The sequence below is a fragment of the Mobula birostris genome, chromosome 3 (assembly GCF_030028105.1).
Source record: "Mobula birostris isolate sMobBir1 chromosome 3, sMobBir1.hap1, whole genome shotgun sequence".
In the NCBI taxonomy this organism is placed as follows: Eukaryota; Metazoa; Chordata; class Chondrichthyes; order Myliobatiformes; family Myliobatidae; genus Mobula; species Mobula birostris.
The window spans coordinates 179,988,818-181,142,250 of record NC_092372.1 but is presented as its reverse complement, the minus strand read 5'-3'; the positions used below and the strand labels follow the sequence as shown (position 1 = coordinate 181,142,250).

At 41.3% G+C, this 1,153,433-nt stretch overlaps 7 protein-coding genes and 1 pseudogene across 14 annotated transcripts; 5 read left to right on the top strand and 3 right to left on the bottom strand.

Moving 5' to 3' along the window:
* Nucleotides 1-53,157: 53,157 nt before the first annotated feature.
* LOC140195716 (alpha-2,8-sialyltransferase 8F-like) lies at nucleotides 53,158-130,100 on the top strand. The gene is made up of 7 exons (XM_072254426.1): nucleotides 53,158-53,216; nucleotides 65,428-65,517; nucleotides 120,483-120,569; nucleotides 124,440-124,584; nucleotides 127,380-127,486; nucleotides 127,820-127,909; nucleotides 129,629-130,100. Exons 1-7 carry the CDS (start codon nucleotides 53,158-53,160, stop codon nucleotides 130,098-130,100), a joined length of 1,050 nt encoding a protein of 349 aa, XP_072110527.1.
* Nucleotides 130,101-144,924: 14,824 nt separating this feature from the next.
* LOC140195715 (alpha-2,8-sialyltransferase 8F-like) lies at nucleotides 144,925-201,671 on the bottom strand (annotated as a pseudogene).
* A 164,474-nt stretch (nucleotides 201,672-366,145) lies between these two features.
* Nucleotides 366,146-377,115, bottom strand: LOC140195464 (type III intermediate filament-like). Its single transcript, XM_072253792.1, has 9 exons — nucleotides 376,515-377,115; nucleotides 375,375-375,435; nucleotides 370,861-370,956; nucleotides 370,574-370,735; nucleotides 369,569-369,694; nucleotides 367,639-367,859; nucleotides 366,849-366,892; nucleotides 366,653-366,738; nucleotides 366,146-366,551 (listed from the first exon to the last, which is right to left on the bottom strand). Exons 1-9 carry the CDS (start codon nucleotides 377,045-377,047, stop codon nucleotides 366,516-366,518), a joined length of 1,365 nt encoding a protein of 454 aa, XP_072109893.1. The 5' UTR covers nucleotides 377,048-377,115; the 3' UTR covers nucleotides 366,146-366,515.
* On the top strand, nucleotides 376,046-383,593 carry LOC140195465 (uncharacterized). 2 transcript variants are annotated; one of them, XM_072253794.1, is made up of 3 exons: nucleotides 376,046-376,143; nucleotides 378,436-378,566; nucleotides 380,282-383,593. In XM_072253794.1, the coding sequence occupies exon 3, from the start codon at nucleotides 381,669-381,671 to the stop codon at nucleotides 382,962-382,964; it is 1,296 nt and encodes a 431-aa protein (XP_072109895.1). In that variant the 5' UTR covers nucleotides 376,046-376,143; nucleotides 378,436-378,566; nucleotides 380,282-381,668; the 3' UTR covers nucleotides 382,965-383,593. The 2 variants fall into 2 exon arrangements, with proteins under 2 accessions (XP_072109895.1, XP_072109894.1); XM_072253793.1 differs by lacking the exon at nucleotides 376,046-376,143 and adding an exon at nucleotides 376,188-377,253.
* Nucleotides 383,594-409,850: 26,257 nt separating this feature from the next.
* Nucleotides 409,851-436,395, bottom strand: LOC140195463 (vimentin-like). Its single transcript, XM_072253791.1, has 9 exons — nucleotides 435,799-436,395; nucleotides 430,963-431,023; nucleotides 425,752-425,847; nucleotides 424,016-424,174; nucleotides 422,185-422,310; nucleotides 417,112-417,332; nucleotides 415,970-416,013; nucleotides 410,524-410,600; nucleotides 409,851-410,419 (listed from the first exon to the last, which is right to left on the bottom strand). The coding sequence occupies exons 1-9, from the start codon at nucleotides 436,266-436,268 to the stop codon at nucleotides 410,348-410,350; spliced, it is 1,326 nt and encodes a 441-aa protein (XP_072109892.1). The 5' UTR covers nucleotides 436,269-436,395; the 3' UTR covers nucleotides 409,851-410,347.
* A 15,785-nt stretch (nucleotides 436,396-452,180) lies between these two features.
* Nucleotides 452,181-550,048, top strand: trdmt1 (tRNA aspartic acid methyltransferase 1). 4 transcript variants are annotated; one of them, XM_072253787.1, is made up of 12 exons: nucleotides 452,181-452,306; nucleotides 485,971-486,080; nucleotides 504,417-504,493; nucleotides 513,693-513,764; nucleotides 518,114-518,179; nucleotides 523,709-523,778; nucleotides 525,674-525,727; nucleotides 530,423-530,506; nucleotides 531,802-532,154; nucleotides 540,610-540,667; nucleotides 541,579-541,708; nucleotides 548,935-550,046. In XM_072253787.1, the coding sequence occupies exons 1-12, from the start codon at nucleotides 452,222-452,224 to the stop codon at nucleotides 549,033-549,035; spliced, it is 1,260 nt and encodes a 419-aa protein (XP_072109888.1). In that variant the 5' UTR covers nucleotides 452,181-452,221; the 3' UTR covers nucleotides 549,036-550,046. The 4 variants fall into 4 exon arrangements, with proteins under 4 accessions (XP_072109888.1, XP_072109889.1, XP_072109890.1 ...); XM_072253788.1 differs by lacking the exon at nucleotides 525,674-525,727 and having other exon boundaries at nucleotides 548,935-550,043; XM_072253789.1 differs by lacking the exon at nucleotides 504,417-504,493 and having other exon boundaries at nucleotides 452,196-452,257; nucleotides 548,935-550,048.
* A 3,019-nt stretch (nucleotides 550,049-553,067) lies between these two features.
* cubn (cubilin (intrinsic factor-cobalamin receptor)) lies at nucleotides 553,068-945,322 on the top strand. The gene is given in 71 exon segments (XM_072254425.1): nucleotides 553,068-553,072; nucleotides 553,367-553,426; nucleotides 553,550-553,679; nucleotides 553,964-554,059; nucleotides 564,266-564,304; nucleotides 564,825-564,926; nucleotides 581,685-581,788; nucleotides 582,340-582,466; nucleotides 583,519-583,687; nucleotides 583,781-583,912; nucleotides 588,686-588,781; nucleotides 592,561-592,685; nucleotides 593,041-593,224; nucleotides 597,365-597,546; nucleotides 606,528-606,690; nucleotides 610,233-610,423; nucleotides 626,789-626,945; nucleotides 627,911-628,089; nucleotides 636,428-636,596; nucleotides 639,962-640,184; nucleotides 643,408-643,538; nucleotides 657,230-657,416; nucleotides 660,887-661,047; nucleotides 670,158-670,339; nucleotides 671,347-671,503; nucleotides 672,214-672,398; nucleotides 679,673-679,832; nucleotides 696,781-696,959; nucleotides 699,488-699,608; nucleotides 701,017-701,198; nucleotides 721,372-721,528; nucleotides 721,611-721,727; nucleotides 724,390-724,503; nucleotides 741,692-741,820; nucleotides 753,468-753,600; nucleotides 753,765-753,970; nucleotides 757,635-757,816; nucleotides 760,580-760,781; nucleotides 762,928-763,125; nucleotides 766,923-767,069; nucleotides 768,042-768,232; nucleotides 773,993-774,176; nucleotides 778,816-778,990; nucleotides 785,559-785,737; nucleotides 786,806-787,012; nucleotides 791,442-791,582; nucleotides 794,524-794,705; nucleotides 798,490-798,661; nucleotides 800,839-801,045; nucleotides 803,104-803,250; nucleotides 806,494-806,615; nucleotides 807,219-807,450; nucleotides 809,256-809,443; nucleotides 815,839-815,998; nucleotides 816,440-816,589; nucleotides 830,297-830,489; nucleotides 831,999-832,075; nucleotides 855,147-855,272; nucleotides 865,905-866,123; nucleotides 906,816-907,012; nucleotides 908,930-909,024; nucleotides 909,026-909,090; nucleotides 911,349-911,439; nucleotides 911,441-911,673; nucleotides 916,611-916,673; nucleotides 922,672-922,771; nucleotides 925,946-926,039; nucleotides 927,102-927,267; nucleotides 933,563-933,692; nucleotides 933,694-933,796; nucleotides 945,206-945,322. Coding segments are annotated over 71 exon segments (10,569 nt in total).
* Nucleotides 945,323-975,345: 30,023 nt separating this feature from the next.
* rsu1 (Ras suppressor protein 1) lies at nucleotides 975,346-1,152,149 on the top strand. Of its 4 annotated transcripts, none has more exons than XM_072253786.1 (9): nucleotides 975,346-975,495; nucleotides 975,732-975,843; nucleotides 990,457-990,507; nucleotides 1,032,069-1,032,189; nucleotides 1,038,419-1,038,537; nucleotides 1,041,213-1,041,295; nucleotides 1,041,545-1,041,659; nucleotides 1,087,672-1,087,804; nucleotides 1,089,214-1,089,317. In XM_072253786.1, the coding sequence occupies exons 2-9, from the start codon at nucleotides 975,735-975,737 to the stop codon at nucleotides 1,089,266-1,089,268; spliced, it is 786 nt and encodes a 261-aa protein (XP_072109887.1). In that variant the 5' UTR covers nucleotides 975,346-975,495; nucleotides 975,732-975,734; the 3' UTR covers nucleotides 1,089,269-1,089,317. The 4 variants fall into 4 exon arrangements, with proteins under 4 accessions (XP_072109887.1, XP_072109884.1, XP_072109885.1 ...); XM_072253783.1 differs by lacking the exon at nucleotides 1,089,214-1,089,317 and adding an exon at nucleotides 1,150,693-1,152,149 and having other exon boundaries at nucleotides 975,350-975,495; XM_072253784.1 differs by lacking the exons at nucleotides 975,346-975,495; nucleotides 1,089,214-1,089,317 and adding exons at nucleotides 975,558-975,579; nucleotides 1,150,693-1,152,149.
* Nucleotides 1,152,150-1,153,433: the final 1,284 nt, after the last annotated feature.

Here is a 1,153,433-nt window from a genome sequence, read left to right as displayed (position 1 = left end):
GGAGTGGCTAACCATGCGGCCTAGGATTAACCCAATAACTACCACAACAGAAACGTAAAGGGCACAGGCATAAGGGGAGAAATTTGAAAGAGACCTGGGAGGTAACTTCTCCACATCAAGGTTAGTGAGCTACTAGAGGAGGTGGTTGATGCAGGTACATTAGCAACATTTAAGAGGCATTTGGTTAGGTACATGGAGAGGAGCGGCTTAGAGTATTATGCACCAGACATGGGTAACTGGGACTAGCAGGATGGATTCTGTGGAGCAGTTAAGATAAAGAGCCTGATTCTTTGCTATATTAGTCTGACTATAATTCAGCTGCTCTTCCCTGGTTTACTTTATTGATGACTGTCGGGAATAGGAACAGACTTGTGAGTGATTGGAAGGCTTGAGAAATAACTCACTTGTGCAATCAGTGTTTCTGTTTGGCTCAATGTGTGGCAACCCTGCCAACGAAAGGAAGGTAAGATCAAGTGGAGTGGCCATTGTGAGAGTGAGCCAGTATAGGAGTGAGATTTATGAGGCTTTGCGAGGAGGCAAAGCTGATGAACAGGAAGGAACATAGAATATGGAATACAGATCAGTACAGTAAAACATTACTGCAGACTGGTTCCGTTGTACATTTTCCGAAAGTTCCCGCATCATTGACTAACACCATTTTGTCTGATCAGTTTTCCAAAGTTTTACCATCTTTTTATCTTGTCAATTTCCAAGTAGTATTTCCCTTGTTCTGATATCCAGATTGTGTTACCATCTCCGTTTGTTACAATCCTCCTGCAAACCGGACAATTTGGAATATGCACCCATACCTTCCCTCCCCTGTTGCCCTTCCCCTCCATGGGTTCTGAATACGTTTGATCATTCTGGATTTCAGTGATCTTTGGGATAAGGGTTTGTTGTTCAAAGTAAAATTTAATATCAGAGTACATACATGTCACCACATATAACCCTAGGAAGATTTTTCTATGGCATACTGAGCAAATTTATACAACAGTAACTGTAAACTGTAAATATCAGTAACTGTGAACTGTAAACAAACTGCAAATACAGATATAAATGTAAGTGAGTCACCGTCGAATCTTATTCATTATCGTTAAAAGGGTACTTAGGCATCCATCCGGGTAATGCTAGAATAGTTGTCTGTGCCTTTAAGTGGAGACGATGATATCATTACGCACACAAGGGATAGTGGGGAGGCCATTTTTGTTTTCGGCAGAAGAAGCTGGTGGGGCTTTGGGATTGAGTTCCTCCCAGAGATACTGGGCATGGTGAGGAAAGGTGAGTATTAATTGATGATATCCATGTGAATTCGTTTATGCTTGTTGGTGAATTGAGAATATTGGTAAGTTGACATGTTTTACATGTGGATACTTTAGATTTTCATGAGTGAAGGCATCGGCGCTGGAGAGTGTGGCTTGTGCAAAGTTCCTTACCAGCCAATTAGGTCAGTCTTCCTGTGATTTAACTACCAGGCAATACCTTGTAAAAGTTGTGTTAAAGTGTACCTTTTGTCTAACTTTATTATATCTTGACTGATTGTGAATGTAACTGCGTAATGTGAATGTTTAGTCTTTGTTTGGAAGTTCAGCACATGTGTACTAAAAAGTAATAGACGTCTTAGATGAGATGTATTTGCTTACATTTTTGCTGCTATGTATGAGGTACAGGGTCGGTGGGATTCTAATGTTGCTTGTATTGTGTTCCTTCAGAATTGCCACCAGCATATTAGTAACTTTCTGCCCCTCCCCCTCCCACTTTCAAATCCCTTGCTACCTCTTCTTTCAGTTAGTCCTGATGAAGGGTCTCGGCCCAAAATGTCAACTGTACCTCTTCCTAGAGATGCTGCCTGGCCTGCTGTGTTCGACCAGCATTTGTGTGTTCTTGAATTTCCAGCATCTGCAGATTCCCTCGTGTTTGTGTATTAGTACCGTATTAGTTTTGTGCGGTTTGCTTTATGTATTTTTATACTGCATATGCAATTCATTGATATACAAGAGTGTGGATCGAAACTTACACTGAGATTGTAAAGGCAGGAACTGGTTGTAAATTCATTCGTTTTGTTTTGAAACCCTCTTCTGGCACTAAGACGTCTACAACAGATAAAGGAATTAAAACCCGAAAAAGTACTTGTTGTCCTGTGTGTGTACTTTTCCCCAGGCTACAAAATTTGGTACTAGGAGTAGGGTTAATTCCAAGCCAGTTTCGAGGGTCTCTCATTGTTGCATGCAGTATAATATACAATACCTAACACAGCAGTGGTGAAGACAGGACCACTGTTCCCGTTGGGCAGAAGGAGAGAGCGCCTGTTGCCACATGGAGAGCGCGGTAGAGCCTCAGGAATGGGCTGGGATGTCAGCGACTGACGTCAGGATGCAGAACGGAGATGTAGATCCAGGGAACTGCAGGCCATGAAGCCATCGCGATTACAGCAAAGGACGGCAGCAACTCCTTTTGCAGGCTTGTTGTGAAACTTTAAAGACTTGAGCTTTTACTGTGTTACACCCAGAAAACACACCAGTTGAACTTGATTTGAATGAACAAATTAGGGAATTGCATAGTAGATATGATGAAGCCATGGCAATCATAGATAAATAAAGCAAAATGTTCCATGTATGTGTCCCAGGGGAAGGACACTTTGTTCCATTTACAGGGAATGTTGAGAAAGATGGGAGGTCTGTTGTTGACTTTATTGAAGAAGTACAACATGCACTTCATACTAGAAATCGGTCTGACCAGGATCAGTATGACTTTGTTATGTCTCTGCTCAGGGGTGCAGTCACAGAGGAAGCACGTATGTGCAGTGATGCTGATGACTTGTTGACCTATCTCAGGGAAGCTTTTAGAGACAAGCATAGTGCACCCCAGCTGTTGCATAGCTTCTACAGTCGCAAACAGCGTGAGGGTGAAGATGTAAGAGAGTATTCACATGCCCTAGCCCAAGCTCTTAACTTGCTACGGAATCACTCCCCTGATGCCGTGACCAATAAGAGGGTGGTGCTAAGAGATTGGTGTTAAGAGATCAATTTATAGAGAGGGATCAGGGATCCTTCCCTCAGAAGAGAGCTCCACCGATTCGTGCAGGACCACCCTGAGTCCTCAATGAGAGAAGTGCGAGAGGAGGCTCGTCTGTGGCTTGTAGAAGAGCCCCCAGGAAATACAAAGTCTGGAAAGACAAAGTGTAGCAGTAGCCAGGTGCAGTGCTCGATTCTTAACGCTCCGGAGTCTGAGTCTGTCACACTAGATGACGTACTTAAGTAGTCGCAGAGCAGGGCAAAGCCCTTTGTGAATTGACTCAAGCAGTGAAAGATCTCACTGTACAGAGGGATTTTACACACGCTGCTCGCAGTGGAAGTAAGGTACAGCCCAGGTTCACAGAATATGGGCAACCGATTTGTTTCAAGTGGCAGGTGGGTGGGCATTTGGCCAAGAATTGCCCATGGAAGCGGGGTGCAAGGGAAGTGGAGCCTGCATCCTCCCGCCCTCAAGAGGTTGGGAGTCAGGCAATTCGGCGGAACCTCATAGATACAGATGATGTACAGCTATCCTGTGACCAGTTGCTGCAATGCGCCATAGGAACATGTCCATTTGTTGAGCTTGAAATATCAGATGTCAATGTCCATTGTCTGTTAGACACAAGTAGTCAAGTAAGCTCCCTGACCGAGCAGTTCTTTCGAGAACACTTGAATGGAGAGGACGAGGATACGTTGTCCACTGCTGGCTGGCTTAGGCTAACAGCTGCAAACAGTCTTGATATTCCTCACCTGGGGTATCTAGAGCTAGAGATTCAAGTAATGGGCATGAGGATACCAAATTGTGGCCTTCTAGTAGTCAGGGATCCTGTTAGCACCGAACCACCTATCCCATGTATTGTAGGCATGAACATTATCAGCCGGTGTAGGCAACTTGTCTACGCACAGTTTGACACAACCCTAGAAGGGAAGCTGGATTCAGATTGGAGAGATGTTTTCCAGAAAGTGCAGATGCACACTACTGGGGAAAAAAAAAAGCAGTAGTCTGAGTATTGGGACAAGATACTGAGCACATACCTGCTGGATCTGTAGTCACCGTTGCGGCTAGCAAGGCCACTGGTGATTCTGGTAGTGACCATAAATGTTACTTGAGCCACCTAACACCCCTTTACCAGGAGGTATCATAGTCATTCCTACGTTCATTGACTCTGGTAATCGTATAATGCCAGTACAGATTTTAAACCTCTCTCGAGAGAGGATGTACGGCTCGCACCTGGGACCCGGCTGGTTATCCTGTCAAAGGTGGAGTGCGTGGGTAGTGATCAACAACATGAAGTGAGATTTCAGCGGATCTCAGCTGGCATTGATCACGTGGCAGTGGGTGTAAAGGAGGGGTGTAGTAATCACAAGTTAAAAGTCAATTCTAGACAAGCCTGCATTGGGGGTAGTGAAGGTCAACAAGCTGAGCTAAGAGCTTTACTGGTTAAGTACCTGGATATGTTTGCAGTTGAAGAGGAAGGCATAGGGTACACTGACAAGGTCAAGCATGAAATTCATTTAATTGATGACGAGCCTGTTTCACCACCATACCGTCACATTCTGCCGAATCAGTACAATGAAGAGAAAGAGCACATCTCAAAGTTGTTGAGAAGGGTGTGATTCAGGAGAGCGATAGTGCGTATGCCTCACCTGTGGTGTTGGTCTGGAAGGCTGATGGCAGCACAAGACTGTGTACGTCAGTGGTCACCACCCGGTCGATCTTTGAAACCTTCCCAGTAGATCCCGAAAAAAATGAATAATAATTACACAAATACTGTTGTAATGTGAGCATTATAAAAATAAGAAATACTAATTAGGATAATGGTTGTAACTGTCTCAGGGACATGTATTATTGAGATGTTTATTTATGTTTTTGTCATAAATTCATGATTATTTTATCACCTTAAAATACTTTATGTAAGGTTTATTTAATGTAATTTAATGGGTCACATGACCAGAGTTTGATAAAAGTATGACTGTGGTCAGAACCAACGTGGAAGCAGAGAAAGACATATGGGCCTAAAATAACTTTATTCTGTATGTTGTCCAAGAGGCGCACATGGTAGTGTTTTTTTAAAATTTGTTTTATATAATGTTGTTGAGGTGCCTTTATATGAGCAGTGTCATACGTTTTATTTGATTTCAGCACACTTCTGATATGTTAACGTGTTTGGGCCTGTTTATAGGTGGACACCGGCTTGACAGACCTTAAAACACTGAGATGTATGTTTCAAACTTTTATGTCCTTTACTTTCTTGTAGTTTTCACAGTGTCTACTGGAGAAAGAGAGAGAGAGAAATAAATCTTCAAGGACATCTGTATGTTGCGTGGCCATTATTTCATTGGATCGGTGCAGTTAGAGTGAAAACACACAGCCAGCGTGGCCGAGAATTCAAAGTAAGAAGCTCCGTGTGTCCAGGAAGAAGAGAGGAGGAAACACGATTGCTGGAGCAGCGTGTGGCCGGAGAAGTTGTTGGAGAAAAGGCTTGTCGATTCATGGGAGAAAACCGGAGTGTTGGCTCCTGACACCGTCTGGTTGAGAATACCACGATTTCACCAAGAGAGAAACGTTTACCAGAGTAGGCTACAGTCTTGCAAATATCCTCTCTACAGGCTTCAGACTGCAGTGTCTACTTCATTCCCTTGCTGTCTTCAGGCAGGAAAGTGCAGCTCTACAGATGGCGTCAGGTTTGACTGTGCTACCTTTACTAACTTATGGACATGCGTAAAGTTTGAAAAATACTTGTTAAAATACTGGTTTATTGATGAGAAAAGTAATTCATTTATCATTATAGCCTAATTGTTGTTCAGACTTTATTATGGCATCGTTATGAATCTTCTTTTTCAATCTTTTTATTAATTTCAAAATATAGAAACAAAACATAGCAATAATACAAATAATATGAGATGTATTGTTACATTTAAAAAAAGAGTAATTGCAAAACCAAATAGTGGAAATTACCAAAACTCCCATACATGTAGAACTGATCACGGATAATATAAAGCAAAAAAAAAAAGGAAAAAGACAAAAAAAAGAAAAAAAAACCCATCCCAAAAGAAAAAAAAAACTAAACTAAACTAAAAGACTTGGGCAAAACTAACAACTTAAAAATGGAAAAGAAGAAAACCTCAGCGTCGATGCCTCCACTCCCCTCCAACAACAGTACAGAGAAATAAAACCAGTTTGGAAATGATCAAATTACATCAAATGAAAATGCTGTATAAATGGCCTCCAAATTTTTTCAAACTTAATAGAAGGGTCATAAATTGCACTTCTAATTTTCTCCAAATTCAGACACACCATAGTTTGTGAAAACCAATGAAATACTGTAGGAGGGTTGATCTCTTTCCAATTCAACAAGATGGACCTTCTAGCTATTAAAGTAAGAAATGCAATCATCCTTCGTGATGAAGAGGTTAAATTATTTGAGTCTATCATTGGTAATCCAAAGATAGCAGTAATTGGATGAGGTTGTAAGTCTAGATTTAGGACCGTTGAAATAATATCAACAATATCTTTCCAATATTTCTTCAACAAGGGACATGACCAAAACGTGAGTTAAAGAAGCAATCTCAGACTGGCATCTGTCACATATTGGATTAATATAAGAGTAATAACGAGATAGTTTATCTTTGGACATATGAGCCCTGTGAACTACTTTAAACTGTATCAACCTATGCTTAGCACATACAGAGGATGAATTCACCAACTGAAGAATTTTTTCCCATTTTTCAGTCGGTATATTAATCTCAAGTTCTCTTTCCCAGTCAGCTTTAATTTTATTAGAGGCATCAGGACATAAATTCATAATTATATTATATACAATTGCTATTACACCTTTCTGAGAAAGATTTAAGTCTAAGATTTTTTCCAAAGTATCCATTGGATATGGGTGTGGAAAATTAGGAGAGACAGTAATTAAAAAGTTTCTAATCTGTAAATATCTAAAAAAGTGAGATCTGGGTAAGTTATATTTATTAGAAAGTTGATCAAAAGACATAAAACAGTTATCCAAAAATAAATCGCGAAAAGATATTATACCTTTGGTTTTCCAATCAAAGTAAGCTTGATCCATCATGGAAGGTTGAAAAAGAAAATTTGATATAATGGGACTTGCTAGAATGAATTGATTAAACCCAAAAAATCTTCGGAATTGAAACCATATACGTAAAGTATGTTTAACTATTGGGTTATTCATTTGTTTATATGATTTAAAAGAAGTAAAAGGAAGTAGAGTTCCTAAAACCGAACCCAAGGAAAACCCTTGTAATGAATTAGATTCAAGATTTACCCAATGAGGGTTTGAAGATGCGTCCAAATCTTGTAGCCAAAATTTTAAATATCGAATATTAATTGCCCAATAATAGAATCTAAAATTTGGGAGGGCAAGTCCCCCCTCCTTCTTGGATTTCTGTAAATATCTTTTACCTAACCTAGGATTTTTATTCTGCCAAATATATGAGGAAATTTTTGAATCCACATTATCAAAAAAAGATTTTGGGATAAAAATTGGAACCGATTGAAATATATACAAAAATTTAGGCAAAATGATCATCTTAATAGCGTTAATCCGACCAATCAAAGACAAAGAGATTGGGGACCATTTGGTAAATAAAAGTTTAATCTGATCAATTAAAGGTAAAAAATTAGCTTTAAATAAATCTTTATATTTTTTGGTAATTGTTATCCCTAAGTATATAAATGAATCAGTAACCAATTTAAATGGTAAACGTCCATAAATAGGTACATGCTTATTTAAAGGGAATAATTCACTCTGACTAAGATTCAATTTGTAACCAGAAAAGTTACTAAATTGAGCTAACAGATCTAAGATAGCAGGAATTGACTTCTCCGGGTTAGAGATATATAACAACAAATCATCTGCATATAATGATAGTTTATGTATTTCATTTCCACGGGTAATACCAACAATATTTGGCGAGTCACGGATAGCAATTGCTAAAGGCTCAAGAGCAATATTAAATAGTAAAGGACTAAGAGGGCAACCTTGCCTAGTACCACGAAAAAGACGAAAAAAAGGAGATCTATAATTATTTGTACAGACAGAGGCTACTGGGGAGTAATATAACAATTTAATCCAAGATATAAATGTCAAATTAAAATTAAATTTCTCAAGAACATTAAATAAATAAGGCCATTCAACTCTGTCAAAGGCTTTCTCAGTATCTAATGAGATAATACATTCCGGGGTAGTAAGTGAGGGGGTATAAACAATATTCATTAACCTTCTAATATTAAAAGATGAATAGCGATTTTTGATGAATCTGGTTTGATCCATGGAAATAATTTGAGGTAACACCTTCTCCAGTCTAGTAGCTAGAATTTTTGAAAAAATTTTTGAATCTACATTCAGAAGAGAAATCGGTCTATAGGATGCACAATCCGTAGGATCTTTATTCTTTTTAAGAATTAAGGAAATAGAGGCTTCATAAAATGATTGTGGTAATTTACCTAAACTAATTGCTTCCTTAAATATTCTAGACAACTTAGAAGAAAGAATGGAGGAAAAAAATTTTAAAAATTCCACTGTAAACCCATCGGGACCGGGTGCTTTACCGGAATTTAATGATGAGATTGCAGTTATTATTTCTTCCTCTGAAATGGAAGTTTCTAATGATAGGCAATCTTCAGGAGATAGTTTCGGAAAACTCAATTTACTTAAAAAATCATGCATGAAATTAGAATTATGAGGAAAATCAGAATGATATAAAGAGATATAAAATTCTTGAAAGGTTTGGTTTATCCCAACATGATCAACTGTGAAAGTATCATCCTGTTTGCGGATCTTAGTAATTTGACGTTTAACCGAATCAAATTTCAATTGGTTAGCCAGTAATTTACCCGATTTATCACTATGAATATAAAAATCACTTCTATTTCTCATTAATTGATTTTCGATCAAGGATGTTAATAATAAGCTATGTTCCAACTGGAGTTCAACTCTGTGTTTGTACAGCTTCTTGCTAGGAGAAATAGCATATTTTTTATCAACTTCAATCTTCTAATGGTGGTTTTGATCTGAGCGTTCAAATGCATAATCAAAGGAGTATTAGGAGGTTTATGGAATAAACAGTTACCAAGTATCAGTACTTGGATTGCACTGACAATTACATAGTTGCAAAAGGTTATATGCATACTCAGCAATAACTTGGTGATAGATATAGTGTTTCTTGTTCTAAAACATGCTCAATGCCATTCTAAGGAGAGTCGGACCTAGGAAATCTTCATGGGAAAGAAAGTTAACCCCAAAAATGCTGGAGCTTAAGCAACAAGAGGCTTCTCAGAGGGAGAGGGAATTCATCAAGCTATACGAAAGATGAAAAGAACAAGTTAGAGCTGCATGTACCAAACTTATGGATGAGTGCTCTGACTGGGACTTATGTGACATGATGGATGCTGTTGAAGGTCTGGAGACCCAAGTGAAAGATGTGTATGAAAATATACGATCCCAATCGGCACGTTCTACTGAGATTAGAAGAAAGATGGATTCCTGCACAACAGTAACAGCAGATTTGATGGGGCTAATGAACGTAAATATGAGTGAAGTGGGGCAAGAGGAGTTTGATGTTAAGGCAGAAAATACAAGACTTCGTATGGTGCTTGATACAGAGTATGCCCAGTCGATATTTGGGACTAGAATCTCCAAATCCACTGCTCGTAGCCACCATTCAAGCTGTTTATCAGAACAGCAAAGCATCACAGTAAAAAGAGCAGAGTGTGCTGCACAGTTTGCTGAAAAGCAGGCAGAAATGGAGATGGAGGAAGCTATCACTGTACAAAGGCAAGAACTTAGACTGGAAAGTCAGAGAGATCTTCAAGTAATGGCCGCAAAGCTTAAGGCTTACTCTGAAGCTGACTCAGGTGAGGCCTTGGAGGAAAGTAGAACAGCAAGCAGTGAGCTGGCTAATTGTCTTCCAATATCTTATATTAAAGGGGGACAAACGTGTAAGAATGATAACAATGAAGCATCGTTAGTACAAGCCCTACATGACACAGTGGTTCTCACCAGACTCCCTACACCGAGCTCTCAGTGTTCTCAGGGGACCCAGATAGGTTCTTAGAGTGGAGCACAAGTTTTAAGGCATTAATAGAATGGCGATGCACAAATACAGCTGACAGGTTGTTCTACCTATAGAAATACATCAGTGATGAGGCAGGATCTGTATTGGAAGGAAGCTTCTACAGAAACAATGATGAAGCCTACGACCAGGCATAGGAAGCTTTGAATGCTCGGTCAGGCCATCCCTTTGTAACCCAGCGCACATTTAGAGAGACTGAATAACTGGCCGAAGATTGGCTCAAGGGAGTCAGTTAAACTGAGACAATTCAGTGATTTTCTGTCAGTTGTAGTAATGACATGCCACATATCAAAGGGCTTCAGGTGTTAAATGACTATGAAGAGAATCAAAGGATACCCCAAAAACTCCCTGATTGGGTGACCTCTCGCTGGAATCGTCATGTCACAATGCAGTTGCGACAAACAGGGAATTCCCTGATTTCAAGGAGTTTGCTGATTTTGTGGCACAAGAGGCAGAAATCATATGCAATCCTGTAACATCCTTTATTGCCTTGAAGCCTACTGAAGAAAAGCCAACTAGCGACATGAAGCGCACAAAGGCCAACACGTTCATCACAAATGTGAAAGCATCAGACAAATCGAGCACAGTGATGGAAACTTGCAGTGCCATGGAAAACAGCTCAAAGGATTCAAACGGATCCAAGAAGGTAAACGCTTCATTTACATCTTCAAACCCAGTCACATGCATGTGCTGTGGGGAAAGCCACTCCATTCACAAATGCCAGAAGCTCGCCAATAAGCCTGTGGAGGACAAGAGAAGACACCTGTACGTGAAGTTGTTTAACGTGCACTTGATGTTGCACTCCAAGAAGCACACAAAACTTGACAAATCAATCAACTGATTCCAATGGCATGGAAACCACAACGATTGGAGCTGAGGGATTTGTTGCAGCCTTCATCCGCCTTCACAGCCATTGAGTTTAAAGTAACTTCGTCTGCCTGTTCCACCATTGAGGTCTTGGTTGGATTGTTCTTTGTCAGGGACCTCACCCTCGACCTTACCACCATGGGTGACCCTACCAGGAGCATAGCTCCAGACGGCATTGCTCTCGGGAACTCAGGACCACACAAGCTCTCCACCGCGACAAGGTGACAATCCACGGAGAAGGACAAGAGGAGGTTCATATTGGACAATAACCTGTGCTTTGGCTGTCTTAGGAGAGGCCACAATTCAAAGGATTATAAGAGCAAAGCTACTTGTGGCATATGTAAGAAGCATGATCCAACACTACTTCATGAAGACCGTCCTCCTGCTGCAGCAGACTCATCTTCTTATATTATGCAAGCAGAAGAAAACACATCTTCCCTTTCTTGCTGCATAAACAGAGGCGATGGTGGGAGTACATCTGTGATAGTGCCTGCATGGATTTCTTCAATCACCACCCCTAAAACAGAGACCTTAGTGTATACCCTACTGGATACACAGAGTAGCAACATTTTTGTAGACCAAGAGGTATGTGAGAAGGTAGGAGAAGGATCAGAGCCAGTTAAGTTAAAGCTTACCACTATGATGGGAAAATATTCCATTGTTCAGAGTGGAAGAGTTAGTGGGCTTAGAGTTAAAGGGTTTTCCTTGCAAACTTTCATCGATTTGCCACCTGCCTATACCAGAGATTTCATCCCACTCGAACGTTCCCACATTCCTACACCTGCAACGGCTAAACGGTGGAAACATCTGAATGGAATAGCACAAGAAATACCAGAGGTGATGGATTGTGAGGTCGGACTCCTGATGGGCTACGGCTGCGCGAGAGCGTTGGCACCATGGCATGTCATCACAGGAGGTGACGATGAGCCTTATGCCATCAAGACTGACCTGGGTTGGAGCATTGTCGGCAGCTCACCACAGGTCACAAAGTCAACAGAAGTGACAGGTCTGTGTCTTCTTGTATCTGTCAAGGAATTTCCACCATTGACACCAGCCACTGTCATTAGAGCCATTAAATCAGACTTCAGAGATGGAAACCCTGGGGAAAAGAGCATATCACAAGTTGATCACGTCTCAGATCAATGAGTCACAGTCTTCGGAAGTGCATTCCCTGGAGAACACGCTTACAGTCGAGAAAGGAGAGGGTTACAACTTGGGGCAAGTAAGACACTCACTGCCTGAGAAACTTCAACAGTTAGAGTTTTGTCTCAGAGTGGAGACTCGTGAAAAAGATGAAATAATTACACAGCTTGAGCAGAAAATAAAAGCTTGCCCGCAAGACACTATAAACTTGAATAGAAAAAGTCAAAATTTTAGGGGATGACAAATTTCTCCTCCAGGAAGAACTTGAAAATGTCCAGGAAATGTCAGACAAAGTCAAAAATGAGAGAGAGTACCTGGAAGCAGAATCACTAAAAAATTTCAACAAGATTGATCAATTAACTGAAGCACTAAAGACACTTCATATGCAGATTAATTCACTTGTCAATGAATTAGATTACTTCAGAGAAAAGAAACATCATTTGATCAAAGAAAGAGAAGCCCAGGAAGTAAATTTGGTGAAAGAGTTTGAGGAGTGGCTCCGGTCTGCTAGGAGGGGTAAAACCACATCCAAGGTGAAACTAAGTAATTGCAAAACTGTTAAAAGAGAAGCACCAGGAAATAATTCAGTTGCAGAAGGACAGTATCAATAATCCCAAAGGCCTCGAGCCACTTACCCCAAACCATTTACTTACCATGAAAACCTCTGTCCTACTGCCTCCACCAGGAAAATTTATGGCAGAAGATCTGTATGCCATGAAAAGGTGGCGCAAAGTGCAATATCTGATAGAGCAATTCTGGAGTAGATGGAAGAAGGAATATCTAGCAAACATCACCCTCAGACAGCACTGGCACTCTTCAAGATGAAATGTGAAGATTGGAGATATTGTCATTGTAAACAAGGAAGGGATTCCTCATAGTGAATGGAGACTTGGAAGTGTGCTTGTTGTTTGTGAAGATGAAGATAGACTGGTGTGAAGAGCCACAATACAATTAGGAAATAAAAAGCTAGGAAAAGAGGGTCAACGACTCATTAATCCATTCATTCTTGAACGTCCTATTCATAAATTAGTTGTCCTTGTAGAGAACAACTAAAGTGTGCTCCAATGGAACTAGTTTCCAAACACCTACCTGTGTGGAGAGTTTAAAGTATCAGTCTTTATCTTAAGAGTTTGTTACAAATACCAATTATTTGGTTCTGGAAATTACTAAATTTATTCAAATATTTGTATAAAGGTTATCATAAATCATAGTAATTTGGTGGAAGTGTAACTGTCCCAGGGACATGTTTTATTGAGATGTTTGTTTAAATGTTTTTGTCATAAATTCATGATTATTTTATCACCTTAAAAAATTTTATGTAAGGTTTATTTAATGTAGAGTTTAGTGGGTCACATGACCAGAGTTTAACAGGTCATATGATTAGAGTTTGATAAAAGTATGACTGTGGTATTATGGGTCAGAACCAGCATAGAAGCAGAGAAAGACATATGGCCCTAAAATAACTTTATCCTGCATGTGGTCCAAGAGGCGCACACAGTAATTGTTTTCTTTAAATTTATTTTATATAATGTTGTTGAGGTGCCTTTATATGAGCAGTGTGATACGTTTTAGTGATTTATTTGAGTTCAGCATACTCCTGACGTGCTAACGTGTTTGGGCCTGTTTATCAGCAGACACTAACTTGAGAGACTTTAAAAGACTGAGAGACGTATGTTTCAAACTTTTATGTCCATTATTTTCTTGTAGTTTTCATGGTGTCTACTGAAGATATTACTATTTAACTACTTATTACTATTTTTCTATTACTAATCTATTACTACTTATTATTTCCATGACTATTACTATTTACTGATAGTAATATTACTATTACTATTTCTATTACAATTTATTATTTATGGTGCAACTGTAACAAAAACCAATTTCCCCCGGGATCAATAAAGTATGACTACGACTCTGACTAAGAAAGAGAGAAATAAAAATAAATCTTCAAGGACATCTGTATGTTGCGTGGCTGTTATTTCATTGGACTGATGCAGTTACAATACTGCCGCTTCTGAAAGCTCTTTGTAAAGAGAGATTGTTTCTGGTTGCGGGGTATTAATTCCGTTCTTTCTGCCCAGTGCGCATGTGTGTAGCTCCCCTGCCATGCAACACGGTAGAAAAGACTGGAAGTAAAACCCCGCAACCCGGAGGCAACCTCTCTTTACAAACAGCTTTCCGTAGCAGGGGTATTGCTATATTACCATTATCTTAATTTGTCTTAATTTATCTTTATAACAACACAGCAGATCAGGCAGCATCTCTAGGAAGAGGTAGAGTCGACGTTTCAGGCCGAGACCCTTCATCAGGACTAACTGAAGGAAGAGCTAGTAAGAGATTTGAAAGTGGGAGGGGGAGGGGGAGATCCGAAATGATAGGAGACGACAGGAGGGGGAGGGATGGAGCCAAGAGCTGGACAGGTGACTGGCAAAAGGGATATGAGAGGATCATGGAACAAGAGGCCCAGGGAGAAGGAAAAAGGGGGAGGGGGGGAAATCCAGAGGATGGGCAAGGGGTATAGACAGAGGGAGAAAAAGGAGAGAGAAAAAGAATATGTGTATATAAATAACAGATGGGGTACTGGGGGAGGTGGAGCATTAGCAGATTACTTGAACCCCATTCCCCTCGTACCCCATCCGTTATTTATATACACACATTCTTTCTCTCACTCTCCTTTTTCTCCCTCTGTCCCTCTGACTATACTCCTTGCCCATCCTCTGGGTTTTTTCTCTCCCTCCCCCTTTTCCTTCTCCCTGGGCCTTCTGTCCCATGATCCTCTCATATCCCTTTTGCCAATCACCTGTCCAGCTCTTGGCTCCATCCCTCCCCCAGAGAGAAAAACTTTTTCACCCAGAGAGTGGTGGATATATGGAATGCTCTGCCCCAGAAGGCTGTGGAGGCCAAGTCTCTGGATGCTTTCAAGAAAGAGATGGATAGAGCTCTTAAAGATAGTGGAATCAAAGGTTATGGGGATAAGGCAGGAACTGGATACTGATTGTGGATGATCAGTCATGATCACAGTGAATGGCGATGCTGGCTTGAAGGGCCAAATGGCCTACTCCTGCACCTATTGTCTATAATTTTGGGCACTATTCCGAGGAGTCCACTCTTAAACAACACAGCAATGTTGACGGCTTGTCATGTCTTCCACTGCTGGCAACTGAAGAAGAAAAATCTTTATACCATGAGCCAGCAGAAGTGTTCCATACAGGTGGACTAGTTGCTGGTAACAAATTCTGAAATACAAAGAGAAACAAGGAATGACCTGACAGTGTTCGAAGTCTCTGGCATCGCCGTGCAAGGATGGCTAGCTCATGGTAATCCTATATTTCCAGAGTTCTCAATGAGACAAGACCAACTGACAGTATGTCAAAGAACCACTGATGTGTAGATCTTGTGTTCTAGTTCCCTCAAAACTGTGCGCCAGAGTGTTAGAGAATCTGCGTGAAGGACACCTGGGTACACAGAACCACTGATGTGTGGATCTTGTGTTCTAGTTCCCTCAAAACTGTGCGCCAGAGTGTTAGAGGATCTGCGTGAAGGACACCTGGGTACACAGTCAAGATGAAGAGTCTCGCCCAGTGTTACGTATGGTGGCCGGGAATAGACAGACAGATTGAAGACTTGACCAAAAGCTGTTCCGGATTCCAAAAAGTTCAAAGTGCACTCCTACTGGCACCATTACCATCGTGAGAGTGGCCATCATCTCCATGGCAAAAAGTATTTATTGACTTTGTTGGGCATTTCATGGACTCCATATTTCTGATTGCAGCAGCCAGTTGTTGAAGATGCTGGAGGTCATACCAATGAAGTCAACCTCCTCAGAAAAGACTATTTCCACTCTGAGGACTATCTTCTCCAAAAATGGCTTACCTGACCAAATTGGTGTATTGGAACTCTGTTCATGAAATGACAAACCAAATAGCTGCAGTGCTGTTAATGAGCAGGAACCTCAGATCTTGCACAGATATCCTGAATCTAGATCTACACAGGGAAGTACAGAATAAGCAGATCAGCTAGTTGCCAAATGAATCAGCAAGCAGCTTCGAAGTAGGACAGGAAGTCCTAGTACATGCAAAATGCTGGAGGAACTCAGCAGGCCAGGCAGCATCTATGGAAAAAGGAACAGTGGAAGTTTCGGCCCAAAAAGTCAACAGTGGATATTGGAGATAATTCATGGGTACATCATGTGGACTAGATACTGGATGCACAACTGAAGAACACACCTGAGTTGACTGCATCCAACAAGACGGACACATTGTAGTCATTAGACTTACTTCTCAGTGATGATCATGTCACTAACAGCAACCTGACACCTGCAACAGAGAACATTGTCTTTACACAAGACACCTGGCAAACCGGATGCCACTCCATAGACCCAGAGGGGATATTCTGAAAGAAACAGAGCACCACCCAAAAGTTTGAATCTTTATTGAATTGAATTGAATGATCTTTATTGTCATTATACACATGTACAATGAAACTCTGTTTGGCTTCCTCTCAGGCAATTAAATAAAGTGGTAGATAAAAACATGATGGTAACAGAAAAACAGTATTAAACAGATTAGTAGCAGAAAATAAGTTGCAACAGCACCAGAATATCACAGTAATGCACAAAGTGCTATTAGTGCAAGTATTTGAGTCCTTGTGTGTGCATGTGTGTGCTCACAGTTTTGGTCATTGTTCTGTGGGAGTGGAGTGATGGAGGCCACAGCTCTGGGATAGAAGCTGTTCCTCAGTCTATTTGTTCTGGCTTTTAGTGTCCTGAACCTTTTGCTGGACGGCAGCGGGTCAAACAGGGAGTGGCCGGGGTGTGTGGTGTCTCTGGTTATGCTGATTGCTTTCCTCCTGAGTCTGCTAGAATAGATAGTGTCCGGTCCTGGGAGTTCCATCCTGACAATTCGCTGGGCCACCCTCTCCACGTGATGCAGGTCTTGTCGCTCAGCGGAAGTTACTTATGGAACATTAATTAGAAAGCATGTTTAGTTGAATATGGTTTGTGAAAGGGAAATTGAATGTTTTGTACGTATACAGCTTTAAGTTGCATCAATCTAAAGGGGGAAAGTGTAATGTATGGATCTATTTCTTTTAGAACAATGACTCCTCTGTCACTACTTAAGGACTGATAACTTACCTATGTACATTGATCTGTTGTCTACGCATGCATATTAATCTGTTCTCTCTCACTGCAACGTGAATACCCCATTTAAATCCATCTCCCACGTGCGTGCTTTTATTACTTGATTTGTAATTGCATGGACACAACATGGTTCATGAAGCTGATGCTGCTGCAGCCTCATTTCCATAGACTCTGTGTACACCTTCTGAGTAAATACAGATGCATAGAATCTCCCCCATCAATTTTGGCTGTCCACATAGATTATCATTCCAATCTTCCAGAGATTGTCTCTTGCAATCCTTTTGCTCTTAATGCATCTGTAGAATCCCATAAGGCTGTCTTTACTTTGTCTGCTGGAACAATTTTATGTCTGCTTTTAGCCTTCCTGATTACTTTCTACACATTCTCTTGCATTTCTTGTACTCCATCAGCATCTGATTTGTTCCTATTTGCCTATACCTGCTATGCACCTCCCTTTTTCTCTTAACCAGGGCTGCAGCATCTCTTGAAAACCAAGTTTCTCTACACTTGTTATCTTTACCTTTTAATCTAATAGGCACCTACAAGCTTTGTACTCCCAACATTTCATTTTTGAAGGCCTCCCACTTGTCGAGTACACCATGGCCAGAAAACAACTTGTCCCAATCCATCCTTGCCAGATCATTTTTGATACCATCAAAATTAGCCTTTCACCAATTTAGAATTGCAATCTGCAGACCAGACCTATCTCTTTGCATGTTTACTTTGAAACTAGTGGGATTGTGGTCATTGGATGCAAAGTGTTCCCCTACACAAACTTCTCTCACCTGCCTTCTCATTCCCTACTAGCAGATCCAGTATCGCACACTCTCTTGTTGGGACTTCAATGTACTGATTAAGGAAACATTCCTGAACACATTTGACAAACTCTATTCCATCTAGTTCTTTTACAGTATGGGATTCCCAGTCAATATATGGAAAGTTAAAAGCATCTACTATAACAACCTTATGTTTCTTGCAACAGTCTATGATCTCTACAAATATGTTCCTCTAAGTTCCAAGGATTGTTGTGTGGTTTGTAATATAGCCCCATTAATGTGGTCATACAGTTCTTATCTCTCAATTCTCCCCATAGCAGATCACTAGTCACGTTCTCTGGTCTGTCCCAACAGAGCACCCCCCTGACATTTTCCCCGAGTAGTAACACCACCCCTCCTCTTGTTATCCTTCCCGCTCCGTCAAGTCTAAAACAATGGAACCCTGGAATATTGAGCTGCATTCCTGCCACTCCTGCAACCAAGTCATATTTCCAGGTGTTGATCCATGCCCAGAGCTCATCCTTCCTTCCTGTAATAATACTTGTATTGAAATATATGCAGCTCAGGACACTTGTCACACCATACTCAACCTTTTGATTCCTGACTTTGTCTGAGGTCTTACCAACATCTGCCTCTGCAACCTCTCCACTGACTGTTCTGGCTCTCTGGTTCCCATCCCCCTCAAATTATATTTTAAATCCCACCATACAGCATTATCAAGCCTTTCTGCTAGGATATTAGACAACTTCAGTTCAGGTGCAAACTGTCCCTTCTGCACAGTTCCCACCTTCCCTGGGAGAGAGTGCAATGATTGAAAAATGTTAAGCCCTCACTCCTACACTAACTCCTTAGCCACGCATTACAGGGACCAATATCCTGGCGGGGAGATTTGCGAGGGCTACTGAGGTGACTTTAAACCAGAATGGTTGGGGGGTGGGAATCAAATTAAAGAGACTAGGAGAGAAGAGGTTAGTTCACAACAGGGGGATGGGAACAAGTGCAGAGAGACAGAGGGGTGTAAAATGAGGGGAGAAGCAAAAAATAGTAAGGTAAAAAGTAAAAGTGGCAGACCAGCAAATCCAGGGCTAAAATCAGAAAGGGCCACTTTTCAGCATAATTGTATAAGGGCTAAGAGTGTTGTAAAAGCAAGCCTGAAGGCTTTGTGTGTCAATGCAAGGAGCATTCGTAACAAGGTGGATGAATTAAAAGTGCAGATTGTTATTCATGAATGTGATATAGTTGGGATCACAGAGACATGGCTCCAGGGTGACCAAGGATGGGAGCTCAACATTCAGGGATATTCAATATTTAGGAGGGATAGACATGACAGAAAAGGAGGGTGAGGTAGCAGTGCTGGTTAGAGAGCAGATTAATGCAATAGAAAGGAAGGACATTAGCTGGGAGGATGTGGAATCGATATGGGTGGAGCTGCATAATACTAAGGGGCAGAAAACGCTGGTGGGAGCTGTGTACAGGCCACCTAACAATAGTAGTGAGGTTGGGGATGGCATTAAACAAGAAATTAGAAATGCGTGCAATAAAGGAACAGCAGTTAAAATGGGCGACTTTAATCTACATATAGATTGGGTGAACCAAGTTGGTAAGGGTGCTGAGGAAGAGGATTTCTTGGAATGTATGCGGGATGGTTTTCTGAACCAACATGTCGAGGAACCAACTAGAGAGCAAGCCATTCTAGACTGGGTGTTGAGCAATGAGGAAGGGTTAATTAGCATTCTTGTCGTGAGAGGCCCCTTGGGTAAGAGTGGCCATAATATAGTGGACTCTTCATTAAGATGAAGAGTGACATAGTTAATTCAGAAACAAAGGTTCTGAACTTAAAGAAAGATAACTTTGAAGGTATGAGACATGAATTAGCTAAGATAGCCTGGCAGATAATACTTAAAGGGTTGACGGTGGATATGCAATGGCAAGCATTTAAAGATTGCATGGATGAACTACAACAATTGTTCATCCCAGTTTGACAAAAGAATAAACCAGGGAAGGTAGTGCACCCGAGGCTGTCAAGGGAAATTAGGGATAGTATCAATTCCAAAGAAGAAACATACAAATTAGCCAGAAAAAGCAGCTCACCTGAGGACTGGGAGAAATTCAGAGTCCAGCAGAGGAGGACAAAGGGATTAATTAGGAAAGGGAAAAAAGATTATGAGAGAAAACTGGCAGGGAACATAAAAACTGACTGTAAAAGCTTTTATAGATATGTGAAAAGAAAAAGATTGGTTAAGACAAATGTAGGTCCCCTACAGACAGAAACAGGTGAATTGATTATGGGGAGCAAGGACATGGCAGACCAATTGAATAACTACTTTGGTTCTGTCTTCTCTAAGGAGGACATAAATAATCTTCCAGAAATAGTAGGGGACAGAGGGTCCAGTGAGATGGAGGAACTGAGGGAAATACATGTTAGTAGGGAAGTGGTGTTAGGTAAATTGCAGGGATTAAAGGCAAATAAATCCCCAGGGCCAGATAGTCTGCATCCCAGAGTGCTTAAGGAAGTAGCCCAAGAAATAGTGGATGCATTAGTGATAATTTTTCAGAACTCTTTAGATTCTGGACTAGTTCCTGAGGAGTGGAGGGTGGCTAATGTAACCCCACTTTTTAAAAAAGGAGGGAGAGAGAAACCAGGAGATTACAGACTGGTTATCCTAACATCAGTGGTGGGGAAAATGCTAGAGTCAGTTGTCAAAGATGTGATAACAGCACATTTGGAAAACGATGAAATCGTCGGACAAAGTCAGCACGGATTTGTGAAAGGAAAATCATGTCTGACGAATCTCATAGAATTTTTTTGAGGATATAATTAGTAGAGTGGATAGGGGAGAACTAGTGGATGTGGTATATTTGGATTTTCCAAAGGCTTTTGACAAGGTCCCACACAGGAGATTAGTGTGCAAACTTAAAGCACACAGTATTGGGGGTATGGTATTGATGTGGATAGAGAATTGGTTGGCAGACAGGAAGCAAAGAGTGGGAATAAACGGGACCTTTTCAGAATGGTAGGCAGTGACTAGTGGGGTACCGCAAGGCTCAGTGCTGGGACCCCAGTTGTTTACAATATATATTAAAGATTCAGGTGAGGGAATTAAATGCAGCATCTCCAAGTTTGCAGATGACACGAAGCTGGGTGGCAGTGTTAGCTGTGAGGAGGATGCTAAGAGGATTCAGGGTGACTTGGATAGGTTAGGTGAGTGAGCAAATTCATGGCAGATGCAATTTAATGTGGATAAATGTGAGGTTATCCGCTTTGGTGGCAAAAACAGGAAAACAGATTATTATCTCAATGGTGACCGATTAGGAAAAGGGGAGGTGCAACGGGACCAGGGTGTCATTGTACACCAGTCATTGAAAGTGGGCATGCAGGTACAGCAGGCAGTGAAAAAGGCGAATGGTATGCTGGCATTCATAGCAAGAGGATTCGAGTACAGGAGCAGGGAGGTACTACTGCAATTGTACAAGGCCTTGGTGAGACCACACCTGGAGTATTGTGTGCAGTTTTGGTCCCCTAATCTGAGGAAAGATATTCTTGCCATTGAGGGAGTACAAAGAAGGTTCACCAGATTGATTCCTGGGATGGCAAGACTTTCATATAATGAAAGACTGGATCGACTAGGCTTATACTCACTGGAATTTAGAAGATTGAGGGGGGATCTTATTGAAAGGTATAAAACCTGAAAGGGATTGAACAGGCTAGATGCAGGAAGATTGTTCCCGATGTTGGGCAAGTCCAGAATAGGGAGGTCACAGTTTGAGTATAAAGGGGAAGCCTTTTAGGACCGAGATGAGGAAAAACTTCTCCACACACAGAGTGGTGAATCTGTGGAATTCTCTGCCACAGGAAACAGTTGAGGCCAGTTCATTGGCTATATTTAAGAGGGAGTTAGATATGGCCCTTGTGGCTAAAGGGATCAGGTGGTATGGAGAAAAGGCAGGTACAGGGTTTTGAGTTGGATGATCAGCCATGATCATACTGAATGGTGGTGCAGGCTCGAAGGGCCGAATGGCCTACTCCTGCACCTATTTTCTATGTTTCTATATTTCTAAACTGTATAATCTTCCTTGTTCTGGCCTTACTAGCATGTGGCATGGGTAGCAATCCTGAGATCACAACCCTGGAGGTCCTGCCCTTTAACCTAGCACCTAATTCCCCATGCAGAACCTCGTCACTCATCATACCCATATCATTGGTACCTACATAGACCACAACCTCCCATTTAAGAATGCTGAGGACTCAATCCAAGATGTCCTGGCCCTGGCACTTGAAAGGCAGCATACATCCGGGAATCTTGTTCTTGTCCACAGATCCTCCTGTCCCTTCCCGTAACTAACGAATCCCCCATCACCTCTCGCCTTCCTCTCTCGCCTTCCCTTCTGAGTCACAGAGCCAGACTCAGTGCCAGGGACCCGGCCACTGTGATGTTCCTCTGTTAGGTAATCTCCCCAACAGTATCCAAGTGATATACCCATTGTTGAGTGGATGGCCAAAGGGGTACTCTGCACTGGCTCCTTAACCCCTTTCCCCTTTCTGACTGTCAGCCAGTTCTCTTTGTCCTGCACCATGGGTGTAACAGCTTCTCTGTATTTCCCATCAATCATCCGAGTGTTCCAGACTTTATCCAGTTCCATCTCCAAAACATTAATATGGATTATTAGAAGCTGCAGCTGGATGTACTTCTTGCAGTTGTAATCGTCAGGGACCCTGGAGGTTTAACTGCCTTCCCACATCCTGCAAGAGGAGTATTCCACTGTCCTGTCTGGCATCTCTACTGTATCTAACTGTGCAGATATACAGAAGGTAAGGGGGGAAGAAAAACGCAACCTAGAGATTTTCTTTTATTTGATTTCTCTGACTGAAGCCTTGAAGAGCTAAGGCCTCAAGATCACCACTCTCACTCTGTTCACGCTAAGCCTCAAGATCACCACTCTAACTTCGTCCACTCAGACAATGGCTGCTGCACTTGCCCCTGCCTTCCTTTAATTTGCTCTTGCTAATCAGTCCTAAACGTGGATTGGTTGCCGGTCAGAGGTCAATTACCTTCTACATTTCGGAACTCTGCAATGTCTTACGACATAAAGAATATATGCTTTTCTCTTTTTTCCCTACCAAAATGGACAATTTCACATTGTTCCATAATGTGTACCATTTTGCCAAACATTCACTCAGTAACCCGGTATTTTAATTGGCTCCTTTTTCCCCATCACAATTCACTCTGCTATCTATTTTTACATCAAGAGCAAATTTGCCAAATGTATGTACCTTCCATCCCTTCATCCAAGCTATTTACATAAATTGTAAAAAGTTGTTATTCACAATTCATCATACTTCATAAACCAGGAAAGATCATAATTAAATGACTGTATCCAGTTTGTCAATCAACAATCTGTTCATTCCAGTCTCTTACCTACTATAGCAGGAGATTTTATTTTGGCAATAACCTTTGATGCAGTTTTATTACGTATACCAATCCCATTTCATGAGTGATGAAAACTGCAAGTATTTTCCCAGAGAAAAATGTTCCCAATTGACCAAACTGTGAGCAACTGGAATGAAAGAAGAGGAACAAAGCATGAAAAGGTCGTGTGATCTTGGGATGGAACATTGCTAACCATTTCATGTTTTGGTTTTTGAGAAGAACAATTCTGAATGTAATACCATAAGCATATGCTCTCTCTAGCACAATCTGTTTGAGTAATTTACAGATTAAATTTTTGTTACGTTAACATTTTTGGCTCTGAAATGAGTTTTGAAGCATAATTAGGAAATCAAGAACAATTGCAACTTAAATGTAAACTAGAAAATAGCTAAGAATAACACATACAAAACCCAAAGTGCAACAATACATATAATTATAATTCATAAAACGCAGAGAATACAAAAAAAGAACAAAAAATACAGACTCATCGGAATACTCTATTGATGACCTGAGGTTGTGACAACTCCAAAGTTCTTCTATATTGTTAATGTTGATGGAGTCAATGTTATAAAATGGATGTTCCGCCCTGATGATTTCCTAACATGTGGATTGTCATTCACAAATTCCATTTAATGTAATAGTCTATTATTGATAAAGATAAAGGGGATGAATGAGATTCCCTGAGCATTATTGGAGTATGAATTGTTTTGTCACAGGAAATAGTTGATGCAGGAAGCATGGCTTCTTGGATAATTATTTGAGATGGTGGATTATAGGAACAAGGGGATATTGACTTAGTCATAGAACCATGTAGCATAGAAACAAGCCCTTCAACCATGGATTCCACGTTAACCATTAGCCACCAAGTTTACATGAATCCTACACTAATCCCATTCTTCCTTCTCCCGATATTCTCTTCAAGCCACATCCCCTTACCTTCTCATCAAATACCTACACACCAGCAGAATTTTACAATGGCCAGTTAACCCACCAACCACACAACTTTGGATGTATGAGGAACCAATGTGGCAGTTTGTAGAGGGAGTCCACATTGTTACACGGAGAACATGCAAACTCCAGTTAGACAGCACCCAAGATCAGAAATGAACCAGAATATTGGCACTGTGAGTCAATCACTGGCAGAATCACTGTGACAGGGTATAGTCTTTTTATAAATTCCTAAGTTTTTCCTCCTTGTGACCATGTGGACCTCCTCTATATGCTCCTTAACTTTCAGGATAGCTATTGATGAGGATAGGTATGGTCCTTGCGAGAGAGTTCTAAATTGGAGTAGGGCAAATTACAAGGGTATTATGCAGAAACAAAGAAGAGTTAATTGGGAATGTTTTTTTTTCTGGTGAGTCCACACCAGACATGTGGAGGATGTTTAAAGATCAATTGCACAGAGTAAAGAAAAGGTATATTCCTGTTGGAAGGAAAAACAGGGTTGGAAATGTAAGAGAACCAAAGATGTCCTGAGGAGTGATGAATTTAGTCAAGAAGAAAAAGGAAAAGTATGGAACGATTCAGAAGTTAGGATCAAACAAAACACACGAGGAGTATAAAGAAGCCAGAAAAGAACTAACAAAAGGAATTAATAAGCCGGGGGAGGTGGAGGGAAATGTTTCGGGGGCTATGGAAAGTCCTTGGCAAGTAGGATTAAAGTGAATCTCAAGGCATTCAATACATACATCAAGAGCAAGGGGATGACTAGGGAAATGATAGGAGCACCCAAGGATAAAGGTGGGGGGGGGAACATTTGCTTGGATGTGGAGAATGTGAGTGTGGTACTTAATGAATACTTTGTTTCAGTATTTACCAGAGGAAAGGATGTACAGGGCCAGCAGATCTGTGGTGTTTAGAGGTCAAGGAGGAGGCAGTGTTGGGACTCCTAATGAATCTTAAGGTGGACTTACCCTAGGTTATTGAAGGAGGCAAGAGATAAGATTCCTGGAACCTTGACCAGTATCATTGTGTCCTCTTTAGGCACAGTTGAGGTCCTGGAAGACTGGAGAGTGGCTAATGTTGTACCTCTATTTAAGAAGGGAAAGGGAAAATCCTGGCAACTATAAACCATTGAGTCTCACGTCAGTTGCAGGGAAATTGTTGGAGAAAATTCTTAGGGATTGGATATATGAGCATTTTGAAATCCATGGCCCAATGGGGGAAAGCCAGCATGACTTTGTGCAATGCAGGTCACGTCTTGCCAACTTGATTGAGCATTTTGTCAAGGTGACGAAAGAGGTTGATGAATGTAGAGCAGTGGCTGTTGTAAGGTGTTTTGGTAAAGTGTTCTACACTATTAGAGGCTAATCCAGAAGATTAAGATGCATGGGGCTATGGCAAAGTGGATATTTTGATTCAGAACTGGCTTATTCATAGATGACAGAGGGTAGTGTTTGAAGGGACATTCAAGCTGAGGTCTGTAATTAGTGGTGCTCGGCAGGGATCTATGTTAGGTCTTCTGCTGTCTGTGATGTATATCAATGACCTGGATGAAAACATAGAGTCGCCGACACTAAAGTTTTTCATTTCTCCCATTTTTTATGATGTTAAAACAGCCCAGGTCTTTATTTTTAGTTTAGTTGATTAATTCTGTTTAGATTAGTTTTTTGGGGGGGAGGGTTATTATATATTTTTTTCCTTTTTCATGATTTTTGTCTAGATATTTCTCTTTGTTCTGTATTATTCATTGGTATCCTATATGATTGGGAGTTTTGTCAATTAAGTTTTTTTTGGTTTTATAATGACTCATGTTAATTATAACAATGTATTCCCAATAACTTTGTACTACTATTATGTTATGTTTATATTTTATGAAACTAATAAAAAGATTGAAAAAGAAAAAAGAAAGAAAACATAGATAGATGGGTTAGTAATTTTGCATATGATACCAAGGTTGGTAGAGTTGTGGCTGGTGTATAAGACTAGCAAAGAATAGCGCATGATATCGATCAGTTGTAGATATGGACAGAGAAATGACAGATGGAGTTTAACCCTGATAAATATGAAGTTGCACCTTGGTCGGGCAAATGCTAGTAGACAGTACACTTTTGAAGACAAGATCCTTAACAGTGTTGCTGAGCAGAGAGATCTTTGGATCCATGTTCATATCTCCTTGAAAGTGGATACACTGGTTGATAAGGTGGTTAAGAAGGCTTATGAATGCTTGCTTTCATTAGTCAAGGCACTGAGTTCAGAAAGCACAAGGTTGTGTTGCAACCTGTAAAACTCCGGTTAGACTACATCTGGAGTATTGCAAACAGTGCTGGACCCTCACTATAGGTAGTTGAGGCTTTGGAGAGGGTGCAGAAGAGGTTTATCAGGATGCTGCTTGGTTTTAGAGGGCATGTGCCTCGTGACAGCCTGGATAAACTTGGGTTGTATTCTCTGGAGTAGAGGAGGCTGAGGGGGAATCTGATGGAGGTTTATAAAATTGCGTGAGGCACAGATAGTGTAGACAGGGAGTATCTGTTTCCCAGGATTGAAATGTCTAATACCGGAGGGCATGCATTGAAGGCGGGGGTTGGGGGACCGTAGGTTCAAAGGGCATATGAAGGATAGGCTTTTTACTCAGTGAGTGGTGGATGTCTGGACTGCACTGCCCGGTATGATGGTAGAGGCAAATACATTAGAAATATCCACCAGTCACTGAGAGACATTTAGTAGGTCACATGGTTGTGAGGAAGATGGAGAGATATGGACATTGTAGGTAGAAAGGAACGATTAGTATTAGGGTGTTTTCGATTTGCTTTTTAGGCTGGATCAGCACAATATTGGGGGCCAAATAGCCTGATCATGTGCTGTACTGTTCCATGTTTTTTTTGTTCTAAATATACCAAATGACTTAGACTCCAATTCCACAGATTCACCACTCTCCGGCTAAAGAAATACCTCCTCATCTCTGTTCTGAATGAACATCCCTCTATTCTGAGGCTCTATCTTTTGGTCTTTAAGCTCCCTCACCATAAGAAACATCCTCTCCATTTATGCTCTATCGAGGGCTTTCAACATTCAAAAGGTTTCAGTGAGATGCCCCCTCCTCCTCCTCCTAAATTCCAGTGAGTACAGTGAAAGAGCCATCAAACACTCTTTATATGATGAGGCTTTCAATCCCAGAATGATTTTTTTATGAACCTCTTTTGAACCCATTTCAATGTTAGCAGACCCTTTCTTAGATAAAGTGCCTAAAACTGGTCACAATACTCCAAGTGAGGCCTCACCAATGCCTTATAAAGCCTCAGCATTACATCCTTGTTTTTATATTCTAGTCCACTGAAAGTAAATGCTAACATTGCATTTGCCTTCCTCATCATTAACTCAACATGCATATTAATTTGTAGGGAATCTTGCATGAGGGCTCCGAAGTGCCTTTGCCATCAGATTCTTTAATCTTCTCTCCATTTAGAAAATGGGCTGTGCTTTTTTATTGTTGGCCATGGCGGATTTAAAATTTAGAAGAAAATGTCAAAATTGAATGGGTCAAGGACAGTGGAAGCAAATAGATCAATTGTCTGTGTTCCTTCCATGTGCTAGGAGATGAAGGATGCCATTTACATGCTCTATTTTGTGATATAAGGTTGCCTGGCTTTCTGTGTTTTGACATAGATGCAACAATAATTCAGGTAATCTGCTGAACTAGCGATAATTTCCAAGTAAGTTACTTGTAAGGTGTTTTTGAAATAATATAACATGCAGGCCATGAATGTTGGGGTTTGTGTTGGACTGGTTACACAGCGAACAAAGAGCCATAAAGTACCAGTAGTCATTTCTGAATCAGAACCAATAAAAAGGTGTTAAAGGTCAATCAGGTGACATGTAGCCAATGAAACTAAATGGCAATATTTGAATTGATAAAAAATTAATATAAAAGAGAACATTTTGATTGCGCTATCTGTGATAATTCTTGCAAGAGACCCATCATCGCAAGGATGCACCCCAATACCAGGGCTTGGAGAAGAAAGGATTGATCATTTGGCTAATGTTGTTCCTCTATTTCAGTGTTACAAACTGGAAAAGTGGCCTGAGTGAGTATTGGTACGGAGGGCACAGTAGAATTCATGATGAAGGGTTTTGGCCCAAAACATTATCTGTACTCTTTTCCATCGATGCTGCCTGGCCTGCTGAGTTCCTCCAACATTTTCTGTGTGTTGAGTAGAATTCATGTTCTAAAGTTGTTGGCTCGGTGTCGTAATAGTTACGTTGTTGTTTGTGCAGAGACTATAAAGTGTGAGCTTCAATAAATTGCAAGTTACGTAGTGAGTTTCCTAACCTAGATCCACTGATGAACAATTAACAAAATTCTACCAAAGTGCATGGCTATGCACTTCCCAACACTGTTCCATCTGCCACTTTTTTGCCAATTCTCCTAATCTGTTTAAGACCTTCTGTAGCATCTCTGCTTCCTCAACACTATCTGCCCCTTCAACTATCTTCATATTAGCTGCAAACCTGCCCACAAAGCCATCAGTTCTGTCAGCCAAATCATTGACATATGACATAAAAAAAGCAGTCTCAACACAGACCACTGTGTAGCACCACTAGCCAGTGGCAGCCTACAAGAAAAGACTCCCTTTATTCCCAATCTTTGCCTCCTGCCTATCAGCCAATGATTTATCCATGCTGGAATCTTTATTGTAATACCATGGGCTTTTAACTTGTTGAGCAGCTTCATGTCTGGTCCAAGGCCTTCTGAAAATCTAAGTATTCAACATCCACCATTTCTCCTTTGTTTATCCTGCTTGATATTTCTTCAAAGAATTCCAAAAGATTTTCAGGGTAGATTTCCCCTTAAGGAAACCACACCGACTTTGGCCTATTTTATCATGAGCCTCCAAGTACCCTGAAACCACAACCTTAACATTCGACTCCAACATCTTCCCAACCATTGAGGTCAGACTAATTGGCCTATAATTTCCTTTCTTATGCCTCTCTCACTTCTTGAAGAGTGGAATGACATTTGCAACTTCCCAGTCCTCCAGAACCATGCCACAAACTATTGGTTCTTGAAATATCATTACTAATGCCTCCTCAATCTCTTCAGCCACATCTTTCAGAAACCTGGCATGTAGACCATCTGGTCCAAGTGAATGATCTACCATTAGACCTTTTGGTTTCCTAAACTCCTTGTCCCTCATATTAGCAATTTCAGTCAATTCTGCCCCCTGACATTCTCGAACTTCTGGCATACTGCCAGTATCTTCCAGCATGATGAATGATGCAAAATACTTATTCCGTTTGTCTACCATTTTCTTGTACCCCATTACTAACTCTCCAGCATCATTTTTCAATGGTTCAATATCTACTCTTGCCTCTCTTTCACTCTTTATATATCTGAAGAAACTTTTTGTATCCTCTTTAATATTATTGGTTAGCTTATCTTCATTTTTCATCTTTTGCTTCCTTATGACTTTTTTAGTTGCCTTCTCTTGGTTTTTCAGAAGATTACCAATCTTCTAACTTCCCACAGTTTTTTTCTATTATATGCCATCTCTTTGGCTTTTGAGTTGGCTTTGACTTCCTTTGTCAGCCATGGTTGCAACATCGTGCTGTAGAATACTTTTCTTCTTTGGAATGTATTTATCTTGCACCTTCAGAATTTCTCCCAGAAACCAGCCATTGCTGCTTTGCCATCATCCTTACTAAGGTCCCCTTCAAATAAATTTTGGCCAACTCCTCTCTCATGCCTCTGTGACTCATTTTACTCCACTGTAATACTGATACATGACTTTAACTTCTCCTTCTCAGATTGCAAGGTGAGCTCTATCTTTTTATGATCACTGCCTCCTCAGGGCTCCTTTACCTTAAGCTCTCAAATCAATTCCAGTTCATTGCAGAACACCCTATCCAGAATAGCTGATTGGTTGAATAACTACCATGAGATGTTCTAACAAGCTATCCTGTAGGCATTCTCCAAATTTCTCCTCAGGGATTCAGCACAAACCTGATTTTCCCTATCTCCATGCATATTGAAATTCCCATGATGATTGTAACTTTGCACTTTTATACCATATAACAATATACCATATAACAATTACAGCACAGAAACAGGCCACCTTGGCCCTTTTAGTCTGTGCCAAATTCTTACTCTCACCTAGTCCCTCCGACCTGCACTCAGCCTATAACCCTCCATTCCTTTCCTGTCCATATATCTATCCATAACTTTAAATGACAACATCGAAACTGCCTCAACAATTTCTGCTGGAAGCTCCTTCCACACAGTTACCACTCTTTGAGTACAGAAGTTCCCCCTCATGTTATCCCTAAACTTTTGCCCTTTAACTCTCAATTCATGTCCTCTTGTTTGAATCTCCCCCAATCTCAATGGAAAAAGCCCATCCACATCAACTCTATCTATCCCCCTCATAATTTTAAATACCTCTATCAAGTCCCTCCTCAACCTTCTACGCTCTAAAGAATAAAGACCTAACTTATTCAACCTTTCTCTGTAACTTAGGAGATGAAACCCAGGCAACATTTTAGTAAATCTCCTCTGTACCCTCAATTTTATTGACATCTTTCCTATAATTCGGTGACCAGAACTGTACATAATACTCCAAATTTGTCCTCACCAATGCCTTATACAATTTCAACATTACATCCCGACTCCTATACTCAATGCTCTGATTAATAAAGGCCAGCGTACCAAAAGCTTTCTTCACCACCCTACCCACATGAGATGCCACCTTCAGGGAACTATGCACCGTTATTCCTAGATCCCTCTGTTCTACTGCCTTCTTCAATGCACTTCCATTTACCATGTATGTCCTATTTTGATTAGCCCTACCAAAATGTAGCACCTCACATTTTTCAGCATTAAACTCCATCTGCCATCTTTCAGCCCACTCTTCCAACTGGCCTAAATCTCTCTGCAAGCTTTAAAAACCTACCTCATTATCCACAACACCAGCTATCTTAGTATCATCTGCATACTTATTGAATTCAGCACCCCATCATCCACATCATTAATATATATGACAAACAACACTAGACCCAGTACAGATCCCTGAGGCACACCACCAGTCACCAGCCTCCAATCTGACAAACAGTTATTCACCACTACTCTCTGGCATCCTCCATCCAGCCACTGCTGAATCCATTTTACTACTTCTATATTAATGCCTAACGATTGAACCTTCCTAACTAATCTTCCGTGTGGAACCTTGTCAAAGGCCTTACTGAAGTCCATATAGACAACATCCACTGCTTTGCCCTCATCAACTTTCCGAGTAACCTCATCAAAAAATTCAGTAAGATCTGTCAAATATGACCTTCCACACACAAGTCCATGTTGACTGTTCCTAATCAGACCCTGTCTATCCAGGTATATAGAATATATACAGATATATAGAGATATATACAATCTCTAAGAATACTTTCCATCAATTTACCCACCACTGACGTCAAACTCACAGGCCAATAATTGCTAGGTTTATTCTTAGAACCCTTTTTAAACAATGGAACAACATGAGCAATATGCACCATCCCCATTTCTAATAATGTTTCAAATATTTCTGTCAGAGCCCTTCCTACTTCCACACTAACTTCCCTCAAGGTCCTAGGGAATATCTTGTCTGGACCCGGACATTTATCCACTTTTATATTCCTTAAAAGTGCCAGTACTACTACTTCTTTAATCATCATACTTTCCAAAACTACCCTCCTTGTTTCCTTTACCTTACACAAGTCAATATCCTTCTCCTTAGTGAATACCGAAGAAAAGAAATTGTTCAGAATCTTCCCCATCTCTTTTGGCTCCACACATATCCATCCACTCTGATTCTCTGAGGGACCAATTTTATCCCTCAATATCTTTTTGCTATTAATATAAATAATATAAATAATATAAATTAATATAAATAAATCCCTTTGGATTTATTTTCACCTTACTTGCCAAAGCAGCCTTGTATCTTCTTTTAGCTTTTCTAATTTCTTTCTTAAGATTCCTTTTACATTCTTTATATTCCTCGAGCACCTCACTTACTCCAAGCTGCCTGTATTTATCGTAGATCCCTCTCTTTTTCCAAGCCAAATTTCCAATATCGCTTGAAAACCATGGCTCTCTCAAACTTTTAACCTTTCCTTTCAACCTAATAGGAACATAAAGATCCTGTACCCTCAAAATTTCACCTTTAATTGACCTCCATTTCTCTATTACATCCTTCCCATAAAACAAATTGTCCCAATCCACTCCTTCTAAATCCTTTCACATCTCCTCAAAGTTAGGCTTTCTCCAATCAAAAATCTCAACCCTGGGTCCAGTCCTATCCTTCTCCATAATTATATTGAAACTATTGTTATTGTGATCACTGGACCTGAAGTGCTCTCCAACACATACCTCCGTCACCTGCCCTATCTCATTCCCTAATAGGAGATCCAACACTGCCCCTTCTTTAGTTGGTACCTCTATGCATTGCTGCAAAAAAACTATCTTGCACACATTTGACAAACTCCAAACCATCCAGCCCTTTTATAGAATGGGCTTCCCATTCAATATGTGGAAAATTAAAATCTCCCACAATCACAATCTTGTGCTTGCTTCCTACAAATATCTGCCATCTCCTTACAAATTTGCTCCTCCAGTTCTCACTCCCCATTAGGTGGTCTATAATACACTCCTATAAGCATCACTACACCTTTCCCATTCCTCTATTCCACCCAGATATCCTCCCTAAACGAGTCCACTAATCTATCCTGCCAGAACACTGCTGTAATATTTTCTCTGACAAGCAATACAACACTTCCCCCTCTTACCCCTTCTATTCTATCACACCTGAAGCAACGAAATCCAGGAATATTTAGTTGCCAAACACACCCCTCCTGCAACCATGTTTCACTAATAGCTGCAGCATCATATTTCCAGGTATCAATCCATGCTCTTAGCTCATCCGCCTTTCTTACAATGCTCCTAGCTTTTAAAATGGATAAATTTAAGAAACTCTCCACCTCTTACTCTCTGTTTGTCCTTAATGGAGCAAACAACTTTGTTATCTTTTTCTTCCTTCTCCCCTACATCTTCGGTCTGAGTGCTCCTGATCTCTGTCCCCAGCCTAGCCTCCTCACACACTGTCTACTAGCTTTCTCTATTTGTGGACTAACCTCCTCTCTCCCAGTCTCTTCAATTTGATTCCCACCCCCCAACCATTCTAGTTTAAAGTCACCTCAGTAGCCTTCGCAAATATCCCCGCAGGATATTGGTTCCCCTAGGATTCAAGTGCAACCCGTCCTTTTTGTACAGGTCACACCTGTACCAAAAGATGTCCCAATGATACAAAAACTTGAATCCCTGCCCCCTGCTCCAATCCCTCAGCCACGCATTTATCCTCCACCTCATTGCATTCCTACTCTCACTGTTGTGCGGCACAGGCAGTAATCCCGAGATTACTACCTTTGTGGTCCTTCTTCTCAACTCCCTTCCTAACTCCCTATATTCTCCTTTCAGGACCTCTTCCTTTTGCCTACCTATGTCATTGGTACCTATATGTACCACGACCTCTGGCTCCTCTCCCTCCCACTTCAGGATATCTTCGATACGATGAGAAACATCCTGGACCCTGGCACTAGGGAGGCAATCTACCATCCAGGTCTCCTGACTGCGTCCACAGAATTGCCTATCTGACCCCCTAACTATCGAGTCCCCTATTACTACTGCCCTTCTCTTCCTTTCCCTACCCTTCTGAGCTACAGGGCTGGACTCTGTGCCGGAGGCACGGCCACTGTTGTTTCTCCCAGGTAAGCTGTCCCCCCCCGACAGTACTCAAACAGGGGTACTTATTGTCAAGGGCACAGCCACTGGGGTACTCTCTATTACTTGACTCTTCCCCTTTGTCCTCCTAACCATGACCTATTTGTCTGCCTCCCGTGGCCCCAGTGTGACTACCTGCCTGTAACTCCTCTCTATCAACTCCTCACTCTCCCTGACCGGATGATGGTCATCGAGCTGCAGCTCCAGTTCCCTAATGCAGCATCTCGGCACACCTGGAACGGATGTGGACGTCCGGGATGCTGGGAGACTCCAGTACCTCTCACATCCAACACTGAGAACAACAAGCTGCCCCTCACACTCTTACTTCCCCCTCTCCTCAAATAACAGGAAAAAATGAAAGCCAAACCTACTTTGCCTCACCCGTTTCCGTCTAAGCCCGTTGAGCTTTTGACATAACTTTTCTACCTCCTGTTGTAATTTTTAGCCCACATCTTTGCTGCTGTTCAGATGTCTATATAGATATATAACTCCCATCAGGGTGTTTTTACCGTTAGTGTCTTAGTTCTATTCACAGCAATTCTATACCTTTTGATTCTATGTCACCTCTTTCTAAGGATTTGATTGCATTTTTACCAACAGAGCCACACCACCCCTTCTGCCTACCTGCCTGTCCAGTAGATAGGTGTGGATTGTTTAATTTCTCTTTGAATGAAAAAACTCACCTACCCATCAATTACCCTGTGAACCTTCACTGTGCTGCCTAATTAGATCTGTATCCTTCCTGCAACAGGATATTCTGGATGTGGATTCACTTGGGCTTTATAGTGATCAAAGTAATTAATAATGTAATGGTGACAGTTGAAGAGTGGTTTCGGAGAAGGTTTGTAGCCATGTAGGTCCCCATGGCTGCACCACTGATTCGTAGAAAATGAAATGAAACAATGGAGAAGTTTGGTTTTAAGGTAAGAATGAGTTCAGCCAGGTGGATGAGAGTGTTGTTGGAGAGGAACTGGTTGCAGCATTATTAAGAACGGAACCAGAGAGCTATTAGACCTTCCTGATAGGGAGTGGAGGTGTATAAAGACTGAATGTCCATCGTGAAGGTGAGGTGTTGGGGCCCTGGGAATCAGAAGGTGTCCAAGTGGTGGAGGGCATGAGCAGTGTCCTAAATATAGGTGTGAATGTACCAGACAATGTGAGGCAGGATGGAATAGAGGTCTGAGGAGATAACCTTTGTGAGGCAAGAGCAGAAGAGCAGTGTGTCTACCAGACAGGGACAGTCTTGTTTGTGGAACTTAGGTAAGAGATAAAAGTGGTAAGTGTGGGTTTGAAGGACTATCAGGTTAAAAGCTGTAGAGGGGAGGTATGTCACAGTGGATGAGATGATGACCTGGTGTTTGTGTTCCAGGGGTTGGTAAAAAAAGATAGCCAAGAGCTGATGTCTGGCCTTTGCACAGTGGAGGTGAGTCCACCAGACTACAACACCACAGATATTGCTGAGGACAGGACAGAGCAATGCTAACGATCATCAATCACTTCAAATTTAGATACAATGATCATTCATGATCATCAGTAACACCCTACTGTGATCTTTCCTGATGATGATTAGGTTGTAATGCTTGCAAGCACTGCAAGATTTAAAAAAAAAAAATCCTGAAGAAGAATACAGAAAACCTGAAAGACCAACTATTCCTTGCATTCGTAGGACAATCATTATCCATTTCAGAATCAAAATAATCTTGTTCACATTCTACAACCATCATGTCTGATCCCCAGTCTCCAGATAGTATTGCCAAGGAATTCGGCACTTTACAAGCAGCACTTTCTTAGTAGTGATATCTTCTTTGAATGGTGGATAAAATTTCTCCATTATATGATACTTAGCTGTTTAGCAGACCAGACCATGCAACATTATAACATTTGTTCTGAGAAGACATTAGCAAGGAGCTCTCAAAATATCCATGTTGTTCACTGAAGCCCAGGTCCAGATATCTCTGCCTTGGACATTGATCTTTGATTTATTTTATTACTAACATATGGATGAAGAAAATGTGGAATAGTTCCATAGTTCCAATTAATATCAGAGAATTGAATTGAATTGAATTAAATTGATTTTATTTCTTAGGCCCTTCATGTGCATGAGGAATAAAATCTTAGTTACATCTGTCTAAATGTGCAATGTGCAATTTATAGTAATTTATAAGTATTATGTACAAGAAGACAGTCAATATAATGTAAAAATACAATTGTATCAGCATGAATTTATCAGTCTGATGGCCTGGTGGAAGAAGCTGTCCCAGAACCTGTTGTCCTGGCTTTTATGCTGCAGAACCAATTCCCAGATGGTAGCAGCAGGAACAGTTTGTGTTTGGGGTGACTTGGGTCCCTAATGATCTTTTGGGCCCTTTTTACACACATGTATACAATATACAATCTAAAATTGTTTTTCTTCACAGACATCCACAAAAGCAGAAGAGTGGCCCAAAGAATGAGTGATAGTAACAACGTTAGAACCACAAAGTGCCCCGCCGTACTCATCACTCCCATGCACAAACAGCAACAAAGCATCAGCCCTCCCACTCCTCCACTTACTTCAGCAACCTCTACCCACAAAGCAAGTTACAACTTATCCCTATTCTTTGCTCTCTACCTTACAGTCAACATAATTTCTCTTCTGCTGCCTTTGACTTGGCAAGATTGGTTAGTACAAGCTGAGTACCCCTTATCCGAAATGCCCTGGGATAGAAGTGTTTCAGATTTCAGATTTTTTTCTGATTGTGGAATATATACTGAGATAGCTTGGTGGCGTAGTGGCATCAGCACTGGATTCTGGAGTGAATGGTCCTGAGTTCGAATCCAGCCGGCTCCCTTGTATCCATTCCATTCATGCTGGGTTGAGTGTTGAGCAAGCAACTCGAGCTTGTGGAAAAAATAAACGGAGAATGCTACAGAAACGCCATGTGCTGAGCAATCACCAAAAAGATTGGTGCAAAAAGCTTCTCATGACTGCACCCCAATAACTCCACCAGGAGTGAAGGGCATTCTTCTTCTTCTTAGCTTGGAATCGCCATCATTTCCAACGGTAAATTTATGTTTTCCCATTAAGAAGACTTTCCTTTACACTTCTCATCAAACATACATACTTAATGTAATGTATGAATCCATTTCTTTTAGAGCAATGGCTCCCCTTAGCACTGCATATAGACTGATAACTTACCTACGTGCATTGATCCTCTCTCTCTCTCTCTCTCTCTTCCCCCCCCAACATAAATACACGGGTTAACCTCAATTCCCGTATGTGTGCTTTTATTTAACTAGTTGTACAGCCACAACAAATTGGTGATGAGTATGAACATGAATGTCAACGAATATCACCAACTGCACTGACAGTTATGGGACGACAGACTTCAAATGTAAGGAGAGAGACAGAGAGACGAAAGAGTGAAACAGTATGGACCCAGAACAGGCATTAACAAATGGACATGTAAGTAACTGCATAATACACAGTGAAAGACTCACAATTAGCAAAGTTAAAGTGAAAATAACATGACAAAGGCTTAGTCGGTAGGGTGGATAAATTTGATAGCACTGATGAGGACTGAGAATTGTTTATTGAAAGGGTTGAACTGTATTGTAATGTGGATTGACATGGATAAGGAAAAGAAAATATCCATGTTTCTTAACTTAATGGGTGCTAAAACAGACGGACTCTTATGCAACTTAGTAACTCCTGACAAACCAGCAAGCAAGATATTTGATGAATTTTTCACAATTTTACAAAATCACTTGAGACCTAAACTGCTAGTAGTAGCTGAGAGATTTAGATTTAGCAATAGGAACCAGTCAAAGGATGAAAGCAGCTCTGAATACATTGCAGAACTGCAAACTTAGCCAATACTATGACTTCAGAAATGGCCTTTCTGGTGCATTAAGGGACAGGCTTGTATGTGGCATGCATTGTCAAAGCACTCATAAAAGGCAACTGGTAGAAAGGTTGAGAAACATCCAACTAGATTGGCACATAATCAAAGCTCTCAATGTGTCATTAACAGGCAACTGTGGCCCAAATGGTAGCACTAGCCAGATTTTGTCACAGCTGCTTAATGATAATGAGAGGGTGTTTGAGAAGGGTGTTGGTAAACTCAAAGCTATGAAAGTCAGAATTGAACTGGATGAAACAGTGACGCCAAGATTTCATAAAGCACGTCCAGTGCATTACACATTACGTCCTAAAGTGGATGCAGAACCTCAGAGCTTGGAGACACCTGGCATTCTCTCCAAGGCTGAGTGCAGTAATTTGAGCCATGCTCATTGTCCCGGTGATCATAAAAGGGATGACCAGAGTTGTTTGCATATGTGGGGATGTCAAACTGAGCATCAATCCTGTGCTGTGAACTGTGCAGTATACCCTGCCATGAATAGAAGGCATTTTTGCATCTTTGACAGGTGGGGAGAGGTTTTCAAATATTGACTTTCCGCAAGCCTATCGGCAAATGAAGAAAGAGAAGTCATTCAGGAAGTTACTCACAATCAACACTCACAAGGGACCGTTCCAGTATAATCAGCTCATCTTTGGCGACATATCAGCTCCAGCCATTTGGCAAAGAACAATGAACCAAGTGCTCCAAGATATCCCAGGAACACAATGTTACCTTGATGACATAAGACAATAAGACCATAAGACAAAGGAGCAGAAGTTGGCTATTCGGCCCATCGGGTCTGCTCTACCATTTTATCATGAGCTGATCCATTCTCCCATTTAGTCCCACTCCCCTGCCTTCTCACCATAACCTTTGATGCCCTGGCTACTCAGATACCTATCAATCTCTGCCTTAAATACACACAATGACTTGGCCTCCACTGCCGCCCATGGCAACAAATTGCATAGATTCACCACCTGGCTAAAAAAATTTCTTCGCATCTCTGTTCTGAATGGGCGCCCTTCAATCCTTAAGTCATGCCCTCTCATAAACTCTGTCCATGCCTTTCAACATTCGAAATGTTTCTATGAGGTCCCCCCTCATTCTTCTAAACTCCAAGGAATACAGTCCAAGAGCGGACAAACGTTCCTCATATGTTAACCCTCTCATTCCCAGAATCATTCTAGTGTATCTTCTCTGTACCCTCTCCAACAACAGCACATCCTTTCTTAAATAAATAGCCCAAAGCTGCCCACAGTACTCCAGGTGAGGTCTCACCAGTGCCTTATAGAGTCTCAACATCACATCCCTGCTCCTGTACTCTATTCCTCTAGAAATGAATGCCAACATTGTATTCGTCTTCTTCACCACCTACTCAACCTGGAGGTTAACTTTAAGGGAATCCTGTACGAGGACTCCCAAGTCCTGTTGCATCTCAGAACTTTGAATTCTTTCCCCATTTAAGTAATAGTCTTTCCATTTATTTCTTCTGCCAAAGTGCATAACTCTACACTTTCCAACATTGTATTTCATTTGCCACTTCTTTGCCCATTCTTCCAATCTATCCAAGTCTCTCTGCAGACTGTTTCCTCAGCACTACCGGCCCCTCCACCTATCTTTGAATCATCAGCAAACTTAGCTACAAAGCCATCTATTCCATAATCCAAATCATTGATGTATAACGTAAAAAGAAGTAGCCCCAACACAGACCCCTGTGGAACACCACTGGTAACCGGCAGCCAACCAGAATAGGATCACACTCTGTTTCCTGCCAATCAGCCAATGCTCAATCCACGTAGATAACTTTCCTGTAATTCCATGGGCTCTTATCTTGTTAAGCAGCCTCATGAGTGGCACCTTGTCAAAGGCCTTCTGAAAATCCAAATATACAACATCCACTGCATCTCCCTTGTCTAGCCTACTTGTAATTTCCTCAAAAAATTGTATTAGGTTTGTCAGGCAGGATTTTCCTTTAAGGAAACGATGCTGAGTTCTGCCTATCTTGACATATGCCTCCAGGTACTCTGTAACCTCATCCTTGACAATCGACTCCAACAACTTCCCAACCACCGACGTCAAGCTAACAGGTCTATAATTTCCTTTTTGCCTCCTTGCCCCCTTCTTAAATAGCGGAGTGACATTTGCAATCTTCCAGTCCTCCGGAACCATGTCAGAATCTATCAACTTTTGAAAGATCATTTCTAATGCCTCTGCAATCTCCACAACTACTTGTTGCTGAGGTGGGCAGCCACAGGGGTGCTCTCCATTATCCGGGCATTTCCCTTTCCTCTCCTGACAGTCACCTAGTTTTCTGACCCCTGTAGCCTAGGGAAGACCACCTCCCTGTAGCTCCTGTCTATCACCTCTTCACTTTCCCTAATAAGCAGTAGGTTATCAAGCTGCAGCTCCAGATCCCTAACATGGTCTCTGAGGAGTTGCATCTCGGTGCACCTGGCGCAGATGTGGCCATCAGGGAGGCTTGAGGTCTCCCAGGATTCCCACATCTGACACCCTGAACAAAGCACTAACCCTGCAGACATGCAACCTAATTCTACAGGAATGAAACAAGGAACAATAAGACTACTCACCCACTTACCTCGCCAAACACAAACTTTTTAAACCATTAGCCCATACCATTAGCTGCGTGAGCCCTGCTGTTCCTTTGTCCGTTCGGGGCGATTCGCCAAGGGGAAAAAAAGAGTGGGTGCCTCACTCTCACTTCTTCCCGTTACCATCTAAGTCCGTTAAACCAAAGGCCTACACTCTGCTGCCACTTACTCTGCTGCCCACTCTGACTGCTGCCCGCTGTATAGGGTGGTCTACTTTTTAAACTCTCTGCGCTGTCCTGTTGACGTCATGCACCTGCACAGTCTCATCCTTCTTGTACTCGAAGTTTAAAAAAAACTGCCTTCCTTCAGAAATTAGCTCTCATGCCTCCCTTCTTGTCCCGATCCAAAATAGTGGAGTCTGTGACTGACCTGAGTAACTCAGGCCTTGTAACTGGCTGGTTGCTCTGTTTCAGAGCCAAGAGATACTAATTGCTAGTTGACACTTAGAGAAGAGCAGTAAATGGTGCTGGTTTAGACCAGAGCCAATGGGAAGCTGACACACATTAGCCAGATAGGCCAGAGTCAACAAGGTAGAACACACCACTTAAACTGATAAGGAGTGTATTTAAGTGAGAACTCTGGAGGCTAGATTTCACAAGGAACAACCCCATGTCAAGGACTGGGAGAATAAGGATCAAACATTTGGCTGACAGGAGATCTCCTATTTCAGTGTAATATATTGGACAAGTTGTCTGATTGAGTATTGTTACAAAGGGAACAGAAGAATTCATGTTTTACGTTGTTGGCCCAGCATTATCATGCTGATGTGTGTGCAGAGACAACAAAGTGCAAGCTTTCATTAAATAGGAGTTGTGTAGTGAATTTTCTAACTTAGTTGAATTGATAATAGTCAAAACATTGAAACTTAACTGTGTTTTTCTTCCCACTGATACTTCCTGACCTCCTAGCATCTATACTTATTTTAAAATTCTTACAGTACTTGACTGCAGAGGAACATACAGCACTTGTGCAGTACCCGTCCTATCACGTGTGACTAGTCACTGCACTCTTTGAGAAAATCAAATTACACTAGGTGCTAGTAGACCATCAGAAGATTCCAGGTATCGGAAGGAGGCAGTGAATAGAAATCACACACTTCTGGAGATAACATTGTTTATAAGAAGGAAAAAACAATGTTAACAAAATACTTACATGAGCAAGAACAATTCAAAAATTCCAACATTCTGTTTAGGTTTCATATCTTAGATATCAAACCATAGCAAAATCATTTTTAATTAGAATCAGTGAGATTCCTTGATTACTCTAATCTCTCTAACTAATTAGATCTACTGTTATTCCCTATTTAAAAGTTTACAGACTTAAACTTTCCTTTTTACTTATCCCTAGTTAGTTAGAAAACCAAATATAATTCCTATTCTAAAGTATTATAGTTAACTTCAGTTTCAGGCAGTGTATCAGTATATCTACAAGTTTGAATTCAAGTGCAAATATTATATACAGTTTAACTCCTTTCACGGCAATTCTCCAACATCACAATTTTTAAACAAAGTAAATCTCATACAGTAACTTATCAAAGTCTTTGCAAAAATAATCAATTCTTGCAGGAAATCAAATTCAAATTTCCCAAATGAAAATAAATTTATACATCCAACCATATTAAATCCTTTGCATCATTACACATTTCATTCCCGTGTCAGTTGTTTCATTCTTGGGTGGCTCACCATCTTCTTTCTTGTTTCATGGGATGAAATAGTTGATTATCCACAGAAAGTCAACTCACAAACCTATGCAAATACTTGATCAAATCCCTTGGTATGATTTTATAGAATTAACTCCCAACTACACAGTAGGGATCTTGGACACTCGTCTCTGCCGATATTGGCTCGTTATAGCTGCTGCGTGTTATAGCCGTGGCTTCAATAAATCTTTTATCACTATTGTCGCTCCCCCAGGGGTTTCACCCTGAGGTTTTCAAGTTAGTAGGGTAAATAAATACTCACTACTCATTCCACTCTTAGCAGTTCATGTCTTCAGCTTCTAATCATCATTTCTCTCCTTGTCTGTCCTGTGTCCACTATGCCTCCTCTCACATAGCACTTTTTTTTCAAATTCTCTTTTTACTTCATTGGTAAAGCTTGTTTTCATCCCTCCGCAAGTGGAACTTTCTAACATTACATCTTTGGGTTTGATTAACCTGGGTGACAAGGACTTTCATGCCGAACATTCCTCTGGCATTGGTGTTTTGAACTAAGGATCAATATCAGTCAACCAGTGTGTTGTGAAGCTTTGGACCGTTCTGCACAATACAGATGCAGGGTTGAATCTACGTAAGAGACCATTCAGTAGATATAAGATATGAAGGAATCAAGGGAGATATGGAGAAATCAAACAAATGAAGCAACCAACTGCAATGAATTTCATATAAGCTATATTTTCTCTTCCCTGCTCCTTCTGCCTTTTGCAGGAACCGCTCCCTCCATAAATCTCTGGCTTTCTCGTCCCTCCACATGCACTCCTTCCTCTGTGATGGATATTTGCTTCATGGGTCAGTGGGCTTCTGGCTCATGTTTTGCCAAGTTCACTTTCTAAACATAATAGCTGCCTCTTGTAAGATCAAACAGACTAGTACCCATTATTTAACTTCTGGTTGTAAATTGTACTTAGTCTTCAGTTCTTAAAATGTAAATGACATCTTGAGGTTAAAAAAACACAGCTTTGCAAACAAGCTCTGCCTCAAGGAAGCTTTTAATGTCTTTTAGCATATCAATAATTGATCTATTAATATTATGAGTATTATGTACTCAAGAAAGTTAGATTTACAACATTAATTGTAGGTAACTTGTAACTGTGTCTTCAAAAATCTTTTTGCTCCTTTTGGGGAAAAGAATATCTGAGGAAATATCATATACATGTGAAATCACCCAAGCGGCAGAAAAGGGGCATAAATGTAGAGAACAGTCATGGTTATTAGTAACGAGGTAAAGAACAGCAAGATTAGTTAAAGAGGTACGGGTGAACTAGAATCCATCCCTATGCATTCACTTTCTGTGACAGACAATTTGTTTATCTGTATTGCTGTCCTTTTAGTTTATAGAAATTGTACCTCTGCTTTAGAGCTCTTTTTTGTTTTTGAAATGCTTTGTAATTTGGAAATATTTAAGATTGAAATCCTTTGTGAGTTTCAAAAATGTTTTAAGAGTGTTGTTTGGAATTAAATGTGTATCACTCAAAAATATAGCAGGTCATTAACAAAGGCTAGAATACGACTGGCATGGAGAATTAATGTGGGAAGATACCAAAGGATTGGGATTCTGCAAGGCGGTGATAAGTACTTGTGATAAAAGAAGTCCAGTAACTGGTAGAGTTACAGAACAGATTCCAGGAATAGAAAAATTAAGTCTGCATTCAGAGTAGTAGAAGCCCTGGATAAACCATGAGATCTGCAATCTGTTGAGAGCCAGATCAGAGGCATTCAAGTCTGGTGACCAAGAAAGTTACAAGAGGTCTAGGTATGATTTCTGGAAAGCCATCTCCAGGGAAAAGTGACAATCCTGGACTAAACCTGATTCAATGAAGGATGCTGAACAGTTGTGGCACGACTTGAATACAATCACCACTTACAAAGTGAAATCAAGTGACATAGGTGACAACAGGGCACCACTTCTAGATGAGCTCAACACCTTCTATGCACACTTTGACCATCCAAATATGGAAGAACCACCACAAACTCCCACAGCCCCTGGGGACCTTGTTATTTCAGTCTCTGAGGCCGAGGTGAGAGCATCTTTCAGGAGGTATAACTCATGGAAAGCATCCAGCCCAGAAGGGGTACCTGGCCAAGTACTAAGGCCTGTGCTGATCAACTTGCTGGAGTGTTTGCTGAGATCGTTAACCTTTCACTTTGACAGTCTGATGTATTCACCTACTTCAAGAAGGCTTCAGTTACACCAGGGCCTAAGAACGTGGTAATCTGCCTTACTGACTGCATTCCAATAGCACTTACATCCATGGTGATGAAGTGTTTTGAGAGGCTGGTGATGAAACATATCAACTCCTGTCTGAGAAGCAATTTTCATCCACTCGAATTTGCCTATCGGCACAACAGATCTACAGGAGTTGCCATTTCTTTCACTCTTCACTCAAAACCGGAACATATGGACAGCAAAGATGCATATATCTGGATGCTGTTTATCAACTACAGCTTGGAATTCAATGCTATCATCCTCAAAGCTAACCAATAACCTTTAAGACCTTGGCCTCAATACTCCCTTGTGCAATTGGATCCTGAATTTCCTCCAAACAGACCCCAGTTAGTTCAGATTGTCAACAACAATTATTGACAATGGAGACAGTAAACCCTCCACAGTCTCCATCAGCACAGATAGACCACAAGGCTATGTGCTTAGCCCTATATTCTACTCATTTTATACTTATGACTGAGTGGCTAAGCACAGCTCCAGTGCCAGTTTACATTTGCTGTCCTCATCGGGGGATCAGATGTAGAGAGGGTCAGCAATTTCAAATTCTTCTGTGTTGTCATTTCATAGGAACAGTCCCGGTCCAGTAAGTGTAATTATGAAGAAAGCACAACAGCACCTCTACTGCCTTAGAAGTCTGTGAAGTTTCAGTACGACATCTAAAATTTTGACAAACTTCCATAGATATGTGGTGGAGAGTATATTGACTCTCTGCTTCATAGCCTGGTATAGAAACACGAATACCATTGAATGGAAAGTCCTACAAAAAGTAGTGGGTGCAGCCCACTCCAGCATGGGTAAAGCCACAGTTTATTAAGCACATTTTTGGCAGGAGGGAGGGGAAGATGGCAGCGCGACACAGCCTGTGTGGCCTCTCCGGTGAATGATACCTGTATTTGTTAAGTAGAGGACCGTGCACAATTCTGATTTGATGGAGACAGACATGAGAAGCACAGAGGAACACCTGGAGAATCTTATGAAATGCTCCCTTCGCTGACGTTGCTACTGTGCGATCGAGAATCTCCGGAGGAGAAGGCCCCAAATCTTCGGCTTTGCCTGTTGCTGGCGGCCGGGGCTGGGGTCGAAGCACTCGGCAGAGATGGTGCTCGATGTCGGAGGGCTGGTCAGAGGCTTGAAGTTTTCAGATGGACTCAGAGTCGGACTGTGGTCGGGTGCTTCCAGGATGCTGCATTGGCAAGTTTGTGGTGCTGGAAGCTCATGGCTGGGAGAGTTTTCTTCCTTCTACCGTCTGCGTGAGATGATGGGACTTTGAGAGACTTTGAGACTTTTTTTTTTACTGTGCCCATGGTCTCTTCTTTATCAAATTACGGTATTGCTTGCACTGTTGTAACTATATGTTATAATTATGTAGTTTTTGTCAGTTTTTCAGTCTTGGTCTGTCTTGTGTTTCAGTGATATCACACGGGAAGAACATTGTATCATTTCTTAATGCATGCATTACTAAATGAAAATAAAAGAGGACAGCGTATCCTCATAATCTAATCTATCTAATTTACAGAGTGCGTCATCTTAGGAAAGCAGCTTCCATCATCGGAGAACCCCCTACACCCAGGTCATACACTCTTCTCACCACTGCCATCAAGAAGGTTGGTACAAGTGCCTCAGGACTCACATCACCAGGTACAACCATCAACCTCCTGAACCAGAGAAAATAACTTCATTTGCCCCATCACTGAACTGTTCCCATTAGCTATGGACTCACTTTCAATGACTCTTAATCTCATGTTCTCAATACCTTTTGTTTATGTATTTATTGTTATTATTGTTTCTTTTAGTCTTTCATATTTGCACAGTTTATTTATTTTTGCACATTGGTTGTCTGCCCTTTTGCTTGCAGTTTTTCATTGATTCTATTATGATTATTGGATTTATTGATTTATGAAGAAAATGAATCTCAGAGTTGTCTCTGGTGCCATACTGTGTATGTAGTTGGATAAAAAAATTACACTGCATTTGAACTCTTATTCATACATTTTATATCTGAAATGCTTTCCCTGACTAGTTTTCTAACTAATCAAAATTTGACACACTTGACAGAAATTCAGATGGTGAATTAAGAAAAAGTCCCAACACTAAATCAAATTTGGAAACAGGAAGCGTTTTATTTCATTTTTAGCACCTTTAAATATGTTAAATATAGTCTCATAATTGTACATGACACTAGTAGTGGGCAGCTGTTGATCCCTGGGGATCATGGGTTTGTGCCTCTGGTGGACTGTGGACTGTGTCCTCTCTGGGGTGCAAGCCTGGGTGGGAAGATTTGAAGAACCGGCTGTTGCCTGTGCAGTGGGTTCCCCCTCTCCACTTCACTGATGTAGTCCAAGGGAAGGACAAGAGCTGATACAGCTTGGCACCAGTATTGTCACAGAGGTTGCCAGTGTGAAGTTGTAATCAACATCAAACTGCCTTAGAGACCCTGGCTCTGGATTTCTTCCTCGGGGTTTACTTCCGAAGCCTTTCCTTAGAACCATAGAACCATAGAAACTACAGCACAGAAACAGGCCTTTTGGCCCTTCTTGGCTGTGCCGAACCATTTTCTGCCAAGTCCCACTGACCAGCACACGGACCATATCCCTCCATACACTTCCCATCCATGTATCTGTCCAATTTATTCTTAAATGTTAAAAAAGAACCTGCATTTCCCACCTCGTCTGGCAGCTCATTCCATACTCCCACCACTCTCTGTGTGAAGAAGCCCCCGCTAATGTTCCCTTTAAACTTTTCCCCCCTCACCCTTAAACCATGTCCTCTGGTTTTTTTCTCCCCTTGCCTCAGTGGAAAAAGCCTGCTTGCATTCACTTTATCAATACCCATCATAATTTTATATACCTCTATCAAATCTCCCCTCATTCTTCTACGCTCCAGGGAATAAAGTCCTAACCTATTCAACCTTTCTCTGTAACTGAGTTTCTCAAGTCCCGGCAACATCCTTGTAAACCTTCTCTGCACTCTTTCAACCTTATTTATATCCTTCTTGTAATTTGGTGACCAAAACTGAACACAATACTCCAGATTTGGCCTCACCAATGCCTTATACAACCTCATCATAACATTCCAGCTCTTATACTCAATACTTTGATTAATAAGGGCCAATGTACCAAAAACTCTCTTTACGACCTTACTTACCTGTGACGCCACTTTTAGGAAATTTTGTATCTGTATTCCCAGATCCCTCTGTTCCACTGCACTCCTCAGCGCCTTACCATTAACCCTATATGTTCTACCTTGGTTTGTCCTTCCAACGTGCAATACCTCACACTTGTCTGTATTAAACTCCATCTGCCATTTTTCCGCCCATTTTTCCAGCTGGTCCAAGTCCCTCTGCAGGCTCTGAAAACCTTCCTCACTGTCTACTACACCTCCAATCTTTGTATCATCATCAAATTTGCTGATCCAATTTACCACATTATCATCCAGATCATTGATATAGATGACAAATAACAATGGACCCAGCACTGATCCCTGTGGCACACCACTAGTCGCAGGCCTCCACTCGGAGAAGCAATTCTCTACTACCACTCTTTGGCTTCTTCCATTGAGCCAATGTCTAATCCAATTTACCACCTCTCCATGTATACCTAGTGACTGAATTTTTCTAACTAACCTCCCATGCGGGACCTTGTCAAAGACCTTACTGAAGTCCATGTAGACAATATCCACTGCCTTCCCTTCATCCACTTTCCTGGTAACCTTCTCGAAAAACTCCAATAGATTGGTCAAACATGACCTACCACGCAGAAAGCCATGTTGACTCTCCCTGATAAGTTCCTGTCTATCCAAATGCTTGTAGATTCTGTCTCTTAGTACTCCCTCCAATAACTTACCTACTACCGACGTTAAACTTACTGGCCTATAATTTCTCGGATTACTTTTCGATCATTTTTTAAATAACGGAACAACATGAGCCACTCTCCAATCCTCCGGCACCTCACCTGTAGACAGCGATATTTTAAATATTTCTGCCAGGGCCCCTGCAATTTCAACACTAGTCTCCTTCAAGGTCCGAGGGAACACCCTGTCAGGTCCCGGGGATTTATCCACTTTAATTTTTCTCAAAACAGCAAGGACCTCCTCCTTTTCGATCTGTACAGTTTCCATGATCTCACTACTTGTTTCCCTTAATTCCATAGACTTCATGCCAGTTTCCTTAGTAAATACAGACGCAAAAAACCTATTTAAAATCTCCCTCATTTCCTTTGGTTCTGCACATAGCCGACCACTCTGATCTTGAAAAGGACGAACTTTATCCCTTACAATCCTTTTGCTCTTAATATACCTGTAAAAGCTCTTTGGATTATCCTTCAAAGGACTGCTAAGGCAACTTCATGTCTTCTTTTAGCCCTCCTGATTTCTTTCTTAAGTATTTTCTTGCACTTCTTATACTCCTCAAGCACCTTATTTACTCCCTGCTTCCTATACATGTCATACAACTCCCTCTTCTTCTTTATCAGAGTTGCAATATCCCTTGAGAACCAAGGTTCCTTATTCCTATTCACTTTGCCTTTAATCCTGACAGGAACGTACAAATTCTGCACTCTCAAAATTTCTCCTTTGAAGGGTTCCCACCTACCGATCACATCCTTGCCAGAGAACAACATGTCCCAATCCACGTTTTTTTAGATCCTTTCTCATTTCTTCAAATTTGGCCGCCTTCTCATCCATGGATGGGAATGGCCACAAGGCAGAGAAGGTTTAAAATCAAAGTTTTCCTTCTCTGAGGTGGGCTGCCATCCAAGGATGATGAGCCCACCTGCCTGAAGAAGCAGGTTTTAAGGCGCCAGTAGTCTGCCTTTGTCCCTTCTCTTGTCAGTAGAAACATTTCTCCCAGGTCCAGCAGCTAAGCCACAGGTGAAGGCCTAAAGTTGTCATAGCCAAGGTGGTAGTGGGGATAAGCTCCCACTACCTATGAACTGCTCCAAATGGCATGCGACACTAACAACCTCTGACAACCAAGTCCAACTCTTGGCCTTCACGTGTGTCCATGACAGTACTAGAGAAAATACAGAGGAGATTCACAAGAATATGCTCGTGGTGTAGTATTTACTTGTCATGAAGAGTGTTGAAGGCTGAGAGGCAACATTATAGAAGTATATAAAAATATCGAGGAGCATAGATAGGGTAGAGTTTCAGGATCTTTTTCTCCAGTGTGCATATGTCATATACTACTGTACATACATTGAGATGAGAAGGGGAATATTCAGAGGAGATTTATAAGACAAGTTTTTTTTTAACATGGAGAGTTGTAGGTGCCTGGAGTGCTCTGTCAGATTGTTGGAAAATTTTCACCCCATCAAAGCATAAATAGCATATGATTAAGGTCTGGAGTAAGAAGGTTAGAGGAGACTTAATAAAGAACTTTTTCACCAAGAAGATGGGTGGAATATGGAGCGCACATTTAGTGGGTGGTGACGGCAAAGACAACACATAAGCCAGAACTTCAGTTGCCAAGATGCAGAAGAGAACTCATTTACTGGGAAATGGGATTAATATGTAGAAGTGGTTGATTGTAGCATGGAAATGATGGGCCAAAAGATCTGCTTTGGCATTTAAAAAAGATTCAAAGATTCATTTATTATCAAATGATGTATACAGTATACAACTCTGAGATTTGTCTTCTCCAGCAAGACACAAAACAAAAACGTGAAAGTCATTCAAAGAGAAATATCAGACCTAACCCCCAGCACAAAAGAGAATTTCAACGTGATCAGAAAAACCCCAAACCCCTTATCCCTGCACAAAACACAACAAGAATATTAACTGTCAAACACACTCTCCTTGCACAAAAGACAGTGAGAAAGAACAGGCAAAAACACAGAAAATAAAAACCATAAGGGTGAAAAAGTCCGCAGTCCATAAACACAGTAGTCCAATCCAGGACCTCGGTAACATCCTCCGACTTAATCGAGAGAGAGAGACACCACCCAAACACAAAGGCCTACCCACTGGGCACAGTGACCCACCAGGCACAGTGACCCACCACACAGTGACAGACCGCACAGTGACCCACCACAGAGTGACCCACCACACTGTGACAAACCACACAGTGACCCATCACACAGTGACCCACTGGCCACCGTAACCCACCACACTGTGATGCACCGGGCACAGTGACCCACCACACTGCGACCCACCGGGCACAGTGACCCACCACACTGTGACCCACTGGGCACTGTGACAGACTGTCACACAGACTCCTTCTCCAGTAGAGGTATCCCATCAGCGATCAAAAGGCAGTCTGTTGGTGCCGAATCCTTGCTCACCAATCACATTCACTTTGAGGTTTCAATCTTCATTGGCACTTTAACTGGTGAAATGGAGTCGAAAATCATCTCTCTAAGTTTCTTCACATCACGGGCATTTGAGATTGTGCTCACTTCCCGGAATCTCCTCAGAGGCAGTACGGTCTCTCAATTGATCTCCAAACCGTAAATCACAGAGACTAACAGTTCTAGAAACACACTGAAGGTGAAAAACAAACATAAAAGAAATGAAATAAGCAGTTTCATGGATTATCTCAAAGACGTTGACCGAGGAAGTCTTGTACACTGGTGGCATCAGAGAGAGTTGGTGACTCTGAATTTTATGAATTTAGGTGTGAAAGCCAATCACAGAAATATAAGACTGACTTGCGGTAATCCTTCTCAATCACAACTAATAAGTCAATAAATTAGCAGTTCTTGCATAGAAAGGAATAATATAAGAACATAAGAAATTGTATCAGAGATAGATCTTTGTGTAGTGGTCATCCTGTACACCTACTAACTTGTTCTTCTTCGGTCTTGGATTTCATTTTGGGAATTACAGTCAGTGTGGTCTAGTACAGTAATTGTAATGCATTATGTACCATAGTTTGTACACACTATTGGTGGAGGGAATGCTTGCTTAAATGGTAGATGTGACACCAATCAATTGAGCTGTTTTGTCCTGATTGTTTTTGAAATTCTTGATTACAGTTGGAGTTGCATAAGTTTGGAAGGAGAAGTCCTCCTTCCAACATTTATGCAGAGCTGGAGGCACAAGAGCTCGCAGATACTAGGATTTATGTAGCACTTAACTGCACCCTCTGGTGCAGTCTCACAGCCTCACAGCAGGTAATTAATTGTTGAACTGCAAAGAAAAGTATATTAAAATAAGCAGTCGGATCAACAGCTCACCTTGAAACTTATCTTCTGGTAATCTCTTCCTGAAACATTCCAAAGAAATGCTTGATTTTTTTTCAATGTGCTGTAATCATCACGAGAGATCGTTCATTGGTGATTTTGCACTAGATTAAAAAATAGTCCAGAGCTTACAGAACCTTTTGGCAGGCTGTAATCATCACAATCTTTGAGGCAGTCAGCAGAGGCTACTAAAAAGAAGTGAAGTGTAAGCGGAGCAGCTATTGTTGGAGTGGGCCGGTGTTACAATGGTCAGGCTTTGGCTCAATGGGCTAGGGTGAGAAAAGGCATAGGCTGGAACTTAAGCTTAAAAATTTAGTGGTTGTAACATGTGTAGATAAGATGTTAAGATAGGATGTTATTTTAGGCAGTCAAATGCTCCTGCTGTAAGATGTGGGACTTCAGGGGACCAGGCAGCCTCCCTGATGACTATATCCACGGGAAGTGTAACCAACTTCAGCTCCTGACTGACAATTTCAAGGAACTGGAACTGGAGTTGGAGCAGGAGCATAGATGAGACGGTCACTCCACATTGCAGGCTTCAAGTAGTGGATGGGTAGAAGTAAAGGGAATAAGCAGTCAATGCAGCTTCCTCCTGAGGCCACTCCCCTCAGCAGCAAAACTAGCCCTTTTGATACTGTTGTGGCAGGTGGTCCCTAGGGCACAGCAGCACCCAGGCCAGTGGCACTACAGCTATCTCCTAGGCTCAGCAGGGAGGGGTAAAGTCATGCAGGGCGATAATGATGGACTATGGTGATAGTTATGAGGTCAGACAGCAGGTTTTGTGGTCATGAAAGAGAAGCTAGGATGCTGAGTTTCTTCCCAGGTGCTAGGGTCCAGGATGTCTCAGAGCAGCTGTAGAAGATTTCCAAGAGGGAGGGTGAACAGCCAAATGTCATGGTGTGCTTTGGCACAAATACATAGGTAGAAAGGGGGAAGAGGTCCTGCAAAATGAGTATAGAGAGTTAGGGAAGAGGCTGAAGAGTAGGACCTCCAAGGTAGTAATCTCTGGATGACTCCCGGTACCACATTCTAGTCAGGGGAAGAATAGGATGATAGTATAGATGACTGGGAGGCTCAGAGAGTGGTGTAGGGTGGCAGGTTTTTAGACTTCTGGATCATTGGGATTTCTTCTGGGGAAGGTATAACCTGAACAAAAAGGCTGAGTTACATATGAACCCAAGGGAGGCAATAACCTTTTTAGAGATTCTGGGGAGGATATAAACTAATCTGGCAGGGGGTGGTAAATGGCATGATGGGGCTGGGAATTGGGGCAATTGATGTACAAGGCCAGGCAGATGATAAGGCAAAATTGCAGTCAGTCAGATAAGTTCAAGTATAACATGGAGGCAAAATTGAAGAGTGTTGAATGCAGGATTAAGAAAGTTCAGAAACTGCAAAGGTAAAAAGATCCTGATGGGAGTTATATATACTGTAGGCCCCTGAACAGTAGCCAGGATTTGGGATATAAATTACAAGTGATAGAAAAGATATGTAATAAGGCCATGTTATGATTGTCATGGGGTATTTTACGCTGGGAAAATCCATTGGGTGCTGAATCCTAAGAGAGGGAATTTGTAGCATGCCAAAAAGATTTTTTTTAGAGCAGCTTGTGGTTGAGCCCACTAGGGAAAAGGCAATTCTGGTTTCGGGGATGTGCAATGAACCAGATTTGATTAGGGAACTTAAGATAAAGAAACCCTTAGGAGGCAGGGAACTTAATATGATGGAATTCACCCTGCAGTTTGGAACTAAGATGATAAAGTCAGTTGCATTGGTATTACAGTGGAGAAAAGGGCATTACAGAGGCATAAGAGAGGAGATGACCAAAGTTGACTGGAAGGGGATACTATCAGGGATGACAGCAAAATAGCAACGGCTGGAGTTTATGGAAGTAATCTAAAGATGCAGGGTAGATACACTGCAAAGATGAAAAGTGAAGGTGAGCAACCTTGTCTGACAAGGGAAGTCAAAGATGGCATAAAAGGAAATGAGAGGGCATGCAATATAGCAAAAATTAGTGGGAAGTTAGAGGATTGGGAAGCTTTTAAAATTCAACAGAAAGCAACTAAAAAGAGGCCACAAGAAGAGAAATGAATAAAAATGAATGTAAGCTAGCCAACTATAAAAACAGAAACCAAAAGTTTTTTCAGATATGCAAATAGTAAAAGAGGCAAAAATAGATGTTGTCTCCTGATGAGACTGATGCATATTGTGTTCATTTGCCATTTCTTTGTCCCCCGTTACAATAACTATTTTGCATCAGTCATTTCTGTGGAAAACACCAGCAGCATGCCACAAAGTCGAGTGTGTCAGGAGACAGAGGTGAATGCAGTTGATATTACTAAGGAGAAGGTGCTTGGGAAGCTGAAAGGTCTAAAGGTAGATAAGTCACCCGGACCAGATGGACGACACGCAAGGGTTCTGAAAGCGGTGTCTGAAGAGATTGTGGAGGCATTGGTAACAATCTTTCAAGAATCAATTGATTCTGGCATAGTTCCAGAGGAATGGAGAATTGCAAATGGCCCTCCACTCTTTAAGCAGGGAGGGAAGCAAAAGAAAGGAAAGTATAGGCCAGTTAGCCTGACTTCAGTGGTTGGGAAGATTCTGGGGTCCATTATTAAGGGTGAGGATTTGGGGTACTTGGAGTTGCCTGATAAAGTAGGCCAAAATCAGCATGGTTTTCTGAAAGGAAAATCTTGCCTGGCAAACCTGTTGGAATTCTTTGAGGAAATAACAGGCAATATATACAAAAGAGAATCGGTAGATGTTGTTTATTTGGATTTTCAGAAGACCTTTGATAAAGTACCACACATGAGGCTGCTTAACAAGCTAAGAGCCTATGGTATCATATGAAAGATACTGTCATAGATTTAAAAAATCAGCTGACTGTCAGAGAGGGAATAAGGGGGGGATATTCCAGTTCACTGCCAGTGACTAGTGGTGTTCTGTGGTATTGCGCCCGCTTCTTTTCCTGATATATATCAATAATTTTGATGACAAATTGATGGCTTTGTGACCAAGCTGAAAGATAATGGAAAGATAAGTGAAGGGTCAGGAACTGTTGAGGAAGCAGGGACTCTGAGCAGAACTTGGACAGATTGGGAGGATTGGCAAGGAAGTGGCAGATTGAATATAGTGTAGGGAAGTGTATGGTCATGCACTTTGGTAGAAGGATAAAAGCATAGCCTATTTTCTAACCAGAGAGAAAACTCAAAAATTGGAGGTGCAAAGGGGCTTGGCAGTCCTTGTGCAGGAATCCCTAAAGGTTAACTTGCAGGTTGAGTCAATGGTGAGGAAGGCAAGTGCAATGTTCGCTTTCATTTTGAGAGGACTAGAAGATAAATGCAAATGATTTAATGCTGAGGCTTTGTAAGGCATTTGTCAGACCACACTTGAAGTATTGTGAGCAACTTTGGGCCTCTCATCTAAGAAAAGACGTGCTAGCATTGGAGAAGTTCCAGAGGTTCACAGGAATGATTCCAGGAATGAAAGGTAAATGTATGAGGAGTGTTTGATGATGCTGGGTCTGTATTCACTGGAGTTTAGAAGAATGGGGGAGGGGCGGAGGGGCCCATTGAAACCAGCAAGCATTGAAAGAACCTGATAGAATAGATGTAGAGAAGGTGTTTCCTGTAGTGGGTGAGTCTAGGGCCAGAGGGTACAGCCTCAGAATAGAGGGACGTCCTCTTAGAACAAAGATGAGGAGGAATTTCTTTAACCAGTGGGTGGCATATCAGTGGAGTTAATTGCCACAGATGGCTGTGGAGGCCAAGTCATTGAGTAAATACAAAGCAGTATTTGATAGGTTTCTGATTTGTCAGGATGTCAAAGGTTATGGGGAGAATGGGACTGAGAGGGATACGAAATCAGCAATGATGGAATGGCAGAGCAGATTCGATGGGCCGTGAATCCTAATTCTATACCTATGTCTTATGGTCTGATGTTGGTAGTCAGCTGTGAGGAATGGGAATAACATATTGCCACAATGAAGCTAACTGAGTGTTATCAGTGCTGGAGATGTTCATCCATAGAAATCATTGACATTGGTTCACTTGCCCTGGCAAAGGAGTGAGAAGTCTTGTAAAGATAGAGTTGGAAGGTATCTCTCCATGCTTTGTCGTGTCTTTATTGGGTAGTCGAAGGCTCAGAAATGCTGGACCATGTTATCATGAAAGAGGGTAATTAGGTAACTTAGCAGAGTTAAAATCTTAGGGGTCTGATTTAATGTCATTTATTATTATGGACCCTCACTATCTAGAGTGTGACCTTGTCTCATAACTACCGTCAAGGAAGCTGGACAGAACCCTGAAAGTCCAAATTCAGTGTTTAAGGAACTGCTTTTACCCCTCTACCCTCACATTTCTGAACCTCCCATGAACCCACAAACACTTCTCGCTATTCCTTTTTGCACTATTTATATATTTTATTGTACAGAAATTTGTTATGTCTGCACTGCACAGCTGCCACAAAACAAGAAATTTCACAGCTTAATGTCAGTGAAAATCAAACTGATTGGGATTCTAGATTATATCACAAATTGTTAAGGGAGGCAAGTTAGGAGATTGCTGTGGCATTGGCTGAGCAATTTTTCTTGGTTATATGTGAGGTGCTAAATGAGTGGAAGACACTCAATTCAAGAAGGGAAGCAGATACGAACTATGTAATTGTAGGCCTTTAAGTGAGTTAATGGGAAGAAAATGACGAACAGTTGTAATCTACACTTGCAGTTGCAAAGATTAATCAAAGATCATCAGTGGGAAATACTCTCTGATCAATGTCATATATTTTTTAGATGTAACAAAATGTATTGTTGAGGACAGTGTAGTTGATGTAATCTACATAGACCTCCATAAGGTCATTTACCAGGTCCAACACGGGAGACCCGACCAAAAGGTTAGCGCATAAGTTTTCCAGGGCAAGTTTGCACATCTGATCTAAAATTGACTTGGTAATAGAAAGCAGAGGGTGATGGCAAAGAGTTGTTTTTGTGATTGGAACCCTATGACCAGTAGTGCATGTGAAGTATTGATTCAGGGACACTTTAAGCTTGGTATGTGTATTAATGATTTGGATGTGAATGTAAGAGGTGAGATTAATAAATTTACAGATGACGTGAAAATTGCTGGAGTTGATTATGAGCAGTTTGTTTCCAAAATAAACAGAGCATTGGCAGATGGAATTTCCACAGTAAAGTTACTTTGGCTGCTTAAAGGCAGCACTGGGAAATATTGTAATATTATATAAATATCAAAAGTAAAGTATATCTTTCTGAGTTTGTTTCCCTTACTCCAAAAACAACTCGTTGTAGGTGTATTTTTCCAAGGCAATGTATTTATGAGATCTTCATCAAGTGAAAAGGAAGTTTTATGTCTATTATAGGTTTAAACATGTATTTCATCTTTTCAATACATCTCACCACACCAACCCCTCCTGTTGGGTTGCAAGAGTTATGTGGTGGAACAATGTACTAATCCAAGATAAAGGTTCCTTCTTTTACTGGCAGAATAAATACTACTGGTGCAGGCTTGATGTTATCTACAGAGACAGTTTTACTTGCAATCTTGTTTCTCTTCCCAGTCTCAATGACCACAGTCCTATCATTGATAACCTAGCTAATGAGACAAAGAGGTTTCTATTGAGGACACAAACTAGGGCCAGGATTATTTTTATGGAGTATCTTTTCTTGGACCAAGTTACATTTCGTGGTATCTAAACTTCCTTGTCGAGTTCTTTTGCTTTCTCTTGAATTCCCATAAACTCCCTCAATTCCTTGAGGAAAGTTGTATCAGGTGTAGACAATGGTTGGTCCGAATTAGAGATCAGGGTGTATTCAGGTGGACGTTATACATTAAGAAATAAGGTGAAATGTTCGTGTGGGCTCCTACTCCTGTGGCATATTATTTACGGACAGTTGCACATCACAGACAAATGCAGCCCACATTTGTTGTCCAGAGTCGACCACTTTAGCCCGGCTTTGCTTAAAGTCTTGATTCCTTCCCTCCACTGTGCCACTTGATTGTGGATGGAATGGTTTACTGTACTCCACTCATATGCCCATTTGTTCACGTATGGCTTGGAAAGTCTTTACCAACGAGGGAAGATGTTTGTTTAGCATGTATGTCGACAGTTGTGTCAGTTGTGAGAATATGGAGTTTTGAAGGGCTGTAATGTTTAAGACATCGCTACAAGAAGTCATAGGGCCTAACCACACATATCCCATACAAACATCGATGACCAGAAGAATATATCTATTTGGTTTCCGATATTGTGGGTTGTCTTTGGATGCCAGAAATGGGCCTATATAATCAATTTGCCACACCTACATTTAGCTATTTTTGTCTTTTTGGAGGTGGATTTGTGACTGCTCCTATATTATAGGCCAGACATGTTTCACAATTTCTAGCAAATTGCTGACATTCACTCACCATGTAAGGTCACCAGTATAACATGCCTAATTTTGCATGAGTAGCTTGTCTGCCACTATAATGAAGAATGAATCCTTGGTGGGCTTCAGAATTAGTTCATCCAGCTTATGGGCAGTGTCTGTGTTTCCTGTCTTTTTTAGGGTGACAAACCCAAACCTTACCTTCACCATCAGCTTCATATTTGTACTGCATTGGAAATCCAATGGGATTGGGTTTAGTAGTATCTAAAATTCTTAAAATATCATCCTGCTTATTTTTATTTGTTGCTTAGTTACTACCAAAACGCTGCCATCCCCTACCACAGTAAGGTCCATCACAGCAGCTTGTTTTGTTCATTCATCAGTGTCCTTATTACCTGAGCTGTATAAGAAACAGGCGTTATGTACTGGCACTAATGATGGAGTCAATAATAATTCATAAACATTCTTCCATGAGGACAAATGTGGAAGTAGTTTCCCTCTGTGGTTCTTCCATCTAGTAATTGACCAGTTGGGAAGATCTCCTGTATTCCTAACATAAGCTGTGTCAGTGCATACCACAACTGGTTCTGTCACATTTAACTGTTTTGAATATAACTCTGCAGCTTCATCCTCTGCAGACTGAGCTGTATGACTCCCTAAAGGATGAGATTGTAACTCATGAAGTTCAACCTCTGTTTCTGATAAAAATCTTCCTTTTATAATCTCTGCTCCTGCCTGTAATTGAACAGGTTAATTTTTCAGCATTTTCATTGCAGACCTATCACAGTACCAAATTTTTAGAATAGTAAGTGATTTAAAGGATAACATATTCAATGACCAATCATTATCATCCATCAGGTTTTCTTGCAGAAAACATAGGCGAGTTAAACCCAGAAGATTCCTTTCCCAAAACTCCTTGTTTATAGAGGAAGTCTACAGTCTCCTGTAGGAATGGTTTTCCTCTATGTTTGGGAATAGGCCACTGCTTATGACGTAGGCGTGGACTGCATCCAAATGTAGTTGGTTCAATATCAACCATCCCACAGTTGTTCGGATGTTATTGCAGGTATGCATAATATTTGTGCAAGATCTGTTTCAATTTTCCTCTGATTAATCAGTTTGTTGATCACTCAGAGCATACTGACGAATTGGTATACAATAATATTGTGACTACGATTGACTCAAGGGATGGGTGTGATTTGATGGCTTTGTTACTGGTCCTATATTCCATTTAGGAGAGGGGAAGGATTCTTTGCAGGCACCTCTTTACCCTTGTGTGGGAACAAGTGTTAATCTTGCTACCACCACGTGGATGCACAAGATCCCTTCAACAATCTGAAATTTTTCATGCAAAGAGGGCCATCCCAAACATGGTGTGGAGGTCTTCACTGAGATAAAGGGGCAATATTATTTAATAAACTTGGTCTCAGTCCATACTTGCCATATGTTCTATTTTATAACCGGTCAGTAAGCCTGGCTTTTTTGCTTAATACGGTAATAAATTCTTCACAGACATCACACACTATTTATTTGTTTATAAATCCAGGCTCAACTTTGATAGGGATTCCCACTCTTGTTTAGAAATGGTACCAAAGCTACAGGAAATAACATTAATAGGAATTGTTGGCTAAACTGGGGAGTATGGGAAGGTCTGAGGCCGATTGGCCATACAGTCGGGTTTGGTCTGTGTAGTCTGCATTCCAGTCTCTGATTTGAAGAATCATGTTGTATCTGAGGAGCATTGGGTACATTATTCCATATTCATAATATCTAGTACTGTACTTATGCCTGCATAAGTACTAGAACCAAATGTTGACAATTTTATAGTACCGGGTGGAGTGCCACAGCACTTGTTGAGAACTGTCTGAATTGGAGTACTGTTAAATACTAATTGTTTCTAAAATAATACTTTAAGTAAAATGTGACCGCATTGGGTGCCAACGTGATGATATTGATTTCCCTGTCTGCAAATCCCTAAACTCAAAAGATTTTAAGCCCTATTTGATCTCAATACCTACAGGCAGTCTCACTCCAGGGAGATGATATTGTACTCATCTATTCTTCAAGGACTGGCTTACTTACCTATCTAGCCTCGCAGCTAGGTTCAGCTGCTAGTACCTACCGCTTTAGTGGTGGCCCCTACCCCCCCTACAAAACAGGAAATATTTCCAGCTAAAGAAGTAGTTTAAATAAATTTTACTTTTAATAATACATTTAAACTCAGACAAATCATTTTTAACAGATGATTAACACTCAGAACTCCTAATCTATAAAAACTTCCAAATTACAAAAGACTTACAAACTAAACTGGATTTCCAAACACAGATGCAATTCGTACAAACTAGAAGAACATTCCAACTAATTGCAGATGAGTGAGTCATCTGTCGCAGAAACTGAAGGTTGAGGAATGACTGTCAGGAATTGCAGAGGAGGATGGATTCAAAAACAGATCAGTGGAGATGACTTATCAATAAATGATAGCTTACTAATAAATTGAAAAATAACAAGCCACGAGGGTCTATATAACTAGAGAACAGATGCTAAACACCACAGGCAACAATGTAACTGAAGGCTAGGAGCAATTGGTTGAGGGAGGCTGTTGAGGCAAACTACATGTTGGAGAACCAGGTCCACTGTGTCAGCAGCTGACAGAAGTTTGGGGAGGGTAATGAGGTGGGCTTCCTTGGAGAACTGGTTCATTACTGTCATGATCACTGTGGCTCCATCAGAAGGTGGCAAACCCTCGATGAAATCCATGGTCATGTGGGACACGGGCATCGAGAAAACAGCAAAGGTCACAGCAGCCCAGGGGGCCATTGGTTGGAGGAATTGGACTGGGCACATTGAAGGAAAGCAGTGATGAACTGACATGCATCTGTGATCATGGTGGGCTAACAGAACTGGCGTTAAAGAAGATCCAGTCTTTGTCATGTGCTTTGGTGGCCGAAGAGGGATGCGTAGTGTGCCCACTGGATGCACATATGGGCACATACATGCAGTTGTCAGCTGTGTTGGCTGGAGGAGGCATGTGCTTTTGGACCTGTCAGATCTGGTTTTCATGCTCCCAGGTGATCGGGGCAAGGAGTTGAGAGGATGGAATGATGGGCTGTGGGTCCATCTCCATTTCTGCTGGGTTGAACTGTCGTGACAAGGCGTCTGCCTTCGTGTTCTTGAAGCTGGGCCAAAAAGTTCTATTTTAACTTCATCAGTCCACAGGACTTGTTTCCAAAATGTACCAGGCTTGTTTAGGTGTTCCTTTGAACCTTTTGAATAGAACATTTTGGCCGCAATGAGCAAAGGTATGTTTGGAGAAAAAAGGGTGCAGAATTTCATGAAAAGAACCCCTCTCCAACTGTTAAGCACGGGGGTGGATCGATTATGCTTTGGGCTTGTGTTGCAGCCAGTGGCACGGGGAACACTTACTAGTAGAGGGAAGAATAAATTCAACCAAATACCAGCAAATTCTGGAAGCAAACATCACACCGTCTGTAATAAAGCTGAAGATGAAAAGAGAATGGCTTCTACAACAGGATAGTGATCCTAAACACACCTCAAAATCCACAATGGATTACCTCAAGAGGCGCAAGCTGAAGGTTTTGCCATGGCCCTCACAGTCCCCTGACCCAAACATCATTGAGAATCTGTGGTTAGACCTCAAAAGAGCAGTGCATGCAAGACAGCCCAAGAATCTCACAGAACTAGAAGCGTTTTGAAAGGAAGAATGGGTGAAAATCCCCAAACAAGAATTGAAAGACTCTTAGCTGGCTACAAAAAGCGTTTACAAGCTGAGATACTTGCCAAAGGGGGTGTTACTAAGTACTGACCATGCAGGGTGCCCAAACTCTTGCTTCAGGACCTTTTCCTTTTTTGTTATTTTGAAACTGTAAAAGATGGAAATAAAAGAAGTTTTCTTGCTTAAAATATTAAAGGAATCTGTCATCTTTAACTTTATGCCTTTTGGAAATCAATTCATCTTTTACTCGCTTAGCTATTCACAGTAACAGAAATTTTGACCAGGGTGCCCAAGCTTTTGCATGCCGCAGTATATACACTATATATTTCTATTAAATTGTTACATTAAAATAAGTAGTGCAAAAACAGAAATAAGAAGTAGTAAGGTAGTGTTCATTGGTTCAATGTCCATTTAGAAATCGGGGACAGAGGGGCAGAGGAGAATAGATTTGTGAGGTGCCAACACAGACCATCCAAAAATGGTGGCAGCTCAAAACAACTCACACAGATGTTGCTGAAAAACCTCAAGTGACAGATATCCCAAACATTCACAATTAATGCTGTGAAGGCTAACCCTTAAGTGCACAAACACCCCAACATGTAACCATGTTTGATGTGTTCAGTGACATACAGTAACCTTATTTTCTTGTGTCTGGCTAATGAACACAAGTCCCCTAGTCACTTTACTTTGCAAAGCTGCGCTTCCAAATTCAAATTGATTGCTACTTGGAATTGACATTAAATACTGGGACACCTTCTGTTTAAAACAAAAAGCTCAGCAAAGAATATTTGTTAAAAGTTTAACTTTATTATCAACAAACTGAATTTTTTTTAAGCCTCTCAGTCTCTGAAAACTGAAGGTCCATCATAAGTGACAACCAACTCCCTGCAGTTCATGAAAACATCCTTGGCCTCTTCACTATGTTCTCCATACTTCACTCTAACTTTCTCCCCTTCTTTATCCCTTTTATGATCTGCACAGTACTTTCAGTATCTTCCATTTTTTATTTCAGATTTCCAGAAACTGCCTTTTTTTTTGTTTTTAAGTGTAAACAGATCTTGAGCAGCCACATATATATGTTTATTTTTAGCGTCATTCTGAACAGAGTATAGAATGGGCTGCAGGGCAGGTAATTACTCTCCTGGTTACGAATGATTTAATGGACGAGAAAATCTAATGTGAAAACTGCTGAAAGATTCAAACTGCTTTCAGAAGAGTTTGTAGTCCACACGGGTTTATCGATGGAGCTGAGCCCATGCATTTATTGGAAAACAAAATTTTACAGTGGAGAAGCTAATGGCGTGGCTGTTCACGCACCCTCGGCATTAAGATGGCATTAAGAGCGGAAAAATGAATGTCCGTCCCTCTGCTCTGGGGGGCGTCGGTCAACTTGGAAAAAATACCTGTAACGCGTACAGAGGTTGACCAACGACAGGGATTTCAAAACTGCAATTGTTCAAATTTAGTGATTTGTATTGGTGTCAAGAGTATTGATGACACTTTACTTTGAGATTCAGTCAGCAATCTGAGCAAGGTCGGGCAACGCTGCTGCAAATGAACCAGAACATGAGAACCGATTATATTAAGTTTTTAGAGCAAACAAACCTGTTGGAAGAACTCAGCGAATCGAGCAGCCTCTCGGGGAGGGGAGGAATTGTCAACGTTTCGGGTCAAGGTTCTGCTTCAACTCTTTCCATCATTCACCCTTCCCCAAATGCAGCTGGAGCTGCTGAGCTGTCCAGCAGGTTGTGTGTTGCTACACTCTCCTCTCTGGCTGTTTATTGTTAAAACACGCAATAAGTGGGTGGAACCACTGGGTGAACCGATCGCTATAACGAAAGTAGAGTCACACTGGAAGTGAGACTGTCGAGTTTCACTGATCGTTGCGGGATCAGCCATGAACTCAAAATCAGGGTATTTCCTTCTTGTAGTTTCTTCCGTTTGCTCCTGCTTCGTCTTTTGGATGGGAAGAGAACAGACAAATAAGTTCAGGTACGGAAAAATGATTTGCAAGTAATTTGACATATTTTCCAAAACGTGGGAGAATAATTTTTCAGAGAAGTCCGTTGATAGTATCGATAATTAAATTGGTACATGGAAATATACTGAAGTTATCTCAGCAAATGAAATTTGGTCTGGCCACTTTACAACGGTATTTAACTTTTTTGTGAATAAATTGTTTCAATTAGTTTTAGTCAGTTTTTTTTAATTTCTAAAGCATCCTTGTAAAATTTAAATGTGAAACACTGGCCAACTAGTTGTGCAACGGGAAAGGATCAGTTGAACTGCAGTCCATAGGTTTCTTTACAAATTCGTCGAATTCACCAGCGATAAACATCAAATATATTCTTAGGAAATCAGGGATATAGAACAACTGTAGAATAATCTTGAGGTTAAAAGATCAACCGTATTTTTGTCAATGGCGGAGCAGGCACAGCAGGTTCACATAGCCTCTGTTTCCTGCGTTTAGTTGTGGCGCTTAGTGTGATATCACACTTTCATCCTTGCTGCCGCTCTTCGACCTCAAAGAAACTTGACGTATACTTACATTACTGGAGGAGGCATTTCATTCATACAAATATGCTGTTCCGATTGTCTGCTTGTGGTCTTTGGAGAAACTCATTGCACAGTCAGTCTCTATATTGCCATATAACCCTCTTATAACTGTTACAAATCCCATGAAAACATTTTGTTTTCAGACCACTTAAAATATTCTACCCATAAATGATGGGGTGAATGATCACTGAGTTATTGTGGGGCAAATGCATTTTCTTGAAGGCTACGGACTAGGACATTTCCTTCTATGCTACAGTTCAGCTGAAAATAAAATCTTGAAATTTCTTTACAGGTGCTTTATTTTGTAATATAAGTTAAGTATAAATTATGTTCATTTAATTTTATGTTATCATGCTTGTCATGTTTGTAATGTACTATACTGCTGTTGCAAATAGCTAATTTCTATTTTGGTATGTACTATTAATAGGTATGTAAGTGTAACAAACTTAAATGTTGCACTTCCAAAAAATATTAGGGCGGATATGCAAAAGTTTAATCAAAGATTTAGGTTTTAATGTGAATGTTAACAAAGAAAGGGAGAGCCAGAGATGAAGATTAAGGAGGGAATTCAGAAATTAGAGCATGGGCAGTTGAGGATGTGACAATTAGTGGAGAAATTAAATGCAAAATGTTTAAGATACCAGAATTGGACATACCAATTATCTTTGAGAGTTGGAGCAGTGTGGGAGATTATAGAGATATAAAAGGATTTTAAGACAAGATTGGAATTATACAGTTGAAGTCTTATTTATGCAAAAGCTAAGGTAGAGCAGCCATGAGTAATTGGTAAAAGGTGCATGATGTGAGGTTGGATTATTGCCATCTTGTTTCGGTTAAGAGGAATACCAGTTCTACTACACTAAGTGTTTTGGTTTTGAACTTCTTCTTCCTCATATTTTTCATGAAGCCAATTTTTAATATTTTTATTAATTATAGAATCAAGAAACAGATATGGAATGATCAAAAGGAAATGAATTCACCAGAATGTGTGGAAATAGCCAAAATCCTCACACTTAAACCCAAAAGGTAACAAAACTTTCAATTCTGAGTTCCACATCTCTGATTATATAAACTAAACCATTATATTGAAATAAGATGGATTGCAATGGACAAATAAAATTGGATCATTTAAAGATGTGTTCCTAACTTTAGCAGTGGGGTGGAAACCTCCATGGAAAGAGTGGAGAGGAGCTCTGATTCATAATTCTAGATTGATATCAAAAGTGATACTCAGACAAATGGATGTCTTTATGCCCTTTCCCATCAATTGTTTTCTAGGATCCCTAAACCCTCTTCTGCTACATGGGCATAATTATCTCATAGATACCCTGTTATGGAAGAGAAGCAATAGTATACTCAATAGAATGGATTAGAAATAAATATCTGTATTGGTACAAGGATAAAATTTTGGCTGCTTGCTTTGTCGTGTCCCTCATCCTCATTCAATGCATTCTGATAAATTTTCAAATGACTTGTGGTACAATTTGATATAGTGTAAAAAAGGTTTTTTATTGGTTAAATAATAGAACCAGTTAAATTACCACAGCAGTTGTAAACAAAGGTGATTAAGGATGGAGTTGTAGTCAATAAACAATGTAGGTGCCATTACTGCTGCAGAGATGAGTGATAGTGTTTTCCATAAACATGCTTTAGTGGTCAGTGATTTGTTGTGTGCCAAAGTTGACCAGCAAGTTGGAGTTGATGTGTGCCATGTCGAAGTACTTTATGGCGGTGGATGTCAGAGCCACCAGGCACAGTGAATAAGGCACAATACCTTATTTTTCAAAGGTATTAGGATGATATAAGAAATAATATTCTGTGTATAAGAAATAATATTAAATCATTGGAAAGAGATGACATAGGATTGGAAGGTGTAGAGTCTCTGTGGATTGAGTTAAGAAATGGCAAGGTTATGGCAGCTGTATACAGGCCTCCAAACAGCAGCCGGGATGTGGATTACAAATTACAGCAGGAGATAGAAAAGGCGTGTCAGAAAGTCAATATCATGATAATCGTTGGGGATTTTAACATGAAAGTAGATTGTGAAAACCAGGCCAGTACTGGACTTCATGAGAGAGAATTTGTAGAATGTCTAAGGGATGGCTTTTTGGAACAGCTTATTGTTGAGCCCACTAGGCTGTGCTGGATTGGGTGTTGTGCAATGATCCAGAGGTGACAAGAGAGCTTAAGGTTAAGGAACACTCAGGGAACAGTGATCACAATATGTCCGAGTTCACATTGAAATTTGAGAGGGAAAAAATAAAATCCAATGTGTCAGTCTTTCAGTGGAATAAAGGAAATTACAGTGGCATGAGAGGGGCAGTGGCTGATGTTGACTGGAAAGGGACATTTGCAGGAATGGTAGCAGAGCAGCAATGGTTGGAGTTTCTGCGAAAAATGAGTGAAGTACAAGACAGATGTATTCCAAATAAGAAGAAAGTTTCAAAGGGAAGAAGGACACTACCGTGACTGACAATTGAAGTCAGAGGCAAAGTAAAAGCAAAGGAAGCCAAAGCTAGTGGGAAGATAAACGATTGGGGAGCTTTTAAAAAACTTGCAGAAGGAAACTAAGGTGGTCATTAGGAAAGAAAAGATGAATTATGAGAGGAAGCTGGAGACTAATATCAAAGAAGATACTACAAGTTTTTTAAGTATATAAAGGGTAAAGGAGAGTCGAAGGTAGATATAGGACCAATACAAAATGACGCTGGAGATATTGTAATGAGAGATGGCAGAGGAACTGAATGTGTATTTTGCATCAGTCTTCACAGTGGAAGTTGTCTCCAGTGTTGTAGTGTTCTTGTGCATTGTGTTGAAACTCTTTGACTAAACACCAAGTTAAACCGGAGCCAATGAAGACAGTCATAGTAAGGTTAACCATTTACTGTGCACTCTTCCACATTAACATTGTATGGTGAAAACTGTTGATAAAAAAATACAAACATATATAGCGTCTGTTTCATTCTGGAGACCAGGCTGGCTCTCTTCTTTTAGTGAGTGTCTCCAGCCGCCCTGAGTCACGGGCGAGGGGGTCGCGTCAAACTGCCATCGGGCTTGAGCACACCCCGCGTGGTAATTGAAAAGACGGCACGCGGGCCGCCCCAACCACGGTTTCCTTAACAGAAACCGCGTTGATATTTTTACTACAAATACTTTCTTATGAACTTACGGCGTTACTTCTATAATGTTTCTTTGTGGGTAGAAACGGAGCTCTTCACAACCATGCCGCACGCATGGCACCCACCTTCACACCTTCCCGAGGTGACACACAAGACGCGGCGAAACCAGAAGTGACGTCATCATATGGCATGATATACCATAGACAATGAATTTACCTTTGTTAAACTGTAACATAATTATCAACCTTTAACTTTAACTAGAAAATAGTTACAAACAAATCATTTAAAGCATAGACCCAACAAAGTCAAATAAATGCACTAAGGGCAACACAAGTATACTGGACATTCAACAGTGTCAGTGAAGTGAAGTTTGTGCAATGAATGTTGTGACTGAAGATGATAAGGAAGCTTAATGTTCTGAGGGTGGATAAATCTCCTAGACCTCTGGGTTTTGAAGGAAGTAGTTGGAGAGACAGTGGAGGCATTAACAATGATCTTTCAAGAATTGATAGATTCTGGCATTGTACAGGATGACTGGAAAATCCGCTTTTTAATAAGGGTGGAAAGCAGCAGAAAGGAAACTATAGACCTGTTAGCCTGATATCAGTGTTTGAGAAGTTGTTGGAATCAATTGTTAGGGATGAGATTACCGTGTACCTGGAGGCACATGATAAGATAGGCCAAAGCCAGCATGGTTTCCTGAAAGGAAAATCCTGTCTGACAAACCTACTGCAATTCTTTGAGGAAATTACAAACAGGATAGACAAAGGTGATGCAGTAGACATGGTGTACTTAGATTATCAGAAGGCCTTTGACAAGGTGCTGCACATGAGGCTGCTTAGCAAGGTAAGAGCCCATGGTATTACAGGGAAGTTACTAGCATGGGTGGAGCATTGGCTGGTCAGCAGAAAACGGAGAGTGGGAATAAAGGGATCTTATTCTGGCTGGCTGCCAGTTACCAGTGGAGTTCCAAAGGGGTCGGTGTTGGGACCGCTGCTTTTTACGATGTATGTCAATGATTTGGACTACAGTATTAATGGATTTGTGGCTAAGTTTGCTGATGATACAAAGATAAGTTATGGAGTAGGTGGTTTTGAGGAAACAGAGAGCCTGTAGAGAGACTTGGGTAGTTTAGAGGAATGGCCAAAGTAATGGCAAATGAACTACAGTGTTGGAAATTGTATGGTCGTGCACTTTGGGGGAAGAAATAAATAGGCAAACTATTATTTAGATGGGGAGAGAATTCCAAATGCAGAGATGCAAAGGGACTTGAGAGTCCTTGTGCAAGATATCCTAAAGGTTAACCTCCAGGTTGAGTCGGTAGTGAAGAAGGGGAATGCAATGTTGGCATTCATTTCTAGAGACATAGAATGTAAGAGCAGGTGTGTGATGTTGAGGCTCCATAAGGCACTCACAAGACCACACTTGGAGTATTGTGTGCAGTTTTGGGCTCCTTATTTCAGAAGGGATATACTGATATTGGAGAGGGTTCAGAGAAGATTCATGAGAATGATTCCAGGAGTGAAAGGGTTCCCATATGGGGTACGTCTGGCAGCTCTTGGGCTGTATTCCCTGGAGTTCAGGAGAATGAGCGGACATCTCATAGAAACATTCCGAATGTTAAAAGACTTGAACAGATTAGATACGGCAAAATTATTTCCCATGGTAGGGGATTCTAGGACTTCAGGATTGAAAGACATCCTTTTAGAACTGAGATGTGGAGAAATTACTTTAATCGGAAGGTGGTAAATCTATGAAATTCATTGCCACAAGCGGCAATGGAGGCCAAGTCATTGGGTGCATTTAAGGCAGAGATAGGTAGGTTCTTGATTAGCCAGGGTATCAAAGGATACGGGGTGAAAGCAAGGGAGTGGGGATGACTGGAAGAGTTGGACTAGCCCATGATTGAATGGCGGAGCAGACTCGATAGACTAAATGGCCCCATCAATTCTAGTTTAAACTTTCCCCAATAGCCCTAGCAAACCTCCCTGCCAGGATATTGGTCCCCCTCATATTCAAATGCAACCTATCCTTTTTGTACAGGTCAGACCTGCCCCAAAAGAGGTTCCAATGATGCAAAAATCTGTATCCCTACCCCCTGCTCAAATCTATCACCATGCATTTAGCCTCCACCTCACGCTATTCCTATACTCACTGTCGTGTGGCACAGGCAGCAATCCTGAGATTACTACCTTCAATGTCCTGCTTCTCAGCTTCTTTCCTAACTCCCTGTAGTCTGTTTTCAGGACCTCCTTCCTTTTCCTACCTATGTCATTGGTTCCAATATGTACCATGAACTCTGGCTGTTCACCATCCTACTTCAGGATATCGTGGCCGCGATCAGAAACATCCCGGACCCTAGCATCTGAGAGGCAAACTACCATTCGTGTTTCTTTCCTGTGTCCACAGAATCACCTGTCTGCCCCCCTAACTATAGAGTCCCCTATCAGTGCTGCCATCTTCTTCCTTTCCCTACCCTTCTGAGTCACAGGGCCAGACCTTGTGCCTTGCGGCCACTGTTGCTTTGCCGAGGTAGGTTGCCCCCCCCCACCAACAGTACTCAAACAGGACGACTTATTGTTAAGGGGGACAGCCATTGGGGCACTGTCTACGCCACCCCGAGCTACCTGCCAGCCTTGTGATCATATGGGAGCCCAAGCACGGGAGGATGAACACTGGGCACCCTCCCAAGACTATGGTCAACATGATCCTAGAAGACAGCGGCGCGGCTAATGTAGAAGAACTGAACACATTGATGAGGGAGAGGGAGAAGTGGAGAGTCCGTCATCGTGCCCGACGCCGGCCCGCTAGGCCTGAGTTGACGTAGGTAGTAGTAGTAGTAGCCATTGGGGTACTCTCTAGTATCTGACTCTTGTCCTTTCCTCTCCTGACTGTTGCCCACTTATCTGTCCCCCGAGGCTCCTAGTGTGACTACTTGCCTATAGCTCCTCCCTATCACCTCCTCACTTTCCCTGACCAGACAAGTGTTATCAGGCTGCATCTCCAGTTCACTAACCGAGTCCCTAAGGATCTGCAGCTTGACATACCTGTGCAGATGTGGCTGTCCAGGAGGCTGGGAGTCTCCTGGACATCCCAAATCTGACCCCCAGTACAGAACACTGGCCTCACAGACATACATCCCGTTTCTTTTCTTCACAAGTAACTTACCTCACCTCAACGTGTTATCGCCGAAGCCCCATTGAACCGAGGCCCTCCTACTCTGACTCCCTCTACTCCGTCACCCACTCCTCTGACGCCTGCTCTATAAAGCTGTCTTTTTACATTCTTCCCTCTGGTCTAACTTGTTGACGTACACATGCCTGCGCAGTCATGCCTCGATCAAAACGTTTTCTTTTCCCAGCATACCATCACCTTCTATTTTAATATCACTTTGTAGTTTGGATTCAAATTTCACAGCAATACTTGCATTCGATATTTGCTCATTCAACCATTCTACTACAAGCTACTTGGATGTATTCCTTAAACAATCTCCTTATTGTAGGCGAAATGTTGTACCACCCAGAAAACTGCCAGCAAGTGTTTTCACATACAATATACCCCTGTTCGACTGGTGAGAGCATGCACGATGCATACGTTACTGGTCTGAACTTCCCATGCATCTCGTGTAACAGCACTGCTGAGAGGGTGGTATCAGTTGTAGCCATCTCCAATGAGAATGACTCATTCGGATTTGGGAGTTTTACAGTACGCACAGTGGCCAGAGCTTGCTTCAGAGCTGTGATGGCCTGGGTGTGTTCTGATTTCCATTCCCATGCAACATTCTTTTTCAGAAATTCCATTAAAGGAGCCGCGTTAGTGGAAAATCCATCAATATGATCCCTCCATTATCCTACCAGCCCCAGAAAGGACCGCCCGCAGCCCTTTCAGGTCTCAGGGAATAGGCAGTTTCCGATTCTACTCTTTGCTTATCAATTTCTCTTTTTCCCAGTGTGAAGATTATTCCCGAATTACAATCCTCTTGTTTCATCGCCTTTGCTTTTTTAGGGTTTACCTTTAATCCCAATGCAAATATTAATTGCAACAACTCTGTCAATAACTGATTATGTTCTTGCTTGGTTTCAGTCTGCAGAAGTAGATCATCTTTGTATTGTACCAAGCACTCAGGTTTTGAAAACTGTTTTTACCCTTTGCCAATGCACTAGTGAAATATAGATGGGGAATTATGGAACCCCTGTGGTAGGGCAATCCAAGAAAGTCCCTGAAACGTAAATGCAAACTTGTATTGACACTCTCGTTTTAGTGGGTTAGACCAAAATCCATTATTTATATCTAAAACTGTGAACCATTGTGCTCTTTCATTCTGTTTGACCACTGTCTCCAGGTTTGTTGCTACAGCTGGGGCTGTTAATCGGGTTACTTTATTCAGCTCTCTATAGTCTATTGTTAACCTTCAACTACCATCTGGTTTCCTCATTGGCCATATAGGTGAGTTATTAATGGGGACTACAGGCCTCAGTACCCCTTGTTGTACCAAACTATTACCTTACCTACATCTTCCTCTGCTTTTTGGGAGACCCATATTGCTTTTGTGGTTTGGTGTCTAAACCTTGTATGTGCACACTACCAGCCATCCTTCCTCAGTCGTGCTTGTGCCTTGCAAATGCTCCTCAGTTCTGTGCAATAATTTGATGCACCTTCTGATCATTGCTCATCTCCTCCAGTTTTATCCACACTTTACCCATTGTGCATACTCAATCCCAATATCCTCCTGCTGGGATCTATATTTTGTTCGTGCCAGTTGGCATCTACCAAATCATACAATTAACTGAGTCAGAACAAAGCCCCGCTTCGGCCATGTAATCACTCCCCAGTATATGTTCCTGATCCCAGGGTAATTCCACCAACACTATCGAATGTTCCGATGCTATGCGTCCTATCCTTACTTCCAATGGTGCACTCACATCTCCCACTTGTGAATGTCCTGTGAATCCACTGAGGATAATTTTACCTTGTATCTCCCAATTTGCGTTATTTACATTAGTGGCTTGGGATCCTCTTGTGTCCTATAAAAAGGTAACAGGGCAGCCTCCAACCCTACCACTCACTAGAGGTCTTCCAGTTTCATCCCACCTTGTGTCACACTCCCATGTTGGTGAGTCCTGACACCATCGTTGAATCTGTATTTACCGACAAGTAACTTTTATTGCCTCAAGTAAAAAGCATGTGGGTTCACAAACTAACTACCTGTGTGCACCCCACTAGAAGCCCTGATGCTCCATGAACAGTCAATGAAGAGAAGAGGTATTATGCGGGAAAGCAGTCTATGCTGGCCAGGCATTCCTTGTGGTCCTGATCACCATGTGTCCACGGGGTCCTCCCTATTGGCAATGGTTGGTCTCTGGTTGCTAGAGTGTATTCACTGCTACGTCTTTGGAGCTCCTGACACTTATAGTGTTCCTAATCAATTGAACTGGTGGATCTCTGTCCCATTGGCTCAAGGTCACCTGGGCCACCTTCTTGCTGGTTCTTGTACAGGGCTACAACCAACATTGTTTCATGGTTCTGCCTTACCCAGCCTTGTCTTTCAAATCTGGCTGGTCCAAAGCAGTTAAATGTGGTGACCCGGACATAGTCTGACGAGATTACAGATTGTTTCTTTGGTAGGTCTGGTATTTTACATAATAATTAGCTACTCATCTGAGAATGGCCTCAGATTTAACAGGTCATTACCTGAAGTTCCTTGTGTCCGCATTGAATTGTTCTAATTAGATTGTTCCAGAGTAAGAATCAGTTCACAGAATGAGGGGGAAGCAAAGACAATTGGTTTGTCTGCTTTCCCTGTGCTTTATTTGTCAAATCCACAAATTGCACTCTGTAGTTTCTACATGGCCAACAAGCTGATCGAGATACCTGTTTGCAGGCCACGGGTTGAGTTCAGTACAGAGACGAGTGAAACTCGCAGAGCAGCCAGCTGAATGGGTTTGACTTTCACCTCTGGCACCAAAACTCAATCTGACCCAGCACTTAAATCAATCAAACCTCTGGTCTTTCCTCATTCCTGGGCCCCATCACCTTGACTCTGCCTCATCTCCATTCACCTCTCCTCAGTTCAGCATCCAAATCCACTCCAGCAATGGACAAACCTTTCCTGCCTTCGGGCCTGGGTCTCACCGCCTTGATTCTGGCCGTACACGCCACACCACAACCATTCTTCACCTTTGAGACTTCAGTTCACACCACAAAAATGCCAAGTGATCCAGGTAGTTTGAAAGCTCAGCTCGGAAAGGGAAGTTACAGGCTATTGATTGCAATGATCATTTACCAGAAACAGTGTGATTAACAAAGTAGGTAGTAGTTTTCTTTGTTTTATTTGCAACAGGCGAATAGTCCCTCTGCTTCATCTGCACCATCTTAAACTGGAAGCGTATCTGAAAGAGAGTGGGAACAGACTACTGTGCCTCTATAACATTTTCTACCATTCATCAGGATCATGACTGATCTTCGATCTTCAACGAATTTTCCAGATTCAGCCATTGAGTTCCAAAGGGATTATACTTAATTTGGAAATTGTGATTCATCCAGTCTAGATCCCTCAACTGAGGAAAACTTCCTTCTGAATGCACTCAACAAATTCTGGCCATCTAAGGCCCTCACACTACAGCAGTACCAGTCAATATTGAGGAAGACGAAATCACCTATTAGAATGTGCTGTTCTATTCACAGTATGCCCTGGCATGACCTGCCTGTAAATCTGTTCCACTAGATAAGTAGTTTTTAAACTTTTTTGAGTTACCATCTTGGGTTGAACTCCATCTGCCATTCCTCAGCCCAGTTTTGCATCTTATTAAAGTCCCACTGTAAATTCTGACAGCCCTCCACACTATCCACAACACCCCCAACCTTTGTGTCATCAGCAAATTTACTAACCCATTTCTCCACTTCCTCATCCAGGTTATTTATAAAAATCCCAAAGAGGAGGCATCCCAGGATAGATCTCTGAGGCACACCACTGGCCACCAACCTCCATGCAGAATATGAACCGTCTACAACCACTCTTTGCCTTCTGTGAGCAAGGCAATTCTGGATCCAGAAAGCAATGTCCCCTTGGATCCCATGTCTCATTACTTTCTCAATTAAGCATGCAAGGGGTACCTTGTTAAATGCCTTGCTGAAATCCATATACAATACATCTACTGCTCTGCTTTCGTCGATGTGTTTAGTCACATCCTCAAAAAATTCAATCAGCCTCATATGGCACAACCTGCCTTTGACAAAGCCATGCCTACTATTCCTAATTATATTATGCCTCTCCAAATATTTATAATTCTGCCTCTCAGGATCTTCTCTATTAACTGACCAACCACTGAAGTAAGACTCACTGGTGTATAATTTCCTGGGCTCCCTCTACTCCCTTTCTTGAATAAGGAAACAACATCCGCAACCTTCCAATCCTCCGGAAGCTCTTCCATCCCCATTGATGATGCAAAGGTCATCGCCAGAGGCTCATCAATCTCCTCCCTCGCCTCCCACAGTAGCCTGGGGTACATCTCGTCTAGTCCCGGTGACTTATCCAACTTAATGCCTTCCGAAAGCTCCAGCACATCCTCTTTCTTAATATCTACATTCTCAAGCTTTTCAGTCCGTTGCAAGTCATCCCTACAATCGCCAGGATCCTTTTCCATTGTGAATACTGAAGCAAAGTATTCATTAAGAAATCAATTAAGTATCTCATTGGAAAGTACCTATGCAGAGCTCCATGCAAACATCCCCTGAACATTTGCCACGTAAATCTTCCGTACGTTTCCCTGAGAACATTTGTTTCCAATTTATGCTTCTAATTTCCTGCCTGATAGCATCATATTTCCCCTTACTCCAATTAAATACTTCCCTAACTTGTCTGTTCCTATCCCTGTCCAATGCTATGGTAAAGGAGACAGAATTATGATCACTATCTCCAAAATGTTCTGCTACTGAGATATTTGACACCTGACCCGGTTCACTTCCCAATACCAGATCAAATACAGCCTCTCTCCTTGTAGGCTTATCTATATATTGTGTCAAGAAATGTTCCTGAACACACCTAACAAACTTAACCCCATCTAAACCCCTCACTCTAGGGAGATGCCAATTGATATTTGGAAAATTAAAATCTCCCACAACAAACAACCCTGTTATTATTACACCTTCCCAGAATCTGTCTCTCTATCTGCTCCTCAATGTTGCTGTTACTATTGGGTGGTCAATAGAAAGCACTCAGTAGTGTTATTAACCCCTTCCTGTTCCTAACTTCCACCCTCAGAGACTCCGTAGACAATCCCTTCATGACTTTCTCCTTTTCTGCAGCTGTGACACTATCTCTGATCAACAGTGCCACGCCCCACTTCATTTGCCTCCCTCCCTGTCCTTTCTGAGACATCTAAAGCCTGGCACTCAAAGTAACCATTCCTGACCCTGAGCCATCCAAGTCTCTGTAATGGCCACAACATCATAGCTCCAAGTACTGATCCACACTCTAAGCTCATCCCATTTGTTCATAATACTCCTTACATTAAAATAGATACATCTCAAACCATTGGTCTGAGCACGTCCCTTCTCTATCATCTGACTATCCTCCCTCTCGCACTGTCTCCAAGCTTCCTCTATTTGTTAGCCAACCACCTCTTCCTCTGTCTCTTTAGTTCAGTTCCCACCCCCCAGCAATTCTAGACAGTAGATGTTCATCTTCATCCTGTGGGTATCAAGTTGCTGACACATAGTCCAATGGATTTCATTTCATTTTTCGCTTGTCTGTTTCATAACCCAGCCTATTGCCAACAGGAATATGAAAGGAGCCATCAAACATCCTTGCTTCGTCCCAGTATTGACATTGAAGACTTCTGACCATTTTTCTGCATGTATAACTTTGCTTCACATGCTGTTGTAGGAGTTCCTGATGATATTGAAAAATTTCTGTGGTACTTAAGGCTTTCTCGTAGTCAATGAAGTCGACATGGAGAGAAGTATTCCATTCGATTGACTTCTATGATTATCCTGAATGTAGCTGTCAGGAGCAATCTTTCCTAAATCCTGTTGGTTCCTTAATGTTATGTCAACAACTTGTTGAAGGTGTTGCAGAATCATTCTGTTTAGCGACTTTCCAACCACAAGCATTAGCAGTATACTTCATTAAATTTTATTCTCTCCTTTCTTTGGAAGCTTTATTATGTGACTTTAGTTCCATTCTTGTGGCATCTCTTCTTTGTCCCAGATGTTGCAGAACTAAATGTACAGGATATCTGTTTAGGGTCTACCTTCAACACCTCTGGTGGTTCGCAGTCTGGGTCAGCTGCTTTTCCTGACTTTAGCCTCTTGATTGCCTGCATGATTTCCTTCTTTGATGGCTTGACACAGTTGACATTCAAGTCCAATGGTAATTCTGGATGTAAAGGAGATTCCGGAGGAGGTGGTCTGTTCAGAAGCTCATTGAAGTTCTGTACCCCACATTGGAGCTGTTCCTCTTCTTTAGTTATGACATTGCCATCTTTATCCTTCATTTAGGTATTAATCTGGTTGAATTTGCCAGTTAGCTTCTAGGTAGAATCCTGCAGTTCTTTCACAAACCTATTTGTTGAGGATTATTCTGCTTGGGAGACAAGGGTTTTGATGTACTCTCTCCTGTCCCTCTTGATGATTATCCTTAATTCCTTGTGCACTTTCTCATGTTCCCTGTGTGCCTCTGCTTTCTTGTTCCTAGTTCTACTTCTATTGCATTTTTCTTTCAGTGTTCTTCTCTTATTGATCGTTTCCATCATTCCTGGTATAATTCACTCCTTATGCCAAAATATCCTTTCCCCTACCACTTCCTCACAAGTTTCATTTATTGACTCTGACAGCAGTCCACTTGTCTTCAATATCAAGGTCCTCAAGTGCCAGGAACCTGTTGGAAAGTGTGACAATAATCTCTGAGATGTTCCTTTGTATTTCAGGTAGCTCATATTGTACTCCAGTCGCTGATTGGGTGGTGTGTAGTTTCTTTTATCTTCATCTGTACTTTGGCCATCAGAAGATGGTGGTCTGATCCTGCACATGCACCATGTTTCACTCTAACATCACAGAGTGATCTTTGAAGTTTCTTTGAGATGCATACATGGTCGATCTGATTTACTGTTACCTTGCTTGGTGACGTCCATATTGCCTTGTTTATTTACTTGTGTGGGAATAAGCTTCCTCCAATAACAAGCCAGAAGTTAGCACAAGTTTCAGCAAATTGTTTCCCATTTTTGTTCATTTCTCTGAGCCCGTGTTTCCCTCTCTACTGTTTATATCCTGAATGATCCCTGCTTATTTTGGCATTAAAGTCTCCAATGACAATGGTCAAGATTTTTCCCTTCCCTCTGCTGATGACTGCACTGAGTGTTAAGTAGAATTCTCTTTGTCTTCATTAGTATCATTTATTGGTGCATCACCTTGGATAACTCAAGCTGTGATCTTCTTGCTCTTGGTTTTAAAGCTAGCAGTGATGGTTCCAGAACTGATGGTTTCCCATGCGATCATGCCTGTATGTGCTTTTGGTTTCTTCATGAAGGCTACATTCTCTGTATGTGCTGCATCATTGCTTTGATAGCCTGAGTAGATGATACTTAACCTGTTTGTCAGTCGAATCTCTCCAGATGACATCCATCTTGTATCAGTCAGTTGGAGAATGGACAGTTTGTATCTTTTCATCTCATTTGCTATGATGATGTATTTTCCTGTCTGGTATATGGTTCTCACTGTTGTGTGTTTGATTTTTCAATAATACTTGAGTAATCTTGCAATTGTGCATATTGTTTGCTCAGGCATTCTTGTTTGTTTAAATAACGAATTATGGCTTTTATGTAAAAATATGTTAACCACATACATCATCACGTCTGTGCCTCGCTTAAAATAAAGACGTAACTAGACCTGCATTATCGGACCCCTGTGTCTTCCTTGGAAGTAGTTTAATCTTTTGAAGTTACAACACATAACGTTGGCGATTAGATATTTTAAAATGAACCCAAAATGGCTACCGACCTGTTCAAGTGAGCAAGATGTTCAAAATAAAATTCTGTGCGAAACAGCCAGCTAGAGCACAGACAAGCTAAGCTTTTTTTTTTTAAAAAAAACGTTCTTCGGAAAGGAAGATAAGATTGAGTTGTTTTTAAAGAAATTCAGAAAACGGAAGATTCAGGGTTTCCTAAAGCGTGAGTACTGGGTGATAATAACCACAGAAAAAAAAACAGAGATGGCGGGCTACATTGGAAAGATTGATGTTTAATTACACAATGGTTAATTGGCTCATATATACTGGACTATTGGAACAATATTTTGAAGCAAATGAAACAGCAACAAGAAGCGAGTGCCAATTTTACTAAGTACAATAAGCTTAAAGGCATACAGTGTGCTTCAATATTTGACTGCTCCATTCAAACCAGCTGAAATGATCTGTGCTGTTATTCTAAAAGTAATGCAGGAACTTAACCATTGCTGATTGGTGGAGAATGCTTCAGGTTTCATAAGTAGAATCAAAAACAAGGGGAGTCCATTTCAGCATACGTGGCTAAATTGAAGAGATTGAGCATTTTCAGTTTGGTAATGGTTTTAATGGCACCTTAAGAGATCATTAAGTTTGTAGAATCGTAAAGAAAGCATTCAAGAATGGCTCCTATGTGAAGCACAACTTACATTCAAGTGAGCAGTGGAAATGGATATTTCAAAGGAAACTACAGACAGAGTTTAGATTATGAGGACACTCAGTCCTTGTTTATTGTGTTATGTACCCTGTAACTGGGTTGCCAAACCAGCAGAAATGGACCACTTAGTTGGAGTCTGGATTACTGGAACTAAGAAAGTTTTATTAAAGAAATAAGCAACACAGTACTCTAATCAAAAGGATATAAATGCAACAGTTTAGCAATGATAAAACACACATGTACACAGAACTAGGATAATAGGATCAATCAAGCTCTATCGCAGTCTAGGGGTAAAATGATCAGTCATCAAGTGACACAGAGTTCAGTTTAATTCAGTTTGCAGTAGTCGCCGTCGTGTCGTTGGGGAGAGAGAGATAGAGAGAACGAATGAATATGCAAATCGGTTTCCAAACAGACCTTCGATATTCCTCGCAGGTAGCTTTCGGGCGAGCCCTTTGTAATGTCTTCTGAGGTCACCGACTGTGACCCCTCCATTCCAGATACGATCGTTCTTCTGCGGTGAACCCGGCACCCAGGCAAGGGCGGACACACACACCAGGTTCCCGCCCAACCGTATCTTTCCACCCTGTGCGTCTATGGCTGGTCCCGCGACCAGACCTCCAAAAACTCCCACCAACTTGTGGGGGGCACACCGCTTTCAGGGTCTCGTTACCTCGTGGAGTCGTGTGTCTGTTGCCTTAGCGAACCTGTCCCTTTTTATCCCCCTGCTGGGGTATCGCCTGTCCATCGAACTTCAAACAGTTCAGGGATCAAAGCCACCGGTCTCTGACAATACTCGGAACCGTGTCTCCTTTCGGTAATCTCTCTCGTCTCTCTCTTATTAGCACCTTGCATGTTCCCCCATTGTCCTCTTATCGGCATCAATCTTCTGATAACTGGTTCTTTTGTCACAATTGTCATTTAGAAATACATGCATTAAAAAATGATACAATTTTCCTCCAGAGAGACATCACAGAAACACAGGACAAACCAAGACTAAAACTGACAAAACCACATAATTATAACATATAGTTACAACAGTGCAAAGCAATACCGTAATTTGATAAAGAGCAGACCATGGGTATGGTAAAAAAAAAAGTCTCAAGTCCCGATAGCCCCATCATCTCACGCAGACGGTAGAAGGGAGAAACTCTCCCTGCCATGAACTCCAAGCGCTGCAAACTTGCCAATGAATTGGAAGCACCCGACCGCAGCGGACTCTGAGCCCATCCCAAAATTTCGAGCCTCCGAACAGCCCCCCAACACCGAGCACCGAGTACCATCTCTGCCAAGCGCTTCGACCCTGCCCCAGCCACCGAGCAACAAGCAAAGCCAAGGACTCGAGGCCTTCCCCTCCGGAGATTCTGGATCACACAGTAGCAGCGGCAGCGAAGCAGGCATTTCAGAAGTTTCACAGATGTTCCTCTGCACTCTCACATCTGTCTCCATCAAATCAAGATTGTGCATGGCACCCTACTTGACAAGTAACAGATATCATTCACCAGAGTGGCTGCTGCGAGCTGCGTAATATCACCATCTTCTCCTGAGTTGCAGTCAGGAATGAAAGTGAGTGTGAACAAAATTGCAATACCGAAACAGAAACCTGCCTGGTGAAACAAATTTAAGTTACCATTGTGACAGGGGCTCATATACACCAAATACATGTTGATTTAAAGGTAAAACTGGCAGAAAATAGAAAGGAAAAGCAAAGTTTCCTGAAAAGAGAATTCAGAGAGCTAGGTAGAAAGCTGAGAAGCAGGACCTCCCATTTCTGGACTGCTGCCTGTATCACGTGCCAGTGGGGGTAGAAACAAGATGATTTGGTAGATAAATGTGTGGTTGAGAAGCTGGTGCAGGAAGCAGGGCTTCAGGTTCTTGGACCATTGGGATCTCTTCTGGGGGAAGTATGTCCTATTCAAATGTGGTGGGTTACACCCGAACCCAACGGGACCAATATTCTCAGGGGCAGCTTTGTTAGAGCTGTTGGAGAGGGTTTAAACAAATTTTGCAGGGAGGTGGGAACCAGGGTGAAGGGGGTCAGGATAGGACGGATGGTAAAAAAGTAAATATAGCATGCAGTCAGATTCTCAGGAAGGGCAGGCAGGTGATGGGACTTAGTTGCAGCCAACAAGCTGAATATCAAAACATTAGAGATGCAGAATCAGAAAGGATAGCAAATATGGTACTCAAGGTGTTGTATCTAAATGTGCATAGTATATGAAATAAGGTGGATGATCTTATTGTACTGGTACAGATTGCCAGGTATGATGTTCTGGCCATCACTCAATCATGGCTGAAGGATGGTTGGAGTTGGGAGCTGAATGTCCAAGGTTACACATTGTATCAGAGGGATAGGAAGGTAGGCAAAGGGGGTGGAATGGCTTTGCTGGTAAAAAAAAAATGGTATCAAATCAGTAAAAAGTTGTGATACAGGATTGAAAAATGTTGAATCCTAGTGGGTTGAGTTAAGAAACTGCAAGGGTAAAAGGACCCTGATGCCAGTTATATAAAGGCCTCCCAACAGTGGCTGGGAGGTGGACCACAGATTACACCAGGAAATAGAGAAGGCATGTCAAAGGGGCAATGTTATGATTGTCATGGGAGATTTTAACATGCATGTTGATTGGGAAAATCAGGTTGCTAATGGATCTCAAGAGAGTGAGTTTCTTGAATGCCTAAGAGATGGGTTTTGTCATTGAGCCTACCAGGGGATCAGCTATACTGGATTAGGTGTTATGTAATGAACCGGAGGTGATTGGAGTGCTTAAGGTAAAAGAACACTTAGGAATCAGCGATCACAATATGACCGAGTGCAACTTGAAATTTGATTGGGAGAAAGTAAAGTCTGACGTAGCAGTATTTCAGTGGGTGAAATTACAGTGGTGTGAGAGGGGAGTTGGTCAAAGTAAATTGGAAGGAGCTGCTGGCAGGGATGTCAGCAGAGCAGCAATGGTGTGTGTTTCTGGGGAGAATGAGGATAGCGCAGGGCATGTGTATTCCAAATATGAAGAAATACTCAAATGGCAAATAGTAGAACCATGGCTGACAAGGGAAGTCAAAGCTATTGTAAAAGCAAAAGAAAGAGCATACAACAAAGCAAAAATTAGTGGTAAGATAGGGGATTGGGAAGTTTTTTGAAAACCTACAGAGAGCAACTAAAAAACCATTAGAAGGGAAAAGATGAAATATGAAAGCAAACTAGCAAATAATATCAAAGTAGATAGTAAAAGTTTTTTCAAGTATGTTGAAAATAAAAGAGAAATGAGACTGGATATAGGACCGCTAGAAAATGAGGCAGGAGGAATAATAACAGGGGACAAGGAGATGGCTGATGAACTAAATGAGTATTTTGCATCAGTCTTCACTGTGGAGGACACTAGCAGTATGCCTAATGTTGTAGTGTGTGAAGGAAGAGAAGTGGGTGCAGTTACTGTTAGAAGAGAGAAGGTGCTCAAAAAGCTGAAAGGCCAAAAGATACAAGTCAACCGGAGCAGATGAACTGCATCCTAGGTTTCTAAAAGAGATAGCGTTAGAAATTCTGGTGGCATTAGAAATGATCTTTCAAAAATCGTTGGACTCTGGCATGGTGCCAGGGAACTGGAAAATTGCAAATGTCACTCCACTCTTTAAGAAAGGAGGAAGGTAACAGAAAGGAAATTATAGACCAGTTAGCCTGACCTCAGTGGTTGGGAAGATGTTAGAGTCAATTGTTAAGGATGAGGTGATGGAGTACTTGGAGACACAGGACAAGATAGTACAAAGTCAGCATGGTTTCCTTCGGGGAAAATCCTGCCTGACGAACCTGTTGGAATTCTTTGAGGAGATTACAAGTAGGATAGTTAAAGAGGATTGTATATTTGGACTTTCAGAAGGCCTTTGATAAGATGCCACACATGAGGCTGCTTAACAAGTTAAGAACCCATGATATTACAGGAAAGTTACTAACATGGTTAGGGCATTGGCTGATTGGTAGGAAGCAGCAAATGGGAATTAAAAGATCCTATTCTGGTTGGCTGTCAGTGACTAGTGGTGTTCCACAGGGGTCAGTGTTGGGGCATTTCTTTTTATGCTGTATATAAATGATTTAGATGATGAAATAGATGGCTGTTGCCAAGTTTGCAGATGATACGAAGATTGGTGGAGGGGCAGGTAGTGTTGAGGAAACAGGTAGGATGCAGAAGGACTTAAGAGAATGGGCAAGAAAGTGGCAAATGAAATACAATTTTGGAAAATGCACGGTCATGCACTTTGGTAGTAGAAATAAATGTGCAGACTATTTTCTAAATGGGAAGAAAATAGAAAAATCTGAGATGCAGAGCGACTTTGGAGTCCTTGTGCAGAACACCCTGAAGGTTAACTTGCAGGTTGAATCAGTAGTGAGGAAGGCAAATGCCATGTTAGCATTCATTTCAAGAAGTCTAGAACAGCCGTCCCAACCTTTTTTGCACCGCAGACCAGTTTAATGACAATACTCTTGCGGACCAGCCCACCGGGTGGGGGGCGGTGGTGGTGGTGGTGATCAAGTAGGGTCAAATTCACCTCAACATGTCTTTTACAGTTAGGGTTGCCAACTTTCTCACTCCCAAATAAGGGACAAAATTAGCAGTCAAATCCCAGGACACTTGTGTTTACCCCAGGAAAGACTACCATGAACACGAAGCCTTGCGTGGGCACCTGTGTGCGCTTGTGTGACGTGCGCATATGTGATGTGCGCATCCGCGTACATGCCGATTTTTTCCACAAATCGGTTTTGGCTTAATCTTCCCGACTATACTATACATACATTATTTCTATTTTATATAGGCTGTGTATTAATCATATCATTCCTACTTTTACTATATGTTAGTGCTATTTTCAGTTTTATGTGTTATTTGGTATTATTTGGTAGGTTATTTTTTTGGGTCTGGGAACGCTCAAAAATTTTTCCCATATAAATTAATGGTAATTGCTTCTTCGCTTTACGCCATTTCGGCATGAAAGGTTTTATAGGAGCGCTCTACCTTAGCGGGGGAAATACAGGACAAGGGCGGTCCCATATGGGACAAACCAATTTAGCCCAATATACGGGATGTCCCGGCAAATACGGGACAGTTGGCAACCCTATGTTCAAGTTCAACAGTGCGTGACAGGGAATGAGGAAAGGTGCAGCTGACTCATATCGTTTCCTCACGTCCTGGTAGCACGTGCTTTGCGGCCCGGTACCAGTCCGCGGCCCAGTGGTTGGGGACCGCTGGTCTAGAATACTTGGGCAAGGATGTGATGCTGAGGCTTTATAAAGCACTGATGAGGCCTCACCTTGAGTATTGTGAACAGTTTTAGGCCCCTCATCTTAGAAGAGATGTACTGGCATTGGAGAGAATCCAGAGGATTTTCACAAGGGTGATTCCAGGAACAAAGGGGTTATTATACGCGGAACGTTGATGGCTCTGGATCTGTACCCGCTGGAATTCAGAAGGATGAGGGGGGATCTTTCGAATTTTGAAAGGCCTAGACAGAGTAGATGTGGAAAGGATGTTTCCCATGGTGGGAGAGTCTAGGACAGGGGTCCCCAAACTTCTTTGCACTGCGAACCAGTTTAATATTGACAATATTCTTGCGGACCAGCCGACCCGGTGGGGGGGGGGGTAGGGCTGCCAACGGCCAAGAGTAGCAGTCAAATACGTTATGTTTACCCAAGAAAGACTACCATAACCATGAAGCCTTGCGCAGGCAACAGTGCGCATGCATGTAAGTGCTGATTTTTTTTCCTACAACTCGTTTTTAACGATTCTGTTTGGGGGGGCGTTAATCACAACCGGAATGCAGGTGATTAGCGGCTAATATACTCAATTTCATTGCTAAAAGGGTTTATCTAATGAATTTAATATTAGACGCACATGTATATTTTCCTCGCATGAAGTCAACTATCAGGGGAGGACAGGGAAGTCTGAAGTAAGTGTTGAACGAATTTCCAGGGGAAGTGGTAGAGGCAGCTTCGATATTATCATTTAAAGAAAAATTGGATAGTATATGGACAGGAAAGGAATGGGGGGTTATGGGCTGAGTGCAGGTCGGTGGGACTAGGTGAGAATAGTGTTCCGCACGGACTAGAAGGGCAGAGATGGCCTGTTTCCATGCTGTAGTTATTATATGGTTATATGGTTATATAAGTCACTTATAAGTCAGTAGCATCATAACATTTTAGGTAACCTTTGGATATTTAACACACAGCGCATATTTTCCCCGTATGAACATATAAAATCATTGCAACACACCAATATCGCTGAATCAGTGGGAGCCCTGGGCTTGTTTTCCTGCAACAACACGGTCCCATCGAGGGGTGATGGGAGACAGCGATACTCGAAGGGGGCTCCTTATGTCCAGTCTATTCCGCAATTTAGTTTTCATTGCATTCATTACAAAGATATGTTGGAAATGGAAGCAATGTTTTCAGTGCTTTCGTGGCTATCTCAGGATATTTAGCCTTGACTTTGATCCGGAATGCCAGCAGAGATGTTATGTCAAACATACTTTTCAGCCAGCTGTCATTTGCAAGCTCGAGGAGTTGATCTCCTTCCCGCGCTGACATGGATGACGCGCGGGTAATGACCTCGCGTGCGTTCAAGTTCAACAGTGCGTGACGGAATGAGGAAGGATGCAGCTGACTCATATTGCCAAATCATATCATTTCCTCGCGGTCCGGTAGCACATGCTTTGCGGCCTGGTAGTTGGGGACCGCTGGTCTAGGGCAAGAGGGCACAGCCTCAGGATAGAGGGGCGTCCTTTCAAAACAGAGATGCAGAGAAATTTCTTTAGCCAGAAGGTGATGAATTTGTGGAATTTGTTGCCACATGCAGCTGTGGAAGCCAGGTTGTTAGGTGTCTTTAAGGCAGAGGTTTATAGATTCTTGACTGGACAAGGCATCAAAGTTTACAGGAAGAAGGCCGGGAACTGGGGTTGAGGAGGAGAAAAGAAAAGATCAGCCATGATTGAATGGCGCAGCAAACTTGATGGGTCAGATGGCCTAATTCTGCTCCTATGTCTTATGGTCTTATGGTCTAAAACACGACAAAGTAAAACACACAAAAAACATATCTTGGCATACAAAAATAAATGGTCTGCACAGGCAAGAGAAAGCACTAAAATGTCAAGTTGTAGTTTCAAACAAAACAGTAACCTGGACCCTGTTGACGAAAAATCTTATATGATGAGACTGTCACAGGATTGTGTAGTTCTGAGATTTACAGTGTAAAGGTTAGCGATAGGCAAGAAATATGGATTACACCAGAAGTGAATGGCAAATTAATTAAAATGAAATGGGCCACTGCCTCACCTGTTTCATTCATTCCACGAAATGAGTTTCAAAAGTCTCAAAGGTACTTTTAATGTCAGAGAAATGTATACAAGATACTTCCTGAAATGCTTTTTCTTCATAACCATCCACAAAAACAGAGGAATGCCCCCAAAGAATGATCGACACTTAAATGTTATATCTCCAAATTCCACCCCCCAGCTCCCCTCCCTCCCACATGTAAATGGCAACAAGCAACAATCCTCCCCTCCCTCCACCAACAAAAAAAAGTATCGGCACCTGCCCCCGAGCACTCAAACGTGAGCAAGGTAACGGCAAAGACACATACAGCACTTGCAGTACTCCAAAGATTACATTGTTCACCTGACATTGGACATACCCTTTTCAGGGAGAAAGAGATGTCTCCGTTTCACAGTGAGAGGGGAGACATAACAAACAACTTGCTGGATTATGATGTTAAAAGTCCATTGCATCGCTTTTTCCAAGCATTGTACCCAAAGATCTCTGGTATCTGGGCACACAGCCTTAGATTTTCCATCTCCCGCTAGTCTTCCCTGAAAGGGAAAATAGAGATATTAAAGATGGAAATAGAGCTGTTTCCAAAGAAGCAAGCAAAGGAGTTCCCTCCTAAACTCCGCCTTCCATGTGACTGGCATTTCAAAAGTACCAAACTGAAACCCAGCTGGATGAAAAAAGAAAGGAATGAATGGAGATACGGAAACACAGATGCAGGAGCAATAGAAGGATTAATAAGAGAATACTCCAATGAACTAAACGCACCTTCTCAAGGTCACAATGAACAATCTAGAAGAAGAAAAAGGAGGGAAAAGATGAAGAAAAAAATTGTGAACAAGAAAGAGAATGGTGTGAAAGAGAGAAGGAATATGAGAAAGGGAAAAGTGGATCAATGTAGATCCAGAGAGAGAAAAGGAGAAGAAAGATGTCCTGAGCTGTCAGAACCAACTCCTGAAGTCTCAAGGTTGATTCCAGCAGCCCCCATGGAGGAGACCCCAGGGCCTGGGATTGTTTTTGCAGAAGTAAGTCTCACCTGCCAAGTGGCGTGATCCTCCCGTCAGGAAATACATTATCCCACAAGGGTAAGAAATCCTCCACAGCAATTAAATCTTTCATCCTGAATGGGACAATTCTGAATGTGTTATGCTTTGGATGTCTATATGTATCAGTTATATTATACGATATACTGTGTATATAGTTGAGGTGCATTCTATATTGAGTTGAAGTTTACAGCTAAGTAGGGGTGAGTGTTGTGTATTTGATATTTCACTAATATTTGAGTAATCTTGTATATATATTGGTTGATTAAGCATTCTTGTTCATTTGAATAGTTATGAGATAAATGAGTATAAATACATTAATTGCATATGTCGTCACTGTACCATGTGATACATGCACGTCATGCTTAAACTCTTAGGAGACAGTGATTATAATATGATAGAATTCATCCTGCAGTTTGAGAGGGTGAAGATGAAGTCAGATAGATCAGTATTACAGTGAAGTAAAGGGAATTAGTGGCATGAGAGAGGAGGTGGCCAAAGTTGATTGGAAGGGGATGCTATCAGGGATGATGGCAGAGCAGAAATGGCTGGAGTTTCTGGGGGAAGTTTGGAAGGCAAATCCCAAAGATGAAGAAGTATTCTAAAGGGAGAATGAGGTAACCGTTGCTGACAAAGGAAGCCTATGACAGCAGAAAAGGAAAAGAAAAGGCATATAATATAGCAAAAATTAGTGGGCAGCTTTCAAAACCAGCAGAAGGCAAATAAAAAAATTCATAAGAAGAGAAAAGAATAACTAAGAATGTTGGCTAGCCAGTAATATAAAAGAAGACACCTAAAGTTTTTTTCCAGATATATAATTAGTAAAAGAGAGACAAAGTGGATATAAGACCACTGAAAAATGACACTGGAGAGGTAGGAATGGGGGACAGAGAAATAGCGAACAAAATAAGTATTTTGCATCAGCATTCGCTATGGAATACTCTAGCAACATTCAAGAAAATCAAATTCTTATGGTCTTATGGAGTGTCAGGGATCATAAGTGTAGTTGCTATTATTAAGGAGAAGGTGCTTGGGAAACTGAAAGGTCTGAAGGTAAATAAGTCACCTGGACCAGATGAACTACACCCCAGGGTTCTGAAAAAAGAAGCTGAAGAGATTATAGAGGCATTAGTAGTGATCATTCTGTTAATATCTGAAATATGCTTCCAGAGGAGATGGTTCAGGCAGATACAATGACAATGTTTATGGTCACAACATTTAAGAAGATCTAAATAGGCACTTGGATCACAGGGATATAAAAGGCTAAGGACCTAATGTGGGTAAATAGAGTTCATAAGGAAAGGTACAATGGCCATTGTGGACATGGTGGGCTGATTATGTTTCTGTGGTGTATGACTATCTCTCAGAAGCCTGTCTGCATTTTCATCTCTACTCACCTTCCCACTTCACATATAAAACATGTACATTTTTTTTATTGAGGCATGACTGCGCAGGCGCGCGAATATCAGCGAGTTAGACTAGTGGGAAGAATTTAAAAGGAGAGAGTTTTTTCTTCAGCAGTTTGATCAAGGCATGACTACACAGGTGTGTGGATGTCAGCGAGTTAGACTGGTGGGAAGAATTTAAAAGGAGAGAGTGTTTTCTTCAGCGGTTTGATCAATTGCACAGGTGCATGGACACCAGCGGGAAGAACTTAAAAAGAAAACAGCTTTATAGAGTAGGCAACAGAGCAGAGGGAGTCAGAGCAGGAGAGCTTTGGCAAAACGAGGCTTCAGCGATAACGGGTCAAGGCGAGGTAAGTTACTTCTGAAGAATAGGAATGGGAAGTATGTCTGCGAGGCCAGTGTTCTGTACTGGGTGTCAGATGTGGGATGTCTAGGAGACTCCCAGCCTCCTGGACGGCCAGATCTGCGCCAGGTTCATCGAGCTGCAGCTGCATAGGGACCGGGTTAGAAAAATGAAGCTGCAGATCGATGACCTTCCTTTGGTCAGGGAAAATGAGGAGGTGCTGGAGAGGACCTAGAGCCAAGTAGTCACACTGGGGCCTCAGGGAACAAATAAGTGGGTAAAAGACAGGAGAGGGAAGGGCAAGAATCAGATACTAGAGAGTACCCCAAGATACTAGAGGGCTGTTCCCCTCAACAATAAGTACTCCCGTTTGAGTACTGGTGGGGGGGACGACCTACCTGGGGGAAGTAACAGTGGCCGTGCCTTTGGCACTGAGCCTGTGGCTCAGAAGGGTAGGGAAAGGAAGAGAATGGCAGCAGTGATAGGGGACACTATAGTTAGGGGAGCAGACAGGCGATTCCGAGGATACAGGAAAGAAACACAGATGGTAATTTGCCTCCCAGGTGACAGAGACCAGGATGTTTCTGATCACATCCATGATATCTTGAAGTGGAAAGGTGAACGGCCAGAGGTCGTGGTACATATTGGTACCAACGACATAGGTAGGAAAAGGGAAGAGGTGCTGAAAAAAAAAACTACAGGTAGTTGGAAAGGTAGTTGAGAAGCAGAACCTCAAAGGTAGTAACCTCAGGATTACTACCCGTGACACGCGACAGTGAGTATAGGAATAGATTGAGGTGGAGGATAAATATGTGGCTGAGGGATTGGAGCAGGGGCAGGATTCAGATTTCTGGATCATTGGGACCTCTTCTGAGGCAGGTGTGACCTGTAAAAAAAGGACAGGTTGCACTTGAGTCTGAGGGGGACCAATATTCTGGCAGGGAGATTGGCTAAGGCTATTGGGAAAAGTTTAAACTGGAATTGCTGGGGAGTGGGGACTGGACTAAAGAGACGGAGGAGGAGTGGTTGGCTCACAAATAAAGAAAGCTTGTAGGTAGTGTAAAAGGAGGGTGGGCAGGTGATGGAGAAGGGATGCACTCAGACTGATGGTTTGAGATGTGTCTATTTTAATGCAAGGAGTGTCATGAACAAAGCGGATCTTAGAGCGTGGATCAGTACTTTGAGCTAAGATGTTGTGGCCATTACAGAGAATTGGATGGCTCAGGGGCGGGTAGTGCCAGGCTTTAGATGTTTCAGAAAGGATAGGGAGGGAGGCAAAAGAGGTGGGGGTGTGGCACTGCTAATCAGAGATAGTGTCAAGGCTGAACAAAAAGAGGAAGTCATGGAGGATTGTCTACTGAGTCTCTGTGGGTGGAACTTAGAAACAGGAAGAGGTCACTAACTCTGCTGGCTGTTTTTTATTGACCACCCAATAGTAACAAGGACATCGAGGAGCAGATAGGGAGACAGATTCTGGAACGGTGCAGTAATAACAGGGTTGTCGTGATGGGGGATTTTAATTTACCCAATATTGATTGGCATCTCCTTGAAGCAAGGGGTTTAGATGTGGTGGAGTTTGTTAGGTGTATTCAGGAAAGTTTCCTGCCGCAGTATGTAGATAAGCCTACAAGAGAAGAGGCTTTAATTGATCTGTTATTGGGAAATGAACCTGGTCAGGAGTCAGGTCTCTCACTGGGAGAACATGATGGAGATAGTGATCATAATTCTATCTCCTCTACCACAGCATTGGAGAGGGATAGAAACAGACAAGTTAAGAAAGAATTTAATTGGTGTAAGGGGAAATATGAAGCTATCAGGCAGGAACTTGAAAGTATAAACTGGGAGCAGACGTCCTCAGGGAAATGTATGACAGAAATGTGGCAAATGTTCAGGGGATATTTGCGTAGCGTTCTGCATAGGTAAGTTCCAATGAGACAGGGAAAGTATGGTAGGGTACAGGAACCGTGGTGTACAAAGGCTGTTGAATACCTAGTCAAGAAGAAAAGAAAAGCTTACGAAAGGTTCAAAAAACTAGGTAATGATAGAGATCTAGAAAATTATATGGCTAGCAGGAAAGAGCTTAAGAATGAAATTAGGAGAGCCAGAAGGGGCCATGAGAAGGCCTTGGCGAGCAGGATTAAGGAAAACCCCAAGTCATTCTACAAGTATGTGAAGAGTAAGAGGGTAAGATGTGAAAGAATAGGACCAATCAAGTGTGACAGTCGAAACGTGTGCATGGAACTGGAGGAGGTAGCGGAGGAACTTAATGAATGCTTCAGTATTCACTACAGACTAGGATCTTGGCAATTTTAGGGATTATTTACAACGGACTGAAAAACTTGAAGCATATAGACATTTAGAAAGAGGATGTGCTGGAGGTTTTGGAAAGCATCAAATTTGATAAGTCCCTGGGTCCAGACGAGATATACCCCAGGCTACTGTGGGAAGTGAGGGAGGTAATTGCTGAGCATCTGGTAATGATCTTTGCATTATCAATGGGGTTGGGAGAGTTTCAGAGCATTGGAAGGTTGCAGATGTTGTTCCATTATTCAAGAAAGGAAGTAGAGATAGCTGAGGAAATTATAGACCAGTGAGTCTTACTTCAGTGGTTGGTAAGTTGATGGAGAAGATCCTGAGGGGCAGAATTTATGAACATTTGGAGAGGCATAATATGATTAGGAATTTTCAGCATAGCTTTGTCAGAGGCAGGTCATACCTTACGAGCTTGATTGAAATTTTTGAGGATGGGACTAAACACATTGATGAAGGTAGAGCAGTGGAATTCAGCAAGGCATCTAACAAAGTACCCTATGCATGGCTTATTGAGAAAGTAAGGAGGCATGGGTTCCAAGGGGACCTTGCTTTTAGGTTCTAGAACTGGTTTGCACACAGAAGGCAAAGAGTGATTGTAGATGGGTTATAGTCTGCATGGAGGTTGGTAACCAATGGTGTCCCTCAGGGATCTGTTCTGGGACCTCTTCTCTGTGAATTTTATAAATGACCTGGATGAGGAAGTGGAGGGATGGGTTAGTAAATTTCTTGATGACACAATGGATGGGGGTGTTGTGGATAGTGTGGAGGTCTGTCAGAGGTTACAGCAGGACATTGATAGAATGCAAAACTGGGCAGAGAAGTGGTAGATTGAGTTCAACCCAGATAAGTGTGAAGTGGTTCATTTTGGTAGGTCAAGTATGATGGCAGAATATAGTATTAATTTTAAGACTCTTGGCAGTGTGGAGGATCAGAGGGATCTTGGGTTTTGAGTCCATAGGACACTCAAAGCTGCTGTGCAGGTTGAATCTGTGGTTAAGAAGACATACAGTGTATTGGCCTTTATCTTCCTTTTTCAATCTTTTTTATTGAGTTTCAAATTGATAAACATAACAATGATAATAATACAAAGAGACTGGGATTACATCAATAACGGTTAACGTATATAGACACAGACTCCAAGTAACATATTTAATTTAAACTTCCTAATCTCTTAATAACTGAATATGAAAAAGATTCAAAAAAAAGTTTTTTCCCCTACACTAAAAAAACAAAACAAAACAGAAACTGGGCTGCCATATTTCATTGGTTAGAATCATTATTTGTTATTAACACCGCTGCTCTATACACAAACAAAAAGTTATTAAAAAGGATTCAGAAAAGGTCAACTTACATCATATGAAAATGTTGAATAAATGGCCTCCAAGTTTCTTCAATTTTAACCGAAGGATCAGTCGTACTACACCTAATTTTTTTTCAAGTTTAAACATGTTATAGTTGGGAAAACCATTGAAATGTAGTACGGGACTTTGAATCTTTCCATTTAAATAAAATGGATCTTCTGGTTATTAATGTAACAAATGCAATCAAATGACAAGCTGAAGGGGATAAATGAATGAAGTCTATCATTGGTAATCCAAAAATTGCAGTAATAGCATGAGGTTGTAAATCAATACGTAAAACTACTGAAATAATATCAAAAATGTCCTTCCAATATTTTTCTCAAAGAGGACAAGACCAGAACATAAGCGTCAAGGAAGCTACCTCAGAATTATATCTGTCACAGACAGGATTTAGTGTTAACTAGTTGGAGAATTTTCTCCCATTTCTCTATAGGTAAAGATACCTGAAGTTCTCTTTCCCATTCATTCTTAATTTTATCAGACATACCTAAATGTATTTTTGTGATTAAATCATAAACAATTGCTATTAAACTCTTCTGATAGGGGTTTACACTTGAAAAATGTTCTGTAATTTCAATCTGATGTGACATTGGAAAAGTAAGTAAAATAACCTTCAAAAAGTTTCTAATCTGTAAATATCTGAAAAATGTGATCTAGGCAAATTATATTTATCAGACAACTGTTCAAAGGACATGAGACAATTATCCATGAATAAATCACAAAAACACATTATCCCCTTCGTTTTCCATAAATAAAAAGTTTGATCAGTTCTGGATGCTTCCAAGAGAAAAATTGGATATAATAGGACTTGATAGAATAAATTTATTCAATCCAACAAATTTACGAAATTGAAACCATATTGGTATTGTATATTTAATTATTGGATTAATTGTTTGTTTATTCAGTTCAGTAAGTGCAAAGAGAAGCGGCACCCCTAAAATAGAAGCCAATGAGAACCCCTGTACAGACTCACACTCGAGCTGCACCAATCTTGGAAATTGAATTTCATCCAAATCTTGCGTCCAGAACGTTAGGTATCGAATATTAATTGCCCAATAATAGAATCTAATGTTTGGCAATGCTAAACCGCCATCCTTTTTTGATTTCTGTAAATATTTCTTACTTAATCTAGGATTTTTATTCTGCCATATATATGAAGAAATCTTAGAATCAATAATATCAAAAAAGGATTTAGAGATGAAGATTGGTACCGCCTGAAATAGATACAGAAATTTAGGTAAAATAATCATCTTAATAACATTGATTCGACCAATCAATGATAGGGACAATGGGGACCATTTAGTAAGCAGTTGTTTAACATGATTAATTAAGGGTAAAAAGTTAATTTTAATAGATCCTTATGCTTCTTAGTAATTTTAACACCCAAATAGTAAAATAATCAGTAACCAGTCTAAATTGTGATTGTCTATAGATTAGAACTTGCATATTTAATGGAAAAAGCTCACTCTTATTAAGATTCAATTTATAACTAGATAAACTACTAAACTGAGCAAGTAATAATATTACTACAGGAATGGATTTCTCTGGATTAGAGATATATAGTAACAGGTCATCTGCATATAATGATACCTTATGCATCTCATTCCCACAAATAATGCCAAATATATTAGGTGAATCACGAAGAGCGATTGCCAAGGGCTCCAAGGCAATATCAAATAGTAAAGGGCTTAAAGGACAGCCCTGTCTTGTACCTCGAAAAAGCCTAAAAAAGGGGGATCTCTGATTATTAGTAAGTACAGAAGCCAAAGGTATATGATATATCAACTTTATCCAAGATAGGAATTTTGAGCTAAAATAAAATTTCTCAGTAGACAATAGAAAATAGGTGCAGGAGTAGGCCATTCGGCCCTTTGAGCCAGCACCGCCATTCACTGTGATCATGGCTGATCATCCACAATCACTACCCTGTTCCTGCCTTGACTCCGCTATCTTTAAGAGCTCTAACTCTTTTTTGAAAGAATGCAGAGAATTGGCCTCCACTGCCTTCTGAGGCAGAGCATTCCATAGATCCATAACCCTCTGTGTGAAAAAGTTTTTCCTCAACTCCGTTCTAAATGGTCTACCCCTTATTCTTAAACTGTGGCCTCTGGTTCTGGACTCCCCCAACATCGGGAACATGTTTCCTGCCTCTAGCGTGTCCAATCCCTTAATAATCTAATATATTTCAATCAGATCCCCTCTCATCCTTCTAAATTCCAGTGTATATAAAACCAGTCGCTCCAATCTTTCAACATATCACATTCCCGCCATCCCTGGAATTAACCCAGTGAACCTACGCTGCATTCCCTCCATAGAATGAATGTCCTTCCTCAAATTTGGAGACCAAAACTGCACACAATACTCCAGGTGGGGTCCCACCAGGGTCTTGTACAACTACAGAAGGACCTCTTTGCTCCTATACTCAACTCCCCTTGTTATGAAGGCCAACATGCCATTAGCTTTCTTCACTGCCTGCTGTACCTGTATGCTTACTTTCAGTGACTGATGAACAATAACACCCAGATCTCATTGTACTTCCCCTTTTCCTAACTTGACACAATTCAGATAATAATCTTCCTTCCTGTTCTTGCCACCAAAGTGGATAACCTCACATTTATCCACATTAAACTGCATCTGCCATACATCTGCCCACGCACCCAACCTATCCAAGTCACCCTGCATTCTCATAACATCCTCCTCACATTTCACACTGTCACCCAGCTTTGTGTCATCTGCAAATTTGCTATTGTTACTTTTAATCCCTTCATCTAAATCATTAATGTATATTGTAAATAGCTGCGGTCCCAGCACCGAGCCTTGGGGTACCCCACTAGTCACTGCCTGCCATTCTGAAAAGGACCCATTAATCCCTACTCTTTGTTTTTCTGTCTGCCAACCAATTTTCCATCCATGCCAGTACCCTACCCCCAATACCATGTGCTCTAATTTTGCCCACTAACCTCCTATGTGAGACCTTATCAAAGGTTTTCTGAAAGTCCAGGTACATTACATCCACTGGCTTTCCCATGTCCATTTTCATCAATACATCCTCAAAAAATTCCAGAAGATTAGTCAAGCATGACTTCCCCTTCGTAAATCCATGCTGACTCGGACCTATCCTGCTACTGCTATCCAAATATACCACTATTTCATCTTTTATAATTGACTCCAGCATCTTCCCCACCACTGATGTCAGACTAACTGGTCTATAATTGCCTGTTTTCTCTCTCCCTCCTTTCTTAAAAAGTAGGATAACATTAGCTATCCTCCAATCAGCAGGAACTGATCCTGAATCTATAGAACATTGGAAAATGATTACCAATGCGTCCATGATTTCTAGAGCCACCTCTTTAAGTACCCTGGGATGCAGACCATCAAGCCCTGGGGATTTATCAGCCTTCAGTCCCATCACCATTTTCTGCCTGATGCGAATTTCCTTCAGTTCCTCCATTACCCTAGGTCCTCTGGCCACTATTACATCTGGGAGATTGTTTGTGTCTTCCCTGGTGAAGACTGATCCAAAGTACCTGTTTAGCTCATCTGTCATTTTCTTGTTCCCATAATAATTTCACCCGTTTCTGTCTTCAGGGGCCCAGCTTTGGTCTTAACTAATTTTTTCTTCTTCACGTACCTGAAGAAGCTTTTAGTATCCTCCTTTATATTCTTGGCTAGTTTCCCTTCGTACCTCACCTTTCTCCCCCCCCCCCCCCCCGTATTGCCTTTTTAGTTATCTTCTGTTGCTCTTTAAAAGTCTCCCAATCCTCTGGCTTCCCGCTCATTCTTGCTATGTTATATTTCCTCTCTTTTATATTTATACTGTCCTTGACTCCCCTTGTCATCCACAGTAGCCCCTTACTCCCCTTAGAATCTTTCTTCCTCTTTAGAATGAACTAATCCTGCACCTTCTGTATCATTCCCAGAAATACCTGCCATTGTTGGTCCACTGTCATCCCTGCTAGGGTATCTTTCCAGTCACCTTTGGCCAGCTCCTCCCTCATGAGTCCATAGTCTCCTTTGTTCAACTATAATACTGACACTTCCGATTTTCCCTTCTCCCTCTCAAATTGTAGATTAAAATTTATCATATTATGGTCACTACCTCCTAATGGCTCCTTTACCTCGAGTTCCCTTATCAAATCTGGCTTATTTCACAACACTAAATCCAGAATTGCCTTCTCCCTGGTAGGCTCTAATACAAGCTGCTCTAAGAATCCACAAACTCCCTTTCTTAGGGTCCAGTACCAACCTGATTTTCCCAGTCTACCTGCATGTTGAAATCCCCCAGAACAACCGTAGTATTACCTTTGTGACATGCCAATTTTAACTCTTGATTTAACTTGCACCCTATATCCAGGCTACTGTTTGGGTGCCTGTAGATAACTCCCATTAGGGTATTTTTGCCCTTACAGTTTCTCAGTTCTATCCATACTGACTCTACATCTCCTGATCCTATGTAGCCCCTCGCAAGTGACTGAATTTCATTCCTCACCAACAGAGCCACCCCACCCTCTCCACCTCACCCTGTCTGTCCTTTCAATACGATGTACACCCTGAGCATTCATTTCCCAGCTCTGGTCCTCTTGCAGCCATGTCTCTGGTATTCCCACAACATCATACTTGCCAATTTCCAACTGAGCCGCAAGCTCATCCACTTTATTTCTTATACTCCGTGCATTCATATGTAATACTTTTAATCCATTTAAAGTAATACTTTTACTCCTCTCACCTTTCACATCGTTTCCTATTGCACTTGGCTATACTCTCTGATCCCTTCCTGAGCTTTCTGCCCCATTAATTCTGTGGTCTTTCTTAACCTTTCTTATTCTCTCTTTCCCTTTAACTCCATCCTTATATTTCCAGTTCATCCCCTCCCCCCGACTACTTAGTTTAAACACACTCGTGTAGCAGTGGCAAACCTGCCTGCCAGAATGCTGCTCCCCCATCCGTTAAGATGCAACCCGTACCTTCTGTGCAATTCATCCTTACCCCAAGACATATTCCAGTGGTCCAAGAATCTAAATCCCTGTCCCTGCACCAGGTCCTCAGCCACACATTCAGATCTCCTAGCTCCCTGTTCCTGCCCTCACCAGCACAAGGAACTGGAAGCAAACCGGAGATAAACACCCTCGATGTCCTGCTTTTCAACCTTCTTCCGAGTTCTCTGAAGATACGCAGCAGAATTTCTTTCCTCTTCCTCCCGCCGTCATTTGTGCCGACATGCACCACCACTTCCGGCTGTTCACCTTCACCCTTGAGGATGCCCTGCAATCGGTCTGTGACATCCTGGATCCTGGCACCAGGGAGGCAACACACCATCCTTAAATCCCACTGTTGCTGCAGGAACCCCTTTCTGTACCTCTCACTATGGAGTCCCCTACTACTATGGCTCTGCCTGACTTCTGTCTCCTCAGCTTTGTTTCAGCGCCAGTTTTTGACTTGCAGACCTGAACGCCTCTCAGACTGGCAATGTCTTCTGTCCCAGCAGCTTCCAAGAGGGTGAACCTGTTTTCAAGATGTACATCCCTCGGGGTCTCCTGTACTCCAAGCATCCATCCCTTCCTCATTGTCACCCCCCTTTTCTCTTCCAGTATCTTCGGTGTAACGATCTCGCTGTAGGTCCTGTCCAGAAAACTCTCCGTTTCCCGAATGAACCCGTGGTTCTCAAGGATGTTAAATAAATATTCCCATTCAACTCTATCAAACGCCTTCTTGGCATCAAGTGAAGGAACCCATTCTGCAGTTTCAGATGAAGTATATACAACGTTCATCAACCTCCTAACATTAAAATGCGAATAACGATTTTTAACAAATCCTATCTGGTCATCAGAAACAACTTGTGGCAATATATTTTCCAAACTAATTGCTAATATTTTGGAAAAAAATTTCGAGTGAACATTTAACAAGGATAGAGGTCTATATGATGCACATTCAGTGGGGTATTTATCTTTTTTAGGAATTAAATAAATAGATGCTTCATAAAAAGATTGTTAATTTACCTACAAATTCTACATAACCAAGGATAATCTTTAAAAATTCTACATAACCAAGGAGAAAGTAGGTTTGAAAACGATTTAAAAAATTCTACTGTATACCCATCTAGGCCGGGTGTTTTACCAGAATTCATCAAAGAAATTGCTTTCTTTCTTTCTTCTTCCATAATAGGTGCATCTAATGATAAACATTCATTAAGTAGTAATTTTGGAATATTCAATTTTCTTAAAAATTCATGCATTGTGGTAGAATCGTCAGGAAATTCTGATTGGTATAAAGAGGTATAGAATTCTTGAGAAGTTTTATTAATTTCATTGTGATCAACCATCAAAGTACCATACCGTTTTCAAACTTTCATAATCTGACGTTTAGCCGAAGCAGCTTTCAATTGGTTGGCCAGTAATCTACCTGATTTATCACCATGTATATAAAATTGACTCTTAGATTTAAGTAATTGATTTTCAATTGTGGATGTTAAGAACAAACTGTGTTGCATCTGAAGTTCAACTCTCTTTTTGTAAAGCTCCAAAATAGGAGCAATAGAATATTCTTTACGCAACACCCACAAAGTTGCTGCTGAACGCAGGAGGCCAGGCAGCATTTCTAGGAAGAGGTACAGTCAACGTTTCGGGCCGAGACCCTTCGTCAGGACTAACTGAAAGAAGAGCTAGTAAGAGATTTGAAAGTGGGAGGGGGAGGGGGAGATCCAAAATGATAGGAGAAGACAGGAGGGGGAGGGATGGAGCCAAGAGCTGGACAGTTGATTGGCAAAAGGGATATGAGAGGATCGGGACAGGAGGCCCAGGGAGAAGGAAAAGGGGAGGGCGGAAAAAACCCAGAGGATGGGCAAGGGGTATAGTGAGAAGGACAGAGGGAGTAAAAGGAGAGAGAGAAAAAGAAAAAGAATGTGTGTATATAAATAAATAACCGATGGGATACGAGGGGGAGGTGGGGCATTGGTGGAAGTGAGGAGTCAATGTTCATGCCATCAGATTGGAGGCTACCCAGACGGAATATAAGGTGATGTTCCTCCAACCTGAGCGTGGCTTCATCTTTACAGTAGAGGAGGCCATGGATAGACATATCAGAATGGGAATGGGACGCGGAATTAAAATGTGTGGCCACTGGGAGATCCTGCTTCCTCTGGCGGACAGAGCGTAGGTATAGGGTTTCCCTTGTCCTCACCTACCACCCCACCGGCCTCCGGGTTCAACATATTATTCTCCGTACCTTCCGCCACCTCCAGCGGGATCCCACCACTAAGCACATCTTTTCCTCCCCCCCCCCTGCTTTCCGCAGGGATCGTTCCCTACGTGACTCCCTTGTCCAGTTGTACCCCCCATCCCTCCCCACCGATCTCCCTCCTGGCACTTATCCTTGTAAGCGTAACAAGTGCTACACATGCCCTTACACTTCCTCCCTTACCACCATTCAGGGCCCCAGACAGTCCTTCCAGGTGAGGCGATACTTCACCTGTGAGTCGGCTGGGGTGATATACTGCATCTGGTGCTCCCGATGTGGCCTTCTATCTATTGGCAAGACCCGACGCAGACTGGGAGATTGTTTTGCTGAACACCTACCCTCTGTCCGCCATTTGGGCTTAATGATAGGCACCTGATGCTCGTCTTGGGGCTGGGAATATAAGTGACCCTGGGTTTGAGTACGGTTGCTGGTTCATCTCGTCAGTATCCTGTCCTCGCCTCTGTGGGGTAAGTCAGGCTCTCTTTGCCATTACCCTGTGGTTGGATCTGTCTCTTCCTGTCCTTGCCTCTGTTGGGTAAGCCAGGCCATCTTTGCCGTTACTTTGAGGCTGGACTGTTCCCTTCCCTTCCCTTTCTGTCTCAAGCCTTGCCTGCAACCTGTGTCTGAAGCCTTGCCTGCAACCTGGGTCTGAAGCCTTGCCTGCAACCTGTGTCTGAAGCCTTGCCTGCAACCTGTGTCTGGAGCCTTGCCTGCAACCTGTGTCTGGAGCGTTGCCTGTAACCTGTGTCTGGAGCCTTGCCTACAACCTGTGTCTGGAGCCTTGCCTACAACCTTGTCAAGTTCAACCACCGGAGTGAGACCGGAGCCTTGCGGTGTCAAGATAAAGATCTGTCTGTCATTGAGTTGGAACGGTCTCTTTGTCCACGCCTTCGCTAGGTAGGTCCGGCCGTTTGCCGCTACCTAGTGTTGGGAACCGCCTGGTCGTGTTCAGCATTTTGTGTATGAGTCCCCACCCTATGTTCTGTTCCCAAGGAGGTGTCCGGGCTCTGTGTTCCATGTTCCTGTCTCTCAAGTCCAAGGCTCTGTGTTCCCATGCTCTAGACCAAGGCTCTGTTTTCCTGTCCTCCCCAAGACCAAGGCTTTTGTGTTCTGCGTTCCTGTCGTCCCAAGTCCAAGGTTCTGAGGTTTCTGTCGTCCCAAGTCCAAGGCTCGGCTGTTCCTGAGTACCAAGTCAAGGCTTCGTGTTCGCAACCTGTCCATGTGCTTTGTCCTCTGCTGGAGTTCCCTCGTCCTGTACTGGAGTTCCCTCATCTTGCCCAGGAGTCTCTCATTCTGCCCTGTAGCCTCGCCTAGTCCTGCCTTCCAAGACCATGTCATGCCTTTGCCTAAGTTCGGAGTCCGAGCCCTAGTCAAGACCCAGATTCTGGGTCCTTGTCCAGTCTCTGGCTCGGAGTCTGAACCCAAGCCTCATCATGTCCTCGCCTCGAAGAACCCAAGCCTCGTCATGTCCTCGCCTCGAGGAGCCCAAGCCTCATCATGTCCTCACCTCGAGGAACCCAAGCCCCGAGGACCCCAAGCCTCAAGGAACCCAAGCCATGTCCAGTTCTGTAGCTACGCCATGTACTCGCCTAGTTCCAGGGTCCGAGCCTGAGTCAAGACCCAAGTTCTGGGTCCTTGTCCAGTCTCTGGCTTGGAGTCCAAGCCCAGGCTTCTAGTTCCCAGTTCCTAGTCCTGGTCCCACTTGCCTAGCCAATGTCCTAGCCCAAGTCAGTGTTCTTGTCCCAGCTCCTAGTCCACATCCAGTCACATCCCTAACCCTAGTCATGTCCTGTTCCTAGTACTTTGGTGTCTGCGTCTTGCATTTGGGTCCGCCCTTATGACAGTAGAAACAGCAAATTTATTAGATATTTGAGCTCAGACTGTGATCCTTAAGTAATTGATGTGCTTCGTCCACGGATTTAAACCACTTACGCGATTTATCAGGCAGAACAACCCTTAGGTAAGCTAGAAATAGCAGAACTGGTTGGAAATTTCTTTGATATAATTCAGACATCACCGGTTTAAAAAGCGATCTTTCTTGCATTACCTTAGGGCAGTAGTCTTCAACCAGACGAAACTTGAGATCTCCAAGCACAATAACCCCTTTCCAACGAGCAATTCGAATCAAATGCTCCTTAGTATGCACATAATGAAATCGGAGTATCATAGATCGGGGTTTCAATTCCTTAGGAGGTTTAACTCTTAAAGACTGGTGAGCGTGATCAAGTATGGGGGGGTGGGGGAAGAAAAAAATATCGGAACCAAACACTTCCATTAAAAATTGAGAAAAAAATTAAGTAAGGTCTCCGCTCTCAACATCTTCACTGAGTCCTATTATTCGCAAATTCTGTCTCTGACTATGGCTCTCCAGGTCAATATTCTTAACTTTATACTGTTCCAGTGTTTGAGTGGTTGAAGTTAATTTCTTTTCCAATAGATCGAGCCTGTGATCTCTCTGTCTCCCAGCTTCAACGAGTTTGGAAATTTGTTGTTGTTGTTTTTCATTCTCCTGCTTAAGTACTGCCAATCTACCTTCGATCTCCTTTAACAATACTTCCAAGGTAGCAAATCTTTTATCGAATTTATCATCCAAGAGCTTCGGGGCAGCCTCCAAAGTAAGTTGAGACTGTTTAGGCTGTTCAAAAACACCTTCTTTCTTTCTGTTTCCATTACCGGTTTCCTTGCCTTCAGCTAAAGCCTTTGTTCCTCTGCTAGTCATTTCCATCCATTAAAAATCAAAATTCAAGCATATAAAAGTGTAATAAACACTTTGATATAGATAGTAAAAGGGTGGTAAAAAGATTGAAAAATGAACGTAAAAAAGCCAAAATGCAACCTACCCCACCTAGTGCCCCAAGAGAGATCCGTATTGGCCTTTATCCACTGTAGGATTGAGTTCAACAACGGAGAGGTAGTGTTGCAGCTATATAGGACCCCGGTCAGACCTCACTTGGAGTACTGTGCTCAGTTCTGGTCACCTCACTACAGGAAGGATGTGGAAACCATAGAAAGTGTGCAGAGGAGCTTTACAAGGATGTTGCCTGGACTGACGAACATGCCTCATGAGAATAGTTTCAGTGATCTTGGCCTTTTAAGAGACTCCTAGATAGGTAAAGGGAGCTTAGAAAAGTAGACGGCTATGGGTAACCCGAGGTAATTTCTAAATTAAGTACATGTTCGGCACGGCATTGTGAACCGAAGGGCCTGTATTGGTTTTTCTATGTTTCTATGTTTTTCTAATAGTTGATTACACCAGAAATTACACTAATAATCAAGCTAAGGAAAGGCTTATGAAGTTACCAGGAGAAGCCCCAAGCCCAAGGATTGGGAACATATTAAAATTTTCTGAAGAGAAAACAAGGAACCAAAAGTTCCTTCTTTCCTTGCTGTGCTGACAATTAGCTGATCAAACTTAGTAATTACCACTGTGACTGGAAACCATAATCAAGTCTGGCAAAAATACAATAATCTAACCAGAGCTTGTGTGTGGTTATGTTGCTGCTTCCTCTTCCTCACTGCAAGGATGTTGAATCATTAATATCCAGGGTTCTTAGTCTTAAGACCATAAGACAAAGGAGCAGAAGTAGGCCATTTGGCCCATCGAGTCTGCCCCACCATTTTATCATGAGCTGATCCATTTTCTCCTATTTAGTCCCACTCTCCTGCCTTCCACCATAACCTTTGATGCCCTGGCTACTCAGATACCTATCAATCTCTGCCTTAAATACACCCAATGACTTGGCCTCCACTGCTGCCCGTGGCAACAAATTCCATAGATTCACCACACTCTGACTAAAAAAATTTCTTCGCATTTCTGTTCTGAAAGGGCGCCCTTCAATCCTTAAGTCATGCCCTCTCGTACTAGACTCCCCCATCATGGGAAACAACTTTGCCACATCCACCCTGTCCATGCCTTTTAACATTCGAAATGTTTCTATGAGGTCTCCCCTCATTCTTCTAAACTCCAAGGAATACAGTCCAAGAGCGGACATACGTTCCTCATTTGTTAACCCTCTCATTCCCGGAATCATTCTAGTGAATCTTCTCTGTACTCTCTCCAACGTCAGCACATCCTTTCTTAAATAGGGAGACCAAACTGCCCACAGTACTCCAAGTGAGGTCTCACCAGCGCCTTATAGAGCCTCAACGTCACATCCCTGCTCCTATACTCTATTCCTCTAGAAATGAATGCCAACATTGCATTCGCCTTCCTCACTACTGACTCAACCTGGAGGTTAACCTTAAGGGTATCCTGTACAAGGACTCCCAAGTCCTGTTGCATCTCAGAACTTTGAATTCTTTCCCCATTTAAATAATAGTCTGTCCATTTATTTTTTCTGCCAAAGTGCAGAACCATACACTTTCCAACATTGTACTTCATTTGCCACTTCTCTGCCCATTCTTCCAATCTATCCAAGTCTCTCTACAGACTCTCTGTTTCCTCAGCACTACCAGCCCCTCCACCTATCTTCGCCACTTAGCCACAAAGCCATCTATTCCATAATCCAAATCATTGATGTACAATGTAAAAAGAAGCGGCCCCAACACTGATCCCTGCTGAACACCATTGGTAACTGACAGACAACCAGAATAGGATCCCTTTATTCCCACTCTCTGTTTCCTGCCAATCAGCCAACGCTCTATCCACGTCTGTAACTTTCCCGTAATTCCATGGGCTCTTATCTTGTTAAGTAGCCTCATGTGTGGCACCTTGTCAAAGGCCTTCTGAAACTCCAAATACACAACATTCACTGCATCTCCCTTCTCTAGCCTGGTGATTTCCTCAAAAAATTGTAATAGGTTTGTCAGGCAGGATTTTCCTTTAAGGAATCCATGCTGAGTTCTGCCTATCTTGTCATATGCCTCCAGGTACTCTGTAACCTCATCCTTGACAATCGACTCCAACAACTTCCCAACCACCGATGACAGGTCTATAATTTCCTTTTTGCTTCCTTGCCCCCTTCTTAAATAGCGGAGTGACATTTGCAATCTTCCAGTCCTCCGGAACCATGCCAGAATCTATCGACTTTTGAAAGATCATCGCTAATGCCTCCACAATCTGCACAGCTACCTCCTTCAGAACACGAGGGTGCATTCCATCTGGTCCAGGAGATTTATCAACCTTTAGCCTATTCAACTTCCTGAGTCTTTCTCTGTTGTAATTTTGACTGCGCACACTTCTCTTCCCTGCCACCCTTGAGTATCCGGTATACTGCTGTCTTCCTCAGTGAAGACTGATGCAAAATACTTGTTCATTTCCTCTGCCATCTCCTCATCTCCCATTACAATTTCTCCAACATCATTTTCTATCGGTCCTATATCTACTCTCACCTGTCTTTTACTCTTTATATACTCGAAAAAGCTCTTAGTATCCTCTTCGATACTATTTGCTAGTTTCCTTTCATAGTTAATCTTTTCTCTCTTAATGACCTTCTTGGTTTCCTTTTTTGTAAGGTTTTAAAAACTTCCCAATCCTCTCTCTTCCCACTAATTTTTGCTTCCTTGTATGCCCTCTCTTTTGCTTTAACTTTGGCTTTGACTTCTCTTGTCAACCACGGTTGCATCCTTTTTCCACTCGAAAATTTCTTCTTTTTTGGAATATAACCTGTCTTGCACATTCCTCATTTCTCGCATAAACTCCAGCCACTGCTGCTCTGCTGTCTTTCCCACCAGTGTCTCTTTCCAGTCAACTTTGGCCAGTTCCTCTCTCATGCCACTGTAATTTCCTTTACTCCACTGAAATTCCGACACATCAGATTTCAGCTTCTCTTTTTCTAATTTCACAGTGAACTCAATCATGTTATGATCACTACCTCCGAAGGGTTCCTTCACCTCAATCTCTCCAATCACCTCTGGTTCATTACACAATACCCAATCCAGTACAGCCGATCCCCTAGTGGGCTCAACAACAAGCTGTTCTAAAAAGCCATCTCGCAGACATTCTACAAATTCTCTCTCTTGAGATCCAGTGCTGACCTGATTTTCCCAATCTACTCGCATGTTAAAATCCCCCACAATTATCATAACACTGCCCTTCTGACAAGCCTTTTCTATTTCCAGTTGTAATTTGTAGTCCACATCCCTGCAGCTGTTTGGAGGCCTATAAATAACTGCCATCAGGGTCCTTTTACCCCTGCTATTTCTTAGCTCAACCCATAAAGATTCTGCACCTTCCGATCCTATATCACCTCTTTCTAATGATTTAATATCATTTCTTACCAATAAAGCCACGCCTCCCCCTCTGCCTACCTTCCTATCCTTCCGATACACCGTGTATCCTTGGACGTTCAGCTCCCAGAGACATGCATCCTTTAGCCAGGTCTCAGTGATGGCCACAATATCATACCTGCCAATCTGTCGCTGTACAACAAGATCATCCACCTTATTCCTTATGCTGCGTGCATTTAAGTACAACACCTTAAGACCAGTATTTGATACTTCTTGCTTTGATTTCACTGCAACTTTATTGCACTGCAACTCATCCCAATGGCTGCAAATTTGCCCCATCACCTGCCTGTCCTTCCTGACATCTTTACTGCTCTGAACTATTCTCTGAATTAGTCTTGCTCTGAACTATTTTAATACTATTCATTGTGTGACTTATTTTCCTCTTGTTAAGTTTGCTTCAACATTGGCCTGTTCACCTTTCTATTGCTGTGGGACTTGATTGTATCACAGGATGTGGGAGGGACAGGTCTGGGCAGTTGAATATCGGGCTTCCAGTGTTTCAGATATGATAGAGAGAGAAGTAAGACAGGGGAAGAGAAATTGTGCTACTGATCAGAGAATATCTTACAGCAGCAGCCAGGGAGAACAAACTGGAGGGCTGATCCACTGAGACAATATGGATAGAGCTCAAAAATAAGGAGAATGCAATAGAATCATCGTCATACGGAACCACAGCACAGAAACAGGCTTTTCAGCCCATCTAGCCCATGCCAACCTGGGTTTCTGCTGAGTCCCATCCACATGCACCCAGATCATAGCCCTCCATACCACTCATCCATGTACTTAATCAAACTTCTCTTAAGTATAACAATTGAACTCACACCTACCAGTACTGCTGACAGCTAGTTTCACACTCGCACCAGCCTCTGAACGAAGTTGTTCCTCCTCAGATTCCCGTTAAATATTTTTGCAACAAATTTTTGGACATTGTGGCTGTTTCAGGTCAAATTTGACCCGTATCTATTGAAACGAATTTTAGATCTCTGAAACATTGATTAAGGATTAATCGCCTGTTTAATAATGTCAGATAGGCTATTTATACATTCTAAGGAGATCTGCAGTTCAAAATTTGGTATAGAACTTGTTATGAGGGGATTCTTGGGCCGGATCAAAATTGACCCAGACCATACTGTGAAGGTATAGAACAGGGGTGTCAAACTCATTCTAGGTCACGGGCCGGATTGGGCAAATTGCAACTTTATGCGATCGGATCAGTTGTGCGCGCGGGTGTGCTCCCACAGCTTTCGTTGCCTTTGTTTTTTCAACCTGCTCTCATGCATCTCATTCTCTGCTATAACTACAAAGTGTTTCACTTTATGAATTTTGTCTCTTATAAAGAAGATTGCCGAGCAAGCACTATTTTTATGATTGGTATTAAGTTACAGTCGTAGGCTACAAGGAAGTTTTGATGAGAGAGAAAAAAGGATGCTAGTTTGGCTAAGATTATTTTGGGAGCCACGCCCTTTCCATTAATAAACGATTTGAAATTGAACATTAGCAGACACAAATGTAGACCTAACAAAACAAATTGTAAATGTAGGCTACACAACTGCACCTAATTCTTATTTGTCATAGTCATAGTCATAGCAAAAATATTTAACGGGAATCTTAGCCTGCTTCCAGCAATCAAACTCAGACAATGAACACAGTTAACCTCTAATTTTTATTGAAGTGATCACATTTACAATAATAGAATTGTCAGAAAATGAATGAATCACAATATTATGAGACTCAATATTTCATAATGCATTTTGCTTACATGTCGCAGTGGATCGAAAAGTATCACTCATTTTTCACTTGCTGCTTCCAGACACCCGACATCTCGTAGCTTTAACCAGCCTGTCAACATCAGGGACCAGTTTCTGGGAAGTTGTGATTTTCATAATGTGATTTAAATGTCTGTGTGTCAGCTGCGAGCGCAGTTTGAATTTGTTAATGTTCATTATGGAGATCGCCTGCTCACAGAGATACCTTGTCTCGAACATGCAAAGGATCTTTGAGGCAAAGTCTGTCATCTTGGGGTACATTGGTCCCAGGTATTGATAGAATGAGTCCAGACCCACAGTCTGAAACCATAGAAACCACAGAAACTACAGCACAGAAACAGGCCTTTTGGCCCTTCTTGGCTGTGCCGAACCATTTTCTGCCTAGTTCCACTGACCTGCACACGGACCATATCCCTCCATACACCTCCCATCCATGTATCTGTCCAATTTATTCTTACATGTTAAAAAAGAACCCGCATTTACCACCTCATCTGGCAGCTCATTCCATACTCCCACCACTCTCTGTGTGAAGAAGCCCCTCCTAATGTTCCCTTTAAACTTATCCCCCCTCACCCTTAACCCATGTCCTCTGGTTTTTTTCTCCCCTTGCCTCAGTGGAAAAAGCCTGCTTGCATTCACTCTATCTATACCCATCATAATTTTATATACCTCTATCAAATCTCCCCTCATTCTTCTACACTCCAGGGAATAAAGTCCTAACCTATTCAACCTTTCTCTGTAACTGAGTTTCTAAGTCCCGGCAACATCCTTGTAAACCTTCTCTGAACTCTTTCAACCTTATTTATATCCTTCCTGTAATTTAGTGACCAAAACTGAACACAATACTCCAGATTCGGCCTCACCAATGCCTTATACAACCTCATCATAACATTCCAGCTGAGATCTATATTTCAAAGCCTAGTTACACTGAATTTCAATTAGTTTCATTTGGAGTTCCTCCGGCACATCTGATTCTGCGTTGACAGCAAACGGTGACCAAAATAGTGATAATTCCTTCTCAAGCTGAGTGAAGACTTGGAAACGATTCTGAAACTCACTTTTCAGCCGTGATATTTTGTCCTTGTACCTGTCCATGTTGTCATTATTCCCACAAGCGACACACACAGACTGCAAAGAAAGGAAATGAGCTGGTTTGCTTCGGGATAGTTGCATCTCCCACAGGCCTAATTTAATTTGAAAGGCACAAATGCTATCATAGTATTCCATAACAAGTTTGTTGTGGCCTTGCAAGTTAACATTAAGCACATTTAGTGCTCTGTTATATCCACCAAAAATGCAAGATCATGAAGCCAGTCTGGGTCATCCAACTCTGCCACTGGCTTCCCTTTCTCGCACATGAATAGCCTAATTTCCGCACGTAATTGGAAAAAAACATTTGAGCACAACCGCTCTGCTCAACCAGCGGACTTCAGTGTGGTAGGGTAGGCCGTGTCTAATGTTACTTTTGGACAAAAGAGTGTCAAATTGCCGATGGTTGAGTCCCTTGGCTCTAATAAAATTAATCATTTTGATTACTACATCCAAGACATTGTCCATTTTCAGGCTCCTACTACATAACGCCTCTTGGTGTACAATACAATGAAAATTCCGGAATTCCTGCTCTGTCTGAACTTTCTCTCTGAGTTTTGCAACAACATCTGCCTTTTCCCCGACAATGGATGGTGCGCCATCTGTTGCGACGCTGACAACGTGACTCCAGTCATCCCCCAGTCTGTCCAAGACCTTGATGAGGCTGGAGAAAATGTCGTTCGCCATTGTGGTGTTTGTCATGGGCACCATCTCCACAAAATCCTTGGTGACGGTCAACGATGCATCAACACCATGAATAAATGTTCCCAATTGAGCTACATCAGTCACGTCGGTGCTCTCATCAATTGCAATAGAGAAAGTAATGAATGACTTCACTTTGAATTTTAGTTGACTGTTCAAATCTCCCGCAAGGTCCCCAATTCTCCTTGCCACAGCATTTCTTGACAAGCTGATATTACTAAAAGCCTGTCTCTTCTCAGAGCACACCAGCTCAGCTGCCATCAGCATGCATGCTTTGATGAAATCCCCATCTGAGTATGGCTTCAACACAGCAGCTATTTTGTTGGCAATAATATAGCTGGCCTTGACAATTCCATCGAGTCTCTTGACTTTTGGTGAACGCTGATGGCTGTTTTTTCAGAGCTGCTTCAAGCTCGTTTACCTTTTGCGTTCTGAGTCATCCTGCGTACTTGTCATATTTTTCTCCGTGTGACATCTCATAGTGTCGTTTGATATTGTACTCTTTTGCCACAGCCACTTGTTGCGAGCATATCAGACACACAGGTTTGCCGTTCATCTCACAGAAGAAAAAACGATCTTTGCGATTATCATTGAATATCCGGCCTTCGATGTCAACTTTTGTTTTCTTGGAAATCATTATGAGCCACAGCAGCAAACAGTCTCAGCCTTGCTACAGGTGTTACTTACCCGAGTACCCTGTGTGTTTATACTGTGTCTGACGATGTAAGTGGGGCCCTAGTGGTCTTCAGTGCAGGGTGGTAGGTGCTTATGCACAGCGGGTGGTTAACTGCCGCCTGTTGTTTTCCAACTGTACACAACAAGCTGCTGGCGCAGCAGGTGGCACAGACAGCCGTGGGAGAGAGAGCGGCTGCCGTACAGATACATAACAAATGGTCGTGAATATACTTTTTTCCCCCCAAATCATCCCACGGGCCAGATTGGACCCATTCGCGGGCCGGTAGTTTGACACCCCGGTATAGAATATGAACAGTATGCAAGGGTTAAAAAGCAGTGTTTGCGGGCTTTCAGCTTTGTCCCGTGCCCAATCAAAGCGGGAGCACGAGAGGAGGGGACTCACAAATTGGGGAGAGATATTTAAAAAGGAGCGTTCACGGTTTTTTGGTGTTTTCCAGTGGTCCAATCACATCAAAACTGAGAAAGAAGACGACTCACAAGTCGGGGAGAGAGATTTATAAAGGAATGTTAGCGGTCTTTTGCTGTTTTCTGGTGGCCCAATCACATCGGGAGTGAGAGGGAAGGTGACTCACAGGTCGGGAAGAGAGATTTAAGTGGCAGCCTTTGCAGTCTTTTGGTGTTTTCTGGTGGCCCAATTACATCGGGAGTGAGAGAGGAGCAACTCATAGGTCGTGGAGAGAGATTTAAAATGGAGCATTTGTGGGCTTTCGGTGTTTTCCAGAAGCACAGCCAAATAACAATTAATTAGCAAGGGCAAATAAAATTAAGGCAGGGTTAGGTGGAGAGGCTTTTGTGTGAATGGACCAGTGTTAGAATGGGGAGGCTTTGGCTCATCAGGCTTTGAAGAAAACAGGATTGGGTGAGATAAGTATATGGTGAGCTACTTCTTCATTCTTCATTCTTCATCTGTTAGTGCAATGAGAAACGCTGGAGGAGCTGTGTTGTGTACTTTGTGTAAGATGTGGGAATTTTGGGAGACTTCCAGCCTCCTGGGTAACCACATCTGCACCAGATGCACCAAGCTACAGCTCCTCAGAGAATGTGTTAAGGAACCTGAGCTTGATGAACATTGGAAACTGAGGAGATGGTAGATAGGAGATATAGGGAGATAGTCACCCCTGAGTTGCAGGAGGTGGGTAACTGGGTGACTGTCAGGAGAGGGAAAGGAAATGGGTAGCCAGTACAGAGTACCACTGTGGCTATTCCTCTCACTTTGAATACTGTTGAGAGGGTCAACTTACCAGAGGGACCCACAGTGACCGGGTCTCTGCACTGTGGCTCAGAAGGGAAGGGAGGGAGAAGAGGACTGCAGCAGTGATAGGAGATTCTATAGTTAGGAGCATTAGACATGAGATTTTGTGGATGTGATTGAGACGCCCAGATGATATGTTGCCTTCCAGGTCCCTGGGATAGGGACATACAAGAATGGGTATACAAGCAGAGGCAGTGTGTAATGAGACTGTCAGCAAGTTCAAGCTGATGACAGGGCAAAATTGCAGTCAGTGGGATGAGTTGCAATGTTACAGGGGCCAAAATAAAAAAGGGTGATGAATACAGGGCAGAAAGTTTTATATTCAAATACATTCAGTATAGGGAATAAAGTAAATGATCTTGCAGCTTATTAGAGATTGGCAGGTATGATGTTGTGGGCATCACTGTGTCAGGACTGAAATAAGATTATAGTTGGGAGTTTAACATCCAAGGATACGCTTTGCATTGAAAGAACGGGTAGATGGGCAGAGGGGGTGGCATGGCTCTGTTGGCAAAAAGGGAACCAAATCCTTTGAAGGAGATGACAGAGGATTGGAAGATGTAGAATCCTTTTGGGCAGAGCTAAGAAACTGCAAGGGTAAAACAGCCTGATAGCAGTTACATACAGGCCTCCAAACAGTAGCCAGGATGTCGACTGCAAATTACAATGGAAGATTTAAGACCATGCTTGTGATACTGGCAGCTAACAAAATTGCTAACTACTTTATTAATAACACTTTTATTCTGGAAACAATCATTGCAATCAATAAACAAGAGAAAACCTGCAGATGCTGGAAATCCAAGCAACATCCATAAAATGCTGGAGGAACTCAGCAGGCCAGGCAGCATCTATGGTAAAGAGTACAGTCGACGTTTCAAGCCGAGTTCCTCCAGCATTTTATGTGAGTTGCACTGCAATCAATAGCCTGTAACTTCCCTTTCTGAGGTGTGAACTGAAGTCTCAACTGTACAGGATGGTTGTGATGTGTGTATATGCCTCATGAATCAAGGTGGCGGGGCCAAAGCCTGAGAGCAAGGAATGAGCCAATGTATGGTCATTGCTGGGGCAAACGGAGCAGATTTGAAGCAGCGCATCCGAGGCGAGACAAGGCAAGGCAGGGCCTGAGAGTGAGGAACAAGCCGATGTTTGACCAATTTAAGCTCTGGGCCAGATTTGGAAGGTCAGGTAGGGGCAAAATCGAGACTGTCAGGCCCAGACCCGAAAGCGTATCGATATGGCAGAGCCTGGGTCCAAGAGTGAGGAACAAACTGACATTTGGTTGATTTAAGCACCGGGTGATATTGAAAAGGTCTGGGTGTCTGGGCCAGAGGCGAGGGACAGGCCGGTGTTTAGCTCACTGCTCAGCGAGGTTTACTCGTCTCCGTACTGAACTGAGGCTGTGGCCTGCAACTACCAGGCTTCTGGATTGGCTGTGACTGGCTTTGTGTCTGTGAACTCACTTTCATAGACGTTTGTTCGGAACGTTACTTGCTTACTTTTTATCGTTTGTACGATTTGTTCTTTTTTTTTCAGGTTGTGTATTTGACAACCTTTTTCAATGGGATCTTTAGGGTTTCTTTGTTTTTTGATGCCCATAAGGAGATGTATCTCAAGTTTCAATATTGTATATATTCTTTGATGATAATTGTACCTTGAACTTTGAGATAGAAAATGCATGTCATTGTGGATTTCAATATGCAGGTAGATTGAGAAAATCATGTTGGTACTGAGTGCCAAGAGAGTGAATTTGTAGAATGCCTGCAAGGTAGCTGTTTAAAGCAGCTTGTGATTGAGCCCAATAGGGGATCAGCTATTCTGGATTGGGTGTTGTGTAATGAACTGCATTTGATTAGGGAAATTAAGGTAAATGAAGATATTGGAGACAATGATTATAATGTGACAGTATTCACCCTGCAGTTTGAGAGGGAGAAGATAGTCAGATGTATCAGTATTACAAGTGAGTAAAGGGAATTACAGAGGCATGAGAGACGGACCAGCCAAAGTTGATTGGAAGGGGACACCAGCAGGGATGACAGCAGAGCAACAATGGTTGGAGTTTCTGGAAGCAATTCAGAAGGCACAGGGTAGATACATCCCAAGGAAGAAGAAGTGTTCTAAAGGCAGAATGATACAAGCATGGTTGACAAGGGAAGTCAAAGCCACTCTAAAAAACCCAAAGGGGGCCATATTATTAGCAAAAATTAGTGGGAAGTTAGAGGATTGGGAAGCTTTTAAAAACCAACAGAAGACAACTGAAAAACCTGTAAGGAGGGGAAAGATGAAATGTGAAAGTAAGCTCACAAATAATATCAGAGGATACCAATACCAAATGTATTTTTCAGATATGTAAAGATTCAAGATTCAAGATTCAAAAAATTTTGTTGTCATTCTAACCATACATCAGCTCAGCAGGGCAGAATGAGACAGCGTTTCTCAGGGGCAGTGCAATCAATAAAGTGTGAAAGAGAGGCGAGAATAGATATAGGACTGCTGGAAAAATAACACTGGAGAGGTAGAAATGGGGACAAGGAAGTGGGATATGAGCTGAGTAAGTGTTTTGCATCTGTTTTCACTGTGGGAGATGCTAGCCATATGCCGGAAGCTCAGGAGTGTCAGGGGTCAGAAGTGAGTGCAGATGCTATTACCAGGGAGAGGGTGCTTGGGAAGGTGAAGGGTCTGAAGGTAGATAGGTCAACTGAATCAGATGGACTACACTCCAGGGTTCTAAAAGAGGTAGCTGAAGAGATTGTGGAGGCATTAGTGATAATCTTTCAGGATCAAAAAATTTTGGCATGGTTCCAGAGGACTGGAAAGTTGCAAATGTCTCTCTACTCTTCAAGAAGAGAGGGAGGCAGAAAAAAGGAAATTAAAGGCCAGATAGCTTGACCTCAGTGTTGGGAAGATGTTGGAGTTGATTATTAAGAATGAGGTTTCGGGATACTTGGAGGCACATGATAAAATAGGCCACAGTCAACATGGTTTCCTCTTGCTAGACAAATCTGTTGGAATTCTTAGAGTGCTTAGCCCATTGCTCTACCATCTCTACACCCATGACTGTGTGGCTGGGCATAGCTCAAACAGCATCTATACGTTTGCTGATGATACAGCCATTGTTAGCAGAATCTCAGATGGTGCCAAAAAGACGTAAAGGAGTGAGATACACCAGTTAGTTGAGTGATGTCACAGCAACAAACTTGCACTCAACATCAGCAAGACCAAAGAGAAGATTGTGGATTTCAGGAAGGGTAAGACGAGAGAACACAATCCAGTCCTCATTGAGGGATCAGAAGTGGAGAGACTGAGCAATTTCAAGTTCATGGATGTCAATATCTCTGGGGACCTAAACTGGATGCAAAATGTTGATGGAACTATAAAGAAGTCAAGACAGCGCTATATTTCATTTAGAGTTTGAAGAGATTTGGTTTGTCAACTAAAACACTCGAAAGCTTCTACAAGTGTATCGTGCAGAGCATTCTGACTGGCTGCATTAATGTCTGGTATGGGGGGAGGGTACTGCTCAAGATCAAAACAAGTTACAGAAACGTGGAAAATTAGTCAGTTCCATCATGGGTACCAGTCTCTGTACTATGCAACACATCTTCAAGGAGCGGTGCCTTAGGGAGACAGTGTCCATCATTAACAATCCCCACCACCCAGGACATTCCCTCTTCACACTGTTACCATCAGGGAGGAGGTACAGAAGCCTGAAGGCACACACACAGCGATTCAGAAACAACTTCTTCCTCTCTGCCACCAATTTCTAAATGACATTGAACCCATAAACACAACCTCACTATTTTTATTTCTATTATTTTGCACTATTTATTTTAACTGAAGTATTTAATAGACATATATATTGTGATGAGATGGGGGGTGGGGGAGGGGAGTGTGGTCAACAACCCGCCCCAGCATTCCTAGTGACCTGTGCTATTTATTGTTATTGTGTTCAAGTGCTTTTGTGGGATTATGGTGGGATGTTCAAGTTCATTTATTGTTACATTTTAACCTGGGTTATAAAGTTGTTCGTACACGTTCATTCGTTCACCCTCACTGTAACTGGGGTGTGTAATAATCACCTCCCATGTCTGTATGTGACTGAGTGGGTTCTCTCCCTGGGTCATAGCACCCAGTCTGTTTTTGTGTTCATCACAATAAAAATAGACGTTGAGTTTAACGAGATTCTTCCTCTGTCATTATGGACCAAGTGCTCATCACATTGGTGTCAGGAGTGGGATTAGAAATTAATGATAAGTTTGAAGAGCTCTGACATTGGATAGGCTGCCTTAAGACCCAGGGAATAAGTTGAGGGACTGAGGAGTATGCCTTCCCACACCCCCAGGCGGGCTCATGAAGACAGGACCCAGAGGGAGGACCTGAGAACCAAGCACTGTGCCTTCCCAGGGAACCCTGACAGGGTGAGCGTACCCCGGTTCCCCAACCCAGGGGACACATTGGAGCACATCACCCACTTCCCTTGCAGCCCACACCGGGGAACCAAGATGCTGCAGACACTGGAGGATGGGCAACATGGCAGGCACCATCAACACCATCAGAGCAAAAGGAACACCAAGGGGCCTCAGCAGTTCATGCTACAAGATCCAACCTGAATCTCCCCAGATACAATGGTACCAGCCACCCGGAGCCTTACCTGGCACAAGGCAAAATTCCCGCATGGCACAACGGGTGGAACCCGACTGAGAGGGTGTTAGGTCGAAGAGGGCCCACAGGGCATCTCTCTCCTTGACTCTGGCACTGGATGGAGATGCCCTCTGGGCATTCCTCAACCTAATGCCAGCTGAGCGGCATGATTACTGGGCTTTTGTAGTGGCACTGGATGGTGTTTCTCCAGCAGGGCAGCTTCAGACTGCATCTCCAATGTGTTACACAGGGTGCAGTTACCTGAGCAGCAGAAGGCAGTTGTGTTGCACTGGGATCAACTGGCACTGTATTGGCCCTCGGCCACCACCGACCGAGCAAGGCTGAAGGAAGGATGTGACACTCCAGCTGTCCTGCCTCTTGCCTCACCAAATAATGCCTCCATTGGGTGAGCTACAAACACCCCATAGCACCCCAGGCAGCAGTGTCGGTGACCACCAGGACTTAGGGACTTTGTTGTGAACTCTGGGGTAGCTAGGGACAGCTGACCCTTCTGGTGGGGAGAGTGTGGTCGACTGCGCATCCCAGCATTCCTAATGAGCAGTGCTACTTATTGTTCTTGCATTAAAATGATTTCATGGGATTATGGTTGGGTGTTCAAGTTCATTTATTGTTACATTTTAGCTCAGATTATACAGTTATTCACATGTGTCTTTGTGGGTCACACTGACTGCAACCAGCGTGTGTAATAATCACCTCCCCCATCTGTATGTGACTGAGTGGTTTCTCTCCCTGGGTCACAGCTCCCAGTCTGTTTTTGTGTTTATCACAATAAAAGTGGTGGTTGAGTTAAAGGAGTTTCCTCATCTGTCATTATGGACCAAATGCTTGCCACATTATACTTAAAGAAATTCAGTTTTTTTTCTATATTTATCATATATTTCATTGTTCTGCTACCATAAAGTTAACAAATTGCACAGCATACGCCGGAGGTGTTAAATTTGATTCTGATTGTGATAGACAAAGCAGAATCAGAGGATGTTGTGCACTTAGATTTTCAGAGGGCCTTTGAAAAGCTGCTGCACATGAGGCTGCTTAACAAGATCAGAGCCTATGGTTTTACAGGAAAGATACTTGCATGGATAGAGCATCGGCTTGTTGGAAAGAGGCAAAATGTGGAAATAAAGAATGCTTTTTCTGATTGACTGCCAGTGACTAGTGGTATTTTGCAGCAGTCAGCGTTGTGACTGCGACTTTTTATGTTATACATCAATGCTCTGGATGACAGAATTGATGGCTTTGTGGTCACATTCGTGGGCAATACAAGATAGTTGGGGGCAGGCAGTACTGGGGATGTAGGGAGGCAGCAGAAGGATTTAGACAGATTAGGAGAATGGGCAAAGAATTGGCAGTTGGAATCAAGTGTCAGGAGGTGCATGGGCATTGATTTTGTTAGAAGGAATAAAAGTATAGACTCTTTTTTAAAAGGAGAAAATTCAAAAATCTGTGGTGCAAAGGGACTTGGCAGGGTTTCCTAAAGGTTAACTTGCTGGTTGGGTCAGTGGTGAGGAAAGCAAATACAATATTAGCATTCATTGCAGTAAGACTGGAATATAAAAGCAAGGAGCATAGAGATAAGGCATTAGAATGGGGTTGAGAGAGTAATGGATCAGTCATGATGAAAGTATAGGAGAAACCTCGATGGGTCGAATGGCCTAATTATGGTCCTATGTCTTATGGTCTTATGGAGAGTCAGTGAGTGTTGTTTACTTGGATTTTTAGAAAGCCTTTGACAAGATTCCGCACATGAACCTGCTTAACAAGATGAGTGTTTGTGGTATTACAGTAAATATCCCAGCATGGACAGAAGATTGACTGACTGCAAGGAAGCAAAGAGCGGTGTTCCACAGGGGTTGGTATTGGGACCACTTCTTTTCATATTATATGTCAATACTTTTTTAACAGAATTGATGGCTTTGTGGCCAAGTCTAAAGGTGATATGAAGATTGGTGGAGGGGCAAGGAATCTGTGGAAGAACTTAGCCAGACTTAGGCAAAAAGTGGCAGACGGAATATAATACAGGAAAATGTATCGTCATGCACTTTGGTAGAGTGATTAAAGCTGTAAACTATTTAATGAACAGAGAGAAAATTCAAAAATCAGGGATGGAAAAGGACTTGAGAGTCCTCGTGCAGGATTTCCTAAAGTTTAACTTGCAGGTTCAATCTGAGGTAAGGAACATAAATGCAATGTTCGCATTCATTTTGAGAGAACTAGAATATAATAGCAAGCATGTATGCTGAGGCTTAATAAGGCTTTGGTCAGACCGCACTTGGAGTGTTAGGCTCCTTATCTAAGAAAAGGTGTGCTTTCATTGGAGTGTGTCCAGAGAAGGTTCATGATAATGATTACTCTATTGAAAGGGTTAATGTATGAGGAGTGTTTGTTGGCTCTGGGCCTGTATTCACTAGAATTTAGAAGAATGAGGGAGTCTCATTGAAACATATTGAATATTGAAAGACCCAGATAGAGTGGATGTGAAGGGGTCGTTTCCTGTATTGGGTTAGTCTCGGACCAGAGGGCAGAGCTTCAGAATAGAGGGACGTCCATTCAATAGGAGGGATTTCTTTAGGCCGAGAATTGAGTATCTGTGGAATTTATTGCCACAGATGGCTGCGGAACTCAAATCATTGAGTGTATTCAAAGAAGAGGTTGATAGGTGCTTGATCAAGGTTACAGGCGAAAGCAGAATTCAGTTGTGAGGGAAAATGAATCAGCCATGATGGAATGGTGGAGAGACTTGATGAGCCAAATGGCCTTATTCTGCTCCTATTTTTATAGTCTTTTGAAAGTCAGCCAGTTTACTGTTCTGACCATTATGCTAAAAGCTATTTTGATGGGAAATGCTACCTGCATTTTCTCATCTGATGAATGAACTTCACTCCAGTAATAAGTTGGACATTTCCAAAGTTGTTGGACTGAATTTACACTTGGTATAACCATAGTTGTACAACACACACATAATGCCTGAGCAGCTCAGCAAATCAGGCAGCCTCTATAAAGGGGAATAAGCCGTCAATGTTTTGGGCCAAGACCCTTCAGCAGGACCATGATTGTTACTTGTTGTTGAGATTTGTAACTATTACTGATAGACGACTACAAGGTTTTAGTGAAGAAAATAGATTTAAGCAGACAGATTTATACAATAGACGAATGTGTCATTGTGTGGTTTCATTACTCCACGAGTTTCTTTTGGTTTGAGCAAAGTCCATTGCTATCTGTTCCTGGATATGGACAAATCCTTCTGTGAGATACGGTTTATCTTACCGCCTGATTTTTTTTAAGTTTATGAAGTCATTTTGTCCTTACGTGTCATCGTGAAATTTGAAGCTTGGTCACAAAACTGCCTTTGTGGTACAGTTACCTGACGTATTTGATGTTGTAATTATTTGAGTTAAGTACTGGCTCTTTCTGCAGGTCTGATTGCCCTCTCAGCCTATCCAAGAGTGGTGGTTACTATATGATTAGTGTAAACGTGTGCTTGATAGTTGACATGGATTCAATAATCAAGATGGTATGAACAGTTTTCCCATCTAGAGCTCAGTGAAGAACAGTCAGTGAGATGCCTGCACTTTATTAGAGATGCCCTCACTGAAATCTGCCAACCACTGCAGCCAGTGTTCCTCCCCTATATGTGGTGCAGGCTGGCTTCAACTAGTTAATCAATTAATGTTCTTCATTTATTTATTTAGCAACACACTTGACATAAATAGTCCCAGCCTTAAAATCTGCCTATTTAGATGTACTTACATTGCGTTTGCATGCTGCTTATAGCATGAGAATTTGCAAACCTTTCAACTGTACATCATTTGATTTTATGCTCTTAGGTTTACTGAGGATGATTTTATTGAACTGTTCAAGCAACTTCAGAAATGCAAATGGGTGAAGAACATAGAAGAGCAGAAGATTTTCAGGTAATTTGCAGAGTTTAATATTGCTGAAGTATAACTGAACTGCATCTAAATAATTCTTGAAAGAGAATGGTGGATTTATTTCTGGTGCTTCACTTTCATCTCACATCCCAAAGACAGCTCATAGATTTACAGAGCATGGGAAAAGGGCCTTTAATGTAACACATTCATCCCGACTAAGGTGCCTATCTCAGCTAATCCCATTTTCCTGTGTTTGGAACATGTTCCTCTCAAACTTTCTGACCCATGTACCTGAAAATGTCTCTGTAATTATTCCCACCACTTCCTCTTGCAACCACTCTCAGACTGGAAAAGCTTGCTTTTCAGGAACCCTTTAAATATTTCTCCTTTCATCAGAAACCTATGTCCTTTAGTTTAAGGCAATGGCCATCCACCTTACCAATGCGTCACATCATTTTATAAACTTTCATTAGGACACCCCTCAACCTCCTTTGTTTCAGGAAAAATAGGGAATGGATGTGTGGAATGATAGATTAATCATCCAGTGTTTGTCTGTGAGTTACTACAAGACCATTGTCCACGTGTCTTACAAACAATATTATGTGATGCTTCTTTTAATGAGGGATAACCCTTTAGAACTGAGTTCAGGAGGGATCTTTTCATCCAGGAGGCCTTCAAAATCAAATTTTGAGAGTAGAAAACTTATATGTGCCTGTCAAAATAAAATACAAGGATAACAGGTTTAGAGAACCTTGGTTTCAAGAGATATTGAGGCCCAGTTTAAGAAAAAAGCCGGTGAATCGCAGGTATAGGCAGGTAGGAACAAATGAGGAACTTGGGTAGCAGAAGAAATGTAAGAGAACACTAAAGAAAGAAATCAAGAAAGCTAAAAGAATGAGGTTGCTACTTCATCATGAAGAAGAATCCTAAGAGATTCTACATACACTGTATGTTAAGAGCAAAAGAATTGTAAGGGACAAAATTAGTTCACTAGCAGATTAGAATGGTAATTTATGCTGGAGAGAAAGAGATGTAGGAGATCTTGGGTTGATTTCTTGCATCTGTATTGTTACAAGAACCACCCCTTGTTATAATAATCAAGGAGGCACAGTGAGAATCTGTAATTACCAACAAATACCTTTATTGTCTCAACGGAAGAACACGTGAACTTGCACAACCAAATATCTGTGTGCAGACCTATGAAGTTTTATTACTAAGTGAGCCTGACATTAGCAGGGGAAAAGTTAGCCGGTATTCTAAGAGACCTGATATATGGGTATTTGGATAGACAGTTCAAGAGTGTCAGGGGGCAGAAGTGTATGTGGTTGACATTACTATGGAGAAGGTTCTTGGGAAGCTGAAGGTCTGAAGATTGATAAGTCACCTTCACCAGATAGTACATCCCAAGGGTTCTGAAAGACGTGGCAGAAGAGATTGTGGAGGCATTAGTAATGATTTTTCAAGAAACAATTGCTCTTGGTTGGCATGGTTCCAGAGGAAGGAAAATTACAAATGTCATTCCACTCTTCAAGAAAGGAGAGAGGCAGAAGAAAGGAAATTGTAGGCCCGTTAGTCTGACTTTCGTGGTTGGGAAGATGCTAGAGTCGATTGTTAAAGATGTGGTTTTGGTGTACAGTACTTGGAACACATTATAAAATAGGCTGCAGTCAGTATGGTTTCCTTAAGGGAAAATCTTGCCTGACAAATGGTTTGGAATTCTTTGGAGAATAACCATAGACAAAGGAGAATTGGTGGAAGTTGTGCACTTGGATTTTCAGAAGGCCATTGACAAGGTGACACACATGAGGCTGCTTAACAAGTTAAGAGCCCATGCTATTAGGGAATGAACTTCGCATGGATAGAGCATTGGCTAATTGGCAGGAGGCAAATAGGAGGCAGTAAAGGGAACTTTTTCTGTCAGGCTGCCAGTGACTAGTGGTGTTCCACATGTGTCTGTGTTGGGACAGCTTCTTTTTGCATTATATGTCAATGATTTGGATGACAGTATTGCTGGCTTTGTGGCAAATTTGTGGATGATACAAAGGTAGATGGAGGGGCAGGTAGTTGTGAGGAAGTAGGGAGGCTACAGAAAGACTTGAATATATTAGAAAAATGGGCAAACAAGTAGCAGATGGATTACAGTGTCGGGAAGTGTATGGTCATGCACTTTGGCAGAAGAAATAAAAGCATAGACTTTTTTCTAAGTTGAGAGAAAATTCAAAAAATCTGAAGCGCAAAGGGACTTGGAAGTCCTTGTGCAAGATACCCTAAAGTTAATATGCAGGTTCAGCCATGTGATGTTAGTGTTCATTGTGAGAGGACTAGAATATAAAAGCAAGAATGTAATGTTGAAGCATTAGTTAGGCCTCACGTGGAGTATTGTGAGCAGTTTTTGGGCCCTTATCTAAGAAGGAATGTGCTGGCATTGCAGAGGGTTCAAGGGAGGTTCAGGAAAATGATTTCAGGATTGAGAGGCTTGTCATTTGAAGAGTGTTTGATGGTTCTGGGCCTTGACTCACTGCAATTCAGAAGAATGAGGGGTGACCTTATTGAAACCTATCGAATGTTGAAAGAACTCCATTGAGTCTATGTGGTGAGGATGTTTCCTATGGTAGGGGAGTCTAAGACCAGAGGCCACAGTCTCAGAATAGAGCAGAGTTCAGTTAGAAAAAAAGATGAAGAGGTATTTCTTTAGCCAGGGAGTGGTGAATCTGTGGAATTCATTGCCACAGGTAGGTGTGAAGGCCAAGTCATTGGGTGTATTTAATGCAGAGGGTGATAGATTCTTGATTAGTCAGGGCATGAAGGGATATGGGGAGAAGGCCATTGGGGCTGAGACGGAAAATGGGTCAGCCACGATGATATGGCAGAGCAGACTCAATGGGCAAATGGCCGAATACTGCTCATATATCTTATGGATTTATGGGATTGATTTGGGATAGTCAGCATGGTTTTGTGCATGGTAGGTCATGTCCAAACAATCATAGAGGGATTTTTGTGGCAGTTACCAGGAAAGTTGATGAAGGCAAGGCAGTGGACTTCAGCAAGGCACTTGACAATATCCTGCACATGAGGTTAGTCAAGAGATTCAGTTACTTGGCATTCAAGACGAGCTGTAAATTGGACTAGACATTGGCTTTGTGGGAGAAGGCAAAGAGTGATAGTATATGGTTGCCTCTCTGACTGGAGGCCTGTGACTAATGGAGTGTCACAGGGATCGGTGCTAGGTCCATTATTGTTTTGTCATCTTTATCAATGATCTGGATGATAATGTGGTGAACCAGATCAGCAGATTTGTGGATGACACCAAGACTGGGGGTAAAATGAACAGCAAGAAAGAGTATCAAAGCTTGCAGCAGGATCTGGACCAGCTGGGAAAATCGATTGAAAAATGACAGATGAAATTTAATGCAGACAAGTGTGAGGTGTGGCAGTTTGGGAGGACCAACCAGGATAGGTCTTACCACTGAGCAGTAGGACAGTGAGAGATACGGTAAAACAATGTTCCCGCACACATCGTGTTTGTTGCCACATAGCTGAAACTTTCTTTTATATAATGTTTTATTAAAATGCTGTGCAATTCTGAGACCATGTGAAAATGTTTCTGCTCAGTGCGATGGTTGGTCTGCACAACTATAAAAAAGAAAGTTGAGGCATTGGATATGAGTCTAACGATTAGTAGAGACAGGCATCATGGTTGCTATAGATAGAATAAATGGTCCTGAGTACTTTTTCCCAGAGGAGAAAAGTATAGAACTAGAGGGCACAGGTTCAGGGTGAGAGGAAAGGCATTGGAATGAGAATTGAGGGGTAGTTTTACACAGTGTGATGAATGGTTGGCTTGGGTGAGGTTGGTCAAGAGGGCCTGGTTCTGTGCTGTTTGCTTCTGTGATTCAATGTTTTCTCTTCCAGGTCAGAGCTGCAGAAATGCTGCAATGCAAGTCAAAATTTTATTGTCACTCAGGACAATTCACCATTGGGAACAAATATCAGTTATAGTGCAGAACCTCGAAGAATTTTTAAAATTACAGAAGATGTTGTCAATCTACTTCCTAAGGTACGTGATAGTTTACTCAAGTATGCATGAATTAAGAGTCAGTGTAAGATGTGCTGCATTTTTAAAAACCTTGTATACTGCAGAGGGCTCACAACTCCATAGTTCATTTTTCCAATTTACCAACCATTCCACTTCTCACGACATTTTCACAAATGCTGCATATGAAACTCTTGCTCTCTACCTCATCCTTTCCCATCATCCATGGATCCCATCAGTCCTTAAATGTGAAGCAACAATTAATTTGTATTTCTTCAAGGTGAACTTATTCCATTTGATGCTGCTGTTGTGGAGAAATCAATTGCAGACTGTGACTCTTCTACATTGTTCCAATGATGCCTAATGTAAGTTTGAGAACTGGCATCTCATTTTCCAATTAAGGATATCACAATCCTTGGGACTTAATGCTGAGTTTAACAGTTCCAGGTGACTTTTATGAAGATGTACCTGTGACTTTATTTCAATATTTTATGTTTCATTTTGTCTCTGTGGTGTTTTTGTTCCAATTTTTATGATAATTGTTGCCTTGACAACTTCGGCCTTATCACAGACAATCCCTTTGGTTAAAATTGTGGAGATATTGGAAATCTGAAATTAAGACAGAAAGTACTGGAAACAGTAGTCAGCATCTGTGGAAAGAAAGTCAGTTACTAATTATCTTCTCACTTTTCCTGTTCTGATCAAGGGTTCTTAGTTAGAAACACTGACTCTTTTCTCCTTACGCTGGTTCTGCATGACCTGCCAAACACTTTCATTCCAGAAATGGGTGCCTTATCCCAAGGACCATGCTGAGAAATCTCCTGCAGACACTCTCCAATATTGCATATTCTTTCAAGAATGAGTTGACGCACACCCACAGGACCCTCTGCCCCTGTATCCCTTTCAGAATGTTATTTTTTCTTCCTACAAAAAAGGAATCACTTCAAATTTCTCTACACTAAACTTTATTTGCAAATTTAAATCGAGGGCTTCACATAGTTTTGTCTGAAATATCTAATTTAAATTCCTGTCAATACATGAGGCATGAGCCTAGCCTGGCCAAGCTTTCCTCAAAAAGCAACAAGCTCTCCCTGTAGTGTTAGTTCAATGACCTTAACTGGTCCAAATAAATTAACTTCCTTCTTTAAATATGTTGTATGCAATACTGCAGATATAACTGAAGCATAACCTCCCTAATTTATTTATTAGAGTCATCAGGAAATAAATAATGAAATTGTTAGCTGGTCAACTATCTGTTTATTCCAATCTGTTATGTTCTGTGTTAGGTGCTTTTATTGTGGCACTAACTTTTGATGCAGTTTTATCTCATATGTACATATAGCATTTCAGCTCAATATCTTGGTTCACCAAGAAAGAGTGGGTTCATGAAACAACAGGAATAGTGTTTAAACATCTGGAATGTAATTTAAAATTATGACTATTGCATGAAAATTGAATCAAACAACTAGTTCAGATACTAGCAGAAAAGGAGAAGATTGTTGAAGTACCTTTGTACACAGTGGCAGACTAGAAGCAGTGGAAAACCTAGCTTTAGATCAAAGAAAGATATGCAATGTCTAGTCTTTATGGTTACTTCTACTGTTAATGAGTATTTTTATCTTAAACATATTAAATGGCAGCCACTGAAACACTGCTGTATGGAAAGGAATCCTTACCTATCATTGGAGTCATTCATGAATTAACATCTTGGGTAGGCAAATGTTCATCTTGTAGCAGGCAGGGTCAGTGAGAAAGGGAAGTCTATCCTAGTGTCAGCTACTGTCTTAAGGTTACTGTAACCACATAAGCTTAAAGTATTTTATCATAGAATACGGTTTGTTTTCTATTTAGCAAAATCTTTTGGCAGCACTAATGCACATCTCTTGGCAATTCAAGTTCTGGTTAATTCAAATGGAGGTAGGCAAAGGACACTCCAGTTCTAGATGATCCGAGTAAATATCTCATCAATGCTGAACACTGAGCAGTATTATGTTGATGATGGGAAATTCTGTGATACAAATGCCATGGAATGTCAAGAGAATATGGGAACATAACCAAAGAACCATAAATTGGTTGTTTGACCCTCTGAGGCAGAACCACTACTCATCATGGCAGACCTTCTTCCTCAGCTCCATTCTCACACCTTTCCCCATATCTGTTAATATTCAGAAATCTATTCTTTTGTGTGAAGTTGACGACTGAGGCTCCATAGCCCTAGACAATGATAAACAATCAGCAAACAAATATCTACCTGTTGTGAGAGGGGAAACGTGCTTTGGTTGGGGTAACAGCTGAAGCCGCAATTGAATCCATTGCACACGTTTTATTCACTTCCCAGCTGTAGTTGCATGCAATAAATTCAATGTATTAAATAATTATTCTGTGAAATTCCCATCTCAGCAGAACATGTATGTCTTGGATCACATTTTATAAACTTGTGAAAAAGAACACTTCATTGTCTAAGTTAACCATTTTAGTTGTGAGGACTGCTTCACTGCGGCAACTCGGACCTCACAGCATCGAACATAAGGAAATTTTGATAACCTATAAAACTTGTTTCAAATACAATTACTTTAAACTGCATTCAGATAATTTGTAGATTCTTTTGTCTTCTTCTTTCTGTCTCTGAAATGAGTTTTAAAACATAATGAGGATGATTGATGTTTTCCTACATCCTCAGCCTGCTATTTCCTTCTTTAAATGTACTGTAAAATAATCCCATGAGGTTGATTACATGTATGCAAATTCAGTTTTCTGCAGAATTTAAGAAATGATAGAATTGTGAGAGAATCTAATTCAATGTCAATGATTTTGTTTAGACAGTACCATTTAAAAAACTTAAGCACTGCTCTGTTGTTGGAAATGCTGGAATTTTAGCGAACAGCAGTTGTGGAACTGAAATAGATCGGGCTGACTTTGTATTCAGGTATGAGTCAAAATGTGACTTGCATTTGCTTCAGAAACATTGGTCTACTGGAGATAATCATTTGGTTTGAAAATCACCTCTGACTAGAATTTTCTCAGGCCTATTGCCAATTCAATGATAAATGTGGTGTTAATGATGATTACAAAATTTGAGTCATTTATTGTTAAATAATTTAAATTACAATCTATCACATCAGTCGTCTTTGCTAGTCTGATGAAAAATGTATGCTTATTTTATTTTTTCCCATTAACTTGCTGTTTTTATGATGTACATGCAAGTGGCAAGTTTATATTATGCAATATTAATTATAATTTTTTATGTATTTGCTTGCAGGTGTAATCTGCCTCCTGTTGTTGAGTATAAGGATGATGTGGGTACTAAGACGGATATTGTGACTTCCAATCCAACTATCATTGTGAATAGGTCATTATGTATTTATTTAGCTGCTAAAAACAAAGATAAAGAGAAATGTATCTAAGATTAAAGAGGGGAGCTGTGAATTGAAAACAGATGTATGTTGTAGCCAGTCCCCATATTTTCAGCAATTTTTCTTTCTATTTGTTTCTTCATCATTGCCTTCTCTAGGAATTTGATGAGTTCATGCAAGCAAGGAATTTCATTGCTCCTAGGTGTACATGACAATAAACTAATCTGAATCTTTAGCAACATGTAAAATGCTGAGGAACTCAGTGGCTCAGGTGGCTTCTGTGGAGAGAGACAGACAATCAATGTTTTGGATCAGTCGTCTTCATCTCGACTGAAAGAGAGAGGGGAGCTAGCCAGTATTAAAGTGTGGAGGGAAGGGATGGTGCAAGAGCTAGCAGGCAGTGGGTAGATCCGGGAGAGGAGGAATGGAAAGGCAGATTGGGGAGGGAAAGTTGAATTTTCCCCAGTTCGTCTATCTCCACCACATTTTTCCTCCATAAACCTTCCACAAGAGGTCATAAAGAAGCTGGTATCATTGATTTTGATGCTTTCATGTTGCAGAGCAACAAGACAGAATATGAGATGGTGCTTTTCCGGTTTGCTTCTGCCCTCAATGTGGTATGCATGGACATCTCAGTGTGGGAATGGAAAGGGGAGTTAATATGGCTGGCAACATGACTTTGATCTCTGAGGAGTGTGTAGACCACATGATTCATAGCCAGAGGCTTTAGTACAGAATGTGACATGAATCAAAGACTAATGCTGTGAAAACCGGAGCTTTTGGAAATTTTGCTCACCAGAGAGGTCCAGAGCGGATGTAATGCCTCTGAAACCCCAGCACTCACTGATGTGCTGTTATTCACCTGCTGCCCTATGATCCTTGACCTTTCCGAATGGCGAGTTATTGCCACATCACCACCTCCACTAATGGAGTACTACGAGAGGGGTGACCATTGAAGGATTATATCTCCAGCTGCTTGCTGGAAGTGGCACCCACTGTTAGTTAGAAAAGTAGCAATGTAGTGCAATATGCTCCTCAGTGGATATGTTTATCCAGCAGCTGAAGTCACATGCAAAGCTCCAATTTGTGACAATAAGGCAGAAATGGGCCTTGCATGAATAGTGAAGACATTAAGCTGGGTTGTTTTCTCTGGAGTGACAGAGGCTGAGGAGAGATCCTTAAAATTATACGAGGCATAGATAAAGAGGTCATAAAGAAGCTGGTATCATTTTCCTGGGGTCAAAATGTCTAATACTAGAAGTCATGCATTTTATCCATGAGGGAATAGTTCAAAGGAGTTGTGTGGGGAAAATCTTTTACAAAGAGAGTGGAGTGTGCCTGGAGTACGCTGCTAGGGGTGGCAACTGGAGACAAATATGAAAGAGGTAATTAAGAGGGTATATAGAATGGAAGGATACGGACATCGTTTAGGCAGAAGGGATTAGCTTAGTTAGGCATTTTATTACTAGATTAATTTGTATCGCACAGCATGGGCCAAAACGTATGTTCCTGTGATATTCTGTTTTACATATCATAATTACATATCTGGTAAATAGCATATGGAATCGTCATTTTGAATGTTACTTCGTCTGCATATGATTGCTAATTTGACTTTACTTACAGATTCTCCTGATCACTTACAAAAAAATACTTTGTGAGATTGATAATTTCCTTGAACTTCAGGGCCTAAATTTAAACTATTATTTAAATTACAGATTTAAAAGACTTAATTTAAGAAGAAAACCATTTATGGACCATATATCTGCATATGAAGATACATTTATTCTGTTGCCTGCATTTTCTTTTTCATTCTGTACTTCAACTGCATTTAAAGTTTTATACACTCTGCAAGATTTTGGAACGAAACAACAGGCAGTGTTTTTAAATCCTTCGTATATGAAATCCATCAGTAAATTCTGGAAAGATAACGGTGTAAATGAGGCTGTTCTTTCCAGTGGTTTGATAATAATAAGTGCAGCATTGGACATGTGTGAGGAAGTTCAGTTGTATGGATTTTGGCCCTTCACCAAGGACATGAATGGAAACCAATTCTTCCATCATTACTACGACAATGTGTTGCCATCAAAAGTTCACAAAATGCCTGCTGAGTTCTACAAACTAATGCAGCTTCATGCGAAAGGCATTGTGAAACTGCAAGCTGGTAGGTGTGAAAATGTAAGAAATTGATAAACTTGAAACAAAAAATCTTAATATTTTGTGATTGAGAAGCAAAAAAAAAAACTTCCTTACCAACTATTATTGATGCAACATAGAAAACATTCTGTCTGGATATTTAACAGCTCTGTATATGACTGCAAGAAACTGCTGAGAGTTTTGGACATAGCTTAGCACATCACGGAAACCAGCCTCCTCTGTGGTAATTCTGTCAATATTTTGTGTGGAAAGATGCCTTTCAACCCAATGAGTTCAGACCCATCCACTTTACATTAATCCTATGTTTTATTTTCCCTAAATTCTCTTCAATCCCCTTCCCCTTATCAACAACTGGCAATTTACAATGGCCAGTTAACCTACCATTCCACACATTATTGAAGTGTCGGGGGAACCTATGTGGAAGCACCCAGAAGTTACCCACATGATCACAGAGAGAACCTGCAAACTCCAGTAACAGAGCACCCAAGATCAAGAATGAATCTGGTTGCTGGCACTATGAGTCAGTCACTCAACTAGCAGAGCCACAGTGACAGGGTATAAATGTGTTTTTTTTAAATTTATGGTTTTCTCTCTCTTCAGATAATCTAATAAATTGTTACTACTGATAACACTTTATGATACTGCACTAAATATGTTAACTAAAGTGTAGCACCCTGGTTAAGATTTTACTGCTAATGTTGTAGGTTTTTATAAAGTTGCTGCAGTTTTCTGTTGAAGCAGTGTGTTCTGCTGGTAGTGTTTGGGTTGTCGTTAAGCGGTTGTGATGTTCATGCATCCAATCATGATGGTGGAATTGGGAGAAGGTTCTAGAGAATGCTGGGCAGAGAGGTTTTCTGATGGACACTGGGGTGGGTCGAGGTCTTTTTGGTGAGAGATGGAGAGAGAAGAATCTGAAGAGAACCAGCTGTGGGATTCATTCCAACGAAAGTGCGTGATTCGATGGAGTCCGAGAGGGGAAATCCTACCGGTGATCGGTGAATAGGAGTTTGCGCCGTGAGTACATCAGACACAACAGCTTTTGGAAGACTTGAGCTCCAACCTCTGCACTTTTGACTTTTAATTATGGTGGGGGCCCTTTGGTTTTTCTCTTTTTCTTCTTTCATCTTAAATAACAGTGTATTTTGTGTGTAAGAGAAAGAGATATATGATTAGATTGATGACCAGATTTAAGTGTTCAATTACTTATATTCATACTCTGAATAAAGTTATTTTGATTTTGAACACCCAAGTTGTAAAGAATGGTGAATATAACATATTTACAGGTAAGAAAATGTACATTGATTAATGGCTTTGGTAAAGCTTTGCTATATACAAATAACAAATTGAAAGTTCTTTGAATTCTGCATTTTACATCTTCTCCAAAATTTTAAGACCTTAATATTACCCAAGCAATTAACACAATTATGGAATTGCAAAATGTTTTTAACATGGAAAGAGACATTCAACCCATCCTGGCTCCACATATGAACAATCCAGTTCATCTCCCCATCCATAGAGCCCTGAGAATTATTTCAGATACTGATCCAACTTCTTTTTGAATGTTCTCATAGAATCGTCCACTCCAACTCCCCTGGTCATGAAAACAAATTGTATTACTATTGATTATTTTGTCTTTCAGCCTCATTCTACATCCTGTAGTTCCAAATCGTTCTGATGCTCAGACCAGGTTCTCTCCATCTACTCTCTATGAGCTCCTAATGATTTTAAGTCTTTCTTCATAGGATCACCTTGCAGCCATCAGCATTCCAAAGAAAACAAACTTAACTTCCTGAACATCCATAAAAATAACATCTCTCATCCTTGGCATCATAACCTGAGGCTATAGGAAATTGTGCTATTTCTCTATATGTGTTGAAATTGAGTGTGCCTGACCAGACCATAAGACCGTAAGACATAGGAGCAGAAATTAGGCTACTTGGCGCATTGAGTCTGCTCTACCATTCAATCATGGCTGATCCTTTATTTTTCTCCTCCTCAATCCCATTTCCCGGCCATCTTCCTGTAACCTTTGATGCCACATCCAATCCAATCAAGAACCTATAAATCTCTGCCTTAAAAACATCCAATGACCTGGCCTGCACAGCTACATGTGGTAACTAATACCACAAATTCATCACCCTTTGGCTGAAGAAATTTCTCCACATCTCTGTTTTGAAAGGACGTCCCTCTATCCTGAGGCTGTGCCCTCTTGTCCTCGAATCTCCCACCATGGAAAACATCCTTTTTCCACATCTATTCCGTTTAAGTCTTTCAACATTTGAAAGATTTCAATGGGATACCCCCTCATTCTTCTAAATTCCTGCGTGAACAGACCCAGAGCCATCAAACATTCCTTGTATAATAACCCTTTTATTCCTGGAATTATCCTTGTGAACCTCCTCTGGACTCTCTCCAATACCTGCATATCTTTTCTCAGATAAGGAGCCCAAAACTGTTCACAATACTGAAAGTGAGGCCTCACCAGTGACTTATAATGCCTTAGCATTACATCCCTGCTCTTTTATTCTAGACCTCTTGAAATGAATGCTAACATTACGTTTGCCTTCCTCACCATTGACTTAACCTGCAAGTCAACCTTCCAAGTCCCTGTGCATCTCAGATTTTTGGATTTTCTCCCTGTTTGGAAAGTAGTCTGCACATTTATTTCTACTACCAAAGTGCATGACCATGTATTTTCCAACATTATATTTCATTTGCTACTTTCTTGCCCATTTTCCTAATCTGTCTAAGTCTATCCGCATCCTACCTGTTTCCTGAACACTACCCATTCCTCCACCAATATTTATATCATCTGCAAACTTGGCAACAAAGCTATCTGTTTTATCATCTAAATCATTTATATACAGCATAAAAAGAAGTGAGCCCAACACCGACCCCTGCGGAACACCACTAGACACTGGCAGCCAACCAGACAAGGATCTTTTATCTCCAGTCACTCCTTCCTTCCAATCAGCCAATGCTGTAACTATGTTAGTAGCTTTCATCTAATACCATGGGCTCTTAACTTGGTTAACAGCCTCATGTGTGGCACCTTGTCAAAAGCCTTCTGAAAGTCCAAATATACAACATCCACCGAATCCCCTTTTATCTATCATACTTGTAATCTCCTCAAAGAATTCCAATAGTTTGTCAGGCAGGATTTTCCCTGAAGGAAATTATGCTGACCTTGTCCTATCTTGTCCCATGTCATCAAGTACCTCATCCTTAACAATTGACCCCAACATCTTCCCAACCCCTGAGATCAGGCTAACTGGTCTATAATTTCCTTTCTGCTGCCTTCCTCCTTTCTTAAAGAGTGGAGTGACATTTGCTATTTTCTATTATCTGGCACCGTTCCAGAGTCCAATGATTTTTGGAAGATCGTTACTAATGACACCACAATGTCTAATGCTACCTCTTTCAGAACCCTAGTGTGCAGTGTATTTGGTCCAAATGACTTGTGTACCTTTAGGTCCTTCAGCTTTTTGAGTATCTTTTTCCCTTGTAATAGTAACTACACCCACTTCTCTTCCTTCACATACTACAACATCTAGCACACTGCTCGTGTCTTCCACACTGAAGACAGATGCAAATGCTCATCTAGTTCATCTGCTCCATCTCCTTGTCCCCCATTTTTTCCCCTCATACTTCATTTTCTAGTGGTCCTATATCCACTTTGATCTCTCTTTTATTTTTTATATACTTGAAAATGTGTTTTCTATCCACTTTAATTTTCTAGCTTGTTTTTATATATCATCTTTTCCGTTTTAATGATTCTTTTAGTTGCTCTCTGTAGGTTTGTAAGAAATTCCCAATCCTCTATCTTCCCACAAGGTTTTGCCTTGTTGTATGCTCTTTCTTTTGCTTTTACATTAGCTTTGACTTCTCTTGTCAGCCATGGTTGTAGTATTTTACCATTTGAGTATTTCTTCATTTCTGGAATACACATGCCCTGCACTATCCTCATTTTTCCCAGAAATGCACACCTTTGCTGCTCTGCTGACATCCCTGCCAGCAGCTCCTTCCAATTTACTTTGGCCAACTCCTCTCTCATACCACATTGATTTCCCTTACTTCACTGAAATACTGCTACATCAGACTTTACTTTCTCCCTATCAAATTTAAAGTTGAACTCAGTCATATTTTGATCGCTGGTTCCTAAGTGTTTTTTTAACTTAAGCACCCTAATCGCCTCTGGTTCATTACATAACACCTAATCCAGTATAGCTGATCCCCTAGTATGCTCAATGACAAACTGCTCTAAAAAGCCATCTCTTAGGCATTCAACAAACTCACTCTCTTGATATCCATCCTGATTTTCCCAATCGAACTGTATGTTAAATTCTCCCATGTCTGTCATAACGTTGCCCCTTTGACACGTCTTCTCTAATTCCTGTTGTAATCTGTGGTCCACCTCCCAGCCACTGTTGGGAGGCCTGTATATAACTGCCATCAGGGTCCTTTTACCCTTGCATTTTCTTAACTCAACCCACAAGGATTCAACATCTTCCGATCCTATGCCACATCTTTCTACTGATGTGGTGCCATTCTTTACCAGTAGAGCCACGCCACCCCCTCTGCCTACCTTCCTATCCCTCCGATACAACGTGTAACCTTGGACATTCAGCTCCCAACTACAACCATTCTTCAGTCATGATTCAGTGATGTCCACAACAAGAGTCCTTAAATTAAGCCAAGGCTTTTGCAAATCCTGCCTACTAGCATTTTGTTGTTCATGCAGCAGAACACCTAGGTTTCTCTTCAGTTCATTCACTTGCAATCACTTTCCATTTAGATAGATATCTGCTTTTTGATTTCCCGCTCTGCATGACTTCTATACTTTCTCACATTAAATTCCACTTACCAGTCTTTTGCCCACTCGCTTAATATACATATCTATACCCATTGCAGTCAGAGTAGTTTAGTCATAGAACACAGACAGAAGATTTCTGTGTCACTTCACTTGTCCATACCAATCAAATTGCCTACCTGAGCAAGTCGCAGTTGCCTGTGTTCAGCCCATCTCCTCTTAACCTTTCTTGTCCACTACCTCTCGAAATGTCTTAAATGATGTCATTTGCCTGCCTCTACCACATCTTCTGGTAGCTCATTCAATATGTCCACTACCTTCTGTGTGAAAAATTTGCTACCACCTTAAATCTATGTCCTTGACTTAAAACTCCTTGATGCTGGGAAAAAGATGGTGAACTTTCACCTTATCTATGTCCCTCAGTACTTTTAAAAACCTCTCTAACATTATGTCTCAGACTCCTACACTCCATAGAAAAAGATGCTCCATCCAATCCTGCCTCTATTTATAACTAAAGCTCTCCAGTCCACTTAACTATTCCTTGTGAAGCTTTGCTGCATGCTTTCCAGATTTCTCTCACCAGCGAGGGAGAGAGAGGTCACTCCTGCAACAATGAGAACGGAGACGAGGGACTCACTTTTCCAATGTTACAATCTTCCATGTCACTTCTCCAAGACCTCCGTCTCGAGGACCAAGAGGCTTTCACACTGCATTTGAGACAAACTTACAGCACTAAATCAGACAGAGAAACAAAAGCTGCTTCATTTCATATTCATCACCTTTGCCTTCTTGTTAAATATTGCCCCGTACTGAATACGACTATACTGGAGAGGACACAGTGGGCACTCACTGGGATTTTGCCTGAGCTAGAGCATTATAGCTATATGGAGATTGCTGAAGGCAGAGGAGCAACATGTTAGAAGTACATAAAATACTGAGAGACATAGGCAGATCGTCAGAGTCTTTTTCCCATCATGAAAATATCAAATTCTAGAGGGGCACAGCATTACTCTGAGAAAGGGAATGCTTAAAAGAGGTTTACAAGGCAAGATTTTATACACAGAGAATGGTGGATGAGGTGATGGAAGCACCAATGATAGCAATGTTTATGGCAGTTGTTCACCTGAGCAGACAGAGAATGGAGGGGTATAGATGGTATGCAGGAAGATGGGAACATTTTATTAAATTTGCATCATGAACTATGCAGACATTGTGCATCGAAGGGTCTGTCCCTGCACTGTACTGTTCCACCTTCTTTCTTAATAGAGACCAGGAAGATCAGGGTCATGTGAAGCTATGGGTACAGGTGGTGGATGGTCGTATGAACAGCTGATGCATATCACAGTTCCTGGTTATGCGACCATTGATGCCAGGCAGACAATCTCTGAGGAGTATTGATAATGGCTGGGGTCATCCGTCTTGTAAAGACACTGCCCAGAAGAGGACAATGGCTAATTACTTCTGTAGAAAGATTTGTCAGGAACTCTTGTGGTCAAATTCCATGATCACCCATGTCACGACATGGCACATAATGACAATGATGATAAATCTAATATCATAACTAGTAAGTTATTGGGGAGAAAAAAAACTTAAGAACAGTTTTATTCTTTACTTGGAAAGCCAGGGATTATTGAGGAATCACTAGCTTGGATTTCTTACAGATATACTGTCTGATCAATGTCATGTATTTTCCAAAGAGGTAATGGTGTATTATAATCTCCGAGTCATTAGAATCATACAGCCTAGAAGCAAGCCCTTGAGCTCAACTCATCAATGCTAACTGTGTTGCTCAGTGAGTCAGTCCCATCTGCTCACATTTGGTCCATCGTCCTCTCAACATCTCTTAACTGTTAATGAGGGCAATGTGGTTGATGTAATCTACAGAGAATTCTTTAAGGCCTCTGAGTAGGTTTCAGGGCCAGATAACAAATTAAATCTAAAATTGACTTGCTAATAGAAGCAGAGGTGATGGAAAAGGATTGTATTTGTGATTAGAAGCCTATGATCAGAAGTGTCTTTTAAGTATTGATGCTGTTAGTATATATAATGATTTGGCATGAATATAAGAGGTGTGGATTAATATACTTCATGTGAAACCTCCTGGCTTCATTTCGAGTACAGTTGGAGGAAGTGGAGGCTGTCTTTTCCTGAATTAGCCCTTTTTGCAATGAAGCACTTGGAAGTTGCATAATCAAGGCCCTACCTTGAAACGCAATCAGAGATAATTTCTAAGTAAGGAGTTATTTGTGGGATGATGTTTGATAAGGCAGAATAAAACTGGCTGATAAGAAGAGTAGTCTGTATCTGTGGCAATTTTGGATTGGCAATAGCATCTTCTCCACAATCAGCATCAGTACAGGTGCATCGCAAAGCTGTGCGCTCAGCTGTTTGACCTTGCGATTAAATACAACTCCAATGCCAATTTTAAATATTTTTGTTGACAGCACTGTTGTTGGCTGAATCAAAGGTGGTGATGAATGGGCATACAGGAGGGAGATTGAATGGTGCCACGCAATCAACCTCTCACTCAAGGTCAGCAAAACAAAGAGCTGATTATCATCTACTGGAGGAAGAAGCCAAAGGTCGATGAGTCAGTTCTCATTAAAGGTTCAGAGTTGGGGAGGGTCAGTAACATTAAATTCCTTGGAGTTATCATAACAGAGGAGCTCTCCTGGGACCAGCACGTAAATGCCATCAAAAATAAGGCTCAAGAGTGCCTCAACTTTCTGAGATGTTTGCGTAGATTTGGCAAGTCATCTAAAACTTTCTATGGACACACAGTGGAGTGTATCCTGACTAGCTGCATCGTGGCCTGTTACAGTCATAGAGAAATACAGCACACAAACAGGCCCTTCACTGCATCTAGTCCATGTGGAAAACCAATGAAACTGTCTACTCCAAAAGTCCTGCATAGGACCAGAGCTCTTGACATCCTGCTATCCAGGTACTTATTTAAATGTTTAAGTCAAGCACGCATGGACCACTTGTGCTGGCAGCTTATTCCACACTCTCATGACTTTCTGACTGAAGAACTTTCCCCTTGGGTTCCCCTTAAACTTCTCACCTTTCACCCTTAAACCATAGCCTCTAGCTGTTGTCCCACCCAATCTCAGTGGAAAAAGCCTGCTTGTGTTTATCCTGTCTATAACCCTCATAATTTTGTATATCTCTATCAAATCTCTTCTTAAACTTCTGAAGAATACAGTCCCACCATATTCCATCTTTCCTTATAACTCAGATGCTCCAGACCCCAACATCCTTGTAAATTTTCTCTGTAATCTTTCAACCTTGTTTATATCTTTTCTGTAGCTAATGAGCAAAACTACACACGATACTCCAAATTAGGCCTCACCAAGTTCTTATACAACTTATAAATAACATCTTAATTCCTGTACTCAATACATTGATTTATGAAGGCCAATGTCCCAAAAGCTTTCTTTATGATCCTTTCTACCTGTGATGCCACTTTCAATGAATTATGGACTTGTATTCCCAGATCCTTTTTTTCTACCACACCCCTCAGTGCCATATTGTGTAAAGACTACCCTGGTGAGTCCTACTTAAGTGGAAATCCTTGCACTTATCTGCATTAAATTCCATCTCTCATTTTTCCACCCATTCTTCTTGCTGATCCAGATCCCTCTGCAAGTCATGATAGCCTTCTTCGCTGTTCACTCACCCCCAGTCTTGGAGTCATCTGCAAATTTAATGATGTAGTTAACCACATTATCATCCAAATGAGTGATATAGATAACACACAGCAAAAGACCCAGCACCATTCCCTGCGGCACTCCACTAGTTACAAGCCTCCAGTCAAAGAGGCAACTCTCTACGACCATTCGTTGGCTCTCCCTCAAAGCCAACGTCTAATCCACTTTACTACCTCATCCTGAATACCAAGCCACTGAACCTTCCTGACCAGCCTCCCATGCGGGACCTTGTCAAATGCCTTCCTAAAGACAATAAGATCATAAGACATAGGAGCAGAATTAGATCATTCCATCATGGCTGATCTTGGATCCCACTTAATCTCATACTCTTGCCTTCTTGCTATATCCTTTAATGCCTTGACCCATCAGGAAACTATCAAATTCTGCCTTAAATATACCCACAGACTTGGCCTCCACCGCAGTCTGTGGCAGAGCATTCCACAGACTCACTACTCTCTGGCTAAAAAAATTCTGATCTACTTCCATTCTAAATGGCTGCTCTCAATTTTCAGGCTGTGCTTTCTAGTTCTGGATACCCCACCACAGGAATCATATTCATGAACCTCCTCTGGACTACCTCCAATGACAACACATCCTTTCTGAGATATGGGGCCAAAACCTGTTAACAATACTCTTGTGTGCAGCCTGACTTGCATCTTACAAAGCTTCAACATTATCTCCTTGTTTTTATATTCTATTCCCCTTGAAATAAATGCTAACATTGCATTTGCCTTCTTTATCGCAGACTCTACCTGTAAATTAACCTTCTGGGAGTCTTGCACATGGACTCCTAGTCCTCAACATCTCTGATGTTTAAACCATCTCCCCATTTAGATAATAGCCCGCACTCTTGTTCGTTTTACCAAAATGCATTATCATACATTTCCCAACACTGTATTCCATCTGCCATTTTTTTGCCCATTCTTTCCATTTGTCTAAGTCCTGCTGCAAAAACACTGCTTCCTCAGCATTACCTACACCCGAACCTATCTTTGTACCTTCGGCAAACTTTGCCACAAAGCAATCAATTCCAGTATCCAATTCATTGGCAAACAATGTGAAAAGAAGCGGTCCCAGTACTGACCACTCAGGAACACCACTACTCAATGGTGGCCAACTAAAAAAGGCCTTCTTTATTCCCACTCACTGCCTCCTGCCTGTTAGCCATTCCTCATTCCATGCCACTATCTTACTGTAATGCCAAAGGATTTTATCTTGTTAAGCAGCCTCATGCGTCACACCTTATTAAATGCCTTCTGAAAAATCCAAGTAAATGACATCCACAGCCTCTTTTTTGACACCCTGATTGTTATCTCCTTGAAGAACTCTAACTGATCTGTCAGGCAAGATTTTCCTTCACAGAAACCATGCTGACTTTTACTTATTTTATCATTAGTCTACAAGTACACCGAAACCTCATCCTTAGTAATACAATCTCCCAACCACTGAAGTTTGGCTAACTGGTCTATAATTTCCTTTCTTCTGCCTTTTTCCCTTCTTAAAGAGTGGAGTGACATATTCCTGAGTGATTCTTGAAATATTATGACCAATGCATCCATTACCTCTTCAGCAACCTCTCTCAGGACTTTGGGATGTAGTCCATCTGGTCCAGGTGACTTATCCACCTTCAGATCTTTCAGTTTGCCTAGCATGTTTTCCTTTTTAATAGCAATGGCACTCACTCTTGCTCCCTGACACTGACAGACCTCTGGCACACTACTAGTGTCTTCAACAGCGAACACTGATGTGAAGTATTAATTAAGTTCATCTGCTTTTTCTTTGTCCCGCATTACTACCTCACCAGCATCATTTTCCAGTGGTCCAATATTAACTCTCACTTCCCTTTTACTCTTTATTTTAGTATCCTACTTTATATTATTGGCGAGTTATCATGGTCCAGTCCGTGAAGTCCGCATTCCAGATCACGGTCCAGTTCGTGGATTCCGTATTCCAGCTATTCTTTTTTTCCCTTGTTCTGCTGGGCACATTAATTGAGGCACCTGATTCTCATTTTGGACTGGCACCATAAATAGCTCTGGGGCACAGTGATTCCTTGCTGGACCATCCCCGCCAGTAACCTCGCCAGTAACCTCATCCGTAATCTTGTCAGTATCCCCGTCATGTTAACACGCCGGAATGAGACTAGAGCCGCTGTCTGTAGTTCCTGGACCACGCTGAGTCTTGCCGCTACCTGGAGCCTTTTCGTGTCATGAAATAAGTACAGTCTATGATTGTGTGGTTTTGTCTCTCCATGTTCTCTCCTTCACTGGGTAGGTCTGGCCGTTTGCCGCTACCCTGAGGGGAGATGGGTCTCAGTGTTTTGTGCCCTGTGTCTGAGAAGAGTCCCGGCTCTATGTCCAATGTCCAAGGAGGAGCCCTGGCTCAGTGTTCTGTGTCCTCTGTCTAAGTCAAGTCTGAACCTAGTCCAAGTCAAGAGTCAAGTTCCAAGTGCAAGTCGAGAGTCAAGTCCAAGTCGAAAGTCAAGTTCCAAGACCAAGTTGAGAGTCAACTCCAACCCAAGTCCTTGTCTAGTCCCAGTCTAGTCCAAGCCAAGTCCAAGTCAAGTCCAAGCCAAGTCCGAGTCCAGTTCCTAGTACTTCAGTGTCTCTGTCTTGCATTTGAGCCCACTTCCATTGCTCCCTTATGACAGAATGGCCCAGTTAAACATGGACCCAGCGACACAGCCACTGTCGTTAAACTCTCACCGTTCAGGTTTCCCTCTTGTTGAAACATCTCCCACCCGCTAGGGTTGATGATAATCCTGGCAAGCCTGTTGGATTGCCAGGAGGCTCCCATGGGGAGGGGGTGGATATTGTCATGGTCCGGTCCGTGGATTCCGTATTCCGGCTTTCCATTTTTCCCTTGTTCCATTGGGCACCTTAATTGAGGCACCTGATTCTCGTTTTGGGCTGGCAACATAAATAGCTCTGGGGTCCAGTGATTCCTTGCTGGACCATCCTCGTCAGTAACCTCATCAGTAACTTCACCAGTAACCTCCCCAATAACCTTGCCGGTAACCTCATCAGTAAACTTGTCAGTAATCTCGTCAGCTTCCCCATCAATTTAACCCACCAGAGTGAGACAAGAGCCGCTGTCTGTAGTTCCTGGGCTGCATCGAGGGCTTGCTGGTACTTGGAGCTTTTTTGTGTCAAGATAAAGAACAGTCTATCGTTCTGTGGTTTTGTCTCCCCATGTTCTCTCCTCCGCTGGTTAGATCCAGTAGAGTACCACTACCCTGAGGGTGGAATGGTCTCAGTGTTTTTGTGCCCTGTGTCTAAGAAGAGTCCCGGCTGTATGTCCAATGTCCAAGGAGGAGCCCTGGCTCAGTGTTCTGTGTCCTGTGTCTAATTCAAGTCAGAGCCTAGTCCAAGTCAGGAGATAAAGTTCCAAGTCCAAGTCGAGAGTCAAGTTAAAGCCAAATCCGGGTCAAGTCCATGTCACGTCTGAGTCAGGTCAGAGCCTCGTCCAAGTCAAGTCCAAGCCAAGTCCGAGTCCAATTCCTAGTACTTAAGTGTCTGTGTCTTGCGTTTGGGTCCGCTTCCATTGCCCCCTGATGACATTGGTTTGCCCTCATATTTCAACCTTGCCCTTCTTATAGCTTTTTGTTGCCTTCTATTGGATTTTAAAAGTTTCCCAATCATCCAACTTCCCATTCACTTTTTCTTCTTTATATGCCCTTTCCTTGACTTTTATGCAGTCCTCAACTTCCCTTGTCTAACATGGTTGCCTATGCCTGCCATTCGAGAACTTCTTCTTTGGGACATATCTGTCCTGAGACTTGTGAACTACTCCCAGAAACTTCAACAATCTCTGCTCTGCCGTCATCCCTGCCAGTATCCTCCTCCAATCCACCTGGACAAGCTCCTCTCTCATGCATCTGTAATTCCCTTTATTCCATTGTGATAACAATACATGTGACTTATATGATTCCCATAAGGCTCCTTTTACCCTTGCAATCTCTTAATTCCACCCACAAAGTTTCAACATTCTCTGACCCTATGTCACCTCTTTTTAAGGATGTGATTCCATCTCTTACCGACAGAGCCATACCACTGCCTATGCCTTCCTGCCTGTCCTTTCGATACAAAGTGTATCCTTTGATGTTCAGCTCCCAACTATGGCCTTCTTTCAGCCACGACTCAGTGATGCCCACAACATCATACCGACCAATCTGTAATTGTGGCACGAGTTCCTCCACCTTATTCCGAATGCCACATGTATTTAAATACAACACCTTCAATCCAACATTCTTAACGCTTTTGAATTTTGCTTCTGTGGTACAATTTCTTTGCTCTGTCTGCATTTGTACCCAATCATTAGCTTGTCCTTCCTTACATTCATGTGAAACCTCCTGGTTTCCTTGGCTGTGAGAGTCTAGGGAAGACGACCTCCGGCCCCGCCAAACTTGTGAGATTGAGGTGCGCTCCCACCCCAAACCCCTGTTTGTGTGGATGCCATGTAATTCGCTACCCTGTAACAAATTAATGCCACAAAGTAACAGACAGCATACTGCATACAATTAAAAGATTATCTTCAAGATTCTTAATTCGACTAAAGCATTAGTAAAGAAAAGAACAAAAAAAAGAAGGCCCATTTTAATGAAACAGCCTAATGTGCACAAGTTGGAGCTCAGAGTTTCTCCAAGTCACAAATTCTCAATCGATCTCACCCCAGGCATCATCAAATCATGATCCTGTTCCAGGTCGAATCCTACGGCCTCTTCTCTCCTGCGTCTTCCTTCTTCATCTCTTCTCGAACAAATGCCCCAAGTCCATCCTTAGTGTTCCTCACCAGAGAAGCCTCTCCTAAATTTGCCCATCCTAATTGGATAGCACACATTTCTTCTCATCTGTAATCTTCAACAATAACCCAAACAAGCTGAAAACAGAACAAGCAGAAAATAAGCTGCTCTTACAGAACTGCCAAAATCAAATATATACAGCAGAACAGTAAAATATGAACCAGGACATTACACATGTTACACCCATCATCTACTTGTAAACCTGCTGGCCCATCTTCAGCTCTATCATCTTGGTTCCCATCCCACTGCCATACTAGTTTAAACCACTCCCAACTGCCTGCCAGAATATTAGTCCCCCTCAGATTCAAGTGCAACCCATCCCTCTTGTACTGGTCACACCTGGCCCAGAAGAGGTCCCAATGATCCAGAAATCTGAAACCCTGGCCCCTGCTCCAAATCTTCAGCCACACATTATCTGCCATCCTATTCTATTCCTATACTCACTGTCGCATGGCACAGTTGCCAATCCTGAAATTATTACCCCTGAGGTCCTACTTGTTAGCTTCCTTCCTAACTGCCTGTATTCTGTTTTCAAGACCTCCTCCCTTTCTCTACTTATGTCATTGGTATCAGTATGTACCACAACTTCTGGCTGCTCACCCTCCTGTTTCAAGATATTGTAGACACATTCAGAAACATCGCGGACTCTGGCATCTGGGATGCAAGCTACCATCCATGTTTCTTTCTCGCGTCCATGGAATCATCTATCTGTCCCCCTGACTAGAGTGTCCCCTAATCCTGTTGCCATCCCCTTCAGTTCCCTACCCTTCTGAGCCACAGGGCCAGACTCAGTGCCAGAGGCACGGCCATTGTTGCTTCCCTCAGATGGGTTGCTCCCCCTCAACAGTACTCAAAATGGAGCACTTATCGTTGTGGGGGATGGCCACAGTGTGCTCTCCACTATCTGATGTTCTCCCTTCCCTCTCCTGACGGTCACTCATTCATCTGTCTCCTGTAACCTTGAGGTGACTACCTCCCTGTAGCTCCTGTCTATCAAAAGTTCAAAGGTTCAAAGGTCAAATTTAATGTCAGAGAAATGAATACAATTTACATCCTGAAATGCTTTTTCTTCACAAACATACACAAAAACAGAGGAGTGCCCCAAAGAATGAACGACAATTAAACGTAAGAACCCCAAAGACCCCTCCAGCTCCCCTCTCCCACACGTAAGTGGCAGCGAACAATAATCCCCCCTCCCCCCACCAGCAAAAAAAAGCATTGGCACCACCACCGAGCACTCAAGCGTGAGCAAAGAAATAGCAAAAACATAAACTTGCAGTTACTCAAGAACTTCACATTTCACCCTGCATTCAACATACCACAGGTTCTCTCTCTCTCCCTAATAAGGGCGAAGGAGGTGTCTCCATCTTTCCCCAGCAAACGGGGAGACTTAACAAACAACTCACTAGTTTATGATGTTAGAAGTCCACTATGTTGCTTTTTTCAAGCTTTGTGCCTGAAGATCGTAATGATCCCAGGTCTTTGGCCACGCAGCAGTAGATTTTCCGAATCCACTGACAACACAGGGGTCTCCAGCTATGACACTGACCCTCGGTCTGTCCGTTTCCAGAGCCCCGAGATCTTAGGCTTCCAAATCCAAGCCGGACTCTCAGTCCAGACCTTTGGAGTGCCAAACCATGGCCAGTCCCGAAACTCCGAGAGCAGTTCCGATTCCCGCAAAGAACCGAATTCCAGGTAAGGGTCTTCAAAAGAAACCTGAAAGGGAAAATTAAAAATATTAAAGATAGAAATAGAGCTGCTTCTGAAGGTGTAATCAAAGGAGTCACTGTTTAGCACCATCTTGACTTCGCTCCGCCTCACTCTCCCTAAAAAGCCAGAACAGAATACTGCCCTGCAGACATACCCCCTATTCATGTAAGGGTTAACTAAGAAAAAAGGAATAAGAAATAAGGAATAAACTTACCTAGTTACCTCACCTATGCCTGTTCTTGCTGAAGCCTGTTGAACCAAAGCCTTATGTCTCTAACTCAGACCACTCTGACGACAGCCGCTCCCACGATGACCACCCGGCTAGACGGTACCCCTCTTTTATGGAGACTGGATTTTTAAAGCTTTTTGATCGACCTGCGCAGGAATGCTTCAACTGCACCTGTACAGCACTCCAATTAACAACTCCCGCTGAAAATACTTCCCGCTTTTTAAAGCTCTTCTCTGGACCTGCACGGGAATGCTTCAACTGCATATGCGCAGCACTCCAATCACAGTTCATGTAGACAACACCCACTGCCTTGCCTTCATCCACTTTCTTGGTAACTTCCTCGAAAGATTCTATCTGTTTGGTTAGATGTGACCGACCATGAACAAAGCCATGTTGACTATACTTAATCAGTCCATGTCTATCAAAATACTCATATATCTGGTCCCTTACAATATCTTCCAATAACTTTCCCACAGCTGATGTCAGACTCACTGGCCTATTACTTCCTGATTTCTGTTTAGAGCAGTCTTTATACAGTGGAGCAACATTTGCTATCCTCCAATCCTCTGGTACCTTTCCTGTCATTAAGTATGTTTTAAATATCTCTGCCAGGGCCCTGGAAATTTCTGCGCTTGTCTCCTGTAGGGTGCAAGGGAACACCTTGTCAGGGCCTGGGGATTTATCCACCCTGTTTTACCTCAGTGTAGCAAACACTTCCTCCTCGCTAAACTGTACAGAGTTCATGAAGTTGATACCGCTTTGCCTCACTTTTATAGACTCAGAAATCCATCTCCCGAGTAAATACAGATGCAAGGAATGCATTTAAGACCTCCCCCATCTGTTTTGGCTCCACACATGGATTACAATTCTGGTCTTCCAGAGGACCCCTCTACTTGGACGCTTTATGGATAAGGATCTGCTCAGTAGACAATGGAGACAAATTCTCAACAATATGCTCTGGGCTCGCTGGAGCCGTGAATACCTCCCAACTCTGCAGGTCCGCCAGAAGTGGATGGAAGCTTGCAGGGATCTACAAGAGGGAGATGTCATGCTTCTGAGAGACAGTCAAGCCACCCGCAGAGCGTGGCCCCTGGCTAGGGTTACTGCTGCCTTCCCTGGAAGGGATGGAAGAGTCCAGAATGAGAGGCAAGACCACAGACCAAGGTTCTGCTAGGACCTCCCTGAAACCCGTCTCAGTTGTTTTGCTCCTCCTCAAAGAAGACATATGTTAAACATGATAGCAAAGTATTTATTAGTGACCCACAAATTTTCCTTTCTATGTGGTCTGCACACTTATTAGTATTTATTAGTGACTCACAAATTTTCCTTTCTATGTGGTCTGCACACTTAGCTTTTATTTTGAAATAAGCAGATTCAGATCTGTATTAGATCCCTTCCTGTGCAGTCAAGATGTCAAAAGTAGGAAAGCACTTTCCACAAACTGAAACTAAACAGAAAGGCTTGATACTCATCTCTTTTGGAAACTCCTCTATCTCGCCCCAAGTCCTGACTCCAGCAAACTGTCAAAAAGGTTCAACATGGGAGATTGGTACAAGAAGTTAGAGCTCAAGGTTCCCGAGGCAAGTGGTAATTTCAATCCAACATTGGGTTGGTATTAGGAAGCAGAGAGTGATCTAACCTTCCTGGTCTCAGCTACTATGATGTGTTCTTAAAGCTGCAGTCTTCTGATCCGGGGAAAAGAATGCAAGCAACCAAAGCGTTCGTAAATGAAAGGCAACATTGTGACAAGAGAATATCCAGAGTTACTTGTCAGGCAACATAAGTTTAAAAAAAAGTAAAAGAGGTGGAGCTAGAAGTGGCAGGCTTGTGTTTGAAGAGCAAATAGTACATGTGAATACGTGAATGGAACACACAAGGTATTTCAGAGATAGTTACAGAATTGAAGATATGGGCTGGTGAGTAAAGAATAGTGAGGAGAGAATATTAGGAATTTCATTGATGGAATGAAGTATTGTTACTGTCAGAAAGGGTGGGCACAGGTGAATGGGAAGATGAAAGCCAAATACTTATGAGAAGCAACAATTCCTTCATTTCAAAACCATCTTCCTTTCCTTCTCAATTCCAATGATCTTGAACCTGATAACTCATCTCCGGTTCTCTGTCTACAGATGATGCCTAATCTGTTGAGTGCTTCCAATAACTTCCAGTTTTATTTATCATGTATTATGGCCTAGTATGGAAACATCAATGCCTTCGAACAGAAAACCTTATCAAAGGTAATGGATTCGGCCCAGAATGTCATGGGTAAAGCCCTCCCAAACTTTGAGCACATCTACATGAAATGCTGTTTTTGGAAAGGAGCTCCTTTCTATTCTGGGACTGTGTTCTCTGGTCTTAGACTCTCCCACCATCCTCTCTATATCCATCTTATCAAGGCTTTTCACCGTTCAATAGATTTCAATGACGTCAGTCCTTATCCTTCTGAATGCTAGTGAATACAGGCCCAGAGCCATCAAATGCTCTGCATATGACCATAAGACCATAAGTTATAGGAGCTGAAGTAGGATATTCCTCCCATCGAGTCTGCTCCACCATTCAATCATGGGCTGATGCAATTCTTCCAGTCATCCTCGCTCCCCTGCTTTCTCCCCATACCCTTTGATGTTCTGGTTAATCAAGAATCTATCTATCTCTGCCTTAAATGCACCCAATGACTTGACATCCACGGCAGCTCGTGGTAACAAATTCCACAGATTTATCACCCTCTGATTAAAGTAACTTCTCCACATCTCAGTTCTAAATGGGCATCCTTCAATCCTGAAGTCGTGCCCTCTTGTCCTAGAATCCCCCACCATGGGAAATAACTTTGCCATATGTAATCTGTTCAGGCCTTTTAACATTTGGAATATTTCTTTGAAATCCCCACTCATTCTCCCGAACTCCAGGGAATACAGCCCAAGAGCCGACAGATGTTCCTCATACAGTAAACCTTTCATTCCTGGAATCATTTTCGTGAATCTTCTCTGAACCCTCTCCAACGTCAGCACATCCTTTCTAAAATAAGGAGCCCAAAACTGCACACAATACTCCAAGTGTGGTATCATGAGTGCCTTTCAGAACCTCAACATCACATTCCCGCTCTTATATTCTATACCTCTCGAAATGAATGCCAAAATTGCATTTGCCTTCTGCACCACCGACTCAGAATACCTTTCGGGTATTCTGCAGAAGGACTCCCAAGGCCCTTTGCATCTCTGCATTTTGAATTCTCTCTCCATCTAAATAATAGTCTGCCTGTTTATTTCTTCCACCAAAGTGCATGACCATACACTTTCCAACATCGTATTTCATTTGCCACTTCTTTGCCCATTCCCCGAAGCTATAGAAGACTCACTGCAGTCTCTCTGTTTCAACAACACTACCCACTCCTCCACCTATCTTTGTATTAACGGCAAATTTGGCCACAAATCCATAAATCCCATCATCCAAAGCATTGACGTACATCGTAAAAAGCAGCGGTCCCAACAACATTCCCTATGGAACTCCATTGGTATTCAGCAGCCAGCCAGAATAGGATTCTAAACGACAAGCCATTTAATTCTGGAATCATTTTTATTAATCTCCTTTCAACCCACTCCAGTTACAGCACATCCTTTCCAAGATAATGAACCCAAACTGCTCACAATACTCCAAGTGAGGCATCACCATTGGTTTATAAAGTCTCAACATTACATCCTTGCTTTTATGTTCTCGTCCTTTTGAAATGAATGATCATATTTTGTTTGCTTTCCTCACCACAGACTCAACCTGCAAATGAACCTTTAGGGAATCCTGCACAAAGACTCACAAGTCTCTTTGCGTCTCTGTTTTTTTTGTATTTTCATTTCTTCTACCAAAGTGCATGACCATACACTTCCTGACACTGTATTCCTTCTTTGCCCATTCTCCTAATCCGTCTAAATCCTTCTATCACCTCTTTACTTCGTCAAAGCTACCTGCCTCTCCACCTATCTTATCATCTGCAAACTTTGCAACAAAGCCATCAACTCCACCATCCAAATCACTGTCATATAATATAAAAAGAAGCAGTCCTAACACAGAGACCTGCGGAAAACCTCTAGTCACCGGCAGCCAGCCAGAAGCAGCTCCCTTTATTCCCTTTCTTTTCTTCCTGACAATCGGCCACTGCTTTATCCTTGCTGGTATTTTTTCTGTAATACCATGGGATCATAGCTTGTTAAGCAACCTCGTGTGTGGCACCTTGTCAAAGGCCTTCTAAAATCCAAGCATACAACATTAACCAATTCTCTTTGTCTCTCCTGCTTGTTATTTCATCAAAGAATTCCAACAAATTTGTCAGCCAAAATTTTCCATTGAGCAAACTATGCTGACTATGGCTTATTTTATCATGTGCCTCCAAGTATCCTGAGATCTCATCCTTAATAATCGACTCCAACATCTTCCCAACCACTTGAGGCCCGACTAACTGGCCTATAGCTCCCTTTCCTCTGTCACTTTCCCTTCAAGAAGAGTGGAGTGACATTTGCAATTTTCCAATCTTCCGGAACTATTCCAGAATCTGGAGCTCCTTGAAGGATTGCCTCACAGAGACAGGGAAAGGATGGTAGGGAGAAGGAACCATGGTTGACAACAAATGAGGGACATTTTTCAGTCAAAAACAAAGAAAGAAGCATACTTAAGGTTTAGGAAGCAAGGACCAGCCAGGGGTTTTGAGAGATACAAGGTGGACAGAAAAGTGCGGTAGAATGGATTTTTGAGAGCGAGAAGGCCTTTCTGAATAGGATTAAGGAAACCCCAAGGCATTCTACATGGAAGTGAAGAACAAGAGGATGACTAGAGTAAGAGTAGGACCTACCAGGGATAAAACAGGAAACACGTGCCTAGAGACAGAGGAGAAGGTGGAGGCCTTTAATGAATACAGTGAGAGGGACTTTAACAAATGTAAGGTCATTGTAGAATGGGCTGACATGGTGGAACATATTGATATTAAGAAAGAGGACATGTTGCACCTTTTGAAAACTACTGGGATAGATACGTTCTTGGGGCAATACCCCATGTTGCTACAGGAAGTAAAGTAAAAGATTGCTGTGCCTTTGACAATGATTGCTGTCATCACTGGCCACTGGTGTAGTACCAGATGACTGGAGGGTGGCAGAAGTTATTCCTTTGTTTAACATGGGTAATAGGGATTACCCTGTGGATAATAGACCAGTGAGTCTGACATCAGTAGTGGGCAATTTATTTGAGAGGATTCTTAAAAGAGGATTTGTAAGCATTTGGAAGAACATGGTCTGTTTGGGAATAGTCAGCATTCCTTTGTGAAGGGCAGATCATGCCTCACAAGCCTGACTGAATTCATTGAGGAAGTAACAAAACATACCGATGAAGGTAAAACGGTGGATGTGGTATATATGAATGTTAGTAAGGAGTTCCCCATTGTAGGCTTATTCAGAAAGTTAGGGGACATGGGATCCAAGGAAACTTGGCTGTGTGGATGCAGAGCTGACTTGCCCACAGAAGGCAGAGGGTGGTTGTAGATGTGGAGTATTCTGCCAGGAGGCCGGCAACCAGTGATGTTCTACAGGGATCTGGTTTGGTGCCTCTGTTCTCAGTCATTTGTATAAGTGACTTGGATATGATCATGGAGCAGTGGGTTGGTATGTTTGCAGATTCCATGAAGATTGCTGGTGTTGGGGATAATGTTGCAGGTTACCATAGGTTAACATTGGGAAATTGACAGGATGCAGAGTCCAGCTGAGAGGTGGAGTTTAATCTGGAAAAGTGTGAAGTGATTCACTTTGGAAGGTTGAACTTGAAGGCAGAATTCAGGGTTAGTGGCAGGAGTATTTAGAGTGTAGAAGAACAGAGGGATCTTGTGGTCCATGTCCATAGGTCCCTCCAAGTTGCCACACAAGTTGAGAGTGTGGTTAAAAAGTCATATGGTGTGTTGGCCTTCATTAGTCGGGGGATTGAGCTCAAGGATCACGAGGCAATGTTGAAACTCCATAAATGTCTGTTTAGACCACACGAAGGATATTTTATTCAGTTTGGTCACCTCCTTTTAGGAAGAATGTGAAGCTTTAGAAAGGTTGCAGAGGAGATTTACCATGATAGTGCCTGGATGAGAAAGCATGTCTTATGATGATAGGTTGAGTGAACTAGGCTTTTCTCTTTGGAGATAGTACAGATGAGAAAATGACTTGATAGATGTGTGCAAGACCATAAGAGATAAAGACTGAGTGGACAGCCAGAGATTTTTTTCCCAGGGCAGGAATGGCTAATGCAAGTGGCCGTAACTTTACGGTATTGAGAGGAAAGTAAAGGGGGGTGTCAGAGGTTAGTTTTTTGTACAGAGGGTGATAGATGCATGGAATGCCCTGCCAGGGGTAGTGGTAGATGCAGATACATTAGGGACATGTGCCTCTTAGGCAGATGGATAAAAGAAAAATGAAGTGATAAGCAGAAGGGAAAGTTTAGATTGATCATGGAGTAGGTTAAAGTTCGGTATAACATGATGGGCTGAAAGGCCTGAGCTATGCTGTATATGCTCCTCCATTGTCTCACAGTGGAGAAGCAGATCATATGCCTGTCCACATGCCCACGGCTGTGGTCAATCAGCATAAAGTGCAGGAAGAATGAGCATTTATCCTGCTGCAGAGGGAGGGGTCAGTCAGCTGGAGGAAATATGTCTGATGCAGACTGATGGTCTGAGGGACAATGGGGATCTAAAAATTGCAATGTTTTAAGTGATTTGAACGCATGGTGATTTGCATCAGTGCCAAGGGTATTTATGTGCTTTATTTTAAGAATCAGTCAGCAATTTCAGCGAGGTCAGGCAACGCTAGTGCCAGTGAAGGGAACTTTTCCAAATGTCTCTTCCAAGTAATGTCCAACTAATGCCAAAAATAATATCACGAACAAGAGAAAGTCTACAGATGCTGGAAAACCGAGCCACACACACAAAATGCTGGAGGAACTCATCAGGCCAGGCAGCATCTGGGGAAAAAAGTACAGTCGGTTTCAGGCTGAAACCCTTCAGCAGGACTGGAGAACAAAGGCTGAGGAGTGGATTTAAAAAGTGGGGGGAGGGGAGAGAGAAACACCAGTTAATAAATGAAACATGAGGCTCGAGAAATGAAACTCTCTGAAGCAGAGCGCTCTGTCCTCAGCAAGGGCCTTACCTTTGTCCCCCTTCACCCACACCTCAGCGAATTCCCGGTACGCCATGATGCTGAACTCTTCTTCTGCCAGCTCCGTCTTCGAGTCTACTTCTTCGGCAAAGACCCTCTCACCCCCACCGATGACCTCTTCTCCCATCTTCAACCCTCCTCCTTTTCACGGACACCCCACTCTGGTCTTCTGCCAGCTCTGGATTTCTTTATTGCTCACTGTCGACGGGACAACAGCCGTCTCGACTTTACCACACCTTGTCCCCATTCCAACCTCACTCCTTCCGAACGCTCTGCTCTCCACTCCCTCCGCACTAATCCTAACCTTACTATAAAACCCGCCGATAAGGAGTGTGCTGTTATAGTCTGGCGTACTGACCTCTACCTTGCCAAGGCACAGCGACAACTCACGGATACCTCCTCTTATTTACCCCTCGATCATGACTCCACTAAGGAGCACCAGGCCATTGTCTCCCACATCATCACCGACTTTATCCGCTCAAGGGACCTCCCATCCACTGCTACCAACCTTATAGTTCCCACACCCCGCACTTCCCGTTTCTACCTCCTACCCAAGATCCACAAACTTGCCTGTCCTGGCAGACCTATTGTCTTAGCTTGCTCCTGCCCCACCGAACTCATTTCTGCATACCTCGACACTGTTTTATCCCCCTTGTTCAATCCCTTCCTACCTATGTTTGTGACACTTCTCACGCTTTGAAATTTTTCAATGATTTTAAGTTCCCTGGCCCCCACCGCTTTATTTTCACCGTGGATGTCCAGTCCCTATATGCTTCCATCCCCTACCAGGAAGGTCTCAAAGCTCTCCGCTTCATTTTGGATTCTAGACCTAACCAGGTCCCCTCTACCACCACTCTGCTCCGTCTAGCGGAATTAGTCCTTACTCTTAATAATTTCTCCTTTGGCTCCTCCCACTTCCTCCAAACTAAAGGTGTAGCCATGGGCACCCGTATGGGTCCCAGATATGCCTGGCTTTTTGTTGGCTTTGTGGAACAATCCATGTTCCAAACTTATACTGGTATCTGTCCCCCACTTTTCCTTCGCTACATTGACGACTGCATTGGCGCTGCTTCCTGCATGCATGCTGAGCTTGTTAACTTCATTAACTTTGCCTCCAATTTTCACCCTGCCCTCAAGTTTACCTGGTCCATTTCCGACACCTCTCTCTCCTTTCTAGATCTTTCTGTCTCTGTCCCTGGAGACAGCTTATCTACTGATGTCTACTATAAGCCAAGGGACTCTCACAGTTATCTGGACTATCCCTCTTCTCACCCTGTCTCTTGCAAAAATTCTATCCCCTTCTCGCAATTCCTCCATCTGCTCACAGGATGAGGTTTTTCATTCCAGGACGAAGGAGATGTCCTCTTTTTTTAAAGAAAGGGGCTTCTCTTCCTCCACTATCAACTCTGCTCTCAAACTCATCTCTCCTATTTCACGCACATCTGCTCTCACCCCATCCTCCTGCCACCCCACTAGGAATAGGGTTCCCCTTGTCCTCACCTACCACCCCACCAGTCTCCGGGTCCAACATATAATTCTCCGTAACTTCCGCCACCTCCAACGGGATCCCACCACTAAGCACATCTTTCCCTCCCACCCCCCTCTGCTTTCTGCAGGGATCGCTCCCTATGCGACTCCCTTGTCCATTCGTCCCCCCCATCCCTCCCCACCAATCTCCCTCCTGGCACTTATCCTTGTAAGCATAATAAGTGTGACACATGCCCTTACACTTCCTCCCTCATTACCATTCAGGGCCCCACACAGTCTTTCCAGGTGAGGCGACATTTCAACTGTGAATTGGCTGGGGTGATATACTGCGTCCGATGCTCCCAATGCGGCCTTCTATATATTGGTGAGACCCGACGCAGACTGGGAGACCGTTTCGCTGAACACCTACGCTCTGTCCGCCAGAGAAAGCAGGATCTCCCAGTGGCCACACATTTTAATTCCATGTCCCATTCCCATTCTGATATGTCTATCCACAGCCTCCTCTGCTGTAAAGATGAAGCCACACTCAGGTTGAAGGAACACCACCTTGTATTCCATCTCGGTAGCCTCCAACCTGATGGCATGACCATTGACTTCTCTAACTTCCATTAATGCCCCACCTCCCCCTCGTAACCCATCCATTATTGCCCATCCTCTGGGCTTTCCCCTCCCCCTTCCACTTTCAAATCTCTTACTAGCTCTTCTTTCAGTTAGTCCTGACGAAGCGTCTCGGCCTGAAACGTCGACTGTACCTCTTCCTATACACGCTGCCTGGCCTGCTGCATTCACCAACAACTTTTATGTGTGTTTCAGGTAATAAATGAAACCTGGAGGGGAAGGGATGAAGTGAAGAGCTGGGAAGTTGATTGGTGAAAGAGACAGAGGCCATGGAAGATGGTAAAAGGGGGGGAGGAGCACCAGAGGGAAGCAATGGGTGAAGATAAGGTGAGAGAGGGAAAAGGGGATGGGAAATGGATAAACAGGGGGTTGGGGGCATTACTGGAAGTTTGAAAATTCTACGTAAACGCCATCAGGTTGGAGGCTACCCAAACGGAATATAAAGTGTTGTTCCTCCAACCTGAGTGTAGCCTCATGAGAACAGTGGAGGAGGCCATGGATGGACATATTGGAATGGGAATGGGAAGTGGAATTAAAATGGGCGACCACTGGGAGATCCCACTTGTTCTGGCAGATGGAGCATAGATGCTCAGCGAAGCAATCTCCCAATCTATGTCGGGTCTCACCAATATACAGGAGGCCACACCAGGAGCACCGAACACAGTAAATAATCCCCAACAGACTCACCGGTGAAGTGTCGCCTCACCTGGAAGGACTGTTTGGGGCCCTGAATGCTACCACTGCCTCAACTTTTCCCAGTAATTTGTGGAACTTTCACTTTCTCCCTCAAAATGCTGCTCAGCCCACTGCCTTCATCAAGCAGGTTATGTCTTGCTCCAGATTCTAGTATCTGCACTCTTCTTCATCTCCATATCTGAGTTCACTGTTAAGGTATGCAAGAAGTGGGTGGAACGATTGGGTGTACAGTCACTATTATAAAAGAGAATCTAGTCCAGAGGTCAGGATTTAGTGTCTTTCTGATCATTGCAACATTAACCATGGAATTGAAGGCATTGTATTTCTTTGCTGTAATATTTTAGTTATTTTTCTTATGCCTCGTCTCCTGGATGAGAAGAGAACTGATATATAATTTCAGGAATGGAATACATGCTTTGCAAAAAAATTATAATACTCTACAGCACACATGAGAATAATTTGAAGCTAAAACCCATTAATAGTATATATAATTAAATTGATACGTGCAAAAATATATTGAAATTACTTCACAGCAAAAGTTATTTGGTCTGACTATTTTACGTTGGTATTTATCTTTCTTGAGAATAAGTTGTTTTTATTACCTTTATTCAGTTTTTTTCTTTAACCTTCGAAGGCAACCAATTTCAAAATTTCAATGTGAAATGCTCAGTGCTCCAGCCAGTTGCTCTGCTGCCAGAAATGCTCAGTTGGACTGCAGTCCATAGGTTTCTTTACAAATTCCTCAAATTCACCTGAGACAAGGATCAATAATCTTTTAGCAATCAAGGTGGCATAGAATGAGTACAGAGTGATATTGAGGTTAAAATTTTTTGAATGGCAGAGCAGGCACAACACACTAACCTCTGTTTCTTATGTTTAGTGTGAGCATGAAATCACACATCCATTCCCGCTGCAGCCTTTTGATCACAAAAAGATACAAAGTATATTTCCAACAGTGGGTGTGGTTTATGGTCTGACATGCAAATACTGTATGGAGTTCCCATTGCTGCTTGTGGGTCTCTAGAACAACCATCATCGTGCGTTCTTCCTCTGAATATTATTGATAAAATGAATAAATACCATAAAAGCTGTGAATGATTCCTCCTCAGAAAGTTATTGTGGGCCAAATTCATTTTCATGAGGACTAGGACATCTCCTTCTATGCTGCAGTACAACTAAAAAATAAAATCCTAAGTTAAATATAATGTATGCTAACTTAAGTTTGCTGTCTTATGTTTGACATGTTTATAATGCACTGGGGTGCTTTTGCAGCAAAAAGGTGATTTTATGCTATTTGTACTGTATGAATGTACATTATGCCTGTAACAATAAGCTTAAATTTTGCACATTAAAGAAATGTCAGTGTAGGTGCACAACAGTTTAATCAAAGACTTGGGTTTTAATGTGAATGTTAAGGAAGAAAGAGAGAGCCAGAAATGAAGATTAGGGAGGGAATTCAGAATTTAAGGCATGGGCCAGTGAAGACATGAAGTTAAATGTGGGATGTTAAAAGAGACCAGAACTGAAGATTCCAACTATCTTTGAGAGCTGGAGCAGTGCAGGAAACCTCAGAGACATAGAATGACCTAGAGAAGTGTTTTAAAACAAGGTTGGAATTATACAGTTGTAATCTTATTTAAGCTAACATCAATCAGCAATGAGTAATGGGAGAAGGGTGAAGGGGTAGTGATGTAAGGTTGAATCATTGCCTTTCCGTTTGGTTTAGGAGTAATAACTGTACTACTGCACTGAGAGTAGGCTTGTTTTTCATCTCCTTTTCTCATACATTTTAATGAAGCCAGGTTTTAACATTTTTCATTATAGAATCAAGAAACAGCAAAGGAAGAATCAGCAGGAATTAAATTCACCAGAATGTGTGGAAATAGCCAATATGCTCACATTTAAACCCAAAAGGTAACAAAGTACCAAAGTTCAAAGTACATTTTTAATAAAGTGTGTAGACCATATACAGCCTTGTGATTCATCTTTTTCCAGGCAGTGGCAGTGAGGTATTCTATTGAAATAAGATGGAGTGGGTTTTTCTTTAAAGATGCTGTTCCCACCATTAGATAGAGCCTTTGAGCATACTGAACTGTGTATCTATATTTGTGGCTATCAGAACCACAGCCAATAGTCAATAAGGCACAATACCTTAATTTTCTTAGGAACACAATGATAGTGGTCTTCCTAAAGGAGATTAGAACCTCAGTAAGAAGAGGGGAGAGATTAAAAATGCCTATAGATATCACTTCCTACCATCCAATCCCACCCCACCCCCCGCCAGTTGATTTGCACAGGATCTAAGGACACACTCTCGGCTAGATGCTTTCTGCAGCTTCTCTCTGATCTTATGTCTGCAACAGTGACTGTGAGTTCAGGTGTGATGGTGGTGGTGACATTCCAATGCTCTTCTGTTCAAAATGTGCATAGAATGTGTTATATTCAGCAGGAAGGAATGCGCTGTTGTTCGTGTGCAGTTCTACTTAATCTTGTAGCCTATGACAGCATAAAGGCCATGTCACAACTGGTGGCTGGTCTGAGACTCTATTTTGGACTGGTGTTGTCTCTTAACACCCGGATAGCTTTACAGAGGTCATATCTCAATTTCCTCTCTCGGTCAGGGTCACTGGATTTGAATTCCACAGAATGGGACTTCAGTAGGGAGTGGATCTCTTGCATCATCCATAATTTTCTCTTTGGAAGTGCCTGGATTGTTTCTCTCCTTCACACAGCCCTCAATACACTTGTTGATAAAGTTACAAAGACAAGGGGCGGTGGATGGGGGAAGATATGGGAGTGTTTACTGGAAGTTAGAGAAATCAATGTTGATGCTGTCACATTGGAGTAATTTAGCTAGCTTCAATTTCTCAAACTTACAATAACTACTCACCTTTGTTTTCTGTTCTCCCACTTGCTTTGCTTTCCCACCTTCTTCCTTTTATTCAATGGTATACAGTTCTCTCCGATCAGATTCCTTCTTCCTCAGCCCTTTGTCACCTTCCAGCTTCTGACATCATTTTCTTTCATCCCCCACTGCGCAATCTATCTTCTCCCCTCTCACCTGGACCTTCCTGCTCATGCTCTTCCCACCCACCTTTTTATTCTGGCTGCTCCCCTCTTCCTTTCCAGACCTGATGAGTGGTCTGGAACTGAAACTTCATAGATGTTGCCTGGCTTGCTGAGTTCCTCCAGCAGTTTGTGAGGGTTGCTCAAAATTGTCAGCATGAGCAGAATCTCTCGTGTCACCTGTTACGTATGTGTGGAGCAGGAATGACAATGGAACGGTAGGACCAAACATTTTTGCAGAGTAATGTTTGCCACTGTTTCCACTGGGCACTTTACTGTGAGGAACAATGAACCAGCCCTGCCGAGATGAAAAGCATGCACACTGCAAATCCCACATAAAAAATACAAAAGAAGCTGCAAATCAATGTATTGAGTACAGGAGTTGAGAAGTTATTTTTAAGTTGTATAAGAACTTGTTGAGGCCTAATTTGGAGTATCATGTGTAGTTTTGGTCATTACCTACAGAAAAGATATAAACAAGGTTGAAAGATTGCAGAGAAAATTTACAAGGATGTTGGGGGTCTGTTGGACCTGAGTTATAAGGAAAGATGGAAAATGTTGAGACTGTATTCTTTCAAAGATTGAGAGGAGATTTGATAGAGGTATACAAAATTATGAGGGTTATAGATTGGATAAACTCAAGCAGGCTTTTTCCACTGAGATTGGGTGGGACTATAGCTAGAGGTCATGGCTCAAGGGTGAAAGGTGACAATTTTAAGGGGAACCCAAGGGGAAAGTTCTTCATTCAGAAGGTCAGGAGAGTATGGAATGAGCTGCCAGCACAAATGGTTCATGTGTGCTTGACTTAAACATTTGAATAGGTACCTGGATAGCAGGGATAACAGGAGCTATGGTCCTATGCAGGACTATAGGAGTAGACAGTTTCATTGGTTTTCCACATGGACTAGATGCACTGAAGCGTCTGTTTGTGTGCTGTATTACTCTATGACTGTATCAGGCCACGATGCAGATAGTGATTATATTGATATTTATTTCTGCCATGTTTGTTTTTATTTTATGGATAATTTTATGTTTTGTAAGCTATGATTTACATAATTCCAACACTGACTCAAGGGTTCAGGGTTAAAAAAATTTCTAGAAATAAAATTTGAAAAAAAATGGCATTGGAGTTGCATTTAGTAGCAAAGTCATCAGTATAACGTATGTAGAGCAGGTGGCTGAGCGCACAGCTTTGTGATGCACCTGTACTGATGGTGATTGTGCAGAAGATGCTATTGCCAATCCAAAATTACCACGGATACAGACTACTCTTCTTATCAGCCAGTTTTACTCTGCCTTATCAAATGTCATCCCACAAATAACTCCTTATTTAGAAGTTATCTCTGATTGTGTTTCAAGGTAGGGCCTTGATTATGCAACTTCCAAGTGCTTCATTGCAAAAAGGGCTAATTCAGGAAAAGACAGCCTCCACTTCCTCCAACTGTACTCGAAATGAAGCCAGGAGGTTTCACATGAAGTATATTAATCCACACCTCTTATATTCATGCCAAATCATTACATGTACTAACAGCATCAATACTTAAAAGACCGTTCTCATCATAGGCTCCTAATCACAAATACAATCCTTTTCCATCACCTCTGCTTCTATTAGCAAGTCAATTTTAGATTTCATTTGTTATCTGGCCCTGAAACCTTCTCAGAGGCCTTAAAGAATTCTCTGTAGATTACATCAACCACATTGTCCTCATTAACAGTTAAGAGATGTTGAGAGGACGATGGACCAAATGTGGGCAGATGGGACTGACTCACTGAGCAACACAGTCAGCATTGATGAGTTGAGCTCAAGGGCTTGCTTCTAGTCTGTCTGATTCTAATGACTCGGAGATGATAATACACCATTACCTCTTTGGAAAATACATGACATTGATCAGATAGTGTCTCTGTAAGAAATCCAAGCTAGTGATTCCTCAATAATCCCTGGCTTTCCAAGTAAAGAATAAAACTGTTCTTAAATTTTTTCTCCTCAATAACTCACTAGTTATGATATTAGATTTATCATCATTGCCATTATGTGCAATGTCGTGATGTGGGCGATCGTGGTCTTTGACCACGATATTAGAACATAGAATAGTACAGCACATTACAGGCCCTTTGGCTCACAATGTTGTGCCGACCCTCAAACCCTGCCTCGCATATAACCCCCCACCTTAAATTCCTCCATATACCTGTCTAGTAGTCTCTTAAACTTCACTAGTGTATCTGCCTCCACCACTGACTCAGGCAGTGCATTTCATGCACCAACCACTCTCTGAGTAAAAAACCTTCCTCTAATATCCCCCTTGAACTTCCCACCCCTTACCTTAAAGCCATGTCCTCTTGTATTGAGTAGTGGTGCCCTGGGGAAGAGGCGCTGGCTATCCACTCTATCTATTCCTCTTAATATCTTGTACACCTCTGTCATGTCCCCTCTCATCCTCCTTCTCTCCAAGGAGTAAAGCCCTAGCTCCCTTAATCTCTGATCATAATCCATACTCTCCAAACCAGGCAGCATCCTGGTAAATCTCCTCTGTACCCTTTCCAATGCTTCCAGATCCTTCCCATAGTGAGGTGACCAGAACTGGTGTCATGAACCCCATGACGGGAATAAAGAATGAGCAGAGATGGAAAACACTTTGGAGTCCAATATTGCTATAAACTAATAATATTTATTAGTAACTACGCAATACAGTAATATTTAATGTAGATAAATCAAACAGGTTACCAATGCTTACATAAAAGTATGTGTGGAATATATAGGTATGAAAAACAAAGCTTCTTTAAGTCTAGGGGTAAAAAGATAGTCTTAGGATGATGGGTAAAGTTCAGTTCAGTTCAGTTCGTGGTATTGAGTTGAATAGTGATGGAGAGAGAGAGAGAGGGAGACATTTGAGTCTTCAGGTGAGCTGACGCCATCGATCTTATCATTGTCCTCCAAAATCCTTTAAAAGTCACCGACTGGTTTTCTGTGGTGGAGCTATCCCCCAGGCGAGGGTGGACACATGGACAACTCCCCACCAGTCAACCCTTTTCCTCCTTTCACTGCAAGATCGATGGACTGATCTGCTTGATTGATCCTCCAAAACCCACTTTTTCTGCAGTAACAACATTTTCATTCAGTGTCCAGATCATGTATCTGAGTTCTGTATCATCTGACCTCCTAATTATCTCACCATACTGAGCATCAACTGTCATTCAAATAATCCCTCTTTTCTTTGTCTGTGAAATGCACAAGCAGGCGAACTGTCATTGAAGTAATATCAACAACCTGCCTTTGGTCACCACAGCAACTTTCGAGCTGCTCGGTGCTGTCTCCAACTCCAAACTCCGTAGAAATCCAAAGTTACTTCCAGTGCCTTAAAGTGACAGTCCAACCGTTAGTCTTCATCTCTCTCTTTTACAAACAAGTTGGTGTTAAATAACTCTCTCTCTCTCTTCAAAACAACAGTTAATAGGGGTACTTCAGGATCCCCTCACACTCCCCTTCCTCAGAGAAAAAAAATTGACGAAGACAATTTTTTTTGTCTAAATTTAAACTACAGAGTTTGAAACAATACAGGTAAAATCATCAGATGACAGTGCAGAAACGTATACAATTTCCAACAATATCTGGATAAGCAATCAGCTATGATATTGTCAGTACCATTCACCTGGTTGATTTTCAAGTCACATTCCTGCAATATCAGACTCCAATTTAACAACCTTTTCTTCTTATCCTTCACCTTAGTTAGAAACTAAGTCGGATTACCCAGCGTCGGATCATAATCTATGCAAACCACAAGTGGTCTCTGGGCAACAGAAAGATTTTGAGGTTTTTTTTTTGAACATATGCCTCAAAACGTTGTAAGATCAGAATAAGTGCTAATAATTCCTTTTCAATAGTTGAATTATTTTTCTGGTGCACATTAAAGTTCTTTGAAAAGTAAGCTACTGGATGTTCAATGTCATCCACTCCCTTCTGTAACAGTACTGCCCCAACAGCTTCATCACTAACATCTGTTGCTATAGAAAATGGCTTTGAAAAGTCAGGTGCTTTGAGCACAGGATGATAACACAGGATGGTTTTCAAACGTTCAAGTGCCTCCTGGCAAAGGTCACTCCATTCAAATCTTTCACTCTTCCCTAGGAGTTTTGTTAGGGAGAGAGCAATGTCAGCAAAGTTCTTATGATAATACCCAACCATTCCTAAAAACCTTCTTAAAGCTTTCTTGCCAGTTAAAACAGGAACTTCAGCAATAGCTTGAACCTTGGCCTGTTCAGGAGCCAGTTGGCCCTGGCCTACTACATAGCCAAGATATCTAGCTGTGGCATGGCCAAACTCACTTTTAGTGAGGTTTACAGTAAGATTGGCCTCGGAAAGTCTGTCAAATCATTTTTCTACAGCTGCAATATGCTCTTCCCACATGTCATTCCAGACCACTAAGTAATTGATATAAGCCCTTGTGTTTTCTAACCCTCCAATCACAGAATTGATTATTCTTTGAAATGTCCCTAGAGGATTTTTCATCCTGAAGTATAAGTAAAGTTACTCTGGGCAGACCTACTAGTGTGAAAAACTTACTGAATGCTGTTACCACAATCTTGGCCTCAATGTTTTCAAAAGATATTGCTTCAGGGAACCTAACCACAGCACACACAACTGTTAACACATACTGATAACCAGCTGCCGTCTTTTGTAATGGGCCCACACAATTCACTATGTCCTTCCTTAAACTAGGCCAGTAAAATTCCTTCATAATCCTATTCACTGTCTCTTTCACTCCATGATGTCCACCTAAAGGCATACTGTAAGCCATGTTTAAAATTTCAGCCCTGTAACCTTCCAGAACCACCACATGACTTGCAGGCACTGTGGCTAGTCTCCACTTCCTCATTAACACCCCATCTTTAAGGTAATATCCCACTGACTCTCTCTGAACTTCCTCTTCTGTGAGAGCTCTCTCTCTTCAAGCCACCCTTCCAGAATCTCACTTCTGTTCCTCTGTAAATTCCTTCCTCAATAAAGACGAACCTTTCTTATACACCTTATTCTTCTCAGCCTTACTAGCCTCTAAGTCCTGCTGAAATCAGGAAGGTACAAAAGTCTGTGACACATCATTATAATTTAAACCTCTGGTTCTGCTATTGTAGGCCTTAACAGCAGCTTTGCTCATCAGTTGCACTGCTGAAACATTTATCTTGGAGAGCTGTCAACATACCTCCATTGTTTACCAAATTCTGCATCATCATCAGGCTGATGAGAATTCTGTAAACATTATGAAAAAGGCTAAACAATTTCTTTATCAACTTTCTCCGACCTTCACTACGACTTGCTTCCATAGCAACTTCCGCTCCAAAACCATAACAATTCTTCTCTTCCTCAACAACATTACATGTTTTCTCAGCAGGCCTCTGTCCTGCAAGCAGGGTCAAAGGTCACAAAACCAATCCAACCTTTCACAGCACTTTATCCAAAAGTCCAGGAACAGCACTTTTCCCATTATTTTCAGCAAAACTGACCTCACCAGCTTTTAAAACACGGTCTAATACAAATGACTGAGAATCCTCACACTCCACTGGTACCAATGTTAATCCCATATTCACTGAACCAAGATCATCTGACACACAAAAACTGCATTCCTTTCCAACCAAGCCAGGCACCTCAGACTTCAACTGAGCCTCAACATAAGGTTCAGAATCACAGAATTCACAGGTACCTTAACAACCTGAACACATTCAATCGGGACAGCTGCCTCTTCTGGGCTGTCATCACTTGTCCCAGTTTCAAATTCAAGGTCACCCTGAACCTCCCAGCTATTCTCTGGCAAACTCTCATCTGGAGTAAACTCAACCTCATGGGTTAAAACGTCTTTGTCTGCTTTCTTATCAAACCGCTTCAGGGTAGCAGCATCCTCTGTATCTGGGTATGCCCTTACCTCATCAGGAATACAACTTTTAAATTCATCACACAAAACAAGCCCTTCTGAGTTGTAAAAATCATCAGGGTCCAACACTAAACCTCTTTCCTGTAACCTCTCCCTTTTAAACTGTCTCTGCCTTTCTGCCACGTGATCTTCACATTGCCATTTCTCCCTTTTGAGCTGTCTGTCTTTCTGCATCTTTTCTGTTTTGCTGTCTCTCTAGCCTCTCTCTTGAGCTGTTTTAATTTCAATTCATGCTCCTTCTTTAATTTTTCCAACAGAAGCTGAAGCTCATCCTCAGTAGGTTCACCTTCCACGAACATTTTCAATACATCCTCAATAAATTGCTTTGTCAGAATATAATATTCAACTATTTTCCTTTGAATTTCTACCTTAGTCATACCCTTCTTTACCTCAATTCTCAATTCTTTAGCAATGCCCCTCACAACATCCTTTCTAGTTAACTTTAAAGTCACCAGGGCTGGTGATTTCAGAAAGTCGTTAACATCCATTTCTGCTGTTTTTCCACACAACCAAATCAAAAGAGAGTTTTCCCAATCAATTCAAACCAGCCTCCCGATCAATTTGTTCATATCCCGGACAAGCCCCCAATTTATATCACGAACCCCTGGACGGGAATAAAGAACCAGCAGAGATGGAAAACACTTTGGAGTCCAGTATTGCTATAAACTAATAATATGTATTAGTAACTACGCAATGCAGTAATATAAATGTAGATAAATCAAACAGGTTAGCAATGATTACATAAAAGTAAGTGTGGAATATATAGGTATGAAAAAACAAGCTTCTTTAAGTCTAGGGGTAAAAAGATACAGTCTTACGATGATGGGTAAAGTTCAGTTTGTGGTATTGAGTTGAGTAGTGATGGAGAGGGGGAGAGGGGGAGAGGGGGAGAGGGGGAGAGGGGGAGAGGGGAGGGGGAGGGAGGAGAGGGGGAGGGGAGAGAGGGGGAGAGGGGGAGAGGGGGAGGGGGGAGGGAGGAGAGGGGGAGAGGGGGAGGGGGGAGAGGGGGAGAGGGGGAGGGGGGAGAGGGGGAGAGGGGGAGAGGGGGAGAGGGGGAGAGGTTTGAGTCTTCAGGGGAGCTGACGCAGTCGATCTTATCGTTGTCCTTCGAAATCCTTTAAAAGTCACCGACCGGTTTTCTGTGGTGGAGTTATCCCCCAGGTGAGGGTGGACACATGGACAACTCCCCACCAGTCAACCCTTTTCCACCTTTCCAGTGCAAGAGCGACTGCTCGATCCGCCAAAACCCACTTTATCTGCGGGCACAACAATTCTCATTCAGTGTCCAGAACATGTGTCTGAGGTCTGTATCATCTGACCTCTTATCTATCTCACAGTACTGAGCATCAACTGTCATTCAAATAATCCCTCCTTCCTTTGTGAAGAAATGCACAAGCAGGCGAACTGTTATTGAAGTAATTTCAACAACCTTCCTTCGGTCACCATAGCAACTTTCGAGCTGCTCGGTGATGTCTCCAACTCCAAACTCCGTAGAAATACAAAGTTACTTCCAGTGCCTTAAAGTGACAGTCCAACCGTTAATCTTCGTCTCTCTCTCTCTCTCTCTCTCTCTTACAAACAGGTCGGTGTTCAATAACTCTCTCTCTCTTTTCAAAGCACCAGTTAATAGGGGTACTTCAGGATCCCCTCACACTGGACACAGTACTCCAAGTGTGGCCTAACCAGAGTTTTATAGAGATGCATCATTACATCACGACTCTTAAACTCTATCCCTCAAATTATGAAAGCTAACACCCCATAAGCTTTCTTAACTACCCTATCCACTTGTGAGGCAACTTTCAGGGATCTGTGGACATGTACCCCCAGATCCCTCTGCTCCTCCACACTACCAAGTATCCTGCCATTTACTTTGTACCCTGCCTTGGAGTTTGTCCTTCCAAAGTGTACCACCTCACACTTCTCCGGGTTGAACTCCATCTGCCACTTTGCAGCCCACTTCTGCATCTTATCATTGTCTCTCTGCAATCTTCAACAATCCTCTACACTATCTACAACACCACCAACCTTTGTGTCATCTGCAAACTAGCCAACCCACCCTTCCACCCCAACATCCAGGTCGTTAATAAAAATCATGAAAATTAGAGGTCCCAGAACAGATCGTTGTGGAACACCACTAGTCACAACCCTCCAATCTGAATGTACTCCCTCCACCACGACCCTCTGCCTTCTGCAGGCAAGCCAATTCTGAATCCACCTGGCCAAACTTCCCTGGATCCCATGCCTTCTGACTTTCAAAATAAGCCTACCATGTGGAACCTTGTCAAATGCCTTACTAAAATCCATATAGATCACATCCACTGCACTACCCTCATCTATATGCCTGGTCACTTCCTCAAAGAACTCTATCAGGCTTGTTAGGCATGATCTGCCCTTCACAAAGCCATGCTGACTGTCCCTGATCAGACCATAATTCTCTAAATGCCCACAGATCCTATCTTTAAGGATCTTTTGCAACAGCTTTCCCACCGCAGACGTAAGGCTCACCGGTCTATAATTACCCGGACTATCCCTACTACCTTTTTTGAACAAGGGGACAACATTTGCCTCCCTCCAATCCTCAGGTACCATTCCCGTGGACAACGAGGGCATAAAGATCCTAGCCAGAGGCTCAGCAATTTCTTCCCTCGCCTCATGGAGCAGCCTGGGGAATATTCCGTCAGGCCCCGGGGACTTATCCATCCTAATGTATTTTAACAACTCCAACATCTCCTCTCCTTTAATATCAACATGCTCCAGAACATCAACCTCATTCATATTGTCCTCACAGTCATCAAGTTCCCTCTCATTGGTGAATACCGAACAGAAGTATTCATTGAGGAACTCGCTCACTTCCACAGCTTCTAGACACATCTTCCCACCTTTATCTCTTATCGGACCTACATTCACTCCTGTCATCCTTTTGTTCTTCACATAATTGAAGAATGCCTTGGGATTTTCCTTTACCCGACTCGCCAAGGCCTTCTCATGCCCCCAGCTTGCTCTTCTCAGCCCATTCTTAAGCTCCTTTCTTGCTTCCCTATATTCCTCAACAGACCCACCTGATCCTTGCTTCCTAAACCTCGTGTATGCTGCCTTCTTCCACCTGACTAGATTTTCCACCTCACTTGTCACCCATGGTTTCTTCACCCTACCATTCTTTATCTTCCTCATCGGGATAAATTTATCCCTAACATCCTGCAAGGGATCTCTAAACATTGACCACATGTCCACAGTACATTTCCCTGCAAAAACATCATCCAAATTCACACCCGCAAGTTCTAGCCTTATAGCCTCATAATTTGCCCTTACCCAATTAAAAATTTTCCTGTCTTCTCTGATTCTATCCTTTTCCATGGCAATGCTAAGGACCAGGGAGTGGTGGTCACTGTCCCCCAGATGCTCACTCACTGAGAGATCTGTGACCTGGACCAATTCGTTACTTAGCACTAGATCTAGTGTGGCATTCCCCCTGGTCAGCCTGTCCACATACTGTGACAGGAATCCATCCTGGACACATTTAACAAACTCTGCCCCATCTAAACCCTTGGAATTAATCAGGTGCCAATCAATATTCGGGAAGTTAAAGTTACCCGTGATAACAACCCTATTATTTTTGCATCTTTCCAAAATCTGCCTCCCAATCTGCCCCTCCCACAAATTTTGACAAATTTTTCAACAGAATTAATTTGCTATTGCTCTCTTCTGGGCAGTGTCTTTACAAGACGGGTGACCCCAGCCATTATCAATACTCCTCAGAGATTGTCTGCCTGGCATCAATGGTTGCATAACCAGGACTTGTGATATGCATCAGCTGTTCATCTGACCATCCACCACCTGTACCCATAGCTTCACATCACCCTGAACTTCTTTGTCTCTATTAAGAAAGGAAGTGGAACAGTACAGTGCAGGGACAGACCCTTCAGCGCACAATGTCTGCATAATTTATGATGCAAATTTAAAATGTTCCCATCTTCCTGCATACCATCTATACCCCTCCATTCTCTGTCTGCTCAGGTGCACAACTGCTATAAACATTGCTATCATTGGTGCTTCCATCACCTAATCCACCATTCTCTGTGTATAAAATCTTGCCTTATAAATCTCTTTTAAACATTCCCTTTCTAAGACTAATGCTGTGCACTCTAGAATTTGATATTTTCACACAGGGAAAAAGACTGTCTATCTGCCCTATCTATGTCTGTCAGTATTTTATGTACTTCTAAATTGTTGCTCCTCTGCCTTCAGCAATCTCCATATAACTCAAATGCTCTATCTCAAACAAAATCCCAGTGAATGCCCATTGTGTCCTCTCCAGTATAGTCATATTCAGTACGGGGCAATATTTAACAAGAAAACAAAGGTGATGAAGATGAAATGAAGCAGCTTTTGTTTCTCTGTCCGATTTAGTGCTGTAAGTTTTTCCTAAATGGAGTGTGAAAGCCTCTTGGTCCTCGAGACGGGGTGGGGGGAGCTTGGAGAAGTGACATGGAAGATTGTAACATTGGAAAAGTGAGTCCCTCGTCTCCATTCTCATTGTTGCAGGAGTGACCTCCCTCTCCCTCGCTGGTGAGAGAAATCTGGAAAGCATGCAGCAAAGATTCACAAGGAAAAGCTAAGGGAACTGGAAAGCTTTAGTTAAAAATAGAGGCAGGATTGGATGGGGCATCTTTTTCTATGGAGTGTAGGAGCCTGAGATGTAATTTTAGAGAGGTTTTTAAAAGTAATGGGGGACATAGATAAGGTGAAAGGTCACAATCTTTTTCCCAGCATCAAGGAGTTTTAAGTCGAGGACATAGATTTAAGGTGAGGGACAAATTTTTCACACAGAGGGTAGTGGACATATAGAATGAGCTACCACAAGATGTGGTAGAGGCAGGCAAATGGCATCATTTAAGACATTTCGAGAGGTGATGGACAAGAAAGGTTAAGAGGAGATGAGCTGAACACAGGCAACTGAGACTAGCTCAGGTGGGCAATTTGATTGGTATGGACAAGTGAAGTGACACAGAAATCTTCTTTGTGTTCTATGTCTAACCACTCTGACTGTGCAATGGGTATAGATATGTATATTGAGCGAGTGGGCAAAAGACTAGTAAATGGAATTTAATGTGGGAAAGTATGGAAGTCATGCAGAGCGGGAAATCAAAAAATGGATATCTATCTAAATGGAAAGTGATTGCAAGTGAATGAACTGAAGAGGAATCTAGGTGTTCCGCTGCATGAACAACAAAATGCTAGCAGGCAGGATTTGCAAAATTCTTGGCTTAATTTAAGGACTATCGTTGTGGACATCACTGAATCATGACTGAAGGATGGGGTTGTAGTTGGGAGCTGAATGCCCAAGGTTACACGTTGTATTGGAGGGATAGGAAGGTAGGCAGAGGGGGTGGTGTGGCTCTACTGGTAAAGAATGGCACCACATCAGTAGAAGGATGTGACGTAGGATCGGAAGATGTTGAGTCCTTATGGTTTGAGTTAAGAAAATGCAAGGGTAAAAGGACCCTGATGGCAGTTATATACAGGCCTCCCAACAGTGGCTGGGAGGTAGACCACAGATTACAACAGGAAATAGAGAAGGCATGTCAAAGGGGCAATGTTATGATAGTCATGGGAGAACTTAACATACAGTTTGACTGGGAAAATCAGATTGATAATGGATCTCAAGAGAGTGAGTTTGTTGAATGCCTAAGAGGTGGGTTTTAAGAGCAGTTTGACATTGAGCCTACGAGGGGATCAGCAAAACTGGATTAGGTATTATGTAATGAAACAGAGGAGATTAGGAACCTTGAGGTAAAAGAACCCATAGGAACCAGCGATCAAAATACGTCTGAGTTCAACTTGAAATTTGATGGAGGAAAGTAAAGTCTGATGTAGCAGTCTTTCAGTGAAGTAACGGAAATTAACGTGGTAGGAGACAGGAGTTGACCAAGGTAAATTGGAAGGAACTGCTGGCAGGGATATCTGCAGAGCATTCTGGGGAAAATGAGGATGGTTCAGGGCATGTGTACTCCAAAACTGAAGAAATATTCAAATGGCAAAATACTACAACCATGGCTGACAAGAGAAGTCAAAACTAATGTAAAAGCAAGAGAAAGGGCATACAACAAAGCAAAACCTAGTGGGAAGATAGAGGATTGGGAAGTTCTTAAAAACCTACAGCGAGCAACTAAAAGAGTCATTGGAAGGAAAAAGATGATATATAAAAGCAAGCTAGCAAATAATATTCAAGTGGATAGTAAAAGCTTTTTCAAGTATGTAAAAAATAAGAGAGAGATCAAAGTCGATATAGACCACTAGAAAATGAGGCATGAGAAATAAAAATGGGGGACAAGGAGATGGGGCAGATGAACTAGATGAGCATTTGCATCAGTCCTCAGTGTGGAAGACATGAGCAGTGAGCCAGATGTTGTAGTGTGTGAAGGAAGAGAAGTGGATGCAGTTACTATTACAAGGGAAGAAGGTACTCAAAAAGCTTAAGGACCTAAAGGTACAAATGTACTGCACCCTAGGGTTCTGAAAGGGGTAGCATTAGACATTGTGGTGGCATTAACAATGATCTTTCAAAAATCATTGGACTCTGGCACGGTGCCAGATAATAGCAAATAGCAAATGTCACTCCACTCTTTAAGAAAGGAGGAAGGCAGCAGAAAGGAAATTATAGACCAGTTAGCCTGATCTCAGGGGTTGGGAAGATGTTGGGGTCAATTGTTAAGGATGAGGTACTTGATGACATGGGACAAGATAGGACAAAATCAGCATGGTTTCCTTCAGGGAAAATCCTAGCTGACAAAGCTATTGGAATTCTTTGAGGAGATTACAAGTACGATAGATAAAGGGGATTCAGTGGGTGTTGGAAATTTGGACTTTCAGAAGGCTTTTGACAAGGTGCCACACACGAGGCTGCAAACCAAGTTATGAGCCCATGGTATTAGAGGAAAGCTACTAACATAGTTAGAACATTGGCTAATTGGAAGGAGGGAGTGACTGGGAATAAAAGGATCCTTGTCTGGTTGGCTGCCAGTGTCTAGTGGTGTTCTGCAATGGTCGGTGTTGGGGACACTTCTTTTTATGCTGTATATAAATGATTTAGATGATAAAATATATAGCTCTGTTGCCAAGTTTGCAGATGATATAAATATTGGTGGAGGACCGGGTAGTTTTGAGGAAACAGGTTGGATGCAGATGGACTTAGATTAGGAAAATGGGCAAAAAAGTGGTAAATGAAATATAATGTTGGAAAACACATGGTCATGCACTTTGGTAGTAGAAATAAATGTGCAGACTACTTCCCAAACAGGGAGAAAATCCAAAAATCTGAGATTTAAAGGGACTTGGAAGCCCTTGTGCAGAACACTCTAAAGGTTGACTTACAGGTTAAGTCAGTGGTGAGGAAGGCAAATGTAATGTTAGCATTCATTTCAAGAGGTCTAGAATACAAGAGCAGGGATGTGATGCTGAGGAGGAGAAAAATAAAGGATCAGCTATGATTGAATGGTAGAGCAGACTCGATGGGCCAAATGGCCTAATTTCTGCTCCTATGTCTTTTGGTCTAGTCAGGCGCACTCAATTTCAACACATACAGAAATAGCACAATTTCCTATTGTAGCCCCTTGGTAAGCCTCAGGCTCGCTCAGCTCACTTTCTTCTAGGGGGAGCATCCTTTGGTCCTGCTAAACTGGGTAATTAAGTTTGTGTAGATGCTGTGCGATGTACCCCACCCCGCCAAATAACAGACAAAACACTGTATGCAATTAAATGATTACACTTTCTAGATCTTACTGGAACTATGTAATTAATAGAGATAAAATATAAAAGGGAAGTAAAAGACGCCAAACTTATCAAAGTTCAACCACTTCGTGCACAACCGTTGGAGCTCAATTAACGGAGTTTTCTTTCCACCATTCGATCCCCTTCGACCTCCTCTACCTGCCGCCTGGGACCAACCACAGTGGTCGACCAGACGCTCCACATGAGTCTGTCCTTGTCTCCTCTCCTCGCCGAAGATCCTGGGCCTCGGACTCCCACTCGAGGTCCATTCCGTCGCCTAGCTTACAGCGTCATGTCTCCTCTCTGTCCCCATCGCGCCTTCTGCCCCAAACTCACGAAAACAATAGCTTACAGACAAACAAGAATAACATCTGTCCCAATTGATTAGCAAATGAATACAATTCTCGTTATCAGTCATATAACCCAAACAAGCTGCTAGAGATAGAACCACTATCTCAGTAGTTAACATCACAGAGAAGACATTTTATTTTTAACATAACAAAGAAACCATTTTATTAGCCTTAGCAATAACGTCAGAGAAGAAACCACTTACACTATATTCTTAGGTTATGATTCCAAAGATGAGAGATGTTAGTTTTATGGATGGTCAGGAAGTTAGTTTTGTTCTCTTTGGAATGCTGATGGCTGCAATGTGATCCTGTGAAGAGGGACTTAAAATCATTACAAGATCATAGAGAGGAGATGGAGAGAACCTGGTCTGAGCATCAGAACGATTTGGAACTACAGGACGTAGAATGAGGCTGAAAGACAAAAGAATCAATAGTGATACAATTTGTTTTCATGACCTGGGGAGTTGGAGTGGAAGATTCTATTAGAACATTCAAAAAGAAGTTGGATGAGTATCTGAAATAATTCTCAGGGCTATAAGGATGGGGAGATGAACTGGATTGTTCATATGTGGAGCCAGGATGGGTTGAATGTCTCTTTCCATGTTAAAAACATTTTGCAATTCCATAATTGTGTTCATTGCTTGGGTAATATTAAAGTCTTAAAATTTTGGAGAAGATGTAAAATGCAGAATTCAAAGAACTTTCAATTTGTTATTTGTATATAGCAAAGCTTTACCAAAGCCATTAATCAATGTACATTTTCTTAACTGTAAATATGTTATATTCACCATTCCTTACAATTTGGGTGTTCAAAATCAAAATAACTTTATTCAGAACCTGAATATAAGTAATTGAACACTTAAATCTGGTCAATCTAATCATATATCTCTTTCTCTTACACACAAAATACACTGTTATTTAAGATGAAAGAAGAAAAAGAGAAAAACCAAAGGGCCCAAACATAATTAAAAGTCAAAAGTGCAGAGGTTGGAGCTCAAATCTTCCAAAAGCTGATGTGTCTGATGTACTCACGGCGGCAACTCCTATTCACCAATCACCGGTAGGATTTCCCCTCTCGGACTCCATCCAATCACACACTTTCGTTGGAATGAATCCCATGGCTGGTTCTCTTCAGATTCTTCTCTCTCCATCTCTCGCCAAAAAGACCTCGACTCACCCCAGTGTCCATCAGAAAATCTCTCTGCCTTGCATTCTCTAGAACCTTCTCCCAATTCCACCATCATGATTGGATGCATGAACGTCACAAGCCCTTAACGATAACCCAAACACTACCAAAAGAACACAAACATGAGGAAATCTGCAGATGCTGGAAAAAGGAAAAGGGGAAGGTGGGGGAAAATCCCAGAGGATGGGCAAGGGGTATAGTCAGAGGGACAGAGGGAGAAAAAGGAGAGTGAGAGAAAGAATGTGTGTATAAAAATGAATGATGGATGGGGTACGAGGGGGAGGTGGGGCATTAGCGGAAGTTAGAGAAGTCAATGTTCATGCCATCAGGTTGGAGGCTACCCAGACGGAATATAAGGTGTTGTTCCTCCAACCTGAGTGTGGCTTCATCCTTACAGTAGAGGAGGCCGTGGATAGACATGTCAGAATGGGAATGGGATGTGGAATTAAAATGTGTGGCCATCCCATTCCCATTCTGATAAGTCTATCCACGGCCTCCTCTGCTGTAAAGATGAAGCCACACTTAGGTTGGAGGAACAACACCTTGTATTCCGTCTGGGTAGCCTCCAACCTGATGGCATGAACATTGACTTCTCTAACCTCTGCTAATGCCCCACCTCCCCTCCCCCGTACCCCATCCATTATTTATTTATATACACACATTCTTTCTCTCTCTCTCTCTCTCTCCTTTTTCTCCCTCGGTCCTTCTGACTATACCTCTTGCCCATCTTCTGGGTTTTTCTCCCCCCTCCCTCTTTCCCTTCTCCCTGGGCCTCCTGTCCTATGATCCTCTCATATCCCTTTTGCCAATCACCTGTCCAGCTCTTGGCTCCATCCCTCCCGCTCCTGTCTTCTCCTATCATTTTGGATCTCCCCCTCCCCAAATCTCTTACTAGCTTTTCCTTCAGTTAGTCCTGACGAAGGGTCTCGGCCCAAAACATCGACTGTACCTCTTCCTAGAGATGCTGCCTGGCCTGCTGCGTTCACCAGCAACTTTGATGTGTGTTACCAAAAGAACACACTGCTTCTACGGAAAACTGTTGCAACATTACAAAAACCTACAATATTAGCAGTAAAATCTTAAACAGAGTGTTACACTTTAGTTAACATATTTAGTGCAGCATCATAAAGTGTTATCAGTAGTAATAATTTATTTTATTAGATTATCTGAAGAAAGAGAAAACTATAAATTAAAAAAAAACATTTATACCTTGTCACCGTGGCTCTGCTAGTTGAGTGACTGACTCATAGTGCCAGCAACCAGATTCATTCCTGATCTTGGGCGCTCTGTTACTGGAGTTTGCAGGTTCTCTCTGTGATCATGTGGGTAACTTCTGGGTGCTTCCACATAGGTTCCCCCGACACTTCAATAATGTGTGGAATGGTAGGTTAACTGGCCATTGTAAATTGCCAGTTGTTGATAAGGGGAAGGGGATTGAAGAGAATTTAGGGAAAATAAAACATAGGATTAATGTAAAGAGGATGGGCCTGAACTCATTGGGTTGAAAGGCATCTTTCCACACAAAATATTGACAGAATTACCACAGAGGAGGCTGGTTTCCGTGATGTGCAAAACTCTCAGCAGTTTCTTGCAGTCATATGCAGAGCTGCTAAATATCCAGACAGAATGTTTTCTATTTTGTATCAATAATAGTTGGTAAGGAAGTTTTTTTTTGCTTCTCAATCACAAAATATTAAGATTATTTGTTTCAAGTTTATCAATTTCTTACATTTTCACAGCTACCAGCTTGCAGTTTCACAATGCCTTTCGTGTGAAGCTGCACTAGTTTGTAGAACTCAGCAGGCATTTTGTGAACTTTTGATGGCAACACATTGTCGTAGTAATGATAGAAGAATTGGTTTCCATTCATGTCCTTGGTGAAGGGCCAAAATCCATACAACCGAACTTCCTCACACATGTCCAATGCTACACTCGTGGTATCAAACCACTAGAAAGATAACCCTTGTTTATACATTTACCTTTCTAGAATTTACTGATGGATTTCATATACGAAGGATTTAAAAACACGGCCTGTTGTTTCGTTCCAAAATCTTGCAGTGTGTATAAAACTTTAAATGAAGTTGAAGTACAGAATGAAAAAGAAAATGCAGGCAACAGAATAAATGCATCTTCATATGCAGATATATGGTCCATAAATGGTTTCCTTCTTAAATTAAGACTTTTAAACCTGTAATTCAAATAATAGTTTACATTAAGGCCCTGAAGTTCAACGAAATTATCAATCTTATTGTCACAAATTGGAGCTTTGCATGTGACTTCAGCTGTTGGATAAACATAATCCACTGAGGTGCATATTACACTACATTGAAACTTTTCTAACTAACTGTGGGTGTTGCTTCCAGCAAACAGCTGGAGATATAATCCTTCAATGGTCACCCCTCTCGTGGTACTCCATTAGTGGAGGTGGTGATAAGGCAATAATTCGCCATTCAGAGAGGTCAAGGATCATAGGGCAGCAGGTGAATAACAGCACATCAGTGAGTGCTGGGGTTTCAGAGGCATTACATCCTCTCAGGACCTCTCTGGTTAGTAAAATTTCCAAAAGCTCTGGTTTTCACAGCAGTAGTCTCTGATTCATGTCACATTCTGTATTAAAGCCTCTGGCTATGAATCATGTGGTCTACACATTCCCCAGAGATCAAAGTCATGTTGCCAGCCATATTAACTCCCCTTTCCATTCCCACACTGAGATGTCTATGCATACCACATTGAGGGCAGAAGCAAACCGGAAAAGCAACATCTCATATTCTGTCTTGTTGCTCTGGAACATGAAAGCATCAAAAACAATTTTTTTACCCTCCAGTAACCCCATCCCCATCCTTTGTTTTCCCTCATCTCTCTGACCTCTTTACTACCCCTCTTATCTCCCCCACCTTCTCAACCTGCCTACAGCCCCTACAACTCTCCCGCAACTACCAGAAGTTCAAGAAATTGATGTTTATGTCATCAGGTTAGAGACTACTTGGATGGAATATAAGGAGTTGTTCCTCCAATCCGAGTGTGGCCTCATCGCTGCAGTGGAGGAGGCCAACAACTGATATGCTGTATAGGCTCAAACTTGATTGCATGGTCATCGATTTCTCCAACTTCTGGTAATATGCCAGGTTTCACCTCTCACCTACCACCTTGTACTTCTTCCTCCCCTCCCTCCACCTTATTACTCTGACTTCTCATCTTTCTTACAATCCTGAAGGATCTCAGCCTGAAACATTGACCGTTTACTCCTTTTTCTAGATTGTTCCTGGCCTGCTGAGTTCCTCCAACATTTTGTGTGTATTGTGTGGATTTCCAGCATCTGCAGATTTTCTTGTGTTTGTCCACCCATCACATACCTGCTTGTGCCCACAACTCATTCAATAACGGGCTGATCCAATTCTTCCAGTCATCTCCACTCCCCTGCCTTCTCCCTGTACCCTTTGATGTCCTGGCTAATCAATAACCTGTCTAACTCTGCCTTAAATACACCCAATGACTTGGCCTCCACAGCCGTTCGTGGCAACAAATTCCAGATTTACTGCTCTCAGACTAAAGGAATTTCTCTGCATCTCTGTTCCAAATGGACATCCTGCAATCCTGAAGTTGTGTCTTCTTGTCCTGGTCTCCCCTACCATGGGAAATAACTTTGACATATCTAATCTGTCCAGGCCTTTTAACATTCTGAAGGTTTCTATGAGATCCCCTCTCATTCTCCTGAACTCCAGGGAATACAGACCGAGAGCTGCCAGACGTTCTGCATATGGTAACCCTTTCATTTCTGAAATCATTCTTGTGAATCTTCTCTGAACCCTCTCCAATGTCAGTATATCCTTTCTAAAATAAGGAGGCCAAAACTGCACACAATAAGTGTGTGTGTGGTCTCACGCGTGCCTTATAGAGCCTGTAGTTGGTGAACGGCTGTGTCTCATGGTGCAGGGGGACAGAGGGGAAGTCGGTGCCATCACAGCTAGCCCGAACAGCGGGCAGGCTGTGGCTGGTGTGGGTGTCCAGCCGAAGCTGCCTGCTCTCGGGCCGTAAGCGGCTCCGCTCCAGCACGTCCGCCACTGGCTGAAGTCAACTCGCAGATCTCAGTGCAGGTGCCGCATACAGAAGCTCTGGAAACTGGAGGCGGTAACCGTGTCAGTTGTTCGTGCCAAGTAAACCTCGCTGCAACCTGGAACGTGCTATCTAGTTCAGGTTATGTGCAATAAGAAATTAATAATTAACGATCTTAGTGTGTGTGGTGTTTTATGGAAGAGAAATCTAATAATAGAATTCTTCATTAAGATTAAAATTTGAAACATTAGAAACAGAAACTAAGGGTCTCAAATCTGAGCTAAGGAAATGACAAAGGTACGAGGTATAAGAGCGAACAATTTAGGGAAATGTATTACTAAGGATAACAGTAAATAGGATAATATTAATACATGATTTTTTTATCAACTATTCATTCTGGCAAAAAAAAAATACGTCAGGAAAGAGGGCTCACTCTGTGTCTTATGGAGGAACTTAGATAATATTAGAGATAATATTAGATCCAAAGATGTCCAGAAAAAAGAACTTGTTGTTCAGAGTTCAATGCAGAATGACAAAAAGATTCTGAGGAAACATTGAGAATCAGGGAGCTTTCAGTGATCAGGAAAAATCTGACTGTAAAAAATGTCATACATATGCAAAGAGTATATATTACTTAACTACGCTATAACTTAAGTATTTTGAAGTTAAACAACAAATAATGAATTATTTTGCAAACTGTAGTCAATAAACCGACCAAAATGTATTATTTAACATAATTTTTCTTCATGTTACGTTTCAAATTTTGCTCTTTGATTCACAGCCAACATCTCTCACAGTTTGAAATCTCTTGTACACAAGAGCTGGGTTAATAAGGATTGTAGGTATGTTATTTAGAATTAATATTGGATTCTAATGTATTAACTGATTATACTGAATGGATTGAACTCTGGCAGGAGAATTGGCGAGTAGAGGGGATATTTGAATCAGAATCAGGTTTATTATCACTGGCATGTGTCGTGCAATTTGTTAACTTAGAAGCAGCAATTCAATAGAAGAGGAAAAAACAAAATAATATATATAAATAAATTGATTACAGAGCATGCATATCAAATAGATTAAAAACTATGTAAAATAACAGAAATATATATTTAAAAAGTGAAGTGGTGTCCAAGGGTTCACTGTCCATATAGGAACTGGATGGCTGAGGGGAAGAAGCTGTTCCCTAATCGCTGAGCACATGCCTTCAGGCTTCTGTACCTGCTTCTTGATGATACGTTTGTACATGTTGTCAATAGTTGAAGAATTTAACTGGTGACCACCCCTTTTCCCAGTGTAGAAGCAGTTCTCCAAGAGCATTATTTCATGATCTTTTCATCACTGACATTTTTTCTCAAGCAGCTAAGAATTCTAACTAGAACTCGCCACACAAAACAAACAATTCACAGTTCAGTAGATCAGGTTTAAGGAGGGCCAGAAGGATAAATCATTGTCCTGCATCACAACTCTTTAACCTCAAAGAGCAAAGATACAGATTTGAAATGCACAAGAGATTAGAGATGTGGAGATCAGGAACAACTTACAACATTCTGGAGGAAATCAGTGGGTCAGACAGCACCTGTGGAGAGAAGTGCTCAGTCAACTTTTCAGGTTGAGACACTTCATCTGGAGTGAAAGATAAAGGAGAAATAGCCAGTGTAGACAGGTAGAGGGAAAGGTTGGAGCAAGAGCTGGCAAGAGATAGGTGGATGCAGGTGAGGAGTGGTAAAAGGCATATGGGGGAGGGGAATGTGGAGATAATGTCAGAAGCTAGGAGGTGAAAGCAACAAAGTGCTGAAGGTGATGGGATCTGACAGGAAACTGGAACATCAAGTCAAGGGAGGGAAGTGAGGAAAGCAGATGGGAATAGTGGGGAAAGGGAACAGGAATATATGGGTGAAGGAGTGGATAGAAAAGGGAAAAGAAAGAGTGTGTCATCATGTTATAGACTATTTAGGTTGAATAGAAGGTGCTGCTCCTTTAGTTTGCATTAAGCCGTAAACTGGCAATAGAGTAGGCCAAGGAGTAGAAAGGTTATTGAGGAAAGATGTGGTGGACATAGATGAACTGGGGAAAATTCAACTTTCCCTCCCCAATCTGCCTTTCCATTCCTCCTCACCCAGATTTACCCACTGCCTGCTAGCTCTTGCACCATCCCTTCCCTCCACACTTTAATACTGGCTAGCTCCCCTCTCTCTTTCAGTCGAGATGAAAACGACTGATCCAAAACATTGATTGTCTGTCTCTCTCCACGGAAGCCACCTGAGCCACTGAGTTCCTCAGCATTTTACATGTTGCTAAAGATTCAGATTAGTTTATTGTCATGTACACCTAGGAGCAATGAAATTCCTTGCTTGCATGAACTCATCAAATTCCTAGAGAAGACAATGATGAAGAAACAAAATAGGGAGAAAGATTCCTGAAAATATGGGGACTGGCTACAACATACATCTGTTTTCAATTCACAGCTCTTTAATCTTAGATACATTTCTCTTTATCTTTGTTTTTAGCAGCTAAATAAATACATAATGACCTATTCACAATGATAGTTGGATTGGAAGTCACAATATCCGTCTTAGTACCCACATCATCCTTATACTCAACAACAGGAGGCAGATTACACCTGCAAGCAAATACATAAAAAATTATAATTAATATTGCATAATATAAACTTGCCACTTGCATGTACATCATAAAAACAGCAAGTTAGTGGGAAAAATAAAATAAGCATACATTTTTCATCAGACTAGCAAAGATGACTGATGTAATAGATTGTAATTTGAATTACTTAACAATAAATGACTCAAATTTTGTAATGAAATCATCATTAATCAATGAATTGGAAATAGGCCTTAGAAAATTCTAGTCAGAGGTGATTTTCAAACCAAATGGTTATCTCCAGTAGACCAACATTTCTGAAGCAAAATGCAAGCCACATTTTGATTCATACCTGAATACAAAGTTAGCCCGATCTATTTCAGTTCCACAACTGCTGTTTGCTAAAATGCCAGCATTTCCGGCAACAGAGCCGTGCTTTAGTTTTTTTAAATGGTACTGTCTAAACAAAATCAGTGACATTGAATTAGATTCTCTTACAATTCTATGATTTAAATTCTGCAGAAAACTGAATTTGCATAATCAACCTCATGGTATTATTTTACAGTACATTTAAAGAAGGAATTAGCAGGGTGAGGATGTAGGAAAACATCAATCATCCTCATTATGTTTTAAAACTCATTTCAGAGACAAAAAGAACAAGACAAAAAAAAATCAACAAATTATCTGAATGCAGTTTAAAATAATTGTATTTGAAACAAGTTTTATAGATTATTAACATTTCCTTTTATTCAATGCTGTGAGGTCAGAGTTGCCGCAGTGAAGCAGTCTTCACAACTAAAATGGTTAACTTAGACAATGAAGTGTTCTTTTTCACAAGTTTATAAAATGTGATCCAAGACATACATGTTCTGCTGAGATGGGAATTTCACAGGATAATTATTTGATACATTGAATTTATTGCATGCAACTACAGCTGGGAAGTGAATAAAATGTGTGCAATGGATTCAATTGTGACTTCAGCTGCAACTCCAACCAAAGCACGTTTCCCCTCTCACAACAGGTAGATACCTACACACTCACCCAGTGGATTACATACTTAAAATTTATCAAATAAAGAGTGAAAGTGAAGTGGCAGGAATCAGTAAGATCTACTACAAGTCTATAAAATAGAATAATGATTTTGTATACACATATACAGAAGTATACAAAATCATAACCACTCAGACCATGAGTGAGGTATTATTAATGGGAAATAAGCAGACGCCAAAGGTCTACAAACAATATTTTGCATTTTACTAAAAGCTCTGTGTCTAGGTCTTAAAGCAGTAGATGCATAATAGTGGATGCACTGTTTGTGATCTTCTGACAGTTCCTGAATTCTAGGGAAGTTTAAAAATTCAAACGTCACATAGCTTTATAAAGAGTCTGAATTTAGAAAACAGGCAACAGCAGACTGGTCAGCATAATATGTAATTTCAAAACTTCTGATAACGATAGTTGAGGAAATGAAGGCTGCTTGGCAAGTATTAAACTAAATTGCTCCAGAGTAAACATTGAATGACAGAATTACTTGTACTTTCTTATCCAAAACTCCTTTCTCATATATAACTCCTACAGTTGCCCAATGGGACAAAGCACATTAATTCCTTTCATACACACGTGGCTGACATGCCCTTCTATATTTGGGAACCTGTGAGCATCTTCCTATAACTAATTTTGTGTGAGATTCGACTCACATTCTGCAAAACTAGAGAGGAAGAGAAAATTCACTGAATCAAGCTATGGGGTTGAACAATAGAGAAGGCAAAAGGTTTTTATCAGAGCTTTCCATTTCATGTCCCTGTCCCACATTTGCTACAAACTATCAACTGTGGAACAGGTAGCTGCAGATTGTTTAAATACTTTTGATTCACAGAATGAAGGTGTGCTCCTCTGCTTAACATTTACCATCTGTCATGTTGATCAGCTCTTTAGAATTGCACTTCAAAAGGCAAATAAGAACAAACGTGAAACAATTAAACAGGACGCTCTTTATGAAAGGCAATGCTTGCTTCAATAACATAATAAAAGTCAATAATGTTATAATGCTTAGAAAGTATATTGCAGTTGTTTGATTCAATTTTCATGCAATAGTCATAATTTAATTACACTCCAGATGTTTAAACACTATTCCTGTTGTTTCATTAACTTACTCTTTGTTGTTGAACCAACACATAGAGCTGAAATGCTATATGTATATATGAGATAAAACTGCATCAAAAGTTAGTGCCACAATAAAAGCACCTAACACAGAACATAACAGATTGGAATAAACAGATAGTTGACCAACTAACAGGAAACACCTTACACAGGGTCTTTCCTGGTTGACAAGATGTGACAAGTGGTGAGTTACAACTATTGATAATCTATGCAAATAGTTTGGATCAAGGAATGAAAGGCACACTTGCTAAATATGCTCTTAGCATTAAGTAGCAGAGTAAATTGTGAAGAGGATGAAAGGAGCCTACTAAGAAATATAGGTTTAGTGAATAAATATTTGGCAAATACTGTGTATTGTAGGATAATGTGAAATTGTCCATTTTGGTATTATCTAAGAGGTAAGAGATTGCAGAGATCCAAGATGTAGAAGGATCAAAATGTCCCAGTGCATAATTTGAAACAGACTATAACATGAAAAGAAAGAAATTGGGAAAACTAATACTATTTCATTATTTATTTCCTGATAACTCTAATAAATAAATTAGGGAGGTTATTCTTCATTCATATGAGGCATTGTTGTGATCATATCTGCAGTATTGCATACAACATATTTAAAGCAGGAAGTTAATGTATTTAAACCAGTTAACGTCATTGGACTATTACCACAGGGAGAGCTTGTTGCTTTTTGAGTAAAGCTTAGCCAGGCTAGGCTCATGCCTCATGTAATGACAGGAATTTAAATGAGAAATTTCAGACAAAACTATCTGAAGCCCTTGATTTAAAGTTGCAAATAAAGTTTAGTGTAGAGACGGTTGAGGTGATTTCTTTTTTGTAGGAAGAAAGAAGAACATTCTTAAAGGGATACAAGTGCAGAGGGTCCTGTGGATGTGGGTCAACTCATTCTAGAAAGAATAAGCAAGTATTGGAGAGTGTCTGCAGGAGATTTCTCAGCATAGTCCTTGGGATAAGGGACCTATTTCTGGGATGAAAGTGTTTGGCAGGTCATGCAGAACCAGTGTAAAGAGAAAAGAGTCAGTGTTTTGAATTAAGAACCCATGATCAGAACAGGAAAAGTGAGAAGATAATTAGTAACTGACATACTTTCCACAGATGCTGTTTCCAGTGCTTTATGTCTTAATTTCAGATTTCCAATTTCTCCAGAATTTTAACCAAAGGGATTGTCTGTGATAAGACCTAAGTTGTCAAGGCAACAATCATCATAAAAATTGGAACAAAAATACTATAGAGACAAAATGAAACATAAAATATTAAAATAAAGTCACAGGTACATCTTCATCAAAGTCACCTGGAACTGTTAAACTCAGGATTAAGTCCCAAGGATTGTGATATCCTTAATTGGAAAATGAGATGCCGATTCTCAAACTTACATTAGGCATCATTGGAACAATGTAGAAGTTCCACAGTCTGCAATTGATTTCTCCACAACAGCAGCATCAAATGGAATAAGTTCAACTCGAAGAAATACAAATTAATTGCTGCTTCACATTTAAGGACTGTTAGGATCCATGGATGGTGGGAAAGGATGAGGTAGAGAGCAAGAGTTTCATCTCCAGCATTTGTGAAAATGCTGTCAGAAATGGAATGGTTGGTAAATTGGAAAAATGAACCAGGAAGTTGTGAACCCTCTGCAGTATACAAGATTTTTAAAAATGCGGCGCATCTTACACTGACTCTTAATTCATGTACACTTGAGTAAACTATCACCTACCTTAGGAAGCAGATTGACAACATCTTCTGTAATTTTAAAAATTCTTTGAGGTTCTGCACTATAACTGATATTTGTTCCCAATGGTGACAATACAATTCTGACTTGCATTGCAGCATTTCTGCAGCTGTGACCTGGAAGAGAAAACATTGAATCACAGAAGCAAACAGCACAGAACCAGACCATCTTGACCCACTTCACCCAAGCCAACCATTCATCACTGTGTAGTACTACCCATCAGTTCTCATTCCAATGCCTTTCCTCTCACCTTGAACCTGCACCCTCTAGATCTATACTTTTCTCCTCTGGGAAAAAGTACTCCGGACCATTTATTCTATCTATAGCAACCATGATGCCAGTCTCTACTAATCGTTAGACTCATATCCAACGCCTCGACTTTCTTTTTTACAGCTGCACAGACCAACCATCGCTCTGAGCAGAAACATTTTCACATGGTCTAAACACTGCACAGCATTTTAATAAAACATTATATAAAAGAAAGTTTCAGCTACGTGGCAACAAACACTATGTGCGCGGGAACATGGTTTTACCGCACCCCTCAGTGCCCTACTGCTCAGTGTGTAAGACCTATCCTGGTTGGTCCTCCCAAACTGCCACACCTCACACTTGTCTGCTTTAAATTCCATCTGTCATTTTTCAATCCATTTTTCCAGCTGGTCCAGATCCTGCTGCAAGCTTTGATGCTCATTCTTGCTGTTCATTTTACCCCCAATCTTGGTGTCAACCACAAATCTGCTGATCCGGTTAACCACATTATCATCCAGATCATTAATAAAGATGACAAACAATAATGGACCCAGCACCGATCCCTGTGACACTCCATTAGTCACAGGCCTCCAGTCAGAGAGGCAACCATATACTACCACTCTCTGCCTTCTCCCACAAAGCCAATGTCTAATCCAATTTACAGCTCATCTTGAATGCCAAGTGACTGAATCTCTTGACTAACCTCATGTGCAGGACATTATCAAATGCTTTACAGAAGTCCACTGCCTTGCCTTCATCAACTTTCCTTGTAACTGCCACAAAAATCCCTCTATGATTGTTTGGACATGACCTACCATGCTCAAAGCCATGCTGACTATTCCTAATCAATCCCATAAATCCATAAGATATATGAGCAGTATTAGGCCATTTGCCTATTGAGTCTGCTCTGCCATATCACCATGGCTGACCCATTTTCTGTCTCAGCCCCAATGTCCTGCCTTCTCCCCATATCCCTTCATGCCCTGACTAATCAAGAATCTATCAACCTCTGCATTAAATACACCCAATGACTTGGCCTCCACAGCTGCCTGTGGCAATGAATTCCACAGATTCACCAATCCCTGGCTAAAGAAATTCCTCTTCATCTTTCTTTCTAACCAAACTCTGCTCTATTCTGATACTGTACCCTCTGGTCTTAGACTCCCCCACCATAGGAAACATCCTCTCCAAAAAGACTCGATGGAGTTCTTTCAACATTCGATAGGTTTCACTAAGGTCACCCTCATTCTTCTGAACTGCAGTGAGTCAAGGCCCAGAACCATCAAACACTCCTCAAATGACAAGCCTTTCAATCCTGAAATCATTTTCCTGAACCTCCTTTGAACCCTCTGCAATCCCAGCACATTCCTTCTTATATAAGGGCCCAAATACTGCTCACAATACTCCACATGAGGCCTAACTAGTGCTTCAACATTACATTCCTGCTTTTATATTCTAGCCCTCTCGCAATGAATGCTAACATCACATGGCTGAACCTGCATATTAACTTTAGGTGATCTTGCAGCAGGACTTCCAAGTCCCTTTGCGCTTCAGATTGTTTGAATTTTCTCTCAACTTAGAAAACAGTCTATGCTTTTATTTCTTCAGCCAAAGTGCATGACCATACACTTCCCGACGTTGTAATCCATCTGCTACTTGTTTGCCCATTTTTCTAATATATTCAAGTCCTTCTGCAGCCTCCCTACTTCCTCACAACTACCTGCCCCTCCATCTACCTTTGTATCATCCACAAATTTGCCACAAAGCCAGCAATACTGTCATCCAGATCACTGACATATAATGCAAAAAGAAGCTGTCCCAACACAGACACATGTGGAACACCACTAGTCACTGGCAGCCAGACAGAAAAAGTTCCCTTTATTGCCACCTGTTTGTCTCCTGCTAATTAACCAATGCTCTATCCGTGCGAGGTTCTTTCCCTAATACCATGGGCTCTTAACTTGTTAAGCAGCCTCATGTGTGTCACCTTGTCAAAGGCCTTCTGAAAATCTAGGTACACAACATCCACCAATTCTCCTTTGTCTATGGTTAGTCTTCAACGAATTCCAGAATATTTGTCAGGCAAGATTTTCCCTTAAGGAAACCATGCTGACTGCAGCCTATTTTATAATGTGCCTCCAAGTACTGTACACTGAAACCACATCTTTAACAATTGACTCCAGCATCTTCCCAATCACTAAGGTCAGACTAACTGGCCTACAATTTCCTTTCTTCTGCCTCTCTCCTTTCTTGAAGAGTGGAGTAACCTTTTTCATTTTCCTTCCTCCGGAACCATGCCAACCAAGATCAATTGATTCTTGAAAGATCATTACCAATGCCTCCACAATCTCTTCAGCCACCTCTTTCAGAACTCTTGGGATGTACTATCTGGTGCAGGTGACTTATCTATCTTCAGACCTTTCAGCTTCCCAAGAACCTTCTCCATAGTAATGACAACCTCACACACTTCTGCCCCCTGACACTCCAACTGTCTATCCAAATACTCATATATCCCATCTCTTAGAATACCTTCCAATAACTTTTCCACCACTAATGTCAGGCTCACTGGTCTATAATATCCTGATTTATTCTCAGACTTTTCTAAACAGAGGAACAACATTAGCTATCGTCCAATCCTCCGGTACCGCATCTGTTGCTAAGGATGATTTAAATATCTCTGTAAGGACCCCTGCAATTTTTGCACTTGCCTCCACAGGGGCCAAGAGAACACCTTCTCAGGCCCTGAGGATCTGTCTACCCTCATTGCCTCAAGACAGCAAACATCTCCTCTTCTGTAATCTGCATCGGGTCCAGGACTGCGCTGCTACTTTGCCTCCCTTCTATAGAGTCTGTGTCAAACTCCCGAGGAAATACTGTTAGCTAGAAAGAACCGCAGCCTACAAATCAGTAAGTTTAAATGATTCAAAGACAGTAGAAGCAAATGGCCCATTTACCTTTGTTCTTGCCATTAGGAAGGAGATAGAAGCTGCCATTTTATGAAGGAGCTCTGTGTTCTCCCTTTTGTGAGCAAAAGGCTCTTGGCTTGATCATTGTTTTAAAGTTGACATGATTATGCTCCAGGTAGGTGCTGAACTAAGGATAATTTCCAAATAAGAAGTGAGGTGTTCTTTAGTTGGATATAACATGCAGGTTTTTGACTTTTGGGCTCTGTATTTGCCCTGTGTGCTTCAATCTGTTTGCTGAGTGAGAAGAAAGAGCCATAGATTACTGATTGCTGCTTGCTGGCAAGAGGGCAATAAGTGGATGCTGGCTTGGAGCAGAGCCAATAGAAAGGTGTTCAAGGTCAGACACGTGACCTACAGCCAATAACACTGGAACATAACATTTCAACTGGTAAGGAATGGATATAAAAGCAGGAGTTTTCTGATAAAAGATAGAGATGGCTCTGTAGGAGATTCAACATCGTGGATGGGAGGTGCTCCAAGGACGTGGAGATTCGAGACAGGACTACGAGGAGCATATGGTCAGCAGCAAAGAATTTTTTTAACTGGTATTATCCTTCCTATTCTTTGACTGTTCATGGAAGGACAGGAAAGCACAGTAGGTCTGCACACAGGTATTCACTTGTGCAAGTTCACGTGCTCTTCTGTTGAGACAATAAAGGTATTTGTTGGTAATTACAGATTCTTACTGTGCTTCCTTGACTATTATAACAAGGGGTGGTTCTTGTAACAATACAGATGCAAGGAATCTATCTAAGATCTCCCACATCTCTTTCTCTCCAGCATAAATTATCTTTCTGATCGGCCAGTGAACTAATTTTGTCCAACCAACACACATCAAAGTTGCTGGTGAACGCAGCAGGCCAGGCAGCATCTCGAGGAAGAGGTACAGTCGACGTTTCAGGCCAAGGTCCTTCGTCAGGACTAACTGAAGGAAGAGTTAGTAAGAGCTTTGAAAGTGGGAGGGGGAGAGGGAGATCCAAAATGATAGGAGAAGACAGGAGGGGGAGGGATGAAGCCAAGAGCTGGACAGGTGATTGGCAAAGGGGATATGAGAGGATCATGGGACAGGAGGTCCGGGGAGAAAGACGGGGGGGGGGTGAACCCAGAGGATGGGCAAGGGGTATAGTCAGAAGGACAGAGGGAGAAAAAGGAGAGTGAGAGAAAGAATGTGTGTATAAAAATAAATAAGAGATGGGGTACGAGGGGGAGGTGGGGCATTAGCGGAAGTTAGGGAAGTCGATGTTCATGCCATCAGGTTGGAGGCTACCCAGACGGAATATGAAGTGTTGTTCCTCCAACCTGAGTGTGGCTTCATCTTTACAGTAGAGGAGGCCGTGGATAGTCACGTCAGAATGGGAATGGGATGTGGAATTAAAATGTGTGGCCACTGGGAGATCCTGCTTTCTCTGGCGGACAGAGCTAATTTTGTCCCTTTTCTTTTGCTCTTAATATACAGTATCCGTAGAATCTCTTAGGATTCTCACTCATGATGAAGGAGCAACCTCATGCATTCTTTTAGCCCTCCTGATTTCTTTCTTAAGTGTTCTCTTAATTTTCTTATACTGCTCAAGTTCCTCATTTGTTCCTACCTGCCTATACCCACAATTCACCTGCTTTTTTCTTAATCAAGGCCTCAATATCTCTTGAAACCAAGGTTCTCTAAACCTGTTATCCTTGTCTTTTATTGTGACAGACACAGATAAGTTTTGTACTCTCAAAATTTGATTTTGAAGGCCTCCCATTTTCAACCCCTTTTTCCTGTTCTCTCCCTGTAAACCACAATGCATTACTAAACAAGAATCCATTAATCTCTACCTTAAATACACACTTTGACTTGGCCTCCATAGACCACTGTTGCAACATGTTCCACAAAATCACCAACTCCTGGATGAAAAGATTCCCCCTGAACTCAATTCTGAAGATTATCCCTACTTAAAAGAAGCATTACATAATGTTGTTTGTAAGACACGTGGACAGTGGTCTTGTAGTAACTCATAGACAAACACTGGATGATTAATGTATCATTCTGCACATCTATTCCCTATTTTTCCTGAAACAAAGGAGGTTGAGGGGTGACCTTATGAAAGTTTATAAAATGATGTGAAGCATTGGTAAGGTGGGTGGCCATAGCCTTAAACTAAAGGACATCCGTTTATGATGAAAGGAGAAATATTTAAAGGGATCCTGAAAAACAAGAATTTCCACTCAGAGTGGTTGCCAGAGGAAGTGGTGGGAATAATTAGAGACATTTTTAGGTACATGGGTCAGAAAGTTTGAATGGAACATGTTCCAAACACAGGAAAATGCGATTAGCTGAGATAGGCACCTTAGTCAGGATGAATGTGTTGCATTGAAGGCCTTTTTCCCATGCTCTGTAAATCTATGAGCTGTCTTTGGGATGTGAGATGGAAGTGAAGCACCAGAAATAAATCCACCATTCTCTTTCAAGAATTATTTAGATGCAGTTCAGTTATAATTCAGCAATACTAAACTCTGCAAATTACCTCAAATTCTTCTGCTCTTCTATGTTCTTCACCCATTTGCATTTCTGAAGTTGCTTGAACAGTTTAATAAAATCATCCTCAGTAAACCTCAGAGCATAAAATCAAATGATGTACAGTTGAAAGGTTTGCAAATTCTCATGTTATAAGCAGCATGCAAACGCAATGTAAGTACATCTCAACAGTCAGATTTTATTCTGACATGTCTATCCACGGCCTCCTCTACTGTAAAGATGAAGCCACACTCAGGTTGGTGGAACAACACCTTATATTCCGTTTGGGTAGCCTCCAACCTGATGGCATGAACATCGACTTCTCTAACTTCCACTAGGCCCCACCTCCCCCTCGTACCCCGTCTGTTACTTATTTTTATGCATTCTTTCTCTCACTCTCCTTTTTCTCCCTCTGTCCCTCTGAATATACCTCTTGCCCATCCTCTGGGTTCCCCCCCTTGTCTTTCTTCACAGACCTCCTGTCCCATGATCCTCTCGCATCCCCTTCTGCCAATCACCTGTCCAGCTCTTGGCTCCATCACTCCCCCTCCTGTCTTCTCCTATCATTTTGGATCTCCCCCTCCCCCTCCAACTTTCAAATCTCTTACTCACTCTTCCTTCAGTTAGTCCTGAAGAAGGGTCTCGGCCTGAAATGTCGACTGCACCTCTTCCTAGAGATGCTGCCTGGCCTGCTGCGTTCAGCAGCAACTTTGATGTGTGTTGCTTGAATTTCCAGCATCTGCTGAATTCCTGTTGTTTGTCAGAGTTTGCTGGTACTATTTATGTCAAGTGTGTTCCTAAATAAATAAATGAAGAACATTAATTGATTAACTAGTTGAAGCCAGCCTGCACCACATATAGAGGATGAACATTCGCTGGAGTTGTTGGCAGATTTCAGTGAGGGCATCTCTAATAAAGTGCAGGCATCACACTGACTGTTCTTCACTGAGCTCTAGATGGGAAAACTGTTCATACCATCTTGATTATTGAATCCATGTCAACTATCAGGCACACATTTACACTAATCATATAGTAATCACCAATCTCTGATAGGCTGAGAGGGCAATCAGACCTGCAGAAAGAGCCAGTACTTAACTCAAATAATTATAACATCAAATAAGTCAGGTAACTGCACCACGAAGGCAGTTTTGTGACCAAGCTTCAAATTTCACGATGACAGGAAAAGACAAAATAACTTCATGAAATTTTTTTAAAAATCAGGCAGTAAGATAAACAGTATCTCACAGAAGGACTTGTTCATATCTAGGAACAGATAGCAATGGACTTTGCTCAAACCAAAAGAAACTCGTGGAGTAATGAAACCACACAAGGACACATTCGTCTATTGTAAATCTGTCTGCTTAAATCTATTTTCTTTTCTTTTTCAATCTTTATTAATTTCAACATCATACACATTACAAAAAATAAGTACAGAGCAATTGGGATTGTATTAATTAATAATAATCGTTATACAAATAAACAGTCAAGTGACACAGTTAGTAAACCTCCCAAAATCTCTCAAATTAGCAATAGAGTATATAAAAAGTATACATAAAAATACAAAAATATCATAAAGAACAGAAAAAGAAAATATATATATCCCATTAAAAAAAACTAATCTACCTAAACTAAAAGAAAACTAAGGAAAAGAAAAAGAATAAGAAAGGGCTATTATGATACCTCAGGTAGAACCAATAGTGTCACCACTTCCTCTCCTCTCCTCATATATTGAAATCACAAAATAGATTTGGAAAGGGTAAAATTACATCACATGGAAATATTGAATAAATGGTCTCCAAGTCTCATCAAATTTAATAGATGGGTCATAAATGACACTTCTGATTTTTTCTAGATTTAAACAAGACATAGTTTGAGAAAACCAATGAAATGTAGTAGGAGGATTAATCTTTCCAATTCAATAGTATAGACCTTCTAGCCATTAGAGTAACAAAAGCTATCATCCAACAACCTGAAGATGTCAAGTGATGTTTCTCTATCATTGGTAAACCAAAGATAGCAGTAATAAGATGAGGTTGTAAATCAATATTCAAAAGAGTTGAAATAATATCAAAAATATCGTCCCAATATTTTTTCAATAAAGGGCAAGACCAAAACATATGAGTTAATGAAGTTATCTCAGAATTACATCTATCAAATACGGGGTTTATATGAGAGCAGTAATGAGCTAATTTATCCTCAGACATATGAGCCCTGTGTACAACTTTAAACTGTATCAACACATGTTTAGCACAAATAGAGGAAGAGTTAACTAGTTGGAAATTTTTTTTGCCATTTCTCAGTAGGTAAGGTAAGCTACCCTTTCCAAATCATTCTTAATTGTATTCAAAACATCTGGATTTATTTTCATTAACATATTATAAATAATTGCTATAGAACCTTTCTGAAAGATTTAAATCCAAATTTTTTCCATTATATCAGTAGAATATGAAATCGGAAAGGAAGTATTTAAAAAGTTTCTAATCTGGAAATATCTAAAAAAATGGATCTAAGTAAATTGTATTTATTAGATAATTGTTCAAATGACATAAAACAATTATCCAAAAATAAATCAGAAAAACGTATTATACCTTTTCTTTTCCAGCCCAGATAGGCTTGATCCAAAAAAAGAGGGATGAAAAAGAAAGTTGGTTACAATAGTAGGGCTTGCTAAAATAAATTGATTCAATCCAAAAAAAATTTCAAAACTGAAACCATATTCGAAGAGTATACTTAACTATTGGGTTATCCATTTGTTTGTCCAATTTAGAAAAGTCAAAAGGAAGTGGGGTCCCTAGAATAGAACCCAATGAAAATCCTGGAACAGAATTACATTCAAGATTGACCCATTGTGGACTTGAAACTGTATCCCAATTCCATCTCCAAATTTTAAATAACGAATATTAATCACCCAATAGTAGAATCTAAAGTACGGCAATGCTAAGCCACCTTCCTTTTTGGGGCTGCTGTAAATATCTATTACCTAGTCTAAGATTTTTATTCTGCCATACGCATGAGGAAATTTTTGAATTAACATTATCAAAAAAAGATTTCGGAATAAAAATTGGCAGTGCTTGAAATAAATATAGAAACTTAGGTAAAATTATCATCTTAACAGCATTGATCCGACCAATTAATGACAAAAACATTGGTGACCATTTAGTAAACTAATCTGATCAAATAAGGGAAAAAATTAACCTTTAATAAATCCTTATGCTTCTTGGTAATTTTAACTGCTAAATAGGTAAATTGATCAGTAACTAATCTAAATGGTAAACATTTATAATTTGGAACCATCATATTTAACGGAAAAAGTTCACTCTTATTAAGATTCAGTTTGTAACCAGAAAATTTACTAAACTTATCCAACAAGGATAGAGTTGCAGGAATGGATTTTTCTGGGTTAGAAATATACAACAGTAAATCATCTGCATATAGTGATAACTTATGTATCTCTTTCCCATGAGTAATACCAAAAATATTTGGTGAATCTTGAATAGCAATTGCTAAAGGTTCTAAAGCAATATCAAATAATAAAGGACTTAAAGGACAACCCTGCCTAGTACCACGAAATAATCGAAGAAAGGGAGATCTTTGATTATTAGTCTAAACCAAAGCTAAGGAAGTATGATATATCAATTTAATCCAGGATATAAATATCGGACTAAAATTAAACTTCTCAAGAGTACTAAATAAATATGGCCATTCAACTCTGTCAAAAGCTTTCTCAGTATCTAATGAAATAACACATTCTGGAGTTCTCAGTGAAGAAGTATAAACAATATTTATGATTATGAAGATGCGTAGTCCTCTTTTATTGTCATTTAGTAATGCATGTATTAAGAAATGATACATTATTTCCTCCGGTGTGATATCACAAAACACAGGACAAACCAAGACTGAAAAAACTGACAAAACCACATAATTATAACATATAGTTACAAACAGTGTAACAATACCATAACTTGATGAAGAAGTCTGTGAGCACAGTAAAGTTTAAAGTTTCTCAAATGTCCCACATCTCATGCAGACGGGAGAAGGAAGAAAATCTTTCCCTGATCATGCCGACCACAATCCGACGCCGAGCCATCCGAAAACTACAAGCTCTGATCAGCTGTCTGACACCGAGTACTGAGCGCCATCTCTGCCCGAATGATTCGACCTCCTTCTTGGTCACCAAAAGCAGGCAAGGCTGGGGATTTTGAGGCCTACCGTCCAAAAGATCCAGGACCACACAGTAACGACAGCAGCAAGTGGGCATTTCAGAAATTTCTCTAGATGTTCCTCTGTGCTTTCACGTCCATTCTCCATCAAATCAGAATTGTCCACGGCCCCTATTTAACAGGTATGATATCATTTAATATTCATTAATCTCCTAATATTAAAAGATGAATAATGATTTTTAATAAAATCCAGTTTGATTTGCAGAAATAATTTGAGGTAATATCTTTTCTAACATAAATGCTAATACTTTAGAAAAAAGTTTTGAATCAACATTCAATAAGGATATCGATCTATATGATGCACATTCAGTAGGATCCCTATTATTAAATTAAGGAAATAGAGGCTCCATAAAATGATTGTGGTAGTTTACCTATAATAATTGCATCTTTAAAAAATCTGCACAACTGGGGAGAAAGAATAGAAGTAAAACACATTAAAAATTCTGCTGTATAGCCATCTGGGCCAGGTGATTTGCCAGAATTTACTGAAGAAATAGCACCCATTATTTCTTCATCCTTAGTTGGTGTTTCTAATTTTAAACATTCTTTGGGTGTTAATTTCGGAAAGTTCAGTTTCCTTAAAAAGTCATGCATCTCCCTAGGATCCTGAGGAAATTCTGACTGATATAAAGATGTATAAAATTCTTGAAAAGATTTATTAATCTCATCATGAACAACTGTTAAAGTATCATTAGGTTTACGAATCTTAATAATTTGACGTTTAACCGAAGCTGTTTTTAATTGATTGGCTAATAATTTACTAGATTTATCCCTATGTCTATAAAACTCATTTTTTGTTTTCATTAGTTGGTTTTCTATTGACGATGTTAAGAGTAAACTATGCTCCATTTGAAGTTCAACTCTGTTTGAAAAGCTCCTCATTAGGAGAAGTGGCATATTGTTTATCAATGTCTTTAATCTTATTAATCAACACAAGTATTTCATTCTTAGTGCATTTTTTCAATCCAGCCGATTAGGAAATGATCTGACCATGGATATAGGCTTTAAAAGTGTCCCATATAACCCCACTGGGAATTTCATCCGTAGCATTAGTTAAAAAAAAAAGTCAATCTGATCCTTAATAAATTTTACAAAATCTGAGTCTTGAAGTAAATTAGAATTAAAACGCCATTGTCTAGTATTAGAAGGTATATCCCATAACTTGATAGAGAGATTCAATGGTGCATGATCAGAGATGGCAATGATGTCATAGTTACACTCAATTACAGATGAAATTAAACAAGAGTCTATAAAAAAATAGTCAATCCAAGAATAAGTATGATGTACATGTGAAAAGAAAGAAAATTCTTTATCCTTAGGATGTAGAAATCTCCAGATTTCAGAGATTCCAGAATCAATCAAAAATGAATTGATAAGAGTGACCGACTTATTCGGTAGTGCCTGAGTAGATACAGATTTATCCATCGAAAGATTTAAACAACAATTAAAGTCACCCCCCATTTCAACATGTAATCACTTAAATTAGGAAAGGAGGTAAATAATTGTTTAAAAAAATTCAGGATAGTCTACATTTGGGGCATAAACATTAACCATAACTTTCTTATTAAAAAGTAGACCGGTAATTAACAAGAATCTAACATTCCAGTCAGAGAGAGTATCCTGATGTACAAATGCAACTGAAGCTATAAAAATGAAACTCCTTTCACTTTAGCTTTGGAGTTTCAGTGATACTGCTAGGCCTTCCAAAACTTAAAAAAAACACTGGTTATCCTCTTTCCTCACATGAGTTTCTTGGGCAAAAATAATATGGGCATTCATTCTGTGGAATATTTTAAAATTCTTTTTACTTTTAATCAGATGGTTTAATCCATTTGTATTCCAAGAAACAAAATTAATCCTCTGAGCCATGTTAACCTTAAATCAACCTTTTGGTATATAAAAGGTGTTAACCAGAGTATAAACTCATGAAACTGGAAGAGGAACCAACATTTGGAAAGGAAATGGAAGTTGCAACACTTCAGACATTTTTGCAGTTCAAATTTAGCCCATTTGTAAAAAAAAAGTAAAAGCCCCCCACCTACCACCCGAGAAACCCCAAAACTAAGCCAAGAAAAGGCCAGAAAGCTAACTAAGACTAAATCTACCCCAATTTCTCCAGAAGATGGTTGGTAACATACCAATATATGTTGGTAAAATGACCACCTAAAAAAGACTACACTATAACAAAAAAGACAATAAATTTAACAGATACAGTAAAATAATACCTGAGTATTATAATTACTGACATAATAATAAATTAAAACGAGAAAAAAAAGATACCAATACATATTATTCAATATTGAATATTTATAAGGGAGAACAATTGAATGAAAAAAAACGGCACATCCGGAAAGAAAAGTATTATGGGAAGAAGAACCCAAAAAGATGGTGCGGTGATAAAAAAAAGGTATTATGGAAAGAAGATGACAAAATGCCATCATGGTTATACCACAGGGAGAAAAGCATGATATTCCCCCATGTACAATAAAAAATATAGAAACTAACCGATAACAACGGTAAAATTAAGTACGGTCGGTAAAATTAAGTATAAAAAAACCAATGCTATCAAAACTAAAAATCTTAAACTGATAAAAGTCAGTCTTCAAAAATGAATTATATGAATAATAAATTAGAGAAAAAACTAAAGGTCAAAACCAATGTCACAAGAATCGTATATTAATTAGACCATGGCAGCTGATGCAAGTTCTTCCAGAAAGCTTCGAGCTGCACTTGTAGAATTGAAGAAACATCACTGGCTGTTCGGAGGAGAAATTCTTAAACAGGCACAGTAATGCTGGTTTAAGATCTTTTTGGTAACATTCCATCATCAGAGGTTTGAAAGCCAGTCACGCTCTCATTACTTCCGGGCTGAAATCCTCATACAATCAGAACTGACCGTCTTGAAATTTAATCATCCCCTGCCAGCGATCCCAAGTTGCTCTTTGACATGAACATAATGAAATCGGATAATTACTGGTCTCGGTTTCGATTGGGAATCTGATTTACGATGAAAAATACGATGCGCGCGATCGAGCAATGGAGGATCATCCTGAAGTTCAGAGCTAAACCTAGTCTTTAAAAGTTCAGAAAAGAATACTAAAGGGTCTCCTGTCTCAACTCCCTTGGGGAGATCAATTAAACTTAAGTTCTTTCTTCTAGATCGGTTTTCCAGATCAGTAATCTTGGATTTAAGACTCTCCAGCTGTTTATCTGTCGAAGAAACTTTTAGTTCCAAACTCTTGATTTTTTTGATCTTTCTTTCATGTATCCTCCTTCAGTTTGGCGATTTTGTTTTTTTGCTGTTGGAATTCATGGTCAAGCATAGCAATAGAATCCGTAACTGATTTAATCTCTTCTCTAAAACTTTGGCGTATTTCAGCAGCTTGTTCACGGAACAAATTCACCATCAATTCATAAGTTAATTCAGGTTGTTTAGGATCGAGTTTCTTTTTTCCGTTGCCATCGACTTCTTTTGCAGGTTTAATGTCTCGGACTTCAGGTCTTGTAACTGTTTCTTTGCTCATGTCTTCAAACTTCAAAATCCAAGCTTAAAAGTAAATTAAATAAAGGTGATCACAGATATAAAATGAAATGGTAATGGAGCAAAGCCGAGAAGTGACCTCACACCATGAGTGTCATCTGGAGAATGAATCTATTTTCTTCACTAAAATCTTACAGTTGTCTGTCAGTAATAGTTACAAATCTCAACAACAAGTAACAATCATGGTCCTGCTGAAGGGTCTTGGCCCAAAACATTGACGGCTTATTCCCCTTTATAGAGGCTGCCTGATTTGCTGAGCTGCTCAGGCATTATGTGTGTGTTGCACAACTATGGTTATACCAAGTGTAAATTCATGTCTGACAACCTTGGAAATGTCCAACTTATTACTGGAGTGAAGTTCATTCATCAGATGACAAAATGTAGGTAGCATTTCCCATCAAAATGGCTTTTCGCATAATGGTCAAAACAGTAAACTGGCTGACTTCCAAAAGACTATAAAAATGGAAGCAGAATAAGGCCATGTGGCTCATCGAGTCTCTCCACCATTCCATCATGGCTGATCCATTTTCCCTCACAGCTCAATTCTGCCTTTGCCTGTAACCTTGATACCCTGACTAATCAAGCACCTATCAACCTCTTCTTTAAACACGCTCAATGATTTGAGTTCCGCAGCCATTTGTGGCAATGAATTCCACAGATACACAATCCTGTCTAAAGAAATCCCTCCTATTGAATGGACGTCCCTCTATTCTGAAGCTCTGCCCTCTGGTCCTAGACTAACCCAATACAGGAAACGACCCCTTCACATCCACTCTATCTGGGTCTTTCAATATTCAATATGTTTCATAGAAACATAGAAACATAGAAAATAGGTGCAGGAGTAGGCCATTCGGCCCTTCAAGCCTGCACCGCTATTTATTATGATCATGGCTGATCATCCAACTCAGAACCCCGCCCCAGCCTTCCCTCCATACCCCCTGACCCCCATAGCCACAAGGGCCATATCTAACTCCCTCTTAAATATAGCCAATGAACTGGCCTCAACTGTTTCCTGTGGCAGAGAATTCCACAGATTCACCACTCTCTGTGTGAAGAAGTTTTTCCTAATCTCAGTCCTAAAAGGCTTCCCCTCTATCCTCAAACTGTGGCCCCTCGTTCTGGACTTCCCCAACATCGGGAACAATCTTCCTGCATCTAGCCTGTCCAATCCCTTTAGGATCCTATACGTTTCAATCAGATCCCCGCTCAATTTCCTAAATTCCAACGAGTACAAGCCCAGTTCATCCAGTCTTTCTTCATATGAAAGTCCTGCCATCCCAGGAATCAATCTGGTGAACCTTCTTTGTACTCCCTCTATGGCAAGGATGTCTTTCCTCAGATTAGGGGACCAAAACTGCACACAATACTCCAGGTGTGGTCTCACCAAGGCTTTGTACAACTGCAGTAGTACCTCCCTGCTCCTGTACTCGAATCCTGTCGCTATAAATGAGACTCAATGAGACTCCCTCATTCTTCTAAATTCTAGTGAATACAGGCCCAGAGCCAACAAACACTCCTCATACATTAACCCTTTCAATAGAGTAATCATTATCATGAACCTTCTCTAGACACATTCCAATGAAAGCAACGTTTTCATAGGTAAGGAGGCTAAAACTCCAAGTGTGGTCTGACCGAAGCCTTATTAAGCCTCAGCATTACATCCTTGCTCTTATATTCTGGTTCTCTCAAAATGAAGGCCAACATTGCATGTATGTTCCTTACCACAGAGTGAACCTGCAAGTTAAACTTTAGAAAATCCTGCACGAGGATTCTCAAGTCCTTTTTCATCTCTGATTTTTGAATTTTCTCCCTGTTCAGTAAATAGTCTACACCTTTAATCACTCTACCAATGTGCATGACCATACATTTTCCTGTAGTATATTCTATCTGCCACTTTTTGCCTAAGTCTGGCTAAGTTCTTCTACAGATTCCTTGTATCCACAAAAACTACTTGCCCCTCCACCAATCTTCATATCACCTTTAGACTTGGCCACAAAGCCATCAATTCTGTTAAAAAAGTATTGACATATAATATGAAAAGAAGTGGTCCCAATACCAACCCCTGTGGAACACCGCTCTTTGCTTCCTTGCAGTCAGCCAATCTTCTGTCCATGCTGGGATATTTACTGTAATACCACAAACACTCATCTTGTTAAGCAGGTTCATGTGCGGCAGCTTGTCAAAGGCTTTCTAAAAATCCAAGTAAACAACACTCACTGACTCTCCATAAGACCATAAGATATAGGACCATAATTAGGCCATTCGACCCATTGAGGTTTCTCCTATACTTTCATCATGACTGATCCATTACTCTCTCAACCCCATTCTAAAGTCTTATCTCTATGCTCCTTGCTTTAATATTCCAGTCTTATTGCAATGAATGCTGACATTGTATATGCTTTCCTCACCGCTGACCCAACCAGCAAGTTAACCTTTAGGAAATCCTGCCAAGTCCCTTTGCACCACAGATTTTTGAATTTTCTCCTTTTAAAAAAGTCTACACTTTTATTCCTTCTAACAAAATCGATGCCCATACACTTCCTGACACTTGATTCCATCTGCCAATTCTTTGCCCATTCTCCTAATCTGTCTAAATCCATCTGCTGCCTCCCTACATCCCCAGTACTACCTGCCCCCAACTATCTTGTATTGCCCACAAATGTGACCACAAAGCCATCAATTCTGTCATCCAGAGCATTGATGTATAACATAAAAAGTCGCAGTCACAACACTGACTGCTGCAAAATACCGCTAGTCACTGGCAGCCAATCAGAAAAAGCATCCTTTATTTCCACATTTTGCCTCTTTCCAACAAGCCGCTGCTCTATCCATGCAAGTATCTTTCCTGTAAAACCATAGGCTCTGATCTTGTTAAGCAGCCTCATGTGCAGCAGCTTTTCAAAGGCCCTCTGAAAATCTAAGTGCACAACATCCTCTGATTCTGCTTTGTCTATCACAATCAGAATCAAATTTAACACCTCCGGCATACGCTGTGCAATTTGTTAACTTTATGGTAGCAGAACAATGAAATACATGATAAATATAGGAAAATACTGAATTACATTAAATATAATGTGGCAAGCACTTGGTCCATAATGACAGATGAGGAAGCTCCTTTAACTCAACCACCACTTTTATTGTGATAAACACAAAAACAGACTGGGAGCTGTGACCCGGGGAGAGAAACCACTCAGTCACATACAGATGGGGGAGGTGATTATTACACACGCTGGTTGCAGTCAGTGTGACCCACAAAGACACATATGAATAACTGTATAATCTGAGCTAAAATGTAACAATAAATGAACTTGAACACCCAACCATAATCCCATGAAAGCATTTTAATGCAAGAACAATAAGTAGCACTGCTCATTGGGAATGCTGGGATGGCGGTCGACCACACTCTCCCCACCAGAAGGGTCAGCTGTCCCCAGCTACCCCAGAGTTCACAACAAAGTCCATATGTTCTGGTGGTCGCCGACACTGCTGCCTGGGGTGTCTGTAACTCACCCAATGGAGGCATTATTTGGTGAGGCAAGAGGCAGGACAGCTGGAGTGTCACATCCTTCCTTCAGCCTTGCTCGGTCGGTGGTGGCCGAGGGCCAATACAGTGTCAGTTGATCCCAGTGCAGCACAACTGCCTTCTGCTGCTCAGGTAACTGCACCCTGTGTAACACATTGGAGATGCAGTCGAGCACCTCTCCTGGACGCTTCCAGTGGCTTCCAAGCTTGGGGGATAGTCCATTCTCCCAGAAGGGGCAGTAGACCCATCCTGGGGCCCCCACCAGGTACTGCCCCATTGGCACCCCTGACTGGTGCGCCAGCCCCCTCTGGGATGTGCAATTGTTGCAGCAGTGCACAAACAGCTCCACATCATGCCTGTACCCAGACCAATAGAAGCATTCACGCAGCCTGCCCGATGCCTTTGTCACCCTGAAATGTCTGGCCGCCACCAGCCCATGCACTGTCTGCAGCTCCCCAGGAGATAGCCAGCTGCAAGAGATGTCTGTTGCCATCGAGAAACTGCCACCACCAGAACAGCAGCCTGTCGCGCACATCCCGTGTGCCCCACTAAGAGTATAGGGCTCTGGTCTCTGGATCTAGGCTAGAGACCTCCCACCACCTCAGCCACTGTCCCATGCTCACCCAGGCCAGCACAGGATCGCTCAGCTGCTGGTCTACGGTGCGGAGTTCTACCTCACTGCCAGCTGTCACCTGAAGTGCCACCACCACCGCTTGCCCCTGGTTCCGCTTTGTTGCGTTGGGCCACTGCGGGACGTACTGCACTGTTGCAGGCTGCTGGGAGATCCGTGGTGGTTGTTGCTGCCCCTGTTGGGTTCGCTTTCTGAAGCAGCCCTGCTGGAGAGCCACGGCTTCAGCACTGAGGTAGAGTGTCGCCCACAGCACATCCACACGGGCCCCCCAGCAGCACAGTATGTCCAAGTCAATGATGCAGGACTCCCGGGTGTTGGCTAGCCATACCTTGTGGTCAACTCTGCTTTTCCCCCACTGCGATGTGCAGCCATCTCTTCCCTCTCATCGCCGCGATTGCCGGTGACTGAAGCCAGCTCGATTGCCGTTGTTGTCCACCCAGGTGGAGATGGCTGCTGCATGCTGGAGGCAGATGATGAAGATGATTGACTCAGCGCCCAGCAATGCAGGACATCCATGTCCCCCACCACGCAGTCCACGTTTAGGCCTTGTTCTTCACCCAGTCTCAGGACTTTGGGATGTAGTCCATCTGGTCCAGGTCACTTATCCACCTTCAGATCTTTCAGTTTGCATAGCAAATTTTCCTTTTTAATAGCAATGGCAATCACTCCTGCTCCCTGACACTCACTGACCTCTGGCACACTACTAGTGTCTTCCACAGTGACACACTTGGAGTATTGTGTCCAGTTCTGGTCACCTCACTATAGGAAGGATGTGAAAGCATTGGAAAGGGTACAGAGGAGATTTACCAGGATGCTGCCTGGTTTAGAAAGTATGCATTATGATCAAAGATTAAGGGAGCTAGGGCTTTATTCTTTGGAGAGGAGGAGGATGAGAGGAGACATGATAGAGGTGTACAAGATAATAAGAGGAATAGATAGAGGTGTACAAGATAATAAGAGGAATAGATAGAGTGGCTGGCCAGCGCCTCTTCCCCAGGGCACCACTGCTCAATACAAGAGGACATGGCTTTAAGGTAAGGGGTGGGAAGTTCAAGGGGGATATTAGAGGAAAATTTTTTACTCAGAGAGTGGTTGGTGTGTGGAATGCACTGCCGGAGTCAGTTGTGGAGGCAGATACACTCGTGAAGTTTAAAATACTACTAGACAGGTATATGGAGGAATCTAAGGTGGGGGCTTATATGGGAGGCAGGGTTTGAGGGTCGGCACAACATTGTGGGCTGAAGGGCCTGTACTGTGCTGTACTATTCTATGTTCTATAAGTACGTTTTTTTAGTTCATCTGCTTTTTCTTTGTCCAGCTTACTATCTCACCAGCATCATTTTCCAGTGATCCAATATTAACTCTCACTTCCCTTTTACTCTTAATTTTGGTATCCTCCTTTACATTATTGGTGAGTTGTCACGGTCCGGTCCATGAAGTCCGCATTCCAGTTCATGGTCCGGTCCGTGGATTCCGTATTCTAGATATTCCTTTTCTTCCTTGTTATGTTGGGCGCCTTAATTGAGGCACCTGACTCTTGTTTCGGGCTGGTAACATAAATAGCTCTGGGACCCAGTGATTCCTTGCTGGACTGTCCTCGTCAGTAACCTCACCAGTAAGCTCGTCAGTAATCTCGTCAGTATCCCCGTCAAGTTATCATGCCGGAGTGATACTAGAACCGCTGTCTCTTCTTCCTGGGCCACGTTGAGGGCTTACAGCTACTTGAAGCCTTTTCATGTCAAGATAAAGAACAGTATATTGTTGTGTGGTTTTGTCTCTCCATGTTCTCTCCTCGACCGGGTAGGTCCGGCTGTTTGCCGCTACCCAGAGGGGGGGAACGGTCTCAATGTTTTGTGTCCTGTGTCTAAGTCAAGCTGGAGCCTAGTCCAAGTCAAGGGTCAAGCTAGAGCCTAGTCCAAGTCAAGGGTCAAGCCAGAGCCTAGTCCAAGTCAAGGATCAAGCCAGAGCCTAGTCCAAGTCAAGGGCCAAGCCAGAGCCTAGTCCAAGTCAAGGGCCAAGCTAGAGCCTAGTCCAAGTCAAGGGTCAAGCCAGAGCCTAGTCCAAGTCAAGGGTCAAGCCAGAGCCTAGTCCAAGTCAAGGGCCAAGCCAGAGCCTAGTCCAAGTCAAGGGCCAACTCAGAGCCTAGTCCAAGTCAAGGGCCAAGTCAGAGCCTAGTCCAAGTCAAGGGCCAAGCCAGAGCCTAGTCCAAGTCAAGGGCCAAGCCAGAGCCTAGACCAAGTCAAGGGCCAAGCCAGAGCCTAGTCCAAGTCAAGGGTCAAGCCAGAGCCTAGTCCAAGTCAAGGGTCAAGCCAGAGCCTAGTCCAAGTCAAGGGCGAAGCCAGAGCCTAGTCCAAGTCAAGGGCCAACTCAGAGCCTAGTCCAAGTCAAGGGCCAAGTCAGAGCCTAGTCCAGCCGGGCCAAGTCAGAACCTAGTCCAGCCGGGCCAAGTCAGAATCCAGTTTCTGATACTTCAGTGTCTGTGTCTTGCATTTGTGTCTGCTTCCATTGCCCCCTTATTACACTAGTTTGCCCTCATAATTCAACCTTTCCCTTCCTATAGCTTTTTGTTGCCTTCTATTGGACTTTAAAAGTTTCCCAATCATCCAACCTTCCATTCACTTTTTCTTCTTTATATGCCCTTTCCTTGGCTTTTATGCAGTCCTCAACTTCCCTTGTCTAACATGGTTGCCTACACCTGTCATTTGAGAACTATTCTTTGGGACATATCTGTCCTGAGCCTTGTGAACTACTCCCAGAAACTTCAACAGTCTCTGCTCTGCCGTCATCCCTGCCAGTATCCTCCTCCAATCCACCTGGACAAGCTCCTCTCTCATGCATCTGTAATTCCCTTTATTCCATTGTGATACCAATACATGTGACTTATGCTTCTCCCTCTCAAGTTGGAGTATGAATTCAATCATATTATCATCACTGCCTCTTAAGGGTTACTTTACATGAAGCTCCTTAATAAGATCTCCGTTATTACACACCCAATCTAGGTTAGCCTTTCCCCGAGTAGGCTCGAGCTCAAGCTGCTCCAAAAGCCATCTTGTAGGCATTCAATAGATTTCCTCTCTTGTGATCCGACACCAGCCTATTGAGAGATTTCCCAATCTCCATGCATATTGAACTCCCCCATTACAATTGTGATATGACCCTTATTGCATGCCTTTTCCAGCTCCCTTTGCAATATCAACCCCACATCTTCGCTACTATTTGGAGGCCTATATATGATTCCCATAATGGTCCTTTTACCCTTGCAATCTTTTAACTCCACCCACAAGGTTTCAACATTCTCTGACCCTATGTCACCTCTTTTTAAGGATGTAATTCCATCTCTTACCGACAGAGCCACACCACTGCCTATGCCTTCCTGCCTGTCCTTTCGATACAAAGTGTATCCTTTGATGTTCAGCTCCCAACTATGGCCTTCTTTCAGCCACGACTCAGTGATGCCCACAACATCATACCGACCAATCTGTAATTGTGCCACGAGTTCCTCCACCCAATTCCGAATGCCACATGTATTTAAATACAACACCTTCAGTCCAGCATTCTTAACGCTTTTGAATTTTGCTTCTGTGGTACAATTTAACTCTTTGCTCTGTCTGCATTTGTACCCAATCATTAGCTTGTCCTTCCTTACATTCATGTGAAGCCCTCTGTAACGGTGCCATTTCAAGTAGAGAACAGAATGAGCTGCAGGACCTTCCATTATCCTCTTGGGTACATATGATTAAATGATCTAAAAACAAAAATTAAGTGCAAAAAAAATTTCTGAAACAGGCTGAATCTGATAGCAGGTCAGTTTGAAATGCACAAGGGAAGAGCTTATCGATAAATCTAAGCCCATGCAGTTATTGAAAAAAAAATCACAACAGATACAGTGAAGTTCAGATCAGGAGACAGATGTGCGCAGGAGCAAAAACAATAGGTTTTTTATTGATCCTGAATTCAAATTCCCTATTTTCCCTTGGCATCTCTTCAGACACCCTGAGCCAATAGGCTGGTCCTAGACTTATTTCCTGGCATAATTTACATATCACTATTTAACTATTCATGATTTTATTACTATTTAATTATTTATAGTGCAATGGTAACGAAAACCAATTTCCCCCGGGATCAATAAAGTATGACTATGACTGAAAGGATTGGATGGGCAAAATTTTTTCAATGTGTCCGGGAAGAATTCCTGAAAAAGAAAATAGGAAGCCAATTAAAAGAAAAGCCATACAGGATCTGATACCAAGCAACAAACCTGGTCAGGTGACAGATCTCTCAGTGGGCAAGCAATTCAGAAGCAGTGAACATACCTTCCTGACCTTTAAAATAACCTTCAAAAAGAGATAGCTGCAGATAGTATAGGGAAGTATTTAAATACAGGAATGATGAATTACGACGCTATTAGGCAGACACTTGGAAATGTAAATTGGAAATGGATGCCCTCAAGGAAATGCACAATAGAAATGTGGAAGCTGTTTACGGATCACTTGCATCATGCTCTGGACAGGTTTGAACATAAGACCATAAAACCATCAGAAATAGGAGCAGAATTAGCCTGTTCCACCATTTCATCATCATCGTCATCCATTTTCCCTCTCAGCCCCAATCTCCTGCCTTCTCCACATATCCCTTCATGTCCTGACCAATCAAGAATCTATCAAACTTTGCCTTAAATATATGAAAAGACTTGGCCTCCACAGCTGCCTAGGCAATGAATTCCATAGATTCACCACTCTCTGGCTAAAGAAATTCCTCCTTTCTATTCTGGGACAGTGTTCTCTGGTCTTAGATTCTCCCACCATAGCAAACATCCTCTCGATATCCAATCTATCAAGGCTTTTCACCGTGATAGATTTCAATGAGGTCAGTCCTCATCCTTCTGAACTAGAATGAACACAGGCCCAGAGCCATCAAATGCTCTTCATATGACCAAAAGACCATAAGTTATAGGAGCAGAAGTAGGCTATACAGCCCATCCAGTCTGCTCCACCATTCAATCATGGGCTGATCCAATTCTTCCAGTCATCCTCGCTCCCCTGCTTTCTCCGCATATCCTTTGATGCCCTGGCTAATCAAGAACCTATCTATCTCTGCCTTAAATGCACCCAATGACCTGGCCTCCACAGCTGCTCGTGGCAACAAATTCCACAGATTTACCACCCTCTGACTAAAGTAATTTCTCCACATATCAGTTCTAAATGGACGTCCTTCAATCCTGAACTCATGCCCTCTTGTCCTAGAATCTCCTACCATAGGAAATAACTTTGCCATATATAATCTGTTCAGGCCTTTTAGCATTCGGAATGTTTCTTTGAGATTCCCACTCATTCTCCTGAACTCCAGGGAATACAGCCCAAAAGCTGCCAGATGTTCCTCATACAGTAACCCTTTCATTCCTGGAATCATTTTCATGAATCTTCTCTGAACCCTATCCAATGTCAGCACATCCTTTCTAAAATAAGGAGCCCAAAACTGCACACAATACTCCAAGTGTGGTCTCATGAGTGTCCTTTAGAACCTCAACATCGCATCCCTGCTCTTATATTCTATACCTCTGGAAATGAATGCCAACATTGCATTCGCCTTCTGCAGCACCGACTCAACCTGGAAGTTAAACCTTCTGGTATTCTGCACAAGGACTCCCAAGGCCCTTTGCATCTCTGCATTTTCAATTCTCTCCCAATCTAAATCATAGTCTGCCCGTTTATTTCTTCCACCAAAGTGCATGACCATACACTTTCCAACATCGTATTTCATTTGCCACTTCTTTGCCCATTCCCCAAAGCTATCGAAGACTCTCTGCAAGCTCTCTGTTTCCTCAATACTACCCACTCCTCCACCTATCTTTGTATTAATGGCAAATTTAGCCACAAATCCATTAATCCCATAGTCCGAAGCATTAACATACATCATAAAAAGCAACGGTCCCAACAGCATTCCCTGGGGAAATCCATCGGTATCCAGTAGCCAGCCAGAGTAGGATTCTAAACAACAAGCCATTCAATTCTGGAATCATTTTCATTAATCTCCTTTCAACCCACTCCAGTTACAGCACATCCTTTCCAAGATAATGAGCCCAAACTGCTCACAATACTCCAAGTGAGGCATCACCATTGGTTTATAAAGTCTCACCATTACATCCTTGCTTTTATATTGTCGTCCTTTTGAAATGAATGATTATATTTTGTTTGCTTTCCTCACCACAGACTCAACCTGCAAATGAACCTTTAGGGAATCCTGCACAAAGACTCACAAGTCTCTTTGCGTCTCTATTTTTTTTTGTGTTTTCATTTCTTCTACCAAAGTGCATGACCATACACTTCTTGACACTGTATTCCTTCTTTGCCCATTCTCCTAATCTGTCTAAGTCCTTCTATCACCTCTTTACTTCGTCAAAGCTACCTTCCTTTCCACCTATCCTATCATATGCAAATTTTGCAACAAAGCCATCAATTCCATCATCCAAATCATTGACATATAATGTAAAAAGCAGTCCCAACACAGACCCCTGCGGGACACTGCTAGTCACCGGCAGCCAGCCAGAAAAGGCTCCCTTTATTCCCTCTCTTTTCTTCCTGCCAATCGGCCACTGCTTTATCCTTGCTGGTATTTTTTCTGTAATACCATGGGATCACGGCTTGTTAAGCAACCTCATGTGTGGCACCTTGTCAAAGGCCTTCTAAAATCCAAGCATACAACATTAACCGATTCTCTTTGTCTCTCCTGCTTATTATTTCTTCAAAGAATTCCAAAAGACTTGATGGGCAAAATTTTCCATTGAACAAACTATGCTGACTATGGCCTATTTTGTCATGTGCCTCCAAGTATCCTGAGATCTCATCCTTAATAATCCACTCCAACATCTTCCCAACCACTTGAGGCCCGACTAACTGGCCTGTAGCTTCCTTTCTTCTGCCACTCTCCTTTCTAGAAGAGTGGAGTGGCATTTGCAATTTTCCAGTCTTCCGGAACCATTTTGGATTCTAGAGCTTCTTGACAAATTGTCCCAGAGAGACAGGGAAAGGATGGTAGGGAGGAGTGACCATGGTTGACAATAAATGAAGGACATTTTTTAGTCAAGAACAAAGAAAGAAGCATACTTAAGGTTTAGGAAGCAAGGACCAGCCAGGGGTTTTGAGAGATACAAGGTGGACAGAAAAGTGCGGTAGAATGGATTTTTGAGAGCGAGAAGGCCTTTCTGAATAGAATTAAGGAAACCCCAAGGCAATCTACGTGGAAGTGAAGAACAAGAGGATGACTAGAGTAAGGATAGGACTTACCAGGGATAAAACAGGAATAACATGCCTAGAGTCAAAGGAGAGGGTGGAGGTCTTTAATGAATACAGTGAGAGGGACTTTGACGAATGTAAGGTCATTGTAGAACAGGCTGACATGGTGGAACATATTAAGAAAGAGGACATGTTGCAACTTTTGAAAAACATTGGGATAGATACGTTCTTGGGGCTATACCCCAGGTTGCTACAAGAAGTAAAGTCCAGCTGAGAGGTGGAGTTTAATCTGGAAAATGTGAAGAGATTTACTTTGGAAGATCAAACTTGAAGGCAGAATTCAGGGTTAATGGCAGGAGTATTTAGAGTGTAGAAGAACAGAGGGATCTTGTGGTCCATGTCCATAGGTCCCTCCAAGTTGCCACACAAATTAAGAGTGCCGTTAAGAAGTCATATGATGTGTTGGCCTTCATTACTTGGGGGATTGAGTTCAAGGGTCACGAGGCAATGTTGAAACTCTATAAATGTCTGTTTAGACCACACTAGGGATATTTTATTCAGTTTGGTCACCTCCGTTTTGGAAGAATGGGAAGCTTTAGAAAGGTTGCAGAGGAGATTTACCATGATAGTGCCTGGATGAGAAAGCATGTCTTATGATGATAAGTTGAGTGAACTAGGCTTTTCTCTTTGGAGATAGTACAGATGAGAAAATGACTTGATAGGTGTGTGCAAGATGATAAGACATAAAGACTGGGTGGACAGCCAGAGATTTTTTCCCAGGGCAGGAATGGCTAATGCAAGTGGCCGTAACTTTACGGTATTGGGAGGAAAGTAAAGGGGGGTGTCAGAGGTAGGTTTTTTGCACAGAGAGTGATAGGTGCATGAAATGCCCTGCCAGGGGTAGTGGTAGATGCAGATACATTAGGGACATGTGCCTCTTGGGCAGATAGATAAAAGAAAAATGGAGTGATATGCAGGAGGAAAAAGTTAGATTGATCATGGAGTAGGTTAAAGTTCAGTATAACATGAAGGGCTGAAAGGCCTGAGCTATGCTGTATATGCTCCTCCATTGTCTCACAGTGGAGAAGCAGATCATATGCCTGTCCACATGCACACGGCTGTGGTCAATCAGCATAAAGTGCAGGAAGAATGAGCATTTATCCTGCTGCAGAGGGAGGGGTCAGTCAGCTGGAGGAAATATGTCTGATGCAGACTGATGGTCTGAGGGACAATGGGGATCTAAAAATTGCAATGTTTTAAGTGATTTGAACGCATGGTGATTTGCATCAGTGCCAAGGGTATTTATGTGCTTTATCTTAAGAATCAGTCAGCAATTTCAGCGAGGTGAGGCAACGCTAGTTCCAGTGAAGGGAACTTTTCCAAATGTCTCATCCAAATAATGTCCAACTAATGCCAAGAATAATATCATGAAGAGAAAGTCTGCAGATGCTGGGAAACCGAGCAACACACACAAAATGCTAGAGAAACTCATCAGGCCAGGCAGCATCCAGGGAAAAAAGTACAGTCGGTTTCAGGTCGAAACCCTTCAGCAGGACTGGAGAAAAAAAGCTGAGGAGTGGATTTAAAATGTGGAGGGAGGACAGCGAGAAACACCAGGTAATAAATGAAACCTGGAGGAGAAGGGATGAAATCAGGAGCTGGGAAGTTGATTGGTGAAAGAGACAGAAGGCCTTGGAAGAAAGTAAAAAGGGGGAGGAGCACCAGAGGGAGGTGATGGTTGGAGATAAGGCAAGAGAGGGATAAGGGGATGGAAAATGAATATGGAGAGGGACGGGGGCATTACTGGAAGTTTGAAAATTCTATGTAAATGCCATCAGGTTGGAGGCTACCCAAACGGAATATAAAGTGTTGTTCCTCCATCCTGAGTGTGGCCTCATCACAACAGTGGAGGAGGCCATGGATGGTAATATTGGAATGGGAATGGGAAGTGGAATTAAATGGGCCACCACTGGGAGATCCCACTTGTTCTGGCAGATGCTCGGCGAAGCGGTCTCCCAATCTATGTCGGGTCTCACCAATATTGAGGAGGCCACACCAGGAGCAACTGAACACAGTAAATAATCCCCAACAGACTCACCAGTGAAGTGTCATCTCACCTGGAAGGACTGTTTGGGGCCCTGAATGCTTCCACTGCCTCAACTTTTCTCAGTGATTTGTGGAACTTTCACTTTCTCCCCCAAAATGCTGCTCAGCCTACTGCGTTCATCAAGCAGGTTATGTCTTGCTGCAGATTCTAGTATCTGCACTCTCCTCCATCTCCATATCTGAGTTCACTGTTAACGTATGCAAGAAGTGGGTGGAACAATTGGGTGTACAGTCACTATTATAAAAGAGAATCTAGTCCAGAGGTCAGGATTTAGTGTCTTTCTGATCATTGCAACATCAACCATGGAATTGAAGGCATTGTATTTCTTTGCTGTAATATTTTCTTTATTTTTCTTATGCCTCATCTCCTGGATGGGAAGAGAACCGATATATAATTTCAGGTATGGAATACATTCTTTGCAAAAAAATTATAATACTCTCCAACACACATGAGAATAATTTGAAGCTAAAACCCATTAATAGTGTATATAATTAAATTGATACGTGCAAAAATATATTGAAATTACCTCACAGCAAAAGTTATTTGGTCTGACTATTCTATGTTGGTATTTAACTTTCTTCAGAATAAGTTGTTTGAATTACCCTTATTCAGTTTTTTTCCTTAACATTCGAAGGCAACCTATTTCAAAATTTCAATGTGAAGTGCTCAGTGCTCCGGCCAGTTGCTCTGCTGCCAAAAATGCTCAGTTGGACTGCAGTCCATAGTTTTCTTTACAAATTCCTCAAATTCACCTGAGACAAGGATCAATAATCTTTTAGCAATCAAGGAGGCATAGAATGAGTACAGAGTGATAGAGGTTAAATGATCAACTGTAATTTTTTTTGAAATGCAGAGCAGGCACAGCACACTATCCTCTGTTTCTTGTGTTTAGTGTGAGCATGAAATCGCACATCCGTTCTCGCTGCAGCCTTTTGACCACAAAGAAATACAAAGTATATTTGCACTAGTGGATGTGGTTTATGTGCTGACATGCAAGTGCTGTATGGAGTTCCCGTTGTCTGCTTGTGGGTCTCTAGAACAACCATCATTATGTGTTCTTCCTCTGTGAATATTGCTGATAAAATGAATAAATATCATAAAAGCTGTGAATGATCCCTCCTCAGAAAGTTATTCTGGGCCAAATTCATTTTCTTGAAGACCAGGACATCTCCTCCTTTGCTGCAGTACAATTAAACAATAAAATCCGAAGTTAAATATAATTTATGTTAATTTAAGTTTGTTGTCTTATATTTGACATGTTTGTAATGCACTGTGCTGTTGCAGCAAAAAAGCAATTTTATGCTCTTTGTACTGTATCAATGTACATTATGCTTGTAACAATAAACTTACATTTTGCACATTAAGCAAACATTAGGGCAGATACACAAAAGTTTAATCAAAGACTTGGGTTTTAATGTGAATGTTAAGGAAGAAAGAGCCAGAAATGAAGATTAGAGAGGGAATTCGGAATTTAAGTCATGGGCAGGTGAAGACATGAAGTTAAATGTGGGATGTTTAAGAGACCAGAACTGGAGATCCCAACTATCTTTGAGAGCTGGAGCAGTGCAGGAAACCTCAGAGACATAGAATGACCTAGAAAATTATTTTAAAATAAGGTTGGAATTATGTAGTTGTAGTTTTATTTAAGCTAACATCAATCAGCAATGAGTAATGGGAGAAGGGTGAAGGGGTAGTGATGTAAGGTTGAATCATTGCCTTTCCGTTTGGTTTAGGAGTAATAACTGTACTACTGCACTGAGAGTAGGCTTGTTTTTCATCTCCTTTTCTCATACATTTTAATGAAGCCAGGTTTTAACATTTTTCATTATAGAATCAAGAAACAGCAAAGGAAGAATCAGCAGGAATTAAATTCACCAGTATGTGTGGAAATAGCCAATATGCTCACACTTCAACCCAAAAGGTAACAAAGTTTCCAAAGTTCAAAGTACATTTTTAATAAAGTGTGTATACTACGTACAACCTTGTGATTCAACTTTTTCCAGGTAGTGGCAGTGAGGTATTCTATTGAAATAAGATGGAGTGGGGTTTTTCTTTAAAGATGCTGTTCCCACCATTAGATGTAGCCTTTGAGCATACTGAACTGTGTATCTATGTTTCTGGCTTTCAGAGCCTCTGGCCAGTAGTCAATAAGGCACAATACCTTAATTTTCTTAGGAACACAATGATAGTGGTCTTCTTAAAGGAGATTAGAACCTCAGTAAGAAGAAGGGAGAGGATAAAAATGCCTATAGATATCACCTCCTACCATCCAATCCCACCCACCCCCAGTTGATTTGCACAGGATCTAAGGACACCTTCTCGGCTAGATGCTTTCTGCAGCTTCTCTCTGATCTTATGTCTGCAACAGTGACTGAGTTCAGGTGTGATGTTGGTGGCGATATTCCAATGCTCTTCTGTTCAAAATGTGCATAAAATGTGTTATATTCATCAGGAAGGGATGCACTGTTGTTGGTGTGTTGTTCTACTTAATTTTGTAGCCTATGATAGCATAAAGGCCAAGTCACAACTAGTGGCTGGTCGGAGACTCTATTTTGGACCAGTGTTGTCTCTTAACACCCCGATAGCTTTACAGAGGCCATATCTCAATTTCCTCTCTGACCACGATATTAGAACATAGAATAGTACAGCACATTACAGGCCCTTTGGCTCACAATGTTGTGCCAACCCTCAAATTCTGCCTCCCATATAAACCCCCACCTTAAATTCCTCCATATACCTGTCTAGTAGTCTCTTAAACTTCACGAGTGTATCTGCCTCCACAACTGACTCCGGCAGTGCATTCCACACACCAACCACTGAGTAAAAAATCTTCCTCTAATATCCCCCTTGAACTTCCCACCCCTTACCTTAAAGCCATGTCCTCTTGTATTGAGCAGTGGTGCCCTGGGGAAGGGGCGCTGGCTATCCACTCTATCTATTCCTCTTATTATCTTGAACACCTCCATCATGTCTCCTCTCATCCTCCTTCTCTCCAAAGAATAAAGCCCTAGCTCCCTTAATCTCTGATCGTAATGCATACTCTCCAAACCGGGCAGCATCATGGTAAATATCCTCTGTACCCTTTCCAATGCTTCCACATCCTTCCTATAGTGAGGCGACCAGAACTGGACACAGTACTCCAAGTGTGGCCTAACCAGAGTTTTATAGAGCTGCATCATTACCTCACGACTCCTAAAATCTATTACTCGAATTATGAAAGCCAAAACCCATAAGCTTTCTTAACTACCCTATCTACCTGTGAGGCAACTTTCAGGGATCTGTGGACATATACCCCCAGATCCCTCTGTTCCTCCACACTACCAAGTATCCTGCCATTTACTTTGTACTCTGCCTTGGAGTTTGTCCCTCCAAAGTGTACCACCTCACACTTCTCTGGGTTGAACTCCATCTGCCACTTCTCAGCCCACTTCTGCATCCTATCAATGTCTCTCTGCAATCTTCGACAATCCTCTACACGATCTAAAACACCACCAACCTTTGTGTCATATGCAAACTTGCCAACCCACCCTTCTACCCCCACATCCAGGTCGTTAATAAAAATCACGAGAAGTAGAGGTCCCAGAACAGATCCTTGTGGGACACCACTAGTCACAACCCTCCAATCCGAACGTACTTCCTCCACCACCACCCTCTGCCTTCTGCAGGCAAGCCAATTCTGAATCCACCTGGCCAAACTTCCCTGGATCTCATCCCTTCTGATTTTCTGAATAATCCTACCGTGTGGAACCCTGTCAAATGTCTTACTAAAATCCATGTGGATCACATCTTCTGCACTACCCTCATCTATATGCCAGGTCACCTCCTCAAAGAACTCTATCAGGCTTATTAGACACAATCTGCCCTTCACAAGCCATGCTGACAGTTTCTGATCAGACCATGATTCTCTAAATGCCCATAGATCATATCACTAATTGTGTCTTACTGTGAGGGAACAATGAACCAGCCCTGCCGAGATGAAAAGCATGCACACTGCAAATCCCACATAAAAAAATACAGGAAACCCGATCAATTCACGACACAATCAATCCATTGCATGATAACTTGAATCAGTCCATCGCATGAGAACTTGCCACACTCTTGCAATTGATTGAGTACAGTTCATCTCTCCTACCCACTCCTATAGATGGGAACCAAAGGGAAAGTGAATGTGAGGTAAACCAAAAAAAAATGATGTAATAGATGTTCTGCTCAGTACCAGTCAACCAACTGGTCTACCTTGGTGGACGCTCGCAGGGAGTGTAGCTTCTTCCCTATGATTTTCTGCTCACTTGGTGGCGAAGACAGTGGGTAATGAATCTCCATTTTTTTCTTGATGATATACCCGCTTAAGACTACCACACATCGTTTCTTGCCAGTGCCTTCATTTTCACCACCCCTGGGTGGGCATCATGCAGATCACGGAGTTCACACTTGTGACTTTGGGGCAAACGACAACACAACTGTTCCATAATATGCAGCCATCTTGTCAGCTCAGTTCATGTTGGTGATTTGTGAAGGGCTCAAATTGATAGGGAGTGCTGGTGGGGCAGCCGATCTAAGTGCTCTTTTCACCTGTGACAGGAATGGATCCCAGGCGGTCCACGGTCTAATGAGGCGACTTTTGATGGGAGCAGCAAGACAAGGCAAGGCTTCAGGCAATGCAAGGCGAGACGAGAACTTCAGGTGAGGCAAGAGTTACCAGCAAGACAAGGCAGGGCTTCAGGCGAGGAAACAGGAAGCAGAGGAAGGGATACAAGGAATAGGACAAGAACAATCCAGCAGCCACACCCTGCTCTCTGAAGGTATTTATGCAGCCAGCACCAATGAGCATCAGCTGGCTCAATTACAGCTTAACAAGAACAGAAACAGGGTAGACAGGAAAACCTGGAGCAAGGGTCGATGGACCGGACCGTGAACCGGAATACGGACTTCACAGACCGGACCATGACAAGGAGAGGGAAAACAGGAAGCTACCAACTGTTAGGCTGACTTCAGTAGTTAGAAAATTTTTGGAATTCACAATAAAATAGATGTTACGCTCTGGTTAAGATTCTTACTGCTATGCTGTAGGTACTTCATTTTAGCATTTCTGAAAGAGCAGTCTATTTTGCTTTCAGCCTGTTTGAGTTTGAGATGAGATATGGGGCTTTTTTGTCCCACTTAGGAATATGGTGTCAGCCAGTCTGGATGGTGGAATTGGGAAAAGGTTCTAGAGAATGCTGGGCAGAGAGGTTTCTGTGAGGAACACTGGAGTGGGTCCAAGTCTTTCTGGTGGGAGCTGGGAGAAGACAGGAGGGAAGAAGGCTAAGGTGCCGTCCCTGTTGTGCAAGGTGATCTGTGCAGATGAATGGCTTCAAGGAGGAAGGACCAATACTCCCGTGGGAAGGTCTGTTTTGTTCAAGATGGATGTTGAGAGACATTTGGAAGGTGGTGTGTGCTTTCATGCAGACCAAGGGTCCAGTGCATCAGTTAAAGGCAACTGCAAGAACAGCTTCAACTTCAGTGTACATCTGACTGTTTAGTTATGATGGGCCCTTTTGTTATTTTTTTCTTTCTTTTCTTTAATAATTGTTTGGTTAAGTTAACTTTCTTAAATATACTTTTTAAAAATTGTATGCTGTGTATGGTCTGTTATTCCTTGCCGACGGCAAGTGCAAGAGGGACAGTAAATCACACAGCATTCACACAAACCGGGGTTTGGATAGGTGAGACATCCCAGTCTTACGGGTTTGTCAGGACCACAGTCATATACACACTGGATGTATGAAGCTGGAGAAAGGTGGTTTCCCTTTTACTGAAACAAATAGGAATCCACTAGAGATGATGTTGCCTTTGCATTCTGTCTAAAATATCACAGTTTTGTTCCTTTACCTTTAAATTATTACATTTTTTGCTTTTAGGTTTTCTGAGAATAACTTTATTGAACTGTTCAAGGCACTTCAGGAATGCAAATGGATACAGAACACAGAAGAGCTCAAGAACTTGAGGTAATTTACAAATTTGAATAATCTGAGCAAAATTACCTGTACAAACAACATTGTAATTGTTCTCACCTCTTCCACTTCTTCTGGCAAGTCTTTCCAGTTTCCGATCACTAACTAGTTCAAAAATCTTCACCTTAAATCTGTGCCCTCTAGTTTTAGACCTTATCTATGCTTCCATTTCGTAAACCTACAGTATGTGGAGTATTCCCTCACCACTGTTTCTCCAAGAAAAATAGAAAATAGATTTGCAGGATGGTAAATTAATTGGCCAGTCTATTGTCTACAAGCTACTACAAAACCGTTGTCCATGTGTCTGACAATCACTCTTATGTGATCCTCCTTTTAAAAAGCAAAGTCCCTTTAGAAGTGAGTTGAGGAGCAACTTCTTCAGAAAGAGGGTGAATCTACAATAGGTTTTGCCACAGAGGACTGTTGAGGCCATCTGTGGAAGGCAGAAGAATGAGGCTGAAGAAAATAAATCAGCCATGATTGAGAGGTGTAGCAGACTAAAATGGCCTAAATTTCCTGACTCAGAAGTGATGGTGTTGCCAGCTGGAAAAGTGTGAAGAATCAATGGTACAAAATTACCATAAGACCATGAGACATAGGAGCAGAATTATGCCATTTGGCCCATCAAGTCTTCTTTGCCATTCTATCATCGCTGATCCCAGATCTCACTCAACCCCATACACATGTTTACTCACCATATCCTTCGATGCCCTGACTGATCAGGAAACTATCACCTTCCGTTTTACAAAGACCCACGGACTTGGCCTCCACCGCAGTCTATGACAGAGCATACCACAGATTCACCACTCTCTGGCTAAAACAATTCCTCCTTACTTCTGTTCTAACAGGTCACCCCTCAATTTTGAGGCTTTGCCCTCTAGTCCTGGATACCCCCACCAAAGGAAACATCCTTTCCACGTCCACACTATCTAGCCCTTTTAGTCCTTTCAACATTTGCTAGGTTTCAATGAGATCCCCACACATCCTTCTAAATTCCAGTGAGTACAGGCTCAAATCTGTCAAACACGCCTCATATGTTAACCCCTTCCTTCCTGGAATAATCCTCGTGAACCTCCTCTGAACTCTCTCCAATGACAACATATTCTTTCTGAGATATGGGACCCAAAACTGTTGACAATACTCCAAGTGCGGTTGACTAGTGTCTTATAAAGGCTCAGCATTATCTCCTTGCTTTTATATTCTATTCCCCTTGAAAGAAATGCCAACATTGCATTTGCCTTCTTTACCACAGACTCAACCTGTAAATTAACCTTCTGGGAGTATTGCATGAGAACTCTTAAGTCCCTCTGCACTTCTGATGTTTGAATCTTCTCCCTTTTTAGATAATAGTCCACACTACTGTTCCTTTCACCAAAATGCATAATCATGCATTTCTCAGCAGTATTCCATCTGCCACTTTTTTTGCCCATTCTTCCAGTTTATCTAAGTCCTGCTTCAATTGCATTGCTTCCTCAGCACTACCTACCCCTCCACCTATCTTTGTATCAGACGCAAACCTTGTCACAAAGTCATCAATTCCATTATCCAAATCATTAACAAACAATGTGAAAACTAGCGGTCCCAATACAGATGCCTGAACACACCAAAGTCACTGCCAGCCAACCAGAAAAAGCCCCTTTTATTCCCACTTGCTGCCTCCTGCCTCTCAGCCATTCCTCCATCTATGCCAGTACCTTTCCTGTAATGCCATAGAATTTTACCCTGTTAAGCAGCAGCATGTGTGGCACCTTATTAAATGCCTTCTGAAAAACCAAATAAATGGCATCCACTGCCTCACCTTTATACATCCTGGTTGTTACTTCCTTGAAGAACTCCAACAGATGTCAGGCAAGATTTCCCTTTACAGAAACCATGCTGACTTTGACTTGTTTAATCATTAGTCTCCAAGTACCCTGAAAGCTCTTCCTTAATAATAGACTCTAACACCTTACCAGCCACTGAGGTTAGGCTACCTGGCCTATAATTTCCTTTCTTTTGCCTTCCTCCCTTCTTAAAAAGTGGAGTGACATTTGCAATTTTCCAGTCCTCCAGACCCATGCCAGAAACAAGTGATACTTGAAAGATCACGACCAATGTATCCATTATCTTTTCAGCAACCTCTCTCAGGACTCTGGGATGTAGTCCATCTGGTGCAGGTGACTTATCCATCTTAAGACCTTTGAGTTTGCCTAGCACGTTTTCCTTTGTATAACAATGGCACTCATTCCTGCTCCCTGACAGTCACGGACCTCTAGCACACGGCTAGTGTCCTCCATAGTGAAGACAGATGCAAAGTATCCATTAGGTTCATCTGCCGTTTCTTTGTCCCCCGTTACTACCTCACCAGTGTCATTTTCCGGTGGTCCAATGTCAACTCTCATCTCCGTTTTACTCTGTATATAACTGAAAAAAAATTTCAGTATTCTGCTTTATATTGTTGGCTAGTTTGCCCTCATATTTCTTTTTTTTCCCTTCTTATTGCTTTTATAGTTGCCTCTTGTTGAATTTTAAAAGCTTCCTAATCATCCAATTTTCCATTCACTTTTGCTACCTTATATGCCCTCTGCTTGGTTTTTATGGAGTCCTCAACTTCTCTTGTCAGCCACAGTTCCCTACCCCTGCCATTTGAGAACTTAGTCTTCTGTGGGACACAGAACATAGAAAACCCAAAATACAGAGTATAGAACATTCTGTGTGACATATCTGTCCTGCAACTTAAGAAATATTCCCAGAAATTTCAGACATCTATGTTCTGCCGTCCCCCCCCACCTCCGCACCCCCCGCCAGTATCCTCCTCCAATCCACCTGGGCAACTTCCTCTCTCGTGCTTCTTTGTAATCTCCTTTATTCCTTTATTCCGTTGCAATGGACTTATGCTTCTCCCTCTCAAATTACACACAAACTGTTGCTGTTGTGCAAAACATTGATTAGAGACACTTAGAGAAATGTGTGCAATTCTGGTCATCATGATACAGGAAGGATGTGGTAGCAATAGAGAGAATACAGAAGAGTTTCACCAAATGTTGCTTGAAATGGAAGGTTGTACGGTTGCACTTGTACGGACGGTTGGGTTTACTCTCACTGGAAAGCAAGTGGCTGAGGAGTGAGTTTATAGTGCATTTTCAAATTATGAGGGGTATAAATATGAGAGATAACGTAACTTTCACAGAGCAGGGGCGTCTAGAACTAGAAGGCATAGGTTAAATTTGATAAGGGAGAAATTTAAAGGATTATCTGATTGGTAAGTTTTTGAGACAGAGGGTGGTGCAAAATTGGGATGAGCTGCCAGAGGCACTGAAAGAGGCTCGCACTATCACAATCTTTAAAGATAGTTGGACAGGGACTTAGATTGGTACAGAACTTGGATATGAAAGGCATTTGAGGGATATGAGCCTGATAGGATTATCATCAATAGGTATTGTGATCTATATAGATCACATAGATGGTCAGACTTTTTCCCCAGAGAAGGGGGTATACAATTCGAGAGCACAGGTACAGGCTGAGAGGTGAGATATTTAAATTCAAGATTCAAGATAGTCTAATGTTATTTCAAGGATACAAGTATAAAGGAGAACAAAACAATTGTTACTCTGAATCTGTTGCAACATAAAGAAAAGCACAGTTGTAAACACAATAAATATAAATGTTTAAGATATCTTACATGCATAGATTGTTCAATTGTACATAAAGTGAGGCTAGGTACAGGCGTGTCTATATACAAAGTGACTCCGACAGGAAATAATGAAGTAATAGTGATCAGGGGTGGGTTAGTTTGTAGAGGTGTTGATCAGCCTTACTGCCTTCAGAGAGATCTGAGGGGCAAGATTTTCACACAGGGAGTGGTGAATGAATACACATCATGGTTGGCATGGAAGAGGTGGGTCGAGAGGGTCTTGTTCTGTGCTGTTTGCTTCTGTGATTCAATGTTTTCTCTTCCAGGTCACAACTGCGAAATGCTGCAATGCAAGTCAAAATTTTATTGTTACTCAGAACAATTGGTAACAAACTTCAGTTATAGGGCAGAACCTCAAAGAATTATTAAAATTACAAAAGATGTTTCAATCTACTTCCTAAGGTAAGTGATAGTTTTGCTCAGGTACGTATGAATTAAAGTGTGAGATGTGCTACATTCATAAATTGATGTACACTGCAGAGAATTCACAACACCCTGGTTCATTTTTTCATTCCACTGTTCACACCACTTTTCCATCAAATAATGGAGATGAAACCTTTGCTCTCTTACATCATCATTTTCCACTATCCATGGATCGACACAGACCTTCCATGAGAAGCAACAATTCATTTTCTTTTAATCAAGCTGTGTCTATTGCATTTGGTGCTCTTGGTGTGGAGAAGTCAAATGCAGTCTGTGGGAGTTCTACATTGTTCCATTGATGCCTAATGCAACTTTGAGAACCAGCATCTCATCTCCCAACTATGAATATCATAATCCTTGGGCCTTAAGAATGAGTTTAACAGTTCCAGGTAACTTCCACAAAGAGATGTACCTGTGACTTTATTTTAATATTTTATATTTCAATTTGTCTCTATGGTAGATTTTTTTTGTTTGGAGTGCCACTTTTTAAGATGATAGTTATTTGATAACGTTGCCTTTTTCACAGGCAATTCCTTAAATCAAAAATGTGCAGATACTGATAATCTGATTAAACAGAAAATATTAGAAACTCTCAGTTGGTCATTAGCATCTGTGCAAAGAAAGGCAGCTAACAATTATCTTCTCACTTTTCCATTTCTGATCAAGGGTTCTTAGTTAGAAACACTGACTCTTTTCTCTTTTCCCTCCTGAATATGACAACAGAACCTCCATCCACAACATTTGTCCTGTGCAGCTGGATCCTAGACTTCCTATCGGATCTCCAACAGGTGGTAAAGATGGGCTCCCTCACCTCTGCTCCTCTGACCCTCAATACAGGAGCCCCCCAGGACTGTGTCCTGAGTCCCCTTTTCTACTCCCTTTACACCCACAACTGTGCTGCCACACACAACTCCAATCTGCTGATCAAATCCGCAGAAACATGAATTGATCAGTCTTATTTTTAATGGTGACGAGACAGCCTACAGAGGAGAGGTTCTTCAGCTCCATTCTCACCCCTTATTCCCATATCCATTAATATCCAGGAATCTATTTTTTGAGTAAAGTTGATATGGTGATGACCAGGACTCCATAGCCCTTTGGGGCAGATAATGGCAAACAATCAGCAAGTGAAGAAGTTTCTCCTCATCTTAGTTGTAAATGGCCCATTCTTCTTCTCAAAGTCTAATCCTTGATTCCTCGGCCAGTGAAAATATCCTCCCTGCATCCAGTCTGTCAAATCTTGTCAGAATATTTTTGTTCTCTTATTCTTCAAAACTTTGGAGAAATAAGGTAATCTATGCATTCACTCCTCATATGTAAACATAGCGATTGTATCTGACGTCATCACCTGCTCTGTAATTAAGTAAGTAAATAAAAGAATATCTTTCCGAAGAATCCCCTTTAAACATCTTTGCTCCAACCTTAAATATATACTCTCTTCCTTTTGGTGCAACTGCCATGCGGAAAACTTTCTATCAAGGGCTTTTATTTTTACCTGTGTCAGTTCATTCGTCTGCCTCCTTCACTCCAGGGAAAAAAGGTCCAGCCTATTAAATCTCTCCCAATGACTAACAGTCTGATTGTGATCCATGCTGCCAGCTCACCTGACTTCCCTGGTGAGCCGGCTAGCCCTCTGTGCTCCCTACCCTGCCTCTGTCATCTCTGCCCATTGAACTGGCTTGATTTATTCTCTACATTTGTCTCCTCACCTGTGGCATGACTGCGGTTCTTCCAATTCCCCTGCTAAATTGGCTTATCCTGCACCCCGCCATCCCCCGAGTAGCATGGGCGACTTTAGGCCATTTGATGTGTGATCATTGAGTCTGTGTAGCAACTGATGAGAAAATCATTTAATGTGGGAGACAACACTGGTAAGTTGGTTTATTATTGTCACGTGTACCAAGGACAGTGAAAAGCCTTGTTTCAGGTCCAGAACCAGAATCAGAATCAGGTTGAATGTCACTGGTATATATCATGAAATTTGTTGTCATGTCGCAGCAGTACATTGTAATACATAATATTAAAATATATAAATTACAAAAGGAAACATATATTTAATAATTACATTCAGCAAGTAGTGCAAACAGAGAGCAAATAAAGTGAGGTAGTGTTCATGGGTTCATGGTCCATTCCAAAATCTGATGCCAGAGGGGAAGAAGGTGATCCTGAAGCATTAAGTATGTGTCTTCAGACTACTCCTTAACGGTAGCAACGAGAAGAGGACCTGTCCTGGGTGATGGGTCCTTAATGATGGATGGTGCCTTTTGAAGCTGTCCTGAATGCTGGCACATTTCCATGAGCATGGGAATAATGGGAAGATGTAACATAATCATTCAAAATGTTACAGTGAATTAAAATTAAATAAAAAGCAGCTGCAGATACTGAACACCTGAAATACAGATATCGTGGGTGGGTACCCATGACGGAGCTGGCTGAGATTGCAACTTTCTGCATCTCTTTCTCATCCTGTGCAGTGGCTCCTCCATTCTGGACAGTAATGCAACCAGTTAGAATGCCCTCCATGGTACACCAGTAGAAATTTACAGGTCTTTGGTGACATATCAAGTCACCTCAACCTCCTAATGGACTAGAGCTGCTGTTATTTTATCAATATGTTGGGCCCGGGATAGATCTTCAGGGATTTTGACACCCGGGAACTTGAAACTGTTCATCCTTTTCACTGCTGATCCCTCGATGAGGATGAGTGTGTGTTCCCTCAACTTCCCCTTTCCTGAATCGACAGTCTAATTGACTTTGAGTGGAAGGTTGTTGTTGCGACACCATTCAATCAGCTGATCTCTCTTGCTCCTGTATGCCGCATCATCATCTGAAATTCTGCCAATGATAGTTGTGTCATCGGCAAACTTCTGGCTGGTGTTTGTCATCTTTATAGATCCTTTCATCACATCGGAGCCCTGAGGGCGTGCAATGATCGAATGCAGATTAAAGGGTGGTGAGGCTCATTGGGCCCGAAGGACTCGTTCCAAGCTGAACCTCTAAATAAAGTAAAATCACTAGTGTTACAAGCTGAGAAAATGCAGCACTGGCAAACAATAAGGTTCAAGGCATAAGAAGGAGGCTGTCAGGTCCAGGGTCCATCCTTGTGTAATAGGACATTGCTGAATAATTTTGTAACCGCAGGGTACAAGTTGTCCAGGGGCCGGATGGTTTGTGCTTTTCGTCTTTTGTATCTTCTTCTGCAAAGGAGAGGGTAGAAAAGAAATGTTCAGAGTGGAGACACTAGTTGAATGATTAGAAATTAAATGAGTTGTAAGGAATAATATTGAAATAATTCATGACAGACCAAAGAAGGAGATGGGGGAAATAATCGGTCTTCTTTCTAAAATCATATTGAAATATATATTTTTAACTTATAATTAATATCTCAAGAGAAAGCTAATCTGAATCTGAACCAGATGCCTAGTGTGTTATCTTTCTTTATTCCCATTGATTAAGAATGTTAAGTGTATGTGAATGTTAAGTAAGTAAAGTATGGGGACAATTCTTTGGTTATCGTGATAAATTTCCGCAGTGTGGTTGTTGAACTGTCACAGCTGAGCTGCTGCCTGTCATACAGACAGCCATTGGCAGAGTGTGCTCTACCAGTTCCATCAGGCCCTGCAGCTCGTTCCAAAACAATCACAGTGATGGTGCACAACTGGAAAGAGGATAGTTAGCCCAAAGGGTCAGTAGCCGCACAAGATGACCGTGGTAACAAGGTTACCATGGCATGAGCTTATGTGATGTTTCCATGCAGTCTCTGCCCTATTCATAGTTTTTATTTGAGGTTCCTTTCGAAGATCAATGAATGGCCACTGGGTGACAAGGATTATTCACTCATGATATAGAAATGTACATTGAATTCCGGGATAGAGTCTGTCTGCTAGGCCTGCTGACATTCCACAGTACAGAGCACCGTAGACTATATAAGAAATCAAGTTACAGACATTGCAGATCAACACTATCTTGTATGTGGATCAAAACATTTACGTGATGGAATGCACTAGGCAATAAACAGGTCATCTTGTGGTATCATGGTAGCAGTCATAATGGTTTCATTTTGTAGCAGATTGTTCTGCAAATCAAATGGTCACTGGGAGACAAGAATGCTTCATTTATCACATGAAGCAATGAAACATTCTGTCATGAGAAATGCACACACCTAGCATCCTAACACAATCCTTCCCTTGTCTCAGCCATGCTGGAAGAGCCCACAGTACTAAAGTGAAGTTATTAAAATGTATGATGGTGTGCTGAAAACTGTGCAATCTTTCAGAGGAGGAAAAAGTTTGCCAATGGTCAAACAGTAAGCCACTGCGGAACAAAAGAAGAGAAACAAAGCATGAAAAGAGGGAGTGATGCTGAGAAAGGAAAGATCCAATAATATTAGCAACTTTTCGCTGCTTTGGTGTTTGAGAAGAACAATTCTGAATCTAACCCTAAGCATATATCCACATTGGCACAATCTGTGAGGATAATGTTGAAATCATGGATTTCTTACAGCCTATATAAGCAATATAATTTAAGATAATTATTAACCAAAGGAATGGTTGGTAAGATGAAATATAGAGAATGATATTGATAGATAACTACAGCTAGAAAGTGAATAAATTGTGCAATAAATTGAGTTATAGCTTCAGATATTGCAACTACCAAAAAAGAATTTCCTCCTTCTCACAGCAGGCAGATACAGGAATGTACACAGTTGCACAATGTACTGAATAATTATCCTGTCAACACCTTTTAATTGTGAGCATTGCTCCACTTCTACATCTCTGATTTCATTAAAGATAAGGAAATAAAAATTCCAAATTACTTCTTACAAATGCAATATTCATGAAACTGTCTTGCTTTGAAATAAGCTTTGAAACATTTGTAACGCTCAGTTATATTGGCTCGTATCTGTCTGGGGGAAATCCCACCCAGCACCTGCCTCAACACTTCCCGCGGAGTCGGTGGCTGCACCACTGCCCCCCTGAATCAACCATCAGCCAGCCCACCCAGTACGTTTTACCAAGTACACTTTATAGATATTACTAAGTTTATGACATTAATATAACTTCGATACTGAAAAGGAACTAATGAAAAAAAAGGCGCCAAGACTTATCAAAGTCCAAGTTCTTTGTGTACAACTGTTGGAGCTCAATCAATTCCTGACGACCACCCGGATCCTGTCGACTCACGGCTCGGGACCACCCGAAGTGATCGACCGGAGCCTTTCTGCACGTCCGCTGTCCTCCCCGTCTCTCCTCCGACTCCCCGCCAAACACCCCGTCCCCAGTCGTATCAGACAGCATTGTCATCCAAAAACAACGATACGTGAACAGCCATTGGCTAATAGCACCCTGCTGTCTGTATTAACCCAAGCAAATGTCTAGCTAGAGACTTCCTCAGCATTTAACATAACAAAGAAGCCATTTTAAATTTAACATACAAAAAAGAAAGACCCCGTACACATTATTAAGATAGACATTTTAATACATTCCCTCCCTAGGTATTTCTTCCCTTAAATAAACTATAAAATAATATTATGATGTTAATTATATATGTATAGTTAATAGAACAAAGGAGATAAAACAGTACAGCACAGTAACCCTTTGACCACAATGTTGTGCTGAACCAATTGAATTAGTAATCAAATGTCTAACTAAACAAATCCATTCTGCCAACAAGATGTCCATATCCTTACATTTCCCTCACAGCAATGTGTCTATCATAATGTGTCTTAAAAGTCCCTTATGCACCCGCCTCTACCACCACCCCAGGCAGCACTTTGCAGGTACCCACCACTCTGTGTAGAAAACCTGCCCTTCACATCTCTTTTCAACTTCCCCTCCTCTCAACTTCAATGTTTGCATTCTGGTATTTGAGATTTTAACTCTGAGAAAAAGACACCATCTACTCTATCTATGCCTTATGAAAGTCATCTTATAAACCTACAAAATTGTTCTCTGCAAAACTGAAGAAATTATTGAATTGTAAGAGATTTTAATTCAATGTCACTGATTTTGTTTAGACAGTACCATTTAAAAAACTTCAACGCTGCACTGTTGTTGGAAATGCTGGAATTTTAGCGAACAGCAGTTGTGGAACTGAAATAGATCAGGCTGACTTCATGTTCAGGTAAGAGTCAAAATGTGGCTTGGAGTTTCTCTAGAAATGTTGGATTTCTGCAGCTGATCACTTAGTTTGAAGGTTATCTCCCTCTGCAATTTTCTAAGACCTGTCAGAAATCCAATGATTAATTTTGTGTTACTGATGACTTCATTACCAAGTTTTAGTAATTCATTTTTTTTAGGTGTAACTTCCCCCCTCTCATTCATTGCAGACAGGATGTGGGAACTGAAATAAATATCGTGACATCCAATCCAACCATCATCAAAGACAGGTGATTGTCAATTTCAATTTATTAATCAACTAAAATTAAGATAAAGATAAATGTGTGATAAAATCTTACCTGACAAATCAGTTGGAATTCATTGAAGAAGTAACAAGCAAGATCGACAAAGAAGAATCGGTAGATGTCGTGTACTTGGATTTTCAGAAGCTTTTGACAAGGTGCCATACATGAGGGAGATCAACAAGTAAAGAGCCGATGATATTACAGGAACAGTGACATCAACAAGGAATTGAATCATACATAGAGCTGCACCCCGGAGACGCACGTTTTCCAGGGTGCACCTGAAAACATCAAATTGCCAGTCTGCATGACGAGTCTGAGAGTGAGATCCCACTACCTGTGAAGAACCGTAGTTTGAGCTACAGTTGTCGATCACGGACTCCAACAGGACCCCAGTCACCTTGATAGAAAAAGGAGCTATTTCAGAGATGAACTGGAAGAAATCTCCCAGACCTGCAAAAGCCTCTGCTGCCGTCTTTTCCAGCTTCTCCCTTTCCAAAGGAAAAGTGCTGACATTGCAGAGAGTTTAAAGGAGTTTCACAAAAATGATTCTGTGGTTGAAAGATTTGATGGCTCTGGACCTGTACTCACTGGAATTCGGAAGAGTAAGGGGTGACCTCACTGAAACCTATTGGACGTTAAATGGCCTTGATAGAGTGGATGTTTCCTATGGTGCAGGAATCCAAGACCAGAGGATATAGCCTTAGTTTCGAGGGGTGTCCTTTTAGGATGGAGATGAGGAGGATTTCTCAATGTAGAGAATGGTGAATCTGTGCAATTTGTTGCCACAGGCAGCTGTGGAGGCCAGGTCTTTGGCATATTTAAGGTAGAGGTGGATGGACTTTTGATTAGTCAGAGCATAAAGGAATGTGGGGAGAATGCAGGAGAATGGGGCTGAGAGAGAAAATGGATCAGCCATGATTGAATGGTGGAGCTGACATGATGGGTCAAATGGCCTAATTCAACTCCTCTGTAGCAATGATCATATTGTCTATCGAAGTGTCTTTCAAATGTTCCAAATGCATCTGCCACCAGTACTACCGCTCTCATATGAGCCATTTTTGTCCTGGGAAAAAAGTGCTGGCTGTCCACTCTATTATGATTCTTCTCACTTCATGCACCCCCATCAAATCATCTCACATCCTCCTTCGCTCCAAACAGAAAAGCCCTAGCACGCTCATCCTTTCCCCATAAGACATGCAGCATTCTGGTAAGTCCCCTCTGCACCCTCTATAAAAACTCCACTCATTCCTGTAATGAGGCAACCAGAACAAAGGCTGATAGTATCCGAGAAGTTATTGGTATCCTCCTTTACGAGGACAGACCCAAAACATGTATTTAATCAATAATCTATTTCCTTGCTTTTGATTATAATTTCCATCATTTCACTTATTCTGCATTTAGTATTGTTTTAGCTTGTACAACCTCAGTGCACTCTTGTAATGAAGTAATCTTTCTGGATGGTATGCAAGACAAGTTTTTTTGTTGTACGTATGACAATGATAAATCAATTTACGAACTCAACAGAACACAAACCCCATCCCACCCCATCGACTTTGTTTGCCCCAGCAACAACCCTGATCAGATCCTACGGTATGCTTCCTCACAATCATGCCTTTGGTTGTAGCTTGTATCAGAATGGAAATTCCTTCCCTTACACGACATCTTAGCAGCTTCCAAATTGAGGGTGAATCACCAGAATCATTTGGCACCAATTACAGGTTTTCCTGGTCACTTTCCAAAATTATATGGGGAAATAAATAGCCTTGATGTAACTAATATTATTTCTTTTACAGGTTTAAAAGTCTTCATTTAAGAAGAAAGCCATTTATGGACCATTTCTCTGCATATGGAGAAGCATTTGTTCTATTGCCTGCATTTTCTCATCTCTTCTGTACGTCCCTTTCCTTCCACGAGGAAATCTGCAGATGCTGAAATTTCAAGCAACACACATAAAAATTGCTGGTGAACGCAGCAGGCCAGGCAGCATCTGTATTGAGTCCTGACGAAGGGTCTTGGCCCGAAACATCAACTGTACCTCTTCCTATAGGAGTCCATAAGTCCATAAGACCATAAGACAAAGGAGCAGAAGTCAGCCATTCGGCCCATCGAGTCTGCTCCGCCATTTTATCATGAGCTGATCCATTCTCCCATTTAGTCCCACTCCCCCGTCTTCTCACCATAACCTTTGATGCCCTGGTGACTCAGATACCTATCAATCTCTGCTTTAAATACACCCAATGACCTGGCCTCCACTGCCGCCCATGGCAACAAATTGCATAGATTCCCCACCCTCTGGCTAAAAAAATTTCTTTGCATTTCTTTTCTGAATGGGCACGCTTCAATCCTTAAGTCATGCCCTCTCGTACGAGACTCCCCCATCATGAGAAACAACTGTGCCACATCCACTCTGTCCATGCCTTTCAACATTCGAAATGTTTCTATGAGGTCTCCCCTCATTCTTCTAAACTCCAGGGAATACAGTCCAAGAGCGGACAAATGTTCCTCATATGTTAACCCTCTCATTCCCGGAATCATCCTAGTGAATCTTCTCTGTACCCTCTCCAACGTCAGCACATCCTTTCTCAAATAAGGAGACCAAAACTGCCCACAGTAGTCCAAGTGAGGTCTCACCAGTGCCTTATAGAGCCTCAACATCACATCCCTGCTCCTGTACTCTATTCCTCTAGAAATGAATGCCAACATTGCATTCACTTTCTTCACTACTGACTCAATCTGGAGGTTAACTTTAAGGGTATCCTGTACGAGGACTCCCAAGTCCCGTTGCATCTCTGAACTTTGAATTCTTTCCCCATTTAAATAATAGTCTGCCCATTTATTTTTTCTGCCAAAGTGCATAACCATACACTTTCCAACATTGTACTTCATTTGCCACTTCCCTGCCCATTCTTCCAATCTATCCAAGTCTCTCTGCAGACTCTCCATTTCCTCAGCACTACTGGCCCCTCCACCTATCTTCGTATCATCAGCAAACTTAGCCACAAAGCCATCTATTCCATAATCCAAATCATTGATGTACAATGTAAAAAGAAGCGGCCCCAACACGGACCCCTGTGGAACACCACTGGTAACCGGCAGCCAACCAGAATAGGATCCCGTTATTCCCACTCTCTGTTTCCTGCCAATCAGCCAACGCTCTATCCACGTATGTAACTTTCCCGTAATTCCATGGGCTCTTATCTTGTTAAGTAGCCTCATGTGTGGCACCCTGTTAAAGGCCTTCTGAAAATCCAAATATACAACATCCACTGCATCTCCCTTGTCTAGCCTACTGGTAATTTCCTCAAAAAATTGTAATAGGTTTGTCAGGCAGGATTTTCCTTTAAGGAATCCATGCTGAGTTCTGCTTATCTTGTCATATGCCTCCAGGTACTCTGTAACCTCATCCTTGACAATCGACTCCAACAACTTCCCAACCACCGATGTCAAGCTAACAGGTCTATAATTTCCTTTTTGCTTCCTTGCCCCCTTCTTAAATAGTGGAGTGACATTTGCAATCTTCCAGTCCTCCGGAACCATGCCAGAATCTATCGACTTTTGAAAGATCATCGCTAATGCCTCCGCAATCTCCACAGCTACTTCCTTCAGAACACGAGGGTGCATTCCATCTGGTCCGGGAGATTTATCTAACTTTAGACTACTCAGCTTCCTGAGTACTTTCTCTGTCATAATTGTGACTGCGCACACTTCTCTTCCCTGCCACCCTTGAGTGTCCAGTATATTGCTGATGTCTTCCTCAGTGATCCAAAGAGCACGGGATTCGAGAAGTCTTGTTCAGGATTCCCTAAAGGTTAATTTGCAGTTTGAATTTGTGGTGAGGAAGGCAGATGCAATGTTGGCATTCATTTCAAGAGCGAAGAAGAGAAAACCTGCACATGCTGGAAATTCAATCAACGCAGACAAAATGCTGGATGAACTTCAGTAGGTCAGGCAGCATCTATTGTATGGAAAAGAGTTAACAGTCAACGTTTCGGGACAAAATTCTTTTGCAGCTGTTTCAAGAGGACTGGAAAAAAAAGCAAGGATGCAATGCTAAAGCTGTATAAAGCACTGGTGAGGTCTTACCTGGAGTATTGTGAGTAGGCTTGGGCCCCTTATTTAATAAGGGATGTGTGCTGACATTGGAGAGGGTTCAGAGAAGATTCACAAGAAAGTTCCAGGAATGAAAGGGCTACCATCTGAGCAGCAATTGAAAGCTATGGACCTGTCTTCACTGGAATTGAAAAGAACCAGGGGGAGAACTCATTGAAACCTATTGCAAGTTGAAAGATCTAGATAGACTGGATGTGAAGAGGTTGTTTCCTTTGGTGGGGGAGTCTTGGATCAGAGGTCACAGCCTCAAATAGAGAGACATCCATTTTGAACAGAGATGAGGAGGAATTTCTTTAGCCAGAGGGTGGCAAAACTGTGGAATTCATTGCCACAAGCCAGGCCACTGGATGCATTTAAGGTGGATGTTGATAGGTTCTTGATTAGTCATGGCATGAAAGGTTATAGGGAAAAGGCAGGAGAATGGGATTAAGGGAAAAATGGATCAGCTATGATGAAATGGTGGAGCAGGCTCAATGGGCCAAATGGCCTAATTCTCCTCATATGTCTTATGGTCTTTTGGAGTATTAATGGAGTCTTCAGCTTGAACATGCCAGAACTGGCAGACCCTCTGGCTGAACTCGGATCCTGCCTACCAGAGTTGGAGAGTTTCTGGAGAGTGGTGAGGATCTCCTGAAACAGGTTGTCATGTCTGCCTGCAGTTGCTCCCTGACAGGCCAATATGGCTCACAGACATTCATTCTCTGCTGGTTTTTAATGGCTCAATTGTGCTGTAACGAGAGAGAGATGGATGGTGGTGAACTCAAGTGTGGAGTCAAGTCTAGAAATAACAGACTCAAAATGAACAAGACAACACAAGCAAAATTCAAAGGCAAAATCATAAACTGTAGTACTAGAAATGGAATTCCTATGATAGAGCACTGAGTGCTCAGCACGATGCCTTTAAGTACAGACTTTCCAGGAAGAAATGTTGCAAGCAATAATTGGCACTCTAATTTTACTGGGAAAGCAGCTGCTAACCATCCTCTGGAAATTTGAGTGCCAAAACGTGGATGCCTGTCACTGTTTAGTCAGGACCATGGCACATCCAGGTTTTTTTTTATTTGTTGCCTAGTTACTACCAAAGCCCTGTCCTCCTTTACCATCATCTTGTCCATTCTGACAGCTTGCTTAGCTTGTTTTCAGCAAGTTTATTCCCAGTGCTCTGTAAGTGGGCTGCCGTATGTCCTAGGATGTATAACACCTGTACTAATGGTCAAGTCAATAATAATTCCAAAGTATTCTTCCTTATGGTCAAATATTGAAGTAGTTTACCTCCAAAGAAGTAGTTTCTCAAACTTCCAGAAATTGCCAACCCCACCCCATTCACCATTCCCTATTCCCTCTCTCACCTTATCTCCTTACTGCTCATCATCTCCCTCTGGTTCTCCTCCTCCTTCCCTTTCTTTCATGGTATTCTACTCTCTCCCATCAGATTCACTCTTCTCCAGCCCTTTATCTCTTTCACCCATCAACTACCCAGCTCCTTAATTCACTCCTCACCTCCTCCTGGTTTCACCTGTCACCTCCCTCCTTGTACTTCTTCTGCCCTTCTCCCCACCTTTAAACTCTGAGTCCTTATCTTTTTTTTTCCCAGTCCTGATGAAGGATCTCTGCCTAAAACATTATCTCTTTACTCTTTTCCATAGATGCTGCCTGCCCTGCTGAGTTCCTCCAGCATTTTCTGTGTGTGGATTTCCAGCATCTACAAAATTTCTCATGTTTGAAGTAGTTTACCTCAATGTATTCTCAACCTGGTAGCTGACCAGACAGGAAGATCTCTTTCTACCGCATTCCTAAAACACAGTAATCAGAGTCAATACACATCAGGATTGATTCTGGTGTATTTACTTATTTCAGGCGTGCTTCCAGAACAAATGGAGCTGTTTGATTCCCTGAAGGATAAGTTTGCAACTCATGAGGTTCCAATTCAGTTTCCGATAAAAAATTCCTTTTATAATCCCTGCTCCTGCTTGTAACTGAGTGGATCATCTTTCTGGATTTTTATTGCTAATTCATAATGGACCATATTTGAGAATAGCACTTAAAAGATGTCGTGCTACATTAGGTCATGGAGAAGATGGTTCTGCATCTTCCATGTCATTTACGGATTGTAAATCAGAGTTCTCAGGAACATATTCCCATTTTAAGGTGTTGTCATGTAAAAGTGTTTTCTTTTCCCCATATCTAGTTAGAGCAGATCTCCGTTCACTTCATGGTAATTTGCTATCACTTTTCGAAGCCACGATCTCTATTTGTATAACAATTGATTTGTCCTCTTACAGTGGTCTTACACAATAACTGCATTAACCAGAGCAAGGTTTTGTTCTAAGGCAGTCAACTTCTGTTCTGTTGGGGTGAAATTAAATGAGGCATAGTTTATGAGGGCTCGTGTTTCTTTTCCCTCATTATAGCAGATGGCTACAGTGGTTTTTTGGAGTAACAAAAATTCACAGAACAAGAGCTTTTGTAGGATCTCTTGTCCGGGTGTCTATTGTTTGCTGAACTGCATTCATCAATTTCTCTAGTGTCCCATAACCTTCTGGGGTAAAAACAAAAGATTCTTTATTTTTCGGTGTACATCTGTCATATAATGGTTTTGACGACTGAGCATGGACAGGACTGAATGCCTAATTCAATATGACTAGAGTTGATTCTGAGGGTTTTTGTGTCTTTTGGATATCAAGTTCAAGTTGAATTATCACTCAACCATACATGAATGTGGCCAAATGAAACAGCGTTCCCTCAAAATACGTCAACAACAGCACACAGCACACTGCACAGAGCACAGAGCAGAAATAGAATATATGGTTACAAATTCAGAAAAACATACAGTCACAATGAAACAAAATATAGCCCAAGTCCCTCAGTGTCCAGTTTGTTCTTCCATCAAGTGAACACTGGAGGGCAGCACTATGCCCACAGAGGACTCCCCCCACCTTGGCATTTCCTCCCCTGGACAACTTCAACATGGCTTATGTCAACCCCTGCCACAACCAAGGTGACGACCTCCCAGACACCCTCCACCCTCTGGGTAAAAAACTTGCCTCTCACATCTTCTTAAAAATTACTCTCTCTCACCTGAAATGCTTGCCGTCTGGTATTAGACATTTCAACCCTGGGAAAATGATACTGTCAGTCTACTGTGTCTATGCCTCTCATAACCTTATAAACCTCCATCAGATTTTCCCTCAGCCTCGGGTGCTCCAGACAAAACAATCCAAGATTGTCCAGCTTCTCGTTATAGCACATGCCCTCTAATCCAGGTAGCATCCTGGGTAAACCTCTTCTGCACCTTCTCCATAGCCTCAAAATCCTTACTGTGACCAGAACAATATGAAATACTCCAGTTGCAGCCTAACAAGAGTTTTACAAAGTTGTGACATACTGTAACTTCCTGAATTTTGAACTCAGTGCCTCAACTAATAGAAGCCAGCATGCCATATGCCTTCATAACCACCCTAACAACCTGCGTAGCCACTCTTAGGGAGCTATGAACTTGTACTCCTAGGTTCTTCTGCTCAACAACACCGCTAAGGGTCTTGCCCTCAACAGTGTGTTGTCTCTTTACATTTGACCACCAAAAGTGCAGCACTTGGCCAGGTTAAACACCATCTCCGCCCATATCTACAACTGATCTATAGCTCATTGTATTCTTTGTCAGTCATCTATGGTTTCTACAACACCACCAACCTCATATCATATGCAAACTTATTAACCCTTCCATGTATATTTTTATATCCATCACAACATAAAAGCAGAGGTCCCAGTACAGATCCCTGTGAAACACCATGAATCACGACCTGCAACTGGAATAAGTCCCTTCAACCACCATCCTCAGCCTTCTCTGGACAAACCTGTTCTGAATCTAAACGACCAATTCACCATTGATCCCATGCATCATAATCTTCTGGATGAGCCTCCTGAGGGACATTGTCAGACATCTTACTAAAATCCATGTAGACACATCCACAGGTCGACTTTCATCAATCACCCTTGCCACCTTTAAAAAAAACAAACAGATGAGTAAAACACAACTTGCCCTGCAGAAAGTCATGCAGGCTCTCCATTATTAGGCCACAGTTTTCCAAATGCTCATAAATCCTACCTCTAAGAGTTCTCCCCAGTAAGTTCCCTACCACTGATGTGAGACTTTATAGTTCCAGGATTATCGCTGGTTCCCTTCTTGAATAATGGAACAACATTAGCTACTCAACGGTCCTCCAGGACCCTACCTGTGTCTGGAGGGGACACAAAGATATTGGTCAAACCCCCAGCAATCTCTTCACTTGCCTCTCTCAATAACCCGAGCCATCTCCCATCATGCACTGGGGACTTATCCAAGTCCCTCCTGGATGCACCCAATACTACCTTCCCCTTTACTTCAAAATTATCTCGCATATAAATACTCTCAGCACCGATCTTTTTATCCTCCACGTCCTTCTCCTTGGTAAATACTGATGTAAAGTATTCATTAATGACCTTACCCTCACCCTTTACATCCAAACAAATGTTCCCCCTTTATCCTTGAGTGGTCAAAGTTCAAAGTGCAAAGTAAGATTTATGATCAGAGTACATACGTGTCACATACGATGCTGAGGTTCTTTTTCTGCAGGTTTTGTTAGCAAATCTATAGAACAGTAACTGTAAACTATAAACATCAGGAACTGTTAACTGTAAACATACAATGCAATGCAGAAAATAATACATAGCAATAAATAACGAGCATGAAATAACAATATAACAGAGTCCATAAATGACTGTAGCTATCTCCTTTTGTTTAAGAGTCTATGGTTAAGGACTAGTAACTGTCTTGAACCTGGTGGTGTGAATCCTGAGGCTCCTGTACCTTCCACCTTATGGCAGTAGTGAGAAAAGAGCATGGCCTGGGAGGTGAGGATCTCTGATGATGGATGCTGCTTTTCTATGTGACAGGTCCAAGACAGGTCCTCTGAGATAATGACACACAAGAATTCAAAGTTACTAATTCTTTCCACCTCTGACCCCTACCCCCTCCCCTTGCCCCCGCCGTTATTCTCTTATTCCTGATGTATGAATAGAATGTCTGCCTGACAGGGACCTTTGATGATGCCTCCTACATTCCCTAAATCCCTTTTTGAGTTATTTTCTTGCTTCTTTATAATCATTCAGGATCCTGTTCGATTCTAGTTTACAGACATTTCCTTTCTCTCCTTGACTAAATTCATCACCTCCTAGTGAATACCATCAAACGCACTTCATGTGACAATCCTGGAATCATTTTCTCAATCCTCCTTCAGACTCTTTCCAATTTCAGCACATCCTTTCTATGATAAGGAGAACAAAACTGCTGACAATACACCAAGTGAGGCCTCACCAGTGTAAAGTCTCAGCAGTACACCCTTGCTCTTATATTCTAGTCCTCTTGAAATAAATGCTAACATTGCATTGCCTTCCTCACCAGAGACTCAACCTGCAAATTAACCTTTAGGGAATCCTGCACAAGGTCTCCCAAGTCCCTTTACACCTCAGTTTTTTTTGTACTTTCTCTCCATTTAGAAATTAGTCAACCCATCTGGTCCAGGTGACTTATCTACCCTCAGAGTTTTTCAGTTTCCCAGAACCTTCTCTCTAGTAATGGTAACTTCAGACACTTAATGACCACTGACACCTGGAACTACCACCATACTGCCAGTGTCTTCCACAACAAAGACCGACACAAAATTCATATTCTTTTTTTCCACCACTTTGTTGTCCCCCATTACGAGCTGTTATAAGTAGCAGTCCCAACACCGAGTCACCACTTGACTGGTAGACAAGTTGTTGGAGATGAACCTGAGAGGCAGGATTTATGAGCACTTGGAGAGACATAATCTGATTAAGGATAGTCAGCATGGCTTTGTCAAGGGCAGATCATGCCTTACGAGCCTGATTGAATTCTTTAAGGATATGACTAAACACATTGATGAAGGTAGAGTAGTGGATATAGTGTATATGGATTTTAGTAAGGCATTTAATAAGATTCCCTATGTGAGGCTCATTCAGAAAATAAGGAGGCATGGGATCCAATAAGACTTTGCTTTTTGGATCCAGAATTGGCTTGCCCACAGAAGGCAAAGGGTGGTTGTAGATGGTCTGCATTCTCCATGGAGGATGGTGACCAGTTTTGTTCCACAAGGATCTGTTCTGAGACCCCTCCTCTTTGTGATTTTTATAAATGACCTGGATGAAGAAGTAGGAGAGTGGGTTAGTAAGTTTACTGATGACACAAAGGTTAGGGGCATTGTGGATAATCTGGAGGGTTGTCAGAGGTTACAGCAGGACATAAATAGAATGCAGAACTGGGCTGAGAAGTGGCAGATGGAGTTCAACCCAGATAAGTGTGAAGTGGTTCATTTTGGTAGGTCAAATTTGAAGAGGGAATATAGTTTTAATGGTAAGACTCTTGGCAGTGTGAAGGATCAGAGAGATCTTGGGGTCCATATCCATTCGACACTCAAAACTGCTGTGCAGATTGACAGTGTTGTTAAGAAGGCGTACGGTGCGTTGGCATTCATCAACCATGGGATTGAGTTTCAGAGCCATGAGGTAATGTTGCAGCTACATAAGACCTTGGTCAGACCTTGGCAGTCATGCCAAAGGTTTTCGGCCCGAAACGTCGACTGTACTTTTTTAATAGAAAGAGTGCAGAGGAGATTTTCATGAATGTTGCCTGGATTGCAGAGTGTCTTATGAGAATAGGTTGAGTGAACTGACCTTTTCTCCTTGGAGCGACCGAATATGAGAGGTGACTTGATAGAAGTGTATAAGATGATGAGAGGCATTGATCGTGTGGATATCTAGAGGCTTTTTCCCAGGCTGAAATGGCTAACGTGAGGGGACATAGTTTTAAGGTGCTTGGAATTAGGTACAGAGGGATGTCTGGGTAAGTTTTTCACACAGAGTGATGAGTGTGCGGAATGCTCTGCCAGCGATGGTGGTGGAGGCAGATACAATAGGGTCTTTTAAGAGACTCTTAGATAGCTACATGGAGCTTCACAAAATAGAGGGCTATGCAGTAGGGAAATTCTAGGCAGTTTCTAGAGTAGTTTACATGGTCAGCATAATGTTGTGGGCTGAAGGGCCTGTAATCTGCTGTAGGTTTCTAGTTCTATGTTCTATGAGTCCTGTGCAACACAATTAGTCTTCAGCAACCAATCAGAAAAGACTCCCCGTATTCCCTCTCTGGCCCTGGCATCTAACTTCTTCTTTATCGCTATACTTTCTGACCCAGTGTTCTGATTCCCATCCTCCTGCCAAACTAGTTTAAACCCTCCTGAGGAACACTAGCAAACCTCTTGGCCAGGAGGTTAGTTGCAGTTTAGTTACAACACCAATTTAGGTATACCTCGTGTACAGGTTACCCCTGCCCCAGAAGAGGGTCCAATGATCCAAAAACCCGAGACACTGTCCCCTGCGCCAGCTCCTCAGATACTCATTCATCTGTACTGTCATCCTATTCCTGCCCTGACTTGCACGTGGTTTTGAAGCTTGGTTATTACTCCTGAAGGGAAGATGGTGTTGAATTCTATGCTGTAATCGATAAACAGAAGCGTGGCGTATGTCCTGTGGTTGTGTCGGTGGTCCAAAGCAGAGCAACGAGTCGGTGAGATTCCTTCCACTGTTAACCTGTTGTGGTGGTATGTGAATTGCAGTGGGTCAAAGCTCTTGATTGGGCAGGAGATAATTCTAGACAAAACCAATCTCTTGCAGCACTTCATTACAGTGGATGTGAGTGTAACTGGATGATAATGGGTCAGTGGAAATGGTACCTTACTTCAGTGAGGATTTGAACACATCTTTAAATTGTTCTCTCTTTTTATTTCTTCTGGAAGAGAGATCAGAATGTCAATTTCAGCAGTCTGATGCAGTCACATCAATTTTGAATGACAAATTTAGGAAAATTTAGCTGTATATATGAATTGTTTAACTTTAAATAGAAAATAAGAATCATTTCTTTGATGGCTTTTTCTCAGTATCAATGTCATACTTCACATGAAAGTGGATTCAGAAAACCAGGACAGTACTGGATCTCAAGAGAGAATCTGTAGAATGTCTGAGATGGCTTTTTAGAATAGCTTGTTGAGCCCACTAGGGGATTGGCTGTGCTGGATTGGGTGTTGTGCAATGATCCGGAGGTTCAAAGATTTAAAGGTAGAATTTAATGTCAGAGAAATGTATACAATATACATTCTGAAATGCTTTTTCTTTGCAAGCATCCACGAAAACAGAGATGTGCCCCAAAGAATGAACAACAGTTAAATGTGAGAACCCCAACGTTGCCCCCCAGCTCCTCCCTCCCGCATGTTAGCAGCAGCGAGTAACCATACAAAAGCACATCAGTACCATCACGGAGCCCAAGCATGTACTAAGCAATAGCAAAGACACAGACCAAAGTTACACCAAAGGCTTTGCATTTCATCTGACATTTGACAAACCACAGGTTCTCTCTCTCCCTGGCAAAGAAGAGGGAGTTGTCCCCCATTTTCACAGCAAGTAGGAGACATAACAACAACCCACTGGTTTACAATGTTAAAAGTCCGTTTCATCGCTATTTTCAAGCTCTGTGTCAGCAGATCGCAAAGACCTTGGGTGTTCGAGTCCACAGTGGAAGATTTTCCAACCTCCCCGATGACACACGAGTCTCCTGCCATGACACCGACCCTCGATCCGCCCATCTCCAGAGCCCCGGGATCTTAGGCTTCTGAACACAATCGAGACTCTCAGGCCAAACCCTTGGCATGTCGAATAATGGCCAGTCATGCAACCCCGAGAACGGGTCCCATTCCTGCAAAGAACCAAAGCCTGCGTGTAACTCCAGGTCAGGGTCTTCAAAAGAACTCTGAAACGGAAAATAAAGATATAAAAGGTAAAAAATGGAGCTGTTTCTGAAGATGCAAGCAAAGGAGTCGCCGTTACGTGCCATTACCCCCCTAAGCTCCGCCTTCTAAGGTGATAAGAGAGCTTAAGGTTAGGGAACACTAAGGCAACGGTGATCACAATATGATCGAGTTCACTTTGAAATTTGAGAGCAAAAAAATAAAATCCAGTATGTCGGTATTTTAGTAGAATAAAGGAAATTACGATGGCATGAGAGAGCAATTGGCCAAAGTTGACTGGAGAGAGCCACTTGCAGGAAAGACAGCAGAGCAGCAATGGCTCAAGTTTCTGTGAAAAATCAGGGAAGTACAAGACAGATGTATTCCAAATAAGAAGAAATTTTGAATGGAGCAAAGACACTACCGTGGCTGACAAGTGAAGTCAGAGCCAAAGTAAAAGCAAAAGAGAGCACATACAAGGAAGCCAGAGCTAGTGGGAAAGTAGAGGATTAGGAAACTTTTAAAAACCTGCAGAAGGAAACTAAGAAGGTCATTAGGAAGGAAAAGATGAATTATGAAAAGAAGCTGGCGACTACTGTCAAAGAAGATACTAAAAGCATTTTTAAGTATATAAAGGGTAAAAGAGAGTCCAGGGTAGGTATAGGACCAATAAAAAAATGACGCTGGAGATATTCTAATAACAGATGCAGAGATGGCAAAGGAACTGAATGCGTATTTTACATCAGACTTCACAGTGGAAGATGTCTGCAGTATACTGGACATTCAAGAGCGATAGGGAAAAGAAGTTTGTGCAGTGAAAATTATGACTGAGAAGGTGCTCAGGAAGCTTAATGGTCTGAGGGTGAATTAATCTCCTCGACCTGATGGAATGCACACTTGGGTTCAGAAAGAAGTAGCTGGAGAGATTGCAGAGGCATTAATGATGATCTTTAAAGAATCGATAGATTCTGGCATTGTACAGGGTGACTGGAATATTGCAAATGTTACTCCGCTATTTAAGAAGGGTGGGAGGCAATAGAAAGGAAACTATAGACCTGGTAGCCTGACAGCAGTGTTTGGGAAGTTGTTGGAATTGATTATTAGGAATGAGATGACAGATTACCTGGAGGCACATGACAAGATAGGCCAAAGCCGGCATGGGTTCCTGAAATGAAAATCCTACCTGACAAACCTACTGCAGTTCCTCGAGCAAATTACAAGCAGGGGATACAAAGGAGAAGCAGTAGACGTGGTGTACTTAGGTTTTCAGAAGGCCTTTGACAAGGTGCCACACAGGCTGCTTAGCAAGATAAGAACCCATGGAATTACAAGCATGTTACTAGCACGGGTGGAGCATTGGTTGGTCGGCAGAAAACAGAGAGTGGGAATAAAGGGATCCTATTCTACCTGGCTGCCAGTTACCAGTGGAGTTCCACAGGGGTCGGTGTTGGGACAGCTGCTTTTTACGATGTAAGTCAATGATTTGGACGATGGGATAAATGGATTTGTGGCTAAAATTGCCAATGATACAAAGATAAGTGGAGGAGCGGGCATTGTTGAGGAACTTGTGAGACAACACTTGGAGTATTGTGTGCATTTTTAGACTCCTTATTTTAGAAAAGAGATGCTGACATTGGAGAGGGTTCAGAGAAGATTCACAAGAATGATTCCAGGAATGAAAGGGTTATCGAATGAGGACCGTCTGGCAGCTCTTGGGCTGAATTCTCTAGAGTGTAGTAGAATGAGGGGGGAATCTCATAGAAACATTCTGAATATTAAAGGGCCTGAGCAGATTTGATATGGCAAAGTTATTTCCCATGGTAGGGGATTCTAGGACAAGATGGCACAACTTCAGGATTGAAGAACGTCCACATAGAACTGAGATGTGGAAAAATTACTTTAGTCAGAGGGTGGTAAATCTGTAGAATTTGTTGCCACAAGCAGCTGTGGAGGCCAAGTCATTGGGTGTATTTAAGGCAGAGATAGATAGGTTCTTGATCAGCCAGGGCATAAAAGGGTATGGAGAGAAGGCGGGGGTTGGGGATAACTGGCAGAATTGGATCAGCCCATGATTGAATGGCGGAGCAGACTTGATGGGCCGAATGACCTTCTGTTCCTATATCTTATGGTCTTATTGTTTGATGAAGATTGCCACTGTCACATACAGCAGAACTCCTGATTGAGAGATCAGAGCATCTGTTTAGTGAAAGGTCAAAAGTTGGAGGCTTTTGGTAAACAAGTGTTAGTTTTAGATGGCGTTTCACTCTGCACCAACAGATAAGAACATCAGGAAAATGAGGGTAGAAGTTGGGTTTTCCAAACCATGAGTCAGGATGTGGTAAATCAAGAGAGTAGGAAAATTGTCAGCCACACAAATTCTCCTTTAGCATATTCTCTAGTGTACCTCTTTAGGGGAACTTCAATACATTTTCTTAGACCCGTCATTTTATTTTCCAGTTAAAGAATAGCACAGTATAAGCCATTCAGCCCAGAATATTCTGTTGACCTTTCAATCTAAGATCAAACCTTTTAAGGTTTGGTTGAGGGACGACTGCGCAAGCACATGGACGTCAATGAGTTAGACCAGTGTGAAGAGTTTAAAAGCAGATGGGTTTTTTTTCGGCGGTTTGATCAAGGGATAACTGCGCAAGCACATGGACATCAGTGAGTTAGACCAGCGTGAAGAGTTTAAAAGGAGACAGCTTTATAAACTGGGCACGGGAGGAGTGAGCAACTGAGTAGAGGTAGACAGAGCAGGAGGGCATTAGCTCAATGGGACTTCGGCGATAACGGCTCGCGGCAAGGTTGGTTACCTGTAAAGAATAGAAACAGGAAGTATGTCTGTGAGACCGGTGTTCTGCACTGGGTGTCAGATGAGAGAAGTCCAGGAGACCCCCAGACTTCCGGAAGGCCATATCTGCATCAGGTATGTCGAGCTGCAGCTCCTTAGGGACCGTGTTAGGGAATTGGAGATGCAGCTCAGTGACCTTCGTCTGGTCAGAGAAAGTGAGGAGGTGATAGAGAGGAGCTACAGGCAAGTGTTCACACCAGGGCCTCAAGAGACAGTTCAGTGGGTAACAGTCAGGAGAGGGAAGGACAAGAGTCAGATACTAGAGGGTAAACCTGTGGTTGTCCCCTTAACAATAAGTAATGCTGTTTGAATACTGTTTGGGGGGGGGATGCGGTCACCCTACCTGGGGGAAGCATAAGTGGCCACGCCTCTGGCACAGAGCCTGGTCTTGTGGCTCAGAAGGGTAGGGAAAAGAGGAAGGCAGCAGTAATAGGTGACTCTACAGTTAGGGGGTCAGACAGGCATTTCTGTGGATGCAGGAAGAAATATGGATGGTAGTTTGCCTCCCAGCTGCAAGGGTCTGGGATGTTTCTGATTGCGTACACGACATCCTGAAGTGGGAAGGTAAACAGCCAGGGGTCATGGCACATATTGGGACCAACGACTTAGGTAGGAAAAGGGAGGAGGTTCTGAAAACAAGTTAAGAAGCAGGACCTCAAAGTTAGTAATCTCAGGATTACTGCCTGTGCCACGCAACAGTGAGTATAGGAATAGAGTGAGGTGGAGGATAAATGCATGGCTGAGGGATTGGAGCAGGGGGCAGGGATTCAGATTTCTGGATCATTGGGACCTATTTTGGGGCAAGTGTAACCTGTACAAAAAAGATGGGTTGTAGTTGAATCCAAGGGGGACCAATATCCTGGCAGGGAGGTTTGCTAAGGCTATTGGGGAGAGTTTAGACTAGAATTGCTGGGGGGTGGGAACTGAACTGAAGAGACAGAGTCACCTGGCTCACAAATAGAGAAAGCTTGGAGACAATATGAGAGGGAGGATAGGCAGATGATAGAGAAGGGATATGCTCAGACCAATGGTTTGAGATGTGTCTATTTTAATGCAAGAAGCATCATGAACAAAGTTGATGAGCTTTGAGTGTGGATAAGTACTTGAAGCTATGATGTTGTGGCCATTACAGAGACTTGGATGGCTCTGGGGCAGGAATGGCTACTTAGAGTGCCAGGCTTTAGATGTTTCAGAAAAAACAGGGGGGAAGTCAAAAAAGGTGGGGGCATGGCACTGCTGATCAGAGATAGTGTCACGGCTGCAGAAAAGGAGGAAGTCATGGAGGGATTGTCTACTGCGTATCTGTGGGTGAAAGTTAGAAACAGGAAGGGGTCAATACTCTACTGGATGTTTTTTATAGACCACCCAATAGTAACAGGGACATTAAGGAGCAGAAAAGGAGACAGATCCTGGAAAGGTGTTGTTGTGGTGGGAGATGTTAATTTCCCAAATATTAATTGGCATCTTCCTAGAGCAAGTTGTTCAGATGGGGTGGAGTTTGTTAGGTGTGTTCAGGAGGGTTTCTTGATATAATGTGTAGATGAGCCTCTAAGAGGAGAGGCTGTATTTGATCTGGTATTGGGAAATGAACCTGATCAGATGTCAGGTCCCTCAGTGGGAGAGCATTTTGGAGATAGTGATCACAATTCTATCTCCTTTACCATAGCATTGCAGAGGGATAGGAACAGACAAGTTAGGAAGGCATTTAATTGGTGTATGGGGAAATATGAAGCTATCAAGCAGAAACTTGGAAGCAGAAATTCGGAACAGAGGTCCTCAGGGAAATGTATGGAAGAAATGTGGCAAATGTTTAGGGGATATTTGCGTGGAGTTCTGCAAGGTATGTTCCAATGAGACAGGCAAAGGATGGTAGGGTACAGGAACTATGGTACATAAACGCTGTTGAAAATCTAGTCAAGAAGAAGAGAAAAGCTTTATGAAAAGTTCAAAAAACTAGGTAACGATAGAGATCTAGAAGACAATAAAGTTAGCAGGAAGGAGATTAAGAATGAAAGTTGGAGAGCCAGAAGTATCCATGAGAAGGCCTTGGTGAGCAGAATTAAGGAAAACTCCAAGGCATTCTACCAGTATGTGAAGAACAAGATGATAAGACCTGAGAGAAGAGGACCAATCAAGTATGACAGTGGAAAAGTGTGTCTAGAAATGGTGGAGATCGCAGAGATACTTAATGAATACTTTGCTTCAGTATTCACCACTGAAAAGGGTCTTGGCGATTGTAGGGATGACTTACAGCGGATTGAAAAACTTGAGCACATGGACATTAAGAAAGAGAATGTGCTGGAGCTTTTGGAAAGCATTAATTTAGATAAATCTCCAGGACCAGATGAGATGAACCCCAGTCTACTGTGGTAGGTGATTAATGAGCCTCTGGCAATGAACTTTGCATCATCAATGGAGACGGAAGAGGTTCCGTAGGATTGGAGGGTTGAAGATGTTGTTCCTTTATTCAAAAAGGGGACTAGGGATAGCCCAGGAAATTAAAGACCAGTGAGTCTACTTCAGTGGTTGGTAAGATGATGGAAAAGATCCTGAGAGGCAGGATTTATGAACATTTGCAGAGGCATAATATGATTAGGAATAGTCAGCATGGCTTTGTCAAAAAGCAGGTCATGCCTTATGAGCCTGATTGCATTTTTTGAGGATGCGACTAAACACATTGATGAAGGTAGATCAGTAGATATAGTGTATATGGATTTCATCAAAGCTATTTGATAAGGTACCCCATGCAAGACTTGTTGAGAAAGTAAGGAGGCATGGGGTACAAGGGGACCTTGCTGTGTGGATCCAGAACTGGCTTGCCCATAGAAGGCAAAGAGTGGTTGTAGACGGGTCATATTCTGCATGGAGGTTGGTGACCAGTGGTGTGCCTCAGGGATCAGTTCTGGGACACCCTCTCCATGATTTTTATAAATAACCTGTATGAGGAAGTGGAGGGATGGGTTAGTAAATTTGCTGATGACACAAAGGTTGGGGGTGTTGTGGATAATGTGGAGGGCTGTTAGAGGTTACAGCGGGACATTGATAGGATGAAAAACTAGGCTGAGAAATGGCAGATGGAGCTCAAACCAGATAAGTGCAAGGTAGTTCATTTTGTTAGATCATTTATGATGCAGAATATAGTTATTAATGGTAAGACTCGGCAGTATGGAGGATCAGAGAGATCTTGGGTTCAGGGTCCATAGGACACTCAAATCTGCTGCGCAGGTTGACTGTGTGGTTAAGAAGGCATACGGTGCATTGGCCTTCATCACCCATTACTGTTGCAGCTACATAGGACCCTGGTCAGACCCCACTTGCAGTACTGGTTCAATTCTGGTCACCTCACTACAGGAAGGATGTGGAAACCATAGAAAGGGTGCAGAGGAGATATACAATGATGTTGCCTGGATTGGGGAGCATGCCTTATGAGAATAAGTTGAGTAAACTTGGCCTTTTCTCCTTGGAGGGATGGAGGATGAGAGGTGACCTAATAGAGGTGTATAAGATGATGAAAGGCATTGATCATGTGGATAGTCAGAGGCTTTTTCCCAGGGCTGAAATGGCTAACACGAGAGGGCACAGTTTTAAGGTGTTTGAAAGTAGGTACAGAGGGGATGTCAGGGGTAAGTTTTTTGTGCAGAGAGTGGTGAGTGTGTGGAATGAGCTGCCAGCGACTGTGGTGGAGGCGGATACGATAGGATCTTTTAAGAGACTCCTGGATAGGTACATGGAGATTAGAAAAATAGAGGGCTATAGGTAACCCTAGGTAATTTCTAAAGTAAGTACATGTTCGGCACAGCATTGTGGGCCAAAGGGCCTGTATTATGCTATAGGTTTTCCATGTTTCTATGATTCTATGCTTCTAATGGTTCATTGTTCTCTGCAGAGACATTAGAAAATATTTCACATTTTGAATGCCTCATTATAATTCTCATTTGAATCATGCATTTAAGATGGTTTATTGTGTGTCTGGTTTAATGTGGCTGGTGAGCTATTAAATAACTGGTTTAATCTGGTAGGAGGCAGATAGTGTATATCCTTTCTATCTCACCTACCCTGAGGTGCTTCTTAAAGCTGCAGCCCTCTGACCCAGAGAACAAAACGAGGATTACCGAATTTTAAAAAAAGAACTTGGGGAAAAAAAATGTTATGCGAGACCGAGACGCGGCCAGCGCAGGTGTAAACAAGCGACAGAAACGCAGCAACCTATAGACGCTAACAAAAGATATCAACTGCTAACAGTGGAATTAGTAGTTAGTATCTCTACCCTACTTATCGGAAATTCAGACGGTGAAACCCCTAGAGCAGAGACGATATTGATAAAAGTTTTATTGATCTGTGGCTATAACTAGCATTAGCGCTAGTTATGGAGTTCTGGAGTGGCTCCGGCCTATGGTCAGGCCACACTTAGATCCCCTCCAGTTTGCCTACCAGCCCCGAGTAGGAGTTGAGGATGCCATCGTCTACCTGCTGAACCGTGTCTACGCCCACCTGAACAAGCCAGCGAGCACTCTGAGGGTCATGTTTTTTGACTTCTCCAGTGCATTCAACACCATCCGCCCTGCTCTGCTGGGGGAGAAGCTGACAGCGATGCAGGTGGATGCTTCCCTGGTGTCATGGGTTCTTGATTACCTGACTGGCAGACCACAGTACGTGTGCTTGCAACACTGTGTGTCTGACAGAGTGATCAGCAGCACTGGGGCTCCACAGGGTACTGTCTTGTCTCCCTTTCTCTTCACCATTTACACCTCGGACTTCAACTACTGCACAGAGTCTTGTCATCTTCGGAAGTTTTCTGATGACTCTGCCATAGTTGGATGCATCAGCAAGGGAGATGAGGCTGAGTACAGGGCTACAGTAGGAAACTTTGTCACATGGTGTGAGCAGAATTATCTGCAGCTTAATGTGAAAAAGACTAAGGAGCTGGTGGTATTCCTGAGGAGAGCTAAGGTAACGGTGACCCCTGTTTCCATCCAGGGGGTCAGTGTGGACCTGGTGGAGGATTACAAATACCTGGGGATATGAATTGGCAATAAACTGGACTGGTCAAAGAACACTGAGGCTGTCTACAAGAAGGGTCAGAGCCGTCTCTATTTCCTGAGGAGACTGAGGTCCTTCAACATCTGCCAGATGATGCTGAGGATGTTCTACAAGTCTGTGGTGGCCGGTGCTATCATGTTTGCTGTTGTGTGCTGGGGCAGCAGGCTGAGGGTAGCAGACACCAACAGAATCAGCAAACTCATTCGTAAGGCCAGTGATGTTGTGGGGATGGAACTGGACTCTCTGACAGTGGTGTCTGAAAAGAGGATGCTGTCCAAGTTGCATGCCATCTTGGACAATGTCTCCCATCCACTACATAATGTACTGGTTGGGCACAGGAGTACATTCAGCCAGAGACTCATTCCACCGAGATGCAACACAGAGCGTCATAGGAAGTCATTCCTGCCTGTGGCCATCAAAACTTACAACTTCTCAGATACCCTGAGCCAATAAGCTGGTCCTGAACTTATTTCCTGGCATAATTTACATATTACTATTTAATTATTTATGGTTTTATTACTATTTATTATTCATGGTGCAACTGTAACGAAAACCAATTTCAATAAAGTATGACTATGACTAGCTATAATATGATATTGGCAAAGAAAGGAGTCCAGGATCTTTACTGTGTAATCAGGACTTTGTTCTCTTAAATCATTTTGTGAGGACTTTGATAAGTGACGGAATGAGATTTACTTTGTTTAAAGGTCGTGATGTTGGAGAATTTGTCACGAAAGGAGTTAAACAAGGGAGTGGAGTAGAATTTGAATTTGTAGACTGTGGAATGCTCTGCCAAATCCGTGCATATATTTAAGGTGGAAGTTGATCATTTCCTGATCAGTCAGGGGATCAAAGGATATGGCGAGAAGGCAGGTGAATGGGTTGATTGGGATCCAGGATCAGCCATGATGGAATGGTGGAGCAGACTCATTGGGCTGAATGGCCTAATTCTGCTCCTATGTCTTATGGTCTTATGGCATTTCAAAGATAATAAACTGAAGCCTGCAGACATTCAACTGACAACATATACAGTCAGAAAGTCTTTGACAAGTTCCACAGATGAGGCTGCTTAACAAGCTACGAGCCCATTGTATTACAGGAAAGATTACAGCATAGATAAAGCAGTGGGTGATTGGCAGGAGACAAAGAGTGGGAATAAAGGGCACCTTTTCTGGTTGGCTGCCAGCAATTAGTGGTGTTCCACAGGGGCCTGTGTGGGACCGATTCTTTTTACGTTATCTGTCAATTACTTGGATAACAGAATTGATGGTTTTGTAGTTAGCCTTGCAGAAAGAGAGAAATTTGCATCAGTTCCTCATCTTCTTTATCCTTTCCCATCCCAAATGTCTTACATTTATAAATTTCCATTTAATAATTGCAGGTACACAGTGGTTCAGTGGTTAGTAGTCAGGATATCGGAGAAGCTGGTTTGGGTTCAGAGAAACTGACCTGGCTGCAGACCATGTTGTTGCCCACTTGAAAGCATCAGAGCTGGTGCAGTATAACCGTGGGAGATCGCCTTGGACATTTCACTTGCGATCGCAAGACTCTATTGGACAGTGATAATGTAAGTTGCTGCAGGTCTGTTACCCTTGTCTGCTGAAGGGACAGTCAACTTGGGAGCTGTGTAGCCTCAGTTGTAGCGAGAATTAAATTTCAAGGCCTGGGGTTGCCTGCTGCTGCAGACCAAGTGAGAGACATGGAAGCACTACAGTGTGGTTGAGCTCGGCAGGGCCTGACCGCCCCTGTTGATGCTGCCCTCCTGTGTTCGAGCGGTGAAATGACAGGCTGGATGCATGTTTCTGTACACTGCTGGACTTTGTCGTTCAGGGTCTTGGACTATATATGGTTTTTTGAGTGAATATACTTCTTTACTTGATATTTGAATTATGTTACTCATTAATTTTGAATACTTGCTTGCTATTTTGAATGTTTTGCACCTTTACCGCAGAGGATTGCTGTCTCATTCAGCTGTATGTTTGTTTGGTTTGTGTGATAATTAAACTTGATTTGATTCTGTTTTTTGATTTTGATTGATTTTTTATAAGACAATACACCATTGGGAATAAACATCAGTTATAATGCAGATGCTAAAAGAATTTTTTTTTAATTACTGATGTTGTAGATCTGCTTCCTAAGATAAGTGATAGTTTTGCTCAAGTATGCATGAATTAAGAGTGTGGGGTGTGCTGCATTTTTTAAACCTTGTATACTGCAGAGGGTTCACAACTCCCTGGTTCATTTTTCCAATTCACCAACCATTCCACTTCTCACAGCACTTTCCTATGCAAATACTAGAGATGAAACTCCTGCTCTCTTACCTCATCCTTTCTCATCATCCATGGATCCAAACAGTCCAACCATGCAAAGCAATAATTATTTTGTATTTCTTCTAGTTGTGTTTATTCCACTTGGTGCTGCTGTTGTAGAGAAATCAATTGCAGACTGTGGAACTTCTACATTGTTCCAAAGATGCCTAATGTAAGTTTGAGAACAGGCATCTCATTTTCCAATTAAGGATATCACAATCCCTGGGACTTAGTGCTGAGCTTAACAGTTCCAGGTGACTTTGATGAAGATACACCTGTGACTTTATTTCACTATTTTATGTTTCATTTTGTCTCTAGTATTTTTAGTTCAAACTGCCAACTTTTAAGACGATCGTTGCCTGTGGAATTTGTTGCCACGAGTGGCAGTGGAGGCCAAGTCACTGGGTGCATTTAAGGCAGATAGTTAGGTTCTTGATTAGCCAGGGCATCAAAGGGTGTGGGAAAAAGGCAAGGGAATGGGGATGACTGGAAGAACTGGATCAGCCCATGACTGAATGGCAGAGTGGACTCGATGGGCTGAATGGCCTACTTCTGCTCCTATATATTATGCTCTTATGCTCTTATGGACAACTTTGGTCTTATCACAGACAATCCATTTGGTTAAAAAGTGCAGATGCTGAAAATCTGAAATTAAAACAGAAAATACTGGAAACACCTTGTCAGTCAGTCAGCATCTGTGGAAAGAAAGGCAATTAACAATTATCTTCTCACTTATTTAGTTCCGATTAAGGGCTCTCAGTTGGAAAACTGGTTCTGCCTGAACTGCCGAGCAATTTAATTATTCTCTTATTCTGGATTTCCAGCATTTAGAATTTTTGCTCCAAGAAATCCTCTTGCTGAAAACGACCTATTGCCTCACTCAGCTGCTGAAACATCATCCATGTTAAACTGCACATTGAAGAAACTCTGAAATAGCAAGGGTGCTGTATATGTTCTGCCTTGACCATAAGTAAGAATGGCTTGGAAGCACCTGCACAGACTGAGCCACCAAGTTCTGAAGGACCTACCTCTCCAGTTGTTGAAGCAATTGATAAATGGACCAGCGTAGAATGTTAAGCACAGAAGGAAACCGTTCAGCCATTGTGCTCTGTAATTCCACCCGAATCTCCTTCTCTGTAGCCTTGCATATTTTCCTATCACATACTTATCCGATTCCCTCCTGAAAATGACAGTAGAATCTCCCTCCACCACATTTGTAGTGTCTAACCACAAACTGTGTAAAATGTTTTTCTTCATGCCTCCCTTTACCCTCTTCTCTTTTATATTGTCCACACCTTCGCCAACAGGAACAGCTTCCCATCATCCACTCGGCACAGATTCCTTAACATTTTATTTACTCCTGTCAAATCTCCCCTCAGTCTTCTCTGAGGAAAAGAGACCCATCAATCTTCAATCTGCTCCTGTTACTGCTGCCCCTCACCCCAGGAACCATTCTCAGAAATCTTCTGCAGACCCTCTCCTATGCTCGTCCATATGAAGTGACCTATTTTGAATATAATACTCCTGCTGAGGTCAAACTACTAGCTTAATCAATCATTAGCATGATTTTTTTCTGTTTTTAAACTCTAGCTAAAGCTGGGAATTCTGTAGGCCTCATTTGTTTTCCCAGTCTACCTTGCTAATTTCACCTTCTGTGCACCTACACACACAGATCTATGCATCCCTTTAAGAATGTTATCCTTTCTGCCTATTTAAAAAAACCTTCACCTCAAATTTCTCTACTCTGCACCTTACCTGCCACACTAAATCAAGAGCTTCTAGTTGTTTTGCCTGAATTCTCTTATTTGCCATTTCACACATGAAACAGTCCTGCTCTATCCAATCCAAACATAAGGCTGTCTCTTTTTGTCATTGTCTTCACTCTGAGTATGTATTCACTAATCATTTCAAATAAACATGAGATGAAGGGCCCAAAATGTCGACTGTTTACTTTTTTCCATACATGCTGCCTGGCCTGCTGAGTCTTCCAGCAGTTTGTGTGTGTCACTAATTGATGTTAGTGATCACTGCGTCGATGGAAACCTGGAAAGATGCACTATTTACTGAGGAAGCGTGGGAAAAGAGCTGGGCTGCTGGTCAGATTGAAGCTGAGGGGCTACACGGTCCCTCTGCCCACCATCCTACTAGCTAATGTGCAAGCCATAGAGAACAAGGTGGATGATCTTAAAGGAAGACTCACCTACTGCAGGGAGATGCAGAACTGCTGTGTATTCTGTTTCACCAAGACCTGGCTCTCCCCTGCCACCACCGACTGTGCCACCCGACCGGAGGGATTTTCGATCCATCGGTTGGACCGCACGGCATCTACGGGCAAGACGAGGGGAGGTGGTGTCTGCCTACTGATCAACACTGCATGGTGCTCCGACACAGTGGCACTGACAAGCTCCTGCAGCCCGGACCTGAATCACCTGTCGGTGAAGTGCCGTCCCTACTATCTGCCACAGGAATTCACCTCGGTCATACTGACAGCGGTCTACATTCCCCCCCAGGCAGACGTGGAGTGTGCTCTGAACATACTGTATGCCAACATCAGTGAACTTGAGACCAAGTATCCGGAGGCTTTGCTCATTACAGCCGGGGACTTTAACCAGGCCAACCTCAGAAAGGCGCTGCGAAAGTTATACCAACATGTCTCCTGCCCCACTAGAGGCCCGAATATACTTGACCACTGCTACACAGCAGTCAAGGATGCCTACCGTTCCATCCCACGACCTCACTTTGGAAAATCGGACCATCAGATCGTACTCCTCCTTCCGGCTTACAAACAGAAACTGAAGCGGGAGGTCACGGTGTCAAAAGTAGTGTCGCGTTGGACGGAGGAAACGGGTGAGGTCCTACGTGACTGCTTTGAATCGGTGGACTGGTTAGTATCCAAGAACTCAGCAGCTAACCTCGATCAGTATGCCTCAGCTGTCACGGACTTTATTTGGAAATGCACGGAGGACTGTGTGTCTCGCAGGACGATCTGGGTATTCCCTAACCAGAAACTTTGGATGAATTATGAGGTCAAGTCTCTTTGAAAGGCCAGAGCTGCGGCTCTTAGGTCCGTGGATACCAGTCGCTACACGGAATCCAGGCGTGAACTCTGGAAAGCCATTAAGGGCGCCAAGAGGCAATATCGAGCCAAGTTGGAAGCCCAGGCTAACCAGAGGGATGCCAGTAGACTATGGCAGGGTCTAAATGAGATCACTGGGCACAAAGAAAAGGCTGGGAATATCAATAACTGTGGCGCTTCTCTTCCTGATGAACTTAATGTATTCTATGCAAGATTCGAACAGAAGAGGAGCGTCCCGCTCACTCCGGATGAACCGGACCTGGTGGCATCGAGATTCATCATCACCGAGGAGGACGTTAGAAGGGCCTTCCTGAAGATAAATCCAAGGAAGGTGACAGGCCCAGATGGCGTCCCAGGACGGGTTCTCCAGGCCTGTGCAAGCGAGCTAGCTGGAGTGTTTGCTGACATCTTCAACTGCTCCTTGCTTCAGTCTAAGATCCCCTCATGTTTTAAGAAGGCAAGGATAATCCCAGTGCCGGAGAAGAGCAAGGTGGCATGCCTGAATGACTATCGACCTGTGGCCCTGACATCAATTGCTATGAAGTGCTTCGAGAGGTTGGTTATGGCACACATCAACCACAGCCTACCGGTCAACCTCGACGCTTTGCAATTCGCCTACCGGAGCAACAGGTCAACGGCAGATGCCACCTCTCTGGCCCTACGTTCCTCCTTAGAACACCTGGAGAATAAAGACGCATACGTAAGGCTCCTTTTCATTGACTACAGCTCTGCCTTTTGTTGTAAACCATATAAATGTTGTAACTGGGTTACCTGTCTGGGCACGCCCCTCTGCTGACCGCCCCTGTGGCTCTTCCCACAGATTGCTGAATAAAGGTGATTTCACCTTGCCCCTCCCCCTCAGCCCGGGGGCAGACGCTCAGCATGGAGGTCGTATTGTACAGCGAATAAAAGCCTTTCAGCATTTACCCTACTTCAGTCTTTTGGAGTTATTGAAGGTGGTTCAATTTTATTCGCTGTAACTTTAAAGCATGGAACATGCTCTGGACCCGACAAGTTAGATCGGATCCGCAAACACCAAAAGCTGGTAACGCTTTTGAACTCTGGCTGGCTTGCTTCAAATCGTACCTAGAGGAGATTAAAGCGACCGACCCCACAGTGAAGTGCAGAGTTCTACTCTCCAGGGTCAGTCCACGGGTCTATTCGATGATCAGAGACCAGCCGAGCTACGATGGCGCGATGAGCACACTCAAAGGACAATACCTGCGGCCGATAAACAGCGTCTACGCGCGACATTGTTTAGCAACTCGAAACCAGCGGCCCGGGGAATCAAATGCTGAGATCGTCCAGGCCTTATGGACGCTCATGCGAGCTTGCAATTGCCAAGAACGGACAGCAGTACAGCATGCAGAACTTCTAGTGAGAGATGCCTTCGTCACGGGGACCAGGTCAGTGTACATGTGCCAGCGGCTGTTGGAAAAAGCTGATCTTAACTTAAGTTCGGCGATCGAGCTGGCCGACACGCTGGAGGCCGCTCTGCATAACTCTGAGGCTCTCCAGGCACGCGATCCCCCGATGGCCTCATGGGCGCCACAGACCCTGCAACCCGCTGGCAATTCAACCTTGGCTGCTGCCAGTCATGAGACTCCGCAACCCGCCAGCGAATCGACCTCGGCTGCTGCCAGTCACAAATCCACAAAGTGCTACTTCTGCGGACTCGAGAGGCACCCCCCGGAAATGCTGCCCGGTTCGACAAGCTACCTGCTCCAGCTGCGGAAAGAAGGGCCATTTCGCCAAGTTCTGTAAGTCCAAACTGCGGCTGGGATCAAGCAGCGCCGCGTGCGAGACGTGGGGGTCGCCATTTCCTCTGCACTCCGCCACTACATGCGAGACATGGGGGCGGCCATCTTGCCTGCTGCCATCTTTCCTGCACGCTGCCACCACGTGCGAGACATGGGGGCGGCCATCTTGGTCGGCGCCACCTCCCACCGCCTACGACTAACGGGTGTTCACGGGGCACCCCACCGCGCCAGACCAAGACAGCGACTCAACCCTGGCCTCTGTGACCCTCGACCAACGCACTCGCCACTAGCTCGCAAGGTCAATGATGGACATCCTGGTGGAGGGACGCAGGACAAGCTGCCTGTTTGACACAGGCAGCACAGAGAGTTTTATCCACCTGGACACGGTGCAGCATTGCGGACTCGTGATACGGCCGGTAAATCAGAGGGTCACCATGGCTTCCGGGTCACATACAACAGACATCTGGGGAGGTTGTGTAGCGATGCTAGTGGTGCAGGGCACAGAATATCGAGACTTTACGTTACTGGTCATGCCTCAACTGTGTGCCCCTGTGCTATTGGGACTCGACTTCCAGAGCCACCTGAAAGGCGTGACAATGAAGTATGATCGGCCCCTCCCACCAATTACTGTCGTAAATTCCCAGTTTTGTAGGGACACGTCACATACCCCACTACTGACCACACACACACACCGACCCGCACATCCCACCCAACACCATGCCAACTGCCACACTACCAACGCCACCCTCAAGATCCCTCCCCCACCGCTGTTCGCCAACCTGACCTCCGACTGTAAACCTGTGGCAACTAAAAGCAGGAGGTACAGCGCGGGGGACAGAGCTTTCATTAAGTCAGAGGTGCAGCGGCTGCTCAGGGAGGGGGTCACTGAGGCAAGCACAAGTCCTTGGAGGGCACAGGTCGTGGTTGTTCGGAACGGGGAGAACAATAGGATGGTCGTGGACTATAGCCAGACCATCAATAGGTTCACGCAGCTCGACGCGTACCCTCTACCCCGCATCGCGGATGTGGTCAATCAGATAGCACAGTACAAGGTGTACTCGACCATAGACCTAAAATCCGCTTACCACCAGCTCCCTATCCACCGGGAGGACCGCCCTTACACAGCCTTCGAGGTGGACGGCAGGCTTTATCAATTCCTGCACGTTCCCTTCGGTGTCACGAATGGCGTATTTGTCTTCCAGAGGGCAATAGACTGGATGGTGGACCAGTGCCAACTGAAGGCCACGTTCCCATATCTGGATAACATCACCGTCTGCAGTCACGACCGGCAGGATCACGACAACAACCTCCAAAAATTTCTCCGAGCGGCCAAAGCTTTCAATCTCACCTATAACAAGGACAAGTGTGTATTCGGGACCCCCTGACTTGCTATCCTTGCGTGTGTCTTGGAGAATGGAGTCATTGGCCCTGACCTCGACCGTATGCGCCCCCTGTTGGAACTCCCTCTTCCCAACATCCTCAGAGCCCTCAAAAGGTGCCTGGGCTTCTTTTCATATTACACCCAATGGGTCTCTAACTACGCAGACAAGGCCCACCCCCGGTCAAGTCCACCACATTCGCCTTCTCAGCCGAGGCCCGTGCGGTCTTCAGCCGCATAAAAGGGGACATTGCCAAAGCAGCAATGCATGCAGTGGATGAGGCCATTCCCTTCCAAGTAGAGAGTGACGCCTTCAACCTTGCACTGGCTGCTACCGTCAACCAGGCAGGAAGACCAGTGGCATGCTTCTCCCATACCCTTCAAGGCCCTGAAATTCGGCACTCCGCATTGGAGAAAGAGGCCCAGGCCATAGTGGAAGCTATTAGGCACTGGAGGCACTATCTTGCCGGCAAAAAGTTCACCCTGCTAACTGACCAGCGCTCAGTCGCGTTCATGTTTAATAACCAACAGCGGGGCAAAATCAAAAATGATAAAATGCCGAGGCAGAGAATCGAACTCTCCACCTACAACTATGACATCATGTACAGGCCTGGGAAGCTCAACAAGCCCTCCGATGCCCTATCCCCGGGAACGTGTACCAGCGCGCAGATTGACCGGCTATATGCCTTACATGTAGATCTTTGCCACCCGGGGGTCACCCGGCTTTTCCACTTCGTGAAAGCCCGGAACCTGCCTTACTCCCTTGAGGAGATCAGGATGACGACCAGGGACTGCCAGGTCTGCGCAGAGTGCAAACCGCACTTCTACCGACCCGAAAAGCCACAACTCATCAAGGCCACCCGCCCCTTTGAGCAACTGAGTGTTGACTTTAAGGGCCCCCTTACCTCCACCGACCGCATTGTGTACTTTCTTAACATTATCAACGAGTACTCGCAGTTCCCCTTCGCCATCCCCTGCCCCGACACCACTAACACGTCAGTTATAAAAGCCCTGCGCAAGCTCTTCACTCTGTTCGGATACCCATGCTATATCCACAGTGACAGAGGGTTCTCGTTTATGAGTGACGAGCTGCGCCAATACCTACTGGCTAGGGGAATTGCAACTAGTAGGACCACGAGCTAAAATCCCTGGGGGAATGGACAGGTGGAGAAGGAGAATGGCACGGTGTGGAAAGCCACACTCTTGGCCCTCAGGTCAAAGGGACTGCCGGTCTCCCGCTGGCAGGAGGTCCTTCCCAAGGCACTCCACTCCATCCGGTCCCTGTTATGCACAGCCACCAATGCCACCCCTCATGAGCGGCTCTTTTCATTTCCCAGAAAGTCGACCACTGGGACCATCCCTACCAACTTGGCTGACGTCCCCGGGGCCAGTGCTGCTACGGAAACATGCGAGGAGCAATAAATACTCCCCGATGGTCGAGAGGGTTCACTTACTTCATGCGAACCCCCAGTATGCGTATGTGGTTTTACCTGATGGGCAGGAGGACACGGTCTCCATCCGCGACCTGGCGCCTGCAGGAGCACCGGGCCCCTACCCTGAACACGCCGTGGTGATTATTGACCCCGTACCCACCGATATATGTTCCCACGAGACACCGTGCACTCCAAGTCCTACACAGACACCATTCGACACTCCCATACTGGGTGCAACGCACACGCACGAAGGATTAACAACGCCTAACATGCAGGCACCTCAAGTCAGGCCGGAGCCAGCACAACCGCCGTCGCCGATGCAATCACCACCAGTGCTACGTAGATCACAGCGACGGACTCGACCGCTTAATAGACTTGACCTGTAAGTATACTTGTTTTAAATATTGTCAGTCACTTCACCCCGCGGGACTCTTTTTAAAAAAAAAAGGAGGGGTGAATGTGGTAAACCATATATATGTTGTAACTGGGTTAATTGTCTGGACACACCCCTCTGCTGACTGCCCCTGTGGCTCCCCCCACAGATTCATGAATAAAGGTGATTTCGCCTCACCCCTCCTTTCAGTCTGGGGGCAGACACTCAGCATGGAGGTCGTATTGTACAGCGAATAAAAGCCTTTCAGTATTTACCCTGCTTCAGTCTTTTGGAGTTATTGAAGGTGCTTCACTTTTAATACCATCATTCCAAATAAACTGATTCCTAAGCTCCGGAACCTGGGCCTTAGCACGCAGATCTGCAGCTGGATCTTCAACTTCCTCACAGACAGGACCCAGGCTGTGAAAATAGGGGTCAAGCTCTCCTCTACAATCACTCTGAGCACTGGTGCCCCACAAGGCTGTGTACTCAGCCCCCTGCTGTACTCACTGTACACCCATGATTGTGTAGCCAAGTGTCCATCAAACTCTATATATAAGTTTGCTGATGATACAACAATTGTAGGCTGTATCTCGGGTAATGATGAGTTTGAGTACAGAGAGGAAATTAAGAACCTGGTGGCATGGTGCGAAGACAATAACTTATCCCTCAACGTCAGCAAGACGAAGGAATTGGTTGTTGACTTCAGAAGGAGTAGCGTACCACACAACCCAATTCACATCAGTGGTGTGCAAGTGGAACAGGTCAAAAGCTTTAAGTTCCTCAGGGTCAATACCACAAATGACCTGACTTGATCCAACCAAGCAGAGTCCACTGCCAAGAAGGCCCACCAGCACCTTTACTTCCTGAGAAAACTAAAGAAATTTGGCCTGTCCCCTAAAACCCTCACTAATTTTTATAGATGCACCATAGAAAGCATTCTTCTAGGGTGCATCACAACCTGGTATGGAAGTTGTCCTGTCCAAGACCAAAAGAAGCTGCAGAAGATCATGAAAATGGTGCAGCACATCACACAAACCAACCTTCCGTCCTTGGACTCATTTTACACCGCATGTTGTCAGAGCAGTGCTGCCAGGATAATCAAGGACACGACCCACCCAGCCAACACACTTTTCGTCCCCCTTCCCTCCGCGAGAAGGCTCAGGAGCTTGAAGACTTGTACAGCCAGATTTGGGAACAGCTTTTTCCAACTGTGATAAGACTGCTGAATGGATCTTGAACCGAATCTGGGCCAGACCCTCCAAATATCCGGACCTGTCTCTTGGTTTTTTTTTTGCACTACCCTACTTTCCATTTTTCTATTTTCTATTTATGATTTATAATTTAAATTTTTATATTTACTCATTTTTACTATTTTTAATATTTAATATTTGTAATCCAGGGAGCGGGAAGCATAGAATCAAATATCGCTGTGATGATTGTACGTTCTAGTATCAATTGTTTGGCAACAATAAAGTATAAAGTATAATTGTTGTGTATACACATCAAATAAATAAAGACATGCGGGTGGAGGAGAAGGGAACTGGTATATTCACGTTGCAGAGAGAGCAACACATCAATGTGCCTGTGTAAGTTTTCAGTCCGTACATAGTGCTAAGGGGAGTCACTGCACTAAAAGATTAATGTAACATAAAACTATATACATAACAAAACATTCAATGTTCCTTTAACAGACCATACTCAAATAAACATGCTTTTACAGTAACAGTCCATAATTAACTGTACTAAATTCAAGATTCAGTCTTTTGAGTGGCGCTCTGTTTCTTTCAGGATAGTGTCTTTGGACCTGTGGAGTGGCACCTGTGGTTTAGCAGGTATCATGCAAAGACAACTTCCTCTGTTGCAGGTGTCACGTTGCTGTTAGTGACATGATCATAAGTCCAGTGGGTGCAATGAGTCCGTCTTGTTGGATGCAGTCAAATCAGGTGTAATCTTCAGCTGAGCATCCAGTATCTGGTCCACATCACACCTCCATGTATGATCTACGTATATCAGTGGACCAGTTCTTATAGCTGTCCTACCAGTGTCCACTTGTCTTCTCGGTAATTACACACTAGAATTCCTATCCAACTTTGAAGTTCCTTGTGGATTTATTTGGCAAATGACAGAACTGTTTATTCTGTACTCTCCTCCATGGATCTGGTTTCAGGAGGTCTGTGTAAGATCTCAGATTCCTGCTCACGAACAGCATTACAGGAGTTTGATTTGTCATCACAGGAACAGAGTTCCAATATAAAAAAGGGAAGTTCTCCACCTGATGCTGCAGAGAAATATCTTCCTTGTCCATTGCTTTAATAGACATCCTGAAGGTTCAGCTAACTCATTCATTGCTCGGTGGTGGGGAGCTGACTTGAAATACTTGAAGCAATTTTTCTTCGTGAATAGTCTGAATTCTTCTGATGTGTATTGTGGTCTGTTGTCACTCACGATTTGTTCCAGTAAGCCATTTCTGGACAAGGTAGTCCTCAGAGAGGAAGTAATCTTTTCTGATGTGGTTGACTACATTGGTATGACCTCAGACCACTTCAAATAAGCATGCACAGCAATTAGAAACATGGAGTCGATGAATGGCCCAGCAAAGTCAATACCCACTCTTTGCGATGGTGAAGGCAGACACTCCTACAGATGTAATGCTGCCTGTATGGGTGCATTTTGAACTTTGTGGCATCCTGACAGCTTTTGATCAAGTCTTCGATCTGTCTATCTATTCCCATCCACCAAACATTACTCCAGGTGAGGTTCTTCATCTTGACTGTACCCAGCTATCCTTCATACAGATTCTCTAACACACAGAGGGAACCACCACACAAGATCCACACATCAGCATTCTTTGACATAGAGACAGATGGTCTCATCTCACTGAGAACTCTTGTTACATACCTCGTGGGTATCTTGTGACTGTCTTATGAGCATGATGTAATTGAGTACATTGAGATCATAATGTAATGGTTTTGTGATGGTGGGGTGATGTAATTTTCCTGCCAGTGTGAGGTCACGTGATGACATGTTCTCAACAGGTACAGTGGCAGGCAAAAGTTTGGGCACCTCGGTCAGAATTTCTATTACTGTGAATAGCTAAGCGAGTAAAAGATGAACTGATTTCCAAAAGGCATAAAGTTAATGATGACATATTTCTTTAATATTTTAAGCAAGAAAACTTTGTTATTTCCATCTTATACACCTTCAAAATAACAAAAAAGGAAAAGAGCCTAAAGCAAACGTTTGGGCACCCTGCATGGCAGTACTTAGTAACACACCCTTTGGCAAGTATCACAGCTTGTAAATGCTTTCTGTAGCCAGCTAAGAGTCTTTCAATTCTTGTTGGGGGGATTTTTGCCCATTCTTCCTTGCAAAAATCTGTGAGATTCTAGCTCTGTGAGATTCTTGGGTCGTCTTGCATGCACTGCTCTTTTGAAGTCTATCCACAGATTCTCGATGACGTTTAGGTCATGGGACTGTGAGGGCCATGGCAAAACCTTCAGCTTGCGCCTCTTGAGGTAGATCATTGCGGATTTTGAGGTGTGTTTAGGATCATTATCCTGTTGTAGAAGCCATTCTCTTTTCATCTCCGGCTTTTTTACAGACAGTGTGATGTTTGCTTCCAGAGTTGCTGGTATTTAATTGAATTCATTCTTCCCTCTACCAGTAAATGTCCCCCATGCCACTGGCTGCAACACAAGCCCAAAGCATGATCGATCCACCCTGTGCTTAAAAGTTGGAGAGGGGTTCTTTTTATGAAATTCTGCACCCTTTCTTCTCCAAACATACCTTTGCTCATTGCGGCCAAAAAGTTATATTTTAACTTCATCAGTCCACAGGACTTGTTTCCAAAATGCATCAGGCTTGTTTAGATGTTCCTTCGAACCTTTTGAATAGAACTTTTTGGCCACAATGAGCAAAGATATGTTTGGAGAAAAAAGCATGCAGAATTTCATGAAAAGAACACCCCTCTAAATGTTAAGCATGGGGGGTGGATAGATCATGCTTTGTGCTGGTGTTGTAGCCAGTGACATGGGGAACATTTACTGGTAGAGAGAAGAATGTATTCAATTAAATACCAGCAAATTCTGGAAGCAAACATTACACCATCTGCAAAAAAAGCTGAAGATGAAAAGAGGATGGCTTCTACAACAGGATAATGATCCTAAACATGCCTCAAAATCCACAATGGACTACCTCAAGGGGGGCAAGCTGAAGGTTTTGCCATGGCCCTCACAGTCCCCTGACCTAAACATCATTGACAATCTATGGATAGACCTCAAAAGAGCAGTGCATGCAAGACGACCCAAGAATCTCACAAAACTTAAGCCTTTTGCAAGGAACAATGGGCAAAAATCCCCCAAACAAGAATTGAAAGACTCTTAGCTGGCTACAGAAAGTGTTTACAAGCTGTGATACTTGCCAAAGGGAGTGTTACTAAGTACTGACCATGCAGGGTGCCCAAATGTTTGCTTCAGGTTCTTTTCCTTTCTTATTATTTTGAAACTGTAAAAGATGGAAATAAAAAGTTTTCCTGTTTAAAATATTAAAGAAATGTGTCATCTTTAACTTCATGCCTTTTGGAAATCAGTTCATCTTTTACTCACTTAGCTATTCATAGTAAAGGAAATTTTGACCGGGGTGCCCAAACTTTTGCATTCTGCTGTATATAAAGGGAAACCCTGTTGTGACACAGTTAGTTTTAGTTTAGTTTGTTGTTTAATTCACCAGTTACTCCATTATGTTGCGTATTCGTCTCATAACACAGTTTCATTTTAAGGTGGAGTTTTACTTTCTATTGTAACTCTAGTATTGGAGAGTGAAGATCTTACTAAAATACAGGAGCCTGAAGGATCAAGTAAAGTTGGTGTCGTTCGGCGGTTTCATAAAGGATCGACCTTATTGAACCTTCGCTCAGAAGTAGCGATCTGCATCTGAGGTAACCCCTGCGTTATTAGGAAGGTTTTTTTTGCAGTGATCATTCCCCAGGAAAAGGTCAGTTCCTTTAAGCCGTTTTATTTCCTTCGTCGTGAATCCTTTGGAGAATCAGTGGTAACTTCACGTCTTTGAAGAAATCCATTTCCAGAGAAGTCTCTCCTTATTGACTGTGTAAATTACTTTTAGACTGTGTTCGAATTTATCACTTTAAGAACTGTTCCAGATTTGCCGTATAGCCATTAACTTCTGGTTAAGTTAGTCGTTTGAATACTTTTCGTTATTGTTGAGCAGAGTTTATTAAATGTTTGTTTGTTTATAAAACCTGACTCAATTATATATTCATTGTTGCTGGTCACGTGACACTTTGAAAACACGGGATTGCCATGAGCTGGCCGTCCTTGCACGGTGATGTCATAGACTTTTGACACTGTCAGGTCATTCCTTGTTTCTCTTTGTATTTCAGAATTTGTTACTGGTAGCTGGTCCACCAGTGGAACACCTCTGCTAGGTCACAGTATGAAGATTTTTCTTCTTCAGTCGCCAACAGTGGAAGAAGTGACAAGCCGTCAACATTGCTGTGTTGTTTGGTACCCTTAAACTCTACATTATAAGAGTGGGCTCCTAGAAAAAGTTCCCAATGTTGCAACCATTGGTAACAGACATCACTGGGATTCTCTTCTTGGCATTGAAAATGGACACAAGATCTGTTACTAAAGTAAACTTTTGTCTGTAGAGGTAATGGTGGAACTTATCTTTTTCCCCATACTAGATTAAGGACTTCTCAGTCAATCTGTGTGTAGTTGGAATCTGCACTTGTCAGTGATCTTGAAGCAAATGCAATCAGGCGTTCAGATCCATCTTTCATCGTGAGTGATAGAACAGTGCCAATATCATAAGGGACGTATTGTACAACAGTCTGATGGGCAGAGATGAGTCATAATAGTTGAGCAGTTCATCTGATGTTATTAGACTCTTTGCTTCCTTGAAATCTTTCATATCTTTCTGGCCATTCCCACTTTGATCCTGTCTGCAACAGTGCATTCAATGGATGCAGCACTGTAGCAATGTTTGAGAGAAACCAGCAGTAGTTTACAAGGCCCAAATATGACCTGAGTTGTGACGCATTTTCCGGTTTGGATGTCAGTAGCATTCTTTAATTCTTGAAAAGCTCACATTCCTCTCTCTTTGCACGCAGACCATACTCTCTCAGCCTAGTAAGCACTTTACACTTTTTCTGAAGGTGCTCTTCATCATTTTTGCTGGTCACAATGAACTCATAAAGTTAACATTGTATACTTGGGATATCTTGGAGCATTTGGTCCATTGCTCTCAGCCAAATTGCTGGAGCTGATGCAACACCAAAGATGAGATGATTATATTGGAACAGTCCCTTGTGAGTGTTGATTGTGAGGAACTTCCTGCTTGACTCCTCTCTCTCCATTTGCCAATAGTCTTGTGACAAGTCAATCTTGGAAAACCTCTCCCCACCTGCCATAGATGCAAAAATGTTTTCTATTTATGGCAGGGGATTCTGCACAATACATAGCATTGGGTTGATGCTCACTTTGAAGTCCCCACATATGCAAACTGTGCTGGCCTTCCCTTTCTTGATCATTGGGACAATGGACATGGCCCGAATCACTCCACTCAACCTTGGAGAGAATGCCAGATTCCTCCAAGCTCTGCAGTTAAGATGTGGTGTCTAAGGCACTGGATGTGCTTCATTGAATCTTGGTGTTGCTGTTTCATCCAGTTCAATTCTGACTTTCATGCCTTTAAGTTCACCAATACCATTCTCAAACACCTCATTAGCATTAAGCAGCTGTGACAGTCTCTGGTTAGTGCTAGTATTTGGGCTGCAAGTTGCCTGGTGATAACACATTGAGAACTTCAATTGAGTGCCAGTCCAGTTGGATTGTAAATCTAGTCAGCTCCATCTTGGACACTAGCCTACAAAGTACCCAGGACACCTTTAGGGAGCGGTGTCTCAGAAGGGCAGAGTCCATTATTAAAGACCTCCAGCACACAGGGCATGCCCTTTTCTCACTGTTACCATCAGGTAGGAGATACAGAAGCCTGAAGGCACACACTCAGCAATTCAGGAACAGCTTCTTCCCCTCTGCCATCCGATTCGTAAATGGACTTTGAAGCTTTGGACACTACCTCACTTTTTTAATATGCTGTATTTCTGTTTTTGCACATTTTTAACAATCTATTCAATATATGTAATTGATTTACTTGTTATTTATTATTATGTTTTATTTTATTATTTTTTTCTCTCTTTCTGCTAGATTATGTATTGCATTGAACTGCTGCTGCAAGTTAACAAATTTCACATCACATGCCGGTGATAATAAACCTGATTCTGATTCTTATTTATCTCAACCATTCACATCAGAGAACTGCTGGCCCTCTGCTTTTAAACACATAAAGCTCTAACTGCTGTGTTTGGCCTTTGGGTGTCACATTCACTTTCAGTTTGCCTTTGGGAAACACCTTTCCACCTGTGTAGGTCTTTAGCAGGTCTTTTCTAATGGTCACTTAAAAAAAACAGTCTGTTGAAGTCAGACTCTGAAATTACAGACAAGCTAACCCTGTATCCAGTGCCATTTTCAGTTTTACATCAGACACTGCTGTTGTAATCCATATGATCTTGCGATCTGCTTCAGTAATGATATGCAGTTCTAGGCATGACAGCTCACCTTTGTCAGACTCTGTGTTGTCTGATTCTGTTTCATATTTTGTCACTTTATGCACTTGTTTAGTTTTGTGTTTGAAACTTTCCTGTCACAACCACAGATTCAGCAGAACAGCAGATACAGCAACTGCGCTCGTGAATATGCACGTGTCAGCTAATTATTTCATTGTGATAGTATTTAACTCCATTCATTCTGTTGTACTGTTTATTGAAACCTGGACACAGCAACACTTTGCTGCCTGTTTGCATTTGGCCTTGCCTGAGAAATTGGACTGTCAAGTCAACTGACATTGAAGACTAGCAGTATTCGTTTTATATTTAGTTGTTCTTCTCAACCGCAGTGTAGGCTTCGTTTACCATTTGAGAGTTTTAGTTAACTGCCCTGTTTGGCCTAGCATGTAATGTTTTCTTTTCCCTTTAACACTGTTCACATTAGATTGGCCCGCATCAGTGTCTCTCACTCTGTACTTGGGCCACATCTGAACTGGGTGACATTTCCACTCCATGTGGTTTTTTCTCTTTGGTTGTACTTTTTGTCTGAATTGCACAGTCTCTCTATGTGGCCTTGTCTGTTACACTTCCTGCAAACTTTTTATTTGAACCAACAGTCATTTACATCATGGCAGGATATGCCACGTTGATTACATTTTTGGCTTTTTGTACCATTCAAGGACATTTTGTTTATTTCATATTCTAAACTCTTTTTTTGTAGATCTGAGGCATCCTTTACTGCAGTCTCCAAAGATATTGCAATGGTCAATGCCCACTCTAAGGTTAGGTCTCTCTTGTTCAGTAGGTTCTTTTCAGTGCTTTGACTATGCATGCCTTACAAGCCTGTCCTGTTATGCATCAGAAAGTCCACCTCTAAACTGACAGCATTGGAAAAGTTTGCACAGTTCTGCAATGTATTCAGAAATGCTTTCATCCTTTGACTGGTTCCTTTTGTGAAATCTAAATCTCTCAGCTATTACTAGTGGTTTTGGGCTCATGTGATTTTGCAAAATTGCAACAATTTTGTTGAGCATCTTGCTTGCTGGCTTTTCAGGATTTACTACATTGGGTAAGGTACTGTATGTTCTAGCATACATTAAGCTAAGAAGTGTGGAGACTTTCTTTACTTCATCCACTTCATTAGCATTACAATACAATTTAACCCTCTCGATATACAATTCCCAGTCCTCATTAGCACTATCAAATTCATCAACATTTCTGAGTAAGGCCATCAACACGTTATTTTTATTTTAGCTTTGCTAGTTGTGCGTCCCTCATGGAGTACGATGCACTTTTATTCACGTGCCATTTTCCAGCATCTATGACTGCCTTTTCTATACTGTTTCACTCTTTCCTCTCACTGTCTCTCTCCCTTCATCCGATTCTGTCATCTCATAACTGTTGGTGCAGTTGGTGATATCCACTGACATTCAGCTTTGTACTCGTCGCCAATTTGTTGAGTCTGTACAACTGTGTATCCAATCAATAAAGGCACACACTCAGAGAAGTTAACATGTATATTCACTTTGCAGAGATAGCAACACATCAATGCATAAGTTATCAGTCAATAATTAGTGCTAAGGAGAATCATAGTGGTAAAAGAAATAGATCCAAAATATTACACTAATAATTTCCCCTTATTTCTCATGGCATGTCCCAAACTCTTAGCTCCCTTAATATCTACCAATTGCCCCAGTTCTACAGGTCAGCCTCAGCTGCAGAGCTGCGGTTGTGAAAGGAATTCCAAAATTTTAATTTTGTAAAGATAGCCAGTGGATTATAGTTAATTGGGACACATTGGGACCAGTACATTTTGGCCCAATTAAGTGGCTGTCACAATTCAGTGAAGTTTCATGGAAATGATTAAAGTGGTATATCGGAGTAATTAATTATGTAATTAACTTAAACCCAAAACAAATTAGACCACTATCAATACTACTACAGCACTATAAAACCGTGCATTAGTTCCTAATCATTGGATGTATTTAAGGCAGAGATTGATAGGTTCTTGGTTGGACAAGGCATCAAAGGGGAGAAGGCCGGGGAATGGGGTTCAGAAGGGTAAAAAATGATCAACCATGATTGAATGGCCTAACTCTGCTCCTTTGTCTTATGGTCTTGTGGTCTAATAGTTATCAATGGAGGAATTCATCCAGCATACGCTGCCATGTTCTTTTGACTGGCTTCAAATGAACATAATCACTGCAAGCTCCCAGTGCAGATATTGGACTGCCTTCACACAATGTTTTCGATGATTGCATCATCCAAATCTTCATTGTGAATCATTAACATGAATGCTTAAATAAATGAGCTTGATTAAGGAGTACATCACTGAACTCTTCTAGTTCACTCTGTGTTTGAATAAGCTCATTACTCTTTTGATCATCCATTTTTTGCCATTTGCGGTAATCTTTCATTACCCTGCTTATTAAGAATGTATCTATCTCTGTCTTAAAAAGAGTCTCTCTGCCTTCATAGTCTTTCAAGAAAGAGAAATTCAAAGACACAATGCCCTTTCAAAGAAAATAGAGCTACGCATCCTTGTCTTACTTTTAAATGCTGACAGCTTATTCTAGATACTCTCACAAGAGAAAGCATCCTTTTGATAAGGGTCTGAATCTTACATTTCAATCTTGTCCCCTCCCACCCTTCTGAATTTCAATGAATATACAAGCATTGCCTCATCAATCCTTCCCCATGAGACAATGTATCCCCTCCCCTGCTTCAGATACATTAACATCCTTCCTTGAGAGCAATGTTCTACACAATACCTCAGATGTGATCTCACCAATGCCCCACAGAACTGAGGCATATCCTCCCAAATTTAGTATAAAATTCAACAGGAAATAAATACTGCGATCCTGTTAAGTTTTCTAATTAATTACTTTTTTTCTTGCTATAGTCAGTCATAAATTATCCACTGTAATATTCAGATCATTCTACATCTTGGAGAATCTTTTATCATTTAGATAATATCCTTTTATCTTTTTCCTACCAAGATGGACAATTTCATATTGTCCTGTAATGTACACTATTCACCAAATGTTTGTTCACTAAACCATTATTTCTTAATAAGTCCATTTGTTTTCTTCACAATTTACTCAGCACATCAAGAGAAAATTTAGAAAGCTTACTTTCCATCATTTCATCTGAGGTATTTACATAGATTGTATCAAGTTGTGACTCACCACTCCTCACACCTTGCCAACTAGGAAGGTACCTACTTAATGTCTGTTCCTAGTTAGTCAGTCAACCATATGTTCATTTGCACCTTCTGAGCTAGGTACTTTTATTGTGGCAATAAGCTTTGATGTGGTTTTATTAGATATACAAATGCTATCTCACATCAATACATCATTATCTTAGTTCAACTGCGGAGAGTAGTTTCTTGAAATATGGAACATAGAACATAGAACAGTGCAGCATATTACAGGCCCTTCGGCCCACAATGTTGTGCCGACCCTCAAACCCTGCCTCCCATATAACTGCCCCCCCAACTTAAATTCCCCCATATACCTGTCTAGTAGTCTCTCAAACTTCACTAGTGTATCTGTCTCCACCACTGACTCAGGCAGTGCATTCCACGCACCAACCACTCTCTGAGTAAAAATCCTTCCTCTAATATCCCCCTTGAACTTCCCATCCCTTACCTTAAAGCCATGTCCTCTTGTATTGAGCAGTGGTGCCCTGAGGATGAGGTGCTGGCTATCCACTCTATCTATTCCTCTTAATATCTTGTACACTTCTATCATGTCTCCTCTCATCCTCCTTCTCTCCAAAGAGTAAAGCCCTAGCTCCCTTAATCTCTGATCATAATTCATACTCTTTAAACCAGGCAGCGTCCTGGTAAATCTCCTCTGCACCATTTCCAATGCATCCACATTCTTCCTATAGTGAGGCGACCAGAACTGGACATAGTACACCAAGTGTGGCCTAACCAGAGTTTTATAGAGCTGCATCATTACCCCGTGACTCTTAAACTCTATCCCTCGACTTATGAAAGCTAACACCCCATAAGCTTTCTTAACTACCCTATCTACCTGTGAGGCAACTTACAGGGATCTGTGGACATGTACCCCCAGATCCCTCTGCTCCTCCACACTACCAAGTATCCTGCCATTTAGTTTGTACTCTACCTTGAAGTTTGTCCTTCCAAAGTGTACCACCTCACACTTTTCTGCATTGATCTCCATCTGCCACTTCTCATCCCACTTCTGCATCCTATCAATGTCTCTCTGCAATCTTTGACAATCCTCTACGCTATCTATAACACCACCAATCTTTGTGTTGTCTGCAAACTTGCCAACCCACCCTTTTACCCCCACATCCAGGTCGTTAATAAAAATCACGAAAAGTAGAGGTCCCAGAACAGATCCTTGTGGGACACCACTAGTCACAATCCTCCAATCTGAATGTACTCCCTCCACCACCACCCTCTGCCTTCTGCAGGCAAGCCAATTCTGAATCCACCTGGCCAAACTTCCCTGGATCTCATGCCTTCTGACTTTCTGAATAAGCCTACTGTGTGGAACCTTGTCAAATGCCTTACTAAAATCCATGTAGATCACACCCACTGCACTACCCTCATCTATATGCCTGGTCACCTCTTCAAATAACTCTATCAGTCTTGTTAGACCCAATCTGCCCTTCACAAAGCCATGCTGACTGTCCCTGATCAGACCATGATTCTTTAAATGCCCATAGACACTATCTCTAAGAATCTTTTCCAACAGCTTTCCCACCACAGACTTAAGGCTCACTGGTCTAGAATTACCCGGACTATCCCTACTACCTTTTTTGAACAAGGGGACAACATTCGCCTCCCTCCAGTCCTCCGATACCATTCCCATGGACAACGAGGACATAAAGATCCTAGCCAGAGGCTCAGCAATCTCTTCCCTCGCCTCGTGGAGCAGCCTGGGGAATATTCCATCAGGCCGTGGGGACTTAACCGTCCTAATATATTTTAACAACTCCAACACCTCCTCTCTCTTAATATCAACATGCTCCAGAACATCAACCCCACTCAAATTGTCCTCACCATCATCAAGTTCCCTCTCATTGATGAATACCAAAGAGAAGTATTCATTGAGGACCTCGCTCACTTCCACAGCCTCCAGGCACATCTTCCCACCTTTATCTCTAATCGGACCTACCTTCACTCCTGTCATCCTTTTGTTCTTCACATAATTGAAGAATGCCTTGGGGTTTTCCTTACCCTACTTGCCAAGGCCTTCTCATGCCCCCTTCTTGCTCTCCTCAGCTCCTTCTTAAGCTCCTTTCTTGCTACCCTATATTCCTCAATAGACCTATCTGACCCTTGCTTCCTAAACCTCATGTATGCTGCCTTCTTCCACCTGACTAGATTTTCCACCTCACTTGTCACCCATGGTTCCTTTACCCTATCATTCTTTATCTTCCTCACCGGGACAAATTTATCCCTAACATCCTGCAAGAGATCCCTACACATCGACTACATGTCCATAGTACATTTCCCTGCAAGAACATCATCCCAATTCACACCTGCAAGTTCTAGCCTTATAGCCTGATAATTTTCCCTTCCCCAATTAAAAATTTTCCTGTCCTCTCTGATTCTATCCTTTTCCATGATAATGCTAAAGGCCAGGGAGCAGTGGTCACTGTCCCCCAGATTTTCACCCACTGAGAGATCTGTGACCTGACCCGGTTCATTATCTAATACTAGATCTAGTGTGGCATTCCCCCTAGTTGGCCTGTCAACATACTGTGACAAGAATCAGTCACAGGAATAACGCACTTAACAAACGCTGCCCGATCTAAACCCTTGGAACTAATCAGGTGCCAATCAATATTAGGGAAGTTAAAGTCACTCATGATAACAGCCCTGTTATTTTTGCACCTTTCCAAAATCAACCTCCCAATCAGCTCCTCGGTATCTCTGCTGCTACCAGGGGGCCTATAGAATACCCCCAACAGAGTAACTGCTCCCTTCCTGTTCCTGACTTCCACCCATACTGACTCAAAAGAGGATCCTTCTACATTACCCACCCTTTCTGTAGCTGTAAATAGTATCCCTGATCATTTATACATCTGGTATGTAATTTAAAATTATGAATTTGGTATATTAAAATTTCCATCAAACAACTGGTTCAGATCCTGGCAGGAAAGGAGAAGCATGGCGAAGCACGTGTACATAGCAGCAGTAAAGGGGCAGTGGAAAACAGTTGTAGATCAAAGAGAAATATACAATATCTATTGTTTATGGCTCCTTGTCAGTGGATAATTTTCTCTTAATCATAACTCTCAGCCACTAAAACAATGCATTCAGAAAAGAAGTCCTTTATCTGTCTTTGGAGTAATTCATGGATTAACCTCTTGGGTAGGTAAGTATTCATCTCATAGCAGACAGGGACAGAGAGAAAGGGAAGACTATCCTCATGTCAGCTACTATCTTAAGGTGACTGAAATCTCTTCAGTTCAAGGTATCTTAACACAGATCAGGGTATTTTTATTTTACATTTGGTCCATATCTCCAGGCAGCACTACTGCATGGCTGTTGGTAATTCAAGTCCTGGTGAATTCAAATAAAAGTGAGCAGAGGAGATATCAGTTCTAGAAGATCCAAGTAAGTACCTGATAAAGGTTGAACAGTATGATTGATGTAGATGATGGAAAATTCAGTGATGCAAATGGCATAGGATGTCAAGAAAGAACAAGAACATAACTAAAGAACCAGAAATTGGTTGTTTGACCCTCTGAACCAGTACCACTGCTCATCGTGGTTGCTCTTCTTCCTCAGCTCCATTCTCACTCCTTATCTGTTAATATTCTTCTGACTGAAGTTGGTGAATGAGGCTCCATAGGCCTTTAGCATACAATCAACTAGTGAACAAATTTCTTCTCATTTTAGTCCTAAATAGCCCACTCCTTATTCTAAGATTGATCCTTGGTTCCTCAGCCAGTGGAGATATCCTCCCTGCATCCAGCCTGTCAAACCTAGTAAGGACATTTTAGTTCTTCTCTCATTCTTCTGAACTCTGGAAAAATAAGGCTTAATCTATGCAATCACTTGCCATATGTAAACATAGTATCTGATTGTATCTGACTTCATCACCTACTCTGTGTTGGTAAGTAAATAAGTAACTTACTTATTTATAACTAGAATAGCCTGGCTTCTCTGTTGAGCAGGCTATCCCTTCCATGTCCCTAACTTTCCCTAACTTCTGTCATCTCTGCCCACTGAACTTGTTTGATTTGTCTTCTACATTTTTCTCCTCACTTGCTATTCTGCTGCTGTTATTCCCATTCTGAAAATAATTCAGAAAGGGTCCCCACAATGTTTGAAAGTCTTGACGAGATTCAGAAATTGAACAACAGATCTTCTCTAAATCTAAGCGTGACATAATGTCACATAACCATTGAGCATGAGTAGGAGGAGAAACATCTTTCCATTTAAACAAAAGCACCCTCCTAGCTATAAGAGAGCTAAAGGCCAAAATATGTAAATCTGATGTCTTCAACTTGATATCTTGTCTTGCCACAGTAACAAATACCGATAATTTAATAGTTAAACATACTCTAAGGATCTGGATACAATTTAGAAAACGTTTTGGTTTATTGAGATTTTCCCTTTCTAGTCACATTTATTCTATTTTTTTAAACCCTCCATGACTGATTTAGCTTTTAAAGAATGAGACAGGTTGGGTATTAAATGTTTTTGGGAACTGTTTGATGGAGGAAAACTTTTTTCATTTGAGCAATTGTCAGCTAAATAGCGCCTACCCAAAACTCACTTTTTTAGATATCTACAAATTAGAGACTTTCTAAGATCTCAATTATGTGCATTTCCTATAAGCTCAGATAAGAATTTACTAGATGTAATTTTTAATTTGACACCTTTTTAAAAAGGTTCAATATCTAATATTTATGGTATGTTACTGGAGACGAGGAATGTTCCTTTAGACAAAATAAAGAATCTCTGGGAACAAGATTTACAGACATCAATATCTGAGGAAACTTGGAATGAAATTTTTAAACTGGTTAATACATCATCGCTATGTGCTCGCCATTCCTTCATACAATTTAAGGTGGTACGTAGAGTCCATATGACTAAAGATAAGCTATCTTGTTTTTATTCGCATATATCTCCCTATTGTGATAGATGCAATAACGGAGAAGATCATTAATTCATAGTTTTGGACTTGTCCATGTCTTGAAAAATATTGGAAGGAAGTTTTTCAAACTTTTTCTTTACTTTTCAAAGTCAATTTTAAGCCTAATCCTCTGACGGCCCTATTCGGTATTTTTACAGGACAAGATATCAAGTTGGAGACTAATTTTAAGGTCTGGTAAATGCTGTACGTTCTACTTCCATTCCCATGGGTAACTTTTCTTCCAGAGTTCTATAAATAGGGTCTCCTTAGTGTCAAGGCCATCTATCAGGTTCCTACAATACCCCACCAACCAATAAATTACCTCAGCCCTCTCACGTCAGTGAGGAGAGGTATATTTGCCATTCACTCAGAGAATGTTTGTTAATATTTCATCTCCCAATGGTTATGACTATTCCCAAGTGACTAATTTGTCTGTTCACAATTTTAATCTTTTTTTAGGGTGAATCTTATGTAGGGGGGTTTCGTCTTTTATGTTACTGTGTAGGCTAATTAAAATGGCTTTTTTGTTATGTTACACTTAGGAATGCTTCTTTGTTATGTTAAACGCTGAGAAAGTTCTTCCCGCTAGCAGTTGTTGAATCACGTTACTGATAAGAAGATGTTATGAACCAATTGGGATAGTTGTTATGGTTTTGGTGTATTTGAAGATGTTGTATGCGCAGGGTTTTGGGGCAGAAGGCAGGAGAGCGAGACAGAGGATGGACCAGGTGCTGTGATGTCTGCAAACGGGGTCGGACCCCGAGGAGGGCGATCGGCGAGGAGACGGAGACGGACTCGTGTGGAGCGTCTGGTCGACCACCGTTGTTGGTCCCAGGTGGCCGGTCGAGGTGGTCCGAGGGGTCGCAGGGTGAAGAAGAAGGGTCCTTGAGCTCCAACGGTTTTTGTGCACGAAGAGATTGGACTTTGATAAGTGTGGCGCCTTTTATATTTTATTCACTATTAATTATATAGTTCCAGTAATATCTATAAACTGTAAATCATTTAATCATATCTGGTGCATTGTCTGTTATTTGGGCGGGGTGGGGTACCTCACACAGCATCCACACAAACTAATTACCCAGATTGGCGGGGCCGAGGGTTGTTTCCCTAGACAACAGCGAGCTGAGCGACCCTGAGGGTGGCCGGGGGGGCTACACTTAAAACTCCTCCTTTGTAACAGTGCATCAGATCATTCAACATTTCATAGTGCTCCTCCTGGGTTTCTGTCTCTAGAAGCAAATCATCTGCGCGTGATATAGGCACCAAGGTGCTAAAAGGCTTACAGGCCATTTGCCAATCACTGATGGAAAATGGAGATTGAGTTATGAAACCTTTGTGGCAAAACTGTCCATGTGTACTGTTCTGCCTTCCAAGTGGAAACACATTTATATTGGCATTCCCTTTACAAGGGAACAGATCGAAATCCATTACTTATGTCCAGTACCATGAACAAAATCTTTACAAGCAACACACATCAAAGTTGCTGGTGAACGCAGCAGGCCAGGCAGCATCTGTAGGAAGAGGTGCAGTCGACGTTTCAGGCCGAGACCCCTCGTCAGGACTAACTGAAGGAAGGGTGAGTAAGGGATTTGAAAGTTGGAGGGGGAAGGGGAGATCCAAAATGATAGGAGAAGACAGGAGGGGGAGGGATAGAGCCAAGAGCTGGACAGGTGATTAAAAATCATTAACTTACTTTGCTTAAACATGGTTTGTGGACTCGTTGTTACCACAGACTATCAGGAAGTGAATAAAGTTACTATTTCAACTGCTTAAAAGAGTAACTTTATTCAGTTCCTGGTAGTCTGTGGTAAGTCTCCAACTTCCATCAGGTTTCCAGACTGGCCATATTGGTGAATTATTTATAGATGCTACTTTCTACAGGACTCTCTGTGTTACCAAGGTCTGACCAATTTTCTATCTGTCTTCCCCTGCCTGTTTCTAAACACATGTGGCCTCTGGAATTTTGGATCAAGGCCTTGTACATGCACCTCTCCTTGCATCCTACCACAATTGTGTTTCATGGTAATAAATCAGACAATTTCACGCTAACCATAGTCAGTTCAAGTCACAATTAAAGTGAATTTATTATCAAAGTTTATATGTGACTATATACTACATTCAGATTTATTTTTTTGCATGTACTTACAGGAGAATAAAGAAACACAAGAAACACAATAGAATTTATGAAAAAATACATATAAACCAAGACCTGAGAAACAACCAATATGCAAAAGGAGGCAAATTGTGCAAACAAACAAATAAATAATACTTAGAAGATACATCCATTGTCGAGTCCTTAAAAGTGAGTCTGCAGTATGTGCAATCAGTTCAGAGTTGTGCTGAGTGGAGATACCTGTACCGGATCAGGAGCTTGATGAATGTAGGCCAATAACAGTAAATGTCCTCAGTGGTGAGGAGGGAATTGTCTGATGGACTGGGCTTAGTCCTACACCTTCTGTAGGTTTTCCCATTCCTGGGCACTGGTGCTCCATACCAAGCCTTGATGCAACCAGTCAGGATATGCTCAAATTTTGCATCTAAAGAAGTTTGCCAAAGTTTTTCGTGAGATGCCAAATCTAAGCAAACCTCTAATAAAGTAGAGGCACTGTTGTGACGCCTTTGTGATGATGCTTGGTCCGCTTCATTTGTCGATAAGAATCCTGCAGAGGACATCTGTTCTTCCTGCTTGGACTATACTCGCTGCCCTGAAAGTAGTTGTCACACTACATGAGCCATTTTTCTCAACTCAGTCTCTACTACTCCTCCATCTGACCAATGAGCTTTGGTTTGGGCTGGGGTTGTCATTCTGCGAGTAGTTGTCGCAATGCATCAGCCACTTCTACTGATCCAGTCACCACTGGCTCTAACTTCTAGCCTAGCTGACCAATGAATGTCAGGACCATGGTCTGCTGTTCTCTCCCCGCTGGGTCCATTGAGATGTTTACGTCTTGCTGACACTGTGTGTGGTGATGGCCCAAATGCAGAGGCAGAAGCATTGAAGCACAGTGAACATTCATAAGAAATGTATCAAAAAGAAAAATAATAAATGTTACACCAACAGGGCCGTTAACGAAAATCTCAAAACAAAAGCAAATGCCAACACTGCAGTTCTGAAGCAGTAACTTAATACTAAATTAATGCTACTCTTTTATTGCATCAATCTGAACTGTAGTCTTCTTTCCCAGAATGAAGACTAAGGTAAGAGGAAGCTTTGCTGTCCATTTATGAAAGACTTTTATGCCAAGCAAGAGAAGTGAGTTCCACAAGGAGCATGTGTCATTCTTGAGCTACATCGTCACCACTTCCAGTGTTCACATGGACTCATGTAAAGTTCAGGCAGTCACGGAGTGGTCCAAACCATCTATGATCGAATGGGAGAGTGCTTCATGGGGTTTGCAAAAGTTTATCACCTTTTCATCAGAGACTTCATCTCCATTGCAGTTCCCATAAATGCATTCACCAAGAAGACCTCTGCAGGATTCTCATGGAGAAGTAAAACAGGCCAAGCCTTTGCAGAGCTAAAGCAACATTTCACCACTGCCCAGTGCTGCAAAATCTAGACACCTGCCATCCATTTATCATCAAGGTCGATCCATCAGATGTCGGCATTGAAGCTGTATTCTCCCAATACTCATCTGTAGATAATCAGCTACACCCCTGTCTGTTGATTTCTGCAGGGTGTAACTGTGATGTCAGGAACTGAAAACTTTTGGCCATCAAGGAGGCCCTGGAGGCATGGTGACATTGTCTGGAGGGAGCTGATCAGGCCTTTCTGGTATTACAAATCACAAAAACCACTCCTAAATTCCTGTCAGGCCTATTGGGCATTCCTCTTCATCTGGTTTAATTTCACTCTCACCTACCGTCCTGGTATCAAGGATACCAAGGCCTACGCTCTGTCCCGCTAGCCAACTGTCTGATCCAGGCCTGATCTTTCAGTTTAATTCTCTATTGCACTCATACTATGGCCTCTCTGCTTATGACTTCCCACACTTTTCTGAAGAAGCCCTACATAAACTCAAAAAGCATGGCATTTTGTCTTTCATCTATGCACATTCTGACAACTCAACTTAAACGGAATTCAACAATTTTCAATAACCATCCTTTACTGTGTGTCAGATCTGGTCAGGACTGATACAAAGTTAGCCAACTGTAACTTTAACTAAGTTTCTTTGTAGATTCTGCCTGATCTGTAAGGTAATTCCAGTATTCTCTCAATTCCAGATTTCCATGAACTTTGTGTTCTCTGCCTCTCACAAAGGTGCTTTTTCTTTTGTTTCTTTTTAAATCTCACCACCCTCATTCATCAGTTAACTTACACCACAGGACCATAAGATCTAGGAGCAGAAGGAGGTAATTTTTCCAGCAGTTGAACGGGGCACAACTGCGCAAGCATGTGAAAGTCGGACCATTAGGCAGCAGGAGAGTTAAAAAGTGAGCAGATTAACGGAGAGGGTGATGGAGTAGAGGGAGACAGAGTAGGAAGGCTTTGGTTCCAGAGACTTTGGCGAGCGAAGGCTGAGGACGAGCTTCACTCCAAGTGAGGTAAGGCCGGGTAAGTTCCTTTAATTTATTTAATTACCTTAAGAGTAGGTAATGGAGGCAGCAGTTAGGGCAGTTGAGTGCTTCATTTGTAGTACGTGGGAAGTCAGGGCGAGCACAATTGTCCCTGATGACTACACCTGCAAAAGGTGCATCCAGCTGCAGCTCCTGACAAACCGAGTCAGGGAACTGGAGGTGGAGCTGGATGAACTTTGGATCATTCGGGAGGCAGAGGCAGAAATAAGCAGGAGTTACAGAGAGATAGTCACCCCTAAGATTCAGGAGACGGGTAGCTGGGTGACTGTCAGGAGAGGGAAGGGAAATAGACAGAATGAGCAGAACACCCCTGTGGCCATTCCCACCAATAATAAGTATACCATTTTGGATATTGTTGATGGGGATGACCTACCAGGGACAAGTTGCAGTGGTCGTGTCCCTGGCACCGAGACTCTACCCTCAGCTCAGAAGGGAAGGAGGGAAAAGAGGAGAGCAGTAGTGACAGGGGATTCGATAGTTTGGGGACAGATAATAGGTTCTGTGGATGAGATCGAAAATCCCGGATAGTCTGTTGCCTCACTGGTGCCAAGGTCTGCGATATCTCGGATCGAGTTCTCAGTATTCTCAAGAGGGAGAGTGAGCAGCCAGATGTCGTGATCCATGTAGGGACAAATGACGTGGGTAGGAAGAGTGAGGAGGTCCTGAAAGCTGAGTCCAGGGAGCTAGGCGCCAAGTTAAAGGACAGGAGCTCCAGGATAGCAATCTCAGGATTGCTACCAGTGCCACATGCAGGCGGGTTTAGAAATAGTAAGATAGCGCAGATCAACACATGGCTGAAGACATGGTGCAGGAGGGAGGGCTTCAGATTTATAGATAATTGGGCAGTTTTCCACGGAAGTTGGGACCTGTTCCGGTGGGACAGTTTACATCTGAACTGGAGGGGGACAAATATTCTTGTCGGTAGGTTTGCTAGAGAGGCTCCAGTGGATTTAAATTAGATACAAGCAGGGAGGGGAACCAAAGTGTAGGAACAGATGTAGGGGGGAAGGAAGAAAAAGAAAATAGTAAAGTTGTTTGCACCGTTAGTGATAAACATAGAGTAAGAGGTGGAAAATTTCTTAAATGCATTTATTTTAATGCTAGGAGCATTGCAAGGAAGGTTGATGAGCATAGAGCATGGATTGATACCTGGAAGAATGACGTTGTAGCTATTAGTAAAACATGGTTGCAGGAGGGGTGTGATTGGCAACTAAATATTCCTGGATTTTGTTGCTTCAGGTGTGATAGAATTGGAGGGACAAGAGGAGGAGGTGTTAAATTGCTTGTCAGAGAAAATATTACAGCGGTGCTCTGGCAGGATAGATTAGAGGGCTTGTCTAAGGAGGTTATTTGGGTGGAATTGAGGAATGGGAAAGGTGTAGTAACACTTATAGGGGTGTATTACAGACCACCTAATGGGGAGCGAAAATTGGAGGAGCAAATTTGTAAGCAGATAGCAGATATTTGTAGTGAGCACAAGGTTGTCAATGTGGGAGATTTTAATTTTCCACACATAGACTGGGAAGCCCATACTGTAAAAGGGCTGGATGGTTTGGAGTTTGTAAAATGTGTGCAGGACAGTCTTTTGCAGCAATACAGTTAGGTACCAACTAGAGAAGGGGCAGTGTTGGATCTCCAGTTAGGGAATGAGATAGGTCAGGTGACGGAGGTATGCGTTGGGGAGCACTTTGGGTCCGGTGATCACAATTCCATTAGTTTCAATATAATTATGGAGAAGGATAGGTCTGGACCCAGGGTTGAGATTTTTGATTGGAGAAAGGCTAACTTTGAGGAGATGCGAAAGGATTTCGAAGGAGTGGATTGGGACAAATTATTTTATGGGAAGGATGTAATAGAGAAATGGAGGTCATTTAAAGGTAAAATTTTGAGGGTACAGAATCTTTATCTTCCTGTTAGGTTGAAAGGAAAGGTTAAAAGTTTGAGAGAGCCATGGTTTTCAAGGGATATTGGAAACTTGGTTCAGAAAAAGAGAGATATCTACAATAAATGTAGGCAACATGGAGTAAATGAGGTGCTCACAGAATATAAAGAATGTAAAAAGAATCTTAAGAAAGAAATTACAAAAGCTAAAAGAAGATATGAGGTTGCTTTGGCAAGTAAGCTGAAAATAAATCCAAAGGGTTTCTACAGTTATATTAATAGCAAAAGGATAGTGAGGGATAAAATTGATCCCTTAGAGAATCAGCGTGGACAGCTACGTGTGGAACTAAAAGAAATGGGGGAGATTCTGAACAATTTCTTTTCTTTGGTATTCACTAAGGAGAAGGATATTGAATTGTGTAAGGTAAGGGAAACAGAGAGGGAAGTTAAGGAAACTATGATCATTAAAGAAGAGGAAGTATTGGCACTTTTAAGGAATATAAAAATGGATAAATCTCCGGGTCCTGACAGGATATTCCCTAGGACCTTGAGGGAAGTTAGTGTGGAAATAGCAGGGGCTCTGACAGAAATATTTCAAATGTCATTAGAAACAGGGATGGTGCCAGAGGATTGGCATATTGCTCAAGTTGTTCCATTGTTTAAAAAGGGTTCTAAGAGTAAACCTAGCGATTATCGGTCTGTAAGTTTGACGTCAGTGGTGGGCAAATTAATGGAAAGTATTCTTAGAGATGGTACATATAATTATCTGGATATACAGGGTCTGATTAGAAACAGTCAACATGGATTTGTGTGTGGAAGGTCATGTTTGACAAATCTTATTGAATTTTTTGAAGAGGTTACTAGGAAAGTTGACGAGGGTAAAGCGGTGGATGTTGTCTATATGGACTTCAGTAAGGCCTTTGACAAGGTTCCACACGGAAGGTTAGTTCGGAAGGTTCAATCGTTAGGCATTAATATAGAAGCAGTAAAGTGGATTTAACAATGGCTGGATGGGAGACACCAGAGAGTAGTGGTGGATAACTGTTTGTTAACTTGGAGGCCAGTGACTCAGGGATCTGTACTGGGTCCAATGTTGTTTGTCATATACATTAATGACCTGGAGGATGGAGTAGTAAATTGGATTACTAAGTATGCAGACGATACTAAGATAGATGGAGTTATGGAGAATGAAGTAGGCTTTCAAAGCTTGCAGAGAGATTTAGGCCAGTTAGAAGAGTGGTCTGAAAGATGGCAAATGAAGTTTAATGCTGATAAGTGTGAGAGGCTACACTTCGGTAGGACTAATCAAAATAGGACATACATGGTAAATGGTAGGGCATTGACGAATGCAGTAGAACAGAGGGATTTAGGAATAATGGTGCATAGTTCCCTGAAGATGGAATCTCATGTGGATAGGGTGGTGAAGAAAGCTTTCGATATACTGGCCTTTATAAATCAGAGCATTGAGTATAGGAGTTGGGATGTAATGTTAAAATTGTACAAGGCATTGGTACGGCCAAATTTGGAGTATTGTATACAGTTCTGGTCACCGAATTACAGGAAAGATGTCAACAAAATAGAGAGGGTACAGAGAAGATTTACGAGAATGTTACCTGGGTTTCAGCACCTAAGTTACAGAGAAAGGTTGAACAAGTTGGGTCTTTATTCTTTGGAGCGTAGAAGGTTGAGGGGGTCTTGACAGAGGTATTTAAAATTATGAGGCGGATAGATAGAGTTGACATGGATATGCTTTTTCCATTGAGAGTAGAGGAGATTCAAACAAGAGGACATGAGTTGAGAGTTAGAGGGCAAAAGTTTAGGGGTAACATGAGGGGGAACTTGTTTACTCAGAGAGTGGTAACTGTGTGGAACGAGCTCCCAGTAGAAGTTGTAGAGGCAGGCTCGATATTGTCATTAGACGTAAAATTGGATAGCTATATGGATAGGAAAGGAATAGAGGGTTATTGGCTGAGTGCATGTCGGTGGGACTAGGTGAGAGTAAGCATTCAGCAGGGACTAGAAGGGCCGAGATGTCCTGTTTCTGTGCTGTAATTGTTATATGGTTATATTGAGTCTGCGCCACCATTCAATCATGGGCTGATTCAATTCTTCCACTCATCCCCACTCCCCTGACTTCTCCCCATACCATTTGATGCCCTGACTAATCATGAACCTATCTATCTCTGCCTTAAATGCACCCAATTACTTGGCCTCCACAGTCACTTGTGGCAACAAATTCCACAGATTTACCAACCTCTCACTAAAGAGGTTTCTCCACATCTCTGTTCTAAATGGATGTTCTTCTATCCTGATGTCGTGCCCTCATGTCCTAGAATCCCCTACCATGAGAAATAACTTTGCCATATCTAATCTGTTCAGGAATTTTAACATTCAGAATGTTTGAATGAGATCCCCCTCATTCTCCAGAAGTCGAGGGAATACAGCCCAAGAGCTGCCAGATGTTCCTCATATGGTAATCCTTTCATTCCTGGAATCACTCCCGTGAATATTCTCTGAATCCTCTCCAATGCCAAAATTGCATTTGCCTTCTTCACCACTGACTCAACCTGGACAGTAACTTTTAAAGTATCCTGCACAAAGAATCCCAAGTCCCTTTGCATCTCTGTATTTTGAATTCTCTCCCCATCTAAGTAATAGTCTGCCCTTTATTTCTTCCACCAAAGTGCATGACCATAGAATTTCTAACATTGTATTTCATTTGCCACTTCTTTGCCCATTCCTCTAAACTACCTAAGTCTCTCTGCAGGCTCTCTGTTTCCTCAACGCTACCCACTCCTCCACCTATCCTTGTATCTTCGGAAAATTTAGCCCCAATTCTATTAATCCCATTGCCGAAATTATTGACATACATCATGTCTTATCTTGCTAAGCAGCCTCATGTGTGGCACCTTGTCAAAGACCTTCTCAAAATCCATGTCCACCACATCTACTACAACTACTTTGTCTACCCTGCTTGTAATTTTAGGAAACTATGCTAGCTTTGGCCTGTCTTGTCATGTGTCTCCAGATACTCCGTAATCTCATCCCTAACAATTGTATCCACCAACATCCCAAGCACTGATGTCAGGCTATCAGGTCTAAAGTTTCCTTTCTGCTGCCTCCCACCCTTCTTAAATAGTGAAGTAACATTTGCAATTTTCCAGTCATCTGGTACAATGCCAGAATCTATCAATTCTTGAAAGATCATTGTTAATGCCACCGCAATCTCGCCAGCTACTTCCTTCAGAACCTGAGGGTGCATTCCGTCAGGTCCAGAGAGAGAGAGAGCGAGAGAGAGAGAGAGAGGGAGAGATCATTTGAACACAGGAACTTTCCTCCAGGAGTAGCGGACGAAAGGGAGAGAGAGGGAGACCATGGAAAGAGACTGGTCTCCTGCTGGAGATGGTGCTGAACACCCACTTGCCTTCTGCTCTCACCTCAATTATTGCAAACTTCCTCGATGCTTTTATAGGTGCGATTGGTGAGAAATGGAGATGATTATGGGCTCACACCCTGTCTCCAGACCTCTTGGCCTCCAGGCCACACTCTTTAGTTGAAACCTCATGGAACTCCCTTGGAGACAGCAAAGCACCAGATTGCTCAATCAGCCCAAAAACACACCACCAAAATGAAGTCCACTGGCTCCAACAGTAACAGAAACACATTTGAAGGAAAAAGAAGTGACGGAAGTAGTTTCCTAAACTGTCTGATGAATGTTGCCCTTGTTCATTGGCATCATTTTCCTCGAAATGTCCTCTCTCAAAACTCTTATCAGAAGGGGATTAATATGGATTAATCTGTTGAAGGGTTATTGAAACTTCATTGTGTTTCTCTCTCCACTGACACTTCCTCACCTCCCAGCACCTCCTGTGTTTATTTTAAAATTCTTACAGGGCTTGACTGGACAGCAGCAGAATCCACACTTCCTGACCGGGGTGTTTGAAGAAGGGTCAATGTAATGGAGTGATCGTTGAACCAGTGGGCTGTGAAGATTTGATATGTTCAGCACAAAACAGGTGTAGGATTTCAGATATTGAGAATACTCATGAGAAATTTCAGCAGATTGTAGACACGAAGAGATTAAAGGAACGAAGCAGCCATTGGCAATGAATGCTACACAAGCTATATCTCCTACCTACCCCTTTCCGTCTTCCACAGGGACTGTTCCCTCTATAATTCCCTGGCTCACTAATCCTTCCCCACTCACTTCTTCCAGACCCCTGACACTTACCTGTGTGATCGCAGGAAGAGTAACATTTGACCTTACATCTTCTTCCTCATCACCATCCATGGGTAGGAAAGGTAAAGGGCCTAAGAGGAGAGTGGCAAGTTCCCAGGGAGGATGCATGGCTATGGTTATCGCAGTGAGTCTGGGTGAGCACATGCTGAAAGAGTTGGAGAGCAGCAGAGATCACAGAGGGGGAACAATGAGAGAGGATCTCACTGAACTCTTGTCGAAGAGAAGATTTATACTTCTTCAGGGTAGGCATCCCTCGAAGACACTTCACAGTAGAACAGCAAATCATGAACATGAGAAGTTCTACAGATGCTGGAAATCCAAAACAACACACACAAAATGCTGGAGGAACTCAGCAGGTCAGGTAGCATCTATGGAAATGAATAAACAGTTGCTTCTCTGCCTCTCACAGATGTGCTTTTTCTTTTTCTCACAACCCTCATTCACCAATTAACTTGAGACTTAAAGCACTGTGCCACCTGGAATACATTGGCCTTGCCCTGGCCACTGACATTCCCTTGTTCTCTCCACCCTCCTCCTCTTTGCAACTTCAAACATGCTGCTAATTCATTTTTGCAGTTCTGTTGAAGGGTCATTGAAACGTAACCATGTTTCACTCTGCACAGATACTTCCCAGCACTATCTGTGCTTGACTGAATAACAGGAGATTCGACATTCCATTGATGGGGGTGTTTGAACAAAGGTCAACGTAATGGAGTGATCGTTAGCCTTGGTATGTTCTGTTATGGACTATATTCCCAAAATGTCCACCCACCATCAAGTCTGTCACATGATTTTCCAAATCTTGGTCCAGTATGTTCTCTCCTTCATTTGGACTCTCCATATATCGTTTCAAGAATCCTTCTTGGAGGCACTGAAGAAATCCTGCCCCATCTGAACTTCTTGCATTAAGAAAGTTCCAATCGAAACTGGATAAGTTAAAGTCCACCACTCTGACAACTCGATTGTTTCTGCATCTTTCCTTCGGTATGCCCCCTCTGAGTGCTGCTGAGACATTCTCACTTATTAATAGTGATACCCTTCTACCACCCCCACCCCCACCATCTCCATCACACGGAAAGCATGAAACAGCCAGTCTTGTCGATCATGCATCGAGGTCTCTGTAATAGCAAATACATCATCATTTCATGTGCTGACCAGGCTCCATGTTCATCTTCCTTCTCCATAACACTCCTTGCATTGAAGTAAATAGATCACAGGTCCCCAGTCACACCATGTTTATTAGGCTGTCCTTTGCTCTTCTTTCAGCCTTACTTGTTATACCATCTTGCACTCAACCTTACCACCTATTGCCCTACTGACGTGGTTCCCATTCCCCTGCAACTCATCCCCCTACGTTTTATGAGCGAAGTGCAGTATGTGGCAGCTAAGCCAATCAGAAATAACTTTGTTAAAGTGCTGGCTCCTTCCTCTGTTGCTCTCTGGCTGCTGCAACGACAGAAAAATAAGTTCTCAACCTAAAACGTTTTTTCTAAATTCTGTCCAAGATGTTGCATTGGTCTGAAACTGGCATCATAGCTGTTGGAATATATTGACTCTCAGTACTTACACTGAGGCCAAAATACCAATTGGATTTATTTGAACAGCTGATAAACATTCCTGTTTTTTTTATCAGGGACATTTATTGGTAAAATTGAATGGCTGATGGAATTTAGTTTTGGAAAAAGTGAGATGATATAATTTGTGAAAAAAATAAGGCCAGGATACATATAGTGAATGGTAGTAATATAGGAAACACTGAGGAATAGATCGACTTTGGAGCACATGGGTCCCTGAAGGATAGAGGAATGGTAGTTAAGACCACCAGGAAAGCACATGAGATATTTGCCTTAAGGAGATGGGCCAGTGAATATGGAGATCAAGCTGAAAGAATGAATCCTTCAGCCTAACTTGTGTATGCTGACCGTGATGACTACGTGTGCGAATCCCTTTGTTTGAGATGCATTTTCCTCTGGCAGCTTTCTCCATATAAATACCATGTGAAAATTTTCATCTCAGACCTCCTTTAAATTTCTCCATTCTCACCTTAAAACAATGCCTTTTGGTTTTAGAGACCCCATTGTCAGAAAAAGATGGTATCCCTTTTGATTTTGTAAACCTTAATACGGTCACCCCGCAACCTCCTAGGTTGCAAAGAAAATAAAACCAATCCATCCAATCTCTACTTGTCAACCAAAACCCTTCTGATGATATTTTTCTACTCTTTTTAATGCTATAATATGTGGCGACCAGAACTATACACAATAGTTCAAATGTAACTTGACCAGTGTTTTGTAGAATGGCATAATTATATTTCAGTATTTACAGGTAGTGCTTCAGCTTCTGAAGTCAAGCTTGCCAAATGCCACCTTCATGACCCTATAGACCTATCTTGTAATTTACAGGGAGTTATGAACTTGCATCCCAAAGTTCTGACATCAGTACTCCTGTGCATCCTGCCGGCTAATGTTTTTAATGTTTGCGCCACCCTGAGCAGGGTGAATGTAAAGAAGGCAGCTGATCCGGATGGAATACCTGGCTGTGTGCTCAGAGTCTGTGCAGGGTAGTTGGCCAGGGTCTACACGGACATTTTTAATCTGTCCCTGGCCCAGGCAGTTGTCCCCACAAGCTTCAAGATCGCCACCATCCTGTCAGTGCCAAAGCGTTCCACTGCCACGGGCCTGAATGACTTCCGCCCAGTTGCACTCACCTCCATCATTGCAAAGTGCTTTGAGAGACTGGCTCTATCACATCTGAAATCCTGTCTGCCCACTACCCTGGACCCCATCAATTTTCCTATCGCACCAACAGATCAACAGAGGACGCCATCTCCATGGCACTTCACTCTTCCATGACCCACCTGGACAGCCCCAACTCTTACGTCAGAATGCTGTTCATTGACGTTAGTTCGGCATTCAATACTGTAATCCCCTCCAAGCTGATCGCCAAACTTTGCCAGCTTGGTATCAGCTCATCCCCCTGCAACTGGACCTTGGACTTTCTGACTAACAGAACCCAATCAGTTAACTTAGACAACCTCTCCTCTTCCACTCTCACCCTGAACACCAGCGTGCCTCAAGGCTGTGTGCTGAGCCCTCTTCTGTACTCCCTTCTCACCTATGGCTGCGTTCCTGTACATGGTTCTAACTCCATAATCAAGTTTGCAGATGACGCCATGGTGGTTGGCCTGATCAGAGGGGATGATGAGATGGCCCACAGGGACAAGGTGCAGCACCTGGCCGCGTGATGTGCCGACAACAACCTGGCCCTTAACACCCAGAAGACCAAGGAGGTGGACTTCAGGCATGCTAGCAGCCACACTCACGTCCCCATCTACATCAACGGAGCTGTAGTGGAGCGTATATCAAGCTTTAAATTGCTTGGCGTCCACATTTCCAAGGATCTCACCTGGTCCCCGAACTCCTCCATCCTGATCAAGAAGGCACAACAGCGCCTTTATTTCCCATGGAGCATCAAGAAAGCTGTCCTCAGTCCCAGGATACTGACGGACTTTTACCGCTGTATCATTGAAAGCATACTCACCAACTGCATCTCAGTGTGGTATGGCAATTGTCCCGTATTGGACCGCAAGGCACTCCAGCGTGTGGTGAAAACTGCCCAGCGGATTATCGGCACTCAATTGCCCATCATTGAGGATATCTATCATAAACGCTGCCTGGGCAGGGCGAAAAGCATTATCAAGGATACATCTCACCCTAACGATGGACTTTTTACTCTCCTCCCATCCGGTAGGTGCTACAGGAGCCTCCGCTCCGGCACCAGCAGGCACAGGAAGAGCTTCTTCCCTGAGGCTGTGACCCTGCTGAACCTCACATCACAGCGCTAAGCAGTATTGCACCCATATTGTACTTTTATATTTGTGTGCTGTAGCATTACTTTTTATTCGCAGTTATTTTGTAAATAACACTATTCTTTGCATTTCTGGTCAGGTGTGAACTGCATTTCATTGGCTTTGTGTCTGTACTCGGCACAATGACAATAAAGTTGAATCTAATCTAATCTTACCTAATGTTGTAAAATGATTATTTGTCTGGATTAAATTCCACCTGTCATCTTCCCAGCGGAACTATGTCTCACTGCATTATTTACAACCAATGTAATCTCTTATTCCATAATTTTTGTGTCATCAGCAAGTTTACTAATTACCTTCTAATCCAAGCAATCGATATACAGTATACGTATATGACAAACAACAACTGTCTCAACACCAATCCCTGCTAGTGACAAATGTTGTGTCAAAGAACACCCCTCCAGCACTACTCTGTGCTTCCAATCTCCAAGCCAATTTTGGATCCAGTTTAAAAGCATACCTACACACTTTACATTCCATATTTTATGTCATTTTGTTTGGAGGTACAGCATGGTAATGGGCACTTCCAGCCCAATGAGTCTCAGTGACCAATTAAACCCATGTGACCAATTAACCTGCTAACTTGTAGGTCTATGGTATGTGTGAGGAAACTGAAGCACCCAGAGGAAACCCGGACAGTCATGGGGAGAACGTACAAACTCCTGGCAGATTGCGGCAGGAAATGAACCCTACTTGCTGGTGCTGTGAAGCGTTGCACTAACTGCCACATGGCCATGCTGCCCTGTGTGCCATAACCTTCTGGACCAGACCCCATGCAAGAATTTGTCAAAGTGTTACGAATGTCCATGCAAACCATCAACAATTTTCATAACAATTCACTATTTATATTAATGATCTGGAGAAAGGGTAAGATTTTCAAATTTGGCAATGAAACAAACTAGATGGAAGGGCAAGTTGCAATAAGGAATCTTCCCAGAAGGCATTCTGAACGACCTGCATTCCGAAATGCAGAGACTGATTAGAGCTAACCAGCATGTCTTTGCATGGAATATTGTGTCTCCCAAATTTGATTTTTTTTGAAATGGTAACGAGAATATTGATGAGAGCAAGGCCATATACAGTGTCAACATAGACTTTAGCAAGGCCTTTAAAAAGGTCCCAAGTGGTAAATGGGTCCAGAACATTAGATTGTAATATTGATGTGACTCGGACACCGCTGTAGATTGAACAACCTCGTTTATTCACCAGACTTCCATTTTTTTTAAACCCTTTTCCACGTCCTGACGTCATACGCACTCTGACACTACAAATACTCACACAATACATTGCATCCCCCTTCTCAAGATTTTTTTTACAACACTGTGAATTACCAAGAAAAGTTTGGCCTGCCTACTGCTCCTCTGTCCACCTGCGCTGTTTGCCTGTGTTTTCTCTGTCTCTCGACCGCTGAGTATTCTATATTCTAAGTTCCATTCCTGCGCCAGTTGCCTGTGTTAATTTTCCCCACCCGTGTTAATAGGAGCCGGGCATTTCGCCCTCTCTTCTTTCCCGGCTGTGCTCATCCCCTGGTCCACATCCCTGTTTCTGCCATGAAACTCTAGGGTCTTACTGTAGTGACCCGGGTTTGATTTCCGGTCCAGCTTCACTCTCTCCTTGGCTCCCCTCGGCTTAATCCTCGCTCCCCGGCCTTCTTTGTAACTATTAATAAACACACTTCTGTTAATGCTACCTACATGTCGGTGTCCTGCACTTGGGTCCGCCACAGTCGCTCATTGTAACAATGCTTCCCAATCCAGGCAAAATCCTTGTAAATCTCCTCTGCATCCATTCTATAGTTCCCACATCCTTCCTGTAATAAGGTGACCAGAACTGAGCACAGTACTCCAAGTGGGATCTGACCAGGGTCCTATATAGCTGTAACATTATCTCTCGGATCTTAAACCTAATCCCATGTGTGATGAATGCCAATGCACCGTATGCCTTCTTAACCACATAGTCATTTCCCTGCAAACCTCTGTTCCCAATTTATGCGTCCACGTTTCTGCCTGATAGCTTCATATTTCCCCATACACCAACTAAATGCCTTCCTAACTTGTCTGTTCCTATCCCTCTGCAATGCTACGGTAAAGGAGATAGAATTGTGATCACTATCTCCAAAATGCTCTCCCACTGAGGGACCTGACAACTGACCAGGTTCATTTCCCACTACCAGATCAAATACAGCCTCTCCTCTTACAGGCTCATCTACACATTGTATCAAGAAACCCTCCTGAACACACCTAACAAACCACCCCATCTAAACAACTTGCTCTAGGAAGATGACAATTAATATTTGGCAAATTAAAATCTCCCACCACAACAACACATTTCCAGGATCTATCTCCTTATCTGCTCCTTAATGACCCTGTTACTATTGGATGGTCTATAAAAAACATCCAGTAGAGTTATTGACCCCTTCCTGTTTCTAACTTTCATCCACAGAGACTCGGTAGACAATCCCTCCATGACTTCCTCCTTTTCTGCAGGCGTGACACTATCTGTGATCAGCAGTCCTGCACCCCCACCTTTTTTGACTCCCCCCTTGTTTTTTCTGAAGCATCTAAAGCCTGGCACTCTAAGTAGCCATTCCTGCCCCAGAGCCATCCAAGTCTCTGTAATGGCCACAACGTCATAGCCCCAAGTACTGATCCACGCTCTAAGCTCATCCACTTTGTTCATGAGGCTTCTTGCATTAAAATAGACACATCTCAAACCATTGGTCTGAGCGCATCCCTTCACTATCATCTGCCTATCCCCTTCTCGTACTGTCTCCAAGCTTTCTCTATTTGTGAGCCAGAATCCCTGCCCCCTGCTCCAATCCCTCAGCCATGCATTTATCCTCCACCTTTACTTTATACTTTACTTTATTGTTGCCATACAATTGGTACTAGAATGTACAATCATCACAGCGATATTTGATTCTGCGCTTCCCACTCCCTGGATTACAAATATTAAATATTAAGATATTAAAAATAGTAAAAATTAGTAAATATTAAAAATTTAAATTACAAATCATAAATAGAAAATAGAAAAATGGAAAGTAAGGTAATGCAAAAAACCGAGAGGCAGTTCCGGATATTTGGAGGGTACAGCCCAGATTCAGGTCAGGATCCGTTCAGCAGTCTTATCACACAGTTGGAAAGAAGCTGTTTCCAAATCTGGCCATACGAGTCTTCAAGCTCCTGAGCCTTCTCCCGGAAGGAAGAGGGATGAAAAGTGTGTTGGCTGGGTGGGTCGTGTCCTTGATTATCCTGGCAGCACTGCTCCGACAGTGTGCGGTGTAAAGTGAGTCCAATGACGGAAGATTGGTTTGTGTGATGTGCTGCACCGTGTTCACGATCTTCTGCAGCTTCTTTCGGTCTTGGACAGGACAACTTCCATACCAGGTTGTAATGCACCCTAGAAGAAAGCTTTCTACGATGCATCTATAAAAATTAATGAAGGTTTTAAGGGACAGGCCAAATTTCTTTAGTTTTCTCAGGAAGTAAAGGCACTGCTGGGCCTCCTTGGCAGTGAACTCTGCTTGGTTGGACCAAGTCAGGTCATTTGTGATATTGACCCCGAGGAACTTAAAGCTTTTGACCTGTTCCACTTGCGCACCACCGATGCAAATTGGGTCGTGCGGTCTGCTACTCCTTCTGAAGTCAACAACCAATTCCTTCATCTTGCTGACGTTGAGGGATAGGTTATTGTCTTCGCACCATGCCACCAGGTTCTTAATTTCCTCTTTGTACTCAAACTTATCATTACCTGAGATACGGCCTACAATTTTTGTGTCATCAGCAAACTTATACATTGAGTTTGATGGAAACTTGGCTACACAATCGTGGGTATACAGTGAGTACAGCAGGGGGCTGAGTATACAGACTTGTGGGGCACCGGTGCTCAGAGTAATTGTAGAGGAGAGCTTCTCCCCTATTTTTACAGCCTGGCTCCTGTCTGTGAGGAAGTTGAAGATCCAGCTGCAGATCTGAGTGCTAAGGCCCAGGTTCCGGAGCTTAGGAATCAGTTTATTTGGAATGATGGTATTAAAGGCAGAGCTGTAGTCAATGAAAAGGAGCCTTACATATGCATCTTTATTCTCCAGGTGTTGTAAGGAGGAATGTAGGGCCAGGGAGATGGCATCTGCCATTGGCCTGTTGCTCCAGTAGGCGAATTGCAAAGCGTTGAGGTTGACCAGTAGGCTGTGGTTGATGTGTGCCATAACCAATCTCTCGAAGCACTTCATAGCAATTGATATCAGAGCCACAGGTCGATAGTCATTTAGGCATGACACCTTGCTCTTCTTCAGCACTGGGATTATCGTTGCCTTCTTAAAACACTAGGGGATCTTAGACAGAAGCAAGGAACAGTTGAAGATGTCAGCAAACACTCCAGCTAGCTCACTTCCACAGGCCCGGAGAACTCATCCTAGGACACCATCTGGGCCTGTCGCCTTCCTTGGATTTATCTTCAGGAAGGCCCTTCTAACGTCCTCCTCAGTGACGATGAATCTCGATGCCACTAGATCCGGTTCATCCGGAGGGAGTGGGATGCTCCTTTTCTGTTCGAATCTTGCGTAGAATACGTTAAGTTCGTCAGGAAGAGAAGCGCCACAGTTATTGATATTCCCAGCCTTTTCTTTGCGCCCAGTGATCTCATTTAGACCCTGCCATAGTCTTCTGGCATCCCTTTGGTTATCCTGGGCTTCCAACTTGGCTCGATGTTGCCTCTTGGCGCCTTTAATGGCTTTCCGGAGTTCACGCCTGGATTCCGTGTAGCGACTGGTATCCCCGGACCTAAAAGCCGCATCTCTAGCCTTTAAAAGGGACTTGACCTCATAATTCATCCAAGGTTTCCGGTTAGGGAATACCTGGATCGTCTTGCGAGACACACAGTCCTCCATGCATTTCCAAATAAAGTCTGTGACAGCTGAGGCATACTCATTGAGGTTAGCTGTCGAGTCCTTGAATACTAACCAGTCCACCGATTCAAAGCAGTCACTGAGGACCTCATCTGTTTCCTCTGTCCAACGCGACACTACTTTTGACACCGTGACCTCCTGCTTCAGTTTCTGTTTTTAAGCCGGGAGGAGGAGTACGGCCTGATGGTCCGATTTTCCAAAGTGAGGTCGTGGGACGGAACGGTAGGCATCCTTGACTGCTGTGTAGCAGTGGTCAAGTATATTCGGGCCTCTAGTGGGGCAGGAGATATGTTGGTATAACTTTGGCAGCGCCTTTCTGAGGTTGGCCTGGTTAAAGTCCCCGGCTGTAATGAGCAAAGCCTCCGGATACCTGGTTTCAAGTTCACTGATGTTGGCACCTCACTCTATTCCTATACTCACTGTTGCGTGACACAGGCAGTAATCCTGAGATTACTACCTTTGAGGTCCTGCTCCTCAACTTCTGTTTAGAGAACCTCGTCCCTTTTCCTACGTAAGTCGTTGGTCCCAATATGTACCATGACCTCTGGCTGTTTACCTTCCCACTTCAGGATATTGTGTACGCAATCAGAAACATCCCAGACCCTTGCAGCTGGGAGGCAAACTACCATCCATGTTTCTTTCCTGCATCCACAAAATCGCCTGTCTGACCCCCTAACTGTAGAGTCACCCATTACTGCTGCTGCCTTCTTTTCCCTACCCTTCTGAACCACAGGGCCAGGCTCTGTGCCAGAGGTGCGGCCACTGTTGCTTCCCCAAGGTAGGTCGACCCTCCAACAGTACACAAACAGGAGTACTTATTGTTAAGGGGACAGCTACAGGGGTACTCTCTAGTATCTGACCCTTGTCCTTCCCTCTCCTGACTGTTACCCACTTAACTGTCTCTTGAGGCCCCAGTGTGAATGCTTGCCTGTAGCTCCTCTCTATCACCTCCTCACTTTCTCTGACCAGACGGAGGTCATCGAGCTGCATCTCCAATTCCCTAATGCGGTCCCTAAGGAGATGTAGCTCGACGCACCTGACGCAGATATGGCCTTCCAGAAGGCTGGGGGTCTCCTGGACTTCTCACATCTGACACCCAGTACAGAACACCGGCCTCACAGACATACTTCCTGTTTCTATTCTTCACAGGTAAACCTACCTTGCCTCAACCCGTTATCGCCAAAGCCCCGTTGTGCTAATGCCCTCCTCCCATGTCTACCTCTACTCCGTTGCCACCTCCTCCGGTGCCCGGTTTATAGGGCTGTCTCCTTTTAAACTCTTCACACTGGTCCAACTCGCTGACGTCCACGTGCTTACGCAGTTATCCCTTGATCAAACAGCTGAAGAAAAACCCGTCCGCTTTTAAACTCTTCACATTGGTCTAACTCGTTGAGGTCCACGTGCTTGCGCAGTCATCCCTCGACCAAACCTTAAAAGGTTTGATCTTGGATTGAAAGGTCAACAGAATATTGTGGGCTGAACAGCTTATACTGTGCTATTCTTCAACTGGAAAATAAAATGGTAGGTTTAAGAAAATATATAGAAGTACCCCTAAAGAGGTACACTAGAGAATATGCTAAAGGAGAATTTCTGAAATTAAAGAAGACAAACTGAAGAGTGAAAATTCATTTTTTTAAATGTTGGTCTGGTTTAATGCAGTGTTGAGTTTTGTGTCAGAGCTTAAATATGTGACTCTCCTGCCACCCAGTGGCTGACGATTTTCCTACTCTCTTGATTTGCCACATCCTGACTAACGGTTTGGAAAACCCAACTTCTACCCTCATTTTCCTGATGTTCTTATCTGTTGGTGCAGAGTGAAACGCCATCTAAAACTAACACTTGTTTACCAAAAGCCTCCAACTTTTGACCTTTCACTAAACTGATGCTCTGATCTCTCAATCAGGAGTTCTGCTGTATGTGACAGTGGCAATCTTCATCAAACAACAAGACCATAAGACCATAAGGTATAGGAACAGAAAAAGGTCATTCGGCCCTTCGAGTCTGCTCCGCCTTCAATCATGGGCTGATCCAATTCTGCCAGTTATCCCCACCCCCCACCTTCTCCCCATACCCTTTGATGCCCTGGCTGATCAAGAACCTATCTATCTCTGCCTTAAATACACCCAATGACTTGGCCTCCACAGCTGCTCGTGGCAACAAATTCCACAGAATTACGACCTTCTGACTAAAGTAATTTCTCCGCATCTCAGTTCTATATGGACGTTCTTCAATCCCGAAGTCGTGCCCTCTTGTCCTAGAATCCCCTACCATGGGAAATAACTTTGCCACATCAAATCTGTTCAGGCCTTTTAACATTCAGAATGTTTCTATGAGATTCCCCCCTCATTCTCCTGAACTGTAGCGAATACAGCCCAAGAGCTGCCAGATGTTCCTCATACGATAACCATTTCATTCCTGGAATCATTCTTGTGAATCTTCTCTGAACCCTCTCCAATGTCAGCATCTCTTTTCTAAAATAAGGAGCCTAAAAATGCACACAATACTTCAAGTGTGGTCTCACACGTTCCTCAACACTACCTGCTCCTCCACCTATCTTTGTATCATCGGCAATTTTAGCCACAAATCCATTCATCCCATCGTCCAAATCATTGACGTACATCGTAAAAAGCATATGTCCCAACACCGACCCCTGTGGAACTCCACTAGTAACTGGCAGCCAGGCAGAATAGGATCCCTTTATTCCCACTCTGTTTTTTGCCAACCAACCAATACTCCATCCATGCCAGTAACATACTTGTAATTCCATGGGCTCTTATCTTGCTGAGCAGCCTCATGTGTGGCGCCTTGTAAAAGGCCTTCTGAAAATCTAAGTACACCACATCTACTGCATCTCCTTTATATACCCTGCTTGTAATTTCCTCGAAAAACTGCAGTAGGTTTGTCAGGTAGGATTTTCATTTCAGGAAACCATGCTGGCTTTGGCCTATCTTGTCATGGGCCTCCAGGTAATCCGTAATCTCATCCCTAATAATCGATTCCAACAACTTCCCAAACACTGATGTCAGGCTAACAGGTTTATAGTTTCCTTTCTGCTGCCTCCTTAAAAAGTGGAGTAACATTTGCAATATTCCAGTCATTCTATACAATGCCAGAATCTATCGATTCTTTAAAGATCATCGTTAATGCCTCCGCAATATCTCCAGCTACTTCCTTCAGAACCCAAGTGTGAATTCCATCAGGTCCAGGAGATTAATTCAGCCTCAGACCATTAGGCTTCCTGAGCACCTTCTCAGTCATAATTTTCACTGCACAAACTTCATTTCCCTAACACTCTTGAATGTCCAGTATACTGAAGACGTCTTCCACTGTGAAGACTGATGCAAAATACGCATTCAGTTCCTCTGCCATCTCTGCATCTGTTATTAGAATATCTCCAGCGTCATTTTGTATTGGTCCTATATCTACCCTCGACTCTCTTTTATCCTTTATATACTTAAAAAAGCATTTAGTATCTTCTTTGATAGTAGTCGCCAGCTTCTTTTCATAATTCATTTTTTCCTTCCTAATGACCTTCTTAGTTTCCTCCTGCAAGTTTTTAAAAGTTTCCTAATCCTCTATCCTCCCACGAGCTTTGGCTTCCTTGTATGTGCTCTCTTTTGCTTTTACCTTGGCTATGACTTCACTTGTCAGCCACTGTAGTGTCCTTCTTCTATTCAAAATTTCTTCTTATTTGTAATACATCTGTCTTGTACTTCCCTCATTTTTCACAGAAACTTGAGCCATTGCTGCTCTGCTGTCTTTCCTGAAAACGGCCCTCTCCAGTCAACTTCGTCCAATTGCTCTCTCATGACATTGTAATTTCCTTTATTCTACTGAGATATCGACATATTGGATCTTACCTTTTCACTCTCAAATTTCAAAGTGAGCTCGATCATATTGTGATCACCGCTGCCTTAGTGTTCTTTAACCATAAGCTCTCTTATCACCTTAGAAGGCGGAGCTTAGGAGGGTAACGGCGCATAACGGTGACTCCTTTGCTTGCATCTTCGGAAACAGCTTTATTTCTACCTTTAATATCTTTTTTTTTCCATTCAGGGTTCTTTTGAAGACCCTGACCTGGAGTTACACGCAGGCTTTGGTTTTTTGCGGGAATGGGACCTGTTCTCGGGGTTACAAGACTGCCCATTATTCGACATGCCAAGGGTTTGGCCTGAGAGTCTCGATCGTATTCAGAAGCTTGAGATCTCGGGGCTCTGGAGATGGGCGGATCGAGGGTCAGTGTCACGGCAAGAGACTCGGTGTCATCGGGGAGGCTGGAAAATCTTTCGCTGTGGGCCCAAAGACCCAAGGTCTTTGCCATTTTCTGACACAGAGCTCAATAAAAGTGATGAAACAGACTTTTAACATCGTAAACCAGCGGGTTGTTGTTTTGTCTCCTACTTGCTGTGAAAATGGGGCACAACTCCCTCTCCTTTGCCAGGGAGAGAGAGAACCTGTGGTTTGTCAAATGTCAGTTGAAATGCGAAGTCTCTGGTATAACTTTGGTCTGTGTCTTTGCTATTGCTTTGCACACGCTTGGGCTCCGTGATGGTACTGCTGTGCTTTTGTTTTGCTGGTGCGGTGGGAGTATGGTTGCTCGCTGCTGCTTTCGCACAGGAGGGAGGAGCTGGGGGGGGGGACGTTGGGGTTCTCACATTTAACTGTTGTTCATTCTTTGGGGCACATCTCTGTTTTCGTGGATGCTTGCAAAGAAAAAGCATGTATATTGTATATTGTATACATTTCTCTGACATTAAATTCGACCTTTAAATTTTTGAACCTCCGGATCATTGCACAGCACCCAATCCAGCACAGCCAATCCCCTAGTGGGCTCAACAACAAGCTGTTCTAAAAAGCCATCCCTTAGACATTCTATAGATTCTCTCTTGAGATCCAGTACTGTACTGGTTTTTCCATTCCACTTTCATGTTATGTATGACATTGATACTGAGAAAAAGCCATCAAAGAAATGATTTTTATTTTCTGTTTAAAATTAAACAATTTATGTATACAGCTAAATTCTCCTAAATTTGTCATTCAAATTAATGTGACTGCATCAGACTGCTGAAAATGACGTTCTGAGCTCTCTTCCAGAAGAAGTAAAAAGACAGAACAATTTAAAGATGTGTTCAAATCCTCCTTGTAAGCAAGGTAACATTTCTACTGACCCATTATCATCCAGTAGCACTCACATCCCCTGTAATAAAGTGCTGCAAGAGATTGGTTTTGACTAGAATTATCTCCTGCCCAATTGAGAAATTTGACCCACTGCAATTCACATACCACCACAACAGGTCAACAGTGGAAGGAATCTCACCGACTCGTTGCTCTGCTTTGGACCACCTACACAACCACAGGACATACGCCACGCTTCTGTTTATCGATTACAGCATAGAATTCAACACCATCTTCCCTTCAGGAGTAATAACCAAGCTTCAAAACCACGTGCAAGTCAGGGCAGGAATAGGATGACAGTGCAGATGAATGAGTATCTGAGGAGCTGGCGCAGGGGACAGTGTCTCGGGTTTTTGGATCATTGGACCCTCTTCTGGGGCAGGGGTAACCTGTACACGAGGTACACCTAAATTGGTGTTGTAACTAAACTGCAACTAACCTCCTGGCCAAGAGGTTTGCTAGTGTTACTCAGGAGGGTTTAAACTAGTTTGACAGGAGGATGGGAATCAGAACACTGGGTCAGAAAGTAGAGCGATAAAGAAGAAGTTAGATGCCAGGGCCAGAGAGGGAATACGGGGAGTCTTTTCTGATTGGTTGCCGATGACTAATTGTGTTCCACAGGACTCATAGGACATAGAACTAGAAACCTACAGCACATTACAGGCCCCTAGGCCCACAATGTTGTGTCGACCATGCAAACTACTCTAGAAACTGCCTAGAATTTCCCTACTGCATAACCCTCTATTTTGCTAAGCTCCATGTACCTATCTAAGAGTCTCTTAAAAGACCCTATTGTATCTGCCTCCACCACCGTCGCTGGCAGAGCATTCCACACACTCATCACTCTGTGTGAAAAACTTACCCTGACATCCCTCTGTACTTACTTCCAAGCACCTTAAAACTATGCCCCCTCATGTTAGCCATTTCAGCCTGGGAAAAAGCCTCTAGCTATCCACACGATCAATGCCTCTCATCATCTTATACACCTCTATCAAGTCACCTCTCATATTCGGTCGCTTCAAGGAGAAAAGGTCAAGTTCACTCAACCTATTCTCATAAGACACTCTCTAATCCAGGCAACATTCATGAAAATCTCCTCTGCACTCTCTCTATAGTATCCACATCCTTCCTGTAGTGAGCAACATAGACAAAATGCTGGAGGAACTCAGCAGGCAAGGCAGCTTCTATTAAAAAAGTACAGTCGACATTTCAGGCCGAGACCCTTTGGCAGGGCAGCCAAGTTCTTATGTAGCTGCAACATTACCTCATGGCTCTTGAACTCAATCCCACAGTTGATGAATGACCTGCCCTTGACAAAGCCATGCTGATTCTCCTTAATCTGATTATGTCTCTCCAAATGCTCATAAATCCTGCCTCTCAGGTTCATCTCCAACAACTTGTCTACCACTCAAGTGGTGACTCGGTGTTGGGACTGCTACTTATAACAGCTCGTAATGGGGGACAACAAAACGGTGGACAAACTGAATAAGAATTTTGTACCAGTCTTTATAGTGGAAGACACTGGCAGTATGGTGGAAGTTCCAGGTGTCAGTGGTCATTAAGTGTCTGAAGTTACCATTACTAGAGAGAAGGTTTTGGGAAACTGAAAAAGTCTGAGGGTAGAAAAGTCACCTGGACCAGATGGTGTATACCCCAGGTTTCTGAAAGAGCTGGCTGAAGTGATTGAGGAGGCATTAGTAATGATCTTTCAAGAATCACTAGATTTTGGAATGCATCCGGAAAATGGGTAAATTGAAAATGCCTCTTCACTCTTCTAGAAGCGAGAGAGGCAGAAGAAAAGAAACTATAGGCCAGTTAGTCAGACCTCAGTGGTTAGAAAGATGTTGGAGTCAATTATCAAGGATGAGGTGTCAGGGTAGTTGGAGGCACATGATAAAATTCGCTGTAATCAGCATGGTTCTCTAAAAAGAAAATACTGCTTGACAAATCTGTTAGAATTCTTTGAAAAAAATACAAAGCAGGATAAACAAAAGTGATTCAGTTTATGTTGTGTACTTGGATTTTCAGAAGGCCTTTGTCAAGGTGCCAATCATGAGGCTGCTTAATAAGCTACAAGCCCATGGTATTACAGGAAATATTCTAGCATAGGTAAAGCAGTGGCTGATTGGCAGGAGACAAAGGGTGGGAATAAAAGGAGCCCTTTCTGGTTGGCTGCCAGTGACTGGAGGTGTTTCAGAGGGGCCGATTCTTGTTACGTTATACGTCAATTATTTGGATGATGGAATTGATGGTTTAGTTGCAAAGTTTGCAGACAATATGACGATAGGTGGAGGGGCAGGTAGTTTTGAAGATGTAGAGAGGCTAAAGAAGGACTTAGACAGATTAGGAGAATGGGCAAAGAAATGGTGGACGAAATATAGTGTCCGGAAGTGTCTGGTCATGCACTTTGGTAGAAGAAATGAAAGGGTTGACTAATTTCTAAATGGAGAAAAACACACAAAAAAAACTGAGGTGTAAAGGGATTTGGAGAACTTGTGCAGGATTTCCTAAAGGTTAATTTGCAGGTTGAGTGTGTGGTGAGGAAGGCAAATGCAATGTTAGCATTAATTTCAAGAGGACTAGAATATAAAAGCAAGGATGTAATTTTGAGACTTTATAAAGCAGTGGTGAGGCCTCACTTGGTGTATTGTGGGCAGTTTTGTTCTCCTTATCATAAAAAGGATGTGCTGAAATTGGAGAGAGTCCTAAGGAGATTTGAGAAAGTGATTCCAGGATTGTCACATGAAGAATGTTTGATGGTATTCACTAGGAGGTAAAGAACTTTTTCAAGAAGAGAAAGGAAATGTCTGTAAAGCTTTGGAAGCTAGAATCAAACAGGATCCTGGATGCTTATAAAGAAGCAAGAAAATAACTCAAAAAGGGATTTAGGGAAGCTTGGAGGCATCATGAAAGGTCCCTGACAAGTAGGCATTCTATTCTTGCATCAAAAATAAGAGAATAACTGGGGGTGGGATCAGACGTGAAGAGAATCAGTAACTTTAAATTCTTGTGTGTCATTATCTCAGAGGACATTTCTTGAACCTATCACATAAATATAATTGCAAAGAAAGCACAACAGTACGTCTACTTCCTTAAGAGTCTGTGGAGATTTGAAATGTCATCAAAAACCTCGGTGAACGTTTATAGATGTGTAGAGGAAAATGTGCTGACTGGCTGTATCATGGACTGGTAGGGAAAGCTAATGCCTTTGTTAGTCGATTTGGCCCAGTACAGCACAGGTAAAACGCTCCCAACCATTGAACACGTCAACATGAAACATTGCTGTAGAAAAGCAGCATCCATCATCAGAGATCCTCACCTCCCAGGCCATGCTCTTTTCTCACTACTGCCATAAGGTAGAAGGTACAGGAGCCTCAGGATTCACACCACCAGGTTCAAGACAGTTACTACTCCTTAACCAGAAGACTTATAAATAAAAGGAGATAGCTACAATCATTTATGGACTCTGTTATATTGTTATTTCATGCTCGTTATTTATTGCTATTTATTATTATCTGCATTTGCACTGTTTGTTTACAGTTAACAGTTCCTGATGTTTATAGTTTACAGTTACTGTTCTATAGATTTGCTAACTAAACCTACAGAAAAAGAACCTCAGCATCGTATGTGTCATGTATGTATCTGATTATAAATTTTACTTTGCACTTTGAACTTTGGCCACTCAAGGATAAAGAGGGAACATTTGCTTGGATGTAAAGGGTGAGGGTGAGGTCGTTAATGAATACGTTACGTCAGTATTTACCGAGGAGAAGGATGTGGAGGATAAAAAGATCGGTGCCGAGAGTATTAATATGCGAGATAATTTTGAAGTAAAGGGGAAGGTAGTGTTGGGTGCATCCAGGAGGGACTTGGATAAGTCCCCAGTGCATGATGGGAGATGGCTCGGTTATTGAAAGGGGCAAGTGAAGAGATTGCTGGGGGCTTGACCAATATCTTTGTGTCCCCTCCAGACACAGGTAGGGTCCTGGAGGACCAGTGATAATCCAGAACTATAAAGTTTCACATCAGTGGTAGAAAACTTACTGGAGAGAACTCTTAGAGATAGGATTTATGAGCATTTGGAAAACTGTGGCCTAATAATGGAGAGCCTGCATGACTTTCTGCAGGGCAAGTTGTGTTTTACTCATTTGATTGAGTTGTTTTTTACAAGATTGCAAGACTGATTGATGAAAGTAGACCTGTGGATGTGTCTACATAGATTTTAGTAAGACGTTTGACAATGTCCCTCAGGAGGGTCATCCAGAAGATTATGATGCATGGGATCAATAGTGAATTGGTTGTTTAGATTCAGAACAGGTTTGTCCAGAGAAGGCCGAGGATGGTGGTTGAAGGGACTTATTCGAGTTGCAGGTCGTGATTCATGGTGTTTCACAGGGATCTGTACCGGGACCTCTGCTTTTATGTTGTGATGGATATAAAAATATACATGGAAGGGTTAATAAGTTTGCATATGATATGAGGTTGGTGGTGTTGTAGATACCATAGATGACTGGCAAATCATACAATGAGCTATAGATCAGTTGTAGATATGGGCGGAGATGGTGTTTAACTGGGCCAAGTGCTGCACTTTTGGTGGTCAAATGTAAAGAGACAACACACTGTTGAGGGCAAGACCCTTAGCGGTGTTGTTGAGCAGAAGGATCTTCGATTCCAAGTTCATAGCTCCCTATGAGTGGCCACGCAGGTTGATAGGGTGGTTATGAAGGCATATGGCATGCTTGCTTGTATTAGTCGAGGCACTGAGGTCAAAATTCAGGAAGTTACAGTATGTCACAACTTTGTAAAGCTCTTGTTAGGCTGCATCTGGAGTATTTCATACTGTTCTGGTCACATTAAGGATTTTGAGGCTATGGAGAAGGTGCAGAAGAGGTTTACTCAGGATGCTACCTGGATTAGAGGGCATGTGCTATAACAAGAAGCTGGACAATCTTAGATTGTTTTGTCTGGAGCACCCGAGGCTGAGGGAAAATCTGATGGAGGTTTATAAGGTTATGAGAGGCATAGACAGAGTAGACTGACAGTATCATTTTCCCAGGGTTGAAATGTCTAACACCAGAGGGCAAGCACTTCAGGTGAGAGAGAGTAATTTTTAAGCAAATGTGAGAGGCAAGTTTTTTACCCAGAGAGCGGAGGGTGCCTGGGATACACTGCCTGGGGTTGTGGAAGAGGCACAGACTTTCAGGACTTTTATGAGACGTTTAGATAGGCACATGAAGGTGAGGAAAATGGAAGGATACGGATTTTATGTTAAGGGATTAGCTTAGTTGGCCATTTGATTACTAATTTATTTGGTTCAGCGCAGCATATTGGGCTGAAAGGTCAGTTCCTGTGTTCTACTTTTCCATGTTCTATGTTCTAAAACCCAGGCCTCTATACCTCCCTCTGGAACTTTCTTATTGGGAGACCAAAGCAGGTGTGGATAGGTAATAGCATCTCCTCCTTATTGACTAGCAACGTAGATGCATCTCAAGGATACCCATTTAGCCCACTGCTCTACTTTCTCTGCACTCATGATTGTGTGGCTAAGCACAGTTTTAACACCATCTATTAAATTGCCAATGACACCACTGTGGTTGGTAGAATCTCAGACAGTGAGGAGGACGCTTACAAGAGCAACATAGATTGGCTGGTAGAGTGGTGTCACAACACCAACATTGCACTGAACATCAGCAGGACCAAAGAACTGATTGTGGACTTCAAGAAGGAGAAATCAAGAGAAGACGCAGTTCTAATTGAGGGGTCAGCAGTTAAAAAGCTTAGCAGCTTTATGTTCCTGGGCATCAACATTTGGAGATCTATCCTGGGCTCAATATATTGCAGTGATCATGAAGAAGGCACACCAGTGGCTCCACTTCAATAGACTCTTACAAATTTCTACATCACCAAAGACTCTTCCAAATTTCTACAGATATATGGTGGAGTGTGTTCTGACTGGTTGTATCGCAGCCTGGTATGGCGGCTCCAGTGCAAAGCATTGCAAGAGGCTGCAAGGGATTATAGACTTAACCAGCTTTGTCACCGGCTCAGCTCTCCCCATTATCGAGGACATCTTCAAGAGATGGTGCCTCGATTACACTAAGATCCTCATCAACCGGGATGTATCTTCTTCTCAATCTCACCATCAGGAAGGAGGTACAGGAGCCTGAAGCCATATAGTCAACGATGCAGGAACAGCTTTTTTCCCTTTGGTATCTGAACGGTCTATAAGCTCATGAACACTAACTTGTTCCTTTGTTTTGTATTTTTTTTTATTTTTGTAACTTATAGAGTGCCACAGAACAACAAACGTCGTGTCATATGACAATAAATCTGATATTGACATCTGGTAATTTTTAGTCCATGATTTCTCGGAGTGGAGAAAGAGCATTGGGTGGGGTAGGGTAATGAGATACAGTATCTTTACAGTGTTTCCCTTTTTTATCATTATATTATTTAGCATGTCCTTTGATATCCACAAGATTTTTTTTTAATCTGAGAGGTCCACTTTTATTTTAGCTACAACATTTTGTTCCAACTCTATATTTATCTCTATCTTTAATGCATCCACCTTTTCCGTCATGTTTTAATGGCTTCACTTTAGTTTGGAAAGTCCATAATTATCCCAGTTGAGAACCATTATTGCTATTTTCCTTCCTTATATGTCAAACTGTTCTTGTTCCATATTTGAAAGGTACCCACAGAAGGCTATGCCATCTTCTTGCAGCTACCATCAGACAGGATGCAAAGGAGCCTAAAGTTCCTCACCACCATGTTCAAGAACAGCAACAATTCTTCAAGCATTTGTCTCTTGAACCAACCTGCATTATCCTAATCATCCACCTCAGTATTTCAACACTATAACCACTTTGATCACCTTGCACTACAATGAACTTTGTTTTTTTATTGTAATTATTCTTCTTCCTGTAAAAATTGTGCATAATATGTTTAATTCATGTTTGTCTTATGAATGCTGCATTTGTGCACTGATGCATAAGACAATAAACTCAGCTTTGACTTTTGACTTTGCCACTGTTACAAAGAAACAAAATGATTACTGTTGTATATATGGCCTGGTTACCCAACAATGCTATTAATGAAAATGCTGGAGAATGGGAGCTAAGTTTCATGGTTCTTTACTGGTAGAGTCCGAACTCGGCACACACATACAGATCAATACGTGCCTAATAGCGCATGCTCAATACGTGCCTGATAGCCCATGCAACGATATGTCCCTACAACATAAAGTAGTACCTTATTATACTGTAGGCCACACAGTACACTCATCCCCTTTTATTTTAATAGTGTATCAACTGTATTTTTTACTGGGTCACTAGGCTAAACAAATATGTCTACTCTTAACATACAAACGCCTACCATTTGTTTACTTAGTAACTTAATATCAAATCATAACAAAATAACATAATAATATAAAATTATAACAAGCCTTTTTTTTTACTTTTGGTTTAAGACCCAATTATAACTCAAGTCCCTGAGGGTGGGGGGTCTTCTCTAGATTGTCCAGCACTGAAGCAAATAGGTCTTCACTCTATTGTCTGGAATAAATTGAGCAATCCACAAATTGGCAGGTTCCGCCATAAACAGTAGTCACCTCCATCTTGCAAAGATGATAAAAACAAAGTGAAATCCGTGAAAAGGTGAATGTTATTCTTAAAAATATGTACAATCATCAAAACTGAGATGGCATTGGAAAGTGTCATTAAATAGTGTGTTCTTCAGTCTGTCAATAAACATGTTTGTTTTAATACAGATTTCCATATAAAAGTCATGAACAGTTGACCTTCTGAGCATAGGGAGTTAAGAAGATGAGCACTTCCAACTTGCTAAGAGTTCTAGGCAGCAGATCGCCTCCGTATAATGCAAACTCCTCTGTGTAGCTGTCCTAGATACATACGCATCTTTGTGCTATCACTTGTCTTCTCTTTCTGTTTTCCTTGGGCTCTGCTTTCCAGGTCAAGGCCAGCAAAATCTCTCTTGCCCTAATTCATTTTTGCTTGCAGCATTGGATGAGATCTTCAGCAACAGGAAGCCCAACATTGGCACCTTGCTCTGGAAAGAGAGGCAGAGAATAACCAAACTGCACTTGAATGGTGACATCTCATGCGCCGAATGCAGTAAGGTGCCCACATCAAATGGTCACACCATTCATCAGGTCTTTCTGAGGCCAGGCATTTCAGGGTATATTCTAAATCCTAGTTAGTCTGCTCTATCTGTCCATTGGACTGTGGGTGAAACCCAAAAGAAAGGCTTGCTGTTGTCCCTATCAGTTTACAGAAGGCGCTCCAGAAATGTGATGTGAATTGTGGACCACGATCTGACAGTATCCACTGGGAATCCATAGATCCTGAAGACCTGGTCCAGGACGACTTCAGCCATCTCCACCACAGACAGTAGCTTCTCCAAGGCAATGACCTTGAAGGCATTCAAAAACTGGATCGGCAACTTCCATGATAATGGTCTTCCCCTTGGAAGGAGGAAGACTTGTGACAAAGCCCAAGGAGACGTATGCTCATGGTCTGTCTGGGACAGATAGGGGTGCAGAAGCCCTTGAGGTTGGGTAGAGGGCTCCTTATTACGGAGACAGCTCTCACACCTGCACATACTGCTGAACTTCCTTCTTTATTGTAGGCCACCAATACCTCCTCTTGATAAACTCAAGGGCCTAGAAGTCACTGGATATGTGGTCATTCTCAATCAATGTCCCCGTTGAAATATCTGGGACCGGACAGAACTTGGGGCAAACAGTCAACCCGGAAGACCATTCTTAGGAATCTCCTCTTGTGCTTGGGCCCTGCGAACAAGAGCGTCGATTATGCAACAAATTGGCGCTACCACCTTGGCTTAGGGCAAAAGATGGTAGGCTGCCCCTCTTATTCTGGTTCATCAAACTGACGGGACAAGGCATCTGGCTTCTGGTTCTTAGACCCTGGTCATAGGTCAGGATGAAATTAAACTGGTTGAAAAACAAAGACCACCTGGCCTGCCTAGAATTCAGCATCTTGAAAGTGTTCTTGGCCCCCTCCAGCCAGTGACATTCCTCCAAAGCTAGCATAACCACAAGAAGCTCCCAATTCCGGATGTCATAGCTCCTCCCTGCCAGGGATAGCTGTCTGGAGAAGAATGAATACGGGTGCAATTTCCCATCTAAAGATGATCATTGAGACAAAATGGCACCTACCCTGATGTCTGAAGCGTCTACCTCCACAGCAAAGGGAAGGTCTGTCTAGGAGAAACCAAATTGGGAGTTGTAGTAAACCACTGTTTAAGCTGTGCCAAAGCAGCCTCCGTCTCAGTAGTCCAGACAGAAGGATCTGCGGATTTCTTAGTTAGGGCTGTCAGGAGAGTTGCCAATGAGCTGAAGTTCCTGAGGAACTTCTGGTAGAAGTTAGCAAACCCCAGGAATCGTTGGACACGTTTGATATTGGATGGTGGTGGCCAGTCTCTGATTGCCTGGGTCTTTGTAGGCTGCACCTCGGAATTACCATTAGAGATGATGAAACCCAAAAATGAAACAGTCATCTTATCAGACGTGGACTTTTCCAACTTGACATAAATTCCATGGTTTCGTAGCCTCTTTAAAATGTCCCTGACGTGAGTGACGTGCTCCTCCATGGACTTAGGGAAGATTAAGCTGTCATCCGAGTAGACAAAGGCATACTTATGGAGAGTATTCCGGAGCACGTCATTTGTAAAGGTTTGGAAAACAGCTGGGGTGTTCACAAGACCAAAGGGCATAACCTGGTACTCATAATGTCCTATCAGTGTACTGAATCCTATCTTCCACTCATCACCCTCCCTGATACGGACCAGATTATAGACACTTCAGAGGGTAATTTTGTGAATATCCTCATCCCTTGGAATATCTCAAAAGCTGTATTCATAAGAGGAAGGGGGTAGCGAATGTTGGTCATTATGCAATTTAAACCCCTGTAATCAATGCACAGCCACCAGCTCCCATTTTTCTTTTGTATGAAGAAGAAACCTGTGCCAGCAGGTGAAGTGGAGGGCCAAATGAAGCTTGTGGCAAGAGCTTCCTTTATATACTCTTCTTTGGTGCTTCTCTCTGGGAATGAGAGCTTGTACAAACAAGCCCACAGAGAACAAGTACCAGGCAGCAGGTCTATAGCACAGTTGGTAGGGCCAGTGCGGTGGAAGAGTCAAAGTCTTTCCGTTGCTGAAGTCCTTGTATACAGAGGAGATTTCGAGCTGTCTGGGTGTTGCTATCTCCCCCGGATCTTCCTTTTGAGAATGACTCCTGAGACTTCTTTGGTGACAGGGATGATTTGGTGGGTGTCAGAGTCCCCTCTCTGAGCTCCCAAAGTTCATCCATGGAAACAGTGGTCAAATCAGAGTCCAACTCCCTGTCTGTATCCACAGGCAATAGCAGTGAAGCATTACAGAGGGCCCTTGCATCCCCAGGAATAGGCTTCAAAGATCGGCGTAAAGGAATCTTTCCATTCCTTGAGGCCTTAGGCCCTTGCAGGTTAGCAGCAAGTTTTCCAGACTGCTTGGGCATCTCCTTGGTCTTCACCTGACCTGGAAATTCCCTCTCGCAATTACTGTGAGATTCCGACTAGACTGTGTTGGGACTTGCTCTGTCCCATTGACCAGAACCAGCTCGTCCACTCTTGCGGACTAGACTAGGTTGTCCAGAAGGTCTCAGGTTCCCTTACACTGAAGCCTGCCCCCATATAGGTCATTGGTCACTAGAGAGTATGGGTGTTGGAACACCATACTATAAACAAAACCTCTCACAATGACTGCACCAGTCTATGTATGGGTTATGCTGGGGCAGCCAAAGGTATCTGACGATCAGGGGTATGAGTGGGGAGTCAGTAATATAGAATCTAATGTCTTCCAAGTGATCCCCTACCCCAATCTGCAATTCCACAGTCTGTTGCTGGATCTGCCCAGAACCTAGCGGTCCGCCATCCAAGATGGTTGTGGACAAAGACAGGCTCAACTCTCGCAGTGGTATGTCAAATCAACAGGCGGTTTCTAAATCCAGAAAATTACCCCCTGCCCCTGAGTCCACAAGAGCTCTCACCTCCCTGAAGTTCTTACCCTAGATGAACTCTGCCTTCAGCACAAACCAGAACCTGTGGGATTGGGAGTAGTGGCTGCTACTGTCACAATCCTCTGACATTGGATGGTCTTAGCAGTTCCCCAGGTGGTTGCAGCTTTGGACGTTCGGCCCACAGGTGACCTGCTTCTCCACAGTAAAAGCAGCAACCATGACTCTGATGCCAGGACCTCTCATTGGCGGAGAGTCTAGTGCAACTGACCTGCATGGGTTTGACTGGATCCTGAGCAGGAGATGGGCTGGTCATAGTGCAAGATTGAGGTGTGGAACTGCAACACATTGAGGCAGGGCTTGGAATAGCCCTCTTCAACCTCTTAAGGTAGTCACTCTCTCAGTCCGCCAGGCAATTATCATGGTGGATAGACTGATCAATCAGAGCCTCTACCGATTCCCCCAAGGCAAGGGCGTCCTTTATTTCGCTTTGGAGTCCATGGTGGTACAGAGTGAGCAAGCCCTTCCCATTTCAGCCACACTCTAGGGCTAAGGTCCAAAACTGAAGGGCGTAGTAGGCTGCTGACTGACTGCCCTGACACACCTCCACCAGACGGTCCGACACTCAGTCAGTTCCAGCATGATGGTGGAACACCCTCCTCCGAATCTGAGCAAATCTCTGACCATCTCTCCCAATACGCGAAGGTCCAGGCCAGGGTTTTCCCTGTCAGGAGAAAGATCATGAAGGCCACCATCTCACACACCGGATGGAACTGGATGGGTGGAGTTCGAACACCAATCAACATTGAGTAAGGAAGCCGCAGCAAGATCCTGGGTCTCTCCGGGGTCTGAAGATAATCTGGCTCTGCAGAGCGGCCAACAGCCTCACCCGAGCAACCTTGGCTTCCTCCCTGCAGAAGCTGGGATACAGCAACTTGGAGGTCGTGTAGCTCCAGGCTCTGTCTGGAAATATCTTTACTGCAGCTGGCCATACCTGATGAAAGGCTCCAATACCCTACTGGGCCTATGGTGACTCAACCTTACAGTGGTGAAAGTCCTTGACAAGGATGAGTTGGACCCAAATGCTGGAGTATCCAAGGCTAGGATTGAGACCCGGTATCGAACTGGATCGAGAATCGGAGCACAAAACAAACACTAGGCAAAATCTCTGGTAGACTTATGACTGAGCACCAAACCACAGTTCAAATGTTCCTTAAATACTCAATTCTTGGCACTCGAAACATGACTACCAATCAGTGGGATCGTCCGGAACCCTTAACGTCAACTAGCCGTACTCTGGGGAGTTTGAGAGTCTGAATCTTGGAAGCTGGCTTGGTTGGATGTGTCTCATAACGAGGACATGAAAGATAGCTGCAACTGGCGAGTGTTTGCAATAAACTATTAATTCAGTAGCTTCAGATTTTGCAACTCCCACCAAAGTACTTCCTCCCTCTCACAACGGATAGATACAGAAACATACACAGTTGCACAATGCACTGAATAGTTATCCTGGGAATTTCCCATCATAGCAGGACACTAATGTTTTGGATAACACCTAGTTATTTACTTCTAAATAAACATACTTTTATTCTAAGTTAACACATTTTAGTTATGAGCATTGCTTCACTGCAGCAACTCTGAAATCACACTGCTGAGAGGGACAGATTAATAATCCTAAAATAAGTGTTACAAATGTAATTAATGGAAATTGCATTCACATAACTTTCTTGGCTTAGAAATGAACTTTGAAACATAATGAAGATAACTGAGATAATTAACATTTTTCTCCTTCGGGTACTTTGAAATACCCTGGGTATTTCCTCCTTTAAATTTACTGTAAAATAATCCCATGAGATTAATTATATATGTTTAGTTCACTATAAAATTGAAGAAATTATTGACCTGTAGGAGATTCTAATTCACTGATTTTGTTAGACAGTAAGTACCATTTAAAAAACATAAGCACTGCTCCATTGTTGGAAATGCTGGACTTTTAGATGTGGAACAGAAATAGATCGGGCTAACTTTGTGTTCTGATAAGAACCAAAACATGGCTTGTGATTGCTCCAGAAAAATTGGTCGACTGGAAATGTTAATTTAATTTAAAAACTACCTTTCTGTCTTCAATTTTCTAAGACCTAGTGTGAATGGAATGATTAATTTTTTGTTAATAATTACTTCATTACCAATTTTAGTAACTTCTGAATAATTTAAATACAAATCTATCAGTTCAATTGTCTTTGCTAGTCTGATGGCAAATTTTTTTGATTTTTTCCCATTAAGTTGTTGGATTTCATGAGTTTATATTATGCAATATTAATTTTAAGAAAAATATTTTAAAGATATAGAAGAGGGTGGAGCTTAGTGATAATGGCGCTATACGGCAACTCCTTTGCTTGCACCTTTGGAAACTACATTATTTCTATCTTTGATATCTCTTTTTTTCCCTTTCAAGGTTCTTTTGAAGATCCTGACCTGGAGTTGCACTCTCACTTCGGTTCCTTGCGGGAATGGAAACCGCTGTCAGGGACTTATGACTGGTCGCTTTTCGATATCCCAAGGGCACGGCCTGGAAGACTAGCACAGCTTCAGGGTGCCGAAATTTCATGGCTCTGGAGGTGAGCTGATTCAAGGCTGGTGCCACCAGCTGATGCATCACAGGAGAACAAGGAAGATCGGATGCAGCGGACTTGCTGCTGGCCGTGTGCTCAGAGGCACAGAGCTCAGGAAAAGCGATGCAACAGACTCTTAACACCATAAATCAGCGAGTTGTTTGTTATGTCTCCCCTCTCACTGTGAAATAGAGACACCTCTTTTTTTCCTTATTAGGGAGAGCGAGAGCCTGTAGTATGTTGAGAACCAGGTGAACAACTGGAGTTTCGGGTACTAGAAGTCTATGTCTTTATTGATGCTTTGCTACATGCTTGAGTGCTTGGTGGGGGTGCTGATGCTCTTTTGCTAGTGGGGGAGTGGGGAGCGGTTGTTAACAATTACAGCACGGAAACAGGCCATCTCGGCCCTTCTAGTCCGTGCTGAACTCTTACTCTCACCAAATCCCACCGACCTGCACTCAGCCCATAACCCTCCATTCCTTTCCTGTCCATATAGCTGTCCAATTTAACTTTAAATGACAACATCGAACCTGCCTCTACCACTTCTGCTGGAAGCTCGTTCCACACAGCTACCACTCTCTGAGTAAAGAAGTTCCCCCTCAGGTTACCCCTAAACTTTTGCCCTTTAACTCTCAACTCACGTCCTCTTGTTTGAATGTCCCCCACTCTCAATGGAAAAAGCCTATCCACGTCAACTCTATCTATCCCCCTCATAATTTTACATGCCTCTATCAAGTCACCCCTCAATCTTCTATGTTCCAAAGAATAAAGACCCAACTGGTTCAACCTTTCTCTGTAACTTAGAATAACTTAGAATGTTGTTACCTTGATGCTGCTTGCGCATGGGAGGTAAGGTTAGGAGGGGAGCATTGGGTGTTCTAACAATTAACTGTTGTTCATTCTTTGGGGCACTCCTCTGTTTTTGTGGATGTTTGTGAAGAAAAAGAATTTCAGGATGTATATTGTATACATTTCTCTGGCATTAAATATACCTATTGAAACCTATTTGTTTTCAGATGTAATCTATCTCCTCCTGTTGATTACAGGCATAATGTGGGAACTAAAACAAATGTTGTGGCATCCAATCCAACCATCATTAAAGACAGGTGATTGTCAATTTGGATTTATTAATCAACTAAAAATAAAGATAAAGATAAATGTGTTTCAGAGAGAATAGGAGAAAAAGAGAGCTGTAAAGTGAAAACAGGTGCATACTGCTGCCGAACTCCTGACTTTTAGCTGTTTTTCTTTCCTAATTTCTCTCTTCGTGATTGCATTCTAAAGGATTTAGATGGGCTCATATGAGCAAGGAATTTCATTGCCTCCTTGTGTACCTGACAGTAAAACAATCTGAATCTTTGGCAATACACAAATGGTAGCGGAGAAATGGACTTTCAACATTTTGGATCAAAACTCTTAATCTCAACTGAAAGATAAATGGGAGATAGGGTGGAGGAAAGGGGTGGAGCATGAACTAGCAGCTGATAGGTGGATCCAGGAGAGGAGGGATGAAAGGAAGATGGGAGAAGGGAGAGTGGAATTTTCTCAGTTATTCTGCCTCCACTGCATCTCGGCTTGGGATGAAGACTTCTATTTCAAGACAGAATCAGGAATGTCCCTGATGTATCTACCTCTACCACCACTCCTTTCATATTAGTCTTTCGGGATGCTTCTAGGGAACCATCAAGAAAGGTGATGTGGGAGCAGCTCCAATGGAAACTATCAAATACTCCCGTTTCACTCTGCTCCTGCTGAGAACCACAACTGCATCTAAGATCTGTACAATTAGTAACAATCTCTTAATGTGATTAAAACATCAATCGCTATTTAAAGTCGACAGAACTAGAACAGACTCTGGTTGCTCGTGTGATTCCCCTTTAAGACAGTGGAAGGGAAGATGCTGTACTGGTTTAAAAGTTCGTTTAAGAAAGCATGGCTTTCGACTCCCAATACTGAACATCTTGCTGGCAAAGGTACAGTCTCTGGTCAATAAAATTGAAGAGCTAGTGTGGTGTACCAGAGGGATATTAGGACCAGTTGCGTTTTTTGTTTTGCAAACTCTAGGTTAACCCCTTCCATTCCAGACACAGCAATGCAGCTTAATGGGTTCACAATACACCGCCATCATGGAAGATGGAACTACTGAGTATTTCAAAGGTAGAGGAGGTGGAGTATGCATCATGATCAATTCCTTGTTGTGTAGAAACATTGTAGTTTGGTCCCAGTTCTGTTCACCAGACCTGGATCACCTCATGATCCTTCTTATCTTCCATGGGAGATTTCAGCGATCATTTCAGTAGCGGTGTATACCCCACCTCAGGCCAGTGTCAGTCAGGCTGTAGATGAACTGAGCGATGTGATCAACAGACATGAAACAGCACATCCTGATGCCTTCCCCATCACTTTGGGGCATTTTAACCAGCCCAGTATGAAGCTAAATAACTATTACAACATGTCACTTGTAGGAACAGAGGAAGCAACACACTAGACCACTTTTACACCACCATCAAGGGCTCTTACCGTACTATCCCACACCCACACTTTGTAAAGTCCAACCACATGGCTGTACTTCTACTGCCTGAGTATAGGCAGAGACTGAATACTGCAGCACCAGTAGTGAGGACCAAAAAGGTAAGGACAAGGGAGGTGCAGGAGAGCTTACAGGACCGCTTTGCATTGGTGGACTGGACTGTATTCAGGGATTCTTCTTCGAATCTTGAATGAGTACACCACAGCAGACATTGACTTCATTAAAAACCGTGTGGATGAGTCTGTGCCTACGAGAACTTGCTGTACACACCCAAATCAAAAGCCATGGATGAACCCAGAGATTTGCAGTCTGCTGAGGTCTAGCTCTGTTGTATTGTAGTCTGGCAACCCAGGTCTGTACAAGAAAACCCTTGCAAGGCCGCAGGCCCCAATAGAGTACCTGGTAGTGCTCTGAAAACCTGTGCCAACCAACTGGCAGGGGGGCGGGGGGGTGGGTTTCAAAGACATTTTTAATCTCTCATTGCTACATTCAGAAGTTCCCACCTGTTTCAAAAGGGCAATAATTACACCAGTGCCCAAGAAGAGCAGTGTGAACTGTCGTAACACCTATTGTCTCGTAACACTCACATCTACAGTGCTTTAGGAGGTTGGTTATGGCCAGAATTAACTTCTGTCTCAGCAAGTACTTGGACCCACTGCAATTTGTTTATCGCCACATTAGATCTATGGCAGATGACATCTCATTGGTTCTCCATGCAGCCTTGGAGACCAGTTAGCCTGACCTCAGTGGTTGGGAAGATGTTGGAGTCAGTTGTTAAGGATGAGATTATGGAGTACATGGTGACACAGGACAGGATAGGACAAAGTCAAAATGGCTTCCTTAAGGGAAAATCTTGCCGAAAGAAGCTATTGGAATTCTTTGAGAAAATTACAAGTAGGATAAATAAAGGGGATGCAGTGGATGTTGTATATTTCTTTGATGGCTCTGGCTCTGTACTCGCTGGAATTTAGAAGAATGAGGAGGGATCTCATTGAAACCTTTTGAATGCTGAAAGGCCTAGACAGAGTAGATGTGGAAAGGATATTTCCTGTAGTGAGTAAGTCTAGGACAAGAGGGCACAGCCTCAGGATAGAGGGCTACCCATTTAAAACAGAGATGCAGAGATACTTCTATAGCCAGAAGGTGGGAATATCTCCGGAGGCCAGGTCGTTGGGTGTATTTAAGGCAGAGCTTGATAGGTCCTTGATTGGACATGGCATTAAAGGTTACAGGGTGAGGAGCTGAGGAAGGGAAAAAGGATCAGCCATGATTGAATGGCAGAGCAGACTCGATGGGCCAACTGGCTTAATTCTGCTCCTTTGTCTTATGGTCTTATGGATCAAATGGACAATACAAATACCTATATCAGGATGCTGCTTAGTGTTTAACACAATCAGTCCTAGTTTTGATCAAAAAGCTCCAAAATCTGGGCCTGTATACCTCTTTCTGCAACTGGATCCTCGACTTCAGAACCAGAAGACCACAATCTGTGTGAATTGGAAATAAAACCTCCACCTCACTGACAATCAACACTGGCGTACCTCAGGCATGTGTGCTTAGTCCACTGCTCTACTCCCTCCATACGCTTGACTGTGTGGCTAGGTACAGTTCAAATGCCATCTGTAAATTTGCTGACAATACAACCACTGTTGACAGAATTTCAAATGGTTACGAGAGAGCGTACAGGAGCGAGACGTGTCAACTACTCGAGTGGTGTCACAACAACAACCTTGCACTAAATGTAAATAGGACCAAAGAACTGATTGTGGACTTCAGACAGGGCAAAAAGAGAAAGCGCATGTCAGTCCTCATAGAGGGATCAGAAGTGGAAAGAGTAAGTAATTTCAAGTTCCTGGATGTCAATATCTCTGAGGATCAAACCTGGACTCAACGTATCGATACAGCTACAAATAAAGCACAACAGTGAATATTTTTCATCAGGAGTTTGAGGAGGTTTGGTATGTCACTAAAAACACTCACAAATTTCTACAGATATACCATGGAGAACATTGTAACTGGCTGCATCACTGCCTGGAATGGGGTGCTGGGGCTATTGCACAAGATTGAAGTAAGCTTCAGAGAGTTATAAACATAGTCAGCTCCATCCTGGGCACTAGCTGTAGTATCCAGGACATCTTCAAGCAGTGATGTCTCAAAAAGGTGATGTCCCTTATTAATTACTTCCATTGCCCAGGTCATGCCATTCGTTTTCTGAATGGACATTGAACCTGTGAACACCACCTCACTACTTCTGTATTTTTATTTTTGCATTACTTATTTAACTTACTGTAATTCACTGCTCTTTCTTTCACTAGGTATTGGATTGTGCGGCTACCACAAAGACAACAAACGTCACAACATATGCTAGTGATAACAAACCTGATTCTGATTTCCATCTTGGGAATAAAGGCATAGTTGTCCAATCAGTCTATGTCTCTTATCATCTTGTACAGCTCTATCAAGTCACTTCTCATCCTCCTTCACTTTAAAGAGGAAAGCCTTAGCTTGCTCACCCTATCCTCATAAAACGTGCTCTCTAATCCAGGCAGCATCCTGGGAAATCTCCTCTACACTCCCTCTAAAGCCTTCACATCCTTCTCATAATGAGGCTACCAGGACTGAACACAATACTCCAATTTATTTTCTTGTTTTGTCGGAGGGTGATAGTATCCAGGAAGTTATTTGTATCCTCCTTTATGAAGACAGATTTAAATCATATATTTTATGATTCATCCATTTCTTTGCTTTTGATTATAATTTCAGTTATTTCAGACTGCAGAAGACATACTTCTGTCTTCACTAACTTTTTCCTCTTTGCATTACAGTATATTTACTTTGATAATAAATTTACATTGAACTGGGGTCCCTATCCCAGCCACTTCCACATCTCCAGGATTCTCTCTCCATTGCCTGCAATGGAGCTGTCCACTACTTTATCCTCCACTGGATCCATGCTTTCAATTGCCAGTTCTTAAGACTTTCTCACGTCCTGCAAGGATCGGAAGAACACCTGTCCAGAGACTACAGAACCTGCCATCTCCGACGACAGCGGGCATGGACGTCTCCAGACTGCGATCCCTGCAGCTAACCTCAGTGGTTCTAACGATCCCAAGCAGATTCAGAACCCGGACTCTACCACCACCAATACGGGTTCCAATGACCTCAGACACCTTCAAAGTGGCGATTGCGGAACCTCCATCTCCGACTCCATCCTTGACCAACAGCACTTCCAGACTGCGACTTTATGCACTACTGCTGGAATCCCCAACTCCCCTTCCCTCACCAATACTCTGCAGTCCTGTGTCTCTCAGGTCCCATCACCGGTTTTTGGGTCCTCAGACACTACATCTTCCTCTCACACCACCTTCCTTGAACGCCCCAACCCTCCCCTCCCCTCTGACACCCCCTTCCCCCCTATCCCGATCCCAGATGTCATCCATGCCAGGTTTTCACCATGCCCTCTGACGTTCCCCTCTCAGAGGCAGAACATTGTCTTCAGTAAGGACTTCACCTTTGTCCCCCTGTAGCCACACCTCAGTGAGTTTCGCGCCCACCATGACGCTGATCTCTTCTTCCGCCGCTCTGGATCTTCTCATTGCCAACTGCCAATGGGACATCAACTGTCTCGACTTTACTACTCCTCTCTCCAATTCCAAGCTCATTCCTTACAAACGCTTTACTCTCCACTCTCTCTGCACTAATCTTAACCTCACCATTAAACCTACAGATAAAGGGAGTGCTGTGGTAATCTGGTAGGCTGACCTCTACCTTGCTGAGGCCGAGCAACAACTGTCAGACACCTCCTCTTACTTACCCCTCAAACAGGATCCCACTAAGGTGAACCAGGCCATTATCTCCCACATCACCAACAAACTTATTAACTCTGGGGGATCTCCCATCCATAGCCACCAATCTCATAGTTCCCTCACCCTGCACCTCCCATTTCTACCTCCTACCCAAGATCCACAAACCTGCCTGTCCAGGTAGACCCATTGGTTCTGCTTGCTCCTGCCCCCTGAACTCATATCTGCATAACTCGACTCTGTTTTATTCCTCCTGGTTCAGTCCCTGCCGCCCTACATCTGTGACACCACACACTCTTGATCTTTTCAATGGTTTCGTGTTCCCTAGCCCTAAGCATCTTATTTTCACTCTGGATGTCCAGTCCCTATACACCTCCATCACCCACAAGGAAGGCCTCAAAGCTCTCTATTTATTTGTGGACACCAGTCCCACCCAGTTCCCCTCCACCATCACTCTCCTCCATCTGGTGGAACTTGTCCTCACTCTCAATAGTTTCTGCTTTGGCTCCTCCCACTCCCTTCAGACAAAATGTCGAGCCACGGGGACTCACATGTGTCCAGCTATGCCTGCCATTTTCTCGGCCACGTGGAACAGTCTATGTTCCAAGCCTACACTGGTGTCACTCTCCAACTTTTGCTATGCTACATCAATGACTACATATCGTTTGGATATTATCCAAAGCCCATCCACCATCAACTGTTCAGTAAGGTTCTCCAATCTATCAACTATTTTCTTGCACCCATGCCGAGCTCATCAACTTTTTCAACGTTGCCTCCAACCTCCAACCTGCCCTCAATTTTACCTGGCCAATTTCTGACACCTCCCTCCCCTTTCTTGATCTTTCTGTCTCTGGAGACAGCTTACCTACTGATGTCTATTATAAACCCACTGACTGTCACAACTACCTGAACTGTACTTCTTCCCACTCCATTACTTGTAAAAATGCCATCCCCTTCTCTCATTCTACCCCTTCTACCCTTCCCTTCCCCTTCTACCATTCAGGGCCCTAAACCAGGGGTCCCCAACCTTTTTTTGCACTGCGGACCGGCCGACCCGGGGGGGGGGGAAGCATGGGTAGGGTTGCCAACGGACAAGAGTAGCAGTCAAATACGTTAGGTTTACCCCGAGAAAGACTACAATGACCATGAAGCCTTGCGCGGGTACCAGCGCGCATGTGTGATTTGCGCATGCGTGCACGTGCCGATTATTTTTCTACAAATTGTTTTTGGCGATTCTGTTGGGGGGGGTTAATAACTACCGGAATATAGGTGATAAGTGGCTAATACACTCAATTTCGTTTCTAAAAGGGTTTATCTAACGAATTTAATATTAAACACACAGCGCATATTTTCCTCGCATGAATATAGCAAAAAGACAATGATCAGGGGAGAACAGGAAAGCTTGAAGTAAGTGTTGAACTTCCAGAAGTGTCAGAAACAGGTTCGATATTATCATTTAAAGTTAAATTGGATAGCTATATGGACAGGAAAGGAATGGAGGGTTATAGGCTGAGTACAGGTCGGTGGGACTAGGTGAGAGTAGCGTTCGGCACGGACTAGAAGGTCAGAGATGGCCTGTTTCCGTGCTGTAATTGTTATATGGTTATATAAGTCAATAGTATCGTAACATTTTACGTAACGTTTGGATATTGAACACAGCGCATATTTCCCCCTATGGACATATAAAATCATTGCAACACACCAATATCGCTGAATCAGTGGGAGCCCTGGGCTCAAGACGGTCCTATCGAGGGGTGATGGGAGACAACGATACTCGAACGGGGTTCCTTATGTCCAGTCTATTCCGCAATTTAGTTTTCGTTACATTCATCGCAGAGATATGTTGGAAATGGAAGCAACGTTTTCGGTGCTTTCGTGTCTATCTCAGGATATTGAGCCTTGACTTTGATCCAGAATGCCGGCAGAGATGTTATGTCAAACAGACTTTCCAGCTCGCTGTCATTTGCAAGCTCGAGGAGTTGATCTCCTTCCCGCACTGACATAGATGACGCGCTGTTAATGACCTCGCGTGCGTAATGGCTCAACAGTGGGTGTGACAGGGAATGAGGAAAGATGCAGCTGACTCATATCGCCAAATCATACTGTTTCCTCGCGGCCCGGCAGGGAATGAGGAAAGGTGCAGCTGACTCATATCGCCAAATCATATTGTTTCCTCGCGGCCCGGCAGGGAATGAGGAAAGGTGCAGCTGACTCATATCGCCAAATCATATTGTTTCCTCGCGGCCCGGCAGGGAATGAGGAAAGGTGCAGCTGACTCATATCGCCAAATCATATTGTTTCCTCGCGGCCCGGCAGGGAATGAGGAAAGGTGCAGCTGACTCATATCGCCAAATCATATTGTTTCCTCGCGGCCCGGCAGGGAATGAGGAAAGGTGCAGCTGACTCATATCGCCAAATCATATTGTTTCCTCGCGGCCCGGCAGGGAATGAGGAAAGGTGCAGCTGACTCATATCGCCAAATCTATATCGTTTCCTCGCGGCCCGGTGGTTGGGGACCGCTGCCCTAAACAGTCCTTCCAGGTGAGGCGACACTTCACCTGTGAGTCTGCTGGGGTCATCTATTGTATCCAGTGCTCCCAGTGTGGCCTCGTGTACATCAGTGAGTGAATATAATTCATCTACATATCTTTTGAATATTATCCCAGCCCATCCATCATTAACTGTTTGGTAAAGCTTTCCAATCTATCAATTATTTTCATCCATCTATCTTCAATCTATCACTGCTGCAGTCAGAGGTTCCCAGCTGCTTCAAAAGGGTGACAATCATACCAGAGGCCAGTAAGATCAGGGTGAACTGCCTCAAATTCCATCGCCCAGGGTCACTCACAACTACTGAGATATGGTGCTTTGAGAAGTTGATCATAGCTAGAATCAACTCCTGCCTAAGCAAGAACCTGGACCCTTTGCAATTTTACCTCTCACCACAGCAGGTCTACAGTGGATACAATCTCACTGCAATTTTACCTGTCACCACAACAGGTCTACAGTGGATACAATCTCACTGTAATTTTACCTGTCACCACAACAGGTCTACAGTGGATACAATCTCACTGCAATTTTACCTGTCACCACAACAGGTCTACAGTCAATACAATCTCACTGGTTCCCCACTCTGTCTGGGATCGCCTGGACAGTTGTAATAACTCAGTCAGCCTGCTGTTTTTTGATTACAGCTCAACAATCAACACAATCACACTCTCAGCTCAAAACAACAAGCTCCACAACAAGGCCTTTGTACCTCCTTCTGCAATTGGATCCTTGACTTCCTCACTGGGTGTCCACAGTCTGTGCAGATCAGAAATACCATCTTCTCCTCGCTGACTATCAATACTGGCGCACCTCATGGATGTGTGTCAAGCCCTCTGCTCGGGGTAATGCTAGAATAATTGCACCTTTAAGGGGGATGCTGAGGTCATCACACACGCGCGGGATAGTGGGGAGACCATTTTGCTTTCTGCTGAAGACGTGGTAAGGTGTTGGAAGTGGATTCCTCCCAGAGAGGCTGGGCATGGTGAGGAATGATAAGCACTAATTGACAATATCCATGTGAATGAGTTTATGCTTGTTGGCAGATCGAGAATATCAGTAATTTGACATGTTTTACATGTGGATGCTTTAGATTTCCATGAGCGAAGAAATCAACACTGGGTAGAGTGGCTTATACCAAGTTCCTCACCATCCAAGTAGGTCAGTCTTTCTGTAATTTAACTACCAGGCAATATCTTGTAAAAGTTGTGCCAAAGTGAACCTTTTGTCTAACTTTATTGTATCAGGACTGATTGTGCATGTAACCGCGTAGCGCGAATGTTTAGTCTCTGTTCGGAAGTTCAGCATGTGTGTACTAAAAAGTAATAGACGTCTTCGATGAGATGTATTAGCTTAGATTTTTCACTGTTATGTATAAATTGCAGGGTGGGTGGGATTCTAATGTTGTTTGTACTGTGTTCCTTCAGGATTGCCACTACCGTATTTGTACCATATTAGTTCTGGTATTTTTTATACTGCATACGCGATTCTGTCCATACACAAGTGTGTGGATCGAAAGCTGAACTGTGATTGTAATGGCAAGAACTGGTTATAAATTCATTCATTTTGTTTCTCGACCCTCTTCTGGCACTTAAACATCTAAAACAGATAAAGGATTAAAACCCAAAAAAGTCTTTGTTGCCCTGAGTGTGTACTTTTCCCCAGGCTACATCAGTAAGACTTCAGAAGGGGAAATTGATGGAACACATGCCAGTCCTCATTGAGAGGGTGAGCAGTTTTGAGTCCCTGGGTATCAACAACTCTGAAGGTCTATCCAGGGTCCAATATTGATGTAATTACAAAGAAGGCACCATAGCGACTATATTTCAGTAGAAGTTTGAAGAGATTTTGTGTGTCACTAAATACCCTGACAAATTTTTACAGGTTTACAGTGCTGATCTTTCTAACTGGTTGCATTACCATCTCGTATGGAGAAACCATTGCACAGGATTGGAAGAAGCTGCAGAAAGTTGTAAATTAAGCCAGCTCCATCATTGGCATTAGCTTCCCCAGCATCAAGGACACCTTCAAAGCATGATTCCTCAAGAAGGTGTCCTTCATACTACCTTGAAATTTGCCTCACAGGTGGATAGGGTAGTTAAGAAAGCTTATGCTGTGTTAGCTTTCGTAAGTCAAGGGATAGAGTTTAAGAGTCGCGATGTAATGATGCAGCTCTATAAAACTCTGGTTCGGCCACACTTGGAGTACTATGTCCAGTTCTGGTTGCCTTACTATAGGAAGGATGTGGAAGCATTGGAAAGGGTACAGAGCAGATTTACCAGGATGCTGCTTGGTTTAGAGAGTATGGATTATGATCAGAGATTAAGGGAGCTAGGGCTTTACTCTTTGGAGAGAAAGAGGATGAGAGGAGATGTGATAGAGGTGTACAAGATAATAAGAGGAATAGATAGAGTGGATAGTCAGCGCCTCTTCCCCAGGGTACCACTGCTCAATACAAGAGGACATGGCTTTAAGGTAAGGGGTGGGAAGTTCAAGGGAGATATTAGAGGAAGGTTTTTTTACTCAGAGAGTGGTTGGTGTGTGGAATGCACTGCCTGAGTCAGTGGTGGAGGCAGATACACTAGTGAAATTTAAGAGACTACTAGAGAGCTATATGGAGGAATTTAAGGTGGGGGTTATGTGGGATGGAGAGTTTGAGGGTTGGCACAATATTGTGGGCTGAAGGGCCTGTAATGTGCTGTACTATTCTATGTTCTTTGTTCTAAGGTGGCATCCATCATTAAGGACCTCCATCAACCAAGATATACCATCTTCTCATCTTCTCATCAAGGAGGAGGTACAGCAGCCTGAAGACACACACTCAACATTTCAGGAAAAGCTTCTTACCTTCTGCCATCAGACTTCTAAATGGACAATGCACCCATGAACACTACCTCACTATTTCATCCTCTCTGAAAAGATTCCAGAAGGCGAGAGGCCATTTCTCCATTTCTCACTGATCTCGCTGATTAAAGCATCGAGGAAGATTGACACATCAAGGTGAGTGGGGAAAATGAGTGGGTGTTCAGCAGTGCCTACCAGCCTCTTGCTTGCTGCTGCTGGAGGAAGGTGTTTGAGTGTGATGGTCCCTCTCTTCCTCTCATTGGCTACTCCCGAGGGAAGGCCCGGCATTCAAATGGTCTATCTCTTGCTTGAAGCAGTCGAAGGAAGGTGCCTGAGTTCTGGGTCTCGGGCAAGGTTTAATTGACAGAGTTGTGAATTGGACTCTGAATTCAAATTATGATGTGCTACTGATCTCGGGTTGTCTTTTTATTTGTTACCTTTTTGTGCAACTTTGAATTGTGGCAACCTGCAGATAATGAATACTGAGCTGAGCAGAATATACCTGGACCCTTTCAATTGAGGTTGTTTTATTCTCACTGTCTTTTACTTGTTCTTTTTGTTGCTATTTGTGCGATTTGCTTTTGTTTTTTGAGTGGGGGAGTTGATGTTTTTCTTTGAAAGTGCTCCATGGGTTTCTTTGTTTCATGGCTGTCTGTGGGAAGATGAATCTCAGGGCTGTATATGGCATACGTACTTTGATAATAAATGTACTTTCAATCTTTGAAATGAGTGACTCCCCGATTAACCGATGGCCCAATTAGCCAGAATCCACTGTACTCATTATATGAAAGTTTATTTGCATTTTTATGTACTCTGTTGTACTGCCACCACAAAACAACAATTTTCATGACATATGCCAGTAATATTAAGACCGTAAGAAAAAAGATATAGGAGCAGAAGTAGGCCATTTGGCCCATTGAGTCTGCTCTGCCATTCAATCATGGGCTGATCCAATTCTTCCAGTCATCCCCACTCCCCTGCCTTCTCCCCAGACCCTTTGAGGCCCTGGCTAATCAAGAGCCTATCTATCTCTGCATTAAATGCAGTCAATGACTTGCCCTCCACAGTCACTCATGGCAACAAATTCAACAGATTTATGACCCACTGACTAAAGTATTTTCTCTGCATCTCTGTTCTAAATGAACGTCCTTCAATCCTGAAGTCATGCCCTCTTGTCCTAGGCTCCCCTACCATGGGAAATAACTTTACCATATCTAATCTGTTCAGGCCTTTTAACATTTGGAATGTTTCTATGAGATCCCCCCTTATTTTTCCGAACTCCAGGGAATACAGCCCAAGAGCTGCCAGATGCTCCTCATATGGTAATCCTTTCATTCCTGGAATCATTCTTGTGAATCTTCCCTGAACCGTCTCCAATGTCAGTATAGCCTTTCTAAAATAAGAAGCCCAAAACTGCACAGAATACTCCTAGTGTGGTCTCACGATTGCCTTATAGAACCTCAACATCACATCCCTGCTCTTATATTCTACACCTCTAGAAATGAATGCCAACATTGCATTCGCCTTCTGCACCACCGACTCAACCTGGAGGTTAACCCTTAGGGTATCCTGCACAAGGACTTCCAAGTCCCATTACATCTCTGCATATTGAATTCTCTCCCCATCTAAATAATAGTCTACCCATTTATTTCTTCCACCATAAGTGCATGACAATACACTTTCCAACATTGTATTTCATTTACCACTTCTTTGCCCTTTCCCCTAAACCAGAGGTGGGCAACCTGTGGCGCATTGGATGATTAGAAGTGGCACATTGCACCCCAGTGATAATAATAAAAAAGTAAGCCTACTCATGCAAAAAGTATTAACCAAAAACCGGTTTGTAGAAAAAAAATCTATTAACAGGAATTCAAGTAGCTCAGGGCTAGAAATGGGTTTTACTGAGAACAAATCTAAGACTTGGCAATTATTTTTAGCAATTTTATTATTTCATGCACATCTTTTGGCGAATGTTATCTTCTTTCACATTAATCTGTTTTCAATATTTTAAAAAACGTTCAATGAGACAAACTAGGAAAGAAGGACTTTTGTTCTGCAGTCGTTCGATAATTGTTCAATACACGTTTGATACTTGTTTGATTCTGAGGCGCCAGGCATCTGCACCAGTGGTGTGTCGCAGGTTTTTGCCAGTTTACAATTGACACTCATACGCTACGGAGTTGTGCTTTGTTCGTCCTTTGTGAACATTTGCAGTTTTGTACTTTTTCGAAAATTAAGCTTGTTTTTACATTCAGTTACCCATCACAGTGCAAAAGAAAAGCAGAAAGTGATAGTAAGCGTGAATTTAATCAACAGTGGAAAATGAGTTCTTATTTACAGTGGGTCCATTCAGGAAAACCGTTGTGCATTGCTTGTGAAAGCACTTTCTCACATAATGGAAGACATGATCTTAATAGACACTATAAAACACAACATCAGACTGAAACAGAAGGAAAACTGATCTAGTGCTTGGGTCTGAATAACGAAAAGAATATGTGAATAAGAAAAAGGAAGAAATCAAAAGAAGACAAAATACATTTGTTAAAAGAAGTTGTGAAAGTCTCATTTAGGTAAGTAATGTTTATCTTGATTTTATATTAAATCAATATATCATGTAAAATGCTAAGTATGTCTATATTAACATATTTTTACCAGAATTGAATGGGGGTACAAGAGTTGTATGGTGCACCTGAACTTGTGCGTGAAAAAATTGATGCATGTAATGTTAAAGGTTGGCCACTCCTGCCCTAAACTATCTAAGTCTCTCTGCAGGCTCTCTGTTTCCTCAACACAACCCGCTCCTCCACCTATCATTGTATCATTGGCAAACTTAGCCACAAATCCATTAATCCCATAGTCCAAATCATTGACATACATCATAAAAAGCAGCGGTCCCAACACCGACCCCTGTGGAACTCCACTGGTAACCTGCAGCCAGCCAGAATAGGATCCCCTTATTCCCATTCTCTGTTTTCTGCCAATCAGCCAATGCTCCACACATGCTAGTAACTTCCCTGTAATTCTATGGGTTCTTATCTTGCTAAGCAGCCTGATATGTGGCACCTTGTCAAAGGCCTTCTGAAAATCCAAGTACACCACATCTACTGCATCTCCTTTGTCTACCCTGCTTATAATTTCCTCAAAAAACTGCAGTAGGTTAGTCAGGCAGGATTTTCCTTTCAGGAAATCATGCTGGCATTGGCCAATCTTGTCAGATGCCTCCAGGTATTCCGTAATCTCATCCCTAACAATCGATTCCAACAACTTCTCTACCACTGATGTCAGACTAACAGGTCCATAGTTTCCTTTCTGCTGCCTCCTACCCTTCTTAAATAATGGAGTAACATTTGCAGTTTTACAGCCATCCGGTACAATGCTAGAATCTATCGATTCTTGAAGAATCATTGTTAATGCCTCCACAATCTCTCCAGCTACTTCCTTCAGAACCCAAGGGTGCATTCCATCAAGTCCTGAAGATTTATCCACCCTCAGACCGTGACATGCAGATGTCTTCCACTGTGAAGACTGAAGCAAAATACATATTCAGTTCTTCTGCCATCTCTGAATCTCTCATTACAATATTTCCAGTGTCATTTTCTATCGGTCCTATATCTACCCTCAAATCTCTTTTACTCTTTATATACTTTAAAAAGCTTTTAGTAACTTCTTTGATATTAGTCACCAACTTCCTTCCTTCCTAATGACCTTCATAGTATCCTTCTGCAAGTTTTTAAAAGCTTCCAAATCCTCTATCTTCCCAGTAGCTTTGGCTTCCTTGTATGCCCTCTCTTTTGCTTTTACTTTGGTTCTGACTTCATTTGTCAGCCACGGTAGAGTCCTTCTTACATTTGAAAATTTCTTCTTATTTTGAATATATCTGTCTTGCACTTCCCTCATTTTTTACAACAACGCCAGCCATTGCTGCTTTGCTGTACTTCCTGCTAGTGTCCCTTTCCAGTCAACTTTGGCCAGTTCCCCTTTTATGCCAGTGTAATTTCCTTTATTCCACTGAAATACCTATACATTGGAATTTAGCTTCTCTTCCTCAATATTAAATCTAATCCTGATATCTTGTACCGTGTCCACTCAACATTCCCTAGTTCAGAAATGGCACCCTCGGTAGTTTTTCTTTCTATTGTCATTCGATTACTCTTCCATAAAACATCAGCCACACGAAGATTGTTAATTATTTCTTTCTTATTACACACACTGAAACTAGATAACATGTTTTCTAGTTTGTTCCCTCATGTAACACTTCAGGAATTCCTTCTTTACAGACTTATTGCTGATTTGGCTTGACAAGTACATACGTAAACTAAGGTAACCCATATTTCCAGTAATATTTCACTTTACTTTACGTTATACTTTATTGTTGCCAAACAATTGGTACTAGAATGTACAATCATCACAGAGATATTTTATTCTGCGCTTCCCACTCCCTGGATTACAAATATTAAATATTTAAAATATTAAAAATAGTAAAAATTAATAAATATTAAAAATTTAAATTATAAATCATAAATAGAGAATAGAAAAAAGGAAAGTAAGGTAGTGCAAAAACACCAAGAGGCAGGTCCGGATATTTGGAGGATACGGCCCAGATCTGGGTCAGGATCCGTTCAGCAGTCCTATCACAGTTGGAAAGAAGCTGTTCCCAAATCTGACCATATGAGTCTTCAAGCTCCTGAGCCTTCTCCCGGAGGGAAGAGGGACGAAAAGTGTGTTGGCTGGATGGGTCGCGTCCTTGATTATCCTGGCAGCACTGCTCCAACAGCGTGCGGTGTAAAGTGAGTCCACGGATGAAAGATTGGTTTGTGTGATGTGCTGCGCCGTGTTCACGATCTTCTGCTGCTTCTTTCGGTCTTGGACAGGACAACTTCCATACCAGGTTGTGATGCACCCTAGAAGAATGCTTTCTACGGTGCATCTATAAAAATTAGTGAGGGTTTTAGGGGACAGACCAAATTTCTTTAGCTTTCTCAGAAAGTAAAGGCGCTGGTGGGCCTTCTTGGCAATGAACTCTGCTTGGTTGGACCAAGTCAGGTCATTTGTGATATTGACCCTGAGGAACTAAAAGCTTTTGACCTGTTCCACTTGTGCACCACCGATGTAAATTGGGTCGTGCGGTCTGCTACTCCTTCTGAAGTCAACAACCAATTCCTTCATCTTGCTGACATTGAGGGATAGGTTATTGTCTTTGCACCATGCCACCAGGTTCTTAATTTCCTCTCTGTACTCAAACTCATCATTACCCGAGATATGGCCTACAATTGTGTCATCAGCCATAGTCGGTATTTGATAGAACAAGGAACGTACAGCACTGGACAGACCATTCAGCCTATGATATTATGCCAACGTAATGCCAATTTACACTCACTGTTCTGTTCCTATGTATCATCCACATGCCTTCATTCTCCTTTTATTCTCGTGTCTATCAATAAACCACCAAACTGACTTTTTCCACTATTAGCCTTGGTAACCCATTCCAGGCACCTACCATTCTGTGTAAATAAAAACTTACTCCTCACATAATCTTTATATTTCCCCTCTCTAACCTGAAAGGCTGTCCTCCAGTGTGTGACATTTCTTGGGCGGCACAGTAGCGTAGTGATGTTATAACTGTGTCAGCGACCCCGGTTCAGTTCCACTGCTGTCTGTAAGGAACTTGTATGTTCTCTCCATGACCACATGGGTTTTCTCTGCGTGCTTCGGTTTCCTCCCACATTCCAAAGATGCTTGGGTTTGAAGGTTTAAATGAGCATTGTGCGGGTTCATTGAGCTGGTGGGGTCTGTTACGCCAAGATGCATCCATGACATGTGGTTTCCATTTCCAAAAGCTGTGAAATATTCTTCATGTACGTACTTTTTTCCGTTTAATTCCATCCCCTGAAAGCCTACTGACTTTGGCTCACAATCTACCTTATTATGACCTGCACTGCACTTTCTCTGTGTTCAATTATTCTGCATTTGGTATTGTTTTAGCTCGTACTTCCTCAGTGCACTCTTGTAATGAAATAATCTTTTTGGACGGTATGCAAGACAAGTTTTTCATTTTACCTGTGACAGTACTAAATCAATTTACTAACCCTATCCCATCCCATGGATTTTATTTGCCCTAGCAACAACCCTGATCGGATCCTACTCTGTGCTTCCTCACAATCATGCCTTTGGTTGTAGCTTGCATCTGAATGGAAATTCCTTTTCTTACAAGACATCTTAGCAGCTTCAAAATTGAGGGAGAATCACCAGAATCATTTGGTGCCAATTACAGGTTTTCTTGATCACTTTGCAAAATTATATTGGGAAATTAATCATCTGTACGAATGCCAGGGCCTTAATGTAGATAATATTATTTATTTTACAGTTTTAAAAGTCTTAATTTAAGAAGAAAGCCATTTATGGACCATCTATCTGCATAAGGAGAAGCACTTATTCTATCGCCTGCATTTTCTCATATCTTCTGTACATCACTTTCCTTTAAAGGTTTATACACTCTGCAAGATTTTGGAACAAAGCTACACGGAATGTTTCTAAATCTTCATATATTAACTACATCACTAAATTCTGGAAAGGTGAAGATGTGAATGAGATTTGCCCTTCTAGTAATTTCATAATATAAAGTGCAGTACTAGAGATTTTGAATTTGAAGAAATTAATAAACTTGAAACAACAAACTTTATGAATTAATGAAGGAAATCAAAAAAAAATTGCATATGTTGGAAATCTGCAATAAAATCCTTAATATTAGAGATACGCAAGAACCTGATAGCATGTCCAGAGAAAGAATCAAAGATTTCAGAATTGAAAACCCAATACGTGTTTCCTTTTACCTCTCCAAATGCTATCGATGTCCAACGTGTTCTGATTTAATTCACTGTCTTATGATTCAGCTGTAAAATACAGCAAGCGTTTTTTTTTGTGAAACATGTTTTTATTGCTCATTGTACTTCCTATGTGGTGATCCCTAGCATTAGTAATCAGAGTAATCAGAGAACATCTTAGGATGCATACCTTGTTGGTAGCCCTGAATGTTGGTTCCATCTGGATCCAGGTCTGAATTTCTATCTAGATCTATAAAAGAAAAACGAAATTCAATATTTTAGTTCATGTGTAAATAGAGCCATTGAGAGCCTTGAACCTGATACTGATTTGCATTCATTCCTGAAGTGAAGGCACTAGCAGTTTTTTCTAGATTTACTCATTTCCAAATACAATTTGCAAGTTCTACGTGGAGCAAGTTCTCTTTGCATGTATTTATGGGATGGGTACCCTGATGTGAGACAATAATTAGGTCGGTTTTTGATAGAACAAGGAACGCTACAGCACTGGACAGACCATTCAGCCTATGATATTATGCCAATGTAATGCCAATTTACACTCACTGTTCTGTTCCTATGTATCATCCAGGTGCCTTCATTCTCTTTTTATTCGTGTGTCTATCAATAAGCCTCTAACTCCACCAAACTGACTTTTTCCACTATTAGCCTTAGTAACCCATTCCAGGCTCCTACCATTCTGTGTAAAAAAAAAACTTACTCCTCACATAATCTTTATATTTCCCCTCTCTAACCTGAAAGGCTGTCCTCCAGTGTGTGACATTTCTTGGGCGGCACAGTAGCGTAGTGATGTTATAACTGTGTCAGCGGCTCCGGTTCAGTTCTGCTGCTGTCTGTAAGGAGCTTGTACGTTTTCCCCATGACCACATGGGTTTTCACTGTGTGCTTCGGTTTCCTCCCACATTCCAAAGATGCTTGGGTTTGAAGGTTTAATTGAGCTGGTACGGTCTGTTACACCAAGATGAATCCATGACATGTGGTTTTCATTTCCAAAAGCTATGAAAAGCTTTATCACAAGAAATTATTGTTGCAGAAACCAGTTCTTCTTGCTCAGTTATTTCTGATGGTGGATTATTAGAAAAAGGGGATATTGACTTAGAAACATAGAGGCATATTGCATGGAAACATGCCAATCAGCCTAACGAGTCCACACTGACCATCAACCATTCAGTTTACACAAGTCTTGCATTAATCCCATTTCTTACTCTCCCCATATTTTCTTCAAGCTGCATCCCCTTCTCATCAAATGCCTGCACACTAGCGACAACTTACAACCTACCAACCACATGGGATGTGGGAAGAACCCACAGAGGAGAACCCAGAGAAAACCCGCATGCTCACAGGCAGAACAATGCAAGCTGCAGTTAGGCAGCACCCAAGATCAGGAATGAACCTGATTGCTGGCACTATGAGTCAGTCACTCAACTAACAGAACCACTGTGACAGAGTAAGTAGTTTTTTTATATAATTTTAGAATTTCACTCCCTCTTCGGGTAATATAATTGGTTATTATTACTGATAACATTTTGTGGTATGACATACACAATCTGTTCACTGATGTAATTATACTTTGACTGTTCCATTGCAAAGGCACCAGTACAGGATACAGATTCCTCTTTGGATGCTCAGTTATCAGTATTTGCAGAAACCAAATGGAACCTGTATTGTACCTTAGAGCTTTGCTAGTAGTCTTTGTGCAACATTCTGCCAATGGACCTTGAGTATATGACAAACTGCAGAAAGACAACCAGATTCGGTTACTGGAAGAATGCCAAGTGCACTAATTAGGCAGGCTAACAGAATGAACCCTGTTCTTGAACTGGCATGGGTAGATAACACTTGTGCATAAAAGAGTGAATATGCCATCTGTTTTTTTGAAGTTATCACCGGCTTTTGTGCAGTACACTTCTTCCCTTGCAGCAAATAAAATAAACACGCTTATGATTGATCCACTTTGAGTTATTTCTTGTTTGTTTTCAGACATAGTGGAAATGTGCTCAATAGAACTTGGAGGTTCCACCGAGATCGCATGTTTAGGTGCAGGAGCGGACCAAGGGGGATTCCTGGTGACCGGCCGCTCCTGGGGAAACTCCATCAGAGGAGTAATCACCAAAAATAAGTTTGCTTTGTGCTCTGTGTGGCCTTTCCAGGCAAGTAGCAGATACCAGGCTCTGCGCTGTTCCTGTTCTATACTCTGTGATATACGTATGCTGTTTTCCATTGAGTGGACAGTTTCTCTTTCTGTGATCCCAATGCTTTCAGCACAGCGACTAGAAACATATGGGTACGAATGACCGTAATAACGTCAGGGATGCACCAGATTTCACTGTAAGAATGTCAGGGACACCTGTGGCGTCAAAGATGCACAAGATTTAACCAATAAGAATGTTGGGGACACCTGGCATCAGGAATGTACCAGTATCGATAAGCAAAAAGTAAGAGTGGGATTTGTGGAAACTGAGCTCATAAATGTAATCCTTACAGGACATTGTAGTAAATGAAAGAAAGAGAAAATCAGTAAGTAGCGTGAGGAAGAGAGACTAGAAGTTGGTAATAATGGGATAAGTGGAGTTCTTCCCTGTCTCAAATAAGGGGACACTATTGTGATGTGTTTAATAATTATGGGGAGGTATTGGTGGAAGAATTACAATTGGGGAATCAAGGAAATGTATACCGACCTTGGACAGCAGGCTAATTATGGGCCATTGTAGAATAACTGCCCGACCCAGAGACAGATTTGGAAAAAAGCTATTAAGAAACTTAAAACTATTGTTTTGTGCTATGAACCTCCTGTTATGGATTTGGAAACTTCAATGTAAGTTTTTCTCAAAATATATACACAGAAAATGGAACAATATTCAGGACTGCTGAAAGAACAGGCAATCGGACCTACAATTAGGTATTACTAGACAACCGGGTGACCCGTTGGGGCACCTTTTCAGAGAAAGATAGTGTAGTCTGATGTGACCAGAATAAACATTAAATTTCTCTGAATGCTATTGCTATCACTTTGCTTTGGAAATTAAAGAAGAAAAGCTCAGCTTATTAAAGAAGAAAGATGCATAGCAAGACAAATATAGCTCCTCCTCATTTAACAAAGGACACTTCAGATGACCACATTTCTGGTTGATCTGCCACCCTTCAGGAATACTCTAACGTTTTCATTTCTTTCTCTCCGGCTCAAAGCCACATACAGCTGACCATGCTGGAATACCGGTTTCTCCAGATAAATCAACATATTCTCCATGGTTTGGCCTTGCGCCTTATGTATAGTCATAGCAAAGTATGACTGTATCGGGAACTGGCTCCGCTGAAAAGGGACATCTTCCCCTTCTGATAAGCTGAGAGTAATTCTTGGGATCATGACAATGTCATTTTTGAAAGCACCAGTGTTTATCTTTGCTACGATGAGATTGTCGTGCAGTTCTTCCACCGTCATTCGCGTTCCATTGCAAAGCCTTGGTGGAGCCAAGTTCCTCATTGAAATGATGGGAGATCCCCTCTTCAATTCCAGTTTATGTGGTGGCAATCCAGAGAGTTTGACTGAATCAAGGAATTCTGTTGGAAAATGAGTGGCGTTAGCTCTTTCACTTACGGCATTGAAGGAACAGTATTCTTTCATGATTCCAGTGAAGCGTCTAATGCATGTGAAGTTTATTTTTCGCATCATTTCATTGAGAGGAACCAAGATAGAATGCCTCGAGAACAGTCCTACAGGATTGTCGAATATCGGGTGATGAAATCAATACATTCTTCCATAGTCTTTGCTGGCAGAATCATATCTTCAGGTAATTCGATTTCATTGTTTTCATTTTTCTCAATCTTGTCTTCTCCAACATCCAATAAGAACTCAGAATATCATCCTTCTCCCTCACTCAATCACATGTTTCTCTTCAATTGAAACTTGATGAAGCTTCTCCATAAGTAGGATTTCTTTATGCATGAATTCTCCACATCAGCATCATTTCTGCGTTTCACAACTGCTAGAAGCCGTCAGAAATTGCCACAGCAAATGGTTAAAGTACACACAAAGGCCTCATTCTTGCCACATACATCACAAAGAGTCCGGTCCACGGCTTCAAAGCTCTCTCTCCTAATCATGGGGCACTCATTCCAGACAATAAGCCTCGCATTTTGGAGTAAATTTGCAGTATTGGTGTTTTTATCGATGTTACAAAGGGCATCCTCATTGACTTTGAGGGGTATTTTGAAAAGTGAATGCGCTGTCCTACCACCAGGCATCAATGTTGCTGCAATACCCGATGATGCTACAGCAATAGCAACACCTCCAGCTCCCCTAACTTTAGCGAGGATCAAGTTGATGATAAATGTCTTGCCCGTTCCTCATGGTGCATCAATGAAAATCATTGAAGAGAGATTCCTTTCCAAGCAGTCGCACACATATTCATATATTTCTCTTTGCTCATTATTCTATAGGGTCTCCTTCTGTGAATCAAGTTCCTACTGTTCATCTGTGTTATATTGCAGTGCATGCAAAAATTCCAGATTGCCAGCACTTTGAGGAATTGTACCATTTCTTGCTGTCGGCAAGTTATATTCTTCAAGTGTTTTGCCCAAGTTCTCAAGTTTCTCTTGGAAATACAGAAGAGCTTGTCCATGATACCTCTCATCAATCATGATGTTAGAATCATTGATAGCTCTCCTCTCCATTGGTAAGAAATCTTCAGACATTGCATTCTTGAACTGGTTCCATAATTGCTGTGGATTGTTGATTTCAGTGTTTGTTAGCAAGACGACAAACAAATCTCTCATTGATCTGGGCATTCTTGTTCTCGCTGCTTCTTCCATAGTTTGCTGCCAATGATCATCAGCTTGCAACAATCCTCACTCTCCGCAGACATCTTTGAATGGTGGAAGGATATTTCCATCATGTGTTTTCAATGATTGGAAAGACACTGGTCCCTTTATGTGACAAAGAAGTCTCAAATAGTAGAGTTCACCACTTCATGGAGAAGCGATGTACACTCGACCCAGCACATGTGCTTCAGAAATCCCACAGTACTCCTCCACTCATTTCCCCATTCTCCTTCTTTCCCGTCTCTTATTAGTCCAAGTGTAGAATCTGGGAATAGGGTGTTTTGAAGTACTTCATTACAATAAGATTTAAATATCTCTTATTGATAGGTCGCAGTTTGATCTGCTCCAATCCTGCACTGCTGACGGTGATTAGCAGAATGTGACTGCTTGAAATAGAGCTGCCCTGCCCTTTTGCTGTGGTTGGTGTCGCTGCTGTGAGCATTGTGAGGTGCTGCTGAGGCTGGCCGTGCGCATGCGTCGTGGTGTTGTGTAGCAGTTTCCATGAAAGCTAGAATCGGGTGTGGAAAGCTGGGCCTGTTGACAAATGAGCAATTTTAAATGAATATAACCCTGACCTTTGCATGCATTCTGTAAGTTGGCGCATTTTTAGTCCATTTAGTCAAAAAAAGTGCCGCTTTAATGCACCGTTTGGGCTAATTTGAAGGCACAAACAGACAAACATACAAACTGATAAACAGAATGAGAATTTTAGTTATGTATAGCAGCGGTCCCCAACCACCAGGCCGCGGACTGATTCCGGGCCGCAAAGCATGTGGTACCGGGCCATGAGGAAACAACAAGATTTGGCGATATGATTCAGCTGCACCTTTCCTCATTCCCTGTCACGCCGACTGTTGAGCTTGAACACACACGAGGTCATTACCCGCGCGTCATCCATGTCAGCGCAGGAAGAAAATCAACTCCTCGAGCTTGCAAATGACAGTGGGCTGAAAAGTATGTTTGACTTAACATCTCTGCCGGCATTCTGGATCACAGTCAAGGCTAAATATCTTGCGATAGCCACGAAAGCACTGAAAATGTCGCTTCCATTTCCAACATATCTCTGCGAAGCGGTGTTTTCTGCAATGAACGCAACTTAAACTAAATTGCGGAATAGACTGGACATAAGGAACCCCCTTCGAGTATCGCTGTCTCCCATCACCCCGCGATGGGACTGTCTCGTTGCAGGAAACAAGCCCAGGGCTCCCACTGATTCAGCAATATTGGTGTGTTGTAATGATTTTATATGTTCATACGAGGAAAATATGTGCTGTGTGTTTAATATCCAAACGTTACTTAAAATGTTATGATGCTATTGACTTATAAGTGATTTATAATTGACCTATCACTATATTCACGCGAGGAAAATATGCACTGTGTGTTTAATATTAAATTCTTTAGATAAACCCCTTTAGAAATGAAATTGAGTGTAGTAGCCACTTATCATCTATATTCCGGTCGTGATTAACACCCACCCCCCCCCTGAACAGAATTGCCAAAAACGACTTGTAGAAAAAAATCGGCACATACATGCATGCGCACTGATGCCCGCGCAAAGCTTCATGGTCATGGTTGTCTTTCTCGGGGTAAGCTCAACGCACTTGACTGCTCCTCTTGTCCGTTGGCAACCCTACCCTCCCCCCGCCCCACCGCCACCCCCAGTCGGCCGTTCCGCAAGAATATTGTCAATATTAAACCAGTCCGCAGTGCAGAAAAGGTTGGGGACCCCTGATGTATAGATTGCAAATGGTCTTCTGCCCAAATCACATTCTGTCCATCTCAAACAGAGGACAACATATCAATGTCCTGAAATCAGACCCGGTAGCATATGAGACTAGGATCCTGCACCTGTAAAATTGTGTGGAAGAGATTTATTATGTAAAATGTGAGCTACTGTTACCTGCACTCATGAGGGGCTTAATATGTGCATGCCGGAGAGACATTACGGAATAAACTATTTCAGTAGAGTCAGTTTATTTTCTATAAGTGGCAGTTACTCACCACCCCATTTATCAAGGAGTTTGGAACATTTTTACAGGAATACCCTGAAAGCCTCCAGAAATTTAGATTTTGTTTAGACCTTCTATTTGGTGGCACTGTTATCTTCATTGTATAGCTTATTATGACTTGGTTGGAAATCTTTCAGAGGAGCGAAGTTGACATTACTGAATGTGTCTGATTCAAGATATTGGTCTAGCCCTGTTTTCTGTTTCTTTTTGGGTTTTTTTTTTCTTTTTCTTTTGGGGATCTTTTTTATTTATATATATATTTTTTCTCCTTATTTCTTTTTTTATGACTCATTTCATTATGCGTTTGGAAGTTTATTATACCTACGTTACTTAAAATCCTTTTTGTATACGCTGATTAAGATTATTCCAATCTCTTTGTACCAACTTTGTTATTGAGTTTATAATTTTGAAAATTAATAAATGATTTAAAAAGAAAGAAAGGAAATCTTTCCCTGGAGACTGAAGAGGGGATTGATAGACTTTTTTTTGTGGACAATATGTGATACGTATTTTACAAATCCAGGGAAACTAGCGAAGGGGCACAAATCTCATACACCACCCTCTGGTGGACCATTTGTGCATTTACAGATGGATTTTATAGAATTACCTTCGTATGAAGGATATAAATATGAATTGGTCATTATTGATGTTTTTCACAATGGGTTGAAGCATTTATTTGTAGAAAGAATGATACAGTTACGGTAGCAAGATGTTTATTGAAGGAAATCATCCCAAGGTTCTGGATCCCTTGAAAACTGGCCGGCAACATCGATACGCACTTTACTAGAAGGTAATGAAAGAAGTACATAAGGACCTACTGATTGACCAACATTTACATTGTAGCTAGCATCCTCAGTCAGCAGCTTAATAGAAAAAGGAATGGGACGATAAAAAAAAGCTTAGTAAAATGTGTGAGTGATTGAAAGCTAACGAGGCGAGTAAAGTTTTTTACTCTCGAAAGAAGCGCCAAATATGCGATAAACTACAGAAGCAATATGATGGAGACAAATCTTTTCATTGACACAACGAGTGAAAGAATGTTGAAGTTCAATCAACATGCATTGTCTTTAGTTTCAAAGAAAAATACAAAATGGTAAAGAGCAGCCATGACTTCAAGTGGGCAGTCCTGCTAGTGACATCTTAAGTGACCCCGTTGGTGTCACAGTCGCTGGTGCTCCGCACTGGAAAATGCCTACTTCCGACTAAGGAATTACAACTCAGATCAAACAGACTCCCTGTATAGCGCCACCATCCAAACTCTGGGGAATAACAGGACTGCGGGAACAGCAACCCATCTGAACTCCAAGGAACTGGTTGAGCCTTGTGTAAATAGTGTCTTGAGCTGCCTATGTTTCAATGCAAGAAGTGTTGTGGGAAAGGTGGATATTAGTGCTGAAGATAAGGTAGGTGGCTTACAAGCAGGCAACATGTAGTGAGGAGAGGCTTTTGATAGGGAAAAATTGCAGTCAACAGGATGAGTTGCAATGTAAAAGGTGGACAAAATCAAAAAGAGTGAATACAGGATTGAAAATATTGTATCTGAATAGATTGGCAGTTATGATGTAATAGGCATCACGGAATCATGGCTGAAAGATTATAGCTAGGGGCTTAATATCCAAGGATACGCATTGTATTGAAAGGACAGGCAGGAAGGCAGGTAGGGCAGCGTTGCCCTATTGGTAAAAAATGACATCAAATCATTACAAAGAGATGACATAGGGTCAGAAGGTGTTGAATCATTGTGGATAGATCTAAGGAACTGCAAAGGTAAAAAGATTCTGATGGGAGTTGTATGCAGATTCTCAAACAGTGGTAAGGATATGGCCTACAAATTACAATGGGAGATAGAAAATGCATGCCAGAAGAACAATATTACAATAGTCATCGGGGACTTCAATATGCAGGTAGATTGGGAAATCAGGTTGGTGCTGGATTCCAGGAGGGGGAATTTCTAGAATGCTTTTGAGATGACTTTTTGGAGCAGCTTGTCGTTGAATCTACGAGGAGATCGGCTACTCTGGATTGGGTATTGTATAATGAACTGGAATTGATTAAGGTATAAGAAACCTTAGGGGAAAGTGATCGTAATGTGATTAAATTCACCCGGATATTTGATGAGGAGAAGCTAAAGTCAGGTGTACCAGTATTACAGTGGAGTAAGAGGAATTAAAGAGGCATGAGAGAGGAATTGGCCAGAATTCATTGGAAAAGAACACTGGGAAGGATGACAGCAAAGCAGTGATAGCTGGAAATTCTGGAAGCAATTTGGAAAGCACAGGATATATACATCCCAAAGATGAAGAAGTATCCTAAAGGAAAGATGACACAACTATGCCTAACAAGGGAAGTAAAACCCAACATAAAGCCAAAGAGAGGGCAAATAATGGAGCAAAATTTAATGGGAAGTTAGAGGACTGGGAAGCTTTTAAAAAAACAACAGAAGGCAACTTAAAAGTCATTAAGAAGGTAAAGATGGAATATAAAATTAAGGCAGCATTTATTACTTTCCCTAACTCTCCTCAAGAAGGCACTGGCTAGTCTCCTTCCTAAACCATTTCATCCTTCAGGATAAGATACCCTCACTGTACTCTTCAGTCAGGAGTTTTAGGCAGCGTTGTTCCCAAGTACCTGCTGTCCTTGTCCTTCTTGATTGAAGCAGTGGCAGGTTCGGAGAATGACACTGGAGGAGAATGGGTATTTTGTAAGTTGAACAAACTGCTGCCAGTTTGTGCCAGTGGGAGAGGGAATGAATATTTACTGCGGTGGATAGAGTGATAATCAAGAAGCAGATTTGCCCCAAAGGATGTTGATATTCTTGAGAAATCTTGGAGCTATTCTCATCCAGGGAAGTGGATAGTATCGACCATACTCCTGACTCATGCCTTGGTATTGTCAGAAAAGCTTTGGGTGTCTGGTGGTGAATCACGAGCCACAGAATATCAAACTTTTGCCCTGCTCTTATAGACTTGGAGATTATCAAGCTGGTCCTGTTTGTTTTCCGATCTGTGAAGATTCCCAGAACGTTGACGGTGTGATGATCATTATATAATTGAATGTTAAAGATATGGAAGTTGCTGGGCCAAAAATATAGAAGCATTGTCACAATATAAATAAGCATGCATGTGTAGTAATTAAGGAGGATGTAGGAGCTGGTCAAATCTTTACACCAGCTGATACATTTATTGGAATGTGAGTCTCTGGCTAAGGAATCGCTGAAACAATGTAGACTTTGCTAAATGATAGAGAGCAGGGCTGGGAAGGAAACATAGTAAAGGCAAATGCTGATAATCTTTGAACGGAAAAGGAATGACTGATTGACAGATGGCACAATAGCCTCTGCTCTACATACAGTCCTTACACATCTGGAGAAGAATGATACTTATGTGGGAATGCTGTTCATGGACTACAGTTCAACATTCAACACCATAGTTTCATCCAGGCTCGATAAGAAGTTCAGACACCTCGGCCTTGACCCTGCCTTGTGCAGCTGGATCCTGGACTTCTTGTCAGATCACCAGGAGGTTGTAAAAGTGAGCTCCCTCACGTCCAACCTGCTGACTCTTAATACAGGAGCCCCTCAGGGCTGAGTACTGAGTCCCTTCCTTTACTCCCTGTATACCCATGACTATATCACCACCCACAGCTCTAATCTGCTAATTAAATTTGCCGATTAACACTACATTGATTGGCCTTATCTCAAACAATAACGAGGTGGCCTACAGGGAAGAAGTCAGCTCTCTGACACAGTGGTGTCAAGAAAGCAACCTCTCCCTCAATGTCACAAAAACAAAGGAGCTTGTTGTGGATTACAGGAGGAATGGAGACAGGCTAACTCCTATTGACAGCAATGGATCTGGGGTTGAGAGGGTGAACAGCTTTAAGTTCCTCGGCATACACATCACCGAGGATCTCATGTGGTCTGTACACACCGGCTGTGTGGTGAAAAAGGCACAACAGCGCCTCCTTCACCACAGACGGTTGAGGAAGTTCGGTATGGGCCCCCAAATTCTAAGAACTTTCTACAGGGGCACAATTGAGAGCATCCTGACTGGCTGCATCACTGCCTGGTATGGGAACTGTACCTCTCTTAATCACAGGACTCTGCAGAGAGTGGTGCGGACAGCCCAGCGCATCTATAGTTGTGAACTTCCCATGATTTAGGACATTTACAAGGACAGGTGTGTAAAAAGGGCCCGTAGGATCACTGGGAGCCCAAGCCACCCAAACGACCCAAACCACAATCTATTTTTTCTATTTTTTAAATTTATTTTTCCTACATTTACACACTTAGTTCAGGGGCCGTGGAGCATACGGATCCCTTCTTTGTAGAAGTCGGCGTCTTGGACCTCCAGAAGTGGTCCACAGCAGGGGTGATTGATAAGTTTGTGTCCTGGGGTAAAAGGGGAGCACTTCGGGTCCAGTGATCAGAATGCCATTAGTTTCAACATAATTATGGAGAAGGATAGGTCTGGACCCAGGGTTGAGATTTTTGATTGGAGAAAGGCTAACTTTGAGGAAATGTGAAAGGATTTAGAAGGAGTGGATTGGGACAAGTTGTTTTATGGGAAGGATGTAATAGAGAAATGGAGGTCATTTAAAGGTGAAATTTTGAGAGTACAGAATCTTTATGTTCCTGTTAGGTTGAAAGGAAAGGTTAAAAGTTTGAGAGAGCCATGGTTTTCAAGGGATATTGGAAACTTGGTTTGGAAAAAGAGAGATATCTACAATAAATATAGGCAGCATGGAGTAAATGAAATGCTCGAGGAATATAAAGAATGTAAAAAGAATCTAAAGAAAGAAATCAGAAAAGCTATAAGAAGATACAAGGTTGCTTTGGCAAGTAAGCTGAAAATAAATCCAAAGGGTTTCGACAGTTATATTCATAGCAAAAGGGTAGTGAGGGATAAAATTGGTCCCTTAGAGAATCAGAGTGGACAGCTATGTGTGGAGCCAAAAGAGATGGGGGAGATTTTGAACAATTTCTTTTCTTCGGTATTCACTTAGGAGAAGGATATTGAATTGTGTATGGTAAGGGAAACAAGTAGGGAAGTTATGGAAACTATGATGATTAAAGAAGAGGAAGTACTGGGGCTTTTAAGAAATATAAAGGTGGATAAGTCTCTGGGTCCTGACAGGATATTCCCTCGGACCTTGAGGGAAGTTAGTGTAGAAATAGCAGGGGCTCTGACAGAAATATTTCAAATGCCATTAGAAAAGGGGTGCTGGAGGATTGGCGTATTGCTCATGTTGTTCCATTGTTTAAAAAGGGTTCTTAGAGTAAACCTAGCAATTATCAGCCTGTAAGTTTGATGCCAGTGGTGGGTAAATTGATGGAAAGTATTCTTAGAGATGATAATATATAATTATCTGGATAGACAGGGTCTGATTAGAAACAGTCAACATGTATTTGTGCATGGAAGGTCATGTTTGACAAATCTTATTGAATTTTTTGAAGAGGTTACTAGGAAAGTTGACGAGGGTAAAGCGGTGATTGTTGTCTATATGGACTTCAGTAAGGCCTTTGACAGGGTTCCACACGGAAGGTTAGTTAGGGAGGTTCAAACATTAGGTATTAATATTGAAGTAGTAAAATGGATTCAGCAGTGGCTGGATGAGAGATGCCAGAGAGTAGTGGTGGATAACTGTTCGTCAGGTTGGAGGCCGATGACTAGCGGTGTGCCTCAGGGATTTGTACTGGGTCCAATGTTGTTTGCCTTATACATTAATGATCTGGATGATGGGGTGATAAATTGGATTAGTAAGTGTGCAGGTGATACTAAGATGGGCGGCGTTGTGGATAATGAAGCGGGTCTTCAAAGCTTGTAGAGAGATTTAGGCCAGTTAGAAGAGTGGGCTGTAAGATGGCAGAGGAGTTAAATGCTGATAAGTGTGAGGTGCTACATTTTGGTAGGACTAATCACAATAGGACATACATGGTAAATGGTAGGGCATTGAAGAATGCAGTAGAACCGAGGGATCTAGGAATAATAGTGCAGAGTTCCCCGAAGGTGGAATCTCATATTGATAGGGTGTTGAAGAAAGCTTTTGGTATGTTGGCCTTTATAAATCAGAGCATTGAATATAGGAATTGGGATGTAATGTTAAAATTGTACAAGGCATTGGTAAGGCCAAATTTGGAGTATTGTGTACAGTTCTGGTCACTGAATTATAGGAAAGATGCCAACAAAATAGAGAGAGTATAGAGAAGATTTACTAGAATGTTACCTGGGTTTCAGCACCTGAGTTACAGAGAAAGGTTGAACAAGTTAGGTCTTTATTCTTTGGAGCGTAGAAGGTTGAGGGGGGACTTGATAGAGGTATTTAAACTTATGAGGGTGATAGATAGAGTTGACGTGGATAGGCTTTTTCCATCGAGAGTAGGGGATATTCAAACAAGACATGAGTTGAGAGTTAGGGAGCAAAAGTTTAGGGGTAACATGAGGGGGAACTTCTTTACTCAGAGAGTAGTAGCTGTGTGGAAGGAGCTTCCAGTAGAAGTGGTGGAGGCAGGTTCGATATTGTCACTTAAAGAGAAATTGGATAGGTATATGGACAGGAAAGGAATGGAGGGTTATGGGCTGAGTGCAGGTTGGTGGGACTAGGTGAGAGTAAGCGTTCGGCACAGGCTAGAAGGATCGGGATGGCTTGTTTCCATGTTGTAATTGTTATATGGTTATAAAATGCTAATGGAGTTCTGAGGTTACACAGCATCTATGGAAGGAAATGAACATTCAATGTTTCAGGCCGAGAATCTTCAACTTCATCAAATTGTGACAATCAGGAGCACAAGTGCTGATGAAAGGTCTCAGCCTGAAATGTTGACTGTTGATCTTCCTCCATATAGAAGCTGCCTGACCTACTGAGCTTCCGAATCAGGTTTAATAGCACTGACGTATGTCATGAGATTGTTTGTCTTCACCGGAAGCAGTACAATGCAATACACAATAATAGAAAAAATTGTGAATTACAGCAAGTATTAAATTATTAATTGAAATAAATAGTGCAAACATAAAAATTTTTAAAGTAGTGAGGTGGTGTCTATGGGTTTAATGTCCATTTTGAAAATGGGTGGTGAGTGAAGAAGCTGCTGCTGTTTCTCCAGTATTTTGTGCATGTTGAACCAGATTTCCAGTATCTGTACCCTCTCTTAGGTTTCCAATGCACCTTTCACCCAGATGAGAGCAAATATGAACTAACCTGGTTATATTGCATATAAATACAAGGCACAAGTGAATCTATTTTCTAGACAGAAGTATCTGTACTGGAGTAATGAACATCAGAACATGAACTCCATAAGACAGGAGCAGAATTAGGCCATTCACTCATCGAGTCTGCTCCGCCATTTCATCGTGGCTGAGCCTGGACCCCACTCAACTCCAAACACCTGCCTTCTCGTCATATCCTTTGATGTCCTGACGGATTGGGACATGATCTACTTCTGCCTTAAGTATACCCACAGAATTGGCCTCCACTGTAGTCTATGACAGAGAATTCCACAGATTTACTACTCTCTGGCTAAAAAAATTCCTCCTTACCTCTGTTCTAAAATGTCATCCCTCAATTTTGAGGTTGTACCCTCTAGTTCTGGATACCCCCACCAGAGGAAACATCATCTCCACATCCACCCTATCTGGTCCTTTCAACATTTGGTAGGTTTCAATGAGATCCCCCCACATCCTTCTAAATTCCAGTGAGGACAGGGCCAAAGCTCCTCATATGGTAACCCCTTCATTCCCAGAATCATTCTCGTGAACCTCCTCTGACTCTTTCCAATGACAACATTTCCTTTGAGGTATGGGTCCCAAAACTGTTGACAATACTCCAAGTCTGCCTTGACTAGTGTTTTATAAATCCCCAGCATTAGCTTCTTGCTTTTATATTCTATTCCCCTTGAAATAAATGCCAACATTGCATTTGCCTTCTTTACCACAGACTCAACCTGTAAATTAGCCTTCTGGGAACCTTGCACAAGAACATCTATCGCCCTCTGCACCTCTGATGTTTGAACCTTCTTCCCATTTAGATAATAGTCTGTACTATCATTCCTTTTAGCAAAGTGCATTATCATACACTTGCCAACAATGTATTCCATCTGCCACTGATACATGTGAGTTATACTTCTCCCTCTCAAACTGCAGAATGAATTCCATCAAATCCTCAGTGCTTTAAACAGGGGCTGGGAACCGTATCCAGCAACGCATGCCAAATACTAGTAATGAACTTAAAGAAAGCACACTAAGTGTTTCTATATTCTAAAATTTGCAGCAAAGAATCTTTTCAAGTTCTCAAAGTGAAAATAAAATTACACAGGGTGCTATTCCCCCCCTAATTATGACCTTCCCTTCAGGGTAAAAAGATGCAGTGACCAGCTGCTTCAGAATAATGAGCAGTGTTGTACCAATAATTTATAGGCAGCTTTATGTGGTTTGGTAAATAGCCATGGACTTAGTTTGCCCAGCCTCATGGAACAAAGAAGCCAATCTTGATCAAGGCAAAAACATTCTTCCCAGTATTCTAAAGTGGATTCAGACTTGGGACAGAGCAGCAAAAATTAACGGACTGATCAACAAAAATTCTCAATGAGTTTCTGATTTCAATAAAAATGTCTACTTTGTGTCACATTAGTTCAATATGTCATGTTAGCTTCACAAGGCCAATTAGTTGGTCAATTTAAAAGATTAAGATTGTTGCAGAATCTCAAGGTTGCTAGTTTGTGTCTAAAGAAAGAGTTCAGTTAAACAGGTTAACAGGAATTGATACAAGATTAACCCACACCAAGTACTTCTGATACCAGCAGCTAGCTTAGTTGTACATCGAGCTCATTAAAGAATTTCCAGATGGCCAGAAGAAAGGATTCAAGCACTTTGCATAGCTTGGTTGTATGTCTAACATCCCCACTGACTCCTGGGAATCTCTGGGGCATGACAGGTCAAAATGGGAAGAGAAGCTGCATTGGAGATGACCCCTCTTGTTCCATATATAGTGAGTTTGTGGGCACTAACATAATTTTGTTTGAAAGACACAGAAATAAAAAAGGTGATTTTTCAGTCTGAACTTAAATACAAAATGGTGAGATATCTACAGTATATGCTTCCATTCAAATCTGTTACTTGTTACCATGGGAGCATTTTCATTAAAAGATATTTGGTAGAATCTGTGAAACAGTTAATGATCTTTTCCTAACCTGCATTCCTGCACGGTGGTGTAGCAGTTGTTCAGAAGCTTTGAATTTGGCAACATTACAAGTGGCACTCATGGATTCATCTGTGAACCAATAAAAATGAAAATCTGCTGTTGAACTGTAAGGAATTGAGCCAGTTATCCTCTCTGTGTGCCAAGGATGAAAGATTGCTATCAGTCACCATTGATTGCAGAATAAAAAATGTTTATTTTTAAAATCCAAAATTCCACTTTAGATGCCCAGACAGCAACAGAGTTTCTGCAGGTTTTCTGTCATTTAATCACAATATTTCAGTTGAGTGAAGAGTAGCACCGCGATTCCAGACTCCAATGGTACACCTTCCAGAAATATGCCCAGCAGTAGGACCCCTGCATACCAATCCCAGAACCATCTATCTCTGTAAAAGAATCCCGTTGCAATATTTAACCCCCTCATAGCTGCAGTGCTCAAATAACATCTAAACATGCCTTAACCTCTCCCAATGAATAAATGCCATTTCCCTTTTTTACTGTGCTCCAGCACAGGACAGCTTGGTTACTGTGACTAAATGGACATCAAAGAATAAGATTTCACATCTTACCAGGGTGTTTCATTGAACAACCAGAACAATTCAGGTTTTGGAGCACCTTGCTGCTGTTCATGGGGAGGGGAAGTGGGGGGTGGAGAGAACCAAGTAAATGGACAGCTCACACAGCCCAGAAGCAAGTCCCAAGTTGCATCCACAGCCAACCACCCATTTTCACTAATCCTACATTACTTCCACTTTATTGTCTGTATGTTTCCATTAACTCCACCCCCACTCTGTCTACCCATCTACCATACATCAAAATGTCTTCTTCTTGGCCTCCGTTGGTCAGAGTTGACCATGGATATTGCATCCGAGCTGCCTAGATACGCAAACCCGCGCAGTACGATATGGAGAGCAAGCTGTTGTCCATGTAGTAAGCCCCCCTCTCCATGCATCTGATGAACCTAAAGGAACCCCAGAGGCCGGTACAGTTTGGTACCAGCAGCACTGCACTTGACATAGGACTGCCTTTGGGACTCTACGCTATAAGAGTAATTTACAGTAATCAATTAACCTACCAACCCACCCTTCTTTGGAATGTGGGGTGAAACCAGAGCACTGAGGGAAAATACCTGCAGTCACAAGAAGTGTGTGCAAACTGTGCACAGACAATACCAGATCCCGGGAGCTGTGTGGCAACAGCTCTGCCTGCTGTATGGCAGTGCTGTCCTTGGAAGATCACAGATGCTGCTTGCCCTAGGATAGCAAAATTCTTCTCATTCCACCTTGACAGAAAAGCAGCAGGCAACAAAAGCACATGGTCTTGTGAAAACTGAGATTTTTAATAATGCAATATAATGAATGCATTGACAGAGTGCAGAGGGCACACCATTTGAAATTAGAGATATATCACAATTGCAAGGGTTGCACTCACCGAAAGGACAATAAGTCAGAGCCATCCCCAAAGATCATGACAGTATGTGATAGCCAGGATATTTAACACACAATCAACAGGTGGCAACTTGGAGACAAAGCCTATCCTCTTGCTACCTAGCAAGGCCACTCCAGTCCAAAACACGCACTTAAGGGTACAGTACAATTACAAATTAGAGCTTGGCTGGCCAAGGGATGCTTCTGCTCCCTAGGAACTGCTCTGGAGGTTCCTTGTAGAAGACAGCAACTTTAAAATTTCTCCAATTTTAAAACTGGCCAAGGTAAGCTCCAAGGACTGGTAATCAAACAGACTCAGTCCTCAACAGCAGCTATGGAGTAGAAGGGTCAGGTGCAGAACGAAGCAGGAAACATCAGAAACCCCTTTGTGTCTGATTTGTCATTGACTGGCTGATTGTACTGGAAAATCTCAGTTTCCCATGACATTATTTTGAAGCATAGAACCATGACGCATTTTTCTCTCAGCTCAATAACAGACTAACAGCCAAAGCCAAGACAGCATTCCAAGTTGTATGCCTTAGTTGGATATACAAGTTGCAAATAGTCCCTTACCTCACTTTACTTGGTACATGCTTCTTCTGTTACAATAAAAGCTGATTCATTAGTTATCAAAAATAGCTTGATAGAAAAGCAGAAAGTACCGGTATACTCGGCAGGTCAGGCAGTATCTTTGGAAGAAAAATGGAGCTAATGCATCAAGTTGAATATCATCCATCAGAACCTGAAACATTAACTCCATTTCTATTTTCACAGATGCTCCTAGCCTGTTTCCAAAGCTTTCCTATTTTTTTTCCAGATGTCCAGCATCTGCAGTTTACATGATCATTGGAGTTTTAAGTGTTAAAGCGCAAACTACCATTACTATCAGGATTTACAGCAAGCTCCAAGAACCTAATGCAATCGGATGTCAAGGAGAAGTGGCTAAAATCCATGTCATTGGTGATGGTCATTGTGTGTTGTAAATGTGATGCTCCACTTATCAGACCATTCCTGAACATTTTGCAGTCTAGCTGCCTCCAGACATGGACTGCCTCATAACTGAGGAGTGGCATATGAAGCTGAACGTTCAGCACTCTCTAGTAAATATCCCATCATTTCATTGTCAAAGCATCTGAGTCATTTGGGACCCTGTTCTGAGGAACTCCTGCAGCAAGACCTGAAGCATAATCACCAGACCCATTTATATAAAATAACTTTCTCTGTGTGCATGCAAAAACAGTCAAAAAATAAACTCTAAAGTAATGATTCCTGAACCTTAGTATCTATGCTGATTTAAGGTTACCGGGTAAAAGGTGGAGGAATTGTAATGCATTCAAAATTTAATAGGAAAATGTGAATTTCAAAATTTAGGTGGTCATACAATTGAGAGCTTTACTGGCCGAGGAAAGAAAATCCAGTCTATGGCACAATGCTTCATCCATGGGGGCATTTGAAAGGGTCTCCTGGGAAGGCTTTCTCTGTGGCAGACAGTAAGGACACTTCTCTGTAGTTACTGCATACTTAGATGTTTAAATAAGATCACAATAATGCTGTCTCTGAAGTTCCCTAGCATGTCCTTCTCTTCCCAGATAAGTAAAATGAGATAGGCAAATTTGTATCAGAATTTTGTGTCTGCCAAGCTATTAGAACCTGACCAGGAATACTGGTTGTTCTCAAAGCCTTGTTTTTTTATCAATTTCTTGCCAGTTGCAAGCAGTGACAAGAAAAGATGTAATAGTATGCTGAGGGATGAAGTGAAAGATATGGCTAAGGAGAAAGTCTTGGTTGAGGACTTTGCTAAGTATTGATTCCAACAGGTCCTGAGTACCTCTGTATCTGAAGTAATTTCTCCTACATTATTGGTTCTCAGCAGCAGAGGCCCTTGGGCACTTGGCCCAAAGATGGCCCTGACATCTGAAGAAATCATGCACATTTTAGTTTCTAGTTAGCTAATGGATCTTCTGCTGTCTTTACAACTTCCATCTGATGTTTAGGCTGTTCAATTTTTATTGGACTCTAGGATTTCTTGTAGAATTTTCTTTTTCTCCCCATTGGGGCATGATGAAGATTCCAATCCATAAACACCTATCCTTTGTGGTTCTCTTCTTCGGTTGTCCATTGAAATCTGATGATGACATCCACTCCTTTAACAGTGAGATCTTTGATGACTATACAGTCCTATCCTGGACCCACAAGCTCTATTGCAGGTGGGACATGTATATGTGATAATGGTGACAACCATGGCTGCATTTCTCCTGGCTCTCTTCTGCTGTCTTCTGGTTGTTCTTTTCATCTCCAGAATATAAACCCCATCCCTACACAGCTGTCGCCAAGCAGTACGGTCAGCAGCAACATCCTCCAGGTCCTCGGGTCTGATCTTGCACTTCCTTAAAGCATTCTTCATCTGATCCTTATAGCGCTTCTTCGGCCCTCCAGCTGAGTGTCGACCATGATGTAGCTGGCCATATAACACTCTGTGAGGTAGCCGACATGAGGGCACCCTTATCACGTGCCCCAGCCACTGCAGCTGACAATGGGTGATCATGGCCTCAATACTCCTGCAGTTGGACTTTACAAGTATTTCAGTGTGAGGTACCCGCTCACACCAGGTAATTCCCAGGATGCGCTGGAGGCAGCTTATGTGGAAGCGCTCCAAGGACGATGTGATGGCTGTAGGTGACCCAAGCTTCACAGCTATAAAGGAGGGTGGTGACACAGACTGCTTGGTATACGGCGACCTTTGTGGAGGGACAAAGGCTCCTGTTCTGAAAGACTCTATGCCAAAGTCTCCCAAAGGCAGCTGATGCCTGATAAATGTGGCTCTGGATGTTGTTGTCAGTGCCGCTATCCTCTGAGAGAATGCTCCCCAGATATTTGAAAGATGGCACTACTGACAGTTTTTCATCATCAGCAGTGAAGGCAGGTAGAGTGGGTGGGACACTGGTACTCCATTGTCAAATGACTTCTGTCTTGGTGGTATTGACAGTCAGCCCCATCCTGCTGTATGCTCTCACCGCCACAGCAAGGACAGTCTGAAGATCTTCCGGAGTGTGGGCCACAAGAGCACAGTTGTCTGCATACTGCAGCTCCAGGACCTACTCTCTATGGAGTTTAGTGGTTGCGTGGAGCCTCCTGATATCAAAGAGGTTGCCATCTAATCTGACGTCCACTGCCACATCGCTGCTGTCTTCAATCTCGTTGTGGAGAACCTTGGTAACACACAAGAGGAAGATGTTAAAGAGCACTGGCGCTAGTACACACCCCTGCCTCACCCCTGTGCGTACAAGGAAGGGCTCGGACTCTTGTCCTCCAATGGTCACCCGAACAGTCATCCCATCATGAAACTGGCGGAGGATGTTAACAAATTTATTAGGACAGCCAAACCTGAGGAGGACATCCCATAAGAGCTCTCTTTGCACAGTGTCAAATGCTTTGGAAAGGTTGACAAAGGCCATAAACAGGTCCTGATGTTTCTCCCGGCACTTTTCCTGAAGCTGCCGGGCTGTAAAGACCATGTTGATCGTACTCCTGTTCTTCCTAAATCCACACTGCGATTCAGGCAGCATTGACTCGGTGATGTTACTGATGAGTCTCTGAAGCATCACCTTAGTCAGGACCTTTCCAGCAACAGAAAGGAGTGATATGCCCCTACTATTGCCGCAGATGGTCTTGTCACCCTTGGTCTTATAAATGAAAATGATGTTTGCATTTCTCCAATGCTGTGGGATGTTCTCATCAGTCCAGGCCTTGGTGATGTACTGGTAGAGGGTGCACATACACATGTACCCTCCGTTCTTCAGCATCTCAGCAGGGATATTTTCACTGCCAGGGGACTTGTTGTTCTTAAGGGAATGGACAGCTGATAGAACCTCCTGGAAGGTTGGTGATAGACTGAGATAGTGGAGAGGAGAAAGTTTAGGCAGTTCGTCCAGGATAGTGGGGTCTGTGTCAGAGTCCTGATTAAGCAGGGTGTTAAAATGCTCAGCACACCTCAGCAGAATGGTATTCTGATTCTTCAGAGGTGATCCTTCATGATTAATGTACAATTAACAACCAGATCACCTGGTTGTTCTCATCAAACAAACCCCATTTTTTTTTCTAAAGGAATCAAGAATCTCTTTACAGTTGCTTATTAGTTGGGCATTAAACAGTCCAAACGTGTGGCTATTCCACAGCTCCTGTTAGTTTGGAGTCACTGAATTATCAGATGCTACATAAGAGCGTTCTTTAGGCATCCATTTACTTTGGCAGCACTTCTGTTGTTGATTTTATTTTATGGATAGGTTGATGGAGATCAAAGGGTGGGATAGGTAAAACTAGCAGTCACTTGTATTTGTAATTTTTATTCTTTCATATGGTGAACAGTCTGAGTGATTTTTTTCTTTTGGAGGCATAACAAAAAACACTAGATTTTCCTTCATCCAGATGCAGGGTTCTGACACATACTAAGTAGTATTCACTTAGCAACCATATAGTGACAAGGAAGCTGAAGTTATTCAATTAAAGCTATAGTTGTTTCCATTGCCATGAAATGACATTACAATTTTGGTGATGTTTACATACAGTAGTGTTCCTTATTTGCTCTTTAGGACAAGCCTTCCTCATTATTCTTACTTACTGATGACTCATTTGCATAAATAACAGTATTTTAACTACTCATTGCAAACAGGTCAAACTCATACATGTTAACAAAATGGAGAATCAACCCAGGCCAGTGACTGGAGAATGAGTTTGGTAAAATAACTATGTGGAAACAAAAGAAGGTGAGGGGTTTTCTGAATATGTACTTCAATTTTGTATCTGTTACGTACCCCGTAACTAGGTTGCCAAACCAGCAGAAATGGACCACTTAGTTGGAGTCTGGATTACTGGAACTAAGCAAATTTTATTAAAGAAATAAGTAACACAGTACTCTAATAGTAAGGGTATAAATGCAACAGGTTAACAATGATAAAACACACATGTACACAGAACTAGGGTAATAGGAATCAACCAAGCTCTATCGCAGCCTAGGGGAGAGAGAGAGAGACACACACAGAGACACAGAGAGATAATATAAGGGCGGACACACACACCAGGTTCCCGCTGATCGTACCTTTTCACCCTGTGCGTCTATGGTCGGTTCCCGCGATCAGACCTCCAAACTCCCACCAACTTGTGGGGGCACACCGTTTTTCCAGGGTCTCGTGATCTCATGGTGTGTGTCGTGCCTTAGCGAACCTGTTCTTTTTATCCCGCTGCTGGGGTATCGCCTGTCCATCAAACTTCAAACAGTTCAGGTTCAAAGCAGCCGGTTTGTCAATACTCGGACTGGTGTCTCTTTTCGTTATCTCTCTCTCCTCTCTCGTTAACATTTTGAACGTTTCTCCATTTGTCTCTTATCTCTCATCAGCACCAATCTTCTGATAACTTGGTTTGTCGTCACATATCAGATAAATGGTGTATAAATACCTAATACTTCATCCAGTTTATCTCTCTCCTCCAGTACCAATTATTCTTAACATATAAGTGGAAACCGGAATAAGATGGCGTCAGTGAACAATGAGACCAAGGGCAACATCCTCCAAACAGCTCACAAAACTACTTCTTTCATGTCTTCTTTTTCTTTCAGCTGTGGCTCTGCTACTGTTGGAGCCTGTGGTCTACATTTTGGTGGTGTGCTGTTTGGGCCGATTGAGCGATCTGGTGCTTTGCTGTCTCTGAGGGTGATTTGTGAGGCCTTGAATGAAGCGTGCAGCCTTGAGACAATGAAGCCTGGAGACGGGCGTGAGACCAGGATCGACTCCATTTCTGACCGATCTTGCTGACTAAAGCGATTGAAACTATCAAAGTGTGTGGGGAAGGCAGGCAGGTGTTCTGTGCCCTCCGCCTTCCACTCGCTGCTGCCAGAGGAAGGTGTTTTGGGAAAGGTTTAACTGACATGATTTCTGGATTGGACTCTGTAGTTCATATTATGAAGTGTTTCTGTTTTTTTTTTAAATTGCTATTTTGGGTGTTTTTTGAATCAGGGTGGCCTGCAGATAACGAACACTGATCTGAAATGAATATGCCTGAACTCTTTCAATTTTGTGTTTGATACTCTACTTTCACTCAATTTTTTGTTGCTGTTTGCACAATTTGTTTTTTTCTTGCACATGAGGGGGTTGATGTTTTTCTTTGAAAGTGTTCCATGGTTTTTTTGGTTCCTGGCTGTCTGTAAGGAAGACAAATCTCAGGGTTATATAGTACACACATTCTTTGATAATAGATGTACTTTGAATCTTTGATAAGTGTTCAATGGGAGTAACTTGATGTCAAACACTTCATATGATTTTGCTTTAAATAATTCCAGTACAGCTGTGGCTACCAAAGAGATTGTTAGATGGTGTGTTGCCTCCTGCATGCCAGGGTCAGTGATGTCTACAAACTGATGCAGAACGCTCTCAAGGAGAAGGTTGAACAGCCAGAGGTAGTGTCTACATTGGTACCAATGACATAGGTAGAAAGAGGGACAAGGTGCTGCACAGTGAATACAGGAGAACTTAACAAAGGCTGAGCTCAGGAGTAGTAATCTCTGGATTACTCCCAGTGCCACATCCCAGTCAGGGTGGAAATAGAATGATAGCTTAGATGAATATTTGGCTGCGGAGCCACATGTTATTGTGGATTATTGGGATTCGTGTTATTCGATTATTGGGATCTCTTCTGGGTTAGGGTTAAACTATACAATAGAGATGAGTTTCACCTAGAATGGAGGGGGACCAATATCCTGGCTTTGAGATTTACTGGTGCTCTTCAGGAGGGTTTAAATTAGAGCTACAGTGAAGGGCTGAAGGGCCGAAGGGTCCTGAACTGAAGGGCGCCCAGTGAGAACTCGAGCAATAACACTCTGGCTAATCACAGCAACTTAGATGGCTGGGACGACTCAGGCTGTGGGGACTGTTTCCATGCTGTACGAGTCTATAGCTCTGATCCACCAGGAGTACATAAAGCTGCCTTCAGTCTCGTGCTAATTGTTGTGATATACAAGTTTCCCCCGCCATCTGAAGGTAGAGCATTCCTATGAAACAGTTCGTAAGCTGAAATGTCGTAAAGCAAAGAAGCAATTACCATTTATTTATATGGGAAAATTTTGTGAGCGTTCGCAGACCCAAAAATAACCTACCAAATCATGCCGAATAACACATAAAACCTAAAATAACAGTAACATATAGTAAAAGCAGGAATGATATGATAAATACACAGCCTATATAAAGTAGAAATACTTCTCTACAACGATTGCCTGCACAGAACTCCGTAGCGAAAATCTCACACAAGCGCTTCCGGCAGAAAATCTCACGCAAGCGCTGTTGGCATAAACGTGCTCGCCAGTAACCTTTAAACTATGAAGCTGCCAAATCTACCAAATAACACAAAAATACACAGCCCATATAAAGTAGAAATAACGTATGTACAGTGTAGTATCGCTTACCGGAATTTGGAAAACAGCACCAAGCACACTGATGATGCTGTGTTAGACTGAGTCATCGCAGGTTGGGTGGTACAGTGGCCCCCACTCTCAGGGCCACCGACCCGATACATTGCCACAAAGAATGCAGCGGTAGCCAGGAGGCACACAGCACATCTTTAAGAAAAAAGCCGAAATAAACATACTAATTAATTAGGTGCTGCCCGATTGCATCGCCTCTGATCTGGGCCGACAATTACGTGCTAGGGGGCACCTAATTAATTAGCATGTTTATTTCAGCTTTTTTCTTAAAGATGTGCTGTGTGCCTCCCGGCTACTGTTGCATTCTCCACGTATTGGTATCTGTCCATGGCCTGAGGGTTGGGGTGGTGGGACACGGGTGTGTCATCTCATCGATCAGGGCAGGCAGCTCATCTTCTCCTATGACTGCCCGCTTCGATGTCAAAGGTCGAGGTTCGTCATCTGCTGTGGAAGGCTTGCTTGACTGCTGAGCCTTGCGCATTTTTCTATCATACAGTTCTTTGTAGCACTCAAACCATCCTGCAAATATCCCCTAAACCTACGTACCCTTTTAAAATTAAAGTCGTACTTTATCATTGCCGCGAAAATCTCATGCAGTTGCTTCACTTTCTGCATTCGGTTTCGATTGTTATCCTTTCCTCTTACAATTGCATCAGCTCTTCATCTATCAGTTCTTGGTCATGGGGTGCCAAAACCTCTTCGACATCATCTTCGTCAACTTCCACAAGCCAAACTCACTTTGTCCTTGCTTCGTTCACCACGATCGAAATGCTTAATTATGTCTAGTTTTACGCTAAGTGTAACACCCTTATGAGCTCTTTTAGGCTTCTCCAATACCTTAGAACTCACCTTGCTAATGGTTGCTCAATGCAATGTGGTAAAGCAATGCCGCTCTGAATCCGGGGGAGAGCGGCTGCTCGGGGCACGCGCTGCCTTTCATCGCGCACTGATTTTTTAAATCGCGCACTGCCTTTCTTCGTAACAGTGAAAACACCTTCTGAAAGCGAAAACAGGGTACTAATGTAGGTCTTTTGTAACAGTGAGGTTTCATAAAATGAACGTTCGAAAAGCGGGGGAAACCTGTACCATGAAGATGACAATGACAGACAGAGGGGACAGGCAGAGGCAGCTGCTTAGAATGCTTGAACACTTAAGTGACAAAATTTAATGCAGAGTAGTCCAAAATCATATATTTTGATAGAAAGATTATTACAAATTCTAAGAACAGGAACAGAGATATCTGGAGGCATCTGTGCAAAAAGTTTTAAAGGTTGCTGAACAGGTTGAGAAAACGATTTTTAAAAACATGTGGGACCTTGGGTTTTGTAAATACATTATGTGAATACAAAAACAAGGAGATTATGAAATACTGGTGCTAGCAATATCAGAAGAATGTGCAAGGCTGTGGAAACTGGGATTGTTCTCATTAGAGCAAAGACCAAAGACTATTTAGTCAAACTGTTCAGTATTGTTGAGGCTTGAGACAGAATACAAATAATAAACTGAAATGGTCAAAAACAAATGAGCTCAGATTTATGATATTTTGTAAAAGATCCAGAGGTGAAATGAAGAAAACAAATTCTTGCAGCAAGAAGCATTGATCTATTATTCACAGCATGATGCAATTTATTTGTTGCTTTCAAAAAGGATCTTTTCCTTTTTCAGGAGGAAAGATAAAGCAGGGCTACTGGGAAATAGTTTTGCAGGGAACCTGAATGACCAGATTGCCCTTTCAGTAAGCCTGCTGAGGTTCAGTGGGTCATTGGCTTCCTCCCATCTGTTACAGCTTTATGATTCTATGATTCAGTCTCATAAAAATTGTGTTTTAAATTTCTCTCTTCACACATCATGCCTGATGTGCTGAGTGTTTCAATTCTTTCGTTTATTTATTACAAATCTTTGATATTGCTCATTTGACCTGTATGATTCTGTGAAAATCGAGAGACAGGAGACTGTAGATGCTATAATTCAGGGCAAAATACGTATTGCTGAAGGAACTCTGCTTGTAAGGCAGCATCTGCAGACTGGGATTTTGGGGTGAGAATATGCATCAGGGGAATGACTTTCATTCCCTTTCATAATTGCTATCCAAAACTGATGACTGTATCCTAACCAGAAGAGAATAACTTTCTAAAAAAGAACGCTGATTTGCGTAGCCTTATATCTCTTCACTCACACCTCCAAGGAAGTAGCTGCTCTCATCCGAGTTTCTGTTTGTTCACGTTAAATTACACTCACCTACACATTCTCTGAAGCCTTTTACAAACACCCCTGTGGCTGGCAATTGACTATCATGTCATCCTCATGAACAAGTCCGGATCAGTGAATCCTGTAAGGAAAACACAATGCATTTTATGTGCAGTATTTTCATAATTGAGACTGGAGAACATAAGCAATGACACACTACACCTGCTCTTTTACATCACTGCAATCAGTCCATTATTCCAAACAACACATCAATTTAAGTCTATGACTGATTTAATGGAAAATCCTTGTTACTGAATGATAGAGCAGTGGCATTCAGTTTAAATGACAGAAGCAAATGTAAAATTCCAAAGTTTGAAATAAAGAATAGCTGAGCATCTGTCTATGAGCTGGACAAAAGTGCAGAAAACAGGTGCTGTTTTCCTACTTCATATAAGATAGTGTCGGCTGTTAACCCAAGAATGTATTTAAAGAGTGAGTAAAACTGTTGGATTTAAAGCTTCAGTTACAATAAGACTAAAGGAACAAAGACGCAAATACTGAAGAGTTGTCCAAGTAAGGGGTAGTCTTCTTATGTTGATTGACAACCACCTGCTGGAAATGTTAATGGAAGCTTTATCAGTACTTCATTTCTGCAGGTAACTGACAACTTATGCTCCAACTAGAATGCATTTCTGTATTTTATAAGTCATTCTGAGATATTTTCTGCTTTATGTTTACATCTCAGTAAAAATATCTGGAGCGATCAATTTATTTACAGTATATAGCTTCGATGATAGTCACCTCGTTGTGGTGGAAAGGCTTGTGAGCTCCTGAGATCTTGACAGCGATGCTGTCTGGCGTTTAATCGTCTGGTGCTTAGCTCCTGGTAGGGTCATGGGGGAGGTTCCAGACAAAAGAGTGGTCCAACCAAGACCTCAGCAGTGGAGCTGGCAGGTGATGTTGCATCACGACGGCAATGAAGACAGGAGGAGGCTGCAGCATTGAAGGATCCCCAGTCGTCTGCATTGTATGCCACTGGATCTTGACCCTGATATGTTTCAAAGGTTTCAAAAGTATATTTAGTGTCAGAGAAATGTATACAATAGACATCCTGAAATGATTTTTCTTCACAACCATCCACGAAAAACAGAGGCGTGCCCCTGAAGAATGAACGACAGTTAAATATTAGAACCCCAAAGCACCCCCCCCCCCAGCTCCCCTCCCTCCTGTGTGTAAGTGGCAGCGAGCAACAATCCTCCCTCACCCCCCCCCACATCAACAAAAAGCATCGGCACCCACCACTGAGCACTCAAGCATGAGCAAGCAGCAGCAAAGACACAGACTTGCAGTACTCCGAAGACTACTTCAACATACCACAGACTCTCTTTCTCTCCCTAATAAGGGAGAAAGATGTCTCCGTTTCACAGTGAAGGAGAGAAACAACAAACAGCTCACTGGTTTACAAAGTTAAAAGTCTGTTGCGTCGCTTTTTCCAAGCTCTGTGCCCAAAGATCTCAGGTCTCCGGGCACACAGCCTTAGATCTTCGACTCCCATGATACACCGATCTCCTGCCCGGACACCGACCTTCGATCGTCCTGTCTCCAGAGCCACGAAATCTCGGACCTCTGAAGGCAAGTGAAACTCTTAGGTCACGCCCTTGCCATGCGGAATAGCGGCCAGTTGTGAAACCCTGAGAGCGGGTCTCAATCCTGCAAAGAACCGTAGTCAGCATGTAACTTCAGGTCAGGGTCTTCGAAAGAACCTTAAAAGGGAAAAATAGAGATATTAAAGATAGAAATAGAGCTGTTTCCGAAGATGCAAGCAAAGGAGTTGCCAATAGGCGCCATTGATTCTCCTATGCTCCCCCTCCTTTGTCAAGGACCATTTTGTTGCTGCGCATGCTTGGGTCTCCCATGTTAAACAACATTGCACACAGGCATTCTCCATTAAGAGAATCCACCATAGCAACCCAGATTAAATCCATGGTGATAAATTGTGGATCACAGATTGGCCTCTATAGCCAGCTGTGTCACAAAAGGGGGCGTTGAGAAGAGACCTGAATGCAAGGCACAGACACTGAAGTACAAGGAACAGGACTTGACTAGAGAAGGGACATGACAGGATACAGACAAGTATTAGGGACAAGAACGCAGACTAGGGCTTGGACCCTGAGCCAGAGACTGGACAAGGACCCAGAACCTGGGTCTTGCCTTGGGCTTGGGCCCCAGAACCAGGCATGGACATGACATGACAGCAGGGCTGGAGGCTAGGGTCTTGAGGCTTGAGGCTTGGAAACAGGCTTGGGGTCTTGGTCTTGAGGCCTGAGGCTGGGGTCTTGGTCTTGAGTCTAGGGTACTTTGACGCTTGCATATGGACTCTGAGTCAGAGACTAGGCAAGGACCCAGAACCTGGGACTTGACTCAGGCTTGGACTCCAGAACTAGGCAAGGACAAGACGAAGCTACAGGACTGGACATGGCTTGGGTGTGGAACTCCTGGGTAGGATGAGACACAGGGACAGGTAAAGGCACATGGACAGGACTCGGATAGGACTGGACTAGGCACGGACTGGACAAGGGCCTTCAGGAGCACGAAGCCTTGGACTAGAAGAGACCGGGAGCATGGAACACAGAGCCGGGACCCCTCCTTGGGAACAGGACGTAGGGCCGGGACTCATACACAGAATACTGAACATGAAGAGACGGATCCCAACACAAGGTGGCAGCAAACAGCCAGACCCACCTAGCGAAGGTGTGGACACAGAGACAGATCTCAACACTAGGTGGCAGCAAATAGACAAACCTACCTAGCGAAGGCATGGACACAGGCAGACAATTCCACACAACGAAAGTCAGTTCCTTAACTTGACCTAACAAGGCTCCGGTCTTGCTCCGGCAGTAAAACTTCAGCGATACAGGCGGGGTATCCAGGCTAGATGAGCAGGCAGAGAGTCAGGTGAGGTATTCAGGCAGAGAGCCAGGCGAGAGGGGGGAGACAAGGAGGGGACAGAACAGACCAGCAGGGAATCCCTGGTTTGCAGAGGTATTTATGTCTCAGCCCCAAAACATGTGCCCACAACAGAAACTGGGGAAAACCAGAAACCCCGGAACAAGGAACCATGGACTGGACTGTGAACCGGAACACAGAGTTCACAGACCGGACTGTGACAAGTTGAGGACCCACCAATGGACAACCCCTTTGGAGAACATCATACCTGACTTGAGTGGTCATACTACTACTATAGCTAGGAGATGTTAAGTTAACACAAGTCATAAAGTTGACTCTTGATGTAACTTCAGTCAAAGGTAACGTGTATAAAATAACCAATAATTGCCTTGCATTTGACCTGCTGTGAGTCATAACCAAATGCCTTTAGTATCTGTGGAATGTTGCATTCCTCCAGATTTCTTCAGTAAAGATCACATCCATCATCCTTCTGAAGGTTTAGGTCAAATCCATTGCATCTTGGTCAGCTATCTGTCTGCATTATAAAGCTGGTAAGATATCTTTGAGGAAGTTAATTAAACTCCGGTATATTTGGGCAGCGGCAAAGATCCTTTCGCTCTTAGTTCTTTCATTTTCTGGTCTTTACACAGCTAGCATCATTTAGCCTAATTTCACATTAGATTTTATAATTTACTTACCAAGTTCTTACACCCTTTTTCTCTGCATAATCTAATTATTTCTTAGTTAAGTTAATCAAGTGGATATTGAATTTTGATCAATACATAAACACATGAAAGGACACAAGGCATCAGTCCTTTATTCTTTTATCTATTTTCATTCATTTGCAGATTTTCTATATATATTTATTTTCAGAGTGAAGGTTTTTATTGATATCTTTTGTTAAACTATATAATTTTGACTCCTTAATTATATTAGTAATGGATTATGTATTTAAGTTCAATTTTATTTCATTTACAAGGACTGTCATTACACCTAATTGCATATAAATAAAAGCAAACCTCAGAATTATAAGTATAACAACTCTGTGTATAGCAGCTAGCAATTTTATAAATCTGTATAACTCACCCCCCCCCAAGACTCCTACGTTCCAATGAGAATAAACCCAGTCTATCCATTCTCTCCCTCAAGTTCAAGTCATTCAACTATACATGATTACACACAAATACAGTAAAAAAACAGCATTATTCCAGAGTACCAACACTCACATACAGCACATATCAGTAAAATACAGTCACATAAATAAAAGTCCAAGATCCTGTGTTCATTAATGTTGCCGCAGTCTGCGGTCGAACAATACAGCTTGTCTTCTGCTGAACAAACACTAGGGGGCAGCACCAGCTCCAGCTTGGATGCCATGCTGCAGCACCTCTGGTGGAGCGCACCAACACAGACGCCTGTCTCCTGAACAGGCGACACTGACTTGATGCCTAGTTCTTACTATAATCTAGGCTATTCAGTTCTGTTGCCATCTGCTAATAAATCAGTGAATTGGACTTGCAGCATTCCACGTTAACAATATCTAACACGATCTTGCAATCACAAGAAAAGCAACTAAGACAATCACTTGCTGTTAGACTGCACACCACCTTGGTTCACCGACTCCTTCGACGACTCTGATGCAGGCAGCAGCATGATCTGCACCAGCTCTTTCAGTTTCTTTGCCACAAGCAACTCGCTGATGGGGTAGACCTGCCATATTTTAAATTAATGTCCAGCAGAGTCTTGCGATCATGAAAAATGTTTTAAAAAGACAATAACACCTTTGGATGACCCTGTAGAAACCACTGTGATCAAACACATTGCCATCTATGACTGCAGCTCCGCATTCAAGAAAACATTCTGGTGAATCTCTTCTGCACCGTTATGTTCTTTTATTTTGGTAGCTTTATCAGCTAATACTTTAACCAGCTGTCAGAAATTTTGACCTTTGCCCCAAGATCTCTATGAATCAGTTACTTCCAATCTCCCCACTAATCTTCAGACTGACCTTCTATTCAATGTTTAGCAGCTAGCTACCCGCTGACTTCTGGAAGATACCCCTGCTTGTCCAATATTGAACACAAGAATTTTTTTTCCTTATTTTGCCTCAGCAATCTACAAATTAAGTTTTCTAATATGACTCAATTTCGTATTCTGAATCATTATTGGTTTCTAAAACAATTAGAAACTAGATTCCTGTGCCCTAATCATCTTCTCATTCTTACTGGTTTCAAGCTCCAAAATTTAAATTCTTCCAGTACTGTCCCTGCTCACAATGGTCAGTGACTGGAGCTCCTGTCTTCCAGGACTGTCTCAAAATCCACAAACCATTGTTGCTGAGGTTTGAAACAGTAACCAGTCAGATGCCAAATTGTAAGGGAGCTATCGTGGCTTATTATATAATCAGTAGTATTAGTGATTAAAAGTTATGGTGTCACAGCGGGTGCTGGTAACAGACCCAAATGCAAGAAACAGACACTGAAGTACAAGGAACAAGTCTTGACTAGAATGGGTATGTGACAGGATACAGGCAAGGAGCAGGGGCAAGAATGCAGACTTGGCTAGGGAAAGTGGGACCAGGACTAGAAACCATGGACTACCATGGACTAGGAGACAAGGCTTCAACTCCAAGCCCAAGACTGGACAAGGACCCAGAATCTGGGTCTTGCCTCAGGCTCGGACCCCAGAACCAGGCAAGGACATGACATGGCTTCAGGATAGGACATGGCTGGAGTCTAAAGGCCTGAGCTTGGGGACAGGCTGGGGTCTTTGCTCTTGAGGTTTGAGGCTGGGGACTTCAGGCTTGGGTTTTTAGAGCTTGGCTTAGGATAGTCAAGGCTTGTGTTCTTGGAGTAACTCCCAGGCAGGACGTGGAACTTCACCTCACAGAGGCAAGGACAGGGAGGGACAGACCCAACCACAGGGTAACAGCAAACAGCCTGCTTATCCAGCAGAGGCAAGGGACAGAACCAACCACAGGATAACAGTAATCAGCCTGGCTTACTCAACAGAGGTAAGGAACAGAACCAACAGTAGGGTAACAGCAATTATAGCCTGGCTTACCCAACAGAGGCAAGGACAGAAAAGGAGCTCAATCCATGGTGACTCTGAGTCTCGGGGCAGCCAGCAACCTTGGCTGGCTACAGAAATGGCCAAATCCATACCACGATGACTACTCCAACAAGTGGCAACAGGTCTCCATGAAGCAGTGGTCCTCCAACCAGGCCTAGAGATCACAAATGGTTTCACTAGCCTTCCATCAGCAGGATGCTTCAAGGGAGACTGACAAGACAAACGAGCAACTCACACTCAACCTCAAGGCTACTTATAGTCCAAGCCTAAAGATGGGAATCGGATGCCTATGATTAACTCAACCAAACGAGGGACAGCTGGAAGACCTGGAGTGCTGAGTCCACGGACCGGACAGTGAACCAGAATGCGGACTTCACGGACCGGACCATGACATATGGTTGTTTATTTCCTCCTTCAATATATTTTTTTTAAGCTGGCTGAAAATGTCAATTGTTCACTCCTTTCCATAGATGCTGCCTAGCCTGTTGAATTTCTCCAGCACTTTGTGTGTATTACTTTGATTTTCAGTATTGGCAGTTTTTATCTTGTTTTTAAAGGAATGGTTATTAATAATCTCATTGTTCCAGGGTTCTAAGTTTCCATGGCACCCCTGAACCCGGTGATTCTTTATCTCACAATTTTATGGATCTATTAAGTCTGGGTAGTTTTAAGATAATTATGCATATTACAAATTGCTTCTCACCTTTTATTTCATGAACAAAGACTAAACCATACTCTTTGATAGAGATTATTTACTACATAAGTTACAAGATAAACTGCTCTGAAATATACTCACTACATTGTACAATCTATTCCACATATGCTCTTCTGTCATTTATAAAGTTCCCAATATGTGACCTCGCTCTTCCATTTTGTTTGGCATTAAAGGAACTAAATCTCAAAATGGAGGATTATGAGGTTCCTTAAGGATTAAAAAATTGAAGTTGGAACAAAGGCAAAGGAGACAGTGGAACTATATAACTCTTTGTGCTTCTCCACTCCAAGCTAATACCATCTTTCTCGTTTGTTCTTAATCTGTTCACTTAAAATCATGACAGCATTAGAATTTGCTAATATTTTGGGCGGCAGAATAGAGATATGTCTCCACCAAAGGTGCTCCTTCCCTCTGCTAGTCTGCAGGTCACCTTTGGGCAGAGTGTAGCAACTGCTTAGCACCCCCTCCCCACCCTTGATCAGGGGTCATGTGAGGCCATGGGAGCAGGTGATGGATGAGCAGCTGATGCATATCACAAGTCCTGGTCATGCAACCACTGATGCCAGGGAGACAATCTCTGAAGAGTATCCATAATTGTTGGGGTCATTCATCTTGTCGACTACTGCCCAGAAGGCAGCAATGGCAAACCACTTCTATAGAAAATTTGTGAAGGACAGTCATGGTTATGAAAAGATCATGATCGCCCACGTCATACAACACAGCAAATAACGAATACTTTTCAGTTGAAAGCGATATGCCAATTTCTTAAAAGCTTGCAATGCTTTTATTCTTCTCAGATGGCAACTGAACCAATGTTACATTATTTTGTGCATTATTTCACAAAATGACTTAGCTGTACATGCTTTTTGGGGAATTACAAAGTGCAGGTTGTTACAATCTCAGTAAAATAGGTATTGAATAAAAAGACATGTAACGAAGTATAGCTTTGGTCAATGTTTTATTAAAGCTCGCTTACAGGTAATTACTGGGGGAAAGATAAAAAGCAGTTGTGGTTCTGAATGTAAGTAGATTCAAAACTGGTGAAGTATTGCTAGTCATCACTGTGCAACTGTAAACTAGTGACTCTCTCCATAAACAGAGTGGAATATTACTTCAGTAAAGCCATTTACTGTATTTTAACTTTTCTATAAAGCTTACAACAAAACTTTATTGAATCTGGCACTCTTCAATTAGATGCAGAAAGGCACTTTAAAGCCAACAGTATTCTTCTTGAATAAGAGGACAAGCGGCATTCCGGTCTATCTTTTTTATTGCTTTGAAACAGCCTCAGCTTCATTGTGCTGACCAGGTTCAGTCTTCAATTTTCTGGGTAGTTTCACTGATCACCTGCAAAACAGAAACAAAATGTTGAAAACATTATCATCATTCTGCTGGTAAAATATGTCCATTCTTTTGAGTGTATTTTTTTAAAGAACATTTATACTAACATCTCCACCACTAGTCTCAACAGTTTTAATCACAATTTTCTTCTTTGATGTTCGACTTTCAGTTGGCTGCTGCTCATACAAGGCATCTGTAAGGAAAGGTATAATTAATCTTGTATTACTTTGGACAAAATATCAATGAAGATTTCCCATTTCCTAATTTGAGTAATTTCATGCATTTAGTTCTGAATTAACTTACCAGAGAGACTCAGTGATCCAAATGAGGGCACAGGCATAGAGATCCTAAATAAAAAAAAACAATATGTAAATACCAATGAAGAATTCCTTTTGCTCTGTTGAGTTTAACCTTCTATGGAATTCAATTGGCAGCCAACTTCCTAAAGAGGGACTCAACGATTTTGGTCTCATTGACATCTTGTAGAATTTATTTTCCTTCCCCCGCCACCCCCAAAACCAAGAAGTTCCTCCAAAACAATGAGGCTTTTTGTAAAACTCATGATTATAAGAGCCCAAAGGTCTGCCCACAAACAATTAAGATCTAGATAATTATTACACTTGTAAACTCCAACACAAAACAAGGCTTGGTGCTCTGTATGCATAGGGCACTGGTGATTTTTTTTTAAATTTCAGGACATAGATATTCTTTTTAAGGCAACATTTATTGACCATCCTTAGTTCCCATGATTGGTAAATTTGATCCTTGTAATTGGCCTAGTCGAGAATAATAACTTTTATAAGCCAAAAAATTTACAGAACTTAAGGAATATTTATTCAGACTTCAATATTGTGTTAAGACAAAGCATGCCAAGCCAGTCATTACAAGAACTCTAATCAGCTTACCATTTTTGCATTTACAGTAATATCAAAGAGCACCCTATTTACAGATGACAAATTTGTTTCAGAAAGTTGTTTAATCTTTACATCAATGTAGCTATAAAGAAATCTATGCATTTTAACAACAAGCCTCTGAATCTAATATACTTTTGAGTAATGAAGATTTTTTTTTAAATGATATAAAAATATATTACCTGTTTTCTTCACCTTCCAGTAATTGCCGGTATGTTGCAATCTCAATATCAAGAGCCATTTTAACTGTCAATAACTCTTGGTATTCTTGCAAGTGACGAGCCATCTCGTCCTTCAAATTACTGATGTCTTCTTCAAGCTGGCAAACGTTGTCCTGAGCACCACTGAGCTCTACACTATAGCGTTCTTCCAAATCCTGCATCTGGCGCTCAAGGGATTCATTCTGTTTTAAAGAATAAAAAATTGTTTTGGTATTTTATTGTCTTCCTTTTGTTCCTTGCATTCAACTTGTATTTGTGCATGAAAAATAGAATTAATTATGTTTGTTTCAATAACCCCAGCACTATTCCAGGTTGGAGATACTCAGCAGGTCAAACAATATCAATGAAGTCAGAATGACTTTGCGTCATTTCTGATGAAATTTCTTTTAGGTTGAAGTTTTAACTCTATTCCTGTTTCCTTAGATGCTGGCTGACCTACAGTTTCAACTTTTTTTCATTTTTATTACATATCCATAAACCTCCCAGTGAACAAATTTAATTTCCAAACTATTTTAAGTTGGGACTTCTAGTAAGACATAAAACATAGTGCTTCAGTTTTACCTTTTACGCTAATTGAAAATATTCCTCAAATGATTAGGGAAATCTGCATTCATAAAGCTAACAATTGAAATGAAAGACTTATACTTAAGTTTCTGACTCTATGTATTAAATGTTGAATTAAAAAGTAAACTGGACATAGAAGTGTTTTCAAATGTATGTAATCATTTTAAGCTTAGATAATATAAAGCAAGTATAAAATAGGGAAACAGCATTTCAAGCTTAAGTTCCCAAATTTCTCCAATGTTCTTCCAAGACACAAGCTTAGAGATAATCTTTGTAGCTCTATTCTGGGTGAAATTCTTCCTTTTGTCTCAGGTTGACAAAAACAGGCTACAATACTCAAGGTATCATCTGACTATAATGCTTGAGGAAAACTGGCTTGAATAGTATATCACCGTTATACATATGATTGCTTTGTAAATAATGACTAATTGAAATTAAAGAATACTGCACTTTTGAACATGTATTAACTATTTTAAGTGAAAGAAGGACCACCTTATATTAATTAGCTCAACATGTTGTAAGTTTTGGTGATCAAGATTTCTAGACAACTTTTATCCTTATTTTTTTAAAACAGCATATTAGTAGTGCTTCAGTACGCATTGATGCCAGCAATTTTCAACCTCACCATCTCATCTACACAATCTTCTTTTGAATAAACTGTTGTGAACCTCTTCTAATATCCACAGCAGATGTTTTCTCCAACTAAATATTAAGAAAAACAAAGCCTTATTCTTCATCTTTGGCACAAACACCAACCCCAGGCCACTAGATGAATCCCTCTCCCTTTTGCTGCCACTTTATGTACCTGAATAAAATTGCTAATAACCTTGGTATCCTATCTGACTTTGTCATAAGCCTGCAATCATGCATCTTCTCCAGCTCCATGACAGTCTGTCTCTTCCATACTTCCACAATATTTCTATAAATTTCTCTAACCCAACGATCTTCCAAGATCTTTGCACTTCAGCTCTGGCCTGTTGCTCACCTCCAGTTTTAATTGTTTCCTCTGGTAGCCTCAACTTCTGTAGCCTAGGCCTCAATTTGTAATTAATTCCATACTTCGTCTCTTACTCTTTCCTTACTTGAGATGCTAATCTTTTTGACCAAGTTACTTTTTAAATGCATTTGAGCAATGTGTTCCGGCCAGCATTTGTATACCTGTTCCATTAGGTCTTATTGTAGCTCTGGATCATGTTTTGTTTGATAATCTGTTGTGTTAAATACACTACATGTTTTAATTAGTTTTATAAATATAGTGTGGTGTAATTTGTGGATAAAGCACATGGCTCTACTGATTTGGCTGAATTTAGGTACTTGGACAACTTACCGTTCCCTTCAGTGCATCGACTTCACAGGTCAGCGTCTGGACTTGTCTGCGATAATCATTGTTTTCTTGTTTTGCTACGCGAAGAGCGTCAGTGTTACGAGCGGCAGTATCATTTATATCGGCCAGCTGTTCCAACACACAGATTTCTGTGAGTGAATCTGACTATACATTTCTGCTTTTACCACAACCCAAACAGAAGTAACTCAACCATTCTTGTCACTTTTAATCAGTTTGATGAAATGATCCTTACGTATTATTTGGTTGATGTAGAAATTGCTGCATTAAATTGAATGATTTAAACAAAAAGTGGGTGCCAGCTAATAGAGTCACTACTTCAGAGAGGCAGAGACCTAGGTACCTCACGGAGCTTGCACACCCTCCCTGTGACATCATTAGTTTCTGCTGGATCCTCTGGTTTCCTCTCACATCCCAAAGACATGGGTCAGTAGGTCAATCGACCACTAAATTACCCCAACATGTAGGCAAGTAGTAGAATCTGGGGTAGTTGGTGGGAATGTGGGGAGAACAAAATGGGATTTGTGTTGGATAAATATAATTGAGTGCTTGAAAATTGGTGCGGTTTCTGTCGGCTGAAGGGCCTATTTCTGTGCTGTATCTTTTTCTCTCTGTTAACATGTGACCTGATTATGGAAGTAGACAAGAGGATCAGGTGATCACTGATCTAATTAATGATCTGGGTGCCTAAACTGGATTAGGTATTGAGGAGGAACACATACTATATATGGTTCAGTGCAATGGGGTTTGGGAACAATTATATGCTGTTGCTTTGAGTAATAATCTTGAAAATAAATGCTTTTGAGTGTGTGTAGTTAGTTTAACTGCAGAAGTTTGTTAGAAGATACAAGTGTGAAAAAGATCCAATTTGATATAAAACATGTGAAAGCATGGAAGTGGCTATTGAGTGAGGCGATAGTTTTCAGCTCTATGATACAGATTAGATGTTAACTGGCTGACATTAATACTTGACCACTAAAAATGCCTTACCTTGGACTTGTACCATTCCTCAGTCTCAGAAATGTTCTTAGCAGCAAGTTTATCAAACTGAGAGCGAACTTCCTGGAGTGCTGCAGTCAGGTCAGGTCTGGCCACATCCATCTCAACCTTGACCTGCGAATCTCGGATTTGAGCTTGCAGTTCTTGAACTTCCTGAGGAAGTAAGATAAATACAGGGAAATAAGTCATCTATTGGCTGAAGCAGTGTTACAGATTCTTAAAGATAAGAGTATTATACTAATGATCACTCAAATTACTTAACAACAGAACATGCTTACCTCTTCATGAAGTTTCTTCAAGAACATAATTTCTTCTTGTAGTGACTCAACTTTACGTTCCAAATCCAAGCGTGCCAGGCATGCATCATCCACATCCTTTTACATACAATAGATATATTATTGATTACAGTTATTACAATGGTTTTATAAAAATAATCTCAGTACTTGAATTCACTTGTAATTATTACAGCATATATTGCAATCATATTTGATGTACTGATTTGTTAATTTATTTCCCATTTACTCTTACAAATAAATGAAGGGAAATAAAAATACACCATTTTTAGGTTAGGATTCCATGAATCATTGTTGCTTCATTGGTAAAAATAATTTTCTGATAGGCAATAGGAGCTCTTATTCATTTTGAAATTACGCTGATTTAATAAAGATTCAATGATTTTGTCTTTCAAAAAGACTGCTATTTCTAACACCGATGAAGTCTTGGACTGAAACATTGACTGCTTATTCTCCCTCCATAGATGCTGCTTGACTTGCTGAGTTCATCCTGCCTTTTGTGTAGGTTGCTCAAGATAATCAGCATCTGCAGAAGCTCTTGTGTTTATGGTTAGCCATTAAGTTCTTGAAGATCGATACAGAATCACAGGAAACATTTGCACAATGAAGCTGTGTACAGAAGTTACAGCACAAAGACAAGCATTTCATCTCAACAAATCTATACAGGCACTTACCTGTCTCTCCACACAAGAATTTTATTTGAAAACGTGACACTTGCCATTTAAGCCAAATTAAAAGAAAAGCAGTTTTACATTCAGAATTGAAAGGAAGTTACAAAGAATCATAATCAGCATTCAAGCAGAAAAATATGCAGGCATGTGATTTTTTGATGTCAAGTTCAGTCTTTCATGGTTTAATTGGTTTAATTGGTAGTGCACTTCATGATTCCATCACACAACAGTGCTGGATAGTTTAGAAAATGGGTCAGTTATGAAATAACATTATTATCTGTATTATGTTACCTGGACCATCAATGTAATTTAGTGCATCATTACTCAGTTATTTATACTAGGCTCATATATTTATTCAAACAATTACAAAAATACATATTAATTATGTCCATAATTACTATTAAAATAAAATTAAAAGAATGTTATACAAAATGCTACAGAAATTATGCTGTCTGAGCAATGACATGGGAGACTGATTATCATATTGGTAGAAGGCTTTGGCTGCATTATTGACCAGAATCAATGTTGCTTTTATGGACTTTTAGAGTTATATAATACCATACTGAATCAGCAATCTCAGCATACTGCAACTATTAATCTTTTTACAATTTATTATAAGAGTTCAGTTTTAAGTATTAGTACATTAATTCTTCATATTGCTGGTCAGCAAGTTAGGAATATCAACAGATAGGGCTAGATAACAGACAATATTTGAATGTTTAGTTGTTTACCCTGCAAATGGCATAAAATTGGTAACTAGCTTGTTTTTATTCAGTAACATAATGAACATTTTCAAATACAAAATAATTTGAGTATCAAAATACATTTATGATGAGCACTCACATTGAGTAATAAAAGGGCAAATATATAAACTGTCAATAAAATTTTTTATTCTTGTTTCTCATTAATACGATGCCACATTGCTGCTCCAATTATACTAATCCACTGTTTGCCTGGTGCACAAAAGCATCTATTCATTTTTTAAATTTACTGGCATGCCATGTGTTCAGTGTAACTGCATTCCAAGGCAAATCCTTGTTGGAGATCATTTTACATCACTGGAACAAAAATATGCAGCTGCCTTCTTGAAACCACTATTATTCCAACAGTTGTTTTTTATGTGATGGGGAGTTAAGAATCTTCTAACAGCAAGGTGCACAAACTTTTTTTTATACAACTAAGGCTGATGCTGTTAACAAGTTTACTGCCTTTTTCAAGGGCACAGAAATGTATACTGAGGAAGATGCATGGTTGGGAAAGAAGGATGGGGGTGGGGGATCTCATTAAAGCTTTTCGAATGTTGAAAGGCTTAGACCAAGTAGAAGGGGAAAGGATGTTCTCCATAGCGGGGGAGTCTAGGACAAGAGGGCACAGCCTCAGGATAGAGGGGTGTTCATGTAAAACAGAGATGTGAAGAAATTTCTTCAGCCGGGGGTGGTCAATTTGTGGAATTTTTTACCACAGGCAGCTGTGGAGGCCAGGTGGAGATTGATAGGTTCTGGTTTGGGTATGGCACCAGAGGTTACGGGGAGAAGGCTGGGAAATGGGGCTGAGGAGAGGAAAAAAGTATCAGTCATGATTGAGTGGCAGAGCAGGCTCAATGGGCCAAATGGCCTAATTCTGATCCCGTGTCATATGGTCTTTAACAAAATCACGCATTCTGTAGGTAACAATTCCAATTCTTCTGCCTGCTGCATCAATTCTTCTGCCCAAACGGACTTCAGAGAGAAGACAGAGTGAGAGTGCAAGCATGCAGTCAATAAGCATAAACCAGCCACTTCCTCAGGAAGAGAAAGAAAGAAATTGCAGGCCATGATTGCTCAGGCAATTCTTTTGTGTTTCTGGACAGTGACTCTAAAATACCATCAGCAAAACACATGGCTGAGTCAGGGAGTCAATGAATCGCTTATTATTTTGCTATCTCAAAGCTTTGGACTCTGATCTATGCTGAATCAACAAAACATGGCCAGGCCTAACTATCTCCCACAACAGCAGCAGCCTCCGAACTAGGGATAGGGACTAAGTTTTCAGCTCTTCATAACTACTCATTGATGATGGATGTTAATAGACAGACAATAAGGTCATGTTTAACTGTGAATTGTTCCTCAGTCCCCTCTCCCCTGCTGCAGGTCAGATCCCCCTGACATTCATGGGCAGGTGAATGGTAGGATTTCAATGCACCAAACTTGACTTCAAAGTCAAGTAAAAATGAAAGAATTTGTAGTATTCCTAATGAAAGATAAACTCATTCTTCTCCCTGTTCTTTCACCTCCTGGTGGGCAGATGAAGCAAAAACATACTTGCATGGCTTGAGTCATAACTGCTTGGAAATAGTGCCAAGATCAATGATTGACAGAAAGGGCAGCAAAAAGGAGCAAATAATGACCAAAAGCATGATCAACCTTTTTAAGGGATATAATTTGATAGCAGATCAAATATTCAAAGCATTAAAATGTTAAAAAAAACAAACATTCATAAATGTCTTTTGTTTCCATGCAGGTTTTTGAACAGGTAACAGGCACCAGATGGTTATATTCCTTTCTGGAATTGTGCACATTTGCACACAAATACATGGGTTGCAATTTTAGAGAATGCCTGAGAAACCTTTTGGAACAGGGGTTAATTAATGGGAAAGTAAGGCCCTAAAGTATAATGAGGTGTGGTATGATTCTGAAGGTTGGATTATTTGGGACTCCAGAGTGAGCTAGCCAACTGGATGCAGAATTGGCTTGTTAGAGCAGGTCAGAAAGTGGTAATGGAGGGTGATTAAGATTGGAAGCCTGTGAACAGTGATTATGCCCCAGTGTTTAATGCTGTGCCTTCTGTTGTTCATTATCTATATTAAGGAATTGAGAAGGTAGTAAGTAAAATTGTGGATGACCCTAAAATTGGTGGTATAGTGGACAGTGAAAAGGTTGTCTAAGATTACAAAAGGATTTAACTCAACTGGGAAACAGTATCAAGGAATGTAAGAGTGAATTCAACTCAGACAAGTGTGAAGTGTTGCATTTTGAGAAGTTCAACCAGGATAGGAACTTAGAAGTAGCAGTGCCCTGGAGAGTGTTACAGAACAGAGCAATCTAAGACTACAAGTACGTAGATCCCTGAAGGTAGCAACACAGGTGAACAGGGTGGTGAAGCAGATGTTTGGTACGTTTGCCTTCATCAGTATCGATATTGAGTAGAAAAGTTGGGACAAGATGTTACAGCTGTAAAAAATGTTGGTGAGACCGCATTAGGAGTATTGTGTGCAGCTAGCTATTCGAAATCTTATTAGGCTGGAAACAGTACAGAATTAGAAGGATGTTACCAGGACTAAAGGGCTTGAGTTGTAAGAAGAGGCTATTTTCCCTGGAGAAGGAGGCTGAGGAATGTCATTTTCCCCCAAGGCAGGTGAGTTTAAAACCTGAAGGCATAGGTTGAGGTGAGATGGAAAAGATTTAAAGGAGTCCTTTAAAATTTAAAGCAGTGTGTAGTGGGTATGTGAAATCAGCTGTCAGATGAAGTGGTAGAAACAGGTACAATTACAATGTGTAAATGACAATTGGATGGGTAGGAAAGGTTTAGTGGGATATGGGCCAAGTACAGGCAAATGGGACTTCAGATGAAATAATTTGGTTGACGATTTGGGTCGAAGTGCCTGCTTTCCTGCGATGTAACTCTATGGAAATTGAAGAGTTACCCTTCACATTGTTTTGCCTTAGGCGTGGCACTGATTTTACCCTGGCCGGAAGGGGAAGGGCGCAGTCCAATGCGCTTGTGCTGAGTTGTTCGAGAATTGGCTAAGAGCAGGGCGGGGGCTTGAGGTATAGCTGATCACGTTCTCACCTGTCTGAAAGCTGCCAGGTTGTTCTCAGCATCCTCCCGTTGAATAACTTCATCTTGCAACCTGTAAGGAAGTGTTTATATAAATGTCACTCCCACTCCAGTTTGAAGCGCAGGTCCGTGATTTGTGGTTTTTAACGATGCTCTTCCGCCCCAATCTATTGATTATGCTAACTATTCACCCCTCTTCTTTCTTACAGAAAACGAAATCGACTTTTTTGCAAAGATAGCATACTTTGATTAATCCTTTTCCCCCTAAAATGTTAACCTAATTAGGGTTACAGCCAAAATATTCGGAGCGGTTGACAATCCACATTTTAGTCGAACGACTTCACAAAAGCACATTGCCCATTGCTGGAATGCTCTCTCGTTACAGCACTCCTTGACTTTAATTCGGGAAGCATTTATACTTTTAAAAACGTTGAATATAACCCTAACCCTTTCTCTTCGTTGCATCAAAATATTATATGCGGAATGTCATTTATATTACCATGCTGGCAGATAGCAAAAAAAAAGAGCTTTCGAAAATCAAGAGGGCCGTGTGCCTTGTCCTGCACTCAGAGAGTACGCAACCGGTTTGAAGTTAGTTCATCCGCAAATTCCTGTCTCGGCCGCCCCACCCAACACCCTGCCACACCTCAAAGCATCCCATCGACACAAAAACCGCGGGAAGCGCGCAAACTACATCCATCCAACGTGGCACAGAAACCAAAGGACATTCTCTGCGAAAATAGCGAGGCAGTTGTAAGAAATGTTATAATCCAGCATCTTGGTAGGTCCTTGGCGACTACACTTAAATCTCGTTGTAATGGGAAAAAGGGGTTTTGCATAAGGTTCTGGGCAAGGGCATCTACTAGAAACGTTAATATTGTTTTGCCAGCGCCTGATTAATTTATTTAACACTTTCTAGCTAAAAAAACCTTTTTTTCGAAGAAGAAGAAGAAGAGCAATAAACCAGAATTAACTATTTATACTAAGGGTGTTGCAAACTATTCTATCACGATACGCGAAGAGAGCTTCAATATGAGGGTGTGTCTGGTATTCTATGGGAACGTTGGTACTTATTTCTTCTACAAGTGAAGAAAACTACCTAACAGCCCAGGCTCCAATAAAAACAATGGGAACACGGCTGGTGTGGCTTACTTTTCTCTCAGCTTCTGAAGATCATCGGCCAGGTTGTCGCGTTCCACCTCAATCCTGGACTTCTCATTGCTGATCTGGTCAACCTGAAGACGCAGATCCCTCAGCTCCTGCTCATACAGGTCTCCGATTCTGGATGGCCGTTTACCCTTCAGTTGCTCCAGTTCGACAAGCAGGACTTTGTTCTGTTGCTCCAGTGTCCTCACTTTTTCGAGGAAGCTAGCCAGGCGGTCGTTCAGCTCAATCATCTCAGCCTTTTCATTGCTGCGGTTCACCTTAAACTCCGTGTTCAGGGCATCCACCATAGCGAAGTTGAGGTTGCTGCTCGAGGCCACTATCGGACCACTGCTCCTCACAAACCTCGTAGTTTTCGCCTTGATTGGCATAGTGTAACTCATTCTGGTGGGGTAAGCGGTGATCAAGCTCTGCGGACTCCCGCGAACCGTATAGCTGCGACGGCTGGTTGTAACTTTGATCGGTTTTTCTGGAAACATCTTGCGGTAGGAACTGGATTTGGTTGCTCTGAATCCGTCCATTGCTGGATGCTGCACTTGAAGACTGTTGCCCGAGGAGAAATATCACGACTGCAAGAGAGGGATTGCATACAACGTCCCAGCATTTATAGGGAACAGTCCTGGTACTCCCCTGACGATAAACGGGACACCGCTGATGCTATGATTGACGTTGGAAGCACCACTCGGCAGTTAGCAACAGCTTTGTTTGGACCACTCACAGCTTGGAGGTAGGGCTACTTTTTTTCTCTCTTCGTAATGTTGAGGCTGCAAGCATCGGAATTGGACAGGACATCTGAAATTTTGAGAGGGAACTGTATTTTGCTTACTGTACCAAGCAGATCTGTTAATCGCAAAGCTTCGACTCCGTTGCCACCCAATTGTATCGAGTCTTTTAAACTTAGTCACATTATCACTACTAATCTTATGGTTGACGGTTTTAGCATTTTTTTTTAATTTGGAGGGCGCCAAAACATTTTCGCCAGAGGTCACTGCAACACAGTCAAAAATTAATTCTGGTGGTAGTAACCACGAAAAAATTTATCAACAGTAAAATATATTCCTCCTTGTTTAATGTCATGAAAACCTATAAATGATTGTTACCTAGTTTAGTTTTGACAAAGAAAACATGCGAAAGCTGGTTTGTAAGTGAAACCCACGAGACCGTTCTAGAAAGCACGTTTACAAGCTTTCCGCCGGGTGTCCGTGGGTGATAGGAGTTGGAGTGAGTAAAACTGATGATACAGCTCGCTCCTGGGTTGGGTGGGGTGCTTGGTTCAGTGTTGTACAGAGGGCGGCTCCGTCAAACTTCCACGCTGTAACTTTTAGGCATCTCAGAACAGTAAAATCTCAATGCGGCTTTTAAATAAAAGAACCCATTTGGAATCGTGAAATATTCAGTTAATTACCACTCCCCCCGTATTAATAATTAGAGAAATCCGAACCTTTTTCATCGTTTCTGAAAATATATTACCCGACCCGCCTCAGAGAAAACGCCCTTAACTACTCGCTTTGTGTATTTCAACCCGGACCAAATATCACTCGAATATAACGGTTCATTACAACAATAATTAATAAGTTTATTTCGATCTCTACACAATTCTGCTTTCCACAATATTTCGAGTAGCATTTTGTTTTGGAATCAGTTTGAAAAGTTTATATTCTGGGAGAAAATGGGATTTCATTCGGGAAGGGTGGGCGTTTTCCTCTCACCAGCTACTTGAACAACTTCCATATGACAGATTTACACTGAGGGCGCCTTTTGTCTACAAGCCGAGTAATTTAGCGCCGTGGCAACAACTCGGCGACCACAAATCCAAAAGCGCAGGAAACCATTATGTTGGGCTATTTTATTAAAACCGTCCTTTGGCCCCTGTATCTTGACTAACTACGCTCTCTGAACCTGTAAACAGAAAGAGGGAACACCGAAACCTGTAAACAGAAAGAGGGAACACCGAGTAATGGAAGGTGCAAGTCAAATAAACTGCCAGATGCTGGATATCTGAAAAAAATAAAGAGAGAACATGCTGGAAATACTCAGCAGGTGAGACAGCATATGTGAGAAGACAAACAGATTAATAAATTAGCACAACTTATTTTTTATTTCCCTTTCTTAGAGAGTGGAGGTTGTGCAGCCTTTTGCACTGGACATGTCCTTCCACTCTTACATTTGTTTGCAACACTCTGGTTAGGTCGGCTGCATAAATCTAGGGAAGTCGAAGACTCCAAACGTGGGAGGGAGATTGAAGTGCAAGCCCCTGAAATCCCCCTGTTTGTGTGCATGCTGTGTGATTTGTTACCCCGTTACAAATAAGTACCACGAAATAACAGCACTCCACATGCAATTAAAAGATTTAGCTTTATACTTCTTAATTTGACTAAAGGGTTAGTAAAGGAAAAGCAAAAAAAAAGGATAAGGGCCCATTTTAAATGAAACACCCTAAAGTGCACAAGTTGGAGCTCATGGTTTCCCCTTTGCCGATCCTCCTTTGATCTCCCTGGGCTTCATTCAATCCCAGCCCCACTCCAGGCTGACCTCTTCTCTCCTGCGTCTTCTCTCTTCTCCTCTCTCAAAAGCCCCAAGCCCAACTTTACTGTCTCTCACCAGAGAAACCGCCCCTGAATCCGTTCATCCCCATTGGATGGCACACATTTCTCCTATCTCTTATCTTCAACAGTAACCCAAACAAGCAGCTTACACAGAGAACAGAAAAGCAAACAGAGAAAAAATAAGAACTATGTGAACCAGGGCATTGCATGTTTATCAACGTTCTCACTCTTGAAATGTTCTCCTTTTCAAACTGATGATAACCTTGCACAATACACACAATGCTGGAGGAACTCAGCAGGCCAGGGAAAATTTATGGAAAAAAATACAGATGTTTTGGGCTGAAATGTTGACTGTACTTTTTTCTATAGATGCTTCCTGGCCTACTGAGTTCCTCCAGCGTTTTGTGTATGTTGCTTGGATTTCCAGCACCTGCAGATTTTCCCTTGTTTGTGATTTGATAACCTTGCACACTGGTTTTACCCCTTCAGAGATATCCATCTCCATCATACCTTCACCATCCTACACAAAGAGCTGGTCATTGACTTCTGGAAGGGGGATGGTGCACATGCTCAATGGTGCTGAGATCTGGAAGGCTGACAGTTTCATGTCCTCCGGAGTGAATGTCATCAACAGCCAGCCCTGGTTGAACTATGTAGACGTAACTGCCAAGAAAGTGAACCAGTACCTAGCCTTCCTCAGGAGGCTAAAGAAATTTGGCATGTCCCCTTTGACTCTCACAGCTTTTAGTAGATGCACCACAGAAAGCATCATATTCAGATGCATCATGGCTTGGTATGCCAACTATTCTGCTTGAGACCACAAGCAACTGCAGAGGGTTGTGGACGCAGCACAACACATTACTGAAACCAGTCTCCCCTCCATGAACTCTGTCTAAGTTTCTCACTGCATCAGTGAAGCTGCCAACATAATCAAAGACTGCATTGTCTTTTCCCTTTCCACCCTTCCAATTGGACAGAAAATACACTCACAACATGCTGGAGGGAATCAGCAGGTCGGGCAGCATCCATGGAAAAGATCGGTCCATGTTTCGGGCTGGAACCCTTCGTCAGGACTGAAGAGGGAAGGGGCAGAGGCCCTATAAAGAAGGTGGGGGGAGGGTGGGAATGAGAAGGCTGGTAGGTTCCAGGTGAGAGTCCTCACTCTCTGCCGTCTGCCATGGACCTCTCTTACACTTTATTCTCCGCCAGATTCACACTTCCAGCCGCCGTTTCTTCTCCTTCCTTGCGTCCAAGAAGGACTACAAGCTCGCCCGCCTGGAGCCCACGACGACGACCGGCTCCAGCCCGGACCCTGACCCCTCGGACCTCGACTTCTCAGGCCTTCGGCGGGCTGAAGACCCATCCGCCTCGGACTCTGACCCCAACTGGAACTACGGTCTCCCGGTCATGGGCACCAGCCCCCGGCAGGCCATAGAATCACTCGCCTCCGACTCTGAACTCAGTTCTGGGGCCACGCAGGCTACAGGCTCCGCCACCCCCAGCTCCGGATCCAGCTCGGACCGAGGTCCCGACCCTCTCCGGACCAGGACCACTCTTACTGCTGCTGGATCCTACCGCCCGTCTGATTCCCCCACTACCCTCTTTCCTCCCCTCGACTCCCAACCTTCCCTCTACCTCTCATCGCCCCTCCATTCTCTGATCCCTCATCCTCCACTAACCCCGCTCTCCCTGAACATCCCAACCCCCCTCTCCCTCCTGAGACCTCCCACTCTTACCCTCCTGCGACCCCAGCCCCAACCCTTGCCGTGTCTTCACTATCCCCTCTGACCTTCTCCTTTCTGAGGCAGAACGTCCTTTTCTTAGCAAGGGCCTCACTTTTGTCTCCCTCCGTCCACACCTCAATGAGTTCCGTGCCTGCCATGACGCTGAACTCATCTTCCGTCGCCTACGTCTCCGAGCCTACTTCCTTGGCAAGGATTCCCCTCCCCCTACTGATGACCCCTTCTCCTGTCTTCAACCCTCCTCCTCTTCCTGGACGCCCCATCCGGGCCTTCTACCTGCACTCGATCTTTTTATTTCTAACTGTCGCCGAGACATCAACCGTCTCAACTTCACCACTCCTCTCTCCTGTTCCAACCTCACTCCCTCTGAACGCACTGCCCTCCACTCTCTCCGCACTAATCCCAACCTCACCATCAAACCCGCTGACAAAGGTGGTGCTGTAGTAGTCTGGTGGACAGACCTCTACCTCACTGAGTCCGAACGGCAGCTCTCTGACACCTCCTTTTGCTTACCCCTGGAACAGGACCCCACCAAAAAACATCAAACTATTGTCTCCCGTACCATCACTGCCCTTATCAACTCCAGAGACCTTCCATCCTCAGCCACTAAACTCATTATCCCCACACCCCATACCGCTCGGTTTTACCTCCTCCCCAAGATCCACAAGCCTGACTGTCCCGGCAGACCCATAGTTTCTGCCTGCTCCTGTCCCACCGAACTTGTATCTGCCTACCTGGACTACATTTTGTCACCTATAGTTCAGTCTGTCCCCACCTACATCCGGGATACATCCCATGCCCTCCACCTCTTCAATAACTTCCAGTTCCCTGGTCCCAACCGCTTCATTTTCACTATGGATGTCCAATCCCTATACACCTCCATTCCCCATGAAGAAGGCCTCAAAGCCCTCCGCTACTTTCTGGATAATAGACCTCACCAGTTCCCCACCACCACTACCCTCCTCCAGCTGGCAGAACTGGTTCTCACATTCAATAACTTCTCTTTTGGCTCTTCCCACTTTCTTCAGACCAAGGGTGTAGCTATGGGAACTCGCATCGGCCCTAGCTATGCCTGCCTCTTCGTTGGTTGCATGGAACAGTCTGTGCTCCAAACCTATTCTGGTACTGCTCCCCAACTTTTCCTTCGGTACATTGACGACTACATTGGTGCTGCTTCCTGCGCCCATGCTGAGCTCATCAATTTCATCGACTTTACTTCTAACTTCCACCCAGCCCTCAAATTCACTTGGTCTATCTCGGGCACTTCTCTCCCCTTTCTCGATCTCTTGGTCTCCATCCCTGGAGACAGACTGTCCACTGACATGTTCTACAAGCCCACTGACTCTCATAACTACCTCAACTATACCTCTTCCCACCCTGCCACATGCAAAAATGCCATTCCCTATTCCCAGTTCCTCCGTCTCCGCTGCATCTGCTCCGAGGATGAGGTTTTCCGATCCAGGACATCTCAAATGTCCTCTTTCTTTAAGGATCATGGTTTCCCTGCTGTCATCAATGATGCCCTCACCTGCATCTCCTCCATTTCCCGCACTTCGGCTCTCACCCCATCCTCCCACCACCACAACAGGGACAGAGTTCCCCTTGTCTTCACCTACCACCCCACTAGCCTCCAGATCCGACACATTATCCTCCGCAACTTCCGCCACCTTCAACAGGACCCCACCACTAAGCACATCTTTCCCTCTCCACCCCTCTCCGCCTTCCGCAGGGATCGGTCCCTCCGTGACTCCCTGGTCCACACGTCCCTCCCCACGGATCTCCCACCTGGCACTTATCCCTGTAAGTGCGAGTGCTACACCTGCCCCTACACCTCCTCTCAGGGCCCCAAACAGTACTTCCAAGTGAGGCAACACTTCACTTGTGAGTCTGTTGTGGTCATCTATTACATCCAGTGCTCCCGGTGTGGCCTCCTCTACATTGGTGAAACCCGACACAGATTGGGGGACTGCTTCGTCGAGCACCTCCACTCCGTCCGCCAAAACAGACAGGATCTCCCAGTAGCCACCCACTTCAACTCTGCTTCCCACTCCCATTCAGATATGTCCATACATGGCCTCCTCTACTGCCATGATGAGGCTGAACTCAGGTTGGAGGAGCAACACCTCATATACCGTCTAGGTAGTTTCTAGCCCCTTGGCATGAACATAGAATTCTCCAACTTCCGGTAATTCCCTCCCCCTCCCTTCCCCTATCCCTCTGTCACTCTGTCCCCTTCCCCAGCTGCCTACCACCTCCCTCTTGGTTCCACCTCCTACTACCTATTGTGTTTTCCCCTATTCTTTCTTCACCTTTCCTGCCTATCACCTCCCTGCTTCCCTTCCCCCACCCCTTTATCTTCCCTCTTACTGGTTTTTCACCTGGAACCTACCAGCCTTCTCCTTCCCATCCTCCCCCCACCTTCTTTATAGGGCCTCTGCCCCTTCCCCCTACAGTCCTGACGAAGGTTTCCGGCCCGAAACGTCAACCGATCTTTTCCACGGATGCTGCCCGACCTGCTGAGTTCCTCCAGCATGTTGTGAGTGTTGCTTTGACCCCAGCATCTACAGATTATTTTGTGTGGACAGAAAATACAGAAGCCTGAAAGAACGAACGTACCACCAGGCTCAAGGATGGCTTCTCTCCTTTTATTAAAGGGCTATTGAAGGGTCTCCTAGTTTGATAAGATGGACTCTAGACCTCACAATCTATCTTGGTAGAATTGTTCTTTCTCTGAATATGTAACTCTTTATTCTGTACTCTGTTATTGTTTCCCCATGTACTGCCTCAATATACTGATGTGATTAAATTATCTATATGAATGGCATACAAAATAAATGTTTTCATATATATTGGTACATGTGCCGATAGAAAACCAATTTACCAATATAATTCCCTGCAGCTTTAAGATCTTTAAACTCCTCCCAGTTTCAACAAATAGTCTCTGACCTGAAATGTTAACTGTTTATCTTCCTATAGATACAACCTGAACTGAGTATGTCAACATTTTCTGTTTTTTGTGGGAGATTAGTAATTTGGAAAGAATTTGCAGGTTGTGCAAAGTAGCAAGGTATTTTTTAAAATTATGGTATCTCTGGCAACATTAGCACTTATTGGCCAATTCTAATTTACCTTGGAAAAGTCATGGTAAGTCACCTTGTTGAACTGCAGCAGTCTGCATGACAAGAGTTCAGTGATGGCCCAAGTACAGAGGGCAGACATCCCACCTCTCCCGGAAATTCTGGGAGTCTCCCGCATATTAATAGTGGCTCCCTGATGCCCGCAAATTATATACAATATCACAGAAATCAATTTTTTGAGAGTGAGCGAGCGAAAGAGAGAAAGCGCGAGAGCGACCACAAGCAAGCGAGAGCACGCGAGCGAGAGAGAAAGCAAGTGAGAGAGCGAGAGTGACCATGAGAGAGAGAGCTAGAGAGAGAGCGCGCGCACCCACCATGGCAGAGTGTTCCAAAAAAAGAAAATATAAAACATATGTCACCCTAGACTATACTAAAGTGTACCCCTGCCTAATAGGGGTCAAAAATAATGACAGTGTTGCTCACTGCGCTTTTTGCAACAGTGACTTTTTATTGCCCATGGTGGTTTAAGACTGTAAAAGACGTTGAGGTGAGTTTAACAGGTGTCATTCGTTCATTAGTATAGCTAACATTATTTAAACTAGCTGGCTCGCTGCTAAGGAGCTACTCTATTGCAGACATCCCACCTCTCCCGAAAGTTCCGGGAGTCTCCCGCAAATTGATGATGCTACCTCCCTGAAATAAGTTTTTACTGGGTGGGATGTCTGAGAGGGAGAGACATAAACACTGAATGAACAGTTCACTGGGCTTTAATAAGAACTGCACTAAAGTAAGGAAAATAAAAAATGCTAGGCTAACAGGGCTGCTAACTAAAAACTCTCAAACCAATTAAAACTAATGCCATCACAGCAGGTCAAAAGCAGTAACCTAGAACCAAATTAATACTAACAAGAAAAAATCTGCAGATGCTGGAAATCCAAGCAACACACACAGAACACACATCAAAGTTGCTGGTGAACGCAGCAGGCCAGGCAGCATCTGTAGGAAGAGGTACAGTCGACGTTTTGGGCCGAGTCCCTTCGTCAGGACTAACTGAAGGAAGAGCTAGTAAGAGATTTGAAAGTGGGAGGGGGAGGGGGAGATCCAAAATGATAGGAGGAGACAGGAGGGGGAGGGATGGAGCCAAGAGCTGGACAGGTGGTTGGCAAAAGGGATACGAGAGGATCATGGGACAGGAGGCCCAGGGAGAAGGAAAAGGGGGAGGGGGGAAAAAACCCAGAGGATGGGCAAGGGGTATAGTCAGAGGGACAGAGGGAGAAAAAGGAGAGAGAGAGAAAGAATGTGTGTATATAAATAAGTAACGGATGGGGTACGAGGGGGAGGTGGGGCATTAGCAGAAGTTAGAGAAGTCGATGTTCATGCCATCAGGTTGGAGGCTACCCAGATGAAATATAAGTTGTTGTTCCTCCAACCTGAGTGTGGCTTCATCTTTACAGTAGAGGAGGTCGTGGATAGACATATCAGAATGGGAATGGGATGTGGAATTAAAATGTGTGGCCACTGGGAGATCCTGCTTTCTCTGGCAGACAGAGCATAGGTGTTCAGCAAAACGATCTCCCAGTCTGTGTCGGGTCTCGCCAATATATAGAAGGCCACATCGGGAACACCGGACGCAGTATAGCACCGCAGACAACTCACAGGTGAAATGAACACACACAGAATGCTGGAGGAGCTCAGCAGGCCAGGCAGTGTCTATAGAAAAGAGTACAGTTATCGTTTCAGGCCAAGACCCCTCAGGTAGGAACAAATAATCTTCTAACACAGCCCTGCAAAGTTAGCGTTCTCAACTATTTATTTGATTCCCTTTTAAAAATTACAGTTGAACTTACTATTAATTCCTATTTCAGCTATTCTGCAGAATATAACAACCTTGCATAAAATGAAATGCTTGTCTAGCACATTTTCCCTTCCTCTCCACAACTCTCTGTCTGGCTCAACCCCAACCCCTACCCAAATTCTGGGTTTTCTCGTCAATTGTCTTAAATCTCCTTCCATAACAGATGTTTGAATTTATGGCTACATTTTCATTGACCTGGTCGTCTGTGTGAAGAAGTGGATTAAAGCATGTACCAGCTGTGGTTGTCAGGTTCAACAGTACATGACTTTCACCTCTGAAGCAGCACCACCTCTCTTGACTTACAGTGTTTCTAAATTATTAAGCTTCATATCCACCGTCCATTAATGGAAAAGGTGAAATTCCCTGCAATCCCAATCCATTTGCAAACTACTACGAACGCTGTCCTCTACTTATTCCTTTCCCTGGCAATTGCCCAAATGTGAACCAGAAAATATATAATATTCAGTGTTTTTCTGACTCGAGGATAAACTTCAGATCACAATCTTGTTTCATCATTGATTTCTACTTCCATGATGTTGCTTGAATCTCCTGACTATGAACATAGGCACTTCCAGTCTTTGTTGCACTGGATTTGATCCTACTTTCTCCAGACTATTGGCCAGCCTTCCGTGTTAATAAAATTAGGATCACTGAGAATGCTGTTGACTATACTCTAATCATGCGTCGCTCACCCATCAGTTCTGTTTTCACAATTGAACAACGTCTTAACATTAATATTCTTATATTTGTTTTCAAATTTTCCCACTCAATGCTTTATCCCTTCAAAGCTCTGAAACATTTTCCAGCCAATTATCCTTTTCAAGTATCTGTGTTCCACCTATTTGGCATCAAGCACAGAGAAGAATTTAATCTCTCCACTATTAGTAGCAATGGTCTTTGCTGCTGTTGATGCCACAAGCAGGAATTCCCTGCCTTCTTTACGATACTGCTTCAAACCTAATTTGTCAAATAAGCCCATGGTCATCTGCCCAATCCCACCACCCCCACATCTTATTTAATAAACTTCCAGCGAAGTACCATGGGAAATTTTACTATATTAATAGCATTAAAGTATTTATGATTTATTTTTTGTTTGTTGAAATGTTTAACAGAGCCTTTTCTTCAAAATGTGGATACTTTCTGGTGTTCAGTGAGTGAATGAATTTTAATATTTTCATATTCAGTGTGTATGGAAGACGGCATTGAGATGAATATTGACATTACTTCATTCTAGATTCAGGCAGTTTCGGTTGTTGCAGGAAATCTCACTTTTATTTGACCGTCTACATGTGAATCTGCTAGGTTTTCAATTATCAGTGCCCACCTTTCGCAAACTCCATGTTTATACTATTCCAGTCAGGTTTTGCATTGGCAGTGAGATGTTCCGAATGGAAATCATAAATTATCTATGATTTTTTCTGATATGGTACAATGATATTCCTCAAACACGAGGAATTCTGTAGATGGTGGAAATTCAAGCAACACACAGCAAAGTTGCTGGTGAACGCAGCAGGCCAGGCAGCATCTTTAGGAAGAGATACAGTCGACGTTTCAGGCCGAGACCCTTCGTCAGGACTAACTGAAGGAAGAGTGAGTAAGGGATTTGAAAGTGGGAGGGGGAGGGGGAGATCCAAAATATAGGAGAAGGCAGGAGGGGGAGGGATGGAGCCAAGAGCTGGACAGGTGGTTGGCAAAAGGGGTATGAGAGGATCATGGGACAGGAGGCCCAGGGAGAAGGAAAAGGGGGAGGGGGGAAAACCCAGAGGATGGGCAAGGGGTATAGTCAGAGGGACAGAGGGAGAAAAAGGAGAGTGAGAGAAAGAATGTGTGTATATAAGTAAATAACGGATGGGGTACGAGGGGGAGGTGGGGCATTAACGGAAGTTAGAGAAGTCAATGTTCATGCCATCAGGTTGGAGGCTACCCAGATGGAATATAAGGTGTTATTCCTCCAACCTGAGTGTGGCTTCGTCTTTACAGTAGAGGAGGCCGTGGATAGACATATCAGAATGGGAATGGGATGTGGAATTAAAATCATATGGATCACAACAGGTGTGTCTATTGTAAAGCTAAAAATGGAGCTGGATACAGGATCAGCTTTGTCTATAATTTCAGAAGCTGACTAAAACTGACTGTTTTGTAAGCTACCATTACAAAAGACCTCAGTGATGCTAAAGGCCTGCATCGGTGAAGAAGTGTCTCCCAAAGGCAAACTGAAAGTAAATATGATGTATGTAGGCAAAGCACAGTGGTTAGAGCTTCATGTGTTGAAAAGAGGAGGGCTAGCACTTTTCGGATGTGCTCAGATAAGAAAAATCCAACTAGACTGACACACAATCACAGCTGCTTAATGCTAATAAGGGGTGTTTGAGAAGGGTGCTGGTAAACTCAAAGGCATGAAGGCCAGAATTGAATTGAATGAAGCAGCAACACCAGGATTCCTAAAGTGGGTGCTGAACTTCAGAGCTTGGCATCAGGTATTCTCCCCAAGGTTGAGTGGAGCGATTGGGCCATACCCATTGTCTTGGTGATCAAGAAAGAGAAGGATGGAGCCTTTTGCATATGTAGGGACTTCAGAGTGAGCAGCAATCCGGTGCTGTGTACTGTGCAGTGTACCCTGCCATGAATAGAAGATATTTTTGCATCGTTGGCAGGTGATGAGACATTTTCAAATATTGACTTGCCACAAGCCTATCTGCAAATGGAGAAAGAGGAGTTAAGCAGGAAGTTCCTCACAATCAATACTCACAAGGGACTGTTCCAGTATAATCGTCTCGCCTTTGGCATCACATCAGCTCCAGCAATTTGGCAAAGAGCAATGGACCAAGTGCTCCAAGATATCCAAGGAACACAATGTTACCTTGGTGACATCATCTTGACTGGCAAGAATGGTGAAGAACACCTCCAGAACTTTGATAAAGTGCTTACCAGGCTGAGTGAGTATGGCCTGCATGCAAAGCGAGAGAAATGTGAGTTTTTCAAGAATGAAATCTTATATTATGAACATGTCATTGACAAGCAGGGCTTACATAAGTCACAAGAGAAGATTGAAGTAGTGCTACAGGCACACTAGCCGGAAAATGGGCATACTTGGACCTGGTAAACTACTACCACCGGATTTGCCTAAACATTGCAACAGTACTGCACTTATTGAATGCATTGTTGCAGACGGGAGCAAGGTGGGAATGGTTAGAAAGATGTGAAATAGCATTCAAGAAAACAAAGAATCTAATAACATCCAATGAACTGCTCACCCATATTGACACAATCCTGCCCATCAGACTGGAGTGTGATGTGCCCCCTTATGCATTGGAGCTGTTTTTGACACACTATGAAAGAAGGATCTGAACACCCAATTGTATTTGGTTCAAGATCATTGACAAGTGCAGTATACAACTACGCACAGATTGACCGAGAAGCCCTTAGTCTAGTATGGGGAATAAAGAAGATCCACCACTGCCTCAATAGACGAAAGTTTACGCTAGTGACAGATCACCAGCCCCTTGTGTCCTTTTCCAATCCTGGGAAGGGAATTCTAGTGATAACTGCTATCTGGTTACAATGTTGGGCACTATTCCTAGGGCCCACTCATATGATATCGATTTCAAGGGTACCAAACAACACAGCAATGCTGACAACTTGTCACATGTTCCACTATTAGCAACTGAAGAAGAAAAGTCTTCATTCTGTGACCCAGCACAGGTGTTCCACACAGCATTGGTGGACCAGTTGCTGGTAACAAATTCTGAAATACAAAGGCAAACAAGAAAAGTTCTGACATTGTCAAAAGTCTATGACATCACCATGCAAGGATGGCCAGCTCAGGGTAATCCTATATTTCCAGAGTTCTCAATTAAACAAGACACTGATGTGTGAATCTTATGCTGTGGTTCCCTCTAAACTGTGCACTGGAGTGTTAGAGAATCTGCATGAAGGACACCTGGGTACATAAAATAAAGAATCTCACCCAGAGCTATATGGGGTGGCTGGAAATAGGTAGACAGATTGAAGACTTGGCCAAAAGCTGTTAGGGATGCCAAAATTTTAAAAATGCACCTCTACAGGCACTGTTACATCCATGGGAGTGGCCACTGCCACCATGGCAAAGAGTACATGTTGACTTTGCTGGGCCATTCATGGACTCCATGATTCTGATTGCTGTGGATGCTCATTTGAAATGTCTGGAGGTTATACCAGGGAAGTTCACCACCTCAGCAAAGGCCTCTGAGGAGTATCTTTGCCAGAAATGGCTTACCTGAACAAATTGTGAGTGAAAACAGACTCACATCTGAGGGGTTCAGATTATTCTTGAAGAAAAATGACATTTGACATTTCAAGTCAGCTTCCCACCACCCAGCAATGAACGGGTTAGCTAAAAGGTTTATCCAAGCCTTCAAGAAGTCCATTAAAGCTATGGACAAGGAGGACATTTCCCTACAGTACAAGGTGGACAATTTCCTTTTTGTGTATCAGTACTCTGTTAATGCGATGACCTGCAATGCTGTTGATGAGCAGAAATCTGAGATCTCATGTAAACCTCCCGAAACCAGACCCATTCTGAAGTGCAGAATAAACAGATCATCCAGTTGCGAAGTGAATCAGCAAGTAGCTTCAAGGTTGGACAGGAAGTTCTAGCATGTAATTACTGAGAGAACAAGTAGACACCCGATAGGATAGTTAGAAGAACTGAACTACAGATGTACACAGTGGATGTTGGAGGTCACACATGGAGATGTCGTGTAGTCTAGATACTGGATGCTCAGTCGAAGAACACACATGATTCGACTGCATCCAACAAAACAGACGCATTACAGCCAGTGATGATGTCACTGACAGCAATATGACACTGACGACCAAGAACATTGTCTTAGACAAGACACCTACCTAACATAATGCTACTCCACAGGTCTAGAGGTGCTGTGGGAACATTATCGTTGACAAGACACCTACCAAACCTGATACACTCCACAGGTCTAGAGGCGCTATCCTGAAAGAAACAGTGTCGCTCAAAAGACTGAATCTTTAGTATTGTGAAGTTAGTTGTGGACCGTTATTGTGAAACCATGTTTATTTGAATAAAGTTGGTAAAAGGAGAATTTAATGTTTTGTACAGATGCAGTTCTATGTTACATTAATGTAAAGGGAGAAGAAATGTAATGTATGGATCTATTTCCTTTAGAGCAATGACTCCCTTGAGCACTGTGTATGGACTGGTGTCTACGCATGCATGTTGATATGATGTCAATGCATGTACTTTGTTTTCATTTTCTCTCTCTCTCTCACTCACACATACAGCAATGATAGTATACTAGTTAAAGCTATCTCCTGCATGCGTGCTTTCATTTAAGTAATATGTAGTTGCAAAGACACAACACGCCAAATGTTTTTCTGTTTTTCACACCATTCTCTGTAAACTCCAGAGGCTGTTTTGTGTGAAAATAGCAGGAGATCAGCAGTTCCTGATATATCCAAGCCACCCATTTGGCACTAACAATCCTTCCACAGTCAAAGTCATTTAGATCACAATTATTCCCCAGCAGGTGAACCTCTTGACCATGTCTATATCCTGTAGTGCATTAAGTTGCTGCCACATGATTGGCTGACTAGACAATTGCATTAAAAGCAGATGTACAGATGTACCTAATAAAATGGGCACTGTATGTAATTAATTCTATACTAATTCAGAATTCGGAGAAGGAAGTCTGAGAATCGGAGCGGGAGTGTGGAGGAAGCCATTTTTGAATTTTTCGTTTTTTTTCCATCCGCGTTCAGAGAGGCGGGACTGCGCGGGCGTGTGACGTCGGGCAGTGAAGCACGGAAAATTTAAAAGGAACAGAGCCTTATACAGCGGGCAGCGTAGTTTGCGGGCTGCGGAGTGAGCCGAGAGCAGAGTGAAGGCTTAAGGGCTTTAGCTCAATAGGCTTAGGCAGAAACGGGTGAGCCAAGGAAGGTTTGGTATTCATTTTTTGATGTTATTTGAGGAGAGGGGCAGTATGAGTGTAAGGGCAGCTTGTTGTTCTCGGTGCCAGATGTGGGAGGCCCTGGAGTCTCCAAGCCTCCCGGACGTCCACATCTGCGCCAGGTGCGCCGAGATGCAGCTCCTAAGGGACCGTGTTAGGGGACTGGAGCTGCAGCTCGATGACCTTCGTCTGGTCAGGGAAAGTGAGGAGTTGATAGAGAGGAGTTACAGGCAGGTGGTCACACCGGGGCCACGGGAGGCAGACAAGTGGGTCACGGTTAGGAGGGAGAAGGGGAAGAGTCAGGTAATAGAGAGTACCCCGGTGGCTGTGCCCCTTGACAATAGGTACTCTTGTTTGAGTACTGTTGGGGGGGACAGCTTACCTGGGGGAAGCGACAGTGGCTGTGGCTCCGGCACAGAGTCCGGCCCTGTAGCTCAGAAGGGTAGGGAAAGGAAGAGAAGGGCAGTAGTAATAGGGGACTCGATAGTAAGGGGGTCAGATAGGCGATCAGTCCAGATTAGTATCTGTACCTGCTCTCTGGCAGATAACTATGGTCCACGTGCTGCAAGGCTGCCCAGGCACCCAGTGTTACCTGGATGACATCATTGTTACTGGTGAGGATGACAAGGAAGATTTCCAAAATCTCAAGACAGTGTTAAAAAGCTTAAAAGATTATGGGCTCAGAGCATGACACAACAGCTGTGAATTCTTTAAACCAAGCATCATTCAATGTGGTCACAATATTGATACACAAGGATTACACAAGTGTGTTGAGAAAACTGAAGCGGTGGTGGATGTCCAAAGGCCAAAGGACACATCATAAGTGTGATCTTTTTTTGGATTTATCAATTACTAAATCTGTAAATTTCTCAAGATTGCTGCCGGTGCTACGTGACAGAGATGGTAAGAATTGGAGGAGATGGCAGTTGAATGCGTGGCTGAGGAGCTGGTGCAGGGAGCAGGGTTTTAGATTTTTAGATCATTGGGATCTCTTCTGGGGAAGCTGGGACCTGTACAGATTGGATGGGTTGTACCTGAACTCGAGGGGGAGCAATATCCTTGCAGGTATGTTTGCTAGTATGGATCAGGAGGATTTAATCTAATTTGCAAGGGGGATGGGACCCAGAGCGATAGAGCAGTGAAAGAAGTGCATACAGTAAAGCCAGATCTAACATACAGAGAGGCTTTGAGGAAAGAGAAGCAGGATAAACGGTGTAAAAACAGTAAGGTAGAAGGGCTGAAATGTGTGTACCTCAATGCAAGAAGCATCAGGAACAAAGGTGATGAACTGAGAGCTTGGATACATACATGGAATTATGATGTAGTGGCCATTACAGAGACTTGGCTGGCACCAGGGCAGGAATGGATTCTCAATATTCCTGCATTTCAGTGCTTTAAAAGGAATAGAGAGGGCGGAAAAAGGGGAGGAGGGGTGGCATTACTGGTCAGGGATACTATTACAGCTACAGAAAGGGTGGGTAATGTAGCAGGATCCTCTTTTGAGTCAGTATGGGTGGAAGTCAGGAACAGGAAGGGAGCAGTTACTCTATTGGGAGTATTCTATAGGCCCCCTGGTAGCAGCAGAGATACAGAGGAGCAGATTGGGAGGCAGATTTTGGAAAGGTGCAAAAATAACAGGGTTGTTATCATGGGTGACTTTAACTTCCCTAATATTGATTGGCACCTGATTAGTTCCAAGGGTTTAGATGGGGCAGAGTTTGTTAAGTGTGTCCAGGACGGATTCCTGTCACAGTATGTGGACAGGCCGACCAGGGGGAATGCCATACTAGATCTAGTACTAGGTAATGAACCAGGTCAGGTCACAGATCTCTCAGTGGGTGAGCATCTGGGGGACAGTGACCACCGCTCCCTGGCCTTTAGCATTAACATGGAAAAGGATAGAATCAGAGAGGACAGGAAAATTTTTAATAGGGGAAAGGCAAATTATGAGGCTATAAGGCTAGAACTTGCGGGTGTGAATTGGGATGATGTTTTTGCAGGGAAATGTACTATGGACATGTGGTCGATGTTTAGAGATCTCTTGCGGGATGTTAGGGATAAATTTGTCCCGGTGAGGAAGGTAAAGAATGGTAGGGTGAAGGAACCATGGGTGACAAGTGAGGTGGAAAATCTAGTCAGGTGGAAGAAGGCAGCATATATGAGGTTTAGGAAGCAAGGATCAGATGGGTCTGTTGAGGAATATAGGGAAGCAAGAAAGGAGCTTAAGAAGGGGCTGAGAAGAGCAAGAAGGGGGCATGAGAAGGCCTTGGCGAGTAGGGTAAAGGAAAACCCCAAGGCATTCTTCAATTATGTGAAGAAAAAAAGGATGACAGGAGTGAAGGTAGGACCGATTAGAGATAAAGGTGGGAAGATGTGCCTGGAGGCTGTGGAAGTGAGCGAGGTCCTCAATGAGTACTTCGGTATTCACCAATGATAGGGAACTTGATGATGGTGAGGACAATATGAGTGAGGTTGATGTTCTGGAGCATGTTGATATTAAGGGAGAGGAGGTGTTGGAGTTGTTAAAATACATTAGGACAGATAAGTCCCCGAGGCCTGACAGAATATTCCCCAGGCTGCTCCACGAGGCGAAAGAAGAGATGGCTGAGCCTCTGGCTAGGATCTTTATGTCCTCGTTGTCCACGGGAATGGTACCGGAAGATTGGAGGGAGGTGAATGTTGTCCCCTTGTTCAAAAAAGGTAGTAGGGATAGTCCGGGTAATTATAGAACAGTGAGCCTTACGCCTGTGGTGGGAAAGCTGTTGGAAAAGATTCTTAGAGATAGGATCTATAGGCATTTAGAGAATCATGGTCTGATCAAGGACAGTCAGCATGGCTTTGTGAAGGGCAGATTGTGTCTAACAAGCCTGATAGAGTTCCTTGAGGAGGTGGCCAGGCATATAGATGAGAGTAGTGCAGTGGATGTGATCTATATGGATTTTAGTAAGGCATCTGACAAGGTTCCACGTAGTAGGCTTATTCAGAAAGTTAGAAGGCATGGGATCCAGGGAAGTTTGGCCAGGTGGATTCAGATTTGGCTTGCCTGCAGACGGCAGAGGGTGGTGGTGGAGGGAGTACATTCAGATTGGAGGATTGTGACTAGTGGTGTCCCACAAGGATCTGTTCTGGGACCTCTACTTTTCGTGATTTTTAGTAACGACCTGGATGTGGGGGTAGAAGGGTGGGTTGGCAAGTTTGCAGACGACACAAAGGTTGGTGGTGTTGTAGATAGTGTAGAGGATTGTCAAAGATTGCAGAGAGACATTGATAGGATGCAGAAGTGGGCTGAGAAGTGGCAGATGGAGTTCAACCCGGAGAAGTGTGAGGTGGTACAGTTTGGAAGGACAAACTCCAAGGCAGAGTACAAAGTAAATGGCAGGATACATGGTAGTGTGGAGGAGCAGAGGGATCTCGGGGTACATGTCCACAGATCCCTGAAAGTTGCCTCACAGATGGATAGGGTAGTTAAGAAAGCTTATGGGATGTTAGCTTTCATAAATCGAGGGATAGAATTTAAGAGTCGCGATGTAATGGTGCAGCTCTATAAAACTCTGGTTAGGCCACACTTGGAGTACTGTGTCCATTTCTGGCCACCTCACTATAGGAAGGATGTGGAAACATTGGAAAGAGTACAGAGGAGATTTACCAGGATGCTGCCTGGTTTAGAGAGTATTGATTGTGATCAGAGATTAAGGGAGCTAGGGCTTTACTCTTTGGAGAGAAGGAGGATGAGAGGAGACATGATAGAGGTGTACAAGATAATAAGAGGAATAGATAGAGTGGATAGCCAGCGCCTCTTCCCCTGGGCACCACTGCTCAGTACAAGAGGACATGGCTTTAAGGTAAGGGGTGGGAAGTTCAAGGGGGATATTAGAGGAAGGTTTTTTACTCAGAGAGTGGTTGGTGCGTGGAATGCACTGCCTGAGTCAGTGGTGGAGGCAGATACACTAGTGAAATTTAAGAGACTACTGGACAGGTATATGAAGGAATTTAAGGTGGGGGCTTGTATGGGAGGCAGGGTTTGAGGGTCGGCACAACATTGTGGGCCCAAGGGCCTGTACTGTGCTGTACTATTCTATGTTCTATTCTATAACAGGTTCCTGCCAAACCTAGCTATTGTACCTCACCTCTTGAACTCAATACTACAATTCGGAAAGAGATGACAATGGACAAATCAGTGTGAGGCGGCTTTCGAAAAGGTAACGGAAATGGTGACATCACATCACATTTTATGATCCATTGTCCAGTGAAGCTTGCCTGTGATTCCTTGCCTTATGGTACAGGTGCTGTCATGCCATATGTTATGAGAGATGTAAGTGAACATCCCATAGTCTTTGTGTCACATTCTCTTAATGTTGCAGAGAAAAATTGCATTTCACCCTCATTACTGATCATCAACGACCACTGTCCATTTTTAATCCACAGAAGGGTGTTCCACTAACAGCAGTAGCATGAATGGGCTCTGTTTTTTGGAGGATACAGTTACAAGATCAAATTAAAAAGGATGACTAATCATGGAAATGCTGATGGATTGTCCCATTTACCCTTGGAACATGAAATTCCTGAAAACTTGACAAAAGAGGACACTGCTCTTGACAGATTTCCCCTAATGCAAACTGAAAGTCTCCTTATTATGGCAGAGATAATCCGAAGTGAAAGGAGAAAAGACCCCACACTGTCTCAAGTCGACAAGGCTGTTCAAATGGCTGGATTGTGCAGCAAAAATTCGAGTTGCCCCATTTTTACCAGCGCCAGAATGAACTTGCTCTTGAGGGGGTTTTCTTTATGTAGGGAGTGAGAGTTGTTGTACCATCCAAGCTGCGATTTAAAGTATTGGGGGAGCTACATGCTGGCATCTAGATGTGGTCAAAATGAAAGCATTAGCCTGAAGCTTTGTCTGGTGGCCTAGGGTAGATCAGCAGCTTGAGAAACTTGCCATGCCCACTGCCTGGGATGCCAAGAGTAGCGTCTCTCCATCCCTGGGAAAGGCCTGCATTGCCCTGGCAGAGGATTCATGTGGAATTTGCCAGACCACTCATAGTCACAAATTTTATGGTAGTCGTGCATGCAGTTTCAAAGTGACCAGAAGTGTTCCCAATATCCTCCACTACAGCCTCATACACACTGTTGATGCACTGCGAAGCCTCTTCTCAAGGACTGGTGTTCCAGAACACTTAGTCAGTGACAATCGACCACAGTTTGTTACGGGACAGTTCAGTTATTCCTAAAAATAACTGGTGGAGGTGGAGGGAGGAGAAGATGGTGGCGTGACGCAGCGCGCACGGCCGTTCCAAATGATATCGATTATATGTAACTAGGGGCCGTGCACAATCCAGATTTGATGGGGACAGCTGTGAGAAGCGCAGAGGAATGCCTGGAGTAACTTCTGAAATGTCTGCTTCGCTGCCACTGCTACCGCGCGATCAAGAATCTCCGGAGGGGAAGGCCCCAAATCCTCAGGTTTACCTATTGCCTGTTGCTGGGGCCGGGGTTGGAACGCTTGGCAGAGATGGTGCTTGGTGCTCGGTGTCGGAGAGGTGGTCGGAGGCTCAGGGTTTTCAGACGGAGTCGGATTGTGGTCGGATGCTTCCAGTATGCTGAATCGTCACGTTGGCGGCGCTGGAGGTTTACCGCCTGTGTGAGATGATGAGACTTCTGAGAGACTTTGAGACTATTACCGTGCCGTGGTCTGTTCTTATCAAATTATGGTATTGTTTGCACTGTTGTAACTATATGTTATAATTATGTGGTTTTTGTTAGTTTTTAAGTTGGTTTGTCATGTGTTTCTGTGATATCATTGTGGAAAAACATTGTATCATTTCTTACTGCATGCATTACTAAATGTCAATAAAAGGGGACTGCGTGTCCTCATAATCTAATCTAAAAAATATGAATGGAATAAGACATTATACATCTGTAATGTACAACCCTGCTACAAATGCCTTGGCAGAAAAGTTTGTTCAGAATCTATGAGCATTGTCAGCAGAATACACCACAGTAACACTGAGTCAGAAGCTCACCAATTTCATCCTTGCCTATTCCAATGCAGCGCACTCCACAACCAACAACTCACCAGCCATACTGCTCCCGGGTCATCCCCTGCAGTCTCACTTGGATCTGCTTAAAACCAATCTTAGAAGAAGTACGCAGGACAAACATGTGAGACAATTTGAGGGCTCTTCAAAAAAAGGCAAGCAATCCTGGTGAGTGATCACTGAGGTGATCAAAAGTGGCTACTTGGAAAGATTAAGGACAGAACTGGACCACTCTCCGACATATGATGTCATCTAGAGATGACAGACCGATCAGTTAATGAGAGCAGAGTTAATTGTAAGAAAAGAAAGGTGTCCTGAGCTGTCAGAGCCACTCCCTGCAGTCCCAGAGTCGATTCCTACAACCACCATGGAGAAGACCGCATGACCTGAGATAGTTTCTCAGCCACAAGTCTCACCTGCCAAGCAGAGTGACCCACAGAAAGATGTTATCCCACAAGAGTAAGAAATCCTCCACACCAACTAAATCTTTAGGGTTGAATGGGACAATTTAAAATCTACTATGCTGTGGATGTCTATATACAGTAGGTGTATTAAATAAAGGCATCCGTTAGTCTTGCAAGACCATAGATCTGCGACTGGAAAGTCTTCACTCTCCAGGCCTGGGCAAGTTTGTATGGAAGACCAACAGTTGCCCATGCTGCAAATCTCCCCTCTCTAAGGGAAGGGCATTAGGACCCATACAGCTTGGCACCAGTGTCATCGCAGAACAATGTGTGATTAAGTGCCTTGCTCAAGGACACAACACGCTACCTCAGCTGGGGTCGAACTGACGACCTTCAGATCGCTAGTCGAACGCCTTAACCACTTGGCCACGTGCCCACACAGTAGGTGTATTATATAGTGAATATAAGATGAAAAGAGACCAATACATTGCATATTTGAATTGAGATGTATTTTATATTGAGTTGGGGTTTATAGCTAAGCAAAAGAGCGTCATGTATTTAAAATTTCAGTTATATATGAGTAATATTTTAAATATATTGTTTGAATGAGCATTCTTTCTTTGTTTAAATAATTCATATAGGTTATATGTAAGAAGTACATGAATGGCATATGTCATTATGCCAGCACATCATATGTGTGTGTCTCACTGAAGTAAAAATGAAATGTACGTATTATTCTCAGTCCCGTGTTTTAATTTTGATTAATTTCTGAAGTTACAAAACATAACAAATGTGAATAATAGCAATTATTTGGTTATTAAACTGTAAGATGATGGTTTCTTCACGAGGGTTTTCCAGGTCTTTAGCTTCAAATAAGAAAGTTAACCAAATAATAGATACATTAACAGCCTCAATACTGTGCCCTGATGGGGTCAACATTAAGCTGATTTAAATTAAATTTCAAAGCTTTATGGAAAGAATTGACTGAATGCTAACTGATCTACTTGTTCTGTCCCAGTTCTTGGGTTCTTGTTATGGAGATAGGGCAGGGAAATAGAATAGAATGGAGTGCCTGGCTAAGGTGCTGATACAGACATGGTACGCCATTGCCCTCTTTCTCTGCTATAAATTCTGTGTCTGAAGCCAGTGTTAGATTTCAATAAATTTTACCCACAATATTCCCTCATACCTCTTGTGCACGGAAGAGGGTACAAAAATTATTCTTATTCTCATTCATAATTTACAGTTGCTCAATAATTATTAAGTGACTTATGTTATTTAATGAATTTATCACAATCAATTATGAATACAATGTTATTCACAAAAAATAATTTTCCAGGTAGGTAAAGAGACTTGTATCAATTAAAATATGTGTGATGAATCATTCTTATGCTTAGAGTAATATTTTTGTCTTATATCACAAATTTACGGCTTGCTTCTGCTAGCTTTTTGATTATTAATTTCAGATAAATATGCAAATTTATCGTACCATTTTGTCCAGCGATTTTAACAGCAACTTGCACTGTTCTATGTAAAGAATCAGACTCAAGCATGTATAATTAGATGGTGCTGCAATCCAAGCTTAGTTTGCAGCTATGCAAACTCCATCTGCTGCCTTCTAGGTAAAGTACATGCTTTAATGTTCAGTGGGGTTTGCAATCAACCTGTAGCATTGCTGTTGCATATCAGTCAGCCAGCCTAGACAGGAACTATTTATGTTTAAAAGATACAGTCCAGAGCAGAGATGACCAACCCATGGCATATGTGCCAAAAGTGGCGCATTGGATGATTAGAAGTGGCGCATTGCACCCCAGTGATAATAATAAAAAAAGTAAGCCTACTCACGCAAAAAGTATTAACCAAAAACCGATTTGTAGAAAAAAAAATCTGTAACAGTAATTCAAGTAGCTTAGAGCTAGAAATGGCTTTTACTGAGAATAAGTCTAAAACTTAGCAATTATTTTTAGCAATTTTATTATTTTGTGCACATCTTTTGGCAAATGTTATCTTCTTTCATATTAATCTGTTTTCAATTTTTAAAAATGTTCAATGAGTCAAACTAGGAAAGAAGGACTTTTGTTCTGCAGTCGTTCCATAATTGCTCAATACACGTTTGATACTTGTTTGATCCTGATGCGCCAGGCATCTGCACCAGCGGTGCGTCGCAGGTTTTTGCCCGTCAGTTTATAATTGACACTTGTGCGCTACGGAGTTGTGCTTTGTTCGTCCTTTGTGAACATTTGCAGTTTTGTACTTTTTTGAAAATTAAACCTTGTTTTTACATTCAGTTACCCATCACAGTGCAAAAGAAAAGCAGAAAATGATAGTGATTGTGAATTCAATGAACAGTGGGAAAATGAGTTCTTATTTATAGCGGGTCCGTCAGGAAAACCGTTGTGTATTGTTTGTGAAAACACTTTCTCACGTAATAGAAGACGTGATCTTAATAGACACTATAAAACACAACACCAGACTGAAACAGAAGGAAAACTGAAGCTAGTGCTTGGGTCTGAGTTACAGAAAGAATATGTGATTTAAAAAAAAGGAAGAAATCAAAAGAAGACAAGATATATTTTTAAAAGTCTTATTAAGGTAAGTAATGTTTATCTTGTTTTTATATTAAATCAATATATCATGTAAAAATGCTAAATATGTCTATATTAACCTATTTTTACCAGAATTGAATGGGGGTACAAGAGTTGTATGGCGCACTGAACCCGTACGTGAAAAAATTGACGCATGGAATATAAAAGGTTGGCCACCCCTGGTCTAGAGCATCTTTTTGAGGTCCTCATTCTGAACCATACGCAATCCCCAGTCACTCACAGACAGCAGCCTTCCACTAACTCTGTTTAAAAGCTTGGATAACATTGTGTGGAAATTGCAGGACAGGCATACAAGGGGTTCTAAGAAAATGCACAGGAATAAAAGGTTTACCATGTTTAATGTGTAAACCTGCTTCAGAATTGTTATTTTGTGTCAGCGACAATACAAAAAAAAACAACTAAGTAGATATGATTGTGAACAGACCGAAGGTAGGATGTGGGACTGTTCATGAATAGGAACAGAAGTAATACACTAACTATTGATATCACAGTCAGATGAGTAGCTCGCAATCCACATAGCCAGAATGAGACTGCCTATATTGCCTTCTCCCTCTCGTCCTCCTCCTCCTCCTCCTCCTCCTTGCAGCTTGCCAAGGGCTGACTCCTCACAATCATGATGGTGTGCAACATACATCAAACGCTGAAGTCACCTCCAACGTACCTTATCCCACAAAGATGCACATGCACATCAGGCACCACATTGGAACTAATTTCCTGTCCCAAGCACCAAAACAATAGTATGCAAACTTTGCAGCTACTCTCACCTAAGTTAATGTGCCTTCATACTCTTGGAGTATGAATGAGGAACTGTGACTAAATAATTTTTAGTTTAATGGTGCCATGAAATGCAATAATTAATAGAAAGCAAATAAAGCCAAACTAGTAGCTGCTTTCTTATCACATCAATGTCATAAAAACAGGATCTATCCATTTGCATCCAGATTTGTTATGGGGATATGGAAAAAATGCGTTGTTTTCTTTGTTTTACAGAGATAGCTAGCAAAATGTGTAAAGCATCTCGCAACGTCACCACTAGATCAGGAGGCCATGTTCTCAGAATTACTAACATTTACACCCAACTCTTTGGGCTGACGTTCCATTGCAGGGCTGCTATTAAATACAGTCCCTGTCTGCCCTTAAGGGCAGGAATGAAGGTGCCATTATCATTACTTCAAAGAGAATTTTATGTTTTATTTTTATTTTGAGATACAGCACAGCAACAGACCTGTCTCACCCAATAGGCCCATGCCACCTAATTATAACCATGTGGCCAATTAACTTACTAATCACTTTAATGGTAGAAAAAATGTTCAGACTATTTTCAGTGGTTAGAGCTTCATGTGTTGAAAAGAGGAGGGCTAGCACTTTTCGGATGTGCTCAGATGAGAAAAATCCAACTAGACTGACACACAATCAAAGCTGCTTAATGCTAATAAGGGGTGTTTGAGAAGGGTACTGGTAAACTCAAAGGCATGAAGGCCAGAATTGAATTGAATGAAGCAGCAACACCAGGATTCCTAAAGTGGGTGCTGAACTTCAGAGCTTGGAGGCATCTGGTATTCTCCCCAAGGTTGAGTGGAGCGATTGGGCCATACCCATTGTCTTGGTGATCAAGAAAGAGAAGGATGGAGCCTTTTGCATATGTAGGGACTTCAGAGTGAGCAGCAACCCGGTGCTGTGTACTGTGCAGTGTACCCTGCCACGAATAGAAGATATTTTTGCATCGTTGGCAGGTGATGAGACATTTTCAAATATTGACTTGCCACAAGCCTATCTGCAAATGGAGAAAGAGGAGTTAAGCAGGAAGTTCCTCACAATCAATACTCACAAGGGACTGTTCCAGTATAATCGTCTCGCCTTTGGCATTACATCAGCTCCAGCAATTTGGCAAAGAGCAATGGACCAAGTGCTCCAAGATATCCAAGGAACACAATGTTACCTTGGTGACATCATCTTGACTGGCAAGAATGGTGAAGAACACCTCCAGAACTTTGATAAAGTGCTTACCAGGCTGAGTGAGTATGGCCTGCATACAAAGAGAGAGAAATGTGAGTTTTTCAAGAATGAAATCTTATATTATGAACATGTCATTGACAAGCAGGGCTTACATAAGTCACAAGAGAAGATTGAAGTAGTGAAAGGAAAATCATGTCTGACAAATCTCACAGAATTTTTTGAGGATGTAACTAGTGGAGTGGATAGGGGAGAACCAGTGGATATGGTATATTTGGATTTTCAAAAGGCTTTTGACAAGGTCCCACACAGGAGATTAGTGTGCAAACTTAAAGCATATGGTATTGGGGGTAAGGTATTGATGTGGATAGAGAATTGGTTGGCAGACAGGAAACAAAGAGTGGGAATAAACGGGACCTTTTCAGAATGGCGGGCAGTGACTAGTGGGGTAACGCAAGGCTCAGTGCTGGGACCCCAGTTGTTTACAATATATATTAATGACTTAGATGAGGGAATTAAAAGCAGCATCTCCAAGTTTGCGGATGACACGAAGCTAGGTGGCAGTGTTAGCTGTGAGGAAGATGCTAAGAGGATGCAGGGTGACCTGGATAGGTTAGGTGAGTGGGCAAACTCATGGCAGATGCAATTTAATGTGGATAAACGTGAGGTTATCCACTTTGGTGGCAAAAACAGGAAAATAGATTATTATCTGAATGGTGACCAATTAGGAAAAGGGGAGGTGCAATGAGAGCTGGGTGTCATTATACACCAGTCATTGAAAGTGGGCATGCAGGTACAGCAGGCGGTGAAAAAGGCAAATGGTATGCTGGCATTCATAGCAAGAGGATTCGAGTACAGGAGCAGGGATGTACTACTGCAGTTGTACAAGGCCTTGGTGAGACCACACCTGGAGTATTGTGTGCAGTTTTGGTTCCCCAATCTGAGGAAAGACATCCTTGCCATAGCGGGGAGTACAAGGAAGGTTCACCAGATTGATTCCTGGGATGGCAGGACTTTCGTATGATGAAAGACTGGATCGACTAGGCTTATACTCGTTGGAATTTAGAAGATTGAGGGGGGATCTTATTGAAACGTATAAAATTCTAAAGGGATTGGACAGGCTAGATGCAGGAAGATTGTTCCCGATGTTGGGGAAGTCCAGAACAAGGGGTCACAGTTTGAGGATAAAGGGGAAGCCTTTTAGGACCGAGAGGAGGAAATACTTCTTCACACAGAGAGTGGTGAATCTGTGGAATTCTCTGCCACAGGAAACAGTTGTGGCCATTTCGTTGGCTATATTTAAGAGGGAGTTAGATATGGCCCTTGTGGTTAAAGGGATCAGGGGGTATGGAGGGAAGGCTGGTACAGGGTTCTGAGTTGGATGATCAGCCATGATCATACTGAATGGCGGTGCAGGATGGAAGGGCCGAATGGCCTACTCCTGCATGTATTTTCGATGTTTCTATGTTTCTAAACATGTCCATTCCAATCTACTTCCTTCTCTAATAATACTCAATTTATATGTTAATAATTATTTCTTAGTCATCATGTCTCATTGTTTGCCAAGACCCTGAAAGATCTGTTGCATTTGGCATACAATATGGCCTCGTAATCATCGACAGAGGCACGGCCCCTGTGCCCATCCCAAAGAAGAAGAAGAAGCATTCTAAAGGGAAGATGGGACAATGGTGGGAGTCAAAGACAGTGTAGCAGCAAGAGGGAACTTACAATATAGCAAAATTAGTGGGAAGCTAGAGGATTGGGAAGCTTTTCAAAATCAACAAAATGCACATTAAAAGCAATGAGGGGAGAAACAATGAATTAGGAAAGTAAGCTAGCCAATAGTATAAAAGAGGATCCTAGAAATTGTTTATCAGATATATAAAGAATAAAGGAGAAGCAAGAGTGGATATCAGACAATAACACTGGAGACATAGGAATGGGAAACAAAGGAATTGCAGATGAATTGAACATCTACTTTGTGTCAGTCTTCTCTGTGGAAAACACCAACCAGTGTGTCAGGGGGAAGAAGTGAGTGTGGTCACTATTAACAAAGGAGAAGGTGCTTGCGATACTGAAAGGTCTGAAGGTAGACAAGTTACCTGGACTAGATGGATTACACTCCAAGATTCTGAAAGAGGTAGCTGAGGAGATTATAAAGGCAATAATATTGACCTTTCAAGAATCACTAGATTCTGGAATGGTTCTGGAGGACCAGAAAATTGCAAATGTCACTCCATTCTTTAAGAACTAAGGGAGGTAAAATGAATAAAATTATAGGCCAGTTAGCCTGACTACAGTGGTTGGTGATGTGTTGGAATCATTATTAAAGATGAGGATTCAGGGCACTTGGAGGCACATGATAAAGTAAGCCAACATCAGCATGGTTTTCTTAAGGGGAAATCTTACCTCACAAATCTGTTGGAATTCTTTGAGGAAATTACAAGCAGGATAGGCAACAGAGATTCAGTGGATGTCATTTACTTGGATTTTCAGAAGGCCTGTGACAAGGTACAGCACATGATGCCGCTTAACTAGATAAGAGCCTGTGGTAATACAGGAAAGGTACTAGCATGGATAGAAGATTGGCTAATTGGCTGAAGAGAAAGAGTAGGAACAAAAGGGGACTTTTCTTGTTGGCTTCTGGTGTTTAGTAGTGTTTCCCTCCTTTCATGTTATATGTCAATGATTTGGATGATGGAATTGTTGGCTTTGTGACCAAATTTGCAGATGATACATGGATAGGTGGGGAGGGAAGTTAGTATTGAGAATGTAGGAAGACTTGGACAGATTAGGAGAGTGGGCAAAGAAGTGGCAAATGGAATACTGTGTAGAAAAGTGTATGTTCATGCACTTTGACAGAAGGAATAAATATGTAGACTATTTTCTCAATGGGGAATAAATTCAGAAATCAAAAGTGCAAAGGAACTTGACAGTCCTTGTGCAGGTTGAGTCGGTAGTAAGAAAGTCATTCATTCCCAGAGGACTAGCATATAACTGGAAGGATGTAATGCTGAGGCTTTATAAGTCATTGGTCAGAGTACATTTGGAGTATCGTGAACAGCTTTGGGCCTCATATCTAAGAAAGGATGTATTGGCATTGGAGAGGAGCGTTTCAAGGCTCGGTGCCTGTACTCACTGGAGTTTAAATGAAACCTAATTGAAACTTACCGAATGTTGAAGGGCCCAGATAGGGTGAATGTGTAGAAGATTTTTTCCAGTAGTGGGAGAGTCTAGGACCAGAGAGCATGGCCTCATCTGTGGAATTCTTTGCCACAGATGGCTGTAAAAGTCAAGTCATTGGGTATATTCAAAAAAGAGGTTGAAAGGTTCTTGGTTAGTAAGGGTGTCAAAGGTTACAGGGGGAAAGCAGAAGAATGGGGTTTAGCAGGAGAATAAATCAGCCATGATGGAATGGCACATCTGTTTCAATGGGCCAGACAGCCCAATTTTACTCCAACCTCTTATGGTCTTGTGGTCTTTGCTGCCAGTTTTTTGTACCTAATTTTGTAGCCAACATATTCTATTTACTAAATGAGTTTGGAAAAGTGTGAGATGCCCTTGCATAGGAAAATTAGTCCAATAGTTGTTCAATATGTACACTGACAATATTTGGGAGCACTCTCTTATCTACTCTGTCACATCTCTGTGTTCTAGCACCCAATAATATTTTCTACTAGAAAGACTAAATTGTAATTTTTGGTTCCACCACAATGATGCCAATGGTTCCATTTCACTGCCTCCGGCTAAAATGCAGTTGATTATTCCAACATTCTCTTGCCCAGACTCTAATTTTCCACCATCCATAAACTTGAGCTCTCTAAATTCTGTCTGTACCCCATTGAAAGATTTTTATCTTTCTTCTCATATTCCTTCTATGGTGTTCCCCAGATTACTGAGATTCCTGTGCTATTATTGATCCTATTACTGATTTTTTATGCATCCCAAGATCATTGCAAATGCCAGCATTCCTGATTGGACCTGCCAACTTGTGATGATCTTCCATTAAGAGGATCCAGAATGAGGCAGATATCACATTATTTTTTAATATAAATAACTTTAGATTTAACAAGTAGTCCATGTGATGATTTTAATCAATTTTTTTCACCTGGAGAGTGGATTCCAAGTGAATCATAAATCGCGTGTGCATGTATGTGGCGAGGAGATCAATGGGTCTAGCAGGGAATGATGGAGAAGCACACTGAAATGGTAGCTGGAAGGAAGAACAATGTTTATTCATGATACAACAGCTGAATGGAAATCTGATGTTTTCCACCTTGCCAAAACAGTATGTTCATATACAAATAAATGACTCAGTGCTCCATGAAGGAATGAATGTTTGTGATAAATCATGAGATAAATGAAATAGAGCTGTAATCAAAAACATAGAAATTGTTCGGAAATGACAGAAAAGGATTAAAATAAAGCTGATTGAGAATTTGAGGGTGTGCAATTTAAAATAAAAATATTATAATTTTAGTTTAAGATTAAAATAAATCATCATGACTGAGATGAAAGAGTCACAATTAACTAACTTTGTCTTTGTTAAAAGTAGGGACAGAAAAGAGAGAAGCTGTTAATGTTGCATCATGTGTGGTTATACCTTCATATTTGAATCATTCAATTGGTAACTGTTTTAAGACATTTTTATAACAGGATTATTTTCTCTTCTCCAATTTTACTTCCTTTTTTGACTCCTTTCTGGTGACTCATTCAAGGATTTTAGACAGTAGGATTACAGACTACCACTCTCAAATCTCCAGATATTAGCATAGTGTTAAAACCAGATGTCTATTGAAAATGGCACCATCCCTGCCCTGTTATCACAAAGCCTATAATACCTTGTCCAGCCAGGATCTCTGGGGTATGTTTAACTGGGAGGAAACTGTCATTCTTGTCTCCTTCAATTGCAGGGATACTAATGACAATTTCAGTGTTGTATCTCAGGGCAAAATACTCCAGTTTATCAACAGAAACGAGAGTCTGTGGTTATGCATGGTGATCAAAGCAACAGTGGAGCTCTGCAGTGCCAAATCCTCTGGGATAAAAAAAAACATAAAATCAACCTCAGTTGTGCTGTGATTTCTGAAAAATAACAGATGCTGGCTGGGCATAGATAAGACTTAAAATGCACCAACATCCACAAAAAGCTGGATTAAAGCCCCCCCCCCCCCCTTTGCTGATGGACCTGCAGTCATGAAACAATAGAAAGAACTGGAAATGGGAATGTACATATTATTTGCAGCAGGACTGTCTCTATATTCTATGATCCACAAAAATCCTCCTAAAAGTGAGCGGCTCCTTTGTGGATTGAGTTGAAACACAATTTCCAGCCCAGAGCACCATTGAATCATAATTAGGATATGAACGAAAGATATGGAATGCTAATTCTTAAATATTTAGAGTTCCTACATCCTGCTAGAAAACTGGAATATTTTAGTCACACAGAAGTCCTTTATAACTTTCATTTCAACTCTCCCTACATGACTCATATAATGAAGTAGGAAACCAGTTCATGGTTTAGTGATGCATTTCTCTAAAATGAACATTTCCTGATATTATTTCCCTTAAATTCTTATGGTCAATTTTGGGGGATAAGAGCAGAATATCAGATGGAATTAGTGAGAATGGAAAAAATAGACATGTAATTATATTAGAGATGGCAGGTTTGTGGCTGGATGCTGGCATGTAATGCTATCGGATGTACATTGGGTGGGGTATCCTTCCTGCCATGATAAAAGTCCAGTTAAATTTAAGTTGTCACACTTAATTTGGGTGCTGGCATAATTGTCTTTAGAGTTAATTCATCTTTTAGGGGTCTGGCTCATCATTATTTAAACACAGCCACAGCTTTTGTAGCTGGCACTCATTGGGGCCACAGCTACCATTGTTTCTGTAGATGTACATCTTCAGTGGATACCTTTATAAGCAAGGGTTCCCATGGACCCTTGACTTAATGGTATTGGTCCATGGCATAAAAAAAGTTGGGTACTCCTGTTATAAAGCAACTGAGGGTTAGGAAGAAATTCCTGCTTCCTGAGAAGTCATTAAACATTAGCAGCAGTGGAAAAATTTTGAATACCTCTGTCAGGTGGTCTCTTTAGTCTTTACTTTCCCAACAATTCCTCCAGTTTCCAATAAGGTGACTAAATTCCCTCCTCCCTGGAAACAGATGAGCCAAATTTGGTTCCAGGCTTCACAAATTCTATGTAAGGTCATGACGCTAAGAGATGGAAAAATCCTGCAATATAAATGGGTCTTCAAGCCCTCAGAATTTCAATCCAAATAATCAAATAGCCATTTGTCCTTTTAAAGAATATTTATGAATTTCATTGTGAAGAATTTAAGTCTTCCGCTGTTTTAGTTGTTAGGGGTTCAGTCACTTGCTTAAAGAAAACTGGTAGATTGGCTGGTGTTGCTGATATTGCAGGTTAAAATCCGCTGGAGAAAAACAGTTCTAGATCACTGTGGTATTGACTTCAACAAACTTTTGTCTGTGAGTCTTGTTGGAGGATGCAACATAACTTCCACAAATACAGCTATCTTCTCATATACTTCTCCTATATCCTTAAGCACGTGAATTTTTGCTGGTTCTTGGAACAATTCCATTAATTCATTCTCCTACTTATTTCTCTTTAACCAACACTTTCAAACATGACAATAAATACTCCTGAGTCTCCCACCAGCTATCTGTGCAAGGTAAAGATTGTTAATGCATTACACCCGAATAAGCGTAGGCATATTTTTCAGGTTGTTTCTCGGGAACTTAAGAATTCCTACAAACATACCTCTTCCTATCTGGTTTCACTACAGGTGAAGATCTTATTCCAAACAGAAAGGAGTTTTCAGTAGAAGCTGTAAGTTTCCTGGAACTGGGGGACTAAAACTGCACACAAGCCAAGCTACTGTAGAAAACTAGCAAATGTTGACCTAAAGCTTCAGAATGTAGGAGTGACTGACATCAAAGGAAATCATTTATGTCTTTATGATGTTAAAACATCTTTCAAAAAATGGGCTGTTTCATTCTATCTTGTATTTCTTCTCTTTAGAAGGATGATGCTGTCATTGTAAGCAGTTAATTGTCATACATTCAACAAATGAACAATGTTACTGAAATATTTAATAGAAAACTCAGGTTGACAAATATCATTTTCTCCTGTTTATTTTGTTATTTATTTAAGCAGATATGGCAATGCCTAATACAACGATATAGAGAGTTTCAAATTCAAAGTTGATTGATGTATGCAAAAAAGAATTTGGTCCTATGCAAGCAAATGGGTCAGGCCCATAACATCCTTATGCCCATCTACATTTCTGTGTGCACAATTCTATGACTAACTATTATGCAACTGTGTTCTGTTTGACTATCCTCTGCAGCAATTTGTACTGTTTTGGAAAATGATTTGATATATGCTTCTGTGCAGTTCTTCAAGTGAATCTACAAAGCGCTAGAACTTAAAGAACAACGTTTCTTCACAATGAAAAAGAAATCATTGAAAGCAGAACATGCCAAAATTATCCCAGCTTGTCAGGCAGCATCTGTGGAATGTGCAACAGAGAAACAAAAACACCATTTTCATTTTGCTTTTGAGCTCAGAGTACTGCCTCTTAAAAGACAGAATTCCTGTTCTTTAACTGGAAACTTAATCTTCAGTTAGGTCTGTAGCTTCATCAGTGAATTGTATTTCATGATGTTCTGTGGTTTCAGCAATTACCTGGAAACAGAAAAAACAAAAGCACATTATAATTCCTGTAAAACTGAGTTGTAATAATTCATTTAAAAAGTTGAATTTTATAAAATAAATTAAGAAAAACTAACCTCCCCATCTTTGATTTCAATTGTCTTCACTGACAATTGCCTGACAGGTGATCGAACTTCTGATCTATCTTCCACTTCTGTAAGACAATGATGGTAATATAATAGTTAGGTTGATTTAAAAGTAGAAATCTTTCTTGAATTGATGAATTATTGGAACAATGAAAAATTCATTGGAGCATTAAAGAAGAGATGGTTTCAAATGACTACGTTTCATACTGTAACTTAGAACAACAAAAAAGGCAAGGGCTGCAAATGTAAACTAAAAGAGAAAATACTGAAAACATTTGAAGTTTGGCAGCGTAACATAAAACATGGAACATGTATAGGAACAGGCCCTTCAGCCCACACCATTGTACTAAACTAATTAAACTATTAATTAAATGCCTAATTCAACTGATCTCTTCTGCCTACACCATGTCCATACCCCTCCATTCTCTGTACATTCTGGTGCCTATCTAAGTCTCTGAAATGCCCTTATTGTATTTGCCCCTAATACTATCCTTGGCAGCACATTCGAAGCACCTACCATGCCTCTGTAAAAGAAAACTTGCCCTGCACATCTCCTTTGGACTTAACTCCTCCTAGCTTAAAGGCATGCCCTCTAGTATTAGACAATTTGACCCTGGGGAAAAAGATACCAGCTATCTACTTATTCTCATTCTCACTCTCATAGTTTTATAAACCATTATTAGGTCTCAGCTCAGCCACCGCCGCTCCAGAGTAAACAACCATTTTGTCCAACCTCCCCCTTTAGCACATGCCATCCAATCTGGAAAGTATTTTGATAAGCATCTTCTACAGCTTCTCCAAAGACTCCACATCCCTCCAATAATGGGGTGATCAGAATTGAATGCAAAATTCCAGATGCAGCCCACCTAGAGTTCTATAAAATTCTAACATAACTTCTGGACTCTTGAACTCAATTCCTCAACTAATAAAGGCAAGCTTAGGTAAATGATTTTTCATCAGATCTTATAAAAAGTCAGAAACAAAATGTTTTAAGTTGCAGTGAAGAAGATTGCGGGGGGGGAGGGGGAATGGAGAGGGTGAATATCTGCAGTCAGGTAAAGACCAAATTGTACAAATAGTGACGATGCCTGCTGAGAGAGAGTTTGCGAATTGCAGCTGATCTGTGTGATGTGTATGTAAGTAGAAGGAGATGAATAAGAAAAGAAGTGGAGTCAGACATTTACATGCTGGAATTGCAGTAAACAACGATACCTCATAGATCCCAACAAATGTATAAACTGCATGTACTTTCTCACTAAAATCCATGAGCAGGAATGTCTTTGTAGATCCATCAGTTCAGCTGCTGTTGTTAAATAAGACCCCTTTATTCTTATCTGATTGTTCTTTCTCCCGTGTCCTGTCTTATACCTAGTGCCCTCAGATACTTTGATAGTTTCTGGTTTCTTTGTCTCAGTTAGCTCACTTTACCACAGAAGTCCAATCCACACCACCATCCTGTATCAGAATGATATAAGGGCTCCTTTCCTTTCTTCAACTGGGGCCCAGTAACCTCCTACCATCTTCACTCAACTTTGTTTTGCATTACATGTTAACACATTAAATAATTAACTTCTTCTTAATTTGACATGCTCCTTCCAGTTCAGAGGTTGGGGAACCTCTGTGGACCTCTACACAGATAAAAGGTGGCACGGAGCTGCAGTCTCCCTCAAGGCCATGACTCAAACTTAGTTGCCTTCTAGGTTTGTAGAGGTAGTTTTGGGGACAGAGACAGGAGTTATGGATTAGGTTAGGTTCAGAGACAGGGATATGGGGGAATTACAAGTCATGCTGCAGTCCAAGCCTCCTCTCTGCTTTCAAGGCCAGCGACATGGACATGGTATATCTGCAAGCAGAGTCAAGCCAGCAGACCACAGTAGAGGACGCCTGATGCCCAGAGTCCCGAGTGGTGAATCACTGGTATAGTTGCAGGCCCAATTTCTCTGCGTCTGAGTCAACTGGGGGCTGAAGACAACCTGTCCTGAGTTTTAGAACTGTGTATGTGCTTGGTGGGTGGGGGGAGGGAGAAATTTAGCTTGTTTTGTCACTTGTATTTTGTGTTACATAGAAACGCAGAAAATAGGTGCAGGAGTAGGCCATTCGGCCCTTCGAGCCTGCACCACCATTCAGTATGATCATGGCTGATCATCCAACTCAGAACCCTGTACCTGCCTTGTCTCCATACCCCCTGATCCCTTTAGCCACAAGGGCCATATCTAACTCCCTATTAAATATAGCCAATGAACTGGCCTCAACTGTTTCCTGTGGCAGAGAATTCCACAGATTCACCACTCTCTGTATGAAGAAGTTTTTCCTCATCTCGGTCCTAAAAGGCTTCCCCTTTATCCTCAAACTGTGACCCCTCGTTCTGGACTTCCCCAACATCGGAAACAATCTTCCTACATCTAGCTTGTCCAATCCCTTTAGAATTTTATATGTTTCAATAAGATCCCCCCTCAATCTTCTAAATTCCAGAGAGTATAAGCCTAGTCGATCCAGTCTTTCATCATATGAAATTCCTGCCATCCCAGGAATCAATCTGGTGAACCTTCTTTGTACTCCCTCTATGTCAAGAATCTCTTTCCTCAGATTAGGGAACCAAAACTGCACACAATACTCCAGGTGTGGTCTCACCAAGGCCTTGTACAACTGCAGTAGTACCTCCCTGCTCCTGTACTCGAATCCTCTTGCTATGAATGCCAGCATACCATTCGCCTTTTTCACCACCTGCTGTACCTGCATGCCCACTTTCAATGACTGGTGTACAATGACACCCAGGTCTCATTGCACCTCCCCTTTTCCTAATCGGCCACCATTCAGATAATAATCTGTTTTCCTGTTCTTGCCACCAAAGTGGATAACCTCACATTTATCCACATTAAATTGCATCTGCCATGAATTTGCCCACTCACCTAACCTATCCAAGTCACCCTGCATCCTCCTCACAGCTAACACTGCCACCCAGCTTCGTGTCATCCGCAAACTTAGAGGTGCTGCATTTAATTCCCTCATCTAAATCATTAATATATATTGTAAACAACTGGGGTCCCAGCACTGAGCCTTGCGGTACCCCACTAGTCACTGCCTGCCATTCTGAAAAGGTCCCGTTTATTCCCACTCTTTGCTTCCCATCTGCCAACTAATTCTCTATCCACATCAATACCATACCCCCAATACTGTGTGCTTTAAGTTTGCACACTAATCTTCTGTGTGGGACCTTGTCAAAAGCCGTTTGAAAATATACCACATCCACTGGTTCTCCCCTATCCACTCTACTGGTTACATCCTCAAAAAATGCTATGAGATTCGTCAGACATGATTTTCCTTTCACAAATCTATGCTGACTTTGTCAGATGATTTCACCGCTTTCCAAATGTGCTGTTATCACATCTTTGATAACTGACTCTAGCATTTTCCCCACACCGATGTCAGGTTTACCGGTCTATAATTCCCCAGTTTCTCTCTCCCTCATTTTTTAAAAAGCGGGGTTACATTAGCCACCCTCCAATCCTCAGGAACTAATCCAGAATCTAAAGAGTTTTGAAAAATTATCCCTAAAGCATCCACTATTTCTTGGGCTACTTCCTTAAGCACCCTGGGATGCAGACCATCTGGCCCTGGGGATTTATCTGCCTTTAATCCCTTCAATTTACCTAACACCACTTCCCTACTAACATGTATTTCCCTCAGTTCCTCCATCTCACTAGACCCTCGGTCCCCTACTATTTCCGGAAGATTACTTATGTCCTCCTTAGTGAAGACAGAACCAAAGTAGTTATTCAATTGGTCTGCCATGTCCTTGTTCCCCATGGTCAATTCACCTGTTTCTGACTGTAAGGGACCTACATTTGTCTTAACTAATCTTTTTCTTTTCACATATCTATAAAAGCTTTTACAGTCAGTTTTTATGTTCCCTGCCAGCTTTCTCTCGTAATCTTTTTTCCCTTTCCTAATTAAGCCCTTTGTCTTCCTCTGCTGGACTCTGAATTTCTCCCAGTCCTCAGGTGTGCGGCTTTTTCTGGCTAATTTGTATGTTTCTTCTTTGGAATTGATACTATCCCTAATTTCCCTTGTCAGCCACGGGTGCACTACCTTCCCTGATTTATTCTTTTGCCAAACTGGGATGAACAATTGTTGTAGTTCATCCATGCGATCTTTAAATGATTGCCATTGCATATCCACCGTCAACCCTTTAAGTATCATTTGCCAGTATATCTTAGCTATCTTAGTGTTGTTCTGCCAAACATTGTGGACACACTATGTTGGCACTGGTATATGTGCTGACATTTACGGGTTGTCCCCAGCACATCTTTGGATGTGTTGGTTGTTAATGCAAACAATGCATTTCACTATATGTTAGGATGCATATGTGGTAAATAACCTGAATCTTGAGATCTTGAATCTTGGCTGCAATATAGGGCTGCCTCTTTGTGGGATCGGTGTTGCTACAAGAGGACACAACTTCTCCTTCACTCCCGTTTCAGCATTCGGATATGACTGTTCCCCCCCACTGTGTCTCTCTTCTATCTCCAACAGCATGCACTCTTCTTAATGAATCCTCCCATCTCAGTAGGGGAGGCAATGTAATTTACCACACTCCTTCCAGATGAAGTAAATCTTCCAATTTGGTGACCTGTATTCAGTGTCCTTTATATGGCCTCCTCTGTACTGGAGACACCAAATACAGATTTGATGGCTGCTTTCTAGAGCTCAGTCTGTAAAGGTGACTGAAATTTCTGGTTCCCTGTCACTTTAATTTGACCGTCTCATTCCCTCTCCTATTCTGACCTTCCTTTCTGTGGCCACTTTCACATTGTTTCAAGAAAGCCCAATGTAGTCTCAAAGAACAAGATCTCATGTTCTGACCTGGCATATTAAAACCCTCAAGTCTCAACATTAAATTCCAGTATTCCAGATAACTAGCTTTTCCAGTTTACTCTGAACTAGTTAGTTTATCTTCTCCTGAACTTGTTATACTAACTCTTTCTTTTATTTCCAAATATGTGACATTATCTGCTAAATATTTTCAATATTAATCTTTTGTTTCAACTGCAGTAGTTTTACATCACAATATCCATCGCCTGTGATTCACCATTCTGTCTCGGTCAGCATCAATGTTATTTGTATCATTCAGTAATTTTAGCCTCCATAGCTATTAGAGTCGTAGTCACACAAAGTGCTAGAGGAACTCAGCAGGTCAGGCAGGTCCATGGAGAGAAATAAACAGGTGATGTTTTGGGCTGGGATCTGAGTGCTTCATAGATATTACCTGACTTGCTGACTATTTCCAGCATTTTTCTTTTTTTATTTTATATTAGTAAATTAGACATTGATACTTCAACCAGAGCAATAAACAGTATCTCATATGAACATACCATTGTAAAAACAAATGGCCAAATTTAAACATTTTCTAATCCTTGCAAAAACAGTAATCACTTACCATTCAGGAGCAGAGAAGAAGTAAATGGAGCTGGTATGGAAATCCTATAAAATAAGGTATTTTGTCAGCATGTCTATTATGCCACCATTTATGTCAATATAAGTAATGACTACCCACTGCGATTTATAATTTAAAATAATTTCATATTATAAAATGCTGGATAATAAATACTTTATTTGATTTCTATCAGTGGTCTCTCATAGGAGTGATGATAGTCATGAACACAGCCACGTGTTTCTGGTCTCAGTGCTTCAGTTCCACGAGAAAAGCAAGACATAAGTTTGGCTTTTCCCACCATTAAAAACAGGTGAAAGAATGCAACTAATCCTCAGTGAAGACATAAAATAGATAAAATAGAATCAACAGCTAATTTAACAGCATTTTTGATATTGTCCATTTTGAAATTTCCAGTTTTGTGTAATTTCCCTCAGAAGCTGAGACATTGGATTGATTGGTACCCAAATTTTAGGCACAGATCATGTAAAGATTGATTAAACTGATGTTTGTGATATTTCCGGGTGAAGTAGTGTCAATCACAAAATTGGATGCAACCCATTTTTGGCATGTGTGATGTTTTTTCAGTATCTGATATGTAGTATATAAGATTGTTCAATTAATGGTCATTTCCATACCTAACAATGTAGCAATTTTATCAAATTTGCCTCCAACTTCCACCCTGCCCTTAAATTCTCTCAGTCCTTTTCTGACACCTTTCTTCCCTTTCTTTATCGCTCTATCTCCATCTCTGGAGACAAAGTGTCTACTGACATCCTTTTTTAACCTACTTACCAATTCCACTGGCTATCTTGACTATACCAGTCCTGAAGAAGGGTCTCGGCCCAAAACATTGACTTTTTCCATAGATGCTGCCTGGCCTCCAGCATTTTGTGTGTGTTGCTTGGTTTTCCAGCATCAGCAGATTTTCTCGTATTTAACTATACCTCTTCCCAGCCTGTCTCCCGTAAAAATGCTATTCTCTTTTTCTCAGTTCTTTTGTCTCTGGTGCATCTGTTCCCTGGATGAGGCTTTCCTTTTCAGGACATCAGAGATGTCCTCCTCCTTCAAAGAATGGGGTATCCCTCCCTCCACCATTGACAGTGGACAATATCAAAAAGCAAGTAAAAAGTACACAGAAGTCTCACCGGTTTTCCTCAGACTCCAGTAATTTCCTGTACGTTGCAATCTCAGCATCTAAAACTGTCTTAACTTTTAGTAAATCCTGATATTCAAACAGACGACGGCTCATCTGTTCACTCAAATTATTGATTTCATCATCACGTTGAGCAATTATTTCTTGGAATTTTTCAGCCTCCTTGCCAAATCGTATTTCCATTTCGTCCTTCTGACGCTCAAGAAGCTCTTTCTGTGTTAAGAAAAAATATTTATTTACTTCCATTTTTCTTGTGTCCGTTGTCATATTCTTTCCTTTCCTGGCTCAAAGTTATCTCCTTTCTGGAATCATGTAGCCGTAAAAATGAATTTGCAGAAGTGACTTATCAGTCCATGGCATGCAGTCCCTTCTCTACCTCCAGGTGAATAATAATCTGAAACCACCCAGGCATTTCAAACCCCACCTAGTACCAGTACCCAGATTGGATCTTCATACTTTTGGTCTGCAATGTGTTAGAGTCTAGCCAGTAGTTTTCTGGAGAACCCTCGGTTGGCTTTAATGTGCATGAGAGGATGGTCCGGAATTTTGCACCAATACACTCAGCGAAGTACAGCATTCACTGGAGGTTAGCTGTAGATGCATCTAATCACTAGTTTCACCCTAGACTCACCACTGAGGCCAGGGAATCTAATTTTTCCCTGGTGTCTAGTCTCTTTCCTCTTACATCTGTATCTTTGGATATCCTGCACCATTTCAACGGTTTAGAATTTCCCAGAACCAACCAATTTTTCTTTATTATGGATCAACAATACTCTGCATCTCCATTCCATATCAATATGGTTTAAAGAGCATGTCCACTTCTTAACCAGATCCCATTCACCTGGATGAAATTGTCCTCACATTGAAAAATTTCTCCTTCATCTCCCTTCACAACCTTCAAAGCAAAGGTATAACTATGAGCACTTGCTTGGACACAAGCTATCCTGTTAGTTTTGTAAGATACATGGAGCAGTCCTTGCTTTGATCCTACTTGGGTCTACTCACTCAACTTGTAGAGTTTGACCTGCTGGGCGTGTCCCACACTCTATTATTAGCAACACATCACAGACAAAGAAACATAATTACCATCTAACTGCCTCATTATCCATATGACTTGGGGTCTCACCCCATCACAGATGTTCCATTTGCCCTATCCATCCCCCACTGCTTTCTCTGTAATTTAAGATTATTTTATTTTTATTCCCTTTTCCCAGTTCTAAAGTGGAATCTCAAACCTGAAATGTTAATTCTGTTTTCACTTTCCACTGAAACTGACTTGTTGAGTTTCCAGTAAGGTATTTTCAGTTTTTTTCCCTCAATGATTTCATATTTCCAGATCTGCAGTACTCTGTAATGTTCTAAGTAACAAGTCTAATATATTCATCTTTTGCCATGGCTTGAACATTTAATTGACCATGGCCATTTGAACAAAGGCACTCATGAATTAATTAATTAATTATGTTAAGTTTATCTTTACTTTTAGTTATTATTATGGTTTTTTAAATTAAATGTGATCTTTTTAAATTAATGCAGTATTTTCTATATATTAAATTATTTACTGTTCTTGGTTATTGTTGCTCTTTCCACATGCAGGATACCTGTGTTATTAGGGGCTTGGGGCATAAAAAGCTAATATAGTAGTTGGACTAGCATAGGAAACAAGTTGGGGCGGCAGGGCAGTAAAGTATCCATTTATGTTAATTGAAAGAAGGAGCAGAAATTATATCATGCTTGTTGATGAACAAAGATACAATCTGAATAAAGCTAAGCATTAATAAACTGGTCAACATTCTAAATTGAGTGTATCTCTATATTAGAAATGCACTGAAACATATTCAACATTCTTTACCCATTTTTAGCAATATTTCATAATGCAGCTTTGCTTTTACCACATTTTAGTAGCTCAGTGCGTGATTTTAAAGACTAGATAAAGTAAAACCAGAGAAGGCTGGAAATGCACAGACAAAGGGTCTTCAACTTGAAGCACTTGCATTGTTTCTTTTCCCACAGATTAGGTCTGACTTACTGCGTATTTCTGGCATCTTCTGTTTTATTTTAGACTTCTAGCATCTGTGTTGTTTTCTTTTTGATTTTCACTTCTACACAGATACTATCGGCTTGCAATCACCAGATCACAGCATTTTCAATTTATGCTCCATCTACTTGGAGAGTTATTTATACATGTTATTGAGAAAGAAGGGAACCCTCACACTAAAATATTGAGAGGCTTGTTTGGCTATAGCATCAGTGCAAAGACTTTAGCTGGTCAACTGTTGATGATACTCCTCTCACTATTGTTTTCTTAACTCTTCCAATGTCTCCCTATAGGTATCCTGACTGCCTAACATTCAGAACTTATGAGCAGTTTTTCCCAATACTAAATATTAGGAAGATTTTTTTAAAAACACACTTAGCAGATCAAACAGCATCTCCAGAGGAAAGGGATGGTTGACTTTTTAGTGACAGAGCAGATGCTGCTTGACCCATTGAGTTTCTAGAGCAGTTTTTTTTTGCCTTAGATTCCAGCATCTGCAGTATTGGGAAGATCAATACCATTGCTTTTAGTTCCCACTACAATATATTTTCCCAGCTCGTTCTTTGACAACTATGACACTGACCTAAAGTATTTCTGGACATGGTGTCATGTTAGAGATTAAGGAGCACATCAGATCCCATTTAGTCAAAATCACCTCCAAAACAACTATGTCTAGTCTATATGTAACTTTAGGCCAATTAATGTGATAGACTCTTACCTGGCATTTCACTTCAGCCACAATTAAGAAGAAACAATAAATGCTGACATTGCTTATAGCATCAGCGCCCCATGAACAAATAAATGAAAACCTTGAATAAATATATGTGCATTTACAAAAATGCCTCAGACTTTTCTAAAACAGTCAAGCTGAGAAGAATTTTGAAAGAAGCAGCAACAGTTTGCTAAATTTCAAAGTACTAACGAGCTAAATATGTACATCACACGAATTTATAAATTAAAGTACATTAATAAGATAGAGTATTCATAGTCACAATCTTCTAGCACTGGGTCCGTGTCAGCAATCAAGACCTATTTGCACCATTTCTATACTAATCCCAATTTGTTGTCCTCATATTTCCATCACTGTTCCATTCACTTATATATTGGCATATCTTTGGGATATGGCAGGAAACTGGTGAAGCTTAGGATATCAGTACAGTCACAGGAGAGAGTGCAAACTCCACACAGCCAGCTGCTTAGTACAGGATTGAGCTCAGATTGCTCTAACAGTGAGACAGTGTCTCTATTAGCTGCACCATTATGCCACCCATATCGCAGGTGTCTGATTACATGCGTACGAGCACATTGTTGGAAGCTAGGGAAGAAACTATAGGGGCCCTGGTGGAGACATCTGCATAACTTGAGCCACAGATCAGGTACAAAAGACTGGAGGATGACAAAATGCTGGGCTTTATTTACAAAGTGCTGCAAGTACAAGCCAGAAAGCTACAAGCCAGCGAGTCTAGCATCAGTGGTGGGAAAGTTACCGGAGTATTTCTGAAGGACAAGGTGTACCAGCATTTGGAAAGACAGGGACTGATAAGGGATAAACAGCATGGCTTTGAGTGTTGGAGATCATGCCTCACACACTGGACTGACTGTTTTGACTGAGTGTTTTTTAAGGAGGTAACAAAGATTTCATTGGGCAGGCAATTGAATATAGGAGCTGGGATGTCATGATGCACCTTTGTGTCATTGGTGGGACCATACTGTGCATATTTCTGGCCACCCTGATATGGGAAGGATGTCATTAAGCTAGAAAAAGGTTCAGAAAAGATTCACAATGATGTTACTTGGATTAGAGGGCTTAAGTTACAAAGAGGGATATACAAAATGCTAAAGGAACTCATTGGGTCAGGCAGCATCCATGCAGGAAATAGACATTTGATATTTTGCATTCGGACTCCTCTTCTGGTCTGTAAAGAAAGAGGGGATATAGCCTCTGCAAAAAAGGATTAGGGAAGGGGTCTAATTGGACAAATGACACCTCATATTCTGCCTTGGTAGTCTCCGACCTGATGGTATGAATATCAAGTTCTCCAGATTCTGTAAGCACTGTCCTCTGTGCCCTCTCCTCTTTCTTTTCCATCATCTTACCAGCATTCATACCCCTTCCTTTTCCCCTCCATATCCTCTTAGTTTTTACATCAGCTACACATTCCTTTCTCCAGTTCACCTCCTGTCCTCCCCTATATTCCAGTCTACTGTCTTCTTCTATTAAATTCTATTTTCTTCATCCCTTTATCACTTCCACCTTTCTCCTCTCAGCTTCTTACCTCATTGCCACACCCGCTTCCCCATCTGCTATCTTCACCTCTCTCCTGACTCTATCGCACACAGCTTCTGCTCCACCCCTTTCCCCTACCTTTTTATACTGGTTAAATCCCCTCTTCCTTTCCAGATCTGAAGCAGCGTCTTGACCTGAAATATTGACTATGCATTTCCCTCCATAGATCCTGCCTGACCTGCTGAGCTCCTCCAGCATTTTGTGTGTTGCTTCAGATTCCAGCATCTGCAGTCTCTCTTGTGTGTCTGAGTTATAAGGAGAAATTGGACATTTTTTTCCAGTCCAGAGGCTGTGATTTTTTTACCCCGAAAGCATAGGAGGTTGAATGTGACATTATAGAGGGATATAACATATTGAGAGACATAGCTAAGGTGGATGGCCATAGATTTTTTCCCAATGTAGGGGAACCTAGAAGTAGGGGTCTAGGTTTAAGGTGAGAGGACACAGATTTAAAAGGGACCAAAGAGGAATCTATCACTTAGAGGACAATGGGTAAATGGAATGATCTGGAAGAGGAAGATGTACAGGTGGGTACAACTAAAATGTTTAAAAGATATTTATACACATGCATAGAAAGAAAAAGTTTAGAAGGTTATAGGTCAAATGTAGGCAAATGGTACTAGCTCAGATAGACATCTTGGTCTGCCTGGAAGTGTTGAGCCAAAAAGATTGTTTCTGTGCTGTGTAACCTTGTGACTCTGTGACATATGGCTGTGTTTGCTATTTATTCCTGTGTTACTTACGGCTCCTTTAAGTGCTTCAACTTCACATTTTAGTGCTTGGGCCTCCCGACGATATTCATTCGCTTCTTGTTTTGCGAGGCGAAGTGTTTCATTGGTGCGGAGAACATTCTGATTCAGATCGGAAATCTGCTTAAAAACAAAATCTTTGAAAGTACAGTTTTTTTCTGCGTATCAGTGCAGTGCTCTTTCTATGTTTCCTCGACCAAATGTCTTCTGTGACGTAATGACTAAGTTCATAACAACCATTGCTACTACAGACTAAATTGGATAGCAATTTCTAGGGTTCTTCACTTTATTAGACTGAAGAATCTGCACTGGGCCAAGTGGTGTCCAAGTCAGAAGGTTTAACCTGAAAGTATAAATTATACTTAAATCATGCACAAAATGCAAAATAGACAAAAATAGAGAAGGAATTATTAGCAGGAGAGAAAGGTAAAATAAACAAAATAAGGAAAGATAACTTCAATACTTATTTATTTTGTGCGCTCATACACACAAAGGATCCAGAAAATGCAGTCTGAATTACTCAGATGGTCCACAATTTGCAGCATGGCAGTTTCTTGCTGATAGATTGGGCGTTGAATTCATTGAGCTCATCAAATAGTTAGAGTCAGTGAAGTCAACAGTAAGTGAATTTTCAGCAGTGTGTTAAATCAAAATTAGTATTAACCAGCTGGTGTGACACAGAAAAAGGGGGTTGTCATTCTTTTATAATATAATTAGTGCTGAAGATATTAAGAAAAATGAATATTAAAATCATCTCCTCTTTAAAGTGATCTCCATATCTTGCTGTTCCCCTATTCATTCACTTTCTCTTTGTATTTCTTTGCAAGTGCTTTTCTTTGGAACTGCCACAGTAGTGTAGTAGTTAGCATGACACCATTAAAGCTCAAGGCATTGGACTTTGCAGTTGAATTCGGGCACCATTTGTAAGGAGTTTGTATGTCCTCCCCGTGACTACATGGGTTTACTTTGGGTGCTCCAGTTTATTCCCACAGTGCAAAGATGTACCAGTTAGTTGGTTAATTGGTCATTGTAAATTGTCCTGTGATTAGGCTAGGGTTAAATAGATGTGTTAGGCCAGAAGGGGCTTTTTCACACTGTATCTCTAAATAAATACAAAATGATAGGTGATACACTTTGATGGAATTGAGGAGAGATTGAATGCTGTACAAAAATACCTGGGTGTCTTTGTCAGATTCAGGATCAGTTTTATTGTCACTGTCTTACGTCATAACATTTATTGTTTTGCAGCAGCAGTACAGTGCAAGGCATAAAAATTACTGTATGTTACAATGAGAAAAAAATCACTGAGAGGTGACAGCAAACAATTAGGAAGGCAAATAGTATATCATTCCTGTTTTGAATCCCTTTGGATTTTAGATATTAGATTAATTATAATTTGTCTGTTTTGGTTGAGTTCTACCTCACTTTCTAGCTTTCAAAGATGTATATTATTCCACTTTTCTCTAAAAATGTTTGTTTTTTAACCAATCATTATAATTCCAATAACAGCATTTGACAGCTTCTAGCATCATTTGTTGAAAAATATTTTTCCTGACATTTCTACCAACATGAGTTATGATTCGTAATGCTATTTCCTTGGATCTGCATTATCTATTCCTCCCATTGATCATTGCTCCTTTCAAGGGTCTTTGGTAAGAACAAGCTCCATTCAGTGAACACCTTAAAATCATATTCCAGACTGGTAACTTTTGCTGGACAACTGCGTTCCAAAAATATTTCCTCATCTATGATATTTCAAACATGGTATTTGAAACCCACAGGATTAGAATAATAAATGATGAAGGAAAACAAGTTGAAAATGTACCTTAGACTTGTACCAATCCTCAGTTTCAGAAATATTCTTTGCAGCAAGTTTATCAAATTGAGACCGAGCTTCATGAAGAGCCATAGAAAGATCAGGAGCAGCAAAGTCTTTTTCTATTTTGGTTTGTTGTTGTTCTTGAACTTGTAGCTCATTAAGTTCCTGAAGAAGAAAAAATCACTTGGACTCATCACTTCGTATAATTTTAGGTTTAATTTAGTCTGTACTCTCTGACAAGCGCTAACAGTCCCAAGACTACTTGCTATCATTTTTATGAATAAGTGTCACAAATGTGGCATCAGAATATGAAAACTGGAATCCCAAACTTCCTAGCTGCTCTTCACTGGGGTTTGCATAATGTACTCCAATGATTGAGTCTGCATGGAGTACAATAACAAAGCACATGTACACTTTCGCATCCCACCAATTTCACTGTGGAAATCTGCCCATTAAACCTGTCATAAACAGTATTTATTTTTATCAATGAAGTGGGACAAATGTGAAGAGACCAGGTAAATGTAAACCTACTTGCATTTTTAAATCAATCAACTTTTATTTATTTAAACAAGGAAAAATATATTTTTAAATTTTCATATTTAGAAAACAAAACATTGAATGATTTTTAATCACTAGAGATTCTGCAGATGCTGAAAATCTTGAGCAACACGCACAAAATACTGGAGGAACTCAGGAAATTAGGCAGTATCTTTAGAGGGGAATAAACAGCCGGGCAAAGATACTTCATCAGATGTGGAAAGGAAGGGTCAGAAGCCAGAATAAGAAGGTGGGGGAGGGGCTGTTCATGTCCTCTTCTATGATAAAGCCAAACTCAGGGTGGTTGAGAAACACCTTATATTCTGTCTTGGTAGTCTCTAACTTGATGGCATGAACATCGATTTCACTAGCTTCTGGTAATTTCTTCCCCTTTCTCCTTCTCTCTTTTTCCATTCTCCATTCTGATACCCTTTTACCCCTTCTCTTCTCCTCACATGCTATCTCTGCCGCCCACCTCCTCCCCAACCTTCCTCCAGAATTTTGCAATGATTTTTGATAGTTTCTGAGTTTTTAATGTCTTTGAATGTCAGAAAGGATAGTGATAAATGTTAAAAGACCATCAAAATATTTTTGTTCAGCTGTTCCGACTGAGCTTCTTTTAGGTTGATTACGTGACAGTGTTACATTGTTCAAGTCCCATTTAGGACCTTGATGGCTTTGGAAAGAAAGTCAGTAGCAGTACATACACAACAGGGAAGTATGCATTTGCTATATAGTGCAGTGGCTATTGAGAACTGCTTGTGACTAAAAGCAGATATGACTTTTGGTCATTTTCTTATGTATAATTCCCTCCAAACAGGAATATAGACTTTAGATGGACTTGTATTAATCAGATGTAGATGTGACACAGAGGTACAATCTTAGACAAGAATCATTTGCATTTTGTAGTAATGATGTATGTGATGATTTTACTGTTGTTGGACCCACTTTACAGTAGAAAGAGGCCAGATTTAGTAGATAGGGACAAATCCATATTCCTAAAGCGATTGAGTAGTCCATGGTGTACTCAACTATTACTGTTTTGGTTTCAAGAACCAAGAATAATCTTTTCATTCCCCATCCTCACTCTCTACCACCCATCCCCATAGTCCTTACTATTGGTTTTGAGCAATTTGTTAAAGTATGTTAAACTGAATACAGAAGGATATAAACAGAAGGAATTTTAAATGTCAATGAGTCCTTACTTCTTCATGAAGTTTCTTTAAGAAGTTTATTTCATCTTGCAGTGCATTAACTTTCTGTTGCAGATCCGCACAGTTCAGAGTAGCTTCATCGACATCCTGTTGGACAGATAAACATTATTTTCACAGACCCTTCCCTAAACTCTACTGATAGCTTTTCTGAAGCTGGGCATAGTGTCCTCAGTAGGGAGTCCTCCCCTCATGACCAAATAGTACTCCTAAACCATTATACAATGCAGTCGTCTTAAGCTAGAAAAAAATATAAAGTGAAAAGCATTCTAAAGAGAGAAAACCAGTGATGCCCAGATAGACATCAGTTATTCACACAGCAGTCCATCCTGATCACCACCTGACACATACATATATTTATAAAATACCTTGTTTCAGTTCTGTGCATGAAATGAAACAGGCTCATAGAAAACTACAGCTCTTTGGCCCATCTAGTCAATGCTGAACCATTAGTCTGCCTCGTCCCATTGACCTGCACCTGGACTGTAGCCCTCCAAATCCCTCCCATCCATGCACCTATCCAGCTCATTCCACGCTCTCACCACACACTCAGTGAAAAAATGCTCCCTTATGTTCCCTTTAAACATTTCACCTTTCACCCTTAACCTATAACTTCTAGTGGCAGTCTCACCTAACCTCAGTGAAAAAAGCCTGATTGCATTGACCCTATCTATGCCCCTTCATAATTTTGTGTACCTCTATCAAATCTCCCCTCAATCTTCTACGTTCTAGGGAATAAAGTCCGAACCTGTTCAACCTTTCCCTGTAACTCAGGTCTTTAAGTCCCTGCAAAATCCTTGCAAATTTTGTCTGCATTCTTTCAATTTTATTTACATCTTTCCTGTAGGTAGACCAGAACTGCACACAATACTCCAAATTAGGCCTCACGAAAATCTTACAATTTCAACATTGCATCCCAACACCTGTACTCAATAAATTGATTTATGTAGGCTAATGTGCCAAAAGCTTTCTTTCCGACCCTGTCTACCTGTCATGGAATTATGGACCTGTATTCCCAGATCCCTTTGTTCTATTGCACTTCTTGTTTCAGATTTGAAACATTTGTGGCTGTGCAACCGTGCTAAACCCAAGATCATTTTTCAATGAGACCATAAAACTTGCCCTTGTCTTTTCACATCTTTAAGATAGATTACTCACCAAGGCAATAACTGTATTTTTTTATTGTCACCAAAAATAAGAGAAAGTGGATCAAGATTGCACCTAATGACTTCAATGGTTTTTATGTCCACAACTTCTAGTTAAGGGATAGGAAGCAGGATGTGATTGACAATTCAGATGGTTTAAACTGTAAATTTTGTTTTAACTTGGGGTAATTGTTTGTAGTTGAGATGAGTGGGGTCAGGATGATAACAATCCAATCTGGTTGGGATGCTGGATTGTGGAACAAGATAATGATTACAGTGGTCAACTGTATTTGAAGACGATGTTCCACAGTCTCTTCTAAATGATGGATTGAAATAGGTCATCTGTGTTGAAATCTAGAACACTGGAACACCAACACCTGCATTTTCCCCTCCAGTACTGATTTAGAAATGTATTGCTGATCTTATATCATTCTAGTGTCTGAACCTTGGATCTCCAGTCAGAGTGCCTTCACAACAAGGGACTACAGTGACTCAAGATAGCTCCTCACCATCATCCTCTGTAAGTCAGATCAGGATGATCAACAATTACTGGCCAAGCAAGCAACTCTTTGAGCCCACAACATGAAAAGCTGTTTTAAAAAAAAAGTTGTCTAGTATTGGAGCTGGAAGGTATAATTCTCTGAGAATAACTATGCCATATGTTTTCACATGGCCTTGAAGACCTCCTGCAATTTAGGTCAGTGAGGCTTGTAGCATCACCAGGTCTAGCCGTTGCTTTAGCTTGCATAAATCCAGTGAATTTAGTCATTGGCAAAACTCTGTGGTTTGCTTGCTCATCTCACTGGCAGTTAAGGGTCAATCACATGGTCATCAGTTGGAGTGATTACTCCAGATTTCTTTCCTTAAAGCATATTAGGAATGGAATGTATATCAATGACAATTCAGTAATTGCTAATACATTATTTTTATTTAAGAACAATTTAAATCCCCCAAAGGTCAAAATGTGATTTGAACTTTGGTTTCCCTATCACTAGAGTAGTCCTTTGAATTTCTAGCCTTCTAATTTATTACATCCAGTGCACAGTACTGAACGAACTAACAGCCAGTCCTGAATCGACAGCTACAAACCTAATGCACTACCATCAACATCCATTAAACTACATTGCACACATGCAACAGCAGTTGCCTGTTTTATCCAGGATCTGTTTATTTGAAGGCACATTGAGTAGGGATTCTGTTCATAATTAAGTTAGTTTTTCAATGTGATTGTCTTTTCATTGTGTGCAAATTCTAAGTCAATCCAGTACATCATTATCTTTCTTTCATTCATTTATGAAGATCCAGGAAGGTATGCACTAATTTAAAGTAACAGTGTGCTTTCTTAAATAAAAGAACTTGCAGAAAGTCCGGCAGTATTTATGTTGTGATTTTATTCATAGTCATAGTCATAATCATATTTTATTGATCCTGGGGGAAATTGGTTTTCATTACAGTTGCACCATAAATAATTAAATAGTAATAAAACCATAAATAGTTAAATAGCAATATGTAAATTATGCCAGGAAATAAGTCCAGGACCAGCCTATTGGCTCAGGGTGTCTGACCCTCCAAGAAGGGAGTTGTAAAGTTTGATGGCCACAGGCAGGAATGACTTCCTATCACGCTCTGTGTTGCATCTCGGTGGAATGAGTCTCTGGCTGAATGTACTCCCGTGCCCAACCAGTACATTATGTAATGGATAGGAGACATTGTCCAAGATGACATGCAACTTGGACAGCGTCCTCTTTTCAGACACCACCGTCAGAGAGTCCATGTTCCCACGTTGGCAAACTAGTTTCTCATTTCTACATTGAAGCATTTGCAACAACATAGAGTGAGAAATTGTCATATACTACAAATTCTTAAAAAGGATACACAGCCAACATAGCACAGGTCACATTTGTATTATTCTTTTCTAGAGTTTAGCTTTTTCTCAGATCAGCCCTGCCAAGTCAATTGGACACTGAATGGTAAATGTGCTCCTCTCTCTTCTTCTCCCTCTAACTGTGGACCCCTTCACTCAGTCTGTGTGCAGCACACTTTCAGTCACGATGTAGCTCTCTCTGTTAGTTGTGCTTCATGGACTTCTGCTCTCACATTTTCCACCCACCTGCAATCCAGAATCATATAAATATTTTCCTTGTCCTCACCTTCTATCCTTCCAGCTTCCACTTACAACCATTTCTAACATCTTAAGCTTGATGACACTACCAAATACTATATATCTTGCCCTCCCCTGCCAGTGTAGAAGAGTTCACTCCCTCCATGACACTTTGGCCCAGCATTCAATCACTTCAATATTCTACTCTTCTTTGTTTCTCCATCAGAGAATGTTGTCTGGCCTGAAGACTATTTCCAGGATTTTCTCCTTTTTTTTTTGGAAGTGTTGATGCTTTTTCTGTCTCTTTGATCTCAATCAACAATTGGCAACAGTTAATTACTTCACCCTTTTCTGCCTGTGCAATGAGCTGCACAATCTGATGAAAACAGTAATGTGCTAAAAGATGCCATGAATATTGCAGTCATAAATATAATAAACAAATTGGCTTGGTAATGGGAGACTGAGAGCGTGGTGCAGGGTGCTTTTCTGATTTCTGAAGTCTGACCAGTGATTTATTGCAGGCAACAGTGCTGGAACTCTTTTTGCATCTGATATACAATATATTAGTAACTTTGATGTGAATGTAGGAGATTTATTAGTAAGTTTGCAGATGATACAAAAAATGATAGTGTTGTGGATTGTAAGGAAGGTTGCCTAAGCTTACATCAAGAAAGAAATTAGAATTTTATCTGTATTAACATCAGTTCCACAACTCTGCTGGAGTTGTCCGTAATGTTAAGTGGCTTTTCCATGGTCTGTTTTGGGTTCTTGAAATACGTTGCTCTATTTCTCAACTGATGTAACTCAGTTGGTGTAAAACACTTGAATTTAGATTGTGTGTATATCTTTCAGCCCATGCTTGTCTCTCTCAACTTCTTCAAGAGTTTGTATGCAAAATGGATTATTTCTTAGTGTCAAGTATAGTACTGCTCCAATAAATGTGAGGTATGAACATAGTCTTTTCACCAAGTGATAGTCTGGAAAAATATTATATAAATGTTGTCATCTTTACAGTCTATCCACCCTGGTGTATAGAGTTAAAAGCTGGATTTTCTTCAGCAATAGTAGTCTAGACTTTACTCAAGAGCTGCGTGTTTTAGTTTGTCCTACTAGTTATATATTTTGTAGCAAATATTGATATCTCTAAAACATCTCTCTGTGGAGTACTGTGTTCAATTCTGGTCACCTCACTACAGGAAGGATGTGGATACTATAGAGAGAGTGCAGAGAAAATTTACAAGGATGTTGCCTGGATTGGAGAGCGTGCTTTATGAGAATAGGTTGAATGTACTTGGCCTTTTCTCCTTGAAGCAATGGAGGATGAGAGGTGACAAGATAGTGTTGTCTAAGATGCTGAGAGGCATTGATCGTATGGATAGCCAGAGGCTTTTTCCCGGGGCTGAAATGGCTAACATGAGGAGGCAGTAGTTTTATGGTGCTTGGAAATAAGTACGGGGTGGATGTCAGGGGTAAGTTTTTCACACAGAGTGGTGGGTGTGTGGAATGCACTGCTGGTGGCGGTGGTGGAAACGGATACGATAGGGTCTTTTAAGAGCCTTTTAGATAGGGACATGGAGTTTAGAACAATAGAGAGCGATATGCTAGGTAAATTCTAGGCAGTTCCTGGAGTAGGTTACATGGTTGAGACAACATTGTGGGCCGTAGGACCTGTAATGTGCTGTAGGCGTCTGTTCTATGTTCTGCCTCAGAGTAGACCCTGACAAAATTCAAAAGATCATAGTTTCAACTCAATAACAAGCAAACAGTAGGTACCATAATATGTGGTTAGAATTATCTTTAATATCATTTCTTTTCAGTACTTAGGCAAAGTTTGTATGGTTGCTACTTTAATAGAGTTATTAACCTTTTAATGACTTCAGTAAATTATTGCATATTAATCAGTATGCTAACAAAAAAGTTTCAAAGCAGAATGATATTTGTCTTCCCAAATGTTCTTACCTCTCTAAAATCTGACAGGTTATTTTCAGCTTCCTCACGTTGTTGTATTTCAATCTGCAGCCTGGATAGGATAATTCAGAAAATGGGTTAAACAGCCAAAATTAACTTACCAACCACCATGAAATAGTTGCAATGTCCATTCATACTTCAGGAAACAGACTCATAGAAAACTACAGCACAAAAACAGGCCTTTAGGCCAATCCAGTCTGTGCTAAACTATTTACCATGGACCTGCACCCAGACCATTGCCCTCCATCCACTTTCCATCAATGTATCTATCCAAACTTCCCTTGAATATTGAAATCAAAATCACATTTACCACTTGCACTGGCAGCCAATTAAACACTCTCACCACCCTCCAAGTGAAGAATCCACTCATTGTTTGCCTTAAACATTTCACCTTTCACTCTTAACCCCTGACCTCTAGTTGTAGTCTCACCCAACCTCAATGGAAAAAGCCTGGTTTCATTTACTGTATCTATACTTCTCATGATTTTGTATGCCTCTATCAAATCTCCCTTCAATCTTCTACATTCAATGGAATAAAGTTCTAACCTATTCAATCTTTCCTTATAAACTCAGGTCCTCTAGTCCCGGCAACATCCTTGTAAATATTCACTAATGTTTTACACAACTTAAACAGAACTCCTGTACTCAATACTTTGATCTATGAAGGTCAATGTGCCAAAAGCTTTCTTTATGACTATATCTACCTGTGTCACCACTTTCAATGAATTATGGACCTAAATTCCCATTTTCATCTGTTGTACTGCATTCCTTGGTGCCCTACTGTTTGCTGTGTAAGACCTACCCTGGTTGGCCCTCCCAACGTGCAACACCTCACAGTTTTCTGCAATAAATTCCATCTGCTACTTTTCAGCCAATTTTTCCAACTGGTCCAGATTCTGCTGCAAGCTTAGATAATCTTCTTCTCTGCCAAATACACCTCCAATCTTGGTGTCATCCGCAAATTTCCTGATCCAGTTAACCACACTATCACCCAGATCGTTGATATAGATGACAAACAACAAAGAACCCAGTACTGATCCTTTTGGCACTCCACTAGCCACAGGCCTCCAGACAGAGAGGCAACCATCTACTACCACTCTCTGGCTTCTCCCAGAAAGCCAGTGTCTTATCCAATTTACTGACTCGTCTTGAATTCCAAGTGACTGAAACTTCTTGACCACCTCTCATGTGGGACCTTATCAAATGCCATGCTGAAGTCCATGTAAACAACAGCCACAGCCTTGTCTTCATTGACTTCCCTGGTAACATCCTCGAAAAACTCCATAAGATTTGTTTTGCAAAGCCTACCATGCAGAAAGCCATGCTGACTATACTTAATCAATCCCTGTCTATCCAAATACTCATATATCCAGTCTCTTAGAATACCCTCCAGTAACTTTCCCACCACTGTTGTCAGGCTCACCAGCCTATAATATCCTGGTTTATCCTTAGAGCATTTCTTAAACAGCAAAACAGCATTAGCTATGCACCAATCCTCCAGTACCTCACCTGTCACTAAGGATGATTTAAATATCTCTGCTAGGGCTGCCCCCATAGGGTCTGAAGGAACACCTTGTTAGGCCCTGGGGATTTGTCCACCTTGATTTGCTTCAAGACAGCAAACACCTCCTCCTCTGTAAACTGTATGGGGCCCATAACCTTTGCCTCACTTCTATAGACTCTTGTGTTCGTCTCCTGAGTAAATAAATTAAACTCCCAGTTTCAATGGCCTTAATAGTACAGACTGGATGGTGTTTCTCAGTTACTATTAGAGTGCTATAGTTTGTCTCCATATGGAGTTTGCACATTTCTCCCTGTGACCATGTGGATTTTATCCAGCTGCTCCAGTTTCTGGACATATCGCAAAGACGTGTGTGTTGGCAGGTTATTTTGCCACAATAAGTTGCCCCTGGTGTGTAAGTGAATGGTAGAATATGATGTCAGTTGATAAGAGAGTGAGGGGAATAAAAAATGGGTAATGTAGTATTAGTGTAAGTAAATGGTTGGTGGTCAGCATGGACTCCTGAGCTAAGGGGCCTGTTTCCATATTGTATCTTTCTATCACAGTGTGACCTTACCTTGTCAGTTTACACTCCTGAGCTAAGGGGCCTGTTTCCATATTGTATCTTTCTATCACAGTATGACCTTACCTTGTCAGTGTACATATGGTCATTTAGATTTTATATATGTTTGCTGGAAATGCTTGATGAAAGTACAAAAAGAGCAATTGTGCTTCAGTAAATTGTAGGATTAATATAGCGGTGAGGTGAGGTCCTCCGTCTGTCAAAGTTGACCATGGATATTGTGTCCTAGCTGTCTAGATACACAAGCCTGGGCTGTACGATATGGAGAGCAAGCTGTTGCCCATGTAGCAAGCTCCCCCTTCACCATTGCAACTGATGATCCCAAAGGAATGGCAGAGACCAATACAGTTTGGTACCAGCAGCATCGCAGGAATTGCCAGTCAGAGTTGAACTCAATGTACAACTGCCTTAGGGACTTAAGCTCCGGATTTTTCCCTTGGGGGTTTACTCCTGAAGTTTCTCCATGAGTTGGTACAGCTGCAAGGCAGCGGAGGTTTAAGATCAGAGTTGTCCTTCTCCCAGATGAGCTGCCAACCATGGGTGAAGAGCCCCATCTGCCTGAAGTGACTGGTTTTAAGGCGCCAGTAACCCGCCTTTGCCCCTTCTCCTGTCAGTAGAAACGGTTCCACCAGGCTGAGTAGCTAACCACAGGTGAAGGCCAGGAGCTGGACTTGGTTGTCAGAAGTCATTTGAGGCGCACAACATTGAGAACTTTTAATAGGTAGTGGGAGCTCGTCCCTAGTACCACCCCACCGCTATAACAATCTTAAGGAACTAATATAGTAATAAATTATATTACAGGATGGAAAAGTAAACAGAGGAATAATGAATAAGGCATTTGAATTAGAATGGATGAATTCTAAAGAAGTGTAGTGAAGGAAAGAGATAGGATTAAGACAAGGAAAATAGGGCAGAAAATAAAAATAGAAAAGAAAAGTAAGGAAATAAAGCTTTAATTTTACATTTTTAAAATATCATGCTTCAGGAATGAAACACCATATTTGGACTCATTCATTGGCAATCAACCTCCTTTCTTTAGGCAGTGACTAACGATGATCAAATCATTTTCCTGTTAGTCCCTGAAATTTATCAGAAGATAAGGCAGCTTCATCAAAATCATGGATTGGTTAAATGTAAGACATCGCTTTCACAAATTCTCTTATTGAGTGATGAAACTTGCAATTCACAGTTTATTTTTTCTTTGTTGCAAATTACAGCTAATTTATACATGCATTGGTACATATTACATTTCAGCAAATCTGGCTCATTATATTTTCATAATATGAAAAAATTATGGAAACTTATTTTAGGTTTAGTGATACAAAATGGTTGAAGTTATTTTTATCTAGTTTGAGATGAACGATGTATTAGAATTCATTTAAATGCAAAAGAAGTATTTTAGATGGTGGAAAAATAAAACCGAAGCACGTTTGCAGAGTTCACTCACATTAAATGAGATGAACAAGTTTCAATTTCAGGACAACACTATTTAACCAACCAATTCCCTTCCACCGCTACCTTCTTCCGTCAGGCAGAACTGGTCCTCGCCCTGAACAGTATTTCCTGTGGCTCCTTCTACTTTGTCCAAACTCAATGGATAGCTATGAAAACTGGCATGGGCCCAAGCTATGCCTGCCTCTTTGTTGGCTATGTAGAACAGTCTATGTTTGAAGCCTTCCCCGGTTATACTCCCACCTCTTCCTCCACTGTATCGACGATGGCTTCAGCACTGCTTCATGCAGCCATGCTGAGCTCGTCAATTTTATCAACTTTACCCTTAACTTACACCCTGCTCTTGAATTCACTTGGTCCATCTGATACCTCCCTCCTCTGTCCTGATATCTGTCTCCATCTCTGGAAACAAACTGCCAACTGACATCTTTTACAAACCTACTGATTCATATGGTTATCTTGACACCCCATCTACTCTAAAAATGCTATTTCCTTTTCTCAGTTCCTTTGCCTCCACCGCATCGGTTTCCGTTCCAGGTTATCAGAGATGTCCTCCTTTAAAGAACGGGTTCCCCTCCCTCTTCTGTTGAGGCTGTCCTCAACTACATCTCTTCCATTTCATGTATATCCGCACTCACGCCATTCCCAACAACTGCCCCAGATTCTGCCACTCAACTACACAGTAAGCACAATTTACATTGGCCATTTAATCTACCAATCCGAATGTCTTTGAGACTGGGCAGAAAACAGTGTAACTATAAGAAACCTATGTGACCATAGGGGGAACATTCAAACTCCACACAGCAGTGTCTGAGTTCACAGATCTGTGAGACTGCATTCTGTTAGCTCTATTAACTGTGTCGCACTACTAAGGAGAACATGCTTACAAATGCCAGACATTGTTATTTCAATTACCTTTATGGTTACTTTTCTTTCTTTGTGTGGTTGGGAATAGACTTGAAAATTAGATTCTGTTTTCATTATCAAACACAATAAATCAGGAGTTCAGTACTGCGTGACAAGAACCACATAAGGCAAGTGAGGGCCCAGTTGTTTATTTATTGTGCACATGCTTACCACCTGACTGTTTCCAAATTTCCAATGTCAACAGTTAATTAAGAAAATTAGTACACCATTAATTTTGCAAGATTTAAATTTGGCATGATGGCTTTTCCAACAAAAATGCTGATTTTTTTGATTTAATGAATCGGGTGTAAACAGCATATTATTTTCCTCCTGCTAACCATGCACTAGGCTTCTACAAAAACACAAGTGAAGAAAACAATTGTACCTGTTTTTGAGTTTGTGAATATCATCCAGCAAGTTGTCTCTTGCCACTTCAACCCTGCTTTTCTCCTTGGTGAGCTGATCTACTTCTTGCCGCAGTTTCCTGAGCTCCTGTTCATAGATATTCCCTTTTCTGGAATTTCCTTTGCCTTTCAGTTCTTGTAGTTCAGTTTGTAGAATTTTGTTTTGTTGCTCCATGGACCTCACCTTCTCAATGTAGTTGACAAAGCGGTTATTCAGCTCAATGAGTTTGTCCTTCTCATTAGTGCGGTTGGCTTTGAATTCATCACTTATGGCATCCAGCAGGGAAAAGTCCAATGCATTATTATTGGCAGATGCAAAGCTTGGAGTTGAGTAGGTCCTTGTGTTTGTGAAGGACTGACGAATTGGAGAAGAGTGTAAGTTGCCAGAAGCTGATCTTGACTGCAAAATCATTCGGCGATATGAAGACCTGGAACCTGCTGGGTAAGCCATATTTAATTTTAATTTTTCTAACAAAGACACTTTCCGAAGAGTTGCTCTTGCTTAGCAGCTCTCAAATGTTGCTTATGATACACTTCTCTAAATTGCTTCAAGCTTTTGAGGTAGCAACTGATACTGTGATTGACATTGCCAATACCCAACCAATAGTAGTTAAGACTTCCATACAGCTGTCAGTCATAGCTCATTTAACAATAAGAATTGAGGGGCGATGTGTTGAAATCTTTGCTAGCATGTTGAATGTTCACTTTTTTTAGGTGTTGATGTGCAAAATTTCGTTACACATTGCACAACTGCTACTTCTGCTATTTTCTGTCTTCCTGAGCAAGGTTTCATAAGTCAGTTATTTGTATTCCGATCATTAATGTGTTTTAAAAATATATCCTTAAACAAAATAAATATCAGTCTTACACACAAGTGCTATTATCAGCTTTAGTAATCAAGATCAGAAGAGGACATGAATTTTTTTTTGCCTTATTAGGTAAAACAACTATACATGTGAAATTCTTCCATCGCTGCACTTCAAGATAAACACCTCATGCAGATTTCTGAGGTGCATTTATTTACTAGCAGAATGAAATCACGGGTAGATATTGTCATGAAGTTTTTTAAACTAGATGTTGCTACTCACAGCATTTTTGACATTAATCTAGTTTTATCGATCACGCAAAACTTGCATAAATAGTAATGTCAATTGCCAAATTCACGTATCAACATTGCCAGGTTTTCCTGTACAAAATCATGCTGAAACTTTCAATTTCAAAATAGCTTTGCCTTTTGATGTGTTGTACTTTCTTTTGATTGTTGACACACATAGCACGGCAAGTATTATCTTTGCAGCCAGCTCTTAAAGATAATCAGAAAATACAGGGCATGCTAAGCAGGTCAAACAGCATCAGTGGAGCAAGAAAAAAACACCTGAACCCTCTCACAGATATTCTCTCTGTTTCTTTGACCCTTCCCTTCTCAGCAACTTAAATCATGCTTCTTGCTTTTTCAGTACTGATTGGGGGTCCTTGACTTGAAATGTCATTCTATCTCTCTCTGCTGAAGCGGTTTGGCCTGCTCAGTTTTCCACATCAAAAGAGACAACATTTCAAAAGTAATACTGTGCTGTAACTGACAATTTCATCATGCTGTTGCACAAAGAAATGTAAACTTGAGAAATGGTATTTTTGATCTTACATGATTTTTGCACAACACTGACACTCAACACTGTCTTATGCCATAAAATTAGTGTGCAGCTTCTAGTTTGAAAACTTTTCTTGATGATATTTATATCAGCTACTGGAAAGAGAAAACAGACTTTTGATATTAAAAGAGATCTACCATATTACAAACAATGTGCCTTCTGATTTTAGGAGAGTAGCCAAAGAATTGATCAATCCCTTGGAGATGGGAAAAGGTTGGGAGAAAGCTCAGAGAGAAGCAGATGGAACTGACAAGTAGGATGACCATGGAGGCCCAAAGAGGTGAAAATCTGCAGATGCTGGAAATCCAAGCAACACGCATGAAGTGCTGGAGGACCTCAGCAGGCCAGGCAGCACCTATGCCCTGCATGGTTTCAGTGTGGTTTTTCAGATTGGAGTTTGCCTTGGAAGCCTCTGTGAGTTCATTCCTGCACTTTGGGGAAGCTAGCAATGTAGGCAGGTTCCCATGTTTGCTCTATGTGCTGCTGTGGGGAAAAAAAAAGGAAATTAGATGAACTCTGCTGGTCTTGAGTGTGGAGACTGAGTACACCTCCCCGATGAGTCAGTGAATAGAAAATTGCGAGGTGTTGCGGAGATCAATAGCAGTGATCCTGAGGCTTGAAAGCTGTGAGTGAACTCAAACCTGACTTCCTCAGGCAAACCAGTCAAGGTACATTTGGAACTGTGCTTGAAGTTGTAGGGAGTTATAGGACTAAGGGAGGATAACAATTTAGTTTGACTGTTGGCCTTTTTAACGTCATTTTTTTTTGGTTGGGAGAAAAACAGTTTGTTCTATGAAAAACAAACACGAGAAAATCTTGCAGATGCTGGAAATCCAAAGCAATACACAAAATGCTGGGGAAACTCAGCAGGTCAGGCAGTATCTAGGGAAAGAGAAAACAAGGTTTCTGGCCAAGAACCTTCTTTAGGACCGAAAACGAAGAGGGAAGATGCCTGAAATAAAAAAGTGGGGGAATGGGAAAGAGGCTAGCTGGAAGGTGATAGATGAAGCCTGGCGGGTGGCTAAGGTTAAGGGCAGGAGAAGAAAGAATTTGATTCAGAAGTGAGTGGACAGTGGGAGAAGGGGAAGGAGGAGGGGACCCAGGAGGAAGTGATAGGCAGGTGAGAAGAAATGAAAGGTTAGAGTGGGGAATAGAGGAAGGGGTTGGTGGGGGTGGGAATTTGTTCACCAGAAGGAAAAATTGATATTCGTGCTATCAGATTGGAGGGTACCTAGATGAAATATAAGGTGTTGCTCCTCCACCCTGAGGGTGGCCTTATCTTTGTACAAGAGGAGGACATAAATCAACACATCGGAAAGGGAATGGGAATTGGAATTAAAATGTTTGGCCACTGGGAAAACCCGCTTGTGAGGGATGGTGCGGACGTGCTGGATGAAGTGGTCCCCCAATTGATGATGGGTCTCATCAAAGTAGAATAGGCCCCATCGGGAGCACCGGACACAAAAGATGATCCCAGCAGGTTCGCAGGTGAAGTGTTGCCTCACCTGGAAGGACTGTTTGGGATCATGAATGGAAGCAAAGAATGGTATACGGACAGGTGTACCACTTAGGCTGCTTGCAGGGTTAAGTAGCTGGAGGGAGATTAATGGGAAGGGATAAATGGACAAGGGGATTGAGGTGGGAGCGATCCCTACCCCCAAACACAATGGGGGAGGGGAGGTAAAGAACCCATTGGAGATGGCAGAAGTTGCAGAGGATAATGTGTTTGATGTGGAGGCTAATGGGGTGGTAGGTAAAGACAAGAGGAACTTTATCACCATTAAGACAGTGGGAACATGGGGTAAGAGTGGATGTATGGGTAATGGACGAGATGCGGGTGATGGCAGCATCAATTGTAGAGGGAGGGAAAACCCCGTTCTTTAAAGGAGAAGGTCCCGGAATGGGAAGTCGCATCCTGAATGAATTTTAAATTATTGTTCCTCAGACCAGCAAAGTTGGAAATGAGCTTGCATGTAACACTATTGTTGACATCATTTGCTGTAGGTTTTACATTAGCATAAAAGTAGAAGGAAGAATAAACATCTTGCCATCAGATAGGTTACCATCACCTCTACTCAGCAAGGGAAAATACAACTTCAGCAAACAACATGTGGCATTTCACACAGTAGAATTATTTGGTTATGTCGAACCCAGGAAGCAGCTGACCACAGTTGTACCCTCCATATTGTATTTCTCCACTTGTGGTTGGACTGCCTCCTTCGTTTCTTCTTCTTCCTCTTTATTCTGTTCTTTCTTGTTCCTTGTGTTCTTCAGCTTCATGTCTACTGTTATAAAGGCTATCCCTTCAATGTAGCCTAATAGTGTAGCATGCAGTGTATTTTACATATTATTTGCTCATCTAGGTACTGCTGGGTTCTTTCTAATAGCAGAGAAGTTACCTAAGAGCACTGACATTGCAGAGTGGTGATGTGTTTCTCATTGTGCAGTGCTTTGCATGGTACCTGGATACCAGAAAAAAATCCTGCCTATATCACATTTTTATTTGTGTGGTTACTAGATATTGTGTGGGATCAAAACTAAATGTGCTGCTGAGAATTCCAGAAGTGAAGTAGATGAAGCTCTTTCTCTTTGATTACGCAACCTTTGGCAACCTCTCATAAAATATGGAATACAGTAAGTGAGCAATGTTGGTTACAGTATTCCAACAACAGTCTGAAAGGACAACAGAATCAACGAACTGATTCGTAAGGCCAATGATGCTGTGGGGATGGAACTGGACCCTCTCACGGTGGTGTCTGAAAAGAGGATGCAGTCTAAGTTGCATGCCATCTTGGACAATGTCTCCCATCCACTACATAATGTACTGGGTGGGCACAGGAGTACATTCAGCCAGAGACTCATTCCTCCGAGATGCAGCACAGAGCGTCATAGGAAGTCATTCCTGCCCGTGGCCATCAAACTTTCCAACTCCTCCCTTGGAGGGTCAGGCATCCTGAGCCAATAGGCTGGTCCTGGATTTATTTCATAATTTACTGGCATAATTTACATATTACTATTTATGGTTCTATTACTATTTATTATTTATGGTGCAACTGTAACGAAAATCAATTTTCCCCGGGATCAATAAAGTATGACTATGACTATGACTATGACTTTCATGGCTTTCATATATATGACAGGGGCAAACAATGTCATTCTTGCCCTGCATAGCTTTGCCACTGTGGTAGCAGCAGTAAGAAAGTTTCATTGATTAGGCCCCTTTCTAAATTAAAGATATATTGGCTACTAGACCTTACCCTTGCTGTGGTAGGATAATTGCTGTGTAACAGACATGGCTTTTGTGATGCAGAAGTCTTCTTTCTCCTCACTCCTGTAGCAGTTATTCCTGCTCTACGTTCCCCCTCTGTTCTTCCAGTAATACAAAGTTTGAAGAGGAAGCTTTCATAGACCACCTGTCCCTGAAAGGTGCTTGTTTCTACACAAACTTAGAAATCATTCAGAAATGCATTCAGTATCAACCAACCACTTCTTCCAGTCTATTTAAATCTGTAGTATATTCCGTAAGAAACTAGAAAATTGTGCAATATTAAACCAACAGCCAGAGGAAATAATCCAAGAAGTCATTCACTATTACAAGTGGCCCTCATTCATCATAGTTGAAGAACATTTCTGCTTTTTTCTATACTGAGTCAAACAGAGCAACAATTTAAAAATTCTGCAGGGATAAAGCCAAGTCTGTTGAGGTGAACTTGATGCCACCAGATTGCATGTGAACACTGATGCTAAGGTTTTCTTGGGTCATGTTGCCGAGCGTAGTAGAGAGAAGAGGTGAGAAGAACACAAGAGGTAACACAATGGAAGTGGAATGAGAAGACATTAAAGGGAAGAGGGCAGAGGAACACCAAAGGTAACACTATGGAAGTGGAATGAGAAGACATTGGAGTTGGTTCTCTGACTATGACTCGAAGAATAAGATCAAAACCAAGCAAGTTCTATTCAACTTGGGTAGATCATATTGGAGAGGCAATAGAGGATGATACTGTATCAGACTCTGAAGATGGGTTTAGAAGGATGAGCTTGAATAGAGTATGTATGGCACCATCAGACTAGCAAGAAGCCCTGGATCTGACAGGCAGCAGCATAATCAAATACTTTGGAGGGGAAATGTTGGTTGGAGGTTGGTTTGCGGTTAGGAAAAAGGGAGTTGAAATGCTTTTTTTTATTGAAAACAAAAGGCATTAATTACACTTTGACCTAGAAGTTAGAGTTAATGGCATAAAACACAGGGTAAGTTGGTGGGCCTGCAACTTAATGCAGATATAGTCACACCGCACCCCCTCCGGTAAATTTAGGGGATGACTTAAGAAGAAGCTGGGAGGGAAATCAATGAAATTAATAAATTCATGGCACAGACAATTAGAGGTAGCTCTGAAAAGGTCAAGCATTTTAATGCAGTCCCATATATTGACATATTGCATTCAAATTGATGACATTCATGTACATGCTTCTATTTTGGATGCATGTATCCAGACCGGTCTCTCCCACTGCTGGAGGACTTCATTTTCACATAACGAATCAAATGCAATACGGTGGAAATGAACTCAATTTAATGGAAAGGATATGAATGAACAAAAGTAGAATAGCTAACTGTTGTATGAAAATAAAATGACAGACAGGATATTTGAGCTTGATACTGGATACAGAAGCAGAATCAGGTTTATTATCACTCATATGTATCATGAAATTTGTTGTTTTGCAGCAGCAGTAGAATGCAATACATAAAAATTACTCTATGTGAAAATAAGAAATATAAAATAAATGCAAAAAGAAAGAAAAAATAGTGAGATAGTATTCATGCATCCATGGACCATTCAAAACCATGGAGCTTTGAGATGAATGCAGAGGGGTTCAGCGATCGCTCCTAACTGAGGCCTCTGAGCCACTCAGGCCAGGCGTGAGTTCTGAGTCACAGAAGGACTGTTCAATGTTCTGAGATTTATGTGATTGGACTGTACTTTATATTGATCTCCCTCAGTTCTTCGCCATTTTCTTTCTTGTGGCCAATTGGTGGGTGGGTGATCTGTTAGTTTATGGGTGGGAGGTCGGGGGTTGTTGATGTTTGATGGTGCTGTTACTATTCTGTTTTTAAAGTGTTAGGGGGTTGGGGATTGTTATTATCGCTGTTTTTTCTGAGGGGGAGGGATTGGGGATAGTTATTGCCACAGTTTTTTCTGCGGGGGATGGGTAGGGGAGTTTAGGGACTGCCAGTTTTGTTATTTTTTCTTTTTCATGTGGGGGGGGGGGAGTTGGTCTTCCAGTATTTCATGGCTATCTGGAGAAGATAAATATCAGAGTTGTATTGTACATGCATAACTTGACAATAAAATAAACATTTGAAATCTGATGGTAAAGGGGAGAAAGCTGTTCCTAAAACATTTAGTTTGAGTTGTGAGACTCCTGCACCTCTCTGAAGGCAATAATGAGAAGAGGGCATATCTCATATGGTGAGGGTGCCCAGTGATGGCTGCCACCTTCTTGAGGCACCACCTTTTAAAGATGTCCTCAGTGGTGAGGAGGCTAGTGCCATGATGGAGCCTCCAAAACTTTTTTTCATCCTGTGCATTGGAGCTTCCATACCAGTAGTTCATTCAGTCATTTTAAAATGGGTGAAGATAGAGGTAATTGGGAAACACGAAGCAGATTTTAGAGGTGAGTTGGGTGCATTGTCAAGAAAATAGCAATGTGTCTGTTTCTGATCCGTTGCAGTTTTTGGAGTACATGAAAAGTTTTGGAGTCGACTGCATTTTATTGATGCCAGAAACAATGTCTTCTCAGATGACTGCGTCAGAGGAATTTCCTCCTTCAGACAGTTGACTCGGAAACAAGCTGTTTTTCCTCAGTCCATGTTTAATACTCCATCAGAGAAGAAGTATTTGAAAGATTTTGTTAAATAATGTTAAATGAGCTTAGGAATTAATAAGAGGAGGAGGTAATGAATATAATTTACTTAGTTATAGATATAATTGAATGTATAATGTTGATAGTTTGCCTCGAAGCCAATAGTTTTCATTTTTGGCAAATGCTATTTTGTTTAATCTGTAAGGTTTGTGTCAGTTCACAGGTGCACTCAGCCAGCTTGTTGAAAATAAATCAACATGCTGAGGGTTCAGATTTCAAATGCTGAAGAAACTCAGTAAATCTTTTCTTTTTGATATGTTGTATAACACGCACATTGGTGTGTCGCATTTATATTATGCCTTAATATATTTTGAACTATATTGAGGACAAAAAGGATCTAGTGCTTTCCTGGTGTATATGATGAATAAATTCTTCTCGAGCTTCCAACCAGGTACAAGTATTGATTTTAACCAATGTGTTGATGATAAACTCTGCCATCTTTATTAGCGATGATGCCTGGGCAAGTCTAGTCCAGTGGTATTTATACCCGTCATCCGTCCCTCCTGAGTGGTTAGTCCTCATCCAATCAGGTTTCCGTTGTCCCACCTGATTTGCAACCAAATTCCAGTTCTGACTTAGAGCAAGACCTTCGTCTTTGTTCAAATTCTTTTCCTCTTGTTTTATTTCAATTGCTTCCTTAAGGACATTAACTTTAAAAAATTTGTAATGGCCAAAAGCTGAGAAGTATAGTAGACAGACAGGGTGATTGTGCTAGACTGCAAGAATGCATAGACAGGTTGAATAAATGAGAAGATGTAGGGAGATGAAATTCACGACTGAGAAATGATACACTTTGGCAGAGGCAAGCAGAATAATATTACATGCCAAGTGTCACAGCTGATAGGAACAGGGGACCCTGATTAATTTATCACATCTTGTTTGACCTAATCACATAGGTAAGTAGATTTATTAATGTCAATATACCATGACAAAGGTAGAGTGAAGAACATCCATACAGATCATTTAATAACTTCAGTGCATTGAGGTAGGCCAAGGGAAAAAAACATAACAGAATGCAGAATGAAGTGTTACTGGTGCAGGTCAGTGGGACTAGGCAGAAAATGGTTTGGCACAGCCAAGAAGGGCCAAAAGGCCTGTTTCTGTGCTGTAGTTTCTATGGTTTCTATGGTCCAGAGCAAGTTTATTGCAGGCAGAAATAAAGTGCAAGGCCACAACAAGGTAGATAGCAAGGTCAAGAGTCCATTCTTATTATATTGGGACAGTTCAATAGTCCTATAGCAGCAGTATAGAAGCTGTCCTGGTGGTATGTGCTTTCAGGCTTTTGCATTTTCAGTACAAAAGAAGAGAGAATATCTGGGAAGGGTGGGCTCTTTGATTATGTTTGTTCCTTTACCAGGACAGTGAGAAGTGTAGACAGAGTCCATGGAGGGGAGGTTAGTTTCTATGTGCTGAGCTGTGTCCACAACTCTGCAGTCTTGTGGTTTTGGACAGTACAGTTGTCACAGTGAGCCATAATCTGGATAGCATGCTTCCTATATAAAAGTTGTTGAAGGTAAAAGGGGACATGCCAATTTTTTTTAGTCTCCTGAAGAAGTAGAAGTGCTGGTGCACTTTCTTAGAAATGGCACCTACATGGTTGGACAGGTTAATGGTGATATTCAATCCCAGGAATCTGAAGTTCCCAACCATCTCAACCTCAGCAGGAGTGTGTGCATTGTCTCCTTTCCTGAAGTCAATGATCAATTCTTTGGCTGACCTTAAGGGAGAGGTTGTTGTCATGACATCATGGGACTAGGCTCTCAATCTTCTTCCTGTACTCCAACTCATCATTAGTATAGGAGTTGGTATGTAATGTTAAAATTGTACGAGGCATTGGTGAGGCCAAATTTGGACTATTGTGTACAGTTCTGGTCACCGAATTATAGGAAAGATGTCAACAAAATAGAGAGAGTACAGAGGAGATTTACTAGAATGTTACCTGGCTTCCAGCACTTGAGTTACAGAGAAAGGTTGAACAAGTTAGGTCTTTATTCTTTGGAGTGTAGAAGGTTGAGGGGGGACTTGATAGAGGTATTTAAAATTATGAGGGGGATAGATAGAGTTGACATGGATAGACTTTTTCCATTGAGAGTAGGGGAGATTCAAACAAGAGGACATGAGTTGAGAGTTAAGGGGCAAAAGTTTAGGGGTAACGCGAGGGGGAACTTGTTTACTCAGAGAGTGGTAGCTGTGTGGAAGGAGCTTCCAGTAGAAGTGGAAGAGGCAGGTTCGATTTTGTCATTTAAAAACAAATTGTATAAGTATGTGGACAGGAAAGGAATGGAGGGTTATGGGCTGAGTGCAGGTAGATGGGACTAGGTGAGATTAAGCATTCATCATGGACTCGAAGGGCCAAGATGGCCTGTTTCCGTGCTGTAATTGTTATATGGTTATATGGTTATTATTTGAGATTCAGCCCACTACAGTGGTGTCATGTGCAAAATTGTAAATGGAGTTAGAGCAGTATCCGCCACAATTTGTCAGTGTATAGTGAGAAAAGTAGGGACATAGCTTTGTGGTTATCACTGTTGAGGATAATCATAATGGAGGTGTTGCTGCCCATCCTTTCTGATTGTGATCTGTTGATCTGAAATTTAAGGATCCAATTGCAAAGGCATTTGTTGAATCCCAGGTCTAGGAGTTTGGAGATGAATTTGTACTGAGGTCGGTTACAGTCCTCTACACACTTGCTGATAAAGTCTATGATGATGGAGACCTACTCACCTAGATTGGCTGCAGAGTCTTTGAACATGACAGAGCACCAATCCCACTCTTCTCACTTCTGTTTCTTACCCAAGATACAGAAACTAGGGCGTCTTGGTCTATTCAATGTTTCTGCCGACTCTTTCCCCAATGAAACCTCCTCAAACCTGTACCCTATTTAGCCCGTAAGATATAGGAGCAGAATTAGGCCATTTGGCCCATCGAGTCTGTTCTGCCATTCAATCACGGCTAATCCCTTTTTCTCTCCGCAGCCTACGCCCTGGACTTCTTCCCATAACCTTTGATACCATGTCCAATCAATAACCTATCAAGCTCTGCCTGAAATACACCCAACGATCTAGCCTCCAAAGCTCTGTGGTAAAAAATTCTACAAACTTACCGCTCTCTGGCTAAAGAAACTACTCCACATCTGTTTTAAATGGATGCCCCTCTATCCTGAGTCTGTGCTTTCTTGTCCTAGACTCTCCCACCATGGGAAACATCCTTTCCACATCTACTTTGTCTAGGCTTTTCAACATTCCAAAGGTTTCAATGAGATCCCCCCATTCTTCTAAATTCCAGTGAGTACAGACCCAGAGCTATCAAACGTTGCTCATATGACAACCCTTTCGTTCCTGGAATCATCCTTGTGAACCTCTCCCCTTGGCCAGTCACTTCTCAGCTACATCCAAGACACCTCTCATTCCTTTCACTATTTGGACAACTTCTAATTTCCTGGCACCCATCATCTCACCTTCAGTTGGATAATCAGACTTTCTACACCCCGAAGCCCCGTCAGGAAGATTTTAAAAGATTTTGAAACCTTCTGCTGCTGGCTGCAACAAAGATCTAACCAGTTCCCCTCTACCAACGCTCTTATCCATCTAGCTGAACTTATTCGTAGCCTGAACAATTTTTCTTTTGACTCCTCTCATTTCCTATAAATCACAGGTGTAAGTATGGGTACTCACGTGGGTCCTAACCATAGTTCCCTCTAAGCTGTGTGCGTGTTTTTCACCCAGCCCACAAAGAAAATGAATGTGCGCACAAAATGTTAGTTACCTAAAATAATGTAGTAGTTAATAATTATACTTATTGAAAATAATCTTTTAGCTAACTGTTTCTGTTAACTAGTTAGTCGGTTTTTGAAATACCACAATGTGCGTCACCTCACCTATCCTGTTCCGGTTTGTGTAGCTGCATCACAGCGGCAGCCATGCTTGGCTTTTAGTGTTCATATCGTAAAGTTTACAAAGATCTGTTTCAAATCCTCTAGATAGCTTACTAAGTTTTTAATTGTAAAAAATATTGATTCACTATGTCGAATTCAAAAGAAGCGAAGGGTGTGAAGTGCAAAAGAACTGCAAGTTTGTTTAAAGTTGAATGGCTTAACAAAATAGTAGAAACCGTTACACCGAAAGCTCATGAGGTCATGAGCGTTCAGCTACGAGAAATATTTATGTATGATTTGGAAACTGGAGTTATCTGTATTGTCGTGATGCGAAAGTTGCTGGAGAATATGCTGGTGGAAAGAAGTGGGATGATATTTGGAAACTTGACTTTTTGAAGCGTCATTTGGCAAGTAAAACGAATTTGGACAGTGTACAAAAGCTCAGGCAACAGAACCCGTCATTACCCGTTACAGCAGTGCGACACATGTTATGGTTGAGTGCAGGTGAGCGAGAGTGAAAACGATCAAACTCAGAGGAGATCAAAGTTGAGGTACAAGAATGGTCAGCTTTTGATTTCTCCACAATTGCAGATTGTGACTTCACATTTGGCGATGAACAAGTTAATGCCTTATGTCTAAAATATCATGATTTTCTAGCTGAAAATATTGTAATAGTTAGACAGTTTAATGATTTCAAATTTTCTGTGCAAGAAAAAATTGAATTCAAACCGATTTCAAACTTTGCTCAAATGGTGGCATTTGTACTTCAAAATGAACAGTTTTGCGACCTTGCACAGTTGGTGGACATTTCTTACATCTAGTGCGGACTGTGAGCGAGGTTTTAGCCTAATGAATCAACTCAAAAACAAGCTGAGAAACCGTTTAGGTGAATGTCAATTGGATATGTAAATGAGAATCAAAAGCTATCAATGGGATGGAAGTTCTATTAGTCGAGATAGAGTTTACAAAGAATGGGTAAATGCCAAAGACAGGATAGAGAAAAAATAACTGAGTGACTTAAATATGATAAAAATTAAATATCTCCAACCTGATGGCATGAACATTGACTTCTCTAACTTCCGTTAATGCCCCTCCTCCCCTTCGTACCCCATCCCTTATTTATTTATTATTATCATTATTATGATTTTTTTCTTTCCCCTTTTTTTCTCTCTTTTTTGTCCCTCTCTCTGCCCCTCTGACTATAACTCATAGTCATAGTCATACTTTATTGATCCTGGGGAAAATTGATTTTCGTTACAGTTGCACCATAAATGATAAATAGTAATAAAACCATAAATAGTTAAATAGTAATATGTAAATTATGCCAGGAAATAAGTCCAGGACCAGCCTATTGGCTCAGGGTGTCTGACCCTCTAAGGGAGAAGTTGCCCTTCCTCTGGGCTTCCCCCCTCCCCCTTTCTTTCTCCCTAGGCCTCCCATCCCATGATCCTCTCCCTTCTCTAGCCTCATATCCCTTTTGCCAGTCAACTTTCCAGCTCTTAGCTCCATCCCTCCCCCTCCTGTCTTATCCTATCATTTCGGATCTCCCCCTTCCACTTTCAAATCTCCTACTATCTCTTCTTTCAGTTAGTCCTGACGAAGGGTCTCGGCCTGAAACGTCGACTGTACCTCTTCCTATAGATGCTGCCTGGCCTGCCAGGTTCACCAGCGTTTTTTGTGTGTGTGACTTAAATATGTATGTTATTTTGTGGTTATCCTGAGCAGTTTTATGTCAAATATTTTGTAAACCTACATAAACCGTCCCAGGTGTGCATTCAGTGCGCACATACTTTTGTTAGAGGAAAAAAATTTGCACAACATAAAGGTTTTTGTACACTGACTACTAAAAATTAGAGGGAACATTGGTCCTAACTATGCCCACCTTTGCAATGGCTACATGGAACAACCCTTACTCGAAACATTCTATAGTAGCAGTTGCCAATATTTCACTGTTACATTGATAACTGCTTCTGCACCAGTGCAGATTTCATCAAAGTTATCACCTTCAATACCATGGTAACATAGTGGTTAGTGCGTCACTATTACAGCTCGGAGCATCGGAGTTCAGGGTTCTATTCCGATGTTGTCTATAAGAAGATTGTACGTCCTTCGTGTGAGCGCATGGGTTTCCTCCAGGTGCTCTGGTTTCTTCCCACATTCAAAAGATGTACTGGTTAGTAGGTTAAATGGCATTTGTAAATTGTCCTGAGATTAGGCTAGGGTCAAATAGGTAGGTTGCTGGGTGGTGTGGCTTGTTGGGCTGGAAGGACCTGCTCCTTGCTGTATCTTTAATTAAATAAAACTAAATAAATAAGATAAACTTTCACCCCACTCTGGAATTCACATACTATTTCTGACACTTTTTTTCTGGATATCCATCTCAGGAGACAAAATATCCACTGATATTTGCTATAGCCTGCTGACTCCCATAGCTACCTATTATCACACAACTTCCCACCCTGTCTCTTGGAAAGATACAATTCCTTTTTGCTATTTTCTTCATCTGCTCTCAAGATGAGCCTCTCCACTCCAGGATGTCTTTCAGGAACATGACTTCCATTCTACTGTGGTTGATAGAGCCCTCTCTCACATATCCTTCATTTCTTGGATTTTTGCTATTTCTGCTCACGATAACCACCACCACCTCGATCATACAAAACCGAGATGCTTTCTAGTCTTCACCTTTAACCTAGTAAACTCCACATCCAGTATATCATCCTTTATTATTTCCACTATCAGTACTGGAGTTCCACAACAAGCTACATCTTTCCCTCTCCTTCTGCAGGGACCACTCCCTGGCCCACTCATCCCTGCTCACTCTCCTACAGAATCCTACCTGGGTGCCTCACCGTGGCGTAGGAGTGACACTGGCTGAACATCAGCAAAGTACAGCGGAGATTCGTTCTCTGGCAGGTCTAACCTAGCCGTGAAGGTGATGTTCCATCGGTATACTACTAGAGTAGATCTAGTTGTAGGATCGTGGCTAGCTAAGTCAAGGAGGTAAGCATGCTTTTGCTACTTTGTAGGTTATGCCACTTCAAGCAAAAGCTGCACCCAATGAGGACGCCGGCAGCAGGGCGTCTGATGGTGTCTGTGGCAGATGAATTCAAAAGGGTCAATGGTACAGCCACCTTGGTGGCATGCAGAGGAACCAGAGTGCTGGTCAACGGATAGAATCACTAGACTAGTTAGTTGTCACTGTGGGGCAGCTTCTTTATCTGCTAAGTCTGTTATACTCCTGTGTACCACTTACCATCAGATTTGGAAGCCCAGAGGGACTGTATGGTGGGGCCACAACACCGTCTGTCTTACTACTGGGCAAGGCATGTTGGAGTAGAGTTTCTGGACAGTCAACATCGAAATCGATGAACAGCAAAAGAAGAAGCTCACTTAACCCCTCCATGACTGCTGTCTCTTTCCCCTGAAACCACAAGGACTGTAACCTTTATTCTTGTACCTCCTTTCTCACTGCCATCCAGGGTTCTATCCAGTCCTTCTCAGTGAGGCAAAAGTCTATGTGCAACCTCGTCTACTGCATTTGATGCTCCTAATGTGGTAATCTCTTCAAGGTCAGACTAGGCGACTGTTAAGATCTGCCTTTCGATATGGTAATGGTTTATTTATCCTTGTCTCCAACATCTCTAAGACCAGGGTCAGCGTGGACATGGTGGAGGATTACAAATACCTGGGGATACGAATTGACAACAAACTGGACTGGTCAAAGAACACCGAGGCTGTCTACAAGAAGGGTTAGAGCCGCCTCTATTTCCTGAGGAGACTGAGGTCCTTTAACATCTGCCGGACGATGCTGAGGATGTTCTATGAGTCTGTGGTGGCCAGTGCTATCATGTTTGCTGTTGTGTGCTGGGGCAGCAGGCTGAGGGTAGCAGACATCAACAGAATCAACAAACTCATTCGTAAGGCCAATGATGTTGTGGGGATGGAACAGGACTCTCTGACAGTGGTGTCTGAAAAGAGGATGCTGTCCAAGTTGCATGCCGTCTTGGACAATGTCTCCCACCCACTACATAATGTACTGGGTGGGCACAGGAGTACATTCAACCAGAGGCTCATTCCACCGAAATGCAACACAGAGCATCATAGGAAGTCATTCCTGCCTGTGGCCATAAAACTTTACAACTCCTCCCTTGGAGGGTCAGACACCCTGAGCCAATAGGCTGGTCCTGGATTTATTTCATAATTTACTGGCATAATTTACATATTACTATTTATGGTTCTATTACTATTTATTATTTATGGTGCAACTGTAACGAAAACCAATTTCCCCCGAGATCAATAAAGTATGACTATGACTATAACTCATATTAAACCAGCATAACTTGGTGGGTTGAATGGCCTCTTTTTATACTGTATCAATATTGTAATTCTAAATGTTATACACCAATTCTTTACACACCTTGAACCTTTCTCTTTTTAATGGAGATTTTAACATTTCTTCAGACATGTTTCGAGGGACAGTTTATGTCGTGAATGCCGATTACTCTATTTCGAAGAATTGTCTTCTGCAATACAGAGCTTAACGTACCTCCTTAAATTTAGAAGGGATTTTGATTAGTCTAAACATATAAAATATAAATGCGGCTTGCTTACCGCAACATAAACAAAATATGAAATATATGTGAATTCATTAGAAAATGTTAAAGCAAACGACGCAATTCACTGTATGTTTTCGATGTACGTGTGATAAAAATAAATCTGAATCTGATCTGAAAAATGGTTTAACTCTATTTAAAGATTCAAACCCTTGCCCTCACAGGTACTTGCAGATGAAACGTTATACAACGAGATTACTATAATTGCATTTACAATCCTGTTCCTTGCTCAGCGCGGTTCAGATACAGGTACAGTACTCTTAAGTCCTGTAGGAACCATCGTCAGGGCAAGTGTGCAGCGGGGGAAGATAGAGGCTGCGGGGTTTTGCTTGGAGATGGGCCTGTTGCTATGATGGAGCCTGACACGCCGGGCGACATGATGAAGGTATTGGAGTTGTACAGCGGAATTGGCGGCATGCACTATGCGCTGAAAGGTAAAATACTGAAACCGACTGGAGAAGAGCACCGAGAACAGAACTCGTTTCACGGGGAAGGTTGATGTACACACACTTCTTTCTCAGTGTTTTACATATCGGTGCATCTCGAGTTACAGAAAGTTAAACTATAACACATCTACCTGTTCTTGGCCAGTTGGAATAATTTTACTCAGTCGCTTCATTTAACCGCAAGTATTTGTTGAGTGAGAACGAAAGTGAAGAGTCTTCACAAAAATCCAAGGACAAGTGTTTTAATTGACAGAATGGCCCCATAGACCTGTCGAGAAATAGTCCAATCTTGTATTCACATATTTACATCTTGCAGAAAGCGTATTAGATTCCCTATCACAGTCCCTGGGTATCTATTGCTCCGCTGGTAGAACAGAACCATCAGAGGTGGTGGGAGAAAGTAGCATTTGGCGTTCTTAACTCCAGATCTAGTGAAGTCTCGTGGGATTAGACCATACATTTTCGTCCAAAAGTTCCTACTGAGTACCATTTGATCATACTGCCCTGAGCAATCAAACAGCACTTCACTATGTTGAACAACATCTGGAATAAACACTGAAAGTAACAAGGGCGTAGAAAATGGGTGAGGGTCTTAAATGTACATAACCAAGAATGCTATAGTAGCACCACTGCGGGTTGTGCTGCTGGGTTCTGTAGCTGCCAGATAAAGTCTGCGGCAGGTAGCCAATGTGAGCGATGAACCTACTTGACCCCACCTTCACCAATTGACCTGTGATAGATCATTGGTAAAAATTATAACAACCCTTTGGAGATAAATTCACCTTTATACTGAATGCATTCTCCATTGTGTTGTGTGGCGTGACAATTATGCTAAAAGGTATTGACTCACAGTGGATATGGCAACCATAAGCTGCCACAGACCATCAATAGCAGCAGTGAAATGAACACTGCACCAATATATAAATCTCCTAGCCTAGCATATCCATCACTCTGTTGTTATTAACAAGCCAGAGATCAATCTTAGTTCAATGAGAAGACCAAGATAAGGCATCCCAAAAAATAACAGTGAACCTGCTAAGTAAGATGCAGTGCAGGATTACATGTGTGCTATTTGTAGCAAAAATGGAATGCAATAAGGCCATGCAGTGTCATAAGCAATAGATTATATTGAAGCCCTGCACACTGACTATATTTAGTTCTGAATGGCGGTGGACACTTTAATACCTAGGAAGAGCATACCCATCCGCAGTGACGGAATGGCCCGGCTTTGGTCCAACCATAGACCGAAAGTCTGAATTCCAGTGAGGAGGTGAGAAAGAGTTTCCCTGGCAGCAAGGCTGCTTTTGACCAAGCATCGCATCAAGAAGCTTCTAAGAACTGAAGTCAATGAGGATCAAAGGGAAAACACTAGGTTATGCTCAGAAAAGAAGTTAGTAATGATTTTTGGAAATCAATCACCAAAATCCCAGGACATCACTGCAGTAGTTCCTCTGGGTAACATCCTAGACCCATCTATATTCAGCTGCTTCATCATTGATGCTGCTTCCATCATGAGGTCAGAAATAGAGAAGTAAAGTCATGATTTCTCAATGTCAAATTCCCTTTGTGATTCCTTAGTAGTCCATAAATGAGAGAATCTGCAGATGCTGGAAGTCTAAACAACACACAAAAAATGCTGGAGGAACTCAGATAGCCAGGCAGCATGCATGGAAAAAAAGTACAGTCGACGTTACCTGCCGAAGGGTTTCGTCCCAAAATGTTGACTGTACTTTCTTCCATAGATGCTGCCTGGCCTGCTGAGTTCCTTCATCATTTTGCATGTGGTCCTTAGTAGTTCATGTTTGGATGCAGCAAAACCGAAACAATGTTCAGGCAGGGGCTGATAAATGGCATGTAACATTCACACTGTTAAAGCATTAGGTAATGACCTCCTTCATCATGGGATTGCTTGACCTCTGACATTCAATGGAAATATTCTTGCTGAGTTGGTATTGACTAGAAACTTAACTAGTCTAAGCTACATCACTGCAAGGGCAAATAAGAGACTGAGTGCACTGCAGCAAGCAACTCACCTTCTGTCCTTCCATTCTCAAGACCCCCTCCCCTTCCCCAAAGCTTTTCAGTTATCCTGCAGGTTGAAGGCAACAGTATGAATGAGTGCAGTGTCAACAATTCTCAAGAAGTTTGATGTTATCTTGCACAAGCTGTCTACTTGATTTACACCTCATCAGTAAATCTAGACATTCAGTCTGTCTACCACCAGTGCACAGAAGCTGCAGTATGACTGACCTATTCCAGCAGTACTTCCCAAACTGGTCATGTCTTCTTTGAAGAAGCCTAAGAGTAGTGGGAACATTCCAACTGTATTTGTTCTCCATCCTGTTGGTGTATCTTCAACAGAAAAATTACACAAGTTTAAGAAGATGGCTCACCACTACCTGCAAAAGGACAATTTAGGATAGGCAATAAATGTTGAAAATGAGTATGTACTGTAAACAGTATATATAAAATAGAGGTGAGCATATTAGCAGTTTGTACACTTGTGATTATTTATAACCCCAAAACTTAAAGTGCTTTCATTTCCAGGTCCTGCTACAACAACTATTAATTAGAATTTACAATCAATTTTATTTTCAAAACAGTGTTGATCCTTTGTAGTATTAAAATTAGATATAGGCTGTACAGAAAAATATTTGTATTAATATTACACTATTTTGTGTTAATGCTCTAAATTATTCTTTCAATTAAATGGGATTTGGGAATTGAATATTGCTACTATTCTATATCTGGAAATCCCACAAAAAAGCAAATGCTTTTGATTTGTTGATAGTGGTTGGGGGAGAAAGTTTTGCGAGGTTTTCATCCCATGGTTTGAGATTTTTAGGATTTGCTGCAGTAGGTAGTTTCTTTGTTTGTTTTATGGCTTGTTTAAAGGCTGGCTCCTCCAGCATTGCAGCATTTCTTCACTCATGTACTGGATTGCCAATTTTTATTAACTGGTGCAGAAATGCAGTAGGCAGGATTCTGATGCAAGAGAGCCATGCTTGATGTGTTAGTTCCTGTTTTAGAAATCTTGTAATGTAGCAATTAGACAGTGCTGTTGGAAAATATCAATCACCAATGCCCTGACAATTTTTCTTCAGTTAGACTGTTTGCAATAGTTTATAGAGTTGTGATTTGACTTATAGAAACCACAGAAACTACAGCACAGAAACAGGCCTTTTGGCCCTTCTTGGCTGTACCGAACCATTTTCTGCCTAGTCCCATTGACCTGCACACGGACCATATCCCTCCATACACCTCCCATCCATGTATATGTCCAATTTATTCTTAAATGTTAAAAAATAACCCGCATTTACCACCTCGTCTGGCAGCTCATTCCCACCACTCTCTGTGTGAAGAAGCCTCCCCTAATGTTCCCTTTAAACTTTTCCCCCCTCACCCTTAACCCATGTCCTCTGGTTTTTTTCTCCCCTTGCCTCAGTGGAAAAAGCCTGCTTGCATTCACTCTATCTATACCCATCATAATTTTATATACCTCTATCAAATCTCCCCTCATTCTTCTACGCTCCAAGGAATAAAGTCCTAACCTATTCAACCTTTCTCTGTAACTGAGTTTCTCAAGTCCTGGCAACATCCTTGTAAACCTTCTCTGCACTCTTTCAACATTATTTATATCCTTCCTGTAATTTGGTGACCAAAACTGAACACAATACTCCAGATTCGGCCTCACCAATGCCTTATACAACCTTATCATGACATTCCAGCTCTTATACTCAATACCTTGATTAATAAAGGCCAATGTACCAAAAGCTCTCTTTACGACCCTATCTACCTGTGACGCCGCTTTTAGGGAATTTTGTATCTGTATTCCCAGATCCCTCTGTTCCACTGCACTCCTCAGTGCCTTACCATTAACCTTGTATGTTCTACCTTGGTTTGTCCTTCCAACATGCGATACCTCACACTTGTCTGCATTAAACTCCATCTGCCGTTTTTCAGCCCGTTTTTCCAGCTGGTCCAAGTCCCTCTGCAGGCTCTGAAAACCTTCCTCACTGTCTACTACACCTCCAATCTTTGTATCATCAGCAAATTTGCTGATCCAATTTACCACATTATCATCCAGATCATTGATATAGATGACAAATAACAATGGACCCAGCACTGATCCCTGTGGCACACCACTAGTCACAGGCCTCCACCCGGAGAAGCAATTCTCTACTACCACTCTTTGACTTCTTCCATTGAGCCAATGTCTAATCCAATTTACCACCTCTCCATGTATACCTAGCGACTGAATTTTCTTAACTAACCTCCCATGCGGGACCTTGTCAAAGGCCTTACTGAAGTCCATGTAGACAATATCCACTGCCTTCCCTTCATCCACTTTCCTGGTAACCTCCTCGAAAAACTCCAATAGATTGGTCTAACATGACCTACCACGCACAAAGCCATGTTGACTCTCCCTAATAAGTCCCTCTCTATCCAAATGCTTGTAGATTCTGTCTCTTTGTACTCCCTCCAATAATTTACCTACTACCGATGTGTTACACTTACTGGCCTATAATTTCCCGGATTACTTTTCGATCCTTTTTTAAACAACGGAACAACATGAGCCACTTTTCAATCCTCCGGCACCTCACCTGCAGGCAGCGACATTTTAAATATTTCTGCCAGGGCCCCTGCAATTTCAACACTAGTCTCCTTCAAGGTCCGAGGGAACACCCTGTCAGGTCCCGGGGATTTATCCACTTTAATTTTCCTCAAGACAGCAAGGACCTCCTCCTTTTCGATCTGTACAGTTTCCATGATCTCTCTACTTGTTTCCCTTAATTCCATAGACTTCATGCCAGTTTCCTTAATAAATACAGATGCAAAAAACCTATTTAAGATCTCCCCCATTTCCTTTGGTTCCGCACATAGCTGACCACTCTGATCTTCAAGAGGACCAATTTTATCCCTTACAATCCTTTTGCTCTTAATATACCTGTAAAAGCTCTTTGGATTATCCTTCACTTTGACTGCCAAGGCAACCTCATGTCTTAGCCCTCCTGATTTCTTTCTTAAGTATTTTCTTGCACTTCTTATACTCCTCAAGCACCTTATTTACTCCCTGCTTCCTATACATGTCATACAACTCCCTCTTCTTCTTTATCAGAGTTGCAATATCCCTCGAGAACCAAGGTTCCTTATTCCTATTCACTTTGCCTTTAATTATGACTATGGCAAGCAGCCAGGAATACCAAGATTTTTTACCTGTACTATGACAATGTATGCTGAGAGGTTCAATGTTTTCATGAGGATACCTCCATGGAGTGAACCCATAATTTCTTTTTTCCCTAAAGTTTTTTGCTTAGACCCAGTGTTAACTTGTGTGACTATCTCTTCCCTTTCAATTTATTACTGCTTCTGAGATTTTTGCCTATAATGGAGAACCAAGGAGTTAGATATCACCATGAGATTATTGCCACTTATCTCATGCAGCCTTGACCAATTTAACATACAGCACACTTTCAAACAGGATATGCAAGGCAAACTTAACCCATGACTATGACACAAGAGATACTGAAGATGCTGGAAATCTAGAGCAATACACACAATATGTTGGAAGAGTTCAGCAGGTCAGGCAGCATCTATGGATCGCATAAATATTTGACGTTTCAGACTGAGCCCCTTCATCATCACCTTGACTATCTATGCTGCTGATGATCCCATTCAAGATGTCCTAAACAGCATCTCCATCAACTATTGCTCATTGCCTACTTGCCAAATTTATGACAATTAAACCTTGAAGTATCTGCCCTGATTCTGGTGATCAGGAAGAGGGCGAGGGTGTTTTAGTGTTTTATGGAAGTTCTACTTCTAAATCTCTTAAATTTCACCTAATATATTCCTAACCGTAAATGTTACTAGCTTTCAAGAACTAGTTTGTTGTTTGTTTTTAACTATTTTCTAAGCAACCACATGCAAGTGACGTTCTATTCAGGATGTTCTGTTGCATGGTTATACAGTCAACAAAAAATTAGTCAGCTCCATCTTGGGTATTATCCTACAAAGTACCCAGGACATCTTCAAGGAGCGGTGTCTCAGAAAGGCAGTGTCCATTATTAAGGACCCCCAGCACCCAGGGCATGCCCTTTTCTCATTGTTTCCATCAGGTAGGAGGTACAGAAGGCTGAAGGCACACACTCAGTGATGCAGGAACAGTTTTTTCCCCTCTACCATCCAGTTCCTAGGTGAACACTACCTCACTTTTGGATAGGTACATGGATGAGAGAGGTATGAAGGCTATGGTTGTGGTGCAGATAAATGGGATGAGGCAGAAAAACAGGCGGGCACAGACTAGGGCCTGTTTCTGTACTGTAGTGCTCTGTGAGTCTGTATACAACTCTCTAACCTTACTAATATTTATGCAGCATCTCAGTGAACTACGCTTTGGGCCAAGACCTTTCATCAGTCCTGAACTACACACTTATAGAGCTTTGTCAAAGTGGAGGCATTGTTGTGCTTTCTTCGTAATGCCATTTTTGTGCTGGGCTTAGGAAAGGTCCTGTGAAATGATCACACTGAGGAATTTAAAGTTGCTAACCCTCTCTAGCTCTGAACCCCTGATAAGGACTGGCTCATGGACCTCCAGTTTCCTCCTCCTGAAGTCAATGATCAGCTCTTTTGTCTTGCTGACATTCAGTAAGAGGTTGTGTGGCACCATCAGCCAAAATTTCAATCATCCTATATACTAATTCATCAGCACCTTTGAAATTATCATTGCAATATAGCTTGAGTATAATTATAGCCCTATTATTGATAGATTTTCTATTGAAAACTAATTTATGATCTAACTCTTAACAGGAACATTCAAGATGTTGTTTCCAATGCACATTATAACCAAAAAGCTGTCTTTAAAAGTTATTTTTGCTATTTTTTTCTTTCTGCTTATTTTTATCCCTAACTTCTAGTGTATGTAATTCCTGTTAAAAGGTGGATACTAACTAAGTACTTCTGGTGCTTGAAGTAAATTGTTCCTTAATAATTAAATAAACAAAATCCTAAGGCATTATAATGTAAAACAATACGAATGTAAAGTAGTTGGTTACAGAGAAAGTGCAGTGGCAAATAGACAATAAAGTGCAAGGTCGTAATGAGGTGGATTATGAGATCAAGTGTGCATCTTATTGTACTAGAGAATCATTCAATAGTCTTAAAACAATGGAATAGAAGCTGTTACTGAGCTGGGTGCTTTTGTGTCTTCTGCCTGAAGGGAGGAGAAAGAAAGAGAATGTATGGTGTGGGTGGATCTTTAATTTTGCTGGATGCTTGAATGAGGCAATGAGAGGTGTAGAGGGAGTCCATAGAAGGGATTCTGGTTTCCATGATATGTCACAATATTCTGCAGTTTTTTTGTGGTTAGAGACTTAAACGATTGCCTACCAAGCTATGATGCATCCAGATAACGTGCTTTCTATGGTGCAGCAATGAAAATTGAGCAGGCAGTGTGCAAAGCTGGGTATATGTAGCCTATGTGGTTTCCTACTGTACAGATTTGAATTAGACATCTGGCATTCGTCATTTAACTGATTATGAGTCATGCCAAAGTTTGAAGGTTGAAAATCTAAAACTGTGACTCATAACCATAAGTTAAGACCACGGGTATTTCCTGGTGGGCTTAAGGTGGTTCTTGCAAAACTGCAGAGCAGTGTTTAATTCGGATAGCATAATGTTAATCATCTTGAAATCAGGCTGCATTGTTTGAGCAATTTGCTAGGGAACAACTTTAACATGCTTTCAATGTTTTGTGTACAAAACAGTACATTTTTTCAAGATGAATAAGGGAATTGCTCTTTTTAAATAATTCACTTCGGTTTTCTGTATCAGCCAGCTTTGCTCCGGAAGCCAACTGGAAAATGTTTATCATAGAGGTTAAATGGGGAAACATTGAAATCTCTACAAAGCTCAGAAATAAATTGGATATCTGATTTGGAGTAACTTGTAGGTTTGATTTTTTTTTCTTGGTGTTCTCTTCCTTAAATCCACTTGCTACTCTACGTAATGTCCAATTTTGCTACAACTGTCAACCACATCCTTGCTCTTCTCAAATTATGTTTGCCTAACAAATCTATCTTCTTCCAATTCCAAAAACGTGCCGTGGAACTGAATATGTTTTTTACCTTTATTCCATAAACAAAATCTTATATTATTTTTGCATTGCATTATTTTAACTTCTTTATGAATCACTATTTTCACCATGGTTTAGGGTTAATTCCTGCAAGACCAGGACGAAGTTCATTTTTTTTGTGATGTGTAATAAAAATTTCTTGGTGTACATGCCTCAAAATCTGTATACTATCCAATTTTACCTCTATAAAAATCTAAATTTGTAGTTGGCTGTCTTGCCATTTTTTAGTATTTGTTTCCCTCAACTCAGAATGAAGAAAATGTATTTACTGTAGTAACAGTGGGTAGCTAGTAGGAGGTTAAGTTCACTCAATGACAAAGGAGAGAATTTATATGTGGAGTTGGAGGTAGTAGTTAATGTCTAGAATAAATGCTCTACATTGGTATTCACTGAGATGGTGCATAAATATTAGTAAGGTTAGAGAGTTGCATACAGACTCATAGAGCACTACAGTACAGAAACAGGCCCTAATCTGTGCCGGCCTGTTTTTCTGCCTCGTCTCATTTATCTGCACTATGACTATAGCCCTACGTACCTCTGTCATCCATGTACCTATCCAAACTGCTCTTAAAAGCTACATTTGAACCCCAATCTACCACTTACATTGGCAACTCATTTCACACTTGCACCATCCTTATCATGAAGGTTTTGGTGTCTTGAAAGACATTACAGTGGATAAGTTGGTAGGATCTATCCCAGGAAGCTGAGGGAAGTAAGAGGGGAGAGTGCTGCAGTCTTGACAGAGATTTTCTTCGGTATGAACCAGTTGGGTTGAAGGGCCTGTACTCTAACCCTTTAGCCATTGGTGACGTGCTGGAAACCAAGAAAATAGCTAGGGTTTCTCCTTTGTTTAAGTAGGGCAGCAAGGACAAGCCGGGAATGTAAAGCCCTGTGAGCCTTAAGTGGTATGAATTTTTCTGGAAAAGATTATCAGGGACAGAATTTACTTGCATTTGGAAATGCATAGATTTAATTAGGGTGGTCAATATGGCTTTGTGCAGAAGTCCTGTCTCATAAATTTGATTGAATTTTCAAAGGAAACGCCAGATACTTGATGAAGTTAGTGCTGTGGTTGTCTACATTAAATTTCATGAAACATTTGACAAGCTCCTCAATATAATCTGGTCACATGGGATCAATGGTGAGTTTGTAAATTGAATCCAATACTGGTTTATAAGACTGTAAGACACATGAGAAGAATTAGGCCATTTAGCCCATAGAGTCTGCTTTGCTGTTCAATCATGGCTGATCCTTTTTTCCGTTCCACAGCCCCACTCCCCATAACCTTTGATGCCGTGTCCAATCAAGGATCTTTCAAATTCTGCCTTAAATGTACCCAATGGCCTGGCCTCCACAGTGGTAACAAATTCCACAAATTCACTACCTCCTAGCCAAAGAAATTGTTCTGTATCTCTGTTTTAAGTGGATGCCCCTTTATCCTGAGGCCATGTGCCCTCTTGACCTAGACTCCCCACCATAGGAAACAACCTTTCAACATCTACTCTGTCTAGGCCTTTCAACATTTAAAACGTTTCAATGAGATACCTCCTCATCCTTCTAAATACCTGCGAGTACAGACCCAGAGCTATCAAATGTTCCTTGTATGATAACCCTTTTATTCTCGGAATCATCGTTGTGAACCTCCTCTGAAATCTCCCCAATATCAGCACACCTTTTCCTGGTGAAGAGCCCAAGACTGTTCACAATACTCAAGGTGCAACCTCGCCAGTGCCTTATAAAACCTCAGCATCACTTCCCTACTCTTGTATTCTAGACCTCTTGAAATGAATACTAACATTGTATTTGCCTTCCTCACCACTGACTCTATCTGCAAATTGGCCTTTAGGGTGTTCTGCACAAGAATTCCCAAGTCCCTTTGCATCTCAGATTTTTGGATTACCTCCCATTTAGATAATAGCCTGCACATTATTTCTGCTACCAAAGTGCATGACCATGCATTTTCCAACATTTTATTTCATTTACCACTCTCTGGCCTATTCTTCTAATCTGTCTAAGTCCTTCTACAGCCTACCTGTTTCCTCAGCATTACCTGATTCTCCACCAATCTTCGTATGATCTGCAAACTTGGCAACAAAGCCACCAATTCCTTCATCTAAATCTTTGACATACAGCATAAAAAGAAGTGGTCCCAACATCCTGCAGAACACCACTAGCCACTGGGAGCCAACCAGAAAAGAATCTTTTATTCCCACTCATTGCCTCCTACCCATCAGCCAATGCTCTAACCATGCCAGTAACTTCCCTGTAATACCATGGGCTCTTGACTTGGTAAGCAGCCTCATGTGTGGCACCTTGAAAAAAGACCTTCTGAAAGTTTAAATATATAACATTCACAGCATCTCCTTTGTCTATCTGATGCGTAATCTCCTCCAAGAATTCTAACAGGCACCTCAGGCAAGATTTTCCCTTAACGAAACCGTGGTGACTTTGTACTATCTTGTCCTGTGTCACCAAGTACTCTATAAACTTATTCTTAAAAATTGACTCCAACATCTTCCCAACCACTGAGGTCAGGCTAACTGGTCTATAATTGTACTTGTTACTGAGGGGATCAGCCACAAGGCTGCCTGTATCACTTTGATAATAAGACATTTATTGTCAAAGTATGTATGCAGGATAAAACCCTGAGATTCTTCTTCACATAGACAGTCGCAAAAGAAATATCATGGAACCCACTCAAAGAAAACTTCAAGCACCCAACTTGCAAAAAAAAAGAACAAATTGCAGAAAGAGCAAAAAATGAGGAAAAAACACACGGAGCATATGTAACTCTCGCTTCGGTTAGCGGCTTAATCTAGGCCAAGCTTAAGAAATCTTGTTTGGGTGGATGTTGCGCAATGTCCCATGTTACAAATCAGTACCACGAAATAACAAACAGTACAGAATATGTAATTGAACTCTATACAGGTTTCCCCCGCCATCTGAAGGTAGAGCGTTCCTATGAAACAGTTCATAAGCCGAAATGTCGTAAAGCAAAGAAGCAATTACCATTTATTTATATGGGAAAATTTTGTGAGCGTTCGCAGACCCAAAAATAACCTACCAAATCGTGCCAAATAACACATAAAACCTAAAATAACAGTAATATATAGTAAAAGCAGGAATGATATGATAAATACACAGCCTATATAAAGTAGAAATACTTTTCCACAATCATTACTGAACTGTTGTTCTCCGTAGCGAAAATCTCGTGCAAGTGCCGTGGGCAGAAAATCTCACGCAAGTGCTGTTGGCAAAAACACGGCGCAAGCGCTCTCCAGTAACCTTTAAGCTATGAAGCTGCCAAATCATACCAAATAACGTGTAAAAATACACAGCTGATACAAGGTAGAAATAATGTATGTACAGTGTAGTATCACTTACCGGAATCGGGAAGACAGTGCCGAGCACACTGATGATGGTGTGTTAGACTGAGTTGTCGCAGGTTGGGTGGTGCAGTGGCCCCACCCTCCAGGCCACCGAGCGATACATTGCCGCGAAGCATGCAGGAACACAGCGGTAGCCGAGAGGCACACAGCACATATTTAAGAAAAAAGCAGAAATAAACAAGCTAATTAATTAGGTGCTGCCTGACACGTAATTAATTAGCATGTTTATTTCGGCTTCTTTCTTAAAGATGTGCTGTGTGTCTCCTGGCTACTGCTGCATTCTCCACGAATCGCGGGTTGGTGGGACACTGGAGTGTCATCTTGTCGTCTCTTTCCATTAGAGCAGGCAGCTCATCTTCTCCTATGACTGCCTGCCTCGATGTCGAAGGTCAAGGTTCGTCGTCTGCTGTGGCTGATGTGGAAGGCTTGCTTGACTGCTGAGCCTCGCGCATTTTTCTATCATACAGTTCTTTGTAAGGACTCAAACCATCTTGCAAATATCCCCTAAACCGACCCACTCTTTCAAAATTAAAGTTATACTTTATCATTACTCACTCGGTTTTGATTGTTATCCTTTTTTTCTTCCAATTGCATCAGCTCTTCACCTATCAGTTCTTGGTCATGGGATACCAAAACCTCTTCAACATCATGTTCGTCAGCTTCCACAAGCCAAACTCACTTAGTCCTTATTTCGTTCACCACGATCAAAACGCTTAATTATGTCTAGTTTTACGCTAAGTGTAACACCTTTACGAGCTCTTTCAGGCTTTTCCAATACCTTAGAACTCATCTTGCAAATGGCTGCTCACAGGCTTGTGTTTAATAAAGGCCGTTCCGAATCCGGTGGAGAGCGGCTGCTCGGGACGCAGGCTGCCTTTTATCGCACGCTGCTTTTTTTCTGTAATACTGAAGACACCTTCTGAAAGCGAAGACAGGGTACTAATGTAGGTCTTCTGTAACAGTGAGGTTTCCTAAAGCGAACGTTCGAAAAGCGGGAGACACCTGTAATTCTTCATTTGACTATATGGTTAGAAAAGAAGCAAAAAAAAGAAAAGGGCCCATTTTCATGAAACAGTCTAATACACAACATTGGAGCTCATGGTTCAGTCCACTGGTTCCCTGTCAACATCCTTCGAGTGTAGCCGACCCTCAGACCCTCGCTCCAAGTTCACTCCATCCGGCGGTCTACCAGCTCTCTCCATTCGCGTCTTCACTCCTCATCTCTGTCTGGCAAAAGACCATGAAATCCCTGCACCCAGACCCATAAGAAAGAACAACATGCCTCTCACTGGCTAACATACATTCATTCCAAAGGCCCCATTATCTCTAGTCATAACCCAAACATTGCTGCTACAGAGAAACCATTACCTTAGCAGTGAAATATTACAGAGAGGCCATGACATTAGCAGTGAAACCTTACAGCGTGTTACACATAAAACATCAAACCAGAATAACCAAAAAAGGAATAACTAAGAAACATATAGAACACGAACTGCAGAGTCCAGTCCACAGACTGGTTAAACCTTGCCCAGGACCCAAAACTCCAGCACCATTCTTTGGCCGCAGCGAGCAAGATAGAGAGAGAGGTTGGTCAAATGAAGGCACCTTCCTCTGGCAGCAGTGAGCGAGATGGAGAGAGGGATTGGTCACATGCAGGCAGATGGCACTCAATATCGGCTCAGCTTTTGCTTTCATTCTCATTGGTTTCAGTCTTACTTGATGCTTTAATCGGCAAAATCAGTGCAAGATGGAGCCGATCATGGACTCGCGCCTCGTCTTCAAGCTTCTTGGCCTCTAGGCCACACACTGTACTGAAACGTCACCGAGCTCCCGCGAAGACAGCAAAGAAAACACACCATCAAAATGTAAATCACAGGTTCCAATCACATGCAGCTTAGTAGAAGATTCATATTTGACAGAACAAGAAGTAGCTTTGTGAACTGTCTGAAGGATGTCACTGTTGGTTGTGTTGTTCACTGGCGCCATCTTCTTTAGCCTCCTTTACCTGACACCTTCAGCTGCCTCCTGCAACCTAGGGGTGATTGTCTCCTTGTAGCTCTTATCTATCATCTCCTTAGTTTCCCTTGTGAGCCAAAGCTCCAGTTCTTAAGCATGTTCTCTGAGTAGCTAGGTGTACCTGGTACAGATACGACTTTCTGGGAAGTTGGAGGTCTCCCAGAATTCACACATCCCATACAATAAGAAAACACATCCCTTGAAGCCACTCATGAGGGATTGGTGCACCTACCAGCTCCTGAGTGGTGTCAAGGTAACCCCGAAATGTGCCAAGAATTCCTGGTACAACAAGGATTCCTAGTACAATGCTCCTTGGCTTTTGAGTTACAGCCATCCAAGTTTCCATTGATATCGAGTAAGGCAGCCTGTATCATCTCACTCCTTACTGGAAGAGCTCTTGCCTGGACCACCATATTCTGGTTTTACCTGTCTGTGCCAGTGTAGACCTCTTTTCAGAGATTTTGAGGACGCTGTTCTATCACCCCTCCAAAGGACATGGGTCTGTGATACACCTCCTCAACTTGCACCAGGAAAATCAGTCTGTCGCCAATTATTCCACAGAAATTCGCACCTTAGCCACAGAGAGCATTCGGAATATGGAAGCACTAACTGATCTATTCCATAAAGGATTGAGTGATGAGTTAAAAGATCTCTGTGGCCCAAGACCCGATGGAGGATGTAGAGAGTCCTGTGGAGCTGGTGATTCGACTCAATAACCTATTAATGGAAAGTAGAAAGGATAGATGAAGGGGATTATTCCAAAGAGATTCTCCTTCTGGCTATCCGCTGTCCTCTGTTATTCTCCACTCTGGAAATGTTCCTCGACTAACTCTGAGGAGCCTATGTAAATAGGCCGAACTTGGCTCTTGTGAGCCAAAAGGGAGAGAAGAAGGAAAGAGGTTCCGCCCTTAGTATAGAGTGTCTGGACATTATTGGACCTCTTGTCCTTAGCCGCCGTGAAGCTCCTGAGACCATCCAGCATAGGGAGGGCTGTGACGATTGATAGCTTCACTCCCAGTTCATCTCTCTCTGGAGTGGTGCACCCTTTGTCATTTTCATGGGCAGACTGAAAACATTCCCTGAACACCTCTATTGACTCCAGTGCAGCGGTGAATTTTTTGTACCTTGGACTGGCCAGAAGATTGAAAATCCCCTTTTCAATGGCTCATTGGAATAGCTCTGGATGGGAGACTTTGGTGCCGGGGCAGATAACCACCAAACATCCCTGCTGAAGCTCAATATTGGCCAGGATGTAGAATCAGTCCAGCTGCATCTCGTTCACTCCCAAGATGTACGACTCATTCTGGGTCATCCTTGACCGTTGTCCCAACATTTGAGAGTCAATTGGAGAAGTCATCTGGGCTAGTCAAACCAGTGCGAAAAGAAGTGCCTCCAAAATGGCGCTAAGGCACCTTTGGAGGTACCTCCTGAAATATCTCCTTCGTTAACTTCTGAGATAACTTCCGAGGCTACCTCGAAGACAACTTTCAAGACTACTTCCGACCTGCCTCCGGATTACCTATTGAGCCTTCTACCTCTTAATCCTAGTGCATCTGATTAGTCTAGAGTACCTCCAGAATATTTAGACCCACTGAAGGTCTTCGGCAGGAAAAAGTACTGAGAAAGAAGGGGGAAGGTGCCAGTATAAAAATGTGGGGCGGGGGTGAGAGGAGAAGGAAGCTAGCTGGAAGGTAATTGGTGAAGCCAGGTGGGTCGGAAAGGTCAAGGGCTAGAGAAGAAGGAATCTAATAAGAGAGGAGTGTGTACAACAGGGGAAAGGAAAGGAGGAGGGGACACATGACGAGGTGAAAAGTGAGAAGATTTAAAAGGCAAGAGTGGGGAATAGAAGGGGGTGAGTGGGATTTTTTTTTACTGGTATGTGAAATCTGTATTATTTCATTAGTGGGAAGTTTAACTCCTCCACCCTGAGGGTGGCCTCATCCTGGCACAAGAGCAGACCATGGATTAACATGTGAGAATGGGAATTGGAATTAAAATGTTTGATCTGATAAGTTCTGCTTTTGGTGGATGGAGCAGAGATGCTCGATAAATCGGTCCCCTAATTTACAACAGGTCTCACCAGTGTAGAGGAGGCTGCATCTGGACACAATAGACAACCCCATCAAATTCGCGAGTGAAGTGTTGCCTCACCTTGAAGGACTGTTTGGGGCCTGAATGGGTGAGGGAGGGGTAAATGGGCACATGTAGTACTTCGGCTGGTTGAAGGGATAGTGCTGGGGAGGACATTAGTGCTCTCGGATGAATGGACAAAGGAATCATGGAGTGAGTGATTCCTGTAGAAAATGGAGAGGGAGGGAGAGGTAACGATACATTTGGTGGGAGGGTCTCTTTAGAGATAGTGGAAGTAGTGGATCTATTGCAGTATTTTGCAGTCGGAAGCCTTGCAATTCTCATGCCAGACAAAGCTGGTCAGGACACTGTTGATAGTGAGGCAACACTTCAGCTGCAAGTCTGTCAGGGCCATTTACTGTGTCTGGTGCTCTTGTTGTGGCCTCCTCTACGTCGCTGAGATGTGACATAGATTAAGGGTCCACTTCGTTGAGCACCTTCACTCTATCTTTGACAAAAGTTGAGATTTCCCAGTGGGCAGTCTTTTCAATTTGACTTCCCATTCCCATTCCCATATGTTGGTCCATGGCCTCCTCTTCTGCCAGGAAGAGGCTAAACTCAGGTTGGATGAGTGACTGGGCTAGGGGTAAATAGGTGGGTTATTGGGCTGGAAAGGCCTGCTCTGGGTTGTATCAATCAATCAATCAATAAGTAAATGAACAAACAAACAAACAGATAGCTAGATAATAAACAGATAAATAAAGCAGATAAATAAGTAAAAGGCCAGTGAATTAAAACTGAATAAAAGTATTTATAGTGCAAGAATATATATGTTTGATTTTTCCTTAATCTAAGATTGAGGTGATTGAGGGAGCAGCACAGATGTGAAGTTAAGGCCTTCAGAGATCAGCTATGACCAAATTAAATGCTGGGCCAGACTTATAGGTCCTAATGGACTCCTATTTCTTAATGTTCTTGTTTTATGTTCTCAGTTTTAAATGTTTGACCTTTTTGTACTCAAACAATTCCGAACTCAGGACATCCAATCCTGAAAAATGTTCACTCAGCATAAACTCTGCAAATCCTTTTTTAAGTATTGCAGGTTGGAATATCATCACTTTCTGTCGTCTGAAATCTTGTGTGCACAGACAAATTTTTCTGAATCCTTCTTGGCTAACAGACTCAATCTAGTGACAGCAAGAAGCACAGGCTCCTTGGCTACAAAGATTTGAACAACACATTTCTGAGCAAATCTCTGAACAACTGCAGTAAGGCTTCCTTTTTCATGAGGCCAACTTCCTATTTTCCTTCCCAAATATTTCTCGTCATGTTTCCTTTCTGAATTTGTTGAATAAGTACATCAAGATCCCTGTGCCCATTCACATACATTCACTAATTTCTCACTGTTCGTAAAATATGTTCGACTTTGTCTTTGAGGCAGAGAAAGATGCGGGCCATTTGGCCCTCTGAGTCTGCGCTATCCAACATGCATCCAGTTTTTCACTGATTCTGCCCTAAGTATTCCCTTCTTACCATATTCTCCCAAGTTTCACTACTCAACATCATTCTCCGCAAATTACAAATGCCAATTAACCTACTGACCCACATATTTCTAGATGTGGGATGAAGCTGCAAAAGCCAGAGAAAGAAAAACATATGCAGTCACAGGGAGAAAGTTTTGAGAGTGACTGTCTTCACAATCCTTTCAGGCATTGGATTCCATTTGTCTGATGGAAATAATTTCCTCTCCTCTCCTCTAAATCGTTGTTGTGATCGGATTTATATCTCCTGATTAATTGATCTCTATTCCCAGGAAATAGGTCCATTAGCCTATAGAACATTGAACAATAACCACACAGGAACAGGCTTTTCATCCCATTGTGTCTGTGCTGAACATGATACCATCTTAATCTAAATATCTTCTACCTGCGCATGAGCCTAACCCTCCATTCCCTATACAAGCATCTGCCTTTCTAAAAGCCTTTTAAACGCCACTACCAGAATCAGAATCAGGTTTATTATCACCGGCATGTATCGTGAAATTCGTGAACTTGGCAGCAGCAGTTCAATGCAATACATAATAAAGAAGAAGAAAAAAAAACAAAATAAAATAATAATAATAAATAAGTAAATCAGTTACAGTATACCTACATTGAATAGATTAAAAATCGTGCAAAAAACTGAAATAATATATATTAAAAAAGTGAGGTTATGTCCAAGGGTTCAATGTCCATTTAGGAATTGGATGGCAGAGCATAAGAAGCTGTTCCTGAATCGCTGAGTGTTTGCCTTCAGGCTTTGGTACCTCCTACCTGATGGTAATAATGAGGAAAGGTCATGGCCATGGCTGGAGGTCCTTAATAATGGATGCTGCCTTTCTAAGACCCCGCTCCTTGAAGATGTCCTGGATACTTTGTAGGCTAGTACCCAAGATGGAGCTGACTAAATTTACAACCCTCTGCAGCTTCCTTTGATCCTGTGCAGTAGCCCTTCCCCCACCCCTTACCGGACAGTGGTGTAACATTGCTCTCCATGGTACATCTATAGACATCGTTGAGTGTATTTGTTAACATACCAAATCATTTCAGACGCCTAATGAAGTATAGCTGCTGTCTTGCCTTCTTTAGACCCGGCTGGTGTCATAGTGACATCAGCGTCGGACTTCAGGATGAAAGGTCCCGGGTTCGAATCCAGCCAGCTGGCTCCCCTGCACGCTTTCCACCCGCGCTAGGTTACGAGCTGGTGATCTCTTTGGAAACTCACCCGGCAGAAAGCAATGGCAAACCACTGCTCTAACTTGCCTCGTATGCGAATCCCCACTACATTAGAGAGGTTTGGAGGGAAATTGTCCGCTAACCGGAGAAACTCCGGATGCGACGTACCTTTCCTTTCCTTTTCTTTGCCTTCTTTATAACTGCATCGATATGTTGGACCAGATTAGATCCTCAGAGATCTTGACACCCAGGAACTTGAAACTGCTCACCCTCTCCACTTCTGATCTCTCTATGAGGATCGTATGTGTTCCTTCGTCTTACCCTTCCTGAAGTCCACAATCAGCTCTTTCGTCTTACTGACTTCGAGTGCCAGGTTGTTGCTGCAACACCACTCTACTAGTTGGCATATCTCACTCCTGTATGCCCCTATCTGAGATTCTACCAACAATGGTTGTATCATCAGCAAATTTATAGCTGGTATTTGAGCTATGCCTAGCTATACAGTCATGGTCATCTTATCTGCCTCTACCAATACCCCTGAAAACATGGTACAGACATTTACCATTCTCTTTAAAAAAAATTTGCTCGCACATCTCCTTTAAACTTCCTCCCTCTCACTTTAAAACTAGCATTTTAAAGTGAGAATGGGTTCCAACTCTATCTACACTTCTCATAATTCTATAAAATTCTATTCTGTCTCCCTTCAGACTCCAATATTTCAGAGAAGGCAATCCAAGTTTGTCCAACCTTTCCTTGTAGTTAATACTCTCTCGGTCAAATCATGGTGAATGTCTTCTACACCCTCTCCAAAGCCTCCACATCCTGTCTGTAATGGAAGTCTTATGCAGCTGTCTGGTCTTATCTAAATGTTGCATCCTGAATAAAATCACTGTCTTAAATTTTTAATTATTCATACTTTGGAAAGGTTTTTGTTACGGTGACATTTAAGAGATTATTGAACAAAATAGTTTTGGGTATAATATACTGGCTTGGATTCAGGGTTGGTTTATGAAAGGAGGTAAATGAATCATTTTCATTTTATATGGCTAATGTAGTGGAATCTGGCGAATTGGAGCAGTTGCTTATTTGGGACAACCCTTAAAGAGGAAAAACTGGTTGAGAAAACAGCCAGGATTCCCTTCATTTACTTGAGACACTGCTGCTTAATTGGGAGAGGAGACTTGCCAAATAGTTTCTAACTAGCATCAGATGTGTGCACCTGTGTGGTCGTTAGGCACACCACCATGTTTAGAACGAACAGTTTTTAAATAACATTTCCTTGTGCTTGTGTTAAAAATTCTGTGATTATTGTCACTGATTGTTGGCAGGAATTAAGCAGTAAGATAATTCAGAACTGTTTTGCTCACTGTGGTTTCAAGCTTTCAAGCTTGGAGATGTCAGAAATAGCATTAAGGAGTAAACCATTTTAAGCAGCCTCAGTTACATGTGCTTTTGATATGTTATCCATTTGGAATGCTGGACCAATTCAAAAAGCAATGTTGTTTTGAAATGTTTTCTTTTTATTTTGACTTTATGCAGTAAGGCAATGAAAGTAGTCCATTATCAGCACTAGTTGTCTGTTCTGACTTGATTCATTTACTGTTAATCGAAAGAGCTCAGCAGTGATTAATTCTTCTGTGGATAACCATTAGAAACTCATACACAGTTTTATAATACTGTCGGGGAAGATGCCAGAATAAAAAGTTGGGGGGAGTGGAAGGTGGACAGCTAAAAGGTGATAGGTGAAGCCAGGTGGGTGGGAAAGATAAAGAACTGGAGAGGAAGGAATCTGACAGGAGCAGATAGCGGAACATAGAAGAGAGGGAAGGGGGAGACCCAGGGGGAGATGACAGACAGGTGAGAAGAGGTCAGAACCCAGAGGGAAGGGGGAAGGAAATTTTTTCCCCCAAAGGAGATATCTATATTATTGCAGAAGTTTAGGGCAACCTAGACAGAATATAAGGAGTTGTACCTCCACCCTGAGGGTGGCCTCATTGTGCAACAAGAGGAGGCAATGGACTGGCATGTCAACATGTCTACACTAGGTGACTTCACATTTTTAGTCAATGTGAAGAACATGGCACCATGCGCTGAATTCATCCATCGATAGCTATTATGAACTAATACAGATTTATAGTATTGTAGTAGTATTGATAGAGTTCTAATTTGTTCTGTATTTCATTTAACTACATCATTTGTTACTTAGTTAAACATTAATTTGTTTCTTATACCTTTTTAACTATTTCCATGAAACTTCAACTAATTGGGGCAGCTCTTAATTGGGCCAAAATGTATTGGTCCTGATGTGATGTAATTAACTGGAATCCACTGTGGTGTCACAGAATCTGTGCAGATGTCCCAGTAGGTTAAGATCTATATCATTATGTTTCGATGAAGGCATCGAATAATGCATTCACATTTGTTGATGACACAAAACCAGTCATAAGTAGGACTCAAGGGTGATTTCCAGGGAATATAAGGAGGGTTAAGTGTATGGGCAGGAATCTGCCTGACCGGATGTAATGTAAGGAAAGATTCTGAGAGAGAATGTTTTAAAAAGAGAGACCTCACCATTGTCAAGTACAACTTCAAAATAACATCCCATCTCCTGTACTCAATATTTTGATTTATGAAGGCCAATGTGCCAACAGTTTTTTTTACAACCCTATCTACTTGAGCTGCCACTTTCAATGAATTATGAACCTGTATTCCCAGATCCCTGTCTTCTACCACACTTCCCAATTTCCTGCTGGACAGTGTGTAAGTCCTACCCTGGTAGGTCTTACTGAAATGCAACACCTTGTACTTGTCTGCATTAAATTTTCAGCCCGTTTTTCCAGCTGGTCCACATCCCACTACAAAGTCTGATAGTCCTCCTTACACCGAATCTTGGTGATCCAGTTAATTGTATTGTCATGCAGATCATTAATATAGATGACAAACAACAATGGACACAGCACCGATCCCCTGTGGAACTCCAATAGTCACAGGCCTCCAGTCAGAGAGGCAACGATCTGCTATCACACCCTGGGTTCTTCCATAAAGCCATTATATAATCCAATTTACTACCTCATTTTCAACGCCGAGAAATTGAACTACCTTGACCATGCGGGACTTTGTCAAATGCCTGCTTAGGTCCACGTAGACAATATTTACTGCCTTGCCTTCATCAACTTTCCGGGTAGCATCCTTAAAAAACTGTAAAAGATTGATTAGAGTTGACGTACCATGCACAAAGCCATGTTAACTATCTCTGATCAGTCCACGTCAATCCAAATACCTATTTAGTAGGTCCTTTGGAATACCTTCCAATGAATTTCCCAACACTGATGTCAGGCTCACCAGCTTATAAATTCCTGGTTTATTTTTAGAGCCTTTCTTAGACAGTGGAAAAACATTAGCTATCTTCCAGTCTTCTGGTACCTCGTCTGTTGCTAAGGATGATTTAAATATCTCTGCTAGGGCTCCTGCAATTTCTGCGCTTGCCTCCCACAGAATCCGATGGGACCTCTTGTCAGGCCCTGGGGATCTATCCACCTAATTTGCCTCAAGACACCAAACACCTCCTCACCTGTAATCCGTCTTAGATCCATGACCCTGAAGCTTCTTGCTTCACTTCTCTCAATTTTGTGCTGTCTCCTGAGTAAATACAGATGCAAAAAAAATTCCACTTAAGATCTCCCCCATCTCTTTTGGCGCCTTGCATAGATGACAATTCTAAGGGACCAGTTTTGTCCCTTACAATCCTTTTGCTCTTAACATATCTGTAAAATCTATCAGGATTCTTCTTCACCTTGTCTGCTAGGACAACTTCATGCTTACTTTTAGACCTTCTGATTTCTTTCTTGCATTCTTCTTCTCTTGCATTTCTTATACTCCATAAGGACTTCATTTGTTCCTACTTTCCATACCTGCTATGCACATCCTTTTGTTTCCTATCTCAATATCTCTTCAAAACCAAGGTTCACTAAAACTGTTATCTTTTCCTTTAATTCTGACAGGCACATACAAGCTTCGTACTCTCAAAATTTTACTTTTGAAGGCCTCCCACTTAGCAAGTACACTTTTGCTAGAAAGTAGCCTGTCCCAATCCACCAATGACAGATCCTTTCTGATACCATCAAAATTGGACTCTAAAGTGCATTCTGCATATCAAGCATCTTCTTGGTGAAGCGATCATCCATAAAATCCCTTCCAAATTTCTATTCTATTGATGTCACCCAGAATTTTGAATATCTCAGTCAAGTCTATTCCTTTAGCCTACTTTGCAATCTCACCCTGTTCCGCTTCAGAGTAAAGAAATCTATTTAATTATCCTTTCCTCATGGCTGCAGTGTTACAGCCCAAACAATGTCCTGATGAATCTCCTTTGCACTTCCTCGAGTGTAATCACATCCTTCCTATAGTGTGCTAATCAGCAGGTGTGAGTACTATACCTAACTCATAATATACATACAAATTTGTATTGTGGTAACATAAATGAAATTAAAGATTGAGTTGCTGCCACATCTGACCTGTCATGGGTTTACAGGGAATATTTCAGGAGACTGAGCACATAACCCCAGGGAGCAGTCACGTTGGGGATCAGGGTGGATGAAGTGTTCTAACTCTTCCTGACAATTTGAGGTATGCTGGTAAGGAAATCTGGAAGTCAGTTCAGGAGTTCAGAAATGGGCTTATTTGGTATTGTTGATTTGGCAGTTGGATAGGAAACTGAGTGATAGGGCTGAGGAATGGGTAGGTGGTGTACAAGCAGAGGCAGACTGTCAGGAAGGACAGGTAGATGATAGGGCAGAGTTACTATATGTGGGTTGAGTTCCAGTGTAATGGGACAAAATTGAAACGGGTGACTTAATACAGGACTGAAGAAGTTATATTTGCATGAATATAGTATATGGAATAAGTTAGATGATCTTGTAACACGATTAAAGATTGGCCATTATGAACTTGTGGGCATCACTGAGTCACGGCTGAACGAAGATTATAGTTCGGAGCTTAACATTCAAGAATACACATTGTATCAAAAGGACAGGCAGGTTGGCAGAGGGGTGGCATGGTTCTATTGGTAAAAAATAAAATAAGATCCTTAAAAAGAGGATTGTGGACAGCGAGGAAGGCTTTCAAAGCTTGCAGAGGGATCTGGACCAACTGGAAAAATGGGCCAGAAAATGACAGATGGAATTTAATGCAGACAAGTGTGAGGTGTTGCATTTTGGAAGGACAAATCAAGGTACGACATACACAGTAAATGGTAGGGCACTGAGGATTGCGGAGGAACAAAGGGATCTGGGAGTTCAGATGCATAATTCCCTGAAAGCGGCGTCACAGGTAGACAAGGTTGTAAAGAAGGCTTCTGGCATCCTGGCATTCATAAATCAAAGTATTGAGTACAGGAGTTGGGATGTTATTGTGAGGTTGTATAAGACATTGGTGAGGCCAAATTTGGAGTATTGTGTGCAGTTCTGGTCACCTAACTATAGGAAGGATATCAGTAAGACTGAAAGAGTGCAGAGAAGATTTACTAGGATGTTGCCGGGTCTTCAGGAATTGAGTTACAGGGAAAAGTTGAACAGGTTAGGACTTTATTCCTTGGAGTGTAGAAGAATGAGGGGAGATTTGATAGAGGTTTACAAAATTATGAGGGGTATAAACAGAGTAAATGCGAGTAGGCTCTTTCCATTTAGATTAGGAGAGATAAATATGAGAGGACATGGTTTTAGGGTCAAAGGGGAAAGGTTTAGTGGGAACATTAGGGGGAACTTCTTCACTCAGAGTGTGGTGGGAGTGTGGAACAAGCTGCCATCTGATGTGATAAGAATCTTAAGTTTTAAGAATAAATTGGATAGATACATGGATGGGAGAGGTCTGGAGGGTTATGGACTGAGAGCGGGTCAGTGGGACTAGTGGAATAAAGTTTCGGCACAGACTAGAAGAGCCGAATGGCCTGTTTTCTGTGCTGTAGTGTTCCATGGTTCTATGGTTCTCAGAGGTGGCATCGGATCAGAAGATGTAGAATTGTTGTGGATAGAGTTAAGGAAATGCAAGGGTAAAAAGACACTGATTGGAGTTATATACAGGTCTCTGAACTGTAGCCAGGATGTAGACTACAGATTACAACTTGAGATAGAAATGCATGTCAAAAGGGCAATGTTACGATAATCATGGGGGAGTTCAATATGCAGGTATATTGGGAAAATCAGGTTAGTGCTGAATTTGGATCCCAAGTGAGAGAAGTTGTAGAATGACTTTGAGTTGTTCTTTTCGAACAACTTGTGGTAGAACCCACTAGGGGATCAGCTATTCTGGATTGGGTGTCATGTAATGAACTGGGTTTGATTAGGGAGTTCAAGGTAAAGGAACCCTTAGGAGGCAGTGACCATAATGTAATAGAAACAAGAGAAAATCTGCAGATGCAGGAAATCCAAGGAACAAAAACAAATGCTGGAGGAGCTCAGCAGGCCAGACAGTGTCTATGGAAAAGAGTACAGTTGATGTTTTGGGCTGAGCTCCTTCATCAGAACAGGAGTAAAAAGGTGAGGAGTCAGAACAAGAAGGTGGGGGAGGGGAGGAAGAAGCACAGGTAATAGGTGAAACTGGACTGGGGGAGGGGTGAAGTAAAGAGCTGGTAAGTTGATTGATGAAAGAGATACAGGGCTGGAAAAAGGGGAATCTGATAGAGGACAGAAGGACATGAAAGAGTGAAAAGGTGGAGGAGCACCACATGGAGGTGATCGGCAGGTGAGATAAGGTGAGACAGGGAAATGGGAATGGGGAATGGTGAAGGAAAGCGGGGGGCATTACCAGGAGTATGATAGAATTCACCTTGCAATTTGAGAGGGAGAAGCTAAAGTCAATCCAATCTTCAGGAAGGGAGAGAGGCAGAAGAAAGGAAATTATAGGCCAGTTCGTCTGAGCTTAGTGACTGGGAAAATGTTGGGAGTTGATTGTTACGGATGAGATTTTGGGATACTTGGAGGCACATGGTAATATAGGCCAAAGTCAGTATGGTTTCTTTTAGGAGAAATCTTGCCTGACAAATCCGTTGGAATACTTTGAGGAAATAACAAGCAAGGTAGACAAAGGTGAATTGGTAGATGTTGTATACTGGGATTTTCGGAAGGCTATTTACAAGATGCCACACATGAGGCAGCTTAGCAAAATAAGAGGCTATGGTATAACAGGAAAGATACTGGCATGGATAGAGCATTAACTGATTTACAGGAGACAGAACAGGAATAAAGGGAGCCTTTTTGTAAAATTTGGATTGGCTAACGTTGACTAATGGTGTTCCACAGGTGTCCGTGTTGGGATTGCTTCTTTTTATGTTGTATGTCCATGATTTGTGTGATGGAATTGATGGCTTTGTGACCAAGTTTATGGACAATACAAAGGTTGGCAGATGAGCAGGTAGTGTTGAGGAAACAGGAAGGCTGCTGAAGGACTTAAACAAATTAAGAGAATGGACAGTGAAGTGCAGATGGAATGCAGAATCTGGAGATATATGGTCATGCATGTCGGTAGAAGGAACAAACCCATAGACTCTTGTCTAAATGGGGAGAAAATTCAAAAATCCATGATGCAAAGGGATTGGAGTCCTTGCACAGGATTCCCTAAAAGTTAACTTGCAGGTTGAGTTGGTGGTGAGGAAGGCTAATGCCATGTCAGCATTAATTTCAAGAGGACTAGAATATAAAAACAAGCAAGTAATGCTAATGCTTTATAAGGCACTGGCAAGGCTTCACTTGGAGTATTGTGAAAAGTTTTGGACCCTTATTTAAGAATAGATATGCTGATGTCAGAGAGGGTTCGGAGGAGGTTCATTAAAGACTTATCCTGTAGGGAGCATCTGATGGCTCTGGGCCTGTACTGGCTGGAATTTAGAGGAATAAGGGGGGCTCCCATTGAAACCTATTGAATGTTGAAAGGCCTAGATAGAGTGGATGTGGAGAGGATGTTTCCTGTAGTGGGGGAGCGTGGGACCAGAGGGCACAACCTCAGAATAGAGGGATGTTCATTTAGAATGGAGATGAGGAGGAATTTCTTCAGCTAGAGTGGGGTAAATCTGTGGAATTCATTGCCACAGGCAACTGTGGAGGCCAGATCATTGGATGTATTTAAGGTTGAGGTTGAAAGATTCTTGATATGACAGGATGTGGAAAAGTTAAAGGGAGAAGGCAGGAGAATAGGATTGAGAGGGAAATGGGTTGGCCATGATAAAATGGCAGAGCAGACTCAATGGGCCAAATGGCCTAATTCTGCTCCTATATCTTATGGTATTATGGTGTTGAAGGCTGAGTAAAATCAATGGATAACATGTAGAAATTGAAACTGGTAATTTCACTCATCTTCATTAATAGAGATTTGCATCATGTAGTCGTTAGAGTGCTTGAGGGAAGGCACGCCATTATTATTTACAAAGCAGTGTTGTTTTACATCACAAATTTTGTGAAATCTAACTGGAGACCTAAATTTCTATATGAAGAAAAAGAATATTGTATACTTGTTGAAAAATGACATCTGAAAGGATTCTGGGGATTCTAATTCATATATCACTAAGAAAACATACAGCACAAGCATTGGAGTTTATTTTTAGAAGAACTGAACTTAGAAAAAAGGAAGTTATATTAGACTTTGTATGCATCATTGGTCACGTAATATTTCTGTTCTTTGTATTTCAAATAGAATGTAAAAAGTATGAGAGAAAATATAGAAAAATGTAAGTATAATGCCAGTACAAATTTGCAAAGGCAATTGGATTCATTTTGGGAAAATGTATGAGGTGACCAATAACAGTCTTATAACTGTCCAGCAAAAGAAACATGGAGAAATTGCTTATGGGGTGGCCAGTGCTATGTTATAAGTGTGAGATTTGTTAACAAATCTCCAAAGAGGTGAAACAGAAAACAACTTCAGTCAATAATGGTGAGAATGTGGAAACTGTTACCATGAAAATTGTTGATTCAATTAATGGGAAGCTAGATAAATATGAAAGATATGTTGATGTAAGGATACATTGATATTTGGCCAAGTGATATCAGTGATATTTCAGTACAAGCTAAATGACAAACAATTATATGCATTGTTTATAAACCAATTTGTAGCTATGCTATATTTGCTGTTGTCTCTCCTGTTTTCATTATTTCTTCAGTTAGCACAAAAGTGCCACTAAAAGTATTTTCAATTTGTAGTGAAATATTTTATATCGTTGATGACAGATGACAGTATGTTGTAGCCTTTGCATTAATCTCTTATAAGAATGCTTAATGTGATTAAAACTTAGTACACAATGATTAGTACATTATAAGTTAATTCTTTCACACAATGATGACTCGTTGTTTTTTTTCTAAGCTTTTGAGATGTTATGTTGAAGTTGTATATGTTGCTGGAGTATTTTGAGCAGTTTTGGTCACTTACTTACAGGAGAGATGTAAATAAGAATGAAAGTGTACAGAGAAAATTTACAAGGATGTTGTCAGGACCTGAAGACCTGAGTTATAGGGAGAAGTTGAATAGGTTCGGACTCTATTTCCTAGAATATAGAAGGTTGAGGGGAGATTTGATAGAGGTATACAAAATTATCAACAGTATAGATAGGGTAAATGCAAGCAGGTTTTTTCCATTGAGGTTAGATGAGACGACAATTAGAGATGATGGGCTAAGGGTGAATGGTGAAGTGTTTAACGGGAACATGAGGGAAAACTTCTTCACTGACAAGGTGGTGAGAGTGTGGAACGAGCTGCCAGAAGAAGTGGTAGATGCAGGTTCAATTTAAACATTTAAGATAAATTTGGTTAGATACAGGAATGGGAGGGATATAGGGGGCTATGGTCTGGGTGCAGGTTGATGGAACTGGGCAGATTAATCATTTGCATGGACGAGATGGGCTGAAGGGCCTGTTTTTGTGCTGTAGTGTTCCATGATTCTATAAATTGCAGCTTTTCAATTGAGAATGCCTGCACAGAAGTCAAGTGTTAGAAACACAGAAAACATAGAAACACAGAAAACCTACAGCACAATACAGGCCCTTCAGCCCACAAAGTTGTGCCGAACATGTCCCTACCTTAGAAATTACCATAGCCCTCTATTTTTCTAAGCTCCATATACCTATCCAAAAATCTCTTAAAAGACTCTATGGTATCCGCATCTAACCATCATTGCCGGCAGCCCATTCCATGCACTCACCACTCTCTGCATAAAAAACTTACCCCTGACATCTCCTCTGTTCCTGCTCCCAAGCACCTTAAACCTGTGCCCTCTTGTGGCAGCCATTTCAGCCTGGGGAAAAAGCCTCTGACTATCCACAGGATCAATGCCTCTCATCATCTTATACACCTCTTTCAGGTCACCTCACATCCTCCGTTGCTGCAAGGAGAAAAGGCCAAATTCACTCAACCTATTCTCATAAGGCATGCTCCCTAATCCAGGGAACATCCTTGTAAATCTCCTCTGCACCCTTTCTATGGTTTCCACATCCTTCCTGTAGTGAGGTGACCAGAACTGAGCACAGTACTCCAAGTGGAGTCTAACGAGGGTCTTATATAGCTGCGACATTACCTCTCAGCTCCTAAATTCAATTCCATGATTGATGAAGGCCAATACATCATATGCCTTCTTAACCACAGAGTCAACCTGCACAGCTGCTTTGAGCGTCCTGTGGACTTGGACCCCAAGATCCCTCTGATCCTCCACACTGCCAAGAGTCTTACCATTTATACTATATTCTGCCATCATATTTGACCTACCAAAATGAATCACTTCACGCTTATCTGGGTTGAACTCCATCTGCCACTTCTCAGCCCAGTTTTGCATCCTATCAACATCCCGCTGCAACCTCTGACAGCCCTCCACACTATCCACAACACCCTCAACCTTTGTGTCATTAGCAAACTTACTAACCCATCCCTCCACTTCTTCATCCAGGTCATTTATAAAAATCACGAAAAGTAAGGATCCCAGAACAGATCCCTGAGGCACACCACTGGTCACCGACCTCCACGTAGAATATGACCCGTCTACATCCACTCTTTGCCTTCTGTGGGCAAGCCAGTTCTTGATCCACAAAGCAATGCCCCTCGGATCCCATGCCTCCTTACTTTCTCAATAAGCCTTGCAATGGGGTACCGTATCAAATGCCTTGCTGAATTCCATAAACACTACATCTATTACTCTTCCTTCATCAATGTGTTTAGTCACCTCCTCAAAAAATTCAATCAGGCTCATAAGTCACGACCTGCCCTTGACTAAGCCATGTTGACTATTCCTAATCATATTATACCTCTCCAAATGTTCATAAATCTTGCCTCTCAGGATCTTCTCCATCAACTTACCAACCACTGAATTAAGACTCACTGGTCTATAATTTCCTGGACTATATCTACTCCCTTTCTTGAATAAGGGAACAACATCTGCAACCCTCCAATACTCCGGAACTTCTCCCATCCCCATGGATGAGGCAAAGATCATTGCTGGAGGCTCAGCGATCTCCCTTGCCTCTCACAGTAGCCTGGGGTACATCTTATCCGGTCCCGGCAACTTATCCAACTTGATGCTTTCTAAAAGCTCCAGCACATCCTCTTTCTTAATATGTACATGCTCAAGCTTTTCAGTCCACTGCAAGTCATCACTACAATCACCAAGATCCTTTTCCATAGTGAATACTGAAGTAAAGTATTCATTAAGTACCTCTGCTATTTCCTCTGGTTCCATACACACTTTCCCACTGTCACACTTGATAGGTCCTATTCTTTCACATCCTATCCTCTTGCTCTTCACATACTTGTAGAATGCCTTGGGGTTTTCCTTAATCCTGCCTGCAAAGGCCTTCTCATAGCCCCTTCTGGATCTCCTAATTTCCTTCTTAAGCTCCTTCCTGTTAGCCTTATAATCTTCTAGGTCTCTAATAGTACCTAGCTCTCTGAACCTTCCGTAAGCTTTTCTTTTCTTCTTGACTAGATTTACTACAGCCTTTGTACATCACGGTTCCTGTACCCTCCCATATCATCCCTGTCTCATTGGAACGTACCTATGCAGAACTCCACACAAATATCCCCTGAACATTTGCCACATTTCTTCTGTACATTTCCCTGAGGATATCTGTTCCAATTTAAGCTGCCAAGTTCCTGCCTGATAGCCTCATAATTCCCCTTACTCCAATTAAACGCTTTTCTAACTTGTCTGTTCCTATCTCTCCTCAATGCTATTGTAAAGGAGATAGAATTATGATCACTATCTCCAAAATGCTTTCCCACTGAGAGATCTGACACCTGACCAGGTTCATTTCTCAATACCAAATCAAGCATAGCCTCTCCTCTTGTAGGCTTATCTACATATTCCTTCCTTAACATACCTAATAAACTCCACCCCATCTAAACCCCTTGCTCTATGGAGATGCCAATCAATATTTGGGAAATTAAAATCTCCCACCAGGACAGCTCTGTTATTATTACACCTTTCCAGGATCTGTTTCCCTATCTGCTCCTCGATATCCCTGTTACTATTGGGCGGCCTATAAAAAACACCTAGTAAAGTTATTGACCCCTTCCTGTTCCTAACCTCCACCCACAGAGACTCCATAGACAAACCCTCCATGACATCCACTGTTTCTGCAGCCGTGACACTATCTCTGATCAACAGTGCCACACCCCAACCTCTTTTGCCTCCCTCCCTGTCCTTTCTGAAATATCTAAAACCCGGCACTTAAAGTAACCATTCCTGTCCCTGAGTCATTCAAGTCTCTGTAATGGCCACCACATCATTAGCTCCAAGTAGTGATCCATGCTCTAAGCTCGTCCGCTTTGTTCACAATAATCCTTGCATTAAAATAGACACATCTCAAATTGTCGGTCTGAGCGCGTCCCTTCTTTATCGTCTGCCTATCCTCCCTCACATACTGTCTCCAAGCATTCTGTATTTGTGAGCCAACCGCCTCTTCCCCAGTCTCTTCAATTCCGTTCCCACCCCCAACAATTCTAGCTTAAACTCTCCCCAGTAGCCTTAGCAATCCTCCCCGCCAGGATATTGGTCCCCCTGGGATTCAGGTGCAACCTGTCCTTTTTATACAGATCACACCTACCCCAAAAGAGGTCCCAATGATCCATAAATCTGAATCCCTGTCCCCTGCTCCAATCCCTCAGCCACACATTTATCCTCCACCTCACTCTATTCCTATACTCACTGTCACGTGGCACAGGCGGTAATCCCGAGTTTACGACCTTTGCGGTCCTGCTTCTCAACTTCCTTCCTAACTCCCTGTAGTCCGTTTTCAGGACCCCTTCCCTTTTCCTACCTATGTCATTGGTACCAATATGTACCACGACCTCTGGCTGTTCTCCCTCCCACTGCAGGATATTGTGGACGTGATCTGAAACATCCCGGACCCTGGCACCTGGGACGCAAACTACTATCTGAGTTTCTTTCCTGCATCCACAGAATCGCCTGTCTGACCCCCTAACTATAGAGTCCCCTATCACTACTGCCTTTCTCTTCCTTTCCCTACCCTTCTGAGCCACAGGGCTGGACTGTGTGCCAGAGGCACAGCCACTGTTGCTTCCTCCAGGTAGGCTGTTCCCCCCAACAGTACTCAAAAAGGAGTACTTATTGTTCAGGGGGACAGCCACTGGGGTACTCTCTAGTACCTGACTCTTCCCCTTCCCTCTCCTGATTGTTACCCACTTGTCTGTCTCCTGTGGCCACCTGCCTATAACTCCTTTCTATCACCTCCTCGTTTTCCCTGACCAGACGAAGGTCATCGAGCTGCAACTCCAGTTCCCTAACGCGGTCCCTTAGGAGCTGCAGCTCGACACACTGAATGCAGATATGGCCGTCCAGGAGGCTGGGACACTCCAGGACTTCCTACATCTGACACTGAGCACAGAAAACTGGCCTCACACACATACTTCCTTTCCGCAATTAACACAGGTAAACATACCTCGCCTCGTCCCATTACCGCCTAAGCCCATTGAGCCAAAACCCTATTAATAAGGATCAGAAAAGTGATTTGAAAATTGGGTTCATACTCTCCCATTTTGTTTTCAGATGATAACAGAGAATGCAAGAAATGCACTGTAGGCCTGTTGCACTAAATGGGATCTGAAATGTAGTCATTGTTTTGGATCAACTATCTTTCAGAATGGCTATGAAAAGTTAGAAAATATTATAAATTGGAAAGGAATGGGGGAGGTGTCAGAATAAAAAGGTGGAAGAGAAGAAGGAACATTGCTAGAAGGTGATAGGTGAAGCTAGGTGGGTAGGAAAGGTAAAGGGACAAATTCCCAAGAAGCATACCTGGCTGCGGTAGCAAGTCTAGGAGACTTTGTAGTGGAGCAACAAATCTTAAACACAAGAAATTCTTTTCGAGGGATGCCTACCCTGAAAAAGTTTAAATCCTCTCTTCAAGAGAGTTTAGTGAGACCTTTTCTCACTGTTCCCCTTCTGTGATATCTGCTGCCTTCCTAATCTTCAAACATGCACTCACTCAAAACCCTCCCACCTTTTTATTCTGGCATTTTTCCAGCTGAGGAAGAGTTTCAGCCTGAAACATTGACATTTAATTCATTTCCTGACCTGCTGAGTTCCTCCTGCATTTTGTGTGTGTGTTGCTCTGAATTTCCAACATCTGCAGAATTTCTCATGTTTATGTTATAAATTGCATAGATGAGGGATGGGTGGTGAGAACGTGTTCTGTGATATGCTGGAGACCAAAAGAAAATAGCTGACGCACTCTCTCTGGGGGAAGCATAACTTGTGAGAGATAAATGAGCTAGTGGAAGGAGAGAAGAAAAATATGGAATATGAGATACATAAAACTGCATGTACTCAATCTGAAACTAAAAGTGAATGGCAGAAAAAGCCATGCAGTCAAGTCAAAATCTCTAGAGAGAAACTATGTTAATGTTACAAGTCTGTCATCTTGCATCGGAGCTGGCCGTTTCTGGCACAATTGAGAAGGATACTTCCTCTTTTTGACTGTTGTGTTTAAAGTTCTATGCATAGCAGGCTCAGTTTTATATTTGACTATTCCACTGCAAAGGGCCTTGTTCGTACTGATACTAAAATCTAGCAAGAAATGGTAATATGCTACGGGCAATTAGGGGAGCTAGAATTTACACTGTATATATTTTGACAGAGTGTAGCATGCTCAATGATTATTTAATTAGCAAATAATCTTTTACATATGCAGGATGCCATTTAATGACGTAAAATGTCAATGAAAGTAAAAATATAATTAATGCTAGTTAAACAAAATCCCACCAAATGTGGATTTTTGACTTGGAAATTGTGTAAATTCTTCAAAAATTAACTTCTACAATCCATATTTTTCTTTGTTATAGAAAGTTGCATTTTTGCTGAAGTTGTTGCTGCCGTTGACATCAATACTGTTGCTAATGAAGTTTATAAGCACAACTTTCCTAACACTTGCATTTACCCCAAAACAATTGAAGTAAGTTATAACCATTTGCTTTCTGATACCAATGCAATTGCTATTTATAAGCTTTATTTTGAAAACTAAAAGCCATTTTATTATGTTTTTGATATTTCCACATTGTGCATATTTTTCAGTTTTTACATCTGTGGTTGCTTGATCTCATGCCGTAATGAAAACAGTATTTTAAATGAACTGTTCTATGAGGCTTGTTTGCAGCCGGATCAATGTTATATGTAACGAGTGCATTTACTTATAGGAGACCTACGTTTCCCATGAACAGTGAAAATGCTTCTCAATGTATATATAGTAGATTCCGGTTAATTGAGGCTTTGTTTAATCGGAGCAGTTGCTTATTTGGGACAACTTTTTAAGAACAAAAACTAATCATGAAAATAACCGGGATTCTCCTTCTTTATTTTGGACACAATACTGCTTAACTGGGCCAGGAGACTGTTGCCAAACAGTTTGTAACTAGCATCAGCCATGTATACTTGTTTAGCTATTAGACACTACACTGTTCTCTAAGTGAACAGTTTTTAAATAATGTCAGTTGTGTTTTTTACTTACTTACCCCTTTCTATGTGCGCTGGCAAATATTTGATCTTCGTCTGCCTTTGGCCTCCACAGTGCACTTGTGACCATGGAATTTTGTTTGGAACAATCAAATAAAAACAATTAGAAAAAACATGGGAGATGTTGAGTAGCAACATACTGCAATATGAAATAAACCAAAATTTCCTGGAAATACTCAGCAATACTCAGACAGGAGCTGATTGAGGTTCTCGGTCCAAAACACCAACTGTTCATTTTCTTCCATAGATGCCGCCTGATTTGCCGTTGGCTCCAGCATTTTGTGTGTATTGATCCAGGTTTCCAGCATCTGCAGTGACTCTTGTGACATTGATTACTTAGTTTGTTTATTCCCATCTCTTCTCATAAAAATGACATCCATATCACCCAGACCATTTGGTAAGACTATATACCCTCATCAGGATCTTTTTTATTTCTTTTCTGAAGTATAGTAGGCTAGTTCCAGGCCTAACCAGTGACATTGTTATTATATCTTGGACTTTCAGCAAGTTTCTCCTTGAAAGCCACCACCCCACCTGGATAAAAAATGCACCCACCTTTAAACTCTACTATTGAAACAATTCCATATCCATATCACTGATTACCTTTTAATTTCTCGGGTTTATCAAGGCTCCTGCAGAGTACTTAGTCAACTATTTTCCAAAGGTCCATATTTCCTTATCATCCAATTTGACATTATTTGTCAGACTGGGTAAACTTGTAACTACTTCATGCCTCAACTCTTCATAGATGAGTTAAGTTGTGCCTGATATTGGTTTAAAATTACTTTCTTGCTTTATTTCTTCACTTTATTGAAAGTTGGCTCTAGCATTATGTCAACTTTTCATGAGGATTGAAACATTATTATTAGACCTTCAAGGAAAATTAAAACAACTTCAAGTTGTAGATAGCAACAAAAATAATTCAAATCGAAAACAGGAAATTAGGAAATTGCAAAGTGAAATTGACGATATTTATACGTTAGAAACTCAAAGAAATTTTCTTTACCTGAGACAAAAGAATTATGAAGTAGGAGGTAAATCAGCTAGATGATTAGCATATAAATTACGAAAACAACAAGCAGACAATACAATTCATAAAATAAAGAATCCAAAGACAAAGCTTGTGGAGAGTACAATAGGGAAAATTCAAGAGAGTTTTGAAACATATTATCGAGAGCTGTACTCCCAACCCCGGGCCCCCAATGAGCCCTATATAGACAGTGTATTGATTTTTTTAGATCTACCTAAACTTACAGATTTACAAAATGAAAGTTTATTAGAACCAGTAACTGTCAAAGAACTGAACGTGGCCATCTCTAGGTTAAAGGCTGGAAAGTCCCCGGGTTCTGATGGGTTTACCTCAGAGTGGTACAAGTCCCTGAAGACACAGTTAGCCCCATTACTACTTAACACCTTTAATTGGATCTTGCAGAGAGGAGAAACTCCACCTTCCTGGAGAGAAGCGATTATTTCAGTTATTCCTAAAGAGGTTAAAGATAAACTAGAATGTGGCAATTATCGGCCAATTAGTGTTCTTAACTTAGATTACAAACTATTTACATCTATATTAGCGCGCAGATTGGAAAAACTTTTACCTGGCCTAATCCATTTAGACCAGACTGGATTTATTCAACAAAGGCAAACACAGGACAACATAAGGAGAACTCTGCACATATTAGAACAGGTTAATAAGAACGAGACAGAGACAATGGTAGTAGGATTGGACGCTGAGAAAGCTTTTGATTCGGTTAGTTGGGCATTCCTATACAGAGTGTTAGGAAGATTCCGCTTTCAAGAAAAGTTTATTAAAGTAATTCAGACTCTATGTGACAGCCCTACAGCCCGAATTAAGATAAATGGGGACCTCTCTGACTCCTTCATCTTAGAGAGAGGCACTAGACAGGGATGCCCAATTTCTCCTCTCCTTCTTGCGCTATATATTGAACTGCTTGCCCAACTAATAAGACAGAGCGAAATGTAGAAGGTATCAAGGTGGCAGGAATTGAACAGAAAGTGGCGTTATTCGCAGATGATGTTTTGGTCTATCTGAGTGAACCAGAAAAATCATTTATAGGATTGTTTACACTGTTGGATGACTTTGGGAAAATATCAGGTTATAAAATAAATGTAAAGAAAACGCAAGTTATGTCCCTAAATTATACACCATCCAAAAAATTGCAGGATACATATGATCTTAAGTGGGAAGCTAAATCATTAAAATATTTAGGAATAACCCTGCCGAAGGATCTTTCAACACTGTCACAGGTAAATTATGGGCCATTAATCTCAGAGATAAAAGCAGATATGCATAGATGGAATCTTATCCCCTTTTTAAGTTTAAATTCAAGGATAAATACTATAAAAATGAATATTCTTCCTCGGTTATTGTATCTTTTCCGTATTTTACTGGTGGAGGTGGATGATAATCAATTCAGGGAATGGGACAAATAGATTTCCCGCTTCATTTGGCAAGGAAAGAAACGTAGAATTCGATATAACACCTTACAGTTAGGGAAGGAAGGAGGAGGTATGGTTCTTCCTTGCCTGAGAAATTATTTTTATGCCTCACAGATAACCCCTCTGTTATATTGGTGTAATAGGGAATATAAGGCTAGATAGAAGGAAATAGAATTTGGATTAGTTGACAGTTTTCCTCTTCAGGCCTCAATAGCTGACAAAGGATTGATGGCCCAGTTGGAAAAATTTAAAAACGCTTGGATAAATCTTACATTAAAAGTATGGCAGAAGGTGGTTAATTCATGTGGAATTAATAACATGTTAAAACTCTTTAGATGGTGTGCATATGATACCGAATTCCTTCCCAACAGAGGAGATAAAAGATTTGAGCTATGGATAAAGAAAGGTCTTACAACCTACCTCTCATTTATAGATAATAGAGTATTACAAAGTTTCCAAATCCTGCAGGACAAACGGCCTAGAACATAATGACTTTTTTAGGTACCTTCAAGTACGAAACTATGTTAACCAGAGTTGTAGATATACAGACCTATCAACAGTAAAATTAGAATTTTTCAAGATTCTGAATTCGACTTGCAGTTCAATACCTAGTAAATCAGTTTCTCGATTATATAATGCACTCTCCCATGCTAAAAATGTAAATACACTGTATATTAAAGAGAAGTGGGAGAAAGAAGCGGGGTTGGTACTTTCAGAGGAGGCTTGGGAGAAAATCTGCAGCTTTCAATGGTCCTCGACTAATTCTTTGACTTGGAGAGAACATTGTTGGAAAAACATTATAAGATACTTCAAGACCCCATATCAGGAAAAATATAAAGATACAAATGTGATGTGTTGGAGAAGGTGTGGCTCCAAGGAGGCAAATCATTTTCATATTTTTTGGGATTGCCCTAAATTAAGTCTATTTTGGGAAGGTATTCATAGAACATTAGTTAAGGTACTTAGGTCCCAGATACCTCTGAACTTTGAGAGCTCTATTTGGGGCATGTATTGTTTCTTGAACAGAAGGAAGATATAAAGTTGCTGCAGGCCCTCTTAGCGGCAAGTAAGAAACCAATCACTAGAAAATGGCTAAATCCAATACCACCTACATTAGAAGATTGGTACGAAATTATCTTGGAAATATTTAAAATGGAAAAGTTGACTTACTCCCTGAGAACTCAAAAAGAAAAATTTTTATCAAATCTGGAATAAATGGATTGAATATATAACCCCAATGCGAGCAGACTTTAGATGACTCTCCTAATGATTTATACTGCTCTTCTCATCAACACAGTAATATGCTAACGTAAGCACCCCTAGTCTAAATGTTTGTTTTTTTTTTGTTTTCTTTTGGAAAATAGAGAATTAACACAAGTAAAGGGAAAGATTTGGGAAAGGGATAAAAAAATGAAAAAATTAAGTAAATAAGTACATAGGGATTGGATAATTATGTCTGCGGGCAGGAGCAAGCATGAACAAATTAGGATATAAACACCTACAATGGTTGATACATAGGCTTATATACAACATTTTGGACCAGTGGAAATGGTCCAGAAGGGTTATATGGAAACCATTATTACCATTTTTCTTAACAACTAATTCCACTACTTAGCCTAATAGGTTAGATTTACCACAGTACATAATTATCTATTTAAATGTTTATTTTCCTTTTATATCATCTCAATGTGTACTTAAGAATGTATAAATAATTGTAGTTTTATACATATAAAAAATGGAAAAGGTTATATGTGTGAAAAAAGTACATGATATTTGTGAATTCCTTATCCAAATAAAAATAAAATTTAAAAAAAAACATTATTATTAATTCTTGAGATGTATTGATCTGTCAACTTATGAAGCATTCTTTCCTGACTGGGCAACTTATCTACCTTCAGTAATGCTAATCACAAAATAGCAGAAAGATTACAGCACAGAAGGAGTTCATTTGGACCCTTAAATATGTGCCAGTCTAATTAATGAACTGTTGTATACTTCCACTACCCTATTATCTCCACAAAGCATTGAAGCTCTTTTCCTTTTTAAGTACTTAACCAATTCTCTTTTAAGTTGCAGTAAGGAAGGAAACAATTTAACCTGAAGTTTTTACCAGCTCGTTATATTACCATTCCATAAGATATAGGAGCAGAAGTAGGCCATTCAGCCCATTGAGTCTGCTCTGCCATTCAATCACAGGTTGATCCACTTCATCCAGTCATCCCCACTCCTCTGCTTTCACCCCATGCCCTTTGATGCCCTGGCTAATCAAGAACCTATCTATCTCTGCCTTAAATACACCCAATGATTTGGCCTCCACAGCCACTTGTGGCAACAAATTCCACAGATTTACCACCCCCTGACTAAAGTAATTTCTCCGCATCTCAGTTCTAAAAGGACATCCATCAATCCTGAAGTTGTGCCCTCTTGTCCTAGAATCCCCTACCATGGAAAATAACTTTGCCATATCTAATCTGTTCAGGCCTTTTAACATTTGGAATGTTTCTATGAGATCCCCCCTTATTCTCCTGAACTGCGGGGAATACAGTCCAAGAGCTGCCAGACATTCCTCATACGGCAACCCTTTCATTTCTGGAATCATTCTCATGAATCTTCTCTGAACCCTCTCCAATATCAGTATATCCTTTCTAAAATAAGGAGTCCAAAACTGCACACAGTACTCCAAGTGTGATCTCACGAGTGTCTTATAGAGCCTCAACATCACATCCTGGCTCTTATATTCTATACCTCTAGAAATGAATGCCAACATTGCAGTCGCCTTCTTCACAAGCGACTCAATCTGCAAGTTAACTTTTAGGGTATCTTCTCCCAAGTCCCTTTGCACCTCTGCATTTTGAATTCTCTCCCCATCTAAATAACAGTCTGCCCGTTTATTTCTTCCACAAAAGTGCATGACCATACACTTTCCAACATTGTATTTCATTTGCCACTTCTTTGCCCATTCCTCTAAACTATTTAAGTCTCTCTGCAGGCTCTCTGTTTCCTCAACACTACCCGCTCCTCCATCTATCTTTGTATCATCGGCATATTTAGCCACATATCCCTTAATACTGTAGTCCACATCATTGACATACATTGTAAAAAGTAACGGTCTCAACACCGACTTCCGTAGAACTCCACTGGTAACAGGCAGCCAGCCAGAATAGGATCCCTTTATTCCCACTCTCTGTTTTCTGCTGACCAGCCAATGTGCCACCCACGCTAGTAACTTCCCTGTAATTACATGGGCTCTTATCTTGCTAAGCAGCCTCATGTCCGGCACCTTGTCAAAGGCTTTCTGAAAATCCTACTGCATCTCCTTTGTCTACCTTGCTTGTAATTTCCTCAAAGAATTGCAGTAAGTTTGTCAGGCAGGATCTTCCTTTCTGGAAACCAGGCTGGCTTTGGCCTATCTTGTCATGTGCTTCCAGGTACACCGTAATCTCATCCCTAGCAATTGATTCCAACAATGTCCCAACCACCAATGTCAGGCTAACAGGTCTATAGTTTCCTTTCTGCTGCCTCCCACCCTTCTTAAATAGCAGAGTAACATTTGCACTTTTCCAGTCATCTGCTGCAATGCCAGAATTTATTGATTCTTGAAAGATCATCATTAATGCCTCCGCAATCTCTCCAGCTACTTCCTTCAGAATCAGAGGGTGCATTCCATCAGGTCCAGGAGATTTAGCCACCCTCAGACCATTAAGCTTCCTGAACACCTTCTCAGTCATAATTTTCACTGCACAATCCTCACTTCCCTGACACTCTTGAATGTCCAGTATACTGTAGACGTCTTCCACTGTGAAGACTGATGCAAAATACGCATTCAGTTCCTCTGCCACCTCTGCATCTCTCATCACAATATCTCCAGTGTCATTTTCTATTCGTCCTATATTTACCCTCGACTCTCTTTTACCCTTTATATACTTAAAAAAGCTTTTAGTATTTTCTTTGATATTAGTTGCCAGCTTCCTTTCATAATTCATCTTTTCCTTCTGTATGACCTTTTTAGTTTCCTTCTGTAAGTTTTTAAAAGTTCCCCAATCCTCTATCTTCCCACTACCTCTGGTTTCCTTGTATGACCTCTCTTTTGCTTTTACTTTGGCTCTGACTTCATTTGTTAGCCATGGTAGTGTCCTTCTTCCCTTTGAAAATTTCTTCTTATTTGGAATATACCTGCCTTGCACTTCCCTCATTTTTCGCAGAAACTCCAGCCATTGCTGCTCTGCTGTCCTTCCTGCAAATGTCCCTTTCGAGTCAACTTTGGTCAGTTCCCCTCTCATGCTATTGTAATTTCCTTTATTCCACTGAAATACCGACACATTAGATTTTTTTTCCCTCTCAAATTTCAAAGTGATCTCGATCATATTGTGATCACTGTTCCCTCAGGGTTCCTTAAGCTTGAGCTCTCTTATCACCTCTGGATCATTGCGCAATACCCAATCCACCCTAGTGGGCTCAACAACAAGCTGATAGAGATACCTGCATGGTGTGTTTCCTCCCAGGTGCCAGGGTATGGGATGTCTCAGATCGGGTGTAGAGTATTCTGAAGGGAGAGGGTGATCAGCCAGAAGTCTTGGTACACACCGGTACCAATGGCATAGTTAGAAAAAGGGAGGAGGTCCTGAAGAGAGAATTCAGGGAGTTAGGTAGGATGCTTAAAAGCAGGACCTCTAGGGTAGTAATCTCAGGATTGCTGCCTGTGCCACGTGCTAGCGAGTGCAAGAATAGCATGATCAGGCGTATTAATGTGTGGCTGAGAGACTGGTGTAGGGGGTAGGGCTTCAGTTTCCTGGATTATTGAGGCCTCTTCTGAGAGAGGTACGACCTGTACAAAAAGGACAGGTTACACCTGAACCCAAGGGGGTCCAATATCCTAGCGGGCACATTTAATAGAGCTGTTAGGGAGGGTTTAAACTAACTTGGCAGGGAGATAGAAACTGGAGTGATAGGGCTGAGGAAGGGGGAAACAGAAATAAAGCAAAGAGAGTGTGCAACAGAGATTATAGAAAGAACAGGCAGGAGATGAGGCTTAATCGAAGCCAGTGGCATGAGTTACAGGGCAATAGAGACGTGCTGCAGTTAAAACAGAAAGCAACAAATACTGGACTGGGAGTGTTGTATTTGAATGCATGTAGCATAGGAAATAAGATGGACGATCTTGAAATTCAGATACAGATTGGCAATTATGACGTTGTGGCCATCTCTTAAACTTGGCTATAGGATGGCTGCCATTGGGAGCTGAACGTCCAAGGATGTACGGTGTATCGGAAAGATAGGTTAGTAGGCAGAGTGGGTGGTGTGGCTCTGTGTATAAGAAATAATATTAAATCATTGGGAAGAGATGACATAGGATTAGAAGGTGTAGAGTCTCTATGGGTTGAGTTAAAAAATGGCAAGGGTCAAAGGACCCTAATGGCAGTTGTATACAGGCCTCCAAACAGCAGCCGGGATTCCAGCTAACCCAAACCTCTCCCCATGGCTCTGCAAGTTTTTTCCCGTCAAAAGAGAGCTTGATGAATGAAAATCCAATTGAACCTGCCTCCCCCATTACTCTTAAGAGCACCTTTGAGACTGACAACTGGCTACATGAACTATTTTTATCTCTCATGCCAATTTGGTCTTTTTGTCAATCATAAGAGCATAAGAGATAGGAGTAGAAGTAGGCCGTCTGGTCAAGCTGACTCTGCATGCATTAAGATCTTAGCCGGTCTGCCCATGGCCACAGCTCCGCCTACTTGTCTTTTACCCAGAACCATTAATTCCCCTACTGCCGCAAAAATCTCTTTTCTTCCAACCAGACAGCATTACCTTTCCATTGATGGACTAACTAAAGTACTTCAACTGTGATGTAATTTTGTTCAATCTCTTCTGCACCCTCTGTGCTGACTTTTCATCTTTCATAAAGTGTTTTATCCAAAACTGGACACAGCACACCACTTGTGGCTGAATGGCTGTTTTATAAACGGCTCATTGTAGTGCCTTTGCTCTTGTACCCCATGCCGGCACATAAATAAAATCAAGAATATATCTGCTTTTTCAACCATTTTCTCAACATGCCCTACCAATTTGAACTATGCACATAAACCCCTCGATCTCTTCTTTGATAAAAACTTATAAAAGTGCATTATTAATTTACATTATTTCACCATGTGTTTCCTCTCAAAATGTAATGCACCACATATTTCTCAGCTTTAAATTTTGTCTGCCAGTTATCCTTTCATTTCACCAAATTATCTTTATCTGTTTGGTCTATTTACTTTTCTTATTCACTATGTCTCCAATTTTGTGTCATCTGTATACATAAGTCTTTTTACTTTGTCTTTTTTATGTTATTGTCCCTCAGGATAGCTTTCTTCTTGTTTAATGTAGTCTTTAGATGATCTGCTTTTTTGTGAAACTAGATGTAAAACACTCATTTAGTATTTAATCCATGTCTATACATGAAGATTTCCCTTTAGAACCTTAGTAAGTCCATCTTTTCTTTACCTAATCTTTTAAAGATTGCCTGTTTAGAACATGTTTTAGGGTTTAACTTATGTTGCCAACTGATCTTTAATGATTCATATTAACTTGGCCATTTCCATCTTTTACTTGGTTCTCTGATGTGCAGGCTTTTGTGGGCGGTCAGTCAGGGGTTCCCAACATTTTTATGCCAAGGACTAATACCATTAACCAAGGAGTCTGTGGGCCTTAGGTTGGGAACCCCTGGCCTAGCATGATTAATATTTTCTTATTTGCATAAAGGAAAAAGTAGAGTGAATTTGATTATAAATTTACTTTGAACTATTGAACTGATTTTGGTCTTTGGCTCCAACTGCAATGTTCCTTAGGAATGAATTTCCCCCGACCTCCCTGAAAGTTCAGGTATTTGTAACTTCAACATCACTTTAAATCACAAATTGAGCTTCCAGCAACATATCCATTCTGAATTGAATTGAATTGACTTTATTTCTTGCATCCTTCACATACATGAGGAGTAAAAACCTTTTATGTTACGTTTCCATCTAAATGTGCAATCATAGTAATTTATAATAAATAGAAAGTCAACGTAATATAGATTACACTCAAATCAGCATGAGTTAATCAGTCTGATGGCCTGTTGATCCTGGCTTTTATGCTGCGGTACCGTTTCCTGTATGGTAGCAGCTGGAATAGATTATGGCTGGGGTGGCTCGGGCCCCCAGTGATCCTATGGGCCCTTTTTACACACCCTGTCCTTGTAAATGTCCTAAACCATGGGAAGTTCACAACTATAGATGCGCTGGGCTGTCTGCACCACTCTCTGCAGAGTCCTGTGATTAAGAGAGGTACAGTTCCCATACCAGGCAGTGATGCAGCTAGTCAGGATGCTCTCAGTTGTGCCCCTGTAGAAAGTTCTTAGAATTTGGGGGCCCATACCAAACTTCCTCAACCATCTAAGGTGAAAGGGACGCTGTTGTGCCTTTTTCACCACACAGCTGCTGTGTACAGACCATGTGAAGTTGTCGGTGATATGGATGCCAAGGAACGTAAAGCTGTTTACCCTCTCGACTCCAGATCCATCTGTCAATAGGGGTTAGCCTGTCTCCATTCCTCCTGTAATCCACAACAAGCTCCTTTGTTTTTGTGACATTGAGGGAGAGGTTGTTTTCTTGACACCACTGTGTCAGAGAGCTGACTTCTTCCCTGTGGGCCACCTCTTTATTGTTTAAGATGAGGCCAATCAATGTAGTGTCATTGGCAAATTTAATTAGCAGGTTGGAGCTCTGGGTGGTGATACGGTCATGGGTATAAAGGAGGTAAAGGAGGGGACTCAGTACGCAGCCCTAAGGGGCTTCTGTATTAAGAGTCGGAAGGTTGGATGTCAGAAGGTTGGAGGTGAGGGAGCTCAACAACCTCCTGGCGATCTGACAGGAAGTCCAGGATCCAGCTGCAGAAGGCAGGGTCAAGGCCAAGGTGTCTGAACTATTTGTCGAGCCTGGATGAAACTATGGTGTTGAATGCTGAACTGTAGTCCAAGAACAGCATTCTCACACAAGCATCCTTCTTCTCCAGATGTGTAAGGACAGTATGTAGAACAGAAGCTTTTGTGTCATCTGTCGATCAGTCATTCCCTTTCAGTTCAAAGATTATCAGCATTTGCCTTTACTATGTTTCCTTCCCAGCCCCACTCTCTATCATTTAGCAAAGTCATGGTGCTCGGACACAGTGGCACTAACAAGCTCCTGCAGCCGGGACCTGGAACACCTGTTGGTGAATTGTCGTCCCTACTATCTGCCATGGGAATTCACCTCAGTCATACTGACAGCGGTCTACATTCCCCCCCCCCCGCCCAGGCGGAAGTGGAGTGTGCTCTGAACATACTGTATGCCAACATCAGTGAACTTGAGACCAGGTATCCAGAGGCTTTGCTCATTACAGCCGGGGACTTTAACCAGGCCAACCTCAGAAAGGCGCTGCGAAAGTTATACCAACATGTCTCCTGCCCCATTAGAGGCCCGAATATACTTGACCACTGCTACACAGCAGTCAAGGATGCCTACCGTTCCATCCCACGACCTCACTTCGGAAAATCGGACCATCAGGCTGTACTCCTCCTCCCGGCTTACAAACAGAAGCTGAAGCGGGAGGTCACGGTGTCAAAAGTAGTATCACGTTGGACGGAAGAACGGATGAGGTCCTCCGTGACTGCTTTGAATCGGTGGATTGGTTAGTATTCAAGGACTCGGCAGCTAACCTCGATGAGTATGCCTGAGCTGTCACGGTCTTTATTTGGAAATGCATGGAGGACTGTGTGTCTCGCAAGACAATCCGGGTATTCCCTAACCGGAAACCTTGCATGAATTATGAGCTCAAGTCCCTTTTAAAGGCTAGAGCTGCAGCTTTTAGGTCCGGGGATACCAGTTCCTACACGGAATCCAGGCGTGAACTCCGGATAGCTACTAAGGGCGCCAAGAGGCAATTTTGAGCCAAGTTGGAAGCCCAGGCTAACCAAAGGGATGCCAGTAGACTATAGCAGGGTCTAAATGAGATCACTGGGCGCAAAGAAAAGGCTGGGAATAGCAATAACTGTGGCGCTTCTCTTCCTGATGAACTTAACGTATTCTACGCAAGATTTGAACAAAAGAGGAGCGTTCCGCTCACTCCGGATGAACCAGACCTGGTGGCATCAAGATTCATCATCACTGAGGAGGACGTTAGAAGGGCCTTCCTGAAGATAAATCCAAGGAAGGCGATGGGACCAGATGGCGTCCCAGGACGGGTTCTCCAGGCCTGTGCAAGCGAGCTAGCTGGAGTGTTTGCTGACATCTTCAACTGGTCCTTGCTTCAGTCTAAGATCCCCTCGTGTTTTAAGAAGGCAACGATAATCCCAGTGCCGAAGAAGAGCAAGGTGGCATGCCTGAATGACTATCGACCTGTGGCTCTGACATCAATTGCTATGAAATGCTTCAAGAAATTGGTTATGGCACACATCAACTACAGCCTACCGGTCAACCTCGACGCTTTGCAATTCGCCTACCGGAGCAACAGGTCAACGTCAGATGCCATCTCTCTAGCCCTATATTCCTCCTTAGAACACCTGTAAAATAAAGACGCATATGTAAGGCTCCTTTTCATTGACCACAGCTCTGCCTTTAATACCATCATTCCAAATAAACTGATTCCTAAGCTCCGGAACCTGGGCCATAGCACTCAGATCTGCAGCTGGATCTTCAACTTCCTCACAGACAGGACCCAGGCTGTAAAAATAGGGGACACGCTCTCCTCTACAATCACTCTGAGCACCGGTGCCCCACAAGGCTGTGTGCTCAGCGCCCTGTTGTACTCACTGTACACACATGATTGTGCAGCCAAGTTTCCATCAAACTCAATATATAAGTTTGCTGATGACACAACAATTGTAGGCCATATCTCAGGTAATGATGAATTTGAGTACAGAGAGGAAATTAAGAACCTGGTGGCATGGTGCGAAGGCAATAACCTATCCCTCAACATCAGCAAGACGAAGGAATTGGTTGTTGACTTCAGAAGGAGTAGCGGACCACACGACCCAATTTACGTCGGTGGTGCGCAAGTGGAACAGGTCAAAAGCTTTAAGTTCCTCGGGGTCAATATCACAAATGACCTGACTTGGTCCAACCAAGCAGAGTTCACTGCCAAGAAGGCCCACCAGTGCCTTTACTTCCTGAGAAAACTGAAGAAATTTGGCCTGTCCCCTAAAACCCTCACTAATTTTTATAGATGCACCGCAGAAAGTATTCTTCTAGGGTGCATCACAACCTGGTATGGAAGTTGTCCTGTCCAAGACCGAAAGAAGCTGCAGAACATCGTGAACCCGGCTCAGCACATCACCCAAACCAACCTTCCGTCCATGGACTCACCTTACACCGCACGCTGTCGGAGCAGTGCTGCCAGGATAATCAAGGACACGACCCACCCAGCCAACACACTCTTCCCTCCAGGAGGAGGCTCAGGAGCTTGAAGTCTCGTATGGCCAGATTTGGGAACAGCTTCTTTCTAACTGTGGTAAGACTGCTGAACGGATCCTGACCCGGATCTGGGCCGTACCCTCCAAATATCTGGACCTGCCTCTAGGTTTTTTTGCACTACCTTACTTTCCATTTTTCTATTTTCTATTTATGATTTATAAATTAAATTTTTAATATTTACTAATTTTTACTGGTTTTAATATTTTTAATATTTAATATTTGTAATCCAGAGAGTGGGAAGCGCAGAATCAAATATTGCTGTGACGATTGTACGTTCTGGTACCAATTGTTTGGCGACAATAAAGTATAAAGTATAAGTCTAAATTGTTCCAGCGATTCCTTAGCCAGGGACTCACACTCCAATAAATGTATCAGCTGGTGTAAAGATTTGATAACTCTACATCCTCCTTAATTACTACGCATGCATGCTTATTTATATTGTGACAATGCTTCTATATTTTTGGCCCAGCAACTTTTATATCTTTAATATTCAATTATATAATGATCATTGCACCGTCAACGTTCTGGGAATCTTCACAGATCAGAAAATAAAAAGGCCCAGCTTGATAACTTCCATGTCTACAAGGGCAGGGCTGAGGTTTGATATCCTGTGGCTCATGATTCACCACCAGACACCCAAAGCTTTCCTGACAATACCAAGGCATGAGTCAGGAGTATGGTCGATACTATCCACTTCCCTGGATGAGAATAGCTCCAAGATTTCTCAAGAATATCAACATCCTTTGGGGCAAATCTGCCTCTTGATTATCACTCTATCCACCGCAGTAAATATTCATTCCCTCTGCCACTGGCACAAACTGGCAGCAGTTTGTACAACTTACAAAATACCCATTCTCCTCCAGTGTCATTCTCCGAACCTGCCACTGCTTCAATCAAGAAGGACAAGGACAGCAGGTACTTGGGAACAACGCTGCCTAAAACTCCTGACTGAAGAGTACAGTGAGGGTATCTTATCCTGAAGGATGCAGTGGTTTAGGAACGAGACTAGCCAGTGCCTTCTTGAGGAGAGTTAAGTCACTAATTCTGTAAGTAGTCATGATGGCAGAGTAAGAAATATGATGCCCTTTAAGACAGGCGTCCCCAACCTTTCCCGCAGTGCAGACCGGTTTAATATTGACAATATTCTTGCGGACCGGCTGGGTAGGGTTGCCAACGGACAAGAGTAGCAGTCAAATACGTTGTGTTTACCCCGACAGAGACTACAATGACCATGAAGCTTTGCGCAGGCACCTGTGCGCATGTGTGTATGTGCCGATTTTTTTCTACAAATCGTTTTTGGCGATTCTGTTCGGGGGTGGGGGTGTTAATCACGACCGGAATATAGGTGATAAGTGGCTAATACACTCAATTTCATTTCTAAAAGGGTTTATCTAACGAATTTAATATTAAACACACAGCACATAATTTTCCTCGCATGAATATACTGATAAGTCAATTATCAGGGGAGGACAGGGGAGCTTGAAGTAAGTGTTGAACGAACTTCCGGTAGAAGTGGTAGAGGCAGGTTCAATATTATCATTCAAAGAAAAATTCGTTAGGTTTATGGACAGGAAAGGAATGGAGGGTTATGGGCTGAGTGCAGGTCGGTGGGACTAGGTGAGAGTAGCGTTCGGCACGGACTAGAAGGGCCGAGATCGCCTGTATCCATGCTTTAATTGTTATATGGTTATATAAGTCACTTATAAGTCAATAGCATCATAACATTTTAAGTAACGTTTAGATATTAAACACACAGCACATATTTTCCCCGTATGAACATATAAAATCATTGCAACACACCAATATCGCTGAATCAGTGGGAGCCCTGGGCTTGTTTCCCTGCAACAACACGGTCCCATCGAAGGGTGATGGGAGACAGCGATACTTGAAGGGGGTTCCTTATGTCCAGTCTATTCCGCAATTTAGTTTTTGTTGCATTCATTGCAGAGATATGTTGGAAATGGAAGCAACATTTTCAGTCCTTTCGTGGCTCTCTCTGGATATTCAGCCTTGACTTTGATCCAGAATGCCGGCAGAGATGTTATGTCAAACATACCTTTCAGCCCCCCGTCATTTGCGAGCTCGAGGAGTTGATCTCCTTCTGGCGCTGACATGGATGACACGCGGGTAATGACCTCACGTGCGTTCAAGCTCAACATTGGGCATGATAGGGAATGAGGAAAGGTGCAGCTGACTCATATTGCCAAATTATATCATTTCCTCGTGGCCCGGTGGTTGGGGACCGCTGCTTTAAGAAATATGCTTTTATATTTTTGAATATATTTAAGAAAATAAGATTTGTATTTGCCTGTTACTTTGTGTTTGGGGTAAGTAAGAACAGGCATTTAACATACATTTTTGATCTGGTAAGTTGTCAAATGGATTTTATTGACAAATTGTGATTGCTACAACTGTAACACTTTTTGTGATGTTTGTGAAACCATGCATCTATGACAGTAGTAGGGAGTTTGTTTCTGAATTCAACAGTTACTGGTAAATACCTCATTGTTCATTTTGGGAAAATGGATAAGGTACATCAACTGTTCTTTGTGGCATGGATCTCATTATTGTCAGCACCAAATGCATTAGTTTGAGGGAATTCTTTGTGGCCTGTGGAATTCATGTCATCAGTTTGACTGGTCAGCTGAATGCAAGATCCTTGTTAGAAAAGCAAGGAACGTAAAGTATAACTTTATTTTTTTTTATTGTGTTATAGAATGTGAACTAAAGATTAAAACACAAGGGTTAAATTAGCTAAATTATCAAAAACAAAATTTTAAAAATACTAGAATAGAGCAGACTTGATTAGCTGAATGACCTAATTCTACTCCTAGTTCTTGGGGTCTTTGCTATCAAAGTTGTAATCCATATAACGTTAGTGATTCTTTTTTTTAAGGAATGAGCGTTATTAAAGTGGTAATTATGACTCAGTACATTAGTAAAAAGAAACAGCTCATGCAAAAATGTGAAGTAATTTCCAAACAACAGGAATTCTGCAGATGCTGGAAATTCAAGCAACACACATAAAAGTTGCTGGTGAATGCAGCAGGCCAGGCAGCATCTCTAGGAAGCGGTGCAGTCGACGTTTCAGGCCGAGACCCTTCGAAGGGTCTCGGCCTGAAACGTCGACTGCAAGTAATTTCCAAGTTTATTTTTATAGTAAAACATTTGTAAATATTTTAATTATTTTTCAGTTCACTAATTCCTAACGTTTATGCTGGAGAAGGATGCAAAGCACTGCTACCTCCGGCAAAGCAGGGTATCGGACAGTGACATCTGGATTTTCTCTTTAACTGATTTGGGTATATTTCAGAATCTGCTCCAAATTTTTCCATCATGACACGACAAACTATGAAACTCAGAATCATTTCTCAATTAATCTTCTGAGCTAATTAATAATTTGTTGGTTCTCATAAGTATCCTTTCAGCTTTCCCTTTTGATTTTTTTTTGGCGTGTGCCTGCGTGTGTGCGAGTCTATGCGTGTGCGTCTGCGTGTCCGTGCGTGCGTCCGTGATGATGTCTTTTTCATGGCTTTTACAAGGCGAGAGAGAGACTGTGTGGCACGCCACTCCTCACACAGACATTTTCACAGTATTTTCCCTTTATTTTACGAGGTCAAGTTGCGATCTCAACACTCAACCTGACACGGATGGAAAGTGTACTCGGGGGCGGACCCAACTAGTTTCGAACCTGGGAACCTCCGCTCCCGGGTCTGGCGCCGATGTAGTTGCGCCACCAGCCGGCCCAGCTTTCCCTTTTGATCTGTGTATTTATGGTGTTGTCTAAATAAAAGCAGATTTAATATTTATACAACAATTAGCATTTATATTTAACTCGATTACTAAAAGTAGTTTTAATGTTAACATATCTTCCCAATTAAGAAATCCCATTGACACTTTTAAGACTGTGAAAATTCTAGACTCTTTTTAGACAGGAAGCAGGAACAATTACTGTTAATTCAGGAAATTCTCATCTTATATAACTTGCATCTTTGCCTTGTAGTATCATTTTGTTGGCATGTTATCAACTTGCATATTGTTGTGAGAATGTCTTCATGTTGCATATTTCTATCGCACCAACTATTTGCTTCCTTTTAATTGATTTTTTAATGAAATTGACCACTTAAATCTGATTTAGTACAAGAATTTTGTTCCAGATGAGTTTTTGACAAATTCTTTAAAGAAAATTATAAAGAGGATTTAAATCTCTTAAATATACTTGTATTGAAATACATTGAAAATTTGGTCTATGGATTTGTATTACTAAAATAGAAAATGAAAATGTGGTAAGCTTTTATTTATATATTTCCATATTTTTCTGACAGCAGGCTTTGAATCGATGTAGAAGTTTATTACTGCCGGTACTATATTAAAGAGAACGGGGGCCAATATTGAAAAGATATGAGTGAACATAAATTAAGGAGTTGTAAATACATCATTTAGCCTTAGATCTGAGTGAAACTGAAATTTTGGATAGGTTGATATTACGTTTTTTTAAAGTCAGAGCTGAAAGTAATTTCTTAGCGGCTCCATTGTAGTACTATATTTGCTGATTTTAAACCACTTATACTGATTGTGTGGTCATTTTCTTACTGGTATGTGAATGACGTACTGATCCATACTTGCTTAATTCACCTTTGGTGGAAATACTCTTAGAATTATTTATCGTTGAAACATGATTCTCATAGTATTGCTGTGAAGAGGAGTACTGAGAAAGGTAGTTGTATCCAAGATGCTTGTTTATTGCAGACCCAGTTTTCCCCATCTATCTTTATCGACCCCCCCCCCCGATTAAAATAAACCAAACCTACTCTGGTACTACAATACTTAATACAATTTTTTTTACATATTAGGGTATAACATTAGCTGAGTTCAACAAATTCGACTTTGATATGATCTTGATGAGTCCTCCTTGTCAGCCATTCACAAGGTGAGTATTTGTATAATAGTGAATGAAAGGTTACAGGAGAGTGTGATCGCTCTAATACTTGGATGGATTAAATCGTTGTCTTGAATGTTGTATGGAAATAAGAAATAAAAAAAAGTTTTGTATCAAGCTTCTAAATGAAGTTTTACAACATGAGTATTGACTTAAATGAATACAGAAATATCCTGAATATTTTGCATATCAAGCTGCATGTGGAATGATGAAAATTAATGAGATTTTGTGTTAAAAGGTTCCCTAGGCAATTGTGTACACACCGTGGTAGAATTCTAGATACCATTTGAGGGTGAACATCCCAGGTCAAAAATTTCAACTCGGATAAAGCCAATTTCTGTGCTAAGAATGTAGAGTTATCGTGAGTGGACTGAGTACATAAGGTGAGAGGTTAATAAATGAACACTGTTACATGTTTAAACAACTGGTTCATAAACTTAGCAGCTGGAAAGAGAGATTCCTTGAGAAAGTGGAACCATCTGTGGTTAATGAAAGTGGTCAAGGGTAATGCTAAATCGAAAAGTAGAACATACAAAGTGGTAACACGAGTGGTATACTAGATGACTGAGATCTTTTTTTAAACAAAAAAACCTGAAAAGTTCATGTGAAGGGTAAAAAATTGATTCTGAAACATATCTTGCATATTGTGTCAAAATAAGAAGTGAGTTTCTAAGAATATACAAGAAGGAAGAGGGTGGCTAAGGCAGTTGTGAGAACCCCCTCTCCCCCCACCAAAATAAAGGAATGAGGCTGATCATTTAGGAAAGCTTAATATAATCAAAATATCAAAGTTGCTGGTGAACGCAGCAGGCCAGGCAGCATCTGTAGGAAGAGGTGCAGTCGACATTTCAGGCCGAGACCCTTCGTCAGGACTAACTGAAGGAGGAGTGAGTAAGGGATTTGAAAGTTGGAGGGGGAGGGGGAGATCCAAAATGATAGGAGAAGACAGGAGGGGGAGGGATGGAGCCAGGAGCTGGACAGGTGATAGGCAAAAGGGGATACGAGAGGATCATGGGACAGGAGGTCCGGGAAGAAAGACAAGGGGAGGGGTGCCCAGAGGATGGGCAAGAGGTATATTCAGAGGGACAGAGGGAGAAAAAGGAGAGTGAGAGAAAGAATGTGTGCATAAAAATAAGTAACAGATGGGGTACGAGGGGGAGGTGGGGCCTTAGCGGAAGTTAGAGAAGTCGATGTTCATGCCATCAGGTTGGAGGCTACCCAGACGGAATATAAGGTGTTGTTCCTCCAACCTGAGTGTGGCTTCATCTTTACAGTAGAGGAGGCCGTGGATAGACATGTCAGAATGGGAATGGGATGTGGAATTAAAATGTGTGGCCACTGGGAGATCCTGCTTTCTCTGACGGACAGAGCGTAGATGTTCAGCAAAGCGGTCTCCCAGTCTGCGACGGGTCTCGCCAATATATAAAAGGCCACATCGGGAGCACCGGATGCAGTATATCACCCCAGTCGACTCACAGGTGAAGTGTTGCCTCACCTGGAAGGACTGTTTGGGGCCCTGAATGGTGGTAAGGGAGGAAGTGTAAGGGCATGTGTAGCACTTGTTCCGCTTACATGGATAAATGCCAGGAGGGAGATCAGTGGGGAGGGATGGGGGGGACGAATGGACAAGGGAGTTGCGTAGGGAGCGATCCCTGCGGAATGCAGAGAGACGGGGGGAGGGAAAGATGTGCTTAGTGGTGGGATCCCACTGGAGGTGGCGGAAGTTACGGAGAATAATATGTTGGACCCGTCGCAGACTGGGAGACCGCTTTGCTGAACATCTACGCTCTGTCCCCTCCTCTACTGTAAAGATGAAACCACACTCAGGTTGGAGGAACAACACCTTATATTCCGTCTGGGTAGCCTCCAACCTGATGGCATGAACATCGACTTCTCTAACTTCCGCTAAGGCCCCACCTCCCCCTCGTACCCCATCTGTTACTTATTTTTATGCACACATTCTTTCTCTCACTCTCCTTTTTCTCCCTCTGTCCCTCTGAATATACCTCTTGCCCATCCTCTGGGTCCCCCTCCCCCCGTGTCTTTCTTCCCGGACCTCCTGTCCCATGATCCTCTCATATCCCCTTTTGCCTATCACCTGTCCAGCTCTTGGCTCTATCCCTCCCCCTCCTGTCTTCTCCTATCATTTTGGATCTCCCCCTCCCCCTCCAACTTTCAAATCCCTTACTCACTCTTCCTTCAGTTAGTCCTGACGAAGAGCCTCGGCCTGAAACGTCGACTGCACCTCTTCCTACAGATGCTGCCTGGCCTGCTGCGTTTACCAGCAACTTTGATGTGTGTTGCTTGAATTTCCAGCATCTGCAGAATTCCTGTTGTTTTTTTTATAATCAAAATATATATGCTTTAATGAAAGATAAATCATATTTAACAGATCTGCTTGAGTTCTTTCTATTTGTTACAAGCAGAGTTAATAGATGGGAACCTGAAAATATGGTTGATTTCAATTTCCAAAAGGGATTTGGTAAGACACCACAAACAAGGCTCATGCACAAGTTAACAGTTAGAAGTATGAAGAATTGGTGGAAACGTGTTAGCTTGGATTTGTATGTTGAAAGCAGAGAATTGGTATAATCAAGTATCTTTCAGTTTGGAGGAGGGGCCCTGAAGTTAATTCCTACTTCTGAATTATGTAATTTTATATTAATGTCCCAGAGGATGGGACAGAATATAAGGTGTGCAAGTTTAACAATGATAGAAAAATAGAAAAATGTTTAATGTTTGAAGCCGCACATATCGAGCCAAAAGGAAATTATTGAAGAGAGACTGCATGAGTTAGGTACAGATGGATGATGGCTTGGATCTAAGAATTCATCTTGTTCGTAAATCACAAGAAGTTGCACCCATTTGCTAACAAGTAATTATGAAGGCAAATGACATATTGCCTTATGTTGCTTAATAATGGGAATATAAAGATGGGGAAATTTTGTTACAATTGAGCATGTTCTTAAGGAGGACACACAAGAAATTTTACATGTTTTTGTCCCTTCACCTTAGAAAGAATTTAGTAGCATTGGAGGCAGTCCAAACAATAAGTAATATAAAGCAGGAAATGCAGGAAACACTCAGAATATCAGGCTACATTAATTTCTGGTTGAAGCTCCTTCATCCTGAGATATTAATTATGTTTCTTTTTCCACAGATACAGCCTGATATATTGAGTATTTACAGTATTTTTTGTTTTTATTTTAAATTTCTAGTATTTGCTTTCTTTTCGACTTGCAATCTAAGAAAGAATACTTGGATTTATTCCTGGGATGTGGAGATTTTCTTCCATCTGGAGAGACTAAACAAATTGGGTCTATATTTTCTAAATTTTAGAAATATATATATTTTTTGAAAGATAGGAGAATTAAGGACTTTCGGGGGATGGGGTCTGGATGGATTAGCCAAAATCATATTAAATGGAAGGGTACTCTTTGAGGGCCCAATTGGCCTACTGCTGTTCCTATTTTCTTGATTTGTGAGGTCATCTGGGTAGAAATAAACAAGATTTCAAGTGAAAGACATTTTTCCAGAGTGTGGAGCCAAGCACTGGCTTACTATTCTGAATATTTCTTAGAATAGACCTTCCATACAGTTAACATGAAAGCAGTAACACTGTTAGTCATTTAAAAAAAACTTAACCGAATGCAAACAAGAGAGAATCTGCAGATGGTAGAAATCCAGCAACACACACAAAATGCTGGAGGAACTTAGCAGGCCAGGCAGCATCTATGGAAAGAAAGTATAGATGACGTTTCAGGCTGAGACCCTGCCAAAGACCTAAAAATCCTGCCGAAGGGTTTCAGCCTGAAACATCATCTGTACTTTTTCCCATAGATGCTGCCTGGCCTGCTGAGTTCCTCCAGCATTTTGTGTGTGTTGCTTACTAACTGCAATGGATTTTTAAGTCTGGTTATACACTGGCTCTAGTGCAGGGAATTTGTTCACTATGGCTGGATGCTGTTGGTCATTTTGTAGTTATGGCACTGCATTTAATTAATATTGTAAATTTATGGGTATATAAAATGTGCTGGCAAAATATAATCCTGCCAATTTTCTATAAAGTAATGTGCAAGTACTGTAGCATTGTGGTTAGCGCAATGCTATTACATCTTGGGACATTGGAGTTGGGAGTCATCTGTAAGAAGTCTGTACGTCTTCCCTGCAAAATGCAAGGGTTTACTCTTGGTGTTCTGGTTTCCTTCCACAGTCCAAACACATACTGGTTGGTGGATTAATTGTTCATTGTAAATTATCCCGTGATTAGGCGAGGGTTAATTCGGCGAATGCTGGGCAGCGTGGCTCGAAGGGCCAGAAAGGCCTATTCTGCACTAAATCTCAATAAATAAATTATTAGTACAGCAGTGCATTGAGGTAAAGCAATGACAGTGCAGAACAGAGTTATAGTTACAGAGAAAATGTGGTGGAAGTCGACAATAAAGTGCAAAGTCATAATAAAGTAGATTACAATGTCAAGAGTCCATTTCCTTCCATCTCTCACATGTACTACATTTGGTTGCAACTCCCTCTACATTTTGCCAAGCACTTCAGTGCGGTATAGCATGGATTGGGTTAGAGAGACATTCCGTCCAACATACCTCCATGTTTTGATCTACTTTCTAAGGCAGCTGAGCGTTCATGCAAACTCTGCAACTGATAAGAGGAAAGGCTTAGGGAATCTGAGGAAAATAACTCTGGACTCATCGTAGCCAAGCATTTTCCTCTGATTCTGACAAAGTGTTTCCATTGTTTTCATGACATTCCTTAATAAGCTAAGTTGTGGATCTGTTTGCTGTAGGATTTGAGACAATATGGGAGAAGTGCCCATTCTTCCCCATGGTTAAACATGATCTGACTTCTCACACAGTGGTCCGCCTGTCTAGTGTCCTTTATTGTTTGCTATCAAATGTTACATATTCCCAGATAAAATGAATCATCAGTGCGAGTCTTGGGTTCTGTTAAAACGTTGTGTGTATTCCTTGAGCAAGTGTTAATAGCTCTACTTTTGTCAGGTGGTTTCTTTTGACTTCCCCTCCATGTTTTATAAGAATAATTCTGAAGTTTTCATTTCCATATGTAATATGGAACATATAAGACCATAAGACATAGGAGCGGAATTAGGCCATACAGCCCATTGAGTCTGCTCCAACATTCCATCATGGCTGATTTATTATCCCCCTTAACCCCATTCTCCTGCCTTCTCCCTGTAACCTTTGATGCCATGACCAATCAAGGACATACCAACCTCCACTTTAAATATACCCAGTGACTTGGCCTTCACAGCCATGTGTGACAATGAGTTTCGCAGATTCATAACCTTTGGCTACAGAAATTCCTCCTCATGTTTGTTTTAAATGGACGTCCCTCTATTCTGAGGCTGCGTCCTCTGCTGCTAGACTCCCCCACTATAGGAAGCACTCTTTCCGCATCCAGTCTATCTAGGCCCTTTAATATTCGATACGTTTCAATGAAATCCCCATTCATTCTTCTAAACTGCAGTGAGTACAGGCCAAGAGCACCTCATACATTAACACTTTCATTCCTGGAATCATTCTCATGATTTTCACCTGAACCTTCTCTAATGCCAGTACATCTTTTCTAGGATAAGGGCCCAAAACTGCTCATAAAGAGTCATTGTCAACCTACATCAGAATCAGGTTTATTATCACCAGCGTGTGTCATGAAATTTGTTAACTTAGCAGCAGCAGTTCAATGCAATGCATTATATAGAAGAAAAAAAAGTAAAAATAAATAATAAAGTAAACCAATTATGGTATATGTAAATTGAATAGATTAAAAACATGCAAAAATAAAAATAATATATATTTAAAAATGTGAGGTGGTATTCATGGGTTCAATTGCCATTTAGGAATTGGATAACAGAGGGGAAGAAGCTGTTTCTGAATCGCTGAGTGTGTGCCTTCAGGCTTCTGTACCAACTGCTTGATGGTAACAATGAAAAAAGGTCATGCCCTGGGTGCTGGAAGTCCTTAATAACGGACGCTGCTTTCTGAGTCACTGCTTCTTGAAGATGTGCTGGGTAGTTTGTAGGCTAGTACCCAAGATGGAACCAACTAAATTTACAACCCTCTGCAGCTTCTTTTGGTCCTGTGCAGTAGCCACCCCTCCCCAACATCAGACAATGATGCAGCCTGTCAGAATGCTCTCTAGCGTACATCTATAGAAGCTTTTGAGTGTTTTTGTTGACCTGCCAAATCTCTTCAAACTCCTAATGAGGTATAGTCGCTATCTTGCCTTCTTTATAGCTGCATCGATATGTTGGGAACAGATTAGGTCCTTAGAGATCTTGACACTTCTTGAAACTTCTCACTCTCTCCACTTCTGATCTCTTTATGAGGATTGGTATGTGTTCCTTTGTCTTGCCCTTCCTGAAGTTCCCTATCAGCTCTTTTGTCTGACAGACTTTGAATGCAAAGTTGTTGCTGTGACACCACTAGTGAGTTGGTATATCTCCCTCCTGTACACCCGATCATCTCTGTCTGAGGTCTACCAACAGTCAGCAAGTTTATAGATGGTATTTGAGCTATGCCATACCCGGTTTTCTGGTACAGGCCTGGGTCGCCGGACTTGAACGCTTCAGATCTAGCCTTCAGCAGACGACATACCCCCTGGTTCATCCACAGATTTTAACATAGGACATAGAATAGTACAGCACAGTACAGGCCCTTTGGCCCACAATGTTGTGCCGACCCTAAAACCCTGCCTCCCATATAAGCTCCCACCTTAATTTCCTCCATATACCTGTCTAGTAGTCTCTTAAACTTCATTAGTGTATCTGCTTTGGTTTGGGAATGTACAGTAAGTCTTTGTAAGCACACACTCATCCACACAGGTTTTAATGAGGTCGGTACCAACTGCAGCATGCTCATCCAGATTCAAAGATGAATCCCTGAATACGGTTCAGACCATCAGTTCCAAACAATCCTGTAAGTGTGTCCTGCGGCTCCCTTGTCCATACCTTCTTGGTCCTCACTACTGGTGCTGCAGTCTTTAGTCTCTGCGTATCCTCAGGGAGTAGAAGTATAGCCAGGTGATCAGACTTCCCAAAGTGAGAGTGTGGAATAGCATGATAGGCACTCTTGATGGTGGTTAACAGTGGTCCAGTGTGTTGTTTCCTCTGGTGTTGCAAATGATCTGTTGATGGTAATTGTTCAGTGATTTTTTGCAAACTGTCCTGGTTAAAATCCCCCAAAACGATGGTGAAGGCGTTAGGGTGCGCTGTTTCATGCAAGTTGATCCCATTGCTCAGATCATCTAATGCCTGATTGACATTGGCCTGAGGTGGAATGTATACCACTACCAAAATGATCACGGAAATCTCCCTTGGTAGGTAAAATGGATGGCACTTAATTGCAGGATATTCCAGGTCTGGTGAGCAGAATTGGGACAGCACTGATATATTTGTGCACCAAGAAGAGTTGATCTTCCACTTCTGCTTTTGAGAGACTCCATAGATCTATCCTGACGGTATATAGTAAACCTGTCGATATGAATCACAAACACAAGGAAATCTGCAGATGCTGGAAATTCAAGCAACACACACAAAATGCTGGTGAACGCAACAGGCCAGGCAGCATCTATTGGAAGAGGTACGGTCGACGTTTCAGGCCGAGACCCTTCGTCAGGACTAACTGAAGGAAGAGTTAGTAAGAGATTTGAAAGTGGGAGGGGGAGGGGGAGATCCAAAATGACAGGAGAAGACAGGAGGGGGAGGGATGAAGCCAAGAGCTGGACAGTTGATTGACAAAAGGGATACAAGGCTAGAGAAGGTTGAGGATCATGGGACTGGAGGCCTAGGGAGAAAGAAAGGGTGGGGGGGGGGCACATTTTAATTCCACGTCCCATTCCCATTCTGATATGTCTACCTATGGCTTCCTCTACTGTCAATGATGAAGCCACGCTCAGGTTGGAGGAACAACACCTTATACTCCGTCTGGGTAGCCTCCAACCTGATGGCATGTACATTGACTTCTGTAACTTCTGTTAATGCCCCTCTTCCCCTTCTGACCCCATCCCTTATTCCCTTATTTATTTATTTATTTCCCCCTTTTTTCTCTCTCTCTTTTCTCTCTCTCTCTGGCCCTCACTATAACTCCTTGCCTGCTCTCCATCTTCCTCTGGCACTCCCCTCCCCCTTTCTTTCTCCCTAGGCCTCCCATCCCATGATCCTCTCCCTTTTCCAGCCTTTTATCCCTTTTGCCAATCAACTTTCCAGCTCTTAGCTCCTTCCCTCCCCCTCCTGTCTTCTCCTATCATTTTGGATCTCCCTCTCCCCCTCCCACTTTCAAATCTCTAACTATCTCTTCTTTCAGTTAGTCCTGACGAAGGGTCTCTGCCCGAAACATCGACTGTACCTCTTCCAAAAGATGCTGCCTGGCCTGCTGCGTTCCACCAGCATTTTGTGTGTGTTGATATGAAGCACTGCATCCGGTACAGAAGGAGTTAACCAGGACTCTGTGAAACAAATGACACACATGGCCTTAATGTCCCTCTAATTCAGCACCCTAGCACTGAGTCATTGATTTTATTCACCAGAGACTACACGTTTGCCAGCAAGATAGTCAGTATTGGGAGTCTAAAATCCGGTTCCTTAAACGCACTTGCATTCCTGACATTAGTGCAAGGATGCTAAGGAAACACAGCCAAAACGTGGCAGTAATATCTGCGATATTTAATAGGAAATGATCTTCCATTCCATAAATTTCTGCGTTGCATTGAGGCTGGATGTAGATGGATTCAGGATTAGGGTAGTTTTGCCATTGATCAGAAACTTGGAGAGTATTCACTGTAAATTAATCAAGCAGTGTTTATTGTTTGAAGAAAATATAATTCCCTGCAGGTGGGGTAAGTCAAAATGCATTATTATTTAAATAGCTTCTTCTTCCAAGTGTTTCAGATGCTGTGAAATATGTGACATTGTTTGTAATTGTTTTATACACTTAAAAGTATTATGGTCTGTAGGGGAATTTGTTCTGGAAATTGCTTTCATATTAAGAAGAGAAGACATCAGTTAACTCCTCACTGATTGAATGATTCAAATTTAAAAGTCAAATGATTCAAATGTAAAAGCAACTTTCATTTAATTTTCACATTTTTAAATACTAGTTTTGAAAACAAGCAGTTCTTTGTTTCAAAAACTAATTGTCCATCTTTGTTTTTAAAACAGATTAGGTGCACAGAAAGATGTATTGGATTCCAGGATCAAGAGCTTTTTGTACATCCTTGATTTACTACCAAGGTTTGAATTTATTGCTCTTTAACCAATACTGTACTTAAAAAAATTGAACCACTGTCAGGTGATAGGCATAAAAGATTTTGAGAAGATTAAACGTAAATCAAATCTATATATATTAGAAACTAGCAGGAGGAATAGTTACATGTGAAAATCGAACCAAAAAGATTAACACTTTGTTGTGAGATGGTTTGATTCTCAGTTAAAGAATAATTAAAATCATTTAGCGCATACAAGATTATAGGACATTGAACAGCACAAGAGCAATTTCTCTGGCCCATGTCTGTGCTGATCATGATGACAATCTAACTAATCACATTTGTCTGTACATGGCCTGTATCCCTCTTTTGTCTGCTTGTTCATGTATCTGTCTAAATAGCTCTTAAACATTGCTATGTAATCTACCACCTCTCCTGGCAGTGCACATCAGGCAACCAGTAAGTAAGTAAAAGCTTCCCTCGGACATATCCTTAAACTATAACTCTCTCACCTTAAACCTATGCCCTCCAGTATTTGCATTTCCACTCTGGGATGAAGACTCTAACTATCTACCTCTTCAAGATTCAACATTCAGAATTGTTTTTCAGAACACAAGTGTAAAGGAGAACAAAATTATTGCTACTCTGGATCTGATGTAGCACTAACAAAAACACATTAAGAAAAATAACCCAATAAAAAGTGCAATAAACCCTATATAAATGCATAAGATAACTTATATACATAGATTTTATGTACGTAAAGTGATGCGAGGTACAGAAGTATCTGTATTTATGATGACTGGCAAGGCATGATAAAGTAGTGGTGGGGGGGTGGTGTGGATGGGTTGGTTAGTAGGCAGAGGTGTTGATCAGTCTTGCTGCTTGGGGAAAGTAGCTACTTTTGAGTCTAGTGGTCCTGCCATGGATGCCACATTCAAACTTCAAATAAATGTATTATCGAAGTACATATATGTCACCATATAAAACACTGAGTTAATTTTCTTGCATACAATCACAGTAAGTAGAAGAAACTCAAGAGGCTTTTTCCCAGGGCTGAAATGGCTAGCACGAGAGGGCACGGTTTTAAGGTGCTTGGAAGTAGGTACAGAAGAGATGTCAGGGGTAAGTTTTTTATGCAGAGAGTGGTGAGTGCGTGGAATAGGCTGCCGGCGACAGTGGGGGAGGCAGATACGATAGGCTCTTTTAAGAGACTCCTGGACAGATATGTGGAGATCAGAAAAATAGAAGGCTAAGGGTAACTCTAGGTAATTTCTAAAGAAAGTACATGTTTGACTCAGCATTGTGGGCCGAAGGGCCTGTATTGTGCTGTAGGTTTCCTATGTTTCTAAACACAATAGACTCAATGAAAGACCGCACCCAACAGGACGGACAACAACCAATGTGTACTAAAAGCAACAAACTCTGCAAGTACAAAAAGAAAGAGAACAATAATAACACTAATAATAATAATAATAAATAAGTAATAAATATTGAGATGAACACAAGATGAAAAGTTCTTGAAAGTGTGCCCTTAGGTTGTGGGAACGGTTCAGTGATGAAGCGAGTATTCAGTTCAGAGAGTCGTAGCCTCCTCCCTGATGGGAGTGGGGCTATCAGTCTATGAGCAGGATGGGTGGGATCCTTCATGATATTGCTCGCCATTTTATGGCATCTTTCTGTAGGCTGGTGCCAGTGATACGTTGGACAGTTTTGACTGTCTGTGGTAAAGCCTTCCTGTGCTGCAGTGCAGTTCCTGTACCATGCAGTGATGCAATATGTTAAGATGCTCTCTACTGTACATCTGTAGAAGGTTGTGAGTATTGGCATGTATAGTCCAGGTCTCTTCAGCCTTTCAGAAAGTAAGGGCATTAATGAGCTTTCCTGATTGTGTTGGAGGTGTTCTGCGATCATGTGTGAGACATGCACTCCAGTGCTGTGCCACTGATGCAAAGAGAGGTGTGAGAGGTGTGAGTTTTCCTGAAGTCAATTACCATTTCATATGACCATAAAATATAGGAGCAGAATTAGGCCATTTGGCTCATCGAGTCTGCTCCGCCATTTCATCATGGCTGATCCAATTTTCCTCTCAGTCCAAATCTCCTGTCTTCTCCTGTATTCCTTCATGCCCTGACCAATCAAGAATCTTATCAACTTTTGCGTTAAATATACATAAAAACAGCTGCCTGTGGCAAAGAATTCCACAGGTTCGCCACTCTCTGGCTGAATAAATTCCTCCTTATCTCTGTTCTAAAAGGATACCTCTCTATTCTGAAGCTGGTTCTGGTCTTAGACTCACCCAGCACAGGAAACATCCTTTCCCCATCCACTCTATAAAGGCCTTTCACCAATCAATAGGCTTCAATGAGGTCACCACTGATTCTTCTGAGTTCGAGTGAATACAGGCCTAGAGCCATCAAATGCTCTTCACGTGACAAGCCATTCAAACCTGGAATTATTTTCGTGAACCTGCTTTGAACCCTGTCCAGTTTCAGCACACCCTTTCTAAGATAATGGGCCCAAACCTTACCACACACCACGTGAGGCCTCACCAGTGCTTTATAAAGTTTCAACATTACATCCTTGCTTTAATATTCTAGTTCTCTTGAAATTAATGCGGTATAGATAAAGGAGAATTAGATGATGTTGTGTACTTGGATTTTCAAAAGGCCTTTGACAAGGTGCCACTCTTGAGGCTGCTTAACAAGCTAATGAGCCCATGGTATTACAGAAAAGATTCTAGCATGGACCTGATTGGCAGGAAGCAAACAATGGAAATAAAGGGGGCCTTTTCTGGTTGGCTGCCGGTGACTAATGGTGTTCCACAGGGGTCTGTGTTGGGGCTGATTCATTTTATGTTATATGTTAATGAATTGGATGATGGAATTGATGGCTTTATTGCAAAGTTTGCAGACAATATCAAGATAGGTGGTGGGGCAGGTAGTTTTGAGGAAGAAGGACTTCGACAGATCAGGAAAATGGGAAAATAAATGGTAGATGAAATACAGTGTCGGGAAGTGTATGGTCACATACTTTTGTAGAAGAAATGAAAGGTTAGAACCATAGAACACTACAGCACAGAAAACAGGCCATTCAGCCCTTCTAGTCTGTGCCAAAACATTATTCCGCTAGTCCCATTGACCTGCATCCAGTCCATAACCCTCCACACCTCTCCCATCCATGTACCTATCCAATTTATTCTTAAAACTTAAAGAGTGAGCCTGCATTTACCAAGTCAGTTGGCAGCTTGTTCCACACTCCCATCACTCTCTGAGTGAAGAAGTTCCCCCTAATGTTCCCTCTAAACCTTTCCCCTTTCTCCCTAAAGCCATGTCCTCTCATATTTATCTCTCCTAATCTAAGTGGAAAGAGCCTATTCACATTTACTCTGTCTATACCCCTCATAATTTTGTAAACCTCTATCAAATCTCCCCTCATTCTTCTACACCCCAAGGGATAAAGTCCTAACCTGTTCAATCTTTCCCTGTAACTCAACTCCTGAAGACCTGGCAACATCCTAGTAAATCTTCTCTGCACCCTTTCAATCTTACTGATATCCTTCCTATAGTTAAGTGACCAGAACTGTACATAATACTCCAAATTTGGCCTCACCAATATCTCATATAACCACCTCATAACATCCCAACTCCTATACTCAATACTTTGATTTATGTATGCCAGGATGCCAAAAGCCTTCTTTACAACCCTGTCTACCTGTGACGCCACTTTCAGGGAATTATGTATCTGAATTCCCAGATCTCTTTTTTCCTCCGCACTCCTTAGTGCCCTACCATTTACTGTGTATGTCCTACCTTGATTTGTCCTTCCAAAATGCAACACCTCACACTTGTCTGCATTAAGTTCTATCTGCCATTTTCTGGCCCATTTTTCCAATTGGTCCAGATCCCTCTGCAAGCTTTGAAAGCCTTCCTCCCTGTCCACAATGCCTCCAATCTTAGTGTCATCAGCAAACTTGCTATTTTCTAAATGGAGGGAAAATAGGAAAAAACGGTGGTGCAAGGGGACTTGAGAGTCCTTGTGTAGGAATCGCTAAAGGTTAATTTGCAGGTTGGGTCTGGTGAGGAAGGTAAATGCAATGTTAGCATTCACTGAACCTGGCAGGCGGCTGCCGTCTCTCCTGCCACAGCTGTTTTAGTGGTCCTCTATTTTTGTTCTTTTCTAATGTGCACAGTTCTCAGGAACGTAACTCCATTTAGGCTGGAGACTGCCTGCACTCCAGTCAATTTTCCCTCATTTATTGTTGAGGTAACGATAAACTGATGAATTCTTTTGTCACTGTTATATAAAATATAGCACAATTGAATATTATGAAGTAAAACGGTAAAATTGTAAAATATTGTATTATTTTGTTCTTCCAAGCCTTATAAAGCCTCCTAAATATATTCTTCTTGAAAATGTCAAAGGATTTGAAACATCTGTTGCAAGGTATGCATTTATCTTTTTTTATTAAAAACAAGTGTTGTCGAACTTTGATGTTTTAATATTTTTCACCACAGAAGCAAAAAAGCAGCAAACAATGTCAGTGGTAATGCAATTTAACAACTTTTGGCTATGAACATTGAAATTCTCAACTCAAAAGTATGGTCTGTATTCCTGATGCTGTTAGTGTTTCTTCTGAGTGTTGTTCTGTATGGAGAAAGTCTGATTCAACTGGTGAAGGAGGTTGGTAGGTGGTAATTAAAAGAATTGCTTGTCCTTGTTTGACTTGATGCATGCAATATCATAGAACAGTTTTATCACCTCTGTTTAGTCTGTTCTGCCAGTGGGACATGGTGTCGTGTTAAATCCATTTTTCTCCTACGATTTTGCTTTCTGTGTATAATGTGGCACTGAATTTTTTCAGTTGTACTTTCCATTCTTCTGACAAGCCAATGACAATTTGCTCTACCTACATCTGTTCTATGATCATGTAAAAGTTTCAGATTTTTAATAAGCACAATTTTCAGTGAAGCAACTTCTTGAGACTTTAAGTAAGCTGAATGAACAGCAAGCATCATTCTGAAATGCAAAATCTGTGTATAAGATGATGAGAGGCATTGATTGTGTGGATAATCTAGAGGCTTTCTCCCAGGGCTGAAATGGCTAACACGAAAGGACACAGTTTTAAGTGCTTGGAAGTAGGTACAGAGGAGATGTCAGGGGTAAGTTTTTTATGCAGAGAGCGGTGAGTGCGTGGAATGGGTTGCCGGCGATTGTGGTGGAGGTGGATACAATAGGGTCTTTTAAGAGACTCCTGGATAGGTACATGGAGCTTAGGAAAATAGAGGGCTCTTGTGAACCCTAGGTAATTTCTAAAGTAAGTACATGTTTGGCACAGCATTGTGGGCTGAAGGGCCTGCATTGTGCTGTAGGTTTTCTGTTTTTCTACCTTATTTTTTAATTTCTAAGTTATCAAAAATAACATGAATTAATACTTTACTTTCTAAGCAATCAAAACAAAACTCATTGGCTGTATTTTCAATGATATACTTGGTCTCACAGCATTATTGTGCATTATTTATAAGTATTCTTTTAACTCTTGTGGCTGTAAGTGGGACTCAAGTGTACAAAGAATAGAAATAAGTGTTAGTTGTCCCTTGTAAGTGTGGTTCATCCAGAATGCAATGGAAATGAAGATCAATATTATTCTGGTTGAAGTTTCCCACAGTGACTGGATGCGCTGTCTCACGTCTGCTGATCATGGTGCGCAGCTCCTCCAGTGCCAGCCTGACGTTGGTTACTTCTGTAGCACAGGCTTTCAGTACTGTCCCATAGCCTCTGGTGTAAGCAATGCTTCTATGTCCTTGATATCTTAAAGGATGAATCAAATTGGCTAAGGGCAGCTTCTATGTTGATAGGAATCACAGGCGGAATAATGATGGATCATCTATTTCACCCAGCTGGTTGAACATTGTTGCAACGGCTTCAGCATTTTCTTTAGTATTCACATGCTAAGTCTTGCTATCATTCAGGATGAGTTAGATTTTGTGGTCTTCTGTTCCATTTATCTGTATAATTGGTCTTCACCAGTTACAATAAGATGTGGTAAGGCTGCAGAGCTTTGACTAGTTCCATTGATCGTATAATTACTCATCTCTACATACTGTTTAGCATACTTGTGGTCTTGTACAATATTTGAGCTTCGCTAGGCTGGTACTTCATCATTTTAAGGTATGTCTGGTGCTGCTCTCTGAATGCCTTACTGTACTCATTGAACAAAGATTGACTGCCTGGATTGACAACACTGAAGGTTATGTTAGGCAATGAGGTTACAGTTTGCTGTGGTGTATATTACTGCTGCTGTTGTTTTACATTAATTCATAGACATCCAGTTTTAAGCTGCTTGACCTATTCTGAGTCTTATAGTGCCACACAACACCATAGAGGGTTATAAAGACAGTGTAATGACAGGACTTTGTCTTATTTTATCAGTGCTATCATGGACAGGTTCATCTGCCACAGGTGAGGACAAGATTAAGTAGGTTCTTCCCTTATGTGTTTTAATTAATTACCCACTGCAGCTATGCCTTCAGAAATCAACCAGCTGTGTAAAGTGCGCAGAAAATGGCAGATAGAATTAAATTCTGATAAAATTCTTATCTGGGAGGAGCAGTGAGGATAAGATACGCATAATAAATGGTAGGGCTTTAGGTAGATTTGAGGAATAGAGGGACCTTGTGTGTAAATTGAAGGACTCCTGAAAGTGTCAGCACAAGTAAATAAAGTGGTGAAGAAGGCACAAAGAATACTTGTATTCATTAGCCAGAAAATAGATTATAAGAGTAGAGAGGTTCTGGTGCAATTTTATAAATCATTGGGTTAGCCACAGCTGAAGTGGTTCTGGTCACCACATTACTACAAAGGATGTGACTGCATTTCTGGGGGTACAGAGAAATTTCACCATTGTATTACCTGGGATAGACCATTTCAGTTATGAGGAGAGCCTCTATTTGTTGTTGTGGAGTGAAAAAAGTTGAGTGGGGATCCAATGGAGGTACAAAAACATGTGAGAAATGGATAGGAAGAAACTTTTCCTCAGAATAGCGGTGTCTCAAATTAGAGAGCTGTGGTGCAGAGAAAGGAGCAGAAGGGTTAGGAAGAAATTTTCATCCAGAGGGAATGGTATGGATAGGTTGGGATTGATATGTTAGGCTGATGGGCTGTTTTTGTGCAGTGTAGCTCTATGAGAACTTTGAAGATAGCAACCAATTCAAAAGGCATCATGTATGTTTTCACTTATGGCAAGGATTCAGAGTAGCAAAGCAAGATGATTAGGCTTAAAACACTAATTAGACTGCAACTTCAGTACTTTGTTCATTTCAGATATTGTAGGAGCCATAAGCGAGGTATACGGAGATATCGTTCATGCAATAATATATTGTTGCAATGAGGAAACTGGTTAGATTAAGATTTGTTTTCCCATCCCAAGAATCTTGAACCCCCCCCTCCCCCCCACCCCCGGCCAACTTCTAATTCCCCTAGCGCCCCATTAGGACACGTAACCACCTCCATTGGGAATTACTGATTTAGATAAATTGGTAACAGGATTAAAGCAAATATCTGGAAAATGGTTTAAACTTAATTGCATTCTGAAATTCACTGCATGAAGGAGTAATAGAAGGAGAAATCCTCATCACATTTATAGAGTGCTTGGACTTGTATGAAGATATGTGAGGATGATACCAGGCTGGAGAACTCTTTCTCTGCTGAAGTGGACTGAGTGGTCTTATTAAATATTGCCAATTTTCTACTATTCAAGAAAATTCAGGTCAAAAAGTTTAAATAAATTTGCAACTTTTTTCTATTATTAGAATTCTTGCTGTAGCATTCTGTTTTTTTCTATCAGTTTGCTGCTGCCTAGTAAAACCCATAAGTGAATAGAGGGACAGAAGAGGGAACTGGGCTGAATGTTGAAAACTAAGTTTAAATTTAATCCAAATAACTGGATCTCTTTTTGCTCTTGGAAATGGCATGACATTAAATAAACTTGGCATAAAGTTTGCAAAACACGACAGACACAGGCCGCAGATTAAAGTGAAAGTCTTGGTGGAAATATCAAAGTTCAAAGTAAATTTATTATCAAAGTACATAGATTCACTTTCTTCTGAGCATACGCAGTAAATCCAAGAAACATAATAGAATCACTAAAAGATCACACCCAACAGGATGGACAAACAACCAGTGTGCAAAAGACACTGAACTGTGCAAATACAAAAGAAAAAAAGAGGTGATAATAAATAAACAAACAAACAGGTAATTAGTATAGAGAGCAAAAGATAAATATGTTGACTCCGTTAACAGGTCTATGTGCAGAGCGTTTCTTCCCTGAAGGAAATTTTAAAAGCCAAATGGGAGCTAAGTTGTGAATTAATTGCTGGCAGTAATTGATGTGCTTGTTGGGTAGAACGTAAAAATAAAAAAATGTTAAGATTACTTAGTGGGTCAGGCCTCATCTGCGAGAAGAGAAACAGCATTAAATTTTCTGGCCAAGAAGTTCAAAAGAAACTTGCTAAACCACGGTGGTGGGGTGGGGGGTGGGTGTGAGATAGGGCGAAGGGAGAAAGTGACAGGGTGGTGGTGGAGAAGAAGAGGGAAGACATCCATGGTAGATACAACTAAGCTGACCATAGGGATAAGGTTATCTGATGAAAGATCTCTCTTGGATGTGCAGAGCATTTTGTTTCAAATGTACTTTTGTTCTTATATTCTGTCTAGTTCGTGGTTTCTGTTTGCTGGTTAATACTGTCATCTGTTTTTCATCATCTGATCTAAATGGTGCAGACCACTTGCAACAATGATCCTTTTAGATGTTTGTTCTTAACTCTAGTGTGTTATTATGGGCAAATATTTGCTCATTCAACATAGTCCTTCTGTCTTGAAAGAAATTGTGAGTTCATCATTCTTATACAAGCTAAAATGATCTCTGGTTGCAGAGAGTTTAACATTAATCTTACAAAGCTTGAAAGTAAGGAATAATCAAAGTGTTTCTCTTCTTTGATCTGATCATATTAATGGTCTTTCACATGCAAGTTCTTCCCTTCTCCCTTTCCTTTATTAAACTTTCAATAAAAAAATACAGTGGATTCCAGTTAATTGTGCCATCGGTTAATCAGATTAATCTTATTTGGCATAATTGAACAAAGACTAATCAAGAAAAGTCAGGAGTCCCTTAGTTAATTAATGATCTTTAATTGTGCCAGGGGACTGTTGCTGAACAGTTTCTATCTAGCATCAGTTGTGTGCACTTACATGGCAGTTAGACACAATATTATGCTTTAAGTGAACAGTTTTTAAATACTGCCAGTTGCATTTGTTTGTGTTCAGAAAGCACTGATAGTTAGTGAGAAATAAGCAGTAAAACAATTCAGAATTGTTTTGCTGTCTGTGATTTCAAGTGTTCAAGCTTGAAGATGCCAGAAACGGGTGGGAGTGAAAATGAGACGATTTCACTACTTTAGCAAGTTAGAAAATACAAAGAATTTGGAGATATTGAATTCTTCGTAGTTTATACTTTGAAGGTAACGTCTTGAATGTTACAATGAAAATTTGGGGAATGCAATCATCGACAGACAGCATTGTGTGAAGACATTCCATTATCTGCACTAGGTGATCGTGCTGATGTTCATTTACAGTTAAAAGAACACGATATGAAGGAATTCTTCTGGGGACAAAGACACACTTTTATAGTACTACTGTAGTATTGGTAGTGTTCTAATTTGTTCTGCATTTTATTTAAGCATATAATTTGTTACTCAGACACTTAATTGGGTTAAATTGAGTTAGTCCTTCGGTGTCTCACTTAACTGAATTAAAACCTAGGGAATAGTTGAGCTATCCTATTGTCATAATGTTTGGAGTTAATTCTGCCTCTTTTTTCCTCAATTTCTGTATTAGTGTATTTGTAGAATAAGGGGCTAGTGTTAGGATGATTTGTTTTTACATTGGATTTGATAAAATAAATTTTTTTAAAATCAGAGATAAATTGATACAAACTCTGAAGAATTGCGGATATTCATACCAGGAATTCCTACTCTCTCCAACCTTGGTACGTAGACATCAATAGAACTAATAATACTTATCCTCTGTTTGTGGTGTTTCTTTTGTAATGTTTACAGTTAAAAAGGTATTTTTGTCCTATATTATAACATTGATTAAGAAATTTGTATTTGAACTGTAAAACTTTACTGAGATGGCTCGTGCTCTGGAAAAACATATCAGAATTTTTTTGAACACCAATATACATGATAGGAAAACTTCTCCAAAGTCTATCTAAACATGTATAATGTTGATGATTGCACATTGTATTAATATAAAAAAGCATATTTTAATAAGTTAGATTAACTTTGGATGTACAAATACTCCTTAAGTGCAAATAACGCTTAAAAAAGCCAGATGTGCATCAATACCTTTAAAACATATTTACCACTACTCTTTCACTGAGATGTTAAAACAACATAATATTTTATTGAAGTCTACCATCCTGATATCATGGTGGCATTAAAAACAATATTTTTGTTGTAAAGCCTTGGGGTTGAAGTTCTGCTAGATTATATAGTATTGGAGAATAACCCACTGCTTAAAAGAAGTTGTTGCACCTGTCCAGTTTTACAGAAATAAAATGGGCACTCCAGTATCCAATATCTTGGATACCCTGCTCATATTTATTCCAAACCAGAATGGAGTTGCATGACATGTTGGATTTGTTTCTGCATATCTGGGTGGACATTTTGTAAATATAATATTTCAAATGCTTGTTTTAGATTCTTTTGGGAAATTTATATGGTATTGCATCTAAATTGATATGCTATCACGTGCATCTGCTGAGCAAATTATGTCACTATTATCCCCTCTTCTTGTAGTTCTCCTTAATCTAGTTGTATCTTTTGAGGTGAAAGGCAACTGACAGGCATTGATCTTATGTTTATTTGGGCCTTAAGTTGACATGAAATAACCTGGCATCAGAGAGAATTGTCAGTAGTTTAAGATAACAAAGTAATACTGCAAGCTGTGGAAACTGTCAGCATGTGCTGTACCATGGTGGCTGCTACTGTTATAGCCTTGAAGCTAATATTTATTCTCTGAATGACAACTTGTCTGTCCCTATACTCTCCACCAAGTTTTGAAGTTAGTTCGTGCTAAAGGAGATCGAGGGATATGGAGAGAAAGATGGAGAGAGTTGTGAAAAGGTTGTTTCACCCATGATTTTAATGAAAACTAGACAACCGGGTGACCTGTTGGGGCACCTTTTGAGAGAAAGGTAGTGCAGTGTGATGTGATGTACTTTGGAAATTAAAGAAGAAGAACTCAGTGTATTAATGAAGAAAGACGCGTAGCAAGACAAATATTGGTCCTCCTCGTTTAACGAAGGACACTTTTTATGACCACATTTCTGGTTGATCTGCCACCCTTCAGGAGTACTCTAACGTTTTCATTTCTTTCTCCCCAGTTTAAAGCCACTTACAGCTAACCATGCTGGAATACTGGTTTCTCCAGATAAATCAACATATTCTCCATGGTTTGGCTTTGCGCCTTTTATATAGTCATAGCAAAGCATGACTGTATCGGGAACTGGCTCCGCTGAAGAGGGACATCTTCCCCTTCTGATAAATTGAGAGTAATTCTGGGGTCATGACAATGTCATTTTTGAACGCACCAGTGTTTATCTTTGCTACGATGAGATTGTCGTGCAGTTCTTCCACCGTCATTCGCGTTCCATTGCAAAACCTTGGTGGATCCAAGTTCCTCATTGAAATGATGGGAGATCCCGTCTTCAATTCCAGTTTATGTGGTGGCAATCCAGAGAGTTCGACCGAATCAAGGAATTCTGTTGGAAAATGAGTGGTGTTAGCTCCTTCACTTATGGCATTGAAGGAGCAGTATTCTTTCATGATTCCAGGGAAGCGTCTAATACATGTTTATTTTTCATATCATTTCATTAAGAGGAACCAAGACAGAATTCCTCGAGAAGAGCTCTGCAGGATTGTCGAATGTCAGGTAGATGAAATCAATGCATTCTTCCATAGTTGTTGCTGGCAGAATCGTATCTTCAGGTAATTCGATTTCATTGTTTTCATTTTTCTCAATCTCGTCTTCTCCAACATCCAATAAGAACTGAGAATATCATCCTTCTCTCTCACTCAATCGCATGTTTCTCTTCAATTGAAACTTGATGAAGCTTCTCCATAAGTATGATTTTTTAATGCAAGAATTCTCCACATCAGCATCATTTCCGCTTTTCACAACTGCTAGAAGCTGACAGAAATCACCACAGCAAATGGTTAAAATACCCCCGAAGGCCTCATTCTTGCCGCATACATCACAAAGAGTGTGATCCACGGCTTCAAAGCTCTCCCTCCTAATCATGGGGCTCTCATCCCAGACAATAAGCTTCGCATTTTGGAGTAAATTTGCAGTATTGGTGTTTTTATCGATGTTACAAAGGGCATCCTCATTGACTTTGAGGGGTATTTTGAAAAGTGAATGCGCTGTCCTACCACCAGGCATCAATGTTGCTGCAATACCCGATGATGCTACAGCAACAGCAACACCTCCAGCTCCCCTAACTTTAGCGAGGATCAAGTTGATGATAAATTCTTGCCTGTTCCTCCTGGTGCATCAATGAAAATCATTGAGGAGAGATTCCTTTCCACGCAGTCGCACACATATTCATATATTTCTCTTTGCTCATTATTCAGTAGGAGCTCCTTCTGTGAATCAAATTCCTGCTGTTCATCTGTGTTATATTGCAGTTCACGCAATAATTCCAGGTTGCCAGCACTTTGAGTAATTGTACCGTTTCTTGGTGTCGGCAAGTTATATTCTTCAAGTGTTTTGCCCAAGTTCTCAGGTTTCTCTTGGGAATACAGGGGAGCTTGTCCATGATGCCTCTCATCGATCATGATGTTAGGATCATTGATTAGTTCTCCTCTCCAATTGTAAGAAATCTTCAGACATTGCATTCTTGAACTGGTTCCATAATTGCTGCGGATTGTTGATTTCAATGTTTGTTAGCAAGACGACAAACAAATCTCTCATTGCTCTGGGTATTCTTGTTCTCGCTGCTTCTTCCATAGTTTGCTGCCAATGATCATCAGCTTGCAACAATCCTCTCTCTCTGCAGACGTCTTTGAATGATGGAAGGATATCTCCATCATGTGTTTTCAATGATTGGAAAAACACTGGTCCCTTTATGTGATGAAGAAGAAGTCTCAAATAGTAGATGTCACCACTTCGTGGAGAAACGGTGTACACTCGACCCAGAACATTTGCTTCAAAACTGCCGAGTACTCCTCCACTCCTTTCCCCATTCTCCTTCTTCCCCATCTCTTATTAGTCCACGTGTAGAATCTGGGAATATCCGCATAGTACAGGGTTCTTCCAAATAGATCGCAAGTGCAAAGATCCATGAATTCCATTAAAGTGGTTCTTGACATATCATTATTCAGTTGTACAGCAGCATTATCTCGAAAGAATACTTGATGTTGTTGGGGAAGGTGCACTTGAAGGCGAACAACAGCTGGTTCCCTCTCGTGAAATGGAAATCCAAGTATCAATCCGACAGCTTCAGAGGGCCCAATATATCTGCCTGTCAAATACTGTGTGATTTCGTCTTCACTATTCACTCCAAGAATTGCCCGATCACTCCCCTTCATGGTATACTTGATCACATATTTGATGGACTTGACAGATAAGCATATTCCTACATTTAGATGACAATTGAACAGCTTTAATAGTTGGGCATTATAGGGGACCACCCATTCTGAAGTTATAGTTCGACTTTGTCGTCCTACTTGATGACCTTCGAATCCTCCCATTTGCACAGACCGTCTCCTATACACAGGATATGAATCATGCCCACACCTTGTATGCTCAGTAAATGGCTTCGGGTACCTCTTACTGCATGTACCATTTTGCCAACACAGTGATTTAGTGGTGCAATACGGACCATCTATCATGTGCTTCAATATCAATTCATGCAGCTGTGGATCTTCATTTGGGTCTGGTATTTCTGCTTGAATGAATTTACCATAATCTTGTGGTCTTGGCTTGGATGCCTCATCGAGCCACAGCAGACAGTGCAAATGAGGCAGACCCCGCTTTTGGTATTCAACACTTACAATGTAAGCGATACACCTACCAAAGAGATCATCTGTTCCAGTGAGGTACTTCATAAACAACTTTCTCTTCAAGTCAAACACTCACACGATTAAATCTGGCCGATCATTTGGTGGCTGATGCCAAAAAAGATGCTGTCGGATTTCAGGCCTGTTTGGATTGCATGTCATTGTAATGAACAATGAGGCATTACCATACTTCCATATATGCATCATGGCGTCCTGACATCATTCTATCATGTATCTTGGTCCACCGACAAATGTTGAGAAGAGGATGATGTGCCTTCCAATGCTTCTGAAATCATCGTCATCATTCAGGCATGTTGTTGGTACAGAGGTGTGTTGTTGATCTCAAGGTTGCTTGATTCATTCAAATGTAGCTCAGCCTCTCGCCTTCAATCTTAGCAGCCATATCGACCAAGGAATAGACGTCCTCCTCTGAGTAGGTTATTAAACTCATTCTCATGGTTCATTATTCGATACGCATAATAATGCATTGCTGTCAGTTTCTTGTTGTTTGTCATTCGGATTTGATGATGCCAGCCATCGTCTCCAAGTGGAAAGAAAAGTACGTGTGAACAATGGGGCTCTGAAATTATTTGCAAATCACCTCCTTGTTCTTTCAACACGCTGTGCTGTGATTTTACTTCAGGTTCGGTGCTGTTCAGTATAATGACAGTGACTTTGTTGGCAATTTGTGCATTAAATCTTCTCTCATGTTTAAATGCTGGACTCCGGTCAGGATCAATGACAATGGACGCCTCTGGCATGCCTCAAGTTTGTTCTTTTGCAAGTTGAAGGGATGCAATGTATGGGTTTCGTTGTCGTAGTAGGTTTTCCAATAATTCAACAATCTCACGTTGAATTTCATCATTCTGGAGTATCCCCATTTTCAATTCTACGCTGTCTTGAGGATCCATGAAGTAAACTTGAAGGAATCAGGCTTGCTGGTTGGGGTCTGGCATTAAATGTCCGATGTAATGATGGATTTGGCCTTGAATAATCACAGAAGGATTCCATCGCTTCTTAGTTGGAACGACTTCTTTGGCACCAAAGGATGTCATTTGGAAGAGGCAATTGTATTTTCTGATGTTCTTCCTGAACTCGTTTGCAATAGGTTCATCATAGCTGTACATATTGAGTTCATTAGGTAGAGGCTGCAAATTGCCTAACCTGACCTTTACCTTCATACAGCAGAAATGTGCGGTTTCTCCAGTGAATAGGAAGGCACGACAGTGAGGCATACTCTGGTCATCGAACCAACATCAGCAGAAATGTGACGGCATGTGAGTCGTGCATTTTGCCGTGTTCTTTCTCTGTCGAGGAATGTCGTCGAAAGCGGCCATTGTCGTCTTCAGCAAGTCTCGCAGTAATTACTCTGTGCCACATATTCTCTAGTTGATCTTTCCTTTTCTCCTGTGCCTCTTCCTCTCTCCTCCTTCTCTGCCTGTTTTTGTCATTCAGGAGATGCGCAGCCCTTTCATTCTTCGTCTCTTCATCTCTTCTACCACTTGTTCTTTGTCTCTGATTCTGGAGTCGTGCAGCCCTGGCCTGTTTGGAATCTTGTTCTCCCCTCCGTCTGTGCCTATTGTCATTTTGGAGATGAGCATGCCTGTCCTCCTCTGTCTCGTCTTCTCTCATCTTTTCTGTCCTGACTCTTTGATTTTGGAGTCGTGCGGCCCTGGCCTCATCTGATTGTTGTTCTCCCTCTCCTTGCCACTTCCTAATGACGTTTGGCGTCATCTCTTGACCATAATGTCCCCCTTCTCTTTCCACGCGGCATAATTAGGCTATCCGTATATTTTTACCTAATGCTTGATAGAAGATAGGAAGCAGTAACACCAAAGCCTCCAAGATGCTGTTGTTTCTTGATGATGTGATTGGTGCTCTCATAAATGGACGTGATAGCCCTGCCCTTTTGCTGCGGTTGGTGTGGCTGCTGTGAGCATTGTGAGGCGCTGCTGAGGCTGGCCGTGTGCATGCGTCGGGCTGTGGCGTCGCGGTCTCCATGGAGGGTTCAAGCGGCTCTGTGAGCATCGTGAGGCGCTGCTGAGGCTGGCCGTGTGCATGCGTCGGGCTGTGGCGTCGCGGTCTCCGTGGAGGGTTGAAGTGGCTCTGTGAGCATCGTGAAGCGCTGCTGAGGCTGGCCATGAGCATGTGTTGGGCTGTGGCGTCCCGATTTCCATGATGGCCGATGGGGTCTTGGGTGAAAGGCAGCCTGTTGATTTTTGGCGAATGAGCAATTTTAAACGAATATATAAACCTGAACTTTGCCTGCATTCTGTAAGTTAGAGCATTTTCATTAAATTTAGCCAAAAAAAGTGCCACTATAATGCACCATTTGCGATAATTTAAGGTCACAGACAGAGCATGAGAGTTTTAGTAGTATACTGTATAGATAAATCAGTCCCAAGGGTCTAATTTACTGCTTGCCACTCATATTTCTTATGTTGGCTTCTAATAAAGTATTATAATTTTTTAAAGATTTGATCTTCCTGTCCACTATATGCTTTGACTTTGCCACATTCTGTTTACTATTTCCTTCGAATAATAAAGATGCTAATTTGTGCTTTAGCTGGGAATACCAAACTCAAGACTACGATATTTTCTCCTTGCCAAGCTCCAGCCTGATGCTTTTTGCTTCCAAACTTTCAGTCAGGTAGGTTTTAAGTTTGTATTAAGGGCAAATCCTTAATGGGATTGAAGAAATGGCTGGTTTGTCAAGATAGTCTTGTCTTTAAAAAATGCAGTCTGTTCTAATTCACTCATTAGAAATCAGAATCAGGTTTAATGTCACTGGCATATGTCATGGAATTTGTTGTTTTCATGGCAGCAGTACAATACATAATAAGAAAAACTGAATTATAGTAAATGTGTATATGTGTGTGTGTGCATATATATAATGTAAGTTAAATAAATAGTGCAAAAAATGTAGTGAGGTAGTGTTCATGGATTCAATGTTCATCTCCCTGAATAGCTCAGCTGACACTCCAGCATGGTACTAAGGGAATATTTGTTGCTGTGTCACTCTGTAAATTGGCCCTTCTAACACATTGTTTCATAAATCAATTCTTCGAGGGAAATGAAAATGTATCTACATTTGATTGTAGCCTAAAGTTCATCAGCAATTTTGCTGAACATTCTTACATCTCGAATCCTATGTGTGGAAAACAAACAATATTTAATTAAGGTGAATGTGATGGAATAATTTCTTAAATTAATGATAGAAGCTGAACTTCCTTTTTGGAGAGAGAGAACTTCTGACGAATTTGGATGACCTCTAAATTATTCACATTAAGTCATACTAAAATTTCAAATATAAAAATGTCTTACCCAAGTCCTTTTCTTTTTTACAAAGGTATCTAAACTGCATTTCTATCTCCACTAGGCAGACTGTTTTTTCTTATTACCACTTTCATTTGCACTATCTCCTCTGTGGTTATTTCATCTCCTCTTCTTTCCAATTTATTGCAATTTTTTCCTTTCATTCTTTCCCCTCTATACACCTTAAATTGTTTTATTTCTACTTTTGTTTTATTTGTGACATTCACCTGTCTACAGATACTACCTGACCTCCTGAGTACTTCCATCATATTGTCCTTTCATTTATCTACTTAGAGGATCATAGAACAGGATAGCATAGAGCACTTAACACAGAAGCAGGCCCTTCAGCCCATCTAGTTATTGCCAAACTATTATTCTACCTAGTTTTGTGGCCTGTACCTGGATTGTAACCCTTCACACCACTCCCATCCATGTACTTCTCTATTAAATGCTGCAATCATTCCTTCATACATATTCAGTGTCTTCTTTCTGAATAAATAATTTTAATGTGCGTCTGAATTGTTTATTCTTGAGATGTTTTAATATATTTTTAAAGATTGTTGGATAGAATAATAAAAGGTTTAAAAAGAACTAAGTACGTCCTTACTAACAGTTTATCTGTAATTCTAGGTACTTGAACAATTCCCAGACTGCGATAGCGTGGAAATGACAAGTTCTAGTTTTAGTCGGGTGTTATCTGCTGATGGTAGCAAAAAAGAGGAGAATAACTCAAATTGTTCTGCTAATGAAATCATAAGCAAAGAAGATGAGACTGTGCTTTACAAATTAGAGACATTAGGACATATGAAACGGAAACAAAGCCAGGACAATAATTCATCAATACAAATGATCCAAAATTTCTTGGAGGAACAACTGGAAGACCCAAGCCCATACTTCATATCTCCAAAGTCCTTATTACGATATGCTTTGATACTGGACATTGTTGGACCAACTTGCAGAAGATCAGTTTGCTTCACAAAGGGGTACGTAAAGTTTCTTCATTGTCTCACATTTAATTGAATATTAAGATCATAAGATATAGGAGCAGAATTAGGCTATTTGTCCATTGAGTCTCTGCTGCATAGATATTCCTTTTAATCAAACTATTTTTAAGTATAATTATTGTGTCATTACCTCTGAATTATATTTTTGTCATTTGGTAACATGCATTGAACTTAGGAATTTCACTACTTCAGCATGTTAGGAATTATGAAGAATTTGAAGGTATCGACAATCATATTTAATGCTACAATGAAAATAAAGATTATCCAGTAACCGCACTAGGTGTCGGTGCTGATTTGTTCACTTGGTCAATCAAAAGAATGAATTCCTCTGTCGATAACTAATACACAATTTTATGATACTGTAGTAGTTTAGGTAGTGTTCTAATATTTCATTTAAATACATAATTTGTTACTCAGTTAAACGGTAATTTATTTTTTATACCGTTTCAACTATTTCCATGAACTTCAGGCTAATTGGGACAGCCGTTTAATTGGATCAGTTAACCTGTTGCCTCATGGCTCCAGTGACCTGGTTTCAATACTGACCACCTGTGCCCTCTGAAGTTTCCACATTTTTCACATGATTGCATGGGTTTCTTCGGAGTTTAGGAAAATGAGGGATAACCTTATTCAAACAAGATCCTAACAGGGCTGAACAACAGAGCCTTGAACCAAATGACGAAAAGTGAGGGCTATCCATTTAAATCTGAGTGCACAGAAATTTTTTCTCACAGGGGGGTGGTGAATTCTGTTCTCTGGCAAGTGGAGGAAACTGGATCATTGTAAGTATTTAAAGTGAAGCTGGATAAACATCTAGTGGCCAACACTTGATCTCTCTTCCTATTTTCTTGTGACAGAAAGCCAGCATGGAAAGGCCTGCTTTTGTGCCTTAATATCTCTATGAATGTATGAGTTAATTCTAGTTTAGAATCGGTTTTTAACAGAGAAAAAGATCATTCTGAATTAGAACTTTCATCTTGTCCCTTACCAGCATTTGACTGTGAAACTGGTTTTTTTAAACAACCTCAGGCTGTTCTTCTAGCCATGGAGTCACTTTTGTAACTTTGATAAATTTGCCCAGTTCCTGACTTTATGCTTGGATGTATAGGAAGCCAAAATTGGAGGAATACTGAATGCATTTATAGACAATAGACAATAGGTGCAGAAGTAGACCATTGGACCCTTCGAGCCTGCACCGCCATTCTGAGATGAAGGTTGATCATCTACTATCAATACCCAGTTCCTGCCTTGTCCCCATAACCCTTGATTCCCCTATCCATGATACCTATCTAGCTCCTTCTTGAAAGCATCCAGAGAATTGGCCTCCACTGCCTTCTGAGGCAGTGCGTTCCACACCTCCACAACTCTCTGGGAGAAGAAGTTTCTCCTCAACTCTGTCCTAAGTGACCTACCCCTTATTCTTAAACCATGCCCTCTGGTACTGGACTCTCCCAGCATCTGGAACATATTTCCTGCCTCTATCTTGTCCAATCCCTTAATAATCTTATATGTCTCAATCAGATCCCCCCCTCAATCTTCTTAATTCCAGCGTGTACAAGCCCAGTCTCTCTAACCTCTCTGCGTAAGACAGTCCGGACATCCCAGGAATTAACCTAGTGAACCTACGCTGCACCTCCTCCACAGCCAGGATGTCCTTCCTTAACCCTGGAGACCAAAACTGCACACAATACTCCAGGTGTGGTCTCACCAGGGCCCTGTACAAATGCAAAAGGATTTCCTTGCTCTAATTCCCTTTGTAATAAAGGCCAACATTCCATTAGCCTTCTTCACTGCCTGCTGCACTTGCTCACCCTTACCTAACTCCACACCGTTCAGATAATAATCTGCCTTCCTGTTCTTGCTCCCAAAGTGAATAACCTCACACTTATTCACATTAAACACCATCTGCCAAGTTTCTGCCCACTCACCCAGCCTATCCAAGTTACCTTGAATTCTCCTAACATCCTCATCACATGTCACACTGCCACCCAGCTTAGTATCATCAGCAAACTTGCTGATGTTATTCACGATGCCTTCCTCTAAATCATTGACGTAAATCATAAACAGCTGTCCCAATACCGAGCCCTGTGGCACCCCACTAGTCACCACCTGCCATTCCGAGAAACACCCATTCACTGCTACCCTTTGCTTTCTATCTGCCAACCAGTTTTCTATCCATGTCAATATTCTCCCCCCAATGCCATGAACTCTGATTTTACCCACCAATCTCCTATGTGGTACCTTATCAAATGCCTTCTGAAAGTCAAGTTACGCCACATCCACTGGATCTCCTGCATCTATCTTCCTGGTTACATCCTCGAAAAACTCCAATAGATTAGTCAGGCATGATTTGCCCTTGGTAAATCCATGCTGGCTTGGCCCAATCCTATCACTGCTATTAAGATATGCCACTATTTCATCTTTAATAATGGACTCTAGCATCTTCCCCATTACTGATGTTAGGCTAACAGGGCGATAGTTCTCTGTTTTCTCTCTCCCTCCTTTCTTAAAAAGTGGGATAACATTAGTCATTCGCCAATCCTCAGGAACTGATCCTGAATCTAAGGAACATTGGAAAATGATCACCAATGCATCCGCAATTTCCAGAGCCATCTCCTTTAGTACCCTAGGATGCAGACCATCTGGACCTGGGGGTTTGTTAGCCTTCAGTCCCATCAGTCTACTCATCACCGTTTCCTTCCTAATGTCAATCTGTTTCAGTTCCTCTGTTACCCTATGTCCTTGGCCCATCCCTACATCTGGGAGATTGCTTGTGTCTTCCCTAGTGAAGACAGATCCAAAGTACTTATTAAATTCGTCTGCCATTTCTCTGTTTCCCATAACAATTTCTCCCAATTCATTCTTCAAGGGCCCAACATTGTTCTTAACTATCTTCCTTCTCTTCACATACCTAAAAAAAACTTCTGCTATCCTGCTTTATATTCCTAGCTAGCTTGCGTTCATACCTCATTTTTTCTCCCCGTATTGCCTTTTTAGTTAAGTTCTGTTGCTCCTTAAAAATTTCCCAATCATCCGTCTTCCCACTCACCTTAGCTCTGTTATACTTCTTTTTTAATGCTATGCTATCTCTGACTTCCTTTGTCAACCACTGTGGCCACTTTCCCCCCTTTGAATCCTTCCTTCTCCGGTGGATGAACTGATTTTGCACCTTGTGCATTATTCCCAAGAATACCTGCCACTGCTGTTCCACTGTTTTTTCTGCTAGGATATCCGACCAGACAACTTTGGCCAGCTCCTCCCTCATGGCTCCATAGTCTCCTTTGTTCAACTGCAATACTGACACTTCTGATCTGCCCTTATCCCTCTCAACGTGCAGATAAAAACTTATCATATTGTGGTCACTACCTCCTAATGGCTCCTTTACTTCAAGATCACTTATCAAATCCTGTTCATTGCACAACACTAAATCCAGAATAACCTTATCCCTGGTTGGCTCTCGTACAAGCTGCTCCAAATATGCATCCTGTAGGCACTCTACAAACTCCCTATCCTGGGGTCCAGTACCAACCTGATTTTCCCAGTTCACCTGCATGTTGAAATCCCCCATAACTACTGCGACATTTCCTTTGCCACATGCCATTGTTAACTCCCTATTCAACTTGCACCCAATATCCATGCTACTGTTTGGGGGCCTGTAGATAACATCTATTAGGGTCTTCTTGCCCTTACTGTTCCTCAGTTCTATCCACACTGACTCTACTTCTCCTGATTCTATGTCCCCCCTTGCAAGGGACTGAATCTCATTCCTCACCAACAGGGCCACCCCACCCCCTCTGCCCACCTTTCTGTCCCTTCGATGGCACGTATACCCTTGTACATTCAATTCCCAGGTCTGATCCCCCTGCAGCCATGTCTCTGTTATCCCAACAACATCATAGTTACCCATTCGCACCTGAGCTTCAAGCTCATCTGCCTTATTTCTGACACTTCGTGCATTCAGATATAGAATTTTTAACCCATTTCTCCTCTCTCTGTTTAAATCGCTGCCTATTGTGCATAACCCAGCTCCCCGACCTCTCACCGGGCTATACGCCCCTTGAATTTTATTGTCCTTCTTAAATTTACTTACTCTTTCTGCACATTTAACTCCATGCTCCGTCAGACCATCCCTCTGCACATGTATCCTCCTTATCACTTGTTCCGCCTCACCTTTCTCTACTTCACACTTAATATTCCGGAACCGTGTAGTCCCCACCTGTCCTTTATACTTCATCTCGCTATTCTCTCTCACATTCTGGATCCCTGCCCCCTGCAAATTTAGTTTAACCCCCCCCAAGCAGCACTAGCAAACTTTCCTGCAAGAATGTTAGTACCCCTCCAGTTCAGGTGTAAACCGTCCCGATGGAACAGATCCCACCTTCCCTGGAACAAAGCCCAATTATCTAAAAACCTGAAGCCCTCCCTCCTGCACCATCCTCTCAGCCACGTATTGATCTGTATAATCTTTCTGTTCCTCGCCTCACTCACACGTGGCACAGGTAGCAATCCGGAGATTGTTACCCTGGAGGTCCTCCCCTTCAGCTTCGCACCTAACTCCCTGAATTCACTGCGCAGGACCCCCTCACCCTTCCTACCCATGTCGGTGGTCTCTACATGGACCACAACATCTGGATTCTTGCCTTCCCTCTCGAGAATAACCTGCACCCAATCTGAGATGTCCCGGACCCCGGCACCAGGGAGGCAACATACCATCTGAGACTCCCGATCTCCCCCACAAAAGCTCCTATCTGCCCCCCTGACTATAGGATCCCCTATCACTACCGCTGTCCTCTCTTCCCTCCTCCCCTTCTGAGTCGAGGGTCCAACCTCAGTGCCAGAGACAGGACCACTGCAACTTGTTCCTGGTAGGTCATCCCCACCAACAGTATCCAAAACAGTATACTTATTGTTGATGGGAATGGTCACAGGGGTGCTCTGCACTCTCTGCCTGCTCCCCCTCCATCTCTTGACAGTCACCCAGTTGCCTACCTCCCGTCTTTTCGGTGTGGCTACCTCCTGATAACTCTTATCTATCTCTCTCTCTGCCTCCCGAATGATCCGTAGTTCATCCAGCTCCAGTTCCAATTCCCTAACTTGCTCTGATAGGAGCTGCAGCTGGATGCACTTTCTGCAGGTGTGGTCATCAGGGTCAATTTAAATCTGGAGGAGATTAGATAGGCTGAATAGCAGACTCCTGGACTCAGTTGAACTGCTAGGAATTTTGCATTCGAGATGTTGCTGCCTTGTGCGTCTTTGAGCATAGGTGTGATAAGTGGTTCTTCAAATATTTGGATGTAGACTGCAGAGGTTTGGATGACTTCAAGTTTACAGATTTCCTGTAAAGTAAATGCTTAAATACAGAAATTTAGTTAACCAGATCTGAAGTCAAAACAGAATATCCAAAATATACTCAGCAGATCAGGTAGCAACTGCAGAAAAAAGAAAGTGTCTACACATCCCAGGTTGAAGAATATTTAGCAGAACTTATTTTATATTACTGAATCTTTAATGTCATGTAGTTATGCTTAGGAATGGGTATATATTAAACTAGCAATTAATTTAACACAGAACATAAAAATCTAGAGCACATTACAGACCCTCCGGCCCACAACGTTGTGTCGACCAAGTAACCTACTATACAAACTGACCAGGCGTGAACTCCGGAAAGCCATTAAGGGTGCCAAGAGGCAATATCGAGCCAAGTTGGAAGCCCAGGCTAACCAAAGGGATGCCAGTAGACTATGGCAGGGTCTAAATGAGATCACTGGGCGCAAAGAAAAGGCTGGGAATATCAATAACTGTGGCGCTTCTCTTCCTGATGAACTTAACGTATTCTACGCAAGATTCGAACAGAAGAGGAGCGTCCTGCTCACTCCGGATGAACCGGACCTGGTGGCATCAAGATTCATCATCACTGGGGAGGACGTTAGAAGGGCCTTCCTGAAGATAAATCCAAGGAAGGCGACGGGCCCAGATGGCGTCCCAGGAGGGGTTCTCCGGGCCTGTTCAAGCGAGCAAGCTGGAGTGTTTGCTGACATCTTCAACTGCTCCTTGCTTCAGTCTAAGATCCCCCCCCCCCCGTGTTTTAAGAAGGCAACGATAATCCCAGCCGAAGAAGAGCAAGGTGGCATGCCTGAATGAGTATCGACCTGTGACTCTGACATCAATTACTATGAAGTGCTTCGAGAGATTGGTTATGGCACACATCAACCACAGCCTACCGGTCAAACTCGGCGCTTTGCAGTTCGCCTACTGGAGCAACAGGTCAACAGCAGATACCATCTCTCTGGCCCTACGTTCCTCCTTAGGACATCTGGAGAATAGAGACGCATACATAAGGCTCCTTTACAGTGACTACAGCTCTACCTTTAATACCATCATTCCAAATAAACTGATTCTTAAGCTTCGGAACCTGGGCCTTAGCACTCAGATCTGCAGCTGGATCTTCAACTTCCTCACAGACAGGATCCAAGCCGTAAAAATAGGGGACAAGCACTCCTCTACAATCTCTCTGAGCACCGGTGCCACACAAGGCTGTGTACTCAGCCCCCTGCTGTACTCACTGTACACCCATGATTGTGTAGCCAAGTTTCCATCAAACTCAATATATAAGTTTGTTGATGACACAACAATTGTAGGTTGTATCTTGGGTAATGATGAGTTTGAGTACAGGGAGGAAATTAAGAACCTGGTGGCATGGTGTGAAGACAATAACCTATCCCTCAATGTCAGCAAGACGAAGGAATTGATTGTTGACTTCAGGAGTAGCGGACTGCACTGCCCAATTTACATCGGTGGTGCGCAAATGGAACAGGTCAAAAGCTTTAAGTTCCTCAGGGTCAATATCACAAATGACCTGACTTGGTCCAACCAAGCAGAGTTCACTGCCAAGAAGGCCCACCAGCACCTTTACTTCCTGAGAAAACTAAAGAAATTTGGCCTGTCCCCTAAAACCCTCACTAATTTTTATAGATGCACTGCAGAAAGCATTCTTCTAGGGTGCATCACAACCTGGTATGGAAGTTGTCCTGTCCAAGACCAAAAAGAAACTGCAGAAGATCGTGAACATGGCGCAGCACATCACTCAAACCAATCTTCCATCCGTGGACTGACTTTACACCGTACGCTGTCGGAGCAGTGCTGCCAGGATAATCAAGGACACGAGCCACCCAGCCAACACACTTTTTGTCGCTCTTCCCTCCGGGAGAAGGCTCAGGAGCTTGAAGACTCGTACGGCCAGATTTGGGAACAGCTTCTTTCCAACTTTGATAAGTCCGCTGAACGGATCTTGACCCGGATCTGGCCCGTACCCTCCAAATATCTGGACCTACCTCTCAATTTTTTTGCATTACCTTACCTCCCATTTTTCTATTTTCTGTTTATGAAAATAGCCTCTTGCTGTCCACACGATCAAAGCCCTTCATTGTCTTATACACCTCTATCAGGTCACCTCCGTCCTTCCAAGGAGAAAAGGCAAAATTCACTCAACCTGTTCTCATAAGGGATGCCTCCAATCCAGGCAACATCCTTGTAAATCTCCTCTGCACTTTCTATAGTATCCACATCCTTCTTGTAGTGAGGTGACCAGAACTGAACGCAGTACTCCAAGTGGGGTCTGACTAAGGTCTCATATAGCTGTAACATTACCTCACGGTCTTGAACTCAATCCCACAGTTGATGAAGGCCAACACACTGTACGCCTTCTTAACAACACTATCAACCTGTCTTCAAATTTGACCAACCAAAATGAGCCACTGCACACTTACCTGGGTTGAAGTCCATCTGCCACTTCTCAGCTCACTTCTGCATCTTATTGATGTCCCGCTGTAACCTCTGACAACCCTCTAGATTATCCACAACGCTCCCAACCTTTGTGTCCTCAGCAAACTTACTACCCAGCCTTCTAGTTCTTCATCCAGATCATTTATAAAAATCACGAAGAGCAGAGGTCCCAGAACAGATCCCTGTGGAACACCACCAGATTGCTCTGGAACATAGTCAAGTCAATCATACAAGTGCAATCTTTGTGACAAAAGCTTCTCAACTGCTAGTGAAGCTGTACGGCATTCATGTCAAAACCAAAACTCTGATTCATTCGTTTTGGTCAACCAGCAGTGCAAGGGGAGGGCTCTTCAGAGGCTTGTGAAGTGGTAATTTACTTAGCAAACATACTTTTACTGAAATCATGGCTGTTTACACTGATTATTCTGTTTTCGTCATTAATTAACAATTGGTGATATGTTGGTCTTTAAAAATAGTTGCTGATTGTATGCTTGAGATTTGGAATTACCATATTTTTAGAAAGTATGCCTTTACATGTAATGCTGTTTTATTTAAATATCAATGATATTTACTGCTGCAAGTATCTTGGCTTAAAGAAGCTAACCTTTTGGCCATTCCCTCTGAGAATAATTAGATCTGATTTCTAATATAGGTATGGTTGTTACATGGAAGGAACAGGTTCAGTGTTGAAGACTGCTTCAGATGTAGAGGTTTGTTAACTCTCTTCGAATTCCTCAAACACACTGCGGTAGCTAGTTCCCATTTTTGCACGCTGGTTTCCCATGCTCCCTTTCACACACTGGTTCTCAAGCTTCCTTTCGCACTCTGGTTTCCCGCGCTCCCTTTCGCCTCACACGCTGGTTTCCTGCGCTCCCTTTTGCCTCGCACGCTGGTTTCCCACGCTTCCTATCGCACGCTGGTTTCCCGCGCTCCCTATCACACGCTGGTTTCCCGCGCTCCCTTTCACACGCTGGTTTCCCGCGCTCCTTTCACACGCTGGTTTCCCGCGCTCCCTCTCACACGCTGGTTTCCCGCGTTCCCTCTCACACGCTGCTTTCCCGCGTTCCCTCTCACACGCTGCTTTCCCGCGCTCCCTATCATACGCTGGTTTCCTGCGCTCCCTCTCACACGCTGGTTTCCCACGCACCCTATCACACGCTGGTTTCCTGCGTTCCCTTTTGCATGCTGGTTTCCCACCCTTCCTTTCGCACACTGTATATTTTTATTATTTTAAACTTGCTAGGTAACAAAATTTTATTATTTTGTAAGCTATTAATTTCAAGTGATAAGGTTGTTTCTTGAGCTTTGAATATGAGATTTTAACTTAGAAACTATTGGGTAATTCTTGTAGGTTTTATGGATTTTTTTTGTTAAGAAACTGATTTCCTGGTACCCTTAAAGATGTGGAATTCCTGTGTCCATTTTTCTAATCCCTACCCACCTTCAGGCAGAGCTCTCCACCAGGAATGTCAGGAGTTGAATTAGTATATGCAGTAAAATATGCTTAATTTATTGTTCATTTTTCTATATTTCATTTATGCTCTAGTGAGAACATGTATATTCAAAGCAAATAGTTTTCCTTTTTATATTTACTTGTTTTGCATTTTTTTTGTTTTAATAGCTTGCCTTAGTATTCCTGTCATTTGAGACAATGTCAGAAGATGAAAAATTGACCCAACTGGCAAAATTGAAACTTCGATATTTCACCCCAAGAGAAATAGCAAATCTCCATGGATTTCCTCCAGAATTCAGTATGTACAGTACAAAATACATTTCTGAGTATGTGTTGTATAAAACTGATATATATGTGTGTATGTATATATATATATATATTAAAAAGCTACACATTCTACCTATTACTTAGACAGGAGCCAAGAAAGCGACCAGCTCCTCATTTTGCTGCTGCTATGAATCCAGTCACTGAACTGCTCAAAAAGCTGTTAAGGTCTTCATATTCCTTCACTGTTTCTGCAATAGGAAACCTCATGTCCACATGTGTTCCCACTGTACAGGAATGGCAATACTCAGTTAGAACATGGAGGATTGTAGGTACTTGCCTACAGTCACTTACTGCTGTGGACCCTTGAGTTGTACATCAATATTCAAGATGTTTTGTGCTTGTATCTTAAGCTTACAATAGAAGAAGCTTTGATGTTTAAATATAGCAATATGGATTCATTAGTTAATGAGTCTAAGTCGGTCCTCTAAGTAAGACTCACAAACAATTCCGATAAGGAGTCCTTGTGCAGGATTCCCTAAAAGTTAACTTACAGGTTGAGTTGATGGCATGGAAGGCAAATACAATATTAAGACCGTATGACATAGGAGCAGAATTTGGCCATTTGGCCCATCAAGTCTGCTCCACCATTCAATCATGGCTGATCCTTTTTCCCCCCTCAGCCCCACTCCCTGGCCTTCTCCCCGTAAACTTTGATGCCACGTCCAATCAAGAACCAATCAAGCTCTGCCTTAAATACACCCAATGACCTGGCTTCCACAGCTGTCTGTGGTAGTAAATTCCCCAAATTCACCACCCTCTGGCTAAAAATTTCTCCATATCTCTGTTTTAAATGGATACCCCTCTATCCAGAGGCTGTGCCTTCTTGGCCTGTACACTCCACCATGGGAAACATCCTTTGCACATCTACCATGTCTAGACCTTTCAACATTCGGAAGGTTTCAATAAGATCCCCCTCATCTTTCTAAATTCCAGCAAGTACAGACCCAGAGCTCTCAAACGTTCCTTGTATAATAATCCTTTGATTCCCAGAATCATCCTTGTGAACCTCATCTGAGCCCTCTCCAATGCCAGCATAGCTTTTCTTAGATGAGTAGCCCAGAACTGTTGACAATACTTAACGTGAGGCCTTTTAAAGCCTCAGTATCACATCCCTGCTCTTGTATCCTAGACCTCTTAAAATTAACGCTAACCTTACATTTGCCTTCCTCACTTCCGGCTCATCCTGAAAGTTAACCTTTAGGGTGTTCTGCACAAGTACTCCCAGTCTCTTTGCACCTCAGACTTTTGGACTTTCTCCCTGTTTAGAAAATAGTCTGCACATTTATTTCTACTATCAAAGTGCCTGACCATGTGTTTTCCAAAACTGTATTTCACTTGCCACTTAATTGCCCATTCTCCTAATCTGTCTAAATCCTTCTGCGGCCTGCCTGTTTCCTTAACATTACCTGCCCCTCCACCAATTTTCATATCATCTGCAAACCTGGCAACAAGGCCATCTATTCTATCATCTAAATCATTTATATACAGCATAAAAAGAAGCAGTCCCAATACCGACCCCTGCGGAACACCACTAGTCACTGGCAGCCAACCAGAAAAGGATCCTTTTATTCCCACTTGCTGCCTCCTACCAATCAGCCAATGCTCTAGCCATGTTAATATCTTTCCTGTAATACCATGAGCTGTTAACTTGGTAAGCAGCTCATGTGTGGCACCTTGTCAAGGGTTTTCTGAAAGTCCAAATATACAACATCCACTACATTCCCTTTAACTATCCTACGTGTAATCTCCTCAAAGAATTCCAGACAAGGTTTGTCAGACAAGATTTTCCCTTAAGGTAACCATGCTGACTTTGTCCTATCTTGTCCTGTGTCACCAAGTACTCCATAAACTCATCTTTAACAATTGGCTCCAACAACTTCCCAACCACTGAGGTCAGGCTAACTGGTCTATAATTTCCTCTCTGCTGCCTTCTTCCTGTCTTAATGAGTAGAGTTACATTTGCAATTTTGCAGTCCTCTGGCACCATGCCAGAGTCCAATGAATTTTGCAAGATCATTACTAATGCCTCCACAATCTCTACTTCTACCTCTTTCAGAGCCCTAGTGTACAATGGTTATCAACACCCTAGTATTATCAGCTGATGATAATAAACGTGAGTCTGATTCTGATTCTGAGTTCATTTCAAGAGGACTGGCAGATAAAAGCAAAGATGTAATGATGAGGCTTTATTAGGCATTATTCAGACCGCACTTGGAGCAGTTGTAAGCAATTTAAGAAAAGATCTGCTGGCATTGGAGAGGGTCCAGAGGAGGTTCACAAAAATGATCCTGGGAATGAAAGGGTTAATATATGAGTGGCGTTTAGTGGTTTTGGATCTGTACTTGGAGTTTAGAAGAATGAGGGGTGATCACATTGAAGTCTATTAAATATTGAAAGTGAATATGGAGAGTCTAGGACCAGAGGACACATCCTCACAGTAGAAGGACATCCCTTTAGAACAGAGTTGAGGAGGAATTTCTTTAGCCAGAGGGTGGTAAATCTGTGGAATTCAAGTGACTGAGTATATTTAAAGTAATGTTACTAGATTCTTGATTACTAAGGGTGTCCAAGGTTATGGGAGGAAGGCAGGAGAATAGGGTTGAGAAGGATAATTGAAAGGCTGAGCATTTTCGATAAGCCTACTGGCTCCTCTGTCTCATGGTCTTCTGATCTTGGATCTAAAATCCAAACTAATGAACCATTAAATATGTAATATAAATACAAACACATTTTGAGATGTCCTGCAAGGTGGTGAGCATGTTTAATTCTCTTTCTCTGCAAGGTATATCGATGTTACAACAGGTAAATTTAATAAAATAGATATGAATAGTGTTTGCAGATCACAGTCTTGCAGTAGACTGCTTTCCTTTCAGGAAACGAGTGGAAGTAATAACTCTACAACAGAAGACAACAAAAATATTCAGAAATTGATTTTTACGGTGAAAAAGAGGATTTTTTTTTCAGATAGCAAGCTATTTTTTTTCAATTTTCAAACTGTTTCAGATTTTTATGGGAAGCAGTCATAAAAGTTAAAGAGTAACTGCTTTTATGGAAACATTGATGCAGTTTAATATTTTCATTTTAATCTGTGGAACCTGTGCTCAAGTCCAAACCACCAAGGCAAAATGAAAGAATTTGTAGGCCATTCAGCAAGTAGGTAATTTAGTTGTTTGGTATTCTCATTGGCTGCATGGAGACTGTTTTCTTCACTATAACTAACTATGAATTTTTGTGTTTAAAGATATTGAATCATAATAAAAAGCCAATTATGAAAATTTTACAGTCATGTTGGTTGAAATAGTAGTTATAATTAATGATTATGGTTTGCTTTTAAAAAAGAAGTAATTCAGGTGGTATGAATGGCCTCTCTTCAACTAAGCTTTCACTGAAACTTTTCAATTGTATAAGAGAGCAAAACATAAGAGTAAAGGAAGTAGCAAAGAAATTTTATTTAGTTGTCAACAATTCCAGATTCAAGGACATAAATGAAAATCATGACAAAACAGTTACAGATTTGCCATATCATAGGAAAATCTATCATTTTCTAGTTATCTTTACCAGGTGGAGGGTCGAACTTTAGCCCTGTAACGATGTGATTACCATTCCCACTCATCTTTTTTTTAATTATATTTCAGCTTTTCTGGGTGTTCCTAATTTAACATCTGACAGTTTGTTGTGGTTTGGGTATTTGTAGAGTGTGAATGCTCCCCATTAACCCAGCTGAAGTAATGGCTCTATTTGATTCTTTCTGTACAGATCAAAAACACTTGCATATATAATTTTGTTTTCAATTCCCCTACATAGAACATAGAAGAGTACTGTACCATACAGACTCTTCGGTCCATGATGTTGTGCTGACCTATATACTCTTACTCCACAATCAATCTAACCCTTCCCTCCTGCACAATCCATAATGCTTCAGTATTCTTACATTCAGCCTATCAAAGAGAATTCCTAAATGAATTAATGCATTATCCTCCATCACCACCCCTGACAGTATTTTCCTGGTACTTACCATTGGAAAAAAACTGCCTCTGACATCCCCATAAAATTTTCCTCCACTAATCTTAAATGTAGAGGCCCTCCGTTGGTCAGGGTTGGTTATGGATGTTGTGTCCCAGCTGTCTGCATGATATGAAAGCCAGGGCAGTACGATGTGGAGAGCAAGCTATTGCCCATGCGGCAGGCTCCTGCTCTCCATGTAGCTAATGAATCCAAAGGAATGGCAGAGTCTGATACAGTTTGGCACCAGCGATATCACTGGTGTTGCCCGTCAGTGTTGAACTCAATATAGGTCTACCTTAGGGACTCCAGCTCTTGTCAAATGCCTTAGTAAAATCCATGTACATCGCATCTACTGCTTTACCTTTTCACATCCTTAAAAAACTCATTCAACCTGCCCCTTATGAAGCCATGCTGCCTGTCCCTATTAAGATTTTGCTTCTTCAAATACTCATATATCCTGTTCCTAAGAATTTTTCCATTAGTTTGCCCACACAGATGATTTTGTCTCACTGGTCTATAATTCTCAGGATTATCCCTATTAGCTTTCTTAAAGAATAGAACAACATTTGCCATCCTCCTATCCTCAGGTACTACTTCTAAGCCAGGGAGGTCACAATGATTGTCATCAATGCTCCAAAAAATCTTTTCCCTTGTTTCTCATAGTACCCTTGGGTATATCCCTTCTGGCCTTGGAGACTTAGCTGTCCTAATGTTTTATCTCTTTTTTAACCCAGCATATTATCCTGTTCATGCTGAAGTCACATTCATCGAGAGTCCTCTCCCTGGTGAGTGCTGAAGCACAGTATTGTTAAGGACCTCTCTTATCTCCTTCAACTCTAGGTGCATGTTTCTCCCCTTTATCCCTGTGCATTCCTACCCTCACTCTGATCATTTCCTGTGGAATGACTTGGATTTTCTTTAATCCTACATGCCAAAGCCTTCTCATGTTCCCTTCTAGTTCTTTTAATTCCTCTCTTAAGCTTCTTCCTGGCTACTCTATAACTTTCAAGAGCCCTGTCTGATTTTTGCTTAAATAAGAAACCTTAAATATGTTACTTTTTCTCTGGACTAAATGTTCCACCTCTCTTGTCAACTATGGTTTCTTTATCCGCCCATCTTTCCTCTGTCTCAATTGGACAAACCTATCCTAAATACCTTTCAAATGCTTCCTAAACAATTTCCACATTTCTGCTGTGCATTTCCCTGAGAATATCTGTTCCTGTGAAATATCATCTAAATAAACCCTGCCCCATTTAAATACTGACACCCCAACTTTTATATCTATGCCTCTGTCAATTATGTTTACTCTGCTCAGAACCAATCATCTTGTACACTTCTGTTAAATATCCTCTTAACTATCTTTGCTCCAAGGTGACATGATTGTGGTTAACCAGGCTCTTCTAGTGATGTTGGTTGCAACAAGGCCTTGATTTAAAAACTCTTCTGACCATAGTTATGATGAGGTTACAGTAATTTTTTGTATTTATGTAGACAGCAACCATTGTTTCCTAGATACTCAATTCTTTGGACAGTTAAAGAGGTTTTTTTCCTGTTTTTTCTTGATAATCTTGACTCCTCAGAAGGTGTTGGAGCAGGTGAAAAGTGCAAAAGATGCAGTTAGCTGAAATTAAGGACGATTTGATTTGAATTTCTTTTTTCTTTGCATTTTTCATGCTCGTGCTATTTTCTTCCTTTTCTATATTTATTGTTTTAATTATTCCAAGGTTGTCAAGCCAAGGAGTGGTAGTGGGGACAAGCTCCCACTACCTAAAAGTGCTCCTCACGGCATGCGCCTCAAATAGCCTCTGACAACCAAGTCCAACTCCTGGCCTTCTCGTGTGGCTTAGACCCTAAGCCCGGCGGAACTGCTTCCACTGACAGGAGAATGGGTGAAGGCTGGTCCTGGCGCCTTAAAACCAGTGCTTCGGGTAGATGGAGCTCGTCAGCTTGGGAAGGCAGTCCACCTAAGAGAGGGAAAACTCTGATTTCAAACCTCCGCTGCCTTACAACCATACCCACTCATAGGAAAGGCTTCGGGAGTAAACCATGAGGACAAATCCGGAGCCAGAGTCCCTAAGGCAGTCGGACGTTGCCTTCAACCTCGCTGTGGCAACTCCCGCGCCGAAACTGCTGCCAAGCTGTATCAGCCCTTGTCCTTCCCTTGGACAACATTGGTGTTGTGGAGAGGGGAGACTTGCTGCTTGGGCAACTGCTGGTCTTCCATTCAATCTTGCCCAGGCCTGCGCCCTGGAGAGACTGAAGCAAGACTTTCCAGATGCAGATCCATGGTCTCACGAGACTAATGGATGCCATCCATCCAGTGTTTTAATTATTACATCTGTTGCAAAAAAGCTAAAGTTGCAGTAAAATATGAAATATTAAATGAAATGCTAATTAGGAGTAATGCTTTGAGCTTTTCAGTTGCTTGATATAACTTTATTAGGTTAGAGATTGACTTATCTGAGGTTTCTTAGAATGGAACAGTTGGATCAGCACTATTTGAGCAGAGAGCGAAAAGAGCTCTTAGTACTCATTTGGTTTACAAGATTGCCATCAGATAATTGTACTTTGATAATGTCTTGCTCAAGACAAGCTAATACATCTATATGCTTGAAGATAGGAATCTGTTTATTAAGTTTATAGGATGGTATCATCTGTTGCAGATGTGTTAATGTTTTACTAACAGTGCAGCAACTTTTCATCAGTTTGTTAGCATAGTTTTAAATTTGGACCTTCAACTTTCTGATTTGGATTGGAGTGTGACCCACTAGTTACATTATTTTCATTCAATAGTGATGAATGCCATCTTGGGGAAGATGGGAAAGAAAAATATTTAAATTTGGATCAACAATAACTGTTCTTGGTGGGATCAGAATGTAAATAATCTGGTTTAATGTGTTACTGCCTTGTCATGTTTCTTGCTCTTAATAATTAATTTGAGTAGTAGTGGTGGTAAGAATGTTGCAATTGACCTTGGTGGCCATGAACAGTTAAACATTTTTTTACATTTCTGTGGTAGTTCATGTCCGTGTAGTTAGTTGATGATAAACCCTATTCATTGTAATATATCTCAATACCAGCAGTTAATGTTTAATGTCACTAAACAATGAGCAAGTTGCAAAAGGGAGCTAAAACAGGAATCAAGAATTGTATTTAATCATAATCTGTATTTTATTTTGATTAAACTTGCAGGTTTCCCTGAGAAAATTTCACTGAAACAAAGATACCGCCTGCTGGGAAATAGCCTCAATATCCATGTGGTAGCTAAGCTTATTAAATTGATGGTTGATTGATGCTGAAAACAGAATTTTTATGATGTACAGTATATAAAAATGTATGTTTATTTTAGCCAGCAAGTAATAGATTATATGAAAGTGTTTCTCAATAGTGTTCATCAGAAGTAATCATTGATTTCATTAAGACTAATTAATTTATTTGTGTAGATGTCTTGGAACATTTTTATCATTTGCTTCTCTTGCATGTACAAGTGAATCATAGCTCAATCTGAATGACTTGCTGTAGTTTTTGACATATGCCTGTTGTCACCATATATTGTAATGAAAACTCATTAAAATAATTCTTGATGTACATATTAAATGGTGCCTGTTTCTAATAAAGACTTTTAAGAACTCTGTAAATTTATGAATATTTTTGGTCATCAGATTGCAACCTACTATCAGAAAAATAAATGCCTCAGTAATGACAGGAGGACATCAACACAAAATGTAAACTCTGTTTCTCCCTTCACACATGCTGCCTGTCCTGCTGAGTATTTTGAGCATTTGTTTTTACTTTAGGTTTAAGGTATCAGCAGATTTTTTGCTTTTCATGCCCAGTTTTTTGTTATGTCTGTCATTTAGATAAATTAGACATTTGATATCCTCCTACGGCTATCAAAGTTGTCAAATTTTGTTACTTTATTTTAACATGAAGAATGACAAAGCTGTTTTTTTCAAGATCACAGGCTAAAGGAAATGTTCTGTCAAGAGTCATTGTGACCTTCAATGTTAGAAATTGCAGCAATCAAGCTGTTAAGTTGCCTTTTTATGAAATTATAAGCACAAGCATTGCACTCTTAACATCATTTAGTCCTTTCAGTCTAAACAATATCTGACAATTAAATAAGAAACTTTCATTTGATCATATTGGAAATTTGTGTACATTTGGATGTGCGTCCTTCCATTCACTTTTCCTAAAATAAAGTGAAAGAACTGTTTTGCCATTGTCTATGTAATATATATAAACTAAGACATGTACCTTCCTCTGTTCTTCTAATATTTATGTTTAATATTTATCTGGAAAAAGTTAGAAGAGTTCAGAATCTTTATTAAAGGGAAGTCCTGCATTTTGATATGAGTGTGTCAAAATTCTGTTGAATGGAGTTGCACTACACGTGTATAGTGTATGGTTAAGCCACAATTGCATACAGTATTCACTTCTGAAATCACACTGTAAGAAAGAATGATTTCAGTTAATGGAGTATCAGAAGCCGTGGTCAGTCAATATCCATCATTATATGGAAAGTTTAGTATACACTGGAGGACAAATTAACACCCCATTATTTTTGGTGCTTGCTATAAACTCAGTTCCATAATTATCAACTTCAGTGAACAAACCATAGCCATGGTGCCATATATGACACTGCAAAAAGTTTTGGACAGTTCAGTTACATTATTGAGCTCTCTATTGCAATGTCGTATGAGGTCTGCTCACTAGCTAATGAAATGCCACTTTTTAAAAAAATCCTTGACTAGACTGTTTCCAAGCTTTCCTGGCCGTCTTGTCTTAGTCTACAAGCAGAAAACAAAATACTGTTGCGGATGGAAGTCTGAAGTCAAAACAGAAAATGCTATTTGATGTCCTGTGCATCTGTGGATAGAGAGTTAACTTTTAAGAGAGCTAGAAAGAAAACACATCTTTAGTTATGTTGATGGGGAGAGTGGTGAAGAGAATAACAATGTCTTTGATTTTTCATATTTGTGATTCCTGATCGTATAGGAAGAGACCATTCACTCTTGTTGAATCAATGTGAGATGTCAGATCAATTGCATTCACTCATTTATTTCCCTGTGACCTGTTCTCTCACACTATCCCCTTCACACCGAGTGATTCTGCTGCCACTCACTACATGAGGGGTAACTTATGAGAGTCAATTAACCTGATCTTTGGGATATTGGAAGAAATTGCTGCAGTTGGAGGTATCCAATGCAGACACACAGAGAACATGTACCCTCCATGCAGCTCCAGACACCAAAATTGATCAAGGGAGCTTGAATGGGAGTTATATATAGGTACTGGCTAAATAGTACAATGAAGGCTTGCTATTCTCAGTTGATCTGTCTGGAGAGCTTGTGAATAAGAATTCATAGATAACCACAAGTAAAAGGAAAATACTTTAAAATACAAAATGTTTTACTTGCTGTCAAAGAGAAATAAGTGAGAATGCTGGAAATACCCAGAAAGCAGGCAGCATTTCTGGAGAGACTATAAAAGAGTTAATATTTTGGTCCCGACCTGAAACATCAACTGTTTATTCCCCCCCCACCATATATGCTGCCTGACTTCCTGATTTCCTTCAGTATTTTGTGTGTGTTGCTCAAGATTTCCAGCAATTGCAGAATTTATTACAATTGGAAACCTTCCATCCAAACTGTACAGTTCTAAAACAAATTGGGAAGTCTGGATATTTGAAATTGTTTTCATTGCTGAGTTCAAATGGCTGCAAAGTTGCTCATTGGAAGATTAGATACTGTTTCACAAGTTTACAGTAGGTTTCATTGTAACAATATGAGAGATAGAGAGGCCAGAGTGAATTAATGACTGGATACATCAGGGACGATGTTGCTGACCAAACAGAGATATTCTACTCAACTCTCAACATAGGTGTGTTTAGTTTCTTAAATGTAGAGACCACATGCACATCAAACACACCAAATTAAGTTGGATGAAATGCAATTAAGTTGAAAATGCTGTTTATGTGGACGGTCTGTTTGGGTTACAGGATGATGAGAGAGATAAAAGCCAGTTTTTGCTTCTCTTCTGCTTGGATTTCACTGATGTACAATGTTGGAAGTGGGACACAGCATGAGGAAGTTGAGTGAATAAGTCTTCTGCAGCAGTAAAACTGTTCACCTTGTAGCTAAGTTGCATTATATTTTCATTTCAAGGTTTATTTTTCTAAAAGTGTCTTCAAATTATGGGGAAAATGAGGCTGCTGGTAGCATTGTGATGAAGAAAGTGGATATTCCATAGGATGATTCATTGAATGAGGAGGCTTGTGGGGTGAGAGATGAGGATAAGGGGAGTGCAATCATTGTTCTTTGTTGGGAATGAAACCATAAGTGTGGGAACTGGAACAGCTGTCTTAGTATTGGGATGCAATATGCCTTCATTGGAGAAAGTTGGCTATTTTAACAGTGAAAGCAGAATGGAAAACGATTGCAGAGGGGCTGAATAAGAGACAGTACCAACACAGACATTAAAACCTGTTTAAAAAGTTTTAATAGGAAGGGGCCCAAAGAGGACTGAAGCAAGAGCTAAACATGAATTTGGTCAATGTGGGAATGAATTCAACCATTATGATATTCTGTATCTAAAGTTCCAATGTTATGCATTGATGTGATTTCTCGTTAAAATGACAGGACTTTGATTGTCACATGTTTGGAATTATATGCCATTTTGACAAGCATTTCATCATGAGTGAATGGATAAAAATATTATTTTGGCAAACAAATTCCCTGTTTTGAATCGTTACAATCAGAGCTGTGATTAAAATGGTACCGTTGTCAATGGCAGCTTGAAAAAGTTTTCGTTTACAAAATTAAATGTCATAGTGATCTGTAGAGAAACCAATTAGATTTGTTACTATATCATACCTGCATGTATGCAATCAACTGGAGACATAACTCACTGATCAACCTCTTACAGGAAGTGGCCATGACATACCACAGCTGAGAAACAAGTTTTGGTTTATTTGGAACCTGGGCTATTCCCATAGTTGTCAGTCACCCAAAATACATGCTTTTCCTTGGCCCAAACAAAGAGCTTGAACCTTTTACTCTGGTAACACGTAGATTTGAGGAACTGAAAAGTTATGCTGGACATCTTTAAATTAATTAAAGGATTGGTTGTTTTATTTGAATTATTCATCCCAGAGAGGACCTTGTGAAAAGGTCACTGACTTCTGGAACATTGTTCACTGCATGTTGTAGAGAATTCAACATGTTTTTCATTCTGGTCATTATAGTCTCATTTCCCTATTGGAAAATCTGGAGCTCCAGAACTCCAGTGCAAGATCTGTATTTTGCCACTTATCTCCCAGGAATATGTGGTATATTTCCTGAATACACAACTAATAGGCAAAGTTTTGGAGTATAATTGAAGTACCTTACCAGACAGAAGGTAGATGTAACATTAGATATTATATCTCAATTGACTGACAGTAATTTGGATGAATCATATCTGAAGTGGGCAAAGTTCATTTGTTTGGGTTAAAGGTACAACTTTCTTAAATCCTGCACTTTAAGTAGTTATTTCAACAAACAAACTTCGGAGGAAATGCGACTAGAATGATTTACTCCAGGCAATCTATCCGGATACTAATTTTAATTTGTGTATTTTGCAGGTTAAAATGTGAATTTGAAGATGATGGAAATAATCAACAAAAAAGTGTCAGTAGTGACCAGTAGGTATTATTTAATAACTTCTATGGAATTGTTGTTCAAAGGGAAATAAATGTATGCAACTGTCTGTGAAGTTAGCATCATCATGCTGTTACTTTGTTAATCCAAATATATTTCATTCTAAGGCCGAGAGTTATTTCAAAAAATGGCAATTTGATATTTCAAACTGGCAATCTAAGGAATATTGAATTCAAGACATCAGCACTTGGGAAGATTAAACTAAATAACAATGACCTTGAACAATTATTTATGCAGGTAATAACTGAATTTTGTCATATGAAACCTAAGGTAGCAGTTTTCTAAAGAATGGAAGTAAATGGAAGAAAATAGCTTCATACAATTGTCAAGTAAAACACAGTATAAACGTGAACCTAAATAGATAATTCTTCATTTAAGTATTTTATTTTATTTACAAAACATTTTTTATGCACATCAGTTTTGAAAATATTGGCGTGCTGGATTTATGTGTTATTCGATTGTATACAAGTGATTAATTTTGTTTCATGGGATTAACTTCAATTGTTTAACTATAATTTTAGATTAGGAAGAATAAAGATGACATTGCAGAACTAAGAACTACTGAAGTTCAAAGCCTTCAGAATGTTTCTTATCAAATCAATCAGCTGAACAAAAGGGTAAGTACGCCAATGATCATCTTTATCTCACTTGCTCTTTTTTACTTAGTGTTCATGGCTGTAAAATCAAATTAACATTCAGGACTCAGAAGAATGTAGTTGCATTGCATCTCAGCTGTAAATATACAGTATCTGCAACTAAAAATGAGACCAGACGTATTTGCACTTATACAGCAATGCTCTAAAAGGCCAGGTAATGTGTGAATCTATTTATTGACAAAGTGCATGTAATGCTTGTCCTACTAATAATACTCTTGAAATGTCTCAATAAACCTATAAATCAAGCAAAAACTCTGAAGCTTTTAACTAATTGTTGGTGATGTTACAGGTAGTTTCTATTTAGTGATTTCAGTTACAATTGAAGGACATAACTTTTCATCTTTATGTACAATTAGAGTTGGTCAGTATGATGTTGTGGGCATCACTGAATCAGGGCTGAAAGAAGGCCAGAGTTGGGAGCTTAACATCAAAGTATATATTTTGCATCAACAGGACAGGCAGGAAGGCATAGGCAGTGGTGTGGCTCTGTTGATAAGAGATGGAAGTACATCTTTAGAAAGAGGTGGCATAGGCTCAGAGAATGTTAAAAAAATTGTGGCTGGAGGTAAGAAACTGCAAAAGGTAAAAAAAAACCACTATGGGAATCATATATAGGCCTCCAAATAATAGTCAAGATGTGGGGTTGAGATTGCAAAGGGAGCTGGATAAGGCATGTATTAAGGGTAATGTCACAATTGTAATGGGAGACTTCAATATACAAGGGGATTGGGAAAATCACATTGGTGTCAGATCACAAGAGAGGGAATTTGTTGAATGTATACGAGACGGCTTTTTAGAGCAGCTTGTGCTTGAGCCCTCTCGGGGAAAGGCTGTCTTAGATTGGCTGTTGTATAATAACACAGATCTTAAGGCCAGTGATGTTGTGGGGATGGAACTGGACTCTCTCACGGTGGTGTCTGAAAAGAGGATGCTGTCTAAGTTGCATGCCATCTTGGTCAATGTCTCCCAGCCACTACATAATGTACTGGATGGGCACAGGAGTACATTCAGCCAGAGACTCATTCCTCCGAGATGCAGCACAGAGCATCATAGGAAGTCATTCCTGCCTGTGGCCATCAAACTTTACAACTCCTCCCTTGGAGTGTCAGACACCCTGAGCCGATAGGCTGGTCCTGGTCTTATTTCATAATTTACTGGCATAATTTACATAGTACTATTTAACTACTTATGGTTCTATTACTATTTATTATCTATGTTGCAACTGTAACGAAAACCAATCTCCCCTGGGATCAATAAAGTATGACTATGACTATCTTATTAGGGAGCTTAATGTAAAGGAACTCTGAGGAGGCAGTGATCATAATATGATTGAATTCAGACTGCAACTTGAGAGGGAGAAACATAAGTCACATGTATCAGTATTGCAATGAAATAAAGGGAATTACAGAGGCATAAGAGAGGAGCTTGCCCAGGTGAATTGGAGTAGGATACTGGCGGGGATGACGGCAGAGCAGAGGTGGCTGAAATTTCTGGGGAAAGTTCACAAGGTGCAGGACAGATATGTCCCACTGAGGAAGAAGTTCCCAAAAAGCAGGGGAAGGCAACCGTGGCTGACAAAGGAAGTAGGACTGCATAAAAGCCAAGGGGAAGGCATACAAGTTAGCAAAACTGAGTGGGAAGTTGGACAATTGGGAAGCTTTTAAAATCCAACAAAAAACAACTTAAAAAGCTATAAGAAGGGAAAAGGTACAATATGAGGGCAATTTAACCAATAATATAAAGCAGGATACCAAAAGTTTTTTCAGTTATATAAAATATATAATAGTAAGAGGCAGGTGAGAGTTGATATTGGAACTCTGGAAAATGATGCTGGTGAGGTAGCAGTGGGGGACAAAGAAATGGCAGATGAACTTCATGAGTACTTTGCATATGTCTTCACTGTTGAAGACACTAGCAGTGTGCCAGATGTCCATGACTGTCAGGGAGCAGGAGTGAGTACCATTGCTATTACAATGGAAAAGTGCTAGGCAAACTGAAAGGTCTTAAGATGGAAAAGTCACCTTGGCCAGATGGACTATATCCCAGAGTTCTGAGAGAGGCTGCTGAAGAGATAGCTGACACACAGGTCATGATTTTAAGAATCATTTGATTCTGGCATAGTCCTGGAGGACTGGAGGATTGCAAATGTCACTTCACTCTTTAAGACCATAAGATATAAGATATAGGAGCAGAAGTAGGCTATTCAGCCCATTGAGTCTGCTCTGCCATTCAATCATGGGCTGATCCAATTCTTCCAGTCATCCCCATTCCCGTGCCTTCTCCCCCATACCCTTTGCTGTCCTGGCTAATCAAGAACCTATCTATCTCTGCCTTAAATGCACCCAATGACTTGGCCTCCACAGCCGCCTGTGGCAACAAATTCCACAGATTTACCATCCTCTGACTAAATTATTTTCACGGCATCTCAGTTCTAAATGAACATACTTCAATTTTGAAGTTGTGCCCTCTTGTCCTAGAGTCCCCTACCATGGGAAATAACTTTGCCATATCTAATCTGTTCAGGCCTTTTAACATTCAGAATGTTTCTATGAGATAACCCCTCATTCTCCTGAACTCCAGGGAATACAGCCCAAGAGCTGCCAGACTTTCCTCATATGGTAATCCTTTCATTCCTGGAATCATTCTTGTGACTCTTCTCTGAACCCTCCAATGTCAGTATATCCTTTCTAAAATAAGGAGCCCAAAACTGCACACAATACTCCAAGTGTTGTCTCACGAGTGCCTTATAAAGACTCAACATCACATCCCTACTCTTATATTCTACACCTTTAGAAATGAATGCTGTACCATATAGCCTACTGTATAATATTTTATGTCGTAGTAACACATTATTGTGCATGTGCTATTAGGTGCTTATTGATATGTATATATGTGTTTAGTTCGGGTTCCATAAGTAAAAATCCCTGTTATCTTAGCTCCAGTCGCTAGTATTTTTATTTATAGTTTTGTTGTGTAACCGGTCACATACACAACAAATGCCAACATTGCATTCGCCTTCTTCACCACCAGCTCAACTTGGAAGTTAACCTTTAAGGTATCCTGCACAAGGACTCCCAAGTCCCTTTATATCTCTGTAATTCCATGGGCTCTTGTCTTGCTAAGCAGCCTCATGTGCGGCACCTTGTCAAAGGCCTTCTGAAAATCCAAGTACACCACATCTGCTGCATTCCTTTTGTCTACCCTGCTTGTAATTTCCTCAAAAAACTGCAGTAGGTTAGTCAGGCAGGATATTCCTTTCAGGAAACCATGCTGGCTTTTGCCTAACTTGTCATGTGCCTCCAGGTACTCTGTAATTTTATCCCTAACAATTAATTCCAGCAACTTCCCAACCATGGATGTCAGGCTAACAGGTCTATAGGTTCCTTTCTGCTGCCTCCCACCTTTCCTAAATAGCAAAGTAACATTTGCAATTTCCCAGTCATCCGGTGCAATGCCAGAACCTATCGATTCTTGAAAGATCGTTGTTAATGCCTCCACAATCTCTTCAACTACTTCCTTCAGAACCTGAGGGTGCATTCCATCAGGTCCAGGAGATTTATCCACCCTCAGACCATTAAGCTTCCTGAGCACCATCTCAGTTGTAATTTTCACTCCACATACTTCACTTCCCTGACACTCTTGAATGTCCGGTATACTGCAGATGCCTTCCACTGTGAAGACTGATGCAAAATACGCATTCAGTTCCTCAGCCATCTCTGCATCTCTCATTACACTATCTCCTGCATCATTTTCTATTGGTCTTATATCTACTGTCAACACTCTTTTACCCTTTATATACTTAAAACGCTTTTAGTATCTTCTTTGGTATTAGTCACCAGCTTCCTTTCATAATTTATCTTTTCCCTCCTAATGACCTTCTTAGTTTCCTTCTGCAAGTTTTTAAAAGCTCCCCAAACCTCTATCTTACCACTAGCTTTGGCTTCCTTATATGCCCTCTGTTTTGCTTTTACTTTGGCTCTGACTTCACTTGTCAGCTATGGTAGTGTCCATCTTCCATTTGAAAATTTCTTCTTATTTGGAATATATCTGTCTTGCACTTCCCTCATTTTTCACAGAAACTCCAGCTATTGCTGCTCTGCTGTCCTTCCTGCTAGTGCCCCTTTCCAGTCAACTTTGGCCAGTTCCCCTCTCATGCCATTGTAATTCCCTTTATTCCACTGAAACACCTACACATTGGAATTCAGCTTCTCTTTCTCAGATTTCAATGTGAATTTGATCATATTGAGATCACTGTTTCCTAAGGGAGGAAGGCAAAAGAAAGAAAATTATAGACCAGTTAGCCTAACATAAGTGGTTGGGAAAGTGTTGGAGCCTACTATTAAGGATTAGATTTTGAGGTGCTTGGAGACTAATGGTAAGATAAGTCAAAGCAGCATAGTTTCTGTGAAGGGAAATCTTGCTTGACAAATCTGTTAGAGTTCTTTGAAGAAGTAACAAGCAAGGTGGACAAAGGAGAAGCAGTGGATGCCATTTACTTGGATTTTCAAAAAGTGTTTGATAAGGTGCCATACATGAGACTGCTTAACAAATAAAATCATAGGGTGTTACAGGAAAGATACTGGCATGGACAAAGGAATGGCTGACAGGCAGGAGGCAGCAAGTAGGAATTAATGGGCCTTTTTCTGGTTGGCTGGCAGTGACTAGTGATGTGCTTAGAGGTCAGTATCGGGACTGCTGGTTTACACATTGTCAATGATTTGGATAATAGAATTGATGGTTTGTGGTAAAGTTTGCGGATGATACGAAGGTAAGTGGAGGGGTAGGTAGTGCTGAGGAAGCAATTTGTTTGCCACAGGACTTAGACAAATTGGAAGAGGGCAAAAAAGAGGCAGATGGAATGCAGTGTTGGGAAATGTATGATAATACATTTATACATTTTGGTAAAAGGAACAATAATGAGGTCTATTATCTAAATGGGGAGAAGATTCAAACATCAGAGGTGCAGAGGGATTAGGAGTGTTTGTGCAAGACTCCAGAAGGTTAATTTACAGGTTGAGTCTGTGGTGAAGAAGGCAAATGCAATGTTGGCATTTATTTCAAGGAGAATAGAATATAAAAGCAAGAAGATAATAATAAGCCTTTGTAAGACCCTAGTCAGGCCCCACTTGGAGTATTGTCAACAGTTTTGGACCCCATATCTCAGAAAGGATGTGTTGTCATTGGAGAGAGCCCAGATGAGGTTCACGGGATGATTCTGGGAATGAAGGGGTTAACATATGAGGAACATTTGGCAGCTTTGGGCCTGTAGTCAGTAGAATTTAGAAGAATGTGTAAGGATCTTATTGAAACCTACCAAATGTTAAAAGTACTAGATAGGTTTGATGTGGAGAGGATGTTTCCTATGGTGGGGGTACCCAGAACTAGAGGGTACAGCCTCAAAATTGAGGAGTGACGTTTTAGAACAAAGGTATGGAGGAATCTTTTTAGCCAGAGAGTAGTGAATTTGTGGAATGCTCTGCTGCAGACTACTTTGGAGGCCAAGTCCATGGGTATACTTGTATTTAAGGTGGAAGTTGATCGTTTCAGGTAAAGGCTACACAGGCAGAAAGGGAACGGGTGGCCACTAGACAGTGTAGTAGTAGGCAGGTAGTGCAGGAGTCCCCTGAAGTCATCTCCCTCCTAAACAGATATACTGTTTTGGATACTGTTGGGGGAGATGTCTCATCAGGGGAAGGCAGCAGCAGCTGAGTTCATGGCACCATGGGTGGCTCTGTGGCACAGGAAGGAAGGAAAAGGAGTGAGAGAGCTATAGTAATAGGGGATTCGATTGTAAGGGGAATAGATAGGCGTTTCTGCGGCCGCAAATGAGACTCCAGGAGGGTATGTTGCCTCCCTGGTGCAAGGGTCAAGGATGTCTCTGAGCGGCTGCGGGACATTCTGGATTGGGAGGGTGAACAGACAGTGGTCATGGTGCACATAAGTATCAACGATATAGGTAAAAAAACAGGATGGGATCCTACAAAGTGAATTTAGGGAGTTAGGAGATAAACTAAAAAGTAGGACCACAAAGGATTTTAATCTCTAGATTACTACCAGTGCCACGTGCTAGTCAGAGTAGAAGTAAGAGGATATTTCAGATGAATACGTGGCTTGAAAAATGGTGCAAGGGGGAGGGATTCAAATTTCTGGGACATTGGAACCAGTTCAGGGGGAGGTGGGACCGGTACAAACAGCACGGTCTGCACCTGGGCTGCACTGGAACCAATGTCCTAGGGGGAGCATTTTGCTACTGTTGTTCAGGAGGATTTAAACTAATGTGGCAGGGGAATGGGAACAAGTGCAGAGAGACAGAGGGGTGTAAAATGAGGGTAGAAACAAAAAGTAGTAAGGTGAAAAGTAAAAATGGCAGGCCGGCAAATCCAGGGCAAAATTCAAAAAGGGCCACCTTTCAACATAATTGTATAAGGGCTAAGAGTGTTGTAAAAACAAGCCTGAAGGCTTTGTGTGTCAATACAAGGAGCATTCATAACAAGGTGGATGAATTGAATGTGCAGATAGTTACTAATGAATATGATATAGTTGGGATCACAGAGACATGGCTCCAGGGTGACCAAGAATGAGAGCTCAACATAGACAATAGACAGTAGGTGCAGAAGCAGACCATTCAGCCCTTTGAGCCTGCACCACCATTCTGAGATCATGGCTGATCATCTACTATCAATACCCGGTTCCTGCCTTGTCCCCATAACCCTTGATTCCCCTATCCATAAGATACCTATCTAGCTCCTTCTTGAAAGCATCCAGAGAATTGGCCTCCACTGCCTTCTGAGGCAGCGCATTCCACACCTCCACAACTCTCTGGGAGAAGAAGTTCCTCCTCATCCAGGGATATTCAATATTCAGGAGGGATAGACAGGAAAGAAAGGCAGGTGGGGTAGCGTTGCTGGTTAGAGAGGAGATTAATGCATTAGAAAGGAAGGCCTGGAGGATGTGGAATCGATATGGGTAGAGCTGCGTAACACTAAAGGGCAGAAGACGCTGGTTGGAGTTGTGTACAGGCCACCTAACAGTAGTAGTGAGGTTGGGGATGGCACTAAATAGGAAATTAGAACTGTGTGCAATAAAAGAACAGCAGTTATAATGAGTGACTTCAATCTACATATAGATTGGGTAAACCAAATTGGTAAGGGTGCTGAGGAAGAGGATTTCTTGGAATGTATGCGGGATGGTTTTCTGAACCAACATGTTGAGGAACCAACTAGAGAGCAGGCTATTCTAGACTGTGTATTGAGCAATGAGGAAGGGTTAATTAGCAATCTTGTCATGCGAGGCCCCTTGGGTAAGAGTGACCATAATATGGTGGAATTCTTCATTAAGATGGAGAGTGTCATAGTTAATTCAGAAACAAAGGTTCTGAACTTAAAGAAGGGTAACTTTGAAGGTATGAGATGTGATTAGCTAAGGTAGACTGGCAAATGATACTTAAAGGGTTGATGGTGGATATGCGATGGCACGCATTTAAAGATTGCATGGATGAACTACAACAATTGCTCATCCCAGTTTGGCAAAAGAATAATCCAGGGAAGGTAGTGCACCCGTGGCTGACGAGGGAAATTAGGGATAGTATCAATTCCAAAGAAGAAACATACAATTTAGCCAGAAAAAGTGGCACATCTGAGGACTGGGAGAAATTCAGAGTCCAGCAGAGGAGGAGAAAGGGCTTAGTTAGGAAAGGGAAAAAAGATTATGAGAAAAAGCTGGCAGGGAACATAAAAACTGACTATAAAAGCTTTTATAGATATGTGAAAAAAAAAGATTGGTTAAGACAAATGTAGGTCCTTTACAGTCAGAAACAAGTGAATTGATCATGGGGAACAAGGACATGGCAGACCAATTGAATAACTACTTTGGTTATGTCTAAGGAGGACATAAATAATCTTCCAGAAATAGTAGGGGACCGGGGGTCCAGTGAGATGGAGGAACTGAGAGAAATACATGTTAGTAGAGAAGTGGTGTTAGGTAAATTGAAGGGATTAAAGGCAGATAAATCCCCAGGGCCAGATGGTCTGCATCTCAGAGTGCTTAAGGAAGTAGCCCAAGAAATAATGGATGCATTAGTGATAATTTTTCAAAACTCTTTAGATTCTGGACTAGTTCCTGAGGATTGGAGGGTGGCTAATGTAACACCGCTTTTTAAAAAAGGAGGGAGAGAGAAACCGGGGAATTATAGACTGGTTAGTCTGACATCGGTGGTGGGGAAAATGCTAGAGTCAGTTATCAAAGATGTGATAACAGCACATTTGGAAGCAGTAAAATCATCGGACAAAGTCAGCATGGATTTGTGAAAGGAAAATCATGTCTGATGAATCTTATAGAATTTTTTGAGGATGTAACTAGACGAGTGGATAGAGGAGAACCAGTGGATGTGGTATATTTGGATTTTTAGAAGGCTTTTGACAAGGTCCCACACAGGAGATTAGTGTGCAAACTTAAAGCTCACAGTATTGGGGGTATGGTATTGATATGGATAGAGAATTGGTTGGCAGACAGGAAGCAAATTGTGGGAATAAATGGGACCTTTTCAGAATGGCAGGCAGTAACTAGTGGGGTACCGCAAGGCTCAGTGCTGGGACCCCAGTTGTTTACAATATATATTAATGATTTAGATGAGGGAATTAAATGCAGCATCCCCAAGTTTGCGGATGACACGAAGCTGGGCGGCAGTATTAGCTGTGAGGAGGATGCTAAGAGGATGCAGGGTGACTTGGATAGGTTAGGTGAGTGGGCAAATTCATGGCAGATGCGATTTAATGTGGATAAATGTGAGGTTATCCACTTTGATGGCAAGAACAGGAAAACAGATTATTATCTGAATGGTGGCCGATTAGGAAAAGGGGAGGTGCAACGAGATCTGGGTGTCATTGTACACCAGTCATTGAAAGTGGGCATGCAGGTACAGCAGGCGGTGAAAAAGGTGAATGGTATGCTGGCATTTATAGCGAGAGGATTCGAGTACAGGAGCAGGGAGGTTCTGCTGCAGTTGTACAAGGCCTTGGTGAGACCACACCGGGAGTATTGTGTGCAGTTTTGGTCCCCTAATCTGAGGAAAGACATTCTTGCCATAGAGGGAGTACAAAGAAGGTTCACCAGATTGATTCCTGGGATGGTAGGACTTTCATATGAAGAAAGACTGGATCGACTAGGCTTATACTCGCTGGAATTTAGAAGATTGAGGGGGGATCTTATTGAAACGTATAAAATTCTAAAGAGATTGGGCAGGCTAGATGTAAGAAGATTGTCTGAATGTTGGGAAGTCCAGAAGGAGGGGTCACAGTTTGAGGGTAAAGGGGAAGCCTTTTAGGACCGAGATGAGGAAAAACTTCTCAACACTCAGAGAGTGGCGAATCTGTGGAATTCTCTGCCACAGGAAACAGTTGAGGCCAGTTCATTGGCTATATTTAAGAGGGAGTTAGATATGGCCCTTGTGTAAAGGGATCAGGGGGTATGGAGAGAAAGCAGGTACAGGGTTCTGAGTTGGATGATCAGCCATGATCATATTGAATGGCGGTGCAGGCTCGAAGGGCCAAATGGCCTACTGCTGCACATATTTTCTATGTTTCTATTTTTCTGTTTCCTGGTCGGTCAGGGCATTAAAGGATATGGCGAGAAGGCAGGTGTATGGAATTTAGTGGGATCCAGGATCAGCCATGGGCTGATGGGCTGAATGGCCTAACTCTGTTCCTGTGTCTATGGTCTTATGGACAAATAAAACTGGGATGATTTTACAACACACCCTGCGAAAACTGATAAATTTGGATTGTTTCTACAAATAAATTATTTCAGGAATAATGTGGTGCAGTGGAAAAATGTAAGTCTTACTTTGATAGCTAATTATTATTTTTTTTAAACTACAATATTGACCTAAGAAAGTAGTCTTACTAATGTCATTATTATCAGATAGACAAAATATATCAGATAGGAACTTGTTCAACGATATTCCTTTGTTCTGACAACTAAATGAACAAGAAGACTTTCATTTGTTGAAAGCAGAAAATCTGAAGATTACCTATGATATCTGAACCTAATTTTATTGCAGTAATTTGAATGATTTTATGTTCTTTTGTGGTCTGAAAACTCAGTTTCATTTGTGGTGTTGATCTAATTGAAAAAAAAACCTGATTTTACTTGTTTTTTCTGTCCTTTTAGATATCAGAGCTTGAAGTTCTTATTCAGAATATACAAACAGTATGTATTTTGATTTTTTTTTTGTATATTTTTCTTATGCACGTATTTCAGCACCATGTTACACATGCTGTTATAATCTTATAAGGAACAAAAGTATAATAACCTGGAAAGATTTTAAAGCCAAGTAGTATCTTGAATATGAAATCTTGATCCTTGGATTCCCAGTATGAATATGGTTGCTTTACAGATCTAGATATGTTTGTGGCTATTCTTGATCATGATTGTATGGAACTGTTTCTTACAAGTGAACAGATATTGTACTTATTCGCTGTGTACTTCAAGTGTTCTATGGCCATATTCCCTACTAGAGAGTAACATTAGCATTCCCAGGATTTAGAAAGAAGAGGAAAAAGAACAAAACTCTTCTGCATGGAATAGTATTGCATTCTTTATCAAATTTTATTAAAAATATGCAGTACACCAAGGAATTTGAATATCTTGTATAATCGGAAATTTGTTTCATCAAAAAAAGTATCTGGACCTATCTTAACTTATATGTTTATGTGTGTTGTAATTTCAGCTGTTACAAAGACATCCATGCTTGAGCAACCCTTGTCAAAATGATGGAATATGTCTGAATCTCATGGACTCTTTCTTCTGTCTCTGTCCAAACAACTGGAAGGCAAGAGCATTTATAATTAGAAATAACTCTTTCAGTGATATGAATCTTATTAACTAAGATGCAGTGTTCATGTAAAGCAGCTTTACTCACTCAGAAGTACAGGATTATGGAGCTCTTCCTTCATAGAAAAAGGAAACTGCTTTCATGTAATGTCAGTCCACTAAGAAATGATATGTACAATATCATTTCTATTGATGTTTCTGTTACCCTAAAGCATCGCTAGGCTACCTCAGTATCTATGTTCCAATTAAATGACCTGGGCCTGCTTTCATTGGTAATGTTAAAACACAGCTGAAGTGCTAAAGTTTGCCAACAGGCTTTATCAATGTTGTAAATGCCCTGCATTATGACCCTTCGGGCAATGAAAATTTACACCTACAGAAATTATGTGGAAAAAAAATTAAATGAATGACTGTAATTTTTTCAACTACCTTTTGTTAATGTATGTGCAGATATAACTTGGCTTTATGTTATGCAAAATCATGATATGTACCATTTTCTACGAATGCAACCCCTACCCCTACAAGGGTCATATTCTGCATGGAAGTCAGTCAGCAGTGGTGTGCCTCAGGGATCTGTTCTAGGGCCCCTACTCTTTGTGATTTTTATAAATGAACTGGATCAAGAAGTGGAGGGATGGGTTAGTAAATTTACTGATGACACAAAGGTTGGAGATGTTGTGGATAGTGTGGAGAGCTGTCAGAGTTTACAGCAGGATATTGATAGGATGCAAAACTGGACTGAGAAGTGGCAGATGGAGTTCAAACCAGATAAGTGTAAGGTGGTTCATTTTGGTAGGTCAAATATGATGACAGAATATAGTATTAATGGTAAGATTCTTGGCAGTGTGGAGGATCAGAGGGATCTTGGGATCCGAGTCCATGGGACACTCAAAGCTGCTATGCAGGTTGACTCTATGGTTAAGAAAGCATATGGTGCATTGACCTTCATCAATCGTGGGATTGAGTTTAGGAGCCAAGAGGTAATGTTACAGCTGTATAGGACCCTGGTCAGACCCCACTTGGAGTACTGTGCTCAGTTCTGGTCGCATAACTATAGGAAGGATGTGGAAACCACAGAATGGGTGCAGGGGAGATTTACAAGCATGTTGCCTGGATTGGGGAGCATGCCTTATGAGAATAGGTTGAGTGAACTCGGCCTTTTCTCCTTGGAGTGACGGAGGATGAGACGTGACCTGATAGAGGTGTATGAGATGATGAGAGGCATTGATAATGTGGATAGTTAGAGGCTTTTTCCCAGGGCTGAAATGGCTAGCACAAGAGGGCACAGTTTTAAGGTGCCTGGAAGTAGGTACAGAGGAGATGTCAGGAGTAAGTTTTTTACGCAGAGAGTGGTGAGTGCGTGGATGGGCTGCCGGCGAAGGTGGTGGAGGCAGATGCCATAGGGTCTTTTAAGAGACTCCTGGACAGATACATGGAGCTCAGAAAAATAGAGGGCTATGGGTAACCCTAGGTAATTTCTCAGGTAAGGATATGTTCGGCACAGCTTTGTGGGCCGAAGGGCCTGTATTGTGCTGTAGGTTTTCTATGTTTCTACCCCGTGACCCTCCCCATAAGACAGAGGGAGGTCATGTTCATAACCGATGGAACAATATGCTCATAGCATAACTGCATGTCCTCTATAGTGACCAGCTATTTGGTTATTAAAGCATCCCAAATTTAATAAGGAAGACCCAGTGGATGGAAGATGTAATTGTAAGTTGTCACTATCAAACTGTTATATGTTGTATGTTGGATCAATATTAAAATGTAGGTCTTTAACATATGTAATAAGCAAAAGATCCAAAGAGATTCACATAGTTCCCTTACAGAAACCCCCCCTAGAAATAGTGGAGGTTAAGAAGTTTAAAGCAGCTAAAGTGAATTAGAAAGCTTTCAAAGAAATAGTTATAGTGAATGTACTGGCTGACATCATTCTATAGATTCCTGAATGGTTCTTATAGTGGCAAATATAACCCCACTATTTAAATAAGAGGGGAGAGAGATAAGTTAGCCTGACATCAGCCGTAGAGAAATGCTGGAATCTACAAACGTTTGTATTATCAAGGAAGTAAATGAAAGGAACTTAGAAAATAATAAGTCTTTGACAGAGTCAACATGGATTTATGAAAAGGAAATCACATTACCAATGTACCATTGGATGTGATGTATTTTGTTTCATGATTGCTTGTATCCTGGCTACAATAAAGCAAAATTATTGCACATAAAGCAAAATTAAAGCAAGATTATTGGTAGTAGACTGATAAAGAAAGAGAATTGGTTCAAGGACATCAAAGAAATAGTAGGAAGAGATGGTTCATTTTCAGATTGGGAAGTTTTAATTAATGGGTTTCAAAGGGTTATAGCCCCAGGAGTATCACAGATTTGGATAGGGGAACAAATATAAAATGCACAAGTTGCTGATGAAACTAAACTGGTTGAGAATGTGTGTTGTGAGGAGGGTGCAAAGATCCTTCAAAGAGATACAGACAGGTTAGTTGAATGATTAAGAACTTGACATAAGGAAAGGGTAAGTTAATCAACTTTATAAGAAAATAAATGTGGAATATTTTTAAATGATGAAAAGTTGAAAAGTAATAATTTTCAGAGGGACCAAGGTATCCTGAGATGTAACTAAAGATCCTAAGAATTAGATTCTAGGACTGGGAGCCGAACATCTGACTTTTCGAAGTTTTCTTTAACTTTTATCAAAATTATGCTTGGTCTCTACCATAACGCTATTTTCTTGCACAATCGCATATCCTTGATTCCCGAAGGCATTTGTGAATCTGTTCTGGTACTCCTACTCTTTGTGATTTCTATAAATGGATGAGGAAGTGCAAGGGTGGGTTAGTAAATTTGCTGATGACATGAAAGTTAGTAGTGCACTAGATAGTGTAGATGGTTGTCATAAGTTACAATGAGATATGGACAGTATGCAGATCTAGGTAGAAAAATGGCAGATGGAATTTAATCTCAAAAATGTGAACTGATAAACTTTGAAAGATTGTGTTCAATTCTGCTCACCTCATTATAGGAAGTATGTGGAAGGTTTAGAGAGGGTGTAGACTAATTTTACCAGGATCCTGCCTGGCTTTGAGAACATGTCTTATGAGGAATATGAGGAATGGTTGAGTGAGCTATGGCTTTTTGATTTTGAGTGAAGGAGAATGAGAAGCATCTTGATAGAGGTATATAAGATTATAATAAGCTTAGATAGAGTAGAGAGCCAGCACCTTTAACTGAGGGTGGAAATGGCCATTACCAGAGGACATCCATTTAAATTGAGAGGAAGCAAGTTTAGAGGAGATTTCAGAGTTAGGGTTCTTTTACGGAGAGAGTGGTATGTGCATGGTAGAGGCTGATACCAAAGGGACATTTAAGAGACTCTTAGATAAGCATGTGGATGTAAGGAAAATGGAACTTTATGGGCTGTGTAGAATGGAAAGGTTAGATTGATCTTGAAGTAGGTTTGTGTAGGTTGGTAGAACATTGTGATCCAAAAGGCATCGTATACTGTACTATTATTCTATGTTCTATATTCTAAATATTTAGAAATCACTAGGACACTGTTTTGATTGAGCCTCTTTAGTCCTCAGCTAAGAGAATTCCAGGGTTTCAACACTCTGATTCTATTTGGTATCCCAAAGAGGATAACCTCACATTTTTCCATGTTCTAATCCACTCATATCGCTTACCACATTCTTATAAGCCTCCTTACATCTTTTTCCTTACTAGCAGTTCCATGAAGCTTTATATCATCAGCAGACATTAGGTTCCTTCAGTCAAATTGTTGATATAGATTGTGAGTAGCTGTGGCCCAAGTATTGATCTCTGTATTTCTCCACTAGTCACAGCCTGCCATTCTGAGGAAGATTCATTCTTTGCTGTCTGTTTGCTAACCATGCCAGAGTACTATTGTAATTCTACTTGCTCTAACCTCGTTGATCAAACTCATATACAGGAGCTTATTGCAAGCTCTCTGAAAATCTAAATGTACCTCATTCAATGGTTCCTCATGTTAAATTAGCCCCAGCCATATTCTGTTGTTACATTCTTCATTATATTTGCCAGCATTTTCCCTGATGCACACAGAATAAAATTAGAGAATGCTGAATATACACTGCAGGTCAGGCTACATCAATGGGAAGCGAAACAGGCTTAATATCTGTGTTATTGACTTGGATTGCTTGTTTATTTTTCTTTTATTTCTTTTTGCCCATTTGAGAGTGGAGAACATGACAAATCTGACCTGCCAGGCACATCTTCTTACACTGCTTTTCACAACCCTTATGTTTGATTATTGATGTTCTCACTCTCTAACTTCTCAAATTACTTGTACAAGTAGCCTAGTTACAGCTTATCCCCATGGTCACCCCGTTTTTACCCTAGCCAAGACATATGTAACCCTACATACTTCCTGCAGTTTAATCGATTTCTTTTCACTCCTTACTGGTTCTGAAGAAGAGTCTTCAGTCTGAAATGTTAGCTCTGTTTGTCTTCCTGCAGATGCTGCCTGGCCTGCTGAGCATTTACAGCATTCGCGGTTTCCTATTAATTCCCCTACTATACACGTCAGGTTATTAGGTCAATAATTTTTTGATTTCCTGTCCCTCCTTTCCTAAATCATTGTCATATTTTCTATTCTCTAATTTCCTAGAATCATTGTAAAATCTATGGCATTATGAAATCTGGTAACTATTTTAATCATCTATTATGATATGTCTTTATGACCATCATGTTGAAAACTCTGGGACGTAAATCTCTGTGCATTGTTTTTCACTAAATTCTTCATTCCTTCTTTTAAACCTGTTTCCTCAGTATATGAACATCCATTTTATGAATACCCAGACTTATGATCATAATTAATATTTTCAGTTATGGTATGACTTCTTGATCATATTTATAGTTAAGCCTTTATATAAAATTCAAAGAGGAATTGAAAACAGCTTAAATGCTAAATATTGTAAGTTGCTACTACATCAAATCATTTAAAATGAATATCTCCAAATTAATGTGCTAAGAAATAGGTTGTAAATTGATAGAGCTGTTTCAAGCAACTTCAGCCAGCCACCCACTTCTCAAAAGTGGCTCCAGATGTTATTCAGTGCTTTTTCTTTCCTCCTTTAAGTAGTGGCAGTGATCTCACTCCAATGCATCCTGTGGAGAAAGCAATTATTATCACTTGATCTCAGAATAAGTTTTGATTTACAAATACATCATCTTAAAAACAGACTTATTTTTGCCCTTGTTCTTACTTTCCTTTTGAATACCAATGAAACATTTTAGTTTTTTTTATGCCCCTCACCAAATTTACTATTGAATTCCTGTTTTACTTTCACTAATTTTTTCCAGATTGATTTTTGTGATGGTGGGTGAGGGAGCTGGGTAAGTGTTTTGAGAAGAGATTAAACAGACCAGGCCTAAACTCTCTTGAGTTTAGATAAATGAAACATTAAAAAAGATCCTGTTAGACTTGACAAGGTAGCTGTAGGGGAGGTAATGTTTCTGATGGTTAGTGTCTAGGATAGGGGTAGGCAAACTTAAGCACAAATGATTTTCTAGCATGTGTTATTCATTAATTTGAGGCAAAACATAACTAAATGTATTCAAATGGATAATTCCCATATTTCAAGTTTTTTATGGCATTTATCTGGCCCACCGTCCGCTCATTAAAATGCGATCCGGCCCACAGGGGCAAAAAGGTTGCCAACCCCTGGTCTAGGATCAAGGGTCACAGTCTCAATATGAGAGCCAATCATTAATCTGCCAAATGCTCCTATTCTTATCCTCATTGGTGCATGGCACGAGCAGCAATTTAGGGATTACTACTCTGGAGATCCTGCTTTTCAGTTTTCTACCTAGGTCCCTAAAATCTCTCTTCAGGACCTCCCTCACCTTTCATACCTATGTCATTGGCACCAATACGTAACAAGACTTCTGGCTGTTTACCCTCCCTTTTAGAATGCTGTGGACCTGATCCAAGAAATGTCTGATGCTGGCACATAGGACGCAATGTACCATCAAGGTGTCTCTATCGTGCTCACAGAATCTCAACTCTTTTCCTCTGACTATGGAATCTCCTATCACCACTGCAGCCCTCTTCACCTCTTTTCTCTTCTGAGCCACAGCACCAGACTCAGTGCCAGAGTCCCAGTCACTGTGGCACTGGTAGGTTGTCCCCCTCGATAGTATCCAAGCAGTGTACTTATTTTTGTGGGGAACGGCCACAGGGTACATTCCACTGGCTTCCTATTTCCTTTCGCTTGTCAGTCATCCAATTACCTGCCTCTTGTAACCTAGGGGTGACTACCTCTCTGTACCTCTTATCCATCACTTAATCTCCTGTATGAGCTGAAGGCCATCAAGCTGCAGCTCCAGTTCCTTAATATGTTGTCTGAGGAGTTGTAGCTTGGTGCACCTGGTGCAGGTGTGGTTATCTGGGAGGCTGGAAGTCATGAACAGAACAAAGCACTACCCCTGGAGCCATCCTCTCTGCTCTAACTCTGCCCAAACAGGTGAGGAACAAAGAATGAAGAAGAAGAAGAAGAAACTTACCAGATACTTATCTTGACCAAACCCAAGCCTGATCTTGCCGAAGCCTGATGAGCCAAAGCCACTCCAACAATGGCTGCTCCACTTGCCCCTCCCTTACTTTTATTTGCCCTTTCAAATGAACCCCATAATGAATGTGATTATGGCTGATCATTTGTTTGTGTGCCACCAACTTGCAGTAACACATTATCCCTTGATTCCCTTAATATTAATTAAAGATCAATCATGGTTATTGAATGATGGAGCAGGCATGAAGGTTTGAATGACCTAGTCCTGTGCCTATTTTGTATGCTCTCATGTTATTCTACTAAATGCTCGGGATCAGAGATATGGGGCTATTGGTAAATCAAATATTTCCAGGATGTGGTCACATGACAGTTGACTATAAAGAAAATTATTATTATCTATAAGACATTCTTCAATGTTGCACTGTATTCAGTTTTACAGTATGAGAAAAGTTGAGTTCTTAGAATCATACAGAAAATACTGAAGCAAAATATCTGAAAGTTGAGCAGAAACCATTTCCATATGGAGTATGGTAACCCTTGGAGCATTTCCAACATTTTGGATTTTCATTACAAGATAATTCCATGTTTTAAGACAGCTTTGGGAATTTGAGTCAAAGTGCTTCATCTATATTCAGTATTTTTAGAGTTTTTCTTCTGTATCTGGCACAATGGCAGCAGCCAGTCAAGCTGCTGTCTCACTGTTCTGTGATGTAGGTTTAATCATGATTTCTGGTTCTGTCTGTGTCGAGCTTTTGTATTCTTCCTGTGACCTTCCATGTGCTTTAGTTTCATCTCATATGGCAGAGATGTGAAGGTTAGTAGGTCGGCTAGTTGGCTAATAGAAAATTGGTCTTGCTTTTAGTGGTAAATTAGCAAATTAGATTCTTATTTTCACATGTACCAAGGTACAGTGGAAAAAGTAGTTTTCTTGCTGTCCATACAGATCATTTCATCATGTCTCTGCATTGAGGCATCTTGTGACTGTGTGGCCAAGCACAGCTCTAACACCATATTCAAATTTGATGATGACACCACTGTTGTGGGCCGTATCAAAGATGTTGAATCAGATTACAGGAGGGAGACTGAAAATTTGGCTTACTGGTGTCATAACAACAACCTCTCACTTAATGTCAGCAAGACCAAGGAACTGTTAGGAGACTTCAGGAGAGGGAAAGCAGAGGTCCATGAGCCAGTCTTCATTGGAGAATCAAAGGTGGAGAGGGTCAGTAACTATAAATTACTGGGTGTTACTATTTATAGGACCCATCCTGGACCTAGCATGCAATTGCAAAGAAAGCACAACAGCACCTCTATTTCCTTCAGAGTCTGCGGAGATTTGCATGACATTAAAAACTTTGACAAACTTCTATAGATGGGTAGTGGAGAGTGCATTGACTGGGTGCATCATGGCCCAGTATGGAAACACCAATGGCTTTGAACAGAAAACCCTACAAAAAGTAGTGGATTTTGCCCAGTAAATCACGGGTAAAGTATCCCCAACCACTGAGCACATTCACTTGAAATGCTGTTGTAGAAAAGCAAATCCATTATCAGAAATCCTCACCATCCAAGCCATGCTCTTTTGTTGCTGCTGCCATCCGGTAGAAGGTACAAGAACCTCAGGACTCGCACCACCAAGTTCAAGCACAATAACTACCCCTCAACCATCAGGCTCTTCAAGAACAGAGGATAGTTACACTCACTTGCCCATCTATTGAGATGTTCCCATAACCAAAGATCCCACTTTAAGGACTCCTTATTTTGTTATTGTTCTCATTATTTATTACTACTTATTTATGTTTGCACTTGCACAGTTTGTTGTCTCCTGCACTCTTCCATTGATCTTTCATTGATCCTGTTATAGTTACTGCTCTATAGATTTGCTGAGTATGCCCTCAGGAAAATAAATCCTAGGTCTGTATGTAGTGACAATTATGTACTCTAATAATAAAATTTACTTTGAACTTTGAATAATGGCAAAGCAATAACAAAATACAAAATAAAGTGTTCTAGTTACAGAGAAAGTACACTGCAGGCAGGCAATAAGGTCCAAGGTCATAAGAAGGTGAATTGTGAGGTTAATAGTCCATCTTTATGGGATTGAGGGGAGAACAGTTTACATGAAAATTAATGGGATGATATTGCTTTGTTGCTGTACTAAATGACTTTTTTTGTGTCCTAGTAAGATTTGGAAATCTAGACCCGATGATCTCTATTAAGGATTATGGAGTCACCCATTTTTGGCAAATGAAACAAATCATTTTCTCCTTAGCCCAAGGCTTCCCAACCTTTTTTATGCCATGGACAGACAAATACCATTAAGCAAGGGGACCATTGACCCCACATTGAGAACGCCTGCCTCTAGGATCTCTCTGCTTAAAAAACTTTGAAGCAGAGTCTATAAGTACTTTAAGCCGAAGATAGATGGATGTGACAAAGGCAAAATGTTAAAAAAAAAATTATCAAGGATAGGCAGGAGTGCTGAATTGTGGTTATAATCCTATGTCAGATAAGAAATGCTTCAAACTCGCAGACAAAGTGGGTGCTGTTGTAGTATGGTGGACTAACTTCTACCTTGCTAAGGTCAGGTGGCAACTCTCTGACTTCTCCTCTTATCTGTCCCTTGAAGCGGACCCCACTCTGGACCATGAAAAAATTGTCTCTGACACCATCACTGAGCTCATCAACTCTGGAGGACTCCCATCCATGCCACCAAACTCACAGTTTCATTAGCCTGCACTGCTTGCTTCTACCTCCTAGCCAAGATCCACAAACCTGACTGCTGGTAGACCTATTGTCTCTACCTGCTTCTTCTCCCTTGGTTCAGCCCTTTCCCACTTACATCCGTGACACTTCACATGCTCTAGATCTCCACAACAAATTTAAATTCCCTGACCCTGACTGCCTCTTTTTCACCATGGATGTTCAGTCTCAATATATTTCTATTCCCACACCCTCCCATGGAGAAGACTTTGAAGCTCTCAACTTCTTTCTCAACAAAAGAACCAACCAGTTCCCCTCCACCACCACCCTCCTCCATTGGGCATAACTGGTCCTCATCCTCAACAATTTCTCCTTCGGCTTCTCCCACTTTCTCTATACTCAAGAGGTAGCCATGGGAACCTGCATGGGTCCTAGCTATACCTGCCTTTTCACTGGGTATGTAAAACAGTTTATGTTTAAAGACCTCCCTGGTAATGCTCCCCAACTCTTCCTTTGCTACATTGATGACCGTATTGGTGCTCTTCATGCCCCTATACTGAACATGTCAATTTCATTAAATTTGCCTCCAACTTCCACCCTACCCTAAAATTTGGTCCATTTCTCACACCCGCTCCCCTTTCTCAATTTCTCTGTCACCGTCTCTGGAGACAAACTGTTTACTAACAACTTTAATAAAACTACCGATTCTTATGGCTGTCTTGAATTTCCCTCTTCCCACCCTGGCTCATGTAAAAATGCTATTCCTTTTTCTCATTCCTTTGTCTCCACTGCATCTGTTCCCAGGATGAGGATGTCCTTTCCAGAACATCAGAGCTGTCCTTCTTCAAAGAATGGGATTTCCCTTCCTCCGTTATTGACACTGCCCTCACTCAAATCTCTTCTATTTCCTGGACATTTGCACTCACCTCATCTTCTCGTCGCCTTAACAGGGATAGAGTTCCTTTTGCCCTAACTGACCATCCCATTAGCCTCTGCATCCAACATATCATTCTGTGCAACATCTGCCATTGACAAAGGGATCCTACCACCGAACAGATCTTTACCTCCCCCCCCGTATTCCACTTTCTGCGGGGATCATTCCTCTATGATTCCCTTGTCTATTCATCCTTCCTCACTAATCTCCCTCCTGGCACTTATCCCTGAAAGTGTTCAGAGTACTACACCTATCTCTCACCTCCATACAGAGCTCCAAACAGTCCTTCCAGGTGAGGCAACACTGACTTGTTTGGGTCATCTGTTGTATCTGGTTCAACCGATACAGCCTCCTCTCCATTGGTGGGACCTGACATTATTTGGGGGACTGCTTTGTTGAGCATATCTGCTCCATTTAACAAAAGCAGAATTTCCTAGTAGCCAAATATTTTAGGAAACCGTTCAATTAAATAACACAGCAGGCTGGAGAGGCTAACTCCTGTTCCTTATATTTTTTATATTTAACCAAGCTATTAAAATAAAGAGACTAAACAGAAAATATGAACATCCAGTCAACTACTAAGACCTGAGGACTCAGGGAAAATTGAAGTTTGCAGCAGGAGACAGTAAAATATTGAAGAGCCTGGCATGATTATTTCTTCTCGCTCTATTTTAGAGGACCAATAAATCACTTTAATAAGTTGAAGCAAGAGTAAAAGCAGGACTAATGTTTTCTTTCTGGGTGCCAGGCTAATGCAGTGAAAACAGATTTACTGTATAAATCATAAAAGAACTAAGAATTTTAGATGAGTGGAAGGTTTCTGCCAGATATAATCTGGAACAGGAACAGTTACTATCAACATGGGTGCTAGAGAACCGAAAGTTCATGCTTGACCCAGAGGTTTTAGAGTGCAATTACCTTCAGAACCAGGTTTAATACCGCTGGCATATGTTCAATTGGTTCAATAGGTACGAAACAGACTACAGGGAGTTAGGAAGGAAGTTGAGAAGCAGGACCTCAAAGGTAGTAATCTCGGGATTACTGCCTGTGCCATGTGACAGTGAGTATTGGAATAGAATGAGGTGGAGGATAAATGCATGGCTGAAGGATTAGAGCAGAGGGCAGGAATTCAGATTTCTGGATCATTGGGACCTTTTCTGGGGCAGGTGTGACCTGTACAAAAAGGACGGGATGCACTTGAATCCGAGGGGGACCAATATCAGGGCGGGAATGTTTGCTAAATCCACTGGGGAGAGTTTAAACTAGAATTGCTGGGGGGTGGGAACTGAACTGAAGTGACGGAGGAAAGGGAGGTTGGCTCACAAATAGAGAAAGCATGGAGGCAGTGCGAAAAGGAGGATAGGCAGGTGATAGAGAAGGGATGCGCTCAGTCCGATGGTTTGAGATGTGTCTATTTTAATGCGAGGAGTATCATGAATAAAGCGGATGAGCTTAGAGTATGGATCAGCACTTGGAGCTGTGATGTTGTGGCCATTACAGAGACTTGGATGATGCAGGAGCAGGAATGGCTACTTCAAGTGCCAGGCTTTAGATGTTTCAGAAAGGATAGGGAGGGAGGCAAATGAGGTGGAGGTGTGGCACTGCTGATCAGAGATAGGGTCACGGCTGCAGAAAAAGAGGAAGTCATGGTGGGGTTGTCATGTGGGTGGAAGTGAAGAACAGGAAGGGGTCAATAACTCTACTGGGTGTTTTTTATAGACCACCCAGTAGTAACAGGGACATTGAGGAGCAGATAAGGAGACAGATTCTGGAAAGGAGTAATAATAACAGGGTTGTTGTGGTGGGATATTTTAATTTCCCAGATATTGATTGATTTCCCAGATCTCCCTAGAGTGAGGGGTTTAGATGAAGTAGAGTTTGTTAGGTGTGTTCAGGAAGGTTTCTTGACGCAATATGTAGATAAGTCTACAAGAGGAGAGGCTGTATTTGATCTGGTATTGGGAAATGAACCTGATCAGGTGTCAGGTCTCTCAGTGGGAGAGCATTTTGGAGATAGTGATCACAATTCTATCTCCTTTACCATAGCAGTGGAGAGGGATAAGAACAGACAAGTTAGGGAAACATTTAATTGGAGTAAGGAGAAATATGAGGCTATCAGGCAGGAACTTGGAAGTATAGATTGGAAACAGACGTTCTCTGGAAACGTAAGGAAGAAATGTGGCAAATGTTCAGGGTATATTTGCGTGGGGTAGGTACCTTCCAATGAGACATGGAAAGGATGGTAGGGTACAAGATCCGTGGTGTACAAAGGTGTTGTAAATCTAGTCTAGAAGAAAAGAAGAGCTTACGAAAGGTTCAAAAAACTAGGTAATGATATGAATCTAGAAGATTATAAGGCTAGCAGGAAGGAGCTTAAGAATGAAATTAAGAGAGCCAGAAGGAGCTATGAGAAGGCCTTGGCGGACAGGATTAAGGAAAACTGCAAGGCATTCTACAAGTATGTGAAGAGAAAGGGGATGAGACATAAGAGAATAGGACTAATCAAGTGTGACAGTGGAAATGTGTGTATGGAACTGGAGGAAATAGCGGAGGTACTTAATGAATACTTTGCTTCAGAGTTCACTAAGGAAAAGGATCTTGGCGATTGCAGGGATGACTTGCAGTGGACTGAAAAGCTTGAGAATGTAGATATTAGGGAAGAGGATGTGCTGGAGCTTTTGGAAAGCATCAAGTTGGATAAGTCACCGGGACCGGATGGGATGTACCTCAGACTACTGTGGGAAGTGAGGGAGGAGATTGCTGAGCCTCTGGCAATGATCTTTGCATCATCAATGAGGATGGGAGAGGTTCCGGAGGATTGGAGGGTTGCGGATGTTGTTCCCTTATTCAAGAAAGGGAGTAGGGATAGCCCAGGAAATTATAGGCCAGTGAGTCTTACTTCAGTGGTTGATAAGTTAATGGAGAAGATCCTGAAAGGCAGGATTTATGAAAATTTGGAGAGGCATAATATGATTAGGAATCGTTAGCATGGCTTTGTGAAAGGCAGGTTGTGCTTTACCAGCCTGATTGAATTTCCTGAGGATGTTACTAAACACATTGATGAAGGTAGAGTCGTAGATGTTTTGTATCTGGATTTTAGCAAGGCATTTGATGAGGTTCCCCATGCAAGGCTTATTGAGAAAGTAAGGAGGCATGGGGTCCAAGGGGACATTGCCTGTGGATCCAGAACTGGCTTGCCCACAGAAGGCGGGTCATATTCTGCATAGATGCCGGTGACCAGTAGTGTGCCTCAGGGATCTGTTCTGGGACCTCTACTCTTTGTGATTTTTATAAATGACCTGGATGAGGAAGTGGAGGGATAGGCTAGTAAATTTGCTGATGGCACAAAGGTTGGGAGTGTTGTGGATAGTGTGGAGGGCTGTCAGAGGTTACAATGGGACATTGATAGGATGCAAAACTGGGTTGAGAAGTGGCAGACGGAGTTCAACCCAGATAAGTGTAAGGTGGTTCATTTTGGTAGGTCAAATATTATGGAAGAATATAGTATTAATGGTATGACTCTTGGCAGTGTGGAGGACCAGAGGGATCTTGGGGTCCGAGTCCATAGGGCACTCAAAGCTGCAGCTGCAGTAAGACTATGCAGGTTGACTCTGTGGTTAAGAAGGCATACGGTGCATTGGCCTTCATCAATCGTGGGATTGAATTTAAGAGCCAAGAGGTGACGTTGCAGCTACATAGGACCCTGGTCAGACCCCACTTGGAGTACTGTGCTCACTTCTGGTCGCCTCACTACAGAAAGGACGTGGAAACCATAGAAAGGGTGCAGAGGAGACTTACAAGGATGTTGCCTGGATTGGGGAGCATGCCTTGTGAGAATAAGTTGAGCGACGGAGGATGAGAAGTGACCTGATAGAGGTGTACAAGATGATGAGAGGCATTGATCATGCGGATAGTCAGAGACTTTTCCCCAGGGCTGAAATGGCTAGCATGATAGTTTTATGGTGCTTGGAGATTTACAGAGGAGATGTCAGGGGTATGATTTTAAGCAGAGAGTGATGAATGCATTGAATGGGCTGCTGGCAGCAGTGGTGGAGGCAGAAGCGATAGGGTCTTTTAAGAGATTCCTGGATGGCTACATGGAGGTTAGAAAAATAAAGGGCTGTGGGCAAAGCCTAGGTAGTTCTAATGTAGGGATATGTTCGGCACAGCTTTGTGGGCTGAAGGGCCTGTATTGTGCTGTATGTTTTCTATGTTTCTATTTAATGGCAGAGAAATGTATACAATATACATCCTGAAATTCTTTTTCTTTGCAAACATCCATGAAAACCAAGGAGTGCCCCAAAGAATGAATTACAAATGTTAGAACCCCAAAGCCCTTCCCTAGCTCCCTCCTCTGACACACAAGCAACAGCAAGGCAATGACCCTCCCTCTCCAACGGGAAAAAAGGAGCCGCACCCTCCACTGAGCACTCAAGCGTGTAGCAAAGCATCAATAAGGATACAGACTTGCAGTACCCCAAAGACTACTCATTGACCTAGTAATTCAACATACCACAGATTCTCTCTCTCCCTCATAAGGCAAAAAGACGTGTCCCCATTTCAGAGTGAGAGGGGAGATATAACAGACAACTTGCTGATTTATGATGTTAAAAGTCTGTTGCGTTGCTTTTTCTGAGCTCTCCGTCCAGAGAATTGGCCCCAGAAAGGCTCAGGTCTCTGGACACACAGCCGGCAGCTAACCCACTGCTCCCAATGATCTGTGCTCTCCTGCGACACCTCTGTCAGGGGCACCGGCCTTGAATCAGCCCGTCTCCAGAGCCACAAAAATCCAGCACCCAAAAGGCACTTGCCTTCCAGGCCGCGTCCTTGGGATATCAAAAAGCGGCCAGTATTGAGACCCTGAGAGCGGGTCCCATTTCCGTAAAGAACTCAAGCCAGAGTGTAATTGCAGGTCAGGGTCTTCAAAATAACCTTGAAAAGGAAAAAAAGAGATATAGAGCTGTTTCCGAAGTTGCAAGCAAATGAGTCATCGTTTAGCGCCATCTTGACTTTGCTCTGCCCTCCGAGTTGTGAAATTTGTTCTTTTGTGTCAGCAGTGATTGCAATACATAATAATAAATCTATAAATATATAGATTATTATAAATAAATATATAAATAACTATATATAGATTTAACCAATTTCCCCCGGGATCAATAAAGTATGACTATGACTATGACTATGACTACTATTAAATCAGTGCAAAAGAAGTGAGGTAGTGTTTCATGGATTCATTGTCCATTCACCTGTCTGAATTCCTGCAGCATCTGGGGACCCTATGACCTCTGTCTCACAGGCTAACGTCAGAACTTTTTTCAATAGAGTTCATAGGGTCATCAGATACCACAGGGATTCGGACAGGTGTACTTTTATTCTCCCTTTCAAAGTATACATAAAAGGTATTGAGCTCATCTGGGAGTGAAGGATGACAACCGTTCATGATGTTAGGTTTCACTTTATCAAAAGTAATGGCGTGCAAACCCTGCCAGAGCTGATGTGCATTAGATTCTGTTTTGATCCTCAGTCAGAATTGGTTGTTTTGCTCTTAAAATAAACGTCCATTGTTTGTACCTGGATTTCTTGTATAGTTTTTCGATCACCGGTCTTGAATGTCACAGGTCTAGCTCTCAGCAGATTACGAATCTCCTGGTTCATCCACAACTTTAGGTTTGGGTATGTTCAATATGTTCTTGAAGGCAGACATTCATCCACACAGAAGTTGATGAAGTCAGTGACAACCGTGGTGTATTCAATCAGACTAGATGATGAATCCATGAATATTGTCCAGTCCACCTACTCAAAACTATCTTGTATGCACTCCTCCATCTCCCTTGACCTCTTCTTCGTCCTCACCACTGGTTCTTTACTTTCTACCTATACGCTAAGAGTTAGAAGTACACCCAGGTGATCAGAGTCTCCACTGTGTGCGCATGGGATGGCATGGTAAGCATCCTAGACGGTGAGATAACAGTGGTTGAGTGTATTGGCTTATCTGCTGATACGTGGGTGGTAGTTGTTCAGAGACTTCTTCAAGCTGGCCTGCTTGTAATGTCCTGCAATTATAGGGAAGGCGTCAGGGTACGGTTTAATGATGCTGATTATGTCACTCAGCACCTCCAGTGCTTGCCTGATGTTGTAGAGTATGCACCGCCTACAGAACAATGGCAGAGAACTCCTCAGCAAATAAAATGGATGGCATACCACTAGATCTTCCAGCTCAGGTTACCAGGACTGAGATAGAACCGCTACGTTTGTGCACCATGATGGATTAATCATAAAGCATACTCCACCTCCTCTGCTTTTAAAAGACTGAGCTGTCCTGTCTTTGTGGGGATATTGGTGATAATCATTCTGGAAATTCAGTCGTTCAGAAATTCCTCATTATTGCATGGCTGTATGGGAGACGTACTTACTGACATGAAAGTCCAACTTCTTAATAAAAAATCACGGCAATGGTTGTTTTGTGATTGTTCAGTGATTAGCAGTAAAATTGTAACTAAATAGAAATTTAGAGCTAAATTCCAAGTACTCATCAATTTTCAATGTTCTGCTCATTTAGGGACCTACTTGTTCTGATGATGTAAACGAATGTGAGGTCTATGCAGGCTCATCCCTAGCCTGCCAGAATGGAGGGACGTGCATTAACACAGAAGGCAGCTACAGGTAACTGAAACTATTATAGTCAAATTAGTGAAATATAAGATGTGCTGCAAATGTTTTAGAGCAATAAATTATTATTGCCAGGTCATTTTGTTCAAACAGCCAGGGAAATAAAATTATGCAGCTTGACTGGGCAGATGGTAGGGGGGTGGGAGGGGTTGGATAGCATTTATCTGAATTTCCAGATTTAAGAATCATAGTCTGAACTCAAATCGTAGGCTATTTAGGACACACATAAGAAGCTCATCCTTGGGCTATTTAATTTTTAATTAGCAATATAATCATAGTTTTGTGCAATAGCTCTTTTTTTGAGTCTGTGATCTTAGATAGCTAGGGGAAACTTTATTCTCACCCCTCCATCACTTTCCTGCATTTACCTTACTTTGTCAAGTCTAACAAGATTTTTATTTATGTTTCATTGAGATACCTCTTATTCATCAATATAACAATATTTGGAAACACTCTTATTAAATACATACCATGGAATGTATATCAATGTGAGATAAGATCTGAATAACCTTGTGTTTACATTGATGACATTGTGTTATCCTTAGCTGTACCTGTGCTCCCGAATGGTATGGTCCACAATGTACTTCCAAACATGATGATTGCCTAGATGGCTTGCAAACAAAATGTGAACATGGCATCTGCATTGATTTAAACAGGGTTCAGCCAAATAAGGTAAGAGCCATGGAAACGTTTGCAAGGCATATTTTGATAAAAATACTCTTAATGGCCACTTTATTTGATACACCTATACACCTGCTTATTAGTGCAAATATCTAATCTGCCAATCATGTGGCAGAAACTCAATGCATGGAGACATGGTCAAGAGGTTCAATTGTTGTTCAGACCAAACAGAATGGGAAAGAAATATGATCCAAGTGACATTGACTGTGCAATGATTGTTGATGCCAGATGAGGTGGTTTGAGTATCTCAAAATGCTGATCTCCTGAGATTTTCACACTCAGCAGTCTCTAGAGTTTACAGGGAATGGTGCGAAAACAAAGAAACATCCAGTAAGTGGGAGTTCTGTTTCACCAAATGCTTTGTTAATGAGAGAGGTCAGAGAAGAATGACCAGACTGGTTCAAGCTGGCAGGAACACATGTTGCAATAGTGGTTTATAGAAGAGCATCTCTGATTGCACAGCACGTTATACCTTGAAGTGGATGGGCTACAGTAGCAGAAGACCATGAACTTGCAGAAACACACTTAGTGGCCATTTTATTATGTACGGGGGTACCTAATAAAGTGGCCACTAAGTGTATGGAACAACTTCAGCAAGAACAATTAATTTCAAGTTTGTGCAATAATTGTAGACAGCATATACTGGAACCATTTCTTGTCAATCATACCTGTCAATTATGCAGCTGTACTGAGTTACAATTCTTACCTCAAAGTGTTTTTTTTCCTTCTGGAGATATCGCCTTTATCTTATTGGGTGGAATTGTTCTAGTTTTTTCCAGATGTTCTGTTGGCTCCAAATCATAGGACTATTTTTCAAATTGCCTGTACTAAATGGTATTTTCTATTGTACATAGCTGAAACTGATTCAGTTTTCTTTGTAGACACAAGATCATGGAATTTTGATCATGGAATTTTGTCAAAATGTGCTGATCTAGTTTTCCATACAACTGTATCTTGAATTCTCTAGAAATAAACTCGAAAACCTGCCCTGCTTCAGACTCATTTTATAATGCTCAATTGTTTGATTTATAATCTATTCACAGACCAAGTACCATTGCATCTGTGAAGCAGGGTGGAGTCAGCCTACTGCAGGTTCAGCCTGTAGTTCTGATATTGATGAATGTAGCCTTCCTGTACAACCCTGCTCAACAAATCCACCAGTGGCATGCTTCAATTCCCCAGGTTCTTACACTTGTGGGAGCTGCCCAGCAGGTAATATGTTTGCTTCTTTATAATAGATGACAGCAATATTATTTAAAAGTTTATTTTTTGATGGAAGATAATGTTTTGTTCAAATATTCACAGGCTGGTCAGGAGATGGTCACAGCTGCCAGGATATTGATGAGTGCAAAACCAATAATGGAGAATGTTCTCAAGCTCCAATTGTTCAATGCATTAATACAATGGGATCTTACCATTGTGGTTCATGTCCAGCCGGTATGTATTTCTCCTGAGCTATCTGTAAGTTTAGCTCATTGAATGAAGGAACAGTTGGTATGATTGACAGAAAATTCATTACCTCAAACAGTATTCTTTGCTAATTACAAATTTATCAAAGTTATTCCTAAATTGATGGTAGTCATTTGAAATATTAGGACCAACCAATAACCACTGTTAATATGTGACCATATTCTAAGAATGAGCAGCATCAATACTATCTAATGCAATATGTATTGAATTCTCAAAGTGCATTTTGTAGATGGTTCACAGTACAGCCACTGTATACTAGAGTGAAGGAAATATATGTTTAGGATGGTGGAGAGGATGCCAATCAAGTGGGCTCCTTTGCCCTGAATACAGGTTTTCCCAGCCATCCGAAGGTAGAGCATTCCTATGAAATGATTCGTAAGCCGGAATGTTGTAAAGTGAAGAAGCAATTACCATTTACTTAAATTGGAAAAATTTGTGAGCGTTCGCAGACCCAAAAAATAACCTTACCAAATCATACCAAATAACACATGAAACCTAAAATAACAGTAGCATATAGTAAAAGCAGGAATGGTATGATAAATACACAGCCTATATAAAATAGAAATACTTTTCTACAATCATTGCCACACTGTTGTCCGTAGCGAAAATGTCACACAAGCACTCTCTCCAGTAACCTTTAAGCTATGTAGCTGCCAAATCATACCAAATAACACATAAAAATACACAGCCTATATAAAGTATAAATAATGTATGTACAGTGTAGTATCAATTAGCGGAATTGGGAAGACAGCGCCGAGCACACTAATGATGGTTTGTTAGGCCGAGTCGTCGGAGATTGGGCTGGTGCAGTCGTCCCCAATCTCCGGGCAGCGAACCGATACCAATCTGCGGAGAATGCAGCGGTAGCCAGGACGCACCCAGCACATCTTTAAGAAAAAAGCCGAAATAAACATGCTAATTAATTAGGTGCTGCCCGGCATGTAAATGTCGGCCCAGATCAGAGGCGACGCATTCGGCAATCACCTCTGATCTAGGCCAACATTTACGTGCCGGGCGGCACCTAATTAATTAGCTTGTTTATTTCGGCTTTTTTCTTAAAGTTGTGCTGGGTGTGTCCCGGCTACCGCTGCATTCTCCGCGGCAATGTATTGGTCCGCGTCCTGGGGGTTGGGGTGGTGGGACACTGGGGTGTCATTTCATAGTTGTCTGTTTCCATCAGGGCAGGCAGGTCATCTTCTTCTATGTCTACCTGCCTCGATGTCAAAGGTCGAGGTTCGTTGTCTGCTGTGGCTGATGTTGAAGGCTTGAAAAACAACAGTATGCTTGACTGCTTAGCCTCGCTCATTTTTCTATCATCTCATGCAGTTGCTTCACGTTCAGTTCCTGGACGACTTCACTTTCGGTCCGTTCACTACTGCATTCGGTTTTGATTGTTATCCTTTCCTCTTCCAATTGCATCAGCTCTTCACCTATCAGTTCTTGGTCATGGGATGCCAAAACCTCTTCAACATCATCTTCGTCAACTTCCACAAGCCAAACTCACTTTGTCCTTACTTCATTCACCACGATCGAAATGCTTAATTATGTCTAATTTTATGCTAAGTGTAACGCCCTTACGAGCTCTTTTAGGCTTTTCCGATACCTTAGAACTCATCTTGCTAACGGCTGCTCACAGGCACGTGTTTAAGCAATGCCGGCTAGAATGCAGTTCTGGGGGAGGAGCTTGGCTGCTCGGGGCGTGCGCTGCCTGTTATCCCGCGATGCTTTTTTTGTAACAGTGAAAACACCTTCTGTTAGCGAAAACAGTTAACTAATGTAGGTCTTTCATAACAGCAAGGTTTCGTAAAGCGAACGTTCGAAAAGCGGGGGACACCTGTATTGAATCGGAATCAGATTTATCACTGATATGCAGTTTGTCATGCAATTTGTTGTTTTGTGGCTACAGTACAATGCAATATTAGAAGTGTTACGTGATAAAATAAAAAATAAATAGTTCAAAAAGACCAAAATAGTGAAGTAGCATTGATGGGTTCGTGGACCATTCAGCAATCTGATGGCAGAGGGGAACAAGTTGCTCATAAAACATTATATGTGCATCACCAGGCTCCTCTACCTCCTCCCTGATATTAGTAATGAGAAGAGGGCAGGTCGACGATGGTGAGGGTTCTTAATGATGGATGCCAGCTTCTTGCGGCACTACCTTTTGAAGATGTCCTCGATGGTGGAGATAAAATTGTACAAACCTCTGCAGCTTTTTTGTTGATCCTGTGCATTGGAGCCTCCATATCAGGCTGTAATGCACCAGGTCAGAATGCTCACCTCGGTATATCTAGAAATGTGTTAGAGTCTTTGGTGACATATCAAATCAACTCCTAATGAAATATAAAATTTGACATGCCTTATTCGTGATTGCATCAATATGTTGGGCCTAGGATAGATCTTCAGGGATGTTAATACCCAGGAACTGAGGCTGCTCACCCTTTCCACTGCTGACCCCTTGATGAGGTATGGTGCATGTTCTCCTGACTTCTCCTTCCTGAAGTTTTATGAGAATTATTGGACCAACAATCATTGAGGCAAGTGGAGAGAGTTTCATCATGGCCTTGATTTGTGTTGTAAATGCTGGAAGGGTTTAGGGTGAATTATATTCTGATTCTGAACTGATAGTATAGAAGTATTTATTCATCACAGCACACAGACATTCTCCTGCAGACCCTGTTGGTAGATCTGCCTTAAAAAAATGTACATCACATTTTTATAACCTTAAGATCAAAGGTAACAGCTGATAATTCACCTCAATTTCAATAGCTGCAGTGACATCCTTTACTTCAGTATTTTGAGTATGACAGTGCTGTCATTGAGTTACGTTTCTGCAATGGGGGACACATCTGAATATTCAAACACCTTTGCTGGGACAAAGAAATTCACAAACATGGTCAAAATGCTTCTGAGGGCAGAGATCCCATTCATCAAAAGTTAATGTTCTGAGGGCTGATGGACAAATATACCAAATATTGATAGATCAAATGTGCCTGTAACCATGTTTAAAGTGCCAGGTCATAATATCAGTCTGGTCTACAGGCTCCTTGAATTTGTCTACAATGGTACAAAGTAACAGCCAATATTGCCTGGTTTGATGTAGGCCAAGTAATCATTGTATTATTTTTCATTGATGTACGTGAGAACCTCTCATGGTTACTTCATTTTTCAAACCATTTATCTTGAGCAGCCAACACCTATTGTGGGCTAATAACAGGACTGTTTGGTTACAAAGCTGTTCCTTTTAACTTCATGTTAATGACTTTTTGCAATCTACATTACCCTAAACTGGAACTGCCTTGCTATTCCTTCATCTTTGCTGACTTATAAGACCATAAGACAAAGGAGCAGAAGTCGGCCATTCGACCCATCGAGTCTGCTCCGCCATTTGATTATGAGCTGATCCATTCTCCCATTTAGTCCCACTACCCCGCCTTCTTACCATAACCCATGATGCCCTGGCTACTCAGATACCTATCAATCTCTGCCTTAAATGCACCCAATGACTTGGCCTCCACTGCCGCCCGTGGCAACAAATTCCATAGATTCACCACCCTCTGGCTGAAAAAATTTCTTCGCATCTCTGTTCTGAATGGGCGCCCTTCAATCCTTACGTCATGCCCTCTTGTACTAGACTCCCCCATCATGGGAAACAACTTTGCCACATCCACTCTGTCTATGCCTTTCAACGTTCGAAATGTTTCTATGAGATCTCCCCTCATTGTTCTAGACTCCAAGGAATACAGTCCAAGAGCGGACAAACGTTCCTCGTATGTTAACCTTCTCATTCCCAGAATCATTCTAGTGAATCTTCTCTGTACCCTCTCCAACGTCAGCACATCGTTCCTTAAATAAGGAGACCAAAGCTGCCCACAGTACTCCAAGTGAGGTCTCACCAGCGCCTTATAGAGCCTCAACATCACATCCCTGCTCCTATACTCTATTCCTCTAGAAATGAATGCCAACATTGCATTCGCCTTCTTTACCACCGACTCAACCTGGAGGTTAACCTTAAGGGTATCCTGTATGATGACTCCCAAGTCCCGTTGCATCTCAGAACTTTGAATTCTCTCCCCATTTAAATAATAGTCTGCCCGTTTATTTCTTCTGTCAAAGTGCATAACCATACACTTTCCAACATTGTCAATCCTGTAACAACTTCCTCAATAGCACTATAGTTATATCTTAACCTAAACAATGTCAGTGCTTACTAAGAAGGATGCCACCTTCTTGAGGCACCACCTTTTGAAGATGTCTTCGATGCTGAGGACAAACTTTTACAAACCTCTGTAGCTTTTTTTCGATCCTGTGCATTGGAGCCTCCGTATCAGTCAGAATGCTCAACTCGGTATATCTGTAGAAATTTGTTAGAGAATTTGGTGACATATCAAAACATTTTGTGTGTGTTGCAGTGCTTTCTAAAACCTTTTTTTATTGAATGAAGTTTTCAGGATCTGATATTGACCATGCATAATTGACCTTGAGAAGGTGGTGCCTTCGTGAATGAATACAGTCCTATTGAAGGTGTTTGCAGCATCACTCTTGAGTAGGGAAATTAAAAATTAAAATCCAGCAGGAGTACAAGAATAGCAATATATTTCCAAGTCAGGAAGGTGCATGCAGATGAGGTGCTCCCTACATGAGTTCAAAATACCAGATCTACAATACTGACAGGGCCTTACCAGTGATGTCCAAATTCTAATACATACGTGTGTATCCTGTGGTTTATTTCCACTGTAGGCTATCAAGGCGATGGGAAAAACTGCACCCTTATCGATGTATGCTCAGTGAACAATGGAGGATGTCATCACTTTGCATCATGTTCTTACAATCCAGGTAAAACGCTAATTGCATCATTAGTGAATGCACTGCTGACAGATAGAAGGAACAGCAAACCAAATAACTGGAATTAGGTTGAATTATTTTCATAATATGAAAGCTATTTTGTGAAAGTGTATTTGTACCATTGGCTTGAAAATTAGTGCTGAGTTCTGCATGTTCAAGTTCCATTATTGGAGATCCAAACACTTAAGCATTAACCAGTCTTAATTCAGAAGATAAAGTTTGCTAACTTGCTCCGCAAGTATGTACACAAACCAACAACTCAGTACATTGACTGATGCACTAAATTATGCTGTTTAGTCATACACTCACACTAATTTACTGTTCAATCTGAACTAGTGTTTCTTAAAACACGATCGATAAGAGTACTGAATTCCTTTTAACAATGCTTCTTTAATGGATACCTTTAAAATTTTTTAGTTTAGTCGACACTGATAATTCCTTATAATGTAATTAAAGACATGAGAAAGCAATTATTACTCTCAACCAAAGATTTAGAAATTAAAATCCTGTGTCCTTTTTAATTTTAGTCTATTTGATGGGAAATAGTTCCATAAACCCTGAGAGGAATGATTCAATCTCTTGTCAGTTTCTATACAGAGCATGTGTGTTCTTACTTTCAGGAAATACATTAATCATTTCATTGTGTAATGTTTTCAATCAACAGAATATGGCTGAGATTTTCAGTGTGTCTTCATCCAGCTTTCCCATAGGATGATTGTTTTGTGCACAGCATATCACATTTGTTCACCTATTCCAATATCATACTGTGCTTGATACCATAAACAAGCTGTTTTCAGCTTTTCAGTGTATCGTCAATAGGTTAAGAGATGACAAAGGTGTGATATTGATACGTTGATGATGCTTGAAACTTTATTTCTAGTTCTAATGTCTCTTGTAGTGGATGGCCAAGAATAGTAGTTCTTTATTGTTCAGTATAGGCGGAGCATAAGTATTTCCAAGATGCAACTATTAATAATTGTTTACTGATTTTCATTATGGTGATAACAGATTAATATCATTGAATGGTAGCTTGATAATTTTTTTGCTTTAGAGTGCATTCACACTTTTCATGAACCCTCTTTGACTGGTTCCAAATCCTTCATTTACGCTTCAAAATTTGAAACAATTTTTTTTTCCTTTTTCAATCTTATAGGCCCAATTCCCTTTTCTTATCCAATTTTACATTTCCCAGTTATTACCATTTAATTACACTTACAAGTCCTGAAGGAATTTACAGTTCACTGGTCAATTATCATATTATTCACTGAAGATAAATATTCTTTTGTCAGCCAAGATATCAAGACATCTTGCTTATCCATTTTATCGATTTTTTTTCAAAATAACCCATTATAGGCATGAGTCTATTTCAAGATTAACCCATATGTAAAGAATAGCTTTTCTGTTCCTAATGCAGAAAAACTGTTTCACCCAAGTTTTAAGACAAAGTGTTTGCTGTTTCATTTGAAAGTATCCCTATATTCTCCCACATCACCTGGCTCTCCACATCAAAGATCCCGTCTTGGATAATAATAAATGGACGCTACAGGGCTTAAAACACAGTCTTTTGAAAAACTAAATGTTCAAACTTTCAAAATTGTGACATTTAGTTTCTGCTGAGGTTAACAATAAATACCTAACACTTCAATTCTCCCTCGGCCAACATTTATTCAAATTAATATTGACATTTAAGTATCAAAGATCCATTCTCTGTAACACTATTCTGTAAACACTCGTGCTGATACCACTTTTCTTATGGGAAAGAGTCATTATACATGATAGAATTTCATATTCAGTTTGAGTGCAAGACACTTGAGTCTGAGACAATGCACACAGAATTCTTGAGGAACTCAGCAAGTCAGGCAGCATTTACGGAGGGGAATGAGCAGTCAACATTCTGGCTGAGACCCCTCAGCAGGACTTAGGTCTAAAGCAGTCTTAAATTTTAGTGAAAGTAAGAACCAAGGTAAAAATACAATTGGTAAAAATGGACTGGGAAACTAGATTAAATGGTAAGATAGTAAATGCCCACTAGCATTCACTTAAATAAATATTCCTTAATTCTTGTTAATGTTGTCAATCATCATGGTGCATTAGTAGTACATTGACTGAATCAGAAGGCTGCATGTTTGAAACACATTGGGGTCACAAATGCTGTGTCAGATTTTTTTCAGAGGGGTAGGGCTGTTTTTACACAGAGTACTGGGTTCATGGAATGCACTGCTAGGGGTGATGGGAGAAGCGGATACATCAGAGCAATTTTAGAGAATCTTAGGCGAAGAAAAAGCATTTCAGGCTGTATATTGTATACATTTCTCTGACATTAAATGTACCTACTGAAACCTATTGATAGGCACATGAATGATAGAAAAATGAGAATCAGGTTTATTATCACCGCCATGTGACGTGAAATTTGTTAACTTAGTAGCAGCAATTCAATGCAATACGCATTATCAAAGAGGAAAAAAAATAATAAAATAAAGTAAAAAATCAATCAATCAATCAATCAATTACAGTATATGTATATTGAATAGAATACAAAATGTGCACAAAACCAGTAATATTGTATATTAAAAAAAGTGAGGTAGTTTCTAAGGGTTCAATGTCCATTTAGGAATCGGATGGCAGAGGGGAAGATGCTGTTCCTGAATCGCAGAGTCCTCCTACCTGATGGTAACAATGAGAAAAAGGCATGCCCTGGGTGCTGGAGGTCCTTAATAATGGACACTGCCTTTTTCAGACACCATCCCTGAAGGTGTCCTAGGTACTTTATAGGCGGTTACGCAAGATGGAGCTGACTAGATTTACAACCCTCTGCAGCTTCTTTCGGTCCTGTGCAGTTGCCACCCACACCCCCCACCCACCCAACGCCCATACCAGACAGTGATGCAGCCTGTCAGAATGCTCTCCACGGTACATCTATAGAAGTTTTTGAGTGTATTTGTTGACATGACAAATCTCTTCAAACTTCTAAAAGAAACATAGAAAACCTACAGCACAATACAGGCCCTTTGGCCCACAATGTTGTGCCGAACATGTACTTACAGTACTTTAGAAATTACCTAGTGTTACCTGTTTTTCTGAGCTCCATGTACCTATCCAGGAGTCTCTTAAAAGACCCTATCGTATCTGCCTCCACCACGTCACCGGCAGCCCATTCCACACACTCACCACTCACTGCATAAAAAACTTAATTCTGACATCTCCTCTGTACCTACTTCCAAGCACCTTAAAACTGTACCCTCTCGTGATATTCATTTTAGCCTTAGGAAATATCCTCTGACTACCCACACGATCAATGCCTCTCATCATCTTATACACATAATGACGTATAGCCAGTGTCTTGCCTTCTTTATAACTACATCAATATGTAGGGACCTGGTTAGATCCTCAGAGATCTTGACACCCGGGAACTTGAAGCTGCTCACTCTCTCCACTTCTGATCCCTCTATAAGGATTGGTACGTGTTCCTTCATCTTACCCTTTCTGAAATCCACAATCAGCTCTTTCGTCTTGTTGACGTTGAGTGTCAGGTTGTTGCTGCGGCACCACTCCACTTGGGAAGCATAATATTAATCTTGGACTAGGTTAAAATATCACAATATTGTGGGTCAAACGGCTTGTACTGTGCTGCATTGTTCTGTGTTCTAATGTTTCATTCAATTGTAAAACAAAAACTATCAAATGTTCAATCCATGCCTTACTACATTAAGAACAGTATCAAATTGAAAAAAGAGCGTTGTCATTCCCTTGTTTGTTTTAATTACTTTCAGGTACCATCTTTCCTAATTGCACTTGTCCAGCTGATTATTTTGGAAATGGTTATGGAGTCAATGGCTGCATTCCTCTGATTGATCTTTGCCAACGCAGCAATCCATGTGTGAATGGGCAATGTTTTGTAAGTTCTGATGATGCACAAAGTTATTGTTTGTCGATAATATCTTTAGCAAAGTTACAGAGAAGACTTGACTGGTTGATTTACATTTTTGAATGACACATGTATCTTATAAAATAGTAAAATATTTTCTTAGTGTATGTCATTGCCCAAAGAAAGTAATTTTTCTGACATTATACATAAGGAAGAAATAGTATTGTGTTTCCTCTTGTGAAGCTATAACTTATCTAGAAGTGTCTGTAATATTGATTGCCAATATCTATCATAAACATTATGAAGTCAGAGTATGAGGTGGGTGCAGCTAAAGCACTTGGTTCATAGAAAGCATTTCTTGGTACTAAACCTTTGCATTTTACAGGCCATATTTTCAAGTTACATATGCATTTGCCATCCAGGATGGACTGGCACCCATTGTACTCAGAATATTGATGAGTGTGCCAGTAACCCATGCAAGAATGGAGGAAACTGTACTGACGGCATCAATAGTTACTCTTGTACTTGCACGCAAGACTGGACAGGACCAGAGTGCCAGATGCCACAAGGTAAAATGATAAAAGTATAACTGTTAAATGAATGGAGGGAACACAGAAATATAATTGTTACAGCTACAGTGCAGGCAGACAATAAGGTACAAAGGCAGAAAGTGGTAGGTTGTGAGGTTTGGAGTCCATCTTATTGTGCTGGAGACTGTGCAAAATCTTAAAACAGGAGGATAGAAGCTGTTGTTAAGCCTGGTGGTACATGCTAACAGGTATTTGTATCTTCTGCCCGGTGGGAGTGGGGAGAAAAGAGAATGTCAAAGGTGGATGGGGCCTTTGATAATGGTGTCTGTTTTGCCAAGAAGTACAGAAAAAGTCTATAGAAGAAAAAACAGGTTCTGTGATGTGCTGAGCTGTTCCACAACTCTCTGCAGTTTCTTGTGATCTCGGGACATACCAAGCCATAACAAAATTTGGTGAGGTCAAAGAGGACATACCAAATTTCTTGTGCAGGTGACTTTGAACTTGTGACTAGGGGTGAAATCCAGTCTCAGTCATTCTGTGCTCACTCTGAGTCAAAATGGTAGGTCGAGTGCCATAGAAGAGTCTTCAGCACATGGCCTAGCTGGTGACTGTGAGATAAATGTTTATTGACATTATATGTTGTCTCTTTGAAGCAACTATAATTAACTTGAGTTCTCAGCCCAATTTTCAATTGGCATACAATTTTATTCAAAGTATTGTAATCAGTATTAGGCATAGATAACTAATTAAACAAACAAGAGCAACACACACAAAATGCTGGAGGAACTCAGCAGGCCAGACAGCATCTAGGAAAAGAGTACAGTTGACGTTTTGGGCTGAACCCCTACGGCAGGAGTGAGTGGAGAAAAAAAAGCTGAGGAGTACATTTTAAAGGTGGGATGAGGGGAGAGAGAAGCACAAGGTGATAGGTGAAACCTGGAGGGAGAAGGATGAAGTAAAGAGCTGGAAAGTTGGTTGGTGAAAGAGACAGAAGGCCATGGAAGAAAGAAAAGGGGGGAGGAACACCAGAGGGAGGCGATAGGCAGGCAAGGAGATAAGGTGAGAGAGGAAAAAGGGGATGGGAAATGGTGAAGGAGGGGGAGTGGAGGGCATTACTGGAAGTTTGACAAATTGATGTTCATGTCATCAGGTTGGAGGTTACCCAAATGAATTATAAGGTGTTGTTCCTCCAACCTAAGTGTGGCTTCATCACAACAGTGGAGGAGGCCATGGGTGGACATATCAGGATGGGAATAGGAAGTGGAATTAAAATGGGTGGCCACTGGGAGATCCCTCTTTTTCTGACGGACGGAATGTAGATGCTTGGTGAAGAGGTCTCCCATTCCATATTGGGACTCGCCGATATACAGGAGGCCACACCGGGAGCACCAAACACAGTATATGATCCCCAACAGACTCACAGGTGAAGGACTGTTTGAAGCCCTGAATGTTGGTGAGGGAGGAGGTGTAGAGGCAGGTGTAGCACATGTTCTGTTTGCAAGGATAAATGCCAGGAGGGAGATCAGTGGGGAGGGATGAATAGACAAGGGAGTCGTGTAGGGAGCGATCCCTATGGAAAGCAGAAAGTGGGGAGAGGGAAAGATGTGTTTGTTAGTTGGATCCTGTTGGAGTTGGCAGAAGTTTCAGAGAATTATATGCTGGATGCGGAGGCTGGTGGGGTGGTAGGACAAGAGGAATCCTATCCATAGTAGGGTGGCGGGAATAAAGGTAAAGGCAGACGTGCATGAATTAGAAGAGATGCGGTTGTGGGCAGCGTTGAAGGTGGAGGAAAGGAAGCCCCTTTCTTTGAAAAAAGGAGGACATCTCCTTCGTTCTAGAATGAAAAGCCTCATTCTGAGAGCAGATGCAGCAAGAATTGGAGAAATTGAGAGAAGGGGATGGGACAAGGTACAGTCCAGGTAGCAATGAGAGTTTGTGGGTTTATAATAGTCATCAGTGGAAAAGCTGTCTCTGGAGAGAGAGACAGTGAGATCAAGAAAGGGGAGGGAGGTATTGAAAATGGACCAGGTAAATTTGAGGGCAAGATGGAAGTTGCGGGCAGGAAGCAGCACCAATGCAGTCATCGATGTAGTGTAGGAAAAGTGCGGGATGGTCACCAGTGTAGGCTTGAAACAGAGATTGGTCAATGTAACTGATAAACAGGTAGGCTTAGCTGGGACCCATGCAAGAGCCCATGGCTACCCCTTTTGTTTGAAGGATGTGTGAAGAGCCAAAGGAGAAATTATTGAGAGTGAGAACAATTTCCGGTAGACAGAGGAGAGTGGTGGTGGAGGGGAACTGGTTAGGTCTGGTGTCCAGAAAAAAACAGAAAGCCTTGAGGCATTCCCGGTGGGGGATGGAGGTGTATAGGGACTGGACATCCATAGTAAAAATAAGATCCTGGCGGGAGATGGAAATTAAAGTAATTAATATTTGACATGGTCATGGTTGGCCAATGGGCACTTTTCAGTGCTGTTTTGATTCTATGACTTCATTACTTGACCTTTCTGTTTCCCCCTAAAAAATATTGAATTTGTTTCAGCTATTGTTTCAGACAAATTGTTCCAGATCATAGGTACAAGAAATCCTCTGCATCAACCCTCTTATATTTTAACTAAGTTAAACCGAGGTCCGATTTGCCCTCTTACGCAGATGCTGAAGATCTGCTGAGCATAATTGTAGAGTAGCAAAGGAGGCCTATAATATTTGACCACTGTTTAATCTTTAATCATTGATTGTGCTATTATTACTAAATTAATATTCATAGATCTTGCTGCATACAATTCCTTACCATGAGTTTTTGACATTTTATGGGTGACAACTTCAAAAGTACTTCATTGGTTGTACAGAAATTAGACACCCTTAGATTGTTAATGTCAGTTTGTAATGCATGTCTCTTACTTGCTATTTTTATTTGATTGAATTACTGTGAAATATTTCAGTGTTATATGTGGTGCATGATTGCACTTCAGAGTGAAAACTTTTGTAAATGGTTTATCCCAGATAAATTCCAGTTCAATTAGGGCACATCACGACCATTTGGCCCAATTAAGTGGCTGCCTCAGTTAGCCAAAGTTCCATAGAAATAATTAAAAAGGTATAAAAAAGAAAAACTACCATTTAACTGAGTAAAATATTATGCATTTAAATTAAATACAGAACAAATTATAACGTTACCTATACCACTACAGTACTATAAATCTGTATTAGTTTTTAATGATTGTCAATGGAAGAATTCATCCAGAGTATGCGGTTGTGTTCTTTTGATTGACTGTAAATAAACAAAATCAGCAGAGACACTTCATACAGATAATGGATTGCCTTCATTTAAGGTTTTCGACAGTTGCAACCTTCAAATCTTCATTTTCATTGGAACATTCAAGGTTATTGTCAATACCTTCAAATTCTTTGTTGGTCCTAACTTGTGGAAGTAGTGAAATAGTTTCATTTTCACTCATGGCTGTTTCTGGCATCTCCAAGCCTGAATGTTTGAAACTGCAGTGAGCAAAACCGTTCTGAATTGTCCTGCTTATTTCTCCCTATCAGTGACTAAAATCACTGATTTTGAACACAAACACACATAACTGATGCTATTTAAAAACTGTTTATTTGAAGCACGGTGTTGTGTCTAATGGCCACAAAAGTGCACATGACTGAAGCTTATTAGGAACTATTCAGCACCAGACTCCCGTTCAAATTAAACTGCACAGTGTCCCAAAGAAATGAAGGGAATCCTGGCTATTTTCTCGATTAGTTTTTGTTCTTTAAGAATTGTCCCAAATAAGCGGCTGCTCCGATTAACTGATGGCCCAACTAACCAGAATCCATTGTATTCTGGGGTCGGACTTACCCCACTGGAAGCTTCATGGGGTGGCAGGGAGACGTCCTGTGACTGCTGCGCCAGAAGGAGATGTACCAGGGATAAGAGAGCGAAACATCAATGAATGGTAATCCCTGGCTGATGACCCTGCAGCTGACCCATGAGCACCGCTGGAGATGTGGCAGGCAGCAAAGCCAAGCAGGAAACAACATGGTCCTGTAAATCGCATTGGTTTCTCATGAACAGACTGAAAACATTTTATAAAATATTAAAATGGTTAAAGATTTTTTGTTTACATTAAGCTGTCCATTGTGGAACAAACTTTACAGCTTGTATCTTTTACGTCTTTCCTTTTTTAGTCTGTAGCAGTCATCTCAATGAAACTTATGGTGTTATAAGTTCACCGGGTTATCCAGGCAACTACCCACCCTACACAGACTGCTTTTGGACCATTTCAGTCAACCCCAACTTTCTGATTAATTTTTCTTTTGGACTCCTTCACATTGAACACCATGAGGATTGCAGCTTTGACTACCTAGAGGTAAAACATTCATCAAATATTTTGCAATATTAAAATTACATAGCCATTCCACAAATTTCATCAGGACATGTTTAAAATGCCTGGCCTAGTTTCTAGGATCAGTTTCTGAGGGGCAAATCTTTCAGCTGGATCTCTTAGAACAACGGTAGGACAGGAAGAACTTGGTGTAATTTGAACATCAGTACTTAAAAGGACAAGAAAGTTTATCATTTTCTGGGGCAGGAAATAGAGATTTTCTGATTAAAATTTTGGCGTCTCTCCCCCATAAATTTTGGATATAGATTCTCTCTCAACAACTTCAGAGAAAATTCCTTTGTACTTTGTCCTTTCCACTTGAAGTTAACATTAAGGTCCTATTTCAAGGCACTCTTTGGGTTTAAGTTTATTGTAATCATAGGGATATAAACACAGAGTATAAATGTTGTGAAAGTTAATCTTTTGCATCAACATTTTACATTATAAATGTGACATACATAAGTTAACATAAACTTAAAACAACAAGTTATAAATAACTTCCACACGTACAAAAATAAACATGATCCAATGGCAAGATTAGGAGAGCGAAGAAAAGAAATCTAGTCTAAACTGGGGTTTCTCAGATTAGTTCAAGAATCTGATGGCGATGGAGAATAAGTTGTTGTTGAATTTGAGGTGTGTTTTTTTTTCTGGCTTTTACCTCTTGCCTGATGCTGGTACATGTATTAAGAAGAAGCTATGACTTGGATGGTGAGGGTTCCCAATGATGAACGTTTCCTTTCTGAGACACAACTCGTATAGGTGCATGAGATGGAGTTACTGTTAGAATTGAAATTGAATTGGTTCATTATTGTCATATGTACTGAGGTACAGTGAAAATCATCTGTGTATTGTTCTGACAGGTCAATTTATAACTCAGTGCGTTGATATCGTACATGGTAGAACAAAAACGGAATGCAAAATAAAGTAAAAGCAACAGAGGAAATGTAGTACAGTAGACAGTAATGTGCAAGTTCACTACAAGTAAAATTGTGAGGTCAAGAGTTCATCTTATTGTACTAGAAAACCATTCAATCATCTTATAACGAATTAGTAGAATCTGTCTTTGAGCTCAGTGGTATGCGCTACCAGGCTTTTGTATTATCTGCTCCATGGGAGAGGGGAGAAGAGCGAATGAGGTGGGTGCAGTCTTTGGTTATGCTGATTTCTTTATTGAGGCCATGAAAAGAATACAGTTCATGGAAGAGAGGCTGTGGTGCAGACATATGCCGACCTCCTTCAAGTTATGTACTCGCCCATTAACATATACTTTGTGAGGTTACAACTGGAGGGCATCTATACATGTCACCCTGGTGAAATTTGGCTCCTACGTATTCATTGTTCTTGCTGTAAAATACTAAGTTTGGACATGTTTATTTGTATATTTTGTCACTTATTTATGAGTGAACCAAGTGAGTAGAAGTCACTGATTTTGTATCTTAGCATATTATTTTGGTGGCTTGTATATTATGCTTGCATATAATGTGAATTGCTATTATTTCTATGAACAAAGCGTGTAAATATCTTTGCACTTGAGTAATTAGTTAAACATACAGCATGTGTCAGTTACACAAAAAGCTTTTAATTTGACTATGTACTGCATCTGGTATGCCACATTATGAGGAAATCGTCATTTAATTGCCCTGGAAGTGTTTCCATTGCAGGGATAATCCACATGCATCACATTGAATTTATGAATTTTCTGAAAAAAATAAGGCTCAACAATGCTGTGAAATAAACTCTGAAAGGAAGCCTTCAGTTTTACAACTTACTGATTCATTGCTGCTGTCAAGAACAACCTATTTTGAAGTCTCTTTATTATTCAGTTACTTTGCTGCTTTGTTGGCTCAGATTTTTTTTGGCACAATGTAAGTTACAGGCATTTCTTAAGCTGCATTGAAACTACTCGTTCTGCTTGTTCTGCTGGAATTTGTCATTCTTTTCTACCCACTTGAGTTTCCATCTGGATACGGCTGTACATTTGAAGATCACCTATTACATTGGGCAATTGTGGTTGCTCTAAAGTTATTTATAAAGCTGTTATCTTGGGTCCTGAACTTGTCTGAGGAGATGGAGAAGATGATTGTACCATTCCATTTTCAAGTGAATACTTGAGTACGGAGTGAGTTAGTTCTGTTCCTTGTGGAAGTACAGCAGTAGCCTGTTTTTGGCATGAGGCAGATAGTAGTTTTGAGAGCAGCTCATGTTAGGCCGTTATAAGAAAATGCAATTGCTTCTTATTGATAATGGCGGCAATACAGACTTCCAGGGTGAGTGCCTGAAATCAACATCCGATCTCCTTTGTAAAATTGGTTTACAGGTTTCCCCCGCCATCTGAAGGTAGAGCTTTCCTATGAAATGATTTGTAAGCTGAAATGTCGTAAAGCGAAGAAGCAATTACCATTTATTTATATGGGAAAATTTTGTGAGCGTTCACAGACCCAAAAATAACCTACCAAATCATGCCAAATAACACATAAAACCTAAAATAACAGTAACATATAGTAAAAGCAGGAATAATATGATAAGTACACAGCCGATATAAAGTAGAAATACTTTTTCACAACCATTACTGCACTATTCGCCGAAGCAAAAATCTCACGCAAGCGCTCTCGGCAGAAAATCTCACACAAGCGCTATTGGCAAAAACACGGCGCAAGCGCTCTCCAGTAACCTTTAAGCTATAAGGCTGTCAAATCATACCAAATAACATGTAAAAATTAACAGCTGATGTAAAGTAGAAATAATGTAAGTACAGTGTAGTATCACTTACCGGAATTGGTTCAGCGCCGAGCACACTGATGATGGTGTGTTAGACTGAGTTGTCACAGGCTGGGGTGGTGCAGTGGCCCCCACCCTCCAAGCCGCCGACCGATACATTGCCGCGAAGCATGCAGGGGTCCAGCGGTAGCTGGGAGGCACCCAGCACATCTTTAAGAAAAAAGCCGAAATAAACATGCTAATTAATTAGGTGCCGCCCAACATGTAATTGTCGGCCCAGATCAGTGCCGATTGCATCACCTCTGATTTGGGCCGACATTTACGTGTGGGGCGGCACCTAATTAGTTAGCATGTTTATCTCGGCTTTTTTCTTAAAGATGTGCTGTGTGCCTCCTGGCTACCGCTACATTCTCCGCGAATTGGTATCTGTCCGTGGCCCGGGGGTTGGGGTGGTGGGACACTGGGGTATCATCTCGTTGTCTGTTTCCATTAAAGCAGGTGGCTCATCTTCTCCTATGACTGCCTGCCTCGATGTTGAAGGTCGAGGTTTGTCGTCTGCTGTGGCTGATGTGACTGCTGAGCCTCGTGCATTTTTCTATCATACAGTTCTTTGTAAGGACTCAAACCATCTTGCAAATATCCCCTAAACCTACGTACCCTTTCAAAATTAAAGTCGTACTTTATCATTACTCATTCGGTTTCCATTGTTATACTTTCCTGTTCCAATTGCATCAGCTCTTCATCTATCAGTTCTTGGTCATGGGATGCCAAAACTTCTTCAACATCACCTTCGTCAGCTTCCACAAGCCAAACTCACGTTGTCCTTACTTCGTTCACCACGATCAAAATACTTAATTATGTATAGTTCATGCTCTTTTAGGCTTTTCCGATACCATAGAACTCATCTTGCAAACAGCTGCTCACAGACACGTGTTAAAGCAATGCCGTTCCGAATCCGGGGGAGAGCAGCTGCTCAGGGCGCGCACTGCCTTTTATCGCGCGCTGATTTTTTTCATAACAGTGAAAACACCTTCTGTTAGCGAAAACAGGGTACTTGTAGGTCTTTCACAACAGTGAGGTTTCGTAAAGCGAAGGTTCGAAAAGCGGGGGACACCTGTATTCTGCATCTAGTTAGTGCAGGCTGGCTGCATATAGGTAACAGACAACGGGCTACAAAACTACATCAATAATCAGATTTCACATTCAACAGTTAAACGTGGAGCAGTTAAGTGTGGCACCTTTAAGGGTCAAGGTCAAGGCCAAGGCTGAAAACGCAGCAGGAAAGGTGGGATTCAAACTAGGCTGAAGCACGGAGGGATGAGGCTTCCTCTGTCTACCATCTTGTTCGCAAATGTACAGTCATTTGAAAATAAGACTGATGATCTCAGGGCAAGGCTGCTGGATCAGAGGCAGATGAGGCATATCTCAATTGTTTGTTGCATTGAGACTTGGTTAATGGTGAACACTTCGGACGCAGCTATCCAGAAGGTTTTATGATTTTCGGAATGGATCAAACCTTGAAGTCTGGTAAGGAAAGGGGTGGCGGTAAATGGCCTTTAGTCAATTCTTATTGGTGCACGGACATTGAGGGTATGCCAGCTTCTTGTTTCCCTGACTTGGAACAACTATCGATTACATGTAAACCATTCTGTTTGCCTTGGGAGTTTTCATTCGTGATCCTGACCGCAATTTGCATACCACCAGCGGCCGATTATAAGAAAGCACTGACGAAACTCTGCAATGCTATCTGTAAGCAAAAAACGGCCCATTCTGACACATTTCAAATCAACCAAGCCTGTTTGAAGAAAACCCTGCCCAATTATCAGCAGCACATATCCTGTTGCACCAGAGGTCTCAACACATTATGTTAAAGGCTGCCTATCATTGCTTCCCAAAACCACATTTTGGCAAATCTGATCATTTTGCTGTACTTCTACTACCTGCATACAGACAGAGCCTCCAGAGATCAAGTCAACTGAGAGAAGATTGTAGGAGTTTGAGGAACGGTTACAGGATTGCCTTGAATCAGTGGACTGAGCTATGTTCAAAAACTCATCTGAGGACCTGAATGACTACACCAGGGCTGCACCAGGGCTGTTACAGACTTCATTAAAGTAGCTGTGGGTGAGTATGTCCCCACAAAATCGTTTAGGGTTTTCCCCAATCAGAAGCCCTAGATGAACAATGAAATCCAGAACCTGCTGAGAGCCAGATCAGAGGCATTCACAGCTGGAGATCAAGAATGCTACAAGAGGTGCAGATATGATTTCTAGAAGGCTATCTCTCGGGCGGTGGAAATTCTGGACTAGACTGGAATCTACGAGGGATGCTCGACAGCTGTGGCAGGGTTTGAATGTCATAACCCTCCTACAAAGCTAAATCTTGCGACATAGGGTACAGCAGAGCTTCACTTCCTTGTATGCTCGCTTTCACCACCAGAACAGGGAGGAACCATCGCACACCTCCATGGCTCCCCATAATCCTTTGGCCTCAGTATCTGAAGATGACGTATGAAGAGAGATCAAGAGAGAGAATCCAAGGAAAGCATCCTGTTTGGACAGAGTACCTGGCCGAGTACTGTAGTCCTGTGCCGACCAACTGGCTGGTGTATTCAACCTCTGGCTCCGGCAGTCTGTGGTACTCACCTGCTTCAAGCAGGCTTAAGTCCTATCGATGCCAAGAAGAACATGGTAACCTGTTTAAATGACTATCACCCAGTGGCATTTACTTACATCCACAGTGATGAAGTATTTTGAGAGGCTGGTATTGAAGCATACGTATTAGCTTCTGTTTGAATGGTGACTTAGATCTGCTCCAATTTATCTACTGAAGCAGCAGGTCTACAGCAGATGCTACCTCGTTGGCTCTTCACACAACTCGGGAACATCTTGACAGCAAAGATGCATATGTCAGGATGCTCTTTATTGATTGCAGGAATGCATTTAAGACCATCATGAAAACTAATCAGTAAACTCCAAGACCTGGGCTTCAATAACCCTGTGTAATTGCATCCTGGATTTCCTCACTTGCAGACCCCAGTCAGTTCCAATTGGCAAAAAGTTCTATTTTAACTTCATCAGTCCACAGGACTTGTTTCCAAAGTGCATCAGGCTTGTTTAGATGTTCCTTTGAACCTTTTGAATGGAACTTTTTGACCGCAATGAGCAAAGGTATGTTTGGAGAAAAAAGGGTGCAGAATTTCATGAAAAGAACCCCTCTCCAACTGTTAAACATGGGGCTGGGTCAATCATGCTTTGGGCTTGTGTTGCAGCCAGTGGTACAGAGAACATTTACTGGTAGAGGGAAGAATGAATTCAATTAAATACCAGCAAACTCTGGAAGCAAACATCACACCGTCTGTAAAAAAGCTGAAGCTGAAAAGAGGATGGCTTCTACAACAGGATAATGATCCTAAACACACCACAAAATCCACAATGGACTACCTCAGGAGGTGCAAGCTGAAGGTTTTGCCATGGCCCTTACAGTCCCCTGACCTAGACATCATCAAGAGTCGTGGATAGACCTCAAAAGAGCAGTGCATGCAAGATGGCCCAAGAACCTCACAGAACTAGAAGCCTTTTGCAAGGAAGAATGGGCGAAAATCCCCCAAACAAGAATTGAAAGACTCTTAGCTGGCTATGAAAAACACTTACAAGCTGTGATACTTGCCAAAGGGGGAGTTACTAAGTACTGACCCTACAGGGTGCCCAAACTTTTGCTTCAGGCCCTTTTCCTTTTTTGTTATTTTGAAACTGTAAAATATGGAAATAAAAAAAGTTTTCTTGCTTTCTTTCCTTCTTTCTTAAAGAAATGTGTCATCTTTAACTTTATGCCTTTTGGAAATCAGTTCATCTTTTAATCGCTTAGCTATTAACAGTAACAGAAATTTTGACTGGGGTGCCCAAACTTTTGCATGCCACTGTATGTACTCTGATAATAAATTTTACTTTGAACTTTGGAGGTTAGTTAAGTGTTTTTTTCTAATTTTACTGCACTATCGGTGAGAATAGTGGACAAACAACCTTTATAAATTCACGAGTGACCTATTTCATGTATAGTCTCCAACAACATGCCTGCATTCTGATGAAATAAGTGCTGAATTGCAAACAGGCCAGTCATCTATCAAGTTCACTTAAATGAAAGCCAAGACTCACTATTTACTATTCATTTGGTTTATATCATTGAAACCCACAAAATCCTGATGGAATTTGTAAGGATAAGTGTAGTGTTGGTATTTCCCTGGGCTGATGTGTCTGGAGCCAGAGTCACAGGGACAGTCATTCAGAACAGCGATGAAAAGAAATTACTATACTCAGAGTATTGAATCTATGAAGTTCTGTACCCAAAGAACCATAGAACTCTACTGCACACAAACAGGCCCTTCAGCTCATTTAGTCCATGCCGAACTATTAATCTGCCGAGTTCCATTGACCAGCACCCAGGCCATCGCTCTCCATACCCCTTCCATTCGTGTATCTATACAAATTTCTTTCAAAATTTTGTAATCAAATCCACATCCACTACTTCTGCTGGCAACTCGTTCTACATTCTCAGCACCATCTGAGTGAAGAAGTTACCCCTCATGTTCCCATTAAACATTTCACCTTTCACCCTTAACCCATGACCTCTAGTTCTAATCTCACCCAGCCTCAGTGGAAAAAGCGTGCTTGCATTTACCCTATTTATACTCTCATAATTTTTTATACCTCTATCAAATCTCCCCTCATTCTTCTACACTCTAGGGAATGAAGTCCTAATCTGTTCAACCTTTCCCTGTAGCACAAATTATCAGGTCCTGGCAAGATCCTTGTAAATATTCTCTGCACTCTTTCAATATTATTGACATATTTCATGTAGGTAGGTGGCCAAAACTACACATGATGCAACTTCAACATAACATGCCAACTCCTGTACTCGGTACTTTGATTTATGTTGGCCAATTTGCCAAAAGCTTTCTTTACTACCCTTTCTACCTGTGATGCCATTTTCAAGAAATTATGGATCTGTATTCCAAGATTTCTTTGCTCTATTACACTCCTTAGTGCCCTAGCTAAGGGTACAAAAGGGGATAGCTTTCAAATCCAGATTCTGCTGCAAGCTTTGATAGTCTCCTTTGCTGACTACTACACCCCCAATCTTGGTGCCTTCCACAAATTTGCTGATCCAGATTTCCACATTATTATCCAGATCATTGATAATGTTGACAAAGGACAATGGACTCAGCACCAATTATTATGGCACACCACTAGTCACAGGCCACCAGTTAGGAGGCAACCGTTTATTACCACTCTCTGGCTTCTCCTGCAAAGCCAATGTCTGATCCAATTTACTACTTCTTCTTGAATGCTAGGCGACTAAACCTTCTTGACCAGCCTACCATGTGGGACCTTGTCCAAGGCCTTGCTAAAGTGCATTTAGACAGCATCCACTGCCTTGCCTTTATCAACTTTCTTTGTAACTTCCTGGAAAGAGCTGTAGAAGTCAGTTACTGAACATATGCAAAACAGTGACTGATAGATGTAAGTGAAACAAACAATATGGGATTAGATGCATATCTTTCTCGCTTTCCTACTTACAATGGTACAGAAAGGGGCCATTCAGTCCATTAAGTCAATGCTACCTGCAAGAAGATCAATTCCATCAGTTTTATAGTCTTTCGTCCAGTACATATCTAATGTTTCTCCCTTCTGCCATCAACTCCCTTTTACTTATTTTATCACTTAACCTACAATAAAATCTTAACCCTTCAAGCAAAGGTTGTTTTAGGATGTAGGTGGAAACCAGAGCATCTGATAGAAACCTATAAGATCACAGGGACAATATGCAAACTGCACACAGACAGCACCCAAGATTAGGATCAAATCTGTGACCCTGGAGCTTGTACGGCAGCAGCATTAACCATGTGCACCTCATAACAAACTCTCCAGAGTTCAGCAAATTCATTGAAATGATATATTAAATTAAGCCAAATATCTACACATCTAGCTATTTCACAACCTGCTCCGTGTGCATGTGCGCGTGTTTGCACGCACATTAGCGGATATATGTGCACCTCTATGTTAGAAACTTAATCTGGTCTTTACCATAGTAATGTATAGTGTAGCTCGTTCTATTTTATTTAGCATTTAGTATAACATGCACATGGTTCAATTTTTTTCTCATACTGAGTATTTTTGCATTTGGTTCTCTGCACTTACTATATGCATAATAATGTGCAGTTATTAATTCTCTTTTGCTATCTGTAGATTAGAGATGGACTGCTGGACCAGGATCCCATCCTTCGCAAATACTGTGGCAATGAAAGCCCTCCCCCTCTCCTGACATCTGGCCCTACTGCACGGATCCATTTCCACAGTGACAAAAGTTACAGTGGACAAGGGTTTTATGTCACATACATTGCATTACCTGGTAAATATTTGTGTGTTATCCCTCATATCTTAATTGGGTTATAAAACAGTTTCAAATTTGAATATTGCCCTGTATATATGTAGAAAAATTGTTATATTTTGTATGTGTCACTGGCTAAAGATTTTTTTAATTGTCCATCTCTAGCTATGCTTGAGTTGTTGCAATCTGTGTGTTAAAGGTACTCACAGAGTGTTGCTAAGTAGAGAACTCAGGACTTCAATCCAGTGACTATGGAAGGATGATAATGCATTTCCAACAAAAGACTTGGAGGAGAATTTGCAGCTGGTGATCTTCCCATGCATCTGATATGCTTGGAGATACAAGAGACTGAGATGCTGGAATTTGAATCAGAAGTAAAAAGCTGAAAGAACTCTGTGGGTTGAGCAGCACCTGAGGGGGAAAAGGAATTGCCACTTCTTTGTGTTGAAACCATGCACAAGGATGGTACTCTTGTAGGCTCCTGAGCTGAAATGTTCCATCCCCTCACAGATGGTGCTCGACCCACTGAGTTCCTCCAGCATGTTGTTTCTTGTATCTGATGTGCTTGATCTTCCAAGCGGTAGAAAGCCCAAGTTGGGAGGTACCATTAAAGAAGCTGTGTAGTTTGGAGAGTGAAGGCAGTCAATGCAACGAAAGGGCATCATTTGGTGAGACAGAGATCCAATATTTCAGCTTTCAGCAACAAACCATCTGCTGGAAGAACTCAATGGCTTGAGTGGCCTTTAAGGAAGGAAAGGAATTTTTCGACATTACAGTTTGAAACCCTGCATCAGAACTTATTTCTTTCCCCTCACAGATACTACTCAATCCACTGAGTTCACCCGGCAGATTGTTTGATGTTCCATGTTCCAGCATATGTCATCTCCTGTGTCTCCAAACAGACTGCTTTGATGTGGATGATTTCAAGATTGTTTATTGTTGACCTGCAGCAAAGCAGGCCACTTGAGAGTATTCAGGGCAGTCGCTAACCACAAACTATTCAAATCTGACCCATCATCTACTTAAGGGTTGTCATTAACTGTGTTCTCCAGAAAATTGATTATAGTATCTTCAGTAAGGAAAATACATCTTCATGAATCACAGACCCATTTGCTCCTTATTGTCTTGCAGCAAACCCATTTAGCCTGTCTACTGTCCCTCTCATCCAACTCACTCCATCCAGTACTGACTGTGAGTTTTACCAGTGGTTATCTCGCACCATTCATCTCTGCATCTTCTTACCAACATTATATTTCACTTGTGGGAAATGCCCTATACATCTGACATTATTTTAACTGATTGTGTAGAAATTACGATCTTCTGGGAAATGTGAAATGTTGATGCTCACCCATACGTTCCACTAACTATCCTGTCCAAGCTATTGCAGGCATGTGGCCCACACCAGCATGACACACCCTACACTCTGGCCTATTTTCCTTTTTGAACATCTCACTTTGTTCCATTTTCTGACCATTCATTGAACATTAAATTTCTTTAGCATCTACTCTTCATTGCTTTCCTCACTCAGACTTGTACTGTGCAGCTGTGCTACTTTCATTTTAATTGATGTTGCTCTCTAGGTTCCTGTTCTTCTTTAGTCTCCCCCTCCATGTTAGTCCCCAACCCAAATTCTCTGTTACTTTATGATTTGGCACTCTCAGTTTCCCTTACGTCAGTTATCTCATTCACAGATAGCACTATTTCTTAACATTTCCTTGCATATTATACTTCCAAACTTACTTCTGTTCTTTCTTCATCCCATTCCTACTTTGATCTTTAACGTCTGGCACTGCTACAGTGAAATACACCATAACCTTGAGGGGCAGCTTCTTCTTTTTAGTTTACTATTTGCAGGACTCAAAAATGAATTCCACAGTTTTAGATTAACCAATCTTTCCTATTTGTGTCAGAGTTAGCTTGTTCTGATGAAGAGTCAACCTGAAGCATTAACCCAAGTCTTTGTCTTTCCATTGATACTGCCTGATATGCTGGGTATACCCAGCATTCTTATCTACTTCTGATTTTCCAGTGGTTGGAGCCTTTTGTATTTCTCAGCTTTAACATTTCTTCTCCGCTAATTTCCTTTTACTTACATTCCATTCAGACACATAAGCTGGAGATAAAAAAACTTTCACCGCATTCTCTTAGTCAGCACTACCATCTTTTATGTCAGTCAGTCTCTTTTGTTTTTCACCCTTTCACAGACATTTCCTTTGTCCCCATCACCCCTTCCCCATCCTTGTAATTCCTGTTGAATTTCTAACCTTTTCTAGCTCTGGTGAACAATAATCAACCTGAGTGTGTCTCCCTACTTCCAAAGCCTGAATTGCTAAGTGCTCCTGGCATTTCCTGTTTTTATAACTGTATCCATTTCAATGTCAGAACTGGCAGGGTCACACACCATTTCTATTTGCAAAAACACTTCACTTTCCAAAGGTCATCCAGGATAGTTCTTGGCTTCTATTCCCCTTTGTAACCTTCCTAACCTCCCTTCTCTCCACTTTCACTTCCAGTAAGAAGTACAGTTCTTACTTCTAACTAGAGGTGAAACTGGAGAGATGGTAGCACAGTTTGGAGTTCAAAGTCTTCCAGTCCAGTGCTTCTGCTGCTTCCTCCATTGTCCTAGCCCAGAGAGACAAACTTCCAATGGTTACAAATTTGGCATCCACCTTGACAGAATAGCACTGGAGGCTCTCCAAAGGAAATTCATTAGGTAATGTCCTTGGCTAGGAAGGCTGTCCTATCAAGTGCAGCTGGACGGTTTGTGTTTGTATTCCTCAGTGTTCAGAAGAATGTCAGATTACTTGTATTCAAATATATAAGTGCCGAAAGGAGCTTCACTGAGTAGATGTTGAGATGTTTCCACAATGAGAAAGTCACAAACAAGGGGACATAGCTACAAAATAAGGGACTGAGGGACTGGTCTATAAGATTATATTATTATTATTATATTGTAATTTGTCCTCTACTGTGCCTATTGTCTGGTTTATTAATTATTGTACTGCCCTGCACTGTTTTGTGCACTTTATATAGTCCTGTGCAGGTCTGTAGTCTAGTGTAGTTTTTATGTTGTTTTACATAGTATAATGTAGCCTTGTGCTGTCTCACATAGTCTAGTGTAGGTTTGTGTTGTTTCATGTAGCACCAAGGTCCTGGAGGAACGTTGTTTCATTTTTACTGTGTACTGTACCAGCAGCTTATGGCCGAAATGACAATAAACTTGACTTGACTTGGTAATTTAAAACTGAGATGCATAGAAGTCTCTTTCCTCAGAAAATTTTAGATCTTTGGGATTCTCTGCCTTAGAAGGCAGATTTTTATTTAAGGTGGGGGTAGATAAGCATTTGTAAAATTGAAGAATTAAGATTTATGGAAAATGACAAAGAAGTTGGGAGCAGCGTAATTATCCATGAGGATATTGAATGGTGGGAAGGCTTGAAGGGCCTTATTACCTACTCCTGCTGCATCTTTCTTGTGTTTTATGTTCCTGTGGTGCTCTTATTCTACTTGTTCTCTTTAGCTTCATTTTGCTAATTTTGTCATTTATCTTTCTTAATGAATAGCTGAACCTGGCTGCGGAGGAACATATGGAGACAGTGAAGGAATTCTTACTTCTCCCAATTGGCCTCATCCATATCCCAGCAGCAAACAGTGCATCTATGTTATAGAACAGCCCACAGGAGAGCACATTCTTCTTCAATTCACACATATGGATTTGGAACTCCATGACAACTGTTCCTTGGACTATATAGAGGTAAATTATCCTTTATTATCAAGTATGCTCTCATGAACACATGGATCAGTTTAAAAGCAAATGCAGTTTTAAAACACAAAATCACTGTATTCTGATTTGGCACGTGTTACATTTTTATTTAGTAAGTGTTCAATGAATTCACTGTTACCGAACAGAGTTAAAGTATTGATACGGGAGACATTTTTTAACTTTATCATATTAACTTCTTAGAAAAGAATGCAGTGGGCGTGACGACATTAAGTAGTGTGGTGTTAGAAGATTATAACAGCAGGGTATATTGATTCAATCTTTATACTCTTTGCATCTGGGTGAGGTACTAAAAGTTTACCTTACCCAGAGGAATAGTGCTGAAGTTTTCAGTGAATTAGGGTGGTGAACTACATGGGGAATGGGTAAAGCTTTATCACGAAATATGCAGATGTATATGTGTGGTAGATTTCCCGGAGAGAATATGAAATATCACAGCTGCTTGTGTTTTTACATTTTAATAATGTGTTTGCTAGACATCGATCTAGTTGACAGGATGAAGAGTAACTTGCTTACATTCTAATTCAATAGTCTCTGAGGTGGCTGATAAAACATATGTGTAATTTGCAAACTCTGCAGCAACAGGGTAGATGCATGGGTTCTGCAGGAAATTATGCACTCTTTCATCTGTTTGTAATAAACCTTTGTGTGCTGCAGTCATAAGGAGTAGAGGTGCTCAGTGCAATTCAAGATGCTTGATCTCCATTTTGCACAGACACAAGGCAGGGCTGCCCATGGGTAACTGTTACATCATTCCAAAGAGGATTTTGTATTGTAAGTGAAAAGCTTTTCCTATCCCTCTGGGGTCCTTTGCTGTGATGGAGTTTTGGGAATCTGTTGTCTGGCAAGTGGACAAGGTGTCTATCTGGGAGCATTGATTGAAAGTGATCAAAGATTCGGTATTAGTGTATTGGCCAGCAAGAGCAAACTGATGTTGTTGCATAGTTTTGGAGGTTATCAAAGTTAGAAATGATGCTTACTATTGACAGGACATGTCTTTGAAGCATCAGGAAAGTATGGATCATTGCATTGGCTGAGCATGAGTGTAATCTCTGCTTTGAGATTTTAGAACATAGAATAGTACAGCACAGTACAGGCCCTTCGGCCCACATTGTTGTGCTGACCCTCAAACCCTGCCTCCCATATAACCCCCCACCTTAAACTCCTCCATATACCTGTCTAGTAGTCTCTTAAATTTCACAAGTATATCTGCCTCTACCACTGACTCAGGCACTGTATTCCACGCACCAACCACTCTCTGAGTAAAAAACCTTCCTCTAGTATCCCCCTTGAATTTCCCACCCCTTACCTTAAAGCCATGTCCCCTTATATTGAGCAGTGGTGCCCTGGGGAAGAGGCGCTGGCTATCCACCCTATCTATTCCTCTTAATATCTTGTATACCTCTATCATGTCTCCTCTCATCCTCCTTCTCTCCAAAGAGTAAAGCCCTAGCTCCCTTAATCTCTGATCATAATCCATACTCTCTAAACCAGGCACCATCCTGGTAAACCTCCTCTGTACCCTTTCCAATGCTTCCACATCCTTCCTATAGTGAGGCGACCAGAACTGGACACAGTACTCCAAGTGTGGCCTAACCAGAGTTTATAGAGCTGCATCATTACATCGCGACTCTTAAGCTCTGTCCCTCGACTTATGAAAGCTAACACCCCATAAGCTATCTTAAGTACCCTATCTACCTGTGAGGCAACTTTCAGGGATCTGTGGACATGTACCCCCAGATCCCTCTGCTCCTCCACACTACCAAGTATCCTGCCGTTTACTTTGTACTCTGCCTTGGAGTTTGTCCTTCCAAAGTGTACCACCTCACACTTCTCCGGGTTGAACTCCATCTGCCACTTCTCAGCCCACTTCTGCAACCTATCAATGTCTCTCTGCAATCTTTGACAATCCTCTATGCTATCTACAACACCACCAACCTTTGTGTCATCTGCAAACTTGCCAACCCACCCTTCTACCCCCACATCCAGGTCGTTAATAAAAATCACGAAAAGTAGAGGTCTCAGAACCAATCCTTGTGGGACACCGCAAGTCAGAACCCTCCAATCCGAATGTACTCCCTCCACCACGACCCTCTGCCTTCTGCAGGCAAGCCAATTCTGAATCCACCTAGCCAAAATTCCCTGGATCTCATGCCTTCTGACTTTCTGAATAAGCCTACCATGTAGAACCTTGTCAAATGCCTTACTAAAATCCATGTGTATCACATCCACTGCACTACCCTCATCTATATGCCTGATCACCTCCTCAAAGAACTCTATCAGGCTTATTATCAGGATGATCGGCCCTTCACAAAGCCATGCTGACTGTCCCTGATCAGACCATGATTCTCTAAATACCCATAGATCCTATCTCTAAGAATCTTTCCCACCAGCTTTCCCACCACAGATGTAAGGCTCACTAGTCTATAATTACCTAGATTATCCCTACTACTTTTTTGAACAAGGGGACAATATTCGCCTCCCTCCAATCCTCCGGTACCATTCCCATCGACAATGAGACATAAAGATCCTAGCCAGAGGCTCAGCGATCTCTTCCCTCGCCTCGTGGAGCAGCCTGGGGAATATTCCGTCAGGCCCTGGGTACTTATCCGTCCTAATGTATTTTAATAACTCCAACACCTCCTCTGCCTTACTATCAACATGCTTCAGAACATCAACCTCACTCATATTGTCCTCACCCTCATCAAGTTTCGTCCCATTGGTGAATATTGAAGAGAAGTATTCATTGAGGAACTCGCTCACTTCCACAGCCTCCAGGCATATCTTCCCACCTTTATCTGTGATTGGTCCTACCTTCACTCCTGTCATCCTTTTGTTCTTCACGTAATTGAAGAATGCCTTGGGATTTTCCTTCACCGTACTCGCCAATGCCTTCTCATGCCCCCTTCTTGCTCTTCTCAGACCCTTCTTAAGCTCCTTTCTTGCTACCCTATATTCCTCAATAGACCCATCTGATCCTTGCTTCCTAAACCTCATGTATGCTGCCTTCTTCCACCTGACTAGATTTTCCACCTCACTTGTCACCCATGGTTCCTTCACCCTACCATTCTTCATCTTCCTCACTGGGACAAATTTATCCCTAACATCCTGCAAGAGATCTCTAAACATCGACCGCATGTCCATAGTACATTTCCCTGCAAAAACATCATCCCAATTCACACCCGCAAGTTCTAGCCTTATAGCCTCATAATTTGCCCTTCCCCAATTAAAAATTTTCCTGTCCTCTCTGCTTCTATCCTTTTCCATGATAATGCTGAAGGCCAGGGAGCGGTGGTCACTGTCCCCCAGGTGCTCACCCACTGAGAGATCTGTGACCTGACCCGGTTCATTACCTAATACTAGATCTAGTATGGCATTTCCCTTAGTCGGCCTGTCAACATACTGTGACAAGAATTTGTCCTGGACACACTTAATAAACTCTGCCCCGTCCAAACCCTTGGAACTAATCAGGTGCCAATCAATATTAGGGAAGTTAAAGTCACCCATGATAACAACCCTGTTATTTTTGCACTTTTCCAAAATCTGCCTCCCAATCTGCTCCTCGGTATCTCTGCTGCTACCAGGGGGCCTATAGAATAATCCCAATAGAGTAAAACACTCCTTTCCTTAAATAAGTCATAGGTTGTGTGGGGGCATTGGAGGATGTGGTGATATTTTTCAATGGAAACTGCTTTTACTGAGAGATAGCTCCTAATATATTGAAAGACATTGGAGTTTACCAGAGTCTTGCCATTAACCTTGATTTGGGAGCAGTTATTTTGAAGTAAGTGCAGGTTGGTAGAGACCTTCTGTCTTCAAGATTTTCACCATAATACCCATCCTCTTGTCTACATCAGCAAAAGAATTACCAGACTCTTGATGGTTGATTTCCAAGAATACACATTTGTAAGTGCCATAAGTATTCTGTGAATCACTGACTGAGACTTGGATAGTCTTGGCACTAGAGTGGGTGCAACAGTTTTTTATTACTGTACATATTATTTTCAGTGGGGCATGCTGAAGATATAGTACATGATTCTAGCAAGTAATATTGAGAAGAACATTGGGGAAATGAGATGGCCTTGCCTGTCCTTAATCTGTACTAAGATTTTGGTGAACCTCTTTATTGGAATAATGGTGTGTGTCATTGTACAGCAAACATGTAATGGTAATTAATATTCCTTTGAAAGTTTTTCAGAAAATTCTCGTGACTTGACTCATGCTCAAATCAGCATTATCATTCATTAAAAGTTGATTTAATATTTCAGAAAAATGCATTGATAAGATTATTTTCAAAATTATTTGCAATTTTGATTTGTTTCAATCACAGTAATGTATTGACGATAACAGCTTTTGTGTTTTACTCTAACATATTCCAAACTCTGTAGTATAAGTGCAATTCACTTGATATTTGAGTCTTTAATGCACTTATGGTCAATGATGGTTTAATATAAAGGCATCCGTTAGTCTTGCGAGACCATGGATCTGTGCCTAGAAAGTCTTCACTCTCCAGGGAACAGGCCTGAGCAAGGTTGTATGGAAGACCAGCAGTTGCCCATGCTGCAAGTCTCCCCTCTCCACGACACCAATGTTGTCCAAGGGAAGGGCATTAGGACCCATACAGCTTGGCACCAGTGTCGTCGCAGAGCAATTTGTGATTAAGTGCCTTGCTCAAGGACACAACATGTTCCCTCAGCTGGGGCTCAAACTCACGACCTTCAGGTAGCTGGTCCAATGCCTTAACCACTTGGCCTCGTGCCCACTCTGGTTTAATATTGTGGATTAAATTAATGAAATATGGATTATATTAGCTCACCAGGGAAACTTTGAAAATTTTTTTTTACATCTTTTTTGTTTAGGCCTTAATGCAAGTACAGTAATCTTTCATTTAGATCCAAATGGTGAGATTCTATCTCTGATATCATGTCAGTTTGACTGCAGTTGTAATGTGCATAATTTCAAAAATTGACTAAATCTAACCAATCATTACTTCCACTTTAGTAATCTTTCTAGAAAATAAAAATAGTTAACTCTTTTAAGACAAATAAAAGGATTCACTGAGAATTCTGTCTACTTTATCAATAGGGTGTTATGCTAAAAACGCACCTTAAAAATGCATCTTCTATTTCTGCAAGATAAAACAGGGAGAAAATCTAATTTTCTTTTATACCATAAAAGAAACTGGCTTTCTTATTAACTTCATGTTGTTTTTATTCTATTGATTTCTATTTGTCAATTTTCAGAAGATGCCTCTTTGTTTCACAATACAAAATTTATAATGTTGCTTAATAATCAGCATTTGCTGTAGTTTTGTGTTTTATGCACCTATATATTCAAGGATCCAATTGACAACAAAGGAACATTTATTATATTAATATAATGACATCACCTTGACAAGATTAGATGAACACTTTTTTAGATTACAAGCTGGACTAACCTGTTGTCAGATAAAATATAAAAACAATCATGAAATCCTGAACTACATGAACCTTTGTCTGATCATGTGGTGAGGGAGACCTGATCTCACATTAGCCTTTCCTTAGAGGCCAACAATGAAACACTGCAAATGAGAACCAGACAATATGTGACAGGCAGGGCGAGGTCATGGTGAGGAATATTTCACAGTGCACAACTGCAACATGGGTGGTTGCATCATTTTCATTCTGGAATGTTCTGTTGCATCTTCTCCCAGATGTACAAATTTCCTGTATTCTGAAACATGACACTTCAAGGATTGCAAATGTTGTAACGCAGAGGAATTAGAGCAGCTTGGAAGTATGCAAGTTGATTGCTACTCCCCTGAGGCATATTGACATCTTACTGTAACCTTAGAGTTTGACGTGATCTCAGGGACTTTAATAATATGTGTAATGACAAAGTCTATTGTCTTAATGATATCAGGACTGTAAATATGATTATAAAATCACAGAACCATAACCAGTTCTGTAAGTCAACAACAGACCCTCAGTCTAGTCCAGTACTGCAGATAATAACTTCTAAGTGTTTATTTTAAGTATGAGCGGGCTTCTATCTCTGCTACACTTTCTGTTAGTGAGATCTAGACCCCAGTCACCCTTTCTGTGGGAAGAAAAATATTTCCTAATTTCTCTTCTACCAAGTGTATTTGAAAGCTATTTGTTGGTTTTCACCCCTATATTTAGAGAAAGAGTTCCATCGTTTTTACACACCTTATAATTTATAAAACCAATTTAAATCCTCCTTCAACATTCTTTGTTGCAAGGAAAATAACGATTTATTCAAGTGCCTCTCATAGCTAAGGTTCTGTTAGTCTCAGCAATACTTTTATAAACTTCCTCTACACCTTCTCCAAAGCAGGTAATTCTTTACTGTAATGTAGTGACCAGAACTGTATGCAGTACTCAAGCTGTGTTCTCTTTAGTTTTGTACAAAATTCTGAGAAAACATCTGATGCAGTATTGGGAGCTGCCACTCCCAAAGCCATTTTATAAGACTTCTTAGAGCTTTAGCTGTTGGATCTGCAACCCAAACAAAGGTTATAGCATTATTTTGCAGGTGTAACAATCCTTTCATTAATCAATACCTCAGCCATTTATGTGAATATTATTTCCACGGTCATTGCATAATATTTTGATTCTCTTGAGTCATTTGCTCTGTTTGAAGATTGTCCTTCTGACATCATGGCTGCTGGACACTTCAGTTAAGGGTGTAAAATGGAAGGACAATAAATAACACCTGCTCGCACTTGAAATCTGAGTTCTCATTCTTGTTCTCTTTACTGATTTACTTGATGACAGTTCCTTAAACTCATATAGAAATCTTTCATTAGTGAGTAGTTTGAGTTTGACATTGAAGGTGCCAGGTTAGAGAAAATGACAGCAGAGCATCAGCTGTAAAACATGGATGCCCTCAGATAGTTATTGGACTGGCAATCCTCTCCCACAAAGTTAACACCTAAAAGTGAAAGACAGAAAAGCCTAATTAAGTGTTTTGATTAATGGCAATCTTTATCCTTTAACAATTAGTGGCCGAGGAAAAGGGTATTGAGAACTTTCAGAAAGCAGAATAATCTGTCAATCTTTACTTTGCTTCCTCTTATCTGCCCTATATAGGGTTGTACAAGCATTAAATTCTGGTCTTCCCATGGATTAATAGGAAAATTCAAGGCTATTAAGCCAGTATCATAGAGCACTACAGCACAGAAACAAGCCCTTTGGTCCATCTAGCTTGAGCCTAACTATTATTCTGTCTAGCACCCATTGACTTGCAACCAAACCATAGCTATCTATACCTCTCTCATCCCTGTACTTATCAAAATTTCTCTTAAATGTTGAAATGGAATCCACTTCTACCATTTCCACTGGCAACTCATTCCACACACTCACCACCCTCTGAGTGAAGACGTTCCCCCTAAGTATTTCACCTTTCACACTTAACCCATGACCTCCCGTTTTAGTCTCACCGAACCTCAGTAGAAAAAGCCTTCTTGAATTTACTATATATATATTGAATTTTGCTAACTGCCGACGGGACATCAACCATCTCGACTTCACCGCACCTTGTTCCCATTCCAGCTCACTCCTTCGGAACACTCTGCTCTCCACTCCCTCCGCACTAATCCTAACCTTACTATTAAACCCGCCGACAAGAGGGGTGCTGTTGTAGTCTGGCGTACTGACCTCTACCTTGCCGAGGCACAGCGACAACTCGCGGATACCTCCTCTTATTTACCCCTCGATCGTGACCCCACTAAGGAGCACCAGGCCATTGTCTCCCACACCATCACTGACTTTATCCGCTCAGGGGATCTCCCATCCACTGCTACCAACCTTATAGTTCCCACACCTCGCACTTCCCGTTTCTACCTCCTACCCAAGATCCACAAACCTGCCTGTCCTGGCAGACCTATTGTCTCAGCTTGCTCCTGCCCCACCGAACTCGTTTCTGCATACCTCGACACGGTTTCATCCCCCCCGTTCAATCCCTTCCTATCTATGTTCGTGACACTTCTCACACTCTTAAACTTTTCGGTGATTTTAAGTTCCCTGGCCCCCACCGCTTTAATTTCACCATGGATGTCCAGTCCCTATATACTTCCATCCCCCATCAGGAAGGTCCCAAAGCTCTCCGCTTCTTTTTGGATTCCAGACCTAATCAGTTCTCCTCTACCACCACTCTGCTCCGTCTAGCGGAATTAGTCCTTACTCTTAATAATTTCTCCTTTAGCTCCTCCCACTTCCTCCAAACTAAAGGAGTAGCTATGGGCACCCGTATGGGTCCTAGCTATGCCTGCCTTTTTGTTGGCTTTGTGGAACAATCTATGTTCCGTACCTATTCTGGTATCTGTCCCCCACTTTTCCTTCGCTACATCGACGACTGCATTGGCGCTGCTTCCTGCACGCATGCTGAGCTCGTTGACTTTATTAACTTTGCCTCCAACTTTCACCCTGCCCTCAAGTTTACCTGGTCCATTTCCGACACCTCCCTCCCCTTTCTAGATCTTTTTGTCTCTATCTCTGGAGACAGCTTATCCACTGATGTCTACTATAAGCCTACTGACTCTCACAGCTATGTGGACTATTCCTCTTCTCACCCTGTCTCTTGCAAAAATGCCATCCCCTTCTCGCAATTCCTCCGTCTCTGCCGCGTCTGCTCTCAGGATGAGGCTTTTCATTCCAGGACAAAGGAGATGTCCTCCTTTTTTAAAGAAAAGGGCTTCCCTTCCACCACCATCAACTCTGCTCTCAAATGCATCTCGCCCATTTCACGCACATCTGCTGTCACTCCATCCTCCCTCCATCCCACTATGAATAGGGTTCCCCTGGTCCTCACCTACCACCCCACCAGCCTCCGGGTCCAACATATTATTCTCCGTAACTTCTGCCACCTCCAATGGGATCCCACCACTAAGCACATCTTTCCCTCCCCCCGCCCTCTGCTTTCCGCAGGGATTGCTCCCTACATGACTCCCTTGTCCATTCGTCCCCCCCCATCCCTCCCCACTGATCTCCCTCCTGGCACTTATCTTTGTAAGCAGAACAAGTGCTACACATGCCCTTACACTTCCACCCTTACCACCATTCAGGCCTCTAGACAGTCCTTCCAGGTGAGGCGACACGTCACCTGTGAGTTAGCTGCGGTGATATACTGCGTCCGGTGCTCCCGATGTGGCCTTCTATATATTGGCGAGACCCGACACAGACTGGGAGACCGCTTTGCTGAACACCTACGCTCTGTCCACCAGAGAAAGCAGGATCTCCCAGTGGCCACACATTTTAATTCCACATCCCATTTCCATTCTGACATGTCTATCTACGGCCTCCTCTACTGTAAAGATGAAGCCACACTCAGGTTGGAGGACCAACACCTCATATTCCGTCTGGGTAGCCTCCAACCTGATGGCATGTATATTGACTTCTCTAACTTCCGCTAATGCCCCACCTCCCCCTTGTACCCCATCCGTTATTTACTTTTATACACACATTCTTTCTCTCACTCTCCTTTGTCCCTCTGACCATACCCCTTGCCCATCCTCTGGGTTCCCCCCCCTTTGTCTTTCTCCCTGGGCCTCCTGTCCCATAATCCTCTCATATCCCCTTTGCCAATCACCTGTCCAGCTCTTGGCTCCATCCCTCCCCGTCCTGTCTTCTCCTATCATTTTGAATCTCCCCCTCCTCCCCCCCCCCCAGTTTCAAATCTCTTACTAACTCTTCCTTCAGTTAGTCCTGACGAAGGGTCTCGGCCTGAAACGTCGACTGTACCTCTTCCTAGAGATGCTGCCTGGCCTGCTGCGTTCACCAGCAACTTTGATGTGTGTTGCTTGAATTTCCAGCATCTGCAGAATTCCTGTTGTTTGAATTTACTATATATAGTTATGAAGGGTGTATATATGTAAAAACATAAAACCATAAGAAATTGACAAGGTTTTAGATCAGAAGCTGCGTTGTTATTCAAAAATATCACAACTAATACACTTTCTTATCCACATTTCCACTTGATTTTCATAATTTTTTATATCTTTCTCATCCAAAAAAGTAAGCAAGTTCAAGTTTGTTAGTTTGTTTTTATATATATATATATACACACACACACACACTTGCCTCTGGATTAGAAAACTCTTTTAGTAAGGAGTTTATTTCTTACCTAGATAGTCTCTCCTCATATCATGATAGTATTCTTCAATTTCTCTTCTGCAGCCTCTCTACTGCTATCTCAACCTTCCTGCAGTGTGATGAGCAGAACTGGTTATTCATTACATGTATTACATTTATTACATTAGTATTCATTATATTCCTAGCATGACCTCCCAGTTCATGTATTCTATGCCACAGCAATTAAGGTAAATATTCAGTATGCCTTCTCATTTATCCCCGTAGGCCAGGCATGGATTTGTAGACATGCATTGTAAAATTTCTGTGTTCCATTACATTTCTTGCAATACTACCATCTATTGTGTATGGCTAATTGTTTCACATTTGATTTGCCACTTATCACGATATTTCAATCCATTGGGTCCATGACAGCTGCCTGTGGAGCGATCCCATTAGTCTGTTCCCCCGTTCCATACTTCCTCACACACACAGTTGGTGCCCTCTCCAATATGTCCATCAAATTCTCTCTGATTCTCTTTGCCAATAGTCTACTCTAGGGAGTAATTTAGGAAACCCAGTTAACCTACTAGCACGTTTTGGGTTGAGGGATATGATTAGTGAAGCAGCACGGATGAAATACCATAATCACACAGAAAATGTGCAAACTCTCCAGAGACCACACCCAATGTCAAAATCAAACTGTTAACCCGTTGCTATGCTATAGCTGCTTTAACCATTGCTATACCTTGTTGCCCCCTAAAATTCAAAGTATGTATACTATTAACAACCTTGAAAGTCGTCTCCTAACAGGCAACCACAAAACAAAGAAATCCAATAGAATGCATTAAAAGACTGTCAAACACCCAATGTGCAGAAAAATAAACAAATTGTGCAAACAGTAAAAGTAAGCAAATAACATTTAGAACTGAAGTTCATGAAAGTGACTTCACAGCCACGAAGGTAGACATCACTGCAACCTATTCAGAAGCCCATTAGTTGCATTGTCTGCAACCTCCGTTCAGCACAGAGATGAATAAACCTCGCACTTGATTTGCCACATATCACAATATCACTAGCTCTTTCCCCAAACACCCTGATCTTTTCAATCTGTTCCAGTTCTTAATTCAGATCATTCCTTGCTGCTCTGATATACTCTCAGGCTTGGATCCTACCCCCCTAAATCAGCCCAGCACTTACATTGATCCAATCTCAGACATTTTTTTGCTCTGGAGCCCTGCACTTTGGCTCTGCATCACTTCTGCTCCCCTCACCTCATCTTTGCTGCACCGAATTGCCTCCAAGTCCACTCTAGCAATGCCCAAACATTGGCTCATTCCCCTCTCTTGTGCCTGGGCCAAGCTGCCTCGATTCACACACCAAGCCGCAACTGTGATACATCTTTGAGACATCAGTTCACACCGTGAAGGTGCCAGGGCATACAGGTGGTTCAAAAGGGAAGTACAGTCTATTGATTACAGTGATAGAATCCAAGAATAAGTGTGATTAATATAGTAATTTTTTTTGTCTTAATTGCTACAAGCAAGCTGTCACTGTGCTTCACCATCGCCATCTTAAACTGGATGGTTTAAGTATGTTAAGGCCTCACAAGGCTTTATAAGTTTAAAAAAAAAGTACAGATTTCTCTTAACATAGACATCGTCATAGTCATACTTTATTGATCCCGGGGGAAATTGGTTTTTGTTACAGTTGCACCATAAATAATAAATAGTAATAGAACCATAAATAGTTAAATAGTAATATGTAAATTATGCCAGTAAATTATGAAATAAATCCAGGACCAGCCTATCGGCTCAGGGTGTCTGACCCTCCAAGGGAGGAGTTGTAAAGTTTGATGGCCACAGGCAGGAATGACTTCCTATGACGCTCTGTGTTTCATCTCGGTGGAATGAGTCTCTGGCTGAATGTACTCCTGTGCCCACCCAGTACATTATGTAGTGGATGGGAGACATTGCCCAAGATGGCATGCAACTTGGACAGCATCCTCTTTTCAGACACCACCGTGAGAAAAGAGGACGCTGTAACGAAAAACAATATTTTTTTTTCCCAATTGCAATGGCTCGCTTATCATGACTTGAAAGTTGAACACATTAGTATAGACCCGACTGGGAGACTGCTCAGCCGAGCACTTACGCTCAATCTGCCAGAAAAAGCAAGATGTCTTAGTGGCCACCCATTTTAATTTCACTTCCCATACTCATTCTGATACGTCCATCCATGGCTTCCTCCACTGTCGAAATGAGGCCACATTTAGGTTGGAGGAACAGTACCTTATATTCCATTTGGGTAGCCTCCACCTCATGGCATGAACATCAATTTCTCAATATTCCAGTAATGCCCCCCACCCCCCTTCACCATTTCCCATCCCCTTTTCCCTCTGTCACCTTATATCCTTGCCTGCACATCGCCCCCCTCTGGTGTTCCTCCCCCCTTTTCTTTCTTCCGTGGCCTTCTATCTCTTTTAAGTCAACTTCCCAGCTCTTTACTTTATGCTTCCCCCTCCAAGTTTCAATTATCACCTTGTGTTTCTCTCTTCCCTCTTCTCACCTTTTAAATTACTCCTCAGCTTTTTTCTCCATTCCTGCTGAAGGGTTTCGACCTGAAACATCAACCGTACTAGTTTTCTAGATGCTGCCTGGCTTGCTGAATTCCTCCAGCATTTTGTGTGTAGTACATGCTATCATTACATTTTGCAGAGCTGAGGTCTTTGGTGTCTAATTCATGAGTGACACTCTTGTTTGATAAATTGAAGCACAGCCATTCGCCAGTAGTCTCAAGGAGCCTAGCATATTCTTTCTTCTTTGGGGCAGCATAGTATCCTAGCAGTTAGTGTAATGCTATCACATTGCCACTCAACAGGGTTAAATTCCCTCCGCTGTCTGTAAGAAGTGAATGTTCTCCTTATGAACATGTGGGTTTCCTCAGGGTACTCCAGTTTCCTCCCACATTCTAAAGATAGAAACATAACATAGAAACGTAGAAAACATACAACACAATACAGGCCCTTCGGTCCACAAAGCTGTGCCGAACATGTCTCTACCTTAGAACTACCTAGGCTTTACCCATAGCCCTCTATTTTTCTAATCTCCCATGCAGCCATCCAGGAGTCTCTTAAAAGACCCTATCTTTTTCCTGTCTACCACCGCTGCCCACAGCCCATTCTACACACTCACCACTCTCTGTGTAAAAAACTTACCCCTGATATCTCTGTACCTACTTCCAAGCACCTTAAAACTATACCCTCTCGTGCTAGCCATTTCAGCCCTGGGGAAAAGCCTCTGACTATCCACATGATCAATGCCTCTCATTATCTTGTACACTTCTATCAAGTCACCTCTCGTCCTCCGTCGCTCCAAGGAGAAAAGGCTGAGTTCACTCAACCTATTCTCATAAGGCATGCTCCTCAATCCAGGCAACATCCTTCTAAATCTCCTCTGCACCCTTTCTATGCTATAGTGAGACAACCAGAATTGAGCATGGTACTCCAAGTAGGGTCTGACCAGGATCCTATATAGCTGCAACATTACCTCTCGGCTCTTAAACTCAGTCCCAGGATTGATGAAGGCCAATGCACCGTATGTCTTCTTAATCACGGAGTCAACCTGCGTAGCAGCTTTGAGTGTCCCTTGGACTCAGACCCAAGAACCCTCTGATCCTCCACACTGCCAAGAATCTTACCATTAATACTATATTCTGCCATCATATTTGACTTACCAAAATAAACCACCTCACATTTATCTGGGTTGAACTCCATCTGCCACTTCTCAACCCAGTTTTGCATCCTATCAATGTTCCATTGTAGCATCTGACAACCCTCCACACTATCCACAACAGCCCCAACCGTTGTGTCATCAGCAAATTTACTAACCCCTCCCTCCACTTCCTCATCCAGATCATTTATAAAAATCACAAAGAGTAGGGGTCCCAGAACAGATCCTTGAGGCACACCACTGGTCACCAACCTCCATGCAGAATATGACCCATCTACAACCACTCTTTGCCTTCTGTGGGCAAGCCAGTTCTGGATCCACACAGCAATGTCCCCTTGGATCCCATGCCTCCTTACTTTCTCAATAAGCCTTGCATGGGGCACCTTATCAAATGCTTTGCTAAAATCCGTATACACTACATCTATGGCTCTACCTTCATCAATGTGCTTAGTCACATCCTCAAAAAATTCAATCAGGCTCGTAAGGCACGACATTCCTTTGACAAAGCCATGCTAACTATTCCTAATCATATTATGCCTCTCCAAATGTTCATAAATCCTGTCTCTCAGGATCTTCTCCATCAACTTACCAACCACTGAAGTAAGACCCACTGGCCTATAATTTCCTGGGCTATCCCTACTCCCTTTCTTGTATAAGGGAACAACATCCGCAACCCTCCAATCCTCAGGAACCTCTCCCGTCTTCATTAATGATGCAAAGATCATTACCAGAGGCTCAGCAATCTCTTCCCTCGCTTTCCACAGTAGCCTAGGGTACATCCCGTCTGGTCCAGGTGACTTATCCAACTTGACGCTTTCCAAAAGCTCCAGCACATCCTCTTTCTTAATATCTACATTCTCAAGCTTTTCAGTCCACTGCAAGTCATCCCTACAATCGCCAAGATCCTTTTCTGTAGTGAGTACTGAAGCAAAATATTCATTATGTACCTCCGCTATTTCCTCTGGTTCCATACACACTTTTCCATTGTCACACTTGATAGGTCCTATTCTTTCATGTCTTATCGTCTTGCTCTTCACATGCTTGTAGAATGCCTTGGGGTTTTCCTTAATCCTGGTAAGCCTCAGGCTCGCTCAGCTCGTGTTCGTCTAGGGGAAGCAGCCTTCGGCCCCGCCAATCTGCGTAATCAAGTTTGGGTGGTTGCTGTGTAATGTATCCCAGTACTGACCCACAATGCAAAAATCAGACAGTACACAATAATCGATTAAGTGATTACACTTTATAAATCTTATGGTGACTATGTGGTTGGTAGAGAAACAAAATGTAAAAGAAAAAGGCCCCACTGTATTTGGTTTTAACTGTCCTGAGACACAAATAAATTTGTTGGAACTCACAGAACCAGGTCTTCTTTCCACCAATCGATCTCCTCCGAACTTCGTCCACCCCTGGTGGTCTACCGGAGCGCTCCGAGTGCGTCCTTCCTCTTCTCCTCTCCTCGACGAAAAAACCGCGAAACAGCTCGGTTCCCAGACACACAAGATAGAATAACATGTCCCTCCCATTGGTTAGTTCCCCGTTATCTGTAGTTATAACCCAAACATTGAAGCTACAGAAACCCATTACCTCATAGTTAGCATTACAGAGAAGCCATTTTATTATAACACTTACAGAGAAGCCATTTTATCAGCCTTAACAGTTAGCATAACAGAGAACCCCCTTACAATCCTGTCCGCCAAAGCCTTCTCATGGCCCCTTCTGGCTCTCCTAATTTCATTCTTAAGCTCCTTCCTGCTACCCTTATAATCTTGTAGATTCATATCATTACCTAGTTTTTTGAACCTTTCGTAAGCTCTTCTTTTCTTCTTGACTAGATTTACAACAGCCTTTGTGCACCATGGATCTTGTACCCTACCATCCTTTCCATGTCTCATTGGAATGTACCAACTCAGAACTCCACGCAAATATCCCCTGAACATTTACCACATTTCTTTGGTACGTTTCCCTGAGAACATTTGTTACCAATTTATGCTTCCAAGTTCCTGCCTGATAGCCTCATAGTTCCCCTTAGTTCATATAAACGATTCCCGAACTTGTCTGTTCCTATCCTTCTCCAATGCTATGGTAAAGAAGATAGAATTATGATCACTATCTCCAAAATGCTCTCCTACTGAGTGACCTGACACCTGACCAGGTTCATTTCCCAATACCAGATCAAGTACAGCCTCTTCTCTTGTAGGTTTATCTACATATTGTACAGGTTAGTGGGTTTGTTGGTCAAATGTACGTAATTGGGTTTTGTGGGCTTGTTAGGCCAAATAAATAAATACAAATAAATAAAATTTTGTGCTGCCTTCACAAAATCAGATTTAATTCATCTCAAATAATTATGTTCATCTGTACGCTCAGCTATGGCATTCTGCTGTCCTTTTCCAATCATACATAGAGATTCCAATGGATACTATTCCATTTTTGTACACAAGCTGAAATCTGCTTGAAAGTCTGATATATCAGTAAAGTGTTATACTCTTGAGAAAACAGAATGATTTTCTTGCTCCTTTTCCTAAATTTTATTTGGATTTTAGGTTCATGATGGTGAAGCAGAGACAGATCATCTAATTGGAAAATTCTGTGGTACTGAAGCCCCAGCTCCCATTATGACAAGTGGCAATAAATTGTGGCTTAAATTTAAAACAAATGTTTCTGTCACGAGAAAAGGTTTTGTGGCTGTATATAAAATTGGTAAGGATTCTCCTTTACTTCTGTTTATAAATTTTGAATGTTGAAGAATTATTTGCTGTTTCACAAAATGGTGGGAAACAGGTTTTTTTTTTCTCCCAGAGTTCATCAGAAATCGAGTTCCTGAAATTCTGTAGTGTTCACACCTACATCCGGATTCCCATTATATTACTACTTCTAACTGTGAGCTAATTCACCCTTAAATGTCTGTCATTTTCCCAAAATAAACAGTCTCTTATGGTGACATTGAAATTCATGATTTGTTCTTTTTTGCACATTGGGTGTTTGACTATATTCTTTTTAATGGTTTCTATTGGGTTTCTTTTTTTTGAGGCTACCTGTAAGGAGACAAATCTCTAGGTTGTATGTAGTACACATATTTTGATAACAAATGTACTGAGAAATTTTTGAATACTTTAAGAGCAGATCAAGTTAAGTGATTTTACTTCATTAATTTAGAGAAGACTAAAGAGTACAGCATGCAGAGAAGGGCAGAATCTTCAGAAGTAACTTCAAGCTTTCTGTATGCAGAGCAAACTCAATGTTGCTGTTATATATTCATAGTAACTGCCAATTCCACGCTCTCACATTAACACAAAACCCAAGACAACAGACAGTATTCATTCAATGCGTACAGTGATTCATCACTAAATGTACTCATTCAAGGTATTTGTTTGATATTCACAAAGTCCAAAATGGGAATCCTCTGATAACATAGAAAATAGAAAAATAGGTGCAGGAGTAGGCCATTCGGCCCTTCGAGCCTGCACCGCATGGTTTATGTTGTGATTAAAAACATTGTGATACAGGTATATTATGAATGAACTATTAAAATCAGTTGACAGTGCACAACCTCCTGAGGCATCAAAGAAAAAGAATCTGGAAACTCGTATTTAGTTGCAATGTTTATTTAATTAATCCTGTGCTTTTTTCATAAATTTCATTTTCTTCCTGTTGCTTCATTACAGCATGTGGTGGCACTCTTTATAATAAAGGAGTGATTCAGTCACCTTACTATCCTGAACTGTACCCGCATGACAGGAGCTGTGAATGGATTATCACCCAACCTGAAGGACAAGTAGTTTCCCTCAAGTTCATTTCCTTTGATGTTGAGGAAGCTGTAAACTGTAGCCATGACTATTTAGAGGTAGGAGAGTTACAATTCTTTTGTTAAACCATGGGTGAAGCAAAAGCTAATCTGAAATTTATTATTTAATGTATGATTAATAACCGAAATAATTATCCTTCCAGTGCTCCTCAGTGCAGGAGTAGGTAATTTTTATTTTGCAATTTATGCTTTTTGAACTTGACATTAATTAACATTTGGAAGTGAAATATAGGTTAATGAATCAGTTATTATAATTTCTTCATAAAAGATTTTATGTGAGTTTTGTTTACACCTTCCTTCTTTGCACAAAAACAACTGTATATCTGTAGTTGCTGGAAATATGAATTAAAAACAGAAGATGCTGGAAGTACACAGCAGGTCATACAAATCATGAGCAGAACTAAACTATTCAGCCCTTCAAGCCTGTGCTCTATTACTTAATGAAGTCTAAGCTAATTTGAATGTAATGACACATTCCTGTCTGTCCATAACATTTTACCTCCTGGCTGACTGGGTACATCTACCATGGCACTAAAAATATATAATCACTGTGTGGAACAAGCTGCTAACAGAAGTGGTGGATGCGGGTTTGATTTCAGCATTTAAGAGAAGCTTGGATGAGTAGATGAATGGGAGGGATATGGAGGGCAATGGAACTAGGCAGGATTAATAGTTTGCCATGGGCTAGATGGATTAAAAAGCCAATTTCTATTCTAAAGTCCTCTATGGCCCTACAGCCCTACTTGTACCTCCCTTTGAGAAAAAGAATTCCAATTATGCATGTGTCTCTGAGAGGAAAAAAAGGGTTCATCTCTGTTTAAAGGGTGACTCTTTTAAACATTAACTTCTCTTTCTAGATTCTCTTACAAGGGAGAATCCATGATCATCACGTAAAAAACCTCAGGATCTTATATGTTTCAATAAAGTCACCACTAACTCTAATAAACTCCAGTAGAGATAGTCTGTCAAAACTTTATAAGACAACTGACCCAATTCATATATTAATATTCTTTTTATGCATTAGCATCTTTTATTGAATAAGGAATCCAACATTGTTCATATTCTTCAAAAGGTCCCTTGACCCAACTAACCCATGCTGGCCACTTTGTCCACTCAGCAAAGGGATGACCGAAATAATTATCCTTCCAGTGCTCCTCAGTGCCCATATCCCTCCAAGCCCATGTACCTATCCATGTACTTCTTAAATGATACTATTTCATCTGATTTGAGCACTTCCTCTGCCAGCTCATTTCACATACTCTCCATCCTCTACATGAAAACATTGCTCTCAGGTACATTTTAAATATTTCCCCTCTCAACATCAACTTATGCCCCATAGTTTTAGACTCACCTACCTTGGAGAAAAGAATGTTACAGTCCAACTTATCTCTGCCTCTCAACATTTTAAACACTTCTGTAAGATTTTTCCTAATTCTCCTGCATTCCAAGGAATAAAGTAATGGCCTGATTAACCTCTCTCCATAACTCAGGACCTCTAGTTCAGACACATCTTTATCAATCTTTTTTGTAGTCTTTCCAGTTTAGCCATGTCTTTTCTAACAGGGTGATCAGAACTGTAGACACTACTTCATATGCTGTCTTACCAATGACATACTATTCCAGCATAACTTCCTAACTCCTATACTCAGTGCCTCGACTGATGAAAGCCAGTACTGTACGCTAAACAACTTTTCACCACCCTGTTGACCTGTGAAACTATTTTCAATAAACTATGCACTTAAACACATAGGTCCTTCTGCTTCATTACACTTCCTACAATTCATAGTACAATGCTATGCTGGTTTGGCTTTCCAGAATGCATCACATCACACATATCTGTTTTGAAAATTGTTTGCTATTCTCAGCTATTTCCTAAAATTAATCAAGATTCCCCTGTAATCTAGTTTCTCTTAATTTCATGTCATTCATACATTCATGCCCTGTATATATGCATCCAAATCATTTATATGAATAATGAATATAAAGGTCCCAACACTGATCCCTGTGGTCAAAACTAATTACCGTCCTCCATTTCAAGAAATAACCTTTAAATACCCATCCTCTGCTTCCTATCTTCAGAGCCAATTTTGAATCCACCTAACTATTGTTGTTCTACTTTTTCTCATAGGACTTAGCCTTCCAAACTAGCTTGCTATGTACAGTACTGTGCGTAGGGCGGTGACATTCACTGTCTTATTGTCTTGTACTCTTTTGGCTACCTCTTCTGAAAGCTCCAAAAGATTAAGCAAACATGACTTTGCATGCACAAGACCATGCTAATTCCTCTTCATCAGATTCGAGTTCTCCCTCTTCTGCTAGTTACATCCTCAAAAAATTCCAGTAGATTGGTCAACCAGGACTTCCCTTTTATAAGATCATGTTGACTTTGTTTGAACCTGCTTTTACTGTAACATTTTTCAATGGACTCTAGCTTATTCCCCATTTCTAATGTCAGACCAACTGATCTAAAAGTAGTTTTCTTTCTGTACCTACTTGAAATAGTGATGTAACATTAGGTGCACTCCAATCTGTTGGACTGTTCCAATGACTGGAGAACGTTGGAAGATAAACAACACTGCATATATTATTTATCGGGCCACTTTCTTAAGTACTCTGAGATGTAGCTTGTCTTCAATCCCCTTATAGCATTTCCCTCCCATTAGACTCTGTGTGAAAAGTCTAACATGGGAGATGAAAGAATATGAGATCATTCACTTTGGTAAGAAAAGATAATGCCAAGCACTGTGTAAATGGTGAGAGTTTGAAAGGTATTGATGTTGAGAGGGTCCTAGATATTTCTGTAACACATTGCTATAAGCTTAAATGCAGGTGCAGCAAGCAGTTAGGGAGGTAAACAATGTGTTTGGTTTCATTACAAGATTTGAGTATAATTGTGGAAATGATTTGATTCAGTTATGAAGGGTCCTAGTGATGTTGCACCTGGAATATTGTATACATATCTGGTTTTCCCACCTTAGTATGAATACACTTAAGATAGAGAGAGTGTAGTACATGTTTACAAGGTTGAGTTCTAAGATGGTAGTGTTACGTACCCCGTAACTGGGTTGCCAAACCAGCAGAAATGGATCACTCAGTTGGATTCTGGATTACTAGAACTAAGAAAGTTTTATTAAAGAAACAAGCAACACAGTAATCAAAAGGATAATAAATGCAACAGTTCAGCAATGATAAACGCACGTGCACGGAATTAGGATAACAGGATCAATCAAGCTCTATCGTTGCCTAGGGGTAAATGGCCAATTTCAAAGTGACGCAAAGTTCAGTCCAATTTAGTTCAGTTTGCAGTAATCGTTGCCGTGGCGATGGACAATGTGGGGGGAAGGAGAGAGAGAGCAAAAACGGATGAATATTCAAAAACGGCTTCCACACACAGACCTGCGATATTGCTCACAAGCAGCTTTCGGGCGAGTCCTTTGTGATGTCACCTGAGGTCACCGACTGTGACCCCTCCTCCAGATGTGGTCGATCCTCTGCAGTGAACCTGGCACCCAAGCAAGGGTGGACACACACCGGGTTCCCGCTGATCGTACCTTTCCACCCTGTGCGTCTATGGCTTGATTCCGCAACCAGCCTTCCAAACGACTGCCGCCGACTTGCGGGGGGCACCGCTTCCAGGGTCTCGTTACCTCGTGGTGTCATGTGTGTCTTGCCTTAGCGAACCTGTCCCTCTTTATCCCCCTGCTGGGGTATTGCCTGTCCATCACACTTCAAACAGTTCAGGGTTCAAAGGGGGAGCCGATCTTGACAATACCCAGACTGATGGCTCCTTCATTAACATCTCCAAATGCTGCTTCATTGTGTTCCTTATCTCTCCTTCTCCTGAGGGTAGGTGGCAGACCAACTGCTGATGCCACTGGTGCTAGCCCAGGCCAGCTAACATCTTAATTTATGTGTATTCTCGTTACACTTCCCCCTGTAAGGATTTTTACCGGGGTAAAAATTATAAACATGAGTACATTATTTGATACACACAAATATACATCTTTATCAGCTATTTGGCTAATACAGAGAATTCGAAGTTATCAACACCTGACAGACAGTCAGCCATCACATTTTCTGTTCCTTTTATATGTGTTATTAATAATCCCTTAGACCAGGCTCCAACTTAGCAAACTTCATAGTGGCCAAAAACACTGATGAATTGCGATCAATGTAACCTCTCATTTGGTTTTGTCCCGTACCACAATAACAAGGGTCGTCCCATTCCAACTTAGTTTTCTCTCGCAAAGGCTTAGTAGGAGGGGGAGGGGTAGTGACCGCAGAGTTATTGCAAAACTTCCTACAGTACCCCTCCATCTCCAAGAGCCTTCTGAGGGCCCTCTTGTCTGTCGGGGTTGGGAGGTCAGTGATAGCCTGCACTGTAGCTTGCATCGCTGCCAGCTGCCCCTGTGTCACCACAATTCCCAAGTAAGTGACCTTCGTGTGGCCGAACTCATTTTTTTCAAGGTTCACTATCAAGCTGGCTTCAGACAGCCGTATTAAATTGCCAATACACACCTCTGTGTTCGTCAGCCCTTTAGTCACTGAATTACTCATTCTACATAGATGTTGCTCACTAGGCTGACCTATTGTAACAGACACCACCCAACGTCCCAGTTCTTTGCATCGCCTCGGGACAATCAAACACACGGGTGCGAGTCGTTTAATTACTTCTCCTAAAGAGTCGCTTTGTTCGGGGATTAAGGGAGAGACCTTATCAGCAGACCTGGCCAAAACAATAGCCTTCTCCCATCTGTTCGATACCATACTCATCTTTTCAAAATGGTTTTTCTCTCTTATCAGGGGGACCCTAGCTTCACTGATTTCCGTGCTAACACCGATTAGGCTTGTTAGCATATCAAAAGCCTGTGACCGTCTCAGTTCGCGTCGGTCATAATCAATAACATCCTTCCCCCTGGGCAGCCGGTAAACCTCTTTCATGATTCCACCAACTGTTCCCTCCAGTACCGCAAAATGTCCACCGGGGGGTACCTTGTGGGCCAGGTTAAAAACCTCATTCCCATAACTCTTTTGCACCACCCCCCATTCCTCATCTGTGGGTACTGTACTTGATTTCCCTTTCTTCCTTAGCACTTCCTCCTCCACCAAAACCATCAGCTCCTCGTCTCGCTCCTGCGTCTGTACAAATTCTTTCCTGGCTACTGCTACGTCTGTCCCAGCTCCCTCACTACCTCTTGTCTCACTACACTCCTTCTTTTCATTTTCTACCCCCTTCTCGTACAAGGTTGGCAGAAACGTGTCAGCTAAATTTACCACCGCAGCCCCATGATGAACCTGTGAGTCCATGGGCGGGGCCTCACTGCTGGCAGGCTGACCTGTCAATCTCACTGCTTCGAACATGATTCCCCCGGCGACGTCATTACCGAGCAAGACTTCCACGCCTTTCAATGGTAATTCGGACCTCACCCTGATCGTGACTAGTCCAGAGACCAGGTTGCTTTGTAAGTGTACCTGGTGCAAAGGGACTGTCTCTGTCCCTTCTCCAATACCTTTGACCTTGACTTCCCCAGTCTGGGTCTCTGAGCTAAACTCTAACACACTCTTCAGTATTAGTGACTGACACGCTCCTGTGTCTCTCCAGATCCGCACTGGAACTGGTTTTAACCCCTCCTTCACTGACACCAATCCGGCCGAGATAAGCTTCTCGCGCCCTTCCTGAACTTTGGCAGACCTGTCCTTCCCTAGCGGTTCGTTTACCAGCTCGATACAGCCAGTCAAAATCGCTGTTTTCCCTTTTCCCGTCTCCTTCTTTGGGGCAAAGCACCTGGACGCAAAGTGTCCGACTTTCCCGCAATTATAACAGACGACCCCAGGAGACTTCCTACCAGACTGCTCCCGGTCTACCTTATCCTTCTCACTAGTCCCCGGCTTACTTTCTGACTTTTCCGACGGACTCTCCCCGCCGTCCTGACTACCCTTCTGGTAGCCTTTACTCGGGGCAAACTTCATTTTATGCGTCAACACATACTCATCCGCTAATTTAGCAGTTGCGGCTAACGTGGCTGCCTCTTTCTCATCTAGGTAGGGTCTCTTACCCTCAGGGACACAACCTTTAAACTGCTCAATCAGGATCAGCTGTAGCAGTCTGTCATAATCCCCCTCTACCCCCTTCGAGGCGCACCAACGCTCACAATATGTCTGCATCTCAGGGGCAAACTCCAAATACATGCGGTCCCACTGCTTCTTCGCATTCCGGAACTTCTGCCGGTATGCCTCCGAGACCAACTCATAAATCCTGAGGATGGCCTCTTTCACCACCTCATACCTCCGGGCATCTTCCGCGGACAAAGCTGAGTAAGCTTGTTGGGCTTTCCCTTTCAGTACACTCTGAAGCAAAACAGCCCACTTATCCCTCGGCCAGTCCTGACTTATAGCCACTTTTTCGAAATGGAGAAAGTACCGATCCACATCGGTATCATCCAATGGGGGAACCAGCCTAACCTCCTGGGTTGCCCGGAACCCTCCACCTTGGTTCGGCACGAGCCCCTGCTCTGCCCTTATCTTTAACTTCTCCAGCTCGAATTCCCTTTCCCTCTGTTTCTCCTCTCACTCCCACTGTCTCTCTCTCTCCCTCTCTCTCTCCCGCCTTTCTAACTCTTCTCTCTCCAACTGTCTGTCCCTCTCTTTCTCTTCTTGCTCCAACTGCCGTACCTGGAACTCGTGCTCGAGTCTCAGCTTTTCAAGCTGTACCTGTACCGCCTCTCCAGCAGGTTTTTCAATAGACACCACGCCCAGCTCGCCTTGGGGAAACACACCTTTAGATACATAGTGCTCTACGATAGCTCTGTGTATCTCCCGTCTCCTCATTGTCGACTTCCCCTTAGCAAGATTCAACCGTTTGGCCACAGCTACCAATTCTAATTTCCTAGCATCCTCTAATGCCTCCAAGGTTGGCGCCTTTATAAATTCCTCAGCCTCCATTTCTGCTGTTTGTCTTTTCTTTCTTTCGGGAATTTTGACCCAATCAATTTGCTCCGTCCCAAATTTAGCGTTCAAAATCCCGGACGAGAACCCCACTTATGTTACGTACCCCGTAACTGGGTTGCCAAACCAGCAGAAATGGATCACTCAGTTGGAGTCTGGATTACTAGAACTAAGAAAGTTTTATTAAAGAAACAAGCAACACAGTAATCGAAAGGATAATAAATGCAACAGTTCAGCAATGATAAACACACATGTGCACAGAATTAGGATAACAGGATCAATCAAGCTCTATCGTTGTCTAGGGGTAAATGACCAATTTCAAAGTGACGCAAAGTTCAGTCCAATTTAGTTCAGTTTGCAGTAATCGTTGCCGTGGCGATGGACAATGTGGGGGGAAGGAGAGAGAGAGCAAAAACGGATGAATATTCAAAAACGGCTTCCACACACAGACCTGCGATATTGCTCACAAGCAGCTTTCGGGCGAGTCCTTTGTGATATCACCTGAGGTCACCGACTGTGACCCCTCCTCCAGATGCGGTCGATCCTCTGCAGTGAACCTGGCACCCAAGCAAGGGTGGACACACACCGGGTTCCCGCTGATCGTACCTTTCCACCCTGTGCGTCTATGGCTTGGTTCCGCAACCAGCCTTCCAAACAACTCCCGCCGACTTGCGGGGGGGGGGTACTGCTTCCAGGGTCTCGTTACCTCGTGGTGTCGTGTGTGTCTTGCCTTAGTGAACCTGTCCCTCTTTATCCCCCTGCTGGGGTATCACCTGTCCATCACACTTCAAACAGTTCAGGGTTCAAAGGGGGAGCCGATCTTGACAATACCCAGACTGATGGCTCCTTCATTAACATCTCCAAATGCTGCTTCATTGTGTTCCCTATCTCTCCTTCTCCTGAGGACAGGTGGCAGACCAACTGCTGATGCCACTGGTGCTAGCCCAGGCCAGCTAACATCTTAATTTATGTGTATTCTCGTCACAGTAGTTTGTCACATGGAGAGAGATAAAACAGACCAGACCCGCATCCTTTTGAATTTAGTAAATGAAAGCTGATCTAATTAAAACATATGTAGTTTTTAAGGGGTTGACAAGTTGGATATGGAGCTTATACTTATATTGCTGTGGTATATAGACCCAAAGATTATAGTCTTCATATTAAGGCCTGGTCATTCAGGACAGAACTAACAAGAAATTTCTTCATCAATAGGCCTATTAAACATTGGTACTCCAAAACCAAAAGTCAAAAAAGTTGGGCTGAGGTAAACAATAAGCTATGACTTTACCAAGTAGTGAAGCAAGGACGAAAGATACCTTCATGTGCTTCTTTTTCTTAAGTTCTAATATTTCCTGAATCCATAGAAAATTGTTTAGTTTGTTCATGTTGATCAAGCCTTTATCTCAAGTTAAAGGAATCTTTTCATTTTCAGATCAGAGATGGTGCTACTGTAGATTCTCCACTCATTGGAAAATATTGTGGGGGTGTGCTTCCACCACTGATACAGTCAGTACGGACATCAATGTACATCATGTTTAAGATGGATTCTAAAAAGGCTAATAATACTGGATTTCAAGCTGAGTATGAACCTGCCAAGAAAGGTGCTTTTAAATATATTTGCATATTTGCCATGTTCTTTTTTTTTCTAATTTTCCTCATAAACACCAGAATTGCAGGATTGGTATCAGGGGACTTGTTGAGACTTAACATGAACGGAGAAATCCATCTGATAACCACAGATACAATATATCCTACTGAAGGGTTTTGGCCCAAGACGTTGACTCTACTTTTTTCCATAGATGCTGCCTGGCTTGTTGAATTCCTCAAGCATTTTGTGTGTGCTGCTTGGATTTCCAGCATCAGCATATTTTCTCATGTTGATAATATATCTTACCAGTTAAGTTAGTAGAGAACTAATACAGAGGTTAATGAATTCAGATCACATAATTGCAATTTGAGAATTCAAAAATCTGGCATTGTCTGAGTTGGTGACAGAAAAATGGCAGTGAAAACTGCCAAGGGACCTAGGATGACCTGAGAGGTCCTAAATTTAGACTTAAAATAAAGGAAACATATGTAGTGTTTAAATCAGAATGGATTCTTGTGAAATATAAAGATAGCAGAAAAATACTCAATCAGTCAATTAGGCAGACAAAAATGGGCCATGAAATGTCTTTGATGACTGGGATCTAGGAGAATACCAAGGCATTTTATTCTTTTGTTAAGAAAAAGAGGATAACTAAGCGGAGGGTATATTCATTCAAGGATAAAAGAACAAAATTGGTAAGGCAGTGAATCTTATCTAAATGAATTTTAGAAGGCACTGATAAGGTCCCTTACATTAAGTTGATTCAGAAGTTAAAGGTACATGGGATCCCGTGTGAATTACAAATTTAGTTTCAGAACTGGCTTGGCCATAGAAAACAAAGAGTAGGAGTGGAACACACATCAAAGTTGCTGGTGAATGCAGCAGGCCAGGCAGCATCTCTAGGAAGAGGTACAGTCGACATTTCAAGCCGAGACCCTTCGTCAGGATTAACTGAAGGAAGAGCTAGTAAGAGATTTGAAAGTGGGAGGGGGAGGGGGAGATCCGAAATGATAGGAGAAGACAGGAGGGGGAGAGATGGAGCCAAGAGCTGGACAGGTGATTGGCAAAAGGGATATGAGAGGATCATGGGACAGGAGGCCCAGGGAGAAGGAAAAGGGGGAGGGGTGGGAGAAAACGCAGACGATGGGCAAGGGGTATAGTCAGAGGGACAGAGGGAGAAAAAGGAGAGAGAGAGAAAGAATGTGTGTATATAAATAAATAATGGATTGGGTACGAGGGGGAGGTGGGACATTAGCGGAAGTTAGAGAAGTCAATGTTCATGCCATCAGGTTGGAGGTTACCCAGACGGAATATAAGGTGTTGTTCCTCCAACCTGAGTGTGGCTTCATCTTTACAGTAGAGGAGGCCGTGGATAGACATATCAGAATGGGAATGGGATGTGGAATTAAAATGTGTGGCCACTGGGAGATCCTGCTTTCTCTGGCGGACAGAGCGTAGGTGTTCAGCAAAATGATCTCCCAGTCTGCGTCGAGTCTCGCCAATATATAGAAGGCCACATCAGGAGCACCGGACGCAGTATATCACCCCAGCCGACTCACAGGTGAAGTGTTGCCTCACCTGGAAGGACTGTCTGGGGCCCTGAAAGGTGGTAAGGGAGGAAGTGTAAGGGCATGTGAACCCTTTTTCCGCTTACAGGGATAACTGCCAGGAGGGAGATCAGTGGGGAGGGAAGGGGGGTGCTGCTGCGTTCACCAGCAACTTTGATGTGTGTTGCTTGAATTTCAAGTATCTGTAGAATTCCTCATGAGTAGGTGTGGAATTCTGCTATGCTGGCTGGAGGTCCATGACCACTAGTGTTCCACAAAGACTTGTGCCAGGACCTTTGTTTTGCGATATTTATCAATGAACTGGATGAGAATGTGGATTAGCAAGTTTGTCGATTTGCTAGCTGTGGACAGTGTAAAGGACTGTCAAAGTATAGAGCAAGATATAGATCAGTTACAGATATGGGCTGAGAAGTAACAAATGGAATTTAATTCGGGCAAGTGTGAGGTGATGCACTTTTGTGGGTAAAGCAATAGAAGAAAGTATGCAGTTAGTTGTACACCCCTCAGTAGCATTGAAGTACAGAAAATTCTTGGGGTCCAGGCCTGTTGTTCACTGAAGGTGACAGTATAAGTAGCTAAAGTGGTATTGAAGCCATATGCTTGTCTTCACTGATTGGGGTGTTGAATATAAAAGTAAGGGAGTCATGCTGCAGCTATATAAAACTTTAGTCAAACTGCACTAGGAGTATTGCATAGAGCTCTGGTCAGCCCATTATAGAAAGGATGTGGAAACTGTGAAAAGGGTGCAGAAGCGGTTTGCAAGGATACTGCCTGGATTAGAGTGTATGAACCATCAGGAAAGGTTGGACAAACTTGGGTTGTTCTCCCTGGAGTATCAAAGGCTGCCAGGAGACCTGAAAGAGGTCTATTAAATTATGGGAAGCTTAGAAATGGTGGACAGTCAGGACTTTTTTCCCCATGTAGAAATGTCAAACTACAGTTGACATACTTTTGCCATAGATGCTGCCTGGACTGCTGAGTACCTCCAGCATTTTGTGTGTGTTTCTCGGATTTCCAGTATCTGGAGATTTTCTCTTGTTTGTGATTTAAGTTACCCCTCATGTCTCCTTTAAATCTTTCACCTCTCATCTTAAACCTATGCCCTCAATTTTTGATTCCCTTTCCCTGATCAAAAGACTATGCCTTTACCCTGTCTATGCCTTCACGATTTTACACATTTCTGTAAGGTCGTCCCTCCATCATCTATGCTCAAGTGGATAAAGACTTACCATACCTCACGTTTCCCTATAACTCAGGCTCTCAAGTCCTGGCAACATTCTTGTAAGTCTTATTTGCTCTAATTTTAGTTATCATTGACCTCAGAGTTTAGTCTCTCTAGGGAAGGGCTGATACCAATTCTTGGATATAACCCTTACTACAGTTGGATCTTTAAAGTTAAATAGTTCATTAGAAGAAAACTAACATATAAGTTTTGCTTCTTGCACTACTCTTGAGCTGGGAAATGCACCTTTATAGTTATCTTGAGTGATCAGGGGAACAGTACTGTTGGATTTATAATCCACAAGGTTTCTTCAGAAACTATTCATATACACATATTAAAGAAGACCATAGATATGATTAATTTCAATTCATAACAAAAAATCTTCAAGCAGTGTGAAACCAGCCAAGAATTTACTGTGATCGAATGGTCTGATAAATTGCATTTTCCTATTAGCTCATCATTGAAATGCATATTTTAAAAATATGACAGACTGATCAAAATTAGCAGTAATGAGAAGGTATACACGATTTATTGTTCAGACTTTCTCTTTATATTGAACAGTTGGTGAAAAACTGATTTTCTTTGCAGGATGTGGTGAGGTTCTGATACAATCAATAGGTACGATTACAAGTCCTGGATATCCTGCAGGTTATCCACATGGTGGCAAATGTATCTGGTATATTTCAGTTCAGGCTGGACATGTTATCCACTTGACATTCATCTCCTTTAATACTGAACTTAGCATGAACTGCAGCAAGGATTACATCAAAGTGTACGATAATGGTATTAATTTCGACAGACCAATAGGAAGGTAAGAAATTATGACATTTAAATTTTACATTCAATATTTGCTTTAATAACTCGAGTTCTCAAGGGAACCAGCATTGCTAGGCTTCTCAAAATATACAGGCTGCTTATTTAATGAATTTCAGAGGAGTCAGTTGAAAAGTCTTGAAACAACAGTCATTCTGTCTTTAACAAATATATAGAATGTAGAACATTAACAGTGCAGTATAACCCCTTCAGTTCATGGTGTTTGCCAACATTTTACCCCTCCTATATAGCCCTCCATTTTTCTATCATCCATGTGCCAATCTAAGAATCTCATAAATGCCTCTAATACATCTGCCTCTACAAGTACCCTTGGGAGGGTGTTCCATGCAACCACCACTCTCTGTGTAAAGAACTTCTCTCTAACATCACCCCCTATACTTTCCTCCAATCACCTCAAAATTATGCCCCCTTGTATTAGCTATTTCTGCCCTGGGAAAAATTTTCTGGCTGTCCGTTCAATCTACGCTTCCTATCATCTTGTACATCTTCAGATCTCATCCTACGTCATTCCAAAGAGAGAAGTCCTAACTCACTCAATCTATCCCTAACAACAACCTCTCACTCAATGTCAGCAAGACCAAGGAACTGATTGCATACTTTAGAGGAGTGAAACCAAAGGTCCTCATTGGAGGATTAGAGATGGAGAGGGTTAGCAACTTAACTTTAAGCTCCTGGATGTTACTACTTCAAAGCACCTGTTCAGGACCCAGCATGTAGATGCAATTGCAAAGAAAGCACAGCAGCACCTCTACTTCCTTAGGAGTCTGCAGAGATTCAGCATGACATCAAGATCTCTGACAAGCTTCTATAGATGTGTAGTGGGAGTGTATTGTTTGGTATGGAAACACCAATGTCCTTGAACACAAAATCCTACAAAAGGTAGTGGATTCGACCCAGTACATCACTGTTAAAGCCCTTCCAATCACTGAACATTTCTACATGAAATGCTGTTGTAGGAAAACGGCATCCATTATCAGAGATTCTTACCACCCAGGTCATGCACTTTTCTCACTGCTGCCATCAGGTAGAAGGTACATGAGCCTCAGGACTCATACCACCAGCTCCAAGTATGGTTAATACCCTACAACCATCAGGCTCTTGATCAAAAGGGGATAACTGCACTCACTTGGCCATCCATTGAAATGTTTCCACAACCAATGATTTCACTTTAAGGACTCTTTATCTTGTAATTTCTTGTTCTCATTATTTATATTTGCATTTACGCAGTTTGTTGACTTGTGTATTCTGGTTGATGTTTCATTGATCCTGTTATAATTACCATTCTATAGATTTGATGATTATGCCCACATAGATCTGAAAATAAATCTCAGGGTTGTATGTTGTGACATATATGTACTCTGACAATAAATTTTACTTTGTACTTTTGTATTTTGTACTTTTGTAATGCAAGCAGCATCTGGGTAAATCCCCCAACTAATGAAGGTCAACACAACATATGCCTTCTTAACAACCCTATCAACTTGTGTAGTAACTTTGAGCATGGAGATAGATACAAAGATTCCTCTGTTCATCCACACTGCTAGGAATCCTGCCATTAATCCTGTATTCTGCTTTCAAATTTGACGTTCCAAAGTGTATCACTTCATATTTTTTCAGTTCGAACTCCATTGGCCACTTCACACCCAGCTATATTTTTTAAAAGTTCCAGCACACCCCCTTTCTTAAGATTGATATGTTCTAGTACATAGGCCAGTTTTATGCTGTTCTCACAAATGCCTAGGTCCCTCACACTGGTGAATACTGAAGCAAAATATTCATTAATAACCTCCCATTCCTCCACAGACTACAGGTACATGTCTCCTCTTCTATCCCTGATCTTTCCTACCCTCACTCTAGTCATCCTCCTGTACTTCACATATATGTACAGCGCCTTGGGGTTTTCATTAATCTTACTCGTCAAAACTTTCTCATGCCCCCTTCTATCTCTCCTAAGTCCATTCTTCAGCTCCTTCTTGGTTACCTTGTAACTATCTAGAGCCTTGACTGAGTCTTGCTTCATAAACCTTAAGTAAGCTTCTTTCTTCCTCTTGACTAGATCTTCTATATCTCTTGTCAGCCACGGTTCTTTCACCCTACTACCCTTTCCCTGCAAAATGGACAAACTTACCCAGAACTCCATGAAAGTGCTCCGTAAACAACCTCCACATTGCTGTAGTGCATGAGTACATCTGTTCCAATTTGTGCTCCTAAATTCCTGCCTAATAGTATTATAATTCCCCCTCCCCTAATTAAATACTTTCCCATACGACTGCTCCTATCCCTCCCCAAGGCTTTGGTAAAGATCAGGGAGTTGTGACAGATTCCAATTGGAAAAGAATCCTCCTGCACTACCAGTTAAATTTTATGAATCATTGAAGTTTTAAAGTAATTGATTTAGCATTTTTATTTGGAAGAACTGTAGGGTTTCAGCATGCTGTAATCCTGCAGATTGTATACTGAGTTCTCAAGATCTTGAGTTTTGAACAATGTCACAGCTCTTTTTCACGAGATAGGTGATATCGACATTACAGTTTACAGTAATGGAAGTAGAACATGAAAAAAGACAGAAAATATTATGCCTTCTTAGATTCATGAGATGGAATTTTATTCTATATTAGCTCATAACACCCTAACCCTTGTGTCCACCCCTCCCCCCATTTACATACCGATGCACACATAAGACAGCATTCATAATTGCCCAGTAATGATGTTATGGTGGGGGAAGGGCTGGGGTGGTGGGGTTGGGGCTTGGATCTTTGGCAAATGATGTAATAACTAAATTGATATTTCCTTTGTCTTTTTCCTTTATATTGTACTGTACACTGGTAATAGGTGAAAAGTATGGGAAAGTATGGCAGTGAAGCTAACAGTTATCCTTTACAGTAATTCATTGCCATCATGTTGACTTTGGACAAGATATTTGAGCCTATAACTGGATTCCAAGTCTGGAGTCTAGACTTATTTTCTTTTGATAAGCAGCATGAATTGCCTGGAATGATTTCGCACAGAGGCTTTGCCAAACATTAAAACTTGATTTCTGCTATTTGTGACACAACACGTTTCTGCTGAAATTTGCTTCCCTATATTGTTTATGTGCTAAGTTAATGTATTCTTTGTGCAATTTTAGAATAGCCTCCTCTGTGCTATGAATGTCTATGGGTATTAGTTTTCATGGTAAACATTTATCTCACTTATTACAGGTATTGCGGAAGGTCTGTCCCTCCTTCTATAACCAGCAGTGGCAATTTGATGAGACTTCTTTTTGTGACTAATTCAAACACATCAAGTAACGGATTCCTAGCAACGTATGATTCCCTTGACACATCAAAGGGTATGTTGTTTGTAATGCAATGCTATACTCCACTGTATAATGTAGAAGACAACTTTCTATTTATTCTTAACATAAAAGACCTACATTGTTGCTCTTGAGAGGATAGTTATCAGCCAGTGCGGGTACTCCCATAACTCTAGTAGAAAACACCAAGATTTGAATTCAACAATGAAGAACGAGTAATGAATTTCCCAATCAGAATGACGTGTATCTTGCTGGTAATGACATTTTCATGTGCCTGCTGTTCAGTACTACATAAAACCAACATAGATTGGATGCTAGGTATCTAAGGTGAAACAGATAATACTGAGAAGATAGAGACAACATACAAGAAAAGAGAAACAGAGATAAAATATTAGTTCAGTAACCTATCATCAGAACAGGGTAGAGATGAAGCAACAATTGGTCTGAATTGAAAGGGAAATAACCCTTTAAGAATAAGTTGGACCATCAGCATTCAGTATTATTTACCCAACAAACTGTCAGCAACCTTAGAACTACTGCACATGTGCTAATGGAGAAATTGAAATTTAGACCTGTAGAATCATACACCATGGAAAAAGATCATTTGACATACCACATCCATCTGTTAGTGACGTGGCTTCCATTATTTCCTCAGGCTGAGACATGGGTGAGAAAGGTTCCTCTCAAATTCATTCTATATCTCTTCCCTCTTAAAATAAATTAATGTCTTCTGGTTTTGTTCATCTCTGATGAGGGAACAGATTTCTGCAGTCTACCAACCCTCATAACATTATATACCCCAGTCATGTCCCTTCTTAACCTCCTCCACTCCAGGGAAACATCCGTATCTTCTCTGGTCTCTTTTCACAACCGAAATACTCTATTCCAGACAACAGCCTAGCTAATCTTAAACTTAATCTTTAACTCTTAAAGAACAAAAAACTAATTGAGAAAATGGCAGGGATTCCCTTCATTTATTTGGGATACTGTCACTTAATTAGGACAGGAGACAGTTTTTAAATAACGTCAATTGCATGTGTTTGTTTTTAAGCAGCAGTGATTTTTGTCACTGATAGTTGGCCAGAAATAAGCAGTAAGACAACTCGCAACTCTTTTACTCACCGTGGTTTCAAGCATTCAAACTTGGAAATGCCAGAAACAGCCGTTAGACATTATGGAGTGAACCGTTCTTATACAGCATTAAATGTGTTTGCTTGTGTTATGTTATCCATTTGGGCCAATGGACCAATTCAAAAAGCAGTAATTTTTGATACAATTGCCATTTGGCTGCCATTCCATTGTTTCAACCAAAGTTTGGCCATATATGGTGTGGACTAATAATTGTACTTTATACAATTCCTTTGGGAGGAAACTGACGCAAAAAAAATGTTTTCCAAGTTATTATTAGGATTTGCATTATTCATTAGAACTAGAATGGAATGGTGAGGCACAGGATAGGGTGATTTTGCTTTTGATAGCTTTATTCTTAATTGTAATATATTTTAGGAGCCAATCAAGTGATTTTTTTGAGCTGGCCAATCCTTTTCAGCCTTTTCTAACAAACCATTGAGCATTATAAAAAATTTAATCAATACAGACAAAGCTGAATATTCTGTAACACTGAAGTAAATTTACCTGAGATGATAATTAATTGTATTTCTTGTATTTGCTAACCTCACTGATAGGGTCAATTTTTTTTGTTAAGCACAGTAGTCTTTCCATTATCTTTAAAGGATTTGGTTTTAATTAGAGGCCAAGAGGATATGAGTCAAAGGAAATATTAAAATATGTTTGGAACTACTCACTAGTCCCTTACAATTGAAGCGGAGAACTCCCTGAAAATAGTTGTGATCTACTGGATGATATAAGAGGATTGAATTTTGATTATTTGTGGTGTTTTTGTAACAAAGAAAGCATTGATTGTAGTTTCTCATTCTTGGGCTTGGAATAAAACAACTATTTTGTTGGTATAACTATTGTTCCATACTACCTTTAAGAATTTGCATCAAACACATGAAATCAAAGAAATTCTACTTTGGATTATTCCAACCAGTTAACGGCAATGTGATAAACAAAAGAAGTTGAGAGCACGAAGAGTGTAGTACCAGGAAAACTCTTACTTCAGCTCAGATTTACTGAAGTTTGTGGCAGTGTTCCAGGAGAACTGATAGTTGCAGCTTTATTGAACTAAATTAATTATTTTTCTAGTTAAAACAAAGGTTTTATTTCAGTAAGCATTAGTCCTAGTCACCAAAAATAAAGCAATAATATGGACGCAAGCATGTTAATGTGGAAAACATCTTATTTAAGGGTGTGACAAAAATGAAAGAATGGATTAATGGACATGTTGTTTTTCATATTTTGATTTAGATGATGGAATAGATGTTTTTGTTGCCAAGTTTGCAGATGATATGAAGATTGGTGGAGGGGCAGATAGTGTTGAGGAAACAGGTAGGCTGCAAAAGGACTTAGACAGATTAGGAGAATGGGCAAAAAAGTGGTAAATGAAATACAGTGTTGGAAAATGCATGGTTATGCATTTTGTTAGTAGAAATAAATGTACGGAATATTTTCTAAATGGAGAGAAAATTCAAAACTCTAAGACGCAAAGAGACTTGGGAGTCCTTGTGCAGAACACCCTAAAAGTGGTATGAAAGGCAAACGCAATGTGACTAAACACATTGATGATGGTAGAGCGGTAGATGTAGTGTATAGGAATTTCAGCAAGGCATTTGTCAATGTACCCCATGTAAGGCTTATTGAGAAAGTAAGGAGGCATGGGATCCAAGGGGACATTGCTTTGTGGATCCGGAACTGGCTTGCCCACATAAGGCAAAGAGTGGCTGTAGACGGGTCATATTCGGCATGGAGGTCGGTGACCAGTGGTGTGCCTCAGGGATCTGTTCTGGGACCCTTATTCTTCGTGATTTTTATAAATGACCTGGATGAAGAAGTGGTGGGATGGGTGAGTAAATTTGCTGATGACACAAAGGTTGGAAGTGTTGTGGATAGTGCGGAGGGCTATCAGAGGTTACAGCAGGACTTTGATAGGATGCAAAACTGGGCTGAGAAATGTCAGATGGAGTTCAACCCAGATAAGTGTGAGGTGGTTCATTTTGGTAGGTCAAATATGATGACAGAATGTAGTATTAGTGGTAAGACTCTCGGCAGTGTGGAGTATCAGAGGGATCTTGGGGTTCGAGTCCACAGGACACTCAAAGCTGCTGCGCAGGTTGACTCTGTGGTTAAGAAGGCATACGGTACATTGGCCTTCATCAATCGTGGGATTGAGTTTAGGAGCCCAGAGGTAATGTTGCAGCTATATAGGACCCTGGTCAGACCCCACTTGGAGTACTGTACTCAGTTTTGGTCACCTCACTATAGGAACGATGTGGAAACCATAGAAAGGGTGCAGAGGAGATTTACAAGAATGTTGCCTGGATTGGGGAGCATGCCTTATGAGAATAGGTTGAATGAACTCAGCCTTTTTTCCTTGGAGTGACAAAGGACGAGAGGTGACCTGATAGAAATGTATAAAATGATGAGAGGCATTGATCGTGTGGATAGTCAGAGGCTTATTCCCAGGGCGGAAATTGCTAGCATGAGAAGGCATGGTTTTAAGGTGCTTGGAAGTAGGTACAGAGGAGATATCAGAGGTAAGTTTTTTACACAGAAAATGGTGAGTGCGTGGAATGGGCTGCCGGTGACGGTGGTGGAGGCGGATACAATAGGGTCTTTTAAGAGACTCCTGTTCAGGTATATGGAGCTCAGAAAAATAGAGGGCTATGAGTAACACTAGGTAATTTCTCAAGTAAGGACATGGTCGGCACAGCTTTGTGGGCCGAAGAGTCTGTATTGTGCTATAGATTTTCTATGTTCTAATGTTTGCATTTATTTCAAGAGATCCAGAATACAAGAGCAGGAATGTGATGCTGAGGTCTTATAAGGCACTGGTGAGGCCTCACTTTGTGTAATGTGAACAGTTTTGTGCTCCCATCTAAGAACAGATGTGCTGGCATTGGAGAGGGTTCATTCGAGGTTCACAGGGGTGATTCTGGGAATAAAAGGTTTATTATATGAGGAATGTTTGATAGCTCTGGGTCTGTACTCACTGGAATTGAGAAGGATGAAGGGTGGGATCTTATTGAAACCTTTTGAATGTTGAAAGGCCAAGACAGAGTAGATGTGGAAAGATGTTCCCCATGGTGGAGAAGTCTGGGACAACAGCCTCAGGGTAGAGGGGTGTCGATTTAAAACAGAGATGCGTAGAAATTTCTTTAGCCAGAAGTGGCATATTTGTGAAATTTGTTACCACAGGAAGTTGAGGAGGCCAGGTCGTTGGGTGTATTTAAGGCAGAGCTTGATAGGTTCTTGATTGTACATGGCATCAAAGGTTATGGAGAGAACGCCGGGGAGTGGGGCTTAGGTGAAGAAAAAAGAATCAGCCATGATTGAATAGCGGAGCAAACTTGGTGGGCCAAATGGCCTAATTCTGGTCCTATGTCTTATAGTTTTATAGTCTTATGGTCGAATATGATAGATTAGAATAGAGCTATTAAAAATCTGAGTGCAATTTGTAACATTTTGGGTTAAATGCACAACTTCCAAGTTAGAAGCTTTTGCAGTGACTCATAAAACTGCTGCTTTTTCCTGAGTATTACACTAAACTACAGGAAAAGTTCTGGCATCCTATTCAGATTATGATTTTATGGTTCCACAGCTCCACAAACAAGCTTTGTGCTCTGTTGGCTGATGTTCCAATGCGTAATGAAGTCCAGAGAATAACATTGCATAAATCGTGCTACCATCTGGATTAATTTGATTTTCCATTGCCTGTAGAAATAAATGCATGAAGAAAGTTTTTTTATTACTACTAAATAAGTCCATAATTACATGATATAAAGCAGAGGCACACTGCAGCACGGTGGAATTTATGGACAAAGAGGAGCAACATCTCATTAAAGCATGGAACAGATACCCATGGAACTTCATACGAAGATGACAATGAGGTTGACAGTGCACCAACCAAGAAGAGACAAAACAGGTTGACCTTCCATACATTCAAATTATCTTGGAAATAGATAGTTAGATAGATAGATATACTTTATTAATCCCGAGGGATTACTCTAAGAACCAAGCCTGAGTAATCAGCCTGATTACTCTAAGAACCTAGAATTTCAGTCATGCACCAGACCAGCCAACAGTAATGTTGAAGAGAGTACCTTGCAGACCAAAATAATGAATCAGGCTATTAGACAAGATCAATGTGGTCTACAAAATCCAATGTGGGGACAGCAGCAGATATTACCTGGGCCAAACTGGGTGAAAACTATCCACAAGGATCCATAAACATCAACAGGTTGTAAAATGACATGACCAACTCTCCCTACTCTGTACCCATGAAGATTGAGAAGGGCACAAATTCAACTGGGCATCAGTGAAAGTAGTCATAGTCATACTTTATTGATCCCGAGGGAAATTGGATTTCGTTACAGTTGCACCATAAATAATTAAATAGTGATAAAACCATAAATAATTAAATAGTAATAAAACCATAAATAATTAAATAGTAATATGTAAATTATGCCAGGAAATAAGTCCAGGACCAGCCTATTGGTTCAGGGTGTCTGAACCTCCAAGGGAGGATTGTAAAGTTTGTGTAGTACACCTCTATCAAATCTTCCCCCATTCTCCTATGCTCTAGGGAATAAAATCATAACCTATCCACCTGTTCCCTGTAACTCAGGTGCTCAAGTCCTGGCAACATCCTTGTACATTTATTCTGCGCTCTTTCAATCTTATTGATATCTTTTTCTGGAGGTAGATGTCCAGAAGTGCACACAGTACTCCAAGCTAGGTCTTGTACAACTTCAGCATAACATCCCAACCCCTATACACAATGCTTTGATTTAAAAAGGCCCTAGCTATCCCTTTGATCCACTGCACTCCTTAGTGCCATACCATTCACCATGTAAATCCTACCCTGATTTGTCCTCCCAAAGCAAAACACCTCACATTTGTCTGCTGAAAATTCCATCTGCCCATTTTCAGCCCATTTTTCGAGCTGGTCCAGATCCTGCTTTAAGCTTTGACTGCCTTCCTCACTGTCCACTACATCGTCAGTCTTGGTGTCATCTACAGTTTTGCTGATCCAGTTCACCACATTATTGCTGATTATGGATGACAAACAATGGACCCACAAGTAGTCCCTGTGAAAACTACTAGTAACAGGCCTCCTGTCAAAGAGGCAACTACCTACTACTACTGTTTGGCTTCTCGCACAAAACCAATGTCTAACCAAATTTACTACCTCATTTTGAATGCCAAGTGACTGAACCTTCTTAACCAGCCTCCTATCCGGGAACTTATCGAAGAGCTTGCTATAAGTCCATGCTTTTCTTCCATTAACTTTCCTGCTGACTTTCTTGAAAAACTCGATAAGATTGGTTAGGTATGACGTACTGTGTACGAAACCATGTTTACTATCCCTAATCATTCCCAAGTACTTATATATCCTGTCTCTTAGAATACTTCCCAATAACTTGCACACTACTCATGTCAGGCTTACCAGCCTGTAAATTACTGGCTTATTCTTCGAGCTTTTTTTAAACAGCAGAACATTAACTATCTTCCAATTCTCTGGCACCTCACTCATAGCTAAAGATGTTTCAAGTTTCTCTGCAATTTCTGCACTAGCCTCCCGCAGGGACTGAGAGAACACATTGTCAGGCCTTGGGGTTTTATCCACCCTAATTTGCCTCACAACAGAAAACACCTCCTCCTCTGTGATTCCTATAAGGTCCATGACATCAGTGCTGCTTTGCTACACTTCTGTAGCCTCTGTCTCTGTCTCTCGAGTAAATGCAGTTGCAAACAAATCCATTTAAGATCTCCCCATCTCTTTCAGCTCCATGTATAGATAACCACTGATCATCCAAAGGACCAATTTTGTCCTTTGCTATCCTTTTGCTCTTAATATATCTGTAAAAGCCCAGGAATTCTCCTTCACCTTGTCTGCTAGAGCAACTTCATGCCTTATTTTAGCCTTCCTGATCACCTTAAGAGTTCCCTTGCATTTTTTATACTCCTCTTCCTGCCTATAACTGCTATGCACCTACTTTTCTTACTTTGTCGAAAACCAAGGTTCCATAAACCTGTTATCCTTGCCTTTTATTCTAAGTGCATAAAAATTTACCTTTCATTCTGACAGGAACATAAAAACTAATTTTTACTGTACAACAAGTAATATGTTCCCAATGAAAAATATATAACAAATGACCCAAATTAGAGATGGTCCATCAGAGAAGTTGTTACTTTAATAAAATCAGTTAAAGAAATCTGAATGGCTTACAAGCAGTTTTATAAAGCATATTGCAAAAAATAGTAAGGCATTTGAAGTCAAATATATGCTGAAGAAAAATATTGAGAAAAAAGATCCATACTGAATGACCTTGAAAATCATTGTCCTTCTAATAGTGTTTCCATTAATTTCTCAGTGAGTCTGCAGTAAATCCAAAGTTAGGATTGGATTAACAACATTGAGGATTGCATCCAATATACATAGGAATTTGTGGTTATACCTACAATGCTGCTAGGGAGGGACTCCAGGATCTTGAATCAGCAACAGTGAGGGAACAGTGATGTATTTCCAAACTCAGTATGCTGTGTGGCTTGGAGCGCAAATTCTAGGTGGTGGTCTTTGCACTCTTTTGCTACTGTTGTAAAGGTCATGGGTGTGGAAATTGCTGTCTAAGGAGTCTTGGTGAAATGCTGCAGTACAACGTGTAGATGGCACAAACTGCTGCTGTTGTGTATTGGTGGTGGAGTGAGTGAATTGTTGTGGATGGAGTACCTATCAAGTGGGCCGCTGTGTCCTGTATGTTGTCGAGTTTCTGAGGGTTGTTGAAGCAGCACTCATCCAGATAAGTGGAATACATTCAATCACACTTCCAATTTGAATTGTGTGTACAGACTCTGGGGAGTTGGGAGATGAGATAGTTGCCGTAGGATTGTAGCCTCTGGCCTACTCTTTGAGCCACATTTTGTATATAGTTATTTCAGTTCTGTTTCTGGTCAATGTAACCTAAAAGACATTGGTAGTTGGGGATTCAGTAATGATAATGCCATTGAATGTCAAGGGGTGATGTATTTTCTCAAACAAATGAATTAGGAACAGAACTAACTACTCATCTCCTTAAGTCTTCTTCACCATTTAATATGATTATGGCTGATTGTAACTTTAATTTTACGTACCCACTACTTGTGGTGCTTTTCAAAAACAGAGCTAACTCTGCCTTAAAAATAATCAAAGGCTCACGACCTTCTGAGCAAAGCTCCCTGTTTTTTTCTTAAATGGACAACACATCTTGTATGCTGTTGTCATAACTCATCTCACTCTTCTAAACATGAGGAAATCCGCAGATGCTGGAATTTCAAGCAACACACATAAAAGTTGCTGGTGAACGCAGCGGGCCAGGCAGCATCTCTGGGAAGAGGTACAGTCGACGTTTCGGGCCAAGACCCTTCGTCAGGACTAACTGAAAGAAGAGCTAGTAAGAGATTTGAAAGTGGGAGGGGGCGGGGGAGATCCAAAATGACAGGAGAAGACAGGAGGGGGAAGGATGGAGCCAAGAGCTGGACAGTTGATTGGTTCCTTATCCCTTTTGCCAATCAGCTGTCCAGCTCTTGGCCGAAACGTCGACTGTACCTCTTCCTAGAGATGCTGCCTGGCCTGCTGCATTCACCAGCAACTTTTATGTGTGTCACTCTTCTAAACTTCAGCAAGTTCAAGCCAAGGTTGCCTAACTATACCTCATAAGATGACCCACCCATTCTAGCTACCACTCTAGTAAAGGTTCTCTGAACCACCTCCAACGTTATTTAAATCTTTCCTTAATGACTGATAGTTTGTGAACTAATGAGAATAACTTCAATGTAGATTGGAATAAATTTTTGTGAAGTGGTGGGGGAGATGGTGAAGAGAGACCTGACCAAATTTAACTACAGACCCTATTATCATTAATGAGTTGATTAAAAAGAATCCTGAATATCTCATTAGTTGGCATTGACGCAGTTGGCATTAACAAGGCCATGTAGACTATCTTTTGCCTTGTATGTACTCCAAATTTTGTAACCATAGCAGAAAAGCTAGTGATGGAATTTGAGCTTTTTAAGGTTAACCGCTCTAGGACTGAGAGTCCTTTAGTACGGGGTTGAAAAGTTGCATCAGCTGAAGCTTTGCTCTTATTTCTGGCTGCAGTCCTGAGGTAGTGTGTTAAAGGGTGAAAACACTTCTTACATGAAGGTTTTATTTACTGAAATCAAACACTGCTTTCATTATGGATCCCATTCTGCTCATTATAAATCTCAACAAACATAATTTTTTTGGCATTGTCCTTCAGGTTTAGTTAACAGTGATCTTTGTGGGAAATGCTTTCCCCACTAAATGAGAAAATGATGCTGTGCCAGCTAGTTAGTTAAAATGTGAAGTAGGAGCATCACCCCATTGCAAAAACTAGTTTAATAAGCACAAAAAATCACTAGTGGTAAGCACTATTCCTCCTTCTCTAGGCTCTGATCTTGAACTTCATTAAGGCCACTTTTTCAGTTCCCCAACATTCCAATGAATTATTATTACAAACCCACAATGCCATCTCCTATTCTCACTCTCAGCACACACTGACTTCCTCCATTAATCCACTGTCTTCTAACTATTATCAATTGCAGAAACTGCATCAATCTACCCCACTTCTCCCTCTACAGGACAATAAAATACATCATGCCGGGGAATTCAGTGCCAGCTTATCATTGTCCTCAGTCAGAAAGCTTAAGAGACGCTAAAAGTCTGTGGGATGGCTGTCACATTCATCTGACTCACAGCCAAGAAATATCACATTTAACTGATCTCAAACCGTGTGGTTGAACTTTCCTTGCGTTTCTGTGAAGTCTCTCATTGGTATCCTGATCTTTGGCACTTTCCTCTTTTTCTTATGTCTGTTTCGCTAGATCATGTACTTTCTTCTCCTGTACCTTAACAATTGCCTCCTCAATAGACCGTGGCTGAGATTTACACAAGAGATAGAAAGCTTTCCAAAGGGCTTCACCTTAAGATATTCCATCTTTCCCAAGCACCATCTCATAAATTGGTTCCCTGAGTAATTTGGCTGACAATTTAAAGGTGTCTGTAGATGCTGAAACTTACAGCAAGAGAAAGCTGTTGAGGTACTGGTAGCAACTTCAGCTCAAGAAATAGTTCTTCAGAGAGTAATATTTTCAATGCCCTCTACTTAGATAGATAAAATGAGAGCAGCCATAACAAGAAAAAAATTGAGATGCATCAACAAATCAGTGCCATATTGAAAGCCATATAAGCTCCTAGCAACATGCATGAAAAATTGATAGATTAAAATATTCACAACAAAGCAATTTGTGCATTTATTCATTTCGGCATATATACATATATGCAGTAGCTAGGGTGCCTAAGACTTTTGCACTGTACTGTAATTGTCAACGTGGAGCAGAGGATGTGTAAATCTGGCAGGAGCAAAGGATGTTGGGAATGGCAAGGGTGGAATGCCGTGGGAGGGGTATGGGACAAGTGGCAGAGAAAGAGTGACAGGTGTGGGGGGTGGCATAAGTGCAGATACACCCAGCCCTGAGACACCAGGCAAGGAAATTTGATTTCAGACAATTGGTTTATTGATCATTTCAAAATTCGCCGGTGGTTGCCCCCCATCCCTTTCGTCTTTTCCCAAACATGATTCCCCTCTCCCTGTCCCCTTCCCACTCTCAGTCCACAACAGAGACCCATATCAGAATCAGGTTTATTGTAAGACCATAAGATATAGGAGCAGAAGCAGGCCATTCAGCCCATCGAGTGTGTTCTGCCATTCAATCATGGGCTGATCCATTTCTTCCAGTCATCCCCACTCCCCTGCCTTCTCCCCATACCTCTTTGCCCATTCTTCTAAACTATCTGAGTCTCTCTGCAGGCTCTCTGTTTCCTCAACACCACCTGCTCCTCCACCTACCTTAGCAAATTTAGCCACCTATCCACCTATCTCAGCAAATTTAGCCACAAATCCATTAATCCCACAGTCCAAATCATTGACATACAATTGTCACTCACATATGTCTTGAAATTTGTTGTTATTGTGGTAGAAGTACAGTATAATACATTAAATTACTACAGTACTGTGCAAAAGTCTTAGGCATCCTAGCTATATATATGTATCTGAGACTTTTGCACAATACTGTACAGTATACACTTTAGAAACATTATAAGAGTATAATTTCATAACTTTAGAAAATTCAGTGCTGTATTTTTTTATAGGATTGTGTGTGCCTTGGAAGGAAACTGGGGTGTGGTAGCCCTCCTGCAAACCACATAGAGGTCATGTGTTTGGGTTGGTGCTATATATCTTGAAGATAAGTGTACACTGTAGAACATAACAGTGTAGAGAGTGATTGTTTAAAATATAGTTAGGATACAAACAACTAAATGTCTGCTTTGTCTTGGGTAGTGTTCAATTTCTCAAGGTGGTCAATGTTAACAGAACGCCCAAAGATTAAGACAGATACGGAATCCAGAACAGGAAGCCAAGAAAGGAATTAAAGGGGGCAAATAACCTATGAGTGCAAGTTAAATAATCATGAAGGAGATAGTTAACCATGAGAGGAAGCTGGTGAGAAGTATGAAAACTGACAATAAGGCATTTTTAATTAGATAAAATGAAGGAGCAGATTTGAAAGGGCAAAATGCTTTCCTCTGCTCTTTTTTTATGTCATTGTTTTAAGTGTTTTTAATGGCTTTAAGTGAAGGGTATACTCACACTCTTGAGAGTTGTAAATGGTGTAAGGTTTTGGGTATTCAAGAAGTGAATCACTGCCAGAGGATATCCAGGTTTTGTATTTTTGTGACTGATCTGAGTATGTTTTTGACTAACGCAGACATGCATGCACACACAAAGAAATTGATGGACACACATGATGAAAATTACTGAGACTCACTATTTTTCGTAGAGTCTTACAGCACAGAGTGTAACATGTTCAATCCAACCACCAAGTACCTAACTATACAAACTCCTTTTACCAGCACTTGGTCCAAATGCTTTTATTACCATTTAATGATAATTAGAATTGGTTTAACACTCTTTCAATGTAGTCGGTCACTGATATTCCATAAGGTGGAAGTTAATTGCCACTGATCAGCTCCAGTTGGAATGTTGCCTGAAGCAAAATGTGTGTTATTATCAAGTAACTGTATATAGCACCAAAAGCTACCATTGTCAGCAAATATTCCCACTCTGGCTTTGTAGCGCTTGGAAGATAATTGATGAAGCAGCTAAAGGTAGTGACAGCTGCATTTTCAGCTGGGGGGAGAGTCCCATTGGGCTTCTTTGATGTCTTATGTTGTTACTGGTGCTTTGGCAAATGGTGATTTGGTATTAGCTACAGTTTTTCTTAACTCATCTCCAGAAATCAAATCTGTATGTGGTTAATACAGGGTTTCAAGGGATCTGGTTATGATTGATACTGACAAAATGTAAATTACCATAAGAACATAAGAAATGTAAGAAATAGGAGCAGACACGAGGAAATCTGCAGATGCTGGAAATTCAAGCAACACACACAAAATGCTGGTGGAACACAGCAGGCCAGGCAGCATTTATAGGAAGATGTTTCGGGCCGAGACCCTTCGTCAGGACTAACTGAAAGAAGAGCTAGTAAGAGATTTGAAGGTGGGAGGGGGAGGGGGAGATCCGAAATGATAGGAGAAGACAGGAGGGGGAGGGATAGAGCCAAGAGCTGGAAAGTTGATTGGCAAAAAGGATACCAGGCTGAAGAAGGGAGAGGATCATGGGACGGGAAGCCTGGGGAGAAAGAAAGGGGGAGGGGAGCAACAGAGGAAGATATATTGAGAGGGACAGAGGGAGAAAAAGAAAGAGAGAGAAAGGCAAAAAAATAAAAAATAATAAATAACTAAATAACAGATGGGGTAAGAAGGGGAGGAGGGGCATTAACGGAAATTAGAGAATGTTCATGGCATTAGGTTGGAGGCTACCCAGATGGAATATAAGGTGTTGTTCCTCCAACCTGAGTGTGGCTTCATCTTGACATTAGAGCAGGCCATGGATGGACATATCAGAACGGGAATGGGACATGGAATTAAAATATGTGGCCACTGGGAGATCCTGCTTTCTCTGGCGGACAGAGTGTAGGTGTTCAAATCTCTTACTATCTCTTCTTTCAGTTAGTCCTTACGAAGGGTCTCGGCCCAAAATGTTGACTATACCTCTTCCTATAGATGCTGCCTGGTCTGCTGTGTTCCACCAGCAAATAGGAGCAGGAGTAGGCCATCTTGCTTGTTGAGCCCTGCTCCGTCTGCAAGTATATATCCTTCCTGACAGCACAATTGGCAACTTCGTCCATCAATATGCTTATAATTCAAACAGACTTGGCCAATTTTGTATTTTATCAGGTAACTGTGAGTGTTATAACTATATAGGATAAGTCAGTTGGAGGCATAGTTAATTCTCAAGTATAGGTCTTTGCAGTAGTAGGATGTTCTTAGTCCATAAAGCTAGTCTGTATGTTTATGTAGGCAGCTATTTCTTAATGTTGTGCAGTGAACTATAGTACCTGAAGATGAATTTCTATTCCTTACAGCCATATAAAACCACGTAAAGATGCTACATTACATTGAAAATATTTTCTTTTACTTACAGTATGTAGGAAGGAATTCTTTGAATCCACTGGCACATTTACATCTCCAAACTATCCAAGTGGCTTCTCCATTTATCGAGAATGTATCTACATAATTACTGTGGAAGACAACAAGCAAATTCAGCTCAACTTTACTGACTTCAAAGTGGAAGGATATCAGACTTGTACTTCTGCCTATGTTGAAATTAGGTATTCTAGCAGTCCTTGAGACTAATTATTTAGATATTACCATTTTATTAATCCTCAAAAGATGCACTCAATTTAACTATAGAAACTAACAAAGTATACAGAATATTATTTGTGGAAGCTTGTTCTTTAACAGCATAACAGTAAACAGTAAAAATATGAGCCAGGGCATTACAAATAATATTTGGGGTCAATCAAATAGTTCAACAGATTTATTATAAGCCTTCGAGCTACAATTTTTAGGTAGCTTAGCAAATCAGAATCAGATTTAATATCACTGGCATGCATCGTGAAATTTGTTTTGTGGCAGCTGCACATTGCAATACATAATAAAAATATAGTAAGACATATATTTAAAAATTAATTTAAATAATTAAAAAGAGAGCAAAAAAAAGTGAGGTAATTCATTGTCCATTCAGAATTCTGTTGGCGAAGGGGAAGAAGCTGTTCCTGAAACATTGAATGCATGTCTTCAGTCTCCTGCACCTCGTCCTTGACAGTAACAATGAGAAAAGGGTGTTGGGCATCCTTAATGATGGATGCCACATTTTTGAGGCCTCACCTTTTGAAGGAGTCTTCAGTGCTGGGAAGCTCAGTCCCCATAATGGAGCTGGCTGAATTATCAACTTTCTGCAGCTTTTTCTAATCCTGTGCAGTGGTCCCTCCATACAAGGTGGTGATGCGACCAGTTAAAATGCTCTCCACAGTACTTCTGTAGAAATTTGTCAAAGTCTTTGGTGATATACCAAATCTCCTCAAACTCCAATGAAATATAGCCGCTGCCATGCCCTTTTTTGTAATTGTATCAATATACTAGGGCAGGGTAGATCTTCAGAGATGTTAACACCCAGGAACTTGAAACTGCTCACCCTTTCCACTCCTGATCTCTCGATGAGGCCTGATGTGTGTTCCCTAAGCTTCCCCTTCCTGAAGTCCACAGTCAATTCCTTGGTCTTACTGACATTGAGTGCATAGTTGTTGTGTAACATCACTCAACTAGCTGATCTATCTCACTCCTGTATGCCTCCCCATCACCATCTGAAATTCTGCCAACTATAGTTCTGTCACTGGCAAATTTGCAGATGGCATTAGAGCTGTCCTTAGCCACACAGTTATGGGTGTATAGAGAATAAAACAGTAGGCGAAGCATGCATCCTTGAAGTGCACTAGTGTTGATTGTCAGCGAGGAGGAGATGCTATTTCCAATCTGCACTGACTGCGGTCTCCCGATGAGGAAGTCAAGGATCCAGTTGTAGAGGGAGGTACAGAGACCCAGGTTTTGAGGCTTGTTGATTAGAGCAGGATTGTGTTGAACACTGAGCTGTAATCAATAAACAGCAGCCTGACATTGGTATTGCTGTTGTCCAGATGAATATAAAGATATTAACTATTGACTTTTGATCATACAATTAGATTAACTTTTCTTTAGTAGGCAATGTTTCTCCTTATCAGTGGCTCTTAAATGCTGTACAATAATATGATGTTTTCTTTCCTTTCATGTTGTGGAATCAGAAGGAATGTAAGTATAGTTCTTGACACTACAGCCTGCTATTTGCCGTGTTCAATTCCCTCTGGGATCAGTGTAACCAAACTAAGCAACAACTGGTACAACTTGGAAAATGAAGTTATAGAAAATTAAATTGGACTTGTGAAATTGGAGCAAGTGCAAAACATATTGACGAGCCTATGTTTGAGGCTCAGAATATATTAGTCCATGGGCGTCAGCTGTGGAGCCAGGTGAAGGATTGCGAGGAGAATGATGGACAGATGGAGCCAGACTGGGGAAGGGGGACAGAGGAGTGCTGAGACTGTGGCTAGAAGGTGATAGGTAGAGATATAATAAGAATAAATTTAGGCCGGAGGAGCCAGGTGAGAAGGGGTAGGCACGGAGGCTGTTTGGTGATAGATGGAGAGATGAGGTGGAGGTGGAACCAGGTGAGAAAGTGGGAAGAGGGAGGTAACAGGAAAAAGAACCAGTGCTGAGGAAACCCTGCTAAATAGGTATACGAGTGAATGCAGATGAAACCAGGTTTGGGGAAGGGATTCTGAACCTACGCAATAGGGCAGAAGAAGGGATGGAAAAGGTGATCAAAGTGAGATCGACTCTGGGTAGACTGGTAAGAGATTGAAAGGCACACAGGAGGACTGGGTTAACTAAAGTTGCAAGTTTCAGTGTTCAGCCTGGCAACATAAAATCGACTATCATCTACTGACATAATGGATCATGTCTCCTCCAGTCTGTTGTGTCTCTGATATACAAAGTATTTCCTTGTATATAATAGAGCTATGATATGTGTAAATTCCTTTCTTACACGGGTGAATTGTCCAGATAACCTGCTGGTTAAAATGAAAGGAAACATGAAGGAGCTGAGTTTTGAGTATATAGGCATAACATAAATTTTATTACCTGGAAACTGGTTTTACAGCCTAACCAGACTAAATTGATGTTTATACCTTCAACCATTCCACTCCATGGTTTAAGTTCCTTCCACTGCTTCAATTGTCCTTTATTATAAATCACCTAATTTTTCTGGCTCTCCATAAGGTTCTTATAACAAGACATATTTATATCACAGAGAGGATTTTATGATCATAATTAAAAGTTATTCCTGGTACCAGGAAAAAACTTGCAGTTCTGTAATAAATAAAAAGTGATTTTTTGGCACATAGTTGCAATTAGCAGTGAATTTGAAGAGAAAGCATTCAAGTACCCACATCTTGTTATGATCCAGTTCCTTCTTTCATATTCAGGGACTTGTAATTAATGTAGAGTAGACTGAGGATATGGAATAAAAAGACGTAAGTCTGTTAAAGATGCTTATAAGAGAGGTTTTTCATTAACAAGGAGCTGGCAGTAGAAGAGAACATGGACCAACATATTGGAGTGAGAATGGGGAGTGGAATTCAAATGGTTGGCCCCAGGAAATCCTGCCTATTGTGCACAGAGTGAAGATGCTTGACATAACTGTCTTCCAATCTACATCGATCTCACCAGTGTAGAGAAGAACACACAGGGAGCACCAGGTACAGTAGATGGCCCCAAGAGACTCGCAGGTAAATTGTTGACTCGCATGTAGAATGAAGCAGCATTGATAAGATGAGAAAACAAAACAAAAAAAAGAGTACTATTAGATGATCTGAACCCTCAAGCCTGGTCTACACATTCAATATCATCATAGCTGATCTGCTCAGGACCTAGCTCCTGTTCTGTGTAACTTCCTCATATTTTACAATCTTCCAAAAAGATATCACCCTTGTCTTTATATACCTCTGATGTCTATCCTCTACAACATTCTCATGTAAAGAATTTTACTGAATCACCACCTCTACAGGAAATATGAAAGATAGTATTTAGATGTCATGTGCATTTCTCAGAAGCACATTTAATACCTTACACAAATCCATGTAATCAATGTCCAAATCACATGAAGTCGTTGCAGCCTAAAATTTCTAATGTTTGCTTTTTGTTTCAGAAATGGTGGATATGAAACATCTCCCTTGGTTGGTCAGTACTGTAGTGCAAAAGCCCCACCGCTCATCATATCCCACAGCAATAGACTATGGATTAAATTAAAATCAGACAATATTTTTGAATACCATGCATTCATGGCTTACTGGAATGGTAATTCTACAGGTAAGATCCTTGCTTTAAGTGGTGTAATAAAAAATGAAAATATTTTATTTGGATAAAAATAGTTTTTGCTTTAAGCTGAGCAAAGGACCATAAGCCTTGATTTCGAATGATAAATATGATTAGATTCAAGAACCCACATTTAGATACTTTTCTACCACTTAAACATTGAAATTGTGTATGGTTATGAATTGATTAACTTTGACATGTCTATTTCCAAGCACATTTCTGAAATAGCAAATGATAAGACCATAAGATCATAAAATATTAGAATTAGGACATTTGGTCATTCAAGCTTGCTACCATTTCATTATGGCTGATCCATTTCCCCCTCAGCCCAATCTCCTGCCTTCTCCCTGTAACCCATCATTCCCTGATTAATCATGAACCTATAAACCTCTGCCTCAAATATACTCAGTGACTTGGCCTCCACAGGCACTCTCTGGCTGAAGAAATTCCTCCTCATCTCCGTTCTAAACGGATGTCCCTCTATTCTGAGGCTGTGCCCTCTGGTCCTAGGCTCCCCACCATAGAAAAAAATCTCCCCACATCCACTCTGTTGAGGCCTTTCAATAGGTTTCAATGAGATCGTCCTTCATTCTCCTGAATTTCAGTGAGTACAGGCACAGAGCCATCAAACACTCTTCATGTGAGAAGTTTTTCAATCCTGGAATCATTCTCGTGAACCTCCTCTGAACCTTCTCCAATGTCAGCACATCCTTTATTAGATAAAGGCTTTGAAAGGGAGAACACAACTACAGCTGTAAAGATCCATGCTGCATCTGATGACCCTGTGATCTCCGTCTCAGAGGCCGATATTAGGCTGTCTTTAAAGAGAGTGAACCCTCACAAGATGGAAGGTCCAGATGGAGTACCTGGTAAGGCTCTGAAAATCTGTGCCAACCAATTAGCAGGAGTACTCAAGGACATTTTCAAACTCTCACTGCTATGGGTGGAAGTTTCCATTTGCTTCAAAAGAAGAATAATATGGGCTGCATTAATGACTATCGCCCGGTAGCACTCAGATCAACAGTGACGAAATGCTTTGAGAGGTTCATCATGACTAGTCTGAACTCCTGCCTCAGCAAGGACCTAGACCCATTGCAACTTCCCTATCGCCACAATAGGTCAATGGCAGATGCAATCTCAATGGCTCTTCGCAAGGTTTAGACGACTTGGACAACACAAACACCTATGTCGGGATGCTGTTCATCAACTATAGCTCAGCATTTAATACCATCATTCCCACAATCCTGATTGAGAAGTTGCAGAACCTGGGCCTCTGTACCTCCATCTGCAATTGGATCCTCGACTTCCTAACCAGAAGACCACAATCTGTGTGGATTGGTGATAACATATCCTCCTCGCTGACAATCAACACTGGCACACCTCAGGGGTGTGTGCTTAGCCCACTGCTTTACACTCTATATACACATGACTGTGTGGCTAGGCGTAGCTCAAATACCATCTATAAGTTTGCTAATGATACAGCCATCATTGGTAGAATCTCAGGAGCGTATAGGAGTGAGATATGCTAACTAGTGGAGTGGTGTGCAGCAACAACCTGGCGCTTAACGCCAGTAAGACGAAAGAGCGGATTGTGGACTTCTGGAAGGGTAAGACGAAGGAAAGCATACCGATCCTCATAAAGGGATCAGAAGTGGAGAGTGTGAGCAGTTTCAAGTTCCTGGGTGTCAAGATCTCCGAGGATCTAAACTGGTCCCAACATATCAATGTATTTATAAAGAAGGCAAGACAGCGGCTATACTTTATTAGGAGCTAGAAGAGCTTTGACATGTCAACAAATGCACTCAAAAACTTCTATAAATGTACGTGAGAGAGCATTCTGACAGGCTGCATCACTGTCTGGTATGGAGGGGCTACTGCACAGGACCGAAAGAAGCTACAGAAGGTTGTAAATCTAGTCAGCTCCATCTTGGGTTCTAGCCTACAAAATACCCAGGACATCTTCAGGGAGCAGTGTCTCAGAAAGGCAACTTCCATTATTGAGGATCTCCAACACCCAGGGCATGCCCTTTTCTCACTATTACCATCAGATAGGAGGTACAGTAGATTGAAGGCACACACTCAGCGATTCAGGAACAGCTTCTTCCCTCTGCCATCCGATTCCTAAATAGACATTGATATCTCTTCACTACCTCACTTTTTTTTAATATACAGTATTTCTGTTTTTTCACATTTAAAAAAATCTATTCAATATACGTACACTGTAATTGATTTACTTACTTTTTAAATTTTATTTATTTATTTTTTTCTCTGCTGGATTATATTGTTGCATTGAACTGCTGCTGCTAAGTTAACAAACTTCATGTCACATGCTGGTGATAGTAAACCTGATTCTGATTCTGATTCTGAAAACTGCTCACGATACTCCAATTGGGACCTCACTTGTGCTTTATAAAGCCTCGGCATTGCCTCCTTGTTTATATCTTCTAGTCCTCTTGAAATAAATGCTAACATTGTAGTTGCCTTCCTCACCACTAACTCAACCTGCAAATTAACCTTCATGAAATCCTGCACGAGGGCATTCAGATCTCTTTTCACCTCAGATTTTTGAATTTTCTCTCCATTTAGATAAAAGTTTATGCTGTTATTTCTTCTATCAAAATGCATGGCCATACACTTCTGACACTGTATTCCATCTGGCACTTCTTTGTCCAGTCTCCTAATCTGACTAAGTCCTTCTGCAGCCTCCCTACTTCCTCAACACTGCGTGTCCACAAAGCCAACAATTCCATCATCCAAATCATTGGTATATAATGTAAAAAGAAGCGGTCCCAACACAGACCACTAGTCTCCAAAAGCCAACCAGAAAAAGCTCCTTTTATTCCCACTCTTTGCCTCCTGCCAATCAGCTAATGTTTTATCCATTCCAGAATCTTTTCTGTAACACAGTGGGCTCTTGATTTGTTAAGAAACTTCATGTGTAGCACCTTGTCAAAGGCCTTCTGAAAATCCAAGTACACAACATCCACCAACTCTTCCTTGTCTATCCTGCTTGGTATTTCTTCAAAAAATCACAACAAATTTGTCAGGCAGGATTTTGCCTTGAGGAAACCATGCTTACTTTGGCCTATTTTATCATGTGCCTCCAAATACCCAAATACCTCAACAATCAACTCCAACATCTTCCCAAGAATTGAGGTCAGATTAACTGGTCTATAATGTCCTTTCTTCTGCCACTCACTCTTCTTGAAGAGTGGAGTGACATTTTTCCAGTCTCTGGAACCACGCCAGAATCTTTTGATTCTTGAAAGGTCATTACTAATGCCTCCAAATCTCTTCAGCCATCTCTTTCAGAACCCCGGGGTGTAAACTGTCTGATTCAGTGATGGACCTACTTTCAGCTCTTTCAGTTTCCCAAGCAGCATCTCCATAGTAATGACAACTTCACTCACTTTTACCCTCAACACTCGTGAACTTCCAGCATACTGCTAGTGTGTTCCACAATGAATACTGCTGTAACATTCTTATTCAGTTCATCTGCCATTTCCTTGTCCTCCATTACTACCTCTCCAGCATCACTTTCCAGTGGTCAGATATCTACTCTCACCTCTCTTTTGCTCTTTATATATCTGAAGAAACTTCTGATATTCTCTTTAATATTATTAGCTGGCTTACCTTTGTATTCCATCTTTTCCCTCTTTATGAGTTTTTAATTGCCTCTGTTGGTTTTTAAATGTTTCCCAATCCTCTAACTTCCCACAAATTTTCGTTTTATTCTATGCCCTCTCTTTTGTTTTTTTTGTCGGCTTTGACTTCCCTTGTCAGCCATGGTTGCATCTTCCTGCCTTCAGAATATTTCTTCTTTGGGATGTATCTGTCCTGTGCCTTCCAAATTGTTCCCAGAAACTCCAGCCATTGCTGCTCTTCCATCATCCCTGCTAATGTCCCCTTCCAATCAACTTCAGCGAACAACGCTCTCAAATCTCTATAATTCCCTTTTCTCCTCTGTAATACTGATACATTTGCCTTTATCTCTTTCTTGAATTGCTGGGTGAACTCTATCATATTATGATCACTTTCACTTCAAGGTTCCCTCACTGGTCAAGATGACGCCAGTGAACAATGGCCTTTGGGTGACATCTTCCAGATGGTCAATTATTTCAGTTTTTCTACTTCTTCTTTTTATCTTAATTTTGATTTTGAAACTGTTGGATCCTGGGACTTACAATCTGTAGTTCGATCGAGTCAACTAGCACTCTGTTGTCCCTGAGGATCCTCCAGAAGAGAAATGTGAGCACGAGCTACCACGAGAAGAAGCTCAGAGACAAGTTGAGGGGCCTTGATCAACTACATTTTTCACAGATTGAAGTGTTGAGGAAGATTGAAACAATGAGGCAAATGCAAAAGAGAGTGAGTGGTTCTTGGAGAGGCTGTTTGTTCATGTCACTGGTTTGGGATGTTGGTTCATGTTGCTTCACTTGGAGAGGCCATTGATTCATGTTGCTGCCCTCAGAGGAGCCGTTGGTTCATGCTGCTGCCCTCGGAGGGGCCACTGGTTCGTATTCCTGCCATCGGAGGGGCTGCTGCTTTCTGTCACTCACTTGGAGGGGCTGTTGGTTCATGTTGCTGCCCTTGGAGAGCTGCTGAGTCCCGATGCTCTTGGACAGCCGTCCCCAACCACCAGGCCGCAAAGCATGTGTTACCGGGCTGCGAGGAAACGATATGATTTGGCGATATGAAACGATATGAGTCAGCTGCACTTTTCCTCATTCCCTGTCACGCCCGCTGTTGAACTTTAATGCACGCGAGGTCATCAGTGACCCAAGACGTGCAAAGGAATGGATCCGTGACTCATTTGTGAATGTTTCCGATGAATCATCCATGTCAGTGCGGGAAGAAGATCAACTCCTCGAGCTTGCAAATGACAGTGGGCTGAAAAGTATGTTTGACATAACATCTCTGCCGGCATTCTGGATCACAGTCATGGCTGAATATCCTGAGACAGCCATGAAAGCATTGAAAACATTGCTTCCATTTCCAACATCATATCGCTGAGAAGCGGATTTTTCTGCGATGAATACAATGAAAACTAAATTGTGGAATAGACTGGACATAAGGAACCCCCTTTGAGTATCGCTGTCTCCCATCACCCCTCGATGGGTCCATCTTGTTGCAGAGAAACAAGCCCAGGGCTCCCATTGATTTAGCAATATTGGTGTGTTGTAATGATTTTATATGTTCATACGAGGAAAATATGCACTGTGTGTTTAATATCCAAACGTTACTTAAAATGTTGTGATGCTATTGACTTATAAGTGACTTATAATCCAGTGGTCCCCAACCTCCGGGCCGCGAAGAACGCAGCGGTACAGCGGTGGCTGGGACGCACCCAGCACATCTTTAAGGAAAAGCTGAAATAAACAAGCTAATTTTAGAATTTTAGATTATGAGGACATGCAGTCCTCTTTAGATTAGATTATGAGGACACACAGTCCTCTTTTATTGTCATTTAGTAATGCATGCATTAAGAAATGATACAATATTCCTCCGGTGTGATATCACAGAAACACAGGACAGACCAAGACTGAAAAACTGGCAAAAACCACATAATTATAACATATAATTACAACAGTGCAAACAATACCATAACTTGATGAAGAACAGGCCATGGGCACCATAAAAAAAGTTCAAAGTCTCTCGAAAGTCCCACATCTCACGCAGACGGGAGAAGGAAGAAAACTTTCCCTCTCATGCCTGACCACAGTCTGACTGAGTCGTCAGAAAACTTCAAGCCTCCGACCAGCCCTCCGACACCAAGCACTGAGCACCATCTCTGCTGAGCGCTTCGACCCCAACCCTGGCCGCCAGCAGCAGGCAAAGCCGAAGATTTTGGGGCCTTCCCTCCAGAGATTCTCAATTATAAAGTAGCAGCGGCAGCGAACTGGGCGTTTCAGAAGTTTCTCCAGCTGTTCCTCTGTGCTTCTCACGGCTGTCTCCATCAAATCAGAATTGTGCACGGCCCCTATTTAACAAATACGATATCATTTCACCAGAGAGGCTGCGCACCTTTGACCTGGGCCGGCGTTTACCTGCCAGGCAGCACCTAATCAATTAGCTTGTTTATTTCGGCTTTTTTCTTAAAGATGTGCTGGGTGCGTTCCTGCCACCGCTGTACCGCTGCATTCTTTGCGGCCCGGAGGTTTGGGACCACTGTTGTAATTGATTTATCACTATATTTATACGAGGAAAATATGAGCTGTGTGTTTGATATTAAATTCGTTAGATAAACCCCTTTAGAAACGAAATTGAGTGTATTAGCCAACTATGAGTGACTTATAGTTGACTTATCACCTATTTTCCGGTTGTGTTTAACAACCGCACCCCCCCCCCCGGGTCAGCCGGTCCGCAAGAATATTGTCAATATTAAACTGGTCCGCAGTGCAAAAAAGGTTGGGGACCCCTGCTCTTGGAGATGCTATCGAAACTTTGAGATTTACGGATTGGACTGTAGGTCATATTGGCCTCTTTGAGTTATATTTTTTTTTGCGCTCTCATCCATTCTTTCTTGTTGCCAATTTGTAGGCTGGAGGTTTGGGGTTTGCACGTTTTTATTTCCTTTGCTATTGTGCGGTGGTTGGCGATTGATGTCTTTCTTTCAACTAACTCTGTTTGTTTGTACTTTATGGCTATTGGGAGAAGACAAATCTCAGAGTTGTATTCTGCATACATACTTTGATAATAAAATAAACCTTTGAACAGTTGACCTTAAGCTCTCTAATTAATTCCAGTTCATTGCACAACACCCAGTCTAGAATAGCTGATTCCCTTGTGGGCTCAACCATGAGCCGCTCTAAAAAGCAATCATGTGAGCATTCTACAAATCTCCTCTCTTGGGATCCAACACCATCCTAATTTTCCCAAACTACCTGCATATTGAAATCCCCCATGGCTATCATAGCATTGCCCTTTTGGCATACCTTTTCTATCTCCTATTGTAATTTGTATCCCACATCCTAGCTACAGTTTGTAGGCCTGTATATACAGTAACTCCCATCGGGGTATTTTTACTCTTGCGGTTTCTTAGCTCCACCCACAAAGATTCTACACCTTCAGGCCCTATATCACTTCTTTCTAAGGATTTGATTTCATTTTTTTACCAACAAAGCCACCCCACCCCCTCTGACTACCTGCCTGTCCTTTTGATACAATGTGTATCTTTGAATTTTAAGCTCCCAGTTATAATCTTTCCCCAGCCACAACTCAGTGATGCCCACAAAATCATACTTGCCAATCCATAACTATGCTACAAATTCATGTACCTTATTTCGTATACAGTGTGCATTCAAATATAACACTTTCAGTCCTGGATTCATCACCCTTTTTTGATTTTGTCTCCCTTTTACATTGCAACTCAAACTGCTGACTGCAATTCTGCCCTATCGTCAGCCTGTCCTTGCTTGTAGTCTCACTGAACACGGCCTCTGTTTGTAAACCAACTATCTCATCCTCAGCCCTCTCACTCTTGTTCCCATCCCCTTGCAAAATTAGTTTAAACCCTCCTATCAGCTCTAGCAAACCTTGCTGCAAGGATATTGGTCCCTCTCGGGTTCAGGTGTAACCCATCTCTTTTGAACAGGTTGTATCTTACCTAGGAAGTGATCCCAATTATCCAGAAATATGAAGCCCTGTGCCTACACCAGTTCCTCAGCCACACATATGTCTGCCAAATGCTTCTATTCTTCCCCTCACTAGCGCATGGCACAGGTAGCAATCCAGGGATTTATACCTTGGTGGTCCTGCTTTTCAGCTTCCTACCTAGCTCCCTAAAATCTCTCTTCAGGACCACCCCACCTTATTTACCTATGTCAATGAAGCCAATATGTACCAAGACTTCTGGTGGCTCATCCTTCCTCTTTAGAATACTGTGGACCTGATCTTAGAAATCCCTGACCCTGGCGCCTAGGAGGTAACATACCATCTGAGTGTCTCTATTGCATCCACAGAATTTCATCTCCCTTTCTTTAATTATGGAATCTCGTATCACGGCAGCAGTCCTCTTCACCTCTCATCTCTTCTGAGCCACAGTGCCAGAGACCTGGTCAGTGTGGCTTCCCCCAGAAAGGTATCCTCCTCAACAGTATCTGAAACGGAATACTTGTTATTGAAGGGAACGGCCGTAGGGGTATTCTGTACTGGCTGCCCATTTCTCTTCCTTCTCCTGACAGTCACCTAACACCTGCCTCCTGCACCCTAGGGGTGATAACTTCCCTGTAGCTCCTATCTGTCACTTCCTCAATCACCTGTATGAGCCGAAGGTCATCAACCTCCAGTCCAGTTCCTTAACTCCTTCTCTGTGGAGCTGCAGCTCAGTGCACCTGGTGCAGATGTGGTTATCTGGGAGGCTATAGGTCTCCCAGAAGTCCCACATCTTACACAAAGAACGTAATACTGCCCCTGGAGTCATTCTCCATAAATAAACATAGATCTGAATGTACGTGCATGGAGCATTTTAGGAGAATAATTTAACAGTCTATTGAACATAAGAGAACAGTTTTGACGATATTTCTGCTTCATACTCAACTATTATCATCTTTCTCATGGCCTGTCTAAGAATGCATCTTATTCTAGAACCAATTTCAGGAAGTGAGTATGGACCCAATGATATTCTTATTGACACCAAATTACAAACCTCCGCAAATTCACCCTATGCCTTAGGGTGTAAAATGTTACTTGATGTTTATGATCTGCAAATAAATGATTTTTGAAACTTGAACTATAGATTAACCTTTGACTTTCCACAGATACTGTTGAATTAGTAACTTCTTCCAATGTTTTTTATGCCTTGGCTTTGAAATTATTGTAATATTTAATCTAGTTTAGTGACATCTAATGATACTTGATGGTCTTCTTTTGTCTTTTAATGTGTTCTTTTGGGGTTCTTTGTTTCATGGCTGCCTGTAAGGAGATGAATGGTTGTATAAATGGTTGATGTAGGGTTGTATAAAGTATACATACTTTGATAATAAATGTACTTTGAATTCGTTTTATAGTAATGTGAGTTTTCCTATAGCTTCTTATGTTCATTTGGTATTAGGAAAAGTTTGATGAAGATTATCCATGGAATAAACTCTGTCCATTTCCTTCAGGCTGTGGAGGAACCCTCACAACAGCAACTGGTAGTTTTACCTCTCCCAATTATCCAATGCCATATTCAAATAATGCAGAATGCCACTGGCTAATTCAAACCAGTGAAGGAAGTGTGATTGAGCTACAATTTGAACAATTCCATTTGGATTCCAGCACTGGATGCATGACTGATTATTTATCTGTACGTATATTTTTACTTAACTTTTTTTTTACATGGAACTGCTCTGGCAATTTTATTGTTATTTCAAGGGATTTTGATTCCCAATTGACAAAATAATGTGCAACATTCATGTTTGACTATTTCATTGTACTTCTGTTATAGATTCTAAATATTGGGGTCAAACTATGTTATATTGTAGTCCAGATTATACAATAACCCCGCTGAAGGGTTTCTTTTGCAATATGCAAATTAATAACTATTTTTTCCAATTAATCCATTTTATATTTTGAATAGTATATCTGTTCTGATTATGGATGTTTTTTATGCATCAGCAGTTGCAAATAACTTTAGCAAAAAAAGGAAATGCAAATGCACTATTCTCAGAATTTTTAATGCATCATTTGGTGTAGGTAAAGTTCATGAATCTTTTTGTTAGTAAGTCATATTCATGCAGTATGTTATGATATTCCTGTTCCCCCTTGTGGTGCGTCATGCGACAACCTTACCGTTTCTTTTATGAGGCCAAGTTGCTAGCTCGATGCTCAACCCAGCACGGATGGAAAGCGTGCAGAGTCAGCCGGATTCAAACCCAGGACCGCTCGCCTTGAAGTCCGGTGCTGATGCAACTACGCCACTGGCCGGCTCATTCATGCATTATAGTTGTTACTTTATAATTGTTATTTCATGCCAAAGAAAATGCAACAGATGTTCTACTAGGCATTTTGTCACTTCACTTATTTGTAATCTGGTAATTTAACATGGCTAACAATGTAGTTAATATTACTCTGCACGTGAAATTTTTCATATCACTCTGGAGACAGATATACAGACATCTGCACACTCTGGTTTGATCTCAGGAGATAAAATGTGAACTCACAGTATTGGATTAGATTTGCATAGTGGTGTTATCTACTCTTGAAAGAAAGCAAGGTTGCATCATTCATCTGACCTGCTATACTATTCACAATGCTTAGTACTGGTAATAAAGTCAAGTAGTTTGATTACATTACCTCATTTTACTCTTCTAGGTTTATAATGGAATAAATGCAAATTCTCAGATTTTGGCCAAATTGTGTGGTAATCAGACTCCATCACCAATCCTCTCTTCCAAAAATAACATGTACATAAAACTCCAAACTGACAGTTCAGTAACAGCAGGAGGATTTTTTGCTAAATATAGACACAGTAAGTAATCTGCAGTGAAACTATTCTAAAATGGCCCACTTTTATCCTTCGCTTTTTGTAAGTCAGTAGTGTTCTATCTATTTCTAGTTGTTTGTATTTCAACTATCACCTGTGCTCCTTCCTTCAGCACATGTTGTAAATTTTTCTTAGGATGCAAGTCTCCAGGTCAGGGGTTCCCATCCTAGGGTCTACGGACCCTATGGTTATTGGTAGGGGTCCAGGGCATAAAAAAAGTTGAGAACCCTTGCTCTAGGTTTTGCTTGTCAGGGAATTGTGAGTGAAGGCCATGTGTTTGAAGAGCCAGTAGAGACTTTTGTTCTGGCATTTCCGGAGGAGAAAAAGAGTTAAATAGTTTGTTATTTCTAGGTATCTTTAGGAGTGGGTTTTAAGTAATGTGGTATGGCTCTAATATTGTTCTCAGACACTGGAATTCTGTTAAGCATTACATTTTACAGCATTCATTAAAAGATAATTCTGTTTTACTTCTGTCGCTAGTTTATTAATACTGTAACTCATCTGTGGACATAAGGCACACTGATGTCAAAACTAAAGATAATTTACTACCATTAGCACTAATGAATACTTTATAATCTCAGTGATGCGTTCAGCATTTCTTTCTTTCTTTGTTTACTTGTGAACTAGATTTGTCCACTAATTGTGTGTTTAACTTACAAACTTACCAAAGTTCGAACACATTGCTTCCTTTGCAGTTTGCCAAAGTGTAATCATTGCAAATCATAGCAAGGGGATTTTGGAAAGTACAAACTTTCCTCAGCCTTATCCACCTAACCAAGACTGCAACTGGACTATACAGGCAACAGCTGGGAGCACAATCAATTACACCTTCACTGCCTTCAACCTGAACTTTAACGATTGTAATTCAACTTGGCTTAAGGTAATAATAAGCCCCTTCATAAGTGGAATAATATTACAAAACATTTTGAAAAAGTTAAATTAAATTAAGGTTTACTTCAAGGAAGTAAATGACATTAAAGTAATCTGAATAGTTATGATCTGTCTCTGTCCTACAATATTTTTAAGAGGTTTTAACTCATAATAACCTTCTCAATATTTTGGTAAATCATGGCATATGGTAAGTACAACTATGGAATCATGTGAATCATCGTTTTGTCTCCTGATAATTTGTTTAGTTACTTCTCCAGTTACTCGTGGACATGCCACAAGATTGTCACAAGATTTTCAACCTCTCACTGCTATGGGTAGAAGTTCCTACTTGCTTCGAAAGGGCAACAATTATACTAGTGCCTATGAAGAATAATGTGGGCTGCCTTAATGACTACCGCCCAGTAGCACTCACATCTACAGTGATGAAATGCTTTAAGAGGTTCGTCATGACTAGTCTGAACTCCTGCCTTAGCAAGGACCTGTACCCATTGCATTTTGCCTATCGCCACAATAGGTTAACGGCAGATGCAATCTCATTGGCTCTTCACACGGCTTTAGACCACCTGGACAACACAAACACCTGTCAGGATGCTGTTCATTGACTATAGCTCAGCATTTAATACCATCATTCCCACAATCCTGATTGAGAAGTTACAGAACCTGGGCCTCTGTACCTCCCTCTGTAATTGGATCCTCGACTTCCTAACCAGAAGATCACAATCTGTGCGGATTGGTGATTACATATTCTCCTCACTGACAATCAACACTGGCACATCTCAGGGGTATGTGCTTAGCCCACTGTATATACCCTGTGTATACTCTGTATATACCCATGACTATGTGGCTAGGCATAGCTCAAAAACAGTCTATAAATCTGCTGACGATACAACCATTGTTGGTAGAATCTCAGGTGGTGACGAGATGGCGTACAGGAGTGAGATATGCCAACTAGTGGAGTGGTGTCTCTGCAACAACCTGACACTCAACGTCAGTAAGACGAAAAAGCTGATTGTGGACTTGCGGAAGAGTAAGATGAAGGAACACATACCAATCCTCACAGAGGGATCAGATGTGGAGAGAGTGAGCAGCTTCAAGTTCCTGGGTGTTGAGATCTCTGAGGATCTAACGTGGTCCCAACATATCGATGCAGTAATAAGTAAGGCAAGACAGCCGCTATAATTCATTAGGAGTTTGAAGAGATTTGGTATGTCAACAAATACACTCAAAAACTTCTATAGATGTACCGTGGAGAGCATTCTGACAGGCTGAATCACTCTCTGGTACGGCGGGGCGGGGGGGGGGCGCAGGGTAGTGAGTGGTTACTGCACAGGACCGAAGGAAGCTGCAGAGGGTTGTAAATCTAGTCTGCTCCATCTTGGGTACTACCTTACAAAATACCCAGGACATCTTCAAGGAGCAGTGTCTCAGAAAGGCAGCATCCATTATTAAGGACCTCCAGCACCCAGGACAAGCTCTTTTCTCACTGTTACCATCAGGTAGGAGATACAGAAGCCTGAAGGCACACACTCAGCGATTCAGGAACGGCTTCTTCCCCTCTGCCACCTGATTCCTAAATAGACACCTCACTTTTCTAACACATATTACTTATGTTCTTTGCAGGATTTTTAATCTAGTTAATATATGTATACTGTAATTGATTTACTTATTATTATTATTTTGTAGTTAACAAATTTCACGTCACAGGCCAATGATAATAAACCCGATTCTGATTCTGATTGTCAACGAAGTAGAAATAGTGAATGTTATTTGAATTTGGAATGTTGTTGCAGTAGAGTGCACTTGGCTGAGGATATGTGTTCAGTGTTGGTACTGGATAACTCCTGACTCTAGAGTCAATATTTCTGGAAACACCCATGTGATACTAGCAAACTAATGTCTAATGCATCTGTCTAAAGTTTATTTTTCTATTCTTTTAGTTGAACAATTTGTTATTAAAAATAAGTGGGTTTAGTGTCCCACCACTCCATTGTAGTGATAAGTCTCAGATGAAAAATTGAAGCACTGTAATTTTAGGATTGTTGCCATGATAATTCCAAAATCCAATGGGAAAAAGAAAATTCTGTTTACAACAGGGACAGATAAAGACGTGCCATGACCTTGCAGTTAAGTATAGGATTCCCACAAGAACATGTGGTTTGAGTGAAGAGAACATGCTAAAATATTAACAATATTGTTTGATTAAATTATTACAATATTTAAAAATATTATCAAGTGACAATATAAATGTAGTGTTTAAATTTTCTATGACCTTGTTCCTGTATGTGGTTTGCTAGCTGTTTGCATTAAGTGTCTTGCACGCACAAATGGGATGTGGGGGTTGCAGAAGCTCCATATGCTCACTCCCCAATATACATCAAGCTCATGCACAAATGGAAGTTTATTTTGTAATATGCATCTATTTAAAGGAATCTTGCAAAGATATCAAATTTAAATGTTTGTGCATGTCCCATTAAAGCTGCGAGCATTGTTTGGAGGTAATGGATGCAGGAGGAAGTGGCAGTAATTGGTTTGCTATTGTCACAACCACCAAGATGGAGTGAAAAGCTTTGCTTTGCTTGACATCTAGACAGATCATTCCAAACAGAAGCACAATGAGGCAGCACAAAAGGAAAAAAAAATCAGTAACATTATGCAGAAAATTGTGATACAGTTACCAAGAAAATACAATGCAGAAATAAATAAGGTGCAAGGAACATGATTGAGAGATCAAGTGTTCATCTTTCTCACAAGTTCCATTCGAGTAGGATAGAATCTGTCCCTGAACCTAGTGGTACGTGGCTTCAAGCTTTTCTATCTTCTGCCTGAATGGGGGTGGGCGAGGGAGAAGAGGGAATGTTCAGGGTGGATGTCAGTGCATTGGGGCTCCAAATTATCTTCCTTAGAACTTTAAGATTTCTTATTGCAGCTCTCATCTAAATGTATTCATGGATAAAAACAAATTATTGGAAGCTTGAAATGGTGATAATACCACATTGGCTGTTTATGGTGCAGAAACTTTTAACAATCCCTGGGCAATTGCTTTCCCAAATAGTTCAAAAATACCTTTAACATGCAGAGTGCTTTACACTATAACAAAGTACAAATGCTACAATTTGAGTAACACCAGAAAATGCAGGATGTCCATTATAAGCCCTTCATCGGGACTGGAAAAAAAAAGATGAGTAGATTCAAAAAGTGGGGTAAGGGAAACGGGAAACACATGATGATAGGTGAACAAGAGAAAATCTGTAGTTGCTGGAAATCCAAGCAACACCTGCCGAAGGGTTTCGGCCCGAAATGTCGACTGTACTCTTTTCCTAGATGCTGCCTGGCCTGCTGACTTCCTCCAGCATTTTGCGTTGGGAGCTGATAGATGAAACTGGGAAGGGGGAGGGGTCAAGTAAAGAGCTGGGTAGTTGATTGGTGATAGAGATACAGGGCTGGAGAAGGGGGAATATAATAGGAGAGGACAGAAGGCCATGGAAGGAAGAAAAAGGGGGAAGAGCACCAGAGGGAAGCGATGACCAGGCAAGGAGTTGAGGTGAGAGAGAGAGAAATGGGAAATGGGTAATTGAGAAGGGGAGGTGGCATTACCAGAAGTTTGAAAAATTGATGTTCATGCCATCAGGTTGGAGGCTACCCAAACGGAATAAAAAGTATTGCTCCTCCACCCTGAGTGTGACCTCATCGCGACAGCAGAGGAGGCCATGGATTTACATGGTGGAATAGGAATGCAAAATGGAATTAAATTGGGTGGCTACCAGGAGATTCCTCTTTTTCTGGCGGATGGAGCGTAGGTGCTCAGTGAAGCGGTCTCCCAATCTACATCACATCTCACCGATGTACAGGAAGCCACACCGGGAGCACCAGATGCAATAGATGATCCCAACAGACTCGTAGGTGAAGTGTTGCCTCACCTGAAAGGACTGTTTGGGGCTCTAATGGTAGTGAGGGAGGAGGTGTAGGGGCAGGTGTAGCACTTGTTCCACTTGCAAGGATAAGTACCAGGAGGGAGATCAGTGGGGAGGGATGATTGGACAAGGGAGTCGCATCGGGAGCGATCCATGTAGAAGGCAAGTGGGTGGTGAGAGACACGCTCAGTGGTAGGATCCCATTGGAGGTGGTGGAAGTTTTGGGGAATTATGTGTTTGATGTGGAGGCTGGTGGGGTGGTAGGTGGTCCCTTTGGCCCACTGAGTGCATGCTGACCATCTCATCATATTATTTTAATTCCAAAAGTCAGAAGATGAGTTTATTGTCATATGAACAACTGCGATTATGCACAGGTGCAATGAAAATTTGACTTGCAGCATCATCACAGGCTTCATATGAACAACACATAGGTAGCATTTGCAAGAAGAACATAAATTATGCACAGTTTGTACAAGTAAAAAACACAATTAGAATAAAAACGACCAAGTCCATTGTAAAATAAAGAGATTAGAATGGCCTGGCCATAGTCTTGCTAAACTGTGGTGGTGATTAGGATTTGATTAATACATTTCCCAACACTGTATTCCATCTGCCACTTTTCTGCCCATTCTTCCAATCTGTCTAAGTCCTGTTGCAATTGCATTGCTTCCTCAGTGCTACCTATCCCTCCACCTCTCTCAATATTTTCCACAAACTTTGCCATTAAGCCATCAATTCCATTATTCAAATTTTTGACAAACAACGTGAAAAATAGCAGTCCCAATACTGACCCCTGATGAATACCACTAGTCACTGGCAGCCAACCAAAAAAGGCTACTTTTATTTCCATTCGCTGCCTCCTGCCTGTCAGTCATTCCACTATCGATGCCAGCATCTTTCCTGTAACAACATAGGATTTTATTTTGTTAAGCAGCCTCATGTGTGGCACCTTATCAAACACCTTATCTACCAGGAGTTAATTTACTGCTACCTTTTCAGACACTTTGTTATGGATGATGCAAGTGCTACTGGGTGGTAATCATTGAGGCAGATCACCACAGTCTTCTTCAACACCAGTCCAGTAGTTGCCTTTTTAAAGCAAGTTGGAACCACAGACCACAGAAGGAGGTCTCAGATCTTAGGTGTAGATCTTTTTCTTCGGTTGTCCATCGAAATCCGATGATGACGTCCACTCCTTTAACAGTGAGATCTTTGATGACTATACAGTCCTATCCTGGACCCACAAGCTCTATTGCAGGAGGGACATGTATATGTGGTAGTGGTGGCAACCATGGCTGCATTTCTCCTGGCTCTCTTCTGCTGTCTTCTGGTTGTTCTTTCCATCTCCAGAATATGACCCCCATCCCTACACAGCTGTCGCCAAGCAGTACGGTCAGCAGCAACATCCTCCAGGTCCTCGGGTCTGATCTTGCACTTCCTTAAAGCATTCTTCATCTGATCCTTGCAGCGCTTCTTCGGCCCTCCAGCTGAGTGTCGACCATGATGTAGCTGGCCGTATAACACTCTGCGGGGTAGTCAACATGGGGGCATCTTTATCACGTGCCCCAGCCACTGCAGCTGACGCTGGGCGATCATGACCTCAATACTTCTGCAGTTGGTCTTTACAAGTATTTCAGTGTGAGGCACCTGCTCATGCCAGGTAATTTCCAGTATGTGCTGGAGGCAGCTTATGTGGAAGCGCTCCAAGGACTTGATGTGACAGCTGTAGGTGACCCAAGCTTCACAGCTGTAAAGGATGCAGTTTTATTAAAAGGCAATTCTGAGCACATTAATGTGTCGGACCTCTCAGATCTGCACTGAGAATTCATACTGACACTAATATACTAAGAGTCTAGTCATAAAAAAGCTACTTCCTAATGCAGTAAATGGTAAAATCTAATGGATAATACAGAGAGCAGTAAAGTCCCAAAGATGTGCTTGTAACTCACTTAGCTATTATATATTGTTCCTCCTGTAGGTAAGTAATAAAATAATTGGTGGCAGTTAATGGGCACTTAAGAGAGAATGGTTTGTAAGGAACTGGGTGAGAATGCTCTGAGACCTGCCCTAGATCCAATGGTCTGAATAGCCTTCTTCTATGTTGTATGAGAAATGAGGCTTCGAAGATTGGGACATTTAACTTCTAATAAATCATAAGTCAAAAGGTTCTGTTATCAACTATAAGTCTAGAGGGGTGTTCAAATAGGTGGCAAAACATTGTATAGCAATTTACAAAAATATAACATAGGGCTTGAGGACAGATCTTACAACCTAGCTTCGCATCCTCAAAGATTCTCAAACCAGTGTGAATTTAAAGACAGACCACATTTCAGTATCTTCTGTAATTAAGTGCAGAAGGCAAGGGTTCTCTTTGTTCTCTCATTTGTATGCTTCCACCTCAGAGGAAAGCCTAGGAGGTCTCAGAGCTAGATTAAAGGAGGGACGTCCTGCCAATCTGGAACGCTATGTTTCTGATGTTATTCATAGAACATGTACACTAGCTAAGAAATATTCCCCTTTAAGGATCTACAAACAAATTACATGTTTCATTTTTCATAAATGCTGATTTTGCTGGGAACATACAGCCAGCTGCAAAACTAAATGCAAGGAATGAGTGTGTGGGTGTGCAGACAGAAAGATAATTAATATCTAAAGGCAAAGTGGAATCCAGGCTGATTACTTTTTTATTAAAAGTTCCCTCTATTTTTCACTGAAGAAAATAATATGGTCTTGGGATTTTTCCCCATTAATATTGTAATTTATATATATATATATATATACTTTGTTTGCTAGCACTGATAACATTAAATGGAGGCATGAACACAGCAAGTCCACGTCAGTAATACTATGAGGAAAGCCCCAATTCTACTGTATACAATGTGGTGTGACATTAAACTGCCATATAATTCCTGATCTTACTGACTTCAGGTGAATCAAACAGGCTTTGGCAGCTGTGGAATTCTTTTAATTCAGTTAATGATCTGGACTTTTGAAATAGTAACAACAGTTCTTAATAATGATGACAGCAAAATCTGCAGTTTTTTTGTAAAAATCCATCTGATTCAACCTTAAGGGGAGGATATCCACTAGTCAGGCCTGTGTATTACTCCAGCCCCACCTTGTCTAATTGACTTTTAAATGGCCTACCAGTTCAAGTGCAGTAGATGTGGACCACGCAAGATCCCAGAGAAAGAATTTTTAAAAAATCAAGTTTCTACTCTGTTTTAGCACAGAAGCTTAACGAGTGGGGAAAAAAAAGTGTCTTCAACATTGTTTTTTACTGTTTGCATTCTTTTCTGCTATCTACCAGTAACTTCTCTTCTTTAACTTTTCCCTTACATTCTTGCTTTAGCTATATGATGGACCCAGTGCCCAGTCTCATCTTATCGGTACTTTCTGTGGGAATACTTTGCCGCCATCAGGAAGAGCCTCTGGTACCAGTCTGCATGTGGCATTTCAGTCAGAGTCCAGTTTTCCAGGCAATGGATTCCAGATGTTGTGGTTTCAGAATGGTAAGATTACATACCATGCCTGAGTATTTGCTTAAATTCTCTGTCTGGTCTACATGCCAGCTGTTTCATCACATGAGGCACCCTGCTTTACTACTTAACCAGTTAAAATGGATCTGTCCCAGGCTTTCTGATATCAAATTCGTTGAGGTTAACTTGGCTGTCACAGTTTGCCAAACTCTTATTTGAGGTTGTTACTTACCAATCATACAGTGCTGCTTTTGCTACAAAATCATCAAATCTGAATCATTCTTCAAACCTTTGTTGTTTCTCAAAACCAACTGAATTCTGCTACCGACACATTTTTATTTAGTCTCTATTTTAGCAGGAAATCATCATCCTTTCCATTTGTGCCCTAGAGTTGTCCAAAAACCATGTCCAATTTTTAAATGTGCTATGCGAAGTAACCTATGGGGTGGGTCAACGTCGAATGAAATCCAGAGCTTCAGTAGAAGTGACATATGTTTATGAAACAGCCTGAAAATAACTTGCAGAACTTTTTATTAGAGGGTCTGTATCTACACGTCAGTCCTGCTTCACATGAGAAACAGCTCAGTCATTTCCCTGGAGATTTTCTGGTAATCTGATGTTAACTCTTTTTTTCAAAAGAATGTTTTCAATTATAGTAATGCATGGAAAACCTCATCCTGCTCACCTACACCACCAAGTGGTTGAAGAAATCATAACTCTATTTTTTAGGAAGATAGAAAATAGGAGCAGCATTTCGGACTTCATGCCTACCTGAATTTTCCCATTCTTTCTCCAGGCTGCTAAATGCCTGAGATGGAGCTTTAAAGATATGAGCCCAATATTTACGATGAGGCAAGAAGGTTACTGGGAAGCCTGGTGGAATCATAGAAAAGTACAGCATAGAACCAGTGCCTTCGGCCCACCCAGTATATGCCAAAATATTTATACTGCCTACTACTCTCACTGACCTGCATCAGGACCATAGCCTTCCATGCCCCTACCAGCCAGACACCTATCCACATTTCTCTTAAATGTTTAAATCAAGCTTGTATGCACCACTTGTGCTGGCAACTTGTTCCATACTCTCAGGGCTCTCTGAGGGAGGAAGTTTCCCTTCGTGTTCCCCTTAGACTTTTCACCTCTCACCCTTAACCCATGACCTCTAGTTGTAGTTCCACCCAACCTCAGCAGAAAAAAGCCTGCTTGCATGTATCCTGTCTATACTCATTGTTTTGTATACCTCTGTCAAAACTCCTCTCAATCTTCTACATTTCAAGGAATAAGGTCTTAACCTATTCAATCTTTCCTTATAACTCGGCTCCTCCAGACCCGGCAACATCCTTGTAAATTTTCTCTGTAATCTTTCAACCTTATTTACGTTTTTCCTGTGGGTCGGTGACAAAAAAATGCACACGATACAGGTCTGGAAAATTAAACATAAGATTCAATTGCAATACAAAGTATGTTAAATTGAATTGTGTCTCCACTTCTGGAACTCACAATGATGTGGGCAGAATGAATCATTGGAAAATCACGCGCTCCCACACCAGCTATTTGCAAGCCCCCTGCAGTTTCTAAGCTGCCACACCCAGTAGTCTCCAGGAAGTAATAAAACGTAACTTTAAACAGTGCCTGCAAAATATTAATGATAGGCCCATTTGCTTAGCTTTGGGGAAAGCCAGCATTTGGAAAAAAAATCAGATATTTAGGATGCAGATGTAGAATATAAACATATTAGTGAAAGTACTGTATTTAGGAGTATTGGAATTTGCAGAACTGATTTTATCGATTATTATAAATTCTGTGATTAAAATTATGGAGATGATTGGACCGTTTCAACATGGAGCAGACTGTTGAGAAAAAGAGTGGGAATGGAATTCAAACCAACCGCATTTTTAAGCAGTTGGACCTCTTTTGTTTATTTATTGGTCGTTTAGATAAAACAGCAAAACAAGCACAAGACCAACATATTGCTCACATAAGAGATTAGCCTTTGAATTTGTGGATATTCGCAATATAAAACAGTCTTCATGATTTATTTTAGCTGTTGCAGCTAATTATAGTCCTGCATCAATAAATTCATCTGTATTTCAGAGCAGACGGCAACTTTGTGTTTCCATAGCCTCACAAATAATTATTACTTCATTTGGATTAAGTAAAACTTTTCTGTTCAATGTTAAATCCTTGCTACTTGTTGAAATAATGAATCACTGCTTTCTCAGTGTGCTTATTGCTTTGTACCAAGTCACAAGTTCTTTGAAATATATTGGTTTCATGGTGATTCTGTTTGTTACTTGATCTCCTAGCAACCAGTAAAGAGGAAATATCACTGCAGACTTGTTGAGAGGGGCTTGGAGGTTTTTGTTTAACCAAGTGGAAAGTAATGTGTAATTTCAGTAACTTCTGAGTTAATAGTCATTTCCTTGTCTAAGACCAGCTCCTTCGCCATGTCATGAGAAATTATATTGAAAGAAGCTTTCCGTGGCAACAGTATTTACTACACAGTCCTCTGCACACATATTTGATCATTGTGTTATTGTCTGGAACTAAATTTGAAATATCACTAAATGTATTTTTTCCTATGTAAAAATGCTAATTCTTCACTGGGCTGATGACATTCAAGATGAGGTAGTTGCAGATATTTCTCGTGAATATTTTGGTGTCTGTACCACTGAGTACTCTTATGCAGTGAGAAAACATCCAAGGCCAGTTACTCTCAGTTTATATTGTTCATGAGAAAGAGCGGATAAGTCTGTGTGCACAGGTGTTAATGCTGAAATAACATTCGTGAGTTCCAAAATATCCTGAGACATGGAAGCTTCCTGCTTTTTATTTCTGTTTACATTTCCTGTTGCTCTGGGTGGACAGTATTTTTTAAACTATCACAGCTAGAGATTCAGAGAGAGCTTCATGGATTACAGCACCCATTCTCTTTTATTCTCGGAGACTGTGATACATAGTCGATAACCCTCTTTTGAATATTTGCTGAAAGATCTTTTAGAGATTCTATTTTCTTTCATGTTTATTTCTATTTTCTTTCATTACCTATGCTACTGAATTTACACTGATTTTTAACGATAGGAGTATCATGTGAATTTTGGTAGACCGTACAATTGGACCCTAATTCCAATCAGTTTGAAGTTACTGATGATTAAGACTAAAGTTAACCCTTATATGTTGGGGATTTGGGGCCAGGATTAATTTTTAGTGGTGTTGAAAACTGCCTGTTCTGGAAATATCATTTTCAGTAAAGTCCAGCATGACTGTACATGAAATTATCTGTACCTTGCAGCTTTAGAGTTAGGATTTAGTTTTTTTAAATACATTTTGTAACTGTCAACCTGATCTATTTTCTTCATGGAAACTCCTGATTTTGTGCCGAGACTGAAGTCTGTTTGGTCAGCAATATTGGGTGAATAGTAAAGCTCTCTGTATTCTGTCTAAACAATGGGTCAGAGAGTACAATCTCAGCAAAGCAATGCCTGAGGCTTTCTTTTCTAGTAACAGTTCCTATTTATGAAGTGTTGGGGTACTTCCTCCACATGAACTTTCATTTGAGCATTGGGTTGTTTCACTATGCCACATAATCCACAGTAATGGCTACCCCAAAACTTTTCAGGTGTCTACACTGAGATTTACCCCAATTATAGTTCAATTTCTTTGAATATCCCAGTTCTTTTAGTTTTTTATGTAAGTTTTCCAGCAGAGTGGAACTTTGAATTGTGCTGCAAAATACGTAATAGAATTATGTTTTAATAAGTGATTATTTTTTTGAAAAAAGTGTTTACTGGTATCATTCTGTTCCAGCAAACAACACAAGTCGGTGTATCAGAGTACGTTTTATGGCATTGTTACGATGAAAATAATACTTATTCAATTGGTTCCTCTTCCACCACAGGCAACAATAAACACGATGCTCTCTGCCGTTAATCAAAGCTTGCCAATCTGTTCATTCTACTGTTTCCCTGTTTGGTTCAGCTAATGATCAGGATTATGTGTCAGGCCCTACATATGGATTTCTCAGTAATGAGTGGAGTCAAGGAACCCTGTTCATTGATTATTACTAAAAATTGTTTTCGAACATAGTTGCATATAAGTACATTCAGAAAGTTTATATTCAGCTAACCACTGTTTTCTAATCCTAAAAGTGTGCTGTTGTCATTATCAGGAAGAGAAATGGCCACACAGTACTTTTCCAGTGTGCTCTTATGCACTGATTGTAAAATTATGCAAGTATCTGACAATGAAAATAGAAGCATTCTATCACTTGTTATTTTTTCTCTCTAGTAGAGCTGTTGCCCTTCAAATATTTTTAAAGTGAATGAGAAAAAAAATCTCAATTAGAATGATTTGGACAAGCAAAGATTCCACATGGAATCAGAGCCAGAAAATGAGTCATTAGAAAATGTGAAAGAAGATTACAACCTACTGTGCTGATATCTACTGGAAATAGTTTCGTTTATTCAAATGACTGATGAAATAACTCTTAGCTGTACACTGAAACAAACAGTGGAATAAGGGTGTGAGGATTCTTCTCAAATTCCTGTTTGATAACTAGCAATAGCCACAAAACTGACCAGCTATCATCTGTGAGCTTTGCTTAATTTTTGTGCCTTGAATATGTTAAAAGTGAATTTTTCGAAAAGACCTTCCATTACCTTATAGTGCAGCTCATGATTTCAGTACTCATTATCCTCGCAGTGGGCGTGGAACTTCATTATGTCACAGACTGCTGTTCAGATGCATTTGAGCCATCACAACATATTAGAGGATGGCTACTGGACAACAAGGCCACACATTGACAAGCATTAGCGATATTTAAGAGACTTTTACATAGGCATATGGATGAAAGAAAAATGGAATACTATACAGTCATAGGATGGTACAGCTCAGAAGCAGGCTCTTGGGCCCATCTAGACTCTGCCAAGTTCCATATTTTTACCATTCTCTGAGTGAAAGAGCTCCCCCTCATGTTCCCCTTAAACATTTCACCCTTCACCCTTACCTTAACACATGACCTCTAGTTCTAGTCTCGCCCGATTTCAGTGGAAAAAGCCTGCTTGCATTGATGCTACTATATGTCTCATAATTTCGTACACCTCTAACAAATCTCCCCTCATTCACCTGTGCTATAGGCAATAAAATTCTTACCCACTCATCCTTTCCCTATAACTCAGGTCCTCAAGTCCCCACAATTTTCTCTGTACTCTTTGACACAGTACTACACATGAGGCTGCTTAGCAAGCTACAAGCCCATGGTATTACAGGGAAGACTCTAGCATTGATAAAGCAGTGGCTGACTGGCAGGAGGCAAAGAGTGGGAATAAAAGGAGCCTCTTTTGGTTGGCTGCCGGTGACTAGCGGTGTTCCACAGGGGTCTGCATTGGGACCAATTCTTTTTAGTTACTGTATATGTTAATGATTTGGATGATGGAATTTGATGGCTTTATTGCAAAATTTGTGGACAATATAAAGACTGATGGAAGGGCAGGTAGTTTTGCGGAAGAAGAGAGTCTACAGAACAACAGACAGATTAGGAGAATGGGCAAAGAAGTGGCAGATGGAATACGTGTCGGGAAGTGTATGGTCATGCACATTGGCAAAAGAAATGATAAGTGTTGACTATTTTCTAAATAGAGAGAATATACAAAAAAACTGAGGTGCAAAGAGGCTTGGGAGTGCTTGTGCAGGATTCTCTAGGGATTAATTTGCAGATTGAGTCTGTGATGAGGAAAGCAAATGCAATGTTAGCATCCATTTCAAGAGGACTAGAATATAAAGCAAGGATGTAATGTTGAAAATTTATAAAACACTGGTGAGGCTTCACTTGGAGTATTGTGAGCAGTTTAGGGCCCCTCATCTTAGAAAGGCCAAATCTTTATGTATATTTAAGGCAGAGATTGATAGATTCTTGATTTGTCAGGGCATGAATGGATTCTGGGAGAAGGCAGGCAACTGAGGCTGAGAGGAAAATTGGATCAGCCATGATGAAATGGCGGAGCCGACTCATTGGGCCAAATGGGCTAATTCTGCCCCTATATTTTATGGTCTTATAGTCTTCCAATCTTATTGATATATATCCTATAGGTAGGTGACCAGAACTGCACACAACACTCCAAATTAATTCTTACCAACATCTTATATAACTTCAACATAATCGCCTAACTCCTGCATTCAGTACTTTGATTTGTGAAGACCATGTGCTAAAAGCTCTCTTTATGACCCTATCTTTCTGTGATGCCACTTCCTACGAATTATGGATCTAAATTCTCAGATACCTCTGTTCTACAATATTCCTCACTGCCCTATCACGCACTGTGTAAACCTCACCTCACTGTGTCTTTCCAAAGTCCAACAACTCACACTTGTCAGAATTAAATTGCATCTGCCATTTTTCAGCTCATTTTCCACATGCCCCAGATCCCGCTGCAAGGTTTGATAGCGTTTCCTGCTGTCCTCTACACCCCCAGTCTTGGTGTCATCTGCAAACTTGCTGATCCAGTTTACCACTTTGAAAATGAGATGATTATTATAGCTGACAGACAACAAAGGACCCAGCAACAATCCCTGTGGCACACTACTTGTCACCAGCCTCCAGTCAGAGAGGCAACCACTCTCCGGCTTCTTCTGTGAAGCCAATGTCTAATCCATTTTACTATGTCATCCTGAATGCATAGCAACTTAACCTTCTTGACCAAGCTCCCATGTAAGACTTTGTCAAATGCATTGTTAAGGTACACATAGACAACATCCACTGCCTTTCCTTTATTAACTTTCCTACTAACTTCCTTGAAAAACTCTAATTTTATTTATAAACAAGAGAAAATCTGCAGATGCTGGAAATCCAAGTAACACACACAAAATGCTGGTGGAATTCAGCAGGCCAGGCAGCATCTACGGAAAAGAGTACAGTCAATGTTTTGGGCCAAGACACTTCAGCAGGACTAGAAAAAAATGATAAGGAATAGAGTTAAAAGGTCCTCATCTTTTTTTCTCCAGTCCTGCTAAAGGGTCTCAGCCCGAAACATCGACTGTACTCTTTTCCATAGATGCTGCCTAGCCTGCTGAGTTTGCCAGCATTTTGTGTGTGTTGCTAAGATTGGTTAGACATGACTTACCATGCACAAAACCATGCTGACTCTCCTGAATCAGTCCCTGTCTAGCCAAGCACTTACATATCTGGTCCCATAGAAAATCTTGCAGTAACTTACCCACTACTGATGTCAGGCTCATGGGCCTATAATTTCCTGGCTTCTTCTTAGAGCCTTCCTTAAACAACAGAGCAATATTAGCTGTCCTCAAATTCTCTGGCACCTCACCCATACTAAGATCATCTTAAATACCTCTGCTAAGATCCTTGTATCCTCTACACTAGCCTGCCACATGTTCTGAAGGAACACCTTGTAAGACCCCGCAGATTTATCCATCCTAATTTGACTGAAGACAACAGACACCTATTCCTCAATGAGTATATGGTTCATGTCCTCAATGCTGTCTTGTCTCACTTCTCTATCCATCTCCCGAGTACATGCAGAAGGAAAGAGTCCATTAAAGATCTTCCCCATCTCTTAAGGCTCCATGCATAGATGACCACTTTGGTCTTCAAGAGGACCAATTTTGTCTATTGCTATCCTTTTGCTCTCAATAGAGCTCTAATATCTCTTTGCTCTAAATCCATTTGCTCGGTTCTTTACGGGAATGTAACCCGCTCTCAGGGCCTCACAACCGGCTGTTTTCTATATGCCAAGGACGCGGCCTGAAAGACTAACGCACCTTCAGAGTACGGATTTTTGTAGCTCTGGAGGCGGACAGACCCGAGGTCAGTGCTGCCACAGAAAACTGGTGTGTCGTGGGAGTACAGGGAAGATCGAAAGCGGCAAGCTGAGCGCTGGCTGTGTGCCCAGAGATCCGCCATCTTTGGGCACAGGGCTCAGAGAAAGTGAGGCAACAGACTTCTAAATCAGCGAGTTGTTTTGTTATGTCCCGCCTGTCACTGTGAAATGGGGATTCCTCTGTTTCCCTTATTAGGGAGAGAGAGAGCCTATGTCGAATTACTGGGTGAGCGAGTAGTCTTTGGGGTACTGCAAGTCTGTGTCTCTATCATTGCTTTGCTGCACGCTTGAGTGCTCGGTGGAGGGTGCAGATGCTTTTTTTGCTGGTGGGAGAAGGGGAATCGTTGCTTTGCTGCTGCTTATGTGAGGGAGGGGGAGCTGTGGGGGTGCTTCAGGGTTCTAACATTTATCTGTCATTCATTCTTTGGGGCACTCCTCTGTTTTCATGGATGTTTGTGAAGACAAAGAATTTCAGGATGTATATTGTATACACTTCTCTGACATTAAATTGAACCTATTAATACATCTGTAGAAGCCCTCGAGATTCTCCTTCACCTCTGCTAGAGCAACCTCATGATTCCTTTTCAAATCAGAATCAGAATAAATATCATTGATATTTATTTATTAAGAATTTAATATCATTGGCATTTGTCATGAAATTTGTTGTTTTGTAGCATGAGACCATAAGATATAGGAGCAGTATTTTGGCCATTTGGCCCATCAAGCCTGCTCCACCATTTCATCATGACTGATCCAATTTTCCTGTCATCCCCAATCTTCTGCCTTCTCCCTATATCCCTTCATGCCCTGACCAATCAAGAATCTATCAACCTCTGCCTTGAATACACATAAAGATTTGGCCTCCACAGCTGCCCGTGGCAATGAATCCTGCAGATTCACCACTTTCTGGCTGAAGAAATCCTCCTCATCTCCATTCTAAAAGTATGCCTCTCTATTTTGAGGCTGTGTCCTCTGGTCTTAGACACTCCCAGCTTAGGAAATGTCCTCTCCACATCCCCTCTATTAAGGCCTTTCATTATTTGATAGATTTCAATTAGGTCACCCCTCATTCTTCTCATTTCCAGTGAATACAGGCCCAGAGCCCTCAAATGCTCTTCATGTGACAACCTGTTCAAACCTGGGATCATTTTCATGAACCTCCCTTGAACCCTCTCCAATTTCAGCACATCCTTTCTAAGATAAGGGGCCCAAAACTGCTCACAACACTCCAAGTGAGTCCTCACCAGTGCTTTATAAAGTTTTAATATTACATCCTTGCTTTTATATTCTAGTCCTCTTGAATAATAATAATAAAAAATATAAATAACAATAAGAAGTATGCATACATAAAAAGAAAATTAAATTAAGTAAGTAGTGCTAAAAGAAAGGAAAAAGTGCTGAGGTAGTGTTCATAGGTTCATTGTCCATTCAGATATCTGATGGTGGAGCAGAAGAAGCTGCTCCTGAAATGTTTTACCCCTCTTGGTATCCTTTTTAAGAGTTCTCTTGCATTTTTTATACTCATCAAGTATCTTATTGGTCACTTGCTGCCTAGACCTGTATTCTAGGGGATAAAGTTCTAACCTATTCAATCTTTCCTTATAACCCAGATCTGCAGACCTGGCAACATCCTGGTAAATTTTCTCTGTACTCTTTCAACCTTACTTACATCTTTGCTGTAGGTAGGTGACCAAAACCGCAGACAATACTCCAAATTAGGCCTCACCAATGCCTTATAGAACTTCAACATAACATCACATCTTCTGTACCTAATGCATTGATTTATGAAGGTCAGTGTGCCAAAAGCTTTCTTATGACTCTATCTACCTGTGACACCACTTTCAACAAATGATGTACTTGTATTCCCAGATCCCTTTGTTCTACCACAGTCCTCAATGCTGTACAGTTCACTGTGTAAGGCCTATCCAGAATGGTCCTACCGAAGTGGAAAACCTCGCTCTTGTCTGCATTAAATTCCATCTGAAATTATTCAGCTCATTTTTCCTGCTGATGCAAGCCATGAGAGCCTTCATCATTGTCCACTACACCCCCATTCTTGATGTCATCTGTAAATTTGCTGGTCCAGTTAACCACATTATTACCCAGATTATTGATACAGATGACAACAAAGGACCCTACACCGGTATCTGTGGCACACCATTAGTCACAAGCCTCCAATCAGAGAGGCAACCCTCTACTACCACTATCTGGATTCTCCAACAAAGCCAATGTCTCATCCTATTTACTAACCTCATCATGAATGCCGACCGACTGATATTTCTTGACCAGTCTCCTATACAGGACCTTGTCAAGTGCTTTACTAAAGTCCATATAGACAACATCCACACCCTTGCGTTCATCCACTTTCCTGGTAACTTCCTCGAAAAACTCTATAAGATTGTAGAAATGGTCTACAACGCATAAAACCATGCTGACTATCCCGAATCACTCCAAGTCAATCAAAATACTTATTATATATCCGCTCACTTGGAATACCTTCCAATAACTTTCCCACAACTGATGTGAGACTCACCAGCCTATAATTTCCTGGTTTCTGTGTAAATTAAGGCATCCGTTAGTCTTGCAAGACCATGGATCTACACCTGGGAAATCTTCACTCTCCAGGGCGCAGGCCTGGGCAAGGTTGTATGGAAGACCGGCAGTTGCCCATGCTGCAAGTCTCCCCTCTCCACGACACTGATGTTGTCCAAGGGAAGGGCAAGGGCCGATACAGCTTGGCACCAGTGTCATCGCAGAGCACTGTGTGGTTAAGTGCCTTGCTCAAGGACACAACACGTCGCCTCGGCTGAGGCTTGAACTCACAACCTTCAGGTCACTTGCCCATGTGTCCACACTGGTTTCTGTATAGAGCCTTTTTAAACAGCAGAACAACATTGGCTATTCTCCAATCCTCTGATGCCTTTCCTGTCGCTAAGGATGATTTAAATGTGAAAGGAAAATCATGTCTGACGAATCTCATAGAATTTTTTGAGGATATAACTAGTAGAGTGGATAGGAGAGAACCAGTGGATGTGGTATATTTGGGTTTTCAAAAGGCTTTTGACAAGGTCCCACACAGGAGATTAGTGTGCAAACTTAAAGCACATGGTATTGGGGGTAAGGTATTAATGTGGATAGAGAATTGGTTGGCAGACAGGAAGCAAAGAGTGGGAATAAACGGGACCTTTTCAGAATGGCAGGCAGTGACTAGTGGGGTACCGCAAGGCTCAGTGCTGGGACCCCAGTTGTTTACAATATATATTAATGACTTGGATGAGGGAATTAAATGCAGCATTTCCAAGTTTGCAGATGACACGAAGCTGGGTGGCAGTGTTAGCTGTGAGGAGGATGCTAAGAGGATGCAGGGTGACTTGGATATGTTAGGTGAGTGGGCAAATTCATGGCAGATGCAATTTAATGTGGATAAATGTGAAGTTATCCACTTTGGTGACAAAAACAGGAAAACAGATTATTATCTGAATGGTGGCCGATTAGGAAAACGGGAGGTGCAACGAGACCTGAGTGTCATTATACACCAGTCATTGAAAGTGGGCATGCAGGTACAGCAGGTGGTGAAAAAGGCGAATGGTATGCTGGCATTTATAGCAAGAGGATTCGAGTACAGGAGCAGGGAGGTACTACTGCAGTTGTACAAGGCCTTGGTGAGACCACACCTGGAGTATTATGTGCAGGTTTGGTCCCCTAATCTGAGGAAAGACATCCTTGCCATAGAGGGAGTACAAAGAAGGTTCACCAGATTGATTCCTGGGATGGCAGGACTTTCATATGATGAAAGACTGGATGAACTGGGCTTATACTCGTTGGAATTTAGAAGATTGAGAGGGGATCTGATTGAAACGTATAAAATCCTAAAGGGATTGGACAGGCTAGATGCAGGAAGATTGTTCCCGATGTTGGGGAAGTGCAGAACGAGGGGTCACAGTTTGAGGATAAAGGGGAAGCCTTTTAGGACCGAGATTAGGAAAAACTTCTTCACACAGAGAGTGGTGAATCTGTGGAATTCTCTGCCACAGGAAACAGGAAACAGTTGAGGCCAGTTCATTGGCTATATTTAAGAGGGAGTTAGATATGGCCCTTGTGGCTAAAGGGATTGGGGGTATGGAGGGAAGGCTGGTACAGGGTTCTGAGTTGGATGATCAGCCATGATCATACTGAATGGCGGCGCAGGCTCCAAGGGCCGAATGGCCTACTCCTGCACCTATTTTCTATGTTTCTATGTCTCTGCTAGGGCCCTGGCAATTTCTGCACTTGTCTCCCGTAGGATCAAGCTTTGGGATTGATCCACCCTGTTTTACCCCAGAGTAGAAAATACCTCCTGCTCTATAATCTGTTGATGTCACTTTGCCTCACTTCTGTAGATTCTGTATCCATCTCCAAAGTAAAAACAGATGCAAAGAATGCATTTAAGATCTCCCCCTTCTACTCTAGGCTCCATGCATACAGTACCCTTTGGTCTTCCAGAGGACCAATTTTGTCTGTAGCAACCCTTTTGCTTTTAATACATCTTTAAAATCCCTTAGGATTTTCCTTCTCCTTCTCTGCTAGAGTAACTTTATACCTTCCTTTAGCCTTCCTAATTTATCTCTTGTATTTATTGTGCTCCATAAGCACCTCATTTATTACTACTTGCCTATACCTGCTATACACCTCCTGTTTTCTTAACCAGGGCCTCAATTTCTCTTGAAAATCAAGGTTCTCTGCACTCGTTATCTTTACCTTTTACTCTGACAGGCACCTACACTGTCTCATTCCCCAATAGTAGATCCAGTGTTGCACACTCTCTCATTGGGACTTCAGTGTACTGATGAAGGAAACTTTCCTGAACATATTTGACAATCTCTATCTCATCTAGTCCTTTTACAGGACTGCAGACTTGAGTCTCAGTTTTCAGTCAGGTCTGTGAGTTAAATCCAGTTCAGTAGTTCAATGGTTCCGTTTAATATCAGAGGATGTATACAGTACACAACCTGAAATTCTTACTCTTCCATTTAATATCAGAGGATGTATACAGTACACAACCTGAAATTCTTACTCTTCACAGACATCCATGAAATAGAAGAAAACCCCAAAGAAAGAATGACAGAAAAACATTAATCCCCCACCCACCTCCCACACACAAGCAGCAACAAAGCATCAACCATCCTCCCTCCCTTCCCTCACTTGTTCCAGCAGAAAGCACCAGCACCCAGCACCCACCACTCAGCAAGCAAGCAATAGCTAACTCCCAAAGAAAGACTATGATCAGCAGTCCAACAAAAACTATTGTTCACTAGACAATTCGACATGCCACACTCTCTCTCTCTCTCTCACACACACACACACACACACACACACACACACACACACACACACACACGAGACAGAGAGGTGTCACCCTTTCCACAGCTAGGGGAAGGTCAACAGATCACTGTTTCAGTTTCAAACTCAAGGATCGGCAGACTTACCCTCCCCCACACCCCCTTTATTTTTATATATATAGACAGAGAGAGCGAGAAGGAGAATGAATGATCACCCGAGTACAGAGGCCTCCAACAGTTGCATTCACTATTGCGATGTCCGATCTCTGTGATATTTCAGTTGGCGTCACTGGTGAGGAATTAAGTTGTCCACAGGGGCCACCTAAGGCTGCACTCTAATGACTCTGAATACGCACATCATCCAGGCTGCTCCTGGAGATATCGAAAACGGCAAGTCAGCAACCTCTGGAAGTGGGAACTCACTGCCATATAGAACCGCAGGTTGAGTGCAGCTGTAGATCACAGACTCCATAGCCACCTTGAAAAGGAAAGAAGAGACATTAAAGAGAAGAATTTAAACTGTTTCACAGATGAGCTTGAAGAAGTTGCCCTGTGGCACCATCTTAGCTCCATCTGTGCAGTTGTTTGGATGTTGCCTCAATAAAGTACTCTACAACAAAATGTTAACAATTTCTTTTGGGATCTGACTTCTGTGATAGCCTTTCTCCAGGCCCTGGCTCAAGGTCAGACGTGCCTCATGTCTAACTTCTTTGTATATCAAATCTTCTTCAGTTATCTGACTTTGTTTCATGTCCTTGTCTAACCGAAAGGAGGGGACACCAGGATAGGGTGTGTGAGGGCAAGAGATCAGAAGGTGTTGGTTTACTTTCCATAAGGTAAGCTCCTTAGCTCCTATTTCTCTGGGGTATGATTTGTAGCACTATGCTGTACGTGTTTCTCTTCTATTAGATATAGTTCATCTTAATTTGTTGGCATTGCCTCCATGACAGCCTCCATTTCTCTATTAGCAATGGAGCCAACTTTCTAAAAAACGCACACATAGAAAATGTTTGAAACACTGATGGAGGATGAGGGGAAAGAAAATAAAAGAAAAGCAATAGCATTGGAACTCCATGGAATTATTGGGGCAGAAATCTGTGCATCTATCCAGTTGTGGTGCTGGCTATGTCACTTGCATTCCACTCAAAGGTTATGCATTGGGATTAAGGATGATGTAAAGATTAACAAGGCAATTAAAAGTTTTGCATACAGCTTTGAAATAATATTGTTTTCTCTCTCTCCTTGGTGATATACAGAAACCTATTGCATGGTGCCACACAAAAGACTGTGCAGGAGGATGTTAGTATAATGTATGTCTGAGGGAAAAGGAATTTTGTATCTTGGAATTGAAATTGGTTTAAGAATATCACATGTACTAAGGTACAGTGAAAAGCTTCTCTTGCACACTGTTCAAACATATTAAATGATTACACAGTACATTGAGATAGTGCAACGTAAAACAATAACAGAATACAGAATAAAGTGTATCAGCTACAGAGAAAGTGTAATGAAAGCAAACAGTAAGATGCAAGATATAACCATGGGAGATCGTCTCGCTCATTTCACTTTCGATAGCAAGTCTCTTTTGGACAGTGATAATGTAAGTTGCTACAGGCCTGTTACCCTTGTCTGGGGATGGGACAGATGAGATGGGAGCTGTGTAGCCTCCATTGTAGAGAGTATTTCAGGCTTACCTGCTGCTGCAGACGAGGTAGAAGACCCGGAAGAATTGCAGCATGACATCTACGCTCAGCCTGGCGCTAGCCTGTCCCATCGGTGCTGCCGTCCCACGTTTGAGCAGTGGAATGACAGGCTGTACTGCATGTGTCTGCACACTGCTGGGAGACTATACCATCGACTTCTGGACATTGTCGCTCAAGGTCTCAGATTATATATTTTTTTCAAGTGAATATACTTCTTTGCTCAGTTTTTTGAATTATGTTACTCATTATTTTGAATGTTACTTGCTATTTTGAATGCTCACTTGCTAATTTGAATGTTTTGCACTTTGGCCCCAGAGCAACAATGTCACATTCCGCTGTATCTATGTATATTTAGATGAATGATAATTAAGCTTGATTTGATTTGATGATCATAACGAGGTCGATTGTCATACCAGCGAACTATTCAATATTACGGGTAGAATCTGTACTTGACCCTTGTGGTACATGCTTTCAAACTTTTGTATCTACTACCCAATGGGAAAAGGGAGAAGAGGAATGTTCAGGATATGTGGTGGTTTTGATTATACTGGCTAATTTACTGAGGTAGCAAGAAAGATGGACAGTATCAGTGGAGGGGAGGCTGGCTTAAGTGATGTGATGAGCTGTGTCCACAGCCTTCTGCAGTTCTTGCAGCTATGAACAGAGCAGTTGCCAGACCAAGCTGTGATGTATCCAGATAGGATGCTTTCTATGGTGCATTGATAAAAATTGGTAAGGCTCGACAGGGATATGCTAAAGTAAAAGTGTTGGTGAGCTTTCTTAATTGTGGTATATATGTGCTTGGACCAGGACAGCTGTTGGTGACTCTTAGGAATATGAAATTCTCAACCCTCCCATGTTGTACTACCCCCTTCCTGAAGTCAGTGACCAGCTCTTTAGTTTTACTGACATTGAGGGAAAGGCTGTTCTAATGACACCATGTTACTAAGCGTTGTATTTCCTTCCTGTATTCTGACTCATCATTATTTGAGGTAAAGCCACTACAATGTCCTGGAGTTTGGTGATGAGTTTACTTGGAATTATAATAATAAAGGAGGAGCTGCAGTCAATTAGTAATAGTCTAGTTTAGTTCTCTTTACTGTCCAGATGCTTCAGAGATGAGTATAGGGTCAGGGAGACGGCATCTGCTGCAGTCTGTTACAGGAGTAAATTAATTGTAGTGGGTTGAGGTTGCCTGGTTGAGGTTGAGGTTGAGGTTGAAGAGTTGATATATACCACAACCAGCCTCTCAAAGCATTCATGATGGTGGAAGTCTGAGCCACAGGTCGTAATCAGTAAGACACATTACCTTGTTTTTCTTGGGTACCAGGATGGTAGTGATCTTCATAAAGCAGGTGGGAACCTCAGGAAAAAGCAGTGAGTGGTTAAATGTGTCTGCAAGTAGCCCCACCAGTTGATCTACACAGAATCTAATGACATGGCCGGGTATATGAAACAGGCTAAGTGCTTTCTGTGGGTTCACACTCTGGAACAGTGATCTTATATTCACATGGTTTCAGTTGCATTGGAGGACGTAGTCGTGTATGGTGACATTCTAATCGCCTTCTGTCCAAAACATACATGGAATGCTTATGAGGAAAGGATGTGCTACTGTTGGTGATGCTCTCTGTCTTTGTTCTGGATCCTGTTATTGAAGTAAGCCCTGCCACAGTGATGTCTAGTCTGGGACTTGATTTGGACTGATATTGTCTCTTGGCATCACCATTTATTGTGCAGGTCTCAGTCAGCTGATTTGAATGCTTCCATCCTGGACTTCAGTAGCAAGTGATCTCCCAGTTCATCCATGGTTTCCACTTTGGGAAAGCCTGGACTGTTCTCTTTGGTACACTGCTGAAGTGCATCATGATGGGACGTATTCATCTGGGCAACAGAGTCTTTGAGCATGGGCCAGTTGACTGACTGAAAATAGTGATTTCTTACTTTCCAATCATATGCTGATTTTCATGTTTCTTCATTCTTTTCTCACCAGGTTTTAGCAGTTCCAACTGATCCTAAGCCAGCTCTCTCACCACACTGTACATGCAATTACTCTCAGAAATTGGCTCATTTCTTCCTGTGTGCAGAGTACCCATTGACAAGCCTCTATGCTTTGTCCATTTACTTTCAGGTTGTTGTGGAGAATTGCATGGGCCTAAGGGAGGACTGAGCTGCCCTGGCTATCCAAACAGCTATATAAGTAAACAAGAGTGTCCCTAGTACATACAGGGAGATTCTGGCAGCTATATTGAACTCACCATCCATGACTTTGATGTGGAATATCGAACATGCAATTTCAATATACTGGAGGTATAGGCTGTGAATCTAAAATAAATATTTTCTGGAATTAGATATCATGCTCCTATAAACTGCTGCCTGCTGTATTAAATTTGGATGGCTTCCCTTTGTCAGTGAAAAAAAAATTCTTCTGGGAACTGCATTTAAACCAATTTCACTAAAGTTGTGGGCTACTGGATGTATCCAGGGACCTGGACATGAGTTTGAATCCCACCACAGTTGCTTGCGAAGATAAATTCAAGTAAATAAATAAAATATGAAACTAAAATAAATACCTCTATCAAATAGTGGTTGTGAAACTATCAATATATCATCAAATCTCATCGGCAAAAATTGTGTATCACTTAGGACAAAGAAAAAAATCATTGTAGACACTATCCATCTAGCAAACTGCCCTTTCCAAAAGCTCCATTCTAGAAAGCACTATCAAGCTATTAAAACAAAAACCTTATGCCGTCTTAAAAATTTCCTCCCCAAGGCAGTTAATCTGATCAGCCATTCTATTTAGCCTCCATCTCCCCATCCATTACCCCTGTCACTCCACTGCACTTTAAACCACATTTTATAATGTGGTTTAAATTGTAAATACATGATAGTATTTATGCACATTCTATTCTATATCTATACTTTAATCCCTAACTTTATATAATTCTTTATTCTTTATAATTGTGGAATGTCTTTTGTTTTTTGTTTTATGTCACACCCTGACCAACGCACCACGCCAAATTCATAATACTGTACAGTGGATTCTTATTAATTCGGCCATCAGGGCAGCTGCTTATTTGGGACAACTCTTAAAGAACAAAAACTAATCGAGAAAATAGCCAGGATTCCCTTTATTTATTTGAGACACTATGCAGCTTAACTGGAATAGGAAACTGTGTCGAACAGTTTCTAACTTTTGTCAGTCATGTGCACTTGCGTGGCCGTTAGACACTACACCATACTCAGAACATTTTTTAAATAGCATTGGTTATGGGTGTTTGTGTTCAGTGATTTTTGTCACTGGTAGTTGGTAAGAAATGAGCAATAAAACAATTCAGAACAATTTTGCTCACTCCAGTTTTAAGCATTCAGGCTTGGAGATGTCAGAAACATCCGGGAGTGAAAATGAAATGATATCACTACTTCAACAAGTTGGAAACTATGAAGAATTTGAAGGTGTTGACAATCATCTTGATTGTTGCAATGAAAATGAAGATTTGAAGGATGCAAACATCAAAAGCATTTTATGAAGGCTGTTCATTATCTGCACTAGGTGTTTGCACTGATTTTGTTCATTTACAGTCAATCAAAAGAACATGGCAGCATACACTGGATGAATTCCTCCATGATAACTATTAGGAACTAATAGTTGTCAATGTGTCCTGCCAAAGGTTTTCGGCCCAACACACTTCAACTGTATTCTTTTCCCAGATGCTGCCTGACCTCCTGAGTTCCTCCAGCATTTCGTGTGTGCTGATTAGGAACTAATATACTGTTTTATAGTACTGCAGTAGTATTAGTAGTGTTCTAATTTGTTCTGTATTTCATTTAAATACATAATTTCTTACTCAGTTAAACAGTAGTTCGATCATTTTTATACATGTTTAACTATTTCTATGAAAGTTCGGCTAACTGGGGCAGCTGTTTACTTGGACCAAAATGTACTGATCTGATATGTCCCAGTTTACCAGAATCCACTGCACATGTAAATGTATATGGCTAATAAAATTGATCCTTGATTCTCTGCTGCATGATTTCTGCAAATTGAAAATGATATTTACTTAGTTCTTTCAGCGTGAGCTGCTTAACCTGTAGTGTACTTAATCGGCTTCAAAGTAGTTAATTTCTTTATTCTTCCATGATGGATGCAAACAACATTTTACTCAAACTATTTTTACCACTGTCATTTGCCAGGCTTATAAAATAGATGAAGTATTGCTCAGAAGTTTGGAATGCTGACTTTAACATTAAAATCAATGGAACTAATAAAGCAGAAGGGAATAGCTGCCAGACTAAATCCACTGGCTTTATGCAAATATTCTTGGGCCTAAGCTTTAAATAATACCCATTCATTTAAACACTGAACCTCTTCATTTCACTTCTTTGAATGGATAAACATGTAGATTTTCAGTCTAGCAACAAGAGTAACATAGACGTAGTTGGAAAATAACTATACAGTACAAATTTGGGCATTGCCCTATTTAAGTTGTTTATTATGCATTTGTTTGAAAATAGACTTACTTTGCTTCCTTTTCCTTGTTTAGTAGCAACTAGTGGGAGGCAGACAAAAGAGACTGCAGATGCTAGAATCTAGAACAAGAAATAGAACACAGTGATTGCATATGCAGCATCTTGACTCAAAACATCGATTTCCATCTTTTGCCTCCACAGATGCTGCTTGGCCCGCTGAGTTTTTCTAGCATTCTATTTTTTTTTACTATCAGATGTGAATTGCATCAGTCACCAAGAATTTCCTGACATCAGTACATTTCCTATATTGTTTGGGTATATGATGGTCCAGACATTACTTCACTATGATTGGTCCAACTGTACAGCACCCACCGCCAATCCCATTGGTAGTCTCCAGCACAGGAAATGGCATCACTGTTCAATTTAAGACAAGTTCAAATGACAATAGGAGGGGCTTAAATGCTACTTGGCATCAGAGGGCAAGAGGTGAGATAAAATAAAGAAGTGAGCCATTTACTGTGTCAGAACTACAAGTATTAATTGCCGGTCAGCAATAAACTTGTAGTTACACCACAGATTTGGTGTTAGTATCATGATTGTTTCTCTGCATGCTCAGTGTGGTTATGTTTTAATATCAATACAGAATGGTGAAACTATAGGGTTGGGTTTGAGCTGAACAAGAAATGAGGCGAAAGCAGTTTTCATGAAGAAGATAACTTCACACCAGCTCAGTAGTGAAGTCCTGAATTTTGATGACTGGGGACTTGACAATAGTAAATCATTAACATCAATAGTAGGTGATTAGACTCTCTTTTGTTGTTGATGATCATTCACTGTCTAATTGTGGTTCCAATATTACAAGTTGGATACCAGCTTTTACCTGAATATTGTCTTGGATGGACTGTACGCAGGCATTCAATGCTTAATTTCCTGAAGCAATGTGAGTGGAATTGAAATTAGCCTAATCATCAGCAACCACCCAACCCTTGCCCTTAGGAAGAAGGGAATGTCATTGCCAAAGCAGCTGAAGATGAATGGCCGAAGACATTGCTCTAAGAAGCTCCTGCAAAGATATCCTGGGTGATTGACTTTCAGTAATCACAAGCATTTTTGTATAAAATATAACTCCAACCTCTCAACCAACTTCCCTTTGATGCCCACTGGCTTCAGTTTTACCAAGACTATTTGATGTCATTCTCAGCCAAATGCTGTTTTGATGCCAACTGAAGTTACTTACACATCACCTCTAGAAGTCAGCTCCTTATCCAAGTTTAGACAAAATTGGTGTTGTGGTCTGAATCATATGGTAAACCCTAAAATGGACTTCAGTGAGGAGGTTATTGGTGAGTAAGTGTCACATGATTGTATAATTGCCAGTCCTGATGATGGGTCTCAGACCAAAACATTGTCTGTTTACCCTATTCCACAGATGCTGCCTGCTCTGCTGATTTCCTCCAGCATTTTGTGTGTGTTGCTTGGATTTCCAGCAGTTGCAGATGTTTTTCTTGTTTATAAATATAGGGAATGATTTTTTTTAAACTGCAACTTTTCATTTGTTTACAATGATGAAGATGTCATTTTTTACTTGTCTGATAATTATGAATAGATTGATTTAGCTGGATTGGGTTTGTTCTGCTTTATTTGAATAGGTCATATCTTGCATTTTTAACTTGTCGACTTGATTCTAGTGCGATAAATGTACTGTAGCAGTACAGTTAATCATGATTGTTAATCTCAAAATATTTTTAAAGATAAATTTTTGGAACACAGTGTTGGATTGGCCTTTTGTAAATAACAAATCCTTCCCCCCCCCAAAAAAAAAAGTTCTGGAATACATGACTTAGATTTTACTATCTTGTGTTTTATCCAATTTTCAACTACTTTGTTTTTTCAGGTTGTGGTGGGATTGTTACAGTCCCAAAAGGAGAGATCCACTCACCAAACTACCCTCATCCTTATGGGATTAACGTGGATTGTTCCTGGGTCATCAGCGTGGATAAATACTACAGCATTTTCCTCAACTTTTTGGACTTTGACCTTGGAGATCAAGAATCATGTAATTTTGACTATGTAGCTGTAAGTCCAAAAAGGTGCTATTAAATCCATATTTACTTAATAGGGAAGTTTGGGGTACTCAAAAAAGAGCTTTAGTATGGGTTTGGTATTTCTAAAGTTTTGGTCATTATTGATAGATCAGCATATTACATTAATGTACTGTATAATATTTGTGTGCTATTTCAAATTAGAAAGCTCAGCAATTTTTCCTGCATGGATATCCTGTTTACTGTCAGGAGATTATATTCACATATTTTGATGTCAAAATGAATTTCAGGAGGGATATTTGGTTTTCTAAGTCTAGTCTATTTCCCATTGTTTTGTCTTTGTAACCTGATAATTTGTTACAATGTTGGTAAGTTATATCTCTGACATTAATAGGAAATCATGAGTATATTGGTGTGAACCTGTCTTGTGTATTTACAAATAAGTTGCAAGAGATTAGAGATTTCTGAAAAACATTTCCTGCTGAATATTTATGTCATTATTAAAAGAGATGTCAATGCTGGAGAACTGTTTTCATCACAGAATAGTTCTGATTGATAGTGCCAATTGCACAATAGGTCTCTTTCTCTTCTACTTCAATATTATGTTTCAACTCCAAATGACTGGACCAGAAAAACAACTTAGTTTTATACATCAACCAGTATTATAATCTTTTCATATTCCCACCAAAATAATGATGAAATAATAACTGAGATGTTGAATACATCCAGCGTGATTGGCAGCATTCAAGGATAAAGCATCAAAACTAACATTCCAGTTTGATAATATTTCATTAAAATTTTTCATTCATGTAAATAATCTGCTTCCAGTTTCATTGACCAGTTGAGCATGTCAATTCCAGATTTCCAGTTACTGGGCTACATCACTTACTATGCAATCAGTTCAAAAGCTAGTATATTTATAGTATACGTCTGTGCTTTATTGGCTCTCTTATTTTAATTAGTTTTTCTAGTTAAGCAAGAGGATGGAAGTTTTTGCTTTGGTGTTGGCAAGTTTATGATCAGTAAACTCAGGTCTGGAATTTCCTGATATTTGTTCTGAATACTGCACTGAATACTGAATACAGGTACTCGCCCCTAATGCTTCTCAAAACAAGAAAGTGCTGTTTTACATTTGCTCTGTGTTATACTTAACCTTAGTACAAAACTGGAAAAAAATTAACCCAGAATAAACAAAATTAGGTAAGAGCTTCAGATCTGGTAGCAAGGAAACCAGATGATCATTTAGTTTGCAAAGTTGAAATAAGTGTTTTTTAAGCCTGAACTTATATTATTGGGAACAGTGTATGAAATGTGGGGTCTGAGTTGCATTTGAACAGAGATCAGTAAACTTAATTATGGCTGTGTATTCTAGCACTTCCAGCCCTTTGGTAGATTTTGTTTAAATTTAAGCATTATTATTGTTTTGTATGGAAATACCTGCAGTTTGCTGTTGTGGATTAAATATAAAAGTTAATTGTAGACCTAATGAGACATAAAACAGGAAGTTCCTCTGAAGGTGATTATAGAGGTGTCATTCACTAAGATTGTCCTTAGCGTAGTCTTAATTATATCTTCAGTTAAAACAAGTTTTTTTACACTCTGTCATACTGCTTGTTAAAATGTAAGCAGGGTTAATGATTTTATTTTGTTGTTCTCAATTATCAGCAGACAGAGGAGTAGGCTGGTAAATGAAATTGATAATGAACAAATCACATGAGTAGTAGATTTTCTGTATTCTCTAATGATGCTATTTTTTAATCAAATTTGCAGCTGCAGAATGCTTGAGGGGCTCACAAAACAAAGAGACAGCTGGCTGGATTATTTTAAGTACCTGTATACATGTACCACATGATTGGAATATCCGCTATGCAATTGAGAGACAGTGTGATCAGGAGACTGGTCATTGCATTAGTTACAGATGAATGGGAAAGCAACTGTGGGGATTAGAAAACTATGTTAATTTTGCAGCTTTGCTCAGTTAACTTCTACTGTTGAACAACACGTATCTTTTAGACTTTTATATGTTATCTATGCATCATTATATAAGCAATTTGGTATAACATTAACTAAAAACTTATTTAACTCAATTATTTTATGATAATTAATATGTAGAAATTTGAAAATATTTGGAAACAGGAACAAACAGGTGTATTTTCACTGCAACAAAATACATCATGCTGAATGTCTACATATATGGCATTAGTTGGCAAAAATTTCACTTGGTAACATTTTATAATACATGAAATAATCTATGCAATTGGCAATTTTGAGCTCAGCAAGTTGACTTCACTTCTTAAGGATAATTACACCTTACCTGCTTTGTTGCTTTTTTTCCCTCTGTTATTAGTGTGGGGGAATTGGTTTCCAAATGTTTACAAAGATATATATGTATATTTTAAGATTAATCTTTTTATAGGAGAGTTATTTTTATGGCTGTTTATATATTTGTGATATACAGTAGATCTACAGTCTGCACAATTCAATCTTAATTTTCTCACTTGAATGATGAACAAATAGCTTGTTTGTTGGTCACCAGATAGTAATTGTGGGTGATTATCAATTTTACTTTCATCTCTGTGAGAACAATCATTGTTTTTATTTCATTGATGTTTTGGACTGTATGTGTCTGAGTCACTTGTCTCTTTTATGGTTCATTTATTTATTTCTCATATCTTAAACTCCATATTTATTTTTGGTATTTTAGTACTTAGTGTACCATGAAAGAAACAGTCACTTCAAGACAGTCTGTCTTGAAGCCTATCTTCCTCAGGGCAAACTCAGGTAGCATCATTATAAAACCTTTAGCAGGGTCTTTAGTGGTTCTACATTTAGTTCAATTAAAGTAACAGCTTAATAATTCACCAGGCCATTAGTCTATGTTTATAAAACCTCATGATAGAAATTGTTTCTTTCGAATCCAAAACACGATGTAACATTTTGCTGCCAGTAGGACGCACCATTTAAGTAAAAGATCTTCCTCAGAATCATGGCATTATCAACTACCGAATCTAATTAATCAGTTATCAATTTACTCACTTATTTTCACACATGTTAAAAACCTCTGTGATTTTAAAGTAGGTTGAAAAAAATAGACCAAAAGAAATACCAAAACAGTAGTCTACTGGATTTAAAATGCAAACAACAGGAATTCTGCAGATGCTGGAAATTCAAGCAACACACATCAAAGTTGCTGGTGAATGCAGCAGGCCAGGCAGCATCTCTAGGAAGAGGTACAGTCGAACGTTTCAGGCCGAGACCCCTGACGAAGGGTCTCGGCCTGAAACGTCGACTGTACCTCTTCCTAGAGATGCTGCCTGGCCTGCTGCATTCACCAGCAACTTTGATGTGTGTTGCTTGAGTCTACCGGATTTGCAGACTTGTGTTTGATGCCCTTAGGGCCCCAGTGCAATATTAAAATGCACAAAAGCTTCACCAGTGATGCATGCATTCTGTCATTTCAACTGGATGTAGATCCACTTCTGTACCAACAAAAACCGCCCATCTGCTACCAGTTACTTATTGAAAATAAGACTCCTGTATTTTAGCCTAAGAATCCCTCCTCACCTTCTCAATTATTTGATGAGCACCAGCACGCTCTTGGAAGTTGACCTTCAAGACAGCTCTGCCTTTCTAGAAGATCATAGGTAATCATTTATTGACCTCAGTTCCAATTTCCTACATGATTCCCATCACCATTAATTCTCTGGTCTAAAATCCTATCTCAACCTTGAATATACTTGGTAAGTCAGCTTCTACAATTCTGTGGGATGCACTGTTCCAATGGATTTGTAATTTTTGAAGAGAAGTTCTTCTTTATATGAGTATATCTCCTTATTTCCAAAGCTTGCCCCTCCGCTAGATTTCTCCCATCAGTGAAGAGATTTTTGTGTTTTTGGTGATGATCTTTGCATCCACGCTGGCCTTAGGAGTAGTAACAGATGATTGGAGTGTGGCAGATGTTATTCCTTTATTCAAGAAAGGGAGTGGGGATAACCCTGAGAATTATAGGTCATTGAAACGTACATCAGTGATGTGGGACAGCTAATGCTTCACAAGTCTGATTGAATTCTATGAGGATGTGACAAAGCACATTGATGAAGGTCAGAATCAGAACAATCAGAATCAGATTTAATATCAGTGGCACACAGTATGTTGTGAAATTTGTTGTTTCGTCATAAAACTAGATAAAGAAAACTTAAATAAATAACACAAAAATATTATACTTGTTCATATATTTATTGAGAAAAATAATCCAATATTACATGTATTTTTTGGAAAAAAGTACGTGAACCTTTGTTTTCAGTAACTGGTGTGACCCCCTTGTACAGCAATTACTTCAACCAAACGTCCAGTAACTTTTGATCAGTCCCGCACATCGGCTTGGAGAAATTGCACAAGAAAAATAGAGGGCTATGGGTAACCCTAGGTAATTTCTAAAGTAAGTACATTTTCGGCACAGCATTGTCAGCTGAAGGACCTGTAGTGTGCTGCAGGTTTTCTAAGTTTCTATGCATTTTAGGCCATTCTTCCTTACAAAACTACTTCAGCTCTGGGATGTTGGTGGGCTTCCTTGCATGAACTGCTCGGTTCAGGTCCTTCAACACCATTTCTATAGGAGTAAGATCAGGCCTTTGACTCAGCCATTCCAAAACACAAATTTTCTTCTTTTTGAACCATTCTGTTGTCTTGTCTTTCAGATCATTGTCTTGTTGCATTATCTAACTTCTATTAAGCTTCAGGTAATGGACCGCTACTCTGACATTCTCCTGTAAAATGTCTTGATACAATTTTGAATTCGTTGTTTCCTCAGCAACTGCAAGCTGTCCATGCCCTGAGGCAGTAAAGCAGCCCCAAACCTTGATGCTTCTTCCACCATGCTTCACAGTTGGGATGAGGTTTTGATGTTGGTGTGCAGTGCCCTTTTTCCTCCAAATATAGCAATGTGCATTTCTGCCAAAAAGCTCAACTTTTGTCTTATCTGTCCACAAAACATTGTCCCAGAAGCATTGTTGAACATCCAGGTGGTCTTTCGCAAACTGGAGCCATGCAACAATGTTTTTTTTTGGAGAGCAGTGGTTTCCTCGTTTGTGTCCTTCCATGAACACCATTCTTGTTCAGCATTTTTTTATAGTGGACACATGAAGAGAGACTTTAGTGAGTTATAGAGATTTCAGCAGGTCTTTTGCTGTTACCCTTGGTACTTTTTCACCTCCTTCAGTATTGTATGTTGTACTCTTGGTGTGACCTTTGCAGGATGCACTCTCCTAGGGAAAGTAATAACAATATGGAATTTCCTCCATTTGTACACATTTTTTCTTACTGTGGACTGATGAACACTTGGGTCTTTAGAAATGCCTTTGTAGCCTTTTCCAGCTTCATGCATCTCTACAATTCTTCTTCTAAGGTCCTCTGAAAGTTGTTTTGATCAAGGCATGGTGCACATATAAACAGATCTTTTCTGAGAAGAGCATGCTTGTTAGTAACCTGACATTATGTGTCTTTTTTTATAGAGCAGGGCACCTCTGCAACCTAAACCTCCAATCTCATCTCATTGATTGGAACACCTGATTTGAAATAGTTTTTGTAGAAGGCATTACCCCAGAGGTTCACATACTTTTTCCAACAAATACATGTAATATTGGATCATTTTTCTCAATAATTAAATAATGGAACAAGAATAATGTTTTTGTTATTTATTTAATTGTGTTCTCTTTATCTAGTTTTAGGACTTATGTGAAGATCTGATCGCATATTAGGTCATATTTAATCAGAAGTAGAGAAAAGTCTACAGTATTCACAAACTTTCTAGCACCACTGTAAGGAGTGGAAAAAAAAAGAAAACATATTGAGGTAGTGTTCATGGGTTCATTGTCCATTCAGAAATCTGATGATGGAGGGGAGGAAGCTATTCCTAAAATGTTGAGTGTGTGTCTTCAGGCTCCCATACCTCCTCCTTGATGTTAGTAATGAGAAGGGGGCATACCCTGGGTGATGGACATCCTTAACGATGGATGCCACCTTTTTGAGGCCTCACCTTTTGAAGGTGTCTTCAATGCTGGGAAGCTCAGTGCCCATGATGGAGCTGGCTCAGTTTGCAACCTTTGCAGCTTTTCCTGATCCTGTGCAGTCACCCCCCACCCCACACCAGATGGTGATGCAACCACTTTGAATGCTCTCCACGGTACATCTATAGAAATTTGGATGCATGTATTTCGGTTTTAGTAAGGCATTTGATAACGTTCCCCATGGTAGGTTTATTCAGGAGGCATGGGATGCAGGGAAACAGCTCTGTGGATTCAAAATTGGCTTGCCCATGGAAGGCAGAGACTAGTGGTAGATGTAGTGTATTCTACCTGGAATGTGGTGACCACTGATGTTCCTTAGGGATCTGTTCTAGGACCCCTTCTCTTTGTGATTTTAATAAATGACTAAGATGAGGAAGTCAAAGGGTGAATTAGTAAGTTTGCAGTTGACATGAAGGTTGGTGGTGTTGTGGATAGTGCAAAATATTGTCAAGGGTTACAATGAGGCATTGACAAGATGCAGAGTTGGGTTGAAAAATAGCAGATAAGTTCAACCTGAAAATGTGTGAATAAATTCATTTTAGAAGGTTGAATTTGAAGGTAAAATACGGAGTTAATGGCAGAATTCTTAGCAGTGTAGAGAAACCAAGGAATCTTGGAGTCCATGTCCATAGATCCCACAAAGTTCATTGGATGCTTAAGAAGGCATATAATGTATTTGCCTTCATTAGTTGCGGGATTGAGTTCAAGAATCGCAAGGTAACTCTGCAATGCTATTATACCCTCCTCAGACCATGCTTGGAATATTGTGTTCAGTTTTGGTCACCTCATTATAGGAGGAATGTAGAAGTTTTAAAGAGAGTGGAAAAGAGATTTACCAAAATGCTGCTTGGATTAGAGAACATGTCTTATGAGAATAGGTTGAGTGAGATAGAGCTTTTCTCTGTGGAGGAAAGGAAGGTGAGAGGTGATTAGATGGAGATGTACAAGGTGATAAGAGGCATAGATTGAGTGGATAGCCGGAGACCCTGGCTTATATGAAGTGGCATAATTTTAAGGTAATTGGTGTAAGGTATAGGGGGGTATCAGAGGTAAAGTTTTTACACAGAAACTGGTTGCATGACGTGCCATGCAAGGAGTGGTGGTAGAGGCTGATACATTAGGACATTTCAGAAACTCTTAGATTGCACATGGATGATAGAAAAATGGGGTCTATGTGGGAGGGAAGGGTTGGATTTATCTTAGAACACAGCATTGTGGGTCAAAGGGCCTGTACTGTGCTGTGGTGCTCCATGTTCTATGTCTTGCCAAACTCCTGCCTCCTCAGGACTTTCTCTGTTTTAATAATATTACAACTCATTCTTCTAGATTTCTGCGACTATATGGTTAATCTCCTTAACCTTTCTTCAGAGCATAATTTTATCTGGATTTAATCTAATGAAGTTTCTCGGCACTGCCTCATTTCTAAAATTAAAACATCAAAATTTTACTTAATTGTCTTGCCAAAGCCTTGTATGATCGTTCAAAAAGAATTCACTTCTTTTGTGCTGCATTCTCTTTTCACATACAGGCCAAAATTCAAATGACCCACCATAAATGGGTGTAGTCTTGAAAATGACTAGGGCAATAACACTGACCTTAATCCACTTGATGAGCACTAAACTGAAAGCCAGTTCATGAAATGAGTGTAATCTATCAGCATGTTGCTTTAGGAATGCAAAACACCGCAGTCAAGGACTTTTACAGTGTGTTGAGCAAAAGATGAAATTGTTGGAAGCAATCTGTTTCATATTTTAGTTCAAGGATAAAATTTGTAGCCGCCCCTTGCTGGGCCTCTACAATCCTGATACAGAGTTTGTTACAACGTAAATGCAAGCACCCTTTTCTTGAGCTGGTTGCATTTACAATTGAGTGTCAGGCTCAATATACCAATTGAAAAATACTTTAATTTATAATACTTTATAAAAATTGCATTAAAAATTGTTTTGTATTATTAGACTTCCAATTAACAATTTTTTTAAAAGTGGGAGATTTTAACCATGTACTGAGTTCTTTTCGTAAATTTCATTCTGCTAAGCCATACATATTACATAAGAACCAAATCATGAAACTATGGAAGCAAAATATGTAATTTAACCCTTTTGTTTCTAGTAACCCTTTATCTTCCTCTTGTTCTTCATCTCTGACAATACCAATGATCAAAATTGTCATTTTGCATTCAGTAAGATATAAGCAAATAATTGTTTCTTGTTCTATTACGTCAAAGAAACTTTCTTAATAGCAAGATTTGCATTTTTAATTTATTCCATTTGAAAAGAATTTAAAATGATTTTATTTTTATGCAATAATTACTCTGCATTTAGTAGCTTGACTTCTTTGCATATGGGATTACTTTAATTTCAAAGGTTAATGTTTCTATTTGTCTTTTCGTTTCCTTCACTGCAGCTCCTTATTTTATAATAGCTTACAAATTCCGTGACCTTGTTTAAATTTCCAAATCATTTTCATGTTTGTACTCCATTCCAGAATACTGTGTACATACATCTATTGATGCTTCTGGACACATCTTCAGTGATGTTCCTGGAATCATCGGGTATTTCGGGTCTTTCAACATCATACAACCTCCTCCAGGTGACCCAGCCGGGGCTGATCAGACCCCAGCTTGTGTCAAGATGGCTAGCTACTTAGGACTCCCTGGCTCCCCTCTTTTGAGCCACAGCCATCTTGAGGCCCTCTCTGCCTCATCGCTGGTACTGCGGATGGCTCTCCTCTTCCTCTCTCCCTGGATGCCCAAAATGCTGAAGGCTCTAACTAAAGAATGGGCTACGAATCCCCTACAACCAACCTCCACTAGGAGACACCTTGCTCTCCATCCAGCCTGCTGACAGTTGCTGACCAGTCCTGCGTACTTGGAGAGCTTCCTTTCAAAGGCCTCCCCCAAGCTATCTTCCCATGGGACTGTCAGCTCCAGCAGCACAACTTGCTTAGTAGACTCAGACACTAGGACAATGTCTGGTCGCAGGGTGGTGGCTGCGATATGGTTGGGGAACTTCAGCTGCCCTTCAAGGTCCACCAACAGCTGCCAGTCCCTTGCAGAGGTCAGAATGCCTGCAGATGTTCTTTTAGCAGGTATTGGCTGCTCCCCAGCTCTGACAAAGGCAATAGTCTGCTTGGAGGGTCAGGACCGCTTCACCCACTCAACGTCTGCGCTGACGGCTTCAGCGATGGTCTTCAGGACCTGATCGTGCCTCCACCTGTACCGTCCCTCACCAAGTGCCCTTGCACAGCCGCTGAGGATGTGCTCCAGGGTTCCTCGCTTGGAGCACAGTGGGCACGCAGATGACTCTGCCTTGCCCCATGTGGCAGGTTTGATGGGCTTGGAAGCACATCATACACTGCCTGGATGAGAAATTGGATGCAGTGTGGTTCGGCTTTCCAAAGATCAGCCCAGGTCACTTTCCTCTCAACCGCATTCTCCCATCTTGTCCAAGCTCCCTGTTGCTTCATTCCCACCGCCTTGCAGGCTCTCGTCTCCTCCACTACTGCTCTCACCTCCTCCTGAACTGGATGACGCCTTTCCTTCCCTCTGGTGTCCATTTGGGGAGTTGGAAAGGATCCTAGCCCAGCTCGGCCTCGCGTGACCACTCCCACCAGCCTCCTGTGACGCAGCCTTGCCTCTGCCTCCTGAACAGCTTCCTCTGCCCTCCACTTCCTGCCAGTACTTACTTGGATCCCTGCTCTAGCCACCTTCGGGTCAGGAGTGGCAATTATTTCAGATGGGCTAGCTATAGATTTGCATTTTAACATTGAACAGTGCAGCACAGGAACAGGCCCTTCTATCTATGAAATCTGCACTAAACACTAGGAGTGTTGTACAGAACCTATACAAAGTATTCAGCACCCTTGGAAGTTTTCATGTTTTATTGCTTTACAACAACACACAGTGGATTTAATTTGACTTTTTTGACACTGATCAACAGAAAAAAAGTCTTTCATGTCAAAGTGAAAACAGATCTCTATAGTGATCTAAATTAATTATAAATATAAAACAAAATAATTGATTGCTTATGTATTCACCCCCTTCAAGTCAGTATTTAGTAGATGCACCTTTGGAAGCAATTACAGCCTTGAGTCTGTGTGGACAGATCTCTATCAGCCTTGAATCTGTGTGGGTAGGTCTCTATCACATCTGGACACTGCAATTTTTCCCCATTCTTCTGTACAAAACTGCTTAAGCTCGGTCAGGTTGCATGGGGATCGTGAATGAACAGCCTTTTTCAAGTTCAGCCACAAATTTTCAATTGGACTGAGGTCTGGAGTCTGACTTGGCCAGTCCAGGACATTAGCTTTGTTGTTTTTATGTCATTCCTGTGTAGCTTTGTCTTTATGCTTAGGGTTATTGTCTCGCTGGAAAACAAATCTTCTCCCAAGTTGCAGTTCTGTTGCAGGCTGCATTAGGTTTTCCCCCAGGATTTTCCTGCATTTTTCTGCACTCATTTTACCCTCTACCTTCACAAGCCTTCCAGGGCCTGCTGCAGCCACCATCATGCTTCACGGTAGGGATTATCTGTTTTTGATGTATTATCTATTTTTGATGTGTGGTGTTTAGCTTATGCCAAACATAGCATTTAGGCTGATGGCCAAAAAGCTCAATGTTGGTTTCATTAAACCACAGAGATTTCTTCGAGCTGACATCAGAGTCTCCTACATGCCTTCCAGCAAACTGTAGCCAAGATTTTGTGCAAGTATTTTTTCACTGTGGCTTTCTCTTTGCCACTCTCCCATAAAGCTGCGATTGGTGAAACACCGAGGCAATGGTTGTTGTATGTGCAGTCTCTCTCATCTCAGCTACTGAAACTTGTAACTTCTCCAGAGTTGTCATAGATCTTGTGGTGACCTCCCTCACTAGTCCCCTTCTTGTATGGTCGCTCAGTTTTTGAGGATGGCCTGCTCTAGACAGATTTACAGCTGTGCCATATTCCTTTCATTTCTTGATGATTGGCTTAACTGTATTCCAGGGGATGTTCAGTTTCTTGTATCCACCTTCTGACTTGTGCTTTCCAGTAAGGTTTTCGCAGAGTTTTTTGGAGTGTTCTTTTGTCTTCATGGTGTAGTTTTTGCCAGGATACTGACTCGCCAGCAGTTGGACCTTCCAGATACAGGTGTATTTTTATTAAAATCAATTGAAACACCTTGACTGCACACAGCTCTCCAAAAACAGATCTGCATTTAACCAATTATGTGACCTCTAAGACTAATTGGCCGCGCCAGTGATGATTTGGTGTGTCATATTAAAGGGTTTAAATACTTATACAACCAATTATTTTGTTTTTTATATTTGTAATTAATTTAGATCACTTTGTAGAGATCTCTTTTCACTTTGACACAAAAAGGAATTTTTTCTGTTGATCAGTGTCAGAAAAGCCAAATTAAATCCACTGTGATTCAATGTTGTACAACAATAAAACATGGAAACTTCCAAGGCGGGGTGAATACCTTTTATAGGCACTGAATGTTTAAGGTTCATTATAGCAAATGTACAGTGCTTGGAAAAGTATTCAGCCCCCAAACCTTTGTTCACATAAATGAGTATTACAACCAGGGAACCTGATCAATTTAACTGAAGGTTTTTATTTGTGAATCACATGCTCTTTTTTTACAATAGAGTCCAAAAACAGGGAAAATTGTAAAGCATGAAAACCTAAAAAAAATCAAAAACTGATATGTCAGCAGTTCAAAAGTATTCATCCCCCTTTGCTCAGTATTTAGTTGAAATACCCCTCACAGCCATTATAGCCAGTAGACTTTTTGGACCAGTCTCTATTAGCTTTGCACAATGTGGTGAGGCAAGATTTGCCCATTCCTCCTTGCAAAATTGCTCAAGCTGTGCCAGGTTAGTTGGGGAGCAGCAGTGGACAGCAATCTGAAGGTCTTGCCGGAGATGTTCGATTGCATTAAGGTCAGGACTTAGTCTGGGCCACTCAAGGACATCAATTTTCTTCATTTGAAGCCACTCCATGGTTGTTCGGGCAGTGTGCTTAAGGTCGTTGTCCTGCTGAAAGACAAACTTCCTCCACAGTTTAAGCTTTCTGGCAGTGGCTAGCAGCTTTTTATCAAGGAGCTCTCTTATTTAGCAGCATTCATCTTCCTATCAGTCTTGACCAGATTTCCAGTTCCTGCTGCTGAAAGCATCTCCATAGCATTATGCTACCTCCACCAAATTTTGCAGTAAGGATGATATTACCTGGCTGATGCAAAGTATTAGATTTATGCACACATACTACCATAAAAAAAGCATTCCTTGAGCATAAAGGCTTTGAAAAGTGAAACGACTTTGAAAAGCGAAACCCAGAATATACTGTAATAATGTGGAAGAAAGTCTTGTAGTTGAATTTGACAAAAGTGGAACTTTTGGCTGCAACACTAAGTGGTAAGTGAGGTGATTAATGTCCTTGAATGGCCCAGAGTACCAACCTGAACCCAATCTAACATCTCTGGAAAGACTTTATGATTGCTGTCTACTGCTGTTCCCCAACTAACCTAGCATAGCTTGAGCAATATTGCAAGGAGGAATGGGCAAATCTTGCTCCATCAAGTTGTGCAAAGCTAAAAGAGACTGATCCAATAAGACTACTGGCTGTAATAGCTGCAAGAGGTAGTTCAAATAAGAACTGAGCAAAGGGTGATACATACTTCTGAATTGCTGACATTTCAGTTTTTTAAAATTTTAGTTTTACATGCTTTACAATTTTTTTCCTGTTTTTTTGTGGGCTCTGCTGTGAAAAAAGGAGCACATGATTCACATATAAATTTCTCAGTTAAATTGATCAACATCCCTGGTTGTAATACTCATCTATGTGAACCAAGGGTTGGAGGCGGAATACTTTTTCAAGGCACTGTAAGTCTATGTTAGCCCAGTTTTGCCAATACTCTCTAATCTAGGCAGCATCTTCTATACCTTCTACAAGGCCTCTACATTCTTACTTCATTGTGATGACCAGAACTGCACACAATACTCCAAACGTGGCCTGACCGGCACAACATGACTTCCCAACTTTATTCCCCCAGCTAATGAAAGCAAGCATGTTGTACTTAGATTCTTCTACACTATCTACTTTTGCCAACTTACTGATCAAGCCATCTACATTTTAATTCAAATCTTTAATATATATCATAAATAACAGAGGTCCCAGTACTAATCCCTGTAGAATTCCTCTGGTCACAGACCTCCAGTCAGAAAACTAACATTCCTTTTCCAATACTCAGTTTTTTTATTACCAAGCCAATTTTTGATCCAATTTACTAACCAACTGTGGATCCGATTTGACTTATTGTTCTGTATTAGCCTACTGTGAAGGGCCTGGTCAAATGCTTTACATAAGTCCATGTAGACAACATCTACTGCTCTACCTTCATTAATCATCTTTATAACAGGCTCAGAATTTCAATTAAATTTGTGAGAAAGGACCTCCCTTGCACAAAGTCATGCTGCCTATCTCTAATAATCCATGCTTTTCTAAAGAGACGTAAATACTGTTCTGAAATAACTTGGCCATTACTTGTATTTTCTGTCTATCATCGTGTTACCTTTCATAATATTTACGCCACTGCTCATCCTTATTCAGTCCATACCCCTTTTGCTACTGACTCTTAATTGCATTTCTGAGTTGCTCAGATCAGTTCAAGAGTCAGATGTCCAACTGAACCAATGGTGAGGTTGGGACCATGATGTACCTGTTGCCAGCTGCTCAATGTTTTTTTTTAAATCTTTAGCTCTTCATTTGGAACCTAAGAAATGGGTACGTAGAGAAATTGCATGTAGTTGGGAGAGCAATAGGGTTTATTAGTGAGAGATTTTAATTTCCCATTACTGACTGGGCCTGCCAGGGTGCTAAGGGCCTAGATAGGGTGGAATTTGTGAAGTGGTACCAAGAAGGTTTCCTGAGTCAAAGTATAGAGGATGCAATACTGATCCTCCTCTTGGGGAATATGGAGGGTAGATAACTGAAGTGGCAGTCAGGGAGCACTTTACCTCTAGTGACCAGATTCTAGATGTTTTAAGGTAGTGAATGAAAAAGCTAGGACAGGTCCACAGGGTGGGGTCCTAAGCTGGAGCAGGGCTCTTTTTGGGAGAATAAGACAAATTCTAGTAGGGGTCAATCAGGTGAACTTGTTTGAAGGGAAAGGAATGAACGACAAGAGGGAGGCTTTTAAGAGTGTGATATCAAGAATCCAGAGGCAGTATGTTCCTGTTGGTGTGAAGGGTAAAACTGGCAAGCTTAGGAAGCACTGACTGATGAGAGATATTAAGGCACTGGTCAGAAAAAGAGAAGGAAACGTACATTGGGTTCAGGAGGTTGGAGACGAGAATATCCGTTGATGACTATAAAAAAAAATTAAGAATGTTCTCAAGAGGCATATCAAGAGAGCCCAGAGAGGGTATGATATGGATCTGACAGATAGAATAAGGAAATATCCAAGCGATTCCATACCTGTATTAAAAGTAAAATGGGCAGCTAGGGAGAAATTATGTCCCTTGAGAAATCAGCTGGGCTGCCTATGTCTTGAGCTGCAAGAGATGGGTGTGATTTGAAATAAATAATTCTCCTCAGTGTTTATAGGGAAGAAAGTCATAGTTGCTCAAGTAATATGGGAAACAAGAGGAAATGTTTTGCAGAACATTCATATTACCTGAGAGGAGGATTTTCAGCATTACAGCACATTAAAGTGGATAAATCCCCAAGGCCTGACCAAGTATATCCCCTGGAATTTGAGGGAGGCCAGAGAAGAAATTGCACAACATCTTGCAGAGATGTTTGCTTCATTGTTAGCCACTGGTGAAAATCCCAAGGACTGAATGTGGTTAAATTTGAAGGGTAGCAAGGACAAATTAGGAAACTACAAGCAGGACAGCCTAACATCAGTAATGGGGAAGTTATTGGAAGAAGTTCTAAGGGCAGGATTTACCAGCATTTGGATAGATGAAGTCTGATTTTAAAAAGAGTCAGCGTGGTTTTGTGAGTGAAAGTCATTCTTGATTAAACTTAGGGATTTTTGAAAGGGTAACTAAAAAGGAAGAGGAGAGTACGGAAGTGAATGTTATCTATTTGAACTTTAGTAAGGCCTTCAATATGGTCTTGCATGGTAGACTGATGTGGAAATTTAGCTCCCATGGAAGCCAGGGAGAACGAGTTAGATAGATGCAAAATTGGCTTGGAGGTGGGAAGCAGAGGGTGGTGGTTGAAGGTCGTATCTCAGGATAAAGGTTGTGACTTCATAGTGTGCCGAATGCATTGCTGTTGGAACCCTTATTATCCTTTCTTTATATAGAGTGCCTATAAAAAGTATTCACCCCATCTCCCCCAAGAGTTTTCATGTTTTATTGTTTTACAACATTGTATCACAGTGGATTTCATTTAGTTTTTTTGACACTGATCAACAGAAAAAGACTCTTTTGTGTCAAAGTGAAAATAGTTCTCCACAAAGTGATCTAAATTAATTTCAGATATAAAGCACAAAATAATTGATTGCATAAGTACTCACTCCCTTTAATATGGCACATCAAATCATCACTGGTGCAGCCAATTGGTTTTAGAAGTCATATTAATTAGTTCAATGGAGATCACTTGTGTGCATTCAAGGTGTTCAAATTGACTGTAGTGAAAACACACCTGTATGTGGAAGGTCCAACTGCTGGTGAATCAGTATCCTGGCAAAAACTACACCATGAAGACAAAAGAACACTCTTAAGTAATTTCACAGAAAGCTTATTGAAAAGCACAAGTCAGGAGATGGATACAAGAAATTTTCCAAGTTATGGAATATCCCTTGGAGTATGGTTAAGTCAATCAATCATCAAGAAATGGAAAGAATATGGCACAGCTGTAGATCTGCCTAGAGCAGATTGCCCTCAAGAACTGAGTGACTGCGCACGAAGAGGACTAGTGAAGGAGGCCACCAAGAGACCTATGACCATTCTGGAGGAACTAAAAGCTTTAGTGGCTGAGATGGGAGAGACTGCGCACTCAACAACTGTTGATCGGCTGCTTCACAAGTTGCAGCTTTAAGGGAGACTGGCAAAGAGAAAGCCATTGTTGAAAAAAAAACACATGAAATCTCGACCAGAGTTTCCAGAATGCACATGGGAGACTCTGAAGTCACCTGGAAGAAGGTTCCATGATCTGATAAAACCAAAATTGAGCTTTTTGGCCCTTAGATTAAATGTCTGCAAGAGAACTGTGATTTGGGAGAAGGTTTGTTTTCCAGCAAGAAATGACCCCAAGTGCAATGCCAGGGCTACACAGGAATGCCTTAAAGACAACAAAACAACAAAGTGAATAGAAACATAGAAACATAGAAAATAGGTGCAGGAGTAGGCCATTTGGCCCTTTGAGCCTGCACCGCCATTCATTATGATCATGGCTGATCATCCAACTCAGAACCCCGCCCCAGCCTTCCCTCCATACCCCCTGACCCCCGTAGCCACAAGGGCCATATCTAACTCCCTCTTAAATATAGCCAATGAACTGGCCTCAACTGCTTCCTGTGGCAGAGAATTCCACAGATTCACCACTCTCTGTGTGAAGAAGTTTTTCCTAATCTCGGTCCTAAAAGGCTTCCCCTCTATCCTCAAACTGTGGCCCCTCGTTCTGGACTTCCCCAACATCGGGAACAATCTTCCTGCATCTAGCCTGTCCAATCCCTTTAGGATCTTATACGTTTCAATCAGATCCCCCCTCAATCTTCTAAATTCCAACGAGTACAAGCCCAGTTCATCCAGTCTTTCTTCATATGAAAGTCCTGCCATCCCAGGAATCAATCTGGTGAACCTTCTTTGTACTCCCTCTATGGCAAGGATGTCTTTCCTCAGATTAGGGGACCAAAACTGCACACAATACTCCAGGTGTGGTCTCACCAAGGCCTTGTACAACTGCAGTAGTACCTCCCTGCTCCTGTACTCGAATCCTCTTGCTATAAATGCCAGCATACCATTCGCCTTTTTCACCGCCTGCCGTACCTGCATGCCCACTTTCAATGACTGGTGTACAATGACACCCAGGTCTCGTTGCACCTTCCCTTTTCCTAATCGGCCACCATTCAGATAATAATCTGTTTTCCTATTTTTGCCACCAAAGTGGATAACTTCACATTTATCCACATTAAATTGCATCTGCCATGAATTTGCCCACTCACCCAACCTATCCAAGTCACCCTGCATCCTCTTAGCATCCTCCTCACAGCTAACACTGCCCCCCAGCTTCGTGTCATCCGTAAACTTGGAGATGCTGTATTTAATTCCCTCATCCAAGTCATTAATATATATTGTAAACAACTGGGGTCCCAGCACTGAGCCTTGCGGTACCCCACTAGTCACCGCCTGCCATTCTGAAAAGGTCCCGTTTATTCCCACTCTTTGCTTCCTGTCTGCTAACCAACTCTCCACCCACACCAATACCTTACCCCCAATACCGTGTGCTTTAAGTTTGCACACTAATCTCCTGTGTGGGACCTTGTCAAAAGCCTTCTGAAAATCCAAATATACCACATCCATAGCTTCTCCCCTATCCACTCTACTAGTTACATCCTCAAAAAATTCTATGAGATTCGTCAGACATGATTTTCCTTTCACAAATCCATGCTGACTTTGTCCGATCATTTCACCGCTTTCCAAATGTGCTGTTATCACATCCTTGATAACTGACTCCAGCAGTTTCCCCACCACCGACATTAGGCTAACCGGTCTATAATTCCCCGGTTTCTCTCTCCCTCCTTTTTTAAAAAGTGGAGTTACATTAGCCACCTTCCAATCCTCAGGAACTAGTCCAGAATCTAACGAGTTTTGAAAAATTATCACTAATGCATCCACTATTTCTTGGGCTACTTCCTTAAGCACTCTAGGATGCAGACCATCTGGCCCTGGGGATTTATCTGCCTTCAATCCCTTCAATTTACCTAACACCACTTCCCTACTAACATGTATTTCGCTCAGTTCCTCCATCTCACTGGACCCTCTGTCCCCTACTATTTCTGGAAGATTATTCATGTCCTCCTTAGTGAAGACAGAACCAAAGTAATTATTCAATTGGTCTGCCATGTCCTTGCTCCCCATAATCAATTCACCTGTTTCTGTCTGCAGGGGACCTACATTTGTCTTTACCAGTCTTTTCCTTTTTACATATCTATAAAAGCTTTTACAGTCCGTTTTTATGCTCCCTGCCAGTTTTCTCTCATAATCTTTTTTCCCCTTCCTAATTAAGCCCTTTGTCCTCCTCTGCTGAACTCTGAATTTCTCCCAGTCCTCAGGTGAGCCACTTTCTCTGGCTAATTTGTATGCTTCTTTGGAATTGATACTATCCCTAATTTCTCTTGTCAGCCACGGGTGCACTACCTTCCTTGATTAATTCTTTTGCCAAACTGGGATGAACAATTGTTGTAGTTCATCCATGCAACCTTTAAAAGCTTGCCATTGCATATCCACCGTCAATCCTTTAAGTGTCATTTGCCAGTCTATCTTAGCTAATTCACGTCTCATACCTTCAAAGTTACTCCTCTTTAAGTTCAGAACCTTTGTTTCTGAATTAACTATGTCACTCTCCATTTTAATGAAGAATTCCACCATATTATGGTCACTCTTACCCAAGGGGCCTCTCACGACAAGATTGCTAATTAACCCTTCCTCATTGCTCAAAACCCAGTCCAGAATAGCCTGCTCTCTAGTTGGTTCCTCGACTTGTTGGTTCAAAAAACCATCCCGCATACATTCCAAGAAATCCTCTTCCTCAGCACCTTTACCAATTTGGTTCACCCAATCTACATGTAGATTGAAGTCACCCATTATAACTGCTGTTCCTTTACTGCACGCATTTCTAATTTCCTGTTTAATACCATCTCCAACCTCACTGTAATGTCCTGGAGTGGCCAACTCAAGAGATTAGACCTCAATCTAGTTGAGTATTTGTGGCTGAGCTTGAAAAGAGCTGTTCACTCACGATTGCCATGCAATCTGACAGAGCTTGAGCAGATTTGTAATGAAAAATGGGGGGAAATTGCAGTATCCAGTTTTACAAAGCTGATAGAGACCAGTCCACACAGACTTCAGGCTGTAATTACTGCCAAAGGTGCATCTACTAAATACTGACTTGAAGGGGGTCCCCCCAGCAGTTTCCAAAGAAGTACACTTGTTGAGGGGAACCCTGTACTGACTTCTTAATCCACTTACCTCTCCTGGTGGTTACCGATCTACTGTCCGAAGCCTGTAATCTGGTTGTGACCACCTCTTCAAAAATCTAACATATATAGTCTTCAGCCTCCCAATTGATCCTGAGTGCATCCTACTGCAGCTCCAACTTCTTGACCTGGTCAGTCAGGAGCTGAAGTTAGGTGCACTTTCTGCGGATGTAGTCATAAGGGAAACCATCAGGTATCCTGAATTCCCACATCTGATAGGAGAAGTATTCCATCCTGACTAATCTGTACTAAAAAAAAAAAGGTTTACTTCTTCATATCGGTGCCTCCGCCTGTTCTCGCTGGAGCCTGATAGGCCAAAATCTTTGCGCTCTATCACTGGCGTACTCAAACAATGGCCACTCTGTTTGACTCAACCTTGCTTTTATTTGCTGTTGAGTCTGAGCCTCTGACGCCAACACATGCTATACCTGCGCAGCTGAAGAGGACTGGCCTTATCCACTGCTGCTCCTCTTTTACTCTCTCTCTCCCAACTTTCAGTAGGGTTCATGTTCTGACACTGATGCTTGTTGCGCCTGAGCCACCAAAAAAATTTGGTTAATTGTTTTAACTGCTCTGCATGTTCAGACACATTCAGAAACATTCAGATATTTGGACAGATTTGAAGACAAATTTATGTGGCTTAGTTAGATATCATTATTTCTTCTCTCAGTTGTTGTATAGGGGAGGTCTTGTTCTAGTCTCCCCGGATAATGGTAGTTGCAAGTGCAAAGTCTTGTCACCTAGCAGTCTGCCTGTTAAGAATCAATCCAGCTCTTAAAGAGAGTTGACTTCACGAGATTAAGTTAAATTCAGGTATACAACATCAGTGAGTAGTAAGTATGGGCCCCAGTTTAGCTGACAGGACATTCTGGGTCTCTTACTAAAGTGCTTTATACTTGTATCATTCTGACTGCCACTCATCGTAATCCATTCTAATCGCTTTACCTGCTGTTTCAGGTTTATGATGGTTCAAACGAAGGATCCCCCATGTTGAAAAAGCTGTGTGGAAACATAGTTCCAGAAGGGATCACCTCCAGTCACAATGTAGCCCGTGTACATTTCCACTCACAAAACAGTCATAATCACAGAGGGTTCAGGGTGCAGTTTAATCAAGGTAAGTCCAATTTAAACTTTTATTTAGCATTACTAGAATTTCATTCCAAACATTCTACTTTCATGTTGCATTTTGTTTACAGTGTGTGGGTCCTATATTGTTACCAATGATACTGGTGGAGCTATAACATCACCTCGATATCCCAACAACTATTTAGACAATCAGAACTGCAGCTGGATAATTCAAGCCCAGAAACCATGTACGTAAATGTCTCTCCATGATGCAGTCAGTTTCCTGTGCTTTTTGTAAATGTATGCCAAGTAACTTTCTATTAGAGTGCTTATGGTAGCAGCTGAGGAAATTAATCATCAGCTCTGGTTTGCTTCATTTAACTACATAGTTCCTGTTTATTAATAATTGTTCATTTCAACTAATCTACTGATTATGGTACGGAAGGAAGCAATTCGGCCCGTTCAATTTATACTGTCTCCCAGCAGAGCTATCCCATGCTCCTTCATCTATTTCCCTGTAGCCCTGCAACTTATTCTCTCTAACTTGCTTACCAATTCCCCTTTGATATAAAAACAGAAGATGCTGGAAATACTCCACATCTATGGGAAGGAAAAGAGAGTTAATGTTTCAGGTTGAAGACTCCCCTTTGATTCTCCTTGCTACTTTCCTCACTACTCTTCATCCCATTGTCACAGAGATATCATGCAAAGAGTTATTATCTACACAGACAACATCCCAAATCATGATCAAATTTGTCTCTGGACCAGTTCGTATGAAAGATCTTGATCTGAAATGTTGGCTGTTCATTTCCCTCTAGAGATGCTGCCTGACCCACTGTGTTCCTTGGTTTTTGTTTTTTGCACTACCATGTCTCCTTTAATTTAGTTTGACTCCAAAACAGCAGATTATTGGCTCATCGTAATCTAGAAATTTGGGCTAATGTTGGAGTGTATGACTGAGAAATTGCTGTTTGTAGAAGGTACTGTTAAGTTTGTGTTTCTCCTCGAAAATGGGCATGAGGGACCCCACAGCTTTATTCAAAGAAGAGTAAAGTGATTCCTTAAATTACATGGAGCAAAACTGCTCACAATACTCTAAGTGAGGTCTGACCAATGCCTTATAAAGCCTCAAAATTACATCCTTGCTCTTATATTCCAGTCCTCTCAAAGTGAATGCTAACATTGCATTTGCCTTGCTCACCACTGACTCAATTTGCAAGTTAATTTTTAGGGAATCCTGCACGAGGGCTCCCAAGTCCCTACGCATCTCTGGTCTTTAACCTTCTCCCTGTTTAGAAAAAAAAACACCTCCATTCCTGTGTTCATCATCTTTTTTCAATTTTAAGCTCATCCCAATGACTGTAATTTTGCCTTATCTTCTTACTATATCCTCAAAGTCTCACTACACACAGCATCTACTTGTCTACCAGCTGCTTCATCTTCAACTAGCGGGGCACTGTCTACGGCACCCCGAGCTACCTGCCAGCCTAGTCATCAAATGGGAGCCCAAGCATGGGAGGATGAACCTTGGGCACCCTCCCAAGACTATGGTCAACATGCTCCTAGAAAACAGCGGCGCGGCTAATGTAGATGAACTGAACACACTGATGAGGGAGAGGAAGAAGTGGAGAGTCCGTCATTGTGCCCGACGCCGGCCCCCTAGGCCTGATTCGACGTAGCAGTAGTGCTCCATCTTCAGCCTATAACTCCTTTTCCCAGTTCCCTGAAAAATGTAAAACAGAGACAAAATCACAAATGGATGACTGATAGTGTGGTCTATTTCCAATATGGACAGTAATAGAATGAGTCGTCTAATGGTGAAAGTTGCTGGGATTCTGAAATAAAAGGTGATTCAGTAGGTTAACTGAATTTAAATCTAGAGTGAATGTTGATCTCTACAATTATTCATACAATACTAGTTTGCTGATTTTAGTAATGTACTGTTATTTCTTGAGTGTTCCTCAGTAACAGAAGGCTATTTTTGCTGTTTATAAATACATGATTTTAGATTGCAAGTAGCTTTGGAATAAATCAAAACTAAAAGTAGTGGATATATGTATAATGGTAAACATGACAAAATCTGCGTATCCTGGGAATCCAAAGCAACAAAATGCTGGAAGAGCTCAGCAGGCCAGGCAGCATCTTTGAAAAAGTGTAAACAGTCATTGTCTCAGCCCAAAATGTTGACTGTTTACTCTTTTCCATAGATGCTGCCTGGCCTGCTAAGTTCCTCAAGCATTTTGTGTGTGTTGATATGTATAATGGTGTTTGATTCAGAACTTAACCTGCCTTAGAATGTCTCTTGCTGAGGAGGTACTTGTGTGGCATCTATTAGCCAGACCAAATATTATCGTATCTTTTTGTAGGTAAGTACACGGGCATTTTGCAAGGCATTTTGACTTAAATTGAACTTTGGGCAATGCTCGGAAAAGATTTCCATCTTATTGATAAGTTCCAATAAGTCTCATTTTGTGGCCGTAGCACCTAAACCTCTGCCCACTGCCAATTCCTGTTCAGCAAGGAAGTTCAAGTCGACTGGACCTGGGTGTGTTGAATATGTCCCTTTCCATTCTGCATTCCAAAACTCATTCAGGTTAAATTTAGATATTAATATATCCTCAAGACTTGCTACTGAGAGTATGAGTTATATATTGATACAATGTTTGTGAGCAATGGTTTAAATGGTTAACTTACCAAATTTATGAATGTGGAAACTTACTTGAAAACCAATGGCTGTTCCTTTCATTGTTTCTGGATTAAGAAAGATCTGTACGTCTAGAATAGGAAAGCACTTCCTATGAATAGGAGGTAATGAAATCATTTATGAAAGGAAGTGTAAGTGCTTATCATTGTCATGTAATGGATTTCTCCAGAAATAATTCTTATTTTATTTGTTTCTCGTGTGAGCAGTTAAGCATGTTACAATCTCATTCACTGACTTTGCAATTGAGAACAATGTGGCAGACTGTTCAGCAGACGTTTTGCAAATCCTGGATGGAGACAACCTTGCGGCACCTTCGGTTGGTAAGTGCAGAGTTGACTTCTTTAATACTCTGTAGTGATGACAACTAAACAAATATTTTTTAATTAATTCTGAATGCCTGCTAGGAGGGAATTTAAATTTACTACAAATTAATAAAGTATGAATGAAAATTATAGAATCTCATAGCGCAGGATACCACTCAGCCTGTGAAGCTGGTTTTATTTCAGCAATTTTTTTTTGTGCTTCAAACATAACCAATGGCCTTTTGAAAGTTCCAATAATACTTGTTTTTGCTACTCTTTCAGTTGCTATGCTCCAGAACTTAACCACCTTAATTGAGGGAAAATTGTCATCTCATTTCCTCTAATTCTTTTATCAGAGATATAAAATCTGTGTCCAAAAGGTATCAGTTCCCCTCGCAATCAAAACAGTTCATTATTTTCATTATCGAAACCCCTCATGAATATCAAAAAAATTACTTAGATCTCCTATTTCCTTCTGTATCCTCAGGAGAAAAGTCAGGATTCTTATTAGATTTTGTGAAACCTCTGGAACTTGTTAGATGTGAAAACATTGAGCTGTTTTTCCCATCTGGTTTGACATGTAGGAATTCCATGGTTTTTTTTCTTTATACATTCAGCTAGACTTTGTTCTCAGCATACAGTCAATGGTTCAGCTATTCGATATGTGTTCAGCTGTTCTTTGAGTTATTGTATCATTTTGCATTGGAGCTGACTGATTATAGGCCTCCATTTCTTACCTTTCTTGATTACACTTCACGGTAGGCGGTGTAGCGATGGAATATCAGAAGTTCAGTTCTTGCTGCTGTTTGTAAGGAGTTTGTATGTTCTCTTCATGACTGTGGGTTTCCTCCAGGTGCTCAGTTTCCTCCCACAATCCAAACATTTACGAGTTAGGGTTAGTAAGTTGTAGGCTTGATATGTTGGTGCCAGAAGCGTGCCAGTTAATGCATCGCTTTACAATAACAGTGATCTCTGATCAGGGTTCGGAGTTTGAATGTTCTCCCGTGACCGCAGTTTCCTCCAGGTGCTGTGATTACCTCCCACTTTGCAAAGATGTACAGTTAGGGTTAGTGAGTAATGGCATACTATGTTGGCGCTAGACGTGTGGTGACACTTGTAGGCTATTGAGCACAACGCTCGCGGATTTGATCTGACACAAATGATGCATTTCACCGTATGCTTCAATGTACACGTGGAAAATAAAGCTCATCTTATCTCCCTTAATGCAAGGCAACACTTGCAGTCAGTCCCAGCACATCCTCAATGCAAAACACCACATTTCACTGTATATTTCATTATGCATATGACAAATAAAGCTAATCTTTTTTCTCTTTGAAGTAACCTAGGTCATTAAGGGTAGAGTAGTAGACATAGTCTGGTGAGGAGGCTGTGAGGACACCCAGCAGCACTGAAAAACAAGACATAACAAAGGGTGGATGAGCTCTTTGTGAGCCAACGGCCATCTTCTGTGGAAGAGATTAAAGCCTCACCACATATCTACGAATCGTACGCTATGCACCTAGTTAGAAGAGACTTGATGAACTTGGGCGCTGCACCGTGTGCCTGGACCTGCCCAAGGCCTCCGCCTAAGGAAGGGCCGGCTCAAATAAGCGGCCGCGGCTGGAGGCCGACACGGCCTCGGGCTCGAGTTCGGCGGGGCAGCGGCGGGCAGTGCCAAGGCAGCTAGCAAGGACAAACTGGAGGAGAGGCAGTACACGGTGCTGTCGCAGAATCGAAGAAGATGGAGGTGCATAGCCGCCAACCCCGGATTCGGGACGGCATCCACTGACTGACTGAGTAGCCCTGGTCTAAATAGACTTCAGTAAGGCTGTTGATACGTTTCTGTATGGTAGACTGCTATGGAAAGTTTTATTGCATGGAATCCAAGGAATGTTAGCTATTTGGATACACGATATGCTTGGTCGCAGGAAGCACATAGTGATGGTGGAAGTTAGTTTGTTGCACTGAAAGCTTGTGAGTCATAGTGTTCCCCAGGGGTCAGTGCTGGGCCCATTCTTGTTTATCATCCTTAGCAATGGTTTGGATGAGAATGTAGAAGACATGTTTTGTAAGTTTGCAGTGACAGTGAAGGTGGTCGTCAGGATTTCTGGAGGGATCTGAGCATTGCAAGTAGACGGGGGTGAAGAAGGCTTTTAGTACTCTGGCCTTCATCAGTTATGGCGTTGAGTATAAAGTGGGGATGTTATTTTGCAGTTGTATAAGGTTCTCGGGAGGCCATATTTAGAATTCTATTTTCAGATTTGGTTACCTTATTATAGGAAAGATGTTATTAAGCTGGAAAAAGTGAAGAAGACATATACGAAAATGTTGCTGAGATTTGAGGGACTGAGTTATGGAATTAGGTTAGAAGACACTAGACACGAGAATACTACAGTACAGTACAGGCTCTTCGGCCCTCAATGTTGTGCCGACCCATATATTCCTAAAAAAAAGTACTAAGCCTACACTACCCCGTAACCCTCTATTTTTCTTTCATCCATGTGCCTGTCCAAGAGGCTCTTAAATACCCCTAATGTTTTAGCCTCCACCACCATCCCTGGCAAGTCATTCCAGGCACCCACAACCCTCTGTGTAAAAAAACTTACCCCTAATGTTTCCCCTAAACTTCCCTCCCGTAACTTTGTACATATGCCCCCTGGTGCCCTGGGAAACAGGTACTGGCTATCCACCCTATCTATGCCTATCATAATCTTGTAGACCTCTATCAAGTACCCTCTCATCCTTCTACGCTCCAAAGAGAAAAGTCCCAGCTCTGCTAACCTTGCCTCATAAGACTTGTTTTCCAATCCAGGCAACATCCTGGTAAATCTCCTCTGCACCCACTCCATAGGTTCCACGTCCTTCCTATAATGAGGTGACCAGAACTGAACACAATACTTTATACTTTATTGTCATCAAACAATTGGTACTAGAATGTACAATCATCACACCGATATTTGATTCTGCGCTTCACACTCCCCAGATTACAAATATTAAATATTAAAGATATTAAAATTAGTTAAAATTAGTAACTATTAAAAATTTAAATTATAGATCATAAATAGAAAATAGAAAAATGGGAAGTAAAATAGTGCAAAAAAACCAAGAGGCAAGTCCGGATATTTGGAGTGTACGGCCCAGATCCGGATCAGGATCCATTCAGCAGTCTTATCACAGTTGGAAAGAAGCTGTTCCCAAATCTGGCTGTACGAGTCTTCAAGCTCCTGAACCTTCTCCCGGAGGGAAGAGGGACGAAAAGTCTGTTGGCTGGATGGGTCGTGTCCTTGATTATCCTGGCAGCACTGCTCCGACAGCGTGCGGTGTAAAGTGAGTCCACGGACGGAAGATTGGTTTGTGTGATGTGCTGCGCCGTGTTCACGATCTTCTGCAGCTTCTTTCAGTCTTGGACAGGATAATTTCCATAACAGGTTGTGATGCACCCTAGAAGAATGCTTTCTACGGTGCATCTATAAAAATTAGTGAGGGTTTTAGGGGACAGGCCAAATTTCTTTAGTTTTCTCAGGAAGTAAAGGCGCTGGTGGGCCTTCTTGGCAGTGAACTCTGCTTGGTTGGACCAAGTCAGGTCACTTGTGATATTGACCCTGAGGAACTTAAAGCCTTTGACCTGTTCCACTTGCGCACCACCGATGTAAATTGGGTCGTGCGGTCCGCTACTCCTTCTGAAGTCAACAACCAATTCCTTTGTCTTGCTGACATTAAGGGATAGGTTACTGTCTTTGCACCATACCACCAGGTTCTTAATTTCTTCTCTGTACTCAAACTCATCATTACCCAATATTATAGAGATTATCAATACTCTAAGTGTGGTCTCACCAGAGATTTGTAGAGTTACAACATGACCTCTCTACTCTTAAACTCAATCCCCCTATTAATGAAGCCTAGCATCCTATAGGCCTTCTTAACTATCCTATCAACCTGTGCAGCAACCTTGAGGAATGTATGGATTTGAACCTCAAGGTCCCTCTGTTCGTCCAGACTCTTAAATAAACGACCATTAACCCTGTAATCAGCCTTCTGGTTTGCCCTCCTAGAATGCATCACCTCACACTTATCCAGATTGAACTCGATCTGCCACTTTTCTGCCTAACTCTGCATCCTGTCTATATCCTCTTGTAACCTTCGACAACCTACAGCCCCAACCACAACTCCTCCAATCTTCGTATCATCCGCAAACTTACCCATCCTTCCGCCTCATCATCCAGGTAATTTATAAAAATCACAAAGAGCAGGAGTCCCAGGACAGATCCTTGCAGCACTCCACTAGTCACCGACCTCCAGGCAGAATACTTTCCTTCCACTACTACGCTCTGCTTTCTTCCTGTCAGCCAATTTTTTATCCAAACAGCCAAAGTTCCACTGATCCCATGCCTCATGACTTTCTGGATGAGTCTCTCGTGGGGGACCCTGTCAAATGCCTTGCTGAAATCCATGTAGACCACATCTACCGCCCTACTCTCATCAATTTCTTTTGTTACCTCTTCAAAAAACTGAATTAGGCTCGTGAGGCACGACTTTCCCTTCACAAAGTTATGTTGACTATCCTTGAGTAGACTGTACTTCTCCAAGTGCTTGTAGATCCTATCCTTAAGAATCCTTTCCAATAATTTGCAGACCACCGACATAAGACTCAGTCTATAGTTCCTAGGATTCTCCCTATTACCTTTTTTAAACAAGAGATCTACATTTGCCATTCTCCAATCCTCCGGCACCTCACCTGCAGCCAAAGAGGATTCAAAGATCATAGCTACTGCTCCAGCGATCTCTTCTCTCACTTCCCACAGCAACCTGGGGCATATCACGTCCAGCCCTGGGGACTCATCAATCTTGATGTTTTTAAGAAGATCCAACTCTTCTTCTTCCTTAATCTCCACATTGCCCAGCACACAGCCCTGTTCTATTTTGACCTCACCCTGATCAAAGTCCTTTTCACTTGTGAATACTGAAGCAAAGTATTCATTTAGGACCTCTCCAACCTCCTCCACCTCCAGGCACATGTTGCCTTCTTTATCCTTTAGCAGCCCGACCTTCATTCTTGTCATCCTTCTGTTCTTCACATATGCATAGAACGCCTTGGGGTTCTCCTTAATCCTACATACCAAGGCCTTCTCATGCCCCCTTCGAGCTCTCCTAAGTCCTTTCTTAAGCTCCTTCCTGGCTACCCTATATTTCTCATGGGCCCCTCTGCTTCCTGCTTCTTATATCTAATATATGCTTCCTTCTTCCTCTTGACGAGTTGCCTCACGTGTTTCGTCAGCCATGGTTCCCTTTTCCTACCATTTTTTCCTTGTCTCAGTGGGACAAACCTATCCTGAACCAGGCACAAGTGGTCCCTAAACTTCCTCCACATTACTTCTGTGCTTTCACCCTTGAACATGTGTTTGCAATTTACTCTCACTGGTTCCTGCCTCATCCCTTCATAGCTATCCCTTCCCCAGTTAAGCACTTTCCCATTTTGTCTGTTTTTATCCTTTTCCATAGCTATGCTGAAGCTAAGGGAGTTGTGGTCACTCTCACCAAAATGTTCCCCCACCAAAAGGTCTGCCACCTGACCGGGTTCATTACCCAGAACTAGATCCAATATGGCCTCTCCTCTCGTCAGCCAGTCCACATACTGTGTTAGGAATCCTTCTTGAACACACCTGACAAATTCAGCCCCATCTATCCCCCTTGCAGTCAGGAGGGGCCAGTCAATATAAGGAAAGTTGAAATCACCCATAACTAGAACCCTGTATTTCCTGCACCATTCTAAAATCTACCTGCTTACCTGTTCCTCGGTGTCCCGAGGGCTATTTGGGGGCCAATAGACTACTCCCAGCACAGTGATTGATCCCTTCCTATTTCTGACTTCCACCCACACCGACTCAGTGGACACTCCCTCTGCAGCGTCCTCCCTTTCTATAGCCGTGATACAATCCCTGCCCAGTAATGCTACTCCCCCCACTTTTTCTACCTCCCATCCTATTCCTTTTAAAACACCTAAAGCCCAGTACCTGCATCAGCCAATCCTGCCCTTCCTCCAGCTAAGTTTCAGTAACGGCCACAACATCGTAGTTCCACGTACTGATCCATGCTCTAAGTTCATCCCCTTTATTCCTAATACTCCTAGCGTTGAAATAGACACATTTCAACCCCTCTAACTGGCTACATTTATGTTTTGTTCCCTGCCTGTCCTTCCTCACCAATTCAGGACACATAGCAGCATGCCTTTGTCCTTCTACCCTAATCTCTGCGTTCAAATTCTGATTCCCACCCCCCTGCCAAATTAGCTTAAACCCTCCCCAACAGCTCTAGCAAACCTGCCCACCAGGATATTGGTCCCTTTCCAGTTCAGGTGCAGCCCATCCTTTTTGTACAGGTCAGACCTTCCCCAGAAGAGATCCCAATGATCCAGAAATCTGAACCCCTGCCCCCTGCACCAACTCTTCAGCCACGCATTCATCTGCCATAACTTCCTGTTCCTACCCTCTCTGTCTCGTGGCACAGGCAGCAATCCTGAGATTACCACCCTTGAGGTCCTGCTTTTTAACTTCTTTCCTAACTCCCTATATTCCTTCTTCAGGACCTCATCCCTACTCCTATCTATGTCATTGGATCCCACGTGGACCACGATGTCTGGCTGCTCACCCTATCTCCTGAGAATACCGAGAACTTGATCCGAGATATCGTGGACCCTGGTACCAGGGAGGCAACAGACCATCCGGGATTCTCGATCTGTCCCACAGAACCTTTTGTCTGTCCCCCTAGCTATCAAATCCCTTATCACTCTTGCCCTCCTCTTTTCCCTCCTTCCCTTCTGAGCTGAGGGTCCAGTCTCGGTGCCAGAGATGTGACCACTACAACTTGTCCCTGGTAGGTCGTCCCCACCAACAATATCCAAAACAGTATACTTATTGTTGATGGGAACGGCCACAGGGTGCTCTGCTGTTTCTGTCTATTCCCCTTCCCTCTCCTGACAGTCACCCAGTTACCCGTCTTCTGACTTTTAGTGGTGACTGTCTCCTTGAAACTCCGATCTATTACTGCCTCTGCCTCCCAGTTGAGATTTTTTTTAATTGAAACAAAGAAAAATGAGGGGTGATCTTACAGAGGTGTAAAAATCCTGAGGGGAATGGATAAAATGAATGTATGCAGTCTGTGTCGCAGGACTGGGAATCAAGACACGGGGCTGAGGTTAAAGCCGAGAGGGCAGAGATTTGGTAAGAATCTGAGAGGCAACCTTTTCACCCAGAGGGTGGTCAGTATATGGAATGAGCTGCCAGAGAACAACATTTGAAAGGTGTATGGAATAGGGAAAATTTAGACATTGGAATAGAAGCCAAATGTGAGCATAAGGGATAAGTTTAGATATGAGTATGGGTCAGCATGGGCCATTTAATCTGAAGGACTTGTTTCTGTGTTTTATGAACCTATGACTCTATAACTTTGTCCCAATTTTGCCATCACTGTGTCTTCATCTTTTGTGCTGGTATCTACAATATGTTTTCCTCTTCCCGCACTTACAGATTGCCTTCAAACTCCAATAAAGTTGAATATAGTATCATTTCTTAATGCATGCATTACTAAATGACAATAAAAGAGGACTACGTGTCTTCATAATCTATAAGTTCAATGAATTGAAAGTAGAAAATGTTGGATAAACTAAGCATCTGCTCTAATAAAGCATCTTAAACCTGAAACATTAACTGTTTCTCTTTCCACACCTGTTGCCTATTCTACTAAACTTCCCCAGTGTCTTCTGATTTCCAATATCAGCAGCTTGTGTAAGTGTCACAAATACACGGTGCCTCAGGCTGTAGCCATAAAGAGAGGAAGAGAAGTGACAGTCTGCGTCTAGGATCTTTCATCAGAAGTGAAAAAGCTACTACTACAGAAATTGTTGGATGTAAAGGGAAAGAGGAGGGAAAACAAAAGAAGAGTGGTGTGAATGCTGGAAGACAGAAGAAATTAAGTAAAATGGAAATTCAGGGGATACATAGCAGGTCAGATAATGTCTGTGAAGACAGAATTAGAAGAGATTGAATGATGGAAGGGAAGATGATTGCGGGGCAGATGGATATTGACAGGATAAGAAAACAATAATACAAGGGCTTAAAGGAGAAGAAAATGAAAGTAGCAGAATCATTATCTTAAATTACTAAATGAGTCTGGGAGGCTTTGATGTTTCCAGTCAAAAGACAACACTATTTTCATAAAAATCAAAAAGCTGCAGGTACTAAAATACTGAAATAAAATGAAAACTTTTCTGCTGTTACTGGTTTACCACTAGCTCATCCTGAAATGTAGTAAAAAATGTTTTTGCTTTGTTAGCTTGAAAGAATAGCAATGTGATAACAAAGAGATCTAACACTGTAAGATAATTGGTTAGCATGACTAGATTGAATAGCTCAGAACTACAGTGCCCATAAAAAGTATTCAACCCTCCCCCCAGAGCTTTTCATTTTTATTGTTTTACATTGAATCACAGTGGATTCAATTTGGCTCTTTTGACACTGATCTACAGAAAGAGACTCTTTTGTGTCAGAGTGAAAACAGATCTCTACAAAGTGATCTAAATTAATTACAAATATAAAAAAAGCAAAATAATTGGTTGTATGACACAACAAATCACACTGTTGCAATTGGTTTAGAAGTCACATATTAGTTAAGTTGTCCTAGCTATATATAAACATGTGCAGTCAAGGTGTTTCAATTAATTGTAGTAAAAATACACCTGTATCTGGAAGGTCCAACTGCTGGTGAATCAGTATCCTGGCAAAAACTACAGAATCAGAATCAGGTTTATTATCACCGGCATGTGACGTGAAATCATTGGCATGTGACACCACGAAGACAAAAGAACACTCCAAGCAACTCTGCAAAAAGTTTATTGAAAAGTACAAGCCAAGAGATGGACACGAGAAACTTTCCAAATTACTGAATATCCCTTGGAGTACAGTTAAGTCAATCATCAAGAAATGGAAAGAATGTGGCACAGCTGTAAACCTGCCTAGAGCAGACTGTCCTCAAAAACTGAGTGACCATGCAAGAAGGGAACTAGTGAGGGAGGTCACCAAGAGACCGAAGACGAGTCTGGAGGAGTTACAAGCTTCAGTGATTGAGATGGGAGAGACTGCCCGAACAACAACTGTTGCCCAAGTACTTCACCAGTCGCAGCTTTATGGGAGAGGGGCAAAGAGAAAGCCACTATTGAAAAAGAACTCACATGAAATCTTGGCTAGAGTTTGCCAGAAATCATGTGGGAGACTCTGAAGTCAACTGGAAGAAGGTTCTATGGCCTGATGAAGCCAAAGTTGAGCTTTTAGGCTATCAGACTAAAAGCTATGTTTGGCATAAGCCAACATCATCAAAAACACACATTCTCTATCATGAAGCATGGTGATGGCTGCATCATGCATTGGGGATGCTTCACTGCTGCAAGCCCTGGAAGGCTTGTGAAGGTAGAGGGTAAAATGAATGCAGCAAAATACATGGAAATCCTAGAGGAAAATATGATGCAGTCTGCATGAGAACTGTGAATTAGGAGAAGATTTGTTTTCCAGCAAGACAACGACCCCAAGCATAATGCCAAAGCTACACAGGGATGGGTTGAAAGCAACACAGTTAATGTCCTGGAATGGCCAGGTCAGAATCCAGATCTTAATCCAATTGAGAATTTTTGCCTAGACTTGAAAAGAGGAGTTCACTCATGATCTCCATGCAATCTGACAGAGCTTGAGCAGTTTTGTAAAGAAGAATGGGGAAAATTTGCAGTGCCCAGACGTGCAAAACTGATAGTGACCTATCGACACAGATTCAAGGCTGTAAATGCTGACAAAGGTACATCTACTAAATACTGACTTGGAGGGGGTGAGCAATTATGGAATCAATTATTTTGTGATTATTGTGTTCGATAATTGTAATCAATTTAGACCAATGCATAAAAATTTGTTTTCACTTTGACACAAAAGAGTCTTTTCCGTTGATCAGTGCCATTAAAAAGCCAAATCAAATCCAGTGTGATGCAATGTTGTAAAATGATAAAACAAACGGGTGAATACTTTTTATAGGCACTGTTTGTTGTAGAAACAAGACAGATACAGTTTGGTTTTAACAGCACTTTTCAAAAGTTTCTATCTATTATTAAAAGTTTTAAGTATATTTTAAGTACTTGTTGCAACATTTATTTTTAGGCTGTTGTCTCTGGAAAATATTCAGTATTTTGGTACAAATATTCAGTACGAAGTTGAGAAAAGATAAAAACTTTATAATGTGGGATAATTTTATGGAGCTAATTGGAATTTGATGATGTAGATGAAAGAACTGAATTAAGGAAAAGAAAGAAATTAACAAAAGAGCAAAATGAATGCATTTAGATTAATTTTCTATCCAATGCATTTTGTGATCTAGATGGCTAAATTTGCTATAACTTAACAACGCGTGCCATTACCAGTGTGTAAATCCCACAGCAGTCACCAGAAAACAGAGAGTTCCCAGATGAACGTAACAAGCAGCAAGTTGTTTTTGGAGGAGCCTGCTCCTCCAGGAGCTTTGCTTTAACAGTGTTCCATTGAAAGGTTTGAGACTGAAATTAATGGAAAAGTCTGAAGTTGCTGTACTTAAATCAGAGATTGTAGTTGTTTTTTTTAAAAAAAATTCAAATTTAAGATTGAATGATAAAAATGTCTAAATAATTTTTTTTCAATTTTGAACGTCTTTTCAGAAAGCTCAATAGATCTCAATAAAAAAAGTCAAGTGTTTTATAGAGCAGATGACGCCAGTAATTAACATTGCAATCTAATCCTGCATCTGTGGCAATCTGGTTTACAAAAGAAGTATAGTATTAGATCCAAGAGGAGGCATATAATTTTGCCAAAAATCGTACAGTGGCCCAAGGATTGCGAGCAATTTAGAGTTCAAGGGAAAAGGACCAAAAATTTGATTAAGAGAGGAGAACTTGAGAATATGAATGAGGAGGTGACAGATAAGGAGCTACAGGGAGATAGTCACACGTAGTTCTGGGAGGCAGGTACCTGGGTGACTGTCAGGAGAGAGAAAGGGAATAGGCAGCCAGGGCAGAGTACCCCTGCGGAGGTTTCGTCAATAACACGTATGTAGCTTTAGGTACTGTTGGGGAGGACAACTTACCAAGGGGAAGCCACAGCAACCACGTCTCTGGCACTGAGCCTGTTTTTGTGGGTCAGAGAGGAAGGGATGGGAGAAGAGGAGTGCAGTAGAGACAGGGGATTCCATAGTTAGAGAAGAAGATATAAGTTTCTGTGGATGTGAAAAAGACACTGGATGGTACGTTGCCTCCCTGGGGCCAAGTCAGGGATGTTTTTGATCAGATACAAATCATTCTAAAGGGGGAGGGTGAGAGGTCAAAAGTCTTGGTACATATTGGTACCAATCACATAGGTAGGAAGAGGGAGGAAGTCCTGATGAGAGAGTACAGGGGGGTTAGATAGAAAATTGAAACGCAGGCCCTCCAGGATAGAAATCTCTGGATTGATTTCTTTGCCATGTGACAGTGAGGGTAAGAATAGTATGATTTGGTAGATGAATGTGTGGCTGAGGAACTGGTGAAGGGGCTGGGTTTTAGATTTATGCATCATTGGGATCTCATCTGGGGAAGGTATCATCATCATCATCAGGTGCCGTGCCCAGTTTGAGCTTTGACTGCCATGGCCCACACACTCCTGTTTCGGGTCAAGTGGATCAATTCACTGATATTCATTTCTAATTCTCTGGCTGCTGTCTCGATCATCATTTATCTTTGCCTTCCTCTTGCTTTCTTCCCTTCAATCTTTCCCATAATTACCATGCCTTCTAACTCCTCTTTCCTAATCACATGTCCAATGAAGTTACGTTGCCTTTTCATGAACTCATACATTATTTCTCTTTTTGTGTTTGCTCTGTTCATGACATTCTCATTATTCATTTCATCCATGATATTCTTTGCATCCTCCTCAAAAACCACATTTCTGCTGCTACAATTCATTTCCTTATGTTACTAGATATTGTCCAACATTCTGAGCCATATAACATAACTGGATAAATGTAACATTTCAGTACTCTGAGGCGGGTTGTCATGCCTAGTTTAGTATTGGTCAGTATAGTCTTCATTCTCATAAAGGTGTGTTTTGCCATCCCTATTCTTCTTTTGATGTCCAAGTCGTACCTGCCATCTGATGTCACTCAGCTTCCTAAGTAGCAAAAGTTCTGTACTTGTTTTATGTCTTCCCCATTTATTCTGAGCCTGCAGATAGGATTCTCCTTCTTTTTGGATATCACCATACATTCTGTCTTTTTGCAATTGATAGATAGACCCATTTTTGCACTTTCTTGGGGAAGGTATAAGTTGTACAAAAAGGATGGGTTACACCAGAATCAGAGGGGGAACAATATCCTTGTGGGCAGGTTTGCTCGAGCTGTTAGGGAACAAGTAAACAAATTTGGCAGGGGAAGGGGAACTGGAATTATAGGGCTGATAATGGAGCTGTTGGTATGCAAGGAAATGCAGTGTACAATGAGACTGTGAGGAAGGACAGGCAGATGATAGGACCAAATTGCAGTCAGTGGGATGAGTTGAAGTGTAACATGGGAGCAAAATCAAAAAGAGTGACAAATACAGGACTGAAGATGTTGTATTTGAATGTACACCGTATACATAATAAGGTAGATGATCTTGTACCACTGTTAGAGGTTCGCAGGTATGACATTGTGGACATGTGGCTGATAGCAGATCATAGTTGGAAGCTTGATATCCAAGAATACATATTGTATCAAAAGGACAGACAGATAGGCAGAGGGGGTGGGGTGGCTGTGTTGGTCAAAGTTGAAATCAAGTCCTTAGAAAGAGGTGACATAGGATCGGAGATGTAGAATCCTTGAGAGTAGTTAGAAACTGCAAAGGTAAAAAGACCTTGATGGGTGCTATTTATCGGCCTGTGAACAGTAGCCAGGATGTGAGATACAAATTACAATGGGAGATAGAAAAGACGTGAAAAGAGCAATGTTATGATAGTCGTGGGGGATTTCAATATGCAAGTAGATTGAGAAAACCAGGCTGCTGCTGGATCCCAAGAGTGAAATCTTGTACATTTCCTATGAGATGACTTTTTAGAGCAGCTTGTGGTTGAGCCCTCCAGATGAAAGGCAATTCTGAATTCAATGTTGTGTAATAAACCAGATTTGGTTAGGGAGCTTAAGGTAAAGGAACCCTTACGAAGCTGTAATCTTCATATGATCGAATTCATCCTGCAGTTTGAGGGGGAGAAGATAAAGTTAGATATATCACTATTACATTGCAATAAATGGAATGGCAGAGACATGAGAGAGGAGCTGGCCAGAAGGATTGGAAGGGGACACTAGCAGGGATGACGGCAGACCAACAGCAGCTGGAAATTCTGGGGACAACTTTGAAGGTGCAGGATAGATACTTACCAAAGATGAAGAAGTATTCTAAAGGGAGGATGAGGCAACCGTGGCTGACAAGGGGAGTCAAAGACTGTTAAGGCAAAAGAGATAACATATGGTATAGCAAAATTAGCGGGAATTAGAAGATTGGGGAGAGATATGGTACAGGAAAGATACTAGCATGGATAGAAGATTGTCTGACTGGCACAAGGCAAAGAGTGGTGATAAAGGGGGCCTTTTCTCATTGACTGCCAGAGCCTAGTGGTGTTCTGCAGGGGAGGGACCTCTCACATTATATGTCGATTTGGATGATGGAGTTGATGGCTTTGTGGTCAAGTTTGTGGATGATACGAAGATAGGTGGAGGGGCAGGTAGTGTTGAAGAAATGAAGAGTCTGCAGAAGGACTTAGATTGGGAGAATAGGAAAGAAGTGGCAGATAGAATATAGTATAGGAAAGTGTATGCTAATATATTTTAGCAGAAGCAATAAAGCCATAGTCTGTTTTCTAAATGGAGAAAATTCGAAAATCAGAGGTGCCAAGGGACTTGGGAGACCTTGTGCAGGATTTCCTTAAGGTTAACTTTCAGGTTGATTCGATGTTGAGGAATGCAAATGCGATGTTAGCATTCATTTTGAAATGGGGGGGGGCGGGAACGTCGACTCAGACCATGAGAGGCCTGCGTCAGGCATTTTCGTGCCTTACAAGACGCAAATTGGAAGTCTGTGTGGGGCGCCACTCTTCGCATAGACAACTAGACAATTTGAAACAACTAAAATGTAGCAGCAAAGATGTCATGCTGAGGCTTTATAAGGCATTGGTCAGAATGCACTTTGAGTATTGTGAACAGATTTGGGCTCCTTACCCAGGAAAAAATGTGCTGGCATTGGAAAGGGTCCAGAGGACATTCACAAGAATGATCCCATGAATGAAAGGGTTAATGTATGAGGAGTGTTTGCTCGCCCGTACTCTCCAGAATTTAGAGGAATGGCGGGGCGGGGGGGCGGTCTCATTAAAACCTATCAAATATTGAAGGGCCTACACAGTGTGAATGTGGAGAGGATGTTTCCTATAGTGGAGGGGTCTAGATCTAGAGTACATACCCTCATTTAGAACAGAGAGGTGGAGGAATTTCTTTAGCCAGAGGGTAATGAATCTGTGGAATCTGTGAAGCCAGGTGGGAGGGAATAGTCAAGGGCTGGAGAAGAAAGAATTGATAGAAGGGGAGAGTGGACAATAGGAGAAAGAGATGGAAGAGGGGACCCAGGAGGAAGTAATAAGCAGGTGGGAAGATGTGAAAGGTCAGAGTGGGGAATAGCAGAAGCGGTAAGGGAAATTGTTCACTGAAAGGAGAAATCAATATTCATGCCATCAGGCTGGAGTGTACCCAGACGGAATATAAGGTGTTGCTCCCCCATCGTGAGGGTGGCCTCTTCTTGGCACAAGAGGACGCCATAGATCGACATGTCAGAACTGGAATGGGTATTGGAATTAGAATGCTCGGCCACTGGGAAGTCCTGCTTGTGGCGGATGGTGCGGAAGTGCTCAATAGTGTGGTCCCCCAATTTACAACAGGCCTCGCCAATGTAGAGAAGGCCACATCGGGAGCACAATAGATGACCCTAGCAATAGAACTTAATACTACTGATAAATCTCCAGATCCTAATACTAAAAGTGAATGCTATGGAAAAAATGGATGTATTCTCTTTCATCCTCAAAATTCTGTAGACTAAGGAATGCCTCCTGCAGACAAGATGGTGTCAAATGTAAAACTAATATTTGAAAAAAGATGAAGGAATAATGGACCTGTTAGCCTGACTTTGGTAGAAGAGAAAATGCTAGAGTCAATAGGAAGGATTTGCTGGTGGGATACTCAGACAATATCAACAGGATTAGATCAGTTAACACGCACCAGGACAAAGATAGTGTACATCTTTAGATTTTTTGGGTTTCCTTACCCAGGCTAGAGGTTGCTCTGCAAATCCCTCTCTCCATTCTCAGCACCTCCCCACATATTGTTAATTCAACATAGGAAGCACTCTGTGAATGACAAAAGGTAAGCAGAAACTGTTTTTGTAGGTCATCTGTAAATGCACTAATCACTGAGCACAAATTCTGATCCATTGGATTACCAACTCCACTTTTTGGGTAAACAATTGACATCCAGACTTTATTACTACTACTACTAACAGTAAACACTTGGGTATCATGCACAGTCTCGAACTGGCAACTCACTTAGCCTCTAATACTTGATTTTCTCCTGAACTGGGAAAGAAACTCTAGATGCTTCAGGAAGTAGCTGACCCTGGAGTCTTGGTTTTCCTTTGAATTGCAACAGGACTTCATAATAATTCACTTGTTGAGATTCATTTTGCACTTGAATATATAGCTTTGAACACTGATAGTACTCAATTGGATATTACTGATGAAAGTTCTGCTGGTAAGATTTAGTTGCCTTGCTTGAATGCTTTGACAGTTTTCCATAGGCTTCATGTAAAACCAGGATAAAATGAACAATTTTGCCTTAAAGTTGCACTCAAGGCAATGGTATCATCTGTCAAAGTGTAAGATGCATCAAATAGTGCTTGTGTACATTTTCAATGTTTCATTTATGTAAAATCTGATGATCACGTGACACTTTTTCAAAGCAGAGATCAGAGGTTTTCCACAGTGAACTATCCCATGACTTATTTCTCAGTTATCATTGCAACAGATTACTCAATGACTAATCTGTTCTTCTTTGTGGAGCACACATTTGCTACATTCCATCAATAATATAACTACAAACTTGGCAGTAAAATGCTTTGGAAAGTCCTGAGGTTGCGAAAGAGGCCATATATTTGCAAGCTCCTTTGACTGTGCTCTAAAAGTTGCTGTTGATACACAATTAAGGAAAGCTGGGGTGCTGTAATTTTGAAGTTCAAAATAAATTTATTATCGAAGTACATACACGTCACCATATACAGCCATGAGATTCATTTTCTTACGGCATACTCAATAAATCCATAGAATAATAACCATAACAGAATCAATGAAAGCCCTCACCAGCTTGTGCGTTCAATCAGTGTGCTAAAGACAACAAATTATGCAAATACAAAAAGAAAGGAATAATAATAATAATAGTGATTGCATTGTTGGAGCAGTGGCTAGACTGCTGCACAAGAAACACGAGTTTAGTTCTTGACAGGAGCAGGGACATAAGTTAAATTGATTTTTAAAAAATCTTAAATTAAAAAACACGTATTAGTGTTGGTATCCACAAATGATCATGAAAGAACAGCTTGAGGTAAAAATCCATTTGGTTCATTTTATGGAGAACAAGTCTGTTGTTCCTATCTAGTCTGACCTGGTGGTGACTCTAGACCCTCACCAATTTTGACTCTCAACTGTTTTCTGAACTAGCAGATTAATCTACTCAGATCAAGGGCAATTGTGAATGAGTGTTTAAAACTACACTCACTAGCAATGTCCAATGTCCTCTGAATGAAAAGAAACAAAATTCTGTTTTACTGTAATTTGAACATGTTGAGGATTGTCCTGTAAATGCTCAATTTGAAATAGAAATTCAGCATTTTTTGACTCACAGAAATCCATTTCAAAGTACATTAACTTTAACTTCCCTATTTTTAAAATTTAATTGACCTATGATGATATTGTTCTGCTTTTCCTTCCTCTGACAATGAGTTCGCGTTTTATTATATATTGTGCAATATCATCACATTATATTATATTCAACCTATATTGCTTTCAGGGTTTGGCTTTGTGCATTAATTTGCCTCTATATATTGTAGGTCGTTACTGTGGAAATACAATCCCTGATCCAATCACATCATCCAGTAATGCCTTATTTGTCAATTTCATCTCTAATGATGTCATCTCATTCAGAGGCTTCCGAGCAACCTATGCCGCATCAGCATCAGGTAGGAGATACCGTAACAATATAAGGAGACACAAGAGATTGTAGATGTTGGAACTCAGAGCCACAAACAATTCACGAGAGGAACTGAACAGGTTGAGCAACATCTGTGGGAGAGAGGGGAGAAGAGCAAAGGGGATTGTCATTGTTTCTGGTTGAATCTAGTCCTGAACCGTAAGTATTGCCAATTCAATTCTCTCCTGCAGATACTGATTGACCACCTCAGTTCTCCAGTGTATTATTTGTTACTTTAGAAATAACTATCTTCGGCAATTTTTAAAACTGGTTATTAGGCCATTTTATTATACTGAATATGAATTTCAACTGACACTAACAATAACTCAGAAATCATAAGGTGATTGCAAAATTGAAGGATCATGGTTTAGGAGTTGTTATTGTGATTTGCTACCTTTTAAAAATGTTAAACTCTGACAAAGTTCACAGATGTTGACTGCTTGTAAAACAGGTGTCAGCTGTGTCATTCACTTGCTAATCTATGGGATGTCTCCTGACAGCCTTTACCACAGTGAAGGGAGAAAAAAAATGGCGAGGGTTAGGGGGCAGCGAGTGAGCTACATGGAGTTGGTGGATACAGGGAGCTGGGTTGGGGGGGCTAATGGCAGGTAGGTATCTCTGGTGGATGGTGCACTGCATTCAGGAGCACCTCCAGTCCCTATCCGAGGTAGTGATATGCTATTTAGTACACTGATTGACAAGTCAGTCCGTAGTATCCTTAGTTCATAAAGGGGTGGTTCAACACATTTAAAATTTATGTCCTGTTTACAGGGTTCATTTTAATTCACACATCTCTTTCTTATCTTTGGGGTGGTGGTACAAGAGCCTAAAGCCCCACACTCAGCAATTCAGGAACTGCTCCTTCCCCTCTGCCATACTTTTCATGGTTTTGCAATGAAGATAAGTCATTCAAAGGAATGGTAATGTCACAGGCACAAAACAAATTTCCTGCAAGATGAATCATTGTGGGAAGTGCCAAACCCAAATAACCTCGGGTGGGTCTTTGTCACGAAATTGGAACAAATGCTTCAAAACAGTCACAGAACAGTTTGTGTATATGACCATCCATAATTAAAGCAAACACAAGTGGGCCCAATATCTAGACAATCAGATCATACAGACTCCAATTTAAATAGTAAATTCAGTGTAGTAAATTGTGAGGTTAGTCAGAATGCCTTCAGCATTATGTGGCCTTTCCGATGATTCACTACCCAGCACCACAGTAGAAATACTTGAGTCCTCAGTGAGGGGCATGGTAAGAAATAATGTGAAACAGAGTTTGTAAATGTGATAAATAAATAGACAAGAAAATAAAACAAAGTGTACTTTGTCAAACCCTTATTGTGCAAAACATTAAATATTAGGTTGTTTTGAGATTAGTGGTGTCAGTATGTATTTTGTAGGTGTAATAAACAGCAAATACAATCTAACTGGCACTGGGTCTAAACTGAATTAAAATGCTCTCTTTCTAATGTGCAGAAACAATAGATTATTCTCAGTGATTTTTTCATTCTGTGATTCTACACAGATACTCAACATAGATTGAACAAGCTCTAGTCAGACACGAGGAAATCTGCAGATGCTGGAAATTCAAGCAACACACATAAAGTTGCTGGTGAACGCAGCAGGCATGGCAGCATCTATAGAAAGAGGTACAGTCGACGTTTCGGGCCGAGACCCTTCGTCAGAACTAACTGAAAGAAGAAAGGGAGAGGGGAGCCCAGAGGATGGGCAAGGAGTTATAGAGAGAGGGAGTAAAAAACAGAGAGAGAAATAAATAAATAAATAAGGGATGGGGTACGAGGGGGAGGTGGGGCATTGGCGGAAGTTAGAGAAGTCAATGTTCATGCCATCAGTTTGGAGGCTACCCAGATGGAATATAAGGTGTTGTTCCTGCAACCTGGCCACACTCAGGTTGGAGGAACAACACCTTATATTCCGTCTGGGTAGCCTCCGAACTGATGGCATGAACATTGACTTCTCTAACTTCCGTTAATGCCCCTCCTCCCATTCCTACCCCACCCCTTATTTATTTATTTATTTATTTATTTATTTTCTCTCTCTTTTTCCTCCCTCTGTCCCTCTTAGTATAACTCTTTGCCTATCCTATGAGCTCCCCTACCCCTTTCTTTCTTCCTAGGCCTCCTGTCCCATGATCCTTTCCCTCCTTCAGCCTCGTATCCCTTTTGCCAATCAACTTTCCAGCTCTTGGCTCCATCCCTCCCCCTCCTGTCTTCTCCTGTCATTTAGGATCTCCCCCTCCCCCTCCCACTTTCAAATCTCTTACTATCCCTTCTTTTAGTTAGTCCTGATGAAGGGTCTCGGCCCAAAATGTCAACTGCACCTCTCCCTATAGATGCCGGCTGGCCTGCTGCGTTCACCAGCATTTTTAATGTGTGAAGCTCTATTCAGAGACAGCTTTTTCACTGCACTGATACATGTAATGTATTATTCTCTAGTCAGCTAATGAAGATCACACCTGTCTGCTCCTTGCTCACTCTGCACATAACAATGACAATATAGTCAATGAAGATTCCCCCATTTCCCTCACCCCACTTCCAGCAAATCCCCTCCTACTTGCTGCATTGTTATTGTTTTCTTGACATAGAAATGCACCATACTGGCCTTCATCAGATTTAGTAGTATAATACTTGAAGTCAGGAATTTAGCCAAAGCTTTCAGTGGGATATTGATTCTGATTTTCAGAAATGATTTTTTAAACATTTTCTGAAGGGATGTTATCATCCGTTCCTTTACACTGGTAGGCTTCTGCTAGGTGTTGCTAATCCTGTTAGGAACCTACGATACATTATAGATGATATTTGGCACATTGGATTAGTCAGATATTTGTGTCAGAGGTAGGTGGAAGTCCCAGAACAGAAATCTGACTCAAAAGCGTATGCATGTGGTCCACAAGTTCACCATTACATACTTCAATAAGACTTTGTTGATATGACATCAAATTTTTCTGTATTTTCTGTATTTAGTCTGATTTACTTCCTTTCTAAAGGGCATCAGATTATAGAACAGACGATTGGAAGTTTCCTCAGATAGTATCCGTATTTCTCCATGCTTGTCATTTTAAACTAAAATCTGTAAAGACATGAATGGTGGAATAATCCATTGAACAAAATGATTCAATGATTTTATGACTTCTTGGCACATTGTAAAAAAACAAGTTAATACCATAATATTTTTGATTATGTAGGTATCATTTAGTAATTATATAGTATTTGGATGCTATAGGAGAAAAGTAAAATTTAAAATGTTATAGGATAATATTATTTAAGAAGGGCAGCAAAAACAAACCAGTGAACTACAAGTTAGTGAACCTGACGTCAATGGTGGGCAAGTTGCTGGAGGAGATTCTGCAGAACAGGATCTACCAACATTTGGACAGACAATGACTGATTTATAAACAATTTTATGCATTGGAAATCATGCTGCACAAATCTTTAGAGGTTTGTGAAGAGGCAAGTGGATTATTGAGGCAAGGCACTGGATGTCGTCTAAGTTAACTTTACCAAGACTTGGACAAGGTCCTGCATAAGATCAATGGAGAACGAGATAAGCAAATAGATAATTGGCTCAATGACAGGAACCAATGGGTGATGGTAAAAGCTTGTTTCTTGGACCAGTGGTGTGCCATTGCTGGACCTATTGTTATTTGTCATTTATCTAAAGGATTCGCAGCTAACAGTAAAATAAATGATGTTGTGGATAGGTAATCAAAAATTATAAGGGGGTTTTGATCAGCTAGGTACTGTAAGCGGACTGGCAGATGTCAAATGGCTTTCAATTTAGATAATGTTGATTTTTTGCTCTTTGGGAATAGTAGAGCCCTGGAGAGTGGTGTAGAACAAGGGTACCTTGGAGTACAATTACTTAGTTTCCTCGAAATGATACCACAGGTAGACTGGGTGGTAAAGAAGAAGTTTGATACACTGCCTTTCATCAGTCAGAAAACTGAGGACAGGAGTAGGGATGTTAAATTGCAGTCGTACAAGCCCATAGACACAGGAGCGGAATTAGACCATTTGTCCCATCAAGTCTGCTTTCCCATTCAATTGTGACTGGTTTAATATTCCTCTCAAACCTGTTCTCCTGCCTTGTTCCTGTAACCTTTGACCCCCTGACTAATCAAGAAGCTATCAATCTCTGCTTTAAATATACCCAATAACTTGGTCTCCATATCCGTCTGTGACAATGAATTCCACAGATTCACTACCCATTAACTAAAGAAATACTTCCTTATCTAAATTCACATCTCTCTATTTTGAAACTGTGCCCTCTGGGTTTAGAGTCCCTCAATATAGAGAACCCTCTCCACATCCACTCTATCTAGGTCTTCCAATATTCAATCAGTTTCAATGAGATTCCCCCCCCACCCACATTCTTCCAAACTCCGGTGAGTGAAGGCCCAAAGCCATCAAATGCTCTTCATGTGTTAATCCCCTTATTCCCATAATAATTCTCATGAACCACCTCTAGACCCCCTCTAGTGCTAGCAAAATTTTCATTGATAGGAAGCCTAAAGCAGCTTACAATACTTCAAGGTCCGATCAATGCCTTATAAAGCCACAGCATTACATCCTTGCTTTTATGTTCTAGTCCTCTTGAATTGAATGCTAACATTGCATTTGACTTCCTTACCACTAACTCAACCCGCAAGTTAACCTATCGAGAATACTACATGAGGACTCCCAAGTCCCTTTGCACCTCTGATTTTTGAATTTTCTCCCCATTTGGAAAATAGTGTACGCCTTTATTCCTTCAACCGAAATGCATGACCATAAACTTCCCTACACTATATCCCATCTGCCACTTCTTTGTCCAGTCTCTCAATCTGTCTACATTCCTCTGCAAACTCCCTTCTTCCAAAGATTACCTGCCCATCTATTCATCTTTGTATCATCTGTAAATGTGGCTACCAAGCCATCAATTCTGTCATCCAAATCATTGACATATAATGTGAATAGAAGAGGTCCCAACAGTGACCCCTGCAGCACACCACCAGTCATCAGCAGCCAACCAGAAAAGGCTCCCTTTGCTCCCACTCTCTGACTCCTGCCAGTCAGCCAGTCTTCTATCCATGTCAGTGTCTTTTCAGTAATAATACCAAGGGCTGTTAGCTTGTTAAGCAGCTTCATATGCAGAACTATGTCAAAGATCTGAAAATCGAAATAAATAACATCCACTTATTCACCTTTGTCTATCCTGTTTATTACTTGCTCAAAGATTTCCAACAGATTTGTCAGGCAAGATTTCCCCTGAAGGAAACCATGCTGACTTTGGTCATTTTACCATGTGTCTCCGAGTACACCCAGACGTCATCCTTAGTAAATGACTCCAACATCCTGCCGATCACTGAAATCAAGATAACAGGCTGGAGTGACTTACGCAATTTTCCAGTCCTCTGGAATCATTCCAGAATCTAGTGACTCTTGAAAGATGATTACCAATGACTTCACAGTCTCTTCAGCTACCACTTTCAGAACCCTGGGTTGTAGTCCATCTTGTCCAGGTGACTTATCTACCTTCAGATCTTTCAGCTCCTCAAGCATCTTCTCCTTAGTAATACCAACTACACTCACTTCTGCCTCAACACTCTCTAAATTTCTATATACTGCTAGTAGTTTTCCTCACTGAAGACTGATGCCAAAAAACTTAAGTTTCTTCACCATTTCTTTGTCCTCCATTGCTACCACTGCAGCATCATTTTCTAGCGATCCAATATCCATTTTTGTCTTTCTTTGACTCTTTATGCAGCTGAAAAAACTTTTGCTATCTGCCTTTATATCATTACCTTCATATTTCATCTTTTCTCCTTATGGCTTTTTAATTTGCCTTCCACTGGTGTTTAAAAGCTACCCAATCCTCTAGCTTCCCACTATTTTTGATATATTATATGCTATCTCTTCTGTTTTTATGCTGTCTTTGTCTTCTCTTGTAAGCAATGGTTGCCTCATCCTCCATTCAGAATACTTTATCTTTGGGTTGTACCTATTTTGCATCTTCCGAGTTTCCCCCAGAAACTGTTCTGCTGCCATCACTGCTAGTGTCCCTATCCAATCCACTTTAGCCAGTTTATCTCTCATGCCTCCCTTTGCTCCATTTACATCTAACCTTAGCTTCTCCATCTCAAACTGCAGAGTGAATTCTGGCACTCTCTCCTTAGGATTCCTTTACCTTAAACTCTCTAGTCAAATCTGGTTCATTACGCAACACCCAATCTAAAATTGCCTTGCCCCTAGTGGGCTCAACCAGGAGCTGTTCTATAATGGCATCTTGTAGACACTGATGAGACTACGATACACTCAGTCTATTGTGTACGGTTTTGGTTACTTGGTTATGTCATTGAGCTGTAAAGAATGCAAACAAAATTTACAAAAATGTTACCATGATTCCAAGACTTGAGTTATCGAGAGAGGTTGAACAGGCTAGAACTTTATCCCTTGAAATGTAGGAGACTGAATGGTGATTATATAGACAATAGACAATAGGTGCAGGAGTAGGCCATTTGGCCCTTCAAGCCAGCACCGCCATTCACTGTGATCATGGCTGATCATCCACAATCAGTACCCCGTTCCTGCCTTCTCCCCATATCCCTTGACTCCGCTATCTTTAAGAGCTCTATCTAACTCTTTCTTGAAAGAATCCAGAGAATTGGCTTCCACTGCCTTCTGAGGCAGAACATTCCACAGATCCACAGCCCTCTGTGTGAAAAAAGTTTTTCCTCAACTCCGTTCTGAATGGTCTACCCCTTATTCTTAAACTGTGGCCTTTGGTCCGGGGCTCCCCCAACTTCAGGAACATGTTTCCTGCCTCTAGCGTGTCCAATTCCTTAATAATCTTATATGTTTCAATCAGATCCCCTCTCATCCTTCTAAATTCCAATGTGTACAACCCCAGTCGCTCCAATTTTTCAACATATAACATTCTCGCCATCCCTGGAATTAACCCAGTCAACCTATGCTGCATTCCCTCCATAGCAAGGATGTCCTTCTTCAAATTTGGAGACCAATTTTGCACACAATACTCCAGGTGGGGTCTCACCAGGGCCTTGTACAACTGCAGAAGGACCTCTTTGCTCCTATACTCAACTCCCCTTGTTATGAAGGTCAATATGCCATTAGCTTTCTTCACTGCCTGCTGTACCTGTATGCTTACTTTCAGTGACTGATGAACAAAGACACCCAGATCTCATTGTACTTCCCCATTTCCTAACTTGACAAAATTCAGATAGTAATCTGCCTTCCTGTTCTTGCCACCAAAGTGGATAACCTCACATTTATCCACATTAAACTGCATCTGCCATGCATCTGCCCACTCACCCAACCTGTCCAAGTCACCCTGCATTCTCATAACATCCTCCTCACATTTCACACTGTCACCCAGAGGTGTATAAAATATTGAGGGGCATTGATAAGGTGAAAGCACACAGTCTTTTACTTGAGAAAGGGAAAAAAATTGAGGGCAATGGTTTAAGTTGAGAGGGAAAAGATTTAAAAGGGACCTGAGGGATCATGTCACACAGAGGATTGTGTGTAAATGGAATCAGCAGCCTGATAAAGAGTTTGAGGGAGGTATAGTAACAGCATTTAAAAATTACTTTGACATAAGTAGGAAAACTTCAGAGAGCTATGAGCCAACTACATGCAAATTGGACTAGTTTAGATGAACATCTTAGTTGGCACAGACATTTTGGAGAGGGAAGGAGAGCAGCCAGATATCTTGGTGCATATTGGTACTAATGACATAGGAAGGAAGAGCAAAGAGGTCCTGAAAAGAGAATTCAGAGGGCTAAGTAGAAAGCTGAGAAGCAGGACCTTCTCGGTGGTAATCTCTGGATTGGTGCCTGTGCCATCCACCAGTGAGGGTAGAAACAGGATGATTTGGCAAATTAATTCATGGCTGAGAATCTGGTGCAGGGTGCAGGGCACAGGGCTTCAGGTTCTTAGATCATTGGAATTCCTTCTGGGGGAGGTGTGACTTGTTCAAAGTGATGGGTTGCACCTGAACCCAAGGGGCAAATATTCTCGCGGACAGGTTTGTTAGAGCTGCTGGGAAGGGTTTAAACCAATTTAGCAGGGGGGTGGGAACCAGAGTGAAGGGACTCAAGATAGAATGGATAGTAATAAAGCAAAGATAGCGTGCAGTCAGACTGTCAGGAAGGTCAGGCAGATGTTAGATCAAAATTGCAGCCAGCAGGATGAATATCAGTGCAATAGGGATGCAAAATCAAAAAAGGTAGCAAATACAGCACTGGAAGTGTTATATCCCAATGCATGGAATATAAGAAATAAGGTGGATGATCTTGTTGCACTATTGCAGATTGCCAGGTTTGATGTTGTGGCCATCACTGAATTGTGGCTGAAGGATGCTTGTAGTTGGGAGTTAAATGTCCAACTTTATACATGGTATCCGAGGGATAGGAAGGTAGGCAGAGAGGGTGGTGTGGCTCTTCTAGTAAAGAATGGGATCACATTAGTAGAAAGATGCAACATAGGATTGGAAGATGTTGAATCTTTGTGGGTTGAGTTAGAAATTGCAAGGGTAAAAGGACCCTGATGGTAGCTATATACAGACCTCCCAACAATAGTTGGGATGTGGACCACATATTACAACAGGAAACAGAAAAGGTGTGTCAAAGAGGCAATGTTATGATAGTCATGGGAGATTTCAATATGCAGGTCAATTGGGGAAATCAGGTTGGAAATGGATCTCAAGAGAGTGAGTTTGTTGAATGCCTGTGAGATGGCTTTTTAGAACAGTTTGTCGTTGAGCCTACTAAGAATCAGCTATACTGGATTGAGTGTTACGTTGTGAACTGGAGATGATTAGGGAGCTTAAGGTAAAAGAACTCTTGGGAGCCAATGATCACAATATGACTAAGTTCAACTTGAAATTTGATAGGGAGAAGGTAAAGTCTGACAGCAGTATTTCAGTGGAGCAAAGGAAATTACTGTGGAATGAGAGAGGAGTTGGCCGAAGTAAATTGGAAGTTGATGCTGACAGAGATGTCAGCAGAGCAGCAATGGCATGAGTTTCTAGGAAAAATGAGGAAGGTTCAGGATAGATGTATTCCAAAAATGAAGAAATACTCGAATAGCAAAATAGTACAGCCATGGCTGACAAAGGAAGTCAAAGATAATGTAAAAGCAAAAATTAGTGCGAAGACGGAATATTGGGAAGCTTTTAAAACCCTACAGAGAGCAACTAAAAGAATCATTAGCATGGAAGAGATGAAATATGAAAGCAAGCTAGCAAACAATATCAAAGAGGATAGTAAAAGTATTTTGAAGTATGTAAAAAGAAAAAGAGAGATGTGAGTGGGTATAGGACCACTAGAAAATGAGGCCAGAGAAATACTAATGGGGCCAAGGAGATGGCAAATGAACCAAATGAGTATTTTGCTTCAGTCTTCATTGTGGAAGACGCTAGCAGTGTGCTAGATGTTGAAGGGTGTGAGGGAAGAGAAGTGAGTGCAGTTACTATTACAAGGGAGAAGGAGCTCAAATGGTTGAAATACCTCAGGGTACATAAGTCATCCAGACCAGGTGAACTACACCCTAGGGTTCTAAAAGAGGTAGCGGTAGAGATTGTTGGAGGCATTAATAATGATCTTTCAAAATTCATTAGACTCTGGCATTGTGCCAGGGGACTGGAAAATTGCAAATGTCACTCAACTCTTTAAGACAGGAGGAAGGACCTGAAAGTAAATTACAGATCAGTAAGCCTGACCTCAGTGAATGGGAAGATGTTGGAGTCAATTGTTTAGGGTGACATTATGGAATACTTGGTGACAGGACAAGATAGGACAAAGTCAGCATAGTTTCCTTAAGGGAATATCTTGCCTGATGAACCTGTTGGAATTCTTTGAGGATATTAGTCGTAGGATAAGTGAAGGGGATGCAGTGGATTTTGTACAGTTGGACTTTCAGAAGGCCTTTGACAAAGTGCTACACATGAGGCTGCTTACCAAGTTAAGATCCCAAGGTATTACAGGAACGTTGCTGGCATGGTTAGAGCATTGGCTGATTAGTCGGAGGCAGTGAGTGGAAATAAAAGGACCCTTTTCTGATTGGCTGGCAGTGACTAGTGTTGTTCTGCAGGAGTCAGTGTTGGGACCGCTTCTTTTTATGCTGTACATCAATGATCTGGATGATGGAATAGATGGCTTTTAGCCAAGTTTGCAGATGATATGAAGATTGGTGGGGGTTGGGGGTAGGTAGTGTTGAGGAAACAGGTAGGCTGCAGAAGTACTTAGAGAGGTTATGAGAATGAACAAGAAAGTGGCAAATGAAATACAATGTTGGAAAATGCATGGCCATGCACTTTGGTGGTAGAAATATTTTCTAAATGAGGAGAAAATCAAAAAATTTGCAATGCAAAGGGACTTCAGAGTCCTTGTGCAGAACAACCTAAAGGTTAACTTGCAGGTAGAGTCAGTGGTGAGGAAGGCAAATGTAATTTTCACGTTCATTTCAGGAGGTCACCTTGAATATTGTGAACAGTTTTGGGCTCCTCACCTGAGAAAAGATGTGCTGGCATTGGAGGGGGATCAGAGGAAGTTCATAAGGATGATTCCAGGAATGAAAGGATTATCATACAAGGAACATTTGTCAGCTCTGGGTCTGTACTCACTGAAATTTAGAAGAATGACGGGTGATCTCATTGTAATCTTTCGAATGTTGAAAGGCTTAGACAGTGCAGATGTGGAAAGGATGCTTCCCATGGTCAGGGAGTCCAGGACAAGAGGGCACAGCCTCAGGATAGAGGGGTGTCCATTTAAAACAGAGATGTGGAGAAATCTCTTTTGCAAGATGATGGTGAATTTGTGGAATTTATTACCACAGGCAGCTGTGGAGGCCAGGTCATAGAGTGTATTTAACACAGGGCTTGATAGGTTCTTGATTGGATATGGCATCAAAGGATACAGGGAGAAGGCCAGGGAGTGGGGCTGAGGAGGGGAGAAAAGGATCAGCCATGATTGAATGGTGTAGTAGACTTGATGGACCAAATGGTGCTATGTCTTAAGGTCTCACGTTCTAAGTTGGGCCTAAGTTGTTCTTCCCATACTGTATTACTCAGTGACTCTGGAATATGATGTGTTGAATGTATACACGATGGAACTAGGAATTCAGAAAAATTGTACATAGCTATATACTGGAGAGCATAAACTAAAATTCGAATGTACCCTGAGAAATGTAGGTGGTGCGGCGGAGTAGCAGTTAGTATAATGCTTTACAGCACCAGCGTTCGGATGGTCAGGCTTCAGTTTCTGCCGCTATCTGTAATGACTTTGTATGTTTTCCTTGTTACTGTGTGGGTTTTTTTTCTGATTGGTCCAGTTTCCTCTCACACTCCAAAAAACCTACTGGTTAGCATTTGTAAGTTGTGGGCGTGTTATGTTGGCATCAGAAGCGGGCTTCTCCAAGCACATCTTCAGGTTGTGCTTGCTGGTCGTTGACACAAACAATGTGTTTCATTGTATATTTTAATGTTTTGATGTACATGTGACATACAAAGCTGATCTTTAATCTTTAAGAAATATCTTTTAATCTCTAGCTGAAATAATATTAACAGCTGTGAATATTCCTCATAAAAATTGTATTCTCTTATCCTGTTCACAGCCTGTGGTGGGACGTTTCACATGCAATCTGGAGCTTTCAGTAGTCCTAACTACCCTGAAAACTATCCATCCAATAGTGAATGCATCTGGTATATCATCAGCTCTCCTGGTAATCGTGTCCAAATCTCCTTCATGTAATTAAGATTTATATATTTTTTATAAGCATACTGGACAGTATTACATAAGGGACGGAATTTGTTTGACTGGTAATTTATTTAGTGTGTTGTTTGGATTTAATTAACAATATTCAATAACTAATCAGGTTAAATGTGTTGTTGATTTTGTTTACAATTCACAGAAATTTTGATATTGGAAATAGCTTAAACTGTTCCTCGGATTATGTTGAAATTCGAGAAATGGATGCCACCGGAGAACTAATTGGACGTTTCTGTGGCTCTCCTTTACCTGAAAATTGTACTTCAGTTGTTGGACACATACTGTGGGTAAAATTTGTTTCTGGTCCATCATCGAAGCATTCTGGATTCAGTGCCATTTTTTCTCATTGTAAGTTATGGATTCAGTACATAAGTTATCAAAAAGTCCACATACTTTGAAATGCTTTCAAATCCAATGCATACATTTTAGTTGTTATGTGGACCAATATCGAAGGATCTCCTCCAATATTGCTTGTGAAATTACAGATTTCATGTTCCCATCTCTGGAAAATTATTAATCATTGACATTCACTTGTCCTTTTACCTTAGTAATTTAAATCTTTGTTTTATAAAGCAATCTTTAACTATGATACCTTGATCAATTATTTCCCAATATTCATACTCTGAAAAAATAATCTTTATTTCTTTTTCCAACTGATTGATGCAAGGTGAAATATTGTTAAGGCACATATTTTTAGCTAGTGGCAGGAACATGCATAATAATTTAAATTTCATCTCGTTTGCATTAATATGTTTTATTTACCTATAAAGAAGCAATCAAAGAGTGATGTAGTTCATCTATTATCTAAGATATCTTTGAAGTATAAATGCAGATTTGGATTACTGTACTTTAATTAATGAAGATAATATCAAATGATATTTTGATGACAGATTTAAGGAGAAAGAGAATTAGAGGGGCTCTGAAGGGGAGATTTTTCACGTACAGTCTGACTAGTATCTGAAATGTACTGTCAGAGAAAAGGTTAGAAACGGAGTCACTGACAACGTTTAGTACGCCTCTAGGCAAACATTTAAATTGTTTACTCATGGATGGCTACAGGGCAAGTGCTGGAAGATGGAATTAATTTGGATGTCTGTGCAGAGTTCAGCATGGAGACGATGGGCTAAGTTGTCTGTTTCCATGTTGTAGGACCCAATTACTCTGAGAAACTATAGCTCATTTTATAGATGGTACATATTGCTAATACTACCCGCCTTATTAGTACTTATGAGGAGGTCCCTGAGTTCACAGAAGGGGTCATGAGCTTCATTTGGAAGTGCATCAAGGATGTTCTCCCCAAAAAATCGGTCAGGGTCTATCCAAACCAGAAACCCTGGATCAACAGTACCTTCCATACTGCACTTACCGCGCGAGACAGAGACTTCAGCGCAGTAACCACCAGGAACTCAAGAAATACAGCTACGATCTATGCAAAGTCATTAAGGCAGCGAAACGACGATACAGGGACAAGATCCAGATACAACGCTCCCCCAACAACACAAGCAGCTTATGACAAGGTCTGCACACCATTGCAGACTTAAAAGCTAAACACAGTGGTGCTGCCAACAACACTGCCTCTCTCCCAGATGAGCTAAATCTCATCTAAATCTTCAGCTAAATCTTTTTTACACTCGGTTCAATGTTGCCAACACTGAGCCCCCAAGGAGAGCTGCTGATGTGACCTGCACGTTAGTCATCTCTGAGGCTGAAGTACGCAGGTGTTTCCAACGACAACCGCAAGGTTGTGGAACTGGACGGCATCCCAGGGCGGGTACACAGCACAATTGGCTGGTGTGTTCGCAGACGTTTTTAATCTCCCAGTGTTGATTGCCCTCCTGCTTCAAAATACCCACCATTGTCTCTGTGCCTAAAAAGACCAAGCTAACATGTCGAATGACTGGCATCCCGTCACACTCACCTCATTAATAAGCAAATGCTTTGACAGGCTGGTCAAGGATCACATCTGCAGCTTGCTACTACCCACACTGGACCCCTACAGTTCGCCTACCAACACAACCGATTGACAGGTGATGCAATAGCCATAGCTCTACACACCTGGAAAGGTGGGATGCTTATGTGAGAATGCTGTTCTTGGACTACAATTGAGCATTCAACACCATAATTCTCTCCAGACTTGACAAGAAGCTCAGAGACCTCGGCCTTCACCCTTCCTTGTGCAGCTGGATCTGGACTTCCTGTCAGATCGCTGGCAGGTGGTAAGAGTGGGCTCCCTCACCACAGGACCCCCCCAGGGCTGTGTCCTAAGCCCCCTCCTTTATTCTCTGTACACCCATGAGTATGTCACCACCCACAGCTCCAATCTGCTGATTAACTTTGCAGATGATACTACATTGATTGGCCTTATCTCAAATTGTTGCAGAGAGAGGTGTGGACAGCCCAGCGCATCTGTGGACATGAACTTCCCACTATTCAGGACATTTACAGCAACAGGTGCGTAAAAAGGGCCTGAAGGATCAATGGGGACCTGAGTCACCCCAACCACAAACTGTTTGAGCTGCTTCCATCCAGGAAACAGTACTGCTGCATTAAACCCAGGACCAGCAGGCTCCGGGACAGCTTTGTCCACCAGGCCATCAGATTATTAATTCACACTGACAATTGTATTTCTATATTGACTGTTCTTTTGTATATCTTACTGTACATATTATTTATTACAAATGACTATAATCTGCACATTGCACATTCAGATGGAGACATAACAAAGATTTTTACTCATGTATGTGAAGGATGCAAGAAATAAAGTCAATTCAATTCAACACTCTAACAAGGCATCACCATTTGCCATATCTCAGTTTATTTTAACATCACATCAGAATTATTCAGTGTCTAATATTGCCCTTCACACAGTCAACAACTGCAACAATCATCATGCCACCTGAATAATTACTGAATGTATCCCCTATATCCAAATCCAAATCATTCACGATTATTACCTAGAATAAGGTGTTACGAGATGCACCCAACCATTCCAGCTTCCTGGGTTTAGACCCTCTAACTCTCCAGACAGGGATAGCTGGTGCAGCTCCTTTAATAATTCAGGACCGTCCTGCTAATTGCCGATTATGTTTTGGGTGCCAAAAATTAAGTATTTAAAGAGCACCTGAACGGAACCTCAAGGCTCAATGGTAAGCACAATCAGAGTTATCATCTTGCGTTTTGTGCTCAGTTCTCGAATCCACTTCTATTCCGTGTCCTGATCCCAGCCTTGGATACTCCAGCAGCTGGGTCCAAACCATCCTCATTAAGGACTTGTCACATAAGGATTCCAGCATCATGAGTCAAAGGAATCTAATCAAACAACCTTCCATCACGCTCTATCTTCTATTGCTAAACAATTTTAGATCCAATTTGCCAATTTGCCCTGGGTATCTGGGCCCTTAATCTTTAAACCTTTAGAACTAAGTTCCATGTTGGAGGACCTTGTCATCCACTCGTCCAAACTACTCCAAAAGGACCAACCAAACTTGTGACATCTTCCTCAAGAGGACAAGGACTTCAGCATGTGTGAGCACCATCAGTTGAAGTTTTACTTCAAGTCCTATGCCTTCTTGATTTGGAAATACTGAACTTGTCCTTCATCTTTACTGGGTTGAAATCTGGGAACGTCCTATCCCTCATCTTGGTGGGAGTACCATCACTAGAAAAAACTGTGGAAATTCAAGAGGTGGCTCATCAGCATCTTCCTAAGAGCAAGTAAGAATGAGAATTAAATCCTGGTCTTGCTACAAAAGTCCAGATCTTGAAAAATGAATAAATAAATCAGGATTCTACCATGAATCCAGGTATGGTGTAACCTGATAATCTAAATATAGGTTTATTTACTTTTAGTGAGTTTTATATTTAGGTATTATTACTGTCCAATCATGAAATGTGGAAGCAACTGAAAAGGCCAAAGTGCATTGCAACCCATGAAAATATTATTTTTATAATAGCAGATAGCAGATATTAATACACATGCCCCTTGTCTTAATTTGAAATATGTTAATTTCAGTGTATGGCAATGAAATTGTGGGCATCCAAGGGCAAATTGCGTCTCCATTATGGCCACTGTATTATCCACACAATGTCAACTACCACTGGACAATTACTGCTCCAGAATTCTATATCATCCATGCCAGAGTTCAAGAGTTGGATATCGATGCACTTCATGAATGCAGATTTGATAAGTTATTGGTGAGTAATCTTTGCACCTCAACAAGATTCAAGTTTGCACTGTAGGATTTTGACAATCAGTTTAATTTTAGCTTTAGAGAATTTGTTGAAAGCCACAGTGAAACCCTAAGATATTCAGCAAATCATTCCATTACAATTCTAAATTGAATATGCCAGTGTTCTACCACCTCTGCTCCAACATCCTTCTACACAGTTGATACAGTACATCATGTTGATGGAATTAGATATTTATCTTGGAAATCAATAATATTTTCATTAGAAATTAGAAACCAGTGATATAATAAGTTATAATATAGTAGATTAGAAATCTGTTCCATTTGAAGTTTTATGGTATTTCCAACAGAAATTTTAATATATCATTGGATAATACTAAGTCATAACATCTGCCAAGAGCTTTGGTTATATCCAAAAGTGGGCAGAGCTTGATGAAGATTTTCCCATATAAGCAGTACTGTCTACAGTACTCACTGGGTCCAGACCTATTGGGAGGTAAGGAAGGAGGGAACAGGAGATGCAATGTGTCGAATACTCCTTTGGAGAAAGGTAGCACCTCCTAAAAAGGGCCATGGAATTTAACTGCAGTCAATGAAGAAACTCTGAGAATTTCAAAATAGAATAATTGAAAACAATGAAGAGATTCCTAGTTGAAGTGTAGAGATTAAGCAGGCTACACCTCTATGCCTTAGAATTTAGAAACATGAAACGTAACCTCATTGAAACCTACAAAATTCTTAGAGAACATTAAAAAAAAGATGCGAGGAGGATGCTTCTTCTAACTGAAGAGTTTAGAACAAGATGTCATGGTTTCATATCAGAGGGTAGTTTAGCCACTTAAATTGAAAATGCGGAAAATTAGTTGACTGAAAGGCTAGTGAATCTTTGAAGTTCTCTACCACAGAAGACTGGTAATTCTGGTATTGATACATTCAAAACTAAGATTGAAGAATTTGTGGATATTAGAGAAATTGAAGAATTTGGAGACACAAGAGATTTTTTTTGCTGGAATGTGGAGTGACAAACAAAATACTGGAGGTGCTCAGTAGCGGAAAGGAATCTGTGGAAGGCAGGAAATTATTGACATTTTTGATAGAGTCCCGAAGCATGTTTTTCCTCAAAACATGAATGATTAATTTTCCCCACAGATATTGCTTGACCAGCTGAGTTTCTGCAGCATATATTTTGTGGCACTCGGAATTTGGGGATGAGCAAGAAAGTAGTGTTAACGTAGAAGAATAGCTATAATCTTGTTGAATAATAAAGCAGTTTCAAAAGACTGAATGCCTACTGATACTTCATTTCTTTATGTTTTAGTAGTGTTAATACACATTTCTGCATTTTCCGCTGCCATCCCAACGGATTTTACCTGCCTTACATGTATAACATAATAAAAAAAAAGTCTTATGCCCAGAATATGTTCTTAGCATTCCAGCTTTGTTTGCCATGTGAACTGTTTTCTTTCTTATAAATTTATTATATATATTGATGAATAAACTCTTCTCAGGCTTCCAGCTGAGGGCATGTACCGATTTTAACTAATGTTTTGATGACAGTCTCTGCCATCTTCGTCAGAGATGATGCCCAGGCATGTCTAGTCTGGAAGGTATATATATCCCTGTTGTCCATCCCTCCTGACTGGTTATTCCTCCTCCAATTATGTTTCCGCTGTCCCACCTTGTTTACAATTGAATCCCAATTCTTACTTACTTCATCTTTGTAAAAATTGCTTTTTTCTAGTTTTATTTTAATGGCTTCCTTAACCAGGTAGTCTCGAAAGCCATTGACGCAGTAGTTTTGTGCCTGAAGTTAATCCTATGGCCATTGCAAATGCAATGTTTCGCTTCCACCGATTTCTCCGGGTAACCCAAACAGATACACCTCCTGTTCTCTATGATGTGGATTTCCACCGTGCACGCCATCCAGCCAACATATGCTGCTCCTCAATCACAGGCAATCCTGTAAACGCCAGCTGTCCTGGGTCCCAGGTCATCTTTGATACGCATAACCTGATTGGATGATGACTAACCAATCAGGAGGGATGGACAACAAGGGTATATATACCATAGGACTAAAAATGCCTAGGCATCATCCCTAGATGAAGATAGCAGAGTCTGTCATTGAAACATCGGTTAAAATTGATGTTCATACCCGGCTGGAAGCCCGAGAAAAGTTTATTCCTCATATACACCAGGAAAGCAGTAGATCCTTTTTCAATATTTACTGACTTCATTTAAAAGTTGCAACTTATTGAAGGAACAGGGAAAATCCAAAAAAGTACATTTTAAGAGGCTTATAAAATCATCTAAGATTGAGCTTCCATCTAATTGAAATGCTTCGAGGATGGTCAAGCTCTTATAGAAATTAAATTCCCAACTGAAATGATACTCCCAAAGCCTTTTCAGTCAGTGAATTCCAGACCCCTTATACTTTTCATTTGAATTTCCATTCTTTCTACTTTTCTCTAATTCTTAGGTTAAACCTAAAATTAAAAGAATGAAACAAAAGTGAAATGTATGAGAGGCACACAGTATGAAGCAACAAAGAAATAGTGTTTAGGAAATGTAAAGCAGAGATCTTGACAGAGAAAGGATAGAGTTGGAGAGAGAAAGCAATGTGGAAAAAATGTGCATGTGAAATTCAAAATATTGAAAGTTGACTTTATAGTCATATGCATAGGAGTCATGAATGCCATAGGCACAAAGCAGACTAAATTGAAAACTACAATGTAAAATTAAAGTAATAATAATCTATATTTTCTGGTTCTAGTTCTATGATGGTCCCAATATCCATGCACGTCTTATTGGAAAATTCTGCGGCTCTGAACTGCCTCCAGCTGTGTCCTCCACTGGAAGCACCCTAACAGTTCAGTTTATCAGTGACTCAACAATAACTGGGAAAGGTTTCCTGATTGAATGGTTTGCAGTGAGATATATTGCCGACCCAACAGCAACACCAACTCTCCAACCTGGTATGTGGTTAAGCATACAAGGGCATACATACATGACATACGTACATAAGCATTCTTAGTGGGGGTGGGGGGAGGGGGGAATTTACAGGCCAAATTGGAATTTGTACTAGGGCTTGGTGGTTGAGAAGAATTTTCAACTGTAGGAAATATGTGATTGAAGTCAGAAGAGTTAAGACTGTAGAAAAAGGAAGGAACTCCTGTGTTTACTTTGTAATAATTGCTCCAATGTCAAGCTCCCCGAAAGAAAACGGATGAGCTGTACATGTGTATCTAAGGCAAATATGCACTTACATTGGTATGTCGGCTTGGAACCTGTTATCATGCCTCTAAAAAATGTTATTTAGTAAAACGAATCTTTATAAAGAGCATAGATCAGCTCTAATAAAACAAGTAATTATATTGGTGATGCAGGTACTACACTCTTAGTTTGTTAGTGTTGCTTGTGCAGAATTCCCTCCTGGGTGTACACAAAATAGTATAGATCCCCCTGTTGCTACTTAAATCAAATCATATTCTAAGCTTGCACGCCAAGCTGAGGCCCTTATTTCCGTAATTGTTCTTTATGCTAGATCATCCAATCTTGCAGGAAGTTTGGCAATAGGATAATGAAAATCAACAAACACGGGAGTTTGCTCTCCTTATGCGCAACAGCTACAGAGAGAAGTAAATATTTCTGGCACGTATTTTGATACATTTCCAGCAAATGGCATAGTCAAGGATTTTTGAATTTTTATTTTCTATTGAAGAATCATTTGTAACTGAAGAATCAATTTACATCTAAATTCAGAACATAAAATTATCTTCTTCATTTAGCATTTTTTGTTTTGTCTATAATGTTAGTGAAAAATACAGACCTTGGTTTGATCACAAATATTAACAGACACAATTACTCAGTTTGAACTCGGCATCAGTTTAACTCCTTCAATGGTTGATGGGCAATTTAAGTTCAATAAACTAAATGGAAATTAAATAAAGCTAAATTTTGCACAGATGATATTCAAACCACAAAATTGTTTTAAAATATTATTTTATCTCATCCAACTTGATGGCTTGACTATCGATTTCTCCTTCCAGTTAAAAAAAATTCCCTCTTCCTCCCCTCTTCTTCTATTCCCCACTCTGGTCTCTTATCACTTCTCAGTTGTCCATCTCCTCCCCCTGGGTCCCCTCCTCCTCCTGTCTTTCTTATGGTCCACACTCATCGTGTATCAGATTCCTCCTTCTCCAGCCCTTTATCTTTCCTACCACCTGGCTTCACCTATCACCTTCTAGCTACCCCTCTTCCCCCCTCCCCCCCCACTTTTTATTCTGGTATCTTCCCCTGGATCCCTTCCTTCCCAATGGGCCACTTTCCTCTCCTACCAAATTCCTTCCTCTTCAGCCCTTTACCTTTCCTCCTATCTGGCTTCATCTATCAGCTTCTAGTTATCCTGCTTCCCCTCCCCCACACCTTTTTATTCTGGTGTCTTCACCCTTCCTTTTCAGTAATGTTGACTGTTTGTTCATTTCCATTGATGCTGCCTGACCTGCTGAATTCCTCCATCATTTTATGTGTGTTACTTTAAAACTGAATGTGGTTTACAAATGTTGCAGTCAACCACACTGTTAAAGCAAACAGCTAAAATGTGGTGGTGTGATCCTGTAAATGAAATATATATATGTGTGTGTGTGTGTGTGTGTGTGTGTGTGTGTGTGTGTGTGTGTGTATGTATATATACACACACACACACACACACACACACACACATATATTAAAACAGTATTTCTTGCCCTGTGTAATTACCTGGAAGATCATATAGTTACTTGGGCTGTTACTGTCTACTGGTCAAATGGGACTTTGCCAGAATTGCAGTAAACTTAGTTGGATATAATGATGAAGCATACATTCCTAGAACATTATTGTGGGGACAGTGTCTCTCCCTGCCCCTGCAAAGCTCAATAAATGAGAGGAGGTTTAGAGCTTTTCTGTCTTGCCAGCAGTATAGATTCTTGTCACATTGAGTTTACAAAGCACTGTAAGTGAGATATTTTGTATATTGTTTAAATAACTCAATGACAATAAACTGCAGTAAAGGTAACTTTCAATCTGCTGGAATATTGTTTTATTTCACTATGAAATAACAGTGAACACTTCATTTTCTTGCAGGTTCATGTGGTGGAGTTGTTGTGGCTGGGGAGAGCCTGACCTTCCTTTTCTCACCAGACTGGCCCAGTAATTACGGAGCACACTTGGACTGCGCTTGGATCATTTGGGCACCACAGAGCACAGTAGAATTCAACATTTTGGCTCTAGATATTGAGCCAGATACACATTGTAAATATGATAAGCTAGTCATCAGGGATGGTAATAATTATTTCCTAAATTTTATCTTATGCATCTTCCTTCAACATTGAAACTGTAAATGGATTTCAAGCAACACACATCAAAGTTGCTGGTGAATGCAGCAGGCCAGGCAGCATCTCTAGGGAGAGTTACGGTCGACGTTTCAGGCCGAGACCCTGTGTCAGGACTAACTGAAGGAAGAGCTAGTAAGAGATTTGAAAGTGGGAGGGGGAGGGGGAGATCCAAAATGATAGGAGAAGACAGGAGGGGGAGGGATGGAGCCAAGAGCTGGACAGGTGATTGGCAAAGGGGATATGAGAGGATCATGGGACAGGAGAGCCAGGGAGAAAGACACGGGGGTGGGGGGGGGGAACCCAGAGGATGGGCAAGGGGTATAGTCAGAGGGACAGAAGGAGAAAAAGGAGAGTGACAGAAAGAATGTGTGTATAAAAATAAATAATGGATGGGGTACGAGGGGAGGTGGGGCATTAGCGGAAGTTAGAGAAGTCAATGTTCATGCCATCAGGTTGGAGGCTACCCAGATGGAATATAAGGTGTTGTTCCTCCAACCTGAGTGTGGCTTCATCTTTACAGTAGAGGAGGCTGTGGATAGACATGTCAGAATGGGAATGGGATGTGGAATTAAAATGTGTGGCCACTGGGAGATCCTGCTTTCTCTGGCGGACAGAGCCTAGGTGTTCAGCAAAGTGGTCTCCCAGTCTGCGCCGGGTCTCACCAATATATAGAAGGCCACATTGGGACCACTGGACGCAGTATATCACCCCAGCCGACTCACAGGTGAAGTGTTGCCTCACCTGGAAGGACTGTCTGGGGCCCTGAATGGTGGTAAGGGAGGATGTGTGAGGGCATATGTAGCACTTGTTCCGCTAACAAGGATAAGTGCCAGGAGGGAGATCAGTGGATTTCAAATGGATTTCACCTATTTTTGATGTAATAACTATGAGTTGTATAAAGCACCAATCTGATTCCATGCAAAGAAAATATGATCGGAGAGACGTACGTTGAAAATAGTGCTATGTTACTTTCAACCTGATGCAACGTGCTTGCTGCACTGCTCTTTGGGAAGGACACCCCTCCTTAAAGTGCAGTGGTCAGCTTTTAAAGCTACCGCCTCATAGTGTCACAGACCTGGGTTCAGTCCTGACCTCAGGTGTTGTGTCTCTGCGACCACGTAGGTTTCTTGCAGGTGCCCCAGTTTTCCTCAGCCCTGCATGAATTGCTCTAAGTAGGTAAGTGAGTGTTAGAATTTGGATAAGCTGATGAGAAAGCAGGGACATAAAAATATCACTATAGGTGAAAACATGTGGTATGTGGTCAGTGCACACTCGGTGAGCCAAAGGGTCTATTTCTATCCCCCTCTCCCCTCTCCCTTCTCCCAACCTCTTCCTTCTCACCCATGACCTATCTGCACCATTGATAAGTGCATGGAGACTGAGCTTTTGAGCAGATGTAATAAGCAGATCTGTTCTCTTGCACCAGTACCTGGAGCCTTCTGTGCAATTTTACAGTTCATTGGTATCCTCTTAAAATCAGTTTTGTTGGTTTGTCAGAAACTGCAGGCTTAATTGCTTCTCTGAGTGCCAGGGAATATCTTGGTCAGGGTTCCTTCAGCCAATCATTGTTAAAGATTAGCTTCTTTTTCTGATGGTGAAATAAATCCTGATTAATATTAACGGTGTTTGATGATACAGGTATTTGATTCTTTCATGTTTTCTGCCTCATCCCAACATATGTCCTTGGAAGTAATTCTAAAATGAATAAATCTTATCTCATTTTGCACCTCCTTGCAACTTTCAATTTGTTGCATTCCTTATTTGCTTTTTGTAATTTGAATTATATAAGGGTCAGCCAAATCCATGTGCAGAAACATTCTAACATACTTCAAAATTTTCTGACATACAGTGCCTATAAAAAGTATTCACCCCCCCCAAGAAGTTTTCATGTTTTAATTGTATTACAATAATGGATTAATTTGGCTTTTTTTGACTCTGATCAAGAGAAAAATACTCCTTTGTGTCAAAGTGAAAACAGATCTCCACAATGTGATATAAATTAATTACGTATATAAAATACAAAATATTTGATTGCAACAGTATTCACTCCCTTCAAGTCAGTATTTAGTAGATGCACCTCTGACAGCAACTACAGCCTTGACTCTGTGTGGATAGGTCTCTATCACCTTTACACATCTGGACACTGCAATTTTTCCCCATTTACTTTACAAAACTGCTCGAGCTCTGTCAGATTGAATGGGGATCATGAGTGAATAGCCCTTTTCAAGTCCAGCCACAAATTCTCAATTGGATTGAGGTCTAGACTCTGACCTAGCCACTCCAGGACAGTAACTTTCTTGTTTTTACACCATTCATGTGTAGCTTTGTCTTTAGGCTGGTGTCATTGTCTTGCCGGAAAACAAATCTTCTCCCAAGTCGTAGTTCTCTTGCAGACTACATCAGGTTTTCCTCTAGGATTTCTCTGTATTTTATTGCATTCATTTTACCCTTTACTTTTAGAAGCCTTCCAGGGCGCACTGCAATGAAGCATCCGCACAGCATGATGCAGCCACCACCATGCTTCACGGTAGGAATGGTGTGTTTTTGATGTTGTGCAGTGTTTGGCTTATGCCAAACATAGCGTTTAGTCTGATGGCCAAAAAGGTCAATTTTGGTTTCATCAGACCATAGAACCTTCTTCCAGCTGACTCCAGAGTCTCCCACATGCCTTCTGGCAAACTTTTGTTGAGATTTCATGTGAGTTTTTTTCAACAGTGGCTTCCTCTTTGCCACTCTCCCATAAAGCTGCAACTTGTGAAGCATCCGGGCTACAGTTGTATACACAGTCTCTCCCATCTCAGCCACTGAATCTTGTAACTCCTCTGGAGTTGTCACAGGCCTCTTGGTGGCCTCCTTACTTGTCCCCTTATTGCATGGTCACTCAGTTTTTGAGGACGGTCTGCTCTAGGCAGATTTACAGCTGTGCCACATCCTTTCCATTTCTTGATGATTGACTTGACTGTACTCCAAGGGATATTCAGCGATTTAGAAAGTTTCTTGTGTCTATATCCTGACTTGTGCTTTTCAATTACCTTTACACGGAGTTGCTTGGAGTGTTCTTTTGTCTCCATGGTGTAGTTTTTGCCAGAATATTGACTCACTAGCAGTTGGACCTTCCAGATACAGGTATATTTTTACTGCAAAAAATTGAAACACCTTGACTGTGCACAAGGAATCTCCATTTAAACAATTATATGACTGCTAAAACCAAATGGCTGCACCAGTGATGATTTGGTTTGTCATATTAAAGAGAGTGAATACTTATGCAATCAATTATTTTGAGTTTTATATTTGTAATTAATTTGGATCACTTTGTAGAGATCTATTTTCACTTTGACATGAAAAAGTCTTTTTCTGTTGATCAATGTCAAAAAAGCCAGATTAAATCCATTGTGATTCAATGTTGTAAAACAATAAAACATGAAAACTTCTGGGGAGGGGGAATACTTCATATAAACACTGTATAGTTAATATTCCAAATAACTTTTAAAAATATTTGTATGTTGAAATATTTGTATGTTACAATATTGAAAGAAAGTGTGGCCTTGTTTTATGCTCACTTTTTAGTTCAATGTATTACATTGCACAGATAGGTTAATTAATTGTATTTCATTACAGACGGAATATTCAGATTTTGGGAATGGCACCAAGATGTGCAGTACTGCTAAGAATGACAAATTTGAAATTGTGATATTGCAAATGTATTCCTTTACAAGAATTACAGATTCTGCTTTTTGCTTCGAGGTGACAATAACCTCTCTCCAATACTTGCCACTTTGTGTGGCACGGTGTTACCCGGAACCCTTCGGTCAACTGGTGAAGCAATGTTCCTTCGATTCACATCTGATGAAGAATCGAGTGGTGGCGGATTCAATGCTTCTTATCATAAGAGTATGCTGCATCTTTATTTTCTTGCATTCTTTTTATTTAAACCATTTCCATTAAATTATAAATGTCATACAATTGAAAATGAGTCAGTAGCAGTTATACAGAAATAAAAATAGAAATGTGGTTGGAGACACAGATTTATAACTTCAAGTTAATAACCTTCTATATCACCAATGTTAAAAAGAGAAGACATAGTAATTGAGAAAATTGTGATTATATGTTAGCAAGCTTGGAATTTTAACATAAGTTGAGAGAAGTAAGTAATTGCATTGTGATATAACATTCTAGTAAAACTGCAATGTTATATTAATATTCTTTTTAACAATTAAACTGGATCTTGGATGTGGAATACAATATGCATCCAATAATCCAGTGTATGGCGTTAATGATAAAAGTGAATTTTCCACCTATCCACTTAGAAATCTTCTTGTGTACGTAAGTTAAAACTGTACTATCTTAGTTGTAATAAGCTAAAATATTACATTTTACTGACTGTTCCCTCTTTTAGCTAACTTGTACCCTGTATCCTGTATAATATCTAAGTTTGGCATTGTATTCAATTTTTAAACGAGCTGCATGAGGACTCTAAAATAGCAGATTTCCTGCTCCGGGTGTTTATAATTAATCTATTTTATGTATTACTTCACAGAGGAAATAAATTGTGTAAATAAACAGATTAATACTGGCATACAAACTGTCATTATACGTACACCTCAAATTAAAAATCTGCTTTCAGTATATGCACATTTATTTTCTGTAACTTGGCTGAAAGCCTATGTCCTTTTGGATCCTATGTTAGTGGTTAGACAAACTACTGTAAAGATATTATGTTCTTTTTAATATATGGAAATGGTAATTATTGTCATGTTACACATGGCAAGGGTGTATCCCTCGAGTAGTGCTTAACTTTAAATTATTTTTTTAAATGTTTCTGCATGTATTCAATTAAGAATCTGATACTTTTACTCCATTCAGCATGTGGAGGCCATGTTACTGCTGATCATGGTGTTATTACTTCACCCTACTATCCTCACGCATATACTCCAAACCTAAACTGCACTTGGCGTGTTGATGTCACCAGTGGGTTCATTATTGCTATCCATTTCAATCAGCCATTCCAGATTAAAGGTTCTGGCACAAACTGCACACATGGCGATTATTTAGAAGTAAGTAAACTTTGTCTTTTGTACCAGTGCAAGTTGATATGAAAGCTATGTATTTGATTTTACCTTTAAAAATGATTACTGAACCTGGATCTGTAAAGTACCAATCATGTTCTCTTGAAATTGTAACATACTTCACAACCAATAAATTAATTTTAAAATATAGTAACTGTTTCAACATAAACAAGTGCAGCAGCCAGTTAGCATCTAACAAGATCCTACAAACAGTAACATGATTAGATAATCTGTTTTGGTATTTTTAATTGAAATTGATATTGGCCATAAAAAGGGGAGAATTGTTCTTTGGTGGTTCTAAGAAATTTTTATATCCACTTGGAAATGTCAGATTACAGCTTAAATCTCTGAAGAGTGTTTGTTTTGGAAGTTGAAATATGTCAGAAAAAATAAAAAAGAACCAAATGTCTCTTTAAATTCAACATCACAGCTAATTAATAAGAAGAGAAATCTGACACTAATATTTTTACTTATACCATTAAACATCAGTTGTGTTTTTTTTTTAAGCTTTAGTTTGATTTTGTTGCTGCTCAGAAGTTAGGATATTGTTACCAGCTAAAGATAACAAACTATGGATGAATTCTGAGGATGTGAAAGTGAATCATTATTCTGTTGTTCTCCTTTGTCAGCTGAAATGAATCAGAAAATTTAGGCTATATTCAGTGCTTTCCTTCAAGATGTTAAAGTGGTTCATCAGTCTGTACATCGGCTGTGAAAAAAGCATGCTTTCATGCCTCATTGGAAGAAGATTTCCTCTGAGTAGCAGAAGTTTTTGAAAAATGATTTTATAATCCACTATGGCTAAAGCACAAAGGAAATCCTCCACCAAACAAAGAACTTATTTTCCTCTGGCACAAAACAAGGAAAGAAAAGCAGGAACCCATTAGACCAGACCCCTGTACCATTTGCATTGTTTGAAATTTTCCTGAAACCCGCAAGAGGTTATGCTCCAAGTTAGCACAGTTATATAAGAGAGCTTAAGTTTTATTTCATACTTCATTTGCCTTCAGATACCCAGGATAGGTGTTCATTAGAAAAAAAGTGTTAAGCTTTACACTTGCAACCACTCCTTTCTCAAACCAATGTCACTAAAGGTAACATGTCATAATTTGCACAGAATATTTTTCTTTGCACAAGTAGTATGCTGCAGGAAATGGTGCTAGGACCTTTGTTGTTTGTCATCTATATTAATAATTTTGATGAGAATGCAGATACCATGCATCTTATGTTTGCAGATGACACCAATAGTGGACTGTGAAGAATGTTAAAATTAAATAGGATAGAGATCAACTGGGAAAGTGCGAAATAGAATGACAGATAAAATTTAATTTTGAAAAGTGCAAAGTTATCCATTTTGGGAAGTTAGTTATTCTCAATAGTTATTTCAACACATTATGTGAATAGGAGTTTGGCAAACTTTGTGGGGCTGTTGAACAGTTTTTGTGAAAAACTTTCGAATGTCTGATGTAAAACCAGGACAGGACATACACAGTACATGACAAAGTCCTGGATAGTATTGTTGAATGCCTTGGGGTACAAGTACATAGTTCCCTGAACATGGGAGCACAGGTTCAGCAGAGTGATGAGGATGGCACATGACATGTTTGCTGAGACATGGAGTACAGGAGTGAGGACATAATTTACAGTGAGGATCAGAGGGATCTTGGGGTCAGAGTCCATAGGACACTCAAAGGTGCTATGCAGGTTGACTCTGTAGTTAAGAAGGCATACGGTGCATTGGCCTTCATCAATCGTGGGATTAATTTCAGGAGCTGAGAAGTAATATTGCAGCTATATGGGGCCCTGGTCACACCCCACTTGGAGTACTGTGCTCACTTTGGTCATCTCACTACAGGAAGGATGTGGAAACCATAAAAAGAGTGCAGAGGAGATTTTCAAGGATGTTGCCTGGATTGGGGAGCATGACTTATGAAAACAGGTTGAGTGAACACGGCCTTTTCTCCTTGGAGTGATGGAGGATTAGAGGTGACCTGACAGAGGTGTATAAGATGATGAGAGGCATTGATCGTGTGGATAGTCAGAGGCTTTTTCCCAGGGCTGAAATGGCTAGCATGAGGGGGTACAGCTTTAAGCTGCTTGGAAGTAGGTACAGAGGAGATGTCAGGGGTAAGTTTTTTACACAGAGAGTGGTGAGTGCATGGAATGGGCTGCCGGCGACGGTGGTGGAGGTGGATACGATAGGGTCTTTTATGAGACTTCTGGATAGATACATGGAGCTTAGAAAAGTAGAGGGCTATGGGTAACCCTGGATAATTTCTGAAGTAAGGACAGGTTCGGCACAGCTTTGTGGGCTGAAGGGCCTGTATTGTGCTGTAGGCTTTTTATGTACTTTGTTCTGTGTTCCAGTTGTACAAAACATTTGTTCAACCACACTTAGAGGATTGTGTTCATTGCTGATCATCATACTTTATGTAGGACAATAAGTGAGAGTTCAGTTCTTAAGTGAGAGGATGTGCAGAAAAAAGATTCATAAAAATGTTACCTGGATTGAAAGGTCTGAGTTTGAGGAAAGACTGGATAGGCCTGGTCTCTTTTCCTTAGACCAAAGGAGGATAAGAGGTGAATTGGTAAAGGTATATAAAATTTTACAAGGCAGAGTTTGGATTGATAGTCAGTTTCCATAGTAAGAGTGGCTAAAGCTAGATGGCAAAGGTTTAAAGTGGATATTTTATTCCAGTATTTGGTATCTCGGATGTGCTGCCAGATGGGGAGGTGGAGACAGAAATAATAAGAATCTTTGTGAGGCATCTGGGCATGTACTTGAATGAGCAGGGCATAGAGAGATATGGAATTAATGCATGCATTATCAGTATAATTTATTAGTATAAATAGGCATGATGGTTGGTATAGATAAAATGGATAAAAGGGATTTTTTTCTTTGTCTCCACAGCAGCTTGCATATAAAAATCAGACAGAAATGGGTACAGTTTCTACACATGTAAATTTCTCTTGGCATCCGATTTCTCCCTGGATTGTCGGGCTATTTGAGCCAAGTTAGTCCTTGAGGCTTAGTGGGCAGAGTTCCCAGACAGAGGCAGCTGCAGCCAGCCACAGCAGGCCAAAGGTGCTGCTATGGGCTTAGGACAATGCTGGTACTGAGAACGGAGTTTCTTGTACTTCTATTACAAGTGTTGGCATCAGATGAAAGGTCTGTCCCAATTGCAACTGTAGTTGTGCAAACTAATTTAAAAAGCATTACTTTAGAAGATGGTCCCATTTTCAGTGCCTAGAACAAATTAATATGATTATTGCTGATTGACATTTTATAGAACTTTGAGAAGGATCTCTGAATTCATACAGCACACACAAAATGCAGGAGGTTTGTGTATGCTGCTTCAGTTTCCAGCATCTGCAGATTTTTTAATCTCTGAATTCCTACTTTTTAGATAAATGGATAATAATAGGTCTGTTTTGAATTTTATGACCACAGCATAAGCTCTGCTGTCCAGTTTGTGTCAGGTTTGACAGATACCATTGAATCAAATGTGCTGGCTGATCAAGGGTCAGTCTAGCTGCTCCACCTGCAGTTACACCCCTGTTGGTTTAATCGTGCTCTCCATGCTGCCTCTCTAGAAGATCTTGACATCCTCTTGGTTCTGTACTTCCATCAACCTGGCTGCTTTCTTTCCTCTGCTGGCTCAGATGCTGTGTTGATGTAGTCCTCTATCAGCCCGGCCACTATCAGCACAATACTTGATGTTAGGTATTATTAGTAAAATAACAAAGCTTTTATTCTGTTAATTAATATGTAGTTACAAAATGTTATAGCTGCTTTCAGTTACAAACAGATACTCCACGTGTTCCCTTCGTAGAGAATGAAATTGCCCCTGCTATGTAGGCATGTCTGCATATTGAAAGGCACAGCAGCCTAATAGCCCACCCACCTGCCTGTTAAACTCCTCTTGCTGTATCTGAGCCAGAGTAAGTGGATTTCATAAAGTCTTCAGAACCTACAGAATTGATCTTGTAGAATATTTGAGTGGATTTATGCATGAACTAAATGCTCTTATAGAAAATGTTTATTTTTGTAATCTAATTTTCAGTAGTATTAATCAAGCTAGCTTTGTCAAAACAGTGTTTTTAAAGAAAAGTGTTTTAAATACGTTGTCTTGCAACAATTCATGTCCAGCAATACTGAAGTGAGTTTGTGAAGAACCATGGAAGAAAATTCTCAAAGCTTGTAGACTTTGGCAGTAATTCATCAACTATGCCCAGAGTAACAATACTGTCCTCTGAAATACGATATTGTCCCATGCCAATGTTTTTTATATAAATTAATTCCAATCTAATGCAAGAAGTGTATGTTCTAGGGCCTTTTCCATATGATGAATAAATGAGCAGCAAAGATTTTGTTGAACCATTTCATAAGATCAAGGAAATGTTGGCATAAGAAATGGCTGAATCCATTTATAAATGAATTTCCTCAATCTTTTGTAATGATCATTAGCATCAGCCTATTGGTTTTGAGAATAGTCTGGATTATCATTACTTTATGTCTGGTAAAATATTAACCACCTCTGTATTTACGTACATATATTAAATTGAAAAAGAGTAATATTTTTATTACTATTTTAATTGTCAAGTGTTCCTATTTAAATATAATATTCAGCTAATGTTTATCCACTGAAGATATGGCTATTATAGATTAAACCGATACTTGCCTTCATCCTCAATCTTTGCTGAATTATCTAATCCCATACAGGTGGTCATAAATAGCATGCTTTTGGTCCTGTTGCATCTAGGTGGTATCAGATAACTTGGCAAAGACTGGGTCTGAAGACCTATCTGATCTATATTAAAGAATCAGAGAGAGAAATTGCTGATGATTTCTGTCCCATGGCTTATAGAAGGAGAGTGCATTTGGTTATGGGATACATCCTAATGGCTTAGTAGTGACACAGTGGGAAAGCTACTAGAACTACAGTGATCACACTTCCACTATGACATATGCTGCTGCCTGTTGGGAGTCTGCCCATTCCATGTGACTATATAGATTTTGCTCTAATTCTGTCCCACATTAGAAGGCATGGTGTTTGTTCAGTTTATTGACACCTTGTGCGGAGGTCATGGTAGAAAGAGAAGAAATAGTCTGAAGATGAGAAGAATAAAATAGGATTAGTGCAGGATTAATAAAGGTAGTCACTGCAGTATCAGTGGTCTGAAAGGTTTGTGTTTTTGCTGTGTGGCACTACAACCTCTGTGACCCTAAAGCTTCCATATGGTCCATATTCACTTGTTCATCCTATTAGAAGGTGAAAAGCTACTGTCAAACATACACCATAAAGAGTCAAAACCTTTTTGACAATGATGGAGAACGTGGTGTGTAGCCCTTTTAACGATGTGAATAAGAATCAGATAACCTTTTCAGGATTGCAGAAGTATACAACAATTAGTAAGTTAGTAATATCAGAAGCTACACACTGAATGATCCAATTAAAATTGATTACAATATTTCAATTTGTGAAAAGGTTTATAACTGATTAGTTGATGTCAATGCTGTTCAGTGAATCATGAAGCATTTGATAAAATTGCACTGAAATTTCATAAAAGAATCATTGTTTATTGACCAAAAGACTGAATGCCTGCAAATCTGTAAATTGCCAGAAGTATGAGTAATTGCTTGTGTATAGTTTTTTGTACTACTTCAAGGTTTTAAAGACTTCTATTTTTGACTTTTATTTTTTCATTGAAGCCTCCAATCTTTTTTTTTGTTGTTTTCTATTCTAGTTCAAGAATGGACCTGATAAGTCTTCCCCACCTTTAACCTCCCATAAAGGGATCGGACGCTATTGTGGTGAGAGTCCTCCTACCATTATGCACACCACAGACAATCAACTCTTTGTGCACTTCATTTCTGATGAAAGTAATGAGGGACATGGATTCAAGTTCACTTATGATGCTTCAAATCTTGGTAAGTGGACAAAAAGACATCTGAGACATTGAATTATTCAGATGTAGTTTCATCTGTGGTTTATTCAGTATATTTAATTGCCATAAACTTATTTCCAAATATTTTCATAGGTTGACCTGATTAGAATTTCATTTACAAGCTACCAACATGTAATTCGTTTAGCAATTCAGCAGAAATCCTTCTGCCTCTTCTATGCCCCTTTGAAGTTTAAAGACAGTTTTGACCCAGAACTCCCATGGCTGAGCAATGGCCACTCCTTAAATGTGTAGAAGTAGACACAGGCCAGCTTTGCACATTTTCCCCGAGCAGAATTAACTTTATGTCCATAAAATTAGCATTTCAGATTGTGAAGGACAACACATTTATATTACAAACTATGTATTTTTAAGCCATCATGGGTATTTAGAATAGAAAATATTTCCCAACTGGCACTTTTACAAAGTTTTGTGGAATATTTGCAGTTCAGTAGCAGACCTTTGGAGTTGAGCTCTACCTTGCAATCTAGGGAGTACACAAGCCTCCTTTCAGCTCTCTTCCTCTGACTTGATCTAGATATTAGAATCACAGAAAACTACAGCACAGAACCAGGCCTTTTGGCCCATATAGTCCGTGCTGAACCATGTAAACTGCCAAGTCCAATCAACCTGCACTCTGACCATAGCACTCCAAAACCCGAACATCAATGTACCTATTCAAACAACCTTTGACTGTTGAAATTGAAATCACATCCACCATTTGCGCTGCCTGCTCGTTCCAAACTCTCACCATCCTCTGAATGAAGTTGTTTCCCCTCAGCCAATTCACCACTTACACATAACTCATGAGTTCTAGTTGTAGACTCACCCAGCCTCAGCGGAAAAAGCACCCCATCTTTACCCCCATAATTTTTTATACCTATATCGAATCTCCCCTCAATCTTTTACATTCTAAGGGATAAAGTTCTAACCTCTTCCATCTTTCATTAAAACTCAGGTCCTACAGTCCTGGCAACATCCATGTAAAGTTTCTCTGTACTCTTTCAATCTTATTTACATATTTCCTGTAGGTAGGTGGCCTAGTCTACACATAATACTCCAAATTAGGTCTTGCCAACATCTTATACAACTTAAATATTACATCCTAACTCCTGTATTTAATACTTTGATCTATGAAGGCCAAGCTGCCAAAAGTTTTCTTTACGGCTTTATTTACCTGTGATGCCACTTTCATTGAATTATGGACCGTATTCCCAGAACCTTTTGTTCTACCACATTTGTCAGTGCCCTACTGCTCACTGGGTAAGACCTGCCTTGGTTGGTCCTCCCAAAGTGCAACACCTCACACTTGTCTGAATAAATTCCATTTGCCATTTTTCAGTCCATTTTTCCACCTGCTTCAGATCCCGCTGCAAGCTTTGATAGTCTTCCTCGCTATCCACTACACTCCTAACCTTATTGTCATCTGCAAATTTGCTAATCCATTTAACCAGATTATCATCCAGATCATTGATATAGATGACAACAGACCCAGCACTGATCCCTGCGGCACTCCACTAGTCACAGGCTGGAGTCAGAGAGGCAACCATCTACTATCACTCACTAGCTTCTCTCGCAAAGCCAATGTCTAAACAAATTTACTACCACATCTTGAATGCCAAGTGACTGAACCTTCTTGACCAACCGCCCATGCGGGCCTTTGTCAAAAGCCTTGCTGAAGCCCATGTAGACAACATTCACTGAATTTCCTCCATCAATTTTCCTGGTAAGTTCCTTGAAAAAGTCTATAAGATTGGTTAGACATGACCTACCATGAACAAAGCCATGCTGACTATCCCTAATCAATCCTATCTCGCCATGTACTCATATATCTGGTCCCTTAGAATACCTTCCAATAATTTTCCATTACGGATGTCAGGTTCACCAGTCTATAATTTCCTGGCTTATTCTTAAAGCTTTTCTTAAAGAGCGGAACAATATTAGTTATCCACCATTCCTCTGGTACCTCACTGGTCACTAAGGATGATTTAATTACCTCTGCTAGGGCCCCTACAATTTCTGCACTTGCCTCCCACATGGTCTGATGGAACACATTGTAGGTCATGGGGATTTGTCTGCCCTGATTTGCAAACACCTACTCCTCTGCAATTTGTGTAAAATCCAGGATCTTGCTGTTGCCTTGCCTCACTTTTACAGAGTCTGTGTCCATCTCCCAAGTAAATATAGATTCAAAAAATCCATGTAAGATCTCCTCCATCTCTTTTGGCTCCCAATCTGATTGCCTTTCGGATCGTCCAGAGGACTAATTTTGTCCCTTGCAATCATTTTGCTCTTAACATTTCTCTAGAAGCCCTTAGGATTCTCATTCACCTTGTTTGCTAGAGCAAGCTCATACCTTTTTTTATCCCTCCTGATTTCTTTCTTAAGTGTCCTCTTGCATTTCTGAAGTACCCCATTTGTTCCTACCTGCCTATGCTTGCAATACACATTTGTTTTTCTTAACCAAGGCCTCGGTACCTCTCAAAAAACAAGGTTTCATAAATCTGTTATCATTGTCTTTTATTCTGTCTGACACATACAAGCCTTGTACTCTCAAAATTTCACTTTTGAATGCTTCCCATTTACCAAGTACACCTTTGTCAGAAAACAGCCAGTCCTAATCCACAATGGCCAGATCCTTTCAGATACCATTAAAAGTGATCATTTCTCCAATTTAGAATCTCAAGCCGAGAACCAGACCTATGCTTTCCATAATTACATTGAAATTAACGGTATTATGATCACGAGATACAAAGTATTCCACTATACAAACTTCTGTCACCTGCCCTGTTTCATTTCCTAATAGGAGATCAAGTAGTATACATTCTCTCGCTGGGACTTCTACGTACTGATTAAGGAAATTTTCCTGAACACATTTGATGTTATCTAGTCCTTTTACACTATGGGAGTCCCAGTCAATATGTGGGAAGTTAAAATCACCTACTTCAATTCTTTTCTGTCAAACGTACATCAAGATGTTATCTGTTATTCATCTTCTATCCTCTTCTACTAAAGAGTTTCACTTTCTGCATGAAATTTCTTCTGAATTCCATGTTAGGGGTATTGGTAACTAACTTGGAATTATGGTCTTTACATCTGGTTTTGCCGCAAATGAAGTTCTCCTCAAGCCTACATCCTATTCCAAGCTTCAGTAATCATGAAGGTGTAAGGTTCTAAGTAAAAGTGCAACCAGCCAGGCCAACTGTATCTGATAAGAATCAAATCTCCACTTAGACATTTCAGAAGAGATAGAACTACAGTTATGTTTGGAGACTGAGTTATGTTGGTGCTTGTACCATACAATTTGCATTCGTATGTAATCCGTGGTGAAAAGCATTCCCCAGTTCCCTTAGTTCAAAATAACACACATCCCTAAAGTAGAACTCCATTCTAAGATAACAGTGAGTGAATAGATGTTAAATAAAACTTCTGGATGAATTTATCTTGTAGCATTGGAATGAGGTAATAATAAGTAAATCAATGTCTCTGTTATAATATAGACAGTGCACAGAATATTTTTATCCACAGAGCTAAATGTGTTTCAAACCTTTATGTTAGCAAATAATTTATTTAAAGATCACAGCTATCAATTATAATCACTAGACATTGTAAAACAATGATATAATTGGATTATATTTTATGTTTTCACGACTTTAGCAAAAGATATGCAAATTTATTGAGCTGTGCTGAATTTTAATTTTTATTGACTAAAACAACAATCAGAAGAAAATATAATCCAAGATTCATGGTGATAGGCATACTATCAAGTCCTTGACTTGTCTTATTTACAGCTTTATATGTTCTAGTAGGATGTCCTCTTTGCAAGTCAGAACGGAATAAATCAATTTTAATACAGACTCTGACCTTAAAGATACTTTAGCGGTTTTGATGCAAATTGTGACTATTGACTGACTTAAGTTTTCACAAGTTTTTGTAGGGGCACCATGTTGTATGACATGAATCTGTCAAAGTAACAATTTAACAAATACTCGACTGACAATAACTACATTGTCTGAACAAACAGGGAACAGTAGAGTTATTGATAAAAACATTACTTCACGCAGCATTCAGATGATGTAATTTGGGAACAGTTTAGAACTCCAGTGGGTAATGGATTGTTTTCACGTTTTTAAGAATGTCTTCTATTCTACTGAAAGCTTTTGTGTAATATAATGGACCAGATAATACTGTAGAAATCCTGGATGGACTGATGAAAGAATCTTTCAGTGGGCCTCTTAGTAATGGAAAATTTTTTTGAATCAATCTCAGCGATTAAAATTTTTCCTTAGTAAAAGCCTTGTCTGATCCAGAGATGATCACTGCTCAAACTGTTATAATTACAATTAAAAATCACTGTAAAAGCACACCCGCACAGCACTGCTGGTGAGCATTTGGGGAGTATTGTTTTCACACTAGAAGTATGGAAAAGGCCTTGATTTTCGGAACTCTTAATGTTGATTGCTATTATGTAAATAATTCTACATATGTTCTTCTTTACAAAATTTCTGACTGCACCAAAGTTCTGATATTTTTAAGCATGCTTTGTTTGGAGGATACTCTTTTAACATCTTTCTGATGATTTTCATTCTGAAATGCACAATGAAATCTGATGTGTTCTTTTGCAGCTTGTGGTGGAAACATTTTTATTTCTGATTTTGATGATATTGGGTATATTACCTCAATGAATTACCCCAATAATTATTCAGAGGACATAGACTGTATCTGGACTATCACTGTTCGAAGTGGTGATACAGTTCAACTTGATTTCGACAGTGATTTCTACATTGGAAATCATCCTGAGTAAGATCAATATTTGTGAATTTACTTACCTCATTATTTTCGGAATTTGGAAAAAATGAATAATATAAAACATAAATTCTTGATATGATCTTAATTTCTTACAAAGGTGATTCTGAATTTGAGCTGAATCTTGTTAACAAAACGTTAAGTGACAATTGTAATATTTTGGAATACTCCTTACATAAATATACTAGTGAGTGTTTTCTAATTTACACTAGTGATGTGGATATCAAATTGAAATATAGTATTACAGGATTTTTGCTAATGATGGATAGTACAAAATGAAAATTAAAGCCAAGATTTGGGAAAGCATTTAGGTAGATTATGCAAGTAGCAGAATTTAATTTGACTTGATCAATACACACAAAGGTCGGTCAGTGTACAAATGAGACCCATGAGCAGCAACAGTCATATCACGTCAAATGTCAGATTCAGATTCAGATTTATTTATTACATGTACATCAAAGCATACTGTGAAATGCGTTATTTGCATTAACAACCAGCACACCCAAGCACGTGCTGGGGGCAACCCACAACAATCACCACACAATCCAGTGCTAACACAGCACACCCACAATGTTCCACAGAACTACACAAAACTGCAAAACAAGCTCCTTTCCCATCCATTGCTCCATTGGATTGCCACAGGAGGAGCAAGGTCCTTGTAATTTTGTTGTTTTAGCACATTTAAGTAAGAATAATAGAAAGTAAATTATTGTACCTTTCAGCCTGCTGTATCTTTCAACATAATTATGGTTAATCCTCCATCTCAACATCATATTCCTGCTCTTTCTATACTCTCTTTGATACATTTTAATCAATAAATCTTCATTCTCCTTAAATATATTCAGCGACTTGGCCTTCACTGCTATCAGTGGTAATGGATATCCACAGGTTCTCCACATTCTAAAAGAACATTCTACACATCTCAGTTTTATCCTAGATCCTGATATGACCCTTTAGCCAGGGGAAATAACTACCCAGCATCGCAAATATTTTACTCTGTCGTAATGATGTAGTTTCAAAGAAATCCCCAGTTATTTTCCTAAACTTTATTGAATACAATCCAACTTGACCTAATGCCTCCTCATACAACAATCTATGTCTCCCAATCTCTGTCGGGTCACACCACTATATGAGAGGCCACGCTGGGAGCACTTTATACAGTAGATGACCCCAAGTGTTGTCTTGCCTGGAAGAACTGTTTGGGACACTGAATGGTAGTGAGAGAGGAGCTGTAGGGGCACTGGTAGCACTTGTTCTGCTTGCAAGGATAAGTGCCAGAGAGTTTCGTGGGGACAGACGAATGGACAAGGAAGTCACATAGGGTGCGATCCTTGTGGAAAGCAGAAAGTGTGGAGGTGGAGGGGAAAGATGTGCTTCTTGATGGGATTCCATGGGACAAAGTAGGAGGTCCTGAAGAGAGATTTCTGGGAGTTAGGAAGGAAGCTGAGAAGCAGGACCTCCAGGGTAGTAATCTTGGGATTGCTACCTGTGCCATGTGCTAGCGAGGGCAAGAATAGTAGGATCAGGCAGATGAATGCGAGGCTGAGAGACTGGTGCAGGGGGCAGAGCTTCAGATTCTTGGATAATTGGGATCTCTTCTGGGGGAAGTATGACCTGTTCAAAAAGGACAGGTTATACCTGAACCCGAAGGGGACCAATATCCTGGCGGGAAAGTTTAATAGAGCTGTTAGGGAGGGTTTAAACTAATTTGGCAGGGGGATGGGAACCGGAATGACAGAGCAGAGGAAGGGGAAAACAGAAATAAATCTAAGATAGTGAGCAGTAAAGATGTCAGGAAAGACAGGCAGGTGATGGGGCAAATTTGTAGCCATTGGGATGAGTTGCAGTGCAATCAAAGCAAAAGGTACCAAATACTGGTCTTAAGGTGTTATACTTAAATGTACGCAGCATAAGATGATCTTAAGGTGATCTTGTTGTACAGCTACAGATTGGCAGGTATGATATTGTGGCCATCACTGAGACGTGGCTAAGGGATGCATATCTCTGGGAGCTGAACGTCCAAGGATACACTGTGTATCGGAAGGATAGGAAGGTAGGCAGAGGGGGAGGCGTGGCTTTATTGCTAAGAAATGATATTAAATCATTAGAAAGAGGATCCTATTAGAATAGGATCGGAAGGTGTAGAATTTTTATGGGTTGAGCTAAGTAATCGCAGGGGTAAAAGGACGCTGAAGGCAGTTATTTATAGGCCTCCAAACAGCTGCAGTGATGTGGACTACATCTGACAACAGCAAATAGAAAAGGCTTGTCAGAAGGGCAGTGTTATGATAATTGTGGGGGATTTTAACATGCGAGTGGATTGGAAAAATCAGGTCAGCACTGGATCTCGAGAGAGAATTTGTAGAATGTCTGCGAGATGGCTTTTTAGAACAGCTTGTGGTTGAGCCCACTAGGGGATCGGCTGTACTGGATTGGGTATTGTGTAATGAACCGGAGGTGATTAGAGAGATTGAGGTGAAGGAACCCTTAGGAGGCAGTGATCATAAAATGATTGAGTTCACTGTGAAATTTGAAAAAGAGAAGCTGAAATCTGATGTGTCGGTATATCAGTGGAGTAGAGGAAATTACAGTGGCCTGAGAGAGGAACTGGCCGAAGTTAACTGGAAAGGGACACTGCCGGGAAAGGCGGCAGAGCAGCAGTGGCTGGAGTTTATGCGAGGAGTGAGGAAGGTGCAAGACAGGTATATTCCAAAAAAGAAGAAATTTTCGAGTGGAAAAAGGATGCAACCGTGGTTGACAAGAGAAGTCAATGCCAAAGTTAAAGCAAAGCAGAGGGTATACAAGGAAGCAAAAATTAGTGGGAAGACAGAGGATTGGGAAGTTTTTAAAAGCTTACAAAAGGAAACTAAGAAGGTCATTAAGAGGGAAAAGATGAACTATGAAAGGAAGCTAGCAAATAACATCAAAGGGGATACTAAAAGCTTTTTCAAGTATATAAAGAGTAAAAGAGAGGTGAGAGTAGATATAGGACCGATAGAAAATGATGCTGGAGAAATTGTAATGGGAGATAAGGAGATGGCGGAGGAACTGAACGAGTATTTTGCATCAGTCTTCACTGAGGAAGACATCAGCAGTATACCAGACACTCAAGGGTGGCAAGGAAGAGAAGTGTGCGCAGTCACAATTACGACAGAAAAAGTACTCAGGAAGCTGAATAGTCTAAAGTTAGATAAATCTCCTGGACCAGATGGAATGCACCCCCGTGTTCTGAAGGAAGTAGCTGTGGAGATTGCGGAGGCATTAGCGATGATCTTTCAAAAGTCGATAGATTCTGACATGGTTCCGGAGGACTGGAAGATTGCAAATGTCACTCCGCTATTTAAGAAGGGGGCAAGGAAGCAAAAAGGAAATTATAGACCTGTTCGGTTGACATCGGTGGTTGGGAAGTTGTTGGAGTCGATTGTCAAGGATGAGGTTACAGAGTACCTGGAGGCATATGACAAGATAGGCAGAACTCAGCATGGATTCCTTAAAGGAAAATCCTGCCTGACAAACCTATTGCAATTTTTTGAGGAAATTACCAGTAGGCTAGACAGGGAAGATGCAGTGGATGTTGTATATTTGGATTTTCAGAAGGCCTTTGACAAGGTGCCACACATGAGGCTACTTAACAAGATAACAGCCCATGGAATTACGGAAAAGTTACATATGTGGATAGAGCGTTGGCTGATTGGCAGGAAACAGAGAGTGGGAATAAAGGGATCCTATTCTGGTTGGCTGCCGGTTACCAGTGGTGTTTCACGGGGGTCCGTGTTGGGGCCGCTTCTTAATACGTTGTACATCAACGATTTGGATTATGGAATAGATGGCTTTGTGGCTAAGTTTGCTGACGATACGAAGATAGGTGGAGGGGCTGGTACTGCTGAGGAAACGGAGAGTCTGCAGAGAGACTTGGATAGATTGGAAGAATGGGCAAAGAAGTGGCAAATGAAATACAGTGTTGGAAAGTGTATGGTTATGCACTTTGGCAGAAGAAATAAATGGGCAGACTATTATTTAAATGGGGAAAGAATTCAAAGTTGGGAGATGCAACGGGACTTGGGAGTCCTCGTACAGGATACCCTTAAGGTTAACCTCCAGGTTGAGTCGGTAGTGAAGAAGGTGAATGCAATGTTGGCATTCATTTCTAGAGGAATAGAGTATAGGAGCAGGGATGTGATGTTGAGGCTCTGTAAGGCGCTGGTGAGACCTCACTTGGAGTACTGTGGGCACTTTTCGTCTCCTTATTTAAGAAAGGATGTGCTGACGTTGGAGAGGGTACAGAGAAGATTCACTAGAATGATTCCGGGAATGAGAGGATTAACATATGAGGAACGTTTGTCCGCTCTTGGACTGTATTCCTTGGAGTTTAGAAGAATGAGGGGAGACCTCATAGAAACATTTCGAATGTTGAAAGGCATGGACAGACTGGATGTGGCAAAGTTGTTTCCCAGGATGGGGGAGTCTAGTACGAGAGCGCATGACTTAAGGATTGAAGGGCGCCCATTCAGAACAGAGATGCGAAGAAATTTTTTTAGTCAGAGTGTGGTGAATCTATGGAATTTGTTGCCACGGGCAGCAGTGGAGGCCAAGTCATTGGGTATATTTAAGGCAGAGTTTGATAGGTATCTGAGTAGCTAGGGCATCAAAGGTTATGGTGAGAAGGCGGGGGAGTGGGACTAGATGGAAGACTGGATCAGCTCATGATTAAATGGCGGAGCAGACTTGGTGGGCCGAATAGCCGACTTCTGCTCCTTTGTCTTATGGTCTTATAGTCCATTGGAGATGGCAGAAGTTCTGGAGAATTATGTGCTGGACGTGGAGGCTTGTGGGATGGTAGGTAAGAACAAGTCAAATCCTATCGCTGGTGGGGTAGTGGGAGGATGGGATGAGGGCAGACGTGCACGAAATGGAAGAGATATAGTTGAGGGTGCCGTTTATGGTGGAGGGAGGGAAGCCCCTTTCTTTGAAGGAAGTCATCTCCTTCTTCTGGAATGAAAAGCCTCATCCTGAGAGCAGATGTGGCAGTGATGCAGGAATTAAGAGAAGGAGATGGCATTTTTACAAGTAACAGTGTGGGGAAGAGGTATAGTCCAGGTAGCTGTGAGAGTTACCGGGTTTATACTGGACACCAATAGATGAGCTGTTTCCAGAGACAGAGAGATTGAGAAAGGGGAGGGAGGTGTTGGAAATGGACCAGGTAAATTTGAGGGCAGGGTGGAAGTTGGAGGCGAAGTTGATGAAGTCAACGAGCCTGGCATGGCTGCAGGAAGCAGCACCAATGCAGTTGTTGATGTCGTGATGCCAACTGCCTATATGTCATGACAGGCCTGTATAATTATTGATGTAACTTATTTTTATTTCACAATACAGTGTGGAGTAGGTGCTTTCAGCCCTTTGAGCCATACTGTACCAGTGATCCCACAACCCTGATTAACCCTAACCTAATCACAGGATAATTTACAATAACCAATTAATCTACCTGGTACATGCTTGGACCATGGGGGAAAACCGGAGCAGCTGGGGAAAAGCCATGCATTCCATGGGCAGGACGTACAGAGACTCCTTACAAAACAGCACTGGAATTGAACTCTGAGCTCTGGAACAGCCCAAGCTGTAATACTGTTGCACTGACAGCTATGCCACTGTGGTGCCTAGTTATAGTGAGAAATCTTAGTACTTAAAATCTCTTGCAAAGAAGTCCACCATACTGTAAGTTCAGGTGACTCCTGCTGATATTTTCCAAGTGTCCTATTACCACACCCATTATAGTAGGTTTCAGCAATATCTTACTACTGGCTAAGAGGTTTGAAATTTCTTGTTTCCTGTCTCACTACTTTATCTATTGAGTTTACATTTGCGACCATCCAATCCATTATCAATAGGGTTTTGGAAGACGTCAATATATGCAACTACTTTTTCCACTTTGCTGCTTAATAGTCTTTGGGGATGTATCAGCTTTCAGTGCTATTAACTGATTGAACATTTTTTATTTGTAATTTCACCTTGCACTGAAACACCCAAATAATCTCCAAACCACACATCACAGGCTCCAACAGTTCCAGAAGCACATCCAAGATGAATTACTTACGTAAAGGACGTTAAAGGATTGAAATATATGGTTTCATTATCTATCCAGAAGATATCGACTGAAGAGCATTGTATGCAGGCACAGTCTTGACTGGAACTGATTACCAGTTTCAATGGATTCCATATCTTACCAGATTCACTGACTGGTGTTTGTATTTGATCTTGCTCCCACTGAGCCAAGCCAGGCTACTTAATTGGGTAAATCTGCAGAATAAATACCAAACATAAATAATTTTTGTTAATATTATAGATTAGTCATAGAAAACACAATGAAATTGTGAGCATAATGCAAAATTCAATATTTGCAAAAATAAATCCTGAAGTAAAATATATAACTCTGTAAATCTACATTTGTAAAACAATGACAGAAACTACACAATATATTCAGCATTTCATGGCATTGACATCTCATTACAATGGGGTAAAGAACCTTGGTGATTCAGAGATTTAACAAGACTACTTTCTTCATCAGATGCGACTTGGATTACCTGGAGCTGCGTGATGGAGCTAATTCAGATGCTCCACTGATTGGGCACTTCTGTGGATCTACTAAGCCATCTACTCAAAGATCTACAGGCAGAGTCATGTATGTGAGATTCCAAACTAACAGCGCTTTGAACTATGTGGGATTCAAAGCCAAATATTCAATAGGTATAAAAACTTTGTAAATTGTCTTTAGAACTTGGATCATAATGTTTTTGAAGAATTTGGTTATTTGATTATCCTCAAAGAGCATGAGATTAAATGTGTTAGCATTAATTACCCATGTCAATGAGTTCAAAATCTGCTGGAAATATTAATCCATATTGTGAATTTGTTGGGTGTGGTCCCAGGTGGCCAAGTCCTATGATGGGATCAATACTTCATAAAGACAGATAGTATAAATTTTCTCTTTTTAAAAATTATTTTATTTACATAGAGATTTCAGATCTTGGTCTAAGGTTTGAAAGCCTCTAGTGGTGTGCATTTTGCACTGAGTGCTTTTGTGTACTTCCCAGAAACTAATGTCACTAACCTCTTGGTGACCTTTTCTGTGTCTAAGTGAGGACCCCTAATTTAGCTGCCAGTGTGTTACTCAGGGTGCATTTGAGATGCCAGTCTGCTGTTCACTGAGCCTGGGTATAGGCTTCTTTTAATTCATGTTGTGCTCTTTGGTAGTGGATCTCCTTTGACTTCTTAAAAAATATAAGTCTTCCTTTTCCTTTAATTTAGACCCTTAGATACCTAATTGGTTCCTCCAGTTATCAGTGTTTGAAAACTTAAGCACAATTTGCCCAGATTTACCAAATCTTTCAACATGTAACCCTTCACATTCCAATTATGGCTATATTTAAGATGGAAAGAAGCTCCAATCCCCAAATAATATTGGGAAATTTTAAACTCACAGGAAAAAATTTAAATATCCAGTTTTTAGTTTAGTTTTTATATGTTTCACTCAACTGTCACTGAATATTTGACTGAAATAAGCAATTTTCTAGAAATTCAGAGATGTAATACAAGTGATATCGTTCCAATAAAGTTTAAAAAGGTATCAATCCAGAACTGAAATGTTGCTAGGTGTGTATAATTTTGTATAGTAATGGCAACTCATGGGATTAAAAAATAATGGTTTTGTTATATATTAATTTTCTTTAAAACTAAATGTTAAGTGTTCGATTCACTAAGCATATAGTGAGGAGCCTTTGATAGTTTTTCAATGTTTCTTTTCTTCACATTTAGTTACTTGTGGTGGAAAGATATCTGCACAGAGTGGAACTCTTCAGAGCCCCAGGTTTCCTTCACTTTATCCAGATAATTCTCACTGTGAATGGTTTCTGGAGGGACCCACAGGTCATTATCTTACCATTACTTTTGAGGTATTCAATGTGGAAGATACAACTGATTGTACCAAAGACTTTGTGGAAATTCGAGAATATAATGCTAGTGGTGAGTATCACAAACATCAGTAATTGTAGTGTCTTGCTCTTACCATTTGTTCAACTAAAAAAAATCCAAAGTCTTATCAGCAGCACTCATCAGCTTTTGGCCCAGAGCCAAATGAAAGTAAAACTGATATTGGGCTTGTGCCTTCAGGAAATTCCCTGTCCCTGAATTCTAAAACGTATCATTGTATCTGGTCAAAGTGCTGCAATTGACATCTTCACATTTATCATGAAATGTATTGTTTTCAGATTATGGCTTCTTTAATTAACATCATAATGCAGTAAGTTGTACATATAAATTTTCAAATGATTGTAAGTCTATTCTGCATTTCTACTTAGATTGTTGGCACTAGTTAGAAGTAATTACAGGAAAACTGTAAATTTAGTCTGTTTTTCCCAAGTCCTTTCTAAAATCTGAACCTTTATAATGTGTTAAGTTAGGAAATCTTAACTCACAAATACATGTACTAAAAGCAATCATACATGTTAGAATCAAAAGCAGGCTATTCAGCCCTTTGAGCCTACTCTGCAAGCTCATGCTTCTAACCTCATTTTTGCATTCTTGAGTACACACTGTAATCTGTTACTTTTTCTTGTCAAATATTGACTTAACTTTGCTTCTACTACTCTTTGAGGCGGAAGGCTTCAAAGAATCTCAAATTTAAGAAGGTACAGAGGCGATGTCAGGGGTAAGTTTTTTACGCAGAGAGTGGTGAGTGCGTGGAACGGGCTACTGGCGGCAGCGGTGGAGGCTGAACTGATAGGGTCTTTTAAGAGACTCCTGGATGGATACATGGAGCTTAGAAAAATAGAGGGCTATGGGTAAGCCTAAGTAGTTCTGAGGTAAGGATATGTTCGGCACAGCTTTATGGGTCAAAGGGCGGGTATTGTGCAGTAGGTTTTCTATGTTTCTATGAAATTTTATACTTTATTTCCTTCCTAAATGAGTGACATCTTATTTTTTAAACAATGACCCCATGCTCTAGATCGGGGTGGCCAAGCTTTTACATTCTATGCATCAATTTTTTCACACACGAGTTCAGATGCGCCATACAACTCTTGTACCCCCATTCAATTCTTGTAAAAATATGTTAATATAGACATATTTAGCATTTTTACATGATATATTGATTTAATATAAAAACAAGATAAACATTACTTACCTTAATGAGACTTCTAACAAATATATTTTGTCTTCTTTTGATTTCTTCCTTTTTCTTAATCACATATTCTTTCCGTAACTCAGACCCAAGCCCTAGCTAAAGTTTTCCTTCTATTTCAGTCTGGTGTTGTGTTTTATAGTGTCTATTAAGATCATGTCTTCTATTACGTGAGAAAGTGTTTTCAAAAACAATGCACAACGGTTTTCCTGGTGGACCTGCTATAAATAAGAACTCGTTTTCCATTGTTGATTGAATTCACGCTTACTATCACCTTCTGCTTTTCTTTTGCTCATTTTCTTTTGCACTGTGATGGGTAACTGAATGTAAAAACAAGGCTTAATTTTTGAAAAAGTACAAAACTGCAAATGTTCACAAAGGATGAACAAAGCACAACTCTGTAGCGTACGAGTGTCAATTGTAAACTGACTGGCAAAGACGTGCGACGCACTGCTGGTGCAGACGCTTGACACCTCAGGGTCAAACAGGTATCAAATGTGTATTGAACAGTTATGGAACAACTGCAGAACAAAAGTCCTTCTTTCCTAGTTTGACTCATTGAACATTTTTTTAATTGAAAACAGATTAATGTGAAAGAAGATAACATTCGCCAAAAGAGGTGCACAAAATAATCACTAAAAATAATTGCTAAGTTTTAGATTTATTCTCAATAAAACTCATTTCTAGCTCGAAGCTACTTGAATTCCTGTTATAGATTTTTTTTCTACAAATGGGTTTTTGGTTAATACTTTTTGTATGAATAGGCTTACTTTTTTATTATTATCACTGGGGTGCAATGCGCCACTTCTAATCATCCAATGCGCCACTTTTGGTGCATGTGCCATAGGTTGGCCATCCCTGCTCTAGATTCTACCTGTGTGAGAAACATCCTCTCCACATCTATCCTGTCAAGATTCCTCAGGATCTTTGACATTTCAATCGATTAGAACAGTCTGCTTCCTAAACACAAGAAATTCTGCAGCTGCTGGAAATCCAGAGCAAAAAAACACAAGATTCTAGAGGAACTCAGCAAGTCAGACAGCATCTACAGAGAGGAATAAACAGTCAACATTTTGGACTGGGACTTTTCATCAGGAAGAGGGAAGACGCCAAGATAAGAAGGTGGGGGGAAGAGAAAGAATACAAACTGGCAAGTAATAGGTGGATCCAGATGATGGGGAAGGTAGGGGGTTTCTTTCTCCTTCCCTTTCAGTCTTGCCTCCGTAGTATCCAAGACATCTTCAAGGAGCAGTGCCTCAGAAAAGTGGCTTCCAGCATCAAGGATCCTCACCACCCAGAACATGCCTTTTCGCATTGTTACCATCAAGAAGGAGGTACAGAAGCCTGAAGGCACACACTCAGCGATTCAGGAACAGCTTCTTCCCCTCTGCCATATGATTTCTAAATGGACACTGAACCCATGAACACTACCTCACTATTTTTTTCTTCTTTGCACCACTTATCTTAATTTAACTATTTAATATACATACAAGGGGTGATTGATAAGTTTGTGGCCTAAGGTAGAAGGAGTCAATTTTAAAAAACCTATCACATTTATTTTTCAACATAGTCCCCTCCTACATGTACACACTTAGTCCAGCGGTCGTGGAGCATACTGATCCCTTCTTTGTAGAAGTGGTGCAGAGCAGGGGTGATTGATAAGTTTGTGGCCTAAGGTAGAAGGAGAAGAGTTACTAACTTCAAACTTTTTGCATTATCACTCAAAGAGTTGAACTGCATGTAACGAGAGTGTCTTGGACCTCCGGGTGGTCCAGAGCAGGGGTGATTGATAAGTTTGTGGCCTAAGGTGGAAGGAGATGAGTTATACTGCTCTCATTACATGCACGTGCAGTTCAACTCTTTGAGTGAAAATGCAGAAAGATTGAAGTTAATAATCCATCTCCTTCTACCTTAGGCCACGAACTTATGAGTCACCCCTGCTGTGGACCATTTTCTGGAGGTCCAAGACGCCGACTTCTACAAAGAAGAGATCCGTATGCTCCATGACTGCTGGACTAGGTGTGTAAATGTAGGAAAAATAAATGTGGTAGGTTTTCTAAAATTGACTCCTTCTACTTTAGACCACGAACTTTCACCCCTTGTACATATACTTATTGTAATTCAGTTTTTTCTATATTTAATATGTATTGCATTGTGCTGCTGCCACAAAGTTAATAAACTTCATGACATATGACAATGATATTAAACCTGATTCTGATTCATCATTTTGTGTTTGTTGCTACGGTTAATGTATGGACCTCAAATTGGCACCTCAAATATTTATTGGAGTCTTTGGTGCATGAAAAGGATCCTAATTTAAATATGAAAGTCAGGGAAATAGGCACATTTACAGATTTCCTTTGTGAAATCACAACCAAAAATGTTGGATGAATTGGTGGCTGATAATTTGCACATGACAATTTTTCAAGCACTAACCCAATGTTTTATATACAGTGTGAGCCATGGAAGTTGCTTTCCTTGAATGGACCTCTAAACCAGCTTCTGACTCAGTGATCAATTTTGTTACCAAATGAACATGATCACAAATGTTTTTTCACTTTTTTTCTTTTTTCTTACACTATTTCAAGAAACTATTTTACTAGTAAAATTTCTCATGTAACTGTAATTATAGCAAAATAAACTACCATGGCCTGACTTGGGTTTTCTCAGTAATCCAAGATCCATACCTCAACTCTTCGTAATAGTGTCTGTGAATTCAATTCTTGATTGGTAAGCTTGAAATTGTTTCCCAATATCAAGTTGACAGATTGGAGTAGCAATGTGTTGCAGTAACCAGAAACCTGCCAACAATCATCAAAATGTAAAACAACAATTAACAATTAAATAAATACTCACTGTGCTGTCACCTAATCCAACCTTATTGTTTTGAAGATGAGCAGAACCATGTGAGAAAATCATAATCACTGGAGTTAATGGTCTAAATACCCCCATTAGTCATTTTTTTTAATATTGATGTCTGTTTTTTGATTTACTATTCTAAAGGAATGGCATACAGCACAGGCTGCTCCTTACGGTAGAAGCAGCATCACTGACAACATTTAAGTGTCCAAAGGTGTACTTGAGTCACCTGCACATAGAAGGCTATGGGCTAAGTGCTAGAAGATGGAATTGGTACAGATGGGTCCACATTGGTCAGTGTGTATGTGCAGGCATCAGGCCTCTTTCCGTGCTGTATGTCCATATGACATTGTGGCTCTTTTTAATGTTAAAAGTTCAAAAGGTGCAATATCTGACTTTGTTTCACTCATGCAGGGCGTTTGCTGGGGAGACACTGTGGCAACACATTACCTCGCACTATGGAGACCTCAGACAGCTTTGCCTATGTTGTCTTCAGCAGTGATGCATCTGTCAATGACACAGGGTTCAGTCTGCACTTTGTTGCCAGCATTGAAGGTAGTTTAATCCTGCAAACAGCTAAATGTGTTTTATATGCAATATATTTATATTACAATCTAAAACATTTTTGTTAAAAGCTTTTGTACTCTTCGAAGAACATGAGGTTAGTACAGGAGGATAGAATGACATTTTTTGACTCATATTTTGCCAGCATTGGATATACAGTATAGTTTGACGATAGCCAGCCTACTTTGGATCAACAATTAGACTACAACACTATAAGACCATAAGATATAGAAGCAGGATTAGGCCATGTGGCCCATCAAGTCTGTTCCACCATTCCATCATTGCTAATACATTTTCCCTCTCAGCCCCAGTCTTGTCTTCTCCCCATATTCTTTAATGCCCTGACTAATTAAGAATCTACCAACCTCTGCCTTAAATATACCCATTGATTTGGCTTCCACAGCTGCCTGTAACAATGAATTCCACAGGTTCATCACTCTCTGGTAAAGAGATTCCTCCACTCTTATTAGGGTTTAATTTATAACCAGAAAAATTACTAAATTGAGCCAACAAAGCTAAAATAACAGGAATTGATTTCTCTAGATTTGAAATATATAATAATAAATCATCTGCATATAGTGATAATTTATGTATTTCATTTCCATGGGTAATACCAAAAATGTTGGGCGAGTCACGGATAGCAATTGCTAAAGGTTCAAGGGCAATATTAAATAATAAAGGACTAAGGGGTCATCCTTGCCTAGTACCGCAAGATAGATGAAAAAAGGGAGATCTTTGATTATTAGTACAAACCGAAGCTACAGCAGTATGATATAACAATTTGATCCAGGATATAAATATCGGACTAAAATTAAATTTCTCGAACACACTAAATAAATAAGGCCATTCAACTCTATCAAAGGCTTTCTCAGTATCTAAAGAAGTAATACATTCCAGCGTGTTAAATGAGGGGGTATAAACAATATTCATTAACTTCCTAATATTAAAAGATGAATAACGGTTTTTAATAAATCCTGTTTGGTCCACAGATATAATTTGAGGTAATACCTTCTCTAACCTAGTTGCTAAAATTTTTGAAAAAAATTTTGAATCTACATTCAAAAGAGATATCGGTCTATATGATGCACAATTAGTATGATCTTTATTCTTTTTAAGAATTAAGGAAATAGAAGCTTCATAAAATGTTTGTGGTAATTTACCTAAACTGATTGCTTCTTTGAATATTCTAGACAGCGAAGGAGAGAGAATAGAGGAAAAGGACTTAAAGAATTCCACTGTAAAACCATCCGGACCAGGTGCTTTACCAGAATTCATTAATGAGGTTACAGCTGTTATTTCTTCCTCTGTAATAGGAATTCCTAATGATAAGCAGTCTTCGGGTGATAATTTCAGAAAACTCAATTTTCTTAAAAAATCATGCATGATGTTAAAATCATGAGGAAAGTCAGAATGGTATAAAGAGGTATAAAATTCTTGAAAGGTTTTGTTTATCTCATCATGATCAACTGTCAAAGTATCATCGTATTTACGAATCTTAGTAATTTGACGTTTAACCCAAGTAAATTTCAATTGATTAGCTAATAATTTACCCAATTTATCACTATGAATATAAAACTCACTTCTAGTTTTCATTAATTGATTTTCGATCGAGGATATTAATGGTAAACTATGTTTCATTTGAAGTTCAATTCTCTGTTTATAAAGCTCCTTGCATAATTTTCCAGTAGTCCAGGTTCACTGTGCTAGCCACAAAAATGAGGGAAATCCAACCAAACCTATTGCCACTTTATCAATCTACATTAACTGTTCCACAGATTGATTGGTGGAGTTGATAACTGTGTCACATGCAGTTCTGCCTGAACCACTCAAATCTAGGTCATAGTCTGGCCTTAACAGAAAATACAGATGCAATTTCTGAATTTCAGTTATTGATGAGAGTGTTTTCTCCTGATACCAAGAACATAATTAACCAAATATAGCATAAAGGAACCCTGATAAATTGAAGTTAATAGGCTTCATGGAAAACTTCACTAATGGCTGGATAGATGGTTATTGTTATTGGTTCCTTCCACCCTAGAAGCTTACTTCAGCATCTCTGTATGCAGAATCTTCCCACATTCATCGATTACAACAATGATCTGTTTTCTGCTGATTGCGTGATGTCCTGCTCTACTCACAATATCTCAGATAATGAAACAATCAGTTCTAACATGCAAAAATACATGGATAAGTGTCAGAAAGGTGCCTTGAATATCTGGAGCAATCAAGTACTATGTTTAGCAAAATACAGTCCAAGCAGTTACCTTACATTCAAACATTTAGAAACTTCACTTTATTGCCTCAGGATTCAGAACCTGTATATCTACATTCTACACTACCTTTGTACATGTCTACATTGTATACATCCACTGCAGCAACTTTCCAAGGTATCTTCAGGAAAAAATTCCAGATCTACAAACTCCAAGCGCCCATGAGGAGAATGTAAAGCAGGCACAGTTCAAGCCGCAGAGAGCAGTAAACTGGACATAAGTCTTTCATTCCTCCATCAGTTCGAGATTAAAATCCTATCATGCATTGTTGAAGCTTTGAGAAACACATGGAGTCCATACCAGTTTCAAACCATATGTTCTCATCCCTTGTTTGTCAGCCCTTGCCTAGGTTCACCCGGTGATTATAGCCAAAACCTTAATATTGTGTTCTCCTCCACCTCTGCTTTAATCCAGGTATAGAAGCTTCAGTTTTAATACCACCCTGTGTGTATGCTTCATTAAATCTGGTTAATACTAAGCTTACATCTAGACCTAAGACTCTTTCAATATCATTGGTAGCATAATTATTCTTTGCTCGTAATAATGCTACAACTATTTATTAAATGTGTCACTGGAATAATATGACATAATTGATAGGATAGAGATAAATTTTTGCTTCCTTATGGTTGCAATGAAAGTGAATGGGCTAACTATTGTTACAGAGTGTGGAGGTGAAATAACTGCGGAGACGGGAACTATCAGCTCTCCAAACTACCCACACTTTTACCCTCACAGTCGTAAATGTCAATGGAGAATTACTGTGCAAGTTGGACGGAGAGTGACACTAACCTTCAATGATCTTCGACTGGAAATGCATCATAATTGCAACAATGATTATGTTGGTGTAAGTCAGCATTCATTTTGGTCAAAAATGAAATCAGCTGATAGTAACTTAAGAACTTAAAATGATCGGTTTTGCTTTCCCTTGCTGGCTGTGAACAGGAATATTGCACAAGTTGGCTCGGCCTGCTTAGGTTAAACAGCTGCAAGATTTGTTGTCCTAGGGCATTAGTTCTACCTAAAAGCATGTTACAGGATGGTATCTACTCTGTCCACACCCTTTGTATGACACATTTGAAAGGCTGAGTGACTTATTCTTGTAAAAGAACCACAAAAGGATGTATGTTTCAGCAATAATCAGTGCCCTTCAAATTTTAAGTGGACTAGAAGATAAATGCTTTGCTGTCAGCATGTTTGTTTAAGTGGCCTTGGGATTTCCGGGATATCTACTGATCCTCTGGTTGGGGGGTGGTGGAATGGTGGGCTGGGCTGATGGCAGCAATAGCGATTATACATAATTTCCATGTGGCCCTGAAAATCAGCACTCAACTACTAAATGAGGAAATAGAGCAGGCTGCAAAAGTATCCTTCCTGTCTTATTTTCGTAGTGTCATTAGATTTTTGCTTATTACAAGAGTAAACAACAGTGCCAGCTATAAATTCAGATAGAAGAAAGACACCCAGTAATTAGACTCCATTGAACTGGAATGTTAACGGACTTTACTGAACACAGATAATTGTTATTATCCTGCTCGATGAGCCTGTGTTTTCAGAAACCATTGTGCATGAATTTTGTCCAGTTGCCACTTTGATTTCACTGAAAGAAATGTTCTACAACTGGAATTTGAATTTTAATTCACTGATCTTTAGTTTTTTGACTCATCCAATTCAATGCCAGCCTTCTTGCTGTAGACAGGCGAGAGTGTTTATCAGTATTTAAATAACAGAGTCATTCTAATTTTAGGACCCATGAATTTCCAACCTACTCCACATGATACAGATTTTGAACAACTTAAAGATAATCTACAGAGCATTCCAGATGTCCTCCTTTTTAGAGAAAGGGCTGTTGGGGTTGATGGAGCCCTCACCCATATTTGCTAGACTTCTGCTCTTACCCCAGCTCTCCTTCAGACAGAAAAAGGATAAAGTTCAAAGTAAATTTATTATCAAAGTATATATACAACCATATACAACACTGAGATTCATTTTCTTGCAGGCATGTTCAATAAATCCATAATACGATAATAACCATAATACAATCAATGAAGGGCCATTTGTCTTTTGTTCAAATGGGGTGCAAAAGACAAACTGTGCAAATAAAAAAAAATAATAAATAAACAATAAATATTGAGAACATGAGATGAAGAGTCCTTGATAGCGAGTCCATAGGTTGTCGGATATTTTAATGATGGGGCTAGTGAAGTTATCTCCTTTGGTTTAAGAGCCTGATGGTTGAGGTTCCACTGATCCTCACCTATCATCTCACCTGCCTACTCATGCAGCACATCATTCTTTCATACTTCTGCCAGCTACAATATGATCCCACCACCAATCACGTCTACCCATCCCCAACCCTTTCTGCTTTCCACAGCAACCACTCCCTCATTGACTCCCTGGTTCGCTCATCCCTCCCCATCCATCTGTCCCTCTCCCCAAGCAATGCTTGCCTGCAACTGCAAGAGGTTTTATATCTGTACTTACAGCTCCTCCCTCACCACCATCCAGGGTCATAGAAACATAGAAAATAGGTGCAGGAGTAGGCCATTCAGCCCTTCGAGCCTGCATTGCCATTCAGTACGATCATGGCTGATCATCCAACTCAGAACCCTGTACCTGCCTTCTCTCCATACCCCGTGATCCCTTTAGCCACAAGGGCCATATCTAACTCCTTCTTAAATATAGCCAATGAACTGGCCTCAACTGTTTCCTGTGGCAGAGAATTCCACAGATTCAGCACTCTCTGTGTGAAGAAGTTTTTCCTCATTTCGGTCCTAAAAGGCTTCCCCTCTATCCTCAAACTGTGGCCCCTCGTTCTGGACTTCCCCAACATCGGGAACAATCTTCCTGCATCTAGCCTGTCCAATCCCTTTAGAATTTTATACGTTTCAATAAGATCCCCTCTCAATCTTCTAAATTCCAGAGAGTATAAGCCTAGCTGATCCAGTCTTTCATCATATGAAAGTCCTGCCATCCCAGGAATCAACCTGGTGAACCTTCTTTGTATTCCCTCTATGGCAAGAATGTCTTTCCTCAGATTAGGGGACCAAAACTGCACACAATACTCTAGATGTGGTCTCACCAAGACCTTGTACAACTGCAGTAGTACCTCCCTGCTCCTGTACTCGAATCCTCTTGCTATGAATGCCAGGGTCCTAAGCAGCCCTTCCAAGTGAGGCAGAGATGTGCATCTCTTCCAATCTTGTTATTGCTTTTGGTACTTTTGATGTGCCCTTTCTGCATCGGTGAGCCCAGGTGACTGCTTTGCCAGGTTTATCTGCTTTGGCCCTCTGGAACTCCCAGTTGCTAGCCATTCTCATTCCCACACTGACCTCTCTGTCCTCAGCTGTGTTCTGGTAATAATGAGGCTAAACATGAACTGGCAGAATAAGATTTCATGTTCCAGCTGTGTAGCAACCTAATGGCATGAACATAGAATTTCAGGTAAACTGCTCTCATTTTGTCTGTTTTCTTTCCTCCTGATATACCCACTTCCTCCTACATGGTTCCATCCCGACCCAACCAGACCTCATTGCCATGTTTAGTTCCCTTCTTTTACCCACTCACTCCTCTCACCTACCCATCAAACACACACTCTTCCCTCTACCATTTCCATCTGTCCACATCACCTCCCTTATTTGATTCCTTGCTCCAACATCTTTTACTATATGTTTCCATCTTTCACAGCCCTTTGTTGCTCCATGTATCATCTCCCAACCTCTGTAATTTTTTTTTGATTCTTCTCTGCTCGATTTCTTTTCTCGCCTTTCCTCATCTGGATCTATCTATCATTTGCTGGGTCTTGCTCCACCCCTTCCCCTCACCACTTAACACTGACCATCTCCCCTCTACCTTACAATCCAAAATGTCAGCTGACTATTTCCCTCCACAGGTGTTGCCTGGCCCAAAAAATTCCTCCAGCAGATTGTAAATACTTAAGTGACAATCCCATAAACATTAATGTAACACATACTACAAAATACTGTTGGAACTTGGCAGGCTATGCAGCCTCTACGGAGAGGAATGAAGAGCCAAAGTTTCAGGCTGAGATCCGTCATCAAGACTGGTGAAGGGTCAACTCTTCTTTCCCCGCCATAGATGTTGCCTGACCTGCTGAATTCCTCCAGCAGTTTGTGTTTTGCTTTGGCTTTCCAGCATTTCCAGAGTGCTTATCATCAGCATTAATGAGCAGATTTAGTTTTGTTAGATGCCACATTTTCTGATGTGTATCAACAGCTTACCAATCACAGAAGTGAACAGGAAAGGGAATTAGTTAACTGTTATTTGTTCTTCTTGGTGTCCATCAAGATGGTGGTTACTTACATCTAAACCTCATTGCTGCCCAAATCTTCTCTAAGGCCCAATGGACAATAAAAAAAAATCTTGTCAGCCCCAAACTCTTCTTATGAGTTGCTTGGTTACCTATCATTCACATATTGGTTCTTTTTTAAAAAAGACTTAATAGTAATGTTTAAAGACACCTGATCTCATTATTAACAACTTTGGCACTTCTAAACATTGACCTATTATCATAAACCTAAGTGTAAAAGTTGCTAAAATTGTTAGTCATATCAAAGCAACAAGGATTGTTTTGGGTACTAATCATTAACTGATCATCTATATGTCACTAGATATACAATGGACTTCATCCCAATTCTCCCAGATTGCAGAAATACTGTGGCATTGTTCAGAGTGGCACACAAGTGAAATCATCCGGAAATACCATGCGAGTTGTTTTTGTAACTGACAAGTCAACTTCAAATAGAGGGTTTAATGCAACATATACTTCAGAGGAGGAAGCAGGTCAGTAGTAACATACTTGTGTACCAAGCATCTAATGTTATACCATTCTTACTTTAAAAATCTAGCAGTGAAATTTTATACAAGTTATAATTCTGATCTCTCTTGATTACTTCATGTAAGGGCATCACAGCACAGAAACAGGCCTTTGGCCCACCCAATCCATGCCAAACTGTTATTTAGCTTTGTCCCATCAACCTGCACCTGGACCATGGTGCTCCATGCCTCTCTCATCCATGTACTTACCCAATTTTTTTTTTAATGCTGAAATTGAACTTGCAATTCGCTGGCAGCTCATTTCACATTCTCACCACCCTCTGAGTGAAGAAGTTCCTATTGATATGCAAGGTGGAAATCACAAAAAGTTGCAAAATTCAGTTGAGATTCTTTTGAGAAATGATTCTTGTGGTTTTCTGCCCTTCAAGAGCACAACTCAGTCAACATGTTTAAAGAAATTTGTCTAAGATAGTCAATGGCATGTGGATCCCACATGATGACAGGAATTCCTCTACTAACCTCTTTCAAACTACCAAGTCACAGACACCTCCATTTTTATAGGGGTACTGAATTTATTTAATTAATATTTCATTGAGGGTTTTTTTGAAAATGGAAATTGTAGATTGGAAGTGGGGAAAACATTTTAAATCATGTATTACTTCTACTTTACAATGAGTTAATTTTGAAAATCGTTGGTCATGAACTTTTCATCTGACTTCTAATATTAAACGGTAAAAATGAACTGTGCTCATTGATGACATCACCATTTGAAAATACAATGATCAAATGAAGCCTCTGAGAGGGTGAATAATCCCTCAGAAGTGCCAATGCCAATTTCCTCATGAGCAGCCTTTCTGGATGAAATAGACAAATGCTTCAAAATGGGTAAATATAAAGATCTCTCAGTAGCCACCCACTTCAACTCTGCTTCCCACTCCCATTCAGATATGTCCATACATAGCCTCCTCTACTGCCATGATGAGGCTAAACTCAGGTTGGAGGAGCAACACCTCATATACCGTCTAGGTAGTCTCCAGCCCCTTGGTATGAACATAGAATTCTCCAACTTCCGGTAATTCCCTCCCCCTCCCTTCCTCTATCCCTATGTCACTCTGCCCCCTCCCCCAGCTGCCTATCACTTCCCTCATGGTTCCGCCTCCTTTTACTACCCATTGTGTTTTCCCCTATTCCTTCTTCACCTTTCCTGCCTATCACCTCCCTGCTTCCCCTCCCCCTCCCCCACCCCTTTACCTTTCCCCTTACTGGTTTTTCACCTGGAACCTACCAGCATTCTCCTTCCCACCCTCCCCCAACCTTCTTTATAGGGCCTCTGCCCCTTCCCCCTACTGTCCTGACAAAGGGTTCCGGCCCGAAACGTCGACCGATCGTTTCCACGGATGCTGCCCGACCTGCTGAGTTCCTCCAGCATGTTGTGAGTATTGCTTTGACCCTAGCATCTGCAGATTATTTTGTGGTGTGGGATTTATGTCTAAAAACAGGTGTATATTGATTCATTTTCAAGGCACCAGGGTGCTGTTCCTGTGCTCAGGACTAATATTCAGATGTTAACACAAGGTTCATGGAGAGTGGCCAGGGTGCAAACTGGCATATAATATTAATGATAGTTATTATATTATCAAAATTTAATCTTAAAATATACTGTATAATTTAAAATTAAAGGACTGCAATTTCCCATAGCTAATCCCAATTTATCGTTTTAGGATTTAAAGCATAAGCTGAGCTCAGGATATCCAAGTACTAGTTCTTCAGATGAACTTTCCAATCTAAGACAATTTCCCTTCATCTTTTCAATTTTTTTTCCTTTTCAAACTATCACCTAATTCCTTATTGAATGTTTTTTCCATTATGGTAATATATAAACTTCTGTAGTACAACAAACTCTCAGTACATTTTTATGTGTTTACGTCCTGGGTGAGTTTGAACTCATGATTTTCTGATAGATATGTAAATAGTATCTTCAGTCAGGCTGAGAACTAAAACCATTGATCATGGCACTAAGAAAATAATCCTTAAAAAATACCTCAGCTATTCACCCAGTGTTTTCCCTTTCTATTTTATATCTATTGGCCAACTATGCAGTCTTTGCAAAAAGTGTCCCTTTATTTTTGTAAGAAATTTCTTACTCATTCAAGTTTTAACTTTATTTGGTTTTATCATTTCAGTGTGTGGAAGTACCTCAATGGACGCATATGCTGGGTACTTAAGTTCTCCAGGGTTTGATGGTGTATCCAACTACGGAAATAACCTTAACTGTGAATGGGTCATCCAGAATTCCCGCATTGCAAATTCTTCCATTTATATAGAGTTCACCAATTTTCACATTGGACATCAGCAAACTTGCCAACAAGACTACATTGAAATCCGAATTGGTGAGAAAACAATGGCTGTAGATTAATAAATGTGTACATTCCTTTCAAAATATGATACCTTATGTATTGCGCCACTCTGACATCTCGAAATAAAAATTTATGGTCAGATGGTGGAAAACATGGTCTCCTTCCCATACTTAGTAGCCACATCTTGGCAAAGACAAACATCAATGGTTATCTTCACCACACCTTTGGTCAATTGCAAGAAAAAATGTATACAAAAATGAAGATCTCAGGCTTCACCCAAAGCTCATGGACTGCTAGACAGCAGAGAACCCTGCCCTCCACTGTGTTCTGAGATTTAGACTATCTACAGCAGATAATCTTGGAAAAATACCAGCAATGTTATCTCTACAAGATCCTCCTAATTACCTGGAATCACCCAGGTTAAATTGTGAATTCTCTCAGCTAGATTTCATTTGCTTGTCCAGACTGGATTACCCAAACAAACACTCTGTTTAAAACTCTGTACTGGGAAGCAATTGCCAGGTGGACAAAGGAAACAATTCAAGAAAGTGCTCAAAGCTTCTCTGAAAAAGTACATCATCCTTACTGACTTCTGGGAATCCCTAGACCATCTGTGCTCAATTTAGAGAAGGAGCATTCAGGAGGCCAGGAGAACAGAGAAGCCCTACATAAATGGCAGGAGTACATCACCTCACAAACTACTCACCCACCTGACCTGCACAACCATCACATACCCTGTCTGTGGAAGAGATGTCATCAGTCACATCAGAACCCACTAAAACCAGAGTGGAAACAAATCAGCCTTGAAGAAGTAAGATCTTTCACAGATAAGGAGGTGAAGTAAAATGGAATGGCCTGGCTTTGCAGTTGATGTTCTGTGGTATTTAAGGCAAACCATTGAAAAGTTATGCAAGATCATTAAACCACCTGTACTGCATTTGGGTTTTTGCCACTACATTTCTGGCCTTGAGTCCCACCAATATAATTTTTCAGTTTCCTGAGGACGGACTAACGTGTGGGGGGTGCTGCATGAGAACACTGGCCTCCATTTTGCACTCCCATTAAAAGCTCCAATAAGGTGTCTTAAAACATATGATGCATGTAGCCTACTGTTGAATCTACTCCAACACACTTTTGAAAGTTTCTCTCTATCCCTCACACCCACAAAGAAACATTCTTTTAGGATGAGGTGGTTGACTCTTAAGAGGCCCTAACATTCACAATATCCTGAATCATATTTTTATTTCTTTAGAGATGCAGCACAGTAGCAGGTTTTTCCAACTCACTGAGCACCCATGTGACCAATTAACCTACTAACCCTTAAAACTCTAGGTTGTTTGAGGAATCCAGTGCATCTGGAAGAAACCCACGTGGTCACAGGGGAGAACATACACACTCCTTACAGACAGCCATGGAATTGACCATCCATTGCTGGGACTGTAACTGCTTTATGCTAACTGTTATGATAGGGGGCCACCCGATGCATATCCTATCTATGCATTACTACTACTACTGAACAGGAAAAGGAATGGTGGCTGTGCACAGAAATTTGAGACAACAAGCAGTTCAAACCTGGGGCACTGTTTGCATGTTTCAATTCTACATTATTTTCATATGAACTAATGAGGCATGTGGCTGAGCTTCATGCAGACATGAGTTTTTCTGTTCACTGTTTTTAAACAAAATAATTAAATTATTTTAAATAATAATATAACATTTTTTTCATCTTCTCTGATTATATAAATTCCAACTCTACATTGAGACAGTTTGTGAGCATGGGAAACTTCAATTTCTCTGTAATGGCACATAAATGATAGTTCGTCTGCTGATGGAAGGTTTATAAAAATGAACTGAAATATTTGTATGACAAGCAGTTACAATGTTGTAAATTTTATCAAGCATAAGTGTTCATTAGGAATTTGTCTCCATGCCTAATTAACAATATAACAAAGTTTAATATTTACAAACATTTCAACATCACTTTCCTTCTACTGTATAGAAGTATTCTTTTAGATATTACCTGTAAATTTAAAAGGGAAGATTGTGAAATCCTAATAGAAGCTCACTGTCTTTTCTACGTTCAACCGTCAGGAGATTCTAATGGCGATTTACTTGCCAAACTTTGTGGACAGACTGCTCCAAGTCCACTGCTGATCCCCTTCACCCAATTATGGATTCACTTCATATCTGATTCAACTGGGCAAGATCTTGGTTTTATTGCCAAATATAGCTTCACGGGTCAGTATATTTACTTTGGAATTCTGCCTATAACTGAGATTTTAAGAAACAGAATATTGAAGTCTTATAATTACAATAAACTACATTATTGAAATAAATAAACTATAGAAAATGTTTACTTGGTTATTTTGTTAAGCCATCTTTATAACAAATAGTCCATGTACGTTAGCATTTTTGTTGATAGGGTTAGATGGGTTTGATTAATTTAATCTTTTATTGCCTATCACCAAATAAAGTGAATTCTACCAGAGTGCAGTGTATCTTGAGATTGTTTCAGTATATAACATGTAAATTCACCAATCTAACACACAGAACATAGAACATAGAAATCTACAGCAGATTACAGGCCCTTTGGCCCACAATGTTGTGCCAACCATGTAACCTACTATAGAAAGTGCTACTGCATAGCCCGCTATTTTTCTAAGCTCCATGTACCTGTCTAGGAGTCTGTTAAAAGACCCTACTGTATCCACCTCCGCCACCATCACTGGAAGTGCATTCCACGCACGCACCACTCTCTGTGAAAAGCCTATACCTGACATCTCCTCTGTAGCTACTTCCAAGCATCTTAAAACTATGCCGCTCATGTTAGCCATTTCAGCCCTGGGGAAAGTCCTCTGGATAGCCACATGATCAATGCCTCGCATCATCTTATACACCTCTGTCAGGTCACCTCTCATCCTCAGTTGCTCCAAGGGGAAAAGGCCTATTATCAGATATCACACTCTCCATTCCAGGCAACATCCTTGTAAATCACAGTAGGAACATATTAAAGAAATCATGCGTCAGATTTTGAATTGCAATATATCAGTTCGTATTTTTGACTTGCATTCTTCCTTGGCCTACCTCTGACTGTGAGTAACATAATTTGATTTTTATTCATTTAAGGATTGTTGGTTTCACAGGCTGAGCCAGCACTTAGTTGCCCATCCTTAATTATCATCGAGAAGGTAGTGATGATCTGTCTTCTTGAACCTCCGCAGTCTTTGAGGTGTGCATATACCCACAATGCTTTCAGAGAGAGAGTTCCAGGAACTTGACCCAATGACAGTGAAGGAATGGGAATATATTTCAAAGTCAGGGTCACATGTGGCTTGGAAGGCAACTTCCATGTCCTGCTGTTCCCTAGCCTTTGTTGCCTTTGCCTTTCTAGCTAGGTTTCCAAGTCTGTGACCAAAGTTGGGAAAGTGCTGTCTAAGGACTCTAGCTGAGTTGCACCACACTCTGTAGATGGTACAAACTGCAGCTACAATGTATGGGTACTGGAGTCAGTGAATGGTTGTGGAAGGGGTGCTTATGAAGCAAGTACTGTGCCTTGTATGATGTCAAGCTTCTTGAATATTACTGAAACTGCACGCATTCAGACAACTGGAGAGTATTCTATCACACTCCTAACTTAAGCCTTGAGAATAATGGGCAGGATTCGGAAAGTTAGTAGAGGAGTTAGTTACCACAGAATTCCTAGACTCTGACCTGCTATTGTAGCCACATTATGTACATGGCTACAATAGTTTCAGTTTCTGGTCAATAACAATCCCAAGAGTATTGATAGTGGGATATTCAGTGATGATGTTGACATTGAATTTTGGGGGTGACAGCAGGATTTTCTCTTGTTGGATATTGTCCTTGTTTGGCACTTGTGTAGCAGCAATGTTACTTGCCACCTATCAGCCCAGGCTGGTTTTGCAGCATTTGAGTGTGAACTGCTTCATTTCCTAATGTGAGTGGTGTTGAACATTGAGCAATTATCTGCAACTTCTGACCTTACAATTGAAGGAAGATCATTGATGAGGCAGCTGAAGATGGTTAGTCCTAGAATGCAGCACTGAGGAACCCCTACAGAGATGTACTCTAGTGGAAATGACTGATCACCAACCACCACACCATCTTCCCTTGTGCTTCACATGATTCCAACCAGTGGACGGCTTTTCCCTTGATTCCCATTAACTCCCATTAACACAGCACTCCTTGATGCCATACTTGATCGAACGCTGCCTTGATATCAAGGTCAGTTACTCTCACTTCATCTCTTCAGTTCAACTCTTTTATCCACATGTACAAACGTTTGTAGATCAAGACTGTAACAAGGTAAGAAACACTATTACTTTGGCAGAAACCAAACTGCGAGCAAGTTGTTGCTAAGCAAGTACATTTGAAGGCACCACCAATTATGCCTTCCGTTACTTGGCTGATGACTATTAACAGAGTAATGGCCAGGTTGTAATTGATCTGCTTCTTGTGGATAGGCTATACCTGGGCACTTCCCAAGTCAAGACGATTTCTAATCAAAATATTCTTCTCCAAAATTTGTAACCTCAACATGATATTTAAATTATCACAGAAGCATACTCATTTAAATGCTTAGTACAGGAATATTTGTGTTAAATCATAAATAGAATGAGCTGCATAGTTCAAACATGTTTTTAATTTACTGCTGGTAAATGAGCTTGTCTTGTAAAGATTTTGTTTGAAGGGATGGAAGGACTTAAGTTAGTCAAAAGCTGTATTTTTTAGAAAAAAACAATAGATAACCCAATAAGCAGCAAACTTTCTTTAGCAAAACAAAGAAGAAAGTTTCAGCCCAAACTTTTGACTGTTAACTCTTTTCCATAGATGCTGCCTGACCTGCTGATTTCCTCCAGCATTTTGTGTGTGTTGCTGCAAATGATTTTTTTTGTTGTTTCTAATTGTGTTTACTCCACTTAATTTGCAAATAATTTACTAGTATGTTTTTTGCTGTTCCAGTTCTGGGACATTTGTATGGGGTTAGGAAAGTAGAGAGTGATTTACTGTGCAATGATGAGGCTGATAATTTATCTTTAAGATATTTCTTACATTTCACTTTTTCTTTCTGGAATTGTTTCCTTTTGTTTGGAATAATTAATGTCATTTCTGTCACAGTGGCACTTTATATGAGTAACCCAATTATTTATTTTTGACATGAGTTCAACAATATTTACAGAATCACAGAACTCTCACTTCAGAAGAAAACCAAATTTCCTTTGCACATGTTTAGTACCAACTGTTCATCAGAACTTTATTATGTAATCCTATTTTCCTGCCATCTCCCCGATATCCTGTAACATTTTATTCTCAATCTAATTTATATAACTCATTCAATTTCCCACTTGGATGACAGAATTGTCAGCTTATGTAGGCATGCATGATAAAACAGTTCCTAATAATTTAAGATATTTTCATTTGAGTTGTGCCTCCCTAATATATTTAATTATATTCCCGTAGAATGTGGTGGCATTCAGAATGGGGAAAATGGATTCATTTCGAGTCCCAACTTCCCATCGTCATACAGTCCTTTGACCCACTGCGCATGGATGCTGGAAGCCCCAGAAGGGCACACCATAAATGTGAGTCTATTTTAGAAATGAACCAATGTGCAGACAGTGTCATCAGCAGTTAACCAGAAAAATGTTATTGGTTGGTACAGCATATATTGGGTGAAAGTATTATTTCATCTTATTTGTACAGGCAGTTGTCCACAGATAGGTATCTAACATCTGTATATTTATGCTAAATGAGTCTGTGTCATGCCTCTGAAGCACTGGAGTAATTTTGGAATACTGCATTTTAACAGTAATCTTTTGTTATTCCAACCTCCTTCAGGAATTCTATGAATTTCTGAATAAGGTTAGAATAACAAAGATAATTAAATTTGGCCTCAGAAAATTAACTTGTTTTAGGTGCAGCTGGGAGATTAATATAACTCCTCTGCAAAATAGAACAACTAAAAGACATACCATGACAGATTTTCCTCTTCATGTTCTCACTTGAATATGAGTGCAGGCTATTGCCCAGATTTTTCCTTCCCCTTACCATGGAGGTAGAAAAGGAGGCTCACCCTGCATAAGGCTATCCACTGTGATCTACTCTGAGTATCTGAAAAGCAGTGTCATGGAAGATTTTCTTGTGCTCAAAAAAGTTTTGTATTAACTGTGTTTTTCCACTCACAGCTGAGCTTCAGTTACTTCAATTTGACATGTGGCTGGGACTCTTTTACAATTTTGAATGGTGGTTCCTTCGACTCTCAAGTCATAGGCCATTATTGTGGCACTGTTCCAGCTGAAGCAATTGAATCTGGCTCAAACAAGCTATCCATCATCTTTAATTCTAACTACAGCATGCAACATGGCAGTTTCCTCGCCACCTGGAAGTCTGATCCACTAGATAAGAGGAACAATGACGGTAAAATAGTTATAATTTTGGAATTCTACTACAAAGTGTATTTCAGCTCTGTCCAGTTTACAATAATTGAGAGCAGCTTTGGCCACTGAGAAAACCCTGAATACTTGATATAGTATTCAATGACAGAATCTTAAGTCGTTTATCATTCTACTTTTTCTTTTAATGATTGTAAAATGACATGTCAAGCCTAATGGAAGAGAGCTCTTTGTTGAAACTAAGATGGATATCAAGCAATTTTTACAAGTACTTAACTGACTTCTGAGAATAGAAAGCAGATGAAATAACCCAGTGAACAAGGAACAATCCATCCGAAGTGCATTGGCATGAAGTGATGTACTGTTTTAACACATTGAGCATGTTTGTGACATCTGGATAAGCTCCTGATCAACTTAATCATCAAAACATTGAGATTTGTAAGTTGTAAGAATATTATCAACAATGTAACTTGCAGCATCTGCAATGGAATTCACAGCCATTCAGCTCCATTAAAATTAGTGGAGAAGTTGCTCATGTGCTGGATCTTACCTGGCACAGGATGCTTGTGTGAATTCCCCACCATAAATCATGCAAATCTCTCCCAATTCTGCACTGCAAAGCCATATTCCATGGGTAGTGCTTGGACAGAGAATAGTTTTAACATCTGGATTTCCATGTTTGGGTAAAATCTGGAAGAGGTTTCAGAGGATGGTGATGAAACACATCAATTCCTGTCTGAGAGACGGCTTCAATGTGCTTCACTTTACCTATTGGCACAATGGTCCCCAGCAGATGCTATTTCATTGGATATTCACTGAATCCTGGCACCTCTGGACAGCAAAGATGCATATATCAGAATGCTGTTTATCAACTACAGCTCAGCACTTAATCCTATCATCCTTTCAGAACTAATCAATAAGCTCAAGACCATAGTCTCAATACCTCCTTGTGCAATTGGATCCTCGATATCCTCACTTGCATACCCCAGTCAGTTTGGATTGGCAGCAACGTCTCCTCTACAAGGCTGCGTGCTTAGCACCCTACTCTACTCACTTTACACTTATGACTCTGTGGCTAAGCACAGCTCTGATACTAGATTTAAGTTTGCTGATGACACCACTATCACAGGCTGAATCAAAGGTGGTGACGAATCAGCATATAGGAGGGAGATTGAAAATCTGGCTGAGTGGTGCCACAACAACAACCTTTTACTCAATGTCAGCAAGAGCAAGGAGCTGATTAATGACTTGAGGAGAAGGAAACTGGAGGTCCATGAGCCAGTCCTTATCAGGGGACCAAAGGTGGAGGTCAGGAACTTTAAGTTGCTTGCTATTGTCATTTCAGAGGACCTGCCCTGGGCCCAGCCCTTAAGTGCAATTACAAAAAAAGCACGGCAGCTCCTCTACTTTCTTAGGAGTTTATGAAGGTTTGGCATGACATCTGAAGCTTATTTATTTATTCATTTTGTATTTGCACAATCGTCTTTTGCACTCTGATTGTTTGCCTGCCCTGTTGAGTGTGGTCTTTCATTGATTCTATAATAGTCTGTGAATTTACTGAGTTTACCTGCAAGAAAACGAATCTCAGGGTTGTGCATGGTGACATATACGATATGTATGTTGATAATAAATTTAATTCCAACTTTGAAGTTGCTCATAGCTATATGGGAATTAATAATCTAGACTGTTAACTATCTTTCTCTTAAGTGTCAACATTTTAAAATTTCAGACTCCTAGATTGTGTTAGATTTTGCTTTATAACTTATCAAGCACCTTACATGCTTTTGAGCTATGGCAGTCCAAAATATAACTATATTTCCTTTCTTTTAGGTTGTGGTGGCTTTGTTCACGCAGAGACTGGCTCTTTCAAATCACCAAACTGGCCACAGAGATTTCCTGATAATAGTGAATGTACATGGAGGATTACAGTCCAAGAGAGCAATCACCTTGAGATTACTTTTGATGAGAATTTCCAGATTCCAGATAGCACAAATATCTGTGAGGCCAGCTATGTGAAGGTCGGTGCTTTGTAATAAAACTTGATTCCAGGCTCTAAAGAGTCAAAGTAAGTTCAAGGCTCCCACACCATATGTTCTCTACTTAAAAGCAGCATCTTTTGCTGTTCAGTACATATGATCTAGAATCTACTGCTGGTTGATCTGAGTTAATTAACTTCACTGTTGCAATCATTATCTTTTCCTTGGGTAGCTCCTCTCTCTATTAATAATGAATTTGCTTCCCCTCCAGTTTTCTGAGTTCTGGGGTGACTTATGTGGTCAGTGAACTTTCCACAGATGGAGCTGAAGCTGCATGAAGATGTGGGTGGGTGGAAGTTTCAGAGCTGGGGTCCTCATTCTGCTTCCTACGCAGGGTTTCAGTACATACACAGTGCTAGAGGTTTTCCATACCATCCTGAACGTTGCTTCTCTGCTTTCAACGGTCAAGGACCAGAGATTCTCAGAAAGGTGCTGCGCTTCTTCAAGGCAGCTTTAAGCATGTCCCTTGAAGATTTTTCTCTGTCTGCATGTTCCTCTTTTCCCATGCCAAAGTCTGATGCAGCTTGCCCAACAAAGCCAAATGACTGAAATTAGAATTTCATGGCTGGGAATTTTAGTCTGGGAGACGGCATTGATATTAGTTTCTTTATCCTTCTAGTGAACTTGGAGAAACTTGTGATATTTTTCCAGTGCCTTGAGGTGTCTGCTCTAGGTAGCCTAAGTCTCAGATATATAGCAGGGCGGGGATCACTGCTGCTCATTAAGTCACGAGTCTTAGGCTTGGTCTAAGGTACTGGCCTTCAAATACCCATTTCCCCAATCATCCAGAGGTTGTGCTGCCATGTTGAAGACGCGGGTAACTTTCCTATTAATGTCTGCACTTGCTGAAATTTTGCTTCCAAAGCATGTAATTTTGCTTACATTTCCCCAGCATAATACAGTAGGGGCATGGTAAAATATCTTTGTCTTGTAAAGATTGTTGCAAGTGCATCCTCCAGTAAGCTTCAGTGACTAAGTCAGCAATGACTTGAAGCTCAGCCCCAGGCGTATACAATGTAAATGTCACCTTCATACGGCAGATTGGCTGCAGATGTTTGGGTTACCTCTAAAATGTGGTCACCATATGTCGCACATTTCTCGTGAGTTCTGTGGGAAATTTGTTGGAAGTGATGTGCAATAATGTAGCAAGTAAAACTGAGAAAATTGCCAAGGTAACGATGTGGATTTCCTTAACACTAATCTTTACAGAGATTGGTTCTGTTGTAGATCTGTTAGTTAGTATTGTGGCCTGCATGCTGTCACAGAGCAAACACAAGAAGCCGGGCATAACTTTTTGAAGCAGTCAATTTTGAGGCAGGCTTTCCACAGTCTTTCTAGACAGAGGGAGTCAAAGGGCTTTAACGGGTTTGAAGAAGACCATCCATAGTAACCTGTGCTGCATTCTGCATTTTCCTTGGGTCTACTGAGCCTCTGGAAAGACAGAGTGTAACTCTTGATCACTGGGAGAGAGACATTCAGAAAGAGCCAGGTGATGCTGGGGGACCCTGTCATAGTTATCACAGTCAGATTTGTCTCCTTCCTTTAAATTATCACAACTACAACATCTAAGGTCATTCCTCTTCTCGATCATCGGCGATGAGACTTTGAATTTTTGATTGAAGCTTTTCACTCCCAAGTTCTAGGAGTGAGGACTAAGCCTACCAGACTGCTGTGGGGCGAAGGCAAGGAATTCACGCTAAAGACAGAGTTGGAGTATTCTCTCAAGCTGGTGAAATCTGTCTCTTGATCCATGTTGGGTTTATCTGTGATTCTTAGCAAGGTGGAGCCTTGAGTGCTCGGGCCACAGATGGATTTTATACCACTGAAGAACCCATCCTTGTCATTGGTACCATGCTGAATAGCCAGCAGAAGATATAATTCTTAATGGGATCTGGGGAAAGGAAGGAAATGGGTACTCAAATGGATGATCAGCTATGATAATATTAAATGCTGAAGCAGGCCCTAAGGGCCCAATGGCCTGCTCTTACCCTATCATCCATATTGGCTTGTAATATATCGGGCAGCTTCCAGCAGCATTACCGACACAAAAAGAATAACTGTATTGGCCAATGAAGTTAAGTGTCAAGGATCACTTTGAGGAGGAAACCTCATCTAGGGTTTTTAATCATCAGGAAAGCAGGGAAATGTTATTATTTGGCAACCATTCTAATGTTACCTTTTAATGAACGATGTTGGAGAACCATAGCAAAGTGGAACAAGAATTATAGTTAGGAGATTTTAAATTTAAATTTAATTCGTGTGCAATTTTAGCTACCACCTATGTTCCAGAACATGTGATAAGAAAACTACAGAAATAGTTTGAAACATTTCTAATTGCATTCTAGATTATATCCACAGAAACAATAACATTGTTTAATAATTCATCCTGAAAAAACACCATTCAGTCCTCAGTTGCCACTCACAGTCTCAGATATTTGTTTTAGAGATAGCTATAAAGTCAGGCATTCACAAAATAATTGACATAGGTGCATTAGAAATTATATAAGGAAGAAATAAAGAGCTCACATATATATCATGTATTTATATGGTGCATCAGTATATTTTAAGACTTTTTACAACCAATAAGATAATTTAAAAGTCAGTTGATGTTGTGCTGATAGCGTTTATCTCACTTTTTCTGAGAGTTCCACTAACCTTCTGATAAAATTCTGGGGAGTAATTTAAAGGACACAATTCCCATTGAAATTTGACTCTAGAATTGTCTGTTAGATAGAAGTTAAGCAACGTACAGTAAATCAGCAAACCTCTGTTATCAATATTGCAATTAAATGCTGTAATAGTATTCACAGTTAGACTGGAGCCTTGAACCATACAAAATTTTGCTGCCCCGTTATAACTGGTAGTAAGGCTGCTTTAAAAAAAAGCATAGGACTCTCTTCTTTGCTGAGATTTTCTTATCCTTTATGACAAGAACATTATTTATGATGAGACATTTGAGGCAAACTATTAACTCCCTTTCTTGGTAACTTAAGATTGCAGAAAGTCTTATTTCATAAACCTAAGCTGCAAAACATTTTTATCGTAAGAGTATTTCTCTCCCTCCCTCCCTCACTCTCACACTCCTCTCTCCCTTCCTCTCCCCCCCACACCCTCCTTGTAAAAAGCTGAGTAAAAAACAAAATGTGGAGTTGATAGAATTTCTTAATCTCAAAGCTGTAACTTTATTAAGTTATAAGATAAGCAAAGCAAGTTACTTACTGTTATTCCATGAGGCACTGATTTAAAGTGTATTACATGTAGCATGAGGATATTGTGTAGAAATCAGGCCAACAAAGAGGAAAGCTGAGAACAATGTATCCTTGGCTTCTTCACCCTGACTCTGTAAGTTACACGATACATCGACATTGCCAAGTATAACGTATGTTAATATTTCCTGAAATGCCTGTACTTCGTAAAAGTGTTTGGAACTGAATTACCAAACAGAAACAAAGAAAGCTTTGATCAGAAGCCATTTTTTTCTACATTACAAGTATCTTTAATATGCAGCTGTTTTGATTGCAAACAAGTAATAACACTGAGTAGAGTAGCCTCTCGTACCTCATCCAAAGAAGACTAAGTTTAGTTGGTGATATTTCGAATTAGTATTAATATTAAACTGTTTAAACAATGCTCACTAAAACCAAAGGCTAGCTTTATTATATCAGCTTATTGATTTTGAAGGTGGTTAATACCGTTTAAGTAGGTTACATCTATCACCAAGACCAATCTACACAGCTCGGACTTTTTCACAGGGTTAATGGATATTTAAAAAAAACAAGCATATTTTATGGATCAGCACTTAGAAATGTCTAGCCATGGGAGCAGAATATTACTGCACTGACATAAAACAATGCACTTCATGAAGAGAATGTACTCTGTGTGATTCACTGGGAGCCAAAGTTCATTTTCAAGGTTGGCAAGTAAGACTTTTGGATATTTAACTCTTTGTGAACTGGTTCCAGATTTCCATTTTAGAGTTAAATATCATATTTTGTTCTCCATCCTTATTATTGTTAATTACTTCATATGAACAAAACTGTTTTATAGTTATTATAAGTTTAGCTAGAGTTGATTTTTTTTCCTGATTTATTGCATGATTAAGACTTGTTATTGGTGGGGGAAAGGATTTCCTATTCCCTCTCACAGATACTGCTAAATTCCTCCAGCAGAATATTTGTTCCACTTTTAATAAAATCATAGTTGATCTGCCTGGAATAAATTGTAAAGCTAACCCTTTTATCAAGAGATCGATAGGTATTTGTAAAATAATTAGTTTCAAATGAAAAAGGACACATTTAATAAGTATTACATGCCTTTGCATATCCATCATGTTTAACTGTACCATATATCTGCAAGATTTGATACAGAGCACGTAATTCAAGACATACTCTTCCAGTTTTTGTGGAAAGTCTGGGAAAGGAATGATTACATGCACCAATGATGGGTAGAAGGTCATAGAGTCCTCCTAGGGACTGAGCCAAGGAACCAGCACAGGCTGCTAGTGGAAGGATGTAAACTGCTATGCAATGGAACTTTTGTAGGGAGGTTGCCATGAGTAAAAACAGAAAATGCTGGAAACACTCAGTAGGACAGGTAGCATCTGTGGAAAGTGAAATAACGTTAATGCCTTTGGTCCAGCAAAGTGTTGCAGACCTGAAACATTAACTCTTTTACAGATTCCACAATCACAGCCTGACCTGCTGAGTTTCTCCAGTATTTTCTGCTATTTTAATTATGTTTCTGGGAATGAGTATCACTCTCTCAATGTTTACATGAAACATTGCATTGCAGTCCAACACCTTTGCTTGCTCCAAGTATTGAAGCCACATTAACAAAGAATTGAAGGCTCCCCACCATGACAGTTAACCTTTTATTTGACATTTGTATTGCTGCAGTAGACAGAATACTATCAAATATGGCATAGGTCACCAACACCTAACAGGGTTCTCAGAGCAGGTTTCTGAATATGACTTTAACTTTGAGAAACCTTCGTGTTTTTGCTTTAGAATATAAAACAGTACAGCATAGGAACAGGCCCTTTGACCTATGATATTCTGATAAACCAAATAAATTAGTAATCAAATGGCCAACTGAACTCATTCCTTATGCCTACATAATGTCCAAAAAAGCTTTGGGGTTATTCTGTGATTTCAGGACTACCTAGTGGCTGGATAACCCAGGCAAACATTGTTCTTGCAAGAGGGTTTGAAGATTGGATAGATAAGTTGTTGGATGTTAATTCCTGTGTCAAATTTCTTTTTTTATGCATTTCACATCTGATGGACATGGAGTTACATTTCTATATGCATATTTTCTCCTGGCATTTCTGTTTTTTTTTCAGAGGAAACTTACTAAAATCATCAGATTGTGTGGTGACTGTGTTGCTAGTTTTGGTCAGTTTAATTAAGATACATTTTTTCAGTAGTTTTGTGCAGCACTTTGTTAATGACTGAATATCTAGACCTTTAAATAACACCACAATGGTGCCTTCTGCATTAGTAAAAGTTGGTCTCTCATGAGCAAATACAGTTATTGTTCATTTAGTTACATTAAAATGGGTGTGCATTTTCCTGGAGGTGAACCTTAAACATTTAACTACTAATAATTTTTTTTTTAGTTGCGGGATGGCAGAAAAAGTAGTATAATTATACAAGAAAGTCTTGTGCAAAAAATCCATATGCTATTGACAACTGGAACTAACTCTGTGAATATATTCGAGAGATTGCTTAACATTCTGCTCAAGTATTTTTTGTCTGTGCAATGCTTGTTTGACTACTGCTTATCAGACAAATTTTAAGCCCTGATATTTGACGACTTTGATCTTGAAGATGAAACAGAGACTCTCGGATTTTATTTCCAAGCATGTTTGTGAGTGCTTACCTACCTGGTGATACTAATTTTTTGTGCACAGACCAAGGCAGGATTTTTAAAATCTATTCACTAACAGAGGGTGGATTTTGCTGGAATGTACATTGCTGTTGAACTAAGTAGCTGAAAAGAAATCTAGAAGGAGTTAACCAAGTCATCTGGCTAATTCCTTGTCTCACTTTATATTTGTTTATTTCTATAAAAGAAGTAATTAATTTCTCTTGCTAGCATTGATTTTTTTTATCTGAACATGGGAGAAGTTGCATGATCTCATATGAAACCAAGATACTGGGTTCATTCCACCATGGAAACCCTTCTCTTATGACCAGATTAATTGCCTCATCACAGAGCAAGGGGTAACAGCAGCAAGAGAATTGCATTATCAATCCAAATCAATTACATTACAAGGTTTCTGCTGAAGCTTGGCCTAGTATTTGGAAATATGTCAAACTAAGATTAGTAGACTAATTATTCAAACTGAAAGAATTATTTTATTTCTATATCTATAGATCTGGGGAGGAATTTCTGAAATTGATGAAACCTTGTTGGCGACTTTTTGTGGAACCTCTCCTCCACCTCGCCCTGTCATTGCACCAGCTAATATTGTGACAGTCCGATTTCAGTCTAAAGGCAGCCCTGGAATTGGCTTCTCAGCATCCTACACCAGCAGTAAGTCATTAATTTTTAAAAAGTTTTGGAAATATACTTTGATTTCTATGTAGAAGACTCCCAAGAAAAGTTTAAATATTATTAGAAGTTTTTTTTATATTAAACACCAGTATCTTCTCAGTAAATCTTTTTACTTGTCTTAACATGTTGTGTTTAGCATCATGCAAGAGCAGCAATGTAATTTTCCCGATCTCAGCAACTATATGAGAACCATTTTGTTGTTGAGTTGTTCATATCACTGCTGCTGAAGATGCATGCCACCTTTAGTCTTACTGTCCACTATATACAGAGTAATCTCCATTCTGGTATAACAAAAAAAATTGAGATTGCTGTTCCCACGGTAAGGCTCAATTGAAAATTGCAATGCACTGTGTCAGTTTTAAAAGTTCTGATTTGAACACAGATTATATTAACTCCAGCTGTGCTTTACTTTTATTTTAGGATGTGGGGCCAATTTTACTGCTCCTGCGGGACGCATCATGTCGCCCAACTACCCAGGCCATTATGACTCTAACCTAAACTGTGAATACTTGATCAATGCTACCAGTCATCAGCTCACTGTTCTACAATTTGAGGCATTCAATGTAGAAGGTACAATTAAATGTTCTAATGTTTTATTGACAAATAGTCATTATACTTTTCAATTTGAACTGAAAGTGCAATGAGAAAAGACAAAAACCTGAAGAGAATCTGTTGTTTCTGTGATATATGGTTTGACATCATTACTGCAGGCTGTCCCTCGCACAAAGTTTTGAAGTATCTTTCCATTATTCCATGAAAGTAGTTCAAAGCTTCAATAGTGGTAATTGCAAGTAGGCATTAGTAGTAATTGCATTTTGTGAGTTTCAAATCGTAAGCATTGTTGGCACAATTATCAATTTAATTCCAGGTGTTGGAAATGTCACTCAGATCAGATAGAACAATTCCACCAAAGTACGGAGGTTAATTTATCATCTTTTAATCAGCAAGAAAGTGAATGACAGCTACTTCCAACATCACTTTCTCTTCTTGACTGTTATGTACCTTGGAGACCCCAGCCTCTGCTCAGTATTTGAGTGGTCACAAGACAGTCCTTTGATTTAATAATCAATACTTAATGAGTAACTGCTCTCTTCAGAGGTCATTTATACTCACCAGAATGATCTTTCACCCCACATCTAGTGACTTTGCCACCTACATGCATTTCTGCAGAGATAAATCATTTCAGAAAAAAGACAATTCCCGTCAGAATCCCATTAGCTCCATTTTAAAGGTTTTTTTTAAATCTCTAGAGCTTGTGTATTATGTGGAAACCTGAATTATACCATTGATTCAAATTATATTAATCAACTCTTTGTGCTGACCTCTGCATCCATGTGCAAACCCAAGCTGCAAATGGAGTTGCTCCAAAGATTGCTATAATCCTGTGACTTCCAATTATCTTGAAGAGAATATTTCAATAATCCAGTTATAAATCTTATTTTCTACCTAACCTATCCAGCTCAGCAATTCAAGCCATGCCTAACTTATGCAGACAAAAAAAATTATCTTACTATATTTTTCAATAATATGATATTCAAGCCTAAGGAAGCCACCACTAAACGTAAACCCCCCTTGATTCCAATGTCCAGATGGTAGATTAGGAATTAAATGATAGAACTATTTTTGGATTTAAATGATAGTACTATTTTTGTTACAAATTGTATTACTCAAAAATTACTTTGATTTCATCCTTTAATTTTTAAGGAGCTGGCAACTCCTTAAACACAGCACCACTATAACTTGCATAACAACCAAACATGAGAAAAAACATTCCGGATCCCTGGATTGACGTTTACATTCATTCCCTAATTCCACATTTGGGATCCTCATGGTTCTGCCTCAGAACCATTTTCATTTCTTCCCAATGTGTCCTGATTTCTTCCTGAATTCAATTTATTATTTAATAAAATCCATTTTTTCTGTACCATGCGTTCTGGGAGTTGAGAATTGGCCACACCAAAGGGTACTCTGTATTTGTTCCAGTCATATATTATTCTATCTTTTGCATCATATAACCATTCTGTTCATGTCTGAATATAAACAATGCACTTTCCCTATTGTAAAAGTGTGACATGATGTAAAACAGACGCTAGTCTGATTTCCCTGACGTGTTGTTCTATCATATAAAAACGGAGTTCCTCTGGTGATGAGATAATGTATCCCCTATCAACAGCGTGGGTCTGTTCTAAATTGAAGTGACAGGTCTCTCCCCAGCATCCTAATCTGGATGCCGCCACTGAAGACCTCCCAGACTTACTCCAAATGTTGGCAGACTAGCGAGGGTCCTATATCCCTGTACCTCACATCCCTTTCAAAGGTGTAGTAATCCCTTCTCTTCACCACCATGTTACTCACTACATATTGAAGTAATGGGGGCTCTTGACCTATCACTGACATCAGCATGACCATTTCTGTGTACTGACCCTTTTGCAGATATACACAGAGATATTTAAGGCTGTCTGCTGCAGCATGCCATTAAGCACTCTAAATCTACCTGGGTCTGGTTGAAGTTATGTCTCATTTGGCCACGTATTAAGCTCCAATAAGAACAGCAAATGCTGGTTTAGGATCACATCACTGTCTTCCAAGTTGGTTAGGTAACTGATGGTGCCCCTCTTAGTTCAAGGGTTGGGTCATTTGGATCCTCATTTCCCTAGCAGTGTACCTTCCAGGTTAATCATTTTAACTCCAGTTTTAGGGAATATATCTGTACTGAATCTCATGCAGTTCCATCATATTCACCAAGTTTGTCCGAGTCACCACAGTCACCACAAAAGTTGTCAAAGGTTGCTTATGTTGATGTACAGGTACTCATTCCCATCATATTTGCTGCTCCCTAGAGGACAATATATGATTGTCTTTAATACATTGTGACTGCTCTATGTATGTATCATATAAGCAGCCCCCAAATCAGTAGGTTGAGAAGTATAGGTACAACTTGATATCTTACATCCTCGTGCAAATTTAGCCTCTCATCTCAGTACACAGCTCTACTTTCTGGCTGGCCTTATGCACCTCAAAGCTTTACAATCTCCTGCCCATTAGTTTATGATGACAAAACACATGCCTTGAAGATAAGAGATTGAAAATTGATCATCTCAATATCATATCATAAGTGGTGAATCCAGCATTCTAGATGAGTGTTATTCTCACCTGATCCTTTCAAAAGCAGCCCCGCAGTGAATTCTCCATCAGTGGCTCAGTAAGCAGTTATCTTTTCTCCATCTTCTCTGCCACTCACTGACCGTTTTGTTCTACCTGTCTCTCTCTCTGTCTTGTTTTATTTTTCTCTTTGTCACCACATAAACCATTTTATAATATGCTGTTATTGAGAAACTTCACATGAGATCTGTTTCAGTACAAGCGCACCATTTATTTCCATAACTTACTGACCCCTCTCAACAACACACATCTGCACTATGACAAACATATTAGAATTCATCCTTTTCTTAACACAGATAAGGGCACAAATTTTCCAATCTGAAGTCATTGATTACCCTTTCTTAACCATTAATTTCCTAATTTATATCTCAACGTCAGATTGGTGAATTTAAACCCACGGGTGGTGTGGGGAAGGATGGATGTGGCATGGTATTGTAAAGGTTAGCGTAATACTATTACTGTGCTAGCAACCCACTACTGTCTGTAGCAAGTTTGTACATTCTCCTTGTGACCGTGTGGGTTTCCTTGGGGTACTCCGTTTTTCTCCCACATTCCGAGACGTACGGGTTAGTAGGTTAATTGGTCACATGAGTGTAATTAGCCAGCACAGGCACATTGGGCCAGATGGTTCTGTTCCTGTGCTGCGTCTCTAAATAGAAATAGATAAGAATAAAAAATAAATAAATAGATTAAATATATCCAAATATTGTGACTTTGTTCTTTTTCCATTTCTAAACTGAAAACAAGTCCTATTTTTAGACTTGCTCAGGGGTTATCCCTCTTTTCCAATTCATTCTCCATTGTCTGGCATGCAGAATGAAAGTGTTGTTAGTTAAAGGGGTTAATTTCTCTGCAGTGATCCATACAGGCAGCATCTCAAGCATATTACAATATATCAATTATTTTACTTTGGCTTACATTAAGAGAGTTTTAAAAAATTTAGACTAGATGAAACAAAAGCAGTTTGCCATTGTAACCAAATCAAAACACCATTTTAAAAGCTCCATTTACTAAGAACCAGCTGCCATAACAGATTTTCATTGTTAAGGCCAAATTCTATATCTAATTCTCTTTTCTTTATAAAAGAACACATATCGAGGTCTACCTGTGATTTGATGGCAGCCAAATCTATTTCACCCCTATTACTCAATCTCCATTACTAAATCTTTCTTGACGTCCAAAATTGAGAGTGCTTAAGTTTCTTCCAACTAAATACAGAAAAAAAAATTAAATCTTTGTCCTAATCACAACTTCCATTCCCAGGTCACTGATGCCATGCCCCACTTTAACAACTGAAAGTGAATTAGATTTTGCACCCTTGAATTCATTATAGACCTCTAAAAGCTTCATACCACATCTCAGTGTTGTCACAGAAGCAAAATTGTTCTGCCTTTGCAGCACCAACCAGTTCTGCTGCTGCCTCGTCTCACCTGAAGCTACCGCCCATGCATTTGGGCTGGGCTAAGTGATGTTGGCACTCTACAATGAAGTAAGGGGCTCAAGCATATATCCTGGCCAGCACAATAGCAATAAGCATTGCTGTGCTCAGCAGTGGCGTTACCAAGTACTGACAAATGGGAAGTGGTGACAATCCTATTGGATATAATGGAAGTTGCTTTATTTGGCTGCCCAAGTCTCCATAACCCAGAGGTTACTCTGTCACAACAAGGTCAACCACCCCAATAGGCAACACTGAGTTTGTATCATAAAAATTTCTCTGGACTTAGTTATGTGTATAACCAAAGTCAAGAAGGAGGCTATACCTAATATCATGTTCAACAGGAGGTAATAAGAGAGCATGAGCAGTCTGCCTTTATGTAGATCAGCCAGTGACAATGACCTGCACTCACTGTTCCAGACAGGATGCAGCCCTGTGCCTCACATCTTAGCAATGAATGGCCTTACCATTCAACACTAGTCCTGAGAGACGGCCATTGCACATTGTGTCAGTGGCTCATTACACACTGAGCCTTTTGGAAATGAGATCACATTATCTGCTGCAGGGAGGTCAGTGGAGAACTGAGCCTCATACAGCAAAGTACAACTGTGGGGAGGGCAGTATTTCATAAGACCATAAGACATTGGAGCAGAATTAGGCTATTTGGCCCATCAAATCTGCTGTGCCATTTAATCATGACTGATCCTTTTTTCCCCTCCTCAGCCCCACCCCCCAGCTTTCACCTTGTAACCTTTGATGTCGTGTCCAATCAAGAACCTATCAATCTCTGCCTTAAATACATCCAACGACCTGACCTCCACAGCTGTCTGTGGTAATAAATTCCCCAAATTCGCCATCCTCTGACTAAAGAAATTTCTCCGCATCTCTGTATTAAATGGACACCCCTCTATCCTGAGGCTGTGCCCTCTTGTCCTAGACTTCCCCATCATGGGAAACATCCTTTCCAAATCTACTCTGTGTAGGCCATTCAACATTCAAAAGGTTTCAATGAGATCCCCCTCCATCATCCTTCTAAGTTCCAGTGAATACAGACACAGAGCTATCAGACGTTCCTCGTACGATAACCCTTTCACTCCTGGAATCATCCTTGTGAACCTTCTCTGAACCCTCTCCAACACCAGCACGTCTTTATTTAGGTGAGGAGCCCAAAACTGTTCAGAATATCTCAAGGTGAGGCCTCACCAGTGCCTTATAAAGCATTAGCATCACATCCCTGCTCTTGTATTCTAGACTTCCTGAAATGAATGCTAACATTGCATTTGCCTTCCTCACCACTGGCTCAGCCTGCAAGTTAACCTTCAGGTTGTTCGGCACAAGGACTTCCAAGTCCCTTTGCATCTCAGATTTTTGTATTTTCTCCCATTTAGTAAATAGAATGCACATTTATTTCTAAGAACATAAGAACAGCAATGCTGTCTCTATTGCATCTCTAAATGTATAATGTCATAATGAACCTTTGGGCACTAGGTCCACTTACACTCCTGTTACTGGGAACACATTTTGAGTGCCTGACTGAGGATTGAAGGGCACTGCATAAATGACAACCATTGTTGCTATTGAAGGGATGATTGACCCCTGGATTCAAGATCTATCTCAAGGTTCGACATTTATCCCCCAGTATTGAAAATTTTGCACATGATAAAACTCTAAAACCATCTGTAATGTTTGAATGCTAATCTTACTTCAAAGAAAATCAAGACAGAAGCTAGGAAATGGTTGAATTCACACTACAGACTCAGAGTTGTTTTCCCTCCAGGATTCTTACTAAGAAACATTCCAAATGGCCTGTCTGAAATACTGCAAAATAGATTGCATTGAAGTCAAATTTGTTGAACAATTACCATAGCATCTTATATTATGTTGCAACACAGAAAAAAACAGTGCATTCATTGTTTTAAATACTTGTAGAACAGTATTAAAAAGCTTGACACTTGGCCGACATACGAGACTTGAGTGCGTCATCATGCAGCAGATCTTATATTCTCGAAGTGTGCAGACAAACCAGTAGGGAACTTGTTGACCAGCTGCTGTAAACTACAGTAGTAACAACAGCTTCATCTGTGGTGTTCCAAGGTCATATCACATAGGAATTTATTTATGGATTTAAGTAAGAACTTGGAGCAGAAATAGGGCATGTGTAATCATTCATGACTCATTATACCACTAAGATCATGATTAGTTTGTCTTGGCTCCTGCTTCCCGGCCAAACACTATATCACTTAATTCTTTGAAGAATGCTCAAAAACATTTTGAAACAGTTCAACCTATGCAGGGTTTGAACTTCAAAGTTCAAGTTCAAAGTAAATGTATTACCAACGTACGTACATGTCACCATAGACTATCTTGAAATTCATTTTGTTGCAGGCATTTAAAGGAAAATAAAGAAATACAATAGAATTTATGAAAGACTATACATAACGAATACTTACAAACAACCAGTTTGCTAAATATGACAAATCATGCAAATAACAAAAAAGTAAATGAATAATACTGAGAAAATGAGTTGTTGAGTCCTTGATGGTGTGGGACCCAAGGCTCCTGTACCTTCTGCTCGATGGTAGTAGCGAGAAAAGAATGTGAGCTGCACCATGGATGTCTTTTAAATTGGATGCTACTTTCTTGTGGCAGCGCACCTTGTAAGTGAGCTCACTTATGGGGAACGCTTTGCTGGTGATGGACTGCGCTGTATCCACCATATTTTGTAGACTTTTCTTTCCTGGGCATTGGTGTTTCCATACCAAGCCCTCAGCCCTCTAAGATAGAGAATTCTGTTAGACCATAAAAAGCAGGAACAGAAGTAAGCAATTTATCTCCTTGAATTTGTTCTGCCATTCAATAGGATCACAGCTGTTCTGACATTCATAAAGCTCACTTTCCTGCTGATAGGCCTTGATTCTTTACTTTCTAAAAAAACAACAATCTCATCACTAGATGTAGTCAGGTGCTCTCCTCACAGCATTTCATGTCAAAGAGTTCCTTGACAATCAACAATGGTGCTCTTCAAGGGTGCACACTTAGTCCAATCTCTCGACACCCACAATTATGCGGCTAGGCACAGCTCAAATGCCATCTATAAATTTGCGGAGGACAGAACTATTGTTGGCAGAATTTCAGATGGTGACAAGGAGGCGTGCAGGAGTGGGATACATCAGCCGGTTGAGTGGTGTCACAGCAACAACCTCGCAATAGCATCAGCAAGACCAAGACCAAGCAATTGATTGTGGCCTTAAGGAAAGGGAAGTCGATGAAATACACACCAGTCCTGATCAGTGGAAAAGGTGAGCAGTTTCAGGGTCCTGGATGTCAAAATATCTGGCCCTAGCATATTGATACATTTGCAAAGAAGGCATGACAGCAGCTATATTTCATTGGGAGCTTGAGAACAATGGGTATCCCAACAAAGACATTCGCAAATTTCTACAGGTGTACCATGGAGAGCATTCTACCTGGTTGCATCACTGTCTGGTATAGAGGGGCTACTGCACAGGATTGTAAAAAGTTACAGAAAGTTGTAAACTCAGCCGGCTGCATCATGAGCACTAACCTCCCCAGCATCAAGGACACCTTCAACAAGCGATGCCTTGAAAAGGCAGCATCCATTATTAAAGACCGCCTTCACCCAGGACATGCCCTCATCTCATTGCTACTATCCTATAGAAGGTACAGGAGCCCGAAGGCACATACTTTACATTTCAGGAACAACTTCTTCCCCTCGAACATCAGATTTCTGAATGGACAATGAACCCATGAACACCACCTCATTATTTTTTCCTCTCTTTTTGCACTACATATTTAATTTAATCATATACTGCAGTGGCAAAACAACAAATTTCACGACATATGCCAGTGATATTAAACCTGATTCTGATTCAAAGACTCACAACTGCTGAGGGAGGAAATTTTTCCTTATCCTCTTGAAGACAGAAATTCCTTCTCAGTCATAACTACTAACATCTCGCCCTAAGGCAATGCTCTTTTTGACTGTTGAGGCAGCCCTCTAGAATTTGCTATACAAAGCATAATTTACTCACTATTCAATTCAGATGAGTTATCAATCAATTGTACATAATCAGTCTGAATGGTAATGGCAAATGATATGATGGCTTTCTTTGCAAAGGGTTTCAACTAGGTTGGGTGGGACAAGAACTACAGGTCATGGGTTAAGGCTGAAAAATGAAAAGTTTAAGAGGAACATGGGGGGGGGTAACATCTTTACTCAGACGGTGGTGAGAGTGTGGAATACACTGCCAGTGGAACTGGTGGTTGGGGGCCCTATTTCAACATTTAAGAGAAATTTAGATAGGTACATGGATTGGAGTGGTATGGAGAGCTTTGGTCCAGGTGCAGGTTGATGGGTCTAGGCAGATTAATATTTCAACATGGACAAGGTGGGATGAAGGGCTTGTTTCTGTGCTGTGCTGTTCAATAACTCAACAGGAGCAAAAATATCTTACTATTATTATACTAGGGCCTAGGATTGGACTATTGTGTGCAATTTTAGTCTCCTTACTTAAGAGCTACCATAGTGGAAGTGCAATGATGTTTCAGCTGACTGATTCCTGGAATGCTGCTCCTCTGGTGTGAGGAGAAATGGGGTCAAGTAGACTTGTATTCAGTAGACACTGGAAAAATGAGAGGGGATCCCACTGAAATATATAAAATTCTACCAGCCTTCAGTTCACTGAATGCAAACAAAACATTCCCATTGGCTAGTGCGTAGATTGGGATTTTCATCCTGTCACAGTAACAATCTCAAGATAAAGGTAAGATATTCAACAGTTAGATTGAGAATCAGCCATGATTATATTGAACTGTGGGGTAAGATCAGAGGACTGTACAGTCATTCACTTTGTTTTCTGTATTTCTATGAATGCAGATAAGGAACTGTGCATATCTCTACCCTGAATATAGTAAAAAGGAAAGAGGCAGCAGAAAAGACGCAAATATAGGTCACAAGAATAAACTGCATCTGTGAATAGCAAAAGAGTTAATATTTCACGTTGAAATCCATCGTCAGTACTGGAGAAAGAGAAATGTAAAAGAGAATGTTATTTTAGAAACAGTCTGTAGCTGTATTTAAAATGCTTATTGTAAAACATTTTAAGATCATTTTGAGGCAAATGATGAATGGACATTTAAAATGATTTTGGGAATACAGGGAAAGGGGTGCATTTCCTGGTTAGCTGTTGTTGACGGGTGGTGTTCTGCAGAGATTGGTGTTGGGTCTGCTACTTTTCACGTTATATGTTAATGATTTCAATAAGGGAATTGATGGTTTTAAGACCATAAGACCAAGGAGCAGAAGTCAGCCATTCTGCCCATCGAGTCTGCTCCGCCATTTTATCATGAGCTGATCCATTCTCCCATTTAATCCCACTCCCCTGCTTTCTCACCATAACCTTTGATGCCCTGGCTACTCAGATACCTATCAATCTCTGCCTTAAATACACCCAATGACTTGGCCTCCACTGCTGCCCGTGGCAACAAATTCCATAGATTCACCACCCTCTGGCTAAAAAAAATTCTTCGCATTTCTGTTCTGAATGGGCGCCCTTCAATCCTTAAGTTATGCCCTCTCATACTAGACTCCCCCATCATGGGAAACAACTTTGCCACATCCACTCTGTCCATGCCTTTCAACATTCAAAATGTTTCTATGAGGTTTTGTGGCTAACTTTGCAAATGATACAAAGATAGGTGGAGGGACATGTAGTGTTGAGGAAGCAGGGAGTCTGCAGAAGGACCTGGACAGATTAAGAGAATGGGCAAACTGTTATGAGACGCTCAAACTCTGCAAAGTATGGTTAGCTGGCATGGCCCCTTTAAAGTCCCGCTAATTGGCAGTGATGTTCTGGGCACCAAGAATTGAGTATTTAAAGAGCATCCGAACTGAGAGTAGGTGCTCAATCATAAGCCTTACTTGTGATTTTGTCTAGTGTTTGTTTTGTGTTCAGTTCTCGATCCAGTTCAATACCGTGTCTCGATCCTTACTTCAGATACTCCAGTATTTGGATCGAAGCCATTCTTGTCAAGGACTCTCATTTCAGCACGATCGAGCCAACGTGGACCCAGCTGGGTATCGGATCCCTTTTGTCAGCTGTGGCAAGCCACAGTGAGAAAATTTCAAGACAGCCTGAAGATATGCAACTTCTAGATCGCTGTGTGCCAACTATTACAGGTGGGAAGCCTAAGTCACTCTGTGGAGCCAGTATGTCTTCCAATCCCGGAGAGATTGATGGTGACCCGCGTTCTTACTGCGGCTTTCTCATCCAGTGCTTATTTGTATTTGAACTCCAGCCACCCCAGTTCCCTTCAGAGCAAGGAAAGGTGGCCTTCATTACCTCTCTTCTGATGGGAAGAGCCCCGGCCTGGGCCAACGCGTATAGGGAATGTAGGTCAGAGATTTGCTCAAATTCGGAGGAATTCATGGCCAGCATGAGGAAGACGTTTCATCGACCCACTGGAGCCAGCTGAGCCTTGGACCAGCTGATGAACATTCAATGGGGGGGATGGTCAGCGGCCAACTATGCAATCGAATTTCAGACCCTGGCCCAGGAGAGTGGTGGGGACAGGGAAGCCTTGGCCACACTATACCTCCACGGACTATGAGATGAACTGAAAGATGTCCTAGCATAACCCATTGGTGGACTGGAGGAAGGGTAGTGGAAAATCATTACTTGGTCCAGCTATTGTAAGAGGGTATGTTTGCAGCATGGTGCTCCAGCAACCAGCCTCTCCTGTGACCAACGACCAATAAGGCGGCAGCCTTTAGTGTGAGATAACCCGGAAGCTTCTGGAGACCAGCCCTCAAGGATGAACAAGCTGGTTCCAGCCAACGGGACTGTGTGAATCCCAACACTGTCTAGTGGGGACGCCTAGGGAACATGAGAGAGGGAATCTTTAGTTCAGGAGATCAAGGAAATGCCCGAGCAGTCTGGAAAACTTGCAGCTAGGCTCAAGGGATCCAACCGTTAGGCCTCAAAGAAGGGAAAGACTCCTTTATGCTGCATCTTCTGCCCAAAAATATTCAGCACTTTTAGCATCTCAGCTGAACAGAAAGATATATTATCATATTTCAAATTAACCTTTCTGCGCATTCTGTTACCAATCTGCCCTCAGTGCAATCTATTTCTAATTTTGCCATTTATCAGTGGGCCAATTGCTTTGGCAGGAAATTGATTGTTACAGATAAGCAAGAATAACATAGAGGGCTAGCAATGTCAATGTTATGATTTGCTAACCTTTACTGCTAGAGACTGGAGCTGCTTTTTCAAATCCATTAGTATTGACTTCTGGTTTTGTCAAAGGCCATCTTATTGACAGAAATTGAATAATATGCTACTTGCATTTTGGTGAGTATATGAATAAAATTAGGGATTAAAGAACAATTTCATTCAGCAAACTGCCAGGTATCAGGCATTGGCTTCTGTGCAAATCACAGTATCTGACAGTCCACTCCTTTTCTGAACCCACTATTGTGTTCAGTGATATGCTGAAGAGAGAGTCTGGATGGATTTTCCATCTGGCTTTATGCCTTGGAGGACTGGTTCAGAGATAGTGACCCCATGGAAAAGGTAAACAAAATGCAAGAAGCAGATATATAACCTTAAAAGTCAAAGATCAGCTGAATAGTTAGTGAAAGATAACCAAGTAAGGTGAGTACAATCTAGCTTGATAGTTTAACAACACAGTTTTCTCCAAGTTACTAGTAATTTTGGTGAACGGAAGATGTGATCTGTCTCTGGGTGTGTGTGTGAGGGGGGGTGTGGGAGCAGTATATCATGGTCTTAGAAATGACTTTTAAGTATTGAGAAAGTATAGTATTCAAATGAATTGAATTGATTTTATTACTTGCATCCTTCATATACTGTATGTGAGGAGTAAAAATCTTTACGTTACATCTTTTAAACGAGTAATGTGCAATTTATAGTAACTTATAATAAATAGTATGTGTAACAGGACAGTCAATATAACATAGAAATACATTTGTATCAGCATGAGTTAATCAGTCTGATGCCCTGGTGGAAGAAGCTGTCCCAGAGCCTGCTGGTCCTGGTTTTTATGCTGTGGTACCATTTCCTGGATGGTAGCAGCTAGAGCAGTTGGGATGACTCAGGTCTCCAGTGATCCTTCCGGCTTTTTACACACTTGTCTTTGTAAATGTCCCGGATAGTGGGAAGTTCACATCTTACAGATGCGCTTGGCTGTCTGTACCACTCTCTGCAGAGTCCTGCAATTCAGGGGAGTACAGTTCCCATACCAGGCAGTGATGCAGCCAGTCAGGATGCTCTCAGTTGTGCCCCTGTAGAAAGTTCTTAGGGTTTGGGGGCCCACACCAAACATTTTCACCTGTCTGAGGTGAAAGAGGTGCTGTTGTTCCTTTTTCACCATACAGCCAGTATGTACAGACCACATGAGCTCCTCGGTGATGTGTAAGCTGAGGAACTTAAAGCTGTTCACCCTCTCAACACCCTCAGATCCATTGATGTCAATAGGGGTGAGTCTGTCTCCATTCCTCCTGGGGTCCACAACCAACTCCTTTGTTTTTGCGATATTGAGGGAGAGGTTGATTTCTTGATACCATTGTATCTGGGTGATGACTTCTTCTCTGTAGACTGCCTCATTATTATTTCAGATTAAGCCAATCAGTGTAGTATCGTCAGCAAATTTAATTGCAGATTGGAGCTGTGGGTCGTGAAACAGTCATGGGTATACAGAGAGTAAAGGAGGGGGCTTAGGACACAGCCCTAAGGGGCTCCTGTGATGAGGGCAGAGGTGGGGGAGCCCACTCTTACCACGTGCCAGCAATCTGACAGGAAATCCAGGATCCAGCTCCACAAGGTAGGGTGAAGGCTGAGGTGTCATACTTCCTTAAATTATTTTTACAATGTAGATCTGAAGAGAAAGGTAACTTTAATTGTCTGTCCTTGAATCCCCTGGAGAAGATGGAACTGTGATTTTTTCAATCACTAGTTAGTAAAGATATTCCCATAACTGAGCTCCAGTGTTTTTACTAAACCATGTTGATGGAAAAATGCTTTATGCTGTAGCCAAAGGTAATGTTTGATTTTGTGTGTTCTGTGCTTTTGTTTAACATTTGTGTGATAGAGGTCATGAGATGCAGATGTATTATCAAAGGACCCTCGGTGATTTTCCATAGCAATTTGTGTGGCATCAACTGTGCAAGGATTTTAAGACACTGAATAGGAAACCAGAAACAGTTTTTTAGCCGGTTTATGTCAAGCTCACACATTATTTATTCGTCAAAGTTTAAAATGTTACCTGTGCTGTATAAATAACGCTTTACATTTATAGCCCAGAAAAAAAGTTTAGAGCGAATCAAATTCAATTTATTGAGTTAAGGCACAGTTGGAAGATATTCGAGGAACACACACAAAATGCCGGAGGAACTCAGCAGCCATGGGATCATCTCTATGGAAAAGAGTACAGTCGACTTTTCAGGCCAAAACCGTTCATTAGGACTCCGTGTGGGTGTTGCTTGGATTTCTAGCGTCTGCAGAATTTATCTTGTTTCTGGCAGGAGGCTATTCCCCCAATCCAGCAATGTCATCTTCTTGTTGAATAATCAAGTTGGTCCTATTCTCTTTATTAATTAATCATGGGCCAAGCTGTTAATGCTACATTTTCTTTTATAGATGATTCGGTATGTGCCAATGATAATTTGAAGATATACAGTGGGACTACATCAAATGGAGCTCCTGTTGCTACTCTTTGCGGTTCTGTTATCCCTGCTCCAATCAGTGTCCATGGCGCAATGCTATTGATCTTCAGCACAGACAGTATTAATACACATAATGGATTTGTGGCAAACTTTCATTTAGCCTATGAGTAATTTATTGTGGAATTACCAATACAATTGTACAAAATTCTTGCTTTATTTTTAGGAAATGAACTCCCGATATTGTCTTAAAAAAGTGCTTTTTTAATCTGCAAATGCTACTTTGCCTCTGTAACCAAGAGAAAGGAACCATGCTTGCATCTTTAAGTTCAAAGTTCATACTGTATATGTCACCATCTACAACTCTGAGATGCATTTTCTTGTGGACATGCTCAGTAAATCCAATATCCATAATAATGAATGAAAGACTGTTCATCCCGTTGGTGCAATCAATGTGCAAATACAAAAAGGAAGAAAAATAAATAATAAAAATAATAAATAAGCAATAAATATCAAGAACATGAGATGAAGAGTCCTTGTGAGTTCATTGGTTGTGGAAACAGGTCAGTGCTTTGACAAGTGAAATTGAGTTCTAAGTAATTAGAGTCAGAAGTACAGCACAGAAACAGGCCCTTCAGCCATCTAGTTCATGTCAAAAGCATTTAAACTGCCTACTCACATCGACCTCTATACCCCTACCATCCACACTTCTCTTAAACCTTGAAATCGAACTTGCTTGCACCGGTAGCTCATTCCACACTCTCATGACCCTCTGCATGAAGTAGTTTCCCCTCATGTTCTCCTTAAATTTTTCACTTTTTACCCTTAAGCCATGATCTCTGGTTGTAGTCCTACCCAACTTCAGTGGAAAAAAACCTGCTTGCATATACCTTGTGTGTTGGCACATGGCCAAGTGGTTAAGGCGTTTCTCTAGTGATCTGAAGGTCACTAGTTCGCGCCTTGGCTGAGGCAGCATGTTGTTTCCTTAAGCAAGGCACTTAACCACATATTGCTCTGCGACGACACTGGTGCCAAGCTGTATGGGGCCTAATGCCCTTCCCTTGGACAACAGTGGTGGAAAGGAGAGATTTGCAGCATGGGTAACTGCTGGTCTTCCATACAACCTTGCTCAGGCCTGCGCCCTGGAAACCTTCCAAGGCGCAAATCCATGGTCTCACGAGACTAACAGATGCTGAAAAATACCCCTCAGAATTTTGTATGACTCTACAAAATCTCTTCTCAAATCTTCTACATTCTAAGGAATACAGTCCTAACCTACTGAATCTTTCCTTCTAGGTCCAAATCCAGCAATATCCTTGTAAATTTTCTCTGTACTTTTTCAACCTTGTTTGCATTTCTCCTGTATGTAGGTGACCAAAACTGCACAATACTCCAAATTAGGCCTCATCAATGTCTTATACAACTTCAACATTACATCCCATCTCTTGTACTCAATATTTTCATTTATAAAGGCTAATATGCCAAAAACTTTCTTTGCTGTCCTATCTACATGTGACGCCACTTTCAACAAATTATGTATCTGTATTCCCAGATCCCTTTGTTCTACCGCGCTCCTTAGTGCCCTACCTTTCATTGTGCAAAACCTATCCTGGTTGGTCCTACTGAAGTGCAAAATATTGCACTTGTCTGCATTAAATTCTATTTGCCATTTTTTTCAGCTCATTTTTCCAGCTGATCCGGATACCCCTGCAAGCCATGACAGCCTTCCTCGCTGTCCATTATTCCCAGTTTTGGAGTCATCCACAAATTTCCTAATCTCGTTAACCACATTATCATCCAAATCATTGACGTACAGTCAATAACAAACAGCAACAGACCCAGCATCAATCCCTGTGGCATGCCCCTAGTCACAGGCAACCAGTCGGAGAGTCAGCCATCTACTACCACTCTCTGGCTTCTCCCACAAAGCCAATGTCTAATCCAATTTACTACATAATCTTGAATGCTAAGAGACTGAACCTTCTTGACCAACCTCCCATGTGGCACCTTGTCAAATGCTTTCTTTAAAGTCTATGTAAACAACATCCACTGCCTTGCCTTCTTCCACTTTCCTGGTAACTTCCTTGATAAAATTCTACAAGATTAGAATTCTCCACAAGATTAGAAGGGGCAAGGGGGGGGAGGTGTTCCATTGCTTGTCAGAGAAAATATAACAGCGGTGCTCTGGCAGGATACATTAGTGGACTCGTCTAGGGAGGCTATTTGGGTGGAATTGAGGAATAAGGAAAGGTGTTGTGATGCTCATAGGGGTGTATTATAGACCACCTAATGGGGACCGAGAACTGGAGGAGCAAATTTGTAAGGAGATAGCAGATAGCAGAGTAAGGTGATATGAACTGGGCTTGTACTCGTTGGAATTTAGAAGATTGAGGGGGGATCTTATTGAAACGTATAAAATCCTAAAGGGATTGGACAGGCTAGATGCAGGAAGATTGTTCCCGATGTTGGGGAAGTCCAGAACAAGGGGTCACAGTTTGAGGATAAAGGGGAAGCCTTTTAGGACCAAGATTAGGAAAAACTTCTTCACTCAGAGAGTGGTGAATCTGTGGAATTCTCTGCCACAGGAAGCAGTTGAGGCCAGTACATTGGCTATATTTAAGAGGGAGTTAGATATGGCCCTTGTGGCTACGAGGATCAGGGGGTATGGAGGGAAGGCTGGGGCGGGGTTCTGAGTTGGATGATCAGCCATGATCATAATAAATGGCGGTGCAGGCTCGAAGGGCCGAATGGCCTACTCCTGCACCTATTTTCTATGTTTCTATTTGTAGTAAGCACAAGGTTGTGATTGTGGGAGATTTTAATTTTCCACACATAGACTGGGAAGCCCATTTTGTAAAAGGGCTGGATGGTTTGGAGTTTGTCAAATGTGTGCAAGATAGTTTTTTGCAGCAATACATAGAGGTACCAACTACAGAAGGGGTAGTGTTGGATCTCCTGTTAGGGAATGAGATAGGTCAGGTGACAGAGGTATGTGTTGGGGAGCACTTCGGGTCCAGTAATCACAATACCATTAGTTTCAATATAATTATGGAGAAGGATAGGACTGGACCCAGGGTTGAGATTTTTGATTGGAGAAAGGCTAAATTTGAGGAGATGCGAAAGGATTTAGAAGGAGTGGATTGGGACAATTTGTTTTATGGGAAGGATGTAATAGAGAAATGGAGGTCATTTAGAGGTGAAATTTTGAGGGTACAGGATCTTTATGTTCCTGTCAGGTTGAAAGGGAAGGTTAAAAGTTTGAGAGAGCCATAGTTTTCAAGGGATATTGGAAACTTGGTTCAGAAAAAGAGAGGGATCTTCAATAAATATAGGCAGCTTGGAGTAAATGAGGTGCTCGAGGAATATAAAGAATGTAAAAAGAATCTTAAGAAAGAAATTAGAGCTAAAAGAAGATACAAGGCTGCTTTAGCAAGTAAGGTGAAAATAAATCCAAAGGGATTTCTACAGTTATATTAATAGCAAAAGGATAGTGAGGGATAAAATTGGTCCCTTAGAGAGTCAGAGTGGACAGCTATGTGCAGAGCCAAAAGAGATGGGGGAGATTTTGAACAATTTCTTTTCTTCGGTGTTCACTAAGGAGAAGGATATTGAATTGTGTAAGGTAAAGGAAACAAGAAGAGTAGTTATGGAAAGTATGACGATTAAAGAAGAGGAAGTACTGGTGCTTTTACGGAATATAAAAGTGGATAAGTCTCCAGGTCCGGACAAGATATTCCCTAGGGCCTTGAGGGAAGTTAGTATGGAAATAGCAGGGGCTCTGACAGAAATATTTCAAATGTCATTAGAAACAGGGATGGTGCTGGAGGATTGGCATATTGCTCATGTGGTTCCAGTGTTTAAAAAGGGTTCTAAGAGTAAACCTAGCAATTATTGGCCTGTGAGTTTGACGTCAGTGGTGGGTAAATTGATGGAAAGTATTCTTAGAGATGGTATATATAATTATCTGGATAGACAGGGTCTGATTAGGAACAGTCAACATGGATTTGTGTGTAGAAGGTCATGTTTGACAAATCTTATTGAATTTTTTGATGAGGTTACTAGGAAAGTTGATGAGTGTAAAGCAGTGGATGTTGTCTATACGGACTTCAGTAAAGCCTTTGACAAGGTTCCACACGGAAGGTTAGTTAGGAAGGTTCAATCGTTAGGCATTAATATGGATGTAGTAAAATGGATTCAGCAGTGGCTGGATGGGAAATGCCAGAGAGTAGTGGTGGATAACTGTGTGTCAGATTGGAGGACGGTGTGTAGCGGTGTGCCTCAGGAATCTCTACTGGGTCCAATGTTGTTTGTCATATATATCAATGATCTGGATGATGGGGTGGTAAATTGGATTAGTAAGTATGCAGATGATACTAAGATAGGTGGAGGTGTGGATAATAAAGTAGGTTTTCAAAGCTTGCCGAGAGATTTAGGCCAGTTAGAAGAGTGGACTGAAAGATGGCAGACGGAGTTTAATGCTGGAAAAGTGTGAGATGCTACATTTTGGTAGAACTAATCAAAATAGGACATACATGGTAAATGGTAGGGTATTAAAGAATGCTGTAGAACAGAGGGATCTAGGAATAATGGTGCATAGTTCCCTGAAGGTGGAATCTCATGTGGATAGGGTGGTGAAGAAAGCTTTTGGTATGCTGGCCTTTATTATTCAGAGCATTGAGTATAGGAGTTGGGATGTAATGTTGTTGTATAAGGCATTGGTAAGGCCAAATTTGGAGTATTGTGTTCAGTTCTGGTCACCGAATTATAGGAAAGATGTCAATAAAATTGAGAGAGTACAGAGGAGATTTACTAAAATGTTGCCTGGGTTTCATCTCCTAAGTTACAGAGAAGGTTGAACAAGTTAGATCTTTATTCTTTGGAGCGTTGAAGGTTGAGGGGGGACTTGATAGAGGTGTTTAAAATTATGAGGGGGATTGATAGAGTTGACCTGGATAAGCTTTTTCCATTGAGAATGGGGGAGATTCAATCAAGAGGACATGAGCTGAGAATTAAAGGGCAAAAGTTTAGGGGTAACATGAGGGGGAACAACTTTACTCAGAGAGTGGTAGCTGTGTGGAATGAGCTTCCAGCAGAAGTGGTTGACGCAGGTTCGATGTAGTCGCTTAAAGTTAAATTGGATAGATATATGGACAGAAAGGGAATGGAGGGTTATGGGCTGAGTGCAGGTCGGTGGGACTAGGTGAGAGTAAGAGTTCGGCACGTACTAAAAGTGCCGAGATGGACTGTTTCCTTGCCGTAATTGTTATATGTTAAGTTAGACATGACCTACCACGCACAAAGCCATGTTGATTGTCCTTAATCAGTCCATTTCTATCCAAATATTTATATATCCAGTCCCTTAGAATATGTTCCAATAGCTTTCCCACAACTGATGTCAGACTCACCATAGCTAATATTTAGAGCCTTTTTTAAACAGTGGAACAACATGGGCTATCCTCCAATCCTCTGGTACCTCTCCTGACACTAAGAATGTTTTAAATATCTCTGCTAGAGCCCTGGCAATTTCTGCACTTACTTCCCGTAATGTCTGAAGGAAACACCTTGTCAGGCCTGAGGAATTTATCCACCCTGATTTGCAAACATCTGCTCCTCTGTAAACTGTACAGGGTCTACGAAGTTGATGCTGCTTTGCTTCATTTCTATAGAGTCTGTGTCCATCTCCTGAATAAACACAGGTGCAAAAATATTCATTTAAGACCTCTCCCATCTGTTTTGGCTTCACACATGAATTACGATTCTGGTCTTCCAGAGGACCAATTTTCTCTTTGCAATCCTTTTGCTGTTAACATATCTGTAGAATTTCTTGGGATTCTCCTTCACCTGTCTGCTAGAGCAACTTCTTGCCTTCTTTTAGCCCTCCTAATTTCTTAATTAAGTGTTCTCTTTATTTCCTGTACTCCATAAGCACCTCATTTGTTTTAATTGCCTACACCTGCTGTGTGCCTTTTTTCCTCTTAACTATGGCCTTAATATCTCTTGAAAATCAAGGTTCCCAACACTTGTTATCTTTACTTTTTATTCTGACAGGCACATACATGATTTGGTGTCTCAAAATTTCACGATTGAAGGCCTCCCACTTACCAAGTACACCTTTGCCTGAAAATAGCCTGTCCCAATCCTCCCTTGCTAAATCATTTCTGATACCATCAAAATTGGCCTTTCTCCAATTCAGAATCTCAATCCACAGACCTGACCTATCTTTTTGCATATTCACTTTGAAGTTAATGACATTGTGGTTACCAGATGCAAAGTATTCTCCTACACAAACTTCCATCACCAGCCCTCTTTTCATTACCTAATAGTAGATTCAGTATCACACGCTCTCTCAGTCAGACTTCTATGTACTGATGAAGGAAACTTTCCTGAACACATTTGACAATATCTGTTCTATTTATAAGATCATAAAACCATAAGATATTGGAGCAAAATTAGGACATGTGGCCCATCAAGTCTGCTGTGCCATTTCATCATGCCTGATCCAATTTTCCTCTCAGCCCCAATCTCTTCCTTCTCCCCATATCGCTTCATGCTCTGACCAATCAAGAATTTACCAACCTTTATCTTAGATATACATAAAGACATGGCCTCTACAGCTGCCAGTGGCAAAGAATTCCACAGATTCACCACCCTCTGGCGAAAGAAATTCCTCCTCACCTCCATTCTAAAAGTACGCCCCTCTGTTCTGAGGCTTGCCTTCTGGTCAGACTTTCCCACCATAGGAAACATCCTCTCCAGGCCTTTAACCATTCAACAGGTTTCAATGAGGTTATCCATTATTCTTCTGAATTCCAGTGATTATAGGCCCATCAAGCACTCTTCAAATGACAAGCCATTTAATCTTGGAATTATTTTCATGAACCTCCTTTGAACCCTCTGCAGTTTCAGCACATCCTTTCTAAGATAGGGGCCCAAAACTGCTCACAGTACTCCAAGTGAGGCCTCAACAGTGCTTTATAAAGTTTCAACATTACATCCTTGCTTTTATATTCTAGTCTTCTTAAGATGAATGCTAACATTGCACTTGTCTTCCTCACCACAGACTCAACCTGCAAATTAACATCAGGGATTCCTGCACAAGGATCCCCAAATCCCTTTGTGCCTCAGTTGTTTTTGTATTTTCTCTCCATTTAGACCCTTTCATTTCACACAAAATACTCTGCAGATGCTGCGGTCAAAGCAACACTCTCAACATGCTGGAGGAACTCAGTAGGTCGGGCAGCATCCGTGGAAATGATCAGTCAATGTTTCGGGCCGGAACCCTTCGTCAGAACTGTAGAAGGGGCAGAGGCCCTATAAAGAAGGTGCGGGAGGGTGGGAAGGAGAAGGCTGGTAGGTTCCAGGTGAAAAACCAGTAAGGGGAAAGATAAAGGGGTGGGGGAGGGGAAACAGGGAGGTGATAGGCAGGAAAGGTGAAGGAGGAATAGGGGAAAACACAATGGGTAGTAGAAGGAGGCAGAACCATGAGGAAGGTAATAGGCAGCTGGGGGAGGGGGCAGAGTGACATAGCGATAGGGGAAGGGAGGGGGAGGGAATTACTGGAAGTTGGAGAATTCTATGTTCATACCAAGGGGCTGGAGACTACCTAGACGGTATATGAGGTGTTGCTCCTCCAACCTGAGTTCAGCCTCATCATGGCAGTAGAGGAGGCCATGTATGGACATATCTGAATGGGAATGGGAAGCAGAGTTGAAGTGGGTGGCAACCAGAAGATCCTGTCTGTTGTGGCGGACGGAGCGGAGGTGCTCGACGAAGCAGTCCCCCAATCTGCGTCGGGTTTCACCGATGTAGAGGAGGCTGCACCGGGTGCACCGAATGCAATAGATGACCCCAACAGTCTCACAAGTGAAGTGTTGCCTCACCTGGAAGGACTGTCTGGGGCCCTGAATGGTGGCAAGAGAGGAGGTGTAGCACTTAGGCTTCCAGGGATAAGTGCCAGGTGGGAGATCCGTGGGGAGGGACCGATCCCCGCGGAAAGCAGAGAGGGGTGGAGAGGGAAAGATGTGTTTAGTGGTGAGGTCCTGTTGAAGGTGGCAGAAGTTGTGAAGGATAATGTGCTGGATCCAAAGACTGGTCAGGACAAGGGGAACTCTGTCCCTGTTGTGGTGGTGGGAGGTTGGGGTGAGGGCCGAAGTGTGTGAAATGGAGGAGATGCGGGTGAGGGCATCATTGATGATGGCAGAAGGGAAAACGTGATCCTTAAAGAAAGAGGACATTTGAGATGTCCTGGAATGGAAAGCTTCATCCTGGGAACAGATGTGGCAGAGACGGAGGAACTGGGAATAGGGAACGGCATTTTTGCATGTGGCAGGGTGGGAAGAGGTATAGTCGAAGTAGTTATGAGAGTCAGTGGGCTTGCAGAAGATATCAGTGGACAGTCAGTCTCCAGAGATGGAGATCGAGAGATTGAGAAAGGGGAGAGAAGTGTCAGAGATAGACCAAGTGAATGTGAGGGCTGAGTGGAAGGTTGAAGTAAAGGCGATGAAATTGACTAGCTCAGCATGGGTGCAGGAAGCAGCACCAACGTAGTCGTCAATGTAGCCCTCTTCTACCAAAATGCATGACCGTACACTTCCCAACACTGTATTCCATCTGCCATTTCTTTGCACAGTCTCCTAATCTGTCTGTCCTTCTGTAGCTTTTCTACTTCCTGAAAATACCTTCTCCTCCACCTATCTTCATAAGTCTGCAAACTTTGCAAAAAATCCATCAATTACATGATCCGAATCTTGACATATAACTTAAGGATTGGTCCCAACATAGACTGCCATGGCACACCACTAGTCACTGGCAGCCAACCAGAAAAGGCTCCCTTTATTCCCACTCCTTGCCTACTGCCCATCAGTCACTACCTTATCCATGCTAGAACCTTTCCTGTAATACCATGGACTCATAGCTTGTTAAGCAGCCTCACGTGTGGCGCCTTGTTAAAGGCCTTCTACAGTATCTAGTGCTTTTACGGTATGGGATTCCCAGCCAATATGGCAAAGTTAAAATTACCTACCATAATAACCTTATGTTCCTTGCAACGGTCTGAGATTTCTTTACAAATTTAATCCTCTAAATCCCTAGGACTGCAGTTGGCCTATAATATAGCCCCATTAATGTGGTCATACCCAAGGAGAAAAGTAAAAGTGGCAGGCCGACAAATCCAGGGCAAGCATCAAAAAGGGCCACTTTTCAACATAATTGTATAAGGGCTAAGAGAGTTGTAAAAGAGCGCCTGAAGGCTTTGTGTGTCAATGCAAGGAGCATTCATAACAAGGTGGATGAATTGAAAGTGCAGATTGTTATTAATGATTATGATATAGTTGGGATCACAGAGACATGGCTCCAGGGTGACCAAGGATGGGAGCTCAACATTCAGGGATATTCAATATTCAGGAGGGATAGACATGAAAGAAAAGGGGGTGGGGTGGCGTTGCTGGTTAAAGATGAGAATAACACAATAGAAAGGAAGGACATAAGCCGGGAAGATGTGGAATCGATATGGGTAGAGCTGCATAACACTAAGGGGCAGAAAACGCTGGTGGGAGTTGTGGACAGGCCACCTAACAGTAGTAGTGAGGTCGGAGATGGTATTAAACAGGAAATTAGAAATGTGTGCAATAAAGGAACAGCAGTTATAATGGGTGACTTCAATCTACATGTAGATTGGGTGAACCAAATTGGTAAAGGTGCTGAGGAAGAGGATTACTTGGAATGTATGCGGGATGGTTTTTTGAACCAACATGTCGAGGAACCACCTAGAGAGCAGGCTATTCTGGACTGGGTTTTGAGCAATGAGGAAGGGTTAATTAGCAATCTTGTTGTGAGAGGCCCCTTGGGTAAGAGTGACCATAATATGGTGGAATTCTTCATTAAGATGGAGAGTGACAGAGTTAATTCAGAAACAAAGGTTCTGAACTTAGAGGGGTAACTTTGACGGTATGAGTCGTGAATTAGCTAAGATAGACTGGCAAATGACACTTAAAGGATTGACGGTGGATATGCAATGGCAAGCATTTAAAGATTGCATGGATGAACTACAACAATTGTTCATCCCAGTTTGGCAAAAGAATAAATCAAGGAAGGTAGTGCACCCGTGGCTGACAAGAGAAATTAGGGATAGTATCAATTCCAAAGAAGAAGCATACAAATTAGCCAGAAAAAGTGGCTCACCTGAGGACTGGGAGAAATTCAGAGTTCAGCAGAGGAAGACAAAGGGCTTAATTAGGAAGGGGAAAAAAGATTATGACAGAAAACTGGCAGGGAACATAAAAACTGACTGTAAAAGCTTTTATAGATATGTAAAAAGGAAAAGACTGGTAAAGACAAATGTAGGTCCCCTACAGACAGAAACAGGTGAATTGATTATGGGGAGCAAGGACATGGCAGACCAATTGAATAATTACTTTGGTTCTGTCTACACTAAGGAGGACATAAATAATCTTCCAGAAATAGTAGGGGACAGAGGGTCCTCGACATGTTGGTTCAAAAAACCATCCCGCATACATTCCAAGAAATCCTCTTCCTCAGCACCTTTACCAATTTGGTTCACCCAATCTACATGTAGATTGAAGTCACCCATTATAACTGCTGTTCCTTTATTGCACACATTTCTAATTTCCTGTTTAATACCATCTCCGACCTCACTACTACTGTTAGGTGGCCTGTACACAACTCCCACCAGCGTCTTCTGCCCCTTAGTGTTACGCAGCTCTACCCACATCGATTCCACATCTTCCCGGCTTATGTCCTTCCTTTCTATTGCGTTAATATCTTCTTTAACCAGCAACGCCACCTCACTCCCCTTCCTTCATGTCTATCCCTCCTGAATATTGAATATCTCTGAACGTTGAGCTCCCATCTCTGGTCACCCTGGAGCCATGTCTCTGTGATCCCAACTATATCATAATCATTAATAACAATCTGCACTTTCAATTCATCCACCTTATTACGAATGCTCCTTGCATTGACACACAAAGCCTTCAGGCGCTCTTTTACAACTCTCTTAGCCCTTATACAATTATGCTGAAAAGTGGCCCTTTTTAATGCTTGCCCTGGATTTGTCGGCCTGCCACTTTTACTTTTCTCCTTAGTACTTGTTGCTTCTACCCTCACTTTACACCCCTCTGTCTCTCTGCACTGGTTCCCATCCCCCTGTTGTGAACTAACCTCCTCACGCCTAGCCTCTTTAATTTGATTCCCACCCCCCAACCATTCTAGCTTAAAGTCACCTCAGTAGCCCCCGCTAATCTCCCTGCCAGGATATTGGTCCCCCTAGGATTCAAGTGTAACCCGTCCTTTTTGTACAGGTCACGCCTGCGCCAAAAGAGGTCCCAATGATCCAAAAACTTGAATCCCTGCCCCCTGCTCCAATTCCTCAGCCACGCATTTATCCTCCACCTCATCGCATTCCTACTCTCACTGTCGCGTGGCACAGGCAGTAATCCCGAGATTACTACCTTTGCGGTCCTTTTTCTCAACTCCCTTCCTAGCTCCCTATATTCTCCTTTCAGGACCTCATCCCTTTTTCTACTTATGTCATTGGTACCTATATGTACCACGACCTCTGGCTCCTCACCCTCCCACTTCAGGATATCTTGGACACGATCAGAAATATCCCGGACCCTGGCACCAGGGAGGCAAACTACCATCCAGGTCTCTGGACTGCGTCCACAGAATCGCCTATCTGACCCCCTTACTATCGAGTCCCCTATCACAACTGCCCTCCTCTTCCTTGCCCCACCCTTCTGAGCTACAGGGCCAGACTCTGTCCCTACATGTTAGTAGGGAAGTGGTGTTAGGTAAATTGAAGGGATTAAAGGCAGATAAATCCCCAAGGCCAGATGGTCTGCATTCCAGAGTGCTTAAGAAAGTAGCCCAAGAAATAATGGATGCATTAGTGATAATTTTTCAAAACTCGTTAGATTCTGGACTAGTTCCTGAGGATTGGAGGGTGGCTAATGTAACACCACTTTTTAAAAAAGGAGGGAGAGCGAAACCGGGGAATTATAGACCGGTTAGCCTAACGTCAGTGGTGGGGAAGCTGCTGGAGTTAGTTATCAAAGATGTGATAACAGCACATTTGGAAAGCGGTGAAATGATCGGACAAAGTCAGCATGAACTTGTGAAAGGAAAGTCATGTCTGACGAATCTCATAGAATTTTTTGAGGATGTAACTAGTAGAGTGGATAGGGGAGAACCAGTGGATGTGGTATATTTGGATTTTCAAAAGGCTTTTGACAAGGTCCCACACAGGAGATTAGTGTGCAAACTTAAAGCACACGGTATTGGGGGTAAGGTATTGATGTGGATAGAGAATTGGTTAGCAGACAGGAAGCAAAGAGTGGGAATAAACGGGACCTTTTCAGAATGGCAGGCAGTGACTAGTGGGGTACCGCAAGGCTCAGTGCTGGGACCCCAGTTGTTTACAATATATATTAATGACTTGGATGAGAGAATTAAATGCAGCAACTCCAAGTTTGCGGATGACACGAAGCTGGGCGGCAGTGTTAGCTGTGAGGAGGATGCTAAGAGGATGCAAGGTGACTTGGATAGGTTGGGTGAGTGGGCAAATTCATGGCAGATGCAATTTAATGTGGATAAATGTGAAGTTATCCACTTTGGTGGCAAAAATAGGAAAACAGATAATTATCTGAATGGTGGCCGATTAGGAAAGGGGGAGGTGCAACGAGACCTGGGTGTCATTATACACCAGTCATTGAAAGTGGGCATGCAGGTACAGCAGGTGGTGAAAAAGGCGAATGGTATGCTGGCATTTATAGCGAGAGGATTCGAGTACAGGAGCAGGGAGGTACTACTGCAGTTGTACAAGGCCTTGGTGAGACCACACCTGGAGTATTGTGTGCAGTTTTGGTCCCCTAATCTGAGGAAAGACATCCTTGCCATAGAGGGAGTACAAAGAAGGTTCACCAGATTGATTCCTGGGATGGCAGGACTTTCATATGAAGAAAGACTGGATGAACTGGGCTTGTACTCGTTGGAATTTAGAAGATTGAAGGGGGATCTGATTGAAATGTATAAAATCCTCAAGGGATTGGACAGGCTAGATGCAGGAAGATTGTTCCTGATGTTGGGGAAGTCCAGAACGAAGGGTCACAGTTTGAGGATAAAGGGGAAGCCTTTTAGGACCGAGATTAGGAAAAACTTCTTCACACAGAGAGTGGTGAATCTGTGGAATTCTCTGCCACAGCAAACAGTTGAGGCCAGTTCATTGGCTATATTTAAGAGGGAGTTAGATATGGCCCTTGTGGCTACAGGGATCAGGGAGTATGGAGGGAAGGCTGGTGCAGGGTTCTGAGCTGGATGATCAGCCATGATCATAATAAATGGCGGTGCAGGCTCGAAGGGCCGAATGGCCTACTCCTGCACCTATTTTCTATGTTTCTATGTTTCTTCTTTCTCATTTCCACCCATAACGTCTCACTAGATGAGCTCTCCTGTCTGTTCTGACTGAGACTGCCATTCACTTTCCCTGACTGGTAATGCCACCCCTCTTCCCTTAATCCTTCAGACTCTGTCATGTCTAAAACAACAGAACCCCATAATATTGAGGTGTTAATCCATGCCCAGAGCTCATCCGCCTTTCCTGTGATACGTCTTGCATTGAAATATACACAGCTCAGGACACCAGTTGCAGCATGCCCAACCTTTTGATTCCTGACTTTGTCTAAGGTCCTACTAACATCTGTCTCCAGAACCTCTCCATTAACTGTTCTGGATGTTGGTTCCTATACTCCATACAACTCTTGTTTAAATCCCACACACAGCATCAACCTTCCCAGCAGGATATTAGTCTCCCTCCTACGCCAACTCCTTAGCCACATATTAAACTGTATAATCTTCCTAGTTCTGGTCTCACTAGCACATGGCACAGGTACCAATCCTGAGATCACAACCCTGGAGGTCCTGCCCTTTAACTTAGCACCTAATTCCCTGAATTCCCTATGCAAAACCTACCCTTGTCATTGGTACCTATGTGGACCACAACTTCTGGTTGTTCACCCTCCCACTTACGAATCCGAAGACTCAATCCAAGGTGTCCTGGGAGGTAACATCCCATCCAGGAATTTTGTTCTCACCCACAGAACCTCCTTTCTGTTCTCCTAACTAATGAATGCTCAGTGCACACCTCTTCTCCCCCCTTCCCTTCTGAGTCACAGAATTCGACTCAATGCCAGAGACCCCAACTGCTGTGACTTTCCTCTGTTAGTCTATTCCCCTCCCACAACAGTATCCAAAGTCTATTCCCCTCCCACAACAGTATCCAAAGTGATATACCTGTTGTTGAGGGGGATGGCCACAGAGGTACTCTGCACTGTCTTCTTAACTCCTTTCCCCTTCCTGACCGACACCCAGTTTCCTATGTCCTGCACCTTGGAAGTAACTGCCTCTCTAAGTGTCCTATCTACCACCCCCTCAGCCTTCTGAATGATCCAGAGTTCATCCAGTTCCAGTTCCAACTCCTCAACACGGATTGTTAGAAGATGCAGCTGGATGCACTTCTCGCAGTTGCAGTCATCAGGGACACTGGAGGTCTCCCTGCTTTTCCACATCCTGCAAGAGGAGCATTCTACTATCCTCAATCTTGCCTGGCATCTCTACTGTCCTAACTGAGCAAATGTAAAGAAGGGAGGGGGAAAAAAACCACCTAGAGCTTCTCTTTTTTGCTTTCTCTGACTGAAGCCTCTACCTGCTGAAGCTTCGAAGAGCTAAAGCCTTGGAATCACCACTCTACCTCTGTCCACTCCAACGATAGCTGCTGCACTTGTCCCTGTCTCCTTCTAATTTGTTTTTGCTAATCAATCCTAAAAGCCGATTGACCGCTGGTCAGAGTTCCAAACAAACTGCCGTCTGTTGCTGCCTTTTACACTCGGTCAGCAGACCTGAGTGAAATTCCCTCCTCTCAAGCTTCTGATCTGATTGGTCATTGGTCAGTTAACTAAGATTCTAAGATAACTAACTTTAGAAACAGGAGAGGGTTCACCTACAAATTTGCCTATCCGTTCATCTCAAGAAAGAACTTTCTCTTCATATATGAGGTTAATATCAGCCTGTGCATGAGGTTGACAATTGTGAATCCACAAATCCAGTGCTCAGAATACAGATTGAACAATCAGAATCAGGTTTCATATCACTGGCATTTGTCATGAAATTTGCTGTTTTGTGGCAGCAGCAGTACATTGCAATACATAATAAAAACTATTATTTTTTAAATATACTATTTTAAAGTTAACTTGAAAAAGTAGCCCAAAAGAAAAGTAAAAGCTAATGAGGCAGTGTTTATGGTTCATTTTCCATTCAGAAGGAAGAAACTATTCCTGAAATATTGACTGTGTGCCTTCAGGCTCCTGTACCACCTCAGTGATGGTAGCAATGAGAAGAGGGCATGCCCTGAGTGACGGGTTCCTTAATGATGAATGGTGCCTTTTTCAGACATCACATTTTGAAGGTGTTTTTGATGCTGGGGAGGCTAGTGCTCATGATGGAATTGACTGAGTTCAAATGCTCTCCATGCAACATTTGTAGAAATTTACGAGAGTATTTGGTGACATACCAATTCTTCTCACGCTCGTAATGAAGTATAGCTGCTGTCATGCCTTCTTTGTCATTGCATCAATATAACCAGATAACAATTATAGCACGGAAACAGGCCATCTCGGCCCTTCTAGTCCGTGCCGAACTCTTACTCTCACCTAGTTCCACCGACCTGCACTCAGCCCATAACCCTCCATTCCTTTCCTGTCTATATAGCTGTCCAATTTAACTTTAAACGACAACATCGAACCTGCCTCAACCACTTCTGCTGGAAGCTCATTCCACACGGCCACCACTCTCCGAGTAAAGAAGTTCCCCCTCATGTTACCCCTAAACTTTTGCCCTTTAACTCTCAACTCATGTCCTCTTGTTTGAATCTCCCCCACCCTCAATGGAAAAAGCCTATCCACGTCTACTTTATCTATCCCCCTCATAATTTTAAGTACCTCTATCAAGTCCCCCCTCAACCTTCTATGTTCCAAAGAATAAAGACCCAGCTTGTTCAACCTTCCTCTGTAACTTAGGTGATGAAACCCAGGTAACATTCTGGTAAATCCTCTCTGTACTGTCTCTATTTTATTGACACCTTTCCTATAATTTGGTGACCAAAACTGTACAGAATACTCCAAATTCGGCCTCACCAATGCCTTGTACAATTTCAAAATTACATTCCAACTCCTATACTCAATGCTGTGATTTATAAAGGCCAGCATACCAAAAGCCACCTTCACCACCCTATCCACGAGATTCTACTTTCAGGGAACTATGCACCATTATTCCTAGATCCCTCTGTTCTACAGCATTCTTGAATGCCCATGTCCTATTTTGATTAGTCCCACCAAAATGTAGCACCTTACATTTATCAGCATTAAATTCCATCTGCTATCTTTCAGCCCACTCTTCCAACTGGCCTAAATCTCTTTGCAAGCTTTGAAAACCTACTTCATTATCCACAACTCCACCTACCTTAGTATCATCTGCATACTTACTCATCCAATTTACCTCCCCATCATCCAGCTCATTAATGTATATAACAAATAACTTTGGACCCAGTACAGATCCCTGAGGCACACCACTAGTCACCGGCCTTCAATCTGACAGTTATCCACCACTACTCTCTGGCATCTCCCATCCAGCCACTGCTGAATCCATTTTACTACTTCAATATTAATACCTAACGACTGAACTTTCCTAACCAACCTTCCATGTGGAAACTTGTCAAAGGCCTTACTGAAGTCCATATAGACAACATCCACCGCTTTACCCTCATCAACTTTCCTAGTAACCTCTTCAAAAGATTCAATAAGATTTGTCAAAACATGACCTCCCACACACAAATCCATGTTGACTGTTCCTAATTAGACCCTGTCTATCCAGAGAATTATATATACCATGTCTAAGAATACTTTCCATCAATTTACCCACCACTGACATCAAACTCACAGGCTGATAATTGCTAGGTTTACTCTTAGAACTCTTTTTAAACAATGGAACAACATGAGCAAAACACCAATCCTCCAGCACCATCCCCGTTTCTAATAACATTTGAAATATTTCTGTCAGAGCCCCTGCTATTTCTACACTAACTTCCCTCAAGGTCCTGGGGAATATCCTGTCAGGACCTGCAGACTTATCCACCTTTATATTCCTTAAAAGCTCCAGTACTTCCTCTTCTTTAATCATCATAGTTTCCATAACTTCCCCACCTGTTTCCCTTATCTTACACAATTCAATATTCTTCTTAGTGAATACCAAAGAAAAGAAATTGTTCAGAATCTCCCCCATCTCTTTTGGTTCTGCACATAGCTGTCTACTCTGATTCTCTAAGGGACCAATTTTATCCCTCACTATCCTTTTGCTATTAATATAACGGTAGAAACCCTTGGGAATTACCTTCACCTTACTTGCCAAAGCAACCTCATATCTTCTTTTAGCTTTTCTAATTTCTTTCTTAAGATTCTTTTTACATTCTTTATATTCCTCGAGCACCTCATTTACTCCATGCTGCCTATATTTATTGTAGATATCTCTCTTTTTCCAAACCAAGTTTCCAATATCCCTTGAAATCCATGGCTCTCTCAAACTTTTAACCTTTCCTTTCAACCTAACAGGAACATAAAGATTCTGTACTCTCAAAATTTCACCTTTAAATGACCTCCATTTCTCTATTACGTCCTTCCCATAAAACAAATTGTCCCAATCCACTCCTCCCAAATCCTTGCCCATCTCCTCAAAGTTAGCCTTTCTCCAATCAAAAATCTCAACCCTGGGTCCAGACCTATCCTTCTCCATAATTATATTGAAACTAATAGCATTGTGATCACTGGACCCGAAGTTCTCCCCAACACAAACCTCCATCACCTGACCTATCTCATTCCCTATCAGGAGATCCAACACTGCCCCTTCTCCAGTTGGTACCTCTATGTATTGCTGCAAAAAACTATCCTGCACACATTTTACAAACTCCAAACCATCCAGCCCTTTCACAGTATGGGCTTCCCAGTCTGTGTGTGGAAAATTAAGATCTCCCACAATCACAACCTTGTGCTTACTACAAATATCTGCCATCTCCTTACAAATTTGCTCCTCCAATTCTCGCTCCCCATTTGGTGGTCTATAATACACCCCCATAAGAGTTACTACACCTTTCCCATTCCTCAGTTCCACCTAGACAGCCTCCTTAGACGAGCCCTCTAATCTAATCTATCCTACCAGAGCACTGCTGTAATATTTTCTCTGACAAGCAATGCAACACCTCCCCCTCTTGTCCTTCCGATTCTGTCACAGCTGAAGCAATTAAATCCAGGAATATTTAGTTGCCAATCACACCCCTCCTGTAACCATGTTTCACTAATAGCTACCACATCATACTTACAGGTATCAATCCATGCTTTAAGCTCATCCACCTTTCGTATAATGCTCCTAGCATTAAAACAAATGCATTTAAAAAATTTTCCACCTCTTACTGTTTATCACTAACAGTGCAAACAACTTTACTATTTTCTTTTTTTTCCTTCTTCCCTACATCTGTTCCTACACTCTGGTTCCCCTCCCCCCTTGTATCTAGTTTAAATCCACTGGAGCCTCTCTAGCAAACCTACCTGCAAGAATATTTGTTCCCTTCCAGTTCAGATGTAGACCGTCCCGCTGGAACAGGTCCCACCTTATGTTGGGCCCAGGACAGATCTTCAGATATGTTGACACCCAGGATCTTGAAAATGCTCACCTTTTCCACTTCTGAGCCCTCAGTGAGGACTGGTGTGTGTTCCTTCAACATTATCTTCCTGAAGTCCACAATCAATTCCTTGGTCTTACTGACATTGAGTGCAAGATTGTTACAGCGACACCTCTCAACCAGCTGATCTGTCTTGCTCCTGTATGCCTCCTCATGACTATCAGAAATTCTGCCAATAATAGTTTTACAGTTGGCAAATTTTTGGCAGGTGTTTGGGCTGCACCTAGCCGCACGTTAGTGGGTGTAAAGAAAGAAGACTGGTAGGCTAAAGGTGCATCCATGATGTGCTCCAGTGTTGATTACCAACAAGGAAGACATGTTATAGACTATAGACCATAGACTATAGTCACCTGATGAAGAAGCCAAGGAACACTTGCAGAGCGGGGTATAGAAGCCCAGGTTTTTGAGCTTGTTGATCAGAGTTGAGGGTATGTTCGTGTCTAAATCTGAGGTGTAGTCAATAAGCAGCAATGTTACTGTTGTGATCCAAGGCCGAGTGGAGACCAGTGAAATTGCACCTGCTGTAGATCTATTGTGGCAATAGGCAGACTGCAGCAGGTCCAGGTCCTTGCATAGGCAGGAGTTGATTCTAGCCATGACCAACGTCTCAAAGCACTTCATCACAGCAGGTGTAAATGCCACAGAGCGATAGTCATTGAGGCAGCTCACCCTGCTCTTCTCGGGCACGGGCACGAGTGTCACCCTTTTGAAGCAGGTGAGAACTCCCAACTGCAGCAGCGAGAGATTGAAGATGTCCACCAGTTGGTTGGCACAGATTTTCAGAGGCTCACCAGGTACACAATTAGGGCCTGACACCTTGTAAGGGTTCACACTCTTGAAAGATATTCTGATCTTGGCCTCCGAGACAGAGATCACACGGTCACTGGATGCTACCGGGATTCGCACAGGTGTAGTTTTATTTTCCCTTTCAAATCATGCACAAAAGAAATTGAGCTCAGCTGAGAGTGAACACACAGCCATTCATGATGTTAGGGTTCACTTTGTAGAAGGCAATGAGCTCAAAACCCTACCAGAGCTCACGTGCATCTGATTCCATCTCTAGTCTCAATTGGAATTGTTTCTTTCACTCTTAAAATAGCTTTCCGTAGGTCACACCTTGACTTCTTGTATAACTCTGGCCCACCAGTCTTGAATGTCACAGATCTAGCCCTCACCAGACTACGAACCTCCTGCTTCATCTACAGCTGTTTGTTTGTGTATGACTGATATGTTTTCAAAGGCACACACTCATCCACACAGATTTTGATGAAGTTGGTGACAACTGTGGCATATTCATTCAGATTTCCTAGATGAATTCCAGAATATTGCCCAATCTACCAACTCTAAGCAGTCCTGTAAGTGCTCCTCTGCCTCCCTTGTCCATACCTTCTTGGTCCTCATTACTGCTATTGCGGTCCTTAGTCTATGCCTATACACTGGAGTAGAAGTACAACCACGTGATTGGACTTTGAACATACACCATGGTAAGCATTCTTGATGGTGGTAAAACAGCGGTCAAGTATGTTAGCTTTTCTGCTTCCCCAGGTGATACATTGGTAGTAGTTGTTCAGAGACTTCTTCAAGCTGGCCTGGTTGAAATCTCCTGCCATTATAGGGAAGGCATCAACATCCGCAGTTTCATGCTTGCTGATTATGTTGTGCGGCTCCTCCAATGCCTTCCTGACTTTGGCTTGAGGTAGAATGTACTCCACTACCAGGATGATGGCAGAAAACTTCTTCAGCAGATGAAAAGGATGACATTTGACCGCTAGATGTTCTCAGTTGAGAGAACAGGACTCAGGCAGAACCGGCACCTTCGTGTACCACGATGACTTCATCATAAAAGATTACTCCACTTCCTCTCCCTTTAAGAGACTGAGCTGTCCTGCCTTTGTGGAGAATAGTGAACCCAACAAGCTGCAGTGTTATGGCCAAAGTAACAGGGGATGACCATGTTTCCATGAAGCAAGGTACACAGCAGTTCTTGATGTCCCTCTGGTACTGCAATCTTCCCGAGGTCTTCATTTTTATTTTCCAGATACTGTACATTTGCCAGCAGGAAGGTCGGTAGTGGAAGTCTAAAACTTCTGCATTTCAATAAACTTGTAGACCAGTGTGGAATCCCCATTTCTGTTTTCTTAAGGGCAAACTACACATGCGACTCAAGTCTGCTGTTCGAGGTCCATTAATTTTGAGTATTGATAGATTTTTTTTAAGCATCTTAAAACAATGCTGCTTACTGAAGTACCCATGGCTGTGACTATGGATTTCAGCAGCAGTAGTCTTAAACAGGAATATATTATGTCACCCACTGGAATCACACTCCTGCAAATGAATCGGTTCTCACTCAAATTTGTTATATTAACAGATAGATGTGTCTAAGTTGAATTTTGTCCTATAACCATATAATTTGTCACCAAAATAAACAAAAAAGGTCTGCTGGTTCTAAACATCCTCACATTAAACAATGGCTGTTGTGGTTTTCTGCTATTTCAAAGTATTTGAAGCTTACTTGCATGTTCATATAGCACAGTTGCAAGCTAATTCTTTTGGTGCCCGATGGAAAGTTAATCAGCACTGGGAATTCTCTCCAGACCAGTTGTACTGTCAAGGTGAAGAAAAGTTAGAAAGGGAGAGAGGGCAGAAGTGATGCAGAAGGGAATACAGATGAGGAATGAGAATGGGGAAGGGTTAAGTGGTGTGGTGATAAAAGTAAACACTGGAGATATTCAGCAGTTAAGGCAGCCTCTTTGGTAAGAGAAACAGTTAATATTTCAGATGGAAGAATTTGCTTTAAAACTTTAATCAGAAATGGTTCAGTGGGTAGTAGTCACAAATGGGCCATCACCATGGTAATCGTCAGGGCCATAGATCACAGCATCTGATGCATATTTGCTGTGATCTTTGTCAGTGCTGCTTGGCTGCAAAAGGGTATGACTGCAAATCAGTGTATGGGAGTTAGTGCAAATAAGATCTATGTACCAGCGGGAATCATTTACTTTCATTATGGTTCTCAATTTTCTACGTCAAACACTCCCTGCATTAATTTGACGGAATAAGAATGTTGGTTGAGAACGTTTTTTTCCAATTTCTTTCAGCAAGTCTAACAACCACACTGTGTAGACCTATGAAGTCATGATGTGCACAAGATCACAACAGGGAATGGGTAAAAAATGGGTGCAGGTCCTTGACAATGTATGACATACAGATAAGGTACAAATGTTTCTCCTTCTAAATGAGATTTTAGGCTTCCTGGTAACACTGTTGCTAATCTTATTGAAATATATGCAGAAAAATCAATAAGCCATGAAAAAAGATTGATGGAACCATGGCAAAATTAAGTGGTTTATGGATTCTCTTATTCTAGTACTGTATGCCATTTGCACCGTTGCCCATCATTAGTACATTTTCTGCAGTTATTTTTGGTTCATTTAGTTGGAGGTGTAAAGTTGATTTATAATATAGGTGACTGACCGCTAAATTTTATAGCCGAACTACCCTATCACTACAAGACCACAAAATGGGCCCCCAAAGACGCAGGAAATATGATGACACTAAGGCAATGATCTGTGAACTTGCTGGTTGTGCAGGACATCCATTTAATATAACTAGCGAATTAATTATAAAATTATAACTAACTAAAGTGAAGATCAGCCTTAACTTTTAGAAATATATTGTGATTGTTATGCATTCATTGACTAGCAAAGACCATACCTACTTAAGACACAATTATATTCTTTAAATCAGCCTAAATAAATATTTCATGGGATGGTTAGCTAAAATCTAATGTAAGGCTTAATAGGAAGAAACAAAAGCCAGTGACACAATTGACCTTCAGGTTATTTGTTATTTCCCATTAACCATTATCCCCATCCTTCACTGGTACATTGTAACCGATAATTTGACAGAACACTCATTTGTGGGATCAATGCATGTTACAACGTGGGTTAAGAACTATTTATTTCCAAGTTAAGGCTGTAAGAGCAAAGGCTTTTTAATTCATTATGAACCCAAGTAGTATGCTGGTAAATCATTAATATTAATAAAAAATTAGGGGTAATGCTTTGTAAAATGCATCATTTGAAAATGTGACTGCTATCTTTTGCTTTATTTAGATGAAGATTTCAGCAACATTCAACAGCAGTGTGCAGAATGTGAATTATGTCATAATCACTGGGTTCTATTTTATTGCATCCCTGGGGAAGTTTATTGTTCCCAGAAATGCTGGCTGCATTAATCTGGACTTTTAAAATAACATTTAACATCACCACCTGTGGGTTGGACCTGTTTCATACACTGCAATCTACCCTCTTTCACATTTGCCACAGGCAAAAGAAATTATCCAACTTGGCCATTTTTTGCCAAACTTTTCAAGTCCTACAAAGCCATTACGTTTCCCCACCACAATCACTAGCTTTCTGGTTATAAGCCATGCATGAAGCTTACCTGAGCCATGAAAGCCATTTCATTTCTAAGAAAATGCATATTATATTGTGATTATCACATTTCCTGACAGGGAATGGGTAGGAACTGGGTGCAGGTCTCACATAAGAAACTGATACAAAGTTTTAGTGTTTATGGGATGCAAGGCATGTTTGCAAGCTGAACCCAGATTGCCCTGGAGGAGGCAGAGGGTGATGGTGGAGAGTTGGTTTTGTAACTGGAAGCCTGTGACCAGAAATGTAACAGAGGTCTGTGCTCATACCCTTACTGTCTGCTATATATATTAATGATTTGGTTATAAATGTAGGTGATTGGTAAATTCACAGCTGAAATAAAAATTGCTGGTACCATTAATGGTGAGGCAGATAGTTTTGAACTATAAGATGGCATTCTTCAGATGGTGAAATGGACAGAACAATGGGAAATGGAATTTAATAAGTCTGAGGTTATATACTGTACTTTGGGAAAATCAAAAAGGATTTTATTGCACTGGAGTGTGTGCAGAAATGTGATAATCACAATATAATATGCATTTTCTCAGAAATGAAATGGCTTTCATGGCTCAGGTAAGCTTCATGCATGGCTTATAACTGGAAAGCTAGTGATTGTGGTGGGGAAATGTAATGGCTTTGCAGGACTTGAAAAGTTTGGCAAAAGATGGCCAAGTGGAATGACTTCTCTTGCCTGTGGCAAATGTGAAAGAGGATCGAATATTTCCATTATGAGAAGAGACTGGTTGGGCTGATTTTTCTGAGACTGGAGAAAGTTGAGGGGGTACACGATAGAGGTATACAAGTGACGAGGCATTAGATAGCAAACTTCTCTCCAGAGCAATGGTATCCAAAATTAGGGGGCATAGAGACAATCTGAGGATGATTTTTTCTTCTTCTTGTGGTGGTCAAGTCTGAATATACTGCCTAGGGAGGCAATAAAGGCAGGTACTCGCACAATATTTAAGAAATAGCTAACTGAACTCTTCAGTTACATAGAATTTTACTGACTAAGTCTTGGCGAATGGCATTAGTGTAGATGGAAAGTTGATTGTTGGCATGGACCAAAGAGCCTCTTTCTGTGTTGTATGACTTTATGACCCTATGCCATTAAGATTTGGGGATTGTTGGAGATTGCTGTGTATCAAATTTCTGTTAAAAGTAAAAAAACACAGCTGCTGAATATCAGACAGACAGAAGGCCTATTCCATCAGTTTTCTGGTAACAACTGTACCCTTTCTGCATTATCCCCAGCCTTTGAAAGACAGACAATCCACACAATGATTTCATCAAACTGAAAATAAACGTTTCCAAATGTAAAAAAACTAAGATAAATTAAGTAGTAAAACTGAAAGTGCTGTTTATGTGCTATAATAGCAGCACAAGACTGCATGTAGTATTGAGAGCAGCTGTGTGCATTTCATACTCTGTAGCTTAATCTTACCTCTCATAAGTTTCATGCTGAAGTGTTACTGATATTGATGAGGATTTCTTTTGCAAGTAGTGCAGTAATTATTTTTAAATTAGTACTTATTTTTAAACCCTAGGCATCTATTGAAAGAAAGTTCACTCATTATTTTGTGATTGTTTCTTTCAAGCCTGTGGAGGCAGATTCCATGGATCAACTGGGACTCTCACCAGCCCAATTTACTCACACAATCAATACAGCCGTATAAACTGTACATACCACATCACTGTTGGAGTGAACAGGATTGTAACAATTATGTATGTGAAGTATTGCTCTCTCTATTGTTTTAAAATTACTCTCACCAATTGTCTCCACTCCTTTCCAAAGGCATTAATTTTTGCTAGAATGAGCTTCTTGGTCACTAATTAACCTCTTGGTTCTAGATGGTCATCAAACATGTTTATGAATGTCATTGGTATACAAACTATTATGGGTTTCATAATAGAACACAATCCTGGATTATGGATAGAGCTAAGGAACTGCAATGGTAAAGAGATCTTGATGGGAATTATATAGAGACATTCAAATAGTAGTAAGGATGTGGTCTACAAATTACAAAGGGAGTTAGAAAATGCGTGCCAAAAGTGAAATGTTACAATAGTCATAAGGGATTTCAATACGCAGGTAGATTGGGAAAATCAAGTTGATGCTGGATTACAGGAGGGGGAATTTCTAGAGTGCCTACAAGATGTCTTTTTAGAGCAGCTCATGGTTGAATCGGCCAGGGGATCAGCTATTCTGGATCAGGTGTTGTGCAATGAACCAGAATCGATTAGAGAGCTTAAGGTAAAAGAACCCTTAGGGGAATGTGATCATAATATGATTGAATTCACCCTGAAATTTGTAAAGGAGAAGCTAAGATCAGATATATCAGTATTACAATGGAGTAAAGGGGAATTACAGAGGCATGAGAAGGGAGTTGGATAGAATTGATTGGAATAAAACACCGGCAGGGATGCCGGCAGAGTAACAATGGCTGGAATTTCTGGAAACGATTCGGAAGGCACAGGATATACAAATCCCAAAGGGGAAGAAGTATTCTAAAGGCAAGATGATACAACTGTGGCTAACAAGTGAAGTCAAAGTCAATATAAAAGCCAAAGAGAGGGCATATAATTGAGCAAAAATTAGTGGGAAGTTAGAGGGTTGGGAAGCTTTTACAAACCAACCGAAAGCACCTAAAAATCATTAAGAAAGTAAAGATGGAATATTAAAATAAGCAAGTCAACAATATTAAAAAGGATACCAAAACTTTCTTCAGATACATTAAGTGTAAAAGAGAAGTGAGAGTGAATATTGGACCACTGGAAATGATGCTGGAGAGGTAGTGATGGGGGACAGGGAAATGGCAGATGAACTGAATAAGTATTTTGCATCAGTCTTCACTGCAGAAGACACTAGGAGTATGGTGCTGTCTGGGTTCATGAAGTGCGTGAAGTTAGCATTACTAGAGAGAATGCTCTTGGCAAACTGAAAGGTCTGAAGATAGATAAGTCACTTGGACCAGACGGTGCACACGCCAGGGTTCTGACAGAGATGACTGAAGAGGTTGTGGAGGTATTAGAAATGATCTTTCAAGAATCACCAGATTCTGTAATGGTTCCAGAAGACTGAAAAATTGCAAATGTCACTCTACTCTTCAAGAAGGGAGAGAGGCACAAGAAAGGAACCTATAGGCCAGTTAGTCTGACCTGAGTGATTGGGAAGATGTTGGATCAATTATCAAGGTTGAGTTCTCAAGGTACTTGGTGGCACACAATAAAATAGGCTGTAGTCAGTAAAGTTTCCTCAAGGGAAAATTTTGCCTGACAAATCTGTTGGAATTCTTTGAAGTAGTAAAAAGCAGGATAGAAAAATGAGGATTGGTTCATGTTGTTTACTTGGGTTTTCAAAAGGCCTTTGAGAAGGTACCACACGAGGCTGCTTAACAAGCTGCGAACCCATGCAATTACAGGACAGGTTCTAGCATGGATAAAGCAGTGCCTGATTGGCAGGAGGCAAAGAGTGGGAATAAAAAGGAACCTTTTGTGCTTGGCTGCTGGTGACTAGTGGTGTTCCACAGGGGTCTGTGTTGGGACAGATCCTTTTTACGTTATATGTCAATGATTTAGATGATAGAATCGATGGCTTTGTTGCAAAGTTTGCTGACAATATGACGATATGTGCAGGGGCAAGTAGTTTTCTCGATGTAGAGAAGCCACAGAAGGACTTAGACAGATGAGGAGAATGGGCAAAGAAATAGCAGATGGAACACAGTGTCAGGAATTGTATGGCTGTGCACTTTGGTAGAAAAAATGAAAGGGTTGACAATTTTCTACATAGCAAGAAAATACAAAAAACTGAGGTGCAAAGGAATTGGGAATCTTTGTGCAGGATTCACTAAAGGTTAAATTGCAGGTTGAGTCTTTGGTGAGGAAGGCAAATGTGATGTTAGCATTCATTTCAAGAAGACTGGAATATAAAAGCAATAATGGAATGTTGAGATTTTATAAAGCACTGGTGAGGCCGCACAGAGTATTGTGAGCAGTTTTGGGCCCCTTATCTTAGAAACGATGTGCTGAAACTGGAGAAGGTTCAAAGGAGGTTCACGAAAATAATTCCAGTATTGAATGGCATGTTATATGAACAGTGTTTGATGGCTCTGGCCTGTATTCACTAGAATTCAGAAGAATGAGGGGTGACCTCATTAAAAGCTATTGAATGATGAAATGCCTTGATAGACTGGATGTGGAGAGGATGCTTCCTATGGTGGTTGAGTCTAAGACCAGAGAACGCAGCCTCAGAATAGAGCAGCATCCTTTTAGAATAGAGATGAGGAGAAATTTATTTAGGATCTCTGGAATTCTTTGCCACAGGCAGCTGTGGAGCCAAGTCTTTATGTACATTTAAGGCAAAGTTTGATAGATTCTTGAGTGGTCAGGGCATAAAGGGATATGAGGAGAAGGCAGGAGATTGGGGCTGAGAGGAAAATTGGATCAGCCATGATGAAATGGCAGAGCAGATTTGATGGGCCAAAAGGCCTAATTCTGTTCCTATAGCATGGTCTAAACAAGATAAAAACCTTCTGTATTTTAGAAAAGATACTAGCATGGATAGATAATTGGCTCACAGGCAGAAGAGAAAAGGAGTGAGGATAAAGGAGTCGGCATTGGGTCCGTTCCTTTTCATGATTTATATTAATGATCTGGATGATAGGATTAATGGCTTTGTGGCTAAGTTTGGAGATGATACAAAGGTGGAGGGGTAGGTAACATTGAGGAAGCAGGGAGTCCACAGACAGACTTAGACAGATTAGGAGAATGTTAAAGAAATGGCAGATAGAGTACAGCAGAGGGAAGGCTGTAGGGCACTTTCTAAATGGGAGCAAATTCTGGAATTGGAGATGCAAAGGGATATGGGAGTCCTTGTGTAGGAATCCCTAAAGATTAACGCGCAGGTTGAGTTAGTAGTAAGGAAAGAAAATGCAACTTTAGCATTCATTTCAGGAGAACTAGAATATAAAAGCAAGGATGTAATGCTGAAGCTTTATAAGGCATTGGTCAGACCTCATTTTGAGTATTGGAGCAGTTTTGTGCCCCATATCTAAGAAAGAATGTGCTGGCATTGGAGAGGATCCAGAGGACATTTACAAGAATGATCCTGGGATTGAAAGGTTTAGCATGGGGAGTGTTTGGCTCTGGGGCTGTATTTGCTGGTGTTTAGAAGAATGTGGGGATGGGGGGGGGGTGGGATCTCATCGAACCCTACTGAATATTGAAAAGCCAAGTTGGAGTGGACGTGGAGAGAGGACATTTTCAATAGTGGGAGAGTCTACGACCAGAGGCACAGCGTCAGAGTAAGCATTAGGAATTTCTTTAGCCATTGGGTGGTGAATATGTGGAATTCATTACCATAGACAGTTCTGGAGTCCAAGTCATTAGGTATATTTAAAGCAGAGATTGATAGGTTCTTGATTAATAAGGACATCAGATATATGGGGAGAAGGCAGAAGAATGGATTTGAGAAGGGCAATCATTCAGCCATAATGGAATGGTAGAACAGGCTCAATGGGCTGAATGGCCTAATTCTGCTCCTATATCTTATGGTCTTATATCATTTGAAACAATGACAGATATGCTATGATTATCCTATTGTTAGGAAATAAAAATCAGCAGGAATTTGATAAGGACATATGTTTAATGATATAATTCCCAAATTAAAATAATAAAGCAAGTGTTAAGGTGAGTGCAAATTAATTTTTATACATGGAATTTCAATTGGTTTATGCTAAGGTTCAACATGTTTACAGAAGCATATGTTCTTGAATAAGGGCAAATACATTATCCACCTCAATAATGCTGAGAAAAGTACGGTTTTGCAGTTAAAAAATGAAATACTGCAGCTGCTGAAAATTTAAAATAAAGGCCAAAAGTACAGGAAGTGCTCAGCAGGAGAGGCAGCATTTACATAGAAAGAAACCGTTGTTTCAGGTAGAAGATTTCTGATGTAAGGTTGGTAACCTAAAATGTCAGCTGTTTCTTTCCACAAATACTGGCTGACTTAACATGGCATTTCCACCATTTTCAGTTTTTGTCTGTGCAGCTAAAAATAGGCTTAAATGAGAAGAGAAGAGAGCAAAATTGTTGTATTTCTCTGCTTCTTAACAGGCAGGTTGTGGTAAACCATGTATATAGATTGTAACTGGGTTACCTGTCTGGACATACCTCTCTGCTGACTGCTCCTGTGGCTCCTCCCACAGACCCCTGAATAAAGGGGATTGTGTCACTGCTCCTCCCACAGTCCAGGACAGACATACAGCATGGGCGTGGATCCATTTTACTGTTAATAACAGCCTTTCAGTATTTACTCTACTTCCAGTCTTTTGGAGTAATTGATAGTGTATCACAGGTGAATGGTCCAACACTTACAGAACAACCAAGCTTTCCTAACCCTGTTTCTCTTGAAGCCATGCTACTTAAGGGGCAAAGTTCAAACTACTTTCATTGTATGCTTCACTGCTTTCTTTATACACTGCCTGCACTTAAGATGGAATGTTTCTTGTATATTGGAGAATTTTCTGTGCTCCAATCTAACTTCCAGTGGGAACTTGTTGACAGCTGGCTGGTGTGGAGATAGACAATGGATCTCATGAATATCATAAACAATCTTGACAACCATGTGGAAAAGGCTTATCAATTAACCTTATCCACGCAGACTTACTAGGACCTATGCTTATAGCTAGACTTCTCTGAAGAATAATGAACACGAGTCTTTTTTTTTAGTGAACTAAAACTGGAGAGTACAATTTTAAGGTGAGAGGGGCCAGATTTAAAAGGACCTGAGGGGCAGCTTCACACAGATGGTAGTGTATATATAGAATGAATTGTCAGAGAAATTAGTTGAGGCAAGTGTATAAAGAACATTTTGTATCAAACACGGACAAATGGGACTAGCTTAGGTGGGTACGTTGGCCAGTACTGGTGAGTTGAGCTGAAGGGTCTAGTTCTGTGCTGTATATCTTTAGAAGACTTCATTGAGACTGCAGAAATGCTCTGTTAGATATGCAACTCCTGTGATCTTCAATACAGGCTCGCAAACATGGCTGGACTGCTTTGCTTGTGGAGTTCAAAGTAAGTCATTCTAAACTTGCTAGCCTTAGGATCATTCCTTGCTGCTGACACTGACCTATGACACATCTCAGGTTGCTGGTCAATGTAACATTACAGAGTTCCACCATGCTGCACATTCAAGGAATGAAGTCAACCTACTTTTTATCTAGCGTGCTGAAACCAGTATAGCTGGCACAGGGTGCTGCCTACAATATAGGCTTCCCAAGGTGCATGTGTATGTGGACCACATTCATTTAGTATAACATTTTACAATGACCTCTCCAGCAACCTCCTGCAAGGAATGTTTGGCTATCACCTTCCATAGTCTCCTCATAAGGATAACATGTATCCTGCTGGTAATTGTTTTCCTTCAACCTGTTTGGGTCCTTTTTTGGGAGCAACTTCCCCCCAAAGGCACCTGTCACTGCAGCATGTGCTTTTCAAAAAAACTGCACTCTCCAGTGTTGTCAGAGTATTACTTGTACTGTACATATTTCCCTTTAAGAGCTTGCACCCAAGGTTACAACAGCAAAGGTCAATGCTGGAGACAGAGAGATCTTCAGTAAATCAAGACAGTAGCACACTGTGCAACAGACATATCACATCTTGATACAATGAAAGCCAACAATAGTCTTTCGGGAATCTTTCAAAGGAAGGTCTCTGCCTTAGTATGAGGATTTTAAAGCAGGTAGCATGCTGAGCAACGCTGTTTGAAAATAAATGAAACGCAAGGAAGAAATTTCCAGGTCCGTGAACAAGACACTGTGGAGTTTTACATCCTGAAGCACTTTATTGTGTTTGTCTAGATTGCTCACATAATAGCTAATTGTCTTTCTTTGTGACTATTGTCAGGAAATTATGTAACTCAATGCCACAGGCAGAGCACAAGTTTCTTTGATGTGGGCTGGTGCTGTAGGGTCTGAAGGGATCATAGTATATAGATCACATTACAAGAGAGGCACAAAGTTAAAGGAGAGCAGAGAGGTTTCAGAATACATAACAGTGAAGGTTGGCAATGACTGAATTAGATTGAACAGACTAAGGAAGAGTGAGATATTGCTTACAGATTGGTAAGCGACACTTGTTTCTCATTGCTAGTCCTGTAAAGATGAATCAATCCTCCTTTTCCCATTTTGGATGATGTCAGAATTAGAATCAGAATCAGGTTTAATATCATTGTCATAAATCATGAAATTTGTTTTTTTGTAGCAATATTTTGCAATATGTAATATTAAAACTATTAATTATAATAATATATAAAAATTAAATTAAATAGTGCAAAAAGAGACCAAAAAAAAAGTATGAGGTAGGGTATATTGGTTCATTGTCCGTTCATAAACCTGATGTGGAGCTGAACAAGCTATTCCTGGAACATTGAATGTATGTCTTCAGGCTCTTATACCCCTGCCTTGATGGTAGAAATTAGAAGAGGGCGTGTTTGGATGATGGGGGTCCTTAATGATGACTCCCGCATTTTTAAGGCATCACCTTTTGAAGGTGTCCTCGATGCTGGGGAGGCCAGTGCCATGATGGAACTGGCTGAGTTTGCAACTCTCTGCAGCTTTTTCTGATCTTGTGCAGTGGCCCCAACATACTAGATGGTGCTGCAACCAGTTAAGAGTGCTCTCCATAGTGTGCAATAGAAAGTAAATTAATTTATCTAATTACATTCTAGTATTTAAAAATAATCTAATATAATAATTAAAAGAATGAAAACAACATGTTAATTTCTGTGCATAACAACAGAAGTTTGTAATCCTTACCTGTTCAGGCCTATATGTAATTCCAGATATACAAAGTCTCCAACTGCTGGCATGCCTTCTTTGTATTGCATCAATATATTTGGCCCAGGATAGTTCTTCAGAGATGGTGACACCTAGAGACCTGAAACTGCTTAATCTTTCCACCACTGATCCCTTGATGAGGACTGGTTTGTGTACCCTGGACTTCCCCTTCTTGAATCCACAATCAATTCTGTGGTCTTGCTGACATTGAGTGCAAGGTTGTTCTGCCAACACCATTCAACCAGATGATATTTCTCGCTCCCGTACAATTCCTCATTGCCATTAGAAATTCTGCCAAGAATAGTTATGTCGCTGGCAAATTTATAAATAGTGTTTGAGCTGTGCTGAGCCACACAGTTGGGAATGTAGAGGGAGTAGGGTAGGGGGCTGGACATGCATGCTTGAGGTTTGCCAGTGTTGATTGTCAGCGAGGAGGAGATGTTATTTCTGATCCGCACTGACAGTGGTCTCCTGATGAGGAAGTCAAAGATCCAGTTGCAGAGGAGGTACAGAGGCCCAGGTTTTGGAGCTTGTTGATTAGAACTGAGAGTATGATTGCATTGAACCCTGAGCAGTAATCAATAAACAGTAGCCTGATGTAGGTATTTCTATTCTCCAGGTGATGCAAGAAAGCATGGGCAACCAATGAGATTGCATCCACTGTGTACCTAATGTGGTGTTAGACAGATTGTAGCAGGTCCATGTCCCTGCTTCAGCAGGAGTTGATTCTGCCCATGACCCACCTCAGAGTATTTCATCACAGTGTACGCAAGTGCAACTGGATGATAGTCATTGAGGCAACTCACCCTACTCTTCCTGGGTATTGGTATGAGTGTCACCCTTTTAAAACAGGTGTGAACCTCCAGCTGCATCCATGAGAGACTGACGATGTCCTTGAATACTCCAGCCAGTTAGTCAGTACCCGGCCAGGTTCACAGTCAGGGCCTGACACCTTGCAAGGGTTCACCCTCTTAAAAAAATGTTCTGACGTTGGCCTCCTAGACAGAGCTCACAGATGCCAAAGGGATTCACACAGCTGTAGTTATATGCTCCCTTTCAAGGTGTGCAGAAAAAGCATTGAGCTCACCTGGGATTGAAGAATCATGGCCATTCATGATATTAGGTTTCACCATACAGGAAGTAATGGTCTGCAGCCCCTGCCAGAACTGGCATGCATCCAATTCCATTTTGAGCTTCAATGTAATGAATGCAATCCAAAGGTCTGGATGGATTACCTGTTCAAATGTGCAATAACTAGTAAATTTAATCTACTACATTCAGGTATTTAAAAAAATCTAATATTACTAAGAATAATAATGCAAAAAAGGTTAATTCCTGTGCATTAACAACAGAAGTTTGTAATCCTTACCCAGTAAGGCCCAGATGAAATTCTAGATCAAGAAAATATAATTGAATCTCCTTCCCTGAATTGGCTTGGCAAGTCAGTCAGTTTAAGGATGACAAATGCTGCTCAATAAATGTTGTTTTTTTAATATATTTTCACTATTTCTTGTCAATAATAGCAGTGAATTACCATTTCTAAAGGATGTAGAGACAGAGAAATGAACAAATTATTTCAGAAGCAGAAAGTGCTGGAAACAAAGTGCAGATCAGGCAGCATCTATGGTAAGAGAAACAGAATTAAGAGTTTATGGTTAAAGGCCCTTTATCGGAAGTAACGTTAGAGGCTAGCTGGAGTACTCATGTCACTGGTACTAGAATAAATTTATCTAACAGTTTTGCCTGAGATTTCCTTCTGCATTGTTCTAGCAAAAGTGTAAATGAACTTTGTCAAAAAATCGTGCTGCAAGGAAACAGGTCATATAACAACACCCTCTCTCCAAAGTCCACCAACCACCAAGATACCATTTATAATAACCCCACATTAACTCTATTTTAAAATGGCATTAAATACCATCATCCCCTCAAAACTAATTAATAAGCTTCAAGATTGTGGCTTCAATACCTCCCTGTGCATTGGATACTCCCTTTCCTCACTTGCAGACCCAGTCAGTTTGGATTGGCAACAACATCTCCTCCACAATCTCCATCAGCATAGGTGCACCATGATGCTATGTATTTAGCCCCCCGCTCTAGTCACTTTACACTTATGCACAGATTCAATGCTATATTCAAATTTGCGGATGACACCACCGTTGTAGGCTGAATTAAAGGTGGTGATAAATCAGCATATAGGAGGAAGACTGAAAATCTGGCTGAGTGGTGCCACAACAACCTCTTACTCAATGTCAGCAAAGCCAAGGAGCTGATTATTGACTTCAGGATAAGGAAACCAAAGGTCCATGAACCAGTCCTCATCAGAGGAACAAAGGTGGAGACTGTCAGCAACTTTAAATTTTTCAGTGTTATCATTTTGGAGAACCTGTCTTGGGTCCAGCACATAATTACAATTACAAAGAAAACATGCCTACACTTCCATAGGAGTTTGTGAAGATTCAGTATGACATCTAAAACTTTGTCAATCTTCTATGGATGTGCAGTGGAGAGTATATTGACTACCTGCCTCACAGCCTAACATGGAAACACCAAATGCCCTTGAACGGAAAATCCTCCAATAAGTAGAGGATAACACCCTCTCCATCACTGAGCACAGCTACATGGAGTATTGTCGCAGGAAGGCAGCATTCATCATCAGGGACCCCACCATCTAGGTCAAGCTCTCTTCTCACTGCTGCCATCAGGACGAAAGTACAGGAGCCTCAGGACTTACACCAACAGGTTCAGGAACAGTTACTTCACTCATCTTCACTTGTCCCATCAGTGAAATGGTCCCACAACCTGTGGACTCACTTTCAAGGACTTTTCATCTCAAGTTCTCTATGCTTATTGCTTATTTATTTACTTTTATTTCTATTTGCATTTGCAGTTTGTTGTCCTTTGACCACCGGTTGTATACCCTAGTTGGTGTCGACTTTCATTGATTCTATTATGGTTATTCTGATTCTATTCTGTTTTGGATTTATGGAGTATGTCTGCAAGAAAATAAATCTCAGGGTTGTATATGGCGATATATATGTACTTTGATAATAAATTTACTTTGAACTTTGATTATGTCAGTATGCAATCGGTTGATTTCTGGGCTATTTTGATTATTTATTGAAATCCAGTGCAGAATTGTCTCTTTAGGCCCCTTCAAGCTGCGCTGCGCTGCCTGATTTAATCCTCGCCTAATCATAGAACAGTTTACAATAACCAATTAACCTACTAACGGATACTCTTTTTGGACTGTGGAAGGAAACCAGAGCACCCAGAGAAAACCCATGCATTCCTTGGGGAAGACATACAGATTCCTTACTGATGACATTGGAATTGAACTCTGACCAGCGACACCCTGAATTGTAATAGTCGCATTAATCATTATGCTACCATGGCAGATTAACATAATGAAAGTATTTTAGCTTTTTAGCCAAAGTACCTATCAAGTAGAAACCATAAAAGAGAGTAGAAAATCTGTTGTTGCCTTATAAAATCACTAATAATTTATCGTTAATCAATGATTCGATGAAATTAATCTTGACACTTCATTAACATGTACTTCTAACTATGTGGCAGTCTGCAATGGTTCAAGCACTTTTGCGCCACTTTTAGGCCAATTCTGTGGCTCAGAGATTCCTCCTATTCTAAGTAGCACCAACAACTCCATATTCCTCGTGTTCAAAACAAATGGCTTTCATACTTATGGAGGATGGAGAGCTTCAAATACTGAGACATTAGGTAAGTGGCAAATTAAATATAAGAATAGGCTAAAAAGTACTTTATTTCCATTTTTCTTGATTTCTGACTTTCAGAATGTTATCAGAGATTCAAAGGTTCATTTTATTATCAATGTATGCAGAATACAACACTGAAATTTGTCTTCTCCAGATAGTCATAAAATGCAGAAAACCATAGAAGTAGTTGAAGGAAAGACATCAATCTCCCAACATGAAAATAAAAACTTGCACACCCCAACACCCCCCCCCCCACCACTTCCTCACAGAAAAACTAACATGGATCACTCATGTGGAGAAACAACAGTAGGAACATCAGACCTCAAACCCCCAGCCCGCCAATCAGCAACAAAAAAAGGGCGAGAACACACAAAAAAACCTGAAAGATGCCAATATGAACTACGATTAGTTTGAACTACAGTCCAATCCATAATGTTCAGAATTACGCTAACATCTCCAAGAGCACTGGGACCCAGTGACCCCTCCAAGTGCAGCGACTCAAACAGTGGCCCCTCCGAGGGTAGCGACACGAATTAGTGTCTCTCCAAGGGTAGCGACACGAACCTAGTGGTCTCTCTAAGAACCACTCACTCGACTCTGCATTTGCTCAATACCATTATCAGCGAGAAATGTAGTCAATCATGGCCCCTTGTCTCGTCTCTGATCTCCCCCTTGTGGTAGCCGATGCTCGCAATTCTCTCCTAGAATTTTCTAGGGGACAGCAGGGCGCTAGCTCACTCACTCAAACTACACACTGTAAGTCACAGGCTCCAACAGTTTCAAAAATGTAGATGTAGAAAAAGTGAAATAAATGACTATCTGGAAATGTCACCCGAGGAATTGTCGTTCGCTAGTGCCATCTTGACCAGAAATACCTTATTAAATAAGGTTTTTCCAACAGTTTTGAACTAGGTGCATGAAGCTTGTAGAAGGTGAGATGCAACATTGGAAGACTAAAAGTACTGGGAATATGGTGCAGCCTTGTTTGACACTGAGAGTTGCTCTGTTGTAGAGCTGCAGATTAGTATTAAGGTTTTGCGCCTATCATGGAGATGAATTTCCATGTCAAATTGATGACAGATTGCTGACGTCACATAAAACAAGGTATAACAGCTGCTGCTCTAAATTATGTTGAAAAGGGAACATCCATACACAGTGTGCTTAATCTCAGGAAGCTACTTTCTCTGATGTCAGCCGTGAACGCCACAACTTTAGTGCTATGAGTATAACAATAGGTCATTATCATACTCAGTTTCTGGAAATAAGAATTTGATTGAAAAAAAATACAGAAAATGCTAGAGATGTTCAACAGGTCAGACAGTATCAGAAATTTTCATTGACCTGAAATGTAAACTTTTGTTTCTCTTTCCACAGATGCTGCTTGAGTTACTGAGTATTTCCAATATTTTATATTTACTTCAGATTACAATCATCTTCACTTGTTTGGATTTTAATTAACAATATGGGTCAACCCAAACGTCAAACATAGCTATCTTGACTGAGTTCACACCAATGCTTTTCATTTTACTTGTATCAATAGAAATAGTGAAAGATAAAGTAAATTAACTATTTAATATTCCTTGCAATGTAGATAGATTAATCTGTGCTTTTAAACTTATGTATCTTTTAACTTGTGGTAGTTTATTGATAGTTGGTTGAATTTGTACCAAACAAAATGGATTTTTCAGGCAAAATAACAATACTGTTAGTCTTAATTCCTCACAAATTTTCCTGAGCCACTGTGAATAATAGCAGCTGCACAAGATCAGATCTCAACACTTTTCAGCACTTGATTGATTTGCCATTTTTAAAGAAAACAGACAGTTAAAACTCACAATTCTTGTTACTTGAAAGCAAAGCATGAAATTATGATAAGTCTGTTTCTGCTTTGTGGTTTAAATGGTTAATAAAGTTTACAGAAACTTTATAGGGTACAAAATTCCCTTGTGATTTGAAAAGTACAGGATATGGCAAAATGATTTCTTTGGCATCAAAGCTCTGTGCACAATATAATCCTGGCTTTAACTTAATGTACTGAATATAGTAAATAAATAGATTGAATGTCCTTCCAACATTTCAGATCTTACAGAGAATATCTTAACTAGCTAAATACAATAATAACATGTTCTTTAAAAAGTTTGGAGATTGTAAAGTCACATGCTGTGTGAAGCTCATTAATACATTCCCACTAATACCTTTGGGACACTCCATCCCTCAATATTAATTATCAGACTTCTAAACCTGGGCCTCTGTACCTCTGTATGCAACTGGATCCTCAACTTCATTATCAGGAGACCACAGTCAGTATGGATCGCTGATAAAAATCTCCTCCTCGTTGACAATCAACACAAGTACACCAAAAGGATATCTGCTTAGCCCGCTGCTCTGTTCTCCCAATATTCATTACTCTGTGGCCAGGCACAGTACAAGCACCATCTATAAATTAATAAAATAACACCATTGTTGTTAGTGAAATCTCATATGGCAAAGAGAAAGCATACGAGAGTGAGACAGATAATCCGGTTGAATGATTTAACAACAATAAGCCCACCAGGAAATGATTGTGGTCTTCAGGAAGGGAAAGTCAGTGTTGTGTATTTGAGTAATATTGTAATTGGGGTATATGGGGTATCAGGGAGGGGTAGCACCTCTGGTGGGGGAACATGTCGCGTCCTTTTCAGGGCGGTTAGTCCACCTTTGGTCCCCACCTGGCACTCAGCTCTCACCTGTGGCTCCCAGTAGCTGTTTGCATGTGACAGCGGCCACACCCCGGGCAACGGCTTCAACAAGCCGGCTAAACCAGGTGAGAGTAGCCAACGGGTCTCAAACCCTCGGTGAGATAGGGAGTTGTCTATCCCAGCATGTGAAGACAGACTCCAGCGGATTGAGCGGACGAGACCAATGGAAGGTCCAACGGTCAAGAAGGCGGTCTCTGCAAGCATCGTGGAATGTGTAGAGCAGGACAAGACACAGAAGACGTCCTGGTCATCCACTGCGCCTAGTCCCATCTCCAGCCATCTCGACTCTGTCTTGCCACTGGATCCAGATGGGAATTGGGAAGAGAGAGTGAGGCTGATGCTGTGCAATTCTCCCTCACTTAAATCCAAATCACGCATTAGTCTCGACACCATCATTATAGTGTCGAGGTCCTCATCGACGTCAACAATGGACGAACAAGAATATTGTAATTATATTGTTTCATGAAGCATTGTTTGTTTAAATAATTCACTGTGGGTTACAGTACCATGCAAAAGTCTTAAGCACGTACTGTATCTATAGCTAAGGTGCCTATGACTTTTATACAATACTGTATTTGTCAAAGTGGAGCAGAAAGCGAGTTTGTAAATCTGGCAGGAGCAAGTGGTGAGGATGGAGTACCGTGGGAGGGGTGTGGCAGAGAAGGAGTGCCAGGGGCAAGCAGCAGGAGTGCAAACATACTCAGCCCTGAGACACCATGCAAGGTTATTAGATATCAAACAATTGGTGAATGGATCATTACAGAATGATTCTCTGGTGCTTACCGCTCCTTCCCCTTTTCTCAAACACGATATCCCTCTCCCTGTCCCTTTTCCACTGTAAGTCCACAGTAGAACCCATATTAGAATCAGGATCAATATCACTTATGTATGTCATGAAATTTGTTTATTTTTAAGGTAGTAATACAGTGAAATACATAAAATTACTACAACACTGTGCAAAAGTCATAGGCTCCCTGGCAAAATCGAAAAGGGTGAATACAGGACTGAGGTATTACATCTGATGACCTTGTAGTACAGCTGTAGATTGGCATGTACAATGTTGTAGGCATCACTGAGTCATGGCTCAAAGAAGATTTTAGCTGGGAGCCTAATGTCCAAAGATACACATTGCATCAAAAGGACAGACAGGAAGGCAGAGGGGGTGGTGTTGCTCTGTTGGTAAAAATATGAAATCAAATCATTAGAAAGAGGTGACATAGGGTCAGAAAGTGATGAATCATAGTGGATGGAGCTAAGAAACTGCAATAGTAAAAAGATCCTGATGGGAGTTGTATACCGACCACCAAATAGTAGAAAGGATGTGGTACAAATTACAATGGGAGACAGGAAATTCATGCCGAAAGGGGAATGTTATAATAGTCATGGGAGATTTCAATTTGCAGGTAGATTGGGAGAATCAGGTTAGTACAGGATTCCAGGAGGGGAGAGTTTATAGGGTGCACATAAGATGGCCATTTCGAGCAGCTCGTAGTTGAGCTTACTAGGGGATAAGATATTCTGGCTTAGGTGCTGTTCAATGAACAGGAATTGATTGGAGATCTTAAGGTAAAAGAACCCTTAGGGGCAAGTGATCATAATATGATAAGAATTCACCCTGAAATTTAAAAAGCTAAATTCAGATGTATCAATATTACTCTGGAGTAAAGGGGATTACAGAGGCATGAGAGAGGAGTTGGCCAGAATTGATTGGAAAAGGATACTCACAGGAATGATGGCAGAGCAGCAATGGCTGGAATTTCTGAAAGCAATTCGGAAGGCACAGGATATATACATGCCAAAGAGGAATAAATATTCTGAAGGCAAGAAGACACAACTGTGGCTAATAAGAGAAGTTAACGCCAACATAAAAGCCAAAGAGAGGGTATATAATCGAGCAAAAATGATTGAGAAGTGAGACAATTGGGAAGCTTTTAAAAACCAACAGAAGGCAACTAAAAAATTCATTAAGAGGGTAAAAATGGAATACAAGAGTAAGCTAGCAAACAGTATTAAAGAGGATAGTAAAAGTTTCTTCAGATACATAAAGTATAAAGGAGAGGAAAGAGTGAATATGGACTGCTGGTAAACAATGCTGGAGAGGTAGTAATGGGGGACAAGGGAAAGGTGGATGAACTGAATGAGTATTTTGCATTAGTCTTCACTATGGAAGACATGAGCAATATGGTGCAAGTTCCTGTTGTCAGGGGTCATAAAGTGTGTGAAGTTAGCATTATTAGAGAAAAGGTTCTTGAGAAACTGAAAGGTCTGAGGGTAAATAAGTCAACTCGACCAGATGGAATACATGCCAGTGTTCTGAAGGAGGTTGCTGAAGAGATTGTGGAGGCATTAGTAATGATCTTTCAAGAATCACTGGACAAATATGTTGGAACGCTTTGAAGAAATAACAAGGATAGACAAAGGAGAATTGGTTGATGTGCACTTGGATTTTCAGAAGGCCTTTGATAAAGTGCCACACATGAGGCTGCCTCACAAGCTACAAGTCCATGGTATTACAGGAAAGATTCTAGCATGGGTAAAACAGTAGAAAGCAGAGTGGGAATAAAGGGAGCCATTTCTGGTTGGCTGTGATGAATAATGGTGTTCCACAGGGGTCTGTGTTGGGACTGATACTTTTTATGTTGTATGTCAATGATTTGGATGATGGAATTGATGGGTTTCTTGCAAAGTTTATAGACAACATGAAGATAGGAGGAAGGGCAGGTAGTTTTGGGGAAGTAGAGAGGCTACAAAAGGACTTAGATTAGGAGAATGCAAAGAAATAGCAGATGGAATACAGTGTAAGGAAGTGTATGGTCAGGCACGTTGTTAGAAGAAATGAAAAAGTAGACTATTTTCTAAATGGAGAGAAAGTACAGAATACTGAGGGGCAAAGTCCTTGTGTAGGATTCCCTAAAGGTTAATTTGCAGGTTGAGTCTATGGAGAGGAAGGCAAATGCAATGTTAGCATTAATTTCAAGAAGACTAGAATATAAAAGCAAGGATGTAATGTTGAGAATTCATTAAGCACTAGTGAAGCCTCGCTTGGAGTATTGTGAGCAGTTCTGGGCCCATTACAGGTTAATAGATTCTTGACTGGTTTGGGCATGAAGAGATACTGGGACGAGGAAGAAGGTTTGGGCTGAGAGGAAAATTCGATCAGCCATGATGAAATAGTGCAGATTTGATGGGATGATTGGCCTAATTCTGCTCCTATATCTTATAGTCTTATGACCTTATATACAGGATGTGCCTAAGAATATAGCACAGTATTGTATATGTAATAACATGTGTATGTCATACATCATGCCACCACCTTTTACGTATATGTCTCGCTTTACGCCAGAACCATTCTCCTGGGCTATCACCATTTCCTTGCAATTACAAAGCATAACAGTGGAGACAAGGAGGTTTTAAGTGAACCTGAGACGACTACCTACCTGTGAAAGCACAGTGAGAATGAGTCGTGGAAAGGGAAACAGCACAGCACGTGCCTCTTTTGGGAAAAAAAAAACATGGTCGAGCTGAAAACAAAGAAGAAAACAGACAAATTCACGGGTTCATAGACAGTGAATACCAGTTGATTATAATCATAAATAAAAAGAGTAGAGATATCTATATCTGTACAATAGATACATTCTAATGCACAAGAGATAACTGGATATTGCAAACTGAGTTGGTTAAACAGAATTTTTAAGCCAATGAGAATAGCCAATGAGAAACAAGAACCAGTTTTACTGAGTGCATTGTGTTTAAAGGCATACAGTTTGCTTATAAGTTTTACTGATCCAACCAAACCAGCTAAAATAGCTTTGCTGATATCATGAAAGTATTGGAGGAACATTTAGAACCAAAACCATTGTTGATTGCAGAATGCTTTAAGGAAGGGCAATCCATTTCAGTGCATGTGGGTGAATTGAAGTAGTTGTCTGAGTATTGTCATTTCAGTGATGAGCTTAATAATGCACTGAGAGACAATTTAGTTTGTGGAATTTTGCAAGAAAGATTTCAAAAATATATTGTAACTGAAGCACAACTCACATTTAAAAGAACAGTTGAAATAGCTGTATCAATGGAAACAGCAGACAGAAACTCAATTGAGTTGCAGTCTGGAACGAAAGTGAGCGTAAACAAAAGTGCATCATCTGAACAGAAACAGGCCTAGCTGAACAAATTGTTTTACTGTTGTGCTGGATTAAATACACCCGACCATTGCAGGTTTGAATGTGAAACTTGCAGAAAATGCAACAAAGTAGGACACATGCAAATAGCATGCTGGACAGACAAAAATAAATGGACGGCACAGGGAAGAGATAAAAGTAAAGGGTCAAGTTGCAGTTTCAAAGAGAGCACTAATCTGCATGATGTTGATCAAAAATCTGATAATGATGAGTGTGAAACAGGCCTGAGTAGCTTTGAGATGTATAATGTGAAAACTAACAATAGACAAGCAATATGACTTACACCAGGAGTGAAGGTCAAATTAATTGGAATGGAATAGGACACTGGCTCAGCCATTTCAGTCATTCCAGAAAATGAGTTTGATGGCATTTCAAAGGTTCTGAACTAAAGCCTGCGGATATCCAACTAAGAACTTATACTGAAGAAAAGCTAACTCCTGTGGGAATGACAGTTGTAACAGTGAAATACAACAACCAACAAGCTACATTGTGAGTGCGTGAGGGCTGAGACAACTACGACTTCATTGGAGATCCATTCACCATTTGCTTGCCACGTCACCTACAAAAGAGTCAACTGGAATTGAATTTAAAAATATACTGGATGATGCCACAGCAGTGGTCAGGGAAAGCATGGGAAACTCAAACATATCGAGGGTAAAATTGTGTTAAATGAAAATGCCACACCCAAGTTTTGTAAAGCCCTTTGGATTACTTATACCATCCCTGATGAAGTAGCCAGTGAACTAGGTTGCACGGAAGCTGAACGAGTTCTTTCTAAGGTTAAATGGAGCCCATGGGCAACACCAGTCATCCCAGTAGCCACGAATGGGTTTGTGGTGATATTAAGGTCACCATCAACACGGTACTGTAAGTAGATCAATACCCTCTGCCCAGGATAGAGGATATCTTTGCAAACCTTTCTGGAGGGAAACACTTCAGCAAAGTGGACTTAGCTGAGGAGGGCTACCAACAGATGGAGATGGAAGAAGTGTACAAAGTGTTTCTCACCATAAACACACACAAAGGGCTTTACCAGTATTATAGACCTATTTTTGAAGTAGCATCTGCACCCACACTCTGGTAGAAGGCGATAGACCAAGTGCTGCAAGGCACTCAGTGTTACCTGTGGACGACATCATTATTACCAGTAAGGATGACAAGGAACATTTTGAAAATTGCAAGACAGTGGTAAAAGGATTAGAAGATTATGGGCTTAGAGCACAGTGTAACAAGTGTTAATTCTTTAAACCTAGCATCACTTACTGTGGTCACATCACCAATGCACAAGGATTACACAAGGGCACTGGGAAAATTCAAGCAGATGCCCCAAGACCAAAGGACTTGTCAGAGTTTCAGTCCTTTACAATAAAGGTTCCTGCCAAACCTGGCCATGATGCTGCACCCTTTGAACTCATTACTACAGATTACTGACTGTCCATTTCCCCTCCATCAACGTAGCCTGATCTGCTGAGTTGCTCAAGGAAATCATTGAGGTACTATTTCATGGGCAGTAGTGGACATTTTCATTTTCATTAATCTGCCCGCTTATTGAATGACAATGGATTATTTTAATCAGGAAAACTGATTCCATCTTCATGTGCCATCTGACACAGAATACAAGGAATGCTTCTGACATCGGAGGTAGGAATTCTTTCCAATGTACATTTTTGTTTCTTTACTTCAGAAAAAAAAAATTCCATGTGTAATAGTGTCATCATCATTTAATACAAAATTGGCCCTTCAGCTCTCCTTGTCTGTGCCAACCATTTCACTTCAAGCACAAGCAAAAACAAAAAAAATTGAGCAGGAGGGAATATGGGGCAGTGGACACAATAATCAGCACATTAGTAATATTCAATCCAGAAATGATGAGGAAGTTATTCTGACACTTTACCCATCAGTTAAATCAGCAAAATTACATCACTGCATTTGCTCTACAATGTTGCAAATTACACAGGTATGCCCTGTTCACAAAAGAAGCAGAACAACCCAATCCGACTAATCACCACCCACAGTCTGTCCTCAATCACCAACAAAGTGACAGAAGCTGTCATTGACTGTACCATCATGAGCCACTTACCAATGTCCTACTCCGCAAAGCCCAGTTTGGGTTTTGCTGGGACGACTCCTGCCCTTGCCACAGTTTAGGTATAAACATGGACCAAAGAACTGAATTCCAGAGGCTTGATGAGAATGGCTACTCTTGACCTCAAGCTAACATTTGACTGAGTGTGGAAACAAAGTATCTGAGCAAAAATGAAGTCAGTGGGCATTAAAGAAAAAAAAATCTTTTGTGGTCAGCGTTAAGCGTCAAACATCATACAAAGATAGATCATGTTTCAGAATCAGATTTAGGTTTATTATCACTTACATGAAATTTGTTTTGTGGCAGCTGTACAGTGCAATACATAAAAAACACAGTAAGTTACAAAAATAGTGCAAACACAAATAATGAGGTAATGTTCATATACTGTTGGTGAAATCTGAGCGTGGAAGTGAAGAAACAGTTCCTAAAACATTGAGTGTGGGTCTTTTAACTTCTGTAATGTAAAGGGGAAAGTAATGTAAAGGTCTTTAAGGTGCCTTCCTGAGGCATATCCTCTTGAAGTTGTCTTCAATGGTGGGGTGGGGGTGGGGGAGAGAAGGGTTGTAGTCATGATGGACCTGTCTGAGTCTACATTCCTCTGTAGCCTCCTGTGATCCTGTGCATTGGATGCTGCTTACCAGGCTGTGATACAACCAGTCAAAATGTACTCCACCGGTGGTTGTGATTACTGGATATCAATTATCTCAGCCCTAGGACATCTCTACAGGAGTTCATCAGAGCAATGTCCAAAACCCAGCCACCTTCAACTACTTTATCAATGACATTCCTTCCATCTTTAGATCAGAAATGAGAATCTTTCCTAATGACTACATCATGTTCAATTCTATTTATAATTCCGGAGCAAATAAAGCAGTGCACAATACATGCAACATGACCTGGAACAAACATAGACTTGTGTCAAGTAATATCCACTGGACAAAAATGCCATGTGTTCTTCATGTTACCACGTGGGTATCCTCTCAGTACTCAAGCTTCCTCCCACATCACAAAATGATGTTTGGGTTGGTAGATCAATTGGCCATTGTAATTTGCGCCTCATATCTCAGTGAGCAGTAGAATCTGGGAGTGCTGATGAGAATGTGGGGAGAATTAAAAAGTTTGATTAATATATGATTAGTGAAAATGGAGATTGATGGCATGGTTCGACAGTCCTGTTTTCACATTGTATCTCTCTACGACTGTATAAGGAATGTGGAACAACATTCTTAATTTGCCTGGACTGAGTGGAGCTTTTACAACTCTTGAGAAGCATTTATTGTTCAGTACAATAAATGCTTCTCAAGAGTTGTAAAAGCTCCACTCAGTCCAGGCAAATTAAGAATGTTGTTCCACATTCCTTATACAGTCGTAGAGAGATACAATGTGAAAACAGGACTGTCGAACCCTAAATATTAATTTTGTCCATTACCAGTGTACTGCTGCAGTGCATATCCACAAAGGGCACTGCGGCTGCTCTGATAGCAATTCCCAAATCCATGGCATCGGCCATCAAGAAAGACAAGGGTAGCAGGTAAATGGTATTATCAGCATTTGTAGGTTCCCCATCTAAGTTACATATCACCTGTCTTGAAAATATATCATTGGTGTCACTCTGTGGATGAAGAAATGGGAAGTAAAATAACCTAAAGTCAACCTAACAGCTATCAGGTCCAAATGACTTCCTTCTAGGCAGTAAATTACTATGATTCTGTCCTATCATCAATGACAATGACATTATTTCATGGCCAGGATCAACAACGTCTATCTGATATGCAAGCCAGGGCAGTAAGATATAGACAGCAAGTGTTGCCTATGCCACAGGTTCCCCCTCTCCACGCAGCTGACAATTCCAAAGGAATGTCAAAGACCAAATACAAACAAAAGGAAATCTGCAGATGCTGGAAATCTGAGCAACACACAAAATGCTGGAGGAACTCGGCAGGCCAGTCAGCATCTATGAAAAAGAGTATAGTCGACGTTACAGGCCAAAACCCTTTGGCAAGACTGGGGAAAAAAAAAACTAGGGAGTAGATTTAAAAGGTGGAGGGAGGGGAGAGAGAAACACAGGTGACAGGTGCAACCTGGAGGGGGAAGGATGAAGTAAAGAGCTGGGAAGTTGATTGGTGAAAGAGACCGAAGAAAGAAGGGGGGGGCGGGAAAGAGCACCAGAGAGAGGCAATGGGTGGACAAAGAGATTTTGTGTGAGAGGGAAAAGGGGATGGGAAATAGTGAAGGAGGGAGGTGGCGGCATTACTGGAAGTTTGAGAAATCGATGATCATACCATCAGGTTAGAGGCTACCAAAAGGGAACATAAGGTGTTGCTGCTCCAGCCTAAATGTGGCCTCATCATGACAGCAGAGGCAGCTGTGGATGGACATATCGGAATGGGAAAGGGAAGTGGAATTGAAATGGATGGCCACTGGGAGACCCCACTTGTTCTGGCAGACGGAGGGGAGGTGCATGGCGAAGCAGTCAATTTCTCACCAGCAGTGTCGCAGGAGTTGTCAGTCAGCACTGAACTCAATGTAGAACTGCACTAGGGACTCCAGCTTTGGACTTTCCTTGGGGTTTACTCCCCAGCTTTCCCCATGAGTGGGAAAAGCTGCAAGGCAGTGGAGGTTTTACATCAGTTTTCCTTCTCCTTGATGAGGTGCCAAACATGATTAATAAATCATTGGTTTATTACTGTCCTCTGGACATCATGAAATCAGATCACTATAGTATTAAAATTTAATTATATATTGCTAATATTCACAATTTTTACTAAGAGTTTATTAACTTTGTGTTAGCAGTTTAGCTTGTGCAATTTGTAGGTTCATAGAACAGAAAGAACTCTCTCCGGCACTATGAGAGAAATTTTATCTGTGATATTCTGTGGTGCTTTATTTAGTTTCAGCAGAAACTTCTGTGATTAGACACCTGCAGTACATTACTTGATAAGAACACAAAAATAAAACCAATTCTTACTTTGAGAAATATGTAAATATTTATATTTAGTAGGAATCATGTTTTATTTGCAATTATTCCAGGAACGGAAATCTGGTGTCAATCAAACATTAGGTATAACAATTCAGTGTTGAATGAGGCAGCATTACAAATTTCTGGCCTTGATGTCTGCGTCCTTATGTATGCACGGAACATTTTGGTAATGAGATTGGTTTTGAAAGATGTCCAACATAAGGTCAATGTTATGCTGGAGCTATGGGATTGATGTGAAGGCATTTAACTTTGATCCACGCTACAGCTGCAGAACAAACCAAGTCACATGACTTGAGTGAAATCACATCATTTATGAAACGGGACTGAGTATGCTGCTAGAATTGGAAGATCACTGGGAAAAGGACAAAATATCTTTTCCAATGACATATAGTGCCAATAAAAAGTATTCACTCTTCTCCCCTCCCCCAAAGGAAGTTTTCATGTTTTATTGTTTTAAAATATCGAATCACAGTGGATTTAATATAGCTTTTTTGACACTGATCAACACAAAGACTCCTTCGTGTCACAGTGAAAACAGAACTCTACAAAGTGATCTAACTTAATTTCAAATATAAAACACAAAATAATTGATTGCAGAAGTATTCACCCCCTTTAATATGACACACCAAATCATCACTGGTGCAACCAATTGGTTTTAGAAGTCACATAATTAATTAAATAGAGATCTGTTTTTTGAGACCTGTGTACAGTCAAGGTGTTTCAACCGATTGTAGTAAAAATACGCCTGTATCTGAAAGGTCCAACTTCTGGTGAGTCAGTATCCTGACAAAAACTGCACCATGAAGACAAAAGAACACTCCAAGCAACTCTGCAAAAAGGTTATTGAAAAGCACAAATCAGGAGACGGATACAAGAAAATGTTCAAGTCACTGAATATTCCTTGGAGTACAGTTAAGTCAATCATCAAGAAATGGAAAGAATATGGCACAGCTGTAAATCTGCCTAGAGCAGGCTATCCTCAAAAACTGAGTGACCATGCAAGAAGGGGTCTAGTGAGGGAGGCCACCAAGAGACCTATGACAACTCTGGAGCAGTAACAAGCTTCAGAGGCTAAGATGAAAGAGACTGCGCATATAACAACTGTTGCCCGGGTGCTTCATCAGTCACAGCTTTATGGGAGAGTGGCAAAGAGAAATCCACTGATGAAAAAAAAATCTCACATGAGATCTCAGCTAGAGTTTGCCAGAAGGCATGTGGGAGGCTCTGAAGTCAGCCTTAAGAAGGTTCTATAGTCTGATGAATCCAAAATTGAGCTTTTTTGTTATCAGACTAAACACTATGTTTGGTGTTAGCCAAACACCACATATTAAAAGCACACCATCCCTAACGTGAAGCATGGTGGTGGCTGCATCATGCTGTGGGGATGCTTCACTGCAGCAGGCCCTGGAAGGCTTGTGAAGGTAAAGAGTAAAATGAATGCAACAAAATTCAGGGAAATCCTGGAGAAAAACCTGATGCAGACAACTGGAAGCTAGGTGTGACCCTGAGGGATGAGATTTTAACATTTAACAGTCACTGAGTATTAGAAAAGGAATAACAGAATAGAGAAATAATTCTAGCTGAATACCCTATACACCTACAACCAAGTGATTGCATATCATATCTTCTTGAACAGCACCAAAATCACAAAATTCAGTCAGTCTGTTGAATCTAAAGTGTTGCACAATAACTGGTAGTTTATAATTGTAATGAGACCCAATTAATCTCACAACTTCCTCATCAGGTTTCAAAGAGGGCAAATCAGGACTCACCAAACATCAGACGAAGTCATGTTTTTGGACCACATACACTGAGCAAGATGCTTAATTGGGTTCAGTCATGCAAATTGCTGGGGGAAAAAAAAAGGTCCAAATGTTTGAAATAAACATTCCAGGGGTATTGTGAATCATAGTATTCCAAAAGAGTGCCAGCCACAGATTTAATCCTTGTTGCCACTGTTACAGTTAAGGGACAACATGGAGTTTGGAATCATGGCCAATGCAGCTGAATTGGTCTGCTTGACTCGTAGTCACTTGGAAACAACAAACACATTCACATGCACAGGATTAGCAGGTCAAACATCCTGTGATGTCACGTGACAGACCGATAAACAGTCACATGGCAGATAGGACAGCTGGGGACTGGGATGGTCAAATGAATTCATATGGTAGAGCTTCATGATGTAGTCATGTGTGACTTGGGTCTTAGGAGGGGAGAGAGAGAACAACTTTGGGGTGGGGTGGTGTTCAGGAAGAGATCGATCATGCAGTCTGTGAGATGGCAAGGTTCTGGTTTCCCTTTTACTGAAAGCAAAGGTTAAGTGGTGTTATTCCCGTGGGAGTTTGGCAAGGTCACAAACTTTCTCTGTCTCCATGGATTTACAAGTGGTGTCCCCAACTCAGCAGTGAACCAGATGAAAAGGCAAAGTGAGGGTTGTGAGTGGAAAGCCAAAGCTGAGAGGAGTTTTGGGCAAGTCGATAAGGAGGACTTGGATGGACTCGCTGTGCTCTTCAATGCTCGTGTGCAGACTGTGTGTGTACTCTGACCGTCTCTGACCCCAAGGGGTGTACATCTACGGCTGTGATGCAGATGAGGTGAGAGACAGGCTCAGTAGGGAGTGCAAATTACACAGAGTCCAGTCCAGAAAGTTGTCCGCTGCTACAGAAGCCACCAGAGCCTCCTGTGTATGTACAGCTGCTAGGGTGTGGAGAATGACAGAGAGTGTGAGTTGAGTAATGGTGCTGGAATGAGAGGCTGGTGGTGGGGGAGGGGGGGTGTTTACCAGATAGAAAGACCTTTGTGTTTACCTGGTGTGCTGATTTCTAGGAGACAGTGGGCATTTGATGCATCGGTGATCAGCTGCTCCGCAGTAAATGCGCATGTTTCTCCACCGATGCTCATGCTCTTCAGTTGGTCAAGGGAGCTTTTCCTAACTACCGGGGTTCTGGCTGATGACCTGGAGAGTTGTTCCATAAAATTCTTGTCAATGCAATGGGGTAGAATGATAAGGCTTTTGAGGTTGGTTGACCTCTCTGGGGTAAACAGCTTGTCTTTAAAGCCTTCTGAGAAGCCGTAATGGTAATGCGCCAGCAGTGCTTTGCATTCCAGCCACACTCCACCGCAAGGGTCCTGAATTCTGCAGTGTAATCCAGCAGTGATCGTGACCCTTGACGCAAAGTATCTGATCCGCTGCCTCTCTTGCACTTCCCAAATGGTTGAAAATCCAGCGCCTGTCAACAGTGAAATCCGCATATCTATTGCAAATAGTGGTCTTGTTGTCCCAGTTAGCAAAAACCCAACTCGAAAGAGAGGTGAAGACGGCAATCTTGGCTCAGTCTATAGAATACAAAGATGACTAGAACTCAAATTGTATGATGCACTAGGACAGGAAGTTGCGACATCCGGTTGGGGAATCCATTGAAGCATTCAGGGATTGGAATTCAGGGAATTCAGGGCTCTGATGGAGCAGTTTGAGAGTGGTGTGCATATGGTTGACAGCTTCCTGCTGCTTTAAGCTCATGTGCTCCTGTCGATGGACGACTTCCTTCAGGTGAGCGTACTTTGCTGGGTCGATCATGGATTCACTCATTCTGTCAGGATATATAGAGGAGGCCTGACCCAAATGAAGAGCAGCAGAGACTATTAAGCAGTGGATGATAACTTTATTAATAAACTGCAAAATAACAAGTCACAAGAGGCCACAAAAACAAGAGAGAACAGATACTTAACGAAGTAACTGAAAACTTAGAGCAGCGGGTTGAGGCTAGCTGGCTCAACTGGTGAACAAAGGACTGTTGATGATTGTCCTGCCGAAGAGTTTCGGCCTGAAACGGCGACTGTACTTTTTTTTTTTTTTGTATAGATGCTGCCTGGCCTGCTGAGTTCCTCCAGCATTTTGTGTGTGTTGATGAGAATGGGTTTAAATAGGCTGCAGCTGATGAGATGGAAATGAATGGCAGGTGACTCCTGATAGCTGGGTGGAGTCTGGGAGGTGCCTTTCCATGCAGACATAACAGACCTGGCTCTAGGTTTGAAACTTTAAAATTCTAATTTTAAACTCAATATGATTATTCCAGCAAGCATTACAAGGTAACTTTCCTTTCTTTGTTGTTAGAGCTCAGCCACATCCAGCTTTCACCTATCAGCTGGCTACAACCTTCCCTCTTATCTAGTTGCAGCCAGAATGCATTACTTGAGGTCACGCAAAGCATCTTAGCCCCAGATAGCTTACAGGACTCTTCTACACTGCCTCCTATATTGTCACCAATATAAAACATTTGGAATTAAAAAAATGGATTGTCTACATTATCACAATAAATCTATAAACAAATGTTAGCTGTTAATAATAATACTGACATTAGTGTTGCTGCTCAGTATTTATGTATATAAGTGAGGTGACTAAGTGTGAAGTAGTAGTATCCCAAAGAGTTTACTCTGTTGCATTTTTCTCTCATATGTGGAATAATCGGATACACAGCAATTCTCTTCTTTCTCCCAGAAGATACATCATCCTTCTGTAAATGAGTGATAAAGTCCGGGACGTTCAGTTGGGCATTTTGTGTTTAAACAAGATACATGTGCTTCAATGAGTTGTATTTTATGTGTTGGTTTAGTATCCTTCAGTATTTAATATAAAATGCAAAATAAAAATAAATCTGATTATCCACAACTATACACTGAAGACTGATGCTTTTACTTGCACAGATGTTTCCATTTACATAAACCTTCTGATCTTTGAATGTAGGTGGCCTATGTAAACTTTTTCTTAGCTCTTTGGAATTCTGTGTGGTGCCAGATGTTGGGCAGCTATTTGGCTGAAGGGAAGCACTGGAACCTGAAATTAGCCTGGAGTCAGTTGGAATGTTCCATATCGCTCAAACAAGCATTTGCTTTTACAGAACAAAACAGAAAATTTTGCAAATATTTAGCAGGTGAGGGGGCATCTGAGGAAAGGAAGTCAGAGTTAGCATTTGTGGTTGAAGAATGTAAGGAGGGTGTGATCTCCGGCATTCCGGAGGATTCACACTAGAGAAGAGTTCTTTTAAAAAAAAATGATTGCAAGAAGTTAGCAGAAACAAAAAGCACTTTCAATATTCTCTGCACAAGTATCATGCATCTACCAGCATAGCCCTAACACATGTAGATTTTAATTTCAGGATATTTGCCTGGACAAATTATAGTAGCAAACAGCAATTTATAGAATAGCCTTGGAAAGTCTGATTCTTATTTTAGTTTCCAGAGCTAATGACAGATTTTACAAGACCTCTACAAAGCATGATCTTCATCTGATTTTAATTATATTAACTGAGAGAAAATGGAGGCAAATAACTGGACATAAGGCTTGTTCCAATGTACAGTATATCAGTGGACGTCAAGAAAAAGCACCCAGCAGTGAATGCCAGACCTTGTTTTATCATACAAAATACATGGAATTGTCCTGCACAAATGATAGCAAATATACAATATTGTCATGAAGCTATATAGCACAGAAATAGGCATTTGGTCCAATTCATCCAAGCCTACCAAGTTACCTTCCTAAGCTAGTCCCATTTGTTTGCATTTTCTCATATTTCTCTAAATCTTTGCTCTCCACTAATCCGCCTAAATTTCCACCTCTAACTCTTTCTTCAGCAGTTTACTCCATATACCCACAAGTCCTGTTTGAAAATCTTGCCGAGGTCCCGTTTAAATATTTATCCTCTCACCTTACACCTATGGCCTCTAGTTTTAGACTCCCCTACCTTAAAGACTAACTTTACACATGCCCCTCATGAATATTTCTCAAGGGGCCTCATGGATCATAGGTGTTCCATTTTCACTTTAGTTCTGTGCATTCTGATGTGACAGTGACGCCAATGGGTAATTCACAAACTCTATCATATCTAGGACAGCAGAATTTGGTGGTGCACACTGGTGAGTGGCTTGGGAATTGAAGGACTCCCTCCATTAAGTTTGCCAAGCCTTTGAGTATTCCAGCATATGTGCACATGAGCACATGATTTTCAGTGCTGTTGCTCCAATTCTAAGCAGCAACTTTCTCCACATCAAGAGTTATTGGGTAAGAGTCAGTGGTGATGTTGCATTTGAGAATATCCTTGAATCATTTCTTCTCTCCCTGGTAATACCTTGCGCATGACAGGGCTCATCAGATCAGAGTGGCTGTTTAAACAGCCAATTGTTCAACATGTTAATATTGTGACCTGTCCAACGGAACCCACTGAGTTTAACCTGAGCCTCCGTGTCGGATTTGTTGGCTTGAGAGAAGATGCAGGCATTGCTTTGTTTACCTTTACCTTTGTGGACTTTGTGCAGACAATGCTTTGAAGTGCCTACTGTAAGTAATTCAACTGTCAGTGGTATGTAGGAGGGCAAAAGTCATTGCTGTGCAGTAGACCATGTGCTTTGTGCACAATTTGAAACGTTGATCTTCACTTCAGATGACCAAGAGTGCAGTGAAAGGTTCCTTTAATGCAGTGCAAATACCATCATTGATGTTATCCTTCACAGAGAGGTGACTTCTAAAACAAGCGAAGTGGCTCATGTTTTTGAGTGTCTCACTGTAAATCTTTATTCTCTGTGGGCAGTGTGATCCAGTAAAGGCAAGTTGGTAGAACAGTTCTATCTTGTGTACCTTGAGCATGGACAATATTTTTGCTAAAAGTTGTTAAAGTGGAAAGTGGGTGACATCGGATTCAAATCAGCAACCCTTTCTCCCACAACCGGAATTGTGGCCACCTTCAGGAAAAGGAATATGCTTTTCATAGACTATCAGACAGTGTGACTAACCATGTCATAAGTTCAAGTTTAATATTCATTCAACCATACATGTATTTTCATTGCACATCCAAACAAAACAGTGTACCTTTGGGGCCAAGATGAAAAACACAATACCAAAAGTCATACACAGGACAAGGCACATACAAGATAGCAGAAAACATGCAGTCACACAAGACCATAATAATATAGCCCAAGCTCCTAAGTGTCATTTCCTGTAGACTGATGACGCATGAGACGTTGTCGGCAAGAACAAGCCTGCAGCTTTCCAATTATCACCCGTTTAAAAAAAAATATAGCTGCAGGCCAAAGCAATCTAGCTTGTCTAGCACTGAGTGAACACTGGAGGTCAGCACCAATGGGAGGGGCCAACCCCCACGAGCATGGACACTGTGTCACACTGCCTTCAATGCCTCCTCCTCTGAACAGCTGCAACAGATGACCCCGAGGCATGAGGCTCTCAGCCATGCTACAACCAAGGCCAAGTAGCTCCCGTCATTGGTCTCGCCTATGATCCAGTGAAACAAACTTGCAATATTCCACACTGCCAATGTCCAAAGGGGTCTTGCAATCACCAGAAACACTCCAAGACAGTCACTCGCACCACTTGGATCACACACTGCCTCTGACGGCTTCTTCCCCGGTTGGTTGAAGCAGGCTGCAGCACTTTGCGCAGGAAGTCCAGCTCCACCACTATCAAGCAACTTGCTAGTAGGATAGATCAGCAGTACTTGATATTCTTAGTAACCAGCAGTGTCTTGCAATCATAAAAAAAATACGTAAAGGATGAACAATCACACCTTTAGTTGGACCCAGAGAGGCCACTATATCTGAGCACACTTCCTTCTTACTGGAACCAGCAGGAGGCCATCTGAATCACAATCTGTTCTCACTGAATCTCTGTTGCCAGCTGGTGCATTTAAAATAAATCACACTCAAAAACCTGACTTATAGAAACGTTACCAGAGGGAAAAACACCGACATCATTCACACATGACAAAGTAAAGGGAGTAAATTGTTTTTCCCGTTGCAAAAATTCTGTGCAGCTGCATTCACGGTAAGGAGAGTGGAAAAAAAATAAGCACTTGTCAATGCACGATAAAATGTGAGGATTTTGTTGCATAAGGTGCTTGAAGCACATTATCTGTACAGTAACACACAGGCTTCATGTTGTTTAATGCAATCATTCACATTGCTGAAAAGGTAAGAATTTGTTGCTTGGCCTTTCCATCCTGGAGAAGACTGCCTTCTTGAACCACTTCACCTTGTGGTGAAGTTCAAGCTTATGGTTGTTATAGGCATCCTCAAGGTACAAGTTTTTTTGCAGAAGGAGCACCGTACATTCAAAGACAAGGACAAATATAAATTAACATGAACTTTAAATTATAGTTTGTAGTAGTGTAAAGGTTTTTCAGATTGGTCCAAGAACCTTAAGGTAGTGGGGATGAAGCTGTTATTGAATGTTGACGTGAGGATCTTTAGGCTCCTGTACCTCCTACCTGGTAACAGCATTGAGAAAAGGGCAGGGCCTGTATGTCCCACAGAGCTGTTGTGGAGGGATGTACAATCATTCTAAGGATGATACGTTACTTGGAGTAGGACTGGCAGGAACTCAAAGGGTACCTCTGTAGCACTGCAGCTAGTGCTTCTGCTACACAGCTTCAGCAACCCAGAGTTAATCCCAATTTAGGATGGAGATTTTCCATTCTCCTTGTGACTGTGTGGGTTTCCCTCAGGTACAGTATTCTAGTTTTTTTTATTTGCATATTCCAAAGACATGTTAGTAGGTTACTTAGCTATTGCAAAATATCTTTGATATAGGTAGGGTGGCAGAGGAATCAAGACCCTTAGCCCTCCAGGCAGATGACTGCTTTGGGTGGTGTATTTTGTAGATGGTACAAAACAGCATACCAGTTGTGGAGAAAGTGAAAGTTTAAGGTGGTGGATGTTGTGTCAATCAGGCAGTTGATTTCCTTTGAATGGTGTTGAGCTTCTTAAGACTGCAATCATCCAAGCCAGTGGCGATACAGCAATTTTGATGTGTGGTTGTAGTTGCTGCATCTTCTAGCACCTCACTGCAGTGGCGATTCAAGTGCTCATCTGAACACCTCTTGATTCTCTCCCTCCAGCAGAGTACTCCAAGCAGTTAATAAAAATCCATCTCATATCCCCTCTAAATTTTTCACAATGTTCCTTTGCAGCCAACATGAGTTTTAGCATTACGTAAATGCATTAATATTCATAAAAGAGCATAGGATTGCACGCTTGTTTATACAAATGAGTTTTCTTGCAGGATTCTGTGGTTATACAATTTTGATCAAATGTAAGACCAGCAATTTAAATTTCTGGTTGAGTTGACAAGGCGTTTTCTTCTCAAGTTTATTATTATTTTTTTTAAATGGATCCAGAAACTGACAGTGGGTTCTTTGAGAATTTTTCTGTGCATTAGTCTGGATTTTTGATATTGTTTCTTTTCAACTGGAAATGGAGAGAAAAAGTTGCCTCCCACTCCTGCCACACTGGTCTGTTAGCATAGAAATGGGTGAGTGACTGCTAGAAGTGATCTGCATTTGATTTACTTCCTTTTCATTATGTAATGAAAGCTAATTTCAGAGAAGAAACCTCAACAGAATGTGGGCTGACCCAGGAGGAAAAAAAGAGCATGGGTGTGCCTTCTCCATGGGGACTTGCGTTACATAAATACTAATGGGAAAAATAGAAGTGAAAAACCCAATTAGGACTGGAAAAATGTTCAGTGCTTCTTCTCAAATGGATACAATGTGTGGATCAATCCAGTTACATCCATTTGTTCTGTGGAGACATCCACAGTTCAGTTCAATGGATGGAAGACAGACCTTCTCCATTAGATCTGGAGTGAGGCAGTACTCTCCTTTAGCTCTGCTCTTATTCCATAAACCATAAGGTATAGGAGCAGTATTAGGCCATTTGGCCCAATGAGTTTGCTCCACCAGTTCATCATGGCTGATCTATTTTTCCTCTCAGCCCCAATCTCCTGGCTTAGCCCTGTATCCCTTCATGCCTAGATTAATCAAGAATCTATCAACCTCCATCTTAAATATACATAAAGACTTGGCCTCCTCAGCTGCCTGAGGCAACAAATTCCACAGATTCATTTGTTGTATTTAGTGATTTTGCTACATATATCCAGAATAACTTTGGTATGAGGAAATGATTATTGCAGGTCATGAAGGCATACAAGTGAAGGACTCGTGTGCCAAAGGTTTTTTACCATCTTTTGCTCCAAACAGAGGCTGATCCAAAGAGTTAGACATCCATGACTCATATGAAATTGGGTTGGGAAACCAGAGAGAACTGGGCATGGCTGTGCCTAACAGCAAGTGAAACACCTGATTTCTTATCCCCTTCACCACCATCTGATTACTTGAAGGTGCTGGGAACCTAGACTGCACCCCTTCACTTTCCTTTGATGGGAAGTCTCTGAAGCGGAAATACTTTGATCAGAAAGGCATAAGATGGTCAGCTAAACAGTCAATGTCACTCGTCTATAACTTAGATCAGTAGCTTTCTCATACGTAGAGTCCAGCCAATCAGCTTCTCTGTGTACATGCTATTCTTCAGATATTTCAATGTATGGGCATTATCTACCATGTGGATACCACTTGGAGCGTTGTGTACAGCACTGGTCACTCTGTTATAGGCGGGATCTGAGTCAACTGGAAAGAGTGTCAAGGAAATTTACAAGGATGTTACCAGGACTGAGTTATAGGAAGAGGTTAGACATTACTCCTTGGGAGTACAGGAGACTGAGGGATGATCTCAAAATGATATAAAAAAAATCATAAGCTGCAAGCAGGGAATCAAAAACTAGAGGACATGATTTTAATTGTAGAGGGGAAAGGTGAGGGGCAATTTTTTTGCAGTGGGTGGTAGATACATGGCTAGTGGGAATGGTAGAGGCAGCTCCCTTAGGTATATTGAAGTATGTGGACAGGTATATGGATGACAAAAGTGGGCTAAATGTTGGGAAATGGCATTAGCTTGAATGTACATTTTTGGCAGGGTGGACAAGTATAGGCTGAAGGGCCTTTCCCCCATGCTGTATTACTCTGAATTTTTTTTTCAGTTTATTCGGTTGGTTTTCAGAAATGAATTATATTATAGAATCATGATCAAGCTGGAATCAGTGGAAAAAAAACAGGACTATGTAAAGCAAACTGGTAACACAAATGAAAATAAGAGAATAGAGATTTGAGATTAACAGAGATGGACCAAGAAACACTGCTATTGCATTTCTCTCCTTGTGCATGAATTAGGGGGTACACAATTCAGCAGTCTGTCAAATTCCACTCAACTGAAAATGGGAGTCAGAATATAGTGTCCAAGCTCCAGGCAGCACGCAGACATACAACTGAGTAAGAGTAAAACTGAGAATTAACAAGAAAAATGCTTCAAGTACTTAATGCAAAGTTATGGTGATTAAGTCACATATTCATATGAATTTAGGAGTACATGTAAAATATCCAAAAACTATACACAAAATGTGTAGACAGAGTTTTAATGCATGTGAGAAGATTAATATCATGTAAGCATTCATCAAATAATCAAGGGTGGTTGAATACTATCAATAATTAATAAACTTATGTAATATTAACACAAAATATTGCTCAGATAGCATTCCCCTTTAAGAACCAATCTAACACATACAGACAATGAATTACAATGGCATAAACAATGGAAAGACAACACAGGATTGCATAAATAAGACTGAAAACTCACCACCAAAATAAAATGGCTGTTCTCCTCATGCGGCTGACTTCCAAATTTAAAGGCAGCAGTGCCAGGGTAAAAGTCGGCAGGGCTATCTTTAAAAGTAAGTGCCTGAACAGCTATCGCCTTTGACAGTAATGATTTTATATGGTGAAACTGAAAATACAATATGAAATAATACCAAAATGGAAACATATGCTTAAATCTGAGGAGAGTAATGGCAAAATACATAGGAAGTGCCAAACAAAACATTGCACAATAACCATGCAAATTTCAAAGTTATCTCAGCATATCTTACTGTAAGATGGTACATTTAGTAGAGAGGTAGGAGGTGAACACCTTACAAAGATCTGAAAGGCATCTTGAGTCCAAATGGCAAAAGGAAAGAAAATAAAAAGAGAAAATAAATGAGAAATTTTGGAGACACTTATTTAAAAGGAGAGCTTCGCGGGTGTTCGGGCTCATTCTAGTGGCCAGTCAGCAGCAGGAGCAGCACACAGTGACAAAGTTTCTCAGAGATCAGCAACACTTGTTTAAAAGCACAGAAGGGACAAGCTTTGTTGGAAGAGGGCCAGTGGTAAGAGCAGGAGTGTCAAGCTTTGGCTCAAAGGAGGCTGCAGCTCTGAAGAGACGTTGGCTCTGGTTCTGTTAAAGTTTTTTTTCCCCACTTACTCTACCTAGTATAGTAAATGGCTATTGTGTGTTCTTCATGCTAGATGTTGGAGTCCTGGGAACCCAGAGTCTCCCAGGGTATTACATCTGTGTGAAGTGCATCCAGCTGCAGCTCCTTAAAGACTGCGTTAGGGATGTGGAAGAGCAGCTGTATGACCTACGGCTTGTATGGGAGAGTGAGGAGATAATCGATCAGAGTTACAGGGAAGTAGTCATCCCTAAGTTGCGGGAGGTGAGTAGCTGGGTGACTGTCAGGGGAAATAGAAATGTGCAGAGGCAGTTAGCGCGGAGCACCCTTGCAGCCATTCCCCTCAAAACTAAGTATACCACTTTGGATACAGTTGTGGGGGATGACCTCCCAAGGGAATGCCACAGAGACCGGGTTACTGGCACTGAGCATGGGTCCGTACTGCAGAAAGGAAAGAGGGAGAAGAGGGGAGCTGTAGTGATGGGGGACTCAATAGTCAGGGGAACAGTCAGGAGATTCTGTGGACGTGACAGGGACACCTGAATGGTATGTTGCCTCCTGGGTACCAGGGTCAGGGATGTCTCAGACTGCGTCCACAGTATTTTGGAGAGGCAGAGAGAGAGAGCAGCCAGATGTCTTGGTACATACTGATACCAATGACGGAAGAGGGAAAAGCAAAGAGGTCCTGAAAAGAGAATTTAGAGAACTGAGTAGAAAGCTGAGAAACAGGACCTCCAGGGTAGTAATTTCCAGATTGCTGCCTGTGCCCACGTGTCAGTAAGGGTAAGAACAGGGTGATGTGTGGCTGAGAAGCTGGTACAGGGGGAGGGCTTCAGGTTCTTGGATCACTGGGATACATTCTGGGGGATATATGACCCATTTGGAAGTGACAGGTCACTTTCACCTGAACCTGAGGAGGACCAATATTCTCGCAGGCAGGTTTGTTAGAGCTGTTGGGAGGGTTTAAACTAATTTGGCAGGGGGGTGGAAACTGGAGTGAAGGGACTCTGGATAGGACGGATGGTAAAACAAAGCAAAGATAGCGTGCCGCCGACCTGTTTCCTCAACACCATCTGCCCCTCCACCAATCTCGGTATCAGCTGCAAATTTGGCAACAAATCTATCTATTCTATCATCTAAATCATTGGTATACAGCATAAAAAGCAGTCCCAACATTGCTCCCTGTGGAATACCACTAGTTACTGGCAGCTAACCAGAAAAGGGTCTTTTTATTCCCACTCACTGCCTCCTACCAATCAGCCAATGTTTTAACCGTGACAGTAACTTTTCTGTAATACCATGGGCTCTTAACTTGGTAAGCAGCCTCACGTGTGGCATAGAACCATAGAAACTACAGCACAGAAACAGGCCCTTTGGCCCTTCTTGGCTGTGCCGAACCATTTTCTGCCTAGTCCCACTGACCTGCACACAGACCATATCCCTCCATACACCTCCCATCCATGTATCTGTCCAATTTATTCTTAAATGTTAAAAAAGAACCCGCATTTACCACCTCGTCTGGCAGCTCATTCCATACTCCCACCACTCTCTGTGTGAAGAAGCCCCTCCTAATGTTCCCTTTAAACTTTTCCCCTCTCACCCTTAACCCATGTCCTCTGGTTTTTTTCTCCCCTTGCCTCAGTGGAAAAAGCCTGCTTGCATTCACTCTATCTATACCCATCATAATTTTATATACCTCTATCAAATCTCCCCTCATTCTTCTACGCTCCAGGGAATAAAGTCCTAACCTATTCAACCTTTCCCTGTAACTGAGTTTCTCAAGTCCCGGCAACATCCTTGTAAACCTTCTCTGCACTCTTTCAACCTTATTTATATCCTTCCTGTAATTTGGTGACCAAAACTGAACACAATACTCCAGATTCGGCCTCATCAATGCCTTATACAACCTCATCATAACATTCCAGCTCTTATACTCAATACTTCGATTAATAAAGGCCAATGTACCAAAAGCTCTCTTTACGACCCTATCTACCTGTGACGACACTTTTAGGGAATTTTGTATCTGTATTTCCAGATCCCTCTGTTCCACGTTGGTTTGTCCTTCCAACGTGCAATACCTCACACTTGTCAGTATTAAACACCATCTGCCATTTTTCAGCCCATTTTTCCAGCTGGTCCCTCTGCAGGCTCTGAAAACCTTCCTCACTGTCTACTATACCTCCAATCTTTGTATCATCAGCAAACTTGCTGATCCAATTTACCACATTATCATCCAGATCACTGATATAGATGACAAATAACAATGGACCCAGCACTGATCCCTGTGGCACACCACTAGTCACAGGCCTCCACTCAGAGAAGCAATTCTCTACCACCACTCTCTGGCTTCTTCAATCGAGCCAATGTCTAATCCAATTTACCACCTCTCCATGTATACCTAGCGACTGAATTTTCCTAACTAACCTCCCATGCGGGACCTTGTCAAAGGCCTTACTGAAGTCCATGTAGACAATATTCACTGCCTTCCCTTCATCCACTTTCCTGGTAACCTCCTCGAAAAACTCCAACAGATTGGTCAAACATGACCTACCACGCACAAAGCCATGTTGACTCTCCCTAATAAGCCCCTGTCTATCCAAATGCTTATAGATTCTGTCTCTTAGTACTCCCTCCAATAACTTACCTACTATTGACGTTAAACTCACCGGCCTATAATTTCCCGGATTACTTTTCGATCCTTTTTCAAACAACGGAACAACATGAGCCACTCTCCAATCCTCCGGCACTTCATCCGTAGACAGCGACATTTTAAATATTTCTGCCAGGGCCCCCGCAATTTCAACACTAGTCTCCTTCAAGGTCTGAGGGAACACTCTGTCAGGTCCCGGGGATTTATCCACTTTAACTTTCCTCAAGACAGCAAGCACCTCCTCCTTTTCAATCTGTACAGTTTCCATGGTCTCACTACTTGATTCCCTCAATTCCATAGATTTCATGCCAGCTTCCTTATTAAATACAGACGCAAAAAACCTATTTAAGATCTCCCCCATTTCCTTTGGTTCCACACAAAGCTGACCACTCTGATCTTCAAGAGGACCAATTTTATCCCTTACAATCCTTTTGCTCTTAATATACTTGTAAAAGCTCTTTGGATTATAGAAACATAGAAAATAGGTGCAGGAGTAGACCATTCGGCCCTTCGAGACTGCACCACCATTTATTATGATCATGGCTGATCATCCAACTCAGAACACCGCCCCAGCCTTCCCTCCATACCCCCTGACCCCCGTAGCCACAAGGGCCATATCTAACTCCCTCTTAAATATAGCCAATGAACTGGCCTCAACTGTTTCCTGTGGCAGAGAATTCCACAGATTCACCACTCTCTGTGTGAAGAAGTTTTTCCTAATCTCAGTCCTAAAAGGCTTCCCCTCTATCCTCAAACTGTGACCCCTCATTCTGGACTTCCCCAACATCGGGAACAATCTTCCTGCATCTAGCCTGTCCAATCCCTTTAGGATCTTATACGTTTCAATCAGATCCCCCCTCAATCTTCTAAATTCCAACGAGTACAAGCCCAGTTCATCCAGTCTTTCTTCATATGAAAGTCCTGCCATCCCAGGAATCAATCTGGTGAACCTTCTCTGTACTCCCTCTATGGCAAGGATGTCTTTCCTCAGATTAGGGGACCAAAACTGCACACAATACTCCAGGTGCAGTCTCACCAAGGCCTTGTACAACTGCAGTAGTACCTCCCTGCTCCTGTACTCAAATCCTCTCGCTATAAATGCCAGCATACCATTCGCCTTTTTCACCTGCTGTACCTGCATGCCCACTTTCAATGACTGGTGTATAATGACACCCAGGTCACGTTGCACCTCCCCTTTTCCTAATCGGCCACCATTCAGATAATAATCTGTTTTCCTATTTTTGCCACCAAAGTGGATAACTTCACATTTATCCACATTAAATTGCATCTGCCATGAATTTGCCCACTCACCCAACCTATCCAAGTCACCCTGCATCCTCTTAGCATCCTCCTCACAGCTAACACTGCCACCCAGCTTCGTGTCATCCGCAAACTTGGAAATGCTGCATTTAATTCCCTCATCCAAGTCATTAATATATATTGTAAACAACTGGGGTCCCAGCACTGAGCCTTGCGGTACCCCACTGGTCACCGCTATCCTTCACTTTGACTGCCAAGGCAACCTCATGTCTTCTTTTTGCCCTCCTGATTTCTTTCTTAAGTATTTTCTTGCACTTCTTATACTCAAGCACCTGATTTACCCCGTTTCCTATACATTTCATACAACTCCCTCTTCTTATCAGAGTTGCAATATCCCTTGAGAACTTGTCAAAGGATTTCTGAACGTCCAAATATATAAAATCACAACATCCCCTTTATCCATACTACTAGTAATCTCCTCAAAGACATCCAACAGGTTTATCAGGCAAGATTTTCCTTTAAGGAAACCATACTGACATTGTCTTATCTTGTCCTGTGTCACCAAGTACTCCATCACTTCATTCTTAACAATGGACTCCAACATCTTCCCAACCACTGAGGTCTGGCCAACTGGTCTGTAATTTCCTTTCTGTTGCCAGCCTCCTTTCTTAAAAGGTGGAGTGACATTTGCAATTTTCCAGTCCTCTGGCACCATAGCGAAGTCCAATGATTTTTGCAAGATCATTATTAATGCCTGCACAATCTCTACTGCCACTTCTTTCAGAATCCTCGGTTGCAGTTCATCTGGTCCAGGTGACATGTTCCCTTTGGTCTTTCAGCTTTTTGACCATCTTCTCCACACACTTCTCTTCCCTTGCATCCTTCAACATCTGGCACACTGCTATTGTCTTCCACAGTGAAGACTGATGCAAAATACTCAATTTAGTTCATCTAACATCTCCCAGACTTTACCTTCTCTCCATCAAATCTCAAGTTGAGCTCAATTATATTGTGATCACTGCTTCCTAAGGGTTCTTTTACCTTATACTCCCTAACCACTTCTGGTTCATGCCATAACACCCAATCCAGTATAGCTGATCCCCTAGTAGAGTCAACAACAAACTACTCTGGGTGAATTTGTGGAATTTATTACAACAGGTAGCTGTGGAGGCCAGGGCACTGGGTATGTTTAGGGCAGAGCTTGATGGGTTCTTGATTGGACAGGGCATCAAAGGTTATGAGGAGGCGGCTGGGGAGTGGGGTTGAAGAGGGTAAAAAAAAAAGTATCGGCCATGATTGATGGGCAGATTCGATGGGCTAAGTGGCCTAATTCTGCTCCTTTGTTTTATGATCTTATGGTCTAAGACCAATAAAAGGTTCAGGAGGACCTCCTTCAACTAAAGATTACAGGCAAAAGGTCCTGTCCATGTAAAGAAAGAGGGATAACTTGTATGAGTGCAAATAAATGTAAGGGTATCTTGCTGGATCAATGTAGTAATTAGTGAGGGAAAAGGCCTTGTGAATTGTAAACCATTGGAATAGGATGCCTTATTTTTGTACTTTAAATTCCATATTATGTTATGTATTATTTCTCATTAAAACAGCAAAGATTTGTGCCTCGACCCTACACTTTGGAAAAGAATTCTAATGTCTGAGGAAAAATTATTTCACTCAACTTGTGTGAAAAAATAATGCCCAAGACAGTTTTGAATTTACTTATGAAGCTCTCGCCTTTGTTGTAAGATATACCTTCTTGTTTCTTTTGATAAGTTTATCAATTGACAGTTTAAAGATCATGGGATAATTATGGATGGGAATATCCATCTCCTTCATCTCCTCTACTTCTTCTTAAGCCCACTATTGGGGCACAGGATGCCGACTGCAGCTCGCCCAAGTCCTCGGTAGTCCTGGGCTGAAGGCTGATTGGCCCTGCGGCCTCTGCTTTCGGCATATGACCTCATTCATCTTCTAGATCCTTCCTCTCCCAGGGAAGAGGTCATTGCTGTTTCTGTAACCCTGGGTTTTTACGGGATAGGGTGGCTAGACCCATGCCCAACCCTCCTCTTTTCGCGGCCAGGCTTGACAGCGTCCATAGTGGAGTTCCCTTCATCTCTAGCAGTGTATTATTCAAATTCACCCATTTAAATGGGTTCAGCCAGGTTGCTGCTCCTACTGGATGGTCTGGCTACTTGTGGTCCCTCCTGGGTCAGAATCAAACACCATTTCCAAAGTGCTCACAGAGAGAGAAGGAAAAATGTTTTTAATATCCTGGTGCAGGGTTTTGACTCAATATGCCAACAATTACTTTCCCCTCTACAGACTGCTGCTCTACCAGCTGAGTTCCTCCACCAGATTGTTTGTTGTTACAAATTGTTCATTTACTTGAAAATATTGGATGCTATTTCTTGCAAATTGTGTGAAAGTTGTAAATTCCTTCCATTTGTTCCCATGTGATTTTCATCTTACTGTGCTTGCTTACTTAACAATAGAATCTTTGGAACATGATTATTTCAGAGGTCTAATTTCAGCTAACTTGATGAAACAGTACTGATGTATGCATCAGATTATTCCAGTAACTTAATTCCTCAGGCCATTTTCCAGCGATAAACCAAGCTGTGAGTAAGAATTGTGTGCTTCCAAGTTGAAAGCTGTGTTTAATGCCTGATTTGGATTTTTGTTATATTTTAATGTACCATATAATGGATTTTTATAGGATTAACCACCCCATCCTCTTCCAATGCTTCCACATCACTTCCCAATGGATGGAATAGGCCTCATCCGCTTGCATTCCAATATATCCACTCATATCCGGGGAATGATCTGCAATGGCTTCTCCCGCAAAATTATTTCAGGGATCTACCTTTGTACTGAACTATTCATCATTTGTATGGCCCCTAGTAAAATCATACAAAATCCTGTTAGATTCCAGGTGTTTGCTGATAACATCCAGCCCCATCTCACCACCACCTCTGTGGACCCATATATTTGGTTCTGACTTGGTAAGCTAGCTCTCTGGTGCTTGATATTAAACAGTGTAGAAATTCCCTTCAAACATACTGTATACTGGAAAGAAATTTGATTGTCTAAAGCCTCTACCATCAACACTCTTAAATAAGAAATCAAACTACCATTGACTTTCAAAGGCATTATCAACACAGATCCTCCTAACACTAGTATTCTGGGGGGGGGGCGGGGGTGTTGCAATTGATTACATGTTCAGTTGTATCCTACACATTAGTATTGTGGCTGGAAGAGCAGGTCAAAAGCTGGGTACCTTGCAACAGGTGACCCAATGTGAGACTTATCCAGCAAAAGTCAGAAGTCTGATGGAATGCTCTCCCCTTGCTTGGGTGAGTGCAGTCTCAACAAATCACAAGAAGCATGGTACCATTCAAGACCAAGCAGCCTACTTGTTTGACAACCCATCACACAACATAAATATTCCCTTAACCACCAGTGCACAATGTCTGTCATTTACAGAATGCACTGCAATAACTTACCAAGACTCTTTCAACAGGACCAACAAAACCAGCAATTTCTGACCCAGAGGAAGACCTGAGCAGCATGGACATGGGGACACAACCACTTGCAGTTTCCTCTGTTCAGGTTCCTTTGCGTACTATCATGATGTAGAAATATATTGCAATTCCTTCTTCACTAAATCCTGAAAGTCCCTACCCAATAGCACTGTGGCAGTACTTTCAGCAGAGGCACCTCAATGACCTCGAGGCAAATAATGATGGGCAATAAATGTGGTGATGCCCAGATCCCAAAAATTAACATGAAACTAATCCAGATGCACTCTTCTCCTCAGGCACAGTTTGAAGCTGAACTTGATTCTACACTATTTTGTCTATTTCACATCTTTTGACACCACTGTCCATATTCACATCAAAATAGTGATCAGGACTTCAGTTCCTGCAACCATCACCAATGGCTTTTGTTTTTCCATATTCTGCTATTCCAAACCTCTCCTAATCTGCTTTTTACTTTAAACCATCCAACTCAACTTACTCATTGTTGCTAATACTGACACAAGTTGTGTCCTGTTCTACCATCTCTTTTATGCTCACTTTTTAAAAGATATTCCATTGCTTTATCCTTTCCTGATCTCATCAAATCCTACAAACTTTTGTGTTCCCGCTTATTGGCCACCAAAGCAGCCCTAATTTTTTGAGGTTCTCTCCTTGGCTACTTTGCTTCCAGCTGCGATGGCCAAAACTCTGAAATAGATATCCTCAAATTACTTGCCTCTCTCTCCCCACTGTTAGATATTGCTGAACAAATATTTGGTCCTTTATCCTCATATTCCCAAAGTGGCTCAGTGTCTATATTGTTTGTATGGAGCCTTTTGGATATTTTACTAAATTAAAGCATTAAATAAAACTGTTCAATCGCCATGAAAACACCCCAAAAGCAAATTATTGCAGTGCTGTTTTGTTCCTTGTAACACAATAAGCTTACATCAAACGAAAGAGCTGATTATGGAGCATCCTCCACAGAGATCCACCAGACAAAGTTCTCAGAACAGGGCAATTACCGAATGGAAGCAGTATTACAATTTTCCATTCAGTAGAGTTCCAAGTATGTATCAGATTACCCTGGTGCAAGTTTGGTGAGCTCACCAAAATCAGATGGGGGAAATGGGAGAAGCTGGCTGCCAAGCAAACACAGTGTATAGATTTGAATTTGATTTAATTAAGCAGCTTTAAACATTCTATTTAAAATATGTGCAATTTTATCCTACCTTTAGCTTTTCCTTTAAGCATCATTTTGAATGTGTTACCAGTTCTGAGAGAATACTCAGAAACATTGAACTTAAATAGCAGATTTAACAAATGTAATGAACACAAAATGCTGGAGGAACTCAACAAGTTAAGCAGCATCCATGGAGGGAAATAAACTGTTTATGTTTTGGATCGAACATCTGCAGGCTTATCATCTGGAGAGCTGGGAGCCAATTCAGTGGAGGCTTCGGGGGACCCTGATAATAATGCTTTCCTTATTACCGTGACCCGTCTTATGTGTCAGCAGAGGCACTATCAATATGTTGAGCAACTGCACGTGAGTTTGTACTGGAGAAACTGCTTAGTCTAGACCACAGATAACCAGTACCCTTGAGAGAGAAAAAGATCTGTCATTATTTGTAGTAGTAGTGGTAGTTCTGATCTTGCAGAAAATTTCGTAATTTTCTATTTTATAATGGAGAATTAGTAGGAAACACTCCACTATAAATCCATGTTTTTGAGAAATGAATATGTGCATCCAAATACTGAGGAAAAGTCATGTAGAATTTGTATCTGAGTTCCTAGCCCATGCTCTGTGTATAACGTTCTTTAAAATGAGTTTTAATTTCCAGTTCGGAGCTTCAGCTAAGATCCATGAAATTTCTCAGAGGAAAACAAAAGCTATTTTTTGAATTAACTTAAAGCATTTTTAATGGACGCACAATTGCAGTGTGTAATGGTTTTCATGTTATATTGTATAATATTATGATGTATTACCTAGTAAGGAAATAAGAGCAATGTTTCCTATGAAATAAACAGTAAAAAATGCCAATAATACTTCCCACAAATGGCAATGATAACAAAGATGTATTACAAGGGTTTTTGGTTTGGCTTTGGTCAGGAAATTATCACTCTGGATATATGACAGAGTCACAGAGTAATACAGCACAGAAACAATTCGTTTTGCCTAACTCATCCATGATGACCAGAGTGTTCAACTATGCCGGGCCATTTCACCCATAGCCCACCAAAGCTCTCCCATCCGTGTACTTAGTCAAATGTCTTTTAAATGTTATGATACTGCCTCAACCACTTTCTCCGGCAACTCATTCTGCATAAACACCACCATTTATGTGAAGAAGTTACCCGCAGATTCCATTCATGTCTTTCCCCTCTCACCTTAACCCTACTTTTGGTTCCCTTTCCCTGAGGAAAAGGCTGTATGCATTCACACTATCTATGCCCCTCATGTTTTATACACCTCTGTAAGGTTACCCCTCAGACTCTCATGTTTCAAATAATAATGTCCCAGCCTATAACTCAGGCCTCAAGTCCTGGCAACTTCTCACACTAATTAACAAATGTAAATGGAAATGCTATGCATTTTCCAGAAGACAAGGACATTCAACTGAGTACACACTACGTTATGGATTTTAATGTTTAAATTATCAGATTTATTGCTAACAATTCATTACATTCTGAATGTCCAGCTACATTAGTTCCTTAAGGATTCTGATGTGTTCTTTTGTTGAACACTAGCTAGCTGTCAGTAAATTCATTAGTTAACCATAAAATAAATGTAAGAATAATTGCTTGGGAAAGATCCAGATTGTGATTGGAATGCGAGAAGTGCATTTCATTTGAAATTACTCCCAGGACTTTTTAAGATCACTGTGCCAGAAGAAGCCTTGTGTGTCCTATGCCTAACCCTATTTTGCCATGTAAGGCTTTAAACTTCTCCCACTCTTCAATTCTAAGTTTTGTCAATATCACTCTACTCATTTAAAGATGTGTTGTGGCAGACAAGTCCTGCGTATTTTGCTTCTCATCTCCACTAGTAGCATTATCCAATCAGCTTTATCCCCCACCCCACCACCTCCCATTCCCACCTCCACAGAAAATGAAGACTGGGAAAAACGTGGAGAGAGACCAACTACTTCCAGTGGCTGTACAAGGCACAGTCCAGCCATCTATTCTCTTCCTGACTTCAGAAAAAGAATTAGCAGCAAGTGTCTGGTGCCAGTACGGCATTCAGACTGTGAACTTGACAGAATTTCAGATAGGCATCTTGCCAGTAGCAAATATTTCTCTTTCGTCTGGGTTTCCAAGGAGTCAGCTCTTCTGCTTTGTTGTTCTCAAACTGCTGTTCCAGCTTATCAAGTTATAAAGCCTACAGCACACAAACAGGCCAGCTGGACAAAATGCTCTAAAGGAGGGTTAATGACCTCTGTGAGATTCCTTCCACATCTCTTCACCTAATGTTTCTAGCCATAATTCCATTCTCCCAGGTATGCACATCTAGGTTGATCTTAAATGTTGTAAAACTGAGTGTTGTGCTATAGAGACCTAGGGGTATAAATACACCATTTTCTGAAAATAGTGAAATCAGTAAACATGGTGAAGAAGGTGTAGAGCATGGCAGTCTCGGTGAGTAGAGTTTGGATGCCATGTAACAGAGGGTTCAAGTTCAAATATCATTCAACCATACATGAATTTAGCCAATCAAAAGAGTGTTTCTCCCAAGCCAAGGTGCAAAACACATTACTAACAGCAAGCACATACGCCTACAATTTCAGAAAAAAAGTCAAAAAAATTGATATAGCCCAAGTCCCTGTGTGACATGATAGAATGACGGTAAACTGCCTTGGTCCAGTTTGTTCTTCCATTGAGAGAAGATCAGATGGCAGCACTTCATTCGCGTCCCCTCCCCTGGGCCGCTTCCACAGGCGACACTACTGCCTTGGCTTAGACCTAGTTCTCACCATATTCGAGGCAAAAGCACTCTCCCTTCCTCAGTCTTGCTAATAAATTAGTGAACCGGACTTGCAGTATTCTACATTACCAATGTCCAACAGTGTCTTGCGATCACAATAGGAATGTCCAACACAATCACCCACACCACCACACCTTCTTGGCACAATGGAGTCCAGGTGATAACACCACAACAGTATGTAATAAATCCAGTAACCTCACTATCGAGCAACTTGCTGATGGAATAGACTTAGAGTACTTGATCTTCTTAGTATCCCACAGTAACTTAGCATCGTAAAATAAACTTAAAACAACAACAAAACCACCTCTACATCCAAGCCCATAGCCATCTCACTGTAAGACCACACCTGAAATATTGTGTGCAGTTTTGTACTCTAGGGTAAAGGAAGAATCAAGTCAAGCAAGAGAGAATGCAGAAAGGATCACAAGAACATTGCTGGGACTGAAGGGTTTGAATTAGGAGGAAAGACTGGTTAGAGTGGGACTGTTTTCTCCAGAGCAAAGGGAGCTGAGTGACAACTTTATAGAAATTTATAAAATCATGAAGGGCATAGACAAAATGGAAGGTCAGTCTTTTTCCCCAGGGCAGGGATGTCTATAGCTAGAGAGCCTAGGTTTAGGGCAAGGATAGAAAGATTCAAAGGGGACCGGAGGGGCAAGTTTTTTCACACAGAGAATGGTGGTTATGTGGATCAAGCTGCTGGAAGAAGTGGTAGAGACAGGGACAATTACCAGCTCAGGAAAGCACCTTAGGCGGCATGGATGAGTTAGACCAATTTCAGCACTGCATTGCTGTGTGACACTAAATGCGTCAGTGCTTCTTGTCGCCGTCACTCCTGCGGTAGCATAATCTATGTTCTTACCACTTTTGGTAAACAAATTTCTTTTGAATTCTCAAACGGGAATTCTGCAGATGCTGGAAATTCAAGCAATACACATCAAAGTTGCTGGTGAACGCAGCAGGCCAGGCAGCATCTCTAGGAAGAGGTACAGTCGACGTTTCAGGCCGAGACCCTTCGTCAGGACTAACTGAAGGAAGAGTTAGTAAGAGATTTGAAAGTGGGAGGGGGAGGGGGAGGGATGGAGCCAAGAGCTGGACAGGTGATTGGCAAAGGGGATATGAGAGGATCACGGGACAGGAGGCCCGGGGAGAAAGACAAGGTGGGGGGGCGGAACCCAGAGGATGGGCAAGGGGTACAGTCAGAGGGACAAGGGGAGAAAAAGGAGAGTGAGAGAAAGAATGTGTATAAAAATAAATAACAGATGGGGTACGAGGGGGAGGTGGGGCATTAGCGGAAGTTAGAGAAGTCGATGTTCGTGCCATCAGGTTGGAGGCTACCCAGACAGAATATAAGGTGTTGTTCCTCCAACCTGAGTGTGGCTTCATCTTTACAGTAGAGAAGGCCGTGTATAGACATGTCAGAATGGGAATGGGATGTGGAATTTAAATGTGTGGCCACTGGGAGATCCTGCTTTCTCTGGTGGACAGAGCTCAGTGATTAACCCACATTTACAATCTCTCACTGGAGGTTTGCTAATTATTGAAACAGTTTCTTACCAAAATTGTAAAGAATTCCATCTTTGCTTTTGTATATTTAGCAAAATGGACTCTACCTTGTTCAGCCTTTCCTAATAAGAATTCTCTGTACTGGTATCATTCTGATATCATCCTTTGCACCTTCTGTGACATAATTTTTAATATTACTATAGGATTTTGTGAGTAAAACACGCATGAGTCCTTTAACGAAGTACTTAATGAAATCGTAGTATTTTACTTCCGTTATGGACAAGCCAAAAGCAGTCACCTTATACTGACATCATTGCGTCAGACACCATCTCTTAAAGTGAACACCACATCTCAATGATCGTGTTTGTGAATTGTCGAACGGTTTCTATTATGAACAATGTGTCATCTGTCACCCATTACATTACCCTACACAGCAACCCCCTCCCCCAGAATTCACCAAAACCAGCACTGTGAATCTGTCAGAAGCTCATACAATCTGCCCAGTTCAGATCCTATGTGCCTCGGTTGCAGTAATGGTAGGTGCCTCTGGCTCGTCCAGGGATGTACTGACACGCACATGATGTTGTGATATGGTAGTGGAACCATCTGACTCTTGATGGGCCAGTTCAAGGTTCCGATACAACACCAAGTCACGTCATCTGTAGAAATCCTCTGATGACTCAGCAATAGTTGAATGTTTAAATGGAGGACAGGAGGATGGATACAGGGCTCTGGTGGAAGACTTTGTCAACTGGTGCAAGCTGAATCATCTACAGCTCAACATTAGTAAGACAAAGGATATGGTGATGGACTTTAGGAAGACAAAGCCTCCACTGGTCCCTGTTACTATTGATGGTGAGGACGTGGATGTGGTGAGGACCTACAAGTACCTGGATGACAGACTTGAGTGCAGCACCAACACAGAGGCTGTATACAAATTGAGTCAGAGTCACCTCTGCTTCCTGAGGAGACTGAGATCCTTTGGAGTATGCAGGCCTCTCCTTCACATGTCTGTTGTTGCCAGTACAATCCTCTATGCAGTGGTGTGCTGAGGCAATAGCATCAACACAGGTCATGCCAACAGGCTCAAACTGACTAGAAGGCTTGGCTCCGTTTTAGAAGTCAAATTGGACGCACTGGAGGCTGTGGTAAAACGAAGGACACTAGGATTTTCCGTAGGAATTCTGGACAATGTCTTTCATCCTCCGCATGCCACCTTGGCTGAAAAGAGCAGCACTTTTAGTAATAGAGTAAGACAACTGTGCTGCTCTAAAGAGCACCATATGAGGTCATTCTTACCCTTGGCCATCAGGCTCTATAAAGAGACAACCTATAGCCAGGGAAGTTATGACCCTCCTGTTAGACTGTTTGAGGTAACTTGTTTTTTTATTCTTTCTTACTTCTCTTCTAATATTTGTATATCTGTCCATTTGTAATGTGACTGTGACACCATAATTTCCTTTGGGATCAATAAAGTCTATCTAAATGTGCAGAAAAGTCTTGAATATGTGGGATTGGGTAATGTTCGGGGGCAGGGGTGGTGGGCTTGTTAAGACAGTGCTATTTGCTGCGTGGATGAGGGAGGGGAAATGCCCAAGGGCTATTCAACCAGTGTACGTTGCTCAGCATTTCCACAGCCTTCATGCTGACCCGCATTTGAGTTCAGTGTACGCACACAGGAATCGACCAGCAAGCCAGTAGGGAAATATGGTAACACACATCAAAGTTGCTGGTGAACGCAGCAGGCCAGGCAGCATCTCTAGGAAGAGGTGCAGTCGACGTTTCAGGCCGAGACTCATTGTCAGGGAAATATGGTGCTTGACCCTACACTTTATGACTGTGGTTGAGAGTGTGGGCTTAGTGAGGTTTGGAAATTCACCCAGAAGGCGAGTGAACTCACATGTTTTGGTGGACACATTTGACAGGGTCATCATGGGGAACTAACTGGGGGTAAAGGGTAACGACCCAAAGGCCTATGCACCCACAAGCTGGCAGTTCTTAAGATCTAATCATAGTCCTTTGATGCACAGGGAACCTGTGACATGCTTAATTCTAGCAAACTTAGCCAAGACGAAGTGCCATGTGTACCATCATCCACTGAGGCACAGCATCAAGCATTGTGTCCCATAAACCCAGATATTACTACTGTTGGCAGTCTCCAGCAAAGGTCTATCTCTATCTACCTTATAATCTATGGGCAATGCTGGCAGCACACTCACTTTAGTGTCCATCACCCTGAAATGGGGTCTGTAATGAACAATGGACTACCCGGGCAGCTGGAACCCATGGTGTTCACAGACCTCCGAGGTCCCAAAGTATATGCATTGGCGAAGCTGCATGGCAGTCAGAACTTCTTAGCATGCATGATAAAAAGACAGAGCCAAAGTTGTTTGTTTTGGATCCACAGGCATGAACCTGCTGCAGGCTTTGCTGGCAGGGTTTAGACAGACAGGGAAAGAAGAGGAACGATGTCCTTCTGCATGGCTGAGAGTCGACTATACACCATTTTAGCAAGCTCTCTACAGTCCTTCACAGATGTATTAGTGAGGGCTATGCAAACTTGGTCAAGCATGTGTCACATAAAGAGTTCTTTAAAATTAAAACAAAGATGCTGATTTCCCAGGAGAGAGAGCATGTGGTCCAATAGTTCTGAAGGCCAAGCATCATCCAGGCTGGGCAAGGAGAGCAACTGTTTAGCACACTCAGACAGTTCAAAAGTCCGTAGTGAGTGAGTTTTCAGAATGATGTATTTATCAGGTCTCCTAGTATACTCGCAACTCTAGCTGCAGTGGAGCTACTTAGCAATACTATGATGTAGTAAAATTTAGTAATGCCTGCAGTGATATCTCGCAGCGTGAACTGGGCTTCCATCTGCGCAAACCATGAGGAAGCGTGCTGCTCCCAAAACTCCAGCTGCTTCAAAGCTACGGTGTTGGTCGACATGCTGTTGAGTAACTCTGGAATCGTTGAGAGTGTCAGTGTCACCAATGTAAGATTTTGTGAATAAAACGTGAGAGTCATTTTATGTATTTAACAAAAGCCACAGTATTTAACTTCCATTACAAATAAACCAAAAGCAGTCACCTTACACTGACATTATAATCAGATACCATCTCTTAAAGTGAGCACAATTCAAAGACTGTTTGTGAATTATGTCGAACAATTTCTGTTATAAACGCGTCATCTATCACCCATTACATTTCCCTACAATGCTGTAACTACAAATATAGTCAAACTAATATTAAATGAAAGTTTATCTGTATTTTTAAACTTTTGATTGAAGGAATGAACCTTACTGCTTGGATTGCTTTTCCCCATGTGCCAGCTCCTGTCATCCTTCCTGGCAGTAGAGGTGACAGAGAGGTGCTCCAATAACTCAATAAAACAATAATGATTTTCATTTTGCTCCAGGAAGAGGAAACAAGTAGCCAAAACAAGTATCGTCCTATTTTCAGTATCACCATTCTCAGAGTACAGATTGTGAACCAGAATATTGTCCAGGATCTTGTTACCAAAATTATACATTCTTTCCATTGGTAATGTGGTGAAATTATTAAATAGATTACCAAGAAGTATTTTCCAGGATATTTAGAAAACCAACCTTTTCAAAGGCGTTATTTGATGTTTCTCCACAGGGCCAAACCAAGGATGCAGTGGGTACTTAACTGAGCCTAGTGGCACCTTCAGTTCACCAGATGTGGATTTTAATCATAAATATGAAAAGAATTTGGATTGTCTTTGGTACATTGTAGTACTTTTAAACAAGATTATCAATGTGACTTTCACCGTTTTTCTTGAGGATGCAACTAATGGAACTTGTACCTCTGATTATGTCAGCGCAAGTATTTATAATTTTAGGAAAAAGTAGCTGTTTGATGTTCAAAACAACCACAACTAGCCAAATGCAGAATGAGACATCAATGCATATATGCAGCTGACAAATAAAAATATCATTCATATTTTACCTATTCTGAACTGTTCTATGGGTTAACGTATGAGGAAAGTTTGAGGGTTCTGGACCTGTACTTGTTGGTGTTTAGAACAACGGGAGGTGATCTCATTGAAACCTATTGAATACTGAAAGGTCTTTATGGAGTGGATGTGGAGAGATGTTTCCTATGGTCAGGGAATCTAGGACCAGAGGACACAGCCTCAGAACAGAAGGTCATCCTTTGCAATGAAGATGAATTTTTTTTAGCCAGAGGGTGGTGAATCTGTGGAATTCATTGCAGCAGATGGCTGTGGAGGCCAGGTCATTGGGTATATTTAAAGTGTAGGTTAATAGGTTTATGACTAGTAAGGATGTCAAAGATTACAGCGAGAAGGATTGAGACAGACAATAAATCAGCCATAATGCAATGACAAAGCAGACTCAGTGGGCTGAATAGCCTATCCAGCTCCTATGTTTTATGAACTAATGGAAATGCCTATATTTATCAGCACATAACCGAAGTATTGCTGAGGTTGTTTAAATTTAAATAACATGCCACTCCTTAACTGGTCAAAATAATTGCAAATACAAATCAATTTTCTATAATACTTTTTCAGAAAATAAATTGGGGAATACAGAAAAAACAATTCCACCTAAAGATCAATGCACTTGGTAGCTTAGACAACTATTGAAAGGCAGTGAATAGCTTGGAATTTCTTGGAAGATATTTGAGTAAATGTGGCATAAAAGCAACAAGGTCTTTTTTTTTTTAAGAATTGTCATGTCACTGAATTGTGTTGGATCACACTGTGAATAACCACCACTGTTTAGTGTTTCCAAGATAGCACTCCAAAATTCCGGCTGATTATTTACATTATTGTGTACCAATCTTGCTGCAGCAACTTTCGAGTAATGAAATAAATAATGCACTGTTGTATATTGATTCTCCAAAATGAAAATGCTTATTTCATTACTCGGTCAGATGTTACGTTTGTCATTGTAACGTACTATCTGGCAGCTTTGGACTTCACCACTTCCTTATCTCTAATTCTGTCATCAAATGACCTGTGTAACACACACAAAATGCTCAACAGGTCAGGCAGCGTCTATGGAAAGGAATAAAGAGTCGATGTTTCAGGTTGACACTTCCTCTGGACTATAAAGGAAGGGAAAAGATATCAGAATAAGGAAGTGGGGGGGGAGAGGGCTCGGGGAAGGAGTACAAGATAAAAGGTGATAGAAGACAAGTGAGGGGGAAGGTAGGTGGGTGGGTGAAGGAGATGAAGTGAGAAGCTGGGAAGTGATAGGTGAAAAGATAAAGGGCTGAAGAAAAAGGAATCTGATAGAAGAGAATGGACTGTGGGAGAAAGACAAAGGGGCACCAGAGAGAGGTGTTAGGCATAAGGAGAAGAGAAGGAATAAGCGAGAGCCAGAGTGTCCTGCACTATTCTTTATTTTAAGAAATAAAACATGACTGTTGACTTACCTGGGGGGGAGGGGGGGGGGAAGAGAAAAAGGAGGAGGAGGCAATTCAATTTTCTACCAGTTTAACACCACCTAGTGGGGTCTGAACTGACTTTCTGTGCTCAAAGGGCCAGTCAGCCCTGGCTTAAAGCATTTAGAAGGGGAATTATATTTGACAGATCATCAGTCAATCAACCACTTAAACAATAATTATATACCCATTGTGTGAACTTCAGCAAAGACATTTGCATCACCTGGGTATTGATAAATACAGTTCTGGCTAAAGCCCCTTATCTAATGTTGCAATAAATTAAAAAGTTAAATCTGTAAAATTCTCCTTTAATTTCTTTTTAGATTTATGATGGAAAAAATGCAGATAGCCCTTTAGCTGGCACTTACTGTGGATCCCACCTGCCACCTCCCTTCATCTCCTCCAGTAATTTCCTCACTGAGATTCATCTCCAGCTCCTCAATCGAACTAGATGGTTTCAACATGACATATTCAGCTACTGATTGTGAGTTAATTGCATGTAAAAATAATCTGGAGAATCATATTTTAATAAATATTACACATATGACATATCTTTAAAAGACTATCAGAAGTGAAATACTTGATTTAAATCTTGCATTTTATTTAAAATCTTTTACTCTGAGATCCATATACATCACCAGCAACCAACATCATCACGTACAAGAATAAACTAATATTTCAACTTAGCAATAAATTGTTGAGAAGAAACATGGTCTCCTTTAATTTTTCCCTCAATTCTAAATTGACGGCGTTCTATTTTGAGGCTGCGCCCTCTGTCCTAGACTGCTCCATTATAGAAACATCCTATCTTGGCCTTTCAACGTTCAATAGGCTTCAATGAGATTTCCCTCATTCTTCTAATTTTCCAGTGAGTACAGACCCAGAGCCATCAAACACTCATTATACGATAAGCCTTTCATACCCAGAATTATTTTTGTGCTCCTTTGAACCATCTCCAATGTAAAGCACCCCAAACTGCTCATAATGGTCCAAGTGAGGGTTCACCAATGCCTTATAGAGCATGAGCATTACATCCTTGTTTTTATATTTTAGTTCTCTTGAAATGAATGCCAACATTGCATGTGCCTTGCTCACCTCCGCCTCAGCCTGCAAGTTAACCTACAACACAATATAGCCCAAAATGCTGTGCCGAACATGTCCTTACCTTAGAAATTACCTACAGTTACCCATAGCCCTCTATTTTTCTAAGCTCCATGTACCTGCATGAAGACTCCCAAGTCCCTTTACACATTGGATTTTTGAATTTTCTCCCCGTTTAGAAAATAGTCTACATTTTTATTCTTTCTACCAAAGTGCATGGCCAATACTTCCCAACACTGCATTCCATCTGCTACTTCTTTGTCTATTCTCCTAATCTGTCTAAGTCCTTCTGCCAGTCCCTGCTTCCTCAACACTACCTGCTCCTCCACTTATCTTTGAATTATCCACCAACCTGGCCACAAAGCCACCATTTTCATCATCCAACTCATTCTCATGTAATGTCAAAAGAATTGATCCCAACACCACCAACCCCTACAGAACACAACTAGTCACTTTCCGTCCATCAGAAAAGACTTCCTTTATTCCCACTCTTTGCATCCTGACAACCAAGTACTCTATCCATGCTAGTATCTTTAATATAATACCATGGACTCTTATCTAGTTAAGCAGCCTCATGGTGAGGTACATTGTCAAAGGCCTTCTGAAAATACAAGTGCACAACATCCACCAATTCTTCTTTGCCTATCTTGCTTGTTATTTCCTTAAAGAATTCCAACAGGTTTGTCAGCCAAGATTTTCTATTAGGGAAACAAGCTGACTTTGGCCAATTTTACCAATGCCTCCAAGTACCCTGAAACCTCATTGTTAAAGATCAAGTCCAACATCTTCCCAACCACGGAAATCAGGTTAACTGGCCTATAATTTCAATTCTTCTGCTTCCTTCCCTTCATGGATAATGGAGTGACATTTGTAGTTTGCCAGTCCTCTGAAATCATGCCAGAATCTAATGATTCTTGAATGATCATTGCTACTGCCTTCAACATTAGCTACATCTACTAAAGAGCTAAAGTTCCAATGATGGGAATACGCAAGTGCAAATCAAAATGCCAGACTGTTGTACTTCTGTAAGTTGGGTTAAGAGCCAACTTTCCACTGAACTTTAGTGGAAGACTCCTGAGGAAAAAGTAAAGGATTTCTGCAGATCTTTCCTCACAGTTAGAGCAGACAATGGGCACAAGCATATTACTGGCCAGGCGTATGGGAACCAAACTCTCATTGTATGCCAAAACCAGGAACCATTTTGTATTCCTCTGCAACTGAAGAATTGTCTTGAAAATTCACCACATGGTTCTTAATAATTTAAACAAGAATTTTTAAAAAATGACAAATGATAAACTATATTACTTGAAGAAACCAAGAAACATTAACAAGATACAAGATTTATTGATATTTTTAAAACAATAATGATTTTCATTTTGCCATGTTACTTTGTAATTTTAATGGTACAACATTGCCACCTTCTGGTTAATATTAAAATTTCATCCTGTCTCATGAGTCTCCTGCCAAGACCCTTTTTGTATCAATGATATTAGATTTCCCAACAAATATTACACTGGTAGGGAATTTAAAAGAATCTAATGCTGAAAATAAGTTCTATTAATTTTGAAAATGAACAAAGACATTTTTTCTGCCTATACTTATAGCTGCAATTAGTCTCTACTCATTTGTATTTTTTTCCAGTGCTGTGTGGTGGAGTATTCAACGCAACCAATATGCCTCAGAGCATTACCTCTCCTGGATACCCTGAAGACTATCCACCCAGGATCGGGTGCCATCAATGCTCCTGCAGAGAAACAAATTCAAGTGACATTACTGGAATTCAATTTACCAGATTTTACTCTGGATTACCTGGAGATTAAAAACTGGCCAATAGTCAGACATCTATTTAACTTTGTAAATATAACATGTATTAAGTGGATGATTCAGGGGGAGGGAGTAATTAATTGCTTATGCACCAATGCATCAAAGGAAAAAAAAATGTCAAACAGCCCAAAAAAAATAGATTAAAAGCAAAGAGAAAGTATGAATAACCTGAACCACTTTTTTTTTCCCCCATAAAGTTACAGTCAAGCTGCCAGAATGGAGTGCCTGCTTCCCCTGAGTATGACAGAATCAGATTCAATATAACCAGTATGTGTCATGAAATTTGTTAACTTTGCTACAACAGTACAATGTAATAATGATAAATATAGAAAAAAACTGAATTGAAGTATTATATGTATATTAAATAGTTAACTTAAATAAGTAGTGCAAAAACAGAAATTTTAAAAAAGTAGTGAGGTAGTGTTCATGGGTTCAGTGCCCACTTAGAAATTGAATGGCTGAAGAGAAGAAGCTGTTCCTGAATTAGTGAGTGTGGGCCTTCAAGGCCCTTCTACCTCCCTCCTGATGGTAACAATGAAAACAGGGCATGCCCTGGGTGATGGGGGTGTTAATGATAGATGCCACATTTCTGAGGCACAGCTCCTTGAAGATGTCTTGGATACTACAGAGGCTAGTACCCATGTTGGAGCTGACTAATTTTACAACTCTCTGCAGCTTACTTCAAACCTGAGCAATAACCTACAACACCCCACAATACTAGATGATACAGCCAGTTTGAATGTACATCATGGTATATCTATCTTAGTTTTCATGTGTTTTAGGTAACAAACCAAATCTCCTCAAACTCCTAATGAAATATAGCCACTGTCTTACTTTCTCTGTAGCTGCATCAATATGTTAGGACACAATTAGGTCCTCAGAGATATTAACACCCAGGCACTTGAAATTGCTCACTCTCTCCACTTCTGATCCCTCTATGAGAATTGGTGTGTGTTCCTTCATCTTACCCTTCCTGAAGTCCACAATCAGCTCTTTGGTCTTACTGGTGTTGGGTGCAAGATTGTTGCTGCTGTGAAACCACTCAACTAGGTTTTATTGATACTTAAATAAAATAAGTGGATTGAATTACAAATCAGTTGCACCTTGGATTTAATAACGCATCTTAATTAATGTATCAATTGGATGTCTTCAAACCTCAGAACAAGTATGAAATGTCATGCAATTATGGATAGTTTTCATCTGTTTAAGCCACATGAATTGATGCTTAAGACTTACAACAAAAGAAAGCAGTAGTTATTGATCATAATTGGAAATGGATTTACTCTGTAACCACATTCATCAGCGGAGTAAGAAAGTGAGTGGAGACATTTGCAAATAGTTCTTGAAATTTATGTCCTCAGAAAAATGTATTGAATTTTTTTTTCTAGATGGAAACATGGCTTCAGTTTGCATGTAAAATGCACCAAAGATGGCAAACATAATTAGTGTACCTGATTTTGTGGAGTTGGTGAAAGGAGATATCACACTCTTAAGGGATATTGTAAGAGATATCTTACCCTTTCAAGATAATACCCTACTCTTCAAAAGTAGTGAGATCTTCTCAATGAGTATGCGAAGCCTGCTGGCACTCAGTTTGCTCAGTATAACACCTCATCTTAAAGGCAGCACTTATGTTAATACAGCAGTCTCTTCAGTAAAGTGGCAGGCCAGAGAAAGTGAACATATTTTGAAGAGAGAATTTGAATCTATTATTATTTGATTTGTTGTCAAGGATACTGTCTATTAGGCCAGTAGTAAACTGGGCCTCCTTTGTTATACACTCAACCATTGCCCCACCTGTTTTCACCCAAATCAGAGGCAGATGTAGGGTATATAGTCAACATGTTTTTCTTTTAGTAGGAGTTTCCAAAACAAGAAGACATGGGTATAAGGTGAGGGTAAGGAATTTTAAAGGTGATTGTGGGTAAATCTTTTCAGAGTGGCTGATATCTAGAAGTCACTGCCAGAAGAGATGGTGGAGTCTAATAAAGTTTACAAGACAGGCACTTAAGTAGACAAGTGACAGAGGCACACAGATCTAATTAATACAGTCAAATGGGCAAAACGAATGGCAAGGTATGATAGGTCGAAGGGCCCATTTTCATGCTCTGCGATTCTATGACTCTATAATAACAGAAAATATGCTGGAGAACAGTCAGCAGGCCCGTCAGCTTTTGTGTAAAGAGAAACAGGGTTAATATGAGAAGAGAAATCAAGCTGTGTAGAAGATGACGAAGGGGTGGATAGATCAAAAGACACATCTCTGAAAAGGTATGGTCAGTTTTACCCTGATGATTATTTATAAGCGAGATCAACTGATTAATAAAGGTAATAAGAGAGAGAACATGGTTCTTGATTCATAAAAGCAATGAAATCAGGGCAATTAGAAAGTGAAGACAGATTTTTTTTTTGTTCCCTTTGTTCTGTCCATCCCTCCCTGGACCTCCCTGCACATACATTAACTTGTTTTTGCTCCTTCCTAATTCTAATGAAGATTCTTCAACCTGAAAGATTAACTCAATTTTTCTGTCCACAGATGCTGCCTGACCTGATAAGTTTTTTCAGCACTTTCTGTCTTAATTTCAGATTTCCAAAATCTGCAGTTGTTTTTTTTTAACAGGCCTACTGCCCCCAGAATTACTAGGACATGAGCTAAGCCTATTTTTATAGTATATTTCTGTTATTTGCCCTTCATTTTAATAATTATGCACTAGAGGTGACTTCTGGGCACAAACATCAGGAATTGCTGTCCAGGCAGAGAATAGTTCTCCAACCAGTTTTCTTCTGCCATGCATGAGGATTGGCCCTATTTATATGTGTTCCTATCCTAAGGTTGTCATAGCTGGGGTGGTAGTGGGGATAAGCTCCCACTACCTATAAAGTGTTCCAAATGGCGTGCGTCTCTAACAGCCTCTGACAACCAAGTCCAACTCTTGGCCTTCACGTGTGGCTTAGCTACTAGGCCCAGCAGAACTGTTTCTACTGACAAGAGAAGGGGCGAAGGTGGACCACTGGCACCTCAGAACCAGTTGCTTCGGGTGGGGGGGGGGGGTTGTCAGCCTTGGATGGCAGCCCACTTCGGAGAGGGAAAACTCTGATATTAAACATCCACTGCCTTGTGGCCATACCCATCCATGGGAAAGACTTCAGGAGTAAACCCTGAGGAAGGTATCTGGAGCCGGGGTCCCTAAGGAAGTTTGAAGTTGTGTGACGGAGTCTAGAATTACCCCCATGAACTCTGCTTTTGAAAGAGAGAGAGATAGAGTTGTGGAACACAGACACCTTGTTAAAAAGGGAGAGAGAGGCAAAGACTGCTCACAGTTTGTTTATACTTTCTGCAAGGACACTGGCAGCTCCAACTTCTTACAGAGAGAGAAGGGAGGAGCTGCTTGATGGACAGCTGGTGTTCAGCACGGTGAGATAAATAGGTCAGCTGTTAGACATACAGACACGTGGTTTTGGACGCTGAATGAGCTTTGTTGTGCCCACAGAAAAGGTGGGTTTTGGAGGCTCGATCAGTGGCTCTCGCAGTGTGAAAAGGGTGTGACCGGTGGGGAGTTATTAGTGTCCAACCCTCGCCTGGGTTGATAATTCCACCACAGAAGAATGGTCCCCTTTGTTGTGGTCACAGTCGGTGACTTCCAAAGGACTTCGGAGGACAATGGGAAGATTGACGGCATCAGCTCACCTGAAGACTCAAATCTCTCCACCCCCTCCCTCTCTCTCTCTCTCTCTCTCTCTCTCTCCATCACTACTCAACTCAATACGACGAACTGAACTGAACTTTACTCATCTTTGTAAGACTATCTATTTACCCCTAGACTCGAAGAAGCTTGGTTTTCATATATTTCCACACTTATTTATATATAATCATTGCTAACCTGTTTGACATATCTGCATTTATATTACTGTATTGTATAGTTACTAATAAATACCATTAGTTAATAGCAATACTGGACCCCAAAGTGTTTTCCATTTCTGCTGGTTCTTTAATCTGTCACAGGGTACGTGACAATTGTTTATAACTTTATTTTGGCAACCTCTGCGGCGACTCTGGTGCCAAGCTGTATTGGTGCTTGCCCTTCCCTTGGACTACATAAGTGACGTGGAGAGGGGGCACCTGCTGCATGGGGAACAGCTGCTTCTTCAAGTCATCCCACCCAGGCTTGCGCCCTGGAGAGGACATAGTCCGCCAGAGGCGCAGACCCATAATCCCCTGGGATTGACGGCTGCCTCAAAGAAATTGGTATTCAATATAAATATAAAGTTCAGCTAAAAATATTGTCTTTGACCAAAGTCAACAGCCATTTCATTAAAGTCATTTCATACCCAGAGTGGTTTTAATCTTCATAGATCGATGCTAATCAGTGTTACACAAATACTTTAGTCACTAAGGGCTGCACAGCTGAAATAAACAATATTTATTCAACGGAGTCCAGAATGGCTCCCACAAATTGGAAGGGAGCAAGTTTAAATCTAACTCTTAAAAAAGGAGAAAGCATGAATAAAATGGACTACAAGAGAAATAATATTTTAACTCAGGTAAGTCCAAAGTGGTAGTGATGCATTTTGTGAAGTTATAGAATCACAGAGCAATACAATACAGATACAGACTGTTTGGCCCAATAACTTCCTGCTGACCTAGCTAGCCCCAATTTTCTGCACTTGACCCATATCTCTCTCAGCCCTGCCCCTCCATGTACCTATCTGAGTGCTACTTAAATGATACCATTGTACCTGCCTCTATCACTTCTTCCAGCAACTCATTGCCTACTCACCACCCCATGTACAATAAAGTTGTCCCTCAGGTCCCTTTTAAATCTTTCCTCTCTCACTATAAACCTATGCCCCCTAGCTTTGGACTCCCCTACCCGGGGGAAAAGACTGTTATCATCCACTTTATCTATGCCACTTATAATTTTAAACGTTTCTATAAGAGCCATTGATCTCCTATATTGCAAGGAATATAGAGCTAGCCTAGCTAACCATTCCCTATAACTTAGACCCTCTAGTCCCAGCAACAACCTTGTAAATTCTTTCTGCATTCTTTCCAGTTTAACTACATCTTTCTTATAACAGCTGACAAGTGCAACTTCACCAACAAGTGCAACTTCACCAACAACTTATATAACACTGAAATAAGTATGTTCTGACTCTTACACTCGGTGCACTGACTAATGAAGACGAGCATACTGAATGTATTCTTCACCACCCTGTTGACCTGCAATGCTTGTTTTAATGAATTCCTAAGTACTTGTACTCCTAAGTCCCACTATTCCAGTGCCCTATCATTCATAGTATGTTTTCTGCTGTTTTGACTTTAAAAATGATTATCTCATACATATCTGTATTCATTTGCCAATCTTCAGCCCACTTCCCTAACTGATCAAGATCCCCCTGTAACCTACATAGCTTCCTTCATAGCAACACCTTAAAAATTCGATTGATCCACAAGCTTACTGATCAAGCCTTGTGCATTCACATCCAAATCATTTATATAAATAGCAAATAACAAGTGTCCCAACACCAACTCCGGCAGCACACCACAAGTCACCAGCCTCTGTTCTGAGATACAACTATTAACCACCATCCTCTGCTTCTCACCTCCAAGCCAGTTTTGTGTCTACATAACTGGATCTTCCTGGATTCTATGGAATCAAATGTTCCAAATCAGTCTACCATGCAAGACCTGTCAAAAATCTTCCTAAAGTCCAAACAGACAACATCACTGCCCAATCCTCTTCTATTATTTTGATTACTTCTTCAAATAACTCATAGAGGTTCATCAAACATGACTTTCTACTCACAAATCCAAGCTAACTCCGCCTGATCAGACTCTATCCAAATGCTGGTAGATCTCTCCAGTAATATCTCCACTACATTTCAGCCTGACCAGCCTGCAGTTCCCAGGCTTGTCCTTGCTTCCCTTTTTAAACAACAAACATCAGCCTCCTTCCAGATTTTGGAAGCTTCACCAATGGCAATTATGAATCAAATATCTCAGCAAGGACCTCTGCAATTTCTTCTCTAGCTTCCCACAAAATCCAAAGATGTATTTGGTCAGGGCTAGAGAATTTATCCACCTTAATGCACAGTAAAGCTGCAAACATGTCTTCCCTGGTAATACGAACATCGTCCAAAACATCTCCATTTGTTTTCCTTATCTCTTGAGCAACCACGATTTTCTCCTCAGTAAACACCAAGGAGAAATACTCATTAAAGATCCCACCCTTCTCCTGTGGTTCAAGCCATGAGTAGCCCTGCTGATCTCAAAGGGCATCTACTCTCTCTTTAGTCACCTTATATTCTTAACATAGCTATAGAACCTCTTGAGAATTTCCTTAACCCCATCTACTAGATCAATCTCATACCCTCCTTATTTCTTTCTTAGGGATATTTTAATCTTTTTATAGTCATCAAGGGATTCACTTGATCTCAACCTTCTAAATATAATGTAAATTTTCTTCATTTTCTTGATCAGAGCATCAATACCTCAAATCAGCCAAGATTCCCTCAACTTGCCAGGTTTAGTCTTCACCTTGACAGTAACATGCTGATCCTGGACACTAGCTATCACAATCTCCTACTTGCCATCTGTTTCTTGTTAAACCAAGGCAGGATACACAGAGAGAATGACAGAGCCCTGATAGTGTTGTTAAAAAGAGAGACCTTGGGTTATAGATACATAGTTCCCCAAAAGAGACAACGCAGGTTGACAAGATGGTGAAGAAGGCACGTGGCACACTTGTCTTCATCGAATGTGTGGTATTAAGTACAAGAGTTGGGATGTCATATTGTAGTTGAACAAAATATTGGTATGACTACACTTAGATTACTGTGTGCTGTTCTGGTCACTACACTATAGAAAACATGTGATTAAGATAGAGAAGGTGCAGAAAAGATTCACAAGGACATAATAAATACCTGGATGGGAGGGCTTGAATTAAATGAAGAGACTGCAGAGGCAGAGACTGTGTTTCCTGCAACGAAGTAAGGCTGATGATGATGCCATCCATCTGTCTCGAAAGACAATGGAGTTTTGTAAGCCTGGCCAGAAGGTATGGAAATCCTGGGATGCCCAGTCGTCAATGGGTTTGGTCCAAAGGAAAACAAAGCAATATGTTGGGCACCAGCTTGGCTGCAGGAGTTGCTGGAAGGATGTTCAGTGACGTCCAGCTGCCTCAGGGGCTCCACGCTAGATTTTCTGTCTGGGTTTACTCCCGTAGCCTTCGTCTCTCCTGAGGCTGCCAACAAGGCAGTGGGCCTGTTTACCCACAGCTGGGAAGGTTGAATTGTGATACAGGTTTCCCCCGCCATCCGAAGGTAGAGCGTTCCTATGAAAAGGTTCGTAAGCCGGAATGTCGTAAAGCGAAGAAGCAATTACCATTTATTTTTATCGGAAACATTTGTGAGCGTTCGCAGACCCAAAAGTAACCTACCAAATCATGCCAAATAACACATAAAACCTAAAATAACAGTAACATATAGTAAAAACGGGAATGATATGATAAATACATAGCCTATATAAAGTAGAAATACTTCTCTACAATCATTGCCTGCACTGTCCTCCGTAGCGAAAACCTCACGCAAGCGCTCTCGGCAGAAACACTCCTCTCCAGTAATCTTTAAGCTATGAAGCTGCCAAATCATACCAAATAATGCATAAAAATACACAGCTGATATAAAGTAGAAATAATATACGTACATGTCCCTGATGAGTACTTCACGAACCTTGGTTTTCACCCTCAGCCGGGACAGACTGAACAGCCTCCCGTCCGATCTGGTGTGGAGGTAGACACCATCAGTTGACGTTCTAAGGGTGTGCTTCAGCATGCCTGCGAAGAGGATGTCAAACAGGGTGGGGGCAAGCACACAGCCCTGCTTCACACCGCTGCGGATGTTGAAGGCCTGCGAAGAAGAGCCGTCGAACTGAACGATGCCCTTTGTGTCTGTGTGGAATAACTGAACTATCCTGAGGAGCCTCGGGGGACAACCCATCCTGGCGAGGATTTTGAACAGACCGTCTCTGCTCACAAGGTCAAAGGCCTTCGTAAGGTCAATGAAAGTGACGTAGAGTGGTTGCCTTTGCTCTCTGCATTTCTCTTGTATCTGTCGAAAGGAGGAGATCTGTCGATCGTAGAGAGTTCTGACCTGAAACCGCACTGAGACTCGGGAAATACCCTTTTGGCTATTTTCTGCAGTCTGTTCAGGACCACGCGGGCGAAGACCTTCCCAACGATGCTCGCAAGGATATTCCCCTGTAGCTGTTACAGTCGGTTCTGTCCTCTTTGTTCTTATATATGGTGTCAATGTTGCAGTCATGTTGTTTGCAGACGATGCTGCACTGGCAACACACTCTGAAGAGCAACTGCAACGCCTCATGGACAGCTTCTCTAGAGCCTGCCAGGACTTCAGCTGGACCATCAGCCTGAAGAAAACCAACGTGTTGGGCCAAGGCGTTGAACACCCCCCTGCCATTACCATCAACAACTACGAGCTGGAGGTAGTTCACGAGTTTACATACCTTGGCTCCATCATCACGGACAGCCTCTCCGTGGACCCCGAGATCAACAGACGGATTGGACGAGCAGCCTCAACTTTCGCCAGGCTGACAAAGAGAGTCTGGGAGAACAGAAAGCTGACGACGCACACCAAAGTTGCAGTCTACAGGGCCTGTGTCCTCAGCACACTGCTTTACGGCAGCGAGACCTGGAGCCTCTACTACAGACAAGAGCGGCGTCTCAACGCCTTCCACCTTAGCAGCCTGAGACGCATCCTGGACATCACGTGGACTGACCGAGTCACCAACAATGAGGTCCTGGCCCGCGCCCAGATACCCAGCCTCTTCACCCTGCTCCAACAATGCTGTCTCCGCTGGCTGGGCCACGTACACCACACGTCAGACGGGAGGATCCCGAAAGACCTGCTGTACGGGGAACTGGCCTCTGGCAAGAGAGCACAAGGGCGGCCCAATCTTCATTTCAAATACTTTTGCAAGAGAGACATGAAGTCACTGAAAACGAACATTGAGAGGTGGGAGGACATCGCAAGCGATCGCTCTCACTGGAGGCTGGAACTACACAGAGGTCTAAAAAGAGAAGAGAAGCTGAGGCTTGCTGCTGAAGAAAAGCGCACTCGTCGGAAAAACAGCACCAAGACAACACTGGAGGACAGTGCCTTCAAGTGCAGTCGCTGCAGCCAAGACTGTCACTCCCGTGTGGGACTCTACAGCCAACAGACGCTGCTCTAACACAGACTGAAGCAAGACTTTCCAGGCACAGATCCATGGTCTCGCAAGACCAACGGATGCCACCACCAATGTATGTACAGTGTAATATCACTTACCATAATCAGGAAGACAGCGCAGAGCACACTGATGATGGTGTGTTGGGCTGAGTCATCAGAGGTTGGGGTGGTGCAGTGGTCTCCAACCTTACAGGCCGCCGATCGATACCAATCTGCGAGTGGTACAGCGGTAGTCGGAATGCACCCAGCACATCTTTAAAAAAAAAGTCGAAATAAACAAGCTAATTAATTAGGTGCTGCCCGGCACATAAATGTCGGCCCAGATCTGAGGCGACGCAATCGGCAATTGCCTCTGATCTGGGCCGACATTTACGTGCTGGGCGGCACCTAATTAATTAGCTTGTTTATTTCAGCTTTTTTTCTTAAAGATGTGCTGGGTGCCTCCCGGCTACCGCTGCATTCTCCGCGAATTGATATCTGTCCGCGGCCCTGGATTGAGGTGGTGGGACACTGGGGTGTCATCTCATTGTTGTCTGTTTCCATCAGAGCAGGCAGATCATCTTCTTCTAGATGCCTGCCTCGATGTCAAAGGTCAAGGTTCATCATCTGCTGTGGCCGATGTGGAAGGCTTGAAAAATGACAGTATGCTTCACTGCTAGCCTCGCGCATTTTTCTATCATACAGTTCTTTGTAAGCACTCAAACCATCATGCAAATATGCCCTAAACCAACGTACCCTTTGAAAATTAAAGTCGTACTTTATCATTGCAGTGAAAATCTCACGCAGTTGCTTCACATTCAGTTCCTGGATGACTTCACTTTCCGTCCGTTCGCTACTACATTCAGGTTCGATTGTTATCCTTTCCTCTTCCAATTGCATCAGCTCTTCAGCTACCAGTTCTTGGCCATGGGATGTCAAAACCTCTTCAACATCATCTTCATCAACTTCCATAAGCCAAACTCACTTTGTGCTTGCTTCGTTCACCACGATCGAAACGCTTAATTATGTCTAGTTTTATGCTAAGTGTAACACCCTTACAAACTCTTTTAGGCTTTTCCAATACCTTAGAACTCATTTTGCAAACGGATGCTCACAGGCACGTGATTAAGCAATGCGGGCTAGAATGCAGTTCCAAATCCAGGGGAGGAGCGGCTGCTCGGGGCGCTCGCTGCTTTTTTTTGTGCGCTACCTTTTATCGCGCGCTACTTTTTTCACGCACTGCCTTTTTCCGTAACAGTGAAAACACCTTCTGTTAGAGAGAACAGGTAACTAATGTAGGTCTTTCGTAACAGTGAGGTTTCGTAAAGCGAACGTTTGAGAAGTGGGGGACACGTGCATAGTGGAAGTTCACAAAATTATGAGAAGCATAAACAGAGTTGATAGCCCATTTCTGTTTCCCATGGTAACGGTGTCTAAAACTAAAGGTCATAGGTTCAAGGTGGGAGGAAGGTGGGGGCTGGATATATTGAATGAACTTTCAGGAGATGGTTGAGGAAGTTACAATTATAACATTGAAAATATTTGGACAGGTACATGATTAGGAAAGGCTTCAAAGGATCAAGATGGCCAAGCTGCAATGACAATATTCTCAGAAAGGCTCATACTTGGGTGGTTTTTAGGTTTGTAGGGATGGTTTAGGGGACAGCACGGGGAGATAGAGGTCAGTTTAAGGTTTAGAGACAAGGGATCAGGGGAGTTAGAGGTCAGGCCAGAGTTGAGGTCATATCACACCATGGCTGAAAGCCAGCAATCCCCATAGACTGATGTCAGGTAAGCAAGTGCTGTGGAGAAAGACCAGTCCATATTGTCAATGAACGTGGTCAGCAGGCATCATAGACGAAGGCTCATAACCCCCAGGTTGCTGTTTCTGGGATCATTTAGTCTGTGTGTGCAGGAGACACAGGGCTGGTGACCCCACAAGTTGGTAAATCCTGGGCGTCAGAGGTCTGTATGAGACAAGTGTTCAAGGTCTGCAGTTCGGGGTACCATTATCGGTGAGTCTTGGCAGTGGAGGTTTGATGGTCAAAGCCCTGGGTCATAATGTCTGGAAGTCAGAGGCTAGATGTCTGTGAGTCCACAAGTCCACTGGAGGCTGGAGGTCTGGTTGCGGCCTATCCTGAGGTTGTTAGCCTGTCTGTGTGTGTGAGATGATGGGTGGGTGGGAGTGAGGAAAGCGGCTTGTTTTGCTGTTAGGCTTTGTCGCTTTTGTCATTGTTGTTGCTTGTGTTGTTCTGAGCATTGTTGGTATGCTACGTTGGCACCAAAATGAGTGCTTACACTTGTGGGCTGCCCCCAGCGCAACCTTAAGTTGTGTTGGCCATTAATGCAAATGACACATTTCACAGGATGTTTCAAAGTACATATGATAAATAAATGGATCTGACTCTGGATAGAATGTAAAAAGCAAGAAAATGGGATTAGTTTAAATGGTCATCTTGGCCAGTGTGGATGATATATCCCACATCATGAAGACCCTGGAGAGACTTGTTCTGGAGCGGCTCCGGCCTATGGTCAGGCCACACTTAGATCCCCTCCAGTTCGCCTACCAGCCCCGACTAGGAGTTGAGGATACCATCGTCTACCTGCTGAACCGTGTCTACGCCCACCTGGACAAGCCAGTGAGCAGCACTGTGAGGGTCATGTTTTTTGACTTCTCCAGTGCGTTCAACACCATCCGCCCTGCTCTGCTGGGGGAGAAGCTGTCAGCGATGCAGGTGGATGCCTCCCTGGTGTCATGGATTCTTGATTACCTGACTGGCAGACCACAGTACGTGTGCTTGCAACACTGTGTGTCCGACAGAGTGATCAGCAGTACTGGGGCTCCACAGGGTACTGTCTTGTCTCCATTTCTCTTCACCATTTACACCTTAGACTTCAACTACTGCACAGAGTCTTGTCATCTTCAGAAGTTTTCGGATGACTCTGCCATAGTTGGATGCATCAGCAAGGGAGATGAGGCTGAGTGCAGGGCTACAGTAGGAAACTTTGTCACATGGTGTGAGCAGAATTATCTGCAGCTTAATGTGAAAAAGACTAAGGAGCTGGTGGTAGACCTGAGGAGAGCTAAGGTACCGGTGACCCCTGTTTCCATCCAGGGGGTCAGTGTGGACATGGTGGAGGATTACAAATACCTGGGGATACGAATTGACAATAAACTGGACTGGTCAAAGAACACTGAGGCTGTCTACAAGAAGGGTCAGAGCCGTCTCTATTTCCTGAGGAGACTGAGGTCCTTTAACATCTGCCAGATGATGCTGAGGATGTTCTACGAGTCTGTGGTGGCCAGTGCTATCATGTTTGCTGTTGTGTGCTGAGGCAGCAGGCTGAGGGTGGCAGACACCAACAGAGTCAACAAACTCATTTGTAAGGCCAGTGATGTTGTGGGGATGGAACTGGACTCTCTCACGGTGGTGTCTGAAAAGAGGATGCTGTTCAAGCCATCTTGGACAATGTCTCCCATCCACTACATAATGTACTGGGTGGGCACAGGAGTACATTCAGCCAGAGACTCATTCCACCGAGATGGAACACAGACCGTCATAGGAAGTCATTCCTGCCTTTGGCCATCAAACTTTACAACTCCTCCCTTGGAAGATCAGACACCCTGAGCCAATAGGCTGGTCCTGGACTTATTTCATACTTTACTGGCATAATTTACATATTACTATTTAACTATCTATGGTTCTATTACTATTTATTATTTATGGTGCAACTGTAACAAAAAACAATTTCCCCCAGGATCAATAAAGTATGACTATGACTATGTGCCAAAGAGTCTGTTCCATGGTGTACAACCCTATACATCTCTGAATCTATGACTGCTTAACTACCTGTCTATGTTTCTCTTAACTTTATATACTACCAGCTCGCTAGTCAGCCTTCAGCAAATACAATCCAAATTTAGTCAAGCTCTCCTTGTAGCCAATGTAGTCTGAATAAAGCAACTCTAGTCCAGGCAACATCCTGATAATCCTTTTTTGCTCCCTCTCCAAAGCTTCCACATCCTTTCTATAATGCAGCAACCAGAATCGTACACAATACTCCAAATGTGATCTAACCAAAGTTTTATACAGCTGCAATATGACTTCACAACTTTTGTATTCAATTTCCCAACTGATAAAAGCAAGTATATTATAAGCCTTCTTCAGGCTTCTTTGCTACCCATTTTCCCTCTGTGCATCTGTGCTTGTAAATTACCTACCATTTACCAAATTCACTAATTACATAACAGCCTGCGGACATTTCACATGAACTATTTTACACACCCCATTGAACCAGAATTGCAATTGATGAGTTACTAACTAAGCACCAATTTAGGATTGAGTTTAATAGCCAGAAAATTATGTGCAAATTAGGCAAATTTATACAGTGATAATTTTTGTACACTTTATTCAGACTACTGAACCACTAATCAGAAAAATTTTAAAAAACTAAAACTGCTGGAAAAACTCTGTATAACGAAGGGTCTTCAATCTTAAATATTACTTTGCTTACTCTCCATAGGTGCTGCCCAACCTGTGGAGTGTTTCCAGCATCTGGAGTTTAAAAAAAAATTAATAAGCAAAGAATGTGGATTTCAATTGCACAATGGCAGTTAGAGAATTTAATTTTGTTCAGATCTGAAAAGAAAAAGCACCATGAGTCAAACTTGCAGAAAGTAGTAGTAAATACAGTATATAAATTCAAAACCAATCTCTTCCACTACCTTGCCTTCATAAATCTCATATACTCTCTGAAAGATCCAGACAAGTCAGTCATTAGAACAGGCAAACTAGAGATGGATAATAAGTCTCACATTTTCCAGTGACATTTGCCTCTGGGTGAACTCATATTGCTATTGCCAGTTTTATCAAAATGTTTTAAAAATTTTATAAAAACAGTTGAAGGAAATCTGAAGCAAGGGGTCTTTGGTCACGTGCAAATTTATGCAGAATGTAGCTACCACTTTCAATGAAGACAGTGATGAAAGCAAGAAACAGATGAAATTCATAGATAATTAGCAATCAAAAATGAGTTTTTATACATCTTTGTATTTAAAATGTGTATTTTTTTTCTATTTAGTGCATTTTATATTTATAAGTATTTTTCAGGTTGTAGCAGACAATATAACCATACATATGGTTATCTTGAGAGTCCTGACTGGTCCAACATCCATCCATGTAATTTAGATTGTACAATCACCCTGACAGCCCCAGACAATTACAAAATCTCCCTCTCCTGGATATCAAAGGCCAAGACCAATGTAACAATGACTACTTAGAGGTGAGACACCTACCTGTTATTTGTTATATTGTTAGCTGATTATTTATCGGGACAGCAGGTGGAGCATAATTTTATAAAACAATCCTGACGTCACCCCAAACTTACATATTTTCTACTTACATATTTACATAATTCTATTTTTATGCTGGTCCTATACTAATTACAAAGTGAACTATGGGAAGTAATTACTAGAGAGAAGCTTTAGAAAAGAGCACCTACTGAAAACAATCAGAAATCCTCTGCAACTTCCTTCCTCTTACACCCCTCAATGATCTGTTCCTCCATTTCCAGCTGACTATTGGGAAATCTGTAATATAATAGTTGTCACCCACATTTCTAAGCATTACCTGTATTACCTTAATTCAAGAACTTTCTAAGATGTTCTCCCTCATTACTGCAGTGATATTCTCTTTAAGCAATAATGCAATCCCCCCCCCTACTCTTCTACACACCTCCTGCCATCATTCCTGAAGCTTCTACATCCTTAATTGACAAGTTGCCAGTCCTGCTTTTCTTACAAGCATGTCTCAATGATTGCATGGAGCAGACCTTTAAATATCAGTGGTGTCCTCTTTTGATGCTGGAATCTATGACATACTCTAGGAGTACAATTATCATAACATAACATTCTACCAGGTGTCAGCATGTCATTGCATTGTGAGTTTCCGACAGCATGCTGGTTTCACACATCAAACCCTTTGTAAAAACAGAATGACATTTGGTGCACACGTTACTATACATCAGCTGTTACAAGGTATCAACAGACGTTCACCTTTGTTGAAAGTCCTAGTATTTGAAGAATGAAAAATTTAAATTGTCAGTATTTTCATTCATTCATCTCAAACAATAGTTCACAACTGAGGTTGTTAGTGTTGTCTATTACGTGTCTCACCAATATTCAGCTCCATTCAACAAAATAGTATAACAAGACACAATACCCAATTAATAGCCAAGATACATTTCTACTGCAAATTCTAGCCAATTATTATTTGTGATTGGCATACTAGTTCATAAAAATAAGGTACATAAAATATTGACGTGCAATTACATTTTATGTTTCAGGTACAAAATGGTACAGACAGTCATGGACAGGTGCTCCGGAAGTTTTGTGGTGCAATACTGCCTGATCCCATTTCTCCCAATTTTCATGTACCTACACTGTGTTTTAAAAGTGTTGCTCCAGCAACTCGCAATAGTTTTGAGATCACCTGGACATCTTCTGCAAATGGTAACTGGGAATAATAAGTTACTTTATCATATATAGATATATAGTGTGCCATTGAAATTCTGTAATGCCAATAAAAATCATGTTTTCCAAAAAACTTATTGCACTACTCTGTCTAACATGCCTCTAGCAAGATGTATAGAAGGTATGAACACCCTGCTTGGAGTGCACAGTGTTCCTGCTATGACATAGTAACGGATTCCTATGTGGTAGAAGATGTGACTGTTCATACCTTGATAATTTTAACACTATTTGGGAGGAGTCAACTGGCCAAGCAAGAAACATCAGCATTAATTACTTATAAAACTTACTAATTTTGTGTATTTCACAATTGTCTATTTAGTTTTAAGACTAGTCATGCTTCTAGACTAGAAATTGTGAAATTCTACTGCTTGTGGTTATGGAAAGTTCCTCAAATTTTGCTCATTTTCTTAAGTATAAAAAACCAAGGTAGATATGTTTCCCTTTATTATAAATTTGCTCACTATTACAGCTAAGAAGTGTACATTAGCAATATGTGATTCAGTATAGTATTTTAAGTCATTATTACTGACTTGAAGTTGATAGCAGTTAAAGGCTGAAAGCTACCCAAGCAGCAATGCAATTGGGCTAGTTTGTTCATTTGGATATCTGCCTGTGGCCCTCCAATTGTTTGTGACCAGAATTTGTGCAGCTCACTGTCCAATGATAAACAGCCTGATCCCATGGTGCTCCCCATAGCACTCAGCATTCATTGATGTATGATGATGTCACCTGACTACCCCTTATGCAGGACAATAACATCACCTTCTTTGTTTCATAGGTGACTGATGTGGAAAATCTTAGCCACGCATCTTGAACATTTTCTTTATAAACTCTGGCAAATAGCCTCACTAACTTCGGTCAGCTTCTGCCCTTCTTTAATTATGTGCCCAAAATACCAACCAAAAACCAAAAATATTTTGGCAAACAGGTATCCAGACAATGTAAACTTGGTTCATTTCGTTCTCTATATCCACAGTCACAGACTCCAAAACTCAGCCAGAAACCTGGAAAAGGACAGATATTCACTGAGCCAGAGGCACCCCTGCAAACCAGATGCAATTTCTCTCTCAGCTCCATTCAGGGCCCCAAACAGTCCTTCCAGGTGAGGCAACAGTTCACCTGTGAACCTGTGGGGTCACCTACTGTATCTGGTGCTCCCGATGTGGTCTCCTCAACTTTGGTGAGACCTGACATAGACTGAGGGGCACACACAAAATTCTGGAGGAACTCAGCAGGCCAGGCAGCATCTATGGAAAAAAGTACAGTCAATGTTTCAGGCTGAAACCCTTCGACAGGACTGGAGAAAAAAAACTGAAGTATAGATTTGAAAAGTGGGGGGAGGGGAGAGAGAAGAACGCCAGGTGATAGGTGGAACTTGGAGGGGCAGGGATGAGGGATGAAGCAAAGAGTTAGGAGGTTGATTGGTGAAATAAACGGAAGGGCATAGAAGAAAGAAGAAAGGGGGGCGGAGGGAGAGCACCAGAGGGAGACCATGAGCGGGCAAGGAGACAACATGAGAGAGGGACAAGGGGACGGGAGATGGTGAGGGGGGTTGGGGGGGGAGAAGTATTACTGGAAGTTTGAGAAATCCGTGTTCATGCCATCAGGTCGGAGGCTACCAAAACAGAATATAAGGTGTTATTCCTCCAACTTAAGAGTGGCCTTATCCCGACAGAGGAGGAGGCCATGGCTGAACATATCGGAATGGGAATGGGGAATAGATTTAAAGTTGGTGGCCACTGGGGGATCCTGCTTGTTCTGGTGGACAGAGCATGGATGCTTGGCAAAGCGATCTCCCAGTCTATGTCGGGTCTCACCAGTATACAAGAGGCCACACCGGGAGCACCAAACACAGTAGTGTATATGACCCCAACAGACTCACAGGTGAAGTGTCGCCTCATCTGGAAGGACTGTTTGGGGCCATGAATGGTATTGAGGGAAGAGGTATAGGGGCAGGTGTGGCACTTGTTCCGTTTACAAGGATAAGTGCCAGGAAGGAGATCAGTTGGGAGGGACGAATGCGTAAGGGAGTTGTGTATGGAGCAATCCCTGTGGAAAGCAGAAATTGGCGGGGTGGGGAGGGAAAGATGCATTTAGTGGTAGGATCCAGTTGGAGGTGGCAGAAGTTTCGGAGAATGATGTGCTGGGCGCGGAGGCTGGTGGGGTGGTAGGTGAGGACAAGAGGAACCCCATCCCCGGTAGTGTGGTGGGAGGATGGGGTAAGAACAGACGTGCGTGAAATGGAAGAGAAGCTGTTGAGGATAGTGTTGATGCTGGAGGAAGGGAAGCCTCCTTCTTTGAAAACAGGAGGACACCTCCTTTGTTCTGGAATGAAAAGCCTCACATAAGAGAGCAGATGTGGCAGAGATGGAGGAATTGAATGACTCCTTTGTCAGGCACCTCCGCTCAGTGCACAAAAAGCGGGATTTTCCGGAGGCCTACCATTTTAATTCCTGTCTCCATTCCTGTTCTGACATGGCAGTCCATGGCCTCATCTTCTGCCATGATGAAGCCATTCTCAAACTGAAGGAGAAACAGCTCATACTCTGTTTGGGTAGCCCCCAACCTGATGGCATGAATGTCAATTTCTCCACCTTCCCTCTTTTTCAGTTCCCTACTCAAACCTTTTAGCTCTTCTCCTCACCTGCCTATCACATAGTTCCCTTTCTCCTTACCTTTTTCCCATTGTCCACTCTTCTCTACTATCAGATTCCTTCTCCAGCCTTTTACCTTTTCCACCTATCACCTCCCCTACCCTCCTGGCTTCATCTATCACCTTTGACCTTATCCTCCTCCCCCTTCCCCGACCTTCTTATTCTCACATCTTCCTCCTTCCTCTTTGGTCCTGATGAAGCGTGTCGGCCTGAAACATTGACTATTTACTCATTTCCATTGATGCTGCCTGACCTGTTGAGTTCCTCCAGCATTTTGTGTGTGTTATCCTACTGTTCAGTTGCACTGAAAACTTCCACCAAAGCTCAATTTCTGAATATATTGTAGGCTAGAGAATTGCACAACTTGGACCTGGCAACGGTGAGGAAGCAGTGATATATTTCTGAGTTGGATGATCAGCCATGATCATACTGAATGGCGGTACAGGCTTGAAGGGCTGAATGGCCTACTCCTGCACCTATTTTCTATGTTTCTAAGCAAAAATGGTGTCTATCTTGGAAAGGAATTTACAGGTGGTTATGTTTCCATGAAGAAGGTCTTGGAAGACCAGCTTCTGACCTGCTCTTGCAGCCATAATACTTATGTGATTGATCCAGATGTGTGTATGGTCAATAGATGGATAGATAGATAGATAGATACTTTATTGATCCCAAAGGAAATTACAGTATCACAGTATCATTACACGTGTACAGATATACAGGGTATTAGAAGAGAAGTAAGAAAGAATAAAATGTAAGTTACCTCAAACAGTCTAACAGGAGGAGGTCATCACTTCCCGTTATAGGTTGACTCATTATAGGACCTAAAGCCGAAGGTAAGAATGACCTCAAATAGCACTCTTTGAAGCGGCGCAGTTGTCTTAATTCATTACTGAAAGTGCTCCTCTGTTCAGCCAAGGTTGCATGTAGAGGGTGAGAAACATTGTCCAGAATTGCCAGGATTATCCATAGGGTTCTATGTTCTACCACAGCCTCCAGTGTGTTCAGTTTGATTCCTATAACAGAGCCAGCCTTTCTAATCAAACTATTTAGCCTGTTGGCATCACCCATTTTAATGCCATTGCCCCAGCACACTCCTGCATAGAAGACTGTACTGGCGACAACAGACTGGCAGAACATGTGAAGACGAGACCTGCATACTCCAAAGGACCACAGTCTCCTCGGGAAGTAGAGGCCACTCTGGCCCTTCTTGTACACGGCCTCTGTGTTGATGCTTCACTCAAGTCTGTCATCCAGCTGCACCTCCAGGTACTTGTAGGTCCCCATCACATTCACGTTCTCACCATCAGTAGTAACAGACAGCAATGCAGGCTTAGTCTTCCTAAAGTCCATCACCATCTCCTTTGTTTTACTGATGTTGAGCTGCAGATGATTCAACTTGCATCATTTGACAAAGTCCTCCACCAGGGCCCTGTATTCATCAATGTGACCTCCAGGATACTGATGGTGGGGATGCTTCATGGCAGGGCCATTTAATATGAAGAGCAAGTAGTTAGATTGTCTGTTGTAAGATATGGATCATTGCTTGATACTGTTGTGGTTTTAATGTTATTTACCATTTATCAGCCTACATCTGAATTAGGTCTAGGTCTTGCTGCATGCAAGCTTGAACTATTTCACTCTCTAAGGAATTGCAAATTCACCATTCTGCAATCATAAAACATCGGAGCAGAATTGGGACATTCGACTCATCAAGTCTGCTCCACCATTCTGCAAACTATGAATCTCCTGGTTCCTTTGAGGCTTTTGATTTGAGTAGGTCCAGTACGTTCTTGAAGGCACATCCACACACGTCTTGCTAAAGTCAGTGATAAATGTGTGTATTAATTCAGATTCAAAGATGAATCTCCGAATATTGTCCAGTCCACCAACTCAATGGTGATTGGATTTTCCAAAGTGTGGCCCTGGGACATCACAGTAAGCTTTCTTGATTGGTCAAGTCTGTTGGCTCCTCTGGCTCCACAGGTGATATGTTGGTAGTGTTGTTCTGAGACTTCTTCAAGGTGGTCTGATTGAAAAACCTCCACAATGATAGGGAAAGCATCATGGTGTGCTGTGTCGTGCTTGCTGATTATGGTGCTCAGCTCCTTCAGTGCCTGCCTGTCTGACAGAGGCCTGAGCTGAAATGTGCACACTACCAGCATGATGACGGAAAACTCCCTTGGCAGATAAACTGGATGACGATTGATCATCAGATATTTTGGGTCGGGTGAACAGGATTGAGACAGACAATCATGTCTGTGCACCACAATGATTTAATCATGAAGCATATTCTCCCCTCTACTTTTAAAATACTCAACTGATTTGTCTTTGTGGAGAATGGTGACGCTATCGGGCTGAAGTGCTCCGTAAAAAATGGCAGGGGATTGCCTTTTTCCATGAGACAAAGTATACAGCAGATCCTGATGTCCCCCTGGCTCTGAGTCTTCAATCAATTTTAGTTTCCAGGAGACCGTATATTCGCCAGCAGGATAGTTGGGAGTGGGGTGGGGGGGGGGTCTAAAGTCTCCATGTGTCAATTATACCTGTAAACCAGTGTGCCATCCCCACTCCCATTGTTTTAAAGGGGAACTACACTTGCAGCTCGAGTCTGCCATCTAGGATACTTTGATATTGAGTGTGGATAGATTTTTTAAACTTCTTAAAGTGCTGCCGCTTACTGATGTACCCATGGCTGTGACTGTGACGTTCAGCAGTAATAGTCATAAACAGGAATATTTGATGATTCCCATTGGAGCTGCAAGCACAGGGTTGCCATTTATCGGAGTCATCTTAACTATCATAAATATTGGTCAATTATCTTAACTGTTGTAAATATTGGAACAACTTGGCTAGGGTAGAAGCTACTTCTGGAGTGTGGGTTTTCAATCCTGCAAGTGGGCTGCTGCCAAGTTCAAAAGGTTTATTTACTTTGGTAATAGCCTCTCCTTGGGTCAAACAATCCAGCCCATTCAAATCTATTTGAGTTCTCAATGAGAGAAACATTTCAGAGTCACTTTGACTAATTTTCCCCACACATGGGGAATGATTTCATTGCATGGGGAACTGCAGAGAAATATGTCATCAGTACTATTGTGATTTGCAGCCAAATGTGTCCAAATGAATTTTATTTTGAACTGGAAGCCATATTAATCGTGCTCCAATCTGAGAAAAGCTGAAGCAAAACAATGTTGTATGGCATACCTTACAGGCTATTGTGATTAGTGTGTGCGAATGATATAGAAATCAGACCTGATTGGAGTACTTAACTCCTGTTGTTCAACCATTTCATTTTCATTAGTTCATACTGGCTTTCAGTCCAGAGAAAAGAATACCCCCATTATCCTTTTTGCACTATATAATTGATTGACATAATTATCTCTATAACAATGAATAATTGATCCATACAAAATTATGGTACACTCTTGTGTGATATAAATTATTCTATAACTGGTTCTATATTTAGTTGAATTTTAACAGATCTGTTATGTCGCAATGTTTTAACTGTTACATATTGTGCAGATGTATTGTGTTATTAGATTATTGTTAACATAAAGCAGAGGTCAGTGAATTGTAATTTCCAAACATCTAACACTTTACTTGTGGTTCTTACTCCTGTAGAGGTTGTGGTGGAACACTCCTTGGCCCTAGAGGTCCTTTTAATAGTCCTAATTATCCTTCCACCTATGACATAAATACAGACTGTGAGTGGACAATTGTGGCACCAACAGGACGAGTAATAACAATAAACCACAGTCTTTAATATTAATGATCCTGGTGACTGTGTCCAAAATTACTTAAGGCTGTTTGATGGACCAGATTCCAATTCACCACATGCAGGCACATACTGTGGATTGGTATGTAGAAAATGTTCTTGTTTATAATTAAGTTTATTTTCAGTCACACTTATAACCCCTTACTAAATGCTAAAACCATCAAGTTTGAGGAAATTGTAAAACAAGTGACTGCAACTTGCGGCAAAAGAGAAACTCTGTTCTATTCCACATTATATTTGCCTTAGTAAGTTCTGGGCCTGGGTATGTGTTAAATATAATAGTGTCCCCATCAGTATTCACTATTATTAAAGAGCATGATTAAATGCTGAAAATCAGGATGTTGCTGTCCAAGTTTCCCAGTTCCTCTAAAATCTTCAATGCAGCAGTCTGACCAAATCATTTGCCTTTGAGACATATACAATAGATGAAGCTGCAGAGTTCTGGGACTCTGGTTTCCAGGGCGGAGGCCTGGGCAAGGTTGTATGGAAGACCGGCAGTTGCCCATACTGCAAGTCTCCCCTCTCCACACCACCAACGTTGTCCAAGGGAAGGGCACTAGGACAACTTGGCAACAATACAGCTTGGCATCCTTGTCGCCGCAGAGCAATATGTGGTTAAGTGCCTTGCTCAAGGACACAACACGCTGCCTCAGCTGAGGCTCGAACTAGTGACCTTCAGATCACTAGACCGACGCCTTAACCACTTGGCCACGCGCCAACACAGAGAGGCGATAGTAGACTAGGACTAAATTAGCTCACTCCTTCCCTGGAAAAAGTCAAATAAATTCTCACAGTACACATGAGGAAATCTGCAGGTGCTGGAAATTCAAGCAACGCACACAAAATGCTGGTGGAACGTAGCAGTCCAGACAGCATCCATAGGAAGAAGCACAGTCAATGTTTCAGGCCGAGACCCTTCATCACAGTGTTCCTTCACTGCCAAAGCATACTCTTTCTTAAGTGACAAGATCAAAACTATACACGTAACTCCAAGTGTGGTTTCATCAAGGCTTTATACAATTACAATATTTGCAAATTTCTCTGGGAAACAAACCCTCTCATTACAAAGGCATTTGCCCTCTAAACCATTTGCCTTCCAGATTGCCTGCTGCATCTGGATGTAAGTTTTCAGTGATGTGTCTGTTAGCACTTAATAATTACTATTTCCTATGATGTTCACCAAAGTGTATATATTAAAAATCTTCCACAATGTATTCTCCCAGCCATGGTTTTGCCCACTCACTAAGCCTGATCTGTCCATATGCCCTGAAGCCTCCTAACATTCTTCACCACCCTCGTAATCCCACCAGATCCCTTAGCCAAATTGTTGCTGTTGTGTATAGCTGGACCCAAAGCACTTCACAAAACACACTGCCAACCAGGAATGAAAGGGTTAACATACGAGGATCATTTGATGATACTGGGCTTTCACTTGCTTGAGTTCAGAAGATAGAGCAGGGATCACATTGAAACCTACTGAATATTAAAAGGCCAAGATAGAGTGGACGTGGATGGGATATTTCCAAGAGTGGGAGGACTGAGGGCACAGTATTAGAATAATGCAACTCCCTTAAGAACAGAGATGAGGAGGAATTTCTTTAGGCAGAGGGCAGTGAATCTGTGGAATTCATTGCCACAGACAGTTGTGGAGGCTAAGTCATTAGGTATATTTAACGGGCAAGTTGATAGGTTATTGATTAGCAAGTGTAGAAGGCATAGGGAGAAGGCAGGAGAACAGGATTTAGAGGGAAACTAAATCAGCCATGATCAAATGATGGAGAAGACTCAGGGAACCGAAAGGCCTAATTCTACTCCCATGACTTGTGCTCTTTACCTACGATATGTCAATCTTACGGGTAGAGTTAAGAAATTGAAAGGGTGAAAAGACCCTGATGGGAGTTATATGCAGGCCCCTGAACAGTAGCCAGGATGTGGGAAAAAAATTTCAATGGGAGATAGAAAAGGCGCTAGATGGAATTTCAATATTTAAGTAGATAGGGAAAACCAGGTTGGTGCTGGATCCCAATAGGAGGGAATTCGTAAAATTCCTATCAGTCAGCTTCTTAGAGAAGCTTGAAGTTCAGCCCTCTTGGGGAAAGGCATTTCCAGATTGGATGTTGTGTATTGAATCAGATTTAATTAGAGAGCTTAAGATAAAGGAACCTTTGGGAGACAGTGATCATAATAATATAAAATTCACCCTGCAGTTTAAGAGGGAGAAGATAAAGTCAGATGTTGTGGTGACCCAATTCCTGGCACCCACGAACCGGCTCACAACAGCGCGCGCAGGCAGAGGGCTGACCCCAAAAAGGGCGCCAGGCCATCTTCACCAGCAGGGGGAAAATCCGGCGCGCAGAAAGGGTCTGGGAATATGTATTCCCCTCAGCAATCCCGCCCAGGGAGGGCGGGAACGGGAAGGCTTTAAAGCAGGCCGCGAAGTTTGAATAAGTCTCTTTCATCGCAACTCTAACTCACCAACTCCGTGTGGTTATTCTAGCGCGGTGTGTAGCACACCGCTACAATTGGTGACCCCGACGGCCCAAACGATATTTGGACCAGAGATGACCGCGCTGCATCTGTTCACGCAGTTTTGTTAAAACTGCCAAGCTTCTGGACGCTGCGACCCCATTTATGGTTCGAACAACCAGAAGCTCAATTCCACATTCGGCAGATAACCTCGGAGTCCACTCGTTACTACTACGTGCTGAGCTCCCTCGACCAGGAGACAGCTGCACAAGTTGAGGAGTTTATACAGTCGCCCCCGGAGGACGGCAAATACACAGCATTCAAAGCCCTGCTCATAAGGACTTTCGGACTCTCACGGCGCGAACGAGCACGCCGCTTAATGCACCTGGATGGTTTGGGAGACAGGCCGCCGTCAGCATTAATGAACGAGATGCTGGCCCTGGCTGAAGGACACAAACCCTGCCTCATGTTTGAGCAGGCGTTCCTAGAGCAACTGCCCGAGGACATATGCCTGCTGCTGTCCGACGCAGATTTCAGCAACCCCCGGGAGGTGGTGGCCCGAGCAGATGTGCTGTGGAATGCCAGGAAAGAGAGAGGGGCGTCCATCGCACAGATCACCAAGCCGCATACCCAACGACAGACCAGACCAGGCCCGGCAGCAGAGCCTACAAAACCCGGCGACGGGAGTGAGGAGCCCAACGAACAATGGTGTTTCTACCACCAGCGGTGGGGCACAGAGGCCCGCCACTGCAGACCACCCTGCAAATTCACGGGAAACGCCAGGGCCAGCCGCCGCTGATGGCTACGGCGGCTGGCCATCAGGACAGCCTCCTGTACGTCTGGGACAAGCAGTCGGGACGCCGCTTTTTGGTCGACACCGGAGCGGAGATCAGCGTCTTACCTCCAATGAGTTATGATACCCGCAACAGAGAACCGGGACCCACCCTGAGGGCCACAAATGGCAGCACAATACGAACCTACGGCACCCGCACGGTACGGCTACAGTTCAGCTCCAGCCGGTTCATGTGGGACTTCACACTGGCCGCCGTGGCCCAACCACTCCTGGGGCGGATTTTCTACGAGCCCACAGCCTGCTGGTCGACCTGCAAGGGAAGCGATTAGTCCACACCAAGACTTTTCAAACGTTCTACCTGGGTGAAGCACAGTTGCCAGTCCCACACCTGGACTCCATCACGCTCTCTGACGACGAATTCACCAGGGTCCTGGCGGATTTCCCATCAGTACTGACACCGCAGTTCACGGCAGCCATGCCCAGACACGGAGTACAGCACCGCATCCCGACCCAGGAACCACCCCTCTACGCCCGTGCTCGAAGGCTTCCCCTGGACAAGCTCCGACTGGCGAAGGAGGAGTTCAAGAAGATGGAGGAATTGGGGATCATACGACGGTCCGAAAGCCCATGGGCCTCCCCCCTTCACATGGTGCCCAAGGCAACGGGGGGCTGGAGACCATGCGGTGACTACCGCAGACTGAACGAGGCTACAACGCCAGACCGCTACCCTGTGCCGCACATTCAAGACTTCGCAGCAAACCTACACGGCGCAAGGATCTTTTCCAAGGTAGACCTCGTCCAGGGATACCATCAAATCCCTGTACATCCGGATGACATCCCCAAAACAGCACTTATCACCCCGTTCGGACTTTTCGAATTCCTCCGAATGCCGTTTTGTCTAAAGAATGCCGCACAGACTTTCCAGCGGCTAATGGACGCGGTGGGACGCGACCTGGACTTTGCATTCATCTATTTGGACGACATCCTCATAGCAAGCAGTAGTCGGCAGGAGCATCTGTCCCACCTCCGCCAGCTCTACTCCCGCCTGAGCGAATTCGGCCTTACAATCAACCCAGCCAAATGCCAGTTCGGACTCGACACCATCGACTTCCTGGGCCATAGGATTACTAAAGATGGGGCAACCCCGCTGCCCGCCAAGGTAGACGCGATCCGCAACTTCCCCCAACCCAACACAATCAAAGGCCCGCAGGAATTCGTGGGTATGGTGAATTTCTACCACCGTTTCCACCCCTCAGCAGCCCGAACCATGTGACCCCTGTTCACTCTAATGTCGGGTAAGGGCAAGGACATTACCTGGGACGAAGAGGCCGCAACCGCTTTCGTTAAAACCAAAGAAGCCTTGGCAAACGCCGCGATGCTAGTGCACCCCCAGAACGGACGTTCCTACTGCCCTCACGGTGGACGCATCCAACACAGCAGTCGGTGGAGTGCTGGAACAACTCATCGAGGGTCACTGGCAACCCCTGGCATTCTTCAGCAAACACCTATGACCACCTGAACTCAAATACAGTGCTTTCGACCGGGAGCTATTGGCACTATGCCTGGCAATCCGGCATTTCAGGTACTTCTTAGAAGGTAGGCCCTTCACCGCGTTCACAGACCACAAACCGCTTACCTTTGCGTTCATGAAGGTGTCCGACCCCTGGTCGTCCCGCCAGCAGCGACATCTGTCCTACATCTCCGAGTACACGACGGACATCCGGCATGTCTCTGGAATGGACAACGTCATGGCGGACGCACTATCCAGACCTACCATACAGGCCCTGTCCCAGGGGGTGGACTATGCAGCTCTGGCAGAGGCACAGCAGGCAGACGCTGAGATCCCCAGTTACAGGACTGCAGTCTCCGGTTTGCAGCTCCAAGACCTCCCCGTAGGCCCAGGTGAGAGGACCCTACTATGTGACATAGCTACCGGCCAACCCCGTCCCGTCGTCCCAGCAGCCTGGCGCCGGCAGGTTTTCGAGTCCATTCACAACTTAGCGCACCCCTCCATCAGGACAACCGTCCGGCTGGTCTCCAACAGGTTCGTGTGGCATGGACTGCGTAAACAGGTCAGTGAATGGGCCAAAACATGCATGCAGTGCCAAACGGCCAAAGTGCAGCGGCACACCAAGGCTCCACCGCAGCGGTTCGAACCCACCCACCGGAGGTTCGATCACATCCACGTGGATATCGTGGGGCCCCTGCCAGTGTCACGAGGAGCGCGGTACCTCCTAAATATGATAGACCGGTTCACCAAATGGCCAGAGGCAGTCCCGCTCACCGACACCACCTCTGAGTACTGCGCCCGAGCACTGATCGCAACCTGGGTAGCCTGCTTCGGGGTACCGGCCCACATTACCTCCGACAGGGGCACCCAGTTCACCTCCAGCCTGTGGTCGGCTACTGCCAACCTTTTAGGATCTCAGCTACACCACACAACTGCCTACCACCCACAGTCGAACAGATTAGTGGAGTGCTTCCACCGTCACCTGAAATCAGCTCTTATGGCCCGCCTGGAGGGCCCTAACTGGGTGAATGAGCTTCCCTGGGTCCTGCTCGGAATCCGCATGGCGCCCAAAGAGGATCTGCACACCTCATCGGCCGAGTTGGTGTATGGCGCACCCCTGGTCGTCCCAGGAGAGTTCATACCAGCCCCAAGGGGGCAAGAGGAAGAACCCACAGCAGTCCTGGACAGACTACGGGAGAGGCTCGGTAACCTGGCCCCCATCCCCACTTCACAGCACGGACAGAGCCCGACCTGCGTACCCAAAGACCTGCAGAACTGTAAGTTTCTTTTTGTACGACGGGCCAGACACCGGGCACCGCTACAGCGGCCCTATGAGGGGCCGTTTAAGTTGATCAGGAACAATATCCACGTTCGTGCTGGACATTGGGGGGAGAGAGGAGGTTTTCACAGTGGACCGACTCAAACCGGCCCATGTGGACTTGGCGCAGCCGGTCCAGGCTCAGGCACCGCAGCGCAGGGGCAGACCTCCCAAACAGAGGCCGATCCAGACTGTGGACATTGGGGGAGGTATCGCCGGTTCTGGGGGGGGGGGTGGTTATGTGGCGACCCACTTTCTGGCACCCGCGAACCGGCTCACAACAGCGCGCGCAGGCAGAGGGCCGGCCCCAAAAAGGGTGCCAGGCCATCTTCACCAGCAGGGGGAAAATCCCGCGCGCAGAAAGGGTCTGGGAATATGCATTCCCCACAGCAATCCCGCCCAGGGAGGGCGGGAATGGGAAGGCTTTAAAGCAGGCCACGAAGTTTGAATAAATCTCTTTCATCACAACTCTAACTCACCAACTCCGTGTGGTTATTCTAGCGCTGTGTGTAGCAGCACACCGCTACAATGTATTATTATTACAGTGGAGTTAAAGGAATTATAGAGGCATCAGAGAGGAACTGGCCAAAGTTGGTTGGAAGAGGACACTAGCAGGGATGATGACAGAACAGCAATGGCTAGAGTTTCTGGGAGCAATTCTGAAGGCGCAGGATAGATACATCCCAAATATACAGAAGTATTCGAAAGAGAGGATGAAGCAACCGTGTCTGACAAGGGAAGTTAAAGACAGCATAAAAGGAAGAGAGGGCATATATAATGTAGTAACAATTAGTTGGGAGCTAGAGGGTAGGGAAGGTTTTGAAAACCTACAGCAAGCAATTTAAAAAAGGCGATAAAAGATAAAATATGAAGATAAGCTAGGCAGTAATATCAAAGAGGATATCAAAAGTTTTATTAGATACATAAAGAGTAAAAGAGAGGTGAGAGTGGACATTGGACTGCTGGAAAATGATGCTGGAGCGGTAGTAATAGGGACAAAGAAATGGTGGATGAACTTAAGTATTTTGTGGCAGATTTCATTATGGAAAATGCTGGAAATTCAAGAGTGTCAGGAGGCAGAAGCGAGTGTAATTGCTATTACTAAGGAGGAGGTCTGAAGGTAGATGTCAGATGGACTAGATGGACTACGCCACAGGTTTCTGAAAGAGGTGGCTGAAGAGATTGTTGGAAGCATTAGTAATGATCTTTCAAGTATCACTGGATTCTAGAATGGTTCGGGTGGACTGGAAAATTGTAAATGCCATTCCACTCTTTAAGAAGGGAGGGAGGCAGAAGAAAGGAAATTATAGGCCGGTTAGCCTGACTTATTGATTAGGAGGATGTTGGAGTCCATCATTAAGGATAAGGATTCAAGGTACTTGGAGGCACATGATAAAGTAGGCCAAAGTCAGTATACACAAATTGCTGGAGGAACTCAGCAGGTCAGGTAACATCTATGGAAAAGAGTGAAGAGTCAATGTTTCAGGCCAAGACCCTTCATCAGGACTGGAAAAAAAGATAAAAATTTAGAGCAAAAAGATGGAGGGAGGGAAGGAAGTAGTACAAGGTGACAGGTTATAGTTGAAACTGGGAGAGAGGGAGGCTGAAGTAAAGAGGGCAGAAGTTGATTGGTGAAAGAGATAAAGGACTGGGAGAAGTCCAGGGAAGATAGGGAATGGGAAGGAACATCAGAGAAAGGTGATGGACAGGTAGGAGATAAGGTGAAAGAGGGGAATAGGGGAATAGTGAAGGGGTGGGGGCCATTGTCAGAAGTTTGGGAAATTGATGTTAATGCCATTAATTGGTTGGAGGCTACCAAGACAGAATATAAGGTGTTGCTCCTCCAAACTGAGTGTGGTCTCATCGCAGCAGTAGAAGCAGCCACCGGGATATCCTGCTTTTTGTGGTGGACGGAGCGAAGGTGCTCGACGAAGCTGTCTCCCAATCTACGCGGGTCTCTGTGATATACAGGAGGCCACAGTGGGAGCACTGGATACAGTAGATGACCCCAACAGACTTGCAGGTGAAGTGTCCACTGATTTAGAGACTGTCCACTGATCTCCATCCTGGCACTTATCCTAACAAGCAGAACAAGTCCCACACCTGTCCCTACTCTTCCTCCCTCACTACCATTTGGGCTCCAAGCAGTCCTTCCAGGTGGAGATTTAAAATATTTTGTTTTTCACTCTCTATCCCTTTTCATCTTTTATTTTTTTGTATTTCTTTCACAGTTTATTTTACTTTCTGGGCATGATTTTTAAATTCATTAACTATTCCTGGTTACAGATTTCCATTCTGATACTGTATAGCATGCCATTGCAAATATTCTGCAATCTGATTAGTTAAGGAGGTACCGATTGTTTTCTGGTGCTGATCCCCTGTAAACAGTGTCACAGTGTGATACATTTCTATTCATTGTCAGAGTTGGTGCAACTATTCAAAGAAACTCTTTCATAATGTGTTTAGTCACTGTTGACAGCACTTTGGGTCAGTGAGGACATCTCCTGGGGACTTATTTGAATCATGCTATTATATTAGTATTGGTTGTACTTTCATAAACATCAGTTAACTTACTATAAACAATTTGAGAATTGCATTAAAATAAGCAAACTTGTTTGAAGAATAATTTATAAAGTGAGTTAATAACCTGTGACATGGCACTCTAACACAGTCTAAAATTGAACCAAGCAACATACACAAAATGCTGGAGGAACTCAGCAAGCCAGGCAGCATCTTTGTAAAAAAACTACAGTCGACGTTTCAGGCCAAGACCCTTCAGCAGGACTAAAATTGAACCAGACAGTTCATTCAACCCTAGTTTTCTATGTGCCACCAAGATTAGCATAGCCTACAGTTCCAACATTTGGACTGAATATCCTTCATCTGACTCCACCTTGCCTCAAGTCATCTGCCGCTGAAATCTTCAAACATGTCCTTGCTACATCTTAATTGTTGCAAGTCACATCTGACGTGCCCCCCTCATTTCACCTTACTCTACTGCCAGTGCCCTAACTTGCTCCTTTAATCCACATGCTCTTGGATTTTAAAATTCACATTCTCATTTTCAAATCTATCTGAATAGCACTCTATTTTCTGTAATCTAGAAGAGATCAAAGAAAACTTGTGTTCCTCCAGTTCTTCCTTCCTGATCATTCAGATCTCTCTGTTGGCAATTGACCCTTCAGCTAACTTCTGGAATTCTTTCCCTTTTGCTTCCTTACCTGTAATTTCTTCCTTAAAACATTCTACAGATTATCTCCTTCGCCAGACTTTTCGTCCAGCTCTATTTTCCAATGGAGTAGATGGAGGGTCAAATTTTGATTAACAATTCTCTTTAAGTATCTTGAGGGTCATTTCTACATTAAATTCCTCAATAACTTTTGGGTCTATAATTCTTCAATCCTCATTAAAGCAATTCAGTACAGAGGATGCTTGTACCTTTTACGTAAGGCCTTCAAGAAGCTACATCTGCTGTACACAACTGCCAAGGCATTATGTATGATAGAATCAAGATTACATATTGAAAAGTGCACAAAGTCCTTTCCTCCATTATGTTGAGGAAACCATGCAGGCTGTGGAACATTGGAGTCCGAGTTCAGCAAAAATGGTGAACGAAGTAAGAGTCATAGCTATTTAGCATGAAGCAGGCTAATTGGTCCACCAGGTCCACACAAACAATCAGTATTCACTTATACCAATCTGATGATCCCATTTTATTCTCCACACATACCTGGCGACTCCTCTCAGTTTCAACTGCTCAGCGACACAATAGGACCAATTTACAATGACTAATTAAGCCACTAAACTACACACTTTTTGGGATGGAGTCACAGAACACTACAGCACAGAAACAGGCCCTTCAGCTCATCTAGTCCATGCTAAACTATTAATCTGCTGAGTCCCATCGACCTGCACCTTCCGTAACCCTCCCATTTATGTACCCATCCAAGTGTCTATTAAATGTTGAAATCAAACCTAAATTCACCACCTCCACCGGCAGCTCGATCCACACTTTCATTACCCTGCATGAAGATGCTCCCCTCCTGATCCTTTTAAACAATTCATCTTTCATATTTAGCCCAGGACCTCCTGTTTTAGTCTCACCCAACTTGCATTTACCCTATCTATACCCCTCATACTTCTGTATACCTCTGACAAATCTCCCCTCATTGTCCTACACTTTAGTGAATGAGGTACTAACCAGAATTTGGGATGTGGGAAGAAACCAGAGAAAACCCATGCAGACACAGGGAGAACATGTCAACTCCACAGACGGCATCTTAGAGGAGGTCTCTGCTACTGTGGCTAGACAGGATGAGATATTTACCTGTGGGTGACCAGTCATATTAAGGGAAGGGCAACATCAAGTTGGACACAAGATTAGCTGTGGAGGTATCAGGCATATTCTGTTCGTACATGGGGGGAGGCAGTAAAGAGGGGAGGTAGAAGCATTTGTGGGTTGGCAATACTATCAGGACCCCTAATGGCACTGTGAGAAAATTACTGTTAGTACCTCCCTGCTAGTACATTGCCAGCAGACAGTAGTTCCCTGTAGTTAACACAAGAATAACCTGAGGCTCAAAGGAAGCATTAAAAACAATTCTGAGTGTCCCATCTGTCCTCCCCTGTAAAACAGAGCATACACTTATCTAAACTGAGAGACAAAGGAGGGGTTCACATCTATGGGCAAATGATAAGTAGGTGATAGTGCTGGAATTTTAAAAAAGTATCTAGATCTTTCAACCATCAGCCTCAGAACCCAAATGAGAATGACATGCTGAGTTTGGAGGTCTTGATTTCTTTTTTCAAGTGACTTCAAGATATGTATTGGACATATCACTGTGAATGTGTGGAAGTGTTCTTCCACATACCAACCAAAGGATCCAACTGCATACAGCGACTAGCTTTTGGATTAAATTCCGTAATATAGTAGTCAAATCACTGCACTGTGCAAACTAATTTCTAGTTCATATTGTATGGTATCAGTTTTCTCATGTAAGCAAACAGTTGCCTTTCTATAGAGCTTTACTGTCAGTGCAGCATTTCTTTCAGTGCAGATAATGTTGTCAGATCTGGAAAATTTGATTAGTTTATCCAGTTGTTACCTCACATGTTTTCCACAGATGTTATCAACATTAGCGGCCTTGAATGACTGATGTTAAAATATAAAACAAAATGTTTGATACAGTATATCTGTGGAAGTAAGTCCAAACTTATAAGAATCATTTATGTTTGAGTAAATTAGCTTAATGGATTTCTTGTTCAAAGCTGGACTGTGAATATCATGAGATTGGATGAGATTGGCACTTACTTACTTTTTGTTTGTTCATTGTGTAGTATCTGATCAGTAAGATCACAGAGTGCATTCATACTCATGCTGTCTTTATTCATAATTTTCTTACAGGGAAGAAACATTGATCCTTTTATTTCTGCATCACATGTGTTTGTGAAATTCCATGCTGAAACTGTGGCCAAACCATCTGGATTCAGAATAACTTGGACCAGTTCAATGGATTTGTGACAAGCAAATTATTACACATAACATGTATTAGATTACCATCATTTTATTGAATTTAAATTGTTTGAATAAAAATTGTGAAATAAGTAATTTGAGTGCTGGCCAAAGAAAAACTTGTTTACAAATCTAGCTTTACAGTAGTTACAAGTGTGAAATAATACTTCAATTTGTAGGAAGACTAGTGCTTTTTATGATGCCGTTTCTAGAATGTTATTCTAAATAATACAATGTTAATGTTACTTTAGAAGGAAAACAGAACAAGAGAGAATAAAGGAATTAGACACTTGACAAAATTTAAATGTAAACTGTAGGAGTAAGTTAATGACATTAATTTGCTTAAGGGAAAATGGATATTACAAAGTCTTTTAGTTGGAAAGAATATATGCTTAATTCTTTAGAGTGCAATATTATGTATGTAAAATTGGAATGAACTTTCCTCAATACTGGTGATTTTTTTTAATGTTAAAGTTTAGACTGAATATTACAATGATTAATCAAGAGAATCATTTTATGAATGGTTACTACAAGTATTATTTGTATCGATGTCAAATAATAAGTCTATGAAAAGAAAAAGAAAAAAAATTGCCAGCATGTATTTATATTTTAATATGATTTTCTCTGAAGAGATAAAATGAATATTGTGTCATTGTCAGGAACCAGAATTGTAAGTCAGATAACACAGATTATTCTCAGTAGCAGTGTTCTAATGAGCAGGTTGATAGATGTATTGTCTTCAGATCTGAACGTATTCTACAGTTGAATTCAGAAGTTTACAGACACCTTAGCCAAATACATATAAACTCAGTCTTTCACAATTCCTGACATTTAATCCTAGAAAACATTCCTTGTCTTAGGTCAGTTAGGATCACTACTTTATTTGAAGAATGTGAAATGTCAGAATAATGGTAGAAAGAATGATTTATTTCAGCTTTTATTTCTTTCATCCCTTTCCCAGTGGGTCAGAAGTCTACATACACTTTATTAGTATTTGGTAACATTGCCTTTAAATTGCTCAACTTGGGTCAAACGTTTTGGTTAGCCTTCCACAAGCTTCTCACTGTAAGTTACTGGAAATTTGTTCCATTCCTCCAGACAGAACTGGTGTAACTGAGTCAGGTTTGTAGGCCTCCTTGCTTGCACATGCTTTTTCAGTTCTGCCCACAAATTTTCTATCGGATTGAAGTCAGGGCTTTGTGATGGCCACTCCAATACCTTGACTTTTTGTCCTCAAGCAATTTTGCCACAACTTTGAAGGCATGCTTGGGGTCATTGTCTATTTGGAAGACCCATTTGCGACTGAGCTTTAACTTACTGGCTAAAGTCTTGAGATGTTGCTTCAATATATCCACATAATTTTCCTTCCTCCTGATGCCATCTATTTTGTGAAGTGCACCAGTCCCTCCTGCAGCAAAGCACCCCCACAACATGATGCTGCCACCCCCATGCTTCAGGGTTGGGATGGTGTTCTACGGCTTGCAAGCCTCACCCTTTTTCCTCCAAACATAATGATGGTCATTATGGCCAAACAGTTCAATTTTTGTTTCATCAGACCAGAGGATGTTTTTTCAAAAAGTAAGATCTTTATCCCCATGTGCACTTGCAAACTGTAGTCTGGCTTTTTTATGGCGGTTTTGGAGCAGTTGCTTCTTCCTTGCTGGGCAGCCTTTCAGGTTATGTCGATATAGGACTCGTTTTACTGTGGATATAGATACTTGTCTACTTGTTTCCTCCAGCATCTTCACAAGGTCCTTTGCTGTTGTTCTGGGATTGATTTGCATTTTTCATACCAAAGTACATTCATCTCTAGGAGACAGAATGTGTCTCCTTCCTGAGCGGTATGACGGCTGTGTGGTCCCATGGTGTTTATACTTGTGTACTATTGTTTGTACAGATGAATGAGGTACCTTCAGGCGTTTGGAAATTGCTCTCAAGGATGAACCAGAATTGACATAATTTTATGACCTCAATCCAATTGAAAATTTGTGGGCAGAACTGAAAAAGCGTGTGCGAGCAAGGAGGCCTACGAACCTGACTCAGTTACACCAGTTTTGTCTGGAGGAACGGAACAAAATTCCAGCAACTTACTGTGAGAAGCAGTGGAAGCTAGCAAAACGTTTGACCCAAGTTAAACAATTTAAAGGCAATGCTATCAAATACTAACAAAGTGTATGTAAGCTTCTGACCCACTGGGAAAAGGATGAAAGAAATAAAAGCTGAAATAAATCATTCTCTCTACTATTATTCTGACATTTCATTCTTCAAATAAAGTAGTGATCCTAACTGACCTAAGACAGAGAATGTTTTCTAAGATTAAAAGTCAGGAATTGTGAAAAACTGAGTTTAAATGTACTTGGCTAAGGTGCATGTAAACTTCTGACTTCAACTGTATGTTTCATAGTTATTCATGAAGTGTGAAGCAAACTGTCTGCTGATCTTGGGGGTGAGGAAGGAATGAATTGACGGCAGAAGTTTAAAACTAGAGCAGTAATTGAAGGAAGCCAAGCCTAAGATGCACCAACACTCCCCAGTCCTTTTGTGCCAGACACATCCAGAGAGGTTTTATTGATCCAGTGAGAAAAGGAAGCAGCAAGTCTCAGGAGGTTAGGAAAGAAAAGATAAATGAAACATGAAGGGCAGAGATCGTCTTTACAGCGGATGAGCTGTATGGCCCCAGGTGAGACAGTTATTATTGGAACATAAAAATATCTATTGACTATTCAGTCTCTTAAACCAGATGCACTGTTCAATCAAATTTTCGATGAAGATTTATCAAACTTCTTTTATCCTCAGTTCATCCACTTCTTTGATGCCCTTATCTAATAAAGATCTGTCAACTTATGCTGACATGAAACCTTTTTCTCTATTTCCTACATGACTGATGATTAAGGTTAAAAAAAATCAAGATTCAAGATTGTTTAATATCACTTCCAGTACACAAGTGTAAAGGAGAACAAAATAAATGTAACTCTGGATCTGATGCAGCACACAAAAAAAAACACAATGAATACACATAAATACATATTCATGTTTTGATTAATTAAAACCATTAAATTAAAAAAATACTTAAGCTAACCTCTGAAATGAAGGTCAGTTGTGTGATGAGCTGCTAAAGTTGGTGTAAAGTTGAGGGACCTGATAAAGAGTACAAGCAGATCAGCTACTTATGAGATGCGCTTGGACTTGAAGACAAGACCAGGGGCAAAGCAAGATGTAAGATACACTGGTACCCTGAAATGGTGTTATTTCCAGACTGCTGATTCATTATTGTGCTCTTGATCCTGGAGTCTCACTCCCTGTAGATTAAAAATTACATCTGTTTGAATTCTGCGTGCAATGCTAGAGACCAGGTGCAACAGTCTCAGCACTACATGGCTTAGTGTGGTCTGAGCCACCAAGGTAATGTGTAGAGGCAGCCTATTACGAACTCTTTTGGCGATGATTTAGTTAGCCCTCTCATTCCTGGAACCACATCGTTAGTGCATCTAACCTCCTCTGACGCCAACCATGAGAACTGCTATTGGGTAGGCCAGAGCAAGCAGCGAGGCCTTTCATTGCCGTGCTGTGGGAACCTGGGCTGCACCCTAATGGTGCAGTCAGTGCAGACATTGAAGGGACCTGACAGCACCTCCTCTATGTGATGGTAAACTGTCAAGTATAATGGAAGGTGTTGTGTTCCCCTCTCCTTGCTTGGGTACATGAATCTCCCTAGCCAGGAGGTATCTCTATGGAAGTGAGCTGAGCGATGATTGCTGGACACGGCTGCAGGAGAGCCAGTGGAGGGATGAACTTTCAACATGGTTCCAGGCTAAGCAGCGCTGTCAGTAACATACCTCTTCATAAACACAAAATAATCTGCAGATGCTGGGGTCAAAGCAACACTCATAACATGCTGGAGGAACTCAGCAGGTCAGGCAGCATCCGTGGAAAAGATCGGTCGACGTTTCGGGCCGGAGCCCCTCGTCAGGACTGAAGGGGGAAGGGGCAGAGGTCCTATAAAGAAAGTGGGGGCAGGGTGGGAAGGAGGAGGCTGGTAGGTTCCAGGTGAAAAACCAGTAAGGGGAAAGATAAAGGGGTGGGGGAAGGGAGGCAGGGAGGTGATAGGCAGGAAAGGTGAAGAAAGAATAGGGGAAAGCACAAAGGAGGGGGAACCAAGAGGGAGGTAGTAGGCAGATGGGGGAGGGGGCAGAGTGACATAGGGATAGGGGAAAGGAGGGGGAGGGAATTACCGCAAGTTGGAGAATTCAATGTTCATACCAAGGGGCTGGAGACTACCTAGACAAGTATATGAGGTGTTGCTCCTCCAACCTGAGTTTAGCCTCATCATGGCAGTAGAGGAGGCCATGTATGGACATATCTGAATGGAGTGGGAAGCAGAGTTGAAGTGGGTGGCTACCGGGAGATGCTCCCAGGGCTATGATCGACCATACAAACATAGGATGGGTTTCCCAGCTGTTGTGCTACTACAGTCATCTTCGGCCATGTAGGGGCTCAACACTGTCACTTCCTCTGCATCTTTTAGAGAAATCTGAGTGGTTGAGTTAAATATCCTGGTTTACTACCTTAGTTGACCTGTTTTTATTTAAACTTCTAACTGGGTGGCTACAATCTGACTAGTAAACTGTTTAGATTACAAACAGTTCTTAGGAATGGAGCCCTGTCATAACCTCGAGATCTGTATATAAAATGCAATTGTGATGGTTTGTGTGGTTCTTGTGATGGTTTCGATGATGTTCTCATTTGTAGGAACACAAACTGAGGGTGACTGACCTGCAGTATCTGTCTTCAGCAGTCACACTCGAGAATCTCCTGCCCAGTACAATCTCAATATGAACACATACTCGAATAGAGATGCATCATAGATGGAGATGCAATAACTCCTTGTTGCCATTTAGGGAGGCAAGTTCTATCCAGCTACTAAAACTCATTGTTTAAAAGACGTCGCTGCAAAAATGGCTCACCAAGTATGAAAAATGTGGTTATTTGCCTTCACAAAGTAATTTAATCTAAGAAAACATAGCTTAAAAATCTCAGTTTGCGAATACCAATTCCCATTTTATCTGGTGTGGGGCGGGGGGAGAAAGGTGGGTATTACATCTCATTCATAACAATCCTGAAATCTTGTATAATTTACTCAAATTTCTGCAGATATTGAAGTGCTCTTTATGTAAGAATATACTCTGGATATTAATATTTTCACATCGCTTAAATAATTTACAGAAAAACATTGTACTCAGAATAAAATACGCAGGATTCCCCATCCTATTTATGAAGCCCTGGGTACTTATTCCAAACAGACAAGACTATTTGAAATTTAACACTTTAAATTTTATATTACAAATTCATACATTGCATTCTTGAGAGTTAATCTATAATATGCCACTTTGTAATTATTTGTATTTTAATGAATTCCTTAAGAATTCCCATTAACAAACATCTCTTAAATGTGACAATAACATCCTATATTCATTATGATTTGCCAAAATGATTTTCTGAGATTTGATAGAGGTGGCACGGTAGCATAATGGTTAGCACAACGCTTTACAGCACAGGCGACCCAGGTTCATTTCTTGCATCTGCCCTTGAGAAGTTTGTACATTCTCCCCATGACCGTGTGGGTTTCTCTGGGTTCCCCAGTTTCCTCCCACAGTCCAAACACATACCAGTTGGTAGGTTAATTGTTCATTGTAAATTGTCCTGTGATTAGGCTCGGAATAAAGATTGCTGGGCTGCATGACTCGAAGAGTTGGAAGGGTCTATTCCACCGATAGCTCAATAAATAAATGAATTAAGCACTAGATAGATGGACAGATAGATAGATATTAAGGGAACAGTTCATTATGTCTTCTTTGAACAAAAGAATACACATCACTTTGTAATGTCATAGAAACCAAATCAATCCCAGATTATGTCATACCTAGGATCATTTTAGTAAAATATAGTGAATGTATGAATTATTCCATTATTATCACATTTAGGATTTGCTCATTAATAGGAAATGAGCAGATTCTTTAGGAATTCATAAGAAATATCATAAAGAAGCACAGTTTTAGATTAATATAAATAATGAACATGGGCATAAATATTTAATCCTCCTGTTATTGACTGCATTCATTGAATTTATTTGTCATGTCATTGGGGATGTTTATTTTTCCAGCTTGGCAGGTTACGGAGCTGTATCTAGATTTTTCCGTAAAGGAGCACAATTCTTCCTGCACAATATATACTGAAAATCCTACCTTTATGCAAATTACAATGTATAAAAATAATATAGTAGTTTTAAAATGGGTGTTTCATTACACCTGCCCCAATTATTCCCTAGTTCTTTCACCCAAAGGCTATCATTGATCTTGAGGATTATAAGTAAATTTTCACTTTGTAGAAAGTGCAAACAGGTGATAACAAATTCTCAATTACATCTCTCACCATTGTCAATGAATTTATTCTCTGATGAGATACTGCTTTGGAGACAATGAAACGTGATAACAAACACAAGAATATAGTAAATAGCATTCGAAAAAGAACTGAATTGTGGACTCCTCCAAACTGACATTACCTGTTATAAAAGATATTTGCTATTGTCAGACAAAAGTAGCAAGCTGCAAGATTTTAACGGGAAACAAACATTCTTGTCATTATTTACAGAGAAATGCTGTAGCGGGAAAAACAGAAAATGCATTTTGTAGTTTCTGATAATGCAGCTATTCAATGGCAGCTTACCAGTACACAGGAACAAAACCACGACACTTCCAGCAAAGTGAGGTGACTGAAAGCAGGAGTCAGTACCTTTGTTTTCAGATGTATACAGGCAGGACCGCTGTCAATCTCTGACTGCCACTCATTTTGATAAGTAGTAATAGGAAGTCAGCTTTACTCCATCTCTTGAAAAGAGAACTGTATCACATCTGTACGATGATTTAGGACTTTACAATAAATACAGCATTTCACACCTGTATCAGTTAAAATATTGAGACGGTTTTAGAGCCATAAATTTAATATAACTACAGCTCAGAAGATTCTAGAAACTAATAATGTTTAGATCCTTCTGCTAACATTAACAATATTGAGCTAAGATATTTGAAAATGTCAGCAGGAATGAAAATATGAACTAATCTAATAAAATGAGGAAAAAAACTGAAACTGAAGTAAAAAGCTACAATTGAACTGACAATGGTTATTTCCAACTTTCTTCATTTCAATCAAATAATTTATTACGCTTCACTTTATTGTTGTTAGGTTGAAATTTGAAATAAAACTTTACATATTTGGGAAGGATAGGATAGCATAAATCTGTTTAAATAATTTATTCATTCACTTTAATCACACCCAACCGTACAAACTGTTTATTCTTTCTCCTACCCGTGTATGTTTTCATGTCCTTGCTGATGTTTATACTTGGGCTTTGCAAACATTGGCTTCATTTCTGAAAGGCTTCTAACACACATCTGTTCCTGTCAAAAATAACCAAGTGCTAAAATTGGAGCCACTTCAAATTATCAGCAGCGCTGAGAAAATTGACCTTTCTGCATCAAGGAGGGTGTATGCTGGAAAGAAAAGACTTACACAGTTGTTTATTGCTGGAACAGAAAAAAGGCGACAGGGAGTTTTAGGCTGTACACTTTCTTCCCCCTTATGTGGTCTCCAGGGTCCTACAGCAAAAAGGTTCAACCATGTGTCTGCCTAGAAAGGTAAGCAACGCTTCTTTTCTGAAATAGCCAGCAGAAGTCTAATATTTAGCTCCCAATAACAAATAGTAATTATTTTAAAATAAATGCTTGTCAATGTGAAATATGAAGTATAAGTACAGAAGCTGAGATGTCTTGTTTAAGGTTCCAATATTAATTATGTTTTGATTAAAAAAACACTGTGGTCTTCTAAATGTCAGTGTATTTTTTGAGCAAAGTTTTCATTCAAAGCACGTGGACTGAAAGAGGCATGATATGCTACATTTATATACTACCCTTCAGGTTGCCCCACGGTACCCTGCAGCCACAGAATTCCTTTTGAAATGTATTAGTATTTAATGTAGTCAGCATTTAACTGGGTGCAACGATGTTCTAAGTAAAAGAAACAAACAGAAAATATACCTTGGTGGTGCTGGTTGAGTGATAATTTTGCTCAGTAGCAGAAGAACTCTGATACTCTTTGCCAAATAATATAATGGATTTGTTTATTCCCACCCGAAATCTCTAGCAGAGCCTGAATTTGACACTTCATCGGAAGAACAGAAACTCTGACAATGTAGATTATCCTCAGTACAATATTCAAACGTCAATTTACAGCTTGAGCCCACAACTTCTGATCACAGGAGAGAATACTCCCACAGAGGCAGTGTGTTTCAAAATGTTCCGACTTCAATTCTTAATCCACTTCTTAGAAGATAATAATTTGAACTCCTGAATGGTCAACCCCATTTTTCTGAAATTGTAGCTTCTGGCTGTAGACAATCCAGATAAGGGAACCATCCCATATTCACCCTGTGAAGGTGACTAGACCGGTAACACTTGATATACTTCAATGAGATCACCTCTCATTCTTCTAACGTTTAGTGAGTGTGGACACAGTATACTCATAGAACTCTCTCCTCATAGAATAATCCCACCTTCCTGGGAAGCAGTTTGGTGAATCTTCACTCCACCTGTTCTATCGAAAATATATCCTTCCTTTTGGTGGGGAGATCAGACACAATATTCCAGTTACAATCTCATCAGGGTTTTAAAAAATTAGAACACGGTACCCTCTAGTCTTATACTCATATTTTCCTGTAATAAAGGACAATATTTACCTTCTTAAACATTTGCTGTGTCTGCATATTAACTTTTAGTGATACATTCAGAAGGACATTCAGGCCATTCTGAACGCCAACATCTTTCACTCTGACACCAGTTTCGAAAAATGTAATACTTTTCTTTTTATTCAATTATTGCTAATATTCACATTATTGCGCATGACATTCACACTACAGGTCCTTCATCATTCAGTTCTGTCTCCTATTCAGTTAGCCTGCCTATATTCCTCTGAAGCTATTCTGCATCTTCCTCATAACTCATACTGCAATCCAACTTAAAATTATTAACAAAGATGGATGTGTTACACATGGTCCCCAGATTGAAGTCACTGAAAACATGATCCATTCATTCAAATCACTGACATACCTTGTGAATAGCTCGGGCCCCAGCACTGATTTCCAAGGCACCTCACTGGATAAAGCTTCCCAACCTAAAAGAGACGGGTTTTTATACTAAGTGTCTGATTTTCTCAAGCCTAAATCTTCTAATTTTGTTAGAAAATGTATTGTATTAGACCTTATTGAAATCCTTCCTAAGGTCCAAATTCAGATCCGCTGGTTGCTATTATCCGTTCTGCGGCTTAAAAAGTAAAAAAGAACTCAAATGTATTTGTCACATGCAACTCCCTTTCATAGATCCAATGTTAACTCTCCCAATCCTATGATTATTTTCTAATTGTCCTGCTATTATAGCCTCACTAAGAAATTCAATAATTTTCCCAATCACCGATATTGGGCAGACTAAATGAGAATTCCCCATTTTCTTTCTCCCTTCTTCTTTTAAATAGAGGAGGTTTTATCTGTTACCCTTCAATCTACGGGAACCATTCTAGAAACTGTAGACATGTGAAAGCTCTCCTTTAATATTCCTGTACATGCATTCAGAAATACAATATTCAATAATATCTTATTTTTCCCTAAAGTTAAGTTGATTGGAGATGTACTTATATTTTTATATCCACTATCCCTTCCTAATAGGTTCTGGTTACCATTACCTATATTGTAACCCTGCATTAGGGGTTGTCCTTTGTGTAAATATTATAAATTTCCTTTAACTTGATTTACCTCCACAGTGAACGACTGCTACCAAGATACTTAACTTTTAGAACACAACCAATGTGCCTGGCGATTGTATACTTAATGGGCACTAAACATTGTTACTGCCTTTGCATAATATACAACATGTAGTACTGAAACAGATAATCTGTCCAATTGGATAATGCTGGGTTTTCCATTGATTCCGGTAGACCAATTTGATTGCCACACCACTGTAAAGACAGCAAATATGTGAAACAGTTTTGTGCCTGCCACGCTATCCCAAAGTCATTGAGTTCCCCAGTTGTGCAGTAAACTGCATCCGCTGCCTGACAAATTATTACCATATTAGAGCCTGAGTGCTTTTATAGTGCTGACCCAGGCTTGATTAACCCAAGAAATTAGTTTCAGAGCCATCAATAGCACAGGTTATCAAATCAATGTCAGCAAATCTCTATTTGCCACCTCCAACTGGATCCCACCACCAAGCACTTCCTTCCCTCCACACCCCGCCAATTTCTGCTTTCCGCAGTGATCGCTCCCTACATGACTCCCTTGTCCATTCGTCCCTCCCCACTGATCTCCCTCCTGGTACTTATCCTTGCAAGTGGAACAGGTTCTACACCTGCCCCTATACCTCCACCCTCAATATCAACCAGGGCCTTAAGCAGTCCTTCCTGGTGAGCCAACACTTTACCTGTGAGTCTGTTGGGGTTGTTGTTTTTTTTAAAACTGTGTTCCATGCTCCCAGTATGGTCTCCTGTACATTGGCGAAACCCAACGTAGATTAGAAGGTAGCTTCACCAAGCATCTATGCTCCATCCACCAGAACAAGCAGGATCTCCCAGTGGCCACCCATTTCAATTCCACTTCCCATATGTCCAACCATGGCCTCCTCTGTTGTCGTAATGAGGCCACACTTAGGTTGGAGCAACAACACCTTATATTCCCTTTGGTTACCCTCCAACCTGATGGTATGAACATCAATTTCTCAACTTCTGGCAATGGCCCCCAACCCCCCTTTTCCTTTACCCATCCTCTTTTCCCTCCGTCACTTCATCTCACCAATCAATTTCCCAGCTCTTTACTTAATTCCTCCCCCTTTCAGTTTCACCTATCACCCGGTGGCTCTCTCTCCCCTTCTCCTACCTTTTAAATCTACTCCTCAGCTTTTTTTCCTCCAGTCCTGCTGAAGGATTTCGGCCCAAAACGTCGACTGTACTTTTTTCCATAGATGCTGCCTGGCTTGCTGAGTTCCTCCAGCATTCTGTCTGGCTGAAGTGTCCAGGAGTCTGTAGTTGATGTATGCCATGACCAGTCGCTCAACACACATCATGATGGTGGATGTCAGAGCAACTGGGCCACAGTCATTAAGGCACATTACCTTATTTTTCCTGGGTAATTGGATGTTACTGCTCTTCTTAAAACAGGTGGGAACCTTAGAATGAAGTAGGGAGAGATGGATACTATTTTCCTTTCCACAGACACAACTAATCTGCTGAGTATTTCCAGCATTTTGAGTTTTTATTTTGGATTTCAAATATCAGTTTCATTTTTATTCCACAATTATCTGTATTTTAAATTATTGGCACATTATCATTGTATCATCATTACATAGTTAAATTAAAATTATCCATTTATTACAAATAATCATATTGTAATCATTGTAGAAGGTACTAACAGTGCAGATTCTTTGCACTAAACTCACAAAAAGGAAAGTTTTGAAAGTAAACAAGCGCCAAAGACCTGTAATCAAAATTAATTTGGGCTGGTATGGTAGCACAATGCTATTACACCAGGAACCCGGGTTCAATTCTACCACTTTCTAGAAGGACTCTGAGAGTTCTCCCCATGACTGTGTGGGTTTCCTCCGGGTGCATCAGCTTCATTCCACGTTACAAAGACATAGAGGTTACTAGGTTAATCGGTCACGTGGGTCTAATTGGGCTATGTGGGGTTATTGGGCTGGAAGAGTTTGTCACTGTGCTTTATCTCTAAATAAATAAGCTTTGGGAGGCACCTCACAGGAATTTTTAAATATCTGATAGTGGGCTGGGGAGAATTTACTTCAAACGAAACAACAGGATGTAAATCAAGACTTGGCATGCAGAACTGTCAACCATCAAAATTTAACTCAACAGAATGGATGAGAAGCTTTAGCTTCACTGCTGGAAGAATTAAATTCCATTGAGTCTTTGATGTAGTTTCAGGGCAGTTAGTCAGTAATTGCATAATGGGTATTCAATCAAAGAATGTACATATCAGTATTGGAAAGTTAGTATTGACTGGACTGAAGAAATCTATTATACTGTGAAGGTTAATGAGATGAAGGCAACAATTAATCTCATTTGATCAGTTATATTGATGTAGCAATTCAGAACAGATAAATACATAAAAAAGATACAAAAGCTCATCAGTTCACTATGTTTAGTTTCCCCATTCAATTTTGACAGAAGATAACAGACCATTGGTATACAACCCGAGAATCTCAAAATCTGTCCCGACCACTTGACCAAAATACTTGCATTTACATTGCCTTATTCTATTATAACATCGCAGGCTAATATGCATGAAAAGTTTGTTTGACATCTAGTGACATGGGTATATGAAGATTTTAATTCAAACTCCCTTTTAATGTTATTAACCTTTGACATTCCTTATTTGATGGACTCATTAGGATTAATTAATTCCTCTGTAAACAAGCACAGTGATTGTGTTATTGGACCGATTTGCACCGGTTCTTTCCAATGCATCCTTCATGCCTGTTCAGTGGACTAATGAAGTAGTTCAGAAATTTACTGCTTTAGTGGGGGGGGGGCAATATCATAAGTGGCTGGAAACTACTTCAAATGGTGCAGACATCTGAAAGGAACTGGTAATGTAGCAGTAACAGATGCTGCAGGTGTTCTTGTACTTGGTCAGACATGAGAGACATTTGAAACTGGCCACACACAACAGGAAGAGGACCTTAACATTTATCCACACAACATTGGAGTGATAGAAGCCAGGAAGCCCTCCAGATAGTTGTTAAGAGAAATAGCTTTTCTAATCAATGCAAGATCTTGCGAAACAGTTCCACAAAATGTTTCATTTTATATGATCAAGGTGCGAAGCGCCTTCAAGTGTCTCATCCCAGCACCTGGACTATTTTCTGACTGCCGTTCATTGATCTATTTTCCTTATTATTCAAACTTCACTTCTAATTTTCATGGGTTCATCTCATTCCCACATGTTGTAAATATTTCGCCCATACTTCCAGTTTCTACACACTCACATCTATTCAGATATGGCAGGCACGTAACTGGAAATACCCACTAAGAAATGAGCAAAAAAAACCAACAAGGTGTGACTCAGTGGGTCAGGCAGGACTGATGCATGGATTCGATGCAAAGTGTGTGCTAACCTTTTGCCTCCACAGGTGATGCCTGAACTGCAATTCCTCTAACAACTTGCTTTCTGCCCTAGATCCTAGTACCTGTAGTCTCTTGTGCACTCACTGATACATATACAGAATAAAGTAGAACAGGATGTGGAAGCTTCGTAGAAGGTACAGAAGATGATTACCAGGATGCTGCCTTGATTAGAATGCATGTGCTAGAAAGAGAGTTTGGACAAACTTAGCTGGTTTTCTCTGCAGAGACAGAAGCCAAAGGGAGATGTTGATAGAGCAGGCAGCAATTTCCTTTTACCCAGGGTGAAAATGCCTGGTGTGAAGCATGCTTTTAAAGTGAGAGGCTATGTTTAAAGAACATGTTTGGGGTGACTATTTCACACAGAGTGGTTGGTGCCTGGAATGCACTGCCAGAGGTGGTAATGGAGGCAATTAGAATAGGGATGTTTAACAGTCTGTTAGACAGCCACATAAATGTGCAGACACAGGAGGGATGTGGAGATTGAGGAGCAGAAGGGATAAGATTATTTAGGAGTTTAGTTACTTTTCTAAATAGTTTTATCTAACATTGTGGGCCAAAGGGCCTGTTTCTGTGCTGTGCTCTCCGTTCTGCTTAGCATAATTAATGTTAATCAGCAGTTGCTAATTGGAGTCTAATATGTGTCCTTACTAAATGGAACTGATGGTATTTACTATAATTAGAGTGATTATTACTATGCCTATAATCAGTGACAAAATGAATATAGCTTTTCACATCTGACTGTCCCCACGATCTTTTCTCTGGAAGGAAATAGTTACAGTGATCAATGCAAGGACCTGGATGAAGTGCCACCAAAAATTCAGTGACATTAAATAAAAATAGGAAATACTGGAAATACTCAGCAGGTCAGTCAGGATATAGGGAGAGACAAATATCTAGTATTTTCTTTTGTTTTCTAATATTGCTTTGTTATACAATTAATACATGTTCGATAATCCTCTTGTGAAGTGCCTTAAGCCATTTTACTGCTGAGACTGCGACTAAAAGAGGTTGTTTTTGATTTCGTTTCCCAGATATTCAGTGTTGACAAAAAATGTTACCGACTTAAACATTTGGTAGGCTAATGCACTTGCTGTTCATGGCATGAACTGACACATTGATTAGATTACTGTCTCAGATCACCAACAGAATTGTGTTTTACCAGTAAACTGTAGAACTGAGAAAATGAGACACTTCGTGAAGCAAATCTGTATTGTGTGAAAACTGATTCAAAGTCAATTTAGTATCCAAGTACACAAATGTCACCATATACAACCGTGAGATTCATTTTCTTGAAGGCATACTCAATAAATCCATAACAGAATTACAAGCATGATAGAATCAATGAAAGACTTGGGCATTCAACCAGTGTACAAAATGTCAACAAAATGTACAAATACAAAAAGGAAAAAAAAAAGTATTAAATATTGAGAACATGAGATGGAGAGTCCTTGAAAGTGAATCCACAGGTTGGGAGAACACTACAATGATGGGACAAGTGAAGTTGCGTGAAGTTATCCCCACTGATTCAAGAGCCTGATGGTTGAGAGGTGATAATCATTCCTGAACTGGTGGTGTAAGTCCTGAGACTTTTTTTAATTTTATTTTTATTTGGATAAGGTATTCACAAGTAATACACAAACTTTTTTTTACATATATAACCTTTTCCATTTTTTATGTGAGTAAATCTATATTAATTTGTACATTCACAAGTGCACATTGAGATAATATGGAAAATAATTAGGCACTCAAATAGATGTTTATGTGCAATTGGAATTCCACTCTATTAAACTAAATAATGATAATAGTCGTTATAAAAATATTAATAATATTGGTATGGGGTCTTGAAGTATCTTATAATATTTTTCTAACAATGTTCTCTCCAAATCAAAGAGTTAGTCGAAAACCACTGGAAGCTGCATATTTTCCCCCAAAGCCGCCTCTGAAAGTACCAACCCCGCTTCTTTCTCCCACTTCTCTTTAATATACAATGTGTTTTCATTTTTGGCATGAGAGAGGGCATTATATAATTGGGAAATTAATTTACTTGGTATTGAACTGCAAGTGGAATTCAGAATCTTGAAAAATTCTAATTCTGCTGTTGATATGTCTGTATATCCTGTAATTTTTACAAATCATCCATCCTTGTCTTTAGTCTCTGAAATATGTTCTTAATTAAGAGCACTTGATATTAAAGTAGCTACTCCTCTTTCGTGGTCCAATTTATATGATGAATAAAATATATGCTTAAAGCCCATTCTTTTTAATTTTGCATGCTGGGATTGGCTCATGTGCGTTTCCTGAAGGAAAGCTATTTGTGCCCTCTCTTTTTTCAATTTAGACATAATCTTATTTCTCTTAATTGGATTCAAAACCCCGCTTACATTATAGGAAATTATTTTCACCAGTTCAATTTGCATTTTTCTCTAATAGAGAAAAAAACAGACTCCTTTTCTAAACCAACAGTAAGCAACCCCTTCTCAACAGTAAACTAGAATATAAAACCAAGGCATTTTTGAACATAGAACATCTGAAAATTTTTCCCAACTTCCAACAGTGAGGCCTGAGCACCGACCCACCTCAGTTCAGAGAGATAAGCCCTATCTCCAGTCTGTGTTAGAGGGCCCTCCACAGTGTAAGCAGTCATAGAGAATTTTCTCCTTTTTATGTCTCGACCATATCATTCAAGTTATTCCGTCTAGATTATTTTCAATTATCAGCTTTCATTTTACCTTTACATACGATTTACTCTTTTCAGACATTTCTCAATTATTCTACACTCTCTGTACGTTCACGTCTGAATACTTGCAGCTTTTCCTTGTAGCTTGACACTCTGGTTCGAGTGGAGCGTCCTCGCCGCACTGGCTGCCATGTCCACCGCCGAATCTTCTCCAGTAACAACTCCGGTTGGGTGATAACTTTTATGGGTAGTCCCCGAACCGCCAGATCCAACGTTGCCTCTTCCACTGCAGCGAAGGCTTTCGTCCCTTCGTGGTAAAAGACTCTCAGCCGAGCTGGATACAGAGTCTGAAATCTGATGTTGCTTTCCTTCGGGACCCTCCGTGTTTCCGCGTATTCCTTCTGTCTGGCAAGGATCCCCGGTGCGTAATCGTGGTCTAAACTGATTTTACATGTGTTCCACATAAAGCCTTCTTTTGCCATGCCAGTTTAAGCACTTCTTCCTTCGTTCTGTAACTGAGAAATCTGACTAAAATCGATCTGGGCTAAGCATCTGCAGGGGTTGTGGTGCCAACGCGCGGTGGGCCCTTTCTATCTGTAGGCCTTGTGTCTGGTATTTTAAGGTTCTCTCTAAGCAGCTTCTCCATGAAGGGAATCACCAATCCAGGTTTACCTTCAGCTCCTTCGGGAACTCCATAGATCCTCACATTTTCCCTTCTTGTGGCCTTCTTGGTCTATCAGCTTCCACTGGAGTTGCTCTTGCAGCTTCAGCTTTTCTCCTATCACTTCCTCTGCGTTTTGCAGCCTCTCCTCAGTCCCTACAATCCTCGCTTCGGCTTCATCTAACCTCAGATTAGTTTTTCCTATTTCTCCTTTTCTATCTTCCAGCTGTTTGTTGTTATCTTGTCAGAAGTCACGAATCTCTCTAAGAATCAAAGTCAGATTCACCAGTTCTTCCACATTATCTCCATCCTGGCTAGCCGTGGGGGAGCTAGGCCCCTCGTCTTCCTGTGTTTTTTTATATTTATCAGCCTTCTGAGCGGACTATTTATTCTTGTATTTAGACTCCATCCTTGTCCCTTGTGTTGCCCTTAAGGCATTTATTTGACTTTGTTGGGTCTATGTTTTAAATGATTTAGTTCAAGGTTGATAATTATGTTACACTATAACAAAGGTAAATTCATTGTCTATGGTATATCGCGGCATGTGATGACGTCACCTCCGGTTTCGCCGCGTCTTGTGTGTCACCTCCGGTTTGGAGAAGGTGTGAAGGTGGGTGCATGATTGTGAAGAGCTCCATTTCTACCCACAAAGAAACATTATAGAAGCAACGTCGTAAGTTCATAAGAAGGTATTTGAAGTGAGAATATTAACGCGGTTTCTGTTAAGGAAGCAACGGTTGGGGCGGCGCGCGTGCCGGCTTTTCAATTTCAAACGCGAGGTGTGCTCGAGCCCGATGGCGGTTTGACGCGACCCCCTCGCCCGCGACTCGGGGCGGCTGGAGACACTCACTAAAAGACGAGAGTGTGCGTGGTCTCCAGAATGAAACAGACGCTGTATATGTTTGTATTTTTTATCAACAGTTTTCACCATACCATGCTAATGTGGAAGAGTGTACAGTAAATAGTTAACCTTACTACGACTGTCTTCGTTGGCTCCGGTTTAACTTGGTTCTTTAGTCAGAGTTTCAACACACTGCACAAGAACACTACACCCCTTTTATTGATATAGCTATACAATACTAAATATTTGTCTAATTTTGACTTTGGGGCAGTTTACGTTCTTTTTTGTTGAGAGAACTTTTCCTACGCTGCCATTCTCTTGGTGACCCGGAAGTGCTGGTAAGTCCTGAGACTCATGTGCCACCTTCCCAATGGAAGCGGTATCGTTTCCGCCATCACCACCAGCACTGGCAGCCCATTCCACCCACTCACCTCTCTACGTAAAAAAACTTACCCCTGACATCTCCTCTGTACCTACTTCCAAGCACCTTAAAACTATGTCTACTCATGCTAGCCATTTCAGCACTGGGAAAAAGCCTCTGACTAACCACACGATCAATGCCTCTCATCATCTTGTACACCTCTATCAGGTCACCTCTCATCCTCCATTGCTCCAAAGAGAAAAGGCCAAGTTCACTCAGCCTATTTTCATAAGGCATGCTCCCCAATCCAGGCAACATCCTGGAAAATCTCCTCTGCACCCTTTCTGTGGTTTCCATATCCTTCCTATAGTGAGCCGAGCAGAACTGAGCACAGTACTCCGAATGGGGTCTGACCAGGGTCCTATATAGCTGCAACATTACCTCTCGGCTCCTAAACTCAATCCCATGATTGATGAAGGCCAATGCACTGTATGCCTTCTTAACCACAGAGTCAACCTGCGTAGCAGCCTTGAGTGTCCTATGGACTCGGACCCCAAGATTCTTCTGATCCTTCACACTGTCAAGAGTCTTACCATTAATACTATATTCTGCTATCATATTTGGCCTTCCAAAATGAACCACCTCACATGTATCTGTGTTGAACTCCATCTGCTACTTTTCTGCCCATTTTTGCATCCTATCAATGTCCCGCTGTAACCTCTGACAGCCCTCCACACTATCCACAACACTTCCAACATTTGTGTCATCAGCAAATTTACTAACCCATCCCTCCACTTCTTCATCCAGGTCATTTATAAATATCACGAAGAGTGGGGGTCCCAGAACAGATCCCTGACGCACACCACTGCTGACCGACCTCCATGCAGAATATGACCTGTCTACAACCACTCTTTGCCGTCAGTGGGCAAGCCATTTCTGGATCCACAAAGCAATTTTCCCTTGGATCCCATGCCTCCTTACTTTCTCAATAAGCCTTGCATGGGGTACCTTATCAAATGCCTTGCTGAAATCCATATACACTACATCTACTTGATAAATCTTCACAAACTCCTAAGAAAGCAGAGACACTGCCGTGTTTTCTTCGTAATGGCACTTGCATACTGGACCCAATACAGAACCTCTGAAATGATAACACAGAAGAATTTAAAATTGTTGACCGTCTCGACCTCTGATTCCCCCAATAAGGAATGGATAATGGACTTCCATTTTCCTCCTCCTAAGGTCAATAATCAGCTTCTTGGTCTTGATGACATTGAGTAAGAGGTTGTTGTTGTTGTGGCACCACTCAGCCAGATTTTCAATCTTCCTCCTATATAGTGATTTGTCACCATCATTGATTCAGCAAACAATAGTGGCGTTGTCAGAAAACTTAAATATGGCATTGGAGCTGTGCTTAGTCTCAAAGTCAAAAGTATAAAGCAAGTAGAGCATGGGGCTAAGCACACAGCCTTGTGGTGTACCTGTGCTGATAGAGATTGTGGAGGAGGTGTTATTGCCAATGCAAACTGACGAGGGTCTGCAATTGAGGAAATCGAGGATCCAGTTGCACAAGGAGGTAATGAGAACCGTCCTGATGTATGCATCTTCACTGTCCAGATGTTTCAGGGTTGAGGGTTGAGTGAAGAGCCAATGAGATGGCATCTGCTGCAGACCTGTTGCTCTGCTAGGCAAGTTGGAGTGGATCTAAATGGTCTTGGGTAGAAGTAGAGTGAAAACATAACTCTTCTTCAAAGCTATAGCCTGTGAAATGGAGATGCATCTGAATGGTATACGTCACAATGCCACCCTCCGACCCGAGCAATGTTGAGGATTTCAGGTGAGAAGATGGTGCATCTACTGCGTCTTCACGATGCTCAAGTAAAACACGAGTAGCATAGCTACAGCATGGGCTTACACCAGAGCCGGAGTGGCAAGAAAGAGAACAGCGTATACTAAGCCAAAGTTGAAATGCAAATGCAGAAAGCTCGTACAGACATGGAGAAAGCTCACATAGAGGTTCAAGGAGCAGCAAGGAGCTGTAGCTGCCTTAGCAGAGGTAAAAGTGTATGAAGCGCTAGCTGACTTAAACAGTGGTGGTTGTCTCTCTGGGAAGGTGACTGAACTAGTTATTGGTGCAAATCCTCTGATATGACATAGTTTCTCAACAGATGATGAAGGCAAAGCAGGAGACAAAGATAGGAACCAGCTTCTTGCCAGGCTTCACACTAATTTTTTTTACCCGGTCCTCCTCCTGCACTTACATCCTCCATCTCAGATTCAAACCCAAAGAAAGATGAACCCTCATTTAAAGTAGAAAGTGAGAAGCGCCCAAGGTCACCCAACTAAGAAATGCATGGGTGTTCACCATTTAATAAGAGCACACAAGGGCTGAACAAGGCATCAATGGTTCAGCTTTCAACAGAAGCTACCACAGAACCAACTGCACTGCCTCACTTGCTGCACCAGGCTGTGATGATAAATCACCATTGGGCAACAGATTGTATAGACAATAATGGACTTGGAGCCGATTCGAAGCTGCAGAATCATGGCAAGGTAGAGTTGACTCAGCAGGGCGTGGCTGAGAGCGAGGAACAAGCCAATTGTTTGACTGATTTAAGCGCCGAGCCAGATTGAAAAGGGCAGGGTGTCGGAAACGGAGGCAACAGACAGAACAGTGATTAGCTCTCTGCTTGAGGTTTACTCATCTCTCCGCTGAAATGAGGCTGTGGCCTGCAACTAATGGGCTCCTGGATCACTTGTAACTGGCTTCGTGGCTGTGAACTCTCTTTCACGAACTTTAGTTCTGAATGTTATTTGCTTACTTTTATGCTTGCATGATTTTTTTTTTCCCCTACACATACAGTGTTTGACGGTCTTTTTTTTAAAAAATGGGTTCATTGGGTTTCTACTGGGTTTTGTGGTTGCCTGTAAGATGATGAATCACAGGGGTATATATAGCATAGATACTTCGATAATAATTGAACTTTGACTGAGATGCTGAGTCTGGCCAGAGAAGTCCTGAGGCAGAGTCAGTCCAAATGTGGACATGACAGTCATCCGGAGAGTGGTGGAGAATCTGCGGAGGGTAGTAAGGCAAAATGGAGAAGCAGAACACAGATGGACATCTGGTGCAGCAAGCACCAGTGGTCTCCAGGAAACGAAGCCAAGAACCTATTGACACTTCAGAAGATGTAGGCTCAGAAACAGCTGTAAATTCAGGGCCAGCACTTTGGACAGCTACTGTTTCTAGCACATGCACAGTAGGGAGCCAGCTGAGCTTCCATCAGATGTAGTTACTTCCTCATACAGTCTGAAGACATCCAACATCAGTAGTTGCTGCAAGAAGAACCAGTGGATTTGTTGTGGAGTCAATGGGGGGGGGGGGGGGGGGAGGTCTGCTTACCCTTGCCAACCCTCAACAAGTGTGAACATATTCCCAACAACAGAGATAAAACCTCAACTCCTGAAGCTGCATGCAGTCACTCACAACTTGAGGATATAGCTGACAGGATTCCTCACTTGATTCTTCTGCTGAGATTCTCCTGTTGCTTGTCAGGGACACTATCTGTGCACATAAAGTACATGAAAAGTACAATGCACGACATACCTTATGCTCAACTACTGGACCTAGATTGGGTCATAGTGGGTGAAGTTTACCTCGAAAGTGCTCACAGAGCCTACTGTTGGCACATTTAAAACTAACATCCTAGAGAACGGATGCCCAAATAATTTTAGGCCCTATCAGAGTAGAATCTGTATGAAAGAGTTGATTGTAGGTATGCAAACCAAGCCCCCAGCATACTTATCTCTACTTAACCAGATTTAAGCAAGCAAGTGTCTGTCACTCAGAAGCCAAATATAAGCTGGCACCTTCCATCGACGACGAGGTCTCCCTTCAAATCCTGAACAGAGTTTAGCAAAGACAAGTCAAATAATCCCTTCCTTTCCGCTCTCCTTGACACCTCCTACTAAACAACAGAAGGCGAGCCCTTAGCTGACTTGTGTCCCTCAGTCACAGGTTGAGAAGGAAACCAGAAATGAAAGATAATTTCACAGAGAGACGACGCTTCAGGAATAATCATGCTGAGTTAGTGCCTCTACCAGATCACTACAAAGTAAGCTGGTAATTACCCAGCTTTGGCATTTGCCAGGCCCAGAAAACTGCACCAATACAAATTATCTGTGATTTAATTGCGCAGTTCAAAGGTGTGTCGCTGAACAATCTACTCTTGCATGGTCCAGACTTCAATAACAATCTGCTCTGGGTCCTCATGCACCTTAGAACTAAATACATGACAGTGATGGCAGATATCAAACAAATGTTCCACAGCTTTTTAGTGACAGAGGATCATTGAAACTACTTCAGATTATCGAGGTTTCGTGACCAACAAATGGACAACAAGATTCTGGAGTACCACATGAGAGTTCATGTATTTAGTATCTGTTTCTCACGAGCCGTGGCAATCTATGGCCTTAAGTGGACAGCTATCAAGGGAGAGAAGGAATTCAGGATTGAAACACAGAGGTACCAGAAGATAACAGACACTGCTTGACATAGTGAAGTTGGATTCTTCCTGGGCAAGGCAAAGCTTACTTCCAAACTAGATCTGACCTCTCTTCTCATTGGATATTCCCAGAGCAAGCAGGTCATCAAGGATGCCATTTTCAACTGGTCATTGGGATCTCTTCTAGGGATGTCCTGTACAAAAAGGGCTTCACCTGAACCCGAAGGAGAACCAATATCTTTGCAGGCAGGTTTACTGGAGCTGTTGAGGAGGCTTTAAACTAATTTGCTAAGGGAATGGGAACCAGTGTGATAGGGCTGAGGATGGGGCGGTCAGTACTTGATTACATCCTGTGTAGTGAGACTGAGAGGAAGGACAGATTAAAGGATTGGTTAAAATTGCAGTCAGTGGGATGAGATGGAAGTGAAACATGGGGGCGAAACCAGAAAGGGTGATGAATACAGGACTGCAGGTGTTATGTTTGAATGTATGCTGTATACAGAATAAAGTAGATAATCTTGTAGCGCAGTTAGAGATTGGCAGGTATGATGTTGTGGCCGTCACTGAGTCACTGTTGAAAGAAGATCATAGTTTGGAGCTTAGCATCCAAACTGGCAGGTAGGCGGGGTGGGGGGGGGGTGTGGAGTGGCTCTGTCGTGACATAAGTTCAGAAGATGTGGAATCCTTGTGGGTATAGTTAAGAAAATAAAAGGGTAAAAGGACCCTTGTGGGAGTCATTTACAGGCCTCCAAACAGCAGCAAGGATGTGGGATACAAATTACAATAGAAGATTGCAAATGCATGTAAAAAAGGCAATAATACGATTGTCATGGGAGTTTCAATATGCAGCTAGACTGGGAAAATCAGGTTGGTTCTGAATCCCAGGAGAGGGGATTTGTAGATTGCCTATGAGATGGTTTTTTAGAGCAGCTCAAGGTTGAGCCCACTAGGGGAAAAACAGTTCTGAATTGGATGTTGTGTAATGAACCAGATTGGAGAAGAGAGCTTTTGGTAAAGAAACCCAACAGATGGACAAACAACCAATCTAAAAGAGACAACAAACTATGTAAATACAAAAATAAAGAAACAATAATATTAAATAAATAAGCAATAAATATTAAGAATATGAAATGAATGGTCCTTGAAAGTGAGTCCATAGATAGTGGGAAAAGTTCAGTGATGGGGCAAGTGAAGTTATTTCCATGGGTTCAAGTGCCTGATGGTTGATGGGTAATAATTGTTCCTGAATCCGGTGATGAGATTCCTGAGGTTCCGCTACCTTTTTCCTGATGACAGCAGCAGGAAGAGGCGTGACCTGGTTGGTATGGGTCCCTGATGATGGATGCTGCTTTCCTGTGACAACACTGCATATCGATGTGCTCAATGGTTGGGAAGGCTTTACCCGTGATGGACTGGTCCATAACCACTACATTTTGTAAGATTTTCTATTCAAGAGCATTGATGTTTCCATACCAGGCTATGGTGCAACCAATATACTCTCCACCACACATCATTAGAAGTTTGTCAAGGTTTTAGATGCCATCTTTGCAAACTTCTTAGGAGGTAGAGGCACTGCTACCCTTTCTTCATAATTGCATGTGTGCTGGGCCCAGGAAAGGTCCTCTGAAATGCTAACAACAAGGAATTGCAGTTTGAGGAGGAGAAGATAAAGTCAAATGTATCAGTATTACAGTGGAGCAAAGGAAATTAGAGAGACGTGAGAGATGAACTGACCAAAGTTGATTGGAAGGGAAGGACACTAGCAGGGATGGCGGCAGAACAGAATGGCTGGAATTTCTGGGGGCAATTCCGAAGGCACAGGATAGATACATCCCAAAGATAAAGAAATATTCTAAAGGGAGGATGAGGCGCCTACGGCTGGTAAGGGAAGTCAACGTCAGCATTAAAGCAGAAGAGAGGGCATGTAATAGAGCAAAATTTTGTGGGAAGTTAGAAGATTGGGAAGCTTTAAAAACCAACAGAAGGCAACTCAAAAAAGCCATAAGGATGGAAGAGATGAAACATGAAGGTAAGCTAACTAATAATGTAAAAACGGACACCAATCATTTTTTTTCAGATTCATAATGAGTAAAAGGGATGTGAGAATGGATATCGGACTGCTGGAAAATGACACTGTAGAGGTGGTAATAGAGACAAAGAAATAGCAGAAAAATTTAATAAGTATTTTGAGTCAGTCTTCACTGTGGAAGACACGAGCAGTATGGCAGAAATTCAAGAGCGTCGGGGGCAGAAGTGAGTGTAGTTGATATTACTAAAGAGAAGTTGCTTCAGAAGCTGAAATGTCTGAATGTAGATACAGTAAGTAACATGGACCAGATGGACTACACCCCAGGGTTCTGAAAAAGATAGCTGAAGAGATTAGGGAGGCATTATTAATGATCTTTTAAGAATCCCTAGATTCTGGAATGGTTCCAGAGGACTGGAAAATTGCAAATGTCACTCCACTCTTTAAGAAGGGCGGGAGGCGGACGAAAGCACATTTAAGGCCAGTTAGCTTGAATTCAGTGGTTCTGATGATGTTGGAGTCCATTATTAAGCATGAGGTTTTGCGCTACTTGGAGGCGCATGATGAAAATCAGCCAAAGTTAGCCTGAAGGGGAATCCTTGCCTGATAAATCTGTTGGAATGCTTTGAGGAACTAACAGGCAAGATAAACAAAGGAGAGTCAGTGAATGTTGTTCTTCCCACAGGCTGTGGGATGAATGAAGACCTGCTACCACCACGCTATAAATAAGTTTACTCCTTAACTATGCTGCACCTTACTACATGAATTTTGAATTGTATCCTATTGATTTATCATATAATATTTATGTTTATGTGCTGTGTATGATATATGTTTTGTGGATGCACCATAGTCTGGAGGAACTTTGCTTCCATTTGGTTGTACAGTCAGATGACAATAAACTTGAACTTTACTTGGACTTTGAGAAAGCCCTTGACAAGGTGCTGCACAGGAGGCTGTTTAACCAGATAAGCGCCCATGATATTACAGGAAAGATATGAGCAAGGATAGAGGATTGGCTGACCTGCAAGAGGCAAAGTTTGGGAATAAAAGGGGCCTTTTCTGGTTAGCGCCAGTGACAAGTAAGTGTTGAGATTGTTTCTTTTCATGTTGTGTGTCAATGATTTGGATGATGGAATTGATGGCTTTGTGGCCAAGTTTGCAGATGATACAAAGATGGGTGGGAGAGCACGGAGTCTGCAGAAGGACTTAAACAGATTAGGATAATGGGCAAGGAAGTGGCAGATGGAATATAGTGTATGGAAATGTATGGTCATGGACTCTGGTAGAAGGAATAAAGGCATAGACTATTTTCCAAATGGTGCGAAAATTCAAAAAATCAGAGGTGCAAAGGGGTTTGGGATTCCTTGGGCAGGCTTCCCCAAAGGTTAACTTGCAGGTTGAGTCGCTGATAAGGACGGCAAAAGTCAATGCTAGCATTCATTTTGAGAGGACTAGAATAAAAGAGCAAAGATGTAAAGCTGAGGCTTTATAAGGCACTGGTCAGACTGCATTTGGAGTATTGTGAGCACTTTTGGCCACTTATCTAATAAAAGATTTGCTGGCATTGGAGGAGGTCCAGAGGAGGGTCATGACAATGGTTCAAAGTATGAAGAGGCTAAAGTATGAGGCACGTTTGATGGCTCTGGGCCTTTACTCACTGTAGTTTAGAAAAATGAGGGGGATCTTATTAAAACTTATCGAATAGTGAAAGGCCGAGATACAGTGGATGTGGAGAGTATGCTTCCTGTCGTGAGTGAGTCTAGGATGTAGCACACAGCCTCAGAATAGAGGGATAGCCATTTAGAGCAGAGATGAAGAGGGATTTCTTTAGACAGAGGATAGTGAATCTGTGGAATTCATTGCCACAGACTGCTGTGGAGGCCAAGTTATTGAGTATATTTAAAGTGGAGGTTCTTAATAAATCAGGGAGTGAAAGATTGTGGGGAGAGGGCAGGAGAATGGGGTTGAAAGGGTTAATAAATAAGCCGAGATGGAATGACAGAGCAGACTTGATGGGCTGTATGGCCTAATTCTGCTCCTATCTTTTGTAGTAATTAATAAAAGTTAAGTTTTATGATTATAATCTTCCATCATTGGTTTACAGGATGAAAATGTTTACTGCTAATGCTGTCATTTATTATCCCAATTCCTAACTGCCACTAAAGTGATTTGTTTAGATTCAATTACATTTCTATGGGTCTGAAAATACAAACTTGGGTAAGAAAGGAAAGCTTCAATGTTATTGTTGTTAGTACAGGTAATATTTGTAACCTACAGATTGATAATGATCAGTTGGTAAAATGGACAGAAAAATAGCAATCTAATCCTGACATGTATGAGGTGATCAAGTGTGAAGGACGAAAAAGGGTAGTGCAGAGGATGGATGTGGCTGCACTGGAGAGGGTGCAGAGACTGCCTGAGTTAGAATGCTCAATTTACGAGATGAGATTGTAGAGACTGGGTTCGTTTTCCTTGGAGTGGATGAGGCGTAAATGGCCTGAAAGATACATACAATGGCTTGCAGCAGGGAGGTAGTCAGAAACTTTTCCCCATCCCAGAGATATTTAAAACTGGAAGACAAAAGTTTATGGTAAGGAGCAGGAGGTTCAGAGTGAATTTAAGAAAGAGTGTTCAGTTTTTCTTTGATTTTATTGCGTTTCTTTGTACCTACTATGAATGCCTGCCAAAAATGAATCCTGGGGTAGTTATAGTGACATATATGTAGTTTGGTAATAAATTTACTTTGAACTTTGAGGGGGATACTGAAGGCAGGTACTATGTTCCAAGTGCTGGTAGGTCACTTGGTATAGACGATCCTTGATGGTCCCCATAGACACAATGGAGTAAAGGGCCTGTACATGTTGTCCCTCTATCTCCATGCCTTAAGGACATGAATAAAACAGAGTAATTTTTATTACAATCATGGTTCCTGTTAATGAAAGTCAGAAAGAATTCAGATAAGTATGATTATCTGTAAATTCCCCAGCTGCTGTGGTGAGATCCAACTGATATCCTTCGATCAATGATGCAGAAAACCTGGCTGCTGCTCCAGTAACTCGACCAGTGCACTGCCATACCCACAAAGTATACTGGCAACTTAAATCAAATTGGACTACAACATGATGTGATATTAAAAGAGCAAAGTAACAGTAGGTCTTGATACATGCAGGCATTAATCTTTGATTGTGGTAAGAGAACCCTGAACGTTGAGAAGGTGAAGTAGCAAAGGAAAATGGTATAGGGTAAACTATTTGAGGCCTGGGGGTTGGTGGTGTTGTGAAACAAGGGGACAGGGTTCCCCAAAAGTAGACACACAAGTAGATGAGGGGGGGCAAAAAAGGCCATTGGCATGCTTGCCTTCATCTGTTCGGGCACTGATGATAAATGTTGGACAGTCATAGTACAGTTGATCAGCTGCACTAGATTTCTAAATTTGAAAAAATGCAGAAAGATTTACAAGGTAATTGCCAGGACTTGAGGGAATGAGTTACAGATAGACGTCGAACAGGCTAAAGGCTGATTTATACTTCTGTGTCAAATCGACGCCGTAGGTATGGCGTCGCCGCGAACCCTACGCAAAGCCTACGCGGATCCCTACACCGTAGCCTGACGCGCACCTCTCCCAAAATGTAACTACGTGTCACGGCAACGCAGACCGCAACAACTGTGATTGGTCCTTGGTGCTTCACACCTTTTCTCAGAATTGGAGAATCAAGAAGCCATAGGTTTAAGATGAGGGGAAAAGATTTAACAGCAACTTGAGAGGCATTTTTTTAAAATATACAAAGGGTGGTATGCATGTGGAATGAGCTCCAAAGGAAGATGCAGGGACAATAACATATTTCCAAAGACAATTGGGCAGGTGCTTGGAAACGAAAGGTTTAAAAGATAATGGGCTAAATGTTGGCAAATAGACTTGCTTGGATGGGGTATTTTGTTCAGCATGGACTAGCTGTGCTGAACAGCCTATTTCCATGATTCTATATGCATTGAACAACTACAAGCTTGTACTCCTCTGTCTCGCTCTTCATCAGCACTCTCTAGGGCCCTGTTACTCACTGTATATGCCCCGCCCAAAATGCATCACTTTGCTCTTCTCTGTTATATTCCACTTGCCATTCCTTTAAGTACAACTAAGTACAGTTAAACACAGCGTTGGAGCCGAGTACAGTTCCAATACTGCAGTTAAGTTTGCTGATGACAGCACTTGTTGGTCAAAGGTGATGATGAATCGACGTATAGGAGGGTGATTGAATATCCGGTTGATTGGTACAACAATAACCTCTCAGTCAACATCAGCAAAACCAAAGAGCTGATTATTGACTACAGGAGGAAGAAGCCAGAGGTCCATGAGCCTTCGGGGATCAGAGAGGGTCAGTAACTTTAAATCCCTTGGTGTTACCATATCAGAGGATCTGGCCTGAGACCAACATGAAAGTGCCATCAATAATAAGGCATGACAGCACCTCCACTTTCTTAGAAGTTTGTGTTGATTTGGCATGTCACCTAAAAGTTTGACATACTTCTATTGATGCACAGTGGAGAGCATCCTAACTAGTTGTACCAGAGTTTGTATGGAAACACCAATGTTCAGGAACAGAAAAGTCCACAGAAAGTGATGGATACACCCCCTGTCGATCACAGGCAATGCTTGCCAATCATTGAGCATATTTACATGGAGCGCTGCTACAATAAAGCAGCATCCAGCATCAAGAACCGCCACCATCCAGGCCACGCCAAGCTTCGCTGCTACCATTATTCAGGAGGTACGTGAACAATCGCTCAACACCACCGGGTTCAGGAACAGTTATTACACCACAACCATTAGACCCCTGAATTGGCCTGGTTTTCTTCCACAACTCTAAACTGACTCCACAACCTACAAGACTCAATTTCAAGGTCCCTACAACTCACATTCTCAGTATTATAGATTCATTTGTACCATTTGCCTTTTTTACGCATTGGTTGTTGGTCAAGTTTTGTTTATGTAGATCTTTTCCGAAAATTCTATTGCATTCATTTATTTTCCCGTAAACACCTACAAGAAAATTAATCTCCAAGTAGTGTATGATAACATATACATATATTAATAAATCTACTTTGACTTCTCCCACTTTATCACTTGACGCAAATCATGTTGTAACCTTAAAGCACAAACTTAGAAGTAAGTTGAAACACGAGATACCTAAAACATTTTGAAATCTTATTTTAATGCCTAAGTTTATTTTAAGACTTATCATATGCATCACTGTTCTTTTTTTAAACCGGTTCCAAAGTGTTTAACTGATTAGTCAGGAAGAGAACTGACTAAGGCATTACTGTAAAAAGTTATTTAGAGCCCAAACATTGATAAATTTATATATGTAAAAGGATCTACTGCTTTAAATATGGTACGAAGATCATTTCTAGCTTACCCAGGAAAAGAACTCCCGTTAAAATGTTACAGCCTCTTCCAACCGGTGGTGACAAACGCAAATTCCCCGCCTCTCCCGATTGGATGGAATAGTCGATACTGATTGGATAATGAAACTGATTGACATTTATTGCGCTTCCCTTCTAGCCTCTGAGTGGATAAAATGCTTGATTGGATGATTGGATGGTAGCGATGATTGACAATCTAGCTGCGAGTGACTGTCTGGCTTCCTGTGTAGTGATAGGATAATAACATTGATTGACATATATCTGAGGCGTTGCTTGCGGTAAGAGGTTGGTGCTCTTGTGGCTCGAGGGTTTTTGGAGATAATATCCTTTTAAAGCAAAAGCTTTCATGAAAGCAGGAATTCTTCGCCTATGACTTCCGGTTGGGTGTGATCCCTGTTTCTGGCGGCGTTGTTGGGTGTTTCAAGTAGCAAATACAAGTTATAATTAACGGGTATTTTATTTTGTTTTTTTAACTTTAGACTGGTAATATTTCTGACGACAGCACAGACCTAAACGAAATGAGTTATTTTCATTTGTGAGTTTGTTAAATGCACAGCCGGAAGCCTGATGCAACAAGCATTTTTAAGTAGTTTGTTGCAACTTTTGGATACTTTGGTTTATAATTTGGCTTCTACATGTAATAAACGTGTTGTATTATTTCATAGTATTTGTTTTATTTTGCTGCAGAAAATGTCGAAATCACTGAAAAAAATAGTGGAAGAATGCAAGGAAAAGAACCAGACAGACCTGGATTTGTGTGACAGGGGAATCTCTAATATGTTGGATATTTCAGGACTGTGTAAGTACAGTATTTTTCAGCTTTCTCTTTTTTTCTTTGTGTTTGTTTCACACATTACTGCTTAAGTTTGCCACTGTTGAAAAAAGCTTGGAGTTAAAGTTATGCTTGTTAGCTACTCCTTGTTCACTGCTTGAACTCATGATCTTAAACTGAGAGAATCCTGGGTATGCAATTGCCTTGGCACTGCCTATTTTCGGATGGTATAACAGACCATCCTAAGGTGTGGCTGTGGTGTCTTCACATATGTGGTGCTCATGTGTATACACTACAATGACAAGCAACCAACTATGTGTTTGCACTTCATAAGGCTGCATCACTGAAACCTGGCCGCAGTTGTGGCAATGTTTGGGCTGGTGAGGGACATGTTGATCAGTGCTGTTAAAATGACCATGGCAGCTGGGCTTCTTTCAAGTGGAAACTGCGGCCATTTGCAACATCTTGCAACTTGTCACACATTTGACAGTTGTTGGCCCTCCCTTTTAAAAGGGGTCCAGAGACCATTGAGTGGAATGCACGAGATCTTGTGAGAGTTATGAGTCCCCCTGGTGATTTTGCACCCATTGCTTTTTGGAGAATAGATGTCAACTTTGCCTGGAGCTGCAATGGAATTGAATGTTCTTTCTCTTCCCTCAGTTGTGTGACTACAGACAATAATAGAAATCATGGCTGCAGCATATATCTTTCTCTGCCATCTATTTCAGCTACTGTGGCACACCAGTGGATGGTGGTTAGCAAAGATTTAATTAATGCTGTCATTGGAAACACCATGCCCCTGGCTTTGGCCTTTGAAGCAGACATGCATTTCTTGGAAGTGTTATGTGGTGGTCTACTGTATGCAGCCCAACTTGTTCTTCATGACGACAAGTTCATCACCAGCAAGCAGACGAGATTGTGAGAAGATAATCAAAATTGCAACTTACTCTCAGTCTTCCTTTGGTCATGATATGCTTTCCTGATCTGAAGCGCTTCATTCCTCATTCAGTTTCCTCTGCCTTTTACCAACAGTATATCAGAATTAATTTTTTAAATCTTACACAGGATGAGGGGTAGCTAACATTTACTGCCCATCCTTTATTTAAAAAAAACACATACAACCGGGTGGTGCTGACGTAAAATGCTGGAGTCCTTCTGCTGTCACTAGTTCTTCAGTGTTATCTGAAAGCAAAAGTCCTTCTGCTGTCACTAGTTCTTCAGTGTTATCTGAAAGCAAAAGGGAACAGATGCTTCCTGACTTGCTGAGAATCGCCAGCATTTCTTTTACTTTTGCATCTATGCCTCTGGCTGGAAATTCTAGGATCAAGACCTAACCATGATGAAGAAACGGCGATACATGTCTGAGTCAGAGTAGAGGGCATTCAATGGTACTGCCACACACTTGCTGCTCTTGGTGGTCAGAGTCCACAAGACTGTCAGAGTGGCAGTGGAAAGCATCTGTGACTTCAGAGCCAATGGATGAACATACAGTATGGTGGATCCAGGACCAATCAAGCATGTTTGATTGTGCTGATGACATGAGTCATGGATCATAGAGTCATACTGTATGCAAACAGACCTTTTGACCCAACATGTATGATTTTGGTGATATGAATACTCATCCAGATATTAAATGCCTTTACCACCATCCACGAGATGCCAGACAAAGATTGATCCAACCCTGGCTCCCAAGCTGACAGACTCACGGCTGTCCCTCCCGGGCCACACTTCAGGAGGAGTGGCTTGACAAAAACCAGTGAAAGCTGTGAAGAGAAAGACACTTGCCATCTGAAACATCAACAACAGCCACCATCCCAGGAGGTGCACCCTGGATTCAATCACCCTCTGTGGGGGGGGGGGGGGGTGGAATGCCTTCCAAGATCTCTTCTGCGCCTACCTCTCACCTTAAATCGATGCAGCCTGGATTTGGATGTCTCTGCTGTGGGGGGGGGAGGGGAAATTACCATTAACTTGGCCCCTCATAATTTTATAGAGTTCAATCTGGCTGTTTCTGCTCCCCTGGGCAAAAACACATCCAGTCTTGTCCAGTGACGTGGGGAATTGCAATCATTCAGGCAAGTGGAGAATATTGCATCACACTCCTGACATGTGAGGTTGCAAGGTGCACCAGTTGCCTCTGTTGACTCAGCCTGTGGCCTACTGTCATCTTGATTGGTTAAGGGAGGCAATAGTGCTGGAATGGATAACTTATTCAAAGGTATATTTAATGTCAGAGAAATGTATACAATATGCATTCTGAAATGCTTTTTCTTCACAATCATCCACAAAAACAGAGGAGTGCCCCAAAGAATGAATGACAATTAAATATTAGAACTTCAAAGTCTCCCCCACCCAGCTCCCCTCCCTCCCAAGCGTAAGCGGCAGCAAGCAACAATTTCCCCTCCCCCGCCCCCGGCCAAAAAAAACCACACTGCGCCAGCAGAAGTCAAAAGCACAGGCTCTCTGTGGTATGTCAACTACCAGGTGAATGCGTAGTCTTTGGTGTACTACCGAATAAGGGAAAAAAAGATGTCTCTGTTTCACAGTGAGAAGGGAGGCATAACAAACAACTCGCTGGTTTATGATGCTAAAAGTCCATTGCGTTGCTTTTTCTGATTTCCGTGCCTAAAGATCTCAGGTCTCTGAGCACATAGCCAAAGATCTTCCAGCTCCCACAACACACTGGTCTGTCGGGACACCGACCTTCGATCCGCCCATCTCCAGAGCCCTGAGGTCCTAGGCATCCAAAGGCGAGCTGAGCTCTTGGGTCGCACCCTTGGCATATCGGATAACAGCCAGTCATGAAACCTCGAGAGAGAGGGTCCCATTCCCACAAGGAACCGAGGTCAGCGTGTAACTCCAGGTCAGAGTCTTCAAAAGAATGCTGAAAGGGAAATAGAGATATTAAAGATGGAACTAGAGCTGTTTCCGAAGATGCAAGCAAATGAGTCGCCGTTTCGTGCCATCTTGACTAAGCTCTGCTCTCTTGCTTGTGGTGCAATTGTGTCGACAGTCAATTAGGAGTTTTTTGAAATGTTTCTTTCAGTAGGTCCCCTCCTCCTCTCAGAATCCCCGTCGTCATCTCAGGCCTCTCGTGCCCCCCCCCCCGAGACATTAAGAGAATTTACCTTCTGCGTAGTAATTGAGAATATAGTTGATCTTCTTGCAACAATGTTTGGACGCTGTTTTAAGGTCACGTTCATGGAGGGAAAGGGGATTAGGCAGTGAGTGGGTCAGCAGCTGTCATTTTCTGTTGTGGAATGAGAGTTGTCCTCATCCAGATGGTCTCTCACCCAGATAATTTACGTAATGTCTGGTTTGCGAATACTGCTGAGATCTCTTGCTTTTCCCTCTGACAACATCGTTTTCAAAGCATATTGACCTAGTGAAGAATCCCATTAGAGTTGACCTTCTCTATGACCTTCATATCTTACCAAAGGGTTGCATCTTTTCTAACTGTGACATTGATGTCGCCCAAGTGGATCCATTCATCTCCTTCAACACTGATATTTTTTTCTCCAAGGTCAGTAGAAGTCCTCCTTGACCTTTGTGGTTTCCAGCATTGAAATGTATGCCTTTAGTACCATCATTCCAAATAAACTGATTCCTAAGCTCCAGAACCTGGGCCTTAGCACTCAGATCTGCAGCTGGATCTTCAGCTTCCTCACAGACAGGACCCAGGCTGTAAAAATAGGGGACAAGCTCTCCTCTACAATCACTCTGAGCACCGGTGCCCCACAAGGCTGTGTACTCAGCCCCTTGCTATACTCACTGTACACCCATGATTGTGTAGCCAAGTTTCCATCAAACTCAATATATAAGTTTGCTGATGACACAACAATTGTAGGCTGTATCTCGGGTAATGATGAGTTTGAGTACAGAGAGGAAATTAAGAACCGGGTGGGATGCTGCAAAGGCAATAATCTATCCCTCAACGTCAGCAAGACAAAGGAACTGGTTGTTGACTTCAGAAGGAGTAGCGGACCGCACTACACCATTTACATCAGTGGTGCGCAAGTGGAACAGGTCAAAAGCTTTAAGTTCCTCGGGGTCAATATCACAAATGACCTGACTTGGTCCAACCAAGCAGAGTCCACTGCCAAGAAGGCCCACCAGTGCATTTACTTCCTGAGAAAGCTAAAGAAATTTGGCCTGTCCCCTAAAACCCTCACTAATTTTTATAGATGCACCGTGGAAAGCATTCTTCTAGGGTGCATCACAACCTGGTATGGAAGTTGTCCTGTCCAAGACCGAAAGAAGCTGCAGAAGATCATGAACACAGCCCAGCACATCACACAAACCAATCTTCTGTCCTTGGACTCACTTTACACCGTATGCTGTTGGAGCAGTGCTGCCAGGATAATCAAGGACACGGCCCACCCAGCCAACGCACTTTTCGTCCCTCTTCCCTCCAGGAGAAGGCTCAGGAGCTTGACTCGTACAGCCAGATTTGGGAACACCTTTCCAACTGTGATAAGACTGCTGAACAGATCCTGACCCGGATCTGGACCGTACCCTCCAAATATCTCGTCCTGCCTCTCGGTTTTTTTTGCACTACCTTACTTTCCATTTTCTATTTATGATTTATAATTTAAATTTTTAGTATTTACCATCGATTTGTACTCCAGGGAGCGGGAAGCGCAGAATCAAATATCGCTGTGTTGATTGTACATTCTAGTATTAATTGTTTGGCGACAATAAAGTATGAAGTAAAAGTATAAAGTGTGCACTCGTGACTATGTGGCTGGTCTGACACTGACAAGACATTCACTTTCTCCAGGGCATCTCTCCTATATAGCACCACTGCAGGCACCGTCTTCAGATAAAGTTTTGCAGCCTTCCTTGTGTGTTCTTCATTCACCGTTTTCCCCACTAAAACTTGCTTCATTGCCAGTGCACATTACTCCTGGAATGCACGTCCACTTTTAGAAGGACAGGGTAATTTTAAGCGATAGAGCTGTGCATTTACTATGTTGGCCCTGTGACAACATCACTGTTGCTTACTGGAGAGTGAATTCGTGGAAATGAGCAATAAAGCCTGGCAAGTTGTGTGGATTACCCTTGTTGGTCAACAGCTCCTCGTGCCCGGAGGGAAGGGCGGGCTTGGAATGTAACCTCCATAAATTGTGATCCATGACTTTATTTTTATTTGCTTCAATTTTTATCACATTTCCCTTATTTGCTTTGTCCATTCCATTACAGCTTTATTTAATCTGTGATGAATTAGTGGCAAGTTCTGTCCAGTTGGTAGTAGTAAGTCCAATGTGACCTTGTAATGTTGAGGGTATTCTGTAGTCATTAACAATTAAATGTTTATTATTAGATTTAAAGGATGTGTATATATTGAGCTTGGTTGCTGACTTATCTTGGGTAAATAATAAAGAAGTAGTGTTCTGTAATGAACACAGCAAATGATGTTACTGGTCAGCAAGTCAAACGCAGAAGAAATTGAGTCAATGTTTTGGGTCAAGGACCTTCTGTCAGAATCAGAAAAGTGAGAAAAGAGGCATTTGTAGTTACAATCTGCAGGAGAGAACCGAGGGAATGTCTGTAATAGATTGCAAACCAAAGCTATCAAACTGTCCTAGTTCCTCTATTGTGAGGGTCCTTGACCTGTTGAGCATTGCCAGCATTCTGCCTTTGTTGTAGAAATGGCAGTTGTTGCCTGAGATAGTAGACACGGTGTCAGGGTGCACAGCATGGTATCGTCTGCAGCTGAGGAGGGAGATAACATGGCTGAGCAGAATTTAGAATGCTCCCCAGAATATACTGAGTGTGGGGAAACGAATGTGCTAAAGCAGAGTTTTCCAATCTATTTTTGTGCCTTGGACCCCCTACCCCAGGTTGGCAACCCTGTGCTTAAAGTTTAGTTAAAAGACACTGGAACTTGGCCAAGGTCTTGTGCCAGATATGTTTGCCTTGCAGTCAGTCTTTGCTCTGTGGCTCAACCTAAGCATTTTGGGGCTGAGGTACCGTTGTATCTGATCTGTACTCCAGCCCTCTAGCGAAGTATCCCTGGAAGAGATGTGCTTTTTTTTTTTAAAATACTTCCCACCTTGATCAGATTTGCAAAGTAATTGCTTTTCAATCACTCCCAGGTCATCAGTTTATTTCCCTTTTGCTAATTCAGTCTTACTCCTTGCACACTTAGTATGACGATTCCTATAGCCATCACATTGAGGTTTAATTTTCTTTAATTGCATAGGCTATCTATCTATTTAATTCAATACAGCATAGGTATTGCAGCCCTATTCCTCACAGGTGACAGCATGCAAACTATTAAAGGACATTAACAAAGCAATTTGTTTTTTGTTTTGTGTTTTCTTTTGCTCCAGGTAATGTACTGCCATGAATTAAAGTATTTCAATTAATATTAAAAGAGAAACAAGTCCTGGCATTTAGATTGAATTACTGAATTCCAATCTCCCCCACCCCCCCCAAGGAAGTACAATCTTTTCATAGCAATTAAAATGATGATTCTTGTGCATTGGTCCGATATATGAGCGAAATCAACATAATGAATTCAACCTTAAGTTAATGAAATTATAAGAAGCACAGGTGGAGTAAACAGCTGGTATCTTCACAGATTTGAAATGCCCATTATAGAGGGCATTCATTTAAGTGGTGATGGGGAGAACTTCAAAAGAGCAAGATAGATACTTTGTTGATCCCAAAGGAAGTTACAGTGTCACAGTAGCATTACAAGTGCAGATATATACAAATATTAGAAAAGAGGGAAGAATAAAAATCAGTTACAGGTGTCCCCCACTTTTCAAACGATTGCTTTATGAAACCTCACTGTTACGAAAGACCTACATTAGTACCCTGCTTTCGCTTTCAGAAGATAAAAGGCAGCGCGTGCCCCGAGCAGCTGCTCTCCCCCGGATTCGGAACAGCATTGCTTTAACATGTGCCTGTGAGCAGCCGTCAGCAAGATAAGTTCTGAGATATTGGAAAAGCCTCTAAGAGCTTGTAAGGCTGTTACACTTAGCATAAAACTAGACATAATTAAGCGTTTTGATCGTGGTGAACGAAGTAAGGACAACATGAGTTTGGCTTGTGGAAGTTGACGAAGTTGATGTTGAAGAGGTTTTGGCATCCCATGACCAAGAACTGATAGATGAAGAGCTGATGCAATTGGAAAAGGAAAGGCGTGAGATTTTCGCTGCAATTATAAAGTACGACTTTAATTTTGAAAGGGTACGTAGGTTTAGGGAATATTTGCAGGATGGTTTGAGTGCTTACAAAGAACTGTATGATAGAAAAATGCGCGAGGCTCAGCAGTCAAGCAAGCCTTCCACGTCAGCCCCAGCAGACGACGAACCTCGACCTACGACACCGAGGCAGGCAGTCATAGGAGAAGATGAGCTGCCTGCTCTAATGGAAATAGGCGATAAGATGACACCCCAGTGTCCCACCATCCCAACCCCCAGGCCACTGACAGATACCGATTCGTGGAGAATACAGCTGTAGCTGGGAGGCGCACAGCACATCTTTAAGAAAAAAGCCAAGGTAAACAAGCTAATTAATTAGGCTCTGCCCGACACGTAAATGTTGGCCCAGATCAGAGGCGATGCAGTCGGCACTGATCTGGGCGGACAGTTATGTGTCGGGTGGCACCTAATTAATTAGCATGTTTATTTCGGCTTTTTTCTTAAAGATGTGCTGTGTGCCTCCTGGCTACCGCTGGAGCCCTGCATGCTTCGCAGCAATGTATCAGTCAGCGGCCTGGATGGTAGGGGCCACTGCACCACCCAACCTGCGACGACTCAGTCTAACACACCATCATCAGTGTGCTCTGCGCTGTCTTCCCGATTCCCATAAGTGATACTACACTGTACATACATTATTTCTACTTTATATAGGCTGTGTATTTTTACGTGTTATTTGGTATGGTTTGGCAGCTTCATAGCTTAAAGGTTACTGAAGAGAGTTTTTTTGCCAACAGCGCTTGCGTGAGATTTTCTGCCGGGAGTGCTTGCGTGACATTTTCGCTACGGAGAATAGTGCCGGTAATGATTGTGGAAAAGTATTTCTACTTTATATAGGCTGTGTATTTATCATATTATTCTTGCTTTTACTATATGTTACTGTTATTTTAGGTTTTAGGTTTTGTGTTATTTGGCATGATTTGGTAGGTTATTTTTGGGTCTGCGAACGCTCACAAAATTTTCCCATATAAATGGTAATTGCTTCTTCGCTTTACGACATTTCGGCTTACAAACCATTTCATAGGAACGCTCTACCTTTGGATGGCGGGGGGAACCTCTACCTTAAAAATAAGATGTACAAGATTTATAAGTCAAAGATTAAAGATCATTTCCCTGGCTATAGGTTCTAGGGCCTGATGTCCGAGGGTAAGAATGACCTCGTATAGTGCTCTTTGGAGCATTGTAGTGGTCTTTGAGATGTGTGGGGCAAATTTTTTACAGTGGTGTGTGCTTGGAATGCACTGCCGGGGAGGCAGATCCAAATAGAAATACAGTCAATTCAAGTTAATTGGGACACATCAGCACCAGTACATTTTGGCCCAATTAGCCGAAGTTTCATGGGAATAGTTAAAAAGGTATATATTTAAAAAAAACAGCTACTATTGTTTAACTGAGTAACAAATTATGTATTTAAATGAATCACAGTACAAATTAGAACACTACATATGTTACTGAAGTACTATAAAACTATATTATTTCCTAATAGTTGTCGAGAGGAATTCACCCAGTGTATACTACCAAATTGTTTGGATTGACTGTATGTGAACAAGAATCAACAGATACCTAGTACAGATAATGAACTGCTTTCACACAATGCTTTCAATGATTGCATCCTCAATCTTTTTTTGTAACTTATTTTTTTATTAAAGTTCATTATCAAACAAACATTTCCATAAGATGTATTTCAAATATTGTACATATATATCATATAGTCATATTTGCCACGAATCTCCACGTAATATTTATCTGAGGTATACGCTTATAGAAAAGAGAGGAAAGAAAGAACAAGCAAAAGGAGAAAACTATGTACAAGAAGGGAGTGATTCTTTTCTTTTACAACATATTCATTGATTTGTGAGAATAAAATCAGGCCTATGAGGTGTTAGGTAGTTAAACCATTTTTCCCAGTATGAATCAAATTGTTTCAACTTACGATTATGGGATGTTGTTATCTTCTCTATTTTGTAAATGTCCATTGTAATTTCCATCCATGTGTTTAAAGTTGGGCTCTTTTTACCAGCCACCAGCAGTATATTCATTAAATATTTATATCTTTTCAACCATTCTTGAGGTATACAGGTTTCCCCCGCCATCCGAAGGTAGAACATTCCTATGAAACGGTTCGTAAGTCGGAATGTCGTAAAGTGAAGAAGCAATTACCATTTATTTATATGGGAAAAATTTGTGAGCGTTCGCAGACCCAAAAATAACCTACCAAATCATGCCAAATAGCACATAAAACCTAAAATAACAGCAACATATATAGTAAAAGTAGGAATGATATGATAAATACACAACCTATATAAAGTAGAAATACTTCTCTACAATCATTGCCTGCACTGTTCTCCATAGCGAAAATCTCACGCAAGTGCTCTCGGCAAAAACACTCTCTCCAGTAACCTTTAAGCTGTGAAGCTGCCAAATCATACCAAATAACGCATAAAAATACACAGCCTATATAAAGTAGAAATAATGTATGTTCAGTGTAGTATCACTTACCGGAATTGGAAAGACAGCACCGAGCACATTGATGATGGTGTGTTTGGCTGAGTCGTTGGAGGTTGGGGTGGTGCAGTGGCCCCCACCCTCCTGGCCGCCGACCGATACATTGCCGCGAAGCATGCAGGGGTACAGCAGTGTCCGGGGTGCACCCAGCACATCTTTAAGAAAAAAGCGGAAATAAATAAGCTAATTGATTAGGTGCCACCCAGCACATAAATGTCGGCCCAGATCAGAGGTGACACAACTCCCGGCTACCGCTGCATTCCCTGCGAATCGGTATCTGTCCGCGGCCCGGGGGTTGGGGTGGTGGAACGTCGTCTGTTTCCATCAGGGCAGGCAGGACATCTTCTATGTCTGCCTGCCTCGATGTCGAAGGTCGAAGTTCGTCATCTGCTATGGCTGATGTGGAAGGCTTGAAAAACGACAGTATGCTTGACTGCTAGCCTCATGCATTTTTCTATCATACAGTTCTTTGTAAGCACTCAAACCATCTCACAAATATGCTCTAAACTGACGTACCCTTTCAAAATTAAAATTGTACTTTGTCATTGCAGCGAAAATCTCACGTTCAGTTCCTGGACGACTTCACTTTCAGTCCATTCGCTACTGCATTCAGTTTGGATTTTTATCCCTTCCTCTTACAATTACATCAGCTCTTCATCTATCAGTTCTTGGTCATGGGATGCCAAAACTTCTGCAACATCATCTTCGTCAACTTCCACAAGCCAAACTCACTTTGTCCTTACTTCGTTCACCACGATTGAAATACTTTAATTATGTCTAGTTTTACACTAAGTGTAACACACTTACGAGCTCTTTTAGGCTTTTCCGATACCTTAGAACTCATCTTGTTAACGGCTGCTCACAGACATGTGTTTAAGCAATGCCGGTGAGAATGCAATTCCAAATTCGGGGGAGAAGCGGCTGCTCGGGGCATGTGCTGCTTTTTTTCGTAACAGTGAAATCACCTTCTGTTAGCGTAAACAGGTAACTAATGTATGTCTTTAGTAACAGTGAGGTTTCGTAAAGCGAATGTTTGAAAAGTGGGGGACACCTGTATACCCAAAGGATATGGTCTTACTTTCTTTGGGTATTTCACATTTAATGATGTCTTGTAGGGCATTTAGTATCCCACTCCAATAGTTTTCGATAACAGGGCATTCCCAGAAAATATGATAATGGTGTGCATTTTGATTTCCACAATTTCTCCAGCAAAAGGGGGGTTACTATCATAATGGGATTTCTGAGAGGGTGTAATAAAATATCTTATCAAGTTTTTCCACCCGAACTCCCTCCATTTCTGTGAACTGGTACACTTCCATTGATATCTCCATATTATTGTCCAGTCTTCCTCAGATATAATTATCCCTCCTCCTTTTCTCATTTTGTTTTAATGTATGAAGTCGAATGTGTTTTAAGATTTAACAAACCCTTATACACACTTGAAATGACTCTACTACCGTTATCTGAATTATATGCTTTTCTAAATAGTTCTATCAAACATGTACTTGCCTTGGTTACATTTTTAATCATCCTGTTAACATACTGTTGCATCTGTAAATATCGATAAAAGTCTTGTTTTTCTAATAAGTGTTTCTCTTTGAGCATTTCAAAACTGAACAGTGTTCCTTCTTTCATTATATTGCAAAGAACTGTTATTCCTTCAGCTGTCCAGTCCTTAAATCTAGCATCCAGTTTATTTGGTGTAAAATCCGAGTCATATGCACACCATTTAAGAATTGCAATATCTCCCTCTAATTTATATTCTTCTATAATAGTTTTCCGTATTTTAAGAGTTCCTTTGACCCATGGGTTATCAATAGTATTTATGTACCTTTGTAGGTTGTTATCAGCCAAAGTTGCCTGTATGGGGATGGGAAGTATCCCCTCCTCAATGTTTTTTCCATTGAGCGTCGTATCATAGGTTGCGCCAACATATCATAGTTCTCAACTGTGCTGCAAAATAGTAATCTCTAAGAGAAGGTAGGCCCCATCCCTCCCCCCGCCCCCATTTCCTTGGCTAATTGCAAAGTTTTGAGACGAACTCTAGCCCTTTTACCTTGCCCCATATATCTTGATAACATTTTGTTCCATTTATTGAATTGATTTTGATTAATCTCTATCGGTAGGGTCTGAAAGAGATATAATAGTCTGGGCGGTATATTCATTTTAATGGATGCAATCCTTGAACTGAGACTGAAAAAAGGAACTGGGTTCTATCTTGTTATATCTTCCTTAATTTTTTTATATATAGGCTGATAATTGCATTCTGATAATTTTGCCAAATCTTTTGGCATAATGGTGCCCAAATATTTGACAGACTCTGTTTGCCATGCCCGGGGATATCTACTTTCAATTCCTCTTGGTGGGCTATAGTTATATGAAAGTAATTGGGTTTTATCTATGTTGATCTTGTATCCTCATAATTGACCATATTGTTCAAAGGATTGCATCAATTTAGGTAAAGAGTCTGTTGGTTGTCCTAGATAGATCAAAATGTCATCCGAGTAACAGGCCAATTTATGCTCTGTCCCTTTAATAGTAATTCCCCTGATATCTTCATTTTGTCTGATGTGTTGAGCTAATGGTTCCAGATATAATGCGAAGAGTAGCAGTGACCATGCACAACCCTGTCTCGTGCCCCTTTCTAGGGTAAAACTATTTGATAAATATCCATTGATTCTAATCTTTGCAGTAGGGTTGTCATATAGTGCCTGTATAGTTTTAATAATTGTGTCATGGAAACCAAATCTATGTAAAACTCTGTAAAGAAAATTCCAATTAACTGACTGAAATGCTTTTTCAGCGTCCATGCTTATCACTATTGCTTTGATTTTTATTTTTTTGTATATGATCCATAATGTGAAGTGTCAATCTTTATTTTCATTGTCACATTCAAGATTATTGTTGATGCCTTCAGATTCTTCATAGTTCCCAACTTGCTGAAGTAGTAAAATTATTTTATTTTCCCTTCTGGCATCTCCAAGCCTGAATGCTTGAAACTGCAGTTCTGAGCAAAGCTGTTTTGAATTGTCTTGCCGGATATTTCTATCCAAATATCAGTGACAAATATTGCCGCTTTTTGAAGAAGAAGAAGAAGAAACGTCACCCCAGTCTACACTAAAGCATACCCTGCCTAATAGGGGTCAAAATAATGATAGTGTTGCTTGCTGCACTGTTTGCAACAGTGACCTTTCTATTGCCCATGGTGGGTTAAGACTGTAAAAGATGTGTTGAGGTAAGTTTAACAGGTGTCATTCGTTCATTAGCATAGCTAACGTTATTTAAACTAGCTGGCCAGTTGCTAAGGAGCTACTCTATTGCAGACATCCCACCTCTCCCGCAAATTGATAGTGCTACCTCCCTGAAATGAGCTTTTGCAGGGTGGGATGTCTGAATTAGTTTTTGTTTTTTAAAAGTCGTCCCGAGTAAGCAGCTATCCCAATTAACTGATGGTCCAATTAACTGGAATCCACTGTATTTCTTAATTTTAGGGCAAGATGATGCCCGTGACCAATGGCAACATCTTGCAGACAGCCTAGGAAACTGCTGGATACTCTTCTAAATATCCTTGTACTTATTATTATTATTATTATTATTATTATTATTCTGAACTGTGATTGATTGCAGTCTGTAATTTCCCCTGTATAAATGTAGTTTTGGGCTGACTGAACGGTCTGGCACTTATCCTATCTTGTGGAGGATGTGGCTTGGAATGCCACTACAGCCGTCACTGGGGGTTCACATTGCATTGATTGCTAATGGTGGAATATGAACCCTTGGTCGGCTTCATTATTCTGCTCAGATAAAAACATCGAACAAGATTAAAATTGACAAGGATGAGAGCTGAAAATGAATCGGTGTTCAGTGCCATCTGCTTGCGTTTGACTGGTCTCCCTCTTGCTACTGATAGAAGGTGCAGGAGTTTTGGGTCCCATGCTGTAAGGTTTGATTGCCCTGTGGCTTGTGGCTGTGGACTCACTTTAGGCCGTGGTTTGATGCTTAGTGTTCCCCACGCTGAACGTGCTATACTATTTGCGCTATTCGATCCAGGTGCTTCAGCGTGGCCTGCAGCCATCGAGACAGCGCTGAACTGACTGAATTGGTTGCTCCTGTGCCATCACCTCAGCAGCTTCTGGATGTGGACTCACTTTTGGGGACTCTGCGGTTTGATGTTTAATGCTCTGTGTGTTATTTCTTCACTTTTTGTTTATTTGATTTGTTTTTTTCACATTTGTGGCAATTGCGAGCGGCTATAGGATTGACTATGGCTCAAAACTACTGTGCTGTGACAATAGCTTTTTGCTACTGTCTGGTAAAGAAATCTATTGAAACTAGAGGAAAGGAATTTTAACAGAGGCAAAGGTCTCACTCTAAGTAAGACCTGGAATTTGATTGTAACCAATGTGGGAGAGTGGAAATCTGATTGGATGAGGACTAACCAGCCAGGAGGGACGAACTACAGGAGTACAAATACCACAGGATTAGTCACGTCCAGCCATCGTCCTTGATGACAATGGCAGAGTTATAATTGATACCTGTATCTGGTTGGAAGCCCAAGAAGAGTTTATTCGTTATATCACCGGGAAAGGTTTTTTTTGGTGTACTTTGAACTTATAATAATTTTTTTAAATATGTAAATTATGTATTGCAATGTGCTGCTGCAAAACAACAAATTTCACGCTATACATATGATTCTTTACTTGAGGATGACGCTTATTAACCAGAATCCATTGTATTCAAGAGGTACTTCATTATGCAGAGAATGGAGGGTTATCGTACATTTGCAGAGAGAAGGGAGTAGAGTAATTGGATTATTAGCTTAATTAATTCATTCCAGCATCATAGACTGAGGGGCCTGTTTGACACTGTACTATAATGTTCTATGTTAACTTGTATTACATCTTTTCTTTTTGTTTTATTGCAGTTACTCTTTCCAACATAACCCAATTGGTGCTGAGTCATAACAAGTTAACAAGTAAGTAAGCTTAACCGCTAATTTGACTTGTTTGCTGCTATGTTTTTCTCAATAGATGGACAGCTAGTATTTCAAGTGGGAATGTCAAGGTATAGATAGGTCACATCCTTTAAAGTCCTAAGGGAGGCAATGCACAGTAAAGCTGTGAACAGATTTCTCCCTGACGTGGTGATGAGGCCCCCAACCATTCCCCAACCATTTAACAAGAATCCAGACAAGCATGAGAAAGGCGTAGAAGACTGTGGATGTAATGTGGGTATATACCTTTGGTACAGATGGGTGCAATCGTGATCCAAATGCCTCTGTGCTGTGGAATGCAGACTCATTGTATATTTTGGAAAATAATTAAGGTAGTGGGAATTAAGGAATTTTTAAAAAAATACTGTTTTATTGAAAACTTATTTTTAAAGTACTGTTTTAGAAGGCTGTTGTGATCTGAGTTTGGATTTGAAACTTGACATTTAGTCTAGGTACATAGAGGTCAGCTCTGATTGAACCAGAGCTTAATAAGAGTTGTCAGCATCTAAGAAACGTTCTCCCCATTTTCTGATTCTCTCCTCCCAACTCACCTTGCCTCAAACGAAGGGCTAAACCTCAATACAGACAGAAAGGACCATGTATTGTCCACCTTGTGCTGTAAGTTTTCAATGCTGCTTATAGATAGTAACATCAGGGTTGCGATGGGACAAAATTTAAGAAGTGGAATGCAATCATGCTAGAGTGGATTCTTAACTTGAGATTAGATTTGCAGTGCAGTACTGTGCTTAAATAAGCAAAGAACTGAAGTGAGAAAGAAGTGGGTTAGTGATCGAAGTAAAATTATCAAAGTACATTTGTTACCATCTACAACCCTGTGATTCATGTGGGCATTCACAGTAAATACACAAAACAGTAGAATCAGTGGAAGACCGCACCCAACAGGATGAACAAACAACTGATGTGCAAAAGACAACAAAACTACAAATATAAAAAGAAAGGGAAAAAAGTAATAATAAATGAATAAGCAATAAATATCGACAATATAAAATGAAGAGTCCTTGAAACTGAGTCCATAGGTTGTGGGAACAGTTCAGTGTTGGGGCAAGTGAAGTTATCCCGTCTGGTTCAAGACCCTGATGGATGAGGATCATAACTGTTCCTGAACCTTGTGGTGTGAGTCCTGAGGCTCCTGTACCTCCTTACGAATGGTAACTGCAAGAAGAGAGCATTCCTGGATGCTTGTATTGAGTATTGAGCTGTAGTAAAAGAAGTGCATCCTGATGTATGCTTCTTCGCTGTCCAGATATTGCAGGGTTAAGTGAAGGACCAATGAAATGGCATCCGCTGTTGACCTGTTACTGTAGGCAAATTGGAGTGGATCCAAGTTGCATTTTGGGCAAGAGTTGATGTGTTTCATCACCAACCTCTCAAAGCATTTCTTCACAGTGGACGTAAGTGGTACTGGACAGTAATCATTGTCCACATTCTTTTTGGGTACCGGTATAATTAAAGCCTGCTTGAAGCACGAGGATAACTCAGAGTGCCGAAGCAAGAGGTTAAAGATCTCAGTGAACACTCCAGCTAGTTGATCAACACAGGTCTATAGTACTCAGCCAGGTATCCCATATGCGTTGGATGCTCTCCGTGGGTTCACTCTCCAGAAGGATGCTCTCACATCGGCCTCGGAGATTAAAGTCTTAGGGGGATGTGGGAGTTTATGAAGATGCCTCCATATTTTGATGGTCAAAGCAAGCATAAAAAGTATTAAGCTCATACGGTAGTGAAATCCTGTTGTCACCTATGTCGCTTGGTTTCACTTTTTAAGAGGTGATAGCATTTAAGCCCTGACACAGCTGATGAGCATCCTGCAGTGATTCAAGCTTGGTTCCAAATTGCCATTTTGCACATGTTGGTCTTTCTGGAGATCATACCCAGACCTCTTGTATTTTACTTGGTCGCCAGACCTGAATGTCACTGAGCTGGCCTCAGCAGGTTTGGATCTCATCCAGGGCTTCTGGTTGAGGAAGGATCTGAATGATTTTGTGGGGACACACTCATCTCTGACTGTTTTTATAAAGTCCATGACAATCGTGGTGTATTTGTTCAGATTTTCTGAGTCCTTTTACATGGACCGGTCCACTGACTCAAAGTAATTCCATAGCCGCTTCTCTGCATCTCGTGACCACCTCTTTGTTGTCATCATCCCAGAACCTTGCTCTTCATCCTCTACCTGAACGAAGGTAGGAGGAGACAACTGAGTGATCATATTTCTTGAAATGCTGTCTAGGCATGGAAAGGTAGGCAGTCCTAAATGTAGTATAGCAGGGGTTCAATGTGTTGGGACCACTAGTGCTACCTGAAACAGCTAATGATAAAGTTCTGACTATTCTACTTACCAGGAGAGTTATCCTCCGTACAGACAAAGGTCAGATGGGGGTAACAATGAGTCTGAGCACCACAAGGAATTTATCATGGAACAAAGACCCCCACCTTTTGCTTTGTATGACAATCGACCAGATTATTTATTTAAAATTAGAGTGGTGAACTTCCATTATGTCTGGTCTCTCCATGGTAGAGGAGATCACTGTGAGCAATGAATGCTCTACCCTCGTATATTGCTTAGCCCTAAGGATATCTTTCTTTCTTTTTCAATCTTTTTATTAAGTTTCAAGATTAATAAACATAACAATAATAGTAATGATACATAGAGATCGGGATTACAATGATACATAGAGATCGGGGTTACAATAATAACAGTTAACATGTGCAAGCACAGATTTCAAATATAGTTTAACCTCTCAATCTCATAGTAACTGACTATGAAAAAGATATTTTATAATGAGAGAAAAAAAGAAACCCCCTAAACTTAAAAAAAAAAACAAGTAAACTTAAAAAAAAATGAAGCTTGGGCTGTCATATTACATAGGCTAAAATTATTATTTGTTGTTAACTCTCCTCCTCTATACATGAACAAAAAATTACTACACAGGATTTAGAAAGGGTCAACTTACATCATATGGAAATATTGAATAAATGGCCTCCAAGTTTCATCAAATTTAACCGAAGGATCCATAGTACCACTCCTTATTTTTTCCAAGTTTAGGCATGCTATTGTTTGAGAAAACCATTGAAATGTAGTGGGGGATTAGAATCTTTCCATTTAAATAAAATGGATCTTCTGGCTGTTAATGTAACAAGTGCAATTGGACGATAAGCTGACAAGGATAAATGACTAGGGTCTATCACTGGTAGTCCAAAAATTGTAGTAATAGGTTGAGGTTAAAAATCAATACGCAGAACTACTGAAATAATATCAAAAATATCTTTCCAATATTTTTCTTGAAGAGGACAAGACCAGAACATGTGTCAAGGAAGCTACCTCAGAATTACATCTATCACAAACAGGATTTATGTGGCAATAGAAACGAGCTAACTTACCCTTGAACATAAGAGCCCTATGAACCACCTTAAATTGTATCAAGGCGTGCCTGGCACACATTGAGGAAGTATTGACTAATTGAAGAATTTTCTCCCACTTCTCTGTAGATAAAGGTATTTGAAGTTCCCTTTCCCACTCATTCTCAATTTTATCAGATGTACCTAGATGTATTTTCGTAATCAGATCATAAATAATTGCTATTAGACTCTTCTCATAGGGGTTTAAACCTAAAATTTTTTTCTGTGACTTCAATTTGATGCGATATCAGAAAGGTAGATAACGTAGTGTTCAAAAAGTGTCTAATCTGTATATATCTGAAAAAGTGTGATCTAGGCAAATTATATTTATTAGACAACTGTTCAAAAGACATAAAACAATCATCCATGAATAAATCACGAGAACATGTTATTCCCTTTGTTTTCCATAGAAGAAAAGCTTGATCAATTCTAGATGGTTGAAAGAAAAAAATTAGATATAATGTAACTTGACAGGATAAATTTGTTCAATCCAAAGACTTTACAAAATTGAAACCAAATTTGTATTGTATATTTAATTATTGGATTTATCATTTATTTATTCAATTTAGTAAGCGCAGCTCCTAGAATAGAAGGAAAGGAAAGGTATGTCGCATCCGGAGTTTCTCCAGTTTGCAGACGATTTCCCTCCATGCGCCTCTGACGTAGTGGGGAACCGCATACGAGGCAAGTTACAGCAGTGGTTTGCCATTGCCTTCTGCCGGGTGAGTTTCCAAAGAGGTCGCTGGCTGGATTCGAACTCGGGACCTTTTGTCCTGAAGTCCGGCACTGATGCCACTATGCCACCAGCCGGATCTCCTAGAATAGAAGTCAGTGAAAATCCCTGTACAGACTCCTGCTTGAGGTTTATCCATCGTGGACATTGAGTTTCATCCAATTCCTGTGTCCAAAACGTTAAATATCGAATGTTAATTGCCCAGTAGTAAAATCTAAGATTCGACAAAGCCAAACCACCTTTTTTTGATTTCTGTAAATATTTCTTACTTAACCTGGGATTTCTATTCTGCCATATATATGAAGAAATTTTAGAATCAATAATATCAAAAAAAGATTTAGGGATAAAAATTGATACCGCCTGAAATAGATATAGAAATTTAGGTAAAATAATCATCTTAATGGTATTAATTTGACCAATCAAAGATAAGGACATTGGGGACCATTTATTAAACAGTTGTTTAACATGATCAATTAAGGGTAAAAAATTAACTTTAAATAGATCCTTATACTACTTAGAAATTTTTAACACCCAAGTAAGTAAAATAATCAGTAACTAATCTAAATGGTGATTGTCTATAAATTGGAACTTGCGTATTTAATGGGAAAAGCACATTCTTATTAAGATTCAGTTTATAACCAGAAGAACTACTAAACTGAGCAAATAGTGTTATTACTGCAGGAATGGATTTCTCTGGGTTAGAGATATATAGTAACAGGTCATCTGCATATAGTGATACTTTATGCGTCCCATTCCCACGAATAATGCCAAATATATTAGGTGAATCACGAACAGCGATTGCCAAGGGCTCCGGGGCAATATCAAAAAGTAAAGGGCTTAAAGGATAGCCCTGTCTAGTACCTTGAGAAAGCCTAAAAAAACGGGGTCTGTAATTATTGGTGAATACAGCTGCCAGAGGTGTACGATGTATCAATTGAATCCAGGATATAAATTTTGAGCTGAAATTAAATTTATCAAGTATATCAAATAAATATTCCCATTCAAGTCTGTCAAATGCCTCCTCAGTGTCAAGTGAAATAACACATTCTGTAGTTTTAACTGAAGTAGTATATAAAATGTTCATTAGCCTCCTAACATTAAAATGTGTAATCATTTTTAATAAATCCTGTCTGATCTTCAGAGACAATTTGTGGTAGTACCTTCTCTATTCTAATTGCTAATATTTTGGAAAAGATTTTAGAATCCACATTCAACAAAGATATAGTCTATATGATGCACATTTAGTGGGATCTTTATCTTTTTTAGGAATTAATGAGATAGATGCTTCATAAAAGGATTGTGGTAATTTACCTACAGATAAGGCATCTTTTAAAAATTCTACATAACCAGGGAGAAAGTACGTCTGAAAAAGATTTATAAAATTCAACTGTATACCCATCCGGGCCAGGTGCTGTACCAGAATTCATGGAAACAATTGCTTTCTTTATTTCCTCTTCAGTAATGGGTGCAGCTAATGTTAAACATTCATCAGCTGGTAATTTCGGAATATTTAGTTTCCTTAAAAATTCATGCATTATGGTAGGATCATCAGGAAATTCTGATTAATATAAATTGGTATAAATTTTTGAAAATATTAATTTCGTCATGGTCAACTGTCAAATTACCATCCCGTCTACAAACTGTATTAACCTGACGTTTCGCCAAAGCAGCTTTCAATTGATTAACCGGTAATTTACCTGATTTATCACCATGTATGTAAAATTGACTCTTAGATTTAAGTAATTGATTTTCAATGGGGGCGGGGCTGTTAATAACAAACTATGTTGCATCTGAAGTTCAACTCTCTCTTTATAAAGCTCCAAATTAGGAGCAATAGAATATTTTTTAATTTCTTTAATCTTATTAGCCAATGTATGTATTTCACTATTAATACGTTTTTTTCCACTCCAGCAGAGTACGAAATAACTTGCCCACGAATATATACTTTAAAGGTATCCCATAATATCCCTCAGGAAATTTCTTCCTTTGAGTTAGATGAAAAGAAAAATGCAATCTGTTCTTTAATAAAATTATCAAAATTTAAATTCTGAAGCAAAATAGAATTGAACCGCCATTGTCTAGTACTAAAAATTGCATCCCTAAATTTAATTGATAATTTCAAAGGTGCATGGTCGGAAATGGTGATTGTATCATACTCACAGGTAGTGGCAAATGAAACTAATCGAGAATCAATAAAAAAGTAATCGATTCTAGAGTAATTATGATATACATGAGAAAAGAAAGAAAACTCTTTATCATTAGGGTGTAGAAACCTCCAAGTGTCCAAAATTCCTGAGTCAACTAAAAAGGAATTAATCAAAATAGCAGATTTGTTTGGAAGTGCCTGATTGGACGCAGACCTATCCATCATAGGATTCAGACAACAATTAAACTCACCGCCCATTATTAACATATATTTATTTAAATTGGGAAGAGATACAAATAAATGCTTAGAGAATTCAGGATAATCAATATTTGGTGCATAAACATCAACCAAAACTACTTTTTGGTTATTAAGTATACCAGTAATTATGGGTCTGAGATTATATCATAATGAACAAATGAGATTGAAGAATCTATAAAAATGGAAACACATTTCACTTTGGTCGATGAGTTTGAATGAAACTGATGCTCTTTCCAATACCTATAAAAATCGGTGATTATCCTCCTTCCTCACACGAGTCTCCTGTGCAAAAATAATCTGAGCATTCAATCTATGGAAAAACTTTTAAACTCTTCTTCCGTTTTATTGGATGATTCAAACCATTTGTGTTCCATGAAACAAAGTTAATAATAATACCCATTTTCCTTAAACCATATGGTAAGTCAAGGGTTAACCAAATTGCACAGGAAACTCACGAATCAGGAAGAGGAACAGAAGTTTAAAGAGGAACCGGAAGTTATGACAATGCAGACATTTTTGTAGTTTCAAGTCAACCCAAGTGGGGGAAAAAATACTAAAGTAAAAGTAACCTTCCCCTTGCCCCCACAAAGCCTTGAAACCTGGCCAATAGGCAACCAGTAAACTATCTAAGAACCACCCAATCCCCATCTCGCTTGACAGGAAGTCTCCAGTTCTAAAAAGTAAAATAAAAACCACCCATAGTCTAAACATTGCCAAAGGAATGCCAAACACAGTTAGAGGGAAAAAAAAACAGCCCTTTACAGACCATTTTAAAAGACCTGGTCTTAAGAAATAAAACAGAGTACAATCTTAATAATATTTCAAGAAAAATCAAATAATCACCAAGTCAGAGTCTTAATAATTTTCTAAAATAGACATTTAAAAATAAAAGAAAAATAAAATAATCAAGGAAAAGAAAAGGGATATTAACATAGAGCAGACATAAACGAAAACAAAGTGCCAGAAGACTCAGCCCAAGGCCAAAGCTCTACAAACGTAAAATGTCCGAATCTGTAAGCTGGTTATTAACTAATAAAGCAGGTGTGTACAAACTTAAAGGAACGGTAAATTAATTAAACATCTGAGCTCAAGGAATGTTCTTCGAGAAATTGTTGTACGTTGTCCGCGGATTTAAACCATTTAAACTAATTATTGAGTAAAACAATTCTTAAGCAGGCAGGGTATAACAGCGCTGGTTGAAAATTCCTTTGATATAGTTCCGACATCACCGATTTAAAACGTGATCTTTCTTGGAATACCTCAGGGTAATAATCTTCAACCAAGTGAAATTTAAGATTTTGATGTACAATAATTCCTTTCCGACAAGGAAATCGAATTAAGTGCTCCTTAGTACTCACATAGTGAAACTGGAGAATTACAGGACGCGGATGTAACTCTTTCGAAGGTTTTGATTTTAGCGATCGATGCACGCGATCGAGTACCAGAGGAGAAGAGAAGACTTCCGAGCCAAAGACTTCCATTAAGAATTGAGGAAAAAAATTTAGTAAGGTCCCCACTCTCAGTGTCTTCACTGAGTCCTATTACTTGCAAATTCTGTCTGCGACTACAATTCTCCAAATCAGTAATCTTGGCTTTATACTGCTCCAATGTACGAGTAGTCAAATTTAATTTCTTTTCCAAAGAGTTCATTCTGGAATCCCTCTGTTTCCCCGCTTCAGTAAACTCTGGAATTTGCCATTGTTGTTTTTCGCTCTCTTTTATAAGTGCTCTCAATTTACTTTGAATCTCCTTCAACATTACTTCCAATGTAGCGAATCTCTTGTCGAGTTTTTCATCCAATAAATTCGAGATAGCTTGCAAAGTAAGTTGAGGCTGTTTAGGTTGTTTGAAAGTACCTTCCTTCTTCCCGTTTCTTTGCCTTCAGCTAATGCCTTTCTTAGTCTAGACATTTCTGTCGATTAAAGTCCAAAATTCAAACATATAAAGGTGTTAAAGACACTTTGATATATATAATAGAAGGGTGATAAGAAAATTGAAAAATGTCCGGAGCCCAACCAAGAATGACCTACTCCATCTAGCGCAGCCAAGAGAGTCCAGCCCTAAGGATGTCATCCCGCAAAGAGAGCGCAAATGGAACTGGTGTTAAAAGGGGCAATTATAACTTCGCCAACATGGCACTGTGTTATTGGCAGCACTGCTGTGCTGGGAACTGGTGCAAATCTCTGTCCTCTGCCAGCATTCTTGCCGCAACAGCCATTGAGAACTTCCATTGAGCTTGTAGCTGTAGAGACATCACTAGGCTACAGACAGTTGTGAAGTCAAGCAAAGAAAGGGGCAGACAGCAGTTTTCATCATCTCCAATAGCATGAGATGAGGGAGATGGTAGGATCCAAGTAGTCTGCTAGCTCATGGAGCAGGATTTGCTAGACCTTACTAATACTGTGACTGCCCCCACCACAATACAGCCTCAGCCACGGTGTCCACAATGACTGCTCTTGTTAGCCCAGATTACCCCACACACAAGCACTCAAGTACAGCTCTTCTTCATGAACTCACTACTAATCATATCTTCCCCTGGGTTCTCTGCCCACACCCACAGTGTCCATCTCCTTACTGTTTTCTGCATGGACCACTCTCTCAATGACTCCCTGGTCCACTCATCCAGCCTCATCCCCTGGCATTTTTTATGCAATTGTAGGAGATCCTTACACCAGTCCCTTCATCTTCCTTGCCACCATCCAGGGACCAGAGGAGCCCTTCAGAGTAAGGCAGAAGCTCATGTGCACCTCTTCTATTCTATTACACTGCATTCGTGTCACAATGTGGCTGCCTCCCACTGGCGAATCAAAGCACATACCATTATGCTGAACACCTTTGGGCCAAACACTGGCAAACAGGATGAGCTTCGGGCATCCAGGTTGGTATGGGCCAGTGGGCGGAAGGATCTGACCTGTGCTTTGGCCACAGTGGCATCCTGGAGCTTCTACTTCTGTGTCACTGTTACTCTCCTTCCCAATCCTTCTCCAACTGTTGTCAGCCTTTTTGATCAATACAGAGAGCTCAGTTGCACTCTGAAAGAACAGCAGCTCGTACTTTGCTTGGGTAGCTCACAATCTGATATTGTGAATATTGAATTTTACAATTTTGGGTAACCCACACCCCTCCCCCACCAACTGGGTGGTCTCCTCCCAGCCACACTTGTAAACTTAAAAAAACGCCGGACCAAATAACCACAGCACAAAAGATCGTTCTTATCTTTTCACCCGTTTATTTCTTCGAGCTCAGCTGGGGAGTGAACTTCGTCCCGTCATCAGGGGAGAAGCGTTCTCATCCCTCCGGTGGTTCAGCAAGTTTACTGTTTGCCTTCCAGAACTATTATAATTTATAAGAACACTGATACAAAAGAACAATCAGTCTGATAAACATTCTAGCCAGGTCAATGGACTATTGATACAAAAGAACAATCAGTTTGATAGACACTTCAGCCACTTTAATTAAAGAAAGGAATGTCCTACCTTGTTTGTTGGAGCCAAAACTTAATTACAAAAGTAAGAACATCCACCAATTTATGCTTTAATTAAGAAAGGAATGTCTTGTCTAATTTCCATCAGGTACCACCTTTTGTCGAAACCAAAAGCCGTGAAAAATCAGGAGACAGATTATATGGATCTGTGTGATTTTAACCTTATCTTGTTCCAAAGAAGTAGCTGTGAGACATTATTCAAACACACTGCGGTCTCTCACAAGATACACAGACATGGTTGGTACTTAAACAACAGGAATTCTGCAGATGCTGGAAATTCAAGCAACACACATCAAAGTTGCTGGTGAATGCAGCAGGCCAGGCAGCATCTCTAGGAAGAGGTACAGTCGACGTTTCAGGCCGAGACCCTTCGTCAGGACTAACTGAAGGAAGAGTTAGTAAGAGATTTGAAAGTGGGAGGGGGAGGGGGAAATCCAAAATGATAGGAGAAGACAGGAGCGGGAGGGATGGAGCCAAGAGCTGGACAGGTGATTGGCAAAGGGGATATGAGAGGATCATGGGAGAGGAGGTCCGGGGAGAAAGACAAGTGGGGGGGGGGGGAACCCAGAGGATGGGCAAGGGGTATAGTCAGAGGGACAGAGGAAGAAAAAGGAGAGAGAGAGAGAAAGAAAGAATGTGTATAAAAATAAATAACAGATGGGGTACGAGGGGGAGGTGGGGCATTAGCAGAAGTTAGAGAAGTCGATGTTCATGCCATCAGATTGGAGGCTGCCCAGACGGAATATAAGGTGTTGTTCCTCCAACCTGAGTGTGGCTTCATCTTTACAGTAGAGGAGGCCGTGGATGGACATGTCAGAATGGGAATGGGATGTGGAATTAAAATGTGTGGGCACTGGCAGATCCTGCTTTCTCTGGCGGACAGAGCGTAGATGTTCAGCAAAACGGTCTCCCAGTCTGCATGCTTTCTCTGGTGGACAGAGCGTAGGTGTTCAACAAAGCGGTTTCCTAGTCTGCCGCTTGCTGAACATCTACGCTCTGTCCGCCAGAGAAAGCATGCAGACTGGGAGACAGTTTTGCTGAACATCTACGCTCTGTCCGCCAGAGAAAGCAGGATCTGCCAGTGGCCACACATTTTAATTCCACATCCCATTCCCATTCTGACATGTCCATCCACGGCCTCCTCTACTGTAAAGATGAAGCCACACTCAGGTTGGAGGAACAACACCTTATATTCCGTCTGGGTAGCCTCCAATCTGATGGCATGAACATAGACTTCTCTAACTTCCGCTAATGCCCCACCTCCCTCTTTTACCCCATCCGTTATTTACCTATATACACACATTCTTTCTCTCTCTCTCCTTTTTCTCCCTCTGTCCCTCTGACTATACCCCTTGCCCATCCTCTGGGTTCCCCCCCCCCACCTTGTCTTTCTCCCCAGACCTCCTGTCCCATGATCCTCTCATATCCCCTTTTGCCAATCACCTGTCCAGCTCTTGGCTCCATCCCTCCCCCTCCTGTCTTCTCCTGACATTTTGGATCTCCCCCTCCCCCTCCCACTTTCAAATCTCTTACTAACTCTTCCTTCAGTTAGTCCTGACGAAGGGTCTCGGCCTGAAACGTCGACTGTACCTCTTCCTAGAGATGCTGCCTGGCCTGCTGCATTCACCAGCAACTTTGTTGTGTGATGGTTGGTACTTAATCCATTATTTACAGGAATCTGAGAATCACTCAATTTCCTTAAGCTTAATCACAGTTGACCATTCACTTAGTTTTTCTGTTCCTTTGTTCATCCTTCTCCACCTGGTTTCATCTCCCCTCCATACTTGTATGGTGTACCTCCATATCCTCTTCCCTCTCTGTCCTGCTGCAAGGTCTCCACCCCACATGATTAAGTATTCTTGTTCAAGTAAATAATTATGGGTTAGCTGTATAAATACATTACATATGTCATCGTGCTACATGCACACCTCACTTAAAAGTAAGTACAATGTTAGACTCACATTTTGGACTCCTGTATCTTCCTTTGAATGCAATGTTTGAAGTTACAAAACAACAATGGTAATGAGATACTTTTAAAAAGAGCCCAAGAGGGCTGCCGACCTGTTGAATTGCAGAAAGGAATAGTCACGTTTTTAAAAAAAAGTGTCTTGTTCGGAAGGGAAGACGTGATTGAGTTTATATTAAAAAAAATACGGAAAACTGAAGAATGTTTGGGTTTAGAAATGATGAATACTCAGTGATAGTAATCACAAAAAAAAATAGAAATGGTTGGCTACGTTGGAAAGATAGATGTGTTCGACTGCTCAGCAGGTAACTGACTCCTGTATCCTGAGCTAATTGAACAGCATTTTGAAGCAAAAGCCAATTTTGCTGAGTGTTCCGTGCCTATTCTGGTATCTGTCCCCCACTTTTCCTTCGCTACATCGACGACTGCATTGGCGCTGCTTCCTGCACGCATGCTGAGCTCGTTGACTTTATTAACTTTGCCTCCAACTTTCACCCTGCCCTCAAGTTTACCTGGTCCATTTCTGACACTTCCCTCCCCTTTCTAGATCTTTCTGTCTCTGGAGACAGCTTATCCACTGATGTCTCCTATAAGCCTATTGACTCTCACAGCTATCTGGACTATTCCTCTTCTCACCCTGTCTCTTGCAAAAATGCCATCCCCTTCTCGCAATTCCTCCGTCTCCGCCGCATCTGCTCTCAGGATGAGGCTTTTCATTCTCGGACGAGGGAGATGTCTTCCTTTCTTAAAGAAAGGGGCTTCCCTTCCTCCACTATCAACTCTGCTCTTAAACGCATCTGGCCCATTTCACTTACATCTGCTGTCACTCCATCCTCCCGCCACCCCACTAGGAATAGGGTTCCCCTGGTCCTCACCTACCACCCCACCAGCCTCCAGGTCCAGCATATTATTCTCCGTAACTTCCGCCACCTCCAACGGGATCCCACCACTAAGCACATCTTTCCCTCCCCCCTTCTCTCTGTATTCCGCAGGGATCGCTCCCTACGCAACTCCCTTGTCCATTCGTCCCCCCCATCCCTCCCCACTGATCTCCCTCCTGGCACTTATCCGTGTAAGCGGAACAAGTGCTACACATGCCCTTACACTTCCTCCCTTACCACCATTCAGGGCCCCAAACAGCCCTTCCAGGTGAGGCAACACTTCACCTGTGAGTCGGCTGGGGTGATATACTGCGTCCGGTGCTCCCGATGTGGCCTTTTATATATTGGCGAGACCCGACGCAGACTGGGAGACCGCTTTGCTGAGCATCTACGCTCTGTTCGCCAGAGAAAGCAGGATCTCCCAGTGGCCACACATTTTAATTCCACATCCCATTCCCATTCTGACATGTCTATCCACGGCCTCCTCTACTGTAAAGATGAAGCCACACTCAGGTTGGAGGAACAACACCTTATATTCCGTCTGGGTAGTCTCCAACCTGATGGCATGAACATCGACTTCTCTAACTTGTGCTAATGGCCCACCTCCCCCTCGTACCCCATCTGTTACTTATTTTTATACACACATTCTTTCTCTCACTCTTTTTTTTCTCCCTCTGTCCCTCTGAATATACCCCTTGCCCATCCTCTGGGTTCCTCCCCCCACCCCCCGTCTTTCTTCCCGGACCTTCTGTCCCATGATCCTCTCGTATCCTTTTTGCCTATCACCTGTCCAGCTCTTGGCTCCATCCCTCCCCCTCCTGTCTTCTCCTATCATTTTGGATCTCCCCCTCCCCCTCCAACTTTTAAATCCCTTATTCACTCTTCCTTCAGTTAGTCCTGACGAAGGGTCTCGGCCTGAAACGTCGACTGCACCTCTTCCTAGAGATGCTGCCTGGCCTGCTGCGTTCACCAGCAACTTTTATGTTTGCTGAGTGTATTGGGTTTAAAGGCATACAATTTGCTTTGAAGTTTGACTGCTCCAACCAAGCCAGCAGAAAAGAGCATTACTGATATTATGAAAGTAATGCAAGGACGTTAAGGACTGAAACCATTTATATGTATAAATACATGAATTGTATAGATCATCATGCTATCATGTGATATGTGTTTGCCTCACTGAAAAGTAAACACGAAGTTACAACACATATCACACCCATAATGTCAACTTTCACCTTTTGGCTCTGTAAATGCTGACTTCTATTGACTATTGTGAGAATGCCAGCAAAGAGCTCTGGTTTGTTCCAGGTGCCTGGCACTGCAACATGCAACCCCAGCAGATGTGATTTTGAAAATAGGGTGTCCTACATACTACATGGATTAAGAGATCAAGAGCACAGTAATGAATCGGCGCTTTATGGGATGGCTTGAAGGGATAGACCAATGTATTTGAGAAGTGGTTGAAAATAGCTGCTTAACATGGAAAGGACATTTAGAATCCTGAGAGGAGGGGATGAAAAGTTATTGTTGATTTTCCTGATAGGCCCTGGATGAGGGTACTGACCATTGATTTAATTAGACAGTTCATGGGCAAAGTCTGGAGAGCCCTATTCCTTTGCTTTCAGTGTGGGAAGAAGGTAAGAGAAATATGGGGATACAGTTGGTTGACATCTAAATGATTTGATTTTTTTTTTGAGAATATCTATCCTCTCCTGGTGTATGATGAATCATAGCAGTATAAATGAAATTTGTTGCCCTGTGGCTCATAAGCACCAATAGCATTAAACAAGAATGTTTAACGTGATTCTTCACGATGGGTCTTTCCTAGTCATCATGGTAAGCTTTTCACTTTACAGGTTCCAAATGTGTCCCATAATTTTTATGCTGGCACAGAATAGTTCACAATAGTGAACAATTTCTGTAAATAGTACATTTTTTTTCAGGAACAACTCTATTTATAATCACTGTTCACCAAAGATGAAGTGAGTTAGTGATATTGAACTCTTGCTCTACTATTAATAGTATTTGACAGTTTAGCCCAAGGGTGTCATTGTAGAATCTGTGATGGATCTGTCAGTACAGAATTGATAATGAAAAACCTTCATACCAGCTGCTCTGTTATTAACCCTTACAGCCATGACTGTTTGATCCTTTGCTAGTTTTTTGATGTAGAGAACAGTGAATGAAATTGCAAAATATTTTAAATACTTTTGTTTCTATTTCTAAACTATCATCACTTATAGAGCAAGGATCTTGTTGGATTGAGCCCTGATTTGGATTTCATTGCTCAATCAAACCAGCTTCTTTTATCAAACTTTCAGTAAGGAGTCCTAAAACCTCCTTAAGCATTTTTATTTAAATCCACCCTGTGAGACACCTCAGAATACTTGTTAATGCTTAAAACTGTTAACTAAATACTGTATTTCCAAGGTTATCTTTCCTGTTTGATGGCCCATATTCCACAGATGGCCATAAACTTGCATTGAACCAGACAGAAATGGAGAGTATTCCTTCATTATTTGTACAGTTTTTGCATGATGTTCTTTTGCTTAAGCTACCTTTCTTGAGATCTATCAACTTGGGTTTAATTAAATTGAATAGTCACTCACTAAAATGTTTCAGAACCTATACTTAAACAACCCAAATAGTTGTTTGGTAACAGTAGAACAGTTTAACAGGTGGGGCTGGTAATATTGAGGAAGGAAGGGAGTCTGCAAGAAGGACTTAGACAGATTTGGAGAATGGGCAACAAAATGGCAGATGGAATACAGTGTCAGGAAATATATTCTCATGCACTTTGGTAGATGGAACAAAAGTGTAGACCAGGGTTCCCCAATTAGTTTTCCACAAGGGCCAAATTATGTCAAGCATGCCAAGCCAAGGGCCAAAATGTCCAGGGATTTTTTTTCATTGTACCAATAAGTTGTTTAATGGGCAGGTGTTGTTGCTGCTATTACCATTATTATTATTATTACTAGTAGTAGCAGTAGTAGTAATAATTTAGGCCTGGGATTCTCAAAGCCTGTGTTGTGGGTCACACAAGAAAAAAAAATGCACTCTTGAAACAATATAAGTCCAAAACCAACCATTTAATTATGACTCTAGCTATCACAAATATCAGCTGTCACATTGAGAACTCATCTGGGACTTAAAATACACACACACTGTAAACATGGTAGTCTTCACCACTTCTCTTCCACACAATGAGTTTTAGTAGTACTGCCTTTTCCACTGTTTCTGTTCTCTCATTTAATCTATTTGTTCTCTTTAATTAAGCTGTTTAGCATTTGAAGTATGAAGTGTAGCTATAAATGAAATTATCAGTATTATTGTTATTGTGATATTATTATACCACAATAAGATTGACAAATGGACAAAAGTAAATTGATTCACTCACCAATCAGTGAGAGAAGTGACAGCGGGAATGAGGCAATCCTTCTGATGTTGGGCCTGTATTCTGTTGTGGCAATCCTGAGGCACTGGCCAAGATGTGTATTGGAGAGTCTGTTTCTGTCCTGATTCTTGATAGAGTTCATTGAAGAAAACGATGACTCACATATGTATGTGGAGGGGAACAGTGTGAGTAGGAGCATTGCAATTGCTCTCGTGTTTTTGAATTGAGCTCTGGGAACCACGTTGATCCAAAAGTTACTCGCCCCAAGGTCTTTGTGTTGTGCTTTGAACAAATCAGATGTTCCCATTTTCAAGACTTCCATCTGAAGAGTTGCCTCACCAGCCTTTTGGCCTCTGCAATCCACTGAGCATCTGCCAAAACGGAGAACGGCTGTCTCAGGAAGAGGAGGATGTCATCTGAGAGTTTAGGGGAGCCTTCAAATCATTTCTACCAGGCTCGTGCCACGCAGGTGAGAAACTGCTAGAAAGTTCAGCAGTCTAATGAACAAGGAGGCATTAAAGGAGAGAGAGAATACGGCACGAGCTGGAAAGTCACCATGGTAACAGCTCAGAGCGGTTGAGGTAACGGACACTGGAATTTTGGATGGATTATAAAAAGTGGATCCTTCGGTCTGATAACGGCAGAGGAGACACGACACGAGAGAACTGCGGAAGCTACCCGAGAAACCACTGGTGGAGTTTAAGACCACCACGAGGGTGGAGGCGACAGACTGATTAATTTTGACCCGTGATTACCAGTGCGGGTAAGAGCTTGCCTGTGGGGGTCCGCTGTTGATGAACCCGTGCCGTGGCTTAGTAGACCGTTCCCTAGAAGGGGCTCTGTCCATCTGTGTCTGTGTAGGAGTCACACCAAGTGACTCTGAAGACTTCGGAAGCAAGAACAACTAAAGCTGCCAACTTGAACATCAACTCAATTATTTGTGTGTGTGTGTGTATATATATATATATATATATATATATATATATATATATATATATATATATCTATATATCTCCCCCCCTTTCTCTCCCCCCCTTTCTCTCCCCCCCTTTCTCTCCCCCCCTTTCTCTCCCCCCCTTTCTCTCCCCCCCTTTCTCTCCCCCCCTTTCTCTCCCCCCCTTTCTCTCCCCCCCTTTCTCTCCCCCCCTTTCTCTCCCCCCCTTTCTCTCCCCCCCCCCATCAATTCAACTCCACAACTCCACGCAACACAAAGTGAACTGAACTGCTCAAACTTACCTTTCACAGTAAGATTGATATCTTCCTCCTGGACTATTATTTTTTTATCCACACACACATTTACGGAATGGTTTATAACCTGTATTGTATTATTCAGTTTAATTATATTAATTTGTAGTTGTAATAAATATAGTCTCAATTTATAGTAAACCAGACTCCAGGTGTGTTCCATTTCTGCTGGTCCTTTTCAACCTCTCACGGGGTTCATGACACTCGTCACGAAATCCTTCATCACTGGATCCTCCCGTAGTTCGTTCTTCTCGCAATGCTCCTGCAGATGTGGAAAGTGCAACTTTCTCCCGTGAATGTCTCTCTCCAAAAGGCTTAGCTTTGACTGGAAAGTTTCAATCACCTCATACATGTCTGCAACGGTATGGTTGTTGCCTTGTAATTGCAGATGAAGTTGATTTAGATGAGATATGATGTCACACAAAAAAAGAACATGTGAATCGCCTTGTTGTAACTTAAAAACCTCTTAAATCCTTGGGCTTTTTGGCTCTGCAGGCTGGATAAAAATGACACCAGCTCATCGCGCAAGTCGCACACCCTCTCCAACACACGGCCTTTGCTCAGCCAGTGAACATCATTATGTAGCAAAAGATCTTTGTGTTCCGCTGACTTTTCCTCCAGCAATGCTCTGAAAGGCGATGTTGCAGACTAGAACTCTCACGAATGAAATTTACCAGTCTCGTCACAGTATCCATCGCCTCTTTCATTTCCCCACACAGTTTAGTGCACAACACTTATTTGTGAATAATGTAATGAAATGCCAAGAGTGCTGGGTTAACAGCAGCAAACCTGCTTACCAAACCGTTGTGTTGTCCCACCATCGACGGAGCCCCATCGGTGACAACGGACACAATGTTGCTCACATCCAAGCCATTCTTCTCAAAGAGCTATGTCAATTTGTTAAAAATTATTTCCCCAGTTGTGTGCCCAGCCAGAGGAAGCAAATAATGTAGCTCTTCCTGAAAGGTCTTCCCATCAAAAAATCTTGCGAACACAGATAGCTCTTCCATATCGGTTCGGTCACAGGATGAGTCTTTGGCTAGTGATATGGCTTCTGCTTTCTCCAAGTAGTCAGTGGGTAGATTGGAAAAACACTCCTCCGCTAAAACTTCTACTCTTCTTCTTGTCGTGTTAGCCGACAATGGCACCCTCTTTAATAGCTCCACAACCGTTTTCTCATCATGACTTAAAACTTCGCCAACCGTATCAATTGCACACTTTTTAATCAACTCAGCATCGCGCACTCTATGGGGGTGTAGGTCAAGTGTATGGTGTGGGATGAGGTTAAAATAAATTAGAGCAGAGCGCTTTATTTACATGTTATGACAGGTGCGTTCACGTAAGTGCCAATGGGTCGGCGCAGTCCAGACATTTGGTTCTCACGGTCTGCCTATTGGGGTTGTCTGGTGTAGACTATTTTCTAAACAGACTGAAAGTTCAAATATCTGAGGTGCAAAGGGACTTGAGAGTTGTTATGCAGGATTCTGTAAAGGTTAACTTGCAAGTTGAGTCTATGGTGAGGAAGGCAAATGCAATGTTAGCGTTCATTTTGAGAGAACTAGAATATAAAAGCAAGGGTGTGATGTTGACGCTTTATGAGGCACTGGTGAGATCTCACTTGGAATATTGTGGGCCCCTTATCTGAGAACGTATGAGAAGGTTCAGAGAAGGTTCACAAGAATGATTCTGAGAATGAAAGGGTTATGCTATGAAGAGTGTTTGATGGCTCTGGGTCTATACTTGCTGGCATTTAGAAGAAAGGGGGGGGCGACGGGGTTCTCACTGAAACCTATCGAATGTTGAAAGGTCTAAACTGAGTGAATGTGGAGAGGTTGGGGAGTCTAGGATCAGAGGGCACAGTCTTAGAATAGAGGAACATCCATTTAGAATGACAATGTAAAGGCATTTCTTTAGCCAGAGGGTGGTGAATCTGTGGAATTCATTGCCAAAGTGACTGTGGTGCCAGGTCATTGCATGTATTTAAGGCAGAGATTGATGGGTTTTTGATTAGTCAGGCCATAAAAGGTTGAGAAAGTGGGAGAATGGGATTGAGAGGGAAAATAGATCAGCCGTAATGAAATGATGGAGCAAACTTGGTGGGCTGAATGGCCTAACTCTGCTCCTATCTTTTATGATCTTGTCTTATAATCTGCTTTCTTATCAGGATTCTATGGTCTAGTTGTTTTTAAATCACAGGTGAGTATTTTCAAAAGTCAGCCTTAGTGGCTTTCATTTGGTTTGATATTGATATCATGATTCCTAATTGGTTAACATATTTGTCTCTAGCCACTTTACTAGATGGTAATTGCTGTGGAACGCACATTCTTGTCAGAGCTTATGAATTCTTCTAAAACTTCACATAAGGGATGAGTGTGAAGACACAGAAGTAATATTGTGCCTTTGTTTCTGCTTGGCAGCTTCTTCGGGCTAAAATGGGATATACTAGTCTGACATTTGCAATTTCAATGACGGCAAAAATATCACAGCTCCCCATCACTTTCCTGTAAAATTGGCACTGTCTTTTGTCATCAGTACATGTATAATTGTGAAAATGCAGATATTTCTGTCAGTGACCCTGTTCCTTGGTTTAGTGTTGTTTTGCATTGAATAATCTGTGAATTGACTTGACCTGCTTCTTGCCACATTATGTTCATGAAGAATTATGTGTCTTGATAAGTGAGGATTGTCCTAGCTTCTGGCCCTGTCATTCCTGATAGCTTCCTGAAAGTGGGATATGAAGGATATATATACATATATATGTAACTTGGCAGCAGCAGTTCAATGCAATACATAATCTAGAAGAATAAATAAGTAAATCAATTACAGTATATGTATATTGAATCGTGCAAAAACAAAATTAATATTAAAAAACTGAGGTAGTGTTCACGGATTCAATGTCCATTTAGGAACCGGATGGCAGAGGGGAAGATGCTGTTCCTGAATCGCTGATTGTGTGGCTTCAGGCTCCTGTACCTCCTACCTGATGGTAACAATGAGAAAAGGGCATGCCCTGGGTTCTGGAGGTCCTTAATAATGGACACTGCCTTTCTGAGACACTGTTGCTTGAAGATATCTTGCGTACTTTATAGGCTAGTACCCAAGATGGAGCCGACTAAATTTACAACCCTCTGCAGCTTCTTTCTGTCCTGTGCAGTAGCCCCTTCCCCCCCATACCAGACAGTGATGCAGCCTGTCAGAATGCTCTCCACAGCACATCTAAAGAAGTTTTTCAGTGTATTTGTTGACATACTAAATCTCTTCAGACTCCTAATGAAGTATAGGAGCTGTTTTGCCTTCTTTATAACTGCATCGATATGTTGGGACCAGGTTAAGTCCTCAGAGATCTTGGCATGCAGGAACTTGAAACTGCTCACTCTCTCTACTTCTATGAGGATTGGTGCGTATTCATTCGTCTCACTTTTCCTGAAGTCCACAATCAGCTCTTTCGTCTTACTCACGTTGAGTGCAAGGTTGTTGCTGTAACAGCACTCCACTAGTTGGTATATCTTGCTCCTGTACATCCTCTCTTCTCTGTGTTTGTATGTGCTTGGTATCCCTCTTCTTCATGGCCAGTTCATTTGTCTGTCTAAATCTCAGTTAAACTTTACTATTGTATTTGCTCCTACGACCCTCCCTGGCAGCATGTTCCAGGTACCTGCAATGCTGTTTTTAGACAATAGAAACCTTTCTTTGAACATTCCCTTTAAACTTACCCCCTCAACTTTAAACCTATGCCCTCTGGTATTTGATATTTCAGCCCAAAGAAATCAGACTCTGATGATTTAACCAATCAATGCCCTTTGCAATCTTATGCATTCAATGGCCACTTTATTATGTACACCTGTACACCTTGTTATTGCAAATATTTAATCAACCAATCATGTGGCAGCAACTCAATGCATAAAAGCATGCGTACAATGTTAAGAGGTTTGATTGTTGTTCAGGCCAAACATCGGAATGGAGAAGAAATGTGATCTAAGTGACTTTGACCATGGAATGCTTGTGGGGTGGATTGAATATCTCAGACACTGCTGATTTCTTGGGATTTTCACTCACAACAGTCTCCAGACCTTACAGAGAATGGTGCAAGAAAAAACATCCAGTGAATGGGAGTTCGGTGGGTGAAATGCAGTGTTAATGAAAGTGGAAGAAGAGCATCTCTGAAAGCACAACATGTTGAACCTTGAAGTGGATGTGCCAAAGCAGACTCGGTGTCCACTTTATTAGTTACAGGAAGTACAGAGTAAAGTGACCACTGAGACGATACATCTTCCTGGTCACCCTTCGGCCTCCAAGAGTAAACAATCCAATTTGTCCAGCTTCTCTTCATAGCTCCAGTCCAGGCAACATTCTGGTGAACCTCTTCTACATCTTCTCAATCTTCCAGTCTTTCCTGTAATGCAGTGACCAGAACTGGACTTAGTACTCCAAATGTAAACACTTTTGCAAAACAGTAATATGATTTGCCAAATTTATCTTGGTGCATTTGGGTCAGAAGATAAGGATTTTAATCCATTAAGTACCAGTGATGTACTCCTAGGTTGGAATGGTGTACACTTTCACTAGGGACTTGAAGCTGATAATGTATCCCATGGCTTCTCCTTCCTTAACTTGCATTGGCTTCAGTTTTAATCAGGACCCTTTGATGCTGTATTTGGTCAAAAGTTACCATTATTTCAAGCCGATGCTCGGTCCTTATCAATATTTTTCCATGGTTAGTGCAAGAATGTAAATGGTGTTTTCAAGCAGCGTTGTGCTTGCAGAGCACAAACTGCATCTGTAAGCAAGCTATTGGCAAGACGGTGCATTTTGATGGTATACTTTATAACATAAATGAAATAGTAGATTTTTTTTCTTGTTTGGAAAAGGAAATACCTGAGGAGTTCTTCACATGTTTGAGTGGATACTAGCGTTCCATCTGTATTTGATCAGCTTAGCTAGCGATGGAGTGAGTCAAGGAGCACCATCTTTAGAGCTACTATTGGGGTGCTGACCAACTCCTTTTGCTTTTTCTATTTCCAGTGTTCTTGGCTGTTTCTTGGTATGTTATGAATCAAATCGGTTATAGAATGACCCTTTGGTATCACTCAGTAAAATTTATAGCTTTGTAATGAAATTTTATGAAATGTCAACTTTTATCTTAATTCCATGTATATATGCTAACATTATCTTGTTTTGTGTAATACATAGAAGGTTGTTATCATTTTGTACTTCCTGTTTCTTCAATTCTTCCATACAAGTGCATGTTTAATAACTTGCCTTTGTGTTGTGTGTGATGTATTCCCTATAGATGGCACCAGAGTGCAAGTCAACCCAAATAGCATTACAGAATATTTCCTTTGGGTTCAGTGACATGTGTCACTGACACTTCATTAACACTAGCCAGACTGTTGGCTACTAATAATATTGGTAGTGTTGATTGCAAAAAAAAATTAATCTAGAATCCTTAAGGTTGGTTTAAGTTAAATATGACTTCCACTGCTGTCTACCTTTTAAAATAGACTGAATATTTTGCAAATTCAGTGCTGACATTTGAAATTAAGTCAAATTTTCCTACAAACATATGTAATACTGAATCACTTTTCTCAATAAATGAACAAGTATAATGTTTTAAAATTATTTAATTGGGATACCTAATCTAATTTTAAGACTTGTGTGAAGTTCCGATCACATTTTAGGTCAATTTTATGCAGAAATAAAGAAAATTTTACAGGGTTCACAAACTTGCTAGTACCACTTGTGTGTATTGCAATATACTGCTACTGCAAAACAATAAATTTCATGATATACTGTATGTCAGAGATATTTAACCTGATTCTTATTCTTTCCTCTGGGGAAAAACAGTTGTAGCCTGTTTAATCTTCCCTTTGCAGTTCAAACCCTCCAATCCCTACAGTAGTGAATCCTTGTGAATCTTTTCCACATCCTCTTCAGTTGAATCATATCCTTTCTATAGTATGGTGATCAGAAGGACAGGCAGTACTCCAAGTGCCATTTCGCCTGCATCTTGTACAGTTGTAACATGAAGTCCCAACACTTATACTCAGTACCCCATCTAGTGATGGCAACATGCCATGTGCTACCTACACCTTGCTTATGTTCATCACCACTTTCAGGGAACAATGTACTTGTTCTCCTTTGGCTCTCAGTTCTAAAACACTCTCAAAGCAGTTATATACTGTAGCACATTTGTCAGAGTTAACTTCCATTTGCCATTCCTTTTTTTACTTTCTCAGTTGATCTAGATCCTATTATAACAGTACACCACATTACCAATTTTAAGTGTCATCCGCAAGTTTGTTAATCATGCCATCTTTATTCTCATTCTAAGCAGTTAATATATACAGGTGTCCCCCGCTTTTCAAACGTTCGCTTTACGAAACCTCACTGTTTCGAAAGACCTACATTAGTACCCTATTTTCGCTTTCATAAGTGTTTTCACTGTTACGAAAAAAAGATACAGTGCGCGATAAAAAATCAGCTCACGAAAAAATCAGCGTGTGATAAAAGGCAGCGCGCCCCGAGCAGCCGCTCTCTCCTGGATTCTCGCCGGCATTGCTTAAACACGAGCCTGTTAGCAGCCGTTTGCAAGATGAGTTCTATGGTATCGGAAAAGCCTGAAAGAGCTCGTAAGGGTGTTACACTTACGGTAAAACTAGACATAATTAAGCATTTTGATCGTGGTGAATGAAGTAAGGACAACGTGACTGGTTTGTGGAAGTTGACGAAGATGATTTTGAAGAGGTTTTGGCATCCCATCACCAAGAACTGACAGATGAAGAACTGATGCAATTGGAAGAAAAAAGGATAACAATCTAAACCGAATGCAGTAGCGAAATGAACATAAGCAACTGCGTGAGATTTTCGCTGCAATGATAAAGTACGACTTTAAAATTTGAAAGGGTACGTAGGTTTAGGGAGTATTTGCAGGATGGTTTGAGTGCTTACAAAGAACTGTATGATAGAAAAATGCGTGAAGCTCAGCAGTCAAGCAAGCCTTCCACATCAGCCCCAGCAGACGACGAACCTTGACCTTTGACATCGAGGCGGGCAGTCATAGGAGAAGATGAGCTGCCTGCTCTAATGGAAACAGGTGACGAGATGACACCCTAGTGTCCCACCACCCCAACCCCCAGGCCACGGACAGATACCGATTCGCGGAGAATGCAAAGGTAGCCAGGAGGTACACAGCACATCTTTAAGAAAAAAGCCGAAATAAACTTGCTAATTACTTTGCTGCCGCCGACACATAATTGTCGGCTCAGATCAGAGATGACGCAATTGGAAATCGGCACTGATCTGGGCCGACAATTATGGGCGGCACCTAATTAATTAGCATGTTTGTTTTGGCTTTTTTTCTTAAAGATGTGCTGTGTACCTCCCGGCTACCGCTAGACCCCTGCGTTCTTCGTGGCAATATATCGCTCAGTGGCCTGGAGGGTGGGGGGCCACTGCACCACCCAAGCTCCGACGACTCAGTCTAACATACCATCATCAGTGTGCTCGGCGCTGTCCCGATTCCCGTAATTGATACTACACTGTACATACATTATTTCTACTTTATATCGGCTGTGTATTTTTACGTGTTATTTGGTATGATTTGGCAGGTTACTGGAGAGCGCTTGCGCCGTGTTTTTGCCAACAGCGCTTGCGTGAGATTTTCTGCCAACGGCGCTTGCGTGAGATTTTCGCTCCGGAGAACAGTTCAGTAATGATTGTGGAAAAGTATTTCTACTTTATATAGGCTGTGTATTTATCATATCGTTCCTGCTTTTACTATATGTTACTGTTATTTTAGGTTTTATGTGTTATTTGGCATGATTTGGTAGGTTATTTTTGGGTCTGCGAACGCTTACAAAATTTTCCCATATAAATAAATGGTAATTGCTTCTTCGCTTTACGATATTTCGGCTTACAAACCGTTTCATAGGAACGCTGTACCTTCGGATGGCGGGGGAAACCTGTATGACAAACAGGAGATCAAACATGGATCTTTGTAGCTCCGCAGGCCACAACCCTCCATTACTGCCGTTTGACTTGTTCCACCAAGCCAGGTTTGTGCAATTGTACAACTCACTTTGGATCCCATGTGATTTTTGCTTTCTGAACTAGTTTACCACGCAGGGCTTATTGAAGTCCTTGCTGAAGTTCATGTGGATAACACCTACTGCCCTGCTCTTGTCAATCCTTTTGTTTGTGGCGGCCTGCACACGCGGGACTTGAACAGCCATCAGGAGCCGCAGGCAGACATGCGGTAGCGCGTTTGGAACTACCCACTCGGGGCGGACCTTCCAGGGACAGTCTGATGTCACGTGCGCCCTGCAGGTCGCAAGGGCCCATAGGAGGGGAGATTTAAGCGCGCTGTTTTGAATCAGTAAAGGCATTCTGAGTTCAGCTCTCTCTGCCTCCGTGCGTTTCTTTAGTAGTGTGTTTGCACGCAACTACAAACTTTCCTTTATGTAACAAAATAAAATCAAATTTATGAGAGAAGATTTTTCCCAACATTCCCTAAGCAGCCCTTGCCTTTCTGATTGCAAATAGATCACATATCTTGGAATTCCCATCACTGATGGTAGTGTGCCTCTGAGTCCAAACAAAGGTGTAACTTCATCCTTTGCATCTTTTTTGCGATTGCAAGACTGCTGGTTATTGAGAATATCAAGTGCTGCAGGTCTGTCCCACTGATGAGTTGCTTGATGGTGGTGGAAGTGGACTTGTCATGCACCATGTTGCCAGCAGCTACAGCTACCCAAGTAGGAAGGTGTCAGATGCAGTGTATAGATTTACAAATAGTGCAAATTATTGTCTTGGATTTTTTTGGATATTGGTAATGTAGAATACTGCAAGTATGTTTCCTTGATTCATTGGGTAACTGTTGGTGGGGGCGCTGTGTGGCCTTGGTTGTTGTGTGGACCAGGCCCTCATGCCACAGGCTCGTCTGGTGCAGATGCCCAGGGAAGGAGGTGCTGGTATATGAGAGAGCTGGAGTCTGTGTCAGGTTGGAGGCTGGCCAGTCCTGTCAGTACTAACTCCAGTGTTCACTGGGTAGAAGACAAGTTGAATTGCATTCATTTGCAGCTGAACTATCATGAGAGGGCAGCTACACCATCAATCTACAAGCCATGACACTTGGGGGCTTGGGCTCCAGGTACATACATTTACTTTTTTGCTTTTCCTGACCATGTTTACCACTATAGTAACTATTTGTGCTGTTGAGCTGTTGGTACTGCGCTTTGCACCTTGGCCCCCAGAGGAATGCTGTTTTGTTTGGCTGTATTTGTGTGTATATTTGATAGTTGAACTTGTTATGGTCATTGGCCTGTAGTTCTTTGTCTACCTTTTGTAGTCTTTTTTAAATAAATGCACAGCATTAGCCATTCTCCAGTTTTCTGGTACCTTATCTGTGGAAAATACAGAAGCTCTACCAAGAGTACAGGAGTTTCTTCCACTGCTTCCCATAATGTCCTAGGATCTATCTAGGTTAATGTGCCTCAAGACCAGCAACAACTCCTTTGTAATATTGGAATGTTTCAGGACATCACTAAATCTATCATCTTCTCTGAATACCTAAGCTTCCATGAACTTTTCCACTGCAAATACATACAAGAAGTATTCATTTAAGATCTTTCTCTTCGTCCTTGGCTCCATGCACAGACTATCACACTGATCCTGAAGGGTACCTGTTCTCTCCCCACTTAGTCTTTGGCTCTTGATATATTTATAGAACCCTTCACCTATCTGCCAAGGATATCTCATATTCAGTTTTGCCTTCCTCATTTCCTTAAGTGTACTACTCTATCTTTTGTACTCGAGGGATTGAGTTGAGCCCAGTTGGCTTGATATCCCTTACCAGCCAGTTGTACAAAGTTCCTATGTGAACTTTTGCTTGTTCTTGCTCTCTGAATGCTAATGGATTTGTAATGTATTTTCAGAATCCTTGCTCTGAGGAGTTTTCCTCTTGGGTCTCTTTTTGTTTTATGAAAACATTATACTTATGAGAAGATTGCTGGCCTGGCCAGCATTTCAAAGGTCAAAGTAAATTTATTATCGAAGTACATGTATGTCACCATATACAACCCTGAGGTTCATTTTCTTGAGCGCATACTGAATAAATAACCATAACAGAATCAATAGAAGATTGAGAGGTTGGCATTCAAACAGTTTGCACAAGACAAAAAACTGTGCAAGTACTTAAAGTAAGAAATAATAATAAATAAATAGGCAATATATATGGAGAACATGTGATGAAGAGTTCTAGAAAGTGAGTCCTTTGGTGAAGTTATCCTCTTTGGTTCAAGAGCCTGATTGCTGAGGGTAGTAACTGTTCCTGAACTTGGTGGTGCAAGTCCTGAGGTTCCTGTACTTTCTAACGGCATCAGCAAAAAGAGCATGTCCTTGGTGATGGGGGCCCCGATAATGGATGCTGCTTTCTGTAGAGGTGCTCAATAGTTGGGAGGGCTTTATCTGTGATTGAAGTGGGCCATATCCACTACTTTTTGTGTGGTTTTCCATTCAAGGGTATTGGTGTTTCCATACCAGGCTGTGATGCAGCCAGTCAATATACTCTCCATACACATCTACTGAAGTCTGTCAAAGTTTTAGATGTCATTCTGAATCTCCATAAACTCCTGAGGAAGTGGAGGCATTGCGATGCTTCCTTCATAATTGCACTTTTGTGCTGGGATCAGGACAGGTCCTCCAAAATCATAACACTAAGGAATTTAACATTGCTCACCCACTCCACCTCTGGTCCTCCCCCTGAACTCAATAATTAGATCTTTGGTCTTGCTGACATTGAATGAGAAATTGTTGTTATGGCACCAGTCAGCCAGATTTTCAATCTCCCTCCTATATGCTGATTCGTCACCACCTTTGATTCAGCCTGTGATAGTGGTGTCGTCAGCAAACTTGAGTATGGCATCGGAGCTGAGCTGAGCCACAGAGTCATAAGTGTAAAGCGAGTAGAGCAGGAGGCTGAGCACACAGCTTGTGCACCTGTTCTGTTGAAGATTGTGGAGGAGAAGTTGGTGCCAATCCAAACTAACTGGCGTCTGCAAGTGAGGAAGTTGATCTAGTTGCACAAGGAGGTATTGGGGCCAAGGTCTTGGAGCTTATTGATTAGCTTTGAATGGATGATAGTATTGAATGCAGAGCTGTAGTTGATAAAAAGCATCCTGATGTGTGTATATTTGCTGTTCAGATGTTTTAAGGTTGGGTGAAAAGCTGCTGTTATGGTATCCACTGTGGGACTGTTACTCTAGTAGGCAAATTTAGAGTGGATCTAAGACTCTTCACAGACAGGAGTTTATACGCTTCATCTCTTAACTTCTCAAAACACCTTATCGCTGTGGATGTAAGTGCTACTGTGTGATAGTCATTTAGGCAGGTCACCATGCTCTTCTTGGTACCGATGCCTACATGAAAGAGGTGGGTACCACACACTGCCAAAGTGAGAGCATAAAGATCTCAATGAACACACCAGCCAGTTTATCAGTGCAGCTCTTTTGTACTTGGCCAGGTACCCAGTCTGAACTAGGTGCTTTTTGTGGGTTCACGTCCTAAAGGCTGCTCACACATCGGCCTCAGAGGCTGAAATCATGGGATCATCAGGGGATATGGGAGTTTGTGATGGTCCCTCCACATTGTGATGGTCAGAGTGAGCATAGAAGGTACCGAGCTCATCTGGAAGCGAAGCTCTCTTGTCGCCCAATTGGCTTGATTTAACTTTATTAAAGGTGATAAAGGGGAGATTCAAACAAGAGGACATGAATTGAGAGTTAAAGGGCAAAAGTTTAGGGGTAACATGAGGGGGAACTTCTTTACTCAGTGGTAGCTGTGTGGAATGAGCTTCCAGCAGAAGTGGTTGAGGCAGTTTCGATGTTGTCATTTAAAGTTAAATTGGACAGCTATATGGACAGGAAAGGAATGGAGGGTTATGGGCTGAGTGCAGGTTGATGTGACTAGGTGAGATTAAGAGTTCGGCATGGATTAGAAGGGCTGAGATGGCCTGTTTCCGTGCTGTAATTGTTATATGGTTATATGATAGTATTCAAGCCCTGCCACAACTGTTGCGCATCCTTCGTTGATTCAGTTTTAGTCTGGAATTGCCACTGCCTGTGAAATAGCTTTTGGGAGATTGTACCTGGAGCTCTTGTAACTTTCTTGGTCATCAGACTTGAATGCCTGTGATCTGGCTGTCAGTAGATTGCACATCTCATGGTTCATCCAGGGCTCTGACTTGGGGAGACTGCGAATGATTTTGTGGGAACGCATTTGTCTACAACAGCTTTAATAAAGTCCGTTACAACCCATGGTGTATTCATTCAGATCTACAGTTGAGTCCTTAAACATGGCCCAGATCACTGACTCTAAGCAATCCTGTTCCAGCTCCTCTATCTCCCGCGGCCACCTCTTTCTTGTCCTAATCTCTGAAACTTTACTATTGAGCCTCTCCTGTATGCAGGAAGGAGAAGGACAGCCAAGTGATCATATTTACCAAAATGTGATCTGGGCATGGAATAGTAGGCTTTCCTTACCTTATTATAACAGTGGTCTGGTGTGTCTGGCACTACAGTTTATATGCGGATGGTAATTGGGTAGGGCTTTCTTCAAGCAAGCCTGGTTGAAGTCCCGGAGTATGATGTGTCAGGATGGACTCTCTTGTTTGGAGACGGCATCATGCAGTATCTCAAGCGCTTGATGATAATCGGCTGCTGGTGGTATGTAAACTGCAATCAGAATTATGAAGGAGAACTCCCGAGGTGAATAATGAACCAATTTATAACTTTGTAGATGGCACACTTGAACTTTTATCTGTTCAATGGCAGCGTGAAGCAGAAAAGAGAGATTGAGGTTGCTTCATAGTTATTCCAAAAAGCTGACTGGGAATATCGGAGTTAAGTTAATAGTGTGTCATGATATGATTTCCATATATGTCATGCACAGGATATTGTCATTTCTGGAGTATTGCTCATTTCGAGAATTGTTTGGAGAACACTGTCAGTTATTTTCTACTCCCAGTGCAGCTAAACCTTTTTTTTCCTCCTGCTCTCTGACCATTCAAAACCAGCCCCCTCATACCTGAACACAACTTGACCTTTCACTATTCAAACCTAGCCTCGTCACATTTCCTGGGCACCATATTGAAGTTTGCTACAGGAAAACTAGAACCAAATTGATCAGAATGCCTATAGCATTAAGGAATGGCACCTGCATTGTAATTACTTGTTGAGCTGAAAATTCCATGGTGATGTCATTACTGTAAATTGAATAATAACACTCAAAAAGTAATTTTCTGTAAATCATTAAAAACTGACATTTTAAATGTAAAGATCCAATTCTCACTCCCTATAAGATAATAGGTTCATACACTATGTAAAATAGTGGAATTCATGCTGTTTGTAGTCCAGATGATGTGCGGTATTTATTGGACAAACATAAGCTACAGATTGTATTCTAACTACATCACTGGGACATTATATATGAAGTCATGTGACAATTGAAATAGATGAATTTTCTTACTTCTGGATCTACCATCTTACGAAATTCAGGTATTTGTATCTTTGCTATCTGTTACAACCCACTATTAAAATGCCTGATACTATATTGTATCTAAATAACAATCATTAAAGGATTAAATCATTAAATCATTGAAGCATATGCATGGATTTAAAGTCATTAATAAACCAACAAATCCATGCCAACAAATCCTGTGAGCGGAGAATATCTCAGCTGGTGATCACATATGCAATACAATGCACAAAGGTTTTTATCAGTACATTTTTATTTACTGTCTATAATTAAAGTCTTGTGTTAATTGTTTCTCATGAGGGCTGCGAACTACTGCACTAAATGGCTATTTATTGTAGCTCTATTAAGGACCATTTTGAGACATCAATTTTTCTGGTGGTTTAGATTTGTATATGTTAAATTGAATGTATATATGAATAGAATATAACATGCACCATAGAGAAGTGTGCACCTAATTCAGAATCATAAATTGAGACTAAATTTCTGAGAAGACAGGTTGATTACAATACACAAAAGTGAGCATAGTTGCATTTCCACAACAAAGCACTATTGATTTTCAACTCCAAAAATTGAAGACTACCTCTTATGTCTGGTATCAGAGGTCTCTTTAAATTATTGTTGAGAATGATTCTTTCTGTTACTTTCTTAGTATAACAGTAAAACAAAACAACATAATCTGCCAATTTGTAATTGAGCTTTCAAGTTTTAGGAGCCAAAAGTCAAAAGAAAGTAGTAACTACCTGAAGCACTCTATCCATAAATGTAGGAAGCAAAGACAATCACCAGGGAAATTGGATGGAAGCTGGGGGAAACAAATGTATGGACTTGTAGCTATAATGTAGGGAATTGAACTAACTGGATGCTATATAGAGAGACAGCATGAACCTAATGGGCCTGATGGCTTTCGCCTTAGCCAAAATGGTTCTCAAATGGAATAAAATATACAATTCTGGTCACTATAACATAATTGCACAGGTTATTACCACATCAGGTTAACCACCAATCAGTAAACCCTCTCCCTCAATGTCACAAAAACAAAGGAGCTGGTTGTGGATTGCAGGAGGAATGGAGATGGGCTAATCCCTGTTGACATCAATGGATCTGGGGTTGAGAGGGTAAACAGCTTTAAGTTCCTCGGCATCCACATCAACGAGGACCTCGTGGTCTGTGCGGTGAAAAAGGTACAACAGCGCCTCCTTATCTCAGGTGGTTGAGGAGGTTTGGTATGGGCCCCCAAATCCTAAGAACTTTCCACAGGGGCACAATTGAGAGCATCCTGACTGGCTGCATCGCTGCCTGGTATGGGAACTGTACCTCCCTTAATCTCAGGATTCTACAGAGAGTGGTGTGGACAGCCCAGCACATCTGTAGTTGTGAACTTCCCATGATTCAGGACACTTACAAGGACAGGTGTGTAAAAAGGGCCCTTAGGATCATTGGGCACCTGAGTCACCCCAACCACAATCTATTCCAGCTGCTACCATCCTGAAAATGGTACTGCAGCATAAAAGCCAGGACCAACAGGCTCCGGGACAGCTTCTTCCAGCAGGCCATCAGACTGATTAAGTCACGCTTATTTGAGTGTACTCTATATTACATTGACTGTTCTATTTATTATAAATTACAATGATTGCACATTTAGATGGAGGCGTATCATAGAGGTTTAGTCCTCAGGTATGTGAAGGGTGTAAGAAATAAAGTCAATTCAATTCAATTCACAATATGTTTCTTTCTCACAAGTTATGAATCTGCTTTGCCATCACATGTAACAGGGTGGTGAAGAAGGCGCATTGGCTTTAATCTGCCAGGGCACAGTGTATAGGAGCTAGGTGTTATGGTGAATTTGTCCAAAACATTGGTGAGGCTGCACTTGGGGTATTGTGTTCTGTTTTGGTCACACTGCTGCAGGAATGATGCCATTAAGCTAGAGAGACTGCAGAAAAGATTGACAGACTTGAGGGGACTGGGTTTCGGGAGAGTTGGGCAGGCTGGGACTTCATTCCTTGGAGCAGAGAGGACCAAGGGGTGATTTTGTAGAGATATGTAAAACCATTAGGGGCACAGATAGGTGAATGTACTCAGTCTTTATCCTGGGGTTGGGGATTCAAGACAGATTTAAGATGAGAGGGTAAATATTTAATAGGAACCTGAGACAACTGTTTTGCGATGAGTTTGATCAGTATATGGAATGAGCTGTCAGAGAAATCAGTTTTAGTATCACTGTCGTTCATTATGAAATTCATTGTTTTGCAGCAGCAGTACATTACAATCCATAAAAACTGTAAACTACAATAAGATGTATATATTTTTTAAAAATAAGTAGTGCAAAAAGGGGGAAAAATAGAGAGCTCGTGTTCATATGTTCAATGTCCATTCAGATATCTGACGGTAAAGGGGAAGAAGCTATTCCTGATTTGTTAAGTGTGTAGCTTCAGGTTTCTTGCCTCCTCCCAGATGGTAGCAATGAGAAGAGGGCCTGTTTTGGGTGATGGGGGTCCGTAATGATGGATGCTGCCTTTTTGAGGCATTGCTCCTTGAAGTCCTGGATGCTGGAGAGGTTAGTGCCCATGATGGAGTTGACTGAGTTCACAACTTCCTGTATCGTATTTCGATCCTGTGGAGTAGCAACCTCCCCGCACTCCTCCCCCGCCTCCATACCGGATGGTGAAGGTAGCCAGTCAGAATGCTTTCCAAGGTACATCAGTAGAAATATGAGAGTGTCTTTAGTGGTATGCCAAATCTCCTCAAATTCCAAATAAAATATAGCTGCTATCATGCTTTCTTTGTAATTGCATTAATATGCTGGACCCAGGATTGATCCAGAAACATGAAATTGCTCACCCTTTCTACTTCTGATCCCTCTAAGGAGTGGTGTGTATTACTTTGTCTTGCCCTTTCTGAAGTCCACCATCAATTAATTGGTGTTACTGATATTGAGTGCAAGGTTGTTGCTGTGACACACTCAACCAGCTGATCTGTCTTGCTCATGTGTGCTTAGTGACGCAGTTATGGCTATAGGGTGAATAGAGTAGAGCAGAGCAATGGGCTAAGTACACATCCTTGAGGTATGTCAGTATTTGATGTTGTTTCTGATTCGCATAGGCTATGTTCTTCAGGTAAAGAAGCCAAAGATCCAGTTGCAGAGGGAAGTACAGAGGCCCAGGTTTTGAAGCTTGTTGATCAGAACTGTAGGAATGATTGTATTAAATGCTGAGCTGTAGATAATGGGCAGTAGCCTGACGTAAATATTAGTATTGTCCAGGTGATTCAATGCCGTGTAAAGAGCCAATGAGATTCCGCCCACCATAGTCCTATTATGGCGATAGGCAGATTGTAGTGGTCCAGGCCTTGCCTTTGCTGAGGCAGTTGATTCTAGCCGTAACCAAATCTCTCAATGTACTTCATCAATGTAGATGTGAGTGCTACTGGATAACAGACATTAAGGCAACTCACCCTGCTCTTGGGCACAGATATGATTTGAAGTGGTAAGGTAAGATAATTTTTAAGAGAATTGGGTAGGTACATGGGTTGGAAAAGTTTCTGGGCCAGGTACTGGCAAATGGGATGGGTGTCTTAGTTGTCATGGACCTGTGCCTTGTGACTCTATTCTATGTTAAACCTTGTGGTTGAAAAACAGCATTGCATCTGAAATTCTATACCAAATGTTGAACTGCAACAAAACTCAAGCTATTGAAACTTGAGACATCAGCAAGTAGAACCATGAATAGAAAATAAATTTGGGTTACTTTACAGAGATAAAGAACAAAATATTATAACATTGATTATGATCATGATTGTCTTTGAATGAGGTGAGATCAACTGGTGTTCACCATTCCTGACGCCCTCCCAACAACAGAATCGCCTTGTTCAGCGGATATTGTGCGTTGTTCTGAGCGATCGTTATTTATCCTATCCATGCCCTCATGATTTCACGAAGTTTTATCATGTCTCCCCACACTCTCCTTCACCACAGGAGGAAAAACTATCTTAACCTATTCAGTCTTCTGGTAATCAAGCCCCACAGTCAAGGTAACAAATTTGCAAGTCTTTCTGTACCTTTTGCCTGCTCTGACTTTGTACTTTAAGCAAAATAAGCAAAACAGTCTGGGGGTCTTTTAGCTTTAAAGTGTATTGTTTATATAAGTTCACAAAATATATTGTATCCTCCCTGCTGGTGGTTAATGGCCTATATACCAGCAGTAGCATAATCCCAATCAATGGCTTTGTTTTGCTTTTCCAATGAGCAGGGGTGGCAGTGTTCTAACTTAAAACTTTGAAGAAAAATTTAGATTAAAGTTAAGCAAAGCAAGAAGGCAAGTGATAAATGTCACGTTCATAATTTAGTAGAAAACCAATCTTTAAGTATGAAAAGTACAAGGAAAACTGAAAAGTAAATAGGCAGTGTGTGCAAATATATTAGCGCACACACTAATGTCATTTATGAAATTCATTGAAATACCTTCCCTAAGTGTGATGGAGTGGTGTGGTAGGGCAGTGTTTATCTTAACCAAAGTGGAGGTTGTCCTGTGGAGACAGGTACTTTGACAGGGCAGTCTTTTTTTTAAATATAAAATCCAGTTCAATTGCAATGGAGTGGATGAATGCCTGTAGTTCTGAGAGAGCAGAAAGACTTGGTCAGGAGGTTTTTTGTCAGGATTAAGCAGGGGGAATGATAGTCATCATGTCTGAGTGCATGATGCTGTGGCTGTTCCTGAGCCTAGTTGAGTCAGTGATCCAAGGAATTTGTGAATGGGTTTATGCAGAAGTACATCATTCTCCAAGTAGTCTATTCAAATAGACATCTCCAAACTAAAATCTATTTGTATAATCAACTTATTCAATTGTCCTTTTCTTTTACTGATACAAGCGAGTGATAACAAGCTTGAGGTTGACTGATGCCTTGTCCAGCAATAGCAATACAAATTGCAAGGGTTTCATTTCCACTTTGCAAATACTTTTGTAAAGTTCCCTTCAGTGTTTAAGATTCTGAAATGCATAAACTTCAGTTTGTCAAAATGATCTGGGCAGAAGATAATGCATGACCTGAAGAAGGGCCTGGGCCCAAAATTCCTCTCCATGGATGGTGCCTCACCTGCTGAGTTCCAGACATCCCACCTCTCCCGGAAGTTCCGGGAGTCTCCCACATATTGGTAGCGGCTCCCTGATGCCTGGAAATTATATACAATATCCCGAAAATTGATTTTTTTTGAGAGAGTGGGAGAGCGAGAGCGAGCATCCTGATTGGTCTCTCTTCGTGCTAAGTAGACCTTTCAGTTTTCTCTGTGGGCGGGCTTTACTGTCAAGCTCAAAAATAATGACAGTGTTGCTCGCTGCACTGTTTGTAACAGTGACTTTTCTATTGCCCATGGTGTGTTAAAATGTAAAAGACATGTTGAGGTGAGTTTAACAGGTGTCATTCGTTCATTACCATAGCTAACGTTATTTAAACTAGCTGGTTAACTGCTAAGGAGCTACTCTATTGATGTCCTACGTGATGAGGCCAAACTCCCTGTAGACTTGCCTAAAGTTTTAATAGAATGAACATGATAATATACTATAAGTACATATTTTAATGTCACATTTTCTGCGTATACCCAACTTAGTTTACAGATTAGACAAAATCACTAAGCAAAGTATTACATACCCCCTTGGAGGTCGAACGGGGGTGGGGGGGATATGGGGTTGCGGGAGACGGGGGTGCTCCCTCCCTGAAATGGTGGTGCTACCTCCCTGAAATTAGTTTTTGCATGGTGGGGTATCTGGAGTTCCTACAGCATTTTGAGTGTTACTCTAGATTTCCAGCATCTGCAGAATCTATTGTGTTTGTAATTTTTTTAAACAAATGCATGGCGGCCTTCATAGGACAGGGCATGGAATATGGAAGCCGAGATATTGAGTTGAAACTGTACAAAATACTGGTTAGACCACACTTGAAGCATTTGTGGGTAATTGTGGCTGCCATACTTCAGCAAGGGTGTGGTTACACTGGAGAGTATGGAGGAGACCCACCAGGATGTTGCCTGGATTGCAATTCATGTTTTGCGGAGGATTTGGGTAGACTGGACTTCTCTTCCCAAAGTGAAGGATGCAGAGGGCTGACCTGACAGAGTTAAAGTAGACTGCAAGACACAGAAATAATCTTTTCCCCTGTGGTAAGAGTATTGAAGGTGACCATTTATGGTGAGTGGAAGGAGTTTTAAAGGGTTTTGACGTGAGAGGTGTTTTTAGTATTTGATATCTGGAACGCACTGCCAGTGGAGATGTGCAGTCAAATGCAATCTCTGTTTAAGAGAACGTTTACACGGGTACCTGAATAGGCAAGAGTATTGAAGAATATGGACCAGATGCAGCCAAATAGGATTAATGTTGATAACAGAAATGTTAGCATGGACCTACTGGGCCGAAGGATGTTTTCGTGTGCTGCATTCCTCTATGAACAAGTTTTTCAATGATTACTTAAGAATTCTGAATTAAACCGGACAATAAAAAGATTTTCACAATACCATAAATTGCTTTCAACCCATTTCTCATAATTCAGCACTAATTGGCAATTTTGTTAAACAGTTATGGCGCTGGCTGTTTTTGAGAAATGTAAGTGTCGCCTTGCTTCAGCAAGAGGCTGCTGGTTCCCTTCTAGTGAGAAGTGCATTAATAGGGCAGCCTAACCTCATGCAGATTGATCTCTTTTCTATTGTCCCGTAATTTATACATTACTTTGGTCTCTGAACAACGTAAAGACCAATAGAAAATCTGCTCAAATTGAGAAACTTAAATGAGCACATCCATCAGTATTAGAAAGAAATGTGGATTAATATTACAAATTAAGCAGTTTCATGTTACTCCTTCTTTCCAAACCACATCTTACACTTTATGCATATGGTGCTGTATGTATTTCTTTTTGAAATCCTTTGTGAAAGTATTTCAACATAACCTACAACTTCAGTTTCAGAAGTAGTTCACTTCTGGTCTGTCCAAATGAGACACTATGTATCGTATACACAGATAACCTCTCACAGCCCCTGTTTCTCTTTAACCTAACTGTTGGTTTAATGATCATGACACTCAAATGTAGATTCACAACTCTTTAACCAACCTTGATGACAATGGTATTTTATGCTGAAAAATGGTTTGTGAATTTCTTCTTCACTTTTTCCCAAGCCAACTACCAATGTCTTCCCAATAATAAGAAGAGACAAAAAGTAGTATTGTAAGTGAATTCTGATCATAGTCTTTTATAAGGCCAAAGCAATTAGCTTAATTTTGTATTTCAGCATTAGAAATTGGTAAATTCATTATTGTCAAATGTACCAAGGTACACTACAGTGGATTTTTTTTTTGAAGATCATTTCATCACATCAGTACTTTGAGATAGTACAAGGGGAAAAACAATAACTGAATGCAGAATAAAGTATTAGGTACAGAGAAAGTGCAGACAGACAATAAGGTACACAGTCATAGTGAGGTAGATTGTGAGGGCAGCAGCCCATATTAATGTAGTGGGGGACCTTTCACTTGATTTATTACAGCAGGAGCCTGGTGGTACATGCTTTTTGTATCTTTTGCTGGAGGAGATGGCGAAGGAGAGGAGAGAATATCCAGAATGGGTAGAATCTTTGATAATGACAGCTGCTTTACTGAGGCAGCAAGAAGTGTAGACAGCCTCCATGGAGGGGAGACCACTTTCTATGATGCGCTGAACAGTGTCCAAAGCTCTCTGCAGTTTCTTGCAATTTTGGGCAGAGCAATTGCCATACCACGCAACAATGCATCTGGCTTGGATGTTTTCTATAGCAATGACAAAAATTGGTCAAAGTCCAAAGGGTAATGGCAAATTTCTTTAGCCTTCTGAGGAAGCAGAGGTGTTTCTTGTGTACATGACTGGACCAGGACAGGTTAATGCAGATAGTCACTCCAAGGAACTTGAGGTTCTCCGTCCTTTGATTTCAGCACCATTGATGCAAACAGGATCATGTAGGATCACCCTCCTCCCCCCCCCCCCCCCCCACCGAACCCCATTGTTAATAAACAATTCTTTTGTTTTGCTGATGTGAAAGATTGTTATCATGACAACATACCACTAGACTATCGCCTTCACTTAGATTCAGCCCACTACACTGGTATCATCATTAAGATAGTCTAGTGACATGTTGTCAAGCTTATAGAATGAGTTGGAACAAAATCTGGCGATGCAGCCACGAGTGTATTTTGCCATCAATCCGGATGGGACGCCAGTTTCCAAACCATAAAAGCTGATGTTTGTGAATGAATACAGGGAAGTACATTGACACAGATAGCCCATGATGTACAGATGTTATGAAAGAAGATTTGAAAGGCACCTGTATATGATCAGACTCTTGGAAGAATTAAAAGCTAAGGCCTAAATATTGATTTAGAATCTTCCTTTAATGTCATGGAGCTCAAATATTTAAAATTGGACCTATCTGGGGAAAATCTAAATATACCTATTATGAGATTCTATAATTTATTTGAATTATTCAGCATCTTTAATGCACACAGTGCAAATAAGTATTAGGGAAGAGCTGTTTGCTAGCAATGGCTCTTAAAGAAATCAGCAATGGATTTTTCTATGATAGCTGCCAGTTGTTTGGTTGTGTTTTTAAATGCAAAGTCATATTAGTGGTGGTGGAAAATCTCTCATTTCAAAAGTACATCCAAAACTTTATGCGTTTCATTTTTCTCCTGCATGATATGTGTCCACATCAAAACAAAAAATATCCACTCTTTACCCAGGCTTTGGGGAAAACTGAGATCTATCTCCTCATTTTAAAAGAAAGTAACTTCAATGTAGGTATTGGTAGGCAATTATTACATTTGCTCAAGAATTCTTATTGTGAAATACAAGGTTATCTTAGCTTACAAAACTGCTGAATAATTTGATTAACAAACTTGTTGAAATGTGCTTTGTATTTTTTTTGGTGCAGCAACTATGGAATGATGAAATTGATAATTATATTTTAAAGAAGGCATCTTGAACAATACATCTTTTTGAATTAATGGAGATTTCTCGTGATCATAAAGAGAAATAATTATTTTGTCATTTGTTTATTGCTGTTTTTCATGATATTCTTTCATGTATCTGCCCTCACATACTCTATTGGCTGGAATCTGAGCGTGTTTGACATACAACTTTAAGCACCGTTTGACCTTGCATTCACAAGAGAAATCAGTGTAGAATGGTTTTAACCTCTTTTAAAAGAGCAATATACACAGATGCATTGATTCCAGTGGGAAACTTTCAAAACAAAAAGGATGAATTTGAATTAGAATTTGATGTTGTATCTAAGTACACAAATGTTGTGCATCATGACACAATAAAAGGACACTGATAAATATTGTAGCATCAGTGCATAAATCAGTTCATAAGAACCAAGAGCCATTGAATTTCATAAGATGCCAGTGAATTAAATGCAAAGTGGACAGGAATGAATTAGCAAACCAGGCACAACAACAAATCAATGTGTTGCTGCTACAGGCTTATCATAATTTTATATACCTCTTACCCATCAGCCGCCTTCACTCTAGGAGGGCAAGAGACCACCTGTCCAATAACCAAAGTCCTTATTTGACTGGATATTTCTGATCCATCTTTTGGTTTTGCATTAATTTGATAAAAAGCAAGGTGTGTGTTGATTTGATGCAGACTCAGAATTATTAGTATTTCTTTGTATATTCTCCAGGGTGTTTAAACAGGGTGATCTGAATACATATGGTGTAAACCTCTCCAGTCTAAAGCAATCTACTGATCAGAATGCAAAAGGCAAATTGAAAATGAAGTTGAAAAACTGCATGGAGTATGAAACCTTGAAATCTTGTCATTATTTACTGGCTTTTTCATCTTTTTCTCAAAGTTTATTTCAAGAATTCCCTCTATTTGGCTCTGTTTATATTAAATTCTGTAATTTCTGTTAGTGTTATCTTGCAATTGGTTATACATATTGCCAATGCACCCATCCAGTGATTTCACAACCAGGACTTAAGTAAATTTTATAAATTATTCAGCATTTTTCAGCTTGCCTTTTTGATTGTTACTTTATTCTGCAGTTTTCATCGGTTTCATTTTTCTATATTTAGTATGCTTTTAATGTAGTTTTTCAATACCTTTGCTGTTATAAAACACAAGTTAGATTTTTTCCTTTCCAGAAGAAAAGGCTATTTTATAATATTTTATATAATTTTACTTTGCTCTGAGTGTTTTATCTTTCACCAACGTCTGATGAAATATTCTATTTCTGGCAGTGATTTTCCCTGCCAATTCTCCGCAATAAAATGAAAACCTGTTTCAAAGATATTGTTTTCTTCTTGAGGGAGATTGTAATGGGCAATTGTATGTTACGTACATGCTACTGTGAGCTGACAGTTTGAAACCCAAAGATAAAGTTATGATTTTTTTCTCCATTTTTTTTGCCTCTTGCTGTCGCGTCCCTTTACAGTGAATGTGGATTTAACTGTATTTCTGCTTCTTTCTATTCAGGTGTTCCAGCAAATGTAGCTGAATTGAGGAATCTGGAGGTGCTGAATGTTTTCAACAATCAGATCGAAGACCTTCCCACACAAATCAGCAGCCTACAGAAGCTGAAACATCTTAACCTTGGGTATGTAGATCGTATTGGCAATTGAGTTGAAGTGGGAGGTGAAGATAACTAGAAAATGTGTGGACAGCAAGTGAGAGGAAATGGGCTTTCACCAAATACACTTTACATGCCACAAATACCTGAATTTTAATATTTAAATGAACAATTCCAAACTGCCTAGTTTATTCTTTCCATTGCTATGTACTTTTTCTCAGCAAATTTACTAAGTGGATATTCTAAACTTGAATAACTTTATGCTGCTGACTCTTGTCCACTGTGGGGTGAAATGGAGCGTCCCTATGCTCATTTTAGTCAAAACTCCTGAACTGCTGTTAGATTGGATCTTTGAAGAAGCTTCACTTCTATTACATTATGAGCCCCATCTTCCTTTCACTTCTGTCAGTAAGCCTCTGTTATAAATCTTTTGATCTCTTTCCATCTGAAATGGTGTAGTGAACCGTGAGATTTGATATTCATTGTATAGTTGAAGGTTGGGGTTGAACTGTTGTGCTGATGGCATAAGTTATTTTGAGCATGAACTGCAGAACACAATTATAGAATCAGGCCGTAGAATCAGGTTTTCTTTTAATGTAACACAGCTGGTGTCTCCAGTCTCATTCCTGATGGACTACCAGAGAATGAACTAATTGGACAGAATTTAGATTGAAGTCAATTTCCCATAAAGCTGACAACTGTTTACAGTGATTGGTCTGGAAACAAAAGTAGATCGTAAGCAAGTTCCATAGAACTGGCCTCTTGGCAGGAATCTAGGCCATGAGGTTGACTGCCATTAAGCTAATTATACTTTTGGTTTTAAAAAGATGGCTTAAGATTCAGTCTGCTCCCTTTCAAATAATTAATAAGCATATTATAAATGTTGAAGATCTATTTATGTAATATAATCTAAATCTTAAAATCAGATACCTGAGCAGGATTGCTGAATGCCAAAAAAAAAGGTCTATCAATTATTTTGTTTTATTTTCTCTAATAGAATTGTTTCTCACAGCGTGTATTGGCTTTGCAGAACTGCAAAAAGTGGGTTCATTCATTAATCTGGCATGCACTGGTTACAATGGTTCTACAAGGCTGCTTATGGAGGGTTAAGTCAAAGTAGGAAAAAGTATCTTCAAGTATATGATACTCAGTGCTTGACCAGTGTAGAGCTGTAATTAAAAAAAAAAGCAATAGAATCTTGAACCTTATAAACAACAAAGAAAAAAAATATCAGGAAGAGACTTTACTGTTGAGACTATGTGTTGAGCACTGTGTTCTCCATGCAGGAAGAAAACATAAAAATGCATAAACCTGCACATTTACAGTAAATATGAGATTGGGTCTTAGGCTATGATATGAATCATAGCCTAAGAAAAAGGCTTGAAGAAAAATCCAAGTTTTTTGCCCTTAGGCGAATGGTAGAAGCAAGTTTGGATAATTCTAAGTGTAGAATAAGTTGCCACTGGATTAAGCTAATGAAATGCTGAAGTAATAGTGATAAGAGAGTTTTTACTCTCAAAGAGATCAACATAGAACAGTACAGCATAGAAACAGGCCTTTCAGCCCACAATGTTGTGTGCAATTAACTTTGAGATACAGCAGAACAGTAAAGCAAAATATTTTGAATCGTTTAGGAAGCAATTTACATCTCTCTTAATTTCCAAAACTTCAAATTCCGTAAGTTATTTGGTCAGATTTAAATGTAACTTTCTTTTTAAAAAAAAAAGATGGTGAATCTTCCTAAGAGTGTGTGCCCAAATTGACATTAATCTTCTTAAAAAAAATATATATACTCCCATGTCATAATTTTGAGCAGAGATTATCATTGATTAATGAATTGTAACAATAATTATGGACATTTTAAGGAAAAAGGATGAATTCTGTTGCAACATTACGTGTAATATTGTTTTACTATTAATAAATTTAGAACAGTGACACATTGAAATAAATGAAGCATTTTAGAAAACCTGTTCAAAAATTAATATTAATCTTTTAAAAAGGCAATTAAAAACCATTTGTATATAGTGTTGTATTGTACATATGTAATATAAATGTGAACACTATCTTGTATGAACATGCCCCAAGGCATACAATATCAAGGTGAGGAAAATAAGCACATTACACTCAGTGAAGTTGGGTATCACCTTGGGTAGAATTTAGTTAATCTAAATGTATTCTCAATCTAAGTGTAAGTTAATTCCAAAAATTGCTTGTCTGTCACCTTGCACTGTTTCAGGATTGATTTTGGTCCACTTCAGCTTAGCCAACATAAAAAGCTGAAGACAAAATTTTCGACACTGTGGTTTTGTGTTTGTGCATTCTGTGTTTTAGAAATGGTCTTGAAAGTTCTGGAATGAGATGGGGTTGAATATTTTCTTTTGTTATCTATTTGGGATTTTAAAATTGGGTTATTTGCAAGTAAAGATACCTTAGAGTATGTTATCAGAATCAGGTTTAATATCACCGGCATATGTCGTGAAATTTGTTAACTTAGCGGCAGCAGTGCAATGCAATACATGATAAATATAGAAAAAATGAATGAAGTACAGTATGTATATATGCATATTAAATAGTTGTGTTAAAATGGTAGTACAGAAATAATTAAAAAAGTGAGGTAGTGTTTATGGGTTCAAAGTCTATTTAGAAATCAGATGGCAGAGAGAAAGAAGCTAATCTTGAATCACTGAGTGTGTTACCAGCTGAATTTTGATCTCAACTAGGTTACTCATCTGGAGTATTTTTAAGTGCAAGGACATAAATCACCATTTGCATTTTATTTCACTGCCAGTTATGCTAATCCAGGGGTATTTCCATTTATACATATTAATTTAAGGGTAAGATTAAGCCAGCGATTAAACCAGCAATTTATGGGGTGAGTCCTGATGAAGGGTCTCGGCCTGAAACATCGACTGTACCTCTTCCTAGAGATGCTGCCTGGCCTGCTGCGTTCACCAGCAACTTTGATGTGTGTTGCTTGAATTTCCAGCATCTGCAGAATTCCTGTTGTTTGCATTTATGGGGTGATTTTTTTTTTGAACAAAATAAAAACTTTATCTCTGATTTGGATATTTTTTTGTTATCAAGGGCGAGCTGTGCATTTAATTTAATTGAAATTTTAGAAAGCTTTTAATAAAGAGAATTTTAGTTTATGGAGTTAACATAAAATTATTGACTTAGTTATGAAATTGTCTGAGTGGGTTATAATTCCATGAAGTTGTAGAGCACAGAAACAGGATATTCAGCCCCTCATGTCCATGCTACCCATTTTGCCCATCAACACTGATCTCACTTGCCTGGTTTAGCCCCTCTATGCCTTGTCTATTCAAGTGCTTCTCAAAATTTCTCTTAAACACAGTGTTTATTTCTGACTCCACACCTTCCCTGGCAGTGAGTTCCCGACGGCAGCCATTCTCTCTATATGAAAACAAACCCCTGAAATCCATTTTAAAACTTTTGACTTTAAAACTATGTCCTCTACTTTTTGATATCACTAAAGATGGGGGAAAATATTTTGACTATCTACCTTACCTATGTCTATCAAAATTTTATATACCTCTATCATGCCCTGTCAGTCTCATTTGCACCAAAGGTACCAAGTCTCGTCTATCCATTCTCTCCCCATAACTAAAGACCTCCAATCCAGTCAATATCCTGATGAATCTTCTCTCCATCCTTGCTCTGGTGTAGTGATCAGTGCTACGCGCAATACTTTGTGTGGTCTAATCTGTGATGGGCAAAGGTGCAGTGTTTAGTAACTACCTAACTTGTATTTTATCTGCCCTGACTCTTTGAAGGTAGTCATTCTGTTTTCCTCCTCCCATCTCAGAGAACTATGGACTTGAACCTCAAAGTTCTTCATCAGAATTCCTCAATGCCCAGCCATTTACTGTAGATATCCCACCTCTATGTGACATTTCATCTCACATTCATCAGGATTAAATTCCATCAGCCAGCAGCACGCCTGACTTTCATCTGATCTGTATTCTGTTTCAGCCTTATGGAATCTCCCTTGCTATCCACAAGGCTACCAATTCTTGTGTCATCTGCAGACTTGTGACTTGCACCTCCCATATTCACATCCAAGATGTTAATAAGGGTGAGCTTTGTATTTTGGCCACTCAAATGACAGAAATTTTCCCTTACAGAGTTCAAAAATGTGACTAGTGGTGTCTCAAGGATAATGCAGCCACCAGTACTGTCTTTCTTAGAATGGAATTGTAACATAGGCTTGTTATAAAAAGAGGTACATGGATGAAAGTGCATAAATCAGAGTTGTATTCCCTGGAATTCAAATGATGAAGGGTGCCTCACCATTGGACTTGACATTCTGATGATTATATCTTCTAGCATGGCCCTGAGTTCAATCTTGACTGATCAGCAAGGCCTTGTGCAGTCCAAGGTGTTTTCCCCTTAGCATTTGGTTCTGTTTTTGAATGGCCTTGACTGTTGATGAAGTCTCATCTCCCCAAGTGTTCTGCCTGGCAAAGCTGAGTTCATTAACTGGCAATATTATCAAATACTGTCACAGTACATGATTTACAGTAATAAATTGTCTTTTTGTCCTCTGCCTAAAAAGGTTATTAAAACAAAAATTGATGAAGTTTAGCTGTGTGCAAGGAATAGAACATGATGTTACTCAAATATGCTGGGGGGTGGGGTGAAATTGTAAATAATCCAGGGGGAACTGCATGTCAGTACGCTGAAATAGGATAAAAAGTAATGTCTGTTTTGTACATAGTAAGTGCTGTAAGTAAATCACTGTGCAAGAATTTAGCATACAGATCTGACAACGGAAAAGTGAAATTGGTAACAAATCTGCTTTTAGGATCTGTTCAGGTTCAGCACCTCAGATCACATGGTGCTTACTGTTTTCCTGCTGTCTGGGGGCATTGACATGGGTCAGTGCAGACAAGATTGATGCTTTCTTTTGCAATGTGTCTTTGAACCATGCAGGGCAGTTGACTATGGAACGTTAAGCTCAATGCAGACCTGCACCACAGCACTGGGCTTCTATAACCAGCTTGCTGGAGGTCAGAAGTTCTGCTTTATAGTTTGGACACAGTTACTAGCACAGATTCAGAAGACCTGCCGTATTTAAGGGAGGACAAATGGCAAAGCAAGCAATTACTTTTGGTCATAGGGGAGTCTAGGATTGGGGTGCATCAAATAAAAGTAAGAACCAGGCCTTTCAAGAGTGATAGTAGGTAATGTTTCCATAGGCAAGAGTGGAATTCTCATCTGTTAATGGAAATTAATGCTAGGTAAAGTTAATTTTACTGTGGATTTATTTTTTGTTGAACAAATATAGTAAAGAATTTGGGACATTGGTAATCTAATTCCATATACCTGCTATCAGGCATTATCTGATCTGAACAGTGGAAAGGGCTCGAAGCTAAAAATAATGACCTTTACATTTGCACCCACATATGGAGAAAATAGACCTTTTTTTACAAAATAATTAGAACAAGATAATAGTAAAGACCTTTCTTTTCAGTTACGTTTGTGACTTTTTTCATTTGCATTTAATTACAATGGGGAAAGGTCATCTAGTGTGTGGTTATGATAGAGGTCCACTGACCTGGACTCATTCAGAATGTGAATTCAAATGTCACGTTTTCAGTTTGAAGTGAGTTGACAAAAAATTAGAAAGCTGCTGGATGAGTTCACTAATGGTATTGTCTGTTTATACCTCCAATTCCATGTGAGTTGAGATTAGGGCATCACTTTTATTGCCCTCTCAAAATAGTCCATCAAACTACATATTATTAATAAGTGAAGATTCACCACACTTTCTCAGCTGATGACCTCCAACACAACCAATCCATGAAAGAAACTATCAACAATATTTAACAACACAAACACGAGGAAATCTGCAGATGCTGGAATTTCAAGCAACACACATAAAAGTTGCTGGTGAACGCAGCAGGCCAGGCAGCATCTCTAGGAAGAGGTACAGTCGACGTTTCGGGCCGAGACCTGATGAAGGGTCTCAGCTTGAAACGCCGACTGTACCTCTTCCTAGAGATGCTGCCTGGCCTGCTGCATTCACCAGCAACTTTTATGTGTGTTGCTTGAACAATATTTAACATGTCAATTGAATACAATGGATTTCTAGTGAAAATATGCAGAAGAAAAATATTCTGGAAATAGTCACCAGATCGGGCAGTGATGCTGGATGAATGTTGGCATTTCTCTGTTTTGGGATGTTACTTTGCAACTATAAACTTAATCTTTATTTCCCACCCTTACCCAAAAGCATGAACAGATTAAATTCTCTGCCAAGAGGGTTTGGATCTCTGCCAGCACTGGAAGTGCTTGATTTGACGTACAACAATTTGAATGAGAATTCCCTTCCTGGCAACTTCTTCTACCTCAGTAAGAGACTTTAAAAAGAATACTAATTTTGCTTAACTTCTGTGGAACATTGATAGATGTAAAATTGGAAAGTGAGTTTACTGATATACCATTTCTGCTATGTTTCATAACCATTGCTCTTGAACCAGATGATGTCTATATAGAAATGAAGATTTTAAAGATGTGCAGGCTGGTTTAAGATAAACACAGAAACTGCTGGGATCGCCTGGCAGTCAGAAGCATCCTTGGAAAGGAGAAAAAGCTAAACTTTCAGGCTGAAGGTCCATAGTCTGAAGAACATCTTTGACCTGAAATATTAACTGTTTATCTTAGCACAGACAATGCTTGACTGGATGTGGGTGTCCGGCATTTTCTGTTTTTTTTTATTGTCATTGGAAAGGAAAGCACATTAGATGTATTCAGTTGAAATTTGTCGTCATGACCCAAATAATCCTATGTTACTCATGTTCAAGTATTTGGATTGTGATTTACAAAATCCTGTAGTTTGTATATATTATTCATATTATCTAGTGCAAGACCCAGATTTTTGAAAAACATCATAATCTTAGAAAGTCTCTTGATTTTTATGTATGTAGAGGTAAGAGGTAGATTTAGCGCTGATTGGGAGAGTTGAGTTTCCTGTTAATATCATTTAGACATAACAAAACTTCATCTTTTTGCTGTCTCTTTTTACATACAAGTATGTTCTAATTAAAAATATGCAAACCTTTATTCTTGCTATTTTTTTTATTTCTCATTTACTTGAGATTTTTCACATTATGTGAAGAGATTGAGACTATTGCTTTACCATTTGCCCCAGCTGCAATCAAACTAAGTGTTTCAGGTGATCTGAATATAATTCAATTGAATTTACAAATAGATTTGTTAATGGATGTGGGACCAATTGCTATAGTAAATTATTGCTGGTTTCAAAATAATAAATGTTATCAACAATTAAATCTATAAGGTTGTCTTTGTGTAACTTGATTCTTTGCAATTCATATTCATTTAATATGGCTAGGAGGTAAACTAATCATTCTCTTTCATATTCCTTTCAATACCTGCATAGTTTTGCTGTGAATGGTTTTACTATCATAAGTCACTTTAATTTCAAATTCATAATTTGCTAAAAAAATAAATGTTCACTGCATAGTTTGGCAATGTTTTTCATGTACTAGGACAAATTTGCTAATGTTGAGTATTGGAGGCAAAATAACACTATACATCAACATGGCAGTTCTCTTGTCTATCCGTGTCATTACTGAAGTGCAACCATCAATTGATATAACTTAATTTCTGTATCCTGCTGTATAACAAACTATCTTTAATGACCATAATACAAATAGTTTCATTAAATTAAAAAGCTTTTTGGATTAAAACAAATGAAAATCGCGAAGTACCAGAAATTGAAAATTTCTTATATATATTTAAAAAAAACTGCAAGTGCTGAACCTGCAAAAAAAAAAAACAAAGCACTGGAAATGCTCTGCACGTGAACCTGCATCAGTGGAAAGAAAAATGTGGTGATTAATTTTAGAACCAGAAGAAGTTTGTTTTAATGGTTGGCACCAAGGCTAAGTACCAACAACTGGGAGATCTTGCATTAAATGAAAATAATCGAGTGTGCTGAACCTGTGGTTACATAGTGTTACATGGGTAAATATGAAGTGGTATGCTGAAGGTGGTGACTTTTTTTTATTGTTCTCTGGGATGACAAGCAATTTTAATAAAATTGTAGCAAATCATTGTCTAGGCCTTGCACCAACCCTGTATTCTTTAATAACCTGATTCAGATGGAAATCACTCAAACAGTATGATTCCTCAAAACCCTAGTCTGATTTTCATGTTTCCGTAAATGGGGCCTTCTTTTCTTAACCAGCTATATGTTCACCTTACCCCATTGCCAAATTCGCACAAGGCTTGAGGTTATTTCTTTTTTATTTTGGCTCTTGGGACATCAAGAATTTCAAATAGAAAACCTTTGCTCTTCACATTTAAATGTGGAATTGAAACAATCCCCTCTATGACACCGGTAACTTTTCATGTCTTAGTTGTCCTTCAATCTGATAGTCTCGCCTAATTTTCTACTGTATCTGTTAGTTCTTGTAGACATCTTGCTTGTTTTATTTTAACCTTTTCTGCTTAATGATCTGGAACTTGTTCACTGGAACGTTAGCAAATTGAGATTTGATTTATAGAAACCTGATGCATATAAAAATCGAGAAAATAGAGAAAATTGACTTTCAAACTAGAGAGTACTGAGTGATTAGTCAGCTATGTGGTTAGTATAAAAAGGTCTGAAAATACTTTAAGTAAAATTATTTTGTTTATGGGGGGAGGAAGTACAAGTCCAAAACAGCATATTTCATATTAAGTGCAATAGCAAAGACCATAAAGATTTTTCAGAATAATTCAGTTGATAATATGTGTATTCGTCTGTCTTTTTAGGAACAATAGGAATGTATTATTACTGAAGTTGTTAATTGTGTCATTAGCTCCAGGATGTGGTCATGTTCCTAGCCCTAGCATCAATACAATAAACCAGCTTGACCTGCTTGCTATTATTGGGTGCCCTGGGCATGTCAGAGACTTTTGCAAAGCCAAGGCTATTAATCAAGCTTGACTACTTTTATTGATTGAGCCTCAATGGTCTGGTTACATGCCATGCAGTTTATATATTGCTGTTTAATTTGTAGCCACCTTGCGTGCACTCTATCTAAGTGACAACGATTTTGAAATCCTGCCGCCAGAAATTGCGAAGCTCACGAAGCTGCAGATAGTAAGTAATTTATCTAAATTTTTGAAAAATCAATTGGCCTTTGCAGTTTGTGTAAGTTCTGAATGAAGCCAATTTGAGCATGTTTGGAATTTATTTTGTTGGAATAAACTGCTGCACCTGGTACTACCCTTTGCTTATCAGTAGAGAGTTGTTATAAAGTGAGACAGTAAGAGGAACCAAACTGAGAATTGTTTGTGAGCTGTTTCATTTGAAATCTGAATTGGTCCAATGGTTGTCCATTTTTTTAAGATCAGCCTAAGGGACAATGACCTGGTATCATTGCCAAAAGAGATTGGAGACTTGTCTCAGTTGAAGGAGCTTCATATTCAAGGAAATCGACTAACTGTGCTTCCCCCTGAAATGGGTAAGAGAGGCTACATTGCCTGCTTTATTCTACAATATGAAATACTTTGTTTACTGTTAATAAATAAAAACACTTTAAGCAAATATCTAGTATTTTAAAGCTCTGTGTGTTGTAATAGAAGTTTAAAGAGCAGAATAATCTAATTGAAGAGTATGTTTTTTTTGGTGTTTAATGATAACTTGCTATTCCTCATATTTAAAAAAGAAAAAGTATCTAAACTGAAGTTCTGGATTAAATTGTTAAGATTTAAAAACTCAGACATTTAAATTTATTGTCATAGTAAAATAGCAAATTGTATCCATAAATTAATTTTTACTTGTATGTTAATTTTACTGATTTCTCTTTTGCTAATTCTGTAAACTGTAACTGGCCTTTTATAAAGAAAGCAAATATTAACGTGAGATTTTAATTTCATACTTGATTCGGTGCTGAGATTAGGGAATGGAGAGCTGTACATCAGCATTCCCTTGTCAACTCAAATAATTTTCATGCACAGCAGTACTGTGAAAATTAAAATGAAAGGTTTTTTTGTGGAAGCCTGTCCCTATTTATGGAATAACTGAAGGAATGGATTACCTTACCAGTATCTTATGAATTTTGGATTTTTTGACATCCGAAACCTAAGCAGACATTGAGTAAATATGTTTTTTCCCAATTGTATGTCAAAAAAGAACATGAGTTTTCACCGTTAAGGAAGAAGAACTATCTCCACCCAATCTCTACCCATCCACTTCCATATTAACTGACATCACCTACTTCTGTCCCACCTTCTGTTCTTGGAAACAAGCTTAATAAATAAAAAGTATTTAAAAGGCTGTATGTTTCCAGTAATATATGTATTTTGTTTTCACCGGTTTCTACCAGCTATTCAGTCTCAGCGGAATCTTATAAGGTAAAAAGTGCAAGAAAGAAATTGAACATAGTAGTGTATATGGGCTGGAAAGTAAAACTATGTTACATAGGCAGAGCAAACTCTGCTCATCACGCATTTCATATTTTCTACTTGCATTGAAGCCCCTTCAGCACATTGAGTTAGCCCTGGCTGACAGTGCGATCCATCCATTCCATTCCCCTACTTCTTTCCTCAGCAACTCGACTGATGTGTTATTGGCTTGTTCATCTTTCAGGTAGAGAACATAATTGGAATTCAGGCAGTGTGGTTAGATGGCTGATGGACGAAAGCCTGTTAACAACCTGATAAATTGTAGGTGCTGCAGGCCCCATCATTTTGGGCTTCCTTTACAAAACTCCTTAATGGGATGGTTCTGAAACATCCACTCACTAGCACATTGACAGCTTTGTTCCTCACAGTCGAGTGACGTGTAATGTTTGAACTCCACCTCCACAGGGTAATACCAGAGTGTACAGGTTTCCCCCACCATCCGAAGGTAGAGCGTTCCTATGAAACGGTTCGTAAGCCGGAATGTCGTAAAGCGAAGAAGCAATTACCATTTATTTATATGGGAAAAATTTGTGAGCATTCGCAGACCCAAAAATAACCTACCAAATCATGCCAAGTAACACATAAAACCAAAAATAACAGTAACATATAGTAAAAGCAGGAATAATATGATAAATACACAGCCTATATAAATTAGAAATACTTCTCTACAACGATTGCCTGCACTTTTCTCCGTAGCGAAAATCTCACACAAGCGCTCTTGGCAGAAAATCTCACGCAAGCACTCTTGGCAAAACACTCTGTCCAGTAACCTTTAAACTAGGAAGCTGCCAAATCATACCAAATAACTTGTAAAAATACACAGCCGATATAAAGTAGAAATAATGTATGTACAGTGTCGTATCACTTACTGGAATCGGGAAGCCAGCGTCGAGCACACTGATGATGGTGTGTTAGGCTAAGTCGTCGCAGGTTGGGCTGGTGCAGTGGTCCCCACCCTCCAGGTAGCGACCCGATCCCGATCTGCGAAGCATGCAGGGGTACAGCAGTAGCCAGGACGTATCCAACACATCTTTAAGAAGAAAGCCGAAATAAACGTGCTAATTAATTAGGTGCCGCCCGGCATGTAATTGTCAGCCCAGATCAGAGGCGATTGCTGATTGCGTTGCCTCTGATCTGGGCCAACATTTACGTGCCAGGTGGCACCTAATTAATTAGCTTATTTATTTCGGCTTTTTTCTTAAAGATGTGCTGTGTGCCTCCCGGCTACCGCTGCATTCTCTGCGAATCGGTATCTGTCTGGGGCCCAAGGGTTGGGGTGGTGGGACACTGGGGTGTCATCTCATCGTCGTCTGTTTCCATTAGGGCAGGCAGCTCATCTTCTTCTATCTCTGCCCACCTCGATGTCAAAGGTCGAGTTTCATCGTCTGCTGTGGCTGATGTGGAAGGCTTGCTTGACTGCTTAGCCTCACGCATTTTTTATCATAAATTTCTTTGTAAGCACTCAAACTATCCTGCAAATATGCCCTAATCCGACGTACCCTTTCAAAATTAAAGTCATACTTTATCATTGCAGCGAAAATCTCATGTAGTTGCTTCACCTTCAGTTTCTGGACGACTCCTCCTTCGGTCCGTTTGCTACTGCATTCGGTTTCGATTGTTATCCTTTCCTCTTGCAATTGCATCAGCTCTTTGTCTATCGGATCTTGGCCATGGGATGCCAAAACCTTTTCAACATCATCTTCGTCAACTTCCACAAGCCAAACTCACTTTGTCCTTACTTCGTTCACCACGATCGAAATGCTTAATTATGTCTAGTTTTAAGTGTAACACCCTTATGAGCTCTTTTAGGCTCTTCTGATACTTTAGAACTCATCTTGCAAAAAGCTGCTCACAGACACGTGTTTAAGCAATGCCGGCTAGAATGCCGTTTTGAATCCGGGGGAGGAGCAGCTGCTCGGGGCGCGCGCTTTTTATCACGCACTGATTTTTTTTCGCGCGCTGCTTTTTTTTGTAACAGTGAAAACACCTTCTGTTAGCGAAAACAGGGAACTAATGTAGGTCTTCCATAACAGTGAGGCTTTGTAAAGCGAATGTTCGAAAAGCGGGGGACATCTGTATCACAAAATTTAAATATACGCTCTTTAACTGTGTCCTTCTGTTCACTAGTTACTGCACTAATAACTTTTGTATCATCCACAAATTTGGGTATAGGATTGCAGTCTGGGTCCATGCCAAGCCTACTTACGAGGTTCTCTCTGAAATGTGTTTTGAAAGGTTAGATATAACATGCATGGAGCTACGTTCTTCAGCTGTATTATAATTGTTGCATCAAGGAGTCAGGTAAAAATCAAGTCAATAGGCAACAATGAGAAAACCTTCCACTGATTGCAACAATACCTATTAAAAAAATAAAAGTACAGACAGAAGATCTGCAGCTGCTGGAAATCTTGAGCAACACGGACAATAGGCTGGACTAGCCTAGCAGGTTGGATAGCATCTATGGAGGGAAATGAACAGTTAACGTTTCAGACCGAGACCTTTTGGGATGATCAGCAGGACTGATGAAGGGATTCAGTCCGAAACATCAAATGTTCATGGTAACACCACCTGCAGGTTTCTCTCCCTGAAGTGCATAGCATCATGATGGCAGAACAGTGGTGTGGCTCGTAGAGTTACTTCTTCAGAGTGACAGACGCCTGGCAATTCTGACTTGAAGTGCTGTCTTTGTGGAGTTTGCTGCCAAAGGAAGCAGTTAAGCAGTATCGTTTAAGAAGCACTTGAATAAGTACCTAAAGGGACAGGGCATGTAAGTATATGAGCCAAACTTGGGAAGTTGGGCTGAGTTGGATGTGCACAGTGGCTGGGCTGAAGGGGGCCTGCATCCATGCTCTATTGTGCTTTGGCAATGTGAGATCTTCCACTTCCAGATACATGAGTTGTTAGGTTCATTAGCCCGTATATATATATTTTTTTGAAGTACTCTTGTGTCACCAAGTATTAGAATCTGGAATGAAGCTGCCAAGCATGTAGGAAGAACCGGCTGCAGTGAGGAACTTGGTCCGTGGCTGTGGACTCGTTTTTGGAGACTCTGCTGTTCATGCTCTATGTTTGTTTATTTGTTCGTTATTTTTATATAGTTTGCACGATTTGTTCTTATTTTTCACACATTGTGTGTTTGGCAGTCTTTGTACGGGGTGTTTCAATGGGTTCTGTTGTGTTTCTTTGTTTTGTGGCTACTTGTGAGCAGGGGAACCTCGGGTGTTTTTGCGATACCTACTTGGATAAGTATATGTTGATAATTTACTTTTCTGGAAAATTGCAAATGTTACTCAGCTATTTAAGAAGGGTGGGAGGCAGCAGAAAGGAAACTATAGACCTGTTAGCCTGACATCAGTGGTTGAGAAGTTTTTGGAATCGATTGTTAGGGATGGGATTGTGGAGTACCTGGAGGCACATGACGAGGTAGGCCAAAGCCAGCATGGTTTCTTGAAAGGAAAATCCTGCCTGACTAACCTATTGCAATTCTTTGAGGAAATTACAAGCAGGGTAGACAAAGGAGATGCAGTAGATGTGGTGTACTTGGATTTTCAGAAGGCCTTTGATGAGGTGCGGCACATGAGGCTGCTTAGCAAGATAAGAGCCCATGGAATTACAGGGGTGTTACTAGCATGGGTGGATCATTGCCTGGTCAGCAGAAAACAGAGAGTGGGAATAAAGGGATCTTATTCTGGCTGGCTGCCTGTTACCAGTGGAGTTCCACAGAGGTCATTGTTGGGACTGCTGCTTTTCACGATGTATGTCAATGATTTGGACTATGGTATTAATGAATTTGTGGCTAAATTTGCCAATGATACAAAGATAGGAGGAGGAGTGAGTAGTGTTGAGGAAACAGAGAGCCTGTAGAGAGACGTAGATAGTTTAGGGAAATGTGCAAAGAAGTGGCAAATGAAATACAATGTTGGAAAGTGTACGGTCATGCACTTTGCTGGAAGAAATAAACAGAGAGACTATTATTTAGATGGGGAGAGAATTCAAAATGCAGAGATGCAAAGGAACTTGGGAGCAGGTACCCTAAAGATTAACCTGCAGGTTGACTCGGTTGTGAAGAAGGCGAATGCAATGTTGGCATTCATTTCTAGAGGGATAGAATATAAGAGCAGGGATGTGATGTTGAGGCTCTATAAGGCACTCTTGGAGTATTGTGTGCAGTTTTGGGCTCTTTATTTTAGAAAGGATATACTGATATTGGTGAGGGTTCAGAGAAGGTTCACGAGAATGATTCCAAGAATGAAAGGGTTACCGTATGAGGAACATCTGGCAGCTCTTGGGCTGTATTCCCCGGAGCTCAGGAGAATGAGGGGGAATCTCATAGAAACCTTCCGAATGTTAAAAGGTCTGAACAGATTAGATATGGCTAAGTTATTTCCCATGGTAGGGGGTTCTAGGACAAGAGGGCATGACTTCAGGATTGAAGAATATTCATTTAGAACAGAGATGTGGAGAAATTACTTTAGTCAGAGGGTGGTAAGTCTGTGCAATTTGTTGCCACGAGCGGCTGGAAGGCCAAGTCATTGGGTGTATTTAAGGCAGAGATAGACAGGTTTGTGATTAGCCAGGCATCAAAGGGTATGTGGTGAAGGCAGGGGAGTGGGGATGATTGGTAGAATTGGATCAGCCCATAATTGAATGATGGAGAAACTCGATGGGCCGAATGGTCTACTTCAGCTCCTATATCTTATGTCCTTATAAAGGAAAAGGGATTAAAGGAGGATAGTGTAACTGGGTGGTTGGTGGTCAGTATGGCCTCTGGGGCAAACAGCCCGTTTCTGCTCCTGTCCTCCTGACTGTGATTTGGAAATGTGTTGCTAATCTTTCAGCATTGGGTCTGAATTCTGGGCCTCCATTTCCAGCAGCACTCTGGGAGTATCTTCACGAAAGGACTGCAGTAGAAGCAGTCCCATGTTCAGTTAAGCGCAGACAATGAATACCGGCTGTGCCAGGGGTACTCAGATACTGGAAACGAGTGGGGTGGGTGGGAAGCTGTATCGGAGCTCTTTGGTCTCCCTGGACTTGAATCGAAATTGAGGGACCCATCCCATTGACAATTTAACAACTTAATCTGCTCGATGTTACAGAACACTAACTTCCATACAGTGCTCCGTCTCAGCTACTGCCATCTCTTGTATCGTCCTCTTTTCACAGTAAAGCCTTTCAAAATTTAATTGGACAGTGGTGTTTGGGAGGGCGAGGCTGGGGAATGTTTAAATACTCAACATTGACTGTGAATAGTACAAAGTTCCATATACAATTTCAGAATCTCCCAAATGGGAAATTTTTCTTAAATCTTTACTTGTATCCCAATGTTGATTTACATTTGCAGCTCTCTTGCAGTCAAGCTGCATAGATGCCATGATCTGTGACTCTGGTGTTGTGACAGCAACTGGATAGTGGTATGGCACTTGATCTTGTTACTTGCATCCCCACCCCAACCCACTTCATTGTTGTATGTCTGACTTGTGAAGTTCACTATAATGGCACTGACCCACTTCCCAGTGGGCAGTGTGTGAATGAGGCAGCATTTGCACAGTTGCTGCCTGAGCACAGTCTGTGAGCTGCCAGTTGTGTCTGCAAAGGAGAAAACCAGCATAATGGTTTCTTAAAGCAAGAACGTCCCAATCCTTTTTTTCAAGCTTTGACATTGTAGCAAAATATAACAACCAAATTAAGTCAAACATACTCCTGGCTCAACGAGGAGAATAGGTGCATACCAGATAACATCCAAATAAATGACAAATATACACTCTTGTGAGGCCACCTTGTTGGAAAGACTGCATGCAAAACAGCAGAGATGCTGTGCTCCAGTTAACGCTAATCAGCATTCATATAAGAAACAGATTAGGTCAAGGTGCTTCGCCCCTGCCACATCCCAGTCATATATGGTGGTGAGAGGTTAAAGAGGTGGAGAAGGCTTTAAGAGAACAGCAAGTGTAAATCACTGACCTGGCTGAGAGCCTTCAGGTCTCACACTGTTCCCACAATATTGCTGTGTGTTCTGTTGCTTACTTTACTGGTCGTAGGTCATAGTGATCGTCTGTGTGAAATACAATGGTGAAATGATACCAGCTGTAGGCCTAGTGATAACAGGAAGTGGCTATCTTCTAACTGTACACCCTGGAATTGCATGAAGAACTCAGAGGACTCAGTGGTGAACCATTACACTAGACAATAAAGATTTTGCTTCCTGAATACCTTTGGGTGTATCTCATAGATTCTGGGTTGCTGATCATAAAAATTTCCATCAAATTTCCCTAACAGTGTATTTAGCCAGAGAGTGGTGAGTGCGTGGAATGGGCTGCTGGCGACGGTGGTGGAGGCGGATACGATAGGGTCTTTTAAGAGACTCCAGGATAGGCACATGGAGCATAGAAAAATAGAGGGCTATGGGTAAGCCGAGGTAATTTCTAAGGTAAGGACATGTTGGGCACAGCATTGTGGCCGAAGAGCTTGTATTGCACAGTAGGTTTTTTCATGTTTCTATGAGTAGTAAGGTCAGCTGGTGGCGCAGTGACCTCAGCGCTGGACTGCGGGGCAGAGGTTCCGAAGCTCAAACCCAGCCAGCTTCCCCCGGCACGCTTTCCATCCGTGCGGGGTTAAGAGCTGGTGATCTCTTGGGGAAAGAAAACCTCACCCAGCAGAAGGCAATGGCAAACCATTGCTGTAACTTGCCGCGTATGCAAATTCCAACTACATCAGAACGGCGTGGAAGGAAGTTGTCCGCTACCTGGAAAAATTCCGGATGTGACCTACATTATGAGTAGTAAATCTGTGGAACACTCTGCCACAGACTGTGATGGAGGCCATGTCCGTGAGTATATTTCAGGCGGAAGCTGATCATTCCCTGATCGGTCAGGGCATTAAAAGTGAGAAGGCAGGTGTATGGGGTTGAGTGGGTTCCAGGATCAGCCATGATGGAATGGTGGAGCAGACTTGATGAGCTGAGCGGCCTAATTCTGCTCCTATGTCTTATGGATCATGCACCTTTTTTTTTAAAATCACCTATATTTGTTACTTCAAGTCAATTAAAATGTTGCCCACAATGTAAGCTGAAAAAGTTTACATTTCACCGACTCGAAGGAAATGAATTTTGTTTTGCAACTGCAGTACAAGGACAAAAATTACGATAAATTAAAGAAGTGAATAGCGTAAAACAAAGAGGAATAATGAAGTACTGTACATGGAGGATTCAGAAATCCTCCATGTACAGTACATGGAGGCTGGCCCCAAAAAGGGTGCCAGGCCATCTTCACCAGCAGGGGGGATGTCCCGTGCGTGGAAAGGGTCTGCGATTACGCATTCCCCACAGCAGTCCCGCCCAGGGAGGGCGGGAACGGGAAGGCTTTAAAGCAGGCCGCAAAGTTTGAATAAATCTCTTGTATCGCAACTCCAAGTCACCGACTACTTGTGGTTATTTTAGCGCTGTGTGTAGCACACTGCTACAATGCCAAGATTAAGAAAGGCATTTTTGTTGATGCACAATCAAACAGTCATCAATGACAAGCAATCAAAGAATTTCTAGTGAAATCGGAGAAAATCTCATGGAAGGCACTCAAGGATGTTGAAAATTTTCTTGGCAACTACAGAGCACCAAACTACATGCAGCTGGTTGATAGCAGGCTTGAAGTATTCAAAACCATGCAGTGCAACATGTCACTAAAGATTCATTTTCTGCATTTCCATTTGGGCTTCTTTCCTACAAATCTTGGTACTGTTAGCAGTGAACATAGTGAAAGGTTTCACCAGGACATTGTGGTCATGAAGAAACAGTGTCAGGGCATTTGGAATCCATCAATGCTGTTTGCATGTTGTTGCACACTTAAGTGAGAAGCCTCAGACACAGAGTCCAAATGAAAATCATCAACAGAACACTTTTTTTAGTTGAACTATTGCAAAGCGCAAGTGCCATTATGCAATTATAAACACATTATATTCAATAAAAGTTAATATTTTGTTTCTCCAAACTTCTATTTGATACAAGTAGCCTGAAAGTATATTTGTGTTCAGCTTCAAGCAGTCTATCATAGACAAAAATAATTCTGAGGAAGCAACACTTTTGAAAAAATTTGTTGTCCAATGAACTTCATCTAGAGTTTTCAGTGGGTGATTAATCTCAATCACCTCTTAAGCTCTGCATGACATCTGAAAACTGCTAACTATACTGAATTCAGCAGCAGCATCCTGCTGATGGTGCTAAAGGAATAGTCCTGCAATCATGAAGAAGGCACACTAGAGGTTCTACTATGTTAGCAGTTTAATTTGGCATATCACAAAAGACTTGCAAATTTCTATAGTAGTACAGTGGAGAACACTGGTGCATTGCTGCCTGTTGTGGAAGCTCCAATGCACAGAGTTGCTAGAGGCTGCAGATGGTTGTCGACTCGGCCAGCTCTATCATGTTCTCAGTCCTCCCCAGCATCAAGGACATCTTCAAGGGCCAGTGTCACAACAAGGCTGCGTTTGTCACTGAGGACCCTGACGATCTGTGGCATGTACTCTTCATTAGTACCATCAGGGAGGATGTACAGGAGCTTGAAGACCAACATGCAACAATTTAGAAATAGCTTCTTCCCCTCTGCTATCAAATTTCTGAATCCTCCATGTACAGTACTTCAATATTCCTCTTTGTTTTACGCTATTCACTTCTTTAATTTATCGTAATTTTTGTCCTTGTACTGCAGTTGCAAAACAAAATTCATTTCCTTCGAGTCGGTGATAATAAACCTGATTCTGCGTTGTGAGAAAAATGCCTGTACTGTCAATTCCAGCAGTGATATCCACATGACAAAGTAGAATGGACCGTGGACATATCACATTTGGCCAATTGCACCCCAGTTCACTGTCCTTGCCTCCATCTGTCAACAAGCCCATACTTCAGTGGCACATTCAATGTGCCCTGTTCCATTAGTCAAGCAGATCCAGCGGAGATTATGTCAGTGTTAGCAGTTGAAAAATCAACAAAGCGATGAAGGTTATAAACACTAAAAACCAAATACTGAAAATATTCTGCAGGTCGGGCCACAATTCTGGGAAGAGAAATGTTTGATGTTTCAAGTCAAAGACTTAGTCAAAACTGGTTCAGTTCTGTAAAAGAGACCTGAAATGTTAACTCTCTCTCCTTCAGATGCAGTCTGGCCTCCTGCTAAGTATCTCTCGGATTTTCAGTTTTTAATGTTTCAGTATTAATGTCCACACACTTGTGAACACTGTACAAAACTCACAGGATGCAACTTGTGCAAAATTTGAGTGTGAAGATAGTTATTTCAGGTTCCACTTTTGAGCAGTGTTTGATGCCATTGCACATAATTGGTGGCCTCCGTGCGCTGTGGGAGTACATGCGTCGAAGTAGTGGTAGCAGTTTCAACAATCCTGTTTACTTGGACCTGAAAATGACCTACTGAGTGTAGACATCTGGGGACCTCTGGCCTATCATTTTCTCGTCGTCACGACATTAGTGTGAAACTCCACTTGCCTGATTGAGTGCAGATCTTGAAGCTCAGCATCATCCGGGCACAGGTGTAGGGTGTGTAAACTTTGAAAGTATAGTTAAAGATGAGGTGAAAGGAAAAGAGACATTTTTTGGAAAGCAGATCAAGAGAATTGGGCTTATTAAGTTGTTCAACACTGAAATGAGAGAAAATCACACAAGAGACCAGATCCAGGGCTTTAGTCTGGACACGAGAGTGATTAGAGATGAAGGGAGGTCAGAAGTGATTTGTAGCTGAGGGTTTTGAAAACTGTCTGTGATAATTAATAAGTTCAGTGCAGGTTATTGGGGATTAATGGATCAGAGGTACTTTGAGTGAGTATGAATTTGTAAATACAAAAGAATAGTTTTAACAACAGATTTGAAGTTAGTTTCAATTGAATTTCTACTGATTAAGACATTCATCAATATATCATATGGTATGTCACAAGTGCATACAATATTGAATTCTTGCCATTGGTAACAAAGGTGAATTTAAATTTTCATGAAATTCCTTAAATTTACCAAAAAAAATCTGGTCTTAAGATTGGAGAATTAGCAATTATCTTTTAAAAGAAAATTGAGATCTTTCATTACTGAATTCTCATCATGTCAGCCACCATATATTAAAGTTAGTATCCATTCAAATGCCAAACATGTTTTGCTATTTGTGCTAAGTGAGTTTTGTATCAAGATCTTCAATATAAAAAAACATAAATTTCCTCAAGTATTCTACATTCACTTAGTTACTGAGAACCTCTTCTGCTCTATTATTTTGAAACTAATTACTTACCATTTACTCCATAGGCAGTACCTTATTCATAGTTCACATTTTTGAAGTACCAAGTTTCTTCTTCCAAACCTCAATGGCTGCTTTGACAGGTTTTATAGAGGCCAATAAAGCTTTTGATTGAAAATATGACATTATTTCATATAGGATAAAATTTGTGAAGATGGTTTCTGAGAATGCCATGTATGACACACTTGCAATATAAGCATGATGATAAGTTGACCTACTGGAAATTTTTTATAACCGTTTTACAGAAGCATTCACTAGACAGCACTCTCCATCCCTAAGGCAATTTTGTGTTATTGCACATATCATTCACTATTAGAATCTGTGGGGGCCGAATGGTTTGGCTGTGAAACTTCATTACATTTGCGCCTGAAATTCAATGGTAGAAATCCTGATTTCCCCAGAATATTCACGTACCATCAATCTTGAAATATTGTGCAGGTGTGGGATTTTAATAGTGTGATTAATGCTTCAAAGTAGATTACAAATTTTAACCACCAACTGACTGATTCAAGTCTAAAAGACTGCTGCATAGAGCTACAATTATAAAAATGAATGGTCAGTTAATTTAAGTCTTTACCTTTGCAGGATCTTAAGAACATGCTTTTAGATTTAATACAAATGCTGGTGCATGATGCCAAATCTTTGTCTCTTTCTGAGTAGTATGTTAATCTTCAGGGATAGCAAATTATTCTGAGTGAAAATTAGTGTTGTAGCTGCTGCAGGGAACCTGCTGTCTCTCGATTCAAAAGGCCGTGTATGTGCACCTGACCCATGTCTAGCCAAATAGTGCAAAATAATGTGAACAAAGGCAGCACAGTTGCACAGTTGCTGCCTCACATCTCCAGTGACCCAGGTTCAATCCTAACCTCCAGTTCTGGTGTCGAATTTGAATGTCCTAGCTATGACTGAGTGGGTTACCCATAAGTGCTTCAGTTTTCTTGTACATTCCCAAAGATGTGCTGGTCAGTAGGTTAATTGGCCACTGAAAATTGCCTCCAGGATGCAAAGAAGTTGATGGGACATGATAGAATAAAATGAGTTTGATGTAGACATGTGATCGATGATTAGCAGAGACTTGTTTCTGTGCTGCGTGACTCTTTTCCTCTAAGAAAGAAAAAGTACTGGCCAATTAATGTTTCAGCAATTGATTAGCAATAGACTCTATCTCACTGACATTTGTCAAGCCAGCAGTTCAAAAAGAAGGGGACTTTGCACCCTTCAAGAACAACAAAAACTTTGTTTATACTTCTACTCTTGTTGGCCATGCCGATTAGAATCATAGAGAGATTTACAGCACAAGAATGGGCCACGTTGTCCACATTGAGTTTTATGTCTCTGCACTAAATCTACTTGTTCGCAATAGGTCCATGGATACCTGGCCAAGTGCTAAAGACCTCTGGTGATCAATAAGCTGTAGTTTTCACTGATATCTTTCAATTCTTGCTTCAGCAGTCTGAGGTACCCACCTGCTACAAGCAGGCTTCAGTTATACTGGTACCTAAGAAGAATGTGGTAACCTGTCTCAATGGCTATCATTTAGTAGCACTTGTCTCCACAGTGATTAAGTGCTTTGGGAGGTTGGTGATGAAACATATCAACTCCTGCCTGAGAAGCAACTTGGATCCTCTCCAATTTGCCTGCCATCACAACAGGTCAACAGCAGATGCCATTTTGTTGGCTCTTTACTCAACCCTGGAACATCTGGCAGTGAAGACGCATACATCAGAATGCTCTTCATTGACTACAGCTCAGCATTCAATACCATCATCCCCTCAGAACTGATCAGTGAGTTTCAGGACCTAGACCTCATTACTTGTGCAATTGGATCCTCTATTTCTTTATTTGTAGACACTGGTCAGTTCATATTGGTAACAACATTGTCACCACAATTTCCATCAGCACAAACGCACCGCAAGACTGTGTGCTTAGTCCCCTACTCTACTTGCTTTACACTTATGACTGTGTGGCAAAGCCAGCTCCCATGCCAAATTTAGGTTTGCTGATGACGCCACTGTTGTTGGCCGAATTAACGGTGGTGACAAATCAGTGTATAGAAGGAAGATTAAAAATCTGTCTGAGTGGTGCCACAACAACTTCTTACTCGATATCAGCAGACCAGGGAACTAATTGTTGACTAGGGGAGGAGGAAAATAGAGGTCCATGAGCCAGCCCTCGGGGCAACAGAAGTGGAAAGGGTCAGCAACTTGAAATTCTTCAGTGTTATCATTTCAAAGGCTCTGTCCTGGGTCCAGTGGGGAAGTGCCATTACGAAAAAAGCACGGCAATGCCTCTACTTAGGAGTTTTGTGAAGATTTCCTAATGTCATTTAAAACCTTGACAAACTCCTATAGATGTTTGGTTGAGATTATATTGACTGCTTGCATTACAGCCTGGTATGGAAACACCAATGCCCTTGAATGGTAAAGCCTACAAAAAGTAGTGGATATGGCACAGTCCAACACAGGTAAAGCCCTCCCCGCCTCTGAACACATCCCTACAGACTGCTGTCACATCATCAAGGACCCCCACCATCCAGACCATGCTCTCTTCTTGCTGCTGTCATCAGGAAGAAGGTATAGGAGCCTCAGAACCCACACCACCAAGTTCAGGAACAGTTATTACCCCTCCACCTTGAAACGGAATAACTTCACTCACCCCATCACTGAACTGTTCCCATAACCTTTGGACTCACTATCAAGGGCTCCTCATCTCACGTTCTCAATATTTATTGCTTATTTATTTATTATTATTATTCCTTCTTTCTGTATTTGCAGTTTGTCTTTTGCATACTGGTTGTTTGTTCATCGGGTAGGTTGCTGTCGTTCTTTAATTCTCTTGTGTTCCTTGTGTTTACTGTGATTGCCTGCAAGAAAATTAATCACCCCGGTCAAAATTTCTGTTACTGTGAATAGCTAAGCGAGTAAAAGATGACCTAATTTCCAAAAGGCATAAGCTTAAAGATGACACATTTCTTTAATATTTTAAGCAAGATTACTTTTTTATTTCCATCTTATACAGTTTCAAAATAACAAAAAAGGAAACGGGCCCAAAGCAAAAGTTTGAGCACCCTACATGGTCGGTACTTAGTAACACCCCCTTTGGCAAGGATCACAGCTTGTAAACGCTTTCTGTAACCAGCCAAGAGTTTTTCAATTTTTGTTTGGGGGATTTTCGCCCATTCTTCCTTGCAAAAGGCTTCTAGTTCTGTGAGATTCTTGGGCTGTCTTGCATGCACTGCTCGTTTGAGGTCCGTCCACAGATTTTCGATGATGTTTTGGTCAAGGGGCTGTGAGGGCCATGGCAAAACCTTCAGTTTGCGCCTCTTGAGGTAGTCCATTGTGGATTTTGAGGTGTGTTTAGGATCATTAACCTGTTGTAGAAGCCAGCCTCTTTTCATTTTCAGCTTTTTTACAGACGGTGTGATGTTTGCTTCCAGAGTTTGCTGGTATTTAATTGAATTCATTCTTCCCTCTACCAGTGCAATGTTTCCTGTGCCACTGGCTGCAACACAAGCCCAAAGCATGATCGATCCAGCCCCATGCTTAACAGTTGGAGAGGTGTTCTTTTCATGAAATTCTGCACCCTTTTTTCTCCAAACATACCTTTGCTCATTTGCGGCCAAAAAGTGCTATTTTAACATCATCAGTCCACAGGACTTGTTTCCAAAATGCATCAGGCTTGCTTAGATGTTCCTTTGCAAACTTCTGACGCTCAATTTTTGGTGAAGACACAGGAAAGGTTTTCTTCTGTTGACTGTTCCATGAAGGTCATATTTGTACTGGTGTTGCTGCACAGTAGAACAGTGCACCTCCACTCCAGAGTCTGCTAAATCATCCTGAAGGTCTTTTGCAGCCAAATGGGGGTTTTGATTTGCCTTTCTAGCAATCCTACGAGCAGTTCTCTCAGAAAGTTTTCTTGGTCTTCAGACTTCAACTTGACCTCCACCGTTCCTGTTAACTGCCATTTCTTAATTACATTACGAACTGAGGAAACGGTTACCTGAAAACGCTTTGCTATCTTCTTATAGCTTTCTCCTGCTTTGTGGGCATCATTTGTTTTAATTTTCAGAGTACTAGGCAGCTGCTTAGAGGAGCCCATGGCTGTGATTGTTGGGTCAAGGTTTGATGAGTTAGGGTATTTATATATAAAGCTTTGAAATTTGCATTACCTGGCCTTTCCTGACGATGACGGTGAACAAGCCATAGCCCTAAGAAGCTGAGTAAGGTCTGAGACCTTGGTAAAAGTTATCTGAGAGCTCAAATCTCTTGGGGTGCCCAAACTTTTGCATGGTGCTCCTTTTTTTTTCACTCTAAAATTGTACAAAACAAAAATAATACACTAATCTTGCTTAAAATGTTGAAAAGAATGTTTCATCTTCAACTTTATGACTTTTGGAGATCAGTTCATCTTCTACTCACTTAACTATTCACAGTAACAGAAATTTTGACCAGGGCTGCCCAAGCTTCTGCATGCCACTGTGTGTGTGTGTGTGTGTGTGTGTGTGTGTGTGTGTGTGTAGTGACATCTGTACTTTGATAATACACTTATTTTGAACATCCTTCTATATCTGCCCAAGTGTCTCTTAAATGTCACAATGACATCCTCTGGCAGTGAGTTCCTAATATCAACCAGTTATTACATTTAGACCACAAGATATAGGAGCAGAAGTAGGCCATTTGGCCCATCGAGTCTTCTTTGTCATTCAGTCATGGGTTGATCCAATTCTTCCAGTCATCCCCACTCCCCTGCCTTCACCCCATACTCTTTGATGCCCTGGCTAATCAAGAACCTATCTATCTCTGCCTTAAATACACCCAATGACTTGACCTCCACAGCCACTCGTGGCAACAAATTGCACAGATTTACCACCCTCTGACTAAAGTAATTTCTCCACATCTCAGTTCTAAATGGCATTCCTTCAATCTTGAAGTTGTGCCCTCTTGTCCTAGAATCCCCTACCATAGGTAAGAACTTTGCCATATCTAATCTGTTCAGGCCTTTTAACATTCAGAATGTTTCTATGAGATTCCCCCCGCCCCCATTCTCCTGAACTCCAGGGAATACAGCCCAAGAGCTGCCAGACATTCCTCATATGCTAAGCCTTTCATTCCTGGAGTCATTCTTGTGAATCTTCTCTGAACCCTCCAATATCAGTATATCCTTTCTAAAATAACGATCCCAAAACTGCACACAGTACTCCAACTGTCGTCTCAAGAGTGCCTTATAGAGCCTCAAATCATATCCCTGCTCTTATATTTCATCCCTCTAGAGATGAATGCCATCATTGCATTCACCTTCTTCATAACAGACTGAACCTGGAGTTTAACCTTTAGGGTATCTTGCACAAGGACTCCCAAGTCCCTTTGCATCTTTGCATTTTGAATTCTCTCCCCATCTAAATAATAGCCTGCTCATTTATTTCTTCCAGCAAAGTGCATGACTATACAATTTCTAACATTGTATTTCATTTGCCACTTCTTTGCCCATTCCCCTAAACTATCTAACTCTCCCTGCAGGCTCTTTGTTTCCTCAACACTACCTGCTCCTCCACCTATCTTTGTATCATCGGCAAATGTAGCTGCAAATCCATTAAAACGGTAATCCAAATCATTGTCATACATCGTAAACAGCAGCGGTCCCAACACCAACCCCTGTGGAACTCCACTGGTAACCGGCAGCCAGCCCGAATAGGATCCCTAAAGACAAGAGTTTAAAAATAATACTTACCATTCAGATGCCGTTAAAATTCCTTAATTTCACCTTCAGTCTTTTGTTTTTGATAAAACATAAAAAGGATGGATAGTCAGTACCTATTAATGCCTCTTTAATTTCCTATAACTCTATCAGGTCATTCTTCAGCCCCTTTTGCTCCAGGGAATACCCAGCCTGTCCAATCTTCCTGTAAGCAAAGTCTGCCTATCCAGTGAACATCCTGGTGAAAGTCCTCTGCACTGCAGTGTAACCACATCCTTCCTATACTGTGGTGACAATAACTGCATACAATACTCCTAGTGCTTTGTAAACCTGCAAAAGAACCTTCCATCTTGTATATTCAAAGCACTGGGCTATGAAGGCATGCATACAGTTTGAGGCCTTCATGACCCTATCTACTTGTGTTGCACATGGATAGAAAAGAAGAGATATGGATCAAATGCAGGCATGTGGGATTAACTTAGTTGGGCACCTTCATTTGAACGGATGCCTCAAACAGGATCCCGCCAAGGAGCTCCAGGCCATTGTCTCCCACACTATCACTGACATTAGCTGGAGATCTCCCATTCACTGTCATCTATCTCATAGTTCCCTCACCAAAAATCTATCTGTCTGGGTAGACCCTTTGTTTCTGCTTGCTCCTGTCCCACTGAACTCGTAACTGCATGCCTCGATTCAGTTTTATCCCCGGGGTTCATTCCCTTCCTACCTACATCAGTAACACTTCACATGCCCTTGATCTTTTTTAATTATTTTAGGTTCTGAGCATCTTATTTTCACCATGAATGTCCAGTCCCAATACACATCCATCCCCTACCAGGAAGGCCTCAAAGCTCTCCATTTCTATCTGGACACCAGACCCAACCTGTTCCCCTCCACCACCACTCTCCTTTGTCTGGTGGAACTTGTCCTCACTCTCGATAATTTCTCCTTTGGCTCCTCCCATTTCCTTCAAACAAAAGGCGTAGCCATGGGTACTTGCATGGGTCCATAGCTATGCCTGCCCTTTTGTCGGCTACATAGAACGGTCTATGTTCCAAGCCTACACTGGTGTCACTCCCCAACTTTTCCTACGCTACATCGACTGCGTTGGTGCTTCTTCCTGCACCCATGCGAGCTTGTTGACTTAATCAACGTTGCATCCAATTTCCACCCTGCCCTCAAATTTACCTGGTTAATTTCTGACACCCCCCTCCCCTTTCTCAATCTCTCGGTCTCTGGAAACAGCTTATCTACTGATGTCTATTATAAACCCACTGCCTCTGACAGCTACCTGGACTATACCTCTTCTTTCACTGTTACTTGTAAGAATGCCATCGCCTTCTCTCAATCTTTCCATCTCCATCCCTTCTGCTCACAGGTTGATGCTTTTCATTCCAGAACAAAGGAGATGTCCCCCTTCTTCAAAGAAAGGGTCTTCCCTTCCTTTACCATCAATGCTGCCCTCAATCGCATCACTTCCATTTCACGCACAGTTGCCCTCACCCCATCTTCCTGCCACCCCACCAGGGATAGGGTTGCTCTTGTCCTCACCTACCACCCCACCAGCCTTTGTGACCAGCACGTAATTCTCTGTAGCTTCAGCCATCTCCAGCCGGATCCCACCACCAAGTGCATCCTTCCCTCCCCCCACCCCCTGGACTTTATACTTTCCACAGGGATTGCTCCTTACGCAACTCTCTTGTCCATTTGTCCCTCCCCACTGATCTCCCTCCTGGCACTTATCCTTGTAAGCAGAACAAGTGCTGCACCTGCCCTTATACCTCCTCCCTCACTACCATTCAGGTCCTTAAACATTCCTTCCAGGTGATGCAACACTTCACCCGTGAGTCTGTTGGGATCATCTACTTTATCCGGTGCTCCCAGTGTGGCTTCCTGTGTATCGGTGAGATCCGACGTATCGGGAGGCCGCTTCATTGAGCACCTACACTCTGTCCGCCAGAAAAAGCGGGATGTCCCAGTGGCCACCGATTTTAATTCCACCCTGTCCCCATTTTGACATAGTCATGGCCTCCTCTACTGTCGTGACGAGGCCACACTCGGGTTGGAGGAGCAACACCTTGTATTCCATCTGGGTAGCCTCCAATCTGATGGCGTGAACATTGCACCCCCCTCCCTCACCATTCCCCATTCCCTTTTCCCTCTCTCACCTTATCTCCTTATCTGCCCATCACCTCCTACTGGTTCTCCTCTCCCTTTTCTTTCTTCCATGGCCTTCTGCCCTCTCCTATCAAATTCCCCCTTCTCCAGCCATTCATCTCTTTCATCAGCTCTTTACTTCCCCCACCTCCCCAGTTTCACCTATCACCTTGTGTTTCTTCCTTGCCTCCCTGCACCTTCTAACTCTGACTTTTTTTTTCTCCAGTCCTGATGAACGTCGACTGTGCTCTTTTCTATAGATGCTGCCTGGCCTGCTGAGTTCCTGCAGCATTTTGTGTGTGTTGCTTGGATTTCCAGCAACTGCAGATTTTCTTTTGATTGTGATTGGCATGAATCAGTTGGGCTGAAGGGTCTGTTTCAGCACTCTTATGACTTTTTGTCTTGGACTTGGCCCCTTGGAACCCTTTGTCAGCATTCCTTAGTGCTCCACCATTCACTGTGTGTGCCCAATACCTATTTAACTACCCAAAATACATCACCTTTTACTTGCTGAAGGGTTGCGGCCGGAAAAGTCAACTGTAATTTTTCCTATAGATGCTGCCTAGCCTGCTGCATTCCACCAGCTTTTTGTGTGTGTTGCTTGAATTTCCAGCATCTGCAGATTTCCTCGTTCATCTTTTACTTGTCAGGATTAAATATTGTCTGCCAAATCTTCCCTCAACTTTCCATCTCATTTATATTTTGTTGTTCCCATAGACTACCTACCTTGTTATCCACAGTACCACCAACTTTCATGTTCTCCTCAAGCTTACTAATCATACCTTTTGCATTCACATCCACATTAACCACATTCAGAATTGGTTATGTCACCTATCATTATCATCCTTGACACTGAATGGCATTGCCAACACTGAATACCCTACTGTTAATATCTTCATGATTACCACTGAGCAAAAACTGAACTGGATATACGCTCAATGGCCACGTTACGAAAGACTTAATAAATTGGCCACTGTGTGTATCCTTCTGGTCTTCTATCGCTGAAGCCTGTCCCATTTAAGGTTCAACAGTGTGTGTTCAGAGATGCTCTTCTGCACACTACTGCTGTAACACATGATTATATGAGTTACTTCAGCATTCCTGTCAGCTTGAACCTGTCTGGGCTTTCTCCTCCGGTACATCATTAACAAGGCATTTTCACCCACAGAGTTGCTGCTCACTGGATTTTTGTTTTTCGCAGTATGCTCTGTAAACTTTAGCAATGGTCATGCATGAAAATTCCAGATCAGCATTTTCTGAGATACTCAAGCCACCAATAATTATTCCACGGTTACAGTCACTTGGATCACATTTCTTCCTCATTCTGATGTTTAGTCTGAACAATAGTCATAGTCATACTTTTTTGATCCCGGGGGAAATTGGTTCTGCCAATAACCGAACCACTTAACCACATCTGCATGCTTTTATGCATTGATTTGCTGTCACATGATTGGCTAATTAGGTGTTTGTATTATTGAGCAGGTGGCCTCATAAAGTGGTCAACGAGTGTACACAATATGGCAACAACAGCACATCAGCTTGCAAGGTAACCTTCAGGGAATATTACGCGAGGACTATGTCCCTTTCCACCTCTCGTTTATGAATTTTCTCGTACCATTATTCCTTCTACTAAAGTGCATAACTATCTGCCATTTCTTTGCCCATTTTCCTAATTTGTGTAAATCCTTCTACTGAGTTCCTGCTTCCTCAACACTACCTGGCCCTCCATCTATCTTTGTATTGTCCACAAAACTAGTCACAAAGCTATCAATCACTTCATCCAAATCATTGACATATAACATTACAGTAAGTGATCCCAGCACCAACCCCATGCAGAGCACCACTGGTCACTGTCAGACAACCAGAAAATGCACCCTTTATTCCTATGTTATACGCCCTCACAGTCAGCCAATCTTCTATCAATGGAAGCATCTTTCCGGTAATATGAGCTCTTATCTTGTTTAGCAACTTCATGTGTGGCACCTTATCAAAAGCCTTTTGAAAATCCAAGTGTATAACATTTACTGATTCTCCTTTTCTATTATTTCATCAAAGAATTCTAACTGATTTGTCAGGCAAGATTTTCCTTAAGCAAACCATGCTGACTTTGGCCTATTAGCTTGTGCTAAGGTGCCCTAAACTTTATTCTTAAGAATAGACTCCAACATCATCCCAACCTTTGAAGTCAGGCTAACTGGCCTATTGTTTCCTTTCTTCTGCCTCCTTCCCTTCTTAAAGAGTGGGGTGACATTTGCAATTTTCCAGTCCTCTGGAACCATTCCAGAATCTAGTGATTCTTGAAGGATCACTGCTAATGCCTCCACAAGTTCTTCAGCCTCTTCTTTCAGAACCCTGGAATGTAGTCCATCTTGTCCTACTGTCCTCATCCAATCAACTTTGGCCAGATCCTTTCTCATGCCTCTGTAGTTCCCTTTACTCCACTATAATTCTGACTTTAGTTTATTGTCAAACTGCAAGGTGAATTCTACCGTATTAGAATCACTGGCTCCTAAGGGTTTCTTTACCTTAAGGTTTCTAATCAAATCTGGGTCATTATACAACACCCATTCTAGAATTGCCTTTTCTTTAGTGGCTTCAAACAAAAGCCTCTCTAGAAATCCATCTTGTCGGCATTCTGCAAAGGAACCTGGTTAGAATTTTGGTCCATCTGCATTCTTAATTTAGAACCTCTTTAAAGAAGGGCTCTTGTTTGAAATGTTGGTACGTAAGCCTAAGTAAGGATGGAGGAGAATGTTTCATTTCTTTTCATGCCACTCGCATGCTCATTGAAAGGATATGGGTATAAACCACCTTTAACTAGACTGTTAATTGATACTGTTCCAGATCTCCTTTGGTCTCCTATCAGACCTTGGGCAAAGTTGCAGTTTGTGGGCTGAGATGAAGTGTAACTTGGGGTCAAAATTGAAAAGGATGATGCATACAGGACTAAAGGTGTTGTATTTGAATGCATGCAGTGTATGGATATAGTAAATGATCTTGTAGTGCAGTTTGAGATTGACAGGTATGATGTTCTTGGAATTACTGAGACATTGCTGAAAGAATTCATAATTGGGAGCTGAAGAATATAAGAAATAAGAGCAGGAACCTGCTTCTCCATTTAATAAGATCATGGCTGATTTGGCCATTGACTCATCTCCACCGACCTGCCTTTCCCCATTACTTTTAATTCCCCTACTATGCAAAACTCTATCCAACCTTGTCTTAAGTATATTTACTGAGGGAGCCTCTGCTGCTTCATTGGGCAGAGAATTCCACAGATTCACCTCTCTTTGGGAAAAGCAGTTCCTCCTCATCTCCATCCTAAATCTTCTCCCCCAAATCTTGAGGCTATGTCCCAAGGATACACATTGTATCAAGAGTACAGGCAAGTAGGCTGAGGGAGTGCCATGGCTCTAATATGAAATCAAATCCTTAAAGGTGAAATAGGATCGGAAGTTGTAGTAGGAACAGTTAAGAAACTGATGAAAGACCCTGATGGGAGTTATTTGCAGGCCTTCAAACAGTAGCCAGGATGTGGGTGCAAATTCCAAAGAGTGGTAGAAAAGGCTTGTAACACTGCCCTTTTTACAATAGTCATGGGGGATTTAAATATGCAGGTACAATAGGACAATCAGGTGGGTGCTGAATCCCAAGAGAAGATGGCTTTTTACAGCAGCTTATGGTTGAGCCCATTAGAGGAAAGACAGTTCATGAATGGTGTTATGTAATTAACCTGATTTGATTCAGGTAAAGTAACCCTTAGGAGGCAGTGATCATAATATGAAAAAAATCACCCTCCAGTTTGAGAGGAAGAAGCTAAAATCAGATGTATCAGTATTACAGGGGAGCAAAGGGAGTTACAGAGGCATGAGTGAGATGCTGTGCAAAGTTGATTGGAAGGAGACACTTAGCAGGGATGATGGCAGACAGCAATGTCGGGATTTACCGGGGGCAATTTGGATGCTGCAGGATAGATACTGTACATCTGAAAGAAGTATTCTTAGGGGAGGATGAAGCAATTGTGGTTGACAAAGGATATTGAAGACACCATAAAAGCAGAAGATAGGCCATATAGTGTAGCAAAAATTATGGGGCAGAGTACAATGAGGCAAGAATGAATATCCAGCCGCTGAAAAATAATGCTGTAGAGTTAGTCATGGAGGACAAAGAAATCGCATTTGAACTTGATATGTATTTTGCATCAGTCTTCACTATTGAAGACACAGCAATATGCCAGAAATTCAAGGGTGTCAGGAAACAGAAGTAAGTGTAATTGCTAATACTAAGGAGAAGGTGCTTGGGAAGTTGAAAGGTCTGAAGGTAGATAAGTCACCTGGACCAGATGAGCTCCAATGCAGGGTTCCGAAAGAGATAACTGTAGATATTATGGAGGCAATAGTAGGGATCTTTCATTGGTCACTAGATCCTGGAGTGGTTCCAGAGGACTTGAAATTTGCCAATGTCATTCCACTCTATAAGAAGGTGGGGGGAGGGGGGCAAAAGAAAATAAGTTGTAGGCAGTTAGCTTGACTTAAGTAGTTGGGAAGAAGTTGCTGTCCATTTTTAAGGATGAGCTATGAGATTTTGGGGTAGTTGGAGGCACAAGATAAATAAATAAAGGCATCCGTTAGTCTTGCGAGACCATGGATCTGCATTTGGAAAGTCTTCACTCTCCAGGGCGCAGGCCTGGACAAGGTTGTATGGAAGACCAGCAGTTGCCCATGCTGCAAGTTTCCCTTCTCCATGACTCCAATGTTGTCCAAGGGAAGGGCATCAGGACCCATACAGCTTGGCACCAATGTCGTCACAGAGCGATGTGTGATTAAGTGCCTTGCTCAAGGACACAACACATGTTGCCTCGGCTGGGGCTCGAACTCATGACCTTCAGGTTGCTAGCCCAGTGCCTTAACCACTTGGCCACGTGCCCATGGAGAATGTAGGCAAAAGTCAGCATGTTTTCTTTAAGGGGAAATCTTGCTTGACAAATATTTTGGAATTCTTTGAGGAATTAATATGCAGTGTAAACAAAGGAAAGTCAGTGGATGTTCTTTATTTGGATTTTCAGATCGCCTTTGACAAGGTATTTTGCATCAGGTTGCTGAATAAGATGAGACGCCATGGTATTGCAGGAAAAATACTAGCATTTATTGAAGACTGGCTGACTGGCAGGATGCAAAGAGTGGAAGTAAAGGGGATGTTGGTGACTAGTGGTGTTCTGCAGGGGTCCATGTTGAGACCTCTTCTTTTCACAATATGTCACTGGTTTGGATGATTGAGATGACGGCTTTGAGGCCTGGTTTGCAGACAAATCAAAGTTAGGTGGAGTGGATATAGTGCTGAGGAAATAGGGAGTCTGTAGAACTTAAGGTAGATTGGGAGAATGGGCAAAAAAGTGACAGATGGAATATAGTGTTGCAAGGCGTATGGTCATGCACTTTGGTAGAAGGACTAAAGGCGTGGACTGTTTCCTAAATGGAAACCAAGAAAACCTACAGCACAACACAGGCCCTTTGGCCCACAATACTGTGCTGAACATGTACTTAATTTAGATATTACCTAGCGTTACCCATAGCCCTCTATTTTTCTAAGCTTCATGTACCTATCCAGGAGTCTCTAAAGAGACCCTATAGTATTTGCCTTCACCACCATCGAGGCAGCCCATTCCACGCACTCACCAGGTCTCTGCGTAAAAAAAAAAAAAAAAAAAAAAAAAAAAACTTACCCCTGACATTTCCTCTGTACCTACTTCCAAGCATCTTAAATCTGTGCCCTCTCGTGTTCGCCGTTTCAGCCCTGGGGAAAAAGCCTCTGACTATCCACACGATCAATGCCTCTCATCATATTATGCACCTCTGTCAGGTCACCTCTCATCCTCCATCGCTCCATGGAGAAAAGGCCAAGTTCGCTCAACCTATTCTCAGAAGGCATGCTCCCCAATCCAGGCAACATCTTTGTAAATCTCCTCTGCCCCCTTTCTATTGTTTTCACATCCTTCCTGTAGTAAGGTGACCAGAGCTGAGCACAGTACTCCAAGTGGGGTCTGACCAAAGTCCTATATAGCTGTAACATTACCTCTCGGCTCTTGAGCTCAATTCCACAGTTGATGAAGGCCAATGCACTCTATGCCTTCTTAACCATACAGTCAACCTGCACAGCTTTGAGTGTCCTATATACTTGGACCCCAAGATCCCTCTGATCCTCCACACTGCCAAGTCTTACCATTAATACTATATTCTGCCATCATATTTGACCTACCAAAATGAACCACCTCACACTTATCTGGGTTGAACTGCCATCTGCCACTTCTCAGCCCAGTTTTGCATCCTATCAATGTCCCGCTGTAAACTCTGACACCCCTCCAAAGGGGAGTGAATTCAGAAATCAGAGGTGCAAATCAACTTGGGAGTCATGCAGAATGCCTTAAAAGTTAACTTGCAAGTTGAATTGGTGGTAAGGAAGGCAAAGGCAATTTTAGCATTCATTTTGAGAGCACTAGAATGTAAGTTTAAGGATGTAATGCTGAGCATTATAAGATATTGATCAGACTACGCTTAAAATATTATGAGCAGTTTTTGGGCTCCTTATCTCAGAAAAGATGTGCTGGTATTGGAGAGGGTCCAGAGGACGTTCATGGGAATGATTCTGGAAACGAAAGAGTTAACCAATGGTGAGTGTTTGATGACTCTGAGCCTGTACTCACTGGAGTTTAGGAGAGTGAGGGAGGATCTCATTGAAACTTACCCAATACTGAAAGGCCTAGATAGAGTGGAAGTAGAGTCAGTGTTTCCTATAGTGGGGATTCTAGGACCAGAGGGCACAACTTCAGAATAGAGGGTCATCCCTTTAAAACAAAGATTAAGAGGAAATTCTTTGTCAGAGGGTGGTGAATCTGTTGAATTTATTACCACAAATGACTGTGGAGACCAGGCCTTTGGGTATATTTAAAGCAGGGGTTGATAGCTTCTTAATTAGTAAGGGCATCAAAGGTTACGGGGAGAAGGCTAGAAAATGGGGTTGAAAAGGGTAATAAACCAGTCATGATGGAATAGTAGCCTAATTCTGCTCCTGTGTCTTACGTCCTTACAGTCTTATTACTCAATCAAAATCTTCACTTCACCCTTCAAGGTAATAAAGCACTTAGAAAGGCTATGCACCAAAAATATAGTTAGCTTCCTAAATTACAACATTAATATGAAAATAAATATTTGGGTGATGTACAAATACACCAAAAGTTAATTAAACAATGGCACAATGCAGGAATGTATAGTCTAGTCTAGTCAGTACGTAAAGCTAGCAGATGGAATATGTAATCTTTCATTCAATCTTTTGTAATATCTGCTTTTTATGTACTTTTTAATATTGTTGTGCCTTACATAAAGTTGCATCAGAGTAATACAAATGTCAATGTGCTCTCGATCAATAGATTAGCAATGTATTCAATGCAAGATCTGAAAATATCCAAAATAAATTCTCAGTCCCAATCAGGGATTGAAATGGAAGTTAGAATTCCATAGGTTGTTTAGTATGGACAATAAGCTGCTAATTCTGCCAGGTTTGAATTACGGGCAACAAATCCCTCCTGGAGAGATCTTGTGTATAGAAGCTTCGTACATGTAAAAGATAAAATGTGTTAACTGATGGAGTAGCTGAAATCATTGCTATTCTTTTCCATTTGTGTGAAAATCTGTTAATGTAATGCACTGGGTGTTATGTATTGGACTATAGTAGCATACTTTCTCTCTGTACCAGTTTAGCTATACCACACAAAACCTTGTGAGTGACAGACAATCCTTTCTTGCCATAAAGCCTATTTCAATTGGAGAGATGCAGATAATCGCAATGCAGCATATCTTCTTCCCTTGTGGCCTGTTGTTGAAGATGAATGAGGAATAGGAAATGGTTGTGTTATAAGTCCATCCACCATGGCTTTGGAACTGAACAGTTTTATTTTATTAGATTGCCTAATCCCATTGCCTGCTGTTTGATCTGGGTTAGGATGCAAAAGCTGCTTGAGTTGCAGATGAGGGAAAGGGGTGTGAATTCCCAGGTTGGAAGCTCTGGAGCATACAACAGCTAAGGCTATTGCTTCTGTCTAACAGAAAGGTGAAATGCTTCCTGCATGCATTATTGAATAATGGAACATGCTGAGAACTGAAATCAGAAAAGTTAAGTGAGTCAATAGCAGTTTGATCGATTCATTTGTCATATAATGAGGCAATTTATTGTCCAACTTCAATAGTGCTCTTTATGAGGTGATGATGCCTCTCAAAAGCTACGGCAGTATATTTTGGTAAGTGGAATAGTCACACATTATTTAGCAGTGTTTACTTTTTTGTGCCTAATGTGTTTGTTGTAAGCTTTTCTTTTACACCAAAGCGTGTTATTTAATGAGGTGGACAGATGGATCAACGTGGTTTCTTCCAGTGCTATAGTTTTCCTGTACTCTTATTATTCTCCTCCATTTAACTAGCACGTTTACAATCCATAATTTCATATTATTTACGGCGTATTGCTAACTTGGATCTCTTTACATAACTTTGGGGCCACATCTGCAGAAGGTAGTGTTTCCATATACTTACGCCCTTGACCTCCTTAGTCTTAAAATGTGTGGGATTGGGAGAGGCTATTCAGACAAATAACTACAGTGCATTTGGAAGTTAGAAGTTGCTGCAGCAAGCCTGTATTGATAGTGGAGGGAATTAATGCTTTGGATAATTGCAGTGTGTATTTAATCATTTTATGACCACTGCCTCCGGAAAGTTCCATTATGTTAAGCTCCCTAACAAGATCAGGGTTATTCCACAACACCCAATCTAAGATGGTCTTTCCCCGAGTAGGTTCAAGCACAAGCTGCTCTAAAAAGCCATCTCATACATTCTACAATTCTCTCTCTTGCGATCCAACACCAACCTGATTTTCCCAATCTCCTTGCATATTTAAGTCTCCTATAATAATTGCGACATTACCCTTACTACATGCCTTTTCCAGCTCCCTTTGCAATCTCAACCGCACATCTTGGCTACTATTTGGAGGCCTATATATGATTCCCATAAGTTTTTTACCTTTGCAATTTCTCAGCTCCATCCACAAAGATTCAACATTCTCTGACCTTACGTCACCTCTTTCTAAAGATGTAATTCTCTTACCAACAGAGCCATAATACCAACTATGCCTTCCTGCCTGTCCTTTCGATACAAAGTATATCCTTTGATGTTAAGCTCCCAACTAGGGCCTTCTTTCCGTCATGACTGAGTGATGCATACAACGTCATACCGACCAATCGCATAATTGCACCACGAGTTCGTCCACCTTATTCTGAAAGCTTTACTCACTTAAATACGGCACCTTCAGTCCTGCATTCTTTGCCCTTTTGAATTTTGCCTTTGTGGTACAGTTTAACTCTTTGTTCTCTCTGTATTTGTACCTAATCATTGGCTTGTCCTTCCTTATATTCATGTTACAACCATCATCTACTTGTAAGTCGCTAGCTCATTTTCAGCTCTGTCAAACTGGTTCCCATGCCCTGCCATATTAGTTTAAACCACTCCCAACAGCTCTAGTAAACCTTTCTGCAACCATATTGATTCCTCTTTGATTAAAATGCAACACGTCTCTTTTGTGCAGGTCACACCTGCCCCAGAAGGAATCCCAATCATTCAGAAATCTGAATTCCTGCCCCCCACTCTTATTCTTCAGCCATGTATTTGTCTGCTAACTGAATCTGTTCCTATCCTCGCTCTCGCGTGGCACAGGCGACAATTCCGAGATTAATATCTTTGAGATCCTGCTTCTCAGCTTCCTTCCTAACTCCCTATTTCTTTTTTCAGGACCTCCTCCCTTTTTCTACCTATGCCTTCGGCACCAATACGTACCATGACTTCTGGCTACTCACCCAACCTTTTCAGGATATTGTGGACATGTTCAGAAACATTGCAAACCCTGGCACCTGGGAGGCAAACTGCTATTCATGTCTTTCAACTTGAACTTGAAAAACCTGCCAGACCTCCAGCCCACTTTTGGGCGATATTAACATTAGCACTGGAGGTTGTTGGAGGCCTGATTGGGCTAGTCCAGCGTGCTAACTGTTATTTTCTGATGTATAAGTACATCTAATGGATTTGGGGGTCTTGGAATATCTGGTTGGACAACTGAAATGGCACATGCTACTTATACCATTTGAATCTCAGGGTTGTCCTTCACCTTTTTTCAAACAAAAATTGTGTGCAACTTGCTGATGCTAGTGGTCAGGAAACGTGTGTTTATATTATGCCAGTTAGTTTGATAGTTTGCCTGATTAAGGCAAGTTTACAATTTAGATGCAGCTTGTTGAACTTCAGGGATTGGTGCTGTCAAACTTGTGTAATATGAATCCTGCTGATAAAACTTATTTGTGGATCTTGGCATCTAAAAAATATATATGAATTTTAAATGTGGTTTGACGGCAGGCATTGAATTCTATCTTCAGCTAGAACCATCTGTGCTGTTAAAGTAAAATGCCACATCAGCTGATTTGTCAACATTTTATAAAACAGATCATTATTGGATCCTACACTCTACTTTTGAGTGCATCAGCAGTGCAGAAGGTTACGAAAGGCCTATTGAACTTACCAAAATATTCTTCAATCTGCTTAAACAAGGGGATGTTTCTTCGTTCACTGTTCTCTAGGCTCCACCTCTCTACCAGAATCTTCTTGTTATTTTTTGCCAATTAGATGCTTTACTGAATTTCCACTTTTTTTCTTTCTTCTTCATTCAGACTTATTCTTTAACCTTTGGCTGGAGAGCTTAAAAATTGACTGAGCTCAGTTTTAAATATGAGCAGTCTAATCGGCATTGAAAATTACACACACATGCCTCGCCAACTCCAAGATCACACTGCTGCAATGCTGTGAATGGTTGCTTCCCCCTGTTGTACTCTGGTTACTGTCAATGTGAACGGTTGAGTTCCTAACTCTTTACAAGACTCTGTGAGTCGGAGCATCAGCTCTGAGTGATCAGTGACAGAATGGTTGGTTCAATGATTCAGCAGACAAATTGGAGGCAGCCATTCTATCTGCTGAATGTACAAGATCAATGCACTTAAGCTGTGTCCTCCATCCTATACTGCGACAAATTCTTTGGTTTAAGATGCTAATTGAGGTCTATTTTGAATGCTGCAATAGAATCCAACTCCATTGTTGCACTGGCAATATATTGAAGGTCCTAACCTCTTGCTGCTTTTATTTAAAAAAATATTTCCCTCATGTCAGCTTTTGGTGGTCTTTCCCATCTTCATTCTGTGCCCACCGGTTCTTAACGCATAGAGCAGTGGGAATAGTGTATCTTCTTCATGGTTGTATAAACTTTCACTGGAGTTATCCTCCTTTGTTGTATGGAGGCCACCCAGGTAACTAAGGTCCCTCATGCCTGAAATCATTTTGGTAACTCACTTCTGCTCTCTTTCCAAAGCAACCTTAAATTTCTGAAGTGATGCACTCAGAAGTCAAACTTTGGCCAAATCAGTCTTTTATGAAGGTGCTTTATGACTTGTTCATACATTCTCTATATCTACTTAGGACCTCTTATGCGATTTAATATACTAAATCCAGGATCTACATGCTATTTAAATCACTTTCTCAACTTGCCCTGCCATTTTTATTAAACTATGCACATATCTCCAACACTGTTTCTTGTATATTTTTTTCAAATTGTCCTTTGTTTTATGTTGCCTCTTCTCTTCCTTCCTGTGCAAATAATTCTCAGCATCAACTTTTGTCTGCCATTCCAATATCCCATCAATATCTGTCTTAGCATATGATGTGTACAATGAGTGGCTCCTGGTTCTCTTCTGTAACTATTGCTGCATTATTAAATAGCACGTAATCTAAGTAAAATAACTTGTTAGGTCTTATAGTCTTTCATCGAACTAACCTTGTTTGCTGATTGGATAACCAAATACTTTTAGTTTCTTGAGACTTATAAAATTATTTTTTTTATATTGGCTTTATTGAAGAAATAGTCTTAACTGGTCACAGTTCATAATCTAGAGGGGGGAAGTCCTTTTATGAAAAATCGAAGCATTTTCATTGAAATTTCACACTATTTGTAGAACTAAAGAAAATACATATTACAATTTAAAGAGTCATCCCAGTCAAAATTCCCATTAGTTTCTTGCTATAAGTTAGTCCCAGTTAATCCCATTCATATTTAATCTTAAGCATTTATCCTTCAATACTTTTTCTGTTTATTATTTCTTTAGTGTTCTGAAGTTCATCTGTACAAGTTGCTTCAATCAATCAACAATCTAGTAAGATTTACCTGAATTCCCTAAAGCTTTCCTAAGTGACTGTCATGTTTATTAATGGCCTTTTCTGGTCTGTCCTAACATAAGAAACAATCTTTACAAGGTAACATGATTTTAATCATAAAAACCTTTATCAGACCATTTCTTAGTTTTTTCCCTAAAGAGAATCCCAGCCTATTCAATCATGCCTGATCTGTATAGGCACTCAGTTCTGGTATCATTCCAGTTTGTATCTTCTCCAGTCCCTTCACGTCCATTAATATGGAGCTGAAAATGTTCTCTGGCCTAATTAAGGTCTTGTACGAGTTCATCATTTCTCTTTCAGTTCCATCTCTCCAGAGAAAAGAATTCCAATGCTTTTAAGTTCTTTTCATGGCCTTATAGATCTGCATTTTTACTTCGAAATTCAAAGTAAATTTCTCATCAAAGTGCATACATGCCACCATATGCTACCCTAAGATTCATTTTCTCGCAGGCATTTACAGCAGAAGAAAGAAATACAATAGAATTAATGAAAAACTACACACGAACAAAGATTGACAACCAATGTACATAAAAAAGACAAACTATGCAAGTACAAAAAAAACAATAATTAAATAGGTTGATAGATAGTTAAAAGCTGAGAACATGAGTTGTAGAGTCCTTGAGAGTGAGTCCAAAGTTGGTGTACAGTGATCAGTTCAGCATTGTGGTGAGTGAAGTTCAAGAGCCTGATCATTGAGAGGTTATAACTCTTCCTGAACCTGGTGGTATGGGACCTAAAGCTCTTGTACCACCTCCCCAGTGGTAGCAGCAAGAAGAGAGTATGGCCTGGATGGTGGGGATCCTTGATGATGGATGCTGCTTTCTTTGAGCAGTGCTGTTTCTGGATGAGCTTAGTGGTGGGGAGGGGTTTGCCTGTGATGGACTGGGCTTGGCTATATCCACCACCTTTTGTAAGCTTTTCCATTCTAGGGCATTGGTGTTTCCATACTAGGCTGTGATGTAACTAGTCAGGATACTCTCAAACGTGCAGCTATAGAAGTTTGTCAAAGTTTTAGATGACATGCTGAATTTGTGTATCCTTCTAAGAAAGTAGGGGCACTGCTACGCCCTCTTTTGAAATGGCGTTAACAGTGCCTTGAAAAAGCATTCAGCCCCCAACCCTTTGTTCACATAAGTGAATATTACAACCAGGGATTTTGATCAATTTAACTGAAAATTTTTACTGGTGAATCACATGCTGCTTTTTTTTAACAGTAGAGCCCAAAAAACACAGAGAACTGTAAAGTATGAAAAACTAAAAATTCTAAAATGAAATATCAGCAGTTTAAAAGTATTCACCCCCCCCCCCCCCCCTTTGCTCAGTACTTAGCTAAACTGCCTCGAGCAGCTATCACGGCCAGTAGTCTTTTTGGATAAATCTCTGTTAGCTTTGCACAACGTGATAGAGCAAGATTTGCCCATTCTTCTTTGAAAATTGCTCAAAGTGTGCTAGGTTAGTTGGGGAGCGACTGTGGATAACAATCTTGAGGTCTTGCCAGAGATGTTTGATTGGGTTAATGTCAGTACTTTGACTGGGCTATTCAGGGACATCAATTTTCTTCATTTTGAAGCCACTCCATGGTTGCGCTGACAGTATGCTTTGGGCTGTTGTCCTGCTGAACAATGAACTTCCTCCCTAGTTTAAACTTTCTGGCAGAGGCTAGCAGGTTCATATTCAGTATCTCTCTGGTTTGAGTGTTAATCTTTCCATCAATTCAGACCAGATTTCCAATCCCATATGTATCACTTGCTGTTGAGACCAAAAAAGTCCACTTTAGTCTCATCTGACCATAAAACCATCTTCACATCTTTACAGTATCGTCAAAGAGACGCTTTGCATAGTCTTTACAGGCAAGAATATGCTTTTTTATTTTAGCCAGGTCTACCCTTTTTTTTGTGCAAGGCCTTGGGGATTGTGGAGCTATGAACTTCATCTCCAGTTGCAGAATGGCTGCTGGCATCACAGTGGCCTCTCTTATAAGTGCCATTCGTCTCCAGTGACAAAGTTTAGAGGGGCGGCCTGACCTAGGCAGTGTGGCTGTGGTTTCATAACTTTTCCATTTTTTCACAATGGACTGCACTGAGCACCAAGGTATGTTCAAAGATGAGAAAATCTGCAAATGCTGGAAATCCAAGCATGACACACAAAACCCTAGAGGAACTCAGCAGGTCAGGCAGCGTCTATGGAAAAGAGTAAACAGTCGACATCACTTCTCACCTTTTTTCTCCAGCCCTGATAGAGGATCTTGGCCCGAAACATCGACTGTTTACTCTTTCCCATAGATGCTGCCTGGACTGCTGAGCTCCTCCAGCATTTTGTGTGTATTACTGAAGTATGTTCGTTGCCTTTGAGATAGTCTTGTACCCTTCCCTAGATTTGTGCTTCTCTGTTATCATTTCCCTTACTTATCCTGAATGCCCTTTTGTTTATATTTTGGTTTGGTCTGTTGAAAATCTACCATATTGTTGGAGCTTATAGAGAGGTGGGAATTTACAGTATTATGAATTCATTGAAACAGGTGATCCTCCAATTTTCTACATAAACAAATTGGGTGAGTTGGTAAGGTATATATTCCACCTGAGGAAAGTTAGCTTAGTAATTATAAAGGGGATGAATATTTTTTCAGCCTCACAATTTTGGTTTTTAATTTGAGGTAAATTGTTGGCAGGTTTTGGGATTGTTATTTTGAGTTGACATGATGCACAGTGTTTTGTAGGTTAGCTGAAAAATCCTACATCAATAAATTTTAAATTTAGGAAATAAAACAGTAGAATGTAAAAATAGGTGTGGGTACTGAAAACTTCTTTTCAAGGCATTATATGCACTGGTCCCAGGACAGGACCTCTGAAATGAGAATGTCTAGAAATCCACCTCTAATTCCCTAATGAGCACTGGCTTTCCTCTGCAATTTCTTCCTCCTGCTGTCAATAATCATTTCTTTGTTCTTGTTGACATTGAGTGAGAAGTTGTTATGGCTCCACACAATCAGACTTTCAATTTTCCCTCCTTTATACAGATACATTACCAACTTTGATTTGGCCAACAATGGTGGTGTCATCTGAAAACTTAAGTACGGCGTTGCTGCTGAACTTAGCCTCTCAGTCATAAGTGAAAAGCAAATAAAGCAGAGTGTAAACATACAGCCTTGCGGTGCACCTGTGCTGATGGAGATTGTGGATGAGATGCTGTTGCCAATCCATATTAGCTAGGGTCTGCAAAGGAGGAAATCGAGGATCCAGATGCACAATGAAGTATTGAAGCCAAGGTCTTAGAACTTACTGACTTGTTTTGAGGGGATGATAGTGTTGAATGCCAAGCTGTAGTCAATGAAGAACATCCTGATGTATGTATCTTCACTGTCCAGATGTACCAGGGCTGAGTGGAGAGCCAATGGAATGGCATCTACTGTTGACCTGTTGTGATGGGAGGCAAATTAGGTCGGATCCAAATCACTCCTCAGGCAAGAAATTATATGCTTCATGACCAACCTCTCGTAGCACTTGATCATAGTGGATGTAAGTTCAAATAGACGATAGTCACTCGAGCACCTTTGTTCCAAGATTCCAGTTTTACTCTACCTTGATTGTTCATGAGCTTTTTAATCTTCCTACCAAAATGTAATTTTTCCGATTCATTCCTATTGAAATTTATTTAAAATTTACAAGTTCAAGTATGCAAATTTCTAATCGTCTTTCTGTATTTTTCATGTGCCTTCTTCAGCAGTTAGTGTAAGTTTTAAATTTTGAAGAGTCTTGACCCCAAATTACAATTAAAGGTTAGAGAAGATGAGTTATATAAGGATCAGATTTGCGCTTAGGAAGAACAGTTCTTTATTGACCTAAGTGAAGTCTGTGCCACAATTCTGAATGACCCTTAAAGCCATACAAAGGCAGCAATGTTGAAAGCATAATTAAAAGTGATCGAATGGGGATTCTAAATGATGCATTACCTCAATAAAAATGCTCAGGAATTGTATAAGAGGATAAAATGGAAATGATGCAGCAGCAACAGAACTTGCCCTGTTCTTAAAAATAACAAGTTTCATATCCATTTCTTTTTATAACTTACCAAGATAAATAATGACACATGATTGTCATCATTTAATCTCATTCATTTTTGACTTTATCTTTTTCTTGAAATGCTATATTGGTGTTTAGGAACTTGCCAAAAGTAACGTAACCAGAATAGCACTGATGAATATATTCATTTAAAGAGTGACAGATCTTTACAACTAGATGATTTCTGTCCCAGATTCTTAAAGTAACAGATGCCTCATTTATAATTTTCCAAAACAGTTTAGAATTAGTTGTGCTTCTTTAGATTAGTAAATATAATTACAACATTATAGCCATTAGTGAAAGTTAGCTGCAGGAAGGGCAGGACTGGCAGCTTAATGTTCCAGGGTTCCGATGTTTCAGATGTGATAGAGGCAGAGGAATGAAGGGTGGGGGAGTGGCATTTCTAGTCAGGGAATATGTTACAGCAGTGCTCAGGCAGGACAAATTAGAGGGCTTGTCTACCAAGGCCATATGGGTGGAGCTGAAAAACAGGAAAGGTATGACCACATTAATGGGGTTGTATTATAAACCACCCAATAGTCAGCAAGAATTGGAGGAGCAAACCTGCAGAGAGGTAGCAGACAACTGCAGGATACATAAAGTTGTGATGGTAGCGGATTTTGATTTTCCACATACTGATTGGGATTCCCATACTGTTAAAGGTCTAGATGGGTTAGAGTTTGTAAGATGTGTTCAGGAAAGTTTTCTAAATCAATATACAGTATAGAAGTACCAACTAGAGTGGATGCAATATTAGATCTCCTATTAGGAAATGAGTTAGGACAGGTGACGGAAGTGTGTGTAGGGGAACACTTTGGTTCCAGTGATTATAACACCATTATTTTCAACTTGATCATGGATAAGGATAGATCTGGTCCTCGGGTTGAGCTTCTAAACTGGAAAAAGGCCAAATTTGAAGAAATAAGAAAGGATCTAAAAAGCATGGATTGGAACAGGTTGTTCTCTGGCAAGGATGTGATTGGTAAGTGGGAGGCCTTCAAAGGAGAAATTTTGAGAGTGCAGAGTTTGTATGTTCCTGTCAGGATTAAAGGCAAAGTGAGTAAGAATAAGGAACCTTGGATCTAGAGATATTGGAACTCTGATAAAGAAGAAGAGAGAGAGATGTCTAACATGTATAGGAAACAGGGAACAAATAAGGTGCTTAAGGAATATAAAAAGTGCAAAAAAAACTTAAAGAAATCAAGAGGGCTAAAAGAAGACATGAAGTTGCTTTGGTAGTCAAGGTGAAGGATAATCCAAAGAGCTTCTACAGGTGTATTAAGAGCAAAAGGATAGTAAGCTATAAAATTGGTCCTCTTGAAGATCAGAGTGGTCGGCTATGTATGGAACCAAAAGAAATGGGGGAAGATCTTAAATGGGTTTTTTGCATCTGTATTTACTAAGGAAACTGGCATGGAGTCACTGGAAATAAGGCAAACAAGTAGTGAGGTCATGGAACCTATACAGATTGAGGAGGAGGAGGTGCTTGCTATCTTGAGGCAAATCAGAGTAGATAAATCCCCAGGACCTGACAGGGTATTCCCTCGGACTTTGAAGGAGACTAGTGTTGAAATTGCAGGGGCCCTGGCAGATATATTTAAAATGTCGGTATCTACGGGTAAGGTGCCAGAGGATTGGAGAATGGCTCATGTTGCTCTGTTATTTAAAAAAGGCTCTAAAAGTAATCTGGGAAATTATAGGCCGGTAAGTTTGACATCGGTAGTAGGTAAATTATTGGAAGGAGTACTAAGAGACAGGATCTACAAGTATTTGGATAGACAAGGACTTATTAGGGAGAGTCAACATGGCTTTGTGCGTGGTAGGTTATGTTTAACCAATCTATTAGAGCTTTTGGAGGAGGTTACCAGAAAAGTGGATGAAGAGAAGGCAGTGGGTGTTGTCTACATGGACTTCAGTAAGGTCTTTGACAAGGTCCCGGCCTGGGAGGTTAATTAGGAAGATTCAGTCACTAGGTATACATGGAGAGGTAGTAAATTGGATTAGACATTGGCTCAATGGAAGAAGCCAGAGAGTGGTAGTGGAGGATTGCTTCTCAGAGTGGAGGCCTGTGACTAGTGGTGTGCCACAGGGATCAGTGCTGGGTCCGTTGTTATTTGTTATCTATATCAATGATCTGGATGATTATGTGGTAAATTGGATCTGCAAATTTGCTGATGATACAAAGATTGGAGGTGTAGTGGACTGTGAGGAAGGTTTTCAAAGCTTGCAGAGGGATTTGGACCAGCTAGAAAAATGGGCTGAAAAATGGCAGGTGGGGTTTAATACAGAGAAGGGTGAGGCATTGCACTTTGGAAGGAAAAACCAAGGTAGAACATACAAGGTAAATGGTAGGGCACTGAGGAGTGCAGTAGAACAGAGGGATCTGGGAATACAGATACAAAATTCCCTAAAAGTGGTGTCACAGATAGAGAGGGTCGTAAAGAGAACTTTTGGTACATTGGCCTTTATAAATCAAAGTATTGAGTATAAGAGTTGGAATGTTATGGTGAGGTTGTATAAGGCATTGGTGAGGCCGAATTTGGAGTATTGTGTACAGTTTTTTGTCACCAAGTTACAGGAAGGATATTAATAAAGTTGAAAGTGCAGAGAAGGCTTACAAGGATGTTGCCGGGACTTGAGAAACTGAGTTACAGAGAAAGATTGAATAGGTTAAGACTTTATTCCCTGGAGCGTAGAAGAATGAGGGGAGATTTGATAGAGGTATATAAAATTATGATGGGTATAGATAGAGTGAATGCAAGCAGGCTTTTTCCACTGAGGCTAGGGAAGAAAAAGACCAGAGGACATGGGTTAAGGGTGAAGGGGGAAAAGTTTAAAGGGAACATTGTGGGGGCTTCTTCACACAGAGTGGTGGGAATGTGAAATGAGCTGCCAGATGAAGTGGTAAATGCAGGCTCACTTTTAACATTTAAGAAAAGCTTGGACAGACACATGGATGAGAGGTGTATGGAGGGATATGGTCCAGGTGCAGGTCAGTGGGACTAGACAGAAAAATGGTTCGGCACAGCCAAGAAGGGCCAAAAGGCCTGTTTCTGTGCTGTAATGTTGTATGGTTCTATGGTTGTCATGCATGTTGTTTTATTTAGGATAACTACAAACTTCTTGTCGGGGAAATACTACTTAGTGGGTTCCTTTTCGGATTTGCTTTAATGAAATCTTATACAGCATGCAGATTATTCCATATTCCACATTTAGTGTCACTGGTCTGAGGGTGAATTTTGAGGCAAATGTTTAAAGACAAAGCGACTGAAAATTGTAAGTTTTGCAAACATGAGAAAATCTGCGCATGCTGGAAATCCAAAGCAACGTACACAAAATGCCAGAAGAACTCAGCTTCTTCTTCTGACTTCTCTTCCTTTCCAGACCTGATGAAAGGTCTCGGCCCAAAATGGCAACTGTTTACTCTTTCCATAGGTAGCATCTGCTGAGTTCCTCCAACATTATAAGTTTTGTCCAGATAAAAGATCCGTTGTGATTTTGTAAGGATGATCCAAATCATAGAAAATGGGTGCAGGAGTAGGCCATTCAGCCCTTTGAGCCTGCGCCACCATTCAGTATGATCATGGCTGATGAACAGGATACAATTCTTATTTGGGATGGTGACCAAGTGGAACATACACCAACATTTTGTTTTTCAGGATTTAACATAAGCATTTCATAAAATTTCTTTTAGGTGAATGTTGTCTAAAGTTAAACTTTAGGTATTAAAGGTGCATTGCATATTTAGTTTGACAATTGGTTCTGTAACAGAATACTGGAGCAAGTACTCATTTTGGATTAAGTGATTAGTGTTGTCCCAGAGGAACATGCTGTCAACACACATTGGTTGATTATAAATTGTTAAAATGCCTCATGTCCAAGTTTGTTGACAGATTTTATAAAGAAAATAAATAGAAGTAATAAGTGAATGGCAAAATTATGTTACATGTATTTCAATATGTACTGATTTAAGGCTACGCTGGACCTTAGGAAGATAGAAGAATTTGTTTTCCATATGGTGAAGAGCTGGAAACATCTTGTGGGATTCTGAGCATAGCAGATTTTAAAAAGGTCAGGATGTCTACAGGAAATAATCGTAAAATTTAATTAACTGCTTTCTATGAAGAAGATTAGATTATCCAGGAGGCTTAAAATACAAATACATGATTACTGTGTCCTGGTCCAACCAAACAATCTTCTTGTGATCTTCAGATCAAAGATGATATCTAGAGTTCAAGTGCTGAGGACAGGGTTCACACAATAGGATTTGGAAGGCCAAGCAGTTTTCTCTATAGGAAATTATGGTTGGGATTCCAGGATTAAAGGGAAGAAAGTAAAAATTAAAGCCGGGTCTTTCAGATATGAGGTTAGAGAGCTTTCATGCACAGCAAATGATAGAAGGCTGGTACCCTTTCTTTTAATGTTTTCTTCTGCTCAATCAGTTGTTAGTTTTAAATGTGTTTGATTATTTTCAGTTAACCAAGGGATAAGAAGTGAGCCAAGCAATTGGAGTTTTTCAGATCAACTGAAATCTTGGAGACAAATGAGATGCAGATGCTGGAATCCAGAGCAAAAAAATAAAACTGGAAGTGGGTTAAGCAGCATCTGTGGAGACAAAGGGATTGTCAGTGTTTTGGCTGAAAACTGCATCCAGACTGAAAATGTAGAGAGAAGATGGCCAGTAAATAGAAGTGAGAGAGAAAAGTGAGGCCAAGATTGGTAAGTGATAGACAATAAGGGTCAGACGATAGGGAGATCAAACCAGGTGGAAGGAGATGGCAAAGGTGAACCAAGATAGAGAGTGGTCTCTTCAGAAAGCTGACGCAGAGGGAGAGGAGATGTTTTTGGCTGTGAGTCTGGCTCTGGCACAGAAGGGATAGTGGGGTGAGGAGAGGGGAGCGGCAGTGATAGGGTATTCAACAGTTAAGAGGACACAGAAGGTTTTGTTTACATGAAAGAGATTACTTGACATCATATTGCCTCCCAGGTGCCAGGGTCAGGGATGTCTCAGATCAAGTCCACAGTGTTCCTAAGGGGCAGAGTCATGGTACATATCGGTACCAACAACATAGCTAGGAAAACGTCCTGTAGAGTGAATATGGGGAACTAGGAAGGAAAATAAACAACAGAACCTCAAGTCTAGCCTGTTGCACATGCCAAAGAAAGTAAGAATAGGATGATGTATCATTTGAATGTGTGGCTGATGAATTAGTACAGGGGGCAGGATTTCAGATTTGTGGATCATTGGTATCTCTTCTGCAGAAGAAGAGCTGTAGAAAAAGGGACAGGTTACACCTGAACTCGAGAGGGACCAACGTCTTTGCAGGTAGTTTTGCCAGAGCTGTTATGGAGGATTCAGTCTAGTTTGGCAGGTGGATGGGAAGTAAACTGACGAGTGAGATGATGGAGCAGTTGGTGTAAAGGTGATGTACAGAGAGACTGTGAGGAAGGATAGGCAGATGATGGGGCGTGAATACAGTCAGATGGATGTGTTGAAATGTGTTTAATATGAGAAGTATTGAGAACAAGGGTGATGAATTTAAGAGTGGGACTGGTAGTACATGTTCTGGAGTTCCATTGTTTTAGACATGATAGGGAGGGGAGACATTAATGGGAGAGTGTGCCATTTCATCATTACAGGAAGGTGAAATATTTAAGTTTAACCTGAGGTGGAAGTTCTTTACTCAAAGGATGATAGGAGTGTGAAACAAACTGCTGGTGGAAGTCGTGGATGAGGGTTTGATTTGAACATTTAAGAGAAAATTGGAAAAGTAGATGCATAGGAGGAGTAGGGAGGGCAGTGGTCCAGGAGCAGGTCAGTTGGACTAGGCAGAATAACAGTTTGGCACAGACAAGGTGGCCTAAGGGCTCTTTGCTCTATGACTCTATGTGAAAACTTAGAGAAGGAGCAGAGAAGACTTACCAGGATACTGCCTAGATTAGAGAGCATATATTATAAGAAAAGGTTAAGCAAGCTAGGGCTTTTCTTGTTGGAGCAAATGAGAATGAGAGGTGACTTGGTAGAGTTGTATAAGATAGTAAAAGGCATAGATCAAGTGGATTGCGAGAGACTTTTTCCCAGGGTGGCAATAATTAATAAGAGAGGGCAAAAGGTTAGGGTGACTGGAGTGTAGTATAGGGCTGGGTGGATGTCTGAGGTAGTTTTTTATGCAAGAGAGTAGTAAGCACAAGGAACACACTTCCGGGGAGTGGTGGTTAAAGCAGAGGCCTTAGAGACATTTAGGAGACGCTTAGACAGGTATGTAGATGAAAGAAAATTGGAGGGCTATGGAGGAGGGAAGAGTCGGATTGATCTTTGAGTAGATTAACACATTGTGGGCCAATGAGCCTGTGGTGCCTGTACTATGCTGCAGTGTTCTATTCTATGTTCTATGTAGTGGGATCCCATTGGAGCTGGCAGAAGTAGTGAAGGATGATATGTTGGATATAGGAGCTGTAAGGTACAAAGTGCAGACAAGGAAAATGTCTCTATTCTGTCTGGAAAGTGGGAGGTGAGAGCATATGTACAGAGTTTGAGGGAAATGCACGTATTAGCTCTATTAACTGCATCTGAGAGGTACTTGCATTTTAAAAAGGAGGACATTTCAAGAGTTCTGGAGCGGAACGTTTGAGACCAGATGCAGCAGGACTGAGACACAAGAGGAAAGGTTTCCTTACAGGGGATAGGGTTGGGAGAGTTATAGTTAAGGTAGCTATGGGAGCCTGTAAATTTCACGTCCTTGTTATAGACTAGCTGTCGTGCGCTCCCCAGCTCAATCTCAGCTACCTTGATCACTTTTGTCTGCAACCAGCAGCATCTTAAATCACCAGTTTAAGATGCCACTGGTGAAGCACAGCGACGACTTGCATATAGCAAACAAAAAATTAATGTATTAATCACACTTTTTATCTGGTAGGATCACTGCAATCAATAGCTTGTAAATTCCTTTTCAGAGTTGAGCTGTTCAATTGCCATATGAGCTGGCATTTTTGTGGTGTGAACTGAAGACTCAAAGGTGCAATATGGTTGCAGCATTCAGGCCAAATCAAGGAAGCTTGGCCCAGACCTAAGAGTGGGGAACGTGCCAGGGATGAACTAGTTTTGTGGCTGTGGATTCACTTTCGTGAACTTCAGTTCTGAATGCTGTTTGCTTACGTTTATTGTTTGCACAATTTTTTTTCTACACGTTGGATGTTTGGTGTTTTTTTTAATGGTTTCTTTTGGGTTTCTTTGTTTTGTGGCTGTCTGTAGGAAGATAAATCTCAAAGTTGTATATAGTATACATACTTTGATAATAAATGTGCTTTGAACTTTAAATTTGAACCTCCAACTTGTCATCAAATTAACTTGGACTAATTGACATTCCCTCGTCTGAATATTTGTTTCCACTTCTTGAAACAAAGTGTCCACTGATATCAGGATTGAGCGAACAAACCAATGGAAGGTCCAGCGGTCAAGAAGGCAGTCTCTGCAAGCGTCGTGGAACGTGTAGAGCAGGACAAGACACAGAAGACGTCCTGGTCATGTCATCCACTGCGCCTAGTCCCATCTCCAGCCGTCTCGACTCTGTCTTGCCACTGGATCCAGGTGGGAATTGGGAAGAGAGAGAGAGGCTGATGCTGCGCAACTCTCCCTCACTTAAATCCAAATCACACACTAGTCTCGACACCATCATAATGGTGTCGAGGTCCTCATCAACATAGACGATGGGCGAACACTGTCAACCCTCAGATCCCTGCCACCACTATGTTGGTTACACCTACTCACTCCCGCTGGAATCTTGAACAGATTTTATTACCAAAGTATGTACATGTTGCCATATACCAGTGGTTCCCAACTACTGAGCCGCGGACTGGTACCGGGCCGCAAAGCATGTGCTACCGGGCCGCGAGGAAATGATATGATTTGGCGATATGAAACGATATGAGTCTTTCCTCATTCCCTGTCACGCACTGTTGAACTTGAACGCACGTGAGGTCATCAGTGACCCAAGATGCAAATGACTTAATACATGCAAAGGAATGGGTCCGTGACCCATTTGTGAATGTCCCCGGTGAATCATCCATGTCAGTGCAGGAAAAAGATCAACTCCTCGAGCTTGCAAATGACGGTGGGCAGAAAAGTATGTTTGACATAACATCTCTGCCGGCATTCTGGATCAAAGTCAAGGCTGAATATCTTGAAAACGTTGCTTCCATTTCCACCATCATATCACTGCAAAGCGGAGTTTTCTGCAATGAATGCAACAAAAACTAAATTGTGGAATAGACTAGACCCCCTTCCAGTACCGCTGTCTCCCATCACCCCTCGATGTTGTTGCAGGAAAATGAGCCTAGGGCTCCCACTGATTCAGCAATATTGGTGTGTTGCAATGATTTTATATGTTCTTCCAAGGAAAATATGTGCCGTGTGTTTAACGTCCAAACGTTACTTAAAATGTTATGATGCTATTGACTTATAATTGACTTATCAATATTCATGCGAGGAAAATATGCGCTGTGTGTTTAATATTAAAATTGTTAGATAAACCCTTTTAGAAATGAAATTGAGTGTATTAGCCACTTATAAGTGACTTATAGTTGACTTATCACCTATATTTCGGTCGTGATTAACCCCCACCAGTCGGCCGGTCCGCAAGAATATTGTCAATATTAAACTGGTCCGCGGTGCGAAAAAGGTTGGGAACTCATGCCATCTATTAACTTAAGATACATTTTCCTGTAGGCATTTAAGAAAAAATTCAGGAATACAACCGAATCTATGAAAAGCCATATATAGTGGATTCTGGTTAGTTTGACCATCTTTTAATCACAGCATTCACTTATTTGGGACAACTCTTGAAAAGCAAAAACTAATCGAGAAAATAACCAGGATTTCCTTATTTTCTCTGGGACACTATGCCACTTTGTTGCCAAATTGTTTCCAATTAGCGTCAATTGTGTTTACTTGTGTGGTTGTTAGACACTACGCGGTGCTTAGAGTGAAAGTTGTGGCAGTTGCATGTGCTTGTGTTATGTTATTGATGGAAGCCAATTTAAAAACAGTGATTTTTGACACTACATGCAAGAAAGCAATGAAGGCAGTCCATAATCTGCACTAGATGTCTGCACTGATGTTGTTCATTTATAGTCAATCAAAAGAACATGGCTCCGTACACTGGATGAATTCCTCAGTTGGTAACTGTTAGGAACTAGTACACAGTTTTATAGTACTGTAGTAGTATTTGTAGTGTTCTAGTTTGTTCTGTATTTCATTGAAATACATAATTTGTTACTCAGTTTAATGATAGTTTTGTCTTTTTTTATACCTTTATAACTATTTCCATGAAACTTCAGCTATTTGGGGCAGCATCTTATTTGGACCACAATATACTGGAACTGATGAATGTCAATTAACTGGAATCTGTGGTATAAACAAAGACTGACAAACAACTAGTATGCAAAAGAAGACAAACTGTGCAAATTAGTTTTTTAAAATGCTGATAACTTGAGTTATAAGTAGTCCTGGAAAGTGGGTCTGTAGGTCGTAGAATCAGTTCGGAGTTGTGAGTGACATTATCCATGCCAGTTTGGAGCCTGATGTTTGAAGGATAATAACTGTTCCTGAACTTCATGGTGTGGGATCTAAGGCTTCTATACTTCCTGCCCAATGGTCATAGTGAGAAGAGACCATGGCCTGGATGATGGGGATCTTTGTCAGATGCTGTTTTCTTGTGGGGCTTTAAGTTTGAGGGACAAGACTGTATCAACCATTTTGTTGTCCTTGGATATACGCAAGCTGTTTATTGTGTTCCAACATTTAAAATTTATTTGTTATATAATAATTTGCAAAGAATTTTTAAAAAACTATTGTAGGCAAATGATACTTTGACTGCTGTTTTGTATTAAGAACAGGAAGGGTTTTAGTAATGAGTTAGGAGCTCTTCTGGCAAATAAACTAATTTCTATTTAGATTTTTTTTTAGTTTTAATTACTAAAGCACAATATTTACGAAATGTCTGCCTTTCTGTCTTTTAGCTGAAACATGTGAGAAGCCTATTGTTATGTTTTCATTTTGTTTTCTTAAAATAAAATCTGGAAGCTCTAATAAGAAACTAGCAGATTGAATACTAAAGTGTATTCTCTAAATATTTAAAGATTTAAATTGTATTCCGGCCTGTAATCATGATGGTACTCAGCATAATTTTATATTAGTATTTTTCAAGGATTCAAAGTATATTTATTTATTTAAACTTAAATGTCCTACTGTTCCATTTCATAGATAATTACTTAGGGGCTCTCAATGAAAATGTCAATTTTCTGATCCAATATGCAAAGATGGTTGTTTCTGTTTTCCTTTTTTTAATGACATAGGAAAGCTGTGAAACATCAAAGACATTGAGAGAGAAGTGATTACTTTTCTGTTAACAGATTTTGATACCTAGACAGTATCAATTTGGCTCCACAACCTAAATTTTAAAAAATACTTCTTACAAGGGAACCGATTTCTTTGCGTTCATTTACTGACATTTTTAGATTAACAAAGCCATTCCATGATATTTAATTCTTTTGATTTTTTTTCTACATTTACAGGTAACTTAGATCTTACTGGCCCAAAACAAGTATTCAAGGCGGAGAACAATCCTTGGGTTACTCCAATTGCCGACCAATTCCAACTTGGTGTATCCCATGTGTTTGAATATATTCGTTCTGAAACCTACAAATAGTAAGTAGACTGAATGAAAAATGCTTGATTGAAAACTAATTGATTAATTAAATGTTAAGTGTACTAAAATGTTAATTTAGTGGATTCCAGTTAATTGGGACACATCGGGACCAGTATATTTTGGCCCAATTAAGCAGCTGTCCTGATTAGCCAAAGTTTTATAGAAATAGTTAAAAAGGTTTTTAAAAGACAAATTACCATTTAATTGAGTCACAGATTATGTATTTAAATGAAATACAGAACAAATTATAATGCTGCCTACACTGGTGGTAGGCAGACGTTGATCCCAGGGAATCATGGGTTTGTGCCTCTGATGAACTGTGTCCTCTGCAGGGCGCAACCCTCGGCAGGAAGATTTGAAGAACTGGCTGCTGCCCATGCAGCAGGTTCCCCCTCTCCATGTTACTGATGTAGTCCAAGGGAAGGGCAAGTGTTGATACATTGACGTCACAGAGGTTGCCAGAGTGAAGTTGTAAACAACATCATAATGCCTTAGGGACCCCAGCTCCAGATTTCTTCCTTGGGGTTTACTCCCAAAGCCTCTTCCATAGATGGGTATGGCTGCAAGGCAGAGGAGGTTTAAAATCAGAGTTTTCCTTCTCCTAGGCGGGCTGCCATCCAAGTCTGATGAGCCTCACCTGCCCGAAGCAACTGGTTTTGAGTTGCCAGTGGTCCGCATTTGCCTTTCTCTTGTCAGCAGAAACAGTTCCACCAGGCCTCGTAGCTAATCCACACGTGAAGGCCAAGAGTTGCATGTCTACCTTCACGTCACTGATAGTGACGCCTCCCTTCCTGGTAGGCTGAATGCCTTCTATGCATGATTTGAGACAAAGAATGATGTTCCTTTGAGGAAAGCCCCCTTTCCCTCTGAGGAACAAGCACGCTGTCTGGCCGCAGCTGAGGTGAGAAGGATCTCAGCCAGGGTAAACCCACACAAAACTGCAGGACAGGACAACATACTTGGGCAGTAAAAACTGCCAAGAGGATCATTGTGGACTCCATCCACCCTCCCCCCCACCCCCCCCATTTGTGCCATTTACCGGGAGCGTTGTATGCGGAGGATCTGAAGCATTGTTCAGGAAGAAGGTACAGAAACATCAAGACTAGGATGGCCAGACTGGCGAACAGCTTCTTCTCTCAGGCTGTGAGAGTAACGAATACCCTTCTGCCACCAAGGTCTCATCTCTAGGACAGTGAGCTGTTTCTTTTACTGTTTACCTGTGCTGCACACCACATGCACTTCGTTGTATTTTATTAGCTTGTTTGTGGTAATATTTTGTTTAATGTCCTGTGTGTGATGTATGTTTTGGGATTGCACCTGGTCCAGAGGAACGTTGTTTGTTTGGTTGTCTATATGTACAGTCGGATGGCAATAAATTTGAACTTGCTCTCTTGTTCTCATCCCTCAGTGGAGAAAACATAGTCATCATCTGCCCTATTAAAGCTCCTCAGGACCCTACATGAGATCTCCTCTATTTCTTATACACGCCAGAGAAAACAGGTCTAATTGGTTTAGACCTTCCTCATCAGAAGAACAAATCCCTTCATCGAAAGGATCAATGGCAGAGTTGTTTGAATGTAGTTGGATGTAAAATTCACTGTTCTGAATTCCGTTTATGCTTATGAGCAAATCTAGCTGAGAAGGCCAGTTGGTTACACACAAATTTACCCAACACTACCTTTGGAGTGGCAGTGAGTTCTGTACACTTAGGCCAATGCAAAATTTCCAAACTAGCTGATTGAGCTTATTTTAGGGGGTGGCTTCTGGCTGTGCTTTGTAGCCAGACTTAACTGCAGTGGCGGGGATAGACTGCACATTTGTTGGATTCCCCCAACAAAGTCTCAGAACCCATTCTAATGGATAGGAAGAGTAAAAAGTGTACAGTTCATATGAGGTACTTTTTAATTAAATTTGTTTTGTTGTGCTTTTACTTTAAAAATATTTAACAGTTGAATGTTAATAGATTTGCATTATTCTAGACATCAGACATGTGCAGAAGCAATCAAAAAGCTTGAGAGTCTTGACAAATGGAAAAGCCAGAGTGACAGCATACCTTCATAGTTGTCAGCTGCTTCATGGTTACGCCTTGGTCAAGTCCTTACACAATAACACTTGCCACTTGGACCTTGCCACTTTGGATGCAGGATCATTTCAGCCTCTCAAATGCAAATCAGTGAAGTTCATGATGAATATGCACCTAAATGGCAATTTCTGAAAATGAGCCACACTTGGCTTTCTGGGCCATCAAATACCTTTAGTGATTTGTTAGGATGGTGAATGTGGAAGACATTTGACAATAGGCTTCTTTTGGGATGGGGAGAGATGCCTTTGTACTGTTAAATACTGTATAATTTAATTTAGAACAAAAAAAACTTTGACCAATGAAAAGAAATTGTCATGGCCTTCACTAAAATCACTATATAGATTTTTGAAAGAAAATTCTCTACATGTATTCTGCATAGAATTGTTATCACACCAATGTTGAAAAGCTATTTACCTTTTGGCTTATTGGTATATAGATAATAAATAGAAAGCTCTGAAGAGGAAAGAAGAATATTTTTGTATTGCCAGTCACGATGCTTAATCTTAAATATTAATATGGAATCGCAGATCAAGCTGAGACTTAACACGAAATGCTGTGACCCCAATATTACCACAGTTCAAGTTCTCCTTTCAAATAACAAACTAGTTTTAGATAATGTTGCTCTTAGGGTAATAATGTGGGACCAAGTGACATTCCTTCAGCAATTAAGAAAATGAGTCCTTGGCTTTTTCATTTGGTGGCTCCTTCATATCTGGGTTTGATTGCATAGTTTTAACTGTTGCTTTGGTTATTTTGAAATTTAAAGAAGTTAAATTCCATTTTTAGTTTTGGAGATTTTTAGATAGCATTGGAAGATATGATCACTTCAAGAAGTTGTGGATAGTATCTTTATTGGCAATTTAGGTCCTGTCTCAGTAACTGAGTACTTTTGTATAACTGACCAGAATGTTTGGATGAAGATAGATTAACTGGATTTTCTTGATTTCCTAAAATTTGTAAATAAAGTGGTTGTTGGAATTTGTGGATTACAGGGCAGATTTTACATTTCATAGATAACTATTTAAGATAGTTGTTATGGCAAATGATTATGAATTGCAGAACATAGACTGCATGGATCGGACATGAATAGTAAATGGTATGGGTCTTGGGAGGGTTGATGAACAGAGGAGTCTTGGGATAAAGGTCCATAGATTCTTGACAGTGACAGCACCACTTAGAAAGAGGAATGAACAGCTCTGCTGCCCTTCATCAGTTGAGATACAGAATATAAAATGGAGGATCCTGGTATAAATTTATAAAACTTTAGTTGGGCTGCACTTGGGTTATTGTGTACAATTTTGGTTGCACACAAGAGGAAGGATGTGTTGGTACTGGAGAGGGGATTGGAAAATTTCAATTATAAAGCAGAGACTGAACAACTTGAGCTTGTTTGCCTGGATTGGAGGAGATTGAGAGCAACCTGATAAAGGTATACAAAATCATGAGAGGGTAGGTAAGGTGGGTAGTAAGAATTTTTTTTTGTGTGTAAGTGAAGGGCATGTAGGTAAGGTGAGAGACGGAACTAGGGAATTTAAAACTGGAACCCACTGTAGGTGTAAGGAACAGTGTGCTTCGTGAAATTGACTGGTTAATTAGCACTCACTTCCAATAGTACAGCTATGATATCATCAAACTTGGGCTTTGCTCTGCCCAGATATTATTTAATATGTATCATTTGTGTTATTATGATGGTGATCTTAGATAGAGACTAGGAGGGATCAACTACTCAGTGTTTCTGGCTGGAGATGATTGCAAGACCTTCAAGGTTATCTTCTGCACACTTTGACTTCTGTTATTGTTGGAAATAAAAATATTTACGGAGCTCTCTCTTCCCATTCCTTACTAGACATGAAAGGTGTGCATTGGTTGTGTGTTTGCTCAGTTCTGTCCGTTCCGTGTACCCCCATTACAATATTTGTAAGCCTGTGTCGAAGCTCCACCAGGTAGCATCTCATTTTTAGTCATTTAAAGCTCTTGCACATCGGTCATTGAAGAGGATCTCCTGTGATAGAATAGGGGACGTAAGGCCACATGGTGACATTTCTGTTGCTGTTGATGACCCAGAGGGACTCAGAGGTGGCCCTTACAAGCTGTCTGATCTATTCCCAATCTCTGCTATACATTGTGACAGTTGGAGCTCTCAATCTGATGAAGGGTGCCCTAAATATGATGACAAATCATCGTCCCTACAGGGAGTGTGTTCACACCTGCCATTGCTGTAATGAGCTAATGCATCTGCAGTTGATCAAGATTCTGCCAAGGATATTTTTCCTTAATGCATAAATTAGATATAGTACTTAGAGTGGATGACAAATGTGACTGTATTTATGTGCTTCTAGTTATTGTAACATATTAAATGCAGGTGAATGAGGAACAAATTTGTGAGAGGTTAAAATAACTGGACTCAGATTGACATTAAAATTCTTACTTAACTGATTAAAATTCCAATCATATTGCTCAACTATCTTCTGTCAAATAATGTTTAAAAAGGATGCCCCAGTTCATCGAGTCCTGTCAAAGAGTTTTGGCCCAAAATGTCAACTGTACTTTTTTCCATAGATGTTACCTGGCCTGCAGAGTTCCTCCAGCATTTTGTGTGTGTTGCCCTGGTTCATTGTGATTTCATTGTTCTGTGTGTTTGATATTTACTCATGATCCAGAAGGACACCATTCAGCACATTGAGTCTACACTGGGCTTCAGAGAATTCCCATTTCCTCACATCCCACCATCTCTGCCTCCTGATACATGACACCCTTCTCCATTCATCCCTTCCCCACTGATCTCCCGGCTGGGTACTTATCCTTGCAAGTAGAGCAAGCCCCACACCTGCCCCTACTGCCCCTACATCTCCTCCCTCCCTGCCATTCAGTCTTTCAAGGTGAGGCAACACTTCATCTGTGAGTCTGGCATCGTCTACAGTAACAGGTGCTCCTGGTGTGGCTTACCGTTTATTGGTGAAACCCGACGTAGATTGGGAGGCCAATTCACTGAGCACCTATGCTCTGTCCACCTGAAAAAGTAGCCACCCATTTCAGTTCTTCCTCCCATTCCCATTCAGGCATGTTAGTCTATGGTCTGCTCCACCGCCGCGAGGGGGCCATACTCAGGTTGGAGGAGTAACACCTTGTATTAGTGTCCAACCTGATGATTTGACCATCAATTTCCAATTTTCCTGTGATTGCCATCCACCAACCCCCCCAACTTTCCTTACCCCTCCTCATTCCCATTTCCCTGTCTCACTTTATCTCCTTACCTGCTCACCACCTCCCTCTGGTGCTCTCCCCCCCCTTCCTTTTCTTCTATGGTCTTGTATCCTCTCCTATCAGATTCCTCCTCTCCAGCCCTTTATCTCTTTCCCAATTAACTGCTCAACTGTTTATTTCACACCTTCCTCCCTTCCGGTTTCACCTATCATCTACCACCTTGTATTCCTTCTCCCCTCTCCCTCCCCCCACCTTCTTACTCTTGACTTCTTCACTTCTTGTCTTTTTTTTTGGGTGGGGATGAAATTACTCTTTTCTGTAGATGCTACCTGGCCTGCTGAATTCTCCAGCATTCTGTGTATGTTGCGTGGACTTCCAGCCTCTGCATATTTTTTCGTGCTTAAGAAAGAAATTTGGAGGACTAAAAGAAGACAAGAGGTTGCCCTAGCAGATAAGGTGAAGGAGAATTCTTTAGGATTCTACAGTTATGGTAAGAACAAAACGATTGCAAGGGACAAAATGGGTCCTGTGGGAGGTCAGAGTGGTAATCTGTGCGTGGAGCCTGATGAAAAGCGGGGAATCTTAAATGGATTTTTTTGCATCTGTGTTTATTTGGGAAAAAAGGCAGAGTCTATGGAAGTGAGGCAAAGTAGCAGCAAGGTCATGGACCCTATACAGATTATAGAGGAGGAGGAGGGATGTGCTGTTTTGAGGCAAATTAGGGTGAACAAATCCCCAGAGCCTGATAAGGTGTTCCCTTGGACCCTGTGCGACAGGTGAGGTACTGGAGAATTGGAGGAGAGTGACCATTCTGCTTTTAAGAAAGGTTCTAAAAATAAACCAGGAAATCATAGGCAGGTGAGCCTCACATCGATAGTGGGAAAGTTATTAGGAAGTATTCTAAGGGACTACATATATGAGTATGTGGATAGGTGTGGACTGGTTAGATTTAGTCAGGAAGGCTTTGTGCGTGATAGGCCATGTGTAACCAATCTTGTAAGGTTTTATTTTTGAGGAAGTTACCAGGAAAGTTGCTGAAGGCTAGGCAGTGGATGTTGTCTACATGGACTTTAGCAAGACATATAACAAGGTTCCACATGGGAGGTTGGTCAAGAAGGTTCAGTAGCTCAACATTTGACGTTGGATTAGACATTGTCTTTATGGGGAAGCCAGAGAGTGGATATAGACTGGAGGCCTGTGACTAGTGAAGTGCCACAGGGATCGCTACTGGGTCCATTGTTGTTTGTCATCTGTATCAGCGATCTGAATGATAATTTGGTTAACTGGATCAGCAAATTTTTGGATGACACCAAGAATGGTGGTGCAGTAGGCAGTGAGGAAGACTATCAAGGCTTGCGGAAGGATCTGGATCAGCTGGAAAAATGGGCGAAAAATGGCAGATGGAATTTAATGCAGACAAGCGTGAGGTGTTACGCATCGGTAGGACCATCCAGGGTAGGTCTTACACAGTGAATTGTGTGCGGTAAAGCAAAGGGATCTGGGAATACAGGTCCATAATTCATTGGGAGTGGTGGCACAGGTAGATAGGGTCATAAAGAAAGATTTTGATAGATTGGCCTTCATAAATCAAAATACAGGAGATGGGATGTTCTGTTGAAGTTGTATAAGATGTTCATGAGGCCTAATTTGGAGTATTGTGAGTAGTTTTGGTCACCTACCTACAGGAAAGATCTAAGTAAGGTTGAAAGAATACGGAAAAAATATCCAAGGATGTTGCCAGGACTGGAACACCTGAGTTATAAGGAAAGATTGAAGATGTAGGACTTTATTTCTTGTCATGTAGAAGATTGAGAGGAGATTTGATAGAGGTATACAAAATTATGAGGGGTATAGATAGGGTAAGTGCAAGGAGTCTCTTTTCACTGAGGTTGGGTGGGTCTACAACTAGAGGTCATGGATTAAGAGTGAAGAATGAAAAGTTTAAGGTATACGTGAGGAGAAATCTCTTCACTCAGAAGGTGATGAGAGTGTGTAATGAGCTACCAGCGCAAATGGTGGGTGCAATTTTGATTTCAAAGTTTTAAGAGAAGTTTGGATAGGTACATGGATGTTAGGTACAGTATATGGAGTGCTATAGTCTGAGCGGACGTTGATGGAAGTAGGCAGTTTAAATGGCTCAGCATGGACTAGATGGGCCATATTTTTCTATGACTAATTGCATTCCTCTACTATTTATGGAATGGTGATAAGCCTGTTATGATGGCCAGATTGTTCACGGCAGGATGTGCGTCTTTATAAACAGAGCCATAGACCACGATATTCACTAGGCTGCATACTGAGAAATGGAGAGGTGAAGAAGTACAGAAAAGGAGTGAGAAAATATGAAAATGGAAAATATGAACTTTTGTTAAATTATTGTCTTGAGCTTTCTCAACTGCTAACCTTCCTGCTATCAATGCCTGAATTTTAGTTAGGAAAGCTGCCGTGAAACAACACAGTAAACAGGTGGACAGGGAGAATTTGTAATCTGGGATCATTGGTGGTGGTGTGCCGTTTCATAGGGCTGGATTTATTGCTAGGATTGCATGCAAGAGAGAGATCCAGCTGCTAGTGTCCTCCTTGTACTAATCATATTTTATTACAACTAATATTCCAAATTACATTGTAGTCTCCATTTTATGCATGTATTGGAAGAATCCAAATTCGAAACATCTACCTTCACATATTCCTCATTATTTAGATCTTGCCTACTCTCATGTTACTGATTCATGAAGCAATTGAATCAATTCTTTGATTGTTTATATTGATGACTCTTAATTGCCTCCTCAGTTCAGGGTCAATTAGGACAGGATGATAGAATCCCTGTATTGACAGCAACATTCACACCCAAAGAATGAATAAAATTAATGCAAAATTATGTAAAGCTTTTAATTTTGAAAATATCAAGTTAGTTGCTCCTTTGGTTGTTTTGGGAGAGTGGGGTAGGAAATGGGAATTTGGAGATGGGAGGAATGGAAATTGGAATGTCACTTGAGCTTTGAGCACAATCATTCCTGGTTCAAGCCTCAACTGTGTCCTTTCTACAGCCTTGTTTACTTGTCAGGGAATTCAGAACTGCAAACAGTGTTTCCAAAAATAGCCTAGAAATTCAATTATTTGTTTCTATCTTTGGAAATTGGTATACCCCTCACCTTAAAGTGGTGCTTCATTGTCAATGAAATACAATATAGATAGTAAAATAAGAGAATTTGGTATCTTCTCAAAAGATTAATTGATCTTTTACATTGTTGTGCATTGGTAGTCTGGAGAATGTTTGTAATGCTTTAGATGCTGACAAGATCTGCCTCTCCTTAAAGGTATAGTTCATGAACTGTGCATTTGAAATGGACCCTGAGGTCCATTCCTTTCTAAATGTTATGTCATTTTGTTTTACTATTTTTGGCAGTTTTTGTTAGCATGCTAGGTCAGGAGTAAAAACATTTTTATCAAATATTTAAAAACTGCAGATGCTTGAAATCAGAAAGAAGAAAACAAATGCTGGAAGGTCAAAGTCAGGTTGGTCAAGCAGTATCTGTGGAGGGAACTGGAGATTATGTTTTATATTCAGTTCTGGGGAAGGATCATTGTCTCTCTCACCCCCTCACCCTCTCACCCCTCCCTCTCTCACCTCTCACCCCCTCTCCCTCTCACCTCCCCACCCTCTCTCACCCCACCCCCTCCCTCACCCCCTCTATCTTAAATTATATTGCTTCTGGATTCTGTAGCAATTCCCGTTATCTGCTGATATTCAAAAGGCTGTTAACTTCGATTAAAATAGCATCTCTGATAATGGTAGAACACTTGTTTATTCATTGCAATGTCTGTAATCAGACCTGCCAAGTCATAGATTTATAAACCAAAATAGAAATCTTTCAATTAAACACTTAAAAGAAATACTCTAGACTTCAAAATTTAAGGAGGCTAGAATTTCCATCTAAATATGTCCTAAATACATGAAAAACTTTAAAAAGATCTAAGATAATGAGGTTTGGCAAAACATAATCTATTTCTCCAGGTTGCACTGGAATGCAAAATGGGACTCCAATAACGGTTGCACTTGAAGATACCAAATAATAAATTTTAAGTAAAGTTTAAACCATACCTACAGCTTTGACAAAATGTTCTTACAGTGTAATTAAAACATGCATTTTGGAAGGTGGTCATTTAAAAAAAAATAGAACAATTTGCATTGTGTAATGTCTGATGAAGAAAATTAATCACCTCCACATCATGCCTGCCAACAATATTTAATTTTAATAAAATCATGCTGTTCCTTTGGATTTGTCAGCTGTGTAGAGAGGGGGAGCCTGCTTCATGAGCAACAACTTGCTGACCTTATCCTACTGCCCCGGCTTGCGTACCACATAGACCGCTAGGACACAATATCCACGTTGACCCAGACCAATGGAGAGCCTCAAATGAAGAAATAATACATTATCTCTTGAGCATATTAATTTTTATTAGAATTTTTTGAAGGAGCCAAGAGAAATTTTATTTTGGAAATGCCAAGATATTTAGTTAATGAATGACGTAGTGACAATGTGAAGCACTATGGACAAATAGATGTTCTTTTACCATCCTTAGAATTAGAATTTTTAGAACTGGCACAATTGCAGTTATATATCAAGTAGTCCTGAAGTGTTTTTTTCTCCTCTCTGTTCAGTTGGTTTACTGTGACTTCCGTCTCCTTGACTGAAACATTTCCTTCTCGTCAATTGAAACTGTGAAACTGGAAAGAGTATGTTCAAATGTCTCTGTAGGCTCCCTGCTAAATCACGCATATGCGCATTGCTGTGTATGTGATTAAATGAAGCAGAAGTTGAATGAAGACAGCTGCTTATTCCAATTCAGCTGTTGTGAATATTTTTATTTTTTCCATTGGAGTGCTTAGTCGAGTTTCAAAGTGACCTTTGAATCGTACGCACAGTCTCGGGGGACCCAAGGATCGCCTAGGATGATGACAGAAAGAAATGATGGATTGTGTTGAGTTTGAGTGTTAGTGCCAAGAAAGTGCCCTGGTGATCTTGAGAGCTGCAGAGGTCTGGAAATGGCAGTAAGAAATACATCCCACTGCGCCGAGATCAAAGGGTCATTGCAAAAACACCTCTATCTGTGTTAAGCCCATTAACAGTTTTAAGTTGGAAGAGATTTTATCAAAACTCTTTGCTGTTTAGCTAGAATCCTTTCAAAATATCATAACATTTTTATCTAATCATGAAATCACTAATCACACTCACCTCAATAGTAAGCAAATGCTTTGAGAGGCTGGTCAAGGATTAAATCTGCAGCCTGCTAGCACCCAAACTGGATCCCCTGCAATTCACCTACCGACACAACCGACCGATAGCCGCTGCTCTACATACCGTCCTTGCACATCTGGAGAAGAAGAATGCTGTTCTTGGACTACAGTTCAACATTCAGCACCGTAGTTCCATCCAGGTTCAACAAGAAGCTTAGAGACCTTGGCCTTGACCCTGCCTTGTGCAGCTGTATCCTGAGCTTCCAGTCACAGACATCCCACCCTGCAAAAGCTCATTTCAGGGAGGGAGCACCCCCACTCCCTGCAACTCCATATTCCACCCCACCCCCCCCTGGCCTCCAAGGGTGTATGTAATATTTTGTTTAGTGATTTTATCTAATCTGTAAACCAAGTTGGGTATATGCAGAAAATGTGACATTAAAATATGTACTTGTATTATATTATCATGTTTATTCTATTACAACTTTAAGCAAGTCTACAGGGAGTTTGGCCTCATCATGTAGGACATCAATAGTGTAGCTCCTTAGCAGCCAGCCAGCCAGTTTAAATAACGTTAGCTATGCTAATGAATGAATGCCACCTGTTAAACTCACCTCAACATGTCTTTTACATTTTAACCTACCATGGGCAATAGAAAAGTCACTGTTGCAAACAGTGCAGCGAGCAACGCTGTCATTATTTTTGAGGTCAACTGTAAAGCCTGCTCACAGAGAAAACTGATAGGTCTACTTAGCAGGGGTCCCCAACCCTTTTTTGCACCACTGACCAGTTTAATATTGACAATATTCTTGCAGACCAGCCGACCAGGGGCGGGGGTGTTAATCATGACCGGAATATAGGTGATAGGTCAACTATAAATCAAGTTATAAGTAGCTAATACACTCAATTTCGTTTCTAAAAGGGTTTATCTAACGAATTTAATATTAAACACACACTGCTTATTTTCTTCACTGAATATAGTAACAAATCAATTACAAGTCAATAGCATCATAACATTTTAAGTAACGTTTGGGTATTAAACACACCGCATATTTTCCTCATATGAACATATAAAATCATTGCAACACACCAATATCGCTGAATCAGTGGGAGCCCTGGGCTTGTTTTCCTGCAACAAGACGGTCCTATCGATAGGTGATGGGAGCCAGCGATACTCGAAGGGGGTTCCTTATGTCCAGTATATTCTGCAATTTAGTTTTTGTTGTATTCATTGCAGAAAACTCCTCTTTGCAGAGATATGTTGGAAATGGAAGCAACGTTTTCAGTGCTTTTGTGGCTATCTCAGGATATTCAGCCTTGACTTTGATCCAGAATGCCGGCAGAAATGTTATGTCAAACATACTTTTCAGCCCACTGTCATTTGCAAGCTCGAGGAGTTGACGATCTTCCAGCGCTGACATGGATGACGCATGCGTAATGTCCTCACTGCATTCAAGTTCAACAGTGGACGTGACAGGGAATATGGGAAGGTGCAGCTAACTCGTATCGTTTCATATCGCCAAATCATATTCTTTCCTCGCGGCCCAGTGGTTAGTGACTACTCTTAGCACAAAGAGAGACCAATCAGGATGCTCGCTGTGCCTCTCCCTCTCAAAAAAAAATCAATTTCTGGGATATTGTATATAATTTCCGAGCGTCAGGGAGCCAGTATCAATATGCGGGAGACACCCAGAACTTCCGGGAGAGGTGGGATGTCTGCAGTCAGATCGCCAGCAGGTTGTAAAAGTGGGCTCCCTCACCTCCAACCCTCTGACTCTCAATGCAGGAGCCCCTCAGGGCTGTGTACTGAGTCCCCTCCTTTACTCCCTGCGTATACATGCAGAGAGTGGTGCGGACAGCCCAGCGCATCTGTAGTTGTGAACTTCCCATGATTCAGGACGTTTACAAGGACAGGTGTGTAAAAAGGGCCCGTAGGATAATTGGGGACCCAAGCTATCCCAACTACAATCTGTTCCAGCTGCTACCATCCAGGAAGCGGTATCACAGCATAAAAGCCAGGACCAACAGACCCCAGGACAGCTTCTTCCACCAGGCCATCAGACTGATGAACTCACGCTGATTTGAGTGTACTCTATATTACATTGACTGGTCTATTTATTATAAATTATTATAAATTACTATGATTGCGCATCGCACATTTAGATGGAGACGTAACGTAAAGGTGTAATGTGAAGGATGTAAGAAATAAAGTCAATTCAATTCACTTCAGTAGAGATTTTGAAGTTGCATTATGTTGGAATAGGTATCAGCATACAGATTCTGAATTCTGTTTTTACAAACCATAACAAAATCTCTCAAAATCACAGTAAGAGAGTTGTTTGATCTTCTGAGGCTGTGGGTGAGAGGAATAGAGAAACTGACATTGTCAATGTTACGTTGGCATTTCTCTGTGTAAAGATCAAGAGAATGCAGGAAATCAGAGAAGGCAGGCTGAACCCAGGATCAAAAGTGCAAAGAAACCTTCCTGTAGTATATGCCTCTATGTACAGATGCTGCTTAACTTACTAAGTGTTTTCTGCTTTAACCTTAGACTATGCTTCAGATCAAAGTTATTGTTATGTTAAAATGGCTGTCTTTTGGCATCTCTTTACATCAACTTTTGGCATGCTGCATTTTCTGTCTAGTTATGGTTTGATGACAGAATAATTAGAAACTTGCTGCATGGAATGATTGTCCCCCAAAAGCAGTCTTGATTTCAGAAGAATTAGGGTGACAACTTAATTTGTGAATGAAAGTTACTAACACCTATCTAACTACTGTCAGCAAAGTGCAGAGAGTGCAAGTTTTCTCTTAAGCTGCTGTCAAACTAACACCTATCGGGGGAAATGATTTGACAAAGCATCACGCTGCATGCATTTAACATTTTGAAGAGACTTAAGGATTTGGAAGAGATATGTGCCGTTCAAATCCCTGACTCTAATAAGTGATTGACAACAGGAAGACAGTTTATTATATACAGGCAAGCTTCTTTGATAAATTGTAGACTGATGCGGTGATTTGAATGTTCTTATGCACTTGATTATAGTTGTTTTGGATTCTTTTTGAATTTGGCAATGTAAACATAAAATTGCTTTGGATTGAAGATTAAATTTGAGCTGAGTTTTAGTAACTATAATACTCAGTAGTTCAAAACTATTTATATCGAGACATAAGTATTGTGTATATATCTGCTTTATTTCCAGATGTTCTTAAGGTATTTTTCCTATAACAAATGATTTACAGCAGTAGTTCCCAACCTTCTTTATGCCATGGACCCCCACCAACAACCAAGAGGTCCTTGGACTCCAGGTTGGAAACCCCTGATTTACAGTGTTGTCCATTTGAGGGTGTTTGCTGTTTCAGAGTTCATATTGGAGAATTGCTACATAAGATTGCAATGCAAGTGAAGCATTTTGTCCTCTGCAGCAGAATGAAATCAGCTCAAGCAAATACGTCTTTCCAAAATCTTACTGCTTTAATTAACATTGCCAATATATAAAAGCACATTTGACAGTTCTGTGGAAAAGTTATGAGCTAAAATGTTAATTTTGTTTCTCCTTATATTAATGCTGCCAGACTTACAGTTTCCAGCAAGATGATAACAAAAGACATTATTTCTTTGCCATTCATGCAGTGTTTATTTTGGTTGACTAGATTAGAAATCATGTTTGGCAAATTTGCTTGAATCTTTGAGGATGTGCTGGAGAGTTGATAGAGGAGAACCTGTAGGTGTAGCAGATTTAGATTTCCTAAAAGCATTTGACAGGGTGCTACAAAAAAGGCTGGTGCATAAATTAAGAGCTGAAGGAATCAGAGGGAGTGTGTTAGCCTGAATTGAAAACTCTGGCTCCCACATAGAAAACAGAGTGGTGGAATAAATGCAACACACACAATACACTGGAGGATTTCAGCAAGTCAGGCAGCATCCATGGACAGAATGAAACAGTCTGTTTCAGGCTGAGACCCTTCATCAGGATTGGAAAGGAAAAGGTCAGAATCCATAATGAGTAGGGTGGGTGAATGAGTACAAGCTGATAGGTGAAACCAGGTGGGTGTGTGTGGGAGGGGAATGAAGTAAGCTGGGAGGTGCTAGGTAGAAGAGGCAAAGGACTGAAGAAGAAAGAGTCTGATAGGACTGTGGATGATGGAAGAAAGGGAAAGATGAGGGGCACCAGAGGTAAGTGATGGGCAGGTGAGGAGAAAAAAAAAGTGACGGGAACCTAAATGGAAGAAGAAAAGGGGGAGGGGGAGAAATTATTGAAAGTTAGAACCCTTTCCTTTCCAGTCCTAATGAAGGGTCTTGACCCAAATGGCTACAGTTTACCCTACCACCACCACCACCCTCCCTCCCCACCCCCCACCCCCACCATTGACGTGGCCTGATGTGCTGAGTTCCTCCAGCATTTTGTGTGTGTTGCTCAAGATATCCGGCATCTGTAAAATCCTTACGTTTATGTTGTAATTAATTGGTCCTTTTCAGGCTGGAGGGCAGTAACTAGTGGAGCACCCAAGGGATCAGTTCTTAGTCCTCAGTTATTTACTATTGACAATAATGACCTGGAGGAAGGAACAAAGCGTAAGGTTTCTGAGCCGGCTGATAATGTGAAAGCTGATGGAGGACATGTTGTAATGAGGACTTTGTGATTCTACAATGGGTCATAGATAGAGTGATGGGCCAAAAACCTGACAAATGTGGGAGGTGGGAGGTCAGGAGCTTTATTATTATTTAATTGGACAGCATCTATAAATGAAGTTCAGAGGGATCAAAGTGTTCTCGTGCATAAATAGCAATAAATTAGCTGGTTGGTTCAACAGTAGTTAAGAAAGTATATGGCATGTTGACCTTTATTACAAATGGTTTAGGGTTTAAGAATAGAGATATTTTGTTACAGTTGTACAAGGTGTTGGAAGACTGCACAGTTTTGGTCTCCTTGCCTTAAAAAAATTGATATAATAGCTTTGGAGACAGTTGAAATGATATTACAAGGCTAATTCAAGGAATGAAAGGGTTGTCCTGCCAAGAGATGCTAGACAGTTGAATCTATTTTCCTTGGAACTTTGAAGAATGAGGGGTATTCTTAGTCAAATAGATAAGATCTTAAGGAGGTTTTGACAAGGTAAATAGTGAGATACTGAGGAACTGATAGTAGTTGCAACCAACACAGAAGAAAAGTTGAGGCTAGCATAGACCAGCCATGAGCATATCAAATGGATGCACAGTCTTCAAGGGCCTTGTTTTTTTATTGTATTCTCGTGTAGGATTGCTGAGTTACATAAAAATCAGCAAAAATACCAAACTTGTTTTATTGACTACCAAGAAAGTTTAATCAGAGTTTTTGACAAGAGATATTTGATATACTGTTTCCTGTTTGGTCAGCTGATCATCTGCTGGTATTACACAAACACGAGGAAATCTGCAGATGCTGGAATTTCAAGCAACACACACAAAAGTTGCTGGTGAACGCAGCAGGCCAGGCAGCATCTCTAGGGAGAGGTACAGTCGATGTTTCGGCTGAGGCCTTTTGTCAGGATTTACTGAAAGAAGAGCTAGTAAGAGATTTGAGAGGAGGAGGGGGAGATCCGAAATGATAGGAGAAGACAAGAGGGGGAGGGATGGAGCCAAGAGCTGGACAATTGATTGGCAAAAGGGATAGGAGAGGATCATGGGATGGGAGGCCTAGGGAGAGAGAAAGGGGAGGGGGGAAGCCCAGAGGATGGTCAAGGAGTATAGTGAGAGGGAAAGGGGGAGAAAAAGGAGAGAGAAAAAGAATATATATAAGAGTATAAGGTGTTGTTCCTCCAACCTGAGTGTGATGCGGCCTTCTATATATAAGCGAGACCTGATGCAGACTGGGAGACCATTTCGCTGAACACCTACGCTCTGTCCGCCAGAGAAAGCAGGATCTCCCAGTGGCCACACATTTTAATTCCACGTCCCATTCCCATTCTGATATGTCTATCCACGGCCTCCTCTACTGTAAAGATGAAGCCACACTCAGGTGGCAGAACAACTGTAGGGACTGGGGAGGAGTGGTGTGAAGCTGATGGTGCAAAAGGAAAAATGGGATAGTGTAGAGCTTGTGCTTGACAGTAGATAGAAATGCAGTGAGACAAAGGGTCTGCGCTCTTGCTGTGGGGAATCACTAAAATAGAGATTTCAGTATACAGTTCTGGTGCAGATTATTCTGTAACCAATACAGTTTTTTAAATGACCTGTATTGAGGTTTCAAATAACCAAAGTTTTGAAATTTTGGTGTAGTAGATGGCATATGAAAAACATGAATGTCATAATGGCCCTGAGTTGTTCCTTTGTTGGTCTCTTTTCTCTTGTTTTTTATTCATGTGTGTGTTCAACCAAGGTCATAGACTGCGTTGAGAAATACCAATTTATGTCAGCAAGGAAGGAAATGTAGCTTGTGAGATCATCAGATGCATGATCAAAGTTGGAAGAGCAGTCCTACAAATGAAACTAATCCATGTTGATCCAAGAATGCTAATTTCTAGACCTGTGTTTTTAAACTCTTGATCATAAGGCCACTAGTCCATGTGTATACCTGATACTAAGGAAGAATTGCACTTCCTGGAATCCAGTCATCATTATTCATGTTAAGTGTTTGGGGTGATGATTTATTTGCATTTAGATTAAAATCAATCTCTTTATCAGGTTAAATTGACGTGGGCCATAAACACTACAGCAAGCAGTAAACAACTGCATTTTTTAGATTTTAGACTGACTGTATTTTGTCTTGAGAAGATTTAATCTTGGCCCAAGGAAGAGGAGCAGCAGTCAAATGCTAATGTGCCTAAATTTAGCCTGTCTTTAGAATTATTTTTCCTCTGCTAGTCATATAGCACGAAGCACATGTTGCAGATGGGTCTTCCTGTGTGTCTCATTGGGCAATAAGTATCAGGTCCACTTGGTGTGATATTCTGATTTAATTGCAGGATGTTTATAAAATATATACCAGCATTACACATTTAAAAATGTTTGTACAGAGCAAATCTGTAAAATCAAACACAAAGCACAGGCTCCCAGTATTATGTAAAACTTCATGGCCAAGTATATCCAAAAGAAATTAGGATATATTTGGTCATTCTATACATTTATGAATATAACTGCATCAGTGTTATGCTGCTACATTTCCCTTTCTGTTTGATGAGCTAAGTGATTCAAGATAAAACCAGCTTTGTGTTGTAATGCTTCCAGAAAATTAATTGCATTTCTTTTGATGAGTTAGGCTCAACAGATAGAGGTGATGGTGGACAGGTGTTAATGAGGTTGCTCTTCCAACAGACTGAATGTATTACATTTTAACTCTGATACCTAATTTTGCATCTGTTTTAATTTTACATAGGTGTTTTAAATTGCCTGTATCTTTTTTTTCAAGGAGCTAAGACTGCAGTCAGCCTTTTAATTATAGGAGGAATGTGCAAATACAAAGTGTCTTTCTTAAAAAGTATTTTGCTGTAATGTTGTGCTGTCTAAGTAAGGTAGTTTGTTCCACCTTTGCTTTTGTCCTGTCAGCATGTTGCCCCTGGCAACATCATGCAAAGGGTTGTATTCTATTTCTATTCTGTTTATGTTCAGTTCTGCCTCTCAGCCATCACCTTGTACTCTTTTGAGTTACTTGTAAAGTGCGAAGCCATAGAGCACAGAGTCAGTAAATATCAGGGAGATCAAGCTATCGCTTCAGCTACCATCATACAATTGTACATTGCCAAATATCAAAACCAGCTATTTCATCATTTTTCAGCAGTGCTTCCACCCTCTGCTCTGCAGACTTTGTCATTTCAGGTTTACCATCTACAACAGCTTCAGCCCAACCTGAATTCCACATTGAACACTGTTCATTTTTATTCTGTCACACTTCAAACACATTCACTTTGCACCAGTTATCAATTAGACCTGAAGGGCTCTCCAACTGTTATTTTAAAAGAGCCCTATTTGATTCACAGTGGCTTAAGTCTCATCCTGTATAGTTTTGGGCTTTGAGGCAGCTTGGAATACTTTACGATGGTAAAGGTGAAAATGTTCATTGATGAGGAAAACCAGTTGTAAGTAAGTCAACAGCCAGTGCCCTGTTCTACCATTCATTTAGATCATACTATACATACCACTGATGCTGTTACTCCCTATGCTTTCCAAAATATATTGTTCCCAGGCTTAATTTTAGTTGACAAAATATCCATAGCTTTTTGGAAAAGTGCACTGATAATATCCACTACCCTTAGTATCTTTCAATACATGGTAATGTTTTATATATTTTGGCAACTTAAACTGTTTGAAGGTAGCGTTTAAAAATGACCTTTTTATTTTTTTTATTTTAATGCTCATCACCCTGCTGGGGCATAGGCTACCGATAGCAGCTTGCCGGAGTCTGTCCCAGGCCAGTTTTTAATTTGTCCCCAAGGGTAGCCCATCTTCTTGGCATATCCTTCCTCTCCCAGGGATGAGGTGTTTGGAGCTTCTGTTGGTAGTTCTATGGTGCACTGAATGGGTTTGCTAGTCCCATGCTCAAACCTCCTTTTGCAGCTGGCCTCGGGACCGTCCATGGCAGATTTTTAAAATTTTTATATCAGTAATTTAGTGTGCCTTGTTTCAATGTCCAAGAATTATTTTAACTGTAGTGAGGGAAGAATTGTATCTCACCCCCTCCCAACCCATGTGCATGCATCTTGGCAGAAAAATAACTTTCCAATCCAGTGTCTGATTCTCAGGATCTATTAAAAAATCTTCACTTGTTGCTAATCTTTTAATTAAGAGTTTTCTTTCAAACCTAATCCCTTGATCCAATTGGAATAAGGCAAGCACTTTTATATATTCGTCCTTTCAGATGCTCTAAATTGCATATGTTAATTTGCTATAGTAAATCTATATTTGCAATCAGTGTCCACCCACTCCATTTCAATTATTCCTAAAGCTATATGTAAATACCCCATCTGATGTTATATGATGCTGAGCATTATAAGCAAGGATGTTTCTGGCTGTAATTCCTAATCTGCATATAAAAAAACTTCTAACAAGGTAATTGCAAAAGTGTAATGGTTTTGGCATTTCTCGTATGTGCTTTTATAAACGACAGCCATGAAAAGCATGCAGCATATGCTATTCAAATCTTCCCTTTGCTTTTTCCAACTTTTCCTTAAGTGCCAAGGTCTGGAATACAGGTGTAATACAGGAATAATGAGCAGATGTTTCAGCTTCCTGGGCTTTTAAGTTTGATATAACTTCTGAGGATAATTGGGGTGTATCGGAATCAGTTTTAATATCAGTGGCGTATGTTGTAAAATTTGTTATTTTGCTGCAGAAGTACGTTGTAATGCATAATTAAAAAATTACAAATTACAGTAAGAAATACATGTTTAAAAATTAAATTAACTAACAAGTGTATAATGAGAACAAAGTTAGTGAGGTAGTGTACATGAGTTTATTCTTCATTCAATAATCTATTGGCAGAGCAGATAAAGCTGTTCCTAAAACATTGAGAGTGTGTCTTCAGGCTCTTGTACCTCCTCCTTGATGGTAACAATGAATAGAAGGCATGTCCTGGGTGATGGGGGTCCTTAATGATGGATACCACCTTTCCGAGACACAGCCTTTTTAAGATGCCCTCCATGCTGGAGAGGCTAGTGGTCATAATGAAGCTGGCTGAGTTTACAATTTTATGCAGCTTTTTCAGTTCCTGTATAGTGGGCTCTCCATACCAGATAGTGGTGCAATTCTCTCCACGGTACAAGTGTAGGTATTGTATTCGCTGGAATTTGGAAGAATGAGAGGAGTACTTATAGAAACATATAAAATTATGAAAGGGATAAATAAGATAGAGGCAGGAAAGTTGCTTCCACTGGTAGATGAGGCTAGAACTAGGGAACATAGCCACAAGATTCGGGAGAGTAGATTTAGGACAGAGATGAGGAGGAACTGCTTTGCCCAGAGAGTGGTGAATCTGTGGGATTCTCTGCCCTATGAAATAGAGGAGACTACCTCAGTAAATAGATTTAAGACAGTGTTGGATAGATTTTTGCATAGCAGGGGAATTAAGGGTTATGGAGAAAAGGCAGGTAGCTGGAGATGAGTCCATGGTCAGATCAGCCATGATCTTATTGAATGGCGGAGCAGACTCGACGGGCCAGATAGCCTACTCCTGCTTCTATTTCTTATGTTTTTATTTGCAAGTCTCCTTGGCGACGCCCATTGTGTACAACATCCTGATGCTCATTTAGCAGGTGACAGTCATCAGCTCGAACTGTCACTTTTGATTGAGAGACAACTTGTATGCTATTGTGCCATTCAATACATCACCAGAGCCTACCCGAGCTTCCCTCAGGGAAAAACATGGCAGAAATTAGATGACAAAACTATAGAATGTGGCTAGCAAGGAAGTTTCCCGAGTGGCATCTACAGTTCATATTAAAATGGCAGAAGTTGAATAGAGTTAGTGTATTTCTGAGATGCATTTTCCCCTTTAAACCATAGATCTCTACACAGCCATCTTTTATTTTACAGTTGAAACAAACTATTCATCACCTCCTGAGGTGTCTGACAGCACTACAATGCATTCAGCACTTAAAATAGTGCACAGTAAAGACTATTGGAAACCTAACCTGGGAAAAAATGGCCAAGGAATGTAAATAATTCGATTAACAAGTTTCAGCTGTAATCAGGTAGGTTTATGGTACTGCTGCTCAGTAAGCTGTGGCTGATAGAATTTTGGTGAAGTCCATTGATAATGGAGAACAATCAGCTGACTGATGAAGAGGGAATCCTGAATGGGAATGGGCTGGGAGTGCATTGGGTACAAGACATGACTTTCACCTTCGGAAAGCCAGCCAGCATTAAAATTTGAAAAATAAGTTAAAACAAATATTCAATATTTGAAATAAGCTGTCAGTTGGCCACAGTTTTGCTATGACACATGAAAACTGTTCGTCTCTCTACTTGTCTCTGTTAAACCCAAAGCTGATGTAGTTTGACCCACGTTCCTTATCCCTCAGATTTAACTCTTGTAAAGAAAGGACGAGGTAGTGGGAAGATTGTTGCTGAAAGCCACTGTGCACTGTAATGTAACATAGGCCAACCCACGAAACAGTAGAAAAATGTTTGTTGTATATTGGGATCTCATTGAAACTCCAAAGGGAGTAGTAGGATAGAAGCTGTCCTTGGGGAATAGTAGGAATTGCGAAAGCCCCAAATATCTTGACACTATATAGCAGTTTCCAAGGGAATAGCAGGGATTTCATAGAAAATTCTGAAGGGATAAGACTTCACATTGTATAATTACATTTTCAATGCCAGGGAGGAGGAGGGTAATTTGGTTCACTGTAGATGTATGCATTGTTGCCCAATTTACTCCAAAATAACATTGAACTCTGGAAGCCTTGTTCCCTAGGCTTAAATCTAGGTTCAAATTCACTGTCAAACTTTGACAAATAGAAGACAGATAAAATACTTCCTCTCTAAGCAAAGCTGAAGTACTCCAGCAGTTGCTACCACAGTAACAGTCTTCCATGGAGCCTTTAACATAGGAACTTCTAACAAATTTCATCGTAGTGGTTTAATAAAAGAACAGGTTTCCATAAAATTTAACAAGACTAGATTTCCTTGAGGATTTCCTTCTCTTCATCTAGTTTCTTTGCACATCTCTGTCACTTTTTTACACAGTCATTTGGGGGTTATTTAAAGTTATCAAGTGAATATGAATTATCGTTCCCATGTATACTGAATACAGTTATCAAGATAATGTGTGCAGCTTTTTTCCCCACAGTGAAGTTGATGGATTGTTAATTGGAAGCATTGTCAATACTAAAAGTCACTCATAGAAGTGCAACAATTGTCACATACAGTACTGTGCAAAAGTCTTTGGCACATCTAATACAGCTATGATACCTAAGAATTTTGCACAGGCCTGTACTTGTCAACATAGGGTGAAGAGCAAGTTTCTTAAATCTGGCGGAATAAAGGATGTTAGGAATGGCGAGGGTGGAGCGCTGCGGGAGGGGCGTAGTTCAGGTAGCAGAGGAGGAGTGCTGGGGACAGGGTGGTGGGGTGGTGCAGGGACAGACACACCCAACCATGAGACACCAGGCAAGGTCAGATGATTCTAAACAATTGGTTTATTGATCATTACAGAATGTTGCTCTGGTGCTTCCTGCTCCTTCCCCTCTCCCTTCCCCTTTTCGCAACTACGATTCCCCTCTCCCTGCCCACTTCCCACTCTCAGTCCACAATGGAGACCCATATCAAAATCAGGTTTATCATCACATACATATGTCATGAAATTTGGTTTTATTTTGCAGCATCAGTACAGTGCAATACATAAAATGAATTCAGTACTGTGTAAAAGTCTTAAACACCCTAGCTATATCAACATACATTATTATGTGCCATGTCATGTTCTATCCCTTTCTATACTCACCTGACGAATTAAAGGTGTTGGTGAGCTTTCTTGGCTGTGACATCAGCATCTTTGGATCAGGGCATACTACGCATAATGTTCACTCCTTGGAACTTGAAACTCAGCCCCTCAACCTCAGCACCATTGATGTAGACAAGAGCACGTGTGCCAATGTGTCCTGAGGTCAACGACCAGCTCTTTTGTTGACAAGGAAATGTTGTTGTCATGACACCACATCACTAGTCTCTCTATCTCGTTCTGTCATTTTTGGAGACAGTCCACTACAGTGATGTTGTCTGCAAATTTGTAGATGGAGTTAGGGTGGAATCTGGCCACACAGTGCTTTGTGTATTGGGGGCTGAGGACACAGTCTGTCCCCAAGGAAAGCATGTGCTACCAGGCCGTGAGGAAACGATATGAGTCGGCTGCACCTTTCCTCATTCCCTGTCACGCACTGTTGAATTTGAACACCCCCCTCGCACCCCCGTTGGCCAGTCTACAATCATATTACAAGAATAAACCGGTCCGTGGTGCAAAAAAGGTTGGAGATCCCTGGTCTAGTGGGATGCCAATGTTGAGAATAATCACGGCAGAGGTGTTGCTGCCTATCTTAACTGACTGTGGTTTATTGATCAGAAATTTAAGGATCCAGTTGCAAAGAGAGGTGTTGCATCTCAGGTATAGGAGTTTGGAAATGAGGGTGTTTACAATTATAGTATTGAAGGTAGATCTGTAGTCAATAAACAATAGTCTAATCAGAGTAGATAAATCCCGAGGTCCTGACAGGGTATTCCCTCTGACCTTGAAGGAGACTAGTGTTGAAATTGCAGTGGCCCTGGCAGATATATTTAAAATGTCAGTATCTACGGGTGAGGTGCCAGAGGATTGGAGGATAGCTCATGTTGTTCCACTATTTAAAAAAGGCTTTAAAAGTAATCTAGGAAATTATAGGCTGGTAAGTTTGACGTTGGTAGTAAGTAAATTATTGGAAGGAGTACTAAGAGACAGGACCTACAAGTATTTGGATAGATAAGGACTTATTAGGGAGAGTCAACATGGCTTTGTGCGTGGTAGGTCATGTTTAACAAATCTATTAGAGTTTTTCGAGGAGGTTACCAGGAAAGTGGATGAAGGGAAGGCAATCGATGTTGTCTACTCGGACTTCAGTGAGGCCTTTGACAAGGTCCCGCATGGGAGGTTGATTAGGAAGATTCAGTCACTAGGTCTACGTGGAGAGGTAGTAAATTGGATTAGATATTGGCTCAATGGAAGAAGCCAGAGAATGTTAGTGGAGGATTGCTTCTCTGAGTGGAGGCCTGTGACTAGTGGTGTGCCTCAGAGATCAGTGCTGGGTCCATTATTATTTGTCATCTATATCAATGATCTGGATGATAATGTGGTAAGTTGGATCAGAAAATTTGCTGATGGTACAAAGATTGGAGGTGTAGTGAACAGTGAGGAAGGTTTTCAAAGCTTGCAGAGAGATTTGGACTAGCTGGAAAAATGGGCTGAAAAATGGCAGATGGAGTTTAATACAGACAAGTGTGAGGCATTGCACTTTGGAAGGACAAACCAAGGTAGAAAATACAAGGTAAATGGTAAGGCACTGAGGAGTGCAGTAGAATGGAGGGATCTGGGAATACAGATACAAAGTTCCCTAAAAGTGGCATCACAGTTAGATAGGGTCGTAAAGAGAGCTTTTGGTACATTGGCCTTTATAAATCAAAGTATTGAGTATAAGAGTTGGAATGTTATGGTGAGGTTGTATAAAGCATTGGTGAGGCCGAATCTGGAGTATTGTGTACAGTTTTGGTCACCAAATTACAGGAAGGATATTAATAAGGTTAAAAGAGTGCAGAGGAGGTTTACAAAGATGTTGTCGGGACTTGAGAAACTGAGCTACGGAGAAAGGTTGAATAGGTTAGGACTTTATTCCCTAGAGTGTAGATGAATAAGGGGAGATTTGATAGAGGTATATAAAATTATGATGGGTATAGATACAGTGAATGCAAACAGGCTTTTTCCACTGGGGCTAGGGAAGGAAAAAACCAGAGGACATTGGTTAAGGGTGAAGGGGGGAAAGTTTAAAGGGAACATTGGGGGGGGGCTTCTTCACACAGAGAGTGGTGGGAGTGTGAAATGAGCTGCCAGATGAACTGGTAAATGCGGGCTCACGTTTTAAGAAAAACTTGGACAGGTACATGGATGAGAGGTGGTATGGAAGGATATGGTCCAGGTGCAGGTCAGTGGGACTAGGCAGAAAAATGGTTCGGCACAGCCAAGAAGGGCCAAAAGGCCTGTTTCTGTGCTGTAATGTTCTATGGGTATCTTTACTGAATAGATGCTCCATAGAGCGTGTGACAGGGTATGGCATCTGCCATTGGCTTGTTCTTGCTGTAGGCAAATTGCAAAGTGATGAGTTTGTCTGAGAGCGTGGTGTAAATGTGTGCTATGATAGGCTTTAGAAGCACTTCATAATGGTGGATGTCAGAGCCACCAGTCAATATTTACTCATTAAGGCGCATTACCTTGGTTTTCTTAAGTATTGGTATTCCTAAATCTAAGATGGAAACAGGGAGAGGTTAAAAATGTCTGCAAGTACCCCCACCAGCTAATCTGCCAGTCTCACTCTTAGTTCGCTAACTTTGTTCTCATTAGTTCGGACATTAGCTAGTGGTATATGAACCCATGAGTTTTCAACTTCATTTGCAGCCCAGCCCTCTTACCAGGCTTCCATTGGCTATCACATCCATTCTTTAATCTAATCAACGGCTATTCCACTGAAGTATCCTTATCTTGGTATAGGTTGGTTTTTCATCTTGGTATTTTCTCAGAGTTGAGGACTGGGCTTCCATCCCAGTCCTGTTAGACTTGATATGTTCAAGTACTCTATGCACAATCTGCAGATTCTTCCATGGGGAGGGTAGGTGATGTTTATAATGAGGTAGTTGGCTGCGTTGTTTATGGTGTTCAGCCCTCTTGCGGTTTTGTTTATGGCCTCTGTAAGCACCTGCCAATGACATGATTGAAGGTATCAAGTACAATACATCTATATTTGCCTATAATATTAATATTGATGGCACGGTGGGCTGTGCGGAGGGTGTAGAGAGGCTTCGGGGGTTAGAAAGCAGAAAATGCTGGAAGAACTCAACGTCAGGTTGCATCTGTGAGCAGAGAACAGAATTTACACTTTAGGTTGAAGACCCTTTGCTCTTTTTCTCAGGGATATAATAAGTGTCAGTGAATGGGTGGGAACATGGCACATGGAATATTATGTAAACAGTAATGAACTCATACTTTAGTTAAAAAATAAATAGTGTGAGATTGAGAGATGTGTTCAGAGAGTTCTGGGTGTGCTAGTACACAAGCTGCTGAAAGCTAACAAGCAACTAATTAGAACAGTAAATGATATATTAGTCTTCATTGCTGGAGGATTTGAGTAGAAGAGTAAAGAAAGCTCAGTACAATTATATAGGACCGTGATGAGACTTCACCAAAATATTGTGCACATATCTCATCTCCTTGCCTAAGAATATTCTCATGGTAAAAGCAATGAATTGAAGATTCATCAGATAGTTTCTGGAGTGGGCAGCTGTGGGCTGTTCTTTGAGGAGAGATTCAGCAAACTGAACCAATATCCTTGAAAGTTTAGAGGATTAAGATGGTCTCAAAATAAGGGGGCAGTCATTTTTGACAGATGAGATGAAATTTCTTCACCTGTAAAGTACTGATTCTTAATAATTCTGTACCCAGAGGGGTTGTGGAGGCTTACTCAGAGTACCTTCAAGGCTGAGATTTTGAAACATGAAGGGAGCTGAGGGATGATTCTATAAAGTGGCACTGCACACTGTTCATATTGAATGATGGAGCAGGTACAAAGAGCTGACTAGCCTATAGCTTTTATTTCTTACAGTATTTCACAGAGGTTCATACTTCCCTGAATGTGTGTTTTGCATTTTGACCAGTAATGAGTCAAGGATTCCCTTGTGTCAGTGTGGATGTGATTTTAATTTTAAGGAGACTAAGTGCTGTTGCACGTGGAAATCCATTGAAGTCGAGTGTCAGGTTTGCAATAGTGTGATCCATACTCTCAGGCCTGATCAGAGCCTGATGCAGGGAAAAACAGACTGGGATAGGATTTTATTGCACTTTACCTATTCTGCTGGGAGTTCTGTGCTTTCTGGTGACTAGATTTCAAAATATGCAGGAGGATGTAGATTGTTGGCTGCTTGGCTGTGCTGATGTACTGGAGATGTCAGTGAGTTTGCCTGTGCCACAAGGTGATTTCTGAAATGCTAATATGGCAAAGTAATATCTAGGAAATAGGAGATAGTTCTATAACAGTAAATGAAGAATTAACAATGTCAGATATGTAACATAGATACTGTGCAAAAGTGGTAGTGCCTCAGACTTTTACACAGTACTGTATTTGCCAACGTGGAGTGGAGAGCGAGTTTGTAAACCTGGTGGGAACAGTGGATGTTTGGAATGTTGAGGGTGGAGTGCCGCGGGCGAAGTGTGGAACAGGTGGCAGAGGAGGACTGCCAGAGGTGGGTGGAATGGGCGCAGACACACCCAGTCGTGAGACACCAAGGAAAGTCATTTGATTCCAAACAATTATTGGCTTATCAGTCATTACAGAATGTCTCTCTGGCTCTTCCCACTCTCATCTGCCTACCTTCCCCCTTTCCCAACTATGATTTCATCTCTCCCCACACTCCGCCCCCTGTCTTCCCACTCTGAGTCCACAACAGAGACCCATATCAGAATCAGGCTTATCATCCCTCACATATGTCATGCTTTTTTTTTGCGGCAGCAGTACATAAAATTGCTATGGAATTGTGCAAGTGTCTTAGGCACCCTAGCTATATATATATGTGCCTAAGACTTTTGCACAGTACTGTGTGGGTATTAGGTAGTCATATAAAACAGTATTAAGAAGTGATTAAAGAGACATTTAAATAGGAAGGCATAAGAGGGCGCAGACTCAATGCAGAAAAATATGATTAGGATGGATGGAAAACAGGTCGGCATTGACATGGTGGATTGAAGTGTTTGCATCTGTGCTGTATACTGTCTGGGACTATATCGCAAATTTAGCAAGTTCCTTGAGGTCTTGGATCCCCTAGATGCTGCAGAATTCTTCTGCTATCTCAGTTGGTCAATTTAATATCAGAGAGTGCATACAGTATCGAAATCGAAATTCTTACTCTTCGCAGACATCCACAAAACAAAAGAAAACCCCAAAGAATAAATGCAGACATCCCACCTCTCCCGGAAGTTCCGGGAGTCTCCCGCAAATTAATAGTGGCTCCCTGATTGAGCCACTATTTGAGAACGAGAGAGAGAGAGAGCACGCACGCCATGGCAGAGTGTTCCAAAAAAAGAAAATGTGAAACACACGTCACCCCAAACTACACTAAAGTGTACCCCTGCCTAATAGGGGTCAAAGCTTGCTGCACTGTTTGCAACAGTGACTTTTCTATTGCGCGTGGTGGGTTAAGACTGTAAAAGACATGTTGAGGTAAGTTTAACAGGTGTCATTCGTTCATTAGCATAGCTAACGTTATTTAAACTAGCTGGTTAACTGCTAAGGAGCTACTCTATTGCAGACATCCCACCTCTCCCAGAAGTTCCGGGAGTCTCCCGCAAATTGATAGTGCTACCTCCCTGAAATGAGTTTTTGCACGGTGGGAAGTCCATAAATGACAGAAAAATGTTAGAACCCCAAAGCCCCCCACTCCTCCCACTTGTTACAGCAGGAAGCATCAGTACCCACCACCCACCAAGCAAGCAATAGCAAAGCCCCCAAAGAAAGACCATGATCTTCAGTCCAACAAAAAGATTGTTCACCCGACAATTCGACATGCCACAGGCTCACTGTCTCACTAACAAGGGAGAGAGCAGCATTGCCCTTTCTACAGTGAGAGGGAAGACAAATGCATTACTGTTTTGATGTTACAATCCGATTCTGAAGTGACGCTCATTCGAACCCACCCAGCTCAAGAACCAACAGACTCTTCCAGGATGAGGGAGAGGGATATCGTTAGAGTGCAGAGGCCTCCGACGGCCGCACCGGCTGTGTTAATGTTCTGATCTCCCTCGTGACGCTTCAGTTAACAACACCAGCAAGGAGTCGGGTCCACAGGGCGTCTTCCAGGCCATTCCTGGAGATTCAAAGCAGCCGGTCGGCGAGCTCCTGAAGTGGGAATTCACCATCGTGTAGAACCACAGTTTGAGTGCAGCTGCAGATTGCGGACTCCAACAGAACCCCAGCCACCTTGGACAGAGAAAAAGAGACATTAAAGAGAGGAATTTAAACTTCCATAGATGAGCTCGAAGAAGTCACCCTCTGGTGCCATCTTACATGATTGATGCTACAGGGGTCTATAAAGTTTATCACTTCATTTGCTAGTAGCTTAACAAAGTTTAAATGTCTCAATATTTAGCCTAGCCTTTCTTAATCTGTGCCAACTCATTTATCCATAACATTAATTGGACATCAACCAGGCAGTCCCCAGTTTTGGATGACAGTTCATTGTGAAGATTTATTAATCCCCATATTTTTTGGGTGTCCCACTCTGCGGAGGTGAAGGCACACATTATATATTTACAAGCAACACCAAATTGTGGATTGTAGTTAATACAAAGAAAATTTGGTGCATTAATAAACATGAAGAATGCATGTGTAATTAATTAATGAACTTAAATGTAAATTGCACATGGCAGTGAAATGTCACATTTTGGTAGGTAAAATATAGTACCTATTTATGCTCCAGTTGAACAACTAAAATGGAAAGAAAAAGCAAAGAACCCAGAGCTTCAGATGTATACCATCAAAAGTAGCAAATTAGTTCTTTAATCCATCTTTTGGCAGAGGGAAAATAGCAAAATGTTAGAGAATAAGATTTAAAAAAACAGCTTTTATAAAAAGCTTTACAAGAGCTCGATTTCAGCACCTTTAGAATATTGTGCACTGTTCTGGTATCCTGTTATGAGAAGGAAACAGACGCAGGAGTAAATGCAAGAAAAATACACTGTCATGATTTCAGAAGTTACGTCATACCTTTCTCATACCTTTACCTTTCTCACCCACCTATTACCTTGCAGCTAGTCCTCCCTCCTTTCCACTTCAAAAGAAGGATCTTGCCTCGAAATATTGACCATTTATTCATTTCCATGGATGCTGCCCGAGCTTCCGAGTACCTCCAGCATTTTAAGACCATAAGGCATAGGAGCAGAATTAGGCCATTTGGCCCATCAAGTCTGCTCTGCCATTTGATTATGGCTGATCCATTTCCTTCGCAGCCCCAACCACCTGCCTTCTCTTTGTAACCCTTCATGCTCTGACTAATCAAGAACCTATGAACCTCTGCCTTAAATATACCCAATGACTTGGCCTCCACTGCCACCTGTGGCAATGAATTCCACAGATTCATCACACTCTTGCTAAAGGAATGCCTCATCTTTGTTCTAAATGGACATCCCTCTATTGTTTTCTTTTTCAATATTTTTATTGATTTCTTACATAAAAGAATACAGAGTAAGATTTATAATATATATTGAATACAATATATTGAAATCACAGATAAAGTGTAATTACCCCATATCCATATAAAATTAAATTTAAGCATAATATTGAAAAGAGATTATTATACAAAAAATCTAAACCCACTACCCAAAAAAAAAAGCTGTTAGGTTAAAAAGGAAGAAATCCTTAACAGATAGTAAAACATACTATTAGCCAACATCTGTGCTTAATGGCAAATCAAAGATTTTGAAAATAATTCAAAAAAAGGTCCCCACAATGTTAAAAAAATCTTGTCTAGGTTCAGAAATTGAACAGTGAATCTTCTCTAAATTTAAGCAAGACATAACGTCATGTAATGAATAGGCGGAGTAGCATCCTTCCTTTCTTCTGCCTCTCTCCCTTCTTGAAAATTGGGGAGATGTTATCAATTTTCCAGCCCTCCAGAACCATGCCAAAATCATTGATTCTTGAAATTCATTACTAATGCCTGCACAATCTATTCAGCCACTTCTTTTAGAACCCTGGAGCGTCCACCATCTAGTCCAGGTGACTTGCCTTCAGACCTTTCAGTTTCCCAAACATCTTCTCCCTAGTAATGGCAACTGTTCATTTCAGGCCCCTGACACTATCAAGCTTCTGGCATACTGCTAGTGTCTTTCACAGTGAAGGTTGATGCCAAATACTTATCAGTTTGTCCGGCATTTCCTTGTCTCCCATTACTACCTCTCCAGCATCATTTTCCAGCAGGCAGATAGCTGCTCTCACCTCTCTTTTAATTTTTTGTATCTGAATAAACTTTTAGTATCCTGTTTAATATTATTGGTTACCTTACCTTCATATTCTTTCTTTTCCTTTTTTATGACTATTTTAGTTGACTTCTGTTGGTTTATAGCCCACATCCTGGCTACTGTTCGGGGGTCTGTATATGACTCCCATCAGGGTCTTTTTACCCTTGCAGTTTCTTAACTCTACCCACAAGGATTCTACACCATCCAATCCTATGTCATCTCTTTCTAAGGATTTGATTTCATTTTTTACCAACAGAGCCACCCCACCTGCCTGTCCTTTCAGTACAATGTGTATCCTTGTTAAGCACCCAGCTATAATTTCCCTCAGCCACGACTCAGTCATTCCACAGCGTCGTACCTGCCAATCTTTAACTACGCTAGAAGTTCATCTACCTTATCCCCAAGCAGTTTCTCCCTAGTAATAGCAACATCACTCACTTCTGGCCCTTGTATACTTAACCCTTTTCAATTTTATCCCCCGTTACACTGCAACTCATCTCACTGACTACGATTTTGCCCTACCATCTGCCTGTCCTTTCTAGCAGTCTCACTACACACTGTCTCTGTAAAATAATTGCCCCATCTTCAGTCCTATCACTCCAGTTCCCATCCCCCTGCCAAATTATTTTAAACCTTCCCAAACAGCTCTAGCAAACATGTTTGCAAGAATATTGGCCCCTCTCTGGTTCAGGTGTAACATGTCCCTTTTGGACAGGTTATCCCTTCTGGAGAAGAGATCTCAATTTTCCAGAGGTCTGAAGCCTTGCCCTTGCACCAGTTCCTCAGCCATGCATTTATCTGCTAAATGCTTCCATGCTTATCCTCAATGGCATATGGCACAGGCAGCAATCCAGAGATTACTACCCTGGAGGTCCTGTTTTTCAGCTTTCTATCCAACTCCTTAAATTCTCTCTTCAGGACCTCCTCAGTTTTCCCACCAATATCATTGGTGCCAATATGTGCCAAGGCTTCTGGCTGCTCACCCTACCCCCTTGGAATGCCATGGACCATGGCACCTGGGAGGTAGCATAACATCCATGTATCTCTATTGAGTCCACAGAATCCTGTATCTATTCCTCTAAAAATAGATCTATCCCTATCACTGCTGCAGTCCTTTTTACCTTTCCTCTCCTCTGAGCCACAGCACCAGACTCAGTGCCAGTGATCTGGTCACTGCAGCTTCCCCTGGTAGGTCATCCACTTCAACAATAACCAAAGTGGTTTAATTATTATCGAGGGGAGTGACCACAGGGCTACTGGTCTGCCCATTTCCCTCCCTTCTCCTGACAGCCACCCAGTTACCATGCTTCTGCAACCCAGGGGTGACTACCTCCCTGTAGCTCCTACCTATTATCTCCACAGTCTCCTGTATGAGCTGAAGGTCATTGAGTTACAGCTCCAGTTCCTTAACACGTTCTCTGAGGGGCTGCAGCTCGGTGCACCTGGTGCAGATGTGGTTATCTGGGAGGCTGTAGGTCACCCGGAATCCCTATATCTTACACAAAGGACATAACACTGCTTCTGGATTCATTCTCACTGTTCTAACTATGCCCTAACCAATGAAGAAGAAGAAACTGGCTAGGTACTTATCTCGACGAAGCCTGACGAACCAAAGTCAAAGCCTCCCTAATCTAACAGTGGCCCACTCACACAATTGCTGCTGTGCTTACCCCTGGCTTGTACTTAATCACTTTGTAATTCTTCTTCTCATGATCCATTCTTCTGAAAAGTAGTTTCAAAATGGTTTTAAAGTATTGAGGAATTAGACAAGATTTACTTTTGAAAAAAGTTGAGGTTTGGTAGATTTGTTTCCATTTGTAGGGACACTGGAACGAGGGGCCAGAAATAAAAGTTGTCACTAAAATACTGTATCCAGTACAGAAATAAGAAGAATGTTCATTGCTTTAAGTCATCTGGTAGTTGAGGTAATTACAAAAAACGAGACAAACAAATGAAGAGGATAGAAATAGAAGGAATTCTGATGAAATGTAGAAAGCCTACTTATCCATTGTACAAGGGGTGATTGATAAGTTTGTGGCCTAAGGTAGAAGGAGATGAGTTACACAGCTCTCGTTACATGCACATGCAGTTCAACTCTTTGAGTGACCATGCAGAAGGTTTGAAGTTAATAACACTTCTCCTTCTACCTTAGGTCACGAACTTATCAATCACCCCTGATGAGTTATTAACTTCAAAGTTTCTGCATAATCACTCAAAGAGTTGAACTGCATGTGCATGTAACGAGAGCTGTATCACTCATCTCCTTCCACCTTAGGCCACAAACTTATCAATCACCCCTGCTGTGGACACTTTCTGGAGGTCCAAGATCCGTATGCTCCATAACCATTGGACTAAGTGTGTAAATGTAGGAGGGGACTATGTTGAAAAATAAATTTACTAGGTTTTCTAAAATTGACTCCTCTTACCTTAGGCCACGAACTTATCAATCACCCCTCATAGTGGCTTAGGAAATTAGTTTTGCTTTATTCAATATGAATCCAGGTAAGTCAAGAAGGAAAAGTGTTCTGAATGATAAAAATACATTAGAATGAACAGAGGATACTGCTATGGAAATGAAATAACAGCAAAAAATACTTAGGATGAATAGCCTGCTCAAGCGTTTATTCCATCTAACCCAATATTGCTTTCTTTTTTCCGATTCACTTTGCTCAACAGGAAGTTCATATTCATGATTCCTGTGAGATGTATTACAATTATTCAAATACTTTTCTGAGAATTGTCGTGAAGCCCTCTACTTCATTAGAGCCCACGCGTTTTCTAAAAGTATAGCAATTAAAGGTTGGATTGATGTTAGAAAATACAAATTCGCATGTCAGAAGAATAATCTGACACTCTGGGAAACACGGTGCAAAGGTGTTGATGAGTGTGTCGTAGTGCAGGCAAGTGACAAGACTGGAAATGACACACTAATAGCTTTTTGTCACCCACTTCATTAAATTAAGGACTTTTTTTGCTATTAAGCCTTTGAGTGAATAATGTGACCAATTTTAACAGTTTTTAATTAACTTGTAACAATCCAGTGACATGATTGTTGTTCACTTCAAAACTAAGGTATTTCTGAAAAGGGCATTTCAATATTTACAAGTATTTAATCCTATTCAATGTTAAAACTGAATGGATAAATTGAATTGGCATCACATGCTGCCAGGTATCACCTCACACAGACCTTGACTGCTTGAGCTTGTTGAAATACGAGATTCTGCAGATGCTTGAAGTCCAGAGTAATGCACACAAAATGCTGGAGGAACTCAGCAGATCAGACAGCATCTGTGGAGAGGAATAGCCGAGATCCTTCATCAGCTTAAAAGATTTTTGAATGTGGAGGGCCTAGGGTATCTAACAGCTGGTAACTGGCCTGGTATTTAAGTAAAAGGAGCACCCACAAAGTGCTGGCGGAATTTAGCAGGCCAGGCAGTATCTATCAAAAGGCTTTTGGCAACATACCACCATACAACTGAGGCTTCTTTCCTGATGGACAAAAATCTTTTTTTAGGTATTAAATACCGTTTAAAATTTTTTTTTAAAAAAATGAAATTAATGTGCTCACCAACATGAGTACAAAATTTTTCACAGCATTTGTTATTCCATCTGACCTTGTAATGTGCTGGGGGCAGCCTGCATGGGTTGGCATGCTTCCATGCCAACATAGCATACCCACAATTCACTAATCCCAACTCGTACCTCTTTGGAATGTGAGAGAAAACCAGAGCACAGGAAACCACACAGTCATCGGGAGAACAATCAACTGCTTACAGTTTGCTTACACACAGTACTGTAATTGAACCCGAATTGTTCAGTCACTGGCACTGTAAAGCTTTATACTAGCCACTACGCTACAGTGCCACTTTTGTTTTAGATGTCTCATGTGAAAGATAGCATCTCCAACAGTGCAGTGGTACTCCAGTTCTGCACCTGCTACTCCAGGTGAGAAGGTTGTGCTCGAGTCTCCACTGTGGGGGTTGGATGTGCTGTAAAGAAGGGCCCAGTGTATTTTGCCCCTCTTTACATTATGTCATTGCACCCCACTGGCCTTAATACGGTAAGAGAGCAGTAAATGTGCTGGCCTCTGAATTTTAAGAAGTTTGCTACCTTTACATTTCAATGCAAATTTATGTCAGTTTACATAAATTAATAAATTAAATGTAAATGTCATTGCAAAAGTCCAGGGCTTAATGGATGTGGAAGAGCTGAAATCAAGCAGTTTCCTCCAGTACGGCTCGCTGAAAGTAAACAGGTTTCTGCACAGTGCTGCAGCATGATTCTTAAGTTAGATGAATCATGGAGAAGCAACAGACCTAATTTTCACATGTGCTGCATATCCAGAATAGGTGCAACAGTTTTCTGTCTTAAATACTCTTCTGGGTAATGAGTAATGCAACAAAATATTACTTGTCTGCTTCCAAGTTGTTTTAATGCGGTTCACCCTGTGGCTCCTGCTTTTCAGTTTGTTCAAGCTGGGTCAAGAAATTATTGCTTTTGTCTTATTTTTGTTAATTTTGCCCAGTTTTATGATAAAGAGTGAGAAGGTTAAGTTTTTCTCTCCGTGTAGTGTGCTGCCTGACCTACCAAGTATTTTAGCATTTTCTGATATGCAACAGCTTTGAGGATTTTTCAGTTCTTTTGCCTTGATCAATAGTTCACTCATGATTCTCCTTTTACATGTCAATGTCAGTTTCAGTTGCAGTTGCAATCTACCAAACATCTAGCTGATGTTCATGACCTCCACTTTCAAGCATCTATGTTGAATTCAGATTTTATAAATTGCTTCATGTATTTCCTATTATTTTCCAAAATCAAATCATTAACAATGTTGAGTGCCCATATTCCATTTTCCTGCTGCAGAGTGTTAAGGTTAAATATCTGAGAAAGCCTAATTACCAAAGCATAAAATAAACTGCTGGATATTTTTTAAATTGGTTATTTTTTGCTCCAGATTCCAGCATTTGCGGTCTCTGTCTCCAAGCCTAATTACTGTACCTTGTAGTGCCCCTTATTCTTTGAAAGATGTTCAGCCTTAACATTGGAAACAAGCCCTCCTATCATTTTTGCCCCTCTGTCATCCTGCATCTGACCCCGGTCGGGTTTAAAGCTGCATAACAGTATATCATGGCACAGAAGGAGACATGCTAACTCTGCATAAACCAATTAACACAGTCATGTTACCATGTTTTTTTCTCTCCCACAAAGCAGTGAATTATTTTCCCTCCAGTGGCAATTCAGTTCCTTTTTTGAAAACCCTGTTTGGTTCCAACTATACACTTCTCTTTATCTAGTCATTCACAGGGCAGGCACATCATAGATAATCCCTGCATGCATTCTCCATCCCCAATTACCTCTGAACTGAGGGGGTAGTTTAAGAGGCAATCACATTGGTGGGCTTAAGACGGCATATTAGTCAGACTGATTTAGGAAATAAGTGGGTTTTACTGCATTTCATCAATTTCATGGTTGTTGCTACTAATATTTTTTAATTTAAAATTCCAAATTGAATTGCTTAAGTTTAAATTCCCAGGCTTCCATGATGGGATTGAAATATAAGCCTCAGGATCTCCCTGTTGGCCATGCTACCCTTGCAGGCAGTCGGTTCCTATCATAACCACTCCTTGCATTTCATTAAGAAATTCCTCGTAAACCCTTCTATATATTTTGTCCACCTCTTTGAATCCATGCCCCATAGACATTGGACAGTCCACTCACAGGGAAAGCAGGAATACAGTCTTATTCAAGTACAGGTGTCCCCCGCTTTCTGAACATTCTCTTTATGACATTTCGCTTTTACGAAAGACCTACAATAGTACCTGTTTTTGTTAACTGAAAGAGGATTTTCGCTTTTACAAAAAAAGACGCTCGCTTTAAACTTATGTTTACCCCGAGAAAGACTACCATGATCATGAAGCCTTGCGTGGGTAGGTGTGCGAGCATGCGTGTCGTGCAAATTTGTGTACGTGCGAATGCGTGACGTGCACATGCATGTACTTGCCGATTTCCCACCCCCCCCCGACAGGTCGACTTTGGCTCAAACTTCCCTATTCTGTTAAGTGAAACTACACTGTACATACATTATTTCTACTTTATATAGGCTGTGTATTTATCATATCATTCCTGCTTTTACTCTATGTTAGCGTTATTTTAGGTTTTATGTGTTATTTGGTAGGTTATTTTTTGGGTCGGAATGCTCAGAAAATTTTCCCATATAAATTAATGGTAATTGCTTCTTCACTTTACACCATTTTGGCTTACGAACAGTTTCATAGGAATGCTCTACATTTGGATAGCAGGGAAAACCTGTATCTCATTTTTCTCTGCTCCAAGGAGATCAACTCCAGATTTATTGGTCTAGCTTTTCAGTGAAATCCTTTATCCCTGGAGGCATTTTAGTAAATCTCTTCTGCCTATTCTTTACACCGTTCCTAATGCATGGAGACCAGCAATAGATACAGCACTGCAAATCTGACTTGGACTAGTTTTATACAGTCAAGTGAATTCCAAACGCGCACACAAAATGCTGGAGGAACTCAGCAGGGCAAGCAGCATCTACGGAAAAAAATTACAGTTGACATTTCGAGCCAGGACCCTTCATCAGGGCTGGAGAAAAAAAGATGAGGAAGAAGGTGGGGGCAGAGGAGTAAGAAACACAAGGTGATAGGTGAAACGGGTGGGGGGGGGGTAAAATAAAGAGCTGGGAAGTCGATTGGTGAAAGAGATATAGGGCTGGAGAAGGGGGAAATCTGATACGAGAGGACACAAGGCCACGGAAGGAAGAAAAAGGGGAGGAGCACCAGAGGGAGGTGATGGGCAGGTAAGGAGATGAGGTGAGAGGGGGAAATGGGAATGGGGAATGGTGAAGAAGTGGGTGAGGGCCATAACTGGAAGTTCAAGAAATTGATATTCATGCCATCAGGTTAGAGTCTACACAGGCGGAATATAAGGTGTTGCTTCTCCAACCTGAGTGTGGCCTCATCACAAGAGTAGAAGAGGCTATGGACTGACATATCAAAATGGGAATGGGAAGTGGAATTAAAAATGGGTGGCCACTGGGAGATCCTGCTTCTTCTGGCGGACAGAGTGTAGATGCTTGGCGAAGTAGTCTCCCTGTCTACGTCGGGTCTCACCAATATAAAGGAGGCCACACCGAGAGCTCCGCATACAGTAGATGACCCCAATAGACTCACAGGTGAAGTGTTGCGTCACCTGGAAGGACTGTTTCGGGACTTGAATGGTAGCAAGGAAGGAGGTGTAGGGGGTAGGTGTAGCACTTGTTCCACTTGCGAGGATAAGTGCCAGGGGGGAGATCAGTGAGGAGGGACAAATGGACATCCCTCCACACCCCCTCCCAGTTTCACCTATCAGCTTGTGTTTATTCCACCCCTTCCCTCACCTTACTGCTCATCTTTCTCTCTCCAGTCCTGATGAAGGGTTTTAATCGAAACATCTTTTCCATAGATGCTGCCTGGCCTGCTGAGTTCCTCCAGCACTTTGTGTATGTCCCTTAGTTTTATACCGTGTACAACCACCTAACAGTCGTGTTCTTTGCCTCTGTTGATGAAATTCAAGATTTCATATCTACTCTTCCAGTTTCAACGATTCATGCACACCTTTAGTATTTTGTCATTTAGCTTTGTTATTCCTTATTACTTGTGATAGTGTATCACATTGTATTCTTCTTCATTAAATTTCTCTGCCCATTATGCCACCCTTTCTCTGTTTTCCTTGCGACTTCAAAGTTTGCCACACCTCCATGTTCAGCTGTATCTGCAGTTATTGAAATCTTACTCTGCCTCCCCATATTAAAGCCATAAATATATATCAAAAGTAGTGATCATGGCAGTTACCCCTGGTGACCACCAGTGCTACTAGTATCCAAACTGGAAAAGTAATCTTCTATAACCATTTATTTTCTGTTTTTAAGCTTTTCACTTGTATTGCTTCTAGCTCTTTTATTCCATTTTCCAAACCAGTTTTGTGTGTTGCTTTGTGTTGGGTGCTTCCATCAGCATCGTTGTTGAAGTTAAATCATGAGCATCACTGTACACTTTGTATCCCTTATTTTCACCTATGCATTGCTGGACTTAATTGATAGATGAACAGGAAAATGCAATTTTGTTTGTTCATTTCTTTTCATTAGAGTACAATGCGTGTTTAATCAGTTTGTTGATGTCTGATGTTTAATATCGTGCGCTGTTGTTCTTTCAAAATAGCTGAACAAAGTGAAAATAATCAATTGAGATTGAATTATGTAACTTAAAATCCTTATCAGAATTAGTGTACAGTTTCTTCCATTTAAGCATTCTTAATCACCTTGCAGTGATCACACTTTAGCACTTAGAATTCCTGAATAACTAATGAATTTAATTATGAATTAAATGTTTTAAGTTAAGCAGTTCTGTTGTATTTAGTTTTTTTCCTATCCAATCTGCGATGTGACTGAACTTTATAACTTAATGTATACGACTATTTTTAAATGATCACAGTTCAATTTAATTCTTCTTAGATATTCAGAGCCTAACAAATCAAATGTCATCATCACACATTTTAATGGAAATTGTACAGTCTAATAAAGCATAGACAAAATACAAGGTCTGTTAAGTCAACCTAAATATTGTCTGCCAAATGCAAGCAGCATGGTTCGAACTTTACTTTTACTAGCAAAAAGAGAAGTTGAAACTTAGACATAGATTGTTGTTGAAGACAGTCTCTTCAGCTAGTGTACACCTTTAATGTAACAGAAGCATTCAGAAGCGTTTCACATGGATGTCCTTAAATAAAAGTGCATGAGACATTGGAGCACATGACCAAAATTTGGTTAACTTCATAAGTTGGGCAATTAAATTTGACAAGAAAGAAACCAGATTTCAAGATATAATCATTAAGTGGCCGCATTGAATAGCAGAATGGAGAGATCAATGGGAGTTAAAACCAAGCACGATGAAATCTGCAGGCGCTGGAATTTCAAGTAACACACATAAAAGTTGCTGGTGAATGCAGCAGGCCAGGCAGCATCTCTAGGAAGAGGTACAGTCGACGTTTCAGGCCGAGACCCTTCGGCAGGACTAACTGAAAGAAGAGCTAGTAAGAGATTTGAAAGTGGGAAGGGGGGTGGGGGGGGAGAGATCCGAAATGATTGGAGAAGGAGGAGGGAGAAGGATGCAGCCATCCTTTACCTGGTCCATTTTCGACACTTCCCTGCCCTTTCTAGATCTTTCTGTCTCTCTTTCTGGAGACAGCTTATCTACTGCTGTCTAATATAAGCCTACTGACTTTCACAGCTATCTGGACTATTCCTCTTCTCACCCTGTCTCTTGCAAAAATGCCATCCCCTTCTCGCAGTTCCTCCGTCTCCGCCACATCTGCTCTCAGGATGAGGCTTTTCATTCCAGGACGAGGGAGATGCCCTCCTTTTTTAAAGAAAGGGGCTTCCCTTCCTCCACCATCAACTCTGCTCTCAAACGCATCTCGCCCATTTCACGCACACCTGCTCTCACTCCATTCTCCCGCCACCCCACGAGGAATAGGGTTCCCCTTCCCCTTGTCCCCTTGTCCTCACCTACCACCCCACCAGCCTCCGGGTCCAACATATAATTCTCCGTAACTTCCGCCACCTCCAACGGGATCCCATCACTAAGCATGTCTTTCCTTCCCCCCCCCCCCCCGCTTTCTGCAGGGATCACTTCCTACGCGACTCCCTTGTCCATTCGTTCCCCCCCATCCCTCCCCACTGATCTCCCTCCTGGCACTTATCCTTGTAAGCGGAACAAGTGCTACACATGCCCTTACACTTCCTCCCTTACCACGATTCAGGGCCCCAGACAGTCCTTCCAGGTGAGGTGACACTTCACCTGTGAGTCGGCTGGGGTGATATACTGCGTCCGGTGCTCCCGATGTGACCTTCTATATATTGGTGAGACCCGACACAGACTGGGAGATGGTTTCACTGAACACCTACGCTCTGTCCGCCAGAGAAAGCAGGATCTTCCAGTGACTACACATTTTAATTCCACGTCCCATTCCCATTCTGATATGTCCATCCACAGCCTCCTCTACTGTAAAGATGAAGCCACACTCAGGTTGGGGGAACAACACCTTATATTCCGTCTGGGTAGCCTCCAACCTGATGGCATGAACATTGACTTCTCTAACTTCCGCTAATACCCCACCTCCCCCTCACACCGCATCCATTATTTATTTATATACGCACATTCTTTTTCCTCTCTCCTTTTTCCCCCTCTGTACCCCTCACTATGCCCCTTGCCCATCCTCTGGGTTTTCCCCCCTCCCCCTTTTCCTTCTCCCTGGGCCTCCTGTCCCATGATCCTCTCGTATCCCCTTTTGCCAATCAACTGTCCAGCTCTTGGCTCCATCCCTCCCCCTCCTGTCTTCTCCTATCATTTTGGATCTCCCCCTCCCCCTCCCACTTTCAAATCTCTTACTAGCTCTTCTTTCAGTTAGTCCTGACGAAGGGTCTCGGCCCGAAACGTTGACTGTACCTCTTCCTGGAGATGCTGCCTGGCCTGCTGTGTAAAAACCAAGGTAGGAGTTTTTAAATTTGGCTACACTGGAAAACAATGCAAGCCAGTAAGCAAAAGGAAGACAAATAAATGGGATGAAACGATTTGGCTATACCGAAAGCCAACGCAAGTGTGTAAGTAGAAGGAAAATGAGTAAATGGGATAAATGTTAGCTCAGTGGGTGGTGAGGTGGAGATACGACTCTAACGAAGAAGGCGCAAGGCGCTCCTTCCCTCCGCTAGCCTGCAGGTCACCCTTGGGCAAAGCGTGCCACTTGCTTAAACTCCCGATGAGGGTCATGTGAAACCAAAGGAGCAGCTGGTGCGTATCACAAGTCCTGGCTTTACAAACAATGACACCAGGCAGACAATCTCTGAAGAGTCTTGATAATGGCTGGTGTCACCCGTCTTGTGACAACACTGTCCAGAAGAAGGCAATGGAAAACCATTTCTGTAGAAAAATTTGCCAGGAACAATCATACTCAAGACCACGATCACCGATGTCATATGACACAGCTTGTAATGAATGAATGACTAATTCAGGCACAGGTGACTTGAGAGTTTGAGAAGAATGGAAGCTGTTAAGGGATAGAACAAAGCATGAATAACTCAGAAACCTGTATTTCAGTGCATTCTTCATGAGCTTATGGCTTTATTGTTCTGATATTTGGCTACAGACACTTTACTACAGTTTCAAATACTTGATTGTTTAACTTATTTTTAATATAACAGAGACCACTGTGTGTATGTATACAGTAACTATGTATTACAATCTCATACATCAGTATAACACCTTTTAACAAAGTAACTGTCGTGTCTTAAAGATAAATGGGGTAAATGGGGTGGTGGAGTGGGGCGAGAAGGTAGAGAACAAAGCCACAGAAACATGTGAAAACAAGAATGATGAGATGTCCGAGAAGTCTCTGCCCCTTTTGTGTCCTCCCCTCCCCTTTGTTTCAATTACTGAACATTCATTCTCCATCTAGTTACGGGAAAGAATTGCAATTTGGCCACCTTTAAGGGGATACATTAATTAGATTCTTATTATACATGTCTTTTATATGTTTTGTAATTATTAGCAGACAACACCCCTCCTGGTCCACACTACCAAACTCTTCCCCCACAACCACCACCACCACTTCTGCGTTGTACATGTTTTTTCTTCTCCATTGTCTTGAATCATTCTCATAAAGTGAACTCAAAATCATTCAGTATTCTCATCTCACCCATAAATATTTCCTTATGGCTGTTTCCATTGTACTGAGCAGAGGGGGAACTTTCTAAATGTTGGTGAATTAGAATACAAAAAGATATGGACTGAAGGCAAAATGAGAAATGTGATGCAAGATGGAAAGCGTAAGAATAGAAGTGGCAGAAGAGTAGTTGTGGTGAACAATGAAAGAAATGCATGGTGAGAGAGGGGCCATTTTATCTACCACCACCTTAGTACAGCCATGGCAAATGTAACATAACAGGACCAAATCTTGAAAGAACACTTTGAGTAGGAATTCTTGTTTATCAATTATGAGGAATAAAGGTATTTGAGCCAGCTTTGAAGAAGGCCAGGTGGATGTGGTATTGACTTAATATCATAAGTCTGGTAATTGTGCATGGGGCATAGTTTGTCTTTCTATTTAGAGATTCTCCACAGCTGAACCTGGCCTGAGGATGAAAGCAGTAAATAGACACCAGGACTGTCAGATGGTTCAAATAGAGTTATTTGACAAAATGCTACCCTAGTGGTTTGCCTATAGATAGATGTGTCTATTGCAATAAAATATCTATCTTACACAGTAAAAAATGCAGACTTGCACGCTCATCAGTCAACAGTTGACAAATCAAGTATATCTGACTCATTTTGATGAAATCTCTATTACAGCTGGCATTTGCAAAAAATAGTCATGCACAGCAAAAATCCATATAAATTAATATTTTTGCATAAATGTGCAAGTTCTGCATCGAAGCAAATGAGTAAGCACACGTGTCATAGAAAAATGATTTTCCTGAAATCCATTTAAGTAATGATTGAAACATGTCATTAATATAAGAAATTCTTGATTTTTAAATATCAGGAAGTTTTTGTTGAGTGAACTGAAAAACAATACACAAGCCTGATAATGTAAAATGGTGTGTTACTTAAACCATTTAATGCCATTTTGATGTGAAAGATATTAATTCATAGCCTATAAAGACAGTGGTTGTTAATCTTTGCAGATAAATCTAGCATTGTCAGTGCATACACACTGCTGATGTAAGCACCATTAAAAACTGTACAGCAATTATCTTAAATTAATATAGTCTTCTTGCAAAACATTAAAATAATATTATAGCAACAATGTAAAGATTTGAAAATAATGCTCTAATGTATTTCTTCTGACATTAGGGAGAATTTAGATCTAGCTTTGATTTACGAATTTTAAACAATTCATAGGCTAGAACTTGGATTGATACGAGCAATTTCCAAAAGATGGAGCCAATCAAAATAATCGGTAGTAGTAATAATTTTAATATTGATCTTGGTTTGCAACAAAGGTAATTTGTTTTGAAATATTCTGATTGAACTTAATGGACAGTATTGGTGTTGAATATATTCGAAATGTATTCTAGAATCTGTTGTTTACTTACACAAAACTCCACAGTAGCATTTATGTTACAAGTACAGCTTAAGATTCAATTGCCAAGTCAAGGACAAATACATTCTGTCATTAGTCGTCTGCACAGTACTGAGGTTTCAGCTATATTCTTACTGCCCACCGTTATGCCGCTGGCGTTTAGGACAGCAATGAAGGTCCTCCATTTCTGGCGGTCTTCAGGGCTTCCGCTCTGTTTTCACTACTGTCAGTCATTAAAGCCCCAGACGAAAACTTGGGAATACTATCACACTCAGATGTAGCAGGATTCTTCATTGCTGTTTCCATAACAATTTTGTTTTACCAGTCAGGGCTGTTAGCCCTGAGCTGAACCCGCAAACCCTCGTGGACCACTCTTAGGTTGGCCTCTATCCTTTGATCTACTTGGCTTGTGTGACCCTACCAAGAGCCAAAGCATAAAGCCCTGACTCCGGCCAACATAGCTCTCCCGGTCATTGAGGCACACTAGGTTGTAGTTCTCTTGGAGCTGTTTTATATAGAACACTTCAGGCATACAGGTGCATTTGTCTTTGAAGAAAAATCCAGGCACTTTTTTTTTAGACTAGATTGAATTGGTTTGAATAATCCTCAACTGCACATGACAGTAATCTTTATTTTATGTAGAGAGGTCATTGTGGAGATTGTACCCTGATTAAGTTGTCCATCATTAACAGTAAAATGGTAATGTGCTTTCCCAAGCTATTGGGCCAATTACCAAACTGCAGTCACGGGCGACCTCAGGGATTTCACCTGGGGGCAAAGCAAAAAGTTTTCTTGCTCAGTGGCTGTTATTGGAGATTTATGTTTTAAGTGGTTAAAGCAGGAGGTATCCATCCAGTTCCTTGCACATGCTCCATATTCAATAAGGTCATGACTAATATGTACCTTAGCATTACATGCCTGTACTAAAACCCTTTCTCTTGACTCTGTTAATATCATCAAAGTCTGTAGCTCTCAGTCTTAAATAAGCTCAATGACCGAGTCTTCATAGCCATGTTAGACGGATTATTTCAGACAATTGTTGTACTCTGCATAAAGAAATTTATTCTTAAATCAGTCCTGAGTGATGAGCCCCTTATTTTGAGACTACAAAATACCCCCTCACTACCCCTGCCCTGTACATCCTCAATTCCACACACCTCGACCAGAGGAACTGATGTAGCTGCACATGCCCAATCAAAACCTGTAAAATGGAATGTTAAATTTCAAATAACATCTCTCATTTCTGTAATCTTAGGACAAAATCTCCATTCTTGCACTCTAAATTCCCTTCCTCATCCCATCCCCACTCTCCACCAATCCCAGGAACTAAACTGGTGGATCTGTTGCATTCCCTCTGTTAACAAGTACTGGATATTATTTGCTGGTGGGAAGATCAGACAAGATGCATTGTTCCAAGTACAGTCTGAGCAGGGTCCTATATAATAGCAATGAGACATCTGTACTATTGCACTCCAAATCCTCTTATCCATTTGTCTGCCTAATTGCTTGCTGTTATCATAGTGTATTCATCATAACATAAAAAATATCTTCTTTGGTCCACCTGATTTCTCTTGTTTTCTTTTTACATGCAATTGCTTCACACTAGCTATTACTAGTACTCTATTTACAGTAAATGTCCCTCAATTAACAAGGGAATATCTGCTATCACTCCCCAAAAACAGCTAACAGTTTTAAAAAGCATTTTGTTGGAAGAAGTGATTTAATTTAATGTTCCTCCAAATCCTGTACCAAGGGGTACATTAGCAGGTTGATATGAAACATGTTTTGCCTCCTTCCTATGCTAGTTCCATCATTATTAATGAAAGGTGAACGTCTGAGTATCAGGACTTATGCAGGGTTTTGACCCGATATGTCAACAATTTCTTTCCTCCCAGAGATGCTTGTGTTCCCCCAGCACATTATTTATTGCTCCTGAAAAGCATTGTCTCTTGAGTTCCAACAACCAGGTGTAGATTTGTGTTTTTTACAAGTGAAATTCAGGTGAATTTTTCAGGCTACAGCAATGCATTCTAATGAAGCTGACATAAGTTTTGTAATCCCATTCTCAATGTCAGTGCCAGTAGTCACTGGGCGACCATAAATGTTAGTTTTAAGACAATCTTACATTTGCGGATCAGAATTGCAATACTTTGGAAGGCCTGTTTTGGGGTCAGAAAAGACTATATGATAAATGCCCAGAAATCGGACCATTTGCAAATTATTTTTTCTGTACAAATAGCACACAAAACGAAATTCCATTTTTGGAGTCCACTTCCCATAACAAAACTGGGTATGATGTACCAGGCATCGTACATCCTGAAGCAAGTTTCATTTGCCTGTCTCATTTTCTAAGTATGATTGTATTATTGATTATTTAACAACAGGAATTAGATCATAGTGCTGTGAGTTACATCTTTTCAAAGCTCCTATTTGGATGCATCATGGCTTGGTATGGTAACAACTCAGCCCAAACAACAAGAAACTGCAAAGAGCTGTGAGCAAAGTTCAACACATCACAAAAACACAAGGACTCGATGTACACACTCACTACCTCAGTAAAGCAGCCAGCATAACTAACACACACACACACACTATTCTCTACTTTTCCTACTCCCATTGGGCAGAAGATACAAAAGCATAATAGCATGTACTACTAAGCTCAGGGACAGCTTTAATCCCACTGTTATAAGATTATTAAACAGTCTCCTTACAATTTATTCTTGACCTTGCTACCTGCTTTGTTAATTCCTTCCACCTTATTGTCTCTCTGCACTGCACTTTCTCTGTAACTGTATCACTATATTCTGCATTTTCTTACTGATTTTTTTTCTTGTACTACCTCAATGCACTGATGTTATGAAATGATCTGTTTTGAGGGCATGCAAAACAAAATTTTTCCACTGTCACTCGGTGTATGTGACAATAATAAATCAATTGACCAATTTACCTTTGAAAAATATTACAGTATGTTGATAATGGCGAATTGTGTGATTTTGTAAACTTGCCCCACCACCACCCCAGCAAATAGGATATTGCTTATGTGTTGAAAAAATACTCTGAAGAAATGTAATTATGGAAAAAAATCATGGTAGAAAGGCCCCCATCACCTTCTCTTTCCCCTCACCCAGCCTCACCATCTACCTCTTTATGGCCTTGCACCTTATTGTTTGCCTGCACTGCATCTAGTCTATAGTTATAACTGCATTCTGTTACTGTTTCTCATTGTACTACCTCAGTACACTGTATGGATGGCAAGCAAAACAAGGTTTTCAGTGTAGATCAGTACATGTGATAAACCAATTTACCAAAATACTTTGATAGATATTGGCAAGGCAAGTAACACTGATGCAAACAGTGTAACAACAGAAACTGAGGGAAGGAGTAATACTCACATTTAGCTCAGTCAATCTGTCACAATAAGTAGCAATCATAATAAGGAGTCGAGACCTGCTAAGTTCCTCCAGCATTTTGTATATGTTGTTTTAAGAATCTGCCTGGACCAGCTCTAATCCCTAATTAATTATTTTTTTTATTATTTCTGTTTTTGCACTATTATTTTCCAATTTAACTGTTTAATACACATATATACTTACTGTAATTCAGTTTTTTTTCTCTATTATCATGTATTGCATTGTACTGCTGCTGCTAAGTTAATGCATTTCCGGACCTATGCTGGTGATATTAAACCTCATTCTTATCATCATCATTGTTATGTGCCATGTCCAATGACATAGGTGATCATAGATGACCATGATTGTTCTTAGCAATTTTTTGTACAGAAGTGGCATTGCTTTCTTCTGGGCGGTGTCTTTACAAGATGGGTGACTCCCATGGCCATTATCAGTTCTCTTCAGAGATTGCCTGGTGTCAGTGGTCGCATAACCAGGACTTGTGTTATGAACCAGCTGCTTGTATGACCATCCATCACCTGCTCCCATGGCTTCGTGACCCTGATCTGGAGTGTGGGGGGCTAAGCAGGTGCTACACCTTGCCTAAGGGTGACCTACAGGGTAGCAGAGGGAAGGAGTGTCTTACACCTCCTTAGGCAGAGACTTATCTCCACCCCGCCATCCAAAATCCTGAAATAGAACCACTAATTCTTGTTTTTGCGCAGACTAAAGGCTCCACGTTAGAAGTGGAACTTGAACCTCCATATTTGCATTCTGAACTGAGCTAATCTAACACTCACCTACCTGCAGCAAAATAACAAGAGGATAAGCTAGCTTTTGTATCTTGTAGAAATATGGGAGAAGGCAGAACAGGATACTCATCACTAACCGGAACACTGAAGCAAGCCATTAAGAACTACAAACTTGTACAACTATGGCATTTCTACAACAATTTACATTTTAATAGGGACAAATGTCATAAACTTCCTATTCCTTTTTAACAACAATGAGTTTTATTTGGGTAAGCAAGTGAAATGTGTCCCCCAAAGTTAAAGTTGTTGGAAACCGATTAAGTGATTTGAATGGCTATCAGGTGACTTTGTAGCTCTTGAAGTTTTCTTATTGCTTACATTTTTCCCCCCAACTCCATTGTGTCCTCCTCACTCCATTGTGTTGAGAAAAACATAAGCAATAGAAGCAACCTAACATAAGTATGACCAAGATAAACAAGGGGGAATTACATAAACCATATTTTTTTCTGTTAATAATTCATATTCTCCAAAGATTTCAGAATTTTGCTGAGAATGGACTTGAAGCATGATCTCAGTTAGAAAGCACCATTGTGTGTGTGTGTGTGTATATGTACGTACACTGTCTCACTGAGGCACTTCTTAAAAGATGCTAATAGAAGATTTGCCAGTTGTGTATTGGATGTTAATTATAGGTCAGGAAATTAACCTTAGACCAACAGGATGTATAATGAGACAGCAACGAAAAGTTCAGCAGTTCAGTTTACTGTGGTGAATGATATGATCCCTATAGCAAGTGTACATTACATTGACGCTGTTGTTGAAGTGTGTAATAGAATGTGTAGACCAGTGCATACCGCATACCACCTTGCATAATTTGGAATTCCATCATGGCAAATTATTGACAATATGGTGAGAGAATAATCTGCATATTAGTGAGATTCACACTTAAAATCTAGTTGGTTTCATGAAGCTAATTAGAGTTTTGCTTGCAGTGCACTGTAGGATTTGAAAATTGCTTATGGTTCTTTGGGTGCTGGATTTATCTGAAGATGTCAGGATGGTTAAAAATCTTTACTGCTAGCCAGTCACTTGGCACAGCTCCAAATCTTTGCTTTTGACAGCAAAGCTGATGAGAGCTTCACTTTACAGAAACTGCTCTGTGGATTCATAACGAAGATAGCTCTCCATTAACTTAACCACATTTTCAATGAAACAGGTTTACTAATTGGCAACTTATAAAAGAACGCAAGTAAAACAGAAGCAGGAATAGGTCATTAACTACCTGCTCTGCCGTTCAGTAAGATTCCAGCTGATTTTTTTTTATCTCAGCACAATTTGCCTTTACTAACCCAATATCCCTTTATAGAAAAAAAATTGTCAAGCCCTGACTAAGTGTCCACAACTCTCTTGGGTGGAATTTTAAAGATGCACTACTTCTGTGTGAAGAAATTTCTTTCATTTCAATGCTGAATAGCCAAATACTTATTTTGAGAAACTAATCCCCCTATCCTAGACACCTCAGCCAAGAAAAACATCACCTTTGCACCTACGAGAGAAAATCTACAGAAGCTGGAATTCGGAGCAGCACCCACAAAATGCTGGAGGAACTCAGCAGGCCAGGCAGCATCTATCGATAAAATGTACATTCGACGTTTTGGGCAGGACTCTGCACCTCTCCTGTCAAGCCATATGAAAATTTAGGTTTTTGGTGACATCACCTCTTGGCACCGTAGAGTTTACCTTGCCTTGGAAAACACCTTGCAATAGTTTCTGAAATGCCGAAGTTCGAAGAAAATAATCCAACATCTGATTGTTTAGAAATCTAATGGTCTGGCATCTGGTTCACGTTTTAATCCAGAATAAAAGCTAAGGGTCCAGGGTGCTATCAGGATGTGCGGCTGGACTGGAAGTCTGGACTATAGGTTGGGTAAGCAGCTGGCATTGGGATCTTGAACACAAGGGGTCTAGCAGCTAGAATCCAGTTCCAAAGTACTTGTATATTTCCCATTACTTTAAACTGGAAGAGTTTTCTTGAAAATTTATTATACTACTTTGTAGCATATGAGGAAAAAATAGAAATGTGTTAGCATATTAATAGGAACAATGGTCATTACTTTTTAATTATAAATTCAAGGGATGTGGGCTTCACATGCCAGCATTTAATTGCACATCCCTAATTATCCTTGAGAGGGTGTTAGTGAGCTGCTGTTTTGAACTGCTGCAGTACTTGAGGTGAGGTGTATACCAACAATGGTGTCAGGGTGAGAGGGGCAGTATTTTGACCCATTAACAAGAAATGGTTCAAAAAAATTCACTAATCTGGCCCCACGAAGGTCCCAGGAATATCAGATTATTGGAATTTTCTGTGGTGTTTTACCAGTGGATATTTTTTGTGTGACTATTTTGATGGAGTCCTTTGCACTGTCTCAGACAGCTTTCCAAAATGTAAAGTTGATTTTGGACATTGGGGATGCTACTTTTATTTTATGATTCGTCAAGCGACTTGCAGGATATGCTTTACTGTTCTGATTGAGCTTCAAAAAGAACTTATAAATTATTTATTTGTACACTCTTGTGGATTACACACATCGTTCCAGTTAGCTGAGTCCGAAAGATTTGGAGGCATCCTAAGTATATCGATGGAATTTAACCAACTGAAACCATGCAACATAGCATTCAGATCCCTTGGCTGGATGATGGGTTTTGAACTAAATTTACAAATTCTGCACACTGTCCAGAAATATTAACATGTTACTTCAAATCAGCTGAATACACAACCATGTTTGGACAATGATTGATGCCCCTTTTTTGGCTTGCATCTGCAGCTCAGTGATTGGAAATGGTTGTAGAATTTGCATTCCCACTTACGCTGGTCTTTACCAAGAGATAGTAAACGGTAATTTTAGTTTTCATTTATAAATTATTTATTTAGAGACACAGAACAGTGACTAGGGATTCCAGCCCAACGAGCCTATGATGCCCATTTACCACCATGTGACCAATTAACCTTCTAACCTGTACCTCTTTGGTATGTGGGAGGAAACTGGAGCGCCCGGAGAAAACCTATTCAGTCATAGCAAGAGAACATATGAACTCTTCACAAATAGCGACACAATTGAACGCCGGTCGCTGGTGCTGTGATAGCATTACGCTAACCGCTAGACTTTCTATGCCACCCTAACTTCTGAGTTGATGCAAGAAAATGTAAAGCTGCTGTGAATGGGATAAAATGTTAACATTCATGGATTGGTTTATAGACAGAAGTAAAACAGCAGGAATAAACGATAATCTTTGAAATGGCAGGCTGTGTGTAACTAGAGGGTTACTATAAGGCCTTGATCCATGTCAGTGAATAGGAGGAGCTTAATGAGTCCAAGTTTGCTGATAATCCAGAATTAGGTGGAAGGTGTGAGGAGAAAGTTTAAAAAAAACTCAGAAGGATGTGGAGAGGATAATCCAATGAACATGACAGTTGAAATATAAATGTAGAGAAAGATGAAATTACACACTTTGGAAGGGGAAAAAGAAAATGAAAAATATGATTTTAAATGTCAAATGATTGGGAAATGTTAACGGGGTCTGGTGTTTATGCGCAAGAGAATAAATATCCTGCTACAATTATGAATAATATTTATATAAATCTTTGGTTAAGTCAGATCTAGAGTAATATTTTCCATCCTGGTTTCCTTACCCAACAAAGATACGTGAAGGGAATAAATCAAAGATTTGTGAGATTGATTTCTGCATATGAAAGGATTGGTCTCGCACACTTTAGAAACAGACACGATCTCAGCGAGGCAAATGATCTCGACTAGATGCTCCTGGTGAGTGAGCGTAGAGCTAAGGATTATTGTCTCAGAATAAAGAATTGACCATTTAGAACTGAGATAAGGAGAAAATTTGTATTCAAAAATTTTCAAATTCTTGGCATAATCTGCCTCTGATGTTTAGCTTTGATAGATTTTGGATACTAGGGAAATGAGCACAAGAAAAAAAAATTCAGAGTAAATATCAAAGTAGATATCCTGCAAAGATTAAAAAAGGTAAACAAATAATGCAGGGAGCATTAACCACAGAGTCCCTGAAAGTGAGTCTACGGTGGCTGAGCCATTCCGTGGCGGAGCCAGTTCAGCGCTGACACGCCTTGAAAAGAGTAAAAAACACATGCAGAGTCCTCAAAAGAGAGTCCAAGCTACAGATTCTTTTCAGCGCTGAGGCAAGTGAAGCCCATCGGAGTCCAATGGCTGTGCTGCAACAGCCCCCGAATCTGATGGCGTGCACCTCCTGCCCGACAGAGGTAGTGAGAAGAGAAGATGACCGGTCTGCCACATGCAGACAGCACTGTACACCTGTTCATCTACTCTCTGAAGCTCTATAAGAATTTTGTATCTATATACTACTAAAACGCTCATGCTCTGTTTGTCACCTCCAATTAACACAAACAGTGCATTACAGCAGCACTTTTTTTTTGGCTAAGTCAAATTAAAATGTGCTAACTTACAGAATGCAGGCAAAGTTCAGGGTTGTATATTCATATAAAATTGCTCATTTGCCAAAAATCAACAGACTGGCTTTCACCCGAGACCTGATCGGCCATCATGGAAATCGGGACGTGACAGCCGACACATGCGCATGACCAGCCTCAGCAGCGACACCTACTGGAGCAAAAGGGCAGGGCAGCTCTATTTCGAGGAGTCACATTCTGCTAATCACCTTCAGCATGTGCAGGATTGGGACAGATCTAACTGGCACCCATCAATAAGAGATAATTAGATCTTATTGTAATGACGTACTTCGAGACACCCTTAAAACCCTTTGCTGCAGTCAAAGGACAGCGGTGACTCTATCACGTCTACTTAGGAGAGCACCAACCACATCACCGAGAATAATCAGCATCCTTAGGTGTTATCTTCTATCCAGCATGAGGGTAAAAAAAATGGTCAGCCTCATTATGCCGTGTGGATAGGGAAGGGGGACATTATGGTCAAGAGATAACGCCAAATGTCGTCGGGAAGCGGCAAGGAGAGGGAGAGAACAAGAATCGGATGAGGCCGGGGCCGTACGACTCCAGGATCAAAGAGTCAGGACAAAAAAAGGTGAGAGAAGAAGAGGCAGAGGAGGAGAGGCATGCACGTCTCCAGGATCAGAGACAAACAACAAACAGCAGAAGAGCTGAAGAGACGGGGGATGAAAGGGCTGCACGTCTCCAGAATGACAACAGGAGGCACAAGGGAGGCAGATAAGACAGAAATGATGCCATCAAAAGTGTACTTCGTTAATTGAGGAGCAGCTATATTTGCTTTGTTACGCATCCTTCTTTAATAAACTGAGGTTTTCTACTTCAGTTTCCAAAGCAAAGCGATACCAATAGCATTCAGGAAAATTTAATGTTCATTCTGGTCGCATGAGACTACACTACCCTTCTCTCAAGGGGTGTCCCAATGGGTCACCCCGTTGTCTAGTATTTTAATGAGATTACCTTCAAGTTTAGGAAAAAGATATAGACCCAATCTGGTTAACCTCTGTCTGATATTAAATAGATTATGAAGCCACGTAGTCCCCTTTTATTGTCAATTAGTAATGCATGCATTAAGAAATGATACATTATTTCCTCCGGTGTGATATCACAAAAACAGGACAAACCAAGACTGAGAAAACTGACAAAATCACATAATTATACATATAGTTACAACAGTGCACAATACCATAACTTGATGAAGAAAGTCCATGAGCACAGTAAAGTTCAAAGTTTCTCAAATGTCCCACATCTCACGCGGACGGGAGAAGGAAGAAAAACTCTTCCTGCCATGCCGACCACGGTCCGACTGAGTCATCCGAAAACTTTGAGCTCTGATCAGCTCTCTGACACTGAGTACTGAGCGCCATCTCTGTCTGAGCGATTCGATCTCTTTCTCGGTCGCCAAGAGCAGGCAAGGCCGGGGATTTTGAGGCCTACCCTCCTAAAGATTCCCGACTACACAGTAACGACAGCAGCGGATGGGCGTTTCAGAAATTTCTCCAGATGTTCCTCTGTGATTTCACGTCCATTCTCCATCAAATCAGAATTGCCCACGGCCCCTATTTAACAGATAGGACATCATTTTTCACCGGAGAGCTGCACACGCGTGGCGTGCTGCCATCTTCTCCTCCCGCCTGATTTACACAAATAGATCTGTTTACTGTCATATACAACAATTATGACCTTTGATCCCATGTAGATCCTTCAGCAGTATACCCTTCCTTAGTGAGACCACACCTGTACGTACTATTTCAAATGCCATCTCAGCTGTGCCTGATATAACTGGGGCAAGGCATCTCTGCTGTCGATAGTCACTCTTGTAACTGGTTACTGAGATTGGCCTGAACTGTCCTTCAAGATTCAGCAGCACAACCCAGAACTCATTAACAGTTAAATAAAGTTTATTAAACCCTAAAATTAGTGCCACTACAATTAATGCAATAAATCATTAAGAAATTGCAAAAACATTTGTTAGCTAATAACACAAAAATTTGCTGTGCACTGATATAGCTTTAATCATTTTATACTCCATTAATTAGAACTTTGTTCAATTCATGTTTATCTATCTCCATCTCTGATTCTGTATGTGGTCAGTGTTATGTTTTGTAATTTCAAAACTAATTGAAAGAGAAGCACGGAGTGGAAGATGCATGTCTTAGTTTAATTTTTACAAATGACGTATCGTAATGATGTATGCCATTCATGTACTTTTACATATATATAACCTGTAATAAATTAAGAGAGCAAGCAAAGAATACTTAAACAATATATTTACAATATTACTCAAAGTACTGAAATATTAAATATACAATAGTCACTTCTATCTGTCATAGCATGTCTGTCCCACAGCACATTTGTGGGACACTCCACCCTCACCTCCCCTTTTTCAAATAAAAAAGGATCATCTGTAGCAATTGAAGTTAACTTTACATTTTGTTCCTTCCTTGTGGGCCTGGTCAGGTTCTTATGTGCATCAATGATATTTTCCAATTAATCCTTGATTCCCTCAATATATAAAATAAAGGTAGTCATGTTCTTGAAGAAATTACCTTTAAAGAAGATTCTTTTGTTGTTTAAAAAAATCTTTAAACTATTCTGTGGATCATTGTAGAATCCAAGGATAGATATATTTGGTCAACTTTTAGTCGGTGTTGGTAGCGAGTTTTTTTATACCTATCTGGTTACACTACTATTATACTCAAATTCTCTTGCAATCAGGGCCAAACAAGATGCCATTGCTTTCCCAATTGGATTTCTCAAGTGAGTAACCTCACATTTGACCTGCATGACCTTAGTTAGTCACTTAACCTGGAGCCCATCTCCGTCTTCCTTATTACCCACACTGTAATCACTGCAATAGCTTTGTATCACTGACAAACTTGGATGTGCTTCATTTGATCACCTCATCCCAATCTGAAACAAGCTGGTGGTTCCTGCTTTCTGTGTTCTGTCTATTAACAATTCCTTGCTCCACCTAGAGCACCTAGTATTGTACATTCCATTTTAAAATACTTTTGTGTCACACCTCACCAACCTTAAAAAGTCTAACAGATATGCCAAACATGGTTTCCTTTTTCATAAATTCATGTCAACTCTGCCCAAACATGAACTTGTGTCCCAAGTGCCCTTTTACAACTTTTTAAAAAAGTTAGATTCTAACATTTCCCCTGCTACTGATGTCCAACTAACTGGGCTATGTTTCCTTGTTCACACAAAATGCTGGAGGAACGCAGTAGGTCAGGCAGCGTCAATGGAGAGGAATAAACAGTCACTGTATCAGACCGAGACCCTTCATCAGGACTAGAAATGATGGGGACAGAAGCTAGAACAAGGAAGTGGGGGAGGGGGAGTACAAGGTGGCAGGCTGGATGGAACAGTCCATGTTGCAAGCTTACTTGGGTGACACTTCAAAACTCCTCCTCCACTACATTGAGGTCTGTGTTGGTGCTGCTTCCTGCATTCATGCTGAGCTCATCAATTTCATCAAACTTGCTTTCAACTTCCACCCTGCTCTCAAATTTACTTGGTCCGTCTCAGACCCCTCTTTCCCCTTTCTTGATCCACCTCCATTTCTGGAGATGGACTATCTACTGACGTGTTTTTATAAACCTACTGACTCTCTAGCTATATTCCCTGTACCTATTCCCACCCTGTAACTTGTAAGAATGCTATTCACTCTTCTCAATTCCTCAGGCTCCACCACATCTGTTCTCAGGAAGAGGCTTTCCAACATTTGAGATTACCTCTTATTTCCAAGGAACAGGATTCCCTTCCAACTCCACTGATCTCCTCCAGTTCCCACACATTAGTCTTCACCCCATTCTCCTGCTGCCATAACAGGCCGATTTGCATTAATTGGAGGAGATGTTTGTCCCCTCAAGCCTCTATATGCAGTTAATCATTTTCTGCAACTGCTGCCATCTGCAATGGGATCTTACCACGAGGCACATCTTGCCCTCCTCTCCCCCCCCTCCCACTGCTTTCTTTAGGGATCACTTCTATAGACCTGTCGTCCCTCCCCACTGATCTCTATTTCCGGAGGAGACTGAGGTCCTTTAACATCTGCCAGACGATGCTGAGGATGTTCTACGAGTCTGTGGTGGCCAGTGCTATCATGTTTGCTGTTGTGTGCTGGGGCAACAGGCTGAGGGTAGCAGACACCAACAGAATCAACAAACTCATTCGTAAGGCCAATGATGTTGTGGGGATGGAACTGGACTCTCTGACGGTGGTGTCTGAAAAGAGGATGCTGTCCAAGTTGCATGCCATCTTGGACAATGTCTCCCATCCACTACATAATGTACTGGGTGGACACAGGAGTACATTTAGCCAGAGACTCATTCCACCGAGATGCAACACAGAGCATAGGAAGTCATTCCTGCCTGTGGCCATCAAACTTTACAACTCCTCCCTTGGAGGGTCAGACACCCTGAGCCAATAGGCTGGTCCTGGACTTATTTCCTGGCATAATTTACATATTACTATTTAACTATTTATAGTTTTATTACTAATTATTATTTATGGTGCAACTATAACGAAAACCAATTTCCCACGGGATCAATAAAGTATGACTATGACTGTGACTATCTCCCTCCTGGCACTTGTGCCTGCAAGTGAGGCAACACTTGGCCTGCAAGTCCGTCAGAGATGTCTGTTTACTTGGTGGTCCTGGTGCGTCCTCTACCTCGGTAGATTGGGGGACAACTTTGTTGAATACTTTCACTCTGCTGCAAAAGACAAGATCTCCCCTTCTCCTCTCGAGCCCATCATTTCCCTCTGGTTCCCCTCTTCCTTCCCTATTTCCATGGTTCACTGTCCTCTCCTATTAGATTCTTTCTTTTTCAGCCCTTTACCTCACACCACCTATTGTCTCTCAGTTTCTTACTTAATCTACCCCTCCACCACCCACTCACCTATCACCTGCCAACTTGTACTCTTTCTTCTACCCCCGCTTTATTTTTTCTGGCTTCTGCTGCCTTCTTTTCCATTCCTGATGGAGGGTCTCAGCCTGAAATGTCGACTGTTTATTCTGAAATATCTGCTGTTTAATGAATACAGCTCAGAATTCAAAACAGTCACACCTGCAGTTCTAATCAACAAGCTCCAAAACCTGGGCCTCTGTACCTGTCTGTATAACTGGATCTTTAACATCCATATTGGGAAACCACAGTCTGTGTGGGTCAGAAATAACATCTCTCTGACAATCAACACTGCAGCACCTCAAGAATGTGCATTTAGTCTAGTGCTCTACTCTTTCCTACGATTGTGTCGCTGGGCACAACTCAAACACCATCTATATATTTGCCAATAACACAACTGTTGCTGGCAGAATTTCAGATGATGATGAGGAAGTGTACAGGAGTGAGATAGATCAGCTGGTTGAGTGATGTCGCAGTCCTCAGGGAGGGATCAAAAGTGGAAAGGGTGAGCAGTTTCAAATTCCAGGGTATCAACATCTCTGAGGATCTCTCCAGGACCTGTCATAATGAAGCAATTACAAAGAACGTACAACAGCGGCAAGAGGTATTTCATTAGGAGTTTGAGGAGAGTTAGTATGTCACCAAAGATACTCTCAAATTTCTACAGATGTACTGTGGAGAACATTCGAACTGGTTTCATCACCATCTGGTATGGAGAGGCCACTGCACAGGATTGGAAAGTTAAAAACTTCACCAGCTCCATCAAGGGCACTGGCCTCCCCAACATCCAGGGCACCTTCAAAAGGCGATGTTTCAAAGAGGTGGAATCCATCATTAAGGAAGCCCATCTCCCAGAACATGCCCTTTTCTCATTGCTACCATCAATGAAGAGGTACAGGGGCTTGAAGGGCACCCACTCAACTTTTCAGAAACAGCTTCTCCGCTGCCTGAACTGGCTATTGTTTATTTAATTCTGACAAGGGCATAGTACACTTAAAACAAATATGCAATGCATTTGAGATATCTGAAAAAAAAATATTGAAGCTTCACATCGTTTATAAAGCATTGTTATACGTATTTCAGTAATCAATTACCTCTCTGTGGAATTAAAGATTCTTGACATCCAGAAGGAGCCCATTCTACAAACCATACCTGTGCCAGCTCTTTCTGACAGCTATCCTATTAATTATGCTTCCCAATCTTTTTCCCTATAGTCTTTTCCAAATATTATTTTCATGAGTGAATACATCCCGTTTTTAAAATTATTGGAGGATTAACTGCCACTATCCATTCTAACATTACATACGAAATCATAACTGTTTATTTTTAATCTCCATAACCAATATTTTTAAGATGTTTCTTCTAGTAACAACCCAACCAATCTAAAAGCTTCAATTTATTCCTTTAAAAAAATTATTTTTGAATACCCCTATTAAATCTCCCTAAACATTTATGCCATGAGGAGAATACACATTCTGTTTTCTCTACATCTCACTAATAAATTTCCTATCTAAAGCCTAGACAAACTTTCTAATGCACAGTTTCCATAACTGAAAATATTTCACAGCAACTAGAGTTTAAATATTAAAATTTTAACATACATACCTTGCTTTTGTGTACTGTTCCTCTAAATCTAAAGACCCCTTTTGCTTTTTATCAGCTTGATCAAACTTTTCGCCACCTGCAAAGAATTCTGGCTACCTCTATTTTAACACATTTTTTGTCACTGTTTTAAGTATCAGAGGTATCTGCATTCTACTGCAGTACTTGGATTGCTACCAATTTTGGGTCATAGTGCACTGTATATACCAGCAATTAAGTGTACTGTGTGTTTGTCTTTTTTTTAATGTTTTTTGAAAGTTTGTCATTTCTGTATCTTACAACCGTGGTCATTTTTTAAAAGAAATCTGCATGCCATTAATAAAATAATTAAGTATTATTTTAATTGAAATTAGATCATCATTAACCATCAAATATCATTGGTACACTTTAGACAGCCATAAAAGTGGAATGTTGTTACAACTAGTGTTTTCAAGTACCACTTAATTTCAAATCAGCGCTGATTTTTTTTAAAAACATGTTCGGAATAATATGATGATTATTTTCCTCCTCTTTCTGTACAAAGTTAGCCATTCAGCCCATTTTCTTGTGCCACTTCCTTGAAAGTGCTATCCCATTAGTCTCACAACCTTGTTCTTCCTCTGCAGCTCATGCACACGTTTCATTTCAGAACAAAGAAATGAGTGTATGCCCCCACCATGACCATTTCATTTTATTTTGCTGCCAAGGAGTAACTTAGATGCTTGCCAAAGCTGAGTAATTTGCATTCACTCCAATGTACCGTACAATAACTATTTGATGTATTCGATTTTCAAGTCATGGCAAAGCATCTGAAAATCCCTGGCATATACATCATTTTGTGTGGTAACATGGATATAATCGATCTAATGCTGATATAGATGGAAACTGTAAATTTCATTTGGAAACTTCATATTTTAGTATTTTAATTAAAATTGGTTATATTGCTTTATTTTTTAAATTCCACTTGTGTAAACTTCAATATGTAGAATGATCCTGCAAGAATCATTTTTATTTTAAAATTACAAAATTGCTCTTTTCTGAAATAATTTATCCAAAGAAACAAAGTCTCCCTCTCCCATCCCACCCCCAAAGTCTTCAGTGTCTAAACTGGTTGTTGCACACTGCATGTGGTAGAGAATTAATTTGTAGACTGACAGAGAACATTGACATTTTTCCCCAGATGTTTTGATTTCTATTTGTTTAAAGATTAAGGTCATAAAAAAAAACTTGGAAAGCAATATTCTTGTTGTAGGATTGGGGAAAGTTGGTAAATTATTGTAAATTAAAATGAATGGATGCGGAAGATGCGTTGAGATGGATCAGTAATATTAATATATATTCACATCATAGGAGGCTTCTAACCCACAGTTACCTTTTTTATCTCATAAACCCTTATCTCCTTGCCATGTTCCCCTTTCTGGCTGGCTGACTGCTTGAGATTAACATCATCTCAAAGTGATTGTACTTAAATAAACCTGATTATGAGAATGGTGCTATTGTTACTGGTTACCTTACTAATACACTGTCGGTTTTCATATGTGAGTCAAGGTGGTGACTGTGAGTTGACAGTTCCAAGAAGGGAATTTGAGAACTATGTGCATTTTATTTTCACCTAAAATCCTGTATGTGCTAATAGCTTCTGTTGTAGTTAGGAGAAAGAAAGCGATACTTGAGTTTCCCCTCTGTAACCACGGCACAGTAAGAACACTAGTAACTCTCTATCATCTGTCATCAGGTAACTCAGATTGAGAGCCAAATTTTGAGTCTTCCAGATCATATGGGCTCAGCTGCTTCTAAGATAAATATGATGAACATGCAGTATTTCCCATTTTCCTCAGGTTATTCTGATAATGTTTGGCATTGTTCAGTTGGTTGCTCCAGTCAGTGTAGTAGCTTCCAGCTAATTCCTGTGTCTGCTGTTGTTCGACTATGTGATCTTTCACCACAGTGATCCTTTCAATCCAGTGTGGATGCAGCAAGTTTTGTGCAGGAAGAGATGGGGGAGGGTGGGGTGTGGTGTACAGAGAAGCAAAGTGGGAAATATTATTTGATGCATTTCCCCCAATTGCATGTTATCACCAAACCTGTACACATTCAGCACCAATTTTGAAGACAATTTATGAAGTCAGAATTATATTTCCAGTTTCCTTAGCAGTTTATAGTGTTAGTGACAAATTGCTATCCTAAGGAATGCTTAATTACTGCTTTAATGAATATAACATTCTTATGAAGTGAATGTAGTGTTTTTTTTAAAAGTAAAAACAGAGATGCGAAGGTAACAGTGAGCTTCTTATATTGATCCTTCCTGCATTTATTAACTGTGCTGTGTTCTCATGGTCTCTTGAGACAGTGCCTGCTGAACTGTGTACAATGCAATGACAGCTTAGACCTCTGATACATAACCAAAGTCCTCAGTTAATATCCCTCCTATCATCTCTGCCTGTTTTTATTAAGTTAGGGCATTGTTTTTAGTAGGCTGATAAGATTTAATGAGCATTTTTCCAATTGATTATGCTTTAAGATTTTTTTCCAACCGCCATCTTCCAATCTTTTTACCCCACTGACATTAGCAAGCAGCACTTGTTTTTATTCTGAATAAAATTAGCATTACTCTAAATGCAAATATCTCACTGTGCTATAGATCTGCAAAAAATATTGTATGCACACTGCAAATTGTTCTGAAAATTTATCAATAATAAAAAGCATAATACAGATATTTAAATTGGTCTTGAATAATGCCGCTATTATATAGGTAAAATAATACATATTTATTTAAATTTTAGTTTGGAAAAACATCAGACTTATGCAATTAATTTCATTTATGAGCTTTGAAATTTACTCAAGATACTGTATCACCAAATATTTTGCATAAGGCTGTTGTTTGTTGCTATTCTTACTATTATGTGCTGATTATAAATGCTTTTATTTTCTAAGATTGTTTATTGGTTCATGGTGCACATTAGTCATTTACTTATCTTTTAACCATTTGTAATTAAATCACAGTAGGAACCTAGCCAATTTTGTTAAGTCTTTAAATAATCATTCGAGGTCTGTAGCGCTCCAACCTCCTAAATCACAGGATACTTTGTCAACATTTAATCGGCAGTATTTATTAATGTGGCATTGATAGCTGTGTAGCCATCTCAAAGCTATCAATCATCTTGAAATAGCCTAGGAGGCTCTGGCACTATTTCTCTCTGTCGCTTTATTAACCCCATGGGCTTACTGGCTAGGCATGGAGCTCAGAGTGGTGCAAATGGCCATTCTATCTCTCTAGTTCAGTTTAATTATGTCACTGTCTTTTTTAAACATTGCTAATTTTACTACTGACTTGTTTCTTTCCCTTGCAGCCTTTATGGTAGACACATGCAAGCAAATCCTGAACCTCCAAAGAAGAACAATGACAAGTCTAAGAAGATAAGCCGGAAGCCTGTGTCTGCCAAAAACAAATGAATCGATTGAGTTGCTTCTTACAGATGAACTCTGCTTGCATGTGCCTCAATCTGTATTTATTACCTCAGCTATCTTAACATCTTGTGCTCAAAACCATGTGTAATCATTCATGTCTACTGTACTTTTTGTAGCTTAATATCCTAAGCTGACTGTATTTGCCACTGAGTGTTAATGTTCTTTACATTAATGTCACAAACCATTTTTTGTAAATTGGTGAACATGCTTTGGGTAAAACGTACAAATTATGCCTTATTCACAAATGTTACACTAAAGTTATTTATGCTAAAATAAATGGAAACCATTTGGTGTGACATGTGCTTTCAAAATTAGTCTAACACATGTAGCCTACTAAATTTTACTGTTCCTTTGATTTTTAAATAAAAAATATATTTATCTACAGCGTTTTTTTTGGCATTGCAGAAATCTGCTATTTTCTAGATAGATGGTGCATGCCGTGCCTTCCAAGTAGGAACGTGGAAATTATAACAGCTATGGAAATTTCATGAATCCTCGATTAGATGGGAAAACACATTAGTTATGTGTGAATTTAAAATTGTCATCAGTTACATTCAGAATTCCAGCAAAACAACCTGTTTAGTTGTTGGGCCGGTCTTTATTCTGTTTGCACTACTTGAATCATCTTTGAGTGTGTATTCCATAATCCAAAAAACATTTAATAAATTGATTTACATAATCTGTTTTTACAGACATAACAGAATTTTTGTGGTCACACTGGAATGCATAACTTCCTGTTTGTACTCCTATTTGGCTCCAAATTCTCAACGTTGACATTAATTAACAATGATGTAGCTCATTACTACATTATAAAAAGAGGTAGCATCCTGAGCAGAATTCCCTCTCTGTGACCAGTGTGTTTAAATGTATTCCAGAAAACCAAGATGATGATAAGTTACTTCCTGTCTCCCATCATCTTATTCCAGCTTCTTCCCCCTTCCTTTCCAGTCATGATGAAGGGCCTCAACCTGAAACGTTGACTGTTTATTCATTTCCCTGGATACTGCCTGACCTGCTGAGTTCATCACGTGTTTTGTATGTAGTATTCTGGATGTCACAGAATGTCATGTGTTTATGCTGAGAAAGCAAATGGAATAACATCTGAATCACTCAGAATTAATGGGAGGAATGTTGATGCCAGTAATGTGAGGAAAATAAAAGCAGCCTAAATCCATCATGTTGCGTTTGAAAAACATGCAACTACCCTCTCACAGAAAATGTGCTGCCAATTAACTGCTTGACAGGAAAGAGGTGGGAAAAGCCAAATCCAATTTTTTGAATGAAAATCTGTCCTTTATTTGAAAATGCAATTTTCATTAAAATTATATTGAGAATTGTTGCTACTGATGTTACTGCAAATAATTTTTTTAAATACAGTTATGCAGTTGGTATAGCTGCTGCCTCATAGTACTAAAGACTGGGGTTTAATCCTAACCTTTAGTGTTGTCTGTGTGGAGTTTGTATGATTTCTGCAACAAATTGGGTTTCCTCCAGATAAAGTATTCTCCATTCACATCTCAGAGATATATGGGCAAGTTAAATTGCCAGTGTAGATGGTCCATAGTGTGTAGGTGGGTGATAAGAGTTCAGAGAGAGGATTCCCAACCATTTTTATACCATGGACCAATACCATTAAGGGCTCTGTGGACCTCAAGTTGGGAACCTCTATTTTAGAGGGAGTTGATGAGAATGTTGAGAGAGATTTCCCAACATTGACAGGGAATGTCAAACTGTTGAGGGTTTAGATGGGGTGGGATTTGTTAAGTGTTTTGAGGAATGTTTCTCTGATCAATAGATAGAGAGGCCTACTAGAGAGAAACATAGAAAACCTACAGCACAATACAGACCCTTTGGCCCACAAAGCTGTGCCGAACATGTCCTTACCTTAGAACTACCTAGGCTTACCCATAGCCCTCTATTTTTCTGAGCTCCATGCATCCACCCAGGAATCTCTTAAAAGACCCTATTATTTCTGCCTCCTCCACCGCCGCCAACAGCCCATTCCACGCACTCACCACTCTCTGCACAAAAAAAAACTTAACCCCTGACATCTCCCCTGTAACTATTTCCAAGCAGGTTTTGCTTAGAAGTAGGGAGAAAGCCAACTCAATCTACTCTTAGGTAATAGGTGACAGTCGGGGAGCAATTTGGGACCAGTGAGCATAGTTCTATTAGTTTTAAAACATTTATAGAAAGGGATAGAACTGGTTCACAGGTTCAAAGTCTAAATGGGGCAATTGATCATTTGTGACAGTAGCTTTCAAAGGTTGATTGGAGTATATTGTTTACGGGTTAGTGGAACACAAGAAAGTTGGTGGCTTTTAAATGTGAAATAATAAAAAGATCAAGGTCTGCATGTTCCTGTTAGAGTGAAAGGCAAGTCTGTGGGAATTCTGGATGATGAGAACTATTGAGACACTGAGAAGGAAAATAGAGGCAGCATGGGTCAGGTACAGGCAGCTGGGATCAAGTGAATCCAGCAGAAGAATAGGGGACGCAGGAGTGCATGCAAGAAGAAAAATCAGTAAAGTTTGAACTATTTTTGTAATTTATAGATTTTTGTTTTTGCACTACTGCAATTTTGCATCATATGTGGGTGATAATACATTTGATCTTGAAAAAG

Bases quoted from the DNA above. Each gene is read 5' to 3' on its own strand.
- LOC140195465 (XM_072253794.1), top strand. From the start codon at position 381,669: ATGGATGTCCAATCCCTATACACCTCCATTCCCCATGAAGAAGGCCTC.
- LOC140195716 (XM_072254426.1), top strand. From the start codon at position 53,158: ATGGAGGCAAAATTGAAGAGTGTTGAATGCAGGATTAAGAAAGTTCAG. The intron at 53,217-65,427 runs GTAAAAAGATCC...TATTAATTATAG, and splicing joins AAAGTTCAGAAACTGCAAAG to AATCAAGAAACAGATATGGA. The intron at 127,487-127,819 runs GTATGAGTCAAA...ATTTGCTTGCAG, and splicing joins CGGGCTGACTTTGTATTCAG to GTGTAATCTGCCTCCTGTTG.
- LOC140195464 (XM_072253792.1), bottom strand. From the start codon at position 377,047: ATGGACGGATTCAGAGCAACCAAATCCAGTTCCTACCGCAAGATGTTT. The intron at 370,736-370,860 runs GTAAGCATGTTC...TTACTTCCTCAG, and splicing joins TGAAGAAACTTCATGAAGAG to GAAGTTCAAGAACTGCAAGC. The intron at 369,695-370,573 runs GTAAGGCATTTT...GTGTTGGAACAG, and splicing joins AGGAATGGTACAAGTCCAAG to CTGGCCGATATAAATGATAC.
- rsu1 (XM_072253783.1), top strand. From the start codon at position 975,735: ATGTCGAAATCACTGAAAAAAATAGTGGAAGAATGCAAGGAAAAGAAC. The intron at 990,508-1,032,068 runs GTAAGTAAGCTT...CTTTCTATTCAG, and splicing joins GAGTCATAACAAGTTAACAA to GTGTTCCAGCAAATGTAGCT. The intron at 1,032,190-1,038,418 runs GTATGTAGATCG...CTTACCCAAAAG, and splicing joins CTGAAACATCTTAACCTTGG to CATGAACAGATTAAATTCTC.
- trdmt1 (XM_072253787.1), top strand. From the start codon at position 452,222: ATGATGGAGCCTGACACGCCGGGCGACATGATGAAGGTATTGGAGTTG. The intron at 486,081-504,416 runs GTAAGTTATAAC...TTTACATATTAG, and splicing joins TTTACCCCAAAACAATTGAA to GGTATAACATTAGCTGAGTT. The intron at 532,155-540,609 runs GTACGTAAAGTT...TTTCTAATATAG, and splicing joins TCAGTTTGCTTCACAAAGGG to GTATGGTTGTTACATGGAAG.
- LOC140195463 (XM_072253791.1), bottom strand. From the start codon at position 436,268: ATGGCTTACCCAGCAGGTTCCAGGTCTTCATATCGCCGAATGATTTTG. The intron at 424,175-425,751 runs GTAAGGACTCAT...TTTCTTCTTCAG, and splicing joins TAAAGAAACTTCATGAAGAA to GAACTTAATGAGCTACAAGT. The intron at 416,014-417,111 runs GTGAGACTTCTG...CTTATTTTATAG, and splicing joins CTGGAGTCTGAGGAAAACCG to GATTTCCATACCAGCTCCAT.